General features: G+C 55.5%; 324 protein-coding genes across 324 annotated transcripts in view; 151 read left to right on the forward strand and 173 right to left on the reverse strand.

The window, feature by feature from the left end:
- Nucleotides 1–2,811: 2,811 nt before the first annotated feature.
- Nucleotides 2,812–5,447, forward strand: CDEST_09407 (uncharacterized protein; the record flags this gene model as incomplete). The annotated part of the gene is made up of 6 exons (XM_062925566.1): nucleotides 2,812–2,910; nucleotides 2,972–3,038; nucleotides 3,100–3,343; nucleotides 3,402–3,566; nucleotides 3,620–3,798; nucleotides 3,856–5,447. The coding sequence occupies 6 exons, from the start codon at nucleotides 2,812–2,814 to the stop codon at nucleotides 5,445–5,447; spliced, it is 2,346 nt and encodes a 781-aa protein (XP_062781617.1).
- A 2,757-nt stretch (nucleotides 5,448–8,204) lies between these two features.
- On the forward strand, nucleotides 8,205–9,626 carry CDEST_09408 (Putative O-methyltransferase domain, S-adenosyl-L-methionine-dependent methyltransferase superfamily; the record flags this gene model as incomplete). Its single annotated transcript, XM_062925567.1, has 5 exons — nucleotides 8,205–8,390; nucleotides 8,441–8,576; nucleotides 8,624–8,747; nucleotides 8,818–9,254; nucleotides 9,310–9,626. 5 exons carry the CDS (start codon nucleotides 8,205–8,207, stop codon nucleotides 9,624–9,626), a joined length of 1,200 nt encoding a protein of 399 aa, XP_062781618.1.
- Nucleotides 9,627–10,545: 919 nt separating this feature from the next.
- On the reverse strand, nucleotides 10,546–12,848 carry CDEST_09409 (Putative major facilitator, sugar transporter, major facilitator superfamily). Its single transcript, XM_062925568.1, has 6 exons — nucleotides 12,165–12,848; nucleotides 11,999–12,105; nucleotides 11,800–11,934; nucleotides 11,373–11,746; nucleotides 11,153–11,300; nucleotides 10,546–11,098 (listed from the first exon to the last, which is right to left on the reverse strand). Exons 1-6 carry the CDS (start codon nucleotides 12,541–12,543, stop codon nucleotides 10,712–10,714), a joined length of 1,530 nt encoding a protein of 509 aa, XP_062781619.1. The 5' UTR covers nucleotides 12,544–12,848; the 3' UTR covers nucleotides 10,546–10,711.
- Nucleotides 12,849–13,174: 326 nt separating this feature from the next.
- Nucleotides 13,175–15,774, forward strand: CDEST_09410 (uncharacterized protein). Its single transcript, XM_062925569.1, has 4 exons — nucleotides 13,175–13,286; nucleotides 13,358–13,791; nucleotides 13,843–14,511; nucleotides 14,569–15,774. The coding sequence occupies exons 1-4, from the start codon at nucleotides 13,203–13,205 to the stop codon at nucleotides 15,650–15,652; spliced, it is 2,271 nt and encodes a 756-aa protein (XP_062781620.1). The 5' UTR covers nucleotides 13,175–13,202; the 3' UTR covers nucleotides 15,653–15,774.
- Nucleotides 15,775–15,851: 77 nt separating this feature from the next.
- On the reverse strand, nucleotides 15,852–18,649 carry CDEST_09411 (Putative glycoside hydrolase, family 3, glycoside hydrolase family 3 domain, immunoglobulin; the record flags this gene model as incomplete). Its single annotated transcript, XM_062925570.1, has 5 exons — nucleotides 15,852–16,233; nucleotides 16,292–16,683; nucleotides 16,745–17,786; nucleotides 17,842–18,448; nucleotides 18,523–18,649. The coding sequence occupies 5 exons, from the start codon at nucleotides 18,647–18,649 to the stop codon at nucleotides 15,852–15,854; spliced, it is 2,550 nt and encodes an 849-aa protein (XP_062781621.1).
- Nucleotides 18,650–19,176: 527 nt separating this feature from the next.
- On the reverse strand, nucleotides 19,177–20,004 carry CDEST_09412 (Putative short-chain dehydrogenase/reductase SDR, NAD(P)-binding domain superfamily; the record flags this gene model as incomplete). The annotated part of the gene is made up of 1 exon (XM_062925571.1): nucleotides 19,177–20,004. The coding sequence occupies one exon, from the start codon at nucleotides 20,002–20,004 to the stop codon at nucleotides 19,177–19,179; it is 828 nt and encodes a 275-aa protein (XP_062781622.1).
- A 784-nt stretch (nucleotides 20,005–20,788) lies between these two features.
- Nucleotides 20,789–22,543, reverse strand: CDEST_09413 (Putative molybdenum cofactor sulfurase, pyruvate kinase-like, insert domain superfamily). The gene is made up of 3 exons (XM_062925572.1): nucleotides 22,258–22,543; nucleotides 21,177–22,179; nucleotides 20,789–21,119 (listed from the first exon to the last, which is right to left on the reverse strand). The coding sequence occupies exons 1-3, from the start codon at nucleotides 22,423–22,425 to the stop codon at nucleotides 21,115–21,117; spliced, it is 1,176 nt and encodes a 391-aa protein (XP_062781623.1). The 5' UTR covers nucleotides 22,426–22,543; the 3' UTR covers nucleotides 20,789–21,114.
- A 424-nt stretch (nucleotides 22,544–22,967) lies between these two features.
- Nucleotides 22,968–24,382, forward strand: CDEST_09414 (Putative zn(2)Cys(6) fungal-type DNA-binding domain, fungal transcription factor). The gene has a single exon (XM_062925573.1). The coding sequence runs from the start codon at nucleotides 22,969–22,971 to the stop codon at nucleotides 24,379–24,381; it is 1,413 nt and encodes a 470-aa protein (XP_062781624.1). The 5' UTR covers nucleotide 22,968; the 3' UTR covers nucleotide 24,382.
- A 1-nt stretch (nucleotide 24,383) lies between these two features.
- CDEST_09415 (Putative aldehyde dehydrogenase domain, aldehyde/histidinol dehydrogenase) lies at nucleotides 24,384–26,100 on the reverse strand. Its single transcript, XM_062925574.1, has 3 exons — nucleotides 25,947–26,100; nucleotides 25,496–25,894; nucleotides 24,384–25,437 (listed from the first exon to the last, which is right to left on the reverse strand). Exons 1-3 carry the CDS (start codon nucleotides 26,072–26,074, stop codon nucleotides 24,459–24,461), a joined length of 1,506 nt encoding a protein of 501 aa, XP_062781625.1. The 5' UTR covers nucleotides 26,075–26,100; the 3' UTR covers nucleotides 24,384–24,458.
- A 789-nt stretch (nucleotides 26,101–26,889) lies between these two features.
- Nucleotides 26,890–27,512, reverse strand: CDEST_09416 (Putative YjgF/YER057c/UK114 family, RutC-like superfamily protein). The gene has a single exon (XM_062925575.1). It carries the CDS (start codon nucleotides 27,470–27,472, stop codon nucleotides 27,071–27,073), a length of 402 nt encoding a protein of 133 aa, XP_062781626.1. The 5' UTR covers nucleotides 27,473–27,512; the 3' UTR covers nucleotides 26,890–27,070.
- Nucleotides 27,513–28,683: 1,171 nt separating this feature from the next.
- Nucleotides 28,684–29,847, reverse strand: CDEST_09417 (Putative alcohol dehydrogenase, zinc-type, GroES-like superfamily, NAD(P)-binding domain superfamily; the record flags this gene model as incomplete). Its single annotated transcript, XM_062925576.1, has 3 exons — nucleotides 28,684–28,775; nucleotides 28,833–28,928; nucleotides 28,995–29,847. The coding sequence occupies 3 exons, from the start codon at nucleotides 29,845–29,847 to the stop codon at nucleotides 28,684–28,686; spliced, it is 1,041 nt and encodes a 346-aa protein (XP_062781627.1).
- Nucleotides 29,848–30,848: 1,001 nt separating this feature from the next.
- CDEST_09418 (Putative Ion channel regulatory protein, UNC-93) lies at nucleotides 30,849–32,497 on the reverse strand (the record flags this gene model as incomplete). The annotated part of the gene is made up of 4 exons (XM_062925577.1): nucleotides 30,849–31,030; nucleotides 31,086–31,889; nucleotides 31,957–32,310; nucleotides 32,374–32,497. The coding sequence occupies 4 exons, from the start codon at nucleotides 32,495–32,497 to the stop codon at nucleotides 30,849–30,851; spliced, it is 1,464 nt and encodes a 487-aa protein (XP_062781628.1).
- A 613-nt stretch (nucleotides 32,498–33,110) lies between these two features.
- Nucleotides 33,111–34,661, reverse strand: CDEST_09419 (Putative flavin monooxygenase, FAD/NAD(P)-binding domain superfamily; the record flags this gene model as incomplete). Its single annotated transcript, XM_062925578.1, has 3 exons — nucleotides 33,111–33,839; nucleotides 33,911–34,472; nucleotides 34,525–34,661. 3 exons carry the CDS (start codon nucleotides 34,659–34,661, stop codon nucleotides 33,111–33,113), a joined length of 1,428 nt encoding a protein of 475 aa, XP_062781629.1.
- Nucleotides 34,662–36,212: 1,551 nt separating this feature from the next.
- On the forward strand, nucleotides 36,213–37,753 carry CDEST_09420 (Putative extracellular membrane protein, CFEM; the record flags this gene model as incomplete). The annotated part of the gene is made up of 6 exons (XM_062925579.1): nucleotides 36,213–36,236; nucleotides 36,297–36,432; nucleotides 36,496–36,884; nucleotides 36,940–37,322; nucleotides 37,367–37,440; nucleotides 37,497–37,753. 6 exons carry the CDS (start codon nucleotides 36,213–36,215, stop codon nucleotides 37,751–37,753), a joined length of 1,263 nt encoding a protein of 420 aa, XP_062781630.1.
- A 1,475-nt stretch (nucleotides 37,754–39,228) lies between these two features.
- Nucleotides 39,229–41,194, forward strand: CDEST_09421 (uncharacterized protein). Its single transcript, XM_062925580.1, has 3 exons — nucleotides 39,229–39,511; nucleotides 39,594–40,140; nucleotides 40,235–41,194. The coding sequence occupies exon 2, from the start codon at nucleotides 39,701–39,703 to the stop codon at nucleotides 39,941–39,943; it is 243 nt and encodes an 80-aa protein (XP_062781631.1). The 5' UTR covers nucleotides 39,229–39,511; nucleotides 39,594–39,700; the 3' UTR covers nucleotides 39,944–40,140; nucleotides 40,235–41,194.
- Nucleotide 41,195: 1 nt separating this feature from the next.
- On the reverse strand, nucleotides 41,196–42,205 carry CDEST_09422 (uncharacterized protein; the record flags this gene model as incomplete). Its single annotated transcript, XM_062925581.1, has 2 exons — nucleotides 41,196–41,452; nucleotides 41,636–42,205. 2 exons carry the CDS (start codon nucleotides 42,203–42,205, stop codon nucleotides 41,270–41,272), a joined length of 753 nt encoding a protein of 250 aa, XP_062781632.1. The 3' UTR covers nucleotides 41,196–41,269.
- Nucleotides 42,206–43,209: 1,004 nt separating this feature from the next.
- CDEST_09423 (uncharacterized protein) lies at nucleotides 43,210–45,075 on the reverse strand. Its single transcript, XM_062925582.1, has 2 exons — nucleotides 44,413–45,075; nucleotides 43,210–44,357 (listed from the first exon to the last, which is right to left on the reverse strand). Exons 1-2 carry the CDS (start codon nucleotides 44,672–44,674, stop codon nucleotides 43,387–43,389), a joined length of 1,233 nt encoding a protein of 410 aa, XP_062781633.1. The 5' UTR covers nucleotides 44,675–45,075; the 3' UTR covers nucleotides 43,210–43,386.
- A 1-nt stretch (nucleotide 45,076) lies between these two features.
- Nucleotides 45,077–48,215, reverse strand: CDEST_09424 (Putative major facilitator, sugar transporter, major facilitator superfamily). Its single transcript, XM_062925583.1, has 2 exons — nucleotides 46,614–48,215; nucleotides 45,077–46,524 (listed from the first exon to the last, which is right to left on the reverse strand). Exons 1-2 carry the CDS (start codon nucleotides 47,211–47,213, stop codon nucleotides 45,421–45,423), a joined length of 1,704 nt encoding a protein of 567 aa, XP_062781634.1. The 5' UTR covers nucleotides 47,214–48,215; the 3' UTR covers nucleotides 45,077–45,420.
- Nucleotides 48,216–50,899: 2,684 nt separating this feature from the next.
- On the forward strand, nucleotides 50,900–52,439 carry CDEST_09425 (Putative methyltransferase type 11, sterol methyltransferase). Its single transcript, XM_062925584.1, has 4 exons — nucleotides 50,900–51,227; nucleotides 51,287–51,321; nucleotides 51,377–51,698; nucleotides 51,761–52,439. Exons 1-4 carry the CDS (start codon nucleotides 51,021–51,023, stop codon nucleotides 52,343–52,345), a joined length of 1,149 nt encoding a protein of 382 aa, XP_062781635.1. The 5' UTR covers nucleotides 50,900–51,020; the 3' UTR covers nucleotides 52,346–52,439.
- Nucleotides 52,440–55,544: 3,105 nt separating this feature from the next.
- Nucleotides 55,545–56,809, forward strand: CDEST_09426 (Putative pectate lyase, pectin lyase/virulence factor; the record flags this gene model as incomplete). Its single annotated transcript, XM_062925585.1, has 3 exons — nucleotides 55,545–56,012; nucleotides 56,100–56,505; nucleotides 56,568–56,809. 3 exons carry the CDS (start codon nucleotides 55,545–55,547, stop codon nucleotides 56,702–56,704), a joined length of 1,011 nt encoding a protein of 336 aa, XP_062781636.1. The 3' UTR covers nucleotides 56,705–56,809.
- Nucleotides 56,810–57,697: 888 nt separating this feature from the next.
- CDEST_09427 (Putative carboxylesterase, type B, carboxylesterase type B, active, alpha/Beta hydrolase) lies at nucleotides 57,698–59,552 on the reverse strand (the record flags this gene model as incomplete). Its single annotated transcript, XM_062925586.1, has 3 exons — nucleotides 57,698–58,483; nucleotides 58,541–58,802; nucleotides 58,864–59,552. The coding sequence occupies 3 exons, from the start codon at nucleotides 59,550–59,552 to the stop codon at nucleotides 57,698–57,700; spliced, it is 1,737 nt and encodes a 578-aa protein (XP_062781637.1).
- Nucleotides 59,553–60,514: 962 nt separating this feature from the next.
- CDEST_09428 (Putative NADP-dependent oxidoreductase domain-containing protein) lies at nucleotides 60,515–62,273 on the reverse strand. The gene is made up of 4 exons (XM_062925587.1): nucleotides 61,739–62,273; nucleotides 61,494–61,671; nucleotides 61,024–61,434; nucleotides 60,515–60,961 (listed from the first exon to the last, which is right to left on the reverse strand). Exons 1-4 carry the CDS (start codon nucleotides 61,901–61,903, stop codon nucleotides 60,630–60,632), a joined length of 1,086 nt encoding a protein of 361 aa, XP_062781638.1. The 5' UTR covers nucleotides 61,904–62,273; the 3' UTR covers nucleotides 60,515–60,629.
- A 1,820-nt stretch (nucleotides 62,274–64,093) lies between these two features.
- CDEST_09429 (Putative SET domain, tetratricopeptide-like helical domain superfamily, SET domain superfamily) lies at nucleotides 64,094–66,507 on the forward strand. Its single transcript, XM_062925588.1, has one exon. The coding sequence runs from the start codon at nucleotides 64,336–64,338 to the stop codon at nucleotides 66,307–66,309; it is 1,974 nt and encodes a 657-aa protein (XP_062781639.1). The 5' UTR covers nucleotides 64,094–64,335; the 3' UTR covers nucleotides 66,310–66,507.
- Nucleotides 66,508–66,633: 126 nt separating this feature from the next.
- Nucleotides 66,634–67,131, reverse strand: CDEST_09430 (uncharacterized protein; the record flags this gene model as incomplete). Its single annotated transcript, XM_062925589.1, has 2 exons — nucleotides 66,634–67,042; nucleotides 67,103–67,131. 2 exons carry the CDS (start codon nucleotides 67,129–67,131, stop codon nucleotides 66,634–66,636), a joined length of 438 nt encoding a protein of 145 aa, XP_062781640.1.
- Nucleotides 67,132–67,959: 828 nt separating this feature from the next.
- CDEST_09431 (uncharacterized protein) lies at nucleotides 67,960–69,816 on the forward strand (the record flags this gene model as incomplete). Its single annotated transcript, XM_062925590.1, has 6 exons — nucleotides 67,960–68,324; nucleotides 68,387–68,423; nucleotides 68,484–68,667; nucleotides 68,722–68,833; nucleotides 68,927–69,211; nucleotides 69,315–69,816. The coding sequence occupies 6 exons, from the start codon at nucleotides 67,960–67,962 to the stop codon at nucleotides 69,814–69,816; spliced, it is 1,485 nt and encodes a 494-aa protein (XP_062781641.1).
- Nucleotides 69,817–70,108: 292 nt separating this feature from the next.
- CDEST_09432 (Putative alpha/Beta hydrolase) lies at nucleotides 70,109–71,515 on the reverse strand (the record flags this gene model as incomplete). The annotated part of the gene is made up of 2 exons (XM_062925591.1): nucleotides 70,109–70,875; nucleotides 70,948–71,515. The coding sequence occupies 2 exons, from the start codon at nucleotides 71,513–71,515 to the stop codon at nucleotides 70,109–70,111; spliced, it is 1,335 nt and encodes a 444-aa protein (XP_062781642.1).
- A 1,190-nt stretch (nucleotides 71,516–72,705) lies between these two features.
- On the reverse strand, nucleotides 72,706–74,220 carry CDEST_09433 (uncharacterized protein; the record flags this gene model as incomplete). The annotated part of the gene is made up of 1 exon (XM_062925592.1): nucleotides 72,706–74,220. The coding sequence occupies one exon, from the start codon at nucleotides 74,218–74,220 to the stop codon at nucleotides 72,886–72,888; it is 1,335 nt and encodes a 444-aa protein (XP_062781643.1). The 3' UTR covers nucleotides 72,706–72,885.
- Nucleotides 74,221–75,227: 1,007 nt separating this feature from the next.
- Nucleotides 75,228–75,617, forward strand: CDEST_09434 (uncharacterized protein; the record flags this gene model as incomplete). Its single annotated transcript, XM_062925593.1, has 1 exon — nucleotides 75,228–75,617. One exon carries the CDS (start codon nucleotides 75,228–75,230, stop codon nucleotides 75,615–75,617), a length of 390 nt encoding a protein of 129 aa, XP_062781644.1.
- A 1,425-nt stretch (nucleotides 75,618–77,042) lies between these two features.
- CDEST_09435 (Putative AAA+ ATPase domain, ABC transporter type 1, transmembrane domain-containing protein) lies at nucleotides 77,043–82,221 on the forward strand (the record flags this gene model as incomplete). Its single annotated transcript, XM_062925594.1, has 11 exons — nucleotides 77,043–78,011; nucleotides 78,070–78,352; nucleotides 78,416–78,649; nucleotides 78,707–79,461; nucleotides 79,517–79,679; nucleotides 79,743–80,093; nucleotides 80,147–80,270; nucleotides 80,335–80,406; nucleotides 80,464–80,514; nucleotides 80,572–80,636; nucleotides 80,689–82,221. 11 exons carry the CDS (start codon nucleotides 77,043–77,045, stop codon nucleotides 81,963–81,965), a joined length of 4,344 nt encoding a protein of 1,447 aa, XP_062781645.1. The 3' UTR covers nucleotides 81,966–82,221.
- A 242-nt stretch (nucleotides 82,222–82,463) lies between these two features.
- CDEST_09436 (uncharacterized protein) lies at nucleotides 82,464–84,505 on the reverse strand. The gene is made up of 7 exons (XM_062925595.1): nucleotides 83,968–84,505; nucleotides 83,833–83,852; nucleotides 83,692–83,725; nucleotides 83,561–83,634; nucleotides 83,121–83,497; nucleotides 82,968–83,063; nucleotides 82,464–82,902 (listed from the first exon to the last, which is right to left on the reverse strand). Exons 1-7 carry the CDS (start codon nucleotides 84,161–84,163, stop codon nucleotides 82,506–82,508), a joined length of 1,194 nt encoding a protein of 397 aa, XP_062781646.1. The 5' UTR covers nucleotides 84,164–84,505; the 3' UTR covers nucleotides 82,464–82,505.
- A 1,337-nt stretch (nucleotides 84,506–85,842) lies between these two features.
- CDEST_09437 (Putative FAD-binding domain, PCMH-type, FAD-binding, type PCMH, subdomain 2) lies at nucleotides 85,843–87,889 on the forward strand. Its single transcript, XM_062925596.1, has 2 exons — nucleotides 85,843–86,153; nucleotides 86,220–87,889. Exons 1-2 carry the CDS (start codon nucleotides 86,079–86,081, stop codon nucleotides 87,657–87,659), a joined length of 1,515 nt encoding a protein of 504 aa, XP_062781647.1. The 5' UTR covers nucleotides 85,843–86,078; the 3' UTR covers nucleotides 87,660–87,889.
- A 629-nt stretch (nucleotides 87,890–88,518) lies between these two features.
- On the reverse strand, nucleotides 88,519–89,394 carry CDEST_09438 (uncharacterized protein; the record flags this gene model as incomplete). The annotated part of the gene is made up of 1 exon (XM_062925597.1): nucleotides 88,519–89,394. The coding sequence occupies one exon, from the start codon at nucleotides 89,392–89,394 to the stop codon at nucleotides 88,519–88,521; it is 876 nt and encodes a 291-aa protein (XP_062781648.1).
- Nucleotides 89,395–93,347: 3,953 nt separating this feature from the next.
- CDEST_09439 (uncharacterized protein) lies at nucleotides 93,348–95,765 on the reverse strand. The gene is made up of 2 exons (XM_062925598.1): nucleotides 94,461–95,765; nucleotides 93,348–94,308 (listed from the first exon to the last, which is right to left on the reverse strand). Exons 1-2 carry the CDS (start codon nucleotides 94,768–94,770, stop codon nucleotides 93,398–93,400), a joined length of 1,221 nt encoding a protein of 406 aa, XP_062781649.1. The 5' UTR covers nucleotides 94,771–95,765; the 3' UTR covers nucleotides 93,348–93,397.
- Nucleotides 95,766–97,305: 1,540 nt separating this feature from the next.
- On the reverse strand, nucleotides 97,306–101,224 carry CDEST_09440 (Putative protein kinase). Its single transcript, XM_062925599.1, has 5 exons — nucleotides 100,630–101,224; nucleotides 100,009–100,560; nucleotides 99,922–99,952; nucleotides 99,535–99,851; nucleotides 97,306–99,436 (listed from the first exon to the last, which is right to left on the reverse strand). Exons 2-5 carry the CDS (start codon nucleotides 100,088–100,090, stop codon nucleotides 97,767–97,769), a joined length of 2,100 nt encoding a protein of 699 aa, XP_062781650.1. The 5' UTR covers nucleotides 100,091–100,560; nucleotides 100,630–101,224; the 3' UTR covers nucleotides 97,306–97,766.
- Nucleotides 101,225–102,181: 957 nt separating this feature from the next.
- Nucleotides 102,182–105,054, reverse strand: CDEST_09441 (Putative UBX domain, UBA-like superfamily, Ubiquitin-like domain superfamily). Its single transcript, XM_062925600.1, has 2 exons — nucleotides 103,798–105,054; nucleotides 102,182–103,734 (listed from the first exon to the last, which is right to left on the reverse strand). The coding sequence occupies exons 1-2, from the start codon at nucleotides 104,402–104,404 to the stop codon at nucleotides 102,644–102,646; spliced, it is 1,698 nt and encodes a 565-aa protein (XP_062781651.1). The 5' UTR covers nucleotides 104,405–105,054; the 3' UTR covers nucleotides 102,182–102,643.
- Nucleotides 105,055–106,059: 1,005 nt separating this feature from the next.
- Nucleotides 106,060–111,896, reverse strand: CDEST_09442 (Putative armadillo-like helical, proteasome component Ecm29). The gene is made up of 3 exons (XM_062925601.1): nucleotides 111,646–111,896; nucleotides 111,537–111,583; nucleotides 106,060–111,453 (listed from the first exon to the last, which is right to left on the reverse strand). Exons 1-3 carry the CDS (start codon nucleotides 111,811–111,813, stop codon nucleotides 106,083–106,085), a joined length of 5,586 nt encoding a protein of 1,861 aa, XP_062781652.1. The 5' UTR covers nucleotides 111,814–111,896; the 3' UTR covers nucleotides 106,060–106,082.
- A 310-nt stretch (nucleotides 111,897–112,206) lies between these two features.
- On the forward strand, nucleotides 112,207–112,443 carry CDEST_09443 (uncharacterized protein; the record flags this gene model as incomplete). The annotated part of the gene is made up of 1 exon (XM_062925602.1): nucleotides 112,207–112,443. One exon carries the CDS (start codon nucleotides 112,207–112,209, stop codon nucleotides 112,441–112,443), a length of 237 nt encoding a protein of 78 aa, XP_062781653.1.
- A 3,138-nt stretch (nucleotides 112,444–115,581) lies between these two features.
- CDEST_09444 (uncharacterized protein) lies at nucleotides 115,582–116,934 on the reverse strand (the record flags this gene model as incomplete). The annotated part of the gene is made up of 3 exons (XM_062925603.1): nucleotides 115,582–115,799; nucleotides 116,234–116,514; nucleotides 116,564–116,934. 3 exons carry the CDS (start codon nucleotides 116,932–116,934, stop codon nucleotides 115,582–115,584), a joined length of 870 nt encoding a protein of 289 aa, XP_062781654.1.
- Nucleotides 116,935–121,562: 4,628 nt separating this feature from the next.
- CDEST_09445 (Putative RNA recognition motif domain, nucleotide-binding alpha-beta plait domain superfamily) lies at nucleotides 121,563–126,556 on the forward strand. Its single transcript, XM_062925604.1, has 6 exons — nucleotides 121,563–122,157; nucleotides 123,262–123,612; nucleotides 123,677–123,875; nucleotides 123,926–124,441; nucleotides 124,501–125,056; nucleotides 125,119–126,556. The coding sequence occupies exons 3-6, from the start codon at nucleotides 123,691–123,693 to the stop codon at nucleotides 125,200–125,202; spliced, it is 1,341 nt and encodes a 446-aa protein (XP_062781655.1). The 5' UTR covers nucleotides 121,563–122,157; nucleotides 123,262–123,612; nucleotides 123,677–123,690; the 3' UTR covers nucleotides 125,203–126,556.
- Nucleotides 126,557–126,660: 104 nt separating this feature from the next.
- On the forward strand, nucleotides 126,661–128,376 carry CDEST_09446 (uncharacterized protein). The gene is made up of 2 exons (XM_062925605.1): nucleotides 126,661–127,748; nucleotides 127,848–128,376. Exons 1-2 carry the CDS (start codon nucleotides 127,466–127,468, stop codon nucleotides 128,111–128,113), a joined length of 549 nt encoding a protein of 182 aa, XP_062781656.1. The 5' UTR covers nucleotides 126,661–127,465; the 3' UTR covers nucleotides 128,114–128,376.
- Nucleotide 128,377: 1 nt separating this feature from the next.
- CDEST_09447 (Putative FAD/NAD(P)-binding domain superfamily) lies at nucleotides 128,378–131,313 on the reverse strand. Its single transcript, XM_062925606.1, has one exon. It carries the CDS (start codon nucleotides 130,328–130,330, stop codon nucleotides 128,381–128,383), a length of 1,950 nt encoding a protein of 649 aa, XP_062781657.1. The 5' UTR covers nucleotides 130,331–131,313; the 3' UTR covers nucleotides 128,378–128,380.
- An 852-nt stretch (nucleotides 131,314–132,165) lies between these two features.
- On the forward strand, nucleotides 132,166–133,964 carry CDEST_09448 (Putative kynurenine formamidase/cyclase, kynurenine formamidase superfamily). The gene is made up of 3 exons (XM_062925607.1): nucleotides 132,166–132,379; nucleotides 132,473–133,128; nucleotides 133,222–133,964. The coding sequence occupies exons 1-3, from the start codon at nucleotides 132,192–132,194 to the stop codon at nucleotides 133,395–133,397; spliced, it is 1,020 nt and encodes a 339-aa protein (XP_062781658.1). The 5' UTR covers nucleotides 132,166–132,191; the 3' UTR covers nucleotides 133,398–133,964.
- Nucleotide 133,965: 1 nt separating this feature from the next.
- CDEST_09449 (uncharacterized protein) lies at nucleotides 133,966–134,732 on the reverse strand. The gene has a single exon (XM_062925608.1). It carries the CDS (start codon nucleotides 134,612–134,614, stop codon nucleotides 134,003–134,005), a length of 612 nt encoding a protein of 203 aa, XP_062781659.1. The 5' UTR covers nucleotides 134,615–134,732; the 3' UTR covers nucleotides 133,966–134,002.
- A 2,431-nt stretch (nucleotides 134,733–137,163) lies between these two features.
- Nucleotides 137,164–139,270, forward strand: CDEST_09450 (uncharacterized protein; the record flags this gene model as incomplete). Its single annotated transcript, XM_062925609.1, has 4 exons — nucleotides 137,164–137,400; nucleotides 137,472–137,965; nucleotides 138,017–138,632; nucleotides 138,711–139,270. Exons 1-4 carry the CDS (start codon nucleotides 137,268–137,270, stop codon nucleotides 139,268–139,270), a joined length of 1,803 nt encoding a protein of 600 aa, XP_062781660.1. The 5' UTR covers nucleotides 137,164–137,267.
- A 354-nt stretch (nucleotides 139,271–139,624) lies between these two features.
- Nucleotides 139,625–141,279, reverse strand: CDEST_09451 (Putative UDP-glucuronosyl/UDP-glucosyltransferase; the record flags this gene model as incomplete). The annotated part of the gene is made up of 3 exons (XM_062925610.1): nucleotides 139,625–139,895; nucleotides 140,015–140,665; nucleotides 140,753–141,279. The coding sequence occupies 3 exons, from the start codon at nucleotides 141,277–141,279 to the stop codon at nucleotides 139,625–139,627; spliced, it is 1,449 nt and encodes a 482-aa protein (XP_062781661.1).
- Nucleotides 141,280–143,744: 2,465 nt separating this feature from the next.
- Nucleotides 143,745–148,794, forward strand: CDEST_09452 (Putative Type 1 protein exporter; the record flags this gene model as incomplete). Its single annotated transcript, XM_062925611.1, has 3 exons — nucleotides 143,745–144,380; nucleotides 144,612–145,548; nucleotides 145,718–148,794. Exons 1-3 carry the CDS (start codon nucleotides 144,237–144,239, stop codon nucleotides 148,792–148,794), a joined length of 4,158 nt encoding a protein of 1,385 aa, XP_062781662.1. The 5' UTR covers nucleotides 143,745–144,236.
- Nucleotides 148,795–150,583: 1,789 nt separating this feature from the next.
- Nucleotides 150,584–152,747, forward strand: CDEST_09453 (Putative methyltransferase type 11, S-adenosyl-L-methionine-dependent methyltransferase superfamily). The gene is made up of 2 exons (XM_062925612.1): nucleotides 150,584–150,848; nucleotides 150,904–152,747. Exon 2 carries the CDS (start codon nucleotides 151,364–151,366, stop codon nucleotides 152,609–152,611), a length of 1,248 nt encoding a protein of 415 aa, XP_062781663.1. The 5' UTR covers nucleotides 150,584–150,848; nucleotides 150,904–151,363; the 3' UTR covers nucleotides 152,612–152,747.
- Nucleotides 152,748–153,327: 580 nt separating this feature from the next.
- On the reverse strand, nucleotides 153,328–157,346 carry CDEST_09454 (Putative oligopeptide transporter, OPT superfamily). The gene is made up of 6 exons (XM_062925613.1): nucleotides 155,881–157,346; nucleotides 155,791–155,804; nucleotides 155,613–155,728; nucleotides 155,302–155,534; nucleotides 155,010–155,231; nucleotides 153,328–154,913 (listed from the first exon to the last, which is right to left on the reverse strand). Exons 1-6 carry the CDS (start codon nucleotides 156,161–156,163, stop codon nucleotides 153,493–153,495), a joined length of 2,289 nt encoding a protein of 762 aa, XP_062781664.1. The 5' UTR covers nucleotides 156,164–157,346; the 3' UTR covers nucleotides 153,328–153,492.
- A 5,208-nt stretch (nucleotides 157,347–162,554) lies between these two features.
- CDEST_09455 (uncharacterized protein) lies at nucleotides 162,555–163,836 on the forward strand (the record flags this gene model as incomplete). Its single annotated transcript, XM_062925614.1, has 4 exons — nucleotides 162,555–162,835; nucleotides 162,917–163,104; nucleotides 163,181–163,651; nucleotides 163,733–163,836. The coding sequence occupies 4 exons, from the start codon at nucleotides 162,555–162,557 to the stop codon at nucleotides 163,834–163,836; spliced, it is 1,044 nt and encodes a 347-aa protein (XP_062781665.1).
- A 1,103-nt stretch (nucleotides 163,837–164,939) lies between these two features.
- On the forward strand, nucleotides 164,940–166,975 carry CDEST_09456 (Putative isocitrate dehydrogenase NAD-dependent, isocitrate/isopropylmalate dehydrogenase). The gene is made up of 3 exons (XM_062925615.1): nucleotides 164,940–165,091; nucleotides 165,442–166,451; nucleotides 166,515–166,975. The coding sequence occupies exons 1-3, from the start codon at nucleotides 165,059–165,061 to the stop codon at nucleotides 166,597–166,599; spliced, it is 1,128 nt and encodes a 375-aa protein (XP_062781666.1). The 5' UTR covers nucleotides 164,940–165,058; the 3' UTR covers nucleotides 166,600–166,975.
- A 3,740-nt stretch (nucleotides 166,976–170,715) lies between these two features.
- CDEST_09457 (Putative cytochrome P450) lies at nucleotides 170,716–172,748 on the forward strand (the record flags this gene model as incomplete). The annotated part of the gene is made up of 6 exons (XM_062925616.1): nucleotides 170,716–170,910; nucleotides 170,985–171,282; nucleotides 171,527–171,927; nucleotides 171,985–172,006; nucleotides 172,066–172,311; nucleotides 172,354–172,748. 6 exons carry the CDS (start codon nucleotides 170,716–170,718, stop codon nucleotides 172,746–172,748), a joined length of 1,557 nt encoding a protein of 518 aa, XP_062781667.1.
- A 1,064-nt stretch (nucleotides 172,749–173,812) lies between these two features.
- On the forward strand, nucleotides 173,813–175,258 carry CDEST_09458 (Putative Acid ceramidase; the record flags this gene model as incomplete). Its single annotated transcript, XM_062925617.1, has 2 exons — nucleotides 173,813–174,411; nucleotides 174,469–175,258. 2 exons carry the CDS (start codon nucleotides 173,813–173,815, stop codon nucleotides 175,256–175,258), a joined length of 1,389 nt encoding a protein of 462 aa, XP_062781668.1.
- A 691-nt stretch (nucleotides 175,259–175,949) lies between these two features.
- Nucleotides 175,950–176,803, forward strand: CDEST_09459 (Putative acyl-CoA N-acyltransferase; the record flags this gene model as incomplete). Its single annotated transcript, XM_062925618.1, has 2 exons — nucleotides 175,950–176,436; nucleotides 176,586–176,803. The coding sequence occupies 2 exons, from the start codon at nucleotides 175,950–175,952 to the stop codon at nucleotides 176,801–176,803; spliced, it is 705 nt and encodes a 234-aa protein (XP_062781669.1).
- Nucleotides 176,804–178,321: 1,518 nt separating this feature from the next.
- Nucleotides 178,322–179,603, forward strand: CDEST_09460 (Putative GroES-like superfamily, alcohol dehydrogenase-like, NAD(P)-binding domain superfamily). Its single transcript, XM_062925619.1, has one exon. The coding sequence runs from the start codon at nucleotides 178,458–178,460 to the stop codon at nucleotides 179,505–179,507; it is 1,050 nt and encodes a 349-aa protein (XP_062781670.1). The 5' UTR covers nucleotides 178,322–178,457; the 3' UTR covers nucleotides 179,508–179,603.
- A 167-nt stretch (nucleotides 179,604–179,770) lies between these two features.
- CDEST_09461 (Putative dynamin stalk domain, GTPase effector domain-containing protein) lies at nucleotides 179,771–183,459 on the reverse strand. The gene is made up of 3 exons (XM_062925620.1): nucleotides 182,694–183,459; nucleotides 180,617–182,642; nucleotides 179,771–180,559 (listed from the first exon to the last, which is right to left on the reverse strand). The coding sequence occupies exons 1-3, from the start codon at nucleotides 182,702–182,704 to the stop codon at nucleotides 179,954–179,956; spliced, it is 2,643 nt and encodes an 880-aa protein (XP_062781671.1). The 5' UTR covers nucleotides 182,705–183,459; the 3' UTR covers nucleotides 179,771–179,953.
- Nucleotides 183,460–184,072: 613 nt separating this feature from the next.
- Nucleotides 184,073–185,914, reverse strand: CDEST_09462 (Putative short-chain dehydrogenase/reductase SDR, NAD(P)-binding domain superfamily). Its single transcript, XM_062925621.1, has one exon. The coding sequence runs from the start codon at nucleotides 185,266–185,268 to the stop codon at nucleotides 184,264–184,266; it is 1,005 nt and encodes a 334-aa protein (XP_062781672.1). The 5' UTR covers nucleotides 185,269–185,914; the 3' UTR covers nucleotides 184,073–184,263.
- A 3-nt stretch (nucleotides 185,915–185,917) lies between these two features.
- CDEST_09463 (uncharacterized protein) lies at nucleotides 185,918–186,443 on the reverse strand. The gene has a single exon (XM_062925622.1). It carries the CDS (start codon nucleotides 186,328–186,330, stop codon nucleotides 186,043–186,045), a length of 288 nt encoding a protein of 95 aa, XP_062781673.1. The 5' UTR covers nucleotides 186,331–186,443; the 3' UTR covers nucleotides 185,918–186,042.
- An 894-nt stretch (nucleotides 186,444–187,337) lies between these two features.
- CDEST_09464 (uncharacterized protein) lies at nucleotides 187,338–188,455 on the reverse strand. The gene is made up of 3 exons (XM_062925623.1): nucleotides 188,213–188,455; nucleotides 187,912–188,145; nucleotides 187,338–187,842 (listed from the first exon to the last, which is right to left on the reverse strand). Exons 1-3 carry the CDS (start codon nucleotides 188,280–188,282, stop codon nucleotides 187,508–187,510), a joined length of 639 nt encoding a protein of 212 aa, XP_062781674.1. The 5' UTR covers nucleotides 188,283–188,455; the 3' UTR covers nucleotides 187,338–187,507.
- Nucleotides 188,456–188,718: 263 nt separating this feature from the next.
- CDEST_09465 (Putative methyltransferase type 11, 18S rRNA (guanine(1575)-N(7))-methyltransferase Bud23) lies at nucleotides 188,719–190,163 on the forward strand. The gene is made up of 2 exons (XM_062925624.1): nucleotides 188,719–188,895; nucleotides 188,978–190,163. Exons 1-2 carry the CDS (start codon nucleotides 188,873–188,875, stop codon nucleotides 189,804–189,806), a joined length of 852 nt encoding a protein of 283 aa, XP_062781675.1. The 5' UTR covers nucleotides 188,719–188,872; the 3' UTR covers nucleotides 189,807–190,163.
- Nucleotide 190,164: 1 nt separating this feature from the next.
- Nucleotides 190,165–192,223, forward strand: CDEST_09466 (Putative heterokaryon incompatibility). The gene is made up of 2 exons (XM_062925625.1): nucleotides 190,165–191,992; nucleotides 192,048–192,223. Exons 1-2 carry the CDS (start codon nucleotides 190,266–190,268, stop codon nucleotides 192,118–192,120), a joined length of 1,800 nt encoding a protein of 599 aa, XP_062781676.1. The 5' UTR covers nucleotides 190,165–190,265; the 3' UTR covers nucleotides 192,121–192,223.
- Nucleotides 192,224–192,514: 291 nt separating this feature from the next.
- On the forward strand, nucleotides 192,515–193,918 carry CDEST_09467 (Putative acetoacetate decarboxylase domain superfamily). The gene is made up of 2 exons (XM_062925626.1): nucleotides 192,515–193,144; nucleotides 193,222–193,918. Exons 1-2 carry the CDS (start codon nucleotides 192,784–192,786, stop codon nucleotides 193,710–193,712), a joined length of 852 nt encoding a protein of 283 aa, XP_062781677.1. The 5' UTR covers nucleotides 192,515–192,783; the 3' UTR covers nucleotides 193,713–193,918.
- Nucleotides 193,919–194,477: 559 nt separating this feature from the next.
- On the reverse strand, nucleotides 194,478–195,499 carry CDEST_09468 (Putative alpha/beta hydrolase-1). The gene is made up of 2 exons (XM_062925627.1): nucleotides 194,954–195,499; nucleotides 194,478–194,884 (listed from the first exon to the last, which is right to left on the reverse strand). Exons 1-2 carry the CDS (start codon nucleotides 195,365–195,367, stop codon nucleotides 194,540–194,542), a joined length of 759 nt encoding a protein of 252 aa, XP_062781678.1. The 5' UTR covers nucleotides 195,368–195,499; the 3' UTR covers nucleotides 194,478–194,539.
- Nucleotides 195,500–197,350: 1,851 nt separating this feature from the next.
- Nucleotides 197,351–199,267, forward strand: CDEST_09469 (Putative ClpA/B family, AAA+ ATPase domain, ATPase, AAA-type, core; the record flags this gene model as incomplete). The annotated part of the gene is made up of 1 exon (XM_062925628.1): nucleotides 197,351–199,267. The coding sequence occupies one exon, from the start codon at nucleotides 197,351–197,353 to the stop codon at nucleotides 199,265–199,267; it is 1,917 nt and encodes a 638-aa protein (XP_062781679.1).
- Nucleotides 199,268–199,740: 473 nt separating this feature from the next.
- CDEST_09470 (Putative glycoside hydrolase, family 76, six-hairpin glycosidase superfamily) lies at nucleotides 199,741–201,925 on the forward strand. Its single transcript, XM_062925629.1, has 3 exons — nucleotides 199,741–200,581; nucleotides 200,667–200,908; nucleotides 201,020–201,925. The coding sequence occupies exons 1-3, from the start codon at nucleotides 199,999–200,001 to the stop codon at nucleotides 201,611–201,613; spliced, it is 1,419 nt and encodes a 472-aa protein (XP_062781680.1). The 5' UTR covers nucleotides 199,741–199,998; the 3' UTR covers nucleotides 201,614–201,925.
- A 47-nt stretch (nucleotides 201,926–201,972) lies between these two features.
- CDEST_09471 (uncharacterized protein) lies at nucleotides 201,973–203,562 on the reverse strand. The gene is made up of 3 exons (XM_062925630.1): nucleotides 203,202–203,562; nucleotides 202,866–203,146; nucleotides 201,973–202,788 (listed from the first exon to the last, which is right to left on the reverse strand). The coding sequence occupies exons 1-3, from the start codon at nucleotides 203,555–203,557 to the stop codon at nucleotides 201,998–202,000; spliced, it is 1,428 nt and encodes a 475-aa protein (XP_062781681.1). The 5' UTR covers nucleotides 203,558–203,562; the 3' UTR covers nucleotides 201,973–201,997.
- Nucleotides 203,563–203,607: 45 nt separating this feature from the next.
- On the reverse strand, nucleotides 203,608–204,149 carry CDEST_09472 (uncharacterized protein; the record flags this gene model as incomplete). The annotated part of the gene is made up of 2 exons (XM_062925631.1): nucleotides 203,991–204,149; nucleotides 203,608–203,875 (listed from the first exon to the last, which is right to left on the reverse strand). The coding sequence occupies exons 1-2, from the start codon at nucleotides 204,014–204,016 to the stop codon at nucleotides 203,608–203,610; spliced, it is 294 nt and encodes a 97-aa protein (XP_062781682.1). The 5' UTR covers nucleotides 204,017–204,149.
- A 1,113-nt stretch (nucleotides 204,150–205,262) lies between these two features.
- Nucleotides 205,263–208,101, reverse strand: CDEST_09473 (Putative zn(2)Cys(6) fungal-type DNA-binding domain, fungal transcription factor). Its single transcript, XM_062925632.1, has 2 exons — nucleotides 207,649–208,101; nucleotides 205,263–207,505 (listed from the first exon to the last, which is right to left on the reverse strand). The coding sequence occupies exons 1-2, from the start codon at nucleotides 207,829–207,831 to the stop codon at nucleotides 206,270–206,272; spliced, it is 1,419 nt and encodes a 472-aa protein (XP_062781683.1). The 5' UTR covers nucleotides 207,832–208,101; the 3' UTR covers nucleotides 205,263–206,269.
- Nucleotides 208,102–208,279: 178 nt separating this feature from the next.
- Nucleotides 208,280–210,844, reverse strand: CDEST_09474 (Putative extracellular membrane protein, CFEM). Its single transcript, XM_062925633.1, has 8 exons — nucleotides 210,410–210,844; nucleotides 210,208–210,346; nucleotides 209,949–210,133; nucleotides 209,835–209,871; nucleotides 209,704–209,771; nucleotides 209,252–209,625; nucleotides 209,109–209,176; nucleotides 208,280–209,045 (listed from the first exon to the last, which is right to left on the reverse strand). Exons 1-8 carry the CDS (start codon nucleotides 210,533–210,535, stop codon nucleotides 208,543–208,545), a joined length of 1,500 nt encoding a protein of 499 aa, XP_062781684.1. The 5' UTR covers nucleotides 210,536–210,844; the 3' UTR covers nucleotides 208,280–208,542.
- Nucleotides 210,845–217,619: 6,775 nt separating this feature from the next.
- Nucleotides 217,620–219,167, forward strand: CDEST_09475 (Putative major facilitator superfamily, MFS transporter superfamily; the record flags this gene model as incomplete). The annotated part of the gene is made up of 2 exons (XM_062925634.1): nucleotides 217,620–218,096; nucleotides 218,214–219,167. The coding sequence occupies 2 exons, from the start codon at nucleotides 217,620–217,622 to the stop codon at nucleotides 219,165–219,167; spliced, it is 1,431 nt and encodes a 476-aa protein (XP_062781685.1).
- Nucleotides 219,168–219,705: 538 nt separating this feature from the next.
- CDEST_09476 (Putative dienelactone hydrolase, alpha/Beta hydrolase) lies at nucleotides 219,706–221,227 on the forward strand. The gene is made up of 4 exons (XM_062925635.1): nucleotides 219,706–220,200; nucleotides 220,294–220,402; nucleotides 220,515–220,864; nucleotides 220,981–221,227. Exons 1-4 carry the CDS (start codon nucleotides 220,062–220,064, stop codon nucleotides 221,181–221,183), a joined length of 801 nt encoding a protein of 266 aa, XP_062781686.1. The 5' UTR covers nucleotides 219,706–220,061; the 3' UTR covers nucleotides 221,184–221,227.
- Nucleotides 221,228–222,639: 1,412 nt separating this feature from the next.
- Nucleotides 222,640–223,919, reverse strand: CDEST_09477 (uncharacterized protein). The gene has a single exon (XM_062925636.1). It carries the CDS (start codon nucleotides 223,868–223,870, stop codon nucleotides 222,644–222,646), a length of 1,227 nt encoding a protein of 408 aa, XP_062781687.1. The 5' UTR covers nucleotides 223,871–223,919; the 3' UTR covers nucleotides 222,640–222,643.
- A 1-nt stretch (nucleotide 223,920) lies between these two features.
- CDEST_09478 (uncharacterized protein) lies at nucleotides 223,921–224,933 on the reverse strand. The gene has a single exon (XM_062925637.1). The coding sequence runs from the start codon at nucleotides 224,249–224,251 to the stop codon at nucleotides 223,970–223,972; it is 282 nt and encodes a 93-aa protein (XP_062781688.1). The 5' UTR covers nucleotides 224,252–224,933; the 3' UTR covers nucleotides 223,921–223,969.
- Nucleotides 224,934–227,580: 2,647 nt separating this feature from the next.
- Nucleotides 227,581–229,388, reverse strand: CDEST_09479 (Putative major facilitator superfamily, MFS transporter superfamily; the record flags this gene model as incomplete). Its single annotated transcript, XM_062925638.1, has 5 exons — nucleotides 229,165–229,388; nucleotides 228,547–229,080; nucleotides 228,058–228,479; nucleotides 227,805–227,997; nucleotides 227,581–227,746 (listed from the first exon to the last, which is right to left on the reverse strand). Exons 1-5 carry the CDS (start codon nucleotides 229,314–229,316, stop codon nucleotides 227,581–227,583), a joined length of 1,467 nt encoding a protein of 488 aa, XP_062781689.1. The 5' UTR covers nucleotides 229,317–229,388.
- A 1,956-nt stretch (nucleotides 229,389–231,344) lies between these two features.
- Nucleotides 231,345–232,619, forward strand: CDEST_09480 (uncharacterized protein; the record flags this gene model as incomplete). The annotated part of the gene is made up of 2 exons (XM_062925639.1): nucleotides 231,345–231,361; nucleotides 231,533–232,619. 2 exons carry the CDS (start codon nucleotides 231,345–231,347, stop codon nucleotides 232,617–232,619), a joined length of 1,104 nt encoding a protein of 367 aa, XP_062781690.1.
- Nucleotides 232,620–232,625: 6 nt separating this feature from the next.
- On the reverse strand, nucleotides 232,626–233,861 carry CDEST_09481 (uncharacterized protein; the record flags this gene model as incomplete). Its single annotated transcript, XM_062925640.1, has 3 exons — nucleotides 232,626–233,371; nucleotides 233,428–233,781; nucleotides 233,840–233,861. The coding sequence occupies 3 exons, from the start codon at nucleotides 233,859–233,861 to the stop codon at nucleotides 232,626–232,628; spliced, it is 1,122 nt and encodes a 373-aa protein (XP_062781691.1).
- A 190-nt stretch (nucleotides 233,862–234,051) lies between these two features.
- CDEST_09482 (uncharacterized protein) lies at nucleotides 234,052–234,855 on the forward strand (the record flags this gene model as incomplete). The annotated part of the gene is made up of 2 exons (XM_062925641.1): nucleotides 234,052–234,220; nucleotides 234,281–234,855. The coding sequence occupies 2 exons, from the start codon at nucleotides 234,052–234,054 to the stop codon at nucleotides 234,853–234,855; spliced, it is 744 nt and encodes a 247-aa protein (XP_062781692.1).
- A 1,722-nt stretch (nucleotides 234,856–236,577) lies between these two features.
- Nucleotides 236,578–237,362, forward strand: CDEST_09483 (uncharacterized protein). Its single transcript, XM_062925642.1, has 3 exons — nucleotides 236,578–236,778; nucleotides 236,839–237,110; nucleotides 237,172–237,362. Exons 1-2 carry the CDS (start codon nucleotides 236,607–236,609, stop codon nucleotides 237,108–237,110), a joined length of 444 nt encoding a protein of 147 aa, XP_062781693.1. The 5' UTR covers nucleotides 236,578–236,606; the 3' UTR covers nucleotides 237,172–237,362.
- A 769-nt stretch (nucleotides 237,363–238,131) lies between these two features.
- CDEST_09484 (Putative glycoside hydrolase family 71) lies at nucleotides 238,132–239,253 on the reverse strand (the record flags this gene model as incomplete). Its single annotated transcript, XM_062925643.1, has 1 exon — nucleotides 238,132–239,253. The coding sequence occupies one exon, from the start codon at nucleotides 239,251–239,253 to the stop codon at nucleotides 238,132–238,134; it is 1,122 nt and encodes a 373-aa protein (XP_062781694.1).
- A 2,606-nt stretch (nucleotides 239,254–241,859) lies between these two features.
- CDEST_09485 (Putative glycoside hydrolase, family 7, concanavalin A-like lectin/glucanase domain superfamily) lies at nucleotides 241,860–243,674 on the forward strand. Its single transcript, XM_062925644.1, has 5 exons — nucleotides 241,860–242,102; nucleotides 242,207–242,630; nucleotides 242,707–242,795; nucleotides 242,863–243,319; nucleotides 243,385–243,674. The coding sequence occupies exons 1-5, from the start codon at nucleotides 241,924–241,926 to the stop codon at nucleotides 243,577–243,579; spliced, it is 1,344 nt and encodes a 447-aa protein (XP_062781695.1). The 5' UTR covers nucleotides 241,860–241,923; the 3' UTR covers nucleotides 243,580–243,674.
- An 11-nt stretch (nucleotides 243,675–243,685) lies between these two features.
- On the reverse strand, nucleotides 243,686–245,700 carry CDEST_09486 (Putative cytochrome P450). The gene is made up of 4 exons (XM_062925645.1): nucleotides 245,430–245,700; nucleotides 244,318–245,327; nucleotides 244,114–244,251; nucleotides 243,686–244,048 (listed from the first exon to the last, which is right to left on the reverse strand). Exons 1-4 carry the CDS (start codon nucleotides 245,626–245,628, stop codon nucleotides 243,854–243,856), a joined length of 1,542 nt encoding a protein of 513 aa, XP_062781696.1. The 5' UTR covers nucleotides 245,629–245,700; the 3' UTR covers nucleotides 243,686–243,853.
- A 2,003-nt stretch (nucleotides 245,701–247,703) lies between these two features.
- CDEST_09487 (uncharacterized protein) lies at nucleotides 247,704–248,967 on the forward strand. The gene is made up of 2 exons (XM_062925646.1): nucleotides 247,704–248,077; nucleotides 248,162–248,967. Exons 1-2 carry the CDS (start codon nucleotides 247,864–247,866, stop codon nucleotides 248,962–248,964), a joined length of 1,017 nt encoding a protein of 338 aa, XP_062781697.1. The 5' UTR covers nucleotides 247,704–247,863; the 3' UTR covers nucleotides 248,965–248,967.
- A 1-nt stretch (nucleotide 248,968) lies between these two features.
- Nucleotides 248,969–249,982, reverse strand: CDEST_09488 (Putative alpha/beta hydrolase-1). Its single transcript, XM_062925647.1, has one exon. The coding sequence runs from the start codon at nucleotides 249,871–249,873 to the stop codon at nucleotides 249,049–249,051; it is 825 nt and encodes a 274-aa protein (XP_062781698.1). The 5' UTR covers nucleotides 249,874–249,982; the 3' UTR covers nucleotides 248,969–249,048.
- Nucleotides 249,983–250,042: 60 nt separating this feature from the next.
- CDEST_09489 (uncharacterized protein) lies at nucleotides 250,043–251,138 on the reverse strand. Its single transcript, XM_062925648.1, has 2 exons — nucleotides 250,900–251,138; nucleotides 250,043–250,837 (listed from the first exon to the last, which is right to left on the reverse strand). The coding sequence occupies exons 1-2, from the start codon at nucleotides 251,063–251,065 to the stop codon at nucleotides 250,554–250,556; spliced, it is 450 nt and encodes a 149-aa protein (XP_062781699.1). The 5' UTR covers nucleotides 251,066–251,138; the 3' UTR covers nucleotides 250,043–250,553.
- Nucleotides 251,139–251,933: 795 nt separating this feature from the next.
- CDEST_09490 (Putative peptidase S33 tripeptidyl aminopeptidase-like, alpha/Beta hydrolase) lies at nucleotides 251,934–254,716 on the reverse strand. Its single transcript, XM_062925649.1, has 2 exons — nucleotides 253,518–254,716; nucleotides 251,934–253,453 (listed from the first exon to the last, which is right to left on the reverse strand). Exons 1-2 carry the CDS (start codon nucleotides 254,397–254,399, stop codon nucleotides 252,506–252,508), a joined length of 1,830 nt encoding a protein of 609 aa, XP_062781700.1. The 5' UTR covers nucleotides 254,400–254,716; the 3' UTR covers nucleotides 251,934–252,505.
- Nucleotides 254,717–254,902: 186 nt separating this feature from the next.
- Nucleotides 254,903–256,259, reverse strand: CDEST_09491 (Putative GroES-like superfamily, alcohol dehydrogenase-like, NAD(P)-binding domain superfamily). Its single transcript, XM_062925650.1, has one exon. The coding sequence runs from the start codon at nucleotides 256,118–256,120 to the stop codon at nucleotides 255,098–255,100; it is 1,023 nt and encodes a 340-aa protein (XP_062781701.1). The 5' UTR covers nucleotides 256,121–256,259; the 3' UTR covers nucleotides 254,903–255,097.
- Nucleotides 256,260–257,316: 1,057 nt separating this feature from the next.
- Nucleotides 257,317–260,438, reverse strand: CDEST_09492 (Putative oligopeptide transporter, OPT superfamily). The gene is made up of 9 exons (XM_062925651.1): nucleotides 260,287–260,438; nucleotides 259,914–260,215; nucleotides 259,562–259,833; nucleotides 259,275–259,474; nucleotides 258,964–259,220; nucleotides 258,572–258,898; nucleotides 258,321–258,503; nucleotides 257,667–258,248; nucleotides 257,317–257,590 (listed from the first exon to the last, which is right to left on the reverse strand). The coding sequence occupies exons 1-9, from the start codon at nucleotides 260,390–260,392 to the stop codon at nucleotides 257,540–257,542; spliced, it is 2,280 nt and encodes a 759-aa protein (XP_062781702.1). The 5' UTR covers nucleotides 260,393–260,438; the 3' UTR covers nucleotides 257,317–257,539.
- Nucleotides 260,439–265,653: 5,215 nt separating this feature from the next.
- On the forward strand, nucleotides 265,654–268,260 carry CDEST_09493 (Putative major facilitator superfamily, MFS transporter superfamily). The gene is made up of 4 exons (XM_062925652.1): nucleotides 265,654–266,096; nucleotides 266,161–266,780; nucleotides 266,845–267,097; nucleotides 267,155–268,260. The coding sequence occupies exons 1-4, from the start codon at nucleotides 265,693–265,695 to the stop codon at nucleotides 267,846–267,848; spliced, it is 1,971 nt and encodes a 656-aa protein (XP_062781703.1). The 5' UTR covers nucleotides 265,654–265,692; the 3' UTR covers nucleotides 267,849–268,260.
- A 410-nt stretch (nucleotides 268,261–268,670) lies between these two features.
- Nucleotides 268,671–270,412, forward strand: CDEST_09494 (Putative NAD-dependent epimerase/dehydratase, NAD(P)-binding domain superfamily). The gene is made up of 4 exons (XM_062925653.1): nucleotides 268,671–269,248; nucleotides 269,306–269,686; nucleotides 269,753–269,875; nucleotides 269,942–270,412. The coding sequence occupies exons 1-4, from the start codon at nucleotides 268,996–268,998 to the stop codon at nucleotides 270,235–270,237; spliced, it is 1,053 nt and encodes a 350-aa protein (XP_062781704.1). The 5' UTR covers nucleotides 268,671–268,995; the 3' UTR covers nucleotides 270,238–270,412.
- A 47-nt stretch (nucleotides 270,413–270,459) lies between these two features.
- CDEST_09495 (Putative heterokaryon incompatibility) lies at nucleotides 270,460–272,885 on the forward strand. The gene is made up of 2 exons (XM_062925654.1): nucleotides 270,460–271,014; nucleotides 271,069–272,885. Exons 1-2 carry the CDS (start codon nucleotides 270,615–270,617, stop codon nucleotides 272,745–272,747), a joined length of 2,079 nt encoding a protein of 692 aa, XP_062781705.1. The 5' UTR covers nucleotides 270,460–270,614; the 3' UTR covers nucleotides 272,748–272,885.
- A 338-nt stretch (nucleotides 272,886–273,223) lies between these two features.
- On the forward strand, nucleotides 273,224–275,169 carry CDEST_09496 (Putative cobalamin-independent methionine synthase MetE/archaeal, UROD/MetE-like superfamily). Its single transcript, XM_062925655.1, has 2 exons — nucleotides 273,224–274,093; nucleotides 274,154–275,169. The coding sequence occupies exons 1-2, from the start codon at nucleotides 273,433–273,435 to the stop codon at nucleotides 274,720–274,722; spliced, it is 1,230 nt and encodes a 409-aa protein (XP_062781706.1). The 5' UTR covers nucleotides 273,224–273,432; the 3' UTR covers nucleotides 274,723–275,169.
- Nucleotides 275,170–275,252: 83 nt separating this feature from the next.
- Nucleotides 275,253–277,287, reverse strand: CDEST_09497 (Putative RGS domain superfamily, RGS, subdomain 2 protein; the record flags this gene model as incomplete). The annotated part of the gene is made up of 5 exons (XM_062925656.1): nucleotides 275,253–276,186; nucleotides 276,246–276,329; nucleotides 276,390–276,475; nucleotides 276,547–276,714; nucleotides 276,775–277,287. The coding sequence occupies 5 exons, from the start codon at nucleotides 277,285–277,287 to the stop codon at nucleotides 275,253–275,255; spliced, it is 1,785 nt and encodes a 594-aa protein (XP_062781707.1).
- Nucleotides 277,288–280,127: 2,840 nt separating this feature from the next.
- Nucleotides 280,128–280,850, forward strand: CDEST_09498 (uncharacterized protein). The gene is made up of 2 exons (XM_062925657.1): nucleotides 280,128–280,260; nucleotides 280,346–280,850. The coding sequence occupies exons 1-2, from the start codon at nucleotides 280,243–280,245 to the stop codon at nucleotides 280,682–280,684; spliced, it is 357 nt and encodes a 118-aa protein (XP_062781708.1). The 5' UTR covers nucleotides 280,128–280,242; the 3' UTR covers nucleotides 280,685–280,850.
- A 2,124-nt stretch (nucleotides 280,851–282,974) lies between these two features.
- CDEST_09499 (uncharacterized protein) lies at nucleotides 282,975–283,441 on the forward strand. Its single transcript, XM_062925658.1, has one exon. The coding sequence runs from the start codon at nucleotides 283,033–283,035 to the stop codon at nucleotides 283,432–283,434; it is 402 nt and encodes a 133-aa protein (XP_062781709.1). The 5' UTR covers nucleotides 282,975–283,032; the 3' UTR covers nucleotides 283,435–283,441.
- A 2,689-nt stretch (nucleotides 283,442–286,130) lies between these two features.
- CDEST_09500 (uncharacterized protein) lies at nucleotides 286,131–286,501 on the reverse strand. The gene has a single exon (XM_062925659.1). It carries the CDS (start codon nucleotides 286,397–286,399, stop codon nucleotides 286,229–286,231), a length of 171 nt encoding a protein of 56 aa, XP_062781710.1. The 5' UTR covers nucleotides 286,400–286,501; the 3' UTR covers nucleotides 286,131–286,228.
- A 1,006-nt stretch (nucleotides 286,502–287,507) lies between these two features.
- CDEST_09501 (uncharacterized protein) lies at nucleotides 287,508–290,409 on the forward strand. Its single transcript, XM_062925660.1, has 3 exons — nucleotides 287,508–288,628; nucleotides 288,687–289,053; nucleotides 289,121–290,409. The coding sequence occupies exons 1-3, from the start codon at nucleotides 288,625–288,627 to the stop codon at nucleotides 289,419–289,421; spliced, it is 672 nt and encodes a 223-aa protein (XP_062781711.1). The 5' UTR covers nucleotides 287,508–288,624; the 3' UTR covers nucleotides 289,422–290,409.
- CDEST_09502 (Putative six-hairpin glycosidase superfamily, glycogen debranching enzyme) lies at nucleotides 290,248–295,859 on the reverse strand. Its single transcript, XM_062925661.1, has 3 exons — nucleotides 295,188–295,859; nucleotides 290,617–295,009; nucleotides 290,248–290,562 (listed from the first exon to the last, which is right to left on the reverse strand). Exons 1-3 carry the CDS (start codon nucleotides 295,415–295,417, stop codon nucleotides 290,455–290,457), a joined length of 4,731 nt encoding a protein of 1,576 aa, XP_062781712.1. The 5' UTR covers nucleotides 295,418–295,859; the 3' UTR covers nucleotides 290,248–290,454.
- A 5,727-nt stretch (nucleotides 295,860–301,586) lies between these two features.
- CDEST_09503 (Putative glycerol-3-phosphate dehydrogenase, NAD-dependent, NAD(P)-binding domain superfamily) lies at nucleotides 301,587–303,041 on the forward strand. Its single transcript, XM_062925662.1, has 2 exons — nucleotides 301,587–301,743; nucleotides 301,812–303,041. Exons 1-2 carry the CDS (start codon nucleotides 301,607–301,609, stop codon nucleotides 303,037–303,039), a joined length of 1,365 nt encoding a protein of 454 aa, XP_062781713.1. The 5' UTR covers nucleotides 301,587–301,606; the 3' UTR covers nucleotides 303,040–303,041.
- A 1-nt stretch (nucleotide 303,042) lies between these two features.
- Nucleotides 303,043–304,884, reverse strand: CDEST_09504 (Putative gamma-glutamylcyclotransferase). The gene has a single exon (XM_062925663.1). The coding sequence runs from the start codon at nucleotides 304,673–304,675 to the stop codon at nucleotides 303,416–303,418; it is 1,260 nt and encodes a 419-aa protein (XP_062781714.1). The 5' UTR covers nucleotides 304,676–304,884; the 3' UTR covers nucleotides 303,043–303,415.
- A 182-nt stretch (nucleotides 304,885–305,066) lies between these two features.
- On the forward strand, nucleotides 305,067–305,399 carry CDEST_09505 (uncharacterized protein). Its single transcript, XM_062925664.1, has one exon. It carries the CDS (start codon nucleotides 305,081–305,083, stop codon nucleotides 305,396–305,398), a length of 318 nt encoding a protein of 105 aa, XP_062781715.1. The 5' UTR covers nucleotides 305,067–305,080; the 3' UTR covers nucleotide 305,399.
- Nucleotides 305,400–306,322: 923 nt separating this feature from the next.
- Nucleotides 306,323–306,663, reverse strand: CDEST_09506 (uncharacterized protein; the record flags this gene model as incomplete). The annotated part of the gene is made up of 2 exons (XM_062925665.1): nucleotides 306,323–306,571; nucleotides 306,640–306,663. 2 exons carry the CDS (start codon nucleotides 306,661–306,663, stop codon nucleotides 306,323–306,325), a joined length of 273 nt encoding a protein of 90 aa, XP_062781716.1.
- A 61-nt stretch (nucleotides 306,664–306,724) lies between these two features.
- Nucleotides 306,725–309,650, reverse strand: CDEST_09507 (Putative Ulp1 protease family catalytic domain, papain-like cysteine peptidase superfamily; the record flags this gene model as incomplete). Its single annotated transcript, XM_062925666.1, has 7 exons — nucleotides 309,214–309,650; nucleotides 308,008–308,263; nucleotides 307,689–307,716; nucleotides 307,576–307,590; nucleotides 307,413–307,462; nucleotides 307,343–307,362; nucleotides 306,725–307,280 (listed from the first exon to the last, which is right to left on the reverse strand). Exons 1-7 carry the CDS (start codon nucleotides 309,624–309,626, stop codon nucleotides 306,725–306,727), a joined length of 1,338 nt encoding a protein of 445 aa, XP_062781717.1. The 5' UTR covers nucleotides 309,627–309,650.
- A 756-nt stretch (nucleotides 309,651–310,406) lies between these two features.
- On the reverse strand, nucleotides 310,407–311,622 carry CDEST_09508 (uncharacterized protein). The gene is made up of 4 exons (XM_062925667.1): nucleotides 311,383–311,622; nucleotides 311,184–311,321; nucleotides 310,991–311,128; nucleotides 310,407–310,922 (listed from the first exon to the last, which is right to left on the reverse strand). The coding sequence occupies exons 1-4, from the start codon at nucleotides 311,418–311,420 to the stop codon at nucleotides 310,727–310,729; spliced, it is 510 nt and encodes a 169-aa protein (XP_062781718.1). The 5' UTR covers nucleotides 311,421–311,622; the 3' UTR covers nucleotides 310,407–310,726.
- Nucleotides 311,623–313,295: 1,673 nt separating this feature from the next.
- Nucleotides 313,296–314,097, reverse strand: CDEST_09509 (Putative ribosome biogenesis protein Slx9). The gene is made up of 2 exons (XM_062925668.1): nucleotides 313,974–314,097; nucleotides 313,296–313,898 (listed from the first exon to the last, which is right to left on the reverse strand). The coding sequence occupies exons 1-2, from the start codon at nucleotides 313,974–313,976 to the stop codon at nucleotides 313,305–313,307; spliced, it is 597 nt and encodes a 198-aa protein (XP_062781719.1). The 5' UTR covers nucleotides 313,977–314,097; the 3' UTR covers nucleotides 313,296–313,304.
- Nucleotides 314,098–314,226: 129 nt separating this feature from the next.
- On the forward strand, nucleotides 314,227–315,883 carry CDEST_09510 (Putative THIF-type NAD/FAD binding, Rhodanese-like domain, ubiquitin-activating enzyme). Its single transcript, XM_062925669.1, has 3 exons — nucleotides 314,227–314,501; nucleotides 314,573–314,786; nucleotides 314,844–315,883. Exons 1-3 carry the CDS (start codon nucleotides 314,297–314,299, stop codon nucleotides 315,835–315,837), a joined length of 1,413 nt encoding a protein of 470 aa, XP_062781720.1. The 5' UTR covers nucleotides 314,227–314,296; the 3' UTR covers nucleotides 315,838–315,883.
- Nucleotide 315,884: 1 nt separating this feature from the next.
- Nucleotides 315,885–317,092, reverse strand: CDEST_09511 (Putative mitochondrial import protein Pam17). The gene is made up of 3 exons (XM_062925670.1): nucleotides 316,358–317,092; nucleotides 316,222–316,294; nucleotides 315,885–316,167 (listed from the first exon to the last, which is right to left on the reverse strand). The coding sequence occupies exons 1-3, from the start codon at nucleotides 316,949–316,951 to the stop codon at nucleotides 316,067–316,069; spliced, it is 768 nt and encodes a 255-aa protein (XP_062781721.1). The 5' UTR covers nucleotides 316,952–317,092; the 3' UTR covers nucleotides 315,885–316,066.
- A 607-nt stretch (nucleotides 317,093–317,699) lies between these two features.
- CDEST_09512 (Putative HMG-I/HMG-Y, DNA-binding, chromo/chromo shadow domain, Chromo-like domain superfamily) lies at nucleotides 317,700–320,379 on the forward strand. Its single transcript, XM_062925671.1, has one exon. It carries the CDS (start codon nucleotides 318,084–318,086, stop codon nucleotides 320,028–320,030), a length of 1,947 nt encoding a protein of 648 aa, XP_062781722.1. The 5' UTR covers nucleotides 317,700–318,083; the 3' UTR covers nucleotides 320,031–320,379.
- Nucleotides 320,380–321,086: 707 nt separating this feature from the next.
- CDEST_09513 (uncharacterized protein) lies at nucleotides 321,087–323,780 on the reverse strand (the record flags this gene model as incomplete). Its single annotated transcript, XM_062925672.1, has 2 exons — nucleotides 321,087–323,310; nucleotides 323,386–323,780. The coding sequence occupies 2 exons, from the start codon at nucleotides 323,778–323,780 to the stop codon at nucleotides 321,087–321,089; spliced, it is 2,619 nt and encodes an 872-aa protein (XP_062781723.1).
- A 2,893-nt stretch (nucleotides 323,781–326,673) lies between these two features.
- On the reverse strand, nucleotides 326,674–328,125 carry CDEST_09514 (Putative phosphatidylinositol-4-phosphate 5-kinase, core). The gene has a single exon (XM_062925673.1). It carries the CDS (start codon nucleotides 328,027–328,029, stop codon nucleotides 326,944–326,946), a length of 1,086 nt encoding a protein of 361 aa, XP_062781724.1. The 5' UTR covers nucleotides 328,030–328,125; the 3' UTR covers nucleotides 326,674–326,943.
- Nucleotides 328,126–329,184: 1,059 nt separating this feature from the next.
- CDEST_09515 (uncharacterized protein) lies at nucleotides 329,185–330,793 on the reverse strand (the record flags this gene model as incomplete). The annotated part of the gene is made up of 6 exons (XM_062925674.1): nucleotides 329,185–329,510; nucleotides 329,702–329,875; nucleotides 329,956–330,047; nucleotides 330,114–330,316; nucleotides 330,415–330,660; nucleotides 330,758–330,793. 6 exons carry the CDS (start codon nucleotides 330,791–330,793, stop codon nucleotides 329,185–329,187), a joined length of 1,077 nt encoding a protein of 358 aa, XP_062781725.1.
- Nucleotides 330,794–331,256: 463 nt separating this feature from the next.
- CDEST_09516 (Putative acyl-CoA oxidase, acyl-CoA dehydrogenase/oxidase and middle domain superfamily) lies at nucleotides 331,257–333,563 on the reverse strand. The gene has a single exon (XM_062925675.1). The coding sequence runs from the start codon at nucleotides 333,468–333,470 to the stop codon at nucleotides 331,374–331,376; it is 2,097 nt and encodes a 698-aa protein (XP_062781726.1). The 5' UTR covers nucleotides 333,471–333,563; the 3' UTR covers nucleotides 331,257–331,373.
- Nucleotides 333,564–336,766: 3,203 nt separating this feature from the next.
- CDEST_09517 (Putative pectate lyase, pectin lyase/virulence factor) lies at nucleotides 336,767–338,874 on the forward strand. The gene is made up of 6 exons (XM_062925676.1): nucleotides 336,767–337,007; nucleotides 337,065–337,240; nucleotides 337,297–337,403; nucleotides 337,477–337,595; nucleotides 337,654–337,830; nucleotides 337,891–338,874. The coding sequence occupies exons 1-6, from the start codon at nucleotides 336,856–336,858 to the stop codon at nucleotides 338,156–338,158; spliced, it is 999 nt and encodes a 332-aa protein (XP_062781727.1). The 5' UTR covers nucleotides 336,767–336,855; the 3' UTR covers nucleotides 338,159–338,874.
- An 81-nt stretch (nucleotides 338,875–338,955) lies between these two features.
- CDEST_09518 (Putative glycosyltransferase, DXD sugar-binding, nucleotide-diphospho-sugar transferase) lies at nucleotides 338,956–340,308 on the reverse strand (the record flags this gene model as incomplete). The annotated part of the gene is made up of 1 exon (XM_062925677.1): nucleotides 338,956–340,308. One exon carries the CDS (start codon nucleotides 340,306–340,308, stop codon nucleotides 338,956–338,958), a length of 1,353 nt encoding a protein of 450 aa, XP_062781728.1.
- Nucleotides 340,309–341,765: 1,457 nt separating this feature from the next.
- CDEST_09519 (Putative acyltransferase 3 domain-containing protein) lies at nucleotides 341,766–343,283 on the forward strand (the record flags this gene model as incomplete). Its single annotated transcript, XM_062925678.1, has 1 exon — nucleotides 341,766–343,283. One exon carries the CDS (start codon nucleotides 341,766–341,768, stop codon nucleotides 343,281–343,283), a length of 1,518 nt encoding a protein of 505 aa, XP_062781729.1.
- Nucleotides 343,284–343,828: 545 nt separating this feature from the next.
- On the forward strand, nucleotides 343,829–346,048 carry CDEST_09520 (uncharacterized protein). The gene has a single exon (XM_062925679.1). It carries the CDS (start codon nucleotides 344,461–344,463, stop codon nucleotides 345,820–345,822), a length of 1,362 nt encoding a protein of 453 aa, XP_062781730.1. The 5' UTR covers nucleotides 343,829–344,460; the 3' UTR covers nucleotides 345,823–346,048.
- Nucleotides 346,049–346,805: 757 nt separating this feature from the next.
- CDEST_09521 (uncharacterized protein) lies at nucleotides 346,806–347,837 on the forward strand. The gene is made up of 2 exons (XM_062925680.1): nucleotides 346,806–347,539; nucleotides 347,596–347,837. The coding sequence occupies exon 1, from the start codon at nucleotides 346,824–346,826 to the stop codon at nucleotides 347,535–347,537; it is 714 nt and encodes a 237-aa protein (XP_062781731.1). The 5' UTR covers nucleotides 346,806–346,823; the 3' UTR covers nucleotides 347,538–347,539; nucleotides 347,596–347,837.
- A 1,092-nt stretch (nucleotides 347,838–348,929) lies between these two features.
- Nucleotides 348,930–351,196, forward strand: CDEST_09522 (Putative cytochrome P450). The gene is made up of 3 exons (XM_062925681.1): nucleotides 348,930–349,243; nucleotides 349,307–349,688; nucleotides 349,751–351,196. Exons 1-3 carry the CDS (start codon nucleotides 349,010–349,012, stop codon nucleotides 350,746–350,748), a joined length of 1,614 nt encoding a protein of 537 aa, XP_062781732.1. The 5' UTR covers nucleotides 348,930–349,009; the 3' UTR covers nucleotides 350,749–351,196.
- Nucleotide 351,197: 1 nt separating this feature from the next.
- On the reverse strand, nucleotides 351,198–352,301 carry CDEST_09523 (Putative Cellulose-binding domain, fungal, auxiliary Activity family 9). Its single transcript, XM_062925682.1, has one exon. It carries the CDS (start codon nucleotides 352,243–352,245, stop codon nucleotides 351,199–351,201), a length of 1,047 nt encoding a protein of 348 aa, XP_062781733.1. The 5' UTR covers nucleotides 352,246–352,301; the 3' UTR covers nucleotide 351,198.
- Nucleotides 352,302–355,265: 2,964 nt separating this feature from the next.
- Nucleotides 355,266–356,689, forward strand: CDEST_09524 (Putative epoxide hydrolase, alpha/Beta hydrolase; the record flags this gene model as incomplete). The annotated part of the gene is made up of 3 exons (XM_062925683.1): nucleotides 355,266–356,197; nucleotides 356,250–356,535; nucleotides 356,597–356,689. 3 exons carry the CDS (start codon nucleotides 355,266–355,268, stop codon nucleotides 356,687–356,689), a joined length of 1,311 nt encoding a protein of 436 aa, XP_062781734.1.
- A 410-nt stretch (nucleotides 356,690–357,099) lies between these two features.
- Nucleotides 357,100–357,414, forward strand: CDEST_09525 (uncharacterized protein; the record flags this gene model as incomplete). Its single annotated transcript, XM_062925684.1, has 1 exon — nucleotides 357,100–357,414. The coding sequence occupies one exon, from the start codon at nucleotides 357,100–357,102 to the stop codon at nucleotides 357,412–357,414; it is 315 nt and encodes a 104-aa protein (XP_062781735.1).
- A 651-nt stretch (nucleotides 357,415–358,065) lies between these two features.
- Nucleotides 358,066–359,249, reverse strand: CDEST_09526 (Putative short-chain dehydrogenase/reductase SDR, NAD(P)-binding domain superfamily; the record flags this gene model as incomplete). Its single annotated transcript, XM_062925685.1, has 4 exons — nucleotides 358,066–358,172; nucleotides 358,230–358,446; nucleotides 358,510–359,103; nucleotides 359,172–359,249. The coding sequence occupies 4 exons, from the start codon at nucleotides 359,247–359,249 to the stop codon at nucleotides 358,066–358,068; spliced, it is 996 nt and encodes a 331-aa protein (XP_062781736.1).
- Nucleotides 359,250–360,827: 1,578 nt separating this feature from the next.
- Nucleotides 360,828–362,252, reverse strand: CDEST_09527 (uncharacterized protein). The gene is made up of 5 exons (XM_062925686.1): nucleotides 361,929–362,252; nucleotides 361,698–361,860; nucleotides 361,510–361,619; nucleotides 361,224–361,423; nucleotides 360,828–361,153 (listed from the first exon to the last, which is right to left on the reverse strand). Exons 1-4 carry the CDS (start codon nucleotides 362,045–362,047, stop codon nucleotides 361,264–361,266), a joined length of 552 nt encoding a protein of 183 aa, XP_062781737.1. The 5' UTR covers nucleotides 362,048–362,252; the 3' UTR covers nucleotides 360,828–361,153; nucleotides 361,224–361,263.
- A 489-nt stretch (nucleotides 362,253–362,741) lies between these two features.
- Nucleotides 362,742–363,615, forward strand: CDEST_09528 (uncharacterized protein). The gene is made up of 2 exons (XM_062925687.1): nucleotides 362,742–363,217; nucleotides 363,298–363,615. Exons 1-2 carry the CDS (start codon nucleotides 362,820–362,822, stop codon nucleotides 363,434–363,436), a joined length of 537 nt encoding a protein of 178 aa, XP_062781738.1. The 5' UTR covers nucleotides 362,742–362,819; the 3' UTR covers nucleotides 363,437–363,615.
- Nucleotide 363,616: 1 nt separating this feature from the next.
- Nucleotides 363,617–370,070, reverse strand: CDEST_09529 (Putative P-type ATPase, HAD superfamily, P-type ATPase, transmembrane domain superfamily). The gene is made up of 2 exons (XM_062925688.1): nucleotides 364,913–370,070; nucleotides 363,617–364,845 (listed from the first exon to the last, which is right to left on the reverse strand). The coding sequence occupies exons 1-2, from the start codon at nucleotides 367,541–367,543 to the stop codon at nucleotides 363,967–363,969; spliced, it is 3,510 nt and encodes a 1,169-aa protein (XP_062781739.1). The 5' UTR covers nucleotides 367,544–370,070; the 3' UTR covers nucleotides 363,617–363,966.
- A 1,120-nt stretch (nucleotides 370,071–371,190) lies between these two features.
- CDEST_09530 (Putative major facilitator, sugar transporter, major facilitator superfamily) lies at nucleotides 371,191–373,671 on the forward strand. The gene is made up of 6 exons (XM_062925689.1): nucleotides 371,191–371,606; nucleotides 371,676–372,457; nucleotides 372,528–372,552; nucleotides 372,640–372,952; nucleotides 373,021–373,241; nucleotides 373,343–373,671. Exons 1-6 carry the CDS (start codon nucleotides 371,504–371,506, stop codon nucleotides 373,561–373,563), a joined length of 1,665 nt encoding a protein of 554 aa, XP_062781740.1. The 5' UTR covers nucleotides 371,191–371,503; the 3' UTR covers nucleotides 373,564–373,671.
- A 4,497-nt stretch (nucleotides 373,672–378,168) lies between these two features.
- CDEST_09531 (Putative zn(2)Cys(6) fungal-type DNA-binding domain, fungal transcription factor) lies at nucleotides 378,169–380,047 on the forward strand (the record flags this gene model as incomplete). The annotated part of the gene is made up of 2 exons (XM_062925690.1): nucleotides 378,169–378,879; nucleotides 378,941–380,047. 2 exons carry the CDS (start codon nucleotides 378,169–378,171, stop codon nucleotides 379,853–379,855), a joined length of 1,626 nt encoding a protein of 541 aa, XP_062781741.1. The 3' UTR covers nucleotides 379,856–380,047.
- An 851-nt stretch (nucleotides 380,048–380,898) lies between these two features.
- CDEST_09532 (Putative heterokaryon incompatibility) lies at nucleotides 380,899–383,649 on the reverse strand. The gene has a single exon (XM_062925691.1). It carries the CDS (start codon nucleotides 383,465–383,467, stop codon nucleotides 381,125–381,127), a length of 2,343 nt encoding a protein of 780 aa, XP_062781742.1. The 5' UTR covers nucleotides 383,468–383,649; the 3' UTR covers nucleotides 380,899–381,124.
- Nucleotides 383,650–383,917: 268 nt separating this feature from the next.
- CDEST_09533 (uncharacterized protein) lies at nucleotides 383,918–385,016 on the reverse strand. The gene is made up of 3 exons (XM_062925692.1): nucleotides 384,641–385,016; nucleotides 384,504–384,580; nucleotides 383,918–384,449 (listed from the first exon to the last, which is right to left on the reverse strand). Exons 1-2 carry the CDS (start codon nucleotides 384,744–384,746, stop codon nucleotides 384,525–384,527), a joined length of 162 nt encoding a protein of 53 aa, XP_062781743.1. The 5' UTR covers nucleotides 384,747–385,016; the 3' UTR covers nucleotides 383,918–384,449; nucleotides 384,504–384,524.
- A 1,937-nt stretch (nucleotides 385,017–386,953) lies between these two features.
- Nucleotides 386,954–388,152, reverse strand: CDEST_09534 (bys1 family protein; the record flags this gene model as incomplete). Its single annotated transcript, XM_062925693.1, has 2 exons — nucleotides 386,954–387,545; nucleotides 387,971–388,152. 2 exons carry the CDS (start codon nucleotides 388,150–388,152, stop codon nucleotides 386,954–386,956), a joined length of 774 nt encoding a protein of 257 aa, XP_062781744.1.
- Nucleotides 388,153–388,955: 803 nt separating this feature from the next.
- CDEST_09535 (Putative Zinc finger, GATA-type, Zinc finger, NHR/GATA-type) lies at nucleotides 388,956–389,787 on the reverse strand (the record flags this gene model as incomplete). Its single annotated transcript, XM_062925694.1, has 2 exons — nucleotides 388,956–389,432; nucleotides 389,593–389,787. 2 exons carry the CDS (start codon nucleotides 389,785–389,787, stop codon nucleotides 388,956–388,958), a joined length of 672 nt encoding a protein of 223 aa, XP_062781745.1.
- A 1,441-nt stretch (nucleotides 389,788–391,228) lies between these two features.
- Nucleotides 391,229–393,006, reverse strand: CDEST_09536 (Putative tannase/feruloyl esterase, alpha/Beta hydrolase; the record flags this gene model as incomplete). The annotated part of the gene is made up of 2 exons (XM_062925695.1): nucleotides 391,229–392,478; nucleotides 392,571–393,006. 2 exons carry the CDS (start codon nucleotides 393,004–393,006, stop codon nucleotides 391,229–391,231), a joined length of 1,686 nt encoding a protein of 561 aa, XP_062781746.1.
- Nucleotides 393,007–394,938: 1,932 nt separating this feature from the next.
- Nucleotides 394,939–395,367, forward strand: CDEST_09537 (uncharacterized protein; the record flags this gene model as incomplete). The annotated part of the gene is made up of 1 exon (XM_062925696.1): nucleotides 394,939–395,367. One exon carries the CDS (start codon nucleotides 394,939–394,941, stop codon nucleotides 395,365–395,367), a length of 429 nt encoding a protein of 142 aa, XP_062781747.1.
- A 2,672-nt stretch (nucleotides 395,368–398,039) lies between these two features.
- On the reverse strand, nucleotides 398,040–400,471 carry CDEST_09538 (uncharacterized protein). The gene is made up of 2 exons (XM_062925697.1): nucleotides 400,207–400,471; nucleotides 398,040–400,068 (listed from the first exon to the last, which is right to left on the reverse strand). Exons 1-2 carry the CDS (start codon nucleotides 400,276–400,278, stop codon nucleotides 398,341–398,343), a joined length of 1,800 nt encoding a protein of 599 aa, XP_062781748.1. The 5' UTR covers nucleotides 400,279–400,471; the 3' UTR covers nucleotides 398,040–398,340.
- Nucleotides 400,472–404,290: 3,819 nt separating this feature from the next.
- On the reverse strand, nucleotides 404,291–405,900 carry CDEST_09539 (Putative Sirtuin family, DHS-like NAD/FAD-binding domain superfamily; the record flags this gene model as incomplete). The annotated part of the gene is made up of 4 exons (XM_062925698.1): nucleotides 404,291–405,180; nucleotides 405,308–405,380; nucleotides 405,452–405,654; nucleotides 405,753–405,900. The coding sequence occupies 4 exons, from the start codon at nucleotides 405,898–405,900 to the stop codon at nucleotides 404,291–404,293; spliced, it is 1,314 nt and encodes a 437-aa protein (XP_062781749.1).
- Nucleotides 405,901–406,818: 918 nt separating this feature from the next.
- On the forward strand, nucleotides 406,819–408,432 carry CDEST_09540 (uncharacterized protein; the record flags this gene model as incomplete). Its single annotated transcript, XM_062925699.1, has 1 exon — nucleotides 406,819–408,432. The coding sequence occupies one exon, from the start codon at nucleotides 406,819–406,821 to the stop codon at nucleotides 408,430–408,432; it is 1,614 nt and encodes a 537-aa protein (XP_062781750.1).
- Nucleotides 408,433–410,118: 1,686 nt separating this feature from the next.
- Nucleotides 410,119–411,830, forward strand: CDEST_09541 (Putative O-methyltransferase domain, S-adenosyl-L-methionine-dependent methyltransferase superfamily). Its single transcript, XM_062925700.1, has 5 exons — nucleotides 410,119–410,435; nucleotides 410,498–410,776; nucleotides 410,833–410,883; nucleotides 410,942–411,474; nucleotides 411,539–411,830. Exons 1-5 carry the CDS (start codon nucleotides 410,196–410,198, stop codon nucleotides 411,699–411,701), a joined length of 1,266 nt encoding a protein of 421 aa, XP_062781751.1. The 5' UTR covers nucleotides 410,119–410,195; the 3' UTR covers nucleotides 411,702–411,830.
- An 84-nt stretch (nucleotides 411,831–411,914) lies between these two features.
- CDEST_09542 (Putative cytochrome P450) lies at nucleotides 411,915–414,049 on the reverse strand. Its single transcript, XM_062925701.1, has 6 exons — nucleotides 413,727–414,049; nucleotides 413,546–413,662; nucleotides 413,384–413,486; nucleotides 413,250–413,318; nucleotides 412,613–413,191; nucleotides 411,915–412,550 (listed from the first exon to the last, which is right to left on the reverse strand). Exons 1-6 carry the CDS (start codon nucleotides 413,964–413,966, stop codon nucleotides 412,120–412,122), a joined length of 1,539 nt encoding a protein of 512 aa, XP_062781752.1. The 5' UTR covers nucleotides 413,967–414,049; the 3' UTR covers nucleotides 411,915–412,119.
- Nucleotides 414,050–415,181: 1,132 nt separating this feature from the next.
- CDEST_09543 (Putative afumC-like glycosyltransferase, nucleotide-diphospho-sugar transferase) lies at nucleotides 415,182–416,561 on the reverse strand. The gene has a single exon (XM_062925702.1). The coding sequence runs from the start codon at nucleotides 416,490–416,492 to the stop codon at nucleotides 415,275–415,277; it is 1,218 nt and encodes a 405-aa protein (XP_062781753.1). The 5' UTR covers nucleotides 416,493–416,561; the 3' UTR covers nucleotides 415,182–415,274.
- Nucleotides 416,562–416,760: 199 nt separating this feature from the next.
- On the reverse strand, nucleotides 416,761–418,047 carry CDEST_09544 (Putative hydroxylase/desaturase AsaB). Its single transcript, XM_062925703.1, has 4 exons — nucleotides 417,844–418,047; nucleotides 417,546–417,761; nucleotides 417,263–417,470; nucleotides 416,761–417,202 (listed from the first exon to the last, which is right to left on the reverse strand). Exons 1-4 carry the CDS (start codon nucleotides 417,957–417,959, stop codon nucleotides 416,858–416,860), a joined length of 885 nt encoding a protein of 294 aa, XP_062781754.1. The 5' UTR covers nucleotides 417,960–418,047; the 3' UTR covers nucleotides 416,761–416,857.
- Nucleotides 418,048–419,077: 1,030 nt separating this feature from the next.
- CDEST_09545 (Putative cytochrome P450) lies at nucleotides 419,078–421,351 on the reverse strand. The gene is made up of 8 exons (XM_062925704.1): nucleotides 420,988–421,351; nucleotides 420,795–420,926; nucleotides 420,463–420,736; nucleotides 420,339–420,404; nucleotides 420,206–420,281; nucleotides 419,703–420,152; nucleotides 419,479–419,639; nucleotides 419,078–419,419 (listed from the first exon to the last, which is right to left on the reverse strand). Exons 1-8 carry the CDS (start codon nucleotides 421,238–421,240, stop codon nucleotides 419,251–419,253), a joined length of 1,581 nt encoding a protein of 526 aa, XP_062781755.1. The 5' UTR covers nucleotides 421,241–421,351; the 3' UTR covers nucleotides 419,078–419,250.
- Nucleotides 421,352–422,218: 867 nt separating this feature from the next.
- On the reverse strand, nucleotides 422,219–424,308 carry CDEST_09546 (Putative cytochrome P450). The gene is made up of 5 exons (XM_062925705.1): nucleotides 424,041–424,308; nucleotides 423,789–423,981; nucleotides 422,839–423,738; nucleotides 422,594–422,786; nucleotides 422,219–422,539 (listed from the first exon to the last, which is right to left on the reverse strand). Exons 1-5 carry the CDS (start codon nucleotides 424,119–424,121, stop codon nucleotides 422,380–422,382), a joined length of 1,527 nt encoding a protein of 508 aa, XP_062781756.1. The 5' UTR covers nucleotides 424,122–424,308; the 3' UTR covers nucleotides 422,219–422,379.
- Nucleotides 424,309–425,324: 1,016 nt separating this feature from the next.
- Nucleotides 425,325–428,076, forward strand: CDEST_09547 (Putative polyprenyl synthetase, isoprenoid synthase domain superfamily). The gene is made up of 9 exons (XM_062925706.1): nucleotides 425,325–425,681; nucleotides 425,733–425,761; nucleotides 425,823–426,097; nucleotides 426,152–426,809; nucleotides 426,871–427,031; nucleotides 427,087–427,250; nucleotides 427,308–427,409; nucleotides 427,461–427,615; nucleotides 427,683–428,076. The coding sequence occupies exons 1-9, from the start codon at nucleotides 425,408–425,410 to the stop codon at nucleotides 427,998–428,000; spliced, it is 2,136 nt and encodes a 711-aa protein (XP_062781757.1). The 5' UTR covers nucleotides 425,325–425,407; the 3' UTR covers nucleotides 428,001–428,076.
- Nucleotides 428,077–429,580: 1,504 nt separating this feature from the next.
- On the forward strand, nucleotides 429,581–431,361 carry CDEST_09548 (Putative TauD/TfdA-like domain, taurine dioxygenase TauD-like superfamily). The gene is made up of 4 exons (XM_062925707.1): nucleotides 429,581–429,807; nucleotides 429,865–430,143; nucleotides 430,203–430,739; nucleotides 430,821–431,361. Exons 1-4 carry the CDS (start codon nucleotides 429,757–429,759, stop codon nucleotides 431,166–431,168), a joined length of 1,215 nt encoding a protein of 404 aa, XP_062781758.1. The 5' UTR covers nucleotides 429,581–429,756; the 3' UTR covers nucleotides 431,169–431,361.
- A 233-nt stretch (nucleotides 431,362–431,594) lies between these two features.
- CDEST_09549 (Putative cytochrome P450) lies at nucleotides 431,595–433,647 on the reverse strand. The gene is made up of 6 exons (XM_062925708.1): nucleotides 433,422–433,647; nucleotides 433,273–433,368; nucleotides 433,143–433,212; nucleotides 432,753–433,091; nucleotides 432,238–432,687; nucleotides 431,595–432,170 (listed from the first exon to the last, which is right to left on the reverse strand). Exons 1-6 carry the CDS (start codon nucleotides 433,482–433,484, stop codon nucleotides 431,710–431,712), a joined length of 1,479 nt encoding a protein of 492 aa, XP_062781759.1. The 5' UTR covers nucleotides 433,485–433,647; the 3' UTR covers nucleotides 431,595–431,709.
- A 311-nt stretch (nucleotides 433,648–433,958) lies between these two features.
- CDEST_09550 (uncharacterized protein) lies at nucleotides 433,959–436,015 on the forward strand. The gene is made up of 7 exons (XM_062925709.1): nucleotides 433,959–434,228; nucleotides 434,291–434,463; nucleotides 434,531–435,086; nucleotides 435,159–435,343; nucleotides 435,457–435,553; nucleotides 435,646–435,817; nucleotides 435,867–436,015. The coding sequence occupies exons 1-6, from the start codon at nucleotides 434,115–434,117 to the stop codon at nucleotides 435,814–435,816; spliced, it is 1,296 nt and encodes a 431-aa protein (XP_062781760.1). The 5' UTR covers nucleotides 433,959–434,114; the 3' UTR covers nucleotide 435,817; nucleotides 435,867–436,015.
- A 1-nt stretch (nucleotide 436,016) lies between these two features.
- On the reverse strand, nucleotides 436,017–437,222 carry CDEST_09551 (Putative NAD(P)-binding domain, NAD(P)-binding domain superfamily). The gene is made up of 3 exons (XM_062925710.1): nucleotides 437,154–437,222; nucleotides 436,638–437,066; nucleotides 436,017–436,561 (listed from the first exon to the last, which is right to left on the reverse strand). The coding sequence occupies exons 1-3, from the start codon at nucleotides 437,181–437,183 to the stop codon at nucleotides 436,109–436,111; spliced, it is 912 nt and encodes a 303-aa protein (XP_062781761.1). The 5' UTR covers nucleotides 437,184–437,222; the 3' UTR covers nucleotides 436,017–436,108.
- A 270-nt stretch (nucleotides 437,223–437,492) lies between these two features.
- Nucleotides 437,493–440,206, reverse strand: CDEST_09552 (Putative major facilitator superfamily, MFS transporter superfamily). Its single transcript, XM_062925711.1, has 3 exons — nucleotides 439,585–440,206; nucleotides 439,056–439,431; nucleotides 437,493–438,954 (listed from the first exon to the last, which is right to left on the reverse strand). Exons 1-3 carry the CDS (start codon nucleotides 439,805–439,807, stop codon nucleotides 438,201–438,203), a joined length of 1,353 nt encoding a protein of 450 aa, XP_062781762.1. The 5' UTR covers nucleotides 439,808–440,206; the 3' UTR covers nucleotides 437,493–438,200.
- A 1,792-nt stretch (nucleotides 440,207–441,998) lies between these two features.
- Nucleotides 441,999–444,968, forward strand: CDEST_09553 (uncharacterized protein; the record flags this gene model as incomplete). The annotated part of the gene is made up of 1 exon (XM_062925712.1): nucleotides 441,999–444,968. One exon carries the CDS (start codon nucleotides 441,999–442,001, stop codon nucleotides 444,966–444,968), a length of 2,970 nt encoding a protein of 989 aa, XP_062781763.1.
- A 224-nt stretch (nucleotides 444,969–445,192) lies between these two features.
- On the reverse strand, nucleotides 445,193–449,716 carry CDEST_09554 (Putative EGF-like domain, Beta propeller phytase, six-bladed beta-propeller, TolB). Its single transcript, XM_062925713.1, has 3 exons — nucleotides 448,770–449,716; nucleotides 447,715–448,682; nucleotides 445,193–447,645 (listed from the first exon to the last, which is right to left on the reverse strand). Exons 1-3 carry the CDS (start codon nucleotides 449,484–449,486, stop codon nucleotides 446,874–446,876), a joined length of 2,457 nt encoding a protein of 818 aa, XP_062781764.1. The 5' UTR covers nucleotides 449,487–449,716; the 3' UTR covers nucleotides 445,193–446,873.
- Nucleotides 445,644–446,435, forward strand: CDEST_09555 (Putative NAD(P)-binding domain, NAD(P)-binding domain superfamily; the record flags this gene model as incomplete). Its single annotated transcript, XM_062925714.1, has 2 exons — nucleotides 445,644–445,796; nucleotides 445,884–446,435. 2 exons carry the CDS (start codon nucleotides 445,644–445,646, stop codon nucleotides 446,433–446,435), a joined length of 705 nt encoding a protein of 234 aa, XP_062781765.1.
- A 1,033-nt stretch (nucleotides 449,717–450,749) lies between the features above and the next one.
- On the reverse strand, nucleotides 450,750–452,045 carry CDEST_09556 (Putative intradiol ring-cleavage dioxygenase; the record flags this gene model as incomplete). Its single annotated transcript, XM_062925715.1, has 2 exons — nucleotides 450,750–451,678; nucleotides 451,793–452,045. 2 exons carry the CDS (start codon nucleotides 452,043–452,045, stop codon nucleotides 450,750–450,752), a joined length of 1,182 nt encoding a protein of 393 aa, XP_062781766.1.
- A 1,953-nt stretch (nucleotides 452,046–453,998) lies between these two features.
- On the reverse strand, nucleotides 453,999–455,859 carry CDEST_09557 (Putative cytochrome P450; the record flags this gene model as incomplete). Its single annotated transcript, XM_062925716.1, has 5 exons — nucleotides 453,999–454,176; nucleotides 454,259–454,413; nucleotides 454,510–454,824; nucleotides 454,896–455,681; nucleotides 455,776–455,859. 5 exons carry the CDS (start codon nucleotides 455,857–455,859, stop codon nucleotides 453,999–454,001), a joined length of 1,518 nt encoding a protein of 505 aa, XP_062781767.1.
- Nucleotides 455,860–457,599: 1,740 nt separating this feature from the next.
- Nucleotides 457,600–459,793, forward strand: CDEST_09558 (Putative heterokaryon incompatibility). Its single transcript, XM_062925717.1, has 2 exons — nucleotides 457,600–458,035; nucleotides 458,129–459,793. Exons 1-2 carry the CDS (start codon nucleotides 457,647–457,649, stop codon nucleotides 459,759–459,761), a joined length of 2,022 nt encoding a protein of 673 aa, XP_062781768.1. The 5' UTR covers nucleotides 457,600–457,646; the 3' UTR covers nucleotides 459,762–459,793.
- A 327-nt stretch (nucleotides 459,794–460,120) lies between these two features.
- CDEST_09559 (uncharacterized protein) lies at nucleotides 460,121–461,638 on the reverse strand (the record flags this gene model as incomplete). Its single annotated transcript, XM_062925718.1, has 1 exon — nucleotides 460,121–461,638. One exon carries the CDS (start codon nucleotides 461,636–461,638, stop codon nucleotides 460,121–460,123), a length of 1,518 nt encoding a protein of 505 aa, XP_062781769.1.
- A 1,377-nt stretch (nucleotides 461,639–463,015) lies between these two features.
- On the reverse strand, nucleotides 463,016–464,524 carry CDEST_09560 (Putative fucose-specific lectin; the record flags this gene model as incomplete). Its single annotated transcript, XM_062925719.1, has 2 exons — nucleotides 463,016–463,381; nucleotides 463,450–464,524. The coding sequence occupies 2 exons, from the start codon at nucleotides 464,522–464,524 to the stop codon at nucleotides 463,065–463,067; spliced, it is 1,392 nt and encodes a 463-aa protein (XP_062781770.1). The 3' UTR covers nucleotides 463,016–463,064.
- Nucleotides 464,525–467,031: 2,507 nt separating this feature from the next.
- Nucleotides 467,032–469,957, forward strand: CDEST_09561 (Putative oxoglutarate/iron-dependent dioxygenase, prolyl 4-hydroxylase). The gene is made up of 2 exons (XM_062925720.1): nucleotides 467,032–467,436; nucleotides 467,517–469,957. The coding sequence occupies exons 1-2, from the start codon at nucleotides 467,148–467,150 to the stop codon at nucleotides 468,713–468,715; spliced, it is 1,488 nt and encodes a 495-aa protein (XP_062781771.1). The 5' UTR covers nucleotides 467,032–467,147; the 3' UTR covers nucleotides 468,716–469,957.
- A 2,472-nt stretch (nucleotides 469,958–472,429) lies between these two features.
- Nucleotides 472,430–475,021, forward strand: CDEST_09562 (Putative major facilitator, sugar transporter, major facilitator superfamily). The gene is made up of 8 exons (XM_062925721.1): nucleotides 472,430–472,861; nucleotides 472,945–473,214; nucleotides 473,319–473,444; nucleotides 473,504–473,519; nucleotides 473,582–473,823; nucleotides 473,942–474,302; nucleotides 474,383–474,442; nucleotides 474,504–475,021. Exons 1-8 carry the CDS (start codon nucleotides 472,709–472,711, stop codon nucleotides 474,800–474,802), a joined length of 1,527 nt encoding a protein of 508 aa, XP_062781772.1. The 5' UTR covers nucleotides 472,430–472,708; the 3' UTR covers nucleotides 474,803–475,021.
- A 1,118-nt stretch (nucleotides 475,022–476,139) lies between these two features.
- On the forward strand, nucleotides 476,140–477,162 carry CDEST_09563 (Putative GroES-like superfamily, alcohol dehydrogenase-like, NAD(P)-binding domain superfamily; the record flags this gene model as incomplete). The annotated part of the gene is made up of 1 exon (XM_062925722.1): nucleotides 476,140–477,162. The coding sequence occupies one exon, from the start codon at nucleotides 476,140–476,142 to the stop codon at nucleotides 477,160–477,162; it is 1,023 nt and encodes a 340-aa protein (XP_062781773.1).
- A 2,493-nt stretch (nucleotides 477,163–479,655) lies between these two features.
- CDEST_09564 (Putative aldolase-type TIM barrel) lies at nucleotides 479,656–480,675 on the reverse strand (the record flags this gene model as incomplete). The annotated part of the gene is made up of 1 exon (XM_062925723.1): nucleotides 479,656–480,675. The coding sequence occupies one exon, from the start codon at nucleotides 480,673–480,675 to the stop codon at nucleotides 479,656–479,658; it is 1,020 nt and encodes a 339-aa protein (XP_062781774.1).
- Nucleotides 480,676–486,699: 6,024 nt separating this feature from the next.
- Nucleotides 486,700–487,833, forward strand: CDEST_09565 (uncharacterized protein). The gene is made up of 2 exons (XM_062925724.1): nucleotides 486,700–487,190; nucleotides 487,274–487,833. The coding sequence occupies exons 1-2, from the start codon at nucleotides 486,902–486,904 to the stop codon at nucleotides 487,621–487,623; spliced, it is 639 nt and encodes a 212-aa protein (XP_062781775.1). The 5' UTR covers nucleotides 486,700–486,901; the 3' UTR covers nucleotides 487,624–487,833.
- A 505-nt stretch (nucleotides 487,834–488,338) lies between these two features.
- On the reverse strand, nucleotides 488,339–490,924 carry CDEST_09566 (uncharacterized protein; the record flags this gene model as incomplete). The annotated part of the gene is made up of 1 exon (XM_062925725.1): nucleotides 488,339–490,924. The coding sequence occupies one exon, from the start codon at nucleotides 490,922–490,924 to the stop codon at nucleotides 488,339–488,341; it is 2,586 nt and encodes an 861-aa protein (XP_062781776.1).
- Nucleotides 490,925–493,216: 2,292 nt separating this feature from the next.
- Nucleotides 493,217–495,522, forward strand: CDEST_09567 (uncharacterized protein). The gene is made up of 2 exons (XM_062925726.1): nucleotides 493,217–494,552; nucleotides 494,635–495,522. Exons 1-2 carry the CDS (start codon nucleotides 494,056–494,058, stop codon nucleotides 495,239–495,241), a joined length of 1,104 nt encoding a protein of 367 aa, XP_062781777.1. The 5' UTR covers nucleotides 493,217–494,055; the 3' UTR covers nucleotides 495,242–495,522.
- A 148-nt stretch (nucleotides 495,523–495,670) lies between these two features.
- On the reverse strand, nucleotides 495,671–496,249 carry CDEST_09568 (uncharacterized protein; the record flags this gene model as incomplete). Its single annotated transcript, XM_062925727.1, has 1 exon — nucleotides 495,671–496,249. The coding sequence occupies one exon, from the start codon at nucleotides 496,247–496,249 to the stop codon at nucleotides 495,671–495,673; it is 579 nt and encodes a 192-aa protein (XP_062781778.1).
- Nucleotides 496,250–497,548: 1,299 nt separating this feature from the next.
- On the reverse strand, nucleotides 497,549–498,066 carry CDEST_09569 (uncharacterized protein; the record flags this gene model as incomplete). The annotated part of the gene is made up of 2 exons (XM_062925728.1): nucleotides 497,549–497,615; nucleotides 497,672–498,066. The coding sequence occupies 2 exons, from the start codon at nucleotides 498,064–498,066 to the stop codon at nucleotides 497,549–497,551; spliced, it is 462 nt and encodes a 153-aa protein (XP_062781779.1).
- Nucleotides 498,067–498,892: 826 nt separating this feature from the next.
- On the forward strand, nucleotides 498,893–499,927 carry CDEST_09570 (Putative S-adenosyl-L-methionine-dependent methyltransferase superfamily; the record flags this gene model as incomplete). Its single annotated transcript, XM_062925729.1, has 2 exons — nucleotides 498,893–499,506; nucleotides 499,642–499,927. 2 exons carry the CDS (start codon nucleotides 498,893–498,895, stop codon nucleotides 499,925–499,927), a joined length of 900 nt encoding a protein of 299 aa, XP_062781780.1.
- A 3,613-nt stretch (nucleotides 499,928–503,540) lies between these two features.
- On the forward strand, nucleotides 503,541–504,994 carry CDEST_09571 (Putative cellulose/chitin-binding protein). The gene is made up of 2 exons (XM_062925730.1): nucleotides 503,541–504,527; nucleotides 504,650–504,994. Exons 1-2 carry the CDS (start codon nucleotides 503,799–503,801, stop codon nucleotides 504,701–504,703), a joined length of 783 nt encoding a protein of 260 aa, XP_062781781.1. The 5' UTR covers nucleotides 503,541–503,798; the 3' UTR covers nucleotides 504,704–504,994.
- Nucleotides 504,995–505,925: 931 nt separating this feature from the next.
- On the forward strand, nucleotides 505,926–507,271 carry CDEST_09572 (uncharacterized protein; the record flags this gene model as incomplete). Its single annotated transcript, XM_062925731.1, has 2 exons — nucleotides 505,926–506,265; nucleotides 507,057–507,271. The coding sequence occupies 2 exons, from the start codon at nucleotides 505,926–505,928 to the stop codon at nucleotides 507,269–507,271; spliced, it is 555 nt and encodes a 184-aa protein (XP_062781782.1).
- Nucleotides 507,272–507,385: 114 nt separating this feature from the next.
- On the forward strand, nucleotides 507,386–510,012 carry CDEST_09573 (Putative peptidase M20, bacterial exopeptidase dimerization domain, peptidase M20A). The gene is made up of 3 exons (XM_062925732.1): nucleotides 507,386–508,412; nucleotides 508,484–509,754; nucleotides 509,830–510,012. The coding sequence occupies exons 1-3, from the start codon at nucleotides 508,060–508,062 to the stop codon at nucleotides 509,982–509,984; spliced, it is 1,779 nt and encodes a 592-aa protein (XP_062781783.1). The 5' UTR covers nucleotides 507,386–508,059; the 3' UTR covers nucleotides 509,985–510,012.
- Nucleotide 510,013: 1 nt separating this feature from the next.
- Nucleotides 510,014–515,922, reverse strand: CDEST_09574 (Putative carbohydrate-binding WSC, immunoglobulin-like protein). Its single transcript, XM_062925733.1, has 5 exons — nucleotides 515,581–515,922; nucleotides 514,095–515,441; nucleotides 511,412–514,031; nucleotides 511,276–511,355; nucleotides 510,014–511,223 (listed from the first exon to the last, which is right to left on the reverse strand). Exons 1-5 carry the CDS (start codon nucleotides 515,659–515,661, stop codon nucleotides 510,312–510,314), a joined length of 5,040 nt encoding a protein of 1,679 aa, XP_062781784.1. The 5' UTR covers nucleotides 515,662–515,922; the 3' UTR covers nucleotides 510,014–510,311.
- A 3,675-nt stretch (nucleotides 515,923–519,597) lies between these two features.
- Nucleotides 519,598–522,810, forward strand: CDEST_09575 (Putative transient receptor potential channel Flc/Pkd2). Its single transcript, XM_062925734.1, has 2 exons — nucleotides 519,598–521,730; nucleotides 521,785–522,810. Exons 1-2 carry the CDS (start codon nucleotides 520,090–520,092, stop codon nucleotides 522,532–522,534), a joined length of 2,391 nt encoding a protein of 796 aa, XP_062781785.1. The 5' UTR covers nucleotides 519,598–520,089; the 3' UTR covers nucleotides 522,535–522,810.
- A 505-nt stretch (nucleotides 522,811–523,315) lies between these two features.
- CDEST_09576 (Putative F-box domain-containing protein) lies at nucleotides 523,316–525,585 on the forward strand (the record flags this gene model as incomplete). Its single annotated transcript, XM_062925735.1, has 4 exons — nucleotides 523,316–523,363; nucleotides 523,424–523,794; nucleotides 523,882–524,944; nucleotides 525,079–525,585. 4 exons carry the CDS (start codon nucleotides 523,316–523,318, stop codon nucleotides 525,583–525,585), a joined length of 1,989 nt encoding a protein of 662 aa, XP_062781786.1.
- A 409-nt stretch (nucleotides 525,586–525,994) lies between these two features.
- CDEST_09577 (uncharacterized protein) lies at nucleotides 525,995–527,618 on the reverse strand (the record flags this gene model as incomplete). The annotated part of the gene is made up of 7 exons (XM_062925736.1): nucleotides 525,995–526,520; nucleotides 526,592–526,701; nucleotides 526,768–526,927; nucleotides 527,016–527,157; nucleotides 527,231–527,267; nucleotides 527,340–527,365; nucleotides 527,468–527,618. 7 exons carry the CDS (start codon nucleotides 527,616–527,618, stop codon nucleotides 525,995–525,997), a joined length of 1,152 nt encoding a protein of 383 aa, XP_062781787.1.
- A 2,096-nt stretch (nucleotides 527,619–529,714) lies between these two features.
- On the forward strand, nucleotides 529,715–532,037 carry CDEST_09578 (Putative berberine/berberine, FAD-binding domain, PCMH-type, FAD-binding, type PCMH, subdomain 2). Its single transcript, XM_062925737.1, has 3 exons — nucleotides 529,715–530,188; nucleotides 530,320–530,746; nucleotides 530,830–532,037. The coding sequence occupies exons 1-3, from the start codon at nucleotides 529,926–529,928 to the stop codon at nucleotides 531,844–531,846; spliced, it is 1,707 nt and encodes a 568-aa protein (XP_062781788.1). The 5' UTR covers nucleotides 529,715–529,925; the 3' UTR covers nucleotides 531,847–532,037.
- Nucleotides 532,038–532,816: 779 nt separating this feature from the next.
- CDEST_09579 (Putative major facilitator superfamily, MFS transporter superfamily) lies at nucleotides 532,817–534,891 on the reverse strand (the record flags this gene model as incomplete). Its single annotated transcript, XM_062925738.1, has 3 exons — nucleotides 532,817–534,084; nucleotides 534,235–534,597; nucleotides 534,831–534,891. 3 exons carry the CDS (start codon nucleotides 534,889–534,891, stop codon nucleotides 532,817–532,819), a joined length of 1,692 nt encoding a protein of 563 aa, XP_062781789.1.
- Nucleotides 534,892–538,934: 4,043 nt separating this feature from the next.
- CDEST_09580 (uncharacterized protein) lies at nucleotides 538,935–539,729 on the forward strand (the record flags this gene model as incomplete). Its single annotated transcript, XM_062925739.1, has 1 exon — nucleotides 538,935–539,729. One exon carries the CDS (start codon nucleotides 538,935–538,937, stop codon nucleotides 539,727–539,729), a length of 795 nt encoding a protein of 264 aa, XP_062781790.1.
- Nucleotides 539,730–541,133: 1,404 nt separating this feature from the next.
- CDEST_09581 (Putative Coiled-coil domain-containing protein) lies at nucleotides 541,134–542,099 on the forward strand (the record flags this gene model as incomplete). Its single annotated transcript, XM_062925740.1, has 2 exons — nucleotides 541,134–541,611; nucleotides 541,670–542,099. The coding sequence occupies exons 1-2, from the start codon at nucleotides 541,223–541,225 to the stop codon at nucleotides 542,097–542,099; spliced, it is 819 nt and encodes a 272-aa protein (XP_062781791.1). The 5' UTR covers nucleotides 541,134–541,222.
- A 470-nt stretch (nucleotides 542,100–542,569) lies between these two features.
- Nucleotides 542,570–544,221, forward strand: CDEST_09582 (uncharacterized protein). Its single transcript, XM_062925741.1, has 3 exons — nucleotides 542,570–542,999; nucleotides 543,065–543,783; nucleotides 543,838–544,221. Exons 1-3 carry the CDS (start codon nucleotides 542,620–542,622, stop codon nucleotides 543,957–543,959), a joined length of 1,221 nt encoding a protein of 406 aa, XP_062781792.1. The 5' UTR covers nucleotides 542,570–542,619; the 3' UTR covers nucleotides 543,960–544,221.
- Nucleotides 544,222–544,860: 639 nt separating this feature from the next.
- Nucleotides 544,861–550,881, forward strand: CDEST_09583 (Putative tetratricopeptide-like helical domain superfamily, clathrin heavy chain). Its single transcript, XM_062925742.1, has 4 exons — nucleotides 544,861–545,319; nucleotides 545,404–545,775; nucleotides 545,850–550,082; nucleotides 550,144–550,881. The coding sequence occupies exons 1-4, from the start codon at nucleotides 545,233–545,235 to the stop codon at nucleotides 550,498–550,500; spliced, it is 5,049 nt and encodes a 1,682-aa protein (XP_062781793.1). The 5' UTR covers nucleotides 544,861–545,232; the 3' UTR covers nucleotides 550,501–550,881.
- A 557-nt stretch (nucleotides 550,882–551,438) lies between these two features.
- Nucleotides 551,439–554,350, reverse strand: CDEST_09584 (Putative Zinc finger, RING-type; the record flags this gene model as incomplete). Its single annotated transcript, XM_062925743.1, has 1 exon — nucleotides 551,439–554,350. The coding sequence occupies exon 1, from the start codon at nucleotides 553,101–553,103 to the stop codon at nucleotides 551,439–551,441; it is 1,665 nt and encodes a 554-aa protein (XP_062781794.1). The 5' UTR covers nucleotides 553,104–554,350.
- A 1,275-nt stretch (nucleotides 554,351–555,625) lies between these two features.
- Nucleotides 555,626–556,703, reverse strand: CDEST_09585 (uncharacterized protein; the record flags this gene model as incomplete). Its single annotated transcript, XM_062925744.1, has 2 exons — nucleotides 555,626–556,421; nucleotides 556,624–556,703. 2 exons carry the CDS (start codon nucleotides 556,701–556,703, stop codon nucleotides 555,626–555,628), a joined length of 876 nt encoding a protein of 291 aa, XP_062781795.1.
- A 4,663-nt stretch (nucleotides 556,704–561,366) lies between these two features.
- CDEST_09586 (Putative prenylated rab acceptor PRA1) lies at nucleotides 561,367–563,264 on the forward strand (the record flags this gene model as incomplete). The annotated part of the gene is made up of 2 exons (XM_062925745.1): nucleotides 561,367–561,828; nucleotides 561,969–563,264. The coding sequence occupies 2 exons, from the start codon at nucleotides 561,367–561,369 to the stop codon at nucleotides 563,262–563,264; spliced, it is 1,758 nt and encodes a 585-aa protein (XP_062781796.1).
- Nucleotides 563,265–563,683: 419 nt separating this feature from the next.
- CDEST_09587 (uncharacterized protein) lies at nucleotides 563,684–565,486 on the reverse strand (the record flags this gene model as incomplete). The annotated part of the gene is made up of 2 exons (XM_062925746.1): nucleotides 564,338–565,486; nucleotides 563,684–564,156 (listed from the first exon to the last, which is right to left on the reverse strand). Exons 1-2 carry the CDS (start codon nucleotides 564,612–564,614, stop codon nucleotides 563,684–563,686), a joined length of 750 nt encoding a protein of 249 aa, XP_062781797.1. The 5' UTR covers nucleotides 564,615–565,486.
- Nucleotides 564,871–565,335, reverse strand: CDEST_09588 (uncharacterized protein; the record flags this gene model as incomplete). The annotated part of the gene is made up of 1 exon (XM_062925747.1): nucleotides 564,871–565,335. The coding sequence occupies one exon, from the start codon at nucleotides 565,333–565,335 to the stop codon at nucleotides 564,985–564,987; it is 351 nt and encodes a 116-aa protein (XP_062781798.1). The 3' UTR covers nucleotides 564,871–564,984.
- A 352-nt stretch (nucleotides 565,487–565,838) lies between the features above and the next one.
- Nucleotides 565,839–570,218, reverse strand: CDEST_09589 (uncharacterized protein). The gene is made up of 4 exons (XM_062925748.1): nucleotides 569,709–570,218; nucleotides 568,291–569,653; nucleotides 568,101–568,236; nucleotides 565,839–568,048 (listed from the first exon to the last, which is right to left on the reverse strand). The coding sequence occupies exons 1-4, from the start codon at nucleotides 569,891–569,893 to the stop codon at nucleotides 567,078–567,080; spliced, it is 2,655 nt and encodes an 884-aa protein (XP_062781799.1). The 5' UTR covers nucleotides 569,894–570,218; the 3' UTR covers nucleotides 565,839–567,077.
- Nucleotides 570,219–570,533: 315 nt separating this feature from the next.
- On the forward strand, nucleotides 570,534–574,162 carry CDEST_09590 (Putative survival protein SurE-like phosphatase/nucleotidase). Its single transcript, XM_062925749.1, has 2 exons — nucleotides 570,534–571,549; nucleotides 571,661–574,162. Exons 1-2 carry the CDS (start codon nucleotides 571,538–571,540, stop codon nucleotides 572,498–572,500), a joined length of 852 nt encoding a protein of 283 aa, XP_062781800.1. The 5' UTR covers nucleotides 570,534–571,537; the 3' UTR covers nucleotides 572,501–574,162.
- Nucleotides 572,670–573,718, reverse strand: CDEST_09591 (uncharacterized protein; the record flags this gene model as incomplete). Its single annotated transcript, XM_062925750.1, has 3 exons — nucleotides 572,670–572,898; nucleotides 572,962–573,155; nucleotides 573,257–573,718. The coding sequence occupies 3 exons, from the start codon at nucleotides 573,716–573,718 to the stop codon at nucleotides 572,670–572,672; spliced, it is 885 nt and encodes a 294-aa protein (XP_062781801.1).
- A 610-nt stretch (nucleotides 574,163–574,772) lies between the features above and the next one.
- On the forward strand, nucleotides 574,773–575,775 carry CDEST_09592 (Putative UPF0145 domain superfamily protein). Its single transcript, XM_062925751.1, has 2 exons — nucleotides 574,773–575,106; nucleotides 575,189–575,775. The coding sequence occupies exons 1-2, from the start codon at nucleotides 574,995–574,997 to the stop codon at nucleotides 575,527–575,529; spliced, it is 453 nt and encodes a 150-aa protein (XP_062781802.1). The 5' UTR covers nucleotides 574,773–574,994; the 3' UTR covers nucleotides 575,530–575,775.
- An 875-nt stretch (nucleotides 575,776–576,650) lies between these two features.
- On the forward strand, nucleotides 576,651–579,516 carry CDEST_09593 (Putative peptidase S9, prolyl oligopeptidase, catalytic domain, dipeptidylpeptidase IV). The gene is made up of 2 exons (XM_062925752.1): nucleotides 576,651–579,343; nucleotides 579,418–579,516. Exons 1-2 carry the CDS (start codon nucleotides 576,685–576,687, stop codon nucleotides 579,513–579,515), a joined length of 2,757 nt encoding a protein of 918 aa, XP_062781803.1. The 5' UTR covers nucleotides 576,651–576,684; the 3' UTR covers nucleotide 579,516.
- Nucleotide 579,517: 1 nt separating this feature from the next.
- On the reverse strand, nucleotides 579,518–583,564 carry CDEST_09594 (Putative cullin protein, neddylation). Its single transcript, XM_062925753.1, has 3 exons — nucleotides 583,095–583,564; nucleotides 580,548–582,817; nucleotides 579,518–580,492 (listed from the first exon to the last, which is right to left on the reverse strand). Exons 1-3 carry the CDS (start codon nucleotides 583,167–583,169, stop codon nucleotides 580,318–580,320), a joined length of 2,520 nt encoding a protein of 839 aa, XP_062781804.1. The 5' UTR covers nucleotides 583,170–583,564; the 3' UTR covers nucleotides 579,518–580,317.
- A 418-nt stretch (nucleotides 583,565–583,982) lies between these two features.
- On the forward strand, nucleotides 583,983–584,525 carry CDEST_09595 (Putative mitochondrial import protein TIM15; the record flags this gene model as incomplete). Its single annotated transcript, XM_062925754.1, has 1 exon — nucleotides 583,983–584,525. The coding sequence occupies one exon, from the start codon at nucleotides 583,983–583,985 to the stop codon at nucleotides 584,523–584,525; it is 543 nt and encodes a 180-aa protein (XP_062781805.1).
- A 47-nt stretch (nucleotides 584,526–584,572) lies between these two features.
- CDEST_09596 (Putative U3 small nucleolar RNA-associated protein) lies at nucleotides 584,573–592,884 on the reverse strand. The gene is made up of 2 exons (XM_062925755.1): nucleotides 591,438–592,884; nucleotides 584,573–591,387 (listed from the first exon to the last, which is right to left on the reverse strand). The coding sequence occupies exons 1-2, from the start codon at nucleotides 592,814–592,816 to the stop codon at nucleotides 584,868–584,870; spliced, it is 7,899 nt and encodes a 2,632-aa protein (XP_062781806.1). The 5' UTR covers nucleotides 592,817–592,884; the 3' UTR covers nucleotides 584,573–584,867.
- Nucleotides 592,885–593,076: 192 nt separating this feature from the next.
- Nucleotides 593,077–595,389, forward strand: CDEST_09597 (Putative cwf19-like protein). The gene is made up of 2 exons (XM_062925756.1): nucleotides 593,077–593,177; nucleotides 593,241–595,389. The coding sequence occupies exons 1-2, from the start codon at nucleotides 593,161–593,163 to the stop codon at nucleotides 594,862–594,864; spliced, it is 1,641 nt and encodes a 546-aa protein (XP_062781807.1). The 5' UTR covers nucleotides 593,077–593,160; the 3' UTR covers nucleotides 594,865–595,389.
- A 2,781-nt stretch (nucleotides 595,390–598,170) lies between these two features.
- CDEST_09598 (Putative M-phase inducer phosphatase, Rhodanese-like domain, Rhodanese-like domain superfamily) lies at nucleotides 598,171–603,087 on the reverse strand. Its single transcript, XM_062925757.1, has 4 exons — nucleotides 601,118–603,087; nucleotides 600,963–601,030; nucleotides 600,663–600,891; nucleotides 598,171–600,596 (listed from the first exon to the last, which is right to left on the reverse strand). The coding sequence occupies exons 1-4, from the start codon at nucleotides 601,357–601,359 to the stop codon at nucleotides 599,435–599,437; spliced, it is 1,701 nt and encodes a 566-aa protein (XP_062781808.1). The 5' UTR covers nucleotides 601,360–603,087; the 3' UTR covers nucleotides 598,171–599,434.
- A 12,900-nt stretch (nucleotides 603,088–615,987) lies between these two features.
- Nucleotides 615,988–617,900, reverse strand: CDEST_09599 (Putative alpha-mannosyltransferase, nucleotide-diphospho-sugar transferase). The gene has a single exon (XM_062925758.1). The coding sequence runs from the start codon at nucleotides 617,579–617,581 to the stop codon at nucleotides 615,989–615,991; it is 1,593 nt and encodes a 530-aa protein (XP_062781809.1). The 5' UTR covers nucleotides 617,582–617,900; the 3' UTR covers nucleotide 615,988.
- Nucleotides 617,901–619,447: 1,547 nt separating this feature from the next.
- Nucleotides 619,448–623,033, forward strand: CDEST_09600 (Putative DNA polymerase V/Myb-binding protein 1A). The gene is made up of 3 exons (XM_062925759.1): nucleotides 619,448–620,740; nucleotides 620,796–621,195; nucleotides 621,257–623,033. Exons 1-3 carry the CDS (start codon nucleotides 619,597–619,599, stop codon nucleotides 622,863–622,865), a joined length of 3,153 nt encoding a protein of 1,050 aa, XP_062781810.1. The 5' UTR covers nucleotides 619,448–619,596; the 3' UTR covers nucleotides 622,866–623,033.
- Nucleotides 623,034–623,288: 255 nt separating this feature from the next.
- On the reverse strand, nucleotides 623,289–624,071 carry CDEST_09601 (uncharacterized protein; the record flags this gene model as incomplete). The annotated part of the gene is made up of 1 exon (XM_062925760.1): nucleotides 623,289–624,071. One exon carries the CDS (start codon nucleotides 624,069–624,071, stop codon nucleotides 623,289–623,291), a length of 783 nt encoding a protein of 260 aa, XP_062781811.1.
- Nucleotides 624,072–626,742: 2,671 nt separating this feature from the next.
- On the forward strand, nucleotides 626,743–628,236 carry CDEST_09602 (uncharacterized protein; the record flags this gene model as incomplete). The annotated part of the gene is made up of 1 exon (XM_062925761.1): nucleotides 626,743–628,236. The coding sequence occupies one exon, from the start codon at nucleotides 626,743–626,745 to the stop codon at nucleotides 628,234–628,236; it is 1,494 nt and encodes a 497-aa protein (XP_062781812.1).
- Nucleotides 628,237–629,218: 982 nt separating this feature from the next.
- Nucleotides 629,219–631,387, forward strand: CDEST_09603 (Putative DnaJ domain, Chaperone J-domain superfamily). The gene is made up of 4 exons (XM_062925762.1): nucleotides 629,219–629,430; nucleotides 629,550–629,738; nucleotides 629,813–630,720; nucleotides 630,804–631,387. The coding sequence occupies exons 2-4, from the start codon at nucleotides 629,666–629,668 to the stop codon at nucleotides 631,092–631,094; spliced, it is 1,272 nt and encodes a 423-aa protein (XP_062781813.1). The 5' UTR covers nucleotides 629,219–629,430; nucleotides 629,550–629,665; the 3' UTR covers nucleotides 631,095–631,387.
- Nucleotides 631,388–632,699: 1,312 nt separating this feature from the next.
- On the forward strand, nucleotides 632,700–634,940 carry CDEST_09604 (uncharacterized protein; the record flags this gene model as incomplete). The annotated part of the gene is made up of 4 exons (XM_062925763.1): nucleotides 632,700–633,050; nucleotides 633,111–633,215; nucleotides 633,316–634,239; nucleotides 634,350–634,940. The coding sequence occupies exons 1-4, from the start codon at nucleotides 632,907–632,909 to the stop codon at nucleotides 634,938–634,940; spliced, it is 1,764 nt and encodes a 587-aa protein (XP_062781814.1). The 5' UTR covers nucleotides 632,700–632,906.
- Nucleotides 634,941–634,942: 2 nt separating this feature from the next.
- CDEST_09605 (uncharacterized protein) lies at nucleotides 634,943–637,793 on the reverse strand. Its single transcript, XM_062925764.1, has 2 exons — nucleotides 637,086–637,793; nucleotides 634,943–636,935 (listed from the first exon to the last, which is right to left on the reverse strand). Exon 2 carries the CDS (start codon nucleotides 636,929–636,931, stop codon nucleotides 636,035–636,037), a length of 897 nt encoding a protein of 298 aa, XP_062781815.1. The 5' UTR covers nucleotides 636,932–636,935; nucleotides 637,086–637,793; the 3' UTR covers nucleotides 634,943–636,034.
- Nucleotides 637,794–639,310: 1,517 nt separating this feature from the next.
- CDEST_09606 (Putative proteasome alpha-subunit domain, proteasome, subunit alpha/beta, nucleophile aminohydrolase) lies at nucleotides 639,311–641,240 on the forward strand. The gene is made up of 3 exons (XM_062925765.1): nucleotides 639,311–639,569; nucleotides 639,708–639,932; nucleotides 640,077–641,240. The coding sequence occupies exons 1-3, from the start codon at nucleotides 639,567–639,569 to the stop codon at nucleotides 640,728–640,730; spliced, it is 882 nt and encodes a 293-aa protein (XP_062781816.1). The 5' UTR covers nucleotides 639,311–639,566; the 3' UTR covers nucleotides 640,731–641,240.
- A 153-nt stretch (nucleotides 641,241–641,393) lies between these two features.
- On the reverse strand, nucleotides 641,394–645,713 carry CDEST_09607 (Putative biotin/lipoyl attachment, pyruvate carboxyltransferase, biotin-binding, carboxylase; the record flags this gene model as incomplete). The annotated part of the gene is made up of 12 exons (XM_062925766.1): nucleotides 641,394–641,501; nucleotides 641,581–642,881; nucleotides 642,932–643,829; nucleotides 643,884–644,729; nucleotides 644,799–644,860; nucleotides 644,926–645,045; nucleotides 645,101–645,132; nucleotides 645,189–645,226; nucleotides 645,303–645,314; nucleotides 645,391–645,398; nucleotides 645,455–645,475; nucleotides 645,584–645,713. 12 exons carry the CDS (start codon nucleotides 645,711–645,713, stop codon nucleotides 641,394–641,396), a joined length of 3,576 nt encoding a protein of 1,191 aa, XP_062781817.1.
- Nucleotides 645,714–649,358: 3,645 nt separating this feature from the next.
- CDEST_09608 (uncharacterized protein) lies at nucleotides 649,359–649,778 on the reverse strand (the record flags this gene model as incomplete). Its single annotated transcript, XM_062925767.1, has 1 exon — nucleotides 649,359–649,778. The coding sequence occupies one exon, from the start codon at nucleotides 649,776–649,778 to the stop codon at nucleotides 649,419–649,421; it is 360 nt and encodes a 119-aa protein (XP_062781818.1). The 3' UTR covers nucleotides 649,359–649,418.
- An 808-nt stretch (nucleotides 649,779–650,586) lies between these two features.
- CDEST_09609 (Putative mitochondrial pyruvate carrier) lies at nucleotides 650,587–652,113 on the reverse strand. Its single transcript, XM_062925768.1, has 3 exons — nucleotides 651,916–652,113; nucleotides 651,497–651,569; nucleotides 650,587–651,386 (listed from the first exon to the last, which is right to left on the reverse strand). The coding sequence occupies exons 1-3, from the start codon at nucleotides 651,986–651,988 to the stop codon at nucleotides 651,113–651,115; spliced, it is 420 nt and encodes a 139-aa protein (XP_062781819.1). The 5' UTR covers nucleotides 651,989–652,113; the 3' UTR covers nucleotides 650,587–651,112.
- A 2,480-nt stretch (nucleotides 652,114–654,593) lies between these two features.
- CDEST_09610 (Putative ATP/ADP-dependent (S)-NAD(P)H-hydrate dehydratase, carbohydrate kinase, predicted) lies at nucleotides 654,594–656,204 on the forward strand. Its single transcript, XM_062925769.1, has 4 exons — nucleotides 654,594–654,729; nucleotides 654,792–654,889; nucleotides 654,954–655,688; nucleotides 655,745–656,204. Exons 1-4 carry the CDS (start codon nucleotides 654,627–654,629, stop codon nucleotides 655,874–655,876), a joined length of 1,068 nt encoding a protein of 355 aa, XP_062781820.1. The 5' UTR covers nucleotides 654,594–654,626; the 3' UTR covers nucleotides 655,877–656,204.
- Nucleotide 656,205: 1 nt separating this feature from the next.
- CDEST_09611 (Putative Zinc finger C2H2-type) lies at nucleotides 656,206–657,322 on the reverse strand. The gene is made up of 2 exons (XM_062925770.1): nucleotides 656,688–657,322; nucleotides 656,206–656,643 (listed from the first exon to the last, which is right to left on the reverse strand). The coding sequence occupies exons 1-2, from the start codon at nucleotides 657,254–657,256 to the stop codon at nucleotides 656,220–656,222; spliced, it is 993 nt and encodes a 330-aa protein (XP_062781821.1). The 5' UTR covers nucleotides 657,257–657,322; the 3' UTR covers nucleotides 656,206–656,219.
- Nucleotides 657,323–657,325: 3 nt separating this feature from the next.
- On the reverse strand, nucleotides 657,326–657,919 carry CDEST_09612 (uncharacterized protein). Its single transcript, XM_062925771.1, has one exon. The coding sequence runs from the start codon at nucleotides 657,876–657,878 to the stop codon at nucleotides 657,672–657,674; it is 207 nt and encodes a 68-aa protein (XP_062781822.1). The 5' UTR covers nucleotides 657,879–657,919; the 3' UTR covers nucleotides 657,326–657,671.
- A 490-nt stretch (nucleotides 657,920–658,409) lies between these two features.
- CDEST_09613 (uncharacterized protein) lies at nucleotides 658,410–659,774 on the reverse strand (the record flags this gene model as incomplete). Its single annotated transcript, XM_062925772.1, has 4 exons — nucleotides 658,410–658,801; nucleotides 659,059–659,181; nucleotides 659,237–659,353; nucleotides 659,582–659,774. 4 exons carry the CDS (start codon nucleotides 659,772–659,774, stop codon nucleotides 658,410–658,412), a joined length of 825 nt encoding a protein of 274 aa, XP_062781823.1.
- A 1,314-nt stretch (nucleotides 659,775–661,088) lies between these two features.
- CDEST_09614 (Putative ATPase, F1/V1/A1 complex, alpha/beta subunit, nucleotide-binding domain-containing protein) lies at nucleotides 661,089–663,321 on the reverse strand (the record flags this gene model as incomplete). Its single annotated transcript, XM_062925773.1, has 6 exons — nucleotides 661,089–661,352; nucleotides 661,410–662,396; nucleotides 662,452–662,572; nucleotides 662,638–662,694; nucleotides 662,831–662,997; nucleotides 663,250–663,321. The coding sequence occupies 6 exons, from the start codon at nucleotides 663,319–663,321 to the stop codon at nucleotides 661,089–661,091; spliced, it is 1,668 nt and encodes a 555-aa protein (XP_062781824.1).
- Nucleotides 663,322–664,641: 1,320 nt separating this feature from the next.
- CDEST_09615 (Putative large ribosomal subunit protein uL5) lies at nucleotides 664,642–665,298 on the reverse strand (the record flags this gene model as incomplete). The annotated part of the gene is made up of 3 exons (XM_062925774.1): nucleotides 664,642–664,935; nucleotides 665,010–665,092; nucleotides 665,154–665,298. 3 exons carry the CDS (start codon nucleotides 665,296–665,298, stop codon nucleotides 664,642–664,644), a joined length of 522 nt encoding a protein of 173 aa, XP_062781825.1.
- Nucleotides 665,299–665,564: 266 nt separating this feature from the next.
- On the forward strand, nucleotides 665,565–667,126 carry CDEST_09616 (Putative LSM domain superfamily protein). The gene is made up of 6 exons (XM_062925775.1): nucleotides 665,565–665,758; nucleotides 665,808–665,842; nucleotides 665,924–665,995; nucleotides 666,057–666,368; nucleotides 666,427–666,508; nucleotides 666,560–667,126. Exons 3-6 carry the CDS (start codon nucleotides 665,936–665,938, stop codon nucleotides 666,691–666,693), a joined length of 588 nt encoding a protein of 195 aa, XP_062781826.1. The 5' UTR covers nucleotides 665,565–665,758; nucleotides 665,808–665,842; nucleotides 665,924–665,935; the 3' UTR covers nucleotides 666,694–667,126.
- A 633-nt stretch (nucleotides 667,127–667,759) lies between these two features.
- On the forward strand, nucleotides 667,760–668,603 carry CDEST_09617 (Putative Zinc finger, MYND-type; the record flags this gene model as incomplete). The annotated part of the gene is made up of 3 exons (XM_062925776.1): nucleotides 667,760–668,334; nucleotides 668,387–668,474; nucleotides 668,526–668,603. The coding sequence occupies 3 exons, from the start codon at nucleotides 667,760–667,762 to the stop codon at nucleotides 668,601–668,603; spliced, it is 741 nt and encodes a 246-aa protein (XP_062781827.1).
- Nucleotides 668,604–672,265: 3,662 nt separating this feature from the next.
- On the reverse strand, nucleotides 672,266–675,889 carry CDEST_09618 (uncharacterized protein). Its single transcript, XM_062925777.1, has 2 exons — nucleotides 674,409–675,889; nucleotides 672,266–674,317 (listed from the first exon to the last, which is right to left on the reverse strand). The coding sequence occupies exon 2, from the start codon at nucleotides 674,272–674,274 to the stop codon at nucleotides 672,655–672,657; it is 1,620 nt and encodes a 539-aa protein (XP_062781828.1). The 5' UTR covers nucleotides 674,275–674,317; nucleotides 674,409–675,889; the 3' UTR covers nucleotides 672,266–672,654.
- Nucleotides 675,890–678,555: 2,666 nt separating this feature from the next.
- CDEST_09619 (uncharacterized protein) lies at nucleotides 678,556–680,692 on the forward strand. The gene is made up of 2 exons (XM_062925778.1): nucleotides 678,556–679,394; nucleotides 679,490–680,692. Exons 1-2 carry the CDS (start codon nucleotides 678,966–678,968, stop codon nucleotides 679,889–679,891), a joined length of 831 nt encoding a protein of 276 aa, XP_062781829.1. The 5' UTR covers nucleotides 678,556–678,965; the 3' UTR covers nucleotides 679,892–680,692.
- A 4,605-nt stretch (nucleotides 680,693–685,297) lies between these two features.
- Nucleotides 685,298–686,606, reverse strand: CDEST_09620 (Putative 2EXR domain-containing protein). The gene has a single exon (XM_062925779.1). It carries the CDS (start codon nucleotides 686,272–686,274, stop codon nucleotides 685,495–685,497), a length of 780 nt encoding a protein of 259 aa, XP_062781830.1. The 5' UTR covers nucleotides 686,275–686,606; the 3' UTR covers nucleotides 685,298–685,494.
- A 712-nt stretch (nucleotides 686,607–687,318) lies between these two features.
- CDEST_09621 (Putative peptidase M13, metallopeptidase, catalytic domain superfamily, peptidase M13, domain 2) lies at nucleotides 687,319–690,954 on the reverse strand. The gene is made up of 4 exons (XM_062925780.1): nucleotides 690,798–690,954; nucleotides 690,163–690,608; nucleotides 689,820–690,053; nucleotides 687,319–689,699 (listed from the first exon to the last, which is right to left on the reverse strand). The coding sequence occupies exons 1-4, from the start codon at nucleotides 690,934–690,936 to the stop codon at nucleotides 688,332–688,334; spliced, it is 2,187 nt and encodes a 728-aa protein (XP_062781831.1). The 5' UTR covers nucleotides 690,937–690,954; the 3' UTR covers nucleotides 687,319–688,331.
- Nucleotides 690,955–692,631: 1,677 nt separating this feature from the next.
- CDEST_09622 (Putative DnaJ domain, Chaperone J-domain superfamily) lies at nucleotides 692,632–693,857 on the forward strand. The gene is made up of 4 exons (XM_062925781.1): nucleotides 692,632–692,784; nucleotides 692,859–692,919; nucleotides 692,976–693,540; nucleotides 693,638–693,857. Exons 1-4 carry the CDS (start codon nucleotides 692,754–692,756, stop codon nucleotides 693,713–693,715), a joined length of 735 nt encoding a protein of 244 aa, XP_062781832.1. The 5' UTR covers nucleotides 692,632–692,753; the 3' UTR covers nucleotides 693,716–693,857.
- Nucleotides 693,858–694,795: 938 nt separating this feature from the next.
- Nucleotides 694,796–696,005, reverse strand: CDEST_09623 (Putative short-chain dehydrogenase/reductase SDR, NAD(P)-binding domain superfamily). Its single transcript, XM_062925782.1, has 4 exons — nucleotides 695,733–696,005; nucleotides 695,585–695,661; nucleotides 695,421–695,504; nucleotides 694,796–695,353 (listed from the first exon to the last, which is right to left on the reverse strand). Exons 1-4 carry the CDS (start codon nucleotides 695,930–695,932, stop codon nucleotides 694,884–694,886), a joined length of 831 nt encoding a protein of 276 aa, XP_062781833.1. The 5' UTR covers nucleotides 695,933–696,005; the 3' UTR covers nucleotides 694,796–694,883.
- Nucleotides 696,006–696,265: 260 nt separating this feature from the next.
- On the forward strand, nucleotides 696,266–698,234 carry CDEST_09624 (uncharacterized protein). Its single transcript, XM_062925783.1, has 2 exons — nucleotides 696,266–697,258; nucleotides 697,327–698,234. The coding sequence occupies exons 1-2, from the start codon at nucleotides 697,062–697,064 to the stop codon at nucleotides 698,138–698,140; spliced, it is 1,011 nt and encodes a 336-aa protein (XP_062781834.1). The 5' UTR covers nucleotides 696,266–697,061; the 3' UTR covers nucleotides 698,141–698,234.
- Nucleotides 698,235–698,500: 266 nt separating this feature from the next.
- CDEST_09625 (Putative alpha-L-arabinofuranosidase, glycosyl hydrolase, all-beta, glycoside hydrolase superfamily) lies at nucleotides 698,501–701,511 on the reverse strand. Its single transcript, XM_062925784.1, has 4 exons — nucleotides 700,657–701,511; nucleotides 700,134–700,595; nucleotides 699,961–700,077; nucleotides 698,501–699,903 (listed from the first exon to the last, which is right to left on the reverse strand). The coding sequence occupies exons 1-4, from the start codon at nucleotides 700,849–700,851 to the stop codon at nucleotides 698,617–698,619; spliced, it is 2,061 nt and encodes a 686-aa protein (XP_062781835.1). The 5' UTR covers nucleotides 700,852–701,511; the 3' UTR covers nucleotides 698,501–698,616.
- Nucleotides 701,512–703,792: 2,281 nt separating this feature from the next.
- On the forward strand, nucleotides 703,793–704,452 carry CDEST_09626 (Putative anthrone oxygenase; the record flags this gene model as incomplete). The annotated part of the gene is made up of 2 exons (XM_062925785.1): nucleotides 703,793–704,008; nucleotides 704,111–704,452. 2 exons carry the CDS (start codon nucleotides 703,793–703,795, stop codon nucleotides 704,450–704,452), a joined length of 558 nt encoding a protein of 185 aa, XP_062781836.1.
- A 1,385-nt stretch (nucleotides 704,453–705,837) lies between these two features.
- Nucleotides 705,838–709,093, reverse strand: CDEST_09627 (Putative Tail specific protease, ClpP/crotonase-like domain superfamily). Its single transcript, XM_062925786.1, has 4 exons — nucleotides 708,367–709,093; nucleotides 707,821–708,216; nucleotides 706,992–707,701; nucleotides 705,838–706,860 (listed from the first exon to the last, which is right to left on the reverse strand). Exons 1-4 carry the CDS (start codon nucleotides 708,557–708,559, stop codon nucleotides 705,850–705,852), a joined length of 2,310 nt encoding a protein of 769 aa, XP_062781837.1. The 5' UTR covers nucleotides 708,560–709,093; the 3' UTR covers nucleotides 705,838–705,849.
- Nucleotides 709,094–710,637: 1,544 nt separating this feature from the next.
- CDEST_09628 (Putative FAS1 domain-containing protein) lies at nucleotides 710,638–712,994 on the reverse strand. The gene is made up of 3 exons (XM_062925787.1): nucleotides 712,415–712,994; nucleotides 712,253–712,297; nucleotides 710,638–712,094 (listed from the first exon to the last, which is right to left on the reverse strand). Exons 1-3 carry the CDS (start codon nucleotides 712,550–712,552, stop codon nucleotides 711,042–711,044), a joined length of 1,236 nt encoding a protein of 411 aa, XP_062781838.1. The 5' UTR covers nucleotides 712,553–712,994; the 3' UTR covers nucleotides 710,638–711,041.
- A 1,302-nt stretch (nucleotides 712,995–714,296) lies between these two features.
- CDEST_09629 (Putative polyketide cyclase SnoaL, NTF2-like domain superfamily) lies at nucleotides 714,297–715,357 on the forward strand. Its single transcript, XM_062925788.1, has one exon. It carries the CDS (start codon nucleotides 714,404–714,406, stop codon nucleotides 715,262–715,264), a length of 861 nt encoding a protein of 286 aa, XP_062781839.1. The 5' UTR covers nucleotides 714,297–714,403; the 3' UTR covers nucleotides 715,265–715,357.
- Nucleotides 715,358–715,676: 319 nt separating this feature from the next.
- CDEST_09630 (Putative gamma-glutamyl cyclotransferase, protein AIG2) lies at nucleotides 715,677–716,156 on the forward strand (the record flags this gene model as incomplete). Its single annotated transcript, XM_062925789.1, has 1 exon — nucleotides 715,677–716,156. The coding sequence occupies one exon, from the start codon at nucleotides 715,677–715,679 to the stop codon at nucleotides 716,154–716,156; it is 480 nt and encodes a 159-aa protein (XP_062781840.1).
- Nucleotides 716,157–716,437: 281 nt separating this feature from the next.
- CDEST_09631 (Putative leucine-rich repeat domain superfamily) lies at nucleotides 716,438–717,394 on the reverse strand (the record flags this gene model as incomplete). The annotated part of the gene is made up of 1 exon (XM_062925790.1): nucleotides 716,438–717,394. The coding sequence occupies one exon, from the start codon at nucleotides 717,392–717,394 to the stop codon at nucleotides 716,438–716,440; it is 957 nt and encodes a 318-aa protein (XP_062781841.1).
- Nucleotides 717,395–718,177: 783 nt separating this feature from the next.
- On the reverse strand, nucleotides 718,178–721,497 carry CDEST_09632 (Putative glycoside hydrolase, family 2, immunoglobulin-like beta-sandwich). Its single transcript, XM_062925791.1, has 5 exons — nucleotides 720,497–721,497; nucleotides 720,245–720,429; nucleotides 719,779–720,185; nucleotides 719,259–719,719; nucleotides 718,178–719,160 (listed from the first exon to the last, which is right to left on the reverse strand). Exons 1-5 carry the CDS (start codon nucleotides 721,066–721,068, stop codon nucleotides 718,860–718,862), a joined length of 1,926 nt encoding a protein of 641 aa, XP_062781842.1. The 5' UTR covers nucleotides 721,069–721,497; the 3' UTR covers nucleotides 718,178–718,859.
- Nucleotides 721,498–734,276: 12,779 nt separating this feature from the next.
- Nucleotides 734,277–737,204, forward strand: CDEST_09633 (Putative galactose oxidase/kelch, beta-propeller, kelch-type beta propeller; the record flags this gene model as incomplete). Its single annotated transcript, XM_062925792.1, has 4 exons — nucleotides 734,277–734,983; nucleotides 735,063–735,140; nucleotides 735,217–736,040; nucleotides 736,128–737,204. Exons 1-4 carry the CDS (start codon nucleotides 734,284–734,286, stop codon nucleotides 737,202–737,204), a joined length of 2,679 nt encoding a protein of 892 aa, XP_062781843.1. The 5' UTR covers nucleotides 734,277–734,283.
- Nucleotides 737,205–738,815: 1,611 nt separating this feature from the next.
- On the forward strand, nucleotides 738,816–740,479 carry CDEST_09634 (Putative FAD/NAD(P)-binding domain, FAD/NAD(P)-binding domain superfamily). The gene is made up of 4 exons (XM_062925793.1): nucleotides 738,816–739,131; nucleotides 739,209–739,459; nucleotides 739,553–740,120; nucleotides 740,223–740,479. The coding sequence occupies exons 1-4, from the start codon at nucleotides 738,903–738,905 to the stop codon at nucleotides 740,369–740,371; spliced, it is 1,197 nt and encodes a 398-aa protein (XP_062781844.1). The 5' UTR covers nucleotides 738,816–738,902; the 3' UTR covers nucleotides 740,372–740,479.
- Nucleotides 740,480–740,546: 67 nt separating this feature from the next.
- On the reverse strand, nucleotides 740,547–741,889 carry CDEST_09635 (Putative non-hem dioxygenase domain, isopenicillin N synthase-like superfamily; the record flags this gene model as incomplete). The annotated part of the gene is made up of 4 exons (XM_062925794.1): nucleotides 740,547–741,200; nucleotides 741,275–741,418; nucleotides 741,483–741,650; nucleotides 741,728–741,889. 4 exons carry the CDS (start codon nucleotides 741,887–741,889, stop codon nucleotides 740,547–740,549), a joined length of 1,128 nt encoding a protein of 375 aa, XP_062781845.1.
- A 947-nt stretch (nucleotides 741,890–742,836) lies between these two features.
- Nucleotides 742,837–742,992, reverse strand: CDEST_09636 (uncharacterized protein; the record flags this gene model as incomplete). Its single annotated transcript, XM_062925795.1, has 1 exon — nucleotides 742,837–742,992. One exon carries the CDS (start codon nucleotides 742,990–742,992, stop codon nucleotides 742,837–742,839), a length of 156 nt encoding a protein of 51 aa, XP_062781846.1.
- A 98-nt stretch (nucleotides 742,993–743,090) lies between these two features.
- On the forward strand, nucleotides 743,091–745,165 carry CDEST_09637 (Putative major facilitator superfamily, MFS transporter superfamily; the record flags this gene model as incomplete). Its single annotated transcript, XM_062925796.1, has 9 exons — nucleotides 743,091–743,432; nucleotides 743,500–743,652; nucleotides 743,917–743,983; nucleotides 744,050–744,309; nucleotides 744,384–744,535; nucleotides 744,590–744,651; nucleotides 744,707–744,765; nucleotides 744,866–744,892; nucleotides 744,947–745,165. 9 exons carry the CDS (start codon nucleotides 743,091–743,093, stop codon nucleotides 745,163–745,165), a joined length of 1,341 nt encoding a protein of 446 aa, XP_062781847.1.
- A 377-nt stretch (nucleotides 745,166–745,542) lies between these two features.
- On the reverse strand, nucleotides 745,543–747,318 carry CDEST_09638 (uncharacterized protein; the record flags this gene model as incomplete). Its single annotated transcript, XM_062925797.1, has 2 exons — nucleotides 745,543–745,803; nucleotides 745,882–747,318. 2 exons carry the CDS (start codon nucleotides 747,316–747,318, stop codon nucleotides 745,543–745,545), a joined length of 1,698 nt encoding a protein of 565 aa, XP_062781848.1.
- Nucleotides 747,319–748,015: 697 nt separating this feature from the next.
- CDEST_09639 (Putative major facilitator, sugar transporter, major facilitator superfamily) lies at nucleotides 748,016–749,674 on the forward strand (the record flags this gene model as incomplete). Its single annotated transcript, XM_062925798.1, has 1 exon — nucleotides 748,016–749,674. The coding sequence occupies one exon, from the start codon at nucleotides 748,016–748,018 to the stop codon at nucleotides 749,672–749,674; it is 1,659 nt and encodes a 552-aa protein (XP_062781849.1).
- A 673-nt stretch (nucleotides 749,675–750,347) lies between these two features.
- Nucleotides 750,348–752,292, reverse strand: CDEST_09640 (Putative LysM domain-containing protein). The gene is made up of 5 exons (XM_062925799.1): nucleotides 751,995–752,292; nucleotides 751,776–751,927; nucleotides 751,648–751,705; nucleotides 750,995–751,588; nucleotides 750,348–750,925 (listed from the first exon to the last, which is right to left on the reverse strand). The coding sequence occupies exons 1-5, from the start codon at nucleotides 752,177–752,179 to the stop codon at nucleotides 750,862–750,864; spliced, it is 1,053 nt and encodes a 350-aa protein (XP_062781850.1). The 5' UTR covers nucleotides 752,180–752,292; the 3' UTR covers nucleotides 750,348–750,861.
- A 2,087-nt stretch (nucleotides 752,293–754,379) lies between these two features.
- Nucleotides 754,380–755,249, reverse strand: CDEST_09641 (uncharacterized protein; the record flags this gene model as incomplete). Its single annotated transcript, XM_062925800.1, has 1 exon — nucleotides 754,380–755,249. One exon carries the CDS (start codon nucleotides 755,247–755,249, stop codon nucleotides 754,380–754,382), a length of 870 nt encoding a protein of 289 aa, XP_062781851.1.
- A 1,224-nt stretch (nucleotides 755,250–756,473) lies between these two features.
- On the forward strand, nucleotides 756,474–758,044 carry CDEST_09642 (Putative Ion channel regulatory protein, UNC-93; the record flags this gene model as incomplete). Its single annotated transcript, XM_062925801.1, has 3 exons — nucleotides 756,474–756,958; nucleotides 757,019–757,365; nucleotides 757,428–758,044. The coding sequence occupies 3 exons, from the start codon at nucleotides 756,474–756,476 to the stop codon at nucleotides 758,042–758,044; spliced, it is 1,449 nt and encodes a 482-aa protein (XP_062781852.1).
- Nucleotides 758,045–759,317: 1,273 nt separating this feature from the next.
- Nucleotides 759,318–761,264, forward strand: CDEST_09643 (Putative GroES-like superfamily, alcohol dehydrogenase-like, NAD(P)-binding domain superfamily). Its single transcript, XM_062925802.1, has one exon. It carries the CDS (start codon nucleotides 759,558–759,560, stop codon nucleotides 760,596–760,598), a length of 1,041 nt encoding a protein of 346 aa, XP_062781853.1. The 5' UTR covers nucleotides 759,318–759,557; the 3' UTR covers nucleotides 760,599–761,264.
- Nucleotide 761,265: 1 nt separating this feature from the next.
- Nucleotides 761,266–763,137, reverse strand: CDEST_09644 (uncharacterized protein; the record flags this gene model as incomplete). The annotated part of the gene is made up of 1 exon (XM_062925803.1): nucleotides 761,266–763,137. One exon carries the CDS (start codon nucleotides 763,135–763,137, stop codon nucleotides 761,704–761,706), a length of 1,434 nt encoding a protein of 477 aa, XP_062781854.1. The 3' UTR covers nucleotides 761,266–761,703.
- A 1,838-nt stretch (nucleotides 763,138–764,975) lies between these two features.
- On the forward strand, nucleotides 764,976–769,105 carry CDEST_09645 (Putative ubiquitin system component CUE, UBA-like superfamily). Its single transcript, XM_062925804.1, has 3 exons — nucleotides 764,976–765,668; nucleotides 765,827–767,161; nucleotides 767,222–769,105. Exons 1-3 carry the CDS (start codon nucleotides 765,356–765,358, stop codon nucleotides 768,493–768,495), a joined length of 2,922 nt encoding a protein of 973 aa, XP_062781855.1. The 5' UTR covers nucleotides 764,976–765,355; the 3' UTR covers nucleotides 768,496–769,105.
- Nucleotides 769,106–769,871: 766 nt separating this feature from the next.
- On the reverse strand, nucleotides 769,872–771,405 carry CDEST_09646 (Putative chloramphenicol acetyltransferase-like domain superfamily; the record flags this gene model as incomplete). The annotated part of the gene is made up of 2 exons (XM_062925805.1): nucleotides 769,872–770,749; nucleotides 770,826–771,405. 2 exons carry the CDS (start codon nucleotides 771,403–771,405, stop codon nucleotides 769,872–769,874), a joined length of 1,458 nt encoding a protein of 485 aa, XP_062781856.1.
- Nucleotides 771,406–774,956: 3,551 nt separating this feature from the next.
- On the reverse strand, nucleotides 774,957–777,237 carry CDEST_09647 (Putative ferric reductase transmembrane component-like domain-containing protein; the record flags this gene model as incomplete). The annotated part of the gene is made up of 2 exons (XM_062925806.1): nucleotides 774,957–776,568; nucleotides 776,645–777,237. 2 exons carry the CDS (start codon nucleotides 777,235–777,237, stop codon nucleotides 774,957–774,959), a joined length of 2,205 nt encoding a protein of 734 aa, XP_062781857.1.
- Nucleotides 777,238–779,293: 2,056 nt separating this feature from the next.
- CDEST_09648 (Putative DnaJ domain, Chaperone J-domain superfamily) lies at nucleotides 779,294–779,967 on the reverse strand (the record flags this gene model as incomplete). Its single annotated transcript, XM_062925807.1, has 2 exons — nucleotides 779,294–779,719; nucleotides 779,803–779,967. The coding sequence occupies 2 exons, from the start codon at nucleotides 779,965–779,967 to the stop codon at nucleotides 779,294–779,296; spliced, it is 591 nt and encodes a 196-aa protein (XP_062781858.1).
- A 649-nt stretch (nucleotides 779,968–780,616) lies between these two features.
- CDEST_09649 (Putative major facilitator superfamily, MFS transporter superfamily) lies at nucleotides 780,617–782,215 on the reverse strand (the record flags this gene model as incomplete). The annotated part of the gene is made up of 3 exons (XM_062925808.1): nucleotides 780,617–781,818; nucleotides 781,883–781,963; nucleotides 782,026–782,215. 3 exons carry the CDS (start codon nucleotides 782,213–782,215, stop codon nucleotides 780,617–780,619), a joined length of 1,473 nt encoding a protein of 490 aa, XP_062781859.1.
- Nucleotides 782,216–782,782: 567 nt separating this feature from the next.
- On the forward strand, nucleotides 782,783–785,104 carry CDEST_09650 (uncharacterized protein; the record flags this gene model as incomplete). Its single annotated transcript, XM_062925809.1, has 2 exons — nucleotides 782,783–782,899; nucleotides 783,047–785,104. The coding sequence occupies 2 exons, from the start codon at nucleotides 782,783–782,785 to the stop codon at nucleotides 785,102–785,104; spliced, it is 2,175 nt and encodes a 724-aa protein (XP_062781860.1).
- A 192-nt stretch (nucleotides 785,105–785,296) lies between these two features.
- CDEST_09651 (Putative fumarylacetoacetase-like protein) lies at nucleotides 785,297–786,648 on the reverse strand. Its single transcript, XM_062925810.1, has 3 exons — nucleotides 786,524–786,648; nucleotides 786,380–786,461; nucleotides 785,297–786,320 (listed from the first exon to the last, which is right to left on the reverse strand). Exons 1-3 carry the CDS (start codon nucleotides 786,533–786,535, stop codon nucleotides 785,446–785,448), a joined length of 969 nt encoding a protein of 322 aa, XP_062781861.1. The 5' UTR covers nucleotides 786,536–786,648; the 3' UTR covers nucleotides 785,297–785,445.
- A 1,461-nt stretch (nucleotides 786,649–788,109) lies between these two features.
- On the forward strand, nucleotides 788,110–788,907 carry CDEST_09652 (uncharacterized protein; the record flags this gene model as incomplete). Its single annotated transcript, XM_062925811.1, has 1 exon — nucleotides 788,110–788,907. The coding sequence occupies one exon, from the start codon at nucleotides 788,110–788,112 to the stop codon at nucleotides 788,905–788,907; it is 798 nt and encodes a 265-aa protein (XP_062781862.1).
- Nucleotides 788,908–789,958: 1,051 nt separating this feature from the next.
- CDEST_09653 (uncharacterized protein) lies at nucleotides 789,959–792,300 on the forward strand. Its single transcript, XM_062925812.1, has 4 exons — nucleotides 789,959–790,142; nucleotides 790,230–790,360; nucleotides 790,430–791,734; nucleotides 791,833–792,300. The coding sequence occupies exons 1-4, from the start codon at nucleotides 790,104–790,106 to the stop codon at nucleotides 792,176–792,178; spliced, it is 1,821 nt and encodes a 606-aa protein (XP_062781863.1). The 5' UTR covers nucleotides 789,959–790,103; the 3' UTR covers nucleotides 792,179–792,300.
- A 351-nt stretch (nucleotides 792,301–792,651) lies between these two features.
- Nucleotides 792,652–793,986, forward strand: CDEST_09654 (Putative BTB/POZ domain-containing protein; the record flags this gene model as incomplete). Its single annotated transcript, XM_062925813.1, has 2 exons — nucleotides 792,652–792,734; nucleotides 792,804–793,986. The coding sequence occupies 2 exons, from the start codon at nucleotides 792,652–792,654 to the stop codon at nucleotides 793,984–793,986; spliced, it is 1,266 nt and encodes a 421-aa protein (XP_062781864.1).
- Nucleotides 793,987–794,394: 408 nt separating this feature from the next.
- Nucleotides 794,395–795,160, reverse strand: CDEST_09655 (Putative BTB/POZ domain-containing protein; the record flags this gene model as incomplete). The annotated part of the gene is made up of 2 exons (XM_062925814.1): nucleotides 794,395–795,037; nucleotides 795,090–795,160. The coding sequence occupies 2 exons, from the start codon at nucleotides 795,158–795,160 to the stop codon at nucleotides 794,395–794,397; spliced, it is 714 nt and encodes a 237-aa protein (XP_062781865.1).
- A 1,126-nt stretch (nucleotides 795,161–796,286) lies between these two features.
- On the reverse strand, nucleotides 796,287–798,077 carry CDEST_09656 (Putative S-adenosyl-L-methionine-dependent methyltransferase superfamily; the record flags this gene model as incomplete). The annotated part of the gene is made up of 9 exons (XM_062925815.1): nucleotides 796,287–796,347; nucleotides 796,510–796,929; nucleotides 796,994–797,131; nucleotides 797,236–797,273; nucleotides 797,338–797,492; nucleotides 797,569–797,610; nucleotides 797,686–797,779; nucleotides 797,864–797,893; nucleotides 797,961–798,077. 9 exons carry the CDS (start codon nucleotides 798,075–798,077, stop codon nucleotides 796,287–796,289), a joined length of 1,095 nt encoding a protein of 364 aa, XP_062781866.1.
- A 749-nt stretch (nucleotides 798,078–798,826) lies between these two features.
- Nucleotides 798,827–803,162, reverse strand: CDEST_09657 (Putative CSC1/OSCA1-like, 7TM region, CSC1/OSCA1-like, cytosolic domain-containing protein). The gene is made up of 3 exons (XM_062925816.1): nucleotides 802,218–803,162; nucleotides 801,607–802,149; nucleotides 798,827–801,553 (listed from the first exon to the last, which is right to left on the reverse strand). Exons 1-3 carry the CDS (start codon nucleotides 802,275–802,277, stop codon nucleotides 799,169–799,171), a joined length of 2,988 nt encoding a protein of 995 aa, XP_062781867.1. The 5' UTR covers nucleotides 802,278–803,162; the 3' UTR covers nucleotides 798,827–799,168.
- Nucleotides 803,163–803,629: 467 nt separating this feature from the next.
- Nucleotides 803,630–803,970, reverse strand: CDEST_09658 (uncharacterized protein). Its single transcript, XM_062925817.1, has one exon. It carries the CDS (start codon nucleotides 803,959–803,961, stop codon nucleotides 803,812–803,814), a length of 150 nt encoding a protein of 49 aa, XP_062781868.1. The 5' UTR covers nucleotides 803,962–803,970; the 3' UTR covers nucleotides 803,630–803,811.
- A 1,641-nt stretch (nucleotides 803,971–805,611) lies between these two features.
- Nucleotides 805,612–807,980, reverse strand: CDEST_09659 (uncharacterized protein). Its single transcript, XM_062925818.1, has 2 exons — nucleotides 807,701–807,980; nucleotides 805,612–807,517 (listed from the first exon to the last, which is right to left on the reverse strand). The coding sequence occupies exons 1-2, from the start codon at nucleotides 807,750–807,752 to the stop codon at nucleotides 806,562–806,564; spliced, it is 1,008 nt and encodes a 335-aa protein (XP_062781869.1). The 5' UTR covers nucleotides 807,753–807,980; the 3' UTR covers nucleotides 805,612–806,561.
- CDEST_09660 (uncharacterized protein) lies at nucleotides 805,624–806,051 on the forward strand (the record flags this gene model as incomplete). Its single annotated transcript, XM_062925819.1, has 1 exon — nucleotides 805,624–806,051. The coding sequence occupies one exon, from the start codon at nucleotides 805,624–805,626 to the stop codon at nucleotides 806,047–806,049; it is 426 nt and encodes a 141-aa protein (XP_062781870.1). The 3' UTR covers nucleotides 806,050–806,051.
- A 1,163-nt stretch (nucleotides 807,981–809,143) lies between the features above and the next one.
- On the forward strand, nucleotides 809,144–811,201 carry CDEST_09661 (Putative glycosyltransferase 2, nucleotide-diphospho-sugar transferase). The gene is made up of 2 exons (XM_062925820.1): nucleotides 809,144–809,899; nucleotides 810,028–811,201. Exons 1-2 carry the CDS (start codon nucleotides 809,802–809,804, stop codon nucleotides 810,644–810,646), a joined length of 717 nt encoding a protein of 238 aa, XP_062781871.1. The 5' UTR covers nucleotides 809,144–809,801; the 3' UTR covers nucleotides 810,647–811,201.
- Nucleotide 811,202: 1 nt separating this feature from the next.
- CDEST_09662 (Putative short-chain dehydrogenase/reductase SDR, NAD(P)-binding domain superfamily) lies at nucleotides 811,203–812,209 on the reverse strand. Its single transcript, XM_062925821.1, has 2 exons — nucleotides 811,963–812,209; nucleotides 811,203–811,901 (listed from the first exon to the last, which is right to left on the reverse strand). The coding sequence occupies exons 1-2, from the start codon at nucleotides 812,126–812,128 to the stop codon at nucleotides 811,204–811,206; spliced, it is 864 nt and encodes a 287-aa protein (XP_062781872.1). The 5' UTR covers nucleotides 812,129–812,209; the 3' UTR covers nucleotide 811,203.
- A 289-nt stretch (nucleotides 812,210–812,498) lies between these two features.
- Nucleotides 812,499–814,006, forward strand: CDEST_09663 (uncharacterized protein). Its single transcript, XM_062925822.1, has 2 exons — nucleotides 812,499–812,953; nucleotides 813,016–814,006. The coding sequence occupies exons 1-2, from the start codon at nucleotides 812,637–812,639 to the stop codon at nucleotides 813,782–813,784; spliced, it is 1,086 nt and encodes a 361-aa protein (XP_062781873.1). The 5' UTR covers nucleotides 812,499–812,636; the 3' UTR covers nucleotides 813,785–814,006.
- A 475-nt stretch (nucleotides 814,007–814,481) lies between these two features.
- On the reverse strand, nucleotides 814,482–816,323 carry CDEST_09664 (Putative ankyrin repeat-containing domain superfamily; the record flags this gene model as incomplete). The annotated part of the gene is made up of 1 exon (XM_062925823.1): nucleotides 814,482–816,323. The coding sequence occupies one exon, from the start codon at nucleotides 816,321–816,323 to the stop codon at nucleotides 814,482–814,484; it is 1,842 nt and encodes a 613-aa protein (XP_062781874.1).
- Nucleotides 816,324–817,357: 1,034 nt separating this feature from the next.
- CDEST_09665 (Putative F-box domain, ankyrin repeat-containing domain superfamily) lies at nucleotides 817,358–819,559 on the reverse strand (the record flags this gene model as incomplete). Its single annotated transcript, XM_062925824.1, has 2 exons — nucleotides 817,358–819,016; nucleotides 819,095–819,559. 2 exons carry the CDS (start codon nucleotides 819,557–819,559, stop codon nucleotides 817,358–817,360), a joined length of 2,124 nt encoding a protein of 707 aa, XP_062781875.1.
- A 456-nt stretch (nucleotides 819,560–820,015) lies between these two features.
- CDEST_09666 (Putative alcohol acetyltransferase/N-acetyltransferase) lies at nucleotides 820,016–821,820 on the reverse strand. The gene is made up of 2 exons (XM_062925825.1): nucleotides 821,703–821,820; nucleotides 820,016–821,645 (listed from the first exon to the last, which is right to left on the reverse strand). Exons 1-2 carry the CDS (start codon nucleotides 821,741–821,743, stop codon nucleotides 820,235–820,237), a joined length of 1,452 nt encoding a protein of 483 aa, XP_062781876.1. The 5' UTR covers nucleotides 821,744–821,820; the 3' UTR covers nucleotides 820,016–820,234.
- Nucleotides 821,821–822,445: 625 nt separating this feature from the next.
- On the forward strand, nucleotides 822,446–826,951 carry CDEST_09667 (uncharacterized protein). Its single transcript, XM_062925826.1, has one exon. The coding sequence runs from the start codon at nucleotides 822,662–822,664 to the stop codon at nucleotides 826,772–826,774; it is 4,113 nt and encodes a 1,370-aa protein (XP_062781877.1). The 5' UTR covers nucleotides 822,446–822,661; the 3' UTR covers nucleotides 826,775–826,951.
- A 593-nt stretch (nucleotides 826,952–827,544) lies between these two features.
- CDEST_09668 (uncharacterized protein) lies at nucleotides 827,545–828,330 on the forward strand (the record flags this gene model as incomplete). The annotated part of the gene is made up of 2 exons (XM_062925827.1): nucleotides 827,545–827,683; nucleotides 827,819–828,330. The coding sequence occupies 2 exons, from the start codon at nucleotides 827,545–827,547 to the stop codon at nucleotides 828,328–828,330; spliced, it is 651 nt and encodes a 216-aa protein (XP_062781878.1).
- A 1,892-nt stretch (nucleotides 828,331–830,222) lies between these two features.
- On the reverse strand, nucleotides 830,223–831,634 carry CDEST_09669 (Putative mitochondrial phosphate carrier protein SLC25A3/Pic2/Mir1). The gene is made up of 4 exons (XM_062925828.1): nucleotides 831,388–831,634; nucleotides 830,832–831,251; nucleotides 830,411–830,763; nucleotides 830,223–830,339 (listed from the first exon to the last, which is right to left on the reverse strand). The coding sequence occupies exons 1-4, from the start codon at nucleotides 831,507–831,509 to the stop codon at nucleotides 830,308–830,310; spliced, it is 927 nt and encodes a 308-aa protein (XP_062781879.1). The 5' UTR covers nucleotides 831,510–831,634; the 3' UTR covers nucleotides 830,223–830,307.
- Nucleotides 831,635–831,787: 153 nt separating this feature from the next.
- CDEST_09670 (Putative gfo/Idh/MocA-like oxidoreductase, NAD(P)-binding domain superfamily) lies at nucleotides 831,788–834,360 on the forward strand. The gene is made up of 3 exons (XM_062925829.1): nucleotides 831,788–832,078; nucleotides 832,225–833,738; nucleotides 833,811–834,360. The coding sequence occupies exons 2-3, from the start codon at nucleotides 833,144–833,146 to the stop codon at nucleotides 834,356–834,358; spliced, it is 1,143 nt and encodes a 380-aa protein (XP_062781880.1). The 5' UTR covers nucleotides 831,788–832,078; nucleotides 832,225–833,143; the 3' UTR covers nucleotides 834,359–834,360.
- Nucleotides 834,361–834,383: 23 nt separating this feature from the next.
- CDEST_09671 (Putative YbiA-like superfamily protein) lies at nucleotides 834,384–835,519 on the forward strand (the record flags this gene model as incomplete). The annotated part of the gene is made up of 2 exons (XM_062925830.1): nucleotides 834,384–834,398; nucleotides 834,611–835,519. The coding sequence occupies 2 exons, from the start codon at nucleotides 834,384–834,386 to the stop codon at nucleotides 835,517–835,519; spliced, it is 924 nt and encodes a 307-aa protein (XP_062781881.1).
- On the reverse strand, nucleotides 835,460–837,738 carry CDEST_09672 (Putative Tim44-like domain, NTF2-like domain superfamily protein). Its single transcript, XM_062925831.1, has 2 exons — nucleotides 836,678–837,738; nucleotides 835,460–836,622 (listed from the first exon to the last, which is right to left on the reverse strand). The coding sequence occupies exons 1-2, from the start codon at nucleotides 837,616–837,618 to the stop codon at nucleotides 835,947–835,949; spliced, it is 1,617 nt and encodes a 538-aa protein (XP_062781882.1). The 5' UTR covers nucleotides 837,619–837,738; the 3' UTR covers nucleotides 835,460–835,946.
- Nucleotides 837,739–837,946: 208 nt separating this feature from the next.
- Nucleotides 837,947–838,796, forward strand: CDEST_09673 (Putative small ribosomal subunit protein uS11). Its single transcript, XM_062925832.1, has one exon. The coding sequence runs from the start codon at nucleotides 838,052–838,054 to the stop codon at nucleotides 838,793–838,795; it is 744 nt and encodes a 247-aa protein (XP_062781883.1). The 5' UTR covers nucleotides 837,947–838,051; the 3' UTR covers nucleotide 838,796.
- A 1-nt stretch (nucleotide 838,797) lies between these two features.
- CDEST_09674 (Putative PPPDE peptidase domain-containing protein) lies at nucleotides 838,798–840,426 on the reverse strand. The gene is made up of 2 exons (XM_062925833.1): nucleotides 839,810–840,426; nucleotides 838,798–839,729 (listed from the first exon to the last, which is right to left on the reverse strand). Exons 1-2 carry the CDS (start codon nucleotides 839,912–839,914, stop codon nucleotides 839,079–839,081), a joined length of 756 nt encoding a protein of 251 aa, XP_062781884.1. The 5' UTR covers nucleotides 839,915–840,426; the 3' UTR covers nucleotides 838,798–839,078.
- A 607-nt stretch (nucleotides 840,427–841,033) lies between these two features.
- CDEST_09675 (Putative ribosome-binding ATPase YchF/Obg-like ATPase 1, GTP binding domain-containing protein) lies at nucleotides 841,034–842,485 on the forward strand (the record flags this gene model as incomplete). The annotated part of the gene is made up of 3 exons (XM_062925834.1): nucleotides 841,034–841,108; nucleotides 841,161–841,718; nucleotides 841,934–842,485. 3 exons carry the CDS (start codon nucleotides 841,034–841,036, stop codon nucleotides 842,483–842,485), a joined length of 1,185 nt encoding a protein of 394 aa, XP_062781885.1.
- A 405-nt stretch (nucleotides 842,486–842,890) lies between these two features.
- Nucleotides 842,891–844,488, forward strand: CDEST_09676 (Putative tetratricopeptide-like helical domain superfamily; the record flags this gene model as incomplete). The annotated part of the gene is made up of 4 exons (XM_062925835.1): nucleotides 842,891–842,945; nucleotides 843,132–843,177; nucleotides 843,231–844,242; nucleotides 844,297–844,488. The coding sequence occupies 4 exons, from the start codon at nucleotides 842,891–842,893 to the stop codon at nucleotides 844,486–844,488; spliced, it is 1,305 nt and encodes a 434-aa protein (XP_062781886.1).
- A 124-nt stretch (nucleotides 844,489–844,612) lies between these two features.
- Nucleotides 844,613–846,153, forward strand: CDEST_09677 (Putative 2EXR domain-containing protein). The gene has a single exon (XM_062925836.1). The coding sequence runs from the start codon at nucleotides 844,950–844,952 to the stop codon at nucleotides 846,063–846,065; it is 1,116 nt and encodes a 371-aa protein (XP_062781887.1). The 5' UTR covers nucleotides 844,613–844,949; the 3' UTR covers nucleotides 846,066–846,153.
- Nucleotide 846,154: 1 nt separating this feature from the next.
- Nucleotides 846,155–847,864, reverse strand: CDEST_09678 (Putative BTB/POZ domain-containing protein). The gene is made up of 3 exons (XM_062925837.1): nucleotides 847,504–847,864; nucleotides 846,807–847,441; nucleotides 846,155–846,714 (listed from the first exon to the last, which is right to left on the reverse strand). The coding sequence occupies exons 1-3, from the start codon at nucleotides 847,626–847,628 to the stop codon at nucleotides 846,158–846,160; spliced, it is 1,317 nt and encodes a 438-aa protein (XP_062781888.1). The 5' UTR covers nucleotides 847,629–847,864; the 3' UTR covers nucleotides 846,155–846,157.
- A 660-nt stretch (nucleotides 847,865–848,524) lies between these two features.
- Nucleotides 848,525–851,466, forward strand: CDEST_09679 (Putative WD40/YVTN repeat-like-containing domain superfamily). The gene is made up of 2 exons (XM_062925838.1): nucleotides 848,525–849,839; nucleotides 849,925–851,466. Exons 1-2 carry the CDS (start codon nucleotides 848,666–848,668, stop codon nucleotides 850,977–850,979), a joined length of 2,229 nt encoding a protein of 742 aa, XP_062781889.1. The 5' UTR covers nucleotides 848,525–848,665; the 3' UTR covers nucleotides 850,980–851,466.
- CDEST_09680 (uncharacterized protein) lies at nucleotides 851,118–852,618 on the reverse strand. The gene is made up of 2 exons (XM_062925839.1): nucleotides 851,672–852,618; nucleotides 851,118–851,575 (listed from the first exon to the last, which is right to left on the reverse strand). Exons 1-2 carry the CDS (start codon nucleotides 852,266–852,268, stop codon nucleotides 851,183–851,185), a joined length of 990 nt encoding a protein of 329 aa, XP_062781890.1. The 5' UTR covers nucleotides 852,269–852,618; the 3' UTR covers nucleotides 851,118–851,182.
- Nucleotides 852,619–853,234: 616 nt separating this feature from the next.
- CDEST_09681 (Putative translation machinery associated TMA7) lies at nucleotides 853,235–854,040 on the reverse strand. Its single transcript, XM_062925840.1, has 3 exons — nucleotides 853,862–854,040; nucleotides 853,689–853,778; nucleotides 853,235–853,589 (listed from the first exon to the last, which is right to left on the reverse strand). The coding sequence occupies exons 1-3, from the start codon at nucleotides 853,881–853,883 to the stop codon at nucleotides 853,495–853,497; spliced, it is 207 nt and encodes a 68-aa protein (XP_062781891.1). The 5' UTR covers nucleotides 853,884–854,040; the 3' UTR covers nucleotides 853,235–853,494.
- Nucleotides 854,041–854,266: 226 nt separating this feature from the next.
- On the forward strand, nucleotides 854,267–858,366 carry CDEST_09682 (Putative serine/threonine-protein kinase, active). Its single transcript, XM_062925841.1, has 4 exons — nucleotides 854,267–855,767; nucleotides 855,819–856,702; nucleotides 856,774–857,142; nucleotides 857,888–858,366. The coding sequence occupies exons 1-4, from the start codon at nucleotides 854,738–854,740 to the stop codon at nucleotides 858,110–858,112; spliced, it is 2,508 nt and encodes an 835-aa protein (XP_062781892.1). The 5' UTR covers nucleotides 854,267–854,737; the 3' UTR covers nucleotides 858,113–858,366.
- A 12,383-nt stretch (nucleotides 858,367–870,749) lies between these two features.
- CDEST_09683 (uncharacterized protein) lies at nucleotides 870,750–871,435 on the forward strand (the record flags this gene model as incomplete). The annotated part of the gene is made up of 2 exons (XM_062925842.1): nucleotides 870,750–871,041; nucleotides 871,119–871,435. 2 exons carry the CDS (start codon nucleotides 870,750–870,752, stop codon nucleotides 871,433–871,435), a joined length of 609 nt encoding a protein of 202 aa, XP_062781893.1.
- Nucleotides 871,436–874,454: 3,019 nt separating this feature from the next.
- CDEST_09684 (Putative serine/threonine-protein kinase Atg1) lies at nucleotides 874,455–876,986 on the forward strand. Its single transcript, XM_062925843.1, has 2 exons — nucleotides 874,455–875,275; nucleotides 875,378–876,986. Exons 1-2 carry the CDS (start codon nucleotides 874,591–874,593, stop codon nucleotides 876,229–876,231), a joined length of 1,539 nt encoding a protein of 512 aa, XP_062781894.1. The 5' UTR covers nucleotides 874,455–874,590; the 3' UTR covers nucleotides 876,232–876,986.
- Nucleotides 876,987–884,851: 7,865 nt separating this feature from the next.
- On the reverse strand, nucleotides 884,852–885,794 carry CDEST_09685 (uncharacterized protein). Its single transcript, XM_062925844.1, has one exon. It carries the CDS (start codon nucleotides 885,642–885,644, stop codon nucleotides 884,886–884,888), a length of 759 nt encoding a protein of 252 aa, XP_062781895.1. The 5' UTR covers nucleotides 885,645–885,794; the 3' UTR covers nucleotides 884,852–884,885.
- A 2,918-nt stretch (nucleotides 885,795–888,712) lies between these two features.
- Nucleotides 888,713–889,625, reverse strand: CDEST_09686 (uncharacterized protein; the record flags this gene model as incomplete). Its single annotated transcript, XM_062925845.1, has 3 exons — nucleotides 888,713–889,224; nucleotides 889,289–889,322; nucleotides 889,443–889,625. The coding sequence occupies 3 exons, from the start codon at nucleotides 889,623–889,625 to the stop codon at nucleotides 888,713–888,715; spliced, it is 729 nt and encodes a 242-aa protein (XP_062781896.1).
- Nucleotides 889,626–891,110: 1,485 nt separating this feature from the next.
- On the reverse strand, nucleotides 891,111–893,548 carry CDEST_09687 (uncharacterized protein; the record flags this gene model as incomplete). The annotated part of the gene is made up of 3 exons (XM_062925846.1): nucleotides 891,111–891,775; nucleotides 891,847–893,185; nucleotides 893,456–893,548. The coding sequence occupies 3 exons, from the start codon at nucleotides 893,546–893,548 to the stop codon at nucleotides 891,111–891,113; spliced, it is 2,097 nt and encodes a 698-aa protein (XP_062781897.1).
- Nucleotides 893,549–894,354: 806 nt separating this feature from the next.
- Nucleotides 894,355–896,001, reverse strand: CDEST_09688 (Putative xaa-Pro dipeptidyl-peptidase-like domain, cocE/Serine esterase, alpha/Beta hydrolase; the record flags this gene model as incomplete). Its single annotated transcript, XM_062925847.1, has 1 exon — nucleotides 894,355–896,001. One exon carries the CDS (start codon nucleotides 895,999–896,001, stop codon nucleotides 894,355–894,357), a length of 1,647 nt encoding a protein of 548 aa, XP_062781898.1.
- Nucleotides 896,002–896,604: 603 nt separating this feature from the next.
- CDEST_09689 (uncharacterized protein) lies at nucleotides 896,605–898,503 on the forward strand. Its single transcript, XM_062925848.1, has 3 exons — nucleotides 896,605–896,706; nucleotides 896,823–897,196; nucleotides 897,291–898,503. Exons 1-3 carry the CDS (start codon nucleotides 896,675–896,677, stop codon nucleotides 897,713–897,715), a joined length of 831 nt encoding a protein of 276 aa, XP_062781899.1. The 5' UTR covers nucleotides 896,605–896,674; the 3' UTR covers nucleotides 897,716–898,503.
- A 1-nt stretch (nucleotide 898,504) lies between these two features.
- On the reverse strand, nucleotides 898,505–900,872 carry CDEST_09690 (uncharacterized protein). Its single transcript, XM_062925849.1, has 3 exons — nucleotides 899,334–900,872; nucleotides 899,198–899,245; nucleotides 898,505–899,078 (listed from the first exon to the last, which is right to left on the reverse strand). Exons 1-3 carry the CDS (start codon nucleotides 900,473–900,475, stop codon nucleotides 898,526–898,528), a joined length of 1,743 nt encoding a protein of 580 aa, XP_062781900.1. The 5' UTR covers nucleotides 900,476–900,872; the 3' UTR covers nucleotides 898,505–898,525.
- A 2,314-nt stretch (nucleotides 900,873–903,186) lies between these two features.
- CDEST_09691 (uncharacterized protein) lies at nucleotides 903,187–903,489 on the reverse strand (the record flags this gene model as incomplete). Its single annotated transcript, XM_062925850.1, has 1 exon — nucleotides 903,187–903,489. The coding sequence occupies exon 1, from the start codon at nucleotides 903,457–903,459 to the stop codon at nucleotides 903,187–903,189; it is 273 nt and encodes a 90-aa protein (XP_062781901.1). The 5' UTR covers nucleotides 903,460–903,489.
- Nucleotides 903,490–904,931: 1,442 nt separating this feature from the next.
- CDEST_09692 (Putative alcohol dehydrogenase, zinc-type, GroES-like superfamily, NAD(P)-binding domain superfamily) lies at nucleotides 904,932–906,488 on the reverse strand (the record flags this gene model as incomplete). Its single annotated transcript, XM_062925851.1, has 7 exons — nucleotides 904,932–904,991; nucleotides 905,074–905,180; nucleotides 905,264–905,845; nucleotides 905,912–906,010; nucleotides 906,107–906,127; nucleotides 906,193–906,272; nucleotides 906,370–906,488. 7 exons carry the CDS (start codon nucleotides 906,486–906,488, stop codon nucleotides 904,932–904,934), a joined length of 1,068 nt encoding a protein of 355 aa, XP_062781902.1.
- A 1,127-nt stretch (nucleotides 906,489–907,615) lies between these two features.
- Nucleotides 907,616–910,444, forward strand: CDEST_09693 (Putative aldehyde dehydrogenase domain, aldehyde/histidinol dehydrogenase). The gene is made up of 10 exons (XM_062925852.1): nucleotides 907,616–908,458; nucleotides 908,544–908,673; nucleotides 908,743–908,772; nucleotides 908,840–908,854; nucleotides 908,919–908,976; nucleotides 909,044–909,259; nucleotides 909,340–909,400; nucleotides 909,465–909,497; nucleotides 909,594–909,906; nucleotides 910,065–910,444. The coding sequence occupies exons 1-10, from the start codon at nucleotides 908,153–908,155 to the stop codon at nucleotides 910,349–910,351; spliced, it is 1,449 nt and encodes a 482-aa protein (XP_062781903.1). The 5' UTR covers nucleotides 907,616–908,152; the 3' UTR covers nucleotides 910,352–910,444.
- Nucleotides 910,445–912,638: 2,194 nt separating this feature from the next.
- On the forward strand, nucleotides 912,639–913,635 carry CDEST_09694 (Putative cutinase/acetylxylan esterase, alpha/Beta hydrolase; the record flags this gene model as incomplete). The annotated part of the gene is made up of 3 exons (XM_062925853.1): nucleotides 912,639–912,835; nucleotides 912,886–913,152; nucleotides 913,290–913,635. 3 exons carry the CDS (start codon nucleotides 912,639–912,641, stop codon nucleotides 913,633–913,635), a joined length of 810 nt encoding a protein of 269 aa, XP_062781904.1.
- A 926-nt stretch (nucleotides 913,636–914,561) lies between these two features.
- On the forward strand, nucleotides 914,562–917,065 carry CDEST_09695 (Putative amino acid permease). The gene is made up of 3 exons (XM_062925854.1): nucleotides 914,562–915,442; nucleotides 915,528–915,640; nucleotides 915,765–917,065. The coding sequence occupies exons 1-3, from the start codon at nucleotides 914,924–914,926 to the stop codon at nucleotides 916,777–916,779; spliced, it is 1,647 nt and encodes a 548-aa protein (XP_062781905.1). The 5' UTR covers nucleotides 914,562–914,923; the 3' UTR covers nucleotides 916,780–917,065.
- A 450-nt stretch (nucleotides 917,066–917,515) lies between these two features.
- Nucleotides 917,516–919,474, forward strand: CDEST_09696 (uncharacterized protein; the record flags this gene model as incomplete). The annotated part of the gene is made up of 2 exons (XM_062925855.1): nucleotides 917,516–918,931; nucleotides 918,987–919,474. The coding sequence occupies 2 exons, from the start codon at nucleotides 917,516–917,518 to the stop codon at nucleotides 919,026–919,028; spliced, it is 1,458 nt and encodes a 485-aa protein (XP_062781906.1). The 3' UTR covers nucleotides 919,029–919,474.
- Nucleotide 919,475: 1 nt separating this feature from the next.
- Nucleotides 919,476–921,027, reverse strand: CDEST_09697 (Putative heterokaryon incompatibility). Its single transcript, XM_062925856.1, has one exon. It carries the CDS (start codon nucleotides 920,917–920,919, stop codon nucleotides 919,525–919,527), a length of 1,395 nt encoding a protein of 464 aa, XP_062781907.1. The 5' UTR covers nucleotides 920,920–921,027; the 3' UTR covers nucleotides 919,476–919,524.
- A 621-nt stretch (nucleotides 921,028–921,648) lies between these two features.
- On the reverse strand, nucleotides 921,649–923,684 carry CDEST_09698 (Putative berberine/berberine, FAD-binding domain, PCMH-type, FAD-binding, type PCMH, subdomain 2). The gene is made up of 3 exons (XM_062925857.1): nucleotides 923,383–923,684; nucleotides 923,109–923,309; nucleotides 921,649–923,001 (listed from the first exon to the last, which is right to left on the reverse strand). The coding sequence occupies exons 1-3, from the start codon at nucleotides 923,634–923,636 to the stop codon at nucleotides 921,756–921,758; spliced, it is 1,701 nt and encodes a 566-aa protein (XP_062781908.1). The 5' UTR covers nucleotides 923,637–923,684; the 3' UTR covers nucleotides 921,649–921,755.
- A 1,291-nt stretch (nucleotides 923,685–924,975) lies between these two features.
- Nucleotides 924,976–927,031, forward strand: CDEST_09699 (Putative extracellular membrane protein, CFEM). Its single transcript, XM_062925858.1, has 4 exons — nucleotides 924,976–925,323; nucleotides 925,526–925,661; nucleotides 925,753–926,428; nucleotides 926,512–927,031. Exons 1-4 carry the CDS (start codon nucleotides 925,216–925,218, stop codon nucleotides 926,939–926,941), a joined length of 1,350 nt encoding a protein of 449 aa, XP_062781909.1. The 5' UTR covers nucleotides 924,976–925,215; the 3' UTR covers nucleotides 926,942–927,031.
- A 1,047-nt stretch (nucleotides 927,032–928,078) lies between these two features.
- On the reverse strand, nucleotides 928,079–929,335 carry CDEST_09700 (Putative pectinesterase, catalytic, pectin lyase/virulence factor, pectinesterase, Asp active). The gene is made up of 2 exons (XM_062925859.1): nucleotides 929,179–929,335; nucleotides 928,079–929,076 (listed from the first exon to the last, which is right to left on the reverse strand). The coding sequence occupies exons 1-2, from the start codon at nucleotides 929,299–929,301 to the stop codon at nucleotides 928,216–928,218; spliced, it is 984 nt and encodes a 327-aa protein (XP_062781910.1). The 5' UTR covers nucleotides 929,302–929,335; the 3' UTR covers nucleotides 928,079–928,215.
- Nucleotides 929,336–930,019: 684 nt separating this feature from the next.
- On the reverse strand, nucleotides 930,020–931,550 carry CDEST_09701 (Putative pectate lyase, pectin lyase/virulence factor). The gene is made up of 2 exons (XM_062925860.1): nucleotides 930,934–931,550; nucleotides 930,020–930,873 (listed from the first exon to the last, which is right to left on the reverse strand). The coding sequence occupies exons 1-2, from the start codon at nucleotides 931,250–931,252 to the stop codon at nucleotides 930,230–930,232; spliced, it is 963 nt and encodes a 320-aa protein (XP_062781911.1). The 5' UTR covers nucleotides 931,253–931,550; the 3' UTR covers nucleotides 930,020–930,229.
- A 492-nt stretch (nucleotides 931,551–932,042) lies between these two features.
- Nucleotides 932,043–933,766, reverse strand: CDEST_09702 (Putative major facilitator superfamily, MFS transporter superfamily). The gene is made up of 4 exons (XM_062925861.1): nucleotides 933,202–933,766; nucleotides 932,871–933,118; nucleotides 932,375–932,816; nucleotides 932,043–932,322 (listed from the first exon to the last, which is right to left on the reverse strand). Exons 1-4 carry the CDS (start codon nucleotides 933,685–933,687, stop codon nucleotides 932,158–932,160), a joined length of 1,341 nt encoding a protein of 446 aa, XP_062781912.1. The 5' UTR covers nucleotides 933,688–933,766; the 3' UTR covers nucleotides 932,043–932,157.
- A 372-nt stretch (nucleotides 933,767–934,138) lies between these two features.
- Nucleotides 934,139–935,616, forward strand: CDEST_09703 (Putative aminotransferase class-III, pyridoxal phosphate-dependent transferase, major). Its single transcript, XM_062925862.1, has one exon. It carries the CDS (start codon nucleotides 934,200–934,202, stop codon nucleotides 935,613–935,615), a length of 1,416 nt encoding a protein of 471 aa, XP_062781913.1. The 5' UTR covers nucleotides 934,139–934,199; the 3' UTR covers nucleotide 935,616.
- Nucleotide 935,617: 1 nt separating this feature from the next.
- On the reverse strand, nucleotides 935,618–938,093 carry CDEST_09704 (uncharacterized protein). Its single transcript, XM_062925863.1, has 5 exons — nucleotides 937,990–938,093; nucleotides 937,243–937,913; nucleotides 936,587–937,187; nucleotides 936,148–936,514; nucleotides 935,618–936,059 (listed from the first exon to the last, which is right to left on the reverse strand). Exons 1-5 carry the CDS (start codon nucleotides 938,019–938,021, stop codon nucleotides 935,712–935,714), a joined length of 2,019 nt encoding a protein of 672 aa, XP_062781914.1. The 5' UTR covers nucleotides 938,022–938,093; the 3' UTR covers nucleotides 935,618–935,711.
- Nucleotides 938,094–939,270: 1,177 nt separating this feature from the next.
- CDEST_09705 (uncharacterized protein) lies at nucleotides 939,271–940,184 on the forward strand (the record flags this gene model as incomplete). Its single annotated transcript, XM_062925864.1, has 3 exons — nucleotides 939,271–939,424; nucleotides 939,479–939,634; nucleotides 939,745–940,184. 3 exons carry the CDS (start codon nucleotides 939,271–939,273, stop codon nucleotides 940,182–940,184), a joined length of 750 nt encoding a protein of 249 aa, XP_062781915.1.
- A 602-nt stretch (nucleotides 940,185–940,786) lies between these two features.
- CDEST_09706 (Putative pectate lyase PlyH/PlyE, pectin lyase/virulence factor) lies at nucleotides 940,787–942,032 on the reverse strand (the record flags this gene model as incomplete). Its single annotated transcript, XM_062925865.1, has 4 exons — nucleotides 940,787–941,183; nucleotides 941,243–941,281; nucleotides 941,393–941,522; nucleotides 941,591–942,032. 4 exons carry the CDS (start codon nucleotides 942,030–942,032, stop codon nucleotides 940,787–940,789), a joined length of 1,008 nt encoding a protein of 335 aa, XP_062781916.1.
- Nucleotides 942,033–943,405: 1,373 nt separating this feature from the next.
- On the reverse strand, nucleotides 943,406–944,639 carry CDEST_09707 (Putative alpha/beta hydrolase-1). The gene has a single exon (XM_062925866.1). It carries the CDS (start codon nucleotides 944,553–944,555, stop codon nucleotides 943,563–943,565), a length of 993 nt encoding a protein of 330 aa, XP_062781917.1. The 5' UTR covers nucleotides 944,556–944,639; the 3' UTR covers nucleotides 943,406–943,562.
- A 522-nt stretch (nucleotides 944,640–945,161) lies between these two features.
- Nucleotides 945,162–946,791, reverse strand: CDEST_09708 (uncharacterized protein; the record flags this gene model as incomplete). The annotated part of the gene is made up of 5 exons (XM_062925867.1): nucleotides 946,342–946,791; nucleotides 946,200–946,285; nucleotides 945,950–946,136; nucleotides 945,723–945,893; nucleotides 945,162–945,658 (listed from the first exon to the last, which is right to left on the reverse strand). The coding sequence occupies exons 1-5, from the start codon at nucleotides 946,406–946,408 to the stop codon at nucleotides 945,162–945,164; spliced, it is 1,008 nt and encodes a 335-aa protein (XP_062781918.1). The 5' UTR covers nucleotides 946,409–946,791.
- Nucleotides 946,792–948,664: 1,873 nt separating this feature from the next.
- On the forward strand, nucleotides 948,665–949,739 carry CDEST_09709 (uncharacterized protein). Its single transcript, XM_062925868.1, has one exon. It carries the CDS (start codon nucleotides 948,893–948,895, stop codon nucleotides 949,265–949,267), a length of 375 nt encoding a protein of 124 aa, XP_062781919.1. The 5' UTR covers nucleotides 948,665–948,892; the 3' UTR covers nucleotides 949,268–949,739.
- Nucleotides 949,740–950,410: 671 nt separating this feature from the next.
- Nucleotides 950,411–951,925, forward strand: CDEST_09710 (Putative metallopeptidase, catalytic domain superfamily; the record flags this gene model as incomplete). Its single annotated transcript, XM_062925869.1, has 3 exons — nucleotides 950,411–950,759; nucleotides 950,819–951,266; nucleotides 951,352–951,925. Exons 1-3 carry the CDS (start codon nucleotides 950,432–950,434, stop codon nucleotides 951,923–951,925), a joined length of 1,350 nt encoding a protein of 449 aa, XP_062781920.1. The 5' UTR covers nucleotides 950,411–950,431.
- A 1,173-nt stretch (nucleotides 951,926–953,098) lies between these two features.
- Nucleotides 953,099–954,130, forward strand: CDEST_09711 (Putative ureohydrolase). The gene has a single exon (XM_062925870.1). It carries the CDS (start codon nucleotides 953,145–953,147, stop codon nucleotides 954,033–954,035), a length of 891 nt encoding a protein of 296 aa, XP_062781921.1. The 5' UTR covers nucleotides 953,099–953,144; the 3' UTR covers nucleotides 954,036–954,130.
- Nucleotides 954,131–954,392: 262 nt separating this feature from the next.
- Nucleotides 954,393–955,706, reverse strand: CDEST_09712 (Putative serine/threonine-protein kinase, active; the record flags this gene model as incomplete). The annotated part of the gene is made up of 1 exon (XM_062925871.1): nucleotides 954,393–955,706. One exon carries the CDS (start codon nucleotides 955,704–955,706, stop codon nucleotides 954,393–954,395), a length of 1,314 nt encoding a protein of 437 aa, XP_062781922.1.
- Nucleotides 955,707–959,084: 3,378 nt separating this feature from the next.
- On the reverse strand, nucleotides 959,085–960,082 carry CDEST_09713 (uncharacterized protein; the record flags this gene model as incomplete). The annotated part of the gene is made up of 2 exons (XM_062925872.1): nucleotides 959,085–959,956; nucleotides 960,013–960,082. 2 exons carry the CDS (start codon nucleotides 960,080–960,082, stop codon nucleotides 959,085–959,087), a joined length of 942 nt encoding a protein of 313 aa, XP_062781923.1.
- A 600-nt stretch (nucleotides 960,083–960,682) lies between these two features.
- On the reverse strand, nucleotides 960,683–961,769 carry CDEST_09714 (uncharacterized protein). Its single transcript, XM_062925873.1, has one exon. The coding sequence runs from the start codon at nucleotides 961,641–961,643 to the stop codon at nucleotides 960,744–960,746; it is 900 nt and encodes a 299-aa protein (XP_062781924.1). The 5' UTR covers nucleotides 961,644–961,769; the 3' UTR covers nucleotides 960,683–960,743.
- Nucleotides 961,770–962,527: 758 nt separating this feature from the next.
- Nucleotides 962,528–966,159, forward strand: CDEST_09715 (Putative tetratricopeptide-like helical domain superfamily, alpha/Beta hydrolase; the record flags this gene model as incomplete). Its single annotated transcript, XM_062925874.1, has 7 exons — nucleotides 962,528–962,722; nucleotides 962,811–963,042; nucleotides 963,098–963,160; nucleotides 963,211–963,543; nucleotides 963,630–963,840; nucleotides 963,881–964,052; nucleotides 964,137–966,159. The coding sequence occupies exons 1-7, from the start codon at nucleotides 962,580–962,582 to the stop codon at nucleotides 966,157–966,159; spliced, it is 3,177 nt and encodes a 1,058-aa protein (XP_062781925.1). The 5' UTR covers nucleotides 962,528–962,579.
- Nucleotides 966,160–966,981: 822 nt separating this feature from the next.
- Nucleotides 966,982–970,534, reverse strand: CDEST_09716 (Putative ankyrin repeat-containing domain superfamily; the record flags this gene model as incomplete). Its single annotated transcript, XM_062925875.1, has 2 exons — nucleotides 966,982–968,063; nucleotides 968,134–970,534. The coding sequence occupies 2 exons, from the start codon at nucleotides 970,532–970,534 to the stop codon at nucleotides 966,982–966,984; spliced, it is 3,483 nt and encodes a 1,160-aa protein (XP_062781926.1).
- Nucleotides 970,535–971,338: 804 nt separating this feature from the next.
- CDEST_09717 (uncharacterized protein) lies at nucleotides 971,339–977,089 on the forward strand (the record flags this gene model as incomplete). The annotated part of the gene is made up of 1 exon (XM_062925876.1): nucleotides 971,339–977,089. One exon carries the CDS (start codon nucleotides 971,339–971,341, stop codon nucleotides 977,087–977,089), a length of 5,751 nt encoding a protein of 1,916 aa, XP_062781927.1.
- An 881-nt stretch (nucleotides 977,090–977,970) lies between these two features.
- On the forward strand, nucleotides 977,971–978,735 carry CDEST_09718 (uncharacterized protein; the record flags this gene model as incomplete). The annotated part of the gene is made up of 1 exon (XM_062925877.1): nucleotides 977,971–978,735. One exon carries the CDS (start codon nucleotides 977,971–977,973, stop codon nucleotides 978,733–978,735), a length of 765 nt encoding a protein of 254 aa, XP_062781928.1.
- Nucleotides 978,736–980,458: 1,723 nt separating this feature from the next.
- On the reverse strand, nucleotides 980,459–982,884 carry CDEST_09719 (uncharacterized protein; the record flags this gene model as incomplete). Its single annotated transcript, XM_062925878.1, has 5 exons — nucleotides 980,459–980,517; nucleotides 980,575–982,266; nucleotides 982,350–982,417; nucleotides 982,479–982,577; nucleotides 982,721–982,884. The coding sequence occupies 5 exons, from the start codon at nucleotides 982,882–982,884 to the stop codon at nucleotides 980,459–980,461; spliced, it is 2,082 nt and encodes a 693-aa protein (XP_062781929.1).
- Nucleotides 982,885–984,673: 1,789 nt separating this feature from the next.
- Nucleotides 984,674–986,385, reverse strand: CDEST_09720 (uncharacterized protein). Its single transcript, XM_062925879.1, has one exon. It carries the CDS (start codon nucleotides 985,775–985,777, stop codon nucleotides 984,914–984,916), a length of 864 nt encoding a protein of 287 aa, XP_062781930.1. The 5' UTR covers nucleotides 985,778–986,385; the 3' UTR covers nucleotides 984,674–984,913.
- A 2,531-nt stretch (nucleotides 986,386–988,916) lies between these two features.
- On the forward strand, nucleotides 988,917–990,359 carry CDEST_09721 (Putative protein kinase; the record flags this gene model as incomplete). The annotated part of the gene is made up of 3 exons (XM_062925880.1): nucleotides 988,917–989,272; nucleotides 989,313–989,376; nucleotides 989,422–990,359. The coding sequence occupies 3 exons, from the start codon at nucleotides 988,917–988,919 to the stop codon at nucleotides 990,061–990,063; spliced, it is 1,062 nt and encodes a 353-aa protein (XP_062781931.1). The 3' UTR covers nucleotides 990,064–990,359.
- A 454-nt stretch (nucleotides 990,360–990,813) lies between these two features.
- On the forward strand, nucleotides 990,814–991,338 carry CDEST_09722 (Putative proteinase inhibitor I78). The gene is made up of 2 exons (XM_062925881.1): nucleotides 990,814–991,074; nucleotides 991,161–991,338. Exons 1-2 carry the CDS (start codon nucleotides 990,964–990,966, stop codon nucleotides 991,296–991,298), a joined length of 249 nt encoding a protein of 82 aa, XP_062781932.1. The 5' UTR covers nucleotides 990,814–990,963; the 3' UTR covers nucleotides 991,299–991,338.
- Nucleotides 991,339–991,589: 251 nt separating this feature from the next.
- On the forward strand, nucleotides 991,590–992,954 carry CDEST_09723 (Putative PUA domain-containing protein). Its single transcript, XM_062925882.1, has 2 exons — nucleotides 991,590–991,759; nucleotides 991,902–992,954. Exons 1-2 carry the CDS (start codon nucleotides 991,746–991,748, stop codon nucleotides 992,470–992,472), a joined length of 585 nt encoding a protein of 194 aa, XP_062781933.1. The 5' UTR covers nucleotides 991,590–991,745; the 3' UTR covers nucleotides 992,473–992,954.
- A 113-nt stretch (nucleotides 992,955–993,067) lies between these two features.
- On the reverse strand, nucleotides 993,068–995,017 carry CDEST_09724 (Putative oxopyrrolidine biosynthesis cluster protein G). Its single transcript, XM_062925883.1, has 3 exons — nucleotides 994,247–995,017; nucleotides 994,118–994,181; nucleotides 993,068–994,009 (listed from the first exon to the last, which is right to left on the reverse strand). The coding sequence occupies exons 1-3, from the start codon at nucleotides 994,664–994,666 to the stop codon at nucleotides 993,525–993,527; spliced, it is 969 nt and encodes a 322-aa protein (XP_062781934.1). The 5' UTR covers nucleotides 994,667–995,017; the 3' UTR covers nucleotides 993,068–993,524.
- Nucleotides 995,018–996,163: 1,146 nt separating this feature from the next.
- On the forward strand, nucleotides 996,164–998,242 carry CDEST_09725 (uncharacterized protein; the record flags this gene model as incomplete). The annotated part of the gene is made up of 2 exons (XM_062925884.1): nucleotides 996,164–997,285; nucleotides 997,672–998,242. The coding sequence occupies 2 exons, from the start codon at nucleotides 996,164–996,166 to the stop codon at nucleotides 998,080–998,082; spliced, it is 1,533 nt and encodes a 510-aa protein (XP_062781935.1). The 3' UTR covers nucleotides 998,083–998,242.
- A 1-nt stretch (nucleotide 998,243) lies between these two features.
- Nucleotides 998,244–998,836, forward strand: CDEST_09726 (uncharacterized protein). Its single transcript, XM_062925885.1, has one exon. The coding sequence runs from the start codon at nucleotides 998,256–998,258 to the stop codon at nucleotides 998,763–998,765; it is 510 nt and encodes a 169-aa protein (XP_062781936.1). The 5' UTR covers nucleotides 998,244–998,255; the 3' UTR covers nucleotides 998,766–998,836.
- Nucleotide 998,837: 1 nt separating this feature from the next.
- Nucleotides 998,838–1,002,107, reverse strand: CDEST_09727 (Putative small GTP-binding protein). The gene is made up of 5 exons (XM_062925886.1): nucleotides 1,001,734–1,002,107; nucleotides 1,000,918–1,001,693; nucleotides 1,000,647–1,000,725; nucleotides 1,000,307–1,000,555; nucleotides 998,838–1,000,236 (listed from the first exon to the last, which is right to left on the reverse strand). The coding sequence occupies exons 2-5, from the start codon at nucleotides 1,000,953–1,000,955 to the stop codon at nucleotides 999,946–999,948; spliced, it is 657 nt and encodes a 218-aa protein (XP_062781937.1). The 5' UTR covers nucleotides 1,000,956–1,001,693; nucleotides 1,001,734–1,002,107; the 3' UTR covers nucleotides 998,838–999,945.
- Nucleotides 1,002,108–1,006,120: 4,013 nt separating this feature from the next.
- CDEST_09728 (uncharacterized protein) lies at nucleotides 1,006,121–1,006,632 on the forward strand. Its single transcript, XM_062925887.1, has one exon. It carries the CDS (start codon nucleotides 1,006,338–1,006,340, stop codon nucleotides 1,006,563–1,006,565), a length of 228 nt encoding a protein of 75 aa, XP_062781938.1. The 5' UTR covers nucleotides 1,006,121–1,006,337; the 3' UTR covers nucleotides 1,006,566–1,006,632.
- A 1-nt stretch (nucleotide 1,006,633) lies between these two features.
- On the forward strand, nucleotides 1,006,634–1,011,178 carry CDEST_09729 (Putative stress response protein NST1). The gene is made up of 2 exons (XM_062925888.1): nucleotides 1,006,634–1,007,900; nucleotides 1,007,952–1,011,178. The coding sequence occupies exons 1-2, from the start codon at nucleotides 1,006,652–1,006,654 to the stop codon at nucleotides 1,010,420–1,010,422; spliced, it is 3,720 nt and encodes a 1,239-aa protein (XP_062781939.1). The 5' UTR covers nucleotides 1,006,634–1,006,651; the 3' UTR covers nucleotides 1,010,423–1,011,178.
- Nucleotides 1,011,179–1,012,036: 858 nt separating this feature from the next.
- Nucleotides 1,012,037–1,013,121, reverse strand: part of CDEST_09730 (Putative Zinc finger C2H2-type) — a gene marked incomplete at both ends in the record, with an annotated part of 1,947 nt that continues 862 nt past the window's right edge. Inside the window, one exon of the mRNA XM_062925889.1 lies at nucleotides 1,012,037–1,013,121. This exon is cut by the window's right edge and continues 862 nt beyond it. Within this exon, the coding sequence (XP_062781940.1) occupies nucleotides 1,012,037–1,013,121 (1,085 nt within the window).

The raw sequence follows: 1,013,121 nt of genomic DNA on the forward strand, positions 1-1,013,121 counted from the left end.
ACAACGAACGGCTCGGCCTATTGTGATTTGTGTTCTTTGTATTAGTGGCAACCTGTACTCGCCAGCTAAAGGCTTACACGTAGTAAACAATAGTGATTTCGGATCTGGGTTAACGACTGGGATAGATATGTGTCTTGCGCTACGTGCAGCGCAGCAGAGTGAAGATATGCAACGCAGTTAAATGACAGACAGATAGACTCTACCTAGTAGATACATGTAAATAAACCTAAGGGGATCATGCTGCAAGAGTTCTTCCAGCCTGGAAAAGACTCCGAGGAAGAGAAAGACCACGAATCCATTATTCTAGTACAAAACCTTTATAATCGCAAAATGAAACTGTTGATTGCGGCGAGCAACCAACGCCTTTTAAATCCCTCGTGACAACCTGATACTTGTTCAAGCCGATTCTCACTTAGGAGGTCTTACTACCCAAGAGAAAGCAGGAATTTGTGTAACCGCGTAGCTTGTCGACTTTCAATATCCCAGCCTTCATCTCACACGATTTGCTGACCATCGCCAAGCCTTTTCAATGTCTTAGATTCAGAAGCGAAACAGATCGCTGATGCCTGATTGTGAGGACGCTACGTCCTGGGCCATGACGCATGTATGTCTGATGAGTGAAGTCAAAACCCGTCGTCCCAACTGCTGGCATAAATGGCGGCCGATGACAGCCTTATGGACGACGGAGATACTAGTTTTGCTTGGTCTTTGCTTCGGCAAAGGTACCGAGCGTGTGTCAGCCAGGCAAGTCAGATTGTCGCGCGGGTCCCGTCCCATGCAACCAACTGCCTGCTTGAATAAGGTGCTACAGAATCAGGCTACGATGCTTCTGAGACATGGAGATAAGTTCTGGACACACTCAGGAAGAAGAATAGCTGCGAATGCTGTAAATCTGTGTGCACCGGAAGATCACATTGGGAGGTAGTCCGCTCTGAAAAAAAGACGCAATTGGCAAAATACATCCCTTCCTTTGAAATCAAACTGATCAGATGCTCTGGTTAAAAAGACAGTGGTCTTACCGCTGAAATCTGACATAATAAGTCTTCCTGAAGCTCTCCCTAGTCTGTTCTGTTGCGTAAAGGCGGAAAACTTCGAAGTCTTTGGGCCGAGTTTGCGTGTCTAGACATGCCATCCTGACCTTGCGATTGAGCATGTTTTAAACACTCGATGAGGCGCTGCAAGTGGACGTTCATCTACCGAAAACCGGATCTGATCGGGTTCCAGCTTCCGAACGTCGACAAGACACCTGGCAACGATGGATCTGGCCGGGTGCTCCCGGATCAACCCCCCCGTTCCTGTCTCACAGTTGAGAAGTTGCCAAGGAGCTTCCCTGCTCGTCTTTGTAACAAGCTTATTTGACCCCAAAGGGCCAACACCTATTCTGCCAATGTGTCTCGGAAAGTGATGGGCCGGAACTGCCACAGGATTAAGACGACAGCTGACAGGAGACCATCTGCTTCTGTCAAGATGGCAAAGGGAAACAAAAGGTCTGGTTGAAGCTAGACCGTCAAGGTTGGCAGATAGCAGCATGAGATTGCACACCCGGTAGTGTTAGAACAGGAGGGCTGAAACCGTGGCTGTACCCATTTGCGATTGGAGCTCGAATTTCAATAAAAACAACATTAAGACATCCAGTCGATCATTGAGCCTTAAACCACACGATTGGGCCATAATCTACAGCTGAGATAGCCTTTTGAGGCGATCCATGGGACTTTTAGCGTTTGCTTGTCGGCCGCACTTCCGGTAAAATCAGGTCATTATGACTGACAGATAATCTTCAGGAGGCAGCAAAGCCCGAAGTAATAATAAGGTGCAATACGGGGCTGGAAATGTCCTTGTTATTGAAAAGCCAATGGCTTGCGGCCGGAGTGGAACAAACCAGTGTCCCTCTAAGCAGGATAACGAAGAGCCAACTACATACGGACATTGGCTGCGACTGGCCTTTACCCTAATATTCACGTTGAACGATATTGTGGCTGACCGCCCACTCAGGGCTGAATTCCCATATAGTGTTGCTCAATGAATATGATCTACCAAGGTGCGGAGAATACAGCAGGGTGTACACCGACGATGTCAACACCACTTGCGGATGCCCAAGGGTGCTGCTAGCTACAAGACGTCTTGAAAGAAGGAAACCCAAGAATCGTCAAAAGAGTGAATGACCAGGTGTCTAGACATCACTAACCCGTCTCAGTTTGATTCATCTTTAGTACAAAAATTGGCACTGAGCCACTTGTCACAAGACGTCAGTTGTAACAGATTGCACAGGCGTCTGTGCCAACCCCGCAGTCCGCAAGTCGGGGACACTTCTCTGACGCTCCGTTCGAAATTGACTGTGCGTGCGGATCCTAAAGTTGCGTCTTTCTCATCCTCCCCTCCAATCCAATGACTGGGTAGGGTCGTCCCTGATCCTAGGGAACATGTTTGTTTTCCAAGCCCACCCCCACCAGCCTGTGGTGTGAAGGCAGTTTCAGCGGGGAATGGTCAGGGGGAGACAGAAAGCTCATCTGAGGTTTTCTCCATATGGAACCAGTATCACAGCGAGGGGTTGAGTATCACATTGAAGGAGTATGATAGAGACCAGTACAAGGCTCGATAAAACAGGAGTCCCACCCGGAAATGCAGAAGCCGGGACATGACCCATGACGAACAGGGCTTCCAATCGGCTTGGAAGTGATGTTTGGAACGGGCTTGCAAATCTAAACATCGACCGCACTTAATATTAACAATGTCACCCCCCCCTTAGAGCAATCAGAGTGAAGTGGCGATCAACGCATATCTTTCAGAACAGTGATTCCGAGCATTGCGAACATGTCGGGCACGAAGAAATCGCAAAGTCCCCAAAACAGTCCGGCCCCTAAGTCATCAACTCGGGGCGTTATGAACTGCAAGCCATGTCAGATTCGCAAGGTAAGTGATTCCACCGTTGAAAACAAGCATGTTTTCTGATCGACGTCCTGCATGTGCGTAGATCAAATGTGACAGAGCGTTACCTGCGTGTGGAGTATGTCAACTCTATCAAAGGTCGTGCTTCTATGGTATGTCTCCTTTTCCTCTAGGTGACGTCCTTATGTATGAGGGGTCTAACCCAAGCCACAGAGGGTGTTCCCAAGAAGCGAGGACCAAAGAAGGAATCTCTCAGCGCTTTGATAAAGCGAATCGATGGTCTCGAAGAACTCCTCAAGGCAGAGAAGACACCAACGCCACCTGGATCGAATGTTATCAACACCGATGTAAATGGGTTCCATTCCTACAACAACGCGAGCTTCGACACTTGCGGCTCTGCATCGTCTGAAGTGTCTCCTTGCAGCCCTTTCCATGAAGGTGGCTTTAAAATGAATTCGTATGTTATTTGACATGGGCACTTCATTAACATTACACCGTGGCTAATGCAAATTTAGGGACTTCCCATCTGTCATCAATGCCGAGGGTCTGGTTGACATCTACTTCACATACTTCCACCGCAATCCCTATGAGATTCTGGACGAAGAGGTGACGAAGCAGAAACTTAAAGACAATCAGCTTCCCAAACCAGTGCTGTATGCTCTCTGTGCCGTTGCAACGAGGTAATTGCATGAGATTCCATAAACATATGGACCCAAAGCTCACAGATTAGCAGATATTCAGAACAGCCAGGCAAAGGACCAAGTAGTTATGTTTCCGCGGAGACCTATGCTTCGTGGGCCCAAAAAGAACTGGAAAATGCCAATGTCTCACTCGACAGTTGTCAAGCGCTTCTCTTACTAGTGACAGCATTTGCGGCCATGGGCAACGGAAGCAGAGCGTACAATGTTCTCTGTGAGTTTGGAATCCCCCGTTCATCAAAAGTGCGTACCTGCTAACCTGTTCCAATAGCTCATGCAGTCAGCACAGTTATGGCACTTGAGCTGTATCAATGCGCAGAAGAAAACGAGGATCATAGCGCACCAGAAAATAAGCTGAGAAAGCGGCTCTTTTGGACTTGTTATGTCATGAATGTTTTCGTGGCAACATGGCTCGAGCGGCCCTCTTTGATCGATGATGCCATAGTCAAGGCAACCATTCCGTTTTCTAATCAGCAATCTCAATCTGTATGGCAGTCCAAGAATGACTACACCTCTACGACCGACACTGAACAACTTTTGGACAAAGACAAGAGTTATGGGCTCCAAAAGCTTGTTTGGGTTGCTCAAATCCTTTCGGACACCAACAGATATCTGCTCATTACAGATCCTACGACGCAAGATGCATACGGCCACCGACACAAGATCCGACATGATCTGGACCTCTGGGCAGCCGACATTAGTCGCAATCCCGATTACCCACACCAACTGCTTGACGGCCCCGAGGCAAACGTCCTGCTTGAGTGTCGGGTGATTTATCACTTGATTTACTGTCTTCTTCATCGCCCCCTTCTGCCGTTGCGTCTCGGCAAGCCGGTAGGGGCAATGATGACACAGCACTGGATGTCCGAGGCCATAGAGATGGCATTCCGTCACGCAACGGCAATCATCGAGCTGGTTGATCAGAGTTTTCAGACCAAAGCTTTGCATCTGCCACCCTTCGTATCTTATTGCATCTTCACAGCCGGGACAATTCACTCTCATGGAGTTCACTATTACGCCAATGATCACAATCATCAAGGCTTGGGCATTGGGCTTCCCTCCTTTGCCAGTTCTCCGATGGCGGCAGAATCCTTCGCCACCTCTTCTGAGCTTCTCAGCAAGGGCATTCAGCAGCTCTCTGCTATGAGCAATGAGTTTGAATCAGCGCGTCTCTTCAAGCAGCGTCTCGACGATCTCACCAAGGAGCATGCCCGCTTGCTGCGGAGTGATGTAGCTGGCTACAACCCGCCCCAGTCGAACAGGTTCTTTCGCCGATACTCCGTCGAACTCCGCCAAAAGGTCCAAGGATTCCATGCCGTCGAATCGTCCGCTGTTACCCCTACGTACTCGCAGCCACCAGGATCTCCAGATGAAAATGCCGCAAAGATGACATACTCAGCCGGAGCGTGGAATGCAACTCAAAACCATGGTGTTTCCAAATTACCCTTCGCACCGCCAAGGCCAAGCATCGCCAATTCAGCAGCCCACAGTCTGGGCCACTCCAGATCGTTCTCGGACAGCATGTCTCTGAACCAGTCATATTCATTTGCAGCAACCAATCACATGTCACAGAGGCCGCTGCCGGTGTGGACTGGCTTCCAAGATGCTACACCAAGACAGATCACCATCCATGATACACCGGCACCGGACCCCTCGTCACAGCTGACTTCCCCTATTCAACAACAGGAACAGGTCGTGGCTTCAAGCCAAGGTGGCTGGGGTGGGGTCAAAAGTTTTGCCTGTGGCGACTCTCTTGGTTACGAGGTTCTTCCAGGTTCAGTCGTGGCGGCTGGTCCGATGTATCATCCAGGAGACGAGCTGCAGGGCTCGTTTGTAGCATTCCAAAACTTTTCTGTATTATAGCTTCATCAACTATAAACATTCTTTAGACAGCCTATTTGTGCCGAACACGAACCGTGGAGTTTTGACTGACTCAGCCACCATGATTCAACCTGGGTACCGTCGTACTCGCAGGTAGCTTCACTGCCACAATTGCCTCAACATTAAAGCTTCCCCTCTTGTGGTTATCGCCTCAAATCTTTCCCCTTTCCCGTGGCGAACCTGAATCCATACTATTTCATATTTAGTTAGTTTCGCGTATTCGGGAAGAGATGCCGCAAGGTATTTCCTAACTCATCATCGAAGCCGGAATCCCACATGTCCTTCGCCCCAGGTGTTTCAACGCTGATTGCTTTTGATCGAGTAGTCCAGGCTTATTTATCCATTGTATGTATTTGCGTCATCTGCCAACAAAAGAAGTGCGGTTCGACCCGTCCGACTCCGCTCGTTCACCCCATATTTTGCATCAACAGACACCAACAGAAAAAGTCAAAAACATACAACACCAGGTATTCGCTGGTCGTCACCGACCCAACTACTAATCCGGCCCTCACTGGCTTATCTATGGGAGAGCGGACGGGATCCCGAGTTCTCCAGTGGGTATGGTCGTATGTGACAGCTTTCAGCGATGAACATGCTTAGGTATGCAGCGTCTGTCATCAGTCGAGACAGAGGTGGAAACGGGGAAACGTTCTCTGTCTCATGCTATATGGATCGGCATCTTCTGGACTGGATTTCGTCATTTTGGTTCCCAGAGCTTTTGGGAAAGAAGTAGAGCAAATGAGAATGAACCACCGTCTGGCTCTTTACGTCTTGACTTCAATGACCCGAGTCAAGCTGCATTTGTCAAGTAGTTGCTCTCCCAGTATCTACATTTCTAATCAGCCAGCATGGATTTTCAAGGTCTTCTGTTGCAGATTATAGTTGTGGTGAGAGCTTGAATAGAACTTACCACTGTTTCGGATACATGAATAGGAGAGCGTCATCCTCCAAAGCTGCTCAGGCTGCTTCAACACCTGTATGGTCTCCAAGATGCGAGACGCTCCAAATCGATATCATCTTGACTCGTGACGGAGGAACTGAAACGGCGCCTCAAAGGACATACAAGATGATGGTTGATTAGAAATCGCGCCAAAGAAGGGGTCAACGGGTCATTCAGTGGATTGGTGTGTTCGATGTGAGTAGCATTACGCGAGAAGTGGAGAACGAGGGAGCCATTTGTGTCTTCTATATCAACTAGGATAGAATCGATCTGAATGTGGAGAGGACGCAATACGGCTTTTGATCTATCTCCCGATCATACGTGTCATCGTCGGGCTCGGACGATACTGAATCCCCGAATCTAGAGTCTAGATCTCGGGGTGTTTCGCGCTTGACTTGAAAGATAGCCTCCACCATTTCGTTTTCGTTCTCAACATCGAGAAGGTAAATTTTCAAAGAGCAGGGGTTCCTCGCCGTCTGATATACAACGGTGGAAAAGAAAAGACGCAAAGACCAGTGTGATAGACCAGGAGTTCGGCCATGTCGCCAAGCTCTGAGCGCCTAGACCTTCTCATCTAAGTATTAGACATAAGCCCAGCCCTATCCAGTCATGAGAGTGGGGGAAAATCTTGCCACTCTGGCTTTCGAACGGGATCATTTCAATGGAGTCTGACCGAGTGACCGTTATAGATTGAAGTAATGAATGGCTCCGAGTGACAGGGGAAAGGTGCGACAGCTTTCATAAACGGCTGAAGCTGCTCGAAATGGAATACACGGGAAAAGTGGGAAAATACTCCTAATACTTTCAAACATAACTGATTGGAATGCTATTATATCTGTTGTTTAGTCTCTCCACCTTAAAGCAGGTTCATTATCCCACGGTAACAACTACCAACGATGAGTCGATGCAGCCACAGATACCAATCTGGAATGCCAGTTCGGCACAGGCCAGAGGAGTGACCTGTGAATTCAACCCTCGTCCCGCTTTCACCTTCAGAAACGAAGGATTGAGAGACTCCACTATGTTCGATGGCGCTTCTGGAGGTGAGTAGGAGTCACAATATCTTGTCATAAGACACTGTTTCTATACCACTCACTTTTTGTTGAGTCGAACACAGAAACACGGGCCATATCTTGATTCCAGATTCAATCATTACTCGTTCATCTGAAAGATATCAGACGAAGCAGACGCGCAGCAATGTGTGCATCATTGTTTGTGCTCAAGTGGTGGCGGCTAGTCTCATGACATTTGTTTGGGTGCTCTAGACCGTCAGGGTGGCATCTCTCATCAGGTTTATGAATGTTGAGGCATGTGCAACGTGACAAAGGATACTGAAGCCCCAGATACGTGATTTGCGCTTACGTGCTTGAATGACGAATAATCATGAACATCCGGTTTTGTTTCGTTCAAGTTCCTATACGTAAACTTATAGTTCAATCTTGTTGCCATCATGACTAAGTAACACTACATGACATGACTCCGATCACAACAAAATTCGACCATTCCCACGACAGGGTCTCAATGTCGAGCCCAAACTGTGAGGCGGCTTATAATTGTTCCGGGGACCAGAATGACCCGTGTCATCTGAGTTAGAAGCCACAAAAGAGCCCCCACTGCATACATGTTTGATCTACGTTACAGCCATCAACTCACCTAAGCACCTCCCATTCACAGTCGGTGTTTGACTATCTCAATCGACTTCGCGGTATGATGCTAGAATAGAACGCAATCTTACCTAGCAATAGATACTCCCATCGAAGAACAGAATCCAAACAAAGACCTTTTGAAGAGTGCACAATATGTCAGCAGATCTTGAAGATGAGGGGAAAGGCGCAGCAAAGTTTTTCCTTCAAGAAATACGCGGTATAAATTCTCAGTCGTTTGAGAACGATGGAGACCGAATGAAAGCTCTACTGGAGGTATACGCGTTGATGGCACGACTGGAATCGCCATGGGAAACGTTAGTGAGGCTGTGCATGATCCAGGTAACATGACATTCCAAGTCTTGAGTTCGATTGCTAATTGCTTAAACCAGCCTGCGCTTGGGGCTGCTCTGAAAATTTGCAAGGACTTACAGCTATTTGAGAAATGGTCAAAAAAAGGCGCAGTAGCCATGACGAGTGAACAACTCGCAGGAGTCGTTGGGGGATCTTGCGAGTCGGGCCTGCTTTGTAAGAAAATGCACCCGTCTACAAAGCGACCAGAAGCTTATGGATAGACCGACTGTTGCGCCTTCTGGCCTCGAATCATCTGATCGAGGAGACCTCCATGGGATCCTTCAAACAGACGCATTTCAGTTCAGCGATCACCACGCCAGTTTTCGATGGACTGATTCACAGCTTGTAAGTCCTGTCCAGTGACTTCATTTTGAAAAGGATAGGCGAGATTCTCATGGGCTGAATGTGTTGATAGCAACGATGTGAACCTCCCTCTTTTTGCTAAGATGGCAGATTTCTTTGCGGAGACTGGGTACAAGAACCCACAAGACTCAGAGCAGACGGTTTTTCAGTATGCTCACGGATGGAACGGCAACCTTTGGTCATACTACGAGGCACACCCAGAGAAGCAGCAGCAGTTCAACGTCATACAACAGACAATATCTGCACAACAGCCTGCATGGACAGATATATTCCCTGTTCATACCCTGCTCGAAGTAGACCCCGGTCTTCCATTGCTTGTGGATGTGGGTGGAAGTACCGGCCACGATCTTCTCAAATTCTACAAGGCACATCCGGAGACAGCCTCACTCTTATACCTCGAGGACCTAGAGTCAGTGATTCAAAGCGCTGAACTGCCAGAGAGCATCAACAAAATTGCTTACGACTTCTTCAGTCCGCAACCGGTAATGGGTAAGTGAGTCCTAAGAGCTTATACCCCAATGCGATGAAGCTGAACATGATTAAGGTGCCCGAGCGTACTTCATGCACTCCATCCTACACGACTGGTCTGATGAATCAGCCCGAACGATTCTTACGATGCAGAGAAATGCTATGAAACCAGGCTTCAGCAAGCTTCTTATACATGACCATGTTGTGCCAGAAAGCCTTGCTCATCCACAAGCCACCGCATTCGATTTCCAGATGATGGCAATGGTGGCTGGCCAGGAGCGGTCGGAAGGGCACTGGCGAGCCTTGCTTGAGTCGGTCGGTCTACGGGTTGTCCGGATCTGGACCCTGGAATCTGCAGTCCACAGTATCATAGAGGCTGAAGCTACGATCTAGTTTGAACGTTGCTGAGTCACTCCGAAACACGGCATTCATAACATCTGGTTAATGCCGATTTTTATGAGGTCATTTGGGTAGTTCAATCGCAGTAAGGTGTGTTTCGCAACAAGAAAGAATGAAACAGGAGAGTCCCGAAACTGTGTGTCTACATAGACTGCTGTCCAACAATGTAAATTTCTACGGTATATGACGAGGACCAGCGAGTTACAGCTGTTTTGTCCATCGATAGCCAAGTATCCCATAACCATGCAGGAAATGCCATGAACACGAGGCTGCATGCATGGCCCTTTGTTTGTGACAACTCAATGCTGGACTCGGTCATTAGAATTGATACGGATCCTACCTCTCTCCTATCCAACGTTCTGCGGAGTGGGCGTATCCCTCTCGGGCCATTCCAATGTCTGCACGTAAAATTTGGAATTACCAAACCTGAATGAAATGACAAACACGACAAAACTAGCAAACTTCAAATTTGGCAAACACGACAGACTTGACAAACATGACAAACTTGGCAAACACGACAAACACGACAGATTTGACAAACTTTCCAGAATAGTTGACCTGCAATTGTTCTTTTGTAACTTAACGGAACTGGCTACGTGTCTGATCGTAACACGCTAAGTTCAAGTACTCTCTGCTAAAGATGGTTGAACATGACACGGCTAGAAGAATAGACTTGGCTAAGTATAGTTGCAAGTTTGCCGAGACCTAGTGGGGAAACAAATACCAGGTGGACGAATGCGATCGTATTCGGGGACAGAGGATCGGCGAACTGCAGTGGAGGAAAGAATACCAAGTAGGAGAGAGTATGCGTAGTAGCTAGAGACGAGGCTTGTTGGACAGGCGTTCAATTTCATGGAGACGGTGTAATAGTTACATCATGGACGAACCGTAGTGTATGGCCATGATGCACACTTTCGCGTTAGGATTCATCTCGATATTATGGGTTCTTGGACGCAGTTCACTGGCAGTTCACTGCAAAACGCTTGATGAGGAGACGGGACGAGCAACATTCCTTGAGTAAATCGAGACTAGGACGGACCACCACCAGGTGGCTGATACATGCAGCAATTCGATGGGCGTTACGCCTTCTCCTCGTGCCGTGCCATGACAACCACGCCACCCTTCTCGCCATCCTCTGTCGAGTCCTGAAATACGTCTTCAGGCTTGTATTTGCCGAAATTTCGGAGAGGGATGCCCTCGTTGAACATCCGGTCGATCTGCTCGAGGGACTTGCCCTTGCATTCGGGGATGCAGAACCAAGTGAAGACAAGCGCGAAGACCAGGATGCCTGCAAAAATGAACCCGACTTTGGATCCTAGGCCTGCACCTGGCGTATAGAGCAAATAGGGGATGCTGAAGTTGACTAAGAAGTTGGCCAGAACGTTGACCATGGAGGCCGTTCGTTGGGACGCATCGCGGAGTCGGAGGGCAGGGATTTCGGTCGTGACGACGTAGTTGAGAGGTGCCTGGCCATTTGTCAGTGAGATGTTCCCAGATTTCAGTGATTAATGACAAATTACCCATGCAAATACGTAACCGGCAGCAAAGACTGTCAGCATGGCGACAATGCTGGTCTTGACCGCAAACGATGGATCTACCACGGTGCCCAAAGAACCCATCGTCACAATGGCTGCAAACTGCCAGACGGCTCCGATAAGAAGCAGGGGGCTGCGAAATGGCAAGATCAGTCACTCCGAGAGCCATATCAATGGGAGGTTGTTTCAAGGTGTGTTTACGTACCGGCGTCCCACACGGTCGTTCAGATACAACCCAACAAATACCATGCACAGGTTCACAATGGCGTTGATGATGGTCATCGTGAAGGGGTTGACGGTGCCGATGTCCTTGATGAAGATGGCTCCGTAGGTGGAGGCGAAGGCTTGTCCCGTGGCTTGCTGAAGAAAGTTCATCATCACCACGATGGCCGTTCTCTTCAAGTTGATCCCCTTGAACAATTCCATGTAGTTTCCTTGCTCGACTTCCTGCTTCAACGCGTACTGCAGGGATGCGAATTGCTCCTCGATTTCGGCGTCGGAAATGGTTCCGGCTCGGAGCTTCTTGAGAGATACCTGGGCCTCCTCGACTCTATCCTGGGTCAATAGCCACCGCGGCGACTTTAATTTCTGTTAGTGCACATCCAAGCAATGGCATAGTTGAAGTAACTTACCTCAGGGATGAAGAAGATCAGGCCCATGACGATAACGGGAATCACGTAGAACAAGCCCATGGGGATCCGCCAGGAGGCGTTTCCTTCCAATGTGCTGGTGCCTCTACAGACAGAGTTGACGATAAGCGTACCGAACTGTGTAGTGACTGTGTCAGCCATGCTCGGGTAACTAGCAAGCAAAGGCCTATCCAAAACCTACCATGAGACTAAATTGGTACGATCCGACGGCGAAGCCACGGATTTCGGATGGCACGATCTCGGACTGGTACACGGGAACAACGGCCAGTTCCATACCAACGTAAATGTCTTTGTGAAACACGTCAGTAACGCAACAGCCGGACGACTGTAGAGCCCATGAGTCATACAGTTGAGGATACGAGCGGCCATAATCTGCTCGCGGGTGTTGGACGTCACGGCAATCGTCGCTGGGATCACGGCCCAGGCGCTCATCGCGAACATGCACCACCGGCGGCCCCAGCGGGCGCTGACGAGACTGCCGATGATGACACCGGCCGCGAACCCGATGTAGTTGAGACTATTGAAGAGCGCCAGCCAGCCGGTGGGCAGCTTCCACTTGCCGGTCGTGGGATTCTGGTCGCCAAACTGGCGCTGGAACGCGTCCATGGCCTGCGTGGTCGAGTATCCCGCATTGTCGAAGCCGTAGTTGAAGGTTGAAATGGCGATGACGGTAAAGGCCGCAGCCAGGGTGCTGTTGAAGTGCTTCAGGATCCTGTTCGGCGCCATGGTGTATGCGTCTGCTTGGGCTGTCTAGGGAACACTCGACTCTTGCCTCCGAGAACACGATCCTCTGTCTGGGCAGGTTTCGTGATGCATTCTCTTTCTTATCCTTAAGTAATCAGACGCGCCTGCAAAAATCAAGCCCAACGGCTCGTCGATATTACGTTACTACGTTGTCCCTTGTCGAGTGGAGACAAAGCCATCTTGGGCTCAAAGCTAATGCCCCCTTTTTGCTTGCGAGAAAAGTCGTCCGATCAGAGGAGACTCGGGACGAACAAACACACAAACACACGACCACATGGCGGAGAAGGCTTCCCCAATTTGTGATACACACCGGGGAAGCAGCCCATTCCAGGCGCTAAGGAAACGGATTCCTGGAGATGAGTGGAGGATGGAGAAGCCACGCGGCGATGGGAGCGCTTTAGTTGGAGTCCAGAACGAGAATCCCTGTGGATGGAACCCCCCCTCCACGGCTGTCTCTCCGGGGGTTGACTTCGACTAGGGTGGCAGGTTCGGAAGTCGGGCGGAGAGCAGAATGCGAAAAATGTCACGGGAGTCGGGCGGACGAAAAGCCCTCTCACCTGTCCCCCGACTTCCAACCGTTCCCCGACCCCTCCAGGCTTTTTACTCTTTTTGATCGAGACACTGCGGGTTAGACTAAGACAATGGAGACGACCGGCGCTCCGTCCCGATCATTGGGTCGGCCCCGGAAAGGACTGCAGATATGTTTCCAGTGCCGTAACCGAAAGGTGAGTTGGCGACTGCATCCCCGATGGTCTCGCTTCCGATGAAGAGGGATCTCCTAACCCGAGGCCGATAGGTCCGGTGTGACAGTACAGCTGGAGGTTGCGAGAACTGCCGTCGTCTCAAGTTCCAGTGCTCATTCGCAGTCCCGGACCAAGTTCTTGATAATGGAACTCCTCGTACGCCAAGCAGCGACTCGAGCCATCTGAGGTTGGAGAAGCGCCGTGTACGCACTGCTTGCATCCAATGTAGGGACAAGAAAACCAAGTGTTGCGGGACGCAGCCATCATGTCGCCGGTGCTCGCATCGGGGATTTGACTGTCAATATCCCGACCCGTCCAAATCGTCGTCGTCATCGTCGTCGAAGGCGTCGAAGACGTCAACTTCGAATTACTGTGTCCAGTTGCCTGACCGGTTGAGAAGCAACTCGGAAAGAAACGAAGACTATCAGAATCGGACCATCAACCGCGATGTCTCAGCTACAGCCTCACCGGCCTCATCGCTCGGCTTGTAGGTTCAGCATGAGATTTGGCAAAGCCATACACGCTGACACTGTTCCAGTGAGCTGAGCGCGAACAAGACAATAGTCAAGCAGCATATTGACGCGTTCTTCGATTTCGTGTATCCGATACCCTGTTATGCCTTTGTTCACAAGGCAACCTTCTGCCAAAGCTGGGCGCAAGGCACCCACAACCCTCGCCTTCTGAAGGCAATGTGCGGTCTAACTGCACGCTACATCGCCTCGGGCGACACGGCACGCCTACGACAAGCAACGCGGTGGATTCAAGAGTCGGAGATGCAGCTTCTCATGCGATTGAGCGAGCCCTCCATGTCAGATATCGAGGCTCTGATGCTCACCACATTGGATCACATTATTGCGCGTCGCTTCAGTAAGATGCTAGTATCAGCATGCCTCGCGGCGAGGTTAGCTTTCATGATGCGGCTCAACTACGAGGATAGCCGTCTGAGTTTCCTTACACAAGAACGGCGCAGACGCCTAATGTGGGCAATCTTCACGATGGAAACGCTTTACTCAAGCGGAAGAGCGGAGTTTACTGGCTGCTCCAAGGACACGATACACCTACAGCTCCCTTGCAACGAGAACTCGTTCACGCTAGACATCCCCGTCACGACAGAGCCGCTGAAGCCTTCGAGGACACAAAACGGCACAGATTTGGGCCTCATGGCTTACAACGTCCGCGTTCTCGACATTCGCGACCGAATCCAGAGGTGAGAGAACCTCTCTGTCCATGCGACAGGTCCTCTGTCGACTAACCATCGCTTCAGGTTGTCTCATACCATAACTCACCGACAGAAGCCTCTGGTAGAGTGTATTACATTGCTTAAGGGGCTCGTCGGCGAATTAGATGCCCTCCGTCGGTCTCTGCCTCCGCAGTTTACTTTCGATAAGAAGAACCTCTTTCTTCGAGCGTACACTCCTCAGCGTACCCCATACGTCATGTTCCATACCTGGTGGCACCAATGTCAGTGTGACATGTATCGATTCACGATACCTGGTCTCCGGGAGGGCCTCCCTCTCGAAGAGTTACGATGTCTACCTGCAGATTTCGTCGCCTACTGTCGGAACCAGTGTCTCGAGCACGCCCTGGCTGTTGCGAACATCATGGCCACGGTAACCGAGATGGGCAGAGACATCTTCATCACCGATCCGGCCCTCGTGATGTGCACTTTCCACTCCGCCCGTGTCATCTCACGGCTTGGCTCAGCGCAGTTCGCCAACCTTCCCAGGGACGTCCTGATAGCCAAGCTCAAGTCGTGCTCGGATATTCTCGAGACCCCAGCCGAGCTCTACCCGACCACGAAGCTCCTGCAGGGCGGAATCTTCGACCTGATCCATGACGCGAAGCGTGGCTCGGGGGACTCGAGCCCCCTGAGATCGAGTTGGGATACGGAACAGCCGGGGTCTGATTCGGATGCGTCTGGATCACAGCGATCCGGTGTCCGGGGCAGCAGGCACGGATCAGTGCCAGAAGTGTACTCCAAATACAGCGTAACAGATGAGATCCGAAAGCTAAAGTTCCATCAAGATGGTGAAGAAACAGCTCGGGAATACCAAACTAGTTGTCAGGACACTGGAGGCAGTGGTAACGATGGTGTATCTCAACAGTTCACAATGGCCGGTGTTCAGGAAGAGAATGAGCCGCAGGGGTATGTTCCGATGCCACAAGACATTACAGCGAACAGTTTTGGCTTCTCAGAGTCTGGGTTTGGTGGCACTACAGCACCATACGATGTGACAATGACGCTGGGATTCGAGCCTAGCTACGGCGAATGTCAGCCGGATTTGTTTCTTGACTCCTTCATGCCTCTTCAAAACGATTGGAACATGCCCGATCCTGGTTCCTTTTGAGGTATAGTGGGCCAAAATGTGGCGGCCGTCTGTTAGGCATTGTCTATGTTGCTGTCAGAAAAGGCATCTTCTGCGTGTGCTCTGAGATAGCCCAGAAAATATACCAAGTACGAAGACTATCAAACCACAGATGACCTGCCCAGTGAAATTAAACCGTCATAACTCAGAGATGAAGTATACAATGTTCTCTAACCTCTCATCAAAGTCCGTTCCAGAAAACGTCTTTTTGGATCTGGAAACTTCCCTCCAAGCTGGTTTCCCCTGCCGTGACCAAAGCCGTGTAGGTTCCCTTTTCACAGCACCAGCTATTCCTCTTTTCATCCCAAACGGCCGTGCAGTACCTATCGATTGCTATCGTAGCAAGTTTCGCCTCGCTCGGTTCCAAAAATATCTTCGTGAATCCCATGAGAGAGCGAAGCGGGCGAGCAAACCGCGACTTTGGTGACCTGGTAGCGTACTTGATGTACAAGCACACAACTTCTGCACCTGCCACCTTTCCAGTGTTTTTCACAGTGACTTCGACTCTACTTGGCTTCACTTGAAGATCCGAAATTTGGAAGCTGGTGTAACTGAGTCCATGACTTAACGGACAAGTCAGTCAGCAGACGTTCCCAATCACAGGCATGCACTTCAACTCACCCAAATGGGAACGCAACTTCCATCTTCCGCGCTTCATACCACTTGTAACCAACAAACACGTCTTCAGAGTAGTGCACCTTTCCGTTGTCGCTGCCGAAGCCAAGGAAGGCAGGGTTGTCTTCCAGGCGTGCAGGGAAGGTCATTGGCAGCTTTCCGCTGGGGTTGATGCGGCCGAAGATGACATCTGCTACTGCATTGCCAGCTTCGTTGCCGCCGTACCAGCTATGTAGCAGTGTGTTGGCGTTGCGTCTCCAGGGCATCCTGACTGGGTTTCCTGCTTGTGTAATGACAACGGCGTTAGGTTGTGCTTTGAGGACGGCTTCGATAAGTTCGTCGACATGCGGGGGCATATCCATCGTCTCTCTATCCTTGCCCTCCTTCTCCAAGTCCGCCTTCAGGGCCAGAGTGTTAGTGACATATGCCAAAACGCTAGAGAGAGCTTGGGTTGCTTACGTTGAGACCAGCTACAACAAAGGTATACTTGCACCTCTTGGCCAGGTCAACAGCTCTTTGAATACCCTCCTCGGCATTTATTTTGCGGCATCCCCCCAAACGACACGCACCCCCCGGAATGGCCAGGAGTGAGCCGCCCTTGACCTTGGATGTTGAGGCGCTGCCAGCCTCAACACGGAGGCAATAACGCTCTCCTGCCTTCATTTCGTACGTTGCGCGCTTTTCAGCCGAGCCCTTGCCGAAAAACATACCGCCAGGGGTCTGTTCCGTCGAGTTGTCGATGACCAGCTCATCGTTGATGAACAGGTCACTAATTCCGTACGTCGCCAAGCCAAACTCGTATGTATCAGTGTGCTTCGGGACAAAGTCTGCGCGCATCGACATGAAGAATGTCTCTTCTTTCATGGGATGTCTGTAGTCCATAAGTTGATAAGTGGTGTCTGGTATTGTGACACGGTCGAACGGCTTTCTGTCCTTGACTGTGTGCGGCTCATTGAAGACCTCGATTGTAACTCCCGGCTCGCCTGTATCGGTGCAGACGTGATCCACCGTGAAAGCGGGAAGTAGAACATGGCCAAACACTCCGGGCTCGTGGTGTATTTTGCTTGTGGCCGGTAATGAATCTTGTATTCCCCTGAGCACGGAGCTGGTGTAATAGGGCCGAAGACTGGCACTTCCCCCCCCGCAGGCCGCCGGCAGATCCGCGTTTGGCCCAATGACGGCCACCTCGTCGCAGTCTTCTGGACGCAGCGGGAGGACGTGCTCCGAGTTCTTCAGCAACACGATGCTCTCACCGGCCAAGCGACGGTTCAGGATTCTGTCTTCGGGAACATCGCGCGTAGTCTCCTCTTCTGCAACTCGGGCCGAAGCCGCATCGTTGACGAACTGCAAAACTTTCCGGGCTCGTTCATCGATGGTATGATGACTCACTTTGCCGGAGAAGACAGCAGCCAAGGCCTCCTTTTCCCGGTAACGACTTGGGCCTGGCATCTCGATGTCAACTCCGGCATTGAGCGCTGCTTCACATGAGTAAGTCCCATACCTGGAGGGGTCAATCAGCAGTGTGCCGTCTGGAATTATTTGCGTCAAACACTTACCAATCACTCATAATAAGGCCATTGAATCCCCACTCTGTTCTCAAAATATTCTGCAGAATCTTGGAATTCTCTGAGACGTGTAGACCCCCGATCTTGTTGTAAGAAGACATGAGAACCCGAGGATTGCTGTCACGTAGGGCAATCTGGAAAGGCAGAAGATAGACCTCGCGAAGGGCCCTGTCCGACATGCAAACGTCGAGCGACATCTTGTCCGTCTCTTGGTCATTGGCCACGAAATGCTTGAGGGCCGCTAGCGTTCCCCTGGACTGCACACCCTTGATGATGGCGGCGGCGAGAATCCCACTCAGGTGCGGGTCTTCCGAGAAGGACTCGAATCCCCGGCCGTTCAATGGGGAGCGGATGATGTTCACCGTAGGCCCCAGCCAGACGTGAGCTCCTTTAGCGTCGCACTCCTTGGAAAGGAGCTGGCCGGCTTTTTCAACCAGCTCGGGGTTCCAGGTTGCCCCCAAGCCGCTTCCACATGGGATACAGAGAGCAGGCACCGGGTTGAAGAACCTCGAGCCCCGGACGCCGTTGGGCCCGTCTGTGCATTTGACGGCTGGGACATCAAATTGGGGAAGGGGGGTGGAGTGCCAGAAGTCGGAGCCTTTGTTGAGTAGTCGTGTTAGTTGAAAAATGAGCTGTTTGGCTCGGCGGGCCTCACGACGATTCAAGTCTTACCAGCAAGCAAGGAGATCTTTTCCGCCAGAGTGGCGTTTTCGATTACTTGGTCGATGTCAACCAGCTTCTTTGGTGGAGGCTGCATGGTGGTGGTGGGTTCGGCCAATGCGGTGTCTCTGGAAACCATGTTTGTAGCGGCAGCTTGATCAGAATCTGTCCCAGAAGCAGGATATATTAAACCCGAAAGTCGAAGTAGGATGGGTGGTGTCCGGGGACGGTGCGGGCATCCGGTCCGGATGTCGGGATCGGGAGACACCCGGAAGTCGCGATATTAGGGGGGATCCACGCTGCGCATCATGTGGGGAGCAGTAAGAGCAGGTCCCGTAAGCAGCGACCACGTGGAAGGGGTCCGCCCTAAGTTTAATCAGTTTACATCGTGAGCGATCTGCCGGGGTCGTGCTAATCACTGTGATCTGCATGTCGACTTCCCATGCACATGCAATACTAACACCTCACAGTCGAGCATTGTCGGCCAGTCGCTCGCAAGCATAACTGTTGAGAGTTGAGACTTATCTATGCGTACAAAACAGAACTTCGGGCAGATTCGTCCGAGACAATGGCATTGAACCAGGCAAAACTAGTCTGTTTGACATTATCCTTCTACTCAATACGACTCTAGTTATCTGAGTGAGCGTCCCTAGCACCCAGTCCCATTTAGCCAAACAGAGCAAGAGTCATCTTGTGTCCTCCGTTGGCGGGGATCAAGGCACCGTTTACCCATCGTCCCTCCTCACTCGCCAGGAAACCAATAATGTACGCAATATCGTCTACGCTTCCAGAGCGGGGAGCCGCAGTAATAAGCTTGATTTGTTCCTTAATGTATTCCCCGGCGTAATCCTCCCTTGCGCCTTGCAACGCTTCAGTCTCCGTAGGTCCGACGGAGATGCTGTTAAAAGTGATGCCTGTTTTTAAGGAGAAGGAATCTGCGAAGGACCGCGTGAAGCTTTCGAGCGCAGCCTTCGTGGCACCGTAGGTCGCAAAGGCCTCGGGATTGCCTGTCTTGCCGGCCATGCTTGAGAGGTTGATGACGCGTCCCCCGTACTTTGGTGCGTGCTCAAGGAAGGCGACGGTGAGGCTGACGGGGAAGTAAACGTTGCCGACCATCAACTCGTTGAAGTCTTCGGCCTGGAGGGTCTTGAGGTCTCTGGTCTTGTCATTTGGGATGACGGCGTTGTTGACGAGGATGTCGATCGTGGTTACGTTCAGTCCGCTCAGCACCTCCTTGATGACCCTGGGACCGACTGTGCTGTCTGTAGCGTCTGCCTGGATGGCGACGGCGTTCTTAATTCCTAGTTCGCGACAGTGCTCTAGCGTCTTGTCGGCAGCGGCTTTGTTGGAAACGTATGTGATTGCAAGGTTGCTTAGGCCCTTGCGGACAAAATACGCGGCGGTCCTGCTGCCGATTCCACGAGATCCGCCGGTGATAATAGCGGTCTTGCCTATTAACGACCAAGGTTCCGATGACGAGGGTACGTTGGACATTTTGGCGATGGCGATTATAGGATGATTGTAGGGTTGGCAATGTTTGATCGGGTTAGGAGATAGAATACCTGCGTAACCTGAGAGACGGAAGAAGATATACGTGGAGAGTGCGTCCTTTCCCTCTTAATATACTCGCAGAGTGTCCATTGTCTGTGAGACGGTGCATAATATCGGACGACGAAATCATAACTCCGTGGCTACGAGATTTTGTGTAGGCTACACCAACGTCCAGACAGGGTGTCAAAATACCGCAAAGTGGTCGCACATAACCAAGACGAGGGCTTTGAAAGCGAATCTGGGCACTTGAAACCAGCCCGAAAGGCGTCTATATTCTTAGAAGAGTTCACACAGAGTGGTCCATTGCAACTTGCGAACTGCGTCCGACCATGCTACAACCGACTTGATATGCTTATGCTTGCGGACTTGGTGGGAATGCACCGCTCGCTTGGGCGGACTTGACAGAGTATCCCATTGAGTTTGAAACCCCAACACCCACCAGAGCTCTGCGAGAGCCACGATGCGAAAGCGAGGCCATGGATGAACGGCTTGGCAATCACCGGAGCTGTGCTGAGGGTGGATATCCCAAGAGTGGCTCTTCCACAAGCGGCTGCTAAGTAATATCGCATTGAGACTGCAGGGAGTAGGTAGACATGACGATCTTCTGCTGTCAGTCAGTGGGTGGATTTGTAAGTGCGCGGACGATTCGACCAACCGGACTTGCGGACGAGGCGGACTTGGCGGCTGCATCGACTGGCCCAACGCCGCTGGCCGGCGGACATCACAAGTCAAATTATATTGTATCAAGTGCTTAGAGTTTCGACGCTCCCCCATTCTCGTCACATCCCGAGAAGTGGAAGGGGTTCGAGGGTGGGTGATTTCTACCGTTTGCCAAACACCAATCCTATGATACTATGCATGTCTACGCTCACAAGCTAGGTTGCCACGCCCCCAATAACACTACTGCATTATACAAAGTCATCCGGCGTTCTGATTTAACCTGGCCGATAGCACTTTCTGGCAGATGAGACGTTGTCGGGGAATCCATCGATTCTGAACCTTGTCTTAGGTTCACTTGTCTGTCTGGCTAAGGCCGAAAGTCGTCAAATGAGGTCAGTCTGCAGCTTGTTAGCCTAAGCTCTTAAGTCCGGAGATAATTAAACGGCCAAAATCACCAAAAGTAGTCCTGTCAGGGTTGACGATAGTAACCCGGGCCCTCTCTCCGACAGTCAAGGTCTTCCCGACTGCTGACCCAAAGCAGAATCCGTAGCGGCCAAACACCGGGCTGTACTTGGCTCCTTTATCGACACGGCGGTCTTTGTTCAACTTCTTCCACACCGAGCCCCGATCGTCAGCTGCCGCCTTCCCCGTGTCGTAGTCGACGGTAATGCTCTGGCAGCGGTAGCAGTTGGAAGTCAGTGGCATCCGGACGCCGCCCTCGAATGTGAGCTCGCCCCAGAAGTCCTCCACGAACGGCGCGGACGCGCCCTTGACGACGATATTGGGCCGGAACTTCCGGACATCCATCTCGGCACCGCCCTCAAGACGAGAGGAAACCTGGGAATTGCTCGCCTCAGTGACCACGAGGTAGTGCCCGAGGTCGTTGAAGACAAGACGCTCCTCCCGGAACGCGAGGGATGGCACCAGGGCGCGGAGACGGCTCGTCCACTTGGCCTTCTTTAGTCCTCCGCGGCTGTTTGGAGCGAGGGATCCAAGGACGGCGCGCGACCCGTCGCCAATGTAGACCAAGCGTGTCTCGAACCCCAGGCGATCGGAGAACCAGGAGGCTAGCTCATCGCCCATGTCGTATGCCTTTGTCCGGCTAACGTGCAGGCTTACTTCGCATTCCTCAAGGCCCTCCAGTCCTGGCGATAGCGGAAATCGGATCTCGTCGTCTGTGTCGACTTTTTCATCTGCTGCTCTTTTGCCGAAGTCCGTCTCGCGGCCATGCCACTTCACCGCCACCTCGTTACTCTCGTTATGGACCAAAGTTTCGAACAGTGCAAGTTGGAGGCATCGGCCTATAAACAGCGTCTCGTACGTCTTCTCGGACGGATCGTTCTTGTCGCGATGAACTTTCTGAAGTGAAAATGTGCGGTCTCCGACCAAGCCGTGTTGCCCAACCCGTGCTTCTTGCAGCTCGCAGCCCCTGAGCCCCTTGACTGGATACACGTAGAGCTGTTTCCGGCGGATCACGACAATCGTCTCAGTCTGTTCATGTTTTTGGCCAAAAAAGGGGGAGAAAGTCGTTCATACCTGTGAGATCTCCAATGCGTCCCCGGCGGCCTGTGATCGAAAACGTCGCACTCTGAAGAGCAAAGCGGTGACTGTTGCGACCACCAAGACAACAGCAGCATTCACAGTCGTTAGTGGGTTGGTTGCAACGTGAACCTCCGTTAATGTCGTGTTCGTCAACGCGTCCATATCGAATTGGCCTGGGATCGAGCAATGGGCGCAAGAGAAAAGGTGCTGAGCCGGTGTTCAATGAATTTTAACAAACCTCAAGACTCCTGACGTTTTGTGCCCAGCTTCTGACGTGATGTCTGATCTGCAAGTTGGGGTTGGACTGGGCCCCTCACTCGGCAGTGGTTCCGGTCTGCAAGGAAAGCCTTCCGAGTCAGATCCGCTGAGCGCCAGTTCAGCTAAACCCCTTCGGGGAACAAGATGGACCAATATCCAGCATCCAGGATGTCTCGGGCTCCCGTTAGGTTACGTCGACCCGGACCAGATGGGGGATGCGAGCTGCTGCAATGGTTTCCCCCCGCACTACACCCACCACATGCCGAGGTGCTTATCGGAGAGGGGGCATACGTCCGAAGATACGAACCCTGATATCGGGTCGCATCAAACCTCTTTCTCATGAGGGTCTTATCTATCTCTCACCATCCAGAGCAAAGAGCAACTTGGCAGTGGCATGACATCAGGAAAGGTTGCCAGGGCATCTCGAACAACTAACTATAGGCCAGGATGGTCACCAACAGAATCAGGGTCGTCGAGGGGTCCTGCTGGCCCTGCAAGAAACGCCGCATCAAGTGTGACCTCACCAAGCCGTGTTGTGACCGGTGCTCCAAGATAGGCGCCCACTGCGACTTCAATGCCCGTCGCCTGAAATGGAACACGCGCCCGACGACCAAGGCGCCGGTCATCTACCAGATCGCAACGCGCGACGGGCAGCTCGCCGCCTCCCTTGCGTCCGACGAGAGGCGCGCTCTCGACTACTTCCACCACCGTCTCTGGCCTCTCCTTACGACCGCCCCGGAACCATGCGCCGCCCCGATTCTGCAGGCGCTCGAGCACCGTGTGGTGCTCCTCGCAACGTGCGTCATCGCCGACGCCCACCGCGTCCTCCAGGACGGGAGGAACAGCCGCAGCCTCCTCCGGCTGAAGCGGCTCGAGTGTCTTGCTGCGGTACGAGGAGAGATAGGCGGGGCCCAGATAGACACGGCGGATAAATCGTCGTTGATGACGCTCTTGTTGGCAGTTCTCCTTTTATACTTTCATGACGGCTTTCTCGAATGCGCACATGCTTCCTCCTCCTCCTCCTCCTCCTCTTTCTCTTCCTCAACCTCCTCAACCTCAACCTCTTCAACCTCGAGTCATCACGGAGGCGTGCGGGCCATCGTTGACAGCCTCGGAGGTATCCAGCCGGTTCTGGAGGCAAGTCACGAGTCTATCCACATGCTCCTCTCCGAGTTTGCATCGGCGGATCTCACGAGCATCATCCTGAAGGGCGGGAAGCCGTCATTCCCACCGGAGATTTGGGAAACCATAAACAAGAGATCCGTCTGGTGGGGGAGAGATATCCTGGGACGTTCTTCTCTGGCTTCGGTCTTCCAAGAAACGTCCCGCCTGGCATGGTATCTCGATGCAGTGAATACCGGAAGCGAACAACTTTCGATGGGAACCATCCTTAGTTTCGAGACGGCCTTGTCACCGATATACGCAAGAATCACAGACGCATGTATCGATGTTGTCCAAGGGGACTCTGAGCTCGAGAGTAACCATGCATTTACTCTGATCCGCGCATTTCAACACACGGCACTCATTTACATGTATCGAGCTGTATGCGGCCTGCCGGTCTCCCACTCTCTCGTTCAACAGCATGTGCTACCATGCTTGGAGTGTATTCTCGAGATCAAGCAACCGTCCAAGGTTCTCAACTGCGTCATATTTCCTCTGCTAGTTGCCGGGGCACACGTGCAGTCCCGAAGACATCGGAAGGCTGTCCTGGCATTGGTGCACGTCATTCGAGACACTGTCCGGTTTGCCTCATTCAGCTCCGTGAGCGACGTACTCTGCTCAATATGGAAAGCCGACGACGAGGAAGTGTCTTGGTTTCACATGTTCTCAGGACTCGGGCCGGACGCCATTGTGTTATGAAGTAGTGCTGAGTTTGTGGACGAAATGCCCCTTGGTCCTTGAGGAAAACAAAACCAATCATACGCGATAACACATGCCTACAAAACAAGACCCAGGTTGACATGCACAGCCTTCGTCTGCGTATAGGCAGCAAGACCGGCTTCACCCAGTTCGCGGCCGATGCCACTCTGCTTGACACCACCGAAGGGTACACGGATGTCAGAGTCGTTGGAGCTGTTGATCCAAACCATACCCGACTCCAGCCGGGCGGCGACGCGATGACATCTCTCAATGTCTCTCGAGAACAGCGCGGCACCGAGCCCATAGGATGTGTTGTTCGCCAGCGCCACCGCCTCTTCTTCCGTCTTGAATGGCGTGATGGCGACGAACGGCCCGAAGACTTCCTCCTGGAAGATTCTCATGTCTTTCTTGACGTCAGAGAAGACGGTGGGCTCGATGAAGAAGCCCTTCCCGTCACCGACGTTCTTGTAAGGGACACCGCCTGTCACCAGGCTGGCGCCCTCGTCCTTTCCAGCTTGGATGTAGCCCAGAATCTTGTCATACTGGGCCTTGGTGATCTGAGGGCCCTGGAACGTGTCGTCGTCAAAGGGGTTGCCGACCTTGTTCTCGAGACAGATCTTCTTGAAGCGGGCGACATAGTCTTGGTAGACCTCTTCCTGCACCAAAATCCTCGACGTGGACGTGCAAATCTGGCCTTGGTTGCTCATGATGCCGACGTGCCCCCACTTGGCGGCCTGGTCGAGATCGGCGTCCTTGAAGACCAAGAGAGGGGATTTGCCGCCCGTCTCCAGGGTGATGTTCTTGATGTTGACACTGGCAGTCTTCATGATTTGGCGTCCGGTTGCCGTGGAGCCGGTGAAGGCGACCTTGTCAACGTCGGTGTGGGAAACCAGTGCATTGCCCGTTTCCCTTCCAAGACCATTCACAATGTTGATGACGCCGGGGGGGAACCCGGCCTCCTTCACCAAGTTTGCGAAGTAAAGGACCGATAGTGGCGTCTGCTCGGCAGGCTTCAGAACGACAGTGTTGCCACACGCCAACGCGGGACCGAGCTTCCTGGGAGCAGGGTTAGCTTTGCCCCCCGACGATGTGAACCAAACGAAGAAGCACTTACCACGCCGCCATCATGATAGGATAGTTCCAGGGGATGATGGAAGCACATACCCCAACCGGCTGTTTCAACGTGTAGGCAAACTTCTGGGGAGTGGTGGGGATCGTCTCGCCGTGGATCTTGTCGGCCCAGCCGGCGTAGTAGCGGAGCGTGGCAACGGTCTCGGCGACGTCCTCGCCCAGGGCCACGTTGTAGGGTTTCCCGCCGTTCCACGTCTCTAGGGTCGCCAGAGCCGCTTCATGGGTCTCGACGAGGTCGGCGAGCTTGAACATGAGCCGACCGCGGTCGGTGCTGGAGATGTCTCCCCAGCCGGGGCCGTTGAGCGCCGCGCGGGCTGCTTTCACCGCCTTGTCGACATCGTCGGCCGACGCTGCTTCGACCGAGGCAATCTCAGATTCGTCGCTATCGGGTTATCAGCGACGGTAATCAGATGCGTGCCCGTCGCAGTCCATACCTTGGGTTTATGGCCGTGATCTTAGCGCTTCCGTTCCCCTTCACAAACTCGTTGTTAATGAAGAGGCCAGTGGGAAGGCTGATCTTGGTGCCGTTTGGGGCTGTGAGGTTCAAGACAGGAGCAGACATTTTGAGCAAGACTGTTCGGCATCAACTCTGGACACTTGGGGGATAACAAAATTAGGAATGGCGAGCATGCTAGCATGGGAAAGAGGGTGTTATTCAGAGCTGGGAGATAGCCCCTCAACTTATCTAATCTTCGTTTGGTACGGATCCATGCCGAGACATAGGTGGTAAGCATGCATGTCGATAAAGACCACCCCCCTCGATTTGACTCCAGAATTGCACAGGGCTGCCAGCGATAACTGTCTGTCTCCCGAAGAAGACAAAAGATGGGCCGCGGACAGGCAATCAAGAGTAACCTCGGAGCCGATGATAACCTTAAGACACACATACACACAGAGCAAAACACCCCCCCCCCCCCCCCCAACATTCTCTAACCCGCATATGCAAATGATTGAATATCTCGGGGGCGAAGCTAGCGAAGCTGATTCCTTGTAGCTGTAGATGTTGTGGGCACCCCAAGTGCGGAGATCATGTAGAGTGCCGAGTGGTCTCTTCCAAGATCTGTCCGAATCGGGTAACAGTTTGGACCACTTTCGCGGGGCTTGGAGAAAGGCATGCAATGTTGGACAGCGCACATTTGGGACTAGACCCGAAAGAGGAAAAGTGAGGCGAGGTGTTTTACAATGTTCTACACCGACTGCAGTAGACTATGGAGGCCAGAACTGCAGTACAACACGCATTGACAGAATGGACGCGGGAGAAATGCCCCAGTGGCAGGGCTTGGGAGTGTTCACAGTTTGATCCAGTCAGGGAAAAAGCCAGTAATAATTACTGTGTTCACAAGGATGTCGAGAGGTAGCGTCCAGAAAAAATAGGCTTCGGTCAGAAGGTATGTTCGAGTTCGGAAGCACGGGGGCTGGCTATTCATGGATCTATATCGTTATCCGGCTGCGGAGCACAGCGAAATGCTGCTAAAAGATCTTGCGATGGCAGATGCCAGAAGTAGTTCAGTCTTTGACAAGCCCTTATTTTTGTTCCAAGAACATGCAAAACGAGTTCTCAAGCGGGAATCGACGCCTCGACCTCAACCTCCACCTGCATGCCTTCCAGTCCAAGCTTTCCAATCTGTACACATGTCCAGATAGGCCGGTGGTTGGGAAACAGGCTTTTGAACTGCGCCGTCATGAGGTCGAAGCTTGCGTCCATGTCGATGTGGTAGGAGCGGACGGCGTAGATGTCATTAAACGATAGACGGGAGTCGACGGCTTGAAGGGCCTTCAGAACGTTGTCAAAGGCAAGGCTGATCTGCCTCTCAAGGTCGGCCGTGACTTTCCCATTCTCGTCCCAGCCGCCCTGGCCTGAAGTGCGGATTGTGTTTCCTAGTTTGACCGCCTGGGAGTAGTGGTACTGCTCGGCATTGGCCTCCGTTCCGGGGTAGTTGAAAAACTGGGCGGAAGGCATGATTCCAGATTGTGAAAGACGTTAATGTGTTGGTTTTGTGCTGATATACTGGTAGTCTTCAGCTTTATAAATGCCTGCTTGCGTCGAGAAAAGTATCTTGTAGAGCCTGCTACTTATCAACAAGTTCGATGTCAAGCTGATCAGTTATGAATGCTACGTGGCTTACACGACTTTCGAGAAAGTCTATGCGGGGCTTTGGGCTGATTAGCTGCAGGGAACATCTGAAAGGGACCATCATCGTCGATCTCTCTGTGTGTAATGGACGGGTTGCTTCCCTGTTGCTGGATGCAGATGCAGCTAACTTGAGTACATACTGTCTAAAGCTATGAGACTCACCGATGCGGGGTTGCCTGATGGGGGCGGCTTACATGTAACCTCATGTGCATGTGGTCCATCTTGTTGCCTGACTTGGAATAGCGCCCTCCCTGTTGATCCTGGGAAACGGGAAGAGTAGTCCTCGACCACACCGACTTCAAAAGTGACCAGGTGGATCCCTATCGACTGGCCTCAAGATGTAGGGAGGCTTCGGCCCTGCCAGAAAACTAATCAGGATACAAAGTTAGCTGGGATCGCAGTTGAGCATCCGAAAGAGATATCTGTTCCGTGTTCAACTCTTCGCTGGTAAATTTCCAGCGTTGTGACTAAAGAGGAATTTCCTCGTCACATCCAGCAAAGGTACTGTCTGTCATCATGGCGGCTTCAGAAACATCCTTTTGCGATGGCAATGGGATTTTGCAGAGTTTCGTGACACAGAGTATTGCCTTCGCATTCAAAATCAGCTGCAGTAAATCTCTACTTTGAGTTATTTCTGAGTTATGGTGGTGTTCGAATGCCATGGCTACGCCAGCGTGGGCCACAGCCTGGAGACGGTGCAGCCCAGTACCGCTGGAAGCTGCATGAACCGTCCAAGAGATGCTGTCAAACAATGCTTCAGCTGTCAATAAACATGTTAATATATACGTGTAATTACTCACATCCTATTCGGGAGATGTCTTCAGATTGACTAGAACCAACGATTGAGCCTACATTTGCCTCTGGCATGACACTTAAAAAACATCTTTTCTTACTTTCCACCTTGCCTTCGAGCCTGTCGATATGTTCCGAGCCTCAACAACCCTATCGTCACCCAGAGAAACGACATGTGAACGCCACTTGTGTAAGTAAAACCATCGATAGTTCATGGAACTGAAAGATGGGTAGCTACAGAGAGTTTAGTCGACATCAATGACGACCTTCAAGGCCCCGTGCTTAGAAGCTTCGCCAAATGTCTCGTAAGCCTTTTCCATGTCACCTAGTTTGAAGCCTCCAGCGCGTGTGAGTTAACGTTTTCACTGCAAGCAAGAGGCAGGGTCCGACCTACGGTGGGTAATCAATAGCGAAGGCTTCAACTTTCCAGACTGGACCAACTTCAACAGCATGGGCGTTGTGGCGGTGTCCACAAGTCTGGTCGTGATTGCTGCGTCATCTCAGTCAGCTTCAACGCACGAGCACGGTTCTCTCATAATTTCCGAGTTGCTCTCACCGATGTTCTTGTCCCAAAGATTCTGGAGATGGAGGTCCACCTTGGTTCCGTGCACACCCACGTTGGCCAAGACACCACCAGGGGCAAGCAAGCTCTGGCAGAGATCAAAAGTGGCTGGGATTCCGACTGCTTCAATGACGGAATCAGCACCTTTTCCCTCCGTCAAGGCCTTGACCTTGGCAACAGCATCGGCCTCCGCGCTGTTGATCGTGTCGGTTGCGCCAAACTGCCGCGCCACCTCGAGCCTCTTGGCATCCAAGTCGATAGCAATGACCTGAGACGGCGAGTACATCTGTGCGGTGATGATGGCCGCCAGTCCAACGGGTCCGGAGCCCACAATGACTACCGTGCCGCCGGGCTGCACCTTTCCATTGAGTACACCGCATTCGAGGCCGGTGGGGAAGATGTCGCTCAGCATCACCAACGCCGCGTCGTCAGCACCGTCAGGGATCAGATGGAGGCTTGATTCGGCATGGGGAATACGGACGTACTCGGCCTGGGTGCCATCAATGGTGTTTCCGAGGATCCATCCCCCCGACGTGCAGTGGCTGTACATCCCCCTGCGGCAGTACTCGCAAGTCGCGCAACTGGAGATGCAAGAGATCAGGACGCGGTCGCCTTGTTTGAAGCGGGATACCGAGGTTCCAGTGGAATGGATGATTCCAACGCCCTCATGGCCCAGAGTTCTTCCTGGTTGGCAGGTTGCAACGTCGCCTTTGCGGATGTGAAGGTCTGTACCGCAAATAGTGGTTTTAGTGACTTTAACAATGGCATCGGTGGGGGATGCTAATGATGGAAGCGGTTTTTCCCGCAAGGATACTGAGTTGAGGCTATCATAGACAAGGGCTCTCATTGTTGAAAGATGTCGCGGAGCTACTGGGCTGGCCTAAGTCGTCCTTGTGTGTGTCAACAGCGTGGAGACAGCCGATAGCTTGTCTGTAGCACCCCGACTGGGACGTATCTATCTCTATTTCCGAAGCCGAAAGAAGTTCGTTGTTTCTGAGATTGCCGCTATGGTGTTTTGTGCGAAATATTCGCTTATAGTGGCAGATTCCGTGAAATGATGGCTCAGCCTGAGTTGTCGTGGGAGCAAGAATGGAGATTGAAATTCTTATTCCTAGGGTACAAGGGATATTATAGGCACAACTGTGAGGGGTCACGGACAGCAAATAAATGTGATGGTAACTTTCAGACCCCGTTGGTAGCGAGGCAAGCAAGAGACTGTGGTCTGACATGCCGTGACGTCTGGGATGCACTGAGGGGATGTTGCCTGCAGATGAGGGGAAACCAACATCTGATTGTGAAGGTCTGGTTCGTCTCGGTATTTTCGGGGAGAAGTACCAAGCTTTCAAACCGACTGGTATGCGATTGTTCTTGATCGATTGGTTCTGGCCACGGGGGAGTTGGAGGAGTTTCAACCGAGTTGCGGATCCGCACAAACCACGCGGATCCGCTCCCACTAGTCATTGCCAAAAGTATTCCCCTAGTCAAACTCAACAACACTTAACAGGTATTCCGTGTTTTTGAGAAGAAAATATTGATTGTTACGGTACAAGGTCTGGATATGGACGCTGCCATCGTTTCACACGGATCTGAGGCTTGATTACAGGCGTGGACGATGAACGTATCGCATCAGCTAGCTGCCTACTAACAACGAGAAGCAGATATAAACCAAGCAACGGCAATCCAACAAGCATGATGAGCTCGGTCGTCTCGCGGTTTCAGAGAGAGTCAGAAATTAAAATCCAGACTCGCCTATTCAGATGTCCAATCATGATTGGTGGTCAAAGGTTGTGTTGAAAATGTAGATTAGGGGGTGGGTATCTTAGTTGCTGTATACCAGTCTAATAACAATTACATCTTCGCGTCTCTTCCGAGACCTGTCTGGCCAATGGCAAACTCCTTCCTCTCGTCAGAAGACAACCTTGTCTCGGCGATCTCACCCGTCTGCGACTGCTCTTCAACGGTTGCAATCTGGTCTTCCTCGATGGGGACATGGTCTCTGACAACAAGCCACGTGGGGTAGACGGCCAAAACTGCACTGAGTTAGCAACTGTTTCCATCGGTACTCGGAGGTCGACCAGAACTTACCCAAAAGAGCAGTGTTAATAGCCAACGGAACTCGTCCTCCCTTCCACTTCTGGGTGTTGATGCCGAACGAAATGGCCTGAGAGAAGCTCTCCTGGCCTCGCAAGATGCCCGAGAAGCGCGCGAGCTCGGAGATGTTGTCCGTCTTGGTGGCCAAGAGGTAGTACAGCCAGTTCTGGAGCGCTTGGCGGGCAAAGTCCCACAGCAGGAGCACGAAGAAGCCCTCAACGAAGCCCTTATCCTCCCAGTCATAGGCGGGGGGGTTGCGAGTGTACTTCTCCTGGATGACCCAACCGTAAACCCAGGCGATAACGTGCCACGCGATGACGTAGTAGAAGCCGATATTGATGCGCTTCTTGACGCTGAACTTCTTGTGGTCTAGGAGCATGCTGATGATCTGCGACGAGAGGAGGGTGCCAAAGTTGCTGACGAAGCCGATGAGGGCGCGGGCGCGGACGCCGAAGTAGTACGACTGGAAGTTTCCGCTGTACTGGTTGAAGTAGGCGGCCCAGAAGATCGGTAGAAGGAGGAGGACGTCCTTTCGCATCGAGACGCGGAGCAGCGCTTGAAACTCGGCCTTGAAGGATTTCTCGGCCTTGATGATGACCTTGCTGCCATCGGAGCGTTGGACCTTCTCGGGAGGAGAGAGAGCAAGGGCGAGAGGGACACTCATGCATTGGAGCGCAATGAAGACCAGGTAGGTCTGGGAACCGACCTTACCCTTCGTCTTCGCGGCGGCATTGTTGTTCAGGGCCAAGACGATGGCACCGCCAACAAGAGGGCCACCCGTTCTGAACCAAAGCCAGACTGTGATAATTACGGCGTCAGTCTCTCTCCGTGTTTGGTTCTTTGACAGTTCATTTGGACGACTTACTGTTCATGTATTTGCCGCGCTTTGATGGCTCGGGGTACCCGAGGGCTACGGCGCCTTCGGACGCCCAGAAGAGGCCTGCAGAGATTCCGCAGGCGGCCGCTCCAACAAGGACGAACCAGACGTTGCCGAAGCGGTTGTTGGTGTAGAGACCGGCCGAGTAAAGGGGGTAACCAACGGCGCCCAACAGAAGCGTCCACGAGAGCCCGATGCGGTTTGCGATGGGCCCACCGAAAAGGCAGAGGAAGCCCATGAGCCCGAACACGAGGGCGTTGGCGGCGTTGACGAGGAACGGTTCCTGGGCTCCGCCTGCGCCGAGGGCGTTCATTGCGTTCCACAGGCCGGGGGCCATGAAGCCTGACGAGGGCGTTAGTTGTCATCACAAGAAGCTGAAACGGCGGCCGGGAAAGATAAACATACCGACTCCTCCGATCACGAAGGCATTGAAGAGGGTGCTGTGATACCACACACGCTTGACAGCCGCCTCCTCGGAGACCACGTCCTGGACGTCTGCAGGCGCAGACTTGGGTGATTCTTCAGCCATGATTGACAATGGGTGGTTCGAAGTTGCCCGGGCACAGATACACACACACACACACACAGACACACTCGACAGTTTGCACCGAGAACGAACTTGTTTCCAGCTATATAATAATTTCTTTCTACTTCGACTTCCACCGCCAGAGCAGCTGGTCTAGAGCCGGCGAGAATCAAAAGTCCCTGCAGATTTTCACCGCGGGATGAACTCCTCATTCCTCTAGCAAATGACGGAATCTATTAGTGTAACGTTGAATCCACCCCTTGAACAGAAGGCGAACATCTCATTCGGCACTCGTCGACGGCGATCCACCAGAAAGCGGGTGTGTTGCCGACCGTCGGCCTCTCTCCGTCGGGAAACTGACCGGGAAGACGGAGAACATTGGGTATAGCACGCAGAAACCGATCAAAAACGATCTCGCGTAGGATTTCAGTGGCTTGGCGGAGGGCTTGGAAGCGAAAAAGCCTCTCTTCGCCATCGAATTGCGTCTGAAGTCCAACAGCGCCATCATCAGCCCCCCGTCTCATGTCATTTGCGCCAAGCTGTCTCGACTCTCTTTTCAAGCCCCCCCCCCCCCCAACCCCTCCTTGCAAGACGGAACTCGCTGTTACAACCTGGATTACAGCTTAGCCTGGATCTGCTTCTTTTCTTCCTTCTCCTTCAGTTCCCTCCACCATTTCTGCTTCAGCGCCAACACGCCGAAACCAAGCAACGCCCAGTCGTCCTGCCACGCGGGCAACTCGTACGCATCGGTGCCCGGCGCGGGTGGCCCAGCAACACCGCGCAGAAACTCGAAATACTCCTTGAAATCCGGCTTGATCTCGTGGAACTGCGATGTGGGCCCCTTGTACTGCAGCCGCTTCACCTCCCACTCGTCCTGCTCGCGCGGCGAGGGCAGCCCGCCGCCCCGGTTGGCGTAGTAGCGCGCCACCGCGACGGCCTGGTACTCGTACACGCGGAACGAGAGCGCCCCCTTGACCTGTCCGACGATCGTGAGCGACGGGTCTGTGACGTTGAAGACGTGCTGGTAGAAACCCGAGAGGCGGCCGCTGGGCGTCACGGGGTCCGGACGCAGGAACGGGTAGGACAGGCGGTACCCCGTGCCGAAGTGGACCTTTTCTATACCGTCGGCCTCCGTGCCGTCCGCGAAGGTCACTTTGATGAGCCGGTCCGGGCCCACGGAGACTCGCGTGATCTGGGGCTTCCTCACCACGTTCGGAAGCTCCCATGCGTCTTTCAGGATTTCGTTGTAGCCCCGCTGTGAGAGGTAAAGAGGGCCAGAGACGATGTTGTGGATTTCGGAAACCGTGTCCGAAGCAGAGACGTTGCCGCCGACCACAACAACTTTCTAAAGCACAGGTTTTGTTGTCAGAGATTGTGGCTGTGGCCTAGTCACGGCAAAACCGAGTGAAATCTCACCTTGTTCACGTAGTCTTCCGGGGATCTGTATGCTTTGGAATGCTCGAATCTCTGCGGCAAGGCAGCAGACGTCTCCTTCAGGCCCGGTATGTTCGGCACATACGGCACACCGTAATGGGCGGTGGCCACGACGACCGCATCAAAGGTATCTTGCCACCAGTAGTCTCTCTTCTCGTGCTTGAGGTAGTGCTGGGTCTTCCTCAGCGTCAGCTGCCACTGCTTGCCGACCTTTTCGACGCGCTCGACGTGCGTGTTGAAAGTAAATAGGTGCGAGAAGGGCTCCGCGATCTCTTCGATGTACCCCGCGACCTGCGCGTGAGGATGCGTCGGGTTGCCCTTGCCGAAGCGACCGATGGACGTGGCCGAGTTTACCGACGGGAAGGGCTTATAGGTGAAGGCCATGACTTGGGATCCCACATTGCTGTCCAGAGACGGGTAGAGGCCGGTTCGAGCGGTGACGTTCTCGGCAGCGGGCGGTGTTGACTGCGGGAGCGTTGCTGGTATCTCTCTCACAGGCTGGCTTGAAAAGGGCGAAAAGGGCTCTGGCTCCTCATCATATATCCTGAACTGCCGCATCAACACCGCGTTCTCGTTTCGAGAGAGTCGCCACTTACCATGTCCCGCCAATTCGCTCTCTTCTGTCGAAAAGCTGGATCCGATCAAACGTGTTTTCTTCGCTGAGGGCCTTGACTGCCGAGATGCCAGACGGACCAGCGCCGATGACGGCAATGCTAGAGTATCGCGGGGCCATGTTTTGTTTTTGTTTTTGTTTTTTTGAGTGGAAAGAACAGGAGTAAACTTAATTCACCTATGAGTGAGGTTTGAATCATCCTGAGCCTGCCTTCGCCAAGGTGAGAAGCATATATAAGCCGTGTATCTCTGACGAATTGGTACTGCAGATGACGTGCTTGCACTACCTGCTGAAGATGGTAGAATCGGCGGCAGTTCCACCAGAGCGCATGCTTATTTATGCCTTTTCATTTCTGTGAGGACGTTGACGATTCATGTATATTGTAATCGCCGGGCTTGGGCTTCACCCGCGATGTCTCAACTTATGCGCGTAAATTGCCGTGTTGTAAGAGTTATCGGTCTCGTCTGACAGCCAAGACCAAAGGATATGCAGTGACAGTTCGGTTCGCCAAGCACTGGTCTTATCTTTGAAGTCGTCTATCAACCACAGGGCCAGGTGGAGTGTTCACCGGTGGTGCACTTTGCGCGATGCAGTCCGCCGATGGCGCCACAGGATGCAAGCACGCGCTTTCTGGGGTACTACTAGTCCATATCAACCTTGACAATATTTGACGACGGAAAAACATCCAACGGACTTTGTCTTTTATGTTACCTGGTAACCTTATCGCTTACTTCGAGAGACCAGCCATCATGAGTCTTTTGTTTCCCCTCCAGCAATCGACCCGGGCGATGATATCAAAACGCAGGAGAATTGTTGGGGATGGACTTCTGCTACACTACGAATTTCGTTCTCGCTAGCTCGAGCGGAATGCAGTCCCCACGTCCGTTTTCGAAAAAGGATGAGTCTTCCTACGTTGTTGCACAAGAAACTGAGGAAGGTAGAAGACGACTTAGTTGTATTGGCTTTGGAATTCAAGGCATGTTGCTCTTGTGTGCATGTGAAGTCTTGCTCCCTCAGAAACCAACAGGAAGCACAGTCAAGGGTCATCCCAATCTCACCAATCAGCCAAGTGCATGCGGCTCAACAGCTGTAGTGGTGTTAACAACAAAATGGTGGATTTCTTTCTTATGCATGTTGATATTACCATCCTTCTAGTTCTAAGCTATGAGGCTTCTACGTTAAACCCAATTCGAATTGTCGACGACAAAGAAAACTCCAACACACACAGTTCTTCTAGTTGCCACTCCGTTCGCAGTAAGGCTCAAGTCTAGGCTCGGTGGCTTCTGTCCGTATTTTCCTCTCATGCATAGCGCCACCTTTGCACTAGCCCATAGAATGCCTACTGTCTTTGGGCTCCAGGCTCCTCGAAACCTTGTTTTCGGACTAGTCATAGTTGAAAGTTGCAAGCAGCGGCTTTTCATTGATAATGCTTGTGTGTGTCCAGTTTAGTCGCTATCATTGCATGCCCACTGCTATTCCCCATTTCCACACCCACCATGCTTCGTTGATTCTCTCAAAACATCACACAAAACACACACGCCAACTTTGGGACCGAATTCGATCAACAAATTTTCTTACCGAACGGTTGGTTGACTAGCCAGGATGAGGATGCTCCACTTGTTTATTGCTCTGCAATACGGCTTTGGCACTACGATTGCTGCAGTTCCCACCATGTCCGGCTACCCTCTATGCGCGGTAAGCATTCATTAGATATCATTGAATATTCCTCTTGGCTGACCATATGTGAGAATCTAGACGGATTGCATTGCTGAAGCTCTGCCGCAATCCTCTTGCATAGGAGAGGACCTAGCTTGTCTCTGTGCAGACGTTAGATTTAACGGACAAGTTGAGGCGTGTGTGACTGCTGCTTGTACTGTCAAAGAGAGTCTCAGTAAGTATCTGGTTTGCCTGAATGGGAGTTGTCTCAGCCGCTGCTGACCGTAGCAAAACAAAGTTGTCGCCAACACGACGTGGACGAGTTGCGGGTTTCCGCTTGCCGACAACACGGCCCTTCCGCGGTTTCTCGCCGGTTTTCTCTTCTTATTGCCTGCTCTGTTTATCCTGGCTCGTCTGTTGAACAAGAAAATCAATCCATCTCCGTGGGGCGCCGATGACACTTGCATCATGTTTGCATTCGTACGTTGGGCACGCATCTTCAACTTTCATTACCCTAACACTAGTCAGGCATTCACACTCGCCATGATGCCTATGATTTACCGCCGTGAGTCTAGCATACCTGTTACAACCAAGCTATTTTCCACTGACCAAGGATCAGTTTTGGCTCTTGGACTCGGCAAGGATATATGGACACTGCAGCCGCACGAAATCATTGACTTTCTCAAGGTGAATGGTTTTACCCGAGACTCGAGTGACTTCCTACCTGCTAATCGTTGTGTAGATCCTGTTTGTGACCGAACTGGTTTACACAACAACTATCGCGTTGATCAAAGCCTCAATACTGTTCTTTTTTCTCCGCATCTTTCCATCTATGCTATTCCGCAAGGCCGTATGGGCCACGCTGGGGTTGAACGCTGCATCCGCCCTGGTGTATTTTATTCTCATTTTTGTTCAGTGCCGTCCGTTGTCAGTTTACTGGCTCGGATGGGACGGCGAACACCCAGGCGTTTGCGTGAACTTTGATGTACTGGTTCTGTGGCATGCCGGCTTCAACATTCTTTTGGATGTCTGGATGCTTATCTTACCACTGACACAGCTATACAAGCTCAACTTCGGACTGAAGAGAAAGATTGGAGTCATGTTGATATTCAGTGTGGGGATCTTGTAAGCCTTTCGTAACTGAAGACTTTTACCACTCAACTAACCAGAAGAAGCCTCACCGCAGTCACTTGTATTCGGGTTCCTACTTTGATTCATTACGCGACCGTCAACAATATCACCTGTAGGCAGTGTCCGTCTCTTTGGTCTGACTACACCTGAAGACTAATTTTCTTGTAGCCGAGGCTCTGTGGGTGTACGTTTGGACCCTAGCCGAGCTTGATGTCGGGGTTTCGGTGGCCTGCATGCCTGCCGCTGGCCAGCTCCTGAGAAGACTGTTTGGCAAAGTGGACAGAGGCACTGAAAATTCGGGGTCGCCTGTCCTCTCGGCTCCCACGTCAGAGATGGCTGCTTCGCCCAAAAAAAGCTCAGAAGTTCGGGATATCTTGCTTAGTTCATCGGCAAAATCGGTTTCGACGCAGAGAGGAAAAGTGTAATGGAACCCACTCGACTGGGCTTTGTAGCTGAAAAGCCCATATTCAACGGTGTTTCGGCATCGGTAATGGACCTTCCGAGCGTAGTTGTACACAGCGCGGATGGAACAGCGACCTATTTCTGCGCAGCCACTCGTTATCTCCAATCGCGTCACAAAGGTAGCAACTTCCACCGATGTGCGGTCTCTATGTTCGTCCCAACGTCTTTGGAGGAAAAGCTTGACGAAAGTCGCCGACAACGTTGTAAAGCCTCAAGCTTCGGGACGGGAGGGTGGGTGGGGGGGGAGACATTAGGCCGGTGGGCCGTCGTCCATCGGCAGACTTCGGGATAGCGATGCCCCGTCAACACGTGGCCGCCCGAACCGACATGACCCGCTGCAGGCGTCGTTAGCGGCGTCGACCCGGGCCCGCGGGAGGCGGGGCGTCGCCGCTTTGAAGCCAACAGTCGAAGGATATTATCTTGAAGTCTCTTGAGGGGGGGGGGGAGGGGGGGGGAGTAGACAGTTACGGCTCACTGGCTCGCGTCAGTTGAATGGAAGACAGTGAACCTCGACAGGCTGTCATTAATAGGGCACACAACAAGACAACAGGTCTTCTGGACACGGCCTTGGAGCAGTTGCGTGTAAAGAGGCCCTGCGCTGCCAAACAAAAGTCAAAACCGAACGATGCGGCCTATCGTTGCCAGGGTTTCTTCCCATTTGTCGTGAAATTGCTTTCAGTGGTCTGTCTGCGCCGTTGCGGTTGGGCCATCAGCGCTAGGGGGGCGGACACTTTCACATGCGTCATACATCCCCCCCCCCCTGTCGACGCATGCTCTGGTTGTCCATCAACACCGTCAACCCCCCCCTCATCCGTCCTCCTGGAGCGAGACAGACACAACCGGGGGGGGGGGGGGGAGACCATTAAGACCAAGCTGGACCCAGAGCCAAGAACAACCCCCTCAAGTCTTGTGGTCACGGCTCGACACTAGGAGAAACGTGAAGGAGTGCGGTGTGCGAGGGTCAGTCGGCGAGGCCCGAGGACTGCGGGCTCCACCCCGGGACGTTGTCTAGTTTTCATTAGGCAGTTCTCACGGCAAAGACGGGGCTCCATAAAAGTCAGGCCACCTTCGACGGCCGACCCCATCCGCTCTTGAATCATCCCTCCTTTGTACAGTACCATAGCATGTAGTCACCACTTGGCGGGTTGGTTGCCGCCTCGTGGAATTGTAACGTGGTAACTTGGTAACTGAAAAAAGGCGAACTCGTCATCTGCTGCTGCTAAGAAACACCCGGCAATGAGCACGAGTTATACCGTGACAACTTAACCCCCCGCGTACGAAGCAAATGACGGGGGGCTGTAGGCGCAACTCGGCAAGATGCCCTGCTGTTTTTTGCCCGTACCAACCCGTCCAAGTCCGAGTGTGCGTGTGCCCGTCCGAAGGTGTCCACCTTGCCGCCGGGCCGCTGTCGGTGAGGTAATCCGACCTGGGGGAGAGGTTCCCAAAAGGGTCTTTCAGGTATCATCCCCGGGTTCTCTCTTTGTCAAGTGACTTTCACCCGGTTCCCTCCTCCGCCGCGCCCAAACTTCTCTCCTACAACCTGGGTTTTTTCTTCTTCTCTGCTTTTTCTTTCCCTTTCTCTTGCATTGTTCATGACCTTTCTTTTCCTTTTCCAGCAGCGGCACAGTCTTCTCTCTTTTCCCCTCTCTCGTTTCGACAGATCAATCAGCTAGACTCAGGTCATCACATCGATACCAGTCAAATTAACAACCCAACAAACCGTAAGCCGCAATGACCCCTCGGCTCTCATTCAGGCCAAGGCACCCCGCGATGCGTCCGCTGACCGATCCGGCTTGACTCAAGATCCCAAAAGTACAGAAGAATCCGCGATACAGAAGCGAAACACCGAGAAACGGCAGAAGCGGCCATACAACCAAGAGACGACAGGCCACACGATCACAACCGCCAACATGGTCCTCATCACGCGCGCCATCTCCCTCACAAACTTCCTCGTCGCCTCCTCCGCGCTCGGCTTCCAGGTCTTCGTCCTGTACCCCTGGCACGAGCAGCTTTCGCACGACTTCGAGGAGCTCAAGAAGGAGCACCTCCGCGTCCTCGACTACGTCAAGGGCGTCGACGCTGGTTTGAGAAAGGGGCAGGGCGGCGCCCCCGCAGGGGAGTCGATTCTGGAGCGCCTGGGGTGCAAGCGGTAGATCCTTCGCCGTCCCGGCAACGGTCATCAATCGGAACCTTCTTTTCCGTTGGTCCCCCGTTTCTTTTCTCTCTATTTTTCTTGTCTGGATGGAAGGTTGATCGGGTTTGGTCTATCCTTTCCATCTTTGTCCTTCATTTGTACGATTGCATACGATACTCCCGAGGCGCAGAAAACCAAAAGACCTTATACCCTGTTGTCCTGCAGAACCGCCATGATCTTGTGTTTCTTGTTTCAACCTTGCGCCGAATTTGAATTCTCTGGTGACCAGGTCTGACTTGAACCCCTCAAGTTTTGGGAAACGGATAACGTTTACATGGAACCCGACAGCTCTTTTGCCCCTCGAGGTGTTGCGAGCGCACTGAATGAAGAAGGCGATCAGGAATGACTTCTGATGGCACTTGGCATTCCTACTGGAATTGCCGTCTCACCCAGTGGCCTTCTCAATACAGCTGCTCGACTTAACGTTGGTCTTGGGACATTGGCAGATGATCAGACATGCCCGCTTCATCGGCAGATCGAAGCATCGGAGCCCGCTCCGGAGTCTGAACCGAGAAAGCGATATCGGCACAACTGACCCCCACTATCACCCTGTATCTCAACTTACCTTACCATCTATATCCCAGCGGCCGCTTATTTGACGTCTCCATTTCAAGCAATTGCTGGCGTTCCATTCCTGGCCACTACCACTGAAAGACCTTGTCGTCTTTGACCTCGTTTAACCAGTCCTCTTCTCTCGCCACGCCAAACATACACGCGCACATGATGGTCTCATCTCACATGAGTGCTACATCTGGTCAACTTGAAGGCGCCACCTTCGTCCAAGTGAAGCAAAGAAACACTCAGATACTCTGGAGCGACGTGTGATCGTGATCCTCTGATTGCTGGTGTCAGACGTCGTCAGATACTGGGTGAGTTGTAGATTCTTGTTCTCGTCTCAAAGTGACCTTCACCTTGAATTAAACCGAGGAAATGGATCGAGAGATTCAACCTCATACCGGCCATTGTATTGTGCATCTTTATCTTATCCGATGCCACCACTTGTAGCTCTCACTGTCTGAAGTACGTAGGGTATTGCGAATTCCAAATGCTCGACTCCGTTCCTATCACTCTCTTCGTCCGATCTGGGCCCCTTTCATTCCTGTCTCGGTACCATATCGTGTTATCTGTACTTCGGGCCATTCCTGCCCTTTTCACTTCCGTCACAGCTAGCTGTTGGGACGCCATCTCTCTCTCCATCTCCCACCTTCGCTGCGAGGAGGCTCAGTGCTAGTTGGTTGCAAAGGAAGAATGAGAAAGAAAACGCCCGATGAATGCGAGGACGGGCTCAGACGTAGCTCTCTTGCTCGGCGGGCCAGGTCCCGATCCAGGCCACGAGAAAGATGAGTAGCCACATGATGAGCCAGGTGGCGTGGCCACCGGCGGATCCCAGACCGAAGAAGCTTCCGATGAGAAGAGCGGCGTGGATGAAGGCCGTGACGAGCAGGAAGACGTCGAAGTGCCAGCGTCCCTAGAAGCAAAAAGGCAGGAATCAGTCAGCGATAGTCCTGTCCCTCCCCCAAACGATGAAATGATCAATGGGGTTGTTCTCCCCTCCTCCTCCCCCTCCTCCTCCTCCTCCTCCTCCTCCTCCTCCCCACCACAACCCCCAATGGTTCATATCATGATTTGTGGTACATGGAAGCTCACTCACCACCATGACGCTGAGAACCTTGCGGCGACCCTCAGCTTGGCCGATGACGGCGAGGCACCAGGCGATGAAGAAGAAGCCGATGACGCCGAGGATGATGCCGATGATGAAGCCGGCGACGCGGGCATGGATGATGTCGCGTACGACGCCGATGACGGACATGGCGGTGCGGATGCCGAGGATGACGTACATGCAGATGCGGCGGAAGAGGACGGCCTTGTCGGCGGTCTTGAGGCTGTAGGCCTCCCACGAGAAGGACCAGCAGCCGCGCATGTTGGGGCACATTCGGTCCTTGAGGCTGCCTCCGCCTCCTTGGGCCTGGGCCTGGGTGGCAGAGGCGGCGGCGGTGGCGGCGCCCTGGTGGTCGGTTTGGGCCATGGTCTGATATCCAACGATGGTCTGGTGGTGTCCGAGGATCGGGAGGGCGCTCTCGTGGTCGGAGGGGTCGGAGGACCAGTAAGAGGCGATCGAGTGCGTGTCGTAGACGCGGGTCAAGTCGCTGGTGTCGCCGTAGAAGAGGCTGGGATCGGTGCTGGGGACCGGGGGCATTATGAGCTGCGAGGAGTACGACATGTCTTTATATGCCGGGGTCCAGGATGGGGGGGCCGAACTGATAAGCGAGATGGGCTATTATTCGTTGCCTGGTTCGACACGGGTATTTTGGAACGTGGCACAAGCCAAGAGGTTTGGGGAATTGCTTCGTACCACCAGACGGGATTCGGTTGGTTTGGATGTAAGGGTGGGAAGGGGGCGAATCGTGGTGCAACAACAGGGGGAGGAGGCTTGCTAGCTTCGTCCAGGGAAGGCTGCTGCGAGATTTTCTATCTATTTTCATTCTGTTTGTTTCGTTATGGCTTCGACGGTTGCTTCCATGAGGGGCTCCTCGGAACAGGGCAGGTGCAAATAGTTGACTGAGTTGCTCCCGCTGCTCCAGGCTGTCTGGCGATGTCATGACGACTAAGCAGGGTTGTTGTGAGTTGAGAGAGTTAAGCGCGAGGTTGCCAGGCTGGAGGGAACTCACTGCGCAACTTGGAACTTGGCAGGATTTCTTTGACATCCTCTTGCAGAGCCAGGGTCTGTTAGGCACCAGCAGTGATTGTCAGTCACAGCAAGTCAACAAAGTTAACTATGTGTTATCAGGAACATGGAGTTGCACAAAATTAGATTCATCCTCTGCTGACATGGTCTGGGGCTGAGACAGGCTTGTTTGTCTTCATCTCTAAACAGAGTCCACATCAACCAAGACCACAACTTGATCACCGCCAACAGTATTTAAGCTTAATCATGTCTCGCAATAGAAAACGCTGTGTCTCAAGGCCAAACCACTTGCTACCATCCAGAAGAGACCCTATTTCCAATACCTGCCGAGGCAGATATGGGTCCACAGACACTTTAATTACAGGGGACACAACCACCCATGTCCCACCTGGTTAATACCAGCCCCTGTCCACTGTGGGGATCGTCATTAGGCATCGGCTTTCGGATGCTGTGGCGTCTTGGCGGGTGATCCTGGGCCTAGGCAGCATCGAAATGATACACACGAATGTTACTTGAGCCACATCCTGCATCCTGCGGGTGTACGATGAATTTCACTAGGTATTTTGTGCCTCCAAGATGAGAGGCTATGGAGTTGAACATGGAGGTTCTCCACAAAGAGAAAACTCAAAAAACGTTACGATGCCGACGGCGTGAGAGAACGTGTCTCTTCCCCCCAAAGTCCACGAATCTCCAAATACCCATGCCATAGTACCCACTCAGGTCCACAGCTTCTCCCTCAGATCCTCCGGCACCGCCTGTCTGTTGCTCGTCAAGTCAAAGACCCGAATGGACCCCGATCCTCGCTCGAAAACCGCGGCGCTGTGCCGTCCCTCGTTCCCCCGGACCGCCGTCCGCAGCTCGCCGAGCACGGTCGCCAGCTTCCTCAGCGCCGTCTGTTGTTTTGTCTCCCAGTCGGCGAAGTGGGCCGCCGCGTCGGTGATCTTGACGTCGTGAAAATTGCCGTCCGCGTGGTGGCCGACGATGAGCCAGTGAGTCCGGCCGAACCAGAGCTGCGGCATGCGCCAGCTGAGGGGGCGGACCTTGGCAGCCGACTTGATTTCCGCCGTGGTCGACTGAGACATCGCCCTTGCTTCTTCATACGTCGTCTCGACCTGCAAATCCCGGACTCCATTCTTCGTCGCTGGCTCTGGGGTCTGAACAGACAGCTTCTCCATGGCGAGGTCGAGCGCGTCCAGCTCCTTCGACGCTGCAGGCTCATCGTTCGGGTCAAAGCTTGCGTCGACTTCGAATTGTACCGCGCATTTCAGGGCTCCGAGAGAGTATCGCAGCGTGCGGTGGTGTCCGTGGCTCTCTGTAAGATTCGAGGGGAACGCTGTGGACACCTTCTCAAAGTTTCTGCCCCAGCCGCACGATCCGTCAGCGAAGCCTTCAGTAAGCTCCTCGCACCGCTCAATGATGAGGGTATTGCGAACCAAGTGAAGGTGAAGACGGAAGCTTTCCTGGGACCGTGGAGAGCAGAAGTCGAGCAGCTTCCGGAGGCTGTTGCGGTTCGTCACGATGTCGATGTCGTCGAAGGACATGTCCTGGTTCATGGAGGCCGCCGCGCGGAACATGGGCTCGAAAGGGTGCTGCGGCATCAACGAGGTGTTCTGGTCGATGAAGTAAGTCCCCTTATCAGGCGAGATCGTCATTGGGAGGGTCACGCCCTGCCAGATGGCTGCGTGTCCTGTTTCCACCGTCAGTTCCAGACGACTTAAAGATAAGAAGCTGAATCGATTTACCCGGAACCCTGATTCTCGCCGGCTTCCCCTCCTGCCAGTTGTAGCTGCAAAGAAGCTGGTATCCGGCCCTGCTGCTGACTCCTGTGGCCGAAGGCAGGATTGTTGTTTGGGTGATGGTGTAGATGGACTCGGCTGGGTTGCGGACATCTTTCCACAGCCAAGCATTCTTTGACGCATTGGCATTACGCGGAAAGCGCTGAGGAGTTTGCCTAGTTTGTGTCGCGGCACTCGAGGTCCCGACGTTCGGTGAGGAAGAGGTCATACTGGATGGCGGCCGGCCGGGAGCGCGTCCTCCGGTGGCTCGGTGCGTGTCAGTTTGATGCTGCGTCAGCGCCGCTTCTGAGCCGAATCTGCGACCACACGCGCAGGGAAAAATCGTGGTATTGTGTTGGATATGTTGGGGGAGGGGGAATCTCTGGTTATTGTAGGGTTTGGTGCTGGCGAGTTGAGGGGTTTTTCCCAAGGCAGCAGCTAGCCAGGCGACCAGAAGAAGAAGAAGAAGGAGGAGAAGAAGAAGAAGAAGGAGAAGAAGAAGAAGAAGGAGAAGAAGAAGAAGAAGGAGAAGAAGAAGGAGAAGGTAGGCAAGTCAAGGCCAAGAAATGCCTGCCTGCCTGTCCCTTGGCCTTGGAGTAGCCTATTGGGTTAGATGCATGGGATTCATTCCATTGGCCACCTGCAACAATGACCTCATGGGGAGTGAAATGGCAGCTTCTCGTTCTGTTAGCCCTGCCTCTGGTATTAGCTGTTGAGGATGGCTACTAACATTCATATTCTAGCTAAAGAGCTTAAGCTGTCGTAAGATGGGTTCATACAAAGACAAAAAAAGAATGCTTTTGATTATACAAACAGCTTGTGATGTTTAAGATATGCCGATTATTAATAATGCCAACAATGCTTGCCATGTATTGACCAAATCAAAGACACCAGAATTCAAAGCTTGCTATAGAAATAGCCCAAAGGTCCATTAAGCTCCTCCTCCTGTCAAAGACAACGTGTCAGCCCCCTCCTCTATGATGACGCTGTCTTCTCAATCTCACTGACACCGGCCTCGGCTTCCTTCTCCGACAACTTGTCGTCATGATGCGCTCCTCGCGTCAACCCGGCAACTTCCGTCTTGCGGAACTTCCTCGCCGGCAGGTGCTGCTCGAACAGGACCTCGAGCTCGCCGTAGGTGCGGCCCCTGGGCTCCGGCAGGCGGAACCAGGTCCAGACAAAGCAGATGAAGCAGCTGGCGGCCCAGAAGAGGCCGCTCTTGGCACCCCAGTTCCACGCCGATGGATTGAGCATTAGTGGCGTCAGGATGTTGGTGACGATGCCCGTGATATTGTACAGGTTGCGCGCCAGCACCACCGTCTTGGTCCGGAGCCGCGTCGAGCTGAGCTCCGAGACGAGCGAGTAGCACACGGGGCCGACGGTGCAGTCGTAGAAGAAGGTGTAGACGAGCAGCAGGCTGCCGATGGCCCACTGCGCGGCGACGTTTTCCCTGCCGGCGAAGGAGACGAAGCCGATGGTGGCGAGGACGGCGCACATGATGGCCTGGCCCGTGAGGTAGAGCGTCCGCCGACCAAAGTGCTGCATCAGGAACCATGAGAAGACGGTACCGATGGCGCCGATGGCGTACTGGCCCAGGGACATGCTGAACGAGTTCTCCTTGGCCATGCCGGCCTGCTGGTAGAAGTAGGTCGAGTACCCCATAAAGGTCGAACCGCAGAGCGTCTGGATGGCCCAGACACAGCAGACGATCTCGGTGCGGCGCAGGTCGATGCCCTTGAAGCAGTCGCCGTACGTCGTGCCGCTCTGGGCCGCCTTCTCGAGCTCGTTGGTGTGGACCATCATCGAGACCGTCTCGTCCGGGTTGAAGCCCTGCTGCTGTTGGTTGCGGCTCGTCAGCCGCAGGAGCGAGGCCTTGGCGTCCTCGAGGCGCTCCTTGCGGACGAGCCACCACGGAGACTCGGGGGCGAAAAAGATGCCGATGATGAGGGGGACGGGCCACATCCACTGCAGCGCGAAGGGGATTTTGTAGCCCCATTCGTCGGTGCGCTGAATCATTGCCCGGAGGACGCCGCTGGCGATGAGCTGGCCCATGACCCAGCAGAGGTTGACGTAGGTTGTCTGTTGGTTGGGGGAAGGGAGGGTCAGCTCGTTAGCATATGTACACCCACTCACTTGCCTTCAGGCCGAGAGTCGCGGGAAAAACTTACAAGGTACGCCCGCAGATGGGTGGGACAGACCTCGGAGGCGTAGGTGACGGTCAAGGTCTGGAAGATGCCCCAGGGAATACCGATGAGGATCTCTCCGATCAGGAGCTGGACGAGTGACTCGGAGAAGAAGATAATGAAGACAAAGGCCGTGACGGCGATGAGGCCGCCGATCATGGTCTTGCGGTAGCCGAAGCGCTCGGCGATGATGCCGTTGAGGAATAGGCCGGTGATCTCGCCGACGAGGGCGCCGTTGCTGAGGCCGGCCTGCCAGGCGGCCGTCAGCTCGTAGGAGCCGTTGGGCTGGCGCTCGCCGAACTTGCGCTGGAAGACGTCGTAGGCGTAGAGGTTGCCGATGAGCGTCTTGTCGAAGCCCTCCATGATGACGGCGGTGCTGAAGAAGAGCGACCAGAAGACGGCCTTGGGATACAGCCGGATGGACTGCATGAGGCCCATGCCGAGCTCGGCCTCGGTCGCGTTGGCGGCCTCGGTGGCCAGGCCGGCGGCGTCGACGTCGGCCATGGACATGCGCCGCGTGACCTCGGGGTCCATCTCGACGGCGGCGGGAGCCGCCTTGGGCTCGGATGAGCTGAAGAGCACCATAATGTCGCGGGTTGTTGCGTCGTTCACTCGGATTATGCCAGAGAAGCAAGAAACCGATGTGCCCAGAGGAAGGTGGCGGACTCGAACTCGATCCTATTTGAAAGGCCTCGAGCTGGTTGTTCAAAAAAAAAAAACTTTGATCTGAAGGAGAGAGAGAGAGGCAAGAGACGTTCCGGCTCAGGTCGATCTCGATCCAGTGAGCGTGCTGCTTCTGCTGCTGATGATGAAGTCAAGTCCAGACGGGATAACCAGGCATCTTATATTCCTCTCTGTCCAACGCAATCAACCCGATGCCTCTCACGCCAAGGGACTGACTGATGGCGATGCTTCCCTTAGGAGGAGGCAAGGTAGTCGTTCGGGGGGGCGCGGCCTCTCACTGGCTCGCTCAAATTCGATTCCTGGAGTGGCGGGAGGAGAAACGTGTATGATGTCGACCTCATGGAGCTCAATGCAAGAACATGAACCCCCAACAAGCAAACGAGAAGAATCCTCTTGGAACCACCAATCCACGCATGGAAATCCGGGACTAGGGACGCGCTACGCTCCACTCGCTCGGCGACCCATCAGCCCGCGCGGGGAAAGGCAGCGGCTTCTAGGGATGGGTGGATGGGTGGATGGATGGATGGATGGTCTGGGGTTGATGTGTACTGTTGGCTGTGACGGAGCGTGAGGAGTACGTACGTACGTAGTAGTGTGGTGTACGGGGGTGTTTTGTGTTTATGGTCGTGTGTGTGTACACGATGTATGGGTTGCAGTTGGGTTGGTTGATGATGGGACAAATGTCTCGAACAGTTCTTGTTGGATGATGGATCACACGTACAGGTACTAAGGGGAAAAGATGGAGAAAAAGGGGGAGTAGGGGGCGAGGAAGACAAGGAAGCCCACACACCTTTTACCCCCAGACTTGACAGTAATTCGCCTCATTCAAGTGAAAATTCCCCCCCAGAAGACCTGACCCGAGAAGAAGAAGATGAGGAAGAAAAACTCAAAATCCAGATGAGCAACAGCAGCAATCTGAGACCAAACACAGCAGGAAAATGGGCCAGGCCGTGTGCCGGCGACACCGCGTCCATCCCTGCGCCATGTGGCGTGTGCTGTACCCTACGGCCTCCCCTTTTAGGTTGACGAGCCTTTCCCACCAGGGGGAAGACTGCACACTAGAAGCTCTGCTAGGCCCGTCATCCATGGAAGCGCCGAATCACGGCAGAGAGAACCTTCGGTGGTTCCACCCACCGGCAATTGCAGCGAAGGTTTCTGCGAGCTTTCAGAGGCGTTATTGGCCAATGGGGGGGGGGGGGGGGTGAGCCTGACGTCGCTGAGACTGGGACCCCCGGCTCTCCCCCCCTGGTCACACTTACTTACAATACTCACTAACGAGATGGTTGCAGATGGGACGGTTGATGCGTGTGGTGGTGGGTGTTCTGGGGTTGCCGTTGGCTGTTCTCGTTGGTTCACTGCTTTCTCCATGTCTGGCGGGGGGGTTGGGGGCTGAAAATGGAACAGAGACCACAGTGACACATGCTTACTTGAAGACGCGGGGAGATCAACCTTCTTCCAATAGATGACGGCTTTGTGACTCTGGGAACCGCGTCGGGCCCAGCCTTGCTCTACCTGTACTTGGTCGCCACAGAAGCCCATTGCGGAAACCAATACCATCGTAAGGGTTCTTGTTCTCCCCCTCCTTCTCCTGGCGGAGACTCCGCAACGTCTCTTCAGATGGTGCAGAATCTCGACGCGGGGGACGACGACATAATTACAGCGATTGGTCGTTATTCTCGCACATTGCAACGAGTTCGTCCGTCTGCGCGGGTGTTGCTTTGGCGATAGTCTGGAGAAACGACACCGCCCCGAGGATGGACGCCGCCTTCGACATGGCCCCAGACTCGACGGGTTCCAGGTCGGCGAAACTCAAAAGGCCTTGGACGCGTTTGGCCCATCACGAGCGGGCAGAAACCCCTCGAGGAGGAGGAGGAGGAGGAGGAGGAGGAGTTTGGGGTATGCTGCCCGATTATGTCGGCGTGATGTCGGCCGCAACACCTGGGCATTCGCGGTGATATTGGAAACTCTGCTGCAGAGCCTTCCCATGGGGCGTTGAACCTAAGAGGATGGTTCAAAGGGGTGGGAACGAGTCAACCCGGAGAACTCCCCTTTCCCAGCCGCCATGCTTTCATCACTGTTCCCGGTGGTGTCCTGCTCTTCCCCGCACTCTTTTCTGATCCCCAGACTCCAAACTGCAGACGTGGGGCATGCTGGCCATGCCGCATGGCTGTCCACCACCGTCCAGCCCCCCAGCGCGGGAAGACAACCCACAGGCCCCGTCTTGTTCCCGTCCGCTGCCGTACCCGCCCCGGAGCATGCGCTGTGCGCGTGACCGCCAAGATCTGTCTCGTTGCCGGATCTCTGTGACACGAGCGGAAAGAAGAGCCCCGAAGGCCTCTGCCCCAACGATGCAACTTGCGCGAGAGTCGTGGTACGGCCGACACACGGTCACACAGAAGACATGCGAAGCCAAGTCCCAGGACCCTGAGTTCAGTCAGCACATTCTGCAAAAGTGATACATGCCGCCGCCACCAAGGTCCTAGAGGAATTGGGAACAGATTCCTCTTCTTCTTGGGGCAGAATGCGAGCTGGTATAAGCCTGGTTGACATACCAGGCGGCGTGCTCGGCGCGCCTGGTCGTCTGGCGCCGGAAAGGATCCACAACGCCGGGACGTGTTCTCCGGCTCACCAGTTCTCGCTCGATCGTTGAAGTTTCATTCCAACTGGACCACAATACCACTGCGAGCGAGAGCAAGCAAATGAAACAAGAGAAGGATGTCTATTGCTGAGGCATTTTCTTCTTTTTCTTTCCATAATCAATCCTCCGCGACTCGACGAGTTAACGAAAAGACTTTCTTGATGTTATCGTCTTATGTGACTCGTGACATTCTCGACAAGTGTCTTTCTTCATGAAGTTTAATGGAGGTCATGTAACTGATCTGACTCTGTGAACTCCAACTGTTCGTGACATTCCAGCCTTTTAGGGAAGAAGCCTCTTTGCAAAATGAACGCTTACGAGACTGCCAGCTCTTCGGATTCTGTCTTCGGGGATAAGCACAAGGCTGACAGGTTCTTCTGCTTTTGTGTATGCGGAAGCTCGACCTTTTCGTATTCGTGTTTATAGCCACCCGGCCGTGGGGCACATACCCAACCAACGTATCCCCTTATCAGTTCGAAAACTGGGTCTCTCTCGCTGGTTCCGACCCGTCAAGAATCAAGGGAACGAATGAAGTACGCTGGTTTGGCATAAGCGTCTTTGCTGATGCTGAGCCGGGGTTGGGATCTAGAAGAAATCAACGGGATCTATGGAGGCCCATAAGCGTTTGACGGTTGCGCAGACCTGAATCTGTGGATCCACGCGGGTTAGGATATTTCGTGATCATTTCGCGTTCCCATAAAACTTCCCGTTTCGGTGGCGTTGACGAATCACGACGCACCATAGGCTCGAGGGAAATCCTACGCACACGGCCTCTCAGCGCATTCGTATTCGGGTCTGGCCAGAATCGAAGGGCCTTATCACGTATTCGGTTTGATGGCAGGAGCTCAGAGAAGAACAACGACATCGAGCTTGGTTACAGTTTGTTCATATTGGTATTTCTATAAGAGGATGAGGGCAGACTCACAGAAAATAAAAAAGATCAAAAACTACAACAATAACCCAATTCTCCTCATCTTTGACCGTCTTGTCCGAACCAACGCCTCCAAATTCGTGCCGCCAAATCCGAGCTTTCTCATTCTACTCAACATCAGTCAAAATCATTCATCACGATGGTTGGAACTATTCCTGAGGAGGGGCAAATGCTCCTTGCTCGCGACGCCACGTTCGAGAAGATCCTTCACAAGGGCACCTCCAAGACTGTCGGCATGTCAGCAATGCTGAAGAAGGATCACGAGGCACAGAAAGCGGCCACGGACGAGTACTTCAGACACTGGGACAACAAGAGCGCACAGAAGGAAACAAAGGAGGACAGAGATGTAAATGTTTTCTGCTTGCAAGTCTGTGGTTCATCAACTGACACACCTCCCTTCCACAGGCCCGGACAGCGGATTATGCGTCCTTGACAAGACAGTATGTGTTTGGAACACGATTGGACGAGTCCATAACTAACCGTTCCGATTACTAGGTACTACAACCTTGCCACCGACTTTTACGAATATGGCTTCGGCCAGAGCTTCCACTTCAGCCGCGCCGCGCCCGGCGAGTCGTTCAAACAGAGCATCACACGACATGAACACTACCTTGCCCACGTCATCGATATCAAGAAGGACATGAAGGTGTTGGATGTCGGATGTGGCGTCGGCGGACCGGCTAGAGAGATTGCCAAGTTCACGGGTGCCTACGTCACCGGCCTCAACATCAACGAGTACCAGGTGGAACGCGCCAGTAGATACGCGCTAAAGGAGAAGATGGACAAGCAGGTTCAGTTTGTCCAAGCAGACTTCATGGTACGACTGAGAAACCCCATGTATCCTCTACGAGCTCCCGGCTAACAGCAGACGACTGCCAGAACATCCCCTTCGAAGACAACACCTTCGACGCAGTGTATGCCATCGAGGCCACCGTCCACGCGCCCTCCCTCGAGGCTGTATACTCTGAAATTTTCCGCGTCCTCAAGCCCGGCGGCGTCTTTGGCGTCTACGAATGGGTCATGACGGAGAACTACGACGACAACGACCTCCGGCAGCGCAAGATCCGCATCGAGATCGAGCAGGGTGACGGCATCGCCAACATGGTCAAGGTCACGGAGGCGCTGCGCGCGTTCGAGGCCGCCGGCTTCGACATTCTCGAGCACGAGGACATGGCGGAGCGGCCGGACCCGATCCCGTGGTACTGGCCGCTTGACGCCGGCAGCTGGAGGCACGCGCAGACGATGGGCGACCTGATGTACACGTTCCGCATGACGGGCCTCGGGCGGGCCGTCACGCACGGCTTCCTCGGGCTCATGGAGACGCTGAGGCTTGCGCCGCCGGGCATGATGAAGATGTCGGACAGCCTGGGCGTTGCCGCCGACGCGCTGGTGCTGGGAGCCAAGGAAAAGATCTTCACTCCGATGTATCTCATGGTGGGCCGAAAGCCTGTTCAAAAGGAGTAATATCTGTATACCTACCTGCCTTTATTTAGACATTTAGTGCTCTACTATAACGCATTTACCTCTTAGAGTAGATTTAAAAGTTTCATTTTATGAAAAAAAAAAAAAAAAAGAAAGCCAGTCACACAGACAGTGTCAATGAAAAAAAAAAACCCCCCGATAGACAGAGCATACCTGCTGACTGACATCTGCAGATGAAAAAGCAAAAAAGATGGACGATCAGGGAATCGAACCCTGGACCTACCGCATGCTAAGCGGTCATTATACCACTAAACCAATCGCCCATGTGGATGATCTAGCCCGGACTTGAACCGGAGACCTTCAGTGTGCCCAACTCGAAGAGACGACTCGACGGGATGTTAGACTGACGTGATAACCAACTACACCACCAGACCATATGATTTGTTGTTGTACGACGTCAAAATTGTGCAATATGATCCTTCAGGGTGGAATGACAGCGCTGTGAAGCGAGGGGATCCAGCCCTTGTGGGGCATATCCGGAAACGACGTGCTAGGGATGCTTCTCAATGGCACGTGATCCGGCCCGTCAATAACCCGTTCCGCAAACAGAAGGGTGAAGAGGGTGTCGGGTCATCCCCCCTCCTCTGAATCCACACACCCACCACACCACACACCATACCCACACACGAGGTAGAGCAATGGCAACCTGTCGCCGCTGCCGATCCGAAGTCACAGCGCCCAACGAGACGTAGTGCGACCGCTGTGACGTCCAGTACTGCTCCAAGAGCTGCGAGAACCTCCACTGGAAAAAGCACAAGAACTCCTGCGCCAAGAACCGCCCCAAGCCCGGCGGCGGCGACGGAGCCTCCGGCGGGGGCGCCCGTACCTCTCCTTCCGGGCCCGCCAAGCTGTCGCCGTCCCGCGGGTTCGATGAGGCTGTGCCGGACCCATTCACTCGGCTCGACAAGAACAAGTTCCTGCACGACCGCCCCGAGGTCGACACCTACCGTCTCCGCATGGAGGACAACGCCCTCATCGAAGGCAAAGCGACGCCCAGATCCCTTTACGAGCCCGGCGTGTTGGACGCCGCCGATGGTTTCCGGGCATTCCTCGACAAGGTCAAGGGGAAGCCGCGCCTGCTGCCGCCGTGAGGGAGAGAGGAGAAGCAGGCCGAGTGTGAGGCGCTCGGCGGCGAGGGGGCGAGAGGTGGTACAGCCTGCGGGCCAAGGTGACCAAGGCCAGCGTGATCCAGCACTATGGCGACGAGCTCTTCCCTATGCAGCTGCGCATGATGGGGGAGGCCATCTATGGCTCGACTCCCGGCGGTGGTAACCGCTCGATGATGAGGCGTATGTTTGCTGAAAGAGAGGCTGGTACCTCGCAGTACCAGCACGTCGCCCACATCGACACTTCGGGCCGCTAGGCCCGTTCCCTTCCGGTGTGGGGTTGCTGATTGTTTGATAACCAAATCCTGCCACTACGATTGACGCACGATGTACGGATGACGAAGAAGATGATGATGATGAGCGAAGCCTGGCCAGGAGGAAAAAATGACAGTTGTTTTACCTGTAAGTAGCCAAGGATTGAAATGCTCCCCCTATAGGAACGGCCTCAATTACATGCGCCGTGAGCCATTCTTGGTTTATGCAACGGGTTGAAGTTTGTGCTCTGGCGCAGGTAGATCCGGCTGGAAGGTTCAGATGACGAAACAGTCCACGCCCATACGCCCATGGTGAGTGTTTATCAATCTAAAGCCTGTCTCAAGGTAATCCTCCTCACTTTCCCTCTCTCTCGGGGTAAAGGAGAGGCCACAGAAAAGACAATTTCGGTGAAGAACTGGCAAGGGTATCTGTGGGCGGTCTACGGAAAGTTGGGACTTGAAGCCCGCCCCCGAGATGGACAAGCACGAGAATGGATCGACTCCAGTCGCATTACCACTCGACAACGTGGTTCACGGAAGAACCCAAAGGGTTCTCCGCGTGGCTTGCGGGCTCGAGTGGGAACTGGGCCTGGAAGAGGACCAATCCAGACAGGGGGACCTCGAGGGGGTAGCACAAGCGGGATCGAGGTGGTGACTTAATCTATCCCACGGGCTGCTGTGGTTCTGTGCCTCGCAGCGAGCTGCAAACCGCCCGCACTAACACGGGTGCGCCATCTGAGAGTGCGGAGAATGTGTACTGAGCCCTGAAATCACACATTACTTTGATGGACGGCCTTTGCTATGTCATTGACAGCTTAGTCAAGTATCCCGAGGAACTTGTGTGAATTCTCTTCCACTATCATCATAAGTCTCTGGCCCTGCAACAGTTGTCGTTGACATTGGGCTTCGAGTCTCTGCTTGACTTCCGGGTATGAACACCAGACCCATGAGCTTATTACCACTGGCCCAACCATCATCGACCATCATCAGGTCATGGACCCATCCCATCTACCCCAACCTGCAGTCGGGGAGAGTACGCTTGACCCACAAAGGCAGGCCGAGGGTCACCTTCGAAGTGACCCTGACCCCTCCACCTCCAAGCCCATACTGATATCCTGCAATAAAACCTGCGGCGCACGCGGAATTCTCGACCATCTCGCTTCCAACTGCACCAACAAGAAGCGTTTCTTGGCTGCGACCATCACTGCGTAACCCCCCCAAAAAGACGGCGAATCTACGATCTGGGGCCAAACGTCTTCCTTGGCCCGTGCCATTTCCCCCGTCGGCCAGCCAGCGATCCGGACTGTGGAATTTCCACCACTGAAAGCAGTGCGTTCCCCCATTAGCCGGCTCTTGGCGCAGTAAGCCGGAGCGGCGACATGGCTGGGCCAAGGGTCCCGACCCGGCGGGTTGGACGGCTGTCATTGGCGATGGCCTCGTGCGAGAGCGCAGGACAGGGTTCTCCGCATGGAGCCATTGGGATTCAGCATGACGTGAAAAATAAAATAATCACAGAGCTGAAGGCCCTGTGACTTGGAGGTGGTTGAAGCAACGAAGCTCAGCTCGAGCGAGGTCGGAATGCCGTTTTCTCGGGTGACCATGTGTTACGGCATTGTACTGGTTGACCGTTGACGTGTATAAGTAGTTCCCATCTGGCTGCCATGTAAATGGATGGCTTCGTCTCGTGGACCATCCTGACTCCCTTCTCTCTCTCTCTCTCTCTCTCTCTCTCTCTCTGGTGATCATTACTCCCACCGGAATCTCATATCCCCCTCCTCCCTTGGCCCTGTTTGGTTCTTCTTGTAGCAAGCAGCCTTCACCATGAGAATCAACGCCCCTGCCCTCCTCTGCGCCTTCGCGAGCCTGGCCACAGCCAACCCTCTCGACTGGCTCGGCATCGCCTCCTGGGATGTCGAGGGCTTCGCTAAAGATAACCCCATCGGCAAGACCACCGGCGGCAAGGGCGGCCCGACCGTGACCGTCACGAGCGTCCCCGAGCTCCAGACGGCCGTCGTCGGCAGCGACCCCAAGACCATCGTCCTCAAGGGCGAGTTCGCCCTGCCTGCGCGCCTCAACATCGGCTCCAACAAGAGCCTCATCGGCTTCAAGAACACGGCGCATATCACCGGCAAGGGCCTGAACGTGTACAACGCCACCAACGTGATCGTGCAGAACCTCAAGATCAGCTTCATCTTGGACAACGACTGCATCACCATCCGCAACTCTACCCGGGTTTGGGTTGACCACAACGAGTTCACCTCGGATATCTCCCAGGGTCCTGACTTATACGTATGTCTTCTGATGACTCTTCTCTCTCTTGGTAGACCATCATCGGGGGGGGGGTGTGTGATCTCAATGCTAACTCCCAGAAAACAGGACGGTCAGGTTGACATCATCCGCGCCTCGGACTGGATCACGGTCTCGTGGAACTACTTCCACGACCACTGGAAGTCCTCTCTCGTCGGCAACGATCCCACCTTCCGCGCCCTTGACTCGGGCCACCTCCACGTCAGCTACCACCACAACCACTGGAAGAACATGGGCACCCGCGGCCCCGCCGGCCGCTTCGGCACCCAGCACATCTACAACAATCTCTACGAGGACTTCCTCTACCAGGCCATCCACTCCCGCTCCGACAACCAGGTCCTCGTCGAGGGCAACGTGTTCCGCGGCAAGACGCGCGAGGCCCTGAGCACGTACGGCCTCGTCATCCCCGAGGACTCCCCCAACACCTGCGTGTGCGGCGATGAGGAGCTGGACGGGTTCGCCAACCTGGGCTCTCGTACGTCGCTTACCCCATTATTGTTGAGGATTGCATGGAGAACAGCGCTAACATTGCAACAGCCAACGACTGGGGTCGAGCTGGTGTCAACATTACCCAGAAGGGCACCTTTTACAAGGCCCCGTACAAGTTCAAGCTGACCCCTCTCCCCCTTCTTGCTCCGATCATCAAGCTTGGTGCCGGTGTGGGCCGCGTCTAATTTCACGTCGGAACATACAACAACAGAGTAGTAAGATTAGTCCTGCATGGTTTGGTCTGTTATATTTGAATCTCTAGTAATTCATAATTCGTGACTTGTCACCCATCTTGGACCATTTCTTTCTCGTGGTCTTCACTTGCCATGTCGTCGAGTGCTAAAACCAGTGTAAGTTATGGTTGCAATCAACAACCTTGGCAGGGCCAGCCAAGAACGTCGGAGAAATTTCTCGACTGTCACCACATGGCATCTTGGCATAAACAACTTAAAATACCATCGCCTGCTGCCAAGGAAGCCACCGCTCAGTCAAAAATGCATTCTCCATCGTCCAGTTGCTGGGACGAGCTATGCTGGACACTCCAGGACGTGTTTGGGGTCATGTTGCTTGTCTCCATGGACTCCTTTTTTATTTATTTCTTTCTTCCTTTTGTGAAGTCGACGGGCAAGCAGAATTACTGTGGCAGTTCTTCAATATATTTCTACAGCAATTCTCACTGGCTAGGAAAATCAAACCTGCGTGCAGACCTGTGTGACGGGTGGAGGAGAGATGGACATCTGCGTCCTCTAGCCAACTTGAACCGTCAAATACTTTGACTGGTGAAGGCCGTCCCTACAGGTCAGTGCCCCGTTGGAGATACCCATTTCACATCGGCAAAATACTCTAATTGTACTGGGCCAGGATCGGCTAGAGACGAATGCCATCGCATGTATTGGGATGGAATCCGTCCTGTCTGAGGGCGTCATACCAGCCGCGGGATCAGTGCAACGTTATCGGACGGAAAAGTGTCTGACTTCAAACGCCAAAATATACTCTCGTCGAAAAATGAGCTAAATTGGGGTAGTGGAGGTATTTAAAGAAGAAAAGAACGAAAGATAAATGCCAGTAGAATTAGTCTGCACGCCCAGCAGCAGCGGTTCCAGGAGCCCAGCTCATCGTGTGCCTGTTCTGCCTCTCAGGATGCAAAGGATTTCCCCACCGCCAAATGAGAACGTCGTTCAAAAGCGCAGACTCGCCACGTTGTTCAGCAGAAAGTTGTAGCTGTCTTGGCGGAAGTCGTCGTTGATGAGCTCGGCCTTGTCCGCCAGCATGTGCAGCATCTTGTTGCCGTCCCTCCATTTCGGCCAGTCGATCAGCTTCACCTTGGCGGTGCCCGTGCCGCCCGACGAGTTGTTCGGGTCCAGGTTGTAGGCGAAGTTGAAGTAGTACGCGCGCGTCGCGGCCGCGGCGTAATTGGGCTTGATCCCGAAGAAGACCTGGAGCAGGTCGGAGCCGTGGAACGTGCCGAGGACCGGGGTGCCGTAGTCGTAGCTGGCCAGGTAGCTCCAGTTGTTGACCTCGGGCTGGACCGTCTGGGATATGCTGAAGACGGCCCGGCGAGTAAGGGTGAAGACGGCGTCGCCGAGGATGGCGGCGAGACGCTTGAACTGCGGACGGATCTCGTTTAAGCCGGCGGTCCTGAACGGAGATCCCTCGGATGGTCTCGGATTGTATGTCGCCACCAGCTCTTTGATTTGTTGGGGAGAGGCGTTGTTGAAATAGAGTGTAGACAGGTACTCCTCTATCTTCTTGGTGTTGGTGATATTTGGCTGGAAGAGCGCGAAGAGAGTCCCTTCGTCTTCTTGATCCCCAAGAATGAATGGTATCTTGGGCAGCTTGCCCGTCGTCGCGAATACTTCAGGGCTCGAAGGGACGTTTTTGCCATCTGGTCGGGGGAGATACGACAAGGCGACGGAGCTGTAGCTCAACAGACCCGGTACCGAATTGGCGGCTTTCCGCATGTCCTGCCCAGCGTAGTGTCAGCAAAATGGATGGATCGAACCTTCACCACGTCTTCTTACCTCATACGAGAGTTTCCGGAGACACCCCAGCCGGTCCTTCGCCCCTGAACAGCCCGCGGTAGACAGCACCTGTTCATATACCTTGGTGGCTTTGGGCGAGTCCATGGGGTCGGTAGGGACAGCAGATCCGGAGTTCATAATGGCACCGCGAAACAAAGCCTTTCCATTCCGTGTAATGTTGCCATTGAACAACGTGAACTGGCTGAAGATCGAGATGGCTCCAGCAGATTCTCCCCACAGAGTGACTTTTTCGGGATCGCCGCTACAGAATTCGATTATTAGTAAAGCGACTGAAGCATATGTAAGGGCGAGGAACCCCTTACCCAAAACTAGCAATGTTGTCTTGAACCCATTCGAGCCCCATCCGCTGATCGAGCAGACCGGCATTGGAGTTGCCTTCGTCCATGAGGTCCTTGCCCGGCATGAAACCCCACGCCCCAACGCGATAGTTGACAGCCACGAAGATGAAGGGCTTGCCCGTCGACATGCCCTCGGCCACGAGACCCGCCCCGTTATACATGGACGTGCTCCCCAGCTCGAAGCCACCGCCAAAGATCCAGTACATGACGGGGAGCTTGGCCCCCTCTTTTGTTCCCGCAGGCCGCTGCACGTTAATCGTCAGGCAGTCCTCTTTGCCGACGGCCAGGTTCTGAAGGATGGGAAGGTTGAGCACGCTATCGAGAAGACCCGGGGGGATGAGCGGCGAACCAAAATCGGACTTCAAGACAAACTGAGGACATGACTCTGGCTGCTCCGTGGTGACGTCGATCTCTCCCAGAGATTCCGTCAAGCGGACGGGGGCCTTGAACCGCAGTTCGCCAATGGGAGGTTTTGCGTATGGAATCCCCATGAACGATTCAACCTCGCCGCTCTTTGCTCCGAGAAAGCCTTTGGTGCTGCCCTTGAGGGTTGCTTGGGGCGCCTTGATGGTGACTTGGGGGCCCCCGAATAGCTGTGGGGCGGCCCATGTCAGAGCGATTAGACAGACGAAGACCAGCGTCGAGGGACTCATGATTGGGTGTGTATGATGAGAATGAAAAAGATCCAGCCCCCGGCGGGTGCGTCTGCGCTGTCCATGAACACGGCTAGAAGCAGAGAGTGACGAACGGGTTTTGATCAAGAGCCTAGGGCTGTGCTTCACCTTATGAGGTCAGAGTTCAATCGCTTGAACTCCGAGGCCAAAGGAAATGCCATCATATCACATGAACGGACCGAACGGTCTCATAGTTCACCAGTGAGCTTGCCGAGCTATTCTGACAACGGATGAACCAGGTAGTATGTAGAGCGGAAAGGGGGCCCAGGGGGGGGGGGGGCAAAGGCCTCGGAAACTCGGCTGCGTTCTTCGCATCAGATGTCCCAAAGAGGATGTGTTTCTATATTTTGACAGTAACCCAGGGATGTCTGAAGTCGAGAAAACCCGTCGTGAATCGCTAACAGGGAAATCTCTAGAAGGTTCTGAACCATTGTGAGGCATGCAGATGCTCTCCTTCTTGTCAACCACTTTGCAAGTGACGGGCCGGCAGGTGTCACACGCCCAAGTATTCAGACGGCTGCAACCCAGGATCATCTTTCTGACTGGATGGAGATCGTAGCTCATGTGCGGGGGGAAAGTGGACAGAGTGACCTCGAAATCGGCCTTGTAGGCACGAATCGGCTGCTTTGGATGTCACATAACGGGATGGTTGGCTCCATAAATCGTACACCGAGTAAGAGCTCCGCGGCCTGTGACGAAACCATGTTGTGGGGGAACATCAGACGGGAGGCGCCTCAGCCAGCTTAGGGTCTGGTGTTCAACCCTCCTACATCGTGTTCGGATCCGCGAGTCGGAGGTAGTCCCCGGCCGGAAACTTTCCGAGAGCTGGGTTGCATTGCCGAAGCAGGCGAAGCTTCGACAATGTCTTGGAAGAGTATACGATGTATTGAGTCGGCTCTCCAGGAAAGGCAGACGGTTCATCGTAGACCCAAGCTCTGTTGGCTTCAATGTCATGAACAGTGGCTTGAAGACTCGTGCAAAACTCTCGATTGACTTTGGCTCGGCTCTGTACATCTATCCAGACCATTCCCTGCTCGGTTGCATCTCCCGGAAGCATCACGTGTGTCCAGAGATGGCCTTGGGCTGGTACAGCTCTTCCAGATACTTCTCCTCCTCGTCAGTCAGGACCTTGCCATCCGCGGTAATGGCCTGGTCGATTCGATCGACGCTGCTGAAGCCAATGATGGGGCTCGTGATGCGCTTGTTGATCCATGCAAGAGCCACGTGGGACATGGGCCAGTCGCGTTTCTCCGCGATCTCCTGCACGCGCTTAATGATGGTAAGGTCCGGCTCGACCGTCCCGTGGCTTCCGGGCTGGCTTTCCTTCTCGCCCTTGCTGCGGGAGGTTGTGCCGAAGTCCTTCGGGGGTCGGGCCAGATGACCGCGGCCTGAGTGGGTGTGACGATTAGCTCGACGTCGGGATTCTTAGGCATGACGGAGGTAAGCTTACACAGAGGAGCCCATGGGATCAGGCCGACGCCCGTGTCGTTGCAAAAGCGGTTCATCTCCCTCTCTTCCTCCCGGTAAAGAAGGTTGTACTGGTTCTGCATGCTCACGAATTTGGTCCAGCCGTTCCTCTCGGCCACGAACTGCATCTGGGCAAACTGTGTACCCCACATACTGCTTGCGCCAATGTATCGCACCTTTCCAGTCTGGACGAGGTCGTGTAGCGCTTTCATCGTCTCCTCGATGGGGGTGGTCGGATCGAATCGATGGATCTGAAGGAGGTCGATGTACGGGGTATCGAGTCGCTTGAGGGAGGCCTCAACCTGGTTGAAGATGGCACCTCGGGACAAACCCCATTGGTTCTGGTAATCTTTCGACCTCTCAAACTCGGCACGATACTGGAAATGGCGAGCTTCTGCAGTTGAGGCTGATTAGCAATTCCACCTCTACCGTTATGCTGGGATAATAACCCACGGGGCTCCTCCCCGACTGAGAAAAAACATTTGGTCAATATGACCACCTTCTCGCGCGGGATGTTGTACTTCTTGAGGGCCTTTCCGATCGTCACCTCGGATGCGCCGTTGGAGTAGACGTTGGCGGTGTCCCAGGTGTTTAACCCCCGATCGTACGCGGCCTTTAGAAGGGGAAGAGCCTAGATGATAATATCAGGCAATTAGCATGCTGTGGCGACAGATCTGAGTTGATCAGTTCAGGCGCACCTCGTCTTCGTTCAAGGCCCAGCCCAGTGTGCGGGAATCGCCGAAGCTCATGCAGCCAAAGATCGGGACCGAAACGCGAAGTCCGGACTTTCCGAGCTGGCGGTACTCTACTTTGGTGTTCTCGAGTCCCTCCTTGAGACGTGCGGGGAGCTCCTTGGATGCCATTGTTGCTGCTGCTGCTGTTGTCTTTGGATGAGATACAATGAAAGGGGTTTAGATAGTCTGTTGAAGACGGCTGGCAAGCTCTTGAGCGGTTTATGGCTACGCTGTAAGAGGGAGGAATTGTACAGAGATAAAATATATATGTAGACAATAGCCACTCTGAAAGCTCAAACGTCATTCGATCCGATCACGACATCATGATAAGGAGGGGGGGTCACAGCGCGGGTCGTTGCTCCAACCGAGAGGCGACAGAGAGCTACCCCGCACTGCGCTGATCATTCCGTCCCCTCCGGTGTGAAGAATCCACCAACAGCAGATGCAGTTTGCTGATGTTCAGTGTGTCGGTAAGTCGGAGTCGGCTTCAAGTCTCAGCCATGAAACCGGACTTAATAGCTGCAAACACCGGCTTCAATGCACGTCGAACAGCTTAGAAATGCAATTTCAAGTGGGTTAGGGCGAGGAACAGTTTAGTTGCGATCATGTCATAGGAGACTGGCTCAACCAGCTAGCTCCACTGACTGATTGACAGCTTCTCCAACTGAAGCACACACCAAAGGTTCCCACAAGCTGACTAGGGTCTTGAGAGGTGGCCACTGACTAGCGGTCAGTCTGCAATTCCCATGTCGATAGCTGCGAACCACACCTTGTGTATCTTGATTGCCAACACTCATAATGCAGTCGTCAAGCTGTCTGTCTACCGAATATGAGAAAATTACCAGGATGACTCGTCGTCACTTGCTTTGTTGTTCAGCTCACTGTCCCCATCTGGTCAATGGCAAGGGCTCTGACAAGAGACATTTACGCAGACTCTAGTAACCGGGATTGCGTTAATGTGGCAATCTCACTGTGTCGAAGAGCGTTCACTTACAGGCGATCCGTGGGTAAACTTGAAGTGAGAGGCAACTGGCTAGGGCTGGCAACTGCAGCTTGGAAGCTGGAGAGAAAAGAAGGAAAAAATGGCTTTGTGAATCAAGTCAACATACCCACTGGCGTACACCCATAAACGAAGCCATCCCTATAATTACTGCCCTCTTCTAGATGCCACTATGATACAGTCTTCAGCTTCACTAGGGCAATCAGAGTCGCTGGACTCAGCTGTATCATCCTATACCTCACCAGTCTGGACCTGGGCCTGCTGTATGTCTGTAATGGTGAAGAACTTGATGTGGGGATCCAGCTGGACCACCCTCTTGTTCGAAGCTCACAACTCCTTTTCATGAAAGCGAAAAAGCCTTCGGAGAGCAGGCTTATGAGATGGCAACTGCTCAGCACAAGCTGGAGCATCTGCAGGCCCAAGTTACAAATACTGAAGTGAGCAACGAGAAAGTATTAATAGAGTGGGGAGCAAATTATTGGGTCTGGACAGAGTGCTGTTGTAGTCAAATGAGTGGATGACAAGAGTCCCACCTTACTGCTTTGTAACGTCTCGTTCCAGCTGGCAGAGTCTGCCATATGGGACATGCGTGACCTACGTACAGCTTCAGCGAAGTCCTTGTAACTTCACGAGACGTAAGTCAATGGAATAGTGAAGTGTACCACCGACTAACTCGTCAGGTTTGAACATATCAAACTATTATCTGTCAAAAGAGAGCCTAGGCTATGGAACGAGTCACCGAAGTTGTGAACTTGTTCAAATGTAGACCTGTTCACCCATTGTTTTCCTACGGAACGAACGACCTCACTCTCATGCGTGGATAATAAACCGTCACTTACATAATGATAACCACGTGTCATAGACGAAAATCACGGAAAGTGTAAGTAAAAATCATGGTTGCATACGAGAATTTAGTGTGCAAAGTTCGCTTTCTTCTCGTTGTTATCAGGTGTACTCTGATACCGTTCCTCGTGTCTTCTCAACATGCCTGGAACATCACGGGCAGCATCTGGGCAGCAACTCATGCGACTTCTTAGTCATCTACATACAATTACACGCCGAAAGACTCCTTGCTTCGCGCCATCGGCCAATCAACGGTGAATGACTCACGCCGGCAGTGGTGTGTGCTAGGCCATCCCAGCAACGCCGGCTGACACTGGTGGGACCCGGTGGGCGCCATGACGCAGTGAGGTTGGCGGGAATACCAAAGTAGTGGGCGAACGGACCAGTGTCTGAGTTTTCCGGTGGGAACGGCCGGCCGTGGAGGTCGTCCCTTGCGTAAATCTTGTCATGCAGATCGAACCCTAACACCTGAGGGGGACGACGACACACAATTCGTCGGTGAGACGATTGGTTTTGCTTTTGCTGTCACCCCCGGCCTCGGTAACTTCACTTGTTGCAATTAGAACGAATCCCCGGACGCATCATTCAAGTGCCCGAGTCCCAATGAGTTTGGTCTGACCAACAACAGCCTCTTTTACCCCTTTGGCCCTTTAGCCCTTTACCCACTATCACCACTACACATTCGGATTCTCCTAGGCGGGTTCAGCCTAAAAAAAAAATGGCGCATCAGAACGGCGGAAACACGGTCTTGCTCACCGAGCAAGAGGCACAACGCATCCGGGCCACCGTCCGGGAAACGCGGAAACAATGCGTAGAACGCAAGGGAAACGCAAGAGAATTTCGAGATGCTCACGCCACTGTCAGCCAGGCCACTGGCACTTCTCTCATGATGGACATGGGCAGCATGGCGGGACAAGGCCAGCGGGATACACTGCCGGCTCTTGGCGTTGGGCAGACATATCCGCCGAGCACCGCTTCTCTCCAAGACCTGAAGCCCATGAAGTTTACCGAGCTCCAGATGGAAACACACCACCGTGGCCGTTCTCTCATCGTCAAGCGTGCGAGCCGCTGTCCGGTGGTGACCCTTGCGGCGCGGTCATGGACCGTGGTGCAAGACGAGGAGGAAAAGGAGACTGAGCGCCTGGAAATATGTCTCCACAAGACGACAGACGGCGAGGACACATTGGAATCAGCACGTCGCTATATCATCAAGGAGCCTTACTTCACGCTGACCGAGGACGGTGAAGCCACGCTCCGGATAGACCATCCTTCTGACCTGGTCGTCTGCCAGGATGAGATTGTGAAGGGCAGCTCCACTCAAGTCGAGGATGCGGAAAAGGGAGAAGCGTTGGCGAAAAAATGCAAGGACAAGGGCAACGCAGCACTGCAAAAGAAAGATCTGCCGCTCACTCGCGAAAGCTACTCCCAAGGTCTCAAGCTCGCTAGACAAGAAGCTGTTCAGAAGACGAATCCCGACCTGGCACGGGACATCGCCCGGAATCGCGCTCATGTACATCTCCTGCTGGACCGGCAAGACGAAGCCATCGCCGACGCGAAAGCGTCTCTGATCGGCGCAGACGACCAACGATCAAAGGAACTCGACAGCAAGGCCTACTTCCGCGCCGGCAGCGGGGCGTACAACTTGGGCCAGTACCAGCAGGCCAAGGAGTACTTCGAGCAGGCCAAGAAGCTCGCCCCTGAAGAGAAAGGCGCCGCGATGTACCTGCGAAAGGTCGAGATGCGTCTGCGGGAGGAGAAGGAGGGGAACTACGACTTACAGAAGATCAGGGCCAACCTCACTCCCGCTTCTCCGCGGGCCGATGCCGCAAGCTTCACCAGCAAAACCGAAGTCAAGGAGAGCGTTGGGCGAGGCCGTGGGTTGTTCGCGACCCGTGATATCGCCGCTGGGGAGATCGTCATGGTCGAGAAGGCCTTCTGTGTTGTCTGGGGTCACGAAAGCGAGGTCCTAACGGCGATGACATACGACGTGCGAGATGACAGGATCCGAGTGGCGCCGGTGGGCTTGACCAAGGCCATCTCACAGAAGCTCTTGAGGAACTCTTCCCAGATCGCCAGAGTGATGGATCTCTACGGCGACTACCAGGGCGAAGGTGACGTGGCGGCGACCAAGACCGAGGAGGGCGCCGTCGTCGACGTCTTCCGGGTCCACGATATCGTTTCACGCAACGCCTTTGGTCCCGGCGGCCAGTACGGAGAAGAGGGCGCAAGGAACGCGAGCACGGGTCTCTGGATCTGGGCCGCGTACATCAACCACTCCTGCATAGCCAACGCCAAGAAGGAATACGTCGGCGACCTGATGGTTCTCCGTGCCCTCCGCGCCATCAAGAAGGGGGAGGAGATCTTCCACAGCTACGACGAGTCGGCCGACTACGAGGCGAGGCAGAAGGCGTTGCTGACGACATGGGGCTTCGAGTGCGGCTGCGCCCTCTGCGCGGCCGAGAAGACGGACGACGACAAGCTGAGGAGGAAGCGTCAGACACTGGCGAACGACGCCGACGACTTTGTGAACACGACGCACTGGACGAATGCGAAGCGGATTGCCATCTCAAAGGCCCAGCGCTTTGCGCGGGACATCGATGCCACGTACGACGATAAAAAGTACGACGGCGTGCCCCGTCTGGCTTCGGCAAGAGTACGGGAATGGCTTGCCAAGGCAACCCCTCTCAAGTAATGGGATGCTGTGATGTAGACTTGCATCCTAGACCCCTTAATGAATAGTTTACACGTCGTAACACACTGGTTTTCCTCGATCTGTGACCTGAAGCAGTCGGCATGTAGATGGCTGAAGTCTGAACTCTGGCATTGGCTTTTGCTCAATCTTCTTTTTTTGGTTACCGCTCAATAGAGACTCATCATTAAAATCTGACAATCGCTTTCTTCCCAACGGCCAAGCAAAAGAACGTGTGGTGTCAAACACCTCCCCTGCTCAACACGTACGGTCCACTACACTATCGAATAGTTAGCCTCTTACCGCGTAGACGTAATTCGCTCTGCCTCACCATTGCTTTCTCTGACACTTTCCAGTCACCGTGCTCGGGTACTCTCCCGACTTGGGAGAGCACTTCACAGTCTTTCCCCCAATACAGGTGGCGCCGAGAAAGTTGCCCCATTGCGCAAACGTGGCGGAGTAGTCGTTTCCCCTCGCGGTCCAAGCCCGCCAAATGGTAAGGTTGCCGCGATATTCCTTCAAGCCGGGTGCGCAGCTACCCTGGCCCTCATTGGTGGGCAGGCCGGGGATCCAGCTCGCGCAGTCGGGCCCCATTATGCCCACGAGGCCGAGGCTCGCCACGTCGAAGGCTTCGTCCGTGTTGGCAGCGCACACAGAGATCTGGCAGTGCACCTGGGTACAGCCTGATGCTAGCACCTTGTGACACTGCAGCAAGACCAGAAGGAGGAGTGTAACCCTGAGGTTTGCGGTTAGCGAGATCGTCAATAGGCCAGCGTAGGAGGCTTGAGCTACTTACACTCTGTGGAATGCCGTTCTTGAAGCCATGCCGTGTTGTAAACCGTGCGTCACGAAGTTGGGGTTGTGCCTCGTCGGACAGCAAGACTTTGGTATAACCAACCCTACCGGTGCGTGAAACGGCAAAGCTGATGATCTTGTTGCGATGGTTTCTTTTTGAATTAACTACATGATGCGAAACCGAAAGCAGGCGGTGCTGGGCTTGAGAAGGGATATCATTCTGACATTTTAGAGCCAAGGTCGAAGTCACCAACACCGGAACGTGAACCACAAAATTGCTTCGTCGGAGTAGGCGATCCATGGTTGCCGAGCTCCGTATTTTCTTTTCTTTCGACAAACTGCAAAATCAGTTTCTCTTATGGCATCATTCGGTGCTGCTGGCCACTGAAAGAGCCACGTGCATGCCGATCCTGTTGCTTTTTGTTTATATTAATACCTCCGTTATGGGCGCATTGGGCCTGTTTGCTGATCTTTCAACTCTGATATATTAAACCAAATTGGCGTTCCTGGAACGCGTTCCCCATCTGCTCCAACGCTGCAACCAAGTGAGTTTTTTGCGCCCTCCAGCCAAGCTCCAAAACATTTTTCTCGTGTCGACATGTGCTTTGAACTGACGCCAATATTGTTGCCCACGCTGCACACGTGTTGGTAGGCTGGCACCCAGACAGGCCTTCTAAGCCATACACGTGTCTAGGCCATCGGACCAGATCTCTGGTTTTCGGTCTTTAAGCCTTCGTTCAGCCTTCATGGGCTTTGGCTCTCTCGACTCTTTATTTACGCTACACCTCGTCAGCATCTCCCAACAGCCATGTTCAGTTTCGCGCCGCATCCGTTCACGTTCTCTCCTTTCTCAGCACAATGCATTTTTTCGTTTCGTTCTTGCTTGCAACAATCGCTTGTGCTTCTCCGACCAAGTTCCTAGCGAGTCGAGACGACGACGAGTACAAGGACCGATGGGAGGACGTGACCTGCTCCGATCCCCACATCACCGACGCCAAAGTGGCAGCTGACGTACGATGGGAATCCGCCGAAACAAACTCCTCCTGGAAGGCCGCCCTGGACGCATGGCAGAGTTATGAACCGGAGGGAGAGGCCGTCAAGCTCAAGTTTCCGGCCTTCATCAGCGACTTTTACGGCGGACCAGAGGGATGGGACTGTCAAGATCCCGTGAACACCCCGTGTTCAACAACGATTCAGTGTGATGACGCAAAATACCCAGCAGGGTACGTTGAGCCCGAACAATTGATGACTTCCCTCTACACAGGCCCTTAGCTGACCTTTTCAGATTCTTGGTGCTCAACTCATTTGCGAAGCTACATGACGTGAGATACCGATCAAACCCTTGTCAGCCTCATCATTGGCTAACATGAAGAAACACGAAGATCTACCAAAAGTACCACGAAGCGCTGCAGGATGCGCAACTTAGTATCTCAGCCGCAATGGGTGACTTCACCAAGACATTCGCCCCCCAACTGAAACCAAAGGATAATTCAGTACTCATCAAAACGATACTGGATGTCTTGATGCTTGGCATAGGGGTCGCGTCAGCTGGACTGTGGAATATTGGTAGGTCTTGCATCCGAGTCATGAGAGGAGACGTCCAATACTGACCCAAGACAGTACTGAAAGATGCTGCCATATTTGCCGCCGACAAAGTTCGCAGTTTTTATAAAGATAGCTTCAACAGCGCAATATCGTCGTCTTTCGCTTTGGCAAAAGACAACCTAAAAGCGTAAGCCAACTTCTTCTCTTACCCCAATTTTTGCCGATTAAAAAAAAATGAGGTCTGCGACAACACGACTGACCGCAGTAACCCCTCCCATAGTGCCAAGGACGCCGTAAGCGTACAGAACGACCTGACATCGTCCATGGGCGCTCTGTTCGACGTGTGGAAGAATACGCAAGCCGATTATTTGTCGGAAATATTCTCCGGAGCCAATGAAACGACGCTGGAAATGCTCGATTCTCTGATCCGGGACGGCATGATGAACATGGTGCCCGTCGACATCAACCTATCGGAGATGGTGAAGCTTGTCCAAAAGATCATGTTTGGGCAGATGATCCCAGTCGCTTGGGCTGTCGCGCCGGCCGCGTTTACACCCTTTGTGCTGTAAGTCGAAGCCCTCGCGTCAGGTTTTCCCACCTCTCTTGCTCTCCCAAGTGGCAGAAGGAGAATTGTCTCATATCACCGACTAAGGCTACCTGGCCTATAGCAAAACTGGCGATAAATGCTCAGATACCCTGCCCGAAACCTTGGATCCGTACATGACACAAGATACGCACAAGAAGTCTGGCGTCTGTTGGAACGGAAACCAGTTCTACGTTCTCTCCGTTGGAACGGACGGGGTTGATGTGCAAGCCGATACCCCCGGCCTCCCGAGATCGGACCCGCCTTTCCAACCGTTGTCCGGTGGCACGAACGACGTGCTCGACGGCAAGAACTGGGCCGGCATCACGTTGGAAGACATGGTCATCAGCTCGTACAGCGGTTATCTTAAGAATGGCAACCGAAATGGCTACAACGTTTCGTTTGACGACAGTGACGGGACGGTCGACGAGCTCATGCTGGCAGACGGCGTGCGGACTCCCGGCTTCTTCTCGCTTCCCGTTTGCACGAGTGTTTGGAACACCCTGATGCAGATAGCTGGGAGCCCGAGGGACAAGAACTACTATCCTTGCGGTGTTGAGGTTGAAAAGACCTTCCCTGCGAAATGAATAATGAGAGCTGGATCTCCAATGATGGTATAATATACCTTGGTAGCGGGACTCGGGTTTTAAGGATTAAAAAAAAACTAGATATAATCAATAAGTAAAACACAGCCAGCCCTAGGAGGATATCCCATCGGCATCAGAACGATGGATCCGAATATAAAATAATTTTATACGCATGAACCAACACGTTTGACAAGTCATCTCCGGCCCCATAACCCGGTGCTGTTGTCAATCATCTTACTTCTTATGTTCTCCCATTTGCAGAAACTCCTGTTCTTCATCCAGACGGACTCGGTTAGACACGAGCGTAAGCCATGAGACCAGGCTCGGCAATAAGCTTGGGCAGGTATGCCAGCAGACGAATGGCCGCAGCAACAATCGACCCAGCAGTAGCTATGCCGTCTTCCAGGGACAGACCAGGCGCAATGAACTCCTTACAAACATCATCGAGGTCTATGTTGCCGACTTGAGCTGGGCCCTGGCCTCGTTGAAGGACGTCCTTGATAAGCGCTGCCGTCAAGGGGTTGAAGAGCATGGTGGCGTGGCCGTAAATGCTGCCGGCGGGTCGTCCGGGGCACACAGATTGGACCTCGATGTTGGTGACGCCAACGCGGCGGACATCGTTCAGGTAAGCAGAGGCAGCCGTCCCTTGCTGGGGCTCCACAACCTCGTCAAGGAGGGCAGTGTAGAAGGTTGTTGTTGGCACATAGGCATCGGCGCCACCGCGAGCGCGGAGTGTGTTGACGAAGACGGATGTGTACTGCTGCTGGATGACGGAAGGATCACAGGGGGCATTGAGGGCACCGTTGCCCGGTGACAGACAGAGAACATTGGCAAGGACGGTGCCATGAAAGTCGGGAGAGACAGGGAAGAAGTTAGAGACGGCGCTGCGGGTAGACGGCCAGAAAGTGAATGCCCATTGGGTGTCGAGGCCGCCCTGGGACCAAGAGATGATGCTCGAGTTCTTGTTGGTGATGTCGTTGATGTAGTTGATAGCGTAAGCGACGTATTCCGAGTTGATCTGGGCGTCATTGAGAAGAGCACCTGGGATATTGAGCCAGACTGGGTCGGCGTAGGGCACATTGGAAAGAAGCTACAGCAAGTTCGGGCTGAACGTCTCTCCGCCGTAAACACCAGTTCCGGGGATGAAGATGACCGGGGGCTTCTTGCCGTAGGTGAATGTCTGCGGAATGAAAATCACCTGGCGTAATTGTGACTCTGTGAGCGTGTAAGGGGCATCGGCCGGGTCCTTTCTAGGCCAGATGGCCTTGGCTGGGTTCCGAGGATTATTGTTGCTGATAGAGTCGATTGCGTTGATGGGCGCAACAAGCTTGTTCGCATTGCCGGCAAGGTCCAGGCTACCCAGAAGGCCGGTCCCAAGGAGCCCCTGGAAACTCGAAAGGAGACCAGATGGAATGATTCCCTGGCTGATTTGTCTTTGCACCTCGCCATAGAAGTCTCCCGTCCCGCCGCCTGTGTTCCAGATAGCTCCCAGCTTCGTTTGAAGTTCGGCCGCGTTGAGCACCTTGGCACCAGTCGGAGGCTTGGTCCCGAGAACGCCGGCCAAGATCTGGACGTAGGTGGCAGGGAGAGACAAAAGCTTCGTCACGGCACCGACGGTGTCGAGGAGTCCGGCGGGGGCGCCATTCGTGGATTGAAGCAAGAGAGCAGTAAGCGCGAGCTGTTGAATTGGTATACGCATTGTGCTTCGAAGAACAGGCAAGACGAAGGACAGAACGGCGAGTCTCTAGTATGAGACGCCAGAGATTGAGGGGATCAAGAACGTGAATCGTAATAAAACTGCTGACCAGGAGGTTAATGTGTAAACACTGTAGATAGCCTCCGGGGCTGTTTTTAACCCCCACAACTGGGCTACTTTTTCATTTTCATTTTTTCCAGCGCTACACAGTCGAATCTCGAGTGCCATGAAGTTCCGGAGGCTAACGTCAGTTAGACCCCAGAGCGGATTTGTGCTTACGAGCTTCTTGCTCAAACCGGCCTGGTGCCGTGAGCGAGTTCTCCCCGTAAAGCTTGTTGATCATCAAGCTAAAATAGCAAACTGCGGATTCAAGGGGCAGCAGAGAACGTCGAGTTCCCCGTTTTTCTCATGATGTCTCGTACACGAGGGTCAAAGAGATGGTTAGCGTCGCTTCTGCTTCTCAAATAGGAATCGCAAGGGCTCTAGTGCGGGAGTTGGGGGCATCCCGTCCAACCGCCCAGCGCTACTACGCAAAGATCATATTTGTTTAGTCTCTAGTATTTTGCCGTTTGATTGTTCCTTTGCTTTCATGGCCCGAGAACTCTTAGTGGTGAACGTTAGCCATGTCGAAGCGCCACAGCCGAGCGTCGGCGGCCACCTCGGCTGCCCAACTTATCCAACCACCCACGTCAACAAGAAGTCGGCGTCAAGCACTGCCATCAGTATGACGAGCCGACGGATTTTTTCTTTCTTTTCAACAGCATTTGTTATCTTTGTGCCTAATACCTTCATGGCAGCTCTTAACTAGGTTGTCAAAGTTCCGCGATTTCTTATCTGCTGGGTGGTCTTGCAAGTGAATCCAGCTCATCGGGAGATCATCGCCTGCTGCTATGCTACCTTCGGCATCGTTGAACGATCCAGTCGTGTTATCATAGTTTGAATTAGAGTTCACTTGAGCGGGTGCAGATATATGCAAACTTCCGTGTCAGACGCATTTTGCTTAGACGACAGAGATACAAGTACCTACCAATGCGTCCCAAAAGGTCATTAATTCGACATGATCAATGCAACGGGCCGATAACAGGTCGACGTGTGACTATTTTGTATGGGCATCGTGAAGCTGGGTGAGAGACTGAGGCAAAATCAGAACACAAAGGAACGTTTACTCGTGCTACAGGGGAATTCCGGCTCCTGAAGACATGGCCAGTAGTATTATCAATTTTCCCACCCTCTGCTCAGATACGTTACTCTCCTGTGTCGTAGACGCCAGTCACAAAAAGACGCGAAAACACTGCTTCAGTCTCTATCTTACACGGAGGCTCTCATAGGTCCTCGGTGTTGTACATGAAAAAGAGAAAGAAAAGAACCGTCAACTAAACCCAATCAATTCCTTGCGCTTCGCACCAGCCGTCGGTGTGATCAGAGTTGTAAGCGTAACCATAGTCCTCGGCCTCATCAAAGTTGCAGACGTTAACATTGAAGTTGCACAGTCGGATCGGCTCCAGAGTGAGGCCCTTTTCCGTCAATGTTTCCCAGGGGTTTATCAGCTGCTCATAGTCGCTCGCGTCGAAACAGTCCGTTGGTCCCTTCAATACCTGCTCCTTGGTCAGGCCGTACGTCTCAATCAGCTTCTTCGCCAGCTTGTTCTCCGGCTTGCTGCTTTTCCGCTTCTGGAAACGGCGCTCAGTCCACTTGTTGTTGGGCTGAATCTCGCAAAAGATGGCATCCGGCGTGGGGTCGCACTCGGTCTTGTTGAAGGTCCTGATTATGTACACGTTCTGGGTCTGCATGAGCAGTCCCATAGCGTTGGTGCTGATGGATTTATACATCCAGTTGTCGACGTCGTCCTGAGTGATGTTGTTGTCGCGGGTGAGGAACACGCCGCCGCTCAAGACTTTGTTGATCCCCCACTTCGGGTCGGCGATGGGAGCGTCAATCACGGTTTTCGCATACGCCCCAACTGCTTTCTTGTACTCGTCGATTTGGGAGCCCATCTGGTTGGCCAGATCGCTCCACCTGATGAACTGGTCGCCCCCCGACGGTGCTACCATCATGCCACTGCTGATGATGCCGCCACCCTGAACAGCACTAGCCCAGGCGCCTGCAGTGGCGCCGTATACTGCGGTCGTTGGAAACGCGTTGATAACGCCATTGACCCATGCAATGAATATCTTCCAGCCTGTGACATTGTCCTTTTGTGCCGGCCAAAGGTCGTTAACAAGCTTGCTAAGCTTGAAACTAAGTATCGTGGCTGTATACGTTAAAGCGAGATTCAAGTTGTTGACGTAATTATTCCATCCCTGAACGCCCATCAAGGCATACCTTTGGAAGTTAGCTCCTATCAGAACGTAAAGAAACTTTCGGTGGAAGACAACATACCAGCCGGGAAGAGTTACTGGAGAGCATGGCTGGCCAGCATTACACCATGTGTTCACGCCGCAAAAGAAGTTCGGGGCACCAAGGTAGGCCCCCAAAGCCTGAACATTGTCGTAGGGATACTCCGTGTAGTGCTGTGATGCGTTTGCCAGAAACGCATCAACGTTGTTCTCAACCCAAGTGGTATTCGACAGCTCCCCTGGCTCGCAATCTGAATCCTGAGGATCTAGACTAGTAGCAATACCACGGTCTGGAGCCTCAGAGCTGAGGGGTGCCGCCTTTACGCCACTCAATGCTAAGACGGCACTTGCGACGAAGAGTTGAAACAACATGACGGCTGTGTGTAATCCGAAGAAAAGTAGGAGTCTGAAGTTGCAAACCAGATATACCGGCAAAAAAGAATGTGAAAAGGACTGTTGTGAAACGGCAACTCTGCCCCTGGTGGGTATGACAGAATCAAGTCTCTTTCGGACGTGACAGATTTTCGGATCCAAGAAGACATGTATAAGTAATTTCTACAGAGTAGAATCAAACGTCTTCTCGCCACTATCAGCGTTTCGGCGTCCATGATGAAGCTCACGATCTAACTGGCAGACGTAATGACGTGATAAGACGTACGGGTCCGGAGTTTGATCTCGCTCAAATTATATGACTCGGCGTAGCAAACCGAGCCGCTCGGTGGCATTCTCTAGATATTTTGAGGTATGATTAGTTTCATGGCGTGATCCGGGTTATTCCACTTGGTTACAATCATGCCTAATTGAGAGTGACCCGAAGATCCGATAGCTTACGCTCAGTCAATTGATGATAGGTCAATTGTTTATCTTAAGATCGTCTTAAGGTTGCGATACCCTGGACCTGCCGGAGCCGCCGTCAGCAACATGCTTGACTGAATAGATTTGGTAAGCACCTTTCGAGTATCGTCAGTGTCGATCCTGGATTAGAGTTAGCCACAACTTACTCAGTGATTAAAGAATGCGACTTCGATCACGGATATCCGCTATGGCGACGGCCACTTGAAAACTAAAAAATGTCTCTGATGTAGCTCCATGATCGGGGAAATTCGACAATTCTCCGCCATTCGGCATGCCATACTACCATGTTATCATGGCTATCTTTGGCGAAGACCCTGTGGGGAAGATGCGCGTCCGACGGCCTCCGTCCGTCATTGCCCATTGCGCAATACGATAATATCACTGTTTCGACCAGAATCAAGTGTGATGGCTTTTCACCCTACAAGTAGTCGTTTATTCCCACTCAAGTTGGACATCCCTTTGGACTCCATTCCAAGTCTACCTCCAGCCCTGTCTCCGTTCAAACCTTTTTTTGTACCCTCGTTATGAATCTCAAGGCCCTCTTACTCCTCGGAGCTTTTACTTTGCCTGTACTTGGTGACAGGCACCGCTTCTGCTGGTGCGGGAGTCATCAATCCCGAGAGCTTGACCCCTGTCTTACCGCAGCCGCTTGTGAAAAATATCCCCAGGACAAGTTCTTTGGCGTTCAAGGAGGCGACCCAGAAGCGCCAACAATATCCAAAATGAACCACAAGTTGGGGAAGTGCTACGGCACACGAGCATGGCCAGTCATACCTCGGCCTTTCTTGGGTGGGAACGAATTCGAAGACGCCTGTTTTGCTGCGGCTGCCGACACAGCGGCTATGGAAGCTTGTGAACTTTTCCCGGGCTACAGAACAGGCATCAAGTCATACTGTTCCGAGGGATTTGATTGAAACATGTCTCAAGCTTTGTCTTTAGGTAAGACCGGGTTGCAGCACGAGACTCCAGATGAGTAGTCTGATAAAAAACGAAGCTGATTTGCATATTTACAGTCATAAGCGAGGCGTTGTCGAAGCTGGGACCGTGCAAATTCCCGATGGTCTGGAAGGCGTCTTGACCAAGAAGACTCGTTGGAGACGCCGTGTGTAGAAAGCTTCAGGAGGTCAGTCTTGGTAGGAAAGGAGCGGGATTTGGACTCAGAGCATAAGCCTAGCGGATATCCAGGGTTCAAACACCACGCCGGAATCTGATGCGCCTGCCCATCGAAGTCCTCGGAAGATACCAGGGCCTTTTCGCTAATGAGGGCCAATTTCTCTGGCGGCGCTAAAAAGTTGATGATTTGGTGGACAGCGAGTGGAAAAAGACAGTGGCGAGAATTTCAAGGATCGATTCCTGCATTATTACCTGTATGTAGCACGTTCCGAGTCTCGGACTTTAGTCCCGTCGACTATCTGCGTTGCGGGTGAGAAAGAGCGGTTGTGCTTTCGATACCCTTTCCATAAAGCCTCTTTATTCGTGGCCGCTTGTAATAGATACAACATTGTCCTTAATTCATGTTTACATCTACTTGGGCGGTTGAAAGCAAATAGCAATGCGGTGACCCTCACCAACCTCCGATACAATAATGATTTTGTTACTAAAATCTCGAGAAACACATCTTTAACATACAAATTTGATCCTGAGGACAATCTCATGCTTAGACCTCGGGGTTGGCTCGGCGTCCTCATGAACTGCAACCCAGCTTTGGTGCACATCGTAATCTTCATGGTCCACCCCCCCAAAATATCGTGCCTGGCAACGAGAGTTCAGCTCCTCGGGCATCGAGTGTATGACCAAACGCTTGTTTGTTTTTGGTTTTTGTTTTCATTGGCTCAAACTCCAGGGGTCCATGGTCGGAAATGCACCTGGTCAAGGATATACCGTCGACTCTTCTGGCCCGTCGATCCCTGCAAGCTTCGAACGTTGACACGCAACCAACACGCGTGCCTTCAACTCACCCAACCGACGCCCTGTTGCTCTCGGCACAATACCAATCTGCAGACAAGGCTACTAGCGCGTTGCGGTCTTCGTTCCAGCCTCTTTGGTCGCCTTCCTCTCCTGGTTTGGTGTGGCCATTGTAACAATTGCACCATCCAACTCAGCAACGCCGGTGCTCCTTACGCCCGTCGTGACGAAGCACTTCACGCATGGACGGCTGGCTTGGCCTCTCAAGAAGATAACGTGTGGGCACTCACCAACGATAGCGACCTCTACTGTGCCACCAGACCACATCAGCAAAAGTCTCTTGGCAAGCTTGGTACTGCCAATGCTTATATGAAAGGTTTGCCCAACAGGAGCTGGGTCTCCATTTTGCCTCTCGAGACCATTCCGTCGCGGTTATGGATAACTTCACCGCCATCGCCGAGTGCGAGAGGTCTTTTGGCCCAACAGCAACCGTTTGCAGCGATCGGTTTGACTTCACCCTCCTCTTCGAACAGTCTGTGCTGAACATCGGCCCGTCCGCAGTCTTACTCCTGGTGCTTCCGTTCCGGCTCCAACAGCTCTGTCGCCAACGCCGGAAAGTTTTGCGTCATCCCCTCAACGCTGCCAAGATCGCAGCATGTCTCGTCTTTGGCGGTCTTCAGGTTGCCCTGCTGACGCTTTGGACAAAAGCACCGCTCTCTAACCAAACCTCGATCGCCGCCTCCGTTCTGGGTGTCCTGGACGCTTTCGCGCTTGGTGTTCTCAGCTATACGGAGCATACCCGGACTATTCGGCCTTCTAGCACCATTTGCCTCTACCTCGTTTTTTCCTTGTTGTTTGACGCAGTGCAATGCCGCACGCTATGGCTCCTCCCAGGACTGCACGACCTCTCGGTCGCTTTCACTGCAATGTTATCGGTGAAGTTTGTCATGTTCTTACTCGAGATTAAGGGGAAGCGCCGATTTCTCATGACTGCTTTCCAAAGCCTGAGTCCTGAAGCTACCAGCGGGATTGTCTCTCGAGGGTTCTTCTGGTGGCTTAATGGCTTATTGGGGATGGGCTTCAAGGCAACCCTGTCTCCGTCGACTCTTTACGTCGTTGATGACGAGCTACGGTCTGACCGCCTCCTCCAGAGAATCAGTGGATACTGGGACGAGAAGAGTGGGGGAAAGGAGCGTTCACTTTGGTTCTCGCTCTGCAAAAAAACGAAAACCGCATTTTTCCTGACGGCAATACCCCGACTTGCTCTGATTGGCTTCAAGTGCTCTCAGCCCTTTTTGATTAACAGAGTCATCAGATATGTGGATGGAGACCGAGGCTTCGATCCCAAATCCTTCGGGTACGGCTTGATAGCCGCTACTGGGCTGGTGTATCTCGGAAATGCTGTGAGTTGTCGTCCTGACCCAGAGAGAATGGTGCTCTAACTGATGCCTTGCATGTCAGTTGTCGATGGGCTTTTACCAGCACAGACTCTTCCGCTTCATCACCATGATCCGTGGATCCCTGGTCTCCTTGATCATGTCAAAGAACCTCGAGATCGTCCCAAATGGGAGCGTAGATTCTTCGGCACCTCTCACGTTGGTTAGTACCGATGTGAGAACAATCTGCAAATCGTTCGAAGCCATCCACGAGGTCTGGGCGAACCCGATCGAAATCGGCATCGCCATCTGGCTGCTTCAGAGGCAGCTCGGCCTTGGAAGTATAGGCCCAGCCATCACGATTTTCGGTAAGCACGCAAAGCTGTTTTCAAGCTCAAAGCACTTTAGACCCTAATTCCGATGCCCGCTAGCCTGCACAGTCGGCACGGCCAAGTTGTCGAAGCTCATGCCTCGAGCGTCCAAGATATGGAACGAAGAAATTCAAAAGCGCATTACAGTCACATCGGATGTGCTTGGCTCTATCAAGGAGGCAAAGATGCTTGGGATGGTAGCGTTGCTGCAACAGGCAATCCAGGATCTCAGGATATCGGAGCTGGCCAGAGCGAAACGATATCGTGCTCTTATCACCTACATGAACATGTTAGGTGAGATAAATTCCACACCAGCCCCCCCTCCTTCGTTAACTTGTTAACGTGATACAGGCAATACCCCTTCAATGGTCGGTCCAGTTGTTACCTTTGGGATCGCAATCCTCGCCCAGAAAATTAACGCCGGACTTTCGCTCTCCACTGCCACGGTCTTCACCTCCCTTTCAATCATCGGCCTCATCTCACAGCCTTTAGCTCAACTGATTGCCTCGGTTCCAGTTCTTGTATCATCCTTGGGAAGCTTTGAGAGGATCCAGGCTTTCCTCGACCAAAGCACGGCGACATCGACTATAGTCACTCAAAGGGGCCCTTTATCAGTAGATCGTACTGGCCACGGAACATTTCAACATGGAGAGGGTTTCGAGATGGATGCCGTCTCAGGGCAAGCTCGTCCCACGCCGAGGGATATCGCATTGATTCAAAACGGCAACTTCTCATTGAAGCCTGGTGCAGAACCAGTTCTACGCAGCATAAATCTCCGCATCAAGTCCTCTACAATGACTATCATCATCGGGAGAGTGGGATCTGGGAAGACTACTCTCCTTCGAGGGCTTCTGGGAGAGCTGTCATCAAACGGATCGGTCAGAACCTTGGGGGGAGCTGTGGCTTACTGCGCGCAAACGAGCTGGCTCACCACCTCCACCATCAAAGATAACATTCTGGGCGAGACAGCTTTTGACGAAGACTGGTACGAAAAGGTTTTACAAGCATGTGCTCTCGTGCGCGATTTCGCACAGCTCCGTCATGGAGACCAAACAGTGGTCGGGAGTAAAGGGCAGTCTCTTAGCGAAGGCCAGAAACAGCGCGTTGTAAGTTGTTTCTGAACAATCTCAACCAAACCACCGTTGATTCTAACATTGATAGGCTTTGGCACGGGCTGTCTACTCCAGAAAGCCGGTGCTTGTGGTCGACGATGCGCTGAGCGGTTTGGACGTTGCCACAAGAAATCATGTCTGGAATGGTCTCTTCGAACCTGCTGGGTTGGTTCGCCAATACGGAGCCTCGGTAATCCTGACTACACATTCATGTAAGCCGATATGGCCCACCTGTGTTATTTCCTCGTATTGGCCTTGCTGAACTCTTATCGAAGTGGACTATCTCAGCTCTGCCGACAATGTTGTGATCCTGGGTGACGATGGTCGCATCGCGAATCAGGGGACCTTTGAGTCCATCCGGAGCAGCACCTATCTAGAGAACCTCTCTATTGATATCAACCGACGACACGACAATGCAACTTCATCGGGGGATATAGACCCCTTGGAGTCGAAAAAACAGGATAGGCCACCGAAGAATGACGCCGAGATCGATCCTGAGCAAGACCTTTTGAGAAGGGCAGGCGACACTACGCTTTATTTGTATTACTTTAAGTCAATTGGTTGGCAGTATGGATCAGTCGGTGGGATATTCCTGGTCTTGAACTGCTTCGTCAACGTCTTTCCCCGTAAGCTATTCATCCAGGGCTTGTCGAATAACGTGGTTACTGACACCCCAAAGAACTTTGGCTCAAATTCTGGACTGAGGACGATGCAAGAACGGGCTCGGCGGATACAGCCATGTATTTTGGGGTATACTTTGCCATATCGATGGTTGGTTTGCTTATTATTGGGGTCAACATCTGGTTTGTGGCCGCAAAAAGTCCTAAAAGGGACACACGCTAGATGTACTGACATGTTTTTGTGCAGGATCATGTTTGTCGTGATAGTGCCGAAGTCTTCTCGGAACATGCACTGGACGTTGCTTCAGTCCGTCATGAGGTGAGTTACAAGATGGTGCTGTTCCCTCGAAAGAAAGCATTTCTAAGTGATTCATAGGGCACCCTTATCATTCTTCGTTTCGACCGACACTGGAAACTTGATCAACAGGTATGAGGTTCTGAGCGTTCTGCTGCTGTTTCTTTGAATGATTCTAATCACTTGCAGATTCAGTCAAGACCTGTCACATATTGATCGGGACCTCCCGTCCGCCTTGTTCATGACCTCGATCGGTCAGTCACTGGCTCTTCTTGATTTGATGGACAGAAAGCTAACGAGATTCAGCTGTTCTTGACTGCCTTGCTGAAGGAGTCCTCATCGTCATCGGTGCCAAATACCTTGCAGTTGCCATCCCGTTTGTGTTGGGTATCCTCTATTGCCTACAGGCATTCTACCTGAGGACATCCCGTCAGATGCGATTTTTAGACCTTCAAGCCCAAGCGCCTCTTCTCACCAAGCTGATCGAGACGATTGATGGGCTCTCGACTATCCGGGCATTCGGCTGGCAGGAAGCCTACAAGAGAGCCTCACTCGATCTACTGGACCAGGCGCAGCGCCCTTACTATCTGCTGTTTTGCATACAGCGTTGGCTAACGTTAGTCCTGGACCTCCTTGTTGGCGCCATCGCCGTGTTGCTCGTTTCAATAGCCATGATGATCCCGGACGCAACTAGTACTGGCGCGATAGCGGTTGCGCTTTACAATGTTCTCAGCTTCAACCGCTCCCTTGCCCACCTGATCACTTCTTGGACGGAGTTGGAGACTTCTCTGGGAGCCATCTCTCGACTGAGAACCTTTGAGGCCCAAACGCCAGTTGAGCCATCGCCTTCCGAAGAAGACTCGGTTCAACTTCGACCTCACTGGCCGGCGCATGGTCAGATCGAGATCACGAACACTACAGCCTCGTACTCTGTGGATTCCAGACCAGTGCTCAATAGCATTTCCCTGTCAATTAACCCAGGTGACAAAATTGCCATCCGCGGCCGCACTGGTAGCGGTAAATCGTCTCTCATTCTTGCCATCTTCAAGCTCCTCGGCCTGGACTCCGGTTCGATTGTGATCGACGGAATCGATATCGCTCGCGTCCCAAACAACCTGCTTCGACAACGACTTATCGCAATTCCCCAGGAGCCGCTTCTTTTCCCCGGTAGTCTGCGCATAAATCTTTTCCCCTATGGCGACGATCTGAGCGCCGAAGACATACCGCCCGACGAAACCCTTATCGACGCCCTCCGTAAGGTCTCTCTCTGGTCAATCATCTCATTGCATGGTGGTCTCGGTGCAGAAATCTCAGACTTGCCACTCTCCAAGGGGCAAAAGCAGCTTCTGTGTCTTGCACGGGCAATTGTCAGGAAGAATCGCAGTCGGGTCCTGGTCCTTGACGAAGCCACCAGCGCCGTCGACCAAGAGACTGAGGAGATGATGACAGGTATCATACAGGCTGAATTCGCCACCCACACAGTCATTTCGGTGGTCCATCGCCCACAAGCGCTTCGGGGATTTGGAAAGGTAGTGACGTTGCATGAAGGCAGAGTTGCAGAGATAAAACTTGTGGGATGCTGACGATACCACCGTCTGCTGATGTGGGTTCCAGAGCATTGAGGCCAGTAAGATCATAGAATGTAGTCGATGGCCCTTCAGATGGACGAGCAGAAACAAGACTCGAGCTCGCCAGATATATTGACAACGGGCCCTAAACTCAATGTATCTTATCATGCCGGGGCCTGGCTTCTTCCCCTTGCACCTCGTCCCCACTACCTACCTAGCCCTGTTCTCTGGGCGTGTCGGCAAGACAGCCGGGGGGTTGCCGTTGAGCCGGCTTGTCTACCCAGTTGGAAGTCAAGTGGTCTCATCTTTCAAGGACAAAAGTGATGTATCAGTTGACAATCCCCGAAAAGATTCTTGAATTGCACAATGATGTTGATATCCCCCCCCCTCCATGCATCGTGTCAGGAGCTTCCTACAGACTTCAGTCAAAGGCCGGCTTCGACCATTTTCAAAAGATTGGAACCGGCCTTCAAGACTTTTTCGCTTCCTTGCCACCCCCCCCCCCCCCCCCCCCCCTTGTCCGGCCTTTATACCCTGTTCCTGGCTATCGTAGTGTCATTTCTTGGCAGTGTACTCCACAGTGACCGTCTTGGTTTGAACGATATTCTTGCCACGAATGATGGTCTTCTCAGACGAGTCGTCATCCCATGTGGTATCGCCTTCACAAACACCGGTACTGACTGCACCTTGTTTGCTGGGGGTTGCTACGCTGGCCATGGCGAACGTCTCGGCGCTGTTGTCGAGGTCGAACTGCGAGTACTCGGCACGATTGCGCGTTCCGTTTGTGCCGCCTATCGTCAATCGAGAAACGGTTTTGCTTCCGTTGCCGCCCATTGTTTTGGTTCCCTTTCCGTATGTGCTCTCGCCTATGATCTTGGGCGCGACGTGCCTGAAGAACTTACGAAGGGTCGGGAGGGCGGCGCAGATGACAATCAGGTTTGCTTCGACAATGCTTTTTTTTTTGAATTGCCTGTTAGTGGAATGGAAATGGGTTCGTTGAGGGGACACACGACTCACATCCACAAACTGGCCCAGGAAATAACCCAACTCTGGTCCGTGCTAGTGAGCATGGCTGGAAGCAGAGACACGCGGATGATGGAAGTGACGACGGTCCTATGGACATCCAAAGTCAGCTCAGTGCCGACTGAAAATCACGATGCGGTTACTCACAGTGATCCAACTGCAAAGATGAAGAATAGGCCAATTTTCTGCCGGCGCGGAATCTGCAACTTTACCACGATCGGGATCGGAAGCGCGAATAGTATCAGGTCTGAGATGATGTTGGCGGCGGCGGTGGCGATGTAGAGCGACGGTCGGTTGATACAGGTTCCCTCCGTGATTGTGATATCCCAACTCATCGCGATGGGATCGCATGCGAAGACGAGGGCGAAGAATATGCCGACGCTGTACGCGGCAATAATGGCGAGCGAAGCCCACACTGCCTGTTTGAACCACCGCTGAGGCGACAGCCGGAAGTAGAATATGAGAAGTGAGACTTTGGCGAAACTCCCGCACAGAGTGTAGATGGCGGCGGCAAGGTAGACATCCTAAAGTGAATAGCTTCAGTAAGAAGCATCTTAGTCGCTAACAGGGTGCTGTTCGAGACATACCATCATAAAGATGTTGAACTTTTCAACCGGGATCTCCCAGCCATGGGCACCGCCAGATCCCGTCGCAAACATATCTACCAAAGCATGATTGTGAGAATGTGGTCATTTCATGGCGATTGTGTATTACTTACGAACACACAGTGCAATTGTAGCAATCGATGTAAGCTATTTTGAAGTCGGAGATATTAGCCTCTATGCGGCCAAGGCGTGTTGCATGCAGCATGCAGCCGACACTGAAGTCTCGCTCCAACAACCAAGTTCTCGGGACCTACCCAGGCTAAGAGAAGACAAACTGCCAGATTTACACGTCAGCATACACTGCGGTGTGCCAGAATCGGCTGCCAAGAACCAACAAACGGCATCAAGCCGCGGAGTGACCACGTGCTGGGCCTGGGAGGTGTACTTACCATCGTCCCACTGCAACCGACCGACAAGGAAGGCCTTTGTGTACAGACGCTGCGCCATGAGCAAGAGACTGAGGAACGTTCCAAAACCGGCGACATAGTAGACTTCGGGCACAGCTTGTCGCTGTGGGTTATCGAAATCAACGACATAGCCATCGGGGGGCTGAAGAACGGTGATCACGCCGTTCACGACAGGCATCGTCAAGAAGACCACGGTTCCAGACTCCCGAGATCTTTGCTGTTTGCTGGTTTTGCCACTGACTTCAGTAGGGCTGGACAGGCTGATTCAATTCTAGATGTCTAGGAGTGGATGGAAGAAAACATGCTCGGGACGGCCAGAACCCGCGTGACGATGGGGTGGCTGGACATTTCCCCCGCTATGTATAAACAATGGGAATGACAAGTGCAATGCTCTCATGATACAATCTTCTTGATTAGCTCACACTTGAGCATGGCATATCTCATCATAAGCCCGCCAAGGGTACACCGAAGTCGGGTAGCACTGTGATGATTTAACCATAAGGCCACCGGGGATCAAGTCCATTTCGCCCCCCGAGAGTAGTGGTTCATGCGAAAAAAGCCCTGCTTCTATCATCTGCCGGAATTTACGTTTTTTCATCTGCCCCCCATGCCATTAATTACGTGTACCATGACGAATGACTGGATGAGACGCTTGCGCATATTTCTGTTGGAGCCGGGGGTTGAAGTTGGAACCAGTGTCTTCAACCGGTCCCATTGTCCTCGGCGACAAGGGGAACGAAGACTTCATGCAGCTCAGCGGCAAAGCCGAGAACCAGGTGTTCCGGGTTTTCAACAAAGGTACTTTGCCAAGGCGGTCTCTCTTGAGGTCGCACAGGTACACAAGATGAAGAAAAACACGGTAAAAAAAACACACAGTATAAGTGGTTCCGGGTTTTTAACTTGCTTGGCCAGGTCGACCTTGGCATGATCCGTCCCTTACACCTGCAGCTGCATGCTCCAACAGAGATTCGGATAGAAGCACGAGACGGCTTCAACAAGTTGACAGCCATGGGCAAAGGACAAATCGAAGTCGAGACAAAGCCGAGTCCCATAATTGCCCCTCAAAAGCTCGTCTTTATCGAACCACTCGATTACCGGCTCCAACAACAGTCCACCTTGCTCTAGACTCTAGCGGGTTAACAGAGGACCACGGCCGAGCTGCCCGGGGTACACGGTACTCATCTTGATGGGGCCTACCCCGGATGACAGGGTCTAAACCGTTCTATTCGGCTTGATCCCCGAGATCGGCCCTGTCCGGCCGGTTAGTGGGTGGCTAAGGCGACCCCCCCATGTTCCTCACCGGGATAAAGCGATGATGAGGGAACGTCGCATCGGGCGTGATGCATGCTTCGTACATCATCTCGGCTAGCGACGAATATTCATGGATCAGGGTCTTCGGGAACAGACGTGGGCAGCCCGCCCACCTTTCGGTGCAAGGGCATCTGCTTCCCCGTCGACCGGGTCTGGGACTCTGCGCAGCTTGATGGAACGACGGACGGAGCCTGGAAGCCCACACCATTGTGTGTTTCCCCCTCCTTCCAACACCGTCTCTCTCGTCCGCCGTGGTTCCGTGATAATATGCGCGCTTTACGGCCTCCTTGAGCCCTGGTAAGCAAGGGAGAAGGGGGGTGAGACCAATGCCAAGTTGTTGGAGCCAGGGTCGATACAGTCTAATGCACTTTTCATTGCTTCATGACCAACCAACAGATCGATACACAGCAAGAGTAAGCAAACCAGCATGAGCACCCTTTCCCCAACGATGCATACCGGCATGAATCCACTTGGCCTGAGCAATTTTTCAGGCTTGCCTATGTATGGGTCAAGCCACCGATGTGAAGCTCTTACTTATCCACTACAGCGGAAGTACTCTGCCGGAAGAAGGTCTCCAAGACATGATGATATAAGGACAAGGTTGTGTCACCAAGCCAACAGTCAACAGTTCACATTCCTTGGTGCATCCTACTCTACGCGGTCTCTTCTTCACGCCGAATCTTTGGTCTGCGTTGCACTGTTGTGTCGTTCTCCGGTCCCTGCTTTGACTAGCGATCTCTCTCTCTCTCTTCTCGAGTCCTCGATACTCATCAAAGCCAGCTATGAAGTCCATCTGCGCCGTAGCTGCACTCGCAGCGGTGGTCTCGGGAGAATGTTACTCGCATTCGACCACCTGCGTGAGTTTTCACCCGGAGACCACGTCTCACCAACCTAGTAACACTAACTGGATGGTCTATGTGTAGTGTTTGAATCTGAGCAAGACGGCTGGGTTGGCTGGCAAGGTCTACTTCCCCAACTCGACCGACTACACGGAACGCATGGGCTCATACTGGTCCATCAGCGCGGCCCTGAACCCGTGGTGTGTTGCGCAGCCGTCGACCGCTGAGGACGTGTCTGCCATCATCAAGACGCTCGTCGCCTCCAACTGCACCTTCGGCGTGCGAGGCGGCGGCCATGGCTCCTTTGCCGGGTCCAACAGCGTCGAGGACGGCGTCACCATCGACTTCGGCAACATGAACGGCACCACCTACAACACGGAGACCAAGCTCGCCTCGATCCAGCCCGGCGGTCACTGGCAGACCGTGTACGACACCCTCGCCCCCCACGGCGTTGTCGTTACCGGTGGCCGCGCCGGTACTGTCGGCACCGGCGGCTTCATCACCGGCGGCGGCAACTCCTTCCACTCGGCCTCCCACGGCTTCGCGTGCGATACCGTCGCCAACTTTGAGGTTGTCCTCGCCGACGGGTCCATCGTCAACGCCAACGCCACCTCGAACCCGGACCTGTGGCAGGGTCTGAAGGGCAGCGGCGCCAACCTCGGCCTCGTCACCCGCTTCGACATGTACGCCATCGAGTTCCCCGACCCGTCCAAGCCCGTCGTCTGGGGCGGCAACCTCATCTACGACCTGGCGTCCGGGCCCCAGGTTATTGACGCCCTGGTCGACTTCACCGACAACGTCCACAAGGACGAGAACAGCTCCTCCATCGTCTACTGGGCGTACATCCCCGCCATCGGCGGCATGATTCTCAACGCCGCCATCGAGAACACCCTGGCCGAGGTCGCCCCTCCCGTCTTTGACGGGTACTACGCCGCGGGTAACATCACCCAGGACACCACCAAGGTTGACCTCATGTCCGTCGTCGCCAACGAACTCGGCTCCGGCCAGCCCTCGGGCTTCCGGAACGCGTGGTTCACCCTCGCCTTCGCCAACGACGCACGCGTCATGAACTACGCCGTCGACAAGTTCTATACCCTGAACGCAGACCTGGAGAAGGCCGTCGGCGCCGACTCCGGCTTCAACACCCTCTGCATGTTCCAGCCCATCACCAAGTCCATCGTCGACAAGGGCGTCGCCAACGGCGGAAACAGCCTCGGTCTGGAGCAGTACATCGCCAACGGAAACGGCATCATGTTCCTCATCACACTCGCCGTCAACGGAGCCGATAACGAGACGATTGCCTTCCCCTATGTCCAGGCCTACACCGAGGACGTCGAGGCCTATGCGGCGTCCCTGGACCTAGGATGGGGATGGAAGTTCCTCAACTACGCCCACAAGGTGCAGGACGTCATCGCGTCGTACGGCGAGGCCTCTGTCGAGAAGCTGAGGGCTGCGTCTGCCAAGTATGACCCTTCTGGGGTGTTCCAGAATCTTCGCCACTCGGGCTTCAAGATTCCTGTTTAGGCGGATGGAATCAACGGCGGTGAATGCTGGTTAAGTACGAGAAACATAAAAACATAACAACGATGGATTCTGTTCAAAATAAACACTGAATAATTACCAGTTTTGACCCTTTTGTAGAGCTTTTATTTTTATCTTTAATGAGCTGTTCTACGACAACGCTGCGTGATCAATGAGCCAATAACCATGAACCCTCTGCGTAGTTGACAACTTTGCCACTACTAAAACTTTAAAGGACACAAGTTTCAGCGTGGAAATTTGATTTAATGCTTCGATATGGTTTTCATGCTCTTCTCTTAAAAGAAATGATACTAGAGCAGGGCTGAGGGTGCTGCAGCTTCCCTGGAAGCCGGCCTCTAGTTGTGATAATCGCCCAGCTCTTCCCCATTAGCGACGGGGAGAAACCAAACTCGAGAACACTGGCTTTCGTGAATAATCATTCCTGCTACAAATATTCAACGAGTAAACGCTTTCCCGTTTTTCATAACCAAGCTCAGGGCCTCTTTGTTGCTTCCAGCAGGCGTAGGAGGAGTGTCGAGAAAGAGGCAAGATGGTTTCCCTAAATAGAACGGTCGTAGAGACGACCTTTGCTATTCTATTCTTTTAGGATTCTCTTCAGTTTGGATATAACCGACAAGACAGTCAAGAATTTAATTGGCTTGTTGAAAGTTCTAGTCTTGTTCGCCTATCATGTCATACCTTTCTAGTCTACTTCCTACTACTGGCCTTGAACTGTTACGGTCATCCAACAACTCCTAACAGGTAGGCTATTCTGACTTTCTCTCACTGAAACAAATGAAAAGTATTGGTATCTTTCAACGAAAACGCAAAGAAGGAAGCTTCCATATGCTCCCGAGAACTACTAGCATGCTCCTCCTCCCGCACACGGGAGGCACACGCACAGCTCGCAACAGCTCCAGTCCCAACACCCCGAGCTGCAACACCAAGCAGCACCGCAAGTCCCGTCCACGGCCGCGGCGGGGACGCCCACATTGCCGTTGCGCCCCATAGACTCCATCATCTCGCCGGCCTCGTACGCGCCGTACGCGATCCCCGCTCCCGCGCCGGCGCCGGCCAACCCCAAGCCGCCCCCGCTCTGCAACATGCGCTGGAAAGACCGGACGGCCTTCTCGGGCGTGATCTCGTGCAGCCGGTGGGACGGTATCTCGAGCGTCTCGGCGAACCAGGCGTAGTCCAGCGCGCACCCCTCGGGCTTCTTGATGATGTCGGCGAAGTCCCTGAGGAGAGCCAGGCAGTCGTCGAAACTGAGCGCGTTCGCCTCGATGGCTTTGCGCGCGGCCTTCCACTTAGCGTCGACCTCGTCTCCGGTGAGGGCTGTCCAGCCTATCTGACAGATGATGTAGTCTTGTGTGTGGCCCTTGGTCGGCCTCGTGAGGTTCAACGTCCGAAGTCTGTTCGCCTCTTCCTTCAGCGACCACGGCAGGATTCTGTCCTCGTACTCGCGCGGGGGCTCAAATGTGTTGATCCTCTGGTCCTCTGGTACTTTCTCTTCTGCCCGAACGCCGTTGGGCAGCCGGAGCTCGTATTTTTTGCCGTGCGTAATGATGACCCAATGGATTTGGCATCCATTCTCGACCCGGCGCGAGTACCAAACCTGCTCGCCGGTTGTTGTGTCCTCGCCTTGCTTTTTGCGAAGTTGGACCCCTTCGTCCGTCTTTTTCGCCTGCTCTTCTTCCTCCCTCTCCTTGGCCCTAATGTGCGCCGGCTTTTGGAACATTGTGGTGTATCGCGACAGGGGGGGGAATCTTTGGATGTAAACAAGATAGTTGGTAGTGCTATCTCCCAGAGGCAGATAGATGTCGTTCGTAGTTGATCTTGATGTCAAGAGATTAGGGTTTTTTTTTGTCGACATTCCATTATATCGACCATGTAAGCACAACATGGTATAGATGAAATATATGTAAGACGCCTCTGACGTCTGACGGCATCGGCTGCCCTGTAGCTTCAACTCTGCTGCGCCGCGAGTGGTGGTCACCAACCTCCCCCAGCCAGTCTTACATCACACAATCGACACAGTGCTGTTTTTGGCTCAACCGCCACCCACTTGGGGGGTTGCGACCCTGTGGCGTCTACAAATGTTCTTTCATGGTATTGTTTGTGTCTGCTTCTGGCTTGTGTGCCCGGCCATGGGCCGTTGGGCTCTCAGCCAGTCGCGCTTGTCGAGGCGAGAATCCTCTTGCGTGGACCTTGTTTTCGCCCGCAGATCTTGTCACAAAAGCTTCTTTTTGCCTATTCTTCCGGGCGTTTTCTGTGGGGCCGTATCGGCATATCTTGGCCAATGATGGAGGGCATCTTGGTGTGCTGCGCCAGATAAAGATAGTACCGCCAAGATCGGGGTCCGGGTCGAGGTCGGGTTGAGGCGCTTGAGCTTCCAGCCGATGCTTACATCTAAGCCACCGCCCCTTGATATACCCTCACTTACGAGGGACTGAGCCACGTGTTTGACTCTTGAGTGGAAATGTGACGCGAGGCCTCGCAAGAAACAGAAGGCGCAGCACCGTTCCGTTAAGAATGGTTGGCCATCGATGTGTTGTCTGCGTACGCTCAAGGCACAATGTAAATGGAGCTGTCGGGCCCGGAGACTTCATGCGGTCCGACTCTGCGCTATGAAGGTGCTGGTCGGGATTCTCAAAGATGTCCGGTCTAACTGCAGCTATCAAATCTTTAATTCTTCGCGTGATAAGAGGGATGTCCGGCTTACGAACTGTTAACTTCGTTACGAACATCAGTATCCTCTCATAACTATGTTAGATGTTGTCCTGTATTTAAGGTCGCGCTGCAATCATCCTCAATTAAAACCTTGTACAATGACAAAATATCCAAAATTCCGCGCTCATAAATAAGATGACAGAGATATGATGGCTCACTTGGTTATCACACCCACAAACCAGCATATGGAACTAGCTTTTGATATTTGAATGTCTAAAACTCGCTCCAGTTCTTCTGAATCCCAATCCGGGGAATCAAATATTTCAACCAAGCCACGGTGCAATGTCGGCTCGTGTTGATGAATCACATCATGAAAGTCACTCCATTCGTGTCCACCCACGAAACGTTCAACGAGACTAAAGTACGCAAGCACCGACTGGTTTTGAGCCCTATCACAAACATTTGAACTTCAGGGACAGGCTTCCAATTAGCTTTAATGTCATGCCTATCACGGGGGGCCGTTTTGAAATGGGAATCGCAACGTCGTTCCCGGATTATTTGCTCCCCACACAACCTCTGCTCTCGGCGCCAATCTTACTCCAAACGCCAATCTTAACGGGCAGACAATCTCCGTGGAAGAGCTCCATCGCAGGTTAGAGTGTAGAGGCAAGATAGACGTCACCCGGTTTGAGTTTCTAGTCTATATGCCTCAGATACATGAAATCATCTGACTGGTGGCGGCAAACGTGCATCCTTGCCAGCCACACGTGAGTGTAAATCTCGGACAGGAATCCCATCAATTTGAGTGAACCGGACAGAGTCATAAGGTAACATTCACTACATTCTTAAAGCATCGTTCGTGAAGGCACTTTTGGAGCACTTGTCTACAACCTCGTTTCCAAACATGTGACGCTTTTGTCGCGAACAACCCGGGTAACAACCTGAAATCAACGACAGTTTTCGATCTTTAGGCGACACACGCCATTGTCTACCAAAGGCCATCAACGACAAATCGGATCCAAACTCGTAATTCCCATGTCTCACGACTCGTTGTGCGGCATGTGACGGACCGCAAACTATAATAGCACATCGTCCGAAGTTGATCGGCCTGCCCTTAGGTATGGCACGGCCCAAGAATTCAGCAGATGGGCGTCAATGTCTGCTTATGCCGGCGGCATATAGGTGTTTTTAAACATAAATAAAACGGACTGCGGCGGGAAAACACGACATCGGTCACCTACCGGCTCCGCCCAAGAAACGGCACACGTCGTTGGTGCTCGGTGCCAGCGGGGGGGCATACCACCTACGCGTCTCAGCACCAGGCCGGCCCCCGGCTGTCCCTTGCCAGACCCATCGGGGAGGACCCCGGCTCAGCTGAGTCCGGGGCTGCCGTTGTAGAAAGGGGCCGTGGCCTTCAGGGATGACTTCTTACCGCATCCCGGGGCTCTTCCCGTTGCGGGTTTTGTCAACGGACGGCGGATTTGTGTGTCATACAACTCTTCATATACCTCCTTCCAGCGCCTCGGTCATCGTGCGTCTTGGAGAAAGCCATGGCTTCCTGAAGTCGTCTCGCTCTCGGTTCTCTTGAATCAGAAGCCCGCTGAACTTTGTTGTTCTCAAGAAAGCAAGGAGATCTCCTCTTGACTTTGGTGAGATCGCAGACGCGGGGGTCTCACGGAGACACTCTCCGCCACTGGTCTTTTCTTACGGCCCCCCGTCCACAATATTGGACTTGCATTGTCTCGTCACAAGCCGTCGCCCGAACTCTAGGGCCTGTCAAAATGAACTTACGGGTTGAACTCTGTTATTGTGACGGCTCGGAGCGTCGTTTCCCAGGCCGTTACGCTTTCTTAGCATACGTGTACAACGTAACCCCAGTAACTCAACTCTCAAAGGCTATTCGAGCATCGACTTCCGCTAATCAAAGAACTTGAATGCCAAAGGCCCCCGGAAAACCAGCCCGCACCAACTTGGTGGTGCTGGGCTCAGGGTATATGCTTTTATACCATCCTCCACTGTTGCTCTTTTCCATCGACAATCATACCTCATGAGACGTCTCGGCGAACTTGAGTTTTGTGAAACCCCTGTATCCCTGAGTTCTCAGACCCATACTCGCACCCGTCAGTTGCAACCACCCAATCACCTACCAAGCTATCCACGAGTTGAGGGAGAACGAAGACGCTTTCATGTCCCAAATGCCCTCCCCACTCACCCCCCCGGAGAGAGGCCTTTGCCCACTCACACACGACAAACTGCCCCCGGAAATCTGACATGGCATCCACGCAACGAGGCTTCCGATCTATAATGCGTCGCCACCGCAATGACATACCTTCGTGCTCCTGTCCAAGATCCTGATCAGGTATGGGTGCTGCTGATCTACACAACTTATTCGCCGAGAAGATAACGCCAGGTTGTTCCGCTCCCATGCGGGGCTTCGCCGAGATTCGAGAGATAGTCAACAGGCTTGAAAGGGGAGAGCCGCGTCAAGACAACAGAATTACAAACTGTTATTCCGTAACACCCTTGGAGAAGTTCGAGGAGAAGCCGACTATCGCCATGTGCCCGCCTGTGTGTTCACCATCATGTGTCTGTGTGAACCACCCGTCAAGACTGAAAGCGTCACATCGAAGCCTCAGGATCCCTGTTGATCATGACCGTGGAGCAACAGCACCGATGTTCCCGACATCCCAGCCATCCTCCCCGACGTTGGCTCTCGCCCGTGATACTAACCGGAACGACTCCGTAAGGCGCGGCACATGTTCGTGACCGGAAGTCGAGTCAAAGTTTACGGGCGAACTCCTTGCCCATCACACCTTGATATCAGGGTCACTTCCCATGCCCCCGAGGCCTGTGAGAACGAGAGAAGCTCCTACTCCCGGGCTCTTGGGGGTTCGTCCTGATGACCGGTTCAAAAATGAAATGATGAAGAATTGAAAAAGGAAAATCCCGCTATCCAAGTATGAAGGTATCATCAACCCGCCCACATGTCCCCAGCGTCCCCCCTTTGTACAGTCCCCCCCCATCTCGATTTCTCTCGTCCACTTACATGCAAACCCTTCTACGTGCACCAACTACGGCAGCTCATACAAGCTCTTCTTCCTCGCCTGCGCCTGCGGCTCCGTCACTATGAACGTCTCCTTGCCGTCGATCTCGGCCATCTGATAATTTCCGCTGCCGCCGCCGCCGCCGAACCCGCCGGGGCTGCCGTCCCAGTCGCTGCTTAACCGCCTCACGACCATGCTGTTGCCTGTCATTGCGTACGTCCCCGTGCCCATCGAGCTGACCGTCCCCGTGCCGTTGTTGAGGTTCATCCCGCCGTACGCGATCCGCCCCGTGTCCGACCTCGACAGGTCGCCTCCCGTGCCTCCCATGCCTCCGCCGATGCCTCCGCCGCCGCCACCGCCGCCGTGCGTGCTCGACCCGTCTAGCTCCATGGGCCCGCTCCTCTTCCTCTCCTTGCGCAGCCACCACATGACGCCCGCGGCAACCAGCAGCGCGCCGCCGACGCTCGCGCCGATGCCCATGCCCACGATCGCCACGTTGCCCAGCCCCCGCTGCCCGCCCGCTTGGTCGTCGTCGTCGCCGCCGCCGTCACTGCTACTGCCGTTGTTGCTGTTGTTGTCCGACCCCGTGGGCGAGCTCGCTTCCGCCCCGCCCGGCGTCGCGGGGATCTTGCCCGTCATCGTCGGCACGCCCGTCGCGCTCGGCGTGCCCGTGACGCCGCCATACGACCCGGTCGGCGTCGGCGAGGACTGGACACTGCCGACCGCGTTCAAGCTCTGCACGGCGGCGGCGTTGCCCGGCGTCGCGGCGATCAGGGGCCCGAAGACGGCTGTGGGCGTGCTGCAGCACCGCGTCTTCTCGGCGGCGGACTCGCAGCAGAACTTGCCCGGCACGCCAAACCCCTGGCTGTCGCACTGCCACACCTGCACGCCGTTGAACCGGAAGTCGAAGGCCGACCTGTTGTGTCGCGTGTCCTGGTCTGGAGCGGGTTGGGTGTCAGTGATGCTGCTCACCGCCTCCTCTGCCCTCACACGGGTCCCCCCTCCCCTCCCCTCCCGTCCGTACTCGCTCACCAAGACGTGTCCATGAATCATGGCAGGTAAATAGAAGGGGGAAGAGACAAAAACTCACTCAGCACGCAGTTCTGCGGACACACCGGGCTCTGCCACGTCGGGTCCGAACACGTCCCCCGCGCGTAGGCGATGCCCGTGTCGTTGAACGTGTCTTCGAGCTTGCACAGCCCGTTGCTAAGGCACGCGTTGACGCTGCCGCAGCACATGCTAACCTCGGCTGTTGGGTCGCACGGCACGTCGCGGGCCTGGATGCCGCCCGGGAAGAAGCACAGGTTCGCCGCGGCCCGGACGAGGCCGCTGCCGCCGAGGAGGGCAAGCAGCACCGCCCTCGTCGTTGTCGTCATGGTCCCTATCGTTGTCGTCTTCATCGTTAATTCGATCTTTCGTCGGGTGGTGACTATCCGAGGACGACCACACTAGAGTTGTATATTGCAAAAACACTCGGCCCAGCTGTTGTGAGAGGGGGTTTCAGGGACGATTCGTTTGAGTAGGATCGAGAACCAGCCTCTTTCGGCACTGTCGAACAGGGGAACACTGTGCCGACGGTGGTTCGTTGGGCTCGAGCAGGGTCGATCGTGCAGACGGACGATGGCGAAAGACAGATTGGAGGTTCGGCCCCTAATGGCTGTAGTTGAACGAGTGAGGGAAGAAGAAGAAGGGTGAAAGGGGTTGTAGAGGTAGTTGGCAGTGAGTGGTATTGGTTGATTATGAGATGTAGACGAGCGGTTGTAAGAGCAATAGTAACTGGTGGCCTGGTAATAACACCGGCTGTGTGAGGTATGTTGGTTATGCGACGTCTCTGAGGGGTTCGGCCGATGATGTCGTTCTTTTCTCTTGCGAGGGATTCGTGACCGGGTCAACAACTCTTTGGAAGTGAGACGAGAACAGCCGACGAAGCCAGCGATGAAGCAAGTGGAAGGTCAGAGGAATAAGCTGAAAGAGCACGACGGGAAGGAGGCTCTCGGTCCTCTCTCTCGTAGGATTATAAGATTACCCCGTCAGAAAGGCAGTATGGATCAAGTGCCAACAGGAAACAGAAACAAGATATAACCAAAGAGAGAAACAGAGTGAGATGAAGGGGAATGAGTGGGAGTTGGGACGTTCTTCTTGCTTTGTTGTCTTTCCTAATAGAAAATCGCCGCCGTCGTGGTTTGGGCCCAAAAAAAAAAAAAAGATGATGAGAACGTAATCAACACGCCATCATATTCGGAGGGGTATGGAGAGTCGATGGGAAAAAACAACTACCAAAAATAAGGAGCGAGAGTTGCAGAGAAAGTCCGAAACCCTTCCGTTCAAAGAGGCGGACGGAGGAGGAGGAGGGGAGGGGGCCGGAAGGCGGCGCAGGCATTCCTTAAGAGAGAGACGACATGTCCCTCCTCTTCCTCCTCCTCCTCCTCCTCCTCCTCCTCTTTCTACTTCTGGTTCCTCCTCGTCCTCGGATCTCGGATCTGTGCTTCCTACGCTATCCGTTATGGAGTCCACCAACACAGTACACCATCAAAAAGTTCGCCTCCTACTCCAAGGTGTGTGCCGCTTGGCTTCCTCGGCGTCTCGGGGGGTCCCTTGGCTTGGGAGGTAAGAAGGGGGAGGGGAGGGACTCAACTCAAGACTCTCTTGGCAGTCCACGAACATCCCATCCCGCCGGCATCACGCTGGACCGGGTTGCTGTACGCACCAAAAGAGCAAGGGAAGTCGTGGACGGAATAGGCAAAGGGGAAAAGAGGATACCTACCATGTGTGTTCAGCCATTTGGGCCAAGAACCTCTCCCATGCAACGCCCAGCGTTTCCATCCCAAGACTGGATTGACTCGTCCCGAATGGAGTCACAGGCAGACAGACAGACAGACAGACGGACGGACAGAGTCCATACAGATCCCGGGATCATGGATCACCCACGGGTATCGCCGCAAGAACCCAGGAACAGTCCCCCCTCCCCCCGGTTGACATTCGCCCAGCAAGGCCAGCCATCGTCAATGCGGTCGGTGGTGGTGGGCGGTGGTGGTAGGAACCTCAGGGTCCATGACTCGCCCGCCCCATGTAAAAGACGAGAGAGAAAAAGCGTCCCGTATCACCACCATACTTCTCTTCTCCAAGACGAACCCACCCCAGGCTGGTTTCAGGTTGCCTAGCCCCGTTGCGACCTGCCGCTCTTGGGGTTCCGGCTCTTAAGGTAACGGCCTCGCCATGCTCCATCGTCGTCCAACGACTTTGGTTCGTGTCCCTTCCATCACGCTCTTTTTTTCCATTCCCATTGGAACCTCTTCAATCTCCCCCTCTTCTCTTAACTCAATCCAGCCCCAAAGCAAGGGTCTGTCGTAAATAGAGTCCTGGACAAACCCTCGCTGCCGCACAGACTCAGCTGTGGCCCAGGATCATGACCATGTATTGCACTCCTCGGATGAGCGGTGGACTCCAGCCTAACCAGTTGATCTCGTGGCTCCGTCGCCCAGGCTTCGTTTACGGCATAGTATTGAAGCTTCACAGAGCATACCTCGCCAGCCGGCGTCTAGACCTCGACGTGTGGAGAATGGAACGGTATGTTGGTAGGCGGCTAGTAAAATGATTCCCCCTGTCGCAATCAACAGACAGTAATTACATCCGCATGCCATAGGGCTTGGATGTCGACGAGTGCCATCCCAAAAAGTGAATGACAAGTTAAGAAACGTCTGCCGCGATGAGAAACGGAACAGCCCATGTGCCATCATCACACAGACGCCTCCTTCGTCCTGCGTCAGACGCACCAGGGGAGGGGCTCAACCCGGGGCTGGTAAGGGGCGCAGCTACTCAATTCTTGGTAGATGCTGGGTATAATACAAATGGAAATTGAAAAGAATAAAAGAAAAAGACGTCTTGCATCCCGTCCGTCCCTCTCCCCCCCCCCCCTTCCATCCTTCGAACCCCCGGGACTCGCCACCCGTTTGTTCCCTCTTCCTGATCTGGGAAGAAGAAGAAAGTACGGGCGTATAGCGAGCATGCCAGAGCTCCAGGAGGGGCCGTCTAGTGTCGTGCCATGTCTGTCGTCTAGTCGTGCCAACACAACCCCCGCAAGGGCCCTTCGTGTTGTAGTCTTTCGTTTATATGTACTAGTAGTAGTCTCCTCCAGAACGCCGTTTATCGTTGTCGTGGTCGTTGTTGTTGTTTGCTAGTGGTGGTGTTGTTGTTGTTGTGTCGTCAACGGGGCTTGCAATGTTCGCCGTTCCAAACCCTCCTCCCCATCTTCTATCCCACCTCGCAGGCCGCTCGTGGCCGGCGGTGGGTCGCCAACGTTCTAACACCCATGCTGCTCGTCTAGCCCGACCACCAAGCATCCATCCCCCTGTATGTTGTCCCGCCTCTCACACATCCGCCTGGACCATCAGACGGCTCACGCCGCAACATCCTCCTCGTCGAGGGGTTCAACCCTGACAAGAATTTCCTCCAGCAGGCCCTCCAGAAAGGTGCCCACATCTCTTCCCATGCCCACGGGTTCCGCCTTGTCGTAGTGGTCAATCTCCTTGCACACATGGGCGAGCTTATATACGAGCTTCCGCAGCTTCTCGTGAGCCGCCTCGGCTCGCTGCTGCTTGGGCGTCACCTGGTTCATGGCCGCAGGGCTAGACAGGCCCTGTTGAGGCCGGAAAGCCTGCTGCAGCCTGATCTGCCTCCTCTTGAGCGCCTCCTCGAGCGCGGGGAAAATGACATCGTTCAACGCATCAAGCTCGCCGTTCGGGTTAGAAGGCGCCGGCGGAGGGAACGACGAAGGCGCCGCTGGTTCGGGCGTCGGGGTCTGCGTCTTGGAAGGCAGCGCGTGCGCCTTGAGCGGAGGAGGCGGTGCCGCCCCCGCCGCCGCTTGTCCTGAAGGCTGGCGATACCGCTGCTCGTTGGGTGACTGGCTCGGTATCCTAATTGGGGCTTGTTGCGCCTGCGCCTGCGGGCTTCCACGGTACGGTGGAATGTCTGGAAGGGAGATGGGCGTCATCTTCGTATTAGGCCGAGGCCCGTGGGGCGGGGGTCGCGGCGTCGTCTGCTCCTGGCTTTGCACCACCTCGGCAGCCGGCTGGATTACGGGGCCTAGACTCAGCAGGCCCATGTCTCTCTGCAACTGGGCCTGTAGCTCTCGGTCGTAGTCCGGAGATTGACTAATGGGGACGGCAGGCGGGATGAGTCGGGAGATGGGCCTGGGAGTCTCTGGGCCTCGCTGCATCTTCTCGGGCGACACTGGAAGAGGCACCTTGGCCGGCGTCTGGGGCGGCGCGCTGGCCGGCACGGGCTTCCGTTGCGGCGATGCCTGGCGAGAGGTGCCCGTGTTGGCGCTTGCGACCTTGAGGGTGTCGGATGCTATGGCGAGATCGCGGCCGAAATCGCGAACCTTGGTCGGGCTATTGTCTCTCGAGCGCTCGCCGTAGTCGTCCGTGTTCTCCAAAGACCTGGCGGCTCTAGCGTTGGTGGCCGACTCGTCCAGCGCACCAAGTCCGGGCCGAGGAACGACACCGCCGCGGTCTCCCACGAGCCTGACGGTGCCAAAGTCCCACATGTCCTCATCGACCTGCTGGCGCTCGTGGTACTCCTCGCCCCCTTGGTCGCTCTCGTCGTCGTCGCCTTTGTGGGTGGCGGCCCAGCGGGAGTGCCTTTCGATCAGCTCGGTGAGGTAGCTCGTCTTCTTGGCGCGGCGTATAAAGGGATGCTTCAGCAGGTCCTTGGCCGTGGGCCGTTCTTTGGGGTCCCGTTGCAGACACGCCTCGATGAAGTCCTTGAACGCCTTTGTAAAGTTCCCTTCGAGGCGCGGGGGCGGGTTCTTGGGAATCAAGAAAAGCACCTTCATGGGGTGGATGTCAGCGTAGGGCGGTTCGCCGTTGGCGAGCTCCAGTGCCGTAATGCCGAGAGACCAGACGTCTGCTTTGTGGTCGTAGCCCGACTGCTTAATTACCTCGGGCGCCATCCAGAAGGGCGTGCCGACAAAGGTGTTCTTCTTGGTCATGGTAGCCGAGAGCTGTCCAGAGACGCCAAAGTCGGCAAGCTTGACCTGGCCATTGGAACTCAGGAGGACATTTGCGGCTGGCGGCAGGTTAGACGGAGGGTTCTATTGTAGAAGAAGAAGAAAAAGAAGACGAGGACCGTCGTCGTCCTCCGCAGGGTATGGCGGCCGGACTCACCTTTGACGTCGCGGTGCAGCTTCTTGTCCGAGTGCAAATAGTCGAGGCCCAGCAGCAGTTCGCGGATGATGATGGAAATGTAATCCTCTCCTATCAGACCGGGCTTCATCAGGTCTGCGCAGCTCCCGCCGGAGCAGAACTCCATGACAATCCATAGCTCGGCGCCCTTGGCGTAGGAGCCGTAGTATTTGGTGACGTAGGGCGACTGGAGCTCGGACAGGATGGCAATCTCCTGGATGATGTCTTCCACCTCGTCTTCGGCGCTCTCGATGTCGATGATCTTGATGGCGACAGCATGGCCGGTACGCTTGTCGACTCTGCACAAAGAGCGGCGGTCAGTCTCAGTCTCACTCTCCGACGAGGCTCGATGGTGGGATTAACGCTTACCCCTTGTAGACCTTGCCAAAGCTTCCTCCGCCTAGGGGATCCTGCGTGTTAGCGAATGACATCGGGGGCGCTGGGTGCGGCGCATACCGATACAGTACTCCTTGGTGTAAAGCAGCTCGGGGTCAAGCGCCTCGTTGCCCTCGTCGATGCCGCGATCGCGGTCCCCCATGTTCGCGGTCTACGCAACGGGCAGAGCACGGTAGGGCAGGGCAGGGAGGCGGATTCGGTGGTCGCGCGACAGGCGAGAGGGAGGTGTGTGCTGTCGAGAGCGTGGTGCGGCGCAATAGCAGCGTCGCGGGGTTGCGAGTGGACGTGAGGGACTGGTCAGCGGCGTGCAATGGGCTGTGGTGGTTCGTGGGCGCGGGCGCGGCAGTTCGTCTCTCGTGTCGCCGTCGTGTTTGCAGGGAGATTGGACGCAGACTACCGAGTAGGGCGAGAAACTTTCTTTCGTCGGGATTTGGACTTTGGGACGAGCGGCAGCGGGAGCAGGGAAGATGTCGACGAGGGGGATCCCGGGGTTGACGGTGGGGTGACGACGGACGACGGACGACGGACGGAAGCGGCTGTCGTTGTGGAAGGCCACAGGGTCCGCCACGATGCGATTTCGAGGACGGCGGCAGAAGAACGATTTGATCAGATCTTGGAAAACGAAGGGTCAGCCGTGGTGTTGCTACGTAGTTCGGGGTCCCAAGCAGTAGGTATCCGTACGTCGTTCGTGTCGTTTGCCTGCGACTTGTCTGAGTCTTGTCTCTGAGTCTTGTCTCTCCTCTTTTTTCTTCAAGAAGATGGAGGAATGGAATTTTGGGGAAACAGGATTCCAGATTCCACGCTCCTCGCGAGGCGAGTCGGGGTCGGGCGGGTGCTTGGACGTCAATGCCCTAAATTGGACCAATGTCTAGAAGCAAAACAAGCAGACGGGGCCCAAGAAAGAAGGGCGGGCAAGGGGAAAAAAGGAAGCGTCGTCGTCGTGGGTTGTGCAATTGAGCAGTCGTCTTGCGCCTAACCCCGGATCTGGGGAATCTTTCTCTCTTTCTCTCTCTCTTACTCTTTGTGTGTGTCTGTGTGTATATATGTCTCTATATGTAGACTCGAGGTACTCGTACTCGACAAGACGGACGATGCCGAGCAAAACACACGCGACAGAGTGTGGGGTAGGGAGTCTAAAAGACAGACCAGACCAGCCTGGACGAGAGAAGACGGAGAGGTGGCACAAAGAAGGAGAAGGCGGCGGTGGCGGCGTGGACTGGGCTTGGGCGTGAGCGAGGATGTGGGCGGTTGGCCGAGTTTAGTTTTGTTTGTTTAGAGAGCGAGAGAGAGTGAGAGGGAGAGAGACCCGATCCAGGAAAAGAAAGTGACGGTGGTTTCTGGATGGAGAATGCGACTTTCCCTCGCCGGTCCTAGCTCCAACCCGGCAGAGGCCTTACACACAGCACGATATACACTGGACGTCGATATGCCAATTGCGACCCATCCATCTATTGGACCTTATCCCGCCCGTTGTTTACTTGGTACGTACGTCAGGTAAGGTACTCAATGGTAAGGTAGGTACGGTAAAATGGGTACCCAACATGTTTATGCCATGGGCTTCGAATGCGGTAACCGAGGGGTCGGTTCACCAGCAACCAGCGCTGTTGATCAAACCTTCCCTCCCCCCTCACTCAGTGAATCGAACCCCACCTGACCCGGGGTCCCTGTCCAGTCAAACGTCAGCGACCGCCAGCAGCCAAAACACTCCCACATCCCCCGGCTGTCCGAAGCGAGGACGCACGGACCATATGCCGCTTATCGCTGTTATCAAACCGCCTCGCACCTCCAAAAAGGTTCATTCTTATCGTATCGTATCGCCTCCTCTTTGTAGCCCTCATCCGCCCAAATAAACCCCCCTTATCCAATCACTATCATCTGCCCGCGCTACCTACCTACACCGGTAAGGTAGGTTATCTGTACACTACACCACTACATCACCCCGTCCAGGAACCCGTCCGCGATGCTCGCTTGATTGGCCACAGCGATGCGCCACCGATGGAGGTGAGAGGCTAGTCTTGCCCGCCATGAAACGCCTTCACCTAGGTAAGTAGACATGGTCAGTACCTAGGCCAAATACCCATCATCTTTGTCCCATTCATCATCATCTGAGGCCTAACGGTGGACGCCTGGACCGTGATGGTCTCGATGTGGACGACGCGGTGGACCACTGACCATGTCAGCCAACGTCTTCTTCACCCACAGAACGTAGACATACACGTCCCCATGTCAGGTGTCAGGTGTCAGGCTGTCTGTCTATTCGATGCAGTAATAATCTACCCTATTTGTAGCTGCCATATGCCCTTCTTCGGCGAGCCGCATCCTTGCCTGTCTGCCTGCCTGCCTGCCTGCCTTGCCTTGCCTGTCCGTCCATCCTCGCCATCCTCAAGCCGGTCATGGATGCCCTTCACATTTGTCATGGATTCGTGGTATGTGTGTGTGCGAGAAACCGAACCCCCAAAGAGAAAGCGAGAAAGACGAAAGAAAAAGAAGAGAAGAAAAAAAAGAGGAAATGCAATGACAAAGAGCTTTCCTCCCGCCTGTTCCGTCCCAAGATCTATTGGCCACCGCTTACCCCTTGGCCTTTGGTGTTGTGAAATGCCATGGATGACGCCCTCCCCGCCGGCCAACACTCGCTTGCGTTGCCTGCATAAACATCTGCCTCCCCGGCCCAGTCGTTAACGTAAAGCATCCGAGTCTAGTCCTCGATGAACTCGATCATGACTGTTCCCTGCTTGAGCCCTGCCTCCAGGATCGTCTTGTCGAGATCCTGCGTCAGGTCCTGGCCCTGCGGCATGCGCTTCAGCTCAAACTCGACGCCGCCCTTGCCCTCCAGCGGCTCCGACTTGAGCCACTCGTAGATCCGTCGCACCGAGTCGTCGAGCGCGAACCGCCGGATGACACGTCCCGTCGGGTGCCGGAACTGTATCCGTGTCGTCGTCGCCGGGTTGTTCTCGGGCTCCGTGTGCGGCTTGTCGCTGGCAATCTTGGTCCAGATGCTCTGCGGCGCGGAAGCTTCCGCCGCCTCCGCCTCAGCCGCCTCGACCTTGGGAGACTCGGACTTGGTAAGCGCATCGGGGTCGATGACGTTCGAGGTCGGCTTGGAGCTGCTGCTGCCGCTGCCGCTGCCGCTGCCACCGTTGGACGCCGCGAGGCTGTTCTGCAACGCCATCTCCAACATCTCTTCCTCCGTCATGCGGTCGACGTCGATTGTCTTTGGGCGCGGCGCCGCCTGGTCCACGACGGGGTTCTTGCTGTTGGCCGCGAGGCTGTAGCGGTCCAGGAACTCGGCCAGCTGGGCGTGAAAGTCGGACGCGCTCGGGAACGGCCGTCCGCTCCATACCTTGACCTGCTCACCCGTCCGCGGGTCGATGATAGCGACGTGCGGGTAGTTTTCGGGGTTCTCGTGTCCGTGGCCGTGGAAGTAAAAGTTGATGTACTGCTGCGCCGCCATGGCGGTCCTGTCGTACTGCAGGAAGATGAAGCTCTCCTCCAGCAGGTGGCGGATCGCCTCGTCCTTCCAGATGTCCCGGTTCAGCGCCTGGCAGTTGAAGTCGCTCATGTCCTGCAGGTTGACCAGGATCCACTTCTTCTCGTCCTTGCCCTCCTGTCTCGCCTCGTCCCAGTCCAGCCTGGACATGATGTCGTAGGGGGGTCGGAAAAGCTCGGCGAGTCGCTGCGCGCGGCTGCCGCCTTCGTTCGAGGCTGCCTGGGCCGGCTGCTGGGGAGGGGTCGGACCGTCATCATCCCAGATCGACAGGTTATGGTTGAAGGGATTCGCGGCGCCACCTGGATGCGCATTCTGTGAGTATTGGGCACGCCGCCAATTCACCGCCATGTCGTGCAACGTACCTCGGGCAGCTCTGGCCGCCTCTCTCTGTCTCATCTGTGCCCGGATTATGGTGTCCAGGTCCATACCATCGTCGCCTTCATAGCCTCCGACCAGCGTTTCCGTGGTTCGTGCGATGGGCGATCTGACGTCGTCCTGGCCACCACCGAATCCACCGCCGCCGCCGCCACCGCCGCCGCCTCCTCCGACACCACCACCTCCATACAACTCCTCCTGCAGTCTCTTAGCCATGGCGGCATCTTCTTCCTCCTGCGCGTTTCGGGCGATGGCCTCGACCTGGGCATGAGCCGCTATATCGGAGTCGTCGTGGCCAAAGTTATCGTCCATGTCGTCCACCGTCATGGCGGTGTCTTCGTCGTCATCGCTGTCGATGTGGATGACGCCGCGTTCGTCCTGGCGTCCAGCGTTCGGCCGGGTACTCGAGGGCACGGGGGGCGCGGTGGAAGATGTAGCGGCCGGGGCCGAGTTGAAGCTGTTCTGGAGGTCGGGGCTCTCGAAGAAGAGCTGGATGGCCTGTTCGATATTGTTGTTGGTCATCTCCAGGAAGCCTCGAGCGGCCTCTGGGGTGGCAGCCGTGATGGCGACGAAATTGGAGATGGCCTCGTCCATGGTGAAGGCCGGTTGCGCTTGCTGAAAGATGCAAGGGTTTGTGGGTGGAAGGGGGCCTGGCTCTTGTAGAGTATTCCTGTCGCAGTGTCTCTCTGTGTGTGTGGGTGGGTGGGTGGATGGATGGGTGTGTGGGTGCTGTGTGCGAAAGAGTGAATCTTGGGAAAGGGTTGTAAAAGGTGCAGTGACCTTTTTTTCTCTCTCTCCTTTTGCGTTGCTCTTCACGTGGCGGTCAGGAAGCTGTGTGAGCACAGAAAGGGCTCCAGATATTGATAGCACCTCTTTCTCTCTTCGTCTCCTCCTCTCTCTATCTCTCTCCTCTGCCCCACCTTGGGCCGAAGGTGCTGGAGGTTGGTAAGGGTTGCAGGACGGGAGGGTTTGCTGCAGATTCGGTTTGATTCTTGGGTTATCTAACCTGCCAGCAGCACAACCGTATGAAGCTGCAAGGGCGGAGGAATTTGGTAGAGATTGCAACAACAAAAAAAGAGAAGCGAAAGGAAACAGGGGGCAGGAAATAATTCGGTAGCTTCAGTTGCGGCGTTGTCGTGAAGAAAGAGCAAGCAAGGTTCGTTGAGGCTGGTGGCGGTGGTGGGATGGATGGTGTTTGGCGGGCTTGTCCTGGCGCAAAATAGGTACAGGTGCTGTTACAGTTGCAGGGCCGCTAATGCCTCTTGACTCTGTAAGGTAGGCTGTGGGTTGCGAAGGCGCCAGCGCAGTGACGCAACCGCTGGTCGGGCCTCGGACCTCCAGCATGTCTCGGATCCCGGCGGAAAGCTGATGCGGTGGGGGAGGGGGTGTGGAAGGGGAGCTGACTGCGCCACGTACAGGATGTGGCTGATGCAATATGGGGCTTGGTCAATTGGATGTGGCGGGTGTCTCGCCAGTGCCAGTATCAACCTTTACCTATGACAAGTGGTGAATTGAGTACACTCGAGGAGTGTTCCTTACGAGTTCTTTACAGCATATTGACATATAAAGTATACTGGCTCGATCCATAACACATGTGCTTCTCTTGAAAAGACACTTGTTTGGTTTGCTTCGCCCCTTGGTTTGACCTGGTTCCGGAACAGCGACACGAACCACGATAGCGTTTGATTATATATTCCTATAAATTAAGAATCAAAAAACTAGAAGAGTAATGAAGGTCTCGGGCATATTTCAAACCTCAACTACTACATGTGCCTTGCCTTGCCTACATGTGGAATCGTTATAAGCCCGTGTGACCTACCTCGACTTGCGTCCCTAGATATCACATCCATAGCATCCCATCTCATCCATTCTCTCATCCATTCGAGTAACCGTTTCTAGTAAAAGCAGCCAAGTTTTTGTAGAGGTTGATCATCACCGTCGAAGAGCGTCACCACGGATGGGGCCGTCGTCCATCTCTCACGGAAGGCATATGAGCGAACACCCTCGCCGCAAGAGAAATAACAACCAGCCGTCATCACAAGGTTAACCGCCCTCCACTATACACCAGCAACACACTTTCAAGCATTGTCAATTGTAAAGAGCAAGTTCTAAAATGGGGGGGGGGGGGGGGGGGGGGTATCACAGCCCCATGAGCCACTTCGTCTTCGTCCGTCGTCATCTTCGTCGTGGCCGCCGCCGACATATACCAACATTCCCAACCCCCCAAAACCATCATCCCCTTCCCCGTTCTTCCGACCGACGGACTTCCCACTTACTTCTCCAACTCCGCGAGCGCCTCCTTGAGATGCTTCTGCACTTCCAAAGACCTCTCGGCCGCGATCGCCTTCTTCACCGTCTCGGCAAGGTCCTTCTTCTCGTCCGCCGTTGGCACCGAACCAAATACGCCCCGGTTCAGCGCCTTGAACACGCCGCCCACGGCCACCGCCCGCATGTCGCGCTGCGCCTCGGTTCCGTTGTCGATCGAATCGGCGTCCAGGCTCTGTAAATACGCCAGGGCGACCTCCTTGCACTCGCTGCCCTCGAGGGTCGACGGGGATCCCGCAGCCTCCATCAGGTCCTTGACACACTCATACCAGACCTCGCGCTTAATGCCCTCGAACTTGGGGTGCGCCAGGTACGTCTTCAGCAGCCCAAAGATCTTTCCGAGCACGGCACCGCCGTCCTCCTTGGCCCGCGCGCGATTGTAGCCCCTCGCGATCGCCTCGACGCCGCTGACGGCCGCCTTGCGCGCCGCGTCGCCGTCGACGTCCATCCGATCCTCGTCGAGGAAGTCGTCCAGCGCGCCGCCGACGACACCCGCGATCTCCTCGGTCAGGTCCAGGTCCTCGCGCTGCTCGGCGAACTGCCACAGCGCCCGGAACGCGTGCGGGCGGTACTCCTCGTTGTTGCGCTTCGCCTCGCGCACCGCGATCTTCCTCTGCTGCGCCGCGACGGCCGCGTCCGCCCCCCAGAGCGTCTTTCCCTTGCCGACGAAGGTCGGGAACGCCGCCAGCAGCCTCTCCTTGCCGGCGAACGTCTTGAGCGCGAGCCCCTTGTCCAGGACGGGCCAAATGTGCTTCAGGTTCGCCTCGGACATCTGGCCGCCCGTGGCGTCGCTCGAGGCGACGACGGCCCCGACCACGCTGGCGACGGTGAAGCAGGCCGTGTGCTGCAGGTTCCAGCGCGGCGCCTCGAGGCCCCTCTTGACAAAAGCCGCGATCTCGGGCACGTAGCGCGCGACGGTGCGGGAGCTGCCGCCGTGCTGGTTCCACACCTCGTCGAAGCATTTGCGGGCGTACTCGTCCGTGTCGTGCATGCCCATGTAGGTGAAGGGCACGAACTTGGCGGCGAGCGCGTTGAAGTGGTCCGGCGCGAGCTTCGAGACACCCAGGACGACATCGGCCACCTTGGCGCGGCGCGCCTCGTCCTCGCTGGCGAAGTACAGGTCGGTGAAGCGGTCGACGAGCCTCTCCTTGGAAGTGTCGGGCACGATGCGCATGAGGTAACCGACGGCCTTGGCGTAGCCCTTGCTGACCTCGTCGTTGCGGTCGAGCGACTGCTTCTCCAACAGCTGCATGAACCTCGACGACACGGGCTTGAAGTCGACGGCGTGCCGCATCACGAGGTCTCCGATGAGCCGCGCGCAGGCGATCTTGGTCGGCATGCCGATGGCCGTCTTGATAATCTCCTCGAGCTTGGGCGCGAGCTGCTTCATCCCGTCGCCGTCCAGCTGCCGGAGGCAGTTGTCGATGGCCTCGGAGATGGGCGACTGGTTGACCCACTGCGCCCTGATCTTGTCGATCTGGTCGCGCGAGTCCTCGCTGACCTTCTGGTACGCGTAGTTGATCTGCTCGGGCTCGATGGTGCTGTGCAGGCCCAACAGCGGCGGGATGAAGTCTACGATGAAGGGCTTCAGGTTCGGGCCGCCCTTCTTGGTGATGTCGATGATGGTCCGCAGCGAGAACATCTTGACCTCCTCGACGCCGCTCTCGAGGCCGCTGGGCGAGAGCAGGAAGCGCAGGGCCTGCCGCAGCATGGCCTGCGCCGACGACGACGCGCCGCCCTCCTCGAGCTGGCGGACGATGGTGCCCGTCAGCCCCATGCAGAGCTTCAGCGCGGCGTCCCTCACGGACGACTTGACGTCGTCCAGCACCTTGAGCGCGGCGGTCCAGATCTCGGCGTAGTAACGCTCGTACTTGTGGAAGGGCTGGCCGGCGATGAGGTCCGAGACGGCGGCGCAGCTGGCCTGGCGCACCCGCCACTCCTTGCCGAGGATGTTCTTGAGCAGGTCCTGCATGATGGCGTCAAAGTGCTCGCTCACCGTCTCGTTCGGGTTCTTGACGAGCGCCTTCCAGATGTCGTCCATGGACCGCTGCACATTGCTGTTGGGGTCGAACCGGTAGCGGAACAGCTTCGGGTACAGCTTGGGGTCGACCTCGGACTCGGACAGGATGTTGCTGAGGCCGAAGCGGCCAAAGGCCGACCGCGTCGACCACGTGGCGGCGTTGACGGCCAGCGACATGAACTTGTACACGAGGCTCTGGTCGCCCACCTCGTTGGCCAGGCTGACGATGTCCTTGTACGACGTGACGGACTTACCCTCGCCCGTCGGCAGCGCGCCGGGCTCGAAGAGCTCCGTCTCCTCCTCGACCTTGATCTGCGTGCTGTTGCCGGTGAAGGCCGACACGAGGTCCCTGACGAGGTCCTGCTTCAGGTCCTCGTCTCCCTTCTCGTACACCAGCGACAGGCCGCGGGAGGCCGTCTCCTGGACCAGCTCGTCTCTCGCACTCAGAAGCCTCATGAAGGCGGCCTGGGCCTCGCGCAGCCGGGACTGGACCTCCTCAAGATGGCCGCAGTACTGGACGAGGCAGAAGAGCCAGATGCCGGACGCCTTGAGCACCGAGGGCTTGGTGGTCTTGCAGTCCTTAAAGATCTTGTCGAGGACGGCCGTGATTCTCCTGCTCCGCTTCGTCTTCCTCCAGGGGCCGTCGGTGCTGTCGACGTCCATGGACAGCTTGACAAAGTCCGAGTCCCAGCAGGCGACCGCCGCCGTGATGGCCTCGCCGACGGTGAACTGGATCTCCGTCTCCTTGCGGGCGTGGATGGTGAAGAGGCCGCGCAGGACGCTATCGATGCCGGACGTCTTGCTCGAGGGGAACAGCAGGCCGTCCTGGGGCGTTGGCTCCTCTTCCGGGTCGTTAAAGGCGAGCGCGAGGCGGCCGAGCGCAAAGATGGCCTTGTCGCTCCCGGCGGCCGCCTTCTCCGTGAGTCTCTCGATGACGTAGTCCGCCGTCAGGTTGTTAACGTTGTCCGGGATGTACTGCGAGAGACCGGCGGTCCAGAGCTCGGCGTAGCAGTCGAGGATGGCGTCCTCCAGCGACGGGCGTTGGTGGGACTTGTCCATGAGCAGCTTGGGCGGCAGGTGAACGTCGCTCGGGATGGGCACGCCGTAGTAGACGGCCCTCGAGAAGATGTGGCCAAAGGCCTGCAGAGACCCTTCGACCCCGTTGGCGGCGGCGCCGTACGCATTCTCCCACCCGTACACCATGACCTTGAGGTCCCGCAGGAACTTCTGGATGTTCTCGTTGCGCGTCTGGTGCGGCACGGCCTCGGGGATCGCCAGGTCCACCTTGTTAAGGGGGTGAGGAAGCAGAATCCCAACCGCCTGGGCGGCGGCGGCGCGGATGTGTCTGTTGTTGGCCGTGGTGCACTTCTGCAAGAGGTAGGCCGAGCCGGCGACGTAGTTGATGGTGCCGCCGGGGGCGAGCGAGGCGACGTCGACCATGTGCTTGAGGCAGTTCTCGACGATGCGGTCGGTGCCGTCGACGCCCTTGAGGCGGACGCCGTCGAAGCAGATCTTGATGAAGAGGCCGATGTGCTCCTGGTCGACGGAGCGCAGGTAGGCCCTGATCTGGTCCCGCGTCTTGATGTCGTTGCGGACGCGCGTGTCGAGCTGCTCGGCCCAGCCGGGGACGAGGGGGAAGTCGGGCAGCGCGGCGATGAACATGGCCCTCTTGACGTACTGCACGGCAACGGGGTAGGCAAAGACCTTGGGGCCCTGGAAGTTCTGCATCGTCCTCTTGTCGTCGAACTCGAGCTTCGGCGGCAGCGCGGAGCCGCTCCATTCGGCACTGGTGATGTCGTCGGTGATCTGGTCGCAGAAGAAGTAGGTCATGAGCGAGATCCAGTTGGGCATCGTGTGCGACTCGCTGTCGCGGTACGTCCACGGGTCGAGCCCCTTGCGGCCCTCCTCGATGACCTCGGTGCGCTCGCCCTGACGGCCGGCGATGGCCAGGATGTCGATCCATCTGCCTCGCTCGTCCCACGAGGCGATGGTCTGGTTCGCCCACTTGACGGCCGAGAACCTCGCGCTGCGCACGACGCCCGGGTTGTCCTCGGGCATGCTCATGTAGTGCAGAAGCAGAGAGATGAGGCTGACCATTCCGCCGCCGCCGCGCCCGTCGCCGCTGACCGCCTTGGGATCGAAGCTCCTCGTCAGGCCTGAGAGGGAGCCCTCTATGGCGGACACTGCCTCAACGCTCGGGTCCTCGGAAAGGGACCTGAAGAGCCAGCCGACGAGATGGAGCTTGTCCTGCACGCTGGACGGGCTGCCTGCACCGAGGACGCCGAGCAGATCGTAGGCCATCGCGCGGAGCTTCTCCTCGTCTGCCGAGAGTGTGCGTGAGGCGGGCCATCCCTGCTCCTCGACGTACGTGCGCATCTTGTCGATTAGCTTGGGTCCGATGGTGAAAGGGGCTTGAGTAGGGCCAATGGTGGCGGTCCAGTTGAGGAAGTAGAAGAGCGCCTTGTGAAGTCTTGTGCGCTCGAGACCGCTGGCGGCCTGCAGGTGAGGCGGCGCGATGGACGTCGTCTCGGTGCCAAAGTCGAGAGTCACCACGGACATGATGTTATCCTGCATCGTAGTGGCCAGCTTAGACTTTGACAGCAGGGGCAGGATCCTGATGCGGTGAGGCGCGGGGAGTCGGGCGTGTGCGTTATACAACTCCTCGATGATGGACGCCTTCTCAAAGTCGATGGTCATCCTCTTGAGGATGTCCTCGCCGGCCTGGGAGACCTGGTAGTCCGGGTTGGCGGCCGCCGACAGCGCGGGCAGCAGCCTCTCCTCGTCCTTGAAGGCGCCGCTGGCCAACAGCTGCGCGATCTTCCGGCGGAGGTCCTGCATCTTCTGGAACGCGGGCGCAGTGTCGCGCTGCTCGGGCTTGAGGAAGTCCAGGTCGGCCGACAGAAGGGCCGGATTGAGCCTCTCGAACTCCTGACGCGAGGGCTCGGCGCCGCCGGGGATTCTCAGGAGGAGTACCTTGCCCAGCCACTTGGCGACGAACTGCGCGTCGGCATCGTCGGAAAGGCCGCTGGCTTCTCTGAAAGCAGCGTCTTCCTCGCTGCCGCGGGACGGGATCTGGATGTCCTGGATGATCTTCAGGAGCACGTTGAACATGGACGCCTGCGTCGGGCCATGCTTGGACGACGCGATGGCCCTGGCAACCTTGGGGAAGAGCAGCCGCCGGTCATAGTCGTCCAGACGGAGAATGCTGTGTTGGATGAATGAGATGTCCAGCACACGGAGGATGGATGAGCCGGCCTCCTGGTACTGGTCGATGAGCTTCTCGACGGGGAGAATGATGCTATCGCCACCGTCAGTTCAGTGAATGCGCACTCGGCAAGGGTCAAGACTCGGGGGGAGTGGGCCAAAGGGACACCGCCATACCTCGGGTGGACAATCAAGCCCTTTAGTTTTCCGGCAAACTGAATGACCTGTCTCATGATATTAGCTACATGAAAACGGGCCAAAAGAGAGAAAAGGAAAGACTTCTCACATCGTTGCGGACTGACGCATAGTCACTCGTCGCCTTCAGCAACAGCGCGCAGAGGTACTTGGTCAGCAGCTCGTTGAGCTTGTCCTCCTTGTTCGCCGCCTGCAGGATGCGGATCTGGACGTTCCCGACGAGCCGCTTCTCCTTCGCCTCGGGGGATTCGCCCGACATGTTAAAGAGCCCGTGGCGATGTCGAATGTGTGTTGTAATGTGTTGATGGAGGAATGAGAGGCCGGAGAGGGAGGGAGATAGATGCGGAGGTACATGTAAATATGTACCCGGCGTGTGCTGGACCTTGTCACCGTCACCGAATGAATGTATTGTATGTATCCGCAGCGCCGCCCCAGAGCCGACGTTGCTTTCGGCTGCCTGAGCTGAATAAGCTGCGTGTCCCGTCACGCCAGTGTAGTGTCCGGAGGTTCCAGAATTCCCGCTGAAAACGCGGAACAAGCAGGGGTCACACTCACTGTTCTGAGTTCCCGGGGGTTCCTGTCAAGCCGCCTGAGTGCTGGGTGCTCTCTCTCTGTGTGTGTGTGTGTGTGTGTGTCACGCTCACTCGCCACAATGTGGCCGAGCTCCGAAACCGGTTTAGTGATCGTCGCCAGACTCGGAAATAGTAGACACCTTGTCTTCCTCCGCAACTCAAGCTGGCCAAGCCTTCGGCTGAGAGATGACAGACGTGTCGACCGCGATGCCTCCGATTGTGGTCTCTTTTTCGCAGTTGTTTTGAACGAAATTGGGTTGTGTGGGATGACGTTTGTGTGTGAAGAGAAGACCAAGTTCAAGGAAACGTCCAGCTAAAAAAATAGAACAAAATAGAAAAAAAAGAAGAAAAAAACAAGTCTGGGAGCTGGTGGGAGAGGAAGACACCCTCCAGCCTGGGGCTAGACGCCCTATCGCATCGTCACCCTTTAAGGCGAGAGCTCTCGCCTTTTTGGGCGTAAGCCCCGCCTTATGGACCTGGCAACCAATGTCTTGATGAGTGTGAGTGTGGCATTGTTATGCTGTTTTGGGCGGGTGCAGTTGTGCCTTTTCGTTAGCACCCGCCTTGTAAGTCTGCAGTATGTTGGTCCATCATGCTGCCCTATATTCCCCTTAGAAAGATAGACAGGATTTCTTTGAGTCTGAAGAGTCTTTTAAGACTCTGCTGCTGAAAAGGCAAAGGGACCTGCATGCGCCTACTCACTTTTGGCGAGAGCAAACCCTTTGTTGTGTTGTGGTAGAGGAGAGCTGATGATAGAGCTGGGGACTGTGTGTTCCTGTAACTCATGTTGTAAGAAATGCAAGAGAGCACATGAGGATGGCGAATCTCCTCATCACCTACAGTAAACTGAAGTTAGGTAAATCTATGGTGCATTTGTGGCTGAAGAACGTGGTACAGTATGTTTCTACATGACATAAGGACTACTTTTACAAGCTGTCCTATCATCTACTTGTGTGGAAAGCATTTAGTCACTTTTACATGGTTTGAGGATTTCTAGCTGATCAACTGGGCTTGTCACAGTATTGCAGTTTCAAAACAACGGTCCGAAGTGTTGCAATTTTGTCCAAGTGCACAAATGCTCTTGTGGAAATATTAACTTTGGAAGAGGTGACTGGTCTATGTATCATTTGATGCAATATATGTCGTCCATACCTGTAACTATGTAGCTAAAGTATGGATTTCAAGCAACACTACAATATCAGTTTGGGGGATGAAAATGAAAGCATGCACCCTCCTACTCGAAGCAATGGGAGTATTGCCAGAAGCCTTTTTTTCTTTTTTTCCAAGCAGCTTAATAGTCATGTGCAACCGTGAATCGGGCTGTAAATAGTCGAATTAGGGGGGTTTGTGGAAATGGTGAGCCAGATTCTGTTTGAACACCCAACACGAAAAGAGGCTTCAAGCATTGTGCTCACCAAGACTGCTTCAATAAGGCACGACTGGCCCAGACCATCAACTTACTCACTGAGTTGGCAAATAGCTCGTGGTAGAAGTGATTTCTTATGAAAAGAAACTGGGCAATGAAGGCAATGTTTGTTTTACAAAACGTATAGCACAAAATCTGACACAGTTTTGTCTACTCTTTTCTACCACCTCGAATGAACCAATCATCGCTGTGTGCCATTTCTGCTATCAAACAGAGCTACAGTTTTGTTTCATCAAATTGATCATAACAATAACTTTGATATTGTGACAGATGGTTCTCTCATTCGTTCCACGACGCGATCAGAACCCATCTCAAAGACACACGACAGACTGGTGAGATTGCGGCTGACGGTTCGTCGCAAAGTAAACCCTCCCAGCAGCCTCATCAGCCATTTAGTCCCATGGCAATTCTGACCAGCTGCTTTCGATAGCCACACCCGTCAAGTCTACGCCATTCCCGTGGAACCAATCCCTCGTATCAGCATGAAAGGTCGTCCTCGGTTCTAACTACAACTGCGAAGAGCTTTGGTCACGTACCGCGTGTCGTCTACCCAACGATCCCTGGGACCATGCTCGAGGGCGGCAAACTGCCAAAACCAACCCTTGGGGACCAAAACCCCTAGAGCCAGTTTGAATAACTCATCAGGGAGTACGAGAAGGCCGGCAGTCTGGTGTGTTGACCGGTCACATTGAACTTATCAGCCGGATCTTGCTCCGTAATAAACCTTTATCCAGGCCGAGCCCTTGGTGTCTATCTGCCGACATATCTGTATCTTACAGGGATCACTCTGATGAAAATCCGGCCGGCGGATAGTTGTCTCAAACTTCTTTTAATCAGAATATCATCGAGATTCCCTTCAGCAATGTACGACGAATGAGTCACAAACCGATCAACCAACCGCTACCACCACACATGATGCCCTCCCCCCCGTTCCAACCCCCTCCTCTCTCCCTAGTGGAACTGCGAGCGACAATGAATATATCGTAGCAGTCCTCTTTCCCCCCAAATTAGGCCCAGTACGCGTCGTCGCCGGTCACAACCGCCGTTACGAGTCAACACCGAGTCGACGTCCAACAGAACTCGCCACCACGCCGACCTCTCCCCGCCAACTTCCTCCTCTCCCCCACCACTGCAAACCAAAACGCGCCCCATCACACCTCTTCAGACGAAACCAACCCGCCACCAAGCCCGCAAACCTTGAGCTGCAAAAAGGTTTGCAGCACGAACGCGAGACGAAATCCTACTGTCGCCACAGTCCAGATACCGCGCAACCCTCGGCCAGGTTCCCGGAGCGACCCCGAACGGTCCTGTCCGCTCAGAACATCCCTCCGGGACGCTCCTCCGGGGAGCGTCGAGATGAGAACGGTAGGCTGTCCCATCCACAAACCTTACGGTCCGTCCCAAGGACAAGTCTCACCCACAGTCGCGAACCGTCCCCAAGTCGCCCTTCAAACAAGCTCCCGCGAACCGCCGGAGAGACTTGCCGTGATTGACAACCAACCGACGACCTCGATTGAGTTCAGGACAAAAGTCACACACACACACACACACACACACACACACACACACACACACACACGGAGAGAGACAAAGCATTGGAGATTGACGGGCTCGGCATAGGTGCCATGGACCATCCTCTCAATATTCCCATCCAGCGTGGCTCTTGAAGATAAGGCACACCGGCAGAAACAAATCACTGACTACCAGGCCACGGCCATGTCCACATCTAAGCCATATCGGGTGAGATGTTCGAGAGACGAGCGCGCCGAGATGCCCAGCACCCGAAGAAGACCAGGCAGCTCAGCGCGGCGGCCTGCCAATGAACCCAGGTCTTCATTAAAGCCTTTTTTTTTTTTTTTTTAGCTTAGGCACTAGCCCCCCTTCGAAACGGAGACGACCTCCCCCTCCACGAACGACCGGAGTCTGGAGACGCAACAAGTGCTTGATAGAGGACCGCCTCATTGGCAACCACGCAAAGATTAAGTCGGCATTCGACACCAGCTTCACTCGCAGAACCGATTGCACTGCACTACCCAAACAAAACTCTCACGCGCCTTGCAAGTGTTGACCAACCCCTTGAGACGCGTACAGTGTTTGCAAGTGTGAAAGGTTTGAACACGGCCGACGCCTTTTTAGAGTTTAAAGCAGGTTTGCCAAGACCGGACAAGGGGGAATGGAGTTGGGGAGGGGGGAACCAGCACGGGCACCTCTTTTGGTGCGGCTGGCGGTAGAACCTGGAGTCCTGTACTTGAACGTGAGTTACGATGCTGCAACTTCTTCGGCGACGATGTGTCCGACAAATAGTTGTGCTCGATACGGGGGACCCGGCTGTTGAACCCAACCAGTAAGCATCATATCGCACATCACCTTTTGGGACACCGTCGAGCTGTTAAGATCCCCTTGACTCTGCTTCTCATATACAGCCGAGCCTCCGAGATACATCGTAGACGTCTGCATATACGCTGTGTGGAGCATCGCATGTGCGTAATGGATGGATCATGGGGCCCCTGATGAGGGATAAAAACAAGACTTGGACCAGAGACACGAGTCAAGGGCGGAGGGCGGAGGACTGGCCGTCGCCTGTCGCCTGCTATGCTATGCGGACGCCCCGTAACGCAAAAGGAAAAAAAGTCACTTCCTGCTGACCTAAACGAAAACAGCCGCCAGGCAGATGTACTTACGACAGTGGCCAGAAAGTGCGGGTTGAGTACCAAGGTTGCCAGCGCCGCAGACGGGTACCCGCTTGCAGAGTGAGGTGAGCGAGACAGAGTCCTCGTCCGTGGCCGCCCCGTGAAGAGGTGTCAAGAAACAATCGACTGTCAGGCTGCGTACCGACGAGCGCTGAGATACTATGTAGTCCACTCCACGATGCGTCGTTGAATAGCAGAGGACCAACGGACAAGGGCGTCGTCGATCACCGTCAACTGTCCCCCGCATCAGGGCGTGTGGCTGCTCGAGTGCCCTGAATCCCGAAAAAACGAGCATCCAACATCATCCATCATCTCACTTACCAAAGATTGGCTTCCCAGGCTTGGATGTGGACCTGAAGCATCGCAACTGGAGTAAGGGAATGCAAGTCAAGTGAGGGGGACGTTGCTTCCTTGCAGTCACTGCGACTCTCACCATCGGACGACAGCTCGTCCAGAACCTCCCCCGGAAGCCTGCCCGCTCCCGGCGGAGCTTCCAGAAGCACTTGTTGAGTTGTCTGTCCAAAGTGGCCTGAGTTGGAGCTGGAAAAGCGACTGAAATGCGGCCCAAGCTGACGTTCAACCCACAACTGTATGTCGGCGGGTGTGCGGGCGGGATGCGGCGGCGCCATGCACTTCCAAATCAGGGAAGTTGTGCATCCGCGAATAATGTGGGATTGCAAAAGGCCCTCCATGATTCGTTCGTGACGATGCGCGCTTGAGACATGTCGAACCTTGCTAGCGCAGCGAGCAAAAGCTGAGAACGCAGGCGACTGCTCGACCAGCAACCGTCCGTCCTGCACAGGGGCTTGTTAGCATCGAGGCTAATTTACTCGGGTGGGCATGATGTACATGAAATGAACATTCCTTTCGTGGTCTTCGGGTTCCGCATTCGTGCGGTTGCGTCGGCATGGACGAATGCCAGCAACCCATTTTGAGAAACCCTCGCCAGTTCGTTCATCACCGAGGTTTTCGGCCGAAGAGCGTATCTTTCCCCTGACGACGTCGCACGAAATGTTGCCGTGGGAATTCCTTGTCCGAGCAGGGGGAACAACCGGACAACAGGACACAGCGTCGCCACGTCAAGTCCGTTGACCACTCAAGCGGAGATTGTCGGCGAGGTATAGATCATGCCATGTCTTGGGAGGAACATGGAGGAACATTAGCCATTGGCAATATCGACAGGTAGCATCGAAGGTGTATCGGAAAAGTCCAAAGCGCTGTGCCAGCTCGATAGCAAAAACAAATACTGTAGGCCCGAAAGGGTATCAGCAAAGACTCACTGTTTGACACTTGACAGCGAGCATGCACTCGCCGCTTGGGGTGTGGCCGCACCACCACATTGCCGGGCCGCAGGCGAGCTTTGCGGCCACTGAGAAGGAAGGGAGAGAATCAGATCTCATTCTTCCCACACCACGCCTCGATCCACGGTCGCAGTGGGAATTCTCCTTTCTGCAGCCACCCCTCCCTGTGACCCCGGTCCGATGATTTCACTTTCGGAGGGGAGGGGAAGAAAGCTGTTAGGCTTTTGAGCTCACCCGATGAGCAACTGTTGCGGCGCGAGTCGTGTGCGATGTAGAAAAGTGTCGAACATGCTCGAGGCTGTCAGGCAGATGCAAGTCGAAGAATACAGGCAGGTGAAGACGAAGACTGTGTGTGCGTAACACTGCCCTTTGGAACTTGGGTATGCTTGGGCAAACCTGGGCCCTGGCTCAGTCAAGTTAGAGGATCACCGGCTGGGCGCAGGCGGCACTACAACCAAGTCCCGAGGCTTCGGCTCACTCTCAGAAAGCCGTCCGGACCGTAGTGTGCAATAAGGGACGCGTCCGCCCCCCCTGGAGCCACTGAATCGGCTGGCGTGTCAATCTTGCGCGAAAACCACTTTAACTGTCTCGTAAAGGGAGGGGCCAAAGCTGTTCAGCCATGGGCCGAGAAAATCAACAACATGACTGATAGCTTCTGCCAACCTCGATCACAAGTCAGGGGTAACCCGTGAAGAAAAATGATGTACAGAGTAGGCCCGAGGGAGCCTGGGGGAGTTGCAACATTGATGTTGGCGTTACCCCTGCCCGCCATCGGAGGGCTACATCGAAGCAAGGGAGCCATGACTTATCGACAAGAAAACGACAAGTTGTCTCTTTGACGTGTCTTTTCGCTGGTCAAGGTTGGCCGGTCCATGATAAACACATCGTGTGCCGGCTCCGGATTCGCCGGTGGTGGCCATCACGGGCCACGGCCCACACGACGGCGACGGGACTGGGAAGTAGGCCCGCGAGCGATATTGAGCTGGCAGGCTTCTCCATAACCATGTGTGCAGGTCGTTCTGTTGGAAGTACGGAACATGGACCGAGACCGTGGAAAGGAGTACCTACCTGTATTCAGGAGTTGCTTGCTTGCATGCACGGACAGGAGAAGCTTCGTGTGTCTGCAGCGGCATCAAACAAGACAGCGCGGGCGAGGACTGGCTGCCACGGTAGAACCGACACTGTTGAACTGTTTGGCAACACTGGTGTGCATCCAATTGGGTTTGCGAGGCGAAGGTTGCAAAACAAACTGCAGCAAAGGTTAACAGCACTACATGTCGCACAGATGTGGCAGACCCTTCACTTGTCTCGCGCATCAAGAGTCCAGTATCCGGGGCAGCTTGAAAGGTCAAGCTCGACAAGGGTTGGAAATAGGGGCGGAGCTCGGCCTATGCATCTCGGAGTGTGCACGAGGCGAGGGGCTCGCGTGGAGTAGGCTCGGCTGGTGGAAAAAGAAAGAAAAAGGCTCGACGGTGTCGTTCATATTTGATCTGCTGTGCTCTTGTCCGCCTGGTTGAAGAGAGACAATGGAGCGGGAAGGGCCCGATCGACGAGCAGTATCTGGAATGAAGCAACGAGGGTCGGTCAGCGCATTCCCTAGCAGGCATCAGCGGACCGGTCATGGCCGGGTCGGGGGCTGGACGCGGCGAGGACAGCAAAGACTGTTGCATGGCGTTATTTCGGAAAAGCAAGCAGCAGAGTGCAGGTGATGCGGCGGTGGAATGAGAGAGGCTATTTGTCGTTGACGAGGTTGGTTGGGAAACGGCCTTGGCGACGACAGATATGAATGTTTATCGGTGGGTGTTGACTGCGAGAGAAGATGCCGACGAAGCTACCAGTGTAGCAGAAGATGTGTAGCTTGTATAAGCAATGCCTGGTCTGGTCGGCCGTTGATGAGTATCATCGTGAACATGCGCGAAAGCAGTTAATTGGAGGCACTACAGAGTACAGAGTACACCTACACGATTGAGCAGCAGCGGCGGCAGGAACAACAACAGCAACATCGGGGATAGAAAGAGCCAGCCCCTCCTCTCCAGGTACAGCAACGGCGTGGGCCCCGTCTCCCTTCCTCGCCGTGACGCCATCTCGCGTCGGGATCGGTACGTACTGATGCTTTCGTTGGAAACACCCCTCCAGCTCAGGCAGCGACCAGTAGGGCAGCTGCGTCTTTTGCTTAGCGTCTCTCCCGCCCCTGTACGATCTGCCCGGAGGATTGGCCCTACCTTCCTGCCTTTCCCCTTTCGCTAAGGTACATGCAATACGCACGACGTCCAGGCACGTAACGAGAGAGAGAGAGAGAGAGAGAGAGAGAGAGAGAGAGAGAGATTGTGTGTGTGTGCGCGCACGCACGCATGTGTGCAGGTCGCATAGAATGATGCACCGCGGCTATCCTTACCTGCCTTGTCACTTGGGTAAGTACGATGTACGAACACAATTGCGAAGAGAGAGGGCAGGAGACAGAAAGAGGAGGTCTAGAAGTGATGGGCCCCAGAAGAATGGACCCTCACCAACAAGGTTTTCAAGGCAGGAGGGCAAGAGCCGGGATGCTTCAGCTGTCAGAGTGCAAATACGTACAGGTACACCTCCCTCACAGTCAGCCGTTGTTCTTGGCACGGAACATTGCTCTCCTGTGACCTGAGCCTCGACGCGTATGTACCTACGGAGGTACCTGTCCAGTACCTACCGTGCCTGCCTTGGAATACCTATGTAGGTAAGGTACCTAGATAAGTAAGGTAGGTTAACGGAGCAGCTTCTTGTTTATTCTTATTTTTGATCAATTGGACATGAGCGGAAGGAGAAGGGGTTTCTTCTTACTCACTGCTGCCGTGTTTAGATACTCCGCCGGCAGTCGACGGAAGGCACATGTCTGTCACCTGCTTCCTTCCCCACGCTGCTGTACCTGTAGTCAGCCTCCAATTGCGAGGTTGCCTCTCGGGTTCTTTCCATGCTTGCCTGCCCACACCTCCTCTGCTCCCCCTCCTCCTCCTCTTCTACGTCGATCTGTCTCAAACGTCAAAGCCATGGAATACATGTAGTCAAAACCCCCGGGCTGTTTTTCTTGGGCCGAGTAAGGAGAGTGGGAAAAGGGGAGGAAAGACTGTGTTCTTGAGTAGTGTTTCTTTCTGTATCCGGCATGCACATCCCTGATGAGCGAGCGAACCTGACGCCGGCCCCCCGCCGCCAGTTGCCGGCGTCCCTTATGGCTGGTGGCCCCCTTGTTCTGTCAGGTTTCGTTTCGTTCGTTCGCTGGTGCAGCCACGACCCACGGCTCTCGCCCAGCTCAACGCACGGCATCAGCACCGACACGGGCCCACTTAGCCCACTCAGTCCGGCTAGGAAGGCAACTCAACATCTCAGTCTACCTACTAAGAATTCTTTTGTCTACTGCAGAAAAGCGTGCTGTGAACATATCATGTACGCAGTGAGGTGTGCAGCATGTCCTCAACTATTCACTCAACATGACATTGAACTTGGTCTAGAAGAGCGAAAATAAACCGAGATGAGTGAAATCGATCTGCTTCTCCCGGACCTTGCCAAGATAGGAGTACCAAAAAGCCGTCCGCCTATGTGCTACGTACGTACGTACTACAAACATCTGAGTATGGCATTGGAAAGGTCGCGCACAGCAGCTCGTGCCGCATCGTGTAGTATTGATGCTCGCGGGGATGTGGAAAGTCTTTATTCAGGTACCTACCTACCTGCCTTCCTCCGGACACACAGCCAGCTATTGTCTGGGTAAAGTACTTGCCTTCCTGTCCTTTCCTCAAGTCACCCGATCTTGAGTTCCTCCTTCTACGCCCACACACGCACACACCACACACCATTCATGTCGCACACCCCCTCCCCTACCTTAGCTAGAGTTTAGGTCGCGCCTCCCCCCTCCCTCCCCCTTTGCCAGGAAACTATCATCCACATTCTAGGTACCTACCTGTGCTTGTGTGCATCGCCAGACAGAGTCTGTTTCTCAGTCTGTCTCTGTGTCCATTTCTTCCTGTCCTTCCCACTCCCCCCCCCTTCCCACTCTCTCTCTTCTCCTCTTACCCACATCGCTTCTTCTCTTCCTTCCTCTTTTTCTTTAGAGTTGCACCTCTCTCTGCTCTGCCTCGTCTCTGCTGCTGTGCCTCCGTCGTCTCGTCTTGCTCTGCTCTGCTCTGCGTTGCGCTGCGAGTTTTCTTTTGGCCTCCGAATCGAAGCATCCTTTCTAGCGATTGTCTCGGTTGCTGCGGGCAAAAAAACAGTTGTACTTTGCTGCTGCCGTCGCTGCGTGTCGCTACTACCTATTACTACGACCGACTACTACCTTGCCTTACCTTACCACGACCACTTTGGCTGCCGCGCTTTACGTAGTCGACCGACCCAACGTCACCACTGACAGAGCGAGATCCCCACGGCCCTCACCACCGGAAAAAAAATCTCTGCGCGCAACTTCCTTGTCGCTTTTTTTTTCTTCCCACGTCGTTTAACCCCCTCCGAAATTCCTCCCTCGACACGAAAACACTCTTTTCGTAATTCTTCCCTCCCTTCTTCCCATCCTCACCCTCCTTACGAGTCGCACGACGGTTTTTTCTTCCTCGTCATCCGGAAAAAAAGAGTCCTTTTTGTTGGCGCCTAAAAGTAAGTCATCGACGTCTCTTTGGTTCTTTCATCCGCCCCATCTCCCCTTCTCCCATACGTCGCATCGTCGCAGCAGTCCAGCCGCAGTCACGAGCCGCCGTCGTCGCCATCGCCGTCGTCGTCGTTGTCGTCGCCGCGAGCGCATTTCCTGAAATCGTGTCCGACCCTCCCGGGCTTCGGTATCTTCGGCAAACCATTTGCCATGGACCGCGACGCCGCCGTCACTATCGAATTGACTCCTGGAGCTCTGGTTGTTGGTCGTCGCTGTGGTGGTCGCCGTCGTCGGAGAAAATATGGAGTGGCGGCTTTGGACGCCTCGCGCAACCCCTCCATGCATCGTGGATCATCCCGGGTCATGGACGTCGATCTCTAGCCAAATGCCGAAGCCATTCGACCTCGACGTGTCCTGTACCGAGTCGTCACCGTCGGCCGCTTGCTGAACCGCAGCACGTCTTGATTCCTGTCAGCGCCTGACAACGATCACGCTCTGCCTCCCCGTACCCGACGCTTCCGTAAGCCACGTCCTACCTCAGCTCGCATCGCCGCCCCGCACAGCCGTTGTCACCATCGCAAAATGCATGAGCAATCATTTGGGCCTCAGCCATAGCATAACTGCCATACTACGCCACTGTATCGCCACAGCGTAATGCTTCGCCATGCGACTGTTACAAACTCGGTGGCTACCAAGGCTGGGGCGGCATATGGCGTCGAGTCGAAGAGGACACCACTCGACGAAGTGATTTAATGCCCAGCGTGGGCAATGGATACGTGGCTCTCTTCATCGGATGCACCATGTTCAAGCAAGCTTCGCTAGATCAGTCGGGACAAGGTGCGACGGCTGGTACACGCGACAGAGCTCGCTGAACATAGGCTCGGTCCACTTATGTGCGCAACTACCGTTGATGGACATTGCTCGGCTTCGCACTGCGCTCACCTACAACCCATCGACACTAGACAAGCTCCTTCGGCCATGGTCCTCCAATGTTCTTTGGCACGGCGACTGTGACGGTGACCGACTGGGACTGCAGACTGCGACCGCGACCATTGCCCAAAGCGTGCTGGTGCAGGAACACTTTTGTCCTTGCGATGCTAACCTCCGTTTAGGTCCAATCATTTCGGAATCTTCTTTTGACCCTTTCTCGGATCGGTGAAAGTTGACTTTGGCCAAGGCGCAAATATCGGAGACCCAAAAGTCGAATTCAAAGCAACGCTCAATTTTTTGAGTCGGCGACTGTAGCATTTCTTGCCCCAGTACCCCGTGGCATATCGATCTTTCGTTTTTACGACGGGGCGTGCAGGCGTAAGAGAATCGACTTTTTACAGAGTGCTTTTCGGTGTCTCGGTTTCGCCTCTGAATACAGGATTTTCTGTTTCGATTTGCAAGACCAATAACCCTTCTTTCAAGCCGGGATAGTTGTGTTCCGACTTTATTAGCTTTCAACGAATTTTGCAACGGTAAGTTGCTTCAATTCAACTGCACAACGGTAAAACGGATCAACTTGGCTGACGTTGCTCCCAGTTTCAACTGTGAAAATGGACGGCATCAACCCCTACAACCCTGCTCAGGGCAACGGCGCCCCCCCTGCCAACGCTAACGGCGACGGCTTCGGCACTCCCGTCTCTGGCGGCATGCCTTTCCCTGGCAACAACGGTTCCGGAGAGATCCCGGGCGGCGTGCAGGCCCCCAACCAGCAGGACGCGAATAAGAACACCCTCTGGTAAGTGAAGCCGCAAACGTCCGCTCTGGCCGTGGTCTGACAACAGGCAGGATGGGCGAGCTCGAGCCCTGGATGGACGAGAACTTTATCAAGGGCGTCTTCCTTACCGCCACCGGCGAGCCTGTCAACGTCAAGGTCATCCGTGACAAGACGTCTGGCAATGCCGGATACTGCTTTGTCGAGTTCTCGTCGTCCGACGCTGCCAGCAAGGCTCTCGGCCTGAACGGAACTCCCGTCCCCAACTCCAACCGTGCCTTCAAGCTCAACTGGGCTTCTGGTGGCGGCATCAACGACCGACGTGACGACCGTGGTCCCGAATACTCGATCTTTGTCGGTGACCTCGGCCCCGAGGTCAACGAATACGTTCTCGTGTCTCTGTTCCAGGCGCGATTCCCTTCTTGCAAGTCTGCTAAGATCATGACGGATGCCATGTCGGGACAGTCGCGCGGCTACGGCTTTGTTCGCTTCACCGACGAGCAGGACCAGCAGCGAGCTCTTGTTGAGATGCAGGGAGTCTACTGCGGCAACCGTCCCATGCGCATCTCCACTGCTACCCCCAAGAACCGGTGAGTTTTAGTCATGTGCCCTTACGCGCACTACGTGCTCAGCGACTGAACGAGAACAGCAGTAACCACGGCGGCCCGTACCAGCAGCACCACGGCAACCAGATGATGGCCCCCGGCCTGCCTCCTCACCAGCAGGGATTCTACGGGGTTCCCTCGCCTGCTCAGTACGGCGGTGCTTACGGAGCCCCCTACAACCCTCCCGGCCAGCAGATGAACCAGTTCACCGACCCCAACAACACGACCGTTTTCGTCGGAGGCCTGTCGGGCTACGTTACCGAGGATGAGCTCCGAAGCTTCTTCCAGGGCTTTGGCGAGATCACCTACGTCAAGATTCCTCCTGGCAAGGGCTGCGGCTTCGTCCAGTTCGTCCACCGCCACGCTGCCGAGATGGCCATCAACCAGATGCAGGGATACCCTATTGGAAACTCTCGTGTCCGTCTGAGCTGGGGCCGCAGCCAAAACAACTCTGGTGTTGGTACCCCCTACCGTCCTGCCCCTCCCCCGCCTCACTACTTTGCTCCCCCCGGCCCCGGCGCCTACGGACCTGCTCACTTCGGTGCTCCTGGTCCTCACGGCCCCCCGGGACCCCAGGGCCCTCCTGGTGCCCCTCCTCAGGTAAGGCTCCCTGGGTAGTGTGTGTGTCAAGAAAGCATGTTGGCTAACAACCTCTGTAGTAGAGCGATGGGTGGACGGATCACCTTGACGGCTTATCTGCTCTTGCACTCGCCATGAACACCCGGCCAAAGGGTCTCATGAGCTAAGCTGCTCTCACGATTGTCTTGTTTGCTTATACACCGAAACTTCGCTCGTCGTTTTCGCTCGCCGCCGCTGCCTTGGGCCCTTTACGCTGCACGATGGATACCTGGGCGAATGACACATATTTCTTTGGACTTGTTTGATCTTAGGCATACGGATAGCGGACACGATTGTGAGACGTCACGAGAACGACGATTGCGTGCTTTGCGGCCTTAGTTATTCTCTGGACATCTGGGCCTGTCTTGGGCGTCGGCTTTCGGATGGTTCTCTCGACTTGGTTGTTCCCCTTCATTTGTCTATTTCCACACGGGACTCGCCCCAACAGAGATTTCCTAGCTTTTAGTCTGCTTGTCGCTGTTGTTTGTTTCTTGACTATTCGTGACCGTTCTGCGTGTGAATCAAGCCTGTTCTGTTCGTTCGATTTGCCGGCTGGTCGGCCGCTGGTTGTTAGTCTTGAGCTCCGATACCCCCTCTGTCGTTTACGTTTGCTTGCAGCGATGGGGCAAACAAATTGCGTTGAGCTTGTCTCGGGGTTGGTTTGCTTTGTTTTGGAGAGGATGGGGGGTTTTATTTTTGCGGGATTCGGTGTATCTGTTCATAGGGCGGGCTATGAAAAAGGCGCTTTTCCAGGCAGGTCAAGACCATATTATTTCTAGACATGTCGGGGGCTTGTGGATGTTTGGTCAGTCGATGGAAGAGAGCCAAGCTCGAAAGGGATAGGGAAAACGTCAAAAAGGGTCATGGTGATGGGTTGGCGCTGGACCGGTGGGAGAAGAACAAGAGATTGGAGACAGCTTGGGTGGCTCTCCCTAGGTTGGGGCGAACGGCGTTGGTGGGATGAATGCGCATGGGCGAGTACATGAGAGACTGGGCTCTGGCCTTGGTGATTGAATTCAGAATGATAAGTCTCTGTGGGTGGACGAAATCTGCACTCAAGCTGCTGAAGTTGGTGATATCAGGTCCAATGTGGTTGAGAGTGTGTGGAACCCCCCCTAGTGACCACGACCTCTGGAAAGGGGTTTCTCGATGGGACTATCTTGTCCTTTTGCCGAGGTTGGGGAATGGCACCATGAGATCTACCTTGGATCATCGCTGGCGATCCGATCTCTGTTAGCGATTGTTCACTTGCTGCCCCTGGAAACGTTGGCTAGTCCCAGCTACACAGCCAGGCGTGTGGTAGTAGTGGTGTTGCAGTCCACATCAAGAAGACCCGCGGCCTTGTTCCCGCCCAGCTAACCTATAGATAAAAGGTTGCAAACTAAACCAGGCCCCTCCCTCTTTCTTCCCTCGCGTCATTGGAGTAAAACAGCTGAGGAATGCCAAGGCGAGATGGAGGGAGGACATGACGCAAAAAATGAAATTTGAAAGGGACGAGACTCGAACTCGCGCGGGTTGCCCCACCAGGAAACAGATGTTAAGCTGACCTTAACCTGGCGCCATAACCAACTCGGCCACCCTTCCGTTTTGTGACTGTTTCAAACATCATCTGACAATAAGAAGCCCTGACAGCACTCTCCATCACCGTTCCCAATTTCTACAGAGCATGAGCCTTGAGAGCCCCAAAATCCGGATAGAGTCTAATCGAACTGAGCCGTTGCATCGTTATTTCCTGAAGCCAGCCTCACACTTGAGAAGATGGGTTCTTGGCATGGAAGGGATGATAGCTTGAGTTGAGAGTTGCGCCAAACAACAATTCATCCTGACATGCACTACGTGTTGCGAACCCCCCCTGCTTGGTCTCTGGATCAGACAACTCCCCGATCCGCAAAAAGAGAAGGACATGGCGACAATCTCTTGATTAGGTGTGGTGCAAACCTTGTCAGCCCGTCCGGAAGTCAAGTCGGAAGTCAAGTGCTGGTAAAATAGATTCACGAGTCCTGGATCGAAGACGCTGGAAATGGTGGTTCCTGGCCCCCCCCGAGAAGCTTCGCCGCACGGTCCAGCAGGTTCTAGCCAGGGAATCTCGGTCACGTATGTAGGACGTCATCGGGGCGCTAGAAAGCCAGAAGAGTCCCGAACTTGGCGCCCGCGATTCCCGTGGGCGGCGGCAGCGGGATATCAAGGGAGTTAGTTAACTGGACGAGCAGCGCGTTTCTAAAGTGAGAAAATATGTGAAACTAATTGTCTTTTACTTCATACCTACTCAGACAGTGCCCTAGACAAAACAACAACGACTGCAGACCATCCATCACAGAGTCCACTCTTCCTTCAGTCTCCCCCGTCTACATATCTCATCCATCCATCCATCCATCCATCCACCTCACCAACATGTCTCGCGATTCCTTGGCCGCCTTCCGCAAGTCGCCGTCTTCGGACGACCTGGCCGCCATCGCCGAGAAACACCTCGAACACGACCTTCGTGACTCGGACCGTGACCTGCTCAAGACCGCCGCCAGCAGGGTCGGCACGCATGCGACGATCGGCTCCGTCGTCGGCCTGGGACTCGGGTTCTTCCTCGCTTTCCGGCTGAGACGGGCCCGCGCCGACATGTTCGCCGCGTTCCGGGCCACCGAGAAGCCGACACACGTTCAGTTTGCCAGCGGAAGAACAGGTCGGTCAACAATAACCCCCCCTTCTCCCCCCCTCCCCTTTTTTTTCCCTTTCTTTTTTCTTCGGGTTTGCCTCCGACACCGCTGACACACCAGGCCAGAACCCATCCCTGACTTGACGGACAAGATGGCGCCGACGAGGCTCGGCGACGTCGCGGCGTACTCGCTGCTCGGGCTCGGCAGCCTCTTCCTGGGCGGTGAGCTCGGCTTCTTCTCCGGGACGGCGTCGGCGGCCCGGACCATCAGCAAGGACCCCGAGAGCCGCGCCAGGATCGAGACGGCGTTTCGGAAGTTCAGGGCCGAGGCGCTGAGGAAGGAGGCGGACAGGCTGGACGGGGGCGAGAAGATCCTCGACAAGATCTTCTGAGTGAGCACGCGAAGGACGCCGCAGGAAGTTGTACCAAAATCGTAATGTTTACACGGGGAAGTTGGATATCTCGTTTCATACATGTCATGTACTCGGCACTCTTAGTTCTGTTTGGCTTATCAACAGCTACTATGTAAAGACTCGAAACCTCATCCGAGACCACGTTACTGTTTCTTATTTTGCTGTCGATCGAGTTGACAAAACTCCCGCTACACACCCAACCACTTTCTTTCGCGCCACCAAGCCTTTCCACCCGAACCCCTCAGTTCATGCGGCAATAACATTCACACCCTTCATCGAACCCTCGGCACGCCACTCCTTCAGAAACCGCGCCCAGGCATTCATCCCAAGAGGGAACGGCGCGCCCTTGGCCATCTTCATCTGCTCTTCCGGCGGCGCCTGGTGCCCTTCGTTGTTCAGATACCCCGGCGTGCAGACGCTCATGGCGGAGAACCACGCCGCGTACTGCATGATGAGCCCCGCGTAGGTCTCCTCGGCCTCGACGGTGGACTCGACGACGACCTTGTCGGTGCTCTTGCCCGCCCGCTTCATCGCCTCGGCCAGGATGTACGCGCAATGCTGCGAGAGGACGTCCTGCACATAGGCGAAGTTGACCGATGCGCCGGTCTGCAGCGGGCCGGCGAGGAAGAGGTTCGGGAAGCCGCTGGTGAGCACGCCGTGCAACGTCGACGGCCCCTCGCCGAACCACTTGTCGGACATGAGGCGCCCCCCGCGGCCTCGGATGGTCATGTTGGACCGACCCGAAGGCTCGACCAGGTTCTCGCCGACCGGCCTGTAACCCGTGCTCAGCACGACGACGTCGAGCGGGTAGTCTGCGTCGCCGACGACGAGGGACGTCCTGGTCGCCCTGTCCACGCCCTTACCGTTGGTGTCGACCAGGTAGACGTTGGGCAGGTTGAACGCCGGCAGATAGTCGTCGTGGAACGTCGGCCGCTTGCACCAGCTCGGGTACCACGGCTTGAGCGACTCGGCCGTCGCCTTGTCCCTGACGATCTCGTCTACGCGCCGCCGGATCCGTTCGGACCGGGGCACGTCCAGGGCGAGCAGGTTGCCGATGTGGCCCGGGATGTCCGCCATGCCGAGGGGCTTGTCTTGGGGGCTGCCGATGAGGGCCTTGTACGTCTTGATCGTCGTCCAGCCGTCCGCGACCAGGTTCTCGTCCGCCTCGCCGCCGGTGATGAAGACGTTGAAGTTCTCGGTGCGGCGGGTCTGCCAACCGGGGCCGCCGCTGGCGATCCTCTTCTTCCACTCCTCCAGGTCCGTCGGCCGCTGGCCCCGCTCGTCCACCGACGAGGGCGTCCGCTGGAAGACGTAGAGCTCCTTGGCCCACTTGGCGAGCTGGGGCACGAGCTGGATGGCCGTGGCGCCCGTGCCGATGATGCCGACCCGTTTCCCTTGCAGGCCCGTGAGCTGTACATTCTCGAGGTCGTCCGGGCTGCCGCCGGTGACGCCGTAGTCCCACCGCGCGGTGTGGAACATGGCGCCCTCGAAGGCCTCGAGGTTCTTGGCCACCTTGGGGTGGTTCAAGACGCCGTTCGCGACGACGACGAACTGCGACCACACCGTCATCGTCACGGGCGCCTCGTTGGGGCCACGGCCCTGCTCGATGACCACTGACCACCGCCTCGCGTCCTCGTCCCACTCGTAGCTCTTGATCTGCGAGCGGAAGACGCCCTTGTCCGCCAGGTTCCACGTCTCGGCCAGGCGGTTCGCGTGCGCGAGCAGCTCGTGGCCGTACGAGTACCTGTGCCTCGGCACGTAGCCCGTCTCCTCGAGCAGCGGCATGTAGATGTAGCTCTCGACGTCGCACATGAGGCCCGGATAGCGGTTCCAGTACCAGGTGCCGCCGAAGCCGCCGGCGGCGTCGACGAGGCGGATGTCCTCGGCGCGGAAGCCGGCCTGAACGAGGCGGATGGCGTAGAGCAGGCCGCCGTAGCCGGCGCCCAGGACGACGATCTTGATCTTGTCGCCGTCCCGGAGGTTGGCCGGCTGCGCGTTGAGCTTCTCGTGGTCGGCCCAGGGGTCCCGGGCGAGCTTGCTGAACCGCGCATCCGCCTCCATGTCGACGTATTGCTTGTTGCCGTCCGGCCTTTGGCGCTTCTCCTTCTCCTCGGCGTACTTCTTGTTCAGCGTCATGAAGTCCATGGCGGCGGCGCCCGCGGGCGTCTCCGATGCGGTTGTGGGGAGAACAGACATGATGCGGCTTCTTCGATGGAAGAGATGTGTCCGGGTCTGAGGGTATGTGCAGTTCTAGATGCAGTTCTATGTGCAGTCCAACAAGATAACAGGACGGAACTTCAGACCAGATGTGCAGACTCAAGACGGCAAAACGTCATGGTTCAGATAACGTCGCATAGCAGACAAATATATGTCTGGAAGAGGGTTATGCTGGGACAGTCCAAGCGCTTCCCCCCTCCCCTCCCACTCGTCCCCTCTCCAGACAGCAAAGCAGCACCAGTGACGTTTGCTGGCAAGCACTGGTCCTTGTTGTCCGATCTCACTCGGGGTCTGAAGCTTGTGAGTCTCCGGGCTCGTCTTCAGGTACACCATTGTACAACCTGCTGCCGGAGCTGGGTCTTGCCTGCGGGCTAGTCGCATCAAGAGTGCTACCACGTAAGCGATGGATGGAGACGCTCAGAATGAAAATGTATGTTTGAGTACATGGAGCACCAGGGTCTCGATACTGACGACGACGTACGTATTCGTATTCGCTCGACGTCGACTCACTGCAACCCCAAGCACCTCGCTTAGAGAGGACGGAGAAGGGCGGGAGTTGACGTGTGGAACACTATGTCTGCAGGCGCCGAGCCGGTCTTGCGATCATTAGACACACCGGTGAGCGATGGCGGTGGAGGGGGGGGGTCTATCTTAGAAAGAGCAGCTTAAGAGAGTAACGGTCCGAAATGTGGCTGGCTCACTGGAGATCTCCTGGGCTGCGTATGTATGTCAACTCGACTCGGTTTGGTGCAGACGAGAGACGGTTTTGGAAGCGTGCATCGAGTTGGGGGCATCGAGTTGGGGGAGGGGCGGGAATGGAGGGGGAAGGGTGGTGCAGATTTCCTCTTGTTGTACATCGTACAGGAACCTAGCATCGAGTGCAGTATGCATCATCAGAACCTGAAGAGGTTGCCGATCGAACTTCTCAATCAGCCAGTTGACCGTTGCGAAACCGAGCCAGAGCGCGGTCAACCCTGCAACGAGCGGACGAGAGAGGCGTCCCGTCTTGGCGGCCAAGTGGGTAATATATAGGCGAGAGCTAACTTGAATAACCCCTGCGCACGTAGTATGAGGACGCCGCTGGTATCAGTTATTAGTTGAGACTAAGTTTGCAGTGCAGGTGTGTGGTAGGAACCGGAGACGAAGAACAGCCCGCCCGCCCATGAACGAATACGTAGGCAGCTTGTGAGCTGGCGCGACTTCACTTGACAAGATAGTTCAGGTAAAGTTTAGCGGTTCCACAATGGGTGGATCGAGGTCAAGACGATATTGATGGGAGCAAGGAAGAGTTCCTACGCACCGGAGGCTGTGCAGGCAAAGGCGCTGCTCTCGGACATGGCGTTTGAAAGCATGAGAGGCCGGAGCGTCGTTGGGCTCTGGCTTGCTAGTTGATACGAGACAAGAGACGGGATAAATAAGTGCTCACATCTTAATCGACAAATGGTCTGGAAAAAGATGCTGAACCACTTGAGCCGAGTATCTTCAAGTACTATCAACTTTGCTGCGCTGCAGATCGTCCACCGCCACGGGAACATCTTGCGGGGGGCTTACTCCAACATCTCCATGTCACCCACCTGCAGCAAGGGAATCTAACCATTAGTCGGCCCTTTACAACCTGCTTAAAGCCCTTCGCGTGCGCCAATACCTTCCGATTCGAGACTCTGAAGAAGCATCCCACCGGCGGGCATTGCCTAGAGATCTTAACCCAATCGCCCACCCACCTGATGGGATATAAGCGATCGAGAGCCTCTCTCCTCTCTGTTTGGTCCGTCAAGTATCTACCTTCCGTGCTACAACAATATTGACAACCACAGCATCATCGTTTACCCAACTAGCCACCATGACCGCGCTCAGCCTTCCCGACTATGACACTCTCCCGCCGGTCGAGGGCATGCCCAAGGGCTGCGCGTGGGGTGTTTTCGACAAGGACGGGAAGAAGGACATTTACGGGACGCTGAACCTGCTGACGCCCGAGGCCATCAAGGAGGCCGCCGCCGAGGTTCGCGACGGTGTTTCCATCTCTCTCAAGTAGGCCAGTCCTTGTTCCTCGAGGAAACGAGCCAAAACCTGCTTTTGCGAGACCCATTGAATCTTCTGACGAGACAAAACAAACAACAACAGTTGGCCGTTGGATAGCATGAACAAGTTCGCCATCGAGGGACGCAAGCAGACGGTTCACACCGTGCACTCCCTGCAGGCCACCGGCTTGAGCAACGGACTCGGCTGGGACGATGAGCTGGACTTCAACACCCAGGGGAGCAGCCAGTGGGATAGTCTCGTCCACTGGCAGCACCAGGAGACCGGCCTGGCCTACAACGGCTTCAAGCCGACCCAGGGCGAGCTCTCGGCGGCCTCGACGGCCGACAACAAGATGCCGACCATCGACCACTGGCACGAGCGGGGAGGGGTGGTCGGCCGCGGCGTACTCATCGACTACAAGGCCTACGCCGAGGCCAAGGGGATCGACTACCACCCCCTGGACGGATACCGCATCACCGTCCAGGACATCGAGGCGGTGGCGGTGCACCAGGGCGTCGCGTTCAAGCAGGGCGACATCTTCATCCTGAGGACGGGCATCACCGCGATCATCGACACACCCGAGCCGGCGGACCTGGCAAAGATGGCGCAGAGGAAGCTGTCGGGCGTGCACGGCACGGAGGAGACGGCCCGGTGGTTCTGGAACAGGCACTTCGCCGCCGTCGCCGGCGACGCGAATGCCTTCGAGGCCCTGCCCCCGCTGGACGCCGACGGTGCCGAGGCGCCCATGACCAGTCTTGGTGAGTTGTCCTACGTCCTCTGATGAGGGGGGCCCGCATGGGAGCCGGAAACGTTGAGCCGCTCTCGCTCGCTAACTAACTGCCGTCTCTCAGTCTTGCATCCCTATTTTCTGAGCCTTTTCGGCATGCCCATCGGCGAGCTGTGGGACCTGAGCCGTCTCTCGGCGTACTGCAAGAAGACGGGTCGATATACCTTCTTGCTTACCTCTGCTCCGTTGAACGTCTCTTGCCTGGTCGGGTCTCCGCCAAACGCTTTGGCGATCTTTTGAAGTGGAAAAAAACGAAGAAGGATTCGCTGTAGAGAAACAAGTCAGCCCTGGTGTTTTTGTGTGTGTTGACGTGAGGATAGTTGTGCGGCCGTGAAAATTTGCTAATGGGTGACTCGACAACTCTGTGAGGTTTCCGGGGGTTGTTTCTACCTCCCTGTCATTTGACGGACTGAAGGGCTCAAATGTTGCCTGAGAAGTTTGCTCACTTCACCGGGACGAACCCAACATCCAAGTACACTTCAGATTTAATGGTTGAGAGCTAGAACAACTACACAGATAGGTATTCACTGGTTTTTCAAAGTCTCGAGGCGGCAGTAGTTGAATACAAGACGATTCTATACGTCGTTTATGCAATGTACGATTTACATGTATATAAGATGCTGGCAGCGATGACCGAAGAACAGTTGCGCCTGCTAACTCCTAATGGAAGTGGAACAATCATTATCGTTAAAAGCTAGGTATTGTGAACATGCTGGTGCTTACGGTCCCTCCTCTAACACCTGTAGCAATTCTAGGACATCCCGAAACATCCAAGTCCCAAGCCCGATCCTCTCACATGCTAATCGCAGATGAAACATGGAAACAAATTACGCTTCGAGCACCTCCTACTGCATCACAGCAAAGACGAAGCCGGCGGCGGCGGCTGCGGCAAACGCCATGCCGGTTTCCCGGGGGGCGAAGTTCGGAGTGGCCGTCGCCGCACCCGCACCCGCACCCGTCGTGCCGGTAGCGGCGGCCGTGCCGGAACCCTCGGCGGTGAGCTCGGCCAGCTTGCTGCTGCAGAGACCGCCCGACTGGAGGAGGCTCTGGACCTCGGCGGAAACGAGAGGAATGTCGGTGCACTCGTGCCAGACGTCCCTCATCTCGGACATGTGGGCGGCCCGCCACGACTCCAGGGAGTTGTACCACGAGGTGTAGACGGGCGCGATGGAGCCGGTGACGGACATGGTCTCGCAAGGGTCGGCGGCGGAGCTGGCAAGGTCGGCGGTGGCGGCCCAGTTCTCGAGCTCCAGGGGCGGCGTGGGGAGGGGGTCGGAGCCGGTGACGGCGTCCACGAAGGCGTAGATGGCGCTGGTGCACTCGGGCGTGCCGCGGGCCTCGAGGACCTGGATGATCTTGGTCGGCTCGATTCTCTTGTGGATGTTGTTGAAGCGGATCTCATCGGCGGCCACGACGGAGGCGGCGAGGGCGCCGAAGATGGCGGTGGCGACACGCATGGCTGTGAGGTGATGTCTGATGGCTTAGAAGAGACTATGCGAGAGAGAGTGCGTCGTCTTTTTGAGGTTGAAAGAAGGGAAAAGAGACGAGGGGTGGTTGAGAGGCTTAGTTGTTGGTAACGACTGGACGTAGGTGAGTCGGATATCTCTCGCAACCTCACACGCGACGGCATCACTACTTATATCCAAACATCTGAGGCCCCCTTCCATCCGCTTGGCAGCTTGGGCTGATGCCTAGCACTCAGCGAACGGCACCCCTTGCCCGGATGACTCCAGCGAGGAAATGAATCCAGGCCAGGCCCTGACTGAACAGTTTCCTATCTGGGTTGGTTCGATGATACCAAAGAGCCTTGTTGCTGGCCAAAACTAACAAAATCTCGCGCTGTGCCGCACGGCTGCCTACTGTAGAACCGCCCGGGGTTCTTTAGCGCTGCCAATTTTTTACAATACAGGCCAAGTGATAGGGTAACTGGCCTCAGCTGGACCCCCAGTTGAGAAATTCCGCTTGGTGGCAGAACCCACTTGGCTATCGGGTTGTTTGCTGTGCCGCCCCCTGGCCTTGCGGAATACCGGCATGGCAGCTTTCGGTCGACTGCTCACGAGGCGGCGTCACAGGAAACAGAGTTGCTACGAGACCGGACGCGACGGGGGAGGGGGCCATTCATGTGGCAGAAAAGACTCAACTTTTCTGTGCCGTGCTCGGAGTTGACAGTTTGTATGCGTAAAATCCATCTCAGTTTGCACACACGCACACACACACACACACACACACACACACACACACACACACTTGACAGGGCAGCAGAGCCGAAGGATGACAACCCTTGGGCTACTCTTATCCACTGCATTTTGGCCTCGAATCGGCCTGTCAGGGGGCCAGCATACGGGTGGAGTTGTGCCTGAATTACCCTTGGTGCTAGCAGCCTTTTCATGACAAAGGGGGGGCATATGCGGAATTTGCGACTAGTATGCGACTGATTGACCTTTGGGGCCGACTCCTGGGAAGTGAGAATGTAATATCGAGACGGGTTGAACCTGATGCCATTGGATTCGTTCCATCGTACGAGAGAGACAAAAGGCTTGTCTGGTGTAAGAATGGGCAGCTTTCTCGTGAATGCTATGCTAGGGCATTGCACACGCCTGGTAGGTAAATAGAGAATCATAACACGAGTGAAACATGTAGAAGTACAATCAAAACAGCTCAGAGCCGTCTTTGGAACTTGAGAATGCTGCCAACGAAAGATAAACCCGTCGGCGTTAGAGAACTGATGTAACAAATGAAAAGGATCAACGCTCAGGGGTTCACCGGAATAACTCCGAGTCTATGTCTTGTTCTTTTCGGGAACAGAAAGTCTAATTGGCACCGATGTTATGGTACCACAATTTATTTTCCCAGGCTTAACGCATCTTAACGTGACCGATACCTCGTCCAAGACCTCCAGGCGAAAACCAACAGGCAGCCGTCTTCTTCAATGCTCGCAACGAGTACCTGCATAGGTTACTACTTGGGGCTCGAAAATCAGAATGAGCACGTTGAATAGTTCTCACGGGGCTCACAGGCGGAGGGGAAAATCGAGTTGCTTTATAGCCACAACAGAGGATGATTGTTAGACGGCGCTCAGTCAACTTTTACTTGCCAATCTTGTGAAACCTGTTACTGCAAGAAACGCAAGAACCAGAAACATGGATGTTCGCTACAAGGAGGTTTTGGAATGACCGAAGACTTGAGTTCAAAGTACCTATTGAGGATTCGGCAGTCCTCGTCTGCGCATGGAATATAATTTCTGGCAGAGAATCTGGATACACCGAGCTGGTCAACACCGCATTCTGAAGCAGTTAGAAATTTATACACTTCTCTCTCCTTACATCAATAAAATGCATAAAGTACATTTCCTAGTTAGATCTTAGGATCATAAAACGCCTACTGGGCAGATCAGATACTAGTACCTGTACTAGTACCCGCGTTCTACCCCGAGAGAATGGCATACACTACTATCATAAACGTATCATACTCAGTGTTACAGTATCTATTTTTACCTGATTTTCGTAGCAGACAACGAGTAAATCTGGAGAACTGGAGAACATAAAACCCGCTCAAATCTTGTCGGTACTTGAGCCACGTTCGATCTGCACCTGCAGCCAACAGCCTGCTTGACACCGCCCGGTTGCCCAACGGCTGCATCCACCCTTTGGGTGATCCATTAGAGATTTCGCGTGGCATATGATTTGGTTCGCAATGCAAGGCCATGTCGTAAGATGCAGCCTGATCTGACATGCAGCAACTGGGCAGCTTGTTCCCGTTAGTGGCGGGCAGCTTGGCCCGCCTGACCCCCAATGAGGCGTCCATATGCTGTCTTACAATGAGCAATCTGTATTCATGCTCGCCACCCATAACTACAAATTCGCCGGACTGCCCTATCTACATTTTTTCGAAAACACATACTTTGAAAACCAATTCCTGCGTCCAGTAAAATTAACGTCGAAACCTGAGCGGCTGCAACGACCAGCCAGCCACGCCTAATTCCAGATGCAAAGTCCTTTCTACTCGGAGGTTGAGAATAGTGTGTCATTAGTTTCATCTACGACGGGATTTCACTCAACCCACAATGAGCGTTGTGACGAAACACGCTGGGAGGACGTAAGGCGAAGTCGTATGGATTCGGCAGATGATGAGAACATCGAGATGATCCCTATTACAAACAGGACAGAATCACGCCCGACCCAGGCGAAAACAAGAAAATCCAAGAGACGTGTGCTTTGGCAGATGGCTGCATTTTATTTTCTAGGTAAATTCTCAGCCCGATCTAGTGTTCGTGACCCTCCTGCTCTTGAACAGACCATGCTGACAGTTTTTAAGGCACGGCTTTCATGATCATGCATTTGGTTTTCTTCTTCTCCCTCCACCGCAAACCCGTCGAGTCATCGTTTGTCGGGCAGAGTCTGCAGTCGGCCATTGCCAACTTCCTGGCTATAGCGGTTGAAATCTGTCTTCTGAGCGGCTTAGGCGTGGCGTACGATCAACTCGTATGGCGACTCTTTCGAAAAAAGGCTCTCCCAGCTGTGACGATCGACAAGCTTATCAGATTGGCCACGAGCCCTTGGAACCTCCCACGCCCCGGTATCTTTCTGGCCGCCCCTGAGCCGTGGCTTGTAGCATTCCTCTGCCTCTTGGTGCCTCTGGCAATCGTTTTCCCACCGGGTGCGTTAACGGTAGAGTACAGAGAAGCAGTCCAGCCGGTGACGCTACACGACGTGCCGACAATGAACATCAGCGACTGGGGGAACGGGACTGCCCATGACCTATACCATCACGCATTGTTTGAAATACCCGGCGAACTCGTGACTTCCACTGTAGGTAGACGTTGACAAACATTCAGGACTGTCTGCTGACAACCAAAACAGTCAAGTCGAGCCATCTTGCAGTTGGAATCCGTCGCCGACCGAGTTCTGGCTTCAGGCGAACCAGTTCCGCTGCGGCTACCCTGCAAAGGCACATGCAACTACACGAGCATCATCGAGGGACCGAAGTTCAACTGCAGACAAGCATCTCTGACCGAAATGCCCGAATACAATCAACGTTCTGCCAACGGCACCTTTGAACCCTTTTCCAAATGCCGCGGCGGGGACGTATTCCTGGCATGGGACGAGGCCGAGACGGAGCTCAAGATAGAAGATTCCTTCAAAGTGGCCTGGTTCCCGATCAGAGGCGGGAGTTGCGTCCCCAACGCGACCATGAAGGCGATGGCTTGCTCGACCGCGCTCGCAACGTACCGCCTGACGATAGCCACTTTTCAAAACGGATCTCGCGACATCCGTGCTTCCATTCTCAACGAGACGGCAATATCGACAGGGAAGCCCATGGGTACATCTCTGCATGAGTATTTTCCTGGGGAGAAGTTTGTCAACGAGTCTAAAGCGGCGCAAGATGATTTGACGATTCAGTTCCGGATCTTGCAGGCTCTGGCGATAAGACAAGCGGCTGTGCAGTCACTGACGGGAAAGATACTTTATAAATACGGTAAGCCCATTCTCACGTAATACCTAGAAGCAGTCCGTGGAGTATATGAAGTGTAGGGAGGGGCTGACACGCGATCAGACCTGTTTCCAGGCGTCCCAGCCCTCGTTGTGAATGGGACGCGAGCAGCTGGGAGCCCGTACATCGGAATACGCAACAAGTTCGGTCTGGACGTGAACATCACGGCAGAGAGCCTGCAGAGCTATCTCCAAGACGTCCTCATATCGAGTATATCTCTCAACTGGCTGCAACCCGAGACCCTTTGGACCTACAGCGAGCCCATCGAGGCCTTCGAGGGCGCAGCGGTGTACCTCTTCAGCGAACCGTGGCAGTTCTACGCACCGTACGGTTCTTGCCTCGCCGTGACAGCCATTGTTTATCTCCTCGGATATCAGGCGCTGCGCCGGAACGGCTCATCGGCTGGCAACAGCTTTCTCCAACTCGTATCGACGACGAGCCCGGGCGGGACCCTGCGAGAGCTGGGTAGGGAATGTAGCTCCGGGGGGTCGGAGAACTTTTCGAAAGAGTTTAAAGAGGTGAAGCTGCGATTCGGCATGAAGAGAATGGACGAGGGCCCAGAAGCCACGAAATCGGACGGGGCCGTGGCTCTTCTCGGTACGGAGGCTGAGATTGAACCATGATGTTTCGTTGTTATGAGGATGAATGCATTAGTGAAAGTGAGACGGAATTGTTTTGTAGCGTGTCAAGCTGGAGAACATGTACTCGAACGGCTTCTGTCTACATTGCTTCTGAGATCGCACTTCTGATCATTGTTGTCAAGTGACTGTTTCAGCTTTCCGTAAATAAATATCTGTTATCTTTTAGAAATAGCAAATCACTCCTCCTGACTCCTTGGCATGATAACGGGCTTAACAGTACAATTTGTGTGAGAAACGAAGCAACTCTCCATGATTCAAAGAACTTACAGCGGAGGAAACCCGACAACCGACATCCCACCAGACTCTTGGTATCTAATGCAACGTCCGACGTGATCATCACTTCAATTCCTTCAGAATCGCCTTTGCGGCAATGACCCTGCCCCCGCCGTCCCGCCTGCAGACCTCCGCCAGGTCGGCGGCCTTCTTCCTGAAGCCCTCGGCGCTCTCGCCCAGAACGACCTCTTTCAGTATGGGGCCGAGTTCCTTGGCGGCGCACTTGGGGGCGTGGTTCGTGCTGCCGCGCTTCCCGATGCCCAGATACTCTACCCTCGTGGCGAAGTCGTAGGTGTCGAACCACACGGGGAGGACGACCTGAGGGACGCCGGCGCTGTCAATGTGTCAGTTGAGTCTCTTGAACTTCCCCGAAAGAAGGAAAAGGGGGGGGGGGGGGGGGGGGGGGGTTTCTTGAAGTCCGCAAAAAAGAAAGGTTGCAAATGAGCTTCATACCTGACGGCCTCGAAGTACGAGTTGGCACCTCCGTGGTTGACGGAGCAGATGACGTTCCCGGACTCGAGGATGGCCATGGGCTCCGCCTCGAGCCAGTCGGTGACGCGCACGTTCTCCTCCCACTCGGAGCCGACGACGTTCAGCACGGCGGCGAATCCCTCCCCGGCGTACTCGCCGCGCTTCTTGAGCTTCCACAGGACCTGCAGCTCCCGGCCGGCCTCCTTGGCCGCGTCCAGCAGAGCCCTGAGCGCGCCAGCCAGCTCCCTCGCATCGGCCTCCTCGTAGGTCGCGTGGGTCCCGAGGTTGACGTAGACCGTCGGGCGCTTGGCGATCCAGACGGCCATCCCCGGGTCGGTCTCCTTCAGGGGTTTTGCGGGCAGGACGATGGGCCCGCACGAGACGAGGTGGTCCGGCACGACGGAGAAGGGGAAGTCGACGGCCGGGTTGCTGGGGAGGATGACCTTCAGCCCCTCGGGGGGCCAGAAGGCGACGCGGCCCCAGTCGGAGTACTCGGTGCCGGTCTTCTCCTTGATGTACTTTGCGTGGTTGATCCAGTAGGGGTTGGAGACGTTTCTGCTGTAATGGTAGAGCTGGTAGATGGCTGACGGTATCTGGTACCAGGGAACGGGGTACGAGATGGTGGATCGGGGCCTGGGGGGGTCATTCATTGGGTGTTAGTGGGCAGAAAGGGTGAGCGTGTGACGGGAAGCGATGGGTGGGGGGGGTAACATGTCCTACGGCGGGTGCTTCCATACGGCCTCGAGCCGGGGCTGGGTGGCCAAAATGAACTCTCTGTAGGTGTTGGGAGAGAGGATGTGCCAGTTGGGCTTCAGCTTCCAGAGCACGGTGATGGCCGGGGTGAAGAGGTTATCGGCGAGGACGAGGTCGGCGTCGACGTCCGTGACGACGCGCTCCGTCTGCTGGACGAGGTCGACGTACTCGGCCGAGGTCCACGGGGTCGTGATGCGCGGCATGATCAAGGCGGCCTCGGCGGCGTTCCACGCGGTCGGGTGCAGGGCGCAGACCTCCTCGAAGCGGTGCTCCGGGCGGTCAAAGAGCGCCTCCTTCCAGGTGGCGCCATGGAGTTCGTGGAACGTGGCGGCCGGGGCGACGGCGGCGACGGCGCTCTCGAGGGCGCCGAAGGAGGCGACGTGCAGGTCGATGGCCGGGTCCTGCTTCAGGAGCTCGTGGCTGACGGCCAGGTAGACGTTGGCCTGGCCGAGCTCCGCGTTGGTGATGAGCAGGATCCGTTTTCGTCCGGCCATGGCTGCGTCGGTTGTGAGATTCCCGCGGTGCAAGGAGAACGGGAGGGAAAGGAGAACATCATCACGGAGACCTCACGCTCTGCGGGTTGAAGAAAGGCTTTAATAGCACTATGGCATTCATCATTGTGTGCCGCGACTAGGATCCCTCCCCCTTCCCCTCCTTGTTGTCAGATCGATACGGCAGGAGAGTCAAGTATAAGTGTATGCCAAGAAGAGCCGAAGGATCACGGAGACCCATGAGTTCGGCAGCAGACTATCCGTAATATCTCGCAGAGACAAGCCACCGGCTCCCGCAGGAACGCCGCCAAGAGGAGCTCACCAGGCAGCACGAACAGTAGTAAGAAGGGAAAGAGGAAAATAAAAGATTGTGGGCAGTCCCGCCCGATCGATACAGACATACCATACCCATGTCGTGTCGGTCTGGAATCCCATCAGGCCATGAATAGTATAGAAAAAACATGATACGAAAGGACCTAGCGGGGGGGTGCTGATGGGAACGAATGCAGCCGAGAGAATAAGGAAGTATCTCCTGCAGTGCATCCAATCTGATAACTTAAGGCTATTGTTTAGCGAGGGGACGGGAAGGATGCAGAGACCCGTCGGGCTGCTACATGGATGGTTGGAAAAAAAAAAAAAAACCTCTACTAAAAAACCACATGAGACGAGAGATGGGCGATTCACGGGCCAGAACCGAGTGTTGCGCCGCTGACAGGGCCGGTGGGACATGGGCGACAAGATGGAGATAATCGAGGGACTTTGGGAATGATGCATCCGAGGCTAGCCAGACATCATGGCCCATATGTCTGTCTGTCCCCTGGGTCATTGGTAGCAGATGAGGTCTGGAAAAGGTTAACTCAAGAGGTTAACTCAAGAGGTTAACTCTGCCACACTTAAACCGTTGGGCTGGGATGAAGGGGTTTTTGCTGTACACGTGTAGTAGTATTACTGAGGGTTCAGCCGGATGGCAGCACCCTTTGTCCGAGTTCAGCTCCGTCGGGGGGGAGGGCTGGCTGGAGCATTCGGCTCAGATCCACAACAGAACACACTGGCCCGGCTGCTCCAGGATGTGCAGTGCAGTGTAGTGTACGGAGCCATTCATGCCTGGGCACCGGTCCTAGCTCGGCTCGTCTCGCCGTTTAGCCAACCGGTTGCGAGCCGAAGTGGGCTGTGATGCCGATGCTCTCGGTTCAAGATGCCCTCAGACAAGTCTTTGGAGGGGGGGGGGGGGGGGGGTTACTGGAGAGTGAGAAAAAGAGGGTATTCGTAGAGTCGCCACCCACAGTAGAGAGAGGCGGCTGCTTTAAGTTTCCTTTCATGGCGCCGGCAAGTCGTTATAGCATCACAGCATCACAGCATCACAGCATCCCATTACCTCATCCATGGGTATGTGTGTGTGTGTGTGTGTGTGTGTGTGGCATGTGCCGTCTTGGACCTTTTTTTTTTGCTCGGCTCGGCTTTGCTTCAGGGCGGGGCAAAAAAACGGCGACGATCTTTTGTGGGAAAAAAACTGTCGGCGTGTCCACAAGCACAAAGAGGCACACGGCGGCGAGCTGGACGGGGCGGCACTAAGTCACCAAGGAAGGGGGGAGGGCAAAATCTTGCCATGCATGCTACATGGACACGACAGAGAACTCGAGAGGCAATGCGACACACACGCTTCTAGTCTGTGGCTTCTCGGTTCTTCTGCTTTCTTGCTCCCTCCAGTTTAGGAAGTTGGAATAGTCAAAAAGGGAATGGGATGGGATGGGATGGGGGATTATGGGAGAATGGGGAGGGGGAAGGGCGGGTTTAGTAGTCTCGACAAAAATCCTTCAATTCCCCCAATACACCCACAACTCAGGTTCTAACTACGTAACTCTTGACGCCGTCCACTTTACTTGTGCCACATCTGACGCTATCTAGGCTATCGTTCTTACCGTTCAGACTCAAAAGGGGGGGGGGGGGGGGAGGAGGAGAGAGGACGGACGGACGCCTCATCCCTCGGTAGCTCGGGGAACTACTCCTGTCCCAGCAAGAACACGCAGTGGAAGCGAAGAGTCAAGAGTCCCTCCCGCATGGATCAGCCCGAGTCAACCCACCGGGTGCAAATTAACCTGGCTAGCGACATTGCTAGCGTCCTATCTAATCAATCAGATCATCTTATCTGATCACACCCTTCACCGCGTGCTGCATCATGACTGGCCACACCCGCCCCTTGTCCGGTCCATGGAGGGTTCCATTGCTCCATTTTCTCCGTTGCTGCGCTGCTCCATCGTCCATGGGCTGGCTCCAGTGCAAAAATTCTTCTTCCGCCGAGCGAGAGAGAGAGAGAGAGACAGAGACGGACACCCTGATCGTCGCCCGTAGCCGATCTGTACGCGCCTCTTTCTGGTCGTAAACCCGCGCTGGCCAAGACTGAACCCCCGGGATCGGACACCATCACTGTGCTCATTCTTTCGCATGTGCCCTTGACAAACCCAAGCCGGCTGAGTTTTTTTTTTTTTTTTTTTCTTACTTCTCTCTTTCGTTCTTTTTTGCTATTACGCAAGAGAGGGGCGCATATTCCTGCAGCGGGCATCTGACTCTCTACCTTACACTGCTCCGTACTGTATCCATTAATTAGCGAGGGGGAAAAGAGAGAGGAACAAGAGAGAGAGAGAGAGACAGAGGCAGAGGGACCCGGCTCAACTTGCTGTCTTTTGTCCTTTTCCTTCTTTCGAAAAGGTATTCTCGAACTTCTTCCTAAACCCCAACCTCTCTACCTCTCCTCCTTCACACTTTCTCCTTACCGCCCTTCCGTTCTCTCCCACATCCCCCCTAGTCAACCGCTGCTGTATCCTTTCTTTGCTGGAATCGTTCGATCGGGACCCAGCACTGAGTAAGGGCACGTGGCAACATCCCAAGCGGTCCCCCTTCCCTTCTCTTGGGGACTCTCGATCTGATCTGCTGAAAACCAGTGACGACCCAAGAGACACAAGATGGCGGTAGCTGAGAAGCAGGACGCTGAGAAGGCGGCGGCGGCGGCGGCGGAGGCAGCTCCTCCACCGGGCCAGGAGCCCAAGAAGACGGAAGAGATCAAGGCGGAAGAAGAGGCCAAGGAGGAGCCTGAGGGCGGTTTGCCGGTTAGTCTTTCCTTTTCCCAACAGCTGCGATGCTATCTATGGCTTCTGCAAGCACTGTTTTGTTTGTTTGGCTGCTGTGAGCCGGGCCGTCCCGCATGATGCATTCATTCCCCCCTTGGAAGAGAGAAACACCAAGCAAGCATCTTATCCTCTGGACGGCATCTCACAAAAAGGCATGGTCTGCTCTGATTACCGACGACTAACGCCTCTTCCTCCTCCCCCTCACTGCAGTTCACCAAGCAGTTCTTCATCTACTTCCGTCTCCTCTTCGCCGCCGACCCAACATGGTTCGACTACGCGCTCGTGGCCTTTGGCACCATCACGGCCATCGGCGCCGGCGTGCCGTTCCCGCTCATGGGCATTATCTTCGGCCAGCTCGTCGACAACATGAACGCCGCCACCTGCGCCGCCGACGGCACCACGACCGGCGTCGACCCCTTCGCGTACGAGGCCGCCATCAACCAGAAGGTCATCCAGACCGTCTACGTCGGCGTCGCCGCCCTCTGCCTCATCTACAGCTACATCCTCTCGTGGAGCATCATCAGCCAGCGCATCGCCCAGCGCCTGCGCACAAAGTACGTCTCGGCACTGCTGCGCCAGCCGCCTTCCTTCTTCGACAAGCGCGCCGCCGCCGGCGAGGTCTCGAGCCGCCTGCACGGCGACATCACCGCCATCCAGTCTGGCACCTCGGAGAAGGTCGGCATCGTCATCTGCAGCCTGAGCTTCTTCGTCACCGTCTTCATCATCGCCTTCACCAAGCAGCCCAAGCTCGCCGGCATGCTCATCTCCATGTTCCCGGCCTTCATGCTCTCCTCCTTCGTCGGCGGCGGCTACATCACCCGCAACGTCGGCCGCATGACCGAGGCCGTCGGCAAGGCCTCTTCCATCGCGTCCGAGGCGCTGTCCCACATCTCCGTCGTCCAGGCCTTTGGTGCCGGCCCGCGCCTCGAGGCCAAGTTCGCCGACCACATGATCACCGCCCGCAAGGCCGGCATGAAGAAGGCTGCCGCTGCTGCTGTCCAGGCCGGTCTCCTGTACTTCATCGCCTACGCCGGAAACGCCCTGGCTTTCTGGCAGGGCAGTATCCGCATCGCCGACTCCATGGCCGGCCGTGGCGACGGTGCCACTGTTGGCGAGATTTACGCAGTTGTCTATCTGCTTGTTGATGGTGAGTTTTTAATTCCTCCCCTCGATCCCCCCCCCCCCCCCCCCCCCTTTCTTGGATTCTCTCCCCTTTGATATGATACAACCATCAAACATTCTCTCCATCCCCCATCACCACGGCCCAAACAACAGAAACAGCGGCTAACCCTTCATGTTTCCCCCCCTCTCTCCAGCCTGCATCATGCTTGGCTCTATCGCCCCTATCCTCCCCCTTCTCGGAGGCGCCTCGGCCGCGTACCAGCGTCTATGGGAAGACATCCAGGCGCCCTCGGAGATCGACGGCACCTCTGACGAGGGCAAGGTCCTGCCCCTGGACGACCCCAAGGGCTTCGAGCTCCGTAACGTCACCTTTGAGTACCCGTCGAGGCCCGGCCAGCCCGTCCTGCGCAACGTCGACCTCAACTTCCCTGCCGGCAAGTACACCGCCGTCGTCGGCCTCTCCGGCAGCGGCAAGTCCACCATCGCCGCCCTGCTCGCCCGTCTCCAGGACCCGAACCAAGGGGAGATCCTCCTTGACGGCCATGACATCCGCACCCTCAACGTCCGCAGCCTCCGCAGCTTCATCAGCTTCGTCCAGCAGGAGCCCTCGCTGCTCGACCGGTCCATCCTCGAGAACATCGCCCTCGGCCTCATCAACTCGCCCAAGCCCGAGCACGAGCGTCTGAAACCCTACCTCAGCGGCGGCCAGCTCGCCGAGCTCGCGTCCAAGGGCAAGGACGCCCTGTCGGCGGTGAACAACTACGGCCCCGAGATCCAGGAGATCGTCGACCTCGTCCGCCACGCGGCGGAGCAGGCCGACGCCGCCACCTTCATCGACCGCCTCGACGACGGCTACGGCACCTCGGCCGGCCCCAGCGGAACCCTCGTCAGCGGTGGCCAGCGCCAGCGCATCGCCCTCGCCCGCGCCCTCATCCGCGATCCCAAGATCCTCGTATTGGACGAGGCCACCTCGGCCCTCGACTCGGCCAGCGAGAAGCGCATCCAGCGTGCCGTTGAGCAGGCGGCGACCGAGAACCGCACCATCGTCTCCATCGCCCACCGCCTGTCTACCATCCGCAACGCCGATAACATCGTTGTCATGGACGCCGGCCAGGTCGTCGAGCAGGGCACATACACCGACCTGATGGCCCGCGAGGACGGCGCCTTCGCCCGCATGGCCAGGCTGCAGAGTGTCGGCACGGCCGAGCGCGCTCCCGACGCCGGCTCCGCCTCGGGCGACTCGGTGGATGCCTCGACGCTCAAGGACGACCACGTCGTGATGAGCGAGAAGACGGACGAGCACCACGTTGCCGCCAAGAGCTTGAAGCAGACCAAGTCTGGTGAGAAGGGTAGCAGCGACGAAGACGACGACGACGAAGAGAAGAAGAAGAAGAAGAAGGACGAAGAGTCCGAGATCGCCGGCCTCGACGCGGCCAAGCCCTACAGCACCGTCCTCAAGGGCCTCGGCCGCCTCATCAGACCGTCGCTGCTCTGGCTCGTCGTCGCCATGATCGCCGCCACCATCGTTGGCGGCACCTTCACGGGCTCCGGCCTCATCTTCGGCTTCACCGTCGGCGCCCTCAACCCCTGCGCCAGCACCGTCGACCGCATCCTGTCCATGGGCCGCTTCTTCTCCGGCCTGCTGTTCGGCCTAGCCTGCATCGAGCTCTTTGCCAACTTCTTCGCCTGGTCCTGCTTCGGCGTCGTCGCCGAGAAGCTCCTCTACTCCGTCCGCGTCCTGTCCTTCCGCTCCCTGCTCGACCAGGACGTCCAGTGGCACCAGTCCGACGGCCGCAGCGCCGACGGCCTGTTGACCATCATCACAAAGGACACAGCTGCCATTGGCGGCTTCAGCGGCTCCACCATCGGCACCGTCTTCGCCATCTGCGTCAACGTGCTCGTGGCCGTGATCCTGTCGCACATCATCGCCTGGAAGATCGCCATCGTGTGCCTCGTCACCATCCCCTTACTCCTGGGCTCCGGCTTCATGCAGCTCCGCATGCTGGCCCGCTACGAGGAGCGTCACTCGGCCGCCTTCTCCAACGCCACCTCGGTGGCCACCGAGGCCGTCCAGTCCATCAAGACCGTCGCTGCCCTCTCGCTCGAGAGCCAGGTCATGGACAACTACGCCCGCCTTCTGGCCCCGCCGCAGAAGCAGATGGTGCGCGCCTCGGCCTCGACCAACATCTGGCTGGCCATCGCCAACTCCACAGGCACCTTTGTCAACGCCCTCGCCTACTGGTGGGGTACCCAGCTCATCATGCGCGGCGAGTACACCCAGACCCAGTTCCTCATCATCCTCGTCGCCATGCTCGTCAGCGCCCAGCTCTGGGGCACCATGTTCTCCCTCGCCCCCGAGTTCTCGCGCGCCCGTTCCGCCCTGTCGCGCATCATGTCCGTCATCAACCTCGGCAAGGACGACGACCTCAGCAAGACCGGCACCCAGCCCAAACAGCTCGCCGGGGACTCCAAGGCCGAAGAGGACGTCGAGGCCACCGGCGAGGTCAAGGCCAAGCGGCCCAACGCCGGCGGCGTCAGGGTCACCTTCAAGAACGTCTCCTTCGCCTACCCGAGCCGCCCAGACATCAACATCCTCGACAACGTCTCCTTCACCCTGCAGCCCGGCCAGTTCTGCGGCCTGGTCGGTCCCTCGGGCGCCGGAAAGTCCACCATCATGAACCTCGTTCAGCGCCTCTACTTCCCGTCTCAGGGCCAGGTCCTCATCGACGGCCACGACATCGCCGACTTGCCGCCCTCCTTCCGGGACACCGTCGCCATCGTGCCCCAGGACCCGACCCTGTTCGACGGCAGCGTCCGCTTCAACGTCGGCCTCGGCTCCGCCCCCGACACCGAGGCGACCCAGGCCGAGATCGAGGAGGCCTGCAAGCTGGCCAACATCCACGACGTCATCATGGCCCTGCCCGAGGGGTACGACACCGAGTGCGGGCCCTCGGCCTCCCGTCTCTCCGGCGGGCAGAGGCAGCGCCTGGCCATCGCCCGCGCTCTCGTGCGCAAGCCGCGTCTGCTGCTGCTCGACGAGAGCACGAGCGCCCTGGACGCCGCCAGCGAAGCCGCCCTCCAGGAGGGCCTCGAGCGCGCCTCGCGCGGCACCACCGTCCTGGCCATCACCCATCGCCTGCACACCGTCCACAAGGCCAACGTGATCCTGCTGGTCGAGGGCGGCCAGATCGCCGACAGCGGAACGCACCAGGAGTTGATGGAGAGGAGGGAAAGCTACAGAATCAACGCCATGCAGCAGATGTTGCAGTGAGAATGGGGGGATTGTTATTATTCCCTCCCTTCCCTTTCTTTATCTTTTCTGGTTCGTTTATCAAAACGAGGATTTAAAAAGCACGTTCTCGGAGTCTGTTATTGCATTGGCTCTGGAGGGATCGTTGGGACTTGTTTTTTTGCATAGAATCTGTACACTCATATAATACCTCGATAGCATTGCATTGCTTTTCATTCCATACCGTTGGCGCAATATAGACACCCAGAGTCTCATCACATTTTATGCGTACCAACTATTGTCCTTTTGCGTGTAAATTGTGACAGAAGTATCTGGACGCGGCGTGCGTGAGTTGAGTCCAAGGCTTAAGTTAGTCTGACAACTGTATTAAGCGGCACTGTTGCCTGTTCCCAACATATTGCAAAAGGCTTACGTGACGCTTTGGAGCATATTTAAATCGACAGCTAGAGCAGATTCTCGGTGTCTTCTGGGCCTCTGTTTTAGACAATAGATGTCTCGAGAGCTTGGTTGTTACACCCGTGAAGGCCAACCCTTTTAAAAATAACAATGGCCTCTTGATGGCGAGGCGTCGCAGTAATTAATATCGAACAACTCGGCACTACATTGAACAAAACTCGGTCTCACATAAAAGAGTTCAGGGATAGATAACGATTCAATTGCTTCGCAAATGTGTCCATGGATGGCGATAATTCTACATGCCGTTACCAACGATACTGATTTTTTTTTTAAGATTCGCACTAACTTGATTGGGTCATTGATGACTATGAGTTCCGGAACAGAATGTAATAAGTGTTTATAGAGGGATGGCCAAGATTGCATTGCGTCCTAAAGATGATGCATCTCCCTACGAGAGGGGCATTGGGGACTGTTCGACTTCAAGAAGCACGTGGCAGCATCGTTGATGTCTCTAGGTAGTGTCACATCCCACTGCGCTAGCTAGCTAGCTAGCTAGCAATGGTCAGCTGTTATTTGCAAGCCCACGTTGAGCAGGCATCTTATCAAACTCAATAAGCTACCCCCCTTGCTGGTATGACATCAGGATGACAGGCCGGTCTAGAGCCCCAAACACATGTAAGAATGCGTTGGTACTCTCGGTAAACCATTGCTCAGGGAACTAACTGGGTTACAATTTCACCTTCTGGGAGGGATGTGAATGACAGTAGGATGCGGACCGTTCCTCGCCGATCCACACTCGCAGACATATTGGCGTCCGTGTGTGATGTTGAGGCTGTGTCTAAACGGACTCAAGGGAGGCGGGATAACCAGAAAGCTTACTTGTAACCATGTTCCATCCAGAATGCAAAATCTCACTCACTCCCTGGTCTGATGCCTGGTTTGTTTGTATTCGCACACAACTCAGTCTCCCATCCCCTCTCACCCCCATCCCTCCATCCCTCCCGCTTCGTAACGAGTCCACGACGTAACCACACCATCAAGCTATCTAAGCCACACATACAAGTACAATCCGGCCAAACGCAAAGCGGCCGCCTTGACCTTCCCTGCCGCGGGCCCTGCGCCATTACTTTTCGCTGATTCACCGCCAGACCCCAACCTTTCAGCCACATCAGCCCTACTCGAACGGCATATGACCTGTTTGAACCCTTCCGTTAAAAGTGGTTTAATTGGAGCAACACGCCCCCTCCAAGGAGATTGCCTTGAGAACCCGCCGGGAGCAAGCCGGGAGAGGAGCCAAAACTCCAAACCGGCTGGGCGCCACAATGACGTACAGATGCCACGAGTAACGCGTAGCGAATAGAAAAACAGCGGATCAGAGGTCCGAACGGCGGGAGAGAAAGACAAAAAAAAAAAAAAAGAGAGACACGTCGTAACCGTAACGCAGAAGAGACTCAGCAGGCCGGCCAGACTGCCTAGGGGCCGAAACGCACACACCGCCGAACGCCAGGTTTTCCCCCTCCCTCTCTGCTGATCTGCTGAGCAAACAGGTATGGATGGTATGATCCGGAGAGGTGACTCAGTGCGCCAGGGTCCCGTCCGTTCCCGCCGGCTTTTGCCCCCAGAGGTTGTTCGGGACCTGCAGAGGAGCTCTTCTCTTCTCACTTGGGTCTCTCTTGAAGGTACCTAGTTTTCTCCCACCTCGTTACCTAGCTGATGACGGGGAACTGGAACCAGGCTCTTCGCTGGGGATCCCTCATGAATGACTGGCCTGACTATTCGTTGATCCATTCGGAACCACCGGACGTTCCTCCGTCAGTCCCGACAACGTCACGAGAGATTAGAAAGCACACCTGGTTTGCGGCTCCGTCAGATCTTTTTGTGTTGCTGACTGGCTTTGTTTTCGTCCTGTCGCCTCCCTGTAAATGGGTGCTCAAAGAAAAAGGGACAAAAGGAGGGTACCATGTATAAAGCACTTCATCTGCCCTTCGCCTGTCCGTTTACCTTTCTGTCTCTCTAGAATGCACACTGTGATACCCATCTAATTTGCTTTCCCTCTCTTCCTCTCTTCCTCCCTCTCTCTCTCCTGCCCAGTCTCTATCCTCCTCTCCTGTAGTCGTCCGTCTTGTATTACCTACGGATACTTACTCCCCTTTGAATTAATTCTCCACGTCATCCCATCATACCAGTCATAGCCATGTCAGCTGCTGCTGCGATTGCGCAACCGCCAGCGACGGTAGAAGCGCCCGGTGCCGGTGATAACAGCCCGCGGATCAGCGAGACATCGGATGACGTATCGACATTGAAGCCCGCCGCGCAAACATCGTGGAAGAAGAAGAAGTATGGGCTGGGTGTTGGCAAGAACGGCGGCGGCGATGATGCCAACAATATCAACAAAAACAATAAGCCCGAGGTCAACCGTACAGCAATGCCCAAGCGCTCGACGACATTCTGGAAATCGTTCAAGTACCTCCTCGACCTGACGCCAAAGGAAGTGGACGACTTCATGGCGTCTTACGTCATTTACAACCTCGACTGGGCGGACGAGGCCAAGATGATCGAGACGCTCGGCCCGGACTACGAGGCAAAGGTCGGCGACTGCCTGCAGTCGTACTACGGTGTGCTGAACCACCTCTGCGCGCTGGGCGACGTGGAGAAGATGTACATCCCGCCCCTCATGGATAAGAAGGCCTCCGTCCTCGACAACCAGATGCTGTACGAGGAGTCCGTCGCCCGGGACATTGGCCTGAAGCCCGGCGACAGGGTGCTCGACCTCGGGTGCGGGCGCGGGCGGGTCGCGGCGCACATGGCCGCCGTCAGCGGCGCGTCCGTCACCGGCCTCAACATCGACCCGAACCAGGTCGCGCAGGCCGACGAATTCAACGAGCGAATGGGCTTGCGCAACAGCTTCACCGTCCAGGACATGAACGAGCTGCCGCTGCCGTTCGCCGACGACTCCTTCGACGCCTTCTACCAGATCCAGGCGCTCAGCCTGTGCAAGGACCTGCCGAGGCTGTTCGCCGAGCTGCGGCGGGTGCTCAAGCCCGGCGCCAAGATCTCCCTGCTGGACTGGGTGAGCCTGCCGGCCTACGACGCCGCCGACCCGGAGCACGCGGAGCTGATGCGGAGGACGAAGCCGTTGATCGGCGCCGTGGGGACGCCCACGCCCGAGACGTTCGAGAAGGCGCTGACGGGAGCCGGATTCGCCGTCTTGAAATCGGACAACGCGAGCGTCGGCGGACTGCAGGCGCCCCTGATCGACAAGGCGGACGTGTACTTCCGGAGCCTGCGGCAGGTCATCCTCGGGCTCGTCAAGGTCCGGCTGCTGCCGCCCCATTTCAAGACGCTCATCAACCGTCTATGTCTGGACGGGCAGGCGTTCGTCAAGATGGACACCATGAGGCTGGTGACGACGAGTTACCGAATTGTCGCGCAGAAGATTTAGAAGAAGGGGGGCTCACGGAGTGTGCCCAGCGTCGGCCTTGTTAAAGAAGAGACTTTTTTGCTAGAACACCGGCTTCTTTTTGGCTGTGCAGCTGAAATGGTATATTACCAATCCGGCGATGCGCGTCACTTACTATTTACTTTTGGGAGTTAGATGGATAGACTGATCAGTATAATACCACTTAATCGTCTCGAACCATGCCACAGTATCTTGGAGACAAAGGGCTGATTTCACAAGATTCTCACGGTACACTGCCATGCGTTTTGATTTCGGCTTCATGAATCCAGTCGCTCTCTGACACTATTGCAGTTTTCAAGACATCAGATCTTGCCGGAAACAAAGCTATAGTGTCAACAGAGACGTACCTGCTTTCCGTCCCCGGAGCCTCTGAACTCTTGGAGTCTAGGTAATAGCAGCTCAGGTAAGACCAGGAATAGGAGCCCGAGACAGAACACCGTCCGTTTGTCGCGGTGGACCCTTCGAAGGAAGAATATCAATGATGTCGGTCACCCACAGATGCTCCAGCCCCTTCTCAACCAGGAGCCACGCTTTTCTTGCCGACTACAACCCAGACGGCTCCGGTCCGAGTGTGTGGGGCATTCCGGCTAAATCATCCGGAAAGAAGTGGGTCATCGGCCGGAACAGGCCTGCATCAAGCGCAATCAACCCTCTTCCAACGAGGTCGAGGAATGACATTCACACAGAGAGGAGGCAAGTGTTTAATAAAGAGCGTTGAGATTTTGTCTACAGCTAAAATCTTTCGTAAAGGGTATATCGAGAATCAAAACCATGGCCAGAAGGCCCTCCTAATCCCCAGAGCATTAAACAGTTATAGTACGTTTGCGCGTTAATACGTTGGCATGATACAACTTTCCAACATCTTACCAGTCGGCACCAGGCAGAGCGATCTGGGTGCCGATGGTGTTGATGCCGTCGGCGGCCATGGAGCTACCGCTCACGCCGCCAAGTTCTAGGGCGGCGTTGATGACACCTCCGAAACCCTCACCGGCGATGAGGCCGGCGGCGGCGGCGAAGCAGTGCGTCTCGAAGCTCTTGGGGAAGTACTTCCTCCACCACCACGCAGTGATGGCACCGGCCATGATGGCGTTGGCGTAACCGCTGTCGGGGCCGAGAACCCAGGCGACACCGATGGACATCCAGTTGGGGAGGTACTCGCGGTACTTCATGCGGTTGCCGACGAGGTAGAAGTTCTTGACAACGGCCTGGAGGGCGCAGATGACGCCCATGACGATGGTGAAGATGGCGCAGGACTTGGGGATGGGGAGCTGGGGCATGGTGACGGCCTCGGCAACGGCCTTCCACGCGAGGACGGAGGGGGCACCGAAGGGGCACGTCTCCTCGGGTCCCATCTCCTTCCAGATGCAAGGGTAGGCGGCCATGAACAGGACAAAGACACCGGGCGCGAGGAACACGCTGACACCGGCACCGATGGCCTGGGCGTAGAACTGCAGGTGGGGGGGAGTGCGGAGGAGGAAACCAACACGGAAGTCGGAGACCAGCGCCGTGGCAACATCAGCGGTACCCGAGGCGATACCACCGGCGATGAGGTTGATGCGCTGAGCAGACTTGACGTCGAGGCCCTGGCCGGAGGTGACACCACCAAAGACGAGCTGGGAGGCCTTGGCGGAGGCAGTGAGGGGCGTGCAGTCGGTGACGGCGCCGCCGTGGATACTGAGGAAGGCGAAGAGGAGACCCAGGATGCAGGCGAGGATGGCGAGGCCGGCGTTCATGTGGAACTGGACATGGCACACGACGCAGGCAACGGCGGTGAAGACGATGGTGCCGGTGGCCCAGACCCAGATGGGCACCTGCTGGCTCGGGGGCGCAAAGTCCTCGACGAGGCTGTCCTGGGCGTCGGCCAGGCCGGCGTGCTTGGCGATGAAGGCGTTGTGCTTGCCGCGCGACTGCATGCGGTTGTTGATGCTGCGGGCGCCGGAGCGGAAGGCGAACTTGGCGCCGTCGACGAGGACGCCGATGTGGAGGACGAACTCGACCATGGAGTAGACGACGAGGACCATGACGCCGGGCCACAGCATCCAGTAGCGGGGGGAGGGGACCCAGTTGGGGTCGTCGCTGACCTTCATGACGCCGAAGTTGACGATGTCGGCCCACTTCTCGCTCTTGGGGTATCTCTGGACGCCCATGGCCTCGCCGTAGTGGACGAGGGTAGGTCCGATGATGCCCCAGGCGACGAAGGTTCCGAGCCACCACGACAGGGCGGCGTTGATTCCGACGAGCATGCCGGAGCCGAAGAAGGCGGGAGTGAGCTGAATGTACCAACCTGGAGACCTGTTAGTTTGATGTTGTTGCTGCAGGGTGTGTATGTGTGTGTGTGTGTGTGTGTGTGTAAGAACACGAATGGACATGGAAAACATACCCCAGTTGTTGATGTTCATGGCCCAGTTCTTGTAGCCGCTCCAGACGTAGAACCACAAGAAGATGTACCAGTTGTGCAGAATGCCGTCGGCGTACTGGGAGACGACGATGTGGACGAGGGCACCGGCGAAGCAGTATCCCAAAGTCTTGATCTTCTTGGCGGCATCGGCGGCTCCGCTGCCGACGGCGTGCATGGAGCGGATGGTCAAGGCGGTCGCGGTGGCTATGTCCGAAGTCAGTTTCTAGAGGCACGGAAAGGAGAGGGCAAGTACTCCGGGGAACTGGTGACTTACGAGTCGGGAACACGAGGTTCAGCTCCCTGGCGACGTTGATGATGAAGAACTTGCGCAGGGGCACGGCCGCGAAGAGGCCGAAGAAGGCGCAGGTGACGGTGATGGTCAGGATGCGGCCGAAGTCCTGACGCGGGTTCTCGGACATGAGGTTGAGCTGGTACATGGCGGGGAGGGCGGCGACGAAGAGACCGGACATGCCGCCGGCACCGGTGGCAGCGGCCTGGATGATGGAGCTGGGTTGGACATGTTAGTGACTTGTTTTCGAGACGAGAGAGAAGAGGAGGGTCGGGGGGAGACACTGGAGGACGTACTTCTCTTGCGGGCCAAAGGTGCCTCCGATCAAAGGCGCGTTGGGCAGCGACTTGGCCAGGAGCTTGACGATGGCATAACCGAAGATGGCACCGAACATGGTCGCAGCGAAGGAGAACTAGAGTTTCTTAGCATCGTACCGGGGAGAGAGAGAGACTTTCGGAAGCTGTGAGAACATACACCAGTCTTGAGACCTGTGGGTTTTTGGAGTTAGCAAACATGAATCGTCGTCGCCCTTGCACTGGCGTGCCGGGGAAATAGAGTACTTACCAAGGTAGACGTTGGACGCATTCACAAGGGAACCCAGGATGATTCCCACGAGGACGGCACGGAAGGTGAGGGGGTTGCCCTCGGGCTCGAGGCCCTTGACCTCGGGGAAGGGGACGAAGAGGTCGGTGACATCGTCGTCGCCGCTGATCTCGCTCTTGAGCTCGTCGTTCTGCTCAGAGTAGCGGACCTTCTCGGTGATGTAGGTCGGGTCGTGGGCCGGGTCGACGGAGGGGATTTGCGTCTCGGCCTGGATGGGCCCCGGGACGGGGTTCGTGGCCACCATGGCGACAAGTTGGCGATACTTGTCTGTAGTGTCTGTGTGGTAACTGACAGACGCACTTGGTTAACCAGAGGTTGACTGGCTGGCTGGCTGGCTCTGCGCGAAGAGAGACCTGGCTTGATGTCAAGTGGTGGAGAAGGACGGACGGTTGAAGCTGGGAGCGGAGGCTGGCAGTCCTTTTAACATTGCTCGATGGATACTCAAAGATCCAAGATGCTACGGTGATAGACAATCGTAACTCATCCTGGGCCATATCCTGACCACCCTGTCATGGGCGGCAAAAGCTACCAGGGCCATGGAACTTTTGCCTCATGTCATGGGGGGAGAAGGGTGGTGTCCCGGGGTGGAGAGTCCTGCGGCTGATAACCACCGGCAGGCAGGCTCGTTGAATACATCCATCCAGACGGACCAACGATCGTAGAGGCGATTATCTGGGATGCGGCATGTGGTTCGTCGAGGCCGAGAGTAGAAAGCCTGGGAGCGTCGGCCGGGAGCTCTCGATGCGTGAGAAACGTCGCTGTAGCTGGGCGGGCCGCCAAGGCTGTTATCAACCAGCAAAAGGACCCAAAAGGAGTTAGGGAATACAGGGGGGGGGGGGGGGCAATACTTCCCCCCCGGCTCGTTCGCATAGTCTATTTGATGGGAATCAAGTGGCCGTGAGTCAATTCACAATATCAAACACACCACCTCACTCGATTGGCAGCTTCAGTACGTCCGATGTGTCACGATATTTCGCCACGACCACTCACAGCCCGTGAACGAAGTGGTTTGTTTGCCCCCCCTTGCATCGCGGACGTTGCAGATCAAAAGGGCCTTTCACGTTCAGTCCTACCCACCCCCCAACCCAACCCCCAGTTTGCCTCTGGATCGTGCGTCTACAGAGTAGGCTGCTTGAGTGAGGTACGGGGCTTGCGTTACGGAGATTTCGTTACGGTTGGCTGGACGGTTGATCGAGACCATTGGACAGCTTCCTTATCAGGAAGGGAGGGGTCTCTCCAAAGATCTTGGCTGAATTACAAAAAACATGTCCGGGGGGTGGGTCTAAACAACGAGTTTGTTTCCTATGAAGGCTTGTGAGGTATTGTGTACTTTTACACGTTGGGCAGCTCACCACCACCATTATTGGGGCATAATATTTACAGCAGTAGACGGAAGGGAGAGAGGGTCTAGAAATGAATTCAGTTTAATCAACTATGGTCTCTTGTCATCTCTTCTATGCACTTAGACAGTTTTCCGCCCTCTAATTGGTTCGTCTCTTTGCAGACAACTACTCACTGCGGCACGTCTGTCATAGAGTGTAAAGCGTAAGACTCGTAAAGACTTGTACCATTGTATATAATATCGCTATAAAAATCGAAATAAAAGTCCTTTTGGCGTTGTTGAAACACCCAAGAATCTCCCCATGGTGCAACGCCGTGCGGCTACCTCATTCTAAAATTCTTCTTGGTCTGCAGAGCTAACACTTCCTCAAGAGAGACAAACCAAGACTCTTGCATCGTTTGGCAGCATTGCGGACGGGGCCGAGATGATCAACCGCTGTTGCGTTTAATTTCCTCCCGGATCAAATATGGGCATGACAGCAGGTCAAATCTTCCACCGCACCAACTGGAATATCATTGCCAGGAAGGATAGCTGTTAGATGGGCTCGCCGTGGCGCGAAATTATGCGTTGGCTGGATAAAGCCAGACCTGTGTCGCAAGGTGTGGAAAGGGTGTTTCAACAACATTCAAGGTTGATTTGTCTACGAGTTTCTTTTCGTGGTAAATAGTGTCGTAGAAGTGTACAGAGTGACTCATTATCATTTTGGTGGATGATTTGTGGTGTCGCTACCTAAATACATCACAAATGTGATTGGTTTGCCTACCTACGAGCATAGTTGAAATACCCTAATCCAATTAGATTTTCAGACAATAAGTTTAAAAGAACCTCCTTTACAATGTATTCGCTACAAAGGCTGGAGGCGTGCAGTTGATCTTGATACGCCCCCCCTCTCCCTCTCTGTCTGTGTTCCAAAATCTGTTTTTCCATTTGAATGGTCGGCTCATGAACCCGTTTAAACAACGGGAGCTGCGTTGCGGTTGGCTGGCACGGCTGGACGGCCGGGGTCAAGGCCGGTTTGGCGAGCTTCCTTATCAGGAGAAGCCGAGATCCTCTTTTCTACAATGGCCGGGCCACCACACGCCGAGTAAGTCGTCTTGGCCATGCCGCCAAGCAACTCGCCAAGCCGCCTTTATATTGCCCGTCCCCCCATCCCTCCCCTTCCTTTTCTTCTCCATCCTGTGCCTGGTGGTGTGCTTTCTTCTCGGCGCAGAGAGGCAAGACCAGTCAAGCACTCTTGGGCGTGCCTCCGCCTCCGGAGGCGACGCTAGACTGGGTTATTGAGGGCTTCCCGCGCCCTTACCAAGACATTCAAAAGTTCGAACAGAGGTTCTTTTGCGGCGCCGGATGGTCTGGGCGGCCTCGGCATGAATCTCTTGACACTGTTGGCAAGGCTTGTGCTATGCAGCAGCTGGGGAGAGAGACTGAGAGACCCGGAAGACGGCCGACGGCTCGGGCTGCACTGCACCGTTGGCCCACGCGCATTTCCCCGCGTCGATGCTACTCTCGAACCGTCCGGTTACGGCAACGATGAGTAACGCCGCTGACACGAGGTAATGTACGGGATATCGCCTCGTCTGGCACGCTTTGCCCTCGTTTTGTTGCGGTAAACTGATGGTTCAAAAAGGCTTTTACTCACGGAAACAAGAACTCGATGGGCTAGAACAACTCTGTGCCTCGACGATTGGCCAACGGAGCTACCGCGGCGGTTGGACGACTCTTTGGTCCGGATCAGGCCGACACCTGCGGCCGTTTCGACAGTGAAATGATATCCTGGACCGCTTCTGGGCCCATGCCCAGATATGACGGTTCCCACTCATTCCCGTCTCATCGGGTTCAGCAACGTACGGATGCTGCACCTCGCGCGTGTCCTTTCTCTCTCTCTCGACACGGCGGTGGCCGACTAGGAACTAGGCCTGGCTCGCTTTCGTCCGCGGGCCCAACTGCAAAGGTTCCATTCTCCTTCCCAAAGGGCAACCAATGCGTTGATCCGAAGTTATCGGAAGTCCTCCCAGAGTGGGCTTCTCTTTCTGCATCTCCCCTCCCAGGCTTCTACCCAGGGCAGGCAGCCCCCCCCCCCCCCGCCCACATACCCAGCATGCATGGTCGCGTGCGGCGTTGTGGGCGTGGGTGTGTGGATTGCGTCCTGTTCTGTTGGTGGCGAGACCCACGTTCTCTCTCTGTCTCTCGCTCTCGCTCGACCTCCGCCTGCGGTTTGCGTGACACCGTTGGCCGATATCCCCACCAAAGGACGGCCCACGCCCGTCTTGTAACCGGCTGGTGCAACAAGGACATTCCTCTTTGGGCATTCCTTGGCACAGGTGGGATCACATCACGACAAAAAGCCCGCCACCTCGGGAGAGTCAGCGGCAGCTCAGAGGCACCACTGTCGGACCGCCGTCGGATTCACAGTGTTGGAGGGTCACGGATAGGTGAGCCTGCCCCAGACTTTTTACCTCAACGTGCATCTTCCTCCTGTCAACTAGGTATGTGTTAGTTGGCCTGCCCTTCTTCCAGAGTCTGGCGGCCATCCGAAGACCTCAGCCTCGGCTTCGGCACAGTTCATGCAAGTCCTCTTCTCTTCGCCCAAGGTAACCACATGGCTCCTGTTATGTCTGGGATGGTGCAGATATCGCCCTGCAAACTCCGGACGGGTTACCCACAAAGTCAGCCTTACCATAGTGTGTGTACATCTTTCCTGTCGGTGGCGTTGTGAAGTGTTTCCGTCACCGAATGCGCGCGCACATTGTCTTCACAGCGAGAAGAAAGCAAGCACATCAGTGCCCAAACCGGTAGACTGATCATGAGCCATGATATCGCATAAAACTGCACCAATCTCTGACCGCCCATTGCGTCATGAACGATTGGGTCGTGCACAGGGAGATAGGGGATCAGTTTTGCCCTTTTCCATTCGGTGATGCGGCCGCACAAACTGCACAAACTCAGGAGACCGGGTCTCGTTCCCTCACGATTGGCCAGGGTCCTCGACACGCAGGCACTCGAGATACCAAAAATTTGCGACTTTGCCAATTGGTTGGTTCTTCCATGGTGGCGTTCGACTGCCTTGGGCTGCATATGGGCTATCGTCGGTGGCGCCAGACGTCACCGGAGCAGTCACCAAGTAGATCGCGATTGCAATACCGTTTTGGGGACCCAAGATCACGACCTGAGCCAATGAGTCTTCATGTGTCTCAATGATGCTCGGTTTTCTGACACCATGCCAAATTGCTTCTTTCGTTACTTGAAACCCCCAAATCGTTGGCGGCACAGCAATCTCAATGTTGCTGGCCCCCCTCCACTGATACTGAACGGGCGTGGATGAGGAAATCTGCTCGTCCTCCGCTTACTCCCCTCAAGACCAACACCACCACCATTGCAGCATGGCTGCGGCGCTGTTCTCTCTAGTTCGGTCAATATTGCTTTTCCTCCGTCATCTGGTTTACATGCGTTCGCCACCGAACTCTCGTGTTCTCCTTCAGCGTACAACGAATACGCTTTGCGTTTTGAGCATGTTCTACCTGCGACAACTTGGGAGCTCCGCAAAAGACTCCAGACCAAAGTCGGGGTATCAATGATAAGATGGAGGGTTTGCTGTACTCTCCTCACCCCTTGGGTGCAGCTGCATGTTGCAACGATTCCCGGCCCGGATGGTGATGGCTCATGTCCCACCCGCATGATTCCCCTGAAAACACTTTTTGCCCAGGGATACCTGCTGCAATTTCAGTGTCCTGAGCACCAGAAAGGAGCCGGCCAATTTGTTTGTGTTGCACCACGCGAAGTTGCCTGACGACTCGACGTCTCTCGGGTTGCCAGCGGAGAAACATCCGGCGAATCCGAACCGGGCGAAACAACCCTCTGCCGGCAGCCGAGGACACAGATCGCCCCGGCGCGGAACCAGGCTTGGCCGGTCCGGGATCTGCTTCGGGGCCGTTGGGTGTCTGGTGTCATGGAAAGCAGGGTCATGTGCGTACTAGAAGATGTAGAGTGCACAATATGATGACATTTACCCGCGAAGGAGAAACGACATCTTGTAACCAGCTTTCTAAACAGCCGTGGACTCGTGATAAATCCTCACGGTCTACACTCTAGCCTCGGAATATAGCCGAGTCGTTGCACAGAGGCTCTGCTGATTCTCTGCACAGTTGTGGCACCATCGACAAATTAACCCAGCCCCGTCGTCTCTTGAATCACCACGATGCCCGAGCAGCACTACCACAGGCACAAGGACAATCTGTGTCTCAACATCCAACATGTCTGCTGTAACTTGTCTCAAGCAACGTGATGGGCCTCGTCCTACGACCTGACCTTGGGCAGCGGAGAAAGCGAGCGTTTTGCTATGGTCCTGTAATTTCTAGCTTCGCAACTAGGTAGCGGGATAAATTCATTAACGAACGGTAACACCAAGCACATGTAAAACTGAAGCGTATTACTTGTCTGCCCAGTCTCGAGTCCTGGCTAACGGGAGCCAGAGCGGGACCAGCAGAGAACCATTGATCCGGGACATCGATCAGAGGAGGGTTCTCAGCAACGGCCCGACGGGCGTCGGGCCAGAACGTCTGGTAAAGCTTGACAGGCGGATGGGTAACCTGTCCGAAGATGTGCTGGACTTCATAACGAAGGGCTCGCCAACAAACACGCCATGTGGCCAGTGGTCACTAGCTAGCCGAGTCCAAGGTAGAGTCTGTAGGGTGTGTTTGCTTTGAAGGACTGTTTTTTTTTTACGTTGCCCCTGCGTTCAAAGCACCGCATACCAGATCCCTTAGGACGAACCTGGACCGAAGATGCTGGCAGAATCTCTCAACGACACATGCGGAAAAGTGAGACGTTGGACGATGAAATTGCCTTGTTGAACGGCAAGGGACCGTGGCGAGCCGGAACGTTTCTTCAACCTTCCGATTGGATTACCGCCACCATCCTGAGATGAAGACTGTGATGGGCAACGCAAAGGCGTCCGCGCCAGGAGATACCTTGAATAGATGCAGAGCGCCTACCTTGTACTACGGATGGTCTGGCACTACGTTTCTCGTGATGCTCGCCATTTTACTCATATACCGAGGGAAAGTCCGTCTTCGTGATCAATACAAAAGGGCCACTGGCGTGAGCTTATGCTTAGAGATTGCCCCGAGATATCACGATCTATCATCTATCCCTTACAGCTTTCACTCACCGCTATCCGACTTGGTATATCCATAGCTCACCCAATTGCCCTCCCAAAGTGAGCACCTCTCCTGTGGCAGCTGGCTTGGGTTTCAAACCCGCAGAGCCAGAGTTCACTTGTATCGCGATCCAGCCCACAATGAAGACCGTGCTCAACATTTTCCTGGCTTTGGTCTTCTTCTTCTTCGCCATTGTCCAGGCATCTCCAGCGGTTGCCAATGTCGCAAGTATCCCCGTTGTCGAGGTGGACGCCGTGGATTACACCTCATCGATGGTCGACATCGCGGTCAGGGACGAGAAGAGCGACGCAGCCAACCTTCAAGGCACGCATGATCTCACGCTATCGATGGTCGACGACACGGCCAAGTTGTCTATCTGGTGCCCGAACGACAACTGGGTTTACTACTACAATTGGGGACCGTAGGCTTTTCCTCCGACCCAACCGATTTGTCTCTGATGCTTTCCATTGGCTCACTGCTAACACTTTTGTTTCTCTCTCAGTCTGGTTGATTTGGTATGCGATAGATGGGACAACTCCTTGAAGGCCAGCTTTTCAGCCTTGATACCCGAATCCGTCTACTTGGTAGACAGGGCCAAGTCTGTTACACTGGGATGGGTGCCGTCCTTGGGAGGCAACTGCAGTGGGACCTGCAAGCAGGTCTTCAACGCCATGCGCAGTATGAAGGGTTGTGAGTGGACGGTTTCTTAGCCTCTAGACGGCACTGACCACCTTCCCTCACCCTCCCGGCTGACCTCCCTACGCAGGTAAGGCCGAAGAGTTCTGGATGAAGGAGATGATCAACATGACGTACGAAGGCTGCGGAGTGGCGTCGTGGAAGTACCAGTATCAACCGACGCCGCCGCTCAAGCACGGCTCCGGGCTCTGCTGGGTCGAGAAGGACGAGGTCAAGACGTACGAGCCCAAGGCGAACGTCTTTGAGCGATTCTGCCACGAGGCCGTCTTCGAGCTCAGGCAGAAGGGGGGCTGGGAGTTCATGAACGAGCGGGCGAGGATCGGGTACTACTGGACGGACTACAACCGCAAGGTGGCGCACTCGGGCAACAGCTCACAGTACTTCGACATGGGCATGGTGCACGTCTGGATCAAGGCGCCGCAGAACATCATCCCGTGCCCGACCAAGGGCAGATACGGCGACCACATGATTGAAGACGAGGAGAACGGCCTTACTCATGAGCTGTGCGTGAAGCATCTCAACACACTCCAGAACATGGATTGTAAGTGTCCCCTTCTTTCTTTTCATGGGAAAGTTGTTCGGGGGTTGTGAGACAGATGCTGATGACGGAATCTCCACACAGGCGGGCAGCCGCTGGGAACAAGCCAGGGAGGGCGATACTGGGCAGATTGCTTCGAGTGGGGGATCGAGGCAAGCGGATACAACGCCCTGCAGATTTCCGGTTGAGAGAGCTGGGTTGAGCGGATCACTGGCTAGGCAGTAGAATGATGTGAGACTGCTAGGGTTGTTGTCTTGAAGGCTTGTTGGCTCATGGCGATGTAGAATGAATTGGAAACCTTGGACGGACGACGAACAAGACTTATCTGGGTTGGTGTTTACACGAATGGCTGAATCCTTTGGAAGGTAGTTCGGAATCCAAAATGGACCTTCAATCGTATTTCACGTTGAGGCCGTCGGCTTTTACAAGATGTCCATGTCGCGGGTGTTATTGAACAGCGGGCAAGGTGATGCTCGGCCGATGATGAAGTGGGAGCATTGCATATAAGGCCCTTGGCGCTCTCAACTCGAACGTGGAGTGAGAGTGAGAGACAGTCTGGCGGGTAACTCTTCGGGAAGAATGAGCGGGCGCTATTGACTGGAAATTGGAACAGCCGATGTCGACCGGGCACGTGAGTTTTGAAGTATCACCGGACCCGGGTGAAACAACGGGCGATAAATCCTGTTGCGTAAGATCATGAGACTCAATATGAGATTCAAACAAGATGAAGACAGACAAACAGCTTAGATGAGAAGTGAGTGTCAGTGACGAACACAAGACAAGGCACGTGACGCCGGCGCCAGTTCTGAGTCCAGATCCGAGGCTCATCCGAGAACACAGCGAACAATGGACGCTAGCGCCGAAAGAAGCATGGTGCCCCACGTTTGGTTCCTTCCTTTCCCGAGCCCAGTGACAGTGGGCAGGAAAGAACCGCGAAGGGAGGCTGCGCGCAGTGTCTCTTTCCCGCGGGTGTCACAGGTTCTTGCTGTCCTCCATTCTTCCGACCGTTCGGAAGAGAACAGAGTGGGGTCGTATCCGACATTTCAGCCAATAATAGACCTGAAAACGGTCGAAAAAGCTGGGACCAAGCCACATACGAAATCTGGGCTCTATGGGGGGGGGGGGGGGGGAAACAGCGGGAAGAGCGCAGGCGGGAGTGTGAAAAAAAAGAAAGAAAAAAAAAGGTCTGCTGTACCTGTAGCCTTAGCCTGTGTCGGCCTGTACTTTGACCGCGTACCGTTCCCAGACTGAACTAGGTGTACCTTGGCTTTTGCGGCATTTGACAGGAACATCGACCACCTCGAAATTCCACTCTTTTTTTCTTAATTCTTCCACTCCCCAACTCCCCCGATCTCCGAACAATATCTCCAGCTCCGCGAATACCCTCACGAGGCACTCACGACCGTCACGATGCTTTCCCGAGGATCCGCCCGCACTGCGCAGGTACGTCTGTTGTCGTTCCGTCCCCAATTGGGGTCTTCCCGCCTCCCTCCGCATTGTGCTGCGTTGTGCCCCCAGCCGCGATGTGTTTTCTCTCTTTCTCTCTGTTGTCTGTGTGTGTGTGTGTGTGTCCTTCTTGGTTGAAGAGGACGAGGAGGGATGTCGTGGGAGAAAGACGAAGGGGAAAGAGGATATCGGTGGCGCAACGAACCCGACCATGGCGAATCTCACAAGAGAAGACATCGGGGACACGCAGGATGCACACACTTCCCCCTCCCACCTCTAGCTGCATCAACACACACATACCAGACCAAAACACACAGACGGCCGGCTAACGATGCTCCCCTCGACAGATTCTGCGCACCGCGCAGCCCGCGCGCGCCTACGCCACGGTCGGCTCCGACATCTTCAAGCCCACCAAGTTTGGCGGCAAGTACACGGTTACCCTGATCCCCGGTGACGGTATCGGTGCCGAGGTCGCCGAGAGCGTCAAGACCATCTTCAAGGCCGACAACGTCCCCATCGAGTGGGAGCAGGTCGATGTCTCGGGTCTCAGCACCACCACCCCCCAGAAGACCGAGGACCTCTTCCGCGAGTCCGTCGCCTCCCTCCGCCGCAACAAGCTCGGCCTCAAGGGTATCCTGCACACCCCCATCGAGCGCTCCGGCCACCAGTCCTTCAACGTTGCCATGCGCCAGGAGCTCGACATCTACGCCTCCATCTCCCTCATCAAGAACATCCCCGGCTACCAGACCCGCCACGAGGGCGTCGACCTCGCCATCATCCGTGAGAACACCGAGGGCGAGTACTCGGGCCTCGAGCACCAGTCCGTCCCCGGCGTCGTCGAGTCCCTCAAGATCATCACCCGCGCCAAGTCGGAGCGCATCGCAAAGTTCGCCTTCAACTTCGCCCTCGCCAACAACCGCAAGAAGGTCACCTGCATCCACAAGGCCAACATCATGAAGCTGGCCGACGGTCTCTTCCGCTCCACCTTCCACCGCGTCGCCAACGACTACCCCACTCTCGAGGTCAACGACATGATTGTCGACAACGCCTCCATGCAGGCCGTCAGCAAGCCCCAGCAGTTCGACGTCATGGTCATGCCTAACCTTTACGGAGGTATCCTGTCCAACATTGGCGCCGCCCTCGTCGGCGGTGCCGGCATCGTCCCCGGCTGCAACATGGGCCGCGACGTCGCCGTCTTCGAGCCCGGCTGCCGTCACGTCGGTCTCGACATCAAGGGCAAGGACCAGGCCAACCCCACCGCTCTGATCCTGTCCGGCTCCATGCTCCTCCGCCACCTCGGCCTTGACGACCACGCCAACCGCATCTCCCAGGCCATCTACGGCGTCATTGCCGACGGGTAAGTTTGATGATGCTTCTCCTCTCGGGGTGGAAAAGTTGTCCAATGCTAACAACCGCACAGCAAGGTCCGCACCCGTGACATGGGCGGTGATGCCACCACCCACCAGTTCACCAAGGCCATCCTCGACAAGATGGACACCTTGTAAATTGCCAGCTACAATACCACACACGCACACAAACACAAACACACACACATCCACGCCTTACCCTCTGTAGCTATTTAAGAAACACCTACTTCGGCGCCCCGAAGCCCCGTTCCTCACGAGAACCTCCGCCGTCCCTTCTTGCCTCGCCATCAGACTCGATTTTCTTTTTCATGCCGAATGACGCGGAGACTGGGCGACGGAGATAGATACCACCCGACGTCGGTCGAATTGCATAAACCAGCGGAGGACTAGATTTCTGTTTTGGACACTGGGAGGAGGCTCGGTCTTGCTGGGAGATTGTAGTTGTACCAGTTGTACGTAGCATAGGAGTCGCGCAGAGCATATGATTTCCTTTTTCGTCGTTTTGACATGGCCGACCTCGCGCGCCTTTTTTATATGTGGACGATTAGTTGTGACGCCCCCCATTTCAAGGTAGTCAGTCCCCCAGGATGCCCAGATGCCGGGTTTGAAGACATAAGGACGAAGGCAAACGGCGTGATTCGCAGACCCTTATTCTCATGGCCGTTTGGCATAACCCCCAGCCTCGCGCGATCAACCAACACGGGCGCATTTCTTCTTTCAGCCTCGTGCGCAGTGGTTGACCAGCGGGGTTCATCCTCGGTGCGGGTTGGTTGTTCGCCTTCGGCTCGGAGTGACGCGGGTGCAAGCTTGCTCGGATAACATCGGCATTCCGAGCCCGCTGCTCGGCCGCCGAAGGATGTCTCGGCTGTTGGGACCTGCGGTTGACGGATTTGCCGAGGTTAAAAACTCCTAGCAGAGAAATGGAGCGGTGCGCTGAAGAAGAGTGAAGAAGGTGGGGCCGTCACGCGTGTTGAGAGAGACATTGGAGAGAGACTGGGGAGTTTTCCAAATCGGAGTTGACACACTAACTGTGTAGGTGAGTATGGGAGTCTAAATAGCGTGCAATTGGTGTTGCGACTCGTCACACGGCAACTCTTTTTTCAAAACCACATGGAAGCTTTATGGGCTAATGACCAAGTAAGCTAAACGTTAGAGAAGCATTGCAATGGCTATCATAATGAGCAGTAGGCGAGCCCGGAATTCTTCCGCTTGCATCGGTTCTGGAAAGCCACAACACAACAACCGCCGCCGGACTAGTGTCAAGAGTCTTGACACTAGTCAAGACTATGCTTGACTAACTTCTAGAACGACTTCACTCTGGCCGGTCAAGGCGGCTGGCTTCTTAAGTGGCTGTGGGCCCCTGCAACATGTCCCAGTTCTATCTTAAGTCGCTTCTTTAGCAGGGGAGGAGAGCAACGTCCTTTGTGTGCACACATAACTACTACTCAAAGAACCAAGGCTTCTCTATCACTTCAACTGTTATGAAGTATTGGTCAGCTCATGGAATTCTAGGATAACCCTCGCACCAGTTTTCAGACCAGAGCGCAAGGGTTACCCGGATACAATTTGGTGTTCACTGTTCACAAAACCAATAGTCAATTTCCATGTCCCCCAAGCTGAATTTTGCCTCGAAGAAAGCACTACGCAATTTGGGCCATGATCCAGCTTCTCTACCTACTTGCAGTGCCGCCACCAACTCTGTCGTTTTTCTTGCGTCCGCGAGATCTGGTAGCCAGGCACCTGGGTCGCCTTAGATCACGCCGAGAGTGTTTTGTACCACCTTCGTCCCCCATGAGAGCTCAGTAATCGCGGTTGGGTATCTGCAACTACCCAGAGCTTGTTTACCCGCAGCATCTGCGGACTCGAGAGACAGCAGTGAGGGTTCCGCATCGACTTGTACAGGTTTTCTTCTTCGCCTGAATCATCTTCTGCAGCTGCGTCATGCCTGCACGGCTGGAGCCTGTCTCGAAGGGGGAGGACCCGAATCACCAGACTCGTCAACTCGAACTCAACGTCTCTGCACTGTTCTTCCAAACAAGCAACTAGCCCGACAAGTAAATCATTTCCACCCCATGTACCAGAAGCAGAAACCCTCCCCGGCTTTGAATGTCCTCTCGCCTCACCTTACCTTCGCAAGCTTCGCTTCGAAGAAGCCTCGCGACACCACGTAGAGCCTAGGGCTCGCAACCGAAAAGCCATTGGCCTGGTGTCAGCCACACAATTTGTGTAAGCGATACTCGGGAACGAACGACGGCACTCACCTCGCGGACTAGGCGAGATCTCTGGGCGATCGATCGCAGATGAGCCGCCGGATCAGAGACATATTAACCCTCCCTTGGCCACGTTATGCAGGCTCCCATCATCCTCCGATCCGGCAGAACACACATGCGCCTTCCAGAGCCAGTGCGAGGGAGTCATATGCGAGACGCGACGCTGTTGACAAGAGCATGGCTACAACGCCAATTTCCGCGAAAAAGAAAGTAAAAACTCAATTCACCACTGTATGACGGATGCTGCGTTGGTCGTACAAGAAGACGGGATAAGAAAGGGACATATCCACCAATGAGAACCTCTTCGACAGATTGATCCCCCCGAGGCCTCGCCTTAGGTGAAGGTCATCGAGACTGCATCGGGAAAAGATGATTCCAGTTCACGCGTGGGAAAGCAACAATTCAGTAAGCATCTGCCTTGGAGATCTCGGACGAGTCTTTAACACATCTATCTATCTCCATTAACCCCCCCCCCCCTTCCGCCCTCCCCGGTCTCCTTGGCTGTACCTCCTTCTCGCAAGAATTTCCCAACTTGTTACGCCGGCGTCAATAGTGCCAATTCCTGTCTCGACTTCTCCCGGCGATTGGCTTGTTGTACCTTTGCTTTATTTCCGCCAGATGGGATCAGCCCGACGACGCCGGCCCTCGCTGCCGCGGGTCAAGAGAAAATGCCATGCAATCTCCTGTGTCTTGTTCTGCAAAGTGGATCACGACCGACCCGTGGAAAAGTGTCCATATGTTGGCCATGTTCCAGAGATTCGGGACTAGTGTGTAACCTCGTGGCAGCGTCCGCTTTGTCCGGTTCAAGGGCAAGGTATTGTGAGCCTTGTTCTCTTGTTCCCTCGCTCCCCCCTCTTGTGCCCCTCATCGTGGGCGTCCTCGCCTGGCCCGCAACTTCGAATCGTTCATCCTCTATCGACACAGCCCGCTGTAAGCAGAGCCCAGGCTCCTCTTGCGGAAGCCTACAAGGGCGAGTCTTCTTCTTGGAGCGTGCGATTCTGTCTCCTTAACTTCACTGGTGCCAACGGCTTCTGCGGCACGGCTCGTAGCTCTGACGTCAGGGACGCGAGAATAGGATGGGGGGGTAGGTAATACTTGAACTCGACTTGGGGATCCTCGAATTCACTATCCGCGAGCCCTCCTTTCATCGCGCCAACTCGTTGTGCATACAATACCTCCCGGGGTGGTTCAGATTCGGTGGCTACTTTGTGTCACGGCATAAATAGATTGGTACCCTTTATCTGTGATCAGGACATGCATCGAAGCCGCCGCTGTGACTATCACCGGGAGTCCACTTGGCATCTCGTTGGTGGCGTCCTGGACATGGAGGGGATGGGAAGTTTGCTTGCCTATCATGCTGCTGTTGGCTCATACTCGGTCTGGGGGCTCCCCCTTGGCGAAAGCAGGGAAAGGTTTGGAGGGCAAGTGCTTACTCTGTATTTTCGTTCTGGGCGATATGCGGGTTGTGTTTGGCGGCGCAGAGCAAGAGGAGGCGGTCGAGGATAGTGAAGGGAAGAACAAGAGAGAAAGAGAGGATGAAAATTTACAATATGTATTTTACCTTCATATAAAACCAGGACTCTCTCTCCATATCTCTTGATACAAAGAAGAGGGATGTTTCCAGGCTTTTTGGAAACTCTGACTGCTCCCTACCTTCGCATTGGTGTCTTACGCCTCAGCATATTCTAAAAACCCAGGGGGGAATTCTGAATGTTACTACATTCGCCTCATCTCTATACCTCCATACCTCAAAGTCTTAAGTCTTTTTGAGAGCACAATCCTACTACTTCAGTCTATGCTAGCCTTCCTCACAGCCTTGTCTTTGCAACAACTCTACCCACAACACCTTCATCACCATATTCACCGACCTGGTCCAGTTCTTTATACTTGTTGAACCCTATCTATTTCTCCCTTTTATCCCTTGAATTACTTTGTTAGCTGCTTTGCGACTCTTTTTTGCAGCTGCTCACGCGGCTACTAGGATATGGCTATCAAGACCTGCGCAGGAGCCTCGCTCTTCATTGCAGCTCTGAGCTTCAGGTTTTTGCATGCTGATTGGCCAACTGCAATACAGATATCTGCTGCAATTTTCACTTTGCTGTGTGGTCTTCTCTTAGGATATCATGGATATATCTATCCTTTCTTTCTTTCCCCATTGCGTCATCTACCAGGACCAAAGGTAATGTTGCCTTGCATGGCAGGATGTACATCTTTAATCGAGGAAGATGGCTGACACATTAAGGAAACCCATAGGGAGGTCATCCCCTCATCGGCCAGATGTTAAATCAGATTAGAACCCCTGGACCCGCCGACCTCTTCATCTCCTGGATGAAGCAGTGGCCAGATGCGCCTTTTGTGCGCTACCTGTCCATAGGCAACTGCGAGACTCTCATGGTCAACAACATAGCTGCTTTCAAAGAGGTACAGCAAGCCAAAGTGTACTCTTTCCGAAAGTCGCAGCTTGCAGCACGAATGTTCTCCCCTATTACTGGACATGGACTCATGTTCTCAGAGGGAGAGGAAAGAAAGAAGCAGCGCACTCAGCTGGCCCGTTAGTGTTTTAGACCACTTTCGCAGGCTTTGTCAAATTGACTGACCAGAGTTAGGTGCTTTCTCCAACCAGAACACACGCAAGATGCTGCCAGTCTTTCAACTCAAGGCCAACCAACTATGTGGTTCCATCAGCCAGGACCTTGGGGCAGAGGAGTTCAAGGTTGTCGACAGTAAACCCCCCCACCCTGGATCAGCAGGTTCAGAACCCTCTCTCTTGGTACCAAGCTTACCCTCGCCCTTAGTTGAGCACTTCCTCAAAAAGGCCACCCTTGACGTCTTCGTCATTGGCTCCATCGGTTGTGACCTGGACAGCATCTTCGTCCCCGAAGCCCACTTCTACGAGGTGTACGAGCGCATCATCCGTCAGCCGCCTTCGGGTCACGTCATCACCTTCATCGACGGCCACGTCCCCCTCCGCTCGTGGCTGCCACTGGCGAGTAACAAGAGATGGTTGAAGGACGTTGCGCTTATCCGGGCGATGCTACTTACTTGTGTAGAGAACAGGCGCCACGAGATGATGGTGGAGAAGAAGCTGGGCCTCGAGGAGAAGACGGACCGTCGCGACATCCTGACCTTCATCCTGGAGGATTGCCAGTTTGACGCCACCCAGACCAACTGGACTGACTTGGAGCTGTTGGAATACGTGAGTGCCACCCCTGGAGTGGCGGTTTGGTATGTGCTGACCTTTTTCTGGGGCTAGATGCTCAACTTCATTGCTGGAGGTACGAAACCATACCATTGAGAAACTCGGAACGACCCGTAGAAGCTGACATTACGGTAGGCCACGAGACGACTGGATCGACGACCATGTGGGTTGCTCACGTCCTTGCCACGGAGCCCGAGGTTCAGGACCGCCTCAAGCAGGAGGTCCTCGGGCTCTGCGTCGGCAAGCCGCGGGACTGGAACCCGACATACGAGGAGCTCGAGCATCTGATGTATATGAACAACTTTCTCAAAGAGATACTGCGCTTCTACTCCCCAGGCAAGTCATTTCCACCACCGCGCTCCCCCTGCCGTCTCCCCCCCGGTCCGCTAGACCCTCCCTGCTGACCCGTCGTCGGCTGCACAGCCATCTTCCTCCCGCGGGAGGCCTCCGAAGACGTCACGGTCTGCGGCACCTTCATACCCAAAGGCACGCAAGTCACGCTCTGCCCGGCCGTCGCGCACTTCAACCCGCTGGTCTGGGGCGAGACGGCCGAGGCGTTCGACCCGGACCGGTGGGCGGACGGACGGGCGCCCGGGGACTCGTACACGATGGAGGCGTTCCTGCAGGGCCCGGCGGGCTGCATCGCCAAGAACATGGCGCTGCTGAACACCAAGAGCGTTATCTTCGCCCTCGCGCGCGACTTCAGGTTTTCGCCGCGCCCCGGCTGGGACGGACGGCTGGAGCTTGCGAATCCCAACTTCACGCTGCGGCCGCGGGAGAGTCTGCGCGTCACGATCGAGAGGGATGAGGCCCGGTAGACGGCGCTGTTTTTGGTTTCTGTATTTGTGTGTTTAGGTAGACGGGAGTGGGTGTCTCTGTAGTGCGGGCATAAAGATTAGAAGACTGAAATGGGGATGATGGAGGTGCTGGTTTGAGCATGTAAATAAACAGCAGCAGCCTAGATAGGTTGAAACCACCAGCGAATACACTTCATGATAATGAGCGTCCGGAGGTTCTGCCTACTAGGTGATGATAGGGAGGTGCCCATACTGTAGGACATATATGGATCTCTTCTGTGTGTTAATTCAGGTTGAGTTTAGATTGTTCCTTGCCTGTACACTCCAGCATTAGAAGTGGAAATCTTGCGTACTATGCAGTTTATGTAGTTTGTTCAGTGAACCTAGCCTAACTCTGTAAATAGCTGCTGGGTTGGTGTTGGCCCAATTTCATCTTGGCTGCTTTATCTCAGTCAGTCAGTAAATCTCCTTTTGGTTGTCTTCTCATATACTCACTCTGCTCTTGTTCACTCGTTGTCCTCACACTCACAGTCTTCTCACTCATGCTTCTTTGGCTCACTTTTCTTCTCACTCACTCCCCAAGTCTCTTTCCGGTCGGCAGTTGGTTGCAATTTCTTTTTCTGGCAAGAGCTGCTCAAGGTCGGTCCTTCCCCCGGTTGTCAAAGCCGTACCTCCCCCCTAGGAACCGTCACACTCACTTAAAATCGCGCCTGCCTCACGCACGCGTTCTTCACCAAACATGACCCTGACCTCAACCTCTTCCTCTTCCTCTCTTTCTCACCTACAACCACCGGCACCGGCTCCCATCGTTATTCCAAGCCATCAGCCTCATCAACGTTCCGGTCCGGAGTCATCTCAAGTTTCCTCCTATTTCCTGGTAGGTCCTTTTCCTCATCCTAAATAAATTCAAAAGCCGGCATCTGAGACTGAATGAGCACTTCTCATCATAAAAGCGTTATAGGCTGACTCTTTCTTCTTCTCTTCAGCAGGCACTTTATTTCTCACCAGAAAACTGACCATATTCATCATTCACAATACCCAAGAACGCGCCTTCAAAAGCCTTTCAATTTCACCTTGCTTTAAAAATGGCTGAGGACTTCCCAGTCAGAGCCCAGGATGAGAAGAAACAGGATTCGGCGTTTCCCACCATGTGCACGCCTACCATTGGAGACATCCCTGTCTACCGAATCGACATGGGAAAGCCGGCTGAGGAGCGCTACATCCAGCTTGCTAAAGATTTCGCTCCTCAGATAAGAAGTGTCAGCCCCCTCTTTGACGAGGTCCTGGAGTCCCTGTTCAGCAAGAAGCTTTCAGGCTTCTTCAAGTTTGCATCTCGCCATGCAATTCGCAAGGTCTTCAGCAAGGAGCAAACCAACGAGATCAAGTCCATTGCCAGCACAGCCAAGACCAGCACCCACCTGGTTATGGCACTCAACCTGTTCTTGGACTTGCTGCTAGGCTGCACCTCTGGAGCAGCCCTGGTGCATCCGACCCCCGGCAAGCAGAGCGAAAAGGACAACACGGACCGCCTCATGCATTTCCGTACCCTTGAGTGGGGAATGCATGTCTTGAGAGACCTGCTGGTGGTTGTTGAGTTTGTCAACTCAAAGAAGGGAGGCAAAGATGAGGTGATTGCTAGATCGGTCACATATGCTGGCTTTGTTGGCTGCCTCACTGGTGTCCGGTAAGCAACAACGCCTTTGGATGACATCGCTTGGTAACTGACACGGGTTCTTTCTAGCAAGGACCTCTCCATCTCTCTTAACTTCAGACCGAACCACGACTGCAAGACCTCTTCTCTCCGAAAGCACCAACTGCTGGTCCTCCTTGGCCGTCGTGAGGCAGTTCCTTCCATCCTCCGACGCATCCTCCTGAATGAGGGCTTTGACGACAAGAAGTCCAAGGGATCCAAAGACAAGGACACTGGCCTCAACAAACACAGAAAGGAACCCCTCACCATTGCAGCTGCAGTTAAGAAGCTTGCATTTACGCCTGCCTCGCCCTGCTACGCGACCTTTTGTGATGGATCAAAGGTGATGACAGTGCTGAAAGACCTTCACATTGGAAGAGCGAAAACAAGCACTGTCTTCCAGGTCCAATGCAACCACGACCCAGACCACAAGGTCTGCTGTGGTCACCTCACCAACACCAACACCACCAACGAGGCTACCCAATCCCAACCCCAGGCCCCGGTCGTGGGAGATGGAGAGTGGCTGTACGAGTCTGAGAATCGTCAGCGAGCTCTCGAGATGAAGTGGATGCGTCACATGGGAGCCGTCACCATCCGGGCCGGCGCGGCACTCGAATGCGGACGAAATGGCATCTGCTTCAACGTCGATCTCATGTCCGAGACTGGCGCGGATGCCGAGGTTCCCGGAGTCAACGAGGCGACGCTCCAGCAGTGGATTGAGGCGTACCCGACCACCAACGAGTGCACCCACTTCTCGTGCATCATGGACCCGGTGTACGGCACCATTCGTTGGATCGCCCGCGGTCCCGAGGCTTCGGACTCGTCGGTGTATGCCAACTAAGACAAGACAAGGTCAAATAGCAAGGCGATGGAAAGGACGTGATGGAAGGGGAGCGCTTCAGAAGCTCTATGAGGACCATGGAGGGGAGATGGTTGGGCAACGGGAAGAAGATATCATTTTCTCCTCAAACTTCTACGCCATGTGGTTATGAGAGAAACAAGTGTGCCCTTGGTACAGCACAGCATAGACATCAGGCGATACTTGGCTTCAACATTGAAGCAGCAGCCTGGGCAAGGAAGTGATACAGGGATAGAATGTCCCAAAGCCTTGACGAAGAGGGCTCCAAGGGAACATGCCCACTGATACGTGTAAGGATAGCGAGCATTCACGAGAAAAAAGAGCAACAGATGAGCCGAGTTGATAGCTTCATCCGGCGAGCATCCAAATGCGTGTGTGTGTGTGTGTGTGTAGGAGTGAAGGCAATGGGATGATGCCATGTCTGCCATGTGAAGTGTGTCCAGGATCTCACTTGGGCAGCGCCTAGATACCTAAGGCGAGACGTCAGTGGAGAAACCCCCCGCAGCACGGCTCTCTCAGCATGACGGGAACCCTCTGTCTGCTCTCTCTATCTCAGACTCCTGAGCGCTGAGCGAGCCAATATCCCCAAGTCAGATAACCTCTCACAGATCGTCGACCCGGGACTCGGCGTTAGTTTCCCGGACTCAAGCTCATCCGTAGACTTGTACAAAAAATGTCGACAACCCCTCTGGAAACCGGCCCGATGACGGACGACGTCCTCCGAGGCATCTTCGCCTCGGACCAGGACATGTACCCGGCGCCGCTGACCTGGGACCGCCTCCGCAGCTGGACGGCGGCGGCGCCGGACCTGGCGACGTGCTTCTACCTGCCAGACAACGGCCCCTCCGCTGCCGCCGCCGCCACACGCACGATCGTCGGCGCCGTCGTCGCGCTTCCCTTGCTGGCACCCGCGTGGCGGGATCTGCTGGCGGGCCGGATCAAGGAGACGGACGTCGACGCGGCGTCGATGCTCGCCCGCGACGACGGCGGCGACGACGAGGGATCTAGGATTGCGGTTGGGCTGCACGTCTTCCACGTTGAGCGGTTCGACGTGCCCGAGGCGCGCGAGGGCGGGGTGCTACGAGGGTTTGGGAGTATTGCGATGCGGGCTATGGAAGCTGCGGCCGAGGGGAAGGGATGGGACGTGATTGGGCATTCTGGTATGTTTTGTCCCCCCCCCCCCCCCCTGCAAAAGGAGTTGTTGGCAGGGAGTCTCTCTCTCTCTCTCTCTCTCCCACTCTCACTCCCCCTTGTCTTCACCCGCACTCTAAACGGTGTTCTTGTGGACGGTCTGACAGGTGACGGACAGCGCTCACGGCGACGGCGGCGGGAAAGCGATGTTTTGAACAGCTGGGCTTCGAGCCGACGGGCTACGAGGAGTTCTGGGTGGCCGACGGGCGCGGAGGTGTCGAACTGGTGACTGTGTCTGCAGACACGGCGGGAGACGGCACAGTCGTCCCAGACGAAGCGTCCGTCCGAGGACACGCGAGGATGTTTGCGAAACACTTGCCATCGCATCCTGCATGACAATAGTCGGTCTGTCTGTCTGGTCTATTCTAGGATCTCTGGGCCCGCAAATTTATTGTCCGACAAGGCGACCGGAGGTATGACCGAAAGATGCTTGACTGGCGAGGAGGGGTATGGAAGGCGTCACTTTCATCCACCCCCCAAGCCCCCTTTGCAGCGGAATTGCACAGAGTGGAGAGCGGAAATTTGGCTTTGAAATCAAGAATCCCATCATAACGGAGGCGGGAATCAGGAAAAGAGCAAAGAAAAAGAAAAGGAAAGAAAATAAAGACTGGGTTCTACTGGGTCGGCGCTGGAGCAACCATTGGATCGAAAAGCCAACAGTTGTCCCGGAACCCGTCGATCTTTCGGTTTCGAAAATGGCGTTTGCCCTGTTGGAACTAACCCAAGACAAGGGAAGGGGGGGAGGGACCCTGAAATCCATGGGTTTGTACCTCGGCTCTCTTCTCTTCAACAGAGATGGTCCAGAAGCCTCGGCCTTGGGGAGCGGACCCGGCGCCCGGCACCTGGGTACGGGTCCTCTTCTGCCGATGCTTCTGCGCTGTTCTTTTTTGGCGGGGGGAATCTCCACAAGGGGCAACCAGCTCCGGAGACGTTGAGGCCGGAATAGAGTTGGGAGCTGAGGGTTGGGAGTTGGGAGTTTGCGGGGCGTTGCTGGGCTGTGTTGTTTGATGCAATATGGACAAGTCCGCGATGGCTTGCTTTGTCATCATGGACAGAGAGACTTACCGCGGCCCTATGTCATTGTCTGGTAACGGTAACGCGAGCTAAGACCGAGCAAAAGTTAGTCGGGCAGTGGTGAACCAGTCAGTCTGACTCGGGGATGCATTGCGTGTTTACCAATCCCTCGGCTACAATGCTGGAATAGAGAGAGGAACCCCCAGATCAACGTGCCATACCCTGCGTTTCATGGATTAACGCTGATGAACCAGAACCTAAAGCAACCAAACCCAACAAAGGACGAAGGAGGATGAGAAATTCGGCCGGGGGGCGCCTCCAGTCTCTCCCTCGGATCGAGTTGCCGAAGAACAGAACTTGGCCCGGCTATCAAAAACACACCGCTTGCCCCTTTCGTACTTGTTGCCCCCGCCATGAACCGCGGCATCTTGATGTCAGACGAGGGGCAAAACTAAGTCCTAGAAGTATAAAAAAAAAAAAAAAAAAAGGAACACAGAGTGCTGACAGATCTGCTTGTATGCACCGCTAAAAAAACAGGGGTTGAGGGGGGGGAGGGACTTCTCCCTTTCTCCACCCCATCGAACATCGGAGTGGATGTTCCACCCATTTGTTCTTCCATGACGTTTTGGTTTCCAACACCTTCCGCACCTCCATCAGGTACTTCGTACTTGGCACAACTTTACCGATGCGGTAGGGGGATCGCGAAGGAAGACCATGAACGAGGCGGGACCACTCACTGCCACAGGTCGGCCCCGGCCCATCAGGGGTTTGTCATGATCTGGAGCAAAATCGGTCTGAATTAGAATATATAACTCAAACGATCCCATCTCTCCTACACTAGTCGTATCTCGTTGAAGAACCATTCACTCATCTCTTTACATCACCAAACTAAACTCTCACGATACTCCCATACAACACCACTCACCCTCAAGATACCCAAACAAAAACACTTACACACACACACACACACAACAAAATGGCGCCTACCCCCAACAAGAGCTTCGTCTTCAAGCAGGTCCCCAAGGGCCTGCCCGTGCCTGGCCAGGACCTCGTCGTCGAGGACCGCCCCATCGACCTCGACCAGGACCTCAACGGCGGCATCCTCATCAAGGTCCTCTACTCCTCCTTCGACCCCTACATGCGCGGCCGCATGCGCCCCGCCGAGGCCGGCAAGTCCTACATCCCGCCCTTTGAGCAGGGCGCCGTCATCGCCTCCTCCATCGTCGCCCGCGTCGAGCGCTCCGACGCGCCCCAGTTCGCCGCCGGCGACCTCGTCACCTCCTTCATGGGCCCCAACGCCGAGTACGCCGCCATCCCGGCCAAGTTCCTCCAGGGCTTCTTCAAGGTGCCCAACACCCACAACGTCGACCTCCCCCTCTTCGTCGGCGCCCTCGGCATGCCCGGCATGACCGCCTACGAGGGCTTCTACGACATCGGCAAGCCCAAGAAGGGCGAGACCATCTTCGTCTCCTCCGCCGCCGGCGCCGTCGGCCAGATCGTCGGCCAGCTCGCCAAGGCCGAGGGCGTCCGCGTCATCGGCTCCGTCGGCAGCGACGAGAAGCTCGACTTCATCCTCAACGAGCTCGGCTTCGACGCCGGCTTCAACTACAAGAAGGAGTCCCCCGTCGACGCCCTCAAGCGCCTGGCCCCCAACGGCATCGACATGTACTTTGAGAACGTCGGCGGCGACCACCTCGAGGCCGCCCTTGAGAGCTTCAACCAGCAGGGCCGCATCATCGGCTGTGGCATGATCTCTGACTACAACACGCCCCGCGAGCAGCAGAAGGGCGTCCGCGGCCTCTTCCACCTCGTCGCCAAGAAGCTCACCTTCCAGGGCTTCCTCGTCGACCTGTCCCCCGCCAAGTACCAGCCCTTCCAGGAGAAGGTCCAGCCCATGATCGCCAAGGGCGACCTCAAGGTCAAGGTCCACCTGACCGAGAGCATCGACCAGGCCGCCGAGGGCTTCGTCGGCATGCTCACCGGCCAGAACTTTGGCAAGGCCGTCCTGAAGATTGCCCAGGAGTAAAAAGAAGAAAAAAAGAACATTGCATGGCATGGATGGGAAAAGCATATCTGTACATTATAATGACAATTGATGACCATGAAAGATCAAATATCTATTTTACACCGTTACCCACTCTGGTTGAAATGCCCTCTTGTGTGATATGATATGACTGTAAAAGTAAGTAAAACGTGGTCGAGTTTGGCCAAATGCTGCTGTGTGTCGTATATATTTCAACCTTACCCATTAGACCAAGCCATGTCACTGATACTTGTGAAAATCCTCGCGAGTCTTTGTGTGTATATTGTTGATTGGTATCATGCTACATCTAACTTCTTGACCAGGTGCACATGGCATACTCCAAACCGCTTTCCAAGGACCGCCGTCTAATAAGAACTCTAGATGAACGCCAACATCGCTTGTCTGCCCATATCCTGCACACAAATTCACACTCGTTTGGCTACTCACTTCTAGCCTCTACCAAACAGCTTCTTGGCCGTCGCCCGTCTGGTGGACGACGGCGCATACTCGCTCTGGTCGTGATAGCTGCCGTATCCGTTCACATGCTGCTGCTCCGATACGGACGATGCCGAGCGGTGGCTGTACGCGTCCGACGCCGCCGCCTCCTCAGGCCTCAGTTTCTGAGGCCGGGGAGGGGGCGGGGGTGCCTGCGCAGGCGCCCCCTGCTGCGAGGGCGCCCTGTAGTACTCTTCTTCCCACTCCGAGTTGCTCGTGTTCGTGCGTGGAGGCTCCGCCCGTTCAACTCGATGAGGAGCGGGGGCCTGCGCCTGAGGAGGAGGGGGAGGGGCTTGTGCGGGCGTCTGTTGACTGCTGTAGCCGTGGTTGCCGTTGGTCGCCAGAGACTCGGCGGCAGAGGGCTGCGTCCGTGCTGCCGGGCGCTCGTAACGTTCCTCGCGTTCATCACGAGAGCGCGTCGAACGGTTTGTTTCCCGGCTCGGGATCGTGTTGGAGGAGGTGGTCGTGTTGTTGACCGGCTTTCGCGTCGTTGTCTGACGAGGTTTGTCTTCGTCTGAGTCGGAACTGTTGTCCTCAAGGTCGCGGTCTTCATCGGCGTACTGTGGAACGCTAGTTAGCATCGTCGAATTAATGAAGGGCAAAGAATATCGACTCACCATCCTCAGCTCCTTACGCATGGCCAAGCTGGCGCAGATGTCGCGGGCTTCCTCAATCGCCGTCTTCTGCGTCTTGAGCGTCATCCTGCGATCACGCGTCTCCTTGTTCTCGGCGGCAATCGCCTCGACAGTCTCGTTCGGCATGCTCAGGATCTCAACAGAATTGAAGATGCTGTACATGCCCTGCAGCAGATGTCTCTCGACGACCTGTGTGATGGTGTTGCGGATGAACGTCTTGGCCGCCAGCTCATAGAAGATCAACATCTTCTCACACACCTCCTGCGCCTCGGTGTAGGTGGCACCGTCCTTGCTAGACTCGATCTGCCACTTGCGGAGACGCTCTTCGTACTCGGGGTCGTAAGGCTGGATCTCGAGGTTCATGTCCTGCGTGAGGTGCTCGAGCTCCTGCTGCGCATCCGACATCAGCTTCTTCATCTGCACATCCAGGAACTGGTAGCGCAGCGGCTCGCGCATGCGTTGCGGCCACGCGAAGTCAATGACCTCGCTGAGGAACTCGTTACACACAACGCCGAGGTTATCCTTGTGTTCCTGCGCAAGCTTGGGCCAGTTCTCCGAGTAGCTTTGGAAGAGCATGTAGACAGCGCGGGGCTTGGGGTCCATGGGGAATTCGGAACCGCGAATCTGGCGGAGCAGCATCTCGACTTCCCTGCCGACGAACTCTCTCTTACTGCTCTCGCTGATGGTGACGCCGTCCGCGGTGCCGGGTGCTGTCGAGGACGAGAACCCGAACTTGCGGCCGTTTTGGCGGATTCGATGTGAGAATTTCTCATTCTCTTCAATAGCGCGTGCACGCAAGTTCTGAGCGGGCGTGCCGCGAGGGTCTGCCGTCGCGCGGAAGAAGTTCTTGCGTGGAGGGTTCTTGTAGAAACCGTAGACGGCTGGGATGACCAACTCCTTGGAAGCCGAAAAGAGCTCGACGAGCTCGATGCGCATCTCCTCAACCGTGTCCTTGCCGGTGCCCATGGACTTGAGCTCCGTGTCGCAGTCGTCGAGCGCCGTCTGGATCTGCTTGCGCAACGTCTTGACGTGCCGGCCGATGTGGCGTTGCAGCTGAACGCTGAGCTTCTGCTTCAGGGCGTTGGCGCCGCACATTGAGCTGGGCAGGGCGCGCCACTTGCCACGGCCAAAGAACTCCTCCTCACGCTGGCGGCGTTCGCGCGCTGATGGCCATGGTTGACCCTGGTCGCGGGGACCCGGGTTTAGGAGGACGTACCAGCCCAGCTTGAAGTAGTTCTGTTTGTCCCTGTTCTGGACAAGCTCGATGAATTTGTCTTCGAGGCCGATGGACTCGCAGAGGTCGGGTTTTGTCAGGACGCCGATGGTGCGGCCGCCAGATGGATCGAAATGGCGCGCCTTGGTAAGGATAGGCGCTTGTACGTAGTCTGTGTTGCCGCCAACGACGGCGAGGATGATGGTGCGCGAGCTCTTCATGTAGCGGTCGCAGAGGGTCTCGATGGTCTTGATATCGTCCATCGACTGGTCGTTGTTGGCGTTCTTGACGAGACCAGGCAGATCGACCAGCGTGAGCAGAGGCATGTCGGGGCCTCTCTTCTCGACCACCAAGATATCACGGGCGGCGAACCTGCCGGGAATATTCTTTGGCGCAATCAGGTCCACAGCCGACCTCATGAGCGACTCGAACGACATGTCGACATCGACGGCGCCGCCAAATTGCTTCAAGCGCTCCTGCTCTTTGAAAGTCTTGTTCTTGTCGGGGATGATGGAGACGTTGAGGCTCGGCTCGTTGGATCTGCGTAGACGGATTTCGGTCGCGAAGCGCGTGCATGCGCCTGCATCGCGGGGGAAGGGCGTGCCGGTGATGGCCTCGAGGACGGAACTCTTTCCAGCCGACTGGTCGCCGACGACGACGATTTGGGGCAGCTTGACATTGTCGAGCTGGGCAAATTGCAGCTTGTCAATGAGCTCGAGCAGGCCACGCTGCTCGTTGGCCATGTCGGCCGTACCCAGCGCCGAGTCGATATTCGGAGCCATGTCGCGTTCCGGTCTGAATGAGGCGTTAGTTGAGGGGTTACGGCTTGTAGCTGGAAGCTCGTACAATGATCCCATCACGTACGGTAAGAGTGTGGAGGGGGGGAAGGTTGTTGGCGAAGGGAGGAAGTCTTGGACCCAAGAGCTTACAGTGGATGTCGAACTGGGGAGGGACACTCTTTTAAAGAGGGTACTTGAAACTGCGGCCTGCCCAGAATAAAGGCTATACGTGTGTAATTACGCAGTCACGCAGCCAAGCATAAGTCCGCTGCGGCCTGAAAGACATGTGCGGCGTGTCTCGACCGAACATCACATGTGCCCCATGAGGCTGTGTGTGGTGTGCCGTGTATCCAATGGTTGTTAAACAGGTGCCTGGATCTGGGGTTCCGAGTCGTCGCAAAGCAGCGTCGTCAGCGCGCCCATGACAAGCCGGTGACGACTAACGACCTATTGGGGGGGCGTGGGGAAGCGCAAAGCTTCGCCTGAGTGACTGCGTCCTGCGTTGCCACTGGGGAACACGCTGGTGCATCAGGGCAATAGAGTTGGCATTCCATGGATGTTGCTTGGCTAGAGGCAGCCCAGAGTGAACGGCCAACCCGTCCGTTTGGACCCTTTTTTGGCACCCGTGGATCACAGCAATACGGGTACCGCAATTTCGTCTGTCACTCGGCATCGGATAGCAAAGCCGAGACCAATAGAGAAAGAGAGAGGCTCAAAAGGCTCAAACCAGGCTTGCCAGGTTTCCGGGCGGAGAGACTTTCTGAGAAGCAGGAGGAAAAAGGAAACCGATCCCATGTCGCGAGTACGCAAAGCCACCGAAACGGAGACGAAGACCAATGGGGTTGTGCTGAGGTTGGACGAATGACGTCGATAGCTCGGCCTAGCACAGCCTCAATCGTTTTCCCTTTGGGGGGGGCACACTTTTCTCTTTCGGCTGTCAAGTCAAGCTTATTGACTCGGACAAAAGAGGGATGGATGGTCTGGTTTTCTGTGCTTGCCTAGCCTACATGACGAGGCGTACGCGTATTAAGGGCTGCTTGTGCACCAATCATCTGGGCTCAGTAGAGCCCGTCGGGAGGACCGAACGGTTTAGTCGTCTGGAATCGAGAGTCGAACAAATCATTATTGGTGCGCTGGGAGGCCGTCGAACGTTGGGCGCGCCAAGGCAAAAACGGCTTGTGTTTTTGCCACTTTTTTTGTTTTTGCTGGGTTGGACTCCAGGGATCTGCTGGGGAAACAGGTGCGAGGGAGTGGCGGTGCAACCCCCATTCAGCCACATTGATCTCAGCACCAATTCTATAACTAAGCAATACAGTCCCTCATTGATCATGTGGCTGTGAATGTGGCTGGTGTAGGGTCTGTTCTTCTGTGGCGATTCCGTCGTCTGCTTGTCGTTCAACGTCCGCATCCTGCTTCCCTCCCTCCCTCCTCTCCGCCATCTCCCTTGCCTTCGACATCCGGCGGTCCCAACAGATTGCGATGGCTTCACCCCTCACGAGCATCATCTCATCTCCCCACAGTGATAACAATGTTCAGACGTCTCACCATATGTCTGTTGACATCATGCGCCTCGTCTCCGGCATTGACTTCGCAGATCCATACTCCGTGCGCCTCTCATGTCGAACTCCAGCATCTCCTCAATACCTGAACTCCTGCCCAACAAGCTTCTCGCTCAAGGCCCAGAGCATCTCCGCGTCAACCTTGCTCCGCGCCCAGGAGAACACTTCCTCCTTCCACGGGTCCGCGATGTGACAGTCCACCAGGTACTCCCCGTTCTTCTCCCTCAGCTCCGGCGCAAACGCCGCAAACACGTGCGTCGCCACGCCCTGGTCCAGGTCTTTGGCCTTGATATGTCCCATCCCCCACATGTACTTCGAGCCCGCCAGCACATCCGCCTTGCGCAGGCCCTCGAGGAACGCGGGGAAGTCGTGCGCCTCGTGCGCCCCGAGGTTCGTGGGCACGTAGCCCGGGCACAGACTGAACGCTGTCAGGCCGTTTTGGGCGGTGTGGTCGCCCAGCCTTTCGGCGAGCGCGATGGAGAAGAGACTGTTGGCCGTTTTGGACTGCCCGTACCCCATCCACTTCTCGTAGTGCTTCCCTTCGTTGAAGTTGTAGTCCGTCCAGCGCATGTGGTGCAGTCTGTGGGCGCTGCTGCTGACGTTGACGATGCGCGGCGACACCGAGGCGCGGATCTTGGGCATGATGAGGTTCGTGAAGAGGAAGTGCCCGAGGTAGTTCGTCTGGAACTGACTCTCGAAGCCGTCTTCCGTCAGCTTGTACGGGCCGGCCATGATGCCGGCGTTGTTGACGAGGACGTCGATTTGCGGGACGTCGGCCCAGGTGTTGAGTTCCTCGGCGGCCTTGCGGACGTTGGCAAAGGAGGCGAGGTCGAGCATGAGGGACTTGACGTTGATCTCGGGGTGTTCCGTGGCAAGGTCGTTGACCAACCCCTGGAACTTGGATGGTGAGCGGCCGGCGAGAACGAACACGGCTGGCTTGGCGACGGCAACCTGCTTGACGAAAGAGTCGCCGATGCTACCTGGCGAGACCCCCGTCACGACGATGGTCTTGCCCGCGATGTATGGAGCGTAAAGGGGCACCAGCTCATTCGCTCTGGTCTCTTTGTTGTAGGCGGGAGCCATGGTTGTTCAGCGTTTGCAAGTTGTGTGATTCTCGTCGAGCTTGAGGATCTGCAGGACTGGCTCAAGGTTGTCTTGATTCGAGGTGAGAAGGCGGGGTTGAGATGGTGCTGAGTTGTGAGATCTCGCCTGGGGAATCTCGTTCTCTTATGCGAGAGGTTCATGACAACCTGCCCATTGCAATGCCAGAGCCACGGCTGCTGGTACCTTACTAGAGTCGGTCTCAAACACTGCCATGCACAGCATCACATTGTGCTCCACGCCGCCCCGGTTCTGACATTCAGCTCGGCATGCCTCCTTTGCTCAACCGGCCCTAGGGCCATATCGTGGTATTTACGGGGTTAGTACTAGTCATTTCTCTATTCGGCACTAGAGGGTGTGATGAATGAGAAGGAAGTGACGGAGTTAACGCCTGTAACCCATGTTATCCCCACGGTAGATATCCTGGAACGAATAGTATCAGAGGAACGCTCGACAGCAGGCAGATTGGCGGCAGCGATCGAGAGAGAGAAGATGTCTTAGGTCTCATAGTATCTTCTATTGCGGAGGGGTGGCGCACTCCAACGTTCGTCTAGTATTAATTGCCCGTGATCTCGTCAACTCCCAGCCAAGTCGATGCCCAACTGCCCAGACCAGCCAAGTTCCAACGCCCCCGAGATGTGTCACACGTAGATCATCGCGGTCGTCGTCCTTCGTCCAAGAACAAACAATGGACTGATAAACTCCAAAGTTATACCCGATCCCCTTTGCTTCCCTATTCGATGATTCGAGCGGGCTTCAGCTATGAGCGCCGCGCCCACTGCCGTACGTCGCGCCGGTGCTGCTCGGAGGGGCCGGCGCCGAACCCCACATGTTCGCACCGCTGCCGGAAGCGGTGGTCATGGGCCGGTACCGACCGACGGCGTGGAATGGCGCCTTCGAATCGGCTTCCGAGAGCCAAGCATTGAGGGTGCTCGACGCGCCAGCTTGTTGGTATGTGTATGCCTGCGATGTCTGGTCTCGACGAGGTCGAGGAACTGATTCGTATGTGGAATAGGATTGAGTTTGATTCGGGGAAGAAGGCATTTTGAGAGTTTGGGGGGAGAAGAGACCTGCGCTTGTTGTGTTGTGCTCGATTTGTAGTGAGACTGGAGGACTTGGGCGTTGGCGATGTGTAGAATCAGCGAGCGAACAAGCAACCAAGTGAGTCAACTAGAAATCGCATCGTAGCTTTATATTTTCTTGCGAGACTGGTCATCCTCGTCCTCATCCTCATCCTCTTCCTCATGGCACTGAGGATTGAGGAACGAGGAGTGAGGAGTGAGGAGTGAGGCGGTCTATTCCTCTAACCCGCACGCAGCGCCGGCAGGGTCTTTTTGTTGGACTTTTTACTCTTCCTCGTCACCCTTAACAACGTGCATCGCGTCACGGCCAGGTCGGGCGTGTAACATGTGTGCTGCCAGGGAAGCCGACGATGATGGCCAAGACTCACCACATGGGCGGGAATGTTGGTGTGGTTTAGGCGACTCGGTTCAAAAAGACCCGGCGTATTCACAAGCAAGGGTCTTTTGTGCAATTCCTACTCAGTACCAACGGCGGCCGCTACTGCAAGGAACGCCTCGGGTGCTTCATGGTGTCCTTGCGACAGCGACCCAGACACATGGCGAGCACGGCAAACATGAGGGTGCCCCCCTGCAAAAAAGACCGCGCATAAGGGCAGCAGAAGCGATGGGATAGCGATGTGGGTTGATAGCCTAGTGAATTAGAAGATCAGGCGCAACGAGGAAGTGTCAGTGGGCGACGTTCGCTGATGGCTGGTGGTGTTCCTGGATCCAGCTCAAGAATGAGCTCGCTTATGCAGTGTCCTTTTGTCGTTCTTGGGTTGGTTGGTTGGTTGGTTGGTCGCCTCGACATGACCTCGGTGCTTGTAAACTGGGACTTAAGAACCCTATTCTGGCGAAATGGATTAATCTCAATCCTGTTTTGGCCTTCTCGGCCCAGCAGGCAACTGTCCATCATCAAAAGGCCCACGCATGCGAGTCCGGTCTGAGCAGTGCAGGCCCCGTACCAACGTCGTCTTCAAAAGAAACATCATCGTTCCTAAAGGGAAAGCCCGGGTATCTATTTTTATGCCCTAGATCATCTCAAGGGACAGTTTGTCCTGTCGTAACGGTAGTCTTACAGTCCCAACCTATCGTACAGATCGCATACTTCATCTACATGTCGTTCCTACGTGGCCGCGAGTTTGCCATCCGAGCCGAGATCAACTGCGCTCCCAGCCGCCCGTGTTGAACACCTGACCAATCGCGCCGAGGACGGTATCGACAATTGACTTGACGAAGCCCTGCCTCTTGCTCTTGCCAGAAGAGTCCCGCAGGGGGTCTTCGCTGCCCATCGTCGGCAGGACGTTGTCGCTGGCAGACAGGCTCACGAAGAGGGCGAACGGAATCAGCCACACGCACAGGCCAAAGTACGAAGCAATCTCGGTGAAGGTTGGGACATCGGGCTGGTCGTAGTATGAGTGCATGTTCGCGTACGATCGCTGCTGGGCGGCAGAGAAGTGGCGGAACCAGAGGTAGTGGTTGACGAGCACCAGCACTGATGAACGGGTTGTTAGTCAGGAGCTTCCACGCCACACAGTAGGTGCTTATTGGACCATGCACATACCACATGATGCAAGAAACAGAGGGTCTGTCAGCCTGACGAAAGGGAAGCGCCGCATGTTTCCGAGGTAGACAATGTGTGAGACGATGCCCATGAGGGTCAACTTGAACGGGAACCGGTCGACGACACACAGCAACAGCTGCAAGCCAATGACCGAGTATATCAGCTTCGTGAGCAGACGTTTCGCAAAGACGGTGTGTTCCTCGACAAGCTCCGAAAGGTAGTAAAGACCCGAAGCTGTTCGAACCCATGTTAGCACATGTCTAGTCCCGTCTGCCAAGGGAACCCCGGGATCAAGACGAACCGATGGCGAGGGTCAGGAAACAGAAGCCCACGATGGAGCCGAGGTAGCCGACTAAAGGTAGAATCCACATGATGGCGGCGGCGTTGTGTTGTAAGGAGCTGGAGTACGCAGCATGAGTGCGCAGTGGAAGAGTAGGGAGGAAGAGAATGCCGTGTTGGTGGGCAGTGGTGATGCCAGCTCACAGAAAGCTCCCTTACACAAGGAAGCAGTGGGTTCCGAACCTATGACGGTGGGCGGGAGTGGCTGGCCTCATACACTCTCACTACAGGGCCACAGGGCAGGGCCACAGCGCGTCGGGATTTAGCAAGCGTGGCCTTTGCGCCGGAGGCCCGGGTAATTCCATGATCCGGGGTCGATGAGATAAGCGGCATCGTCACTGGGCTTGCTGCCCGAGTCTAGACCCCCACCACACACTGCTTATCGATTAGCACTAGAAACAATCACATACAAGAATGTACCCAGTCCGTCAATGATATCTTATCGATAACCAATCGCACCCCCCAGTTGCGAATTTTGAGGATTTTCCCCCGACACAAAATTCACCGCCCGACTCTTGGATGCGCCGGCGCGAAGACTGAGTGTACTGTATGGATTGAAGGAACTACAGTGGCCTCCTGATTCGCATACCTGAAGCCAGTCTACTACCAGAATTCGCCCATCATGTCGCGCCCTGAGGATACCCTGTAGGTCCAATATCTCTCTTCCCTCTCCCCCTCCTCCAGCCCCGCCATGGCAACACATGTAGCTGACCAAGCCTCTCATCAGCGCGGCCGACATCCACTACAATGACACCGAAGCCCGCAAGTACACGACGAGCTCCCGTATCCAAAACATTCAGGCGTCCATGACCCGCCGCGCTCTTGAGCTTCTCGACCTCAAACACCCCTCCCTGATCCTCGACGTCGGCTGCGGCAGCGGCCTGTCCGGCGAGATCCTCTCCGCCGAGGGCCCGGAAGACGGCGGGCCGCACACCTGGGTTGGTATGGATGTCTCGCCCTCGATGCTCGACATCGCGCTCCAGCGTGACGTCGAGGGTGACCTGCTCCTCGCCGACATCGGCCAGGGCGTGCCCTTCCGCGCCGGCTCCTTCGACGCCGCCATCAGCATCTCGGCCATCCAGTGGCTCTGCAACGCCGAGAGCAGCGACACCTCCCCCGAGGGCCGCCTCACACGGTTCTTCAACGGCCTCTACGCCTCATTACGCAGAGGCGGCCGTGCCGTCTGCCAGTTCTACCCCAAGAACGACACCCAGCGCAACATGATCACCCAGGCCGCTGTCAAGGCCGGCTTCGGCGCCGGTCTCCTCGAGGACGACCCGGAAACCAAGAACGTCAAGCTCTACCTCGTGCTGACCGTCGGCGGCACCGCCGAGGGCGGCCGCGGCGGCGACATCACCAACGTCGTCGACGGCATGGACAACGTCGACGTCGAGGATGCGCGGAGGAAGGCCAACGCACAGCAGAGCGGCAAGGGCGACATCAAGAAGGGCAGCAAGGCGTGGATCGTCAAGAAGAAGGAGCAGATGGAGAGGAAGGGCAAGGTCGTCAAATCCACGTCCAAGTACACCGGACGGAAACGTAGGGTTGCCTTCTGAAAGACAACCGGAACCAGGGCCCGGGATGGTTTGTTGCGAAGTGTCGCATGGCATGGCGTTAAATGGATACAGGAAAACATTGCTATTTCAGATATTGAATGCGGATCAGATACCCCTAGTCGAACACCAGACGGCCATTTGCTTCTGTCGTTGTCACTTTGCTCTCGCATTCTTAACGGACACGAGAACTCACGGCGTTAGTCATGGACAGCACTGGTATATCTTTCAGGGGTACAAACCACTGGCGAGAAACCAAACTGGGTCCAGCGGTCCCGTCTTGCTGCATGTGCGGTGAAAATGCTACGTGGGGGGAGGGCACATTAAGTAGTCGACCAGAGCCCTTGATTGGGCGTCAATGGTTCACAACTTCTGCAAAATCATCTTTCTTCAACATCACATGTAGCTCTCGCAACACTGTGCCCAATTTCCAGCGCGGTATAGCATGATGCCGTGAGGATCATGGACCATGAGAATACAAGTCCAACATCTCATTCGGCTAGATACAAGCCTCTTGTCGACGCTGATCTGGAGACAGAGCCAGGGGAGCTCAAATGGGCTCTGAGATGTGTGACGGTGGCCCCGGGGCATGGTTCTGAGCCAGTTCGCTGTAAGCTGGTCGACTTCACCCTGGGCCGAGCCCAGCAAACCTACGAGGCACTTTCATACACCTGGGGCGACCGGATGGACCAAGCAACGATCCATCTGGACGGCAAGCCCCTCAATGTGACGAAGAACCTCGAAACAGCTCTGCGCTGTTTACGGAGACAAAATGCGGAGCGATTGCTCTGGGTCGACGCGATTTGTATTGACCAGAGCGACGTTGCCGAGGTCAACCTCCAGGTTCAGCGGATGTGGGCGATCTACCAATACGCCTCGCGAGTCGTCGTCTTCCTGGGGGAAGAAAAAGCTGATACCGTCCAGGCTGTCGCCTTGGTGGAAACCATAGCCAAAGACGTGAAAGTCGGCGACTACGACCGGATTACGAGCATGTTGAACGTCATGAAAGCGAAGAGCTCGAGGCTGGCCCTTCAACGATTGATGAGGAGCCCCTGGTGGAGCAGAGCCTGGGTCGTGCAGGAGTTCTCCGTCGCTGCCGCCGTCGTCTTCGTCTGCGGGAGCGTGGAGATGGCCTCGGAAGTGTTCGGAAAGGCGCTGGAGGTCCTCCTCGATTACCGGTTCAACGCCGTCATCCCGCCGCGACAAGAGTACTTCATGAGAGAAATCGCGGCGACGCCCATCAGCCACCTCTGGACGGCACGGAAAGAATACCAGGCGACGAAACCGACACTGCAGAAGCGCGTTCCCCTGAGCCTGCTGTATCGGTTCCGTGGGTTCGGAGCCTCGGACCCCAAGGACAAGGTGTTTAGCCTGTTCCACATCATGGGCGAGATCGCAGCCCTGAGGCCCGACTACACGCGGTCGGTGCGAGATCTCTTCAAGGATGTCGTGCGAACCTCGATCGAGCTCTCTGACACTCTACAAATACTGTGCCATCACAACAGGATGGGGAAGAGCATCCTCGACCTACCGACGTGGTGCCCTGATTGGTCCATCAAAAGAGGTCAGAGAATCCTCCTGTGGCAGAATGGATATACTGCCGGCGGAGACAGCAAGCCTGTCGCCAGGTTTGAAGAGGACAAGCTGTGGCTACAAGGCAAGCTCTTGGACAGCATTCAATGGCTCGTGTCGTTTGAGCCAAAGGTGTTCAGGAACAAGGGCCTCCTCTTCGACCAGATTAAAACCATCGAGGCCAGACTCGTCCAGCAGGGGATCTCGCAGCGGGGTGAGGGCGCATCTTCCGTCCCCAGTCTCGAGTCGTTCCACCGGACCATCGTCGGCTCTCGAGTCCGGGAGAGAGGACCACAGCACGGAGCCACCTTACTGGGCGAATCCGACGCCGAGGTGTACTGGGACGCATGGCACGAGCAGATGATTGCGGCCTCTCACGATGCACTGCACGGAAAGGCCAAGGTGTACAATGATGCCCTCTACAGCGCGTTGGCGGGACGGTCGTTCTTCGCGACGGAGAAAGGGCACATTGGCTTGGCCGATAATCCGGCAGACGCGGGCGACGTCGTGGGGGTGTTTTCCGGCAGTCGTGTGTTATTCTGTCTGCGAGAGACGATGTCTCGGCTCTCAAGAGCAGCTGGGGGATCTGAGGACCAATTCGAGTTGATCGGGGAATGGTAAGTGTGTTTAGGAACGATGCGCACGGAAAGATCCTTGCTAAAACGCGAATAGCTACCTGCATGGCTTTATGGATGGTGAAGCAGGCTCGGGCGATGAGGACCAGTCCAGTCTCTGTTTGATATGATATGATGCATGCAACTCATTCAGTGTTGACGGGTTTGATGGATTAAGAAAGACAGCACGCATCCTTTATACATTAGCGTAAGTCGCATCAAACAATACTTAATGGCAAAGAATGTTCTGCTTGTTATGTTTCCAGCAAGGAAGAGGAGCAGTACACATCAACAAGAGATCACCACGGCATTGGCTGTCCCCAATACCACCAACACGGCAAAACAAGCCAAAAGGTGCATCCGTTTCCCAAGAGGGCAACTCAATCGCGGGTGGGTAGCCAAGAGCCGAGGCCCCGGCCCGGCGCTGTCCCCCGCAAAGAGGAATGTCCCCTGGTTGGAGGCGAGATGATATATCATATGGGACAGATAGATGGTCACACACACGCCATGTCAGGTCTGGCGCGGGGGGGGGGGATATAAGGTGCTAATAGCGCGTCTATACCCCCACATCGTCATCAGATTGCTGTCCATCCGTACTGCGTCATTTCATCCCGGAGCTTGTGATTCGACAAACACCTTGAGCCTTCAACCACGCATCATCATCGCTTTCCTGCCGCCCCCCTCATCTTGATCAATAACAACAACATCCCAACTTAAGCACAGTCATCCTTGCTACCTTTTGGTTTTGCTTACCGTTGGTCCAATTTTCGAACTCCTCCCTTGCAGAACTCACCATGGCGTCAAACGACATCACCCCTGTCCCTGCACCATGGAAACTCAAAGGCGACGTCTACCTCTTCAGCTTCTGGGTATCCAGGGCGCAGGCAGAGCATCCGCCCACGATCACCTACTCCCCGCTGGAGGCGAACTCGCCTTTCATCCGCCCGGACGGCAGCCGTCCGCTGGGTGGGCTCAGCATGATTCAGATCATCCGGTACACGGAAAGCCCCGTCGGCCCGTACGACGAGCTAATCCTGAGCCCGGGCTTCCATGAGTACACGGTCGAGGAGAAGGGCAAGCGCGTCAAGAAGAAGAACGCGAGAATCACAAGGATCTACGTGTCCCAGAAGTACACCTGCTGGAACGGCCGAAAGAGTGAGCACGGAGGGGGGGAGCCCAAAAGACGTTGGTCACCTCAACCAGTGGCGCATTTTGCTAACACCACATACCAGACTGGAACATCCCAAAGCATCTAGCCGCGTTCGACTGGAAGGAGAACTCGGACGGCAGCACGAGCGTCAAGGTCTTCCCTCATGACACATCGGGCGACGTGAGGGAATCGTCGGCGAGCACTGCCCCCTTGTTCCAGGCCACCTTCAAGCCCGTCCCCTACGTCCCATCGTTCCCCCTCTCGCTCAACATCTTCAAGTACGTCGGCGTCGACGCGACTCTCGTGCAGCCCCCGCTTCCGGAGGGCAACGGCAGCCAGGGCGAGCTGCCGGGAACGGATCGGTGGTGCAGCATCGCGCCTGGCCAGAGCTCCAAAAGGGCGAGTCTGGGGTGGTTCGACATCCGGCAAGCGGACGAAAAGGGTAACATCGTCGGCGAGCACGAGAACTTCTGGCCCGGTCTTGGGCGTTGGCAGATTGGGTTGAAGATGGAGAACTCGGACGTCACCTTTGCCGAACCAAAACACTGGGATGCGCCCAGATCGGTACTGTGATGACTTGATGGTCCCTCTGGTGGGTGGAGCAACACTGGTCACTCTCGCTACTAGCCTTGAGAGGATGTAATATTGTCGGTACGCTCTGTGTGTTTTTTTATTTAAAAACTATCGACTTATGGCCGGGTACCTAGCAAGCTCGGCTGCACTTTGTTTCCTAGGGCTTTGAATATTTATATCTTAGGACGCTTCTTAATGTACAATGCATCTTTCGATTGTGAAGTCTCTGGGCAGCGCGTGTTCCACAAATGCCCCCCCTCCCTTCCTTTACTCTCTTCATCGGGAAAGTTGACGAGCAGGGGATGAGGGGGTTGTGACTCAAGTCCCCGGTCAGGCTACAGGATTCGGACTCCCACCACGCGACAAGGTGCCATTGCAGCGTCTCTGGTCGTCACGCTCGGACTTTGGCCAACATGGCAGTCCATTCGAGGTTAATGACGGGCATGAAGGAAAGCATGGGCATCGGTGGGACCCTATATGGAACTTGTGGGCTTAGCCGCACCGGTTTGGGGTTGCGTCCGCGAGAACACTGCTTCAGAAGGATGGGGCTTGTCACTCATCAGGCTCTCGATGCTATCAGTCATCCAGGAGACGGCCAGTAAGCGCCAGAAAAGGCACAAGTCTCGTTCACTCACCTGGTGGTGCCCAGGTTTTCGATTCTAGGTAGGCCGCCAAGCACAGAAGAACGTGACAAAACAGACATCACGAACATGGTCCTTCCCATCCCAGGTTTGTTGAGGACAGGTTCTTGAACAATACATCGTCATTCGTCATGAGTTTTAATTATGCCTCAAACAGCTAAGTCATCAACGCTCCGTAAGCCCGCTTTAAGCCCGGACTCTCTCCTGCCCAGCCTTGGCGGCGATCTCCAGCCCCTCCGCGACGTCCTCGGGCTTGGAGAGGAAAGGAGAATGCGAGGCCTTGGACGAGTACGTGATGGCGTTGGGTCCCAGAAGGCCGGCCATGTTCTGCTGGACGACAAGGGGGATCGCCTTATCGTCGTCGCAGAAGAAGTACATGGAGTCGATGTCGTGCCACGGCTCGTAGGTGACGACGTCGTCGAACACGACGGCGGACTGGTGCTGCAGCCCCTCGATGGCCTTCTTCTGGGCCTCGGGCTCGACGTCGTGGTAGAAGACCTCCTCCGGGGTCAGGGCATGGACATAGTTGCCCTTTCTCTTAGAGTTAGTCGCCGCCAGCTCTGCCCTCGGAATCCTATCTCAGCAGGCCAACCAACTCACCTCAATCTTCATCCACGGCAGGAATTGGCCGCCGAGCATCTCTCTGATGCACTTGCCAACGGGCACCACAAAGGCAGTGAGGTAGACGAAGGTGATGACGCCGCCCTTCTTGCCCTCCTTGGCGCGCTGCTTGTAACCGAGGCCCTTGACGGCGTTGGCGCCGACGAGGCCGCCATACGAGTGAACCACCAGGACGATCTCCTTGCCCTCGTCGGCAAGTCTTTCGAGGACGGCCCTGACGGCAGCGGCGTCGTCGTTCAGGCCCTTGGTCGGGGGCTCGGCGCCCACGGAGGGGTAGGCAACGGCCTCGACGGGATAGCCTCGAGACTCGAGGATCTGCTGGGCGGGGGAGTAGCAGGTCTCCTTGTGCCACGCACCAGGCGCGAGAACGAAAGTGGGCTTCGCGGCGGACATTATTGCTGGCGGTTCAGTTGTTGGTTGAGCAGGGGCTAAGCGAGGGAGAATGCGCTCGGTAGGAGAATTTCTAGAGATTCGAAAAGCTTGTATCGGTAAGGATATATGCAAGGTGATGAGAGGAGGAGATAGCCATGCTGTTAAATATGATTGACAAACTCATCAAGCCAACATCGAGTTTCGCTCACCGTAGGCCAATTCCCCCCTCCCCTCCCTCAAGTCCCCTTCATGCCCATGTAACCCTGTGGCCCCATTGCTACCCCCTGACGGACACGCAGTCGACCCTCCGAAGCAGCAAACCGGAAGTCGGAAAACCCTGGAGGACTCCTCCTGGCGTACGGCAGTCGAGACGTTTCTCGCGACGTTACGGGGGCTGTCTGCGGGTCCAGGCGACTCATGGGTGCCGCCCGAGTTGCATCGGTTGCGGAGCATTCTTCAGCGGCACTTCCCAACGGAGTCACTTCGTCCAGTAAGGGGCCGGATGCAGATCCATCGGGAGAGGTACAAGCTCGCGATCAGGGTCCTGTCATCTTGAGGTATACACTAGTGAACATGGTCAAGGTCGATCGACATTGTCGGAACTGGTCTGTGAGAAGTTGGGGACGCTTCCGATGAGGTTCCTTGGCGATCCGACAACTTTGGCAACGAGAACAAAACCTTCCCAGGCGTTGATTTGAGGGGCATTCAATGTGCAAGACAAAAAGGTGGCCAGTTCAGGTCTTGAGAAGGGCTGCGCGATAATTGTCATCCCATGGACGATGGTGTGCAGAAGTCCCGGTGCCTTGGCTGCTCCTGATTTCGTAAGCTCCAAATCACTTCTCTGCAGTTCCAATTACTTGAAATAATAATCTCGTCAAGAAAGAAACCGATTGGTTTCGTGTTGGTTCAGCTTTGCAAGCTGTTCACCACAGTCAATATCGGTGTTGTCGAGGACTTTGAAAACCCACCGCACCGCTAATCTGGAGAGAGATATCAGGCCCCACGCATTTCACACCGCATATCTCCACCAGCAGCGTCGATTACGGACTGAAGAAATTTGACTCAAGCGCTTGAATTGGAGATCGCTAGTGTTGGAAAAGTGATAGTCATGCATATCCCGACATTTCTCCTCGTTCTGATACAGCCTTGAAGAGGTACCCACCCTAGCATGATCTTGTTTCGACGGTTGCATGCGAGAGCTTTCTTTTGGTCAGGGAGCTGATTAGGCGTTCTGGGTTTCTTTGAGCAGGCGACACTTTTCAGATTGTCTGATTGAATTGTTTGTCTTTGTCGTATGATTTCAGTCGGTTCTCAAATGCTCTTTTGGCCGTTTTCTAGGCGTCACAACCGTTTCAAACATCCTGTCTTGTGGTTTCCTTCCAACTTCTTCATCCATTACGCTGTTTTTTTCATTTTGTTGTTTATGTTCAGGGTTCAGCAAAACCTATACTGTGGATTAATAGCTCTGGCCAACCAAAGGCTGATGAGGCGACAACTCAGAAGACAAATGAAGACGCTTTACTGCGAGGACTCTATCCGATACCCATAGTCCGACCCGTCCAACAAACCCAAGTTGGCTGTGTAGCATGAACCTGCAGCCGAGGCCGGGGTAGGCATGGTCCAAAGGCCTGGTAAGCCACCATCGTGTTCCAACAAGTGTTGTTTGTCTTCCCAACGATTGGCTCCGGCAGCCCGTCAGCTTTTGGTGCAGTCTAGACCCAGGAAATGGACTTGCACCACATCTAGGGCATGCATCATTCGGAATGTCGCTGCACTCAAGCGGCTAGCGTGCTCGGTACAGCTCCAATCGTATGTCCCAAGAGTGTGCAGACTCCCGTTGCATGGCTTAGGCAGCCTTCTTTCTGCCTGATTCTTGTTATTCGGGGTCTCTCAAGTCCCATAACGAACGGGAATCCCATAAGAGCAAGGCTGGCCCCAAGCTCTTTTGCTTACACCGACGACCGAACCCGTGTTCTCACTCTTCGAATCTGGCACACTGCAGTCATGAGCGACATCTCCGGGCTCACCAAAGCCTCGCTCTTCTCGGGCGCCAGCGGCTCAACAGCCAAAGGGCTCCACGACTTTTTGGATCGCTCTGCTCCGGGCTACGGAGCCTTGTCACGTTTCTTCTCGACCTGGCTCAGGCTCGACCTTACCACGATCATTCTCCTCATCTCTTTCGGTGGCGAGATCCCTAGAGCGCTGACGGGCCTTCAGAACCTCGGAGCTCAAATCTACTGGTGGATCACGCGCTTCTTTACGGCCTCGATCTCGATAGGGAGCAAAGACAAGCTCAACAGGGAGGTTCTCAACTGGCTGGGCGCCCACGTTCTCACCAAGAAGGGCACTCGCATTCTGACGGCGCGGACCGAGGTGATCCAGAACGAGGCATGGTACTTTCGAAAACCGGTCCAGCGAGACGACCTGCGTCACGAGAAGAGAGTTCCTGTCCAGTATCTGCCGACGTTTGGTACGACCTGGTTCGTACACAAGGGGGGGTTCTTCATGGTGCGGCGTGTGTCGACTAGGAACCTCGGGTCTGCCTACGTCGGAATCCCCGACGAGTACTCTGCCGCTCCCGAAGGCAACGAGCCGCTGGTTGTGATGCGACTGGGGCGCGCGATCCAGCCCGTCAAGGCCTTTCTGGATGATTGCCGCATCTTCGCAGACAAGCAACGCGAGGCTTTCATCACGGTCAGAGCGACGAAGAACGAGCACCACCAGATATCCTGGGACACAACCATCCTACGTCCGATACGGGCGCTGGAAACGGTGCACTTTGACGAAAAGATGAAGGAGGAGCTCGTGGCTGACATAGAGACGTATCTCAACCACAAGACGAGGAGGTTTTACACCGAGAGGGGAATCCCCTACAGGAGAGGTTATCTCTTCCACGGACCGCCTGGCACGGGCAAGACGTCCTTGTCTCTCGCTCTTGCGGGCTACTTCAACCTCGAGCTGTATCTGCTGCACATCCCGAGCATCCGAGACGACAACGACCTGGAGAACCTCTTCACGGCGCTTCCCCCCAAATGCATCGTGCTGCTCGAGGACATTGACGCCATCGGGATCCAACGCCGGAAGAAGGTCGACTCGGACGATTCCGCGTCGGACGACAGCAGCAGCGACGAGGACAAGGACAGCGGCAGGTCCATTGGAAGATGCCGCTGCACACTCTCGGGCCTTCTCAACGTCCTCGACGGGGTCGCCTCCCAGGAGGGCCGCATCGTCTTGATGACTTCGAACCTGGCCCACAAACTGGACAAGGCGTTGGTCAGGCCGGGGCGGATCGATAAGATGGTATACATGGGGAAGATATCGAGCCACAGCGCCAGGGGCATGTTTGAGCGCATGTACCGGCCGCAGATGTCGACCGAAGGTGCAGCAGCTCTTTCGGGGGGAGACGCCGAGCTCGTGAAGAACCAAGAAGAGGAATTCGATGTCCTTTTGGACAGCTTCAGCCGCCAAGTGCCCGATGACATCTTCACGCCAGCACAGCTGCAGGGCTACTTGCTCCGTCACCGGAACTCGCCAGACGCGGCCATCGACTGCCTCCAGGCGTGGATCACGGAGGAGAAGGCCGCCATGGAGGAGGCGCAGCGACGGAGAAAGGCGTCAGCCGAGCGGAAATCAAGGAGGAAGAAGAGGAAAACGTTGAGAAAGTTGAAGGCGCGCAGGGACTCGTCGTCTCCGAGCACAAAGAGAGAAGGGAACAAAGTAGAACGGGTCAACGGAGTAGAGGTTGAGACTGCGAGAAAGGTCCCCATAGAGACGGCCAACGACGCCGCTGAAAAGCACAAGAGCTCCCAGGCTGATGTGGCGAAAACCGGACAAGTGTCCAACGTTAAGGGCTCCGAAGCAGAGTTGAAGGCAACGAATGGTACTTTAGACAGTAGAGAAACAGCAACGGTTGGCATGTAATGAGAAGTTGAGAAGACGATGGGTCCTCATGAGTCCATGAATTTGTTTCGGGCAGAGAACCACTTACACGTACATAGCCTGGACAATCCTCGACAGATCTTGGCTAATGCATACATACATACGGTTATAAGGGAATTGGCAGACAACCACATCATCTCTGCTATATATATACAGCACTAAAAGCAGTGACAGGATGCTAAGAACGCAGCAGAAGCAGTACGTCAATACCAAGCGTTTAGCCTTCCGATTAACCGGCCTCACAGAACCATTCGTCAGTAATCCCCAGACTCTTCCCCGCCACGGATACGAGACCAAACGAGACAACATCGCGACGTATTAGGCCTAGTACAAAACGGATACTGGCCACGCCAAGCAGGCATCGATCGAAGCGGGTAGCGAATGCGGCACAGCAGGGGTTATTTTGCCCGGCTAGAGTTGGACAACCCTATTTCTTTCCTGTTGGTCTTCCACGCCTGTTCTCTTCGTATTTAAAACCTCTCACTTTGCCTCATTTTGTCTTTCGTATCAGACGACGCAACGACGGCGGAACTCCGATTGTCCCTCCACTCGCTTATGAGTTATGGGAGTCGTATTTTAACAGCTCTAGTCGTTCATTTCCCACCCACAGTCGCTACTCACTCTCACTTGTTTCATAACTTGTTTATTTTCTCTTCCTGTTTTTTTCCCCGGCCTATTCTTGACTCACGGCAACATCGCTTCGCATCACCAACATGTTCATGTCTCTGACTCTGGCTCTGCCAGGAGCTCTTCTGCTTCTGGGCAGTTTGTCCGCCGCCGCCGCCGCCGAGCTCAAGCTTGACACACGCGACAACATTGTGGACTCTGCACGATCACTCGCTAAGGACGCCATGACTTTCTACAAAGGTGAGGAACCCGGAGAGACCCCGGGCTTGCTTCCGGGACCCCCGCTCTCCGACGAGAGTGGCGACTACTGGTGGTACCAAGGAGCCAGCTTCTGGGCCACCTATCTCGACTACTGGCACCTGACCGGGGACGACGCCTACACGGAAAGGATCGCCAAGGGAATGCTGTACCAGACGGGCCCGAACAACGACTATCTGCCTCCCAACCAGACGGCAAACATCGGCAACGATGATCAGTGTTTCTGGGGAACAGCCGCCTTGGTAGCCGCCGAGTACGGTTTCCCTACCGTGGACGGGAAAGCCACGTGGATCGATCTTGCAAAGGCCGTCTGGGCCACCCAGGCATCGCCGGACCGTCACGACGAGACGTGCAACGGTGGTCTCCGCTGGCAGATCCCCTACTCCAACGTAGGCTACGACGTCAAGAACAGTAAGCACTCGCAAGTGCCAAGCTCGGCGCTTTGAGGGGGGGGGAGACGAAGGAGAGAGAGAGAGGCTAACGACGCTGCGTGTAGCGGCTTCCAACGCGTGCTTCTTCAACATGGGAGCTCGTCTCGGTCGTTTCACCGGAAACGCCATCTACTCGGAGTGGGCCGACAAGACTTGGGACTGGCTTTCCGGAGCCGGCTTGATCGACAGCAAAAACTGGGCCGTGTACGACGGGGTTCGCGCCGATAACTGCACCCACATGTTCACGGCCCAAGTGTCTTACAACGCCGCCATGCTCGTCCAAGGCGCCGCGTTCATGTACAACAACGTTCGTTTCCACCTGTTCTAGTATACTATGTCCCCACAGAGAGAGAGAGTGTGTGTGTGTGTGTGTGTTTTGTATTTGCCCAGAACCCCCCCTCGGCTGACGAGAATCTAGACCAACGGCTCGGACGTCTGGCGCGAGCGTACCGAAAAGCTCACCGAGACCCTCCTGGAGACCTTCTTCCCCAATGGAACCGCCTACGAAGTCGTCTGCGAGGGCCAAAAGGGGACTTGCGCGGGAGACCTCCTCTGGTACAAGGGCTACGTGCACCGCTGGCTGTCATCGGCCACGCAGCTAGCCCCCTTCCTCGCCGGCTCGGTCCTGCCCGTCCTCAAGACCTCCGCCGAGGCCGCGGTTAAGCAGTGCGTGGCCGGCTCGTCGGGCCTCGCGAACCGGTGCGGGTTCTACTGGACCGATGGGACGTTCTCGGATCCCCAGGCCACCGACAAGACCTCGGGCGCGGGCGAGGCGGTGAACGTGCTCGCCGCGGTGTCTAACCTGCTCATCTCCGACGCCAGAGCGCCGATCACCGAAGCTGATGACAGAGTCGGCGGTAACGGGACCGGCCAGGACGGCTCACCCAGCGCTGCTTCGGGGACGGCCTCGCCGGCGGAACCAACGGTCCCCTCAGGGGCTGGGAGCATCGGAGTTGATATGGGCGTGTCTTTGTTGATTGGATCTTTGATGACTTTGACATGGGCCTTCTAGACCTTTGGTCGAGTCGACGACGTGTCTGGCAAAACATCTGCCATGCCCAGCAACGAACGCGTGAGCAATTTGCCTCCCCCATCCAGCGCTTGCAAAAAGTTCAGGGGCACGAGCTGCAAATATGCATCGATATAATTGATGTAGCCGAGAATAAGCAATGATGCATAATGGTGGGAAAAAAGACCCCAACCGTTGTATATGCCCGCCTTTTGCGCCCAGTAAATAGAACATTTCCCCTGGCTTCGCCCATTTGTCCAGCCACATGCATGCCCGAGATCCCTAAAGACAGGTATAAAAGAAGCAAAACCGTCATAATCATAAGAAAAAAGAAAAAAGAAGAAAAAAAAAACATGGACCCAATCCAGACCCGAGAACGCAAAACCCCTATCTGTGAGTCCTCCTGGTCTGCTGCCCCGCGAAGCCCAAGTACTCCTGCGTGTCGTGCAGGACGATGCCCGAGTCCTCCTCGTTCTCGACGAGGTATCGCGGCATCGCCGCCGGCGGCCCCATCCCGATCAGCGTGTTGTGGATGTCCTTCGGGTTGATCGTGTCCTTTGCGTAGTGGCCCTGCGCCGGGTAGTCGATGGGGAAGGCCTGGTCGGCGTCCAGGGTGTAGGAGTGGTAGTCCGAGGGCACGGTGGAGACGACGTCGAACACGGGCTCGAAGGAGTCGATGTACGACGAGCTGGCGAGGTCGTCAAAGTCGTCGAGCGTGCCCGAGTGGGCGTAGCTCTGGTAGTCCGCCGGGAGCTGCATGCCGGCGTAGTCGCTGTCGACCGGTCGACTGCTGGCGCCCCGGACCTTGCGCATCGTCAGGTCGGGGCCCGCGTGCTGCGTCGAGTCGGTGGTCAGGGACATGTTGTCCATGCCCCAGCTCTGGTCTTGGTAGTCGGATGTCTGGTATGTGTGCTGCGAGGTGTAGCCGCCGCCGGTGCCAAGATTCCGGCTGTACCCTCCGGAGCTGGCTGTAGGATAGGCGCTTGAGGCGTCCGTTGACGACGCGCTGGGACTCGACCGCGAGAGCCGGCGGTACTCTCGTGACTTGTCCGAGTCGGCGTCGCTTCCATCGGAGTCGTAGTGGGTAGTGTAACCCCTTTCCCATCTGTCGACAGCCCTTTCCATGGCGTCAAACATGAGTTGTGCTGGTAGAAGGCAGGGGGAATAGGCGTCGTGGTCTTTTTTCCCTCGGGTGTTAGCAACGCTTATTTTGAGCCTGGGTCTCTGGGAAACCCCCAAGGAGTCGTCGACTTACAGATTTCCACTTTCTTCGCCCACTCCTCTTGGCCGGGATAGAGCTTCATCAAGAGCTTGTGACGGTATTTGTAGTCGAGCGACTGCCCGCTGGCCCTCACGGAGAGAGCGTCCAGGACCCGATGCTGGGCTTCTGACAGCAGCGGCGGCTCGTGAGGTGACCAGATCTTGGTACAATTGCGCGAGTGGGATGACTTGGACTCTGCCGGCTTCGAGCTGAACCGAACTCCGCAGTTGTGGCACTGCTTGTCGGTTCTCAGATGGACTCTCTTGATGTGCTCGCTAAAGCGTGTAAGTCGACATGCCCGCATGGTGCGCATGGGGTCCATGGACTTACATGAGCTTGCCGATGCCGCCCTTGATGTTCCCATCGGTGCAAGAGTTTCGGACATGGGTGAAAGAGGCCGGGTCTCTAATGAAAAGGGGACAAGCCAGGTTGACGCTCTTCTCGTCGACATTGTCCTGGCACTGGGGGCGGTGCAGGGGGAGTCCCATCTCCCTCCTGAGCTCAGTCATCAGGAAATCCTTCATGCTGGACCACCCTGTGGGTGACTGAGGCGTAGGTTGCTGAGTGACTTGGACAGGCACGTTTGTTGCAAGCTTTGGCCGCTTGACTTCCAATACCTGGCTTGTCTTGCCATGTGTGACCGACTCGCGGCTTCTCTGCCGGACTCGTTTGCTGCTCTCACCCATGGTTCCTGTGCTGGTAGTTTAGGGGGAGGGGTGAGTCGATGAGTTGAGATTTATTTCGATGTTACTCCGAAAGCCGCGAGGTTCTCAGTGACCTCCTCTCCTATCTGGTAAATGTGCTGAATCCGATGCTCGGTGACCTTGGCCTCGGTCTTGAGCTTGATGAGGTTGGCCGGGAAGGTTGCTTGCTGCTCCTTAACCCAGGCTTCTGTAAGTCGGTTGCTTGGTCCGATGTACTTGGGGTCGCCGTTAACAACCGAGCCAAGTGAGAATGAAGGCTGTTGCTGCCGAGTGTAGTGACCCTGCGATCTCGTAGATCTGCTGTTTTTTGGCCGAACCGACAAAGTCAGTTCAGTTCAACTCTGGAATACCTAGCGCTCTACCCGTGGCCTAGGTTTCTGGCCGGGTCACGCCCGATTGGGTGGTGATAACTCACCTCTTTGGCGTGTTGTCGAGCACCATTCGGTTTAGGTCAGGTAGACATGAAGAGTGGCCATCAACCCCGACACGAGCACAATGACGGGCTACAGGATGACGGAAAGGGTTAAAACAGAAGTAATCAAGTAGACCAAGTCAGGGAGACGAGTTTGAGATGGGAATGAAAGAGAGAGCGCGATCCATGGCTCAACGGGGCGGCCTGCGACTAAGAAGCAACCTTCGATCGCAATTGCGATCAGAGCATCCCGACCCCGTCCGCCACCGCCAACAAGCGCGGCTGGTCGCAAATGAGAATGGCAGAGAGGTGTGAAAATGTGCAGAATATTCTGAAGGGGTCACCGATCAAGTGGGACACGAATTGTTGCGTTTTGGGCTCATTGAAGTTGTACAATACGGCTTCACTCACGGTTCATGGCAAATGTCTTGGCGTTTGGATCTCAAAAGGTGTGGTGGCAGTCAGATCGCAAGAAGTCATTGAATCTCGCTCTATTCGACACCGCAAAAACTTCAATTGAATGCCACCAAGACGACCTCTCTTCTTGAATGGCCTTACATGGACGAGGTTCGATATGTACCCGGACAAATTGCTTACTCGTTGGCGTCTTGACGAGGTCTAGACGCCATCCTCCCGCCATGGCATCACATCCAGATTGGTCTACTAGCGTAGGAATACTCTCCCGAACTCGGAAATCGAAACAAGTGTCGAGATTTGCTCTTCCAGCCTGTAGTCTACCCCCTAGATCAACGTCCACTCGCCCAGCGCTGTTTAACCGGTGATGCCATGGACGTGCCGTCGGAGAATTAACTCAATGGCGCTAGGCGCACCCAGGGACCGGGAGACTGGAAATGCCCTCCATCTCACGGCGTCGGGGCCTTTCGTTGCATCGCAATTTCGGGATACCGATGGACAAACTACCTCACCGCCTGATTTGAGTTTTTCCTCCCTTCCGTTTAGGCTACTTAATGAACGAAAGGCCCTCTATGTGGAACAGCCCATGTGGTTCTGGGTTCCGAGCCTACGGTCTCGTGACCAGGGGCTCATGCGGGCGATCTAAGACAACGCGGACTGTCACAAAGGGGCGGGCTGGGAGGACGATTGTCGCAAGGGGAGGAACAGTCGCATTGGTTCTGGGGACGTCGAGGGAGCTTCAGGCCCCCAGGTTTCGGCAGAGTAGCGGTCAAGGAAACCGTATTCGGTGCGGAGGCTGAGTGATTAAGAGGATTAAAGGATTGCACAAACAAGTGGGCAAACGACCGGAGCTTAGCTGATTTTGGCTGGCTGTTCAACATGGGGGAGGGGGTTCTCTAGCGATGATGGGTATGCGTTTCCTCATATCCAAGTATGTACACTACAATGTGGTCCATAACCGGCTGTACAGTACATGGGCTGGCCATCCCTTGGCTTGAACAAGGTTTCCTATCATCCTCGCGGGCATCCTGGCTTGGATCCGGTCCACTGGACAGCCGATCTGCCCTTGCCCTCCCCCGCGCCGGAAACCTGGTTACTGCGCCGCAGCATTCGATTCCGGGTAGCTGGTAGTAGGAATGGAGACAGGCTGGCCATGTTCCCAGTGTTGCGGTGAAGATCGAGCGACACGCATGCACGAGAGCGTGCATAGAACACATGGGATCCTTGGCCCGATTCGGATTCCCTAGTAGGCTCGACGGGTGGAACGGGTGGAATGGTTCATCATCGAGGGCCCGAATAGCCATCTAATCCACCATCAATCCATCATGCAGTCTGACAAAGTCAGAATCTTGTCTTGGGAGTGTCAGCTGTTGGGGTATCTCAAGTTCCAAGTTTGAGCAGTGCTTCCTCTGTGCTCTGCTGACTGGCAGAGGGCAGCCTTGAGTGAAAACTCATAAGACAATGGAATCAGCCCTCAAATTCCAGGATTCCAGGTTTACGCCATAGCTATTTATGACGCGCACAAAATGTAAATTCCAAGAGTCCTTCAGCACGTCTTCGGCGGCTGAAAGAGCCTAGAATCATGACCCTCCAAGTTGGGTGGAGGGAGAGAATGCCGGAGCTTCCTAAGAGGTAAGCGTGGCATTCTCGGGTCGCATTTCAGCGACGACAAGTGCCGGACATGAGCATTGAGACGACCTCATCGTCTCCAGGCTGCTGCTGCAATAATGACGACATTTAGATAACCGGTTGAAGAGGAGTCGGCGATCACTCGTGAGACTCGGCTCGGTTGTGATAGAGAGAGTGGTGGATGTAAGGCGACGCGGCTAAGGCCCATGGGTGTCACACAGTGAAAGATGCCCGCTCAATCAATCAATCATCCTCTGCACCGAAAGGATGCCGCGGTCGGTAGCCCCAGATCCAGATCCAGTCCGTCTGATCTGTTGAGCAGGCCACTCGAGCCAGGTGGCGTACTGAGGATCCAAAGCGACGAACAGCCCGTTCAATAGGTGTTCCGCCCATCCCTCCATGAACCAGAAATGTTCGAGCAACTGAACGAGAACAGCGAAATGGCCCAGAAGAATAAGGGGCAGGGCCTGCCTCTGCTGCAGGCGGGCCACGAAGTCGTCGTCCATGTTGTACAGCCACCGCATGACAATCTCGAACCGGCCCTGGACGCGCTTTTCGGGCTCGGCCTCGGTGCCGAAGGTCATCCTGAAGCAGTCCCTCAACGCCCCGAGCGAGGTGGTGAACATCTCCCGCTCGGGATCGGGCGTGGTGGCCACCAGATCGGCCAGCTCTTCGAGGCGGGTCTCCCAGAGCACCGCCTTGTGGACGGGTTCGGGCAGGGCAGGGCAGTGCGTCCAGTGCTGCTCAAAGGTGACGCTCTCGTCGGGCCAGCCTGATATGATGGTCTGTATGCCGACGTTCTGGACGACGATGCGGACGCCGCGCATGAGCCCCCACCACGGAACCTCGCCATCCTCGGCAACGACCAGGAGATGCCCCGGGGTCGGCTTCTTTGCGAATGTCGAGAAGCAAACCAGGACGGTGGTGTGGTATAGGGCCTGGCAGTTGTCCTTGTCCAGTCGCGGGATGAGGCTCGCCACGGCCGGCAAGGCGCTCGTCGAGTGTCGCTCGGCGAGGGTCTCGTAGTGGCGAGCTTGCGCTGGCCGGAGTCTCGCGAGGTGCTGCGCCGATATGGCAAGGACCATGTGAAGCACGTAGTGGTGCTTGAAACCGAGCTTCGGGACGTGCTCGCGCCATACATGGGGCTCGCCCAAGGTGATGGCCGTGTGGCACATGTAGTGGTGTAGGAGTTCGAGGTCGCTGGAGTTCAGGAGCGAGGGGAAGGCCGGTTCACCCGACGACGGAGCCGGTGTGCGTTGTATGCGGGCCGCATCGGAGCCAGAGTCGTTCGAAGCCGGCAGCTTCGGGACGGCGTCCCAATCCTTTCGGGGACGGCCCCGTTTTCTCGGCGGCGGCGTCAACGGCGACGATGCGGTGGGAGACGGGGAGATCTGGTTCGTTGGCGGCGACGGTGCGAAGTCGCAGTGCATCGAGAATCGTAGACAGTTGCCGCATTCGGGCTTGACCTCGTCGCACTATGGATTCCAGACACAGTCAGCCCAAGGTGAATAGAGAGAGAGAGAGAGAGAGAGAGAGAGGCGTCAGGAAGAAGGCCAAGCGCACTACAGGGGGAGATAGAATGACCTCCCAACATAGGAAGATCGGGGGGGAAACGTGCCTTGACTTTTCTTCTTTTGCAGTTCTGACATCCATTGCGAGACTTCTTATGCGACCTCCTCTTCTTCTTGCGACATGTTCCACAGCAGCACCCTCCTCCGCCTCCTCCTCCTCCCGTCTTGTCGGCAGATGACGCGGTGCATGCCGGCGATCTCGAACTGCTCTCTTTCTCGTCCTCGGTCATCGTTGGCGATCGCGCCGGCGGCGGCGGTCCTCGGACGTCGGATTCGGGTTCGTTCGGGCGGCAGAGGCGGACGGGGCTCTAGGCGGAACGATGGCGTCCATTCCTACGTCGGGGCGGCTCGGTCTATGACGTCGTGTAGTGCCGCGATACGAAGAGCCAGGGGCCGGCATTGGGTTTGTCGGGGCATCTCCAGGTGTACGAACACACACTCAAGAGGAGGTCGTGGAGAGGGTGAATTCTCCAAGTTCACGGCCCCTATGAACGAACGAACCCCCGTCCGTGGGTCTCGCCGTCTCGGAGCTTCGGCCGTTTTCTCGTATTTTATCCGAAAATCGCTTTCTTTTTCTTTGATTGGCCAAAGCCATCCTTGAGTCTTCCAAGTCTCATTTAAACCCCCGTCCTCGTCCTCGTCCTTATCTTTGGGACCCTGAAGATGTGTCTCTTCAACTGGCAAAGCTCGGGGGTTTACAATGCTTTGATTACATTGACGTATTTCAATCTTACATATTACATGTAGTTGTCTCGGGGTTTTCAGCCTCGGTTGTCTTGGCCCCCCTTCCCTGCGCAACCAAATCCCTGGACTCTGGCCCCCCGGAGCGAACCGTTGCTCTGGTGCCCAACAAGTCGTCAATCCAAATCAAATGGGGTATAAACATCATCAAATCACATTTTTTGTGATGGGGTATTGTGTCTCGCGTTGCCGTTACTCCTCTACATCCACGTCTTTGTGTTCACAACACTTCTCAGGTCCAACTCGTAGTCTGCGTTGGCCTCTCTCCTGAAACTCCGGGAACTCATAGGTGTTGAAGGCGTCTTGGGCGTCTTGGGCGTTTTGGGGGTTAGTGGTAGGCCACTGTCTCTCCACGGCGGCTGATAGGTAAGCGGCTGCAGTGGTGGTGGCGGTAGGGGTTTCATCCTGGGATCGAGCTGCTCGGCAATGTGTATTTTGATCATGAATGAGCCCTCGGATTCCGTCGGCGAAGGCTCCGGTGCAGGAGTCGGTGGCATTGATGCAAGGTCCTTGTCACGGAGATACAAAAGACTGCTGCCCCTGTCGACCGTCTCCTTGCGCTCGGCAGTATGATGCGTGCTGCGTATGGTGGTGAGAAGACCCGGGATCTTCTTGAAGAGAGGACGGAGTGCTGGTAGACTGCCGCACATCAGAGCGCACGAAATCTCAGCCATGCTCCACGTCACTATGTCGACGTTGTCCCCTGTGAAGAACAGACGGTTAGATCATCAGGGTCAGGAAGTCTTTTGTGCGATCGAGGACTTACATGTGGTGTCATACGACTCGACAAACATCATAAGCCAGCGCAGACGAACGATGGAAGTAATACACGCGCTGCCAGAGGTTAGCACTAGTCAAAAAGGTGTTTTGATTGACGACTTCTCACTAGCCGACAGTGTGCAAACTTACAAAGATCCCAGGCTGAGCATGAAGCCGACCGCAATCTTCTTCTTGAGCCCAAGCTGCAACTTGCTGAGCTGCTGAATGGGCATCGCAAGGATGGCAATATCCTCCACAATGCTGAGGACCGAGCTGGCCACAGCCACCGCGTTGAGGTTGACGCACTTGCGCGGGATGGTGCGGTCCCAGATCCCGGAGATGGGCGTGCATTCGAACCCGATGACAAAGAGAAAGACCACTCCGTGGCCGATGAGGAAAACCATGACGAGCTTGTTGACGATCTGGAACTTGCGGTCGGGGAAGAGACGGGCGAAAAGGGCCACGATCGATAGCTTCGCCAGCACGAGTACGGCGATGTACAGCATCTGCACCGCGAAGTATAGCTTGGGAATCCGTCAGTACAAGCTCCGCTATCCTAAGAACATGGAAGAGAAGAGAGGGAAGAGGAGGGGGTGGCTTACTTGAAGAATAAGCTGGGCATTTGCTGCATTGACGTTCCAGTAATGAAGACCAAATCCGAGGTTGGCAGCTATGCAACAACGCATGTCAGCGACGGGTGTCTGAAATCCGAAGAGTCATTCTGAAGACGTACTCGTAACAACACACCCAAGAGTTGCGCCTAGAAGGGCCTGGACCACCAGTCAGTCAGTCCTGCGCATCATCCCCAGGCTACCGTCATCGTAATTCATGAAGGGAGTTGACTTACCGCTGCCACGAGCGTCATCCAGTCGTCCAGTTGCAGGCCACTCGCCACGATCCATCGCGAGAGCAGTCTCAGAAGCACGATAGGGAAGGTGATCACAGCCAATACTGCCACCACCACCTTGATCTCGAAGTCTCTGGATGGGTGTGGGTAGGGGCCGCACAAATCATCCGTCAAGTACGACAACTCTGGTAGAAGGTTCAGGGTGTTAGCTTCGATCCCCATCAACCCATATCATATCTTGTTGCGGTTGTGCACCCACCAAGTTGATCCTGCCACTTGCAGGATGATTGCACACATCCAGACAATTCCTTCAGGAGCGAGACGTTGGTGCAAACACAAGGGGCGAGTGCGTCGAGGCTGCAGCCCGAGGTGAGGAACGATCTTGTGACGCAAGAAACCTGTTGATCGGGTCAGTTACAAACTAGAAGGCAAACACTGTTGGACACGGCAGTGATACTCACAGCACATTGCGGAACCTGGGACACGAGTTCCAGCGGGGAGATGGAGGAATTGGTACTGTTCTGGGCGAGGACTGTTCCGGCTGCCCACGGCAGCAGGACGAGCGACCACCTCAGGAGGCTCTTCATTGTTGATGTGAAACAAAGATTTCGGGAACCAGGTGACCACCGAGATGCCGTCTATGACCTGAACAATATCATCCAGCCCGTTAATGCGTTGCCGGTGTCACGGGACATGATTCCCACAAGACAAGATATAGATGGGCTCTCTCGGCGTCTCAGGGAACGCAGATCTGATATTCTCTGTTCAAGGTGCCGGGCCCATGGGATAAGTAGGTCGCCGCTCCACGATTCGGGACGCTTCGACCGCCCGCACGCAAGATTCGAAAGGGTATTGACGGAGTCCGCCTCCATTGCAAGGCGATCTCTCCCCGTCGACCAGGTTTGTTCAAGGTTGTCTATGGGCGCGAGCCACTGGAATCTGTCATCGAATTCCTTGGCATACTGCCGACGAGTCCTACCACATGCATGCGCCGCGTCTGATGTTGATTCGACCCATGCGGGCCCTCGTGCGCTCGAGGTTGCAGCTGTCACCCGAAAGGGTATAACGCTGTGAGCTCCTCAGCTCAATCTGGTGCTGGGCAACTCGGCCGGAAGGTGGCGGGAGCCCAGGACTGAATCATGACCCCTGGACTCTGGCACCATGGGTCCATTGGTTCGTCCGATGTGAGCTGGGTCAGGGTTTCACATTGATCTCCTTCATGGCGAGTCCGTGCAACCTTTCCGGCCGGCCAGGCTCTCCAGACTCTGCCAAACTGGGGACTTTCTTTGAGGCCAGCGGGCCATGTTGCTTGATCGCTTGATCGCTTGATCAATATCCTCGAACTCAAATAGGTGGCGACATGCAACACATATCACCTCAACACCTCCACTTGGGAATTGCACCTCTGACTGTTGTGGGGCACCCTGGCTATTTGATATTGACAGCTTTAGAGCTGCCTTGTCGAGGAACGGTGACGAATGATCCCCGCCTACAGCCACCCACCGGCTAACCACGTGTAGAGCGCGTGCGATTCAAGTCCGGCCGCGCGGGTACGGCTGACCGGGGTCCATGGTGGAGTTGACTGGGTTGGATCACGTCAAAAGACGGACACGGACCGGACAATAGTTGCGCCTGCGGGTCGGGATATGGGGACAGCTGGAGGTTGGGCGTAACATCGACTGTATTTAGGGCATACGAGTTGCAGGGCGGGAATATGACAGGTCAACTCTGTTCGAAGATCATGTGCAGCGGCGTTGGAAGAATCACTAGAACTAGAACGAGAACGAGCTGCTACCCTCAATGATACTGTGTCGGATCCGAGCTACGCTAACGCCACAGCCGCGATCTCTCAAGAGGAGAGAGAGGGAGGTCCCTGAGTCAAGCGTCCAACCCATGTCTAGCCTCGCCAAGTCCTGAAGATTGGCTTGCAGATAACCTGGGCTAGGCTGAAGCTCGTCATTGCAAGGCCAGCTTAAAGATAGCGTTGCTAGCCACCCTCCCTCCCTGCCGGTCAGTCCGGACTTTCAGACGAACCCCCACCCCGACTTCCCACCGGTCCTGTTCTTTGAACCGGTGTGACAGGTCATGCAGAGGTGCATCGCCGAATCCATGGCTGAGGTTCCTACCGCCTTCTAGATTGAGATCGTAACGTTCGAGGGGGAATGCCGTGATGACGATAGAAGTTGGAAATCATTGCCGTGATCAGCCTGCCGCGTAGTTCGTCTGATGCTCTGCTGTGCCTTGCATCATGCAAGCTTCGAGCTAGTTCCTCATTCCAGTCTAGTCGCACAACCTTTACACCTGTGAGAGCTAGGCAGCCCCGAGATCTCCTTAATTCTCGCTGAATTGGAAGGAATGAAGATGCACAGCCTCTTGTGAAAGTCTAACATATAGTCAAAGTCATGCTTCTTCCTTTCGCGAGCCTAGAATTGACCACCCACTCGACCCATGCTTGTTCGTCGCCCCCCCCCCCCCCCAAGCTACTGGGATAACAGAACAGATGGAGGTACGGATACCGATGCAAGAATAGCACTCAGCCAAGAATCTTAACCTTGATACTGTGCCGTCTTGCCGCAGGCAGTGGTACGCTGCCCTAAAGTTGGAGGGTTGAATGCCGCGATTTGATGAACTGTGCAGCCTGCTCACCGAGGACTGACGGGGGACGGGCCTGTATTTGTCATTGATTCAATGGCTTGGCACACACATATCAGGACACTAGGATATCCCGATGACAACTGCAATCACGTCGAGCTCACTCTACGATGTATGGGCCACCTCGGTCGGAGGAATCTATCTGGATCCTCTGGATCAGACCAGGCGGTGAATCGAGCGTCATCAAAGTGCTTTTCCGAGTCATAAACCTCCGCGACTCTCCAACCCCTTTGTGTCTGGCGTCCACGTGGGACAAGCAGAGGTACGGAGACCCGCGGAGGTTTGCCGATGGTGGATTGCCGACGGTGGATTGCCGACGGTGAATTGACGGCAATGGACAATGTGAGCATGTACGATGTATGCCAACTAGACGTAGCCTTCAGAGCGTGCTCCGCTTTTCGCGCGCCCGCGGCATCCTTAGCTATACGCATATGCCAGTCAGGCCGATCCTGTCCAGCGGACTCGAGGAGTAACCAGGCAGCCTGGTCTCAAGTCGAGGCACCTTTTTTTGGTAATGTAATCGTAAAGTTGCTTGGGAAGTAACCCTGTGGCTGAAAGTTCCAGGACCCACGCCCCAGGAACGAGATTCGAATGGCCAAGTAGGCTGGCATGGATAGACGTTGTAAGCGACACGATAAGGTTTGCTTTTGAGTTGAACTCCAACCAAATAAGGCAAAGGTTTGGTTGTGCGTTGCTTGTGTGAGGAATATGTTCAGATTCTACACAGTAAAGTTTGATGGCGATATATTGAGTTACCTTCCATGGAACGGTTCGAGGGAGAACTTGTACGTGTATGGGCCTTAGGGGTTCTTGTCACTCTTTGGACATGCAACGGAACTAGAACTTCAACTTTTGAAACGGAAACTTCGTGTTGGTAAACCTCTATTGAAAGAGGGTACAAGACACCAGATCGTCGAAGCCGTGGTGAATCACTGTCATTTCTCCATCACGCCGTGGAGGATTCCAGCGACCAAGTCCCGATATGGTGCTGTTGTGAACGCTTCACGTCTGATACAGGTAGACCTTTCCCTGATCGAAGGCTGTGAAAGTCAACTTGATTACATATACATCGCATGAGCGGGACGAGCGTCACATGAATGCCGATCAATTTCTAAAAAAGACTTCGATCTGCACCCTAGTAACTATGTCGGGCCCGGCTACGCGGGCAGTCATGGACTACGATGTACTCGGATCTGGTAAGTCGGCAATCGATCCTGGGTCACTGTTCGCAGCAAAAGCCTGGAGGCCCCATATAAGCCCTTTTGGCTTTGCGAATATCACCTTCTGAGACGATGCAACAACAACTCTACGAATGGTTGTGGTTCCCAGCCAGGTCGATACCATCGGTATCGGTTGACGTGCCGGCTTGCCTCGAAGTTTGCTCAGTGGAGAAGCCGACCCGTACCACTGTTGTGGTCTGATGGTAAAGTTTACAACTTCCTTGTCCCAAAAGTGACTGGACACAACGTATCCGGCCTATCCCTTCGAGGACCAGCAATTGCTGCCACGGGAAGATGTGCACCATGACTCGATATCCCATTGTAACGAGTATGTTCTGCAACTGGAGCGCAACCGTTACCGTCTGAAGTTGATAAAGCAGCCCCATACCCCTTGCACAGCCCATGCATCGTACTCGTTGCACACCAACGACGTCCACTACCGCTCGATAGGATAGACCTGTACGGAATTAAAGTTTTGTTAGTTGCATATATGCGACCATGTCTCTGGGATTCTTCACCCTCCGACCGCCGATCTTTTGTTTGATCTATACTTCTTATATTCGGGCAGTAGCTTTCACTCTACAAGTCAACAAACCATCCTCGCGACTCATAAAGCAAGGTTTCCTTCCGAGTTCGTCAAACTCAAAGCACAAAGAAGACAGCTTATCAGCCTTTCCCGAAAAGGTTTCTTAAGGAAAGTCACGGTAGGAATTGAACTGATAACGAAGAAGGCAAAGCGTGCACACACCGTTGTATCGTTGCTACATCATTGAAACCTCGCAACGCTGGCGAATCTCTAATCTAGGCTAACCTGGCCTGACAGAAACCGTAGATCACGATGAAAGCTGCACATGACCTGATTCGCTATGTTTTGACTTCCTTCCTATCATTTGATCTGGACTGTATTACATGGCATAGAGAGTAGCAGGAGGTGTTCGCGGCGGCGTGTCTTCGTTTCTCACAGTTGATAATCTCAAAGGGTGGGTTTGGGATACAAACCAGGCAGCTTCCAGGATAGCACACTGTTGAGTCATCATTGTGAATTATGCTAACCGTGGATTTGGCAAACGCTGAATGGCTACATGATTACGTGGAGGGAAAAAAAAGAAGGTTATTGACCAAAGTGCTTAATGTATGTGACGGAAATTTTGCGACCATCTTCATTACATTGTTAATTGCTGTCAATGCGCACGTGCGGCGCAATGCGGAGGGCAAAGCTTTGGATCGAGCGCGGGGCTGTGGAGGATCGTTTGACTTTGACTTTAATTGCTTACGACAAACTCTTTTTGGCCAGCCGATGTTTCTGCTGGGCGGTATCGGATTCGGGCTTCTCATTGAGTTTCCTGCTTCTGTGTTTGGTGCCGCGTTGCCGATGATAAGCCTGGAGAAGAGTCATGTAAGCGGATGGAGAGAGCCCATGATCCGCCATCTATGTTCTCACAGGTCAAAGATTATGTTTCAGCAGATATCTTGTTTGTCAAAGATTCCCAGGGCAGAACAGCGCTCCTGGCTACCGGAGGAACAGAACCATCATTGAAGAAAGACCCAACCTGACGGGTATGATTAGTGAACTCAAGCACTTTACAATTTCATTTGGAGTAGGCTGAACGCATAGATGTTGATATTGAGGGAGACAGTGCGTTTTAATCTCCTCCTGTTTCAATATGATGTGCAATTCTTGTTCTCCCTTTTTCCGATAGTCCAGTCTGGACTTTGGGCTATGACCATAACACACAGCTCTCTGGCAATGGCTATCTTAACTTTGATTCAGCGCCTTGAACGGCTGGTTGCATGTGGAAATCAATGTCTTTACTGCAAAAATACTACAGGGGTTGAGTTTTGACAACGAGAACCAATAGCAAGCGCACTTCACCCTTTCCTCAGTTCCGATTCTCAGCCATCTGATGGAAGAGCTTATAGATGTCTGCTATTATATCTCAAAAGAATTATACGTCCTTGTTCCAGTTAGGATGGCGTAATTGTCCATGGTACGGACGGGTCGAAGCCCAAGTTTCCTTGTTCAGAGACACGAACCTCTTCCGCCAAGATTACGAAACAAAACTAAGTTGAAGATGCCATAAACAAAACTATCGAAGATTTTTGCGATAAGAAACCCGCTGACTTTGAAATGCTTCGTGATCCGGCATTCCAATGTCTCGAAAAACACTTCTAGTTCGAGAGACTCATCTCACCAGTCCATACCACGTTGTAGTACCAAGCTACTTGCACAATGAGCGACCTGGAAAGTAGACCTATAACAGAAATGACTGTCTGAAAAATATTGGCCGAGCCTTGGAGTTTCGCTCACAACCTATGGGAAAAGCGCAGGCCAGACTGACTGTACAGATTCTCGTAGACAACAGCAAATAGCGAAGAATACCGTCGCTGGGTTCTGTATCTCGTTAGGTACCACAGTCTTGCGGACTAACGCTTAATTAGGCCACGCTCCATACGATCCTGTTCGGCGCTACCTGACGAAGAATGCGAGGTCATGCTTTCAACGGATTGAGCTCGGGAGAAGTATAAGCATCTTTCTTTACAATGGCAAGAAGAAGAGACGCAGAACCTGCGGTTAGGATACAAAAAAAGTCCCGGTACCGAGTTGGAACATAGGGTGAATCGACATACGCACCGGACAGAGTTTTGCAGGTGTACGATTTGGTGGCTGTCCAGACAGTCCTTCACACCAGATACAGCGGTAGTTCACCATTGAAAATCGACTGGAGGAGTTTTGAATAAATTGTGAACAATTTCCACCGGTGTCTTTGGACTTGACCAGCATTTGTATCAAGCGGGCTCTGCTACATCTTGCAGGAAATGGACGTGTGGCACTCGGTCAATGTGTCAGTCATCAAACTCTGCCGCCAGTCTTCGATCCTGAACATGAAGAAACTCAGGATGTGGAGTGTAAGCTGCATGACAGCGCTTGTCTGTATCATCTGCATAAATACAAGGAACGAAGTGGGCAACTCAAATGTCCCATAGCAGTCAACTCTCGCATGTTTCACGAACAAAAGTTGTGATGGGAGGGCGCCCACTGCTGCCCAAGACCACCTGAGCAGTCTGGCGTCTTAAGTGAGCGCGCATGGGATCAGATTTGAGGGTTTTCAGCCAAACCCAACCAAAATCAATGCAAAAGTATCCCCTCATTTCATGATCATCCATAAAAAGGGATCGGATGACGTTGTCTGACCGAGCTTGGGGGAGCGTCCAAGCATACACACATGCGAGTTATGCAACGTCAAATCGATCAACCTTGCGCCACAGACGCAATCCCCCCAGCCTGTCCGATCCGACGCCAAGCAAAATCTTTTTGTCTCTGTTTCTTGAAGCAAGCTTGCAAAAGAAGCCAAGCGATAAAAACGCATCATCCTCTCGGGCTGGACTGCGTCTCCTCAAACGGACTGGAACACTTGTTTCCAGAATCCTCACCGGCGCACGTACGCTCCTGACCGTGCTGCATCCGCAGTCAAGCAAGATCCCCTGGTGAACATGTCGTTGGCTCGGACTGGCACGTCCGCCAACGGGGCTTCTATGCTACGTACGGAGGCGACAATGCTGCGGCATCTCACAACTCTGCATTCCGATCGACAGAGCCCCGTCACGGAGGGGGGGGAGGGGGGCTGTGTTCAATCGGTCCCGAGCGACGCGTTCGCAAGACATTGAATAACTAGCTGAAGACGTGCCTCGAGACTGAGTGCGACGGGGGGGGGAGGGCGCTGTTTGCGTTCTTCCAAGCTCTCAAAGTATCCAAACCCCCTAGAAGAGAGCCGTCCTGCACGCAGCACCACCAGAGACAATGAACGAAGAGACCGAGACGATGGACGTGGTGAAGGACGCCGCCACGACGACAGAAGCTCCCTCGAGGCCGCCGACGGGTGGGGATCGCCACGAAGCACACCAGCAGTCGCGCACCGCGTCGGAGAAGGGCAGCAGCAGCAGCAGCACGTCGTCACCGCCGGCGGCGCCTTTGACCGGGCAGCAGCAAGAGAAGCATACCGAGGACGAGAAGCAGGAGAAGATCACCAGGTCGACAGACGACGATTACCCCGAGGGCGGCACGCGAGCCTGGCTCGTGGCGGCCGGCACGGCGGGCATCCTGTTCTGCTCGCTGGGGTACACCAACTCGTTCGGCGTGTTCCAGGCGTACTACATGCGCAACCAGCTGCGCGACCACACCCCGGACGACATCTCCTGGATCGGCTCCATCCAGGCCTTTCTCGTCTTTGCCTCGGGGGCCATCGGGGGCCCGGTGTTTGATCGATACGGTGCCTGGGTAAGTTCTCTAGCGCGCGAGCAATCATAAGAAATCCAAGATTCGGAGCCGTTTCCAGCACCAGAGAAAACGAAGAAGTCGATGGCTGATGATAGTTTGATTTCCCCCCACCCACAGGTCATCCGTCCCGCGGCGGTGGTGTACATCTTCTCCGTCATGATGACCAGCCTGTGCCGCGAGTACTGGCAGTTCATGCTCGCGCAGGGCGTGCTCAGCGGCATCTCCAACGGGCTGATCATGTTCCCAGCGATGGCGGCCACGCCGCAGTACTTTTTCAAGAGGAGGGGCGCGGCCATGGGCCTCGTCATCGCCGGCTCCTCGGTCGGCGCCGTCGTGTTCCCCATTGTGCTCTCGGAGCTGCTGGAGACGGTCGGGTTCGGCTGGTCCGTCCGGGTCTGCGGCTTCATCATGATGCCGGTCCTCCTCTTCTCGTCGATGACGGTCAGGGCGCGCCTCCCGCCGCGCAAGAGCCGCTTCTTCGTCTGGACGGCGTTCCGGGACCCGCTCTACCTCTGCCTGATCGGCGGCGTGTGCCTCATGTTCGTCGGCATGTTCATCCCGCTCTTCTACCTGCCGACGTTCGGCATCGACCACGGCATGAACCCGGCGCTGGCCTCGTACCTCGTCGCCATCATCAACGGCGCCTCGGTCCCCGGACGCATCGTACCCGGGATCCTGGGCGACAAGTTCGGTCGTATCAACACGCTCTTCACCGCGGGCCTCCTCACGGGGGTGCTGATTCTGGTCTGGCCCAAGGCCGGCAACGAGGCCGGCATCATCGGCTTCTCCGCGGCCTACGGTCTCACCTCGGGCGCCATCATCTCGGGTGGCTCGGTCGTGTTCACGTTGTGTCCCAAGACCCCAAAGGACATCGGCACCTATATGGGGATGGGCATTGCATTCGCGTCCATGGCTGTCTTGGTTGGGCCGCCCGTCAGCGGTGCGCTGCTGAATCGGTATCACGGCTACGATCAGATCTCCATCTTTGGCGGTGTGGTCTGTATGGCAGGGACAGTGCTTGCGCTCTGCGCCAAGATGTTTACGAACGAGGGTCTTTTGGGATTTGTTTGAGAATCGGCACTGGCGAACCGGGCGTACAACCGCCGTTTACGATGGCTTAGCTAGCTGATGAATTGTTGGAAGTGTAGGCAAGGGCCTGTGTATGTTACGATATGTTTACTGGGCGAACGCACACTGATGAGTCTGATGTCTAATGATGGACGACGAACTAGCCGAAAAAAATAATAATGAAATTCCAGTAAACAAAAACCATTGCCGAATCGGCAGCGAAACGGCCACTGACATCTCGCAATCGCCCCACGCGCACGCGTAACCCCAGTTGGTGCTGAGATCCAAGGATCACCGCATCATCAACCAGCGTAGCATTGAAAGCTACAAACAAGCTAGAAAGAGTCGTGCGGAACAAGGGGCAAAAGCACCTTGATTGGCGCGTTATATCGAAGCGGAGAAGAATCATCTTGGCTCCGACTCCGACTCTCTGACCTGCGTGGGCCACCGTCCCCTTTCCCCCCCCCCGCACGGCATTCTCGGATTTCTCTCACTTTTAAGACCCCTTCACCGACGGCGGCTGTGTTCAGCGGCCGACGAATGACTTGGATGACGTCTTTCAAGGATAACAGGGTCAGTTGCCCGTCAGGCCTGGCATGGATATATCGTAGCAACGTCGTATCTCCGGTCCCGGGCTGCCCATCAATTCTGATTCCGGGACGGCTAGGTGCAATTTGTCATCACTGACCATCGATGATCAAATGCCTGTCTCTGTGTGGGTAGGTTGAGGAGAAGCTTAACAAGACTTAAGCATAACGCTTGCTGCCTACCGTTGTTTGGAAATGTATCGTCCCGTCTCCTCACCCAACCTGCATCACCTACTGTGAGACCTAGACCGGCACTTCCAGCAAAACACCATCCCTCCTCCAGCAGAGAACCACACAACTGTCAATCAAGATGCTCAGCAAGTCGATTGTCGTGGCGCTCTTGGGGCTCGCCTCCCTCGTCACCGCCCAGAAAAAGGGACCCATTGCCGACGTCCCCCTCATTGCCCATACCGGCACTCCCGTCGGCAAGGAGGTTTCCTACAACGGACGTAAGTAAGCTGGATTGGGAGAGGGGATCCCTTTGCCTTTGGATGGATCGTGTTTTCTGGACCCGTTCAACTGATGCTATTGCGGAAACACAGTCACCCAGTACGTCTCGAAGCCCAAGAAATGGAGCGCGCACGGCAACAAGACAACCGGGGTTTTGTACCTGACTGATGTCTTTGGCATCCAGCTGGACCAGAACAAGCTGTAAGTCAACGCGGGAAAACGAAGTCACTCCCACGCGAGCTTCGAGACCCGGTCCGCTCCCGGTCCAAAGCCAAACAAAAGCTGACATGACCAACGCACTCTCTTCCCCCAGGCTCACCGACAGCTTCGCCCGAGCCGGCTTCGTCTCCGTCGCGCCCGACCTGTTCAACGGCAACCCGGCGCCCAACGACATCAACATCCCCGGCTTCAACACGACGCAGTTCCTTGCGCAGCACGGCCCCAACGTGACGGACCCCATCGTCGCCAACTCGATCCGGTACCTCCGCGAAGAGCTCGGCGTCGATAGGGTCGCCGTCACGGGCTACTGTTTCGGTGGCCGCTACGCGTTCCGCGTCCTCGCCGACGGTAAGGGCGCCGACGTCGGCTTCGCCGCCCACCCGAGCCTGCTGTCCGACGACGAGATCAAGGCCATCACCCGCCCCGCCAGCGTCGCCGCTGCTGGTGAGTGTTTTATTTTTATTTTTTTGTCTTTTTTCTTTTTTTCCCCCTTCCCGACGAGTGCTCAGTTCTCGAAAGAGGAAGCGTGGATTCGCTGACCGTGTTTCTTTCTGTCACAGAGACGGACAATCTCATGCCTCCCGCCCGTCGCGCCGAGGTCGAGGCGCTCCTCAGCCAGACCGGACAGCCGTTCACGGTTGCGCTATACAGCGGCACCTCCCACGGCTTCGGCGTCCGCGCCAACATCTCGGACCCCAGGCAGAAGTTCGGTAAGGAGGAGGCTTTCCTCCAGGCTGTGCGCTTCTTCGACGTCTGGGCTTAAACGAGAGGGGGGTTTCTTTCTGTATGTAGATAGCTCCAAAAGTTGAGGAATTGAACATCATTGTTGTAATTGGGAGAGAAATCTTCCCTGTCTTTTCGAGGATCGATGGGGTAGGGCGAAGAGACGCTTCGTGTCGTGTAAGCTGTCAACGGGGTGCTATGGTGAAGCAGTCACAGCCAGCTTCAATTCATTCCCGGCTTCCCACCACAGTTCGGCGTTGCCTGTGTGTGAGGTTTGATGGTCAGCTAGCAACGAAACTATGGTTCGTGAGAGTGTTTGAACGATACTGGAGACAGCAGCTAGTGCTGTAGGCGATTCATCAGATGGTGTCCGGCGTCCAGTTCAAACTGGACAGAAGTCAAAGACAACATTGGGTTAGGATCGATCACACATGGTGACAGATAAATGGAGAGAAGATACCTCGTGGCCGCTGAAACGAGGGCGGCCGCTTTCGCGTCATGATTTACTGTTGCAAGGACAAGATGTTCCTGAAAGCCAAGACATTTATTTCTCTGTGTTGGTGGATCGAGGAGGAAGTCTTTTGTACATATTCTGCCGCCGCCGCCGCCACGCAGATAGATTAGACGCATCCATCCAGGCCGGGCCTGGCCTGCTGCTCACTTATCTATTATGCCACGCTTTACCACGCCACTTAAGCTTCCGCGCCCGCTTGTCGTTGTGGATATCCCAACCAACGGCAAGGATTTGGACGTCACTGGCCTTCCCCATCTCCTGATGATGGTGGTTCCGGGCGCAACGATTCCCATGACATATCCGAAGAGACAAGACTCTCTCTCTCTCTCTCTCTTACAACCAAAGAGCCAGTCAGCCTAACCAATGGGCTTCACGTCAATACAAATCTCACCGGTTTAAGGTTTACGACCCCCTGCCAGTGAACTGCGTGCATCTCCACCCCCCTCGCTTTCGGTTTCGGGGTTTGAGGCGGTCCCGTCAACTGTAATGCTCCCAGTCAACACACACACACACAAACACACTCTATCTCCTCTCTGTTCCGTCATCGTCTTTGGATACTGCATGAGGCTGAATGTGCCCTGCCTTCGATGCCGGGATCCATTTGTCCGCTTTGAAGCCGCCCGGCCGCGTTGGGAATTCCGGGCCCGTTGCCTTCGTCTGCGGCTCCCTGCCTTCGGCCGAAAGCCCGGAGGTTTTCATTTTTGGTTCACCCCTTTTCGATCGCTCTTGACCCTGATATGGGGGACGGTGGGTTGAAGGGGTATACCCTTGGCGCCGTATATTCTGAAATGTCCAGGGAAAACGCTTTGTGTGGCGAGGGTAAACGTGCGCTGGTGTGGAGAATATCACCCATCCCAGGACTCTTGAGGCTCTCTCTCTCTCTCACACACTCAGGCAGACGCCGTTCATGCTGATGGCTGGGACCACACACTTCCGGAGCGTCACTAGAAGTTGCTGATTCATCTTGAATGACTTTGATATCATGGCTATAGCTGGATGCTCCGGTCGCTCATGAAAGCCAGGGGCCACTTGATCATGTCCTTCCACTCGGGGTCCAGATCCGACACGATGGCCCGCGCCGCGTTGATGCCCCATCCTTGCACGAACCACGAAGTCGCCTCGGTCGAGCGGACGACAGCGCAGTAGTACGCCAGCAGCGTCAGCGCCGCGGGATCGCGGTGCCGCAGCAGCCGGAGGTACTCCTCCGTAAGGTTGATGGGCCACGTCAGAACCACGCGTATCTCCGGCATGGCCGTGGTCTCGACGGCGTGCATGATCCACTGCAGGAAGACGTCAATCTCCTTTGACACCACGGCCTTGCTCGACGAGTTCAGGTCGTTGGCCTCGAGGGCCGAACGGAAGTCCTTGAGGTGCTGCGTGACGGCGTCCAGCAGCGGCGTCGACGCCGGGGTCACGACCTCGGTGAAGAAAGGCGCGAACGGCCCTGCCTGGATGATGGGCTGCGTTGATAGCAGGATGTGGTTCATGCCCCTGACGAGAAGGAACACGTCGAGAATGTCGTCGATGGTCGGCGAGTCGGGGCTCTGCGGTGGCCCCCTCTGATAGGGAAAGGTAGAGTAGGCGTTGAGCAACAGCAAGGACGAGGTCGCGAAGAGGGCGTGGCAGTTCTCTGCCGAGATCTGCATGAGAGACTCCCGCAAGCCTACTATGGCGTCGCTCTGGTGCTGCGAGGCGTGCAGCGCGTACGACTCCCGCTGCTCCGGGTGCAGGTAGCCGAGGTGCAGGGCGCTGATGGCGAGGATCTCGTGCATCAGGAACATGTACGTCAGGCCCAGCTTCGGGACCTCGAACTGCCATATTTGGCTCACGTCGTTGGACCTCGGCAGCGTGAGGCAGGTGGCGGTCGAGTAGTGGTGCATCAGCTCGAGATGCGTGATCCACCTGCTCAGGTAGACAGGCTCCACGGGCTCGGTGGTGAACTTGACAAAGTAGGGAAAGGGATCAGGGCTCGAGGCGGCGATGGAGGACCGCCGGTTGCCGATGGACGAGCCACGGTCGCTCATGAAGTCGGCCGACAGGTTGAGGTTGGACTCGCGCAGGCTCGGCGGCGTTAGCGACTGGTCTATCGGGCTGATGGACGTCTGCGTTTTGCGGCTGGCACCCGATCCTTTGCGCGACAGGCTCTTCCGCTGAAGACTCGGCTCCCTGATGAGTCCCGACTGTGAGCGGTTCGTCGTCGTCTCCCAGGCCATTTTGTCACCGGAGCCTGATTGGCCGTCGGACGAGCTCTCAACGAGACTGCATTGGGTGTTGTGTCTGATGCAAGCGCCACAAGGCTTGTTCTCATCGCACTAGGTGTAAATGTACGTCAGCCTGCGTGCGCATATGTGTGTTTGTGTGTGCATGTGTATGTGTGTGTGTGTGTGTGTGTATGTGTGTGTGTGCATGTGTAAAGGTAGGTGTGTGTGTATATGTGTGTAAGTATGTATGTATATGATATGACCACGGACAGATGGGAGAGTGAGTGAGGAGGTAAGATGAATGTGGATGTGAGGAGTGAGAAGTACTTTTACACGCCGTTGTTTACATCTTGCACAGCCACCGCGAGACTTCTTGTACCCGAGGCGCGGCATCTTTCGTCTCAGTGAGAGAAAGCGAGTGACAAACCACCAACTAGCCTTTCTTACCCACCCTCCTTGGGTATGTTGTGGCGCTTCACCGAAGCCAGGCGGGAAGCGAGCGAGCACAATCCCGCGAGGTCCGCGGGCGGCCTTGCCCCAGAGAAAACGGGGGAAGTTAAGTGCGTTCCCCGCTGAGTGAGGTGAGGGAACACTGCCGTGTCTCACGCTCTCTCTCTCTCTCTGTGTCTCTCTCTTTCTCTCCCTCTCTCGCGGTGCGTTTAAAGCCCCCCCTGCTGTTGGAAAGCGGGCGGGCGAACTCTTGGCAGGGAAGACGGTCGGCGGCTCCCCTGACGAATCGGTTGGAATCCAGCAAAGGAAGCGGCGGGAGACTGTCAGCGGGATGCAGCAGCTGGCCGGAGTTTGCTTTGCCCAGGCGCGGGGCCGCTTAGTGATGCTGTATACCTAGTAATAGATGGCCGTAGACGCGGGATGTGTGTATGCGCGATGGTTGGCAAGCAGGTTGGAGAGACCGAAAGCGAATTTGTGGGGATGGAGGGAAGGAGAAAAGAGGGAGGGGAGGCAAAGATGGACTGGACGCGGGCGGGAAGATGAAGAAACACACGTCGGGACGTAGGTGAGTGTTTGGGGGGGTGGAGGAGGAGGAAGATGAGGCCGGGACCGGAATTAGTTAGCGTTTTTTGAGGCTTCGATGCTGCTCAGCGTTTTATGTACGTGCGTATGAGTGTGTGTGTGTATGTGTGGGTGCGCGCGTGTGTGTGAGTGTGTGTGGTGGGTAAGTGAGTGAGAGATGAAGAACCGAGAAGAGCTACAGTCAACAACAGGCTGTAAAGTCGTTGGGCAAAAAAAAAGCTTGTTGGATGGAGAAGCCGTGTGTGGCCCCCAATGGGATGTTGGTTCGATATCAATTTTTCGGTCGGCGTCCCAAGACGGACGGGCAAGCAAAGATGGACGTGCAAGCCCACTCGAGTTATATCGTGATGGGCATGAGCCCGCGACGTAACGACGGGGAAGATCCGGCTCTAGAGTTTCCCGACTGACTGCCTATGACTAGGAGAGTGTGACTTTGAGTCTGCCCCGTCCCGCTATGCCATCGGGTGAGTGTGGGGGCGGGCGGTTACGAGATACAGTATCCGTTAGGGAGGAAAGGAAGAGCTGCTGGCCGCCAACTGCGCCTTGCTAACGAGTCAAGGGGGGGGGGGGGGATATAAGCACGGGGCGCTTGCGTCAGAAACACCACCACTACCTACAGTACCTGGATAGAGAGCGGCTCGTACGGATGGGGGAACGGTGTGTGTGCGTGAAGAAAGTGAAACGAGTAGTCCGCGTATTGAGCCAGCTCCTATTGGATCCCTGCCGGTGTTGACTCTATGGAGAGAGACTACACTACAGATGAAAAGGGGGGTGAGTGGAGGGATCAAAGCTGTTAGAGAGAAGAGTGAGACAGACACAGACACACAGGATAGAGGGAAAGCGAGTACATCGTAAAAGTATTGTGCCGATAAGTCGACGACGTGTACAATCTCGTCTCATCTAAGCATTCCACAGACCACACAGCACAGCTGCTACATGGTCGGCTCGGAATCAGGGGGGGTAGGATGCAGAGTATCCGTACTGCGAGGGCCAGTAATGGGGGGCTAAACCTCCATGTCGTGATCCCTATATCCGCAGTATTGCATCAGTGTATGTACGATGGCCGATGGATCCCGATGAACGTTACGTTGGGCTCCCACACATACATGCAATACCCCTATGGAATGCGCCACACTGGCACTCCACGGGCTTCGACGTTCGCGAGCCACGACTTTGAGAGCGTCACTTCTTACTATCAAGCCGCCTCCATTCACGATAGGGCTTGCGTTGGCTTACACAACTTTAACGTGCGGGCGAGGCGGACAGAGGTAGGTGTGTATCCGTGGGTTTGTGACAGCAAGCAGCAGCAGCAGCAGCAGCAGCAGCAGCAGCACTCGGATACACCCGTTCCATCTCTTAGTGTCCAGGGGCAACGCCTGTCACTTCAACGGCAGCTTCGCGTCAGGCCGCACCGAGTTGGTCTCGTTCCGGGCATTTTCAGCTCCAGCACCAGCTTGCTTGGCCTCTTGTGCTCGTCAACTTGAATCCATCTCGACGCCCGTGTCACGCCAGCAGCAAGGCATACTTCTCTCCCTTGCCGGCACAAAATCAATCTCTGGGGTAGGCTTGTCACAGGTCACTATCGGTAAGGCTAGACCATAGTACACCCCGACTTTGAGGGCAAAAATGGGCCAATTTCGCTTCCACGGCAATGGGCGTGCACCCGAAAGAAACAGGCATTTTGAAAAAATTAAGGCTCTAAGCCTAGTAACTTCATCAATGAGTTGGGGGGACGGGGGCTAAGCATGACATGCCATGCCATGCCCGCTAGGCCCGGTACGGGTCCGCGGTGCCGGAGAATAACGAAGAAACCGAAACCGAGGCCACACCCTCCTCCTCCTCCTCCTCCTCCAGCGACATTCTAGAACGTCGACGCCGACTAGTATGCTTGTTTTCCTCTTCGCAACACTGCACCGCCCCAGCGGAGTTGCGGTCTTTCTTTTTCTCAACGACAGAAAACAATTATAGCCATCGATGTAAAGCATAGCTTATATGCTATACAGTTGGCTCGAGTTTAACGTCTTTGATCTTCGGGCGATGAAGTGGCTCAGCCACTCGCAATCAGCGGTGGCAAGCGAGACAGAACGGGATCGCAATCTTCAACAAGTCCGGCTACGGGCCATCTAAATGCGGCCTTTACGGAGTCCCCGCGCCTATTAACTTGAAGATAACTTGGAAAGATGCATCAGACATGACTATCCCGTCGTTCACCATGGTTTGTCCAACGATTCCTTCTCCTCAGGTTCATTCAATGGAGCACGAAGTCCAGTCTTTTGACCCGTCTCGCTATATCCTTCCCCCCTGCATCAACCTTCACATAACGACAGCACCTCTAGACTACGGAGAATGAGACCTTCGGACCGAAGATGCCTGTGCCCAACCACCCGAGGACGCAGACCCGTAGTGGCGATTGTCGGATTTCCAAACAAGCTTATAAATGAGTTCACCTCACGTCGTCTCGACCCGGGCTAGTCCGGCCCATCATCACGGTTGATCGTGGACAGTTTGGATGTGCCTTTGGTTTCAGATAACGCCATCATCATCACGGCCCTCCTTAACTTGACTATCAACGCTGGGGTTTCCCAGAAACCTAGGTTTCCGAGCCGTAGTCCCTGGGGAAGCCACCTCAACTTGGCCGGCTTGGTCCCAACGAGGTGGACCAGCAATGTCGCCTCTTGAACGTTCTTGGTCTAGATGGTGTACCTGAACCATGGTACGTTGTCGGCAAGCTCTGCCTCCAGCTTTTTCTGCTCTTCCGTCAACTCCTGCACGTCCGCCCCAGTATTGATGAGGTCTCGACGGGCGTTCTCCTTGCGACACCAGATGGTCATGAACAGCGTCAAGAAGAAGGCCATGCTAAGTTTCGGTTAAAGACGTAATCCACGCTGGAGAGTTCATGACCGAAATCTCTTACCTGACGAAGCCGATAAGGATACTGTGGCCCGTGGTGTAGCGAGGGCCATCCCGGCTAAGATAGACGTAGGATGCGATGATGCCACCGCAGTTGCCTCCCATGACCTGCATAGCTATGCCAGTTCCCCTCTTCAGACTGCCACCGATGTTGCTGCTGTTCCACGCAAGACCAAGAGGGATCTGTGGATATATGCCTGGCGAATTTGAGTCAGCAACCGTTGCCTCTATTCACTTGGAGAGTCGTCGACACATACCAATCGCGGCAAAGATGGTCCCGGCGTATTGTGCCGAGGACTTACTCGTGCCGACCAACAACCCGAATCCCAGGATCGCCACAAGCTGGAAGCCCATCAGGAACACTCCGCGCTGTCTAACCCTGTCGGCGTACCAGCTCGCGGCGATGGTGAAGACGCAGGCGAAGCAGTACGGCGGCACAGACATCAGCTGGGCGTTGTTGGCCGTGTAGCCCATGTTCTTGATGATGGTCGGCAGGAAGAGGGCGATGGAGTAGATGGGGCAGAAGCCCGCCATGCACACGAGCATGTGGATGTAGATCTTCCAGTCCTTGATCGCCTGCCACACGTACTTGATGTCAAAATCGTTTGATAAATGGCCCGAGTCTTCTTGCAGCCGCCTCTGGACCTCGGACCGCTCTTTGTCGCTGAGAAACTGCGCGCTGATCGTGATGATGTCAGTTTAGGTCTGTTACATCTCTGTCATATGATGATAAGGGGGTTTCTTACGTCGCCGGGTAGTCGTAGATGGCCCAGTACGCCGTGAAAGACACAAGGATGCTCAGGATACCTTCGAGAATGAAGATCCAGGCCCACGCAGAAAGCCCGCCGACGCCGTGCATCTCCGCGATCCCGCGAGCAAGGATGCCGCCAAACGCACCGGCGAGCGTCGCGGCGGAGAAGAACAGCGCCATCCGAAACCCGCACTCGTGTCTGCAGTACCACTGCGTGATGTAGTAGTTGACGCCGGGGAACAGGCCGCCCTCGAAGATGCCCAGGAACACCCGCGTGGCCATGAGTCCGTTGTAGCCCTTTACGAAGCCCTGACCTATCATCGAGGCAGACCAGCACACCATGATGAACGTCAGCCAGATGGACGGCCTGAGCCGCTTCATCATGATGTTGCTCGGGATCTCGGCCGCGATGTAGAACGGGAATAGGACGGCGAGGCAGTCATTGTACTGGAGACCGTGCAGCTTGAGATCCTGTTCCAGGTGGTCCAGTCTGGCGTTGCCAATGTTGGTCCGGTCCAGAAAGCAGAGTCTTTTTGAGTCCAAGTCAGCATCGTAAGCGGAGTGCTCATGGTCGGAGTTTGTACGGGTTGACTACGCGACTCTCTGGACTCACAAATAGATCAGGCTCATGAAAGGGATGATGTGCCAGTCCAGCTTTCTTAGGAGCTTCTTCGTCGAGGTCTCGTCAAAGGCCTGCGATTCGGCAAGCTCAACCGACTCGGCGCGGACAGTCTTTTCAGACTTCGAAACGGTGTTGGCTTCCATGGCGGCAGCAAAGTGGCCCTCAACTCAACGCGGCACAGCAAGAATGGAATATTAGAAATAAAACAAAAAGGACTGATCGTATAACTCCTCGGGACAGAAGACTTGGCTTTGCGGGGAGATCGCGACAGCCGGAGTCAAGCTTTTAACCATGCCCCGTGTCTCCAGAATCGCCTCCCTGTCAGCACGTCTTATCAAAGCCCTAGCGGTTGTCACCGCCAACAGAGCAGCAAGCTGACAGCAGCAGCATCAGCATCAGCAGCGAGTCACATATGAATTATGCAAGTAAGACCACCCAGACAAGGTAAGTTGGACACGCCTTCGTCTCCTAGCCAATGGGCCTAGAACACAGCATACATATCGCCGGAATCCCAACGGCGGCCGCTCGCGCAAACGCATGCGGCGAGAGCTGGCGGGCCAGGCATGAATGTTCGGGGGGAGATCTGTTGCAACCTTCCTGAAGCGGCGATGAGATTGGGGTGACATCGGGGAGTCTGTCCCTCCACATCTGGTTACCGCTGGTTCTGTTTCGCCTCGCCGTTACACATGACGCCAAAAGACAATCTACTGCTTACCGCTGAGACAGATAAGCGTGATCGCCTCCCCCGAGCGGGTTGCCAATTGGAGCAAGGGCGGGTGCTAGTCCAGACTGCGCGGTTATGAATAAGAAACGTGCTAGGGCGGAAGGCCAGGCCTCGGCTTTTCGGTTGTCTGCATGCTGTGGGAGGGCTAGAATGCTGGGAGCTGCATTCACGATGTCCGATTTGGCCAAGTAGCCGAGTAAAAAGGCGCTACACAAGGCCCTTGAGTCATCATCATCAGGGGTAGTGATGATATCTCGTCGTTGGGGGACAATACCATTGAGGCAGCTCAGAAAGTGACAGCTTGTACTGATGATCGGGGGCGTTTGATTGTATCTGCAATGCAGGGGCGAGAACTGATCGGTTATTGAGATGGTCAAAAAAAGAAAAAAAGAAAAAGTCCCGCAAGGACACCAACATACAAGTTGCTCAATTGTATATATAGTAGGCCTTTTTTGATCGATCATGAGCGGGTTTGTTTTCTCGAAGCGTGTGGGAAGCTTGCTGGACGACCTCAAAAGTCCCTAACTTTTCTGATGTATTTGTTACTGTACCACGGTATGTGAGTCTCCCAAAGTCTTACACTGGCACATGTATCGAAAAATACGATGATTGTTTCAGACGAGGCTAGCAAGAGTAATATCTGAACAGCAAGAACAATGCCTAACGTGCCCTTTATTCGTAATTTTGCTTTCAACAGAAACATCTCAGCACACTTGTGATTTTCTGCAGCAGGTGAGTATAAATTACACTTGAATTCTCTACAGTAGAGTTGACAGACAAATACAAACTAGGTATCTATCCAACTGATACACATTGAAGTAGGCCCTATGTAACCGAACCTGCTGCCAGCGCCAACAGCACTAATAGGTCATTGCTTATATTTCAGTATAAGCGCCCTGAGAAATGCTCTATGATAGACAAAGTTTGTGTAATATAGACCTGCTATATATCACCCCATACTAATGGTGGAAAGTCTTGAGTTTTTGATGAGGAAGAGGAAAAGAGGAGGTTTCAGGGCGATAGTTGAGCAAAAAAAGGCTTTACGTACACTTTGGTCCAGGCGATTCGAATGTCCAACGAGGCCTTAAGAATTTGGACATGCGCTGGAACCCTTCAAGGTTGCCGAGTTGAGTTTCCGCAACCAACAGCCACAATGGCTTCTACGACGATTTGACTTGGGATACACAGAGTAAGACGTTGGATGGAATATTGCCGTTTCTCACAGAAAGGTTGGTAATGCGGCTGAGGCAGGCTACAAAAGACTTACGCGGGCGGTAGTAGCAAACAGAATCTCGCAAAAGGACTGCCAATTTGATAGAATTAAAGTTGAGCAGCAGTATTACCAGCTATATTCGGCATGTTCAATCTTTTCATGTGCATATAACTAACGAAACGTGGCTAGGTCGGCCGAAACTGAGGTGTAGAGATGGAAACGATCTCTGGATGCATGTATCCCGTATATCTGTATCGAGCTGGTGCTTATATAGGCTATGCTGCTACATCTCGGAGATATATATTTCTTCGTTATATGAGAAATACCAATCGAAACTGATTTTGCTCAACACATCTTTTTCAAACTCATTTCCTCCTCAATTACGGGCCATCAACTTGCAACAATTTGTTTGGCTGCCGCAGACTTGGCTTCGTGGAATTCTCGCCCACGCCAGAGCCAGAAGACGATCGGGAGGACGAGGAGCAGCCGCAGCCGCAGCCACAACAGTTTGACGGGCCAGCGCGTCGAAAGAAGCTCGTACCGAAGCCCAAGACCATCGTTCACTCGGCGCCTAGCCATAACGGCATCCCAGCCTTCGTGGCATACTCAGTCCCTGCAGACACCCCGGACAATGCTGACATGACTCCCTTGCGCCCAGCGTACGCCTACGTCTTCTATGACACTTCCCCAGGCGCTCTCAACCTAGGACGCGCTAAGGACCTAGCCCGCTCTATCTTCGACGGCAATAAAAACAACCGCAACGGACTGCCAGAAAGAATCGAGGTCTTTGCCATCCCTCTCCCACCTCCGTCCGAGACCAGGAGCCTGTATCCCGCTGAGGAGCTGGGGCTTGACCTCGTCCTCTCACAAGAGAGCCCCTGGTATGCCCGTATTACCAAGCGCGTGTCGCAAGATCCCCAGGACGCACACTGCCTCCAGAACGCCGCCGCTTGCATAAACCATTACGAGCGGGAAGTCCAGAGCCGCCTGGCTATTCCGGATAGGGCAGAGGCGTTATCGTGGTACCTCCCAGAAGGGTTCGGCGACTTCTACTACACCCGTCACATCATTATTGTCGACAGGCTTGAGGATGAACCCAAGAACCCGCCCGGGCCTACCCGTTGGCAGGACACGCTCGCCTGGACACACACTCTCCCAAGCGAGCAACGGAACCCTGATATAAACAGGGCAGAGAGGGCTGATAGCAGCTCGTACGGAAGAGGGCTGATGGTCAGTTGGCGCCTTCGCGATCAGGACGAGGACGAGGACGAGGACGACGAAGCGCCGCCACTCATCTGGGGCAAGGTCGCGTTTGAGATGTTAGGAAAGTCGGCGTTGATTTTCTCCCGATATGGGGTAAATATCCTCTATGAGCATTTCATCCCCAACGGCGTATTCGATTTTGAAAGAGAGAAGGCTCGTGAGCGAGGAGCAGATGATGGGGTGGACTTACCGATGCAGACTAGACCCTTCGCTCGCCTTTACCGTCGGGCAGGGTCGCCAGCCTAGAACTTGCTAATTTTGGAAGAGGCGGGCACGCTCCTTCACACTCGACCGGTTGGAAGGGGTTTGGAAGTTTAAGGAGAAACACTGGATGTTGACGTTGAGGTCCGCCCACGCGGTGAAGTAGCCCGTCGTGTCCACGCCCTTGATGTTGCAGGACACGGATTCATCGTGGATGTTCCAGCGGGACTGCTCGTTGACCGTGTGCCTGACCAGCTCGTACTTGGTGAGGTCGAAAATAGGAGAGTCAGCCAGCTCGTCCGCTCGCTTCTCCAGCCGGCGAGGAAGCGACTGGTTCCGGGACGGCTCGAGAGATACGGCCATGGCATGCTTCCCGGGACCACAGCCGGCAGGCATCTCGATGACAGTTCCTACGACTCCGCGGCCCTCATGGATGACGCCGCAGTTGCTCATGTAGGAGCTGTCGGTACACATGGCCCTGACAGTCTGCCGGCCCTCGTGGTTCGCGCTCGGCTCGCAGTCGAAGAGCTCCCAGTGGGATCCGTCCCGCTTGTCCAGAGAGGCGAGCTCGGCCCTCGGCCCGGACATGATGTACCAGCCGAACGAGTTCTTGTCCGCGTTAGTGCTCTCCTCGGGGGTGGGACCGGCGCTGCCCATGGTCGGCTCGAGCTCGACCTGCCACTTCTGCTCGTCCTTATCCGGGCCCGGGTGCGGGAAGATGTTCTCCAACGGTACCGGGAGAGTCTTGATGGTCCTTCGGAGGGCGTTTGGGTCCGCACAGAACGTGCGCTTGACGTCTCGGGGGGGGACGCCTGGGCGCTCCAGAGTGCGTATCCTTGCTGGAAGTAGGTACAGTCCTTTCCGGCGCCCAGGTACGAGGTGGCGATGGAGGTCTTGCCCAGGAGACAGATCTTCGCGTCGTTGCACTTGTCGGAGCCGTCTCCGGCTGTGCCTGCGACCCCGGACCACTTGAACGACGACATGTCGACGTCTTGATCGCAGCAGTAAGGGACCCAGGAGTTGACCTTCTCATCGCCCTTGCATGCGCCAACGACTGGCGAGTCCTTTGCGTACGTGACGAACTTGCGGCCTGCCGAGCAGACGTTGGTGCTGGGCGTGGGCAGCCCGTTGGTCCCAATGGCCACGCACTTGTTCTCCCAGCCGCACACGGCGGTGCTGGACTCCCCGGCAGCCAAGCATTGGATGCCTGGGTACAATGGTGTGAATACCTGCGCCTTTATTCACAGACTGGCGCATCGCGACACGACCTGGCAGCACCTTGATCATGTAGCCAAGCAAATATGATGCACCCAAGGACCTGGGCGGGCAGCGGCACAGCGCAGCCGCCCGCGGACAGTAAGATTTCCCCCGCAGACCTTGACAAGTTACTTATTTAAAGGCCCTCGCAGGATGTTTGAGTTGCTCTGTCTCACATCACGCTCATCATCTCATCTCTCAACGTCTCCATCCCCACGCGATGCTGCCCAGCGCTCTCTTTGCCGGGCTGTTCCTGGCAACGGCCAGTCAGGCCGTCCCTACAGCTACACGGCGGGATCCCGAGGGGGTGGTTATTTTCAAGCGCGATTCTGTGCTGACCCCCCGCGATCTCGAGCTGGCCGAGATGCATGGAGTCAACCTGACTCAGAGTAAGTGACTAGCTGGCAACTCACCATGCTGGGGGCCGATTACTGATTGATCATGTCCAGTGTACAAACACTCGCTCCACAAGCGCGATGATGGAGACGACATCACCATCTGGGTCGACAACGGGTTTCAGGAAGTCGAGGGTCCCCAAGAACACCCACTGTCGAAGCGACAGAGGGCTCGACTTTGGTGGAGCCACCACTACTCAGCATCTGGGGGAGGTATTTCTGATATGTGTCGGCAACATGACAGGAAGGATTGGACCTCTAGCAATTCGCCTTACACCGGCGGCGTGAGAGCCATTGCGGAATGGGCGCGGGACAACAAAGGTTATTTCATCTGGGGAGACATTGGCGGAGGCTGGGTCTGGAGGACAGTGTTGATTGGGGGGTCCAACTCCGGCCGGAACGCCCGCTACAGAGGCCAGGTCACTGATCCTGGCATCGCGACGCGTGCCTTTGTTGGGACGGATGATGTCAGGGACGACGCCTACTGGACTCACGACCGGGGCAGGGAGTTCTCGTCCTCGACGGGCGGATGGAGGGCGGCTTCGTACGGATGGGAGACTTGTGGTCTTCCCGGGCCCTACAACGTCCGGTTCAACTACGAGGTTGCCCACTTTGACCCGGATGTGTAGAAGGATGAGTATGGGACCTCAGATAGCCAGCCCTTGGGCTCTACGTGCCTCAGAGCCCGAGACAGTGTCGCGGGGAGGTCGCCTGGCCTCTTCAGACCAGCCTCCCAGAGCTTCTTTCCACCTGAATACACCAACCCTTTTCTGGATGCCTTGTGCGCTCTCAGCAAGGATCAATGAAAACCCGATTTCGGTTTCCCGATCGTCGAACGTGGTGATTAGACACGTATCTCCAGGCAAGCTGTGCCACCGCAAGCCATTTTGTCTCAAGCTCTGGTGCTGTGTTTGTGGATAGTCATGCTTGTGGCTCGGCGTGTGCGTATACCAGATGCAGCTCCCTTCCTTCGGTCGGTCCTCCTCTGTTTGGTGGGCGTGTGCACGTATGTATAGGCTTGGTCACACGGGTGGGTGAGGCTGGTATAAGCGTGATATACCACCTGCATGATAGCTTTGTTGCGCCGAATGCGTGACCAGAATCCCTGGATGATGCTATGATGTCGACGAAGGCCAGGATTCGCGCCGAAAAATAACCCGAAAGTGATCAGGTAGCCCTAAGGCCGGACACTGTCTTCCGAGGTCCCATCAAGCGTCGATTGCCGGCTTGCGGAGCATCTCCGAAGACCCTCCTGTCTCATGACATTTAAGCTTTATTAGATTTCGATACTGACAAGGGGTAACCAAGACCGTCTCATGAATCGGCAGCTAGAGGCATTTTCGGATCGCCGGGAATTGCAGTTGAATTGCCAAGAGAACCAGAGATTCACAAGCGACGCCAAGAACTCGGTTATTGACTCAATGGCCGAAGCGCATGCTGTGGTATTAGAGCACGAAAGAATCGAGAGCGATGAAGTCGGTAGACGATTGCAGACAAAAGTTCCCTAATCAAATCTCAGAAAGACGCTGTGTTGCCACCAGAGATTTCAAGTTTACAGGTAGGGATGCTTCAACATCAACTATCCTCGGCACGCAATTCCGCAAGTGCTTCCCCACCGGATTCCCCCTCCTCCTTGCGATATGAGAGGGCTGCAAATCCCTTCATCGCTTCTGCTGGCTTCGATAGCAGTTGTAGGGATCAACAGCTAGGATAATAACACAGCAGTCTTTAGAGTTGGGAATGAGCCCGAGCTCGGTGTCTCGTCTCGACAACACCATGGTACGGAAGAGCCACGAATACGTGGATCAAACACGACAGCAGTCCCTACGAGGTATGCTCAGCCCCCACGCGGGGGGGTAAGGGGGGGGTGGGCTGTTGCTCACGTCCAATGTTGAAGTACTGGCTTGTCACCTCTATTTACTCTTAACCCGATTCCCTTGTGTTTTCTACCTCAAACCTTTTCGATATTAGGTAGGAGTGATTCCAACTCTAAATATTATTGAGAGGCGAAGTGCATGTGCTTCAGTATCAACTCTATTCTCATTCCGGAGACACGTCGGCGTGAATTTCCATAAGGGGGTTCCAGCTAACTAGGGAATCCCCGTAAGTATCTCGGGAAAAGCTGTTTTAGGAAATACTCGTGCGTTAGAGGGCGCGTCTACAGAGTACACTGGTGGAGAGTTTGTTGTGTGGCCCATGCGCTACTCTAACGAACGGTTAGGTTAGCATTGGGGTAATTACTCGTGCGTTACAGGGCGCATCTACACTGGTGGAGCACTCTAACGAACAACGAGTACATGTCAACTTTTCGCCGGCGTGCTGGTCAGTATCAGATAACGAGTCCGTTGTATCATTGATATTACACAACGAGTCAAACCCCATGAGCCTCCCGGTAGGCCGCGGATTCCAAGCTTCAATTTTCGCAAATAAGAAGGGGATCACGCCAGACCACAGACGAAGTTGTAAATACCATCTCACACCAACAGTTCCCAACTTAACTCTCCTTGTTAGCCAATCCTTCCTGCCGAATTATCAACCAACACACTCATTAGGTATGATCAATTCTGCTCCTCGTTCCAAAGTCGTCATGTAAACTGATCAAAAGGACCTAGTCAAAGTCACAATGCAGCTCTTCACCTTCGTCCAGTCCGCCGTCTTCGCCGCCACGGTAACAGCACAGGGTTGCCATTTTTGGGTTCAAGAGAAGTCAACCGGGAACAACGTGTTGCAGAAGTGTCTCCAAAAGAACGAGGCGATGACCGCCTTCATCAATGGCCAAAGTATATACATTCAGGCCAACTCAGACTGCCGCGTCACGGTGAGCAATACCGGATACAACACCGCGCCCGTGGGATTCAACGCGTACTACGACGGCCCTTGCTAATGTATGTTTCCATTCGTCTGGCATTGGATCGCTAAAGTTATGCTGACGTTGTTTGGCACAGTACAACGCCTGGACCTATATCGTGGGAATTTCTAGTGTACTTGCGACGTTCGTTTGTATTGCTTTCCACCATGTACATACATTTGCGAAGCGAACGGCGTTGAGAGGGCGAAAGACTCGGGTCCGTCAGGGCCAACCTGCTGCCGGACGGAAGCTAAGATACTCAATGTGTTCAATTGGCGAAATCTCCTATGTTCACGGCCGTTGATGTCGAAAGTTTCTCTCGTGACAATGTCTAATTGCCCAATGCCTATTCGGTGAATGAGACATGCCGGCAAGACAGTCTTACTAATCACATGAGCATGCTCGGAAGCTCGATTCGAGTGGAGAGACTTCATCCTTCCCCGCCTTAGTTGGGAGGAGGCAAGTCTTACACGCAGAACCGCAGCCTATCCGGATTCGCAGATCATCGTAGAATGCTGCACTCTATCCCTCATGTAGTAACGATCGACGATGAACAGCGTGGGTGGGCCGGCAGGGGGTGAAGTAGAACATGCCGCCTGATATCATCAGCGAGAGCCATCTAACACTACGAGCTACTTCTGCAGTGTGCGGTGATGCTCTGCTCGTGGGACTATTACTCTCGTCTTCCCCTGCAATAGTCGAGGTAGAGTTTACTGAAAGCCCAAACACACTATCCATCTGGTTACCGACGACTTGTCGCAAAGCCATCAAACTCAAAGTTGACCCCAAGCCGATATGCCTAGACACACTCGAAACGTCAGTTCGAACCTGACGTAGCCTAGCGTAAGCACCTCTGCGCCTGGGGAAACGCCTCCCTCGCAGTTCTGAACATCGTCGCTCTTATACTTTCTGTCTTGGCTTGTGTACAAGGCTCTATGAAAAAGCCCGAAGAGCTCGCTTAGTGAATTTTGGTCAGGAGTACTAACCCTAAAACTGCGTTTACGTGCGCTAAATTCCTCTGGATGGGCTTATTTCTCCCCTTCGTCGCGTTCTCCGCTTACTTGATTGTAACTCTGAAGCCTGGCAACAGGTTTACCCCAAGACTGATGTACGTCGCTGTTGTAACTGTGCTGTATCGTCTATTCTCGTAAGTTATTAAGCAGGAAACTTGATATCTATGTCTGACGGGGTTAGCTTTGGCTTTGGTGGTGTTTGAGTTGAAAGACGAGGTCTTGGGCACGTACGGGGTCTGCTTCGCCGTAGAACACGCAGTGGAAGGGCAGTATCTCAGGTTGCACGCAAAGTTGCACAACCCGCCGTAGTTGGCATCGCCGTTGGCAGGGTAGCCGAGGACGCCTGTCGACTTGGGCTGCTTGATGGCTTCGCCCATGTTGGCGCAGACACAGGCGCTGGACGGGCAGTAGCCGTACTTGCAGGTGAACTTGCAGATGTCGTTCGTGAAGGTGCCCTCGCCCCAGCCCTGGATGCAAGTCTGCTCGGACAGGTCTCTTGGGGGTTTGCCAGAGACGGAGCCGCTCGCGGAAGCCGATCCTACCCACGGGTTCCAGTTGACGACACCGGATGTACAGCTTCCGGAGATACCTTGGGGCACCGAGTAGTCGATGACCACGCTGCTCCCTCTCACGACTTGTGCGTGCCAGGCGCCGCCAGCACCAAGGACCGGGATGCTTGTGTGGTAGATTCCGACACCGCCGTCGGGCATGTAGTCCCAGTCGCTGATGGAATAGTCGGTGCCTCCGAAGGAGACCTTGAGCTCGGCCGGTCTGGCCAAGAGAACCGAGAAGTAAATGCGGTCCGGCGTCACTTGGCCCGGCAAATACTCGAACTGCAGATGGCTGGCCGTGTTGGCGGTAGTGGAGCCGTCAGCGCAGACATCGTTGAGGAATGTGCGGAACCAAGTCACCATGCTCTCCTTTGTGACAGAGGACGTGCCGGTCTTAAAGAGATCAATGAGGAACGGGAGGTGCTTTCTCCAGCCGTCGTGAGGCATGTCCTTGACGTAGTTGTAAGGGGCGTCTCCAACAGTGAAGGCTTCGTGCTGAGAATCGTCGAGGGGCCCAATGTAGTGAGACTCCCCGTAGTCGTTCCAGCTGACTGCTTCAACTTCCCCACGGCCGCCGGGAGCACACTCTGAATCCCGACCGCGGCAGTCTGACATCGAGTAAGTGAGCCTCAGCAAGTTGCTTGCGGTTACGGACCCTGTGATGAGTTACAGCTGACAAAGCTTTTGAAGTACTGTCTTTACCCTACCCATAACCCCGATTCCTATGAAACAACGGGTTTACCACCGTCAGCATCGTCCCGATCTGGGCCGACGATGACCTTTGAGGTGACCGAAGCCAACTGCAAGCGGATCATCAGCACAATGGTCGAATCCAGCTCCCAGTGTGGGGATTTGACTGTTGCGCGATTTGTCGTGCAGAGATGAGGCTCGGAAGACTGCCAAGATAGACTCGGCTTCCGAGCTTCGCAGAATGTATAAACAACCAATTGATGCCTATTCGATCTATTTCCGTCATTGGCGTCATCCTGTACTTGTCTCCCTACATCAAAGTGAAGGTAATCTACTTGTTCAGCAGTGCATGGCATGGAATAACAGTACAATACAAAAGAGATTATTAATCAGCATAGCTACAGCCCAACACTATATAACTTAGTAAGCTGGTCACCGAAGACTCGTAATTTCCAATCTGGAAGGCGTCTCTGACGTAACACGGAGTGCACAGTCGGATGTTGTTCGTTCTGTCTTCCCCCACCAGTATACAGCTTGTCTTGACTTTCACCATCCGGCTTGGAACATGTTATTTCTCGGCGTGACTTCTATACTGCAGTATCCAAAAAAACCGCAATCTTCCCCAGATTCCCGTCGGGCCACTGCACAAAGCGGACATACTTGGGATTTCGGGAGACTCGGGGAAGTGATATAGCTTAAGCTCCTCACACGGAGTCTATCCGCGCATTTATTTCTGTATCATGGGTAGAAACAGTGTCACGGGGTGGTATTGCCAAGAGCCCAAGGTCCGAAAAGAACAAAGGACTTCAGGTATTGGAACTACTCAGCATCGAGAGCCGTCAAGGTGGCCGTTACCAAGACCTGTTGTGCAATTTCGGCCCGGAATCCGACTTCCGACAGCAAACCCCGGAATCGGTCATGTGTTCTAGAGACAATTACACATCTGAGAGGTTGCGAGAAGCTCACTATTTTAGACTTCGATTCGGTAAAAGGTACACTTGCAACATCTTTCTCATTCGGCGTTGGGCTCGGCATTGAAGTGTCACGATGATGTAGATTAATACCGCAATGCAGAGGTGGAAATTAAGGGGTACGTCAACTATCCAAGGGCAAACGTTCTCAAGATGGACGAAATCGAGTCGAACGGAACTTGGCCCTCCGTGAATCCTCTTGTTTGTCCGTTGACCCCACGAGGGGGGAGACCTATTTATCCCCCTCCTCACCCTTGCTGTTTCTGCACGCCGAGACTCGCCCCGCAGATCCCCCAGACGCCTCTTCGGCAAAAGGGGGAGCGCCAAGAACCCTTCCATCCACACGTAGCTCTTTGGCCTTGGGGCCAACAGAGAAGCAGCTGACGATCTTCTGAGCAAGAAGTACGGCTGCCGGTAGTGGCGTTTTCAAAGTTGCCCTTGCATGACAGTCATTACAGCGAAGTTTCCTCCCCGCATCCATGATGCCGCATATGCCGCATGTTTTGGCGATCAATGTTGACTAAGATCTAGGTGAGTTGATCGCTTCGAAGGCGGTTTCTCTGGACTCACGTACCTGTGTTCCAACTGTGAATCACGTTGTTGTGGTCATGTCTACTCCGCGCTGATGTATACCAAAACCAAAGGACCTTTTCTGGAGCCCAAGAACTTGGCACGCCGGAAAATGGTGACACCTGTTGTATGGGACGGATACATCGCGCTTGGCAGGTGTATCTAACTCTTTTTGACTACGCAAAGACTGGGCTTTGACAGCAGCACAGCCTGCCCGTCATATGCAATTGGTTCATGCCGCCCTACGCGCAGAGACGCCGAGACGGGCTAGGAAGTCCCTGCTGGACCAATTCGGACGGTGACCTCGCGGATGCCGAAGACGGCTGCGATCGGCGAGGCATCACGGCCGTTCCTGAAGACCGCTCAGATAACGCCGCCCGTAGATCTCGGATCTGTTTGCACTCCTCCCGTCGCCGAGAGCTTGGTCTTCATACAGCATGACTTGGCTCACCACCACCCGGCCACCACATGGCTGCGGATACTCGCACCTTCAGCCAATGGCATAACTACTTCTCCGCTAACAAGACCTTGGCAATTGTTTGATATATGGGGATTACGGCTCAAGAAAGCCTTGAATCCGTGACACATGGGTATCCTGCCTGTCAAGAAGCTCAGCTCTCTCAGTTTTCCACAGCATTGGGTGGTGGTCTTCTTCACGCACACCGTACGGGAAGCTGAACTTGGATGCGCGTGGGTAGTTTCCCGGCGAGACGAACAAGAGTGAGTCCAATAACAACTCGAGAGGCTTCTTTTCACACCTGCCAGCCAGGGAAGCATTGTTCCGTTTTAGGCTACATCGACAACCCGTCCGTTGTATGAGCTACGGAACACTAAGCGATGCTGCCGAGCCTTGCAACGACTGTGGTGATCATTTCGGCGAACCTCATTCCGTACCGATGGGGCGTTGGACACGATGAGAGGTTTCTTCGAAAGCATAAATATCACAAGTGTTTCCATGTTGGACATGAGTTGTAAACCACTCCCCATCAAACACTCTCTTCTTCGCTCTTGTAACTAGGCAGACAACCCTACGGTCTATTCAGTTTCATCCAAGATGAAGTCCACTCTCACTGCACTTTCCATGCTGGCCATGGCCGTGGCCCAGCAGGTCGGCACTGAGCAATCTGAGACTCACCCCAGGCTCAACTGGCAAAGGTGCACGTCTGGTTCTTGCTCCAACGTCAACGCTGAAGTCGTCATTGATGCCAACTGGCGCTGGATTCATGAAGTTGGGTAAGCACCATTTCGATGTCATCGTATACCGACAACTCCATCTTCTAGGCGAAGCTGGCTCAAGACGTGGTAACGCCAGAGACTTTCGCTAACCAATTTCACAGCGGATACCGGAACTGTTATGAGGGCAACTCTTGGACCGGGCTGTGTTCCGGCGCAGACGACTGTGCTAGGAACTGCGCCGTCGAGGGAGCCGACTATGGCAACACTTATGGTGTTTCGACCAGCGGCAACGCCTTGACGTTGAAGTTTGTTCAGCAGCACGGTTTCGGCAAGAACGTCGGCTCTCGCATGTACCTCATGAACGGTGACAGCAAGTACCAGACGTTTACCCTGTTGAACAACGAGTTCGCCTTCGACGTCGACCTATCCACGGTTGAGTGCGGCATCAACAGCGCCCTCTACTTCGTTGCTATGAAGGAAGATGGCGGCCTCTCTTCCGAGGCGAACAACAGAGCCGGTGCCAAGTACGGCACAGGCTACTGCGATGCTCAGTGTGCCCGCGACCTGAAGTTCATCGGTGGCAAGGTGAATCTCTAATTCTCCCCACCGTCCTTCTTCTTCAGCCTTGCCGATGAGTCTCGACTGACTCGAAGACAAACAGGGTAACATTGCGGGCTGGAACTCGTCTGAAACCGACAACAACGCTGGGGTTGGTAACATGGGTGCTTGCTGTGCTGAGATTGACGTCTGGTAAGTCCATGTCTCCCTGAATGACTTCTCTTTCGAAAAGCAAAAAACACTAAAGTCAATTTTAAAGGGAGTCCAACGCCCACGCCTACGCCCTGACCCCCCACCCTTGCGAGGACAACAACTACCACATCTGTGAGGACGACACCTGCGGCGGTACCTACTCAGAAGACCGCTACGGCGGCGGCTGCGACGCCAACGGCTGCGACTACAACCCGTACCGCATGGGTAACCGCGACTTCTACGGGCCCGGCAAGACCATCGACACCACCAGGAAGTTCACTGTCGTCACCCGCTTCCAGCCCGACCGCATGTACCAGGTCTTCATCCAGGACGGAAGGACCATCACGGTCCCCGGGGCCAAATGGGCCGGCGTCCCCGAGACCTCGGACATCACGCCGGAGTTCTGCGAGTCCCAGTTCGCCGTCTTCGGCGAGCGCGACCGCTTCAACGAAGTCGGTGGATACCCCAAGCTCAACGCTGCCCTCGAGATCCCCATGACGCTTGTCATGTCCATCTGGAGCGACGTAAGTCTTGGACGGGATGCCCTCAGATGTCTTGCAAAAAGAAAAAGCCTAACACCCCATCGTAGCACTACGCCAACATGCTCTGGCTCGACTCTACCTACCCTCCCGAGAGAGCCGGAGAGCCTGGCACCGAGCGTGGACCATGTGCCCCGACCTCCGGTGTCCCCGCCGAGGTCATCGAGCAGTTCCCCAACGCTCGGGTCGTGTGGTCCAACATCCGCTTTGGCCCTATCGGCAGCACCTACAACATCGCTACTTGAGTTTACCCCTTGTGGTACACGCAGGTTCATCAACAGCTTCTTGGCCGTTCCAGAAGCGTACACGGAACACCACCCAATGGTGCAGGTCCTGGTTTGGTTTTCTGTACATACTTCGTTTCTCTGTCGATCATTTGGGCTACACTTGAATCCTTTGCTATTCTTCATATCGTCGTCGTCTGAGACAAAATGCAAAGAGTCACTTTCGTTTTTAAGAACCTATGCCAATCTCATTCTTCTGTGATCTTGCTGCCCTAACCCGCGGGATTCCGTATCATCAGGGCTCTCTGGGTGACCGAATGCACACGTTTATCTTCCAGCCGATAGGTTTCACGAACCAATAGTTCTTGTTCAACCATGGGTAGCCCTGGTTCATCTCAAAATCAAACTCATGGACGAGTCGAGGAATCAGTTTGCACATTTCCAGCATGGAAATGTGTCTTCCGATGCATGTTCGAGATCCCAAGCCAAACTAGGTTTCAGTCAGGAATCAACAGCAAGCACAACAATCCGTACAGGGCGTCATCAGGTGCTTACCGGCATCCAGTGTCTGTTCATAGCCGACAAACGATCGGTATTAGTAGTCAGCCACCGCTCGGGTCTGAATTCGGCTGCATCATCGCCAAAGATGGACGTCCTATGATGCTCGACCCAAGAATTGATGCCCACGATTGTCTGATAAGTGAAAAATGTGAGTATGTGCCGGAGACGAACGTGTTTTGGGTTCAAATCGACACTCACCCCTTCCGGTAAGAACTTCCCGCATATAGATGCGCCCCCTTCAGGCACGACTCTCTCCAAAGGAAGGCCGGTTGCTGGATGCAGTCTCAACGACTCTTTGATGACTGCCTGGAGGTATGGCAGCTGAAGGCTTTCCTGCAAAGTGACGGTTTTTGAATCGCTAGCCCCCAGGGAGAAAAACCGATCAACCTCGCCCCGCAACTTCTCCATGGCTCGGGGATGGCGGAGAAGCTGGTACAGTGTCGCACTGAGACTGATGGCTGTGGTATCCGAGCCTGCAACCATGTTTGACACGCAGCCGGCAAGGACATGGTACTGTGTGAAGGATGTGGGATCCTCGGAATGCTTCGCAAAGAATTTGGAAAGAAGATCCAGGGTGCCGGTCTGCTTCGAGGGGGCAGACACTTCTCCAACATCGACTGCCTTTGGCTTGGATTGATGCTCCGCCAGGTATCGCTTGGTGATGTCCACAATGTACTTTCTCCCTGTGGCTTGCTTTCCGAGCCGATTTCTGATGGGGGCCAGGTATGGATGGAGATGCGAGTATACACCAACTATGGAAGCGTAGCGGAGGTGATTATCGAGATTCTTGATAAAGTCGCCCACGTCCTGGCCCCGATCCAGAAAGCCCAGGCGCTTGGAGTAAGTGATCATCCCAATCACGTCAAAGGCGTAGCATTGAAACCAATGGCCCATGTCGACGGGCTCCGCGACTCCGCGCCTGCCGGACATCTCCGTGAGCCTCTGGACAAACAGGTCTGCGCACTCGTCGACGTATCGTTCGTAGTGCGCCTGTGAAGACATGCTGTACATGTTCTGGTAGAGGCGGCGGTTCGCAGCGTGACGCCTCTCATCTCGGTCCGAGAACAGTGACCACTGATGCGGGTTCGGGTCACCCCATGTGTCATACCACGAAGACTTTGGAAAGCCGTGGCCGGGAGCATAGATCATTCTGGAGGCGAGAGGGTCATCGATACTGAACCTGTTTGGGCCGTAACGGATAATTGGTCCTACTCCAATAATCAGTTTGAGAGATCGCCACATAACGGGGCTGGGTTGGAGGTATGCGTTGCTGGATGGACATCAGATGAACAGGAAAGTAGAGTACTTGCCATATTGTTGATGGAGGGCAATGTTCGCTCTCTCAAAGTGGCCTTGGTTAATCTTCCAAGCGTACCACAAGTTGGTGAAGCGCGCAAAAAAGGGCCCAGGGACTGATGCCAGAGGCGAGGTCAAGGCGTGATAGATCTTAAGGCAGAGCCGGGCCACGATGGGAAGAGTCAAAAGGAGGAAAAACACATGAAGCTCCATTGTAACAGTTTCAGCGTGGTGACGGGCGCCTGCGTGTTCGATAGAATCAAAGATGACAATGCATAGCTGTTAATAATACACGTAGGTTTCTGGAAACTTTATAAGGGCCATGATGATCAACCAGCAGATGGATTATCCGGGGTCGTCCGTCAGCACCACCCCGCGTCCTCACAGACCCCGCATCCTCGGAAGATCAGTTCCCTACTTTCGGCACTTCGATCGGAAACCATCAGTAATAATTGTGATTATTTAGCGAAGGTCAACCGTACCAGTGTGTTTCTACATAGCTGTCGCTAGTTAGGTACTAACGTTGTGGTCCAACATACGTCCACCTTTCAGGTCGTACCAAGGACCAAGGTCAGAATTATGTTTTCTGGTCGGAGAGGTGATTAAAAAAAGAAGAAAAAAAAGAAGAAGGAAAAAAAAAAAGAAGTAGAGGTACAGCAAAGATAACAGTGCGCGATGAACAGCCAGGTCTCCCTAGTGAAGCCTCCGTGTTGTGACCAAGTCGACGTTGGTCATCGATGTCCAAAGTACTAATTAAAAGGATGCATACCCATTAGTTTTGAATATCCCAAAGTCGATATAGATGCTGCCGAGCAGTGAGGGGCTACCTCCAAGCTTTTGTGAGGACATCAACGAGCATACACAGCGGCAGCACCTGGGCAGTAGGTAATTTCAGACATGCATTGCCAAAAGGCGTAGCCAAAGTTCAAGGTTAAACCATCAACTGGGAGATATCACCAGACCATTCGAACCAGCTAAGCAGCCTTTAAACGAATAGACGCATTGAACGCTGCAGCGGTAAACATGACAGTCATGTGACATAGAGGATGTGGTTTGAGACTCCAGAAGGCTACAATGCGGCTTCGCATCAGTTGTGCATCAAGACATAGAGCCATCTCCGAGCGACAGGCTCGAAAGGAAGATAGGGTATATTCGATTTCCATGAGGCAAAAATGAGACGGGAAGAATAGGGGCGAGGATGGTCGAAAGGACGACGGCAAAAGAAATGTACAGCAAGACTCTGGTAAGACGTCAAAGATGAGCGCGCTGAGTTGAGGGCCGTTAGCAACACAAGAGACAGGGACCGGCCAAGCCTTCGCAATGAGCTACGAAGCCTCGGAGCCTTTGTGGAGCAACGCTTTCACCGCGGTTGACCATTGGGTTCGATTACAGCCGCATGATAATATTATCGTGGCATCTGTTCGCTTGCTGGTCCTATACTCTCTGACCCTGGTAGGCCGGGCCAGGGGTTGAATCATGGCGATTCTCTGTTCTAGAGGAGCACCTAGGACCAACCAACAAATAAGCAGCTCAAAGCATAATGAAACATGCACAATCTATTCAGCACAAATTTTGGTATTATCTCGCTCTCTGCCGGGAAAAGGAACCAAAAGGTCCACCTCGGCGCCTCGCCGCGATCCTGAATGGCCCAATGCAAGGAAGCAAGTCGAAGGTCGTGAGTTTGTTTCTAGAGGAAAAAAGGTAGACGGCACCAGCCAAGTGTTCTGTGCGCGATTGGGCAAGTCTAACAGTTCATACCTGTACAGGCACTGCCACCCAAAGGCAAAATGCTGGGGGAGCAGGGATATCCCCGAGAGATCACCACCTCGCGATTGGTAGGTAAGAAGACACAAAGATCGGTCGGCAAGACGCTAATGCAGCCTGCTGACGACGCTAAAGTCGGGTACCGTTCGACATGGGTCTTAAATCCGCCCGAGTGTCCCCCCTTTCCATAGATATGCTTTCTTTGCCTTGTCGACGAGAATGGCGGACTGCCGCGATTGAGCCGCGATGAGCAAAGCATGCTTACGACAGCAAGAACGAAAGAGAAGGGACACATGTGTTCTCGAGAAGCTTATAAATCAAGTCTTTGCCAGAATGGCTTCCACTTTCTCTATAAGATACAAAGAGCCTGGGTCTATCGGCAGACTACGAGAACTGTCCAAGCCAACCTGTGACTACGATCCAGGTCCCGCCCGAGTCATTGGGGGTGGCCCCCACCTATCAAACAAGGTACCGCCGCCGATTCGACGGTTTTACGTTGCTGTCTTGGGGGAGCAACCCTGACACTTGGACGGCGTGAGCCGTCAGCAAGTTGCATATAGTCCTCGAGGTGGCCATTCTCAACTTTGAACGCCTGCGTTTCCCCCCTTTATCCTATGTCCCAATCTCATCATCTACACGCCATCTCGTTGGCTCGGCCCCCTCGTGTAACGATCCTTCTGACCAATGTCATTTGAAGACGGCTTCCCAGATCCAGAATCAGCGTCAGCAATGGAACTGTGTTTCAGCCCTGGAGCCCCGGTTCCTCACGCAACGTCGATCCCCGTGGTTGCAAATCCTCGCCTAGCCGAGATGAAAGACCCTACCGAAGACTGGACCGGCGTCACAAGCACGGCTGAGAGGCGTAAATTGCAGAACCGCCTCAACCAGAGAGCCCGACGTTAGTAGCACCACAGAATCCACGAAAAAGCCCCCTGGTCTGGCCCAAACAAGTTTGAGCTGACAAGAAACGTTCTTATACCAGGGCGAAGGGCTCAGAAGCTTGGTAAACATTCTCCATCGGACCCGAGTCCGGAGCCAGATTCGGAATCAGACCCATCATCCACTGTGCTTGTCAAGGCGGAAACGCCGCTCAACAAACAGGCCATGATGGTCTCCGGTACAGGGAGCAAGGGGAGGCCAGGTCTTTGCCTCCTGGGCAAGCCCTATGCCCAGGACGATCTCATACGGTTTTCCGAGGGGGCCTACAAGGACTACCTCAGTGGGAATCCCCGTACCAACTACCTCACGACCCTCGTCCGCGTAAACGTCTTCCACGCCTTTGTCCAGAACGCCCGGGTCCTGAACTTCGACAAAGGCTGGCTCACGTACGAGGCAATATCCCCATTCCATATGGTGGGCCCGGGCCTCGGTCCCGCGGCCGTACACCCCTCGTGCCCCGAAAACATGCGTCCCACCCAGCTGCAGCTCATCGTCGAGCACCACCCGTGGATCGACTTCTTCCCCCACCCGAATATGCGAGACAACTTCCTCCGGGTCGTTGCCGAGCATGGTGAGGACTACATCGACGAGGATGACATGTGCCGGGATATTGTGGACGTGGGGGCAGGGGCCGGGGTCGAGGAATCGGCTCTAATCGTCTGGGGCGAGCCCTGGGACCCGCGCGGCTGGGAAGCCACTGAGGCGTTCCTGAGAAAATGGGGCTGGCTGCTGGCCGGCTGCCCGGAGATGCTGGAGGGGACGAACTACTGGAGACAGAGGAGAGGACTGCCGAAGCTTAGATTCAGCGGATCGACCGCACATATGCATCGCCCTTCATCCGACTGAACTCGATGGTAGACTCGAGAGATGCCAGGTCATTATTCAAGGAACTGCCTGCAACTGGCCGGCTACCGCTACTCCACAGTCGCTTCACGCACCACTCGACTTCCTCTCGAGAGCTCCTAGAAGCTCGAGGAAGTAAGGGAGAAACGCCTCCAACTCGACCTGGAAACCTTCATGGGCCCCCGGAACGTCGAGCCGAGGACACCCCAGAATCTTTTCCTGTTCGTCCACCGCCTGCGCGTACCACGCGTCCCTGCTCCTCGTCCCCCTCATCAGCCCAACGCTGGTCCCGTTCTCCTTCAGCCGGTACAGGCTCGGCAAGTAGCCCAGCAAGAGGGCGAACTCGTTGGCCCAAAAGTTGTCCTTGTTGAACGGCTCTGGCGATGCGGGCTTCGGCACGCCCTCGTCGTTGTATCCAAGAAGCCTCGAGCTGAACTTTTCCTGCGCAGCCTCGACGCCTACAGTCTCATAAAGCTCGAGACAGCTGTACAGAAACTCAAAGACCTCGGTGGCGTTCGGCAACAGGGTGAAGGTTGGGGCTTCGTGCGATATCATGTGGTCGACCATGTCGGGGAAGTCGATGGCGAACTGGAAGGCGAGGATGCCGCCCATGCTGCTACCGAAGAGAATGGTCTTATCGAAGCCGAGGGCTTGGACGATAGCGCGTATATCACGCGCTTGTTGTGGGGGGTTGAGTCGTTTGTTTACTTTCGCCTGGCTCGCCGACATTTGGCGTCGGTCGAACGTCGCGCAGGTGTACTTGTCCGACAGCGCAGCGATGATGGGGTTGTATTGGCGTCCATGACCGTTGCCGCCAGGGATAAAGACTATGAGGGGGCCTTGGCCTTGGTGCCAGTAGTGGATGTCACACTCCTCGTTAGTCACGATTGACTTGGTTGGGTTGAACTCCATGGCAACGGCGGCGGTCGATTAACTGTCTTGTAACGCGGATGGAGCTGGTAGGTAACCCAGTGTATTTAACTATTTTCAAAAGCAAGGTAGCAAGAGATTTTGCTCATTTACGTAGGCTTGAATGAAATTGTTCAGATAAATGATGGCCGCGGGCGCAGCTTACACTCTCACACGAAACTATGTCCACAGGGAACCGAGATTACAAATGCACAAGCCCAGAGCGCGGGGTTCGAAGGATATAGCCGGAAGTGTTTCATTGGACTGAAAGGTGACACGGCCCGTCTACCCATTGAGTGAGCTGACAACACGGCTTGCGTTATCGAGGAGCGGACTGAGACCCGACTCTGCATCCGACCCGGACCCGCTAACAGACACTGGGATCGGAGTCGGCCCCACCCATCCGGACCGGGCCGCGAGTCTCGGTCAGGCACCAATGCATGTGAGATGGCGCGCTCACCATAAGTTCTGTCCATCATCAAAGACTGAAAGGATAATTCACTGTCTCAAATTCGGCATGTAAAATAGGTTTTACTGCTATGGGTCAGGATGGCACCATTAACTCATTGCGCAAAGACACTGCACTGCACGTACGGTGTCCTCTTGCCCCGGTGCCCCACGCTTCCTCTTCCTCTTGGGTGTTGAGAATGTCGGGGGACCACAAAGAAGATGTCTCTCGTGTTCTAGTACGGCTGGATCCAGGGTCTGCAGCGCGTCGCGGCACAGAAGCCGTTGCAACACGGCCCGACGCTCTGCCCGTTGGTATCGTAGCACGCCCCGTACGTCGGGACGCAGAACCCGAAGCAGCTGACTCCGGTGACGGGCTGGGGCGGCCCGATGATGACCTGCTGGACGCCCTGCGGCGTGATGCCGCTCACCAGCGCCTTCTCGCCGCCGGTGTAGAACGTACACTGCGAGATGGCGTTGTAGTCGGGCGCGTCGATGATGTTCACCGAGATGTCGTTGTCTGTGAACCCGGGAGTCAGCAAATATGCCCGCACACTGTGAGAGCTGTACTGGGGAACAAACTAGTAGGATACACCTGTCCGTCTGCGGGTATGTTGAGCACGTAGGACGCGGGGCCGCCGTGGAAGGTCAGGTGGACCGTCTGGACACCATCGCGCTCTTCCAGTGGGTGAGATAGGGCGGGGAGGATGGTGGAAAGGGAGGCGAACAGAATTGCTGATACCTTCATTTTGACTGATAGGTTGGGTGAGGTTGATAATGGTAGTGTAGGGTTACAATGGCTTTTAGACGATGTTGAACTGCCCTCCGGAAGTGCGATGTCCTTCTTCAAAGCTCGAGGGACTCGGTGAAGTCTTTATACTCGTGTTGATCGCCAAGGAGGTCAGGGGTCTGCATCTGAAAACTTTCAACATGAAGGTCGGAGACTCAAATGACCCGAATCCTTCCAAACATTGCCTCGAGCTGCTGTTCTCTACATACGCGATCCCGTGCATGAGCCTCTCGCGCATCCCCACCGCCGCAACCACCTCGAGCATGAGGCACTTCGAATACGAACTCACATGATGTAAACGGTACTATTTTCATCCCTGTCAACTGAGCCGTTGGGGCATGGGATCTCCCATCTGTCTCCCTTTGCGGTTGTGCTGGCCTTCACTCGGATCATTGACAGAAACGCCTCCATCTCGTAAAAGAAAGTAGTCAGAACCAGGAAAACGTAACCCCCTCCGCAACATCAATCGAGCCAATGCCGCGGTCCCCCGCAAGCCACTTGGGCGGAATGATCCACGGGCTGACAAGCCACTAGCGCGACGTCCAGCTTGGCTTTGGAAAAAGGGCTGAACACGACTGAGGGGTACCGGGGACGGTATGACACGAGGTCCCCAAGAGCCAACCCCACGATGTTGGGCTGCTCCCCGGGCGCTAACGGCCGTCGCCTCGTTAGGTCGCATGCATCATGATCGACTACCCAAGCCGGGATAGTAGGGCATGCTCGGGAATGACAGATGGTCAGGGCGGAAGAGGAAACTCGTATTGGGGTCTGGCAGAAAGCATGCATTTGACGTTTGACCGGTGCCATGTCTCAGTCGAGTCTTCTAGCACGTGTAACGTTGAGTTTCGCTGGGCTGTAGTCACGCCAGACATCGTGTTCGGTGAAAGATCTTCATAACGGGCGATCCCGCAAGACGTTCCGGTACGCCTGGCACACGCACAGCAGTCGGTGGAGAGAGCGCAGAGGCCGAGGAGGGAAGCGTCATGTCTTGTCTCTGTTCTCCAAAGAATCCCTCGACAAACGGACCCATCAGCTTCCGTGGTCGAAAGACAAGCGAGGTCTCGGATGTCGGCATGCTGGGGATCGTCTTCAGCTGAGTTTTACATGCCACTGTCACCTGCAAGTTGCGAGATCTTGGTGGCTACCCCGATGCGTCTGTGTGTCCTACAACAAGGGATCACCGTTCACAGTGTGTCCCCTCCAAAATAGGGCCGTTGAATTTTGATCTATCTTGGGTCGTATCTGACGACCCATGTGTCTTGAACTTCGAGACTTCGGTGTCATGCAGGATCGTCTGCCATGGCCAAGCTACCTTTTGCAAGCCTCTCAACGCTTCTCTGATGTCCCTGTCTCCCCTCGTTTCTCTACCTTCCCCGCTGGAAGACTCCGTCCCTTGGTCTAGAAGACGAGCGGATGGGATCTGTCGTGCGGCGGCGCCAGAGGCGCCACTCTGATGCCCATGCCCGACGGCAAGCAGTCATCGCCGCCCCAGACGTCGCAGTCAGCCTGGCACACCGTCCCGCTCGTCGGCACGGTTCCGTGCTCAAAGTACTTCTGGATGATCTCGGTCGAGCACCGGCTGCCGGTGGCTATGGCGCAGTGGCCGACGGACTCCTGGATCACGACGGCCGACCCGGGGTGTTGCGCGCTCGCCTTCAACGCGTTCCTCAGCGGCGTTACCGGGTCGAGGCGCGACGACATAAACAGCAGCGGCGCCGCCGGCTTGCCCTCGACGCCGGCCGGGTCGTGCTCCGGCGTCGTAAACGGCCCGGCGAAGCGCCACTTGGGCCGGGCGCGCCAGCCCGTGCAGGCGAGACGGATCTGGGACCAGTAGCCGGCGAAGGTCGGGGACTGGGACTCGAGCTCGGAGACGTAGGCCTGGTAGTCGGCGATGGTGAAGTTGGTGCTGTCCTCGCCGTCGGAGCAGAGGACGGCCTGGCCGCCGTCGCCGAACGTGGCGGACGACTCGGAGGCGTTGGGGTGGGAGCAGGCCTGGTCGAGCCTCGGGATGCCGGCCTTGGCGGCCTCGAGGAGGGCGGTGTAGTTCCCCTCGATGGCCGAGTTGAGCTTCTCGGCGAGCTTGGGGAACTCCCGGTAGGGCGTGTAGAGCGGGTTCTTGAAGGACAGCGTGACGTCGTATCCCGTCAGGATGTTGGTGAGCTTGCCGTCGAGCACCGCGACGGGCGCGTCGTCCAGCTGCTTGACCAGGTCCTCGACACGGCGCCTGATGTCCTGCCAACCCTTGTCCGAGGGCCGGCGAAGAGCGCACTTCCCCGCGGACGCAAAACACGTCTCGTAAAAGAACCTGACGAGCTCCTCGGTGTCTTGGAGGTTGGTCCTCCACCCCTGGCGTGCTCGGGTTAGCATCGTTTGGCAGTTATCCAGCAATGAGAGACGTAGAAGGACATACCCCCGCCATGTAATCCTCGGGGTCGGCGATGCCATCGACGATGATGCGCCCAACGCGGCCCGGGTACATTGATGCAAACGTGTTGCCCAAAATGCTGCCATATGAGAAGCCCCAGTACTGGATACGCGGCACTTGTTTGGCGGCGCTGCGCAGCTCCAGGGATTTCTGTGCTCTCTCGTCCCCGCCGGCAACCTTTGCGGCGGCCTCCTCGTCACGCAGCTCCTGGATTTTGTCCAGCATCTCCACCATGTCGCGGACAACAGACGCCGTGGATGCGTAGGGGATGATGGAGCCGTTGCCGGCGTTCTGCGTGCACAGCTTGCCGTAGCCATGGGTCCGCGCCCAATGGCGCCGCAACGCGTCAGGGCTGGAGTCGAGAGGACCGATGGCTAAGCGCTGAATGCTGTCCGTGTCTCTGGCCAGCAGGTCCTCGTAGCAATCGGCCCTCGGCGACGTGAACTGGATGCCTCGCGGGTCCCAGCTGAGGATTTCGTACTTCTTGGCGGCGTCCGCGGTGTCCTGCAGGATGTGGCCCTCCCGGAGCATGAGGCCGACGCCGGAACCGCCGGGGCCGCCCGGGTTTGTGAAGATGGTGCCGCCAAAGGCCGGGTCGTCGTCGGGGACCTTGGCCGGGAGCTTGGTGATGGCCAGCGCCACCGTGTGCTCGTTTGTCTCATCGAGCCAGTCGAGGGGCACTTTGAGCCTCGCGCATTGGAACTCTTTGTAGCAGGGGTGGTATTCCAGCTTGGTCGAGGGCGTGATTGTCGTCCAATCGAAGTCGTCCAGCTTAGGCGGATCGCGTTCACTGGCGCTGGCGCTGGCGATGCCGATGCCGATGCCGATGAGGCTTGCAAAGGCCGAATGGACAGCTGGACGTCTCATGGTCGCTTGCCGTCGCAACACTCGGTTGGGAAGCCAGTTGAAGCGAGGCGGGACGAGATATTGTCGACAAATCTGTCAGGCGAATGAAGATGGAAAAAAGAGTGAACCGAATCAGCTGATGGAGAGACCCTGGCGGACTATAGGTTGAATCCCTCTCTGGATGGATAGCTGCAGGTGTCGATCCCCAATCACCTTTTGCTTCCGTTGTTTGTCTATGAGTAATGATCTCGTCGCTGTTGGTCCAGTCCCAGACAGTTGAACCAGAGTTGGGTTTGGGGATTTGATGTGATGCAATGAGGGGAAGAAGCTTTGAAGGATTCGGGAACAAGTTGACCAGGCAGCGAGCGGGTTGCTGCGTCAGCAAATAATGCCTGCAGTATGCAACTCAGACCAAGCAAGATTAGGAAAGTGAGTAAAGTGAGCTTCACAAGACGAAAGTGAATCTGGTGGGGGAGAAGAAGACGTAAGCCCTTGCGCATTGATTGGAGAGAGAACGGCAAATGGTGAGAAAGAAAGAAATATGTATTACAGAGCTCATCCCTAATCGCAAGCGCAACTAAACTAACTCATCGCAAAAACCCAAACGCTCCCTACTTATGCTACGGAATGGATGTGTTGCATCGGCATCCATGTACTCTGTATCTATCAAACACACTCTAGATACCTTTACCTAGACCAAGGTAGACAAAGACACTAACCTAAGCCTCCTTGGCGCCCGACAACCGAACAAGCGATGACCCCATGCCCGTCGAGGTCGTCCACTGGCGGTGGGCCTCCTGGATCTCTTCCAGCTCCCACACCCTCTTGATCGGGACCGTGATCTTCCCCGCGGCCAGCAGGTCGAACAGGGCCCTCAGGTTCGGCTCGAACGTCGCGTCGTCGCGGGTGATGTAGTAGAAGCGCGTCCGCTTGCCGCAGAAGGGCACCATGCCCCGCGCCAGCAGCTTCATCGTCGGCCCGACGACCGACCGGTCCTCGCCGCCGTCGTTGAGCGACCGCAGGTTCCCGCCGTAGCCGACGAGGATGCCCGTCGGCGACAGGACCGAGTAGGACTCGTCCCAGCTCTCGAAGCCGAGGGGGTCGAACACGGCGTCCGCCCCGCCGGCGTCCTTGATGGCCCGCATCCAGTCTTTGTTCGTGTACACGAAGGGCGTGGCGCCCTGCGCGCGGGCGGCCTCGTGGTGCCGCTCCGACGCCGTGCCGTACACCTCGGCGCCCTGCAGCTGGCACAGCTTCATGACGGCGTAGCCGACGGCGCCGCTGACGCCGTGGACGAAGACCCGTTGGCCCGCCGTCACCTTGGCAGCCTCGAAGACCATGGCGTACGCCGTGCTCCAGTCCAGGATCAGCGCCGTGGCCTGCTGCAGGTCGATGCCCGCGGGGACCCGGATGAGGTACTTCTCGGGGAGGTTGACGAGGTCGGCCTCGGCGTCGTACACCGTGAGGCTGGCGACGACGTCGCCGGGGAGGAACTTGGACGCGCCGGGGCCGTTGGTCCTGACGGTGCCGATGAGACAGTAGCCGGGCGTCAGCGGTGCCTTCTTCTGCATCGGGTAGACGCCCTTGCGCATGTTGATGTCGGACCCGGAGAAGCCCGAGTAGATGGTCGCTACCTGCACATGGTTCGCCGGAGGGGGCGCGATGGTGTCCTGGACGATGCGCACTTTGGAGACGTCGCCGAATTCGGTGATGACGGCCTTGCGGATGGTGGTTTCCGACATGTTGAAAGTTGCGTCAAAAGGTGTTGAGTGAGAGAGAGATTGGAGGGTGGAATGTTGGAAACTTGGTGTGAGAGTGAGGGTTTGTTCAATACTGTTTGAGTCTGTCTTGTGCCTTCAATCATTCTGCTACTTCTCAGAGCTTCATCTCACGGCTGTTCCTTTTTATATGTGCAATGATTCAAATGATGTTCAACTGGGGACGCCACAATTAGCAGCATCCCGTCGTCTCTCATCCTGCGCGGCATTCGCGATGCTTCTCGGCACAAAGTGACATGAACCCCCCCGTGCCGCGCGGTGCTTCTCTCATGGAGGAGATCAGTTGCGCCGACACTCATGCCAAACGGCCGCAGTCACACATCATGTTACGCCAGCAAGCGACGCCACGAAATGGTCGAATCCCGCCGCTTCACGGCGCTACTGAGCCGTGCGTACCTGTCATTCCCTTGCCCATATGGGGGTGAGTAGGGAGCGAACTCGCAGGAGGAGTCGAAGGATGAGATGAAAGGGGGCTGTGGCGTACTCGCAGGGCGCTGAAGGGGACAAGAATCACACCGACCGACGTCGTTAGTGAGCCCTGTAAGGCCATTGCAAGCTTTGTGGCGCATTCGCAGCTGGTTACACGCATCCTTCCGGGCTGACTTTAGGCCGTTTTGCTCCCGGGCAGTGCTGGGTAATATAGTTATTATGCACCTGTGCGACCTCAAGAGGGACCGCCTTGGCCACGTACCTTGTTCTTGCTACCAGGGGGCTCCACAGCAGTCAGAGCCCGTTAGTGGATGTACGTACCTTGAGTAAATGTGTTCAATGATCGACAAGGGAGGGGGGCTCACGCAGTGACTCATTACTGCTGAAAAGAGTTGGATCAACGATGAACAGGCGCAGTAGCGCCGGGGGGCTGGAGATGTATGTGATAATGCCGCCGTCAGATAGAACAGCAGCACAAGGCAATGCTGCTGAGCCAGTTCCCGCCTTACATCTCAACCACTTGTTGGGCACTGAATCCCCAGCTAGCGAATGGGAGGGCATTTCTTTGGAGTCCCCAGCCAAAACTGACTGACTATGGAAACACCAGGCCGAGTGGCAACGACAACCCGATTTCATCGTGGGCCCTTAACAATAACGACTTGGTCATGTCATCTGCGGTGCTATCTTAACCACAGCTGAACGACGCGACAGGTTTTGAGTTAAGTATTATTGTTATTATTATAGGTATTGCAGGTATTTCTATGCCAAGATTCTGTCACGAGATGGCCGGCAAAGAACCCATTTCGATGAGCTATCTATTGTAGTGAGTTTCCCGACATACATCGCTTCTGATGAATCTGGCCGTCTTTCCTACGGGCAAAAGTTCTTCAAGACCAGCACACCCACCTTGTCAGTGTGAACATTAACCATTCTGCAATCGAGCCTCGAGTCCTTTCAATGTCCGCTACGGCTCAAGTAAGTGCAGCTCTTCCAGTCACACGTATCCTACAGCAAGTCTCTGTCAGCGCCCCGAAATGTCACTTGCCTAAGCCTTCTGAGATTCCCACAACAAATGACTCACCTTGTAGACCTCGGTCCCCCACCAGTTGAGCTTGCTGGAGGCCCCCGTGTAGAAGATGGCGAAGAAGATAACGATGCCGGCAATGGCCACCGAGCAGTCCAGGGCCGAGCTGAGGACGAAGTTGTACCTCCTCCACCACGTCTTCTGCCTGTTCTTGATGAGCAGCCCGAAGAGCAGACCGACGATTGCCCAACTTCCATAGTTGGTCCCAGACGCCGGCGGGATGTAGTTGAGCCCGCCGAGGAAGAGGGGCACGTGTATCTTCTTCAGCCACTTCGACTCGGTGAACACCCGCTTCCTCAGCACGTAGACGATGACGGGCAGCACCGCCCCGACGAGGAAGAACCACAGCAGAGAGCGGTACATGGCCCCCTCGGCAAAGAACCGGCGCGGCCCGAGTGCGCCCCAGACCATGCTCGTGTTGAAATGGGTGCGGGAGAAGGGGCACGTGAAGCCGTTGGGCGCGCTCAGCGTGCAGATGCCGGGGATGTGATTGAGCGCCCAGTTGAGGACCGACACCTGGCCGAGGGAGCCTATGACCAGACCGACCGACTGGACGAGGAACAGTTGTCGTGGTGGTATCTGATTGCCCCTTGTGAGCACGAGTCGGTATTTCAAGACGGGGGGGGGGGGGGGGGGTTCCAAATGGCTTACGTTGCAATAAATGCCCAGCTTCAGGTCCTGGGCGAAGGCCAACCCCTTGATGCCGGAGATGTACCCCAGGTTGAAGAACCAGATGTTGGCCAGCACCTTACCATCCCATATGTACCCGGCGACGATGCGGCAAAAGATGTCGATCTGGATCTTCATGTTCGTTGTGGCATACACCCAAGCAAGCTGTACACGAACGCCATAAGCATCGGCTCAAGACATTTGCCGAGACCAGGGAAAACGCGAGGACCTACCGGAACGAAGAAGATGGCCGACACCGCGAATGATAACAGCACGCCGTACCAGCGTAGTTGGACGGGGTAGAACTCGCACGCGAAGATCCCAAAGCCGAGAGCGAGAGCCGCCGCAATCCAATACCACCAGATGGGCACGGCCTTGTACGCGGGCTGAGGGTTGGTCCGAGGCACGACTTCGCCTCCGAGAAGAGCGGAGAGCTTTGACGACCTGAAGGCGGTTGCGATATGACGGCGCTTCTCGAGGAATAGCCAGACAAAGAGCGACGCGATTGTGGCAAAGGACAGGCCAAAGGTGTTGAGAGCGTAGGTGACGGGGAGGTAGATCTGGGTGAGAGAACCATCAGGCTATGCGCGCACACGACAATGTACAAGACTCGGGGGGGATTTACATCGGAGTAGTTGGCGTACTTGACCGGGTCGAAACTGAACCCGTCCGCCTTGTTGATGACCTTGGAGACGTTGAAGGTCTTCCCGCTGTGGTCGTAGATGGAGTTGCTCTGGATGGGGAGATAGGCAGACTCCCACGTGTTGGAGTAGTAGAGGGCCGGAGAGATTATGTATATCCAGAAGACCAACGATGCCAGCACGTTCAGGATGGCCCATGTGGGCACGACAAGCGGAGACCCAATGTACGCAATTTGACTCCCTGCTCCCAGTAAGCGATGAACCGGTCAGAGGTGGGGGAGTGCGGAGAGTTTACAATCAAAAGTAAAGGGAAGCAACCCGATGCCACTCTTCATGCCGAACACCTGGTTGACGACCGCGTTCTGCGGAGCTATCCAGCAAACCCACGTGAAATACCCCAGCGCGGGGAAGATGAAGTCCGGGAACCAGTACCAGCAGAAGGATGCGATGAAGGCCAGCATAAAGAACCGATAACGGGACGCCGTCCATTTGGCCCTAAGACACCCGGCTGTCAGCGTCGTCGATCCCGACTTCGTTTTAGGTCTCGTGAGGAAAGGGAGGGGGGGGGGGTTCATGACGCACTCCGTCTCGTCCTCCCTCTTCCCGGAGTGCAGCGCGGCGTTGAGGGCCGTGTTTCCCAACACGCCGGGCCACAGCAACGCGGGGGGCTCGACGACCAACGCGTAGCACAGCCCGGCCAGTGCAAAGCCATACAAGATGGTGGCCAGCGTGACGGTCAGCTCGAAGCCCCAGCCTGCCTTGAGCCCGTAGAAGACCCGCTGCTCAGTCAAGACGTCGGCGCTGAGTCGGGTGAGGAAACTGAGATTGGCCATGATGTAGATGAGTATGTTCTCCTGAAACATGAGTGTGTGTGTGTGAGTCGGTGCCAGCCAGGATGTGCGTCTTCTGAAGGGGGTAGGGGGTGGATGCCCACCTTGTAGTTGAACGGGCCAGGGTTCAGGCTGACGCGATGGCCCTTGATGTTGAGTCCCCAGTCCGGGACGACGAACTCCCAAGCCTTGCCGACGGGATAAGCCAAGAACTGAATTGCCGACTGTGAGAGACTGATGGACGGGAAGCGGAAGGTGTACAGCGTGTTTACACCGCTGCCTATGAGACAGAAGGCAATCCCAATCACCCACATGCGCAGGGTCAGGCACGGGAGGGAAGGGTCGTCGGGCCTCAGTCCAACCCCGGCGGCGTAAAGAACATCCTGACTCGGGGCAGACGACTCATCTACATGGCTGTCAGAACGACACGGAATCGACACACGAGACTGAGGAGATCTTCATGGTTGTGGTGATTACCCGAGGAACGTTTGGCTTCTTCGATGGAGGACGCCGGACTCAGCGGCACCGGCGTGGCGTCGACGCCCTGGCCATCCGTCTTTTGGTGTTCTTCGACGCCCGCCATGGTTGGTTTACCAGGTTGGAGAAGTACGCTTGCAGGATGAGAAAAGATCTGATTAGATGTGATTAGATTTGACGACACAAGATCAGAGTTTTATGCTTGCGCTTAAAGCTTGGGCGTAGGTCCCCCCCCTCCCCCCTCCTCCGTCCAAGTCGGGACTCGGCGGCGCCAGTGTAAAAAGGTTCCACTTTCCCGGTGCCGTGTCTCCGGACACTGGCGTCAGCTTCTTTGGGGGAGGGGCGCGTTGGGTTGTCAGCGGCACGGTATCGAGTCAAGTCGAGTCGAGGCGAGCTCGGAAACCATCCGACCACGAGGCCATCTGGCCAATCCCGTAGACGCATTCTCTCCCAAGGACCACCGGAACTCCGCCTCTCCTACTCATTCTACGGCACGGTGGCCGCGGCCGCGTCCTTTTCGAGCCTTCGTAAGGCTAAACGAGGGAACTTTTTTTCGGCGGGCGAGCCGAGGAGTCGTGGAGGAGACGGGGATTAAGCTCACGATGAAAATGGCTACTCAGCATACCCTCCCCACTCTTCAGATCTCTCGGACCACTGACAGGCGATGCCGCTGTCAAAAATGCTTAGTTGATTTGTAGGTCTCGGCTAACTATGCCGCTCATGGTCTTGTGCGATGACCATGAGCTTAATCATCCCTCCTGGGCCAACGCTCGTGTGGTCTGAGGCGTTTTGGACTTGGGGGAGTACAACATACTCGTCCGTCGGGGCTTCTCCATGTGATATGACGGCCTCTTCACCGAAGATGTGGCACACGCCTGTTCGTTTCCGTTGGTTGCTCAACGAGAAAAACATCTCTCACACAGGGCCTTGGTCAGTCTTGCTTGACTGCACGACTGCACACGACTGCCCAAGACGCGTGAATTAAGGAAGCCCTCACCCGCCGCCGCATTGGCACTGTTGCTCTCGCCACGGCATGCTGGCTGGCTGGCCTCCGGAGTATCGTTCCTGCGGCGGCAGTTCAAGTTGCAGCGGTCAGTTACTGTCGGGTATCAATTGGACGTTGGAAGCTCATCCTAAACTCGCCCCAGAAAGCCAACGGGCATCACTACAGCAGCGCTGTGCGTCGGTAGACTGATATGGCCCGGTTAGCCGGCAGGACCCGAGCAAAGAGATGTGAGGGATAAAATCGGTCGCTCTTCCACCCCGGCTCCCCGAGCAAAGCCCGATAGGCCCGCTCCTTACCGAGTCAACCCGGATCGTTTCGTATTCTCCGACTTGCAAAGCAAAGTCCGATGAACGGCATGGCCCAGCGGTTTTCGAGGGACGCATTTACCCCGCCGTGTGGAGGACGACAACAACCGCCCAGCGTTGATAGTTCTTCAAACTTGCCATGATCTCTCCCCGATTTCCTCCCCTGGATTTTGGGATTTCATGTGGTGTGGTACCAATGTGACCTGTTCGTGACATATCCGGGTGGTTCCATGGTTTTGGCGCCGAGCTGTTGAACGCCACGAGGTCCCCACGGACTCTGTGGGCGAGCGGTGGGTTTACCCCTTCTTTCTGAGGGAGGCGAGGGCGGGTTTTATCCACTCCCCTAAGTTATGATGTCGACTTCAAGCCTGGTGATGCCACGTTGTGTAGTCTCTGGTCGATGACGGCGTCCTTGAATTTGTTTCTGCCCAGTGTGAGCTGCGATCGAAGCGACATGTTTTGTAACATCTTGCTCAGACGACACTTGCTTACCGAACCAACTCTTCAACTCTGCAATTCCCAAAGCTCCATTCGCAAAACGTATCGGGAAACAGACAGTACCAGCAGCAAATTGTACGCAGGCCACTCCGCTCTTGGAATTCTATTGTTGCTCCTTATTGGGTTCCCTACCACATGAGAATTGTCAATATGACCGATGCCGTAGTTCTTGTCGCATGGGCTCAATATACGTCGCATTCCTCAACGATATTTGTGTTGGCTATGCGATGGAAAAGTGAAGGCAAAATCACAGATGGGGAAAATCCGACAACAGCACATGCATGATCCCGCGTTGTGAGACATGCTCACGCAACAGCAAGTACCAACTCTGGATCCATTCGTTCTAGTCCCGTAGTGGTTTGACGCAGCAGTCTGGCTGTCCGACTCTGGTCCTCTCTTGCAATCATGCCATGCGATTTCTTCACATCAAATGCAGTGAGGCGTGTGGCACGAGCTGTCATTCATCCGGTCCTCTGTTGGACTTTTGTCGGATCTTGGTACACCAGCACACAGCGATACACTGACATTGCAGTGGCAATTATGTCCATCTCGGGCATCGCACTTTGGTTTCCAACTGGTTCACTGCTACAGTGTACGAGAACACGTCGTCACAAGCAACTTGTACGCTCCAAATATCGAATGAGGTGGCTCATCTCTCCTACTCTGGCAAGCCTGATGGAAAGCAAGCATTCAAATCCGTTATCTTGTAGCTTTTGGCGCTTCCCATTTTGATACTTTCCATGGTTCCCCCGAGTGATGATGAATCCTTTCAGTGGCTTTCTCAGATGTACATGCACTGAAGTCACCTCTTTATGTCCCTAGTTCTGGTGTTCTTATCATTCATGTGGCTACAAATCTCCAAATCTGTCGTGTGTGCGTATGCTAAGTACAGAGGGATTGCTTTTCAAGCTGCAAACAACAGATAAAAGTCCACTCCCCGATTGATGATTTTTGGCGCCAGTAGCAAGAAAATCGTTTCTCCGCCTTGGCTGGACGAAATTCGAGACCATCCCACTGCAGAGTTTTCTACCTGGGAGCCCCCTTGGCGATGCCTGTTTGTTGGAACCCCTTCCTATCCAAGACACGGAAAGTCTAGCCGAGTGCTCACTGTTCGCACACTCCCGGGCCAGCGATGGATAACCATAATAGTTGGCATATCGCTCGCAAGACGACAGTTCGCGCAGTATGCTCTACTCTATCAACGCATCGGTCGATTCGGATTGCGAGAAACCCAACTTGTCTCTGCGCAAGAGAATTCATAAACTCGGGCTCGTGGGGGCGTTTGTGTTTTCTTCTCCTGAGTCGGTTGGTTGCGAAGGCTCGTGAGAAGTTGCCCTCGGAACAGGCTATGATAAACCCGATAGTTCGACGGCGCTTCACCTTACCTCCGACCCAGTCACATGAAAGCTCAACTTTTCCGGGGCTACTTGTGGCAATAATTAGTTTTGTTGGGTTCATTGTGACCAAATCGACATCGGCCGAGACAGCGATCCCTTTTTCTCCTAGTCTCCTAGGATTGCTTTAAGAACTTGATGATTGAGAGATGGCCAAGCGGTTGGCTAGCTCTCCAAGAAACAGCTGCGGTAGTCCCACGGCTCCCACACTTGGATACGTAGCTAAGGGCGGTCTCTCTTTGCCCCATGAGGATAGTTACCAGGCAAAAATAAGCGCACGTGTGAGCCTTCGAGCAGTTGGTGTCGAGTCTGTCATCGCGTGTCAGTTCATATTGCGATTTTGCATCGACGGCCGAGAGACTTAATATCGCTTGTCGTCCGTGAATAGATCCACCGTGGGGCTTTTTTATATAGTTCGTTTGACTGGAACTGGATAAATTCTGGTCTCCCTGGTTGGAGGCTGCGTCCACATCATCCATTCCGATGGAAAGATGAAGAGTCACACTAGACAAGAGCCGTACGCGCCACGTCAGTCATCAACGTCCCCCCTACCTTCACTCTCCATCCCACCATCTATGTTTTTTGTGACTCGAGGGGCTCAAGTAGGAAAGCAAGTTACAAAGAAAAGCCAAGGCGAGGAGTCGGAAAAAGCGCAGTTGTTGCTCGCCGATCTTAGAGGCCCCCCGTCTTCGGGCGGGTGGGTGGCCCTGATACGGCCGAGGTACATGATAACCAAGGCCCGAGGCGAGCCAAGCGGATGGCTCCAGTGACCAGCGGATCACCAAATGATCTAGTGCATCATTCAGTCTGGCCGCGTCTCTAGTCCGAGCTAGGCGCTCATCACTACCCAGCGCGACGGGTTGAGGCGAAAACCGAGTGAGACGGAGCACACCCACATCTTGGCTCGCACTGCTCGCTGCTTGAGCCTTGATCCCACTTGCCGCCATGTGCGTCCCGGCACACCTGGTCTTGCATGGGTAACGTAACGCCGGCTTGTTGGATTTTTTTTTGTTGCCCTTCTCTTCATTCACCCACTCGGGACGCATTCGTGATTGGCGGGGGGGATAACTGACAGACGGTCCACCCTGCAAAGAACCCTGGTGGTATCACCCAGCGTTGGCCGGCGAGGAACGACCGCTCGATCGTTCGTGGACAACAAGCCCGTGAGAGAGTGGGGGCCGAGTCCACAAGTTTGTGTAGGGTACGGATATGTGGGAGTCCGTTCCTTGCCCGGCCAGGCTAGCCACCCATGCTTACTGGCAATGCTCCCTGCATGCCAAGGGTATGTTGAGGGAAAAAGGGAAAAAGGGAAGAAGAAGAAAACTTTTTCTCCTTTTCAGCCACCAACTACTGTGCTGTGCCGCAAAGATGGAGACAACAGAAGCTTCTTTTCTATTGTAATGTTAGCCTGGTTACCTGATGTATGTGGAACGGGACTTGGGTTCTCGTTGTGTTGCAGAATGGTATCAACAAGGCCTTTCGTACAAAAAAAAAAAAAATTGGCTATCAACTCGCAAGTCCAGACAACAACAGCAACAACAACATCTTGATATCTAGAGAGGAAAGCCCGCGCACCCACTTGCAACGTGAGATTGGAGACATGGAGAGTTTCCTCTGGTGTGAAGGGTGACTAGGGCCAAGACGACTCGCTCCACCTCCAACACCACGTTGGCGGCCCGACCAGATACAACATGCATGGAACACCCATCCATATCACCCTTCTCGAGTGGGAGTCCCCATTCGCCCCTCGAATCCTTCTCTGGGGCCCTCACACCCCTTTCACACCACTTTTCCCTCTCGGCCCTTGAGCTCAGGATGGGCCAACTTATTGAATTGTGTTGGCCGATTCTCAGCTTCAGCCAATAACCCACCCATTCACCTTATGGATACCTGGGCATACCTTACGGATGCACCACCTGGGAATGGAGACGCAGACCAAAGGGCCTGGCCACACACGCGGCCTCCGATTCAGAGCTGTCCGGCCTGGGCGATCCCACAACGCTAGCACGAACCTAACCATACCTCCGATGGGCAGCTAGTTGTGATTCGTCCCTTGGCATCTAATCTGATCATCTGATAAAGTCAAAGAAACTTTGGGCGACATCGGCTGAAGATTTTCACTGTCCCTTGTACTGTAGGAGACGTGGATGCTTGGCAGGGCCCGGCTGCAATATAGAAAAGGCCCCCTTCCCCATCGACGCTCATGTCCCTGCTCCGGGGCTTCTCTCTTCTTCTCTTTGCTTTTGGTTTCCCAAGCAAGGTCAAACAGGCACTCTCGCCTTCAATATCCCCCCCCCTTCCCTCATTCCTTGTTGTCAAGAGAAAAGCTCCCCTTTTGACCTATAACCCTGTCTCGTTGGGTTTCCAAAGTCAAGCCAACCCGGACCCCATAAGTCAACACAGGATGGCTTCCATCGAGCCGCAGCCCGGCCGCCAAGAGGCTGGCGCCGACATCGAAAAGTCCCATGCCATCGACAATGGCGTCAGGGAGGTCGACGAGAAGCAAGCTTCCGACGTCGACAGCGAGGTGTTCCAGCCCGGTGTCCAGCGCGTCAGAGCCGTCACCTCCGTCTGGACCAAGAAGACCATGATCATCATGTTCTGCCTGTAAGTCCCCAAACAGAAGCCTTCTTCATCCAAGACCAGCAGTTAACCCTGCTTGTTAATCCAGCCTCTATCTCGTCTCCTTCGTCGATGCGCTCCTCCAGTCCGTCCAGGGCAACCTGAACGCCTTCATCACCTCCTCATTCAGCAAGCACGGCCTCCTCGCCATCGTCAGTATCTTCGCCACCATGCTCTCGGGATGCTGCCAGCTGGTCATTGCCAAGATCATCGACATCTGGGGCCGCTCCGAAGGTTTCGGCATCCTGATGCTGTGCAGTCTTGTCGGCATGATCCTGAAGGCGACGTGCCAGAACATGGAGGCCTACGTGGCCGGGCACACCATCTACTACGTCGGCCACTTCGGCATGGTTTTCGTCATCGACATCATGCTCGCCGATATGACCTCGCTCAAGAACCGCATGATCATGTTCGGCATCAACGGTACCCCGACCATTGCGGTGACGTTTGCCGGCCCCCGCATCTCGGAGCTCTTTTACACCTACTCCAACTTCCGCTGGGCGTTTGCCGCCTTCGCCATCATCCTCGTCGGCCTCTGCGCCCCCGCTCTCCTGGTCATGTTCTTGATGCAGCGCAAGGCCGAGAAGGCCGGCCTCCTCGAGAAGACGCGTGTGACGTCCGGCCGCAACCACTGGCAGGGTTTCTGGTACTACTTCATCCAGTTTGACAGTAAGCAAAGCCCTTGGTATTAACCAACCAACAAACCGGATGCTGACAAGACACTCCTCCACAGTGATTGGCATCATTCTCCTCTGCGCGTTCTTCGTCCTGCTTCTGCTTCCTTTCAGCATCATCTCGTACGCATCCAACGGCTGGAAGAGCGCGCACATCATTGCCATGCTCGTCATCTCCATCCTCTGCGTTCCCGTTCTGTACATCTGGGAGAAGAAGTTCACTCCCGTGCCCTTCATCAAGTACAAGTACCTGAAGGAAAGGACCATCATTGGATCTTGTCTCCTTTACGGCATTATGTTCATTTCCATCTTGTAAGTCTTCCCTCCCATCATTCCCAAGGCTCGCAATGGCTGACAGTATTCATCTAGCACCTGGGATGCGTACTACCAGTCCTACCTGCTTGTCGTCCACAGGCAGAGCATCACTCACGCCGGTTACATTCTCAACGCCTTCTCCCTGACCTCGTCCTTCTTCGGTCCCCTCTACGGTCTGTTGATCCGCTGGACGGGCGACTTCAAATACACCGGTCTTGCCGGTGTCCCCTTCGTCATCCTGGGCACGGCGCTGCTGATCCCCTACCGGTCGCCCAGCGCCCCCGTGGGTGTCCTCGTCGTCCTGCAGATGCTCAACGGTGTCGGAACCGGTATCTGGGCCGCGTGTGGTCAGATCTCCATCATGGCCGTCACCACCCACCAGGAAATCGCTTCCGTCATGGCCATCTGGAATTTGTTTGGCTCCATTGGCGCCACCGTTGGCTATGCCATCGCCGGTGGCCTGTGGAACAACATCATGCCTTCGGCCCTCAACAACAACCTGCCCGACTACGCCAAGAACAGAACCGCCGAGATCTTTGGCAGCGTCGAGATCCAGATGTCCTTCCTGGACGGTGATCCGATCCGCGACGCCATTGTCGCCTCATACGCCGATGTCCAGCACAAGATGGTTATCACTGGTGCATGCTTCGTTCCTCTGTGTCTCGCCTGCGTCCTCGCCTGGAAGCGGATTAACATCAAGAAGCTTGAGGAGGAGAAGGGCACTCAGACCAAGGGACAGGTGTTTTAGACGCACACTCTATCTCCCGAGCCGTTAATCACGCCGTGTTCGGAGGTTAAACCGATTGCAGCTGGGTCATTCATCATCCCCGTAGCATCGAAGCAGCGCGGGAGCAGGAGTTTCTAGGGAGCAGAGCATCTCTAGTCTCTGCGCGTCGAATGCGAACTGCATCTTTACCAGCTCATTCCCTCTAGTTGGGCTGATATACGTATACTTAATCACAAGGGCAACCCGCCAGTGCCCTGACAATAGTACTTTTTTCAGATGTTTGAAGCTATATCCATGGGAACAATATACCTCATTGCGTGGCGAGCATACTTCCCCAACGACGAAATGCACATAACGTCTGATGTGTATTGTTTCTAGCTTGATTAAATGGCCCTTGTGGTTTCCGGGGCACATTTTCCTTTCTATATGACCCCCTCCTAATCGTATTATTAATCATTTCTCCTGTTCGGATCAAGCTCATTATGCTGATAAAGCCCCACGGCGTTTCCACGCTTACCTGCATGCGGGCTGCATTACCCCATGATTACTCTGGACTGCCCTTTTCCATTGGAGTCGGCGCGATTTTAGTCCTCTCCATATCCATCCGATCACTCAACCAAAGCCGACTATGGTCTTCCAGTCGGCAGAGGAAACAAGACGCAAGTCGCTGATTAACAATCTCAACAAACTCTCCAATCGGACCCCTCGGCCGCCGTTTGATTAGACGACGACCGCCGTTTGATTAGACGACGACCATTCTACCGGATGAAACATACAGATCATTCTCGAACGCTCATCTTGAGAGCAGGTTTCGCCAAGCCCATTCGTGTGTTACGTGATACGCCATGCACATTGCTCCATACAATATTAATGGGACCCCAATGCGCTTCCCACCAATACCATTTGTAATCAGAGCTCAGTCGGAGCCCCGTCACATCAACGATTCGGATGAAGCCTACTGCGTCATGCCTCCGCTCTTTCTGATAAAAAGCCAGCTCACGCCGATGGAGTTTTGGCTGTTTCCCTGGTCAACATCAGTCCTCCCCCTCCCCAAGAATAATAGTCCATTCGTCATAGAGAATATCCGAGCTGAACGACCCCTTACGCTTCACCACAGTACACGCACCTTCTTCTTGCCCACAACAAATAAATAAATAAATAAACAACAATGGCAAACATCACAGACCCGGCGATCCCCAAGGGTTCCACCGTCCTCGTCACCGGTGTCAACGGCTTCATCGCGTCTCACGTAGCCGACCAGTTCGTCCAGCATGGGTACAAAGTCCGCGGCACGGTCCGCAACCCCGAGAAGAGCGCTTGGCTCAACGCCTATTTCGACAAGACCTACGGCGAAGGCCACTTCGAGTTGTATCCCGTCCCTGACATGACGGTCGAAAACGCCTATGACGAAGCCGTCAAGGGTAAGCAAACATGGCCACCGTGTTGCACATCAACCCCCCGTTCTGACACTTCAGCAGGAGTCTCAGCTTTCATCCATGTGGCGTCCGTGGTCAACTTCGACCCTGACCCGGAAAAGGTCATCCCTATTGCCGTCGAGAGTGCCGCGATTGCCATCAAGGCCGCTTACAGAGAGCCTAGCGTCAAGCGCTTTGTCTTGACGTCTTCGTCGTCAACGACTCTGCCAGCGGACCCGCAGACCTTCTTGAACATGAATGGCGCAGTTATAACGGAAGACTCGTGGAGCCCTGACGCGAAAGAGCTGGCCTGGACGCCCGGACCTTGGGGTCCCGAGCATGGCGGCCCTGTGTACATCGCCAGCAAAGTCGAGCAAGAGCAGACTGTCTGGAAGTATCACAAGGAAAATCAGGCGAAGCGTCCTGATCTTGTGGTAAACGCAAGTAAGTGGCTGCATAGATGCAACAAGCACTCGCCCTTCACAACTCCATACTTACTCTATCATCTAGTTCTCCCCAATTTGAACTTGGGAAAGAGTCTCGACCCTGTGAACCAAGGTCACCCGTCCACGTCTGGCTTCATCCTCCCCTTGCTTGAGGGAAAGAGACTCCCTCCGAACTGGTCTACGCCACGTAAGTTGATCCATGCAGTGTCTGACTGATGACAAAAGGAATTCCATGAGCTTACGCATAAACCAGAATACGCCGTCGACGTTCAGGATGCCGGTCTCCTGCACGTGGCCGCAGCCATCCTGCCCGACGTAAAGAGCGAGCGCGTCTTTGGTTTCGCCGAGCCGTTCTGCTGGGACGATGTCCTGGAGATCCTTCGCAAGCAGCATCCGAACAAGAAGTTCCACGAGAACTTCGCCGGCGTGCCCTACCCAGATATCGTCATCAAGCCCAGAGACCGGGCCGAAGAGCTGCTGAAGAGGCTCGGAAAGCCTGGTTGGACCTCGTTGGCGGATAGTCTGCGGCTGAACACTGAGGACCTTTGAGCCGCCGACACCATCTGAAGGGAGAATTCGCTCGGATAATAGTACCAACTGGGTGGGTGGTCAGAAAGTGGGCATATGCAGGAAGCTGTTTGTAGAACTTCTTTGCTCAGTGCGCCCAGAGTGCGCCCTGCCATTGCATTGATCCATATTGCCAGTTCTCCAATCAAATCAGTTTTTGAGATGACTGGCCATGCTGCTGCCTAACACATCGTCAGTCAGCAATTCACACATAAACCCCTCCCTGCATACACTTACGTTGTGTGACACATATTGGGCGAAGAGAGAGCTGTGTTTCTTGAGCGGAGGAGATCATAGTCTTTTGGTTCCAATCGGTCCATTTTTCTTGGTTTCAATTCGAATGTGAAATACATGCCGAAATGGCTTCCATCAATGTCGACAAGGTAGTGGAGAAGCCATGCGACCTTTGCTTGGACCTCATCAACTCCGTCGCACGCTCGACCATTTTGGACGAGAACCGGAATTGTACTTGGCACCGAGATACCGGGGAAATATCCGAATCCGCGGCATCATGCCGGTCTTGCGCAGCGATCTTGGAGGTCTTACTTGAATCCACGATCTTGGAGGCCAGTGAACGATTTTCAGACATCACGAGAGAAAGCTCTATGCCAGTGTCGGTGAAAATATCAAGCTTGAATATTATCGACAATGTTGGCTGGGCGTCCCTCAATCTAGCCCTTGAAATCAACCAGCACAACTTCGAATACCACGTTGATGGAAACATCGGAGTATCCGTCGAACATGTTTCGTCAACCCATGGTATGCGGTGTCTTATCATTTGTGCGGAGACCAAGCGCTGACTTGAGTGTCTAGATCATCGACACCCTCGCTTCTGGACCTCGGGCAAAACGCATGAAGTGGAAACTCTCACCGAGGACAGGATTCTATGCACCAAAACATGGCTCAATTCCTGTGAAACCTCTCACGGTAACGAGTGCCGTCCAACCAAGAGACGTTTGCCGAAACGACTCCTTGACACAAGGCCTGGATACCCCCTGCGGCTGTTATCTAGTAATGATATTGAGAGACACGAGGAATGGGTACGCTACGCAACTTTGAGCTATAGTTGGGGCGCCTCGCTCCCCCTCAAGACCACGATGGCCAACGAAATGGAACATATGGGCGGGATACGCGAGGATCTTCTCCCTAGGACTTTTCGGCATGCCATCAAACTGGTTCGCTCGCTGGAAATTCCGTATCTATGGATCGACTCCCTCTGTATCGTACAAGACGACCCTTTGGAATGGCAGTCTGAAGCGTCGTACATGGAAGACTATTACTCCGGGAGTACAGTAACCATAGCGGCAACGGATTCGTTGGATAGCAACGGAGGTTGCTTCCCGGAAGACGATGACGGCATCGAGTTTGATTCGGCGTCATGTATGACTGATCGCTCAAAAACCCCATTGCAATCCGGGTCGACATCTATAGAAAGACAACAACGCCCATCATACCCGAATGCTCAGGTTTTCTCTTACACTAGCCAGACCGGCGACACGAACACAGTTAGCAACATCATGGTTCGTCTACAATACTCGCATCCGCGCAGTATACGGCGCAGGGCACATCTCAGCACTAGAGGTTGGGTCCTACAAGAACAAATCCTGTCTCACAGAACTGTCCACTGTATGAAGTCGGAAATCTATTGGGAATGTAGAAGTCTACTCACGACCCAATCTAATCAGCGTTATGGCCCGGTTCGCGGGTCTGACGTGGGACACTCCAAAGCTCATTTCACCAGTATGTGGCCTGAATGGGTCGAGGACTACTCCAGACGAGACTTTACAATCCCGTCGGACAGATTACGAGCATTTGCTGGCATCAACAGCTATTACCAAAGCAATATGATTCAGGAGCCGATCTTGGGTCTTACTCCCCATTCCTTTGCCAGAGATCTCTCCTGGGCCAGAGCTGGGCCGAACAGAGGCCCAGGAATATCTGGTGCCCCTTCTTGGACCTGGTTCTCGTGTCATGCTCCCATTTGGGTCGACCCCTGGGGCTTTGGGGATGGAGACGAAACCCAGACCAAAGACTGGACTTCTCTTGTCTCCTTTCGCATCAACTGGAAAGGAAGCAAAATGACCTCAGACATTGAGTCCTGCACGCTAATCGTCCGAGGTCCGATGAAAGAGTTCGCGCTCTGCATGGCTTCCGAGTCGAAAGAGTACAATCCACCATATTTGCTGGTGGATGAGCAGCAGACCGACTTCTCGAAGAGCCGCGTCCCGTGGGACTGTTCAGGGCAATTCGATCAGGATGACTACCCCAGCTGTGTCAAGACTACGTACGTCTGCTTGCTCTTGCGATCAAAGACTACCGGGCGAGGAGACAGAAACCGTGAGATCTTTTTGATTCTTCAGCGGGAAGCTGCTTCTCTGGCAGTAGACGGCACGAACTACCCAGTGTTCCGGCGAATCGGGATAGCCTCAATGAGAGGAACCGAGAGGAGATTTATGCATGGTGCTAAGGAGGCGACAATCGTCCTTAGCTGAGGGGTTGGAGACACCACAATAGTTGTCTCAACTCATGGACGAGGTGAAGAGCAGCTTCCTCGTATATCGATAGAGCCAAGGGTCGTTTTATTACCTAGAAGAACGAGCAAAGTCAATTCTGGAACTCTACTCAGCTAATAAATGCTCTCGCTTTGAATGTAAACATCCCTAACTTGGCCTAATTCCAGTACAACCACGTCGTCAGATGAGCAACGGAGTTGCCGCCAACTCGCTCATGCAACTGCCGATGAAGGATGAGGGGGCAAATCGGATAGAAAGCGGGGCAAGATGCACCCCAGAACCTTTGTTCATCTTCAGAGGTAAACGATTACGATTGGGTCACCAACTCCGTTTTGCCAATGTCTTTTGGGGGTTCCGACACACCGGATGACGTGAGTTATTCCCGACCCCCTGAAGAACTAGCTTCTACCAAATCCCCCCCCCCCCCCTCGTCAACCGGATCTTCGTCAGCTATCGGTAACACTGTGAAAAACGGATTTGACGCCCAAGTTGTTCCCCGCGTTTAAATCCGGCGCCCCGCCTGCAAGACTGGACCGGACACCTACCGAGATATCACAACTTTTCAAACTCTTCACTGTGGGAGATCTTGACGAAAGCAAACAACGCAAGCTATTCAGTGGCAGGTCCTGGTCTTTTCTTCTTCTTTTTAGTCATCCCCTAAAACATGTCTTCCAAACTCCACCAGGCGCCTCCTTTCAGGGCCGAGCATATGGGCTCACTCCTCCGTCCCCAGAAGCTCCTTGACATTCGCGAGGGCAAGATCCGCGACCAGGGCCTGTCCGAAGAGGAAGCCGGCCTCCCGTCCGTCGAGAAGGAGTCTGTCGCCGAGGTGGTGCAACTGCAGCGCGACCTGGGCATCAAGGGCGTTACCTCGGGCGAGTTCAACCGCACGCGCTTCTGGGGGCTCATGTGGGACGAGTTCGAGGGCACCACCCGCCTGCAGGATGCCGAAGCCAGCATGTTCCGCCTGTACCACCCGGACGTCGTGAGCCTCATTGAGAAGGACCGCAAGGTCATGCCCGGGGACTCGGTCATCGCCGGCGGCAAGCTGTCCCACTCTCCCGAGAAGTCCAAGTCCAACCTGCACGAGCTCCGTCTGGTGCAGGCGGCGCTTCCCAAGGAGGAGTGGAAGAACATCAAGCTGACCATGATCACGCCCGCCTGGTTCCACATGCGCTACAAGCAGGGCCGGGCCTACACCAAGGACGCCTACGCCAACGATGCCGACTACTTCAGCGACGTCGCCAAGGTCTACCAAGCCGAGCTTCAGCAGCTCTACGACGCTGGTCTGCGAAACGTCCAGTTCGATGACCCCGGAATGGCATGTAAGTCAAAAAACTAATCTCACGATGATGGAAAGTTCTCGTTTTCTGACCATGCTCCAGACTTCTGCTCTCAAAAGTTCCGCCAGGGTTGGGAAGAAGACAAGGACAACGACGGCACCGTTGAGGACCTCCTCGACGCCTACATCAAGCTCTACAACGACACCGTCAGCAAGCTGCCCGAGGACATGCACACGGGCATCCACCTCTGCCGCGGCAACTTCATCGGCGGCCGCCACTTCGCCGAGGGCTCCTACGACATCATCGCCAAGAAGCTCTTCCAGAACCTCAACGTCAACACCTTCTACCTCGAGTACGACACCGAACGCTCGGGCGGCTTCGAGCCGCTGCAGTTCCTCCCCAAGAACAAGAACGTCGTTGTCGGCATCATCAGCACCAAGGTCCCCAAGCTGGAGGACAAGGAGGAAATGAAGGCCCGCGTCCTCAAGGCGGCCGAGTTCGTCGCCAAGGGCAGCGGTGAGACCAAGGAGGAGGCCCTGAAGCGCATCTGCGTGTCCCCCCAGTGCGGTTTCAGCACCCACGAGAGCGGATACCCGTTGAGTCTGGAGGACGAGAAGAACAAACTCTCTCTCATTAGGGACATTGCTGATGAAATCTGGGGCGAGGCTTGAATGGGGTGCCAAATTCACATGTCGGCGGAAAGCGGAAGTTGATTGAGGTAGTGGGGGTGTAAAATTCAACCTGCGAGGTTTTTGAGATACCTTACTGTAAATACTGCAGGCGGAGCTGTGACATATGGGTTTTGTTCAACAGTAAGTCTCGTGTGCCGAGCCAACAGTTCCCGACAAGGTCGTCCTCCAAATCAAGACGGCTTTTGGGGAAAAAGAACAAATGTTTCAGACTCTTCGTTCAGACTCTTGATGGGTAAAACAACGAAATTCATGATATTATACATCTCAAATTGGGCAGGTTCAACGACTTGGTAAACTGGTAAGACTCATTGTGCGACTGTGGCTACTTATGCCTATGAACGACAAGGCTATTATACATGTAGTCCGTGGGATATTAAACCTGGATATTTAACAAAGGGAAACGGGTGAGATTCATAAAATGAAAGTGGGTATCGATCTTGGGAAATAAAGGGTTGAAACGAAAGTGACGGCTAACCGTAACCAGGTCGTGACCAGTGACCTGCGCAAGCCTAGGTGGTCTTGACAGAACGAACAAGACTTGTAATGACCATCGAGACTCGACTGAGAAGGGAGGATTCAGACTCGTTGGTCAAGACGCTGCGTCTAGTGTCGCTAGATCGTCTGCGTTGGTGCATCTCTTTGACGAACTTGGGCCAGGTGTTTGTCAAGACGAGATATTTGATGTGGCCATTAGCGCTGTCGAAGACGGTAGAATCGAATCCTGCTGGGATCTCGCCAGTGTACCGGGCTTGCCTTTGGATTTCCCCGTTGCTCCCAGGCCTGGACCCCTCGTGGCTCTGCACGTACGCGTCGTCGAACGGTATGGCGATGTTGACGGACGCGTCCTCGCCGAAGAGGACGCGTGCCGGTTTGTCGAACACTTGGAATAGGTGCTTCATCTCCTGCGAGGGGAGGTTTAGCGGGAACTCGGCGTGCTGGAGCGAGATGAAGTCGGCGTAGATTTCGAGCGCGCGGTTGTATGCGTCCAGTCTCTCTTCCTCGCCCAAGGACTCTAGAGAATCAGAGTCAGACAGTGCGTTGGGCCACGAACGAGACTTCCACTCCATGACGCGGGCCAGGAAGGCAATGTTCTCTCCAGAGAAGTCGCTGAGGGCAGAGAACTCCTGCAGGGCTCTTCCGTTCTCCCTGAGGGTGTGGTCGAGGGCGGTCATTGTCAACAGTCGACTGTCCGGCTCAGGGCCCAATTCGGAAGAGCTCATTTGGTAAATGGTCGCCTGGCCCTTCTCCGCCTGGCTCGAGGACGCAGGGCTATTGGGGCCATAGAACGATACCGCAGTCGACGATCTGAAGGTCGTTTGTGACCCTGATTCCCATTTTGCGTTTGCATCCGTGACGTGCTTGGTCTGGGTTCGAAGGCGGACGAGCTGAACAAGCGGGACGAAGATGGTGAAGATCTCGAACATCATGGTGGAGAGATGAATCCTGTGTCTTGTGTCAGGGACCGCCAACCGACCTTTGTTATCTACCGGAGTGGTTCTTACCATTGACTCGGCGTGAAGTACATGTTGATCTTGTCGAACGCCGGTACATACGATGCAATGAGGAACATCGGTGTCGCATGGAGACTATTGAGCATCGACTTAGCTAAATCGCAACGACGTTCAAGACATATGACTCCGACAAACCTTGAAAGACAGCAACCGACGGTTTGTGTTCGCCATCCCATAGTGTCGCGGATACCCCAAGCTCGCCAAATCAGAATCGGCGCAACCTACAAACAAGTTAGTCGTGAATGTTGATGATGGACCTCATGCATGAGAACAATAGTGGACAATTGCATACGATCCAGGTCCAAATAAACTGCCAAAGCACTGTGGGCCACCATTCCCATCCCCGGCCCAGGTCAATCAGTTGCTCTGGGAGAGTTGCTCCGCGGATTTCTGTGCCCGGAATACCGAATGTTGGATGATATTTCTTGCAGGCCAGCCACATGCCAGTAGTAAGGAGGCACTAGAGATGCCAGTCAGTCATGTAACTATATTACAGAGGCAAAGATGTGGAGTGACATACCTGGGCAGTAATTCCAATCCAGATGAATATCATGAGCCTCTTCCCGTAATCCATGTTCCTGAACCGGCAGAGCCACGACGTCTTCGCACCGTTGCATCCTCGCCGCACGTGAGCCCCGCTACCCACGAAGTGAAGCCTCTGCAGCTTCGCAACATGCAAGAACCGGCTATTGGAAGCATGGAACAGGGCGATACCCAACGGGAACCAGATGCCCATGACGAAGTATTGGAAATCATAGGCGATGACCACCGGCATCGTCCCGCCGATCGGGTACGTGATCTGGGCCATGCACCAGTACAGGTGCAGAAATATGATGGAGCCGAAGGCCAGCGGCAGGCCACGTATCTTGAGGATCGGGTTGGCGCGGTTGGCCCACAGGCAGGCCATCCCGGCGAGGACGATGGCGGTCCATGTCGCACAGAACGTGATGTAGAAGATGCCTATGCTATCCCATTTCGGCGGCATGGGAGGGAGGTTGTAGATCGTGAGGCCGGCCAACGCTGCGGGATCCATTGTAACGGAAGCTTGGTGCGATTATTCCTATCGGCGAAGGAATGGAGGAGGGGATCATCGTCATGACCTCTAACTCTTTTCAGTACGGAGAAAGGGGGGGGATTGTGCCACTTTTCAAGACAAGAACATTCTCGTGTATTGCAGGAGAGATGGAGGGACCAACAAGCAAGACAAGCCAATATTCAAGCACCGCTTTGCCAAGTAAAGCCTCACAAGCAACAGTATCGGCACCTGGAAGTATGGGGATCGTCACTCATGGATGGCCAGATATCAGTCGAAGCATGGCGTGCTTGGCGAGAATACCGACGTGGTACAGGCGACCAGCTCGTCTATAGCAGCGAATACCGTTGTCCCGGGTGTGTAACGGGGCCTTCCCTCCGAAGCGTGGCGTTTATTGTTCGTGGGCAGCATCCTTTCAGCGGCTCAAGCCCCCCGAGAGGACCAGAATCAGGGGTTTCGATTCGACTCAGCTTCCGTCTGTTCCCTCCTCTTGTTTGTTTTGTCGATCTCTCCAGTGTCCGGTCTGTGCTCCCCGGCCGTAGACCAAGCCGACCTCACTAGACGTCGTGGCTTACAAGGCTAGGTCGAGGACGGTTAGGTGGTCAATCAGGGCATTACCGTCTTGTCTTAGACTATGAGATCTTCGCGAGTCAATCTTGTCGGGGGAAGGTGAAATGAAGAACCTTGCACGCATCAGGTTTTGCAAATTCAACCAATGATTCTCTTGTAGTCCGAGTCAAAGAGCTCACTACCTCCCTTTCCTTGTCCGAACGGCAACAATGACATCCGACCCTGCTGTGGGGTCTCCGATCGGCCGCGTGCCGGCGTTGGGATTGACAGCGGTAGACGCATGTAGATCCTTTTTCAAAGACCAAAAGTTCCTCATGATGGGTTCAAAGTGCCCCGGCCTCTTTTACACAAGGATTGAGTTAGGAACCGTTCTCTAGTCATATTTACTAACCTGAGGTCCCCAGTCGGACCGGTCCTCATCATCGCAAACTTGTAGTAAAAGCACGTTTTTGCGGACGAACGGAGGCAGACAGTCCCTTGATCCGAAAGGCCATGTCAAAAAATCAGACACTGGCTCGAGATGGCGCTCCAAAATTGGCGTCTTTTTGGACGTGAAGTTTAGCCTTGGTGAGATTTTCCTTGCTTATTTGGCTGACTTCTATCGCTAGAGGCTACGGGGTCAACAGATCCGACACAATTTCATCACAAAAAGAAAGTGGTAAATCGGTCATTGGCTCTCAAATGACAATCAAATGACTTAGTTAAAGCTTCAAAAAATTCAGATTGCTACGCTTTTGCATTGATGCCATCTAGCTGCAGGTTGTATCATCAATGGTCTGAAGGGTCATTATAAAGGGCTGCGAGGCTCTCTTAGGTATCTCATTGGTCTCAACTTGTCTCTGCCTGCCTATTCTATAAAGCCACCCTTTTTCAAAGGACCAGAAGAGTGCCAGAAACGGTTCTGGTTATCGAGATATCCATCCTTGGAGTTATCCTCTTCACTTACTCGCCCCTGACACAACATTGATCCTGAACCAGAACTACAACAGCCGAAGCTGCCAAGAAATTTGATGCCACTAGCCTGGATCTTATTTCTCATTGTCCGACCCATGGAGTCTTCGGCTGCTCTCCACAATCTTGGAAACAATTGTGATCATCATTCGGGCACAGGTGCGCCTCTAGCTTAATCCCAAAAGAGAGTGATTTCAGTTACCTCGTACCTTCGACGCCGAAGCTCGCAAGCAATACCAAGATCCTTTGTTGTTCCACACAATACAAACTAACATCTTACAAAAGGCCGATTTCAATTATCATAGGAATTCATCAATCCTCGTGCATTCTTAGATCATGTGATAAGTGCATACTATGGTTGGCTGTCACGTCTCGCGGACATTGGCTCTCCGGAAATGGTTAGGTTTATGTCACTATATCTATTACTTCAGTCAACTGTTCGTTTAAACCAACGCCCTGACGCCAGGAATGGGCTAAGTTGTACAGCTTCCTCAGCTGTTGCTTGATATGCAGGTTGATCACTCTTGGTAGTGTCTTGTGCACCTGCCCCCAGTTGCGTGCGCCTTTCATGTTGGCACGTCTCCGTATTGGATAGCCAAGCTTCTACTTCCCTACGGAACACGTTGGCCCGAAATAAAGTGTCCTGACTAGAAGCTGTTGGAGGTGGCAAGCCTGGATCTCTTGCCTTGTCTTGCGTTCTTCTTATGAACGCAATATTTAATGCAGATAATGAGTCCTTACGGCACTTTCGGACGCGTGCTACCAACGCCCAAAAGACATAAGAAACTCGTGTTATTCTGAGTGACCAACACCTGATCCATGACAGTCTATCAACTCCAAGAAATCCCGTCCGGGCAAGACATGATCAACAGCTTTCTCACATCTTGTTATGCTAGTTAAGCGCGAGCACAAGATTTAAGCTTCATAAAGCCCGTGCGGGTTTAAAATCTAAAAAACTACTCTCCACTGTTTCCAAACAAATCGTCGCTTACTCTTCCGCATGTCTACAACCAACAGAACTTGGCATTCCCAAACTATCTGGCCTTTACGTAAAACAAAAGCAATTGAGAAGACCTCCGAGGAGGCGTTGCCTGATTTCTGCAGGTGATATAGACTTGGCGCTCTCAAATCTCTTGTCATGGCAGTATCGTAGTAATTACAAGTGAGGATACCGTAGGGGCTACAAAGAATAAAGTCTTGGATGAAGATAAGAGATGTTTCTATGTGGCACAGCAAGAGGGGTCGAAAACTTCTGAAATATGGGAATCCAGGCACCGAAAGGGAAAGACTCATGGTGTCTCATTGCCTATAAATACAAGATGTTTTCGGTTTTTTGGCAACGAGATCTCATGCGACACACATCTCCTCTACTTTCCTCTTCCTTGCACTTCTCCATCACCAGCATACACAACAAGCTTGCAAGCCCCAGCGACAATGCAGATCAAGCCTCTTGTATGTACTTGTTCCCTCTTGACCTTGAGCCTGCGAAGATTTCAGGTCCCATTCCAAGGGAACAAAAGTACTAAGCCGCATCCAGCTTCTCCTCTTTGCTGCTTCGTCCCACGTTTTCGGTGCTACTACCGCGGACGTCGACGATGTTGTAGCCAACGTTGAGGCCTTTGAGACAACCAAGGCAACATACGAAAGTCTTGCCGAGATTGTTGCCAAGGGCCGCGAAGCAGCTTCCGAGTCCTCAGGGCTCGCAAAGCGAGCATGCCCGCCTCAATACAAGGACTGGGGCACATGTATTCAGGCCCAGGGCCAACAGTGCATCCTGGGGTGCGTCGGGTACATCAGGCGTCCTGCGCAGCACCGCTCCTGTATGCTCCGATGCCCGAACGTTTCGCTCATCAACTGCGACCGTATCTGCAACTGATCTGTCTCCGGACATTGCAAGCCTGGGCTATGAGTGAGATATTGTTGTTGGACAGGTCCGACTAGTAGACAATTTGAAGGCTCTGATTATTAGCTACTGTATAATGTGTAAAGAACCTCTTTCTCAACGGCCTAGGAGAAAGGGGGCTAGAGTTGAATGAAGTCGCCTATTCAAACTTATTCTTTTGACCTCTTCACTCTGTACCACAGCCTCTAATGGTCATTTCCACCGAAACAGTTTTAGAGCACAAGGGTCAAGGTCGAGGACCCAATAATCGAAGTCCAAGACGGCCGAGACAATTGAACGGTTTCTTTCTAGAAGTCGCCGTGGAAAGATCCTTCGTGTGAGTAGTTGGACCCGGTTGCCCCCTCGCTCCGAGGAAAAGCTGTCGACAGCAATCTGCGCCCCGGGCGGTTGTGGCATTGTGGCTGATTGAATATGGCCTGACCGACCAAGCTATGCCACTGCCTGGTGAAACCATAACGGGTTGCACGACGCTGAACACGTCTCGTCATGACCAAACACGGCTTGGGCTAATGGGTGCAAGGCGAGGAAATCGACGATGGATTTCGAAGCGCGGATCGATTCCAGAACCAGCGCATTTCTCGAGAGAAAAACAAGAAACGCGTTTCGGAATTTATTGGTTCGGACTCGGCATCTCCGATTGGGTTGCTGATTTCGCCATTGCAATGTGATGATGGGAATTGGGGAATCACAACATGTGTCACAGACAATGAACCTGAACTCGCCGCCTTTTCCTCCCTTTCCCAATGCCTACCGCCGGAACCTGGTGTATTTTGGATGTCGATAAGAGCTCGTAGTTGATTTCAGCCATCTAAATGAGGGCATGACACCTTTCAAGTTTAGTGTTCATTGACTTGACCATGCCGTGCCACGCTCGTAGTCATGGTGTGACCACACCGGTTGATCGAGAGCGGACCTGTCGCCCACGTCAGAACGATTATCAGGGGCAGAAGAAACTCTTCAAGAAATACAATTCGAGATAGACTAGGTTGTACTTTGTGCTATTTCTGGCGCATCTCTCGTGAGCGTCTTGGCTGTCCCCTTGCCCCTATCAGAAGAGTCCGTATAGTGACGTGCACCAAGTGGCCAAGCGTTCACACGCCCGCATGCAGATGGCCGCCAAGCGATGACAGAAACCCTCGGGGGGGTTCGAGGAACACATATCTATGCAATCACCCTTCGGAGGGTTCACAAACTCTGCAGACAAGATCGCGCAGAAACACGGGCCACCGCGCGAGATGAGGTTGACCCCCTAAGCTCCTCAATCTTACGTGGGCAGCGGCCTCCTCGAATCACACGTCATGTCACAGGAAACGCGGAGGGCAAGTGTCTCCGAGGGAGGAGAAGCAAGTCCCGTTTTGAGATCATAAACCATACACAAGGCTGCCTGCAGGTTCTGTCTTGGGGAGGGGAACGAGGTTCGGCACGCTTGTCCGACGACCTTGGACGCGGAAGTTCGGCCATGTCCTGACTCCCACGCGGGCTCGTCCTTCGGGAAAACGTGCCGTGCTACCCTGCAGAACGGCTTCGGGCCTTTCGAACGTGGGAAGAGTCTCACGAAGGTTTCCAGCTGGGAGGGGTGAAGCCAACGATGGTGTTTGTACTGGAAATGCGAAGTAGCCATCGACCGAAGCTTATACCTCCACTCGACATCAAGGAATACCATCATTTGCGTTGCGTTTCTGGAAATTGCAGGTCATGTAGCGGTCCAGCATGTCTAGGGCAAGTTTCGCTGTTGAGATATTGTCGCTGGTGTCCGCAGCTCGACTGCCACCCCATTACGGCCTTTCGCAAGTAACAATACCTAACACGCGATACCTTGACGGCGGGAGGGTTAGATCCGGCTGGGAAAGGGTCATTAGTGCAGTGGAACAAGTCCAAGTCACACCTGTACTCTCGCGCTTGTTACCTCTCCTCGTGGGGCTGGCTCGAATCCGGCATGCGGTGCCGCGACACGGAAGCGGTTCCTGAATCCATTGGGCGACACGGACGAAAGTATGTGCAACTGCTGGCGCATCGTGGCCTCGTCTACAGTATCCCAAGCAGTCGTGAACGCGGTGATTTTTGTCTTGGAACCGTAGGAACGGACGGTCCGGCTTAAGAAGCTGATAAAGGTTTGTAGGTGAGATGAGAATATAAAGAGGAATGGATGGGCTTCCGGTGGGATGGTGACCAGAGAGGTAGAAGACATCACTCAATCATCTCAAGCAGCTGCTCAAGAAACTCGAATATCATTATCACCATCAATACTCTTTTTCATCCTTATACTCAAGCACCAGCACAAAAATCCCAACCAAAAGCTTCCTAATATTAACACCGACACGATGGCCAAGCAATCCTCCAAGCAGCCCTCCTCTTCCAAGTCGAAGGGTCAGTTTCATCACCCCTTAACCGTCAGAAACCCATCGGCTAACGCACCCTCCGCAGGCTCCAGCAACAAGAAGTCCAACGGGCAGAGCTCCTCCTCAAGCACCGTCCCCGTGGACCGCTCGTGGCAGAACCAGTCCTTTGACCGGAGCCAGGCGGGAGCGGGCCGCAGCGACAGCTACGGCGTCGGCAGATGGCTGACGGAACCGTCTTGGCAGGAGCCGTTCAATGCCATCGCCGAGGTGCCGGTGGCCGGATCAGCAGCGGGGTGCGTGGGCGGGCGTCAGGGGTCGGGCGCATCGGCAACGTACGCCACGTCCCGGACGCAGCAGCAGCAGCAGCAGCAGCAGCAGCGCTGAAGCCCCTGAGCGAGGCGGGTGGCCGTACTGGAATTGTTAGTCGGTGGGGGTTGGAGGAGGGGAGAAACTCGGTTCTTTCGAGTCGTGGCCTCCTCGATACTTCCTTTGTCGGACGCGTCCTTCTCTTTTCATAGACTTAGATGTGCACTTGCAATAGACAACTTTCTCCGGGCCAGGAAAGCATTGTTCTGTCAGCTCACCCGCGCCAGAGATGTGGAGGGGGGAGGGGATCGCTGGAGCACGGGAGGAGGGCCTTGATACTGGGAGCATAATCTGACTTGGCAGTCAGGCTATTTGTGGCTTGGGAAAAGTCAGAAAGTCGGGTTGCACTATGCGGAGAACTCTACGAGATGAGCAAAGATGGCAGAGAAGTTCCTTTCGGGCTTCGAACAAGCTTTATTCGCCGTGTTGTACGTTCCGTACTACCGTTGCCCAACCCCCTTGTAAGTCTCTTTCTGTCCTCCTGCCTTTCCGTGTCTCTTTCAAACTCGTATTTGCTTTTCTCTTGGCTCGTCGACCTCATTCGGCCATCGAAATTCGGACGCATCCGGTTAAAGTGGCCCGCCGAGCGCAACGGCGCAACTTGGCACGGCATCCCCCCAAAGCAAAGATGGTAGAAATGGAGACGTCATGCAAAGTCCCATAGTCTGCACATCGAGCGACCGCCGCATGCCACCCCCCGCATAGGGCCAAGGACGAGAAAGACTTGTGGTGACGGGTGGACCTCTCGCAACTCTGACGAGATGACAGAACAAGAGGCTGGGTATGACCGAAATGGAATGCTGTTGGGAGGGGGGCAACCTGATGGGAGTGGTGATGATGCGAGAGGCAATAGTCAGTTCGGGGTCTCGGTAATGATTGATCAACTGGGACATTGGCGAGATTGGGTAGCTGTAATGGCATTCGTAAGCTGACTGAGAAGGGCAGACTTGCCGATACTTTTGGGAGCTTGCAAGGCCTTGTCGTGCGTGGAGAACATGCCCAGCCCCCTTGGGACTCTGGAGAGGGAGTTTCCACTTTTTCCTGTTTTGGACGAGCAGGCTAATCTTCCTATGTAAGCAGCTGGAAGCCGGCAGTACGAGTGAGGTCCGCAGATGTCAGAATAGTACGGATATAGATACTGAAGCAGTTTCGGCCGTCGATTGTAGCATCTCCAGGACATGTCTCTCTGCCTCTCTCACCCCTCCCTCGCACATCCTCTCGACTTTCGCCGTCCCAATGTCTTGCAGGTCTCGTCTCACCGTCCATCCCTGTCGACGAGAAGAAAACGAGGATGAAGAAGAAGAAAAAAGTATGAAAAGCATAAGCATAAAAAGGAGAAATGAGCCGGTTCGCACTCGGACAGGCCACATGACGTCAAGCAAACTGGATAGCCTACGGGACTTTGGACCTTTGGACTTGGACTTTTCCGACCGTAATTAATTGGCAACGGGTAATAGACTTTCCCCTTCCCCCCGGTTTGCGCTAAATTGTGTGCATTACTGAGCCTCCCCCTCCCCGAATGGTCGTGTTGATAGCGCTGAGCTCCGTTTGTTTGAGTTGTGCACAGCCCAAGTAGACCAGACTCTCAGTCTCGCGTGAGATGAGAACGGGCAGCGAAGAATGCTCCGGGCCGTCAGGGCAGATCCATCGCGCGCTGCACACCCGCAATTTGACACGGGGCGAACATCGTGTTTCGTCCTTTTTTATTTTCTGTATTCTTTTGGGTGAAAATCCGCTTCGCCTTCACCATCGTCGCCCCTTTCTCCACGTGGATACGCCTCGGTTTCAGCGTCCCTGGCGCTGAGGTCGAGTGGTCACTTCAGATCAGCTACCTAGGGGACGAGGACGACGCGGTGGAGAAAAAAAGGGTGACCATGTTTACAGGGGGGAAGAAACGGAAAGGAAGAGACCAGGGACATCAAATGCCAATGATTGAATGATTCGGCCAGAGACACACCCATTTGTTTGCATAAGCATCAGACATGCTATGTATGATCGCTGGATATGGAGCCCGAGGTAGAGAAACAAGCGTTTGGCTGCTCCTCCTCCTCGAATCCCTCTGGCACATAGTGTACGCCGCAGTCTCATTCTCACACTCTCGCCTCATACACTTCACCCCGACCAGCCTGGCATTCGCTGCTGAGTTTAGGGATACGTACCTACCTTTTGATTCTCACTTAGGCCCTGACAAGCTCCATCCACATCTTCCTGCAGAAAGATTGGAGGACAACTGAAAGAGGAATGGCGTGCTCCTCGTCGAGACCAGCCACCCCCTGCACCACTGGGCTCTTCCGTCTTTCATGGACACCGTCCACTATCTTGTCGGGTAGCCTTTGGTCCTATTGCCCGAACGAACTGCATTGCTGGTGTTTCCAGCTGGGCAGACAGTTTGCGACCGAGTGGGTACGTGAGAGGTGAGTGAGCGAGGGGTGAGCGGGTGAGCGCTTCTACACTTTTGTGTGAGAAAGAGAGGGAGCTCACAAGAGACGAGCCAGAGGGAAAGACAAGAAACGGCAGTTGAGGGTTTGAGGGTCGGGTTCGGCTTGTGCTGTTTTCGGCCCGTCGCCGCCTCGACCAGCACGACGCGCGACACCACCTTTCACCATCATCTTTGTCCATTGTATCCCTATTGTTGCGTTTGCTTCCCTTGAACCTTCTATTGCTGACCCTCCCTTCCCTCACCATTAGCCAACAAAGGAACGGGAAACAGTTGACAGGGCAGCAAGCCACGGCCGAAGGTAAAACCTGCCCTGCGCCGCAGAGGTGCCACGATGGCGCGTGTCTTGACTCTTCAATAGCCAAGCCTCTTGCCTCAGATGGCTGGCTGGCTGGCTGGCGGCGCCCGTGTCTGCCTCTCTCCCAGGTCGCGCTCGGCTGGACCGGGTCGCTCAGCTGGCGCCTGCACTGCCCGAGTTGTGCTCTTCCGACTGCCAGGTCGACTGTCGGCTGCCAATCGACCAGAGACAGCGGCAGTGTCGGTCATCACGGACTCCCGTATTGTAGATGCATCAGGCTGCAGAAGTAACGAAGAGAATAGGTGAGATGACGAGCGAGGGGGGATGACAACGGGCAGTCTGGGTGAGGGGGTAAGTAACGAATGAGTGAGTGAGGGATGAGCGCGAGAAACGGCGTGAAAAATACGTACCGGCCGTTCCGGAGGCTCGCTTTGACACAACACAACACAACACAACACACAGTCAGTCCAGCCCAGCCCAGTCCAGTCAGTCAGTCAGTCAGTGACACTCAATCCCAAAATGCGTTTCCACACCTTTAGCAGCGGGGACAGACTGTGGGAACAAGACGACCCGCCCAACCTAAACCTGAAGATGCAGTCATCCCACCCCTGTCCCGTTCTTCTCGATCAGGGACTCTTACTCATGAGAGGGGAAGATGGAACCCCAGACCCGGTTCCAATCCGTCTCCGGGCCCAGCCACTGGCCTGTACGAATAAGCTGTCGACTACTATGGTACATCGTACTTGAACTCCGAGAGCCCGTCGCTCCCGCAGCGCTTCCCTTGCCATGCGCATAGCAGGGGACCCGGTGATCACTAGTGGCCCCCTCCTTCTCCCATCTATCCGGCTGGGCTCTTCCCTCCTCCTAGATTGCTGTGTCTTTGAGCTAACCGATCGATGGAGGAGATGCTAGTCAGTGGTGTCCTTGTTGTTTTTGTCCCTGTGATGTAGACCATGGTGACTGTGTGCTAGGTATTGGTCGGTCGTGCTGTGTTGTGTTGTGCTGGGCAGGCGCTGGGTTGTGTGTGTTGTGACTTGTCTTGTGGAGGATCGAGGACAAGGTGAAGGAGGAGGAGGATGCAAGACTTGTTTAGCCGTTTGCTGCTGGTGCTGGTGCTGGTGCTGGCTCTTGGCGCTGGCCCTGCCTGGCGCTTCTGCATCGGCAGGCCAGCAACACCCGAGAAGAGTACTTGTCTCAGTATGTGCAGCGTAGTGAGGCGCAAAGTACCTCCTCTGGGTCATGCCATCCCATTAATGCTTCGCCTGTCCCTGGCCCCCGTTTTCTTGCTTTTTTGCCCTGTCGATTAATCGATTAATCCCAGAATCGCCCATGCACTCACTCTCTGAATTGCCTTCTCATCACCACCACCACCACCGTCCCGGCCTTCTTCCTCCCTTCCTCCAAAACCACCAACAAGTCGACAAAAGCGCCCCCGAACCCACCGTCACCATCTCTTCTCTGCCCTCCCCTCCTCTCTCCTCCTCGTTCTTCTCGCCCACTCTGCATCCGCACAGTCGCTTCGTCACCCTTCGAGAAGGACAAGGAGTAAAAACCGACTGCGACGGCACGGCACCCTGCACCACATACTTCAACCAGTCCGCGACCGATACATCGTCGACCTGCCACGACCGACTACAGCCCAGCCTAGTCTAAGCCAAATCCGCCCTCATCGATTGCCGTCACTCGCTTGGAACATCGCCCGACGACCTCGCCTTTGGGAATACCCCTGACGCACACGAACATCTCTCGCTTTCTCTCAACCCCTCAGCATCTGAATCCCGAACCGATCGGACGCACAGTGGTGACGAGCGTGCAAACCGGCCCACATAAGAAATCACAACCCCCTCGAGCATCAGACGAAGTTACCCGAAAACCAAACCCCTCACGACTCGACCTGCAGACGCACGGGAGTTTTACTGCTTGGAAGACGCATCCGCCCTTGGCTTTTTCGGCATCAAACGAACGGTACGACGCTTGGAGGCAATCCGTGTGCCAGAAGCTGGGACGGCAGCTGGACCTTGCTCAACCTCGACCTACTTGGGACGAAAACTAGACCACGCCGATCTCATCGCCAGAGTCAAAACTCACCCACGCACATCGATTCTTAAAAGCCATCTTGGTTAACACAACACATCCAATCCAACCAATCCACCACTCGACCTGAACGCTTCTCCTTCGCAACTTCTGTTCCAATCCCCTGCGCTTGACTCGCTGGATTGTGGTTCAATCTTAAAACCCTCCCCGTGTCAACGCTTGTGTGTTTTGGGCCACCCGTAATCAGGTCGAATACCTTCCCTCGATCGCTTCCGCCGTCTCCGCATTCCAAAGCCTTGTGTTGATTTACGGCGACCGACATCAGCACACCTACATCCCCCGTTACCCTTCTCCCCTTTGCTCTTTTACCCGTCTTCAATTATCAAACCTATCCAACTCACTAGGGCATCCTGTTTGACGCCTCGTCAAATCCGCCACAATGTGTAAGTCTCACCCAACAGCTCTCTGGTAGCCATGTTGCATGATCTGAACGTCGTCCAGCTGGTCTTTCGACTACTATTATGCCCTTTGCGGACCTGCCGGCCTGCGCTCTGAACTGCGGCCCGCTCTACGATGCCAACGGTGCATGCGTGCCCCCCGCCGTCCCGGCCGCCGACGGCAGCGTCTACGACGCCTGCTTCTGCAGTCAGGCCGTCCTGCAACCCTTCAAGACGGCCGCCACTGGCGTTTGTGACGCCGCAGCCTGTGATGCTGCCGGCTTCAGCAGCATTCAGGGATGGTACACCTCATTCTGCAACTCCGTCGCAGGCGGCACTGCCACTCAGGCATCCTCCTCGCCGGGTTCCTCCGCGACGAGCGGGTCATCGAGAGGGTCCGGGTCTTCCAACAGCGGGAACGGTGGCGACTGGTAAGCCTTCCCAAAGCTCATCGTCGACGCTCTCCCGTCAGTTACTGACAGTCTCTTTATTTTACAGGCTCTCCAACCACTGGAAATGGGTCGTCATGCTCGTCGTCCTAGTCGTCGCCATCGCTGGCATCTGGATCGGCGCCTGCATCTGGCGCCGGCGCTACCTCCGCCGTAAGGATCGCATGTACGAGCTCGGCAAGCACGCCCACAAGGGACCCAGCGGCATCATCGCCGGCTCTGGCGTCAACGTCAACCAGGCCGGCATCATCAACTCGCCCGGCCAGTTTATGCCCGGGCCTCCTTCCGCAGTCTACGACGAGAAGCCCCCCAACGAGAGAAAGAGGTGGATCGTGAACGAGAGGACGTAGGCCCTACGACCATCCCATCAAAGGAAGCGGTGCAACTGCTCCCTTGTTCCATCACCAACCCACCAACGGCTTAACGAGACGGCGTTCATCTTTTTTTTTATTTTTTAAAACGGCATTCGGTGTTTGGACATCCACACCCATACAAACGCACGCACATTGTTCTGCGCAAAGACTTGTTGTCTCCATTTACCTCATCATTTTCCATGGTCATTTTATAGGAGTACGGCTGGAAACACGGGAAACCACTATTGGATACGAGAGCATTGGCGGTCAAACCACTTGCTCTCTCGCGCAACCAAAACAAAACGAAGCAGCGCGGCGGGTAAAGGCCGACGAAGGTTGCGGGAGAGGAGTGACGAGAGACGGGGAGAACCAAAACATCCGACCGCAAACCCGCATGACAGAAACAGGAACCCCCCTCCCGGGTCTGCCGGCCGGAGGTTTCTTTAGACTCGGCCCGGAAAGCGAGAGGCACTCGTGGTCGGGCTTCGGGACGCGTTCCAAAAAATGGTAATCCTTTTACAGAAGCCGTCTATCATCGTTGAAATGCGTCGGTCTTGTAATTGGGAGGCATCTGTCAAAATCAAACAAGTGATTTCTGTGTATCCTCGATAACCACTCCTCCAGGCACAATCGGTCACGAATATAACAGGTATGCTCTATCCGAGCGGGTCGATCAAACCAATGGCCATTCGAGCGCTGAGATCCTGCGCCTAATGCTTGACGTCGTCATGTGAAAGGAGCAACGATGAAGGGGCCCGCCCGGCTGGATCAACACCAGAACATCAAAGTCGGCAAGCAGATAGATAAGCTTGGAGCCGTGATAGGTTATTATTAATGCCTTATATCTATATACCATCTGAAACCCCCAGCCGTATCCCTCGTCCAAAAAGGTGAATCAATGACTTTACTCGGCTTTTCGCCTGTTCCATGCCTTCTTCTCTGCATCCCCCTTTTTGAAACTCTCAAACCGTCTCACCATCCTGAACACGTTACCCAGTGGGAGCTATTAGTTTTGACGACGACGAATCGTTTACTTGGTCCTTACAGGTAAGGCAATCTTGGCTTTGTCACTCTGCTCTTCGGCAGCATCCATGTACAAGTCGATCAAGCAGCCAGCGGACCATGCTTGCGTGGGGCACTGAGCGTGTTAGCACTTTGTTCGTTCACCTGTCGGCATCTTGGATCAACTTACCGAGTCGGGGCAGTCCTCGCCATCCTTCTGCGTGAGCTCGGCCAACCCTGCCCATACACTCTCCCGGATCATCTGCTTGCAGCCCATCAATCTCCGCGTGACCTGCTGGAAGGCTTCGATACGTCCGGCCTCGGATCCCCTCCTCGCGAGATCGAACTTCAGCAGGGCACGGAGGAAGAAGCCCGTCGGCCACAACCACTCCGGACCCTGGTGGTAGTTGCGTCCCTTGCTCGTGGCGAAGTCGTCGCTGTCCTCGCTGTTGCGGTAGTACGGTCTGTAGTTGAGGTCCGCAGGGTCTAGAGTTGCCATGCCCGTAGGGCCGCGGATGGTCTTGTCGGCGACCAAGAGGGCGTGCAGAGCATGCTCGGGATCGAAGAGCTCGGGGGCCGCGCACATGGCGATGGGGAAGTTGGCGCGCAACTGATAATCCTCGTACTCCTTGCCAGATTTGTACAGGTCCTTGTAGATGCCACGTCGGTTGATGACCTTGGGGTTGACATCGTACTTGGAGTCCTCCTCGGGGGTCAGAGGAACGTAGTAGCAATGCTCAAAGTTTGCGCGGATGAGGCCGGCCCAGTCCTTGAGGGATATGGAGGAGTCGTCCGCCTTCTTCACTGAGGAGTACTGGTACTTGCCCTCCGAGTTGAGGGAAGCCAGCCACTTGAGGGTGCTGTACAGGAGACCTGTGATCTCGATGGCAGCGCCGTCGCGGGGTGTGCCGGGAACGCCCTTGGAACCGGCGCGTTCGCTCTCGCCCATCTTGTCCATCCACGTACCGCAGTTGTGCTGGTTACCGCCAAAGATGATACCGGTCTCCCAATCAGGCTTGATGGATATGTTGAAACCCTCGTCGCTCATCTGGGAGTCGATCGACGGGCCAGCGTTGGCCTCACGGAAAGACATGCCCGAGGCGTGTCTCTGGAGAGCCTCCTGGACGACGTCCTCGATCGTGCTCTCCTGCGAGTAGGCACGGGAGTCCTCGACATCGAACCAGGTGTCGTCGTAGGGAAGGAACCGTCGCTTGACCTTCTCCTTGAAGAGATCCAGTCCGTTGGGGGCAAACTTGGTGTAGTCCTGAATGCACTGGAGGAAGAACCAGATGGAGTCGCGAGAGTTGTAACGAGGGAGCGATCCGCTGCTAAGCAAGTTGGGAATCATGCCATGTTTCAAGACGCTGGCGAAGGCAAGGATGTGCTCCTTGGCCTCGTCGAAGCGGCCGGTGCCCAGGTAGAGACCCCGGAGTGAAATGAAAACGTCTCGTCCCCAACACCTCGCCCACTCGACAGCAAAGTGAGGCAGGCCGGCCGCCAGCGAAGGCACCAGCTTCTTCGGCCACAGGGACGCAGACTTTACCAGACCGGTCTCTTGTACGCTGACCATTGCAAGGCTCTGGAGGAACCACTGCCCTTCGCGAACATTATCGTTCATGAGTCCGAGACCGCGCTCCCACGAGGCGTTGTACAGTGTTCGCAACACGAGGCCAAAGTATCTCGGCAGCAAAAAGCTGGGAATCTTCCGGATGGCATCGAAGCGCTCCTTCAACCAGACAGCAGGCTTCTCAAGACGGTCAAAGTCGGCAGTTTTGCTAATGCGCTCCAGCCGGCCAACAATGTAGTCGAGGGCCCACTGACCGTCGCGGAGGTTCTGGCACAGAGGGTGGGCGAGGTTGTTGTCGCGGATGATGTCCTTGAGAAGACTCCACCACCCCTGAAGACCAGCATAGACGAGCTTGCCGTGCCCAGGAATGTCGTAGCAGCCGTCCTTGCCGCCGCTACCGTCGCGCTCCTCGGCCTCGCATCGGTAAAGCAGGAAATTGAGGTCGACAAGGTTCAGGTTCTCCACCGCGGACCTCGCGCCTGAGGTGACATAGTTGTCCAGTCCCGACGAGTGCTCGGCAGCCGGGATCCACGTCTCGAAAAGAGCGATGCTGCCGGGGGGGAACTTGTCGCGGACGGTAATGATGGTATCGTCACCCTTGACCTCCATACGAACACCCGGGACGTCGACGACACGGCTCGGCAAGCCGCGCAGGAGCTTCTTGTCATCCAGGACATCCTTCCTGGCCTCGTCGCCGGCGTCAACCTCCAACATCCAGCTGCCAAGATGGCGAGCTTTTGTGCCGCCCAGATGAACAGCGTTGAAAGCACCGTTGCCGTTACCGTAGCCAGGGAAGGCGGTGTGTGCGATGAGGAAGTAGCCCTTTCGTGACTCGGGGTGGACCCTGTGGACAGTGATGTACTGATCCTCGTGGTGAATATGAGTTTCGTCGTATCCATCCTTGCCCATCAGGGTATGGATCTGGTTCAGGAGCTTCTTGATGCCGCCTATGCCGTTTCGGCCACCGCCGACCTTGACCGGCTTGGAAGAGGACTCGGAGGTGTACAGTCTGGTCTCGTTAACGAGGTCCACTAGTTTGGGGTAGATCTCGTCGTAGCCCATGACACTGCCGGTGGCACTAGCGCACATGTTGACGAGAGCGGCGTTAGGGAGGGTGTCGCGCGCATCGCGCTTCTGAGCCGGGGTCTCGTTGTCGTGGGTACAGTCCATAAAGAGCGCTTGGACGGGCACCGGCTTGATCCTCCGGATGATCTCGCGCGAAGACGGGCTGCTTCCGTTGAGCATATCGCCGCCTTCGACAGACGGGCTCATGGGGCTCATGGGCGACTTGGAGTCGGCCTTGGAGATTTCGTCAACCTCGAAGCTGCCAATGGGGCGACCGCCGTGTTTGTGGACCAAGCGGCTCAGCTCGCCGGTGCTCCAGGCCTGCATGGCTTCGCGGATCAACGCGCTCAGGCCCAGCCTCTTGACGAAGACGTAGTCCATCTCCTCAGAGCCAGTGAAAAGCTCGGCGACGACGTACAAATCCGGGCGGACGCGGCGCGCCTCGTCGAGAATGTGCTCGGCCACATGGAGCGGGGTGGAGTGGCAATTGTCGATGCGGAAGCCGGCGAAGTACTTGGCCAGCATACGAGCATACTTGGTCATATAGTCCCATAGGAACTGGCTGTCGGACGGACCGTTGCCGTAGCGGAGTTTAACGCAGTCTCCCCAAACAATGACTTCGCGTCTGAGGTAAACACGAGACTCAGGACCAGCATGATCAATGAGGGCATTGCCACCCCAGACCCAGCCGTTGTTCACGAGGACGTTCTCCTCGGGCTTGTTCTTGGCGGTCGTGTCGTTCTTGGGCAAGCGGGTGAAATAGGTCTCGATGAGAGGGAATTCCTTGTTAATGGGACCCATGCGCGGGCCATGCTCGTCGAGTCGGCAATATTTGATGCGGTTGAACAGCTGCTGCAGGATCTCGCCAATCTCGGTATCGTACTCCTTGTAGAAAGGCAAATTGATTTCGTCAAAGAGGGAGACGAGCTTGGACCTGGCCGCTGCTTTGGTTGGCGTGGAGCCCTCCTCGCCCTCGTAGCGTCCGAAAATGACCGAGAGGAGGCCAGAGGCGGCCTTGGGATCGACCGTCTTCCGGAATCGCTCACCCATGCGGTCGGCGCCCTGCAGACCGTGTTCGATGAGGAATTGGGCATGGTCCTTCTGGGAGGCGTCCTTGAGGCCAGCAACAGATGCGCCACCGGCGGCGTCCTCGGGCGAGGTGGCACGGCCAGCAACCCAAGCTTCCAAGGCGGCATCGACGTCGCGCTCAACATCAATGGCGTAGTATTCCCACAGGCGAATTTCTGAAATGACGTGCTTCTTGATAGCGTCCATGAGCTTGATCAGGTCCTCGTCGCTCTTCACCTCGGTGGGAAGACCGAGCTTCTCGAGGTTGTCACTGAGCTCCAGCAGCTTCGTGTCTAACAGCCAGGCCGACTCCAGCCAAGGGGCCGTCACCAGGTTGTATCCGGCCTCGGGGTGGTCCTGCAGCCAGGCGCTGTTGTGGGCTGTGTGGTTGAGGACGATGTCGGTCAAACTCAGCATGGAGTACTGCTTCTCCAGGCTCTCGACGAGGCCCCGGACGTCTTTCTCGCCGGCGGGGAAGCAGTCTGGGTCCCAGCCCAACTGGTCGTACAGGCTATAGGGGGAGTTGGAGGCGCCGCGGACCTGCAGCGGGGTGAAATGGATCATGTTGTAGCCGCGGTCGCTGATGCCGCGCAGGTGCTTCTCCCAGTCGGTCGGGTACTTGCCCATGAACTTGCTAATGACAGAAAAGATGGACAGAGCGGGCAGCGGCAGAGGGCGGCCGTCGAGGCTGAGGCGCGGGGCGACATCGATGTAGTAGAGGGGCGTCTTCTTGTTGGTAACTGCGGATGTGGTGGACTGAGGGGTGGCGTCGAGCTCTTCGGCGAGGTCTGGCAACTCGGCATAGGTGGTGTAGAAGGCGTAGGCGCCGGCCTGGAAGATGGGAACGGAGATTTCAATGGTGCGATTGAAGTCGGGTTTCAACCTGGGGAAACGGATGAGCTTGAGCTCGAAGGATTACACAACACACACACAGGGAGAGAGAGAGAGGCGGCGGCGGCGGCGGCGGGCGGGCGACCACGAATTGGATGGATCAATTGCAGTTGGGGTCGCGGGGTAGATGGATGGAGAGGTAAGGTAGGCAGGTAGGTTAGCTAGCTTACTTGAACTCGCGAAATTCATGTCTGTGGAACTCGGCGCCCTGCTCTGGAATGTTGACCCACAGGCTGCCATGGCGACAGACGGACGAGGTGCCCTCGATGGCGAAGCGGATCGTTACGGGATCGTTGGTTTTTGGGGCGATGTAGACGTATTCGCCGGCGACCTGGGGCGAGCCGTCGTCGTTGAGGGGGAGGAGGTATACTTCGTTGGATATCATGGTTTTCGGTATCATTTGCCTGGGTTGTAGGAGGCAACTTTGGTGCCCCGCGGACGGATCGGCGACGTGGGTAACAGCAACAGGAGCAGGACGAGGAGAGGGGAGGTGGGTGCGCTGGATGCGGAGACGATTCCGGGCGAAACAATGGGCCGGGTGCTGGGGAGGAAAGCTGGGGGGCGGCTGGGACCAGCAATTGATGAAGAGCGACTGAGGTGTGCTGAGATGCGGTTGTTGGCGGACAGGCCGTGGTCTTGAGGGTTCAACGACTGGCGATAATTGTAGATAAACTTGAGGGAGAGAGAGGGAGAGAGAGAGGAGGTAAAGAAGAGCCCAAGTGGTGAGGTCCGGTAGACGGGGTGACGCGCCTGAGGATGTACGATGTACGAAGGTAGGTACGTGTGTGTATGTGTATGCGGGTGAGAGAGAGAAAGAGACGGAGGCAGGTAGTAGAAGGGGGAGAAACGAAGAGGAAGAGGAAGAGAGAGAGAGAGAGAGAGAGGGAAGGAAGAAAGGAAGAAGAGAGGGAAACACAATGGAGGACGGTGACGATGCGCCGGACCGCGTGGAAGACTGAGACTGCTCTACCTACCTACCTACCTACCTACCTACCTTACCTTGCTCTACACAGTGACACGTCCAACTCAACCGTTTTCCCTCTCTCCTTCTACTTCTCCTAGCGCCTCCGTCCGTCAATCTCTCTCTCACTCTCTCTCGGTCTCAGCCCGGCCGGCCAGCCAAGGTGATGAAAGCATGGCCCGGTGGGGTGTCATGATACCACTGCTGCCGTGCGCGTGCTAGGTGTTCGTACCTGAGCACTCACCTCCAGTCGGGATTTTGGAGACACACACAATAGAGAGAGAGAGGGGGGGGGGAGCTGAGGCGGCTGCCGGGAGGAGAGCTCCTTCGGTCAAGGTACGAGGTTTCCTTGGCGCGCCGCACATGTACTGCGTGTTAAGGGGACGTGGGATAGCATGTCGGCCACGCACGGCATCAGGAGGGAGATTCACTCCAACCTCTGGGTGCTTGCGGGATAGCTTGGCTGGCCCGAGCAGTAACAGCAGGAACAACAGCAACATCAACAGCAAAAAAGCAGCAATAACCTTGCTGACCTTAGCTCTGCAAGAGCTCTCGCTGTGCGAGTGGGTGTGACGGCACCAACAAGTCGCCAACAGGGGGGGGAGGGGGGGAAGTCTCCAGCGAAAGAAACTCAGGTATTAGTGGTCACCACAGCGGGGCAAGTACCCCTCCACCAGCCCCGTGCGGAGAAGATACAAGTAGCATGGGCAAAAAGAAAAAGTAAAAAAAAAAGATGTCAAGCTGCCAAATGGAATGGCGCCCACAGCAAAACATGGGAATGTCTGGCGGCGCCTGAACCGGATAGCTTCGGCGGGGTCAGCTTGATGAGCTAATCCAAAGAGGGACTAGCATCTCACACTGTGGGCCCGCTCATCGCGATCCTCGAGCATCCAGACCATTGTTGACATTGAAATTCCTGCTTCTCTTGCCTGTCGAAACATCGCATCCCGTATCCATTGACTGCCGCTATCCAGCCGACCAGCTGTGTTGGGAAATGAATCTTTCTCTCCTCCTTGTTTCTTGTCCTCCCCTTTCCAATCTCTTGTCCAATTCCCAGCAGACATCCGACATCGTGAGGTGAAGGCCACGCTGTTTTATCTGTTATCGCTTTCTTGTCGCTGACTGAGACCTTCGCTGGCCTTGACTCGGTATCTGTGCTCCCGCCCCAGTCTGGCCTGATCTTTGTAATACGCGTAGGCGTAGGGCGGATACTAAGAGAGCCTTTACAGAGACGAGGACTTTTTTCGTGTGTCCCGGAGCGGTACGAAGAATACCGTGTACATGCAAATTTGCAATGGAGAATGGCTTGGGATCACAAAAGAGCTCCCATCCTGGCATATCGAGTGACGTCACCACGCTTCCTCCCGCATCAGCTCTAGCGGCTTGAGCCTTGCACAGACGTGGTTTCATGCCCCTCCCTCTCCGTTTTCCGCCTTCTCCCCCCTGCAGATTTCCGGAAAGACAGCTCCAGCCTCCATGAACTCATTCATTCAAAACAACTAGGTGTGACTTACCATCTGTTCCTGAGCTGCCCGCCGCCCCGTTCATTGGCTTTCCGTGCCTGAATATCACCCGCCGCAACGGGCGGCCGCATTTCCATTCCTCTGCTCCTCAAAAACGGCAGCAACCGGAAACATCTGTAGATGTAAGGCGCATATACATGTAAGTAAATATTCCTGCCCCCCCCGTCATCCGACTAGACATTGCTTCTCGCCCGTGAATGCTGGATGCGACAGAGACGACACCGCTCTTTGCTCCCATGTCCCTCTTCTCCCGCCATGACGTTACCTCATGCAAGAGCTTCCTAGTGTCTCATCTCCCGGCCCCTGCACCCAAAGACGACTAGCTGCCTTCGCTTGAGGCTCCCTGCGATGTTTTTGGGTTCGTCGATGACACGATATCAATTTAGTCGAGGCGATGGCCCTCGCCGGCCACTGCTCTCATCTCGGGTTCGTCGAGAGACACGCCAGCTCACATGGCTAGATTAGTCTCGGTCGATCCGCTCGCCGATGTTGAATGTTCCGGACCCTATTCAGTTCTGCCTCTACCGCAAGGAGAGGCCCAAAATGTCTACCGGCGACCTGACAAAATGACGGGCCCGCCCATGCATCCCGGTTTCCCTTTTGGAGAGACGATGGCCGCTGGATAGGTCGAACTGGGACGTGTTCGGTTCGGGAGTTGGGAAGATCCACTGCGTCGTCAAACGTCAAGATTCCCGTCAACGGAGAAATTTCCATCCCCAAAATATTGTTTTCCTTTTCCATGGAAAATGAGGAAAAGGAAGAAGAAAAACGTTGTGTCGTCTTTTCATCTTCCGGCTTTCTTGGCACCTTCGCTGCCTCACGGGATCAAAAGTGAGGCTCTCGCCCAATGGTCCAGCCTCTCGACATGTACTTACACCGTCATCTCCCACAACCCGGCCGATCAAGTTCAGCCTTTTCCCTCTCCTTTTCATTTGGGATAACTAAAAGAAAACGTTCTGACGCTTCCACATATTGTCGCCGAGACGGGCAGGCGACGCGCTCTTAGACAGTAGGCTTCTCGGCTTGCAAGCACCAGGTTTCTCCCCGCCGGAGTCGAGTCCAAAGAATGGCTTATCCAGAGTTTGCGCTCTCATCTGTGACTTATTAAGACGTACGGTTTGATAGTTCCATCACATAACGCCCCCATCTATTTCACAGGCACGAGGGCTCTAGATACTTCGAGGCACACGTCGATCGGTACTCCTCATCTGGACAGCGTTCTCCGCCATATGTAGGAGCACGATGGTTGGTTTGAAATTGAGTATCAATCAAGGGTTCACCGCGTATTCACTGTGATTGGAAGTGTTGTGCTCCTGTCGGTCAGGACCGTGGGTTCGATGCGTACCTAGGTAGAGAGCAGCAACGCCTGTGGCCTACACTCCTCGATGGCACGCCACACCGGAATGATGAACTCGACTCTTTTCGGGCACTTGACTTGTTCAAGACGGCAAGGCCATACCTGCAACAAGACCAATCATCTTACCGTGGGAGACACTGCCAGTGCTTGCGAGCTGTTGCCGGTGTATGTCGAGTCTAGACAAAGACATCATATGAAACAGACGATGGCTTGGCTAGATCTGGCCTCGACCGACTCCACGGAAGTACCAAGGAGTCGGAGTCGGAAAGCAAACCTTTCCGACTCGCCTGCAAGCCCAGCACACATAGAGAACTCAAGTGACAGGCGATGCCTCGGCCTCGGTGCAGCTCATGCCGAGCGCTCTGCTGCTCCCCACGAACGGCCCGTCCCGCCCTGTCCACTATGTATTTCCCCCGGCGGCACCCATTCCCTAGTTCTCCGCTGTGGTCTTTTAGTCTCTCAGAGTCTGGCCGAGGACACTGATCGGTGGTATCAAGCGTAGTCTCTTCGTGGAGGAACAGTGTCTGGCTGGCTTTCTCACGATATGGGGTAAAGTGCCGCGAGGTGCTGTGCTCAACTACCAACACCATCGCCCCGAGACGACTGTGCCGGCGATACCGTTGGATCGCATGTAAAGGATCTGCCTCTTGATGGCGGGGCGCACTTTGGTCCCTGGGAAAGATGGGCGCCACGTTGCCTTCTTGTAGACCGGGACCCCTGGAAGTACCGAGCGGATGGTAGGTGGCATGGCTAGACAGTCCACTCGTTTTGATGTATCACGACTCTGGGTACCTTGCAGCAGCGGCAGATCATCGACGCGACTGTACGCCACCTGCAGCAATGATGCTATTGCCTTCGCTACTTGTGCATCTCGTAGACTGCGGTTCTCACCGAAAACTTGCCTGATGTGAGAAGAGGACACTACTCCGATGGCCAAAACTGGACGTGAGCGGCCGGGTCAAGAATGAGAATCTTATCCGTTCCACTGGCAACAGCCGATGGTGTCTACGTTCCCTCATCCGGGACGAGTATCGAGCTGAGTCAGAGCAATGAGTCGGGTCAATCAAGAAGAGAGAAATGGCTGCGCGGGTATCGTTCAGAAGCCGTCCACTCCGCCAGGCGTGAAGCGTCAGTGTCACGCCATCACAGGCACAACCATTATCAGATGCTCCTCGGCAGAATGTCACATTGCATTTGACTCTGCCCAGCAGCGGCGGGGCACAAAAGATGTATGGTGAGCGGAACGACGGAAGGACGTTGCTGCCGCATCTTGTTTGATTCCCGTTCGGCGTTGGCGTGAGATGTCGTGCCTCCGAAAAGCAGAGAAAGACGCAGGCTTCCGGTTGGTTCACCCATGCGACGATCGGTATCGTGGGTCCAGGGCATCGGGCAGCGGGCTCGATGGGGAAAGAAACAAATGGAAGGGCATTTGGCATGTGATTCTCCGTCTGCCGCCAGGGGTGAAATAGACGGCAGCATTGATTGGCAGCATTGCAGTGCACCGGGTCTTGGGTTGTTTCTTGGGTACGTTGTTCCCACTAAGGAACCACTTTCCAGCATGGGATCTTGCTATGTGTGCGGTACAGATACGCGCAGAGTATCTATTTGTACCTTAGGTAGGAGACGTAGGTGGGATTGGTATTGGTTGACAGGGCGGTGGGCACGTCCGAAGTTTGCCAACTTTTGTTGTTGTATATTTTGTCTTGTGACGAGCCGAGCCGAGTTGCCATCGGCCATGGGGAAAGGAGTGAGAAGAGAGCGCAGGATAAGGTAGCGGATGACATGAGACTCCGGGTGCAGAGGCAGAAGAACGTGCAAGTGTGACCTTTGCCTCGGCCAGTAGCCGGCGGAGGCGAAGCGGAGAGCCCGGCCGAGGCATCCCGGGGATGAGGAACCTTGGGAACCTTGGGCCCGTCAATCCTCACTTCCTTTCCCTTCCCTTCCCTATCAGTGTAGTGCGGCAGTGCCCACCCCACACCCGGTCCATGCTCGTGCCTGCCCCTACTTGTAAGGTAGATAGGAGAACATCAATAGAAAATAAAAAAAATTACAAGGGAAAGGGCCCGACTCGGCCTCAACCCCCTGGAGTTTTCGTTGAGCGACTATACCTCTTCAGGAAAGCGGTGACGATTTGTCGCCGCGACCCTGCCGGCTTGGACGTGCGTCATGCTGCTCTCAACACTGCCGTCGGGCAGGAGCACCCCGGTATTATGGTCGAGCTGATTGCCGATTTGAATAGCGATTGGCAGGAGCTTTCCTCTTCCTGGGCCGGGGAGGAGAGGCTGCTTTTTGGTGGGTATTCCATAGAAACTTATTTACGGACAGATACCTACTACTGTAAAGTACCTCGAAGTACAGGTAAAATAGCACGCTGCTCTGTGCAGAGTACACTTACAGGTAAGATAGAGGACAGAGACATGGGCCATGTGGAGGGGCAAAAACAAGGACCACACCACCCCGCCGTTACGTTGTCTCTCCTTTTTTCTGCCGTCTCTGTTACTGCTGCTGCTCATGTCGCGAGACCCCAAGAAAAACAAGACACCACATGTACTACACGACGCACACACACACCTCTGTCTGTCACCGAGAGAGGAGCCGATGCCGAAAGAACCTGTCTGGACCCTCCCATTTCCCCGTATCCACGTCCCGTTCCCTTCCGTAGCTCGTACATAATACATACATAAACTTCACCCCCCTTTCCCTTTTCCCGTTGACACGACCCTTTCCATATCCTTTCCACTGTGCCCCATGCTCTTCAGACTGCGTCCTGTTGTTTCCATCGCCCGAAGCAGCTTTCCCATACGACGTTTCAACTCTGCATCCACCATGGCTTTCCTCGGCGCCGAGAAGAAACACAAGGTGACGGTCGTCGGCTCCGGTAACTGGTAAGCTCCCGCCCCCCTCTATTCTACTGCTTGCTGGCAAGGACGACTTTTACTGACACCCAGACTAGGGGTTCAACCATCGCCAAGATCGTCGCCGAGAACACGGCCGCCTTCCCCGACCTCTTCGAACAAGATGTCCACATGTGGGTGTTCGAAGAAGACGTCGTCCTTGACGAGACATCCCCCTATTACGACGCCTCCGTAGGCGACCACCCTCAGAAGCTCACCGCCGTTATTAACAAGCACCACGAAAACACCAAATACCTGCCCGGCATAAGTCTTCCCCGCAACATCGTCGCGAATCCCTCCCTCCAGGACGCCGTCAAGGACTCTACTATCCTCATCTTCAACCTGCCCCACCAGTTTATCGGCAACGTCTGCAAGCAGCTGAGAGGCCACATCCTGCCCTTCGCCCGCGGCATCTCGTGCATCAAGGGCGTCAACGTCTCGGACGACGGCGTCTCCCTCTTCTCTGAGTGGATTGGTGATGGCCTCGGCATCTACTGCGGCGCCCTCTCCGGCGCAAACATCGCCTCTGAGATCGCCGCAGAGAAGTGGTCCGAGACCACCGTCGCCTACGACCCGCCTCCCATGGACAACTCCCGCGCCCCGACTCCGCGCTCCAACTCCCCCAACGGCACCCCCACCAATGGCAACGGAAACGGCATTACGCCTCTGACCCCTGTCGATATGCAGCACAGAGACGCCCGCGGCCGTGCCTCTAAGACGAAGCTCACCCCCGTTCCCGCCGAGTACCCGCCTCTCGACCACCAGATCTTCAAGCAACTTTTCCACCGTCCCTACTTCCACGTGCGCATGGTCTCCGACGTCGCCGGCGTCTCCCTTGGCGGCGCCCTCAAGAACATCGTCGCTCTGGCTGCCGGCTTCGTCGACGGCCGCGGTTGGGGTGACAATGCAAAGGCCGCCATCATGCGCGTCGGCCTGCTGGAGATGGTCAACTTTGGAAAGGAGTTCTTTGGCGAGACGGTCCACACCGGCACTTTCACCGAGGAGTCGGCCGGTGTCGCCGATCTGATCACATCGTGCAGCGGCGGCCGCAACTTTAAGTGCGCAAAGATGGCCGTCGAGGAGGGCCTGAGCGTTCAGGATGTCGAGAAGAGGGAGCTCAACGGTCAGATGCTGCAGGGCACGAGCACGGCGCAGGAGGTCAACAGCTTCCTCAAGGCGAGGGGTCTGGAGAAGAAATACCCGCTCTTCACCGCCGTGCACGGCATCCTCGAGGGACGCTACAGCGTCGATGACATCCCTACCTTGGTGTCAAGCTCCGAGAACTAGGCGAGTGGAGAGAGCAGATGGGGAGAGATATTGTGGCATAAAAAGCATACGGATAATATGGAACAGTACTGCAGGTGGCGGTGCTAAGGATGCGTGACGTCGTCCGCGCGTGAACGGCCGCCGGAGTATGGGTTTTTGTCTTTTTTTCCGTCTCACTTTCATGAGATGAACATTGATATCCCTGGATTGTACCACAGCGGCATGGATGTGGGAAAAGGATATAGACAGGTTAAGCAATGACGACGTTGTTCTGGTCGATTTTGTGGGTCCGTAGCATTTGAGAAAAAGAAACGCTATTGTACCGAAAGATTGTAGTGTGTGTGCGTGCGTGTGTGTGTGTGTGTGTGTGCACGCGATGATAATCCCCTCGATTTCTTCAGTCCATGTGCTCCAAAAGTCCCACCTTCTCCTCGTCAGTACACGCAAACCGACCCCTCCACGACCTCTTCCGGAACGTCCCCCCGCCCCCGTCCTTCTCCTTCTCCTTCTCCTCATCCTGCGTCCTCTCGCCATCCCCGAACACGGGCTTCAACACGACGTCGTACACCGTCCAGAGCAGGTGGAAGATGACGCCCAGCGTCACGCCGAGCCACAGCGGCGCCTTACCCTCCTTGTTCGCGGCCCGCTTGCTGAGCAGGAAGAAGAGCAGCAGGACGGGCAGGAACAGCGCCGTCAGGAGCCAGCGGCCGGCCCGCTGCCGCCACGTCGTCGGCGCGTAGGCGCGCAGGCCGCCGAGCCAGCGCTGGTAGTCGTCCGGCAGCTCGTGCTCGGCGGCGCCGTCGGTGATGAGCTTGAGGTAGCGCGCCGAGGGCTGCGCGTAGGCCGGGTCCGGGCGGCGGTTGGGTCGAAGGAAGCGCCAGTACCATTTCTTGCGGGGATCCTGGGGCTTCTTGGGGTCGTCCTTGTCGTCGTCGTCGTCATCCGGGGCGTCGGGGATATCGGGGTAGTAGAGGGTGTGGGCGAGGAAGGGGCGCGGGATGTCGATGGGCGGCTTCTCGGGGACGGAGACGCGGGGCGGGAGCGGGATGCAAGGGGTCAGGATGTCGGCGTACGAGGAGCCGCCGCCCTCGGTCGCGACGATGGTGGCGTAGTCCTCGGGCGTGACCTCGTACACGACGCCGAAGAGGCCCTTGTCCCAGCCGAGGTCTGCGGACGAGCCGGACTGGGACGCGGAGGACGTCGGGGGCGGCAGCGGCGGGACGGGCGGGAGCTTGGGCGGGTCGGAGGGGTCGGGGAGCTTGGGCACTTTCCGCGGCGCCGAGTTGGCGAAGCACGGCTCGCGGTAGGGCAGGCCGGGGAGGTCGAAGACGAGTGTGAGGGACGGGGCGGAGACGTTGACCCGGGAGAGCGGGCGGATACCGCGGGTGCCGAGGAAGGTCTCCGCGCTGAGGTTGGAGCCGTAGGCGAGGTAGAGGACCGTGGATTGCGTGGTGGCGTCGTCGTCGTTATCGCCGGGCGACGAGGGTGCGTCCGGCGAGGCCGCAGCCAGGCGCGAAGGGGAAGTCCGCGGGATGCTGGAGACGGGTGGGTACGACGGTTTCGAGCGGGCAGAGGTTGGTGTCGTCGCCGGCGTCGAGGCAACTTTGCAGATGCGCTGGAGCAGACACACCGGTTCCTGGGGGATCGCAGTCGTCATTTTGGTAGCTTATCGGACGGATGAGAGGCGGCAGTCGTGACTCGTGAGTAGCTAGCTGTACGAGCTAAGCTGAGCTGTGAGCTGAGCTGGTGAGGATCACCGGGCGGCTTGCTGCCAATGCGTCGCAAAAGCTAGGATGCTGCCAGGGATGCGTGCTCGAGAGGGAAGAACCAGAAACTCTATGGTTGAGGAGCCAAAAGAAAAAAACACCCCCAATGCGAAACTGGACGTTTTGTGTTGCCGGGTTTGGATGATGACGACGCTTTGGGAGTACCATGTACCGGACTGGCGGACTGGCGGCGGAGTTGGCTGACATAACAAAGGGTGGGAAATACGGGATTGGGTGGGGTTTGCGGAGGGCCTAGGCCGGGTTCGTGACCGGGATTCGGTGTTGCTCGTCGAGGGATGTGTAAGCCGTCGTCTCCCACCTTACACTCCGACATCATGACTCTCCTCTCCGGTTCTAAGCCCTTCTTCGTGCAGCTTGAGACTCAACCCTACTCTATCCCCGGCTGTCTCAGGGCTCCCGGTTCTTTCGAATTCTCTTACCAAGCCAGTTTTCTCGCCCTGAGGATCGCCAGTCAACTACTTTTCATACATAAGAGTACGGAAGTCATAACATCGCGCTCATTTGACCCCGGCGTTACCAGACGAGCTCGGTTTCAGAAGACCCAGAAGGCGCGTTCTCGGCCGACCATGTCGCCTCGGAAAGACACCTTATGAGAAATCGTCACCACTAGAGAAGAATTGCGTAGAAAAGCATCCGTTGGTCGTCATCTCTGCTTCACCCGAGCGAGCAATCCAGCGTATGGCTTGAGGGCAAAGACGGCCACGATGTTCATGCTTACCGGCTTTCGGGGCCCGTCACAGCCTGCCTCGTCAGCCCAGTGAGCTCCGAGTTAAGAATCATCTAGTACGGCGTGGGTTTTCCCACATGCAAATAGGAGGTCGTTGCCGAAATGGCACCTGCTTTTTGGCGGGTTTGCTTAACCACTGTGCTTCATGAAAGGTACCTCACCGCATGCAATTTGTAGAAGTCCATCTTGGTCCGTCAATGCGTATCAGAAGTTGTCTCCGCGGCGACGGCGATGCGAGTGCTTTTACTGAGATTGGTTCGAGATTGGTTCTCTTTTGAGTCTGCAGAGCCCCTCGAGAACGCTGGACAATGTGACTGGTCATCGAAGCGGCTACGAATTCGTAGGTAGAGCTGTCTGAGACGGGAGGACAAAGACGAAGTTCAATCGATGACCCGAAAGTTGTTACTCCTCGTCTGACAGAGAAAACCCCGTCCTGAGCACGCCAAAACGCCTCGCCTGCCCTCGGTATGTCATCATGTTTCCCAAGTCTTCCTCGTCACTCATCTCTTCCTGGAACCCTTCTACGGGATGCGTCACCAAGTCTTAAATCATGCCTCTTGCCACCTATCCCCGCCTCAAAGCGGACAAGCAACCGTGCGACTCCTTGAGATGCCCTAGGAACACTTCCCCGAGATAATAAGCGGTAGAAAATCGTGTGCTAGTTAGTGGTGGGTACTCGGTTCGGTGATCGGACGGCGTGGCTCGCGAACGGATAGCTAGAGCTGGTGGGTGCATCGCCCGACGTGTCTCTTTCTCTAGGCTCACCGTCTCACCGCAATGCCTTTGGGCCTCATCCAAATGCCCGTCTCGTATCATGGAATAAATACACTGCATGCCTTCGTGGATATCGTATTTCGAAAATTGTAAAAAAGAAGCCCCCGAGTACGTACGGCACAAGGCCAAAGCCGTCATACAGGGTATTCGGAACCAGGACGTCGACTTGTTTCGTCGCGCAACCGGGCGGGGGCGTGCGGGAAGACCTGTTGTCGATTACTCGATCCGCGGGGGCGTCTTTGACGAGTACGGCGATGCGCTTCTCCTTTTTTCAAAAAGAAGGGATGTCAGGGAACCCTTTCAAGGTAATAGCAAAGAGCGCTTGGAAAGAACCAGGATACAACACCAAGACGACATGACGTCGTCCACAGGCCGGGGGGAGTAGGTTTCTTGGTCAGGAAGGGATGAAGGAATGCGCTTACGATCTCCTCCTCTCGCCCTCCTTCCGTAAGCTCTCGATTATCTTGAGCATCTCTTTCCGTCCGCCGTGGCTGTCGATAAGCTTGTTGGCCATGCTCATGCTGACCTTTTCGCGGGCGTTTGCGCTAAGCAGGCGCTTGATGAGGAGATGGCGCATGAGGATGCAAACAAAGACGCCACAGTCGCTACCGTTCTCCTGCTGCGGGGAGTCTTCCAAGTTAAGGTACCGGAGCGGGCGACCGAGGATCTCGGACATCTTTTGGGTCGCCAGGCGGCCCTCCGAATAGTTTGCGCCACCGAGTGAGTCGTAGTGAAAAGCGACGCCGTCGATGGCGCTGACGAGCAACAGGGACCAGTGAGAGCCGCCCTCAGCCTGGGCCACATTGCGGGCATCGTTAATGGGCAGGAAGATGTGCGTCGTTTTGGAGAAGTCGGGGAGGGCCGAGCGGATCTGGCGCATGTCGGGTTCTTTCATGAGGAGGAAGGTCATCGATGGCCGCAGAAGGCAGATACGGGCTTGCGGGTACTTGGGAAGGATTTCACGCTCCAGCCATCTGTAGTAGTCTTGTTAGACGATCGAGGGGGGATTGGTTGGAGGAACAGTGGTTGAACGGACTCTTCCCAAAAGGCAATGTTCTAAGACGAGTTAGTCAGAAGCACATGCGCAAAGGGGACGAAGGTCGCACGTTGTCTGTTAGCCAGTCATTTTTGAGCGCCTTGATATCCTCGTAGGTGACTATGGTTTTACATGAGTAAGCAGGGCGCGACTCGCGGAGTGTGTCGGAGGTGCGGTCGCAGAGCACAAGGGCGGAGAAGGCGGATCAGGGCAACATAATCGAGAGTACGTACGGAGGATATCGTGATCTGGAAGTCGAGCATGGTGTCAGTCGGACGTGGTGGCTACGGGGATGGGGGTCATACGACGCAATGCAGTACGTGTTGGGGAAGGGAGAGCGACTTACACGACAGGTAGGGTTGCTGCGGGGAGAGCTAGGACGCAATCCGCGGGTCAGTTCACTGGCAGGGCGCTGAAACAAGGCTACTCCCCAAACTTGGTACCCCGCTACAACTGCGCCTACACGGCGGTAGTCGAGCAGGACGGACGAGACAAGGAGCGTGTGGCTGGATGTTCGTCCGCCTGTCGTCCGACGTGAGAGGAAGAAGAGGGAAGGGGCACGAGACATCGACAGCCCTCTCTCTCTCTCCCTTCGATGCGAACGACAGGAACAAAGCGGACGGTAGGGGAGAGAAGCGATGGAGGCAGAAAGAGAAAGGTCTTACAGTGTCGCCAAAGTGGCGGGCCATCTTCCTGAACGGCATGCTCAGGCGCGACTCGGACCAGTGGCCGGACTTGGCGGTGCTCGTGCTCGGGGGCGAGGACGAGGGGGAGGGGAGTTGGGTTGCTGATGTCGCTGTTGGCGATGATGTCGGCGCTGATGCGACGGAGGAGATGGAGGAGCTCGTCGAGGTGGAGTTGGGAGACCCGGGATCGCGGGGGAGCTGCTGGTGACGAGAGGAGCGGAAGGCGAGGAAGCGGCTGTTTTCGCACAGAGCTGCGTCAGAGGGCGTCGGTTGCAAGGTAGTGAATGGCTCAGGTTTGAATACAGGCGACGATCTCGCTTCCAAATGTTGGCGAAGCGAGAATGGGGAATAAGTAGGATATGTTGGAAGCGGGGAGGGGGGAAGAGAGGAGGGAGACAGAGAAGGGGGGAGAGAGAGGGAAAGGGATAATCGGCGGCGAAAGTGAGCAAAGAGTTCCGAGGATGTAAACAGTTTTTTTTTGGGGGGGGGAGAAGGGATTGGGATGTAAGGATAGATGATAACGGCGAAGGGGAAACAGGGAGCAGAAGAGAGGGAAAAAAAGGCCAAAGCAAAAATAAAGGGCCCTGCTAGGTTCGCGAACCAAGTTCGGCCTTTTTTTGTTCTTCTTTTTCTGTTTTCTTCCTCTCAGGGATTTTTCTGGGCGGGGAGGAGGGTCCTTCTGGTTTTCTGCAGTGCAGCGCAGCAGCTAAGGATTCTTCCTGGTCACAGGTCGCCAGGTGGAGCGATGGGGGGGAGGGAACGGACCTGGGCTGCGCTGGGCTGGAATTGGGTGGTGCGCGCAGCCGCCGCGGGACTGATGAGGCTTGAATGCCGAGTGACGAAGCGCGTGGCGCAGCACAGCTCGACTGGCGGCGGAACGGCCTCAGAAGAGACGAATAATGCAAGGTGACGATGTCCAAACAAGCCACACTTGTGGGGTCGAAGGGGAGCTGGGGCCACCTCGCCTAACCCACGGACGGTGTCTCCGGATACCCATTGGGGCTTCTGGGCTCTACCTACATGGTAGGTACCTTAGGTAGGTGGGCTGCTGCTGCTGCTGCCTCTCCACTCCGCTGGGGGAGGGATCAGGCGGCATGCTGCAGCATGTGGCACTAGAAGTCCAAGGACGGACGGGAAACAACAGAGAAATGAGTGAATACGAAGAATATTAGACAAAAGACTGACCTGGTACTGCTCGGGCGGTCTGCCCCCGTGTGAGGGACACTCGATGTTGTTCGCACGTCGACTGCCGCTGCCATCGTACGCAGGGAGGGGGAAGTGGGAGGAGGAGGGGAAGGGGGAGGGAAGGGATTCTGGAAACACCGTTCAAATCCGGGGAGATCCCAGGGACTCGGTCTAGAGGGGCTTGGGGGGCCTGGGGGAATCAAGGTTAAATGAGATACGACATCAAGCGCGGAGGACAGCAGTCGGGAAGGGCGTTCGGCGGGAGTAGGTAAGCAGTGCAATAAAGGTTGTTGATGCAGAAGGGGGCCAGAAGCAGAAACACCGAAATAGCCAGACCAGCAAGCAGCTGGATGGGAACTCGCCCGTTTACATAGTGTGCGAGGAGGCCTGTTTGGACGATCACCAATCCGCATGTGCAATAGACGACGACATTAGGCACTTGGGAGGGAAAGATGGTAACCGGGAATCAAGGTATAAGCCGCCTGCGACACTGACTACGACACCAGAGGGGGTAGCTATGCCTCCACCAAACCTTCCTTCACTCTAGTGTATGGCTGCAATACCACTTGTAAGCCGTTCCGCGCCAGGCATCCGAAGTGCTGAGGGGAGAGAGGGGGAGAGAGAGTAGGAGAGACAGCGAGGGGAAGAGAAGAATAGGGACTTGGTTTCACCTCGTGTACGTCACCGTGCCTGCGACATGGTGATGCCACCAAACGGTGGCCACCCAGCATGCAGCCCCCATCAACCCGGCTTTGGTCAACCGTCGTCAACACCAGACCGCTTCGAGACTGGTGCCAAGCCGATGCCGTTTGTTTGCCAGCGGACGGAGTCCGTCCCCTTCCTCAGGCGCTCCAAAGTCAAAATCCCCGGGGGGGGGGGGGGGTAGGAATCGGTAGCGAGGACAGGGGAGCGGCAGACGTGGGGAACTTAATGGTACTATCCGTACTGCAAATACCGGCGTCTGCCGAGCTGTGTGCATTGCCCCATCCAGCCAAGCCGTTTGTTTCTTTTCCCACCAAACGCCGTTTCTGCTGCATTTAATTGAGTTTCCCACACGCGAATAACACGGTTTGCAACGAGTCCGTAGCGTCGGCACCTGGCTGTGTCAAATGAAGCAAGCTGCCGGGCGGTTTCGTTCTCTTTCGTCGCTTCTTTCTCCTGCGAGGGTGTAGAATTGGCTTTGGAAATGGCCTGTTTTTTGTTCTCTCCGGTTCGGGAGGGGGTGGCCGAGGGGTGACCGGGGACGCATTCACAGCTCGGGGCCCCATCCATCTTGCTCCTTCTCAAGAAACCTCTCACTCACGGTCCGGAAGCTGGACGAAGCACACTGGACAACAATGCAAACACCACCCGATTCATATCGTTGATCAAAAATCAAAAGGCTCTCATTAGTCAGACCCTGTATGTCGAGGGAGGTCTACGTTGTCCGTGAATCATAACCCCTCCGTAGCCTTCACTCTGCTATCGTACAATCCTAACTGGCCGAGCTCGAATCGTCGCGTTGGGGAGGTACTTAGTTGGATCCAGCAAGGCCGCCCTTGCGGCCAGCCTCCCGCGCCCTCTCGGATCCAGCCTCGAACGAGCCGGACGACGCCTTGCCTCCTTCGGAAGCGATCTCGCGCTGCTTGTCAGCATCCATGCTGGCGAAGCCGCCGCTGTGGCTCGCGTGGCCGCCCTTGGCCGCGATCTCCTGAACCTCTTCCTTAGGACTACGGCCGCGTCAGTCACACGCTTTTAAAGGAACGTTACAGTGGATGAAGGAGAATGTAAAGCCTACCGGTTGGCAAAATTGCCAGGGTTGGTGTTCTCGGTGCCCGAAGATCGCGTACCGGACGACGGGTTCTCGGCCTCGATACCGCCGCCGTGGCTGGCGTGACCACCCTTGGCTGCGATCTCACGGACTTCTTCGGTAGGACTGCACACCGTCAGCAAATCTCGATTCCAAATGGTACATCACGAGATAAGCTTACCGGTTGGCAAAGTTGCCCGGGTTGGTATTCTCAGTGCCTGAAGACTGTATGCCGAACGACTGGTTCTCGGCCTCGATACCGCCGCCGTGGCTGGCGTGGCCTCCCTTGGCCGCGATCTCACGTACTTCCTCAGTGGGACTGCGTGTCGTCAGTATGGTGCCTTTTCAAATGAATGAAGTCTATGGGGGACATGGCATACCGGTTGGCAAAGTTTCCGGGGTTCGTGTTGTCAGTCATGTTGGCGGTTTACTGCGTAGAGATATGTGTTGTTGGATGTATAATGGTGGTGGCAGACTGGTGATGTGTGTGCTATGGCCTGGTATTGAGATTGGTTGTTGAAGGAGAACAGGAGGATGGTAGGGTCGGATCTGAGGAGCGAGGTATATATTATCGAAGAGGTCTACGTACGTGCCTACCTTGCCCAGGTAAATAGCAAGAGAGGGAAGAGAAAGGCCAAGTCTTTGCCTGCCTGCCTATCTTCCTGCCTATCCCGTAGTGACGTTGGTGTCAGGCAAACGCGCTCTCCGCCCTTGCCCTTCCGACCCCCTGAAGATCTCGATGTGCTGACCCAAAAATGACGGAGAAGTAGCCGCATATACCCCAACCATTCCCGAGAGCACCAAAAGTCACATTTCAGTTATGAGTTCGTACAGAGCGTTGTGAATGCGAATGATACAAAAGGGTAGTGCGTTACCGGGATGATTGGGTCTACCTGATGCGCCTGCTGAGCTGACATCACGGCACCGTCAACCCCGCCAAAATATCCACAAATCCTCTCTGCCCGATCCAGACCTTTTGAGCCAAGTCATCTAATCACGTAACGACTGGTCAAAACAGCCGGCCACGCGGGTATTGGTTTGTTTGTTTTTCTTGATGGGGAGGGGGTTTCCATCGGGCCCATTGCCTTTTCCAATGCGTTAACAACCTCGAGGGCCGAGGCTGATGCAATGACGTCAAGACCATTTGCCGTCTTTCACGGATGTTTCCTGGGCAAACAAACCTCCCTGCGGCACTCGACCGCTGGTGGCAAGTACGTATTTAAAAAGGGAAAATATCTGTGAATGTCTCCCAATTGAGTCCCGACCCTATGGAAACCGAGGTAGCACCACTGATGGGGCGCCGGCCGACCTTTCGCGTTGCAATCAGCTCCCCGGAATCAAGCGGACGGTGGTTGGCAGGGTCTACAACGGCATCGGACCCGCAAACCGGCATCTCCCCCGTAAACACCCCGGCCCCGGGGGCGAAACGTCCGACGCCTGGCTCCGCATCTCAGACCCTGAAGCTGACGATTGTTTTACAAACGCAAAGCAGCCACTTTTTCCACATACGTTCATTCCTCATTGATCGCTTTAATGGAGTTCGATTGGGGTGCATTACGGAGGATGTTTCTGATGTGGTCAACGATGGTTAAGAGGAAATACTCTTTGCGTATTTATTGATAGTCAGATGCTCATGTTTCCACGCCTATCTTCTTCTGGCATGAGATACTCCGACAGCTTGCCTCTGCTCGACCGTGTCGCTACTAGCTCACGCGCGCCGAATCCTCGCAGACGCGAGATTGATACGTCTGTTTCCTTTTGAGAATGGGTCCTCAAGTGGGCAGAAGCCTTTTTCCTTGGCCCTTCTTGCTCAACGAGCGACCCAACCCACAATGTGCGAGTGTCTTCACCTCGCCCCTGATTTATTAAACCAATTGGTCGCGATATCTGTATCGCCATCCATCAACTGCCAGTTAGCCCTCTCTTTTCTTGTCGAAGGCCCTCGTCAATGTGTTGCCGTTGGTTTCTGCCCTACCAGACAATTTTGACAAGTTGATGACTAAACCATGCGAGGTGTTGTGCGCGCGGTCAAGTCGGTCTGTTTTGCAGCCAGGCAGTCAAGAGGCAGCTCCTCACTCCTCGACATTTCAGCTCCGTTAAAGTTCTTTCAAAGTGAACGGTCTTTTGACAATGCGTGAGCGATCCAAGACCTCAGTTGATAGCGTGACATCAGACTGTTTTCCAAGGCGAGCTCGAGACGTTGTGTAGCTGCCCATATCCCGGTGGCTGCCACGGCGCGTTGATAACAGGAACCCTGGCCTGTCCCCAAGGATTCCAGCCTGAGCGTACCCTGGGCTGTACCTTATTTGCTAAAGGCTGGGTTCTGCTCCATGGTGCTCGAGATGTGTCTTCTCAGCGCAGCCCAACGGCTCGACGTCGCATCGGGCGCCGCATCGGGCTCCGCGGAGCCCTCTACCGCCATCGCACCCGCAGGCGCCACCGGCACCACCGGCGCAGGAGCAGCAGGCACGGAAGCCAAGGCGGCCATGCTGGCCCCGAAGCGCTGCATCTCGCCCCGCACGACCTTCTCCTTGCGCTTCAGCGCGCCGGGCCGGCTCTTCAGACTCTTGTGGCGCACCTTGCCCTCGCGCAGCTGCTCCAGTGTCGGCGCGCCCTCGTCGAGGTCCGGCAGCGCATCGGCGAGCGACTCCATGGTCGTCACGAGCTTCTTGTTCGGGCGGCGGCGCTTGAGCGGCTTCTTGTTGGCCTTCTCCACCTTGGAGACGAAGGCGCTGTGCTTCATGGTGCGCTTGTCCTTCTTGTTCGTCAGGAAGCTGTCGTCGACCTTGGCCTCGGGCCGGAGCGTCTTGTGCGGCGCGAGTGGGTGGATGTCGCCGCGGATCCGGGCCATGCGCTTCTCGCGCGCCGAGAGCGTTTTCGTCGGTGCGGTGGGCGCCTGGGTTGCGGGCGGTTAGTATTTGTATGTAAAATCACAAGGGGGGGGGGAGGGGAGAAGGCGCAGTCGCAATACCATAGTGAATGATGTCTTGCTTCGAGTGAGTGTCGATGGATTCGAGGTACTTGGCTTGGCCTGTTTCGAGGGTTGAGTGTTGTCAGGCGCAATGAGACAGACGGACGTGGAAAGTGGTGGTGAGTTTCGAAGACGGCCGAGCTTCAAAAATTCCCATGGCGGCGGCGGACAAGAGTGGGTCTCCCTAAATCTTTGGCGGGGGATCGGATGTCGGTAACGATGTCTCCGACATTTACACAAAGATGCCTCCAAATTCCCGCGCGAGCCATCTCTTCATCCCACTTACGTCGTACTATACATAAATTGCTGTTCCTGGCTTGAAAATGGACAAAGTCAAGCTTCTTCGTCGAAGAGTTGCCGAGGCCACCCTCGAACTCGAGAACCTCAAGCAAGAGCTTCAACAGGCCGAGGAAGAGGCGCAAGAAGCACAAGATGCGCCGGCGCAGCACCCCTGGAAGTGGCCCCTGCAGCCCGAGGACTATGAGAGATACGGGCGCCAGTTGATCATCCCCAATGTCGGGGTTCTAGGTCAGACATCTCGCGCGCGCGCGCGCCGCTGCAAGTGATGATCGAGGTCGCAAACTGAACGGAACGTACAGGCCAGCTGAGGTTGAAGGGGTCCAGGATCCTCATCATCGGCGCCGGGGGTCTCGGGTGCCCCGCGGCTGCCTACATCGCCGGAGCGGGCGCTGGCACCGTCGGCCTCGTCGACGGCGACGTTGTCGAGGTCTCCAATCTCCATCGCCAGGTCGCGCACTCGACCGACAGAGTGGGCATGCTCAAGGTTGAGAGCGCCATCGCATATCTGAAGGAGTATGTACAGCTTATGCTGTCTTAACTTTTCGCCCCTGAAACTGATGACTTCCCCAGCCTCAACCCGCTCGTGACGTATCGCGCGCACAAAGAACACCTGTCGCCTCTGAACGCTGAGGACATCGTCTCGCAGTACGACATCGTCCTCGACTGCACAGACCACCCGACGTCCCGCTACCTCATCTCGGATATCTGCATCCTCCTGCAGAAGCCCCTCGTCTCCGCGTCGGCCTTCCGGACGGACGGCCAGCTCATCATCCTGAACTCGCCCCCCGCGCCGCAGGGAAGCCTGGAGGGCGGGCCGTGCTACCGCTGCGTCTTCCCCAAGCCGTCCCCGCCAGACAGCGTAGTCAGCTGTGGCGAAGGAGGGATCCTTGGTCCCGTCGTTGGCGTCATGGGCGTGCTGCAAGCTCTCGAGGCTATCAAGCTCGTTGCTGCAGGCGCTGTCGACCCCAAAGTTGAGAAGAAGGAAGCAGCAGCTCCGACTCTGCTCATCTTCTCGGGGGCCGCACCGTCAGGGCCATTCAGGTCCGTCCGGATGCGCGGCCGGAGGAAGGACTGTTTCGCGTGCTCTGCGTCGTCGACGCTGTCTCTCGAGACGCTGCGGTCAGGTTCGCTCGATTACATCTCATTCTGCGGAGTCAGTGCTCCGGTCAGTATCCTGGGGCCCAACGAACGCATTTCAGCAGCACAATATGAGCGCATGATCAAGGCCAATGATGGCCGCCATCTCCTGGTGGACGTGAGAGAACGCGAGAATTTTGATATCTGTAACATCGACGGAGCTGTCAACATCCCTATCGCAAGATTCATGAAGGAGACGCAGCCGCCGAAGGATGGCACCCGGCCTCGGCCCGAGTGGTTGCCCGCCGATTTGCCAGAGGATGCGCCCATATATCTTGTCTGCAGGGTTGGCAACGACTCCCAACTTGCGACAAAGCGGCTGAAGGATTTGGCCCTGGACAACAACGGGAAGAGGTTCATCGGCGACATCGAGGGCGGCATGAGAGCTTGGAAGCACGAAGTCGACCCTACCTTGCCCTTTACCTAAGCAACTGCAACAAGCGGCCGGCAAGGTGCCTTTTCTTTTCTTTTCTCAAAATAAAAGTTGAATTTGTTCTGACGAGGAGGGTTGTGTCGTCACGATACATACTTTTTCCTCACCGATACCCCTATTGCTACAGAGAGAGGAGGGCGGCCTATGCCCACTAGCCATGATCCTGATTAGCCTAACGAAATAGAAATCGTCCGTTGACGAGCCGTGCCGGGTGATTGGTGGTCTACACGAAGCTGATACGCTTCTTGTTGAAGGCACGCTGGTCCTTCAGCCACTGACGGTAGCCCTTGACGCTCGAGATCTTCTCTCCGTAGAAGTCGGGGACTGCTCAGGTGATTAGTGTATCGTTGAGTGACAAGGTCCACGGGCTAGACTCACCAGGGTTGCCGACGGACGACACCGAAGGGTCGACACGGTTCTTCTTAATGCGGGCAAAGAACTCTTTCTCCTTCTGTAACACCATATAACTCAGTACCTGTTTCAAGTTACAGTGGCTCAAAGCGTCATGACTTACGATCGTCATCTGATTCTTCCACCTCTTGTTCAGCGTGTAGAAGACTAGGGACCCAACGCTGGGCCCGACCAACCATCCCAGCGCGCCGAAGGCCATCGTCATCATGCCCATCGTGATGAAAGGGTCCAGGGGAACCTGCGTGACCAACGGGTCCGCAACACCAGTCGCTAGGATACCGGCACCGCCGACAAAGGAGCCCAAGCCGGAGATGATGCTGAAGCCGAGCTGCCACCTCCTGCGAGACTTGCGCAGCTGAAAGAAAGTCTCCCAGTCAAGTTTGTCCCCGGGCACAGCGGCGGCCTTTGGTTGCGCCGCCGCGGCAGCAGTCGTCGCGTTGCAGCGTTGGGAGCAGGGCTGGCGGACGACGCGGGCGACGATGGAAGAGGACGGGGAGGCGGCGGCGAAGGCGGCGCTAGTGCGGGCGATGGGGCCCATCGCGACGAGGCCGATCGGGCGGGCGGAGGGCTGCTGCTTCTTCATCGAGACGGTAGAGTACGGGCATGCGGTGGTGCGGGCGATAGAGGAGGCAATCGATGCGCGGGCGGCGCCCTGGCCGGCGAGGCGGAGGGCGAAGGTGCTCGTGGGCGTCAGCATAGTTGCGTGACCTTTCGTGGGAGATGTTAGTCGTGCTAGAGTGTCGTGAGCATCAATCGGGCGCAATGTCAAAGTTGGAGTGGAGATTTTTCTGGTGGATGGTGTTCGAAGAATTAGGAACCGAGACTGAAGCTGGAATGGATGGAGCTCGCGATGAGGTCAAGCTCGGCCCACCACAGAATTGACGCCTCACAATGCTTTGCAGGCCTAGACGCAGCTGCCGCACAGGCCACTTTGTAGCCCCTGCTGCTTCTAAGTCGCGTCAAACGGAGCTAGGGACAAAGGTAAATAAACTGTAATAGTTATTCTACTTAGTCTTAGCATATATATATTTTTTTTTTTTACTTATCTTCTAAAGAGCAGCCCTATTAAAAACATAGAGTTAAAAGCAAGAGTTTATTAATTAAGAAATTAAGTATAATAATTAATCTAAAAGCATAACTTACTAGGTACTTAGCACTCCTAAGTAATACTATATACTACTAATAGTCTTTATACTATTTAATTAATAAAAACTGTTAATATTATTACTATTATTCTCAAGTATTTAATTTAAAAAACTGTAAATCTATTCTCTTTTTATCTATAAGTTTAGATAGTTTATATAATCTTAGAGCCTATAAGTTAGGATAAGTATTAATAAAACCTTCCTAAACTATTAAAATCTTATTTTCACTTTACAGTGGCTCTCTAAGCTGCTGAAAAGCTTAACTAAATTGCTAAAGTTCTAGATTTCCACCCTCCTCCACCTCCACAAGCCGCAGACGAACCCAGCAAACAACGTCTACGCACGTCTCAACCAGCAGTAAAAAAACAATCGTGGAAAATCGCTTTCTCAGAGCCATCTTCCGGTGTCATTGACAAATTTTTCTTAGGTACGTGGGTCGCGGCGTGGTGCTGTTCGCGTGGTTCGACTGACCTTGCCCGCAAAGGCCACACCAGATCGCACGAATCGCGGGCAACACGAGCCACCGCCGCCCCAAACGCGAGACCCTTCAACCACGAACAACCACTGTGACAACGGCCACAGATCCAGCTCCTCCACGATAATCCTCCCGAGGCGACGTCGCCCCGAGCTCCCCGGCTCCTGCCAGCCGTGGCATGGTAACCTCTCCGCAGGGAGCGGGCAACCATGTCGCGCCCCTCGCGGCTCGTCTGGTTCGGCAGACCTACCCCGTGCGGTAGCAAAACCACCAGCATAAGCACCGCCAGCACTCCTTCGGGACGCCGACGTTCCAAGACCCTGGACCTGCGCGAGCTCGCCGTAGTCTTCGAGGACATACCGACCTACCGCCGTTACAGGCCCGGCACCGGTCCGCGCCTGCTCCCGATCAACCTCGTCCCAGTCCGCGACACAACGGCCTACATCCGCGACGAGTTCTTCGTCCCGCCCGCCTTCTCCGTCGACGGCAAGAAGCGCTTGCAATATGTCGTGGGCTGGACCGACCTCCCCGCCGCCCGGCTCCAGGTCGACGCCGAGAGGATATGCGACTACGTCTCACCGATGGCGTACGAGGAGTGGTGCGCCGCGCGGGCTGCTGAAAGAGACGAGGAAGAGCGCAGGATCGAGGAGGAGGAGAACGTGCGCGCCGTAGCTGAGGCGGAGGCGAGGGAGAAGGGCATCATATTGAACAATGGGGTGAGGGGACGCAGAGGAACGAAGAGGAAGCATCAGGGCGCGGTCGAGGCCAACACGCCGCCCGCAGCGACCGCGCCGGCGACTGGGGAGAAGAAGCCGCGGGGACGGCCTAGAAAGGGTGTGCCATCGCTATCGACGCCGTCCAAGAGCATGATACCGGAGGACTTTGACGGGCTGGAGACGGAAGGCGACATCGAGATGGAGATCGACGAGGAGGCCGAAGAGAGGGCGATATTCCGGCAGCTGAACGGGGAGGAACCCATGTCAGTCGAAGAATCCTACGACTCTGGCGAGTTGAGCGCCGCGCGGGCACGATCAGACCCTCCCGCGAAGAAGCGGCGCACGGGATCGCCGAGGCCGCCGTTGTCACGGCTTCTATCCAGCATCGAGACGGACAGCAGCCGGAGCACGCCTTTCGACTCGTCCAGAGGAGCTACCAGCTCCCCGGCACTACCGCCGCTGCCCCAAATGGCCTCCCGGCCGCGAGAGACCCCTATCCTACCGCCGATGCCTCCGGCGTCCGCCCACCAGACATCCACGCCCACCGCCCCGCGCACAAAGACGCAACCACAAAAGCGGTCTCTCCTCTCGATACGACACCCCCCGTCCACGCCCCAGGAACCGGCCCCAAGGCCCCAGACTCCGATACCAATACCTCCAACGATGCCGCCACTGGCACCGGCGACCGCCCCACCGACACTCAATCCGCCACCCAACGGCCTGGGGATGACATCCACTCCAGCCCGGCGACCCCTGATCCAGAACACGACGCCGTGGACCATCTCCCTGGCGACCTCCAGGAACCTCGCCAACCTCACGCCCTCGCAGCCGATCCGGTCTATAGAACAGGCCCCTTCCGCGACGCCGATGGCGAACCCAGCGCCGCACGGCCAAAGTCCCGCCCTCAAAGGAAGCCTCTCGTTCTCCGCGCCGCCCGCTACTAACGCCGGCAGCGAACGAGCTATCCTCAGGACCCTCCCGCCCACGAAAGACCAAGAAGAAGAGGAAGAAGACGAGGAGGAGGAAGAAGGCGTCTACGAAGTTCTCCGCCTCGAGGGCCAGCAACAGCGTGTCATCCGCGGCAAGTCGGTGCGCTACTTCTTGGTCCGCTGGAAGGGCAACTGGCCCGCCGAGCAGAACCCGACCTGGGAGCCCGAGAGCAACATCCCGCGCCATCTCATCCGGAACTACCTCCTCAAGAACCCGACGCCGCGGGCCCGCGGTGCCGGCGCGCTGTACCGGTACTTCGCCCCCTCGATGCCGCGAAAGTACTCGTCCGTCTCGGAGGCGTTTGAGGGCGGCGAGGGCGGCGGCGACGGTAGTGGCGACGAGGACGAGGACGCGGTCGAGGAGGGCGACGCCGAGAAGGAGGACGGTGATGAGATGCTTCTCGTTACGGACGAGCCGCCTCAGGCCGTCAAGCCCACGCTTTCCTGGTGAGCGAGGCTTCTTGATGAGAGATGGAGAACGAGAAAGAAAGAAAAGGTATGGGGAGCCTGGTTCGGCTCGAGGTTATCCTTATGAGACTGCGTGGTTTGGGAATCCGGACAAGCGGGGTAGGAAACCAGTCACGGCGTTCTTTGCAGTGTCCTCTTTGAAGGTTACTGGGCTACTCTTGGACGAAGAGACCGTCGTGGTCTAGTTAGAGGGCACGTCACCTCGGAGCAGTCATCTCCAGGTGTATCTTGGGCCAGGCTGCATCAAGAATAGCATAGTTTCGCAAACGAGCCGCAGTTGGACCCTTAGAATCAGCTCAAGAATACAGTAAAAAACAAAGGTCAAACATCACAAGTCACACTTGGCTAGGCTGGACTGAACTTTCAGCAGTGAGTCGGGGACGCAATGAGGGCAAAAGAGAATTCGGTCTATTATCGCGCTGGCTATGCATTCATGTGCCCCTTCCCTTGCTTCTCAACTTTTCCTCGTCGCCCAGTCATCAATCTACGCCTCCCAAGCCAAGCAGAATATTCACCCGAAATCGCAAGTTTTCCGCTCTTCTGGCACCTCGTTGGCGCGTAAAAGCAAGATTTCCAGACTCACTCGCTTCCATCCACACGATATTCATCCCCCTCTCCCTTCCTCCATCATCCGTTTTGCTACCAATATCCTTCTACCAAAAGGGACCCTGGCACACTTGAGGTTTTCCAATGGACGACTTGACCTTGCCTCTGGCCATTCTCGTCTTAAGTCTATTGAAAGCAGGCTTTGACATGCCGTGAACTCCTTCGAATCTCTCGCTCGCCATAGTGTGGGAACCGGGAGAAGCAGGCATCGAGGCAGTCATGGCGCGCGAGGAAACCTCCAAAGGGAATCTCGATCCAGATAGCGTAGAGGCTGCTTTGCCCGAGTTGGTTCCAATATGATTGTTGTACACGCCGACGGGCACATGAGCCGATGGGTCAGCCAAAGTTGCAGAGACACCCGCCAAATGAGAGAACACCTCGGTCTTCGAAGATCTGTCAGGGCTCGCTGATATGTCGTCGCTCGACCTCGGATTCAGAGATTGTTCAGCGTCTCCGTAGAGTCCACCGTCATCGACGACAACCTGCCGACATCGTTGTCAGTACCGTTCTCGCCACGCTCCTCCTTCTCCGTCTTGGTTTTCAGGTAAAGATTCACCTTGCGACGGTCAACCCAGCCAGTCACTTTATACAGGAGGTCTGCGGTCTTCTGGGTATACGGCTCGGGGCTGTCGATGTTGTGGTGCTCCCAAGCCTTCCAGGATTGGGTCTGGGTCATGGCCCATCCTCCGTGGTACCACACTTGGACGGCCCCAGACTCGCGGTCTCTGCGATGCCGGACCTCCTTTCGCTGATCGGGGTCATAAGCGACGTACTCGACGGCTTTTTCCCAGTCTGGCGTCTTCTCCCAGACAATGCTTTTGCGATCAAGCATCTCCTTGAGAGTGTCGGTTTCGGGGTCATTTGGGTCGCATCCTTCTAACCTTACCGCCTGAAGCCGTTCCTCTTCCTTTTCTCGCTCTTCAATAGTCATGAAATGTCGCGCGTTCTCAGGGGCGAGAATGGACAAGTCGACTGTCGGGTAGACTGGCAGGAATGATACCTGAAGCTCTTCAAAAGATCCGTCGCATGGGTCGGATCTAAAGGTGACGCTTCGTCCATTAGTGCCGAGGCTTGAACCGAGAATGTATTGCCGAACGAGAATGGCCGATTTGAGGCTGGAGAACGATACTTCGAAGTCACCGTCGTCAGAATAGGAGAAGTGAGTGATGACTTCAGCGAAATTGTACGCCAAGCCCGCCTTTTTGAGGACAGCCTCGAGATGTACGACTGGAAATCCTGCGACAACAAGGCAGCGCGTGCAACCCTCGTTAATCGAGGCCTGCATGATCTCGTTCAAGGGGTATGAGTCTGTGATGGGAATACTGGTGTAGACACTGACCGAGTCGCCATTTGGACCGATGAACCCAAACTTGCGGCAACGAGCGTATCGGTAGAACGCCGAGGCATCTTCCGCCGTGGTGAACTCGATATAAGCTTGATTATAGGTGAAGTCGCCAGTTCCCATCGGGGCCACGTGGGCGCTCAGGATCCGGCCGCCACGAACATGCTCCAAGACTCGCTGGACGTGGACCTCGTCAGGAAAGCCAGCCATGATGACCATACGAGAAGCTACCTCTGGGATGCCATCGCCGGTGATTAGTGTTTGATCGCTTCGATTTCGGACATATCGAATGCCGTGGAGAAACATACCCGGCGTTTGGGAGCGTTGCCGAGCCCCAGAGCCTCCTTGGTGGTTGCGCAGCGCCCGTTCTTTCTGGAAAGGAGATGACCAAATGTCGTCGCAGTCTTTGCTCCACTTCAGATCGTCAACGTCGACGTTGCAGGTGTCTGGCTGCTTTGATATCTCAGGGCAGTGAAGATCCTCCTGGACGCCCGGCTGCACTGGAGCCTGTAGCAGAAGCTGCTGCGAAGCCTGCGGTGAATTCTTTTGGACAGGTTTGAGACAGCTGACCATGATGGGTGCGGCTTGTGGAGCAGGTTGTTGTTGCGACTCCAGCAAAGAGTCTGTGCCATCTACAAGGTGGCTTTTGAGAGGCATGGAAGGTGCAGCCTGACTCGGTGAGACCTCCTCGAAGGAAATAAGGAGGTCAGCTTCAACATTTCCAGCAACACAGTTGCTGTCCCGTTCTGCGTTGAAGGGAGAGACGCCGATGGCTTCAAAGGCAGCGACATGCTGGGGATGGTCAGCAAGAAAGCCGCGGAGAAATGCTTCGTAGGTCTTGTTGCGCTCCACGGCATTAAGAAGGCCTGTCTGCAGCTCCTGAAGTCGGTTCTGGAGAGGCGCTTGGCTTTGAACAACCCTGTCATACTTTGCTCGGAGGCTCTCCAGCTGCGCCTTGGTGCAGTTGAGACCTTCGCCAACGTCGTTCAAGGATACCTTGTCCATCTGGCCTCGCTCACTGATCTCTGATGCATACCTCTGGGCTCGGCATCTGAGGAGCTCAGCCTCAGAAAGCTGCGCCGTGAGCCTCTCAATGGTAGCATTGCTCTTGCTCGCATTGTACTTCAATACCTCGTTCATGTTGTCGAGGCGGTCGTTCTCACGCTTCAGAGTCTCGTAGTCATGCTCAAGCTGCTTGACGCGGGCTTGAAGCGACGTCAGCTGGTCGTCCGACGAGTCTAGACTCTGGAGAGCGTCTGCAAAGGACGAACGAGAGGAGCTCAATGGCGATACTTGTTCCTGAGGGAAAGAACACCTGCGGCAGGTGTCAGTTTTTGTGTCTAAACCGATGTAGCCACACATGCTTTGAGACAGAAGAGTTGTGACTTACGAATTGCTGGGAGTGAACTCGGCCGCTGCGGGAATGAGGTTCCCGTCACTCTGAGCCTCAGAGGAAGGATCGAGAGGAAGCAACTGAACCTCCATGGAGTGACCATCAGTACTAGGCTGGCAAGAAATCTGATCCATGACATCGACGAATTTTCCTGTCGGGCCATTGCCTTCAGAATGATCGCCATTGTCAGACGAATCGAAGTCGATGAGGTTCTGAGACTCCGAGCGAGAAAGGACTGGGGGCGGAAGAGCAGGCGCGACGGGGTTTCCAGCGTCGCTGTCGTCGTCGTTCGTCCAACCGTTGTCGGTCGAGACATAGATAGTCGAGCTATCGTCATCCTTCGGCTGGTCCATGACGCGACCGGGGAAGCAGGAATCGATTCTGTCGACCATCTTGGAAGGTGATGCGATGCCTCAGTTGCATACAAAACAACTGTGTAGGGGCCAAGAGATTCCGCTCTTTCTGTGAAAGACCCTGAAAAACGATTGATGTTAGTTACAGATGTTGTGATTTTCGATAAATAAGAGAAAAGAGCATGAGGGATACGACGGCGTAATCCGTGAAGACTGCTTTCCTGGGTACCGACGCTGCCTATCCGAGAAGGAAGGACCCCTAAGAAGCCCGAGATTCCCTCAGGTTGCGGCAGGCGGAGACGAGGATGAGGAATCGGAGAACGAGGAGAAGTGGGAGGCAAGAGAAGGGGGAGAGAAGAGGGAGAATGACAAGTGTTACAAAGTAGGAAGCGATTTTTTCGCTTGAATCCCTTCCTTGCCAAAGGAAGGTGCCTGCCAGGTATATGTATTGGGAGTTAGGAAGGAGGGAACTTGAGAGCGGAAGCCTATGGTAGAAGGAAGAACAAGCGGGAGCAGAAGGAAGTACAAGCAGGAGCAGGACAAGTAGACGATATCAAAGAGGATTTGGGGGGAAACGGCTGGCGCCATAAGGGTCAAGTGTGTGAAGCAGATATCGTTCGATCGTGAAAGGAATCTTAGGGCATCGGAGGGAGACTGTGGGTTATGGGCCGGCAACATACCTGATTGTGTGGCTTTCTTGCCGCGTACCTTGCTTTTTGTGTTGTGGATACTTGAGAGAGTAGATTCTCAACTGCAAAGATGTTTCATGGTTACGCAGAGTGCAATGCTAAGAAGATATTTGCATATATCCAGGTGTTGCAATCCGAAGAAAGCTTGCAGAAAGTTGATCTTAAGGAAGTCAGTCTGAAGGAAGCCGGTCTAAAAGAAGTCGCGATCTGAAGAAAGTTGACCTCAAGGAGAAATAATTCTAAATGTAAAGCGACCTGAACGAAGGCGACATTAAGATAGAAGGTGCAATGAGAATCCTATTACTGCAATATCAGCACTTCTGTTGCTAGTCTTGTAGCCCCTTTCTTTAGAGGCATATATAGTATGTGTATGTACCTCTGAGCATGTGCTACTTGGATTGAGGTTGACAACGACGCCTTGAGGCAAGACCTTGAGGGTGAACGACTGCCAAAAACAAAGAGTTATAAGGCTGAAGACTATAAAACTCTCCAGGGCTTGTTTTTCTTGATGTGATAGAGGAAATGAGATGCAGGCAAGGCTCTTGCTGTGAATGGACTGATGTGAGAAGGCGAAGATGTGAAATCTGCAATGTAGAAAAAACGCCTTTCTCACTGCGATATGAAATCAGCAGACTAGCCCGAAGCCCATTAATGGAAGGTAAGGGACAGAAGAGTCAAGGTTGAATAATATAGCTAAAAGCTGAAAGATGGAGACTGAGGTGTTGGCTTGTAAACGGTGAGAGTGTGACATGTGAAAGAGAAGAAGGCCGATGGGCAACAAGGCCCTTTAAATATGTTCAGGAAACCTACAGGCTGCGTCGGAACTTCCGGCCAGGGTAACAAGAGAGACCAGGACTTGTCTATCTCATAAGGGCAGGCGCACAAGGTTAAGAAACGGTGAGAGCTACTGAGGAATAGGTGTCATTGTCAATAAGCAGATACATGGTCTAGAGAAGAATGAAGCAATAGAAATGAGGCCATATTAAGCACACAGGTTTATGTAAATATGAGAGCTCTGCTATGAGGTTATCTTGGATGGGTTGGCGCAAGGGACTCAGTATGGATGGGGTCATGTGAGAAAGTTCTACAGATCATGCTGTAAGGAGGGATATTAGGAACCCAGCTTGTACTACGATCTTCTGATATTAATATGCTTAGAGAGAGAGAGAGAGAGAGTTGTTTGTAGGGAAAGGCTATTTTAGCCTTCTTCTTTAATAAGTAGGTAGGATGAGTTTGACATACTACTTCAAACTTCTGGTACAATTATAGCTATGACTATGTGTATAACGAGCTTGGAGAGAGTGGTTAAAAGAACTTGGTTTGAATTGCTTAGCTAAAATAATAGTGGTGACAAAGACTGAAGTACCATATTTAGAGCACTGGAGGTAAACATAATGGAGGGGGAATGAGAAGAGACAACTCAACTTGAATCCAACTTGTGGGAGTGGGCTTAAGAGAATAGGGATTTTACGCAGGGGTGTTATGTAAACTCTGGAATGAAGAGCCGAATTGAAAATAAGAACAAGAGGCTGGCGTTGCAGCGGGACAACACAAGTGGTTCTTCAAAGCTGGGTGTAGTGGTGAAGACGGCGAAGTGCAATTGGTTTTGGAATGGGCTGAAATTCAATGGAGGAACGTGTGATCAGGGGATTCCATAAGAGAGCTTCCTGAGAAGATGTTGGATAAACACCTGACCTGGACTTGTAAGAGGACGACGGAGGGCTTACATACGAGATTAACGAAAGCGAGCCAGCTTCTTCAAGATTTGGTTGATGAGTGTCTGAGTGCCTGGGTGCTCCGATTGTAAGTCTATCACAGGTTGTGGGGAGGACTACTACTGGAAAGTACTGGAAGGCGAAGAGGAACGGACATGCGCTATGAAGTATGGAAGAGCAAGAAGTACGAGGGCAATGCAACAGCATCAAGCCTGGCCCGCCGACTGCAGCTGCGAGCAAAAGTGTCGTCTTGCGGACCCACGACGATCGTGAGTGCGGATCATGTGGACCGTGGGCGTCGAAAAGCTGCAAGTCCGAAATTGGCCCAGATCGTCTAGTTGGTTAGGATGATACGTTGTGGTTCTTCTATACAGCGATCCGTGTTGACGGCGGTTCGAATCCGCCTCTGGGCAATTCAGGTTGATCTTCGATCGACGTTCTATTTTGCCATGTTTTTGTTCTGTTTTGTCGGAACAGTCTTAGGGGCTGCTTGCTTGCGCGTTTGGCACCGAGTGACGGATTTATCGTCGGGGACAGTCACAAATCGCGGTCTCAAAAGTGGAGCGCCAATTGCGACAGAGAGAAGACAAGGGCTTTTTTCATGGTATCTCGATGGAAGACAGACACTGTTGCTAGAAACGATTCATGGGGTATGATACGTGTGCATCCCATCATAAACGCCGCGCTTAAAAACAGAAGGAAGAAAAAAGAAACAGAGAAAGGACAAGATTTGAAGAGGACAAGAAGCCAACGAAAAAAACGTTTCGCCCAGCGCCCACCGCTTACAGGCCTCGCATCTCACGCCTCGATAACAAAGTCACGGACCATGTTGAGGAATCGCTCACGATACTCTGCGGGATTGGCCGTGATACTCATGGGGCCGTGGCCGGCAAAGATGTTATACGACTTGACGAGCCCCGTCATGGCCTTGGCGCGGAACTTGTGCTTGGCCCAGAAGAAGTCGAGGACGATGATGCGGTAGGTCCAGTTGCCGTCGACGTCAGTGAGGCCAGTGCGCCACTCGTTGGCGTCGGACTGGATGGTGGGCACACTGCGGGCCTCGTCCAGGACGTTGGGGCCCGGGTAGCGGACCATGAACAGCGAGTAGTCGACGGCGTTGTTGTCGGCGAGCACGCGGGTGTCTGCTTCAAGGAGGTCAAGCAGCTCCTTTTTCTGCGCGGGCGTGACGCGGACCTTGTCGTCGAACTCGTCAATCAGCCTCTCCTTGACGCTCTCCGGTGCCAGGTGGCCGTTGGCGATGTCCCTCTCAGGGAAGAAGTAGTCATTCGGCTTGAGGTCGTACGTCTCCCACTGCTTCTTTCTGTGGCTCGTCTCCTCCTCCGACTTGCCGTACAGCAGGTTCTCCATAATGATGTGATGGGTCGGAGCTGTACCCAGGATGCCACCGAGCGTGGCAATTGAGGTGTAGACCATGTCGGTGATACGCACGAGCAGACTGTGGGGGTGCTTCTTCATGTGGGCGACGTAGGCGTCGAAGAGATCGTGGGTGAAGAACTCGTGCTCGAAGCGGCGGGGCAGCGACTTGACGAGGAACTTGCCGTCGGCAGTCGTGAAGAAGGTCGAGCCGCTGTAGCCCAGGTCGCCGACAGGCTTGAGGTCGGACTCGCGGCCCTTGCCTTTGGCGGCCTTCTGGGCGAGTCGGAACGAGGTCGTGTACTCCTGCTCGTCGAGCTTCCAGACATTGTGACGAAGCTCGAGAAAGTCGGCGGCGTGATAGCGGGCGAGGGGCAGGTGGAAGACGGAGAGAAACGAAGCTAAGACGCGGAAGATGCGTTTCTGCAGGCTTGGCTTGTCGGGATTGCTGGAGTCGCTCGATATGGCGGCAAGGATCGAGGACGAGATGGAGGTGCTGCGGATTTGCATTTTGACGAGCGGGCGACGGATGGCCCTTACGACGTCAATATCGATGTCGAGGCGAATAGAGGTTGATTGTCAGGTTTGTCGAGACCGACAGAAGTGTTGTGCAGGTTGCGGAAACGGCAAGGGAGGGCCAAGCTTGATGGATAAGCTCGACGGGGGTGACGTCACAGCGACGGGGTTGACACTCCCGGGCGGGTGCTGCCGTGCAGTCCCTGTGCGATTTGGTAGTGGGGCAGCTGGTGCCGAGTTAGCGCAGGTCCGCTGAACAATAGTACCTCTTTAAATGACTTACACCACTGCAACTGCGAGAAAGCGTACCTGCCCGGACTTGGTTGGCGCCGCTGGTGCCAGTATCACCAAGCACCTCGGAGCTTGGGTCAGCTTCAAGCAAGATATACCGCTCTCTGGTAGCGTTTCGACGGGCTTCCAGGACGGCCATGAATGCGAAAACAACCCCAGCGACGGCCACGGCCAAGCCTGACACCCCAAAGATGATGGACACAGTAACTTCGGTTGATAGAGACATCGCTGTGGTGGAGTACCAGGGGCAGTAACCCAAAGGCAGAAGAGAGTTTGATGTAAAAACACCAACTAAACACCCAAGGTCTAAGCACGCCAATTTATACGGGAGCAAAGGTGCGACCACAGCTGCACTACGTATTCGCATGCACGGGTACCTGTAGACGCTCCGGTCGCGAGTGAGGTAAACAATAATTGGCTTTGGAGAGATCATGCATGACCGGGGTTCGGTATGTACGCTGCCATCGCACTTCTGCACTAAACAAACCAATAAAACTTCTGGAACGTGTCTGCCACAGCCACTCTTGGCTTACATAGTAATGTCCATTGGTTTTTAGCTTATTAAGTCTCCGAGATACTGCCCTACCTGAACACTGCTGTCGTGGTGCCCTTCAGGATTGGCATCTTGGTGTCTAGACAAGTCTGGCAATAGGTGCGCCTCGGTTGCAGGTTGTTCCGGTCTGCTGACGTATCATAAATTAACGCTACTGGCGATGGATAAGTAAGAACGTACACAGGTTGATGTACTCCGTCTGTGAGAGACCGCGCAGTCTTACAACATTGCGTTTAAGTTTCTGAGTCAAAATCATCTCTTCGAGCTACCCTGATTAGCTATGGTCTTTTCTCACAAAGCGAGAGTTAACCAACCCTGGCTCCCGATCCCCGCGACTTAGGACTTGCTACGGGAGATGATCCAACGTCCCAGTAACTTTCGCCCACACTTCGGCCCCCCGAATTATACAAATTGTCAGCCGTGCCCATGTTTCTGGGTTTCTCACGTCGAAGTCTTGACCGGTCGTGATGTTGAGGAGCCTCGGAGAGTTCCGAACGGTTCCCAGGCTCTTTGGGGGTCCTATTCGCAAGACGAAAGGGCCACATCGTCCACGTATGCGATAGATATGGCCGCAGTGGTGGTATGCAGGCAATGATCAGACCGGTTTGCAGGTCAAGGACGCTCCACAACTCTGCCATCGTCTCGTTAGCTAGTGGAACCCTGGTTTTCGAAGGATCTAGTCCTTCTCCCACATGCTTCAACACGTGATGAGAAAAGACGAAAGTCGTCTGGAGGGTCGAAGATAATGAGAGAGAAGTGGTGGAAGATAGGCAAGTCTTTGCCAACAGGAGAACGCCAAATAAATCCAGAGCATAGACCTACCGATGAGTGTAAAAGATCGGAAAGATGACGGTCCCACTGCCAACTGGATTTGCAGAAACCGTGTCAAAGAGAAGGCCAAGTTAATGACTCCCAGGAGGAAAACACAGTAAACGCTGATTTTGACGCTCCGCTTCAGTTGCAGCCAGTATAACACAAGAAACGGGAGACAAAATACTAAGGGGTCGTTGTTAGTAAGCCCCCGTGCGGACGTTGGCAACGTTCTTCTCTTCCCAGATGGGCGAAGCGGGACGTACTCATGAGATCCCCAGCAAAGTTCAGAGCCCATCCGACATAGAACACCTGGGCGAATACTATCGGAGAACATGCAACTGCGGGATCGGAGGACCTGGTCGTAGTCAGATGGAGCTTTTCCTCAAGAGGGTGCGGCGAGCCAGGAAACAGAAAGCCTTACCAGTTTCCCTCTATCGGTCTGCAAATTGTCAACATTGTGAGTATGGTGGCGAGGTATGCGCAGCCACAGAACGCCATCGTTCCCCATAAGATCTTTCGCCGCGTCTGCATGAAAACGGGGAAAAAATGAGCGTATAGTGTCAATAGCGTCGCTTTGCACAGGTAGAACGCTGTGAAGAAGGGGAACTGTCCGCCCCATTGCAACTGTCCAGGGAGGTTAGCCAGTCATCGAGCTCAACAAAACTCTCCCTCTTGTACCATGACATTCTGCTGCCACTCTTCTAGCAAGGTTCAGTGCTTACCTTCCAAATAAACTCGATCTCCTCGGGGGTGCCTTGATAGCCCTCTAGGGTGTAAGAGACATACGGACGCAGCACCCCGAGTTTGTGAAACACAATGTCGAAGGAAGCAGATATCACAGAAGTAGTCCATGCAGCACACACAAGAATGTCACTCGCGTTGAGTGGAAGGTCTTGAATGACCAGGCGCAAGTAGATTCTAGCGCCTATCATGGCGGCCGCGATCCCAATTAGGGTGAACTCGGTTGCCTATAGAAATTAGCTTCTGGAAAAGAAAGGCTGAAAGTATACTTCAGAATCAACATTGCAAAACGTGATGATAAGGGTGGCTAGTAAGGGACCGTACAATAACCGCAGCCGCTGATGGGCCAGGTATATCCATCTCTGAGTATACTATTTCCGCAGGCCTAAACTGCGTTGGACGTTCAGCAGATGGTATCTTTGGTGGACTCAAAAATGAGGCTCGAATAGAAGCCTTTCTTTTGTGTCTCAAGATCGCGGGGGAAGAGAGACCCTGCGGGTGATGTTGTCTATTTAGCTCATTTGGAACGGTATCTGCAAACAGTCGGAGCACATGATGCAGCCACGACTGCATCTCATCTCTAACCCCATGCGGCCTAAGGGTTTCCGAGAAGACGGGAAATAGTGAGGGTGTCAAGCCTTATCTGCGTTTAGTCGGCGATCAGTCAACGCTGCAACCCAATGATATATGGCGTCTTGACTCAAGCCAGCTTTGTTCCGGAACTGGTAAGGCCGGCGGCCACCAGGAAAGAGGCAACAAACAACGAAGCGAAAGGCTTTTGCACTAACTGGGTAGCACTGGACGGTGACGAATAACGGGCTCCTTGCCTCGTTCTATTTGCATTGCGCTAGTAATTCTACAAAAAACAAACAACAAAGGTAACGTCTACTCTAATCCCTTATGTGATCTGTAGTCTAATATCTGTGGGATCGATCCCATTTTACAACTTGCTTCTCAGGTCCTTCCTCTCGTCCTTCTTGAACAGCACCTTGCTGTTAGGGTACGGGTCGAAGACGACGCTGTTGAGCGGGTTGTCCTCGCTCGCACGCTTGAACATGTCCTCGTAGACCTTGCCGTCATGACGGCCCAGGCTGCTGTCCAGGACCCAGTCGTCGAACTTCCACGCGTCGACGAGACGCACGGCGTGGGGGCGGATCTCGTCCAGCAGGGTCATGACGGCCTTGGTCCGGGCGAGCGTGATCTGGCGGACGGTGACGGCGGCGGAGCTGTAGAACTCGCTGGCCTCCTGCTCGAGCGTGTGGAGGGCGTACAGGCGGAAGAGCTTGTGCAGCAGGGCGACGGTGGCGGCGTCGAGCTGGTCGGTCGTGGCGCGGTCGTTGAGGGCCTGGTGGAAGTTCTTGACGACCATGTACTGGGCGTGGGCGGTGCTGAGGCGCCAGAAGTCGACGAGCAGGCTGTTCCACGACTGCTTGTCCTCGTCGCGGTGGCGGAGGGCCTCGAAGGTCAGGAAGGACACGCGCCAGGCGAAGGCGGCGACGAGGTCCTCGTCGGAGCCGAGGACGTCGAAGGCGGCGCCGATGTCGCGGCGGCGGAGGAACTCGGAGAGGATGCGCGTCGTGTCGTTGTTGCCGTGGTTCCCCTTGAGGACGGAGCGCGCCGACTTGAGGAGGTAGCGGGACACCTGCTGCGTGAGCATGTAGTTGTCGCCCTCCCACGTCAGGGTCGGCAGGTAGTCGGCGTACCACGAGCCGATGCCGCTGAAGGAGGAGTAGCCGTGGCCGCCGCAGGCGCGCCGGCAGACCTCAAGCCCCTCGCCGGCGACGGTGGAGCCGTAGGCCTTGAGGGCGCACGAGGTGGCGTGCAGGTCGGCGAGGAGGTCGGTGCCGGGGCTCAGCTCCTCGGGGCCGGGGTTGCGGTTCCCGTCGCTGGGCTTGCCGACGTTGCTGGTCCGCTTCTTGTTCTCGTTGTACAGGTTGATCATGCCGCGGCCGGTGAAGTGCAGGGCGAAGGTCGCGGCCAGCAGGGGCAGCAGGCGGATCTGCACCATGGTGTAGTTGAGCACCTGGTTCTCGCCCGGCTCGTTGGCCGGCGCGTCACGGTCCTGAAACTGGCGGCGGACGGCGCAATAGCGGGTGGCGATGGTGACGCCCTTGGCGAGGACGGAGCCCGACTGGAGAACGATGTTGGATCGCACCCAAGTCAGGGTGCCGTAGATTAGCGAGGGGTTGGCCGGTCTGCTGTACTTGCTCGTGTTCGGGTCGATGGACGAGAAGCGGGCGAGCATGTGGTTGTGCGGGATCTTGACATTGTTCAGGAGCAGGAAGCCGTTGTCCATGGTGTTGTAGCCGAACTTGGGTCCGATGTCGCCGACGTGCACGTTCGGGAGAGGCTCGTGGGTCTTCCTGTCGCGGATGGGCACGACGAAGGGGTGAGGGCCGATCTGCTTGCCGTTGAGGATCAGCTGGGCCATGACGACGGCGTGGGTGGCCGTCTTGCCCAAGGAACCGATCCACCACTTGGAGGCGGTCAGATGCGGAGAGTGCAGGACAAACGTCTTGTCGGACGGGTCCCACGTCGCCGTCGTCTCCAGGCCACGCACGTTGGAGCCGTGGCCGAGTTCAGTCTGGGCATAGCATCCAAGGATCTCGTAGTTCTCCGCAGGCTCGAGGAAGAGCTTGTGCTGCTCCGGGGTGCCTTGCTCGCGCAACGTGACGAGGAACATACTCGCGTGGAGCCCGTAGGGCGTCGGCTCGGCGATGAGGTCATTGGCGACCTGGTAGTCCTCGTCGGACCAGTTGTGCTCCTTGGTCAGCTGGAAGAGCCTCTTGCCCCTTGCCAGCGCCGCCTCGATCCGGCCATCCCGGCCGCGGAAGTAGTTCTGCGTCTTGTCGAAGACGGGGTCCTTCTTGAGGATGTTCAGTATCGTCTCGCTGCGCTGGAGAGCCTCCTTTGTGAACATGAAGGTCGCGAGCTGATCGACGTCGAGGTTGGACTTAGCTCTCTCCTGAGCGAGGAGCTCGGTGCCCTGAGGGCCGGACGGCTGCAGGGCCTTGACCCAATCCGGGGTATTCGGCATCTTGTTGGTCTAGTGCGGAGGTGGAGGCTGGGGTAAAGGGGGAATTGGACTGGGGAAGATCTCCTGGGGAATCGGAGGTATCGCGGATGGAGGGGGGGAGGGTTTTGTAGGATACCGTTCTTCAACTGTGCGTTGTCCAGATGGAATCAAGGTTTGGTCTTCCGACTCGGAGGAGCTCGCTATGATGCTTAGATGGGCAATGCCTCGGTAATTACCACATCAGGCTAGTGGTAACCCACTACTTCACGCGTCAACTCCACGTAGAGCGTGCTTGGAGATCCCTGCTTCACGAAACGGCCCACCAAGTCTTTGCTGTGCCAATGTGCCGCCGATGATCGGACATACTCGGCGCCGATCCCGAGTCCCGAGATGTCGAGACACGCAGCCGATGTCCCTCGGCTAAGTGCCGTGCCGCCACCATTCCACGCCGCACCGCTCATGCGACGCCCCGTTGACACGCCCGACGAACCTCGGTTCATATCCGTCTCAGGCTGAAACCTAACATAAAAAGACAACGGATTGTCTCGCTTTCCCAATTCTCCGAAGCTTAAGCCTCGGTGGTCAATTACATCACCATATTGTCTTGTGCACTGTTGGTTGTTGAGCGCTCCTCCGACACAAACGTTGACAGTAGACAATTGTGGCGTAAAACCAAGCCACAAAACTCGCAAGCGCAACATTAAGTGTGAACCTCGGAATGTTTCTGGCTGTATTGAAGCCAAGAGACCTTGTTATCGATTGAAGAAAAGAGTGTTCTAATGAGATAGTATGACTACAGACTACCTGGTACACAAACACGTTGGTAGGACATTGAGCTGCTAGTTCAAACAGTGGGATAAACCAAGCTTGGAGATCTTGAAAGGTGCAGCGTGTCCACATTCGAGCACCTGTTTCACAGTCCAGAAACAACTATTGGTGTTTAATATAAAACACCATGTGTAGAAAACAACATTCAATTTAATCGCAAATGACCAAAAATACCAGACCCCTCTAGTTTGTTGTTTGGTTCGTTTTTAGCATTCGGGATAGGCCTCGGCCACTGAGGAACACCTCCAAATATCTTGACGCACCCACGTAACACAGGAAACGTATGCCAGGGTAACAGAACTGCGCTTGATGGACCAGTGATCGTAGTCGAAAGCCATCGAACCCCAGCCAATAGCTAAGAAGAAGGGAACGACGATGTCTCCGAAATACAGAAAGCTGGGCATGGCTTCAAGACATGAACCTCTCGATTGGCCTTTACTGCAGGTCTACAAAGTCCTCAGCTTCATAAATAGATTGAATAGGTCTCCAGTGTGTCCCAGATGGCATTCTCGCCAAAGGAGAGTCCAGTTCGGTGAGAGATTTTTAGAGATTAAGCTCAGCCACACTCATCGAGCCTCGGTATTCAACCACGTCAAAAATCAGTAGCAGTAAATACACCCCGTAAAGAGACCAAAGCTGATGCATTCGATTTCGTCGACATTATCAGCGTCTCGGCTCTTGAGACTGTCTCCGTTACGCTGGCTTGCAGAGGACATCCGAGGAGTTTTAAGAACGTACATGAGGCGCTGTCCTGCAGTTGCGGGGGACTGGAGTATGGAGCCGTACCAATGAGCCACCCCTCACCGCCAGTAGTCAGTCCCCTACACGTGAAGAAAATGGATTGCTCGCGCAATATAAACGGCGCGAGCACGCTTCTTTCAGGGTTGCTCCAGCAGTGGGCACTCTCAAAGGGGCTAATAATTCCGGCCAATTCAGTGAGGAGACTCCACGAATCATGCGGGGTTATGCGACCTGGAAGATTTTGCCCTTGTCACTTAGACGCAGAGACACAATCACCCAAAGACAAGGGCAGAAATTCTGATCACGATGTCAGTAAACGAGTCTCTCAGGTTACACAGACTCGAGGTTTCATCCAAGGCAGCTGTCTCCCTTTTGCGTCGTGTGTAAGCTACCGACCGCTGTGTTGCCATGCCAAGGCGAAATGGCAGCGCCAAGATCTCGCATATCACGAAGAATGTCAACTACCGTGCCTGGACTCGGCCTTGGCTGCCTTGCCTTTCAATCATGGGCACAGGAGGCTCTGTGCCGATCAATGTCTCTCATTATTTCGATACCGGCGTTTAACGACGCCTTGCTTCAACCTCCAACATTGTGTGTCCTAATGCGTATTCGATGAAGGTTGCCTGAAGCTCCCATTCGCCTCTTGTGTGAAACGATCACGACGGCGGACTGGGGTGAAGTAAGGGATACTCATGAACCTAGTTCAAAAATTGCTTTAAAGATAGAAAATGGTCGCGAGAGTTTCGAACAGGAATGTGAGTCCGCCTTAATGTTGCTGCGATCCTGGCCCGATGACACAGACAAGGGGGCGATTAATGATGCCTCGAATAGAAACCAAGGGAGAAGAACGCACGATCGCTCGTCAATATCTCGTGATATCTCACCTTCCTCATCTCTTGGGCTCCTCGTCCCGTCCCACCCCCCTCCGCGGTAGGAAAAACTTCTGCCCCCAATCCCGTCCAACGGGACTCGTCTTGATGTAGGCGTAGACGCCCGCCCTCCACGTAATCCACTCGGCAGAGACATCCGGGCCTCGCCAATCAGATGTCTCCTCCGTCTCACCAAGTCCTCTTGTCCTGGGGTAACGACCGCTCTGCACCCCAGATGCTGCCGGTAGCTGCATGTCTATGCAGGCCGAGATTCTGATTTGAGGAAATTTCTCCAACGACAACCCCCGGACGCTCCCATGCCGCAATCCATATCTCAACTCTACATGACACAAGACGACGGCCGCCCCACCCAATAAGCAAGTTGTGAGTGAGCGGATAGATTCAACCTTAGCAAACAAGCTTGTTTTCTTTTAGGATTGAGGGGTTCCCGCTCTCTTGCTACGAGCCTGGGCAGAATGGCGTTAGCGTCAGCGTGCAATCTCGCCCGTGATGACTGGTCATTTCTTTCAGAGCCGGGCTTATCAAATCGAAGGCCGACCGGGGAGTGGAGGAAACAGATAGAAGCTTGGATCCCGCTGTGGCGATGGGCTGTCATTCGCGGAATTGTGAGGGCCATCTGGTCCGTCGCCCAATGCCACCCTCTAACACCGCGAGCCTGGCCGTTCTTGGGTTTACTTTGGATCAGTTGGCCAAATTTCGCAAGCGATTCCGCAATTTTTCGGATGCGCAACGTGATCTCGTGATGGAGACACCCTTGCGCAGTGGATGGACATGTTCGTGGGAGCCCGGTGATGCCGATGTATATATAAAGCATGGGCAAAGGACCACGTTTCTGGGGATTGAATAGTTGCTCAGCAGCTCACGATACTCGACACTAGATCCTCCTGGCAGATCTTGAAAGCTCCTTAATTCGCAAAATACACCAGACAAACCCAATTGCTCTCAAGATGAAGATCACATCCGCCTTGGCAACGCTCTTCGCCCTCGCGGCCGCGACCCCGACGCCCACCGTCGACAACGTCGCCGACAAGGCCCACCTTGTGAAGCGTGCCTCTGTCTCCGACAAGGCGACAATTGGCTATGCCACCCTGAACGGGGGGTAAGGCTCACGACGATCAATCTGTGTCTCGGAACCGGGGGCTGATCATAATCGCAGAACTTCTGGAGGATCCGGCGGCACCGTCACCACTGTCTCGTCCCTCGCCGAGTTCACCGCGGCCGTGAACGAGAAGGACACCACGCCCAGGGTCGTTGTTGTCAAGGGCATCATCAAGGGCACTGCCAATGTCCGCATCGGCAGCAACAAATCTGTCATTGGTCTTCCTGGCGGAGGTGAGCCATACAGTCCACAGAAATTTGCTATCGGCGACTCACCAGATTGTGTACAGGATTTGAGGGCATTGGTCTGCATGTTCGTCGGCAGTCGAACGTCATCATTCGCAACATCAAGTCTTCTTTCGTCCTGGCTTCCACAGGTGACGGTGTCAAGATTGAGGTAAGAGAAAAACCTGCGAGGTGCTAAACAGTGTGTTCAAGGAAACTGACGAAACGTCCTTCTCTCTCTCCAGCAAAGCACCAACGTGTGGATCGACCACAGCGAGTTCAGCTCGGCCCTTGTCGCCGACAAGGACTACTACGACGGCCAAGTGGATGCCTCCCACGGAGCCGACTACATCACCATTTCTTAGTATGCCAACGTTCATCAACTCTTCAGCCCGAAAATATCCCTCACTGACGCTCACCAGCACCTACTTCCATGACCACTGGAAGACTTCCTTGATTGGACACAGCGAGAACAACGGCGCCGTGGACAGCGGCCACCTCCGCATCACCTACGCCAACAACTACTGGGCCAACTTTGGCTCCCGCGGCCCGTCCCTGCGGTTCGGCACCGGTCACATCTACAACTCTTACTACCTCAAGTAAGTCTTTGTATTTTCGGTCTTCCAACTGAGCTCACCAAAAGACTAACAAACGCGCAGCGGCAACTCTGCCATCAACACCCGCCAGAACGCCCAGGTCCTCGTCCAGAGCACCGTCTTCAAGAACGTGACCGTCCCCATCACTTCCCAAGACTCCGATATTGTCGGCTACGCCGTGTCCATCGGAAACGACCTTGGCGGTGCTGCCAACCTCGCTCCCGTCGGCACGCTGAACGCCAACTCTCCCCCGTACTCTTACACGCTTCTCGGCTCTGCCAACGTTGCCGCTACTGTTCCTGGACAGGCTGGCCAGAAGCTAACCTTTTAATTCGCTGCCGTCATGGCGGGTTACGAGAGACGATGCTATTGGTCTGAGAGTTTGAAGTAGAACTCTGATACGCAAGAGGTAGTGGAGGAACCAACCCCTGTACATATTCGATCTTGAACCGGCTCCAGACTCTCATGGGTCGAGGCCTCGAGACAAGAGACTGCACAAATACTTTCGTACATTTGAATACATGAATTGACATGAAACCTCATGAATTACCTTTACGAGTAATATATCTCACTTAAAGCTCCCGTCGTTTGAGACACTTGGGAAAAGAATGGCATCGGGAAAGTGAATCTGGTTCTGCGAAGACAACGACCGCAGTGATTGTTCTTTCAAAATGACTGGCTGCTCACATTTGATGACGATTTACTGGTGCTGCTAAAGACAGGTATAAAGATCGAGGGGTGTTTCCAGCATCAACTGCTCTCGTCAATACCGCGCTTGACTGCATGTCTATGCCACTCCTCGCACGATGCGGAAAACGGGCTTAGTCCATATGCTAAACCCATGAAGATGCGAGACCACATTGCTCCTGCAACACAAATCAGGCACGCAGATCAATGTGCTCCAAGGCAACCTCATATAGCTCTGTCTCGAATCAACGTAGGCCGTGGCTATACTTCGCACTCATGACTTGTTCTGCTTCATCCATGTCGTAACTCCCAGTCGGACATGCCTCTATCATGACGTTTGGGAACAATAACGTTCTTCGCGTCGGGTGTGGCCTAGTTGTAGATGCCGGGTTCGTTGTGGTAGTACCATCATCGACGGACAAGTCAACGCAAAAAGACTGTTCACTTGATCTTCAGTTCCTCCTGCTGCGCAAGCTGGGCCGCGGGAATCTGGAGAGGCTGCTGGGGTGGGGGCTGCAATGCCATCTGCCCGGCGGCCTTCTGCTGATCCGCCTTCTGCTGCGCCTGCTGCGCCTGCTGCGCCTGCTGAGCCTGCAGCTTCTGCAGCTTCTCGTGCTCTTCGATGGTCTGCTTCTGTTCCTCGGGGGAGAGCGAGTTGAAGGCGGCGATGTCCTGGTCCCACTTCATGACGCACTCGATGTTCCAGTTGCACCTCTCAACCTCGCCGAAGATGGGGTGTCTGAACCGCGGGTGCCGGCTGGGCCAGTTGGACGCGTGGTAGTGGTGCTTGACCAGGGCGCCTCTGGAGTTGTGGTTCCCCGAATCGGAGTGGCCCTGGCCGGCGGCGAAGGACTCGACGTCGCGGACCAGGATGTTGCTGACGACCTTGGACTCGTCAATGTCGTGGAAGGTGTCCCACGTTACCGCCCCCGATCGAGACCGAGCGCTCATCACCTCCAGCACGGCTCTCGTGAAGGCCGACGGTCCCGTGCCGCTGATGACCTCGTCGAAGTCGAGCTTGACCTCCGAGATGGACACGCCCTGCGACTTGGCGACGTCGCCGAGCCATGTCATGATGTTCTCGACCAGCTTCAGCATGACGGGATGGCCGGGCCGCGACATGAAGGTCCACTGGCAGAAAGACATGGACTTCTTGCCGAGGATCGGGTGGTCTTTGAAGTGCGGCTGATCGATCTCGACGCCGATAACGAGGTCGATGTCGGCCTCCGCATACCGTTCCGGGATCCATCGGCTGACGGGTCGGAGGTCCTCCACGTCGATGTCGGCGTAGACCCCGCCCTCGGCGTACATGATCATGTAACGGAGGAGGTCGGCCTTGATGATGGTGGCGTTCACGTTGCGGTACATGTCGACAATGTCTGGGCGGTCGAAGCCGTCGGGCCCGTAGTGCTCTTCGACATACTCTATGTCATTGTTGTCGGTGAGGACCTCGTACCGGTACCCAGGGTTCTTGTCCGTCCACGTACGCGCAGTGAGGATCTGCTCGATTTCAAAGGCGAACGGCGCAACCTTCCAAGACTGCCAGATCTTCTTGGGGAAAGCCGGACGCTTACTCGCTGTGGAATATTGACCGCCTCGTTTGGAAAGATGGACCGGCTTTGGCATCGATCCGAACCAATCGAGGTTGGTAACAAGAAAAGTTATGCAGACACAAATGATGTACAAAGGTATACACCTCCGTAGTTGTGTCGGGACTCTGTTTCTGAAAAAGTTGGCCTTGGTCGAGCCGGTTGGGCCCAAAGGACTCAGTGGACTCATAAGGGGCGATGACATGGTGCCTGAAGTCGTCAAGAGCTCTCTGCCTAGGAGATGTTCAACTGAAGAAGTTTTTGAACCAAGCTTTTGGGTGGAGATGCGAGGGAGCATAAGAGCAGCATAAGAAGGATGTATGTGGAGATTTGAAGACTCTTCTTGCATGCAGGCACGCGACCCCAAGTATCCTCTTCGTCTAGGCCAGGATGACCCCACGGTAACCCGGCATCTGGCCCTCAGTTGGTGTTGCACATCACTTTCACAAGCCGGGATGCAAGGGCCAAGCTGAGAGAGGAACGCCGAGGTCGCCTGTGTGAAGTCACATCGTGTTCATTCTGTGTGGCCGTCGTGCAATACTCGGGCTTAAACTTGTTGGGAGGGGTGACTATCCAACCCGTCATTCAATACGAGAGAGAGGCTGGCATGGGAACTTAACGGTGCTCTCTCTCATTCGTGCAGGCCAAAGCCACAATCTGGCACCGAAGAAGGTCAGGCAGCCCCAGAGATCGAAGACGTTCAGGACGAGGTGGGGGATGTGACGAGAACCACTCGTTGCGGCCTGCTGCGTTTCGCGCCATAATAGCGCCGGGAGACTGAGCTTGTTCGAGAGTCGATTGGGCCGATCCTGGCCACCGGCATCCACGGTCTACGATAGTCAGGGGAGCGAAGGCCGGCGGAATCTACCCAATAAGGAGGGCTTCCAAGCAGCCGGTCAACCCGTAGGGAGATGTCGAGGTGATCCAACCGGCCGAGTAGCTTGAGTCGGAGATGCTGTGGTTCACATGCATGTCGGAACAGTCACCTAACCTAGGTGGACGAGCTGATGCTACGCCGCTCTACAACAGTACAAGGGCCGTCCGGCCTGGTTGGAATTTATGTATGGTCTGTACGTCACGATGAAGGACCTTTTGGTGATATCGTATCCTTCCGACGCCGCTAAACTTACTCATTTTGGTGTTGGTCTGAAGCCTGTCTCTCCGCATTCTATCTACCCCTGCCAGTTCCCCCGCATATTGGACCAGGACCCCCAGACGGTTCATCCTAGGCTCAGCCCACCTCCCCACACCCTTCGACATTGCTCGGCCTCGGGACTATCTCATGGTTCAGATGCTGGTGCGCATGTTAGTTGACCTTGTTTTTGCTTGTGAAACTTTGGATGAACAAGTCGTTAACAGCAAGCATATCTCATGAGCTTACTTGGTAAAAATAACGAAAAGAACCAACGCCAAGCCTTGACCATCCCCGTCCAAGGACAATTTGAGCTGAAAATCGCCGTTCAGATTCCTCTGATACTGAAAAGAGCCGTGCCTCTTTTTCCCCAAATCAACAAGCACCCCAGAGTGGTAAGGGTTGGAACATTCCCATCCTGCAGCACCAGCACACGCCCGTCAGCATTCATCCCCCACATCGTGGACAGCTTGAGGCCGAAACCTTCCTCTTCACATCGACTGCTTCAACACTTCACCACCCCGTCAAAGATGCCCTCCAGAAACGAGGGCATTCTCGACAGCCAAGATTGGGACGAAGTCAAACCAACCTGGTGCGACAAGTCCAGATGGCTGACCGAAGACGGCGACTGGAAGCCGGCCACCCTTCTACGGAGCAGACGGCCCTCGCGTCTGAACCTCGCCCGCCTCGGGTCCTTCTTCTGGCCCATCAAAGACACCAAACAACCGGAGGCTCTGCGGCCAACGGCCTACCTCGACGGCCTCCGAGGGTTCGCCGCGTTCCTGGTCTACTGGCACCACAATCAGCTCTGGGCCCACGAGCCGCACGTGCAGAACCGCATCTTTGAGAACGCCTTTGGCTACGAGGACAAGCACCACCTCGCCGCCTTTCCCGGGATACGGCACCTCTTCACCGGCGGTCATTTCGCCGTGTCTGTGTTCTTCGTCATATCCGGCTACGTGCTGTCCGCCAAACCGCTGGGCCTGATTCAATCGGGGGACCATGCCAAACTGGCAGAGAACATCGGCTCGGCCTTGTTCAGGCGCTGGCTCAGACTATACCTTCCCTTGATGGCGACCACCTTCGTCTTCATGACCTTTCTCCATCTCTTCGACATGTGGGTCGACAACATCGACCGCTCGTCGACCTGGCGAGAAGACGTATGGCTCTGGTACTGCGAGCTGAAGAACTTCAGCTTCGTCTTCACCACCGGCGGCAGTCCTTTCTTCAGCTGGAACCCTCATCTTTGGTCGATCCCCGTGGAGATGAAAGGGTCGGTCATCATCTACACGGCGCTCCTCTCGTTCTCGCGATGCACTAGAAACGCCAGGCTCTGGTGCGAGGCCGGGCTGGCATTCTACTTCATGTACGTTGCCGACGGATGGTACGGCGCCATGTTCGTCATGGGCATGATTCTCTGCGACCTAGACCTGCTGGCGAAGAAGAATGATCTGCCGAACATCTTCAAGAAGCTGGAACCGGCCAAGACCTTCTTCTTCTACCACCTCTTCGTCTTTTCCATGTACCTGGGCGGCGTCCCATCGTACACGGGCGACGTCTCGAAGATGCGCGAAAACCGCGGATGGTACTACTTGTCCCTGCTCAAGCCGCAGGCCGTCTTCGACTACAAGTGGTTCTACCTCTTCTGGGCCGCCGTCCTGCTCGTCGCCTCGGTTCCTCGCATCTGGTGGCTGAAGAGGTTCTTCGAGACGCGCTTTTGCCAGTATCTCGGGCGGATCTCGTTCGCCCTCTATCTGGTCCACGGGCCCGTCCTGGGGACGCTGGGTGACCGCCTCTACACGGCCGCGGGGTATTACAAGGACTCGGAGAAGGAACACCTCGCCCACCTGGTCGACAAGTTCGTGTTGCCAAAGATCGGCCCTCTCGGGCTGGAGCCGGCCTTCCTGCTCCCGCATCTCATTATCTTGCCCACGACTCTCTGGCTGGCCGAGGTTGTGACGAGGTTCATTGACGAGCCTAGCGTTAGGGTAGCGCAATGGCTCTACAGGAAGACGCTTAACGCTCCGGCTGTGGCGGTAAAAGGCTAAGAAAGCGAACTGGATAGTGAGCCGGGCCTTCAGCCACAGGTTTGTTCGGCAAGACCGAGACGATACGGCATCTAGTAACTAGTGTACAGCACTTGTAATTGATCGATAAAAATAGCTATTCTTTCATCGAGTGAAACTACAAAACAGCTGGTTGCGATGGCAAAGCCGTTGTGTGATGCGACTGGCTTCAGCTCAAGACAGTCAACTTCCAACTGTCTATTCTAGTTCAACTACAATCACCCAATACTCACCCCAGAAGACATTTGCCACGCGAGCCGGCGGCATGAGCTGTGCTGATGGCTTCGAGACCGTCACAGACTTACGAGCAAACCGACTCCCGCTACGAAGAGGCTTGCGGAGGGTGCAAACGATTCGTTCCAACAGACCGCATGTCTGGCTTTCTCGTATGGCTTCATTTTAGTCTCGACTTGCAGCTGCATCACACCCAACGTGGCTGCAGGAACGGAATCACTGCCCGAATCGGAACTGGTGTGTGGAGGCTCGTGAGGGGAGAGGAGGGGAGGGATTGCAACTCTGACCAGGGGTTCGTGCACCTCACCGAGGCACACCTACTTACACATGCTCACATGTCCGAAGGCAAGAGTGACGGCTTCTGAGGGCACATCATTCCGCAAATTCGGGATCTTGTCTCTGGCACCACCGTGGTCCAGTTCGGCCAAACCCTTTGCACAAACGCTTTGAGTGGCTGGGAGGCATAAGGCCCGATACGAGATTGTAAGCAAGTGAGGGGAAACCCAAGCATCAATCAATGGATCATGGTCGTCTTCCCTTGCTGACCTGCTAATCTCCATCATACGGCATACATCTCCCGATGTCTTCCGCATGATGCCTCATGCCCCCTATAGCTCCATACCATCACAAAGATATCGACTGCCACTTTCCCCCACATTCCTTGGTATTCTTGCCCGATGCAATCCTGATCCTGGGATACACCTGATCCAGAAGAGCTCTCTGTCTGTGCCGATGCTCCGGAACCCTTTCTCACCGCGCCTCACCTCCCAGTCAAGGCCGACTCAGTTCAGCAGAACCTAGTCAGCAGAACAACTGCGACATTTGTCTCTTCTTCTTGGAATCCTAGCCGTGTACGCTGCTCGTCCCCGGACTCCCGGCCGCACGACCCCGAGGAGACCTCGGCGTCTGCGGAGAGCCCTTCGCAATGCTAGCCAGGGATTTCAAGCGTGTCGTCCTCATCCTCGGCCCCTTTCTCTTTCTCGCCTACGTCGGCATCCGATGTCTCGACCTCAGGAGCTCCGCTCCGGGTCCCAACCGCTGGTTCGACCACGTCTTATCAACGAATTGGAGATTGAATGACGGGCTCAAGCCGTTCTCGCAACCGCCGAACTCGGCAGCACCTACACAGTCACGGACCGGGTTCGCGGTCTCCCCACCGCCCTCGGCTCCAACAGAAGCGACAGCCCACCACGAAATAGTCTCGTCGTCTACCTTTGACAAAAACTTCTTCCTGATCCTTTTCGGCGAACTGGAAGCTATCAACCCTAATATCTTGCCCCACCCCACTCTGGACAACACCTTTATCGTCGTGGCACAGAAGAGAAAAGCAGACGACAAAACTGTCGAGCATGTCGAGCTCGTTTGCAACGCCGTCTTCACATCAGAAGGCCTCACCTGTGTCGACGTACCGACTGCCCTGCCCATCGTCGCTACCAAGAGCGGAGACGACAAATGCCCCCCCAAATTAGCTTATATCGCCCTGAATGTTGGACCGCACGATGCCCGCGTCTTCTACGGCCCCAAAGCCCCGTTCATCGTGTTTGGGTCCAACTCAATCTTCGCGTGCTTCGGACAGTTCATGCAGGACTTCCGCACGCTCGGTGACTGGGACTTTGAAACGTCGCCCGACATAGGCTTCGGGCGTGGCACGGAGCTGCAACGCCCGGCGCCATGGGGCACGATGGAGAAGAACTGGTTCGCTTTCTGGGACGAGGAGGGGGTGATCTACCTCCACCAGGACGTGGCGCCGAAACGGGTCTTTGCCAAACTGAACGCAGACGGCTCCGTGGGACCGGACCTCGCGCCCTTGGCAGCCGGGGACGAGGCGTGCCTGAGCAAGTACATGCCGAAGCTGCCGCCAGATCTGGAATCGATACACCAGGCGACCAACTCCCTCAGCGTCTCGTTCTGCAAGCGGAGCGACCCGGCCTGTAAGGCCACCAGCGACAACACGTTCATCATCACGGTGTTCCAGCACAAGACGTTCTACCGCTTCCACAGCGAGTACGAACCGTACGTCATGGTGTTCCGACAAAGGGCGCCGTTTGAAGTGTTCGCAGTGTCGAAGAAGCCCTTGTGGATCCGTGGCCGGAAGAAGAGGCTTGATGGGAGCTCCGACATGTTTTACGTAACGTCTATGAGTTGGAAGAGGAAGGACCAGAGATACCATGGTTTTTTGGACGATGTGCTCTTCCTCTCCTTCGGAATAGAGGACCAGCGGACGGGGGCCATCGACGTTCTCGCGGAGGACCTGCTGGCCGAGCTTGGAACCTGCCTCGAGGTATAGAGGATGATTTCCTGACAATACGGCGGAATACGTTGCAGAAATAATCATTAGTGCGGAAAGATTCCCAGCGAGCGTTTTGAGAATTCGTGTGTTCAACTGTACAGAGCATTGATTTGGAACACAAGCCCATCTATCTATCCCCTCACAAGCTATTTTGGCTTCTGACTAGTCCAGGTTCAAACGGAATGATCCTCATGACCCGTTTCGATTTACAAATAACCATTTTCAGACATGGAACGGGGCAAAGATAGCCACCGGCAGTTTGGAGAGCTTGCGGAGTATGTTTACAGTCCCGCACAAGATCGCGAGGCTAAAAGAAAAGAGAGATGAATCAATAACGCAACTCATACTGTCACACCAACTAGTCGCCGCGGAGGTCTTTGTCTCGACACAGAAGCATGCTTCAAGAGCGAGATCAGCTTTTGTCAACTTATCCAAGTTTGATCAAGTGCACGATTCAAGACTTTCTGTGGCGTTGCGTCGCGGGGCACTAAATCCGGAAGACTAGATCCATCCGGCTGGTTTTTCCCGACCTTGATGGGTTGCACAAGTTTTTTTTTTGAGATCGTCGCTACTTAGGGGCATCAGACTGTTCATCCTGTTTAGTCTTTTCGTGTCGGCTTCACAGCCGGTCTGCATCGTGACCAGGTAGAGGTCACGAAAAGAACCGTAGATCGTGAATGCCCTTGCGTAGGAAGCGGAATATTTGCCATGGGCGGGATTGACGCGGATCGAATGCGGAATCTATGGACATGTTGCGTGCCGACTGACCAACATGCCAAGGAACCTCCAGCCGCGGCAGCGTCAACATCCGGGCTGCAAACGAACATAGTCGTCTTCGAGTCTCACCAAGAACCCATAGACCAGAACCATGCCGAGTAGAACCGACGAGAACGACGCCGTGGAAGCCATGGGGGACTTGGCCACACAACCAGGAAAGGCGCCGGGCCAGTCCGGATGCGGAATGTTGCCACGGACGTCAGCCCACTAGCATTCCTCCGATGTGTGTCGGCTTTATTATCAACAGAACATCCCAAGAAAGTTCGTATTTTCGGTCCTCAACAAGATTCCACCGCTGCTTTAAGTTTCTCCTCAGGTCAGCCCAGGTATCCACAGCCAGGGGTTTCTCAGCTGTGCCAAACAAATCCCGACCGGGATATAAATTCGGACCCAAAGTGCCAACCATGGCGAACGCCCACCCCGCACTAGCACGGGTCAGTCCACCTGTCAGGATGATTAACCCGGATCACTCCTTCACCTTTGTGAACCTGGCGTCGAAGAGCTTCGAGCTCGTCCAGCACACGATCCCGACGTCCCCGGACATACGAATGGTCCACGAGCTGCCCGACAGCACGAAGCTGGGAAAGGATGAGGAGATGATCATGTCGTGGACGAAGGGGTGCTATTTCGGCAAGAGCGGCCGCGACGACGTGTTCCTCTGCTGGCAGGAGATGGAGGCGCTGCAGTCGTTCTGCATCGGCATCGAGTCGCCCGAACGCGGCTTCTTCAAGCCCATCCGGTCGCATTACAAGATCAAGTACAACGACGGCACGACCTCCAAGGACTGGTTCAAGCCTTCCGACAACCCCGGGGACCCGTACACGTTCCCCAACACCATGAACGTCGACATTGTGGTGACGAGCCACTCTGCCAAGGACCAGCTGGAGCTCGAGATCACCATCAGGGATAGGAGTCCACCGGAGCTTAAGCAGTGATGGTAGGTGCCTGGATGGTTCATGTTCGAGTGAAGCCGGAGCTAACAAGCCGTGACAGAATTTCGATGTTGAGACGAGCACCACCACGAGACGAACATAAGGAGGGACATTCCTGCATCGAGGTTTGAAGCAGGGCACTGTTGTTGTTGTTGTTGTTGTTGTTGTTGTTGTTGTTGTTGTTGTTGTATCACAAAACGAAAAAGCCTTCAGGAGTTTGGCGTTAAAATCAAGTGGATGTACAGAGTGTTACTGGAAGTAGATGAATGCTTTTGGCGCGTCACGTACATGAGTCACCCATACCACATTTGCAAGTTTGAAGCTCGGTCTGTCTCCCAGTGTACCCTTTGAGGTATCTTTGTCCGCGGAATGTCTTCGTCGATTTTCGCAATTTACGTCGTGGCTCCCCCCCCCCCCCCCCCCCCCCAGCTTCTACTGTAGGTAGTGGATACTTTCGGACATTGGAGATGATAGAGATGAGTATTGCTTGCTGATTTACTTGCCTCGAGGCCGGTGGGATCTCCCGGCAGGAGGGGGCCTCGGCCTCCGAAGCTCCACTATCGCCGCTCCACCAACGTCTCCATCGTGAGTTTTCAAAATTTGCCGGTCATGATACTACCCACTCCTGCCCCGTCAACAACCCAACATGGTCTGGTGGTGTAGTTGGTTATCACGTCAGTCTAACATCTCGCCGAGTCGCCTCGCCGGGCTGAGCACACTGAAGGTCTCCGGTTCAAGTCCGGGCTAGATCATCCAAATGGGCGATTGGTTTAGTGGTATAATGACCGCTTAGCATGCGGTAGGTCCAGGGTTCGATTCCCTGATCGTCCATCATTTTTGCCCTTTTCACCGTGTTGTGGCTTACCACCAAATACCATGTGGCGGCTGCAGTCAGCAAGCAGTAAAGAAGCCTGGTTGGTGATGGATGGATGATACAAGCATTGTACTTGCATGGCATGTAGAAGTAGGTGCAAAAGGGGGGTGAACAATAGCTTCATAATTTACCAAAGAATCTCGTCATCACCGAAGCGAAAGCGATGACTGTTATTATCCTCAAAGGCTAGTTATATCATCACTGGCTTGATATCATTTCACTCAAGATATCGGCAACAATGTCAAAGACCTAATAGGACCATATCCCCGAGGCTCCCGCTTGAGTTCGACGTAGCCATACCAACCTCAAAGCTTACAAAAAGCATTCAGTTGATTTGACTTTGGCTCGAGTTGTACAATGTACATAGGATTGTAGCGCGCGCACTAATATGAGGATCATCCCTGCTGGCAATCCCTCCCCCAAAACCGAACTTTCTTTGCCCACCCAAATCTCCTAGCGCTTACAATCAGACGAGACGGAGGTTGCCAGCACAGAGACAAGACATTTAAAGCCTTGCCCGGTCCTCGATTGATGTCAATGTCTGTCAGCTTCAACCTGGGTTCCGCTCTCTTTTCCTTGCTGCAACGTCCGTAGAACCACCATGGCGCCCATATCGCACTTCTTGCCCCCCGCCACGAGCTTGTCAGGCATCGCCCTGCTGGCCTTGGGCTCTGGTGTTCTTTTGTACCTCATCAGCCGGGCCTTCTACTCCATCCCGTACCCCAAGGGAATGGCGCTTGTGGGCGAACCCCCAGGGGCCACGCGATTCAGTCTTCGCACGTACTGGCGGTACTACACAGACTGCCGCGGCTTGTTTCGGGAGGCCTACGATAACGTATTTCCACCTAGGAGAGCCCCCCTCACCGGCGTTCCATCCCGCTAATCCAGAGTGTGTCAGTACTCGAAGAAGGGCAAGCCGGTGGTCATTCCCGGGCTCGGCTTCCGCCACGAGGTCATCATGCCTATAAGTTCCATGCGCTGGGTACAGACTTATCCCGAAACGGCGCTCGACTTGGGCAAAGCGTTCGCCGAGGTCGACCAGGTGGAGTGGGCACTGGGCCACGATCGCTACGTCGATGACGCGTGGCATGGGGTCCTCGTGCGGACGGAGCTCAACGCCGTGTTGGAGAACATCTGCGCCAGCTTGAACGATGAGCTCGGGATCGCATTCGACAAATGGTTCGGGACCGATCCCGAGTGGAAGGAGATCGACCTGTTCGAGTCCGTCAAAATGGTCGTGGCCCAGGCGGCCAGCCGCTTCACCATCGGTCCCGGGATTTGTGAGTAATTTCCGCACGCAGCTTGAGCCTGTCATTGACCTTCTTGTGCTAACATCCGCCAGGCCGGAACGAAGAATACCTGAACCTGTCGATCGACATAGTCAACCAGCTCATCATGAACGCAGGCGCTACGGGGGGCAGCCCTCGCGTCCTGCGGCCCGTAGTCGGAACTTTGGTCAATCTCACACTGCACAGCAAGGTCAACAGGCTCAAGAAGATGTTCCAGCCGATCTGGGAAGAGCGCGTCGAGATTCTCAAGCACGACCGAGACGACCCGGACCACGTCGAACCGCAAGACCACCTACAGATGATGGCCCGCTACGCCAAGGAGCACCGCCCGGAGGAGTTCAACGACATCGACATGATGACGCGGCGCCTCATCGCCGCCAACTTCGGCTCCATGCACCAGACCTCCCTCCAGGTCACCAACATGCTGCTCAACATCCTGGGCTCCGACGCCGAGTTCAACACCATCGCCGCCCTGAGGGACGAGGTCGACCGCGTGCTGCACGCCGACGGGGACGGCAACTGGACAAAGGCCAAGGTCAACAGGATGGTCAAGGCGGACAGCGTCGCGCGCGAGACGCTGCGGCTTAACTCGTTCGGCGGGCGCGCCGTGTTCCGCAAGGTCATGGTCGACGGGATCAAGACGCCGGACGGTCAAGGGCTGCCCAAGGGCACCCTCATCTCCTTCCTCGGCCAGCCGGCGCAGACGGACGGCGAGGTGATCGAGGACCCCCTCAAATACGACCCGTTCCGCTTCTCCCGCATGCGCGAGGACGCCGCCGCCAGGGACGAGAAGGCGCCCGCCGTCTCCTTCGTCACGACGAGCCCCGAGTACCTGCCCTTCGGCCACGGCAAGCACGCGTGCCCCGGCCGGTTTCTCATCGACTTTGAGCTCAAGATGATCATCGCCTACTTGCTGGGGCACTACGACGTGGAGTTCCCCGCCGAGTACAACGGCAAGCGGCCGGAGAACTACTGGCTGACCGAGGCCTGCTTTCCGCCCGACGGGGCGAGGGTCCGCATACGGAGAAAGAAAAATGCCGACGGCAAATAAAAACACAAGCTTCGGCGGGGGCTGTAGGGGGTTGCCTAGGCCGGGAGAGAAGTATCGTTAAGATAGAGCATGGTGAAGCCGGTGGGAGACTTTTTATACAAAAAAATTAAGTCAACAGGTGATCCCGGTATCTTCAATATGAACCCGTAGTGTATAAACAGTCTGATCATTGAGACCATCGCATTTCAGACACTTTAGGGACCACACTCGAAGCCAGTTTTATGTGTAAGGGGGGTACGTTGGAGAAAGATTCCGTGAGCTGTAAAGCCTCACGAGTGAGTCACACATATGACAGCTCAAAAGTGCGAAGAGAAGCTGTGTTTTGGTGGCGAGTGCTGCATGGGAGAAGAAGTCCCCTTAAACTATGTACATGAAGTTACGAGTTACAACACACGATGGATCATCCTGGACTGTCCTGTTTGAGTAGGCCATATGCTGCCCAGGTCGACACTAGACGCACTGAGAGTAGAAGGGGTTCAGAGCTTGGCAGGTCGATCCCGCGGCGCAGGTTGTCAGGCCGGTCCACCCCTGGCCGCCACACTGGCCGAACTTGGGCACGGTTCCGCCGCCGCCGCCGCCCGCAGACGTCGTCGTCGACACCGTTGCGGCCCTGGTGGTGGTCGCCGGGACCGGCACCGTAGTCGTCCGCAGGGTCGTCGACGGGCTGCCCCCGCCGTTGCCTCCGGTGGCCCCGGGCGGCGTGGCGCTCGATGTCGCGGTGGGCCGGGCGGTGCTCTGCGCCACGGTCGACGGGAGTCCCGCGACCAGCGTCGGGCCCGGCATCTGGTAGACTAGGGGACTTGTGTACAGGTTGAAGAGGACGCCCGGGTCGTCGGCCTTGTACAGCGCCGTGCCCTTGACGCCGGCCGGGGCGAGGGAGCCACCGCCCGTGACCTTGATGTTGAAGCACTGGGGGTACGCCTGAGCGCCGTTGGGGTTCCCGCCCGAGTGCAGCGCGAGGATCTCGTGGCGGAGAACGTAGTTGCCCGGGGCGAGGGTGGGCGGGATCTGGACGGTCCAGGTGAAGCCGTTGGCGATGAGCCTGTCGGCGGCCCAGTTGCCGCTCGGCAGCGACATGTCGATGAGGCCGCCAGCGCCGATCTTGAAGAAGTTGAGCGACGTCTTGTCGACCGTCTCGCAGTCGCCGCTGCACTTGGCGAGGTAGTCAATGACGGGGCCCTTGTGCGAGTCGGGCCAGGTGTCCCAGACGAGCTGGATCTTGGCCCCGGCGGGGACGGTGGCGTGGCCGCCGGCGGGGACGCCGTTCTTGTGGCAGATGATGTCGTTCGTGCCGAAGTTGACGGGCTCGACGAACCCGTTGTCGGGTTGGTCGATCTTCCAGCCGACGACGGGGCCCGCGGGAGGTGAGTAGGTGAAGGCGGGCGAGTCCCAGCCGCGGTAGGCGACGCCATCGGCAACGAGCCAGTTCACGTGGCCGTGGGCCGAGACGGTGGCCGCCAACGCCAGGAGGAGGGAGGAAGGGCTGAGATGGCCCATGGTGTCAACTTGTCACTGGTTCTGATGAACAGATCGTACTCTATAGTGTAAAGAACGGTACCCGAAGACCTGGGTTGATGAGCGGTAACAAGTTCAGGCAAAATGCAGCCACAGGGAGACGAAAAGGACGGCACATATATAGCACTTTCCATCCCGGACCGTAGACAACATGATGATGACAATATGTCAATGACACTAGAAACAGGGCAGCGGATATTAACCGCCATCCATACGATGCAGTCCAACTGCAGATAAATTACCCAGGTGAGGCAATGTGCCATCGTGAAGAAGTCACGACAATATGCCAGCGTAGCATGTCTGGCCCCGTCTTCCGGTTCCGAACCAAGTCAAGTCGCAAGAACCGAGAAACCTCTTCTTTTCCCCGCGGTCTCCTGCATGCCAACCCTGTCTACCGTGCGGTAAGCACCTGTCACGAGAGCACGAAGAAGGCGCGCCGTGATGGGACGCATTCATCCGTGATGCCTGAATCGGAATGCCGTCGTGCTGGGCACGTCTTCCAAGCCGGCGAGTATTGATTGGGAACCACAATGTCAGGCGCCTTGGTCCCAACTCACCCCCCCACACCCACACTCCCTTCCCCCGGCCGCCGTAAGCCGTGAAGGGACTGCGCAGACGTGGCCCTAGGATGGTTGGTGCCAGAGGAAAGAAATATGCAGAATTAGGAAATCTCGGCCTGCTAGCACCGAGAAAATGTGACGGCGCGCAGGAGCCCGGGGTTGCATCGGGAGACCGGGGATGTGGGGTCACGGTGATTGGTGGGTGTCAGAGGTGACGGTCCGGATGGTGTTTATACGTGACCCGATGGCGGCCTCCTTATAAATTGCTTGCTCATCTGTGTTTGTTTGATGCCGGCTTACTTGGCGGGTGGGTGCATCCGCGAGAACTGACCATTGACACTCAAGACATCGGGTCTCACCTAATATGACTGTCCCGGTTTACGATGGTATTTATTAGACTGTCTCTCGCGGAAGCGGTAGATTTCTCTGGGATGCCGAAAATTAGCTAGTCATGTCGGAAGTAGTTGGCTGATATTGTTGGAAAACGACTTGGTGCTCCATCACCATATGGTTATCGGGTGGACCGCAGCCCCCCCCTCCCCCCCGTCTTACCAACCATCCGTTGTCCTACGGACTTCCCTGAAGTGGGCAGTGAAAACGATTATGGATTCTTTCTCAAAAGATTTGTTAGTTTTGGCATGGTGTAAACCTACTCAATCGATCTGATTGAGTTGAGGGGGATATATGTACATGTTTGTATTTGCTGAACTAAATAATTGACCGAAAAAACAAAAACATACAACACCAGGTATTCGCTGGTCGTCACCGACCCAACTACTAATCCGGCCCTCATTAGCTTATCTATGGGAGAGCGGACGGGATCCCGAGTTTTCCAATGGGTATGGTCGTATGTGATTGGAGTACGCCTTGTGGTGGCCTATGTTTGCTGCATTAGTCTGCCATGCAACTACAGCGAAATTGAAAACACCGAACCCAGGGGCTGGCAGGTCGATGTGGTTAAATGTTGGTAAATTCATAGAGTCCACAATGTGGAGAAGAGAGGAAGAAGAGGACGGATGGGAAGCGATTTGGTTAGGAACTGTGAATGTATATGCATATCCATCAAGAATGAGGCTTCTGTTAGATGTGTTAAGTTGCCTATCGTTTCAAGTCTATCTGCTTTCGTAAGAATCTGCACAGGGACATCCAAGGAGATTCCGATTATCATGAGTGGTGTGGTGGTGTCAACGTGGCTGTGTTAATGTGATGGTGTTAATTTTGTGGTCTAGATGTCTCTCCCCAAGTTCCTAAAGCTCTCCCACTCCCAAAACAATAATGGCGGTCAATGAATCCCTCGAAACCCGTTTTGTCGCCCTTCAATAATCATTGAGGTCTTTCTCCTGTGTCGTCGACCCATGCTTACATCAGATCATCCGGAGGAAGCTTTTTCCAACCCTCCATGCTCGAGACCGTTGACTGTTTTGGGAATCCGCACAGCTTGTACATCCACGCTGCGTTTCTCTTGGCGCTGCCATCTTTCTCCTCGCCATCACAGGTCCCCTTGGCGCAAAAGCCTACGTGGTATGCGGACCAGGTGACAAAGCTATCAAAAGAATCACATCAGAACTTGACGTGGTGAACCGTGTAAATATCGAGGGCCATCTTGCCATTCTACTCTTACATGCATCGTTGCATACATTCTGGGAGCTTGTGAAGGAGTAGAGGTTCGTTCTCGTCCGGTACGTGCCATTCAGGGTGCTACTTAAAACCGCTGCTAGGGCAGACGTGGCAACCGTAAGGAGGAGCACTAAAGAAGTCGCCTTCATTGTGAATTCGTGAAGTCGAAGTAGTTGATCGAGAGTTATGGCAAATGGTCCTAGTTGTTTGAAGGTGTAGCCTGAGGTAGCGGTAATTGACAGGCAATGCTGCAGGGGTTCGTTTGCGTGACGGATTTACTATGATTTGAAATATCGAAAAATGATGATTACATTCAGAGTATTGAGGCACCTTACATAAATGTTGGATCAACCTATCTCCGTTCGCTCGGCGATGGTGTTATGGTCTTCTAAGAAAGGCTCCTCCGCACCGGGCTCCGCATCGGGCTCCGTATCGGGTTCCGCGTCATTCCACGCATTCAGCGATCAAATGTGATCATGTATGATTAATGATCATATCCACGCTCGCCGTCGCTCAAGTCTTCCAGTCCAAAGAGCATATCCTTCAATTCATGTTCCCTGGGTCAAACTCGGCTTTGGCATTGCTCCGAGTCCAAATGAAATGGACACGAGTGGAGATTTTCGGCACCAAGTTCGCACTTCCGCGTGGCCCAAATTGTTGTTGTTCGCCTTTCGATATCAGTTTTATGGACAGGGATGGGTTCCGACTCTGCGTTTTCACTGCCCATAAAAGGTTGTGCGTTGGACGGATTAAAATCTCTTGTCCTTCTGTCATACACTCGAATAGTCTTCCTATCAACTCAAGTTTAATTCCAACCGCAGAAACATGTGGTCAGCATTGTCCACTTTCCTCGCGTTCTGTCAATTGACCTTGGCACTCAACATAAGTCACGCCACAATGGCTCCCCTGCGGAAGCTTAATTTTCACGTTCCCGACTCTAAGATCAACGAATTCACCTCGCTCCTCTCTTCTTCGAAAATTGGCCCTGAAACCTGGTATAACAACCACAATAACACGGATTTCGGTACCACTAGAGACTGGCTAGCCAAAGCAAAGGATTCGTGGTTGGATCTGGACTGGCGAAACCAGGAAGACCGCATTAACAGCTTTCCCAACTTCAACACCACCATCAACGACGTGGATATTGGGCCTATAAACATTCATTTCGTCGGTCTTTACTCCAGCAGACGCGATGCCTTGCCGCTCCTCTTCCTCCATGGATGGCCCGGTTCTTTCCTCGAGTTTCTTCCCTTGCTTGATATTTTGAAAAGCAAATATACCACAGAATCTCTTCCTTATCATGTCATAATTCCCTCGCTGCCGGACTATGGGCTTTCCGGTGGGCCAGTTGACACTGAACTCACGCTTGAAATAGCGGCAAGGATAATGAATGAGCTTATGATCACTCTTGGATTCGGCTCAGGCTATGTTGTCCAGGGCGGTGACATTGGCAGCTTCCTTGCTAGAATTCTATCAGCCACTTATCCACAGTGCAAGGCCTTCCACAGTAAGCAAAATTGGCCCAGTATATCCGGACGGCGTCCAAACTGTACTAATCACCAGGCAGTCAACATGCTTGCTCCATCATCTCAGGAGGAGATGCTTACTGGAGCCAATATCACTGAAGAGGAGTCACAGCACGTACAGCGAATGCTGAAATTCAGCACTACGGGGTCGTCGTATCTTCTTGAGCATGGCTTAAGACCCTCGACTATTGGTCTCGTCTTATCATCAAGTCCACTGGCCATGTTGGCCTGGTAAGCTATTTTCTCGCCTTGGAACACCCTGTCATCGCCTGACATCATCTAGGATTGGCGAGAAGTTCCTCGAGTGGCCTGACTCCCGTTATCCACTTACTCTCGACACAATTCTCACAATGGTGAGCTTCTATTGGTACACTGACACTTTCCCAAGAAGCATGTATCCCTATCGAGCGCTTGCGGGGTCTGCTGCAGCAGATGAGCTCTTTTCTGTTCCAACGTCTAAAGAAAAGCCGTTTGGCTACTCGGTGTTTCCGGCAGAGAACATACTCTTGCCGAAAGCATGGGCTGAGAAAGCGTATCCAAATCTTGTCTTTTACAAGCGCAACGACAAGGTACGTCAATTTTCACAAAATGCTCATGTCCTCACATTCGATATCTAACATTTTCATCCAGGGGGGACATTTTGCGGCTTTGGAGCAGCCCGATACCTTCCTGCAGAACATTGAGGAATTCCTAGCGATTGCTAGACCACTCATTGAACTTTGATGATTGCTAACTTAGATGATATTCTCCCCCACCAAATGGCTTTTGTTTCTAAGTTTTGTAAAGTAATTTGAAGTTCTTTGAGGTCGCCCGAACAGCCAGAAGGACTCCTTCCCTTATTTTACAGGGGCATTACAAATAGCTTAGTAGATCTTGTTATGCACTTACCAGGTTATGTAATAATAAAGCAAAGACGGTAACGCTGCATTGCCAGTTAGGCGCACACATAAAACAACCATGCGCTGCCCTTTTAAAAAAAACCAAGTTCAGTCTCAATCATTACTTCTATGCTATCGGCGTTTGTCCTAAAGTCGCTGCTGCCTAGGACTCAGCACTTTGCCCATCAATCGATATCTTACTCTTGGCGGTCAAGATTTTCAGCGGCCCTTAGTTACCCTAGCTCTTCTGCAAAGATGAGCACTGGAAACAAACCACCCGCCAGTTTAGGCGCAGCACCCTACAGATTCACTCTCAAGGACCTCGACGAATCTATGTGGTCGGAACACCCTCTTGGCAGAACGGCTTTTGGAATGAAGGTATCAGGCTTCCACCGTTGGGGCTTTGTTATCTACCGGACAACATACAACGACGATGCGATGTGGGAGCGCTACCTCCAGGTTCTTAAGCTCTCTGCACAAGACTGTCTTGTGTCTCTAGGAGGCGACGTACTTCTTGAACAGTATATGGACTGTACGAGACCCTTCGAGCCTGTTCCTAGTACATTCTAACAGCAACTCTAGGGCTAGTGATTTCTGATGTTGAACGTAGTAAACCTGATCTGCACGCGTGTCTAAGATATCCCGAACGGCAGCCGCACTATGGGGCAAGTTGCCGTCCTGCCCAAGTTGGCCAAACCGCAAGCGTATATCCAGTATGTGATTCACTACCCAAAGCCGTGTGCTATCGGCGGCCTCACAGTACCAATCGCTGTCGAATTCCCTGTGAATGGCCGGGGCATCGCGTAGGGGAGCAACTGCCCTGGCTATGGTAGGGTTGACGAAGTAGTCGTGGTACCAGTACACCTGCTGCTCCGGGGTCGACTCAAGACATCGGATCTTACCTGATATGAGTCCTGGTTTACGATGGTGTGACTCATTACGTGTCGCTAAATCAACAATTCGGTGGTGGAAGGGGGACGACGAGCAGAACAGCAAGCTCACTTCTAGATGAAATCAATTGGATTTCTTATTCGCAGCTTATTCCATACCTAAAAATGTCCGTTGATTACTGGGGAGGGTGTGAAAAACCATCAAATTCATGTCCATCACGATTGTACATGCTACAATTGACAAGACTTTATCTTGTAATGACCGGCGACTTAGAGACTGCTCAGTTTTCTGTCCGCAGCCGCTGAAATTTCCAGACAACACAGTAACAGCTCATGAAAATGGCTTGACTTGGGCTGCGCACCATTCCCAATACTTGCCGCCCAAATCAGGGTCAATGAGGTCTTTTCGGGGCTCTTCCTTCTTCCCGAATGGTGACACTGTTTTTTCTCTGGTAATTAGCGATAACCCGGCGATAAATCATTGAGTCGACATACCCCAGCTACCGTTGTCCTCCGAAGTGACAGACCGATCCAACCCAGCAAAAAGCTGTGTGTACGCACCATTCTTGGGTGGATGTGATATGAGTTTCTTAAGTGATATTAGCTCCCCATCGGGTTGCTGAACGTAACGCTCACGACTTACAAACATGGCCAACTGCATCTTGGGCATATTTTGCTGCAGGTTGGTAACAAAGTTGCCGGGGTTGAGCGACTGTGACCAGAGAGTGTTTAGTGATGTCCTGAGCCTTGGAAGTTAAGTGATTAGATCACTCACCAAGCTGATAACACCGCTTCCCCCCATTCTACGAGCATACTCAGACGCCTGGATTACGTTTCCAGCCTTGCTTCTGGAGTATTTAGACCAGATACCCTCCTCGTTGTGGTAGTCCATGTTGGAAAAGTCAATGGCTGGACGCGGCGCACCATCAGCTGCACTTGAAGATACCCATATGACTCTAACCGAGTCACGGGGCGCAACCTGCGACGTCATCTCCAAGAGAGGAGTTAATAGCTGCGTGAAGAGTTGGTGACCTAGGTTGTTGATGCCGAGCTGCAGTTCATATCCTTGCACAGTCGTAGACCCTTGAGGTGGAACCATGACACCGGCGTTATTCCAAAGCACATCAAGCCGAGTCTCTCGAGAAAGAAACTCCTGTGCTGATGCCTTGATGGTAGATAAATCGTCGAGCTGGAGCTTCAAGAAGACCATCTCTCCAGTGGAACTTGGGTGCGCAGTCTTTATCTCTTCGATGACAGCCTGTGTTTTGGAATAGCTGCGAGCAGCCAGCCATATCTTGGCATTTCTCTGGTAGAGAATGTTGACCAGCTCTTTGCCTATGCCGCCAGAGGCACCGGTAATGAGGAAGACCTTCAGAACAGCACTGTGTCAGCCTTTTGGGGAAACCAAGTTGCGTTGTGAAAAGAGGTAAATGTTACCTTTCCCGCCTGATCTGGTAGGTTCTCTTCTGTGAGAGTGGGCTTATGGGGGCTAAGGGTGCTGCAGCGGACGCTCATCGTGGCTTGGAACGGAGGAATTATGGTAGTTGGACTGTCAATGATTGTTTGTGATTCTGGACTCGCTGACCTGAGAACTTGCGGTAGGCATAGGGCTTAAGTACTGATCAGACATGTGTCGTGCGTGCGAGTAATACCATGATTTTGCAATGCAAAAGTTTAGGTTTAGGAGACATGACGGCAGCCCGAGTACGACGAGCTCGGGTGCGGCCGCTCTCGCCCGCATTCTCCACTCCGCTCCGCTTCCGAGCCCCGACTGAAACCCGAATTCTTGGAGAAGCTCCGTGCGTAGTTGCGGGAATGACGCCCGCGTCCGCGCAGCTTTGATAGCTTCTGCTTTGAATTCTACACCCATAGATCTCTGCTTAGTGAAGGTTTGAATTGTGTGCAATGTTTTTCGCTTCAATCCGAGCTGGCCATCCACAACTCAACGAGTCATCCCTCCAGGTTCGCTCTCTCCATTATCATGGCCAAGAGACAGACGTCCATAATGCCGGGATCCGTTGGAGAGGTGTACGCACACGCTCTTTCGGCCTTAATGGAAGGCTCCTCATTTAATGGCCTGTTCCCTGGATGAACGGGTCGAGAGAATACGGCGACCATCTACGAGTCTGAGCAGTTGAGAGACGTATACTGGGAGGTCACCTTCGACATACCGTATATTCTTTGGAAGTATTGTCACGAGTCAATATGGACCACGACTACTGCAATCTACGAGTGCCTTATTTCACCCCGCAGGAGCGAAACTGACTTGATTCTCGCCGAAACAAGGGTGATTCACTGAAAAGGCTCCAGCCGTTCAACAACATGATAGACGAGGAAAATATTATAGAACTCCAAGACGAATGGCTCTACATCCAACCCTCATTATTTATTGGGAAATCAGACAGAATCAGGCCTGATAGTGCCGACGAGCATGAGAAGGGCAGCCCTTTGGCTTTTTTCCAGTAGTGCAATCAATCAAGATGAGACGGATCTCCAGGTTGGGTTCATGATCGACATACCTCGATCCAAACCTTCACCAAAACGACAGAAGGACAGAGAACAAACGCTGGAAATACTTCGTGGCATTTCCGGTGTCAAAGAGCGAATGAGGAACCGGCGGTCAATCGAGGACGCCACGAAACGACCTTGGTTATTCTTCTCAGCCACCACATCAGCGAACATAGCCTGCCTTCATACTGTTTTCAAGGAAGAAAGAAAATACCTCAGAATGCGAAAATTCGTCGGAAATCACAAGTCTTTTGTATTGGCCGATATGCAGAGGAGACTGTGGCGTTGCTGAACATTTGGATAACAGAAAGTCAAATGTCCTTCTACCATGTTAGTGAGAAGGCAAGTCACACTTTTATACATCAGATACAACACAATCTGAAGACACCCCCAGTCCTCCGGCTGTGGGTAGAGTTTCAGGAGAGAAGCGGTTGATAACAGTTGCTATGAGCTTTCACTTCGAAGGCGATCTTTTCGATCGGTATTGGACACGTCGGATTTTGGAAACGGATCGAGAAAGGGCCGAGAAACACAAGGCACCAAAAAGGCCCCAAATCGTTAGTTCAAATGCTCAATTTAAAGCACAGGAAGCAATGGCACATCTACTCTGGCAGGGTATAGTGCATCATGATGACAACGGGCATGGGGATAGTCCGACACAAGATCCTCAGCAACAGCGACGAGTTTTGGAACTTCGTCTGAACCACAGGACGCTGAAAGAGATGAGCATCAGATCCAAAGAGATTCTTTGGAATGCATGGTTGAGTCTCCTCGAGGGGCCTAACCTTGGGTACAAGGCAAATACCGAGGAAGCAGTGCATGACGTATTTCTAATTGCGACGGTGGACAGTAGAACCACGAGACAACGAGCTGAACAGGTTCAAAGAGTACTTCGAGCATCAATGGCAAATCTTGAAGAGAATATGGCGAAGGTCAACTTATGGCATAATCGAGAAAAGAATCGCCAAGCGGAGAACCCACACGATGGACAATAGCTTGGGGCAACTATAATACCGCCTTTCTAGGCCTTCAGACTGTCACATGGGATATCGGACGGCACGCCGGTAGGGTTGACAAAGTAGTCGTGGTACCAGTACACCTGCTGCTCCGGGGTCGTCGACAGGTTGGGCGCCGCGTCGACAGACTTGACCGTCTTCAGGACCGTGTACTGGGTCTTGTAGCTGCATTGGATGGTTAGAGAGAGAACGCCATGAAAGCCCGCCCCCGGCACCATCCCCGGGTAATGTCTCGTGCCTCGGTTACTTACTAGATCTGCGAGCAGTTGCCCGCCTTGAAATTGTTCTCGATACGACCGTGTGCCTCGTACACCGTCGCGGTCGCGTTGTTGTCCGCGATGAAGGTCGTGTTGGGGAAGTGCTGCGCGAGCCGTTAGCCACGTCTGACGCGCCTGCAAGCGAGGAACAGCCGCCCCCGGGAACACGGATATAGGCTTACTGTCAAGGTCATGCTCCCGTCCGTGGGCAGAAATCGCTGCTTGCACCGGGTGATGGCCTCGGCGCCGACGCAGTGGATGCTCAGGGTCGTCTGCATTCCGTCCGGCGTGAAGAAGTCCGTGTACTCTGTCGTGGCGGTGGGGTTCTCGGCGGGGGTGACGAGGCTGGTTTACGTACTGTTAGTCTCCGACTCGAGATACGGGATGAGGAGGAGAAGGTTTGGGTTGCTCACGCGTTGAGAAAGGCCTTGAATTCGGGCTGGACGCCGGGCTGCGGGTCGTAGTCGGTGAAGTCGATCGCCGCGACGAAGCCCGCGGCGAGGAGTGCGGGGACGGCAAACGTGAGCTGCATATTGAATCTACTCTGGGAATGGAACAGCTTCTGCAAGGCTAGCTTGAGTGATTGTCGTCGAACAGATGAGTACCCTATGGTTGTCGACTTGTCACGTTCGAAGGATGAGGCAGGCGAGATTTATAGGATGTGAGGTTGATTTCAAAGCCAATCGACGCGCATGCAGAAAACAAGCCTCACTGTTGGTGTTTTTGAGTAGAGAGAGCCCACCCTGCGCCAAAGTCAACAGTCAACAGGCTGTTATTGGGAGAAGCGCTGGTCCAGGGTAGCCCAGGGCCACGGAGTACACGAGGGGCTCTTTGAGTAGCAATATTGAAACCCTGCACAAAGTGGACCATTTTTAGCTCAAGTTTCTTTATTTCGACAAAAGCTAAATAGACGAACCGCTCCAGAGATGAGAAGCAATAGGCAGCTTCTGGCCGAGTCAAATCAAGGAAACCGGGGGGGACTCACCCAAGATATTGGAGACTCCCGTGCTCCCGAGCTGGGATGCACCCTGACGAGCATGGGACGAAGGTTTGCAGGGCCTCCCGTTGAACACGATTCCGAGCCATCCCGCCCCTATCAAGAAAGGGGTTCATCCGGCGCCGCCGAGCCGATCAGACCCACGCGGCGGGCATCTTGGTTGAGGAAGCCCGGGAAAGGCGCCGGCAGGGGTGGGAGTCCAAACTTGTTTATTAAAGACTCGAGATGGCTGACCTCTTACAGGCGGCATCGCCCATGAATAGCCGGCTTCCCTTGAACCGACCTCGCCAGTCTATACGCCGCCGCAATGATGAGATTCCCGACAGCCCTCCTCCCCCTCGCTGCCGCCCTCGTCGCCGCGGTCGACATGGCGCCCTACGTCCCCGCTGCGGGAGTCGACGCCGCCTTTGCCGACTTCGTCGAGGCGTACTACCTCGCCTCAGAGGACCAGTTCGCCACGACGTCCTTCACCGACTTCTGGCCCGCCGACAACACCGGCGTGCTCGTCATCGCAGGCCGCGCCTTCCCCGGGGCCGCGTCGATCCTGGGCGTCAAGCAGTCGCTGCTCCCGCCGGGGGGCGACAAGTCGTGGTGGCACCTCATCCGTGGCGCCGCCGTGGAAGCCGAGACGGCGGCCGACAAGACGTTCGTCGCGGAGATCGTCATCCAGACGACGTATGTCGGCGGCAACTGCTCGCAGGCGTAGTGAGTTTTTCTTCCCCTCAATGCAACGTCAAGAAACCTGAGAAGAGGGGTGGGGAAGCATGTATACTGACGATCAACAGTGGTGATGCTAGGTTCACTGTTCTCAAGGACGAAGTGGGCTCGGCGAGGTTGAAGCCGCAATCGGGTAGCTTGAGCGTGTACAACCTTACAGTCTCGACGACGGATTCGCCGACGGACATTCCATGCAGCCTATCTTGAACAGAATCACATGATAGATATGATTTATCAACACAAAACGAATCACCGGGGGGGGGGGGGGGAGCTAATACACTTTGAAGACTCTCTTTCATTTCAGGGCAGAACATCTTCTGCGTAACATGTTCTATCGTATCTGGTCCGCACCCAAAAAGTGTGAGATGCAAATGTCTCGTTCTCTAAATGTCGTTAAGGACAGTCCATATCGTAAAAAGGTAAACCGTCTTTTACCACGCAGACGCATGACTTTTTAGTTTTGTCAATCGCCCCAAAAGAAAAACGCCTTGTAGACGAGAAGCAATACGTTCTCTGTATGATGATGTGATAACCGCCAACCTCGCCCGCCCACGATGTTATCTCTATGCACGTAACAATAATGCCGGTCGTAGAATCGTTTAGGGAAAACGAAAAGCAAAAACATGAACAGGCGCGCAATAAATGGTATCGTAGCTGCAAACAATGAAACATGAGAAGGGAAATATATATGTGCAGAACAACGTATCAAGCCCGAACACCCAAGGCCGACGAGCATTTCAGATCTGACGCTTCTCGTCGTCCTTGGCAACGGCCGTGTTGGTCTCCTCGGGTTGCGTCGAGATGACGATGGCGGGCGCCGCGATCTTGGAGTCCTCGGATCCGGAAGACACGCGGGCCTCCTCGTCGGACGCGTCCTCGGCGTCGGTTGTCTTCTTGCGGCGGAAGACAGCACCGACCCGGGAGAAGAACTTGCCCGAAGCGCGGTAGACGACGACGACGGGTCTACCGACGGTCTTGGCGATCTTCTCAAACCAGGGGTCCGGGAAGAGGCGGATGAGGATGGCCATGGGAATCGAGAGGGAGGCCAAGACGACGGAGACGGCCCAGTGCTCGCCGCTGATGCCGCCAGGGGTGATACGGAAGGCCTTGCCACCGACGTAGATGATGGCGACCTGGGCACCGACCATGATGCAGTTGATGACGATGAAGAAGTAGTTGCGGTGGACTCCCTCAAAGATATTGAACTTGTTGTCGAGGCGACGGTTGTTGAACTCGTTGAAAATCTGCATCCAGACGAATGTGTTAAAGATCATCGAGTCGAGCTCCAGTTGTTGGTCCTCGTTGTGTGAGTCGTAGCCAAAGATGGCGTTGCCAGCGAAGTGCAGAATGAGTGTCGCTGTCAGCTGGAAGATAGCCTGTCCGATGATCATCTTCCACATGTTGTTGGTGATGAGAGGCGCCTTCTTGCCCTGCGGCAGACGATCGAGAATTTTCTCCGTGGGAGGGTCCGTAGCCAACGCGAGGGCGGCGAAGGTGTCCATAATGAGGTTGACCCAGAGCAGCTGGACAGCAGTGAGAACTGACTCCATCGTGGGGGAAGAGACGGCGGTGATGAAGGCGAGGAGGACAGCGGTGATGTTGACCGTGATTTGGAACTTGGAGGGGCACATGTTAGTATTCAAAACGCGTGTAAGATGACAAGATGGCATGAGCTATGCTTACCTGAAGGAACTTCTGGACGGCGTCGTTGACTGCTCTTCCCCACTTCAAAGCCGTAACGATCGACGCGAAGTTGTCGTCCATCAGCACGATAGAAGAAGCTTCCTTAGCGACCTCAGTACCAGAGATACCCATTGAGAAACCCACATCCGCAGCCTTGAGCGCGGGCGCATCGTTGGTACCGTCACCAGTCACGGCAACTGTCTCACCAAGAGCCTTGAGGCGGGTGACCAGGACACGCTTATCCTCGGGCGAGGAACGGGCCAAGACTTGAAGACGGGGCAGGGTCTCGTTCATCTGCTCGACGGAGAGCTTGCGGAAGACGGGGCCCTCCATGATGAGTCCGCCCTCGGTGAAGATACCACACTCGGTCGCGATAGCCTGAGCAGTGACGGCATTGTCACCAGTAACCATGCGGACGACCACACCGGCGTGCTGGGCCTTACGAACAGCCTCGGGGACTCCGGGGCGAACCGGGTCCTGAATACCAACGACACCGGCAAATACGAGGTCGTGGAGGATGTCACCGAGGTCAACGTGTCCCTCGATGTTGGCGTTGACGCCGTGGGGAGGCCATTGAGGGTAGTCTTGGTAGATGAGGGCGATGGTGCGAAGAGACTGCTTGGCGTAGGTGTCGATTGTTCCCTCGAGGAAAAGGCGGTCGGATTCTTCCAAAGCAGAGGTACTGAGGTCGGTGATGTTGAGCTTCTGGGTGCAGTATCCGAGAAGAATCTCAGAGGCACCCTTGACGACAAGACGGTAGCCACCGTTTCCGGACAGCTTGATGACGGCGGCCATGCACTTCTTGCCGGAGTCAAAGGGCATCATCTGCACGACCTCCTCGTTGGAGCGGGTCTCGGCCAGTCCTTGCATGCCAAGGTGGTCCTTGGCGAACTCAAGCAGGGCAGTTTCGGTCTTGGAACCGATGAAGGTAGCCTGGCCGTCCTCCTCTCCCTCAAAGGCAGTTGAGTTAATGGCGACGGACTGGACGAGGAGCTTTTTGGTGGCTTCGGGAAGTGACTGAGCGAATTCGACAGCGCTGGTGACCTTCTCGCCGTCGACCGACTTGCTGAAGCTGGCGGAGCCAAAGGTGCCGGCGACAACCGTCATCTTGTTCGTGGTCAAGGTGCCGGTCTTGTCAGAGCAGATGGTCGTGGCGTTACCCATCGTCTCGCAGGCTCTGAGAATGCGAACCAGGTTGTTTTCCTTCAGAAGGCGAGTAGTGGCGAAAGCCAGCGCGAGAGTTACAGCCAGCGGAAGTCCCTCAGGTACGGCGACGACAATGATGGTGATGGCCACAATGAGAATGTCCATAAAGGTGGAAGCCTTCTCGGCGCCAGTACCGCTGTTGTTGGGCAGATCGGCGAGGAAGCGGATGAGGAGGACGACGAAGAGGAAGAGGGCGGCGCTGCTTCCGAGCTTGGCGATGGCCATGGCCAGGCCCTCGAGTTTCTTCTGCAGAGGCGTAGCCTCCATCTCAGTGCGAACCGACATCATGATCTTGCCGAAGCTGGAGTTGGTGCCGACCGAGGTGCAGACGAAGGTGCCGACACCCTCAAGGACCTTGGCTCCCGAGATGATGAAAGGGTCGATGTCCTTGGGAGCGTTGCCGGACTGGAGGGCGTTGAAGACGGCGTCGCCGCCAGTCTTCTTGAGAGCGTCAGACTCACCCGTGGCAGAGGACTCGTCGCACTTCAAGTCATGACCGCTAATGAAAATGCCGTCGACTGGGACCAGGTCACCGGGCTCGAGGTGGATGACATCGCCAACCAAGATCTCGGCGACGTTAATCATGAAAGACTTGCCAGACCGGATAACCTTGACCTCGCGATCTTCCTTCTTGGCATTGAGCTTGACGAAGGCGCGTTCCTTTTGCCAGTCGTTGAGAGATCCAACCAGGGTAACGATCAAAATGGCAACGACAATGGCAACACCCTCGACCCAATCGACCGGCTGGCCTTCTTCGGGGTCATGCTCGACTCCAAGGGTCTCGTACAGACCAAGCGCCAATGAGATGACGGCGGCAACCGTCAACAAAATGATGACTTTGTCGTTGTAGGCGGTCCACATCAGCTTCCACAAAGGGGTGGCCTTTTTGGCGGGAAGCACGTTTCTGCCATACACTCGGGTGCGGTCGGTGAAACCATCGCCGCTGGCGTTGTGTGTGGTGGCTGAAGGCTGTGCACCCGACGTGGTAAAGACGGGCTCCTTGTGACCGGTGGCCTCTTCAAAGCTGACGTTGCCACGGACGGCCACCTCATCCAGGGACAGACCGGACTTGATGTCTGTCTGCAGGCCTTTTTCGATTCCGTGGAGGCCGCCGAGCGCCTGGAAAGCGGACAAAGATTTCGGATTTAAAAGTTTGTTGAGGTGCCCAGGGCTAAAAGCAAAAGGGTTGTTTGGGACGATGAAGTCGGCTTCCGTGCCCGGGTCGGGCCTCAAAGCGCTGTCTGCGTCCTCGGTGACAGCGGTGGAATGCATACTCGGTGCGGCGCTTGTTGCTGCGCTGATGGCCGGCGTGAGAAACGGATTTGAGTGTGTCGAAATGGGAGAGGGAGTTATCGCGTCGTCGTTGTCATTACCGCGTTGATTACGGGTGTCGACGCGCAACTGAGGAGGGGCGAGAGACGCCATTAGCACCGGTTGTAGAGAGGTGTGAAGCTAAGGCGAAGGACTTTCTCTCTCATAGACGGGCGGAAGTAGACAATAGTAGTAGGGTTGGTTTTAAAAGCTCTCAAAAAGAGATGAAAAGAGATGCGTCTTGTAACAAGCAGTATCAAGCCAAGAAAGGCGTTCGTGCAACGATGGCGAGAGGTAGGTATTTAGAGGGTGTTACAAGGCTGTGTGCTTGTGTGAAGAGGCAAAACCCTGCGTAGACAGTTGCGTCTCTCTCAGGGCAGAGAAGGTGGCAGAGTCTTGGGCGTACCAACGGAATTGTAAAAGACTCAACGACTAGAGCGCTGTGATTCTTGGCGAACACAACTGCGCCTTCCGCCCCGTCGAGTAAGGTTTCCGTTTTCCCTCTACTTCACCGACGCAGGCAGGTCAGCCTACGTGCCTGTTTCTTACGGTGACAGTTGGTTTCGAGGCAGTGCAACGAGAGGGGTTCGGGCGAGAGGCGATAATCCGCTTTCCGTCGGAAGGGGCACGGGGGGGAGTCGGTTGAGCGAGACAGAAGAGTAGTGCCGGATAATCAAAGTTGAACGACCGTCATGGTGGTTCGGGTTGTATGTTTCTCACGGGTCGGGCGAGATTGGGTGTGATGAAGGAGAAGAGTTTTTTTTTTTTTCAACAACGTTTTGAGTATTTGCCGATGGCTGTCTAGAATCTGCAGACGACGAACGAGACTTTGGGAGCAGCGTGGCAGTGCTCATAACGACATGCCTTTCTTGGCAAGCTCAGGGAGATATGAAGTCGAACCGAGACCCCACCGGCAGCGAGTGAAATGGTCAAATCAGAGACAGTGAAGGGTGCATGAGTGGGATAGAGGTGAGAAAAAGGCGCGCTTCACTCGACTATCACGATAGCATATGGCGTCCTTGGCGGGAGGAGCAAGACTGCAACAGGATGAAAAAGTCTTGCAAGACGTGATCAAGAGGGGAAGGAGGCAAAGAAGATTGGGGAAGTCGGATAGAAAGGTGGAATGACGTGCCAGGGAATTCCTCTCATTGCCTTCATCTTGGCTTTGATTAGGAAAGATTAGCTTGGCGACGAGGTGAGATGGAGGCCTGGGAGGGAACCGCCCAAGGTCTGGGCATTGAGGCTGTGCAAGAGGGAAAAAGTGCAAAAGGACCCGATGAGGGAATTAAATTGGAGCATCAAGAAGCGAGCTCTCGTCAGTGGTAGAAGAGGTCGAGTCGGGGCCATCCTAGAACCGCCGTGCAACGATGAGTCGGGGGGACCAAACAAGGGGGGGGATGGACCATGGCAGAATGGAGAGATTGACAGCGAGCAATGGCCGCTTGGCGTTTTCAATGTTTGTACCTTGGCGTTTTGGTGATGCAAGTGCCGGGCCCTTATCACGTCTGTCTATCCGTCTAGAGCGCCCCGAGGGGACTCAAGACTCAGGACTCCGTGCTCGAGTCGGGGAATTATGGCCAGACAGAGACTGCTAGGGCCGCTCGACTTGTCATAGACGGACATGGCGTCCGAAATTGGCGTGGTGGCGGCCCCATTCTTCTGGTCCTTCTGCTCGTTCCCCCCAACAAGGTGCGGCGTTCCTATCGGCGCATGTGCGCACTATTGGGCATTCCTTTAGACGCCGTGTGAACCCGGGCGGTTCCCGTCCCGATCGGTGGCCGGCCGAGGATGGTAAGTCGTCGTTTGATATCCTGATCCCCGCCAAGGTTGGTGGTCTAGACGCTACTGGTGAAGGACTGACTGCCTGTCTCTGTCTGTTTCTTTTTCTTGCTTGGGCGTATCGCCTGAGATTGGTGTCCATGGATCTCTTGGGCGGCAGCAGAAGACGGCGCGATGGTCTCATCCACCAGGAAGACAGCCAGAGCGGTCGGTACTTCATCCGACGGAGACCATCATCAACAATCGTCGGGGACCAGCGACAGGAAGGTTGACGGCGCGTGGCATGCATGTGGCATGTGGCATGTCGGGGAGGGTTTGGATTGGGGCAGTTCGAAGTCCCGTCCCTCCCAAACCATAGATGGATGGAAGGATAGATGGATGAATCGGGATAATGTCCGCCCACACTCGGGGCAAAACTCAAGACAGTGACACCTTGACGCTCCAATGACACCTTGGGGGCGAGATGTCGAGATTGGAGTGGAGAGGAACGAGGTTGGAGTTGATGTTGGTCCACGTCTGGGCGTTTGGCAACTGGGTCAGCCATTTTCGAGGTGGGGCTTCGGGCACTGTCGTGAACTATGGATGAATCGCAAACTCGAGACGATCCGGAGAAGCAATAAACTAAGGGCGATAGGGTCTTGGCTCCGCGGCGTGATGGTGGTGGTGGTGAAGATTCGAGGAAAGGGGACGGACAGATAGGTGTGCGACCGTGTGTCACCCGTCCGTCGTGTGGAGAGAACCGGAGCAAAGGTGGAGAAGAGCGAGGAGGTGGAGGGAGTAAAGGAGCGAGGATTGGCACAACAACCTGGAAGACAGAAGCAAAAAAGAGGGCCAAGACATTGAAGGAAATGTCATGTCTGAGAATCAAAAGGGGGTGAGAGGAAAATAAAATAAAAAAAACATAAAGCAAAAAAAGAGCGGTCGAAATGCCAATGGTCCACAGTCGAATCAAGCTCGGAGAGGGGCGTGGGGTGGTCGCACTAGTCAGCGCCAAGAGTGGCTGTGATATGCACGTTCCAGATGTTCCATTGGTTCGTCTAGCAGAAATCCACTTGTTGCCGACTCCACATCAACAGGCCCTGTTTAGGTAAGCGGATTCCTGCAGGTAGGGATGGCACGCGCCCTCCTCCCGCACACCTGGTGGCAACTGCACCCGTTCTGGAACATTGTCGGGGATCCATCCACATGTCTGGCCAATGAGAATGATTCTACGTCATCCCCACATTGTCAACCATCCCATCCAGACTGTCACTGTGCATCTCATTCTCATCAACTTCACCAATTGTACAGTGGTGTTGTAGACTTGAAGTTAGCCTCTGTCTGCTGGTGTTCTTTTTTAATGCAACATCATCATCACCACCACCACCACCACCACCAACATGCGACCAACCTCATGTACCCATCCCAGTCACCAACCACCGGCCTTTTATCCGGGCTCATCAGGTCTTTCTGACACCAGCCGAGGCTAAAAAAACCCTTAACTGCATCAAGCTCTGGCTGGCTCAACTTGCATGATATCGGCCGACACCCCGGCCTCTCTACTCACACGATGCCTCAAAACTTCAACTACCGCGTCCGCGGGGAAGCCAGACCAAGTCATCATCCCGGTCGACCGTCGACCCAACGCGGGGGAACGCGGGGAAGCTTGTTGTTGTCTCGCCAGACGAACCACGCTGAACATGGATGATGGCCACCTTTTCCCTTCGTCCTCTCCTCTAGTGTGTTTGACTCAAACCTGTCCAGCTGATCACTGAGGGTGCATCGCTCCGGACATCATCACCGCCAGACAGCATCAATCAGGTTCCATGGCCCTTTTTCCGCCGCTCAACCATTTACGTTTCCGTTGACAAGGCATCAAACGAACGTACCATGTTGAAATGACAATCCCCTCGGACGTAACCATGTCATGCGCTCCTACACGCCGCTGCGTTGCATCACATCCATAAAGAAGACGTCTTCGCCAAAAAAGGATTGTCAGGACGTGTCGAATCTGCCTTGCTGCGCTGCTGCTGTGTTGCTATCAAGGTCTCTGTTTGTTTCGGCCGACACCGAAACGTCGTCCTGTGCAAAATTTCCATTCCCACCTCCTGCGCCTCCCCTCACACGTCTTAAGAAACGGGAGGCTTGTCTGATATCAAGCTTTTTATTTCTTCTTGACACTGCGTGCCCAGACGGGCTGGAGCCCTTCGCCTCGCCTCAACTTGGCAAGACTGCCAACGCCCACGACTCCCTTGCATCTACCCTCCCTGCCTTCTCGTCTCTCTGTTCTCGCCGTGAGGCTGAGTAACCGGCAAAATGGGCTTCAATCTCCACGCCGACGGGACGAACGATCCCAAGGAGGTCCGCAATTGGCGCATCCACATGATCGCCATCATCGCCTCCATGAGTGCCATTGCCAGTTAAGTCTCGGCCGAGCCAGCTTGAGACGCAAGACGTGCGCGCGCAATGAAAGGCTAACACTGCCTAGTGGGTTATGACACCTCCGTCATTGGCGGCACCATGGCGCTCGACTCGTTTCGCCGCGACTTCGACCTGGCAGACACCGACCCGACGGTCCGTGACACCCTCCAGGGAAACATTGTCTCCACGTTCCAGGCGGGCTGCTTCTTCGGCGCCCTGCTCACGTTTCCCCTGGCAGAATGGATGGGCCGTAAGAAGGCCATCATGATGTCCGCCTTGGTCTTCCTGGCCGGCGGCACTCTCATGACCGCTGCCCACGGCGAGATTGGCATGTTGATCGCAGGGCGTGCCGTTGCTGGCCTGGGCATCGGCGCAACCTCACTCATCGTTCCGGTCTACATCTCTGAAATAAGCCCTCCCTCGATTCGAGGCCGGCTTGTTGGCCTCTTTGAAATCGCCTCCCAAGGAGGTGGCATGTGCGGCTTCTGGGTGAACTACGCCGTCGATCGAACCATTTCCGACTCGCTCCAGGCGCAGTGGATCGTTCCTCTTGGCCTGCAGCTGCTGCCCGGAGTCCTGCTCTTCTTTGGCATCTTCATCTGTCCCGAGTCGCCTCGCTGGCTGGCCAAGAACGATAGGTGGGAAGATGCCAAGAAGGTCCTGGTACACATCCGCACGCTGCCCGCGGACCACGAGTACGTCAACACCGAGATCTCGGATATCAGGCGCCAAGTGGAAGAGAGCAGTGCGAACCGCATGACAAAGATGCAGATGTTCAAGAGGCTCTTCGAGAAGGGCTCTCGCAACCGCATCGGCATTGGTCTGCTTCTCATGGCCTGCCAAAACCTGGTACGTCCACAAGAGTCAACAGCTTCATTCTCATCTTGTACGGTGACACGTGCTAATCATTTACGTGTAGACGGGCGTCAACATCATCACATATTGTGAGTGTACCTTCCCCCCCCCCCCCCCCCCCCCCAAAGACCCAATTGCATGCAGGGTTCCCGTTTTGTGCTAATTCGGGAGTCTAGACTCGCCTCGTATTTTTGAGACCCTTGGCATCACAGGCACAAGCACCAAGCTTTTCGCCACGGGCTTTTACGGTATCGCCAAGACCCTCGGTATGGTCATCTTCACCGTCTGGCTCGCTGAGAAGGTCGGGCGCCGCAACGGCCTCATCTGGGGCGCCTTCATCGGGTCTCTCCCGATGTGGTACATCGGCGCGTACGTGTTCCAGGCCGACCCGGCCGGCCAGGCTGCCGCCGGCAACGTCGACCGCAACGCGTGGGGATACATCGCGATGCTGTGCGTGTATCTTTACGGCCTGATTTACTGCGCCACTTGGTGAGCCCGTCACTCCTTTTCGCCTAGTAGGACAGGTGGGAAAGGCTCATGCTAACATCACCCCTAAGGCAAGGAATCACATGGCTGTACTGCAGCGAGGTCTTTAGCTTGGACATCCGCATGCTGTGCGTGGCGATCACAACGGCAGACCAGTGGCTGTGGAGCTTCATCGTCTCGCGCACCACGCCTTACATGATTACATCGCTGGGATACGGGACGTACATGTTCTTCGGGACCCTCATGATCCTGATGGGCATCTGGGCCTTCTTCTTCGTGCCGGAGACCAAAGGTGAGTCCTCCAAAGTAACCTGCGAAACTTTCTCTGCCCCCAGCCGCAGTCTGTCGCGTCATCCCGTGGCTGACACTGTTATCCCTCCCCCTCCCCTGCAGGTCTCACGCTCGAAGATATGGACTTGCTCTTCATGCGCAGCATGCACAATACAGTATGGACCGCCCTGCGCGAGAAAAAGAGCGTCAAGGACGTCTTGGCGGAAACCTCGCCCGCGGCCGCGGCCCACGCGCCTTTGTCGGAGAAGGAGCTTGGTCTGGCGTACGTGGACACGGTGGAGGACAAGACTGTCGCGAGGGAGACGGAACAGAAGGGGGTTTGAGTAAACGATTTTTTTTTTTCCTTTGGTGTTTTCGAGGCGTCTGGGAGGCGGCCTCTTTGCGCAGCAGTCAGTCAGTCAGTCACTCAGTCACCTGGATAGATATCATTTCGTTTAAGCGGCGGTGGTACCTATGCCACTTGTGCGAAGGTTCCGGGCCTGAAAATGAACGAATGCCAAGACACAAGATGGAGAGCACTGCCCGCCTCAAACGCTGCACTGCCACTGCAAGGTGACGTCGCGTGGTTCATTCAAGAGGCGGCAGATTATTCGCCGCCATTTACGTGGTTTTCTCATTCAATGAAACGGGCGTGGTATATCTCGAAGAAGAGCGTCTGGAACGCGGAGTCGTGCCAAGTGTCATGTCAGTGAGGCGCAGCTCGACCGATTAGTACAAACTGCAATGCGAGTGGTCGAGAACCGAAGTCGCTGGACCGGCACCCCGAGCGATCAGGTTGCGGAAGAAAATCGCGCACCTGAAAAGTGTCGTGAGTTGTGATGAAAAGGACGCGAAAGAAATATTTGTAAACTACTTCGATCCAGAGGCATCTCGGCGTTGATGTTGACGAACGACTCGCCCGAGGGCCCCCCCCTCAAGTCCAAGAGATCCTTGTCAACTAACAACATCGACAAATCTGATTGGTCAAGTTCCTTGTTGGAAAGCGACTTCATCTGGCCCGGCCAGCTTGCCAAGATGCCATTAGATGAAATCTCAAAAGCCTAGATGTCGGCCCCACGATAGGAACTCTCCGTCAAAGGGCCGAAATAAGGCTTTCTCGTTGGAAAGAAATTGAAAATTTTGGACTGACCCAGAATCCCTTGATAGCCAGTCATCGCCCCCCGTGTTTCGCAAACGGGCGTTTACCGTAGGCTGTGTAGATTGACGTTGCAGAGGTGCAATGCAGAGTGCTTGTAGAAGCAGCCAAGACAACAGTCTTTTTCTGCCTTGCCGTAGCATTCTCCGCAATCGTTGCACTGGAGGAAGGTTCCATTTGAGGGCGAAACTCCTAAGCCGCCGAGAGGGCCTTGGTGAATGTCGGCGCCGGAACCAGAACACACCTAGTAGTTTTTCCGTTTCCGGATCTTGTTCGACGTTCCCGTCACTGCCCGCTCCCGTCCACATGTTGGTGTCCGACTGATTAATTCCCCTGTGTTTCTTCCTCAGTGATCGTTGACAATGGGAAGAGAATAGGACAGGTGGTGAAGAATGGGCATGCCATGCGATCAAGAAGCTGCCGATGAATGCCGAGCGAAGACTTAGTGCGTCAACTATGTCAGGAAAGCTTGTTCACTTCGGCATGTCCTCATCCTGCGATCTACTAAACATAGGAGAGCGAGAGACATGGAGAAATCAGATCAGGGGGGCTCTGCTATTTTTTATTCTTAATGCTCTTCCGGATACAGACAACCTTCCCGAGACCTGATTACCATCGACTGTGAGTCCTGATACCAGAGCAAGTAGAAGCACATGTGCCAGGAGCTACACCTCATTTGTCACTGGATATCATAGTCCCAATCTGCAGTTCCCTTTCTGGGCCACAACTCAATTCTGGCAGTTGAAATATGACTGCATGTTGGGGAGTTTGGGGTGGGGGGCCCAACCTCAGCCAGGCTGCGTTGACGACGGCATGAAGAATCAGAAAGTGACATTTTCCAATGAAGAGGTCCGTCGTCCATATAATGTAATGATAAACGGTTCGGCAGGGCTGAGAAAGCAACGTTAAAGCAAAGTTTACCAGGGAGAATGCTTTTTGAGGCTCGATTTTACCAATCATGTGATTTAGTAGTCGCTTGAGATGCTGTCTTTGGATATTTGGCAGATCTTTTGAATTTATGTGGCGTCAGTGTAGTACTATCTGGTAGGCCTTTTTTCCCTCGATTAGAACTCATGGTCTCGAGCCTTTTCCGTCTCTTGGCACTCATCCAACTGGCATTTCCTAACTCTAGCATAAAGTTGGGCCCATTCCGAGCATCTGATGTGCACCGATGGTGTGGGAAAGCTTCGTGATGATGGACGCGTCTTTGCCAACAAGCTCAGCATGCTTCGTGGCAACCGAATAAGGAAATCCCCGATGAAAGTGGACTTTGCCCGGGCCAGGAATCCCTTCTTTCTGACCCCTCTCGACCAACTCAAATTGCCACCAGCGTGCGTTCAAGACCTTGAGGTTCACATGCGAATTTTGTGCCATGATGACATCGACAAACTGTAAGACAGACGGACATGGCCTGGGTAAACCTTTTTCTTCAATCCCGTTCAATTCCCGCCAACCACTCGCTCCGTGCCAGCTGATATTCCGTGATATAAGCAGGCGCTACAGATGGTTTGCTTTTGCTTCTCTGACACCCACGCATGTCGAAGTTGTCATATGCTGCTGGTTAGTATCGAGACATGCCCCAAATCTATACGATTTTTTACCAGATCATCGACGACGACGATTGGAAGAAAGCGAGTTCCATTAATGGCGAGGTTCGGTTCACCCTGCTAACTGTGCTGTAATTTCTCCCCGGGGAAGGTGAGGCCGATTGTCGTGAAGCTTGTCTTCGTTCGAAAGCTGTCCGAACTGCGACGCTGTCTATGGCCGCAAATCAAAAAGCCCAAGAGCTACATACTAAAGAGGGACGACCAGAGATGATACTCTGCCAAATTTGCCTTGTGAAGGTTTCAGACGGCTTTCGTACATGAAGAATCCATGTGAGCTTGGGAGGGGCTCCGGCAGTGAGGGAAAGCTTTCTTTTCTGCTGCGAGACATAGTTTGCGGACCACCGAAAGTCAGCCTGAGGGTGACTGATCACCCTTGTGTGATTCTTGAGATCCCTAGACTTTCATCCGAAGGGGTGAATAAGTTCAACTCAAGCAACGTGCCTCAAATGGAAAAATAATCTTTGAAGCCTGCTTTCCAACGCAACACAACCATGCCTTCTCAAGCACGCGTTGCCTGTTAAAATATCAAAATTTCGGAATAAAGATTCAAATTGTTTTCTAATCTACTTAAATACGTTAGACACCTTAGGAGACGATCTGGTACTATTTAGTCAAAAGATGATATTGTGATTGCAGTACCTATACAAAGAGAAGGGTATTTGAATGCATATGGATAACATTGGTTATCGCCATACTCTTATACAACTATTTCTTGCATGCTTGATCCCTCAAATGCAAGAAGAACCAAACTGACCACATCTGGCATGTGTTCCACAGACAAAGCGAGAGATCAGTAAGCCAAACAAAGCATGCATATGGGTAGTGTGCTCCGAACACAACCGGTAACCCCTTGGAAGAGTCTTGGGGTTATTGTTGTTCTATTTTTGATGCATGTCTAACCGTCATCGATATTTGATGAAGCTGAGGTTCGTGCGCACTATACCAAGATGTGTAGCTATACATGCGGGACACTGCAGCCGCTTCAGGAGACCAGTCGTTATTTAGGGCAACTTGTGCATGTTCTAATTGCACTCGCGAGCAGCTACCTGTTTCAGAAGAAGTGATTCATGGTTGTCTTTCGTTTATCAGATCCATACCGAGTGCACTTCATCCCTCCGGCCGCCTCTACTCCAGATATGCCATAATTAACCTCAATAAGATCCCTGGTCGACACTCCGGGCATCATGAGACGACAGAGACCGGTTTCTTCTTCCACATAAAGGCAAAGCATAGTTCGTGATCGATATACTATCTCTTTTGAGTTCATCCTGTGGCAACAAGCCAGGGGACGACGGGCTTACATGCTGTTGTGTACTCTTTATGCTGTCCCTTCTAGTACAGCACGGGGGTGACAGACAACGTTCGTCTGCTCTATCACGAAGCAGAATGAGTATGCTGAGTTACTTAGGAAAGAGATCCTGAGGCATGGGGGTCTTCGGATGCGTCAGTACCCCGGTGAAACGAAACAATACACGGGACGCTCGACCCGAATGTGAGGCTCCAGAAGAACCAAGCTAGTCGTTTTGAGAATCTCTGAAACGCTGTTGCATCTCTGTCAGAGGAAAATCTGAAGATTTGAAATGGGCCATGGAGCAAACGCGGTCCAGGATGCAGTCTGGTTCCTGTCACACAATGACAGCCAGCGTGCACGGCTTCGTTGCGAAATGCACCGATGGGGGCCTTGACACAAACGCACCAGTAGAAGCACAACTCTCGGATTCGGGAATCTGTTGTATTGGCTGGGCCGGAGAGAATCCGGCCTGACCAAGCACACCACCATCCCCATGTACTCGGACCTTGGTGCTCGAGCACAAGAGTCTCATCCTTCCCGTCATGTAATGGAAGGTGTGCACTCGGGATACCAGCAGACGCAATGACCCTATCAAGACCACGCTCAGATGGATTTTGTTGATAATGACTGGAGAGAGACACTCGCTCCGGATCGTGGTCTGTGTCTTCCCAAGATGGTAGTTACCAGTTTTCGTCTCCCTTAAACCCCCCTCCCCAGAGGAAGCTTGCTCGAAAGCTTGCTCGAAAGCTTGCTTGAGTCAGCAACAGGGTCTGGCCTTAATGTTTCTCATCCCTCCAGCCTGTTCCCAGCGTCACTTCGCCTCTGTCACCTGCTTGTTCCAACGAGTCGTTCAACCACCACCGCACCAACATCGTCGTGACGTTATCCTGCAATCATGGTCTACACAGGGAAGCCCTCTGGCGGGTGTAAGCTGTGCAGAATACGAAAGGTCAAGTGCGACGAGGCCAAGCCCTTCTGCATGAGATGCACCAAGTCGAAGAGACACTGTCCCGGATACGGGCCCGTCGTTCGCGACCAGTCGAAGGCGGCCGCAGATAAGCTCAAGAAGCAACGACAGGTCAGCTTGGACAGCACTAGTTCGACCGACTCGTCGATATCGCCCAAGTCCGGATCATCCGGAGATAGTTGCCACTGGAATACATCACAGACATCATCATCATCACTGAGTTCCCCTCGGCGGAACTCATCACCGTTCAGAGTTGGCGACCAGGAAGCCGACTTGGTCGAGTGCTTCAAGCATGTCCCTGGTGGTCTGCTGAATCCACTCGACGAGCAGGCGTCCTGTTTGTTCCTTTCCGAGTTCGTCAATGTGCCCTTGACACCAACGGCACGCGGTTATTACAGCTTTTTGCCTCGCTACCTTGGGCGTGGCGAAATTTCGGTATGCCTCTCGCTGGCATTCAAAGCAACATCAATGGCAGCGTTGGCAATGCGACAGTCCAAAGGCATGAGAGGCCCTGCTCTGCTGCGTGCCCAAGAGCATCACGTCAACGCTCTGAGAGCAGTGAGTAAAGCAATCTCAGACCCGGAGGAGGTAGACAACGACCAAACCCTCGGGGCCGTACTTATGCTTGCGTTTTATGAGGTATGTATCTCACGTCCCTACAGCCGACCACGTTACATGTATGTGTTGACATTCACAACAGACCTTGATGTCCAAGGACTCGATCAAGGAATACATCCACCATCTCAAAGGCGCGGCCAAGATTGTTCAGATGCGTGGCCAGAAGTGTCTTGAAACGGACGAGGGCCGGGAAATGTTCGCCATGACGCGCAACCAGTGCATCTCGGTGCAGAACGTCTTCAAAGAGGCCGAGATGTCTGGGTATTCATGGTTGCTGTACAACGAGGCAGTCCAACGCTCCAACCGCTCCACAGTCGACATCAATCTCATTTGCAGCCAGGTACAGCAAGGCATCGACAACATCATCTCCAAAGCACGTCAACCAACTCCCGAGGCCATCGAAAAAATGATCGAATTGCTGGGCAAGTGTCGAAAGCTCGAGTACGAGTTCCGTCAGCTGCGCGCGAACCCGAATCCGCAATGGAAGGTCGAGGTCGCCGAATGGGTGTTCAACCGGACCGACGAGGAGCTCGACACGGAGCCCACCTTCGAGGGCCAGGTCTTCAAGTTCTTCAACCTGCCCTTGGCTGTCCTGCATCTAGTCACTTGGTGCTCCCACCTGAACCTCATCACGACGATGATGCGTTGCAGCGCATGGCTGGCCTCGGCTGGAAGGGAAGGGCTGGATGATATCGACGAGTACGAACAGCTCGTCCGTTCAGCAAGCGCTCGCGTCGACGATATTGTGTCGGGCGTTCCGTACTTTTGCAGCTGGAACGGCTACGGCGTTATCGTTTCCCAGTTCCCTTGTGGCTCGACCAAGCCGGATGATCCACTCAAGGGAGAGGCTGGACTGATTGTTATGTGGCCTGTTGCTATTGCCATGAAGAGTGATTACGCCACACCGAGGCAGCGGCGATATCTACGGGGTCGACTCCGTTACATTGCAGATGTCTCGGGGATTAGCCAGGCTCGATTTTTCATCGATGAAATGTGACGGTTTTACGATCGTCTGGGGGTGTTAGGAGTTACGAGAGTCATTGCACCGTTGAGATATTATTCTCCGGGGATGGAAAAAAAGGTTGACATTCAGCATAGCTTTTAGGCGTAATATCATTACAGCGGCAGTTATTAGACTGGGAGGATCCGGGGAACTAGTAGTTGCAATCGGTCAGAAATCGAATAATCCAATGCTCGTCATTCATTACCAACTGGCCGCCAGCAAGTGAGCTTCTACTTCCTTTTTCCCCCCTTTATTCGCCAACATGAAGTCAATTTGCGGGTTTTCTTCTAGCTAGAAGATCGACATTATGTCACCGTCATAGTCCTGCTCGTTGTGAAACCACTCAACAGGGCGTTCACAAAATTCTCATATCCTGGCCACTGATGTGTTGAGGGCAGCGGTCAACTCTTGAACCGAAATGGCGCTCTCACAGGAGCTCGAGAGCAATGGCCAGAGGCAGCGTTCTGTGTACTCTTTAGATAAGGCGCGGACAACACTTCCCCGCTGCCTGTTTTGACTTCCAGAGCTCACATCAAAAGGTTTCATCCAATACTGCCCAGCGTTTCGGCCGCGATTGTTGGTATCCAAGCGTTGAGCCCGTTTAGAGTTCGAATCCTCCAAGCAAGTCATCTCAAATCCTCATTGGCAACATCTCAGGGCTGGAGACAATTTCGGAAGATCTCGGATATTTGGACAAGTTATTGGATGATGTTTCTAAGCTCATCCATTCGTGAGCAACGGCTCGTAGACACGGAACAAGACAGCGGAAGTATGAATGTGGGGAGACGGGAAACCAGAACTGCTGATACAGAGTATGTCAAAGTCAGATTCTCCAGGCGCTTAGTTCTGTAGGATCAGTCTTGTGCATTAGTAGCTGGAGGATAGTACGAATGGTGTTATCTTGATTGCCATGCCTGCGTCTTTGGCTATCTCATCAACTTTCCTCGTACGATGGCGGATAGATCGGACCGGGAGGCTTTTCGTTCGATGAAGAGTATACTGAGCCATTGAGAGAATTATCTGTCTGTGTAATGAGCATACCGTGACTCATCTATCATGCAGAAACATGCCTGCAGCAGACTCAATCATGGGATTGCATAGTTGATGAAGCAGTTACACCATAAATCTACCTGATTTATCCCACCGTTTGGCTTACGATAGAGCAGCAGCAGGGGCCCAGACCCAGAAGATGAGTAACAGACTGGCGAATGTTGCCTGTTCGGGGCTGGGTCTGGCTGGCATCCCTAGAAAACAAGCTCTGTCTCAACCTAGGATTAGATCAATCTCTTCAGCCTCCTTGAGTTCGTCCCACCTGTCCGCCAGCACCATACCTGATCCCTTTCTGTACGCCACGCCGTCCTTCCATTCGACCCACAGAACGAAGCAACAGTCTAATTTCAGCTTATCATGAATATCCCATTCCTCCTGCCAAGGTTTGTGTCTGTCGTCTTCGGGGAAAGCCATCAACTTCCTTTCTGCCTCTTCCTCTTCCGCCGTGAGCTGGATGTCCTCTTGTGATCGGTCCCAGGACGCTCTTGTCTTTCTCTTCTCTGAAAACTCGTCCAAAAGCGTCGACCAGCCTTTGACTATGGCCACCAGCTCGACTTTCGCCTCTTGTTGCGAGGCAACATCGACGCTGTGAGGGAGCTTCAAGATGCCAACAGTGGCGTCCGAGTCGTCCTGGAGGTAGGAGATGTATTTATTGCGACCGGACTCCCAGTCAGCGTCATAATTGGCTTTGATAAATGCCCGACTGGTCTTACAGCCTATGTACTGGAACTGTCTATGAGGCTCAGTTCCATGGCTCTGCAACGTACCGACGTCCACAGTTGGCACCTGGTACCAGAATTTCTTCTGTCTCTGGGGCCCAGACACATGTGTGTAGAAGGTTTTAGGGATATGCCTCGGCGTGAACCTAGGTTCGAATTCATTGTTCGTGCAATTGAATGCATCCCATGTTGAAGGTGGCACAAACTCCGTAGCCTTCCAGCCCTCCAATAACCGAGAGGGCGACGCCGTCTTGTACTCATGCCATCTGGAGTTGATCTGTCGCCTTACCGCCGAAGGTGATTCCAAAATGAACCACTCTGTAAGTGGTGCGGTGAAACCCGTGTCCCCCAGCGGTGGATATTCGTATTCGAGATCACAAGGAAAGTATGTCGCGCCCTGCCACCCCATCCATGACCAACTAGGCGGTCCTGTGGTCGTCGGCGCTTCCAAGGATTTCTCAAACGGGCGCCTCCGGCGAAGCCTCCCACTCGAATGCCAGAGCAACGAGATGTCAAAAAAGATCTCGGGGTGCCCGGCTATGAAACCGTACGGAAATCTTTGTTCCAGATACGTGCTGATTCCAGAGAATGCGCCTGACACGTCTCCGTCAAAGGTCAGGTTCCGACGGTTGAAGTCCACGATCAGACTATGCAAGCAAGAGAGGCTTGGCACACTCGTCGAAAGCGCCAGGTGATCTTGCATCATCTGGCCGTGTCGGTCCGCCTCCGCATGGGACATGACGTGTTCGGACCACTGCACGCAGTTGCACTGCCACTTTACGGAACCCTTTGCAAAGATGAGCCGCCTCTTGGCAAACATCCGTTCCTGAAAGGTCCACATGCGCTGGTCGTAGTCGTAAACTTCAGGCTCCTTACCGGGTTCGAAGTTGCCCATCGTCGCCAGCCTCTCGCCCCCCGCCAAAGGTACGACATGCTGCTCCATGGCCCTCGGAGGAGAGATCCCATGCAGTCCGCGGAGGCCGTGCCCTGCGTTCTGCCCATCCTCGGCGATAAGGGTCAAGAAAGAGCTTGCAAAGATTAGATGCATGTGCCTGAGGTCATGGGCCAGCGCCGAACTGTCGTCCTGGACAATGCACAGGCTGTCGACCCAGAGCCTCGTTTCCCCCAAGGCCTCTGTGAGCCAAATCGCGTTGCGGATAGTCAGAGGCACCTCGGAGGCGATGGGGCCTGAGAACAAGACCCCGGGCTGCCTGACCGCTTCGAGGTTACTCTTCAGCGTCCGGAAATTCTTGGTTTGGCCCCAGGTGTAGGAGAGGGTGAGAAACCTCGAGGTGCGCTCGTCGCACGGGACAACACATCCTTGTACCACGTCGATCAACCACTCTGGGCGAAACGAACTCATGTCTGCAATTTTCGACTTGTCGCACTCGAGACCGTGCCGATCCATACATTCAGACCGCCAGGTTTTGATGAGGTTGATATCGATCCATTGTGTGTCCAATACCCTGCCCCGTCCCTTGTGGTGAGGGATGTCCGGCCGGTGAACCAACTCGAACTGTCGAGTCGTGCTCCAAAAAGACGAGCTCTTTTTGTAGTAGCTCACCCCTAGAAACGCCCCCGTGTTATGGCTCCATTTGACCAATTGCAGCTTTCGGGTCTCATACCGCGGCACAGGGCCGTACATGTATCTGGCGTTTCGGAGCCAGTTGGTATGGTCGCAGTCGTACGTGAGGAGATGGCCGACTTCGCCCATATCAACAGTGAGCTGTTCATCGAACGGAAGGTCAAATATCTGCATGATCTTTTGGCATACATCGCATTCGGGGTCTGGTGTCGTGCTGGCGGCTGCCGCGGCCTCATTCGGGGTGGGAGTCATCGCAGAAAGGAGTAATGGTGCTAGACTGACAATAGGAAGACGGCACCAAGGACGACGCCCAGAGAGTGTTTAGTTGATGCCGGTCGATAGGGGGAAAGAAGTTCCCGCGGACGCATGGATATGTGTCAATGCCGATCCACGTTGAATGGAGCCGACACTCGAAAGGCCAACAACGGCACCACTTTCCTCTGATCAGCCTCTCAAAGAGGGGTGGATGCTGTTGCCTAGAGTCAGAGCTTATATAATCAAGTGCGGCAGGATGCCGGTTGCGCGATTTGATGCATGTGATCCAACGAGTGGGTGACGAAGACTATCAGTAGTTATCGGGATCGCTCGGGTGGAGCAGCCGGCAGCCGGCAGCGGGGCGGGGTCCGGTGGAGGTGGATCTAGTTGCCGAGACGCCGTGCACGGAGGCGGAGATTGGCCGGGAATGGCCGGCGAAATGACGAGCACAGTACGTAATATGTGCTTGATGGGAATCTATAGTATATGAAAATAAAAGTATGGTCTAGAGACGTGTTCTACAGATCTCGGCCCAACCAAAGAACATCCTCTCAATAACGTGCCATCTCTTCCCTGAGGCTAGCGACACTCTGATGTTTCCAAATCTTGTGAAAGCCTCTAGCGGAACTGTAGGGTATCAAAATCGAACAAACGCTTCTAAACTCTAAACTACAAAAAAAGACAACTTTCCAATGACCCAGGTATCATAATAGGCAACGCCAGCGATGCTGGTTTCGCTACAGCGGGCTAGTTCATCTGTTGAAAGCACGGCCTTGGGAGAAAGGACAAATTGTATGTATGGATACTTCAATGAGTCGATACCGCAGTGAATTCATGCTTGGATAGTTGGCGTTTGAGTGGTGTCCTGCACCGTTGTCTGGCGGTCGTATGTCCGGTCGTTGATGGGAACTATGTTTCCTCGACGTTCGCTTTGATAGAGCTTTGAGGCGGTTGGTTCTGAGGAATGAAGGGGTCTGCTCTAGGGTCAAAGGTCAGCTACTGCACCACTTTTATCCGCGTATATGAATCTAACCTGGGTACGAAGCTTGCTCGTCTACCGGTGGTTGATCCAGTAGATGAATCCTCCAACCCCAAAGATTCCCGTTCCCGCTGTGGAGCACCATGTTAGCGCAAACCGAAACTTGACCTCGCGCAAGCGAAGGAACTCACCCACGGCCAGCGTCTCCAGCACGGTGTGGTCGACGCTCCTCTTCATCAACTCGTGGCCAACCTCCATGACTCCGGCCTGGATGAGCCGCGCATCGAGAACAGGCATGACTGGCGAGCGGTACTAGATGCCTCGTGCAAAGCGTAGCGACGGTAGCGACGATGACGGGGACGAAGAAGACAAAGTGAGCGGAAAAGGACGGAGATGTTGCTCGAGGGATCGCCGGGATCAACAACCTCAACGTTGGGTGGGCAGCGGCGTGGGTTTAAACAAAAAAGGTGGTCCTGAGTGCACACATGTCAAAGCAACTTCAGGCTGGTTCCTCCGCCATCCCCCACTCCTCGTTGACGAGCGGGATGCGACGTCGGGGACCATGACGCCAAGATATTCGAAGCGCGCGTCTGGGCCCATATGGTTATGGGCTTTGGGGGAATCGGCTCATATTATCTCATTTCGGTTTCACAAGGGGGGCCACGAGCTCTGCAGCGAATTGAGTTGTCGAGCCCGGGGGGATGGTCCCATCGAGTAAGGTAGTTTGGGTGCCACCTTTTTGTCGGGCTGGACCGATCGAGGGAGGGGCATATCCGGATATCCACCGCTCATCTACAGACTGTCACCTAGTGATTTGCAGCTTTGATTTGCGGATCTTCAAGCCATCGTTGATGGGTGACACTGACGGACCCAGGACGACCGAATCCAATGAGTTGGATATGATGGCTGTCACCCGGGGCAGAGACAGCACAGTCTTCACTCGACCCCCACCCTCTCAACATTTCTAGAGGTTACACAGAGCATTTCTTTTGCGTAGGTTTCATTTCCCTTTTTTTCTCTCTATGTTTTTAATTCTTTTGCTGTTTTTCTTTGTGGCTGCAGCAAATAGCGCCTGATGATCGTGGTTCTGCGACTTCTTGTGTGATTCGAACCGCGAAAGTGAGTCCACTCTGAGGCGATAACCACAGTGGGCCGCCGGGTTTCAGCCTCCTGAAACAAGGAGGATCACCGCACCGTCGCATGCGCAAGCCCCCCCCCCCCCCCCCCCCTGCTGGACTGAAGGCCGCGTCGGCTTCTCTGCCCACTCCGGTCCGCCGGCCGCGGGGGGGGGTGCTGTACACGTATTAGACGACGGGATATAGGGGGGAGCGGCTCGCCGTCCCAAGTTGGCTTAGAAGTTGACAACCCCCCTTTCCAACGATCATATTATTGATGTTATCCCTTGCAACTGAAGCCGAGAGTATCTACATGAGCCGGCCGCGTGCGGCGTTGACACGAATGGAGTAACGACAACACCCGAGTGCGAGAGTGTCGTATGCAGCACGTGAAGTCAGCTTCCTCGCCGGAGGCCAAGAACCGGATCGTCAAACTTGGCGGTTGTGATTTCCTAGCCGCGTAACGGCTCGCGACGTCGTGGCCAAGACCTTGGCCGTCGGGGGTCGCTCAAGGCGCCGCGCCGACGGACGGCGACTGGGAAAGTCGTTCGTTCGTGAGAGTGCCGCACAATTTGCAGAAGCCACATCCCGGGCGGTGGGTTCAATAGCAAACGCGGCTTATGCAGATGGTCAGCGTTAAGCGTCAGGCATGGAGGCTTCTGTCTCGGACGCGGCGGCTGCGCCTCGTCGAAGGGGTTTCCAGAAGTTTTTTCCCACGTCAACGAAGACGACGCCAGTTGCAGGACCCTTTTTTTTTTTATATCTTATTTCAGGGGTCCTTGCTCGGTACTGACGCCGTCCCGACTGATTATCCACTGAAGATCTTGAAACCATCTACATCACGCCAGCCACGCCGTGGTTAATGGTTCGACCTGAGTCAAGCAGCACATCTCCCACCCAGCAAGTTTGGCGGTCCGTTCCGAGAAATATTCGCCGGTTGTTGCTGACTGTTGAGGCTCTCGCCGGTGTGTCAACATGCCCTATTGAGCCAGTCTCACCCACGCACTGCGGGCGAACGAGATTTATTCGGCATGTTATTCTCGCATATTGGTAACTTGCAGAGATCAAGACTAGGCTGTAGATTCCATATCCACGGCACCGGTGTCTTCGGTGATACAGGAAGAACTGAAACAAGTTTTCGAACCATATACGACTAAAGTAATGACCGTCATCTGTCTCTACGTTCCAAAGCACCGATGCAGAGACGATAAGCCGTCATGGACACGCTGAAACTAAGCCATAGGGCGTAGTCACACAATCTCGCTCTCTCACAGATTCCTTTGGTCCAGAGTTAAAAGCATTAAACAGTCTCATTCTTCTCTCCTACGAAATTTACCACCCCATGCCCAGCGCCCTCCCATCCCGTTCCGGCCAACCCCCCCAACCACCTCAAGCACAGAGCGTCAAGACAACATCCTGCTCCGCCGTGCACACCTTGACCTGGCTGCCCCCGGGACTCACGCCGCCCTCCCAGACGATGGCGGGACAGGTTGCCTGCCGGCTCGCGACGACGACCTTGCTTCCCTTGAAGCCGTCCCCGAACACCGTGCTGAGGTCGTACCACACGCCGCCGCCGCCGCCGGCGTCGAGGGTGTAGGCGAAGACGAGCTGCGGCGCGCCCGTGTACAGCCCGTCGCGCGCCCGCGTCACCTTGAGGGCGCGCCCGCCCGTAACGGGGTCCCGCGCGAAGGTCTCGGCGTAGGAGCCGCCCCGCGGCGCGAGCGGGCCCGCGGCGCGGACGTCGCTGCCGACGGACCAGAGGGAGACCTCCGTGGCGCAGTTGTTCACGACGGTGGCCTTGCCGAGGGCCGCGGCCGGGGTCGCTGCGGCGGCGAGGAAGGGGAGGAGGGTCTTGAGCTGCATTCTGTGGGTGTTGAGGTATGTTATATGTTGTTTTGGTGTTAGGTGTGGTGTGATGTGGTGTGGTGGTTTTATGGAGGTGTGGTTTTCGTTTTTGACCTTGAGATCCGGATATCCGAGCCTTGAAAATGTGAGTGATGGCTGCTGAGTCTCAAAGATGGAGTGAGAATAGGCCAATGTCCTCGACTTATATACCTGACTGGAGACTGCCTTCTCGTGAAAGCATGCCACTGATGCCACCATGTGTCTCTGTTGGGACCAAGATCCACCGGGCGAGACGGTGCAGGACCAAGAAGCCCAAATACGAGCGTCGATCAGGGAATGTCACGATACCTCCCAAAAGGGGCCAGCAGCAGGCGATGCATAAGCTCGCCCTGTGGTATCCTCGACATGACCGCAGTCTGACGAACACCCCTCGCGGCCGTAGAAATATACCATCACACCATTTGGAGAATAAAAAAGGTTCCAACCAGCGAGACGATGTGACTTATTTCCACGATGCGCAGGTGCGAACACGAACGCATCCCTCGGCCGAGTCAGGTGAACAGATGACGGCGTATGGATCGACGACGGGCGAGGGAGGGGGTCATGAGGTTTAAGACATGGACTGGGAATACGAGATTCCCCGTGCTGGCCTGGGCATGCTGCTGCATGCAACATCGGCTACCGGATGGCGAACCAGTGGCATCGTCGCGGGGCCTGAAGATGGGCGGGTCTGATGGGCTCATGAGGAGAGGGGAGGGGAGGGGGAGGGACTGCTCTACCGAGCTGTTCCCCGCATCCCTCGGCGCGGCTCCCTCGGAGACATCTGGGGCTGTGCGTGCCGCTGTTCATCTAGTCGCTAGCGCCCGGCCCGTCCGCACCGCCGTAGTTCTAATAGAGGGGCGAGAGGAGCTAGTGCGGGACGGCATGCCATGACGTTCTGCACCTGGTCGGCAAGAATAGCATCCTGCGAGGTGCTGGATGCGGATGGAGACAGTCGACGTTGATGGTCCGACACGGGTCAGCCCCAAAGTTCAGCCCAACGAGGAGGTTACCACCCAGCTCAACACGAATTGACTAGCGGCGGACGAACGGGCGAACGAACTGAACTGCAGTAGTAGGACGACTGCTTCTCGGGCGGGCAAGGGATGACAGCGTCAAACGATGTTATGGCGGAGAAGAGAGACCAGGTAACGTAGCAGATAAGACGAGTGCAATTCTTGTCGGGTATATTTCATAATCCATCACTCCATTTGCGCCAAAAAACACCTGCCCAAACAACAATGTCCTCGTATAACCCAGGAGGAGGGAGGGAATAATCCAAGCCAGCCCTCCCTTTCGTAGCATCAGGTATCTTTGCCTAAAAGCAACCTCCAACGCCACTTCTTTTTGCAGCACTTCATCTTCCGGTCCTGGGCGGTATAGAAGATCAAATCAAGTAGGTGTTTCCTTCCGTGATGTGTTCCCTTCATCTGTTCGACGTTTCGATTCGCATGAGGGAGTTAAGTTAGGTTGAAATGGTGAGAGAAAAAAAAAAAAAGAGAATTGATCAAGAAAAGCTGGGAGGACCAAAAGTAGGCATCGTCAGCTCGTCTTTTTTGCGCTCTCTCTTTGCATATATCAGGCCGCAGACGTTGCAGAGTGTGCCGGGGCCGTCCGGGCCGGGCCGCCACTCGGGAGTTTCGACGCGGTGACACTTGTGGCACGAGAACTCGGCTCGGCGTCCGGGTCGGCGGGCGGGCGGATCCCCACGGTCCGACGCGTCGTTCCGAAAAGCCGCTTGTTGCTGGCTACTCTCGTCGGTCTTTCGCTTTTGGTTTTGGGCGTTCGGGTCGTCCTTCCTGAGGGCCCGGATTTCGTTGATGTCGCGGGCGATGCTGTGCGAGAGGCGCGACATTGTTCGCAGGTCGTCGTCGGTAGGGAAGGTGTGCTCATGTGCGGTGTCGTGGCCGCCAGCCGGACCAGCGCCATCGAAAGCAGAGAAGCTCTCGGTCAGGCGAAGCAACTGTTTTGCGCCATGGCGAATCTACGCAATATCAAAGGGAAAATGTTAGATAGATGGGGATAATATGATGTGATACGATGCGATGAATTAACATGTGCAAAAGATGCATCAACGTGGGAAATGACGACAGTGGGTGGAGCTGGATGGTGCGATAAGGACGGAGATAAGAAGGGAGACGTACGCGCTGATGGCTTTCGCCCTGCCTGAGATGGTTCCACGACAGCTTCGTGGGAGAGGCCGGGTCTTGCTGTCCGTTGTTACTGACATGGCCGTGCGACTCGGTTGGGTTGGTCGCGGTTAGGGCTTGTGTGCCGGAAGGCGACGACTCGGACCTCGGGATGGAGGCGGATCGCGGACTGGAGGGGCCGGAAGGCATCAAACGAACCGGTGGCCAAGGGGGCCCGATCCAAGGACAGGTCGCCCGTGGGAGCGCGCACGGCGGAGCGCGGATAGCCCTCCAGGAGGGGAGGGGGGGAGAGGGCCGACGAATCGAATCGGCGGGGGGCAGGGCCCGGAGGGATCGGAGGAGGTCCGGCGACGCAGAGGGTCGCTGTATCGTGTGGTGTTGCGTTTGTGTTGTGTTGGCGATGGGGGAGCCGAAGCGCCAGGGATTGCGATGACGGATGGATCGGTGGTGTTGGTGTTGATCGAGAACAGAATCGGGGATCGAAATGGGTTTTGTTTTCAAAAAAAGAGGGAAAGTTGGCGTAGCCTGATGTTTGGGGGGGGGTAAAGAGAGGGAATTGTCCCAGTCCAGTTGAGGCCCAGGCTTTGGGTGGCGGTAGCTGCTGTTACTGGCTAGGCCCACCAGCGCCCGGCAGCGCTATCACCAAAGGCAGGCATGTGCACGGGGGATTTGTTAAAAGGTAGCACTGCCCCTGGGTACGTACCCTATCTTTGGTGGGAAAGCGGGGGGGCCAAACGGGATCAGGACCCTGAAAACTCGGCTTCTGCTGACACCTGGGAGCCAACGAGCATTGGGGGAACGGTGCGAAACGGGGAACGGTGGAGCCAGAACGGTGTAAGGCGGTCAAGACCGTTTACTGTGTACTGTATGGTTGGAGCCACCCATTCAAGGATACAATCCACCCAGAGGCAACCATAAAAACGGAGGCGATCCCGAGGCAGCAATGAACTCCGTAGGGAATCCGCACGAAAGATTTCGAAATCAACTCCAGTTTCAAACGTACCCAGCGCGTTCACCCTTCCTTGGCCCCTCCCTTAGTAAGTAGGTAGCTCGGACGAAAAGTCCCTCGGCAAAAAAGAAGCTGACGTAATTAACGGTCGCCCCCCTCCGACTGGGCTGGAAGTGTTCAGCGAGCTAAATACGTACTAAGGTTCGTGGCCAAGGCAGTCCCTTTTGAGGGTCGTACAAGTACACAATAATATGTAAAAAAGAGCTAAATACGTACGATGGTGCTCAGGTCAGGTACAGTACACACGCCACTCCACCCCTATCAGCCTCTCATGGGCGGTACTTTTATCGGAAAAAACTCCGGGCGATGAAGAAAACATTGGGACGCTGGAGGTACGTATCTCGGCACACGCTCTCGCCGGAGGACCCACGCCCTCTCCGGCGAGTCGTGTAAGTTGGTTCGTCGGCACGTGTCAGTTGCATCGTTGACATACATCTATCCCCCTGTTGCCTGGCTACCTGCCTTTCTACTGACCTAGGCTAGGTAGTTAGACATTCTACTACGATGTTCTAACAGTTCTCATCCCCGGGACGCCTTGTAGTCTCCCTCTACTATCAAGTGGGATGAGTGGGATGGGATTCGTTTCCCCTTCTCCTAACCAGCGGCCCTCCTGGCCCACCACTACAGCTCGTCCCGATCCCACTCCCGTTCCCCTCGCCGCCGCTCGCACCTCCACGACCCCCTCTCGTCCCTGTCGCCGCCGACGAACCGCACCGACGACGGGTATGCGCACAGCGGCCTCGTCGGCGCCTCGCTCTCGTTTCCCCCCGTGACCTTGTACCCGTCCAGCACCTTGGGCGCCCTGCCCTCCTCGACCCACGTCCTCAGCGCCTCGAGCGCCTTGAGCGGGTAGTACGTGCCGTTGAGCCCGTAACAGTGGAATACCCCGGGCGCCTCGTAGTGCCGGTAGTACCCGCCCGCCCCGGCGTCCGCCGCGAGCACCCGGTCGTAGAAGTCCCGCGACGTCCGCATCGTCACGCACTCGTCCGACAGGCCGTGCCAGCTGATCATCTTGCCTCCGAGCCGCTTGAATTCGGACAGGTCCGCGTCGTTGGTCCCGATGATGCCCTCGTACTCCCGCCGGCTGGTCTCGTACGCCGCCTCCAGGTCCGCGACGCTCATCCCGCCGACGTCGTACCCGGGGTCCTTGCGCACGAGGTTGCGGATCCACTCCACCGACATCCGGAACGGCTGCCCGGTGCACCCTTGCCCGGCCACGCTGCAGTTGGTGTTGCCCAGCCCGAACCGGCCCGTGAAAGGCGCGCCCACGGGGTACCCCTTGGCCAGCCACAATGGCTTTCCGTCGGCGCCGTGCGGGCCCCGCCAGATCTCCCGCGCGATCTCCGCCGTCTCCGCCGACATGGTCATCTTCCGGTCGCCGCAGTCGAGCTCCCTGCCGACCACGCCGGCCGGGTCGAACGCGCACCTGTCCGGGTCCGCAATGACGCCGTCCTTGACGCCGTCCAGCTCGTCGCACGCGTCGATGGCGAGCTGCGTCATGAGGATCATCTCGCACACGTGCGGGAAGAACTTCTTCTGGTTCATGACGAACTGCGGCCAGTACGTGCTGACGATGAGGCTCGGCTGGTTCACGGCTGGCGCCCCGGCGAGGATGCCGTCGTAGTCGGCCGGGTACCGCTGCGCCTCGATGATGCCCTGCCGGCCGCCCGTCGAGCACCCGCTCCAGTACGAGTAGCGCGGCGCCTTGGAGTAGTATTGCGCCACGACGGACTTGGCGATGACGGTCATGTCGTGCACCGAGACGTGGGCGTAGTTGACGAGTAGCCGCTCGTTGATCGTGCCGTCGTCGTTGAGCGCCCACGGCGCCTGCTCCCACGTCTTGTGGTCATGTCCGGCATCCGTCGAGCTCGCTGTCGATACAAAACGTCAGCCCCCACCCCCCTCGTTTGATTCACGATGGATCGTTTCGCCGTCAGTGTAGCGCAAAAGGAGACAAACATACTCGCATACCCCTGCGCCAATGTCGCAACCACCTTCTCGCTCCCGAACTGCCCGGCCGAGTACCCCCCGCCGCCGACGCCGACAAACCGCTCGTTCCACTCCGCCGCGGGCGGCAGCCACACCTGCACCTGTGTCACGTCGTCGAAGCCCGTGTGGACGTACTTGACCGTGACGTTGCAGAAGCTGACGCCGCCCGACGACGGGATGGCTGCGCGACCCTCCGGCGTCAGGGGCTTGAACGTCAGCCCCTTGACCTCGGCCGCCGTCACACCCACAAGGTCTGCACCTTGGAGCTCCAGCGGGAGTGCGAACGTTTCGGCCGAGCACGGGTTTGCGATGTTCGAGGTGGTGGTGTGTTTCGTCGCCGCGTCGTCTGTGGCGGGCGTTGCCCAGTCGGCCAGACGCAGCGCCGCGAGAAGGGTCGAGAGACTCTTCATGATGTGCAATGCTCAATACGGGCCTGAGCTTGATAGGAAACCTCGACTAGGTATTATACTACGTCAGCCAGTCGCTGAAAAAGACGACGCTGATTTCTTTAAATCGAACCTGGATTTGCCGGCTTGTTGGGGCGAGTCTGGCTCGTTCGTTTGCTTGATGTTCCCTTTTCTTCTTCTTGGGTGCTCAGACCTCGACTGTGACACAGGGAAAAGCACGTCGGGTTGATGCACTGCAGGGATTCCAGCTCAGACGGTAATTCGGAGAGCCCCAAAGTCCCGCCGCATAAAGGTGAAAAAAGGGGGTCGCGAGAGTCTGTCTTATCAAGGGTTGTGGAATAAAGCCGGCGAAAGGCCTCGGGGGACCAACTGCGATGCGAAGTACCATGGATATAGGATTTATGTGCTGGCAACGCAGGCAGGCCGAACTGGCCTAAACTTTTTTTAACGCTGTTCGCCCACGAACCTGGCGCTAGCTGGTCACATGAGAGTAGCCGTGCCTTTCCTGGGAATCTAAGACAATAGCTTCTGCGTTGGCTGTAGTGTAGGGAGGCGGCGTTGCCACGTCGGGGCGGCTGGTGCTGACTTGGCAAGCGTCAAGTAGACTGGCAACGATAGACATGTTTTTCAACTTACGTACGTGATATTTTCCCGGGCCGGAAACCAAGTCGGCTCCGATGGGCCTGAGAAGCATACTTGTCTCGGCGGCCTATTTAAAGCGCATGAGAGCAGAGGACCGCACGGTACACCCAATTTGACAGGCCTAGTGGGAGGCAAGTTTGACACTTGCCAGTGCATACGCATAAGAAACCGTGAGCTTATGGAGTCGAAGCTTGTTGGCCACTTGCCACTCGGTGTACATCCTGGCCACGGACACCATAAACTCGGAGCTTCGAGACCGGATGATGGCTTGCCGCTTGCATGAGCCATTGAATCACGGTTCTTATCGTTCTCTCGCCACCCATATTGATTTCAACTAACGAATATTGGGGTTGCAAGGCTTGCTTGTTACGACAGAACCACCAAGGAAGGACTCGTCACGAAACGACATAGAATTAATTAAGGATGGTATGAAAGCCTAGGTCTGGAAGATACTCGCAGCATAAGCATGCGCAAATTGCAAAAATGCTTTGGAATGATTGATCTGGGCGCCGGTAAGGCTTTAGCTATTCAGCTTCAATCTTGGGCTTACATTCCAAGATGAAGTAGAAATTTGATTTATACATGGGCTCAGTGTCAAGTACAGCTCGTCTAATCTGTTTGAGGTTTTCTGGACCAGTCGAAACCTACAGGTCACAGACTTTGGATAATTCAATCCAAATGCCTTTGCTGGCAGCAATAGCATATGATACAGGCTTTTGGTTGTTTAGTTGCAGCATTTTCTGAAGCATTGCTTTCATTGGTAAGACAACATGATTGTGTAGTGTTTACATGTGAAGATTCAATATTAGCCACAGACAGAAACCACCCTACCAACTGTAGCTGATGTGTTCGATGGTGAGAAGCTGTCTTAAATGCTTGCAACACTAGAGAATTTGCTGAAGCTTTTATTACTTGTCCTGGGTCTGGTTCCCAGATCTTCCCGTTCAGCCGGCCACCGGAGCTGGATGGGGCCGCACACACGGAGCCGGCCCCACAACAAAGAACATCTGCCTTGGCTGTTCACCAACCTCACTGTCACTTGTAGCACCTTATGAGAAGGACTCTTCCGACAGTTTCCGGAATCTTGAAAGTAGTTACTCCTTCACGTCTTGATGACTTACTTGTCCTGTCCCCCTTTCGCCAGGCCGACCAGAGGGCCAGCTTGTTTTCCAAGCCCTCCTTCCTCTTTCCACAATCCTATTCTTTCCTCTTCCTCCCTTTCAAACTTCGAAATCTCACCTGTTTCTTCTAAATACTCTTCTGGGGGCCTGTCACCCGTCAAAACCAACCGCGATGGTCCTTTTCCTTGTGTCGAAAGCCATCCCTCCCCCTCCGCCCAAGAACCCTTTCTCGCCACTCACATCCTACATCTCTCTCGTTCATCTGGACCCGTTCAAGACGGCGAGCTTGAGAAAGGTCTTGCTCAAAGCCCCTTCGAGCCTCGTCGAGGTCAGCTTTCCAAACGGCCGACCCCAGCCGCCTGTCTTCGCGCCCGAGAACCCGCCCTTCAACCGAACGCGCGCGACCTTCTTCCTCCCTCAGTTCATTTTCTTCCACTACGCCCGTGTGGCCTACCTCTTCCGCTGCCAGCAGATTCCAGAAAAACCCTTCGTTCGATTCCTTTCCTGTCTCAAATCTTGCGTCTCCGTCCCTTCTACGCCCTACACAACGCGGAAGGGGCTCATCGAGAAGCTCGGCTTCCCTCCTCCTACGCGTCATTGAGACTGATCTTGCTCGTCTTCCCATGGTAAGTCCCTTTCTCACTTTTCTCATCACCAAAAATTGAGGTAGCCCCGTCTTCATTCCTTCGTGGCGGGAGTCACTCATGACCTCGCATAAGGAGACGGGCGTCACGAAACGAACACAGACTCTGTTTCTTCTCAGGTTTCCAATCACTCTGCTGACCTCTGAGGTATCAAGTTCTCAGAAGTCGCTTCGCAGGGATCGCAAATCGTCAAGTCATCGTTCGGCCTCCCGGTAAATCTTAATCTCTTCTTGTGCTACCCCAGCGCCACCTTTCCGACGCATTCTGTTTCGAGCCACCTAATGATTATACACATTTCCGTCAGAGACTTTACGTCTTTGATAAAAGCATCTTCCCGATGACTGGATACAGTTCTATTTTGGCCAGGCCAATTCAGTAGTCATCAAATCCTCGAGTGACTCGCTAACGGATTTTCACAGTGCCAGGTCTCCCGGAACAGCCAAACGGAAAAAGGTTCAGGCCCCTGATTATTAGCGTTGCCCGTACGAACACCAACAGTGAGTTCACAAATCCCTTCTTCGTGATTGCAAATATTCCATGCCTACATGGTATACCCCTCTCGTATGATGATACTCTTAACACCGTCCGAACAAATCTCCCCTGAGCGACACTATAGAGGTGATCTGAAACGAGACCCCTTCCTACCGCTGCAATATGTGATGCCCTTAGACCAACGCGGGCCGATTAACTGACATATCACTCTCTTCTCAGATTTCATGCACCGGAAAGACTCAATCAGTGCGGACCGCGTTTTTTTCTAGAGGCCCCAGAAAACGGTGGTGAGCTGTCTACCATTTCCCCCCCACGCCTTCGCGGCTGCTCCTTTTTGGTGACTATCAGAAATCTTTCGAGAGGCAACATCTTTATGAGCTACAGGTCAGGGTAGCATGTTTGGGCTTGTCTATGCCTTCTGCAAATGTCTCACATCTATCATCACCAAGCCAAGACTCCAGCAGCTAATATGGACTTTCCTTCTCAGATTACAAGAAAAGACAATAACCGACAACAACCTCAAAGACACAGTAAGTTCTCTTCTTCTTGGCTTTGGATTTCCAACTATCCTCTACTCCTTATGATGACCTCGAATACTCATCCAAGACAGCACGTCTATGAGAGAAAACCTGATGAGATCTGATGCGAGCGTTTCCCATCCCAACTTCAGAATCCTCAGTTCTTGCGACACATTGCCAACAGCAAACGTTTTGCGTTTAACCGCGGTAAGCAACCTACTTCCCTCCCTTGGTTCTTTCTGCATTTTTCCCACTTTGTCCTTCGCGGCATCGTTTGCTTCAGGATGACGAAATCTTCGTAAGACTTCCGAAACTTCACGTCTTTGAGAGACAAATTCTAGATCTGAACTCAGCCTCTTCCCCCACTTCTTCCTTTCTTGTTGCCCCCCTCACCCTATTGGGGAATCTTCTGCTAACCTCGGAAGCCGAGTATAGATCTTTTCCGTATCAGACAGAAGGAGCCTCGTACAGACATAGCGGTAAGATGCGGTGCACCCAATCTTCATCCACCACGTCAAACGTCGCGTTCACAGGCGTTCCCCAGCTCGAAAATGATGACCCAATTTCGCAAGACTTCTGAGATCCTCTGGTCTTTGATCAATACACTTTCTTTTCTGATTCGAGCTCTCCCCACCCTTTTTCTATGTCTTTACCGGGCATCAGCCTCATCGTCAACGTCGACTTGGGTCGCTAACATCTGATCGCCATGTCCAGGGACTCTCCGATTCTGTGTCACCGCCATCCTATCGCCAAGTTTTGAGACTTGACACGCTTCAAGATGAGTAAAGCCTCTCCTCAACCTTTTGGAACACACATAATCACACACACACACCTCTGTCGCGATTTTAGCTCCATGTGATGACAAATCAGTGACAGTGCTCCGAGACGCGAGTTTCTGAGTGGATTCCATCTTTAGTCTGATAGAGCATCGCCCATCAATCTTTGGCATTTGACTTTTTCTGCGCTTCCGATCTGGCTGCTAACCTTGTCTCTACCACCAGAACTCGCATCCTCAATTCTACTGCTCGCAAAGTTTGTGACTCCTAGTTGTGAGTCCCCTCGTCGTCGTCTCCACGACATTCCCCGGCTCTCCATGATGACAAACACCTCTCGCTTGTACCGAGACACCACGTCCCATGAGCGGACAAACCTTTATAATCTGACATGAGCTTCCAACCCCTTCTCCGACGTTTTTTCCAGCCTCAAAAGCCTTTGGAAGCCATTCGCTAACCATCCATTCATTGCGCCACAGATTTCACATACTGAACACCACCCAGCGATTGGGAAGAAGCCAGCCTCATCATGAACACCGTCCCCGTCAACTCGTCCGATATGAAGCTTGGGAAGACCTTTGTGTCCGTGGCGGCTACCTAGTTCCCACAGAACTGTTGTAGAATCAGTAGTTTACCCACACCAGCCCGATTCCATACGGCGCGCTCAGTCTTGAGATTTCCCTACCACCGCTCCGGTCCCATGGAGGTTATTTTGAGTCGTCACAATAGCGTTGGAACGTTGTATGGCAGGGAGACACTGCAATCATCTTGTGGCGGACCTGTAAACGCTCGCTTCCAACAGCTCGGGATGGAAAGAAGCAATGGGTAGTATTTTAGTCCAGCCCGAGGAATTAAACGTAACACGGTTATCGAGACTTGATTCCCTGGCTGCTTCTCGCCATGCGTGTAGCTTTTAGCACTGTCGGAGACTGGGCTATGCGGTTCAACTGGGCCGCCATGAGGAATCTTCCTTCAAATTTTGACGGATAAGTAGCTATTAACATGCTTTATATCACCTATTCATCTTACAATGAATCATCCAAACCGTTATATTTGTCGATTACGCATTAACCCTCAATGCGTCCGGGATCACAGAAAGTATCTTCGTGGATTAAACAGCCCCTGTTCCGCCACTGATATGAAAAACTTAGAGAAGTGCTGCAACAACAACACCAGCAGCGGCAGCAAAAAAGCCGGAGTTGAGATGATCCGCTGCATTGCCACTGACCAGCACAGGGGTGTTTGTGGTCCTTGTGGGAGCGGCGACCGGCGTTGTGGCGACAGGAGCGGTGCCAGTAGGAGGGACAGGCTGGTTGCTAGCCGGAGGAGCGGGCTGTGTAGTCGGAGGAAGTACTGGTTGACTGCTCGCAGGAGGGAAGGGATTAGTTCCCGGGGGAGGGGCTGGGCGAGAGCTGGCAGGCGGAGCTAGGGGCGAGCTTGCGGGAGGGACGGGATGGGTTTCCACAGAGGGGCTTCCGACAGGCGGGGCAGGAGGCTTGCTGGTGGGCACGGGGAGAACCGTTGTGAATGTGGGAGGCACGCTCTCAGTGATGGGGCAGATGGTGGTCGAGACGGGGACCGTCACGGTGGTGATGCGAGACGTGATGACGCAGTTGGTGATGTTACCGTGGCAAGCGGTAACGGTATGGACCTTTGTGGTGTAGATGGTCGAGGTGGTCCAAGAGGTTGGCTTGGTGACGGGAGGCGTGGGCACAGGGTTGACCGATTCCTCGGTGACGGGGCACACAGTCGTGGAGACGGCAATGGTCTTGGTAGTGACGTGAGGTCTGTCAGGGCAGTCCGGAACCGAGGGCGGACACCTGGTGATGGTCTCGACGCGGGTCGTGTAGATGGTGGAGGTGGTCAGCTTTGTCGTCGGGACGGTAGTGACGGGCTTGGTAGACTCCTCGGTCACAGGGCAAACGGTGGTCGATATGGCGATCGTCCGGGTGGTGGTGACAGGCCTGTTTGGACAGTCGGTCACAGTGGAAGGACACTGGGTCACGGTCTCGACACGGGTAGTATACACGGTCTTGGTTGTGAACTTAGTGGTCGTGGTTCTTGTGTGAGGCGGCTTTCCAGTCGTTGTGTTGGCGTAGGGGGTGGTTGTGAGAGGCAGGCGGGTAGAGGTCTCGACAGAGTGAGAGTGGTGGCTCTTGGTCGTGTTGTGTCCTTTGGTGCTGCTGACAGCGGTAGAGGTGGTGCAGTCCTCTGTGGCAGGCGTTGTGGTGTTGTAATTCTTGGTAGTGCTCACAATCTTGCTGGTGGAAGTGATGACGCCCTTGGTGCTGCTGACAGCGGTAGAAGTGGTGCAGTCCTCTGTGGCAGGCATCGTGGTATTGTAGTTTTTGGTGGTACTCACGACCTTGCTGGTGGAGGTGACGACACCCTTGGTGCTGCTAATGGCAGTGGAGGTCGTGCAGTCATCTGTGGCAGGCGTCGTGGTGTTGTAGACTTTGGTGGTGGAGATGGTGATGTCCTTGGTGCTGCTGACCGCGGTTGATGAGGTGCTCGTCTGGAAGGTTACGGGCGTGCTGCTGACCGCGGTCGACGAGGTGCATGGGGTGACCGGCGTGGTTGGAGGCTGCTCCTTTGAAGTGCTTGTTGTCGTCGAGACAGCTCCGGTCGTGCTAACGGTGGTCAACGGTGGAGAGGTGCTCGACGTGCTCGTGGTGGCAGGGACAGTGCTGGTCAGGCCATAGGTAATGCAAGAGCAGGCTGATGAAACGGCCTTGAAGTCGCCCTGGCAGTTGTTGAAGTTGGTAGGAATAGCGGCAGCAACGGTAGTGGTGCCTTGCAGGAAGCCTACACAGAAGCCCTTGGCCTCCTGCTCGAAACGCTCGTCAATGAGGTTGCGGTAGCATCCGTCGAGCTCCTAGGATGTATTAGTTTGTGTTTCTCGACTTGGGATGATAGATGGTGTATGTAGTTCATCTCAACATCAAACGTCTCATGACGGGAAAGACACTATCGACAAGACTTGAAGGCGACCTAAGAGAGGAGAGAGACATACGCAGTAGGGGTATTCCCAGGCGTTGACTGACGCCATGGCCATGGCAGCCAGTCCCATGTAGATACCGCGCATATTGACTATCCTTGTGATTGTTCTTCGGAAGCGAATGACTGTGACTATGAAAGTCGACTTGGGAGGTTTAGAGCGAGTGAACGAGATTAATCGTAGCGACCGTGGGTGAGGAGAGGAAAGGTGGAAGGGGGGAGCAAGGTCTCGCTCGGCACGGCGACGCGGGCTTTATCAAAAGACGGAGGTCGGCGACGACAACGAGTTGCTGGTCGACCATGTCGGGGTGCAGCGAGAGCGACGCAGGCTTCCATCACCCACCGGCCACATCCCACCAACCAACCCAAGGAGAATACGAGCTGGATCCGCGGCCGGCTCTTGGTTAGGTTGCAACGTTGTCGCCCATCACGCATCGCGTCCCCACCAAGGGAACGCTTAAGATCGGCCACGACGCCCCCATGCAGGCAGGGCGGTGGTAGCGACGTAGCGTGCAAGTTGGCAGGCTGGGCTGCATCACATCATGGTATTGGTGACAGCCACCGGAAGGTTGCTGCAGAGGACCAACACGAGCTCGGAGCCACTCACACCACCCGGCACGAGTCGGCTGTGAGCCCGTCACCGGCCAACCGTCGGCGGATCCATCGATCTGTGTAGTTTAAGGCGTCTCGTACCAATGGCTAGCGGTGTTGGTCGGTTTTGGCATGACAGCTATGTGGCTCTCCGTACACGAAGACGACCTAGAGGGGCAGAACGTGTGTGTTAGTGAGTGTGAGGAGAAACTGGCCGAGGTGGATGTGAATTACGGTCGACCAGGAGAGGAGGCTACAAGGAGAACCGCTTGTGAAGGAGGGAAAAGGCTAACTCAGAGGCTGCAGACATCGTAAGTTGCGCCGGTGATATGATTAGGTGGAGATGATATCACCATGTGGAGATGGGGAAAACTTACCATGGCGGCGGGTGAGACGTTGGAGGAAATCTGGAGCATCGCCGATCATGAGGAGGGGCCAGAAGCTGAGGCCATGGTCTCCACTACCTGATGTCTCTCCCATTTAGCGTATGAACTCCATTCAGCCTTGGTTGGCGTTAAAGGAGGCGTCGTCGCTAGGGAAAAGACGAGTTTTGCTTGTCGTTTTTGCGTGTGTTACGACGGCCATTGGGCTATTGTTTCGATGTTTCTCGACGGCGTCCGTCAGCTTGAGTGGGTCTCCAAAGCATCGGGCAGGTAAGTACAGAGGAAGCCTCTTTCCTGCATGGTGATTTTCCACTATTATGAACTGGCACACACATACACCGTACGATGTATGGAATTCAGAATAAACTTAGGCAATATTCTCGGGGAATGGTTTGGGACGGATAAAAACAGGAAACTCAAAAAAAAAAAAAAAAAAAGTAACGCCATGGAAAAGACCCCCTAACTTAGTATGCATGCAGAGGCGCAAACGATTCAAAAGGCCTCCTGACCCCTGCTTAGCGGCGCTTTCTTAGCTTTCTTTAGCCAGGGGTTGCCCAGCCTGTCCGAATGACCGAGTTGACCGATCGAGGCCAATCAACGATGGGCTTGTCCAAATTGGAGAGATGTAGTGGGGCATCACCAGCTCCTGCCGTCTGCCTCTCTGGGTAACTGCAACGGCAAAGCAAAGTGCAAGTGCAATCCGTTGGTACCTACCTACTTACCTACCTGCCTACCTACACCTGGAACCATTCGGCTGAGGCGGAAGGACAGAGAAGGAGAAGGGCTTACAACAGGAAGGAGCCGTGGATCATCGACTTCCAATTCCTCTTTCGTGACATCTCATCTTCGACCACCTCCATCTGTACGTACCGCCTCGGATCATCTGTTGTCCCTCCAATGGGAAGCCTAGGAAACTGCCACCGCGTCCTCCATTCGTCTTCTTTGACACAGTGTTCCTTATCCATCATTGCATTCTTCTCAATCCCATAAGTTCTTTCTTTACCATCCGGATCGCATAATCCCAGCCAGTCATAGCCATGCTCTGTCTCGCTCCCACTCGTTGACCGGGGAGACAACCTCAATTCACCATGCATAGTGCGGGCGTCTTTCCGCCCTCGTCCCATCCAAGCTCAACGTCCAACTCCTTTTCACAAGGCGTCATCCGGCCGTTTCTTCGGTGCCACTATCCCTGATATGAACACAACAAAGGTGCTGCTCGTTTCTCACTTCAACGTCTGCTAATTGCTCATTGCTCATTGCTTATTGGGTGCCACCCACATCGCTCGTGGCCCAAGAAAAGAAACCAAGCTTTGGTTCACTTCCTTGCAGCTCGCCGCCTTTCTTTAGCTCGCCTTCCCCTCACGCCGCTGCATCATGCAGCTCCTGCTAGTTGATGGTTGCTGGTTGCTTGGTCGGCGCATTCGCCCCTGTAGCCCATGAGGTATCCGTAATTCTTGAGGATTCCCGCCGCTTCTTCCTACAGTCTCGTATTTCTTTAGCCGCCCCGTCTTGTCTCTCCAGCCTGTCGGGACTCACACGAGCGCAACTCCTCGAATTATAGCTACACCCATCATCGGCGATTTCTCGCCTGTCCAGCCCAGCATCACCACCACCGCTGCTGACTCACAATTCTGCCGCACGGCACTGCATCGTCACATCGTTCGTCTCTCTACCCCCGGTTCCACGATGGATACGATGCTCAAGCCGCCAGGAGGATCCCGCGGGGTTGCTGATCCACTGCATCGCCTTATGGCAGCCCCAGGGCTCACACAAATACCGGGGGCCACAACAACCTTCAGCCTCTCTAACGTGTCCGTACAGTTGCTCGCATCCTGCGCCTAATGATCTGACCTAGGAGATGGATAGAAGCCATTCACATTCAGCCCACGCGATTTTGTGAACCTTGCTGATAGGCGACGCCTGTCTTGTGCATACACTCACAGGCCATTGGGCTTTTCTAGCATTTGATCCAGTCTTCAATCGTACCACAGATGGATTCCGAGGAAATCTTGTCGACACCGTAAAATATGGTCGCCTAACATGTTCATCGCAGGCCTTACTTAGACAGCGCTCGCAAGTGTCATTCCGACGCATCCGTCCACAAAGCCTGCTTGTATGTGGCCAGGCCTTGGCAAGGTCTGTCTGAGTGAGAAACATCGGCTGGCAGCTGGGCATCAAGCCACTCCCTTGCACCCGCAACCAGGCGCAACGTTGCTTGGCTACGTACATGGGACGAGCACCCCAAGAAACCCGTCTTCGCTAACACACGCTTGTCGGAAGCTTCTCTGTGGTATTGTTGGTGTCGGCTTTGTTCTCTTCCATTGACATAAGTCCAGAGGCAGACTGATCCCCCCCCCAAAAGAAAGAAGATCAGTGTCACCCAATGGTCCGAGCCTTGGCCTTATTTCTTGAACGACCAAGTAGCTCGGACCCGCAGGCCGATACGAGGCACAGTTGGGAAATGCTTCCTTTGCGGCCTGTAGTCGGCCGCGAACCGGATTCCTCGGTTTTTCGGTGACATGAACTTGTCATTTAAAAGCTCGAGATGAATTGTGATATTATTCAGATCAGATTATAGAGTTGCAGTGCCCCGTGACGCGGTCAGTCCCGATTCCTATGGCCGTCTTACTCCTCTCAACCCTGCGATCTCGGCTGGGGCCCAGAGGACGGGCGGCCATGCGATGCCAAGCTGGCTAATCGTGACCGGCCAATAGACCCCTACGATACTCGATGGGCAAGAATCGCCGGTTGGTCTTGGATTGACCCAATCGTTTGGCTCTGCCCTCGTGGATAGTAGGCGTACGCTGTCGATCATATTCATGGAGAAATCCCAAGAAACGACATCCATCATACGTCAGTAAGTCCCAAGACCAGGCTTCACGTTTCGCTCCTAGTTGGTCGTCGTAAGTTCGGAAGTTTCGTCCATCCATGGGGGAAGTCTGTGAAACAACATTGTTTTTTTTTGTTTTTTTTTTTTTGTGACAGCTCCCACGAATTTGGCTAACCAGTCTGGATGGGGAGCCGCCATCTCGATGGGTATGCAGGGGTAGGCTCTGAATGACGAAGAAGCCCATGCTTGCGGCCTCAACAACAGCACACTCTCTCCTTTCCCTTCTTTCTTTGCCTTCACGGAGAAGACGTCAGGTCGATGATTTCGCTGGCGGCGGACGAAGGTACAACATGGCTCGGCACTCCAGCCTCTTCGGCCGAGATCATCAACGAGTCCTCCCTCTCCTCATCCCGCTCAGTTCCTCCGCCGCCTTCGACGGGAAGTTCGCTGTCTAACTTGCTCACCTTCCATTCCCCGCTCGAAGGACTGTACTCAAGCAGGTACATGACCTCCAACCTACCCTCGCCAGCGTACTCTTGAATGATCTCCAAGTTCGGCTCGCCGTAGTGGCCCATGAACTCCAGCTCGAGCTTCACGTCCATCTCGTCCCCCGACTCCAGCCGGAACCCAATCACAAACGGCTCCGCCCGCGCCCACCGCCTGCTCCCCTCCATCCTGACGGATTGCAGGAACGTCGCCGGCGTGCCGTCGACGTCGACGCCCCTGACCTCGACCTGGAACCTCTCGTCCCTGACGGCCTCGAGCTCGACGATGAGCCTGCGCCTCAGCACGAACTCGGGGATCTCCAGCCCCAGCTTCTCCATCACCCTTTCCATCAGGTCGTCCGTCGTGGCCCACACCCTCAGCCCCGTGGAGAGGTGGTCCAGCGGCGTGCTCTGCAGGTTGCAGATGACGAGCCGCCCGCCCTCCGGGTTCGCGCGGCTGCGCTTCTTCTCTCCTACGCTCTCCGGGATCGTGCACGCGGGCGGCACGGTGAGGGATGAGCCGAGGGCGAGGCAGAGGTCGGCCTTCTTAGCGTTGTCGCGCGCGCGCTGGAGCGGCTCGGCGAACAGGTACTCGCCAAAGTTGATGATCGTATCGAGGAGGGTACCGCCGCAGATGGCGCACTTGCGGCCGGTGCGGTGATCGCGGACCGTCTTTTCGTAGCTTGCCACCGCACGGAAGTCTATATGCCAGTGTTAGACGCTGTTTCATGTGGAGGAGCCGAGACTTCGTGTACGATGTCGTTTATTTCATTTAGGAAAAGAGCAAGGGAAGATGGGGCGGGGGGAAGAGGGGGGTTGGTTGCATACCGCGGAGGTACTCCTTGCCGCAATCTTTACAGTACTCCCTGTTGCTGTTGCCATGGAGCTCCGAGATCTTGTCCTGCGGCGCGAGATGAAGCGTCAGTTTACGTCGATGCACATCCTGGGGCAGAACCTCTTGCCAGGGCTTACCGGGAGTATGCCGCTCTTCCTGTGCAAGCCGTCGCAGTTCTGGCTAATGAGATACTTCAAGATGCCCCTGTTCTGCAACTCGACGAGCGCCATGTGAGTCTTGGTCGGGATGGCCTGTAGCGTGCTAGTCGTTTTACCCGTCCTCTGTCGTCCTTGGGCCCGCAACGTCCAGGCACCCTCTGGGCCACGGAAGTCGGGGATTCCTAGACGTCAGGATGAGTTTCTGGCTATCCTTCGCTCAACATGCTACGATCTACACATTGAAGTGGTGGCGTCATGTGATTGAAAGACGGGAACTGACCGGCGGACGTGGAGATGCCTGCGCCGGTGAAGGCGATGAAGTGCTTGCTCCTCTTGATCTGGTCCACGAGCTCCTGGGCCTTGCCGTTCACCACGTCCTGAGGCTCGCGATGCTCTTTCTCGGCTACTTTGGGGGCTGAGTCGGCCATGGTGACAGTTGGGCGATGGTAGGGGGGAAATTAAAAAGATAAAATGACGGGACTGTTCAGATAAAGACTACACTCCTCATGTATTCTGGTATTGAACACATTTGAGATTTGATCTAGGGAGAACTTGGATGCTTAAATATAGTCGGACGTCGAAGCCGTTCCTCAGAATAACGCTTGACCTGTGTAAGACACACAAGAACGACGCTATAACGATAACAGACATCGACTTATGGGGATATGGAAACATTGATAGACATGGGTGAGCGACACTGCCACGCCATTGGCTGCTATCACTCGATCCCATGGAGACAACCTGGAACTAGGCAGCAGCGGCGAAGGATTCTCTTGGCGCTTCTTTAAATCCGTGATTGGATGTTAAGGCTTTTGGGGCGCCTTGTATCAGTGACTTCACCGGATCTCAACCATGTCGCTTATGTTATTCAACCGCAGCCTCTGGAATTGTGCCTCAACAGAGAAGTTCAACACTGAATGTTTGATAACACTTCTGATTCTCAAACTCGCCTGATGCGTTATTATCCCCAATAATCCTATTGCTGATCAAAATTGCAGCCATCTTTGGCTGTACGTTCTCACAGCAAGGAAGGAAGAAAACCCTGCTAACCCGCTTTCTATTCTATAACATGTTTTGAGTTGTAATGCTTCAACAATTTTCCCCATTATATTCAAGCCACCTCTTTCTCTTTATCATAAGGTGGTTACCGAGGCCATACTGCCTAAGTCGTCTGCTAGTCTCATAACTTACAGGTATTTAGTCCAGCCACCATCCGTCCCTTGTAGGTCAATCCTGGCCTGAGTGTGCCGTTTGTTACTGAAGCGAGGGTATCCAGGTCCTTGATACTCTTCTAAACACACAACACACCCACCGGTCATCGTGGTGGGAATCCTAAAATCTTCACTATGACGTCCCAGCACATCCTGGCCACGGCGCTCTCCCAAGATGCCATTCTCAAGTCCCTCCTCGAGGATGTCCGGACATACAATGCGCGCCAGCCACCTCATGCTGGCTTGCGCGAGTGCGATCTTTACGCGGAAATGCCCTTGCTTCTCAACCTGCCTGGCGCGCCCCTCACGTGTAGAGAGCCCCCCGCCGAGTTCGAGGCCGTCAACGTTCACTTCTCAGCCCAAGTGCATGCCTTCATTAACGCACTGCGCGACCTCGAGGAAATGTCAAGCAAAAAGTCCCCGGACGACCTGGACCTGATCCGCCAAGACGATGGTCTTTGGGCCGCCATCCGCATTGTCAACCAGTCCTTCAATATCTACCCGGACTGCCTGCACCGCACGTTCCACACCCGCCGCCTCTCCGTCCGGAACTCGGACAGCTTACCCCTCCTCAACCGTGTAACCCAACTGCGCGTGTTGCCCGAACCGGATTTCTCCTCCGAGCCGGACATGAACGCGGCTCACATGCGGCCCGTCTGCCCGCGCGTGCCCCTCGAACTCGCCGCCCGCCTCCCTCGCCTTCGCGAGCTCGACTGCCCCTGGCTATGGGAGCGCTTCCCCATCGCCTTCTCATCTCACGCGCTGCGCAGGTATGCCCGCGTCTGGGAAGGCCCTTGGCGCGATGCCCGCGCCGACTTCGGCCGGGGAGTACGCCATGTTATGCCCTCGTTGCCACCCTCCCTCACCAAGGCCCGTCTCTGGTTTTGGAAGCCTAATTCCCGCGGGGACGACGTGGACCAAGCGGCGCCGATGCCTGACCTTGTCGGCGCGTCATCGTCATCGTCGTCGTTGACCTCAGAGTTTGAAGGCATTGACCCTGTATCTCTCGGACTGCGGATTCTGGGGAGTCGTCTGGAGGAACTCGACATCCGCGCGCTCATCACCCCCGACCTTTTCCATTCCGGGGATGACGGTGCAAAAGGTCCCTTCTCGTTATGGCCACACATTCGGCACCTTAGAGTGGAATTTCACCCTTGCGCGCCCGACGGCAGCTGGTACTTTTCCGGGCCGCGAGGCGAAAATCCCCATGCCGCAGGTTTCGTCATCACAAGAGAGGAGCACTACCCGCCCGGCCAGGAGGACGCTGAAGAAACGCACACCTTGTGGTCCCTTGACGAGGACGAATACGCGGGCGACGACGAGGTGAGCGACGCCCGCCAACCCGACATGTTCCGTACGCTCCCCATTGCGGAGCGCATCGCCCCTTTGCTCATGGCGTTTGCCTCGTCCCTGCAACGACAAAGGACGCCCTCCCTCCAAGACGCCGAGTTATTCACGTGGCTTACGTGGCGGCCCTCCGAGAAGCGTGCTCAAGAGTATGAAGGCAGTGACGACGCGCCTCCATCGGAAGAGAGTGAGAACGTCATGTTCCGATGGGGGGTGAGATACGATGCGCCCAAAGGGTATGGGAGGGGAAAAGTGACGTGGCACGTCGCTGAGGACTGGAGGCCGGCGGACGAAGTCATATGGGCGTTCGAGGATCTTGTGGGCGGTGATGGGGAGAACATGGAGTGGAAAGCGCTTGAGTTTGTAGGGAAGAGGGAGCAGGATCTGGAAGTCTTCATCTAAGTCATCGGCTACTACGAGGCCTAGCGCTCAATGACACTTCCATAGACTCCCTTACACAACTGTACTTCTCCTCTGCGTCCATCATCCCGAACACGTACAGCATCGCGCCCATGGAAGGTCATCCCCCGGTTCCTGTTCTCAGAATTCAAGAACCTCAACGATAACAACCCAGCCCTTTGACGACGGTCATTGCCATTGACGGATGGACTTTGAACGACCCGGACCTCACGCTGAAGGTGTTCAGCAACATGGTCCAGAGCTCGGTGCGCACTCGCGAAGCCTTCGTCGACAACCTATCCAGCTCCCTGCGCGAGTACGCCTTCGACGGCGTTGGTTTTGACTGAGAATATTCCGGCGCCGACTTTGCCACTTTTCTCAACGACCTCGACGACACCAACAAGAAGCAGGCCATCAGGTATGCCGCCCCCTTCACGGCGTTCACGTCTCACTGACACCTGCGTCACTTCGATCTTGAGACCATCGACCACCTTGGCTTTATGAACGCCATGTCGTACGATCTGCACGGCGCTTGGGGCCACAAGAACCCGATAGAATATGGCATCTACGCGTACACAAACCTCACCGAGATGGATTTATGTACCCAAGAGTGAATCTACATCCCAACCTGCAGTGTCCACAACAAAAAGAGGAAAGGTTCAAAGATGAGAAACATTGTTGTGGCAGAAGATAACGACACAGTGCCTGTATTTTTCTGCGTGTATAATCTCGGCCAGGAGAACACAGGTCTCAAAATCTACGTTGACCCAACGACGTTGAGGTTGACTGGAAGTCTTGAATTCACAGGAGAGACGTGGTCAGTTGTTCCGGAATAAGCTCAGACTAAGTCCACGATACACGTTTCCAGAAGAAAACAAACAGGTGCATTTTCTGTCTGCGTTTGAGGGCAATAGTTACAAGACTGTCCGGTCGCACCAGACACTACTTGGAGTGGAGAAATCGCAAAGAAGGGTGTCAATCATCTGTCCGTCTTCAATAAGCTAGTCAATAAGCTAGCCAACCGCCGTTTCTTACGCGTGTGTTGTCAGTCAGCGACCTAGCGAGAGGCTCACACGCAACATTCCTTCCAGCCAGAGGGAGAGAGTGTAACTTTGCGCTCCAGTTTCGTGGTCTAGATTTACAGCACAATTAGATCATGTGCCCGTCCACTTCTGTTTAGTTTAATCTAGCTATGATTGATTTATCAGCCATAAACTATCATTGATAACTTTCAATAATTCGGCGAAACATGCTGCCGTATTTCTAAGAACTGGCCGGTTCTCGGGTTATCAACATCCTGCTAGTGCTTTTACTCGCAGTTATCCGCCGACACTTTACTAGGGACACCTCATCTCCTGTTCCTGCCATTGTGTTAACTCACTTACAGTTCGGCTTATAAACGCGCTCAATTTTTGGCTTTTCTGCTACCTTTGTTATGACCTACGCGGCCAGTTCTGCCGTCTGAAAACTTAAACCGGGTACTTAACTCATGATAGGAGCACACCCCTCCCGTTGGGAGAAATTCGGAGCCATCTGCCCAGCCTCCAGATCTTGAGACCCCGGTTTTCGCTTTGTAGCGATAACTTTGACAGGGGTATTGCGCTCCTAGCACCTATGCAATATTCCGATTAACAGCAAAGTTGGTACATGCTCGCTTCTTCCGACTGTTGATATAAGATGTTCCGTGGACTCCTTGCCATGGAAGAGTTGATCATCATCTCAGCATCCTTGGTATCTCTTCCTTTTGAATCTTCCCTACTAGCAAAATGGCTATCGCAAAGTCTACACCCCGTATCGTGGAACTGGCCACCCAAATCAGCAAGTCGGTGGCAGATCTACAAGCTGTCCTCGACGCCAAAGGTGTTCCATCACCGTCTTTCGATGAGAATGCTCCGCCAAAGTTGCCTAAGGAGGCCAACGATGCCCAGGACGCCGTGCTGGACGCGACGACAGAGTTACACGATCTCCTCTTGGAGCCAGTCACCTTGGTCCTCAAGAACTCGGCAGTAAGTCTACCTGCACAATGTGACTGTTGGCATCGAAATGCTAAACACAATCTCCATTCTAGAATAACAGCATGGGAAGTCTTGGATTCATGTGCCGCTTTGATATCCCAAACATGGTGCCCCTTGGAGGGAAACTTTCGTACGCGGAGATCGCGAAGAAAACCGGCTTCGCCGAGTTCGTCGTCGCGCGCTTCATGCGCGATTGTGTATGCATGCGCATCTTCCGCGAATCGGAGCCCGGGGTGATTGAGCACACCAAGACTTCCAAAGCTCTCCGAGCCCCTTGGTTCCTGGCATGGCTAAGGGCGGGTGCAGAGGAGGGATGGGCTACTATGCTAGGAGTTAGTCCTGTTTGCCAACCGTCATTGCTCATCTCAACTGACAATTGCCTTCCCAGGTCGTGGACGCCTTGCAGAAATGGCCGAACGCTTCAGAGTCAGATCAAACGGTAGGCTAAGGCAGTGGTCTCACCATCAGCGCGACAGTAAACTGACTGACGGAACTAGTCATTCAACATCATGCACAACACTACGGGCTCCTACTTTGAGAACGTCGCCAATGACCCCGAGAAGGCAGCCCGATTCGGGGCCGGAATGGCGACCCAATGGGAGTTCCCTGGCTACCAGCTCGAGTATCTGCTGGACGGCTATGACTGGGCTGCCCTCGGACCGGTAAAGGTTATTGATGTCGGCGGCTTCAAGGGACGTATCTCCATCGCACTCGCAGATCGTTTCCCCAATCTCAATATGCTCGTGCAGGATATGGGCATGAACGAGAAGGAGGCACATGCCGCGGTGCCTGATGAGCTCAAGGATAGGGTCAACTTCATGGCCCATGATGTCTTTGGGACGCAGACCGAGAGCGCGGATGTTTACTTTATTCGCCAGGTTCTCCACGATTGGCCGGACAAATACGGTATCAAGCTCTTGAGATCTCAGATTCCTAAGCTCAAGAAGGGCGCCAAGATACTTCTGAATGAGTCACTGCTTCCAGAGACGCCCGGAAGCTCGCTCCCTCTTTGGAAAGAAAGGGACTTGAGGTTCGTTTCTGGTCTACTATTAACTGCACCAAAAGACCTTTTCGCTAACCTAAGTACTATGAAGGACTATGGACATAGGGTTGCTAGCTACTATGAACGGTCGTGAGAGGACTCTGAAGGAGTGGAAGTCTATCATCGCTGAGGCTGATCCAAGGTTTGTGCTGCAAAATGTCGTACAGCCAAAAGATTCTATGCTGGCGGTGATGGAGATCGTCTGGAACCCTTAAACAAGGAATGCATGGTATATACCAATATGATACATGGGACTGGGGTTCTCCATCACTCATTTGGCGATAGCGGTAGTACCTATAGATCATTAGTCCTAAACCCGTATAATCTATTTCAACACTCGAAGTAAAGAATTTACTCTAAATGATGAATTGAAATTGGTTGGCCAAATTGAAAGTAAGGTGCGGCCTCTACCCTATGATGACCTTTCTGAATAAGCATTGCCTTGATCAAGGATACAAATTTAAACCAAATTTTGCCTTCAGACGAATCAACTGTCATATCATTTATGAATTGAGTGGCTAATTCAAATCTTTCACTTCGGTCTATGAATGAGCAAAAGGCTATTGGCGAAGCGTGGTTCTACTGAAACTTAGGCAAAACAAGATCCCTATGCTCGTATCGAATGATTTGCACTTAAGCCGGCAACTCAATCTCTTCCTTCCGTCTCTTAACTAGGATAGAGGCCGTCATATCAGTGAGGCTGTCGAACCCGTGATTCATGAGACTGGGCTCGGCGCTATCCGGCATTTTAAAGTCGTACTTGAGCAGGATATGAGCCAGGAGGACTTTAAGCTCCAGTGCCACATAAGTACGGCCAGGACAGGCATGTTTCCCGAAGCCGAAGCCGGTGTGATCAATGCTGACAGAAGAAAAGCCGCAGAAACGCGCCTTGTCGGGGTCGGACTCGGCTCTCTCAATGAAGCGGTCCGCTTTGAAATCATCCGGATCGGGAAAAAGATCTGGATCCCGCATTTGGTGAGCTGACACGGCTATGAAAGCGCCCTTGGGTAGGCGGACCCCGTTGCTGAGTTCAAGGTCTCGAAGGACGGCTCGTTTGTTGAAAACTAGACGGATTCTGTTAGCCTCCTGCAATATTTGTCAAGTTGTTGGGGCCGTTAAGACTCACCCTGGTTGATAGGCTTTAGCCGCTGGGTCTCTTTCAAAACACTATCCATCAGCTTCAGCTGGTTGAAAGCCGCCTGCTTCCAGCCCTCGCGCGTGACCGCTTCGATGAGCTCCCTCCGCAATGCATCTACCACGTCTTGATGATTTCTCAAGTCGATCAGCACTTGGCACAGTTGGTCCGTAGTGCTATGCATGGCGGCCACCGCGAACGTCAGCTGAGCAACTGCCGGATCATACTGGTCGCCCCTCTGTGAAGCCACCTCGTCAAACCAGTCAAGGGAGTCCACTTGGCGGTGCTTATTCTGTTTGCGTTTCTCACGTTCGTGCTTCATGATCTCTCTCGCCTCGGACAGCAGAGCCTGCGTGGCCCGCACCTGGGGGTGGAAGCGATGAATAAGCGGTAGCAGCCAACGTGGCCAGGATCGCAACGCCATTACAGCACCCAACCCCACAACAGTGTATTGGGAGTTGATTTCAACCCATCGCCTGTTGCCAGACATCTCAGGACCCAGAAATGCACGAACTGATACTTGCGCAACCAAAAGGAGTGCTGTTTGGTACAGTGATACAGCGTGCCATTCTAAAACATGTTGCTTAGTCCCTTAACATTTGAAATGTGAGTCAGGAAGCAGACGTACGAGAATCATCACTCCAAGTGGATTTGAGGCATCCAGCTGTTTCCACCGAGAGATCGGAGACCAACTGTGCTAGAATGAAGAGAAATATCAGCGGCCGTTCAAGCTCATAAGCGTATTTCAGACCCATGACTTACGCAAAGCCCGATTGAGTTTCTTGGTAATGACATCGTGCATGAGGCCTCTATGAGTGCCAGCGAAGGCAAAAGCTTCCATGCCTGGAATGAATCCCATCAATTCCTATATTGTACCTTAGCCACCAACGACCACAATATGGACGGGGAATCGTCACATCTTACGGTATTAGTGTAAACTCCTGCAGAAAGTCCGTTGTCTTCTCTAATTTCGGTGGCATAATGAGGACCCAAGACGATGACTTCGCCAAGGTCAGTCTGCACGCGGAATGCATTCTTATTCTGTGAAGAGACTGGTTAGATGCTTGTTGCCAACAGCGGCTAAAGTCCATCAACTACTACTCACCTTCGCAAAGCCCTCCTTCCTCAGAGACGTGAAGTCTGTGATGAACTGCCGTATCCCTTTGCCTGTGAACCAGCGCTCAAAGAAGCCGAGCTGATGGGCCAGTGGCAAATGTCGTACTTTGAAGTAGTATGAAGCACGTAACAAGACCTGGGACAAACACAGTGCTATGATTGCGCATACAAATGCAACCAGCACCCCACGACCAGAGATGAATGAGCTAGGATGGCTGATCAACCTCATGGTGAATCCAAATTATCAGTGAGATCAACTAGTATATTCAGATGAGTGTGGTGGTTGTCTGTTGATGTCTCCCATTGCTTCACCAGACGGGTCGAAAGAGCTGAGAGGTTGGCCATTAGCCAGCCCACTGTCGCCGGGCTTCATTTGTGCAATTATCCAACATGCAGGTTTCTCTCAAACTTAGAAAGGACACCTCAAGGTACGTACTAGGGTTTGATGGGTAAATTGAATACCCACCAAATGTAGTTCATGGGTTGTAATCCACAGACAGCCTAGGTTCACACCCTGAGGGGCTTAACACTCGCATATCTTAAGGTATCTGGACTTAGATCAGCATGTTCGCAAGCCAGAGGATACATGACAAGGGTGTAAATAAACCTTTTGCCCGCAACCATAGTAGTTCATCGCGTTTCCACGCCGCTCCCTTGCAAAGGGGTGGCCCGTAGAAGGGACAAAAGACGAACGGAGACTTTAAGTTTTGCCAGGGTGATTCGTTGCGGGTCAAGCCCGTTGCCATATACGGACGGACTGTTCGTGAATAAGGTTAGGAATACGGGAGGGAGTGCGGAACCGGGGAATCGAAAGTTTGCTGTTGATCGACCAGGTTTCTAGCCAGGGATTGTATTCCGTCGGCTGTGCGACCTCAAGAGGGACCGCCTTGGCCGCGTATCTTAGGTAGTTGTGTTAGTCAATTCCTGGGATTTCGATTGGGCCAAAGTTTATTTGCAGTGCTTTTGCTTAGAGAACTATGCCCTTGGCAGAATTGAGGTCCAGCCACACCCGTAGTCTAGCCTTTACCCATGCATAGGTACGGGGCGTGAACTTAACCTTCTCGCCCTGTCTTGGCTTCGTAGTGTCTGTCCGGTCTGAAACTTTTGACTGAAAAGCGGGCACTTGTTGCAACATCACGATATTGGCGGCTTACAAACGAATAAGTTATGGTTTGGTGATCGGCTCGAGACATGACGCGGCCCCGCGGATAGCAGAAGTATCACAGCAACGACATCGTGTGACCAAGTCAATCGAGTCAGGCGCCACTCATGCCAGCCTTGCATTCGATCTAAGCTCTTTACGGTCAATTTGCCGTTGACGTGTGTTGACAAGAAATATCCGGATCCGAAGTACGAGTAATGGTTCCGACTAGGCATATCGCACCATTGCAGTTACTATCACCAACAACAAGGACAGCGTCGGACACATCCCGTTTCGGTGAGAAGGTTTGGAGAGTTTATTAAAGATAAGGCAGCTAAATTTAGTTGCCACTGAGTACGGCAAAAAACTATGGCTAGACCGGCCCAAATCACCCTCCTACGCTTCTGTACTGAGAAACGGCTCAAACATGCCCACGCAGTGTGGCTCTCCTTCTGCCGGAGTCAGCTTCTCCGGTACTAGCTCTCTCGTCTGGCGTAAATTGATTGTGCCCCAACGAAGATACTCGGCAAATGTTTCGGGTGCACAGTCGGTGTCGTGGTGTTGAGGGTCATCCCAGATGTCCGCTAGGCTAGAAGCCATGGCATTCTTCAGGCCATGGCAGAACTTCATCAGAAGCGTGTTAGCGAGCATGTCATTGACGAACGTCTCTGCCTCCTTTCGCTGCTCTTCTGGGGCATCGTAGCGTGTCGTCAGCAACTCGAACTGCTTGTAGCCCATAAATCCAGTCCTCTCCTGGTAGTACCACATTTCTTTTAATGCCGGGAGTAGGAAAGCCTTCCTTTCAATCCACTCGCGGCCGTTCCATCCGTCTTCCTTGTCAACCAAGTCACGTAGTCGCTCCAGGCAATGTACTTGGGCCCCATAATCCATGATGGCGCGAGACTTGGTGACCTCCTCGTGTTTCTCGTTCATGATGATCTTGTCTGTGGGCGCGCCGTAAGGCTTGAGATGGCGCAGGAGGGTGTGGCGAGAGAGACCTTCGCAGCTCGTAGCGTTGCCCCAGATATAAAGAAACGTCTCATGCCAGCGGCGGATGAGATCGCAGTCTTTCCGCGCCATCATCCATGTGTTGATGATCGACGTCTCGCCCGGACGTGTTTCGTACGTGAAAGCTGCGAATTCGTATGGCGTCTCGGGGTCTACAAGCAAGCTCCAGATGTCGTCGATGGAGCGCACCAAGATTGCCCCGACATCCAACCAGCAGCCTCCATACAAGTAAAGCAGAGGGAGGCGCACGAAGTCGGCCGAGTGCGTGGCGACGTACGGGCCCGACATGCTCCCCTTTCTCATGGCTTCTGGGAGCATCTCCGGTGGCACGAAACAGCTTGCGTTGCTTGGAGAGCCAGGGACACCATCCAGCACGCGTACGTTCCATGATGGGCCCAACAGTCGTGCCCAATGCACAACGTTCCGCTTCGACCAGGGCGGCATAGCGTCGAACCCCGTGTGCCAATAAGCCCACAAATTCTTTTCATCGCCATCTGGCTTGGTGGGCGCCATCAGCAGGGCAATGATATCTTCGTCACTACGGCTGTCCAGCTGAGATGAGGGAATTCGCAGTGTGCCTCTCGGTACTTGTCTTATTGCGGGCATTTTGGGTCGGTTGTTCTTGAAGACGGATAATTGAAAGCAATATAGATAGGTCTAGGTTGTGGATCGATGACGATGCAAAGAGTTGTAGGACTGGAAAAGGATACAGAGCTTATATACAACCCACGGGATAGGAGCAAGCTCCCATCTGACAATTGGTCAGATTCAAGCCCGATCCTTGTCGACCGATTGCCAGCCCCACCGCGCAAGTTCAAGGTTTGTCACCACACACGATTGTTCATTTGGATTTCATTTCATTACATTCGTACTCTATAGAAATAACTTGTTGGTTTGAGTATCCTTTGAAAACTCCCAGTCCATTCACGACTTCACCAACAAGTCAGCGGCCATTACTCAAACGGCCAAGACTATGCATCCTCCTTGGGAGGAGTCTGGTCATACGAGACAATGCAGCGCATCTCGATGCTCTCTCTGTCGTAGCCTTGAGCATGTTCTGGGTCGACAAAAGCCGAATGCACAATCCTTCGGACGGGTCCATGCGAATCGAAGTTCTTGAAAATCAAAACCTCGTCTGGCTGCTGGGCGTACTTGAAATACCAGCGATGGTTCTCGTTTGGACCTACAGCCCAGGCCTCCTCTATACGTTCATCTGCCTGGATGGGCATAGGAGCCAAGTCCGTTTCATCGACTACGGATGTGGCATCGGCACATGCGAACGGATCCTTGTAGATCGTCTTGACAGGTCGCCAGACCTTCAATGACCTGTTTAGCACCTTCATCGTATGGGGTTATAGAACCAGGGGAAAACTTACGTTCATGATGGCGAAGCGCCCCTGAACAACCTTTTCCGCAAATGACTTGTCTGGGATTCGGCTTAGAGCAATGATCTTCGCTCCGTCGTACGACTGATCGCAGTGAACAAAATGAACGGGGTTCTCCGTTGGAATATCTTTGTTGGCGTTGGGCTTCACGGGCCCGCGAGTCTGGTGATCGTAGCAGTAAACATAAGAAGCTCCGGTTCTACGACAGTGGATTAGCTGGGTTGAGCTCTGACGTGTCTGTGATGACAGTATGGAAGGGTTCGTGTTGACGTACAACTTCTTAACGAGATCAATGACCTCTGGATACAAAACAGCCTTGACCCTTTCATCATCGGCGAACTCGGCTTTAGACACTTTGGTTTGATGTTTGACGTATTGGAAACCATGGGTTTCGAGAGTGAACTTGTCTATCTCGGCACTGACGTCCTTAACCACAAACTCTCTAGATACCACAGGCTTCTGGTTCCCAGGAAGATCTTTGATGTTCTTTCTGTGTTTTAGAAAGAATAAATCCGGTTAGTGACGATATATCACGCAAAATGACATCAAGAGAGTGACATTTCAAATCTTACCGCTGTTCCTCGTCTGAGGGAAACGAAATAGGGTCTGCCCAAGTGGGATTGCTCAAGTCCACATAGGTGAAAGTCGCCTGAACGTCACGAGGAGACATGGTAGTAACTGTGGCCATTGTAGAAGCGAGATTTCGACAACGAATCAAAGTTAATGGCTAGTTCAATGAGTGAAAACACGGTATGATTACAACTTGACGGGTGATGGTTCAGAGAATTCGCTGTTCAAAGTTCCCATTGCGTCGCTGAAATACTTATGCCCGAGCCTTGCAACCAACCGCCGAACTAAGTCATGTCCTCCGCCTGGAACAATGCTGGGCGAGACGCCGTTGCAAGACGCCGTCATCCAAGACACCATACGACCGACTCCCACGTCCCTCGACCACAACGGCCTTCCGACTGCTACACTGGGAGGATCTAATTCTACCGCAAGTTTGACTTTCAGGTCATGTATTGGAATGCTCTCACCTGGACACTCCCATATCCCTCTTGTCGGCTCGGGTGGGTCGAGATGTCTCCATTGCAGGGCATAAGTCGCCGGTCTATATTCAAAGGATACAAGTGACTGAACTATCCCCGCAGGAACAATCATTATCCAGACAGTCATGCAAAGGACGCCCCTGAAATGTGGAAACCAGGAATCATGCTCTCGGTCACACCGCTACTTCCAAGCTTAATTGATGAAAGAGTGGTGCATTCGCTGCCCAACTCAGCAGTTCTGCTTTTTGACTTTGACCGTTGAATCCAATATCTCGGTGCGTTCAATTTCGGACCATTTTCCCGTACCAATTTGCTTTTGAATAGTCACAAGTGTAGATGTGGACTCGCGGCCAGAAGATCCCTGCAATCACTACCACTAAGCCATGCTAATCACTGAAACTTTAAGTTGGCCGCCGCCTCCGCCTTATCCTAGCAGCGGATTTCCCGCAGGCAGTCGACAGCTGGCTTGGTGGAGTTCGGGGACATGCAACAACCCGGGTCAAGCTGTAAGTAAACCTTGGAGGATGAGGTGGCTGAAGCAGAAAGAGCCTGCCGTACTGTGAGTTTAGTGAGTCCCCTGCCTGCCCAGGTTCATTTTATGCAGAAATGCAAACAAGCATAATCAAAAAAGCGCCATACCCACAGAAGCCGAAACACATTCTTACATCGACTCGTCTAGGGACTGACTGGTCCGGCCAACCTTCGTCAGCAGTAAGATTATCGACGCAGGTTTGAGCAATTACACGCAATGTACACTTTAGAATTCATCTTGTCTTTGTATTGATAGCAGTTCTTAGCAATTGCGTCGAGGAGAATAAAAAAGATTGTCAAAGGAGCCTAGTAGAACCATTCTCGCGATGTGTTACTAAGATTCGATGTGCCCCGAGATGAGCCTTCATGCTGACACACCTCCCATCCCCAAACTCCCACTTAGCCCTCAACCTTGACGCGGATGCCCTTACTTTCCAGACGAGGCAAAGGTAAAAGAAAATGACAGGCTGGGTCTGCATCTACCGCGCTGGTTTTGAACAAGCTCAGTTTTGGCCCTTGCGGACAGAACAAAGCTGCGAACACGAGGGTGATTTCGGCGTATGATAATCTAGGAGTTCAAGTCAGCTATAGGCAATAGAACCACTACCCTGAAATACTCTGACTTACTCCACTCCAAGACATCGGCGAGAACCTTTGGTGAAGGGTACATAGTTTCGAATCATCTCGGGTGTTACGTTTCCTAACCACCGCTCCGGGCGGTACTCCATTGGATCATCGTAGGCTGTTGGATCAGTATGCATGTACCAAGCTGACATGCCAACAGGTGTCTTGAATAGAGTCAGTTTGTTCATCTGTAAAGAAACGCATAAGGGTATTAATCGGAAACTTACACCTCGAGGAATCACCCAGTCTTTATAGACTAGGTCGACATCAGGCGATACACGAGGTAGCCGATGGGTCAACCCAGGGCTTAGACGTAAAGCCTCCTTAATGCAAGCTTGTAGAAAGGGAAGACGTTCGAGCTCCGCTAGAGAGGGAATAACTTCAGGGAAATCCTTCATGGGACCCTTAAGCTCTTCTCGTAGCCGATTGTGGATGTGGTCGTTAAGTAGGATGTGCACAGCGAGATAATCCATCGTGCGTGCCGTTGTTACGGTGCCCGCACCCATGACAACCTGGGCCTCTGACGCCAAACGCTCTACGGACTTTTCAGACTCTGGCAAATCGCTGTTGACGATGTGATCGAAAAGTGTCTCGCACTTCATCTTGTCGTTTTCGTCCACAAAAGCAAGACCTTTCTCCTTTCGTCGCTTTGCATCGACTATGTGGTTCACGGACATCTGTGCAAGGTGTTAGTTGACGCGAGCCTCAAGATGCATGAAGATTGCCATACAATTCGCCAGTCCCGGAACATCTGGCTCCGGGGATCGAGACGCTCCAAGAGTGAGGTGGGGACAAGCCTCACAATTCTATCCTCATATAAGCCTCGAATTTAGACAGTGAAGGTGTAGGTGTTCTTTTCTTACTTGATGAGCGCAGGGAAATTCATGAATATCGGCATTGACCTGATGAGCGTATGGAACAGGTTGTACCTAATACTTGCAGTTAGAAAATGTGTAGATGAGCCGGAAAGCCCGTGAAGGAACGAACCAGTCGGGATTAAAGTCTGGATGGCGCAGGAACGACATAGTAGGATTCGCGATGCAGACAACATTGACTACATCGCCTGCCATGGCGGCGAAGACGTGGTCAAGCCTGACTACTTTACCAGTGCCTTTCAACTCCGTGAGACGCTGTATCATGGTGACCGTCAGCTCGTGAAGCCGAGACTCCAGACGAGCAACCCCGTTCTTGGAGAAGAAAGGCTCCATAGGCTTCCGACGAAGCCTGTGATGGTCATGATCGACGGTCATGCCGTGGGAACCTAAGCCGTTTCAATTAGCTGCAGAAAGGGCCTTTGAGAATCCTTGATGAGAGCTCACCATTGAAGTCCATACCATCCCCAAATTGGGCATAGGCATTGGTTCGTCTTACGGCACCGCCCACATACAGAGTGTTGTAGTACGTCGGGTCGTTGATGGAAATTTCTTCCGGGTTCACTCGAATGATAGGACCTGTCACCAATGCATTAATTAACATGCAAGCTTCTTCAAAGCAGTGGAATGGAAATTTTACCATATTTTCTGTGCAACCTTTCTATCTCATAGAGGTAAGCCCCTTTGCCCAGGTAGTCCCAGGCTATCTCATAGAGATGTGTAGCAGCGGCAATTTTGGGCCCGGGAAACCGGGCCAGGGGATGGAAGTATAGGCGATAGACGGTTACAGCAAGAACGTAGACAGCCCAAAGCCCCAAAAGTAAAGAAAGCCACAGAGCCGGGCCTGAGAAGTGTTCTGAAAAGGTGATCAGGTTATCTTGCATGAATGCCATCGTTTGTTCTTCCTCCAGGGTAATCTGGTTTGAGGCACAAAACTAACAAGTGATGAATTCTTTTTTTTCCTTTTTGGCTGAACGGGGTTTGGTCGATTCGATAAGTTGAAGTTGTCGACAATCCTCGATAACTACATAGACTTCGTGTATATTCGCCCATTGAACTTTCTGTATTTGTCCAAAGTACAAGACTGAAACCTGCCTCATCTGACTCGTGGACAGGGCGGAAATCGAGCCCCGACCCACGGGAACAAACTGTTCACGTCTGCGATTCAGCCTCTCAGATGCAAGGCGTGGTCATATAGAAAGTTAGATGTATGAAATGGGGAGGTCAGTGGAGGTGACTTTTGGAATAACTAGTACAGGGTTAAAGAGGTAGGTTCTGTGCCCCCTAACGCATTAACCACCTCTACAACCTTAGACTTGTGGAATTACAGTACACCTTCCATCCTTTTCTCTTGCTAATAGACCAGAAGTACGTCAAATGTTGGCCAAACCTAAATTAGTAGGGGGGGTGGATGGAAAGTACATGAGCAAGGGTATATAAATTCGGCCGGATGCCATTGTACATTCACCCCTCAGTCTAAGTCCGGTATTTCCAGCAAGAATGAGCCGGCGGAATGGGAGGCTGCGGGATATCGGACACCAGGGGGCCGCGCGATTCATTCCTCTCGAAGCTCAACTTTATTCTGAGACCAATGTAGCTATTCTGGTGGAAAAAGGCGGAAACCCGTGCAAATTACTGGATTTCCAATCATTTTGAGACCACAGCCCCGTTGCATGTGCTCCGTTATCCTCGCCAAGATGGAAACATCAAGACACATCCTACGATGAAAATTGACTCGGCTACTAGGCAGTTTCTATGAACTGACACCGTGTTCTTCAACTTCTAAATTAACACGAACTTTCAACATAACTGATGAGGCGGTGTCCCGGAATTGTGGTACTGTTAAAATGCCATTCGCTATCTATTGCCCCGAGTCAGAATGAAAGACAAGCCATACCAACATATCCTTGTCCGTTCCCTTTCTTGTAAGGCCAATTTCCAATGCTGTGATTCGAAATCTATCAGAAGCTATCCCATTCTCGTAAGATTCTGTGTTTACGCTAAGGGTGCCGGAAAGACGAGGAGGAGTACTTCATTTGCCCGCGCGCTCATTGAAGACCATCATCAAGTCTGGCTTGTCCCAAATAAACCAAGTTTTCTGCTGGTTCCACTGCTGAGAAGATGGATGTAATTCCAAATCAAAGTTCCATAGCAAGTGTGCCAAGATAAGCCGCATCTCAGCCCAAGCCAGGCTGGGAACGAAACTGTTGGTCAGTGTTTTCGACACATGGGGGGGACGGACTCACTTTCGACCTAGACAGTTCCTTGCACCATGAGAAAAAGGTTGAAATGCAGTCGGGTTGTCGTCTTGGAACCTTTCTTCGTCTAACCATCGCTGAGGTGCAAATTCAAGAGCGTCTTTGAAGTTTACTTTGGCCGTGTTTGTAGCATACTGGTTGATAGCAACAATTGTGTTTCCAGGAACGAAATGCCCATTGACTAGATAAATTTCAGCTCTGAGTCGTGTTCAGTCGAATGGCTTGAAGCTCACCCATACACCCAGAAGGTGGTGTGACACGAGGCGTAGCCCCTGCGACGGGCGGGTATACCCGAAGGGACTCGTTGAGCACAGCTTGGAGAAACGGCAGCCTGCCTAGCTTTTTGCTATCCATCTCGTTTGATGAGGCGACTTCTTCCCGAATAGTCGTTGTGAGCCTCCGCAAGAGGTCTGGGTTCTTGGACAGGTAGAATAGACAACCGGCAAGAAGTGACGCCGTCGTCTCTGATCCGACATCGAGGAGGAGGGCCACGTTCGCGGTGATCTCGGCCGGCGTCAGTGCCTTTGCAGTGTCGTTGGCCTCCAAGATATACGACATGAAATCAGGCCTTTCGTAGTTCCCAGTCGCCATGCGCATCCGTGCCTTGTCGACGGCAGCTTCAAACGCCAGACGTCGTGAGCGCCCAAATGCCCACATTAGCAGACGCATCATTTGAAACCTGTACGGCATGAAGCGCAGCATCTCTACGACCGCAATGCCCTCTTTGATACCTTCAAATATCAGATGGGCTTGTGGGCTCCAGTCGTCGCAATCAAGTGCACCCGAGCTGACGCCGAGGGCAAGGTCCGAGATGATGTCGTACGTGCAATGGTGAAGCCAGCGCACAGCATCAGTGGGTGTTCCACGAAGCTGGCGGATTCTTCGCACCAAATGATGGATATGATGCATTAGCACGGTCTCCTGGGCATATAAAGCCTTTTCCGAGAAAGCATGCGACAAAACTCCACGGATACGGGAATGGTCTGCGTTCGAAGAGGCCCCTAGGTTTTTCTCTCCGTTCGGAGCGATGGCTCCCATGTAGAAGAACGGCTCTTTGTCTAAGCGCGCCCCAGGACGCTTCTTGGACTTTAATCCGTAGATGTCATCCCACGATGTGCCGTTGATGAAACTTACTACCTGATGGTCAATGGATAGTGACTCGAAAATCCTGAAAACGACTCACATTCGTCGGGGGCAAGTCGAACAACATCGCCGTATTTTTCGTGCAGCTCTTTGGTGATCAATTCGAGGTTCCCGGTGCTGCGATGATAAGAATAATACAGACGAGAGGATCTCGCCAAGAGAGGGCCGGGGAACTTTCTCAGGGGATGCAAAAAGACATTGTACAACACTTTGACGATAAAACTTCCAAATATCTAAAATCAAAAGATTAGCAAGCTTGTACCACGACCTATGGGAATTGTGTGCTTCTTACGCCCACACAAAACAGAAACACGACGCCAATATAGAACCGGAGAGCCAAGTAGTCGCTACTATTGATCTGGTATGAGGCCATATTGCTGTAAATTATTGACGGTTTGGAAGAGCGCAGTAGGATCGACAATAGCTCGAGAGCTCGATCAAGTGAAGAAGAATCGCAGGTCTTCTCTCACACCAGTGTTCATCGCTTTCATACCCTGACTAATACCAGTGATCTGAGACCCAGCCCTCCCAGTTCGTATGCAAGCATGTCACGGATGATTTCTGACACGCCAAATACGTACACTCTTGTCTGATCAGGATAAGATCTAGCTTGTTCATGGATCGGCGAGTTGATATGTCATGTAAGTTACACCAGGGTGGGGTGGGGGGTGTGCGGTTCAATGTTGGAGATAGCGTATTCGTCTTTGCCTTGCGGCATCCTAGAAACCTGTGGGATATCTTGATGACCAGACTTAGAAATCTGAAGAGTGTCGGAAAGGCTAGGGGGCGCTTTCTGGTACGTATTCTGCCGGAACCGGCAGAATTTGAACCGAAGAGAAGCAATCTGGAAAGCGGTACTTTAGCATCCTGGCAACTCGGACAATGTATCCGGTCTGCCCCACGAATACTTGGTCGGTGTAGATTCTTTGCCGCTTGCCTTCCTCTTCATTAATCTATCAAGTGGCGATATGTCTAAGCATTCTCACGTCAACCCCGTGATCTCACTGTCTGCCAAGAGGTACACGCGTAAGTCAACATCCATCTTCGATTACTGAAGCTTTTCAATAGTCCAATTTCTACCTGTTACAGGTATAAATTGTACTTGGACAGGATATTTTAACATCCTAAACGTATTTGTCAGCCACTGGCAGCATCATGGGACACCTGGAGCGCAAAGGAAAAATGGGTATGCTGCACTTGGCGCGTGAGCATCGTGGTTAGCCCTGAATTACCCAGTGAGATACGGATGGTCACCGACATGAATCAAGTCATACGGGGGATTTCGGTGCGATTACTGGTTTAGGAAGGAGACAGCGTCGGACGGCTGGCGATGTAGCCCATGATGCGGCTCAATGGAAGGCCGAAACTCCGAGACTCGAGGAAAGAGACTGACACTAGACATGGGAGGTTCTTGATTGTTTTTCGAAATGCTCACTAGAGATGACTGATACACAATTAATTCTTACAGACTGGACCGACCTGCGGGCTGTGCCAAGTAGATGACCTTGATAGTTGTCAAAAATATAGATACCATAAAATGCCGTGACCGCTCTTCATGTCGAACCAATCTCTGACTGTACCATTTACACTGCAATCCATCTATTTTCAAGCAAACTGTCACCCTGCGTGGTTTTTTAATTCATATTTTTCAAGTCCACAATGTTCTCTTACTCGACGGTGGTTGACCCTGTCACTTATGAGACTGAAGGTCTTTGTGACGGCATCGAGGTCCGCATAAGCTCGTTCACTGATCTGGAGGACCGTGGTGCAATTCGTGCCCATCAAGACTGGAACAAATACGTCGAACCATGTCGCGAATACCGCGGTACTCTTGGGCCAAAGTACAGTTTCATGTCTTTGACTGTACCCGAGTGTCTCCCCGACAGGCTTGAGGTCATATCGTATGCCAATGAGTTCGCTTTCCTACATGACGGTTAGTGTGATGCTCCTACCTGTTCCGACGCACAGCTAATCAAGAGAAAAGATGTTACGGACCAGGTTGATTTTGAAAGGGTAAGTTCTACACTTCTCAGTCTCCCTTTGACCAAATTTAAATTCAACATTTTGCGGACAGGGCGAGGTTGAGAACAATGAGATGATGAATGCGTTCCTCGAGGCCGCCCATACCGGCTCCATTGATTCTTCGGCCTCAGGAGCAGCACAGGCGGGAAAGAAAAGGATCCAGTCGCAGTTGTTTCTTGAGATGCTAGCCATCGACCCTGAGTGCGCCAAAACCACAATGAAAGCCTGGGCACGCTTTGTGGAAGTGGGCTCGAGCCGAAAGCACGAGACTCGGTTTCAAACGCTTGATGAATACCTTCCTTATCGCATCATGGACGTCGGGGAGATGTAAGACGCCATATTCATTTGCTATATCATTGAAACTAATAACTGCGCGCATAGGTTTTGGTACGGCGTTGTGACCTTTGGCCTGAGTCTCCGCATTCCCGACCACGAAATGGACCTTTGCCGAAAGCTTATGGCGCCCGCGTGGATTGCCGTCGGTCTCCAGAACGATCTCTGGTCATGGCCAAAGGAAAGAGACGCTGCAGAGAAGCAAGGCAAGGACCACGTCATCAACGCCATCTGGGTCTTGATGCACGAGCACAAGACCGACCTCGAAGGTGCTGAGCAGATCTGCCGCCGGCTTATCAAAGAAAACGTGGCGAAGTACTTGCAGATCGTCAAAGAGTGCAGGGATGATGTGTCACTCTCCGAAGACCTTCGGAAGTACATTGAGGCGATGAAATACAGCATTTCTGGAAATGTTGTATGGAGTCTCACCTGTCCGAGATACAACCCCCAGGTTTCTTTCAACGACCGCCAGCTCCGATGGATGCATGAAGGTGTACCGGAGCTGGAGACCTCGTGTTCTTCGCCAGAAGCCGAGTCGGTTTCTTCGAGCTCACCAGTCTTCTCGGAAACTCACAGCAAGTATGGGGCAGACTTGGAGGATAAAGTCATCTTGAAGAGGATTTCTTCGCAAAGCTCTTTCTCTACGCCACTAGAGATGGATTACGACGAATATCAGGTCAAAGTCGGGCCTCAATTGGCTTACGAGGTAAGTGGCGCCTTCGTGTTGAGGGTGTGTCCATCCACAAAGGCTGACGGAAGGATTTTAGAAAGAAATTCTGGAAGCACCCTACAAATACATTGCCTCACTTCCCTCAAAGGGAGTGCGGGATCGCTTCATTGACGCACTCAACAATTGGCTGCGAGTCCCTCATGACACTTTGGAGAAGATCCTAGTAGTGACACGCCTCCTCCATAATGCGTCGCTCATGTAAGTAAAGTCTTTCGACACGTGGTTAGTCTTGTCATGCTGAGTTGTGCTATAGCATGGACGATTTTCAAGACGACTCGCCTTTGCGACGGGGTAAAGTCGCAGCGCACACCATTTTTGGACCAGCGCAGGCGATCAATGCATCCACTTACACTATCGTCAAAGCCATCAACCAGGTGGCGGAATTTAGAAGCCAATCCTGCGTCCACGAAATGACAGGTTAGTTTGTTAATTTGCCTTTCCTGCCTCAAAAGTCTCTAACAGCTTGCAAATCAGAGAAAATCATGGCTCTGTTCCAGGGCCAGGCTATGGATCTTTTCTGGACCTACAACAGTCGGTGCCCGACAATGAATGAGTACTACCGTATGGTTGATAACAGTAAGCATCAATTTCTCGATACAGGAATAAAAAGGCAGCTAACATGGTTAGAAACCGGCCAGCTGTTTTCTATCGTCACGAGGCTTATGCTAGACAATCATAAATGCATCTCCACGAAGACTTCTGCAGCTCTCGACAAATTCACAACCCTACTTGGACGCTATTTCCAAGTGCGCGACGACTATCAGAACTTGGCTTCTGCGGACGTAAGTATCGCCATAATCCAAATTGATTTTCAGGTTTGAATTTGGCTGATCTCGAGATGCACAACAGTACACCAAGCAAAAAGGCTTTTGCGAAGACCTCGACGAGGGAAAATACTCTGTCCCTTTGATATACACTCTGCAGACGCAACCTGACAACATACAGCTCATCAGCTTGCTCTCTACTGGGAAGAAAAGAGGGACATTCACCAGGGAGCAGAAGGAATGCATTCTCGAAATTCTTGAAAAGTCTGGAGGCTTGGCGTACACTCGCGTGGTCCTGATTAGACTGCACGCTCAAGCCTCGGCTGCTCTGAAAAAGCTCGAATTGTCTTTTGGAAGCTCAAATCCTGAGATGAAGGTCTTGCTGGAACTTCTGCGCATCTAAAGACCGGCTTGTTTGAGCCGATGCTCTCGAGCGGAACCAGTCGGAAACAAGGCTTTCAAGGTAGACTTGTCATTCGTAGCATTTTAGAAATTGAAAGTGAATTTGTTCTCATGGAAGTCAGTCGGTCAACAGTGAAGCCCCTGAAAATTGAACTGTAATCCCCCTTTCTCCACGCGAAGTCAATGTCACCAAATGGTCGTCCTCTCAATGTTAGGTTGGCATCTACAGGCAACGAATTACCTACCCAAAGAAGAACCATTTCCCAGTACATACAGTAAGGTGATATCAGGAGGCAGACATTGAGTTTCAGTTGACATGCGGCATGGAGGTGTACCTCCAAAGCATAGGCTGTGATCGATTCGGTGCCACACCAAACCGATAACGGGCTGACGGAAATACAGTCCCGACACGCTAGTCCTAATTTACTTAACTGAGATTCAAAGTCAAAATCGATGATTATATCTTTTTGAACTAGCTCAATAACCGCACCAAAAGAGGCAAAGTGCTATTCCAAAGGCTATTTTTGCTGTTTTCCCCAGCAGTCACAGATAGCTAGGCCAGGGATTGTTACATCGAGGCTAGGATGCTAGCAGGATAGCGATGTAGGCTAGCAAACGCTGGCAGACGCTGGCAAAGGCTAGCAATCAATTCCCTGCCTTGCAGAAAAGGTTGATCCAAACAGCAAATACAAGGTACAACAGGAACAAGGTCAGACGCAAAGCTTAGCCCAAGTTACTCAAAGTCTACTTCCCGGTCCCTCTTAGTTCTCCATTCAAATTGGCACCAATCACGCCCAGGCCTCTCGTACGGCAGCTGGGTCTTCAGTGGTTATATTGCCGAAGAACAGAAAGTTCAGACCGAATGTTGCTTTCGGTGTGTAAATCGGCCGGACTGGATTGTAAGGGAGTCTTGGCAACCAGTTAAGATTTCCGAAAGATGCGTCCTGGTTTAGAATAAACTTCCTACGAAGTCGTGCTCAGTCAACTCCACCTCTCGATAAAGACCTTGTTCGGGGTGTTCCTACATAGTAATAATCGTCTGGGTAACCCTGTCAATGCAGTCGCCCGATGATATCTGTCGTCAAGTTCGGGCGGTACTTGTAGCAGTTCGTCCGGCTGTCGACCCAAAGTTTGGGGTCGGCAATGGCCGGCGCAATAGACGATCAACGCCCTCCACCCGCACGTCGTATGCATACACCCCTCCCTGTCCAAGAACCCATCCCTGCGTGCCAAGAAGTATTTTTCGACGAGGCCTAACAATGTATCCGTACTAATCCTAAATGCACTTATCCGTATTATCCATAGCTAGGTAAACCTCCTTCCCCCTGCATCTGACGATGCCTCACTGCCCCTTGAGGAACCGTAAGTGATGCTGAGTATTCCAAACTTTAACCGGACCATTACTAGGATCTTCCAGATGCAAAAGACTCTCGCAGTTCAAGAAAGTCCGGCTCACCGACACGCCTCTACTGGGCATGGGCAACTGTTCGGTCTATTGCATGGGCACCAAAGTATTATGCCGACACATCTTTAGTATTGTCTGTGAATGTTCCATCGTCAGGGCCTAGCCCTTGTGCCTCTGTACGCTTCGGCTCGGGCCAGTGACAAAAAGGCTTAAGAGCATCCCGTCTGGCTGTGGCTGCCTGAACCTGAATCATCCTTAGTTGGCTGACAATCTGCACCTATTTCTGAAATTTGGCCCCTGGACCGCATCAAATTGACACTCTAAACATTGTCTTCGTTACGTCTGTCTCACAATGGGATCAATGCCAGGCTTCAGTGTTCAGCCTTTTAAGAATGGTTTGAAAGTAAGCTAGCTCCGGTCTTATATTTTTTTGAGATGACATAGTGACATGATCTGGTAGTTCGGCGCAGAGATCCACGGGCTTGACATCAATAACATGACGGGCAAGTTGAAGTTTTCTGCTGCCAATAGAATGTCAGATTCTCATGATCAACTAGACGCCGATGTCGAGAATTTACGTGAGACAATCCAGAAGTACTTTGTTGTCGTCGTCAAAAACCAGCAGAATGAGCTCCCGAGCAAGAACTGGGAGCTCTTGCAAAAGCTTGATCCTGGGGCGCCTGAATTCACGGACGAGGAGTGGGCCAAGTTCTACAACCCAGAGGGCAAAGGAATTCTGGTGGGCATTCTTTCTATCACAAACTTTTGGCTTTGAACCTACTGACGGCTCAATTATAGGCCAAGCTAGGCTACAATGCGATCCCCAATGCTGGGCGTCTCTACCTCATGGGCAAAGGATACCAGGGCAAGGATCACTATGGGCTGAAAAACGTTGAAATCAACGAAGCGTTTGCGGATGCCTACTATTCCAAGCCTCTGCCCCTGGAGGATTTCAAGAAAGGTGTTGCGCGCTTCCAGTCCTGGCACATGGACGGCCCGCAATATAACATCAACCCCCCCAAGTTCAGCTCCTTTCGCAGCATTCGAGTGCCCCAAGGGGAGCAAACTGTCGAATGGGCTGATGGCTCTGGCATGACCATGAAGATCAAGCCTGGACGCACTGCCTTCATTAGCACAGCTCAGATGTACGACGTGCTCAGCGAAGACGAGAAGAGGATGGCCGACCACAGCTGGTGCGAGTACATGTACTACCCGTACGAGTGGATTCTGGGCTGCCGTGGGAATCCCAACGGGCTCAACGTTGCTTGCGAAGGCAGAGAGGTGCCGGAGGAAGTTATGGAGTCTATGCCCAGAGATCCTAAACATCAGCAAATTGTGAGTATTGCCTCTTCTCCGCAACCAATTTCGAGCTATATCTTCGATAAACAGGACTAACCACTGGGGGGCAATCAACAGCTTCCAATGGTATGGGTGAACGAAGTTACCGGCGGGAAACATTTCCAGGTGCAGCCGAATATTGTGCGCCGGCTCTTCATCCGTAGCGGACCCGACGAGAAACCCAGAGTCATTGATGATATCAAGGAGGTGCGAGACTTCCTCACGAACATCCAGGGTCGGATTCTTCGGCCGGAAAACGTCTACGTCGGCCCTGAAGACGAAGGAGACCATCTCTTTTGGTACAACTGGGGTGTGATGCACTCCAAGATTGATTATCCCGTCGAATATGGAGTCAGAACGGCTCACCAAGGTTGGCTTCCCGGGAGTAAGGCGCCCAAAGGCCCAGTGCCTATCCCGGGACACTAATGAACGATCAAAGGAAGTGTTTGCGGACTGAACCCTTAACTCCAGGTTTAACACCCAATAGAATAACTCGCAGTCTGTACCTCTATTTAACTTGTTGACTTTGTGCTTCACATCCAAACGGATAATTTCTGCAGCTAAAGTGCTAGGAAATGAAATGGGGAAAAGATGAAAAGGAAGATACCAAACTGTCTCCAAACTGTCATCATCGCGTGTCGAAGATTGTCGCTGCGTACACTGAAAGAGCCCATATGGCCCAGCTCAAGTATAACATGTAGAACCACTACGCATTCTCTGTAATGTAAAAAGTAGATCAAGGTCACCTTGAAGCCGCTGAAATATCCATCTGAGTTGGAACCATCTCGTCACTAACAGCATGCAAAACCTGTAGACCATGACCGCTTCTATCGCTTCTGATAGCCAGTGGGATGAGTGTAGATGAAGACAGTTAATTCTCATCCTATCTAATTTAGCCACACGTGTTGTAACACGCAACTTTTAGTCCTGACAGTTGATATTCCCAGATAACGAGATGTCATCACACCTACGCATCGACTCGGGGACGGAACTTGACCAGCAGCTCAGGCATCGTCCATAGTGCATAGCACATGCTGCTCTTATTCCAGTCCTCGATCTCAGAAACCAGATGCCAGTCAAAATGATAAACGAGACTAGCGAGCAAGACACGCATCTCAAGGTAGGCCAAGTTCTTCCCAATGCATGACCGTGTGCCCTCGGAGAAAGGGTGGTGAGCCAGCCTGCAGTCGCCTTCAAGGCCGTCCCCCAGCCACCTTTCGGGCTTGAACGACTCTGGATCATTCCAGTAGCGCGTGTCGTAGGACAGCGATAGGTTCTCTACAGACACGCAGATACCCTCGGGGATGTACCGACCATCGACCAAAGCGCCCGGCGACTCCCGAGGCAGGCCAATGGCCAAAGGTGGAAAGAGCCGTAGACCTTCCTCTATAACGCCGTTGAGGTATGGAAGTCCAGTAACGGAGTCCCCTGTCATTATTTAGCCTCAAAGACATCACTCTATTGCATTTGTGAAACCTCGTGTTAACGAACGTACCTTTAATCTGTTCCGCAGAGTTGAAACTCGTGCGAACTTCTTCGGCCAGTTTCTGCAAACTATCAGGGTTGCGAAGCAGGTAAAATATAGTAGCAGTGAGAGCGGTGGCCGTGGTCTCAGAGCCAGCCATGATCAAAGTCCAGGCTGTGGCCATCAACTCATTCTTAGAAATACGACGATCCCGTATAAGATGGCTGAAGAAGTCCTGTCGGTCAAGGTCTGCTCGTTGAATGCGCTTTTCGGCCTTTGCACCGGCTATCGCCTGGTACTCGAGGTGTTTCTGTTCCAAAGATCGCGGAAACAGGAGCCGAGCAATCAGGGATCCGAGGTATGGCCGTTGACGCCGGAGATACTCGACGCCACTGTAGCGCAAAGCGTCCGTGATGAGTGCTTGCGAGTGGTTAGATGCTTTGGAAAGCGAGTCAAAAGACTCGCCAAATGCAAGATCGCCTTGTTACCGCGCAAGACTCAATGGTTAGCAAGGAGCAATAAGTCCAATGGGGAAGCGTTCTTACCGATAATGTCCAATGTAAACCAATTCAGAGCCTCCCCAACATTGACAGCAGCTTCTCCGTTTTTTCCGAGATCGCGTATCTGCTGAATCAACGTATGAAGATACTGCTGCAAAACAACCTCTTGGTCACGCAGTGCTGTGGCACTAAACCCCTTCGACAAGGCTTTTTTCTGGACCGCATGCAACTCGGGGTCTCGCGTAGTGGAGATATCTCCGGGTCGCTCGTACTGCGCGAACTTGAGAAATGCCTTTTTGCCCTGGGTTGGCCTTCCGTACACGTCCATATACGCTTCCGGCGTGTTGAAGGAAAGCCAAGTCGGCCCAATGCGAACAACATCACCTTTGAGTGAGTTAGTCGGAGGCCCAAACCGAGAAGAAATGTGGCACTGACCGTACTTGCGATGAAGCTCTATCATTCTGAATGGGTGTCGGCCGCTGGATATGGAAGCAGTGAACCATAGCTGCAACCCTGAGTAAGCGGCTATGAAAGGCACCTAAGGCTAAGGAGGGAGATGACACACATCAGAGATGGCCGCTGCTCGCGGCCCGGGGTATTTCGCTAATGGATGGAAGAACATCAAGTAGACGCACTTGAATGCAACATAAAGGGCCAAAAGCTGAAGTGGGAGTCAGAATCTCTTGTCAGTACACCGGAAGCGAAACAACGTACCAAGCCCAAGAGCCCAAAGGCGGGCCATGAGGCCAATCCTGTGATCTGTACAGTTGGCAGCATTCTCGCACTTCGTTGTATTTGGCAAAACAAAAGAATACCCTAAGATTTCTCGTAAGGTATTGTGAGTTGAGAAACTCACCGTGAGCGTTCCTGTCAAGCGAGACATTCACATTGTATAGTGTTCGAGGGGGTGTTCCCCGGTATGTTGAACATGCAATTAAACGTCAACGAGATGAAGTGGGCTCGATTCGAGATAGACCGAAGGTTACTGGGATTCCGGAGAGGGGAAGGGGCACAGATTTAAAGTTGCGCACTCGCACCCCCCGTGGTATCGGTGTAACCATGCAGACAAGAAGCATATTATAAGCAAGAGTGAAACTAGCATCCCGCATTGCAACGGTCTGGGAGTTGCCACGGTTCTCACGCGGGACAGGCAGCCCCATTCCATCCAGCTGAATGACTCAAGTCCACAGCAGCGGTCAAAGTCCATAGTACCGAGGGTGTAGAACAAGACAGATCCAGATGCGCTCACAACCGATGATAGGTGGCGGTATAAGCATTAGAAACGCCTTCCCTCAAGAGTCGGCTTATGCTACATGAGTTTTGCTGTAAGACAGTCAAAATCGGAATTACTCTACGTTGTTACTGCAGACTCACATCTCGAACCATTTACCTGTACCTGACATCATCATGGAAAACACAGACAGCCGCGTTAAAAGCAGACGCAACGGTCAGGAATTATGGTGGGTGGTATGCAAGCCTGCTATAGCCGGTTTGTTGGACCACGCAGGGACTTACTCACCTGTATGTTGCCATGCTCCCCTGCACCACTTCAAGAAACCGGAAGATAACTTGGTTCCAAAAAGGAAGAAAAAGAACGGCAATTGTCGTTCTTCCAGCGACACGTCACACCTTGGCTAGGGCCACCACCACTGTCAGATGGCACTCGTGCTGTCAACCCGATTGATGTGACCTCACCCGTTGAAGCAAGCATCAACTTCACGTCGTTGGCCAAACCCATCGTACGCTATCAATATGAGTATTATTAGCCTCAATACCTTTTTCACAGTACATGTATCTTCAAACCTCCTCTGACACTGGTCCAGACCTTTAAGTGCCACGAGAGAGCGGCAAGGCATACCCGCCGAGAACTTTGGACAAAACCATGTGCGAGAGATGCTCTCGCAGATCAAGGAAGAGATCAAGGATGTCGACTTGCATTGGGCTGACCAGTTCATCGAAGGCCTGTTCCCAAACAATGAAGCCGAGGTCGCGTTGGCTCTCAAGCGTGCGCAAACGGAGCTTCCTCCCCCTCTTGACCACGCCCTCACTTTCAACATGGCCCTCGACCTCAGCGGCGCTACCCGTAAGATGAAGGCGTACATGTTCCCCATGGCCAAGAATCTCGCCACCGGTCGTCACCGCGATGCGCGAGATGCAGGATTCGACGCCATACGGAACTTGAAGCCGCACGGCGATAAGCTGGTCCCTGCCGTCGACTTTCTCGACAGGTACTGGGATACCTGCCCCGAGAGGTTGATCCTTGACATGATTGGCATGGATTGCATCGACCCGTCCAAGGCTCGGATCAAAATCTATGCACACGTTTCGACGCGCAACAGCTGGGACTTGATCCGTCACGTCTCCACGTTCGGTGGACAAGTGAGTTGATTATGCTACTATGTTCTAGCCAAAACAGAATCTCTGACCGCATGCTTACTTACACGCCTGAAGGCAACCGACCCTGATCGCCTGAGGGGGCTTGAAATCTTGCACTCGCTCTGGGATGTGTTGCGGAACGAGCAGTCCAGTCCTGGCGAAGACTACGACAAGCCTATGCGACATCCGACCTCGTTCCTGGGAAGCATCATGTTCAGCTTCGAGATAGTGCCCGGCCGCCAAATCCCTGAAGTCAAGATGTGCGTAACTGCTCCATAGGCCGGCCTAATACCTTGGCCTGCCTCCTCCCAACCAAGATGGTCAGCTCCCTGCCTGTCTGCCTAATCACTGACTATGTAACCTCCCCCTTTAGATACGTTCCGATGTGGCAATACTCGCCGAGCGATGGTCATGTGGCCAAAAACCTGATATCTGCGTTCCAGAAGCTAGGCTGGCATGACGTTGCTGAAGTGCGTGACGTTCCCACCCTCGAAAAAGCTAAACCAGACGTCAACTCAACTCGGACCTGTTCCGTGGTTGAGAAATACTGACGATCTATTAGAATTACTTGCCCAACCTGCGCCGGACGTTTCCTGGTGCCGATCTCGACTCGCCGTTGTCGGTGCTGCACAGCAATCTGTCGTACTCGTACTCGCCAGCGACAGGTGCATACATAAGCGTCTACTATGCGGTCAGCGGGAAGGCCACTACTGCGACTGATCAGGCAAAGTAAAGTGAGTCCTTGGAAGGCTGATCGTTATGAACACGGTTAACAGTGTTAAGTAGTTGGTGTAGAAGCTTGATAGGCTAGCTTATTAGATAGCTGTACCTAAGTGTTCAATAGTTATCTTCACATTTTGTCAAAACAAGTAAGATCTGGGCAGGTCCTAACTTAACTCCTATGCAAGTTTAAATGAGTTGACAATAACTTCTTACTATTCGCCTCAAACTTCTTAAAAGTAAACATGCTGACCCTCTCATTAAACAAAATCATTTGAACTATTCCTCGCGCTCGACAACCCCCCTCAAGCGGTGTGCTCCGCAATATACCGCCTCACGACCTCGCGCAGATCGCTCTGCGGCAGCTCGAGCACCTTGTTCGCCTTGTCCTCCTCCTTGATGGCGTGGCCCGGGCCGTCGCCAAACCAGTACTTCTGGAGGAACTCCTCAAAGGGAAACCTCCCGCCGGCCGCCAGCTTCTCCTTGCCCTCTCTCTCGGCCTCGTCGGCGGTCTTGTGCTCGACCGCGAAGGTAGTCCCCGTCTCCTCCTCGAACAGCTTGTGGAGCTGGTTCTGCGTGACCTCGAACTCGACGATGTTGATGTACTTGTTGGCCGTCTCGCCGGGGTGCCGCAGCACGGCGGCGATGCCCTCTGCGAGAAAGGAGAGCGACGTCGTGGAGACCTTTTGGTCCCCGGAGTCGAAGATGGTGATGCTCTTGTTCTCGAGGGAGATGCCATAGATGCCCCTCGTGATGCTCTGTCAATCCGTTGTCAGCAAATCAGCAAATACGAACAACAACCAGCTAGCTCTAAAGACTTGGTCCACTGCTCACCCAGTCGAAGAAAAGACTTGTCCCAACACCGGTCCACGTGAAGCCAGGGTTCGCCTCGGCCTTCTTGATCAGGTAATCGACCGCGGCTGTCTTGGCCTTGAGCCAGTCGCCGAGGATCTCGCCCTCCAGGTTGCGAGTGTTGAGGCCGTACTCGGACGGGACGAAACGCTTGACGCCGGCGGCGGCGGCGGCATCGATGAGTGGGTCTTGCGCGCCGGGGACGATGACGGCGACGGTTGAGATGGCGGAGACGACGGCGTCCTGGCCGGCGAAGGCGGCGGTGAGCGACTCGACGGACGACAGGTTGGCCCTACGGACGGCGACGCCCGGAGGGAACGTGGCGGTCGAGGACTCGCGGGAAACGGCCGTGACGTCGAAGCCCTTTTCCTGAAGGGCCTTGACGACACGGAGGCCGACGAGGCCGGAAGCCTGTAAGCGGTCGTGAGCACTTCGGGTTTCTTCACGGCATGAGGCAGAGGTTGGGGTGATGGGGAAGGGGGGGGGGGTGTTTCTTACACCGACAACGGCAACAGTCTTGATGGTCATTTTCAACCTGATTTATGGTGTTCTATGGAAGGGAAACTGACAGTGCAACCATCAAAAAATCATGCATGTGTGAATGCGTTGCCCCCTCGGCCGACTACTTATACCGGAGACTGGGCAAGATGCAAGACCACCTCCCCCATCCCCGCCATGAACTCTCAAGGGGTTATTGCAATGTCTGACATGCCACCGTTGTCCCACGTAGTGCAATCCAAGGCGGGCGCTTTGAAGTCAAGCTTCCCGAACGAGGAGCACGGCTCGATGCAGATCTGCACGAACTTGGCTCATCGAGAGGTAGGGCCAAGACAATCTGTCATAAGAGACCCTCCCCTCATAGCGAGCTACCTTGTTCATTGTTCGATCCGTCCTCGACCCGGGTCCCTTGCGGGTTTCTTTGCGGGTTTCCTTGCTGGTTCCCTGTCAGGTCGCAATGGCGAGTCAGCGGCAACGGCGGCTCCCACACTGGCGCATCCACCTTTTAGCGGAAGAGGAAGAGTGTGGCCCCCTTTTTGTTTCCTGATTTCTCCACCGAAACTCGTCGGAATGAAAGAATGAAGCCGTCGGCTGTTCCTGGCGGCAAAAGTGGTTGGTGAGTCGTGACAGGAGTTCACATTGGAGCGGACCTTGCCGCTGATGGAGGCCGGGGCATGGGTTGAGGCCAGACATGGGTTGCGGCCGCGGCCCGAAAGCATATCGATGTCCGAGGCGCCGAGAGCTGGATGGATAGCACGCAGCTTGCCGGCTGTATGCCGCAATGCCGGCTTCGTCAGGGATCGCCATGACGTCTTGGGGGGAGGGTTATCACTGACGCTCTCAGTTTGGTGACATCCAACTGAATCAGTCTGTTGCGTCTTCTCGCCCCGATATGGATAATCGTAGACTCTTTATCTCACTGCGAGTAGACCTACCAGGCTCAGCTGGTAATATGGCGGTGGCTAGATATCAAAATTTTTGACAAGAAACCACGTGCTACGTATTTACAGACTCGAGACATCGATGGCCGGCTGGGTCTATCACAACTCAAACAATCTTGTTCGGCTTCCAACCGCCCGAGAAGCCGCGCGCAACGTAGATGGTCGCGCCGCTCGCCGCCAGACAGCACCCCGACCAGATCCACCCGCTCAGGTAGCCGTGAGACCTGGACAGCGCGCCGGCGATGGGCGAGCCGAATAGCAGGGCCACGGACATGACGGTGAAGGCCATGCCGAAGCGCGTGCCCATGTAGCTCTTGTCGGCCGTCAGCTTGACGAAGGTCGTGGGCTGCAGCGCGAAGAAGGTTCCGCTGAAGAAGCCGTAGACGACGGTGACGGCGATCAGCGACGCCTGACTGTTGGTGGCGGCGAAGGAGAAGGCGGCGACGGACATGACGAAGACGGCGGCGGCGATCATGTTCATGATGCCGACGCGGGGCGCGAAGAAGTTGGGCACGATGCGGCCGACGATGGAGGCGCCGTTGAGGATGGAGAGGAGGTAGAGCGCGACGTCCTCGCTCGCCATGCCCCTGTCGAGCGCGTAGCTCTGGACGTAGACGTAGGGCGTGTACATGCCGAGGAAGAGCAGGCAGCAGGCGGCGAGGAAGCAGAGGAAGGGCACGTCGCGGAAGACGGAGCGGTCGACGAGCGGGCGGCGCTTCAGCGGGATCTTGAGCTTGGAGGTCTTGATGACGAGGTTGGCGACGCCGAGCGTGACGAGCGAGATGAGGGCGAAGACAAGGACGGTCCAGCGGAATCCGATCTTGGGCTGCATGGCGCGGAACAGGGCGGGCAGAACGAGGCTTGTGAGAACATGTTTGTTAGTATGGTTCAGTCCTTGTTCTTCTTCTTCTTCTTCTTCATCTTCTTCTTTCACGAATCGTTCCTAGTGTTCATTGCTTACCCGCCAACACCGCTCCCGTTGGCCGCGATGCCGTTGGCCAGCGCCAGCCTCGTCGAGAACCACTGCGACGGCAGCGCCACGCCCAGGGTGGACAGGCAGCCCGTCCCGATGCCGATGACGACGCCCTGGCAGAGGAGGAACTGCCACAGGGTGCGGCAGAAGGCCTGCAGGATGAGCCCCGCGAGCACGAGGACGGACCCGACGACGAGGAGGTAGCGCGAGTAGCCGAGGTCGTAGATGGGCCCTATGATGAAGCCCAGGAACACCATGAGGAAGTTCTGCAGGGAGCCGATGGCCGAGATCTGGAAGGGGGTGCTGCCGCTAAGGATGTCGGACTGGTAGAAGGCCTGGAAGGCGCCGAAGCTGGATATCAAGCCTGCGTATAGAACAGTTGCGAGTCAGATGCTGCAGAACTTTGTGGCCGCTATCGTGCGACCTGGCAAAAAATAAAATATGAGTGCTTCATGATGGGCTTCCATCGCGACATGATGCATAATGCGCCGGACCGAAGCGTCACTCGTTTACTCACCCCACGTATTGAAGTAAAGGAAGAACGAGCCAATGATGTGGAGCCATGCTTGCAGACCACCGTCCGGCGGCCCGGCAGGGATCGATGCCTTCTCGGTAGTTGGTGATGTCTGTGATGTGGACGTCGGGGGGCTGTCGTTGGCGACAACGGAGGCGTCCGCCGTGGCCTCCTGCGCGATGCCGTCCTTCTCCTGTCCCGGGGGACCGTTGTTTAACGTCGCCATTGTGCGCTGTACACCATGCGAGGTTCGAGAGTTAGAAATTAAAAAACAACCCGGTAATATGCCGCGAGACAACAGAGAGTTTACTGGTCTCTTCTCTCGCAGGGGGGGAAAGCCGAGTTGGTTGTCAACGGTAGCCGCCCAAACTGATGCGCGCCAACGCGATTAATCAGAAAAGGTTCAAGGTGATGATGGAGTGCAGGGTCTTGGATTGATTGAGAACAAAAGGCTCGGCAAGTTAGATTGGAGTAAAGTAACGCCAGCAAAGTACTTCCGAGTCACATCTACCCTCGCTCATCTAAGCAGAGAGATGGTGTATGTTGAACAGACGCTCTCTTCCCCCCCTTTTTCTGCTTTTACCATGCAGTGAAGGAGTGAGTGAGTGAGTGAGTGGGTGGGGAATCTGTTGCTGGCCTTGGAATATTTTTCTCCTTCTCTTCTTCTTTTTTTTCATCGAATGACTTGATTAGATGAGCCGATGGGCGGTCTTCCAAACTGGTCTATCCTCTCCACTTCCTTGTCCGTGACAGGGACCGCAATGCAACCTTCAATTATCGGGACCCCCGACCGGATCCGCCCAGAGCGGCGGCCCACCACCTGCAGCAGATCGGATCTGGACGTGAGTTGTGTCCCAAAGCATCCTCGGAACTGTTGGGCCCCTGTTCCGAGTGATGTTGAACGTCTGCGAGATGGCGAGAATACGCTTCGGAAGCTGAGCTTGAGGGTCGGTGGTTAATTATCAGGCATCCGAGGCAAGCAAACCACAGACCCTTTGAGAGAGTCAAAGACTAAGAAAACAGATGGACAAGTCATGGCAAAACCATCCTCGACTCCATGGTGCTCTCCAAAGGTTTCGAGCTATCCACGATAGGCAGGCCAAAGTGAGCGCAGATTGACTGACCTCGGGCGGTCACCGCGAACGATCATCGCATGGCGGACACCCATGCCCGGGGACCGCGCCTGAATAGGCAGTCTGATACCCACTGATCTGCCCGCGCGCGTCGGGTCGGTCGCCACTCTAATAACGATCAGGTGCACCCGCCAGCCCTTCTGATTGCGATCCTGCAGGGCACCGTAGTGCTCATGAATACCAGCAGCTGCTCATGTGGTGGGAGTGTGTTGCGTGCGTCTGAGTCGAGATTCTTGCGTTGAGAAGTATAGTTACTGACAGCTTGCGTTTGTTCAAGAGTAGACCAAGTAGCATAAGTCATAAGTGACCAGCTAACCAACCATATGTGAGTGACCAACTCAGATCACAGTGGCGTCAACAACTGCTTCCACTGAGGGAATCAGACAATGGAATGACTGACCATACCGTTTGCAATGGTCTACATGCAAGTGCAGGGCGCTTGGTCGATCAATTCAGCAAGGCGCTTTTCTGCATTTGACTCTGTCAAAACTACGAATACTTAGCAAGTCATCCCAGTATCTCAGACAGAGGTCCCATCCCTCTCCTCATCATCAATCCAACGTGCGAATGCCTGAACGATTCTTTTTCTCTCTGAATCTTGGTGGGAAAAGGCGACGATACAAACGCGGTGTAATGCAAGGGAGGATATGAACTCAACCTCACGCGGTCGGTCAACCGCTGGTCACGGAGTAGTCCTCGGCCACCGCCTCCCAATCGTCACAAAAAGGCAACGAGATGCTGAAACTCAAGTCAAGCCTTCAATCACAGATGCATCATTGTCAAGTAACAGTCTACTTCTGTTGCTTCCACCAGTTTAAACCAGTCAGTAAACCACTAACACGTGAGTGGCTACAAGAGTATCACAGCATGGCAATTAATGTACTTCAATTCAGCCACTGCGAACGGTTTCTTAATGGTTGTCTTGCATTAGTCTTCTTCCTGTTCATTGAATTTAATACATCGTCTCATATTTTGTCGTGCCGCTGACATGTCAACACAAGGGCGCGCCCGGCCAGGCAGCATCTTCCATTGTCTTCCTTTGGCTTCTTTGCACTGATCCCGGCATGTCTTGGGGCCTCTACGCAACCAAACTCACCATGGTGTTGATCTCGAGATGACATGGGAACGCAAAACTGATCAGAGCTGGGATTCCAAGGTGAATCTGGCTATATAACAGGGTGGGCGGAACGTCTCCCAACGATGGTAAATGGAATAATTCAATCCTACCCTGCCATCTCACACCATCCTCTCCCAGCTTCTTCATCCCAGTCAGCCATTCCCAAAATGTCTCATTCGGCATCCATTCTCTCGAAAACCCTCCAGTCTATCACCGTGACCAAGATCCGCGAGCTCGAGAAGCAGCGAGCACAATACGAGACCCGAAAGTCCGCGGTGCTCGTCGACGCCGACCGCCACCTCGACCAGGGCGAACGCATCAGCTGCCTTCTCGGCGGCGTGAGAGATTTGTACCGCAGCGGCAAGGACAACAACGTCGGGGTCGTCGACAACACCGAGATGCTCTTGGCCCAGTCGAGGTACGACCCGTCGGTGCCGGCTCATATGCTGCGGTCGTGCGAGGGCCTGCTGCGCTCCAAGCTCGATGTGCAGAGCCACAAGCTCAGCATGGCACACCTGTACTCGAGCCTCGTGACGGAGTGGATGAATCCCGGCGAGCCCATGGAGGGCGACGGCGGCGGCGGCAGCGAGGAAGAAGCGGCCGAGGAGGAGTCTTCCTTCGAGGTCGTCGACCGCCAGAAGGAACGTCTGCAGAGTCTCTGTGATCAGTTTGAGAAAGTCGTCTTCACACCCCTGGAGACGGACGAGGCCGAGATCAACGAGTACCTCGACAGCTTCTTCGACACTTACGAGAAGAAGGAGGTCCTCGCGACTGTGCGGGATCACGTCCGCAAGACGAGCGTGGCCTTGCTGCAAACGGGCAGGCCGTTCAACGAGAAGACGTTGAAGCAGTGCATCAGGGGCCTCCTCGAACAGGACCTCCTCAGCGACGAGAAGCAGACCATGCTCAGGGAGTTCGAGCAGAACGGGGTCGTCCTGAGGGAGATCGCCGACGTCCTCAACACGCGGTTCGCCGACTTGAAGACCTGGGACTGGGACGCCGGGGAGGAGGGCGTGCCAGTTCTGCCGCGCCAGCAGCTCAACGGCAAGTACCGCATCTGGATGGACGAGGACGTGCTGCAGGCCATCTTCATTCACTACATCGGCATCCGCAGCTGCGTCGACCTCAAGAAAGTCTTGACCCGCGTCGTGTCCGGCGAGAGCGGTCCGTTCTGGAGATGGCACGCCGGCCCGTCGTTGACCGAGAGGGAGGCACAGCGACGGGCCTTTTATCTCGGCGAGTCCATCACCGGGGCGCCAGAAGTAGCCCGTCACTTCACCGCCCGGAAGTTGACAGACGATGAAAGCAAGTCGCGAGCAAGAGAAAGAGGCGTCTCCTTGGACGCTCCGGTCAGGACCATCAAGGCCGGCACGATCGTGGCGCATCGCAGGGACGACTACATCGGCAACTTTTGCGTCGCCGCGCTGCCGAGCCGGGTGGACACGCTCAACAACGGACTGTACGCCGACGAAGGGGAGCAGCCGCAGGATTCCGACGACGAATATAACGACGAAGATGACGACGACGACGACGACGACGATTACGACCGGGCGAGCAGGTGGGTAACCGGCGGGGGCAACGAGAAGCCGAACATCAAGCAGGTCCTCCTACGTACCCTCGCTACCGAGATCATGGTCCAGCAGGCGCTCCACGGACAGGCCGCCGTGGTGCAGTCAGACCTCAAGTGGTTCGGGGCCAGCCTGTCGCACACGTCCATCTTCGCCGTCATGCGCTTCTTCGGGTTCCCCGAGAACCTCGTCGCCTTCTACAGAAAGGTCCTCGAGGCGCCCTTGAACCTGAGCCCGTCGTCGGATTCCCACCGGGCGGCGAACGAGCCGCCGCCGCCGCCGCAGGCACCGCGCGTCCGGCGCCGCGGGATGCCCATGGCCAGGGCGCCGGAGAAGCTCATCGGTGAGCTGGTACTCTTCGTCATGGACATGGCCGTCAACCAGGAGACCGGGCTGCAGCTCTACCGCCTGCACGACGACCTCTGGGTTGCCGGGGACCCGTCGCACACGGCCAAGGCCTGGGGTGCCATGCGGCGCTTCGCGCGGGTCATGGGGCTTGAGTTCAACGACAAGAAGACGGGGTCGGTGTACCTCGTCGACCAGGGCGTGTCAAGAGACGAGGCCGTCGCGGCGGAACTGCCCGACGGCCCCGTCGGCGTCGGGCACCTCGTGCTGGACCCGGAGAGCGGCAGGTGGGCCGTCGACCAGGAGAACGTGGCGAAGCACGTCGCGCAGCTGAAGAAGCAGCTCGCGGAGTCGAGGAGCGTGCTGGACTGGGTGCGGACGTGGAACAGCTGCACCGGCCGGTTCTTCGGCCACGCGTTCGGCGAGCCGGCATGCTGCTTCGGAGAGGAGCACGTCCAGAGCGTCTTGGAGACGTACCGGAAGATGCAGCGCGACATCTTCGAGCCGTGGTGCAAGATCGCAGACGACCATGACGACGGTATGGCGGCAGCATCCAATGGGGGAACTGAGGGAAAGTACAGCGTCGTCGGCTACGTCAAGTCCAAGATCGCGCAGCGCTTCGGCGTATCGGACGTCTCGGACGCGTTTCTCCTGTTCCCCGACCAGCTGGGTGGTCTCGGGCTGCGGAACCCCTTCATCCCCTTCTTGATGGCCCAAGAGGGCCTGAAACATCGCTACTCAGCAACGGATATCGTCAAGGAATACCTCGCCATGGACCTGGAGGAGTACGAGCTGAAGAAGAAGTACTTCGAGGCCCTGGGCGGCGCCAGGGAGCGCGAGGCCCGCGCGGAGAGGGCGATCGGCGGCCACTTCGACCCGGCCGACATCCTGGGTCCCGGCGAAGCAGACGGCTTCATGGGTCTCGAGGAGTTCGCCGCGCGGCGCGAGCTGACGAGCGCATCCTTCGGGACCGTGTACCGTTGTCTTCTGAAGACGCCGCCCGTGGCGCAGCCGAGGACGGACCGGGAGGTTGACGACACCCTGCGAAGGCTGAGCATTCGGCCGGAGAGCATGTTCGCCGAGGTGAAATGGGTGTTGCAGATGTACCACAAGGAGGCGGAGGAGAGGTTCGACGGCCTCAGGCTGGTGGAAAAGCAGTTCTTGCCCCTGGGGGTCATAGCGATGATGAGAAAGAGGGCCGTCCGATGGGGGTTGGTCCTTTGACAAGGTCCCATTACGGTTGCTATATTAGCTATGTGGCGTCTTTAATCACATAATGCCTGCTGTTTACCCCCCCCCAAGGGTGTGGTTCAAGGTCTCTTCCCTTGGGAGAGCAGAACAGAATGATAACCAAGGAGTTCCAAGCGATGTGCTGCCTCCATTGATACTGACATTAACTCTTCCCTCCGATATCAGCCAACGTCTAGTTCCACAACATCTTCAGCCCACACATATCCCACGAAAGTTTACGCCACCTGCCACAAGAGCGAGTGAAACTGTGTCCGATAGTGGAAAAAGGTCCGCCAAAGTCCGCCAGAGTCCAGCCCAAGCCCAAGCCCTCAAAGAAATAACATCCGCCTTGGAGAAACATCCGTCTCGGAAAACATCCGCTTGGCGGAGAGCCCGTCCAAGGGCGGCGACGGTAAAGATTGGACAATGGCCGATTACAAAGTAGGCATCGATCAGCCGCCGTATTCTTATTTTCCCTCAGCCCAACGGTGATTTAAAGATCAGAGTGTAGAACGGTTGTCTTCGTTAAAAAGTCTTCCTCCTTTCTACATCGCAAGCTCTCTCTCTCTCTCTCTGTCGTTAACCAATAAGGCCAACTACTCCCTCTCGTCGAAACACTTCCACAGCCTTACCCCCCCTTCCCATCATAATCCTTATTATAAACCCTCAATGGCGGACCGAAAAGTGTTGGTCCTCGGCGGCACAGGGCCTGCTGGCATCTGCTTGCTCCGCGAGCTCGTCTTCCGCAAATACTCGACCATTGTGTTTGCGAGAAGCCCAGACAAGGTCCCGCAAGACCTGGCCACCAACCCACTGATTGAGGTATAATTCATCTTTAATCTCTTCCCTCTTGTTGATGTGATTCCATTTTGGCGAAAGCTTCGCGTCCTCTAACTAACGTTCCCTCAGATCATCAAAGGCGACGTCAACGACGCAGCCGCCATGTCTGCCGCCGTGGCCCGCAGCTCCGCCGTCCTCTCCCTCCTGGGCCCCGACATCTCGCGAGACAGGAAAATCGACCCTTCCTTCTTCCCCGACATCTACTCCAAGTCCGTGTTCCCGGCGATGAAGCAGCACGGGGTCAGGCGCATCGTGGCCATGGGCACCATCGCCATCAAGCGGCCCGACGACCGCTGGACGCTCATGCAGACCACCTTGGGCCTCCTCATGCCCCTCCTCGCCGGCAACCTTTACCGCACGGTGCAGAACATCGCCCACGTCTTCGAGCACGAGTCGCAGGGCCTGGACTGGACCATCTTCCGCATCGCCGCGATCCCGGGCGAGTCCGACGAGGCCAGCTGGCGAAAGGACCGCGAAGGCGAGCTATACACCGGGCCGGTCGGCGAGAAGGGGTGGCAGTCGTCGATCAAACGGTCGGCCTTGGCCCGCTGGATCGTGAACGCCATGGAGGGCAAGGCCGACGCCTGGATCGGCAAAATGCCCGCAGTCAGCAACGTGTAATGTTCCCGACTAGGTGTATTGTAACACCACCATGCATGTCCTTCACTGTCGTTTCATTACTACATCTTGATTTATCGTTGTCGAGAAGCCCTGGCATAGCGAGATGTTGGTTCTTTAGCCAAGGAACTCAGGTTGTTGTAGACTGCTTTCAATTACACCGAGAGAAACTGTAATTAGTTACTGCAACTTGTAAGATTATCTGTTCACGCAAGGTATTGGAAAAGAGTGAGTAGTCGACCTGTCTGCTACCAAATCGTTTTGTCAAGAGTTGGCGATAGTTCTGAAAAGCCTTCATTATTATTACTTGAGAGTTGAAACCCATAATGCGCCGAGGTTCATGCAGATGCTTGCTTCATGAGGGGTGGGAGGGGGGATCCGTTCTATGGAAGGATGTTCAGGCCGTCCGCCACAAAGACCGGACCCGAGAGCATATCACCATCACGTCCTGGGATCCCACTTCGCGTCGACGTCGTTCAGCAGGTTGAGCGACTTGAGGGCCCCCGCGCCGAGGATCTTCTCCAGGCTGACCAGCTTGAAGCTCGCCTCGGCGCTCGTGCTGCCGTCGGGCAGCTGGTTGGCGTCGTCGTGCGTGACGACGAGGCCGTGCGGGAAGTCCCGGCCGAGATGGGTGCCGACGGCGGCGATGCCGTCCGTGTTGGACACGGCGTCGACCCGGCCGTCGGCGGACCCGGTGATGGTGAAGGTGGTCACGTAGTCGTGGGGCTCGGCCCGACGGTACACGTTGTAGGCGCTGACGCCCTGGTTGGACACGATCACGTACCCATGGTCCGGCCTCGCGCCGTAGACCAGGGTGACGCCCTCGACGTCGGCGTACGTCCGGCCGTCGCCGACCTGCGCGATCCGCAGCCCGGCCTCCTTGGAGTCCGGCTCGGCGCCGTACCGCCACAGGGCCGAGGGCTCCTCGCCGAGGAAGATCCAGCCGTTGTCCTCGTCCGTGACGCACCCCTCCACCTGCCCGCCGGAGCCGCCGGTGAAGTCGCGGACGAGCGCCGTCTGGAGGGTGCCGTTGGGCGTCGCCGTCAGCTCGTACTGGAGGTAGCGGGCCGACTTCTCGTTGACGAAGAGGTACTGCTTGCCGGTCTTGGGGGATTTGTAGACGCAGGAGCCGTAGACTGTGTAGTCGGGCACGACGGGCTGGACGCCGCCGGGGATCTCCTTGAGCGTGCCGTTCGAGGTCATCTCGAAGAGACTGAGAACGGGTGTTAGTGGGAGAGATGGGACAAACAAGACTTTGAAGTACATGTCCATGAGAACTTACCACAGCGTATCATCTCCGCGACAGGCGGCGAAAGCGAGGTCGACCTTCCGGTCGCCCGCTTGGAAGTTGTAGATGATGTCGACGTTGTTCGGCTCGGCGGCCGGGATCGTCTGGAGCAGTTTGCCGGCGAGGTCGAAGACGCCGAGGCCGGCGCCGACGGTGGACTTGGTCGTGGTGATGATGCGGGACCTGTCGGCCGACTCGGGCGAGATCCAGATGGCCGGGTCGTCGCCGTCGCCGCCGTTCTGCTCCGTCTCGAACGAGGGCTCGACCAGGAGGAACGAGCAGTGAAGCCCGCCCCATCCGCTCGCGCACTTGCACAGGTCCGGCCCGACGCACTCGCCGTGCGCGGAGCAGTCGTCGGTGCATCGGAACGCGTCGCACTTGTCCCCCGTGAAGCCGGCGAAGCAGGCGCAGCCGAGCGCGTTCTCCTGGCAGTAGCCGTTGCCGGAGCAGGCGTCGCAGATGTGGGAGCGAGCGCGGCATCCGGTCTGGCTCCGCGGGTCGTAGGCGGTGTTGACGGACACGCCGAGCTCGCTGAGGGCGCCGTCCAGGGACAGCAGGCCGAACCCGGCGACGTCGTTGTCCGCCTCGACGGCGAAGCCGAGCGCGCCGCTCGGGTACTTGGCAGTCGACCCCTGATAGAGGCTGAGGCCCTGGACCTCGATGTCCTCGAGGCCGACCAGCTTGACGGTGCCGAGCAGGTCGAACGGGTATTCGTAGACAGCGACGCTGCTCTCCTGGGCCACGAACAGGTAGTCCAGGCCGGTGGAGTTGGAGGCGTAGACGGCGACGCCGGTCACGTCCTCCGAGGCCTCGCCGAGCTTGGTGACGTTCGGGGCGGTGGTGGACTCTTTGAGGTCAAAGATGTAGAGGTCCTTGTCGTCGTCGGCGGTGGCGATCATCTTTGCCTGGGACTGGACCACGGCGCAACCGGAGAACTCGGTTGGGGTCGGAATGCTTTGAACCTGGTGATAAGAGTCAGTGAGTGGTGGATGGCGGACCGACGATGGTGGCCAGCAAGTATCGAGAAGGTAGTCGGTAGTTTGACTCACTTCGACCAGCTCGACGGAACTCTTTCCCTGCCGAACGAGGTACTGCACAACCAACGTCTTGCCAAAGAGGAAGACGTAGTCGTTCAGGCTCTTGCTGCGCCACGAGCAGATCGCCGACCAGTCGCCGAGCTTGGTCGTCCGCGCGGCCTCGATCTCCGTGAAGGCCGGCAGGTCGTACACATGGATGACGGAGTCGGGCATCGCAATCGTGACCGCGAGGTCTTTGCCGGTGGCGTTGTAGACCGTCGTGACGAGCTTGGTGCGGCCGGTGATCACCGCCTTGACCTCGGACAGCGGCGAGTCACTGTTGAGATCCCACGCGCGGAACCCCCCCGTGGCGGCTCCGCCGTCGTTCCCGAGCAGCAGCGGCGACTTCTCCCTGGAGTAGAAGACGTTTGTCCAGTCCGACTCGATTTCGCCACCGGTCAGGGCGGTGATGTTGAGCTCGAGGTTGACGGGGGCGGCGGCGGTTGCCAGCCAAGGGTGCGCCGCGAAGGCGGCAACGGCCGCAGCGCAGGCGAGATGCTTGATACCCATGGCGTTTATGTCAAGTCGAAAGAAGGCAGCTCGACATGGCAAGACGGGCAGGAGAAACGCCCGCCATGGGAGAGGGAGGAGGAGCAACCCATTTAATATCATGTCGTCTGATTTCCGGACAGGCGCCGGATGGGCGGAAGCAAGAACATTAAGTGGCCCTACGTCGCCACCCAGCGCCATAGATCAGGGGATCGTTGTGCAGGTCCAGGCCTCTCTGGGCCATACAGAGTTACACGACAGGACAGGAAGAAACTAGACCATGACGGATAGCCGAACCGTCCCGTACTACGTCGGGCAGGACAGAGCTCGCTTCAAGGACTCGAGGGGTTTGTGTGGTGTGTGCTGTATGCTGTATGGTGTGTGAGGCAACACAAGCACCGCGAGGGGGTTCTCTTCGGGTGAAACGCGTGGTGCAAAGCGAGCAAACAATTGGTCAATGGGCTTCGGACGAGGGGGAGGGGATCCCATCGAGCTTCCGCTTCGGGCCTCGTCCGGCTTGGCACCGGCACGTGTTGTTTGTTGGTGGCCGTGTTGACGGCGGAGGTGAAGTCATGCCGTCGTCTGTTTTACTTGTTACAATACGTGTGTGTGTGTCTACTGTGAAGTATAGTGTAAAGTCAATTCCCATGTTCCCGCTACCCCCCGTTCATCGTCAAAGGTCATCCATGCCATGCCATGCCATGCCAGCGGGAACGCTGCCGAGGTTAACACGAGGAGATGTCCGTTTGTGGTCATCTTCAACTACGTAATTGGCCCGTGTTGACTGCGTTTAATCCTGTTAAGCTTCAGACGTTGGGGGCAACCTGACGCTTTTCCGGCGCAATGTTTCTACTGTCTCCACAATGTGTATCTTACAATTATCAGACAAATACGACTTTCTTCGAGCTTGCCACCCAGAATTGGGCATCGCGAGGGGCTACGGGAGTTGGCCCGGCTTCTCGCGACTTGCGGCCGGCATGAAAACACAACAAAAAAATCCACACTCTCGGTCCCTTGATAGAGCCAGCCAGCCAGCCATCAAAAGCTTGGCTGAGAATCGATCTAAAGATGGCTGTGTGGTTATTGACAGGTCAAAACGTCAGTTTCCAAGAGTTGGTTTCAGAGCCTTTCGCCGAGTGGCTCTGGACTTGATGTTCCCTCATCCGCCGCAACTAATGTGCTTCAACTCAGCTCTCGCCCACAATCGATAACAATACATTGTGCAATCATCCACTCAACTAGCTCAATGAAGCCTTCAGCCGTATGCAAAACAAGAATCTCACGAAATTGGACTAAAAGAAAACCAATCATGGAAGGAAGTGCTGCACTTGCGGTTCCACAGGCAGGCTTGTAGATTCAACGGCGAGTCTAGTGGTAATCTGCAGCTCTATCATACAAAACTGAAACTTGTTAACCCGGAAGCGCCAATCCGTGTGCATCATATCCGCGACCTCAGTTTACTCCTTAAGAAGGGGGAGCGCCGGTGCCGGACGGGGGAGATCCGGTCATGGTGCCGTTGCCGCCGCCGGGAGCGCCACCGCCACCGCCACCGCCGACAGTAGCGCCGGTGGAGTGGCCGCCCTCCTCGTCGAGGTAGCCGGCGATGCTGTAGTAGTCGTCGTCGGTGTAGTCGGCCGAGGCGTTGACGCCGATCTGGATCCAGGCGAAGAGGCCGTCCTGCAGGTCGTCGCTGAGGTAGACGAACTGGGGGAAGGGGTCGTAGGAGGCGTCAGCCTGGAGGATGGACCACATGTCCTCGGCGTTGCTGGTGACGGCCTGCTCGTTGGTGTTGTACGGGTAGAGCTCCTCGACGGCGGAGCGGATGGACTCGGGCCAGAACAGCTGGCCGATGTGGCTGACGGGCGCGTCCCAGACCGAGATGGTGCCGTTGGGCATCACGGTGGCGTTGGCGTGCGAGAGCAGGTGGGTGTGCGTCGCGCGGCCCTCGTAGTGGCCCGGGAAGATGGTCTCGAACTGGGCGACGCCGTCGTGGTCGGTGAGCTGGACGCCGCGGAGGTACGTGCTGTTGAGGCCGTCGGCGGCGTAGTTGCCGTTGGTCGAGATGCCCGAATAGATGCCCGTGGCGTTGCAGTTCCAGATGTCGACGGCGACGGCCGGGATCGGGTCGCACGTCGCCACGTCGACGTACTGCACCTCGAGGAAGACGGGCACGCCCTCGCACCACTCGGACTCGATGACGTTAGACCGCAGGTACTCGCCGACAATGTAGTAAGGCCCGTCGGTGATCTCGGGCGCCAGCACGCACGACGTGTTGGCGCTGAAGACGTCCTCGAGCGGCGTGAAGATGCCGGCGTTGCTGGAGCCCGTCATGTTGTGGTTGACGGCCTCCCACGCGGTGAGGTCGTCGGAATCACGGCGGTACTTTCGAGCAGCTTTAGGAACTGTTAGCAAACTCGGATGCTCGAACAAAATCAAAACCCCCCCCCCCCAAAGCCTTTCGGTCGGGCATCGCTGATGGGATGCACAATCTCACGAATGTTACTTACGGGCCTTGAGTCCCTTCTTGGCGCGGATCTCCTTGACCTTCTGGGCGCGGCGCTCGACGGCACGCTTCTTCATGGCCTGGGCGCCGGCCGAGTTGGAGCACGAGTTGAGGGAGCGCTGGCCGATGGCGGCCACGTTGTCGCGGAGCTGGATGTTGCGCTTCATGTGGTCGTGGCTGTGGTGCTCGCCGGGGTGGGCGCAGACGTAGCCGGCGAGGGCGAGACCCGCGGCCGAGAGGGCAGAGATGCGGACCATGATGGATGTCTTTGAGTGAGTTGAGTACAGGTGGTTCGGTCTCTAACGATGTAATTGTGAATGTTGAAAACGATTGTATATCTGTTTTGGTGTTCTTGAGAGTCGTGGAAGCTTGGAACGAATGTTGCTGCGGTGGATGCGGCCTGGGATGGAACTCAGGAAAACGAGACATGCCGCCAGGAGAGCAGTCTTTATACACATCTTGATGTTCTATGGCACATCTCCGCCCTTTCTCTCCCCGTTTCCCTCACCTTCATCTTTACGTGATGTGGATGACGACGGCGGCGGCGGCGACTGGGCTATCGCTCTCATCCGAACACCCCCCCCTTACGGAGTGACTACGTGGGGAGGCATCATCGTCATCCCCATCCCGCAATCCTATTCTCGACCTTGCTACCCAGTCCAGTGTCGTTAAAGTCCGTCGGAACATCCGTCCAACCAGCAACGCGTAAAAGGTCATCCACTATCCCCCGTTGCCGTCGGGGCACGCAGGGGGGGGGGGACGGGTTCTGTTATCTGAGCCTCACATACACGACCTTCGTTCTGCGCCAGTCCACTTTTTTTTTTCGTTTTCGTCTCGGGTCAATACACACCTCCCCCCACAAACAGTCCTCGGCGTCCTTAAACTCAGCCCTGAGGCGCATGTCAAGCGGCAAGACAATTGCTTGGAAAGCTTGAAAAGGGCAAGATGAGAAGGGGGGCCGGGTGTTACTGAGCGGTGGAACCCGGCGTCGATCCGGGAGCAGGTTTCCTATCGGGAACTCTTGTCGAACCTCCCACATCCCGTTCGACTGTGTGGGGGGGTTCTACACTTCTGGACAACGTCAAAGCCTTCGAGACCCATCAAACAGACGACTCTGGATGACGAGGCTCTCTCTCTCTCTCTCTTTCTCCACCCGGAAGGGTGGCGCCGCTGGCGTGTGTTTGCGCAAGCTTCAATGAGATTGGACGGGTTCTTGATGACCATGCACACGTGCCGAAGGAGACGACGGTACACCGGAGTAGGCGAAGAGGCCCCGGCGACCTTATTCATCTCCCAAGGCCGCGTCGGTCTGTGGGAGAGCTTTGGATAGGGGCAGAGAGGTTCCGAGTCCACGCCCCAGAGTAGTGATTCTGAGGTTTGATGGAGCAGATAGTTTAACCGCTGTAGCACCTCTCATGTTGTGGTTTTAATGGATATGTCCTTGCTCCAGCCGCGAGGCAGGCAGGCAGGATTTCTCCTCTACTGAGAGCGCATCGTAAAGGTAAAAACCTGTGTCCAACTCTATTTCGACAGCAGAAGGATTCTTTCCGAAGGCTAGGCGGGCGGCATTTTCTCCAAACCCCGACATATCCGTCTCGTCATGGCAGATAAATCAGGGCCTCGGTTCACCGACCTAGCCCTCCAACCGCCAGGATCCCCTGATTCAAGGCGAATGGGCCTATCTGGGCGCAGTCGATCAATCCAACCTTCTGTCATTGGCTGCCATATTAGTGCAATCCACATCAAAGTTTACGTTAAGGGATGGGGGATGCTTAGAGTCGTCACTCGACGCGTGTCAGTCATCATCAATCTGTCTATCCCGGTCAAGGGGTAGCGCCATTCCCTGGCTTCGCCGCGCTCGTTAAAGTCCGCTTGGCCGAGCATTGTACCGCGCTGTCAAAACAGAAGACCTACAAGCATCCAATTGCCCCTTTGATAAACTGCCGAACAATAATTCCTTCATGTCAGTTGCGAAACTCATCATGTGCTGCTCTTCGTCTTACTGAGACTCGGTCAATCACGGGTTCAAGGAATCGAGTGCCGCCTCATGATTCCTATGGCAACGTGTAAACGCTCTCATCCCTAAGCTCTACCAAAGCGTTTAATCTTTGATGACAAAAAGCTACGCAAGTACTCCTCTGACGAATTTAAAGATATATGCCGGTAGTAATGCTGCTAACGGGAGGCTCTTGCAGTCATGCTGCTTGCAGTCATGCCACTTGCCCCGAGCCCAAGTCTCTGGGGACGAGGACAACATTGACCGGTCCCTTCTCCCACAACAGGTATACCTGGTTTCTCTCATACCAACCCTTGCTGTCTTCGGTGAGTGTCATGTCAAAGTTCCAGATGAGTCTCGCGAGGATAAGACGCATCTCCGCGTAGGCCAGGCTTAGGAACAAGCGAAAGTCAGCAGGGGGGGAATAGTCATCTCAAAAGCATTGAACAAGTAAAACGATGCGCGAACACATACTTTCTCCCAATGCAATTCATCGGCCCAACGGTGAAGGGCTGGAACCCGTCTCTCCTGTCGCCTGCAAAGCGAGGGTCGTTGAGCCAGCGCTCGGGGATGAACGAGTCAGGAAGAGTAAAGTTCTCCGGGTCATGGTACGTAGGCCAGTGCCAAGCCTGCACAAGAGTCTTTTTTTCCCTCTTTTGTCAACATCTCGTTCTTTCTCTCGTTACTCCTTTCACAAATCTCGGGGTTCTCATGGTCCTACTTACGCCGCTCGGCACGTACTGCCCCAGGAACACGCCCCCGTCCTCGGTCACGCGGCGCACGATCCCGGTTGGGACCGGAGGGTACATCCGCAAGCCCTCGTTGATCACGGCCTGCAGGTAGCCCAGCTTCTGCACGCTGACCATGTCGATTTCGCCTTCGGTCGCGAACGTGCCGCGAATCTCGTCGTTGAGCTTCCGATAAACGCCGGCGTCCGACAAAAGGAAATACGTGATGCCCGACAGGGCCGTGGCGGTCGTCTCGGACCCGGCGATGATCAGGGTCGAAGCGTTGGACTTGAGCTCGTCGAAAGTGAGTTCCTGCGGGTATGTTAGCGATGAGAGGTATTCCCATGCTGAAATGTCATGTCACAAGGGGACGGTAATCATACCCGAGCGTCGCTCTTTCTCAGCATCGAATCCATAAAGTCCGGCCGTGTAGACTCGGCCGAGAGTCGTTTCGTCACCTTTTCATGCGTGAGCGCCACATGCTGCGCGCGCTTTCTCTTGAGATTGGCCGGCACGAAATTCATCAGCAGCTTCTCAACCAATGGATATCGCCTCGCGTTCAGTCTGAAAGCACCCGCCTTCACGTTGTCGAAGATGAGCTTGACCCACGGATGATAGTCCGAATCGTCCAGGCAGTTGAAGGGCTCCCCGAAGGCCAAGTCGCCGATGATGTCGAAGGTCGTCCAGTTGTACCACGAGACCATGTCGAGGCTCCGGGTCCCCCCAGCAGACTTTTCGTGGAGCTTCCGGAGCAGCAAGTCAACGTAGCCCTTGATGATGGGCTCCTGGTTGGCCATCGACTGCGCCGAGAAGCCGTGCGACAGGGCCCGGCGGAAGCGGGAGTGGTCCTCGCGGGCGGCGCCGATGATGCTGTGTCTGCTGTCCACCGTGAAGACGGGGTCTCTGCCGTGGTCGCCCGTGCCGTTCTTGAGGTGGCCGTGGATATCCCTCCAGGCGTCTGGGTGGTTGTACGCGAGCTCATCGGGGGCGATGCGCACGACGGGGCCGTACTCACGGTGCAACGCCAGGATTCTGCGGTGCACCTGTCCGGAGAGGCTGATGCGGGTGTAAGGGATCCTCGTGGCTGCCCAGAGCTTGGGGCCGGGGTATCTGCGCAAGGGATGGAAGTATATGTTGTAGACGACAATTCCGAAAAGGTAGGCAAGTCCCTACTACTCGTCAGCTACGGCAAGATTCAAGAGTCTTGGACCTGATGACAGGGAGTTTGGTCGTGCTCATTGATTTTGTTCGGCCCTTACGTACCAAAGCCGGGACCCCAATACAAGCCATGGAGATCATTTTGAAGCTCCAAAACTGAGCAGTGAAGCCGGTGGTCTGAGCCGCCATGATGTACGTGGCTTGCAACTTGATCAAGAATTTCAACACAACACTGAGGTGGCTGTAGTCAGAGTTAACTTGGCAGTTGTTCAAAAACTCACAAGCAAGCATCCGGAGCATCTTTATTAGAGGTCGGTCAACGAGCACGGAGAGCGGACTTCGGGTTTGGCTTCCGCAGCCGAAGTCCTTCCGAAACGACGATCCTGTGCGACGCAAGCCTGGTCAGTTCCATTCTGTGCATAAATCTGCCGGTAGGGATCGCATCCGGTTCATGTTCCCCCAATTGACGCGGAGTTCAAAACCGAGTCGATCGATGCCGGGCCTTGGCGGGAGGCTGTGGAGGGTTCCCCGGTTCATAGATGCCGGGTCGTACGGGGGCAATCTTGGTTGATATCCCAATAGCAATTAAATGCCGACTGGCTAGCTCTGACGTGTTCCCAGGTAGGTTGAGGACTTTCCCCTGAGGTTAGAAGTGGCCGAAATTCCCCTCAAAAAAACCGCCGCATGCTAAGGTCAAGGACATCATCTGGTATAGTCGACATCTTGTGTTCACTTTTTAGACAGAATGGATGGTTCGAGCGGTCGATGTCAAACTAAACGAAAGGATCATTACGATACGTGGGACACACTTGATTTCTTGCCCGCTATTTTTTTACTCATTTCCCCCTCTCGACCAACTTGTCAACTTGTGCATAATTAGCCGTGCACAAAAACACGCTCCAGCTAAATAGCAATATGACGTTCTTGAAAAGCAAGATGGCCCGGGAACCCCTGTTCCATCAACACTAACGGCTCAATTATCGAGTGTCAGACCTACATCCATATCGGCAAGCAAGGACGCTGCAATGGTGCCAATACGGGCGTTGGTTAGAGCAGCAATGCCCCTACTAGCACAGTAGGGTTTGCAGCTAACCCTGTAAAGGCCAGTCAGACTACAGAGTACTATGGTGTTAGGGGTAAGTTTAAACTCCATAACAGGTAGTGTAGAGACTCGGTCCACTACCTTAGTGACTCTTACTGGCCAGATTTGTGCTAGAGGTACTGGTCCACAAGAATGGTAAAGTACTCGTCGCTGAGGTAATTATCGAAGCACGGGGGTTTTTACTTTTGCCTGCTACCATAGTATGCCACTAATGGCTAGAGACTGCCAGTATATCAAAGTTATAAAATTAGTTGCTAAGGTAAGACTTTTACTCTGTTGGCAATGTTTCTTTTACAATGCTTCCATGAGGACGAAATACTCCCAAGTGAGGAAAAGAAGAAAATGCGCATCGTTACCGAGAATCAACCCGTCTGTTCAGACCGAACTAAACTTGACTGTGATTCTCCGATAGACTCAGACAGAGCACTATACTAATTCGTCTTGCAACAAAGTTTGGTGATATTGTTGGACTAGGTGCAATTTGACGCCTGTAAATGTCCGGTACTATGACATCTCTTTCTGTCCCAAGCGTAAGGGCTTGCAGTGACTATCTTCTCTGGACGTATGCTAGTAGTGTTGTTATGCCATTCCTTTGCAGTCAAACCCAACTTAATCATTGATCCTTCTCCACAACTCATTGTCTGCTGGAAACTCCACCGTAATACCGCAAGGCAGCAGCCGCCTCGGCATTTGACCTGCATATTAAAGCCTCCCACAACCAATGACATTGTCGAGACACACACCGCTAGCGCCACAGTCAGATGTGGTGTCAGCGGCATGAGGCCAGCACTGCATCTCACTTCCCCTCCCCTCCATCACCATGCTCACTCATAGTACCGTGGATTCCATCTTATGACTATCCTTCTGGGGCACCATGACGTTGTGCCAAGTTTGCGCGAGGCTAGACATTGAGCAGCTGGACGAGACAGATGTCCGCTTTCATCCGAACCTCAAATCTCTCCAGCAGAGCGCTGCCGCAAAATGCCCCTTTTGTGCCCTCTGCTACACCCGGGTAGTGGAAAATACCGAGAATAGCATCATCGAGGCTCTTCTCAATGACAGAATCCCAGAGAACTATGAAGTGGAATGCTTCACCCCGAGTGTCTGGCTCCACGGGGAGATGAGGCAAGGGAACCGAGGTGTCGGCAAAGATCTTCAGGGTTGCGGCATATGGATATCTTGCGGGAGGCTGTATCCTGACGGTGGCCTGGGAGAGACTAACCGTCCGGGCATGCCGTTTGCCTCGCGCCTTTCCGTTTTTGCGTAAGTCATCATGCCTCGAGTGCTCGTACAGCCAACGTGCTCCCAATTTTTTTCCACAATCGTGTACGTTCGACGACGTCTAACGACTTACAGTGGCCAAAAAACACCGGCTGCGTTCAAATACATCGACCGGTTTTCCACCGTTGACCACGATCCCGATCTTTACATCTCCTTGGCCAGTTGGCGCTTGAGAAGGTGCAAAGCTTCGCATACTCTCTGCAATCCAGCATCATCAGACATGCCCACTCGTATCATCGCAGTCGGCAAGGCGAGTGAAAAGCCGCAACTGGTGACCACTGGGACCCTTTGTGAGCCCTACATGGCTCTTTCTTACTGCTGGGGTCCAGCAAAGGATACCTTCACCTTGACCCACGAGACTAAAGCCGAACTCTTCAGTGGCGTCGCGGAGGAGAAGCTGACAAGGACGCACCAAGAGGCGATCCAGATTGCGCGCTCTCTAGGCATTGGTTATGTCTGGATCGACGCGCTCTGTATCTTACAGGGAGATGCCGATGACTGGGCATTCGAGTCCCAGCGCATGGCGCAAGTCTACGGCAATGCGACCCTGACCATCATAGCCGGCCGTTCGAGCGACGCCCGCGAGGGCTTCCTCACAAACCGGCTCCGTCAAAAGGTCCCGCCGTGTGCTTTGCGGATCTCTGCACACACAGAGGAAACTCTCAACGTCTGCCTTCCGAGATCTACCACGGTCGGACCGGTATCCACGCGCGGATGGTGCTTCCAGGAGGAGAAACTATCCACTCGGGCCATCGTCTTCGGCCAAGAGCAGATGATCTACCAATGCCGAGAAGAACAGAACTGGGAGGACGGGCAAATCAAGTTCCACGACCTCACACCAACGTTCCTCGCCCCCGACGTCTCCGGATTCGGCGGCACATGCTCGCCGGCCGATAAAGACGCGACTCTCGATACGTGGTACAGGTTCATCGAAGTTTTCACGATGCGGGCGCTGTCAAACCCCCACGACGTCTTCGCGGCTATCGCCTCCATCGCCAAGCTCGCCCAGAACGTCCTGGGATCCCGCTATCTCGCCGGGTTGTGGGAGAAAGACCTGGTCAGGGGCCTATTGTGGAGGCCGCGCCCTCAAGTGCAAGCGCACCCGTTGTGTAAGGAGCCGCTGACGCGCCCGAGGCCAACTCCCTTCGCTCCCGCGCCGGTGATCCGCGCGCCGTCTTGGTCGTGGGCGTCCGTCGAGGGCCCCATCCTCCGCGCTTACGACCGGGATCCGGGCCGGTTCCGGGATAGTAACTATGTCAAGATCAAGCCTAGCCTGGGGGCACGATGGACGGCGAACGAGAACTGCGACGTCTCGGAGCTTCATATGCCGGCTTGTGAGCTGCAGATGGTGGGACGCGTGGCGAAGGTCGTCCTCGTCAAGACGGGGGCTCGAGAGTGGTTCTGGGCTGACAAGTCGAGAAGGAAATGGATCACTTACTCCAGGATGCTGCGCCATGCAGTCTTGCTGATCTCGCCAGGCGAGGAGGGTTCAGACGCGAATTCGGATGACAGTGTTGTGGCGGCGGGAGTCTTTGACGTGCTTGAGGAGGCAGGGGATCACGAAGAGATGTACTGCCTTCCGCTGATCGAGAAAGAGGGCTTGATGATCGTTCCGCACGGGAACAGTTGGAAGCGTGTTGGGTGGTTTGAATTGAGAAACTGGGCTTGGTTTGAGGCACAGCAGGAGATTGAAGTGAGGCTTGTTTGAGACAATGATACTCTAGTCACGCAGGTATATATGGGGAGTTTGACGTTGGCTTTGTAACGTTGGGGTTTACGATAACAAGGGCGATTCGGACACCATCTCTTTTTCATTTATTTCATAATTGAATGCTTAAAGTCAGCGGAAAGCTAAAAAGGAAAAGAATGCATTTTGTTCCTTACTACTCGACAGGTCTGACAGTACCATGACAGAGAGGTAATTCATTCATTTGGGAAAACCGAATCACTGGCCAGCTGATCGTTTCCGAGAGCATTGAAAATTGTTGTTCAAACAGAACCAGACATGGGTGTACCCCTTCGCCTCCAAAGCCTTCAAGTTGGATTTCAGTATTACAGCAATGACCCTTACGCGTTGAGCCACAGCTTCGTAAACCTCCAGGCCATATTCCACTTGACATCAAGGAATTGCCTCCACGAACTCATCTCGAAATGTACCGCACGACAAGCTACGTCAACCAATATGCGTGACTCTCGATCGTCGTACAGCAAACTCCCGACGGCTTCCCTCACGCCTATAACAAAATAGGCGATACTCAGCATTGTCAAGGCGAAGTCTGTCAGGTGGGATAATGGAAACACGTCGAATATGTCGTCCTGCAAACAGTATGGCCCGCCGGCCCAGCCCCCGCAAAGAGAAACCTCGAAACCGATTGACCACAAGACATCCGCAGCAGCTGCAAAAGATAAGAGGCAGAAAGTAAGTACCAAGAGCGGGTACCAACGAAAATCCGTCCGTTCAACGTCGAAATCCTGGGCCACGAACAACCTCTCGATGGCACAGATCTCGGCCGGGGAACATGGTGACGATCCAGGGGCGGCGCCGATTTGTTTTTCCAAGCACTGGTAGCCGCCGGGGGTCCTCTCTGCAAACATCAACCCTGTCGTGGTGGTGAAGACGCGGGCGCAGGCGATCCATTGGGCTATTGCTAGGACATATAGCGCGGCGAAAACAACCTTGCTAAGTATGGGCCAGCGGTGGAACGCGCACCTGACTGGGTGATGATGGAAGTTGTTTGCAAACCGCCAAGTTGTTAGCCACGCAAAGGCGCAGATTGGTTGAATGTTCGTGGTGGAGGTGTTGAATACGTGATAACCGTACCACCACAGGAAGAACGAAGCAAGGCTGTAACAACGTGTGAGTATGGTCCAGTTTAACACAGGCCTGTCTTTACAATCCTCCGGTAGATGTTGCTCAAAGGTAGCTTCAGACTTCAAGAACTCGAATGCTGCTGTGGCAGCAATGTTGATGGCCAGCCACAGGCCGAGGCTTCCCTGTCTGAAAGCCGCTTCCAATGGGACGGAGGGTACGATTTTGAAACCCTGGAGGCAGTATACAGCTTCGCACAGTCCTTCCATCGATCCAAGCGGGCCGTGTGCTCTTAGTGCCCAAGTTCTCGTCGACTCTGTGTAGTTGAGGTTCGTGAATTCCGTGCAGTTGACATGTTCCATGCCAACGGTTGGGCATGTCCCGTAGCGGGTGTTTTTGTAAAGCGGGAAGTTCGGACTGTCGACCTCAAAATCTTTTGAGTCTGTGACGGCGAGCATGATCTGGAATGCAGCATTCAAAGCAATACCAACCCCGAAGAAGCAGCGGAAGCCCAGAATGGTTCGTTTCCAAATCAACTTCTTCCTCTTGGTTCTGGCGATCGGGCGCATCATTCGGAGACGAATGTTTCGGGCTAGAGACACTAAGATCAAATCAGCCATGCCTCGAGCCTTTGTGGAGTGGGTGTATGTACTTTCGTCAATGTCCACATCGTCAGTCTGATCCTGTTCAACATTCCGCGAACGTTGAGGCAAAGGGATCGCCTCGTATCCTCCATCATGCTCGTAACCATTCGCTGAGATGTGTCTGACAGACATCGTGAAGCATCGCCTTGAGCTTTTACGTTAGAAAGAATCAACTCAAGACGGCGGAGAGAGAAACAATACAGACAACAGAGACACAAATTGGCAAGATTTTATACTCAACAAATACTGCAGCCTGATCTCGCACATCGCAGTGACCAATCCTGTACACCAGTGATGTTCATCTAGGTTTCTGATCCAGCAAATGCCGCTGACTCGGACAAGATTGGAATGCACTGCAGGTAATAAGCATTCAGCGAGGGGCGGCGATTACTGGATCATTTACGAATTCCCGTTCAAGACTGCGGCCATGCATCTTCCCGCCGCCTTGAGTCCATATTACATTTGCGCTACACAGGGCTGGTCAGGCTTCACTGATTTCCTCTCGTCAGCCCGCAGCCCGCCGAAAATGCCTTTGCGATGTTAGTGGTCGATGAGAAGCCGCCTCGGGTAGCCTGCCGATAAGCAACAAAGAACGGCGCACATCTTCCGCAGTGCCAAAACGAATAGAGCCCGGTGTGCTGCTATACTTGGAATCCGGCTGCGTCGTACTAGTCTTTGACAACCTTCTCGTGCGGCTCATGGCCCCTGTCGTTGAGTAGCACAGCAGTATCATCACAACAAATCTAGGGCGAACACACCTGGAGTCTGACGCCACTGAATGAAAAGTGGCATCCAATCACCGGCATACAAGGCCAAAATCAAGCTGGCCTGGTTCCCTGGCGAGGAAAATATGCAAATAAGTTGTAGTTATTAAGCCCTTGCGACCAAATTACGAGGGCTAGTCGCCACAACGCGGTCCGCCGCGACACCTGCAGGTAGGCGTCCCGGCACGGTATTCCCGGCCCGGTCTCCCATCAAATGCGGCTCTTGAAATCAGTCACACCCAGTTCATTTTTCTGGAAGTGGCAGGCAAATTTTGAGGGAATACTGAAAAGGGGGGATGTTCGGGATTCTGCATCGAACTGGGGGCTGCCGGAAAAGGGGCGGAACTTCTTCTCAGCACGGGATTGCCACCACTCTCTGTATACATGTTTTCGTTCCTCCACCATTAACCACTTTGCCACGGCGGTGTGAAAAAGAGCTGCCGCTACACTAATCCGGCATGTATCAGTCCTGATGTAATTAGTCTCGGCCTCAACGCAAATCCTGGAGGCTGAACATTGGTGTTGTGAAGCTGTGAAATGTTCCCTCGGCGTACACTAAGGGGTGACATCCGGTGGAAGGTCTAGTTTTAACACCTGCGACTTACGTTTCCCGGAAGAATGTAATCGACACATTAGTCAACAGACTCACTTGCAATATTAACATTAAAGGGTTATGGAGGCCGGTAGACATGAAAATGTTTCATAACGCACACAGAACTACTAGTATACACGACACAGACCGTGCGGCCGGTCTAACTTGCCAGTCTTGGGAATATGACAGCACGACGCTTCAATTAGCCGTTCAAACTATTGACATGGAACCATTTGAAGGGATCAGTGGCGGCGTCGACCCTGTACTGGTGGATCACGCCGTCCGAAATGGTGAAGATGCGCTGAGCCTGGGTTGACGCGATCGCCGTCGCGTTGCCGAACTTCTGATCGAGCTCGGTAGGCCCAACCGTCCATTTCTTGGTGTTCCAATAGGCCGAAACCAAACTGCCGTCGCCGGCGAGATACGTGACCAGGCTCTGGGTCCAACCTTTGGAACCGAAGCTCAGCGACGCGATCCCGGGCGCCGGCTGGGTGGGGAGGCTCGAAGCGAGTTCGTTCCCTGGCATCGTTGGTCAGTTACGGTTTCCCCTCGTTACTCCTTCACCCGGTAAGACGTTTGACACTCACCAGAGTTGCCGAAACCCCAGCGCCGTCTGGTCAACGGCCCATTGATCACCTCTATCAGGTTGTCGCCAGCCGAGTGGTACACGCGGAGGGCATCGGCGTTCGTCCCTGTTGGGCCGATGCCGTTGTAGTCGGTAAAGGCATTCATCGAAAGACCGCTGCCGGGGAGCACGTTCCTGCTGATGGCGGGCATCGACTGCCACTGGCCGCTGGTCGAGTTGGCGAGCTGGATGTCCCCGTCACGCTCGTACGTGAGCAGCAGGGTGTCGGTGCAGTTGGGGCAGATCTGCCAGTACGCCGCGAGCCGAGAAGTGTTGGACGCCTGCGGGTTTATGGTAGGCTTCAGGGCGCCCGGGATCCACTCGCCATTCACGGGGTCCGGGGAGTACACCTCGGAGACGGTGTTGTCGTGCTGAAGGTAGTACAGGCTGACCTGGTACCTGTTGGTGGCGCAGGCTAGGGGGCTGCCCGGCTTGACATCCAGGGACGGGATGGAGGAGCTGTTCATGACGCTGGCAGTGACGTTGCGCTTAGTCCATCCACCGCTGAGCGAGTCGTAGAGCATGACGTTTAGGGCGTTGTAAGAGTCCTGGTAGAAGACGGCGGCGCGGCCGATGTTGTTGCTGTCGGTCCAGTTCGTCGCGGCCAAACTGGAGTTAATCAGGATCCCCGTGCCCTGTTTCTCGGCAATCTGTGATCCGGTACCAGTAGAACGACGGCTGTTGCTCGTGGTGAGGCCTATTGCAAGACCGAGGACCAATGCCAGCAACATAGCCGTCGCAAGGGCGGCGAGGATGAAGATGTTCTTCTTGAAGCCCAATATTGTCTTTTCCTTCCGCAAGGGAGCGGCGGCCTTCGGATCCAAAATGCTCGCTTCATCATCGGAATGGACAGATGGAGACGAAAGAGTCGTCGTTGCGGTCCTGGAAACCGGGGTAATGTAGGCTGGCGCGGGCGTGGTGGGAGTCGAGCCAGAGGTGGCTTCGTCGGGTTCGCTGACGACGGCCTTTTCGTCCCCCATCATCGTGGACTGGCGGTTAAATACCACCTCCAGGTCGCTGTAGCCCTTTGATTCCATCGTTGCGTTGCTGACGGCGTGGTCGAGATTTCGAGGCTTAGATCGATCTTGAACGGTGCTTTGTTTGGGAGTTGGCGCCTCTCGGTCCTGCTTGTGGGAGTGAGCCAGCCAGTGGCTAGGACGAAGAAGTTTGGTGACTTTCAGTTGTTAGAACCATGAGCCAGCATGGCCCCAAGACAAAAACGAGTGAAAATTTCGGACGAAAAAAGTACGAAAAGAACGAACGTCCGAAAGGGACAAGTAAAGAGAAGGAGAAGGGAACGACAGGATGAAGAGGAATGGCCCGTCAGACGGGAGAGGGCTCGGGGTGGTATGGAACATCAAACAAGCATTTGCTCCGACTTTCGAAGTATGATGACATAGTCAATCCGTCCTTGTTGATCGGGGTAGGCGACATCCGGATGATCAGGTTGGGGCTCGGGCGGACTCCCATTGCCTACCAAAGCCCTATAATGAATGATATTGGCAGGGTTCATGAGACTGTGATCAGACTGACGATCTGGGAATCATGGTCAAATTGGGTTTCCAGAGGCTCTCAAGGGGCGACGAATTTGAGCAGCTTTCCGGGCTATGCCTGCTCATCCATCGGGATGGACGCACTGACACATGGTCACACAAACAGTGTGATGTAATTTCACCCACAAATTGGGCGTTGCAGTTGAGATTGGTTCATCGCTGACCTTTCCTCCTGCCTCCTGGGTGGTAGTATGACTCGAGAACTAACCTGTCATCCCGTCATCCGGTGTTTCATGTGAAGCCTCGAAGGACTTTTCAACTTCAGCCTGAGAACGTTAGGTCAAATCTCGTGCTTGAATTTGCAACCCTTTTTACAATGGAGACTTGTGGAAAAGGGACCAAAAGTTGCGCTTGGACGTCTGGTTCATGAATCTCCTAGGAACATGTGTGAAGACTCACGGCAATTCAGATCATGCTTGCGGAGACGCAGCGACGAATGCGCCGTTTTTCTGCCTACGTCAGTCAACTATTGACATGCTGCAATGCATAAAGAAACTCTCCTGTTTAACCTTGATCGGAAAATATTCCTTGAATCTTGTATTGAGGGGCTCAAAGATCCTCACACGCAGTCGTCAGGTCTTCGTGAATCTCTACCCAGACACCAGTCTGACACCAGGGAATCATCTGCGCAGATTCTAATGCTCTGGGGCCTTTCCTAATCGGTGGCTAGTTTCGCGCAGGGCATCGTCAAGACCTTCTTCGGCCGAGGGGATTCGAGGAAATCTGGTACGCTCGATCGTGCACCTTGAGCCTCCTTCATCATCAATCAAGTGGCAAATCTTTTCAGGGTCGCCCCTGTATGCAAAAGAAATTATCGGTGTCATCTCGAAACTAGGGGTCTATACATTACTCGCTCCATGAACCTTCAGCCGACAAACATTGATCGGGACGATACCGAGACCGTGTCTTGACTCGCCCCGTGGGATACCCGAGTATAAACATTGCAGAATGGGCTGCTGAAAACCAACCGTTGTCCTACGCCATTGTCTCTTTCCTTTCCTTTGATCCTCATTGTTAGTGTATGCACTTGAAACTGTGTTTGTGTTTTGGTTGAGGTTGATGCTGATTTCGAACAACGCAACACACAGTTGTAGTTGACCGTAGTTTGATAGGTAGTCCTACAGTTAGCCTAGAGAGTGGTAGGATAAACATACTTTTGACCCTACACCGAGGATCCCGTTGAATGCAAAGACAAAAAGAAAAGAGCCTGAATCGAAATCTATTCGACGTACGAACATGTAACAAGAAAGAAGAGTACATGGGGCACGGTGCACCCATGAGCAGCGTTCGGCAACACTACGGAGAACACTTCTTATTCTGTTCGCTTGAAGCTAAATAGCCCGTCCTGGGGGTAGGGATGGTTTGGTCAGCTATTTGAACAAGGAGTCTGGCACAGACTGCGTTGTTGCGGCGGAAGGTCTCAGGTGCGAAGGCCAAACCTACGCCTCGGGTCATCGCGCCCTGGATGATGCTGGCGACAGGCAATGTTGTCTCTCGGAAAGCAATTTTAATATCTGCGTCAAAGGGTGGTATCTTCCGTGAGCAGGCTTTTCTGCGGCCCAAGAGCATTGAGCCGCTTCACTACGGCTCAAGATCTCTTTCTTCCCTGCCAAATTCGCCGCGAGAGATCACAGCGACGTGGCACTGGGCTTGGAACTCCACGAGGTCCAAGCACCTCCGGCAGAATGATGAACTCGTTCTTTTACAAGTCTTCGCTGACAAAACTGCCTTGAAGCTAGTCAGAACGACTTGATATCTCTGTATTACATGATCAGTCAGCAAAGATTAAGTTTTACATGGCTCGGCGCGGTACGGCATTGTGATATTGCCGGCCCCGCTCGGGAGCCGATATGTGGGTCCCGGACCTCCGTACATGCCTCAGGCATAACTACGTGCTTAGGCATCAAGCGGCACAACCCCGCGGGGGCGGCGGGCAGGACCCTTGACGCAGTGGCGCGTGGGGAGCTTCATCCAAAATCTCATCCACCTCACGCCACCCATCATCACCCATCGTCTTCAGTACTTCAGTATATATCATCACGGTCTACCTGCACAACATTTCTCCAACGCACGCACACTCGTGGTCGAATCATTACAACAATCGGTCATGACGAAGTCCAAAGCGAAGAAGCGCAAGCAGACTGCGCAGGCCGAACTGCCACGGAAGACAATCAAGACATCAATCACGCCTCCCGATAGCAGTGACGACAATTCTGCGACGCTCGAGCCCAAAAGTCTCCAAACGGTCATTTCGGACGAGGAGCTCGACATCGCAATCGAGACTCTCAATACCCTCGCGAAGTACCCGAACTTGATCAAGTCCAAGCAATGCAGAGACCTCCGAGTTGCCGTCTACGAATTCCGCCAGAACTGCGCCAGTGGCGTCAACAATGCTCGTACGTCTTTTCGGATCCTTTACCCCAATATTATCTTGAGTCCCTAGGGAACGATAGCCGCTAACTGGTGCGTTTTCCAGCGGGAACGAACCTCGGACTCACCGCCCGAATCAGCGGCGCCCTCACCGACGAAAAGTACGACGACGCGAGAATCCTACTCGCTGAGATGAGGATACGCGGCCAAGAACCAAAGTTAGGAGCGTTGTGTCGCTGGGTACGAGATTTGGACGTCATCAGCGGCCTGTCAACTCTGCCCGAGGGTGAAGGTGACGGAATCGTCATCCAGCGCAGCGAACGAGACAAGCAGCGCCTGCTAGTCCTCGACGCTGTGCTGCGTGCCTGTGGCCACTCCGACAGCAACCCCAAAGCGGTCCCCTTGCCTCTGTCTTCCACACCAGGCATCGCTCTCCAAGAGACGTGGGATCTCCGCTCATCCACACCATCGCAGCAGGTATACGCCTCGGTTCTCGATAAGACCATTTTCGATTCGGCACCACGCAACCTCGCCGCGTCCTTCCGCGTCATCGAGCGCACGAAAGGCCCTCTTCGCAAGCCGCCCAACCACCACGACGCTCTTCTTTACACCTCTGCCCCGAACACAATTCCCCTCGCAGCAGAACATCCGCCGGTTATATCATGTTCACATCCCGTCGTGCCCGGACTCGGCTTTTTGAAGGGTGTGCTTTCCGCAGACGAGTGCAAGGCTATCGTTGCTGCAGGCGAAGCCGTCAACTTCCTTCCCGATGCCCCGCTGCGCGAGGACGGAGACATCAGTATTCTTGCGCACAACGTCTACTGGGTCGTCGACACCGCCTTCCACGATGCTTTGTGGGCACGAGTCTCGCCCTTCGTTCCCGCCTCGGTCGGTGGACGCCAGGTCCGCGGCCTCAACCGCCGTTTCCGCGTATATCGCTATGTTCCCGGCGCCGAATACCGCGCCCACATCGATGGAGCCTGGCCGCCGTCTGGGATCCTCCCCGATGATACCTATGTGTACGACGCCTCGCCTGAGGGCAAGGGACAGAGTTCGCTCTTTACGTTCTTGATTTACTTGAATGACGAGTTCGAGGGCGGGGAGACAACGTATTTCCTCCCCGCTGCGCGCGAGGGAACGCTCAACGCGTATCCCGTCCGGCCAATCATGGGCGGAGTCGCCATTTTCCCGCACGGAGATGCCAGGGATGCGCCTTTGCACGAGGGCACCGGGGTTCGGAAGGGAGCCAAGTATGTCATCAGGACGGAGGTTGAGTACGACATCAAACCGTCTGAGGAGGCTTAGTCAAGTACTTCTAACAAAGCTGTCATTACCTCCATTCTCCCGGGTCGTTCCGAGCAGCAGATTTTGGCTGTCAAGCCAGAATCGGGAGACCCGAAGCTAGTTTCGCTGCCATGCCTGATGGATGAGCAGTCGCATATGGCGCTGCACCATGCCATGCCATGCGAGGTCGCTGTTGCGGCAATCCCAGATACCATCGACGGGGTAGCGTGAACGGTGTGACCGCTGAATCGTGGCTAGAGATCGCCTTGGCGGTGCTCCTGGTGGTGACCGGATGTAGCACCAGAACCAGTCGTGCTCATCGCATCAACGAGGCGGTCAATGGCCGTCGTCACGTTGTTTTGCTCGGTGGAAACAGCGCATCTGCCAAACGATGCACCAGTAGAGCCTTCTCTACAAACTTAGTCGTGGATGACATGGTCTCAGGCGGCCTTATTCTCGCCTCTGGCTGAAGGGCAAGAAGCCTCGGGCAGTGATGTCTGATACCTTTGGTGGCTAGTTCGACGACTACTCTGCGACACTGGAAGACGAGCAGCGTTTGGGACGGTCTCACGATGAAGCGTGGGCAATGAGTTGGTATAGCTGCATGAGTAGCTTTTGCTGAGCTGCCGAGGCCACGGCTATTACGGCCCCGCGCCGAGACTGCGAGACGAGCTTTCATAGGACCCCACGCCATGTTTGTTGACATGGCAGAATGAGAACCAAGGTGTGCCGGCGAAGTACCGAGACTTGGATGTGACTTGTTGAGTCCGGTGTTAATCTCAACTCAGCACCCTCTCCTTCCGTGAAAGTGGGACCTCTTCAACCCGGACCGGAAGCCGAGACGGGCGGAACAGACGGCACGTCGATAAGCACGTGGGAAGCAATAGGGCCGCCGATTGGGTTCGGGTAGGTAGTGCGGTGCCGTTGTACGGTCGTCTACAAGATCGTCCGGGGAGGAACTCACTGCGTTACCATCCGGTCATTCCAACACGTGCGCACCATGGGGGTACAGCTGGAGCGGCAAAGCTGGGACTGACGTTCCATCAACTTCCATGAGGGTGGGACATGTCGCGCGGGCTGTTGAGTCGCCGTCAGGTAGATTCCACTTGGCTTGTGCTATCCCGGCTTTTTGAACACGTGTGGTGGTCGTCTCTGCAGTAAGTCCGGGCAGACTGACACTCTTCCGCTCGGTGTGGCCGACTCACATGTTGGTACCCCCGAGAGGCAGCTCGGTCTTGGCATGGAAGAACATCGAAATGTTTCTCTGGTGTACTATTGAATTATCCAAAAAGGGCACCATAGACAACAACTCCTCGAATCGCCCCTGCAACCTAGTGGATGCGGTGTGGGCACTGTTCATGTGTGTGCCTTAATCATGACCGACCACACCCTGCACCAACAATTTGCAAAAGTACCTCAGTAACAAGCAAAAAAGTCAAGTCGCGTGCATGAAGAAGAGGAGAGCCGCTTGCCTTGGCATCGGGGAGGGCCGCCCAGCAGCCACTGAAAAAAAATGCTTGGAAAAGCTTAGCATCCATGGCGGCATGAGAACTACAAGCTCACCCCCCGCGTCGTCCATCTTCGGCTTATCAGAGACGGATTAGCCACAAGAGGCAACGGGACACGCGACAGTATACTTCTCACTCCTTCTCCAGCAAATTGAGGTGACGCAGTTGGGTGACGAGGGTATACCAGGTGCACTATCTACTGCACACTAATGCACGGCCAGCAGGTTCGTCTTGATAGGTATATCGTAGAAGAAGCGTTGGTGACCGACGCCGCCCCCGCCACCCCGACAACCTCCCTGATTGCCGCATAACCGGATCTTGTGTCTTATCAGCAGCATGACTGAATCTCCAAAATGTGGATCTGCAATGTCTTCCTCGAACTGGTGGGTAGACCACCCAGACAGAAGACACCGTCAGCGGTTGGGGATAGCGCATTGCCCTCACTCTTACTGTTTGTTTACTTTGTCGATCATCATCCCACTTACACGGCCAGCATCGCTACCAGGTCCTCCATTGCAGTTTATGAAAAGCCCCATCCTTCGGCCAGCCAGCCAGCCAGAGATTTTTTTTCGTACTCGAGCAAGGACTCAGCTATTAGCAATGGACCAGCCAATTTTCCCCCGTCTCCCAACTTTCATCCACGAACCCCGCCCTCCACGCGCTGCTGCATGACGAAAGCCTTCCCACGGACGACATGGCCCCCTTTTTGAGTCGGCAAGGAAACTCGCCAACGCGATCATGTTGTCACGAGATTCAGACCAAAGGGACGCAGAACGCCGCATCCGTTTTGTTCCAGCGGCCTTTCGGAGGTATTCGTCCAAGAGCTTCTTCTCATCCAATAAAGACTTGGCCACGTTCTTCCGTGGTCCCCCGAGGAACAGGTACTTGGCGGTCGGCACTGCTGCCCAGGGCAGCCCTCGGTGAGAGGAGTCGGCGTTGCTGACGCGATTGCGGACATTGCGGAGGGTTCGTCCGAGGTAGTCTGAGAATTTATTCAGACGCGCATTGAAGAGGACGGCCTCGTGTTCCCTCTCCATGGTTACCCGACAGCGGAGCATGTCAAGCACTACCTGAACATGCTCTCGCGAGCGACAGACCCCAGCGAGGTTCTCATCCCAAATGTGATGATTCCCCTCTCTTGCTTATTCGATTAAGACGTGTGCCGCATCGCGAGTTGTTTGGTCTGACTCCCGTGGCAGAAGAACCGTACGTGTCGCTATTCACAAAAGGAAAAGAAGAAAAAAACAGCAAGGGGTTGTCTGTAGTCTTCTCCCATCTCCTAATGACCTGCCGCTAATCTGAGCCCTTTAATCTTTGTTATCGTCCTGCCTGTAAGCCTTCCTATCTTTCTTCTGATCTCTGGCCCGGTCCCAAATCTGGTCTACAATCCAATCTCTGATCTGATCTCTAATCCTATCTCTAATCCTGTCTCTAATCCTGTCTCTAATCCTGTCTCTAATCTATCTTGGAAGAATCATTCCTATCCAGATAGGCTTTAATATTGGACGCTTGATTCCAGACAGGTCAATAGTAGGTCCCGGCCTCTCTGTGTTTGGCTGAGAGGTTGTGGCACGTCGTTATCTTAGCCTGACACCTCTTTGGAGGTGCTACCAGCGGCGAGGCGGACTTGTTTCTGATGCGCCTTACTGATTAGGTTCTTGCGGAGGGCGTGTTTACTCTTCATCAACCTCCTAGAAGCCTACACTTTCTCTCGATTTTCTGTTGATTTTAGAAACGTTCCGACAGAGCATCATTACCTGTCTAGTCTCGGATTAGGTATACGATTGGAGGAGCTCTTGAGTAGCCGCACAAACGAAGTGGCTGACCGGATAATGGCTGTATCCTGGTAGTGATGATGGCTGCGTGCGTGGGATGATGATTGACAGCGCAAACAAACTGTCACAAGTGAGAGCAGGGAACTAGCTCCAACCGTCGATGGACCCATCGAATCCCCCCGATCATGTTGCATCGGCTGGGTACATACATACATCGTATTAGTGCCGTGTTGTTATTGGTGCGACCCTAGGCATCGACCCATCGCCCATAGCTCCGGGACGAGGTGGAGGGAAGACAGTCGGTCTACTCACGGCCCAAAAGTGAAAAGCACCGAGGGCGTCGCAAGGTAAAGTATGAAGAAAAAGACTTGTGTTGGTTGGCCGCTCCCGAGCGGTGTGGCTCAGATGATTCCCTCGCCGATGGGCCGGCCGCCTGCGATCGTCCGAACAAATGCTCTTATTACCGTCTCAGTCCCCCCTCCCCTGGTCCGGGTTTTCGCTCGCTGCAATCCCTCTCCTCCCTCTCCCCCCCCCCCTTCACGCCGTTTCTTCGTGACACAGTCCTGCGCGCCGTTTCTCGATCGATTTACCTTTGTGGCTTGTCTCAAGTCTGTAGGCCCTCGACGCGCGGGAGGTTACTGCTCTTCTAACCATCCATCACTCCGAGGACTAACACCGAAGGAGGGGGGGACTACTGTATTGAGTCCAGTCGCTTCCTACATCCGACCAGCATGCTTGACTTTCTAAGGAAAAAGTCGTCCGAGTCCGAGTCGGCGCCGCCGCCGCAGGAGACCTTGGCCGCGCCGCGCAAACCGTTCCGGAAGGCCATCATCCCCGTCATCGCGTGCGGCGCCGGTCTCTTCTCCGACGGGTACATCAACAACGTGAGCACGTCTGCCCGGGCGGCGTCGGAGTCCCCGTCGTCTTCTACATCTCTCTCGCCCTCTGACTGACACCAATCCCAAAGGTTATCGGGTCCGTCACCACTGTCCTTGCGCTTCAGTATGGCGACCTCTACAAGACCTCCAATGCCAAGAAGTACGTCGGCGACATCGCTTTCGCCGGCACCGTCGTCGGCCAGCTGGCCTTTGGCTGGCTCGCCGACCACTGGTCGCGCACCAACTCGCTTCTCGTCTCGACCGTCATCCTCGTGGTCTTTACCGCACTCGCTGCCGGGTCGTACTTCAAGGGTGACGCCGTCGGCATGTTCAACATCCTGGCCGCGTGGCGCTTCTTCGTAAGCTAATCTCAATCTACTATGCGCCGCCTCTTTCTCTCTTTCTCTCTCTCTCTCTCTCTCTCTCTCTCTGCTGGTCTCTGCTAACGTCATCCCGCACAAAGGTCGGTATCGGCATCGGAGGAGAGTATCCCGCGGGTAGCGTCGGCGCCGCAGAGTCCACCGGCGAACTGAAGTCGGGCTCGAGGAACCTCTGGTTCATCATGTTCACTAACACCATGATCGACTGGGTGAGAGAAGCCGGATGTCCCACCACTTGATGAACCGCCTTACTGACACATGAACACAGGGCTTTGTCATCGGCGGTTCGTCATCAATGCTTCTATGAGACGTCGTGGGAGCCAACTGTCAACTAACACCCGAGCAGCGTTCGTGCCGTACGTGGTCGCTGCCGCGTGCCACAACGGACACTACAGCACCATCTGGCGCACCAGCCTGGGCATCGGCGTCGTCTTCCCCATCTTCCTCTTCGTGCTCCGCCTGTTCGTCAAGGAGCCCGAGGAGTTCACCAAGAACTCGATGCGCTATGCCAAGACGCCCTACCTGCTGTCCCTCAAGTTCTACGGCTGGCGCCTCTTCGTCGTCAGCCTGATCTGGTTCATCTATGACGTGAGTATTTTGTAGTTTTTTTTTCCTTTCTTTCCTCGACTTACTGAAGTGATGAATGCCGTGATTGTCGTCAAAGTGTGCCATCGAAACTAATCGTGCAAAAAACCTAACCACCCAGTTCTCGGCCTACTCCTTTGGCATCTACTCCTCCACCATCCTGAGCAATCTGTACGGCAACACGGCCCCGCTGACGACCGTCTTCGGCTGGAACACCGTCATCAACCTGTTCTACATCCCCGGCACCATGCTCGGCGCGCCCGCCTCGGACTGGCTGGGACCACGGTACGCCCTCGCCCTCGGCGTCTTCTTGCAGGCCGTCGTGGGCTTCATCATGGCGGGCGACTACTTCAACCTGTCGCAACCCGGCATGGTCGGCGGCTTCGTCGTCGTCTACGGCGTCTTCCTCGCCCTGGGCGAGTTCGGGCCAGGGAACAACATTGGTCTGCTGGCGGCTAAGACGTGCGCGACGGGCATTCGCGGTGAGGAGCAGCCCCCTCCTTCCCCTACTTCTATGAGACCGAGAAGAGAGAGAGAGAAATGTGCTGACCAAGTTCACAAGGCAAATATTACGGCGTCGCTGCGGCTATTGGAAAGATAGGCGCCTTCGTGGGGACTTGGGGTAACAGCATTCATGTTTCCGGATGGGGCCCATTCCCGTTGGCTAACCCACCCTTTCACAGTCTTCCCGTACATCCAGGCTGCCGCTGGAGACGACGCCGTCGCCTCGGCCCAGTACCCCTTCTGGGTCTCGTCGTCCCTGTGCGTCCTGTCCGCCGCCCTCGCGATCTTCTGCCTGCCGCACATCGGCCAGGACACCATCGCCATCGAGGACGCCCGCTACCGCGCCTACCTGGAGGCCAACGGCTACGACACGCGACAGCTGGGTCTCAAGAGAGGCGAGAGCGTTGAGAGCGCGGACGAGCGGACCCCCGTGGAGGGCTTGTCTGAGACGACCAAGGGCGAGAAGACGGTTGGGTGAGTCAGATGGATAAGAGTAGTTATGGGCGGTGATGGAGAGGACGTGGCGCAATGATGCCAGCTACGGGTGGTCGAAGTGTCTGGGAAATCCATGGAAATCATTGCAGAGCCTTTGGAGCAGCGGAATCGGGCCACTGATGCTGGCCGTAAGCCCCCCCAAAGTGTTGAGTGAGATGCTTGGGTATCTGATCACACTATAATGAATATTCTCAATACTCACCAATTAATACTAGATTCTGATATTGACGATGCCATTAAGCTATCTCCTGTCTCTCCCTAGGTCCTTCTATCATTATCCCTACAGCAGCATAATTCAACTGGCGGCCGCCACTCTCAAGAAGGTTGGTCCTATAGACCATAGTATCCATCTTAGCCAGTGACATCAATGAAGAAAGTATGAAAGCTCTTTTTCTGGATATCATTGTCGTCATGGCAGTATGGATTCTAACAATACGTTAGTGGATTGCTCAGTCAGTCTACGGAAAGACTTCACAATGCGGTTTTTCGTCGCCCATACGTGATCGAGTATATTCACGCTGTTATCCCCAGTCGTCACGACGCATTCTGAGTTCACCATAGTTCTCAACGCACAACTTTTAAGCGGCCCCGGCTGGCAGATTGATGTTGTGTTTGCTCATCAGTAGCAGTCCACCTTCAAATTTGTCAGTTGATTCAGCATTGGGCGTTTTTAAAAACTTGGCTCGCAACCTGCGGGCCTCATGTTCATGGAACAGTCGCAAGCTTTTTGAGAACAACCAAAGTCATCACCTGTCTGATAGTGATTGGGACTTAGACCAAACTCTGCGTGCGCAGAACCTTGACGTACAGAAATCGTATAGCGAATGGACATTCCGAAGTCGATACGATTTTCCATGTCGCTTGATCTGACGGTGTACGAGACGTCAGTCAATTGACAACAGTCTACATTCGGGGGACCAAGACAGGAGGGGCTTAGCATTGCACAAGCCAGGGTTAACCTTGCCTGCAGTTTAGATAGACTTGAACCCGACCCTTGAACTCTAAACGACGAAGAAGCACAGCTTACTATGCATTGGTGGTGTCGCGAAGGGGCTTCCCCGAACCGGGGTTTCATCCCCCCCCAGGGATATCTCGGTCTCGCTTTCGTGTTGTACCTCTTGAGTCGTGAGCCAGGGGAGCATCCTATCCGCGAAGATGCGGTATATAGGTCTTGGGATAACCTCGCAGCCGTTGATGATGCTCATGTCTCTCTTTATTCCATCACTATCTGCGAAGGCGAGGGGGCATCTTCAAGTCTTGGTCTTGTTTAGAAAACTACACATTACGGTTTCTTTCTCGGTCATAGTGTGACACCCCACCATGAGATCCATCCAAGTCACTGGAGCGGGGGTGGCATCCTGGGTTGACATCCCCAAGCCCGAGGCCGGCCCCAGAGACGTCCTACTCAAGATCAAAGCCTGCGGCATTTGCGGCTCGGACGCCATGTACACCGACTACGGCGGCATCCCTCCGCGCCAGGGCTGCACGCCCCTCGGCCACGAACCCGCCGCCGAAGTTGTCGAGGTCGGCAAGGACATCGCCGCCCCGGACGTCGAGATCGGCGACCACGTTGTGATAGACACCATGGCCTTCGCCGACGGCCTCCTCGGCTCGGGCGGCGCACAGGGCGCGCTGAGCGAGTACGTCGTGGTCCATGACTACGAGCCGGGGAAGCAGCTGAAGAAGATCCCGGAGCACATCCCCTGGCACGTCGCGGCGCTGAACGAGCCGATGGCGGTCGCGCTGCACGCCGTCAACCGGACGAGCCCCAAGCCCGGGTGCAAAGTCGTCGTGTTCGGCGCCGGGCCCATCGGCCTCGGTGCCGTCCTGGGCTACCGCAGGAAAGGGGCGAGCCACATCACCGTCGTGGACGTCGTGGCATCGAGGCTCGAGAAGGCGCTCATGGTCGGGGCCGACGCGGTGGTCAACTCGGCCGAGGCGGAGGACCTCGCGGCGGAGCTGGTGCGGCTGCAGGGCGACGGGGCCACGGCCTGGAACCGGGGCACGCGGCCGGGGACCGACGTGTTCCTCGACGCGGCCGGGGCCCCGCCGGTGCCCGGGCAGGTGGCCCGCATGGCGAAGCGCGGCGCCACGCTCGGGGTGGTGGGCGTGCACAAGACGCCGACGGAGCTCAACTTTGGGCAGCTCATCTCGACGGAGCTCAACATCGTCTTCAGCATGGGGTACCCGACGGAGATCTTCGAGGTCACCGACGACATTGTCGAGAACTGGGAGAAGTATGCCGAGATCGTCAGCGACCAGATCCCGTACGACAAGGCGACGGAAGCGCTCGAGCTGGCCAGGTCGGGCAAGGCGAACAAGGTCGTGGTGGTTTTTGAATAGTCAGTCATACGGAGGGTGGCAACAGCGGAAGCCATCTCATCAGGAGCATGAGACAGATTCCATAAAACAACACCAATTTAACTACACATGGTAATGACAAGCTTGATCAAGTCCAAGCACTGCGTTCTCGAGAGACAGCTGAATACGCGAGCTTTCGGTCGATCATGACCAAGTAGTTTAATCATCTTTTCAACGATTTACTAACCGAGAAACTTACACGGATTCCAGCGTTTCTTTGAAATAAGCCGGCACAGATGAGAGGAGGTAATAGCGGCATAGTATTGCTCTCCGCATGATATTGACTAGGATACAAACAACAGAGAGTCGCATGCTCCAGATTTCTACTTAGCTAATGGTCTCAGCTGTCAGGATGGACTTCTATTCCCAAGTACTATCAATGTTCTGTGGCTCCATCTCTCTTGGGATTTAATATCAGGCTATGGAGGTTTCTTCTGTTGCCGCTGCCTGTTTAGTTGATTGGGATAGACCCCATTAGCTCTAGAAATATGATCAGAGTTATCTAGTTACGCTAGGTAAAACGCAGCCCAAGGTTTATACTTGTAACACTACTTGCTTTTCAGGACTTTGAATACCCCCCCCACACACTTTTGTTGAGGTATTTCCAACTCTAAGACGCCATTAGCTGTAGCATCTGTCCGTAATTTCTAGTCCGCTTTCCTCGTGTTCCAACGGGGCGTACGTCCAGATGGCACCACTGCTTGTCATCATGCAGCCGTCATCGTCTCTATTTCCTCCGAACATCGGGATGATCTGCGTCTTATTGGTAGCTTCGGTTGGGCATGTAGACGCCACCATGAGTCTAGCCATGGGCGGAGGACCAAGGCCCTCCAATTACCACACCTTGCGCCCTGGAATCACGGGGTTTATTGGAAAGGCTGCTCAGCGCTCAACAAGTTTGCCCAGCCCATAATGAACGTCGCGGGTAAAGCAATAACGCTATGTCTCCAGAACCCAGGGTCTCATTTACCTTACCCCCCATCAGTAGTGTCAACTTCGGCCTGTCAGCCCGTGTGTCAACCCTGGCCTCTGAGGTTATCTCCATCGCCCCCTGAAGTCATGGTTGCCGCACCGAGCGCACCAAGCCTGCCAATGACACTCTGGGAAGAACACCAGGGGCTTCGAAGTGCGGGGTGCATAGCGGACCATCCCCCGCCGACGCTGATCTTCAGCCCCTCGCCGTGGGATACGCTCGCCGTACCACGTCAGCGGGATCGGCTTCTGGTGTGTTTGTTGCCTTGGAAGAGGAACATTCTGCACCCTTCGACGCAGTATTAGTGGTCGAGGATCGACAATGATTCCGCTTCTCTGCTTCTCTGCTTCTCTTGGCTTTCCGGTCAACCGGGGGATCTGGTGGTGATTGGCGTCTAGGATCCAGGTTTTGACAGGAGGCACGACGCAGATCTCGGGGGTTAGGCGAATGCGCCCTCCCATTCCGCCCACCTCTGTACCTTCTCATGGACTAATGGCGAATTTCACTCCTTACACGTTACGGTCGATATTGTATGTCTCGTCTTCTCGTGGCACGAGGTGGCATAGCACTCAGGCTGTGTTTCTACCGTGGTTGGTTCTCATAATTGTGCGCCGGTGGTGCGAGGTGGCAAAACTCAGGATCTGGTATCAACGTCCTCTCCGAACGGTCCAATATCAGATATCCTCTGAGGGACAAAGTAAGACGATCCCTCCGTCGAGTGTGGGGGTTAACCCAACAAAAGAACTTGGTGACTCGACAAGGTGACCCTCCTTCTCAACATCCAGTCCGGACCATTGCGCAGTTGCAGGTTAGCAACCTCCGGCTGGGGAATCACTAATGGGATCATAACTGGTATTTGCCTGTTGTCTGAACGGAACAGGATCACCCACACTGAAAGCCATGGTTGATTGAGTACCTGGTTTGTCTGTCTCGTGTCACTCGGTACAGTGGACGCCAGGTGAGCCGGCATCATGCGTTCCGAGTTCTTCAATACCACGCTACCCCAACGCCACCAGTCCCCAGTCTGACAGACAGTCGCTATTGAGGCTTTGTCTTTGGTCGATGATCTCCAACTGACCATATAGAGCACTGGTGTGATGGCAGCCTCGACAGCCCAGCCTGTTTATGAGGGTAATTAAGCAACGTAACAAATAAGGAAGCCAGTCGACTGCTTTTCGTAACGCACAACCCGAAAACCTCCGGTCATTCTAGTCCGTGATGCCCCCTTTTTGCCCGTCCACCCCCCCCCCCCCCCCCCCCTCCCCCCCATCTTACCATCCAGTACTAAACAAGGTCTGCTTGAATCTGGATCATCCTGGATCACCCTTTGGACCAGCTAAACATGCCCAGGCGTCACTCCATTCCAGTTTTCGCCTCCCATCCATCACGCCCTCCCAACCATGTCACTCTATCTATCATCCCACTCACACACACACACACACACACCCGCCAGTCGCCCCCGGGTAAAGCAGGCGGGATCTGGAAGAAGCCAGCCCCATCAATCATAGCTCCTCTCCGCCGCCGCCAACCGCCTGTGCCTCCAAATCCCTCTCCAGCCGATGCAGCTCGCTCAGCCCCTCCACAATGTCCTTGAGCTCCAGGGGCGACGGACCGACGCAGGGCCTCCTCGGCGCGCCGCCGTACTGCTCAAAGTGGCCGACGGCCGCCTTGACGCCCACGAAGCCCGTCCTGATGGCCACCCAGTCGCCTCTGGCCACGACCGCCTGCAGCCGCCGCGCCTCGGCCATTTTCCCCTGAGCAGCGAGCTCCACGATGCGCACGCACGCCCGCGGCGCGACGTTGGCCAGCCCTGCGATGCTGCCGTTGCCCCCGACGACCTGGCCCTGCAGGATGAAGTCGGCGCTGCCGCCCGCGACGAAGAAGCCCTCGGGCGCCTCGTCCGCCACGCGCGCGAGCTTGCCCGTGTTGCCGCACGTCAGCTTGACGCCCACGACGTTGGGGTGCCGCGCGACGCGCACGATGGCGTCCGACGAGAGGTCCCGGCCGGACGCCGCCGCGGGGAAGTTGTAGACGAGCAGCGGGATGGGCGACGCGTCCGCGACCTCGTGGAAGTGCCGGACGACCCTGTCGTCGTCGAGCAAGGGGCCGTAGTAGCTGGGCGGCAGCACGAGCGCGTGGGAGGCGCCGCTGCGTGCGGCGTCGCGGCAGAGCTGGAGCGTCTCGCGGGTCGACTGGGCGCCGCAGCCGGCGATGAGCGGCATCTTGACGTCGTGGCCCTCCTGGTGGATGGTGTCGGCGGCGCAGCGGATCATGGCGCTGCGTTCCTCCCTCGTCAGGTGCACCGCCTCGCCGTTGGACCCGTGGACGACGATGCCGGCGACGCCCGCGTTGATGAGCCGGACGAGATGGCGCTCGAGCGTGTTTGTGTCGATGTCCTCCGACTCGGTGAAGAATGCAAGCGTGGGGACGTAGACGCCGTCCGGGAGCCGGACATGGTCCGCCTTGGGGGCGCCATACTCGGTTTCGAGTGGTGGAGGGGTGGCCGTGGTGGTGGCTGGCATTGTGATAGCGTTGGGATGTAGGAGCAAGAGACGGTTGAAGAGTACTGTTCCCGGAGAATGGGGGTTGATAGGGTGTAAGTCGTTTAGAAATATCAACAAGAGAGAAGGACAGTGACCGGGGCGGGGGGGACTCGGAGTCTTATCAAGAGATGAAACAAAGTATCGCGAGGGTCGGAGCCTTGTTGTATAATTAAGTAAGACGCGTGGGGTGACTGGGTAACTACGTTGGTTGCTTATTCTCCGGTGCAGGGAGTATACCGTACCGTTCGAGTCCGCTTCGGACGAATAGAGTTCGAGGCTTGGCCATGGGCACACCTCTTTTCATGAATCCGATGGTCCCAATCGGCCCGGGGATCCCATGATGTTCGGCCTGCGGCTTTGTCAACACTTGGCGAGGGGGGGCATCGCACGGTTGGGCGCGGCGTGGGGGTGGCTATCTGCATACGCCTCATCCTGCCGCTTTCGAACAAGCGGCTGGACGTGCGGTTCACGGAATGTATGTGTGTGTTGTGTGTGTGTGTGTGTAAGTTCCGGGACTGACACGGCAGGCAAGGTGGCAAGCCAGGTTTGCGGTGAGCCGGATGGCCTGGCGTTGGTTGTATCACAAGGTACGACGCCACTAGGCGTCAAGAAGAGGCGGATCTTCTCCGGTAGGTCGGAGGGGATGCTGGATACCATGGCATGGAACGGAAACGCGGCTGGCCGTCGAATTCAGAGATGAGTAGTCTACAGGTCCTCTCGTGTGATCAAGAACAGGGGAAGGGAAGGGGGGGTCTGGAATCGACCTCATGATGAAGAACAGAACTCCGGCCGGGGAAGACGTATTCGGAGCCGCGGGTCTCAACCGTAAAGGACCGGATTGGAAGATTTACCGATACATCAAATGAGCCAACAATAGCAGCCGAGTGCCCAAATACATTCGTTTCGACCCTGTCCCGTCCAGCAAGCCTCTCACTCACCTTGATCAGTGCGGAGGATGTGCTCGTGAAGCAAGACCCAGAAATCCTCCCCAGAGTGAACCCCCACGCCCTTCTCGACGCCCAGACTAAGTCGGCCAAGTGCGTGCGGGGAACTAGCAAACGCCCCCAGACTCCCCAACCTACGTGACCCCTAAGACCCTCCCCACCCGGCGGTTGGTTGTGAACTGGCAACTGCAGGTCACACAAGGGACGAAGCAGCGTAGAGTCAAATGGTCACTTTGTTCTCCTGCAGACGGCGAACCAGTTTGTAGAGTCCATGAATCCTGGTCTCTGGGGCTCGGTCCCCTCTCTCATCCCACGCCATCCTAGGCTCATCGCTCGCCGTTGCGCAATCCGCCCTGCCGCACGCAACCACCATATCGGCCCATACCCATGTGCACACATCATTAGCCGATAGATAAGAAGATTCCGTCCTGCATATCAGAACAGATGTGTTGCCTGTCAGGCCAGGAACAATGCACGCGCTTGATTCTGGCTTCCAGGGGGGTCCGGAGTCGTACCCCACTGCATTATCTTCCTCTCACGTGAGGAGGAGGCTCGGTTTACCGCGGGCTGGGGACATGGACTTTGATGGTAGTCAGTTCGCTGCAGTTCCATGCCACTTCCGTGCTTCCTGCTGCAGGATGCCACAATGGGTGGGGTCGAGCCTATCGCGGCCTATTGACTGAGACTTCTGTGCTACGTAATCTACATCGACCAAGTCTCCTTGAGAGCAGGCAGGAAGGAGACCGTTTACACTATAACTCTGATCAGAAAGTTTGTAGTCTTGAGGAGCCGAAGCAAAGTGATATAAGATGGCACTTATGTGCATATGGCGAGTCTTTATCCACAACGAGGCAGTTCCCCAGCAAGGCGCCCACATAGCCCTTTTGACGTTGGTTGACAGTCATGGTTTGAAGTTGAGTTGGTCACATCTTTGTTTCGTTGCTTGGAACAGGGTATGCCGCCGAGTTACTGGTGTTGCAGACAGTACTAACATCTCTCTGCATAGTGCAACCTCCGACGCTGTGACGAATAAGTTGCGCAAGACAGCAGCTGGACATCACATTGCAGGCTTCTGGATCAGCAACAAATGAATGAAGGTGGCAACAATCCCCAAAACAAACTAGAAACCCGATTATAACCCGTTTCACTGATTCTTAATGGTGATTTTGCCTTGAGCTCTTAACATATGAGCTGCTAGGATACTTTGAGGTGGATATGTGCTTTAGAAGGGATCATTCAAGCTACAGATTCTAGATCCACTACCTTAATTCATTCAGCAACCAAATTCCCAGCCAGGCCTTTCAGAATGGCCTTTCCTCTTCACAAAATAGAATGAAGGCTTCATTCCAGATCACAATGTCTGTCAGGTCTCATTGTATTTGGTTTCAGACCATCCAGCAAGATGAGTAATGGTTATTGCTCAGCAGAGAGTGACTGATCCATGCTGGTGCTAAACCGTCTCCTGGAATTACAAAATCAGGAGTGTGCGTCGTCCAAGTTCAGGGACGCTTTTACTAGAAAAATGGTGCTATGCCTTTGTGCTACTCGCCTTCTTGTATCACTGACCTCCCACCAAGTCAGTGACACATGACTCCAAGCAACAACAACAAACAATGCTGACACCCAGGTGTATCCATACTCGAGGTCGTATGATCAGTACTAACATGATTGTCGGTTCTTGGTCCTGGTTGTTAATGGTTGAGTGGACTTCTCTGTTTGAGCACGCTTTCCAGTAACGAATGTGGAAATAAATGGAGATATAGCAAGAGATACCGGGTCATGTTTATTTTCCTTCCACGGCACCATGCGAAGCGGGGAGAAGGCGTCTCAGAGATGGTGAATTAAATCGACTTCCCCAGAGGTCTGTCTTTGTTGTCAAGCAAAACTTCAATGATAGGTCACTTAAGCTTGAGCTGGTCATTCTACGCAGATTAACTGAGCGTCCATTGCCTCGGATATGTTCCAAGTCTCATGTCAGTCAAGCTCATGAACACCTTCAACAAAGGTTATCCATCAGAGGATACCAAGTCTACCAGCAGCAACTTGCCAAACCCCAGCACTCAATCTCGTATCAATCTCGCGCAGGTGGGTTTTTAGAAGCCTCCAATGATGACAGGTTTCTTGCCGAGACTTCTAGCTAAAGTCGGTTTTCAAGCAGGAGTCATGCGAAGGCAACCTACCAAGATGAATGACGGTTTTCTGAGCCAACTTTCTGTACGATTTACCGCCTGACCATCCCCTAAGTAGCACACCAAACCCACCTTGCAGGCTTGTTTGTTCGTGATAAAATGCCGCGCGTGGCTGTGGGACCTGCGGTAGCGGGTTGTCAGCTATTCATAGCTAGACTTGGGACACAGCCTTTGATCACAAATTCCTCCGGTTCGGGACATCATGGCAGCGGAAATGGGTCTACGCGTCCCCAAGCCCGACTAACGTCGGAAATCGTCATCACGCCGACAGATGTACAGACCGTAAATAGCTCAGCATCCCACAGCCACGACTACGTGACGGGTCCGGTACCTTTGACAGTCGTCCTCGACCAAACGTTACCGCGTCCCCGATTACCGCGTGCAAGAGGTTATCGCCGCCCCCGCTCTCGCTGAGATGGCCAGATAGCGTTTTGCATATGCGGATAGAGCCTTTGGGAAGTCCCCACTCCGACTCTATTTATATAATGTTCTCCAGAGGGTAACTCTGTTTGCGGGTAAAAACAAATAACAGAGGCGGACGAGATCGGGAGCGAAGCTTTCAGCGACAGCTTGGCACGCCGCGTGGACCCAGGACCAGTGGGGAGAAGGGGGGAGGACAAGAGAGAGTGAGAGGGTGAGGGTGAGTGAGTGAGTGAGTGAGCGAGAGGGATCAGCGGAGGGGAAACATCGACAAGGCCGGGGAAACCCGTAGCGAACATGATTTTGTTTCCACGGAGAGGAGGCCGAAGAAGTTCATCAGAAGATCGTCCGGTGCATCGACACTGCCTTTTAGAAAAGAATCTTGATGAATAATCTTATTCGCGGAGGTGGATCTTGCTGTGGGCCTTTTTTTTTTTTTTTTTGAAGTTTTCTGCTGTTGGTTCAGACGATAAAGAGAGAGAGAGAGACGGGGAAGAAATTGTGGATGAAATGAGTGCCAAGACGCAAGGTCATCGCAAGGAGGCCTAAAATTAGCATCACATACCCGCACCTCCTCTCAGCTGGGCCGGGGCAAGACGGTGGTGGGCATGCGGAAGCCTTCAGTCTTTTCAAAAACTGAGGAGAAAGGAGGGGCGGGAAGACTCAAGAGGGAAAAGCCTCTAGTCCTTCCTCCCCCCCCGCTACCACGCCTTGCTCATGCAGGCTGGATGGATATGGATGGATGGAAGACTGTATCGAGGATTGCGTAGAGTTGACGACCAGGGCCAACGGTGTGTCAAGCAGTGTGTCCGTAAGAGCGAGAGGGGAGGGAGGGAAAAATTCGACACTGGGCTGAGTCCGTTGGCTGGTCCGGCTGATCCCCGGGGGCAGGACGTGGTGTCGATCATCCGCAGCCCAGCGTCATTCGGGTTGGGCGAGCAGGGAAGTCCCCCTTTCAAGCTTTTGAGACAGAGACGAATGAGCTGGGAAGACGGAAGACCGGGGGGGGCTTTGGGGCCAAGAGGAGCAGGTGAAACACGACAGCTCATGTTCGGATCTTTTCCCTTGAGTGGCTCTCTTTACTCGATGGTCCAGTCGGAGGGAGAGGCTGGCGATGCAGATGCAAAAGGGCCGGCCTAGTTAGGGCCTTGGAGGGGCGAGCGGAATGCGTGTCCCCCCGTGGCTCTGCTCGTCTTGGCGGGTTGATAGCCGGATGTACGCAGACTCGGACGAAGGTTTGGTGAAATGGTTTAGGGTAAGATTGACAGTGACAGCATTGGCAAAAGGTGAAAAATAGAAGATGGGGGCCCTTGTGTCTAGTGTCTCGAGAGGGGGAGAGGGAGCGAGGGGTCCCCCGGGCTGGCACCAGATTGCCATTTGTGAGTGGTTTACTGTACCTGTATCCATCCGTATGGTTGACGGCTGACGGGTAGGGGGGGACATGGAGGCGCACGCGTATACAGTTGAGTATCTCCATCTTGGCAATGGCCTTTTCCAAGTTGTCTCTGGAATCAAGGCCAAGAGGAGGAGGGAAGGGATTGACATGCGGAATTCCGGGTTGTCTCAACGTGGGAGTGAGTGAGTGAGTTGAGTCTCGGCAGTACGCCTCATGTTGTGCGGCGCTCGGCGCTCGGCGTTCGCCCGGTTGTCGCTCCGGCATTGATTGACTTGAGTCGACCTTCTCTCACTCTCACTCTCCCTGACACACACGCGCACATACCCGTACACAATGACTGACTCTTTCTCTCTGTGGCCCATGCCCTCAGCTTGCACGATGCGGCCATGACCGGCACGCGACACCTATCCTTCTTTGGGCGGGTGGACACGGCAAATTGTGACAGGCTGACAGTTCATGGGGACACAAGGGGCCCCCGGGTGTATCGTATTAAGCTTTCCTGGGGATTCGGGGCCGGCGGAGAGGTGACAAGGCGAAGAGAAAGAAGAAAAAAAAAACACAGGCCCTGACGAATTGACAAATAGGACACACACAGAGACCGAAGGGGGGGGAAAGGGCCCCCAATGCCACCTCCATGACATATTTAGGTAATTAGCGCGTTAACGTCCCAGTTTAGACTTGTTCAGTGGGCTTCTGGGGCCAAGGAAACAGAAGAAGAAAAGAAACTGCCGGTTCAATAATCAGAACCGGGATGTTGAGTCGTCGGTTGAGGCTGGCGCAGCGAGAAGAGAGGAGGGGGCAACTGGGGGGCACTGGAGGGGAGAGGGTTGGTTGTTTCTTGGCTTCGCTCATCGAAATCCACTTTTGAATAGCTGCAATTTGACTGGGAGATGGGAGACGTCGTTGCCCCGGCATGTTGTTTTGTGCCAAGGGCGACCAGTCCAAGACCCAAGACCCAAGCCTCTCCAAGTGACGATGCGCGCCGTCGCTGCCCGAGACAGCGTTTGTTGTTGGTTTCCGGCCCTGGCGAGCATCCCGAGTTTGATTGAAACATACGGTTGGTTATATATACACGGCCTCCATCCCGCTCAGACTTGTCGATTCCCATCATCATCATCATCATCATCACTCCAGTCTCACATTCACAAGCATCAACCACAACTGCAAGCAACATAAACCACACTCACACACAACTCAACCCACAATCACACAAACTCTCTCACAACTCCTCATAACCTAAACAAACACCCGCCACCATGCACTTCAACCGCGTCGCCCTCTCCCTCGCCGCCGCCGCCTTCGTGCAGGCCGACCTCCAGCTCGACAACGACGACATCCCGACGCAGTGCAACGCCGTGTGCCGCCCCATCTTCAACCTCGGCCAGGCCTGCGAGGTCAACGACGACCTGATCAACAACGACCTCACCGAGGACCGCCTCGAGGCCCAGTGCGTCTGCACCAACAACAGCATCGACGTCGCCCAGTACGCCGCCCTGTGCGCCAGCTGCATGGACCAGAACGTCCAGGACCGCGACGACCTCGATGGTGAGTCTTTTCTTTTCTCTCTTTTTCCCTCCCTGTTGGGAAATGATTTTTTGCAGTCAAAACTAACCAACGTCTCCTCCCAGACATCAACGACATCCTGAGGACCTGCGGCTTCGCCAGCACCTCGTACGTCGCCACCGCCTCCTACGCCTCCACCACGCCCTCCGTCTCCGCCGTCCGCCCTACCAACTCGGCCCAGCTGACCACCACCATCACCCCGGGATCCGGCGCCGGCTCCGGTGCCTCCCCGACGCAGTCCTCCGGCTCCGGCTCCGGCTCCGGTAACAACAACAACAACGGCGGCGGCAGCAGCGCCACCCCTACCAACGGCAACAACAACCAAGCCACCCAGACCCCCAACGCCGCCGGCGTCGTCTCCCCCCAGGGTCTCGGCCTGCTCGGCGCCGCCGCCGTCGGCGCCCTCTTCTTGTAGAGACGCTGTGCGCGTGTGGCCTTTCTCTGTTTTCTTTGAACAAATAATTATGGGCATGTGAATGGAACATGAGATATCAATTTGGGGGCTTTTTTCTCATTGGGGTGTTTTCTGCATCACAGGCGCTATGGGCATACATATATACCTTAGCATTGACAGTCGCTTCAGCTACATTGGAATTTCATCCAGGCTTCACAATTCAAGCCTTTGATTATCATGATGGATGATTTCTACCGCCCGTGATTGCAAAGAAAATCGTGTCTCCACGTACAGGATATGGATCCTGCCCGCGCCCACACAATGTGGTTTCCTCTCGCACGATGTTCCTTCTGTTGCCCACATAGACCTCATCTAGTCGATGGGCGGTTCCAGCAGATTTGTATGAGACTGCAACACAAAAATTTACAGGCACTTCGCAGTTATGTGACAACAAGATGTACCAGGTGCCGCTTTCTCGAACATGTGTGGTGTAAGTCCATGCCAGGCTGGCGTCCTCAAGTCTCCAGGAAAACACTATCTAGACATCTCACATATTACCGTCAGAAATCGCCACAGCATATCTCAACAATACTCGGATCAAATAAATGAATTCTAAATGGTATCTTTCGACAAAAAAAATACACGCTGACGCTCCATCATCCCCTCTATAAAAAAAAAGAATAAAAAATAAATAAACCGAAAACAAGGACAAAAAAAAAAGTTCCCTTCCTCCTCCTCACTCCACCTCCCTCCACCGCCTCTCCAACTCCCTAAGAACATGCGTCCGCGACGCAGAACCGTACCCGGCCAGGATCGAGTCGACCTGGTTCCCGCACAGCGAGCCCTGCAGCCCCATGACCATCTCGCGGATCGCCGGCACCGTCTCGACGTACACGGCGCGCCGCCGGCGGCCGGCTTCCAGCAGCGCCGACGCGTCGGGCGGCGAACGCGAGCAGGCGTCGGCGTACAGCGCGCGCATGCGCGGGCTGTACATCTCGCACGCGAGGCTCGCGGCCACCACGTCGCCCCTGAGCGGCATCGAGGCCGCCAGGGCCGTGCCGCGGACGCACTCGCGATAGCACGACGGGCAGGCGACGCAGCCGTCGCGCCAGCCGTACCAGCGGCGGTCGCGGACGTCCTCGTCGCGCGGGCACGGCGGCAGGCTGGCGAACTCGAGCGCATAGGCCTCGAGCGGCTGCGCGTCGGCGGCCAGGAAGGCCTCGCGCAGACGGGCCGCGTACGACGCGAAGCGCGGGCTCGCCGGGTTCAGGGAACACGTGATGGTCGCGCCGGGCGGGACGCCGCAACGGGGCACGAGCGAGGAGGCGAGGCCGAGCGGCGACGCGACGGCGGCCACGCAGGCGGCGCAGATGGCGAAGTCCTCCGGGTGCGAGGGGAAAGTGTACCAGGTGCCGTCCTTGATGCCCTGCGGGTGGCAGAACTCCTCGCGGCAGACGGCATCGAGGGCGCGCCAGAAGACGGAGGCGTCGCCGGACTCGACGGCGCGGGCCATGGCGATGCCGATGTTGAAGTGGCCCAGCGCGCAGTAGACGAGGCTGCCGTAGCGGGAGGCGAGGCCGTCGTGGTCGTGGTCGCCGGCGACCTGGCGCCAGCGGTGCTCCTCGCCGGAGCCGACGACGTGGTCGCTGTAGCAGGCGGCGCAGACGAGGACGCCCTCGTGGCGCCCGTTGGTCGCCGGCGTGAACCATCGGCGGGAGCCGACGGTGACCTTCTGCCGCCCGCCGCAGGCGGGCATGTTCATCCGCGCCGCGGCCTCCTTGGCGAACCCGGCCCAGTCGTCCCTCGCGGCGGCCGTTTTGTACGCGTTCCGGATGCGCGGGATCGAGAAGTCGCACGACCACACGTCGCCCGGCGCCTGGCCGGCCGCCGGCTCGAAGTGCTGCGCGGCGAAGCGGTACGGCTGGACGTGGTCCTCGAAGCAGGCCTCGCAGACGACCATGTTCGGCACGGCGTTGTTCCTGGGGCGGAACCACTTGGTCCCGCGCTCGCTGCCCCTGACGCCGTCGGAACCCTTGCAGTCTGGAACGGCGCTCCGGTGGCGGAGGAAGCCGACGAGGTCCTCGATGCGTCCCGTGGCGAGCGTGGTGCGGAGGAGATGGTCCCTGACCCGCGGCTTGCTGAAACGGCACGCGCGGGGCTCTCCGTCGCCGCATACCTTGCCGCGGAAGTCGTGCTCGAAGCGGGTGCCGACGAGGTGGTCCTCGTAGCACCGCGAGCAGACGGAGAAGTCCGGGGCCGCCGGGTGGGCGTACCAGGTCGTGCTGAAGGTTACGGGGGTGTCGATGCAGGCGACGACGGCGCGGCCGCGTTTCCCGTTGGGTGGGCTGGCCCTGCGAGAGTTGGCGCGCGGTCTGGTGGGCGGCATGATGACGGGTTCCTTGATCGGCGCCGCTGCTGCAGGCAGAGGGAGTCCCCCGCCGCGGGGAGGGGTCGGGTCGAGGGGCGTGAGGGGTTCAGGGGTCGGGTTCGTGGACGGCGGCGTGAAGCACGAGGTGGCGCCGGTGGGGAAGTCGGGCGTCGTGAGCTCGTCTCGCGGGGTCGACGGCACGGAGTAGATGGTGGACAGCATGGGCGAAGGGGCGAAGCGCAGGTTCTGCAGGGTCTCTTCGAGGTTGTCGAAGTCGATGACGCCGGGCCGCTGCTTCGTCTCGGGGGCTACTGCTTCGACGGGGCTCATTGCCTTCTCCGGAGGCGTCAAGACTCCATGCGCCACGCTGAGGGGAGGCCGCCGGGCAGGGGCGGGCACCGGAGTCGATGGCTTCTTCGGGGGGAGATGGGTGGTGTTGATGTCTTTGGGGAAGTAACTCGTCGCTTCTCTCTGCTGCGGCGGCGTCGGCGGGGTAGGGAAGCTGGTAAGAGCGCCGGGCCCTGGGCTGCGCAGGTTGGCCAGACGGTTCGAAGTGGAAACACCGGGCGAGGCCGTCATCCTCGAGGGGGCAGACAGGCCGCCAGCGCCAGGGTTGGGGGCCGGGCTCGCGGGCGGCGGGACGTTGAAGCTGGTGTAGGACGGTGGGCTCGGGTTCCCCGTCCACTGCGCCGCTGGGGGCTGGAGTGTTGACGAAACGGGGCGGACGGGCTTCGGCGCCGCCAAGATGGGTGTTGTGGTAGTTGTGGTAGTTGTTGTGGTGGTAGTGGCGGTGGTGGTGGTGATGGTGGACTGCTTGGAGGCGGTCTTGGGAGCGGGAGCCGAAGAGGGAGCAGGAGCCTTGGTGCCGGAAGCCTTCGGCGCCGAACCGGATGATGCGGCGGTCTGGGGCCGTGAGCCCCGGGCCGGCTGCGGTGGGGGCTGGCGGTGGGACATGGCTGCAATCACAAGCCGAGAGTGACAAATCAATCAAAGGTCTAGCCCGTCCCCACTGGCTTTTGTTTTGTTATTTTGTTATTGTTTTTTTTTGCGGTCAAGGTGCAGGTCAGGTGCAGCAGGTCAGGCAAAATGACGATCGCCTCAACGCTGTTTTCGGTCTGGCGGCGGGGAAGCGGGATGAGACGGTAAGGACAGGCGCTTGACAGAAAAACAGACGGAGGAAGTACGGAGAGGGCCGAGGGGGCGAGAGTGGGAGCGAGATATTTGCGAGAGTGTGAGAGAGGGCAGACGAGGACAAGGAAAGGTCTTGCGGGAGTCATGCAGCGTACATCGGCCCCGGGTCGACGTGCATGTTTAAAGGAAGCCTCCAGAGGCAGAGGCTTAGAAGGGGGGGGGAAGACGATGGCCGTTGATGGAGCCTCGTCAGAGGAGAGAAACGTCCTCCCAAGCTGTCAGTTGGTGCCCGATCAAGGGAATGCCGGGTTCGGTCGTGGGGACGATCCACACCACCTCGCGCCTGACTAACTGACTTACAGCGATCGCCCTGGACGCGGTGACGGCAGGCCATAGGTCTTTTTATTTTCTGGCTAGGGGATGCTTGGCGATCAAGCCCGGTTTGGGCGTGTCTTCATTTCCCGTTTGCAATGGGAACATGGGTTCATAGACAAACTATACGGCTTTGGAGGAGAAGTACGAGGCGGAAGAGGAAGAGGAGGAGGGAACAGGCATACGATACGGGGCCGTTCAGGCCTCAAGCAACGGGAGAAGAAGAAGAAGAAGCAGAAGAAGAAGACGAAGAAGGCGAAGAAGGAAGCTGGGCCGCATTCCAAGGGCCTCGGAGAATTCTTTTGGCCCCAAGACAACCAATGCGCGCCTAGGGGCTTTGACAAGGGCTTTGGCCTTGGAAAAACATGTTGCTTTGGGCGCGGGAGTTTGATTATCGGGCGTCAAGAGTTGACCATTTTGCCGTTGTTGTTTTGTTGTTTGTTCTTGATTCTTCCTGTGTCTTCTTCTTTTCCTTCGTCTCGAAACCGGACGGTTCCCAACATTTTGTTTCTTCCTAGTTTCCCCATGGCAAAACCGGATCATGTCGAGGAGGCCCCCCCCCCCCCCCGTCCCCCGTCGGGCTGCCCTCGCAGGGACACCGTTGGGACGAAGAGAGTTGAGATGAACGGTGCCCGTCCCTCTTCATGAATTGCAAACCAGTTTGGTTTGGCCATCTTGAATTGTGTTTACTCTCCGCACAAGCCGAGAGAGGGGGGGCGATTTACACAACACACACCAACAACAAACGCGATATTATTACCCAGCCATTCCCTTTCCTCTTCCATACATACTCTCTATCTCTTTCTCCTCATCCCCCCTCCCCTCCCTTCCCCCCCCTTTACCTATGCTCCCCTCACCTCATCCTGCCGCAGCTTGGATCAGGTGACCCGGCGCGGCGACTATGGATGAAGCACCGAAGGCACTCTGAGAGATTGCGGTTGCGCCGCCATAGATGTTGGTGGCAGTCTAGTGCGACGCGGCCGTTGCGGGAAGGCGGAAGCGAATCGGGCCAAGCCAAGCGGACGCATGTCCAACCGCCTCGGGAAAGGATCTGGAGACTCGGAGGGGGGGTTGGGGTTGGTATCGACTTGAGTGTGTGTGTGTGATGAAAAGCATGAGAGACCAAAACCGCCGGCGTCAACGCGAAACTCCTTCGCGTCAAGCCCCGAGTCGCCTCGGTCCCCTTCACTCACTCACTCACTCACTCATTCGCTCATCAACTCACTCACTCATTTCACTCACTCAGTCACCCACTTCACCCACTCGCTCGCTCACTCCATTCTTTCTCAGGCTCTCTCTCCCCAAGTGGCTGGCGCATATGCTCGTCCCTTTTGGTTTATCTTCTCTGGTCTGGCGTGGTCTGGCTGCGCTAGGACTGTTTGATCCATAGCGGCGGCGTCCTTGGCTCCTCGGGGAAAAGAGCCCGCCACGCGTTATCTTCACCGGCAGGTTTTCACACCACCATTCTCAATCACACAGTCATAGTCATAGTCGCAGTCGCGTTGCGTTCCTCTGCTTCTTCTTCTTCTTCTTCTTCTTCTTCAGGTGAGCCACCAGAGAACGAAACCTCGGTACCAAACTTTCAGAATGCTGTGTATTGTTTCCCCCACCCCCAATGTTCCAGCAGTTATCACGTCTTCTGCTTTTGCCCTCGGAGAACCACAGTTCAATGATGCTACGCCCACATTTCTTTCCCGTTGCAGAGTTTCCCGTTGCTCTCTACCAATGAACTCAACACGCATCCCCCTGCACTGCAAGTCGCCGTTCCATGGCGCCGATTGCTTGGACGCGCCAAAGCGGCTTAGCCCACCAGTCCGTCACATCGCGCCCCCCCCCAGGCCTGGGAAATTATCACAACAGGGGAGGGGGGAGGGGCGGGCAGCACTACACTCTGCAACTTGCGGCTTTCTTATATGGGCTTTTTATTGATGGGGAGGCCCAGGGATGGCGGCGGACTTTTGAATGAGGAAACCTCTTTTTATTTTTCCTGAAGGGATCATGGGTTCGTGGGAGCAGTAGAGTCTGTTTCTCGTCATTGCCCACATTTCGTTTCTCTCACTCACTCACTCGTCCTTTTCCGGTTTCCGGTTTCTTTCACTCATTCATCCACTCATTCATTCACTCGCTCGTTCGCTCACTTCTCTCTTCATCTTACATTCGTTCAACCACGTTCGTTTTCCACCCAATCGACCCAACCGGCGTCGTTCCCTTGACGTGACAGCGAAACCGGGGACTGCGGATAAAAAAAATATAAAAAAAAAGGCAGCACATCCACGCTCTGGTGACGCGCCCAACGAGCCCTCCGAACGACGACCCATCGGTCCTGAAACCACGCTCATTCTATCTGTATACATACATACCCAGGGGGCCGGCGAGATTCTGCCATCATCTCCCCCTCCCCATCTGGTCTCGTTCAGGCCGAGATGACGGCGCAGGACGTGGACGCATAATAATACATCAAGACGAAGACTCGAAAGGACCTATTGAGGAGGATATCGGGGGGGACCCTTAAGGAGGACACAACCTATTGAAGCCCAGCCAAAGTCCAACAGGACCCTACATCGACAAAGACCTCAAAAAACATGATGAACGACCGCCCTCCCCCGCCGGCCGACCCGGACCCCGTCGTCCCGCGCGAGCTGAAGGCCAAACGTGCCGTGCCGTCCCCGCGCAAGGCGCCTACCGTCCGCAGCGGCAAGGGGTCCATCTTCGGCAAGGCCTCGATCCCGAGCGTTTACTGGGCCGGCGATGACGACTCGACGCCCGTCAACAACGACGAGTTCACCTTCTACCGCGAGGGCACGCCGCCGCCGCCCGAGGGGGGCCGGGAGAGCGAGAAGGACGCCCTCGCGCGCGCGAGGGGCTACCGACAGAGCGTCTTCGAACACGACGAGGAGGACAGCGAGCGCGGCAGGCGACGCAGGTGCTGCGGCATGAGGGCGTGGGTGGCTTGGCTTCTCGTCGCGCTGGTCGTCGTCGTCGCGCTGGGAGTCGGTATCGGCGTCGGCGTCGGCGTCGGCGCCCGCGTCAGGACAAAGGCGGACCAGGCGGCCTCAGATGGGAGTGCTGCTTCGATCGGGTAGGTTTCTTTTCCTTGGCGGGGCGTTCCTCCAACTGAGCTGGATGTGTCTCTCTCTCTCGACTAACACGGGCGGAACCAGTTCCTCCCCAACTGCGACACCGACTATCCTAATCGTCCCGACCATGTCAAGTTCGTCAATGGGCAGTATCACCACCACCACAGGATCAACGGCGGCATCGACAGCACCACCAGCATCGGCATCGACAGCAACAAGAGCAGCATCAGAATCAACAGCAGTAGCATCATCACCATCATCATCACCATCACCACCCCCACCGTCATCATCACCAGCAACGACCGTCATGTCGATGCTGGACAGCGTGTCCCCGACGTCGACGACGGGCAGTTCGACCACGACAGCGTCCCCGACGGCGACCTCGGGCCCCAACGCCATCTGCCCAGAGGCCGACAACACCGTCTACCACGTCATCGGCTCCGACAAGCGCTTCCTGCGCCTCTGCGGCCTCGACTACACCGGCGACGACGGCGCCATCGACATGTCCGATGCCCCGGCGTCCACCATGGGCGAGTGCATGGAGCAGTGCGCCCGCGTTGCCCAGTGCACCGGCGTCTCGTGGGGCAACGTCTTGATCAACGGCGCCCCCGAGCTGCGGTGCTGGCTCAAGCGCGACTTGAAGAAATCCCGCGCCACCGTCGCCAACTGGAACTTTGCCGTCCTATTATGATGGAGAATGAGAGAGAAGGTGTTTTTCTTTGGGAGGAGTTATACTGGGGCAAGAAAAGATAATGATAATGTCTCTTGTGTTGATAGACACGAGTTGGGAGATGGATATATATATGGGCATGAGAATACCACGAGAGACGGCGCACATGGAGTCCAATCACACCATGGACAGACTTCAGGCAAAACAGTACATTAGTTGAAAAATGTTCTTTTCTTTTCATCATGACCCGAATCGTCAAGTTCTTCGTGGATCCCAAGACATACATAATAACCAAGTCATATACCCGTAATTATAATCCCCCCACCCCTTCAGCCTGCTGGATATATGTTAAAACAACGCCCTGGTCGCGCATACATAAACTTCTTACACATTGTTCCTCTACCACTTGTACAGCCCAACCCATCCAGCAACAGAAGTCCCTCATTTACCTCATTGGAGAGCAGCAACAACGAAGCCAGCAACTGCCACCACCGCAACAACGGCCCCGGTCTCCCTCGGCCGGGCCGCGTTACCCACTCCACCGCCATTGCCAGACCCGCTGCCGCCACCGCCGCTGCCGCCGTTGTTCACCGGCCCGGCACTCGTGATCTGCGCTACGAGGGAACTGCACTGGCCCGACCCCGTCGGCAGCACGTTGATGACGCCCTGCACGTCGCTGCAGGCCTGCCACACGGCGCGGAAGTCGGACATGTGCTTCTCGCGCCAGGACGTCAGCTCGGACGCGAAGGTCGAGTAGGCCGAGCCGATGGAGCCCGTGATGGTCGGGTCGACGCAGGCGTCGGTGATGGTGGCCGAGATGGCGAGGTACGCGGCCACGTCCGCTGGCGCCGTCGGCGCGTCCGTGATGCGCGGGATGACGGCCGTGGCAACCGAGTTGCAGGCGTCGAGGTCGCGGCGCTCCCGAATGGCCGCGCTGGCGGCGGCGAGGGCCTGCGGGGCGCGGTTGGGCACTTGGTAAGCGCAGGCCACGGCGGCGAGAGCCGTCAGGATGATGGAAGAAGAGCGCATTTTGTTGGAGGTTTTATATGGGTGTGTGGGTATCCGTGTATGTGAATGTGTATCTGTGAGTGTTGAGAGTGCTTGAGGTGTAGTACTCTGATGAGATCTACGGGGGGGAGGGGGGCTCAAAAGGGTTGATATGCTCGTGGCGGAGGCTCTCAGCGCTGTGATGGAATGGTGAGGATGACGCTATCAAGTGAAATGCACGGCTTGCACTCGTCTGATTCTCCATCCCCCCTCCTCCTCCTGGCTGGCGAAGAGGTGCTCGTCTTATAACCATCCAGGGATTCCAGTCACCGATACACTCGCGCCTTGCATAGTGTGGCTTGGCGGTGCGCTGAAGGCCCTTTCACTGACGAGGTGAGGTGAGGTGAGGTGAGGTGAGGTATGTGGCAAGGCGTCGTGTCGTGGCTGGTCCTCGGATCTGCGCAAAGGCAAGCATTGGCGATGGCGAGGTGATCCTCTCGAGGCATCTCATGCAAAGAAAAGACTCGAAGAGCGATTCCTGAGGCCCTTGCATGGCTTGGAAGAAACCGATCCATCTGGCGATCTTCACCTCTGTCTGGTGCATCTTTCTGTCTTGCTCCTCAGTCCATCCCTCGTCTCAGGATCTGTCGAAGTTCGAACGCGCCCCCTCCCCACCCTCCTTCGCTCAGCCACCGCTCTGCCGGGCGTGTTTAGATGTGGAGGGGCGAACTTGGGCGTCAAAGCCCAGCCGTCAGGAAATCGTGGCTTTGTCACTGGCATGCACACGAGGCCGGGCGTGAGACATGCGCGCCGTAGCGTCGGCTGCTGCGCGGGGTTCCCCTCCACCTCCTCCTCCTCCTCCTCCTCACAACCACTTCACTTCGACCCTGATGAACTGAACGGTAGCATTCGCCGGTTCCAGTCTCTACGTGTGAAGTAGCTGACTAGCGCTGGGGGGAGCCTCTTTTTTGTTGCTGAACGTATCTCATTGCATCGATGGGCTGGGCCGTCCACAAATCACACTCTTTGGTGTATGATGAATATCTCCAAGCTGTTGGCTCATCGTCCTCAAGAAGGCGAGAGACCTCGTAGGTACTCATCGCCTCTCGAGGTAAAAGACGCGATGAACACCATCAAGGCTGCTCGGACCACAAACTGACACAATCTCTCACTCAAAACTAATCCGATCTTCGGCTTGAAAGACTTGCTGCGCTTCTTGGTATTCTATCCCCTGCCTCGGCAGCATCATGTCGGTACGTCATCATTCCTCTTCCTTCATTCCAACGTCCCCCCCGACCACTATGCTCGTCATCGGTCTCCGTCCAACCCCTTTCTTCCCTCTCAGGGCCCCTTCGAGGGGCAGCTGTCCAGCTCCTTGGCGTCGGATTCCTCGATCTCCTTCGAGTGCCTAGTGTAGGACTCGAAGAGCCCCATGAAGGGTATGATGAGCAGGAATATCGGCACCAGCTGGCTGAAGACCAGCCCGTCTTCCTCGTGCCGCACGTCCTGCTCCGGTCGTCCACCAGCGAGTATACCCCGAACCCGAAGTAGGCCGACAGCCCCAGCATCGTCTCGACCTCCGACGCGAGGAAGTACCACACGCCGAAGAGACACGTCCTCAGCGCCCTCCACGCCCTGTTCTCGGTCCATCTCCTGAAGACGGCCTCCGGGCTCAGGACGTCGACCGTTTTGCCCTTGTTGTCGATGAAGCGGGCCCTGACGTGGTCCATCCACCAGAGGCGCCCGGTGCGCCAGATGAGGAAGATCTGCACGGCGTAGCAGTACGACATGAGCGTCATATTGATCACCATCATCCTCCAGGGCCTTCCTGCTTTTGGCTTGCCGAGCGTGCACTTCATCGGGCACCGGTACTGGCCGGGCTCCCAGATGTCCTCGTACGCCGCCACCCAAAAGGCCTAGCTGAGCATGACGACGTTGGCGGTCATGAGGACGATTCGCAGGGCCAACTTCCGAGGAGGGGCCAGCGTCCCGTATGATTCTTCCTTTTTCAACCAGTCCGATTTCTTGGCAGACGCCAAAAGATACTGCCGAGAAGAGTGCGGTGTGGCGGCATTGATACCGGGCTTCAGCTCCGGTGCAGTGGGGCCACATCCGGCCTGAACTGCTCCATCCGGCCCGGGACGGACGAGACATGGGGTCTCCATACAAAATCCGGCCCTTCGGTGTTCCTCGCCCAAAAGGAAGCCGAAACACTTCCCTCCTCCCTCCTCCCTCCTCCCCTCCCCCTCAGCTCAGCTCAGCCTTTCCCGGATCTGTCGGACGCAAGACAAAACGCTCAAAAATGAGAGCTTTGAGCTGAACTCTGCCTGGAACGAGTTATAGGTCCGCAAATCACAGCCAGTCCCACGGGGGAACACGACTGGCGACATCCCGGCATAGGGTTCTAAACAAGATGATTTCCTCGAGCGATTGGCCAGAGTCTAAGAGTTCGTCAACCCAAACCGCGGCATCAGATGAAAGCTTCCCGGCAGGAGCTGCCCAAAAGAACTCTGCCCAAGGACTCGAGCATAAGAACCCCAACAACTGGCCGCCCGGGAAGATGTCCTGGATGTGGGAAATAACCCCAACGCCAATCGTCGACTCAATCGTAAGAGGTCTGTCCAGCAAAAACCCATCCAACCAACCCCCCCCCCGCCCCCCTTCCCCACAAGAGTAAAAGACACCATGACCGCCGCCGCCCAGCCGCTCTCCACCCCCGGCCTGCAGCGCTGGAACGACGAGGAGGACTCGGTTTACATGCTCAACAGCGGCGACCTGGCCAAGGAGCGCGCCCGCCTCGAGTACAACCACCACAACATCTGGGTCCCGCTCTGCGGCGGCCTCTGCCCTCCCCCGATCCTGGCGTACCTCAACGGGCTGCCGGCCCCGCGCGTCGCCGAGATCGCCACGGGCACGGGCATCTGGCTCCGGGACATGGCCGCGCGCCTGCCCGCGTCCGCCGAGCTGCGAGGGGTCGACATGGACGCGACCAAGTTCCCGCGCGCCGCCGAGCTCCCGCCCAACTGCGCCATGATGCAGCACAACGCCCTGCGGCCGTTCCCGGAGCCCATGCTGGGCACCTTCGACATGGTCCACGTGCGGCTCATCGCGCTGGGCATGAAGAAGGGCGACTGGGAGGCCCTCGCGCGGAACCTCTTCACGCTCCTGCGCCCCGGCGGGTACCTGCACTGGGAGGAGGTGGCCGACTCGTCGTGGAAGTGCGTCCCGCCGAGCCGTGCCTTTGACGAGTGGAAACGGACCGTGGCGTCGTGGGCCATTAGAGTCGGGCGCGATCCGTTGTAAGTTCCGGGCCAGCGTACTCTGCCAGACAGGTCGATGGGTTCGCGCGAAGGGGGACTCCTCCCCCCTTCCCCGTGTGTCATGGGTTTCCGGATATCTTTGCTGATCTGTGTGTGGCCTGCCCACTCTCATAGCATGCCCGCCCGGCTTCCCCTCGTGCTGCGAAACTGCGGCTTCACGGACGTCGACGAGAAGACCTGGAACACGTACGGCGTCGAGGACATGATGCGGGAGCCGATGACCAAGGTCTCTACCGAGGCCGTCCGCCCGATCATGCTGACCATCCTCGAAGACGGTGGCTCGGATGTGGTCCAGAGTGTCCAAGACATCGACCGGCTAGAGAGCGAGATGAGGCAGGACGTCTTGAACGGCACCCTGGTCGGGTTCACCTATACCTGGATTTGGGGTCGCCATCCTTGAGAGTGTCTGGGCTACGTCTCGTTATTGGGACAAGGTGATTGCGAGGTATTTGGACCCGTGAGCTTGATGCTTGGTGAGAGAATAGAAATTGTGCTGTTTTAGTGAGAAACCTTGCTGCATCGTCAACAGACGCAGCAAGCAAGTAACCCACCATATCCTCCGATATTTGAATGGTTGCAACTCCGGTTGAAGCGGAAGAGCCCTGCCCACGTGTCTTTGCGCTTGCATCAAGACTAGCTCCGGTCTATATGAGAAGCTGCCGGAACAGACGTAGGCAATTAGGTCGTTGGATCTTCGTTTTTGGTGTTGAACGTGGCCCAGCAGATCTGATACACCATGCAGTGGCGTCGCCCGCCTGTTTGTCCAAGCCGAAAAGGGAGCGAACAAGAGGGTGACGGGATCCCACGGCCAACGAGATCACGGTTCTCATAGGACACAGGCGTCATCTTTGAGCACTTGTTTCGCTCTCCCCGATTGAGTAGAAGCATCCTCTCGCCTTGCCAATGCGAAATGTCCGTCAAGTTGAATGTCACACGTGGAGTGGCGGCCATGGGCAGTAGTAGAAGGCATCGACATGATTGGACTTACACCGAACGAAAACTGGCTGGTAGTCAAGCGGGATGCCCTTTTTTTTTCGTCGCATGCCAAGGGGGTTTGTGATCTAGCAATGAGGCTCTCGGCCTCTTCCGTTGGGACACTTATAGTCTGCCACTTTTCTGGGAGAAATGCACGATGCAGTTGACTGAAAGGGCGGGAAAGATCGGCCGAGGAATCAACAGATTGATAGGTAAGTCGTACCCTCATTGACGGGACCGGTTCTGTGACGACAATCGCCAACTTGCCAGGTCATGTTGCACCCGTCGAGAAGGTTTCGTTCCTTCATTCTGAAATCCTCAAAGCCAAACTCCTAAGATCAACCGCCTCGGCCAAAAGTTTCAATATTGATCGCGTCTCCTCCCGCTCGAGTTGTGGCAGCTGTTGGCCAAGGCCCCAAGTCTCCCCCAAAAGGGACAGTGTCTCGTCTTTCTGACAGCCGATGCGCAATCGCCGAGACTGAATAAGAAAGTAAAGAAGCTTGAGAAAAACTAGAGGGGGGGATAAAAAGAAAGGAAGCAAATAAAGGGGTGGTGGAGAGGGGATGGGAGATAACGGACTACGCTTACATCATGGTCACTCGGTCGACACGCACGTCTGGCCGCTCACCGATTCGCACGGATGAGAGGTCAGTCGGTCCCACCAAGTCAGTCAAAGGGTTGCGTTCCCGTTTTCTCCATTCTTCATCCCGTGAATCAAGTGAAAACAAGATTCATTTCCCATCTTCTCCGTCGCATAAAGTAACCGACGAGACCCCGTGTGCTCGCCTCTCCGTCCTCTCCTCTCCCTTCCCCGCCCAATTCCCTTTTTTGCCCACCCCGCTCTTCTTCTCACCTGAAGGTAAGGAAGGATACAGAGTAAAAATTGACAAAAGGATCCAATAATTACTTGGACCGGCCCAGGAGACCGAAAGAGAACCCCCCCTCCCCAGGCCCGCTCTGCGGTGACAGGGTTCTTTGGCGCCCATGACCCCTGCTCAGGTCCACGATGTGGGGACGGGGGTGAGTTTCAAAGTGTTCAGTTGATGATGGGACGAAAAAAGCACGAAGGGAACAAAACGAAGGGGGGGAAAAAGGGGAGGGAAGTGGAAGAAGGCCTGTCCATCCCATCAAAGCCGCGCCCACGAAGAGGCAGCAGATCACAGGGGGGCGGGGGGGTGATTTGTTCCCGAACTGGGACGGAAAGTCATCGAGAACGCCAGCGTTTGGTCCATATGACGCAAACGCAGAATGACAAGGCCCGGCGACGTGGGAGCCAAGTCCGGGTAGGGCGGAGTCCACCAGGGCGAAAGTCCGGTCAGAGATTAATGAACGTGGACAAGACGAAGAGAGAGAGTGTGTGTGTGTATATGTGTGAGCCGGTGGGCGTCTTCGCGACGTGATACCAAGAACGTGAACGAAGTCGTGCAAAGCCCGAGGCCACCCGCCGCCGCCGCCGCCCAAGAGTCGTTCGGGTTCCGTGGACCCGGCAGATGGACACGCATTTCTTGGTTTGGGCGGCAATTCCGGACGAAGGCGACTGAAATGGCCAAGTCCTGAACTAATACGGTTCGGTGCCCATGTTCGAAAAAGGTCAGAAAAAGGGTCGCAGCGAAGGGGCCGCGCCAACTCGCATGGGGCCGCCGCAGAAAATAGACGCTGCTGGGCTCACGATAATGGCTAGAGCAAAAGAGTGGCCCGGAAAGTGGTAGATTGGTAGATTGATGCCACGGAGGAACGTCCTTGAAACGGGCGATAACGGCAACTCAAATCTCCCTCCCTCCCTCTCTCTCTCTCTCTCTTCAACGGGGTGGTTGGCCAACGTGGTTGATGATGTCCATTGAGACATCTTCCCTGCCTACCTGAGAAACCACCACCACCACCAACACCCCCACGGTGCTCGACCTTTTCATCTCTCGCTTGCAAGGTGACTCCAGTCTCCCAGGGCGGGCCGGCGTTCTCCATCCCTGATCTGGGTCATCATCATGACCATCGTCAGACATCATCGAGGGAAGCCGAGGAGCCGATGATGGGACGAGGGCAAACGACGACTAGCGGCGGGTAGGCACCTGTACGATGTACTTCCCAATCTGAAGTTGAGGAGGAAGGGAGGGAAGCAAAAGGATCATGGTGTGGGGGGGGAGTGACACGACGGAGCCGCCTGAAAGATGCGTGATGGCGCCGTTTCATCGAAACCACCCCGGTTCAGGGAGCACGGAGGTCACGGCAGGGATCATGCATCCTGATGGAGCTTTGGTGGTTCAATGGTGTGTGTTCGATGTTCGATTGTATGGGGACGAAGACCCAAAAAAAAAGGCGTGTCCACCTAGCTTCACTCAAATTAAACATGCAGCGACCTAACTGCCCGTTGCGGGAGCCCTGCCCGTCAGATGCCCAATCGCTGCTATTCCCCCTTGATCAATGGAGCTCAGGGGGGTTTGAAGGGGAGTTGTTTGTATTCGCATGTTGGCCGCTGCCGCCGCCTCGTGTTCCAGGACCACGGATAGGCGGCCGCATCTCTTGTCAAGTCTTGGCCAGCTAGGCTCTTGGATATGCATGCGCGTCTCTCGGCGGCCCCTCCAAGGGCTTGGAGGGCTGACGGGAGAGGAGGGGTTGCTAAGCTGCGTTGTTCTGTTCTGTTCTGTTTTGCCCTTGTGGAAGTGGAAGTCTACGCGTGTGTGTGTGTGTGTGTGTGTGAGTACGGATACGGATACATGATATGACAGGCATGACCCCTGGCCTGGTCCAGGCTTGTCTTCGTCCCTCGGTCTCTCTTCCAACGCTCCTCACTCACCCCTGGAAGCGCGAAAGCTTCGATCGCAACAAGCCGTCTTGCATAGATTGCGACTCCGGGTCCGTGACTGGGTCCGGACTGGGCCGCCCATGAGACTGCGTACCCTGTACAGGTACAGGTAGAGAAGGAGGAGTGACGAGAGACATGGGATGGGGAGGGATGGATGGGTTGGTTGGATGGATGATGGGACGAGGGGTCTGATCTCTTTTGGTCTCTTGCTTTCTTTCTTTCTTTCCAGAGCCGTATAAGAGCCTCCTCCATGCCACACCAGGACTGAATATCCCGTCTCTTCTGCTCTGCTCTCCTCGTCTCATTCCAACTAGTCCGAATTTTCTTCCAATTCACGTTCATTCATTCCACACTCTCTTTACCCGCTGTGCTAGACACAAGCCATTCTTTTTCATACAAGCTCATTTTTGCAAGTCCACTCTCTCGTGTGTTGTGTCAACGACCTTTTTTCTTCGAAACAGAAAAAATCAACCCCAAAAGGTATATATCCGCCAAAATGCAGTCCAAGATCATCACCGTCCTCTCCCTCGTCGCCGCCGTCTCGGCCCACGGCAAGGTCACCTCGCCCACCCCTCGCCCCGCCGGCGACGCCTTCAAGGAGGCCTGCGGCAACACCCTCTGGAACACGGAGCAGTCGGACCCGTACGGCAACATCCAGGGCCTCGCCCAGCAGGCCGGCAGCAGCCTTGTCGCCTCCCAGTGCCAGCTCGAGCTCTGCAAGGGCTACAAGTTCGCCGACAACGCCGCCAACGTCCAGAGCTACACGCCCGGCCAGACGGTCGACTTCGAGGTCGAGATCCGCGCCCCGCACACGGGCGTCGCCAACGTCTCTGTCGTCGACACCACCAGCAACTCCATCATCGGCGCCCCGCTCATCTCCTTTGAGAACTACGCCAGCACCAAGACCGGCGTCGCCGCCAACAACACGGCCTTCAGCGTCACCCTCCCCGACTCCCTGCCCGCCGAGTGCGCCACCGCCGGTAACTGCGTCCTGCAGTGGTGGTGGGACTCCGCCGAGGCCGGCCAGACTTACATGTCCTGCGTCGACTTCACCTCCGGCTCTGGTTCCGGCTCCGGCTCCGCCCCTGCCACCCCGTCCGCCGCTCCCACCACCCTCCTGACCTCCGCCGTCCCCTCGGCCACCCCCGTCACCCCGGCCCCCGCTGCCTCTGACGAGGCCGCCGCCCCCGTCGCCACCCCCTCTGCCGCCCCCTCTGAGCCTGCCGTAAGTGCTACCTGCTAAACCCCATCCCGCGTGATGCCGTCCCCAGAGCACCTCGTCATTCGTAGGGTTCGACGGCATGAAAGTAGTTCATCCACCGGCTAACCTTTTGGCTCCCCTCACAGTCCTCCTGCACCAAGCGTCGCGCCGCGAAGCGGGCCCTTCGCAAGCGCATGTAAACAGGACGTTTAGAGTTTCTGCAGCAGTGTTGAAGGGGAAAAGAGGGAGGAGAGATGGTCGGACTCGTATCTGATAACCCCCCCGGTTCAGAGGTTTCTTTGTCTTTGTTTGAGACGAGACGACGACGCCTCGGAAACGGACCAAAAAGGTTTCATCCCGGACTTTCATCCTGGACGCCGGCGTTGCGCCACACCACACACCACACACCCAAGACAAACCTTGTGGGATTTGCACGTTCTTGTATAAAGTTCACACAATTCAAATGTTCATTTACTTCTTGACCAACCACGTCACCTATTATACCCTCCTCCCTCGGGCAACTCACTGGTGATGCACCATACCGTGACAATCTGCGTCTTGTCGTGAAACGCGACGTCCCGGTTCGTACGGTACGGCAAACACCCTGTCTGGTGTCCGATGACCGCTTATCGTCACCTCGTCCGAATCCCTCGTTCTTCAGCCCCGTTGCCTTATCTATGAACCCCGATGAAATGAGTACCTGTACTGTTCTTCGATGACAGAAACCGACATCCCATGTTCAATCCCACTGTCCACCCCCATCTCACCACGTGCATCTCGTCGTCCCAGGATTTTTGCCGCATGCACGACACCAAGCAGGTCCGAACTGGTCGGATCGTCCGGTTCGATGCAACGTCGAAAGTCGAGGCTTGGCGGTAACACTCTAACCGTGTGCAAGTCAAAAGAGCCCCAAAAGGATCGGCACTTATGATGCTCAACTAAGAGGCGGAGAGGAGATCAGAGCAAGGGGGGTGGCGGAGGGTAAACTGAACAGTCTCCACCAAGGCTGCACATCACATTCAAGAAAGCTGCGTTGCCAAGGCCGTTGATTTCTCTCTCAAGGTCGCTCAGGACATCACAAACTTCCACGATGCAAAAATGACAATGCATCGAGACCCCTTCCCCTGCGGTGATCTCTGCTCGTGATCGCTGCCCCCTCGCCCGAAAGCCCCTAGTTGCAGCCGGGCGTCGACTGACCTTTCTCGTCGGTGAATGCGTCAGCGATCCCGGGGAGGCGGCAGCGTCAAAGAGCAGATCCGACTGCGCCGTCCGAAACGAAACCACAGGGCCCGGAAGCGAGGCTGTTGAAACCCGTTGGGGAAGAGTGAAAAAAAATCGGACGGGCAGGCATCCCCTTCACACGGCGGGCGTTTGGAGGGGCATGTTCGACGCAGCCCAAAAACGCCGGCTCACGCATCGGCGATGGAATACACCTACTCGTCCCTCTTGAGTCAGCTGGCGCAGCCCTACGACAGTCGTAGACTTGCTGCTGCCTGCCCGGCTTCGTTTCGTGCAACCGTACGAGTCGACAGCCGTCTGGGCGACAAACGCATCGAGCGGTGGGGAACATCGGACGGACCCGAGATCCTCGGCACACCCACGGAAGCCCGGACGGAGACGGTCGCGATCCAGAGCACGTACGAGTTTCCAAGAGAAATTTTCATGACCTGGCATCCAAGCTTCGATAGAGAATGGGCCGTCCGTCTTCTTCACGAAGAAGAAACGAGGGTAGGTGGAAAGATGGCGGCTGGGATGTGTCAAGGTCTTGAATCCAGAACTGCCAGACACTCAGCATCTCCACTCCCAGTTCATCAAAACAGGGATCATCCGGCGTTGTGGCAGAGTGGTCTAATGCGCAAGACTAGAAATCTTGTTCCTTCGGGAGCGTCTGTTCGAATCAGGCCAACGTCGAATATTTTTTGTGCTTTTGCCTTTTGTCGCTTGATGTTGCTACCTTTGATCACGTACGTTCGAAATCACCTTTACTGTTGCTGTTTTTTTGGTCGTGACTAGGCACTTTACGTTACATGGGCAAGTCAACCATGCAATAGTCGGCGTGCAATGAAGACAGTGTTGCTGTGTCCTATCTAACGCTCGAATGCAACTGCTCTATGATATTCTCCGGTGTAAGGTGATCGCGCATCTTTCGTCGCGCTGAAGAAACGAGGTGGCGACCGGTTTCTGAGAGTGAAGCATTGGGAAGGATGCGAATGTTCCTCGAGTTGATTAATTCCGTTTCATGTTGGGTGGATTTGAGATACTATGGTGTGTTCACGAGTCGTCCATGTGATGATGCCATGCATCGGATAAACAACCGGCGGTTGAGACAGAGGAAAAAGAGCCAGACTGTAATGCGAACCTCCCGATGTAAAAACAGTCACAATTACAGTGATGGCCTTTGTAGACGCCTCGCCATGCTGACCGTCCTACCGTATCTGCCCGGGGCCACCCCCGTGCCGAAACCGGCGCTTCCGGCGACCGGGGTTCCGGACTCTGTGCCGCGAGGTCCGCCGAGAATCAATCCTCATGATGTATATCTATTCAACCATACAGGCCACCACGACACCAGTCCCGTCATGGTCGATATCGCCCCTGGCCTTATCATTCCCATCACCCCCGACGTCCTATCGCCAATCACCAACCGCCAAGAATTTGCCGACGATGCAACCCTCCCTCCCGCCCCCCCTGCTGACCGGACGATGCCCGACGCATCACCTCACACCGCCGCCCAATCACATGTCGCCCTTCAATGTCGATACCCCGAATAGGAAGGTGGACGACGAGTTTCCCGCGGCGCCCGTCCGACGATGCCATATCCTCTCTCTCTCTCTCTCTCTCTCTCTCTCTCTCTCTCTCTCTCTCCCTCATCGCCATCTCCCAATCCCAGACTGCTTACACATCCATCACATCGCTGGCCCTCCTCCACCCCCCCCAAAGAGACCGCTCGCCTTTCCCATCTCCGCATCGGCACCGGCCAGCAGCAGCACCGCCCCCACCTCCCCTTCCACCCGACTCCGAAACACGGCGTCGGCAAAGCGACTGGAGGGAAGAGAGAGAGAGAGATACAGAGAACCCGTTATCAACGCCATTGCTGCCCGCCCTCTCTCGAAAGCATGGAACCAAGCGCTCCTATCTCGGCCGGCGGGGAGGATCTTCATCATCCTCCTCCCTACATGCATCTTACACCCGATGGGACCCTCAATTGAACAAAAAACGACCAACCAATCCCCCCCCCCTCCCCGTCCCCGGAGAACGGTAGCCGGGAAGCCGTCACGCAATGCCGGGACCAGTATTCGTATCGTGTGAACGCGCGCGACCGCCGCGCACACATACAAAACAAATGACGTCTTCCTTCGGTGACCAGCCAAAGCTCTCCCTCCTCTCCTCTCCCCTCCTCTCTCTTTCTCGCGTGACCCTTTCTTCCTCTCCTCTCGTTTCCCCTTGCCTTGGCCATTGAGAACGAGGGCCGAACGGTTAAGTCCGAATAGCTTCACAACCCCGCCCCTCTCCCAATTGAAGCCCGGCAGCTCAGCCCAGGCCAAAACTCACCCCCACGATGCGCTCCCAGCACCTCCTCCTCGCCCTCTTCTCAGCCGCCTCTTCCCCCCTCGCATCCGCCACCTCCCCCTTCTATACCGATAACGAGCAGCTGCGGCAACGCCCCATCGTGGATGCCGCCTCCGACTTCAAATGCGACCTCCCGCCCCCCGTGACCCCTTCCGACGGCCTCCCCTCCGCCGCCGACCTCTTCTCCTCCCCGGACGCTGTCCGTAAGCAGGTCGAGCGCCACGCCGCCCTCGTCCGCGTGCCCTCCATCTGCTACGACGACCTCGGCGATTTTGACAAGGATGACCGCTGGCGCGTCTTTTACGACCTGCACGACGTCCTGAAGAAGACATACCCGGTCTTGTAAGTCTTCTCCTCCTCCTTTTCCTCCACCCTCCGGTCCAAAGAAACCCCTAACACAACCCTCGCCCCAGCCACGCCCGCGCAGAGCTCGTCAAGGTAAACACCTTCGGCCTCGTCTACACCCTCCGCGGCACCGACCCCTCCCTTAAGCCCATCCTCCTCGCTGCCCACCAGGACGTCGTCCCCGTCGCCGACGCCGCCACCTGGACCTACCCGCCCTTCTCCGCCCACTTCGACGGCGAGTGGATGTGGGGCCGCGGCGTCTCGGACGACAAGAACTCCTTTACCGCCCTCCTTTCCGCTCTCGAGACCCTCCTCTCCCAGCCGGCGGCCCCAGGAAGTGCCTCCTCCTCCTCCTCCGCCGCCGGCAGCGGCGGTCAGTGGGCCCCGACCCGTACCATCATCCTCGCCTCCGGCTTCGACGAGGAGTGCTCCGGCGCCCGCGGCGCGGGTCACATCGCCGTCCACCTCCAGCGCCTCTGGGGCAACGACAGTATGGCCCTCGTCCTCGACGAGGGCGGCATGGGCCTGCAGCTCCTCGACGACGGTCGCACCCTTTACGCCCTGCCTGCCGTCACCGAAAAGGGCCACGTCGACATCTGGCTCGACCTGCACGTCACCGGCGGCCACTCGTCCGTCCCCTTCCCCCACACCGGCATCGGCATCGTCTCCGAGATGGTCGTCGCCCTCGAGTCCCACCCCTACAGCCCCAAGCTCACTACGGCGTCGCCCCTCTACGAGCACATGGTCTGCCAGGCCCGCTACTCGCCCGACGCCCAGCCGCGCGTGACTGAGTTGCTCGAGAGCGGCGACCTCGACGCCCTCGCCGCTGAGCTCGTCGCCATCGACCGCCCGACGCACTACCGCCTGCAGACCTCCCAGAGCGTCGACTACTTCCAGGCCGGCCAGAAGATCAACGCCATGCCCGAGAAGATCCGCGTCGGCGTCAACTACCGCGTCGCCCCGCAGAACAGCATCCCCGAGATCCAGCACAACGTCGTCGCCTACGTCAGCGGCATCGCCGAGAAGTACGGCATCACCGTCAAGGCCTTCGAGGGCGACGACGACTACAAGGAGTACGCGCGGCGGCACGTGACGAGCGACCTCGGGCGCATCGAGAAGCCCTACGACGCCGTGAAGCCCCTGTATGACGTCGACTACAACGGCACCCTGTACCTGAGCCGCACCCAGGCGACGCTGCCCGCGCCCCTTTCGCCGACCAAGGGCCCCATCTGGGACCTCTTTTCCGGTACGCTGCAGTCCAGCTTCGCCTTCGACGGAGGCAAAGTCGTACCCGTCGGCGAACTCATGACCGGCAACACCGACACGAGACACTACCTGAGTAAGTCCAAGGAGGAGAAAAACGAGCGTACATGTGAAGCGTGGATGGATGATGAACTTACTGACCGTGAAATAGACCTCACGCCCAACGTCTACCGTTTCGTGCCCATCCGGAACGGCGCCACCATCAACGCCCACACCATTGATGAGAGAATCAAAATCAGCGCACACATGGAGATCCTGAGGTTTTACTACGATCTGATCCGCAACTTTGACGCCGCCAAGGTCTAAAGCAATGACACCGAAATTCATTTTCCATGTAGGTGAAGGAAATGTTGAAAGAGGCCACATGCACATGACCTGCGACAGTAGTTTCCAGCATACCACTCACTTGATGGAGAACAACAAGCCTCACGACATATTGGACGATTCAAGTTGAGATTATATGAACTATTATTATGAATGTGGAGATGAAGCCTAAGTATGCGCATAATTGCTTGACATCCAATGTTTGGGGATGCCTGGGTATGTACTGAAAATAAAAATTGACAAATGCTGCGCTGTTCAATGCGTGATTATGCAATTGTATCAATCATGAGTTTCTCCCTCGAGACCGCCTCAATTCACTGTCCTAGTGACCAGAGGCCCGCCTGTTGTGGGGAAAGCGACGGGTGTTGACAACGCGTACAGGTCGAACATCTTGGGACCGCCGCAGTAGTTAGCCGTACCGGTCGTTGTCGTGGCCTTGCCGTTCGTTGTGAATGTGCTGACGCTGCCGTAGCAGTAGTCCTTGCAAGCCTGCTTTCCAACCAATGAGGTGACCGCAGCACCCTTGAAGTCGAAAGTGCCGCCTCCGTAGCATTCGTGGTGGTACTCGAGGAAGACGTACGGCATCCTCGTCGTCGAGGTCGGTGAGTTGCTGAACTTGGAGTTGGCGTAGTCGATGCAGAGTTCGGGGGTCACGCTGTTGTTGGCGAACAAGCCTGGCAGCGCATGGCCCGAGTTGGTGTCCTGGAAGCAGCCGATGTAATAGTACCCATTGGTAGCTGTGGCTGAGGGACCCGACGTTGTGCTCGGTGCCGTGTCGGCCGAGCTGCTTGCTGTTGTCGATGCCGGGACGGTGGGCACCGGAATGGTAGATGACGAGGACGTCGGTGGTGGCATAGATGATGCCAAGCTGCTGGCCGACGAGCTGGATGAAGTGACCGTTAAATCCCCACTAGTCGATGACGCGACAGACGAGACGGCGGGGTCCGAAGCAGGCGGCGGTTTGGTTGGCGATGCAGAAGATTCTGGCAACGCCGATGATGATGTCGCGACTGGTGAGATGGACGGCGACGCCAGGCTTGAAGAGCTGGCAATGGAGGAAGAAGTCAAAATGGTCGAGCTGTCGGCAGAAGAGGAGCTAGAGGTTGTCGAACTTGTCGAACTCGCTGAGCTCGTCGAGACCACGGCGCTCGAAGACGCGCTAGGGGCAAGCGGGGAGAATAGGTAGAGGTCGAGACGACTACCCGCACCGCAGTATTGAAGCTATCATCACATGTAAGCCTAGATATCGCCCTCGAAGGGTTTTGCGGCCTACCTTGTTGCCCTTGCAGACCATGTTGCAATCCTTGAGAGGAGCTGGCATCGATCCGGCATTGGTCGAGTTGCCACAGAAACCTGTTGAGCTGATCAGAAAAGGCCGTTTAAAGTAACAGAGAGTGTGTTATACTCACATTCACGACCATACTCGACACCCATCAACTGCCATCCGCCCAGGGAACAGAACGACGCGCAAACGTCTACTGTCATTGTGTCCGAGGCCGTGGACTTGCCGCCCAAGGCACGACCAATGGTAGCCTCGGTTTGGCAGCCCAGGAACTTATAGTCGCCCGCTCGCGGGCCATGCTGGGGAGCAGACGGGATCTGGATAGGGGTCTTGTTGCTGTAGACAGAAAGCCTGCTTCCGGCTCCGCACAAACCAATGGCCGAGCCCGCGCATGGCGAGGAACATTCCGACTCCGATGTGCTTGCCTGTGCTGCTTTGACATCCCAGCCGCAGAAGCACTCGCGGCCGTATTCGACACCAAAGTAGTTGAAAGCGCCGTCATTGTAGGCGCCCTTACTGCAGAACGTCGCACACTTGTCCAGGGTCATGTCGTCGGTAGCCAGAAAGGCTTCGCCTAAAAGTCGTGTGCTGTTAATCAAATCCTTGAAACAGCCGGCGTATTGCCACTGTTCACCGATGACTGCGGGCATTCGGGGGTTTAGGGGCGACATGACCATCGTCGACGTTGGGCTCGACGACGACGCCGTACTCGAAGTGGTGGTAGTTGACGACGCGATGGTGCTCGTGATGGGAGTGCCACTGCTGGACAGAGTCGAAGGGACGTCGATGTTGCTCGAAAAAGGAGAGGTCAAGGTGGTCGATGAAGGAGATATCGAGATAATTGATGAAGGAGATGCTGTGGTAGCTGATGAGAAAATGCTCGACTCCACAGAGCTGGAAGAGGTCGAGCTGACGACCAGAGCACTAGAAAGCTGTGTGCTGCTGATGACAGAAGAGGATGGCAGATCCGCACTGCTTGATGAGGCAGTCGAGATAATGGTGCTAGAGGATGCGACGCTAGTGCTGGTGCTGGTGCTCGTCGCCGCGGGCACCGATGAGCTCGAGCTTGAGCTAGGGGCATTGAGCGAGCGGTAAAATCCTTGAATGTCGAAGGAACTAATGTCGGCATACAAACTCATGTGCCCGTTGTCACCGCCACAAGCCTGTGTGTCGTCGCCGGTGCAATCGAAAGTGCAAAGGTTGAGGGACTCATCCGTGTAGGTGGAAGGGTTCTTGATGTTGGTACCACACCAGCATTCTTGATGATACTGCACGCCAGAGAGGATGGAGCCCCTGGCAAGACAAAGTGCCTGACACTGTTGGAGCGTGTTTGTCTTCTGCTGCGCCGCGTTGTTAACCGAGTTGGGCAGGTTGCGGCCCAGGTTAGTGGTGTCCTTGAAGCATCCAACCCACTGGTACCGCGCAGTTCCGTTCGTGAGGAGAGGCCCAACTTGCTTGCTGACGACTGTGCCTTCAAAAACAATGTTGTGCAACCCGGAGGCTTGGCCCGTTATGGGATCGTTGCCGTCGGTGCTGAGAGTCCACAGAGCCCCGAGAGGTTGAGATGGGTGGTTCGGTTGGACAGGGGCGGCGTGTACGCCGACATTACCAATGGCGCATGTGCCGGCCGGAACCTGGGTTCCTTCGGTGAGGTCATGGTTGGGGTTAAGGGCAAACAACTGAGGCGTTGCGGGGGGCTTAGAAATGGTGATTGTTAAAGGCGCTCCGCCCTTGTTGCAGACGCGGATCTGCTTGTCGACCAAGGCGCCGGCGAGCACATCTCCAAACGCAACCTTGTAGTCTGATAGCGCATTCCAGTTGCCGGAACCATCGGCTAGCTCGAAGGTAACAGCGGGCGGATCGTTGACGGAGCCGCTCAGTGTGAGGACGGCCGAGCCGCCGTTCGACCAGATGGCGACCTTTGTCGTGTACGACCCAGTGGCTTGTTGCAAGAAACGCAACGGAACGGTCAGCCCTTGACCAGACTCGAGGGTGGAGCCGACAGCAGGGAAGTTGGAAGACGAAAAGCCGGAACCCAAGTTGCCATCGCCTGTGAGATTGGTGTAAGTGCCAGCATCACTCTGCCAAGCGAAGCCGGTGAAGGTCAGCGTGCCGTTGCCGACGTTCTGCAGCAAAGCCGTGCCGGTCAAGCCGTCAGGGGCATCTCGCTGAACGAGTCTTCCAAAGGCGATGTCCGAAGGGGTTGCGCTGAGGAAGGCACCTTGTTTGACAACAGTGCCCTGGAGTGACACTACGGTGCTTGAAGCGTAGTCTGCCGAGGCGCTGATGGACAGCGTCAACGCGCCGGAGAGGAACCCAGGAATGACCTTGGCGGCAGGGTTCAAGAGGTCCCATGTCACGTCCAGCGAGAAGGAAGTGCCCGCGGCCACGGCGCCCGTGGGCAGGGTCGAGTTGGAACACGACCATGAGGCGTCCGAGACGGAACAGCCAACGACCTGGGTGAGTGCAACGTTGGCCTTGCAGCTGACTTTGACACTGGCGGTAGATCCCATTTCAAGGGAGCCGAAGTCGACTGGGCTGGTGCAGTTGACGGCCGAGTTGACGGGGGCTCCGAAGCAAACGAGCTTGTTGTTGTTGGAGTGGAAAAAGACACGGCCGTCTCCGAAAACAGGACGCTGGAACTTGTTGGTGCCTTGGGACCGCGGAAGATTGAGAGGGACCATGACGCCGTCTTGAGGAACTGCGCGAAAGGCCTGAAGGCCAGCGTTGACGTCGGTGATCCAGACCTGGTGTTGCATTAGCCGATGAGTTCATATGACCAAGGTTGAGGGATGTGAGGCGGATCTTACAATACCGCTGCCAATCTTCCCGTTGTCAGAGGTAACAGTCATCTGGCCAACGCCGACTCGGCCAGCAGAGATCCATGCCGACTTTCCGGCGAGACTGAACTGAGGGGCGCCCTTGGAGTCGAAGCCAAGCTTGTAGGCAACAAGACTACCGCCGACCGTGGTTGCATAAATGTAGCCCCCCTCAGCAGGATAACTGCCAAATCCACCGTACAGAGAACCGCCGAGCTCGATGGTTTGCAAGATGCCGTCACCGCCGTCTGCGGCCTGCCGGAAACCGCCGAGGTTGTCGGCATTGACCACATAAGTGCGGCCTTTCTTTCCGGCTGTGACACCGATCCGATTGACTCCGGCACCCTTGAAGACGCTGGCATCAAGAACGGCCAGTCCAGAAGAGCCAACGTCGCGATCGCCGGCGTCGAGGCCAATGTAGTCGTACGGCTGGAAGTAATCGACCAAGGTCAGTTTGCCGGCTGCCGACAGCTCCATCTTTACGATGCACTCATCCAACGTCGACATGGGAAGCCTGCCGCTGGCTGGCACGTTGCCATTGACGTGCCCCTGGCCGTTTCCGGTGACGAAGTAAATGTTGTTGCCGACAGTAGGTAGGCCCATACCGCTCTGCCAGATGCCGGCCTTGCCGCCAGTTTCGGTGGCCAAGTCGAGCGGCTGGGGCTTGGGAGCGCCCGGCGCGGCCTCGGTTGCCCACATGCTGACGGGACCGACGCCCGGGGTCTTGCTGACGGAGACGAGGTAGCCCGTGTAGTTCCAACGGCCGCAGTGGGAGCCAAAGGCCGCAACGATGTGCCCGTTGAGCTCCGTCAGCGATGGCCGCTGCAGAGCTACGCCACCGACAAAGTAGCGGGCAGCATCATTGTCGGCATTGATGCCATCGATGAGAACGGGAAAGCCGGCAACATCTTCGAGGCTGGGGATCCGGAGGGCGTACATCTTGTAGGCTCCGTTAGCGGTGCCGGAAGTTGTTCCGTCCTTGTAGCCTTTGGAGAAGAGATACATGATGTCGGTTGCGGGGTCGATGATGGGAGTGCCGGTAACACCGATCCAGTCGGGAATGTCGCCGCAGTTGCTGTCGATGGAAGCAAACGGCGGTTGAAGTGTCCTTTCTTGCAATACCCTTCCCGTCTTGCTGTCAAAGACGCGAACGACATTCATCTCGGAGGCTGTGATGACGAGTTCGGATTGGCCATCGGGCGTGTAAACCAGAGGCTTGGCCAACCACAGCTCCCTGGGGTTGGGAGAGGTGAATGTCCATAGGTTCTTGAAGCTTGAAGAGCCTGCGACATTGGGGTCCAGGTTGTGGTTCGGAAGATAGCCAGATTGCGGTAGATCCTACCAAGATGAAGCAAGCCGAGGGTCAGCACAATTTTGGGTAGAAGAAGGTTCGGTAGCAACTGGCATGCGGAGGTCTCGCCAAGTCCCGGAACGCGAGCCAGTCTACGGAACCTGGATGGAGAAGCATCCAACTCACAGCATCGCGGTATGAGTCGGTCGAGGCTAACGAGGCAACAAGCACCGGCAGCGAGGCCAGAGTCGCAAGAGAAAGTCTCATTTTGGGCTATCGGACGACAGAAGCTGTGAACAAGTGAATGTCTGCTTCAATGGCGGAAACCCCAGAAGTGGCTTGGGCGAGGGATAGAACAGCAGAGCACTTGGTGACGCCATGATCAAGGTCTGAGGGGGGCAGAGCGGATAATAAACAAAGTCAATAATTGCCAAGTGTGTAGGCGGGCCGGTAGAGCGTGGCAACAGATAATAGACAGCCGACGACGACAGACTCGAGCAGGGCCGCTGCGTGTCGTGTCGTCAAGACGGTTGACGGCAGAAGACATGGCGCGCGCGCGCGAGCTAGAGCGGGTCAACGACAAGGTAGGTCAGGTAGCCCGTACGAGTAGGCAGGCGGCGACGCAGAACTTGGGGCTACTGCATGGCTGCATGGTTCTGCATGGATCAATCGACACACCCATACCTCGAGCGGGCTGGATTGAGGGGGATTGAGGGTAGCGAGGGTCGAGTTCCGTAGGGATGGTGCACATGCCCAGGCTGAGTTTGATTAGGGCGAGATATTGAAGGCGCCAGAGACACTTCGGGCAAAGCGGAAAAAGCACAACTGGGTGGATTTCGGGGAGTGCAGGGAAGCGTCCGAAAGTCTGCAGTATGAACCGGGCCAGTGCATGGCGGGGGATCGCAACAAGGAGAGTGTGAGTTGATAGAGAGAAGCAAGAGAGTCGAGACATGGTCCAGAGGCCGTGGATCCAAGGGAGTGTGGACCGGGGCTAGACGCAGCGACTGCGCTCAAAGGGCCGTGAACCATGGGGGGGAGGCCGCTGGGTCGGTGTCGGTCATGGGAGCCATGAGGGAGCCATGGTGCTTCCAGATAGTCGGAAGGACTCACCGAGGGGGCCATGTGACGAGCCAGGGATGTTCGGGTGGCGAAACATGGGGCAAAAGCTGAAGCAGGGCAGTCTGCAAACCATCTGTCTATATCCGCAGCCAGGGCAGAGCAGAGCAGAGAGATGTGGTGTATTCAAACGGATAGCCTATCGGGTTGCCATCGGTGATGTTGGGATCAGTCCAGTCCGGTGCAGCCCAACCGCCGCCAAATACGCCTCGTCCGCCGGCTAGAAGCTTGTGCCGTTGTTGTGGTGGCCGTTGGCGTCGACATTGCGGGCTGCTAACCCAACGTCGACCTTGGGACGTGGGTGTGGGTGATGGTGAGAGTTCGATGCTCAGGTGCGAAATGCGAGTCTCACAAACGGAGAGTCCGTCCGGGTGAATCAACCGCGAGAGCTAGCTAGTGGCCACGAGTAGATTGTCGGATGTTTCTCTGATGTTTCTCTGCGTGCTTCTTTTCAATATCGGCAGAACGGGATCTTCACAGGCTCTCGCCCGAGTTGAAGACAGGAAGAAGCAAGTAAACGTGGCCAGGTGGATTCAAGGGCGAGCCAAGAAAAGGAATCACCAGGAGTCGAAAGACAACGGCGTACAGAATCAGTGCCTGCCTGCCTGCCTGCCTATGCGTAGAACAGACAATTGCTCCGAGTCGTGGAAGAAGCGAAGAAAGGCCCTTCGGTCCTCGGTGGAGGGAGCCCCAGGAGAGGATGTGGTGGGTGTGGGTTCGAAATGCAGGTCCGAACAGGCTGGACAGGGAGCGTAGCTCGGGGAAGAGATTGGGTGGCTTTTCTCGCTTATCCCGATCTAGTCAAGCAGCCTCCCAGGCGAGAGGGGCGGGCGGGGCCACCCTCAACCCACGCACCTGCCCTTTGCTGCCTCGCGCATTTTAGCCTGCTGGTACGTACTTTTTCTAGGTTACACTATGACTTTGACACTTGCAGCTCTTACCAAAAACAGCACGTAGGACGAAAAACAACAATGATACGACAACTGAGACGTGAGTGTTCCTAGGGGACACAGGACTCTCCCTCTAACAATGATGATCCAAGTAGCCTAGATTCTACGTTCTAAGTTCAGGTAGGTTGGTAGTTGGGAGACGCGTAGACCTAATGACGTCGTGGACAAGGGAGGCGAGGCAATGCGGCTAGTTGTTGCTCCTTCCCTTAACATCGACTATTGAAGTCTGCAGGAGCGACATGACGTCTAAGGAGCACCCAGGTAGTCAGCATATGTAGTTTCCTAAATATGGTAGAGAAGCCCACGTTGTGTCCTCCGTTGGATACCTAGATACCTACCTACCTAGGCACCTTGGACACAGCTTTCGTCCCAGATTCCTAATTCCACGTGTACCGAATCTGGAAGGGCCCCGTTTGGTCTTTCCATCCGACAGCTAGCGTGCACCTTCCCGCCGGACATTGTCCCTTCCGTAAGCGGCTGTCCCAACTCTGTGGTCCCTTCTCTCTCGTTCCTCTGCACGGTTCTTTTCTTTCTTTTCGTTTCCAATTTATTTCCCCCTTTCTTCTACCTACGTACCTAAGGTAGGTACCTACCCAGGTAGGCTGTGCCATCTCACTTGCGGGTTGCCAGGGACCTTCTTCACGCATACAGCACATACCTAGCTGCCTACCTACTTACCTACCTGTTTATAGAGGTAGTAGTTAGTTATAGGTACTCGACTTATGATCGCCTCTCATCCAACTTCTCGGGTTGCAGCATGGCGGCCCCCACGGTAATCCTCGTCGCCCGGCATCGTCCCGGCCTTCTCCCGGCTTCGCCCCCGCCTCGGTCGCAACCTCGAGAAAACGCCTCTCGCTCTCCGTCACCGATTTATTTCTCTTCCAACGAACGCTTCTTCCTTTGATCTCGAAATACGGGATGTGCCAATCGCGTGCTCTCTCCCTCCCTCTCTCTCTCTCTCTCTCTCTCTCTCTCTCTCGGCACTATGTTCATGGCAAGGGCAAGCCCAGCTGAATCGATATCCTTTTTCCTGCGCGACATTTTACCGCTCCCTGTTCCAGCGGGCCGCTGATGGATCCCAAACCCAAACATTGGACTCACTTTTTGGGCCCTCCCTAGCCGTCCCCGGCGCCATCGTGACGCTCGCCGCCCGTGCGACGCTGCAGCTCGCCCTGACGCAGACGCAGACGCAGACGCCTTCATTGACGGGGCCCTCGACGCCCTGTGCTCACTCTCGAGTGCCGGGTCGAGTTCGCGCTTCCGCCGCACGCCACCTAATGACTCCTTCTCCCTCTGCGCAGGGACAAACAAACAATAAACAATGCAACCTACAGACTGTCGACTTGACTCGACTCAACTCAACTCGACTCGATCCCTTCTGCATCGGCCCATCCCTTGCCTGCAGTAGCCACCCGCCATCTCATCTCCGACGCGTCTAGTTATTCTCTTGCGACAATCGTCCGTTTGCTGAGGAGCGCTGGCTCCGACCTCTACTGCAACCTGGTTTAATGCACTGGATCCGCTCTCATGGCACCAGTCTTCGCGGCAATGACCCTGCCTAGCTTTTCCCATCAATTTTGTGTGCGAAGACCATTTGTAGGCCGTTCCATAGTCTGATGTCCCGGCCTAACCTGCTAGGATGACGTATGAGACTGGCGATACGGCAGCCTAAGAAAAGCTAACTAAGTAAGTAGCTCAGGCCCAGCTACTCTTTGCTGCTCTCGGCTGCAAGATCCCTCTCTCCCTAGTTCGACAAGGCGGCTGTTCGTGATTCCGAGGCTCTATCCTGTCGATGAAAGCATTCATGTCCCAGCACTCCACGAGACTTTTTATCACATGGCGATGTATGGGATACCGCAGAGCCTTCTATTCTAGAACGAGCCGGCGCGCCGTCCCTTTTGGCCTCTCCCAAGCCGTGGCATGCGCTTTCGACGATTTGCCATGCTGTCTTGTTCCGACTCCGTCATCGCCGCAGATGCCAAAAGTCCTTGGCAGCTTGAGAGCGTGGCCGCCGCCACCACCTTACCCATCTTTGGCTCTGCCGTGGGCCCTTTTCCACATGTGGCTCATTCTTCACGACGCCATCGTGCCTGGCTTGCTCTCGCATCGTTTTGACATAGGTGCACCAGTGGGGCTTCACAACGGATCGGTCGCCAGTGTAAGTAAACAAGGTGTCGCGATTCTCTTTCGCTCCCCTGATTTGCAACATCTCCTCGGCATAGCGTCGCGTCGCCCCTGCTGCTCCGCCGTCTTTATTTTCGTCGACCCCTTTGTGGGCTCGTTGTCCCCTCCCCCCGCAAATTTGGACGCTGTGCATTCGTCAGTCAGGGATGATCGCGGATGGCAAAACCCCCCTCTTCTGCACAAGATACGAGATGGCGGAGCGTTAGTCTCCTCGGCAATGCAACGGGCGATGCATTGCCAAGGATCCACCGCGAAAGCCGAAAAAGGGATTCAACCCATCTCTCAAGTCTCAAATTCTGCTGCTGTTCGCCGCATTCTGCTTCCCCCATCTCCAGAACCACGGCGGTAGATCGGCCAATCAAACCCCACCCTGGCCACTTCACATCAGACAGTTAGACTTTGCTCTACCTGGACCGAGACGACGAGGTCTCGACCGAGGCAAGCCATGTTCGCGCAAGCCTTTGGGCTGCTATGGCTCGCCGTCACCTGTGCCTCGGCGGCGTACGTGCAACATCACGACTGCGGCGGCCCGGCACTTAAAAACGACATGTTCGGTTCCCAGAGTCTAGACGCCACTCTGGTGGCATCGGATGACGGCCGCGAGAACCATTTAAGTCTGCGGCTTGGCCGATGGGTGGAAGAAGCGGAGTGCCAGGACCTTTCGCGGATGATATCCGCCGCGGTCATCGAAATCGACATGCTCGGGCGGTCGTCCGTATATCGCATTGCGACGAATACGACGTGCAAGCGGCTCAACTATTCTACGAAATGGACCGCGCCGCTGGTGAGCCCGTTCAGCCTCTACATCTCCGCTACGGATGATATTGGTCATCTCCCCCCGTTATCGACCTTTCACGTCACTTTCCACCTCGAAGGGAACGACGCAAAAGAAGTTAGCTGCCGAGAAGCAATCATCACCCCGGCTCTCGGCCCGACCACCTCCTCCGCCATCACTTACTCGACCTGGGCCCTTTTCATTTTCGTGCTACTAGTCGGAGTCGCACGCTCCGTCTACAGCTCCCCAATCACTCTCGATGGTGAAGAAACGCGCTCTGTTCGGGCCATACTTCCCAATGTCGGGGACTGTCTCCAGTACATGCAGTTCATCTTCCTGACGGGCGGACTCAGTCTGCGGTACCCGGGTTTCTACCAGCCCGTTGTCAGCCATCTCAATTGGTGGTCTCTTTTCGTCAACGGGCCAATCACCCATGGCCGGGTGTATGGGAGAGTGGAAGATGGGATCTACGTCCTGAACGGCACCTACGGCGGCACTTACGGCATGGAGTTGATGACCCAGATTGCCGGCGCGCCCATGACGATGGATACCTGGCTCAACATGGTCGTCCTCATGCTTGTCATAGCAGCGAGCACCGCCTTGGTCTTCGAGGCCTTCTGCTTCGTCAACAGGAACCACAACTCGGACAGCGAGTCGTCGCGACCCGTCCGCGGCATACGCCTGACATGTAGCCGCGTCGTGCGTGTCATCCTGTCGTATTTCATGTTCCCCTTGACGGCCTTGTCTTTCTACCAGCTCGATCACGCCGCATGGCTACCCGTCTATCACACAACGCTAGCTGTCGCGCTCATTGTGGTCATGATGGCCGCTTTCGTTTGGCTCATCCAACAGATTCCAACCCGCAGCCTCGGCGTTCTCGTCTTCGACAGCAGCAAGCGATACCGACAGATGTCCCCTTGCGAAGACTTTCAGCGGCAAGACGAGAGGTTCATTTTTATCCTCTTCGCCCTAACCTTCGTCCGAGGTGCAGCCATTGGCGGTTTACAAATTTCCGGTCCAGCGCAGCTAGCTGTCCTCGGGGCTTGTGAGCTGGTTTTGCTCGCCAGCATTGCCGGGTTCCAGGCGTACTCGACATTCTCTGTGGGAAGCATCGCGGCCACCATGAGACTCTGCAGCTTGGTCTTTTTGGTTGCGTTTCTTCCCGGTCTTGCCGCCAATGGAGTCAAAAGTGCCATCGGATACCTCCTCCTGGCTGTTCACGGAGGCATGCTTCTCTTCGGTTTCTTCGTTCCCGCCGTTTGTGATCTAAAAGCCATTGTCAAGAACTGGTGGACAGCACCAAAACCCGATGTAAGCTCTTGTTTACCGTGCTCTTTGGCTCATCTAACTTCTGCCGTCATATAGGTTTATGGGCTTCGCCAGCTCCGTCGACGTGAGGTGTCGCGAACAAACCTGTCCTCCATGTACACCACTGAAGGGCCTGATACGTCGTACCCAGAGCCAGATGATGTTGAAGAGCCCAACACACGCTACTTGCGGCCGACTTATCGGTCAGACACTCCCAGCACCTTGCGTCTGAACCCATCAAACGCTTCCAGTCGGTACTTCCGACCACCGCGGTCGAGCGCGTCCCTCTCATCGGCAGATCATCCCCGCAGCATTGGCTCCTCTCTTTACACTCCTTCGAGAACTGTATCGACATCGACTACTTCCATCATAGACAAGCGTTCTCTCCAGCGCTCCACGTCAACCATGTCCCCGAGCCGGCTATCCGAGTCCACCGAAGAAGAGGGGTCAAGCTCGCCGTCGCAAGGCTCGCACACCAGCATCAACAGCGGCCCGCTCGGCCCACGATGGAACGACTACTCGTTTCGGGAGTCAGATCTTTACTACGCAGTACCCCGCCCGCCGCCCGTGGAGAGGGCTTCGGAAGAGCTGCCCCGACCGGCCGCTCCGCGCCCGTCTGTCCGTTCGTCTTCCGGATTCTGGGCAAAGGTCACCGGTCAAGCGGGTGCCTCAGAGCAAGGGTTTCAGGTCATTCGGCCACAGCAGATCCCGGAACCAGGCTTCGTGGTCGTCAGACCTAATAGACCGAGCAATCTCGGAAACGGCGCCGGGGATGACCCCACGCGGATACCCGTGCAAGATGCTTAATCGATTTCAACTACGGTTCTTGGAGTTTAGTGGCAAGCCTGTGTAATCACTGCTTTTGGGGCGTACGTTTTGGATGCAGCTGGGTATAGCATGGTTGGGGGGCGTAAGGATAAGACAGGATTGGGAGAGGTCATACATGCCTGATGTTTCTTGCACTAGGATTCATCGTCACGTGCGTGTATCTTTATCGACATCTATGAAAATTGCATACCATTTTCCAAGGACCGACGTTCCCTTCTATTCACTCATACTAGCACAGTCTTGCCAGGGGAAGTTGTTCGGTTTGAATGGTGTTGTAATCAACACAAAGTTAAACTCATTCAGTTCGCATATTAGTTGCCAGCGAGCGGAGGGGACTACGACCACCAGCTCAGATGACGGTTGCAGTTGTACAAGTTGAATTCCAAGCTGTCGATCCCGGTGTTGACCTGTTATCTATAACATGTTGTCTGACGCAACACCGTCGTCTTGAAGATGGACGGCTTAAAGCTGGGCCAGAGTGTAAGCCTGTCTCACAGTCATGTGATGTGATGCCCAGCCAACTCGAGCGGCACAGCAGGTAGAGATACAATAGACAGGTATAAACACTCCCCATGCCAAGGCAGCCGGACAGTCAATGCCTGTTTAGAATCAAGCCAAAGCGGGGTAAATCTCACTGCAACTTAAGAAACATATAACTAAAGGAAGCCGGCTCCGTCGATGAAGCCGGCGCCGACCCGGCTGCACGCTGGTTTGCCTAACCCCAACGCTTTGTGTTTACCAAAAACTATGCCCCGTCACAATGTTGACTAGACTCCCAATAGAAATCATCAGTATTGTGATCAAGCAGGCAAGGCTGAACAAACCCCCACCCCCCGCGAAACTCGGCCAGTGACTAAACCCTGACCAGCTGCCCGGGAAAGATGTCAAGTCGCTGTCGCTGGTGTCCAAGGCGATCCACGACCGCGTCGAACTCTCCATCTGGGAGTCCGTGAGGATCCGGCCAGAGACCGAGGCCCGGCTCTCTCTCATCCGGGGCGCCGACTGCCCGCAGAGGGCGCTCCGCGCCGCGAAACACCTCCGATTCCACTTAGAAATCAGCAAGGTCACTTGTGAGCGGTGTCCGCATTACTTGGACAACGGCGATCCGCACGTCCCCGACGACGAGGAGGAGTACGCGCTCGAGAGGCCGGACGAGGAGTTCCCGCGGTTTCTGCGTCTTGCTCGGGAGGTGGAGGCGCTGGTAAGACGGCTCGAGGACGATCAGCTGCTCAGCTTCAGGCAAGCCTCTAACCATTACCCCCCCCCCCCTCGCATCCGCGGGGGTGGGGGAGGGAGCCACACCTCACTCGCTGACCATGATGCCAGTTGGGACATCGGGACATGCGTACCCGCCGAGATCCTCGGGACCCATGGCATTGTCTCTCGCAAACAATCGGCGATTCGTTCCCTCACGCTGGTGACAGACTACACATGCGAAGTCGACCTGCCCGGCTCCGTCGTCGACCTCTCGTCGTTCAACCAACTCACGAGCCTCTGCTGGAAGGCCCCCAACGTTGCCCACATCCCCACGCTTTCTAGTGCCATCCGGTCAAACGCACCACGGTTGCAAAGCCTCGAGCTAGACTTTGCACGCATCGAGCTGCTCGACGAACTGCCACTGGAGACTGTGGCCGGTCGACGAGTTCAAAAACTCAATGGCACTCTTCCGGAGGAAGAGAACAACTCCGAAGAGGAGGAGGAGGAGGAGGAGGAGGAGGAGCAGGATATTGTCTTCCAGTGGGAGAGGGCGAGCTACTTGGCAACCATCCTGGGGCCGAACCCCTCCCGCGGGTCCTGTCTATCCGCCCTGCCGGCCCTTCAAGAGCTGACCCTCTCCTTCGTCCCCGTATCGGCGGCAACGGCACGCGTCGTGGACGTCGGCGTGTTGCGATCCATGACCCTCCGGAAGTGCAACGGGTGGGGAGAGTTCCTCGACGAGGTGGTGCTGCTGGGGACGAGGATCCGCCTCAGGAGCCTGGAGATCGACGCCCTCGAGATGAGGGCGAGCCACGCCGACGAGGGCCACCACGCCCTGGCCGGCTTCCTGGGCAGCTTCCGGGGGCTCGAGAGGCTGTTCATGTGCCTCTGCCCGCCGGTCCCGGAGCACGAGGACGGCGTGTGGAGGCTCCTCTGGGGCTCCCTTTCCGGCCACAGGGACACGTTGAAGAGCCTCGTGGAGCATCGCCGAAGGGCGTCGAACCAGCGCGTCGGTGCCAAGTCGCACCCGCATATTCCCAGATCGTTCTTCTTCTGGCCCTGGCGGGACGGGCACGAAATGGGGATGACGAGGTCGTCGGCCCGCGAGATGAGAAGGGACCCAGCAGCGCTGAACCCCCTCGCCGGTTTGGCCTTGGAGAGCATCGGCACGACGTGCGAGCCGGCCAGACTAGTAAGAAACACCATCCAGTCCGTCACCGGACGAACCCCCCCCCCCAAGTCTGCATCCTCGAAACTGCCGTAATGCTGAGGTTCCTTTTTCTAATCCCGCCCGTGAGAAAGAAATCCTTCTTATGGCCCTTCAAGTCTGAGCCTTCCCTGAAACTCGTCCACATCCGTCAGTCGCGTTTCCTTGCCTACAGGCCCGGCTCTTCCCTGGCCGATTCCCAATACGTATGGCTCGCCCGCTCTGCCAGTCATTACGGCTCCGGCTGCCCGAGCAGCGGCGACGAAGACGACGACGAAGACGACGACGACGACAAAGATGACGTCCCTGACACGTCGGAGGAGCAGCCGTCGCGGCCTGCGGTAAGTGTCTCGCAAGGGACCGGCGCCCATCACCTACGGCCGAGGTTCCGTCGCCTCGCCGAGTGGGCGTTCGGACCCGGGGGCCCGCCTTCGCTCCGGGCCATAGCGTACGGAGACTTCACCCACGGCGGGAGGGACGGCGAGGGGAACATCATCGTCGTCAGGAGCGCCGGCAGCGGTGCTGGCTTCAGGGAGTGCTGCAAGGACAGCCGGCAGTGGGATGACTTGGTCAATGAGTATCGCGACATGTTGGAGGCATGTCCCACGCAATCGCTTCTGGATTAGCTGCTTGTTAGACCAGGAATGTCGACGAGGGCGTAGTCGGTCTTGACGTCAAATGGGCTACACGCGAGTCCACGCACCAGGTGTATAGGCTCAAAGTGACCTAGACTATTGTCATGATTTCTGACAAGCCCATTAGTCATTCTCTGGGCCATGAGTCGGTATTCATACGAGATGCTACAAGTGTGTTTTAGTTGTGTACGCCATGGGATATTACACATTTAAATGGGTTCTACCCATCCCTGAGCGGCATGATCTGTGAGACCCCGCCAACGATGCCTGACAACAAAATAACGAAAAACACAACGCTTGCTTCCTTCCGGCCTCCGAAGAATGAAATTGGTATCATAGAGCAAAAGCGACTTTCACACCTCCAAGTTTCCCCACCGCCTCCTCCCCCTCCCACAATCCATCAGACGTCCTGCCTCCTATCCTTGTCCGACCACGTCACCGGGGCACCCGGCGCCGTCGTGGCCTTGGCGGCGCCGCTCGACTCCAGTATGTTCTCGGTGCTATCCTCCGCCTTCGTCTGCAGGCTGCCCACCACGGACGCCTCCCTGTCGACGCCCGTGCCTAGCGGCTGCATGCCGCTCCGCTTGGTGCCCCAGGTCTGCAGCACGTAGCGCGAGCTGTTGGTGGGCGGGCCCGAGCCGCGGCTGCGGCCGCCACCGGAGCGGCAGCGGCTCCTGTCGGCGAAGTACTTGACCATAGGCGCCAGCGGCGGCACGCAGGCGATGATGATGCCGATGCACGTCTCGATGACGGACCACTGGATCGTCTTGGCCGAGTCGAGGTAGTTGACGAGGTTCTGGATCGTCTGGATGCGGATCGCCTGGATGACGGTGACGAAGCCGCCGAGCACGAAGAGGGCGAGGAGCACCACCTTCTTCCGGTTCTGTATCTGGGATCGTAGGATGACGGGGAACGGAAGGAACATGCTGTTTTCGGGTGGTTCGAGGGCCGTGGTCAGCTGCCTGTCTTGATTGCTGGAAGTTAGAGGCTTGCTTACATGAGGACGTCAAAGACGATGGTCAAGGACGAAAAGGTCATGTAGAAGGCTATGGCGTCGACGCAGTGTCCCACGTCCGCGGGGACCGAGGGGTCGTATTGCTTCTCGACCTAGGTGCCGGGGTCAGTCGATACATTTTCCCGACACTTCCCGAAGGTGGATGGATGCCTACTCACGGGTGTACATAGGAAGAGGAAAACGAAAATGAAGGCAATATGTGCCATTGTGCACGCCACCGCGACTATGATGGTGCCGATCTTGTAGCCGCCGACGGGGAAGAAGCGTAGGTAGGAACAGAGCAGGCTCATCTTGAACCCCCAGATGCCAACGACGTAACTAGAAGGACGCTGTTAGATTACATCTCGCTTGCAGACAGACCAGTCAGAGCCTCTCTGTCATGTATGGAAACAGACTTACAATGGACCTCCCATATATTGCAGCTTTCAGAAAACTCGTTAGCGGGATGAGGGAAAACGTCGCGGGACGCTTCCTCACCTTGCCAAAGTTCAGGACGTCCTCATCCGGCATGTCCTCTAGCCTGGTGATTCCGAGGCCCCATTTCGTCTCTGCGTCCGGGTTAGTCACAGGCGAAATATAAACGGATCGTTGAAGGGGGGACAAAAGAGAGAAGTCTCTTACGTAGCACGGTGCATACCGTATAGCCGCACGCTCCGAGCTGATCAGAGAAAAGGAGGTCAGTCTCAGCAAAAATAAAAACCGACTGATATCAGTCAATGTCGAAACCTACCCAAGAAACAATGATGATCCAATCGTCTGGGAGAATATCCTCGTCAGCGTTGCCGTGTGACGGAACAACAGGAAAGTTTCTCAGAGAAAGGGATGGGGGGGGGGTTCAATGGGCGTCGATCAACATACCCCAGCCAACAGCTTTGACCAGCATCGTCCGGACATACAATCTCAGGCAGACGAGGACAAAGGCGGCGGCAGTGAAGGCCGTGCAGATGGCGGCGATGCGCGGCCCGTCGGTCGGCGTGTCGTCTGGCGTGTTGTGCGTCCAGCCTGTCATGATGTGAGAGGATGAGGGTGCTTCGTTGCAAAGTCAACGGGTTGATGGAGTGCTGGACAAGACATTCATGAATGGGGGGGGGGGGGCGGAGAGAAGGGATGCGAATCGTCGTCGGCCTGGGAAGATGGAGCCAGGGAGAGCCACACCCAGTTAGTTATACCATGATACCAATATGCCATTGCCCGGCCGGCACAGCACCTGCTTCCCCCCCCCCACGTCTCAAAATGCCGTCTCCGAACAGTGGATGGGTACGGCAGACAGACAGACAGACAGACAGACCCATGCAGCATTGCCCGCCCTCGACGGCAGCGCATTTGCGAGGCGTCGAAATTGCGCGAGTGGCTTGCTGAAGAATCTCGGTTTGACGAACACACCCCCCCCACCACACCCAGGTCACCAACTGAAAAAGTCCTCTCCCTATCTTAGTGGATCGCGTTTGGCCTGCCTTGGCGCGCGTCGAGGGATCAAAGGACCCAGGCGAACGGTTTGGCATGTCGCGGGACGGCACTTTGTCGAGGTCTGCCGCATGCGTAGAGGCTAGTCCGCGCCGGCCGGAGCTTGTGCTCGTGGACGGCGGACCGCTACACACACACGTCTGCTGGACAGGTCTTGACGTTGTGGCGATTGGTGACGATTGGTGGAAAGGGCTTTAGGCTTCGAAGCCGGCGGCTTCTCGAAGAGGAGGTCGGCCTTTGTCTGGGGGAACGTTCGGCGCGCCCCTGTCTCAGCGCTCTTCGAAAACACTGACACGCCCACGAGGGGCTGAGACGTCATCTCGAGTCTCTGGGGATGAGCAGCGAGCGAGCGAGCGATAGATACGGGCTCTCGAGCTTGTTGCGTCAAACCCTCATCATTTTGGAAACCTGAATGAAATGGGATGTCCCCAAAAGGTCACGATGTCTTTCGCGCCAGGCAATAGCGCGCCTACATCCCCTGGGTAGGTCACATTATTGCATCCATGAGCGAGCAAGGGCGCGCGAAACATGATGCATTGCACCCAGATCGATCCATCGATCAAATCGACACAAATCGGCCTTTGCCGTGGCGCAACTCTGTTTGACTCCATGTCCGCAAGGCGCACATTACACACCAGGGGGGAAAGCTCATCAGGGAAAGAAAAGAAAAACCACTTCCCGGCGTCGCAAGCTGACAAGCATAAGTGAAATGAAAAGCAAGGGCGTTGGAGATGGTCGCTGGGGGAATTCCCACCTGTAAGACCCTTCAACCCCCCCGGGACCTCTGGATATAAGGTTCGCGGCCGGACGGGGCCCGTACCCAGGGTTCACGAGTCAAGCACTCGCATTGGCCGAATGGCGGCGAGCTCGGCGAGGCAAATCGGGAGGCCGGAGCTGGCCCCCGGAATGTGGGTCCCCGGGACCCCGGACCCCGGAATCCCTGCATGGCCAACCTCCCTCCCCTCCCCGGGCGCGCGGGCGGTTCCACCATCGAGATGAAAAGGCGGCACTGCAGAACGACGTTGGGCTGTTGGGTGTGTGTATCCGTAAGCAAATTGGCCAAGGCGGGATTTCGCATTTGTTTTGTTTACCGTCTTTTTCTTTCATGCGAACGGGTGAGAACGTTCGTTCTCGTCCATCCATACAGCGCAGCGAACTCCATATCCCCCCTCATCGTCACCAGCAACAGCTTGCCTCTCCCCAGCATATATGTAAGGCACGACAGGCACACACTACACTGCGCTAATTGTTTTTTTACGTGTAAGCTGACCAAAGAGATATCCGGCAACTGCACGACGGATGACTTGCGGGGATGCCAGTCTTACCTACGCCCCGGAACGAACGACGGGGGGGCGGCGATCATGTCCCGAACTGTGCAAAAGCGCGCAGAAGCGCCTTGTCATGAGGCCGGAGGAACGTTTGGCTTCCATCATCCATCCTCTTCAACCCTCCCTTTAGTTTGTTGCCGTGCTTCCCACCGCCACAACTTGTACAAGCATTTGAATCAGCACCAGGGCCCCCCCCATCACGAAGCCGAGCGGATGCAATTTGGAATGGAGGAGTCCACTTTGGGCATCGCCGCATACAACTACCAGAACAAGCCCGCTTCCTCGAGAGATTGGTTTTTTGGCCCCCTCTCCCCTTTCTTCTCGTTCTCGTCTTCGGCGTGAGAGTTTTTCTCTTACTTCTCTTTCTTCACCCTCCCCCCCCCCCCTCCCCTCCCCTTCCCCTGCTGTTGATCCCTCTCCAGATCGTTTTGCAAACGGAAAAGGGACAAGAAGGTTTCGGTCTGCAAAAAAAAAAGAGAAAGAAGCTTGAAGCACCGTCCATCTCGCCAAGAAACCGAAGGAGAATGCGCCGCTCCCCGTTCCTCGCCCCCTTGGCCCTGGCCGGCGCCGTCGGAAGCGCTTCCGCCGCCTCCCTCCCTTCGCCCTCGTGCAAGTATCTCCCCGGCGACCCGGGCTGGCCCTCCGCGGATGCGTGGGCGCAGCTCAACGAGACTGTCGACGGTCGTCTGGTGGCCACGGTGCCATTGGGGAGCGCGTGTCACGGAGACGGCTACAACGCGACCGAGTGCGCCCGTCTGCAGGATGCCTGGCTCTACTCGGAGGTCCAGTAAGTTCCCAGACCCAACGACCTCTCTAGTCACACACAACTCTGCCACCTCCCGTGTGTGTGTGTGTGTGTGTGTGTGTGTGTATGCGGTCTGCCTCACAAGAAGCGCCGGGGCTGACATGACTCGACAGTATGGAGTCCTCCTCCTCCGTCATGGCCCCCCTGTTCGCCAATGCCAGCTGCGACCCCTTCACGCCCCGCGACGTCCCCTGCGCGCTAGGCAACTATGTGAGCTACGCCGTCGACGCCTCCGGGCCCGCCGACGTCCAGGCCGCGCTGCGCTTCGCCGACCAGCACAATGTCCGCCTCGTCGTCCGCAACACGGGTCACGACTACAACGGCCGCTCGACCGGCGCCGGCGCCCTCGCCGTCTGGATGCACCACCTCAAAGGCGCCGAGATCATCGACTGGGACGACGGCAGCTACTACGTCGGCAAGGCCCTCCGCGCCGGCGCCGGCGTCCAGGGGTTCGAGGCCATCGCCGCCGCCAACGCCGCCGGGTTGGCCGTCGTCACGGGCGAATGTCCCACCGTTGGTATTGCTGGGGGTTATGTTCAGGTGAGTCTTTCTCTTCTTCCTCTCCTTTCCTCCTCTCTTCTGAAAGTCCCCCCACCCCCCTTCTTGCTCACAATAACCCAAAGGGAGGCGGTCACTCCGCGCTGAGCACCATCTACGGTCTGGCCGCCGACAACACCCTCTCCTTCGAGGTCGTCACGCCGACCGGGGACCTCGTCACGGCCTCACGGACGCAGAACGAGGACCTCTACTGGGCCCTGAGCGGCGGTGGCGGCGGCAACTACGGCGTCGTCACCTCCATCACCACCAAGGCGCACCCGGACGCCCCCGTCAGCGGCGCAACCTTCGCCGTCACCATCCCCGAGGGGGACAACAACGAGACCCTCTACCACGTCATCGACGCCTTCCACGCCGCCCTCCCGGACATCGTCGACGCCGGCATCATGATCATCTACTTCTTCGGCCCGGGATTCCTGCAGTCCCCGGCTCTGACGGCCTACAACAAGACCCGCGCCGACGTCGAGCGCATCCTCGCGCCCCTCGTCGGCTCCCTCGCTCAGCTCAACGTCACGCTCGAGCCGACCTACACCTCCTTCGACACATACCGTGGCCACTACAACCATTACTGGGGCCCCTTGCCCTCGGGCAACATCCAGGTCGGCACGCAGCTCTTCGGCGGCCGCCTCCTGCCGCGCGCCGTCCTCCCGTCCTTCGGCCCGACGGCGCGGCGCCTTGTCGAGCTCGGCGTCACTTACATCGGCGTCGGCCTCGACGTCTCGCGCTTCGGCCGCGACGGCGCCAACGCTGTGCTGCCGCAGTGGCGCGACTCCATCGTCCAGGTCTCCCTGACACTGCCCTGGAGCTTTGATGCGCCCTTCGCCGACATGCTAGCCGAGCAGGACCGCATGACCGAGGTCGTGCAGCCCGTCATCGAGGCCGCGACCCCGGGCGCCGGCGCGTACATCAACGAGGCCGACTTCCAGCAGAAGGACTGGCAGGAGACCTTCTTCGGGGCCAACTACCCGAGGCTGCTGCGCGTGAAGAACAAGTACGATCCTGCCGGCCTGCTGTACAACGTTGCGGCCGTCGGCAGCGAAGCGTGGAACGTCGACTACCACGGCCGCATGTGCCGAAGGAGCTGACTAGCCGCCGGGTGGTCCTCGCACGAGGTCTCGCAGGCGCCGCTGGGAGGGCCGTTGAAGAAGACGCCATAAACAAGTCTCGTGACGAGGAACGGTTTAATGCCTGGAATGTCAAACGACGCTACGTTGAAATGATCACTTAGCTTTTATTACCTCTTGAACCTTTGTAGCTTGTTGTTTGCACACGTGCCCTGCGAAGAAGATGCGCTGTTTGGATGTGATTCGAAAGTATCGTGCAGTCCCTCCGTCCGCCACGCGCACTTACACGAGGAACGAGCGGGTTCTGGAGTCTTTCGAAGTGAGACCAACCTCCCGCACACTTGACGTCGCCAGCCGCTATTCTGTACGAGTCTAGGTTCATGCCGTTGTCCTTTACTAACCTGGACAGGCTAGCTCTAGGCCGCCGCTGTGTCCTCTCGGCTAGTGCGTTGATTTACTGACTTGGCCTGGCTTCATTTCGCTTTTTGACGATTGACCGAGGTTGGGTAGAATGACGGTTGGAAAAAGGGGGGCGTCTAAACAACCTTTCAGGAACTTGGTACGTCGTGTGCGATGCAGCCAGCTAGTCATCCGAGAGCAGACCTACACCCTTCACCATTGTCACTGATTTCAGCCATTGTGAGGAATCTGTTGGATCTTAAAAGTCAATTCGTATGCGTTGAAGTAGCTTACTTCTGCGACAGGTCGTCCGTAAATCTTCAAAAAGTCGTGTATATAGATAGAACGCCCGCATCCCACATTGAAGAAGATCGTCAAATTCATAGCGTAGATAAAACACCTAAAAAATCCCCATGTTTGGAACATGACCAACGTTCATTAAAGAGTCAACGCGTAGCTTCGCACAAAAAATGCCAATGCAGATGATGTGAAACAGTATGGAGAAAATTCGAGGGTCAGGGGGGGGGCCAAGGAAAAGCAAGAAGCAATAGTGTGCTCAACAGACTACGGCATCGCAATGCTATGCAAACACCTAGACATCGCCATTGGCGTGTCGGCCCCGGAACGCTTCGATGCTCTGATGGCTCTCGCGCCTCTGGGAAGTGACGGAGAAACGTCTAGAGATGGCGTTGCCGATCTCGACGTGGTCGACGTCAATGTGCTTCTTGGGCACCCAGAAGACCTGGGCAATGCCCACACAGGCAAACAAAGCGCAGCTAAACCAGGCGGCGCCGGAGCCGAGGAAACTGTAGATGACACCCACCAATGGCGGGGAGACGGTTCTCGCAAGACAAGCGCCGGACATGGCCAGGCCGTTGACTTTTCCGAGCGCTTGCGACGTCGGTGTCGCGTTCTTGATCAGGATCAGGGTGACGGGGCCGACGATAATTCCGTAGAAGCTCTGCAGGATGAGAGAGAACCAGATGCCGGCCTCGGTCAGGGCTTCGGGCAGGGCGGAGAGGAAGGGTACGAAGAGGTAGGCCGTCGGGTAGACGACAATCATGGAGATGAAGGAACCCCAGACACCGACGCGCTCGACGAAGATGGGGAAGATCAGACCCTGAATGACGAGACCCAGGAGCCCGTTGATGGCCAGGTAAACACCGACGTCGTGAACCTCGTTGCCCAAGCCGCCTTCGAGATCGAGATGCCCCCGGGGCTGTCGGGGCTTGGCCTGGAGATAGGTCGGCAAGAGGGTACCGGCGGCCATCTGATGGTAAGAGAAGATGATGAGGGCGATGATGAGCATGACGACTGTCTTGTTGAAGGTCTTTGTCTTCTTCTGGCCCGTTGCTTGGGCGCGCGAGTTCAACAGGTGCTGTCGCAGATCCTCGGGCACGACCTTGATGGAGTGGACGGTTCCGAAAGACGATCTCCTCAAGTCGAAATCGTGCTCGAAGGGCAGAGGCAGGCTGGACTCGGCGAAGCGCGGCCTCGAGTGGCTCGTGGATATCGAACGGCGAGGGTTGAAGGCGCGGATGGGCGCGCGGCGCAGCGGTGTGTTCTCGTCGGTGACGTCATCGTCATCCACAGCGACGCTGTTGCGGCCGTGGTAGTGCTGGTCGTCGTCCCCAAAGTCCTCTTTCGTTTCTTCCAGGAAGAAGATGCCCTGGATGACGGCCAGGGAAATGGCAACGACGGATACGAGATTAGGAAGTAGATACGGGTAGCGACCGAAGATACCGTCCTGGGAGAAGAGCGAAGGATACTGGACGGCGGGTTGGGCTAGGAAGCCACCCATGGCAGAGCCAAGGATGCCGCCCAAGGTCCAGACGAAGGGCTGGACGGCGTAAGCCTTGGCTACAAACCCCAACAAAAACCGTACGATTAGCAATCCGTCGATTTGCGATCCCCACACAGGCGCAGGCGTGAATTATTGCATTCATCGCCACAGCGGGCAGAGTCGAAGACTAGAGGAGAGGAAAAAGGAGAAGAAGAAAAAAAACTCACGTTCGTGGTCTGGGTTCTTAACCATCTCGGCGACCATGGTCTGCATGACGGAGACGTTGCCGTTGAGGGCGCCACCGACGAACCGGGCGAGCAGAGCGACCCAGTATGTCTTTGCCAGGCCGAAAATCAGACTCGAGATGGCGACGCCGACGAGGCCAAACAGCACGACGGGCTTGCGGCCGATACGATCGGACAGGGCGCCCCAGGCCATAGAGGTGATGGCCTCGGCAACAGCGTAGGCGGAGATGAGCAGGCCGGCGTAGAAGGCGGCGTCTGCCTCACCCATTCCGAGATCCAGGACCATGGTGTAGGTGTAGGCCAGGATGGAGTTGAAGGCAATGGGCTCGGAAAAGCGACATATTGCTGCGAGACGCGTTAGTTTCGGCTTCTGCTTGTTCTTCTGCTTCTGTTCCTGCTTCTTTTCCTGTTTCTGCTCCCGCTTGTCTTATTGGAGGCGCGAGTGGATATGTGTTGATTTGTGTTGACGATGCGTGTTTATGCGTCTTCGCAGCAGAAACTGGGATGAGAAGAGGAAGTAGGGGGAGGAGGGTGAAGAGGAAGAGGGTGAAGAAGAGGAAGAGGCAGGGTCGCAGTACCAAGGACGGCCAATTGCCGGGTGGGAAACGCGTTGGGGTCTTTTGGTTTTGTTTGAGGCATGATATCCCGATCGCGGGTCGGATCTCCCTTTGTCTCTCTGTGTGCGTTATGCGTGTGAGCGTCGTCGAGAATTGGAAGTCGCGACTGAAATGTGGTGATGGTAGTGGTTGTGAGTGGGCGGGTTGAGATTTGGATGGGGAAGATGGAGATGGAGATGGAGATTAACGAGGAGGAAGAGAGAGCGAGAGGGATGACGATTATTGGTATTCGCCCCGTAATACGGGCACCATGTACTGTGTATAGATACCGGGTACTATCTAAGGTAGCAGCAGGTAGGTAGGTAAGGTAGGTAGGTAGGTAGGAATATTCGTAAATTACTGCGGGGTTGGGGGGCCCATCACCAAGCCTCTGTTAATGCACCTAATCACCATCCTGCTGAGGCTACTGCTGTATGTGAACCACTCCAACACTCCAGCGAGCGGCCCTAAACAACGGCATTGGCGGTCCGCCACACCGCGGCCCACCATTCATGCACCTCACCGCCTGACCGGTTCATGATCGGCGCTTGCCCGTTGGCCACACACGTGTTACGACCCTCCCCCAGGATGATGTCGTCATGTCGGCGGATGGGCAGATGTGGAAGAAGAGGCTTAAAGGGTCCGGGCCAGACAAGACGAGGCTTATTGCCGTTTCGAGATTGAGTTTAAGAATCTGAGCCGAGACGGAGTTCGTCGTCAACCATACGGATATGGGTCGCAGTTCCTCCAAAGTGAGACCAACCAAGACCGAGACCCAAGACTGAGACCAAAGACTGACACAAAGACATGGCCGCTTCGGAGTTTATTCCTCGAGCCTCAACTCGGCCTAGTGCCCTGTGTAACCGTTGCACCTGCCCGTTTGTTGTCGTTGTCGTTGTCGTTGTCTTGTTATCCGTTGTATCGCCTGCAAGTAAGAGTAAGCCACCGGGCACCAGTGCCCCAAGTGAGATCATGGCCGAGGGATACAGGATACATAATACAGGATACACGGCATTGCATCACTTTGCTGACCATCCTTTCCCGGCCTTCTCAGAAACCCCCATCCCATCTCATTTCACCTCATCTCATCTCATCTCATCTCATACCACGATACAGATGCTAGACGCGCACTCTTCCGGCATCGCATCGGGCCTGCCCGTAGCTCCAAGCCTTTCTTCCTGCCTACAAAGGACTAGCTGCGAGGTTCGTCTCACGAGCTGGTGGTGCGACGCTCCGCCGTGTACCTGTTTCGCTCGACTTAATCTTAGTTAGACGCGGCCAACCGCTGAAGCTCCGGCTTGCTCGCCGCATGCCGCTTCTCAATTTTTCAAAATCGCGCCGTCCATTCGTCAACGTCGCCGTATATTGGGTTCTACCTCGAGGGGGGCGAGGAAAGGCTCAGGGGACAGCATCCTCTCCGGCGATTGGGATACCAATCTTGGAGAAGAGCGGTGTGTAACGTAACCCCCCTCCCCTCCCCTCCCCCAAATCTCATCTCCGCAAATGCTTCCTCGACTCCTCCGTCAAATAAGCTCATCGTCGGCTACGCTCGATTTGTTTAAGCTCGTCGCAACCGACCTCTGAGTCCCTCGCAGCCAGAGGTCGCGCTCCGCTTTCCTGCACACGAAAACCGGTCCATTCCCAGTTCGGATTTCGCCTCATGACAGCAACGTCATCCATCGTAGCCGCTGAAATTTTTACAACGTTGCTCGGCTACGCAAGTTCACAGATGATCGATGCAGTCAGAAGGCATTGGTGTGATGCTAATGGCCATCGCAAGCTTGGTTTATGTCAAGTTCACCCGACGTTCCCGTGGCCTCAACCGGCCCTTCCCGATTCTGAGAGCTGGACTCGGATTCTGTCTCGACTCGCCACCTGAATTCCGTCCCCCCTTTGAAGAATACTGCATGTACTACAGAGTCTCATGTCATGGCCTTGTGCTTTTTTCCAGCCTTCCCTTCTTCAATGAGCTCCCTCTGGCTGCTGGTGAATATAAGCCAATGCTCCCCGTAACAGACATATTCAGTCCTCGTCCCTCGTGAACGTGCGGCACCTACCCACTCCTCCCATCAAACTTGTTTACTAACCCGTAACCAAGACCACATGTGTTAACAATGTGTTTGCCCCATCATCCTGTTAACAGGCTTCGTTCCTAAAATGGACCTCGGCCATGTGGCGTGTCTCCGTTAAGTCATGTCTGACCTTAAGCCTGATTTATCAAACCCGTCTACAGTTGATCGAATGTTATAGAACGCCACGACATCCTGTCAACCTGTTGTCGAGATCTATGCGATTCTTTTATGAACGTGAATAATTTGTCCGTGGCGCAGCTCAAAACAGATCCAACAACAAGAACGGCGGAATCGTTGTGATTCGACGACAAGACCAATCTCTTCAACGCAACGCATGAGTCGCATGCTGTCTCAGATTTTGCAGCCTATTAGATTAAAGTCGCAAAGTGCCTTGACACACAATAAGGGATGAAAAACTTCCGGTGCAGGCTACACCGAAGGTGAGGAAGTATGAGAGTAGGTAACGCAAACTCTCCAGTCAACGTTCTCAGCAGTTCTACATCTAGAGTTCCATAAGCAATGCCTCGACGTGTGAAATTTATCAATATGGATTGAGGAGGCATATTTCCCCATTTGTTGTACTCTGGTGGAGGACACTGGATGGGCCGTCTCGCTTCTGCAATCATGACAGCAAAGCCATTGTCGAGGAATACGACCACAAGCTCAGCATTCTGCAACTTATTTTCACATTGACTTCTACACAGACATCTCGGGGAGAAGAAGTGATCGAGCTTGGCGTTGTAGGCTTCCCAAAAGATGTTTGTGACCAAGGGGCAAATGGCATGTTACCGCGCAACATCTGAGGAGAGTTTCAGGAACGCACTCTAAGCTGTATGGACCCCGGCGATATCATGGCAATGATCTACGGGAACATGGCTCCATTTGTCGCGAATGATATGTAGGACGACGAATCCCTTGAGTGGTTGTACGATCCTGTCAAACATCTCCGGACGACGTATCAGGGAGGGACCATGGAGTTAGAAGGTCTGGCGACATTAGGTCAATCAGTCGTACTGGCAGCCACAAGATGAAATCAACCAGATTAACTTGGCTGTCTTGGAGACTTGATCTTCCGGCATATGATGATTTTGTGAGATTCTCGGCTTTAATGTAGTCGGACTACGGTCCCTTACCGACTTGTCAACGCCATGAGCGCCTCTTGTTGATTGCTGGCCAGCTAAAGCGCGGATTGCATTCGACTCGACCCATCTTCGGGGACAAAGAGGCAATTGAACACAACGATCCCCGCTTCAACCCTTGCTTTGCGAAACCATGCTTTCAGATCCATGCTCTACCGTTGCCGATATGCATGAACGCCTCTCCCTTGCCAACGACGTGTAACCGCATGTCATTGACGGTCGCAACGGCACCAGCATTCTTGGTTAGCAAAGCTCAAGATGGAACACCGAAAATACTATGCAAAACGATCCGATCCCTGCATATCATCCAAAGGCCCTGGCAAGCCCCGGTACCGAAAGGAAGGACATCTCCCCTATATCAGCTTCTATTCAGGCCGATCGTCCCCGGTTCAGCCGGCTCTCCAGTGACAAAAAAAAAGCTTTGTGGGTTATTGTTTGTATTGGCTATTCAACAGCCGATCAAACCATTTGGCTTCTGCTTCCCTCCTGAAAGATGGCCACTCCGCGGGCACAGCGTTTGGCATGTTGGCATGCTGCCATCTGAGAACATGCAAGGGCTCTTGCGTCGGCGTACGTCGGTCTTGACGCAACCAAGCTCTCCCTGCGGGTGGGTTCAGTCGAACTCTTCGGTGAATAGCTTCAGCTTTTCCGAGACCTTGTACTTGAGGTTCCTCCAACACCTCCATCTATAAAGATGACTTCCGAGCCCAGCTTCATGGCTTCTTCCTTCAGTCGTTCCAGCTCACGCTCAAGACGAAGAACAAGCAGCCACCACTTGATCTAAACGAACCCGCTTCCTTCTACCCTTTCTTGTCTCTTGACCTCCATCCTCTTTGATGCATCCCCAGCTACCGCCAGCCGCCACCACCTCCATCATGAAGTATCTCGCAGTGCTTGCCACCGTGGCCATCACCACCAACGCCGTCGCCCTCCCCGAGGCCGAGGCGCAGCGCTGGAACTTCCGCTGGTGCCGCAGCGTCGGTCAGCCCTGCTGGAAGGTGAAGCGCGCCGCCGAAGCCTTCACGGCGGCCATCACCGCCGCCGACGTCGTCGTCGACAAGCGGAGCCCCGAGGCCCTCGCCTCCCACTCCGAGGGCGGCGAGGCCTACATGGCCAAGCGCTACCTCAACGACCTCGCCGGCGCTGTCGCCTCCTCGCAGCCGGATCCCTTGCGCTATTACGACGGCCTCGGCCTGGACCAGCGGTTCGCCGACGACGCAGCCGAGGGCCCCGGGAAGCGCGAGGCCGAGGCGGAAGCACAGCGCTGGGACACCCACTGGTGCCGTACCGTCGGCCAGCCGTGCTGGAAGGCTAAGAAGCGCATCGCCGACGGGGGCGAGAAGGTCACGGAGGCCGATTTGAGGGCCGAAGACAAGCGGCGGTGCAGCCAGCCGGGAGCGCCGTGCGCCATCGCCAAGCGAGCCGCCGAGACCCTCGTCGAGGCCGTCGAGAGTCCCGTTGATGGTCTCGTCGTCGTGAAGCCCGAGGCCGAGGCCGAGGCCCAACGCTGGGACACTCGCTGGAAGGAGAAGACGAAGCGGGAGGCCTTCTGCACCAAACCAGACGAGCCGTGCTGGAAGCAAGAGACCAACCTTGAGGCGTGGAAGGCCCAGCGCGACCTCGACGCCATGGTTGTCACTGCTCGCGCCATCATTGAGAACGTCGCCTAGGCAAGGTTCAACGCCCACCCGTTCTTTCGAGGAGTCAGGTGTACTAAGGGAGATTCTCCCCACAAGGTCTTGCAGTCCTTGCCATGGACTCCGATGGGAGTCTTTTCCATTTCCTCCTGTTATTGGTCTCAGGCCTGGCTGTGGACTGTGTTGTCAAAAGCTGGGAAAGGAAACGGAAACGAAAACACAACCGCCACGCACACAACTCATTCCATTGCGTACTCTTCCGACGACGACAACGACTGGCTGCCAATGGGATGGAGGGAGACTCGTCCGTTTTCACTCTTCCCGGTACATACGATGGTGGGAATCGAAAGAAAGAAACAACTACTCTGTCCCTCTTTAATGTATGCTAGCGGTTGGGACGCTTGTCCCTATCTTGTATCGTAAAGGAATATGAAAAACAATATTCTGCGGCCTTGCGTACCTCATTCAAGCGGTGTGAGATTGACAGCATGGCAACTGGAGCGAGCTTGAAGCTTATCCTTCGCGATGAGAATGGAGCTCTCGTAGACACCCCTTGCGAGACCTGCGCGGCTTGGCACCAAGCTTATCTCATCAGACCTTGAACTCTGAACAAAACCCCGAGAGTTTGCTTGTCAGATGTGGAAGATGGCAACTGCTTAACCAACCAGGCCTTGCTCGGCTAGGAAGTGGCCGTACCCATCCTCATGCTCGTGGCACTGAACGAGTGTTCCAGCCGGGATTACATTATGCAGTGTTTTCGCGTACAGAACCCTGTCAACGTCGAGTACGCGCGTGGCATGTCTTAATGTTACCGTAGCCACTGACCCAGAGGCTCACAGAATGAACTCTTCAGACGTGTCTAGCACGTTGAATCCGAAATTCAAAGCCAGAGGCCAAGAGCAGGGACACATTCAGAGGGGCTGAGTGGTGCTTCCCAGCCATCACTTCTAATCAAAAGACGATAATGGGCGAATATATGTACGCTCAATCATTGCGCTCCCTCTCATCTGCCCGTGGGCAGAGAGGCATCGCACCCAAGATTGTTCGCTTCCTTCTCCATTTCGATCTCCGTATCCGATGGTCTTGGGTTCAGCCGAAGCGAACCTTTCACCGGATGTTTTTATACGAGAACATGAATGTTTATTTTGCGTTGTTCAATAATGAAGAAGAAGGGAGAAATCTAGAAAGGATTTTTTGCCGCGCTCAACTTTTGTAGTCGCGGCCAGATTTTTTTGTGGACTAGTGCCTCAGGCAGGTATGGACCCTGCGAAGGTACGTACCTGTGTGCCCAAGTGCAGGTGCTAGATGAGCGGGAAGGAAGGGACCCTGTCCTGTCCTGTACGCTGTACCGTGCGGCCGGTCTTCGGCAAACCTGAGCGCTGAAGTGGGTCACCTGCAACGACATGCCGTCACTTGCCGCTGTGGTCATCTCAATCTCCCAAGGAGATTCTCCGACTGATTAACCGTTACAGACCTCCCTTCTCCGACTTCCACCAAGAAAGAAACTACCCCCTCCACACACCAAAATGGCCAAACCAGCAGCAATGGCTGTAGATGCCCTCCCGAGGTTCTTGCTCCCGAGACTTAGCTGGACTGGTCCCGCGACAGCTTCCCAAGCTCTGCGACCCCTCGCTTCTTTCCCTCCGACCTCCCGCCGACGGTTGCACACCCAGCCCAATGCGCTGCACGACTCGAACACATCACCAAAATGCCGCGGCATTGCCTTGAACCACCCCGCGCGCAATTCGATTCTCGCAGCCCCTGGGCTGACGAGGTCGTTCCATGCGACCCCTGCGAGGCGACGAGACCACCACTTTGATACCTTGAAGTTCGTGCAGCGACTGAAGAGCGAGGGCTTCACCGAGGTGCAGGCTGAGGCCATGATGAAGGTTCTCAACGACGTCATACAGGAGAGGTATGCGGTCGCGCTCCCAGCGCCTGATTCTCTCCCTTTTGTCTCACATTAGACCCAGCATACAAAACCTCACTCGAACCATGGTCCTTCGCGAAGACGCTGCCAAGGCCACATACACCCAGAAGGTAGACTTCGCCAAGCTGCGCTCCGAGCTCCTCTCCGCCGACAGCACCGAGTCCAACACGACGCGCGCGTCCCACGAGAAGCTGAGTAACGACATTGCCAAGCTCAACTCTCGTCTGCGCGACGAGATCGGCCGCACTCAGGCGAGCGTGCGTCTGGATCTCAACTTAGAAAAGGGCCGTATCCGTGAGGAGGCTGTTGGCCAGGAGCTCAAGATCAAGGAGACGGAGACCAAGATCGAGCAAGAGGTCGCGGCGCTGCGCGAGAAGCTGGAGCAGGTCAAGTTCCAGACGCTGCAGTGGCTCATGGGAGTCTGCACTGGTTTCGCTGCTCTGCTGCTTGGTGCCTGGAGATTGCTCATGTAAAGGGGCCCTCGGGTAATCCGTATCTTATTCAAGGAGAGACCTCAAGGTGACGCTGTGCAGCGACACTTTTTTCCGTCTGTATTTGAATACGGACGGAATCGACATTCAATAGTGATGGCAGGCTCGTCCCATCGAGATGAGGCTACGCCGGCCTCTTTATTTATCTATATCTGGGCCATCTAGATGAATAGCAATTGTCCATCTGCCGTGTTAGTGGTCGCGCACCCACTACCTACCGTACCTAGAAGGCGCGGTTCATAGTGCAAGAACGACACCACCGCGCCTGCCTCAGATAGAAATCCTCCAACGACCTCCCCCAACCAAGGACTCCTGCTGCCATAGACAACGCAATTTTTCTCTCCCATTCAGGCAGATCGCAAAACGTGATCCCACATACCCACCAACTCTGTCTTTTCTATCCCTCACTCACCGAGCATTTTCTTTCTCTCTGCACTCACTGAGATACCTTGGTTCCTCTGCATTCTCGCCCACACTGCAGAGACTTCGACATATAGCCATCATGTCCGGACCTGCGCCAGCTCTCGAGTTGACGGATGTGTCCGTGTTCTCTTCCGACACCGAGCCCGGACAGGTGAGCTCGGTCATGCTTCAGTCAGACGAAGAGGCTGCCACCAATGGTCAACTGAATGATACCGAGCGCCCTCTGGCTCCGGTTATCAGTGATGAGATGAGAACAGATCTTGCTCGCATCGAGATTCACCGCCTTGCTCTCGGCAAGGATGACTTGAACATCAGCGATGCTGCCTTCGACGTCAAGGTACAGTCCCAATTGAACTACTTTCCATTCTGGTCGACAAGAAGACGGCAGGATCCTGATGTGTTACAGACAGCTCCTGGGCATATGGAGGACACCTACGTGGGCCACCATTCCTGGCTTGCGTCAGTTCCTTACCCGCGGTGGTGGACTTTGTTTAACATCGCCTCAGCTGACTTATTCTGTCCAGGTCTTGGTTCCCTCACAATCCCGATCATATCACGATCTACTTCGTTCTGGACACGAAACGCCACAGCTTCTCCATCCCCGAAGCCATTCTTGTCCAGAACTTCGAATTCTTCCAGGTCGCGCTGAGACTGAAACCCTCGTCGATGGAGTGGAAGGAGCAGATCGAAAGAAAGTTCGAATGGGGACACAAAGAGGCTGGTGCTTTCGGACTACTCATGAGCTTCCTTTTGACGGGAACGTTTCCGCAACATCCGGATCCCGATGTGCGATCGGCTGCCGGCATGATTGACGACTTCATCATGGCCATCCGCCTGTCGGACTACACAGGCCTACGATGCCACGAGCGCTTCGTCCGCGCCGTCTGCTTACGCGTCCGACAACTTCTTCTCGAGGATCGCAAGGCACTCCAGCCTGTGCACGTTGGAAAGCTCTACAACCTCGCCGCCGACAAACGTTATGATTTTGAAGAGCTTGTCAAGGTCTTTTCTCAAGCAGCAGTGAAACCCTGGATGCATTGTTGGATGGCCAAGTCGGCCAAACCGACAATCGTGCGATCCGTTGCCTACGATGATCACTGCGGCACCGACGCAGATGAGTGGCGTCTCGTTGTAAAGCATTATATCCATCTGGTTGATCACAGCGAGAAGTTCGCGGTCGACGTTGCGAGGCAGGTGCGCAGGACGATGGAGGGGAGCAAGCGTCTCAACTCGGTTGCTTCGGGTAAGCGTGTTCTAAGAATTGCTTTTCGGTACGTTGCCGCTAATCGACGCACAGCTACCCAGGACGGCGCCAACAAGACGATTCACAAGCTTCCAGAGTCTCTCGACTATGTTACGTATCGGGACCCTCTTATTCCTAGCGAGGGCAAGGCAAAGATGCAACTCTTTACAATCTGAGGACAGCCATTCTACTCGGACTTGGAGTCTGAAGAGACCAAATTGGAAGATTGGCAGCATTGGAATGAGTTGGTGGATAGGAACGGATACTCGGGTGGAATGTTTGTGGCTCAGATTTGATAGCAAGCCTGATAAAGGCAGTGTATACTGCGTATGCAGCATATATGGCTTGAGCAATCGGTGTGTTGACGAACCACAGCTATGTCAACCCGGATATCAAGGACTAGGCAAAAATGGAACAAGCAATCGAATCAAACTTCAGTGTCGTTTTGTGACGTCTGCAGCTTTGGTCGGTGAAACAATCCTGGCGTGCAACTTGTTCTACCTACCTTAACCAATGGAATGTCGGGTATTGACCACAACCAAGCCCTGAGACAGCCTCACGAATGTGAATCAGCAGTCAAGCTTCGGGACAAACAGGCAATCCGGACTGCCGCGCCCGTGCTTGGTCCGTGCCGCGAGGCGAAACCGGGGCCGGAAAAGACGCGGATTACGTCACCCGCATCCGGCCAAACATGCTGCCGGAGGCAGGAGCGGGCGGGTTGCAAACGGGCCAGCTCAGCATGATTGCCACGTGACAGGACATCTTGCTCTCCGGCGCAGACTGAACGTGCACGGGCCACGGAGACCTCTGCGCTGAAGACAGTGGCAATGAACAACAGAAGCATGAAGCGGCCAATTGGACAGTTCATAGTCAGTGTATCTTCTGTCCTCACAGGCTTCGCGCACCGGGTCCCAGACTCCCAGTCCCACTACGCAACAAACCTGGCACAACCAGCAGAAGCCTGAAGGTAGGTAGGTACAGTAGGCAGGTACCTTACCTCAGGTACCTACCTTGGACACCCAAAATAATCTCCAACCTTTCCCACCTCACTTCGCACTACGTATCCCCTACTCGTACTCCGTCCACCACCTCACCCCCGTACCCATCTTTCCCATTCCTCCCACCCGACCCCCCAAACAAACCATCATCACCGTTTGCCCTCCAGATTGTCATCACTGCGAGGTGCATCGCTGCCCCGTATTTACGCCTTCCTCCGCCGTTGCTGCCCTTTGTTTCCCTGTATTAATTGCCTTTAGCGCATTCATTCGGGTCGCAAGGAAGCTATCCCCAGCTCCATCTCTCCTTTCCTACCTTGACGACACGACACCAACGAAATCCCGCGACACTCCCCATCAACCGACCACCTGATCCCGTTCTGGGAGCTGACAACACGTAGCTGAGGAGCGCAACTTCGTCTCTGGAAGCTTCTCGTCACAGATACCGCCAGTCATGGCGCCACTACCCATCAAGTTCCAGGAGCTGATCCAGCTCCAGACTGCCGGCGTCGAGGACTCCTCAATCGGCTTCAACTCCTGCGTGAGCTAATCTCTTTTCTTGCCTTGCTGTTCTCCTCAGCCTCTTCATTGTGGCTAACTCGTTGTTCGCCTTCCCTCTCGATAGACACTCGAGTCAGACTCCTACGTTTGCATCCGGGAAAAGAAGAACGAAGCTGCCCAGCCCGAAGTCGTCATCGTCGACCTGAAGAACGGCAACAATGTGACACGACGCCCCATCAAGGCTGACAGTGCCATCATGCACTGGACTCGCCAGGTCATCGCTCTCAAGGCGCAATCGAGAACACTCCAGATCTTCGACCTCGAGAAGAAGGCCAAGCTCAAGTCCACCACCATGAACGAGGACGTCCAGTACTGGAAGTGGATCAGCGAGACCTCTCTGGGTTTGGTGACAGATACCGCCGTCTACCACTGGGATGTTTACGACCCCAGCCAGGCCCAGCCTGTCGAGGTGTTCAAGCGCAATGCCAACCTTAACGTACGTACAGCGCCCCGCCCGGCCCCTTCGCACGTCATGGCTTCCTCGTGTGCTAAACTGTAACGAACGACCAGGGCTGCCAAATCATCAACTACCGCACAAATGCCGAAGGCAAGTGGATGGTCGTTGTGGGCATCTCTCAGCAGCAAGGCCGCGTCGTCGGCTCCATGCAGCTGTACTCCAAGGACCGCGGCATCAGCCAAGCCATTGAGGGCCACGCCGCCGCCTTCGGCACTCTGCGCCTCGAGGGTGCCCCCGCCGACACGAAGCTCTTCACCTTCGCCGTGAGGACCGCCACCGGCGCAAAGCTGCACATTGTCGAGGTCGACCACGCTGAATCGAACCCTGTCTTCCCGAAGAAGGCAGTCGACATTTTCTTTCCCCCCGAAGCCGTTAGCGATTTCCCTGTCGCCATGCAGGTCTCGCAGAAGTACGGCGTCATCTTCATGGTCACCAAGTATGGCTTCATCCACGTCTACGACCTCGAGACTGCCGCCTGCATCTTCATGAATCGCATTTCCAGCGACACCATCTTCACGACCTGCCCCGACACGGAGTCCCGTGGCATTGTCGGCATCAACCGCAAGGGTCAAGTGCTCTTCGTTTCGATCGACGACAGTAATGTCATCCCCTACCTCCTCCAGAACCCCGCCAACACCGACATGGCTATCAAGATGGCATCACGAGCTGGCCTCCCCGGTGCTGATAATCTCTATGCGCGTCAGTTCGAGCAGCTCTTCAACAGCGGTCAGTTTATGGAGGCCGCCAAGATCGCCGCCAACTCCCCCCGCCAGTTCCTCCGAACCCCCGAGACCATTGAGAAGTTCAAGTCCCTCCCCCAGCAGCCTGGCCAGATGTCCTTCGTCTTGCAATACTTTGGTCTTCTTCTCGACAAGGGCGCCCTTAACGAGCACGAGTCTATCGAACTGGCCCAGCCGGTTCTTGCCCAGAACCGTCTCAACCTGCTCGAGAAGTGGCAAAAGGAAAACAAGCTTACCCCTTCAGAGAGGCTCGGTGACCTGGTACGGCCCCACGACTTGAACATGGCTCTCGCTATGTACGTCAAGGCCAACGTCCCCCACAAGGTCGTTGCTGGCTTTGCCGAGACCGGCCAGTTCGACAAGATCCTGCCTTACGCCTCCCAGGCTGGCTACCAGCCCGACTACGTCCAGCTTCTCCAGCACATTGTCCGTGTCAACCCGGAAAAGGGCGCTGAGTTTGCCACGGCCTTGGCTAACAACGAGGGTGGTTCGTTGGTCGACATCGAGAGGGTCGTTGATATTTTCCAGTCCCAGGGCATGATCCAGCAGGCAACTGCCTTCCTGTTGGACGCCCTCAAGGACAACCGACCCGACCAGGGCCACCTTCAGACTCGTCTCCTGGAGATGAACTTGATGAACGCTCCCCAGGTCGCCGATGCTATTCTTGGAAACGACATGTTCTCCCACTTCGACAAGACTCGCATCGCGACCCTGTGTGAACAGGCTGGCTTGGCACAGAAGGCCTTGGAGCTCTACGAGGACCCCGCGGCTGTCAAGCGTGTTGTGGTGAACATCGCTTCCACCCCCAACTTCAACCTCGACTGGTTGACTGGCTTCTTCGGCAAGCTGTCCGTCGAGCAGTCCCTGGACTGCTTGGACGCCATGATTAAGCACAACATCCGCCAGAACCTCCAGGCTGTCGTCCAGGTCGCCACCAAGTACTCCGATCTGCTTGGTCCCGTTCGCCTGATTGACCTTTTCGAGAAGTACAAGACTTCCGAGGGTCTGTTCTACTACCTCGGCAGCATCGTCAACCTCTCGGAGGACCCCGATGTTCATTTCAAGTACATCGAGGCTGCCACCAAGATGGGTCAGTTCAACGAGGTCGAGCGCATTTGCAGGGACAGCAACTTCTACAATGCCGAGAAGGTGAAGAACTTCCTGAAGGAGGCCAGACTGCAGGAGCAGCTGCCCCTCATCATCGTCTGCGACCGGTTCAACTTTGTCCACGACTTGGTTCTCTACCTCTACCAGCAGCAGCAGTTCCAGTCCATCGAGACTTACGTCCAGCGCGTCAACCCCAGCCGGACGCCCTCCGTCATTGGCGGTCTTCTGGACGTCGACTGCGACGAGAACATCATCAAGAACCTGTTGTCGACTGTTAACCCCGCGTCAATCCCCATTGATGAGCTCGTCTCCGAGGTCGAGACCCGCAACCGTCTCAAGCTTCTCCTGCCCTTCCTCGAGGCCACCCTTGCCGCCGGCAACCAGCAGCAGGCCGTCTTCAACGCTCTCGCCAAGATTTACATCGACTCGAACAACAATCCTGAGAAGTTCCTCAAGGAGAATGACCAGTATGACACCCTCACTGTTGGTAAATACTGCGAGAAGCGCGACCCCAACCTGGCCTTCATCGCCTACTCCAAGGGTCAGAACGACCTTGAGCTCGTCAACATCACGAACGAGAACGGCATGTACCGCAACCAGGCCCGCTACCTGCTTGAGCGGGCTGACCGCGAGCTGTGGACCTTTGTCCTGAGCGAAAACAACATCCACCGCCGTTCCGTGATTGACCAGGTGACCGCCACCGCCGTTCCCGAGTCCACCGACCCCGCCAAGGTCTCTGAGGCTGTCGCCGCCTTCCTTGCCTCCGATCTCCCTCTCGAGCTCATTGAGTTGCTCGAGAAGATCGTCCTGGAGCCTTCGCCGTTCAGCGACAATGCCAACCTCCAGAACCTGCTTCTCTTCACCGCTGCCAAGGCAGACAAGGGTAAGGTTATGGACTACATCCACCGCTTGGACAACTTCAGCGCTCCCGACATTGCGTCCGCTTGTATCGAAGTCGGTCTTCACGAGGAGGCCTTCGAGATCTATAAGAAGACTGGCGACAAGACCTCCGCTGTCAACGTCCTCGTTGAGAACGTTGTGAGCATCGACCGCGCTCAGGCTTTCGCTGAGGAGGTCGACCTGCCGGAGGTCTGGAGCAAGGTCGCGAAGGCTCAGCTTGACGGCCTCCGTGTCAGCGACTCGATCGAGTCGTACATCAAGGCCGAGGACCCTAAGAACTACGAGGAGGTTATCGAGACGGCTGTCCGCGCCGGCAAGGACGAGGACCTTGTCAAGTACCTGCGCATGGCTAGAAAGACGCTGCGTGAGCCCGCCATCGACACTGCTCTTGCCTTCTGCTATGCCCGCATGGACGAGCTTGGCGAGCTGGAGGACTTCCTACGAGGCACCAACGTCGCCAACGTCGAGGAGTCGGGTGACAAGGCCTACGAGGAGGGTCTCTACCAGGCTTCCAAGATCTTCTACACCAGCATCTCCAACTGGGCCAAGCTGGCTACAACCCTCGTCCACCTCGGGGAGTACCAGGCCGCCGTCGAGTGTGCTCGCAAGGCCAACAACATTAAGGTCTGGAAGCAGGTCCACGAGGCTTGCGTCGAGAAGAAGGAGTTCCGCCTTGCCCAGATCTGCGGTCTTAACCTCATCGTAGATGCCGAGCAACTGCAGACCCTTGTCAAGCAGTACGAGCGCAACGGTTACTTCGATGAGCTCATCGGCCTGTTGGAGCAGGGTCTTGGCCTTGAGCGTGCCCACATGGGTATGTTCACCGAACTCGGTATTGCTCTGTCCAAGTACCATCCGGAGCGTCTCATGGAGCACCTGAAGCTTTTCTGGAGCAGAATGAACCTTCCCAAGATTATCCGTGCCTGCGAGGAGGCGAATCTCTGGCCCGAGCTGGTGTTCTGCTACTACCACTACGATGAGTTTGACAACGCTGCCCTGGCGGTCATTGAACGCCCCGAGAACTCGTGGGAGCACCAGCAGTTCAAGGAGATTGTCGTCAAGGTTGCCAACTTGGAGATCTACTACCGCGCCATCAACTTCTACCTCGAGCAGCACCCCTCGCTGCTTACGGACCTGCTCCAGGCGCTCACTGCCCGCATCGACGTTAACCGTGTGGTCAAGATGTTTGAGAAGAGTGACAACCTCCCGCTCATCAAGCCTTTCCTCGTCAACGTCCAGTCCCAGAACAAGCGCACGGTCAACAACGCCATCAACGACCTTCTGATCGAGGAGGAGGACTACAAGACGCTCCGCGACTCTGTGGAGAACTACGACAACTACGATCCCGTCGAGCTGGCCGCTCGTCTGGAGAAGCACGACCTGATCTTCTTCCGCCAGATTGCAGCCAGCATCTACCGCAAGAACAAGCGGTGGGAAAAGTCGATCGCTCTTTCCAAGCAGGACAAGCTCTTCAAGGATGCCATTGAGACTGCTGCCATCTCTGGCAAGACGGACGTTGTGGAGGACTTGGTCCGCTACGTAAGTTTCCTGCAATGCTTCACCCCCCCCCCCCCCCTTGTCTGATACTAATAGAGTACAGTTCGTCGACATTGGCAGCCGCGAGTGCTACGTGGGCATGCTCTATGCTTGCTACGATCTTATTCGCCCCGACCTTGTCCTCGAGATCTCTTGGCGCAACGGCCTCACCGACTTTGCTATGCCGTACATGATCAACATGTTGTGCCAGCAGACCAAAGACCTGGCAGCCCTCAAGGCCGACAACGAGGCGCGCAAGAACAAGGAGAAGGAGCAGGAGAAGGATGAGACCAACACTCCCATCCTTGGCGGCAACCGCCTTATGATCACTGCCGGCCCCGGCGGCATGGGCGGCGCACCTCAGGCACCTTACGGTCAAACGAATGGCTTCGCGCCCCAGCCTACCGGCTTCGGATTCTAGATGAGAGCGCCAGCACATATTTGGACCTATGTGCCTCATGAGAGGTGGCAGCATAGGGCCGCTCATTATTATCCACGGACTATTACTTATGGCGGCTTGAAGTACCAGGTCGTCGGTCCGGCAGACGCACCGGCGGCACCAAAATTCCACGAACGCGGACGATGGCGTTGAGAAAACCAAAGGGCACCCTGTAATCGTATCTTCTTTGCTCTCTGGATGGATGAGCTCTTTAGGCAGGCGGACGGTTGTTGCCCGAGGGAAGCATCAGGTGGTGCTTATGTTTCTTATCTGCACACGCGAAGTTAGACTCGCCGTTTGTGATTCAGGGATATCCCGAGCATGTCGCTTGGGTCCCAAAACTGTATGATAAGTCTTTTAACGTTGATTCTATCTTCTGATGAACGCCGGCGGTTGTGTGGCTTGACATGACTTGATGTAACGGTGACAGATGAGCAGGTCAAGAGTGATGATTCGCACACCTGCCGCCGGCTTGCACCATTGCCAAAGAGAACTTAAGAGAATACACGACCGGGAGTGTACAACATGAGCGATTCAATCGTTCGCATTGGTAGGACGGTCAGCCAAATTAATGCGTAAAACAACCCAAGGTGCTGTTTGCTTGGTTTCTTGATGACGCAATGCAAAAACAGAACGTCTTTTTGAAAAAGAGTTTCGAAAAAGAAAAGAAAAAATGCAAAAGAACTCCTCCAACTCCTTTTGTTTGGGTATATATATATCGCTCTCCCTCCGCGGGGTTCAATTTGTAATAAGAAAAAAAGCAACAAATTGGCGGCGCATCTTTTTTCTACTGTTCTCCCCGACATCTCCTAAACCGACCGCCCCCCCCCCCTTTCATGCCTCACGGCACCGGCGTGCTGCTCCCGACTTGTACCTACTTTGTTCTCGACTCCTAGACGCGCGGCTCCCCCTTCTCGGAATCAGACCCATTCCACGGGAGGCGCCTCCGGGCTCGGGGGCGACCGCAGCTCGTCGGCCGGGTCGGCGTTGGCCCTGTAGAACTTGAGCAGCGAAGCCCTGCACATGGGACACCGGGAGCGCCTCTGGGGGTCGGGCTCGAGGAGGGCCGCGTCGGTGGTGACGACGAGGATGATGGTGCACGAGCGGCACACGAGGTGGCTACGCGCGCAGACGACGACGGGGCGGACGTCGTCGTCGTCAAAGGGCTCGCCGCAGAGCGGGCAGGAGCGGCCGTCGGCGTCGTCCGGGCGGATGGCGCGGGAGGCGGCGAGGGTGATGATGTTCTCGTCGGCGGCGACCTGGGCGAGCGAGAGGCGGGCCTCGGCGGCGGCCGTGAGCTCGGCGCGCGCGCGGCGGAAGGTGGCGACCTCGTCCTCCTCGCGCAGGGGCGTCCTCTGGAAGCTGCGGACAAAGAGGCGCCAGCCCGCGCGGGTGTTTGGGGAGAAGTGGGCCTCGAGGTGCTCCACGGTCGCCTGCATCTCCTTGCGCATGCCGTCCATGTCCCGCCGGAGCTCGAGCGGCGCCGACCACGCGGCGTTGTCGACGGGCTGGCTCGCGGGCGTGCCGACGCGGAGGTACCAGTGGATGACGACGTCGGAGATCTCCTTGACCAGGATGTCGGCGAGGCCCGTGTCGTAGGCGATCCACTCGAGGGGCTTCCGGAGGAACACGGCGCGGGCGCGGAGGTTGCGTTCCGCGGCGCGGTCGTTGGGCGCGGGCGGCGGCGGCGCCTCTCCGGAGCGGATGAGGTTAATGTACTTGATGACGGCGGCGTCAAGCCGCTGGATACAGTCCTGGTACCGCTGGTCCTCCCGGGGCCCGATCTCGAAGCGGCATATGGCGACCCTGTCGAGCCGGGCAGTCCTCTGATCGCGGAACCACTCGATGATTCGCTCGCGCGCTTGGGTCAGCTCCCAGTCGTCGTTGTCGTCATCAGGGTCCGGCATGTTGATGTACGGGATCACGATGTCCTCGTGGGCGGTGATTATTCTCACGGCCTCGTTCTGCCGGAGGTAGCGGCCGAGGTTGGCGCAGAAGCCCCGTTCCTCGACGAAACATTTGCAGCTCGAGACGCCGTAGCCCCGCGTCCAGTGGTTGTCGGACTGGCGGCAAAAGAGCTCGGCGCGCACCTCCGCGACGACCTGGTCGATCATGGCGGCCCCGATGATCACGTTGGGGATCTTGCGGGCGACCATGTGCTTGGCCAGGATGGCGAGCTGCGCGACGTATCGGAGCACTTCGGACGAGGGCCTGAGGGGCTCGCCGGTCACCTTGCGCATCGCGTCGTCCATCATCTCCTGGCGGGCGATGACCCTCCGCGGCAGCCCCTGGTCACCGAGGCAGGCCGGACACAGACCCTCGGCCAGCTGGTAGACCAGACCGGCCCTCCCTTCGCAGGGACCATGGTAGGGATGGGCGCAGTGGACGTTGGACTCGTGCGCGTGGTACTGCATCCCGGGCCGCAGGGTTTCGTCGAGGATGATTGTGTACGTGGTGTGGTAGACCCTGGACAGCCTCCAGGCGTCGCCGAGCTTTACCATGGTATCGCTGGGTGAGTAGCCCCGGAGGGACCTCCCCTCGCCGGTTTGCGGGCATTGGTGCCATGTCACCTTCTTGATACACATGGCACAGGTTCGGCGAACGAGGTCTCCGTTGCGGCGACCATGCAGGCCAACGACAAGACAACACCGGGATTTCTATCTCTCTCTCGCCGAGTCAGTATTGTGTAAGGCTTTTGACGTTGACAAGTTGATTCGTGATTGAGGGTTGGCTACACAAGACAAGAGAGTTTTAGGTGTTTCAATGGGCGATGCGATGCAGCGCGGTGCCCGAGTCCTTATCATCCTCCAGAGAGCCGTCGGCCCAACAAAGCATCAAGCTCGTCACGATGTCAGATACGACAGCCAGGGAAGTCCTGAATCGAGATCAAAGGTGGGTTGTTCTACGGGACAAAAGAAAACAATGTGCTCGAGGCTTGTTCTCAGAATAAAGAGAAAGGAAAACGCCCGGCTGGGGCCCCCGAAGACAGCTTGTTTTGTGTTTTGTATCAAGGGTTTTGTGAGCAACAAAAGACGCCATCGCAACTGATTTCTCGCGAACAACAGTTCGTCGAGTGTCCTAGAATATCTCCTCGGCCGTTTGATGTCGGTTGAATAAGCTGGGATGGGACGGGATGGGATATGCTGTACCGTGGGCTCGGGATCCCGGGACCCTCGAGGCTCAACAAGGTCTTGGACCGAGGGATCGGGTTTGGCCCATCTACACGATTGCCTTGACATCACCGCTCTGGGTCACTCGACGACATGACGATGTCTCTCTAACGTTGATGTGGGAGTCTGACCAAGAAGCAAGACGAAAAAAAGAAGAAGCCCACCGACTTGTCGTGTGATGATGTCGACGTGTCGTCCCGAGCCCGCATGCCAAGCACACGTCAACCCCACCGACAGAGACCAGCAGAAACCCCGGCATCTTCCATTCTCACCAATCTGGCCTCAGCCCTGACCAAACTCGCTTGCTTGCCAACGACTCCCCAGGTGGTGCGCTCTCCATGTATCCGTCGCCATCGAGTTAGTTCCAGGTGTCAGTGGAGGCCGTCTCATGCGAGGCCGTCTCTGGAAACGAAGGTGGTTGAAACCGATTGGAGCGGACGGGCTCGACGCATAGGATCTGCCCTCCAAACCCGGCCACGATGCACACGACTACGCAGAGCAAAAGATGGAGGGTCGCATGGACCCGAGGGAGTTCTCACGGGTAAGGGACCAAGGGGGAAGGGAAGGGGAGGGGAGGGGGAGTGTGGTATGGCATGCCCCTAGGGCCCAAGGAGAGGAAAAGACCGCATGGCCGCATTGGACTACTTGGTCGGAGCTGCAGGTTCCCCAATCACGACGTCGCGAGCATCTGCAGCAGGATGGAGACTCTCAGATTGGAGGCTGAGCTGAGCACCACCACCACCATCGTTCCCGGGGGGAGGGGGGTGACGGGGATAAGGGGGGGTTACCGCCGCCGTATACACCGTAGTTGGTGCAAATCAGACCACTCCTTCCGGTTTGCTGTCCTCGCTGCGCTTGGTGGACCAGGGGCATGACATGTATGTGATGTGTGCGAGCGATGCGTGCGATGCGGGCATTTTGAATCCGACCTCCCTTTGCGGGACACGCTGTCGAGATGCTGGGCGGCGCGGTGTTGCTCTGAGAGAGAGAGTTTCGGGGCGCATACCTCATCCTGGCATCAATCATGTCGCTGATTTGCTGACTCAGACCTCGTGTACTGGAGGAAAAACTTTGCTACAGCATTGGCTTCCCAAGAGATGGATGAACGCTCTTTGTTCTTTCTATGGTGTAGAATGGTGTGCAGGTAATGGAGTGTGTATGAAGACAAAAAGAGAAGAGACGAACGGCAGATCATCTGTCCGAAGGGCCAGTAAGCTCGGCGGGAGTTTGAGCTTTGCTCTCCAGCGTTGGGAGTGAGTGGGTGTGTCTTGAGAACTTGAGGAAGTGTCCTGCCAAGCCCACTGTTACACCCCCAACGGCCTTAGAAAAAGGTACTTTGGTTTTTTGTTCTCCAGTGTCAACAAGGAAGCCAGCAAAAAAGTCACAATCGGGTCTTCATTCTCAAAATGGGGGGTTTTGTGAGAGGCGCAAGAGAAACAGAAGAAAGGGAACCCCCAGAAATGGAATTCGTCCAAAAAGCCATCCCCGTCAGACGGCAAAACCGTTGAAATCGAGACCGAAATGCTAGAGGCCCATGACAAACACAAGGCCACAACATCATCCATGGGCATTCGTAAGGAGGCCAAAATAATAACCATAAGAAGAAAAGAAAAGGAAAGGGAAAGGGATGAGAAAGAGAAGAAAAAAAAGACTCCCAAGTGTCTCCCTCCTTATGCCGTATCCCAGTCTTGAGATAATTCCCATCAACCGACCCCAAAATGAAGAGAAAGCCAGAATGAAAAGAAAGAGAGAAAATGAAAAATTGCAGACCTTGGAAAGGCCAAACGCCGCTCCGTCGTCCCTTGCAAGACAACTTTTATGCGATATAACTCCGGGTTTTCTTTTCTTTTTTTGGATGATCCAATAGTCCCAACCTCATTGGCGTAGCGATGCGACGTGATGCGATGCAATGCGATGATTCGGAATGCATCACAGCTTTAATCCTCCTCCATTATATCCTCTCTCGTGCTCTCTCTCTCGTTTTTTGCGCGCGTCGACCACTCAAAATCTGGTTGCTTCTGCCGGAAGTCGCGCCGCCTTTCTTCAATCTTGAAGCCGTCCTTGGGACACTCCCACCCGCTCTCGCGAAAATCGACTCGATCGAGGCACTTGGAGCAGCGCCACCACTTATTGTAAATTTTGCGCTCCAGCAACCACGACTCTGGCATGTCGCTCGTCTTCTTATCCACGTCCTCTTTGTGGACGTCGGTGAAGTGGACGCGCAAACGGTCCTTGCGACTAAAAGGCTCGTTCTTGCGGCCGCACGCCGGGTAGTCGCAGAGAAAGGCACCATCCTTCTCCTTGCCTGTGCCGCCAACGCTGTTATTTCTGTTCCCTGCGCCGGCGGCGGCGCCCTTGGTCTTGCCGTTGCCTTGGGGGTTCTTCTTGGTGGTGATCTTGGGGCTCGGATTGCTGATGCTCGTTGCGGGGGTGATGTCTTTGAGAGAAAGGGCGGGTGACGGCTGCGCCTGGCTGTCGGTGTGGGCTTGTAGGTAATGCCGGTCAAGATCGACTTTGCGCTTGAACGGCTTCGAAGGACATGCCGCCGAGAGACACGTCCATTCGACGTCCTGTTGTTTCTGTATTGGGGATTTGCTTGTGGCGATGAGGGGTACTACGTTTGGCAGTTGCTCCGAGGGCGTATGTTGCTGTTGCAATTGCCAGAATCCGCCATCGTCGGTCGGCACGTAATCATATTTGGAGCAGTCAAAGTTGGCGTACGGTGTATCGGCCCTTTGCGACCAAAGAGAAGCGGAGCGTCAGCACAGGGAGCTTTGCGCCGAACAGATGTTGGGTGTCCATCCATGATGGTCGCGCAGACGGAGCTAATCAATTGTCTGGACGGCCCATCCGGAAGATGGGAAAAGGAACAGACGAAATTGATGGAACCCCGAATTAAGAAGGGGGGAAAACCTCGCTGTCGATCGAAACTTACCATGGGTCAATTTTGGGGAGGTTCGCGCCACCTTTGCTCACGGCGGCGTGTGGTCGCTTGGCGGCCGTTGGAGGGGCCATGGTGGACGATGTTGGGATTTCTCCTTTTTTTGGCGGCGGGTTCCTGTCAGCGACTGTCTGTTTCTGTTCTCCCCAGTGTTTGTTGCAATTGCGGTTCTGTCCTTTCCGTCGCCGCCGCCCTTGTATTGCCGAGCTCCTCTGTTTTGTGCCGCTGCCACCAAGTACGGGATCTGATGTCGGGTGCTTGGGGGGGGGAGAGGGAGGGGGGGAAATCGGGGAGAGGGCCTTTGGCGGGCAAGCAATTCAAAACAATCAATCGATCTGGACGGGAGAGAAACCAAGACATACCTTCCGGTTTGATTGAAGGCATGGACGAGGCGCAAATGCGCGGCGATATGTGCGAAGGGTCTGCGACAGCCAGAGAGTGTGTCGTCGTCGTCGTCGTCGTCGTCGTCGTCGTGGTCGGCGTAGTCGGTTATCGATGTCGAGTGAGATCAGAACCAAAACAGGCTGATGATGATGATTATGATGACCGAGTCGTCATGAGAAGATAGAGACAGCAGGTCAAGACGGGCGAGGACAAGGCGGGATGGGATGGTTGAAGGAGGGAAGAAGTGGACGTCGGGATCATTTCATAAATCCATACTGGCCCCTCCGATACCCGTTGGGAAGGATGCGAAAGTGAGTTTGCGAAAACACGGAAAGGTCCTTGAGAGACTCTCGGTTGTTTGTTGGATGGTTCCCTCGTCCGGTCTGGCACCAGAAGACTATTGTTATTGCTTTTCTCTCCCCTCCCACACTCACTTGCCGCTCACTCGCGCACTCCCTGCGACTGTTAGTCCTACTCCTACTCCTCCTGATCCTACATACATGCCCATGATACCTGCCTACCATATCATACCATACCATACCGTACCGTACCATACCTATCGAGTACTCCCGCCGCCTACCCCAGACTAGGGGCCAGCGGTAGCAGAACCAGCTTGCAGCGAGTGCGAAGCTGGGCGACCCAACCAACGGAGTAACCAGCTTTGCTGTCCGAAAGTAGAGAAAGAGGGCAAAGCAGCAAGCACCCAACAGAAGCTAGAAGCAGCAATCAGCCCAGCTCCGAGGGACGCGACCAGGTCGGCAGGTAGGGTATAGTAAGCATGATGAGCAAGGTCCCTGCTGGCTTGCCCAGGTTCAGGTACAGTGGGGAGCTCGCGTTGGAACTGTTACTGTCCAAAATACCTAAAGCATGGATGTATCTGCTTTGATTAGGGGACAACAACAACAGCAGCGAAGCAACTTCCACAAAAGGACATGGTACGTATTTGCATACGCCGCAGTTGCAGCAACAGCAGCGAGCACGGCGGGGTTCACGCTGTTTGTCCAATCCCAGGAAAGGGCCGCAAGCCCAGTTCGGCGTCGAGCAGGAGGGGGGAGTGAGGTGAGCTCTCTTAATCCCGGGGGGTGGTGTGGTAGGGGGTGAGTGTCAGGTCTGTGTGTGTGTGTGTGTGTGTGTGTGTGTGTGCTTCCCAGCAGAGCATCTGCAGTGGGAACCAAAGTCACTTTCTTGGCGCGAAGGAGTGTGAGGGATGAGATGTGATGGAGCAGTAGCAGCGTGCGCAGCAGGAGTAGCAGCAGCATTCACGGCATGGACTTCTGCCCCGCTACGGCTGGTTGTCCCGTAGGTGCTATGCATGCGAAAAGAACAGACATCGAAGGCAAATGCATATGCAAATGCAAATGCAAAGAAAGGCGAGGTGTGCCAATGTGGTATTGGATAAGGTAGGGCAGAGGGGAGGAGGGAGGGGAGGGAATAGGAGGGTACGTGCTGTGCTGGGATAGATGAGAATAGAAACGGTATCTAATTAAATAAGGTGACCCGTCACTAAATTGTCCGAAGTCGACGACGCAAAGAAGAGAAAGAGAAAGCGAGATAAAGAGATTGAGACCGGAGGGGGCCGTGTGCGTCAATCCTCATCAATCCTGATAGACGGCCGCTGCGTCTGTTCCATCGGCAGTTTGAGACGAGGCGAGACGAATGCGCCTAGTATCGTTTGAGAGAGAGCGAGCATGTCGATGTGTTGGAGATGCGCATCGAGTTATAGCATAGCAATCTGGCTCGGTTAGAAAGGGTCCCGAAGGGGAAGCGAGAGGATGCCCTTGATATCGATCGAATTTGTCGTCGTTTAACGCAAGCCGATTGGGATGGGTTCCATACAGGAGTGTCCGTAAAGTATCGAGTTGTCGTGTGTAATAGCCCGAGACTGCATCTCGACGTTGACGTTGGCGCTGGCGCGGGTCACCGAGGTGTGCTCACGGCTTCACCACGGTCGCCGGCAATCGTGAGTCAGGGGGACCTCGCCGCCACTGACCGAGTGGGCGGGCACGGGGTGCGGGGCGCGAGATTTCGTGATGATCGACCTGTGGAGCGAGGGGGTGGAGCTGTTTTGGATGTTGGTGTCCAGTTGCAGGCTTGCAGCTCACCCGTTCCATCTCACGTTTGTTGGAGGATGAGGAGGATGAGTGGAAATGTGTATACAGATGGGCGTGGACTGCGATTGCCACCGTTGATTATGAAACGAGGAGAAGACGACATCTCGTGCGTTTGGGCATTGCAATCCGTGTCTGTCCCGCCCTGTTCCGTCACGCTGCCGGCAAGCGAATCGGGGGTTACCCACACGAGCTGGAACTGGGCCGTCTGGTCCATCCGTCAGCCCCGGACGCCGACTTTGACTTCGGGCTCCAAGAGCTCTATCGGCTCTGGGCTTTGGTGATTAAGGGCCATTATGAAGCTAGGTACCGCCAGACGGCCATTGGTCTGAATCTGGTGCCATTTTTTGGCGTCTGTCTTACTCTTGAATGGCGGACACCGATGCTTTCCTCCCACCGCCTCGGGGTTCCGTCACCTAGAAGCACCAAAGAGGGTCCATCTGCGTGCCTCGAGCTTGTATCCGCAGTCGACAGCCTCCGAGTGTGACTTGGCCGGCTCTTACTTGCCAGAAGCTCGTGCTGCATGAAGCTTCGGGTTTGAGAGATGACCGCTCCCGTCTCGCTGTGTTATTGCTCCCCTCCGGATGCGTCAGAGGTTGCGAGGAGGGGGGAAGAGGGGACACCAAGGAACGCAGTAGGCGTAATAGTGTCGTATCAAACCCAAGGTCCATCAGCATCGGGTACGGTGTAGCGTTAGTTGCAGCCCAAAGGTCAGATATACGACCACCACCAAATAAGAAGGGGCAAAGAAAAAGTCTGAAGCTTCTGGGTGTGCAAGAAGGGGCGGTCTGGGCTCACACACGCTCTCTCTCTCCCTCTTTCGCTCTCGCTCTCCTTCATTAACCTTGGGTTGCGCATGTCCCTCATCTGGCGCCTCTGCCTGCCATCTATCTTCCTCTTCCTCTTCTTCTTTCCCCAACACTTGGAGGGGGGAACAGAAGGAGATGCACTGCCTCAGCCAGTAGCATTTTCCCACTTCTCCTCAAGGGAGGAAAGGGACCCAACAACAGTCCGAGGTGGACGAGCAAGGTATGTAATTATCGTGAGTATGGCTTCGCCGTTGCTTTTCCCCTTCTCTTTTGCTGTGGCTCCTTCCTGTTGTCGCCTTCTCTTTCGCCATTGCCCCTTCCCCCTTCCTCCCCGTCACGCCTTCCCATTCTATTCTCCCTCGTTCTTTCCAATGCCATTCATCTTGGCGTCCTACCTAGGTACCTACCTACCTGCCTATCTACAAAGGCAACCACCATCATCTTGGGCAGCTGCTCTCTACCCATCTGGTACCTACCTAGGTACCTACCTATACAGGCGTGCCAGCTACCTCTTTCCTTTCACCCACCCATCCCTTCCATCTCTGCATCTCCCGGCTGGCATTTTGCCCTCCCTCTCCGCCTCGATACTTTCAGCCCAGCAAATTCCTCTCCGACCACCTAGGTAGTGACTTCATCGTCGAATCCGTCTGCTTTCATCATCGTTACCCCTCCCTCTTCCCTCCAAGCCGGGAACCCGGACTGGCGGACAGGGGCCCCCTTTCCCCGTTCCCTCACAAGCCAACCAAACGAGTGGGAACTCGTGCGGTTTTTAGTGCCAATCATCGGCGCACCCCTGAGCTCAACTGACGAGATTACGGATCCAGCCAGACTTGCCGAAATCTAAACAAAATAAAAACAAACGAAAGAGGGAACAGCTTGTTGGGAGGAGGAAAAAAAAAAGAGAGAGAGAAAGCTCGGTCTCTATCCATTGTCAACACTGAGCCTCGACGGCCACCACTGCAAAACACACACTATCGGCTTCGGTCTGTCAGCCTTAGCACTGCCCAACTCCATCCATCACCATTTGCAATCCAAATCCGGCCGATTCTGTTGTTTTTTGCACCCGCCTCCAGGCATCCGCATACTCACCCATTACCTTAGTCTGCGCCTTGAGGTACGTACGTGTTGTGTTCCGCGCGTCCAAAAAAAGCTAATTCCACGCGGAATGGAGCTGAAAAGACACATGGCCTGAACATGCCAAAATGTTTCAAACCCATCAATTTTTCCCTCATTCTTTCTCTTCTTACCTATCGACCCTCCCTACTCGCCCTGGACGCTAACTTGGATCTTATTTAAATAGAACGCTCTCCTTTCCCTGCGCGACTCTAGCCAAAGCATTGTTCCTTGACACTTGCCGACATCTATCTATCTCTTTCACCGACACACCCCCTACCATCGCGTAATAATCGCACCCCAACATCCCGTCCACCAACACCATGGCTCGTATCCAAATTCCCATCGACGCCTTGACGTCCCGCCTCGGCCTCCAGGACCGCTTTAACAGCATGCGCTCCGGTGGTTTGAGCGGCCGCTTCGCCAACCTGCGACCTATTTCCGAGTTCTTCGACATGAAGCGCCTATCCAAGCCCGCCAACTTTGGAGAGGTCCAGTCGCGATGGAACTACAACCTCTCCTACTTCTCCAGCAACTACAGTGTCGTCTTCTTGATGCTCAGCATCTACGCCCTGTTGACCAACTGGGTCCTGCTGTTCGATATCATCTTCGTCATTGCAGGCATGTTCCTCATTGGCAAACTCGACGGTCGTGACCTCGAGATCGGCTCCTTCAAAGCTACCACCTCCCAGCTCTGGACCGGTCTCCTCGTCATCTCCGTGCCCCTCGGCCTGTACGCTTCGCCTTTTGCGACGCTGCTGTGGCTCGTGGGTGCTTCTGGCGTGGTCATCCTTGGTCACGCTGCTTTTATGGACAAGCCCATCGATGAGGCTTTTTCCGGGGAGGCGGTCTAGATGGTCGGCCGCGAGCTCCCAAATTTGCGCCCCAATGGGGAAGACCATCAAGGCGCGGGCGGAGGAATCAGGGAGCTGCGCAACAGCCATCCTGGGAGGATGGAAGGAGGGTTGTAGAGGAGTTGGAGACGGAGGTGGATGATTCGGATACACAGGGCGTTGGTTTGGTTTCGCGCGGCCAGCGGTTCGCCAGCGACCCGCTCCGCTTTACAGGTACGGACTTGGGTGACAGGGTCGCCGCGTTGCGGAGAGGGCACAACTATCAACAGTCGGATGACGACGAGGACGACGAGGACGAGGACGAGGATGACAGCGAAGATGATACTGACGAAGACTCGTCCGACGAAGAGGAAGACGACGTGGACTGGGAACAACTGTCGCCGCGGGAGCGGGACGACGCACTGGCCCAAAGAGCTCTCGCCCGCGTCCGGCGCGCACAAGAACGAGGCAAGCTTGAGGTGAACCTGAGCAAAGATGAAATGGCAGCCCTCGACCGGCGGAGGAAGCGCTTGGAAAAAGAAGCACGTAAACAGGAGCGCAGACAGCGCCGGGAAAGGGAGCAGCGTTTCGCCATCCCGCTATCACAGTTCGAGCCGCCGACTCGCAGACGGGAGCCGCCGATGGCTGCCGAGGACGACTTGCCGCGTCATCCCTCCCCCGGCACGTTCGCCGAGGTGCAGACGCGAGATGCCATGCCGCCCATGGGCTACTTTCCACCGCCCAACGCCTCTCGCGCTCGGCCCCGCTCAGCAACTTCGGCCTCCCAGCGACCCACGCCTCGCATCGTGGGCGAGAGGGGCTCGTCACCGTTCAACTATGCGTACGTACAAGGCGGTGCGGCCCAGCGCCATCCTTCCGATTCTGCCAATTCTCGAAGAGGACCTCTGCCATCCGAAGAAGGATGGGGTCCTGCTCCAAACATGTCGCCTGCTTCGTCCACGTCGTCCATGTCCAAATCGCAGTCCAACGTGGATCCCTTCCAGTTCCAGATCGAGGGTCCTCGGGTTGCTGCTTCGCGACGGAACGTCTCGGGCTCTACTGATGGACAGCGAACTTCAGTCGCACCTCCGGTTGGACGAGGCTCCCGGACTTCACGTGGTCCGCCACCCGAGGAGGACAGCAGCGAGGAGAGTAGCGAAGAGAGCACCAGCGACGACACGGGTAGCGGTGCTCAGATCGCTCAGCCGCCGCCGCCGCCGCCGCCGCCGCCACAGCCGCCAATGACGAGACGTGGCCGCAAGGAGGCCGTTGCCGTCGAAGAGGCCGTCACCCGCGAGTCGGCACGTGAGGTTTCGCGGGGCAAGAAGTCTGCCAACCCGTCGCCGTCCAAGAGGAAGCCTGCAAGTAGTCGCCGGAAGAAGAAATAGCCTTCGTCCGTCAATCGGTGTCCGAGTCTTGTTACTCGCTACCCGTGTCCCATTTCAATGATGGAGTAATATTTCCTAATCAGCGTCTCACTGTCTCGGTCAACATGACGTTCCCCGTAAACCGGCTGTCCAGGTGCTTTCTGTCGTCATAATTCGTCTCTTGGTAATTCTATCGTAAAGGTATATGTTACAATGCTCCGTGCATTGTTCAACGTGGCCGAGGCTTCTACAGTTTTCGTCTACTGTACGGGACGAACCAGAACAATTGGAAAAAACAACCCCTGTCCCAAGACTCCGGAAACTGAAAAAGAACCAAATTACAAAGTCAACAGGCCGCCCCCGCTTCCTCCCACCGTCCAAGCTATTGTAATCATGATGCGCGTGGCAGACAGAACCCCTTCTCTTTCAAGGTCTGCTTTTCAGATGAACATCTTGGCAACGCCCTTCATAAGGCCGTCGGTCCAGCCGCCTCCGCCGCCGCCACCGAATCCGCCTTCGCGCTCGACACTCCTCCTCTCCCAGGCGAAGTCACCATCGTACCCCCTCTCGACGTGTACGCTGCCGGCGCGAGTGGCGGCGGCAGCGGCGCCGCCGAAACCACCGCTGGCCATGCGGACGGCCTCGCCGACGAGGCCAAGGGAATCGCCTGAGGCAGCCTTTGCGCCGATGCCAATCATGCGCTCGACAGCGGGGGGCAGGCGCAAGCCGAAGCGGGCGAGCAGGGCAGTGAGGAAGCCGCCGGTAAGGAGGGGCATGAGGACGAGGGCTACGACCTTGTATGGATGCTTTTTCGCGTAGTACACGAGGTCGCGCCAGAGACGCTTGACCTGCTTGAGCGTCTTTTGGACGAAGCCGCTGCGGGGGGAGCGTTTGTAGTACGAGGGGCTGCGGCCTGAAGGGGGAAAGGGTGTGTTGTCAGTTTGTGGGACGTCTCGGTGTGATTTTTGTGTGTGGTGTTTTGGCGCGTGAACGGTGGACGCGGGATGGGGTGCATCACGAGGAGAGAGTGGTGGGACAGAGGTAGCTATAAAAAACGATAGGGCACAACACAAGACACGGGGGCAAGAACTAACCTCCGAAGCCGAAGAAGGAGGAGCGCGAGGCATTGGGAATGCCAAAGAAGGAGGAGCGCGACGAGTTGTGCTTCTGGTAGTCGCCGCCGCCGAAGATGGAGGCGGCGATGCTCGGGGCGGAGGCGCCGGCGTGGCGCTTGCGGGAGCGCTCGGAGGAGGAGCGGGAGCGGGAGCGGTGCTTGCTGCTGCTGCTGTGGTGCTTCTTGGAGGAGTGGCGGCGCGAGTGGGAGGAGCGGCCGGAGATGACACTGCCCGTGTCGAAGTCGAAGAATCCCATGTTGGGCGGTGGGGGACGGGGGACGGTGAATGGGTGGCCGGGATCAGGCCGTCGTGGGTGTGGGTTGTGGAGGTGGGAGGTTGTGTGAGTGCGAGTGAGATTGAGGGCGACAGAGCGAAGGTGATAAAAGTAACAGTGAGAATTTGAGAGAGAAAGATGAAGGTGAGTGAAACAGGTGAGTGAGTGGTGGTGAGTCCCGGTGGGAGGAGAAACCAGAAACCAGAAAGCCCACACAGACGGGGCACTCGGAAAACCCTTGTGTGCAGCGATATGCAAGGCTGGAGAATGCGACCCTATGGGGAGCGAAAAAGAAGAGCAGAAAAAAGTTGTCTCTGTGTCTCGGTGGCGCTAGACACGGACGGACGCGAGGTCAAGCTGAAGGAAGGGGAGGTCGGGGAATTAGGAGTCGGGATGGTGGGGGAGCTATGGCCGTGACATGGGCTTTAATTGAGTCGGATGGGAGGGAAAATGGACGAAGATGCTCACGAACTGGTGGGATGGCCTCGCTAAGTGAAGGGAAGGGAAGGATACCTGGCGAGTACCCCGGGGGGGGATCTTGACGGTGGAGCTGACTTTTTGGAGCTCTAGACCTGCGAGGAGGATGCTGCTGTCTATTTTCTTTCGCGTGGGACAGATACCACACGAGGATGCAAGCAATGCGATGAATGCAAGCAATCGTTCGCGGCCAGGGGTCCTCGAGTGGACGGGGAGCAGGCGGCATGTGGGAACGCTTTCTCTATCTCTCTCCCCTCTCTGTTTGGGGGCATCATCTGGGCTGGACTGGACTGGACTGGGACTGGGCCAAGAACGGAGGGGATGGATGGATGGATGGATGGATAGGTGGTGTTGGTGGTAGTGAGGTCTGGTTGGCCAATTGCACCGGGCCAAAGAAGCTCTCTCTCTTTCACCGCTGGTTTTCCTCACTTGTTGATTTTATTTTTCTTCCCTTCTTTGGAACATTCGTTCCCGTTTGCCTGTTTTGTTGTCCTGATTTGCTTACCTAGGTAGGTAGGTGCCTTGTGACACCCAAAACTTACAATATCTGACAGGTCAAGTACACTCACCCGTGTGTGAGATTACCTAGGTAGGCAGTTGGAATACCTTAAGGTACGTAGAAGACAGGGCGGGCTGGGTACGTACTCGACGAAATGCGGATGGCTGGGTGAGAGGTAAGGTTGGTCGTCGGTTGTCTGCTCTCACCACAGACTTCGTTCGCCTGCCTGACACACAACTACCGATATTTCAACGTTCCCCCTCCTCAGGCGACGTTTGCTGAAGGCAGCCAAAATCATGCAATGGAGTGTGACGAGAGTAGGCTGTCATGTCCGCTACGGTGGCCAGAGTTGGCCATTGAGGATTCGGAGTTGATGTCCAAAAACCGCCAATTCTCTCAACGCCATTTATTTCTTAGTCACAGAGCAGTGTCGTTCAACCAGCCACGTCCTCTCCTTCGCCTACCTCCAACGAGTTCACCATAATCGTGCCGAGCACCATCAATTTTCATAAATCCTCGAGGGCTCTGGATTTACCAAATATCAGAGAACTGGGAACAGTCATCACCGGAGGAGCTTCGTGAATAGGTATCCAGCCCCGAGGTTCAAGATGGGTTGGCTTTGAAACAAAAGAGGATCAATCCCAGTCTTACACTATCGATGTGCTTGGATGGAGAGGAGTCTGGATCCGTACATCATAAGGAGGACGGGGGAGGAGGGAGAAGGCACAGCCCTTTCCGACAAGGAAGTATCTCAATGGGAAGAGCTCTGTGTACAGTCTTGATTTCAGTCATTGAACACACGCTGCGATGAAGAGAATCGGCCGTATCTGAAGCAACCTTGTTCTGGGTTCGCTCCGCTACTCAGCGCCCCCCCCACCCCTCTAGGAAGCACTGCTAGAATACCTTGAACCCCCACCGCCACCGTTCAAGCACACCCATTGTTTTCCAGGCTCAGAGTTGAGAGGCTGTACACACAACAACAGAGATGGGGCATGGACCGTGGAAGATTATGGTACATTAGAAAATACGTCTCGTTGACTGATGATGTAGAAAGACAACAGACGCCTGCCCTTTGAGTAAACGTTTTCGGGGACTATGGTATCTCGCACAAAACAACCACAAAAACAACCACAAAAACAACCATGGAGACGCCCTGTTTTTTTTCCCTCCATCCGCAACGAGTGAGTGTGCCGTCTTCCACCCAGAAACGCTGGTGTCCCCGTCCTCGAAGCCACCAACGCCAATGATCCTCTCCCCGGCAGGAAGTTTAGAAAGAAAAGAAAAACCCTGCCGTTCGCACCTACAACATCGGGGATGCAAATGATGGAGGCACTATACCGGAGTCTTATACATATAAATAACTCCAAGAAAAAATTGAGAAGAAATTGAGAAGGGGGGGAGGAAGTGAAGAAAAAAAAAAGAAGAAAGCCGAGCCCGTTCTCAGCCAAGTACCAGGAAACTCGAAAAGGCTACGCCACCAGTCCCATCGATCGGAGTCGGCTCACCACTCCGGCTTCGGCAATGAGCTGTCTGCCCCGGCTCATCCACGTCTCGAACCCAGCAAGGCTCTCATCGCCGGGAAAGTCGTCCCGAACCTTCGCCTCCGTGTCGGGGTACCTGGAGTGGATGCCGCGCAGCGTGTCGATGTTCGTCCACACAGGCAAGCGTCTACGAACGCAGCAGTAGTAGAAATACAGCACTCGGCACAGGGTATGGACCCGTAATTCGGCGTGTCGCCGACTTGCATCTTCGTCTTCCTCGTCGTCGAACTCATCGTCGCCCACGCTGACGTTTTCGGGGACCTCGCTCCACCAGGATAGCCGCCAGCGCAGCGTCAAGAGGATGCGGCCCAGGCTCTGCAGGAACGGCAACACCTTGTCGTCGTCCATCGTCCCCCACTCGTGCAGGAGGCGCTGCAGGTGCTGGTATGCCTTGACCTCGAGCTTGCGGCAAATGATGCGCGAGAGCTGGGCGGCAAGTACGAGATTGTCCGCTTCGTCCGGGTCCTCGACGTTGATGGGCCGTTCCGCAGCGGCCCCCGGAGCCGCGTAGTAGGGTTTTGCCACGTAGGAGAAGCTCGCGCGGCTGGGCATGTTGTTGATGTTGCAGAGCAGTGTCAGCAAATCGCCCGTCGTGGTCTGCGTCATGCACCGCTCCCAGTCGTCGTTCCTCGTGTCTGTCCGCAGGATCTCCCGGTTGATAAAGGTCGAGAACTTGAATATCGTAGTATCCATCTGCTGTCTAAGACCCTGGAGGTATTCGTGGCAAGCGTCTAGGTCGAGGACGTAGAGGGGCTCGCCTTCTTGGTAGACCTTAAAGTTAAACTGCCGACGGACGCGATCCAACCTCGTTATTACTTCCTTAACATTAATATGTTTAGGGAGCACCCTGCGAATGCGCGTGGTACCGTCAAGTGTCGGATGGTAGATGGCATGCGAAGCTGAGGAAAGGTCAGCGAGATGACAACGTGGAGGCGGAACCATTCAACTTACAGACGTAGTTACACGAGCCCGAGAGGATGAGATCCTCGAAGTGAGCCTTGACGCATGGCCCCGGCCACCTCTGAGAACCGCCGTGTCTCTCGCATCCGACGCAAGCGCCGTCGAGGGACTCGTCACTGCGATTGCACTATCTACGAATTAGTAAACCCGTGCTTTTCCGTGTTATGAGACGAGTTCATACCTTTTGCTTGGAATGCTTGCACCGGATGCACACCATCTTCTTGTTCCGCGTTTCCTTGGCCTGGCCACGGGAGACTGGATCCATTGGCCCACTGCGGCGTCCACGCATAGTTCCCGGTCGACCCGGCCGGACCATCATGCTCTCGCCGTCGAGAAATGCAGTCGGGTTGCCTGACCTTCCGGGCCGAGAGGCAATTGGCATGGGCAGCGTTACCCCTGAATCTCTTGAAGGCTCGGTTGGGCGTAGTCGCTGAAAGCGAGGATTATCCACTGGCGAGGCGAACCGGGTCCTGTGATTCAAAGAAGGGCTTCCCCGGGGTGAAACCAAGCCCGAGCCACTCATGATCGGATAGAGCCGAGAAGCCGAGGCTTGCCCTCTGTGCTGAGCATTCATACGGACCGGGTCTGATGTCCGGCGACGTCGGCGGGCCGGGACCGACAGGCGGTTTGCCCCGGTCGCTATAAGAGCCTGCGAGATCGGCCTGGCGGGTACGCTTCGGGGCTCCGTCGGTTGGGCGGCCGCGTAGTTTGCCGAGAGGTAGTAGTCGATGGGATGTGTCTGGGAGGGCGCTTGCGTCTCGGGTACCGTGGCGTCGTCCAGCCCGCCCATGGCCACGTCAGGAGTCTCGGGAGGAACAATGACGAACGAAGGACCCAGCTGGCTCTCCATTGATGGAAAGAAGCCCTCCGGGAGGGCCAGGCCGTTCCATATGTTCATACCGAGAGCGTCAATGGAATCGTCGCCGGCCTGTGAACTCCACTGCTCAAAGTATTCCGAAGAAGGACTGGTACTAGTCGGATGCAAGCCTTGGTCTGCCAGGCCCATCGATAACGCGCTGACATTCTGTCTCGGAAAGCTTCCGGGCATACCTGCGGGGCCAATGCCCGGGAAAAGGCTGCTGTTGCTGTTACTGTTGACGTTGGCGACGGATGGGCGAGAGGCATTTGTTGTGTTCCTTGACCATGAAGGGATAGCGGGCCCAGGGCTGCCTGTATGCATGCTGAGGTAGGGGCATCGAGAGGAAACAGGGCTGTTCTCCAAGGAGGGGTTCGCGGATAGAAGCACATCGGAGAAGCTCGTCGCCGGGCTGTTGGAGTCGTTCACGATGTCGTCGCCATAGCAGGTGCTGAAGGCAAAATCATGCAGGTCGTCGTCGTCTACTCCTGTAGAGCTTGCCTGGCTGCTAGTCCGGGCGAGGTCGTACGAGGCGGGCTTGGCCACGTCAAAATCGATGCCGTTACCGATGGCGAGGTCGAACGGGAGGTCTGTGTGATCGGCGGCAGCTCCGTTGACAAGCAGCCAAGAGGATTGGCTGAGAAGACCATCCTGGGCCTCATGGTCTGGAAGCTCGTCATTGAAATCCCTGTGACTGTCAGTGTCCATCCCTATCACGGCCAAGTCTCTATGGCGGAACGTACTTGATCAGAGACGCGTCGTTCCTCGGGGCGTCGGTGCTAAGAAGACGGGCGGGCCCGGCAGGCTGCGCAGCCGGGTCGTCGTGGCCATCGGTGTTGGGCAGCCACTTCTGGCCGAAAGGGTCATCGACCGCTTGCCCGGCCCATGAGAACGGGTTGCTGGAGTTGTTACTGGAGAAGTGTGCCATGCCCACTCAGTGTTAGTGAGCGAGTATGTGAGTATCACGGCGGTTTGCAGATTATCAGATTCAAGTAATGAGAGGCTGTGTTTATAGAGTTCGCCCGGAAGGTGGCAAGGAAGGGTGGCCCGACGGGCGTAGAAGAAAGGGGAGCAGCCATCCTTATGTGTGATGTGCCGCCTGAGCCCAGGTATCTAAGGCGGGGGAGAGGAGAGGTGAGGAGGAGGAGGAGGAGAGAGGAGAGAGAGAGAGCCTTGCTGGACACCGTTGTGCTCTGATCGGACGTGTTACTGTTTGACAAGCAGCAAATGGCATGTGGTTTTGTCGTGGTTTGAGAGGCACGATGAAAGGTGAGTGGTCGAGAGGGGAGCTCGGTCATGCCCAACGAGCTGCGCGGTGCTTTCCGTCAGGGGTCTTAGTGTAAGCAGCGGGCCAACCACAGCAGGCCAGTGCGTTCTCGGTGAGTTCCAGAGAGAAGCCAGCGCCGGGGATGAGCTCCGATATAGGGCGGTAGGGTGGCAGGACGATAGGGCCGCAGCTGACGGCTTCCACCGGGCTGTTCTCTCCTCACTCCTCTTGTGTCCTCTTCACTCCCTCGCTCACTCGTTTACCTCACTAATCAATATCCGTACCTTTTTACTCTGATCACCATGTACTCACTCACTCACTAATTCCTCACTCCTCACTTCTTACCCACTCTTTATCCCTCACTCCCATCTCTCGTTTCCTCACTCACTCCCATCGGCTCTCCCATCCGCCTTTTCTCCTCCCATCCACTGACTATGACTGTTCCGTCTTCTCTACACCACACACCACTCACACCTACAACACACACTTACACCACACACGCCTACACTTACACCCACACACCCTCTCGTCAGCAACCCAAGACAGGGCGAACGGGTGGGTGGTGGCTCAAGCCTGCCGGAAACAACGGGCAAACCGTAAGGCGCACCACCAACCCGGGATGCCTCGTCCCAAATTCCTTGCGTCTTGTTGCACTTGTGTGCCCCACGATCCGAACTGAGGCATTATTCGACCTCGAGTTGCCCTTCTTGCGCATTTGTCCTCGATCCCGTTCGTGGGTCCATCCGATCCAACGACGCCGTTGTCGGCGGGTCCAGGGAACAAGGAAGGACACCACAAGAATGATTCACACGCGTGGGGATCGGACAAAGTCAACGCCGCCCTCTCCCTCACAAATAACCTCATTATCAGCATCAACACCAACCCCGCGGCGATGTTGGAGTCACCGTATCGGACAGCCTGGTCTTAGCCTGCCTTCTGTTTTGTTTCCTCATAAGCAGCCCCCCATTCCTCTTTGAGTGACCGAGCGCGTCATCCCTCGCCCAGCTACAGTCTGTCCCGGAAACTCTCCTCTACACCACATCCGCCCATCCACCCGCCCATCCATCCCCGTCCGCGGATCCCCAGCCGGCAGCCTGATTCTTAGCCTCCTCGGCTACCTACTCTTGGACTTTTGCCTTTGTCCCTTGTCTCTGCCACGACTCAGCCTGCTCGGAGCTTCTCCAATTCTCCCAGACCCGAGAACTTGGCAGAGCTGGACAGCCTACGTCTTGTTGCTGCCTGACCCTCGACGACGCCAACGCACGATTCTCTCCCCCTCCTTAGGATCTCGCCGACTTGCGAATAATGCGGCTCTTGGTAATTACTTTTACCTCCGACCGCGCTCTCTCTCTCTCTACCTTCTCACGCCCCAGCGCGAATCATGACGCACGACGAACGACATACTGATGTGCTCGTCCGCCGTGTTAGCTCGTCAACGATGACGGACCCCCGTCGTCCGTCTCGCCCTATTTCGCTCCCTTTGTCGACGCCTTGAACGAGGCTGGCCACACAACCGTCGTCGTGATCCCTGACCGTCCGCTGTCCTGGATCGGCAAAGCTCACGCGGTCGGCAAAACCCTCACCGCCGCGAGCAGGTGCCCGGCCTCCTTCGCCGACAGGACCTGCGACGTCCCTGGCTGTGACGACGCCGACGACCGCACCCACCGCTGGCTTGTCGTCGACGGCCTCCCCGCCAGCTGTGCCCAGATCGGCCTGTTCCATGCCGGCTTCGAGCCCGCCGACTTCGACCTCGTCGTCTCGGGCCCCAACCACGGTCCCAACGCGAGCACCGTCTACGCCCTAGGCAGCGGCACGGTCGGCGGCGCCATGGAGGCTGCGCAGTGCGGAAGGAAGGCCGTGGCCCTCAGCTTCGGCAGCAAGGACGCGCAGCCCGATGACGTTATCCGAGCCGCCTGCGTCCGCGCTGCCGCGCTCGTAGACGACCTCGCGCGGGACTGGCACCCGGACGTCGACGTGTACAGCGTCAACGTGCCCATGGTTGCCGACATCGCAGATCGGCCGGTGAGACTGACCACCACGGCGCGCGGCCGCTGGGTCACGGGGGGCCTGTTCAGCCCCGCGCCCGCCGATCCTGAGAAGCTGGCGGCCTCACGTGTCTACCAGTTTCGGTGGGCGCCGCAGCTGGCCGACATCAAGCGCCAGGCCGAGGAGAGCCCCGAGGGCGAGGACCTGTGGGCGTCACTCAATGGCGTCATCAGTGTTGCCCCCTTGAAAGCGAGCTTCACGGCTGTCGACGTGCGGAAGTGACCATTTCTATTCACTCGCACCAAGTCCATCCCGGTCGGATGCTTGGAATAAAGACTCCGTTGACACCAGTAACATAGACTAAAGCATAGACTGAAAAAAGGTATGACATAGATGCACGGGTATGAGATAGACCCGCGGAACAGACATAGACGAGGCAACGGCTTGAGGCTCAAGTAGACACACATCCACCGGCGCTCTCTTCAATGAAGATGCCTCCGTATATCTGGCCCTCGTCCAAGTTGTTCGACTGGTATCCCTCGTTCACTACGTCACTCGTACCCGTTGGTTTCTTCAAGAGGCCAATCTGGTATTGTCCGTCACCCACGAGGTTGGCCGCGATGACGCCGTCTTGCCTGGCGAGTGGGGCGTTGCCCGCAGAGTACCAGACTTGAATGGTACTGTCACAACACCTCAGTAAACATGTGACAAGGTTAGGGGGGGGATGAGCTAGGTGAGCGTACTTATTGGTAAAGTCCAGCGTCAGGGCGAAATTTTGCCACGACCCGTCCGTCGCCACGGGCGTCGACCAGACGAGCCTATTGTCCCGGTCCAGCAATTTGAATGTGTTCCTCGGCAGCCCCGGCTGGCCGATGATGGTGCCCGTCTGGAAGCTGAACTGGTTCGCGTCGTACGCGGCCGTCTCGTGCCAGACGTTCTGTTTGCAACGCTGCTCAGCACGAGGGCGGCTCAAGCGACGAGAACCACGTATAGGAGTATAGGAAGGAAGAGAAGAGAAAAACACCATATTTGACCTACGAGGTACTCGTGCGTTAGGTTCAACGGCCTCGCCGTATCCTGCCGCACGCTAAAATGGAGCGTCTTGACCCCGGCGCCAGCAGGCCCGCCAACGTTGGCGTCCCCGGCGAACAGCAGCCCCGCGCGCCGGAAGCCGCGCTGGTCCATGAAGACGCTTGCGTCAGAGATGGTCACCTCGAGCGGGCGCCTCCTCTCCCCGCCCGAGTCGAAGCGTGAGGGCGGCCCGGCTCGGGGTAGCAGGATGATGTCAGACCAGAGCAGGCCCTCGCCTTTCACGTAGTCCGGGTTGTATGGGTTCCAGCCGCCGCCCGAGGCCGAGTCAAAATCCCCGGGCACCGCGGCTGCGGGGACGCGACCGTCGAAGATGACGGGGCATTGTATGGATGCTGCGCCGCAGTTTGAGGGGCTTGACGCTGTGAGGACAACCAGGGCGAGGAGCAGGAGGGCAGCGGGTGGGAGCATTTTGAAAACTTTGGTCCAAAGGGTGATGGGTTACAGAGGAAGGAGGGTAGAATGAAGGCAGAATGCCCATTATATCATATCACTCACCATTGTCACGCACTCAAATTTTACGATGTCTCTGTCGTAGGTCTGTGCAGATCGAGTGATGGGTTAATCTACCATGGCGGTTACGCTCCGTGTAAAAGGAGCTTTCCAGGGTAACATTCTCGTATCCGAGTTTGGAGTAGTGAAGAACATCGTCATGAATATAGCTGGTGGCCGGTGAGTGGACCGGGTAAAGTCGTCGTGTCGCGATGTGCTGGGTTGCAAAACATCGTTGACTTTGGGACGCCGATCTTCTCACCGCTTGATCTCTCCTAATGTTCTTGTTCTCAATTTCACTTACAGGCTTGGTAAACGGCTTTCTGTTTGTTCTGACGGGTTGCAGATGTGCAAGAGAGAGAGAGAGAGAGAGAGAGAGAGAGAGAGAGAGAGAGAGAGAGAGAGGCAGATAAAGGCAATGAGAGACAGGTGGGCAGGAGAAATGAAACACCAATGGAATTTGAAGAACTCCAAGCCGCACCATATAAATACGGCATTTCATTTTCCCGATTTCCCTACTATGACTGCACGACGACAAGTGAAGTCGGGGCGTTTGGCGTCCCGATCTCATCCGCAGCTTGGAAGTCTGCGGTAGAACTGGGAAAAGGCAGATTCCAGTCGACAGGATCATCTGAGGGGACAGCCTTCGATCAATGCACTCAGTCTCTGCGACGCACGCAAAAAGGAAGTGAAAAAAGAAGAAGAAGAAGAAGCTAAAAGCATGCGGAAGATGCGCCGCCAAGGCAACCAATCAACCGGGTCCGTCGCATGTCTCTGCCTTCGATGCAGATACGAAATACGATTTCCCGACTCAGCCCAGGACGCCAGCCAATGACAGAGCCCAAGAGAGCCCCGTGTGGGGCCGGTTGAATGCGGGATTCGATTCCGTTGATGTCCGGCTTACACGAGTGTCTTTTGGCTGGCCTCGAGCGTCCTCGATGATGAGAGAGGCTTGAGAGATTTTAAGGGGACGTCTTGTATTCTGAGTTGTATAAAGGAGACTGGCCGTCGCTTTTTTGTCTACGTGTTTCGTGGAGTGAGTCGCAGCATTGCACGTCAATCATCATCTCTCGCAGACAGACTTGCACGACAAGCTTCCATTTTTGACGTTTTTGAATACGTCTCATATTTCAGTCTAAGAACGATCCTTAGACACCCCCCCTTCCTCATCCCCGGCAACCAAGCTCCCGTCATCATGAACTTCATGGGAAGGAAAAGCGACGTCAAGTCCGAGGACGTGGCCCACGTGCCGCCCGAGCTCTCCGACTTGCACTGCTTCACCGAGACCGGCGGCGTCATCACGACGAGTGAGTACCCCTTGTCCCGTGCTCTAAGAAAACAAAAAAACAGCAAGGATATTCGGCCAGACTGACACTCACACGCCGGCAGCAATGTTCGACATCCCCGGGTACCGCGTGGTGCGGACGCTGGGCGCAGTGTACGGCCTCTCGGTGCGGTCGCGCAACATCGCGGCGAGCCTCGGCATGGTGATCAAGTCGCTGGCAGGGGGCGAGCTACGGTGGTTCACGACAATGCTGTACAACTGCCGCAACGACGCGCTGGGCAGGGTGGTCAGCGAGTGCAAGCAGCGCGGCGGCAACGCCATCATCTGCCTGCGGTTCGACGCGGCGGACCTGGGTGGGTTCGCGCAGACGTGTGCATACGGGACGGCCTGCGTCGTGGAAAAGATTGACGAAGACGCCGCCGTCGCGCCTCAGCTTGCTTCTTAGGGAGAGATGCGTGTCTGGGTATGTCACGCAGGGTCTTGTTGGAGCGAAGCCTATTTGTTTCGAGTTTGTCGTGATTCGATAATGCGTGGATTTTGGATACTCACGTGCATGATACGGGGGGAGGGGGGTTGGATACCATCACTAGAGCTTAAAGATCAGGTCTATTTCGTGACGTCCGTCTCATGTTGCAGTCGCCCGAAGAGTCGACTTGCATCCAGTATCCAATCTAAACCTATGTGTATGTTCCCCTCAGACTGGAAGACTGAGTGAGTGATACTGGATGCACCGGCGGACAATGTGATGGGTTTGTTTGGTGGAAGACATGGGAATCAGTACACGGACCTGCCACAAACAGGGTAGTCTTGCATCATGCATCAAGCTGAAGAGATCCTTCTACCAGGAGGTTTTCATCCAGTAATTAAGCATGATTGGGCAGGATAAGGCGATAACGGTGCTGTTCCCCCAGGGGCCGGCGGACAGGTACTGACTGGGAAAGTGACTGTCGAAACGGGCAAGAGGCCCACTCCTGCCGCACTCCGCATCCATGGATACCGAGGTACCTAGGCGTTGATTAGGCCCCCAAGAACTCAAAAACATGGGGAGGCTCACTGCAGCATGATGTACCTACTGCGGGCATGCTAGGGGACTCCCACAGCTGTGGCACTGCTAGTCCAGGCCGTCTCTGTCAGGAGGGTCCCACTGCTAACACCGAGCAGCTCGCATAAGGCCAAGCGAACAGCTCCAGCTTCCAGAGAATACCGTGTACGTAAGTACGTGTGTACTCTGAATTACAGTCTAATCCCTTTGTTCGGTCTTGACTCGCTCTTCGCTCATACAACATACACAATACAATCAACCTTTCCAGCATCCACGACCCTCGACCCCCTCGACCCCCGACCCTCGACCCTCGTCCTCTCCAAAAAACCCCCGACGGCCGCCGGTCCATGGGGAGTCGTTGCCGTCGTCGTGTCCCCAATATCCAAAAGAGGACTGAAGCTGCCTCGAGACAGCATGCCGTTTCAAGTCCTTGCGCCGTCCACCTAGTTTCAATCCCATCTCTATTTCTGCTTTGACGGTTGTATCTGCGTTGGCACACAATCTCTCCCGAAGAATCCCAACAGGATTGCATATCAGTCCCCGTCCCTCTCTTGCACAATGGAAGGCCAGCCACCCCAATCGACCGCCGAGGACCCCAGGATGTCCCACGAATCCTCCCTCTCGAGCGTTTCCACCACCAGCCTCGTCTTCGAACGTCTGCACGAGCAGAATGAGAAGAGCTACCACTCCTCCTCTCAGAGGCGCCGCGCCCCGTCCGCCGCTGCCGGCGGCTATGCCGACCATCCCGACGACGACGACGACGAGGACGACTATAAGGAGTCCGACGCAAATGACCTTGAGACAGGCCCCTTCCTGGCGTCTCCCGGCATAATGCGCCGCGTCGGCATGGACCGCGGGCTGAAAAAGGGACTGTTAATCCTTGGCGCTGCCTTCGTTTTTGCATGGGGCGCTGCCCTCTTTGTCTTTTTGTCCAACAAGTCGTACAGGCACGGGAGTACCGTTGAACATGATCCGTCCGCTACCTCGCGCGGCTCCGGAAAACCCGTGACGTTGGACCAGGTCATGACCGGCCTCTGGTACCCAAACTCCCACTCGATAAGCTGGATTGAGGGTCCCAACGGAGAAGACGGGTTGCTCCTCGAGCAGGGTGCGCGGGGCAAGGACTATCTCGTCGTCGAGGACGTGAGGTCCGCCAAGACGGACGGTGAAGTCGCGGCCGATGTTGTCCAGAGTCGCACCTTGATGAAGAATCCCTGGATTGATGTCAATGGCCGCCAATTGACGCCCGCCGACGGCCGCCCGAGTAAGGACATGAAGAAGGTCCTTGTCTCGACCGATCGGAACCGCAACTGGCGCCACTCCTTCACGGCGCTGTATTGGATCTTTGACGTCGAAACTCAAACCGCCGAGGCCCTTGATCCCGAGCACCCCGAAGGCCGGGTACAGCTCGCCACCTGGAGCCCCCAGAGTAATGCCGTTGTATTCACCAGAGACAACAACCTCTTCTTGAGGAAACTGGATGGCGACAAGAAGGTCACGCAGATCACAAAGGACGGCGGACCCGAGTATTTCTATGGCATCCCCGATTGGGTCTACGAGGAGGAAGTGTTTGCTGGAAACAGCGCCACTTGGTACTCGGAGGACGGCAAGTACGTCGCATTCCTGCGAACCAACGAGACGGGCGTCCCAGAGTACCCTTTGCAGTACTTCGTATCGCGGCCCTCGGGCAAGGAAAAGCCTCCCGGCGAAGAGACGTACCCGGATGAGAAGCGCATCAAGTACCCCCGTGCTGGCAGCCACAACCCCGTCGTAGACCTTCTCTTCTACGACGTCGAGCGCGGCGATGTTTTCTCGGTCGATATCGAAGGCGGCTTCGCGGATGACGACAGACTCATCAATATGGTCCTCTGGGCCAGTAACAAGGTCCTGATCAAGGAGACCAACCGCGTGAGTGACATCATGCGAGTCGTCCTCGTTGATGTCGTCGCTCGTACCGGCAAGACGGTCAACACCATTGACGTGGGCAAGCTCGACGGTGGCTGGTTTGAGATATCTCACGAGACCCAGTTCATTCCCGCCGATCCTGCCAATGGACGACCCGAGGATGGCTATATCGACACCGTGGTCCACGACAACGGTGATCACATTGCGTACTTCTCACCTATGGACAACCCTGAGCCCGTCTATCTCACCGGCGGCAACTGGGAGGTTGTAGGCGGGCCCTCGGCAGTTGATCTGAAGAACAACTTGGTGTACTTCGTTTCGACCCAGGAATCTTCGATCCAGCGCCACGTTTACAGCGTTCACCTCAATGGGTCCGACCTCAAGCCGTTCACGGACACCAAGTTTGAGAGCTACTACGACATCTCCTTCTCCAGCGGCGCCGGCTTCAGCCTTCTGACATACCAAGGCCCCAAGATCCCCTGGCAAAAGGTCATTAGCACGCCCAGCAACCCCACCAGCTACGAGCACATCATCGAGAAGAACGAGGAGCTCGCTGTGAATGCCAAGAAGTACGAGCTCCCGATTCTCAAGTACGGAACCATTAAGGTGGACGACGTAGAGCTCAACTACGTCGAGCGCCGCCCTCCCCACTTCAACGAGAAGAAGAGGTATCCAGTTCTGTTCCAGCAGTACTCGGGCCCGGGCTCCCAAAGTGTCAACAAGAAGTTCTCGGTCGACTTCCAGTCCTACGTCGCCTCGGCCCTCGGCTATATCGTCGTCACCGTCGACGGCCGCGGCACTGGCTTCATTGGTCGCAAGAACCGTGTGCTCATCCGCGACCAGCTCGGCCACTGGGAGGCCCACGACCAGATCGCTGCCGCCAAGATATGGGCTGCCAAGAAGTACGTTGACGCAGCGCGCATCGCAATTTGGGGGTGGAGCTATGGCGGCTTCAACGCCCTCAAGACGCTCGAGATGGATGCTGGTGAGACCTTCAGCTACGGCATGGCGGTCGCCCCCGTCACGGACTGGCGCTTCTACGATTCCATCTACACAGAGCGCTACATGCGCACGCCCCAGCTTAACCCGTCCGGCTACGACCAGACGGCCATCTCCAACGTCTCGGCCCTCGCGGGCAACGTCCGCTGGCTCATGATGCACGGCGTCGCCGACGACAACGTCCACTATCAGAGCACCCTCACCCTCCTCGACAAGCTCAACCTCGAGGGTGTAGAGAACTACGACGTCCACGTCTTCCCCGATAGCGACCACGGCATCTATTTCCACGGCGCCAACAGGATTGTCTACGATAGTAAGTCTCGTCACCTGCCCTCTGACTTTCCTCCTCTCGGACAATAAAAGATGACTAACCAACCGCGTGAACAGAATTGAGCAACTGGCTCATCAACGCCTTTAACGGAGAGTGGCTCAAGATCGTCGATGCGAAACCCATCGTCGAGCCCAAGGAGAAGGAGAGGAGATGAAGCACTTCCTCTGGCATCGTGTTATTTCTGTGCAGCGAGTTCTACAAGGAGTTCCGGGATTGAGGGGGCCGGCTTTGAGCTTTCAGTGATTTGATTCCCCATTGGCGTTTCAATAGAGTGAGAGAGGAGCATGTCTAATGAGCATCGCAACCGTGACAATCGTCTCCGTTCCTTATTCGATTTTGATCGTCTTCCCCGTGGATGAAAAGAACCGGATATTCTCACTATGGTGTTTCTTGGACCAAGCCGGACGGCCATTATGGTGAGAAACTTGAAATAGGACCCGATTAGCATGAAGCGAGAGACCGGCGCTTTGCAGCCGCAATGTTTCACTTCCCTTAAAGAAATGGGAAAGGTTTCCGAGCTATAAATACCTAGTCAGTATCCCTAAACCTCTGTACATGCGAAAGAAACGAGGTATATACAGAACCACCCTTGCCCTGCCTGGGTCTCATACCCACAACGTCCGAACCAGGTCGGCTCAAATGACCACAAGCCTCGTCTTTCCGTTGGCCCCTTGAAGAACCACAACAAACCTCGCTCGTCCAGAGCACAAAATGGGCGTAATGATACATGCTCTGTGCATGCGTCCCGTTCCGCCTTCCCCGAGACACCGCCGCCCTCTTTTTCGGAAAGATGTCAAAAGTGTAGTTTCTCAGCCATACCGCCCCCTGAAAACGCCATGCATGGTAGAATAAATTCCGTAAGCCTCCGTTATGCAGCCCTAGATGCCCCCCTCTACCCGTTTCATGACAGTCGTATCCATCGTTCATATCGCAAAGGTAGTAAGTCGCTGGCGTTCTCAGGCGAGGTAGCGATACGTCGGTGTCGATGTGTCCTCGACGCGTTCGAGGTATTCGCGCACGATCAGATCCTCGACTCGCTTCTTGATGAGGCTGATCTCAGGCTTGAAGCGGCTGCTGAGCTGGTCAATGACCTCGGTAATGAGCTGCGAATGGCCGAGCTCCTTGCGTTGTCTGGAACATGATTAGCAACGGCAGCATAGACAGCGAGTGACACAGGGATACATACTTCATAATTCTGACAAGTGCGGCGTCAATGACATGGGCTCGGGTCTGGTTGTTCTTCTCCTCGGTCTGCTTCCGTTCCTCGTCGCCCTCGACCTTGCTGGTGGCGTTGATGATGGGCGCCTTGATCCGAACAGTCTTGCTGACGAAGGATGGATTGAACTTGAACTTGTCGCCGGGCTTGATGCTCTTGGTGGCGGGCTCCTTGGCCAGCACTCTGGCCTTGGGGACGATGGACAAGGAAGTGAGGGTTCTGGCAAGGTCCTGAGAAGGGATGTTGGTCTTGGCTTGGATTTCTTCGAGAGACAGCTCCTCGCCTTCCTCCAGCTCATTGAAGAGCAAGAGCACGACCATGCCGTATGTGGGAACGTTGATCTCGTACTTTCGCTCACGAGCCAGAGGGCCCTTACCACCAGGTATGGCGGGGAAAACACAGCGGACGTCAGCACTGCCAGTCGATCCAAGCCAAGTCAACTTGCGGCCACTGCGATTGGTGAGGTAGTACTTGAGAAGGCTTTCCTGAAGACGCTTGATTTCCTCGGGAAATATGCAACCACCGCCCTCGGAGAACTGCGATGTGCGGCCCATGATTTCGGGAGGCCATGAGTTGGTCGTCAAGACGTTGACAGCAAGGTCGATCTGTTTGCGCGATACATCGCCCAGGCCCTTGATATGGTCCCGGTAGCCTGACGTCAACTCGGCAGATGACTCCATGTCTCTGAACATGCCCTCAAACTTGGCGGTGAACTGGTTGCCAAGCTCCTGCTTCATACGAGAGATCATCGATTTCTCAACATCGTGGCTCTCCGACTTGTTGTTGAGGAGACGCTTGGCCAAGTGCTTCTGGTAGTACCGCTCAAAGAGGTCCTTGTCCGAGAGGTAGCGGATCACGGTAATGGCCTTCTCCAAAACCTCCTCGGTCTCGGTCTCGGTCTTGCCTCGAATGCCGCGTCGAAGATTGTCGTCGATAAAAAGCGAGACATACTCGGAGCTCTTGGTGAACATGTTGATGAAGTCGGAAAAGCTCTTGGTAAGTGCAGTCTGGATAATGAGGTCCTGCTGAAAGCACTTGATCCACAAGTTGTCGAACTTGTCCTTGAGCTTAAGGACGTCGTCAACCCACTTGATAGCCGCAGCTGTCTGCTGGGCGGATGAGCTCAGCGCCTTGGCCTTCTCTCCACCATCAATCTCCTCCCCGTCAGCCTGTGCAGTGGCGGCCGAAAAGTTCGTATCCTTGAGCATCTGTTCAATCTCAAGGCCAAGTTCGACCACACGCGCAGACAGGATCTTCTTGAGGGACGCCTTCTTAGAGTCGACCCGCGATACCAGCTGGTAGAGAATGGACAGCTCCTCCTCGCGGTCATAGTTGACCATAGACTTCAAGCCACTGCCCTCGAGGTTCAAGAAGTCGTCCAGATGGGCCGAAATGAGCTCTTCCTCGACAACCTTGATGGACCTCTCTCTTGTCTCATAGTGGATGGTGGTGTCGCATCGGTCGTTCTCCTCCTGCAACCGACGCTGGGTGTGTCGCAGCCATGCGCCGGCGTCGGCGTCGCGGAGCAGCCGCTCACACTCGCGCTTGTAGTATTCTTGCTCGGATTGGAGATACTCGGGCTCGAAGACGGTCAAGTACAGCTTTTCGGCCTCGTTTTCCTCGTCTGATTCATAGAGGGAATCCAGCATTCGAACAATGTTGCGCAGCAAGTGGCGGTCAATCGTATCACCATCACGCTCCATGTTGATGTGGTCAAGGATGACCGAGTTGAGTATGTCGAAGACGGTGTATTGCCCACTCGAGTTGAGCGACGCACGCAGGATATGATCACGGAACAGGCCAATTGTGGCCGTGTAGATGGACGCCTTGCGAGCATCCTGAGTGTAGCCCCGGTCGAGGTACATGAGAATGTCGGCCGTCATGTTCATGGAAGTGTTGTGGTGGTCCCAGGACTTTCGCACGCCTCCAAGGAAAATCTCGCCCATCTTGCGGCGCTCGTTGACCGAGGTGGCCGCGCCACCCATAGCGGCGCTTACCAGGTTGGCCGTGACCAGGCGCTCGATGGTAGGGATAACGTGGTCGGAGAAGTACTGCTCCTCGAACTGCTTCACCCGCTCGTAAAGCATCTCCCCCTTTTTCTTAAGTACTATCTTGTAAGACGCCCGGTAGAGCTGCTCGAACGACAGCGTGCTGCAGTTCTGGTCGTGGATGTCTGTGAGGGCCTGCTTGAGAGTCTCCCAACACTGCTCGAAGTCGCTGGTATCGATGCCTGATGTGAGCTGTCAAACGATTAGCACGCATTCTAGGTATTGACGTTCTTATGACTGGCGGTAGCTTGAGGTCCCCGACACCCCGGGCTGTAACAAAGCAACGGCCCGACAAGATGAGGAATCGAGCCACAGAACTAGACGCCGGAGTCGTCGCAACGAGCAAATTGGAACATGACACACATCGCCAGTGGAGCCTGAGCCCCCACGACGGCAGTACAGGCAATACCAGACTGCTCTGAAGCCCAACACTCGGTCAAATCATGTTCGGATGGGTTATGCAACTTACGCGACCTGGGCGGCGCGGAGGCCGAATGCGTCCGGCCCGCATGGCCGTACCTCCTCCACCTCTGCCAGAAATCATCGTCTGCGTACGTGTATCTGTCCGGTAAAATCTCTTGAGGGATATCTCTGCAAAGATCGGTTGTGGTGGGCAGCCGTTTCAGGTCGAGAAAGCTATCGTGGGATTGCCTGAGTCGGTGGCGGCGGGGTAGCTTTCCGTCCGAGAAAGTGTGGTGAAATTATGTAAAAAGGCAACAGGGCGCGCAGGCAACTCGGAATCGCAGTAGGGTAGGTAGGTAGGTGCGTGGGTCGGTGAAGAGGCAACAAAACGGAAGGCGCGCTGCCTGGCTACCTAGCGTGGAAAGGGGTGGCCGAGGCAGGAAGGTCCGAAGAGCTGGGATATAACAATTCAAGACATCATCGCAGGGAAAGGAGAGAGCGAGAGAGAGAGAGAGATGTAAGTGTTCCAGTGCGCTGCGGAGCAAACGGGCAAGGCTACGCTGCGCTGCCCCCGCCCCCCAAGTCGGCATGGTCCGCAAGGCGGAAGGTGCGACCTGGGGGTTATATCCAATCAATTCGGTCCCTCATCCTGGCTCATGTAGGAACGCTAGGACTTTAGGACCCTGATTCGTTTGTAAGTCTCCGCTGGGTGTAACAGCTCACGCGCCACATGTGGCGTCTATTTCTTTTTTTTGTCCACTTGTTTTCTGAATTCTGGGCACTGAAGAGGAAAATGACGGCATTCCCAGACCCGTTCGAGATCAGCTCAACTCTTTCAAAAGTCCTACAGCAAACACCACCACCACCACCACCACCACCACCACCACCACAACCACCACAACCACCACCGTACATCCGCGCTGCTATTTATTCCATATATCGAAGATATACCACAATGGCCTCGCGCTCGCCCTTCACAAAACTCACGCCCATGCTGCGGCGAGCTTGCCCCGGCGCATCGCCACTCAACCGTAGCAGCCCCATCCTCCAGGCCCTGCAGGCCCAACAACAACCTTTCCAGCCCACCGTCGCCGCGCGCTTCGCACACGCGATCCCGAAACCAAAAGCCACGCGCGACGCCGAGGCCAAGTCCCCCGCCCAGATGCGCCTCGAGGCGTCGCCGCACTACCAGCTCGACTTCACCTGCGTGCCCTGCGACACCCGCTCCCGCCACAAGGTCTCCAAGCAGGGCTACCACCACGGCTCTGTCCTCATCACCTGCCCCTCGTGTCGCAACCGCCACGTCATCAGCGACCATCTGGGCATCTTTGGCGACCGCAAGGTTACCGTCGAGGACCTGATGCGCGAGAAGGGGCGCCTCGTCAAGAGAGGCACCCTGGGCGAGGACGGCGATATCGAGTTCTACCCTGACGAAGCCGCCGCCGCTGCCGCTGAAGCTGAGGCCACCCCCGATACCAAGAAGGACGGCTCTTCTTGAGCGTATCGGACGCGACTATAATACTTACTGTACAACAACAACTTTTCGGTGAAATGTGGTCCGGCGGGGGGGTTCCGGGCCAAGAAAGAAAAAAGAGGCCTCACTCAGTTCGCCGGGGAATGACTGCATAAAAGTACGGCGTTTCGGGTAATCAACATAACATCACTCTCCTGTATCACGAAGGAAGAAACAGGAAGGTCATCTTGAAACAAATAGAAATAGATCTCACATATGAATGGGCAATGTCAGCCCCTGTACTACATAAATACACCCTTTCAGAATCCCGCGCATCCTCTTTTTATGTCCCTGCCCAAAAACGCCGGCCCATGCAAACTCGCATCATTACCACCCCTTGTACGCCTGTCTGAGCTGCTTGTGCTCATGGCTACGGACCTTCTTCCTCTCCTTCTTCCTCTCCGTCTTCTTTCTCTTGTCCCGGCCGTACTTCTCCGGCTGCGCGATCGCCTCGATCTTGCGCTTGCTTGACCTCTGCTGCCTCCTCGTCCGCACCTCCTCCCTGATCGCCAGCAGCTGCTTGGTGTACTCGGCCGTGCCGAACTTCTTCTGCAGCGAGTCCATGAGGATATGCGCCCGCGTCTTGAGCGTCTCGAGTCGTGTCTTGAACAGGTCGTCCGTCGAAAAGGGCACGGGGATGTGGGGGTCCGTGAGGTTCTGAAGCGGGTACAGTATCGTCTTGAACGACGGCTCGAGGTTCTCCTGCGGCACGCGACGGCAGATAGTCTCCAGCACCTCCATGGCCACCGTCTTGGGCGTGATGGCCGTCGACTTGGGCCGGACGTCCTTGCGCAGGATCGACGAGAGCTTCCAAAACAGGTACTGAAGGTCCTTGCGGTGCTCGTCGATCCTGTCCTCCTCCGCCGCCGTCTCGTCGCGGTCTCCCAGCGTCTCCGCCTCGGGCACGTTCTGCACCTTGACAGGCAGGCGGGGACCGAGGAAGATGAGGATCTGCGTAATCTCCGCGGCGAGCGCGTCTTCGATCTCGGGGGTTCTCAGAGCGTACAGGGTCACCCTGACCAGCTCCTCGAGGTCCTCGACCTCAAGATCCAGGCCATGCGATCCCTTGAGTGCCTCTCCCGACTTGTTGGATTTGCCGGCGTAGTCCGCAAGGAATGTGCTCAGCACTTTGGTGGTGCTCAGTTTGACCGAGTTCTCGGGATGGATCAGGCAGCCACGTACGTCTCCCCAAAGCTCCTTTGACTCAGAGGACAGCAATCTTGCCGGGTATTTCTCCGTGAGGATCTGGACGTCGTGAAGAACGGTGTTGATGAGTTCCTCGTCGGCAACGCGGATGTCGCCAGTCCCGACAATGTCTCCGATTTTGCCGAGAACCAGCTCCAGCTCCTTCTTGTGCTTAGATGAAGGCTCCTTGGCCTCAAAGAAGAAGCCAAAGGCTTGCAACGACAGCTTCGTCACCGCAAGGTTGTCCTCCTGCTCAACCCACGACCGGAGAAGCGTCAGGAAGTTCTGCGTCCTCTCCTTGTCGGCCTTGCGGAACATCTCCTTGACGAGCTCGCCGGCAGCAAGGCAGCATTTCTCACTGTCGTCGTTGGCCAACACCATGACGAGAGGCAAGAAGCAAGTGGAAATGACTTCTTGGACAAAGTCATCCGCGGACTTCATGAGCAGGAGATGGACGACCTCCATGACGGACAGACGGCCACCCTCGCGCTCGTACGTCAGGTTGGCGACGACAAAGTTGAGCTGCTTGACCCAGCGAGCCTTCCTCTGCGGGTAGTCCTTGAGGAACTGGAAGAACGCTCCTCTTGCCAGGTCCCGGGTATCCTTGTCGTCGTTAGTAATCATGACAGTGCCCACGTAGTCGAGTGTGTCGTAGACGACCGCAGTCTCAATCTTGCGCTCGAGCACGGATCGGAGGAAGTTGAATGTGACATGACGGTAAAGGGTCTCTGTCAGATCATCCTTCAGCTTGCCGAGCAGCATATCGATCGCCGCGTCCTTGACAGGAATATCCTTGCGCTCACGCAGCACAACCGAGAGCAGCTTCAGAGCAGCCTGGGAAAGCTCGGTGGTGGTCGAGGTCGACATGGAAATGCTCTTCGTCGCCTCCTTGGCCGCGACCTTGTACAGCTGAACATCTTCGTCGTTGTTAAAGGGAACCTTGGCCAGAACCGTGAGAAGTCTGAAGGCTGCAGTCTTGACATCCTCCTCGCCACCCACAATTGCGTCACCGAGAATGGGGACGAAACCAGCAATGTTCGCAGCGGTTCGGAGGCTGTCGTACTTCTTCCACACAGACCGCAGGATGTCGAAGGCAAACTTGACGAGCTTGAAGGTGTACTTGCCGGCTGTACCGTGGTTGTCTTTCTTGACGCCCTTCTGGTAGAGGTACTTCTTCAGACGGTAGTCGATTTTGGGCTGCACCTCGGGTTTTTGGTTCTTGTAGACTTCTTGAATCACTTCGTAGCAGAAGACCAGTGTGTCACGGCTCTCTGAGGCGGGATTCTGCAGGAGACCGGCGGTTATTCTCGCCAACAGGGTGTCGATCTTGCGAACCAGCTTGAGATCAACCTTCTGCATGAGGAGGGATTGCAAGGGGTGTACAAGGACGACAAGCTGGCTGATGGAGGCCGACTTGGCGATGAGCTCCATGGAGTCTTGACTCTTGCTGGCCTTGACTTCCTTCATCTCGCTGATGTAACCCTCAGCATCCTTTTCTTGGCCAATGACACCAAAGATGTCGTCGATAATGATTGCCACGATGGACCGCAGAGTGTAATCGAGGTCACCTTGTTGGTATTCGGGGATGACCTTGAGAAGCATTGAGTGAAGAGTGTAGGACATGACATGGAGCTGGTAACCTCTTTTGAGAGCGCCGCGCAGCTCCTTCAAGATGAACCCGAAGTAGGTCGGGCCCAGCACCGAGGCAATCTGAACAAGAGTGTCTCTGGCCATCTCACGAGCATCCCAGGACTTGCTTCGCAAAATGTGGCAGATGTCGGTAAGAACACCAGCAAGCTTCTGGCCCATCTCTTCGGACGGCAAAAGCTTAAGAAGCTTGACGATGATAACACCGACCGGCACACGGTAACTGACCTCGGACTCGTCCTTCTCGTGCAGATGCTTGATCAGCAAAGGCAGGAAGAGGTTGTTGACATCCTTGCTGAGTTTATCTTGCGCGGGTGTCGTGAGCACGAGTCTCTTGCCGGAAGATGAGGTTGTCTCCACGCTGTCCACCTGCATTGGCTCGGCGGCTTTCTGTTCAACAGCGAAGATGAGGGCGTCGCAGAACTTGGCAAGGAGTCGGATCACCTGCTTCTGGTTGTCGGGCTTGGACTCGACGTAGCTAATGTATCTCTGCAGGATGACGCGGTAGTGCTTCCAATCCAGAGACTGGGCCAAATTGCCAATCGTGACCGTTGCTTGAGCGCCCAGGCCCTGGTCATCACTTCCTTCTGCACGGCCAAAGATAAAATGCTCCAGAAGGGGGATGAAGAACTGGCTGAGGTTCTGACTGCCAATTTCCGAGCTGTCGTTGACGGTGTCGAGCATCCGGATAGCTTCGAGCTGTCGTGAGGTTGCCGGGCTGAGAATGTTGAAGAAAAAGGGCAGCTCAGACGTCTCCTCGTCAAGATCGCCGACCAGGAGTCCATTCATGTCAGCCACGAGCTCCCACGTGGGCATTTGCGAGAGAAGATAGCCGAACACTCTCAGGTACTCTCGCCGGACGGTGGCGGACTCCTCTCGAGCTCCCGTGTAGATGGAGGGCAACAGGATGGTCTTCAGATGGGATTCGAAACCGGCCTTTGCAGCCTCATCTGCGCAGGAAGCCGCCTCTCTGATGAACTTGCGCAGGCTGTCTGCAGAGTTAGAGGCGAGGATACCATACTCCTCATCCGAGCGGATGTAGTAAATCAAGTTGTGGAGTAAAGGAAGCCATTGCTTCACAGTGAAAGGGGTTTCCTTGTTGGTGATTCGAGTGAAAGCCACCAATCGCTTGTCGTAGTCAGGCTCGTCGATGCGGTCTTTCGCGAAAGAGTTGAGGTCACTGCAAACTTCGGCAACTTCCTGAAGCGTGTCGTCCTTCTCGGCGAGGGCGGCGAGAACGCGGGCTAAGGCTTGTCTGTTGTCCCTGTCCTTGAAGTAACTGAAGAGGGAAGACAGGGTCTCGAAGATGGCAATGTCAGCCGTCTTCTCCTCGGCCTCTTCGGAGCCAAGAATGGTGATAAAGCGCTCGAGGATGAGCAGGATTTTGCCCTTGGCTCTGGGGTTGACTCTTCTAGGGGGCTGGTTTAGAAGGAACGTAGCAATCTTGAGCGTCTCGTGCACATTCGCAGAGGTCTCAACAAGCGGAGACAGCTCCACAATGGTCTCGATGCAGGCCTCGAGGAGCTCGTTGCTCATGGTGAGCGTCTCCAGTGTGGTAGTGATCGTCTTCAGCATCAACTCCATATTGGCATCCAGAAGCTCGGCGCGGATGAGTTCGTTGAACTCGGACTCCTGGGCAGGAGCCTGTGCTAGCTTGACGAGGTTGCGGACGATACTCAAAGCAAATACCTTGACATTCTCCTTGCCCTTGGGTACGGAAACACACTCAATGACCTTGGGCAGGATCTGGTTGTTGATTGAAATGAATAGTGCAGCCCTGGGGAGCTGAGACCAGGTCGACAGAAGCTGCATGATGCTGGATACCGACTGAGCCGTCTCGACGGGAAGCTTGTCGATTCTGGGCGTGACGACCTCGTTGACGATAGGCTCCGAGTAGGGAGACCAGTTGAAGTCCTGCGCGTTGCGGAACAGTGTGATGAAGCACTTCAGACCGGTGGTCCGGATGACCTTGAGCATAGACTCTTGGGAGGCTTCGGTCGTTTCTTCGGCATCCTCGTCCAATTCAGCGGCAGACTCTCGGAGTCGTCGGCAAGCAAAGATGAGACAGTAGAGAATCGGGTGGAGGAGTCTCTCGACGTAAGGACCAACATGTGCGCCGAGTTCGTTAATGAGGGGCAGCATCATGTTCATGAAACCTAGCTGCTTGCGGGGATGGAGGATCTCCTTGTCGAACAAGCTGGCGCGGAAGCCGGACTCGTCGATAACGCGAGCACCCTTCAGACTACCGATGGCGATGTCCAAGAAGCTGCCCGTGTCTTCTACGTTAAGATTTCTCAGGACGGCCAAACGGGTAGCCTGCAGACCATGGCGGCCGCTAGAAACACCCTTTTTCGAGATAGTGCGGCCGTACAAGAGTCTGAGGAGAACAGGCATCAACTCTGCGCGGTGCTCCGGTCGGATGGTCGACTCTCCCTGAAGGAAGACGGTGAGTTCGTTCTTGAACCTGGCCTCGTCAAGGAGGTACTCCAAGTTTTCTTGGTAGGGCCGGACGCCATCCTGCTTCCATGCGAGAATGGCCTTCAGGGCCAGCTTCTGCACTTCCACGTCACCGTTTTCCATAAGATGGAGAAGGGCGCGGTACACCCTCTCGTTCTGATAGAGTACCTTGGGGTTGATGAAGAGAGCAAAGACACCAATGAGCGCCTTGCGGTCCTGGAGCGACCAGTCTTCGCCCTTGATCTGGACATCCTCATCCTCTTGGCTGTCAGAAGTGTCTTCACCGTCATCGGCCCAGGCCAAGAAGGACGGCACAAGCTTGCGGGAACGCTTCTCCGCGAAGTGAGGCATAGCGGTGAGGACCTTCAGAGCTTGCGCACGCGCATTACTGGCGTGAGCGTCGACAGTCTGTTGTTGTTCGTCAAATGACTTTAGCATGAGATCGGTGGCGTTGTTCACCACCTCCTCGACATGATCTGCCATGCCCCAGAGCTGTTGCACATGTCGACAGTCAAAGTCGGTGATTGCTTGGCGGTTCTGGAGCGTGGGCTGGCCACCTGGCCCAGACCATCTGGGGGAGGGTGTTTCTAGCCAGTTGAAGGCAGTCGCAGTAATGGCCTCCTCGCCCTTCTTGGACTCGCCAACAAGCTTGAGTGCGGTGATAGTGTCATCCCACAGAGGCGAGAGCTTGATTGTCAACATGCCGAACATGAAGGAGGGGATTGCCTTGGCCAACCACGAGTTCTCGCTCAACTGTGAGTAGTTCTGACCGAGTTTGCGGAGATGCATGGCAACGTTTCTCAGGCTGGACAAGTCCATAGCTGTCTGTTCGATATCCAGCATGAGGGTGTGGCACTGGAGCTCATCCGGGGTTGAGTCGAATTGTTGGAGGATCTTGAGTGACGCGAGACGAAGCTCGTGAGAAGGAGCCGACAGATTCTCGATGAGCGCCTGAACAACAGGATCCTCTTCGGCCGAGCTCTCGCTGCTGTCGCTACTTTGGCGTTCGGCAAGCAGTGGCTGGCTCTTTGTGGCCTCGGTATAAGTGAGATATGCCTCCAAAAAGCCTACTGAACGGCTAAATCTGGGCAGAGCAGCTCGGAGAAGCGGGTTCAATGCAGGGTCGACTGGGCCTGCCGCTTTGCTCATGCGCAAGTAGGCGTGGAAGCCTTGACTGATACTGAAATGCACCTCGTCGGACGCCAGCGTGGACGAAGGCTTGAGTGCAAGCCTCAACTTCCGAAGCAGGAGTTCCGCGATCTTGGCGTTGGCCGAAGGGTGGACGGTCGTAGAGAAGAGCAGATCCAGCAACGCCGAGTACTTCGGCAGGCATCTGTCACGCCATGTCTGGGGATCTTTGTCATACGCTCCGCGTTCGGGGAAAGGAGATGCCTCGAGGCGCTCAAACTTGGACACGATCTGGTCCTGCCAGCTTCGCGGAAGGTTGCAAGTCTCTTTCCCACCCGGATGAGGTAGACTACCATTTTGGACCATACGCGGTAAGAAAACACAGAGCATGTCCTCATTACGGCCGTCGGACCAGTGGCTGACAATAAATCTGTCTCGCGTGAGCTCATGCCTACTTGATTGCAAAGCGGCTGCGCTTACCTTTGGAAGTATGTCTGGAAGAGACTTCGGAACCGCGTCGAGTCGAGGTTGGAGAAGTAGGCACAGAAGGGGATGTACCATCTCATAAGCCGCTCCCTCTGGAGGGCAGTCATGAAGTCCTTGATCGAGGGAATCAGGGCATCTATCGGCGCTTGATGCCAGACAATGGCAGCGTTGACAATCACGTGTTTCCAAACAAGACTCAGCTTGTCCTCCGTTACCTCAGGGGCGTGTTGCGCCATCGAATCCAACATCGCGGTCAGGTTCTCAACCATAGCATTCCAGTTGCTTACTCGAGATCCGTGTCGCACACCAGCTGCCGTGCCAAGAACCCGGATCAGGGGGACAAACCTCCACGCCTTGACGGGCTTAGACCCGCTCAAAGCTTCCTGTACTTGTTCTTGCATCGCATCCAAAACAGGAGCAAGGTCCTCGTCGTTGGAGTGGTGGGTAATGCTGGTCAAAACACCGCAAACGAGATCGGTCCAGGTGGTATTCGGCGTGAGATCTGCTTCTGTCTCAGGTATCGTCTTCATCAACGCTGCGAGAACGGCCGGACCGGTCGAGTGGATAGTTTGACCGGGGCCTTTAATCGCTTCGGCGAACATGGTCATAAGACCGTCTTGGTATAATTGGAATTGGCGCTCGCCGACCATACTTCGGAGGTCATCCCTTGCGTGACTGGCGATGTCGATAAGAGCAGTCTCTCGGTTTGCTGGCGCAGCAGCCTTTTTGATGAGAAAGCTCATCGCCTCGGCGGCGAAGCGCGCAATGTGAGGGGGATGGCGAGCCTTGCCCAGGAGCGGCGCCACGGCATCGTACGTTGGGCGCAAATTCGGCACTATAAGCCTCGACAGGTATTTGAAGAGGAAAGCGAGGGCGGCAAAGGTCCATTCGATAACGTCGGCGTCCTGGGGTTTGCCCGCGATGGCGATGATGAGATCCAGAGACTTCGCATAGTACTTCTCAAACCGCGTGCCGATATCATGCGCAAACGCTGTAAGGAGTTCGAGCACCGGCTCCAGTGCCTCCTTGTCTTGTTTCGCCAGTGATTCCTCCAGCAAGGCGAAAATCTTCTCCTCGAAGTGCAGAATCTGGGCAAGAGTCTCGCTCACGGGCAACGCTTGCCTCTTGAAGTCGTTGAAGCCCTTGGAGACGTTGAGCTCACCCCATCTTTGCAGGCCATTGCGGAAGTAGGAGGTTGTGGATTCGAGGTCTTCGGCATCGAGGTCGTGTCGACGAACTTTTCGCAGGGGATCGAGCGCGTTTAGTTTCGAGATTTTTGTCGCGAAAGACTCCCACCGGTGGTTCTTTTGGTGAGGAGTCGAGAACTTGCCCTTGTGGGACTTTGTGATACGCCCTGACGAAGTGGAAGGCATGTTGGGCGAGTTGACAGGTTGAGTGTGCAGAAACAAAACCCGTCTTTGATCGCCTCCCAACTGCTCAACTGCTTGGTCGCGAAAAAAGTTCCCCGCCAACTCTTCAAAGCTCAAAAAATTTGGACTTTTTTTCCTGCCGGCAGAAGGTCGGCCGATAACGATAAGCTGATAAGGAATCAAATGCGGGTCCGGGCCAGTCGCGGAGCTTGGAAATAAATAGGGGCCCCACACCACCACTACATACACGCATCTCGCAGTCGCATCTCCAGAGCCCAAGGTTCCCTACCTGACATCAACACCACCAGCCGACCAGTCTCAAGCACCGCACCACTAATTGAAGCGCAATGGCTGCTCCCAAGGTGTGAGTCCAATCGGAAACACTATTTCGTTGAGGACCTGGGTTCTAGAACTGACTCGCCTATAGAATCGTTCTGGGGAGCCTCAATGGCGGGCTGCAGCCAGCCTTCACAAAGCTTGCGACGCTCCACTCGAAGAATAACTTCAGCTTCGCGATCGTCACTGGTAACCTTTTCGGCTTCGACGACGACACCACGGTCGATTCCCTTCTGAGCGGCGAGCTCAAGGTGCCCCTTCCTGTTTACTTTACCGTCGGTACTACGCCCCTTCCCCCGCGAATTTCCGCCAAGATCGAAGCCGACGAGGAAATCTGCGAGAATCTTCACTTCCTCGGCAAGCGCAGCATTACCAAAACTTCGGAAGGAATCAGGATCGTCACTCTTGGTGGAAAACTCGATGCAAGTGTTGTGGGGGGCCAGTCAAAGGAGCAGCATCTACCCTACCACACGGCAGATGACGCGAAGTCGCTCAAGGGCGCGAACAAGGCCGATATCCTTCTGACAACAGTCTGGCCGGCCGGCGTCTGGGCTGGGTCCAAGGTCGCACTTAGCCCGGAAAACCAAGCGGCAATCGAAAGCACAGCGGAACTTGTTGAACTATGTGCGACACTGAAGCCGCGTTACCACTTCGCCGCTTCTCCCGCCGAATTCTTCTATGAGCGCGAGCCCTTCGTTCACCCCGCTCAGGAAGGCGCAGAGGATGTCTCCATCACTCGCTTCATTTCGATGGCACCTTACGGCAACTCTGCCAAGGCCAAGGCACTGTATGCTTTCTCACTGGCACCCAACGAGACCAGCGTCGAGCGACCTGCCAACGCCACCTATACTCCGTTCAGCCCCAGGAAGCCGAAGAGACGCCCGGAGGGCGACGGTTCCTACAGCCGCTTTGTCAACGGCGACGACGATGGCCGTCATCATCGACGCGGAAACAAGCGCCGTCGCCATCAGTCTCCCCCACCCGGTCCCGATCGTTGTTTCTTCTGCTTGAGCAACCCCAACCTGGATACCCACATGGTCTGCTCCATCGGTGAAGACAGCTACCTTGCTACTGCCAAGGGCCCTCTCGCTACGTCGCAGACTTTCCAGGAGCATGGCATCGGCTTCCCTGGCCATGTCATCATCACGCCCCTCGCGCACACGCCGACTGTTTACCACTCCGGCGTCGAGAGCTACGCCCCTGAAGAGGCGGAGAAAACCCACAAGGAGATGACTCGTTTCCGCGAGGCACTTCAGGCCATGGTATCAACCAAATCCAGTCACAAGCTCGGTGCCATAACGTGGGAGATCAGCCGCGGCCGTAACATCCACGCTCACTGGCAGTTTCATCCGGTCCCAGCCGACTTCGTCTACAAAGGACTTGTCGAGGCCGGTTTCCGTGTCGAGGCCGAGAATCTCAAGTATCCAGACTTTGAGAACCGCGAGCTTTCTTACGATGAGCAAGCCGACATTGGCGACTACTTTCGCATCTGGATCTGGGCCGACAACGGCGAGGACAGGATTAAGGGTTCCAGTCTCGTGATGAAGCTCGATCCCAACATGCGTTTCGACCTGCAGTATCCGCGCAAGGTCGTTGCTAAGCTTCTTGGTCTCGAGAAGCGTTTCGTTTGGCAAGATTGCGTGCAGACGAAGGAGGAGGAGGAAAGAGACGTGGCGGCCCTTCGCGAGGCTTTCAAGGAGTGGGAATTTGCGTGATGGGGCCCGCGCTGACGCCATAAGAAAGGTCTCTTCGCGGCTGCAGTCTAATTTTGCATCTTTCACGTAGCATTTGGCATGGACGGCGTTTGAGAAATACCCGGGTTATCTGCATATTCTTGCTATACGAGCAGACGCTTGGATGGGCTGCGTCTGCGTTGACTTTGCTCTCATCTACGTCTACGAGGAAGGAGGGATATTAGGGGACATTGTCTTACTCTCTGACCCTCGGGAAAAAGGATTTCACGAAAACATTTTTTTTCTTTTCGTTTTCAGGCAGGCGGGCATCATCTCTATAACAAGAAATTAGCAAAGAGGCACCAAAACTTTATGAAAAGTTCTTCCATCCATCTCCCTGCATTCTTGCTCACAGCAGCCAATAGCAGAGGCATGTGCACTTGTTGACGAGTTGCATCATTTTGGAAGTTTGGGTCAGAGTTAACACAGTCTAACTAAACCCCATTGATCCCTCGACTCGCTCACTTGTAGATTGGTATGTAATCCCACTCAGTTTGATTAGCCGTGTTGTTTCCGGTCTCATCCCCGATAAACAACCCGGATCGTGGACACTCATCACCCATCACCTTGGCGGCTGGCTAGCAGAACCACATCGTAATAACGCAATCTCTGGCTTTGATTTCGTCGCTAGCCACGCCGATCCGTTTGAAACCTAGCAACCGACCAGCGCCACGGTGAGCGTGGGTATATACCCATCGACAAGGGAAATTTACAGCTCGTGGTCCTCGAACAAGCTTCTCCCTGGCAAGACACAAGTCCCGTTTAGAGTGTTTGCCTTGGGTTGACATGTCTCACTCGCCGCCTGCCGGAGCCATCCGGAGGACCCTGTTGATGTTGTGTTGTCTCTGAGGAGCCGCATGCAAGGGAGGCCGAGAGTTGTTTTTCAACTATTCGGCCGGGACCCTGGCAACCCCCATGTCCGGCTGATATGTCCAAGATTTCTTCCCTGTGCTCAAGTTGAACAACCCTAGTCAGCATTCAATACTATCTTCTCCCTCAAAAGAGACCTGGTTGGCGAAGGTTTTCAGGGCCCGTGGTAGACGTTCATGCCGCTCTCCCTTACCGCTGAGAATTATATGGGTGTGTGGTTCATACTGCCATCACGATCAAGTCACAAGGTGAAGGTCGACTCGATATACACGCTTGGCTCTGAGACATGCACACGGCACGCGTTCGTTGATAGTGCCCCCGATCAAATTGTCTAAATCAAACAAACAGAGATTTCCACCGGAGCGGTCTCGATTTTCCAGAAATCTTGCATTCTTTGTCTACGTGACGAAGGACCCCCCACCCCCTCCGCCCGACGGAACTTTCCTTCTCCCTTGCAGAACCACGGAGGAAGACGTGACTTAAACCGAAGCGGGTGAGCCACAGGCCCGTTCAACATGCGCTGTCAGCATAGGGGAAGCATTAGAGATTGAATGCCGGCCCGCCCAGCTGCCCTCCCCCCCCGAGCTCGATGGTCTGCCACGTTCGCGGCTTCTCAGGGTTTGGTCACCTCTCTGGTCCTTCGTTTCTCGCCTGCGCCCTTTCAAGTTATTAGAACCGTAGATTGTGTTCAGAGCCGGATTCCACACCTCGGCCGAAAAGGGTATGCATTGGCCGGAACGGGGTGAGAGAGAGGCACGGATAGGAAACCTTAGAACAAGACTCGGAGATTGACAGCGCCACTCTCCGCTCCAGAGAGAGGTAGAAAGCGATCGTGGCCGTATCTCCTGGACCAAGGATGTTTCAGCTACTGGAACACTGGCTGAGACAACTAGAAGGAAGCGGATGGCTTTGGCCTCGGTTGACTCTCGTCAAGGTTCGGGGCGTTTGGGGGGGCAGGGGGGACGTTTCCTCCAACGTCTTTCTTCTTTCAACTCCTTCGATGGCCTTTCCGTTTCGGGTAACATCTCGAAACGTTAGTCGTGCGGCTTTGTCCCCTTCCCTACCCCCTTTCTTCGTTTGTTCCCTCCTTTCTTTTAGTCCGAGCCTCTTCACATACGAAGGGAACTCCAAGAATGTCGAAACAAAATAGTAACAACAACAAATGAGAACGCCTGCCGGCGGTAGTCGCGTGCTTGGCTTCAAACAATGGCACGGCCGTTCGTCGATTGCTGCCAAGGTTCTTCCCCTCCTTTCCCCCCTTCCTTGCCAGATAGTGATGCCCCCCATGAGTAAGGGATGGGACGAATAATCGCAACTTTCCGAGTCGTGAGATAGCCCCGCCGCCGCGTTCCCGTCCATCCATCCATCCATCCCACGCGGCGCCGAGGACGCAAGGGGGGGAGGGGACAATGAGGGAAAGGTCCAAACAAGCGCCGGAGCCGGCTATGGCGCCCCCCTCCCTCCATCCCTTTCTCGTCCCTCGCGAAGAAGATGCGACAGCTCGTCCAAGAAACTCAAATCTCCCCCAAAGAAACTGCTGCAAGGCTATCTAGGTGCCTCAATGAGACGACACGTCGCATTTCCTTCCGGTCAAAGGGGCCCGTAAACGCCAGACACACGCCCTCAATGTCCATGTCGTCCCCTTCCTCTCCTTCCCTCCCCACTCCATATCGGAAAAAGTCCGCCGCCGGTGACATTTTTATTCCTCGAAACCTCGAAGGCATACCAAAGCCCAAACCCCCTATCCCGCTCCCCATTTCTTGCTTTGGGAGTCACCTCAACGCTATAACATCGGTCCACAAAGGAGGGCACCGCCGCCCAGCACATCCACGCACCAGGGAAAAGTTACAAACATAGAAACCAAAAAAAAAACCACAACAAGCACCCCCCGAAAAAGACCTACCGTCTCGGGCTAAAGCACGCGAGCGGCTAGCGGGACGGAGTGTGAGATCCTAGCGCGACGCCGTGAAGGAGAGGGAATAAACTTCCGAATTAGTATTCAAAAGAAGAAGGGTGGGTGTAGATTAACCAAGCAAGCTGTAGCACCAACCTCGACTTGTGAAGTTGTGCGGACCCCGGTATGGATAACGGATTTTTTGACAGCGCAAGGAACAAGGATAAAGAAGTTTCAATACCAGACAGGAATGGAGAAAGAAACGCGGTGGTTCCCGGTAATCAATGAAAAAGTTTCGAAACTACGGATGCCTAAAGGGGAGCCGTGACCTCCGCCCCCGAGATGCACAGACACAAGCATCATCAGGCGTCATCTCAATGTCTGACGTCAAGGAAGCTCGGACGATAATACTATACGTGCCGCGAGTGTGCGCATAGCATCGCCGTGGCCCGCCAGCCACTATCGAGAACGTGTCCAACAGTCCAAGCGAGTGTATGTGTGCGAGCGAGCGTTTCTGTTGTTTTTGTGTGTATTTTGGTTTTAACAGAGTATGAGCTAGCTTAGAGTGATCTGATCCTTCTATCATGGATCACTCCGTAAGGGCAATTTCTTCTTCATCGCCAATGTACAGAAAGTGCATGGATTCACCCATGCGGTTTTGCACGATTTGCAGCTTCCAAGCTTGCAGTGCTGTTCAACCCCCTTCGCCAATATCACAAGGCGATCATCCCAAGCAACTGCTTTTCATCCACTGTATAGCTCTTTTTCGCTCCTCTGCGCGCGTCTGTCGCGACTAGTCCTACAAGTATACACAGCGGAGGTTGTAGTCCTCCAACAAGCTCGACCATCGGAAGAAGGTCCGTGGGGCTTTGTTTTGACGAAGAATAAAAATGGTAAAAGGGAATTGGTGTCGAGAGGTCTGTGTGTGTGTGTGTGTGTTTGTGTTTGTGTGCCATCCGATGACAAGGATGTCGGGTATCCGGGGGTTGGATAGAAAGGGGTTTGGTATCAGGTGAAGGTGGTCAAGTGACCGAGTTGAGCACAAAGGAAAAAGACAGTCCGCCGAGTGAGAGGTCCGAAATGTTCCTCCGGATAATGTGGGGGACACCGCCGACAGTAACCAAGACCGAGATGTCATACCGAAATGCTCCCGTGCGTCATTGTGTTTGTGTGCGTCGGGACCAACGCCATCTCGGCGGACTTGCTCGACAGCGTCGAGTGATGCAGAAGAGTGTTGTGACAAAGGGAAGAAAAAGAAAAGCCAAGAACAATGCTGTAAAATGCCGATAGGGAGCCACCCCAAGATGCCAGATCCAAAGTGGACTCCGAACAACCATTCGAGGCGATGCTGGGACAATATGCCAAATGCGTCTAATGCCGGGTTGTTGTTTTTGTTGTATGTTCAGATCACTGTGCAGGCCACAGTTCAAAACGAGTTCGATTAGCGTCAAAGTTGAAGTCGTCGCGGCCGTAAGCGTTAGCTGCTACTGAGTCCGGAGTGGTAAAGGCGGAATATAGGCAGGTGAATCGAATAGGGGTTGAACAGGTGCAGTAAGAGAAACGCAAGGAATCGACAGGCTGCTGTGGTTCGCCCTATTAGGAGACACCGAAGGGGTCGACATGTCTGTACGCAGGAGAAAAAAAACACGGTACAGCAGATAAACACCCTTAGGGTCCTGCAGGGGAGGGTCCCCATTCCCCCCTTGCCAAGCAAGGAGATTTTCCCCATCCACGTGTGCAGTAGACGACGTGAAAAACAGAGGGGAAAGTCGTGATGTAGGTCATGTGTTAGTAGGATGCCATGCGTCGCGCGTGGCATCGTTCGCCGAGGATTGGAGAGTTGCCAATCATGGCGATGGGATCTTGTCGGAAGCTGACGCTGGGTCTAAGGCCTCCGGGACGCGAGGGTGCGGTGGGCGACTGGTCCACGCCGCAGGACTCGCGTTGGCCAAAGGCGAACGTCTGAGCTCTGCCAAAACCCTTGCGAGGGTTCTTGAGACGGCCGAGCTCGCGTTCACAAGTGCGTTGGTGAGCCTCGTCCGACATCTCCACATAGTTTTGAGGATAGCACCGGCAGCGGTGCTCGGCGAAGAAGCCGCTGTATCCTCCTTCAAGAATATACACGTCAGGGTATGTGAGTCGCGGGTAGTGCTCGGCGTTGACAGTCCGGTCCTCGGAGCGGACGTGGCGAGCCATCATGGGGGCGCGGTGGGCAGAGTATTCGCAGTGGAAGATGAGAATGGTGCGCCCTTGCATAGGGTGTTGGAACAATTGGGAAGCGAGGAGGTCCTTGCTGTTGTAGTTGACAGCGCCGTCAATGTGGCCGCCCTCATACTCGTACTCGAAGCGGCAGTCAATGATCATCTTCTGATCGAACCGGTCACTGTACTTTCCGTCCAGCAGGTCCACCATGGTCTCTCTCGTTATGCGGGGGATGGTGTCGGTAGGGTCATCGGCGAGGAAGTGAGGCAGCAAGGGGTCCTGGGCATCATCGGCATCCATGCTGGCGTGGGACTCGGGGGTGCTGGGCGGGGAGTCGCCGCCTTCCGACTTGGACTTGACGACGTCGCCGGGGTGCTCAAACATGCTCAGGGAGCGGCGGAACTGCTTGCGGGGACGCATGAAAGGATTGGAGGGCCGGCGGCCGTGAGCACTGCCAAAAGGACTGCTGCGGTTGCCCGAGAGGCTGGAGAATTGAGGACGAGGACGAACGGCACCAGGCACGGCAGGAGTAGGGCTGTTGGCAGTCTGCGGTCGTCGTTCTTGTGGAGGGGATGTGGCATCGAAGCACTCTCCCAGGGATAGGGCGCTGCTCATATGTGTCAAACGATTCTCACCAAATCGGAAGGTGGGGAGCTGGTTGTCTGTGTTGGAACGGCCGGGAACGCCACTAGTCGAGTAGCCCTTCATCCGAGTCAGGGAGGGCCGGCGCATGGCTGGCTTTCTCCGTCTGGACGCCCAAGTTAGACCGTGACCCCCTTGAGCTAGCGAGGAGGAATGTGGCAATCAAACTTACTCGGCTACCAGTGGCTTGGGTGGCTCCAACGACGTCTGCCGCGAAATGGGGGCTGGCGAGTCCAACATCATCTCGTCGTCCTCGTTGCCCGTAGGAGTCGAGCCCGGGGTCGGTGACGTAATCTCGATTTGGGTCATGAACGGGAGCTTGTGCGGCAGCGGCGAGACATCCATCATCTCATTGAGGGGGGCAGGCGACGATTCGGGCAGTGGAGGCGTCGTCACATAATCTGGTGTCACATCAGCGTCTGCACTCTCTCTTGCAGCCGAGGCTGTCGGGGAGGTGGGTGCCAAAGCATACCATGCGACTCCAAGTCACCCATCATGCTGGACGTGAACAAGGCGCGACGAGGCGTCGGGAACTTGGGACTGGCAATAGTGTCAGCCAACGTTTACCAAGTACTTGTTGGTGCGTGCATGCATGCAATGCAGGGCAAGGCTGCTCTTTAGTCTTACCTCGCTTCGCTGTCCAGACGAAAGTTCTGGGAAAGATCGGCGGCCAGGCTCGCAGCGGGCGAAGAGCCTTGAAGGTCCTTAACATTGAAGTAATCGTTTGACCTTTGAAGCTGCTCGCGTAGGCTGATGGGGCCGGGGCCGGCGGCGAAGCTGTGAGGGCGGGGGCGGAAAAGATCCTTGCTTCCCCAGGAAGGCATGGCCATAGGACGGTGCATGGCGGCCAAGGGCGAAGACGACTCCATGTTTGCGAGTGGCCGAAGAAGAGATCGTGTGTGTGTGCTCGAGTTCGACAACGAAAGTACTATTTTGGGTTGGTATTGGCGGCGGTGTTAGTGAAGTAGTGGATTTGGGTTTGGTCTGGGTATGTTATTTGGTTTGGTGAGGGCTGGGACCAGGACGATACTCGATATGTCGTGACAAGGGATGTTGGAGAGAGAGACGATCGTCAGGAGACCGAAAAAAACGAATGTTGCGGTTGTTTCCAAGACGAATTCTATTTTGGACCTTGCCAAACGTAATCCAGTCGTACGAGTCCAAGTCGGCGTCGAAGGAGATTTGGGCTTCTACTCTCGGATCTCGAAGTCGAACTGCCCTGTCGAACCTGCTCGGGGTAGTGATTGTTTGGTGGATTACCGCGGCGAGGTGTGGATTTGCGGGGGTGCAGTGTGCGCTTCGTCTGGGATCGAGAGGGACGAGGGGTGGGAAAGATGGGATGGAGAGGCCGTTCGTTATTGTGTTGTTGCAAGCAACATCGGAGGACCGGAGGACGAATTGAGTTTGCGGGAGAAGTGTGAGTTCGTCCTTTCCGTTGAATTCATGTAATTTGTTTCTTCCTTTTCCGGACACTCTCGGTTCAGGTTGACGGCTACGACGGCGTCTCTTGGGGGAACGGGGGTCGAGGCAAACGAGGCCGGTCCACGATGGGCCTTGGGATGTGTTGGACGGACGTGGGCGGAAGTCGAGGAGGGAGCGAACCGCTTTTGTTGCATGGAAGGTCCTTCTCGAAAAAAAGGAATGAAAAAAGAGGGAACCGAGAGGCTGACAGACGACCCTTCCTATCCTCTTTTTTTCTTCTTTTTTTCTTTTTTCTTGTCTTCGTTTTGGCCTAGAGTCCCGGGAGCAGGAGCAAAGCAGTGCAGTGCGGTGCGGTGCGGTGTGAGATGCAGCAGTGCGGCGGTCGGGTCGGTGTCGATTTTGCGTTTCGGAGGCTACGACCTCTAGTTCTCGCTCGAGCTACGCTTTTTCGGTGGCCGAGCAGAGCAGAGGGAGGATGAAATGGATGGAGCGAGAGGATCCGAGAGTACAGCAAGAATGACAGAGCAGAGGAGCAATGCAATTCTTTGCTATCTAGTGCCGTCGTGCAGGGTCTAGCCTTGAAATGTCCTGTTTCTGTCTCTTTTCTTTTGCTTCCTCGTTCCCAATGCCTGACAGGGAGACGGAGACGCAGTGTGCAGAGAAACTTGGAGAGCCGGGGGGTAAAAAAAAAACCAACAATCAAATATTGGATGGAGGGAAAACGATTGGGAAATTCTCAAAGGTCCGCTGTTTGGTGGGTGGTGGATGGGCTGGGTGTTTTAGGATGTGGACTTGCCAACAGTATGGGCGGCGTCGAATTGGTGGTATGGACGATGCGAGATGCTGCTCGAGTACGGATGAGCGTAGGCGCGATGCGGCGGCAGAGGGAGCGAGCCGATGGACGGACGGGTGCACGTTGAGTACGATAAGTTGTAGAGAACGGCTGGACCTGCAAGACCTTGGACCTTGTGACCTGGGAACCTGAACTGGACCTGGGACCTTTGGATAAGGCGTCTGGAACGTGCTTCTCTAAACCTACCGTACCGTCGGACCGTTGGTGATTTGGTGGTCGGGGATGAGGGGGGAAAGAAGAGAGGGAGGGAGGGAAGATGTCGGGAGAAAGAGGAGACTGGAGATATTTGAATAAAGGTAGTGGTTGTGGTTGACGGGTGGTGGTGAGTTGAGCCCAGCCCAGAGAGGGTGTGAGAATGGAAGTGACGGGGTGGGATATACACACCGTGGGTAGACACCGTGGGATGGGGACATGAAGCAGTAACCAAGCAACAACCAGAAACGAGACCACAGAGACGGCGTCGACTCGACCGAGAGAGGGCGTGTGTGGATGGGGGACATGAACCAGGTCCGGGAAGGGAACTCGACGGGGTGGGTTGAGACTTGACTGGGATTGGGATGTCACTGTCAGTTACTAGCCCAGGATGGATGGATGATGGATGATGGATGGAGGGGACTGGACTGGACTGGACTGGGGGGGGGGGGGGGGGGTTGACCGGGACTGGGACTGGGAGCTAGAGCTGGAACTGGAACTGGGAAACAGGAACAGGAACCGCCAGGAACAAGTCAGGAAACAGGTACACAAGCAAGATGACATACGTCCACGTACCTACGAATCCAGCCAAAATCAAACGAGAGACAGGGACTCTAGGCGCGTGCATGGCAGAATGGATAAGGACGGCACAATACGGATACAGCAACACACACACACACACACACACAGCACAGCACAGCACAACCCGAAAGAGTCTGGAGGATAGGTACTTACATGGATTATGTAACACGCCAACCTGATGGATGACTGACTACGGATACCTTACGTAGTAGTGAGCCAAGGTGCCGACGAGGAAGGAAGGACAGGGCGACCGAGGGTGCGGTACCTGCTGAGTCTGCCCCCTGGAAGTCTACCTACGTGGGGTACGTACCCTGTATTATGGGGTCCTTTTTTGTCTTTATTTTTTCACCCATGTCTTCTCTCTCTTTCCTGACGATCTTTCCCTCTCCATCCGTCACGCTCTCGCAACAGGGCATCGGAGCGCGTCGTGACTGCAACCGCTATCAAACAAACCTTGGACCGACTGGTTGTCAGGGGCGATTTGGTTGCTGATGCTACTGCAGACGTGCAGCTGCATCTTAGCCTTCTGGCTGGACAGAGACGACAAGGGGGGGAGGGAGGTGATGGATGCAGCTGCGCAACTGTGCAGCCGGATGGATCTTGAAGATGGGGGATGCATACTGAATACACACGCGGATTGGCAGTCAGCGTCTGTCACTCACTGTCGTCGGAGACACACACACACACCAGGCACAGATAATGCATCCAGCACTTGCTTGCATCTGATGCGCTGCATGAGAGTAGCGCCATGCCGTGTTTCTCGCATGCTCCAGCCTGTCTGTCTGCTCGTCTCTTTCTGCGTCGTCTGCGTTGGCTAGTTTCCCTCTCCCACAGGGCCCTACCTAGTAGTGCATCCGCACCTTATTCTAGCGCCCTTTTTTTTTCCCTCTCTCTAAGTAGGTAGTACGGATATTGTGATTTTTCTCCCCCTTTCTCCTTCTCGCCCCTTGGTTCCCTTTCCACACGTTGCCAAGGCAGAGACACACAAGAGAGTCTCCGTAATTAAGTATGTGTATGCTTGCTTTCTCTGCCCTGCGTCCGATGCTTAGCTACCGCCTTCTCTTCCCATCATGTTTTCCTGCCATGATGGTGGATGTCGAAAAGGAAAACAAATGGTCGGACGGCATGCCGCCTTCTGACCACAGCAGGCCGGAAAACGTGCAAAGAGCACGTGGCTCGCTGATGGCCGGTTCCTGACTTTAGCTGCATCGGAGCTGAGCAGAGCAACGACTTTGCTGGCCGAGACTCTATCTGTGCTGTGCGTGCAGCTTGAATCGGCCGGAATCGTGCCAATCGTGTACAAATCGCACAATCCATCTCTGTTTTCCCAGCCAATGCGCTGCTCCTCCGGCCGTTGCCCTGCACAGCACAACCCGAAGCACAAGCACAAGCAAGGAGCACAAGCATCAAGCATCGATGGAAGCAAGTCATTGCTCTAGAAAGCAGGTACATGCATGGCCTATTGTCTCTCTAGCAGGTGTCTATTCTATGGCTGTCCTCCACCATTTATCTAATGCCCATACATAAAGTACAGATACAGTCAGTCCCATTTCGTACATGCATGGTCCACAGGTGCGGAACACGGACCAGAGCGCAGAGGACACCCCCCCCCCCCTCCCAACCAAAAGAAAAAAAACCCACCAGTCCACTCAGCATTACCGACATGAACCACTCCCACATTCGCTCTATCTTTTCGCGAGGTACTTTAGCAGAGTGATCCTGCTGTTGCTGTTGCTGTTGCTGTTGCTCCGGTGGGTGGGCGTCTGACGTGGGAATACCAACGCTGTAATTGGACCCGTCACCCTCTGACTCTCCAACGACTCAGGCGCCCAACAACGGCGTTGCGGCGTACAGGGGCGCGACGGTTGGCCCCAAGTCCCCTGAGAAACTTTCCCCTTACAGGCCGTTGCCGCAACGATTGATGGGGGTTGCAGCCAGCCCGATTGCTTACCGCACTGCAGCGGGCTGGCTTTTCTCACCTCCACCCCCATCGAGCCGCCCCAGGTGACGGTTGATGGGTGCTGTTGCCGTCTGTCAGAGCAGGCGGCGCCATTCAGTCAGGGGCTCCATCTCTTACAAATGTTCTCACTCTCACTCTCTCGCTGGGTAGGTAGGTATCTCACTCTCTTCAAGCCGGTGCTAAGTCAAAGTATCAGTACGTACCCATACTATAACGGACACAGTAGTGCCACGGAGAAGAGCGACGTCCAGTTCGGTCTGGTCTCGTTCTTGTTCCCCAGTGATGGGACAATGTCTCCAGTGGCTCAGGTGGTTCCCGTGCTTCAAAATCATCGAGTCGTCGCCCACCCGACCGGTCTTGTTCCTGTCTGGCGTTAGATCGGGGGTCTCTGAGCAGAGTTTTTGATGCCCGCAATGGTCTGTGAGCCCTGCACTTCTGCACTCCTGCACCTCTCCGTGTGGACTGCCGGCGGTCCGTGGCCACTGTGGCCGCCCATCACTGGAGCAGCCGACGTGGTCGCCGGGCAGCATCTGGGACGCGGGGTCCAGTCGGGACCGTCTCGTCGGACAGCGGCACCAATGAGCCAGCCAGTGGACCAGTGTCATGCCATGTTCATTCATGTTCGACCCGTCGGGACCCCATTGCCGTTGCTGCGTCCCTGAGACTCCCCTCTCGCGTTGAGAAAATGGAACTACATGCAGTCTGGGTGGGAGTTTGGGAGTCTGCAGGAGGACCCGGTGCCACTTCCTGCCCGTACCCGGACCCGGGCCTTTTAGCAAGCGTGTATCGAAGCAGAGAAAGAAGAAAGAAGCCCCCGTTCTCGACCCCCGGTTGTTTTCCGTATTTAGTGAGGCGGAAGCCGAAGGCCAAGGGGGATATATCGGGTTGCCCAGTGGAAGGGTTTGGTCGTCCGGTGCTCCGTCTGCAGGGAGAAAAATGAGCAAAGAAAGAAAGAGAATACTCTGTATCCGTACGCTAATGAGAGAGAGAAAACCGTGCAGCGGACCCAGCCCCGACCCAACTTCACCCAACCAAGAGCACGCAGCATTGGCACAGTACAGGAAGCCCTTCACTCCTGCCTCCCTGCGTAGGTAGGTAGTGCAGGTACGAAGTACAGTACGGATACAGAGTACAGACAAAGATGGGTTGCGCGCGAGGCAAGGACGTTTCGACCCCGCTGGACGGATAAATGTTCTTTGTGTGTTCATCTTTGTGCTGTGCACCTCTAATACTAGTTCAAACAAAAGTAGCAAATATGTCGGGGGGGGGGGGGTTGCCATGTGTGGATAATAGCCGCCGCCGATTTTGCTCACTTACTACGTACACTGTCCTTCGCTCCCCACCTTCAGCATGGAGGATGCCATCCACATATGCTCACAGCGCGAAGCGCCTAGCCCGACCCTTCCAGTGTGTTCTCAAGACTTGGCAAGCCTCGTGCAAGACAGCTCGTTCGTAAGGCAAGATACCGATGCCGATCCTAGTCCGCAGCAGCATACAATGTCAGCAGTCATGACTATCTCGATACGAAACACCCGAGCCTACGAGCAATGGTAAAGATGCGCACAGAGGGCGACGACGTCCCACGCCAACGCCAACGACATCTATCGCAAGCCATCATCCGCCCATCCCAACGGTCCTGCTCCTCCTCCTCCGCCTCGAGCCCCCCCCGAAGCTCATCGTCGCTCCGGCTATCGAAGACGGCCGCCGCGTGTGGCTGGATGGACTGGCGCTAGCCTATCCGGAGATTCCAAGCGTTGTCGACCGATCAGGGTCAAGCGACGCGACTTCGAGCTCGAGGGCAACCTGCCTTGCCATGTTTGCCAGCTGGGGTTGTCAGTCTTGTCAACCTCCAAAATGTCTTCCTCCCGCCAACACTAGTAAACACAACTTGGTAAAACTGGGCCTAGACGCTCGAGTTACATCATTGTCCGTCGCTGTCCATCATCACAATGCATCGTCCACCATCGCCGTCTGTTGGGTTTCCTACCGTCGACAGCCTGGAAATGAGCGGTGTGCTGGCGTATCGCCTTCTGGAGCTTCCCCTTGCCTTGCGCTCGCCTTGCTATATACAGAGCACGTCCTAAATCCATGCCCACTGTGGTACGCAAACAGGTACAAGATAAGGAAGGTAATTGTAAAATGTGAGTGATGTCTTGTCCCTCCTGTCCGTCGCCTGTCTGCCAACACACGCACTGGCTTCTTCCCCTGCTCTTAGCAACCAGCTGGTTGACCTACCAGCATCCAGAGTTGGGGCCAAGACAATCACACCAGACGCCGCCCTGCTTGTCCTGTCACCCGCTCTCTGCACCTTAATCGTACCGTTTCCATCCTTAGTCGTCGAGACCCCTGAACAACACTTAATATTCAACACAAGGTTGGCGAGGCTACGTACAGGCAATAGTACTGTCCAAGTACCTCGAAGCCACAGAAACGGAAACGCCTGGCTTCTTCGGAACAGGGCTCCCACGCCCATGATCTCCCAAGTTTTGCCCGCATCCCTTCAGCTCGACGTCGACGGGGATTGTTCAAGCCAGGCGGTACACCAAGCGCCCGAGTCGGACCTGCTCCCTAAGCAACCGCCGCACAAGTGTACCTCGCTCAATACAGCCTTGTTGCTGCCGCTGCAGGGCCCCCCTCGTGCAGCGGGTTGTGGTCACAACGACGATGGTTCCGACGGGGAGAAACCAAAGTGAGACTCCAGGGCCCAAACATGACTCCTTACAGCATTCTTCGGTTGCCGGGTCGTAGCCTGCGAGAAGGGTCTTGTTTGGACAAGGTTAGCACAAAATGGCGTGGTGGCTATGGAATCACCCATGTCAGGCATATTATTGGTGCTGGCGGCTACATCATCACAGGCAAGCATGACCTGTCGGCAGAAAAGAATGCCCTCGTTCCAGGTACAATTGTTCTCTAATCCGGGACACCGCATCTTGGCCACAACGCCTTTTGTGAGCCTGCATCGAGCATTCTTCCTCTCGCGGGTACGGTAGACGACTCCATTCCTATATGACCTTGATGCGGCCCCGATGGCCGGAAACGCCAGAGCCGCAGGCATGCAACTTTCGAAATGACGTATGCACAAAGAATACAGGCCATATCTCGATGGCCTCACCCGTGTGGCCTCCACCCCTCAATCCAGGCGTAACTCAAGGTGTAGTCGGCCCAGCAGTCCGGTCAGCCGACCGGGGACTGGCGACGCATGACCACGACAGAAATTCGGCAGGTCTGTCTATCATTGCACACAGAGGCAATGCACAACGGCGGCGGCGGTGCCCCTTTTGATGCTCTCGCACTAGGCATCTCTGCATAGCTGAGCATATCTGCAAAGATTTTCCCAGCATGGCATGTGCTCCAAAGACCCTACCTCCACAAAGCGGATCTCAGAGAAATGGACCAGCAACGAAGGAAACGAGACTACGGTGACAGAAGGAAAATTCGAAGAAAAAAGGAAGATGCGACCCAGTAACCCCATCGTCATCTTCTCCCCACAGCAACCAACGGAGCCAGCCCTGGGCTGAAGACGTGGGATCGACTGGGATCCGCTGGGCTGTGACTGGGGACCGACGGGGTCATCGGCAGCTTGCAGGGCTTCATCTCCATCTCCGCCATCGCGACTGGCCAGAGCTCTCGGCCTCTCTGCCTCAACTCTCTCAGCCAAGCCCAGGGCAATCCCTCGCTTCCCCCCCCGCCTATCGGCCCTGGCCTTGACCCTGATCCTGGGCCCCGGCTTCTCTCTCGTGCGATGCGAGTTTGCGTGCTGTGGCTCCGCTTTCCTTGCCTACCTGGGCATCTCAGGATTGCTTATCACTGATACATCGTTCCGTGTGACCCAACCTTCGCTCAGCGCCGCCGCGATTCTCGAATAACAATCCGAGTTCTCCAAAACTTGTCGGTGATCCGATATCGTAGCGCAAGTGGGCATCTTAGCTGCTCAATGCTGACAGGACAAGCCCAGGGTCCCGTGGGGGGCTGAGACAGGCCCTTGCGGCTTCGTGGCTGATTTGGCGTCTGGATTCGAAGGGCTAGTGGGCACGCAGACGTAGAGCTCTCTCTTGACGCTACGTACTTCAGCAGTTCGGGAAGCCTGTGGAGTCGGGCTTTGGAAGTTGGAGTTTGGAGTTTAGGGGAGCTGGAGCTTGCTGAGGGCGAGGGGGCTAGTTGGCCAGACCTCCTCAGCGGACTAAACACCGAGATGATGACCGACAAACGGCAGCATTCTGGCAGAGCAACAGAACTCGACACCGCCCCGGCTTCTACTGTCGTTACCGTGATCCTGATCCATCGCAGCCGGTCTGGGCTTGTTTGCCTGGCCTGTCGGCGAACAGACAGGCGAGTGGCAGCTTTCTCGCTGATCACTGAGCCGCCCACCATCAGCGGCGTTGGACAAGCATTCAAGTGATGCGCAATGGGCGTCGGCGCGGCGCCAACAGTCCAGGGCACGCACGGGTGTTGAGAGCTGCCAAACGCCAAACCAGATGCCAGTCGAAGTCTGTCTTAGACCGGACGGCGGTGAAGCGGTTCGCTCAGTCTTTCATCTCCACAATATGTTCCGTGCATCGATGAACAGCCAAATCGAAGAGACATTCGGGGGTTTTTGCAACCATACTTGGGCACGTGTGTCGCGCTCAATGGTCAGGTCTGGTCTGGATCTAGGACGGCGGTTGCGGAGATTGATAGTCTGACAAAAGTATCGAAACTTTCGTATCATGGTCGCAGAACCGGCCGGTGTTTATTCCCAACAACTGATGTCAGCAACATGGATTCAGCTCCCGCCATGGATCCGTTCCACGGGGCAACAGAAGCAACGACGACGAGACGAGACGAGACGAGACGGGGGATAGAGACGGCCGACGACAAACCCACCCGTTCCCCCGCCCACGATGCGGTCGGCTGCAGCTATGCTGTACATGGACGCGAGTAACTTTCCGTTGTGCGGGCTCAGATGCATATGGCATATAATGTGCAGCGGCGATGGACAATGTTATGGATACTGCGATGCAGAGCTGCACTTTGCAATGCGGGCAGCCGACCAAGCCGCATCAAGCTGCAGCAGCTACCGCGGTACAGCCATGTTTCTGCGCTCCGCCATGTCGGCCGGCCCGCCCTAGCTCCAACAGCTCTCCCCGGTAACAGCTGTGGGCTGTCGACGGTGAGATGCTCCAGCTTCGTGCAGGAAGAGTTACGCAGTCACGACTCACGAAGCGGGGGGCGGGCGGCGGCTGGAAAGCTCTAGTCAGAGACCCTCGTGCGGCGTGCCTCTCGGTGCCCTCTAGACTCTGGGACGACAAGCACGATATGACAACATCAGCGCGGATATTGGCAGCATCCCGGATTCAAGTTCCACCCACAGGACCAGGACCCGATGGTGTGCACAGAGGTCTGAACCAAACGGGAGAACCCCTCGTCGTCAGCAAAGCCACCAAGGCATGCAGCATCCCCAGCTCCCCTTGACACGCCTGTCGTCGTAGGGGGGACATTTGTTTACTTTGGACAGTTCTTGGACAGCTTCCCTTCATCCTTCGGTCAGCAGAGCCGATCAGCGCTCAACCACCTGCTTTTGGTCACAAGCCTGTTTATGGTTGATGATGAGCGTGACAGATTCTGTCACCTGGTGGTCTCGAAATAGCTCCTAAAGAATTCCTTGTGCCCAGCAGGGATTACGAAAACAATGGACGAGACTCTTGAACTCAAGAATGAATGGACCGGGGCACAAAGCTCTTGACTTCGCTTAAGGACTGAAGCTATCGTCAACCCTGTCGATATTGGTTAGCCTACCCTGTCTCGTTCCGGCAGCAATCTGCGGTTGCTTGGTTAGAGAAGAGAAAGAGAGAGAAAAAAAATCGGCGACGGCGACGGGGCCCAATTAATCCACCATCAACCAAACCAATGCACAGAGCCCTTAACCACTAGGAGTGACAGCCCACCGGTTGTCATTGGCTCAATAACGACTGGCGCCTAGGCCGTGGTCGATAAGTTCACTTCAAGGCGGGGTGCACAGGCATCCGCATCTATCGTGCCGTCGGTGAAGGCGGCCAGAATGTTCACTGACGCAAACTGTCTTGTCTGACGGGCCGGCCGTGCTTTGGGACACGAGACTATTTGAATTGCGCCTCAAACCTTGTGACGAAAGCCGGAAACCACGCCCAGCAGGGCCTGCTAACCATCGCCTGTTCGACAAGATGAGTATTGTTTCGCGTTGCTCTATCAATCGCACGAGCTTCACGCCAACAGGGATCCAAGACAACACGCTGGCGGGACCGACTCCTGAGAGCGTTATTATGAAGATTGTCAAACGGCAAAATAGATATGATTCATGCCACAATGATCCGGTTCTTGGACATGCCCCGATTCCCGGAGCAGGCCCAGGATGCAACCGAGACCCCGACAAGTCAATTCGTACGGTCAAAGCGGTCGGAGATTTACTGACATAAGCTCGAAAGACACAAGGTGTCGGTCGGGTAACACCATGGTGATCCTCCAGACTACAAACAGCAGCTTTCTGCAATGGCGGCGGGTTGGCTGGTCGGGCGCAAAAAGGAAAGTCCCAAGAAGCACAATGGCCACAACAATAAACATGGCATTCAGGCATCATTCCATGGCAAAAGATATGGGGTCGCGACCGGCATTTGCACTTTGCGAAAGAAGCCGGGAACACGGACGGTCACGATTGCGAATGGGCGACGACGTAGAGGGCGGTGCGAGGAAATGCCCATCCGTGATCTCGATGGGTAAAGCCTCGATCACGCACCTCCCGCCCCGATCACTCGCGGCGGCCTAGTCCCGGGCCCTACATCAGACGTCATCCTCCTCCGAGTCGGGCCTGATAATGATCGTCATTGCCCAAGAACCCCCTCCACCCCCCGGCCTACTGCTGCCGACCCTCTTCCCCCAAGACAAGAGGCCAAGGTGAGCTCGCCTTACGCGCATCCGCATCGAGATGCTGCTCACCGGACCGCCATTCTCTCATGAGGTCACATCGTCGTCCTTTTTCTGGGGCACTTCCGCCATGCCAAAGCATCGATGCCATGCCAGTGGCTCCTTCGCCCCGATGCCATGGCCGCGTCGACGGCCGTCGCACCCGGCACCATAATAACAACAACAACAACGAGACACCACCACCACGGCCGCCACCATAACCACCACCGAGGAGAATGACGGTAACCCGTCGGTCAAGCGTCAGACCGAACGGGAAAGCCCACCAAGAAACCGGATTGGATGGCGGCGACGCCTTGTTTGTTTTCGCGCGCGTACGAATACAAGACGATGATTGTTGGGCGCTACGAGGCCACACACACGATGCATCGGACGGATCAGATTGATGGGCCCATCTCGCGCTATTGAAGATTACATGCATGATAAGGGAAGACGAGGCGTCAGAAACAACCCAATGAGGCGCCGCGATGACACCGGGAGCTTGCCAAACCTTCCTTCAGCTCAAAGTTCGACAGGCGCCATGGGATGCCGCGTGACTAATTCCCGCGATGGCGTTTTCCCTTCCCCTCGGTGCAGCGGTGCCCCTCCTCGGCTCGTTCTCGTGTTGCGCACGGAGCCTTTCGCTTGCTTCCAAGCCTCCCCTCTCTTTCCCGTCTGTCTTTTTCACTTCCAAACCCCCTCTCCCTCCCTGTTTACCCCTCCTTCTGCATTGGAAGAAGCCCAGCCCGCGATCAAACATAGGTTGATGCAGCCTGCAAGTCACGGGCAACGCAGGGCGTGGAGACCGGTATTCCAGTTTCCTTTCTGCATGACTGAACCCTCGTTCTCTTGTTTCGACGTTTGGAGATTTGTCTCTAGTCCGGCCCCTAATCAGGCCCCTAATCAAGAGGTCAAACGGTGCCGTTGACCGCCGTTACGGGGTCCCCCTGGTTTACTCCTATCTTTCTCCTTTTCCTCCCCTTCTCCTTTTTCTTTGTCTGCCTCGTTTGTGCGGTTATGGTGAGGCAGGAAAGCGAGTGCCTAGCGTCGAGGGGGGGCGCGACGGCGTGGCACAAACGAGGCGGGGTTTTTTATCCTCTCCTCTATTTCCGTGGCGGGATAAGGGTTTTCTTTTTTGTTTACAAAGGGCAGGTTCGCGACTCATGTAAACAATGGGCCCATGCAGACCCTGCTTCCAAGATCCCCGTCTCAACGCGAAGTCACGTGTGCATTCACGTGTGCATTCACGTGTCCTACCAGCATGGATAACAAAGTAGGTAGGCGGCCACCCCCCCCACCTCTAAAGTGTGACGTCTTCTTTTAGCCGCCGTCATCTAAACGTGTGGCAGCTGGCAAGGCGGTCCGGTTCGGCGGGCTGTTGATGGTGGGGTAAGTGGATACAGGTGGGCACATCCGAACGTGCCCAGGAACACGAACCAGGAACAGGAACGGAAACAGGAATAGGAACAGCATCCAAGAAGCATCGAGGGGTGGAGTGTCTTCTTCTCTTTCGAGTCTCTCGAAAGTTGAGCAGTGACAGCTCCGCATCGTATCGCATCATTGCCCGCCATGAAATCTGGGACTCCTGGCGGACGAACGATCGATCCTCCGACGTGCACCCATCCCACCCTCCCTCCCCCTTCCTCCGCTTTGAAAATGGAGTCGAGGCGAGGTGAGTGCCGCCTTGCATTTGCTGACGATATCGTGATGGACAAGGCTGTCGACGGGTCATGTACGTACTACTATCTCGGCCGTTCGTCCCCTCCGTCAGCTCCAAGGACAGGACCCATACTGTACATACCCCTCCTTTCCTTCACCCTCACTCTGGAAGCTTTCCTCGCCTTGACACCTCCTCACCACACTCCCGGAACAGCTGGGTGTTGCTGGGCCGAGACTGGCCCTATGGATGGATGGAGGAAGGAGGAGTGATATCAGATATGGGACTCTGAGCGACGCTGCCCATGGTTCCCCGCTTTCGCCATCAAGGGGGGAGGCTTCTATTCCGAGGCGCAGCAAAGCAAACACGCTGCATGCGCAATTATGGGCATGCGATACGAAGACTCCCAAAGCTGGGTGCCAGTGTCGAAACAATGTTGCAATGCATGCGGAATGGAGACTGTCTGTTTCTCATTGATTGCGTGGTATTTTCTGCTTGTTCGCCCCCCCTCTGCATTTTCTTCAGTTGCGACCGGCAGTACCGGCCTGTCTATCCTCCCTCTCCTCTGAAGCACTCGGCTTAGGCAACCCGCGCATCAGTGTTTGAAACAAGCGATATCACCCAGTGAGCCGACTTCTCCATCGCTCATGTATCATGTCCCCGGACAACGAGGACGGATCCTGTGCAGCGTCGTCGGCAAACAATCGGGCTACCGGGACAAGGTCCAACACACCCCGCTCGCCTGTTCGTGCAAGTTGCATGTCGAACATTGATGAATGACCATCCCTTACGCTCCAAGCCACCGACTTCAAGGGGCTTAGAGTCTTGGGGTCTACACAAATGAGATGCCCGATAACCTGACGGGCCTGTCTGTCTGTACTGTGATGCCCTGGGGTCCATTTTCGCTTGTGACTTGTCTCCCCTCAGCTATCCTCGTCCCCTTCCCCTTCCTCCACTTTCTCTAAGACCTCGAGCACACCCAGACGCGGAACCGGCCAGCGGACAACGGGCAACGGCCAGATCGGGCGAAGGGCGGCCGTCATATCTCAGACCGCCGACCGGCCGAGCCCGGCGTCCGTCTCGGTATAGCCTCTGGGTGGCGCCGGGTCTAATTCCCCGTGGCATTCCTCCGCCCGTTGTCGGGCGCGGCAAGTATGCATACCCCTTTTTCGACGTGAACGCCGCGCGTGTGTGGAGTCTTGTGGCGGTAGCCCTTTAGAGAACGCTTGCTGCCCTCTTACCCCTTTTATTCGCCCGTGGGGAGGGGTTTTTTTCCTTTGTTGGTTTCGAAATCTTTTTTCACGGCCCCGGAACGGCCAAAGGCTTTTTTTCGTGGCTAACGGGTTTTCCCTCGCTGGTCGCGGCGCCGGCGCCGACGACGGTGCGGTCGCCTTGACACGCGCCTGTGGCGGATCCGCCTAAACGCTTGGTGCGCCGGTTGAGGACGAGTCGAGTAATCCGACGGAGCGGTCTCGTTAAGAGGGAGATGAATGGCCAAGCGCCCGTCAGAGATGAAACATCAAGCATTCCCCCACGATAGGGGAGAGACAAAGAAAAGAGAGTCAGAGGGGTGGGTGGCAAACGGTGTGATGGTAACATCAAGGAATGGCAACTTGTCAGGGGCGCCCTCCGGATTCACACTCACTCTCCCTCTTTCCATCTCTCCCCTGGGCTAGGCAGATCGCAGCACGACGCCGCCTTGTCTTTCTATTCCTTCACGGGTATCAATCGCGCCCAAGGCCTGCTAGCGCCCGTTCCTTGGGTAGCCTCTGGTGTGGGTTTTGTGCAATGCCGTATTAGTCGACGAGATAGGCATCATCGTTCCAGGCCATATGGCGGCTGCCACGCCCCTCTCCTCGGGAGTTCGAGATGAAATTCATCGTCGTTCCCCCCCTGAGCTTACCCTAGAGTAGACTCTCCTCAACCCCAAACCGCGGACGCGGAGCCCAGGGGCGGCGCTTCACCGAAGACGGCCTCGTACCAGCGTACGAGCCGCGCGCAGCCGTCGTCCGACGCCTGAGACGCCGCGCCGCAGCCCCTGGCCGCCAGCACAACGTCCCACATGCGCCGCTCGACGTCGAACCCGCTGTCCTCGATCAGGGCGCCGCCTCCGCCGGGGCCCCACAGCCGGCCGGGTCTTCCCTCGGAGTCGAGCCGGAACATGGGGTCCGAGGTGGCGCCGACCGAGGAGACGTCGAGCTTGAAGAGGTTGTGGTGGATGAAGAAGGTCTTGGCGGCCCTGCGCTTTGACTCATCCGGGTCCTCGCGGGCGTGGTCGTGGAACGCTGTAGCGTTGAAGAGAGCAAAGTCCTCGGCCGGGTCGGCCTGGCGCATGGTGGCCGTCTCGAAGGTATTGTTGATCCAGCGGCCGAGGACGGTGACGGGGGTGCGCACGTCCCAGAAGGGCTGGGACAGCACGAGGGCGGCGTGGAGGAAGGTCTCCTTGTCGCCCTCGCCGGGGGCGCCCTGCGAGAGTAAGGGGTAGAAGCAGTCTGGGCCGAACCAGTTGTAGTATGTCGCCAGGAGGAGGTCGTCGGCATGCGTCGCCTTGTCGTACAGCAGGATGCCGGACTCGGAGCTGCGCCGGGTGAGAGGCCGCGGCGGCGCGAAGGAGGAGTTTGCGATGCGGTAGTAGTTGGGCGACGCCGTCTCAAGCCAAAAGTCGGGCCAGGTGACGAGGCCGTGGGAGACGAAGGGCTCAGACGTGAAAAGGGGCTCCGGGTCGTGGACGGGCCAGGCGTCGGAATCGAGGTAGAGGGTCTGCTGGAAGGGGGACAGCAGGATCGAAAGTACCTTGTACTGGTAGTGTCGTATGGTGGCGTTGGTGCTGCTGGAGGTGAGGAGGTCCTCCACGACGAGACACTCCACTGCCATCCGCGGGAGGACGTCGTCGCAGACGTTGGCGGCGGCTGCCCGCTCGGCGCGGGTGTCGAGGAAGAGGTGGACAGGGAGCTGGGAACCGGAGCGGCGGAGCATCAGGATCGAGGTCATGGCGGTGCCGAGGTAGCCGCCGCCGGCGGTCAATACGACCCCGCGAGTGCCCTCCCAGACGGGGAGCTTCGCGGACAAGGTGGACTTGATGGAGGCCACGAAGGAGGCGTGGCGCGCGGCGAGGGACTCGAGGGAAGCATCGTCGATGTCGATGAGATTCCGCCGCGGCGTGGAGTTTGTGATGGTGGTCGAAGAAGGACTCGAGTCGAGCTCGCCTTCGGAAAGCGGAGGTCCAATGGTTAGGCGGAGCGGGGAGGAGAGGGAGGGCTCGGCAGCGTGGAGGGCGATCTGGAGGGACTTCCAGAAGTCTTGAACGGGCTTAGACTTCAGGTGAGAAGCCGCCGAGGGGTGTTTGTGGTTGTGGTTACGGTATGCCGAGCTGGCGTTGTAGGGGATGAGGGTCGAGAGAACATTGAAGGAGTGGAGGTGGGCCAGGAGGAGGACGGTGAGGACGGGCGGCACGATGTAGAACCAGAGCGGCCTACGGCGTTTTGGTGGGAAGAGGACGGCTGCCAGCGACATTTTCCCGTGATATCAGACTTTGGTGTTTCGGTGGTCTGGTGCTGTATGTAGGTGCTGTGTCGTTGCTTGACGTTGGATGTAAGTTTACGCGAAAGAAAGACCTGGCGATTCTTGAATGAAGGTGGGTGAAGATGGAAGCGTTTTCGACGATCAGGCAAAGCGATACTAAATACAGATGACATTAAACAAAGTAGAATGAGGCGATCACGGCGAGGGAGCAGTCAAAACATGGTTGCTGACGCAGACGTAAAGCTGTTGGTATATATATCGCGGCTGCTGAAGAATGGGACGGATGTGAGAGCTCGACAAGACACGGCGCTGCTGCCGGAAATCAGACGAAGGAGAAAGATCGCGCCAAATGAAGCAGCAAGACGCAGTGAGAGGTGTTAGTATATAAATGACTAACAGATGTCAGTGGACTCGAGGAAAAGATGGGTGGACGATGATGCCCCGGAACGAAATATTACAATCATGCATGGCAGGATTTCCGGTCCCCTCACCCCCCTGTTATGCTTTGATTGTCCATGTCCATGACCGACCCACAAGCACAAAATACACGCACCTGCAGGGTCTCGGATTCCAGGTCAGGAGAGGAGTGTTTGCCTTTGTCTGTATGGGCTGGGCAGGACGAACGAGAGGTTTGGCAAGTTCGGTGGGATCGGTTTGAGAAAAGAAACGGGTGGTAGAGCGAGCAAACAGAGATGGTTTGCAAACGGCTCCAGGGAATACGCGGTGTGAATCGACCATTTCCAACAGAAGTTTTTATTTTGTTTATTTTTCTGAAGAACATCGTTGTCTCTAATGGCGGCCGTTGGCCTTGGCGAGTTGCTATTTTCTTCGAAGTTGCTTGTCCCACTCGGGACTTCGGCGCGTGGAGAGAACAGAGACGAGAAGAGAGGCTTGATAACGAAGGCCGCGTGTGCCGCGAAGCTCGTATTCAGCCTGACGTTGCCGGCGTCAGCAGACATACGATACGGACCTCGCGGTGAGCGTCGAACGGTCTGAAGCTCTGTCCTGGCACGCGGTACATCAGGAGCCCTCTCGAGTCTTGACTGTACCATGATAGCCTGCTGACAAGGCATTACCGACGAGGCTCGTTGTGCGATTGGTGTCGTGAGTGGCTCATTGCAGCCAGCGTCGGGCGAAGAAAAATTCGTATTGAAAATCTAGGCGATTAGTGAGCGACGGCGCCGGAGATGCTTCCCAATTATGGTCCCTTCCCGTCCCATGCATCGGGCCCCATGTCTGCGAGGCACATATGGAATCGTGTGTGGCACAGTGAGGTATTGCCTGCCGTGGTTAGTTAACGTGCTGATTTGCGAAATTGGCGTCATGCAGGCTGACAGATTCAACACTATCGGGTGGTCCGCGATAGGAGGAGAGGCCGAGGATGGTTGTACTTCATACCTAGTCGCGAATTTAAGCCGAGGGTAATATGAAGGAAGACCAGTTCGCTCAGAATACGACAGAGAGAATCCTGAGAAAGGCGTGTGGGAAATCGGGGGATTCTGAAAACCAGGATTGGGATTGGAGATGAACTCTGGCGGGAGGGCACAGACGGGAGGAGGCAGAACAGACGATCGAGGTTCGAGGAACGAGATAGAGAAGTACTTTCCGAAGTTACGGAATAGACCCTCTTCATGAAGTACAGGTTTAACTTTCCGACAAAATAAGCAATGGATCAGTGACGGGTAGAAGTGGATCCGTGCAGGGACCCCCCACCAACGGCGGGGCGTGGGTGAGGTGAGATGAGGTAATCTGTGCTGCCGCTGGTGGCCGCAGGCGGTCAATCCTGGCAGAACCTTTTCGCCCTCCAAACTTTTTGGTCGGGACCCTAGCGACCAGCGATCAGAGCGTTTGCGACGGTTGAGGGGAAACAAGAATACATAGGAAAAGAAAAGACGGAGAAAGCAACCATTGGTATTTTCTCACACGACAACCCCGGTTACCATTGCGAAGCGACTATCACAAACTGAAATCGAAGCAAAAGACAACTCACCCACCTCCACGAGACAATGACCAAGACGGCGAGCGCAAAGCGCAAGCGCGCCGAGAGAGAGGCCCTCAAGGCCGCCGATTCCAACAAGCGCGCAAAGAACTCCCACAACGCCACCTCGGCCGATGGCAGCAACACCCCCGACCCCAACGATGCCTCCGATGGCGGCAATGCCGCCACGAAGAACGGCCCCAGGCTGCCCAAGATGCTCCAGGAGAAGAAGCTCTTCGTCGAGAACTCCACCGGCAAGGACCGCGTGCGCGAGGCGAAGCTGTACGACCTCCTCAGTAGCGAGAACGAGTCCGACCGCCTCGAGGCCGCCGCTGCCATCATCTCCAGCCTCCTCGACGGCGAGGGCGTACCAGAGGCCGTGCTGCAGCGCCATCTCGACTGGCGCTTGTTTCGCGGCCTTGCGAGCGGGAGAGCCGCCTCGAGGCTGGGATACAGTGTCGTCCTGACCGAGATTCTTAGCCAGCTTCTCGGCCCCCCGAAGAACCTAAGCCGCGACAAGTACCCCGGCTTGACCTTCGAAAACGTTCTGGGGATGCTCATGGAGAGGACGCACGTCGGCGGTAACATGCCGGGTCAAGAGGAGCGGGATCTGTGGTTTGGCCAGCTGTTCGGCCTCGAGTGCTTCGTGCGCGCGAGGATCCTTTTCATCCCCGAAGAGGGCCCCGAGAGGTGGAACGAGGTGCTGAGGCTGCTTGTGAAGCTGGGAAACAAAAAGGTCTGGCTGCGGCCGCAGTGCGGGTGGGTCGTCGCCCAGGCGCTGGCCCAGCTCGACCGGAACCGCGTTGAGATGGTCCTGCAGCAGCTCGTCGAATTGGGCTGGGCCAAGACCCCCGAGGGCGTCGGCATCTGGCTCGTCGCCTTCGAGCAGTGTCCCGATCTGAGCAGCGGCGACCACGCGAAACATCACCATCCCTTGGCATCTAGAAATCTGGGCGAGCTGGCGGGTATCCTGAAGGAAAGTGGTCAGGACGATGTGGAGAAGCAACAGCAGCAGCAGCAGCACCAAAGAAGAGGCGGCTTCAGCAAGAACAAACAGGCCAATTGGACGCCGCAGCTCCACTTTGTCTGGGACCTCATTGTGCGCCACTTCCTGCGTAGGGGGCCTGAGCATGTCGACGAATTCAGGGCGTTCTGGAAGCGCGTTGTTGATGGTGAGCCAATACGGTTGCAAGACTCTCCGGCCACCAAGCTAATTGAAGATCGCAGACAACTTCTTTGCAAAGACCGCCACCGAGGGACAGAAATTTAGAGGATTCCTGGTCTTCCAGAAGATGCTCCAGAGCTATGCCGACATCGACGACCTCCTTGACGTTTTGTTCAGCAGAAACCTGATGACCTGCCTCATCAACCAAGCCGCGCAGGAGGACCGCTTCCTACACCGCGCCGCCCTCAAGACCTGCAAGGTTATCGAGGAGACGTCCGCCGCGCACCCCGAGGCCACAGGTATCATCCTCGACAACCTGATCAACAACAACGGCCTGTACCGCTTCGACGTCATGACCAAGAGCAAGACGGTCGATAAGATTCTTCAACATGTGAAGGCTGAGACGGGCGAGGATATCATCCAGGTTCTGAGCGGGCCTGTCATGAAGACCTCTACCACATCGTATGCCCGCCCCATACCCCCCTGAAAGTGTGTTTGTGGCTTGGAACTCACAATGTCACAGAAAGGACATCAACGTCGTCAAGCTCGACCTCCGCGTCTACATCGAATACATCTTCCGTCTGGCCACCTCGGCACCGGAAACCGCGCTCCTGGAGCTGACGTCGCTCGCATACGCCAAGCCCATATGGATCCCGGAGAACGCAAACTCACTAGTGACGGAACTTAGCAGAAGCCGTCTCCAGTCCGCATTCGCCAAGCTCTCACGAAAGGCCGAGGATTCGAACTATCTCTGCACCGCGGTTCTATCCATCAACCCCGAGTACATCCGTATGGAAGGCGAGATGAAGAAAGAAGTCAACTCAGCGCGCAAGCGCTTGGAGAAACTCCTGAAGAAAAGCGCCTCCGCGGGGGAGAATGCCTCGGACGAGGTCAAGATCGCACAAGGCTTGGCTCTCCTCCATTCCATCGCTATTTTTCAGCTTTACAACGAGGAGCCGGACGCGTTCCAGCTCCTGAGCGACCTGAAGGAGTACCAGACTCGTCTGCAGACGGACGAGGAGGGTGCCGCCGAGTTCCTGGTCGAAATTCTTCTCGCTCTCGTTTCCCAGCAGTCGTCGCTCTTGCGAGAGGTTTCGCAACGGGTGTTTGGAAACTTTACCGCTCGCGTCTCCCCCAAGGCCTTGGAGCTGCTGCTTGACGTTCTCGCGGCCGATGAAAGTGCCAAGGGACAGCAGTCGCTGTTCGATGACGTCAATGCCGACGATATGGATGTTGAAGACTTGGAAGAGGACGGCGAAGATGATTCGGACGACTCGCTCGGCTCCGATGTTGAGGTGGACTCAGATGTTGAATTCGTCGCCCTCGATGCCGGCGACGGCGAGGACGAAGAGGATGAAGATGAGAACGAGGAATCTGGATCCAATGACGACGACGAGGAGGCCGACCCCGAAGCGGGCAAGAACCTTGAGGCCCTCGACGACGCCCTCAGCAAGATCCTCAACAGCCACCGCCTCGACAAAGACCAGGAGGCCGAGTCCTCGGACGACGACTCGGACATGAGCGACTCAGACATGCTGGAGCTCGACAACAAGCTAGCCGAGGTGTTCAAGCAGCGCGCCAAGGCGGCGCCGAGCAAGAAGAAGGAGCGCAAGGCCGCCAAGGAGTCGGTCGTCAACTTCAAGCGACGCGTTTTGGACCTGCTCGAGATCTACGTGCGAAACGAGGCGGCGAACCCAACGGCGCTCGCCATCCTGCAGCCACTGCTGGAGCTCGTCCGCACGTCGACCATCAAGACGCTCTCGGACCGGGCTTTCGAGCTGATCAAGGACTATCAGAAGAGGCTGCGCAAGGCGAGATCAGGGGCCGTCGGCAAGGAGAGCAAGGCTGACGAGGCGTTGGCGCTCGCGGTGCTGCGGGCCGTGTATGAGGAGCTCAAGGCCGGCGAGACCAAGGCGCACGCCAAGGCGGCCGTGCCGGCGTGCCTGATTGCGGCGTCGAGCGTCTTCCATGCCGGCAAGGGCGACCGGTCCGTCGTCGACGCCGTCGTCGGGATCATCGAGGCCGGCTCGGCTGTGCAGGAGGAGATGAAGAAGGCCTGGGAAGAGTGGTGCAGGAACCACGAGGCCCTGAAGAAGAAGGCCGCCGCCGGCGATTCTGGAATGGCCAAGTAACAGAAGAGGAAAGAAAAAGAAAGGTGTCTAATAGATCCCCTGCGTGGTACAAAGAAAGATTCATTGTTGGCGTACCGGGCCTGGGACAGGGAACAAAGACCTGATTTGAGTCGAGATATAGAAAGAAGCATTAGCCCTCAAAGGCAGTGGGAATATTCTAGATTTTCTGTATTGATCCTATTTAATGACTGCGGATTCCCATCTCTCTGATTTACGCGACCTCCTCACAACTTGCGGTAACAGCTGTCGGCTCGATCAGTTCACCAATAACCCACTTGTCTGAGTATTTCCAGACGCGTTCCGCGCATTCTGGTGATTAGGATGGTGTTCTTGCTCTTCCCTCTCCTTTTCAGAAGCCGTGCCGAATCGTCGTTCAATATTTGGCTTATATCAAGCACTCTTCCATGGGCGGCGATGCAAGAATTAGAGGAAGGGAAAGATAACGCCACGCCTACGTGGGTTTTGGCTGAGCAGGGTTCGGTAGGGAGGTGCAGGGGGTGAGGGAACAGTGACCAGTCTAGGTTGGTGCACAGGGAGAAGCGGGACGGCTTGAGCAGTCTCGGGTGACCAAAAGAAGATGTGCTCCTCCTGGTAAACGTCGCTGGAGTCACCAGAAGGGGCACGTTCGCAGCCATCCTCAAGACCAAATGATTGGTAGGGAGGCGAAGCAGGTGAGGCAGGCGCTTGTGAGAGAACATACTTCTGCGGGGTTTCAGAGACACCTTCCTGCTCTTCTGGGAGGGCCTCATCTGAGTCCGGGTTGCAGACAGTCAGGGACCCATATGGAGGGAAAAGAAAGGCCTCGGTTGGAGAAAGTGACGCTTGCGGTTCTCCCTGGAGAACAGACGGGCGGTCAGGGTTACAGATAGCCAGTGGGCCAATCTCATAGTCGAGAAGATCATCTGCAGCTGCAGCAGTAGCAACAACTTCGATGCCATTGCGAGGGCCGTCCTGTTGTTCCGGGCTGGGGGTTGGTTCCTCTGTATCCAACTCCTCCTGAGTGCGCACGTCGAAGCTGAGGTAGTCCTCCCAGCCTTGCTGGTCATCCAAGTACGGCACCCCAGGAGGGGGGAATGGTTTCTGGTGGATCTCAATGGCCCACTTCAAGAAGTAGCTGTTGTCCAAGACGTCGAAGAGGGGCCGGAGGCGAAGGCCGGCATGGTGAAGGTTGCGGCGGCAGCGCGAAGGGGTGGGGAACTTAGGCATGGCTGCCGCTGCTCTGGGTGTCGTTTGTGGAAGTTGTGGAAGTTGTGGTTTGTTGGTTTGCGGCACCCTGTTGAGTGTCAGGGTACCTAGCTTATTGTATATGTCTGAACGCTGGGGGCACAAATGTTCAGATCGAGCTATAGTGGTTTTTTAGTAAGTGTTACTGCAAGTTAGAGTGGGAAATTGTGTGAAAATTTAAGCTGGTAGCAGAAGGTGGCAGAGGTCCTTGGGTGCTTGGATAGTCGAAGTTAGGGCAAGCATTGCCAGGCACTAATCGAGGTAAACAAAGAACTTGGGTTAGTATAAAGGCGTTGTTCAGTGATTCTAAGGTTGCCTAAACCTCGAGTTACACGAGGTGTCTGTCCACCTAGAGAAGAGAGCCTAAGTCCTGGAGCTCAAGCTAATACATCATTCGATAACCATGGACTTGAATAAACTTTAGCTAGTAGAGTTATGATTTATTTTCTTACCTACTGATTTGCATTATAATATCCTAATGAGAAAGCAAATGACTTGCTGACGCAAGGAGTGGGCCAATTTTTAGGTGCGCAGGTGCCTAGGTGGTACGGAGTAGTGAAATCCGACTCGTCGCCGAAGTGGGTCCGTAGCAAAAGTCGGATTCGGTGTCCGTTGTGGGGCCGCATCGGTCCGAGTCGCCGTACAGGCGTCCGAACATCCCAGGTCGACAAGAAAACAAAGCTTCCCTGCGCATCGTTGGAAAAGCCAATGCTGGTTGGACCTTCTCATATTATTCCTCCCCCCCACCGCTATTATGAGATTACTCAATAGGATGATTGAGCATGGTTTACTTAATAGAGACACAAGACCAAAAATATCATCGCTAGGGCCTATGAAGATCTTTTGTACTACAAATCATCAATGATGCCACTACAATGCCTGGGACCAGACGCAGTCTGTGGCTAACTGAAATCTGGACACGGATCGCCAGGCAAGTACTTCATGCGCATAATGGCTAGACAACACAGCTAGACTTCCTATTTGGAAAATCCTAGACTCCGTCCGTTGACAACCGGGATAACTGAAAAGGTCTCGTGTTGTCGACTGAATCTTCGAGCCAGCGGACTGGAGCGTGAAACGGATACCGGTATTCTGTATCATCGAACTACCTCTGCAACGCCAATACAGCCGCGAAAACATTTCCGATACCCCGTGGACGGCAACGCCAACATGTTCAGCTGGGCGGGCACGTGAGATATACAAGTTTATGGCTGCATTGAGGTACATGCTTTTCGCTGTAGAGGAGGGCTCGTTCAGGCACCGCAGGCTGCCAGGGACGCAACAGTCCCACCAGACCGTGCACCCGAGGATAACTGCCGGGTTCGGGACATGAGTTCATGGTTCTCGACAGACCTCATCACCCACCATTTTCCCAAGACTGCCTTAATCGCACCAATGGTCTTCTGAAATTGTCTTTCTGGCCGCGAGACGGCCGAAGCTGTGGCGAGACGGGTCTTTGGGTGACCAAAGTAGAGAGGATCCGGGTCACAACTGGTGGTGGTGAAGGAGGAGAGGGGGGGGACTTCGTATTTGGAAAAGAAGCACCAAGATAGGGTTACGGAGTCTATGAATAAACATGGACAGCCATTGATAAACGGCGCAGCATAGGGATTTGACGAAAGTAGTCACCCCTACGCATCAAAACAATGAATATGTACTACCTGAACAAAAGGAAACGTGTCATTCTCATACTTGCAAAGGGCCAAAGTTACTCTCCCAGAGGGACCATTCAAATTGATGCTTGGAAGATGAAAAGGTGTAGCACGAAGTGCTAGGTAGGGGCTTAAAATACCGAGGACTCGATTGACTAAACGGGACTCAGCCCCTTCCCCCTCAAGCAGGCTGTCAATATCATCAATGGCTCCTGTTTCGCCGCATCCGACACGTTTTGGGAAAACCCCGTGATTGAATTTCAAAGAATCAAGCTCTCGATTCAAGTTCCGAGTGCGGCCCACAAAGCCACGGCTGTCTATCTCTCCTGTTGAGCTGGCACCGGTTCTATGTCGCCAAAGCCTCAAAGCAAAGGCCCACCAGCACAATCCTGCTTGTTCTCTTTGAAAGATCAAGCGGACGAAGGGAAGGACTCAATTTTTTTTCTCATTTCAACACCTGGAAGAACCTATCATGATAAATGTCACCGCGCCCCGCATGTCTACATCCAATGTTAGACGGACAACTCCCATCGTCATTTGTGACTTCACCGTATGACCGTCACAACGCCGCAATCGCTTCACCAATTCTCGTTTCAACCACAGCTAAAAAAAGCATACGGCCTCTTCCACCCATCTACACACCAAGAATGTGTATCAAACTTTGGCGCAAGTATCTTTGCCCCAAGGCGCCCGATCACACGCCGACAAGCCAGCTTCCCCAGCTGGGGACCTGCCAGCACCCCTGCCCGAGAACCGATGTACCTGGCCACCATTTGGTCACACAAGACACGAATATTTACCGAGAGAACGAAGAGAGCCCAGACGACAATTCCAACGAGAGCCTGCAAATACACTGGGTTTACAACTGGTTGAGATGCGCCCATGTCTACTCCAAAGACTGCTCAGCGAGAGACTGCGTGGGAGTCCGGGTTCAAATTTTCAACTTGCCATGCTGTTACTGTCTCGGGGCTATGGATAACCACACCTCATTTCAAGGCTCTATGGTATCAACCTTCAACAGAAAGCTGGCAATCCCATGGGATACGGAAACGGCGGACAATGAGAGGCAGCACGCTTTCGAACAATACAGGGAGTGCTACCTACGCGAATTGCTCATGTTGGTTGAAGTGATGCTGATGAAGCCCTTGTCAATCGAAGCCCGGACGATTCGCTGGGAAAGCATCATCAGCACTGTCTGGCCAGAGACTTTTTGCAGACTGAAGCGCGAGCACCTTGGTCACGTAACAGCCTCTTACTGCGACTGCGAATCGACCAAGGAGGAGTGGCGGGTCAACATGTCGTGGTCCAAACGAAAGAACGAGGCACAAGCCATTCTCGACGATCTCGAAGCAAAGTTTGGTCAAGCTGGCTCGGTTGTTGGCTTTTGGTGGCAGCCAGGCTACGGCGAGGATGACGACTGGGAGCCAACGAGAAGGGCGCAAGTAGTTTACGATCAGTACGAACGAGGAAATGACTACCCGCTGCATCAGATGACTTTTGTCAACTTCTTAGAAAAGGAGCATGATCGGCGGTACCAGAAGCTTCGTCAAATGGCCGAAAGATGCCGAGAAAATCTGATCAGGATGGGCGAAGCACGGTCACAGAAGCATCCGGACGGGTTGTACTGGCGACGAAATCGACAGATCCCTTGGATGGGTATAGACGACTGGGAGAGTTCGCTGAATCGGCGCATGGAGTTCCTGGACTGGATATACCGGTTCCTCGCGCTCGACCCCGGGCTCGACGAAGAGCTCATGAAGTGGTTGGCCATCCCGCTGCTCGCCATGCTCAACCCCTGGCCCAATCCGGATGTCCTGAACCATCCGTCTCACCCGCCCGGTCATACCTTGGACCCCGAACTGCCGGCGTTAGATGCGCTGCAGGAGTGTATGTGGTGGGTCGAATGGTTGTGGCCGCTCGAAGGGCAGGTGGTGGCGCAGGATAATTACAGAGAGTCGATCAGGGCGAGCAACTCCATGAACGATGTCATGCAGCGCAACAGGCTCATCGAGTGGAGCGACATGCAACTCCGAAACTACCAGGCGGATAGACAGACGCTGCGGTACGTGGTAACACCCGAGGCGGCCATCGCGAAGGGCGATACGACCTGCACCATGTGCCAGGAGGAATGGAACCAGCACCCGAACCACGAGCCGGTGCCGCTCCCCTGCTGCAACAAGTTCGTCGGGCGTAGATGTCTGAAGCTGTTCTTGGCCTGCACCCCGATCCGGCTGGCTGGCGAGGAGCGCTACCTGACTAAGGACAAGTGGGCGCAGGACTTTAAGTGCTGCTTCTGCCGCATGAGCATCGGCAGGCACTTCTCGCCCAATGCTTTTGATCAGGGAAATACCCACGTCATAAAAGGTATCCGCAACTTCAACTTTCACGACAGGTTGGAGAACCGCAGCGTGGCGTCCGGGCACTGGCATCGACGACGAGAACAGCTGATGAGCGAACAAGAACTACGAGAAAGACAAGAACAGCAACAGCAATAGCAGTAGCGACGACAGTAGCAACGACAGTAGTAGAGATGGGGCACTGAGCTCGCTCCGGGGCCGGAGGGTGAATGAAATTCGTGTGTCCCACGTTGCTAGTGTTGGGTTGGACTTGTTTCTTGACGGCCCTAGGATTCGGATCGAGCCGGAGCCAAGGGTGAAGGAGGTGGGTGTTCCGGATGAAATTGGACTCACGGAAATGGAGGTGGGCGTTTGAATGTGTTTTGATGCCAGGTGGTCTCGGCATCACAGTTGATGAGACTGCATAGGAGTGCAGCAATGGAAGTCTTGTTAATTTGATTAGAATAGTTGAAACCAGAGATGCATTGTTTTTTTCAGCAAGCCTCGTTCTGGTAGTTGTAACTGTCCTGTCGCTGTTAGGGTTTGAGTTCAAGTTCGAGTTCGAGTTCAAGGTCAGAAAACAAAGACAAGGACAAGTAACGGACATGCCCTATGAGATGTTGTTTCTCCTGCCGTGGATCAAAGTAGTGCATGTTTGTTAACCTCTTCACCAGCTCCCCACCAATTTTAATAGTCACACAACATGACAACCCACCGACAAGTCAGTCTACTGGAAATGGAAGATGATCCAGTACTTTCTCTTCACAAGAATGCCCACTTGGACAAAGGGGAGTTACTGGAGTCCTGGCTTGACAACTACTATCATCACTGGAGCTCGCTAGGTGTTGTCAGGACTAAAGACAGACCACAGGAGGTTGCACCTTCAAGCAATGTTTACCTCAGCAGTAACAATTTGCTTACATAAGTTTCAAATGTCAAGCCTGCACAATTAAGGGAGAGATCTGGATCAGCCTAAACCCAACATGGTCTGGTGCGATTCATGACAGTGCAAGATTCGAGAATCCCTGCCCGGAACCTTCTGCTTTCAGTTGGGCCCTTTTCTCTTGCAGGCCCAGGGCCCCTGAGATGATACGACCCTTTGGCCATTGCGCCCCCCCCCCCGGCCGAAGCCAGAGAGGCGAAAAAGTTCCCTTGTCCACGGGAAATTCCACCTCATCCAGAGCCTCCCCCAAAGAGACCACATTTCCCAATTGCAATTTTTGTGGGAGAAATTTTTCGTTTCTTGTTCACCAGAGACGAGGTGGAATCCTACTGGACGGGGATACTGTCAATTCGAGAAAGCCCATTTGCTCGAATTCCTTGGTGGATAGAAAAAGATAGGGACTGAGAAAGGTACGTGGCCACTGACTGGCAGCTCCATACCCATACCCATTACTCTGTACCCATACCTATTACCCATACCATACCATACCAGCCAGACGCAGCTCAAAGCTAACACCTGGCATCCCCAGATTTGATCTTCCCACGCCGACGCACTCCCTTCTCACCCTTCGGCCATTGCGCGCCGCCTCTCCTCGTCTACACTACCTCTCTGGCCTAAGGATTGACTGGGCTCAACACCGCAAACATGAAGTTCAGCAGCATCCTGTCCGTTGGCCTCCTGGTCGTGTCGCCCCTGGCTGCGGCCTGGAGCAAGGAGGGTGAGCACGATGCCCTGCACCCTGCCAGACGTGCAACTTCTCTGCGCAACTCCAGCTAACAACGCGACGCACAGATCGCGAGATTTTCCGCATTCGCGACGAGATCAAGGCCCACGAGGCGAATCCCGACCTGACCTTCTACGAGCTTTTGGGCGTCAAGAACTCGGCCACCATTGACGAGATCACCAAGGCCTACCGCAAGATCTCTCGTACCCTCCATCCGGACAAGGTCCGCCAGCAGCTCATCGCTGAGCGCACCAAGGCCAAGAAGAAGGCCACCAAAGAGCCCGGCGTCAACGTCCAGAAGCCCCCTACCCAGAAGGAGATCAAGTCGGCTGTCAAGATCGCCTCGGATCGCCAGGCTCGTCTGGGTCTCGTGCGCAACATCCTGAGCGGCCCGGACCGCGACCGCTACGACCACTTCCTGAAGAACGGCTTCCCGGCTTGGAAGGGCACCAACTACTACTACAACCGCTACCGCCCCGGCCTGGGCACCGTGCTCTTCGGCGTCTTCCTCGTTGGCGCCGGAGCTTTCCACTACATCGCTCTGTACATGTCTTGGAAGCGCCAGAAGGACTTTGTCGAGCGCTACATCAGGTTCGCCCGCAACGCCGCATGGGGTGACAACCTCAGTATCCCCGGAATCGACACGACCCCGGCGCCCGCCCCCGCCCCGCCCGCCGACGACGAGGAGGGTCCCCAGCAGCCCATGAACCGCAAGCAGCGCCGTATGCAGGAGCAGGTCGCCCGCAGAGAGGCCGCTAAGGAGCGCGGAGGCCGGTCACGCAAGCCTGCCGCCGCCGCCAGCACCGGCAGCGGCACCGCCACCCCCCGCGAGGCTCCCGTTGCCCAGGCCGGCCCGACCGGCTCCAAGAAGCGCGTTGTGGCCGAGAACGGCAAGATTCTCGTCGTCGATTCCGTCGGAGATGTCTACCTCGAGGAGCAGGATGCGGAGGGCAACACTGAGCAGTACCTTCTTGATGTAAGTGCTCCAAAGGAAAATGAGAGAGAGAGAGAGAAAACCTCCCAAGCCAAGCTTGACACTCACCCACTAACACTAAATAGCCCAACGAACTGCCTCAACCCACTATCCGAGACACGGCGCTCGTTCGTCTCCCCGTCTGGGCCTACAACCGCACTGTCGGCCGCGCCCTTGGCCAGAACCAGGTTGACTTGGAGATCGATACCGAGGACCTGGACTCTGACGATGGCGAAATCCAACACACCCCCAGCTCCGACTCGGCTGCCGATGACTTTGAGCTCCTCGAGAAGTCGACTGATTCTCTGGGCAAGGCCAAAGCTACGGGCGCGCAGACTGGCGGCAAGTCCAACAAGCGCAAGAACAAGAAGCGTTGAGGAAAGAAAGACGGACTGGGGAGGGACGTCATTGAGTCAGCCGCCCAACTGTTCCGGTGTCTCCTCGCTGCTGCGACGGGGTTGCGTGACGAGTTGACTGGTCCCGAGGACCGGATGAGCGACTCGAGAGTTGCATGACGCGCACCCTGAAGTTGCGTTTGTTTCTCGCGATGCGCGTAGATAATCCATCAATGCAAATTTTGAGTACAAGGAATCAATACGAGACAAGACCATGTTGGCTCCCAACGGCGGAGGGTCTCGCTGTGCTGCGCGTGTACCAAATTTGTCCAACAGGGAGGGCGTGGAGGGGCTGGGCGCACTCCATTCTGTCAATCCTTCTCCGAGGCCGTTCGTCTCTACCGTCTGTGAGCGTCGGAGAAAAGTTCCAAATATGGTTCCCGCTTTCCCGCTTCCCGTCAAACAAAGTCCACGGCCCTGCGCAAGTGCGTGAGACGTTCACCTGCATCTCCTGATTCCCTGATCCCCTTGCCTTCATCATCTTCAACTCTATTTCGTCCCATGCCTGACTGCATGCCGGTTTTGGGTAGGGTTGTTTTCAAGTTTCCACGGCGCCTCAGGTCATTACCGCAGGGCCGTCCCGTTGACTAACACCAGAAACAAACATCAAGCAGGTTGACAGATATCCATCCTGACGGCCAACGGTGACATCCATCATCACGGCGGAGGGATTCCTCTCCCACTTTTTATTTCTTTTTCTTCATGAACGTCATACCTCAACGGGCTGCCTCCTTTGCAACCGAGTACCTGGCATGATCTCCCTCCACAACTACCAACTGTTGTCCTGAAACAAAGAGACGCCAACACCACCAAAGGAAAAAAGAGGCCCACCTGTTCCTGGGCTTATGCCCAAAGGGGACGAGAGCCTTCAGCCAAGTCCTAACCCGCCGCGCTTCTTCTTTCGATCTCCCGCTAAGATGGGAGGGGTGCTCGAGCGCGCCGCACAGCAACGCACCGCTCGAGCCGCATGGCCGCCCGGTCCTGAGCCGGTTCCAGCTTCGCGTCCCTGTTCTACCTGATGGTTTGCTCCTCCTCGTCTCTGGACCATGCCTTTAGCGTCTGTTCGCCGGGGACGCCATTCGAGCCGCTAGACGGATACACTATCCCGATCGAGCACCAGCCTTCGCTTCCTTGCGATCCATTCTCGTCGGCGAGGCACGTACCTATCTATTGCTATTCACTTGGTCGGCCGTCCCCCTGTCTGGGGTTTTACAAGCTCTCGAGCTGTCCAGACACAAAACACACACGAGAGAGAGTTTTCGCCAATGTACACCTTCCATTGGGCTCATCTCAAGTACATCCTCAATACCGCGTGGTCACGGAACTTCCAGGAACCACCCCCACCACAAACCTCTCGCAATTGCTTTGAGTGTGTTGAGAGATTGTATTTGGATCGAGCTGGACAGACGGCTAGTCCCACAACCGAAATCTATATTCGAACGGTCGGGCCCAGGTCCGCGGCGCCACAAACTCGGGACGCTATGTTATCCTCATGCTGGCTCGTACTTCGAGATATCAGGCTTACCCCTAAACCTAGCGCGCCACCGTGTCCGTGAGGTGATACTATGTATACCCGGTAACCCCCCCTGAGACCCTGACGGGTCTATCCTCCCCGGTCATCCGCTCTGTTCTCCGGTCTTGTCCCGTCAACCCGGATCAAGATTACTGCACATCCCATTCTGTCGACCCTTCCCTCTATGACGATTCAATTACACCCTCGTCATGATGTCTGGGTGAACACGCAACGAACAAACTGAAGGATTACTTTTGGATGCCGTTCTCGTCTACTGAATAATGGAGGATCGCAGCGGGCAAGTGCTGGCCGTGGCGGTCCTCTTCTTCGTACTATGTTGGATCGCCGTCGGCCTGCGCATATACTGCCGCGGCTGGATCATACGCTCGCTCGGCGTTGACGATAAGCTGATGATCGGCCTCATGGTATATGACGCACTCACCCGGAAACCTAAGGGCCGACAGTTGGACTGACCTCAATAACAGCTCATTTTTACCGTCTATCTCATCACTCAGATTCAAGGCGTTCGCTACGGTACCGGTCGACACAGAGTCGACCTCAGCCCAGAGAACTATCGCGATGCTCTCATGGTATGGCCTCTATACCAGCGCTCTCTCTCTCTCTCTCTCTCTCTCTCTCACTACCTCAAAGTGTTTAACCGGACCTGATACTCGCTGACACTGTTCTTAGTATTGGTACATCTGCGAACTCCTCTACATCATTTGCTCTTGCCTGCTCAAGATCTCCGTCGGCTATTTCTTACTTCGCGTCTCCATCCGCCGCACCCACGTATGGATACTCCGTCTTCTCATGCTCGCCACCGTCCTCTTTGGCTCGACGTACTTCTTCATGGTCATGTTTCAGTGCCGACCCGTCTCGACCTTCTGGGAGGAGTCGCCCCGCGTGGAGGGCAAGTGTTTCAGCAACCGTGTCGTTCTCATCATGACCTACACGGCCTCCATCTGTAACTGCCTCGCGGACTGGGGCTTTGGGATCCTCCCGCTGTTCATCGTCTGGTCGCTCTCACTACCCAAACGTACTAGACTCCTTGCCTTTGGCATCCTGTCCTTCGCCGCCATCGGGTCCACGGCTACGGTCGTCCGGTCGGTTTACATACCAACCCTCCTCGACGGCGATGACTTCCTATGGGCCACCACCGACATCGCCCTATGGAGCACCGTCGAGCCCGGCATCGGCATTACCGCCGCCTCCATCGCCACCCTACGCCCCTTGTGGCAGCTGATATGGTACCGCACGGGAATGACGTCCCAGGCTCCCCGCGCCGTTGCCTGGCGAGAACGCTTCCAGGGCAAGCCGACCTATGTCCGTAGTGATGGATCCGACCCCCGCCAGCACCCGCGACACCCCGTGCCAGACAACGCGCCCCTGGAAGAGATCGAGGCCGAGATCAATGCCGAGTTTCGGACGGAGGCGTCGCGCGTCAACCGTTCCGAAGACGGCTTCAGCTCGTCTGCAGCAACGCGCCGGAGTGGGCTAAGCAAGACTTTTGACACCTCTCAGGGGAGAAACTACCCGGAAGGCGATCGACAGTCCCTGGTCATACCGCGCGAAGACTACAATGGCGGGAAATGGCTGTGTCCTTCCCCACGCGAGGTACATATGGTTCAACCCTCCCCCCTCTTTCCTTTCTGCCCACGAATTGTCTCATCACAGGAGGAAAGGTAGGGTTTGATTCGACAGTGCTAACATTCATCTCTCCGTAGGGCCAGGAAGGACACGAAATCGAACTCGATGACGGCGTCCACATGACACCGATGGCGAGGACCGCGCGCGTCTCCGCCCCGATGGTGGACTGGTGCTCCCCGCGGATGTCGGCTCTCTCCATGGGTTTTGGACTACCGAGCCGCGACTCAACGCACTCGGCCGCCACCACCTGGGGTTTTGGAAATTGCGATGGCACAGGCAGGTTAAGCAATCAGGGCCTCGGCGACGGCAACAGCAACAACAACAGCAATAACTACAACAGAGCGAGCCGGTTCAGCAACATCACCCATGTCGACAACATTCGGGACAGCAGGCACACGATGAACACGTACACTAACACCAATACGAACCCGCGCAACAGCAGATTTGACCGGTACAGCCGCACGACGCGGGCGAGCAGTCGCTACACCCGCGGATCGCAGTTCCTGGCGCCGTCGCAACCACCGCCGGCGTTGCCGTCAGGAGACTCCCCGATGCCGACCCAGCCCCCGAACACGTGGCAGGTCAGCGTCCCCGCCGGCATGAATTCGGCGCAGTGGCTGTCGTCAAGGATGGCGGAGCACCCCGGGTATCCGGGCCGCAGGCGGTAGCGGAACGGCGGTGGCGCGGGCATCGGCGCAAAAATGGGGTTTGAGGAACACGCCGCTTAGCTCACAGCTTCGGCGGTCCTCCGTTGCGATTATCCCTGGGACGGGGGCTGTGGAGTCGCCAACTCACGACTGTCTTATCAATTAAGGCTGTTTCTCAGACACCCATTACCATCAAATCTATACCGACAAACATCGACAACACAAAGAAAATCGCTCAACCGGCGTGCCCGTGAGGTGTCGTTTCATGACTGATGTTGGCGACGACACCCCGTCTGGCTGCCGCGAGAGAGAGGATAATGAGAGAGAGAGGAACAACGGCAAGCTACAAATACCAAGGAGTTTACAGGCGTCGTTCATCTAACCAGGGAAGGCCAAAACAGGGGGTCTATCAAAAGTCAGACAGGAACACGGGGAGAAGAGGAAACACCGACACATGTATGATAGCATAGACTCATGTACCGCTAGTATCGCGTTAATAATTCAGGACACCTAGATACTGCGCAAACAAACGCGGCCCTTTTGCTCCCGGAGGACGAAATTCAGGGTACACATGGGTAAAGCATGGCCACCGGGACCAGTCTTTCTGTCCAGAACACAATGACAAAAGTCATCTATCCACCGAGGGCCCATCGACTGCGAGATACCGCACCAGATAGACAATACATCAAGTTGAGAACACCAGATATGCCAAGTACAAAGGAGGCATTAAAAAGAGGAGAGGGGTCAATTAATAGAAGAAATACCTGAAGAGACATCGAATGTCGTATGCACCATCACCGCAGCTTCCCATATTCCCTCGCCAACTACCTCATCCTGCGCGAATATCCCAATATGGAGGTTTTTTTTTTTTTTTTTTTTGGTAGCTGCTTCGTAGTCCTGTTCATCCCTCATGCGTGCCCAATGGTATCTGGCTAGTTCCTTACTCGTAACGTTCTTGACAAAAGAAATATGCTTCCCAAAGGAGGCGATCCAGTATCATCTTAGTATCCGCCCATGTGTCTGCCATGCAGTCTAACTCGTGAGAGAAAGAGATGTCTGCTGCTATGCTGAAAGTAATAGAAAAAAGGAAACAAAAAATTTGCGCAAGGCTTCCTTCACAAAATCTCCATGGCCTCCATGTTGCCGGCCTGGCCACCAAAGTGCTGGAAAGCGCCGTACTGGTTCTCCATCTGCATCTGCATCTGGATCGCTTGCTCCTTGGCCCAGTCGTCGCCGAATCCCTTGTAGACGGGGTCAGTAGCCGGCTTATAACCGCCGACGGCGGAGCCATAGTGGGCGTAATTGTCGTTGGAGCGGGCCTCGACCTGCTCCCGCTCGTACTCGCGGCGCATCATCTCCTCGTAGCCGGACATCATGTAGGGCTCGACTTGATGGGAAATGGAGCTCGCCAGCCAGCGACTGTCGTCAGACTGAACTTGGGTGCCGTCAAGGCTCATGACGGCGTTTTGCTGGTGCTGTTGCTGCTCTTTCTCCGCCTCCATCCGCTCGTACCGTAGCTTCGCGAGCTGCTCCTCTTGCTCGAGAGTTGTGCTAGTCCATGCAAGCGATGGGTTGTCTGTGCTCGAGGCGGGCGGCGCGGCACGCCAGATTTCGATCAGGCGCAGCTGATGGGGCTCTTCGGAGATTCGGAAAAGCTGGATCTGAGAAGGGGACAGAACGGAAGGGCTGATGCCGTGCTGGCTGAGGACGATCTCGGGAGTCAACTGCTCGGTCTGGGGGGGTTCGGACGAGGGACGCTGAACGGGGACGTCCTGGGCTTGTTGCTGACGAGCGAGGTGTGCGGAGTGAGTGTAGTGCTGGGTGATGGAGTAGATGATGGGTGCCGGAGTTGATGCGGGATTGGCGGGGGCGGGGTCGGAGGTCTGATGGAGCTGCTCATCGGGCTTGGGGGGCTGCACTTGGCTCTGGACCTCGGGGTTGAAGGTCAGGTTACGGGAAAAAAGGGTTGCAAGGTCATCTTGGGCCTGCATTGTAGGTGCGTAGGAAACCATCGTCCTTTAAGCTTGTCAGTGATTATTCGTGCTGGTTGGGACATGGCAGTGTAATTTGCGATACGGCCAACGGTCCATCGCCGACAAAAGCCCGGCGGGGCTCCGAATGGCCGGCCGGTGAGCGCGGGAGTTGAGGGAGGGAGGAGAGACTTGCCTTTGTGGTAGATGGGGTACTGGGAGATGAAAACCCTAAAAGACAAATGAGAGAGAAAAGCCGTTTCGATAGACCTGCTTGCTGTAGAAGTGAATCTCCTTGCGATGCAGAGAAGGGAGTGGTTTGCTTTGCTGTCTTGGGGAGGTATTGCTTCTTTGCGCTTGTTTGGTAATCGGGTTCGGAGGCTCGGACAGCGGTAGAAAACAGGAGTGTTTCTTATATTGGCTACTCTATGTACTCTCGAGAGCTTGTTTGTGCGAAGACGATAAATAAGAGAACACAAGAGAGACTCGAGGAGATGGAGAGAGGAAATGTCCAAAGGCAGTCAGTCTGAGGAATAGCAATGGTGGGAGGAGCGATGCTTCGGGTTCGATGGGCTTGTTTCTTGGGCACGAAGACTGCTGCAGTTGGTGACAAGGTTGAGTTGGAGGGTGGATGCAATGCGGATGCAGTGGGATCGGATGGGTTCGTGGTGGGGTGGCGTGTGGCCCGTTGTCTCTGGGGGTCGTTACGGCGGCGTCGACGAGGAATCTGGATGAGTGGTCGGAAAGATGATTGTGCAAAGATCTGAATGTCAGGCAGCAAGTCGTGACGTGATTTTGAAAAGGGAAGAAGAACAACAACTAGATTTAGCTAAAACCAGGGCACGGGTTGTGTGCGGCGAGTGCGAATCTGGGCTATATATGGCGGAAGGAGTCACATTCATTTCTCGCAAGGAAGGAAGGAGGGGGACGCAGAAGGCGGCAGGAAGGAGGGTGGAGGGGAGGACCTGGCGGGGGGAAATTAGGAAGGAGGGGCAACTAGCGGGCGAGGCCATGACGCAGGACAGGGCACCGTGACGCAGATTCACTGGCTACAGTTCGTCGCTTGTTCAGTTACTACTGAGTTGCTGCCGCTACCGGCCGGTGGAAAGGCGCACTGAACATTTCATTCCAGCACCTCACTGTGGGCTGTGAGCAAATGCAATGCGCATGAGGGAAAATGCCTGCCTAGGAGTGCATCTGTCACATCCACACACATCACCACTTCATCACCACCAACACGGCACCGACCAACGCTAGCCGAGGCGGGCTCCTTTCGTCGGGCCGGAATCTCTGCCTGAACCTGCAGTCGACCCTTGCTTGCTTTTGTGGTTGTCTCGTCCACAATATGGCTCATATATTCTATTTCCTTGAGAAACCACTGGGCCGACAGACCCGACAATTCTGCGAACTCGGTGCCTGGCCTGACATGGAAGATGCGACCCTGACAGAAAGACGGAGGGCAGCCGGCAGCAAGCGTCAACTTGAAACATATTTCTCTCCCAGATCCCGCGCATGTCGCCCAATAGGTCCATGACACGATCAGTCCACATGGCTTCTGGAAGACCACGGAGGTGTCAAATGCGTTTCCCGTGACACACTCGAGCCCCCCAGATAGTCGTCATCTGCGCCTTGTTAACTCTGTTCTGTCCGGTACCCTCTCTAGTCTTACTCCGTCCGAGTGCAAACGATGATGCTGTTGTTCTCTCTCTCTCTCTCTCTCTCTCTCTCTCTCTCTCTCTCGGGCCTGTTCTACACATTGCAGCATGTGATGCCCTTCCCAAGAGCATCCCTAATCTAAGACCACAGGGTCCATCCATCCTCAACATTTTGCCTAGTTTGATTCCCTTCCAGACCGGTTCTCCGGACCCAATCCGATGATTCTACACCGCTCCTCTTCGAGCCCTCCTCACCCTATCTCCCATAGTCCCAACGCATGTTTCGACAAACTCGTCCGGGCCTGCACTCTTGAGCATTTATTTTTGTGCTACCGATATTCAAGATGTGACAAAGTGCCTGGCGGGACATTTCGGCAACATTTAGTCGTTGAGCTTCGGAACTTCCGACAGGAACAGCAACAGACGAATATTTTGTTCACCTAGGGTTTCTGTAGAACTGTTGAACATAACCCAGTGCATCGTAAATTGGCAAAATGGCTGCCAACAAACTGCCTCTCCTCGTCTTAAGTCCTCCAGCACCTGGCAGCTGCAGCCCACTGCAGGTGCAACGGCGGGATGGTGGGGTAACTTCACCCCTGTTAGCTTTCATGGAACTTCATGATGAATGTCAGCTGCCCCATACAGATTAGATATCGACAGTTGAGCCACATCTTCGCACAGCCACATTTAAAGATGTGGCTGATGCTCTCCTTCCTTTCTGAGTACACGCCTCTTCCCTGGGTCCACCCCCAGCTCTTCCCCAAGGGCCTGAGGCATGCCTACGTCCAGCCTCGCCCATCGACCTCACGCAGCAACACGCAGCTCCCGGGTTGCCTGAAGCTCTGATCTCAAGGCCCCAAACCACATCCCGCCATCGTCATCCACCACCAAAGCTTCCCGACGACCAAACCACTTTCCGCCAACCTGCACTCCATCACGAATCCCTCCCGTTGCCGGCCGTCCTACGCCGTCCTTTTGACAACATAACCACGTTTCCCCAATACTCCGAGCTCTAATTCACAATGGTAAGCCTTTCCCTTGCCAGGTACCCGAGGGGAACCATCACCTCTCAGCGACCGGGGTTGCTGGGAGCTACCGCTGCACCCCAATACGTGTCCAAGGCCATGACAATTGCTGATCCTTCCGCCTCTTCCTTCGGATAGACGTCGATAGGCACAGGTTATGACCTGAGCAACTCCATCTTCTCTCCCGACGGCCGCAACTTCCAGGTCGAGTACGCCGTCAAGGCTGTCGAGAACGGCGGCACATCCATCGGCATTCGCTGCAAGGACGGTGTCGTTCTCGCCGTCGAAAAGGTCATCGCCTCGAAGCTATGGAAGCCCAACGCTAACAAGCGTATCGCCACCATTGACAGGCATCTCGGTGCTGTAAGTCGGCCCCTCTCCCAACCAACCATCACATACCCCTCCCTCCTAGATGCCGTCAGGTTTGTGTTTAAGCAATTTAGCCCCAATTGCCCCGTCTTTTCACAATTAGATTTTGTTCCTAGTCACTCAACTCACACCCAAAAGGTCTACTCAGGCATGATTCCCGACGGCCGCCACTTCGTCGACCGCGCCCGCGAAGAAGCCCGCGGCTGGCGCGAGACCTTCAAGACCCCCATCTCCACCGCCGACCTCGCAGCTCGCATGGGCGGCTACCTCCAAGCCTACACCCTCTACTCCTCCGTCCGCCCCTTCGGCATCACCGCTATCGTCGGCGGCTTCGACCCCTCGACCGAGTCCCCCGTTGACGGCGAGGTCGGCTCCGGCCCTAAGGTCGGTGCTGGCGGCAAGGACACCTCCAAGAAGCACGGCGGTCCCTTCCTATACATGATCGAGCCCTCGGGATCCTACTGGGGCTACTATGGCGCCGCCACCGGCAAGGGCCGTCAGGCCGCCAAGGCCGAGCTCGAGAAGCTCGACCTTGCCGAGGGCGGGCTCACCCTCAAGGACGCCGTCAAGGAGGCCGCCCGCATCATCTACGTCGCCCACGACGACAACAAGGACAAGGAATTTGAGCTCGAGATGAGCTGGATCAGCGACATTGACGGCCCTACCAAGGGTCGCCACGAGGAGGTGCCCAAGGACCTGCGCGAGGAGGCGGAGCGGTTAGCAAAGAAGGCGCTCGAGGGCGACGATGACGACGACGAGGACAAGAAGGATGACGACAAGATGGAAGAGTAGATTCTCTGATGACGGGTCGAGGATGACAGGGGCTGAGGCTGGATTGCTCGTGGTAGCAACCGAGGCATTACGACAGAGAGACGAATCAAAAGATAAAAAAAAGATCTGTCAAAACACACACGACGGCAGCCCTGCTTCGGGGTGGTACCTTGACGGCCTCTTTTGTGTAATTGTAAAAACACCACGATAAGGGCTATGGCAGCAGCATCATAGACTTATCAGACCGGATTCGGGCACATCAGTTCCAAGGATTGCTCGTCTTGCGGTATGCCTACTAACCAACATGACCATCCATGATAAACTCACTTGAATGGAAAGTGACGTGGTTTCACTGGCGTAACGAGTACACTTGGTCTTTTGGGTGGTGGCCAGCACCGATTGCGACACAGGGAGCCAGATAGCAGAGGGCCAAGTACGGGTGATTGTCCGCCAAACGCAGGAGAGAGGATGAAAGGGAATAGGCATTTCAGCAGTTTACTCACCGAACAACGAAGAAAGAGCTTACGGCAGTGTTCCTCTTAAATACGCTGATTCATCTCATGTCAAACTACCAGATGGCCCATTTATTCCGTCCTGTGGTTTTCTCGCTAAATACTTGGAATCATAAATAAACAGATAAAATAAAAGCAACCGCCACGCTACCAGCCCGTACCGTTTGTCTAACTAAGCCTTGACAATTCTGCAAACCAGGTCGGAACCGTCGACCGAGTCGCCCTCCTTGACCTGGAGGGTTGCCACCTTGCCGTTGTGCGGCGCAGAGATAACCATTTCCTAAGGGGTTTGGATTAGCAAATGGCACGAGAAAGCGGGTTAAAGACCGTGTGATCAACCACACAGGACAAAGACTTACCATCTTCATGGCGCTGAGAACAGCGATGGGGTCACCCTTCTTGACATCAGTGCCCTCCTTGACGCGGAGCTCAACCAGCACACCAGCCATGGGCGCGCCGACTTGGCTCGAGTCAGAGGGGTCGGCCTTGAGACGGCTGACGTTCTCGACCGAGGCCTTGTTGTCGTCGACGGTGACCTGGCGGACCTCACCGTTCATCTCGTAGAACACCTCACGCTGACCGGTGTTCTCGCTGAGGGGGCCGATGGCCAGAAGCTTGAGGATGAGGACCTTGCCCTTCTCGAGCTCGACGTGGAACTCCTCGCCGATCTCGGGACGGGACAGGAAGTACTTTGTGGGAAGGACGGAGAGGTCGCCGTACTTCTGGATGAACTTCTTGTAATCCTCAAAGACCTTGGGGTACATGACGTACGCGGCGATGTCGCACTCGGTGACGGGACCGCCGAACTTCTTGTGCAGCTCGCGCTTGACCTTGGCGAAGTCGACAGGCTCGAGGAAGAGACCGGGGCGCTTGTCCAGCTTTCTGCGGTCACGGAGAGCATTGGAACGGAGGGGCTCGGGGAACCCGCCGTACGGCTGGCCCATCAAACCCTCAAGGAACTCCAGCACGGAGCCGGGGAAGTCAAGTTCGCTGGCACGGGCCTTGACATCCTCGGCAGAAAGCTTGTTGGAGACCATGAATTGGGCAAGATCACCTACGACCTTGGAGGTAGGCGTGACCTTGACGATGTCACCAAGGAGGTCGTTGGCGTGCTCATAGGCCTTCTTGGTCTCGGCCCACTGGGTGCCGAGGCCGAGCTGGGAAGCCTGGAACATCATATTGGTGAGCTGACCACCGGGAATCTCGTGCTCGTACACCTCAGGGTCGGGACCGCTGAGGTGGGCCTCGAAAGGAGAGTAGAGTAGACGCAGCTGGGACCAGTAAGAGTCCAGAGCGCGGACGTGGGCCGGGTTTAGGCCAGTATCGTTGTCACTGCCCTCAAGAGAGGCGATAATGGCGTTGATGCTGGGCTGCGAAGTCATGCCGGACAAGCTATCAGTGGCAGCGTCAACGGCGTCGGCGCCGGCCTTGGCACAGGCGACCATGGAGGCCACACCCGTGCCGGCGGAGTCGTGGGTGTGGACGTGGATGGGAAGATCGGGATACTTCTTGCGGATGGCACCAATGAGGAGCGTCGCGGCGTGTGGTTTGAGAACACCAGCCATATCCTTGATTCCGAGCACGTGAATGTCGAGGGCGACAAGTTTGTCCACGAGTTCGAGGTAGTAGTCGAGGTTGTACTTCTTCTTGGGATTCAACACTATCGATGGTTAGAAATGGTCATACTAAGTCATGGAAGGGGAAATTCACTGTCGCCACTATAGCACACCGTCCCCTCTACGACACCACCGGCCTTGTGGACGGCCTTGATACCGACCTCGAGTTGGTCGATGTCGTTGAGGGCGTCGAAAACGCGGAAGATGTCGACACCATTCTTCTTGGCCTGCTCGACAAAGTGGTCGATAGCGTTGTCGGGAAGCGATGAGTAAGCCACACCGTTGGCGCCACGCAGAAGCATCTGGAAGGGGATGTTGGGTACCGCCTTCCTCATGCGGCGCAGACGGTCCCAGGGGTCCTCGTAAAGGAAGCGGTAGGCAACGTCGAAGGTGGCGCCTCCCCAGCACTCCAAACTGTACAGGTTGCTGAGGCCGTGGCTGGTCTCCTTGGCAATGTTAAGCAGGTCGACGGTGCGCACACGGGTGGCCAGCAGAGACTGGTGGGCGTCACGCCAGGTCGTGTCCATGAGCAGGGTGCCCTTGTAGTCGCGGACGGCCTTGGCAAAGGCCTTGGGGCCCTCCTCGAGGATGATCTGCCTCCAGCCCTTCGTGCACGTCTGGGTGACGTCGACCTTGGAGCCATCGTCGTTGAGGAGCTCGGGGAGGATGATGTCGCCCTTGAACTTGGGCTCGCCGATCTGGCCCTTGATGCTGCTGCCGTTGACGGCGACGTCACCGAGGTAAGCAAGGAGCTTCTGCGCGCGGTTCTGACTGCCGATGAGGTCGAACAGCTGAGGTGTGTCGTCGATGAAGGTGGTCCAGCAGTTACCGTCGATGAAGGTGGGGTGGGTGAGCAACGAGGCGAGGAAGGGGATATTGGTCTTGACACCGCGGATACGGAATTCGACCAGGGCACGGAGGACCTTTCTCCGGGCAATCTCGTATGTAGAACCGTGGCAAGTGCACTTGACGAGCATGGAATCGTAGAACGGCTGTTGGTTTTCGTATTAGCAATTTGTCATGGTTCTCGGGGCAGATAGCAATACCGTGATCACGGCGCCGGCGAAGCCGTTACCACCGTCGAGACGGACTCCGTTGCCACCGGCGGAGCGGTAGACCTCGATCTTGCCCGTGTCGGGCTGGAAGCCCTTGGAGGGGTCTTCGGTGGTGATTCTGCACTGGATGGCGAAACCTCTGGTGGAGATGCGGTCCTGCGTCAGGCCGAGCTGTTGCAGGGTGGCGCCGGCAGCAATCTGGATCTGAGCGGCGACGATGTCGATGCCGGTGATCTCCTCGGTGATGGTGTGCTCGACCTGGATACGGGGGTTGATCTCGATGAAGTAGTACCTGTTCTGCTGGTCGACGAGGAACTCGGCGGTACCGGCGTTGCGGTAGTTGACCGACTTGGCCAGCCTGACGGCGTCGTTAAGGATGGCATCGCGAACGTCGGAGGGGAGGTCCTTGGCGGGGGCGATCTCAACGACCTTCTGGTGACGGCGCTGGACGGAGCAGTCACGCTCGTACAGGTGGACAATATTGCCGTGGTTGTCACCGAGGAGCTGGACCTCGATGTGCTTGGGCTTGTCGAGGAATCTCTCGACGAAGACGGTTCCGTTGCCAAAGGCAGACTTGGCCTCGGAGGTGGCTCTCTCGAAGGACTCCTTCAGGCTCTCCTGCTCGCGGACGACACGCATACCGCGGCCACCACCACCGTAGGCAGCCTTGATGATGATGGGGAAACCATATTGATCAGTGAAGCCCTTGACTTCCTCAAAGGTAGCGACAGCGCCTTCGGTACCGGGGACGACGGGGACGTTGGCAGCGATGGCGAGCTTTCGGGCGGAGACCTTGTCACCGAGCGAGTCGATGACATCGGCAGAGGGGCCGACGAACTAGAAAGCGCATGGCGAGTCAGTTGGCGTCGTCAGATTTTAGGGGGATTTCTGCGGCATGTGTCTTACAATCAGGCCGGCCTTCTCGACGTTGCGGGCGAACTCGGCGTTTTCTGAGAGAAATCCGTATCCTTTTGGCGGTGTATCAGTGGGCGAACTATGAAGTAGAGGATGAAGATTAGACGCAGTTCCTTACCAGGGTGGACCATTTGCGCGCCGTGCTCGACGGCGATTTTGATGATCTCGTCTCCAGCGAGATAAGCACCGACCGGGGTGTACTGGCCGCGCTTGCCAATGACGTATGCCTCGTCGGCCTCTGTGGAACACTGGTCAGAGAAGAACAGAGGGGGCGGGCTGCAATACAGGCTTACTCTGTCTGTGCATGGAGAGACGGTCCTCATAACTGCGAGAGTCAGTATGCGACGTTTGCGCGCCAGGTCCAGACGACATGTGATTTACCTGAAGACTGCGATGGTGTGCAGTGACAGCTCGTGGGCCTGAGAGAGTCAGCGCTGGGTCTCGGGCCACAGTAGCGGGGAGGCAATGATGGTGAAGAGAAATGGGACAACTTACGGTTCTGAAGATCTAGACGCGACCGAAAGTAAGCATGACTGATTCCGGAGCATCACCTTGGGCTGGGACGAGGTTCGAGAGAACATACACGAATGGCTGAACGACGGTTAGTCTGCCGTGAGTCAGGGGCTCGGTTGAACGGAGGCACTTACGAATTTCACCACGGTTGGCAACTATACACATAAAAAGGACATCAGGTCAGCATTTGTTATGGTTTGGCGAAGGCGGCACGAGAAGCTACAGAGAGATCCCGGCGACACAAAAGGACGGATCGCACTCACCCAGAATCTTCTTCAGGTGCATGATGCTTGAGTTGGCGCGGATGTGGTGGATGGTCTGGGGGTCCTTCTGGACCTCCTCGACGTCGCCCTCCTCGAAGACATCGTTGAAAGTAACGGCCGTTTGGGCCATGATGAGCAGTTGTGAGTGTGAGGGTTTGGAGGGGAGGAGAGAGAAGCAGCGGGAACCGGAAGAGATTCAGAAGCTTCAGCGGTCCCTAGTAGGTATTTATTTGTACGGGCCGAGGAGAAGAAGGAGGAGGAGGAGCAGTAGAAAGCTGTTGAGGTCTCAGCTGCGAGACAGTTGCGTCGGCTGTTCGGTTGGCGGGGTTGGTTCAGCAGCTGGTTTTGGGACCGATCTGGTTTGGGACTGGACTGGCTCGGTGGGGTGTACATACGGGTATCTGCCAGGTTGCTTAAACCCCAAGCTTTTACGCAAGTCTGGTCCAGGGGGGCCGATTCGGAGGTACCGCTGGGTTTGGACTTTTGCTGCGGCCTGTCTTCCAGGGCCAGGGGGGAGTGATATGAACCGAAGGCCGAACTATTGCTGCTGTTGCCGTAGTGGGCTGAGAAGCACGAGCCGAACGGGGGGATTCGATTTGACACGGGGAAGGCTTTCTGCTTCGATGACAGGCGAGCGCAGCTCTTCTCTCTCTATTACACCCGTCCGACCGAGAGAGTGGAAGGGAGGTGGATATCGGTGGTGGGGGAGAGGAGGAAGAGGGGCGGTATTCTGTACACACTATGACGGCGGTGGATGCGAGTGGTATCTGATTGTATGTATGTGAGCGCCAACGACGAAGCAGTAGCAAACAGCTGACGGCAACAAGGGAGCTGGGGGAAGATGGGAGAACAAGAGGACGAGCAGAGGAAAAGAGCAGAGAAGGAGGGACGGGACGAACTGGAAGCTCGAGGGATGAGGGGATTTATGCTATCTGGGAGCACTGGTCACTGGTCAGGGCCAAAAGGTAAAACGGTCCATCGACTTTTTTGGCGACTCATCTGCCCTTGGCTCTCTCGGTGATCACAGTCACAGTCACAGTCAACAACACAGGGCATGGGATTCTTCATCTGTATCCATCCGTAGCTCCTCGGTGGTTGTAGGCACACCCCGGGCTAACCCATGGCTGGAGTCGGTGTCGTGAAGAGAGGGACGCAACGATGGAGTTGAACCGACCTCTCCGCGGGGCATTCGCTGTGTGAGTTTGTGACTGACTGACTGGACTGGCACCCCTCGTCGTCATGAAGGAGGGGACCTTGTCTCTAGCTCGCTAGCGCAAAAGTAAGGCGAATCGCCAGGGCCACTTGTACCCAGGTACTTGGTATCACGAGGTGGGAGACGCAGCGAGCTGTGCTGGAGGGGCTGGCGAGACAGTGTACCTGTAGATTTGGGTGTGTTTGGGTTGGTTTGGACGAGGAATCAGACGCGGATGACGGTGGTCGGAGGCATCACAGTAAGGATAAGAAGAGGAGGAGCCTGGAGGGGTGAGTGACGATGGCGGAACAGGTACTGATGTACATGATACAAGATACAAGATACAAAGATACGTGGGGCTGTCCTGTTTGGGAGCTGTCCTGGGCTGTAGACGGGGAGCTTAGGCCACTCTGCGATTGAAGATGCCGCACCACTCAAAACACGCATGCCGCTTTGTCGCGGCAAGCTGCCAGAGAGGGAGGGGAGGAAGAGGAGGGGGAGGGAGGGAGGGAGGAGGAAAACACCGAGGAAAAGACAAGGCTGGTCCGTCGATCCATCCGCTGCGCAGCGAAATGTCTCGCCGGCATTCGGCTTCTGACACTCGTCTGCCATGTATCTCTCCCATGCCATGTATCCCATGTCTGCATGTCTCCCACCTGACCGACGATGAACAGGAATGGGGCATGGCTAATTCACACTTTTGTCATTGCCAATCTACTGCCGCTGCAGTCCATATCATCTTGTTGCCGGTCTTGGCATCGAGATGCTGCACTGCCATCCGCACGCACTATACGTCCCCGGTGACAGACTGGTAGTCATCTCCAAGCTGCCAAAAGGCTGGCCACCACATACAGACACGGCGATGGTTGTAGGTCAGTGCTGTCATTAGGCGTTCAAGGAGGACCCAGTCAGGCCAAGGGTCAAGGAACATGCAGCAGGTAGCGTCCATGTGAAGCCCCATGGATGCCAACCTGAGATGCTGCTACCTCTTGGCTTTGCAATGCCCCCGAGAAAGAAACCAGAGTGAGGCCGAGAGACCGGGGGCCCTGAGAATAGGAATAGCAGCAGAGCCCCTTCCCCAAACGTTGGACAGCATATGTTAGAGAGAAAATAATACCATGGTTCCAAAATAAAAACGAAGTTTGGCGGGGTTCGTCAAACGCCGCTAGACCCCAACGAATTGGCCAACCAGAGCCTGCCGATAGGTAGGTTCACAAAACAGCTCTGCTGTGGTTGACTAATAACGCTTGCTTTCTCGAGCGAGCAACTCCAGACAGTCGACAGCGTGACAAGTGCCCGTGTCTGTCACAAGGGCAGGGCGGTTGTCTAGCACACCTTGGACATGTCAGAGAAGTCGGAAAGAAAATCCCCCCAATCCCAGCCCGGGGAAATCACACATCGCTCGGTAAACCTCGCGATCCCACGAGCACTTCACGGCTTCAGCTCCCGCAAAGAAGGCTGTATGATGGAGCGTCCCGGGGGCCACCACTGCCGAAGCCGAGGATAACACGGCTTTGCCCGCCGCCACAGCCCGTGTCGACTCGGACGTCCGCTTCGCGCTTCTCCAGCCCGGTCCTTCACCTCACCTCGCCTCTCCTGCCTTCGGCACAACTCTGCCCTCGGGACAACTCGACGCGATATCAGCTACCACGGGCATTTTCCTGTCCCTGGACTTTTTCTCGCCTTCCTCGCCCCGCGGTCCATTCCGTAACAGAATGCGGGGTGACTTTCGCAGGGTTCGGCTCCTCGTCTCGTCCTTGTGAACTTGTTCCCCCTTTTGTGGCGTTTCCGTGGCATCTAGCAAGGGGAAGGGGGTGAAGGACATCGTCGACCTCGGTTTCCTGCACCGAGGGGCATAATTGCACCGGCCTGCCGGCTCCCTGCCCAGAGTCTACGATGACAGGTGGGCAGGCCTCCCCGACCTGGGCCCGGCCTGGACACTCCAACCGCCGAACGGCGACCGCCCACACCTGGACCGGATTGACAATTCTCACGAGGTGGATGGACAAGGACATCACCACATGGGCGACAGCCATGAAGCCACACGGCAGAGCCCAAAAGGCAGGAAACACACCACCCCGTCGTGAACAAAACCACGCATCCCCATATATTCCTCGCGCGTTATTTCCGGTCCACCGACCGCGCTTCCGCCCAGATGCACTTACTGCTTTCTTGGGCATCCCTGACCTAACTAGGTAACCAGTCAGCACCGCATCAAGCTGAGAGTGATGGAGAAGAGAACAATGTCCGAAATTGGACCAAGATGGGATGAAAAACAATTCGTCGCATATCGCATCGCCCGTCTCGCCCTCGACTCGTTACACCGCCAAGGTGCCGTTCTGCATCTCACTCGCACTGCAAGTCCACACAGTCCACGGGCGACTCGGCCAGATTATCCTGCCCAGCTTAGCCCGTACCACTGACTGGGTACGATCCAAGACTCTTGGCCCCCCATCTGCCATCAGCGCTTGACTCCCTCCGTTTCCTCTTTTTTTTTTTCTTTCCCGCTTCTCGGCCTTCCGCCCCAGTCCATACCAGATTGCTGCCGGCATCCACGCGGCGTTTGGTAATAGAACCTCCCCCGGACAAGAGGGAATAACAAGAAAGGAGAAGGAAGAAAAAAATAAGAAAAAAACCTTGTCATCAAATCCCAAACCCACTTGACGATGACTCTCCCGCCAGATCTGGATACTCCGACGTCGGCTCTCCCGGCACGTCTAGCTGAATTACAAGTCTCGTCGCGTCAAAGATTACTGCGCAAGCGCTACGTACGGTGTATCTCCAGTCCGCCACCGCAGAACGCTGTTGTCGATGGTAATATGAATTAGCGATGGCTTCATGACACGGCCTGGCAGCAATGCGACATTTATTTTCAACCTTGTCAGTCCAGTCACACTCGTCACCGGTGGTCCCCCCTCTTCGATCTGGAACCATCTCCTCGAGCAGGAAGGGGTCGTAGTCGTCGTGTGCCGGCCCGTCTTGCGTGATCGGCCTCTCAAGCATGTGTAACAGTGTGACTCTTTCTCAACCCGCCGGGTATCGCAGGTTATTTGAGGCACAAGTCGTGTACCCGCCGCGCTGCACCCCACGATTAATTACGCCGGGCTCCAGCACATGTGCTGCGGCGGCCCCAAGAAGAGGTGGATGGGTGGGATCTGCACTCGGCCGGCCGCCCGGCGAGATCTGCTTCGAGCGTGCCAACAACACACCTAGAGAGTGGGGGTTCATGTCGGCCCTCTCGCGGTTTCGGAGAAGGGCCACACACCCACAGAATGTCACGGCGGTCCATGGCCAAATCCTCCCCTCCTCTTGGTCGCCAGCTGGGAAGTAGGCGGCTGGATCGAATTCATCATACATGAGATGACCCGCGCTACCCTTTGACTCATCAGATTTAGCTCAACCTCCTGTCTCCGGCCCCGGCCCTTGAAACAAAGCGCGGTTCGCCCGAAATAGGAACCCCCCTCCGCTCCGCTCCGTCGGTACGGTGGTTGTCCTGTCACTTGAGGGTCGGTCCAGTCGAGCAGCCTGGCCAATCTCATGCTGATGCATTCGAAGCCGTCGCGCGCGTAACGGCCCAGAGACAGAGGGGGGAGGAAGAAAAAGGGAAGCCAAGAACGGCAATAAACCCTACCAGACTCGAGAGGCCCACCATGAAAGCAACCGCGATGATACTGACGACCAAACCTCCGTGCCTTATTTTGTAACAAACTGCCATTGCTACTGCTACCCAACAAGCCCCCCACGTCCGAGTCCTGCCCGATGCCCTTCTCGGGCTCTGACAGCCAAAGACACCACTTTGGCCCTTTTTTCCTTTTGTCCTCACGATACAGAGCTGTCACACTTGCCAGGGTTCCAGAAACAGTTCGCTGTTCTATTATACGACTTTTTGGGCGGGCCGTGATCATAGGGAGGTGCTTCTCTGGGAGGGGACGTCTCCCTCCCCTTTTCCAGGGGAATCAGGGCCCCCGTTTCCGAAAAAGCAACAGAAAACAACAATGCAAGGTTTGATGGTACAGAAACCGCCCGGCTACCGTTCCGCCGCGCGGCTGGGCGACGATGCCACAGTTTGCGCGCCATGCTCTACAGTGACATCGACGGGATGGGGGAGATCATCCTGCCACGTCCTCATTACACACCCCATGGACTCATCACAAATTCTCGGGGCCCTCGCAGCCCGCCAGGAACCTTTTGAAATAATCGTGCCGGCGGCAAGAGGACCGTCCCATCCCGCGCCATCCCGCACCGGGGCCAGAATATATCCCGCCTTATCCATCTCTCCGCAGTCGTCAAGCCTCGTCAAGCCCTTCCTCCCTTCCCCTTTGCGCTGGAAGATGCACTTATTTGCCGACAGCCTGCTTGACCTTGGACTCGACCTTGGCCTCGACGGCTTCGGCGGTCTTCTGGACGCCCTCGAAGGCCTCCTTGGTGACGGAAGCCTCCTTGCCGCCCCAGTAGTTGTACTGCATGTAACGGTATCCCTGGGTGAGCTGGGCGCCCTCGTTGACGAAGTGGCAGGCGAAGAGGAGGTAGTTCTTGGGCTGGACGGCGAGGGCGTAACGCATGAAGGTGGCCGAGTAGATGCAGAGGGCACCGGTCATCTGGCCGGAGATCCTACAAGAGAAAACGGGTACGACGCATCAACTCATCACGTTCTTATCTCGTCTTCGAGTTTCCCTGTAAGGGACACGGGGCTGGGTTGGGTTGGGGGGGCTTCGACGTACAGGTCGGGGGACTTTTGGGTGTCCATGACGGCGGCCAAGGGAATACCAAAGTTGGAGACGGGGCCCCAGAAGTCTGCGGTGCGCCAAGAAGGTTAGCTCTGCTGCGCTGTCATGCCGTCGTCGTTGTCGTCGTCGAAGCTATCGCGAGCGGCCGGCACCGGAGCGTCGGGTATTCTTCAAGCACCGGCGGCGGGGACGGGACCGGTGGGCACGGCGCCCTAGCTCATGAAACTACGATGCCCAAGACGGGAGGCCGCAGGCAAAGCGTATCCGGAAGCTCGAAAAGAGCCCGCGCGGCGCTGGCGATAGCTTCAGGCGAAAGCTCCCTTCCAAGGTGTCGGATAATCCCCGCTAACTCCGGACGCGGAACGCAAGGAAGGGGAGAAAAAAAACTTGGATCGATTCGGACGGGCACATACGGGTAGAGCAGACATAGTCCGACACAGGGTTGGACCTGATCTTTGCGTTGATCGCCTTGACGAGAGCGGCCATTTTAGAACTGTAGCTGGGGTGGACGGGGACAATTGGCAAAGGGGGCGGCGGATTGGGAGGTTTGTGAGGTCGTACTTTGTTGAGAGAGAGGGCGGCGAAAGAGAGGTTCGAAGGGGTGTGTGTTGCCCAAAGCTTTCCGTGCGCCGCTCCGAAATTTCACGGGCGGGCAGTAGCTGATGCTTCAGTGGGCGTGCAGCACCAGCAGCAGTACGCGCCTCCCCGGGAATAAACGAGTGGGTCTCGGAAATGGAGGGGAAAGAGAAAAAAGGAGGGTCGTGATTGGATGAACCGCTGGGATGGCCAGGACACCCCCAGCGGACGGCGTGCCGGTGATCGGATATCACGTGATCAAATTTGTTATCCCGACCTCCTGTGCGGCGCTTAGCCTGCATCGACGAGGTGTTTGGAAGGGAACAACCATTTAGGATACTTCGGGCGATAATCTGGTTGGGTAAGGGGGAGATTAGAGCAGAATAGAGGATGTACTGGCGAAATTGTTCGAACTGGTAGGTGGATTTGGGAGGAGGACAAGATTTGAGACTTGGAGGTGTTCGACCGAGAGCCACGATGTCTCGGCGGACTGACTTACAGGACAAGCTCCGGCCTTGTCTTGTCTTGTGAGGTATTGCCCAGTACGACAGCTCCGGAGGCGAGCGGAGCTAAGTCCAGACCGCCTAGCTGCATGCATTGTTCATGTTGCAGACCCTCGGATCCTGTAGAATAAATGGCAGTCCGAATTGGCTCTAAAATCTAGCTGCCGCCTGCTGCATTAGATACATCATGCGTCGTGATGGGTGGGCGGGATAGCCACCACCCCGTTATCAGCCTGTCCTCACCGTAGAGGTCATGTATACTGCTGAGTTGTATGACACGGATGTGTCTAGCGTATTGATGAGAGTCCCCGAGCACGGTCTCGCCCATCCATACGTCGAGTAGGTGTGGTTCGAAGAACGTGGGGAAGGGCGGAGGATGCATGCACCTGTGCAGGCTCGGGGATATCTCGTACGGATGCCGGGAAGTTCTGCCCTGAGGATCGTCTGGGGTTACTCGGGATGCCGAGGGTTCTCGTGAGTTTATCCTAGGGATTCGGAGTCGTAGCCAGAAGGTTGCGAGTTGGGGTACGAGGTCGGGTGACACCCCCGGGGTATGCCGCCGCCGGGCTCGGCTCCAGTTGTCCTGCCTCCCGTCGGGAAGTTATCTCAGACACTGCAGACACTGAAGGAGTATTTGGACTCTAGACTTTGCGAAGGCCGCATCCGATACATTAGGATTCGACGCAAGGCAATAGAGGTGAAGAATTGCTGGACAGCCACGGTGACGCCTTATCATTTCCTAGGAACGCAGGCATAGTACCCTCTCAAGGAGGTACATGACCCCTTACTCCTCCGAGCTCTTGCCTCCATGCTTAGAGACGTGATCTTCTGCCATCAATAGGTGCCAGACCAGGAGCTTCTTCTTTTCCAGTGAGATAGTTAAACTAAGCCGAAGACGAAGTTGAGTCTGATGACAGCATGCACCATTGGGAGCCGGCCTAATGCTCAGCGTTACAGCTGTTTCGAGCACAAGATAAGCTGTGTTGCACTTATCCTTGCTGTTGCCGTATTTGCAAAGGTGGTTTTCTTCTATCCATAGGTTAAACGTTGTTTCCACCTAGCGAGTTGGTCTTCTGCTATTCATGGGTGCTGGGCCATGATCTCGTTGTCACCCGGCAAGTTGGTCGCAGGGAGCGTTGCAGCAAGGTGCTGCATTCCTTTTTTCAGGGGACAATCCACAGTGCTAGTTCACTGGAAGGTTGTGGTTCAGCACCCCTATAGGTTGTAACACTCCCTGCATCCAACTTACAGGATAAGAACAAGATTCGTTTAGCTGCAATGCTCCCTGTAATTGACTCAGTACCTATTGATGTCAGGAGACTATCTTTTTTAAGATAGAGGCAATAGTAAAGATGAGTACAACTAAGCTAACCTCATACAAGAAGCAGCTTTAATGCTGAGTTCCGGGCTGTCTTTTAATGCTGCGTTGTAGTTATCGGACTCAACTTCGTCGTTGTCTAGGTGATAATGTAAACGTGCTACGCTGCTCTTGTGAGGGTTGTGGGAGTCCTGGCAATGATGGACGAAGCGTCACTTATAGATCTGACATGTGCGACGGGTTTGTTGAAGAATTTCAGGCGGCGATCCTAGCAGTCTACTGTGTCTGTCGACCTGTCCATTCTCGCCCCTGATAACGCGTGGCTTTTCGTGACTGCCGAGGAGTGAGAGAAAGAAGAAGAGCAGCTTCAGGTGATAGGGGTGTGGAGTGAGGAGGAAAGCAGAGAACATATAGTCCCCCAAGAATGCGCGACTTCTTGTGGCTGCTGAGGAGCAACGGAAATTATTATTTTTTGGCTTCAGGTAGTAGGGGGAAGACACTAGATAGTGACTCATTCTATGTGTATCAAAGTCACAGACGTTGTAATAATGAACAAAGTAATAAGACTTTGGCAATCGACGCGAGGTCACGGAGGCAGTAGTTTTCAACACGGTCAGGGCGGAGGTGACATGTGCATTACATCACGGGACAACACCCGACCACATATTCCCAACACGGAAGAAGTATCAATCAATTCATCTCTGTATCCTACAACACAATTTTTACCATGCCATCCGAATCCAGTTCTCCTGCAATGTCACCAGCAACCAAGGATATTCTTAGCTGCGTGCAGCGAATGATTCCGCCCATGTTGGAGAAGTTCCACAAAGGTAAGCTCGTCATCTGATGGTTTAGAGGGCGGGGCGTACAGATCCTCACATTCATCTTCCAGGGCAGCTGGGCCGCGTCGGTGTCCTCGGCGGCAGCGTTGACTACACCGGGGCACCTTACTTCTCGGCCATGGCCAGTGCCAGGCTTGGGTGCGACATGGTACGTCAAGGCATTGTCACTCGCGATGGCAGCAGAGATGCTCACTCACAAAAACCACGCGCAGTCCCATGTCATCTGCACACCCGGCGCCGCCTCGGTGATCAAGACGTACTCCCCCAACCTCATGGTCCACCCCCTCATGCGCCAGAGCCCGTCCGACGACACACCCGGCGGCCCTGAGGACGCGCATATGGACGCTGAGCAGGTCTCACGCCCCATCATCGAGATGCTCTCCCGTCTGCACGTTCTCGTCATCGGCCCCGGCCTCGGTCGAGACCCGCTGATGCAGGACACCGTGGCGCGGGTGATCCGCGCCGCGCGCGAGAAGTCGCTGCCCCTAGTCCTTGACGCCGACGCGCTTCTGGTGGTTCAGAAGGAGCCGTCGCTGGTCCGCGGCTACAAGCTGGCGGTGCTGACGCCCAACGTCGTCGAGTTCTCGCGGCTGTGCAAGGCGCTCGACGTCGACGAGGGCAAGGCCAAGGACGGGGCGGACGGGTCCGGAGAGGAGCAGAAGGAGACGGCCAAGGTCGAGGCGCTCGCGAAGGCGCTGGAGGGTGTGACCGTGGTGCAGAAGGGCGGCAAGGACTTCATCTCGAACGGAGAGAAGACATTGGTTGTCGACCTGAAGGGCGGGCTGAAGAGAAGCGGCGGTCAGGGCGACACGCTCACAGGGTCGATTGCTACATTTCTGGGATGGAGGAACGCGTATCTCGAGGGCCTGTGGGATACAAGCGATGGCAAGCTTGCGGAAGATGAGCTGGTCAGGCTTGCTGCCTTTGGCGGCTGTGCCATTACGAGGGTAGGTCTGGCGAAGGGTGTCTGTTTTTGACGCGGAGGTGCTGACTTTGAACGTAGGAGTGCTCCAGACGGGCTTTCCTGAAGAAGGGCCGCAGCCTGCAAGCAAGCGATTTGACAGATGAGGTGCATGAGTCATTTATGACTCTGTTTGGAGAGGTTGATGGAAAGGCGGGAGCTACCAAACTGTAAGATCTATATTCCAGACTCAGTCCGAGGGCAATTCAAAAGCCAACGGATGCCTCGTCAGGGACATCGACGACATTGGATTCCATAACGTTGTGTCAGAAGACAATCAAAAATACACGTTCTCTACCAGCTGAAAAGTCCTATTGTTCTTAACTCTCACCCCTCCCATCCTCTCCCAGCTTTCATCCTCTCCCAGCTTTCATCCTCTCCCAACTTTCATCCTCTCCCAACTTTCACCCTTTCCAACTTTCATTCTCTCTCAAGTTTCATCCTGCCTCAACTGTCATCACTCTCCTCATACCCCTCTCTACTTTTGTACCATCTTGCTGACTGTGCAGTTGTGATTTCAAGGGGCGACGGCGCGGGCGCAGACACCGACTGCTGTCGCTAAGACCTTGTCTTTGTTTTTGGCCTCCCAGGCCAACTTTTGCCTGAGTTTTTTCGCCAGATATCCTTTGAGATCTGTCGTACGCTGCTCGGCCTCCCAGCGCTTGCCTTTAATTGCATGTTGCTCTTTAACATGTTTCCGTCGCTTGGCGTTAGCAGCAGCAGCTTTGGCGGCAGCGGCAGCAATTTTGGCCAGGTGTTTCTTGGAGGCGTTGTGTTTATTGAGATGAGCCTTGGTGTTGAATGCCCGATCGCAAACAGGGCAGTAGTAGGTTTTTGCTGCCTTGTGCTTGGCTGAAAACTTTCTGCACCTGGTCGTCTCAACAGACACAACTTTGGGGGCGCCGCCCTCGGCGAGCCGGACTTGCTCGAGATGGGCCTTGCTGGCGAGGTGCTTGCGTAAGGCTGTAACTGATTGCAGGCCGACGTCGCAAATTTTGCATTCGTGTCGTCAAGAGGCCACGGCGCGGGCGCGGACACCAACTGCCGTCGCAAGGACCTTGTCCTTGTTTTTTTCTTGCCTTGCCATGCCAATCGTGACTTGAGCCTCTTAGCCTGGTACCCCTTGAGGTCCTGGGCACGCTCTTTTGCAATCCATCGATTGCTGTTTGCAGCGGCTTGCTCCTTGGCGCGCTTCTGTCGCTCGGCGTTGTATGCGGTGACTTGCTCCTTGGCGCGCTTCTGTCGCTCGGCGTTGTATGCGGTGACTTGCTCGTCGGTCATATCAACCAGACCGCGGGGCCGCTCCATGAGGGCAGAGTAGGAGCAGGCCGGCTGCCATAAGACGTCTTCCCTCTTCTGTCGCTCGGCGTTGTATGCGGTGACTTGCTCGTCGGTCATGTCAAAGAGACCGCGTGGTCGCTCCATGAGAGCGGAATGCGAGCAGCCCGGCTGCCACGTGACGTCTTCCCTCTTCCACGGCAGGATGTCTTCGAAAACGTATTCAATCTTGAATTTGACTCTGGCGAAAAACAAGAAGGTGAACGCTGCCTCCATAGATAAAATCGGTCTCGAGCAGTCGACATTTTGGTGATGTCGGGAATCCTCGACCAGCAAAAGAGACCCTTGTTCGTAATCTTGTAGCCCTTGTTCAATTGTTCCTGAACGCGACGGGGAAGAGCACCTTGGCTGTCGTAGTTTCGCAGACGACCAGCAACACCAGTAGTCTCATTTGTTCCTGAACCGACGTAGAGGAAAGTTGGTTCGTTGGGCTTCTCGAGTAGAATGCCATATGTGCCCCACGCTTTGTGGGCCGGCGGAGGAGGGAGAGACCGAAAAGAATTGACCGAGGGAAGAGATCTCAACTCTAATCCCACCTTTTCTCCTTTTCTTTCTCAACTCTTATCCCACCTTTTCTCCTTTTCTCTCTCTCGACTCTCATCCCACCTTTTCTCCTTTTCTCTCTCAACTCTCACCATAAGGTTCCGAGGAGATTAGGTGCGAGATCGAGGGGTGATGTGCAAGCCGCTTGGAATGCGTCTTCTTCACCGAGGATCGTCTTGTATATGGGACACATATACCAGTCTGGCGCATCTGTCTGCAGGACACACCATGCGTAGCCGTCGACTGGCTCTCGAAGCTCGTCGATGTAATTGGCGTTCTCTTTGCTGGATGTCATGGTGTCGTACTTCTCTGACGATGCATCATGGAAAAGGGTGGACACAGACAGCGATAATGACAGAGGGGATTTTGCACCTAGTGTGGTAATGGGCGGGGGGAGGGGTTCCTGCCCAAGACAAATGAACAACCAAGTTAGAACAAGTACCTAGGGAAGGAGCTGAGCATAATGGAAGATGCAGCAAGAGCTGACAATGAAGTTGCGGCAGGAAGCACCCCATGAGTTGAAGGTTGGTAAATTACAGGCGAGGGCAAGGGAAAAACAAGAGAAACCCTCCTTCTCTCACTCAAAACCATTGGTACCACTTGCGGGGTGTGTTGTTGGATTTCTTCGACGGTGACTGGTGCCATCGGTTGAACCTCGACTTGGGGCGGAATATCGGCCACCACCATGACCAGAACCAGCGCAAGGGTAACCTTAGGTACCTTGATCTTCGGGGCCTCCGGAGCCTCCGAAACCTTCTGGACCTTGGACTCCTCCGCCTTCTCTGCAGCCTTGTCCGAGCGGCCGATTTTGGCCTGATACCGGGCGTCATCGGAAGCGTGCGACATCAAAAATTGGACCGCTTCCGTCCACTTGTGGGTGCCGGTTCCCCATGCGGCCAGGGGGGGGCCAAGTTGTAGATGAACTTCCTGTGATTGCATCCAGGAACACCGGCTTTTGGCCAGCCTTGACAGCGTCGCGGAATCGTCGACACTGTCCATAGGAGGACAGGTCCCCGCGTCGCTGCGAGGCCGTCGGCGTCGCATGAAGAGCCTTAATGACTCTTATTTTGTCCCAGTCGGACATAAAGACCTCCGACTTGTCGTTGTTGAAAACCGTTACCGCCTTAGTCAAGGCGTCGACCTGTGCCTGCTTGGGGATGTAATCGGTGATGGTCGGGTAGGCCCAGTTTCCCCGAGCAGTTGGTTTAAAGTCTGGGTCTGTAAACCCAGGGACGCCGGACGACCGTTTGCGCTTTCGAGTCGGCTACTTTTCCTCTTGATCGTTCTTAGGGCCCGGGGTTGTCGTTTTTCGTCAACTTCTGGGAATATCCGAACCCTCCTCTTATAAAACTCTTCTGTGACTGGCGAATTGAGGTATTTGTACCAACTCTCCCTTTCCTTGCCAGGTATATTATCCAATATCATTCCACGTATTGCCCTGTGTCATCGGATTATAGCGTGGATATCCCTCATACGCTGATCCGGGGTGGAGTCGAAGCTGGGACGGAAGGGGTTGATGCCCCGGAGGTAGAGTGGCAAGCCTGCAAAGACGAAACACCCTGATCCAATATATAGGAAAGTGTTCTCGCCAGGCTTCTCTAGCAAGAGAGCGTAGATTCGCTAGACTTTGTCTCAGGCTGGCAGTGGAGAAACCCTTATGGCTAATCTTGTAGTCCTTTGCGAGGAGCTGTCGGATGTGACGAGGCAGGGCGGTCTCGTTATTGTAATATTGAAGTTGAGCCGCGGCGCTGGATGACTCGCTGTGGCGTTCTTCACAGGTCAGTCACAGTCCGTTGTGCTTGCCTCGGCTGGAACACCTACCAGCTTACTTATATTAACAGCAGTGAAAGGTGTGGACAACAGCAGGAGCCCGGGGCAACTATCCCGAAGGCCGAAGCGCCCCCGTAGGATAAAGGAAGGGTTGTTCTCGATCCGGAGTTTCGCTGGAGGCTTTTCACCCTCTTTCCTTCAGTATCCGTAGTCGCTTGTCATTCCCACGATTGGATCTAAAAATGCCGTCGCCGCTGTTGCTGCTTGAGTTGCTTGTGATGGTGATGGTCCTGGCGTTCACAGCTTGAGTATGGCTAGTGATCTCTGCGTCAAAGTCGTCTCCGTTCGGCTCCAGTTTGGGCTTGGCAGCTGTCGAGCCGTTGCCGGTAGGCTGACCCGCTGCTATGAACATGGCGAGCATATTTCTCGTGGCTTTCTTGTTAGCCTGGTTGCGTCGCCAAGTCTTGAGAGCTCTGTCAGATTTTGTCGTGGACCTTTCCCGCACCATAGATACATGATGTCGAAGATGTCGAGATAGCAGGAGGGGACTTGTGTTATTTAGAAGGGGTTTAGTACTTGAAATACTTGGATTGTTTTTTTTTTTTTTTGAACAAAGAACCAGAGGGCAGTGGGCGGCGGCGGCGACGTGTTGAGTCTGAAGAGAGAAACAGAAATCTTGGGTTGGAGGGAGAACAGGGAGTTTTATATATGAACCAGTTCCTAAATTTTGCGCTGATTATTAGGAAAGAGCTACCTGCTGCATATACTGGAAGAGAAGGTACAAGAATAAGAACAGAAAGAGCACAGTTTTAAGTAGCTAAGTGCATCTATCTCTTATGATAACTGTGTTGGCCGTGAATGTGAATTATAATAGGAGATTATGTCTGCAGGTTGTAGCTTGTTACTCTAAGTGCTGTAACTTCTGCGATATCTATCAAGGTGTTATAGCATGCAGAAGGCTGCTAGCAAGTCTGCTACAAAAAGTGTAAATCTTACTTACAACTTGAACAGTCTGTAAGGTATTGAAGTAGACAGTTTTATAGTAGTGGTAATAGGCTAGTAGTAATACAAAGGGGAATAAAAAACAAGCTAGAAACATTCTACTTCTTGTCCCCTAGCTAAAGACATAAAGCAGATTAATAAGTTCTGTAATTAAAACAAGAGTCCAAACAAGAGACTAAATAAAAGTCCAAATGAAAGATCAAACGAAAGATCAAACGAGAGTCCAAACGAGAGTCCAAACGAGAGTCCAAACGAAAGACTAAATGAAAGATCATATAGAAGATCCAATTATAGTCCGACTAACATAGGTACTGGTGTCAATGGGATGGTGATAATAAGATGCTGATGATGATAGAACTAAGTTGATGGGATAGTGACTGAAGAATGTTCTAGTAGCCATCAGCGTTCTGGCTGAACGAGTGATTCGACCTGCTGAGACACCAACATGATACCAAGATACACTTTGCACAGGTGGATCTCGTGTGGGAACTGGTTGATGAATGGACAAAAGGAATCGAGGGCGTTAATTGAGTCTTGAGCTCTATTTTACAAGTGGTTCGACTGGAGATCTTTCCCCAAGATCGCGTCCCCTGGTGCTTCCCTTGGCCCGGCGCAAAAACCCTCGAGATTTCCTCACGCCTCTAGGAAAACACAAAACTTCGGTATAGACAGCTACATCAACCCCGAGCACTCCCAGTCGGACCATTTATTATGTCAGGTGAGACTGAAAAGTTTAACCCAGGAAGCTCTTGGTGAAAGAGACAACGACGTCCTTGAGACGAGCCTCGAGGTCCTTGCTGAGGGCACCCTCCTTGTCAATGGTGGCGATCAGGTCGGACTCGTTGGTGCGGAGGTGGCCGAGGAAGTCAGACTCCCACTGGAGGATCTTGGCGACGGGGACGTTGTCGAGGTGACCGTTAACACCGGCGTAGATGAGGGGAACCATCTCGTTGACGGCCATGGGAGAGTACTGCTTCTGCTTGAGGAGCTCGGTCAACTGTGGATTTGGTTAGCATACACATTCAATACTAGTTCAATATCAAGGTCAACTTACGCGTTCACCTCTGCTGAGGGTCTGCTTGGTAGAGGCGTCCAAGTCGGAACCGAACTGGGCGAAGGCAGCGACCTCACGGTACTGGGCCAAGAAGAGCTTCAGGGAACCAGCGACTTGCTTCATGGCCTTAAGCTGGGCGGCGGAACCGACACGAGAGACGGACAGACCGACGTTGATGGCGGGGCGGATACCCTTGTAGAAGAGCTCAGCCTCCAAGAAGATCTGGCCGTCGGTAATGGAAATAACGTTGGTGGGAATGTAGGCAGAAACGTCACCACCCTGGGTCTCGATGATGGGCAGGGCAGTCATGGAACCACCACCAAGCTTGTCGTTCAGCTTGGCGGCACGCTCAAGGAGACGAGAGTGGAGGTAGAAAACGTCACCGGGGTACGCCTCACGTCCGGGGGGACGACGGAGCAGCAGCGACATCTGACGGTAGGCAACAGCCTGCTTCGAGAGATCGTCGTAGATGATCAGGGAGTGCTTTCCGTTGTCACGGAACCACTCACCGACCGAAGCGCCAGTGAAAGGGGCGATGTACTGAAGGGGGGCGGCCTCGGAGGCAGTGGCGGCGACGACGATGGAGTACTTCATGGCGTCGTTCTCCTCGAGGGTCTTGACGAGCTGGGCGACGGTGGAACGCTTCTGGCCGACGGCGACGTAGACGCAGTAGAGCTTCTTGGTCTCGTCGTTGCCGCTGTTCCAACGCTTCTGGTTGAGGATGGCGTCAAGAGCGACGGCAGTCTTTCCGGTCTGACGGTCACCAATGATCAACTCACGCTGACCACGTCCAATGGGGACCATGGCGTCGACAGACTTAAGACCGGTCTGGACGGGCTGTCTGACGGACTGGCGAGGCAGAATGCCGGGGGCCTTGAGCTGGGCACGGCGCTTCTCCTTGGCGTTGATGGGGCCCTTGCCGTCAATGGGGTTACCGAGAGCGTCGATGACACGGCCGAGCAGCTCGGGACCAACGGGAACGTCGACCTGTTGTGCGTATTAGCGGATAATTCTCCCGTCGTTGAGGCAGGTAGAAACTCACAATCTGTCCGGTACGCTTGACGGTCTCGCCCTCCTTGACCAAACGGTCAGAGCCGAAAAGCACGACACCGACCTGGCCGGCCTCGAGGTTCATGCACATGCCCTTAACGCCGGAGGCGAACCTGTAGGTCAAATGGTTAGACATGATGAAACTCAAGGGCGGGCGGATGAAGGGCGCCAAACATACTCGACAAGCTCCTCGGCCTGGACGTTGGCCATACCGTGAACACGGGCGATACCATCACTGTTCCCCAACCGTCGTCAGCAAAACTTTTCCGACCGTCGATATGACGACATGCAAGTCCCTCGTGCAAGCTGATGATGCATTGAAGCTGTTCCGATGGGTGCTCGCGATGCCGAGATGTGCCGCCTCAACGTACCCGACGGAAAGGACGCGGCCGGTCTCGGCGAGACCAGCCTCCTCCTGGACACCACGAATTCTCTGCTCGAGAATGGAAGAAACCTCGGTCGGGGATGCCTTGGCCTCGGCGTATGAGCGAGTCTGCATCGACGTGGCGCTGTAGACGGCGGGTGCGGCATTTCGGACCTGAGGGCGGAAAAAAACAGGTTAGCCGAAGCCCGAAAATGTTATGGGCGCTTCCCCCCCAAAACAGCGACGCAGGCCCCCTCAAGGGAGCTCATTGAAAAGCTCTTCCGTGGCAGCAACGCGCCCTCTGCGACTCCAAAAAAGCTCTAGGGAATCTAATTGAGGATCGTGCAACCGAGTGACGATGTTTTTGGATGGAATTGACGTCGGTTCGGGGATGGGGATGTTGACGGAAGGTTGAGGTTGACTTACGGCAGCGACTCTGCCGGCAGCAGAGACGGCGCCGACGGCGCGCGTCGACTGTCGGAGGGCGTTGCGGAACATATTAGAGGATCTTGGACACTGTCTAGATCGAAGGAGAATCAATTGCAATAGATGCAATTGAGTGGAGGGGAGATTGGGGTTGATGAAGGTGCCTTTGAAGGAGTGCAAATCGAGTCTTTTTCGGAAGAAGCCCAGTGGAGGGAAAAGAGAGTGAGGAAGAGGTGGACCCGAAGCTGTGCTGGCCGTCCAATAGCGGCTGGCCGTCGAGTTTTGCCTCAGTCCAACCCGAGATCTCCCTAACAATTTCCGACCAGCGAAGCGACGGATACGTGCCCCCGTCACCCCGTCAAATGCTGCATTACATAATACAGAGCACGCCTACGGGCTACAGCAACTGCTGAGGAGTGCTGACAGGCGGATCTAATCTCGACCCAACGACAGGAAAAAAAAATGTGCCAGTCTGGCTTTCTGCCCGGGGCATTGAGTTTTGCGACCGGGCGACGCTACGCGCCCATCGGTGCGGATCGGAACACCCGTCTCTCTCCTCCATCGTCTCAATGTTTGTTCTAGAGGTAAGGTATTCTTCCATGTCATGATAGCCTCAATTCAGCGTGCAAGCATTCGTCTTACAAATCTGCATGCATGCGCCGTTGGTTCGTTTGTCTAGCTTCCCGGCGTCCCGTCTTCGACTCCCCTTTTCCCCGGCCTCTTCGGTGCAGAGCTCTCCACCGTGCCATTCCCACCCTACCAAGGGAGACTTTTTTTCGTGGTGCACATGTTGAGTGAGACCTTAGAACCCGGAGGCCACTGCACCTTCCAACTACCTGTGGACCTCTACAGTGTCCGCCCGGCCGGGAACACCGAGCCTGACCGCCTCGGAGGAAACCGAACTCCGAGTTGACTTTCTGACAGCCTGCGTTGCTGACAAGCGAGACGGCCAAGACCAGGAAAGGTGCCCGCTACTGTCGCATTGCAAGTCACGTGCCATTACAAAAAATTTGAATCGCGGGCGAAGTGGAGTGGCAGCATCGCTATGCACTTTTTGAAGCTCAAAAATATGATCTCGATTGGTGCTAAAATAGACTAGCTAGAACCATTAACGCCAGACGGTCCGCTTCCAAAACTGCGGCCCATCGTCACCAGAGGAAAACATATGCAGTCACGGCAAATAGTGAATTTGGTGGTAAGCCGGCATGACGCCGGTCGGTCTCTGAGGCCGCGGCTTGACTGAATTTTTGCTCAAGTCAAGCGTGTTGTCAGATGACAACAACTGTTGGAAAAGTACATGCCTTGTAAGCCATTTCCCATAATTTTCGCCAACCGTTAACCCAAGCCGTCCCAGTGTCTTTTTTCGTTCATCGCAGAGGGGGTATTGTGCCCTTATCGGACAATGCCATCGAAGCGCTGCTTGAACCACTTGACGGTCTCCTCGCGCTTGATGCGGTGGTTGGAGCCGATGCGGCCCTTGCAGCGGCGGCGGGTGCCGACGCGCTCACCCTTGCGGGTCATGCAGACGTAGAAGTCCATGCCGTAGATACCAATGGAGGGGTCGTACTTGATGCCGAGATCGATGTGCTCAGAGATACCGAAGCCGAAGTTGCCGGTCTCGGAGAAGTTGCGCTTGCGGAGCTCGTACTCCTTGACCTTGAGGCCACGCTCGAGAATCTCCTCAGCCTGTAGGTAACCAAGTCAGCACTCCAATCAATTCCCACGCAATATACCGTCTTTGCTGATCGAGTTCTTCGTACCTTGGGGCCACGGACGGTGACGTGGACGGAGATCTTTTCGTTACGGCGGATACCGAAGGTACGGACGGTGTAGCGAGCCTTGCCTGTAGGGTTGGGTCAGTCAATTGAATTTCGCTGTTGTGAAGGCTTTTGGTGTTGCCATACTGTAAACGGGGGTTTGACCGGAAAGCTGCTCCAACACCTTCGCGGCACGGGTAAGTCTGTCACCAGACTCTCCGACGGAGATGTTGAGGACAAGCTTCTGGATGTGAAGCTCCCGCATGGGGTTCTGGGCCTTCTCGGACGACATTTTGGCGGTTAGTACTTCGGCGGTACGGCTGGCTAGGCGTTGGTTGTCGATTGTCGCGGATGTCAAAGTCCAAGATGCGTTTGGCTTGAATTTCGCGAGCCTTGTATTTTTGGGAGGGTTTGGGAGCCCTCGCACGGCACGGGGGTGGGGGACGAGATCCGCTAGTTTCTAAATGGACTAGTGTCCTTACGACTCTCCATCCCAGTCCCGCAGTTTACCCGGCATTGGCCTCAGCGTTTCCAAGGCTGCATTTCCGCCTTCGAAAATTGTCCTTGGAAGGCATATACCCACTTTGACCTTGTCTTGAAGCTCTGCCTATCGCAAAGCATCCGAGGTCGCGCTGAAGTCTTCTACCTAGACTTCAACAAACAGAACATCAATTTTTGAAGAGTCAGAGCAGCTACGCACGTAGCTACTCGCAACTACATCAGCCAAGATGTTGAACAAACAGGGCAAGATGGTGAGTAGCTCCCCAACTCCGTCTCAAAGCTTCAAGGTTGACAATATAGGCTGACACGATGTGATTTCTCTCTAGGCCGGTTACGTACGTACTCCTCTTGTCGATGCGCCCCGGACGACCGCCCCCGACGACTGCGCCGAGGGATTGGCTAACTTGGACACATAGATCAACTACCGGATGAGAGTCACGTTGAACGACGGCCGCCAGATGACGGGACAGATGCTTGCTTTCGACAAGGTGCGCAACCAGCCCCGACCCCCCAATCGCGTGTCAGTGACCATACTGACCGTGTTTACAGCACATGAACCTTGTCCTCGCCGACACCGAAGAGTTTAGACGCGTCAAGATCCGCCAGAACAAGCCCGCCGCTCCTGGAGCCAGCGCACCCTCGGGTCAAACGATTGAGAAGGAGGAGAAGCGAACCCTCGGTTTGACGATTGTCCGTGGCGCCCACATTGTTTCGCTGTCAGTCGAGTCAGAGCCTCCCGCGGATCCCAGTGCGAGACTCGGAAAGAGTGCTCCGGGTGGGATCTCCTCGACCCTCACCGCCGGCCCTGGTGTTGCGCGACCCGCCGGTCGCGGTGCTGCTCCGGCTCCCCCATCTCTGGCTGTCAGTAACCCCCCTCAACCATCTCTTCCTGCTGAACGAATGCTAATATATGAGATAGGGCCCCGCTGCCGGTGTTGGAGGTGGTGCTCCTCCCGGGTTCCCTGGTTTCCCCGGTGCACCGCCCTTTGGCGGACGTGGAGGTATGTTTCCAAGCCCCCGTGACCTCCGAACGCGATTCTCACACCTAGCAGCTCCTCCCCCTGGCTTTCCTGGTGCGTTCCCGCCCCCGGGATTTCCGCAGAACGCCCCCTTTCCTCCTCCGGGCTTCAACCCCGGCGGCCCCCCCGGTGGAGCCCCTGGCTTCAACCCTCCCCCCCGAAGATAGGCTAGGGACGGACAATTCGATACCTCGCATGCATTATAGTCGGAGGTTGGATCACGGATACCATTGGCGTTTGGGGATGAAAGTCAAGATTACGAAAATTCGGGCAGAACAGGCGTGTTGTTAGTCGGCCTCTTCTACCCCTGAACAAACCATAGGTCAGCTTGCCAGCCTGTATTCGTTGAATTCGCGAAAGAAATGGGAGCATATGTCTATTCAGCAGTTTGCAACAAAACCATCCCGACCAGTCGATTTGATGATTGTGAGATGGCAGTTGTTTTGCTGAATGGACATGAGTGGAGTGAGGGACAGGGCGGAATGACCCGGCCCTGAGGATGCCATCGCGCTTTTCGACTGTTCGATGATGTTTCTTACTTTACCAAAGATCTCCATATTCAAGCCATTTCGCGGGCAAACGCTGCCCTTCCCACCCGCTGACGAAAGCGCGAGCAACACCAGCCTGTCTTGGGGCCCAGGCCACTGCATCAATATCCGAGCAATAGGATGGATTCTGCCTGTATTCCCAGGGTCAGACTGACGGAGAGCAGCATACTTATCGGCTACTTGCAGATGAGTTAGCTACCTACATAGCATTCGTCATTCTCAAGCAGCAACTCACAAACACCTGCAAACTTGGTTTGTGACACAGAATCTAGGGACTATTTTGATGACAAGGCATCATCGAGAACAGTGTCAACATATGCTTTCATGCCTTACCTCATCAACTCAGTCGGGAGCTGCCTATTCAGGCGCTACTGCACGTACCTTTTGAGGCGAAGGCAGGCAGGCAGGTAGGTCCTTTCCTCGCGGGAGCAGGGTATGAGGAAGGGGCTTTCGTACGCTCTTGCCCGTTGTCTTGTTCTTTCTGCCCCTTGGGCTGAAAGCTCTCCCCACAAGCTCAAGGCTTTCCTTTTCCACCTCTTCTACATCTTCTTCATTCGCGACTATCTACCAAAACTTCCCAGTCTTGGCGTCGCTGGTCAGCACGTTTGAGGATCTCAACACCCTTGAGAAGAAAATCAACTGCAACTGCTTTTCGAAGGGAAAATCCCTCCGCTCAAGAGTCATCATGGGTCGCTGGGGACATCGTACGATGACAATGTGTTGGCCTTTACCACTGAAACTTGCTGATTACGTACCAGGGCTCTTCGAGGCCGACGCAGACATCGACTTTGCCTGTGAGATCAGCGGAGACTTTGTGATGATGGGAGGTACCGAAGATCTTGTGCCTTCGAACTTGATCCATCAAACCGACATGCTGGCCCCTCCTGAAGCCAAGGACTACTACAAGACCAAAGAGTACCGCCTCAAGCTGGACAATGACATTGTGAGCATCCGTAATCAGCTCGACTCCGGTATTGGCGATAAACTCTTCGACAAATACCGTGCCAAGGAGAACAACTTGGACGAGTTCGAAGGCCAATACAAAGTCATCATAGTCGGTGCCTTGATGATGCGGGCCGGTGCCAACATCAGCAAGGAGCAACTGCAGCACCTGCGGGACCTTGTTCCCAATATTGACTGCCAGTATGGCTACGCCCTTCCTTTCGGCGACTTGGGTTTCCGTGATCCGGGAAAGGCCCAGTTCCTTGCCGCTCTCGACAACTATCAGCCGGGAGCCCCAAGGGACTATCTGGAACCAAGGTATGCCCATGTTATGCCATCTCCTCAATGTTGCTGATCAGTACCTGTGCAGCTGCTTCCACTGCGGAAAGGTCCGTGCCGACATTGGCAAAGCTCCCAAGGGGTGCGGACGCTGCGAGCGAGCATGGTATTGCAACGTTGTGAGTCTGGAGACTTCCACTCACAATCTCTGCTCTTGCTGATGAGAACAGGACTGTCAGAGGGCTCATTGGAAGGTCCACAAGCCCCAGTGCAAGCACTTGAACGAGGTCAGCTTTCTGAACGTTTAAAACGATGGGGGCAAAGCAGACGTGCTCGGGTGTCACTGGAACGCTTACGACTTGTTTTTTTTACTTCCTCGACCTAACGGGATGTGGTCATTGCTGTGTGAAAATTGGGGAGAGGCTGGTGAGATGTGGTTGGGCCTGGCCTGTTGCAAATATCACCAAGCATGAGGCGAAGTAGAACGACTGGAATGTTGCTAGCAGAAAAGAACGAGTTCGCCATGTTATCAAACATGTTTGATGATTGGTGCTGTTATATGGAAGCCAGGATATCGCGTTGCGACAGTGCCGTGGCTCCATCTACGAGAACCGATCTTGTTTGACCGCATGGCTTTGTAAAATGGTTGACAACGCTACTCGTCTGGAAAGGAACACAATAACGACGCTTCCTGGCCACGTTGATCTACAATGCCCACCTTGCGTTAGTTTTACTACCTTCCCCCTTTTTTCTCAGCGACATAACACACAGCTCAAAAGAAAAATGCTGGGCGGAGGGGACAAATTTTGAAGAAGGGGGAACTCGGGGCATACCGGGCACAATCCCTCCTAGTCCACAACTCAAGGAGAACCGTAATATCTTCCGCGAGGAAGGTTGCTTGGTTGTGCTTGGATGATACCATGAGCCCAGTCGCATTCCAAGTCCAGGCCGTTCGAGAGGAATACGTGCCAGAGGACCGGAGGCGACATACGACAGTATGCACAGAGACAACGTAAATGATACCTACCGTTGAACGCAAATTGGTAAACGTCAGACGTGACCCGGGACGGAATGTCGGTCGATGACAGATGCGAGTTCACGCCGGCGCTGTGTACGACTCTTAGAGATGATGACGGCAGTACTTACATGAATATCAGGTAACCTCCTGGGGATTCTCCCGAGTAGTATGGCAGATGAAACTGGGACGGACCTTTCCTCTGAATCCAACTGTCCCTGAAGCTGGCTGGGGGTGAGCCATGCGTGGTTTACCCAGCAGGCCCAGGACGGCACATCGGTGCCTAGCTACAATGCCAAGGCCCCATCTTCGTCGGGGTTGCGATCGTTTGCATGGCTTCACTGGACCTGGCATAAGACCTCGCGGAATATTCTAGCTTGGTACGCAAGTCCCCGACCATATCGTTCGAACTCTCGCGAGTCTTCAGGGGCAACGGCTCGTTGCCAGAAAACACCTTCAGCCATTCCCCCCATCTCCAAGCACATTCACGAATCAACTCGCCGTCTCCAGCGTCAATTCCGCAGCCGAGACTTGAAACTTGACGCCATAAAACCCTAGCATCACCGGGATCTCTTGTGATACTTCCCCTAGCGCTGCATCTCACCCACCCGTCCCTCTAGCCTGAAGCCGCTTCCGCGCGGACGTGTGGTCTGCGTCACGAAGTGGAGTGTTCGCAGAGGCACGGACATTCCGGGAGCCGGGCGTGGTATCTGAGTCGTCCCAGGACCTGTGTAGTAACTGAGGGTAGTTCCCAAGCGTTTGATGTAGTTATATATCCCCGGGCCGTTGGACCATTTTAACCTGGAAAACAGGTAGAACACCCATTGAGGTGTCCCTTGAAATTGAACCCCCATATCTTGGCCGATTCACTTCAGGGTTGACACGTAACCGACTCAAGACGTGCTCTTTTGGAACGGAAATAGTATGGAACATCGCCAGTTCCTCGGAAGGCCCTCCCGGCCCACCAAGCCACGACGCCGTTGCCCCTCCAAACGGCCCCTAAGGTCTGCACTCCGTGTAGGCCGGAACACTACTGCTGCTGCCGCCGCCGCCGATTACCCCTGCGACAGTGTCAAGAAGAGGTCGAATACCACACCTGCCATCTCGTCGACGTCCAAATCGCGCTGCGCACACGGGGAAGAAGCCTTACGGCTGTCTATGAATGACGGATCAAGGCGATCCTTACTGGCAGTTTCTCAGGCTCCGATCCCAGCCTTCCTGCTCTACTGGCTGATCTTCACAAGTGGCGGGAAGAAACAAAACAAGAAAAAATACGATAAAAGAAAAAAAAGACCAGTTTCCCAAGGTGACTTCCTCATAGTTGAAAAAATCTCGAACCTGCATTAGCCCCGCGTCCCCCCGACCTCCGGATCATGTCCCCTACCTCCCCTAGCATGGAAACCGGACCTTGCGCACTTAATGCAAGGCACGCAGCGACAAGATTGAAAGATGCAAGAACGAGATGAAAAGAAAAGAAAAAACATAGAAAAAAAAAAAACCAGCAGCCTCCCCCTTCTTTGCTGCACGCTGCGCCGCGCCGCGCCGCGCCAAGGCATCATGCACTCTACCTCTAGTTCAATGCATGCTGCACTTCACGGCCTCTGATAACCAAAAGACACTCACTCCCCTCTCCCAATGGCAAATGCAACCATCCATCGATGACACCCTGTCAGTCTCGAGACCGAGGGAAGGGCCCCCAAAAGGGGGGGAAAACCACTGGCGCCCAGATTACCGCACCGGCAACGGTTCCCCGCCTACCTACCTCCATGCCGGTGCTGCCGCCCGTCGGCCGTCCAGCCAGATTTTTTTAAAAAAAAAGACGTGGGAGTGAGAAAAGGCAAAGCTCACGACTTCTGTGGTATTCACGTAGTCCAATGGTGAGAGTCGTCGTTGAGGAACGGAACAAATGCCCCCCCACCCTACTATCCCCTTCCACACCCCCCCGCCCTTCCCGACCCGGCAAAAGGAGGCGGACTCCATCCAGTCCTCCCACCACCCGGAAGCTTTCCCACACAACCTCGTGCTGGACCGCTGCAAACCCAAACCCTACAGCTTACTCAAGCCCACTGTCGACTAGGGTGGGGCCCTGTTTACGTCCGTAAACTTGTGCAGTCGATGCGAGTGACGTGAGTGACATTGCCATGCGTTGCAGCTGGACGACATTTCGCGTCAAACCTCAGCGTTGTAGTCCAAAGTATATATAAAAAACCACCCCTCACCGAGAAATAATCGAGTGTAGTGTACAAGTAAAACCAAAGATTGAAAGGGGAAGCGGACGGGGCGGGAAATCAGACCAAGGACGACGTAGTCGTCGTCGTCGCCGCCCCCCCCCCCCCCCCCCCCCCCCGTCCATAGTAAAAGCCCACCCTCTCACCACCACCACATGGCGAACGGAGAACTTCCTCCTTGGTATCCGTACAGCTGTCCAGTAGGGAAAATAAAATAATAATAAAAACCCGGATCTCTCCACTCCCCACTCGACCATTGTCATGGCACCAAGTTTCAACAGGGTTCCCCGGTCTGTCCAAAGACGACCGCCGTCCGCCCGGAAGCGGATCAACTGCCAAACTTGACACCTCGAGAAAAAGACAGTGTCCCAAGCCCGCGATCCCTGATTCAAACGTATTTTCTCTGGGATGGGGGGACCTTCTGCGGGCAGTATCGGTGCACGTAGACAGCGCCCACTCAGCGTCCCAACCTACTTATGTTCGACTTGACTCGTGGCCATCTCGTCGTTTGCTTGGATGACTTGTGAACCTTTGACTGCCTGAAGGTTTGGGGCAAGAAAAAGGTTCAAGAAAGACATCGGATCAATCGCAAAAAACTACGTCACTTGGGCCGGCAAAGCCGAGGTCTGCCTACGCTCGGCTTCGGTCATGCCTTCCCTGTGGGCATGGTCAGATGGAGCGCCGTTCGTCACTGGCATGATCGGGAATCATAGTTTGAGGCATCATGGGGTTTTATTTTCACCATGGACCAAGTCCAATTGCTACTACAGGGCCCGGCCATGGGTCCGTCCCGAGTCCTCTTTGTGGCGAAGCTCGCCACATCACAACTATCTACTTCACCTGCTGTGTGAAAAATCCAGGAACCGGTGCCAACGGCAAGCACCCGAACCGCCTGCTGAGAGGCAACTCTCTCGTCCTTTGGGATAAACGACGACGCTGTCCACGTGGTATCATATCGAAGAAAAAAGAGCGCAATGGCGCGTAAATCCAACCAAAGAAAATGTGTATAAAGGAGTGACGTGTCGTTATCATGTGTATTGTTGTTCATCTGACTGGTCGCGTTTAGCGTTAATCAAGAACGATCGTTGCTGCATGCTGGAAGAGCGACGCGTCCGTTTATGAAGGAGTGGCTTCTTCGTCAATAAGCGTGTGTAGTGTCATGGGATCTCGAAGGCGTCGTGCTTTGTGGATGGCAACGAGATAGTCGACAAGTCCCTCAGCATCCACGCGCAGTGCTTCGAGTTCTTCTTTGGTGCACCCGGCGGCGCCAGAGCCTTTGCCAGGGTAACGATAGGCGGCGAAGACGATGCCATGATCGTTCAACGAGATATCGCGGACACTTGAGCTGCGAGGGCTCGAGTTGGCAGAGCCCCGGCGGCCCGTGTCCGTGTGGAAAGCGTGTCCGTATCCTCGCGCAAACTCGCCGGCTTGCGCATCATCGCTCCGGTACTCCATCCATCCTTCTTGCTTCAGAATCTTGGATTGGACAGTTGCCGAGATGCGAAAAGGGCTCGTAAGGTTAGACAAGCCGTAAGCCGCGAGGAGACGACCAGTCATGCCGGGAGAGGAGTCTACCATTGGCCCCTCCATGGGTCCGAGTAAGGAGTTCCTCTTACTGCCTGGCCTGGAGGAAAAGTCCATTGAGGAGCGGAATGTGGGCGATGAAGATTCCGATCCGCTCTCAGGCCACAGGTTGACGATGTAAACAAGGTCAAATTTGTGCTTGGCTGCAATCTGGGCGACCTGGAGTGCGCCCTCCTTGGCAACATTGTCGGTGTAAATAGACGAGGTCCTTCGCTTGGAGCGAAAAGACGAGACCGTGGATGCCGGAGTAGGCGGAGAAGGCGGCAGTCGCAGGGGCGCGGGTGTCATAGGGGTACCCGGAGCATCTTCAAACTCAGGCTCTTCCTCCAGAATGTCGTCGTCGGAAAGGGTGAAGAAATCCGTCACATTGCCGCCTTTGAGAATCTGACTCGGGGAGGTGATGGAGCGGTGAGGTCTCGACTGGCCCTGAGGACGACGCAACGCCGCTGCCTTTTCTTCCCGGCGGCGTCTGGTGGCGGCGGCGGCAGCCTTTCTTTTGGCCAGGCCCAGTTCCGCAGAATCTTGGGACCGGGCATCGTGTATGGGCTTCATTTCTGGAGATGCTGCGGGGGTCAGCAGGTCTCTGCTGAGAGAAGAGGACGGGCGGCCCTGAGAGCCCTTTATGCTCGAGTCGTCGTCGTGGTCGGAGCCGGGTGGGGTGTGAGATCTATTGGGAGGTAGGATGACGGAGCTGTGGCGGTGCTCAAGGGAAACCTTATGCGATGTGGGCAAAGTTTTGGGCGAGCCAAATGGTGAGCCCGACGAGGGGGATGTGGGAGGTAAAGGGAAATCAAACCCGCGCAGACTCGCCACCGGCTGACTCTCCCTACGATGACTGAGGGACATGGAGCGGGTTGGAAGAGTGAGGGCCGTGGTACTGGAGCTGCTCAGGTGCGCAAGGTGTATTGAGATGCGCTCGGACTGGGCTTCCGGTAGACTCTGAGCGCGCTTCTCGTTCTGGGAGGCGACAATGCGCTCCTCTCGGGCCTTCATACGGGAGACGTTTGGACGAATGAAAGACGGCTGGGGAAAGCTGCGATCCACCGGGGCACCTCGGGGCCCTGTTGAATCTGACATTGACTGGCCTGTCTGAATGGTGAGATCCTTCCTCCGGGAGAAGAGTTTCTCCAGGCGGTCGAAGCTGTTAGGCATGATGAAGGAGGCCGGTGACGGCTACGTGCGTGTTTGCCTGATGCTGAGGGTGTTTGGTAAGCTTTGGCACTTCGGATACGAGTAGAACGGAGGAGGGCGATGTGAGTTTGACGCGGGGGGATGGGGGGACTCACCGATGCGGGTGAATATATGCGAAAAGGAAACCCGTGCGTGAATTGTGGTAGGACGAGAGGAAAAGGGTAATAGAATAAGATGACTCCCGTGGGAGAGAGTTCTGTGGACGTCGAGGTTGGAGCGTAGCAAAGTCTGGCAGGGCAGGAGGGAGACGAAGGACGAGAATAAGAGGCCTCAGCTGAAGTGTTGGGAGACTGGCTGAAAGTGAGATCGTAGTGAGACAAGGACTCGGCGAGCACAAAGGAAGGCAAGAGCACCCGAGAAGGAGCAACTGCCAACCAAACAGAATCAGAAAACCGGGATCAATCGAGTATCGCTGAATTGGCCGAGTGAATCCAGAACACTGAAGGTGACGCGAGAGCAGGTCGGTAATAAGACGACAGGCCAGGTCCCTTTTCCTGCGCGACGTCGTTTAGGCGAGAGTCGAAGACAGCAAGGCGGAGAATGGGCCACTCGGAGAGCCGGGCTGGCAAGAGAAAGACGCGGGGGGATGGGCCAGAGGCTGTACTTGTACTTGTGCGATCGTTGTACGGCGCTGGGGCGAGACAAGTAGTTAAGGTGAGATGCGCCGTGTTATATATGACGAGTATCCTTTGGCTTCCAGTCCGTTGTCGACGAGTGGATTCGTCTTGTGGGATGGGGCAGCGGTTTTGTATTCGCAGAAAGGTGGAATAGGAGTGGCAGCGAGACAAACTCGAGTACTCGGTGGGAAAAAGAAAAGAAAGAAGAAGAAAGTGTAAAGGGGTGCTGCGGTGGTCGGTGTCAGCAGCCAGGATCAAGAAGAGGTCGATGGCAGCTCAAGCCGATTGTGAAGCTGAATGTGGAGGGGAGGGGCCGATGCAGGAAAATAAGGTAGCCGGATTTTGTGAAAAACGACAGATGAGAACCGGCCGAAGATCAGAACAGAGCCGAGCTGATACGGTGAGGTGAAGTAGGAGGTGGAAGGGACACAGGCTTGAAGCAGCCAAAAAGGTCTGGAGTGGTAGAGTGAAAGCTTTAAGATATGGTCGAGGCGTGATGAAAACGCACACGGAGAAGCTTGGAGAGAGGGAACGAACGGGTGAGGGCGTCAAATGTACTCTGACGTGAAACCGAGGGCAAGAAAATACTTGTGGGTGAGGGCAAGAGGCTTGAGGCGAGGAGTGACGGCCCAGTGCGAGGAGAGGCGCGCTCAGATGTAGTTGCAGATGCAGCGCCGGGTCAGAGATTTGGGCCGGGGGTCCAGATCCAGGCCCATGTCCATGCCGAGCTGCAGCAGTCCAGTCAGTCGTACCGGGGAAGGAAGATGTGGCTGGCCCAAGTCTCTCGAGTGTCTCTAACTCCGTCAAGGTGTCTCCGATGTGCGGGCCAGGGTCTACACTAGAAAGAGGTTCAAGCGGGCGTGGGAGTGGACGAAGTAGGAATAGGAATGGGTGAAGGTGAGTGTGAGTGTGAGGGACGAGGGCGTATCGTGGAGAGAGGAAGGGGGAAAAGCAGCAGGCAAGCTCTCTCTCTCTCTCTCTCTCTCTCTCTCTCTCTCTCTCTCTCTCTCACTACTCTTGTATGTGAGAATGAGAGATGGGTAAGTACCTAGGTATCTTGCCTTACGTAGTAAGTAGGTAGTAGGACAGGCAGGTAGGTAGTGGCAGTACCTAGGTAGGTAGGGAAGAGGCTAGACGAAGCCCCAAGAGTACGTACCGAGGAGTTCACCTCAACCCGGTGCCACATGCGTCTTCATGTCCCATCCCTGAAGTTAGAACACTTTGCACTGATTCCTGAACGAGTGAAGGCGCGGAATGGTTAGTGCGGTCGGAGGACGGGAGAGGCAACTGGAGGTGAGATGGTGGGGTGGGCCGTTTCTGGGAGTGGGATGACAGAGTACGTACCTGCACTGGGTATCCGTACCTGAGGTACCGAACAGTGGACACTGGGAGCTTTCGTCGCATTTGGGTGTTTTCAGTGGATGTGGGTGGGCACAACGAGGAGCTGACAGGGGGGCGCTCTCATGGCCGGACAGGGATCGCGCAGGGCTCTCGGACGTTATGACTGGACATGTTTCTCGAGGGGGCAATTGGGCAACCGGCTCTGACACAATTCTGTATTATCACGGAAGGGGGGAGCATCTGTCTCGTGCCTGCCTTGGATGGATACCTAGTCACATCGAGGCTCTAGATGGTCATCTACAGAGGTACCTACTGAGCGATTATGACACCCTGCCCTGACGCAACGAAGAGGAGAGAGAGAGAGAGAGAGAGAGAGAGAGAGAGAGAGAAATGAGCGATGGCATCAAATGGCAAAAGCAAGAGCCAATGAAGCCCGGCCGTCTACCTAACCCCCCCCCCCTCTTGCCCTTTCTACCTGTTCACCTTTTTCTCAAGGCAGCAGCCAGAGACGAACGAACGAGCACGTAGGGAAGGGACGCTCAGAGACTGGCTCGCCCGACTGGGAAACAACTCCAGAGACTCCAGAGGTGGAAGCAAGAAACACAAACACCAATGAGCGCGGCAGGGGGTGGTGGTGGTGGTTTCTTCCTCGCCTGGAGCAGCAGCGAGCTGGACTCCATACACCCACCATCACCTTACCCGAATACTAGTAACTCGTCATTTTCCGCCATTTTCCTATCATTTTTCACCCCGACCGACCTGCCGGCTCTTTTTCCGCAGCGCCCCTAATGCCTGTTTTGCTGCATGAGGCAGCCACTTTGGTCACGATTGTTTCGTTTCGTTTCTTCTTCCATTACGGTAACCGCATGATATTGTACATCCTAGGTAGTATGACCGATTCTTGCTCCCACGCCCGGTCCCCTTAATTGCCCTCCTACACCTTGCTTGGTCTCCTCTGCCCCGGAAACCAGCCACCGATTGAGGACCGCACATCGACAGCCGAGGTATGATTCTGACAACCAGTAAATTGTAGTTCTGGAAATCTCGTCGAGTCCGCTCTCGAGCCCCTTTGGGCCCCTCAGTCGTCTCTGTCTATCGGAGTCTCGAGTGGCTCACTCCAACTGTTCCAACCAATCACGCCCCCGTCGTCACGCTCGTTACAGATGCCTGTCTTGCCGACAAGTCTTTTCTTCCCTTCGCGTCTAACGCAGCAGACCCTACCTACCCTGTCAACCGTGTTTGCCTGTCAATTCTGTCAGTGGGCCGTCCATGGGATGTCATCCACCCGTCGCTCCTGCCCATCTGTCAAACCCTCGTCGGGCCCCAGGCGTTAAACTTTCTCTTTGCAAACGGCCTTGGCGGTTCATTACTCATAATGGTCAAGGGTCCATCATTCGGGACATTTCGACTGTCGAAACCCAGAACGCGCAAAATCAAAATAGCACAACTTGCTTGTACAGTACTGTGCCCCAACCAGAGTTGAACTTTCATTCTTTCCCGTACAACATGGTTATTTGGCCCGAGGAACCGGTTGACAGTCGATGCGTACCTGTGTTTTGTAAAATAAAAAAAACCCTTTCCGCGCGCAATCATGGATAGTGCCTGTCATGTCATGCCATACCATGTCATGTCATGTCAAAATGGGCAACACCATGCACGACATCTCGGTCGGCTACCTTGACGACAATATCCGACTTGGCCCCTCTCCGGAGTCGGGCACGCTTTTGGGCTCCTTGAACCAGTCGCGAAATGTGCCAGGGCGCCTAATTCGACAATCGACATGGCAACTTGCTGATCGTCCTCATGACCCTGGCCATCACTCCGACAGGAGCTTTGACTTAACGGCGCCAATTATTGACAGCACCACCAGCACCACCCCGAACTCCTTTCTCGCTTGCATACTTTGTCGTCCTCAACCCTCGCGGTTTTCCCAATCCGGCCGAACGACTGACTTTGTGTCGGTGTCGCCTGACACGACTCGCAGCTCGCCTCGTCTCATGGTCAGAGCGTAATGGCAGGCACTGTCATTTGCACGACATCCAACGGCCCGCACAAGGGCAACATCGAGTATGGATACGGCGTGAACGGATACCGAGTATCGAGAATTAGTCCTCCTGGGGGCCAGCGGCGCAATGCCGGGACGACGCTACCGTTCCCATCCCTCCTTCCATTCGTGAGCAATACCAGTGGGATCATTACCGCTAATGGGAACACACAAAACTCGTCAACATCAGATGAGATTTTCCACAAGTCCACCGCACCCACCACGGTCGCAGGGTGCGATTAACCAAGTAGAAAAGCTAAAGACTCCGACTTCCACGGCAACGACACGCCGGCTGGCGAAGCTTTCTCTCCGCGCAACCAATACTCTCCTCGACGTCGTATCCACTCACTACCAACGGCCAACCACCACCAAAAGAACCCACCAGTACGGATACACTCCCCTGCTTCCGGAACCATTCTTGCCAACGGTCAAAAGACGTAATTTCCTCACCTCCTGCTGGTCACCCATTTCTCCGACTGGGCCTGAAGGACTGGACCCTTATCAAATGCATCCATAACAATCTGCCTTCGTCTCCGTAATACCTGACCAGGACATTGCAATAAAGCTTCACCATCGGACACACAATCACTGAGATACCAACTCCCAGCCAGCAGTCCTGCCACCAATGGCCTGGACATCATAACGAGATAATGATATTGCTAGTTGTTAATACAAAATGTCCCGATCCGCAGGCCTGGACTAATGAAAATAAATCCAGGACACTGCCGGTGTCGAGCTGCTATTCCTCTAGCTCATGGTCCTTGCTTGCAAAAGCTCCTAGCTTCTGGGTCCGTCGCCGGCCGGATCTCGGACGGCCAGGCGGCTCTTGCGATAGCCTGCTTCCTACGGTCTACCGCCCGCCCCAAGTGAGCTATGCAAGCTGCCGCCCCGCTTGCAGGGCGACTTGTGGTAAGCCTCATTTCGACCGAGGAGGCCAACTAATTCTCCACAGCGCGTCGAGGGAGCTCGACTCGCAAGGAACCAGCCAGCTCGTCCAGCGTTTTTGCCGCAAGGGGACCGCTGACGACAAGCGTCTAGAAATGACAGGAACGAGAATCGATGTCATTGTTTCTTGCAACGTAAAAGCATAAGGCCGCTTGTAAGAGTTGTTGTTACATACCCTTAGGCTGACTGGGATTCGCAGCATGTCCATAGTGCATGAGTTCGCATCAAGCGTGGCTCTTCCAGCTTCAGAGCCTTCGCTCGCCGCTCAGTTGTTTTCTGGCTCATCGCAACGACGATACGTCACGGTAACACGACTTATCGCCCACGCAACACTCTCACGGGGCCGAACGGAGCCGTCCGTCGTCGATATGTCAGTTTATGTCCCTCCACCAAGGCCGATGCTAAATCTCGATTTGATGAATGCCGGAAGTCTCTACCATCGTCACGGACATCAGTGACACCGTCTATCACAGGATGGGCAGATTTCCCACCCAAATCAAACCTCAGTCCCAACGCTGACGTCTACTCAGGCGGACAAGTTTCAGCCGAACTGCCGTCAAGAACTGTGCCGTTTTCGGGTTGCCAATGCGGTCGAAGGGCAAACCCCCGCCCAAAGCCGGAAACATCATAGTCGACGACTGAGACATGAGCCCCGGATGCTACGCCTGCGCATCCGGACGCATACAATGAGGCCCGCTCAGGTGGGAAAGCCTTGATATGGATAGCTCGTCGAATCGAGCCTCTTTTCGGTGGAGGAATGACGCCAGGTGGCGGTGGTTGGCCGCGGCTGACATTTCTTTTCTTTTTAGGGTAGGCCTCTTCCCAGTGGACGAACGCTAGCCAAGTCGGCGTCTTCAGGCGAGGTTGCGCCACAGTCTCAATTTGTTGCTTTTCCATTCAAAGGTACACCCTACCCCCGAGACCTCCTTCCGCTTCCTCCAGAGACGTCGGATGGATCGGCTTGGGATTTCTTTCTGATCGCTGGAACACAGTGCTGTCGTTTGAGCCTCTTGCAACCTTTTCACATGCTCACCTCACAAGAGTACCATCAAGGCAACCAACCAGGTGTGTCTCCAGTTGACCGGTATCTTCTTGCGTTTGTTCGAAATCAACGAGACCTGAGCACGATGCTCCGCGCTATGAGGTCGCTTCTCAGAGACTTTGTTGGCTCCCATTACACGTAACTCGAGGGACATATACTAAGCCTGGCACGGCCGAGTCGCACCAACCGCTGGTTGACGGTCGGGTTTTCCTCTCGCAGCTGAGCTGCGGATGGATACATAGTAAGCGATGTGAGAGTCACTTGGTTGCTGCGGGCTCGTATCGAAATTGCCACGAGCCTATCCTTGTACATCTGCCGTATTTCTAGACTCGCAGCTTTGGCAGACTTGATTCGAGACTTGCATACTGGAGGGGTTGCACGAGGCAACCAGCGAAGGAGAAAAAGCAATATTACCCCCCCCCCCCCCCCCCCCCCCCCCCCACGCAGAGTCCAGAGCAAGCCACGTCCGTGTCAAAAGGTTTTCATAGCACAGCATGGTGATCGGGAAAATGATTCGATATCTAGACGATTTGGCTGAAGAACAATTCGCCAGTCTGTCGGGCTGTGATTTGACTATGCGGTAAGGGACATCACATTCGCGAAGGCGGCTGGCTGCTTGACAAGTTACTGCTCGCCGTGTTCTGCCCGTCGCCGTTCCTTATATCCCTTCATCGACGTTTTGCGTCAATAATTCCCTGCCAACCATGCATGCACAGGTGGATCGAGTGTCCGAGGCTCCCATTTGACGCCGACGGTATCCTGACTTGTGGTCTCTTCTCCGCGCGCTTGATATGTCACTCGGGTAGAGAAGTATATTTCAAACGGGCATATTAGACAAGTTCTAAGCTCCGTCTAGTCTTCGGTTTTGTTACGCACTGCCGCGGATCCGTCGTCCAAACTTTCTCGGGCCCTTGCGGGCGGTAGTAACATCTAATCGCGTCGTGCAGTGGCATTATGTATACAGATGTGTACAGAGCGCAGTGTAAGCTCAGTTTCCAAGCGTATACTTGTCCTACTCCTCATCTGCGCCGTTATGGCCATAGAAGGCTTAGGGCCACGTCTAATTGCAGATGCAGCCATCCGTGCTGCATCGTAGGACAATCACATCGGCCGTAGGCTATCCGCTCCTTTGCAGCGAGCTACGCTCCCTTTTCCCCACCACCAATCGCAACCGAACGTCGTCGTACTCGGCATATTGTACGATGTATCTTTCCCTGACGTCCGTGATTGCCCCTGACGTACGGGTGGCGGCCCCCTTCGTTCGGTCATTTGAATCATCCTGCGATCTCAAGCAAGCTGACTCGGCTCTGGAAAGCTACTTGCTTCGCCATGGGCACCCCGTTCGCTAGGTCACCTGCTTAGCCAAGCCCCTAGGGAGAGAGAGATCGAGACACCAACGTGTTTCTGCTAAATAAGCTTGTTACTACAGCAGGACACGAATGCTTAGCCATTCCGAACATACTCGAGGACTGGCCCAAGGGTTGAGGAAGAAAAGTCGCCTCTTGGTTTGATGATGATGTCGGTGTCGACGCCGGTCTCGTTCGAGACGCAGATCCGACGATGCAAGGGGGTGCAGGATGCTGTTGTTGTCCAAGATGGCGCCCCCTTCCAACGTGGGATCGCAGACAGGGACGTTGTCCGGTTGGATTGGGGGAGATGTTGGTGTGGGACTGATACCGGAAGCTGGCCGTGCAGCTCCCGGAAATGCAACGCGACGCGACCGAATTTGGTTGAGCTGGATGCACATGTTGTCTCCCCGTCGGCGCAGGTACGCTGCGCCGATGCGGCCGGATGCTGCTTTCTGCTTCCGGAACCGTGGTTAGTCGTCGACTCGTCGTCGTAGGGGCGGTATTGGCGGCGATAACCCAAGGTTGACAGGCGTGTGGTTAGATCGATGTGGCTGGCTTCCCGACGATTCGCGGACGTACTATTGTGACGACGGCCGTACTCCCAGGCGCTAATCCGGACTAGATTGGTCGAGATATCTGGCGTCAGAATTGCGGCAAGTATCAGGCCATTCCACAATACAAGGATATCAAGCCTGCAAAATAAGGGGGATCTCGATAGTCCTGAGAGGGAGTCAGAGATCAGGTAGTGGCAACACAGATGAAGAGCAGACCCTGGAAGAACCCTCTCCTTGTCCATGTCTCTTGTGAGGTAGGGTCACGCAAAAGCACCTGGCATTCGATGTCGGGACGACGCTCGAGAAGCCTCGAGAAAGACGGGAGGAGTTGCCTGCATTTCCCACGCGACGTAACCGCACGGCATATTTTTGTTTCGCTCCTCTTCATGTGAGTCGATCTTCGGGGTCCGAGACATAAGAAAATAGTGTCTTGCCGTCCTCCTATCAGATTTTCAACGGCGCTCGCGTGGTTGGTGGAGAGAGAGAGACATGGTAATCTTGCATGGGTTGTGGATGGATGACAGGGAGATGCTTTGTGGAGATGAAGGAGGGGGATTGATATATTGGGTTTGATGTAGGAAGGAAGGGATGAAGGTGAGAGAAGTAGACCTGTGGCCTGACGGTGGGAGTTCTCTAGGTAGGTAGGTAGGCGGAGAACCCACGTCTGGTGTTGTCTTGGTCGTCCTGGAGACGTTGGCCACGTTGTGGAAGTGCCTTCGGGGGGGTTGGTTCTCCGGGGGGAGAAGGAAGTGATCTACTGTGCTGTGTCTGGGCATTGATTCCTGGCCGCCACACGATCTTCATCCCGGTCTGATTCGCGGTTGGGATGTGACATGATCCTCAATGTCTTGGGAGGGCGTATGTTCTTCGAGTTGCCTTGGCCTGGTTCGGGGCCTCTGCTGCCCCAGTTGGTGACGCTATGCTGTTGTGAAGCTGGTGGTTCACATCAACGGGGTTGCTCGAGGCGGTCGGTCCATTCTGTTGGGGTGCTGGTGGCGCTTGGATATACACACTCACATGTCACATCTCAGACCAATGTCAGATTCGGAGGTTCCCCATCGCTCGGGGGCAGAAGGCGCAGGTTTATCTGAGCCAAGGACGTTGAACTATCGGAGACCTGTGACTTTGCCTGATACTGGCAAGATATCATGTAAAAGACCGGCAGAAAGCGATGGATAAGACTGCCCAAGACAGCCTGTCGGCGTTGTCGAAATTGGCCGATTCAACTGGGCTGGTTTTGTTTAGCTGTCTATCTGAGAAGAGTCGACCGTTGTGCTGTGGGTTGGTCTGTTAACGTGGGCTTGGGGTCTTCTTAGGTCGAACGAGAGTTAATATGCAACCGGGACAGTTTATTACAGAGATGCCACCCATACAAGTGTTCACATCATCGTTGATGATTCTTTTTCTCGAGACTTGATCGGAGACTGGAGGCCTCGTCTGGCTCCCGTCTCTTGCAATCTAAACTGTGACCCACCATGAAACCGGATGATGGCGACACAACAAACCAAATCCCCCTGGTGGCACAATCAGAGAAACGTTTGAATGGAAGAAAAGGGGCCAAGACCAGGAAACGAGAGGACCATATACCAAAGAGTGGCCGTTGTCGGTGCTCGACTAACGACATCTGTCAGGAGATAGTGCCTGAATCACTGGACTTGAACGCTCTGTTATCCAGGCAATCTGAGGCGTGAAAGGTATAGCTCTGGAAACAGGATAGCGTAACTCGACGGTCAGCCTCATGTCCCGAGGAATGATATCTCAACGATGCGCTAGCGGTATCCCATGAAGACCCTCGCCTAAAGCAAGCCGTTCGGCTCTAGAAGCTCGACTTCGGAGGCCGAGCTAGTGACATTGACGAAACCCATTCTCAGAGCGCAAATCCTGCTTGAGTTCGTCTTTAAGGGGATTCGAATTCCGGCCAGCTCTGGGTATCCCAGCCAGGGGTTGACTTCGAGCTACCAGACAAATCCATGACTGAAAGCAGTTGTTTGTTGTATACGTGTACAAGTCAGGGCGTTTGATACGTAAAGTGTTGCGAAGATACCAATTTCAAAGTACAGCTTGTACGGAAAGGTATCTCTCTCCTCTGGGAAACATGCCGATGTGAATGGAAGATACGTAGATGTCGTGGAACATAGGCCTCCCTGACGAATCCGATTATGATCTCGAAGTTCATGAAAGAACCAAGCCAGCTGTATTCATGCTCGGGGTACTAGATATAAAGCGTGAGAAGGGCCCGACTTCTGTCTCCATCGTAAGAGGTGCGCTTGCAGGTCTCGTAGGCAATCCGTCAGGGGTGAGAGAGAGAGCAGTTCAACTCGAGCGCGGTTACATGTCTACATAGCGTTAAAGGTGTCGAACCTGATGTTCTGGAAGCAATGAGAGAAGTTCGTCTCTGCTTGCATCTATCCGAACCATTCTTGCCTGGCAAGACTGACGATGTCATCAAGTAATATTCGGTGATCCGATCCGTTCCAACGATAGGCACATGGGGTAACGGCATACGGGCCCGGCCCTGTGTCGAAGGAGGGAATCTGAGATAGATTGCCCCGTGTCACGGAGATTTCGCTCTCAGGAAGCGGGATGGCAAGCCTTGCTATGACGAAGGCAGCAATGCGAATCGTGGCGAGAGGGGATGTCACTTTTGGGCATTGCCATTCTGGGCACAAGTGACCGATCAAGTTTCCGTCTCGGGGAGAATATCAGAAGGAGTGAATGGAAGAGAAACATGGAATCAATCAGAGCGGTATTAGATTCTGACACGTCGCTTGTTCTCGCGATGCGTTCGAGCAACAAATGGTCGCCCGGGGGGGGGGAAGGGGAACATCGGAAGAGGTCAGGGAAGCGAGTGGAAGATGTTCTGTGTTTATCAAATGCTTTCGTTTGAGCAAGTTGAAACTAGCAACTAACCTATTCAGAGTTGTATTCACCATGCCATTTGCCATGCACTCACCGTCCCCTCGAGTTTCGGATGTGGAACCGGCATCCGGGGAAGTGGATCACCGGGAGCGGGAAGTCTGCGGAGCCGAGCTCGGCGTGTCACGAACTCCCTCCTTTTTGCGCATTCACATGCTGTTCTAACAAAAAAAGAATCATGAAAATCCCGTGCTGATCTGACTATGGTATCTGTTCGCCCGATTTTTCCATTAAGAAGTTCAAGAGTTCATCATGGTTCTCCATCCCATGCCGCCTTGTACTTCCATATCTTCAACCCTTTCTAATCCCGCATGAATAGAAGGCTGTCTAATCGGAGCCACTCAAGGCAAATCAACTAGCTTCCTTCTCCGGCTCAGCAACCTGACAGACCCTCCACTTCCCGGTAATACAACATCCCTTCAACCTGGGGCATCCCCTTCAACCGCCTCCTCACCTTCTCGATGGCAAGTCTCAGCTCCCCCCAAGTCCAAAAGTCATCCATCAGCCCTTGCGCCTCAGAAAACAACGGAGGCAGCCGGAACTCGTCCTCAGCATGGCTCAAGAGTCTCACGCTACCACCGTTGCCGGCCTCTTGCTCGGGTTGAGGCAGCGGCTTGAACTCGATGAAGACCACCAGCTTCGTCATGTCGGTGAAGCAGAGCGAGCATCCCTTGAGAGCCTCGACGATGCGTCGCTCGTCGGGGAGGACGGACCAGTGGACACCGACGTTTCGGATGCCGGGCTTCGTCGTCCAAGGTGAATCCCACGCCCCGATGCGGCTGCGGTACACGGGCGGCGGGAGATAGACGACGTCCGAGGCCGGGACGCACTCCAGCGCGGGCGGCGAGGGGCGAGACCCCTTTCGAATGTCGTGCGGGTGCGGGAAGGGGCGGAGAAGGGCACCGATGGCCGTCCGCGCCTCGGCGCAGACGCCGAGGCCGACGGGGCGCGGATGCCGGTATTCACGGGCGGGCTCGATGAGGCAGGTGTCTTCTCTGTACTCAAGAACACGGGGTTCGGAGCCGAAGGCCTCCCAGATCAGGAGGCGGAGTTCGAGAGGGAGGGCCATGAAGGGGTGGCAGCTCATCGGCGCCTCCCGCGTGCGGTCCTGCGTTGTCGATGCCGATGAGGCGGGAGCAGTGATGGCAGACATCGTGCGTGTGTATAAGTGCGTACGTGCGCGCGCGTGTGTATCAGAAAGGAGGCATTGGTTTCAAGGTCTGGTTTCTCGTAGCAAAGGGCAACTCGGTGGATTATAGTCGGAGGTGAGGCCGCGAGTGAATCGGAAGATGCTTGGACGACGTGTCGCCCCGGTGGTGGCTTAGGTGAGACAGATGCAGCAGAGGTGTCGTTAATAGCCTATCATTGTTGAGCGGTTCCCGATTTTACGCCCGCCGCGCCGCCAACCCGGGCGGAACGCTTGATTCGGGGGGGGGGGGAGATGCAAGTGGTTCCCGGAGCATGAAGTGAGTTAAATTCGTTATGCCACCTGCCCACCTTAAAATCTCGCGGTTGATCGGGCCCCGAGCGACGGAGTCCCTCCTGTCATGGCGTCCGGGGGGGGCGAGACGGTCGACTACGAAAGAAAAGTGTGGCGTTCGGAAGCGACGGGTTCCTCCTTGTTCAATGGGTGACTGGATGGGATGGCGGGCTGGGTTTGGGGGTGGACGGGTTTGCTTCTCTACATGTTATTCCCAGATTTGGTCGGAACTCTATCGCGTACTAAGGGGACTTCATCGACGGGGGAACAACAGAATCGAACCAGACCAAATCGAGAACCTCAAATGGCAGACCTGGGAGTGGACGCAAACCAAGACAGACCGCAGACTCCGCCCTGAATGATCCGACAACCCCCCCCCCAATCCTTCTCATGCCAGGACCTCGCAGCATTTCACACATGTTGTCCCCCGCCCGCCACAAGCCGCCGGCTTCGAGTCGGGCTTCCGCTGTTCATCGTCAAAGAATGTGTCCGCCGGCGTCATGGCGGCATAAGCTCCAGCACGGCTGTGCCGTCATGGCGTCAGGGGAGTGGCCTGTCTGAGCCACCATTGAAAGACAGTTGCAACGGGCCCAAAAAAACTCAATTGAGATTGGGGTGGGGTGGGGGTGGCAGTCTTCTGGAAGATCCTACTCGCATATAAGGGTAACCAACCTTCTTCCCATTCCATAGAGGAACCGCTTATCTCTTGGTCCTGAGCTCTCTCCTAGGCGGTCCTGGGACGCGGCGGCGCGGCGATGTGGGTTATCGTCGCCCGGGTTGGCCGTGGGCGGCTAGCGATGCGAGATCATTACATAGGTGGGCCAGGCATCATCCAAGGCATGGTAGATCCCTCAATCACCCACGCCGAGTGTGCGGATGGTAGTGGTGACCTGTGGTTGGCCTCACTGATTGGATTGGAAGATTTGCATTTTTTTGGGCTTCGTTGCAAAATCCCGCGCACCACTTCATTTTAGCGAGAACACTATTCTTCAACTCCCGGCACCTCTTGATTTGATATGATCTTCCTTCGCTGAAATACATCGTATAGGAGCTGCGACTAGCAATGGCCGAGATAATCTCCGGTGTTGCTTCGGCAGTGGACCCCCTAAGCTCCGGCCGTCTGGCCCCACTTTCCACACGACCGGCACCGGGTGGATGTTCGCGTCGCACGACCGATCCCAAGATTGGTTACGGTGAGGTAGGGTTCGGATTGCAAGATGGGCGAACCCGGTAAAGTTAAGTTTGTGTGTTTAATCCGAACCAGCGTGGCCGAGGCAAATAGTGGTAAATGCTGACCTGGCCGACGGAGGGAAACGGTTCATAAGTGCACCGGCCGAAGTTGCGAGGTCAGGTCCTACTAGAGGCCGTTCCTTTAGGATCTTTCGCCAATACCCAGACATGAGAGCTCAAACAGACAACTTCCAGTCCCGGAGGGCGTGATAAGATACATGCACCACATCGTGATAGGCCGCAACTGGTTGCTCTGCTCTAGCTGGGCGACGATGCGTATTGAGGGATACCTGACGATGGGTACCTCTTCATACCCGGCTGGCACAAAGCATTGGTAGAAGTGTTTGCATGATGATTTTGCCGTTTATAAACGCGTCGGTCAGGGAAGAAACAGGAAGAAACTCGAGTGTACCAGACACCAACTCTTCCCACGCTTGATCATACATACAGCTATCGAGCAACAGCCAGCAAAAGTGCCATCCAGAACTGCCCATACAGCTCTACCAGAGGCTACAGGTAGCCTGCTTCTGAGGACAGTTGAATGCGGCGCGGAAGTCCTCCGAATTGTCCAACGGGCCCTTGATGCGAGCAAACCCAAGGGAGTGGACATCGGTGACGATTTGGTAGACGTCGGCTTCCTTAGACGACTTCTCGCACCAGGTCTGGGCATAATGCAAGAAAAATAACTGGTCGTGAGAGAACTTTTGCAGACCCGGAAGGTCCATATTGTTGGACTTCTTGTCCGCCTGCGATTTCTTCCACGCCGCGTAAGACGTCACCACACCGCCTGCGTCAGCAATGTTCTCCCCAAGCGTAAAGTTGCCGTTGATAGGCACTACCGTACCGTTGGGCGCCATGACGGTAAACTTTTGGTACTGGTCGGCAAAGCACCTGGTGCGGTTCGTGAAGGCTTGGAGGCTCTTCTCGTCCCACCAGTTGACGAGGGAACCGTTGGCAGCATAGTTGTGTCCATTGTTGTCGAAGCCATGCGTGAGCTCGTGGCCGAGAACCATGCCGAGCCCACCGTAATTGATGTATGCAGGGTACTCGGGGCTGTACAGAGGCTTTTGCTGAATGCCGGCGTTGATGATAATGTCATTGTACGTAGCGAAATAATACGCGTTGGTCGTTGATGGGGTCTGGAGCCATATTGCCTTGTCACTAGGCTTGCCAAGTTGTGCAAAAGTCTTCTTGCCAGCAAAGGCTGCAAGCGCGACAGCGTTGTCGAAGTAGGCGTTGCCAAGCTGCAGACCGGAGAAGGTGTCTGCGAGGTTGCGGGGGTTGGCAGTGTCGGGCGACATGTCTGGGTAGCCGATCTTCTTCACAATGGCGTTGACCTTCTCCTCGGCGGCCTTCTTGACCTCGGAAGAGAGCCAGTCCTTGTCTCCGAGGCGCGATATGAAGGCTTGCTGGATACTGCCCATCATGTTGGTGGCGAGCTCACGAGACTCCTTCGAGTAACCCTTGTCAAGGTAGAAACGGCTGAGAATCCAGCCTAGCCCAGAAGGCAGGCTGCTCCAAGGTACACCCTCGTCGACATGCTGGACGCATTGTTGCCATCTTGGGGCCTTGCCGACCACGTTGGGATCTGCAGCTCGAATTTTGTCTTTGAAGCTGTTAAGCCGCTCTGTAGCTTCGGCCTCAACATAGTCGGAAAAGGTTAAGACCATCTTCCACATGAAGAAACCTTGGACTGTCTCGACGGAAGTGTTGGTAACCAGCTGAGAAAGGTTGCCGAAGTAACCAGGTGAGAAGTAAAGTTCTTTGAGCTCATAATCAGCGGAAATCAAGTTCTTGAGGACGAAGTCGTGGTTGAGCTCCGGTGCCACGCTCGTGACTTGTTCCAACTTGAACTTCCTGCCTGGTGACTAAATGCAATTGTCAGCCGAGAATTCCTCGACACTTGGTTGGGGGTGAAGACTCGAGCCGAGGTACATGCAAGGGATCGTGTGTTTTGGTTGCATTGAGCGGCAAGCCGCAGAACTTACGTTATCGTCTGCGCGACTGTCGTCCTTGGACTTTAAGGCGCTTACATCCCTCTCAAACTGGTTGATGGCGACGGCGAGTTTCTGGGCGTAACTGGCAGTGAGCTTGCTGGGGTGCACTTCTTGTAGCACGGCAGCCATGATGCGCTGGTACTCTTCGACCGTCTGATTGTTGTGAGCTTGTGAGTCGCTGAGGCCTGGCGTGCCACCGGGCAGGACGGATATTATCGTTTGGTTCTACAATGCGGTTAGACTGGTGGTGCTCTGAGGGACAGAAGACCGCGTCGAAACACATCGATGAGTGGCAACGACGGACAAACACAGACAACAACAACAAGTGACATACTGGATCCTGATCGTCCAAAGTGACATCGATGAGCTCGAAAGTCCCGATACCGTGCTGGTTGAAAAGCAGCAAGGCCTTGCCAATGTTGGAAGCATCGCCCTTGGAAACCTTGCGTTCCCTGTCTTCCGTTGTATCGGCGACAGGAAATGCCTCTGCAACGCGGTTGATGAGGCTGATTAGAGGGCGTAGGCCTGCCGCCTGGACGGCGGTATTGTTCAAGCAGGCGTTATACGTGTCGACGATAAGCTTGAAGTTGTCTCTATCGATGGCGACCTGTTCCTGGGACAGGGATGCCGTCAGAAAGCCAGCATTGGGCCCGTTGGGATACGGGCCCTCCAGGACGTCCCTCAGCACGATGTTGACAGCATTTCTGACTTCGCCCAGGGACGAGGCCCTTGCACGACCAGCGATCGGCGTGTGCGTCGAGGCCCAACCCGCGCATGCCACTGCCAAGAAAGTGTGTCAACGGGCGAGGCGCAATGCCATTTTGACTTTTGCTCGATTGTGCGTAGGAAACATGAGAAGAAATATCATGCAGGGATCGGGAGCTTGGGCGCGGGGAAGCAGAGAGGAACAAATGTCATGCAGGCATTGGGGGGGGAGGAGGAGACAAGGGAAAACACCGTCGGACGTACGTTTGTCAAAGTCTGTGCACGGATCAATATCGGTATAGTTGGGCGCAATGCTGCTGAGAATGTAGGAAGAAAGCTGGAGACATGCCGGCGTGGTGCAGACGCTGCCGCCAGCCTCGGCGTTGGAGAGCGCGGGAGTCATTGTGTAAGACGACGGGCCCTTCGTTCTCGGGGTTCTGTTCTTGATGCGTACGTATCAGCAACAGGTCTCGAAGGCATTTCAAGTGTGAACTCACGCTGAAGAAGGCGTCCTGGGCAGCTGGTGATGTGCAGAGGTACTTGGGAAGAACGACCACGATTGCCCTATAGCAATAGGCTGGCCTCGTCGACAATCGCGCGAGGAGGGAGTCGGGTGAGGATCGGCGGAGGCTGGTTCATCCAGTATGGTTCGAGGGGGAGTGGGTAGGGCTGGTCCTTATATATGCCTGGAAATTTGTCGAGTACGACTGGAAGCGCGAATACTGATATTCAAAGCAGCACAAGGAGTGTGGTACTATCGGCCGGTGTTGGTGTTATGCAGACAGAAAGCAACGAGACTTTGGCCCGTGTCCGGTCTTTGGGTGTCATGCGCATATGCCATGCTTGTCCAGGTCAAGTAGAACTAAAGCAGACAGACGCTACTCCCCGTGCTAAACATCACAGTAGGCATCAAGGCAAGAGGTGCCTCGTCTCCTGCCAGAATCACCATCCGTTCCCTCGACCAACCCCGGTCGGTTAGGACATAAAAGCCTCTGTGGTGACGAAGTCGGTTCACGGAGTATGCAGCGAGGGCTTAAACCGCAAGTCCTGAACCACGTTGCCCATGTCTTGACCCCCATACCCACATCTTCAGCGCAAGCTAGAGAGAAGGTTCCCCAATTGCTGTGGGGTGGCAGAGATAAATGGGAAGACGCTGATCCCGATTATATGACACTTATACAGGCACGAATAAGGATAGGCGGGGATACTGCGGAGGTTCGAATGCACGTGTCATATCTCACACGGCCATGTGTCTAGTGTTGTGCTGGACAAACGAAATGGCGACGCGAGTTCCCTGCTTCGGCCGGCATGGCTCAAGGTTCGTCGAGCGTGAAGGCGAAGCGACGGGCCAGGCCGATCAACCATTTGGTGGCATACGATAGTAACCAGTCGCATTTGGTCTCCAATCCAGGGTTCGGCTGTCTTGGGCAATGGAAACCGAGCCTTGCTCCTCTACTGCGGCTTCATGTGTGTCACGCTAAACAGCCTCACGGCTCTATCGAGGCGCAATCGGGACGGACGTTGAGCGGGCGATTGCCCGCGCCATGAAGTTTGGCGATTTGACTTCCCCGAGCCCCTCCTTCTTCGGGAGCGCGGATAGCCACGTCGGGATAACCTTTGGGCACGAACTTAGCTTCAGACGTTACACGTACAATATGCTAGCGATGTGCCTTGCCAGGCTCCCCAACTCTGAAATGAGTCGTGCATAGTCCTCGTTTGAGATCCAGTGGAAGGGGAAGCCCCCATCCATGACCGTATTCGGGACGTATTCGAAGTTGGCTCTGTCGGCTCACCGTATCTGTTCCAAGAGGGAAAGCGTTTGAAAGTAAGAAGGCATTCCATAACCGCGGTTGAGATGCATCAGGACTGGCTGAAAGCGTTGTTGGTGTGGTAGCGACCCGGAAGACTAAAATGGGAGTTCCAAAAAATAGAAGCTGAGGTAAGCAATGCACAGACCAGCATCGCTAAGCGTCGGGGACCGGGATCAGGCCCCGCACCCCGATCAAGCCACGTCTGCAATAGTTTCATGCGCCACAATGACGTTGCTGTGTGCTTGTGATTGTGCTTGCGGGAGGCGATTCGAATACCTTGAGCGCAATCCAGTACTTGATCACTAGGCAACCTGCGGCGTTCTTTTCTCCCTCACCTCTGCGTCGTTGTATTGTCACTTTGCCATCTAAACACGAAGTCTCTTGCGCTCAATACTACCTGATTCTCAAGATGGCGAACACCGGCGCCCCTCCCAACTACTGTACGTTTCCCTCCCTTCCCCCCCCCAGCGCTCCCCCCACCCTATTTCCGGCGAGGACTAACACCAGACCACAGACAAGATCCTCGGAATCTCAGAGGCGGCCACAACCCAACAAGTTCGCGATGCGTACAAGAAGTAAGCTCCCCAAACGCCATCGCCAAAATCACATGAATGCTAACGTTGCATCGTAGAGCAGCTTTGAAGACGCACCCCGACCGGGTCCCCGCCGACTCCCCCGAGCGAGCGACCCGCACCCGCAAGTTCCAGCTCGTCAACGACGCATACTACACACTCTCCGACACCCAGAGACGGCGCGAGTATGACGCCCAGCGAAACATTTTTGGCGCGTCGGCCGGCGCGACGTACGGCGACTTTGCCGACGACGACGACCCCGCCGAGGAGGTGCCCCCGCAAGCCGGGGCCGGGGCCGGTCCCGGCAACGCCCAGAACGCCTACTCCTGGGCATGGAACTTCTTCACGGGGGGCAAGCAGGACCAGAACCAGGAGAAGCGCGAGAAGGCGGACAGCCAGCAGTTCGGCGACGTGTTCGAGGAGATGCTGCGCGAGGAGGGCATGGCCGAGGAGGGCACGAACCGGCCGACGGGTTCCTTCTGGAGCATGATGGGCGGCCTGAGCGGCGGTGCGCTGGGGTTTATTGTCGGCAACATGCCCGGCGCGTTCGCGGGAGCTGTCGCCGGGAACAGGCTCGGCGCCGTCCGGGACGCCAAGGGCAAGAGTGTCTACGCCGTGTTCCAGGTTAGTGCGAATCTGGAGATATCTACCGGGTAGATCCAGTCGGCCTCTTATTTCATGTTTTGCGACGGTGCGGGTGAGCTCTGCTAACGTTCTACAGGAGCTTCCTCAGCCGGACCGTGCGAGGTTGCTCACCCAGCTGGCTGCCAAGATTTTCAGCCATACCGTCGGAGCTTAAGGATGCTTGGTCATGTCAGTCGGGTTTTTAGGGTTATACCGCTTGGGCAGCTCGGAGTTTGGGTCGGAATGGGACAGGTAGATAGCTCAACGTAATCATCGGACACCTCAGTACTTTGGTATCAATAAAACTAGATAGCCTGGACCCTGAGCCCGCCGCTCTTCAGATGAGTCGTCCAAAATGTGATCTAAAAGACCGCTGGGAAGGCATAAGTTCATTCCATTCGGGTACGAGGATAGCAGCCGACAAGTAGCGACTCGGATCCATGAAGGCCCCACATCTCCGAGTTTCCCGCTGTGGTTTGGCCGTGTAATTGTCATCCGGCTCCGTCCCCGGCTTTTGACCTGGCTCGTGCTGCGGAAACTCAATATCGCCAGAAGGTCATGAAGCAAGTCAGTTAGTTAGTCACTCTCTCTGTCAAGATGTAACTGTCAAACTGAATTGTGCTGCGGGGAAGATCGCTCTCGGCCACAGGCACCAAATGCCCACTCGCTCCCCATCCACACCTACCACTACCTACCTACGGTGGCGATAATCACGGATTCTGTGAACACGTAGGTAGGTAGGTACCCAATAATCGACCAGGCTTCAGTTGTCTGTCGTATTACGACAAAAAGTAAAAGAAGATGCGTCAAGGACAGGATTCGAACCTGCGCGACCGAAGCCACTGCCTAATCTGGAATCAAGGTTTGATAGCAGGGCAGCCCATTAACCACTCTGGCACCTTGACTAGTGACTGGTTGTTGACAGAACGCGGCGGGAAAAGCCCCATATCGCAAGACACTGCCAGGTGCCACAACTCCCCACCGCATCCCACACGCCCCCGGTACCACCAAAGCAGTAATAACCATCAATCAGTCACGACGCATAGGTTTTGTCTTGTTTATCATGCATTTTGGAGCACTTCTAGGCATAGCACGGTAATTGTAATTTTCATTGCCAATGTTGCGTAGATGGTTGACGAAAGACATTCCAGAGAAGCAGACAACTATGTTGAACAGTCCTCTCTAGCTCGAACATTTTGTACTTTGTCACTTCGAAATAAAGGGGGTCGTACACCAATGCGATGAACGAAAAAAATCGACGAAAATCATTTGATATCATTCATGTCTAAATGTCTTTATCCAAGTCTAAAAACCCGCCCGACCGAACTCATGTCCTTGATCATCTAGGGCAAGACATACCCGCCGTCGATGAGCACGTCGCTTCCCGTCATGTAAGTGGAGGCGTCACTCGCCAGGTAGAGATACAAGCCCTTGATCTCCTTGGTGTGACCCTGCCTGCCGAGGGCCGCCATGCGATACGCCTCCTGCAGGGCTTGGGGCCCCGCGCCCATCTTCGTGTCGAAGAAGCCGGGGGAGACGATGTTGACACGGGCGAACTCCCGCCACTCGCGGGCCAGCGACTTGCCAAAGTGCGTGACGTACGCCTTGGTCGCATTGTAGACGGGCTGGTCCACGGGCACGTTGACGATGTGGCCGCTCATGCTCGACGTGATGATGAGGTTGCCGAACCCCTGGCTCTTGAAGACCTCGCCGGCGTACTTGGAGCAGTAGACGATCCCGTCCACGTTGACGGACATCTGCTTCCTGTACTCGTCCAGGGTCTGTTCCAGAATGGGCTTCGAGATAGCCATGCCTAACGCACTCTTTAGCTCATTGACCACGTGAGTAGCAAGGGACTCTTTTTTTCTTGGCGGAATTACCGGCGTTTGCGACGAAAACGTCAATCTTGCCAAAGTCTTTCAGGACCTTGGCGATGGTTTCTTGAACTTGTGTTGAGTCGGACACTGGATCGCGCAGTCAGCACCATAGCCCCCCTGTCGGCAGTCACCCCGGCATAGCTGGCCCCCATCCGCTTGCGACTTACCATCAACCTTGTAAGCCGACGTCTTGATCTTGTGCGTGCTCGCCAAGTCCTGTGCTTTCTGAATGGCGGCGTCATTTCTGCTGCAGCATTAGCCAATGGTCTAGGCATTGCCGAGGAACCTGACCTCTGGCAGTTTGAGGCAACTCACGAATTGTACCATAGTGCAACGTTGCCGCCGGCCTCGGCCATGGCCTCGGAGACTGCGAATCCAATACCGTCTGCCGCACCGGTAACCACGATGACCTTGCCGGTCACACGGAGCTGGTCCAGAACGTTGGACGGGGTGTCGGGGAAAGGGCGGGGGAAGCCCTCGCGGGTCTTCTGGCAGTCTTCCGTGGACATAGACATTGTGGTGGCTTCAATCTGTTCAATTGGATGGGTGAATAGACTCAGAGAATAGTGTTCAGAGACCCTTATGACGGATAGAGTTGTCAAGCAGCGCAGCGCTCTTTATTGACGGGATCAGGACCACAGATCTCCGCATCGGTGCGCTGTCGTCCGAAGGCGGGACGCTCTGTGGGGATTCCACTGTCCACTGGGACTGGATCATTGGGGCGGCACTGGGCTGTTGTGACTGTCGACCGGAGGGATCCTGGCCGGTGCCCCCATCCAAGCAGCCAAGTCAAGGACAAGGACTTACGTCAGAGACTCCATCGATCTCAGTAACATAGAAGACAAAAACGATCCAGAAGCTCGACTTCATCGAAAACTCGACAGCCATCCGCGTCGAGAAAGTAGCCTGTGAGACGCCCGGAAAGCATCCCCCTTCTCTCCAAATTTACGTGTGCCAAACTTGTCGACAAAAGAAAGATAAAATATCGGTATCCCGGTCGTTGAAGCTAAGTGTGGTCGGCAAGCACCCGTTGAGTTAGGCTAAACAGGAGCGCTCTGTCGAGACCTTCCCTCAAAGGCAGTTATAGACGATTACGGGTGGAACAAACACCGTCTCCGAAATGTGCCAAGTTCACCGTTTGGCTGAACCCGTGTGGCAACAAGGATGCTGCGTGTTGATGGCGTTCTGTTTCATGTTTCTCGCCGGATAATGTGGGACGAGGATGAGAACCATGAAAGGTCACGAATGGCATCTAGACCAGTACCATTCGGAACCTTGTTCAGCCGTTTGTTTGCATTGCCATTCACAATCGTCTTATTCGTCGAGCATCGCGGCATAGCTAATGCCGATATGGAGGCCCCCTGATACTTCAGATGAAACTCTTCGCGAGGAAACCTTCTTGGCCACACCTCACTCGAGATGGCCCTGAAACTACAACCATGGAAGCTATGATACAGCTCAAGCCAACCCTTCACTTGTAAATGACTGTGGCGCCATGGGTTCCAAGGTCTTGGAGAGTACAAGGAAAAAAGACCTGGGCCTATTTTAAGCATTTCAGACATAAGTTAATCGCGCGATAGTAACATTACCTTTCTTTCTCTTCAACAGCCAATCTACAACGACGTCAAAGGTGGAACCTCTGCGATGATGTCTGCAGTTTACTTGAAAGCCACATGGGCCCTTTTGCTCGCTGCGATGCTCACTAGCGTCCAATGTCTTCCGGGACCGACACACCTGAACTCAAGGGAGGAAAGCCCAGCGGATGCAGCGAACAGAGTGCCACAGGGTATCACTCCAGCCAAAGATGGCTCTGTGATTCTGGATACGACGGAAACAGTAAAGTGAGTGGCTTTTCTCGGCCCCATGCTCTCGAAGTTATGAAGGGGGCTCTGTCTGACATAGAAAACAGTGGCCTGAAGATACGTTTTCGCATCAGTGGGCCCGCCGGCGAGTTTACTACTGCCAGTAAAGTCCCTGGTGGCGGCAAGACAACCGGCGCCCAGGGAGACTTCGGACTCCATGTCCTGCTCCACGGCGATAGCGGCCAGTCGTTCTTTCAAATGCCCAACCAGGGCGTCAAGAACAACCTGGCTGGAGTGGCCGTCCTATCACCGGATAGGAACCTCCACTGGGGAGGTGGACAGGGTCTGAATCGTACTGACGGCGTGGCCCATGCCAAAGCGGTCAACGACCTCGTCTTCCAGATACTACCCAGGTATATGGCTTTCAACTCTTCAAACATCTTCTTCACCGGAGTATCGGGCGGCTCACTGATGCTCTCCGGCTTCTTCATCCCTGCCCATATCGGCAATTTTGCCGGGAACGGAGTGCTGTTGGGTTGCGGTGCCATGGAGCCTCAGGTGGAAGTATCGCAGGCGTCCCGCGACGCCCTCAAAAAGACTCATATACACTACCAGTCCTCCCAGAAAGAGCTGGATGACCTCCGCAACTCGATCCCGGCTTCGATCAAGGCCTACGAGAAGATTGCCAAGGACATGGGGATGAAGACGGAAGAGATCGACAAGCTTCAGACGGCAGATAACAAGCCCGACGCGGAACACTGCCGATTCGACGAGAAAGGGTTTGATTCCGGCATCCAGCTTATTGTCGATAACTACGGGGCCATCATGCAGGGTGGCAACGGCGAGGTTCCGGGGATCGGCAACGTGCTGAAGGGGGTTTCGGGACAGGAGCTAAAGTTTGCGGGGACTGACGGCCGCTGATTTTGGCCTTCGAACGCGTGTGGCTCGCAAAGCAAACCCTGAAAGACGCGAATGAGAAGAGCCTTGGGAAAGTTGAAGCCAATAGCATAATTTGAAATGATATATGAGCATCTATGATTGAAAGCTCTTACTGGAGATGCTGCTTCTAGGTGAAGAGATACCGTCAAGAGAAAATTTTCAAAGGTCAAAGGTGCCCAAACTAAGGGTCTTCCAGAAAGCCAACTGCTGATCTGAAATATTGCTGACTGATGATGTAACTGGAGTGTTAGCAGCTTCATGTCGAGCTCTTTTCGGAAGAAAGACATCATTGAATTAGGTGTGTATCAGGCAGACAGGAAGATCAGGAGTCACAAGGAACGACCGGTAATCTTGTAATTCATTACTATGTGCAACTCTACAAAGTTACTCGTAGTCAGAGTCACCTTTCAAGCTTACACATGGGCTTCCATCATGCCATTTATCTTGGTTATCCTTTACTAAGATTGGAAGCGTCTAAGAGACCGCGCGGTCCTGCATCCGCCCGTCGAGCCTTTGGTGTCGAGAACGGCGACGCTGAGCTCGGGGAGGCTGAAGGCGAAGATGCCGTCCTCGTTGGCCGTGACGGTGGTGGTGTTGCTGGCAACGACGTTGACGCCGGTGTGGGGGTCGTTGTACGCAAAGGGGTCGCCGCCGGGGTTGGCGAGAACGGTCAGCGAGGCGGTCGTGCCGGCGGTGACGCCCTCGAACTGGACGTTGATGTCGACGTCGGCGCTGTCGGTGGTGTTGTAGACGGCGCCCTTCCAGATCAGGCTGCCCTTGGCCTCGTTCTTGCCGGCGACCCAGTACGCGGGGCCGAAGTCGCCGACGGTGGGCAGGGTGTGGGAGAGCGGGTGGGCGGCGAAGAGCTCCCAGACGAACCAGCTGGTGGAGCGGGTGGTCAGGGCCGGGTCGGCGGCAAACTGGACAATGGTGACGGCCCACTGCCAGCGGTTCATGTTGCGGAGGACGGGGGCGTAGAAGGTGCCGGGGATGCGGTCGGCGTTGCGCTCGTAGCCGATGAGGGAGACGGCCTCGCCGACGGTGCCGATCCACCAGGGGAAGGGCATCAGGTCGCCGTCCCAGCCGGTGCCGCCGTTGGGGTGGGTAGCGGCGACCTCACCGACAATGTGGCCAATGTCGTTGTCGAAGCGGTCGAACTCGTCGACGAGCGCGTTGGGCGTGCGGTACGGGTGGTAGTCGCCGATGCCGGGCGCCGGGATGTCGAAGCCGTCGCCGTCCGTGGTCGCCCCAGAGGAGATGACGGTGATGTCCGGGTACTTGGCCCTGATGGCCTCCATGAACATGGGGAAGCGGTACTCCTTGTAGGACGTCCAGCCGCCGGGGTAGCCGGCGAGCCAGTCCTCGTTGCCGATCTCGACGTATTCCAGCGTGAAGGGCTCCGGGTGGCCGAGCTCGGCGCGGCGGGCACCCCATTTGGAGTCGACAGGGCCGCGGATGAACTCGATTTGGTCAAGGGCGTCGTCAATGAAGGGCTGGAGGTCCTCCTTGGCGGTGACATCGCCGTTGAGAGCAAGGCCTGCCCAGACACCAATGACAACGTCCATGTCCATGTCCTTGGCCCACTCGAGATACTCGACGAGACCCAGGCCGTGAGTCTGTTGGTAACCCCAAACACCCTGGAAGCCGGGGCGGTCCTTGAGGGGGCCGAGGGTGTCCTTCCAGTCCCAGTAGGTCTTGTTGTCCAGACCCTCGAGCATGTTGCCACCGGGGAATCGGAGCAGACTCTGCTCCGTTGTTAGATACGACTAGTGATCAGCGTGGAAACGAAGGGAGCTTCTCACCGGATGCAGACCGGCCAAGGACTCGGCAATATCGATTCTCAGACCGTTCTTACGGCCCTTGTACGTGGGAGGGAACAGGCTGATTAGGTTGAAGTCGAGCGAACCGTCGGCAGCGCCCTGGGAGTGGATTTTTAGTACTTGTAGCGCGGGACCAGGGAGACTGGGCACCATACCGCAGGATCAAAAGTGACAGCGAAAGTGTTGTTGCTGTTAGGAGCATCCTTCTCGGGGATGAGCTCGACCTCGTGCTCAACCCACTCATCGGCCGAGGCCTTTGACTGGATCTCAACGGACCCGAACACGTCGTCGGTCAGAGCGGACTGCAGAGACGCGGTGAAGACGCCGTCATAGGCGCCCTTGACCCAGAAGGAGCCGGTGTACTTCTGCACCTTGACATCCATGCCCCAGTAGCCGTCGTTCTTGATACCGATGGACCCGGAGCCATTGCCCCCGGCGACGTTGACGGAGACGGGGAGAGCGGCGGAGAGGGGCTCGCTGAGGTTCTTGAGGGTCAACTTGGCGCCGTTGACGGGGTGCCAGCCGTCGAGGGAAACGGGGAACCTCGGGCTGAATTGGAAGGCTCGGTTGCGGATCAACTCGGCATAGATGCCGCCGTCACCAGAGTTGTTGATGTCCTGGGTAGAGGCGTGTCAGATAAACAAGCTGATCGTGAAAAGACACCAAGAGAAGACAAACCTCGTGGAGGAAACCGTACTGGTGGCCACTGGTAGCGTTGCCACCAGACGCCTTGACGGTGATGTCGACGGCAGCAGCCGAAACGGCGTAGGTCGCGGCCAAGAGGGCCGACTTGAGTGACACCATCTTGCTTCCCGGTTGCTTGTGATTTGGGGGGGTTGCAAAGACGCAAGGGTGGCAAGAGAAAGGAACCATCCACCCGTCTAGAGAGGGACGGCAACTTTATAAGCACTGTTGAGCTTCGTTGCTCCGTCCTAAGATGATCCCAGCCAAGGTTGACGGACAGGGGGGATTTGCTGCCATGGTCGCGTAACAACGATTGCGACTTGCGAGATCCGGGCAGCCAAGAGGGGTGGAGGAGGATGAGGAGGAGGTAGAAGCACGCACATTTCGCGCGGATAACCGGTTAATGGGAAGATCGCGTCGTCAAGTGAACCTCACCTCTTGGCCCTGCTTGATCACCCCGCATTCTAAAAATGTCACTCGGCGCAAACGGACGGCCCTTGGTCCAGACGGCGGAATCCAACATCATGGACGTCGCATGTCGGTGACTTCAGGCCCGAGGCGAGGGCTCTGGAAGCGACTCGCGCCGCAGCCTCCACGGCATTTTTCAGCTTCGGCTCGGTCGATATTTCGCGTGTTGATGTACGAAGTGGCAAGGATCCAAGACAGAAGCGAGGTCGGGATTGGTCGGCGATGTGAGAGTGGGAATCCAACACCGTTACATCGGCTGCGCCGGTTGATATTGAAGCTTCGCGCGCCCACGAGCGGACAACTTTCTTCTGGCCCCGCCCTCTGGAGGATGTGGGGTAGAGTGTGGAGGGACTAGAGAGAGATGAGATGGTTCAACATGGTGAACATGCTTATGAGGAGGGGTGGGAATGAGGGGAAGTTGGAGAAGGGAGGGAGTATCCGGGTCAGGTCTAGATATTCCCCCGGGTCCACCGCGTCATCTACCGGACTCCGAATGGGGTTTATGGTCTCCTCCGATTCGAGCGCATCGAGAACAAACATCGGGGCACACTGTTTTTTATTATTACCGCCAGAGACGTGGGGACTCTGCCCATGGGCACATAATGGTACTCCGTGCCTTGCGCTAGACGAAAGCCCCTAGCCATGCATCATGGGCTTGGATTTGTTCTGAGCACCTTCGGGGTTTGTGCCTCTTTCCCCACGGCTTAACCCCCCGCAACACAAGACTGAGCCTTTGGGGCCGGGTTGGGCCGCTTCGATACGATGTCTTCGCGCCGACGAGACGCGCCCACCACCTCTGGACGCTTGCAGTCTTGGCCGCCTTGCTGCAGGGGCAACCGAGACCCCCAGTCGTCCGCTTCTATCGTGGCTCTTGGCTTTGTGACATCATTGGGCCCGACGGACTCCCTCTTTGTCACGTATCCGCCTCAACGTGGACTCTTACATGGTATACAGATCACACATGCGCGGCTGCAGAAGCCTGGCGAGAGCCAGGTCGCTTGTCGGGCAAAGACGGATGATGCGATGCCGGCCGATTAGGGAACTCTGGGCGGCTTACCCGAGGACAGGTTTTCCTTCACAGCTGAAAGCCTTCTTATCACTGGTTCTTTGATCCGATTGCAGCTAATTTTTGATAAATCTGATATTGTTCTTGAGTGCCATGTTTGAAAGCGTAGTGGTCATGGTTGATGTCACTTGTAACAAATAGTGCAAGAGTAAATCGGCGTCCGACGCAGCTTGTAGCTTATCTTTGCTAAAGCTATTATGGGAAGCTAGAGGTATATGCGAACAAACCTCTTTTGGGTGTGAAAGCCGTAATGTAAGTATATCTACATTAACTTATGAGTGTGCAACTGTGGACATTTGATGAAGACTTATGAGCATGATAATTATTGTCGAACTATCATGCTGTGGCAGACAAACTGATGCGGTAAGACACATTTTCTAACAGATTATTTACAAATTACATGAGCCCGTAGGAAAGACTTTACTAACCTGTAAGCTTTTAGGACAGTAAAGGTGTAGAATCTACCTACAGATGGACTGTTGAGGATTCTGCAGTCTAGAGTCCGGAAACATCTTCTATGATATAAACAAAAAGCTTCTCTCATGCTTCATAATAGCAGAGTAGAAGCAGGCTCCTGATAAAATTCAGGTACCAGTTCACATCCATTTTTCTATTTCGCTTCTCATCCTGTACTACAAGTCCTAGCAGAAGCTTGCATGGTTCTTGAACCTCACCTGCTAGAGGTTGACCCAACCCTCTAACCCATAAGCTTGTAGGTTTAAATACGTCAAAATTTTGATTGATGTGTTAAGAGGTTCCCTTAACTAGATCAGAACAACTATGTATTGTCAGATATGTGAGAATCTGCCTTCATTGCCGAACTGGAATCCACGCAACTACGGATAGTCTGGAAGTTAGGGAATAACAGCACTGGCCTGAAGGCATCCACTATTACACGACTCTTCACTAAAATGGTCATTATCGCTAGACAAGATGCCGTTACCAGCCTACTCAGAACGGTTCAATCTAAGAGGGGGGGTAACAGGATGGCATATTATCTAAATAATAGTTTGGTGACGGAGTTTCCATCTACGCCGAAACTTCTAACAACCGATTAACATTTATTGAGGTGTTACACGTCACGTAGAGAATCATTTCTACAAGAACTTCCCGGTTGAGATTTTCATCTACGACACGCATGCAATGCACCGGAAGAGTTGATAGCGCCGTGAATGCTTATTGATCAAATCAGAGCGAAAAGCCAACTGCTTGCCTGCAGAGTGAAATCATAGGGCCCAAGCTGACTGACTAGGTCGAAGAGGCGCATCTAGTCAGCCATACACAGTTAGCCAGAAGTCTGATCGGCCCCCAGGTAACCAGCCCCTGATACCGCGTGTGTTGAAAGAGTAAGACATACATAGTCAGCCTCTATCCCGCGTCGGGACAAGCGCTGTCCATTCTACGAGGGGCGGCGTGGTCTCAGGGGAAAACACGACAACAATCACAGAGCCTCCCTTCACATCATCAACAATCATCGCCATCGCCGTCTGTGCACACACTCACTCACTGTCCAGCAACCAGCGCAACCACAAGTTCAAGTCGCTGTACACGACTTGCGAGCAGCGAGGGATCAGCAACCAGAAAGAGAGTCACGCAATGTCCGTATCAGCCTACGTCGCCGCATTCGGCAGGGCACCGCCGGCCGCGTGTGCGCTCGGCGCCGGCCTCGTCGTTACATCATCGCTCCTCTTTGGCAACGTCGGGCTCACCCTCACAGGGCCGCTGCCCATCATCAGGGACCAGCTCGGGACCAGCTCGTTGAGCGCGAAGCAGAAAGTGAGGGTATGGAGGCTCTTCTTCGACGAAGCCGCTGTGAGTAACATGCTTTTCCCTGCTCGTCAACTCATCTTGGCAGTGCCTCATCCCCCTTCCCATCTCCACGCCATCCTAGTAGAGAGACAGTCGACTGACTAGGACACTCGCTTGGGGGGCAACCAGAGATACGTTGTTGTCGGCACCGGTTTGACGGCGGCGTTGCACCTGGGGGCGTTTGCGCTGGGGGAGTCGCCCATCTCCCGGCGGCTCGCCCTCATGTCCGCGCTCTGCAGCGTCATCGTCCTGCCCTACACGGCCATGGCCATCATGCCGACCAACAAGGCTCTCATTGCGCTGGACGACAAGGTGGCGCTTTCCGAGATGGACAGGAGGAAGAGCGGCAAGCTGATTGAGAAGTGGGATCGCCTGCACAAGGTCCGCTTCCTGATGTATTCTGGCGCGTGGCTCTGCGGCCTTGCCGCGTTTACGGCTGCTCTATGAGCCGGGAGACCGTTGTTACGATCATGTTTGATTGTTTGGTGTTATAGTGGGACTTGGCGAGTTGCGAACTCTTCTTTATACGTGTTCAAAGAGATTCTGTCCTGTGTCAGTTTGGATAGTACTGTTCTTGTAGAATGAGACTGGAATCACACATATGGATCAGGCTTTGTATAAGATAACGACGTGATCTCGGGGCATTGTTCTTTGAAGACCAAGTGAGCAGCTGTCGAGGACCATTCTGAGATGGTTGGGACCAACCGGCGGGGAACAACATGGACGGGATGAAGGTACTAATCGGCGTGTGATAGAAAGGTGCGGCCGGCTTGGCATATCCAAGACGCCTATCCCTGTAGTCCAATGCCCAGAATGCAAAATGTCGGAGTCCGGACGGGGAAGCAGACAGACGTTGTGAAACCAAGTCTCAACTCAAAGTGGTACAGTGCCTCTCACATTATTGTCGTCAAGGGCGGCCTGCCTGTTGGATACGCGGTCCTGAAGTGGAATTTCCGATAGACCTTCTCCTACTTCCCTGATCCGCATACCGGGAGCGGGGAAAGTTTGCACAAGATCAGCACATCACCGCTCTGCGTGTCGATCGTCGGGTACGACCCGTTTACGGCCAATCCCAACTGAGCGTCTCATCTCATAGATCTAACGGATCTCACGGATGGATGAAATTCATAGTAAGCTTACTGGGCCTTGGGCCTTTTTAGATTTTGGTAAGCGTGCTACTGAGTGTCTCGACCCTCATGTTCTCCCTAACAGCTCTCCTCTGGCAAGGTGCTCATTCATGCGCGAACGTTCAAGATCCAATGGAAGTATCATATGCATTGCTGGAATACTAAACACTCCCCACGTCCATACATACCAATAAGTCGTGCAATCATCAGTAGCTCAACAGGAAGAGGAGAAGGGAGCTGTGATCATTTGGAATAATCCTATTGTAAAAACCCAGAGATCCTCCCCCTCTTCCTAACCGCAGGGTTTGCGATCTACGATGTATGGCCCACCCACACCGAACGCCAAATAGACTTCGAAAATCATGTTCAAAAGGTTTCAGAGAAGCTAAACCGCTTCCTGCTACGCTACAATCCATTCAGCTCTTCCCCTCGTCTCGACTCTACTACGAAGCCGGGTTCTGTCTGGCGACCTCTGGTGGGCAGGGGTCGCACGACTTTGCTTATCGCGCCTCAATGACCAGAGAGTTGTGTCTCAAACTGTGGGTTCCAGACGCCAAAGCTCGCCTAGCCACCGCAAAAACACCCTTGGTGATGGTCGCCCAAATGAAGGGGGTCTTCCTCACGTCTTCGGGGATATCAAGCCGATCCTTGGGTTCAGGCAAAACCAAACTGCCCCCCCCCCCCCCCCCCCCCCAAAAAAAAACCCCCTCGTGTTCCCTACAAACTCAACACCGCCACGGTGAACACGGCAATGAGGACGGCGAGCCTCAGACCGGCGCCGGACACGCCCTCGGCGGCAGTAGCCTGGACGGGCAGACCAGTGTTGTTCTTGCTCTGCCTGTACTGGGGATCCATGGTGGCGTTTTTGGTGACGGGCACCTGGCTGCCGGCGACGCAGAACTGCATCGGGTTGCTCCAGGTGGCATCGACGACGCGCTTCCAGGCGGCATCGGGCTTGAAGAGCGACTCGCGGGTGTGGAAGATGCGACAGTTGGCGGGCTCCCACAGGAACTGCAGCGGGGTCTTGGCGTCGGACATGGAAAAGGCGTTCTTCGCGTTGATGCCGCCGCCGTTCTTGGGATCCGTGGCACGCTTGATGGCGTAGCCCTTGGCCAGCTCGCCAAGCTCGCCGGCCATGATCTCCTCCTTCTTGTCCTTGGGGGCGAGGGCGATGATGGCCTTGGCGTCGGCTGTAATGTCGTTGAAGGCGAAGACCTGGGCGCCCTCGACGCCGGCGATGGACTGCATGATGCCCGTGTTGGGGCGGCCGCCGACGACGGTGGTCTTGACGCCCATCTGCAGGATCATGAGGTAGGCGAAGAGGGTGCAGGTGGAGCCGCAGGTGCCGTCGGTGAAGAGGACGATGTTTTCCGGGTCGAAGACGCGCGGGGGCGGATTCGCCTTGGTGCCGACGCCCGTGAGGTTGTAGGTGGGATCCGTATCGTTGAGGGGCGCCTGTTGGTAGGCCGTGAAGCTCTCGCCATTGAGAGAGACGGGCGCGAGGATCTGGTCGACCGTCGTGAAGGCCTGCCCGTCCGGCGTGTAGATGCTGCCGGGGAGGAGGTTGCTGACGACGGCGCTGGCGCTCAGCGCCTCGATCGCCTCCTTCTCCTCGGGCGTCGACGGCGTGAAGTTGGACGGGATGGCGGCCGCCAGGCGGGCCAAGTTGACGATGCCCTCAGACAGACGGAGATTGTTTGCCTGGAAGCGGGTGACTTCGGGGAAAAGCTGTTTTGACACAGGGTTTTAGTTTATGAGACTACATGGGGAAAAAAAGGAAAAATATCGAGGGAGAAAAAAGCAAAAGAAAGGAAAACAATAAAAAAAGACTACCGCAGAGAGAACAGTAAGAGTCTTACCTGGGCGAACAACTCGTACCCGGCGACGACGAAGCCGCCTCCGTTGGCGGCGACGTCGATCACGAGACGCTTCTTCCCGGTCTCCTTGCTCTTGGCCAAGAAGGCGGCCACGGTGCTCTGGAAGTTGGTCAAGTACTCGACGGCGTCGATGGAGTCGGGGGGAGCAAAGGCCGAGACGGCGAGCACGGCGACGTCGTCGTAGCCGGTGCCGTTCAAGAAGTAGCCGGCGGTCGTGTTGGCGCCGCTGTCGCGGACAACGGGGAAGGGGTATCCCTCGATGGTCGGCTTGGGAGGCGGCGGCGGGCCGCTGGGCTTGGACGGCGCGTTGGGGTTCGTCTGGTTCGGCATCGTGCCCGGGGCCGAGGGCGTGGGCTTGGGCGCGCTCTCCGGGTTGCAGAACCTGTTGTAGTAGTCCTCGCCGCTGTTGACGCCGGTGAAGTTGGCGCCCTTGCGGATGAGGGCGAAGCTGTCCTCGGAGCGCTCCTCGCCGTTGTCGTAGGTGAACGTCACCTTGTTGCCCTGGAAGGCGAGGGAGGCGGCGACGACGAGGAAGCTCTCGTTGGAAGCGTACGACCGGAAGTTGGCATTCCACTGCGAGTCCGGGTCCTGGAAGCCGCTGAACTTGAGGTTGAGGTCGGAGATGAGGGTGACGGCATCTTGGCCGTTGATCCTAACGATGGCGGGGGCCGAGGTGCCGTTCTGGAGCTGGGCTGCGTTGGGGCCGGCGGAGGTTAGCACATATTCATCTGCTCGGCTGCCAGCTGCTGAGTGTATGCCGGTCGTGTATGTATCAAGTATGGACGAAGAAAAAAAAAAGAAGAAAACTCACACAGATGGTACAGCTTGGGGACCTCGACGCCGTCGCGGGACACGGAGACGATGTCCTGGGCAAGCTTGTTGCGGAAGCTGAAGCCCTTGAACACGTCGCCACGGAAGGCAAAGTGGCCGTCGTGGGCCGAGGCGATGAGCTGGAAGATGGCGAGCTGGAATTCGTACTCGCTCTTGTACTGGCCGGCCTCGGCCTTCCTCTCGATGTCGTCTAGACCGGCCTCAATGTCGGTGGCCGGCAGCATGTACGACGCCGGCGGCGACTTGAGCCAGGCCAGGGTCGACTGCCATTGCGCGTAGGCCTTGACACTCTTGATCAGGTCCTTGGCCGGGCCCGGCTTGTTTGGCACGGATTGGAGGCAGTCGAAGGCCAGTTGCGCGGGGACTTGGGGGGATGCTATTGGAGAGAAGGGTATTGTTTGTTAGCGAGTTGTAACTCTGAAAAAGCCTACAAAACAGGTCTCTTTTGCAACTCTCCCGCCGTTCCCTCTACGTTTCTCTCCCACTTGAGCGTGAAACCTGGTTTCCGCGCCTTCACCACACGTACCTTTCGGGCTCGCCTGGAGGAACTCCTGAGCCTTGGGCTGGATCTGAGCGCAGGCGTTGTTGGCGTTGGGCGATGCGGGCGCCGTTGGGGCGCCGCTGCTGGATGTCGGGGTTGGCGATTGCTGACCTCCCTGAGGAGCCGGCACCGCCAACACGGCGGCGGCCGAGGCCAAAGTCCACCAGGTGAACCTCATCTTTGCGTGTCTGCTGCCGAGTTCTCTCTGGTTCTCTCGTTCTCCTTGCCGGTTCCTCTTCCTCGCCTACGCACGCTCTCTTCGAAGCTAATCAAGAAAAAGAAAGAAATAAAATAGAAAAGAATTGAATCGATCAAGATAGCACAGCTATCGGCGAGACCAGCTCAAGGTCTCAAGAGAATGAGAAAAGAGAGCGAGACGCAACGAAAGGGAAGGGAGGGGCACTTGGGGCTTGCACGAAGAAACGCCGAGCCTGAGAGAGAAAGACTCACAAGGCAGTCATGATTAAGCGCAGGGTCGACGAGCACATGAGGGGTTTTAAGAGTCGCATTGTTCTCTTGGACGTGGAACACTGCCCAGAGCTGGCCTCACCGAACATCTGCCGTCTCTTGGCGGCCCGGCGTCTCTCTCCTGATCCGCCCTTATCCCACACACGTCCCAAGATGTGTGTGTGTGTGTGTGTGTGTGTGTGTGTGTGTGTGTGTGTGTGGTGAGTGTGTGTGCTCCCAAATCTTGAAGCCATCATGAAACAAGGCAACCCTCACATCTTCAGATAAGCATCCGCGCATCCTGGGCCGGCCGCTACCACCATTTAACCTCGGGCGCCATGCAAGGGAGGGGGGCCATCCCACGGACGCCCGCATCTGTGCACCAACTCGCTACCGAACTGGGCCTAGTATCTCCTCTCTTCTAGGCTAGTAAACGGGAACGAGGGAGGGGAGAGGAAGCTCAGGAACTCGGAGATCGAAGGACCCCGTTCGAGCCTTGGTAGGTGATTGTGATTGGATTGATGTTTCGGTCCATCTCAGAAATCTGTCTGAAGATTTGGACAGGTCACCCTCGACACGGCACACACAACACCAGCGTGATACTGTTGCCGGCTGTCTCTCGGAGTGCGTCTACAGGTAAGCAGAGCGGCGAGGCGAGTAAAAGCCTACGATGTAAGGTCTACCCCCAGCTCTCAGCTGTTCAGGCTTCAACAGCGACGGGTACCTAAGGTACTTACTTCTTCCTCTTCATTCTGTGCTATGCAGCAGATTTTGACTCCAGACCTCCGGTGCGTCCAGTACTGTATAGCGTTTGGACTGAGTAGCCTAGCCCTTCTCCAAACGTTGACCGGCTGGAGTGAAGCCTGAGTACATGACACAGGTACGTGAGCAGCCAGAGATACTGCTATACTGTAGATGCAAGTGTGGCTGCACCTTTCCATTCTACCTGACAGAGATGGCAAGCAAACCTTTCGCCTGCCACCATAGTAGTAGATGTAGACGTAGATGTGCTGTGGCCTCTTTTCCGTAATCTGTTCCCCTCATCACCCCAACACAACACCAAATACCGTACAGGACTACCATGTACTTTCATCCCGTCAGAGCCTCGTTCAGGGCAAATGTATCAGCCCTCATTATCCCCGGCGGCGATGAAAGCTTCTCGTAGCCCCCCCTCTTCCCCTTTGGCCTTTCCTTGGCAGCCCTACCCTGCTGTAGCAGATATGCCGGAGGAAGCACATCCGTACCACCCATGCTTTGACTGACTCTGAGCCGGGTAGATCTACATTGTAGTGTTGCATCTGCAAGGAGCGACTCGCGTGTTCCGTCTCTCCCTCTCCCCACGTCTCGGGTCTCGTCCGGCACTACCGTAGCTCGGCCTCCCCTCCCCCCACCACACCCTCCCTCCTCCTCACCGGCCAGATAGCAGCCCTATGGCTCTTTCAGACCTCATCATTCGACAAGAAATGATGGAGGGAATTCACACTCGCAAACCTACAGCAACGCTCTGCGAGGAAGCTCGTGAGGAACCACCCGCACGGATCGGCGCCAAGCGGAGCCAACAAAACAACACTCACTCTCCCCGTCCAAGAGTCGTTCCGCCTTTGCCGCCCTGGGCACTCTGGGCGCTTCTACTCTGCTGTCGCGGACGAAGCCAAGTCCACACGGTAGTCAGTGTACACACATCACTTGGTCCTCCCTCCCTTTCGCACACACGAGGGTTTCGACACAGGAGAAAAAAAAAGGATAATACTGCGAAACTCTCGGCGCAGCGAGCGATGCGACCTAGGCTAGGCCTGATCCAGCATCGCCGAGTGGGATGATTGCCCATTGGTGGTTACTCATCTCAGACCAATGTGTGGCCGGTGGGAGTATGATACCCCCGTCTTTCCCCGGGCTTCAGACATACGAAAGCCAACCTGTCATTCCTTTGCAGAAGAAGAGGAGGGAGAGAAGAGGAGCGGGGAAGAGCAACACACTAAACGAGGCTCGACAGCCGCTCACTCAAATCGTGCCCGGGTATATCAGCATCCGCTACTCCAAGTATTTGTATATCCAGAAAGGGCAGCACACCGCGGCCTCTACCTCTCGGCTCGCTGTCTTTGACCGTCCAAGGTGAAGAAAGTCCACTTCGGTCGAACTCTCCTACCGTGTCTTTGACCATCACAGCCACAGCACGTCTTGCCTGTATTCATGCATTCTTCCTCCCAACCATTTCAGAGGGCGACGCCCATTGCTCCCACAGCTAGACCCAACCCCACTCCAGCAGCTGCTGCTCTGACCAGACCGCCGGTGCACCTCGCGGCGGCGGCGGCGGCGCCACCGGTGCTGGAACTCTGAGCCACTCCGGCAGTCGCCGTCCGTCCGGCCCCATCACCACCAGCTCCTCCGCCGCCGCCGCCAGTCACCGGACAGCCCGCGGTGCACGGCAGCGCCGAAACAAAGGGCGTCGGCGCCGCGGTCCCCACGTCCGCCGTCCCTGTGACCGTGAAGACGGGCGCCTGCGAGACGGCCGTCACGTTGGGCACGACGTTGCGCGCGTCGACATTGAGCACGGCGTCGATCATCTGCAAGACGCCGTTGGCGACGAGGATGTCGGTCTGGATGATGCGCGCCGAGTCGACGAATACGTCGTTGTTGTAGAGCGTCACGTCGAGCGACTCGCCGTCGACGGCGGTGGCGAGCCGCGTGCCGTTGGCCAGCGATGACGCCTGCGCGACGGCCGAGGGCACGAGGTGGTACCGCAGCACGCGGCGGAGGGCCTCGCGGTCCATGCCGGAGAGCGTGGCGGCGACCCGCTGGAAGGCGGCGTTGCGCGGCGCGAAAACGGTGACGTTTTTCGTCTCGGCGAACTCGTTGACGAGGCCGGCCATGTAGAGGGCGCCGAGGAAGGACGTGAACTCCGGGTACGCGTCGCGGGCGGTCCTCTCGAGGCGGGCCGGCGAGACCATGAGGCTGTCGATGACCTGGACGAGGCCGCCGTCGAAGGGGATGTCGGTATCGAGCGCCGTCGTGCGCGACGCCATGCCCGACGTCACGACGACGTCGCCGTTGGGCTGCTTGGTGACGAGGACCTGCTGGCCACCCGTGACGTTGGAGAAGCGCGCGTCCGTGAGGAGGGTCGAGTGGAGGGTCGAGTTGCCGGGCAAGAGGGCGCCGAAGGATACCCTGCCGATGAGGACGCCGTACTGCAGCGCGACGGTGATCTCGTCCTTGTTCGAGTCCCAGCCCTGGCCCTTGAGGTAGGCCGAGTCACTCGGAGCTAGGATCTGGCGTTTGCGTCAGAGACTGGTTTAGGGGTTTTTTTTTTCTTTCTTTTTTTTCGCCATGAGAAACGAGCATTGTGACATGCCAATGCGTGCGGCTTTCGTCTTTGGTTTTGACCTGAAGTTTTCGGGCCGTGGAGATGCGAGCGAAACGTACATACCGTAACACCTGATTCAGACAGCTTCGAGAAGATGCCTTCATGTTCCTGTAGCACGCTTTTGTCAGCTGCGACGAGTCTGAACGAGGGCCGTGATCTTGAGAGACCCGGGGGACCAAGGCTGCTCTTAGGCGACAGTCGTCGTCGTCATATCAGTTCCCGTACCTTGACCAAGCGGCGGAAGGTCGTCAGATTTGCCTGCTTCCCGAGGACCTCCTCCAACCCTTGTGCTGCGACGGTAGATGCGCCCAACAACACCACCGATGCCACGGCGGACAGAAATGCGCGTGTGGATGACCTCATCGTCTCTTCGGCCTTGTCGCGATTCTGCACCCCTTTCAAGGAGAGGGATATAGAAGGGGAAATCCTGGCAGAAAAAGGCCAAAAAAAGTCAAGCAAGGAAATTGCAAGAACTCAGGAGCCGGATGCGGCGAGGAACAAACAGTGGCAGAACACCCTTGCGGTCAGAACAGCCCGTGGTATGGTATGTACTGTGCATCGAGCAAACAGCAGACGACCAGAAGGCGCCTGCAAGCAGCGCGCTTTGAAAAGTCGAGGGAGAAGAGGGTGAAAGAATACCAAATGGAAAAAATCGAAAAGGATTCTTCGGGGCATGACAAAGGGATGAGGGCGACCTTATGAGTAGTTGAGCAAGGCGCACGCGATCCTACTTTGCCCTTTCCATTCCATGTCGAGCATCACGGGCGATTCAGGCCTGGACTCTCGACGCGTGGGGTGTCAGGGCCAGCAGATGCCAGGGAGGGCGTGCGAGTGAAGTGGTAATCGGCTCGCGGACTTGTTCGTCCGTCAAGTGTGCCGTCGATACCCCTCGGCTCTCCTAGAGAAAGATGGCAGCGTGGGTTAACATGGGCGGCGTGCATGCGAGCAATCACATCCGCAGCTTAGGGCATCAGGGTGGGCGGGGGGAGATGGCCCAGAAGAGAGTTAGAGAGAGAGAAATGGGAATGGCGGCGTCCAGCTGTGCATTCGTAGCGCTCCATCAGCTTTTAGCGGCGTGTTCCTGCAGGCTGGACAGCGAGACTAGGGCGGTTGAGGCGGCGGGTGCTTCCTATTCCTGCATCTACTCACTTGCACCAGATGGGAATTGCGGGGTGGGGGGGGGGAGGCCTTTCTGGACAGTTTTGCTTTGGTTGGAGTTGGGATGGGTGCAATGGCCCGTACGGAACTCAACAATGCGGCAGATGTTCCATCTCGGCCGCGGAATGTGGAGAAACGGATCCAAGAATAGAAGCCTCTTGGCTCTCGAGAACCATGAGTAGTAGCCTGAATATAGATAGGTGTTGATCAAAGCCTCGTCCCAGGCGTTTGAGCTGTCAACTAGGATGCTGTGTGTTGTGAGTAAGCCGACAAGTCTACTGTAGGCGTAGGCTGCCCCTTCAGACCCCGGCTGTTCGAGGTATTTTCGTGCCTCCAACTCACTCTCGACAGCCAGCGGAGACACCGCCAGGGGCAAGGAGGGGGGGTCGTTCCGGAGGCACGGCTCAGCTGCCAAGCCAATACCATGCACCCTGGGTGCTGGATGCATCCAAGACAGCAATAGTTCAACGCCGACACCAATGGAAAACCCGCAACACCGAAGAAAGAAAAGGCGAAGAAGATTGAAAAGAAAGGATAGGCAACATGCCCTTTGCCGCCTCCACGGGATCCACATTGCTCAGCCGCCCGTGGCTTTTCGGCGCCGTTCCGGTCGAGTGGGGTCTCGTCCGAAGCTCCGGTGTCTTTAGAGAGAGAGAGAGGGGGGGGGAGAGAAAGGGAGTGAGAGCATCGCCCCCGCCGGACTGCAACGAGACGGAAACCTAGTTACGAGAAGGGTAAAGAGGTCTGTCAAGATGTATCGACAGAGAGCCGGTCTCGCTCCCACGCCGCTCCGATTCGGCCGTCTTACCCCGCTGCCCCGAACCCGGCCGGCCAGGCTGCGTTGCTCCAGACCGTCTGCCACGCAGATTCGGGGACGACCCCGCTCGCAATCCTTGGTCATCCCCGCTTCGGTGTGTATTTGTCAAGGGCGCGATCTCAACCGTCAAAATATCACCACCTTTCACCTTATCCTTCCTTTCTCTCACACACTCGGCCAAGACCAGCTCGTTTGTTTTGCGATTTCTTCAGAACGACCGAAACACTCCCACCGCCCTCATGGCTTCCTCTGATGGCAGGAACGAGACCGTTTTTCGCAAAATAATCCACGATCACAACGCACAGAGGTGGCGGGAGTTGGAAACCAGCCTCCAACCGACTGTTGTGGTTGATGGGTGTTCGGTGCCGAAGGGCCGTTTTCGAGGATATCTGCTTGGTGACCATGCAGGCAATGAGAGCGACAGGGAGGTGAGGATCGATGCGATACTTGTCGATACCAGTACCCACAGCATCGCCGCACGTCTCATCAATCGCGTGACCCTTGGAGACTACCCGGAGCCTTTCGAATATCAGGAAATCGTCTTCACCAAGTTCACAGACAATCTTCTCTCCTCTTGGCAAACACTGCGAGATGAGGATGGTTTCCGGAACAGAGAGCCGTCGGTGGCCTCCACACCATCCTCGTCACCATCGCCATCATCCTCCGATGCTAACCAACTACCGCCGTTGAAGACACCGGCAGAACTCGATCTCTTCTATCAGTGCTACATCAAAACCATCAACGAGAAGACCATGGCCCAAGAGTTTGACCGGTTCTGCCGGCCGAAGCTCCAGCACAACGGCCGTGAGCTCACGATTGCCGAGTACATACCCCTCATCAGCGACAGCCAGGACGCCATCGAGGGCCTCCATTTTGGAATCCAGGAGGTGTTCACCGACGCAAGCACGCAGCAGATCGGGGCGAGGCTGGAGTTCACAGGGACGCCGGTCAAGGAGTGGGGGGGTGCGAAGCCCAACGGCGAGTCTGTCCTTTTCCACGAGCACGTCATGTATCAGCTCGAGCACGGGAGGATATCGCGCGTATGGTCAACCATAGAGCTGGATGTGTACCGAAGCCAGATGGGAACCGCGGCTCCGTAGAGAAAGCAATGAATCAAGCTTCGGGGGTGCCATGGTCGCGTAACATTAAATCACGTGGGCGTGTGCATTTGTAGGTTCAGCCGGTTGAATGGTGAACTATATGTGCAGAAATCTGGATTGGACCGGCGCCAAAGATCCAACGTGAATCAGTTCCGCAGCGAGGAGCCGTGTTTGCACAACATCATCAGACTCACCCCGCTGTCTTTTCTCTCCTTTAAATTTCCGAAAGTTCATCAGGAATTTCAAGGGGAGCACAAGAATAAAGAGCTTATCAGCCCGTCTAAACTCAGCTGGCCGTGGCCGTGTCATCACCTATGCTGGCACTCCCCACCCCTCAAGGCCCCTCTCATCTCAAAAGCTCATCACCGCCACAAGCTCCGACCTTTTGATTACGCAGTAGCTACTATTGGCCATGGCAACGATCCCAAAACCAGTCTTCATCTACGGTACTCTATGTGCGAAGCCTCTTCTTGCCTGGGCTCTGACCGGCGACGCTACCAAGACCGAGGAGATATCGGCCCTCCTCCGTCCGGCCAAAGTGGAAAACATTGCCCGCTATGCACTGCACGGCCTCGATTTCCCGGCCGCTATAAGGGAACCCGGCTCATGCACAGACGGATATCTCTTCCAACCGAAAACCTGCTCACAGCGGAAGAAGCTCGACGACTTTGAAGGCGAGGTTTACCAAAATGAGACGGTCCAGGCCAGGCTGTCAAGCGACGAGAGTGGAAATACGGCGAGTTTGATTGAGGCAGATATATACCTATGGAATGGTGATAAAGACCTGGTTTCGGATAAGTCTTGGGACCTGGACTGGTTTGTTCGAGAGAGACTAGAGGATTGGATAGGCCTCTTCGAGGGAATGGAGATGGTTGGAGATGATAGCAGTTGAGGGATCCGTGAAATCAAAGACCAAAGACTTCCAGCTCTGTTGAAGACTTTTGAACCCATATCTTTTTCGTGATTTCGCGCTCAAATGTTTCTTTTGCGGTGTCGCCCTGCTCAACCTTCTCACGTGAGTATTAATTCCTACTACTCAAAGTGATCAATCTGAAGATCGGGCCATGAGAAGTTTGGTAAGGTATCACACACGTCAGAACGTCGTGTAGTATTAGCGGTTACGGCTAAAATTATCTTTAAAAAGAAAGCCAGAAACCACGTGGTTCTCAACTTTCACTCCTTGGACCGGCACTGGTCTGCGGGCTTCTGGTTCTTTGCTCCCTTGATACAGTTGTTGGACACGTCCAAGATCTTCTTATCGACCAGAGCAGCGCAGGCAGGCCCAAGAGAACCGCCCAAGTTGTTGTCGGACAGGTTCAGCACCTCCAGGCTCTCGAGCTTGCACAGGTCTTCGGGGACGGATCCCGACAGCCTGTTGTAGCTGGCGTCGAAGAGCGTAAGGTTCTGCGTCGCCCACGTCCTGGGGATCGACCCCGACAGGGCGTTGCCCAGCAGCAGGATCTCCTGGACGTGCTTCATGCTCCCGATCGACTTGGGGATGGAGCCGCTCAGCTTGTTGTTAGCCAGGGTAAGGTACAGGACGGGGGAGGACCCGAGGTTGTCCGGGATGCCGGACGAGAACTGGTTGTTGTTGAGGAAGAGGACGTCGAGGTCGAGGTCGAAGACCTCGCGTGGGATGGGGCCGGAGAACTCGTTGAAGCGCAGGTCGAGGAAGGTCAGGTTGATGTCGAGGACGCTCCTCGGGAAGGGGCCGGAGAGCTTGTTCGAGCTCAGGTCGATCTCGTACAGCCACTTGAGCGCCGTGAGGTCCTTCGGCAGCGACCCCGTGAAGTTGTTGGAGTTGGCGTGGAAGAAGGTCAGGTCCGTCATCTTGTCGAGGAAGTCGTCCAACGTCAGGTGGTCTCCGTACAGGCCGAAACCGTTGAGGTCGATCCCTGCGACGGCCTCGGCGCCCGTGTTGGGGTTGTGTTCGCAGTAAAAGCCATCGAGCTTGCAGACGTCGCTACCACCAGTCCAGTTCTTGGTGATGCCTTCGGGTCCAGCAATTTTCTGCCTAAAGGATTGCGCAATGAGAAGATCCCTGCCCAGATTCGAGTCTCCAGTAGAGACAGGAGCGCCAAAGGCAAGCGAGAAAACGAACGACGAGAAAAGGAGTGTGAGGGGGGCCATGTTGATTGAAAAGAGTGACAACGAGGATGCAAGACCGTGGGCTCGTTCTGCTGTGACGGGAATAGCCAGCATCTATATATTCATCATCGTGTTCTGCAGGCTCTCAAGAGTCACGGAAGAAAAATCACTGTGCTCATTTCCTTGTACCTAGTCATGTCCGATTGCCTGTCTGAGTTCTTCGTATTCCTCGCCCTTTGCAGAGTAGCACGACTCGTCTTGATTCTGCCCCCCCCACCTGTTCGCCGATTGTTCCGCCCTGGGGCCATCTATTAACCTTCAAGCTAGAGGGTCCATCCGCAATCCGGATGGCTGCTCATCAAATATTAATGATCTGCCCAAAGTTTCACCTTGAACGAGCCTCGTCCAAGACTTGCTGGGAAGACCCATCGCCGAAGACTGGAAATGAACACTGGCAATGAAGCGTCTGCTTGATATTGGAATCCACTCAATCTGACTTTTGTAGTGTAATAGCTTCATCAACACAGCAATTCCACTCTCTGAGCCAAGTCACAAGCGGCAATGAGCTGCTAACCTGGTGCGTGTTTCTGAGACTTGGAATTACTAGTCGCCGGAAGATTGGGTCCCGTTGAACGTTTTTATAGTACTTGTCAACCCTATTCACATGTGCAACAATCAATGAGCAGAGGGCATCAGCAGCAAACAAAAGTTTCAACACCGTCTTGTTAGGTCAAACGCTCAAAATACTTTGCGTCATGAGAGGATTGTCATGGTTCACGTTAAAGCTGTAAATAAAAATGGAAAACAGTCATATTCAACCCTATTGGAGTCTTAACCACACGGTCCTGAACGTAACGCCGAGCAAACTTCATTGCGTTTCCCCAATGTAGAGCAAAGCAGAAAGACGCTGTGAGAAGGCCCCCTCACAGAGACTGCAGAGATGCATCAAAAGACTAGCCAAAAGCCTATCCACAGTGACAAAAGCAATGGTTGAACTCTGTATGGGAACGCTGATAGAACATGCTTTGTGAAATGACTTTTACACCCTAGAACATACCAGGAGACCCGGAACCTGACCTGTCTGTTCCGGGAGCAGCTGGCAAGATACACAAGATTCCCAACCAGCGTTACTATTCTTTCTTGAATCTTCGCTTCCTGATGTTTGATCTTTTTCAGCCAGATGCCCCACGTGATGACACTCGGTACTATTGACGGAATACGCCCCTGTCGCCCAGATAGGTACATGGGTCACTCACCGGCACAAGGAGCTCATGGAAGACGCGACGCAGTGGAAAGTGGTTATCTGGTTTTCATCGTAGACGAGGAAATTCAAAGAAATTGGTTGTCTCGTTGTTTATTAAGAGGTCAAGACTGTACGAATCGCATTTGACCTTGGTCCCCGATCGGACTGTTCATTACGACATTCCATCCTTAGCATTATTGATTCTCCCATAATCTTACGCAGAATTTCAAAAGAATGAAAACTGGATATGCGGCCGCTGGCTGCTTACATGGTGGCATTCACGGGGCCGCTCCGGGCCTTGGCGGCGTCGAACAAGCTCTGGATATCGACCTGCCACTGCGCGAGGTCGGGGCGGAGAACGCGGCGGTCGTACGTGACCAGGCCGTTGACCTCGCCCTCGACGTCGCTCGTCTGGGTCCAGACGCCGCCGCTGCACGCGTACATTTCGACCTGCTCGCGGAACTCCCTGAGGAGCACGCGGCCGCGGTAGTTGTAGGCCTCGAGGGTCTCGTCGATTTCGTACGTCTGGTTAATGGAGTCGATGGCCTGTTGCACGTTCCACAGGCTGCCGTCCCCTCGTTAGTCATATGATCACCGGCGACGACAACGATGACGACGACGACGACAAAAAGAGATATGATGGCGGGAACGCGTTGGACTTACTGCTCGATGGAGACGTTGTGCCCGATGCCGCCAAACTCGCCCTGGAATCCGATGCGGGCCTTGTCGTAAGGAGAGGAAGCAAGCGAGTAGAAGGGCGTGCCGCACTGGGGGTTGGCGTAGTGGTGGTTGTCCGAGTAGTCACCGAATCCGTGATCGAACCAGCCGCTGTTGGCGTTGACAAGTCTCGTAGGATCAATCCTGCGGACGACGTCGACGAGCTTGGCCTCAGGGTACGGCGCGTTTCGGAGCTGGCCCCAACCCTCGTTATAGATGGTCCAGGTGACGATGCTGGTGTAGCTCTTGTGCTCCTCAATCATGATCTGCAGCTGGCGCTCGAACTCGGCCTGCTGTTCGGCATTTGGCAGACGTCCAGAGTTGGCTGTCATGCTCGGCATATCCTGGATGACAAGCAGGCCGAGCTGGTCACAAGCGTAATAGAACAAGTCGGGCTCGATTTTGATCTGCAGGGTGTCAAACACCGACTTTTGAGATTGCATCCAAAGATCAGTCAGTAGCTTACGTGCTTGCGGACCATATTCATCCCCAGTTTCTTGAGAACCTTCAGATCATAGGTCATGGCCTCCACGCTCGGCGGCGTGTGGAGTCCGTCAGGCCAGTATCCCTGGTCAAGGGTGCCGAACATGAAGATGAATTCGCCGTTCAACAGAGGGCGCTTGATGCCGTTGACAACCCCGGTGGAGATGGTGCGGAAGCCGGTGTAGCTCGTGACGTTATCGTTTCCGAGCCTCACGGTGATGTTGTATAAATTAGGGGTCGACGGTGACCAGACATTGGGCGACGACACGGTAAAGTTGAAGGCGGTCCCGGAGTTTCCGGTGCCCTGCCCGACCGTCTTGCCGTTTTTGTCTACAACGGCGATCTGGACTTGCGACGAAGAGTTTGAGGAGCTGTGGACAAGAACGTTTACTACGCAGGGTTAGCTGTGATTATGTGCCCGTTGAGACGATTCCTTGGATGCGACTTGCCGTGTCCCTTGTGGTCAGCGGCGATATCCAGCTGCGTGATGTGGTTCTGCGGCGCGCTCTCCAACCAAACCGTCTGCCAGATGCCAGAGCACGAGCGATAGAAGATGTGCGAAGGCGTCCTCGTCTGCTTGCCGATTGGGACGACGTATCCCTCCTCGTCTGTGGGGTCAAAGACAAACACAAGCCTTGAGAGGGGGGGGAGACTGTATCAGCTTGGTCCCAACACAAGGATTTTACATGCTGATTACTCACAAAGTGTTGTTGCCTCCGGGTTTAAGATACTGCGTCGCGTCGACCGTGAAGCGGAAATACCCTCCCCGGTGGAACGCGGCCTTCTGGCCGTTGATGAACACGGTGGCTTCGTAGTCGACGGCCTCGAAGTGGAGAAGCACCGACTGGTTCCCCCAGTTCTTGGGCACTTGGAAGGTCCTTGCCAGCCAAAAGTGAGGGACCTCAAGCTCTTGGATCCCCGACAGCCCGCTCTCGATACACGAGGGGATGAGAACCTCTCGGTCTAGTGTGCTCCCGGCGGGCGGGTGGCTGACATCTTTGTGTCCGCTCGCGGCTTGGAAGGTCCATATTCCGTTCAGGTTGAGCCAGTTCTCCCGGCGCAGCTGCGGCCTCGGGTGTTCCGGCCACGGATTCGTGCCGACCTGGGACGTCCACTCCGTGTCGAGAGGCGGGGTCTGCAGTTTGTAGGGCTCCGCGGCGCCAACCGTCGGCGCCGAGCCTCCAGCGGTTGTCGTCGTATTTTGGGCGTTTGTGAGGGAGGCCAGAGACAGCACCGTCAGCGCGGACGAGAGGAGCGTCTGCGTGAGATGCATCTCGAAAGATGCTAGATGGTGCCGAGTGTGTGTGTAGTGCCGGTACTAAAGGGCCACGGAAGCTTGAGGAAGATGCAAGCAAAGATGCAGAGAACACGAGAGAGAGGTACTAGACACGAACGAGGGGTCACAGCGTAAAAAAGGGGGGGAATTCTCTTGTTATACTCCAGAGAGTTGCTTGGAAAAGAAGGAACGTTTTGACTTTTGATCGTTGAGATGAGCGTTGACAATCCAATCGACTTAAACGCTCCGTGTTAAGGCGCAGCTTTCTCGGGCACATCAGATTGTCCCTCAACCGCCCCTTCCGGGCGTCTCGGCATCAAATCAAGTAGAGGGACGACCGAACGACACAAGCTATTTTCGAAAACTGCTTTCTCGCCAGGGTTGGTTGACTCGCAGTGACGTGCCATGCAGAAGCATGCAACGGTGCGTGCTAATGAGCGAGCTGTGTAGTCCCCTCTAGGGGGGGGGGGAGGGGACAACGGGGCCTGGTGCTACATACAACGTTCGTGTTGGTTGGTTGGTTGGTTGGATTGCCGGATGGAAAATATGTGAGTAATGAGAACATTGAAATAAGAACCAGGCCGAATCATTCGCTGTGTGTCTATGAGTTGGTACAATGAGCAGCACGTGGGGAGTCGTTTGATGGCACAGAAGACCTGCATGATGCGGTCATCTGGAGAGGGGGAGATGGTCGGCCACAAGACCTCATGCAGGCCGATCACGTCTTTCCTTGCGAGCACAAGGCTAGTCGGTCTGGCATCTTCGGCTGACTGCTTCAAGGAGTGAGGTGGAGAATGAGGAGCAGCGCACCTAATTACTGCGGAGGGTTGCAATGTCTGACCGACAGCTCCCTCTTCCCCTCGCTCAAAGGGTTCCATCCCTCTGAGGTGCAGCGGCCATGAGAGAGGGGTTTACCCCATTATGCTTTTGGTAGCAGTTCATGGGACGGAGGGGCGAGTGATCAACAGGCCTCTTTGCTTAGGGGAACGCCAAAATCATCCGGTTTCGCCATGGCGAACTGACACAGCCAGGCATCGTATAGTAGCTAAAAGAAGTCGTGCTCTTCCTATGAAGCCTGGTCACCGGGATCCCACATCTCAAGACACACCAAACAAGCCTAAAACCGTAGGATTTCCTCTGTGTTTTCCTCTACATACCCTTCTGGGCGGGGAGCGGCAGGTTTACTGACCATATCTCCTGGCCCCTCTATTCCCCCCCTCACCACCACGGGAGGGGCTGAACCTTGTTTTAATTCCCGGACCGTGCATGCGGGGATAACTCCGCGAGATCGACGGAGGGGAGGGGGCGCGTCTTATCTCCCTCTGCCGACCTGGCTAGATGGCTTAGGTCTTCATGACCGGCGGCCGCTCATCCAGGTCGACCTTTGTGTCTCCTAAGCGGCCAAATGGTGTCGCTGACAGTGCACGGGTTTCCATAGCCCGACATCCTTATGGACTTCACGTGGATATGTGTTGGGCGTGTTGCGTTGGTTTCTTCCGACCACCTACATTACTGCTCCCATCGGCCCTGTGTCTACCGAGGCGCATAACGCTCGCGAAGTCTCATAAATGACCTGTTGAATCCATGCCCCTGTACGCTGCACCCTCATCCCTCGCTGTAGCCTTACATCCCCGTCCTCATCGTTGTAAGTGCTTGACCTGGCAAACATGTCAAGTTCTTGTCGATGCAACCATATTACGGATGAACATGTGAGGAATTGTACTTGAATGGGTCACAAAAAGTGTCATTGGGATAGACGTTTTTGCACAAACCAACAGACCACATGGCTGATGATAGCCAGGTTGGATTACACGGAGACCTTGAAGGGTTCACTATGGGAAAATCTATGTTTCGAATGATTTATGATAGCAGAGAGTGACGCGAGAGATGTCGAGGGGTCCATATCCCACTGCGACGTGGTCAAAGGGAACCAGCTGAAGTCAATGTGTTACTCCGGACGTGAGACTTGTGACGAGCTGGTAGCCGGTTCCTGGCAGAACATAATAGAAAACCACTGGACCTAGGCGGCGACGGACGTCGTTCTCACGAGTCGTCTTTCATCTGAAGCCAAGTCGTCTGAAATCCCGACCTAAAACGTAGAGATGAGGTGCATAAAACTGCACAATGTCGAAAAGTTTCAGCACGCCAGGACCGGGAGCGGCTCGCGAAACGTCAAACATGATTCAAGCAGGTGAACGTGTTCGACACTTCGGGAAAACTTCCTTGTTTTTGCATGGAAGAGACCTAAACTTAAAATACAGCCTCATTTGGCATGACTTCGGCAACTTCGAACTGCAACTGCGAGCATGCCACATAACTGACGCGCCCACCTTCGAGAAGCGTGAGAGCCAAAGACTCTGGACGTGGAAGGACTTAATGCCGCCGCGTAGGAGAGATATCAGCCAAGTAGCATCCAATCCATAAGTCTTGGCAACAAAATACTTGAAGCAAATTGGACAAGTTCACTCACCATGAGGCCTGGTAATGCCGCTCGCTTGCGTGGACAGGCTAGCACCCAAGTTTGACCGCCAGTCAGACTTTGCATAGCTCTCGAGATTTATCAACTCAACAATCAATTCTTATTCTGGCAGGTTGGTGGCCAATACGGCCAGATACATGCTACCAAATCCATCCATTCTGATACTAGAAGCGGAAATGAGCCCATCTACACTACTTCGAGATGCCAGAGAAAGGTTTAAAGCTAGTTTTGGTAAGTCAAAGGTCCTCGAGTGAAAGCCGTTTTGTTCCTGAGCTTCTATCTGACTTATAGGAGAATAGAATGGGTTAGTCATTTGGAATATAAGCTTGGTTGTGCCATAGACATTCGATTGGTGAAGTGGACTAGAAGAAGCAATTGAACAAGCACCCGATATTCCATCGCTGAAGGAGTTGTTTCATTCAAAACGACCACTCGCACCGTGTAAGTCAAAGCACCCACTTTTCGCCCACCCCCCTATTTCGCCCACCCAAAAATGCCTTATTACTACACATAACTACTAACCTCCTCCTTTTTCTAACTATTACAACATTTACAGTTTTTATCTAAATAGCTTTATTTTTTCAGCATACCTTTTTTATAGCCTTATAAGCGCATATACTAAATATAAGGTTAATTAGGCCTTAGAAGCAGTTGCTAATAGGTAGTCCCTCTAGAAAGCATTAATTAAATAGGGTATACTACGTTTAACACTTTGCAGTTACCTTAAGGGCTCCTAACTAAGGCAACTTGCCTTTTCTAACCTTTAGAGACTCTCTATAGGTTAGGAGGCTAAGCTAGCTAAATAGATTTGCATTTAGCATACCCTTAGCGTTGCTCTAACTTATGCTTAAGTGAAGCTATTTGCAGCAAGAATCCTCTATGCTATAGGAGACACAGAGCCTATAGGAAAAGGCTAGGTAACAGCCTTTCTTAATAGGAATCCTTTAGTTAAGGTCTAGAGAAGTTACTCTATTAATTCTAGGTGTATTAATAGGGTATCTACTAAGGTTATTAGGGACTAGTTTAAACTACTTGCTATACTAAAGATTACTAGCATTAAACTAGCTAATAGATATAATATAAATAAGACTAGTATCCTTAAGGGCTAGGGCTCTAATAGGCTAGTACTAGGGATGTTTAAAATAAAGTCTGTCTGCAAGAAACAGCTTAGGTTAAGGGTATAGGTATCTATTATTAAATGTATCTCTACCTTAGGCTGTGCTCTAAATCCCTTTATTATATATAAAGGTAAGATAGTCTAGCAGCAGTAGTTTCCTTTAGACTTTAGCCCTTATAAAGGATAGTAGTTTACTGTAATAGAGAATAGGTAGACTATAGATAATACTGCAGTTAAATAGCTGCAGAAGGTCTTTATCCCTTAGACTGCCTCCTAAGGTAAGGAGGGTAAGAAGGAGGCTAGACTGCTAGTTGTTAATAGCTATAGGAGTTATATAACAACAGATTTTATATAGCTCTACTATATTAATAACATCTATCTATTATTCCTACTGCTATATACCTCCTATATCCTTTAGCTACTTAATGTTGCAGTCTTTAGCCTTATAAAGGCAGCTTATAGGAAGAAGCTTAAATACCTTAATTAGTAGAATAACTCTACTATTATAAGCAAAAGGAGCTTTCTTAGCTGTTATTAAAAGGCTTATCTAGCAGGCCTAATAATAAAGAACATTAAAAGTAGCTAGAAATAGGCTAGCTTATAGCCTATCTCTATAGCAAAACCCCTTATAAGCTCCTGTAACGGTCCAAGGCGTGTGTATTTGCAACAGGCTATGGCGACTACTACGAGTATCCTCAGATGAGGATTAGAAGGGAAGAACAACAAATCTCCGCCTCGCAGCGGCCTGATCAGGGCCATGCGGCCCATGCCGCACTGGCCATCGGATTGTCGGCATCGTGGATTCCGTGGTGGGCCTGACCCGGGGTCGCCCGTGGCCGCGATATCCAGCAAGGCCTCATACGGGCCCAGCCCGTTACAATACCCCCCTCCTCCCCTTCCGAAGGGGGCCGTGTTTCTCTTCGTACTCAGCTAGTGCTATTGTGTCCTGAAACTGGCTGAGTGGTTCCCACGTCGGCTTCGCCCAACCCGTCCATTTCACGAGGACCTTCCAACCCCTACCGTGCTTCTTCTTATCCAGTATCTCCTGGACCTCGTACTCCTGATCAGGTCCAGACACAAGGGCGGCGGGTTGTATATCGTCCTGTTCCTGCGATGGAAAAGGGTCGTTTCCGGCATGCCGCAGGAGGGACACGTGGAAGACGTTATGTATCCCAGGCGGCGTGTCTAACCTGCACGCGTGTGTTCCGACTGTCTCCTGAACCGTATACTTGGCGTTCACCCAGTCCAGTTTCTTTGAGGGCCTGTCTGATTTCACATTCGTTAACCTGAGCCAGACTTTGTCGCCCGGTTTGAACTGATCGGACGGCTGTCGCCTCGCGTTGGCGTACAGTTCTTGTCGCTCTTGAGCCGTGGCCATGGCGGCTTGGGCCCATTCCGTAGCGTCCTTCAATCTCTGCACAAATCCTTCAGCTTTCGCGATAGGGGTGCTGTCGTCCGTTCTCAATGGCTCGTCCACCCTGATCAGGTCGATGTCGTATCCGTGGGTGGCAAAGAACGGACTCATCCCTGTAGATGTCGCCGGTCGGTTGTTAATAGCCATCATTGCCACTAGGGACAATTCGTCCCAATCATCCTGAGCATACGAGCAGAAGGCCCGCAAGTAGGTCTCTACTACTTGGTTAGCTCTCTCCGTGGCTCCGTCAGTCTCCGGATGGTAGGCTGTAGAGAGTCTCTGTTTGATTCTGAGGAGCTGACACAGGCGCCTCCACGTCTGACTGACAAATTGTGTCCCTCGATCAGTCACTATTGCTCTGGGGGTTCCGTGGTGTCTGATCAAGGCAGTAGCAAGAGTGTTCGCTGTTGCTTCGGACGAAATTTCCCACATAGGCTCCAGTATAACGTTCTTAGACAGCCTGTCCGTAATAACCAAGAGGTTCTTGTTCTTCTTCCTCGTTGTAGGTAAGTCGGTAATAAAGTCGAGCGATATCTCTGCCCAAAATCGCTCGGGTATCGGTAACGGTTTAAGAAGCCCTCTGCGCTTCTCTCTCCAGACGTTGCCTCGTCCACAAACGTCGCAGTTGCGGGTGAATTGCCGGACGTCCTGAGACAGCCCTGGCCAGTGGAACGTCCGACTGATCAGGGACTTAAGCACATCTCTGCCCGGGTGCCCTGATAACACGGAGTCGTGAATGCTCTGAATCAGCCGCGTTCGCAAAGGCTCGTAATGCGGGACCCATATCCTGTCCCTCCAGCAAAGCCGGCGTTTTCCGTCGACTGTGCACTCCGACAGCATGATAGGGATTCCCCACGTAGAGGGCAGCTGTTTGGCTCCTTGCTGTACAGCGTCCCTGATCAAGTAGTACCGGTTGTTGTTCTCTAACCCAACGTCCCACAGGCTCTTCAAAGGGTCGTCTTCGAAGGGGTTCACTGGTGGCTCAGTCCATTTAGGAGACTCGTCGCTTCCTCCATCAGCGTCCCCGCTTGATACAAAACCGGCCCTGATGGTCGTCTTGGTCTGATCAGGGCACCTCGGCCCCAGGCTCAGTACTGCGGCGCGGTTTACGCGAAGGCTCTTCCGTCCTTCTTTCAACAGCTGTAACTCTCGTCCTTTCAACCTGTCGTCCTCTTCCCCTAGGGGCATATCCTGCTCCCTTCTCGACAGTGCGTCAGGGGTAACGGCTAGCTTCCCGGGCCTATACTGGATAGTGAAGTTGTACTTAGACAGTGTCTCTGCCCATCTAACTTGACGTTCGGTCAGTTGTCGCTTTGTAGTAAAGTACTTAAGGTTGAGGTGGTCTGTGACGATGGTGAATTCTCGGACGCTTCTGAGCTCTGCGTCCCAGTGCTCTAAGCACCGTATTATGGCAAGCAACTCCTTGTCGTGAATAGGGTAGTTGCATTCCGCGGGGAGATTCTTCTTCGAGAAGAACGCTACTGGACGTAGTAGACCCTCTTCATCGTACTGAGAGAGTGTACCTCCGATCACATATCCGGAGGAATCCGTCTCTAGTACGGTTTTTCGTTCTGGATCCCAGTGCGCTAGTACCGGCGCACTGATCAGACGGGCCTTTAGGTCCTCAAAGGCGTCCTGGCACTCTTCAGACCATACGAACGGGGTGTCCTTCTTCGTCAGGGCAGTGAGGGGTCGGGCGACGGCTGAGAATTGGGGTATGAACTGTCGGTAATAGTTGGCAAACCCCACAAAGGATCGGACTCCCCTTACTGATCGGGGCGTTTCCCATAGCTGTATAGCCTTGACTTTCTCAGGGTCGACTCTTAGACCCCTTCCTACCTCGACAATGAATCCGAGGTATTTCACGCTTTTTGCCTCGAAGTCGCATTTGTCGATATCGATCTGTAACCCTGCCTCCTGCAATCTGATCAGGACCTTCTTAACCTTGCTTCGGTGATCTGCGAGCGATCCGCTCGAGTAGATCAGAATGTCGTCGATATAGGCAGAACAGAACTCATCAAGGTAGTCCCTCAACGTGTGATTGATGTATCGCTGAAAGGTCGCCGGGGCCCCAGTTAACCCGAAGGGTGTGACCATCCATTCGTACAGGCCGTACCGGGTGCGGAATGCAGTCTTCCATTCCTCCCCTGCCTTTATCCTGATCTTATGGAAGGCTGCAATAACGTCTAGCTTTGTTAACCACTTGGCTTGTGATACCGCCCTCAGCGTCTCGCTGATCAGGGGGAGAGGGTATCGATCCTTCTTCGTGATTGCGTTCAGACCTCGGTAGTCAACACAGAATCTCAGGCCTCCGCCAGGCTTCTTCACGAAAAGTACGGGGGCGGAGGCCGAGGAGCTGCTAGCTCTAATGAACCCTTTGTCCAGCAGGTCGGTAAGGGTCTTCCGCAGCACTATCAGTTCCTCCCTGGACATACCGTATAGTGGTCCCCAGGGGGCTTGATGCTCTCGGCCGTTGTTGTCTTTTTCCAGGGGGATCTCGTGGTCTATCCCCTTCCTGTGCGGCGGAAGCTTCTCGGCCTGATTACGGTCAAAGACCGGAAGGAACTGGTGATAGTGTTTAGGGAGCTTGTCTCTTGGGTCCGTCTTCTTCTTAGGGGCCAAGGCTTTCTCGATATCCGCGATACTTGCGGCAAAAATTCTCATACCGGTACCTTCCGCCGGGTTTTCCCGTCTCTCGCGCCTGATCAGGGCCATGAACACTGATGCCGCCTGCTTCTGTAGAGGAAACCGGTGATCCTCCTGCCCGGGTTTCCTTCCTTGTACCGTGTGGTTTGCTACTCCAATATGCAGGGAGTTGGTTGCTGGGCGGACGACCACATCATCGTCTTTCATCCAGGATTGTCCAAGGATCACGTCGTCCTCCTGATCAGGGATGACGTAAAAGAACAATCGTCGTCTCTTGTACCCGTCGATGTCGATGCTGGCGTACGTGACGGTGTCTATAGCCCCAGGCACTGTGACGTTGACCTGTTCGAGGGCTCTCGGTGGTATGCTGATACGCGGCAAGCGGAGTTTCGTAGCGTAGGTGTCGCTGATTGTGGCGTAAGTGAGGCACCCGTTATCCACCAAGGCGTAGGTGTAATGGGTGTTATTGATTCCGATGTTAACATAAAAGGGCTCACTATCCATGTTCTTCCTAACACTCCGCCACTCCTTTCTTGCTTCTACCTCCTGGCGGCGCTTTTCGCCAGGAGTTACTCTTTTCCCGAGTCTTCTGAGGTCTGGTCAGACTCCGTCTCGCTCGATTCCTCCGAGCTACTCTCGGCAACAAGCTTAGTCTTGGACTTCTTGACTTTCGACTTCTTAGTCTTTGCCTTCGGAGGTTTCTCTTCTACGTCCTCACAGTGCCGAGCGAGGTGCCCTGGCCTCCTGCACCTATAGCACAGGAAGTCTTTGGTCCTTACGTCCCTCTTCTTCCCTCCCTGGTCAGGGGCCTTGGTCTTACTGACCTTGGTAGGCTCCCAGTCCATCTTGTCGTGAGGTGGTCTTGTAGGGGACTTAGGCTTTGCCTGACCAGGGGTAGACAGCCTTCGTCGCTGCCTCTCTTGGCGTTCCTGAGAGGACTGGTTGTCTAGGCGAGATCCGATCTTCATTAAGAGCCTGGTGTACTCGGGGTAAGATTCCGGGATATCAGCCACGCTGATCAGGTGGCTGCGTAGGGTCGCATTCAAGGCTCCTTCAAGGTAGTTGATTCTTACAACGTCAACCCATTCGCCTCCTCCGCTCTCGGCCAGTTCCTTCTCGAACTTAGGGAGGAAAACAGCAAAGCTCTCGTACTCTTTCTGGCGGAGCGTTCGTAGTCGGCTGAGTGCCCTGGCCTTGGCGTTTGGGTCTCCATAGCAACTTTCCAGGTAGCTCATGAACTGGTCGGGCGACTCTTCTCCGTTTGCTCCACCCTGAGCGTAGTACGCTGACGCCATTGCTTGAGCTGTACCATCCAGCCTGGCGTATATATATCCAAATATATCAGCGTCACAGTCAAAGGCTCTCCTATCTAGGCGGATCTTTCCTTTCATCTCCAAGAACCAACGTCGGAAGTTTTTACGGGTACCATCGAACTTCGGAGGGTCGGGTATCTGGTGTTTTCTTCGGAGCGCGGTTATCGGTTGAGCCTGATCAGGGGGGGTGGAGGTTGCAGTCGTTGTAGGGGTCTCGTTTGGGGTCGTTGTCGGGTGCCTAGGTGCGGCTAGGGCTTGCTGCAGCAGTCGAATCTGCTCTCCGTGGGCCTCTCGTTCGGCCGCTTGGGTGGTTCGCATCTCCTGTAGCTGGGCAGCCAGCTGACTGATCAGCTGCACCAGCTGCTGTGGATTCTCAGATGGTTCGGCATTCATATTGCCCTCCATGTCGATAGCTCCCGCAACACACTGTGTTCTCTGGGGCTCTTCCGGTCTATCCTTTGTCCCGCAACCACAACGTGGTTCTGTTGAGACTGGACGGGGTACTCCTGATCAGTCCTACTCTGATCGGGTCCACGGGTTCTGTAGCTATTTTGGTTGACGGTCCCTTTTTCAACTAAGCTACGAGGCTCTGTCCTCCAGCCTCCGCCAGACCGCTACTTCTAGAGAAAGGCTCCGACGTCCTTAATCGCGCAGACTCTGGCCGTCCTCACTAGACGAACCGACCGTCTAGTATAGAGGATCCTGGTGTTTGGGATCTGAGGATAATGTAACGGTCCAAGGCGTGTGTATTTGCAACAGGCTATGGCGACTACTACGAGTATCCTCAGATGAGGATTAGAAGGGAAGAACAACAAATCTCCGCCTCGCAGCGGCCTGATCAGGGCCATGCGGCCCATGCCGCACTGGCCATCGGATTGTCGGCATCGTGGATTCCGTGGTGGGCCTGACCCGGGGTCGCCCGTGGCCGCGATATCCAGCAAGGCCTCATACGGGCCCAGCCCGTTACAGCTCCCTCCTGCTCCTAATAACACTAAAGCTATTAGCATTATTAGATTAAGTTAGCAAAAGGCAGTCTAAGGGTAAGGAAGCTAAAGGATAGGCATCTGCGTTGTCTGCAGTAGCATAGTTAACGCCTAAGAAGATAAAGGATCTAGCTAGCTAACTAAAGCTATTTATAGAGCTAAATAATAATGCTAGTACTTAACGCCTCCTTTTTATAAAGGTAAAAAAAGGCTTTAGCAAGCAAGCCTACAGCCTAGCTACTGCTTAGCACAAGCTAAAGCTTCTGCAAGCCTAAGTTACTAATACTGCAGCAAGGAAAAGAAGGATAGTCTAGATCAACTTAAACACTAAGTTCGCTAACATTAAAGACATCCAGAAGGCTTAGATCAAAGCTAGCGAAAAAGAGGATATTACAGATAAATCCAGCAAGGCTAATTTACCTAGTAAAGCTAAAAGCTGTATTGTAGTAGCATCTAGATAAAGTCAATAGTTAATTAAACTTAGTAGTTGTGATAGGGATAGCCTCGTTTATAGGTGGGCGAAATAGGGGGGTGGGCGAAAAGTGGGTGCTTTGACTTACAACTAGGGCAGAGAGTGAAAACAAACGCCATACGAACCCTCAAGTGACCAAATTCTTTGAGGAACTTTCAAATGAGGTTACAATTCTAGAGACCGTCTTCTAAAATGAAGCCCTGATCTATCTGCCGAAAGCATAGTGCTGAAGTTTTATGTCTTTTTGATAACAAGTACTAGACCTGGAGCTCGTGGCCTGATTGACGCATACTACATTGCAAGTTATGCATAGGGCCACGATGCTACATAACACACAGTCTCACGGGATCAAACACTCATTTGCATATCGCTACCCGCTTCTGGTCTCGGTCTTGAAGCTATCGTACCTCAAAGTGCAGCTAACTCTCTGGCAGCACCGATACAAATGACCAGCAGTCCAAGGTTGCAGTGAAGTAGTATCGCAAGACACATAAAGAGATAGATGGCAATTTCGAGCACGTCTACAATAAAGCGAATCGGCCGGTCATGTGCGACGACCTCGACAAAGAGAGAATCACCAAGCAAGACCTTTGGAAGATGGTGATGCAAGTCTAACGCGATGATCTAACTGACTCTCGTCTTGGATTAAATACAAATCTTTGCCGGGAAAGCTGGTAGCGGTACTCATGATTGCAGAAATCGTGAGAAACGGCATGCTCTCCCTGCTCCGGTTTCTGGCGGTTGCTAGGATCGTCTCGCGAGTGGTACTCGTCCTCTTTCTTGACGCCTCGCGACATACACCCCCTAGTTCCTGATCCCAAAAAGCCCGAGATACTCAGAGGTCCACTCAAGAGGACGCCAGGTAGATCCTATTCGGCCGGGCGGCGGAGTGGGGGCTCCTAGTCTTCAGGACCGTGGTCTTCAACACCTTCACACCGGGCACCCAGCTACTAGCGGGCCGGATCGCACTGACGACGATTGGCGACGGCAGACTGTGCCTGATGGCTTACAAACAGGCACCTTTGAGGTGCGGAAGCTGCTGTGCCAGCCTCCCGCAGACGATGGTTCGACTCTCTTGGCGTGCAATTACTTTTGCTGCTGGAAAGGCTTCATCTTCGTCGCAGGGCCGCATGCAACTATCAAAGGGTACCGCTGAGGCATGTGAGTCTGGCGCCGTTAGTGGGCTTTTCAGCTGCTGGCTGAGATGCAGTGTGCACACTTGTCCGAAGAATAAAAGGTCCATCCATCATCGAGAACACATTACTTCTGCATCCGTCCAATTCAGAGGCAATCTCAGTTGGCTGAATAAAGCGCTAAGAATTACACATAACCGTATTTTGGAACAAGATACATCCATAGAAGAGAAAGACCAGTGACTAGGTACCCCTCGGCTGCTAAGAATAGCATCTAGATGGGGCTGTTGACCAAGACAAAGCCGTTCGTGTTTATGAACCATGACTCTCCTGCGTATGTCTCAGGCTGCTTCCGGCCCGCCCGACCTCTTCAAGTTGCCAACGGACTGGATTCGAGTGTGGCCTTCTCCTCCCATTGGAATACAATCTGCCAGTTGGCAGAGACTGAAAGTGAGCTGACGACAGTTGAAGGGTTCTCGTTGGCACATTTAGAACGGTCAAGATCTTCACCGGCGGTGACGTCAGGCTCGGCGCTGGACACCGCTTTTGAACCAGCTCCGGGGCCCCATCTCACACCGAACTGTCACTACCACGCGACCAGAAGGCCTGGGCCAGGAGAAACGGAGCTTTGCTCTTCAGGGTTCGGTTCCCCCTGCGTTTCACTGGCCCCATCCCCGGAATCTCGATGCAACCTCTTTAGTGTGCGTGGGCTCAGTAGACCTCCCTCGACCAGCGTCGCATCCACAGAGCGGCCGGGTCGCAAACATGGCCCAACCGATGATGACGGGTGAAGTCATGGCCGGCAGACTCCACCCAATGGCCGCGGCGTGCCGCCTCGGTTCCTGGATGAATCCGGCAACGACCGGCGCTCGCCTAGGCTCTTCCAGGTTTTTAGCTCTGTATTTGTACTGGTCCCCCCTCCCCCCCTTCCCCTTGAGCCGGTGCCACGGCCGTCAAGAAGTACGGAAGCCTTGAATGGCTAAAGGGGAGGGGGGCGGATGATAGTGTGGCGTTCCTGTTGAGGCTTCTAGTTCGTCCACGACCGCACGCCGTCTCCGCCCACATGTCCTTTTCAGTCTGGGAGATGGTGTACCGTGTCGTCGTTGAGAAGGGGGAGGGGTGCTGCTTTTGGTTTCATCGAAGCATTCCTGGATGATACTAACACCCCCAAGCCAGCATTTTCGATATGCTTGGATTCGGGTCAATGACAGGCAAAAGTCGCCTCGGCCAAGAATCTAAAACCCAGAACCATAATGGGGGTTTTATCGAGCCTTTTGCCCCATCAATGTTTTCAGTGTTGTTATTAATTCCACTATCATCTTCTCCTACTCTCAACAATAGAACGCTTTCAAATAGCTAACAGCCCATTCATTCACCATCTCACTGGCGGCCCCGGTCTCTCATATCTGTCGCCGCTGCCCTCCGATCCCATCCCCCTTGCTGTGAGAAGTGACCTCACGCCTCTGCCACCCCGCTGCTTGTGATTGCGGGTGATGTGACAATCCCTACCACCCAATTGCAGGTGGCGACATTATCATCATCATCGTGTGCCCGGAACCGGCCAACCGTTGTCCGCACCTCGGGGGCCTCATCATCACTAGTCTCGTATCTACCCCCGGCTGGCTTCCGCCATTCCCACGCACCCCATCTTCGCGATGTCCTTTGTTAATCTCTCCCGCCCACCTCTCGACCATCGACCACACAGCGACTCGTCTGCTCGGCCCAGGTTCAACTCGCAAAACACATCCGACCGTCTGAGAGAGGGATCCGGTCTCAGGCCACCGCCATTCTCAATGGTCAGCAACATCAAGAAAGACAGGAAATCGGTATTCAGGGAGCTGGGACTGGACGACGACCTCAGTGACGACTGCGCCTCGCCCATAACAGAGTCTTTCCAACACGCTCGTGAGCGAAACGAGTCGATGCTGAGCGAGAAGGGACTCGGAGACGTATCAGGGTTGGCTCCGAAGCGCAAAGATACTTTGAACGATGATGGCGACGACGACGACCACGACAACGATGATGGCGGGGAGGACAGACATTCAGAGCCGGAACAACGCGATCTACAAATGGAGCACCGTCGCACGAATTCCAACCAGGTCGCTAAACACTCGTGGTACAACAAACTCTCGCAGGGCTACCGGCGGCCGAGGATCAGGACGGCTTCAAGTGCGCCACCTCCCACCGTCTCGAGCCTACACCGGCTCGGCATGATTGTGTTGCTCATCGCTGTCATCCTCCCGGCCTTTAGTTATAACAATGGTCGTCAGAAAGTTGGGAGCGGCGCGGACGCGGGCGTGATACGTCCGAGGCAGACGGCGTCGACGGACGTCTGTCTGAGATGGGCTCAGCAAGGTCGGTTGATCAGATCATCTTTCCGCCCCAGAAAAGTATATAAAAAAAAAATGACCTGACCCCAGCTGACGATGGACAGCGGCCTTGCTCAACGGAACCCTGTACATGTACGGCGGCCAATCCAAGACGGATAAGTCGCAGACGGTCAATACGTGGAGTAAGAGTGTCCTGCCAGGACCCCGAAACAAAGGTGCTTGACGAGAACGAGACATGCTGATGAGGATTTCACACAGACAACGACTTCCTCACCCTTGACCTGACGCAGTCGTGGGACACGAAGTCGCCTGCCCTGAAGGGCATGAAGAGACCCGACGGACCCCCCGCGGTAGCCAACGGCTTCCTCTGGCAGGACTACGATAACCTCTATCTTTACGGCGGCCAGTTTGCCGACAATGACGGCGCGGAGGGCGTTTACGCCACCGTCCCTCCCATGTCCATCTGGCGATACTCCGTCAAGGGCGACTCCTGGATAGAGTTCAAAGATCCCCGCACCTCGGCCGGCAACTACTCGACCGCAGCCAACACGCCTGTCCAGCGCTCAGCAGAGGGCGCTGGCCTGTCAGTACCCGAGCTCGGCTTGAGCTGGTATTTCGGCGGCCACCTCGACTGGCTCACGACCGAAGGCTGGTCGATCCACACGCCTAGGGTCTACCTCAAGAGCCTGCTGGAGTTCACCCACCCGGGCTTCTCCAACACCGGCGTCGACACCCTCCGCGGCGCCGGGGCCGCCGACGGCGGCGTCTTCCGCAACATCACCGAGGGCGGCCTGCAGGAGACGGACGCGTTCCCGGAGAGGGCCGACGGCGTGCTGGTCTTCGTGCCCGGCTGGGGAATTCGAGGCGTCTTGATCGGCATGGCCGGCGGGTCGGACAGGACCTTCGTCGACGACCTCGGGACGCTAGACGTCTTTGATATTGCCACGTCCGAGTGGTACCATCAGCGCACGACGGGCGACCGGCCATCTGTGCGCGTCAACCCTTGCGCCGCCATCGCCAGCGCCCCGGACGCGTCAAGCTTCCAGATCTACTTTTTCGGTGGCCAGACCCTCCAGCCCTTTGTACGTCTGTCTCGGTGTGACGGGATCACAAGGTCCACTTTGAAAAAAAAAAACAAAAAAAAACCGGAAGCTAATGCCACCTTGCAGGGAAACCAAACGCAGTACAACGACATGTACATCCTCTCCATACCCGCCTTCACCTGGATCAAGGTGGACGCGGGCGACGGGGTCCCCGCGCCCCGGGCAGGACACACGTGTACCATGCGCGACGGCCAGATCATCGTCGCCGGCGGGTACATCGGCCCAGATGCCAATTGCGAGTCGCCCGGCGTATACGTGTTCGACGCGAGCAATCTCCGGTGGACGAGCTCTTTCGAGGCCGGCGACCACCCGGCGGACCTGAGCCCCGAAAACTCGGTCCTCGCCGGCTCGTATGGCTACAAAGTCCCCGACAAGGTGCAGAGCGTCATCGGCGGCAGCTCCGACGGCGGAGCCACCGCGTCGACCCCGGCCGCCGGCCCCGCCACCGGCGGTCCGTTTGCTACCGGCAGGTCTCCGGTCTTCACCATCACGCAGGGCGGCTCGACCGCCACAATCACGTCTTTCGGCCCGACGAGCACCTCGAACCCCGACAAGAGCGGAGGGGATGACCGAGGCACGAATCCAGGCCTCATCGCGGCGGGCGTCATCGCCGGCATCCTCGGCGCGCTGGCGCTGTACCTGGGCTTCTGCGCCTGGCTGTACCGCCGCCAGGTTGCCGCCTACAAGCAGCACCTTTCGCAGGTGAACCGCTACTCTGGCGCCAGCCCAATGCACTTCGAGGAGGCGGCCGGATTCTTCCCTGGCCGGGCCGCGGGCAAGGGCGGCCGCGGGCACAAACGCGACGGCAGTACCGTCAGCGACGAGTCATTCTCGTGGGTCGGCACGGGGGTCGAGCCGAAGTGGATGACGGACGATCCGACCCCGGGCGGCTCCGGGTCCGGCGGCGGCGGCGGCAGCAGCAGCGTAGGCGGACCTCCGAGGAAGAGCGAGGACGCGAGGACGTTCAGGAGCGGCCCGAGCGGGACAGCGAACGACCCAAGGACGAGCTCGAGCAGGCACGCCAACACGGATAACGAGAGCGTGTCCAGCACGGAGCAGCTGCTCGAGGGCCAGGAGCCGAGCTTCTTCTCGGTCGTCATGGGTCCCCGCCGCGCCCTGAGGGTTGTCAACAGTAGCGAGTGATTGGGGTGAGATATGCACCGGGGAGACCTTGGGGTGGGAGACACAAGAGAGTTTGTGAAGAAACGACTTCCTGTATATAAACGGCTAATGGGGAGTACCCGCAATCGCTAGATACCCTTCTTTTTTTGATGTACACGCATTAATGTTTGAGTCAAAATTTTTTGGACGCCAATCCTCATCTCCTTGCAAATGTTCCCGGGCTTTCCAGCGCATCTTTGCTCGGGATTACCCCTCATCGTTTCTGATGTTCCAACGGACGGACGGGCGTGTCTCGTAATCCGATTCGGTAGGTTTCAGGGCGAGGCATGCAGAGAGAGACATATGAAGAGACACATGACATGACACCAAACAAAACAAAACATAAACAAAAACCATTCACCAAATTCAACTCACATAGCAGTTATAAACCGAGACAAGGTGATTTATCGAGCATGCCGGCTGTGGCGCTCTAGAGGAGGCAGAGGCAGTGGAACGGGCCGTGTGAACACAGCTTGGAACGAAGAGTGACACCAAATGGAGGAAACACTATTATTAACCGCAGGATGCTTTGCCGATCGGACGATGAGAGTCTTACAAGCATCTCCCCCATAGAGCCGAATGTGAGCACAAGGCAGTTTCTGCCTGCACTCCCAACACATTTCTACGCGTTTTCTTGAGCGAGCCTGTCATTCGGTCCTTTGGCGCTTGTTTACTCGTTGTTTTGAAAGAGTTCGAACAGACGCCTGCAGCTCAAAGTTTGCAAATGGATCTCCCACTAACGCCAAAGACAGCTTTCTCAAGGAAGATCTTGCCGGGGTGGTGCGGGTTGACACTTTTTTGCAAGTCGAATTCTGAGAAGCTCATTTCCCCTCCCAAAACCTTGAATAATGAATGCTTTCTATCAAAGGGAATGAAACCTTACTAAACGGAAACACTTGGATCCCAATAACAACCACCTCATCCCGCTTGGTCTTGAGCTAAGCTCCTACGGGATCAACTGGCATTTCTCACTGTCATGGCATTCATCTCTTGACTCGCATTTCACCTGAAAAAGCGACAAGGCTCACATGGCGCCATCGAAGGCGTTTCCCGTTTCCCCTTTCAAAGTGCAGACTGTGACTGCGTTGACAAGCACGTCATCGACCATTCCCCGGGATCCTGAGTCAGCCCTGAACAACACCGCAGTATCCAAGCTCCTCGAGGCTCAAAGAAGCGGCGCCGGTAATACCGACGCGCGCATAGGGATGTGCCTTGGATGGATTCTTGGATGGACCTTGGATGGACCTTGGATGAACCTTAAACAACTCACGACTCCACGAGATCGATGCTCCCCTTGCCCACGAAGCTATACCTACCAGATCCGGCCAAGTCGGCCATCCTCAATTGGCGCATCTCGAGCCCCGTGAGCGTCCATTTCACTCTATTTGACGCTAATGTCGCGGCCCGGCATCTCCACACGAGACGGGCATGCCGTGGTTCTCTTGGTGAAGATCAGCATCTCACGAGGGCTCATTTCCAGATTGTCTCACAGCATGGCACCATTCGGCCGCGATGGCACGTAGCTCCCGAGAAGGACGTGTCGGGATGTTACTTATAACCTGGTGTCGAGGATCCTCTCCCCCCCCCCTCGGTGGAGATATTGGGAATTCCTCAGAAAGCTCACTCAGCTAGCCAGTCTCTCGTTCATCCTCAGGTCCCCTCCCTCAGCTTAGTTTCACCATGAAGTTCTCCCTCAGCTCTCTCGTGCTGTCGGCAGCGTCGAGCCTGGTGCTCGCCACGCCCATCGACAACACCTTCGTCTACGACGCCGTCATCATCGGAGGCGGTCCCGCAGGACTTAGCGTTGCGAGCGCCCTCGGCCGCGTGCGCCGCAACGCCCTGCTCATCGACTCCGGAGAGTACCGCAATGCGCCCACGAGACACATGCACGATGTCATCGGCTTCGATGGTATGTCCCTCTGTTCGTGAAGAACAACACGTATATGACGGGTCTGGCTAACATCTTTCTCCTTTCCCCTTAAAAAGGCGTCACCCCGGCCTGGTACCGCTACGCGGCCCGCGAGCAGATCTCTCACTACAAGACCGTCACCCTGACCAACGGAACCGTCACCAAGATCGCCGGCAGCGACGCCGAGAACTTCCTCGTCACGACCAACTGCGCCGACAACTCGGTCAAGACGGTGCGCACGCGCAAGATCGTCCTCGCCACCGGCCTGAAGGACAACCTGCCCGAGACGCCCGGTATCTGGGAGAACTGGGGCAAGGGCATCTACTGGGTATGTTCCGAGTTCTCCAACGATGGACAATGAAGCCCCCCCCCCCTCCCCCCCAAGGCCTTCAATGCTTCCTATGCTGACTGATCCTCTCAGTGCCCCTGGTGTGACGGCCACGAGCACGCCGACCAGTCCCTTGGTCTGCTGGCGGCCTCCTTCAGCGACCTCCCCTCCCTCGTCCGCGAGATCCTGACCCTCAACACCGACCTCGTCGCCTTCGCCAACGGCACCGACACCGAGGCCGCCCGCGCCGAGACCGAGGCCAAGAACCCCAAGTTTCAGGAGTTCCTCGACCTGCACAAGGTCCCGGTCGAGAACCGCACCATCACCGCCATCACCCGCCTCCGCAACGCCGACGACGACCCCAAGGCCGACCCGTCGCTGCCGACGGCGCCCGAGCGCGACCTCTTCTCGGTCGAGTTCACCGAGGGCGACCCCATCCAGCGCGCCGCCTTCCTCATCAGCTTCCCCGACGAGCAGCGCAGCACCATCGGCGCCGAGACCGGCGTCCAGCTCTGGGGCGGCCGGCTGGCGGCCGAGTCGTCCAAGGGCCACGTCACCAACGTCCCGGGCATCTACGCCGTCGGCGATGCCAACTCGGACAACAGCACCAACGTGCCGCACGCCCTCTTCAGCGGCAAGCGGGCGGCCGTCTCCCTGCATGGTGAGTTTCTTCCCTCCTTCGTACACAGGAGTCTTGTCCCCCTTACTACTCGCTTTATTTTTGTGAACCAATGAGCTAACCTCTGCTGTTTGTTCCAAATAGTGAGACTTGCCAAGGAGGACCAGGCCAAGGAGACTGGCGTCAACGTCACCGCCCTCCGGAGAGAGCTGGAGCTGGACGAGCGCTCCGTCTGGGAGGCCGCCAACGGCCAGCCCGGTGAGATTCTGTACGCCGGCGAGTTTGACCAGTAATGGTCTCTCTCAGCACGAGGTTGAACGTGTTTCATATATATAGACTTTGCACACAAAAGTTTCGTGTTTTGCAGCCCCGGCTAGACAGATACCATAGATAATACCAACAACAATTGCCACAATTACCCCAGGCAACACAAACTTACTCGTTCCACGCTTTTTCTTTTTTCATTTTTCAAACGGCCTCGTCTTCAATCTCCAGGTTGCCGACCCTGAACTTCTGGCCCTTCTTGTCCGCGTAGTCGTTGTGGTCGTGGTAGTCCCTCACCCGTTCCCGCACGTACTGCAGGCCCCTGACCGGCGGCGCCTCGTCGCCGCCGGCGTCCTCCCGCACCAGGCCGAGCCGCCTCAGCAGCGGCGACGGCGCCGGCTTGATGTCGACGTCGTCGCCGGGCCGCACGAAGTAGAACAGGCCCTGGCGAAGCAGGTGGGCCTGGTCCTCGGGCGGCCGCACGACGCGGTGCGTCGTCGACTTGAGGTAGCCCGCGGACCAGAAGTCGAGCGTGTCGCCGACGTTGCAGACGACGCCGGCGCCGTCGTTGTCGACGGGCGGCACGTGACGCCACTCGCCCGTTTCGGCCGTCTTGATCTGCAGGCCGGCAACGTCCTGGCTCCAGAGGAGCGTCAGCGAGCCGAAGTCGGTGTGCGCGCGCGACCAGGTGTTTGCGACCTTGAGGTCGTCGGCGAGGGCCCGCGGGTGGTAGCGCATGTACCGGAGGTGGTCCTCGCTCGGGGACCCGTAGGCGTGGCGCGAGGAGAAGTAGTCTTCCGGCAGCTCGAGGATGATGGAGAAGAGGGTGAAGACCTTGCTGGCGAGCTCGAGGGAGCGCTGTTGGTGTGTGTGAGTGACGGGGTTTTGTCCAAGAAATTCTTCTTGCAAGTTATAGTTCGAGGAAGACCTACTCTGGAGAAATCTTCAATCTCTGCGCGGAACGGCTCAAAGAAGGGATGGAATGGCTCGTCCTGGTACTTTGGAATGAACTTGGCGATGTTCACAGACTCGACATTGTTGAGCACTTCGGTCCCTTGCATCTTTTTATCATGCGCCTAAGCAGTCTGGTCAGACATAAGATGAACTCGGGACACAGCATGTATCACAGGTAATTCCTACCGATCTGTACCCAAAGTAGTTGCCCTTGGCAAAGTCGCACGTGTTACCCGGCCTCGCCTTGTCCTCCACAGGAAGACGGAAGAAGCCTTGTCCAATGTCATACTGTCGCTGTACCTCCTCCGGCGTGAAGCCGGTGTTGATGAGACCAAAGAAGCCTGTCTCATGGACCTGAGGGAGGGGGAGGATCTCTTGTCAGCCTGTAACATGACCGGCGTCTCAGCACAACAGGGAGGAGTTCGGCTTACTGCTTGACGGAGGTCTTCAGCCAGCTGCTTCTTCCCGCCCGGCTGGTCGAACTTGCTGATGTCTATCACAGCGATGTCTGCCCACAGGAGCTCGTACTTTGTCTTTTCCGGACGTTGCCACTTGGGCAGGGGAGGCGCCTCTGGTGAAACGACCGACGGCATGATGGGGATGGGGTTGGGGTCCTGGTCCGCGATAGTTTCAGTTATCCTAGCATTTCAAGCTAGACTTTTTATCCGTGAAGTCCGATTTACCTTTCATAAATACCCCTCCATCTGATGTCAGGCCGTTGGCTCCCCCCCGCGCCGGGGATTGCTCTGCCGCGTCGGAGGATCGCCGGGCCTCGAGCACGCCATCAATCGACGGAATGAGGAACATTGGCACTGCGGTCATGGATGGTGTGAGCGCGGTGCGAGCTTCCAATGAGTAACTCGCATTGCTATTTCGCAAGCCGCAAGTCGCGCCGCTCCCCACACCGCTGATGTACCATGAATGGCTCATTCCCATGGTACTTGAGAATCCTGCGATATCGGATTATCGGTACTGACCCCAAAGCGGATGCCATCTTGAACGATGACATGGCGTAAGGCTTTGTTTGGTTCTTCGGAAGCTTGCAATAAATACCCTATACCCTACTGACCACTAAAGCGAGTTCACCTGCGAGTGGAAGCGGCTCTCTTCAATCGATGCCTCCATCACTTGGCTCTTTAGTGATCAATCTGAGAGACACCCACTCGAACATCGTTGGATTCAATCAGACATGGAAGATATTCAACTTCGAGTTGGACCCACAACATCTCCCCACTCGCTTCTATTCGAGTTGGCGCATCTGTAGTGTAGGGGTTATCATCCCAGCCTTCCATTTCCGAGGAAAAGATAGCTGGGGACTCGAGTTCGAGTCTCGACAGATGCATATGACGCGCCTAGCTTTTGATGTTTTGCTTCCTGATGCTTTTTTGGCAATACCTATCCCCTAGCTACAAGTGTCCGCCCTACATCCTGCTCGTGATAGGTCCTGAAGAATTCTCTTCTTCGGCTCACATGTAGACTGGAAACTTGCTATAAAGACCCTGATGCAGCGTTGTAGAAAGACATGCGTGTATTCATGCCTCTATCTCTTCTCTCTCTGAGTTGCATTGCCGATGCTGCTGTGCACATCGCCCCGCCGTAAGGCGTGCTTCTTGCAGCGCGATTGCTGGCTTGGGACCTGCGTAATCGGCATGCACTCAATGCTCTCAGAGAGCAGGCTGCTTGTGAGACCGTTCATGGCTTGTTTGTTCCTCTACAAAGTTTCTCGCTAGTTGTAGTGCATCTCAAGTTACCGTGTCCCAGAGCAACGAGCCAACAACGTATGCCAACCTCATCATGGGCCATCGGACAACATCACAAGGCGTCATGTCCTCGCTCGCGGAAGAGAAGCCGCTGCTGAAGGCGGCTCACCGAAAGATCGACAAACGGCTGCTCGTGTGGTACTCCTTCGTCTACCTCATCATGCGCATCCACGTCAGCAACATCAGCAACGCCGCCATCATCAATCTCGAACAGGGCACCGGCATCCGCAGACAGCTCGGGGACCTCTCCAGCTCGCAGTGGGCCTGGGCTCTGAGCATCTTCTACTACCCCTACATGTTCTTCGAGCCGCTGGCGACGCTGGCGCTCAAGAGGTTCTCGCCCTCGGTCTGGATGAGCCGCATCATGGTCACCTGGGTACGTACGGTCCGGACTGCCGCTCAGAATTCACGTTCCCGCTGCCGCTCGCTCACCAGTCGTCAAGGGCATCATCTCCATGTGCCAGGGCGCGACCCAGGACTATGCCGGCATACTTGCGTGCCGCTTCTTCCTAGGCCTCGCCGAGGCGGGCTTCTACCCGGGCGTGTTGTACCATCTCAGCTTCTGGTATCCGACCCAGAAGCTTCCGCTCAGAATCGTAAGCGAGTCGTAAAACCGATTGCGAGCCATGCCGTCTCTGACAACCGCCAAGGGCTTCTTCTATGCTTGTGGCATGTTTTCGGGCACCATTAGTGGCCTGCTCGGTAGGGCGCAACGATGGCCTCTGGAAGTCTGAACATCCGCTGATCATCAATAACAGCATATGCCATTTCCTTCATGAATGGCGTCGGAGGTCTTGCTGGCTGGAGATGGGTTCGTCAGCTTTCACTTCTAACGGCAGCACCTACTGACCTTGTCCAAGTTGTTCATCCTCGAAGGCATTCCGGCAATCCTGTGTGGAATCTACACATTCTTCTTCCTGCCCAACTGTTCGTTACCACGCCATCCCCCCCACATCGATCTGAATGAATTAGCCTGAGCTGATGAACTACTAGACCCCGAGACAGTCACGTTTCTCACAGAGTCCGAAAGGGAGGCTGTCATGGCCGACCTCCCGGAGCAAGCCCCCAATATGAACGCCAAGACCTTCAACCTCCAGCAGGTCAAGGAGCTCTTCCGTAACCCGACCTTCATCCCGTTCCTGATGATCTGGATCACGCATGGCATCGGTGGATGGGGCATCTCTTTTGTCTTGCCGACAGTCATCTACGAGCTGGGCATCTCCAACACGGCAATCTCGCAGGTCATGACGATGGTGAGTTTGAGTTCTGAAGCGAGTGAACGCTTGCCTCTCCTGGGAAGAGGAGGACTGACTGAATCCTGTGACAGCCGCCCTTCACTCTCGTTTTTGTCATCCTTTTGTCGCTCGCATTCCTCGTCCACACCCGGCGACTGAGCCCATGGGTCGCTGGACTGGGTCTGGAGGCCGCCCAGATCGTTTGCTACGTGCTTCTCATCACGGTCAAGCACCCCATCGCGAAGTATGCCTCCTGAGTCTTGAATCTGAGATTTACAGCTGACTCACTCCGGCTTAGATACGTCTTTGTCATGATTGCAACAGCCGCATCGCAGAGTTTCTTTGCCATCATTTGGCCGGGTAAGCAACCCAAGTTGGCATTAGCACCGCTGCGGCTAACAAAATCACACCCTAGAGCGTATCAGGGCAGCAAAGGGAACGACAACTGCTGGCCTTGCCATTGGACTCACGAACGTAAGACAGCGATTACTCCTTTTTTTCTTTTCGGGGGTGTTTCTCCCCCCTTCGACCAATCTAAATTACAGACAGAAAACTAACCAGAACCGATGCATAGGCCTCATGCCAACTCATGGGCATCGTAGTATGTCATTCAAACTTTGTCAGACAGAGTAAACTAGCTGACGCATTACAATAGGGCCCCCAGATATACCAACCAAAGTTCGGACCGACTTATCGCGTGAGCTATTCTTGCTCCATCGGGCTGCTCTGCGGGACGCTGCTGGCCGTCTCCAGCGCTTGGTTTCTCGTTGCCCGGCAGGATCGCGCCGAGGGAGTCCGGGGGAGCGGAACGGGAGGATCGGACACAGAAACCGGGGTTAACATAGGGGAGGAGGGACGGGAATCCAAAGGTTGATTGATAAGTTCTGTTCTTCTAGATAATGAATCTTATTCCCTTAGTTCAGGTCTTGGTTCAGCTCTTTTCGTTGGCCACCTGGGCGAGTTTTGTACTTGACGTCGTACGCCGTTGGCAGGTCCCACTCGTCCTGGCACTCTTGGTTTTGTTTTGGGGCCTACTGAATTTGTTCGCTTGAATTCTTCGGTAAATGCGGTATGATACATCAGATTCAACCGATTAACAAAACGCCATGGTCATGGATGCTATCGAGAGCTAGGCATTTGATGACCAAAATAACAAAAACCCCTTTCCAACTTTCAGTGCCATAATGAGGATGCTATCAATCACCATACGCAGCGGGGCATTCGTATCATATTCACCGAACAAGTCTGGCGCTACGCCTCGTCCTCCAAAGTAACCTCTCGTTCATAAGGCAAGGCTCGGACGTCAGTCACCGGGAGTCGGACTTCGGCCATGCAAAGCTGAAGCTTCTTGTAGAACATAGATTCTTTGCCTCCCACCAGAACCAGAGCACTTTCGAGAGCGTGCAAGGTGTCTCTCGCCCCCAGGAGCATACCGCTCCCGGAGCTGAGAAGCCGCGGGTTGCATGCCAGCAGGTCCACCAAGGAATCCGCGATCCGGAAGATCTTCAGCTCCTGTGCCGGCATGAAACGTGTTCGTCAGCCATTTCAAGCAGATTTTTGTTTAATAGGCCTTGGGCTACATGCACTCACCATCCCATATCCATGCGTCCGGATCGCCTGATGAGACACTGACGCAAATAGTTGCACGGTCTGATGGGCAACCGAGGCAGGCCCCAGCATCGACAGCATGGTGTCATCCATGCTGCTCGACATGCGACAGTGCTGCAGGGCGTACTGCCACCATAGGATCTGGATCCAATGCCATGTGACGGTGACGTTGACTCGCTGTATCTCCGGGAGCGTGGGCCCAATCACCGATACGGGGCCTTCGGCCATGGTCGACAACCCTTGGTACAGGCTGTCCGGGGTGCGAGGGCCGGACTTTGGGACCAGCCTCTGTCCTGGCATCAGCAGATTGTCGTCGAGCAGAGTGAACAGCCGGGAAAGCAGCTGAAAGGACGGGTCCAAACCGCCCAGGCCGAAAACTTGATACCCCTCGGAAGGCCACGCTTTTATGGGGGAAAGGCAAGTCGGGAAGCCGTTTTGAACACAGAAAGTTCTACCGAGAAGAAGTGCAAGTGTTAACCGCAGAAAGCAAGAACCCGTGACATAAACAAACATGAGAAACACCGCCCACCTTTCAGTGACAAAAACAAGCCAGAATATCCGCAGCATCAACTCCCTCTGCTCATCCGGGAGGTGGTCGAACGTCTCGGGCTGGTGCAGCCTCTGCAGAGACAGCTGGGCAATCGCCTCGTGCAGGTACATCGCCCCGGCCCGGATCCTCTCCGTGTTGGCGAAGTAGACGTGCAGGAAGAAGGCCGTGAGGAGGGAATCGGTCGACTCGCTCTCGCGGTAGCTGTGCTGGTCGCGCAGGTGCTGCGCGTGCCGCGCAAAGGTCTCGGCGACGACGCTGATGTCCGACGTGGATCTCTGCTGCTTGGGGAGCCGGAGCTGGGAGAGGCGGAGCTGAGCGATGACTGTTGCGCATACGGCGCCCGCCAGGGCGAAGGCCTCGTAGTCGTCCGGGGGCTGCTTTTTGAGCCGCTCCACGAGGGAGTCGATGTCGAGGATGGGCCAGACGGGGGTGAGGCTGTCCCTGAACTTTCCAAGGTATTCGATGTAGAGCCACAGCGGCAGCTGGGGGCATCCGGGTTCGGAGCCATTCAACAAGGGGTCCAGGGAGCCGTCGTCTTTACTCGACTGGGACGGCAGTCGACGCTGGCGGATCTCTTCATCGGCGCAGTTCGAGGCCGGCGATTGCGGTGAGTGGCCCAGCCCCGTGTCCGGGCTCTCGGGGCCGGGATTAGATGCTTGGTCTTGACGGATCTGTTCCTGGTACTGCGCGATTCTGTTGGATGTGCTCACACGCGGCCCCTTGGGTCCCCTTTTCCGAGGAACTCGCATGAAGGTGCAATCCAGAGAGCGTTTCCGGCACTCGCCACATGGACGGCCGCCGCTGCAACGTACCCGCCGCAGGGAGCAGCCGTCACAGGGGTTACTCATCCGCGTCTTTTTCTTCTCCATTCTCGCTGTAGCCGTGGCCGGTCGAGGGCGGAGAGAGGGGATGGGCGTGGCACGCTGGTGAGGAGTCACACGATGAAGCCACGGGTGTCCAGGGGGTGGGATAGAGACGGGGTTGATCCGAATATATCAACCGTAAAGTGCGGAGGCGGGGACACTGCGTCGTCGTATCATGTCTAACAAGCTAAAAGACGACTGCGCGCCCATGTCCACGATATTCTGCCCACGAACTAGACTAAAAGTCTATGCTCCCGGTTTCCACGAGAAATACCCCGAACGAAGCGGTCTCGACCGCTCCGCTTAAATTTGTCGACTAAATCCCCCTCCCCATCGAACCCCCGATCTACCCGCATATCCACTTGTTCCCCGGAACTAAGACCCATCACGGCAAAGCTCCTCGTGGCCCGGGTGACGAATCGAATGTTTTTAACGCAGCCATCATGCGCAAGGGTGTACTGGACGACTCGCGTGGGCATCTGACACTGACCACTAACTGAATCTTCCTGGAGAAGAGAGACCCTTACCGACTTACGATCGAGCTGTCAACATCATCGGAGGACGGTGTCTTGAGAAGTACAAACGCAGATGTATATATGCTATTCTGCTCCTCCGTGGAAGCTTCAATGCACCTCACCCGCACCCGCACCCGCCCCCAGGCTTCCCTATATCTTTACCCAATACTCCCCCCAGTTTTGGTATCATGAATGAAACACCATCGAGGAAAGGCCATTCCAAGTCCGCCGACCCGGTTTCGACCGTCGAGAGCCAGACCGTCCCCGAGCTGATGAAGATGGAACACGTTGCCTACGACGCCCAGGCGGCCACCGACGACCAGAAGAACGCGGGAGTCCGCCAGTCGCTCCGGGAGTATCCCAAGGCCGTGGGCTTCTCCATGGTGCTCTCGCTCTGCATCGTGATGGAGGCCTACGACACCTCCCTCATCGGCAACTTCTATGGTCTCCCGCAGTTCCGCAGGCGTTTCGGCGTGCGCCTGGCCAACGGGGACTACCAGCTCACGTCGACCTGGCAGTCCGGCCTGCAGAACGGGACCCAGGTCGGCCAGATGATCGGGCTCTTCTTCGGCGGCCTCCTCGCCGAGCGGTACGGCTACAGGAAGACCTTCCTCGGCGCCCTGCTGCTCAACATCGCCTTCGTCTTCCTCTTCTTCTTCGCGCGCCACGTCGGCCACCTCCTCGCCGGCGGCATCCTCTGCGGCCTGCCCTGGGGCGCCTTCCAGACGCTGACGACCACCTACGCCGCCGACGTGACGCCCCTCGCCCTCCGGCCCATCATGACGACGTACACCAACATGTGCTGGGTCATCGGCCAGTTCATCAGCACGGGCGTGCTCCGCGCCCTGCTCTCCCGACCGGACGACTGGGCCTGGCGCATCCCCTACGCCCTGCAGTGGGCGTTCCCCGTGCCCATCCTCGTCGGCGTCGCCCTCGCCCCGGAGAGCCCGACCTGGCTCGTCCGGAAGGGCCGGCTGACGGAAGCCCGCAGGGCGCTGCGGCGCCTGGCGAGCACCGCCGTGTCCGACGCCCAGCTCGACGTCAACGTGGCCATGATCGCGCACACCAACGAGATGGAGCGGCTGAACCAGGAGGGCACGTCGTACGCCGACTGCTTCCGGGGGACGAACCTTCGCCGCACGCTCATCGCCTGCGGCACGTGGGCCGGCCAGGTGCTCTGTGGCATCTGGTTCGGTGGCAACGTCATATACTTCCTGCAGCAGGCCGGCTTCGACCCGGACAACTCGTTCAACTTCGGCCTCGGCACCAGCGCCATGGCCATCGTCGGCACTCTGCTCTCTTGGTTCCTGCTGCCCCACGTCGGGCGCCGCACGCTGTACGTCGCCGGCCTCTCCGTCATGTTCGTCATCCTGTTGACGGTCGGCGGCATGGGCGTCCCGGCGCCGCGGGCCGGCCTGGGCTGGGCCTCGGGCGCGCTGCTGATGCTGTTCGTCGTGACGTACGACATGACGGTCGGCCCAGTGTGCTACTGCCTCGTCGCCGAGATCCCGTCCACCCGGCTGCGCATCAAGACGGTCGCCGTCGCCCGCAACGCCTACCTCCTCGTCAGCATCGGCGCCAACTTCCTCAACCCGCCCATCCTGAACCCCGGCGCCTGGAACCTCCGGGGCAAGGGCGGCTTCATCTGGGCCGGGCTCTGCTTCCTGGAGCTCGCGTGGGCTTACTTCTGTCTGCCCGAGCCCAAGGGCCGCTCGCCGGCCGAGTTGGAAATGCTCTTCGAGCAAGGTGTTAGCGCGCGCAAGTTCTCCTCGACCACTGTGGAGGTCTTTTCTACGGGAACGGAGAAGAACGAGACGCCTACTGTGGATATGCTTGAGAACCGCTGAACGAGCGGGTGAGCAGAGCTCATTGGGGATAAAGGAGCATCGGGGCAGTACAAGTTCAATGTTAGCGATGACAACAAACGAAGCGCGCTGAAAGGGGTAAAATTGATGGTACGTCCAGGGGTTCTGGAACCCCCCTGGACCACCGGTCTTGGGCGGCTACTGCGCGGTACCTTTGCCTGTGGTAGGCGGGGGACAACTGCAAGTCGGGGCCCTGTGGACTAGTCGCGTTTCAGTATCTAAGGATCTTCTAGTCAGGGAGTTCACTCGAAATCTTACGTCGCCCTGAAGTGAAGCTCACCCTCATTCTACCGTAACAGTTGAGTTGATTCTTGATAGGAGTCGTTTTGCTTTGAAGATGCTGTATTTGCTGTATTGGTGATGGATTGCCAGCGGTGGGATGGAAGTCCCCAAGGAAGCCTGTCCCGGTGAGTCGAGTCAAATAGCCCTCCCAGCTCCAGGCACCCTACAACTACACAACTAGGGCCGGTGGTGTTGGATGACTAACCGGTCCAACGCTGGGAAAACTAGTATCGTGGACACGTGAGGAAACCATTGACCAATCAGGTTACACGGTTTTGTTGGTGTCACCAACATCATCGCGCCTGCTACGCTCTTGCCCCTACCTGTCCTTAAGGAGATGTTGACGCTTACAAATACTACAGTCGTTATCGTTGTAATATTTGGTTTGTTTAAGGGTCATTCGGGCCAGTTGGAGGCTATCGGGAGAAGGGAGGGTTCCAGCACTAGCGCCGCGGCCGCTTAGGAGCGTGCGAAGAAATGGCATAGTAGTTCCGTCGAATAATGGGGAGAAGGGTAGATTCGAATATCAGCTAGTCACATGTTCTTACTGCATTGCAAATCATTCACCCCAATACTCTGGTTGACTATTGCCCCTAGCAGCCCATTTCATTGAATCCGATGGCTGATAAATGAAACCGCCGGACAGACTTGACAGGACTCGGTCAGGGCCAAGTATGGCCGGGTTCAATTATCAGTTGCAGAGACTTTCGACCTGCAACCTTTGCTATTGTTGACGGTTAGCTCCCGCACGAGAAAACAAGGATGCAAGTTGCACAACATCCATTATAGTCATAAGTACCGCAAACGGGTGGCGTAAGGGTTCACATGTCGCTTGCCGTGAACTCGTCAAATGTGGAGCTTGTCCCTGTCGTCGAGGCGTCCGCTGCCTAAAATCTTGATTCATTTCTGGTATCAGAAGTTTCATGCGCATTCTTGGTGCTTAGGGGTGGTCTTTTGAAAAAGATGATTTTGATTAGCAAACGGCGGTGTCAGCAAACCAGTCAGCGCATCCGCACTCACCCAACGCAGATGTAGGTCGGCTTGGAGTATCTGAAGTCGTTGCACTGAATGTACATCCGGGGGTTCCATTTCGCCAGGTCGTTCGGCGTGGCGCCGTACTTTTCGGCAAGGGACTCACAAGAATCCCCGGATTCCACAAAGTGAATCTTGCACTGCTCGGGCATGCAGAGATCTTGGCCAGCTTTGAGACCGTCACACCGGCTATTGATTGCATCGTTCCCTTCGATTAGCCCCTTAGTAGAGACACTCTGGTCGACAGAGATGCTCTCGCACGTGTCGCCTTCTCTTACGCGGTACGTGAAGGCGCAGTCGGATGACATGCGGTGAGCGGACCAGTTTTTAGCCAATATGGTGGACTCTGCTGGCGCCGCGGATGTCGAACTGTGGATGTCTGGCTCGATATAAGTATAACCCGTCTTGTCGCAGCTCGAAATGGCCGACTGGAACTCGGCAGATCGAGCTTTGGTGTGGCCGATTTCCGAATTGACTTCGATTTCCGTAGGTCCAAGGACGCAGTCGTCGCAGTCATGGGGGGCGTCATCAGCTTGGTCTCTCCATCCATCCAGGATGTAGTCGCAGAATTCTCCCGTGTCTCTGCAGCGTATCAGATTAGGCTATCCAGACTGTATGATACGAGAGAGAAGATGCCAAACCTGTTCCTATAACAAGATATGTCGTAGGTGTAGATATACCAATCCACCATATGTGTTGCTGAAACTGTGGTCAGAAGGGCAAAACCAAAGACTACAGGCTGTTCGGAAGCCGTAGATGAGCGTCAAACCTGTAAACATGGTCAGACCGTGATCGACAAGGTCGGTGATCGGGTTACAGTCATTCTCAATCTTGTGTCGCAGTTGTTGCATCGATTCTTTGCAGCTATCAGTGCATACGGCGGCGATTCCGTCGAGATCGAGAACGTCGACCCTGGGCGACCTAGAAGGACAGGTGTTAGCAGGCACAAAGACCAGACTAGAGATAGGGAGTTGTCTGGGGAACATACTCGAAGTTCGTGTGGGAGGCAAGTCGTCTCGAGCAATCCAAAGTAGTGTTCAGCGCCTCAAGGCATGGCGAGCTCAGATTGAAAAACTCGTAGGGGAAGGTGGCGCCCATGAATTGTTGGGCTAGGACGGAGGGAACCAAGACGGCCAGACCTGCCACGCTGGTAGCTTTGGAGATGACGGCCATGACCAACTAATAACGAGTAAGACTGAACACCGACTTGAGGACTCGAGGGCTCGGAGAGTGTGTAAAGGACCTCCCGGAACTGGCCGTGAGGGTTGATGGTTGAGGATCGAGACGGCTGCGTGAAGAAGGAAAAGCCCACCGGTGTACTCGGGATCCGAAGCATTAAGTAAGGGAACGGACCCATCTGTCTTGGTGGGACACCCTCTGGCCAAGTGCTGCAGTTATGGGTTGGCTCGGTTCCATAGTCGTATTTCCATATTTGAACTCATGACCGCCTCGAGCGGTTCCATAACGTTGGTGCTGTGCCGCTCGCTAGCGCATGAGTGACCCTGAAGAGCCTGAATAAGTGCGTGCAATGGACCCTGGACAATTTCCTGATCTCCGCTTCGCCAGGGGTGAGGAAAAGAGAGAAAAACCAAACTCGTCTGCGTTCCGACTCGTGTGTTGTTGAGAGCTTAAACTCTTCTACAACAAGCTGACGGGGCGTTATTCTACAACGCAATGTCAGCGCCACGGCTACAAGCCGCATCAAGGTTTGTGGGGCTCTGAACAACGTAAGCTTAATGCGAATAGAGCCAGGCCGAGATCCGATCTGAGTTGGTGAAATTGGACGTGTATGTGGACCCATTGCAATGGCATCTATCGCCCGAGCCGCTGTCTTCTATTCTGGCCAGCTGCCTCCTCAGCAACCGGCAAGAGGCAGGCACGACGAGTGCAAGGCAAGGTGAGGTACCCAGATACCTGAGGTAGGTAGGTGCGAATACCTACCTAAATCAGCCGATAAATCTCGATCCGGAAGGAGCTGCCAACAATGCCCCATGTCCTGGTGGAGAAAAGTGGTTTCGGCTTTGATTGCACCTCTTGCTGCGAACCAACCGACCAACCGACCAACAGATCAACCTCGGATGCGCTCGCTCCCCCGTACTCATTTTTCCTCCCCCTTCACGACCTTGACTGAGTTGTGCATCACTCCAGTTTCTGTTCTCTGTATTTCACCCTCTCTTCAACTATGTCTAGCAATGCTGCAAATTATTTCCACAAGCTACCATTCTTCCAGGTATCATGAGATTGCTCCTCCTTCTTTAACTCTTCCGCCATGGGTTGAAATGCCTTGTGACCGGCCCTTTTTTACCCATAGTATGATTATCTTGCCATTTCAAAGTTGACATAGCATCAAGGCCGTTTCGGAGTCGTCAGGTCACGTTTTCTGCCCGCCCTGCTACGTCGGGAACACGGAGTACAACTCGGCGTCGGACTGATTTGACGGCTTCACGCTGGCCCAAAATGCCCACGTCGATGCCTTCGCTCTCAATATAGAAAAAGGAGAGCCGATGAATGAGAAGGCCATATCAAGCGTCTTATTCCACACCGAGACTGGCATTTCAAACTCTTCTCCTCTTTCGACCAACTGCCACTGGGTCGGCCGAGGAGCCTGCGCGGACAACCACTGCAGCAACACGGAGTTGATGTTCAAAGCCAAACCTATTATTTATAAGAGGTTTTTCTGTGAATAGTGAATGCGTCGTCGCCCAAAAATTTCCACCCCGATGATCGTCTTAGGATTGAGGAAGAAGTCACCATGTTACATGCCCAACAACGCGACTTCTTGAAAGGGGACCAGAAGATGACGTTCGCAATTTCTAATACAAGTTCCGCACCGATGTAGACTTCCGTCACGTTTGCCAGCCCGGTGAATATGATGTAGATGAGTCCAGAGAGGAGAAATACTGCGATGTCCAAACAATTACATTTGCGACGGGGTTTCTGTGACGATAGGAGTCCTATCCGTCGAGGGAAAAGAACACTTGTTCTAGTAAAACAAGACGGAAGGGAGTTCAAGCCATTTTTGGAGTTTGAATCCGGTCACACTCTTCGTCTGAGCATCTTTGCCTAAGCTTATACTATCATTGACCGCTTTTGGGTAGAGGAGAGGTGCCGGCCCGTCGAATTGCGCTTTTCACTATGTCCATGTTCATGAACTCATTTTCGCGTCCCATTTCCTTGCAAGCGAAGTAACTATGTTAAAGTCCGACACACATAACATGAAAGAAAACATGTATACGAAATCCAAGTTCACGACACCTCTGCTTCACAGTGTGAGATTTCTGTATCCTGCTTCCCCCTTTTCCGAAGTGAACTTTCCTTTTGCGCAGAAACCCGCCAATCCAACCAGAGCCTCGATGACAAGGACTGATCCCGGCTACTCCGGCATCGACTCATCACCAATGGGGCTGATAGCGGGCGGCCTTGCGTAATCGACGTTATCATAGGGCTGATCCAAATCCCAATTGCCAGAGAGCTCGCTGTAAGTGGCCACCATGGAAAGTGCCCTCTTGTAGAGCCACCCAACGTAGTATTTACTGCTGCCCTCGATCCGTGGATGTCCCCATTGCTTCTTAGGAACGCCTTTAAGACTACGCGTCCAGAGGCGGTCGACGAGAACAAGTACCATCGGTGGTCGCCAGTGAATCATGATCGGATCCTGCGCGAAGGGCTCCCCCTCAGATTTCTGGAAGGCTTCAAGGGTGTCGAGGCACTTCTGGTCGATGTACAGACAGTACCTAAAGAGAGTGATCATTTGGAGGCTGATGGGCTGCAGACCGGCCTCGGCGACCTTCTCTTTGACCCAGCCGTTGAAGTGTTTTCTGACAGCTGTCTTGGAGGCATTGTCTAGGGTGTCGCGATCCTCGATAATGATCCAGTCGAGGTACTTCTCTAGAAGCTCGGCCCGACGAGCGCGCACCAGCTCATCGTGGACGTTCTTCTTGAGTTGCTCGATGTAGCGGTTCCATAGATCATCGTCGCCGTATGCGCATCGATACACGACGAAACCCCAACGGTGATAGCCCGTAAAGATCATGGACCGGAAGAGGAATCTTAGGTCGTCGTGTAGGTAGTCGTAGATGATTGGTTCTTGCGGCATCTCGGCAAGTGTTCGGGCGCCAAATGTGTCAATAAACGGAGACCTACGATGTGCGATATGACTGAATGATGAAAAGTTCGGGGAGCCCGATGAGACGAAGTAGATGGGATTGAGGGCCGATGAAGGGCGATACGAGGACGGCCTCATGGTGACCGGCGGGCGCCGGATAGGGAGGCATGGTAGCCTTGCTCTCAGTAGGCCACTCATGACTGCGGCTGTAAAATTATTGGGGGGCAATTTCGGTGATGAAGAGGATGAGCAGACGGAGAGTGCAAACACATTCGTAGATCAGATGGTAAAGGGTAGAAAGCCGGTTGGATGGTTGTCGGCAATATGCATATGCAACTATTTCATGAAATAGAGTCGGAGGCGGTCGGCACTTCGCTTCCTGCGGAAATTACCTCCCTATCCGTACTCTGCCAAGAGCTGCGTGGTCACCCCGGCCCGCACACATCTCTTGGCTTGCAGGCGCCTCTCGAGTGTCCAGACCACTTTCAACAAGCTTTGAGAGGTGTAAAGGCGAGTTGGCCATTACCATCAGATACTCCTCAAGTACGGTATGAATAGCGCTCCGGAATATACTTGATACTACTCAAAACCCAAGTCTCGCCAGCTTGGACTGTGTCGATCTTATCACCGTCACTTGCCTGTACGTTGTCGACGCCCACTTCCAAACGTCCCAGATTGGCTTGTAGCTGGCAGGTGGTGGGAATCTAGACCGGGGAGATGAGATTGGATTCGCAGCGATGCGAAGCGGTGCCGAATCCTTCCCATCCTCGGCGGCCAAGGCAAGCCGGTAGGATGCGAAGCTTTGCCCCAGTAAGCGGCAAGGGTGGATCGTACCGAGCGTCTAACTCGCGGCCGATCGGCGACTGGCGTGGTCTCCGAACTCTACTGCACGTAGGGTGAACAATACCTTGGACAATATGAACTGGGTGTGGGAACGGCAGAGGAAAGTGTAGATAGAAGCACCAGTCGGAGACTCAAGAAATTGGGTCTCACCGCCGAAGTGGGTTGAGTCGGGGAAACTCTTGATTTCATGTAAGTGCCAGTGGCTCCAAAATCCGGAAACCCTGGACGTCGATTTAAAGGGCTGACATCTGCCGGCTTCTGATACGGCGATAGCATCGCCCACTTGAAACAATTACGTGCTGCCGGCTCTTGTTATCTTTGCTGTATTGCGACGTCAGTGCAAAAGTCTGATGTGTCGTACTTTCAATGGGTCCTGACGTGCTCGCGTAGTCTCCTCAGTGATGCGCGAGACATGATAAACTGGAACGGTTGCTCTTATTCCCGTGGGAAACTGGACGTGTTCCAGAACAGCAACAATCATCTTCACCAGCCGACTTCGCCGAAGCCCGTTTTGAAATCATGGCTTCTACTCGCCTGGCCCAGATCTACCGGTCATGTCTCTTCCAGATCATTATCGTCGGGCTCGTGGCCTTTTGTGAGCCCGGCATCTGGACGGCTCTGAACAACCTCGGGGCCGGAGGAAACGCGTCGGTAAGACCCAGCCCCTCTCTGATAAAACAAATATGTCCTGTAGAGACAGGGTTGGCTCACACTACCCCCCAGCCGTTCCTGAACAACGCCGCCAATGCGCTCACGTACGGGCTCATGTCAGTGGGCTGCTTTATCGCCGGCGGCGTCACGAACAAAATCACCGCCAAATGGACCCTCGTCATCGGCGCGGCGTTCTACACGCCCTATGCGGCGGGCCTGTACTGCAACAACCGCTACGGGAACGAGTGGTTCCTGCTGCTCGGGGCCGGGTTCTGCGGTATCGGAGCATCGCTCTTATGGGCGAGTGAGGCGGCCATCGCCGTCGGCTACCCGGAGGCAGAGAAGAGAGGCCGGTGAGTTTCTCCCCGTCTCGCAAAGAACCCGTGGATTATGTTGACTGAACCGCTTGCTAGATATGTGGGGATCTGGATGGGCATTCGTCAGATGGGTCCGCTCGTGGGCGGTGCCATTTCTCTGGCGTTGAACATCAAGACATCCCAGAAGGGCAAGGTCACCTATACGACGTACCTGGGCCTCGTCGCCATCTCCTCGCTAGGAGCGCCTTTGGCTCTGTTGCTATCGCAGCCTCAGAAGGTCGTCAGGACCGACGGCACCAAGATCCCGTACATGCGCAAGACCAACTTCGGCATCGAGGCGCGCGCGATCTGGAAGCAGCTGAAGAACAAGTACATGCTGCTGCTGATCCCCGTCTTCCTGGCCGGGCAGTTCGGCACGACGTACCAGGGAAATTACCTCACGAGTGCGTGCCGATACATTCTTGAATGAGCCTAGAAACCCGTTGCTGACCTGGTGCATACATAGCGTACTTCACCGTCCGGTCCAGGGCCCTGGCGTCGTTCCTCACGGCCGTCGTCGGCGCCTCCGCCAACATCATCACCGGCGCGATCCTGGACATGAAGCGGTTCGAGCGGCCGGCCAAGTCCAAGGCCGTGTACCTCATCGTGCTGACCTTCGTGACGGCGGCCTGGACGTGGAACGCCGTCATCGAGACGCGGCTCTCGTCCATGGCGGAGCCGCCGTCGTTCGATCTCGGCGACGGCGCCTTCTTCAACTCGGCCTTCACGGTGTACATGTTTTTCAAGTTCTTCTACGAGATGCTGCAGACGTACATCTACTGGCTCATGGCAGAGATCAAGGGCGCGCAGGGGGACGGCGACATCGCGCGCACGACGGGCATCCTGCGGTCGTGGGAGAGCATTGGCAGCACGATCGCGTACGCGGTGGGGGCGACGCACTGGCCGAACAGGAACCAGATGATCCTCGGCTTCTCGCTGTGGGCTGTGACGATCCCGTTCACGCTGCTCGCCGTGTTCGGCGACTGGAACCAGGCCGGCGGGGACGGCGCGGCCGAGGCGACGGACGAGACGGAGAGCGATCTCGAGAGGGTGGCGGTGCAGGGCAAGAGGGATGCGGCGTGAGGTTGGGAGTCCGTCAGTTCATAGCATGGGTTGAAGGTTGGACTCAAGAAGCTGAGTTGGAGCATAGGTATAAGTCAGGTAACATTCTTTAGGAATGTCTTCGGCCAAGAGATGAGCTCAGCGTTGTTATTGAAGACTCGGTTTCAAGCCCACTGTATTTTGACAGTGAGTTCGGGGTTTGAATTTATAAGTCAGCGTGTCTTTCTTAGGTTCCTTGTCAGTAACGATGACCAACCCTCCTAAGAACACATGAGTTGAGACAACTTTTATAAGAGAGATAAGGCTCCTCGTTGCAATATGCAGAATTTCTGCCAATTCGAAACTCTAATCCTAAACATCTGGGTTGTTAATATGCAGCGTGTGTGACTGCTTGGTTGCAGGCATCGCTTGTAAGGTTATGATCATCTGGTTGTGCAATAGGCAAAAAGACGCCTAGACGTTGGACCTAGTCTTTCTTGTTGTGTGTTATTGGGGACACTAGCCCAAAGGTTCCCACAACCGACTGTCGAAAGCGAACAAGCCAAAACACAGCCAAGGACCAAACTGTGCCCATAGGAGTTGCGTTTGGTAGGGCATTGGAACATGCGTACGGAGGCTTGCTGTTTTCATTATGGTGGTGTAAGCGTGTAAGTAAGAAAGCAACCACTGTTGTGTAACGAACGGATTAACCAATTGGTGTTTGCTTTCGGTTTCGGCTACTGTAGAGTGAGGCACGACTAGGATTGCCGGGTTCGTAGCATAAACGTCTGCTCTGTCAACTCCCAAGTCATTCTAGCGGCGGGACACAACTGGAAGCAGATGGAAGCTGGCATGCGGTTGCCATGGCTGCGAAAACCCACTTCCTTCTAGAAAATTTCGACGGCCAGAAAGAAAATTTGAATTCCTGCGTGGGGGGGAAGAGGGGGGGTTGGACGGACGGGGTTGACGGCAGCGGGGACCGGTATTCCCGGGAGGGACCACAGCCGGATCGGGGCAAGCCAAGTCGTGACGCCATTTGGCGTAGTGCGTTTCTGCTTGTCTCTCCCTCTCTCTCGCGGTCAATTATCGACGAACGAAGGGTTGCTAGAATTAGTGAGAGTGAGAGAGAGACTGAAGCCTAGAGAGTCGTTATTGAGGGTGCAGAGTGAGCTGGTCACGGCTAGTACTGAATTAGGGGAACTTACATGTGACGGAATAAAACAAGAGCACAGAGGAAGGGGTTTCGTCCATAGTTCCTATTACCAGAAATGGTGTACTAACACCATACCTAGGTAGGCAGCTCAGGGTAGCTAGGTAACTTCCCGGTAACTACGAGCATCGATGCTGTCAGTGCTCCCCACATCGCAAGGCCCAATTCATCGCCGAACTCTATGTCACCGGCCGCCCTGTTCTCTCGGGCGCCCGAGGATTGCGTCTTGCTTCCAACTCCTTTCATCTACACAGTGACGAGTCTCTCTGGAACCACATTTTCACCGCCACAAAAAAACGCAACAAAACATACACTCACACATTTCTCACACATACACAATCTATCATGGCCCAGGATCCCCCCACCGAGATGCGCCGCTGGCAGGTCGCCTCCCCCGGCGCCTTCATCCGGGACCTCGCCCTCGTCACCGTCCCGACGCCCGCCGCCTCCTCCCTCAAGGCCAACCAGGTCCTCGTCCAAGTCATCGCCGCGGGCATCAACCCGGCCGACTACAAGTTCCCTGACCTCGGCCTCGTCGCCAAGGCCATCATCTCCTTCCCCAGGTGCCCCGGCATGGACTTCGCTGGCCGCGCCGTCGCCGTCGGCCCCGCCATCACCGACATCGCCCCGGGAGACCTCGTCGTCGGCCGCGTCGACCCGATGTCCGCCCAGGGCTCGCTGAGCGAGTACGCCATCGCCGACCGCGACGGCGTCGCCTCCATCCCCGCCGGCGCCGCCCCGGTCGACCTCGAGCAGGCCGCCGCCCTCGGCACCGCCGCCCTCACCGCCTACCAGACTATTGTCCCCTACGTCAAGGCCGGCGACAAGGTCTTCATCAACGGTGGCTCCGGCGGCACCGGCACCTACGGCATCCAGATCGCAAAGGCCGTCGGCTGCCACGTCACCGTCTCGTGCTCCACGGCCAAGGCCGACCTGTGCCGCTCCCTCGGCGCCGACGACGTCATCGACTACAAGACGGCCGACGTCGTCGCCGACCTGCGCGCCCGCGGCAAGGTCTTCGCCGTCGTCGTCGACAACGTCGGCAACTCGCCGCCGAACCTGTATAAGGCCTCCGATGACTTCCTCCTGCCCGAGGGCCACTTCAAGTTCGTCGGCGGCGCCGTCTCGCTCGCGCAGGCCAAGAGCCTCGTGCCGGGCCTACTGCTGCCCGCGTTCCTCGGCGGCGCGAAGCACAAGTTCGAGGTGTTCGTCACCAAGAACTCGCACGAGGACCTGGCGCAGATCGCCGCCTGGGTGGCCGAGGGCAAGGTCCGGACCGTCGTCGACTCGACCTTTGAGTTCGAGGACGCCGTCAAGGCCTACGAGAAGCTCAAGCAGGGGTCGGCCGCCGGCAAGATTATCGTGCGCGTCGCGAAGAAGGCCTGATTTTTGGAATTGGGTTTCTATCGCCTTTTACTCGGGGAGAAGTCGAGCGGGAGAAGAGGAGGTTGTGTGATTCATACGAATGGACGGACGGATGGAGGGACTGACTAATTATGTGATTCCCCGGGGAGCTTGTTGTTTCTTTAGGGCGTTTGTTTTTCTTGAGGGTGTTCTCCTTTTTCACTACAAATATCGGCAACAGCATCAGTCGATTTACGAAATTGACGTCAGATAATAGCATCCGTTCCACAGCCATGTGTCGTTGACAACTGACTCCTTTGCAGTGAGCACTAATGTAGGCACTATTCTAGCTTGGACCCGTTCCCCTCGCCACCCTCCGCATCTGACATTGTCATCGAGCACGAGCCAAGAACCTGGTTCATCTCATCATCCTGCCATGTGGTGGTGCCCGGACGAGCATAAACAAACTTGGCGTGCACCCGCACCGCTGCAGCCGCTATCAGATAATCATCGACCAGCAGCAATGTACCTCTGATCCTTCGCCCACAACGATCGTGTGCTGGGCTTCCGAGCCTCATGCCAAGGGTAAGACACATTTTACGTCTCAAGTCCGGCGTGGAAAGAACCTCATCGCCGTGGGGCGACGGAGACTGATAAACACACACACACACACACACACACACACACACACATAAACAGTCACGCCATGAGAGCGTAGTCAGTTCAACATCGGAGATACTGATCTGAGGTATGATTTGGAATGGGTTGTGCATTTGCGGGTATCTTCTAAATTTATACAAAATGAGTGTAACGACCATGAACCGTGAGTCGTGTTTCTCGCATAAGGCAGCATGACTGCGATAGGGGGGTTCACGATGGGCCGAGTTGGACACTTCTGCCGCCTGTAGCAACCGGGCAGCCACTCCGTGCCGCCGCCTTGGTTATCCTAGACGTATACCAGGCAGACACGGAAATATTCGACATTGTCCAAAGCGAAACCGTGATATCCTGCCCCGAGGCAAAGGGCTGTCTGATGAAGACGTCGGACTGATCGTCTGATTGACCTTTCGATATAGGGGACAGCACTCGCTAATCGGGGCGAGGGTGGAGTGGTGTGATTGTCGTGGCTTCCGTGTGCCGGAGCCTCTCAGACAAATGCAACACCACGAGATTGGTGTTTTTGCCAGACTTCTTTCGAGAACTTGGATTGCAGTAATTGTAAAAGGTGTATGGCCTCGTCGGTCCGACCAATCCTCGTCAAGAAGCCAACGGCATCCATGCCCATGCAGATTATCCTCGTGACCAGGTTTTTGTTGGACTCAAAGGTGGTCAGAGGCTGGTCTTGAATGTAGCGCACAGCACGTTCATAACTGGGGCTGGTGGGATGGTGCAGAGCCAAGTGAGCGCGGTCCAGCCGCAACGGTTTTTGGATGTGGTTGGCGGTCTCGACGTACGACTCGAATAGTGCAAATGAAGGCGGCGGTCTCTTCCATGCGTCAACGGTCGACTGCCAGGAGAGCAGGCGCCAAGGACGCAGCAGAATTTGAGGCAACTGGGGATCCGCCTTCCATGTCGCGTCCGCTCTGAGTATCGTCGAGAAGGCCGTGTCGAGGCTACTGTCGACGTGTGACTTGTCTAATACCAAGCTGGTGATCAGGGATTCCGCAATCCTGCTGTTCTCCTCTTTCGGGCCTTCGCCTCGAACCATCCGGTCAGCCCACCCCCATGCCACCTCCTCGAGCCCCTCGGCGACCATGAATGGTATGAGCTCCGAGACGAAGCGACGATCTGCGAGAAAGTCGAGTGTCCGTTCGGCGCCAGACGATCTGAGCCACTGAATGACCCTTAGGCCTGTCGAGGATGCCCGCATGGCGTCCTGAACCGAAAGAGCGCTCGACTGCAGGATTTTCTGACGCTTCGTCCGCAGACAGCCAGTCGCCGCCTTTCTCGTCATCATGCCGCGCGATACGGCCTCGTCGAAAACGTCCATTGGGTCTCGAGGGTTGGGGAGCGCCGCATTGTCGGGCTGGATGCTGCTCTTGAACAGCGGGTTGGAGAGAATGGCGCGAAGATGTCGGTCCGTCGGTCGGCGGTGCTCGATATGAGAGGTGGAGCCTTGTTTGGAAGCTGTCTTCGAGGCGGAGGACTCGGCATTTTCGGGGCCATAGCCATGCTCTCTATCGAGGTTCTGGCGGAAGGAAGTCTTTAGGACGTTGAGAAGCTTCTTCGACTCCTTTGAAGAGAGCGGCAAGGGCTGATGGATGGCATATTTGATCGCACTGAGCGACTTGGTGGTGAACATGGCTGGGAACGTGGTGGGATTTGAGGATGGAGAAACGAAACAACGGCGCTGGTGGCCTTTCGTGATGTCGTTGCAGTAGGTACAGAGCTGCAATGCGGAGCACCTTGAAGACTTGTTTGCGGCAGTTGTCAGATTTGGGAAGACTGGCAGTCTCGCCGACGAGTAGTTGGTGGTGGTGTGCCGGAGTGGTGCTTTCAGTAAGCCAGCATGAACCGAATACGCATCATCGTCGAGCCGTGGAGTGATGTTGCCCGCTGGACTCGTGCCACTCAGGGTCATGTGATCCTAGAATGCGGAGTCGGGCTTGTCATGCCTCAGGCTGCAACAAGCTGGCGCCGGGCCCAAGATACGTAGCGACTCAGAACTCAGGAGCAAAATGGAGATTTGTTCTTCCGTTCCCGAAGGAGCAGAGTAATGTCTCATGTACACGGTACACCCACACAAACTCTTAATGCTGTATTTGATCGATGCGACAATGGATCTTGCTTGTATCGACTACCTCTCAGTTCACATTCGCATGAATCGTATCGGCGAGAGACCGGGGTTGGTTTGGTGTGACGTGACGAATACAGCCTCGTGACCAACGACCAGGGAGCTACATCCAAGAGGAAGTCGAGGAGCAACCTGATCATCCATTCATTCTGTTCATTGCCTACGCGAAGTAGAACAGAGAGATGCCACCCCCGGTCATTGCCGCCCCCAAGGCCGGACGGGCGATGGTGACGCCCAAACCATCTCGGCCGAGGTAGTCGCGCAGAGTAAAGGGGGCGTGACGGCCAAGGCACAACGGCATTCTTGTCCCCAACCTGCATTGACGACAGGTATCTGGAAGCGGTTGGTATTGTAGTGCCCCCCAGCTTGCAGCATTCTTGGCTCACGTTCTGGCATCAAAGCTGGCTAGAACATACTGAAGTGACTCCATTCATCGGATTCGTCTGCCTCGTAGCTATTGTTTGTCGTTACCTAGATGATACCCGGTAGAACGGGTACTTTGCTCAGTTACAATGCTAGGTGTGAGCTGACTACCTACTCCCTCAATGTCTACCTACGCATCTATCCTAAGATCAAGGCGGAGGACGTGACTGCGTCGTTCTCTTGCCTCATCGCATGGAAAGAACGGCTAGGGAATGGCCCCAAGTCAGGTACCTGCCTTAGATACCTTTGGCAGACGGCGCACGCCAGAGCTCGCTCAGGTACGTGTGGGTACTTGCCATCTGGCCCTTCGACGTGGCAAACACTTGTATCACTACCTCGCGCAGCCCGACGATTGAGGCAGTGGATCTGCATGGGTCCGCTGAAAGCTCCAGACGCTAGCCCGATGCGGCCGAGTGGGAGTCGTCATTCGCTGCAGGCGGTCGCTCAGGCCAGAAAAACCATACAGCAGGAGTGACTGGCGACACAAAAACCACGGCGCAAAAAATAGGAAAAATCGAGCAGCAATTGAGAAACAGGTACTTGGCAGGTACAGGTACCACTCCGTCCACCCTCACCTCAATCATCTGCCTGCTCTCATCTCACCTCAGCTTAGGTAGGTAGGAAGGTACATTGCATTCTCCTCCTGGATTTTGGATCAGTGGGACGGGGACAGACCCTTGGGATGATGAAGCTCGAAGATAAGAGAAATCAAGGTAAGTTAAAGAGGAAGGAGGAGGACTTGAGAAGGATAGGATCTTCAAAAGAGAGAAGTAAAAGGAGAGAGACTCTCACTTCACTGACTTCTACTTGATCATCTTCTGTTGCTGTCCAATAACACAGTACATGCCTGCAATACAGTCCGTACCGGTACAGGCAACCACGGTGTCTCTCTCCACACTCACAGGCCTTGCGACCCTCTGTGGCCCAATTGACTGGTGCCACTCAGCTCAGGCTCAATGCTGCTACTGGTGCTGGTGCTGCCGACAGCCTTCTCTTCCTGGTGCCAACAAGCAAGCCAAACCACCTGACGCTTGTCGCTTGTCACTGTGTAGTGCCTCATCCTGGCGCTGCTGCTGCTGCTGCTAGCTAGTACTGCTACCTCTACCGGCACTGGTACCGGTACCTCGCCTGCCAGCACACATAGGTACCTGCCTGGCAAAAACCTCCCTTTGAACTGAACTTTTCCCCAGTTCCCTTTTTGCCTTTGCTTCCATTGCTGCACCTCCACCTCCACCTGCACCTGCCTCTCTGCCTCAGCACAGCACAAACATTCCACCTCCCTCTACCATCCACACCTCATTCTTCTCTCCCACCAACTTCCACCACCAACCTCACTTTGTCTCGTCTCGTCAGCCACGACCACGACGACGTCGTCTCTCTCCCACTTTGCGGCACCCTTTCTTTTCCTATTCTTTTTTTCTTCCCCTCCCCCTCCTCCATCGGCCTGAGTTCCGCAAAGCGCAACCAAACCAACCCCCCCCACCAAAAGCTGTCGTGTCGATACGGGCAGTCAAATAATTGATCCCTCCATTTTTTTCCCATCGCGGAAAACCCCTCCCCTCATACAAAACAAAACCCAGCAATGTCTGAGGTACAGACTCGGCCTGCCGCCTCGCGCGGCAGAGGTTCTGGACGCGGTGGAAGAGGTGGCTTTGCAAGCCGGGGCGGTCGCACTTCTGGCAGACCCAATGGCGATAAGTTCGACTCCAAGATCGATGCCGACGATGCGACTGCATTTGAGGACCAGGGCGAGCTCGGCGAGCTGAAGAAGCAGTACGGACCCAAGGCGCCCCTTATTAAGGAGCTCTTCCCCGATTGGTCTGAGCAGGACATTCTCTACGCGCTGCAAGAGACGGACGGCGACGAGAACCTCGCTGTCACCCGCATTGCTGAAGGTACGTCGGCGCGCTCACGCCTCACTCTTCCTCCTGTGCTTGCCATCAACCCTTGGGTGCGACGGCTCTCAGACCTCGCCTGTCATCACTCGCTTGTTCGAGCACGCAGCATCCTTTCGCCAGTCGGGCTTTGGCTAATTTTTCCCCCTTGCTTTTAGGCACCATTTCTCAATGGGGCGAGGTGACGAAGAAGGCCCCCCGCTCCAAGGCTAAGGACTCCACGACCGCAGCCTCGAACCTCGACTCATCCAGCGCCAGACCCACCCGTGGTGGTCGCAGCAATGTCGCCGAGGCTGGTCGCGGCCGCGGAAGGAACACCGAGAGAGGAGGCCGTGGTGGTCGGGGCAGGCCCTCAAACACAGCAGCTCCCAACGGCACCCGGCATACCAAGGACAACGCTCAGCCGCTCTCCGTTCCCACCGAGGAGTCGAACGCGTGGGATACCCCCAAGTTGGACTTTAAGGACGCTCCCGCCGAGGACCCCTGGGCTCCCAAGGAGACCACCGAGAAGCCTGGGGCTCCCGCTGCCGCCCCCGCTGCCGCCGCGACCGAGGCTTCCAAGTCCGCTGCCCCAGCCCCCAAGACGTGGGCTAGCATGCTCCGTCAAGTAGCCGTGCCCAAGCCCGCCGCCCCTAAGCCCCCCAAGCAGGAGCCCGCCCCCAAGCCCGCCGAACCCATCGAACCTCTGCCTCCCGTCGTCCCCGCCGCCGAACCCACGCCCGAACCTGAGACCGAACCCGAGGCCCAGCCCGAGCCCGCTACCGAACTCCCCGCCGAGCCAGTCCATGAAGAACCAGCCCCTGCAGAAGTACCAACCGTCATCGAACCCGAAGTGGTTTTGCCGCCCTCCAAGGACCAACTTACTGAGACGAATCTTGAACAGGTAGTCGACGAATCGCATCCTCCTGCGACTGCTACCGTCGCGAGCACTGCCGCCGATTCTTGGGATCCTCGCCACAACGCCGCCAGCGCTACCGCGACTCCTCTCTCGGCTTCGCAACAGCAACACCAGCCCATCCGCCCTGCTGTCCCCACCTCCAACAGCGGATTCGCCGCTTCCGCCATCAAGGCCACCACCGAGCGAGGATCCCGTACCCCGAGCTACCAGCGCCGCGTCCTCGACCAGGAGGAAGCCGTGCGCATGCCCGGCAACCGCGAGGTTGACCGCGCCGCTGTCCAGTTTGGTGCCTTCAGCCTGAACGAGGACGATGATATTGATGGTGACCGTGAGGAGCCTGAGACTAGAACTCAGCCTCCTGCCGACTCTCCCGTTGCCCATCCTCGCACTTCTCTGCCTCCTGCTCCTCAGCAGGCTCCCGTCCCTGAGGCCATCGGCACCCAGAAGCCTGCTCCTGGCCTGCCCCCTCCTGCCGCCGCCGCTGCTGCCACGCCCACCGGTACAAATGCTTCGACTAGCAACGTCACCGACTTTGCTAATGTTCCCTTTTCAGGACCCGCCGGAGGTGCTATCCCTCAGGCTCCCGCTTCTCAGGGTACGTTTGACGACGAATCAACGCCGCAGCTTTGTCTTCCGCTGACTGACCCACCTCTAGTCCCTCAGTCGGCTGCCGCCCCGGCTCAGCCTTACTCCCGCTTCGGACAGACCGGTCCCCAGGAGCCATCCTCGTTCCCTCAGAAGTCGATCGATCCCTTCACTCAGCAGCCGAACCAGCCCTCGGCTTCGCAGAACCAGTTCGACAGCTTCCCCAACCAGCCGTCGCAGCAGAACCAGCAGCCTGGCGGGGCCTTCAGCTCTGCGCCCAGCGAATACTCTTCCTACTATACCGCCGACCAACAGAACCGTCCTCCTTACAACTACTACAACCAGCCCTACGGTCAGCAGGGCGCCCAGGCCCACCAGGACAGCCTGTCTTCCCAGCAGCGATCTTTCGGCGGCTACAATGCTTCGCAGGCTGATAACCTCAGTCAATACCCTCAAAGCGGCGGGCTCCAGAACCAGTCCCGCTACGGAGGCGTCACGAACGACGCCCAGAACAGTGGACACACCACCCCGAACCCTACCGCCCAGAGCCAGCAGGCAGCCAGCCAGGCCTCGCAGCCCCAGTCCCACGGCCAGCAGAGCTACCCCTACAACAACCACCCCTACTACAACAACGCCTACTACTCGAACTACATGAACTACGGCCACTACGGCCAGGGTGGATACGGAGGCGGTCCCTACGGCAAGGGCGGTGTCTACGGCCACCCCTACGGCATGTCGCCCCAGGGTCCCTACGATCACGCGTCCTCCCCTGCCGCTGGCTTCGCTCAATCGTCTCTGCACCGTGCCGACAGCGGCCTGAGCTCCGGCCTCGGCGGCGACTTTGGCCGCGCCGGTTCCGCCCAGTCTGGCAACCAGCCCGGTCTCGCTGGCAGCGGCTTCGGTGGTGTTCAGGACACCTACGGCCGCGGCTCTTCCTCGTTCCAGAGCCCAGCCGGTCAAGGATTCAACAGCGCTGCTCAGCCCAACAACACCGGTTCAGCCAACGACGACTTGAAGCCTTTCGGCGACAGCAAGCCTGGCGCGGGCCCCTCGCCTTCGCTCGGGGGTGCGCGTCCCGGCTCGGCCACGAACACGGCCTCTGGCCAGACTGGTCTGCCCCCGCCCCAGTCGGGTTCCCAGATGAGTGGCTACGGCGGCTACCCCAGCCACCTCCAGGGACACGGTCTCCACGGAAGCAGCGGCTACGGCATGGGAGGAGCCACTAGCGGCCAGCACGGCAGCGCCCCGTTCGGCTCATACGGCCAGCAGGGTGCGTACGGCAGCGGATACTACGGCAGCGGTAACCAGCAACAGCGCGGCGGTTGGGGCGGAAACTACCACTAGGAGGGTGGTAGTCGACGGCCATCTCACTCACGCCACTACGACATGAGACGAGGTGGCTAGAGACATCGGTGCCCACGATTACGTCGCCCGGCTTTTTGCGCTTTTATCGGCAAACGAACGAAACTTTCTTTGGACCTGCAGGTGGTTTTATTTTAAACTGCAGGCGGCAAGGATAATTCATGCGGTCTCTTTCTGCGGGGAAACTTTCTTCTCTCTACTCATTACCTAAGTCTATGGTCTTGGAGCGTGTACGATCTATCAAAAAAAAGAATCAGGGAGGGGAAACACATTCGGATATGGTCACCGGCCGCGACGGAATCGTGTTTTTTGTTTTCTTTTTCGCGATGGGGAGGTCTAATCAGGCTTGCTCAAGAATGATAGCCGACGGCGTGGTGGTATGCGGCCTTGAAAATTCAACTGAAATGACAGATGGAACGGATCCGGTGGCGAGGTTGGTCGTTGGTCGTTGCCCGATGGAGGGCCGATTCCTGAGATTGAACTCCTTGGAAAGGAGCATGATTGCCAATGAAGAACCTTTGGCCCATGACACTGCTGGTTTCTGTTTCAATGTGATTCGTGATTTGCCTGATGTGCTGAAACAAGCTTGCTGGCCTGGTTATTCACAGGCATGTTTGTGGCTTGCTGGATTGAGGATTCTGTGTCCCCTTGATCAAAGTTTCCTTTGGCGTCAAGCGAACAGAGTTTGGTTGATCTCTTATTGGTTGGCCAGAGAGTTGTTGCAGTTCTCATAACATTGATAACCAATGCCTCCCGGACGTCTCCAACTTGTGATTGGTTGGAGCGGTTCCTGGCAGTTCTACTCGTGGTTCAAAGCGACTAACTGCAGTAATGTTATAAGTGAAGCCCACCCAGCCTATTGTCATATGATTGTGTAGTTAGTAAGGAAGGGCTATTGCTTGACAAAACGAGCAGTTGTCCCTTGCAGATAGGCCCCCCCAAACGCTATGCTCTCCTTTGAGTCTTCTGCTGCTATTCTGTTTGGTATCTTCTCTTGTAGTCTATCTACTCAGTCTTGTGCGCGCGTGTGTATGTATGTATGTGTATTTACTTATATGTTCGTCAGTGTATTGAGTCGAGGTCGGGGACAGAAAAGACAAACACAAAACAATAAAAACATGACGCAAGTGGGGGCAGTCAAACGCTGTCATCAAATCGTGTCTCATTGTCTCTGGCCCCTCCCTACCTCGAATCATGGTGTCTCATCTTCTCCTCCCGTTGTAGCTGGTATCTTGTAACTCCCCATCCCGCACGAAAATCCGGGTATTGTCCCCTTTCACAAAAACCGAATCTCCAGAAGCCAACCCAAACGCCAAACCCAAGCCCTCGCCGAATTCACAATCCTCCAGTGATCTTCCTCAACCATACCACGAGACGGCCCAGCGGCCAAGCTCGGTCGGGGCGCACATTCGCTCCATGTCGTCCTCTCGGAGGGCCAGGAGCACCTCCCAGGGCGCATCGCCCTTGCTGATGCCGCGGCGCTGCATAATGTTCATGCTGCCTTCGTTGGCCGACCACGTCTTGCGGACGTAGTCCGCCTTCCCCGCGGTACCAGGGATGCGAAAGTCGACGTCGGCGCCCATGTGCGTCCAGACACTGCAGCCCAGGCCAGCGTGGTCGGGCTTCAGGGCTCGGCGGAAGGCGACGCCCTCAGCGGTCGGGTCGGCGAGGGAGGCGGCGAGGGCGATACGCGATGGGATGTAGCCCGGCGCGGACACCTGGTTGACGGCCTGCCGGATGAGCCAGGCGGCGGCAATGATGGCGGGTGTGGAGTCTGCGTCCATGGTGTCCTGGTACTGGATGAGGTCTGCCACGGTGGTGCTGGCGCTTGTTTGAGTGTACACATTGCCCCATGAGCCGGCCGAGAATGCCGGGGACAGACGGAGACGGGCGTCTGCTGCTGTGGTAAAGGAGGTCTTGTCGTCCAAGGCAAGGTGTTCGAGGCGCGCTCGGGTGGTGTGGACCCAGACGAGGGCGGAGAGGGTGTCGACCACGGAGACAAAGGCGTCTGGGCCATACTGAAGGCGGAGCTTTGTGAGAGCCTGTTCATGGAGAGTTCTGAGGGTTAAGTTCTGAATCTTGTAGAGAAGACAGACTGCTTCAGGGGCCTTGGCCACCTGGGCTACAGTGAGCCTGTTCATGCCAGGAACGAGGTCTGTTTCCTTTGTGAAGTTGTACTCAGGGAAGACCGTGCCCTTAATGTTGGTTCCCTTGTGCTGCTCCATGCTGGCTGGGTCTTTCTAAAGAAAAACTGTTAGTCTTTGTGAACCATACGCGAAAAAATAGGTGTGAGCTCAGGGGGGGTTACTTACTTGCAAGCTCCCCGAGAAAGATGCCGGGGACATCCATCCAGCCGTTTCCAAAGAACTCCAGAAATGTCTTGATGAATCCACCGTCGAATATGGCATGATGGGTTGAGAAGCAAAGGATCAGCCCGCCTCTGTCAACTCTAGTAACTTTGAGTGTGATGGGAGGACACGATTCCCCGGGCTTGGGGTGGTCGGGTGAAAGCGAGAGGATGTCCTTGTCCATGGCGGAGGGGGGCATGTCTAGCTCCTTGAGCTCCCCGTAGTTAAAGCCCCAGAGACCTCGGCAGAACTCGTAGGCAAAGAGGTCGGGTCTCTGGAGGGGGTCGCTCTGGTTTTCATCGAGGTCGTAGGAGAGCTCGAGCTGGTTCAGCTGGGTCGGGTTGGCGGCAGGCCGAATCTGACCGGCCAGGAAGGGCCACCGCATGAGAGAGAGCTGGAGGCGGATGGCGATGTGGCATAGGGCCTTGTTGATGTCGAAGCTGCTGTCCACGTCAAAGACGAAGACCGATCGGACGTAGATGCGAGGCGCGATTTGGTCCAGGGGCCCAAGGGTGATTGGGGGGGCGGTGGTGATGCTAGCCATTTTTTCTTTATTTCAAAGGCAACAGGAGAAGATGGCTTCTTTGAGTTGACGCAGTGGAGGATAGAGAAACGAAACGCGGTTGCTGTCGAGGGAGGTAGTGGGTTCGGGCGAGGGCGAGGTCGTCGGGTTGAGAAGACGAGTGTGTCGAAAGGAGTGGGTTTGAGAAGAAGAGGGCGGCTGAAGAAAACAGGTGCTTTGGATTGGGCAGAAAGACGGTTATCAGTTTGGGAAGGCACTGAATACACGGCAAGGCGACGGTGAAGTTGGGATGAGAATTATGAGAGTTAGTGAGGCGGCTGCGTTACATAGTGAATCGGTATAACGACCGGAGATATGTTCCTCTTAACCTTGGATGTCACACTTCACCATTACCCGGTTCAACTCAGAACAAGTTACTTATAACTGATTGAGTCCGTTGCTGAAGACCAAGAAATTCTGTTCTGAGCGTGTTGTACTCTTGTTTAGGTTTAGGCAAACCTGTTGCCTCGTGGGAGACCATGGTTGATGTGAAGTGTGTTCGGCGAGTTACAAAGGTTAGGCTCAGTAGAGTTGAGTTGCCTGAATACACGATGCTTTAGGACAGCTGCCTTGTTCTGGTGCAATGACTAAGTCATTCTATATGAATTTTGGAGGGCAACCTGTTGCCAGACAAGCTTTGAAGGAAATAATACTATCTGCGGTTGCAAATTGGTCATGATTCATATGTGTTCCCTTCCTGTTGGTCTCGGCCACCTGAAACCACGAGCAATTGCAACTGCGAATAGTTGCACGTTTGCCCTCTTCATCCGGATCCGAAACCCTCTCTACAGACCAACAGGTACTGACGACCGACTTTGTAGCTGTGGCCACAATTGTCTCCTCAGGCTCTTGAGAAACTGCCCGCCCAGAGTTGGATTTCGAGACGGAAGAATCTCCGTATTACCTCTAGGTGGGTAAAAGCAAGACTTTCCTTCTGGTTTTTTTTTTTCTTCTTTCTTTCCTTTTTTTCCACGGGGAGTTCGTACGCTTGTTTTGATAATTCTTGAGCAGCTTCTCGTTCAAGGCAAATACAAAATGCTGAGTTCCGGGTCGTGACTCCAGCCAGCTCCAACAGACCTTGTGTTCGGCCCGGGATTGTGGTTCTCTATTCAGCTGGATCTGCCGTGGCCCTCTCTGCGGCTTTCGTGATCATCTGCATCCATTCTTAGTCTGTCGAGATGCGAATGCATGCCTCCGAGTAGTTACGGAGTTGCCTCGAGCTCCATGCTTTGCGATTCTATTGGCAGATCGATCTATCCCAACCTGTGATTTACTGCCCACAGATTCTTTTTACAAGGTTCAACCCCTCGAAGGAAAAGCGTTTGTTGTCGCACCAGCGGCACTGTTCGTGATGAACGCATTCTAGAAACATCCTACTAGCTTCTAGAGACACAGTAGAAGCATAGGATACACGTTATCTGGTCTAGAATTATTGGTTGAAAAAGCAGGAGTAAACTTGTGTGTGACTGATTGAGCCACATACTGCTGCTTTGTGGACTACTGCTCTGAGGTTTGGGTAAATGTAAGCAGATAGAAGTCCGCGCCCGTCACGAACTCGCGCGCGCAGCAGTTGAGGGCCACTGCCGTCGTATGTCCGGCCTGACGATCAAGGGCGTCGTCTTTGGTGTCAAAGTAGGCAGACGGTATGTCCTGGAGGTACGCCTCGTTAAGGGCAAGAAACTTCCTCATAATCCAATGGCGACGTGACGGTAGTTGGCGATGTTTATCTCTTGACCAAGGGCTTTGAACGAGGACAGCTTGAGCGCAGACCTCAGCCTCTCTAATGGCCAGTGAAGAGGCGCCGGCGTCGTAATGTTGGAGAGCAGGACCCAATAGTGCTCGTCTTCGTCGTCATCATTGAGATTCTTGCGTTTGTCGGCATTGGGTACTGGTGGGACATGCCCCTGACGACATGATTGCAGAGAGCGCTACAGCGCTACGCAACTAGGCCACCCAGCTGCAGAACCTCTCTAGGCTAATTAATAATAACACCCTTTAGGCTATTATACAGATAGCTAAGCTTAAGTTACACCTACACTAAGAGCAGGCTATCTAGTCTGTTAGATCTAGCAACAGAAATACTGTCTATATTGCTAGTACTAGCGCTAGAAAGAGCGTTGCTTTTCTTCTCCCCCCTAAGATGGCGCCTACCGGAACGACGATCCTTGTAATCCCCCTGAAAGCCCTCCAGGCCGAGATAATGGAGAGGTTCCGCCGAAGCCAAGTCACGGCCAGGATCTAGGAATCCGGTTGAGAGGATTCTCTGCAGAACACAACGTCGGTCATCATCGTCAGCCCCGAGCGCCTCGGCCACCCCCAGTGGAAGTCTGTCCTAAACAGCGACAACCGCATAGTAAGTCTCTCTGTCTGTGCCCTTCGACTTCTGATTACATTTGCAGAGGATTCTGAGGAGGCCGTGGACACAGTCCTGGATCATCTCGGAACAGCGGTAGAGACGGGCCCGAAACCCATGTGCTCATGGACCGCTTTTCGAACGCGTTGTTTTCCATCGTAATGAAAAGTTGGGTGAGAGACTACGCCTGGACCCAATCCTTGTGCGACTGTCCCGAAACATAGAAAGGAGTTGTATCTCCTTAACATCCTTTTGGCGGCTTGGGAAGATTCTGGCATTGCTTACAGATGGGCCTGTGAAAATTACAACAGTAGCAAGGTGTGTCTGTCATGGATGTGCTTCCCAGTCACATTCTGACATGTCTGAGCAATACAATAACTGTTGGTACAATTCACAGGGAGGGAAGGTACTGTTGTTGAAGCTATTGATCGGGTATTTCGACTTGCCAGTGAAGGGGTCGAAAATAGGTGAAAAAGGAGATACTAGTCAAGCGAAATCTGACTTTGCAAGATTGACTGGCAGCGTGATAGGACGCACTTGAAGGTATCGTCAACGGCCGACTGAACGACGGAAGAGATTGTTGTAGCGATTTTAGGGGGATTGCAATATCCTGCTGAAATCCTCTTCTTATCGAATAGTACCTTACCTCTCTGTGTTAACTCTCTGTGACGAAAGTCAACACTGATTAGTGTTAGTACAATTTACAGGGAGGGAAGGTACAGTTGTTGAAGCTATTTACAACTTGTAGTGAATGGTGCTTTGGGGGTAACTGGCGGCTTGAAGGAGCTAAAAGTAGGTGGGTTGGCTGGGCGCCTGCTAAGGCGAAAGGTATGGGCCTTCCGCCCCACTTTCGCTTAGCCCTTTTCCCGGGGCCAGATTTATCCCGAGCCCCGTGTTTGCCGATTCTGTTCCAATAATAACCAAGCCGCATTAGAAAACGAGCCGATAAAGAATTCGTACTGTAGGGCCCGGGGTAATCAAATGGCAATTGGAAGGGCTGTAGTGCCCGATATTCAGATAAGAAAACATATAATATTGCAGCAACTTGTGTCAATCGTGACAATAGTTTACTTTAATTCTGTTCTTGGGGCAGGTTTCCTGATTGATTGAGCCAGATTCTGAGATTTTCTGAAGAAGGTAATCAAAAGTAACAAAAGACGACAATATAGGTAGGCAGAAATCACCAACTAAACGCCTCATCGATGAACACGACACCTCTCTTGACTCGGCCCTGAGCGACGAGCTCGCCCAGAGCTTTCCTGACATCGTCCGCCATACCAGCTGGCCCGCAGACCACGACGCCGATGTCCCCCTTCTCATCGTTCCTCGTCAGCTCCTGTGCCACAATGTCCGTGATGGGCAGCCTGTCGCCCACCCTCGTCTCGACCTCGACGCGGGACCCGAGTTGCGCAATCTCCCCGTCCACGACGCGGAGGAAGCTCTCGTCACGGACGCCCCAACATAGACGTGTGCGGACGCCGCCAAAGGTGTTGGCGATGGGGATGACGGCCGAAATGCCGACGCCGCCGGCGATGCAGAGCAGCGTCGAGCAGTGGGCAAGTTGACGGACGGCAGGGTTGGCGTGGTAAGACGACTCGACCAGGACGGGGACACGGATGGAGGTATCAGGGGGGACTCTCGAGGCGAGAATACGCGTGACACTCGTCTGCGGACGGACGAGAAATGTCGTGCAGGGTCGGATGGGGCCTGTCGAGGAGCGAGAATCGGAGTCCGAGCCGCTGTCTGCACGGGGGAGAATCTCTCGCGCACCGACCCCTGTCGATTGGACGGTTTTCTCGGGGTCACCGGTCAGGCGCGGGCTGGAAGAAGCGTTGGATGAGCCGAGGAGGGTCGAGGAGCCTGAGAAGGAGGACAGGACGGAGAACGGGTGGTTTTCCCAAAAGCGCCATGACAGAGTCGGGAAGTAGAGATAGGCGTGTCCCTCGGCCGCGATGCCCTCGATCTCGACACGCAGATAGTCACCCTGCGAGTCGGCAACCGAGACCGTCGCGGTACAGATCCCGTTGCGGACGACCCGCAAGACTCGCAGTATCCTGTCGAGCCCCCAAAGACCGCCGGCGATATAGATCCAGATTTCGTATCCCCACTTGTACTCGAACAGGTACCAGATGTGCATGAAGCAGGCGACAAGGACCAGCACGGCGAGGACCTGGTGGCCCGCCAGGAAGGCCTCGTACACCCGGCGACGGATGGGCAAGACGGAGAGCGGGAGGATGAGGCACAAAGCGAGTGTGCCGATGATGCCCCAGTACCAGTACGGCAACTTGCTTTCGGCGACCCAGTCGGACCACTCTGCGTAGTAATACCACATCAGGGTCGAGTGCAAGACCGTCTGGCCGATGCATGCGTAGGCGACCCATCGGTGCAGCAGGAGGAACGTCGAGTGGCTCCAGTCAGTGAGCCAGAGCAGCACATTGTTGCGCGAGGAAAAGAGAAAGATGGCCACAAAGTCGGCGAAGGCGAGCACGCCGGCCCGGTCGCCGACGATGATGGTCAGCTGGGCGTGGTCCGAGTCGGCGATGTAGTTGGGCTGGAGCAGCGAGTGCGGGAAAACGACGAGGAATATGTTTGTGAGGAGGATGTATGCGATGAAGAGGGCCTGACCGCGCGTGGGCATGAGGCCGACGGCGCCGGCGAGAGGGGTTCGGTGGCGGTGGCCGAAAAAGGGCTGGTCGAGACGGGTGGTAAGGGGGGTCGTCCAGCGGGCCGGGAGGAAGCGGATAAAGGAGAGGAGGATCGGGATGGTGACTGTCGTGATGGCGATGGCGAGACTAGTATTGTATTAGTATACGGATAACAGCTAAGGGTAGTGAAAGAGCCACATAGGGGTGACGATATTGGTCTCACCTGTTGGCACCGTGGCCGTTCTCGCCGTCCTCAAAGGACTTCTGCCCGTTGTAGCTGGGCAGCCAGTCCTCCTCGGCGACGAGGCTCGTCTGGTTCAACGGCTTCTTGGAGACCGCTGTGGGCATATTGCCTTCGCCGACGGCCTCGACGTCCTCTCTGGCGAACATGAGGGCCTCGGAGTAGGACATGACGGGCTTCAGGGCCCCAGACCAGTCGCCGACGCTGCCGGTCGCCAGGTGGCCCTCCCAGTACTCCTCCATGACGGAGACGGCGACGTTGTCGCGCGGGCAGTACTGGGACATGCAGAGGGCCTGGGTGCGGAGGAAGGCGCGGTCCTTCAGGAAGCACTCGGGCGGTGTCGTGCCGCCATGGTTGTGTCGTTTGTGGTGCGCGGAGGGCGTCCCGTCCTCGGAGCAGAGGAGGGGGCAGTTGGCGATGAGGCGGCGGCAGGCGTGCGCGCAGGTCGGCTTGTACATCCATTTCCCGGCGCCGATGATGCCGATGCCGTCGGCGGTGACGACCGGGACGAGGACGAGGAGGAGGTAGGTGAGAAGGGGGAGAATGGAAACGGACCGGAGGGCGGACCCAGCCATCGTGAAGAGAAGCTGGACCTTTGTGCGGTATGTGTAACGTTCAAGGCTGAAGTATTTACTGTGCTATGGGAAGGGGTGAAGGACGGGTCCACCAAGCCGTGTAAGTCAAGTCTGAGTAAAAGGTAGAAGATCGACAAGTTGAAATCCAGTTCCAAGGTCCCGGTATCTCGGCTGCCATGCAACTGATGCAGACAACATGCATCCCTGGGTTGACTGCCGACATGGGAGGTTTAAATAACCTCACCTGCTTGAGCATATTTCTCCGCAACAAAGCACACTAATTCAGCCGCCATGCAGGTTTTGGACTGGGCCAGACTCCTTCATTCCGCTGATAACAATCATCAGAGCAGCCGCCTCTCCATCTTCACATGGCGACTGAGGGAAACTTGGGGGAGGAGTGCTGTCGGCATTGGCGCTCTCGCGCAAACCAGTCCCGCTTATCCCATTAGGAATGCCCTCATATTAGACTGCGTTGGCAATTCTTGGCTTTTGTTCCAGCCACAACGAGCGCAGTCGGATTTGGATGTGTGTATGTGTAAGAAATGTGTAGACCGCGCGAGGTCGAAACTTGCTCAATCCTTCTCAGGGATTTAGCGCGCTTTCAGCCCAGCAGACCGGTCCAGCGGTAGCGACTCGGATCACGTTCCTCCATTTGGGCGCCGTGGGATGTGGCTCAGAGATCCCATTGGACGCCACCATTGTGACCGTAGACGGGTGTTGTTGCTTTGCAAGATGGACTTGACTCCAACTTCACCGTCTCCGGGCAAGGTGTAAGTGAGTTGTGCATGTCGGGGCTCTCACACGACTAACCACCTTCCTCTCCTCCCAGCCATCCCACGTGCCGTCGAAAGTCGTCTTCCGGGAGTCGATCTTCGAAAATCTCGAATGTCGTCGCAGCGCCGTCGAGCTCATCTGCCCGTCCACGCCGTGGCGCAGCAACATGCCCGTGTCTGCAAGAATTCCCTCTCTGCGTCGTAGTAGACTCTGCCGGATCAAACGTTTGAAGACCAGCCGTGTTGTTGAATCACGGGGCCCAGCTGGAAGACGACGTGGCATTCCTACAAGGGTTGCACGTTATCGAAGAAGACGGTGCGCGTCTGTCTAATCACGAGATGTATTTTATCGATTGGCTTATCATGGCCGACTGGGATGACAGGCAAGATTTCTGGTTATGTCTGGCAATAAAGTTAGACAACAAACATGCGAAAAGTATCCTGAGGATTCACAAACTGCCTGAAAGTCTATCCCTAATTATATGGCTAACGTGAAAGTAAAAGACTGTGATGAGCGTGGCGGAATGACCTTTTGGATGTTGAGTCAGGAGAGTGGAGATGTCGGTTCACCGAGCTGTGGTCTTCTGGTTTACGGCTGGGTGGTATCGAGGTTAAGTAGATATCTGCTTCCAACTCCTAACGTCACATCCCATACAACCTGGGAATTCAACCCAGCCATCGCGTCACGTTGGCTCATTGTTTTCAACTTACTGGAATCAAAGTAGGTAAAGACGGCACAGCGGAGAAAGTTTTCAATATGCCAATCTGCACAAGATTTGAGGCAGTTGTCACCCAAGCAAGCGATGCATTTGCCCTGAGGACCAATGCAAACACTTGACTTTTTGTCCATCGAATCATGTAAGATGGAAGCTGAAAAAACCAACAGCGTCTCGCAAAAATGTGCAGCATTATTTGCTCTTGTGTTTAATGAAACCGTTGGCAGCATGACGGCGATGCTCCGTGTCAGGTCCACATACACGGCGCTGCGGGGCCGGGATCAACCGGAGCGCCGCTTCGGGAGCAACGGCTGCATGGTCCACAGCGCCCGTTTTCTGTTTTACTTATCGAATGAAAACGATCGAAGGGTCAAACTGGAGTCAGAAACAAACTTTATCATAAATGAGGACTTATTTGGTTGTAGTGACAAGAACTAGTACATGTATCCTATGGATTGTACAGACAAGCATCCTTATGCGGTCAGAGCCAAACTGCTATCGATCTGTTGTCGCCCGGGAAGCCTATTCGCCAACCACAACCTTTTTTCCGATGTCTATTGGCTCCGATTATCTAATACCTTCGCTCCTGGCCTTCAACTCCGCAACCTCCTCTTGGAGTCTTTCCAAAACTCTCTCGACTTCGTCTTTCCATTCATCGTACTCCATGTTTTGGCGACACTTCCTCGTCTCAAAAGCCTGCTCCTCATCTTCGGCCCTTTCCTGCTGCGCCCTTTGCCGGGCGCTCTCTTTTGCTGCCGCTCGAAACTCCTCCTCGGTCGTTTTGAAATTCTCCCTCCACTCCCCGTGCTGCCTGCGAGACTCCTCGGCGGCCCGCCGCCTCTCCTCCGCCCTGAGGCGCCGCTTCTTTTCAAAGGGGCACTCTCTTTGCTGCCATTCTCGGTACTTTTCCCATTCTTCTCGGACGAGGTCGTAGATAGTGTCGTACACTTCTCGACTGGCTTCGTCTCGAAGAGTTTCGTACGCCTCTTGGATCTATGTTCAACCCCCGGTTAACCAACTAATCAATGTAGAGAATGAGAAAAAGGATATCGAGCTCCATCACCCATCAGACTCACCTTCCGGAATTCTTCTGCGTCGACAGTCTGACCCGGAGCCAATTTGTCTGGGTGGTGCTTCAGCGCCAAGAACCTGTATGCTTGTCGAATCTCCTGCGCTGTCGCGTGTTGGCTAAGCTGGAGGTCCGCATAGTAGTCGGGTGTCGAAGGCATTTCCATAGTCATGACTCGGGTTTGATTGATAAATTGTCCAGTTGGTACTTACCGACACGGGTTTCCGAGCGCTGCTCGAGAAATGTCTCTAAATCTGTGTGATGAAGTTTGTGGCGAGAGAGATACAGTAACTGAGTGGTCGTAGGTAGATGGTGTTGTCAACGAAGTGTGGGATGGAGTGTGAAGTGGGCAAGGGGAGAACTTCTATGTGCAGATCTCGGATCTTTTTAAATCACCCTAGCCATGCGGCTTTGGAATGAAAGAAAGCCCATACATGGTAATCGAGAAGTTGTGTTTTTGATCCTTTACAGTAGACTCTTTGACTTCAACCAAGCAATTCCAGTCCACGAACAATGGGTTACAATGACATTATAGTACAGTGGCTTTGATGAACTGTGCATAATAAAGGGTGACTGAACTAGGCAACTGTTATTGCTCAAATCCCTCGGTAAGCAGTCTGGTATATCAGTGTTTTCTGAGCAGAAGGCATACTTGTGCTTCTTGCTCAACTCTAAGTAGACCCGATCTAGCAAATGTCTGTATTGGTGATATCTCTGTGTCAACAGATCGGAATCAGACATTATTTCATATAACAAAGCTTTTGAATTAACACAACTTTCCAGTTGGAAATTGATTTCCACTCCAACAAACATTGCATTATTTACAAAGTGTACCTGAAGTCAGGATGTCTATCGCCCTTCTTTCCCTCGTCGATCGCCCGTGACCTTTCATCGATGCTCATGTTGTCCCTCTTGTTGTTGATCCTGTTCAGCCAGCTCCACATGGTGAAGTACCCGACCGAGGCGATGGTGATGGTGCATATCGAAACCGCATGGCCGATCGTGTATCGTCCCTCGGACGTGGTGATGCGGTAGATCTGCCCCGCCATGATGCCTGCGCTGTTTCCGATGGTCTGCTGCAGACCGATAGCCGTTGCACGCTTGAAGTAGCCGGCGTTGGAGTTGCTGACCCACGTCACGTTGAGGCCGACGACGCAGTAGATCCCCGTCGCGGTGACGAAGGTGGCAAAGTAGAGGACGCTCGTCGACTTCATGCTGACCCCCAGCATGAGAGCGTACCCCGTGGCGGTGACGAGGGCCATGGGAACCATGAAGACGGCGCGCTTGTTGAGCTTGTCAGAGCAATACGCGATGCCGAGGTAGACGGCCGAGGCCCAGATGTAGACGGGGACGGTAAGGAGCTGCGTCTTGATGCTGCTGTAGCCGAAACCGCGGATGATGACGGGCAAGAAGGTTCCGAACCCGAAGGAGCACGTGTTGGCGCAGAACTGGCAGCCGGCCGAGAGCCACACCTTGGGGTCCTTGAACGCGAGCTTGACCTCCTGCTTGTCAAAGGTCTCGGACTCGCCCTGGTAGACCCTGGACTGCTCCGCGCGGATGCGCATCAAGGCCTTGTCTTCCGCCGTCAGCCACTTAGCCGACTCGAAGCTGTCGGGCAGCAGGACGATGAAAGCGAATCCAACGGCCAAGGAAATGACGCCTTCGATCAGGAACAGCCAACGCCAGCCGGCCAGGCCACTGGCGCCGTGGAGGCTAGTGAGACCGTACGCGAGGAGGCCGCCGAAGGCGCCGGACAGAGCGGACGCGACGAACAGGTAGGAGATCCGTCGCGCCTGTTCCTCGCGTTTGTAGTACGTGCTGAGGTAGAGCGTCAGGCAGGGGAAGAGGCCGCTCTCGAAGACGCCGATGAGGAGACGGGTCGCCAGCAGGCCGGCGTAGTTGGTGACGAAGGCCGAGCCGACGACGGTGGCGCTCCAGGAGAGGATGAAGAAGGGAATGAGGCGGCTCGGTCGGGCTTTCTTGAGAATCAGCGACGCAGGGATCTCGAAGGTGATGTAGGTGACTAGTGTTTTGTGTTAGTCGATGGCTTGGTTGAGCATGCTGCATGAACTTGTCGGATGGCTTACCGTAGAAGACAGTGACTGCAACGTTGAGTCTGTTGCCGGTCAATTCCAAGTCCTCTGTCATTCCCGCAATTGCTGCGTTGCCTGGTCACATTGCGCATGTTAGCAATTGGAGGAGAAACACTCTCCAAAGGGGGCATAATTACCAATGTTGCTGCGATCCAGGTAGGCAACCAAGAAGGCAATAATCATCATCGGGGAGAGCCACGCATCCAGCTTTCTCAGCAGTCGCTTTTCCGCCGCCGGGTCGATTGTGAGGTCGGAACTCGCAACCGCCGAGTGGGGAGAGTCGACATCCCCGTCTTTGGCGTCGATGGGCATCTTTTCGACCGTCATAGTTCCAGAGTTGTCTGGGTTTGTCGGGCTGTCCTGATGATCGAATATCGGGTTGACGCTGTGGTAATGGTGCAACTCTTTTTAGGTTTGACGACATGTCCCGTCAACTACAACTTCTTGCATGGGACATATATCTACGCAAACCAACTGTGTGACACAAAAGGCACGGTGAGGTCACCGGATTCGCCTATCGAGCAAACGGGCACAATTCCCGACGCCAACCCCCCTTGGCGTCGGGAAATTGACTTGCTTATCGTAGCGTCGGCTGATGATCCTTGTGACCTAGCGGGGACAGAAGCCAGGAAGAGCTTATGTCGGGATTCTTATCTCCTTGGGCCACCAACGACTTGCTGCGCCGAGACTTTCCCCTCGGGCAAATGTGGGGGAAACATGATAACCAAGTCTATCTGTCTTGTCTGTGTGTCTGGGGGAGGATATGAATACCCCGACATCGCGCCCTCCTCTCCCTGGAAAGAGAGACAATTCCCGATCTCGCAACCCTGAAAGCACGTCGGCCGCCTGTCCGCACGGGAATATCCATTCTTCGCTCCTGGTTCGGCACTGATAATGGGTTCACCGACGCCCCAGCCCAACGCGGCAAACCCGAAATCTCCGATGCCTCGCAAGAGGAAGCGAGGACGGCACGCCGTTGCGTGCGAGTCGTGTCATCGGCGAAAACAAAGGGTGAGTGTCTTGGCAAATCATGACTGTGTCTTTGCATGGTTGTTGCAACGTCGACAGCAGCAGTAAATTTGACAATGTCCGAAGTGTCTCAATGGACCCGGAACATGCCCTCAAGGATGTTGCGCTGACTTTGAAACCAAATCCAAGTGCAATGGATCACGGCCATGCTTCAACTGCGAACGGCGAGGCGTCGGCCCGTCTTGTTCCTACAGCCACCTAGATGAAGGTGACCGGAGAGGAACATCACGTCAACAAGCACCGACCCAAGTTTCGCCGGCTGTCAACTTCGAAACGCCAATATCTCCCCCGTCCACAAGCGAAATCCCACCTCAAGAACCCGAAAGACCCGATGGATCTTCGGCATCTGGCACGATTCCCTCGAGATCTTCAAGCAGGGGAGGAAGACGCCAAGGCGACAGTGGCCAGGACCAGCAGTCGGAGTCGCTCGTTGGCAACCTCTTCAAGAGCCGCGATGCGCCATCGTTCTTCGGTTCCTCCTACTTCGGCCCTCAAGCCGCGGCCAAGATCATCCAGGCCCCCGCGCCGGAGCTCTCGTCCGGCCTGAGCCAGAAGGGCCAAGCGGGTTCGACGCACTCGTTCCGGGACGAGGACGGGCCATTCTCGCAGATCTGGGAGCTGCTCGGCCTGCTGCCGCGCAAGAAGTCGACCTGCGATCGGCTGACGGACTGCTTCCTCCACGAACTCAACTGGGCCATCGACGCCGTGCAGCCGAGGTCCTTCAAGGCCAAGTACGAGACCTTCTGGTCCCGCAAGTTCGGTTTCGACGACTTCGCCACCATCGACCTGCGCTGGCTGGCCCTGCTGTTCATCGTCATGGCCTACGGCGTGCTCCTGGACTGCCCGAAGCCGCGGAACAAGGAGGTCCAGCGGGAGGTCTACGACACCTCGCAGCGCTTCTACTGGGCCGCTCGCAGAGCCATCGTCATCGCGCCGACCTTCTACGGCGAGTCCACCGACCTTGTCCGCGCCGGTGTCCTCGTGACCCGCTACCTCATCTACACGCGCCGTGTGCCGGAGTCATGGCTCACAACCAGCTTCGCGATGCGCATGGCCCAGGCCCAGGGCATGCACATCGACGGCGAGAGATGGCGGCTTCCCCGAAAGGAGACCGAGACGAGACGCCGGCTGTGGAGTAACCTTTACATGCTCGACAAGACCATCGCCCTCGCCCTTGGACGCCCCTTTGCCATAGTCGACCAGCAGTGTCTGGTGAAGCAGGCCTCCAACGTGTGGCTTGATGATCTGGACGATGAGGAAGCCGCCGGTGTCCCCGAGGCACCCCTCTCAGAGCCGACTGCGAGCGTCTTCAGCCGGCTTGCCCACGAGCTCGCCGTTGTCGTCGGCAAGATCCAGGAGCGGTGTTTCGGCCTGTTCACCGTATCCTACGAGACAGTCTTGACACTCGATAAAGAGATCGAAGCCTGGAGTGGCAGCTTACCGCCGTACTTTGAGCTGGAGGACCCCGACAGAGACAAAGACGATCGCCTGCCCTTCTTACCCTGGCAGAGGCTCCATCTGCACAGCATGTACCACTTCGCCAGGGTCACCCTCCACCGCCCGTTCCTCCTCCGGCAGTCCATCACGAACAGGTACAAGCACAGCCACGACGTCTGCATCGCGTCCGCCTGCGCGGACCTCGAGATGGGCCTCAAGCTCTTCGGCCAGCCCCTCAACGACCGCCTGAAGTGGAGCCTGGGCCCGCACAACCTCTTCAACAGCGCCCTGGTCCTCGGCATCATCGCCGTCCGCGACCCGCACTCGCGGCGGTCCCAGGCCATCCTCGAGGACCTGGCGGCGTACTGCGAGATGCAGAGGAACGACGTGTGGCTCAACGAGTTCGCCCTGGCCGAGGTCAAGATCGTCGAGCTGTGCGTGAAGAAGGCCCGGCAGTCGCAGCCACCGCCGCCGCCCGGCACGTTGGTCCCGCTGGCTCTCGCATCCGCGTCGCCGAGTAGGAGACCTTCGCAGCCGGCCGGGCCGACGCCCGTGATGCAAACGCAGCCCCAGCTGCCGGTCGAGAGCCCGGACTTTGACCCTCTGATGGCCGGGCTGGGCCTCCCGTATAGTACGACGAGTGCGCAGATGACTTGGGATGACCCGGGCTTCTTTCTTCCTGAGAGCGGAGACTTGTCACAGTGGGAACATGTCCTCAACACCATCATGCATGATCAGACGAGCGTTTAACTGTAGACGTAGAAGCCAAGCGGTTCGCAAATATGACAATCTGTTTTGGAAGCGGACATGGACATTTCAGTCAGGTTCTGTCTATTTGCCAAAGCCGAACATGTCGAATTCTTCTGCGTCAACAGGTACACCAGACCTGAATCGGAAGGCTACATGTGCATATCAGCCAGGTCTATCACTAATGTGTTGTCACGGATGTAGATACAGCAGCAAACCAAATCGTGGTATCGTCATCGTAACCTGCACGACTCCGTTTCACACTCAGCATTATTACTCGACCCTGCTATCCCATTTGTTTCTCTCATAATACATCCAATCCCACTCGCTGTACTTGCTCCATCTCAGTGAATACCGTTGACCTTGACTTCAGTCACACCGTTTACACCATTGACCGCCTTGACATGCCCGTTCACTCCATTGGTGACCCTTTGCGGCCTCTCCTCGTACTCCACCCTGTTGACCAGACTGCCCAGACCGTGGCTCATCACGATACGAAGGTCATCTCCGGGCGCCAGGAAGACCGGCGGGGTCCGACTCACGCCGATGCCGTGGGGCGTCCCCGTCATGATCACCGTGCCAGCCTCTAGTGTCGTGCCCTGGGATAGATACGCCACGATCTCCGCGATTGAGAAGATCATGTCGTCCCCGCGGCCCTCCTGCATCACCTCGCCGTTGAGGACGGTCCGCAGCTCGATCACGGACGGGTCCGGCAGACTGCTCGCGCTGACGATGCAGGGGCCCATGGGCGCGAAGCCGTCGAAGCCCTTGCCGAACCCCCACTGCGCGCCGGCGAACTGGTGCTTCCGCGCCGTCACGTCGTTGGAGCACGTGTACCCCAGGACGTAGTCCATGGCGTCCGTGACGGAGACGTTCCGCGCGTCGCGGCCGATGACGACGGCCAGCTCGGCCTCGTAGTCAGCCTGCAGGTCGGTCGCCTGGTGGGGGATGAGGAGCGGCGCGTTGGACGCGTTTAGGCAGCTCGCCGGCTTGAAGAAGAGGGTCGGGTGCTCCGGGAGCTCGAGGTTCATCTCTTTTGCGTGCTTGCGGTAGTTGAGCCCGATGCACCGGATCGTGCCGATTTCCTTCCGCGTCAGGGGCGGCAGGAGCTTCTGGATGGTGAGGATCCTTGACGTCGGTTCTGCCGAGGCGTCGAGTGCTGATGTTCCGGTGAAGACACGCACCGGGACGGGCGTTGATGCTGCCAGCGCGGCTCCGACTGACATGGTTGTTAGTCACCGGCTTGGCACAATTCGGAGAGGAGATGAATATCCCTACCATCAACGTTCTCGTCCACCGGCTCGCCAATGTACTCCCTCCAGTCGTCCTCGGCGATGAACCGCACGAGACGTTTCCATTTCTAGAAGACAGATTAGGGACTGCACCATGCACGGCGTTTGGAACCATCGGAAAGTTACTTACAGGAGATATCATCTTGAACTAATAATGCTTACGAGAACTGGGAGAGTGACCGAGTCAGCAGAGTGCGTCTGGAAGAGCAAAGTCCCTGTTGGTTTGTCGATAAGAGCAGGTTGTATGTGGCATACTCTTGAAGCGACGGATATAAAACGCCAGGAAATCTGGCCGTCGCGACCGTCAACTGCATGTATGCACGACCCCGTTTGGGTGCGTCGGCCATCACGTATCGCGGTGGCGTTTCCCCGAAGCGTTATCGGGAAATTCCATCGGCTTTTTCTTTTTGGCACCAAAACGGAGATCTTGGGATCCGCACCGAGATAACGACCCCCCCTTCGTGTCGAGGCAGCCAACCCCCGCAAACCCACTTGCGTACAGCTCAACAACGATCCGGTAGATACGCAAGGTCAAGTCAAACTGAGCAATTAGGTAAAACGCTGTCAAGAATCCGGGGTGGGGAACGTGGCTTTTCGCATCACACCCGGCCCAGCTACGGCCGGCCGCTTGCAACTCCCGGTCCGAATCTCATCACATTTACGGGCCCGGTTGTGGTCCGTGAGCCCCCGGAGACCTGATCGGGGCCCAGGCAGGCACCGAAAGCATCATTCCGCCGTTGAGGTGTCTTTTCTGTTTCCCCACTTTCCGGATCGAAATTGTCGGTACGGCACTGCAGCTAGAACATTTCTGCAGCTTCATCACATCATCGAGACGGAAAACGGCTAGTTCATACAAATTTTGAGGCCAACATTCACCAACCTCGATTGGTTGGTTGATGGGTCCGCATAATTGAAATCTCGGACCCACGAGTGAGTCACACGATCTGCTCCACCACACCCTGTTTAATTGCACTGCGGAAACGAAATCTCAACGACCAGTTCAAGCACAATAGCTCAGGGGTAGAGCGCTGGGCTCATAACCCAGAGGTCCCTGGATCGAAACCAGGTTGTGCTATCAGATGTTTATCTTTTGTAGTTTTTCGTTCCTTTTGCTCACTGTATGGCCCCCAGCAAGAACTTCACCAGGTGTGTATTCATTGCCTCAAGAATAGCACTGTTTTTGCTTAATAAGCAGAGCTTGGCATAGGAATCTCTAGGAGGCGATCTCTTAGTTTAAACAGAGTCAAAGCGACTACAATCAGATTCTTTCACAAATTGCTGAACAATGGGTGAGGCGCCTTTAGAAAACGTGACATTTATCTAGCCGACCGTTGGATTCGTCACGCGTTGTTCAATCCTGTTGTGGCTAGCAAGGTCTCGAACAACGTAAACAATATTTGAACAAACCACACGCATCATGAAACTCTTGGTTTCTGCGCTTCATTGTAAGAGGGTTGCAATCTTGCACAGGCGTATGTTCCAGGATGACTCCAGAACGTGCTTTTGTTTTGCTCGAGGACAATCGTGGTCTTGTGAAAGCAAATAGTCGGATGAAAATCTTGGGGATGGGCACCTAATGAACATGCCGTAACTGATACATAAGTGGAAGACAACTTCATGCATTATGAAAAAAAAAAAACAACCAGTACTCCCATAGTTGTTGATAAGCCCAGCTCTGAAAACTATCTAGTAAGCCGCCCACCATCATCCTTCACCATGAAAAGCCCTCTGATCATGGACTGCTACGGAGATCTAGGTCTCGTGGGAACGGCCACAGGGGATGAAATCGAAATGGTCTGCCGTATTTTAGAGGGCAAGTACCGCGCAGAAGACGACGAGGAACGACTCCTAAAGGTGTGTCATGACGACGTTTTGACTGGCTTCGTACGACCCTACCGACCGCAGACGAGGGATGCGTATGGCTTGTTGAGCCGGGCACCGGAACGCGCAGATTATGACAAAGATTATGCAAACGCCAGAACAGCCTGGTTCCGGCACCGCAAGTGGACCGATTGGGAGGCGGCGGCGGAGAAGACAGCGGCAAGAGGGGAGGGTAGCTCACCAGAGAACAAGAACTTGAATTATGCGCAGAAGCTGATGGCTAAGATGAGAGACCGCAGGGTGAAACGAGAGACGATCATCGTGGACGGTACGGCCCGCAGCGATTGGCATAAAGAAGCTCACGACATCTCAGAGGAGCACCCTCAAGACGATATCCCACACAATGCGCCAGAGATGACGTATACCAGACAGACGGAGGACATTGTCAATGGAGAGGCGGATCCGGAGTCTTCCGTAAAGACGACCCGCCGACCCAGGGAGTATTACGCAGGCTCGCATCCTTTGAAGCATCCTACCTGTGCCAGGGAAGACCATCATTGGCAGGGCTGGTGGCCGACTCTGGGGGCCTTTGTGCCCTCCGCCTGCCACTTCTGCCGGTTGTTTGCGTCCAGCTTCTATTGTTCGAGTTGCAACGACACGGTCTGCTTGACCTGCAGGCTGACGTGGTCATGATGTTGCGATGTAGGTGTAGCCTTTTCTTTTCCCCAAACAAGCCTATATCAATTTTCTCTCTTGAGATTTTCCGATCGGGTTGAAAGATTCTGCGATTTCTCCAAAACTGACTAACAGGGAATTTCGTTGGCACAAACGGTTCGAAACTGTTTGGCGGATTGGTCGGACTTGAAACTCTCTCTAGATACCCAAAAAATAGATATCCAATTACAGAGGCGAACTCGTGTTAAACAAGTCTTCCTAGAACTGCCGTTCCATTCTCATTAGTGTGCCTACCATGACGCAATGCTTAGAACTTCTTGTTGCTTCTTTATGTCTCTCTGACACTTGATATGCGAGACATTAGAAACATTTGGATACTGTTGTTCCGTTCAGCGGCATGACATGTGTCTGTATTTCTTGATATGAAGTGGGATATCGCAGTCCAGGGAACTACGGTCAACACCAACTCCGCGGCGCCGGGCCACAGAAGACATCGGCGCCCCACACGTCTCTATCAACACAAATGACATCGTCGAGACTGTGAACATGCGGCCCTGCGTTGTATGCTCGGATTTTAATACATAATGACCCGAGAGACATTCGTGCAGAAGACCTACAATGGCTGAGACAGGATTAAGCGATTCTTAGGGATCTAACTTACCCAACTTGGGCTGGTTATGCACGTCTCTGTCCATCAACCTCACAATCCAGTAGGTTGGACTCGGCGTTGTGGCAGAGTGGTCTAATGCGCAAGACTCGAAATCTTGTTCCTTCGGGAGCGTCTGTTCGAATCAGGCCAACGTCGTATTTTGTCTTCTTTTGCCTTTGGGCTCGTCGTTTTGCTGCACAGAACTTCGCTGTCTCGTCCTGCTAGCTTTTTGTAATCCTTTATCAGCTTGGAAACAGGGTTGGCTGCTGTTATTTTCCTATGTGATTGATTATGTAATGATGTTCTCGATTGCCTCCGAAGGATTTCTGAGCTCTCCTCGATCGAGTCAAGGTGGATACGTGGATTAATAAGCGGACCAAGCGACTCCTCCGACGACCTCCTGTCAGCTTCGTGACGTGAGCCACTTGTTCCTCACCCGCTTGGTCATCCGAGTTGCAACAGTAGTCGGAAGCGATTGCTTCACAAAGTTAAACACCTGCCCTACAGCATCGAGGTCCGCTCTATCGCCCCCAATCCGACCGGACCCCACAACTCACTGCAACTCATGGAGACATCGAGGCCTAAAAGGGTCAGGCAGAGGAAGGTGGGCGACCCCCCGTCCCCTCTCCTTTCGCCTTGCAGCTTGCTGGGGTGCGCAAAGATGACGAATTGCTCACCGTATCTTGCGTAGGCCTGTGATCTATGCTACAACAAAAAGATCAAATGCGACGCAAAGCAACCCCGCTGTTCGGGCTGCAAGCTGTACAACTCGGAATGCACTTACACCGGCCCGAGCAGGGCGACTGCCAGCAACGCGAACCAGTGAGTGGGACATGTTCCTTCGTAAGGCACTTACAGAGTGATAGTTGACAATACATACGCGGGCTCCAGTCTTAAGAAGATCGAGATGTTGGAGGCCCGGCTGGCGCAGCTAGAAGGCCAAAACCAGCAGACGCAGACCCTAGCACAGGTTACTCAAAACCTGGCCGTGAAGCCTGTTGAGCTTAGTCTGCAGTCTCAGATCTACGAATTTGATCAACCATGGGCTCACAATACTGGACCGTCGTCCAGTAATTCCCCCGCGTCCTCATCAACAGGCCAAGGTTCAAACATCTGTACACAAGAAGCCAACTCAAGGACTCTGCCGCCGCTCCGCCATGTTCTTCCGACAATAGAGGACTACTTCCAGAACTCGAACCAGCTCTTGCCGTTGTTCGAGAAGAAAACCTTCATGAATATGCTCCGCGGATGGTACGCGTACCCTGCCCACCGCAAACCGGACGCGTGGGCAGCCGTCAATATCGTCCTCGCGCTCGCGCGCCGGCATTCGTACGCCTCCAGCTTGGAGGAGACGCAGAACATGCAGCTTTATATCAACAACGTTCAATCGGTCTTAAACAGGTTAGTCATCAACGAGCCAAGTCTGTTGGTCCTGCAGATTATCTTAGGATTGGTCTTGGTGTTCCACGGCTCTGCCGACCAGGGCCCGGCTTCGATCATGATCGCGACGGCCATGCGACTGGCCCAGACGCTCAAGCTGCACACCAACGTCCACGATGGGGGCTTCGAACCGGACGAGGTCCTCCAGAGAACCCGGGTCTTCTGGGTCGCCTATATCCTCGACCGCGACCTGGCAATGAGAACGTCGCAGCCGCCGATCCATCAAGACTGCGATATCGACGTGGACCTCCCGAGCATCAACCCTCCAGACGGATCCGGTCTGATCTTTGGCTTGTCGGGCCAGGTCTTCAACTACTTCCGCAGCCGCATCCAACTGGCCCACATCGAAGGCAAGCTCTACTACATGCTCAGGTCCGTGCGCGCGCTCAAGCTGCCGGAACATGAGCGCCGGCAAAACACGCTCCGGATCCGGGCGATGCTGGATAGCTGGCTAAGCGCCATACCCGCCGACTTCCAGCCGCACCTCGTGGCGGGGACGGTGTCGAACGAGTACCTCCGCTACCTCTCGCTGATGCACTACACCCACCTCCAGCTCGTCGCGACGACGCACCACACTGACTCGCACCACATGGAGTGGATGCAGGATATCCTCAACTGCAGCAAGGGGCAGACGCTCGCCGTGCGGTCCGACCTGGCTGCTCGGCTTCCGAGCTGCTGGGACAAACTGGTCGCGCAGGCGCGGACGTGTATGGAGCTCTACGCGGCGACGCCAGAGGCCGACTCTGCCCTCACATGGTACGTCCTCGATCGCCTCCCGCATAACGAATTTGGACGGGGGAGAGGGGGGTAGTTGGCGTCCTAATGCTGACGCTGACTCGACTTCTTTCTCGCAGGCTAGTATCGTGTGGGTATCTCACGAGCGTCATGTTCATCACCGTCAACAACCTCGCATGCCCGGACAACCCGTGTCGGCTGACGGACCAGAGCAACGTCGACTCGGCGCTTCTCCTCCTCGAGCGCCTTATCAAGGCCACGGACGATGACAGGTTGAAGCGGATCCATGGCGCTTGTAAGGAGCTGAGCGAGAAGACACGGCTTGCAGTCACTTCGCAACCTACAAACGACTTCTTCAATCCACCGGGGCTAGAGTTCGGTGACGAGGATCCTCTCGATGCAGGTCGTTGGGACCTGATGGACAGCACGTTCTGGGCATCACACAGTTATGGCACAGCAACATGAGGCTGCTGTCCTCTTGAAGTTTGTTCCCACCGTCTTTCTTGGCTACACATTCCTCGTTTATTACATCCACGCCATTTATCTAAAGATGTGTAATAACGATCGTTTTCTCATTTAGGTATGCTGGGTTCTGGGCCATGTGTAATACCCATGGTGATTGCGGTAATGAAGAGAGAGCCTCGCAGCCTGTATCCCCCAGGTACTTCCGCATCCGGACGTTGCCCTCACCTTCTGTGAAAAGCAGTGGTGGTCCAAAATGTGCCTTCCTTTGGTTGCCTTCAGCTTCCTGCCATGTTCCGTTTGAGTTTGCGTCATGTGATTCTGCCTCCTTCCCGTTTTTTGTGTCAAACGGGCATGGAACAGATTGGCTTGTTTGCCCCCCCGCATCACACTCCTCATCTCCTCCACCTCCAACTTCTCCCTCTCGCCTCCTCCCGCCACCATCGCCCATTATCACACAGTCGAGTTCCTCCGCAATGAGAAACAGTAAAGGTAGACCTCAAGGCAGCCATGTTACCACAGCCAGCAAGGATGGCCCGGCCTGGTTCTTCCTGGCACCGTAAGTGTATTGACCCTACCTGGTGATACTCATCATGTTCCAGCACTGATCACGTATTGAATTCTACAGGGAACCGAAAGAGTTAGTCAACCTCAAATGCGGCGATAAGTCATTCTCCTTCCGCAAATCTATCCTCGTCAAAGACTCGGAATACTTCAGGGCCTGTCTCACGAACCCTGCCTTCGTCGAGGCTCGCACCTCGACTATTGTGTTCGACGATATCGAGCCCGAGCTCTTCGGTTTCTACCTGCATATGGTCTACTTGAGGGACGCTGGCAAGCGAATCGACACGGCACCGATCTTATTCAAAGACGACAGCCTCACCGCGCCCGGAAGTGGTCTTGCGGCAGTGGTCAACCTGTACCAGATGGCCGACCGTTTCTTGAACACATCTCTTCTTGCCGAGCTAAGAAACGAAATCTTTTATTTCGCCGAGCATGGAAGTTGTTCTGCCGAACTGCCTGGACCACGAGCACTTCAAAAGCCTTTCTCGAAGCTCGACCAGCCCCGAAGAAAAGAGCATCGCACGATGAACCCGGAGACACCGGTTGGAAGGATATGGTGGACGAAGGTCCTCAGGAATGCCTACGACGTCTTGGACAAGGACAGAGCGGACCAGAATTTCATGAAAACCCGACTGGTCGAGATCCTTTGCGACAAGGTACCGACTGAGCATGCCTTTGACATTGTTCCCGTTCTCTCGAAAAGCGAAGAATTCCTAAGCGCCTTCTCATCTTGTCTTGCGAAGAAGAAGTCCAGTCTCAAGGCAAAAGTCAAAGTGCAGTCGCGCGAGGTGGAGAGGCTGAGATATCAGAACCAGACGCGCGGCAGTCAGTTGGCGACCCTGCAAGCCACCACAAATGCAGAGATCAGCCGTCTTTACAACAGAACGAGTCACATGTCAGTCATGCCCTCGTATTCTTACCCAGACGACAGCAGTGACGACGACGACGACGACGACGACGACTATGATGGCGGCAACCCCGATGGCAGCGGACATGACTTTAGTTATGATCGTGACGATGACGGCGACTTGGACCATGACGATGTAGATGGACAGGAAGATGGTGATGGTAATGTGGGAACCTACGATGAAGCCGACGTCGCCTGCGAGTATGGCTATGATTGTGACGGCAACGGCTATGACGATGACGGCGGGGGCTACTGCAGCGACGGCGGTTCCAGCGACGGCGGTTCCAGCGATGACGGCTACAGCGATGACGGCTACAGCGACGGCGATGACAGCGACTAAGGTACTGAGCAATCAGCTCCGAAACTCTCCTTTTTTTGCATGAAAAGGTCAATTTCATGTCGAATTAGTGCACAAACACGCTGAAACTGAAGGGGAAGGGAAACAGGAATAGATAATAACGTCGGGGTTCTGCAGGGAGGTTTCACCTATGATGAGCACGTGTTGGTCGGAGGAGGGTCTACGAGCTTTTAAGGATCAAAATACTGCTGTGATCAGGTTCCTTTTTATTGTCCGTAGTGAACAACGCATTTTTCGGCAAACCAACTCCGTCATATCAGTCATACCATATCCACTTGGGATAAAAAAGTCCGCAAACCTCGGACCCCCCAACAAGTAACAAACGAACACAGACTGGAAGATTTGCTGGACCCCGGTTCAACTCATCTCCCTATTCCACATGTAAGTCCGTTACCGTTTTCTGTTCAATCTCTGAATTGTATTCGCTTGCACATGGAGCATATCCGCAAACCGCCGACTCAGCTCGAAGCTGAACTGGTGATGGTGGGCGACCGCCTCAGAGTGCTCCCGGAACTGGGACAGCGGGAAGTGCTTGCAGAACGAGCCGAGCAGCCTCTCCCGCAGAAGCTGCTGCCCGCTGTCCCCGGAGTCAAGCATCTCGTAGCCCTCGGCGTAGTCGGCGATCCACATCCCTAGGTCCGGCGCCTTCTGACCGGGCGGCGGCGGTGACGGCGTTCTGTAATCGAGGACAAACACCAGAGTATTTCCCACATCCCTCTGCAGCGCCGCGTCGAGGAACCTGTCGCACAGCCGGTAGACCCTGGCCAGGTTCGCGACGCAGCCGCCGGGCTGGCGGTGCGATTTCGGGATGCCAGGGCCGGAGAAGAAGCTCTGGTGGTACGCGAAGTTGATGTAGTGTCTCAGGGATACTGGGTCGACGTCGTCGAAGGCGATGATGCCGGTGCGCGCCTCGACGAACTGCGACCTATTAAGGAGGCACTTTCGGAAGTAGTGCGAGCTACGCGTCAAGATGTTCTCGTGGACCAGGTACTCCTGGCCGCTGGTCCTAAGGGTTATGATCCTCTGGGGCGCCCTGCGTCTCTGTCAGTGGTGTGCTGGTGGTCGTGGGCGGAGTAGGATATTACAGGATTTCCAGACAGCCGCAGGGTTCCTCCACCTTCTGCCCCCCGCTTCCGTTGCTGTTCGTATCCTCCATGATCTGAGAAAGTGACGAGGCGATGTTTCTTGATGGGAAGGATTTGATGCAGCAGCGAACCGATCAACTCGAAGATTTGTTTACATTGGTGGTTGCACTGACTGTCCGTTTCTAGATCTCCTCTCTTTACCTGAGGGCTAGAGATACTTATAAAGAAAAGTGCGATCTCACAAGGTCCTTCCGAGCTTAGGGTTGATGGCTGTCCCTTGGGACCGTAGAACCTTCAGACACGTGGGGCAGTCATTGAGGTCGAAACCGCAGTCTGTAGTCTACAGAGCATGTTGACTTCTAATCCTTCAAATATGCAAAGAATCTTCAAGAATTGAGTGTCTTTGCTTCAAAGTCGGCGGCTGTCTGAAGGGAAGGTTGTTTGCCAACATCCAGACTCGAGGCTAGAAAGAGAATGCGACAATCATGTGAGAGAAGAATGAGAGTGCCTCTTTGCACGTTTGTCTCGCTGTCAACGCCTATGTGCATCATGTTTGCGGACTCGTCAACTTGCAAGCAGCTATAAATGATAGTATGATAGGGGTTGGCGGGATATACTCGACGGCCTTCTGGCGCCGTTCTACCTTTGCTCGAAAGAGCTACAAGAGATTCGGAATCCAATGGTGTCCATTCTTGCTGTCTAGCCGCCAGTCGTTGATGCGAGGACCAACGCGCATATAGTCGTGACCCATGTCCGATGGCTGAGAAATCGGTCTGAGGTGCATCTTATCCCATCTTGCCCAGCTTTGCCCAGCACACCACCCCCAACCCAACTCCCTGAGCAAATGAACGCGAACAAAGACAGTGGCGACAGGAACAACCGTCATTAGTAATGGTAGTTTGCATGCTCGTTGCCGCGGTTCCGACTTCCAGCCCTGACTGGACTTGACAAGTGGTTGGCGCCCGTGAGTGAGTAAGTCAGGAAACCGGTTTCTCGAGGAGCGGCACCTTTCTTTACTGTACTTGCTAGGGATCTCAGTTCCGGATTATAGTCGTCGTATGACTTACGACGGATGGATGAGGGTCCCCAGGATACAACTCTCTTTCCATGCCGTAAATGCTTCTAGCTTCTTGATTTGAGCCCCGCGCATTACTATTCACAGTGGTATCTATGCCAACCTTGGCGCACTCAAGCGGCTCAAGCGGCGGCTGTCCGAGTAGCCGTGGCAGCGGAAGGTTTTCTTCCATAGATGGACCAGCTATCCATAGTTAGTATGACGGAGAAGAAGGAGTAGGGTGGATAAGGGGCGTGGGAAAAAGAACGAACGAAAAGGGAACAAGAAGAGAGGAATGTGAAAAGAAGAAGGGGAAAAAAAAAAGGGGGGGGTTATTTTCCGATGGGAGTCGGGGGAGCCTCTCACATGTTGTAGTAGGCGTGGATGTTCCTGTTCCCCAGGTCCTTGCGAACCTCCATGGCGAGGATGAGGACCTCCTCCCTCGTCCAGCCCAGGGCCCGCGTCAGGGGCGCCATCAGGAACGCCTCGACGTTGGGCGCGAGGTTGTCGTAGTTCCAGTACCCGAGCTCCTTGTGCTTCGGGTCCCGGGGCCAGCCGTTCGTGGGCCACCGGAACCGCTGCAGGCGGACGTCCTCGAAGCCGACCTCCCGCATGACGGCCCCGAGCCGGCCAAACTCCTCGTAGGGGGCCCCGAGGACGACCATGGCCTCGAGGCACAGGCGTGCGGCTCTCATGAGGGCCGAGTCCTCGACCAGCGTACCGTCGTCGGAGACGGGGCAGGCGTCGACGTCGTTGAGCTCGAAGTAGCCCCCGGGCTTCAGGTTGCTGGGGCACATGCCGTCAGATAGGATGGCAACACGATGGGGATTGCGCGGAGTGCGCGACTGACTCGTAGCAGCTCTGGATGTACTTCCTCCAGTTGGCGATGCTCCCCGTCATCGCTCGGCTGTGGATATAGTCAAAGGGCCGCGAAAAAGTCCAGGGCTCCTCGATGTCGTCGATTTCGAACCTCACGTTGGGCGGCACCCTGTGAGCGACGCGTCAACCTCACAAACAAGTAGAAAGAACAAGAAAGACAAATAGATGGCGTATGCCACAAGCTGATATTTGAAAACGTGGAAAGCGGCATACATTGTGACTTGAACGGCGGACAAATCAACGCCAAGGACCTATTATCGAAAAGTCAGTGCCCAACCTCACCTAGACAAGGGACCATCCCGCCTTAGCGCTCACTTCAGCCTCGGGATGCTCATCGCCGAAATCGATGGCCCAGGATCCCGAGCCCGTTCCGACATCCAGGACCCGTCCAACATTCGCACCAGGCTCATTGGGCGGCGCCGTCCCGAGCCGGTCATCAAACGTACGGATGAACAGGTTATGCTGCAAGTCTGCGGTACGTACTCTCTCTCAGTCACAGGCGCACAAGGGAATCGACGTTCTCCCTCAACGTCCCGGAGATCATACCTAATCGGTCGATTTCCCTATCATCGTTGGGCATCAGGTACTCTGCGCCAAAGGTGAGTAGGTTTGCACGGTGTGCTGCGAGAGCCCTCCGCTGCTCGTTGGCGTTGGTGGACTCACTCCCTTCCTTGTAGGCATGGTACGTCCGTCCGTTCTCCAGTCGATACCCGAGAACCGAGCTGGTCACACTTGTTGTCGACGAGGCAAGACTCCCCTGGGCGTTTGGTCAGTCCGTTGGTCTCCGTCTCCGTGTCAACGTCCTATTGGTGCGAGAAACTGATGGATCCCTGGAACTTACGTATGTGATTGACGAGGTATCTTCCGTCTCCTGAGTGAGGGGTTCGGGATCGATCAGCCAGCGGGTAAAATCGTGATGAATTCAGAGAAACCCTTACCGCATCGACCGCGAGAATGTCGTCGTTGTCACCCGCAACGGCGTGAGAGGCCGGGGCGGTCACAGGGGTTACATCGTCTCCAGTCCCGGCGGGAGCCGTAGCGTTGTCATCAGACATCTTGCGTACAACTAAGCTAAGTGGCGCCTCGGTACGTTGGAGTGTTAACGGGAGGAAAATGAAGGTGATGTTGCTACGGAGGCCCATGGCCCACGAACGGCTTTGACTATAAACAAGGTGGAAATCAAACCCTGTTCCTTTTCTTCTCCCCCGTTGTCGGAAACATGACCCTCTTTGATGGCTCGGTCCCCTCTGGTTGGCTTCGTTTACCCCCTCTTCTCCGCTGGAGATACTTTTTTGGGCCTGTTCGCTGCGGTTTGATTGTAGAAATCTGCAACGTGACCCCTGCGAAAGCGACAATTTCGCCAAGAAAGTCAACTGAGATGCCGCGCAGGTGCCAGATGAACGGGCGGCTATTGCGGGCCTTCCGGAAGCTGGTCCCTAATGTGGTGTGATGCGGGCCCCCGACTTGGTCAACCTACCTAGGTATTGTAAGAGAAGTCTGCCTAGTCGACGGGGGTGTATTAGACTTTAATAACCAGCTTAAATATGTATAAATATAGATGCCCTGCTCTCATAGACGAAGCAGGGAATATCATTTGCACAGTCATCACCAGGTACACCAACTAGTTCGAAGCTCATCAATAATATATCACTTCTATACACCCCTCTTTAGAAACTTGAAACTTTCGTGGGAACGGTGATACTTAAGCGGGGATGCTCTTGGAGGTCTGTGCCAGACGAGCATTGACATCATGGCACCGGACGAATACCAGCGCAATCTTGATGACTTCGAAGGAGTTACTCATTAAATCTATAATCCATTCCCGCCGGCGTCGTGCCGGGGGAGTTGGTGAAGGAGGCGTTGAAAAGCCCCATGCAATATTCAGTCTATGTCTCGTCTCTTTGATCATTACCATTTTGATAGATGGAGTAAAGAACGTCGAGGGTCCGGTGATGCTCTCCAGGGGACCACATCTGCATCCTATGCGGAACATTTCGATCCCAAATCCAACTCCTTGTCCTCGCAAATCAACGCCGAATGCAATGCAATCACTCACACGGAGACCAGATGCCGAACCGCGTGAATCGATCCTTCGCTCCGTTTTCGCTCACAAAGGAAAAGCCCGTCATCACGTTATTCTGTCATCTCACCACCCGTCGTTGGGGGGGCGTCTCGACCCGCGGAAGTAGTCGTACTGGGTCGGGTCCTGGTCGAACGTGTCTGCGTCGGCCTGCGGGAGTCCACTATACCCCCTCGGTCCGCCGCCCAGCACACCCACGGTCGGGCCCGGCGTCGGCGCGCTTATGGGCATGCCTGCGGCATTGCGAACAAGCGCCGTGTCGCTCCCATTGCTGTTGATGTTGTACAAGGGGCTGCGCGACCGGTCACCCATGGTCGCCTGTTGAGCGAAGCCGGCCTGTGGTGAGCCCAGTCTCGTCGGGGACTGCTGTCCACTGCCGACGGGGGACATGTAGCCGGAAGGCGGGGTAGGACGGTAGGCCGAGAATCCGGACTGGCCAGAGACATCGCGCCGCTGCTGACCGGTCATGCCGCCCTGCAAAGGGGCACCGGTAGGGGTTCCGGGGCGGGAGCCGAAGTCGGACATGGATCCGGGCGTGCCTGGACGCATGATGTCAGGGTCACGGCCGAAAAGATCTCCCTGACCATGCTCATCTGCGAACTCTGCTCTGTTCTTATAGAATTCGAAATCGAGGTTCGACTCCGAAACGAACTCGAAGCCGGGCACATTCGCGGACTTGCCGGGTTTGCCCGAGTTCATGGGGTCCATTGCGTAAGTATCCGAGTAGCCCGAGACGCTCATCATGTCGCCGGCGTTCACCTCGCGGCCGTCCGAGAGACGACCTTTGTAAACGATGTGCAGGTAAGGTTGCGCCTTTTGGTGCACCATGGGCGTGATAAGCGGCTTGTACAACGCAGGGTGGCCGAAACGCGATGCCAAGCGCTCGCTGCGTAGGCGCGCCTCCTTCTGCATGCCAGCCTCGGGGTGTTTGGCAACGTTGGTCGTCGAGACGTAGTGAATTTTGTCGTCAAACACTTTGGAGCAGACGACCTTGAAGATTATCAGGAGAACGGGCAGAGGGGCAATGGCCAAGGCCTGGCTATGGTAGGCCCAGTCGGCTCTAGCCCAGGCGCTGAGGAAAAAGACACAGTTCGACAGGAAGACGGCAAACAGCATGCGGTTGAAGAGAACACGCCAGAACATGCCTCCCGACTCGGTCTTGGTGACGAAAATGTAGAGTAGCAAATACTTCTTGAGCCAATAGTCGATTCCGTAGTACAACGTGGCAGCCGGCAGGACTAAAGGCTGGATGCCAGAGAAGCCCAGGGCGACCGTCGCATAAAAGAGGAAATAGTTGTAGTACATGGCGTATTCGAACGAAGGCGGCGCCGTGAGCTCAATCAGCTCTCGGGGCGTCGGGCTCGAGAACTTTCTCACAAAGAAGCTGTAGACGAGGGTCCAGAGCTGGGCGAGATCAATAGCGGCGCCAAGGTTGCGCTGGAGGAGCCAGGTGACCCAGAAAGGGCTGACTTTGCACAAGGCCGTAAAGAGTGTGGTAGCAAGGTTCTGGTCGATGATGGCCTGCCAGGCGTCGGTGCTTTTTTCGTTTGTTTCGGACACGACGGCGGACACAAAGGACCATATAGCGCTGAAGAGCGAGAAGACGATGAGATTGTTGAAGACGAAGAAAGCGTAGAGCTTGGCCATGACGTGACGCTCGCGACCCGTCTTGGTCTGATCACCGGCTTTCATAGACAGGCGACGGAAGATCATAGGAAGGACGAGATAGACAAGCGACATTAGCGCAGGGGACGCGATACCCTGGACGATAGCCCACCAATTCGGGTCCCTTGCAAGCTCGATCCGAAACGCCTTCCACACATTGCCAAGGTTGTTCAAATTGATGAGGAAGATGGCGATCAAGGCGTTGGGCGCAATCCACACGAAAGTGAGTAGTGCGATCCAAAGGTTGTTGACAATACGTCTCCACCGGCGGACCGAAGGGCTGAGGGGCAGGTTGTCCCAGATGATGTCGTTCGGGCGCGGGGCAAGGGTGATGGTTGCGCCATGCGGGTGCTTCTTGCGGCTGGCGTAGGCGATGTTGTGAGCCTCGGCGATATCGGAGTAGCTGGCGAACCCGTAGGGCATGGTACTCCGTTTGTCGACGCTGAGCCGGACTTCCTTGATCTCGATCTCCAACTCCTTGATCCGCTGCGTCAGGTACTCGATGGCGTCGACCTTTTGACCCTTGGGATACGTGGCGAACGAGGGGTCCTTCTTGGAGGGCTTGCACATTGGACGAGCTGCCGGGAGTTGGTCGGGCTTCTTCATGTACTTTGCCAGCACTTGTTCCAGCTTGCGGACCGTCTGATTGTGCTGCTCGATCAACTTTGGAAGGTCCTTGACGTTTCGAGCAATGGCAGTGCGGGAGAAGGAAGAAGCAGGCACGACTTCGTCGATGATTCTCGCAATGCCCTCGTCCGAACATCTGTCCTTGGGAATGTCGTACAGCTACTAAGAGTCAGTTCCGACTCAAGAACGGCCATCGATTCAGCGCTACTCACCATCAACGTCCGCGCGTGCAAACTGTTCTGGTACTCTTCGCTCTCAAAGTACTTGCGGCGGAGCAGTAAAACCTTGCGGTAGTTCCACCACAAGAAGCCCATAACAGTGAAGGTGATCATGTAGGCGACGGCGACTTGGGCCCAATACGCATCGCCCCATACGGCTATGGGTGTAATGGCATCGAGCCAGCTACCGTCAATGTCCTGGGCGCGGTTGGACAGATAGGTGGGGATCAAGATGGCGATGCAGAAGACGGAGATGGTGCTGAACATGTAGACGCACATGCGGACGAAACGCAGGAAGAGGGTGGCGTCCATGCCGACATGATGAACCAGTTCCGTCTCGGTCGTTTTCCACAGCGGCGGGATCCATGACCAGATCTTCTTGCCTATCGGCGGAGGGGCATTTCTCTCATCGGCGTGTTTGAGCTTGGGCGCGTAGACGGACTGGTTGTAAGGTCGAAGAAAGGAGAAGGTAAGGGCAATGGCGACGGTGACGCCGAGAGAAGTGGCCAAGGCAGCCCAGACGGAGTTCTTTTGCAGCTATTTGGCAGTCAGTATCCGCAGGACATTGCAGAACAACCGGCGGTCGGGGGAAGCTGCTCGTCTACCTGTTCACTGTAGGGATTCTTTATCAAGTCCAACAGCTGTTTGCCTGCATCTTGGCTCATTTTGGCAGTCGGTGCCCCCTTGGGGCGTGGGGGTTGAGATGCGTCTCTATGTGCCTTGGGCGGAGAAGGCGATGACGGAGGTCCCCGTTGGCGATATTATCTTGCAAGAGGGATTCGATCGAGCAGCGGCGCTTTAGAAAGGAGGAATGCGGATCAGAGGGTCGCTCGCAATGTTCCTTTAGGAGAGGTGCAACGAAGCTCGCCGAATGTACTTCTACTATATTCCCTTGACGTCGCAAGTTAGAGGACGTTTCGTTTTGGCCTTTCGTAGAGGCGATGGCGGGCGCACAAAGACCGGCCGGGGCGTAACAAAGCGTCTGAACGACAAGTGAATGGCGCGAGGTGCCGCAACGAGAGTCGGGGGAAGGCCTATGGATCGTCGGGTGTTCGTTCTGTAATCTCGAGAGGAGCGGCGATGTTCCCGGAGCGCGCGGTTCGGGTTGGGAGACAGTGGAGCTGCAGATGTCGTCGAGAGAGGAAAGAAGAGGGGATGAACGAAGAAAACGAACGACTGGCGGAAGGTCGGCGAGATCGCGGGGAGGTGGAGGGGGGAGCAGTTGGGACAAAAGAAGGATAGGAGGGATCTCAAACGAGTGTTGAAGGGTGTGAAGTTCAGGTCGGTCCTCAAGGTGAAGTGAGATGAGGTAAAGTACGGGATAATGTGGCAGAGCGGCGGTAGGGGACGGTAGGGGACGGTAGGGGACGGAGAGGGCGAATGAGGAGGAGAGGGATTCAGAGGGAAGCACGAGATAGGACAGGATAGGATACCTGGGAGAGGATTGCGTATGTCACTCCTGGCACATCCCAGTCTTTTGGATGCGCCGATATCCGGGTGTATCGCTGGAGAGGAGGGTGCAGCGTGCTTGACACCGGGCCATTTGCTGGTCTCGGTCCCCGTCGACTGAGAAAAAACCACAAACTCCACTAACCTAGGAAAACATAAAAAATAAAAATGGAATAAAAACAAGTGAACTGAGCACGCGTAAGAGATCCCGGCGGAGGGGATTGGCTCGCCGCAGGGCACTACCAATTCTTACGCTAATGGGATTCGAGGAAGCGTGATCCACTATATGGGAATCCGACCCACCATTACCAGGATGAGCAGTGCTGTTGATGGGTAGGTAGGTAGGTAGGTAGGTACCTTTGTGTACCTGCTGCTCAGGTCATTTACCTTTCTCGTTCAAGCGTGATTGCTCACTCAATCACTGTTCGCCTCTCTCTTCCTCCCTTGGGTCATCTCGATATAGCGTTGCAGAATGGCTGAATGATGAACCGCATGAGTTATGCTGCCAGCATCTTTCGTCGGCGCAGAATTTTCAGCTCCTTCATGTTGTCTGTCTGCCTGCATGTCTTAATCCACCAACAGCTGCAGGAACGCCGCAACGCGCGTTGAAAATGCAAAGCCCGAGAAGAACATGTGCACCTGAGCTTTACTTGATACAAGGTACGAATGCCTACCCAAGATTGAATTTGTAGGTACAGGTAGTCATCAGCAGCCGGTGCGTGTCAGGGTCCTCCAGTCCCATGGACGGAATCACACACGACGCCGGACATCAGACGGTCTGATTAGGCAGTTTGGCAAAACAAACAACGACTGCCATCCCAAGAGACAAAAGTACAGCTCCACCAATCCGACTCTGGCCTCTCTCTTCTTATGATTTCTCTTGCTGACTTTCACTGGCATCCAGCCAAGCTCGGGTCAACTTGAGGTGCTGAAGGGAGCATGGACTGCCTCCCTTACATACTATTCCCTCCCCAAGTACGTGTGCCTTTGGTAGATACCTAGTGTGCACCTTCGGCGGGGCCGCCGTTCGCTGTGGCTGTGTCTATTTTTGACTCCCTAAGTGGGCCGGCATTGTGCTGCCGGCACCCTCACCCACTCACCCACATCATCACGCTGGCAGTCTGCACAAAAGGGACACAACCTGGGGAGCGTCCCTCCCTCCCCCTTGTTGAAAAAAAAAAAAGAAAAAAAGAGTCCTAGACCGCATAAGGTCCTGCGCTCTGCTGAGAATGGCATGGCGTTGCGGTCGATGAATACGAGGCGGGACGACATCGAAGCCCGGGTTGTTCTTCTTCCAGAACAAGACCAGAGATATGCTGCACCTTGGGAGGAAGCGTTCTAGCTGCTCGCGTGCGTGTGCCACCGCAGAGGCGAAAATGCCATCATTCCACATGAGGGAAAAGTCTGCTGCTGTAGTCTGCCCCCTCGATTTTGGAGATGCCGCCGTCAAGTTCACGTTTTCCCCCTCTTTGTTGAGTACCACGTCACTACATAACACGGAAGAGCGGCACCTCGGCCACGGCCCTTCATCTCTCTCTCATCTCGCCGCATTGTCAAGCGACATCTTGCACCGGGGTGGTGTCAAGTTAGTTGAGTGAAAAGGGGGTCACTCCTCCCCGCAAGAACCAAATACCGAACGAAGGACGCTTCTCAGGGCACACGGGGGAGAGGACCCTAGGTACAGAGCCGTAACAGGGCTGTGCATTGAGGGGAAGCAGTCCTTCATAAGGGGGACCTTGGGAATTTGGAGGGGAAGGGCTTTTGTGGAGAGAGCAATGTTGTACAGGTATGTACTTCGTACGAGCACGCCAGGCAAATAGACAGTCCCGGTGTCCGGAGGAGATTCGAGCAGCAGCCGAACGGATCAAACTCAATGCATAGGCCACTGCCACCCTTAGCAATTGATCGTGGACGCGAGGGATCGCCTGCCCGCGTTCAAAGAAGACGAGTATTCTTCTAGCTGGCTGTAAACTAGCCCACAAACACTTAGCCACGCTGGTTGGGATCCCCCTCGAATGCGCTTTACAGACTCGCGAGGGTTGAAAACAAGCATTTCATTTTCCCGTAGTAACCGCGAACCAGCTCGTTCTCGTCCCAACTCGCCCGCCCACGCAGCCGCTCACACCCGGTGATACATCCCACTTGAAAAGAAGCCCTCCCATATTCCAGAATACGCAACCCTGTGCCCCCTAAAAGGAACTAACTAACATACCCCCAAGGAAACCCCCAGAATATACGGAAACGGAATGGTGTAGGGGGACCACCTCAGAGAACCGGCCCGTTTTGCGCCCTTACGTCACAGTCAAGGCAATGGACATCTCTCTGTCTTCCCTTTCAAATTCCCAAGCCCTTCCTCGTGGCTTACCACGCCCGTCAAGCCGTCGCCGCCATCCCCGTTAATGGCGTTCACGAACGATCCGCTTGCTCTCGATACCGCTTAGCGCCAATGCGTGTTTTTTCCCCCTCTTGCCGCCTTTAGGACTTTCCCATTCGGATGTTGCATTCATCACGACTCGCTCGAGGTGGGGTTCGCTCGGATAAACATCTTGTTTCCCATCGCGCATGGCCCCCTATTCAACTAGTGAAGCTCCGACTCTTTCCATCTGCATTCCCGACCCGACCGATACTCAATTCAGGTACACTGCACTTCAAGAGGTATCCGACGAGACAAGTACGCAATGCGCCTTCTGCGCTATCAAGGGCTTCGCTACCCATTGCGTGGTCCTCGATGGTGATCGGCGAACCCTTGGCACTCGCCCCTCGGTGACGCGGTTGGTGGGACCTCCTCCGCCCCTCAGATTCTGTCACGGTCTGGACCGAACATGCCCAGCGGCCACTGGGTCCCCGAAAGACGTCATCGCCCACCTCTTTGATCTGTCGATCCCACATCGCCAAACTCTCTCCCTCTCTCTCCTGTTGGGCCCATTGCACATGCCGATGACTCGGATCAACAGACTTCGTCTGGCCCGTATTGATGTCAATTTTTGAATGAGTAAAAAATAACTTCTGACGAACAGGGTTCACAACTAGCACGTCGTATCGTCCCGATAGTAAGCAGAGCACATGCGAGGGAACACAGCTGGTGGCCGAGACAACGAACAAAGACACTCGTTTTCATCCCGCCATCTCCCAATATCCCGCAAGCCAGTAGAACATATCAGTCGCCGGGGCAGACATGACATCCGTGATCGAATCGTGGTTGACAAGTTGCAAATGCAAAGGCACCGTAGTATTTACAGCGTTCTCCCCTCCTTCTCGTTGACTGACACCTGTACCTAAAAACCAAAAACGAAACAAGGAAAGAGAAGTTCCAATTGACTTGATCCGCGCCACCTTTTTACCTACCCATCATGAACTTTGCAGGAATAGGAAACACACCCGCGCGGTTGGCTTAGTCCGAGCCCCGACCGGAGGACTTTTTGTTGCTTGACTGCCTTTTTGACTGGGGAAAAGTTGAAACCACGTTAACCAATTTCCGCACAACGAACATGTCCATCATTTCAAGCAGGACCCTGGGAGCGAGTCTTGCGCTCAGTCCTGCCAACGGCCGGCATGACCTTCTTCACGTTCCTGGCCACCTTGTGGCCGAATGACTCTTTCTCCTTATTGGGCGAGTCCTTCTTCGGCGACTGCTTCGCAGCCCCGTTCGAAGAAGGACGGCCAGGGCCCCGTTTGGCCTTCTTCTCGGCTGGCTTGTCCTCAGACGCCTTCTCGACTCCGTTGGTGCCATTGGCTCCGTTGGTCTCGGCGGGGTCATCCGCCTTGCGCTTGTCGCCGGCCTTGGCCTCCGACGCGATACTCTGCGGCGCAGCTTCGCGCTCACCAGCACCAGCAGGTTCGGCATCGTTAAGGGCGCCCGTCATCTCGACATCCTTGGTCGCAGCACCGTTGACAGCTTCGGGCTTCTCGGTAATGGGCTCCTTGACCGGCTCGTCCTCAACTGTAGGCTCTTTGGCGGGCTCCTGAGGAATGGGCTCCTCTACCGACTTCTTCACGGGCTCGACAGCAGGAGCAGAAGAAGCGTCGGGCGTAGATGTCACGGCCGGCTTCTCAGCAGGAATGGGTTTGGGCTCTTCAACCGATTTCTTCTCAGGCTCGGCAGCCGAGGCGGAAGGCGCAGATGTCGCGGCCGACTGCTCGGCGAGAATAGACTTGGGTTCTTCGACCCCGGTCGTCGCGACCGGGCCGTCCTTGTCGGGAACTTCTTCAATGAAAGCAGGCTTTGGCGCACCGGCGGCACTGTCTGCCGCGGTTGGCGCGTCAGCTGGTGGAGCGAGCGCAGGAGGTCCATTCAACTTCGCGGATTCGGCGGCTGATGTCTCGGGCGCTGGCGCAGTTTCTTCCTTCTTCGCGTCTTTCTCCTCGTCCTTCTTCTCTTCGACGGGCTTTGTCTCGGCGGCTACAGACTCCGTAGGCTTGGTGTCAAGGCTGGTCGTGGTTGCGACAGTCTCCGGGACTGCGGTCGGGAAACGGCGTTAGCGCATGGGGGTCTGAGCATGATGGGTGGGCGCATGGCGACGGGTAGATGCCTCCTCATTCGCACAGCAAGCAGTGTTAATCCGGCAAGAAGGCGCAAACATCAACTCTGTCGTGTCGAGTCGAGACGATCAGGAGACCTTCGTCTCTGCTTCGCACTCACCTTTGTCGGCGCCAACAGCGGCGGGAGCAATTCCAGCGGGAATGGGGTCCATGGCGATGACGTAAAGTTGTGTATTCTCAGGCGCACAGTGCGCGATCAATCCTATAGCAGTTGGTCGTAGATATGGGGCTCAATGTCTGTACTCGAGTGTCGTTAAGCGTATGCGATGATGGGGAAGACTATGGTGATGTCGATTGAAGATGGGTAGCTGGCGAGTAGCGGTCGAGGTTGAGTTAGGAAGAGGAGAAAAAGGGACGAGAGAAGAGGGAAGAAGAGGTGAAGCTAGAAGTCGGGAGTCGGAGCAGCAGCGGCGGCGGCCAGCGGGAAGCATGGGAGCTCCTCCTTACCTGCTGGGTCTAGCTGCGACCACACAGCAGGTCATCGCACAGGAACATGGGGTTGGGGACGAATCAGCGGCCCCATCGCCCTCGATTGTGTGAGAGAGAGGCAGTGAGTGTGCGTGCGCTTGCATACATGGGACTGACTTGGATGCGCGGGCCATGCGTGGGGAGAAGCTGGCCAGCTGGCTGGCTGGCATTTTAGCACGTTAGCTAAACAGAGCAGGGAGCGGACCTCGAGCGGCGAGAGTGAAGCTGTGAGGTTGCAAGGAGATGACCGGTCAGGGCAAGGTCCCCCTCGCGGCAAAAACGGGTGGAGAGGAACCTCTCGCCTTCCGTCATGTCAATCTGACGTGACGAGGAGCTCCACGACCGCCGGCCAAACCTGGCCCTCGTGGGACCTTGGGATGCTGCAGGGCTGGAGCTTGACCCCGGTTAAGAACCGGTTAATCCGAAAGCGGCCAAGTCGGCTGTCAAGCTGGGGGGAGTTGGTGAGGCGAGAGAGGAAGGCGACTCAAGAGAGGGAAGGTTTGAGCGAGCTGCTCCGCTGGGCAACGAGTGTACCCCGAGCTGTTGGTTTGTTTCCTCGAGTGTTGCGGTAGCGGGACATAGGCGAGGGTGTAACAGAGGCACAGGGCGTGTTTGGTGGTAGAAACACACAGCCGGGTAGGGAAGGAGTGAGGTAGCGAGCGAGTGTTGCAAGTCCGTCTCAACGTTTGTGGCGCCGAGTCTTTGCTAGGCGGTCCAAGGGCCGTGTGTGCCTCGGCGTTGATGACACTGTGAAGCCCGTCGTTCCTGTTTCGATGGAATTCCTGGCGATCTGGCGATGCAGAGTCGCCGTGCGTGCTGCAGCAGGGCGCGATGCGGGGAAGGACGAATGGCTGGCCCCACCCTTGGCCAACTGTTTTTTTGTCCAGTCAGCGCTCGTTATTTTCTGTGAACTGTGGTCTGAGCTTTTGAGCTTGCTGCACGCCATCTGGCCGTCAGTCGATACCGGGGAGGTCAGCAGCAGTGAGTGCAGTGTTGTCAAATGATGGGGGTTATGGGGGTTCAGCCTATAAAATAAAATCGTCACTTCGCCCCTCGTGTTGAGATGCGTCGACGACCATCCCAGTGTCGCGAGACTCTGGTGTTGCTGCGTGCTGCAATGGGGGCTTCGAAGTTGGACTTGAATACGCGCATAAAGCTGGCTCGGAGTTTTCAGAAACTTGACGAACCTTGATATCACTACTACCTGATGTTTTCTTCTTCCCGCCATTGAACCGGAATTATCCGTATCTGACAGAGGTATCGAGAGGGAATTGGTTACGAGTTGTCAATGGTCGAAAAAGCCCAGTGTCAGCTGGAAGGGCACGCGATGTCCAAGAAATTGTCTCAGGTAACCCGGGAGGATACTGAGAAATCTATCATAGCCCATGGAACTCCTCAAACCTTTGTCACATCAATTCGTGTCCGGACCTGCACCTGTCGGCGTTCAAAATTCTGAAGCATGCAGACTTGGGAGATCCCTCCAGGTGCTCCCGCCCTATGGCCAACCCCTGAATCTCAGGGGCTAGTTCATGCTTAGTCATCCGCCACTCAAGATGCCAAAATGGCATTCCAATTCCACTGCCACCAAAGGACAGCATCGCAGTAAAGCTTCAACCCCAACGTGCAGCCAACTTGACCACGCTCCTTTCCACCACGCCCCCGTTCAGCACTATCACGATCTTTTCACTTCTCGATTCTCTTCTTCCCGATCTTGATTCCGGGCCCAACCCAAAATGGCGGCCAACAAGTACTCCGTCATCCTGCCGACCTACAATGAGCGTCGCAACCTCCCTATCGTCACCTGGCTGCTGAATCGCACGTTCACCGAGAAGTACGTTTGTTCCGGCTTTCCCTGTCATGTTCTTCTTCATCTTCTCCTTCTTCTTCCCCTATCGCGTACCGCCTCGGCGAACCTGATTTCTGCCGCGACGCATCTGCTAACAACCCCTCCTCTAACAGCAAGCTCGACTGGGAACTCATCATCGTCGACGATGGCTCCCCCGACGGCACGCAAGAGGTCGCCAACCAGCTCGTTAAGGCCTACGCCCCGCACGTCACCCTCAAGACACGCACCGGCAAGCTGGGCCTTGGCACTGCCTACGTTCACGGCCTACAGTTCGTCACGGGCAACTTCGTCATCATCATGGACGCCGACTTCTCCCACCACCCGAAGTTCATCCCCCAGATGGTCGCCCGCCAGAAGGAGGCCAACTACGACATCGTCACGGGCACCCGCTACGCCGGCAACGGCGGTGTTTACGGCTGGGATCTCAAGCGCAAGTTCGTCTCCCGCGGCGCCAACCTCTTCGCCGATACTGTCCTGCGCCCTGGCGTCAGCGACCTGACGGGCTCCTTTCGCCTCTACAAGAAGAGCGTCCTCGACAAGGTCATCTCGAGCACCGAAAGCAAGGGCTACACCTTCCAGATGGAGATGATGGTCCGCGCCAAGGCCATGGGCTGCTCCGTAGCCGAGGTGCCCATCACCTTTGTCGACCGCGTCTACGGTGACAGCAAGCTGGGCGGCGACGAGATTGTAGAGTACGCCAAGGGAGTACTGTCGCTGTGGTTGAAGGTTTAAGGAAGGGAGGGAGTATGAGGGTGTGCAAAAAAGGGGGCGATTTGGAGTGATACGATACCGAGGGATCTTTTACTGTTTGTTACAGGAAACAATTGGCATGAAACGGGCGTTGGGGGGAAAACGGGAATTCAAGTACCGATACCTAATTAATGGCAAGTCGCATGGAAGAAGAAGAAAACACGTTCAGCTCAGTGATGTTAGGCCGCTTGACGTCCCCCCCGCCCCGATCTATCGTTCGCTTCGGCAACCTTGCCCTGCTCGCTCCTTCCTCGCGTACGAGGACACCTTAAATACCCAAACAAGCTCACTGGTTTCCAACAACAGTCCGTGACGCAGCGGGATTATTAGACGCTTCTTTGATTGAACGTCCCGGCGCACGGGTGCGTGGGTTCAAGTCCCACCGCCGTTAGCAAAATCCTAGCATCGTTACACCTGAGGCTGGTAAGAGCTTCCTAGGATTTTCATAAACTCCGCTGTCCGCAAGGATAAGATTTGAACTTTTTGGGGGCTACGCTTCTCCCAGGTTATATAATCTTTGGTTTCCATTACCCCTTCTGTTACATGTTTCGGCCGCCCGTCACCATGATGGTCTGCCCGCTCACGTAGCTGAAGAGAGGGCTGACGACAGCCAAGATGGCCGAAGCCGCCTCGGTCGGCGTCCCGGGCCTCCGCAAAGGGATGTCCGCGTGCGCCTGCTGTTCTGGCCCCTTTTGCGCCTGCGGGATGCCCAGCGCGATCTTCTCGCCGCCGGGTCCCTCGACGAAGGCGCCCTTCTCCTTGGCATCCGTCAGCCGCGTCTTGATGTGCCCAAAGGCAACGGTGTTCGCCCTGACGCCGAACGCCGGACCCCACTCCTTGGCGATGGTCTTGGTCAGGCCCGTGACGCCGGCCTTGGCCATGGCGTAGTTGGCCTGGCCTGCATTACCGTGGATGCCCGAGGTGGAGCTGATGTTGATGATGCAGCGGTTCTCGCCGTCTTTGACGCGGAAGTAGGGGGCCGCGGCGCGCACGAGGCGGAAGGGCGCGGTCGAGTGGAGCGCGATGATGGTGTCCCACTGCTTATCCGTCATCTTATGGATGACGCCGTCCCAGGTGTAGCCGGCGTTGTTGACTAGGTGATGGATCTTGCCACCGCCGAAGGAGGCGGCCTTGGCAACGAGCTGGGTGATGTAATCCGCCGAGAGCATATCGCCGGGGACACTGATGGCCTGGCCGCCGGCGGCGTTGATACCGTCTGCGACCTCCTGGGCTTTTCCTGAGGTATGTGTCAGTGGCTGGTACTACGAATTGAAGATGGGCTTGAGGAGGTGGTGTACTGGCGTCAATGTCGGAAACGACCACCTTTGCGCCTTCGTTGGCGAAGAGCCGTGCTGTTTCTGCGCCGATACCCTGTCCGCTGCCGGTAATGATGGCCACTTGGCCCGCAAGCATCCCTTTAGGGTAGTTGAGGTGAGCGGCGATTTGCGCTACACGGTCTGACATGGCGGCGATGTGTTGGAAGAATGACTATGTTTCACTGATGGTCAATTACAAGGTGCGTATCGATATCAATCGGAAGAGTGGCTCATGCGGTGATGTGAAGTTCGAGAGGAAGCTCGAGAGGAAGCTCAGAGGAAGCTCGATAATGAATGATATTGTATGCAACTAGACCCCTGACCTGCCGAGGTTCCCCACGGTATTGATGGTGGGGTAGAGCTGTCGGCATTGTGCAAATGGGCTACCAGATCGCCCGAACTTCAAGCAGGCCTTGCTCTGTCAGGCCATTTCAAGCGTCATTGGTGTGGATATTGGGCTACATCGTCATTGATGCATTGAGCTCCAGCTCACAAGAGATGTTCGTTCTTGCGTCCGGCCTTTTGGAAAGACCTAGGGTTCGTTCTCCCTAAGCGGAAGTGACAACTGTTGTACTCCCCTGACAGGACTTGGCGCCCCGTCGGAGATTAGATAAGATAGAGGAAGCGTGGGATGTCTCCATCTCTGTTTTGACGACATGTCTGTCCCTCTCCTAACCTCCTTCTGCCACCCCGCCGTGCCAAGCTTTGAAGCAACAACCCAATCCACAGCCATGTCAAATCGTGGAGGCCGAGGTGGAGGCAAAGTCTTCCGGGGAGGAGGAAGAGGTGGGGGCGGTAGCGGGAGCGGTAGCGGTAGCGGCGGCGGCAGCGGTGGCAGCGGTGGCAGCGGTGGCAGCGGTGGTGGTGGCCCCGGTCGAGGCGGTCGTTCGCACTCGGGACCGTGGGGCAGACTCAAGCCCGTCGACTTAGACCCCCTCGACAGCTTCGGCCTCCCCTCCAAAGGCGACACAAGGTACGGCTGGCATCCCATTCAACTCTTGCTATAAGCTTCGCTGACACCCTGCCACTGCGTAGGCTCCTCGACTTCAAGACCCAGGAAAGGTATTACACTAAGATCGTCGAGCGCTACATGACCTTCTGCTCCGACGCCGGCGAGCGCGACGAGCTCCTCCGCCGCTTCGCCTCGCTCGATCTCAAGGAATACCCCTCCGTCTCCGCCGCGTCCTCGCCACGCCTCGACGACCCCGCCAGCACAAAGGCCCTCTCCGACGTCATGATGGCCCTGCGCAAGCTCCGCGAGGGCATCGTGGCCTCAAAACGCACAGACGAGTTTGCCATCCAGGCCTACCTCTTCAATATCCGCCTGTCAGTCCTGATTAAGCACCCTGAGTCGTACCACCCGGCCATCCTGCACGTGCTCCGGACAATACACCCGGCCCGGAACCTGACGAGCGTCGAGCTGCAGGAGGTCCTGGGCTACCTCGTCCTCGACGCCGCCTGTCGCAGGGGTGACCTGGCCGAGGCGTACGCGATACGGCACCGGTACGCGCTGCAAGACGCAAAGGTGGATGCCGTGCTGGCGGCGTTGGCGCACGACAACTACGTCGCGTTCCGGAGGGTGCAGAGGAACGTCGACGGGCATCGCGCGAAGCTGTTGGAGTTCGCCGAGGGTGAGATGCGTACGCATGTCCTCAAGTGTTTCGGGAGGACGTACCTGGCCGTTGACCAGGACTGGTTGGAGAAGTGTGCCGGCGAGAGCTGGGAGGCGTTGACGAGGGATCGCGGTGTCGGATGGGAGCTCGACGGGAAGAAGGTTGTTATTCGAAAGGTCAGGGCTAAGTGAAGAGCATGGTGGGGGGAAAGGAGGATAAGGAAATGTGTGCATTTGATACCCCTGATTAGAAAGCGTTCGAGACTTGAGCTCTGGACGGCACTTTGAGCAACATTGAATATCCGTTATTATGGAGCGTGATGCCGGTTTGTGCAAGGCTGTATCCCAAGGAGCACAAGGTCTAGCTGTGCATTGTTCTTTCTAGGGGGCTCATGAAGGGACGCTAACATACAAAGAAGGCTCTTTGGAATACTACCTGTCTCTTGTTGTTATTTGCGACGCCTACTCAACTGTGTCAACCCTACGCTCTGCCAGGTCAAAGAGTCCTTGATGCAACTTCATGGTTTGTTTTAGGTCCAATTCAATACCCAGCTATGCTTGGCTTCTTGTCTGTACATGTCTTACCTAGATCACTAATCCCTCCGGCCCAAGGGCTCAACAATGATGCCAAAGCTTGTTCGGCAACCTCGAACCATTCAAGATCTTTGGCCTTCGAGTCTATCCGCGCTCTCTACGCATTCCAGCCATGCATGATGCGCCCTCTTGTCTTCAAATCTCATCTTGATTCTGTCCTTCTACTTCCCACTTTCAACCGAACGCGCTCCAGACTAGGGCTTGTTGGCAATCCAGTGTAGTGGCTGGAAACACTGAGGCTATCTTTCCAGTCATGTTTCCATACCAACTGGATGGGCGAGAAACCAGATCTTTCCTAGGTGGATCTGGGACTCCAAGTCGAGGTTTGCTGGAGTTCCTTTGAGTGGTAGGGGACAATGAGGTTGTCTCTCAGCTGTTTCCTTAGTCTCAGCTGCCTAGACGAGAGACCGGAAGCTTCCTCGATATTCTCAAGAATCCCAAACAGCTTGGCTCTTTCTTTTGCAGAGGGAGAGTCCCAGGCCCCGTACCTCCCGAATTCGTTCGCCACTTCGATTATAGTTTGGAAAGAACGGGTCTCGCAGGCGTGTTCCACGCCAGACAAAATGCAGTCGTGAATTGCATAGAGGATGTTGCGAAGGGGAGTTTCGGCGTGCGCGTTGTGCCTCCATTTGTCCGTCGGGTCGGCCCCGTTTTGCAGAAGAAACCTGATCTTGTATGGGCTGTAATTGCGTCCGGTTACTGCCTTCAGCGCTCTGAATCCAAGGGTCATTCCACCATCAGCATGCCACGCTAGATCGTCCTTGTCAAGCTCGACGCCCATGGCGAGGAAACTTTCCAGAATCTTCGTTCCACACCAATTCTCTTCGATGATCGCCATGAAGGCTTCGGCCAGGTAATTGATTTCGGGAAGTGCTGCGGAAGCGCCAAGGTCTTCTGAGGTGCGGTTAATGCCCGCCTCACAACCTGCTTTCTTCATCAGCAGGCAATCATCCCTCAATCTATGAGCGAGCCTGGTAATGGCTTCGTGTTTTATGTCCTCTTTCTCATGGCATAGCAAGTGGACGCGCTCTTCAGGCAAACCAGGTAAATGGATGGAGCCGAATTTTGAGGGTTTGATGTAACACACAAGGTCTGACCATGGCCGTCGCGTATCTGTATCCAACTTGGCTCCCAAGTCTTGAAGTCTTGCTGCCGACTGCCAGAGATTGCAATGGAAAGCGAGCTTGAGCGGGGTACGCCCGTCAAGTCCCTTCCATCGCAGATCAGCGCCCAGCCATACCAGATTGTCGATCATGCTTGGGTCGGTGGAAAGTAGTGCGTAAAAGAGCGGCGTCATTGACGAGTTGTCCGTTACATCCACATCCACCTGCATATTCCGTACAAGATGAGTAACGAGCCACTTCATCCCTTTTTCCGAGGCAGTGTGCAGTGCTGTCACATTTGATGATAGGCTGGTGCACTTTGATCTTAAGACTTGGAGCCCGAAGCCCTGGAGTCTCTTGTCAAAATTGTCGCTGATTCTGATTTTGTCCGAACTAACCATCGTCTGAACTGACGCTCCGGCAGACAGCAAAAGTCGGATGATTGAGTTCTCTTCTCGGCAGATGGAATAGTGCAGAGGAGTCCAGCAGGAACTAATGGAAATGTTGCTATCGCCGTCAAGGTAATCTCTGTAGCCCTTGCATTTGCAGAATAGGTGCCCGGGGGCCTCGATGTCGGCGCCATGAGAGACAAGCCATTTCGCGGCGTCATAGTGGCCGTGATAGACCGCCAGGTGCAAAGGGGTCGCCCAGAATAGGAAATCTTTTTCCTCCTCACGTAGGAAGGGCACGGGGTAGCATTTCTTGGCCTCTTCTGGTATCGGAACAGGGTGGACGACATCGATATAGGCGCCGTAGATGACGGACTTCTTGAGGATGTGCAGGTTTCCGGTCGTGGACGCCTGGACCAGCATCTTCGAAAGATTGTCTTGCACCCCATGCCGCCAGAGAGTCGGGTTAGCGACTTCGCAAAGTCGACGGCTCGCCCGGGCCAAGCCGGCCCGTCCGCACGCGTCGCTGACGAGCTCGGCGATGTCCTGTAAGATCTCGGTAGGAAGTGAGGGCAGCGTCGGCTTTGTGACTGTCGGCGCTTCCGCCATGTCTTCTTTGCTATCGTGTTCTTGTGAATACAGCATTGGGAGGGGCGTCGATTTTGGGTTAGTGAATATCGGAGGAATTGGTTTGATATTCAGATAGTGTTTGGTCTGAGGGAAAACATAAGAGACGCCCTTCCAGGCCACGCGTTGTGTGAGACTATATGCCTGGTCGACGCTACCTCCGGTACGTCAATCTGGAACAGCTACGCTTGACCTTTATGGACCCCAACTAACGGCCTGAGTCATTGGCGAAAAACACCCTTTTATCCCCGAACTTAACTAGCAGTTACTGTATGCTGTAATACCCTGATAAATACCATGATGCCGAGCGTTCAAGTGAATCTGGAACATCCACTCGATCCATGGGCGGTCACATGGTGCTGTTTTTGAGAACAACTGCCTTACTGTGCCAATGACAATATATTCAGGTACTACGTGACGACTTTACTTTATCATTTGGCTGGTAGGCTTCACCTTTACCAGACAACTCAAAATCTTATCCCGCTAAAATTAATTACTCCAGGCTCCAGGACCATTAGGGTATGTAATGTGAAAAAGCAACCGAGATGCAAACGCATTAAATACTGCACCCACTTTGGCCTCTGGTCTGCTTGAAAGGCAACCCGATTCTATTGCAGACAACAGGCTATGAGACGAGCAAATTTTGGCATGTGCCTGAAGGTTTGTGAGACCCTCTCGGGCATCCCGTAGGTCCCAACTTGTCGGTCCAGATAAATATTATGCATGCTGTTTTTCACCAGCAGAGAAGAAGGAGGGCCAAGTGTATATTCACTTATAAAATTGCATCTATATGTCTATTTGGTCGTTTGAGTATGTACAGCAACCCTGGAAAAATGGGTAGCTTGCAACCAAACGGACGAAAAGAGAACTTAACATCTGACCACGGCTTTTGTTGAGAAAAGATAAGGTTGTACTGATAAGCAAAGAGAAGACGTACAACGGGTCATCTAACTGATGGACATCAAGCCAACCAAAATATCTACATGAAATGAAAACTGTAACACAGAGCTGTAAAGGAATGCTCGGAAGCACAACCCAAAACTGAAAGTGGGCTAAGCATCTACGGCCTTGAGAATCGCTACAAGCTTCGAAGGCATGCCGCTCTCGAGCATATAGTGGATATTCTTGGACATTTCTTCATCAAGCGCCGCTACTCTTCCACACATCCCAACGTAGTGCGCCGCCATGGCCAGCAGGCCCTCAGAACTGCCTGTGACGTCTGTGGCAAAGGCGTTCCACCCGCCCGCCGCTGCGAGCACGTCGATCACGCCAATAGAGCCCCACAAGCTGTTTTCGCTCTCCTCGTAGCTTCGAAAACCATCGCTAGCCCGGCACGGGAGGAGCCTCATGGAGTGCAAGAGATGACGGATGGGGGAGAACATCTCTGTCTCTCGGCCTGGCGGGCAAGGGTTGGCCCCTGCGTTCAGTAGCCACCTGATCCTCTTCTCCTGGAGACCCGAGTTAGCCTTGCCGGCAACGACACTGTAGAGAGCTATGGTTCCAATGGAGCAGAAGGCGTCGGTAGTGGGATTGGGTGTTACGTTCCAGGAGAGGGTCCATTGATTTATGAGATTCTCGTCGTAGCTCTGGACGGAAACCATCTTATTCAGGTCGAAGCGATCGAAGTCGATCCAAGAGGACTCTTCTCTTTCCAGGGAATCGGTCTGGAGAGCCCAGAAGAAGGCCATTTCCAACTCGCGATGGAAGGGCAAGTACTTCATATGTGATTTGCCTGTGCCTTGCTTGACGGTTGCCGAAAGGAGCCGAGAGGAGAACATCTCAAAACACTGGGCACGGTAACGCCATCCGGGAGTCATGTGCCTCGGGAAACTGCCCGTATGCAATACTCGGAACATGTGCTTGATTTTGGATTCTTTCAACGGCTGAGAGGTGTATCGGGATTGCGAGGATGCATCATCCAAGAGGCGGTTTTCGCCTGGCATATGGCACCAAGCGAGGTCACATCCGGGCCAGGCCAGAAGAGCGCCGACCGCCTGCTCTACCCGGAAATGGATGGCCCAGTCGAGAGCATCGAACGATTGCTGTCCAAACATATCCATGGTACAGGAGAACTCTGCGCGTGGGTCCGCTCCCAGAGACAAGGCTTTGTTGACGGCGTTGCTGTGCGGCGGTGCGAACGCGGCGTAGTGGAGAACGGTCCCTCCGTGGCTATCTTGGGACAAAATATCCACACCGACATTCTTGACGAGGTATGTCATGATGGCCTTTGCCCCCGAAGAGGCAGCAATGTGAAGTGCGGGAACAGAGTAGGGGTCTACGTACGAGACCATTTCGACCAAATCCTCAGTCTCCGCGAGCTCTGGAGTGCCATCTGTCGTCTGCAATAGCGGGATGCTGGGCGAGATGCTGGCATCGTTATCGCCGTCTTCTTCTTGAGGACTAAAATCGCCTTGGTCTAGAAATCCGTTGCCTTCATCGAGGCCGAAAATTCTCCTCTTCATCTCATGATAGCTGATAACAACCCCATCACGGTTGGCGTTGTTCGGGCTTCCCACCATAGAGAACAAGGGGTATTTGCGGAACCGGTTGGGCATACGCACGTTATGGTACGAGGCACCAGAGGCGAGCAGCAGGCGAGCAATCGAGGTTCGCCTGTTGCATATGGCGTAATGGAGAGGTGTCCAAGCCGGGAATCGGCTTAGTTTCAGATGGCTGGGACGGACTTGCACACCAGGGTGGTCGGGATGGCACTTCGAATTGTCGAAGGGGTGTTGTCACCTAAGCGGCATGCAATTACAGAGAAACCGGCCGCCGTCTTCCAAATCCACGTTTTGTTTGAGGAGCCATTCGACTACGTGGTAGTGTCCGTACATGGCGGCCATTGCCAACGGGGTCGCCCAGCAGGCCTCTTGTGGAATAGGACCGGCGTCGTAGTCGTTGGGGACGACCGCGTCAGGCCCCCATCTTATGAGTGTATCCCCTTCCATCTGATGAATTCTGTAGTGCTCGAGTCTCCAGTCGTCCGCCACACAACCCATTGGCGACAGGGCATATTTTCCTTGGAATTGGGCGCCGTAGGTAGCGGCCACTTTGAGAGTCTCGAGGTTCCCCTCCGCTGCAGCCATTACAGTGATGTCGGGGAGATCGACGCTGATGGCAGCATGGTACAGCCTGGGTCTGAAGACGTCAAGGAGACGACGGCTGACCAGAGCAAGAACCGCATCAAATTCCAGAGTGTCGAAGTACGTGGCGATATGCAGAAGCAATTCTGAAGGGAGTGTGTCGAGCGTCATGTTCTAGGGTGGCTTGTCAGCGAATAGCTTCTGCATCACGCGGGACTCGGGAGCGCACCAAGAGATTGTTAAAGGGACCGAAACAACACCGCAATGCTATGTCTGCCAGTTTCTGGTTTCGCTGCCTGATCTTGATCCAGTTCCTGTGCGGAAATGAGAGGATAAGGGAGATCCGTGATCTGGCTGGGAGGATGTTGGGCGAGGAAGGTTTGGTTACACGGGCTGATAGAAGAAGGCTACGGCAGCCTGGAAAACGCTCCTGTACATCATCTATTGTACTTGAATAGGTACTTGACCGCACCTGCTTGCACCTGTTTGTACTTGCCTGCATCTTCTCGTAACTGCCTGCACCTACTGCCCATGCCTATCTCCTTTTTCTAGGTACCTACCCACCCTTCTAATACAGCAGTTACGTGTACCTAGGTAGGTGTAGATACCTAGATGCAGCTAGCGGCTGTAGGCAGGTAAACAGGTAGGCAGGCGCATAGGCCTGCTAATACGAGGGATAGAAATCAGAAGCGGGCATGCATCAGAGTGAGGTAAGGACATCTAATCAATAACGTAATTATAAATGTTCGGGCTCTCGTATCAATTAAAAGGGCACCGAGCAGTAGAACCAGAGTAAATCTAAGCTGAGCAACGTGAGAGAGTCGACGGAACAAGCAGGGATGGTTGTCAGAAGGGAGCTCCGCCTGCGAGCCGGTGCGTCCACGAATCGAGGTCTGCAGCCAGAGATTCTAGCAGCGCTGTGTCCACGATATTCTCGTTCCAAGTCAATGTAATGGTGACTTCTCCGCCGGCGATGCCCGCGACGTTGACGGCAAACCCGGGTCCCACTGTCATGGCCGACTGCGAGAACACGGCTCGGTTCAGCTTCCACAAGGCACCTTCAGTTGCACCGCCGTTGATGGCCCCCAGGTTGCTGACCTCCCAGCTGTTGCCGCGCTCACCGTGATCCTTCTTCGTGAAGAACTCGTGGAAGTTGCTGACATACTTCAACATGGCCGTGATATCGTCGTGGGGCAGAGTCGCCAGCCTGCTTTTGAGGTCATTCTTGACGGAGGCTGCGACGCCCCAGATTGCTTGCTCAAGGTCCTGGCCGGAGGATTCGCGAAGGATCGCGGTCGACGCCTTGGGTATCGGGTGACCTGTCGATGTGACGAGAATCGAGAATTGCTTGTCCACGTCGAGCCCCGCGGTCGCCGGAACAAACCGTCTCAAGCTCATGGCAGAACATGGCTCCAAAGCCTGTGCCTTTGAGGCGGGGAGATGGCGAGAAAGCGAGGCGGCAACGAGTGCGTGCAGCAATGGTGTTAGGGTCAGAGAGTGCGCCCGAGCGGTCGCCAAAAGTCTAGTCGCGATGGCTGCCGGAAGTCGCAGCAACTGGACATTTGTCTGGTAAGGCATCGAGAAGTCGATAGCGCGACCTTTCCAGGGAATGACGTCTGGTTTAGACTTCAGCCAGGAAGGGCCGAAGGCAGCCCATAGCTCCCAGAGAAAGTATGGCCAGCTGATCCGACCGTTGATGAGTTGCTCTTGGGGACCGGGCAATATCGGTGGCTCCGACAGCTCGAGCTGGTCCGCTTCAAGTTCCGAAATGACAACCGGGTTAAGCAGTGCATTGAGGAGACGGCTAAGAAAGATGGAGCCGCTTGTACCATCGCCGATAGCGTGATGGAAGGAGAAGACAACCTCGATCTCTGATGGAGAGCCCTGGGCGGTATCAATGGGAATGACGGCGATCCTCCAGGGCGGGCGCTGGTCGAGCTGTAACCAGAGCTGATCATGCTGGAAAGAGAGGTGTTTGCATAAGACTGCATCCGCCGCCTCTGGGCGGGACGGGCTGAGCCACTGGATGTGTTCTGCGAAGTTGATGCGTGGAATGTGGACGTAGCAAGCGGCTTCTTTGTCTTCGTTGGCGATGCCAACGCGTAGAAAAGGCTGCTCCATGACGACCTGCGCAACAGCTCCACGGAGCTTCGTCTTGAGAACTTCGAGATCGGTGCCGGGTGGAACGGCGTACCGGCCCGTCACTGACACGCATCGATACAAGCCCAGTGAATGACGAGCAGTCGAGTACCTCTCCCTAGAGTTTGTTAGACCTCAACATAACATAAAGGGGATTCCTCGGCAGAATCTTTACATGTTGCCGCATGGCCGTACGGCAGCTGCTTGGGGGCCCATGATGAGCGATGAAGACTTTCAAGGCCGAACTGTCACTCGTGATGTCGGTCTCCTGGCGGCGGCGTGTTCTCACGAAGGTCACAACGGGGGACTGTGCGTAAGCAAGTGTACATCCACATACATTTTAAATGAACGGGCCCCTGCATGTGTCCCTGAATCCAAGGGGAACCTATCCAGGAGAGGAATAGCTCGCCGGTCTGGCCGGACTTAGAGTGGGTAATTGGACAGGGGACAAATAGCTCATTCGGCAATCCTCGCTTGGGGTATTGAAGGTCAATGGGATCTAGAGGCCTGCTTCAATTGAGGCCAGCAGAGCATCTAGACTCTGTGGACCTCTCTGCAGCGAGCCCAGCAGAAATCTGCGCAGATGGGTTGATGAATCAAAGAAAATGGGGTTTCAACGTCACTTACGTTCACCAGACTGTTAGTCTCAAACGGCTTTTACAGGCCGTAAAGGTACCTAACTTGCCTGGGGAAAGGGACCGTCTCGGAGCTTGGGCCATGTCAACTGGAAGCTGCCGACCAGTGCGTTGCGCCGGTGTTTTTCCGCCCCGAGATTAGGAGGGGCCATGTGGGGGTTCGAGTCTAAGAAGGAAGGAAGCCCAGGGTGCTCCCCCGGTCAATTTCCAGTGGGGGACGCGGTTCACCACTTGCTCGTGCTCCGACCAAAATATTGACCCTCACACCTTCTCCTTTGCGCAACACGTTTCCCCCTAACCAAGATGCAAAGTGATGCGGCGATAATGTCTTTTGCAACTTGAAAAGTCGCCTCAGCTTCGTTTCCCACCACTTCCGACGCGTCTAGCACTGATATGACGCGGTCTTTCGCCAAATCGCAAACCCGAATAATGCAGCGCCGCGCAGCTTGACCCTGTCACTCTCATCCGTTTACGAACGTGGTCGCAACCCGAGATCGCCATGGACCACAACCGATCCCCTTCCTACGCCTTTGGCGCGCGTGCGAATCGTCGCGCTTCTACTCAATTGACTATCGACGAAGAGGGCCGGAAACCGCTGTTCTCCAAATCGTCGAGAGAGAGCCTCGAACCCCCCAATCCCGCCCAGACGTTGACAGCATCCCACCGTTTTGGGTACTCACCTACGAACAATAGCAATCCGACTGGTCGCCCACCCTCACGAGCCACGATTCCTCGCCCATCGAGCTCTGCTTCGCAGACTCCGTCAATCAACTCCAACCACTCCGTCGAGATCATTTCCCCGGGCTCTCGTATACCACGGCCCAAGTCGGTTGGAATGTTTGCCAAAGGGACAGGTGCTTCTGTTGCCAAAGCCTGGGAGCTGGCCGACGAAAACCGCGTGCATACTCTTGAGCGGGCGCGCAGAGCCTCTCCGGCCATTGATGCGTCCCCCAGTCCGGCCCCGCGGCCATACATAACCCGGCAGACTCATGACGAAGCCAGATCACGACGATCTTTGGGCAAAGATGCGGTTGATTATTCCCGTCCCAGACCTCTCTCAAGATTGTCCAACGATTCCTTGCGCGATAACTACGTGGCGCGGTATGGAGGCAGCCCCGGATCGCAGAACAGCTTCTCGAGCTCTGGAAGCTTCGACCGCCGACTCACCCAATACGAGCGCGAGATGGAACAGACACAACGAGAGCCAGATAACCTCTTTGGCAAAGCTGTAACGGGACCCAGGATTGCCGAGACTGGTCATACTTTGGCAAGGAGGACCAGCAGCAGCAGCCTTAACTCGGCACAGAGCCTGGGTCGGAAGGTGAGCAACAGTAGCTTGAACGGCGGCCAGAACTTGGGTAGAAGAACAAGCTACGGCAGCCTGGGCGGCAGTCCTCGACCACCGGCCTTCGCCAAGAGCCATGTTCCAGAAGGCCGGATCAAGGAACTGTTGCAGCAGGATGAAATGGGTATCAAGCGATCCATCAGCACGACTTCAACTGCAGCCGACACGCCACTCCCCTCTACCGAAGCCGCCGTCCTTCCACAGGAACCTACCCCACCGACATCTCGGCCGCCTTCTGCGAATCACGAACCGCTTTCACCTGAGAAGAGTTACGCCTGGCAGCTAGAAGCCGATTTTACCGCGGGAGACTTGCAGATTTCCGACAGCCCGCGCATAACAATGGCCGGCACGGCATTCGGCGAAGTCGCGAACCGTCGAAACTTCAGCAGCAGCAGCAGCCCATACGCTGATGACCATAGTAGTCCTGCTGCCCCAAAAACCATTGGGCCTTCCAGCCGGGAGTCGTCAATCGGGGCTGCTACTAGACCTGGGCGGTCAAACAATAGAATTGACATGATTCGCCAGCGGGAAGAACAGGCCGATACAGAGCTTGCTGAGCAGCGGAAGCGACAGTCACTAGTTAGAAACACAAGACTGCAGGGAATCAGCGAGAGGGAGGCCGTGGCCGAAGATCAGATGGCCAAGCAATCAAGGGCGCAGCCACATTCATACTACCCAACTCCCGACGACGACCTACCGGTGCACGAAGAGACAAAAGAGCAGCCCCAGCCAAAAAACACGAAACTAGACACCATACGAGCACGAGAAGCGGAGTCTCTGTCGAAGAAGGCTATGGCTTCCAGTCGACTGGAGGAGATTCGGGAGCATAACTCCATGTCAAAGTCTTTGTCGCCAGAAAGTCGGCGCAGCAACGAACACGCCAGGAATTCGGCACCTTCTCTCGACGAAGATCGAGAAGATTCGGAACTAGCGGATGAGGATGGTGAACATATACCCGATACGCCCGTCACTATCTACCGCAACAATCTGGCTTCTAAGGACAGCAAGTCGCACGACACGTCACCCAAGGATACCCGGAAGGACCTGGGAAGCCCAAAATTCACAAGGCCTCAGACAGTACACAGGAGGGAGGACTCGAGGGACTTGCTTCAGAAACTTTCGAGAGCTACTAGCAGTAGTCCTGCTCCCGAGACCCGAGGTCTGACTACGACCATAGACCAGGCGATGAAGCCTCACGCCGATGATGGTGAGAAACTGAAGGCGTTTGACAAAGATAACATCGGCCAACGTGACTACGCAAGTCGCCAAAGGCACCAACGGGGCAAATCCGAAGGCGAAAAACCGAAGGCGATTGGCGAGGATAGTATCGGTCGACGTGAGTACGCAAGTCTCCAAAGCCACCAACGGGGCAAATCCGAGGGCGGGATCCAGGACACGGCGGCTGCGGCGGGTTCACAAAAAGAAGCTACGGAACAGGTCGCCAAGGAACCCGAAATCCGGCGCCGCTGGAGTGAGCGCAGAAGTGAACGTAGGATGGAACGCCAAACCGACCCCCAACGCGAACGAACGGTGGTCCGAGAGCCCGAGTCGAGGTTTGATCTGCCACAGACCAGTCAAACAGACAGCAAAGCCCCTGAGCCTGCTCGTACTGGGATCATTAGCGAACCTCAGCTTAGTCCGGCGGATGGACCAAAGCCATCGGAAACTGAAGAAAGACCGAAGTCTGCCGCAGGGTTTGGCGGGCGACGTCGAGATCTTGGCCAGCGCTCAACCGATTCTGCTAAGGACAGTCGGAAGAGCATGGCTTCATCGGACGGCGATCCCACCGAGCGGATCGCACAAGAGATGAATCTCTTTGCGGCTGCCGACGCACTATCCGAACGAGGATCGAGAGCACCGTCGGCAGCGCCTTCCACCGAGGATGAGGATAAGGACCTCCTTGCCGGCGAAACTCCCCGACCTACCAAGGTTGACCCGATGTCCCTTCCTACGCCCAAAGTAACGGGCGCTTTCGTTGAGACACCCGCGACGACCCGGACCGAACGGGTCGAAGAAGACATCAAGCCCTTGATGAGGCCGGAACCGACGTCAGATGCAGGCCACGGCAGACCACCAAGTCGCAGAGGCTCACGTCCTTTGTCAGGAGCACCGTCCTTTTCCAACCTAAACGAAACAGGTTCCGGATCAAACAGTGGTGAAGTACAGAAGAAAGAATCCGAAGGAACGACTACGACCTCGGTACTACGACGCCGCAACAGGTCAACCTCTCGGCCTCGGCCCCCCTTGACCAATTCGGTCAAACCGCCAACTGTAAAGGACGACCTCCTTGAGCTTCAGCGCAGACACCAAATTGAGGACTCCACTCTGGACGATTTCGAAGAAATGTTTAACTTGGAGAAACTTCAAAACGCGCCCTCCCCCGCGATCGAGTCTATGCTTGACGAGATATCAATCAAGAGGGAGGAAGTCGCTGCCAAGCCGAACCTGACAGACACCGAACGGGACCGAGAGCTGAAACAATACGACAGAATGAGGAAGGCACTGACAGACGGACTTCAAAACATACGTACGGCCAAACAGGGCATCGAACGCTTGGAGGGGCAGGTTGCTCACGCTGAGGGCAAACAAGGAGAAGAAAAGACGGCCACGGAGACCTCGAAGAAGCAACACACGGAAGAAGCCTCGCGCCACCGTCCCCATCCGGATCACGCCCGTGATTGCCCGGACTGTGTAGACGCGCCTCTGATCAAGGAGGTCTCCTATCTTCACCTTCCCGTGCCGAGCCTCTACCAGCGCAAGCCATTCCGCCTCACTTTCGTCGGGCTAGTCTTCCTCATCGTCTCGTTGTGGTACGCCGCCGAGTCCGCTATGTGCGAAGTTTACTGTCGACCAGCCTCGTGCTCCTCAACACCATGCATCTGGTCGTCAACTGACCCGACTTGGGGTGTTGCGATCCCAGTGAAGCTCGACGAGTGGGCTACGAATGGCTTGGGCCGTCAAGTCGCCATCCAGTTCTCCGAGGACGCATCAGACCTGTTTGCAGACGTCATGGACTTCGTTACAGGTACCGACATCACCAATGTCGACATGGGCACCCTCGATTTCTACGAAAGGCGGCAACACCGCCGACGCCTCCGGAAGAAGGGACTTGCGAAGAAGCCGCCCGTGGAGTCGCCGGAGGACAAGGCGAAATGGGATGCATGGCACGTCGAGCGCGTGGCCAACGAGAGAGTGGAGAGCGCGAGGGATATGGGCTACGATATCCGTGACTTTGACGAGGTTATTGGGGGTGATGAGGTGGTGTGAGGAGGTAATCACTACTAGGTCATTGTTGTACATTACTAGTCCATATGTCGTGCTGTTTCGGGCGATACGTATCGCGGTGGATATGGTATTTGGGAACGGGAGTGTCCTGGTCAGTAATACACCTTTAGTAAACCATGACGCTCTCCGGTTTCTACCTTTCCACTTGTGTGTAGCTACAGGCTGAGAACGTTGAACCTTGAGGTAGGCTGAGTGAATCAATCATGGTATCCGACGACAAGCAGGCTCCGCCAGGCTCCGCAACATGAGCAACGCAGCCAAAATGTGACGACTCCGTTAGAAAAATGAAATTGTCGCGTTTTTGGTTGGATGAGCTCCTGAAAGTCTGTGAGACTGCTTTTTGACGAGTCAACATAGCTCAAAGATGGGGCGGCGGACTTGTTGGCGATGCTGAAAGGGAGGGGAAAGAAGATTATGGTCATTACGAATAGACCGAGGGGCTGTTTGCGAGCATGTTGAGCGTCTCGGGATCGCGACGCGCTGATGTGGGTGCTCATCCGCAACTCATGAGCGAGAACGTACCGGACGCCACAGACAATCCATTAAACGCAGCAGTCATTCCGTTCATCAACGACTTACTCCCAAGACAATTTCATTCGCTCCGTTGCCGTTGCTCCGTGTAAGACACTCCCACCATGTTCCACTATGTGTCAAGTAGGGCTGCGGCACTCGTGTTTCCCCAAAGACTCGACGCCAACTCTTTTAGCGTCTGACATCGATCCTTTCGACGTCATCGCCAAGCCCTACTACGAATGCCAAACCGTGAAGATCCTCAACCGAAGCATCACAGCCCAGGTCACGATGGCGGCGGCGAGTTACACTCGAAAGAATGCTACGCCCTACGACTTGGCATACCGGCAAACTGCTCCAATAGGACCATTTTAGGCAACCGTGTGAAGGGGTTGTGTGAACCCCATGCTCCTCATAAAAAGAGACCCGAGTACCTCTCTCGCAGTGTGTAAATAGCACGGATTGTGAATAAGGATAATGTTTTTGGAGGCCCCTTTGAGCTCTTCGTATGCACAGCACCTAACGTCATTGCCATACACGATCCGCCGAAGCCTCACCATAACGTCGACTGCATCCTGACAACAGACACGCCACGCAGTCACCACCAACACCCCTTAAGACCCAAGCAACCCCCGAAGCCCGGTCAATTTCCATCGAGCCAAAAAAAAAAGGCCTGCGCCGGCAACAGCATCCGCTCGGATCTCCCCATCCCAAAGAACATCAGCTGGGCAGTCATCCCCGGCCGCAACATCTCAGCAGCCCCGATGGTGGCCTGCTGTTCGCCGAATCCCGTCCAGCTCATCGACAACTGCTACGAGTGGTGCGAACTGCCGGAGAAGTACGAGAGGGACGAGGCCAGGGCGCTTGCCGCTTTCAGGAGTTGCCTGTCGGTCAACGACCGGAACCTGTCCATCTCCAACATCCTCGGACTGAACATCGCCGACAGCGCCGCGGCGAGGCCCGTCGTTACGATGGCGGGGCTCGGAATATGGGGGCTGCTCGCCTCGGCGTTTCTGGTGCTGACTTGAGGGTGAGAGGAGCAGGCGGTGAGATAGTCATGGTTTTCTATGAGTATGGCTCGGTTCTTTGCTTAGAGCTATCAATGAAACGCAGTATTGCCATTTTGAACAGGTCAACCACTTCCAGAAGTGTAGGAAGTCTAGACAGAAAGGTCTAAGTTAGAACCTTCAGCAGTCCCTTACGTAGTCGCCAAACTGGGAGCCTAAATGAGCATCTTTTAAATCTAACGTGTATATCTAGCTTTGTATAACCCCCTCCCCGAGAAGTGGTCGATGTAGTCCTTCAAATCGATCGAATTGCTTACACTTACAACATCCGGACGTTACGCGTGCGAAAAGTGCGACCAAGAACAGGCAGTTTACCTACAAATATAAACCACCCCCTTAACATACCTAGTGCATAGAATGGCGCTTGTACAAACTATCATTGTAGGAATCAACGGTTCGCCGTACAGCTTCTGTACATCTTGGATGCCCGCGGCCTAGCTTTTCCTTCCTCCCTTTCCCACGAAAACCCCATACTGAGAACCTGGGCAGAGGTTCGTCGGCCGATACAAACTCCCGGTTTGCGCCTCGCTCACTGCTGTAAGTCAGGATCTGCTGAGGTCCTCCCTCCGCTGAGCCAACTGCCAGAAAACCCCCTCCACCTTTATAATGCAGGACCAGCCGCCACTTGTCTTAGAGCAAGCACCTCTATTACGCCACTTCTGCTGTAGAAGAGAGAGGCGCTTAATTTTGTAGGGAATCAGCGCCTTAATTCTCGCAGGGGTCTGATTTTGAGGGGTTTTGCTAAAGAGTTGATGGATATACGGATGCCAAATACTGGCCTCTGACTGCTAGGGTTGGCTTTGACCGTTTACTAGTCTTTTTCATCGTTAAAAAACAATGATATGGGTATCTGTCGCGAATCCTAGACCTTTCCGCTTGGCAGGGCAACTGGAAATGGGCAGCCCAAATCATGCTGGCGACGTTGGCAGCGATCCCACCAACCAGCGCGGATTATGGCGGGACGACTGCCGGCCGACGACCGGGGAATGCCGTACATACACAATTCTACATAGAGCGGTTGTTATCGTAGCGTCAGATGATTATAACTAGATATGTAAAATAATGTTTATTGATAGTATCCTAAATGATGTATACATATAGAGTTTATGTACCCAAAAGTATAAAGTCTCATTTCTTGTAGGCTTTCTCTCAAGGATGCTTAGCTTATAAGAGACGTTCCTCTATGAGACATATCGTCCTCTAAGTCTGTCGTTAACTCTGTGACCTTGTTACAAGAGCCGCCCCATTATGGACGCGGTCATGGAAAACAAACACGTTTTCCTACTAATACAAACTTACCAGACTGCTACTGTGAGTTGTCTAGCAGCTCTTGGCAAACACGGCATTCTCTAAAGCCAGTTCTTAAATCATGTTTGTTCAGTTCTCGCGGCACATTATTGGCTTGATGTTTTTGTTTCGTTGTTCTTCTATACAGCATATAAGTCGCAGGCCTGTCAGTGTGCTCTCTTCTCATCACTGTCTCAGGGTTCTCGCTTCCCTAAAGATTAAAAATGACTCTTTTGGCGTAATCTCTTCCAAAAAACACGGAGTTTGCAACGATTCGTAGTGAAGTTGGGTTATCCTTATGTCGGCGGCTCCCTCTTCCGCCATGCCATACTCGCAGCAGCAGGACACAGTGCCGAGGCTACCGCGGTTACACTTCGCCGGGATGAGCTGTTGTTCTTCCGCAGCGAGGAGTCGCTATGGCTGAACGTCAGGCCGCATAACTTTGGCATCGGTGCACAAGATAATCTCAGTGTTCGGAGTGTTGGTATGATTCCGCAACAGGCCAGCGCGCTCTTTTGATCTGGGTCCAAGAGCACGGTATCAGGCGAGAGAAGTAAGAAAACAGATGGTCTTCCGTGGCATATGTAACGGTCTAACGCATTCCCTTCTATTATGGTATTATGGTACACAAGCTCCCGGAGCATTATTAACCTATTTAGCGATCTCAACACCGTTGGTGGCACCTGGATACAGAGTTAGCTATGGTCAAACTCGATTAAGAACAAAAGAAGAAAACTGAAAATAAGCAGCATACCAAGAGCCTTCTTAATGTCTCCGTAGATGGCGAATTGGCCAGCGGTCAGACCACCGACCATGAACAGACGGGTGGGGAGACCGGCGAAAGATCCACGGACTCCAAGCTCGCCGGCAATCTTGACGAGGCGCGAGAGGACGCCTTCGCCCGGCAGACCTTTGGTCTTGTTGATCTTTGACAACATGGTATCGGCCGGCTGAGAAACAATGGCAGCAGCGAATCCGGCCATGAGGCCAGAACCCAGGTTCACACCCGTCTGGGCAGCACCGGACAGACTAGACTTGTCGAGCTGGGAGAAGACGGCCTCAGAAACCTTCTCGAAAGCGACAAACTTGGTGACGGTGTAGGGGATCCTGGATACCTCTGTCAGTCGGAGTTTCAATTCCGCGAGACGTGTCACGTGTGGAACGGCCCAACGTACTGCTTGAACAAGATGGGGACGAATCCAGAGTAGAAAGCGCCGATGCCTTCCTGGGTAAGGATCTTGCTGAAGCCACCAATGAGACCGTTGGCGAAGCCTGGAGTCGAAACAAGACGGATGCGGGTAGCCTCAAGAGGGCTGAGGGCGATGGAGGCGAAAAACTCGGCAGAGGCGGCAGAGACGGAGTAGACGGCAGTGCGGTTCTGGCGCGCGGCGTCGAGGCCGATCAAGTCGATAGCCTGCTTCTTGAAAAACTCGTACCCACCGAACTTGAAGGCCCCCTGGATGAAGTATCCGGTGAAGGTCGGGCCGAAGCCGGTCAACAGGGCACCAGCTCCCTCATTCTGGATGACCTGGCGGAAACCGCCAATCATGCCGCGGTTGTAGGTGGCCGGATCAAGCTGGATCTTGGTCTTGACGCTTGAATGGTGTGTGTCAGTGAGGGAAGCGATTACAAGCAGGTAGGCAAAGCTGGGGTTCAGAGGACAGGGATGAACAAGGCGGGCTGCTCGTCATGCTGGACGAGATGATACGGCGCGAGTAGTAACCAACGTACACATCGACGGGAGTGAAGGCGCCGTGGGTGAGGGAACAGCCCAGGGCACCAGCAAGGGCGAAGCGGGAGTAGAGATCAATGCCCTGCGGCCCAGCAGGCGCGTCGCTCAAAGAGGCACCCATTGCGATAGTAGCGATAGGAGTTGTAGTAGAAAAGAGGCAGGGTTACAATGATCCTAGGAGCGCGTGAAGATTGTATTCGCAATAGAGGGCAAAGCAAAAAGAAACAGTAAGCAAGACTGTCTCTCCTTTTCCCAAGGTAGTTACTTGTCAGCTTTATCTAGCAACGACTGGGTCTCGAAACCTTGGAAGTGGGTTCGGCACTGCGTGATTTTCCGACTTTCCGATTCAACCCGCCGCTGAATTACATACCGATTCGTTTAGCCATGTTATCAACAACACTCTCTACAAATACTTCACAAAACAACGACAGCCCATACATCAATGAGCTTTCTTTCTATCATGCTTGTCAGTTCACCACGTTAGGATCAACCTGTTAAAGTAAGCCATCCACGGACCGTCGCGCAATCCGACGTGTCCGGAAATGGTTGATACAGTGGAATCCAAGATCATTATAAGGCGCGACGCCTCAGACACAACAGCTTCAAGACCATCTACGAGCGTAGACACGAGAAGCCCTTCGCCTCAACAGCACTGGCCTATCACCAAACACAAGAAAAGTCTATCACATTGTAAGTGCGGCATTCTTCCGCCAGCTTAAAGCAAGCAGAATGGAAGCGCAGGGCTCCAAAGCAGAGAAGACAGGCATGTCAAGATTTCGACAATGTCGGAAACCAGGCGTAAGAATCGCAAGAAACACCTGCTAACTAAGCAACAGTGAATGAGAGTGCACAGGTCGTTGTACTTGAGCTCCAACAACAGCGAAAAGAACTGGGGAAGCATCCTAACGAATCTTACTAACAGCAGAGCAGGATCGAACAGCTACTTGAAAGGACCTAGTAGTAGTAAGAAACGACTTGGAATAGACTTTGGAACTATAAGCAGCAGACAGAGGTTGAGACACAGTAAATATAGGAATAGCTGGAAGCTGTGTTAACCTTCGAGACGTAGTGGCTGACTTTGCGACCTGCGCCAAAACCAAAACACTCTATGGCAAAGAGTAGCTTCTGGTTTAGGTAGTTCACTGCCAACATCAATGAGATCATTCCTAGTATGAGTCGCGCATTGTTGCAGTGTGAGTGACATATGACCTCAAAATTTGATGCAACGGGGAAAGCCTGCTGTAGCTAACGAGCGTAACAAGAGATGCCGTAAATGGCCTCCCACAATGTCCTCGGACCTCCTGGACCTCCACGACGCCATTTGGAGAAATCCCTCTCAGTCCGTGGAAGCTGTCGCGGCCCAGTAACCACTGTGCGACTCCTGTACCTCGCAGACATCCCCTTAAAATAGGGTGACCAACAACCACACCTATCCTACCTCAAGGGGATCTCTGCAGGTTATGCAAGGCAAATATTGGCCATTGGGCCGTGGTAGCTTACAATCGAAGGCTGTTTGAAAGATCAACGAAAGACATTTTGTTTCTCTGGATCCCCCGTGAGACTGAGCTCAACCAGCTTGTACCAAGGTGCACATCATCCCGCGGAGCTTACAAATCCGGCAGTCTTACAAATACAACAATCACATCATCATCACGCCCTCGCATTCACTTATATATCATTACCTCCTGGCTCTCATCTCATTCATGACTCACCAACGATCGATTCTGACGCCCAAAAACTGGACCACCACTCACAATGGCACCTATCCGCGTCGGCATCATCGGGCTCTCGTCCACCGCGACGACGGGCTGGGCAAGCCGCGCTCACCTCCCCTACCTCCTCTCCGCCCGCGGCCGCTCAAATTACACAATCACGGCCCTCTGCAACTCGAGCGTCGAGGCAGCCCGCCGCGCCGTCGCGGCCTACGAACTCCCCTCCGAGACCAAGGCTTACGGCAGCCCGTCCGACCTCGCCGCAGACCCGGACGTTGACCTCGTCGTCGTCTCGACGCGCGTTGACCAGCACTACGACACGGCGCTGCCCAGCGTGAAAGCCGGGAAGCACGTCTATGTTGAGTGGCCGCTCGCGCAGGACGTCGAGCACGCGCGGAAGCTGGCGGACGCGGCGAGGGAGGCCGGCGGCCGGACGGCGGTGGGGGTGCAGGGGCGGTTCGCGCCGGCGTTGCTGAAGGTCCGGGAGCTCTTGGAGGAAGGGCGGATCGGGAAAGTCCTGAGCAGCGAGATCAAGGCGTCCGGTGGCTCGATTGACCGGGAGATTCTGCCGGTCGGGTTGAAGTACTTCGCCCAGCGGGAGATCGGGGGCAACATCGTCACCATCGGGTTCGGACACCGTAAGTCGAGCGTATCCCTTTTCCATCCGTCACGTATGTGGTTTTTGCTGATGCAATTCCCGATGCTCTCAGTGTTTGATCAGATCCAGCACGTCCTGGGCGAGGCGGCCATCCGGCACAGCCACGCGCAGATCCAGCGGCCCAACATCCGAATCCGCGACCCTTCGACCAAGCAGATTGTCGAGACGATCCCGAACGACGTCCCGGACCTCATCGTCGCGACGACGACGCTCCCGCCCTCGGACCTCATCGCGACGGACGCCACGCTCCTCGCGCGCTTCCGGCGCGGGCAGCCCTTCCCCGGCGACCCGCAGCTCGCGTGGACGGTCCACGGCGAGAGGGGCGAGATCCGCCTCGTGTCCCAAGACAGCGCGGCGCTGCAGGCGTTCGCGGACGGCGACGCGGTCCGGATCGAGGTACACGACTTCGAGAGCGACGTGGTCGAGAGGGTGGCATGGGCGTGGGCGGACTGGCAGGACGGGCTGCCCGTGCCGGCAAGGTGTATCGGGGCCGTGTACGAGGCGTTCGCCGAGGGCGAGGGGGCGGCCGGCGTGGCGAGTTTCGAGGATGCCGTGAGGAGGCACGAGCAGATTGCCGGGTTCTTTTCGGGCTCTAGCTGAGTGAGTTGTGTTTGGGAGAAGGAAGATGCTACTGATGAGAGTATGAGTCAACGGATGACAATGAAGCCATCTAATACCACCTCCGAGCAATAATAACGTTTTGATGTTCCAATCAGTCTGCAAGCCAGTTCTCAAATGTGATTTTTTGGATGCTTGCCTTGTTCGATCTTCTCTTCTAACCATGTGTGGACTTGGGATCAAAGCCTCAACCCATGTTGACTCATCCGGCGACGGCACTAACATTCGTGCTAGGCAGACAGCTCATCCACAGCTGCGTCTCCCGCACCTACATATAACCACGCCGAATCCTCGAACCGTCTCTCAAAAAGCGCTTCAGAAATGAATAGACCCGCATCATCCACAATCATCTCCATCATGGAAACATCGCCAATCTACTTCTGGCGCGAGACCGGCCCAGAGGGTTACCTCTCCCAGTGGTGGACAAGAGACCCCTTCACCATCGCCGCCACCGCCTCCTCCCCGCCCATCACCTTCAGGACGGCTGAGCACTACATGATGCATGGCAAAGCCCTCCTCTTCGCCGACGCCGACGCCGCGCTCGCGATCCTCAGGGCGGACCACCCGCGCAAAGTCAAGGCCCTCGGGCGCAGGGTCCGCGGCTTCGACGGCGAGCGGTGGGACGCCGAGAGGGAGCGCGTCGTCCGCGAGGGCAACCTCCTCAAGTTCCGCGCCGCGCCGCAACTCCGGGAGCGGCTGCTGGCGACGGGCTCTCGCGAGCTCGTCGAAGCGAGCCCGACGGACCGCATCTGGGGCATTGGGTTCGCGCCCGACAAGGCGCCGGCGTCCGACAGGGCATGCTGGGGGTTGAATCTGCTCGGCAAGGTGTTGATGGAGGTACGGGAGGCGTTGAGGAAAGAGGAGCAGCAGCAGCATGGGGGGGAGAAGAAGAAGAAGGGGAGTGAAGAGAAGGAAGAGCAGCTGGAAGTGGAGGAGAAGCAGATTCAGTCCCGGACGAAGAGGAGACGTACCCGGTCGCAGGATGAAGAGGAAATGAGGGATGAAGACACGACGTCCAAGTCGAGACGAGTGAAAAAACGGGAGGACGGAGAGGAGGACGGAGAGAAGGATGGAGAGGTGGACGGAGAGGAGGACGGAGAGAAGGATAGAGAGGAGGACAAACGCGGAGAGTTTCGGGGGTGAGCACACCCTTTTTGAGATTTCTCGTGGTATTACATCGCAAGTATGGCAAATCATCCCTCTCCTGCGTGAGAGACGGACGACAGACATCTTCCTTCTACACGTACACATACATATATAGCCTTCAAGAGCGGTGTTTGGTTTGGTTTCCCCCTCCGGCCGGCCACGCTTCGCCTTTCGCAGTAGCTTCGCCCCTAATATTTCGCCCGATCCCATATGCTCTCTCATCATCTCTTTCCCCATTCTATTTTTTGGTACAAGTAATAAAACACTTTTTTGTTGGCTGGAAAAAAAGGGTTGGCGAAGGGAGGGGTTATGGTTCATCATCCAACATCCTCGGACCTGCCTGGCGATCCCGGAGAAAAAATAGCAGCATCGAACTCCTTCAAAAATAAGTAGGGGTTGTGTAAGTTGTTGGTAGTGGTTGTGTTTAGTAGTAGTCCTTTCCGCTCTTCTGCATCTCAATGAGACGCCATCCTCTTGTCTCCGGGTTGCTGACGTCCTCCGGCACACGCGTGATGCCGATGGCGTACGTCACCAGCTGCACCTTGTCTTCCATGCCAGCCGCCAGCTCGCCCGACTTGGCGTTGCGGTAGACGTGAACCTCCTGCGTCCTGCAAGTGATGACGAAGACGGGGATTTCACCGGGGTCGAGCATTCGCGCGCGCACAATGTCAACGTGGCGAATGTCGAGGATCTTACCGTCCGACTTGAGGCCCGCCGTGAGGTACTGCTTCGTCAGCGCCTCGTATACAGAGTACTGGGCCTCGGACAGCCAGAGCTTGAGCGTCTCAATGTCGCCCTTGACGTAGGCGTCGAGCACTTCGGGCAGAATGTACTCGCGGAGCTCCTTCAGGAAAGGCTCCGTCTGGAAGTTGGGGTCCATCGTGCGGAACTTCTTGATGACCTGCGCCGTCTCGTTCTCGGCGAACCAGCCCCCGATCTTATCTGTTACCAGTCGTGCGGTCTCGATGAGGGGGTTGTCGGATTCGCGGTACACCTTGCCGGCGCTGAAGAAACCCTGGGCGAACTTGTTTGAGTCCTTGAAGTCCCTCCACGCCTCCTTCCAGGCGGCATCCTTGTGGAGCGTAACGTTGGTGCCGGCGCTGTGCTAGGGTCAGTTACACGCTCCCACACAGGGGTGTATCAAGCCAAACGTACTTGGGATCCTCTTCAAGAATCTCGGGCTGGCCGGACTTGAGCGCTTCAGCCTCGCGCTTCTTCCTGCGCTCCTCCTTCTCGACCCAGCCGCCATAGCGGGAGCTGCTGCCGTCATCAATAACATCCTTGACGTTCTTGTACGCCTCGGTCTCGCGGATGGGCTTCGTTGCCTTGTCGAGGACGTCTCCCGTAACGTTGGCGACCTTACGGACGCCCTTCATCGCGGTGGTATCCCAGGTCCAAGCAGCTCCCTTGCCAATGGCCCCGGCGGTGGTCTTGACGGCGGTGGTCGCAGCGGACGAAATGGCGCCGGAGGACTTCTCGTAGGCTTCGCGGGCCTTGCGAACCCTCTCGCTCTCGGCAAAATCCTGGATTTCGCCAGAGAGGGCCTTTGTCGATTCGTTCCATTCCTTGGACTTGCCAAACTCGGTCTGCAGCGTCTCTCTGAAGACCTCCCAAGGCGTCTTGTCACCGTGGGGGGGCGGCGGCGGCAGGTCATCCTTCTTTTCTTTCTGCTCGCCCTCCTCCTTGCCCTCGGTCTTCTCCTCGCCCTCCTTCTTCTCAGAGGACTCCTCTTTGGCCTCCGACTCGGCGTCCTTAGGCTTTGTCTCCTCGGCGGTCTTGGCGGCGTCCTCAGGCGTCTTGGGCTTTTCGGTCTGCTGCTGCTGCTGCTGGAGCTGTCGGGCCGTCAGGTGGAAAGAGCGCGATTGCATCGAGCTCGAGATGGAGCGGACATCTTCAGGGAGGAACTGCGATCGCAACGGGGTAGGTCGGAATGTGGAGGGATGTCGTGAAAAGGCCAGCGCGGCGTTGCCATTGAGTTCTGTGGAAAGTAACCGGCGGTATGCGGGCGTTCTGCCGTGGATTTGGACCGCTCGCGCGGAAGCTCTCGCGAGAGCATTCTGAGGATTGCTCCTCGCCGACTGCACCAGAGAGTTCATAATGTGTGAATTTTCCTAGCTGACCGTCCTCCCGACGATAAGCATAGAGGGACTGGGAAGGAAAAAAAAGAGAGAAAAGGGGAGAGAGAGGCGAAAGGGAGATGCGGATGACGATTCGGGGGGGGGGGGGGGCAAGTGAAGGTGCGAGAAATTTTGGCTCGCGCCGGGCCAGACTTGGGAAGCTCGTTCTGCCTGCGATTTCGGTTGGAGGCGGAGGGCGGAAAAAATCTGGGCCCCTGTTCAACCGAAGACGACCCGACAGGTACGTACTTCTTTCGAGTCCAATCAGATAGCGCCAGTGTCTCCAGACTTTCAATCAGCGTGCGAGCTTGGCCAAATTTCTGAAAACTTCACGGGGTGCGCCATCATCACGACTGCAGTATAGGCTTCCCTAATCGCGACAGGAAGGCCACGAATCTCCCTTTCCCCCGTCATGAGCTCCGCTCCGACGACCCGCCTTCTGGCGAGATCCCTCTTACAAAATTTCGCTCGTCCATCACCGATAGCCCGATGCTCTCCTGCCCTCCTCCGATCCTTCTCCCAGACGCCGCGCGCCGATGAGGCCAAGAAAGGAGGCCAGGAGCTGCTCGCTGCCATGTATGGTTCGCGCGCGCCGGCGACACTAGGGAGATCTTCGGCCCCGAGCACGACCAGCACGTCCAGCACGCCCAGCACGCCCAGCACGCCCAGCACGCCTGACCCATCCCAGAGTCTGCTGCTCGATACCCTGAACAAGGCCTCTGGCAATGCGTCTAACCCCCTCGGCTCAGGGCTCGATGACCTCGTTCCTGATCAGGAGGACCTCTTGGAGCCGTACCACATGCACGTCTACTCCCACAAGCACAACACGCACGTCACTGTGACGAAACCCGACCGCGGCGCCATCATCTCTCTGTCGACCGGCAACATCGGCTTCAAGAAGTCGAGGAGAAAGGGCTACGATGCCGCCTATCAATTGACGGCGTACGTCCTCGAGAAGCTGAACTACGCCGGATGGCACAAGAAGGTCAACAAGCTTGAGCTCGTGCTGAGAGGGTTCGGTGTCGGACGCGATGCGGCAGTCAAGGTCCTCATGGCCCCCGAGGGCAAATTCTGGAGAAACAAGATCGTGCGGGTGTCCGACTCTACGAGATTGAAGTTTGGTGGAACGAGGAGCAAGAACCCTAGGCGTGTCTAAAAAAAAATCCCATACAGGCACATGGCGGCGGCGGCAGCGGCTGGGGGGTCGCAGAGGAAGCAAACACAAATGTACAATACGTGTACAACTGTACCATATATCACAAAGAGCAGCTTTTCTTGCATTCTGATATTTACGTCGATATGCAAATGTCCAACCATCCCCTCTGGTATCAAGTGCTGTACGCCGTCCAAACCATAGGAGTCCACCAAAAAGAAAATTACGCCAGACCTGCAACGCCAGGTACCTATGCCTTACCGCTCTGTTCCCGGCTATATAGACATCACTTCCCATCAGGGGCCCTTTCGGCAGCAGGCAGATCGCGCCCTGCGGTGTCCCTCACAGCTTTCTTGCCCTTGCCATTACCTCCACGGCGACGCTCATCTTCGCTGTCCCAGTCGGCGTCCTCGGCCTGGCCCTTTGGGTTTTGGGTGAGAAACCTCGGCGGTGACTGCTTCAGCATCCTAGAGCCTTCGTGTGCGTGATCATCGTCGTCTTCCAGGAGCGCGCCGTCGGCGGTTTCGTACTCGGGCGGGTCGATCCAGTCTCGGGGGACCACGCATGGCAACGCGACGCCGATGCTCGCCGCACGGTTGAGCCAGCCAGGGCCGGGACGGCCGGTAAGCTTCTTGCACAGGTACGAGGTGAAGTGGTTGCAGTTCTTGGTCAGGAGGTTGTAGGAGGTACCCAGGAACTCTTTGGACGCCTCCTCCAGTATCGCGTCGATCTCGGCCTGCGTCGCAAAGGTGAAGCCGTGAAGGATCTCCGACTTGAACGTGCCGCCGGGGGGCTCCGTCTTGGGCTTCGTCCAGTAGACCCCGGTCACCCCGCGTCGCTCGTGTCCGCCGTAGGCATACTCTCTGCCATTAATGACGACGCCTGAATGAAGAAGTGACGCGCCGACCGTCCAGAGGACAGAGGATAACCGCCCTGGCTGTGCAGGCGACTCGGTTTAGCAGACGGCGACGATAGCGATGTGTACCGCGCAACCCGGTGGTGGGTCCAGGAACTTACAGGAAGCAGATCGTAGACATGAATCGAGACTTCGGTCTTTGACAGCGATAATGTCGACCTGTGCGAAGCAACGGATTGTCTGGGGTTGCTCGATCGGGGAGCCATTTTCACAACCGGGTTGCCGGGCGAGGTGAGCTCTTTTCCCGAGAGTATTACGTTGTCAAGCAGCGCGGATGGGCTCTGAGGTACCTCAGCGTGAGGGGAAAAGGTTAAGACGAGCTAGATGAGGTAAAGAGAAAGAGAAAAGAGAGGAAAGAGAAGAGCTGGTTAGGTGCAGGTACCGCACGCAATAAGAATGACTAGGAAAACCCTGGATATCTATCTTCAAGGTACAGAATAGGGACAGCGATAGACGGTATGTTTCAGCAACCAAAGACAAAAAGACAGTTCAGAACAACCAGGAAGCAAACACAATGCGTCCGGCTAAGCAGCCACCACCTGGCTCTCTTCTCACAGCAGCTAGGTACCTATTACCTGTTACCGACTAGACCTGAGGCCTTGGCTCGGGCGGTGCTCGGTGCAGGATGCGGGCGTCAGCGAAAGGCAGTCTTGCTTGCTGCAAATGGTCGGCATCGGGAAGGATACTTCAAAGAACCGGCATCAGCCACCAAGATTGGGTGGTGTTGACCGGAACAGCAAAGTACTCTCTTAACCGCATGCGGGTCGAGCCCAATGCGATCCAATGAAATGGAGAGGAATGAGGTCAGAGGTGCACGACGTCAAGCGTCCACCCAGCCCCGCGCGCCTTCCGAGAGCTTGCTTCCAGCTTTGGGTCATTCCTGCCCCTGCTGTTTCCCAGTTGGGCTGCAAGTCGCATGTCCGGCTTTTCTTTCCGCCGATGCGCCGAAACCCCCTCTAGGTACCCCCGCTCCGTTCCTTTCAGGTGGGGCCCGTTAAATTTCATCTACCAAGGCCGCACAATCGCCTGGCGCAAAAGCTTTTTCTTCTCGATCAACAATCCTCGTGATTTCTTCCTCCTCTTCCTTCCTCTCTTCTCTCTCTCTACCGCTCTACTCTCCCACTCTCGGGCAATCCGCGTGATTGAGGGCTGGTCGCACAGCCAGAGTCGTCAAAACGACGTCCTTCATCCTCCTCCCTCTCTTCGCTTCTCCATCCCCCTCTTTGCTCCCCCGCGCAGCTAGCTCTGCCTTTCGCCAAGCTCCAGTGCTCAAGTGCACCGTACTCTACACAACCACCCGTCAGTACGCAAAATCACGACGCACCATGCCTCCCAAGAAGCAGGTCGTCGAAGAGAAGATTCTCCTGGGCAGGCCCGGTAACAACCTGAAGAGTGGAATTGTGGGTGTTACGCCTTAGAACCTGTGCGGGATCAGGCTGACCCCCTCTTCAGGTTGGCCTTGCAAACGTCGGAAAGTCCACCCTCTTCCAGGCCATTACCAAGTGCAACCTGGGAAACCCCGCCAACTTCCCCTACGCCACCATCGACCCCGAGGAGGCGCGTGTTATCGTCCCCGACGATCGCTATGATTGGCTTTGCGAAAAGTACAACCCCAAGTCGCGCGTCCCCGCCAACCTGACGGTCTACGACATTGCTGGCCTGACGCGAGGTGCCTCCACCGGTGCTGGTCTCGGCAACGCCTTCTTGTCGCACATCCGCGCCGTCGATGCCATCTTCCAGGTCGTTCGTTGCTTCGACGATGCCGAGATCATCCACGTCGAGGGTGACGTCAACCCCACCCGTGATCTCGAGATCATCAGCGATGAGCTGCGGTTGAAGGACATTGAGTTCACCGAGAAGGCCCTTGAGAACCAGAAGAAGAAGACTCGCTCTGGCGGCAAGGGTCTGGAGCACAAGAAGGCCATGGAGGAGCAGGCCACCATGGAGAAGATTCTCCAGCATCTGAAGGACGGCAACGAAGTCCGAAAGGGCAACTGGGGTCCCAAGGAGGTAAGGAAGCAGCCTTTTCGTTTCCGTTTTTTCCCAGCACACTGCCCTCCCCCCCGTCAAATGATGACAAAGGACCCAAGGTCCGACAATCTTAACCCAGCTCTTCGAAGGCCAAAGGTCTACTGAGATAAGAAACCCGTTCTGATTCGACACTATTTCACCTACTTTGATTCTGCAACGTCATTTTGCAAGATCTTGTTCTGACAATATCCCAGGTCGAGGTCATCAACCCCTTGTTCCTCCTGACTGCCAAGCCCGTCGTGTACTTGGTGAACCTCTCGGAGAAGGACTTCATTCGCAAGAAGAACAAGTACCTTCCCAAGGTCGCCGAGTGGGTCAAGGAGCACGCTCAAGGCGACCCCATCATCCCTATCTCGGTGTCTTTCGAGGAGCGCCTGACGCGCTACGAGACCGAGGCTGAGTCCAAGGAGGAGCAGAAGAACGTTGGCGCCGAGTCGGCTCTGCCCAAGATCGTTCTGCAGATGCGCAAGGTTCTCAACCTCGGCAGCTTCTTCACCACGGGCACGGATGAGGTCCGCCAGTGGACCATTCGTAACGGCACCAAAGCACCCCAGGCTGCTGGTGTCATCCACACTGATTTCGAGAAGACCTTCATCCAGGCTCTCGTCTACAACTTCACCACCCTGAAGGAGCTCGGCAGTGAAGCCGAGGTCAAGGCTAAGGGCAAGGTTATGACCAAGGGCAAGGACTACGTTGTGGAAGATGGAGACATCTTGCTCATCAAGGCCGGTGCTGCTAAGGGTTAGAGAACGAATATCAGATGGAAATTCTAGATATTGGGTTGATCAAAAGCTCTGCCTTTTCGGTTTAGATATCACCGCCGGCTAATAGAACCTTTTGCCACGCCGATTCTTTCTGACCTTTGTCTTGTTAGCCGTGTATGCTTTTGTGATGATGCTTAGAATCTGCTGTCTGATGAAGCTCTGCCTGTTTGTTGTCGTCGCAGAAGCAAAGTGGGAGAGAGCGACTTCCAGCTACCAAATAGCCGCCGTTTTCCCGACACGCTGCCCTTGCTCTCGGCCAGTCGCAGCACGGGCCAAGTGACCTCGGTACCTCGATTCTTCTGGACCATTTGCACAACACCTCCATCGTCTTATCCCTCCATCAACACATTCGATAATTACCTATCTTTGGGATTCCGGGTCAACAATATGAGCCAGCAGCCGGTGAATCGCGGACATGGGCGGAACATATCAGTAACGAGACGTGGGTTTCCCTTGTTCATTCCTCATGTTCAGCTGCTCGAAGATCTTCATTGGCCGTCTTGTCTTCATGTTCTTTGGCCGCAGTGGTCCTCGGCGGTGCTAGAGCTTTCATCTCATGAAGGAAGCCCGAAACAGCTGAGAACTCCGTGTACCAAGAAGAAACAAAGCTGAATATGCCCTGAATTAGCTATCCGTCCTCGGTCTTCAACCAAGGGTCCCCTGGACTTGGACGAGTGAGCCCCTTCTCCCATCCGAGTCCGACTCAATGACTGACACATTCGCACAGCACACCTCTAAATGACCCACTGTCGCCCAAAACCGCTGCAACAGAGGAAAAGACGCAGCAGCGTCCGATATCAGGCCAACGCTCGCCGGCTGCACCACCTTCTCCGGCGCCGCCCGTGAAAACGACCGTCACCAAGGACTTCGGCTTTCTCCTGCGCCCAGAAATCTACCACAGTATCAACCCGGTCAACATCCCCGTTGCCTTTCGAAACTCGTCCAAGCAACCACCAGCCGATGCGTCACTGGAAGACCTACTGGCTAAAGGCCACTTCCGAGCGGCTGCCATCGCTGCTGTCCAGGAACTCACGGCCACTGGGGGCCCGGAGCGGCCTCGTGTTGACCCCGCAGACCACCAAAGGATTTTCAGCCTGCTGTACACGCGTCTATCATGTCTGACGCTCATCGACGCAACGCCAATAGCGGCGCAGGAGGTCAGGGCACTGGAAGACCTCAACGCCGGTGTCTACATTGATGAGACTACCGGCGAGCACCTCGTTCCATGGGAGTTGCGGGTTCTCAATGTGCGGTTGCAGGCTCTGGGTTTCAGTGACCCGCGAAGGTCTGTCATGAGCTATCACGACTTGGCGAGGGAAGCGCGGGAGCAGATCAGCAAGGCAACGATCCGACATGATAACTCGGCGCGCGAGCTCTGGAAAGCACGGCTGACAGACTTGGGCATCAATGTCACTGGCGCCCTGATTGAGATGGACGACCTCGCAGGCGCTGCACGTCATCTGAGCACATTGAAAGACCGCGGCGATGGCAAGATGTCGCTGTCCCGGGCACTTTTGTGGCTGCACCTAGGTGACACTGAGGCAGCACGTCGCTCTGTTCAGGACTCCGGAGAGGACGGAAGGCATGCCGAGAGGGTCATCACCGCGCTTTGTCAGATGGCCGACGGCGAGTACGATGCCGCACTGAAATCATGGCAAGACCTCAAGGGGGAGTTTGCCGATGAAATGGTCGGAGTCAATCTTGCCGTCTGCCTCCTCTACACCGGCAAGCTTACAGAGGTAGGACTGGCCCTACTATACTTCGACACATATGATGGCTTGCTGATCAGACAGGCCCGGTCCGTGTTCGAGGACATGGTCAACACTGGCTACTCATCGCATACGCTGCTGTTCAACCTCAGCACGACGTACGAGCTCTGCACCGAGCGGAACCGAAATCTTAAGCTGGGCCTGGTCGAGAAAGTCGCTGATCTGGACGAGACGCCGCGGGGCTGGGAAAAGAACAATGCCGACTTCAAGCTGTAGAGGGAATCGGGGCGTCTTTGCGTCTCCTTGGGGTCCCAAGGATGACACGGATTCAAATGATCCAATCGGAGATGACTCGTCGCTTTTTCAGCAAACACCAATAAACCTTAACAGCCAATAAACGGAGTACCTGCACGGCTTTCCATGCACAATCGGACGGTCGCTTGCTTACCAAGATGCTTAGTTACGAGGCGTACGCGTTGTGGCAGAATGACAAACCAAACGCGAACAACAGACGACGCTAATCCACACAGGAAGCCAAGAAATCCCAGGCGGGGACGGAAGGCTCCGTATGTCTTTGAATATTGATTGATGTACAATAGGTTCCCGAGACTCCCCGCTCCGAGGTTGTTTTGACTCATAATCATGATCACTGGGTGATCTTAATAACCGTGGACCGTTCGGATACTACCGCAGAAAGAGAATCGTGAGAGTCTCAAGAGCAATTCGACCAGAGAAACATGGCGCCAGCAATCGACGCTGTTAACTACAGCATGGCCCCGGTCAAAGAAATGACGGCCACTGCGTTGCAGTTGCGGACGATAACCCTCCTGGAGGAGATTGCGCGATCGCAAACAGTCTTAAATGGGAGACTCGACGCGGTGGAGAGACTACTTACTCGAGAAGAGCCGACGCTCTACTTTCCGCAATTCCGACGGCTACCGCCTGAAATTAGACACCGGATCTGGTCCCTCGCGATTCCCGTCCGGATCTTGAGGCCATGGAAGCGGGATGACAAGAAGAAGCACATCACGCCGCTCATGGGCCCACCCGCCATCGCCAGGGCATGCCGTGAGGCGCGCGCGATAGCGACGCTGTACGGGGGGGTTGTTTCTCTCACGTACGACGCCGCCGACGACTCGGAGAACCCGGCGAGGACGTCGCGGTACTGGTTCGACAGCCGGCGCGACGTCCTCGAGCTCGACAGACGAGTCGATATCGAGGGCGACGAGCCGCGCGGTATTAGGGACCTCGTCCGCCGGGCACGGCACATCCTTGCCTCGCGCGCGGAGGCGGCGTGGTTCACGCGCTTGTTCCGGAGCGCGGCCCGCCTAGAAAGGGTGAGCGTCAAGTTGGACGTCGTGTCTGTCGGCCCCTGCACCTGGGACCTGGGCGTTGTGAGGCGGTTGTTTGGGGACGCCGGCGGCACCGTCGTCACGATGGACGTTGAGGACGCGGACGAGGTCGCGCGCGTCAAGGGGTGTTTAGGGGGTTATTGGCGCAGCCCCGTGTTCTGCGCGTTCAACCTGGAGGCGTGGGCGAGGGAGAGGGAGACTAGTGCCGGTACGGCGACGGGCGTCAGAGACGACGGATGGATGCGACGGTTGGCTGGGGCGTGGATGAGCGAGGTTGCCACGGGCTGGGTCATGGCGAAGGCGGCGGAGGCGACATCAGAAGGGCAGCTGGACATGGAGGGGTCTGAGGCGGAAGAAGCGTTGGCTTCGGCGGCGGCGGCGGCGGCGGCTGCGTTGGATGTAGAGAATGGCTTTGTACGAGCTGCACTGCTGGTCATGCCCGAAGTGAAACTTGTGAGGGCGTACTGCCGGGATGAGATGCACGAAGTTTGTCGTCCATGATATCTACCGTCACTTAAAATGAAGACTGCGGCGTTTCTGTCACGCAGAGAACGATGGCCAAAGGCTGAGATGAATCAATTCAAGGACAAGAACTACCACTCGGGAAGGTTGCCAGCACCATCGTCGGCACGCAGCAGCCACGTCTTGGCACCGGGCGTGAGCCATTCCCAAATCTCCTGCAGCCTCCCCTCGTTGTGCCTTGGCTCCTCGCACCGCATCTGCGGGTGCAGGCAGCGCAGGCAGACGCCCCCGCTCAACTCCTTCTCGCGGAACTCCTCGGCGCGGTGCCACATGAGGCCCTTGTGCCAGGGCCGCCAGACGCCGTTAGCCCGGACGCCGTGCGGGTAGGTCCAGTCGATGTCGGCGGCGGACCGGCCGGTGCGGTTCTTGACGACGCTCGCAGGGATCTCTTCGGCGCGCCGGATGGCCTCGTTGATGGACATGTAGCGCATCCCACGCGACATGACGTCGCGGTCGATGCCGCGGATGACGGCGTTGACGACCTCGGCCGGCGGTACGCGGTAGGAGCTCGGGCGCCACCATCGTCGTTTGGGGCGGGAGCAACGGCAGGGCGCCGGATTGATGATGGGCTGCATCAGCGAGGTGTAGAGGGAGACGCGGAGCTCGTTCCGTCTCTCTTCCAGGGCGACTTGCGTGTGTGTCAGCGGGGAGGTGCGTCCTCCAACGGGGATATGAATATCTGGGAAGGGGAAAGGGAGGGGGGTTAAGAAGACAACTCACGAGCGACTCGCAAGGCGATGTTCTCGTCCAAGCTCTGCCGACCTTCCGCCAACGGCCGGAAGCTTCCGGAGACCTCGGCCAGCAACCTTCTCGACCCGGTCTCGAATCCCTTTTCGTGTTTAAGCCAGTAGGCCGCGACGAGGAGATCCCGCCTCTTGGGGCAGATGTGGCCCCACCGCGCGATGTCCTCCATCGTCTCGGGACGTAGCCAGTGCTCGGCGGCCAGCGCCAGCGCCGGGGCGCAGTCATACTTGTCAGCCAGCACTGCGACGGCGAGCACGTGAGCGGGCGCTGCGTCGAGAACGCTGGGCGACGACCCGGCGGCGTCGAGGACCCTGCCGTGGACGATGCGGCAGACGGTCTCCATGGCGGCAGGGTCGTCGTCCGGCAAGGGGATGCGGGCCGGGTCCGAGGGCGTGGCGTGCTGGAGGGCGACGCCCTCGCCGTACCGGGCCCGCTCGAGCATGGAGGCGAAGACGGGGGAGGCGTTGGAGAGGATGAGGGCGTGGACGCGGATTTCCACCTGCGAGGGCCCGACGACGAGGATGAGGTTGCCTTGGGGTGCTATCGGCGGGCGTATCTTGTCGGGAGGCGCATCAGGTTCTTGGAGTTTGGCACGTTGGTCTGCCAGAGCACTATTTGTGTTGGTTGGATTGCGAGACGAAAGCGGTTTCTGGGGACGGTGACCTCGACTTACACTCTATACAACGACGACAGTGACTTGGTAGAACCGCTGCTGATGCTGCCAGACATCTTCTCTTGGATGGGAGTTATGCTCTCTGCCTCCCTCTCGTCACCCAGCGTGCCGTCGGAACTCATCATATACTCCAGCAACACGGACGGCTCTGCAAAACAGGTAAAAAGGCTTGGGGGAGAAGAACAAGCCACTTTCGATAGTCTACAGTGCTTTGCAAAGTTCCGTGCTTTTCGGACGCGGCGAGGCGCGGGTGGCCTAGGACTCTAATAGCGCAACGGCCCGTGGTGGCGGAGTGGGATCGCGGCATGCCTCCTCGCGCGAACCCCCCACCTTGCCTGGAGCGGAGGAGGGAAGACGTAGGACTCCGGCGAAGGACCAGGACTGTGGCATCGCTCGCATGGGTCTGCCTTGTCTCTAATCAAACGAGCAGAGAGCCAAGATGTCTGCCTAACACGGGCTCTCATCTCTCGGAAGGATCAGGTTGGTTGATTGTGACATGGTTCGGCAATACCTGGATGAACTGTTTGTTCCTCGGAGACTAGTGTCGTCTGTGCGCCGAACTCGCTCCCAGGACGATGAGGCTGTATTTGATGCTTCGGGTTGTTGTGATGAAGAATGTCAGGTTGAAGACTTGCTTTCTGCCTTGCCGCCTCCTTGTGTCTCCCAAGAGACTTCCATCCGTCATGACTGAGCGAAGACTCTAAAGAAGATTAGCGAGGACTGTTGTACTGTTGACCATTTCAGAAGACGCCTTGATTTCGGGAAGAGTTGACACTTGGATGGCGGCTCATCGTTGTCTTTCTGCCCTGACTTGTGGTAAGAGGGCCGAGTTTTGTTTCTACACTGATGGAGAATTGGATTCCGGGAGGATGGACCATGGGATATCGAGGTGTGTGGATTCAGTTCCACACTGTATTTTGGCCCGTCGTGCTGCTGTCAGCGAAGCTCCACTGCTTCCTCAGGCGCCTCTTCCTCGCCTGTGACTCCCACACCTGTCGCTGTAAACAACAGCCCCGCACCGTACACACAGTGTATATGTCAATCGAGAATCCGAGCTTCACCTCCATTTTTCAACTCACTTTCACTCTCACTCACTCTCATCGTTTTCACTTCCTCACCTCATCCCGATCGCACACGACCAGTTCACAGTCGTCGCGTCACAATGGTGAGGACACGGCCTCGCAACAAAACAAAACGGATCGCCGTCATAGACTACGGCTCCGACGGCGAGCCGCCCGAGGTCCACGACGACTCGGACGACGAAAATTTCGAGGCGCCGCCGCCGGACCCGGAGGACGATGAAGACGACCCCATGGACGTCGATGGCGGCGACGACGACTTCGAGGCCGAGGACCCTTCCCAGCTCGTCATTGACGTCAACGGCAATAACGATGACGAAGACGAGCGGCCCGCCTACACGAGCTCTGCCGGCCTGAGGAAAAAGCCGACGGACATGGCCGCCTTGGGCACTTATCACGCTGATGGGCGGCCCACGAGGCACTACACCGGCGCTCTGAAGCGGGGCCAGCGCATCCAGGTCCTCGACTTCTTCTATGGGCCCCAGGAGGAGGCTGTCGGCGTTGCGAGCTGGCTGCTGAACCGATGGGCAGGGTACCCGGTCCTGCCGAGCAAGTTGCCCGACGGGCCCGCGCCTCCGGTGCCAAGTCCGTGGCTGGAGCCCGGGTTCGTTGAGGACCAAGACCGCGCCGCGAAATCGTGGTTTGCGAGGTTAGGGGGCGGCGAGGGAGCGAGCCGGGGGGAGAGGGAGATGAGCACGGAGGAGGCCGCGCAGTACAGGCTGGATCCTGGCGGCCACTTGGTTTCCGTGATCGGGCCGTACCCGGATCAGCAAGAGGTCGATATCGCACCCTACGGCGGTGTCGCGCTCACCATGTCAGGACTACCCTTGACGGACGAAAAGGCCGAGGAGGAGGAGAAGGCGGCGGGGTGGATGTTTGACGTGGGCGGCATCGTCATCGGCATGGACTGGGCCAGGAGGACGGAGCAGGAGGCGCAGGTTCTCGCGCTCGCTGTCATCCCGCACACGGACCAGCAGCTGGATCTCGAAGATGCGTACGACGAGAAAAAGGGCATCGTCCAGCTATGGGAGCTCTGCGGCCAGAAGGGCGACGACGGCATCACGAGACCCCTCGGTCGGCCGGCACGCCTTGCTAGAACTGTCTGCTTCGACTGGGGTAGAGTCCTAAGGCTCAAGTGGTGCCCAACCCCTTACCGAGAGAACGGCGCCATGGGCCTTCTTGCGGTTCTTTGTGGTGACGGTCAGGTTTACATCGTCGTAGTCAAGGACATTGACAACGATGAACAGGATGCTTTCAGTAAAGACACCCTTCTCCCATCTCTCCCTCTCCCCCCCCCCCCTCTTAAACCCCCTGAGCGCTATATACTGATGAGAGTCGCCAGCAAAACTTGAAACCCCCGTTGTATCTCTCGGACTCCCCGCCGAGACCGACGTGACGGCCACGTGCTTCGCTTGGGTCAACACGAACCGCATCGTTCTCGGCCACTCGGACGGCTCCCTTACCCTCTGGTCCTTCTCGCCGCGCATCCTCCTCGCCCGCCACGACGTCCACTCGACGCGCGTCATGCACATCGACACGGCGTACCCTTCCGACCCGTATCTCGTCGCGTCGACGCCTGTCGCCGGCTACACGACGCTGGTCGACCTCTCTGACCCCTCGTGCGAGCGCACCAGCTTCCCCTGCTTCGCCATCACGCCGCAGCCGAACCTACTGCAGTGGCAGGACCACCTGCGAGGCTTCTTCACCGTCGTGCCGTCGGCGAACCCGCTCAACGCGTCCGTCGGCTTCGTGCACTCGCGGTGGTACGCGGCCCAGGTGCGTAAGGCCATGGACGGCGACCGCCTGCCGACGTGCCTCGCCGCCGGGCTGCACCACCCCTTCGTGCTGGTCGGCTACATGGACGGCACCGTCTGGGCGGCGAACCCGTCCAACCGCATCTTTGCCTCAAAGCACCACTTTGGCCACAAGATGAAGGTCGTTGACCACCAGTACATCCCCCGCGCGCGGCTCGCCGGCCCGGTGCTGGAGCGGGTCGGCGGCGAAGGCGGTCCCTGCCGCGGCGCGTCGAGGATCCTGCAGGGCTTCCGGCCGGTTCCCAACGTCAACCCCAAGGTGGACACGTGGAAGACCAAGGGCGCCATCGGCAAGAAGAAGGATAACAAGAAAGGGAAGGGCAAGAAGGCCAAAAGCAAGGCTAAAGGCAAGGGCAAAGACAAGGCCGGGGCGGAAGACGACGAAGACGACGACGCGGACGTGCAGGGCGGCGCGGAGGAGGGGGACGGGCACTTTGCGGACCCCAAGCGGGCGGTGCTCTCGGAGCCGCTGACGCGGATCACGACCATGGCGTGGAACCCGAACGGGGAGTACTCGTGCTGGGCGGCGGTGGCGATGGCGTCGGGATTGGTCAGGGTGATGGATCTCGGGTTGGAATGCTAGGAGATGGCGAGCACCAGATCGCCAGGGGTCGTTGGGGCGAGGCATACGCGTGAAAAATGATACCCTTTATTTAAACCACACAAAACACATCTATATAACGTCTCTATTCGTGGACACATTAAACCCTTCCCCTCACCCACGGGACAATGACAAGACAACAGCAACAACCACAATAGATTGTGCGCCAGGCGCCGGGAAATAGGCTACAAGCAAAGCGACCCGCGGACGGTGTGGTGATAGTCAAAGGCCTTGGCCATGCCGTACAGATGCGTCGCGGCAGCGGCGACGACGAAGAAGTGGAAGATCTGGTGGGAGCTGCCCCAGATGTCAAAGGTCCCCGGGAACGACCGCTCGGGCCAGCGGACGGCGTACAGGAAGGCGCCGAAGATGTACAGGGCGCCGTGCAGGACGACCCAGCTGAGGCTCATGCGGGCCTCCATCTCGGCGCGGCCGTAGAGGGCGGCGCCGTGGAGGACGGGCACGACGCCCGAGGTGCCGAGGGCGACGAACATGCAGGCGCGGAAGGTGCGCCACTCCGGGGAGCGGAAGAACTCGATCCAGGAGACGGCGCCGCAGCCGAGGCCGAGAAGGTTGATCTGGTCAGTCGTCAGTGGATTCGTCTCTGGGGAACTGCCGGGATCACACCGGCACGAGCAAGTGGGGGCGAGCACGAGGCAAGGGTAGAGACTCACCGTCCACAGGTAGAAGCGCATCAGCGACGGGTGGCAGTAGAAGCCATAGTACATGGCCGGCACGTAGCTGCCGACGATGAGGAAGACGATGCCCGAGTAGTCGAGCTTATTGCCCCACTTGGCGACCTCGGGCGAGTGGTTGCAGACGGCGTGGTAGGTGGCGCTCATGCCGAGGCAGGAGATGGCGCCGGCGAAGAAGCAGGCGAAGACGAGCACGTCGGCGGGCGCGGCCGAGGCGTAGCGCGGCGCGACGGTGGTGTACAGCACGAGGCCGGCGAGCAGGAAGGCGACGGCGCCGACGAGGTGGGACCAGATGTTGACGGACTCGTTGTGCAGGTAGGCCAGGGACCGGAGGGAGCCGAGGTACGAGCCCGAGGCGCGGCGGTAGCCCGTCAGGATGTAGGCGTTGTCGCGGCGCCAGGAAGGGAGGTCGTCCCAGAGGACCAGTAGGGCGTCCTCGACCTTCTTCTCGAGGCGGATGGCTGTCGACTCCACCGACGAGAGGAGGGTTTCCGCGGCGGACGGCCGGTGGGTGCGGTTCCTGACGCCGGACGCGCCCTCGGAGGCAGGGAGCGGAGGGGGTTTGGGTGAGGACATTGCTGTGCGTATTCTTGCCGAGCGAGTGAGTGGTTCTCTTTTTTTTTGGGGGGGGACTCTGTGAGTGAGAAAGTCCTTTGGACTTGTATTTATGCAAGGAAATATGTTGTTTCTTGTGGGTGAGAATGAGTCTATGAACTCGGGCTGTGAGAGGTTGATTGCTTTTATTTAATGGCTCCGTTGAGATATCTCGAACCGGTTGGACCGTTCAACAAGGGCACGCACGGCTAGGTATCTGCGATGACAGCTAGCGCCGGTTCGCGGGTGACAGTAGCAGCGGGTCGGACCATCACTACAGGGAACAGGTACGTGTGCAAAGCAGGCTTGGTGGGATGGGAATTGTTGGGACTTTTTTTCTTCACTTTTCCATATTTTCCATCCGCACGCACACATGCTTGAACAGGCGTACGCGTGGAGTCGGTCGCCCTTCGTTCGGCGACACGTCCGAGACCCCCCGTTTGGATCGTCGGGGGGCCCGTTTCGGAGCTCCCAGCTGGTGCCAAGTGGCCGGGAACGGACTACCGCCGGCGCCACATTGTCGGGCCGTCGGTCAGATTGTGCCCGCGGTTGGGGGAGGGGGATACACCGCGCACCGAACGATGGACGGGAAACAGATTTCAAGAGGTCAGGCAGATACAGTCAGACACGAGCCTCTCCGATTGTGAGACGGGCGGACACTGGATGGAGACTTGGTGGTGGGGTTTTTGGGCGGGATTGCAGCGGCATGTCCCTGACCAACATGCAAATCTTGGCTACGAGGAGCAGCCCTTCCACTGTTTAGAGACTCCCCTGTTCCAGTTTTTTCCCTTCCTCCTTTCCACTCTCTCTCTCTCTCTCGTACCTAACCAAAACCCACAAAGAAGACCCTGGAGAAGCTCGAGTCAAACGGTGTTTGGCATCGCGTGTTTGGGAACGCGACAGCATGACATGAAAAGCCACATGGTCACAACGCCGCCGGCATCACCCATGTGCGCTCGCGCGGCGATTGTTCCCGCATTTGCCCTTGTTCTTCAAGATCGTGCCCAAGAACCCTTAATTTCATTTCATTGCATGCTCGTGTAGGTATGTAAAAAAGAAGGCGCTCTGGCGCCGATTTCGCCCCCCCTCTGGCTTCCGAGAAGACCAGTCAAAATGTCGATGCGCGCAGGCTTGTTCGCCTGACTCCGTATCGCCTCTCCCGCTCTCGCGAACGTCAGGATTTCACTCCCAACACGCGATGGATGGGTTTATTTCTTGCCCGACTTCTTGATGCCCTGGTTGCCCGTGTTGAGAGGTCCCTTGCCGCCGGCCTTGGCGGCGAGCTCCTTGCGGGCCTTCTCCTCTGTTTGCGATCGTCGGGTCAGTGTCGATGCGCGCAAGTCGGAGGAAATGACATTTAAGACAAAATAAAAAAGTGTCTGGAGCAGTCAGTGTGACCTACCGGCGCGCTTCTTCTCGAGGTAGGCAAGGTCGTCCTCGTCGAGGTCCTTTGCCTGCTTCTTCGCGGCCTTGAGGGGCTTGGCCTTGCCACCTGGAGGTGAGAAAGGAGAACCTGTCAGCAGGGCGCCGGGGGGATTGCGGGAGAGGGAAGGGAAAGGGAGCCCAGAAACGAACCTTCGCGGGATGCACCACCCATTGTTGCTGAGTTTGTCGAGGGGTATCTGGGACTTGGAGATCAACTTGGGCGTGGAGAGTGCTGGGGGAAATAGCAAGGCTGGAGTCGCAGAGGTTGTCGAGTCGTAAAGGTCGGAAAGGGGAGAGGGAGAGGAGGAAGCGCGCGGCGCAAAGAGACGGTCGGACGTGGGGTGAAAATTGCCCCTCTTGGAGAAATCGGTCTACGGGAGTAAAGGGTCCCCGCTTAGAGTGGAAGCGGCCTGTTTAGACACATACCCGCCAGATATATGCATTTATGCATGGGCCAGGAAAAAGAAGGATCCACTTGGTGTACTCGGGGTATCTACGGAACATTCCAGCTGCTGTGTGTGGCCTTGACGTCGGCTCGGTTCTGTGTCGCCGTCGCTGTCGCCTTGATTTCTCCGGTTGGCTGCGTCGACACCAAAACTCATCTGTCGCATATCATCATCAGCGCGCGCAAGGCAGGAAACTCTTTCGACCCTTGATCGCTGAACCCACGCACACCCATCCAGTTGTCGACACATAGCAGCAGCACTCTTCCTTGACGTTGCATAAATCATCGCCCTCTTCTTCTCCCCCCCTCTTTGCATTGGTTGCCCTCTGGCTTTCTCGTGTCGCCTTGCTTCCCTCTTCCCCCATGAGCTGAGTCGACACAGTCATCCGGTTCGCAAACAATTCCTGCCGCACATCGCTCGTCCGTTGATCTTTGCTGACACGTCGCTGCTGCTTCTCGCGGGCAAAGACCTAGGGGGCTCTTCCTCTGGCGGATACTGCTGCAATCAACATTTAAGACGAGAGAGAGAGAGACGTTTGGCAGGTCGTGGAACCACGCTTGCCGTGTCGCATCATCGCAACATGACGTCGAGTTCGGACGAAGGCGAGATCATGGAGCATGACGCCGTGGAATTGAAGGCAACTTCACTGCCGAAGAAGTTTGAAGGAAACGGTGTTGACCGTCAAGACAGAACCCGAGATAGATACTCGGCCTCCAAATCCCCCGTACACGACAATGCCGCCAGGCACCACAACCCGCCGAGACGGAGCCGCTCGCCCCCGCCCCGTGGCTTTAAGCGCGCCCGCGACGAGCGCGACTACGCTGCCAGTGGCCGCCAAGATACACGACGCTTCCGCGTGCACTACGAGGATGGCCCGCGGGACGACTACCGCCGCTCGCGCGTCTCGTACGAAGACCTGGACCGCCCGTCCTCGCGCGGCTCGAACCACAGTCAGGACGGCCGTGACAGGAATCGGAGCCGCGACAGAGAAAGAGACACATACCGGGATAGAGACCGTTACCCGGACAAGCGGCCGCGCAACCGCACCAGATCGCCCTACCGCCCCCCGCGCAACGACCGAGGAGGCCGCGATAATTACTACAGCAGAGACGGCGGCCGCGACCGGCTCGCCGATTCGTTCCGAGACTTGAAGTACGACGAGCAAAGAGACCGAGACTCCCGCAACGGAGGCACGGGGTCGAACGGGGCCGCTGTAGGAAAGGATTCTCGTGCTTCCAGAGACGATGCTAAACCTGTGAAAAACTCTGCAGACGACAGGAACTCTGCTGCGTCTCGCTCTCGGGACCAGACGTCCGTCTCTCCTTATTCCAAAAGGACTCGGTTCCTGCTAACGCCCGAAGGCAGCGCGCCGCAGGTGGTCGAGCCCGAACACGGCTACGACGAGCCGGAGGAGCCAGTCGTCATCGACGAGGAGGCCGAGATTGAACGGCGGCGGCGACGTCGTGACGAGCTACTGGCAAAGTCTAACTCTGCCACTCCGCTGCTCGTTCATGCACTGCACGCCGCTGACAAGTCGGCCGTATCCTCTCCCGCTCAAGAGGGCACACCTAGCACGCCGGTTGCAGGCGACGTTGGTACTCCAGGCACAGGTGAGTACTTCGGGTTCCTTTTGCTGTCATGGCCCCCGCTGACCACTCCAGATTTTGAATCGCCCGCTCGAGATGGGAGCTCTCCTGGGGCTATTGACATCGTGAACGAAAGCGACCTCATGAACACCCACGGGGGCGGCGAGGTCACTGAAGAAGATGGGCCCTCTGCAGCAGACTATGACCCAACCGTCGACATGAAGGAAGACGAGAGACGTGATGAAATGCGACATGGTAACGTTGGTGTGCACGGCGAAGCCCCCGATGCTCAGACGGAGGCGGAACCTCAGAAACCACCCCAGGAAGCACCGGCGAAGAAGCCCTCGGGCGACGATGAGGACGACGACGACTTCGACATGTTTGCCGAAGACTTTGACGATGAGAAGTACGCTGCTCCCAACCCTGCCCAGGTGGCCGTGGTGGACGACAGCAAAGCTTCACCAGCTCTCGCCCCGCCAAACGGCGCCATTCTCGAGGGCGACGACAAGGATGGCTACTACAAGATCCGTATTGGTGAGATCATGAACGGTCGGTACCAGGTCCAGTCCACTCTGGGTAAGGGCATGTTCTCCGGCGTCGCGCGGGCCGTAGACATAACGAACAAGAAGCTGGTGGCCATCAAGATCATGAGAAACAACGACGCGCTGAGGAAGGGAGGCTTCACCGAAATTGCCATCCTGCAAAAGCTCAACGACGCCGACCCGGATAACCGCAAACACATTGTCAAGTTTGAGCGGCACTTTGACCACAAGGGACACCTGTGTATGGCGTTTGAACACCTCAGCCTGAATCTACGAGAGGTGTTGAAGAAGTTTGGCAACAATGTCGGAATCAACCTGAGCGCGACGAGGGCGTACGCCCACCAGATCTTCATCGGACTTGCTCACATGCGGAAATGCAGCATCATCCATGCCGATCTCAAGCCTGACAACATTTTAGTACGTATTCCCAAGTTCCCGAGCCGTTGTGAGAGGATTCCCACTAATCCCCGTCCGCCCCTCCTTCTTAGGTCAACGAGAACCGGAGTGTGCTCAAGATTTGCGACCTCGGAACCGGTATCGATAAGTCGGACGCGGCTACGGCACAGAACGAGATCACGCCGTACCTGGTCAGTCGCTTTTACAGAGCACCCGAGGTCATACTTGGCATGCCCTATGACTACTCGATCGACATGTGGTCCATCGGCTGCACGCTGTACGAGCTGTACACGGGCAAGATCCTCTTCGCGGGCGACAGCAATAACCAGATGCTCAAGGCCATCATGGAAATCCGAGGCAAGATCACGCCCAAGCTCTACAAGAGAGGGCAGCTGGCGGCGATGCACTTTGATGAACTGGGCAACTTTGTCAGCATGGAGCGGGACAAGGCTCTTGGAAAGGTACGTAAATCGGTCTTTTGTGGTGTTGCTTTCTACTGTCTTTTGCTTTTGCTTTTGTTGCCTTCTGCCTTCTCTCCTCTCCTCATAGGGTCAACACTCTTGCGTTCGGCTCGTTTCATGCTCACAGCCCACGAACCAATCATTCTCCCCGAGGTACTATTCTGGCCACCAAGGGGGGATGGAGGTGCGGCAGTAGGCGCTGAGGCGCGGCTGTACATGAGTATGCATCATCCTTCACACATTATGCGGGCCGCCGAGTCCGAGCGGACCTGGAGTGCTCGCGACGCGATGCCTCTCGGCCGCCGGGATGGTCATCGACAGACGCCACGACAACCAGCGTGGGGCGAGTGGCTGTTCCGGATCATTCGGACTCGCATGGCTTGCTCGCTCAAGAACCCCCATTTGGAAGCGCCGGCGAACAGAACGATCCTAACTTCTGGCGGCTGTTTCGGAGGTTGCTGTGTTGGCACGGTCCTGACACCTCACTTTCGCCCACAAGATACCCACCCACCCCTCCCCCTTGTTTAACCCTCTTCCCTTCTGCATAAAGGGTCCAGCGCGTCAGTTCGATATGTCAAAGTTGACAAGAAATGTTTCTGCCGCCATGAGGACCCGCCGCCCACACACTTCTTCCTGTTGACCCGACCCCCCCCATATTTTGACATCCGATGCGTTTGAAAATAGCAGCAAAACTTCCCCATGTGTTTGCTGGAGTTAGCTAACCCCCCCGTCTTGCTTTACACAGACAACCGCCAGGGTTCTTCCCGTCGTCAAACCGACGCGTGACCTGCGCACTCGCCTCTTCGCTGCGTCGGCGGGTATGAACGACGCCGAGACTAGAGACCTGAACCACTTTGTCGACCTGCTCGAGCACTGTCTGACGCTCAACCCGGAGAAGAGAATCAAGCCCGCCGACGCGCTGAAGCATCCCTTCTTTACGGCGAGGGTCGTCGCCCCGTCGAAGCGGTAGGGGATGGTCTGTCGTGGCCACGGGCTAGCGATTAGGAAGACGCCTTTCGGGGTGGCCGTAGCATGAGGTTACGGGTTGGATTTATTCGACATGGTCTTCGGGGTTTACTCCGTACGCTCGCGCATGACGTACGCCACCGGGTGGAGAGGGGTATTCTCGGAGACAGTTTGTACGACAAAGTTGTGTTAGAGCAAAAAGAGAAGATGAGCAATGGTAACATTGAACCACCTACAGGACTTGCCACAACAGACCACTTCTTCTCAACCCATCGCGCCAGTTGGTCATGATAACATTGCGCAGTGACGAAAAGATTGTTTGCTATGCCCATTGACTGCCCCCCATGCCGCAACCCTCCAGCTCAGCCATCTCATGCCCCCCCCCCCCCCCCCCCCCCCCCCCCCCCCCAAAGGGAGCATCATCGCCGAACTAACGGCGGGAACCGGGTTGTATCACGACCTGGAATCTGGACGAAAGGTGCGAGTCGCATTACGCGCGTGCTACCGTTGCAAAGTCCAAATATGAGGGGTGGAAACGAGGCAACCACGGGAAGCTGCAGCAGTCTGGGAGGTTCTCCAGGTCCGGAATGTTGTCCTCTTGTGCGTGTCCTCCTCATGCAATGTATGTCCCAACTCTGCCTGCCGCCCCCCCTTACCACTCTACTTGTCCGACGACCCACCCGATCACTTTTGTGCAAAGGGCGCACGAAGTCGGCCTGTCTGTCAGCCGTTCTCTCTGGTCACTGTGTGCGCGTGTATGTGTATGGGTGTGTTTTCAAGTGCGTCGTTGTCTTAAAAACGCTGAGCTGACGGGGGCCGCCCACATAGGCGGACAGTCTGGTGTGAATACTAACGCATGTGTTCTAGGGGGGAGGAAGGGATGGGATTTAGGAGTGGACGGTACTGGAGATGTTTCGTCTTTAGATTTTGGTGTTTTGATATTCCTTTGGCTTGTTTTTTTTTGGGGGGGGGGGGGGGGGGGGGGATGCCCTCTGCGGACGGACTGAAATAGACAGTGCTCTTTGGGGCGACGACGTAAAGGGTCGATAGGGAGGAATCCAAGGCCATGCATAGGGTCGGGGATCCGAGGACAGGGACGAAGACGACAAAGATGGGGGGCGTTATCGGATTCTCAAGGCGACCCTTTTCCGTGCGAGAGGTGGTCGAGACGACGTCCGTGATCGTGATGGTCCCCTTGGATTTGTCAGAGCAAGACCAAGAGTCGAAGGACCCTGGAGTTGGGCACACGAGGCCCGCAAGACGCATCTCCAAGGCCTATCAGGGTCGTCAAGAAAAGTCAAGTCCGATGATTTAATGGTCCGGTGTGTTGGGGGGTGCGATGTGGCTTTCGAGAAGCGGCTCGATCTTCGGATGGGCCACGGAGGGATGGGGAAAGGGGGTGAGACGGCTTCTTTTCTCACGGGCTGGAAACGCGTAAAAGGACGATTGTTTGTTCTCTTTCTTGGAAAAACACCTTTGGACGAAACTTCACGGGGTGAAGGTCATCCGGCGCGTCACGGACCAAACGAAAGTCCTGCTGGGGAGGAGCTGCAGCAATCTCACCTCGAGGACGGTCTTTGTAGGCATCCCCGAGGGATCCTCTCTATCGCTACAGACTAGCCCAACGTTCTGTTCCTGCAGGACGGAATGTATCCGACCTGGTGGTGTTGTTGATGGAGCATCGCCGACGCGGAGCTGGTTCCTGGGCCAGCACCTCTTTGGCGGTCTCCGTACCTCACGATCCTCTGATCACACTGATTCTGGCACACGTCTGTCAAGACTGATCAAAGCGTGTCCCGGGGAGTTTGGAGAGAACATGTTCTTGAACCCTCACGGGCCGACAGGCAGCTGAACGAGCTGCGGGCACCTCGAAATGACATTGGGCCTCGTTACCTATCTACAGGCCGTGTGCAGAGCGGGCTCCGTGTAAGTTATGCAAAGGGTATTACAAAAGACAAGACGATCCTTCAACCAATAGCACTCTGGACGTCACGTTCGAGTTTTACAACAGCACGCGGACTATCGAAGAACTGCTCTCAGAGTTATGTGTGACATGGAGGCAGAAGACTCAGACTATCGTTTCGCCTCGGGGGTCGTTGAGACATACCAGCAGGGCCGCGAGAGTGGAATCTCCATCAAAGAGAAAGGGGCGAGCAAGCGAGTCTCGAAAGCATCTGGCAAAGGAGTCTGTCTATCTACGATCCCGCGCGAGGTTATGGCCCCCCCGGGTTTCAGGACCTAGACTGGACGAATTGTGTCATGCAGCAGCGCAGAAACCAGCCTCGAGCCATGGCTGCCTGGATCAATAAGCTTCACCGGAAACCCAGCCATTCCATCACAAGCAGCCTCTATCCGCCTTATCCAGGGGACTTTTCACATGCATGCGATATGTGCGACAGGAGCAGGCTGAGTCCGCAACCAGATATACACATCTCAGGCGGCTCAGCCCTGTTGAACGCCCGCCTAACTCCCTCCTTCCCTCCCCCATGTAAGGCAGACTATCTATTTCGAGACAGCCGCGGCCTGAGATCCGGGCCGAAGGGGGGGGAGGGGACCTTTACCAGGCCCTTCACTCTTCGGACATTGCATGGAGGCACGAGGCTGACGATGAACATGGGCGAAACCGGGAGGGAGGCGCAAGAGGCCGAAAGGGCAAGCAAGGCGAATGCGAACGCGAAGCGCGCAAAAGAAAAGGCACGGCTCTTTTTTTTTTTTTTGTCTCTGCCCCCTTCCCGCCCCCCCTGAAGATTGGACGTCAGGTTTGATCATCTGTTCCGGGGGCCCGGGCCAGCTCGGCCTGCCTGATGTTCTCACTTTTGCTTGTTTGTCTTTGTGTATCCCGGCGTCAGCCTTCGACGCCGCGAAACTGCTGAACCGCGAGGCGATAAAGGGGAGAAGGGAAGAGGAGGAAGGGGGCAACAACGCATGTCAGGACAAACAGCTCCGGCGAGGCGGGGGTCAACAAGTTTGTCACAATACAACCCGCCCCAAGAAAAGAAGAGAAAATAAACCAAGGGGGGAACAAACCCTCCGCGGTGGCAGCAAACTGTCTTCTTCCCTAGGTAAATGACGTTCAGGTGAACCTCAGGTGAGTGGCGGCAAGATGCAGAGCTTGAGTTTCGCACTGGACGCTTATCCTCGGTCGTAACTCATGGGTGTTGATGTCCAAAAAGAAAAACCCCGAGAAAAAAAGAGAAAACCACCAGAAAAAAAAGTTACACAGAGTGCGATGCGACCAAAGGACGAGGCAGTATCCATGGTCGCACAGGACAGCGCCGGTGCCGACATGAATCGCAGGTTTAGATAGAGTAGCATGCAAGCTGCCGAACGGGCGGCGGGATCCACGATGGAGGAAGATGCCGACTTGCATGGTGGACTTGGCTGGTTGGGTGAGAGTTTGAGGAGTGAGGCTGCGGTGGAACAGCCAGGTATCACGATGCCGCCGTGGCACCGCGCCGGACGGGCGACGCGCTGCATGTCACGATGCAGGCGGCCGAGATCTACGGTGGTGTTGAGGGGGAGTAAGATGAGGGGGTTGTGTTACGGCGTCGGCCGTGGCCGGTAGTGCCGAACGGGGACGGCGGGGGGCCTTAATCAACGAGGCGGGGGGGAGGGCAGAAGGACGGAGAGGACGGAGAGGGACCGGGGACGGGGAGGAGGGGGGGGAGGACTTGGATCGGACAGCCCTGTTGATGGTGATTGGTGATGATCTGCATGTTATTATTACCCGCAGTCAGGGAGAGATCGACGGGCAAGATCAAGAGAGTTTGGATCAGGCAAGGCCTTGGCTGGTTGGTCGACAGATAGGGCATCAAAGGACACGCGCATCACTTCCATTGACTTTCATGATCCATATGCTCCATATGCTCCATCATCCATCACCCATCATCACTCAACCCCCCTCCCCTGAGCCTTGCTTTGGCGGCCGACGACTCGCAATGCGGCAACGTGACTGGCTGGCTGGCGGGCTGGCTGGCCTCATTCAGGAGAACGTTGGATGCAGCCCTGGAGTTTGGGCGCCGGATCGACGCGAGATGGACCCCGAACTCTCCTTAGGTTCAACTCTACAGACTACGGATACTGCCCGGGAGAAGTCTCGCCCAAGGAAAAGGCCTCAAGACGGGGGGGAGCCGTCTTGGCGACATATCCAAGTATCTCACCCACTCACTCTCAGCCCCCGAGAAACTGAAAAGGGGATGAATAATTAAAAAAAAAAAAAAAATTTAGAGTGCGCGGATGGTGATCAGCCAGCTACTCTCCCACCGGGCGTTGTATTCATTACGTTGTTCTTGCGTCCGCCTGGGGAGACCAGACCTGATAGGCACCGTAGGGCCGGTTGATCAAAAAGGATCCAGGAACATCCCCAGACCAGACAACCAGACTGGGCGAGGGATGGATGACACAACTGACGACGCCCCATCGAGCTCGCCCGCGCCCCCCCCCGCGTTGAAGGTTGGCGCCCGTTGGAATGCTCGCTTTGGCTGGCGGCTTTTTTAGTCTGGTCCCCTGATTCTCAACTTGCACGCCTCTTGGACCATTGATGGGCATCGACGCCCTCGCCCGTGGTATGCACTTTAGTCTCTCGGTGGACAGGGTCAAGATCAGCAACAAGGCAGCTTGCTTTGACGGCGCGCCAGAAAGCACCGCCTTGGCGCCAGGGGTGAGGTCATTGAACGGCGGGGGACACCCCTTGGGCGCGCACGCCGTCTTTCTCGCCGTGATGCTCTCGATGGGTGCTGCCCGTCCTCCACTCAAGCACTGATGGAACTGTCCGACGGGGGCGGTTTGAGCAATAATAGCTCGAATACCGGGCCCACGGGAAGAAGAACAGGAAGAAGAAAAAGGAAAAGAACAAGGGAAAAGAGCGTGTAACCCCCCCCCCCCCCCCTCTGTTTTGCATACACGATACGTAATGCGCTTCGAGATTGGCGGCATGGACGGGACATGCAAGTGATCTGCGCAATGGGGAGGAACCATGATGGATGGGATCGGCGGCGGCCGTCTGAAGGCATCGGCGGACGAGTCGCTGGCGTGGCTAGCCCGTCCCAAATATCCCAAGCAAGAAACCCGATTAAAAAAAAAAAGAACCTGGCAAATCGTGGGATCCCCATCAGTCAAAGGGAGAGAGAGAGAGAGAGAGATGGGGCAAGTTAGTCCTCACCCTCCCTTTGATCTTCCTCGTGGCGATGATGGGTTTCAACGTTCCGACGGGCCGTGTGATGCGCGCGGTTTGTATGATATCACGGCCAAGATCAAGCGACTCATCGAGATACCCCGCGATCTGCACCTTTTCCTCCCCCCATCCCTCCCCCTTCCTCTTCTTTGTCTCATCGCGGCAGATTGATTTTGGCGTCGCGAACAATGGAGTGCGCGAGTCGACCGGCCGTCCATGCTGGGGTTCTTAGTGAACCAAGGCGGACGGTGTGTGTGTGTGTGTGTGTGTGTGTGTGTGTGTGTATGTGTCTCGTCTTTCGAGACCATCCGAAATCGAATCCTACCCACCAAGGGCGCAGGAGGGCCGCGCAGGCAATCCGGATCTGCAAAAACCTGCCAATGTAAAAATGCGACATTTTTTCCCCCTCTCTTTCTTTCTCCCGCACAGTAGTATCTGTATGGTGCTCCACGTTAGAAGGGTTTGGGCGAGAGGGCCCCCCCCCATCGCTGACCTTCGATGCGTCGCTGATACCGTCATCGCCAATCCTCCCCTAGCGTGTGCCGCCTCCACTCAACACGCACCTCATCCCACACGAGTCCCGAGGGAACATTCCATCTTGGCCCTCCCCGCGGCACTGCCTCACGCATACGAGCGATGGTGTGGGGTTCATGAGGGCTGTGCCTGTCGCCTGTCGTCTTGTTCGAATGCGAACTGCCCGTTTCACCCTTCAAAGAGAGAGAGAGAGAGAGAGAGAGAGAGAGTCATGGATGATGATGGGATGGATTCCTATGGACAATGGGCGCCCCCATTGTGGCACGCAGACGCACACTGCCCAACAAAATCTGGGCGCCGGCGAATTATTTTGAGTTTGCTATTGACAAGTGTTTCGTTTGGAACGCTTCCGTTCCTGTTACTACCTGGACCCTCGTTCGAGTGAGAGAACCTTCTTCACCGTGATGGGATCTCCCGGCCGGCTCCTCTGCCAAGTGGTCCGGCATCAACCTCGCGAGAGCCGCCCAGGCTGCAGAGCCAGGGCTGCAGAGAAGTCCGGGCGGGCCTCCATGCAAAGCATACTGTAGTGAATGTATGGATATGGATACAGATACAGCTACAGATACAGACACACACACACACACACACACACTCACACTCACACTCACACTGCTGCTACCGTGTATACGTCCTGTACACCATCCGTACTCGACTGCCTGGTCCCGCCGACGGAAGCAAGTGGCAACTTGACTGTTGGCTTGCATCCATCCTTGATCCAGCCCAGTCTTGTCCGAGCCAGCCGGTGCGCCGCCATTCTTGTAAAATGTGGACGCGTCAGGAAGTACTGTAAGTGTAGGATCTTGTCTCCAATAGATTGCGCAGCCTTCGTTTAACCCACTCACACCCCAACCATGGCGACTTGCATCGACTGTAAGTGTGTACGATGTAAACTATGTCTTCTGGTAGTGTGCAATGTAGTCCAGCTTTCTCAGCATCGTGGTCAATGCCAAATTGCCGACTGTGACTCGTTACCGTTGCTGATCTATCATCCGAGTGCCGGGGGGGCCGGCCGTCACTGACCGGGCTCGGTCGATGACGGGAGTTGGAGGGGTCCGTGGCCGGGGGAGCTGAGTCACTCTGCGTCTCGGGCGGTGATTTGCTTAGAACGCTACGACGACCATCTCTCCGTTTGCTTACCCGTAGTGTCTCTGTCCCCCCGAGTCTGCCCATGACGGCCGGCTCAATACGCACGCGTATCTGTTCTATCTGATCGTGGCGCCATTTGTCAGGCGCGACAGCCTCGGTTTCGAGACTTCTAGACCGTCGCTGCGCTCAGTCCCTGGCCCTGTGCTTCCATGGCAGCGCCTCGTCGTCACGGGGGCTCAACTTGGACCCTCGAGACCCCTAATGCCGGGTGTCCTTTCACAACGCGTCTCATGGAACGCGAAGGCCGTGAGCATCGGCATTGGCACCTGACCGCGAGGCCCGACGAGCACGGATCGACCATGGCATGCATGGCCTGCAGGGATAGCTGCTCGCTGTCGTGGAGGTGTTTTTTTTTTGTGGTAAACAAACGTTGTGAAGTCCGTGTGCACCGTGAACTCGAGTGCGGCGGTTGTGACCGAGTATCTGTGTAAGCCGATCGCTAGCGCAAGCAGTGTCATGAGACACTATTGGCAGAACCCAACCGCGCTCACCTGAGCTGGGCAAATTTGACTCCCGGAGACTCAACATCAGTGACAAACAGGTTTGAGATGACACCCAAACAGGTCGTCCGACCGAGCCTCGCGAAGACAAGTTGCCGGGATGTTTCGGTATAGACCTTACCCTCCCTGGTAATCGCGTATGTTTGGTCATTTGAGACCTAATTTTGCTTCTTCCCATCGGGTTGCAAGGGAGGACCCCCCCCCCCCCCCCCCCGCCACACTGGCGACCCGTGGCGTGCCAGACCGAGAACAGATTGCAATTTTCCTAGCAGCGCAAAAGAAAGCACCCCAGGTCACGCGGGGTGTCGAATCGTCAGAGGCTCGCTCGATCCTAGGGAGACTAAGGCTTGCAGATGGGAGGAGGGGGGGGGAGGCGGCTTTGGTTCGCTTGGTTATGTGGTTGTCAACCTCTTGGCTCGGTCGAAGGATTGCAAGAAAGGGAAAGAAAAAGAAAAATACGGGGAGCAAAAGAAACGAAAGGTTAATTCGTCACGCAGCCAACAACGGTCTTCCTTCCCCTTGCGTTCACTCGCCGTGCTTGGCTCCTGGAGAACAAGATTGCCATGTGGTTCAGGACGGGGCTGGCGTCGTTCGAGGGTTGCAATATTGCTTCCAAGAAAGTTCCATCTCACCGGCGGCGGTCCGTCGATTTCGGCCGACCCTTGTCGAGGGTTCGAGTCTATCGCCCTATGGCTACCGTTAGCGTGCGGTTGGCTTGCCGTCATTCGTCTCTACCCCGGTGAGTGTGAAGCCTCATTTCAGTCGACACGAGGCCATTGTGTTGCGAGCTGCGTTGTTCAAAACCGCCCGCATCGTTTTACTCCTGTCCACAACCATGCCCGAATCGCAGCATGATTTGATGAGCGCTGGGCCCTTCGTTCGGCCAAAGTTCCCTAACCGAAGGGGGTGTATATGATCGGCTTATTTCGCAGGGGTCGCTTACCTGCAAGTCGCAGCTAGAGTAGAGAACAAAGACCCGATGACATTGATCAAATGCTCCAGAGACTCTCGTCAAAGACTTGGGTAGTCCGGGATGCCGATTCACACCAAGGGGGGGGAGGGTCATCATCAAACAAGATATGGTACAGGTGGAAAAGCGGGCGTGCTGATTGGAGCCCACGCCGACGGGTTTACTCCCCAGTTGGGGCCAGCTCCGGACATAGCATGAATAGATCGGCCCCAAGAGTGACAGGTTGGCCTGGCCTCGCATGTTTTAGGTACGTTGCGTGCAACATCGGGCCACGGGGGAGTCCAAGCTCGCGGCAGGAAGAGGGCTGGGAATGGCTCGGGTTGTTGAAAAGACCTGGGTCTGTCTGTGACTTCACGAAGCATGCCGCGCCCGCGATCCAACAAGTCGGTACTTTGTACGAAAAACGCTGGCCCGCCTCTCGAAATCAAGACCGTGGGGGGACTCCCTCGCTCCGGCGTGCCGAGCAGGAAATGACACTCACAATTATAAGTCTGAGATGGGTCGAGTCTCGGAATCGTGAGCCGTGGCAGCGTCTTCGTGATCCTGCGAGTGTCAAGGCGAAGGAAGAGTGAGACCAGCGCGACCAACGAGCTCTCGTAGTCTGACTGGCTATCAGACAAGAATGTATGGAGCATCTGTTTCTCTCCGGGGCAAGAATGTTACCCATCTGCTGAATAATGTTTCCGTGGAATGTTGGCTCGACCGCACCTGGTCTGGCTGGTGAAATTGCCAGACCGAGGCTACGTATACTTTAGAATGGGAGGCCTAGCTTGCCTGACGCGCCGTCGTAGACGTAGGGCCTTTCTCCCTGTGAGACTCGCATCGCATATGGGCCATCGCCTGGCTTGGACAGTCCAGGTGCCGTGGAAACCCAATCCAATGGCCGATTTCTTTGGACATGAGGCCCTTGACATCCAGTCGCCCTCCCAACCGAAATGTCTCAACTCAATTCAATAGCCAGGCGCATTCCCCGAAAGCATCACGACGACGCAATTCCGGGAGTATGTGTCCGGGCACGATAGAAAGTCGGCGGTGCTTCGTGGTTGGGCGTCATCCTTTGAGCGGGATCGAGGACCGAGTACTGCACCATAATAACACCCGTGTGCTTCTTGTGAAGTTGCCGTCAGATATCGCGATGTCAACCCCGAACCAGCAATGCCGAACTGAGCCAATCGGCAACGGTTGCGGGCTCTCTGAAGTCTCCGGGTTGCATAGCGAAGGCCGGCATGCAAGAGCCTCCACTTCCCTGACTCACCAGCTTGGCGAATCAGATGTCGTGAAGCGCAGCATCTCCAACTTCCAAGGGGTGCAGCAGATAAACAGTAGATAGAGCTGGAAGCACGGACGGCAGCATGGCTTCCGCGAGGAGGCTAGACCCGAAGCAGCAGCGGGACGAGAACGCCAATGTGTTAGAAGTCGAATACATGGCTAGATTGACAACCTCGCGGCGGAAGTGATGGGATGGCTTGCCGATTGCCCAAGACACTGGCTTCAACTGACGATTCACCAACCCTCTTCCCCTTTGCCAAGCTCAAGCAAGTCAACCCAAGCGGAGACAGTTATGATCCGACATGAGGCCGCAAACCTGTCAGCACTGAGCCCTCTGTTGTGTTGTTGCAGCCGAGGGGGCGGGACGCAGGGAGATTTTTTCAACGGGCGTTTGCCGTGCGACTGCGCGCTAGACAAGGTCGAGGAAGAAGAAAGACAATGACGAGCTGGATGCAGTTGGCCAGGGACGGGTACTTCGCCAACGATCGTCGTCGTCGGTGAAATCATTTCCGTTCCTTGGCATGACCGCCCTGAGATGTCGCCCTGCCAGCTCAGGGACCAAAGCGAGCAACTGTAGCCTCGTAGTAAGTGTACGGACACGGTATCATAGCCTACTGGGCAGTAAAGTAGCAGGGCAGGCAGCGCGGAAGGCGGGTGTTTGGTGCAGCTTTGGTTTCGAACACGGGGCGGCATCGTGCCTCATCTAGATTGAGGGATCAGCAGACGAAGGAGCAGCCGCCCTTGTCTGGTGAAATGCGTTTCACAATCGAGACTGGTACACTGACTTGGGGGGCTCGATGTGGGTTGGATAAATTGCTTGGGCGATTTGCGGGTTGCCCAGCACGGAGGGAGTCACAGACACAGACGGAGCTGGAGTTCGTGTCGCCAACTTGACGGGCTCCACGGCTGCTCCTTGGGCTTCTTGAGGCTGGGGCCGATCTCGAGCGGCTGGAACACGGTTGAGGCCGACCCATGCGGAACCGGAAGGGCCCTGTTGACTACGGATGGCGGTCGAGCAAACACGGCGGCGTAGTATGCGTATACGTACAGCAACCGTCCCTAGCACGGCAGTCAAACATCTGACAGCTGGAAATTCCATTCAAGCAGGCAGGATCCTGCGCTGGGTCTTGTACATCGCGTGTCTCTGGCGGCCATAATCGTTTCTCCGTCAGCCAACCGCTCTCTCGTGCCACTGGAGGTCGGTGTAGGGGACTCTCGATTTATATTGGTCTGCGCAAGATCGCATCATCCGATGGCGTTGACCACCTCCATTACAGAGCAGTGGTGTAAGTACGGAGCACTTTGTACGTTATTCGACAATGTACAAGGTACTTCGTACTTGGGGGACGGACGCAGTGGGCGCCTAGGGGAACGTATGCGTACCTGTGTAATACAACACTGAGGCAATCGAGCATAGCACTCGGGCAGTGGGCCACCTGGTAGACAGGCAATAGTATCTGTATTCGTACGTGGAATCTAGAGGACAGAGTGCGTGGAGTACTCTGTATCATGGCAGAAGCATACGTAGCGCGGCAGAGGGACGATTCCAGGGAGATTCGGCAGAGGAGAGAGGAGGTCGGGACCCGTCCGGATGCCGTATCCGTATGGTGTACGGATATGAAGCGAACAGGGGCCGGGACATGGAGCAGAAGACCGAGACTGGTACGGTATTCGGGGCGAGTGGACAGCGCATATTTGCAGGGTGGAAGATGGACGATGAGATCTGACAGATGCGCTAGGCTGAATAAGGCAAGCGTGACCCGTAGCCATGCAGTTCCTGCAGACCGCTTGTTTCTTTTCTTGGGCTTGTGGCCTGAGGCATAAATCAAGTCAAAGGAGGAGGCGCTGATCTTAAGCAGCCACACAGAGAGAGGTTGGAACTTGGAACTGAACTACAGAGTGGCAGGAGCAGCTGGGGGTGCCAGCCACAAGTCGACCGACCCGCCCGCACTTGCTGTCTCGTGCCTCCTGCTTCCTGCCTCCTGCTTCCTGCCCTTGCGCCACTGCCATCTGTTGTCTGCCAGCCGCCACCTGTCTGCTGGCTCCTGCTCCCTCCTGCTTCTTGGTGTGGCGCCCCCTCCCGTGATTGGCTCTTGGGGTTCTTGTTTGCTGTGTCGTGATTAGGCAGGAGAGGAGAGAGAGAGAGGCAATGTTGCAAGGAAGGAAGCACAGACACTGTTCCTGCCTTCCCTCGATCGTCCTCGCCCCTACGCTGCTTGGTCTGCAGAGACATCGACAATCATCACATCACAGTCATCGCTTGCATCACGGCGACACCCACCAAGCACTCGTTCAATTCACGCCGTACGGATACTCTGTACGCTATACGGCATGCCGCCCTCTTGCTCTGGCAGCTGCAGGACGAATATTTTGCACAAGACTGTTTCTTGCGTTTTAACCCTGCAAGCGCCTGCGGTTGGATTGAAGCTGCGCTGTTGCTCTCAAGATAGGATGTTCTGGTCTAAACGCAGCGCATCATCAAACATGCATGGCAGCAGCAGCAGCTTTGAATCAGATCCCCGACTGCCCACCGTCATTCACGGCTGGGTGAACAGACAGACCCAAACTCGCCGGCAGTACAGACTATCGGACGTGCCATTCCCGAGGCCAGATGCACCGCGGCACTATGCAAAAGTAATGATACTCGTTACTACGGACCAAAGGACTGGGCCTGGACTAGATTGCCGTGGCTCAGCACCACCATCTCCATCGTACGTCACAGAATCCTGTCGAAGCCCTTCTCATCACCAAACCGAGATGATCACCTCCGTTCGTTGACTTTTGAGCCGCCAATCAACTCGCCTCGTCCAGAACAGTGGTATCATGGCGCGCCGCACTCATATCACCCCCAGATTCGACAAGAGGGCCGCCAATCTGCTGAGCGACAATCCCGCGGCCCATCGGTGGGCACCAAGAACCTGAGAAAACACCGCAGGCAAACCCAGGAGATGATGGGGCCACCGGGGAGGGAGATGTCTACACTACCCAACTACGGAACACCTTTACAAGCCGTCTGTACCACCGGCGGCAAAGTTGGGGACATCATGACATGCAACTGGGTGCTGCACTGCATCGTGAACCGCGGGCGCCATCCTACATCAGGACGCCCGAAATTGCCCATTGGGCCGGCGAGACCAGCCTTTGGCATTTGCAGGCCTTTCTATGGGCCCTCCACATCATGATCCATCATAGCTCCATCGTCGACAGCCTCACTCGTCGGGAACTCGCGCCCGGGGTCCCCTGTTCCAGCGGTCCGTCACACGTTAGTCGTTACGAGGTGTGCGAGGCTGCCCTCACTATTCAGTCTCGGTCTCAGGCTCTCTTCGCTCCCTTGCCTGCCTGTAGCCTCCTAGACCCCAGACCTCACTCTTTGGCTGGCCCCGCATAAGTGGTACACTACAGACTAGAACGGCACCAGATGCTCGCCGAACACCTCATGCATCATCCAAGTCATCCACTCGCCAGTCAAGAGTCGAGACCTCTCGCACTCGACATCAACCTGGCCTTTTGCCCGCACCGCTACACCGAATCGACACTCTCCTCTGTGGCCTCAGGCGACAGTGCTTCAACATCCCTCGCCCTGACAGCGAATCAGGCCCCCGATGGACCCTCCCCGTTCCGCCCGTGTGTCGCTCCGAGCCACACAGACGTGCAGTCTCGCTGCAAGACGCATGCACGACGCACATCCAACGCAGCGTTGCGGCGCTCGTGGGCGCCCCCCCCCCTTCCCTTTAAGCCCGGGGGGTTTCTCGCCCTCACTCAGCTGCCCGCATGCTCACGATGATATCCACTTTTTTCTAGTCAAGGAACACAATCCTGGTCCAACCTTTCAAACGGTCGTTCCTAATCTCGGGCCCATGTGCGACCCATGACCACGTTGGCCAGCGTCTCTGGGATTCAGAGGAAAAGGCCCTTCCAGAGGCAATCCGAATCTTGTTCCTTTGCCCGCCCCTGCCTTTGACTCCACCCTCGCTAAATCCAGGCTCTGCTCCTATGCTGCTTCGTCTCCGGCCAAGCTGTCTGTCTGGGTCTATAACGGATCCCGGGTGGAAACAACGCGAGGGGCATTGCGGCGCTCGTACTGAAATCTGATGAGACAGGCCCGGCTTGATCGGCCACGGCGGCCCACGGCGGGCCAAAGTCCCTTCACCGATACCCTCCCCTCCCTGCTCCATGATCGGACCTGCCGCCAGCAAACACAGACAACACAGCCCAGGCTTGTTGGAACTGATGCAGTAGTGTCGTCGAACCTGCACAATATGCTACAGTTGCAACCACGGCGGCCCTCGAGTGCTAGCGCGACTGAGAGTGTGGTATCGATGTGAAGACATTACACCACACTCAACTAGACGGTCGTGCACTCACCCAGCCATTCACAGTGACTCAAGAATGGTCAACGTTGGGGGGTGGTGTAGCCAGTCAGCTCGTCACCGACTAGCGGCCCTGTGGTCCTATGCATCAGGATCGGGAACACGATTCATTGGACCGTGGCCGCTTACAGTTGTCAAACCTCTCTGCCCCTTCCACTTCTTCTATCTGGTTTGACGCAAGCATCTATCTAGGCCGGGACGTAGCGGCGGCTGATCTGGTTGGGGAAGCCTTGTCAACCAATCATTCCGCTACGAATGATCTGCGCAAACTGCAGATGAGAGGAGCGGTGCAGCCACAAAGGGCCTAGGAGAAACTGTGTGCGAAGGACGCTACACCCCAAAAGTGTAGGAAGAGACCTGCGACCAGCGGCGCCCGCATACCTGAATGGGAAGCGATGGGCAGCCAGTGAGCCAAGCAGCAGCCGTGGTACGGCATTGATCCGCCGCCAGCCTGCGAGGCAGCTTCTGCAACAGAAAGTCTGCCGGCCACCGGATACCACACTCATCGGCTCCTGGGACTTCATGCAAACAGTTTGCCAAGCGCCACACAGGTTCCGACCTTCTTGCTCCGAGACCATGGTAGTGAACCAATCAGTCTTTGTTCCGTCTAGGCATTCCTAAGTGCTCGCCCGTTCCCCCGTGTTGTAGTGTCAGCAACTTCAACACCGGTGCGATGATTTGCAACTACGAAGTTCACACGCGGCATTGACGACGATGTTGGATGGTTTGCCGACAACGACGACGACGACGACGACGACGACGACGACGACGACAACAACAACAACAACAACAACAACAACAACAACAACAACAACATCGATAATGACAACAGGGCTTGCAACAAGCCATATGCGTACAACAGCACATTTAATTTGCATCCCTCGGCAGGGCCTATATCGCGGTGGAGCATCTGGTGTCTCATTCCATCATGTTTCGACCGCACTTCCATGCGCGGTTCTAACATTCTCAAGGCTGTTTTTTTGGTCAGCTCATAGTCTTTAGCGCCAGACAACCTAGCAGGGAAAACGGGCACATTCGCCCTGCGGCAAACGACAGCACGGGGCAGGTTGAAGGCAGAAGAAAAAGAAGAAAAGAAACTGCCCATCTCCCAAGTCAGAGGGTGCCGCGTGTTGCCTCGCCCGCCTTAGGCCTATGACGATTCTAAAAAGGGCGAGCAGCCAGCAGAGACCAACGTGAGCACAAGGCCCCCTTCTCCCCCATTCGACGGGGGAGAGAAGGAAAATGAGTAAAAGGGCAAGGAGCAAGTGACAGACTGTGTTCGCTCCATCGTCAGGGTCATCCCATGCATTACGTGGGCTAGTTTGGCGACGACTCACGCACGCCCCGTTTCTTCGACACCCACCGGCCATCCGTTTCGTCTGACACACACACTCAGCCAGTAACCGCAGCAGGGGTCGACGGAGCACGGCTGGGGGTGATGGATGAGAGTCATCACAACAGACCACATACGCACACACACATGCGCACTCGGTCTGTCACACACCCTACCACACCCTCACCCCCCCTTGGGACGGGGCCACTTTACTTGGTGCGTCAGACAATACCTGCTCGTATATTGCGCAGAGTCGCCAATCAGCGATGCTAGCGTCTTCCTAGCGGCTGTTCTGACTGCTCCAACAGAGAAACTCTGCTGGTCACTCGTCCACCCCTCCGTCTTGCATCGACCCCCCCACCCCCCACCTCTCGTCCCTTTCTCACACCCTCTCACACCTTTCACGCCCTCTCCCTCCAAAAGCCAGCTCTCAAGCCTCAGGCCCTCACTCAACTCTAACCCACTGGCCTGCCGCTCACGTCGAACTCAAGAATAGATGGTGCATTAGTGGGCCCATGGCTAAGACATGGAAAGCTGTCCATCCTTGTACTGGTAATGTCGAAGACGACCGGGCCCCCCTCCCAAGAGCCACCGTCAATGGTGGATGCTCCACGCAACACACGCCTTTCGACATGGGTACGTAGCGCTAGCATCATTTCGCCTCGTTCCTCATCGGGGTGGTGGCAGTCATTATCAACCACCCATATCCCGCCGTCGTGCAGCTGGGCAGAACTCATTTCGAGAACATCAACCACCAACACCTTCTTCACCACGCTCCTTCCTGTCGACCTCTCTTACACCTCATCACGATCCTCGGGAGCACTGGATACTCAAGTCGCCCTTCACCCTCCGCCCAACCGACCCCCAACTTTGACCGACCTCACTACGCTCTTCCCATCCCCGGCGACAAGTACGTGTTTGACTCGTTGATTCGACGTCTTGCACTCTCCGACATATCTCTACTCGATCCAAAGGACTATCAACCCGTTTGGCCATAGGACATTTGCCCAGGATTTGCTTTTGGATTCCCAGGACATTACACGACCCAGAGGACACAAAGGCCGTTTCTACTTTTTTTCTTCTATCTCTCCTATTATCTTCTCTACGTTCGGATCTCGCCTTTGAGACCCAGACCCAGACCGCCAGAGAAAAAGGATTCCCATTTGGACCCGCAGAAATCACATAACATGCAGCATGTATCAGGATTTGGCTATCCCACTCCCCCCGCTTCGCCGGTGTACGACAGCACAAAGTGCTCGATCCAGCAGCCCATCACAACAGCACCCCACTGCCAGGCACGATACATCCCGTTGACCCCGGAGGAGAGGCTAGGAAGATTCCTCGAGGGCAAGTTGCAGTTGACGACCATTCTGGGAACCGGCGCTTATGGCGTCGTCTACTCAGCCGTGGATGTCAAGACCGGAGTCCGTTATGCCGTCAAGTGTCTCAGCAAATTCAACCCAGACGGAACCCCATTGGATCGTCGACAGGTTGCCTTCCAGAACCGGGAGATTCGTCTGCATTACTTGGCCTCGGCCCACCCCAACGTGGTGTCGATGCTGAAGATTGTTGACGACCCGGACTGCATTTATGTTATCTTGGAATATTGCCCGGAGGGTGACTTGTTTTTCAACATCACCGAATGTGGTCAGTATGTTGGGAACGACGATCTCGCCAAGAGAGTCTTCCTCCAGATCTTGGATGCTGTTGAGCACTGCCATTCTCTGGGAATCTACCACCGGGACTTGAAGCCGGAGAACATTCTCGTGTCGGACCACGGAGAGACCGTCAAGCTTGCCGACTTTGGCCTCGCAACCTCATCTGACCGGTCTGAGGACTACGGATGCGGCTCCACATTCTACATGAGTCCAGGTAGGCATTATTACTCCCCCGGAACCTTTCCTATTCCTCAAGCTCTCCCCCCCTAACCTCGAACACACGACTGACGGTTTTCTTTTTTCCCTCCCAATTTAGAATGCTTGGACCACTCAGCCCGTAGACCTTTCTACTTTTGCGCCCCCAATGATGTCTGGAGTCTCGGAGTCATCCTGGTCAACCTCACTTGTGGACGCAACCCATGGAAGCAAGCCTCTTTCGAGGACTCTACCTACCGGGCTTACACCCGGTGCCCGGAGACTCTGAAGAGCATCCTCCCAGTGTCGGATGAACTGAACGACATATTGGGAAGGATCTTCGCCCGGAACCCGGACCAGAGGATCACCCTGTCCGAGTTGAAGGCCAGGATCCAGACTTGCTCCAGGTTCACCATCCCGGCGATGCCTACTTCCGCCTTCTCGACACCCCCGGCTTCGCCCGACCACACCACTGAATACGTTACTTGCGAGGACACGATTGTCGATGACTATGACAACGCTCTCTCGCCCGCCTCGTCTTCTTCAGACGAAGGTTCTACATGTTCCTCAGACGACGGCTCACTCACATCGAGTGGTTCAACTATTGACGACCTCGACGAGGAGTTCCTCCAGGAACAACAGGAGGCAATGACATGCCACGCCCAAGTCTTCGAGCCAGAGGATTCTCGGACGCCCTTCTTCCCCCCCCAGGAGTTTGTTCCCCAACAGTACACTGGACCTGTTCCGTCACCAGTAGCCGGACACCAGGAACCCCCCCTTCACTCCCACATGTCCGCACCTGGTCCCATGCCAGCCCAGGTTCAAATGCAGGCACCGAGCTGCCCGTCAAAGTCCTTTGTCCAGTTCTGGTGGGGAGACGTGTTGAAGTATGCACAGCAGGCCCCTGCTATTCATCCTCACGTCCCCTTCCACCACCAGGTTCCGATCTTCTCTCATCCTCAAGGCTGCTACTAGTTAGCCATCATATCCGTTACGTTCCGCCAGTCTGTTCACAGGATACCGTCCATGCGCATATCCCGGATTGCTTCGGCGAATCAAACCAGCAACGAAAACGCCTAATCACACCAAACGTTAAACCCATGGACCGAACGACCCCATGAGGATACCTAATTCCATTATGAGATATGTGGACCACATTTTGCAATTGGATTACCAGCGTGGAACAGGATCTGTTCAAAAGCTCAGCGAAAAAAAAAGGTCCGGAACTTTTGCTTTTTTTCAACTTCTCTCTCGCCCGCTCTCTTCTCAGAGGCGTGGTGGCTGTCTGATTTTACGTCTTGTTCTTTCATGTCATTTCAGCGCGGAGTTGGGACTTGGAAAGATGATTGGGGATGGTCTATTACTACTCTGTTATGGATAGCCTAGGGTAGGGGTGGCATATCAGGCGCAACGGGATAAAGAGATGGGAAACGGGGGGTTCTTGGTTGGAGTTCCTCTTATTTTCAGGGAGATTTGGGGCATTCGATTCTAATGCATCTGGAGCGCAAGCACCCAAGAGGGTCTGCTTTGCATGGCTTCCTGCTTTGAGTCATCGGACGACCTCATCCTGCTTCTGGGTTCTCAGTAGGGGAATCAAGGCCCCATTTCACCAGGGCGCTTGAGCGAACATTGGAGGCAGGCGAAGATGCTGAATTCGCGAAGACGAGAGGAAAACATGGTTTAGACAATACCAGGGCTAAAGAACCCGATATCTCGCCGCGAGTCTGTTCGCACGAGGAAGACTCTTGCGGAGTCTGGAGATAGGAAACAGCAACAATATGCTGTTTTACTTTTGAATACAAACATTCAAAAAAAACACATACAAAACTGTCCTGTGTGAGACGACCTGGGGAGCTAATAGTGGAAGTATTCTGAGTGCCCCAAAGCTTGCGAAATCATCAATGAACGTGTGTGTCAGGATGAACGATCTTCCCCAAAGTCACACCTTTCAGTTGGGGTTTGGTTTCCTATCCCCTTCCCTTATCCCGCATTTTAGAAACTTATTTCTCCATTTTTGCAATGCCGCATTGGGCCGGCCTTCCAGAACGTCTCAAGTTGTTCCTGTCCGGGTTTGCGTGAGGAACCTCTGACAACTCTGAGCGGGTGATGGATGCATGTTTGCAATCCCCGACCATCAAAGCCCCCCCCTCTACTCCCACGCATTACCCTGCGAGGCGCGTCTTGTAGAGCTGCGGTGTAAAACCTAGTCGGCAAAAACGAACCATTTTCTCCCGTTTTCTCTTGATGACAGAGTGGCCGCTGCTTTGGTGGTAGGATGCCGTAGCTTTTTGTCCCCTCCCCCCCATTGAGAAACCCCAAAGAACGAGGGACGGCGAAGAGCGAAGAGCAGCGGGCGAGGTCCCCGGAGACACACACACACACACACACACACACACATCCTCCCACAACTAGGAGGGCGGGCTGCGTCACGGATCCGCGGGTGATCCACACTCCAAGCCTAGAGATGTGTTACTTTGATGACTGACTGACTGACTGACCGAAGCCCCCGCGGCGTTCGGCTCGCAAACGAAACCCGGGGTTTCGTTTTCGCCAAAGGGGAAGAGAAAAAAAAAAGAAAGCATATTAAAGTTCCGAATAGTCAAGTGCGATGAGGTGAGCAAAGCCTCAGCGGTAAGGGATGCAACATCGAGAAACGCCATGGCACACGGGGCACGACACAAGCATAGCATTAGCACATAGCACGGCACAGCACTGGTGGACGCACGCGCACATTCCAAGCGTATGGTCAGAAGAGACATATTGACGTGGTGGTTCCCACTGCAGGAGTCCGGGAGGAGAAAGGCAGGGCTGTCGTGCCTCTCTCCTCCGAAGAGGGAAGTTGATTGGTTGGTGGGACATGTGGGAAAACGGTCATCGTTCGCCCTGTTTTTTCTTTTCTTTTCTTTTTTCTTTTTCCTTTTGGAGTGCCCCCCCGTCCATTCGGCAATGAAATCAACCCTGTCCCCCCCCCCCCCCCCCCCCCCCCCTTGTCTCTCTATTGCGCCGGGTCCTCAGGCCGGCTCTACCGTGTGGGCGGTAGGGACCACCACCACTACCACTTGGGTGAATGCGTCTAGACATAAAAGACGATGATCACTCTGTGGGTTTAAAGTGGAGAATGAGAATCGATGAAGCGGTTGTCGGGTCCTTGGGCTTTCGGTTAGCTGGTTTTAATATCCGGTACGGATACTTTACTCACCCAAGAGGACACGCCTGGGGGGGAGGATGGCAGGGCGCTGTATACTGCGTGGGGTTATATTGACTGTGTCATTGTTTACTGTTTCTAGACGCCTTGCGGGTTATTTTCTTTCTTCTTTTTCTTGTTCCACATGTGACCTTTTGGGCTTAGCGGGCAGGGAAAGGATAAAACATGGATCCATATGTGAGGTTTCCCCCCCCTCCCTTCTCGGGTACAATTATTATTCAGCCAAAGAGAAGGCGAAGAGGAAGAAGAAGAAGAAGGTTGAGCCTTGATCGGAACCGGGCTCGTGCTTCAGCATGCCTCCCCGCCCGCCCTGGATCCTTGGATGCGAGGTGTCATGTCGCACACTCAACCGGGGGGGTGAAAGAGCGAGTCCAGGAAGAAGGTGCTGGGATTCAACTAGCAGACTGGCTGGGTAGCGTGACAGGCGGAAGGAGGATGCAAGTGTGCGGCATGTTTGCGCCGTTGTCACCTTATTACGCATGCGGCACAACCTCAAAAGGGAGGAAGAACAGGAAGAAGTGACAGGGCGAGATAGGGACGCCTCGGGCATTGAGTGGTCTGACACTTTGGATATGGAGGTATGTGTGTGTGTGTGTGTGTGTGTGGAGATGATGGTATTGGTTGGCCTTGGGGGGGACTCGGGTGGTGGAGGTACATCCATCATCTTCCATTGCGATGAAGTGGATGTAGCGCCACCACACTCTACTTGTGCTGCTTTCCGACGAGAACGCTAACGCATGTATGTGTTTTCGATCAAGGAATGGGACTTGGGTCTTGGGTGAGCACTGAGCAGCACCTTCAGTTTCAACAAGTGCAACTTCTTTAGTCAAGGGAGGGGGGGTTGCAGAGGTGTGGTGTAAGTATGGGGTGGTCGTCTTGGCGAGGGCTGATATGTTTGATGGAAGGGCCGGTTTTGACTTTTTCGGCTTTTTTTTTTGTTGGAAGTGCAGGGAACGATTGGGATGACATGTCCGTCCGTTCCGCGCCTGTGACAGCAGAGGTGTAACCGGACGAGAGATGGCGAGAGATATTGGGGGGGGGGGAGAGAGAGAGAATGACCAACCCACAAAGGGCATTCATGCATGCATGCATGAATCGAAATGGGGCAAGGCGGGAAGGCCACGACCACAGCCGTCGGCGAGAAACCACGCGGGAAAAAAAAAGCCAAGACCTGATTAGAGGGGGCGGGGAAGAGAAAGCGAGAAAGAGAGTAAGGGCTATGAAAGACGGCGTCAGAACGGGGTTAGCTTGCCATGTGTGTGTGTGTGAGAGATGTTTCTGGGCTACAGTCGGCATGACGATGATGGTCAACAAGAAAGAGGCACCGCACTAGACGAATGAGGGCTGTTGGTTTCGCCCGGGAGGCCTTACCCACGATCGGTGGATGGTGAATGGTTGGGGTAGAGGGAAGGGGGGCGCAGACGGGTTGTGTGGTAGTAGACGGCGTATGCCATTCCTCTTCCAGGTTTTGGAGCATCTATCTCCCTACGCTTGGCACTTGCTAGGTGGCTGGTCTTTGAGTAAGCCTTCCCTGGTATGGGTGGGCGGTATGGGAATATCGGCCGACATATCATGCTTGGACCATGAGAGGTGCAAAGCGCCACTAGAGTGGTGGCACTCTAGAAAGATGCCGGGCTTTTGACGAAGCCGACGACCTCCGCCTCTTGAAGTCGGACGGGGAGCCTTGTACGGCGGCGGCGGCGGCGGCGCCGCCGTCGACGGCCACCGGGAGGGATTGGGTGGGTAGGTGTGGAGCTCATATGTTGGGAAATCCGGTCTGTCTTCCCCCCACCATCAAGTCTTCAGATTCAGGTTTCTGAGTGAGGAAGAAACAAAGAGGGGGGAAGAGAGTTTGAACTCTCTTTCACTTGACGGGAAGGATGGTGGACATATTCAGCATGAAGCTTGGCACTGTTTCTCAAGAGGGACCCATACATCCCATCCATCCATCCATCACCTTGCAACCTTGCCCTTGACTTTCCATAATCGAGGCCCCCGACAGTACGATGTAATGTATCCCACCCTGGGTGGTGTTCGACCGGGCTGTTCCCCGGGATTGCGATGAGGATAACCCTATTTTCTCATCCTTTGCGTGGTATTCTCTTGACAGCTAAGAGCCAAGAAGTGTGTTTGACTTGTGACAGAGTTTGACCGCGTTTTGCAATGGAGGAAGAAGATAGGACAAGGGGGGGGGGGGGCGGTCCGTTATTCTGCCTGCGCTTGTTGCCGATCATTGGAACCGCAAAAAGAAGTTGAGCTTGTTGTCTGTGTGTGGGTACCAGGCCTGCATGCTGCATTCAATACGTTAGGGAAGATGCAGAAATATTGAGTATTGGACTTCACCGTGTTCCTCGACTTGAGAGCGGGCGTCTTTCCTCCAAAGTGACAAGTCAGTTTTGACGGAACCCGAGGGGCGGTGAGGGGAAAGAAGGCCTGGCTGGGGCTGGACCCTTGGACTCTCTCCGGCTTGTGGCTCGAAGGGACTTGGCTTAGCTTGATTGGGTTGGCCTCTTGAGAATTGGGGGGACGGTTCCATTCCGACTGTGTGTGTCTGCATTGAGCTGTAGTTGCAGCCCGTTGTGATTATTGTTTCTCTCCTATGAACCGGCTTGCAGCAAACAACAGACTTTCCCCTCCATCCTCAGTTGCGATGGATACACATACAGACCCGCGGTCAACGGAAAACGACTATGAGCTGGCCGCTAGCAAAGGGAAAAGAAAACAGGTCCACCAAGTCTGGCAAGTCTTGGGTCCTTTTTTTTTCTTTCTTGTCCCCGTAACCTGCTTTTTGTGCCAGTCAAAGTGGGCGGGGTGGGAGGCTATGCCGAGTTTGCTGTATCTTGCGCCGGCAGTTGAGGGGAAACCTGTGGCCCGGATGCGGATCCCCGGTTCCTTTCCCACGTCTTTGGATGGCGCCGAGGGATAGATAGACCCGCGTTGGCGCGTGGCGCATGGTAAGTTTGGATATCTCGGCGCACCTGGCAAAGAACGCTGGTGCAATTCGAGGACGGCATGGGGGGGGGGACTTGTCCTCTTTGAAAGTCTAGCCTGGATACACACACACACCGAGGGGGAGAGAGAGACAGCCCAAGTGGTGGACAAGATCGAGATGCCGGAACCGACCAAGCAAAAACACGCGTCCGCAAGAACCTCTTGGCCCAGCACTGAGAGACTAAACGGTTGAGTTGTGCTGCCGGGGGAGGGGCGCCGTTACCTGAGTTGCGTAGTTGCGCGTGGTGACGGCGAACCACGACATGAAAAGCGTCTCGCCAGAGACAGACATGGACCAAGCAAGGGAGACGCATATAGACAGACAGACAGACGCGGTAGTCTCGATTCCTCTGCTCAGCTTCACTCAATATGGATGCGATTCATGCCAAGGCGCCACCGTCGTGCGGGGAGGGGGGAGGTCGCGAACGGTTACACGAGAACGAACGGCGGCCGACATGTCTTGCCCGCAACGCGAACGCGTGACTCTCTCTCTCTCTCTCTCTCTCTCTGTGTGTGTGTGTGTATGGGTCTGTTTGTGCAAAATAGTAACCGTTTGTAGAAAGTACCATCAGTCATCAACTACGTCAAGTTCGCCCCCCTGAGGATGGCAATGACGAGGCCGCACGTTTACGCACGTCCCGTCGCAACGGCCACCGTTCGATAGTCGGACAGGACAGGCACCGGCTACCGAAGCAAAAACCTCGTTCTCGGGAGATTTTTCACGGCGTGTGACGTTTGGGTAAAATGCTTGTGACGAGAGGACGGAGGCGTCGAGATATCAACCCCATCCCAAGACCTCGAGGGGTGTGAGTTGATGGTATCAAGATCATCGGCTTCGTCTTAACAACACACAACACCAGGAGAGCGTATGACTGGGTAAAAGCCCGTGTTATCCGGGACGAGGGGAACAATTGTTGATTTACATCTCGATCATGATGTATGTGGACCCGTTTCTCAACCGGTCCTGGCGCCGAGAGAACATCAAACGTATCGGACCCTGCTAAGACGGCCCAATGTTCCCCAGTGGCAAACTTTACGACAACCCCTCCCCAACACCGCGGGCCCCGGGACCCCGCCGGGGAGTGAGTCGTCTGCACGGACGGGAGCCGGCGTTTTCGAGCCGGAGACTTTGGTCAGCGGAAGAGGGGGGACCGGAGCGAACACGAGCAACAACATCAACCAATACACTGGAAGCGGACTGCGAATGCCGTGTCTACACTACCGAAAAACGATCGACTGGGCGCCAATGGGGGGGGGGGGGGGGGCTCTCACTCCAGTGGCGAACGCTGAACATGAAGCATGGTCTTGGAGAGATGGTGGATCTCGAGCCACCGAGTTGCTAGTCCACAGACTACTTGGTCTAGGGCAGGTTTCCGATTGTTCCTCAGCACGAACAACGGTGTCTCTGTCTCTCTCACCTTTCCCATCTCATCACTGACTGCATTGTTCTTACGTCGTTCTCGTCCCATTACTCGTGGCTCGGCCGGCCAATGATGTCCTGAAGCCGGTTGACAGATCGGTGGCTCTGCTGGTCTAGCTCGGCTAGCCCAGCCGACCGGTGACATAACTGAATAGCCTCGATTGCGCATGGCCATCCCGATCTCCAGACACAAGCCGACAACCTGTCCACCTGGAGCCCTTCCCCCTTGGCTTCTGCTCCTGGTAAAGCGGCTTCCCAGGAACTGGAGGGCGGGGTTCTCTGTTTCGGGCAGTGATCATTGGTCGTGGCAGACATGGCGCGCACGCGGCTCTCGTGAGACAAGTGACCTATAGCCCGCCGGACCTTTCCCTGTCCGTCCAATATCGGAGGGGTTATCGAGTGAGACACGAGGCCGGTGATGGGGGGACAGAAGAAGGACTAGACGCAAAGTCACCGCGGGCTGTCGGATGCGAATTTCCCAATCTCGATCCATTCTGTTGCGGACATGTACATTCTGATGCTGGCTTCGTGGAGCAATTTTTAGTGCTGTCGTGTCATCCGAGGTTGCCATGCCATGTCTCACTTTGCAGAGACAGAAACTCAAGATCTTCCCACCCACGAACACGCGAGGTCTGAGATCAGCGGCCGGGACTAAAGCCGCAAACGATCCCTAGCGACAGATTTCCGATCTCTTTCGCTTCGGATACGGAGGGGGGCGGGGGAGCATCGTCATGAGCCCCGTGGGCTGCTGAGCCGTTTGGCCGTTGGTTACTCAGCTTCCGACGAGGATCGTCCAACCCCCCTCGACCAAAGCTGCTCGTTGTGACGCGGATCTGAGTGACCTCGTCTGTTCACGCAACCACCACTCGACGTTACGAAAGGTGTTCTCTAAAGGAGGATCTGACCCCTAATCCCTCGCTCTAGTGACTTGACCCCTCCGCCTTGGAGTAGTCTCAACTTTATCCGTTGCCCTGCCTCTGACAGCCGCCGTCTGATGTTGTACAGCGCCACGAGGACCCAGACACGCCGAGCCGCTTCCGAGCCAAGCACCAGCTATTCCCGCGCGATCTTCTGCCCCCCCTTCTCTCGAGGAGGAAAGTGGCCATCGGTTGGTCGACTCTGATTGGTAGCCCCAAAGGACGCCCGGCATCAAGGCGGAGTTCGGAAAACGAACCCGGCCGGAGAACTTACTTGAGCCTGCAAACACCATCCCATCTACAAGTACGCCTTGACGATCCTCGTGGGCCCCGTGGCTGAGGCTTTTGGGGGGGGGGGGGGGGGGGGGGTCGAAGCGGCGGTGGCTTGACACAGAGGCTACATCTTTTTGACACTGAGCACGGTAGACGGTAATCTCGCCCGACACCCTTTCAAATCTCACTGAAGGCGGCACGGAGAGATCAAGGCTTACGCGTGGACATGAAGGCCTCTAGCCACTTGCAACGTAACTTGAGCGAGGAAAACCTCACCCCCCCCCCCTTCTGCCGCCTCGAGAGGGGTGTTGGCAGATGTTCACTTTGCCATTGTTCGATAGTCTCGTATCCGTGACCACGCTATCAGCAGGCTTAGACGACGACGACGACGATGACTACATAGTTGTCATCGCCTTACAACCCACGGACCACGGGAGGGGCACCATTGGAATATCTCGACAAGGGTCCTCTCGCCCTCGACGCACCGCCCCACGGCAGAGGAACAATGCACGGTAAGTACGCCTTTTTTTTTCGATCTAGTCTCGTCCACACAGCCTTGCCCCTTCGGCTAGGCTAGACTGGTTTTGGAAACGACGCCTCCTGACACCTTGGGCGTATTGGGGATGAGGGAGGAAAGGAGGGGGGGGGGGGCCGGGAGCGGTCGTCCCCTTACCCTTCGCGCGCGACAACAAGTGATCTTTGCGGCTTTTCCGGCGCCAGGCGCTCATGAACACAAGAACCTTGGTTGGGGGCGTGTCTGTCCGCCCACACGTAACCCGGGGAGGGGGGGGGGACTGGCTGCGAGCGGGCCCTTGGGACGGCGTCAAGCTCGTCCATCTCCCCGGTGTATGTTACCCCACTCAGCGGCGGCCGGACGGGGCGGAGTACATGTAGTCCCCGTCCGTTCGCTCCATCCCAAGGACAAGGATCGTGGCGTAGCTGGCGTGTAATGTGTGTGGCGTGGCGTGGCGTTGGCGTGGCGAAGGACGGATCCCCACGACAAGTGAAAGATGCTTGCGGTGCGGGACGCCATCCATTTCACTCGCAAGGTATTAAGTAAGGCGTGAGACCTTCGGCGATGGTCTGGAACGTTGCCGCCCAAGCACGAGACGGACGAGGGAGTTGTTTTGCGTGTGCGTGGACGTGTGTGTGTGTGTGTGTGTGTGTGTGTGTGTGTGTATGTATGTTTGTGTGTAACTGGTGACAAGCGCCAAGAAGTGAGTGCTTTGGTATCGGCGTCATCACGATGCGGCTCGGGGGACGGAGAAAAGGACAGGGCACGCGGGGGCTCGCACGGAACAACATCGGGAATGAGTCCTCTCCTAATGGGTCCTATGCTTGCGAAGGTCAAGTAGAGAGGCGGTATATATTTCCCCCCTCCCTTGGTCGTTCTGGTCCAAAACAAGGTATTGATGATGTTTGAGGGGACGTGCTGCTTACGGATCGACAGGATGCTTTGTAAGTGCCGTCTGGTGATTGTGAGGCGGGCGTCGTTCTGGTACACCGTCTGAACATGATGCGACAGTTGGCCGGAGCATGTGTTGAGGGCCAAAGAGCGAGCTGTGCACGCTATGCGACGCATAGGGAGGGCTTTTCACTAGTGTACTTACATCGTACAGGGTACGGGACGGGGTTGGATGAGGCCTGGTGTTTGATGACCCATGAACGATGGGGGGGAAGATATCACGATCCCTCGTCCTCGTCCGCTCGGGGAATTTTTTTTTCTTCGTTTTTTTGGTCAAGGACCCCTATGCCCTGTCAATATGCCGCTGGGTGGCAAATTTGAGAGAGCTGGCACGGGCTGGATAATCTCCATCATCATGACGCCAGGCAGGAGAACGAGTCCGGGAGCCGCCTTGGTTGAGTCATCAAGCAGCAACGCTCTCCCCTCTCTCTCTCTTCCTGTGCGTGTAAGTCAAACCGCGGACCAGACCGTTGGTAGAAGCAGTAGGTAGATCCTACGGCGCACGGCGTCGGTGGCCAGTTTGTGCGAGATGAGGGGGAGGAGGGGGGGAGACAGGTCGTCATCTGCCATCCAAGGCCCGTGGATCGCTTCCGGGAGCCATCACGGTCGAGATGTGTAAGGTTCAAGCGTCGCTTTGGGCTGCCAGGGTCCTTTGACTGCTGGCTCTGCCTAGAGCGGTATCTGTGTACATCGTACAGCACGCAAAGGTGGTGTGTGAGTATTTCCTGTTGAGCGCATTCAGAGTTTGGGCCCCCAATGACTCGTCTCGTCATTTTAGACCGTTCACTACGACCACGCCGAGGCGGCGTGGTCGTATCAGTCCCCCGAATGTGGTGCGGAGTGAGGGTATCCAATAAACTCTGAGTCGTTATTGTAGGTTGGATGGATTGGACGGAGCTGGGGCGCAGATGTGATGATGGTTTTGCAGCACGCGTTCGTTCGTCGCGGAAGGCGCCGACGTCGCGTGGGTTCGATTTGTACCTGTAGATTGGTGATGGTGTCATATTTTCCCTTTCTTTTGGGTTGCGTGACTGCGCCAAAGCAACGCAAATAGCGAAAGTCTAACCCCCTGTGGATGGGGGCTGTTGTTGTGGATGTTGTTGCTCTTGTCGATGGTGATAGTTACTTGGTCTTTGGGTCGTCACGTTACTTCCATGGTGTTTGTTCCTCTCTCACACACAAGGGCTTGGCCGGCGTAGTCGACAAGCAAGTGGACGATGTCTCGGCGGAAACAGGCCACAAGTGGGCAGACAAACTATCTACAAACGACGGACTGGAAATATCTAGGCCGATGCCGGGGTTGCTTGCATAAAGGAATCTGGCTTGAGAGTTTGGTTTGCGCAAGGTTGGGCAGGCGAACAGTCTGAACCGCAGGTGTACCATGATGGTTCTGTGATGGGAATTTTGGTTTCTAGCTGAGACTGACTCGACTTCGACGCCGTTGGCGAGATCGCCCAGACTTTCGATCAAGTCCGAAGGGGAAAGCTTACAAGCGCCTGTGGAAGTCTCAAAAGAGATCTCGTGGGTTGCGTGTTGGTGGTGTTGTGTGGCTTTCCGGGCTTCATCCGTTTGCAGGGACAAGCTTGGGATGCGGCCGTCTTTGTCAGCCTGCTTTAAGACTCAGGCTTTCCCCGGTCTGGCTTGGGGGGAACGGATACAGGCAGGGAAGATTCAGAAAGCATCGCTTGCGGACAACTTTAGGAAGAAACAAATGTGCTACTTGGCGGACGGAGACGGAAGGTAGGTTTTTGGCGGCATGTACGATTACTGATGTATGCATCTCCACACACCACCTTTTCCTTTTTTGGCGGCCGGCAAGCCTTCTCCGTGCTCGTCGGCGGAGAGCGCAACATTCGGCCGGGGGTGCTCTTGTGTGTCGTGTGAAACCTGACCGGCGAGCATGGTGCTTTACGGCCGCTAAAAGAGACTACATCGCACCTGTGTGGTCTAAGTTTACACATTCATCCGGGGACCACCTCGGACGACGACGACGACAAGCTGCAGGGTTGATGATGGCATCGTCGACTTCGGCCGGCCCAGATTAGGAGAATCCAGGAGAACAGCAAGCAACCTCGGAGATGGAGTTTAGCTTTTCTCTCTTTTTTTGCCCTACCAGGCCAATAGTCTTCCTCGGTATGTAAATGGTGAGACAGTGACAGTTTGCTTGTCCGGGCACTTTTTGAGTTGTCATGCATCTTCTAGAATTTGACACAGCACCGACTGAAGCAAGGGTGGGAAGGGGGGAAGGGACAACATCCTTTCTTTCTTCTTTTTTGAGTTACGCGGGCTGAAAACAGACCGAGGAAGGATCAAAACATCTGCGAATCTGCTCAAGGTGTCATGTATGTTGGATCTCGAGATATCCTCAGGGCAAGGTTCTCGGGGCCCTCGGCCATTCTGCGACGACGGGTACCATAGCTGATACTCGTTTGCGACTCCTTCCGGGGAAGAAGGATGGGCGTGCGTGCTCGGGACGAATCTCATACCAGTCTCATCGCGCGATGCTTCTTGGGACGAGGACGAACTCAACTCTCAAGACGGACGGACGGACGAAGCACACTTTGGACGAGTCCTTGAAAGGGGCTTGTCTCCCGTTCCCCCGACCTGTGAATTCTTTGCATCGTTCCATCTCTGGCCGCGGACGTCGGGATCATTGTCAGATGAGACAAAACGACAAGAGTTGCGATGTTTTGGGGGTTCTCGACCGTAGGGCTGGCGGACGCGCTCTGATGCCCTCTTCCAGCTTGGGGGGGAGGGACATGAAACGGGGTTTCACAATGGACTGTCTCCCTCTTGAACCATGAGCTTAAGTCAATCAAGCCTTTGGTTGAATGGAAAAGTGTAACGAAATGAAGTAGAACGAGAATGACCAAACAGAGGAAAAACCATGGGAAAGTCAATCATTTGCATCGTGACAGGATCCAGCAATAGCCGCGAAAAGAGCAGCCCGCCCTCCTTTGTTTCCGCAACCCTCTCTCTCTTCTCTCTCTCTCTCTCTCACTCACTCTCCCAACCATCCTCGAATTCGGTCCGGCCAGAGTTTTTATCACATCTACCTTCCCCCCCCCCCCCCCCCCCCCCCCCCCCCTTCTCCGTGCGCATCAACTTTATCTCGTTCCATACCGTTTTGGTCTGAAACCCTACTTCATGCCCTTGATGAGGCTGACGGCCTTCCTATTATCTACTTAGTCGCTGGGCTTGATCGGACCCCCGGGGACGGGAGATTGGGTTACGATGGGCCCACCCGGCACCGGCTTGTCCGGGACGAGGGGCCCGCCCGGGATGGGTTTGTCGGGAACGATGGGCCCGACGGCGATGTCCTCGTGACAGGACCTGAGGGCCGCGCTGATGGCCTGCTCGAGGTTCCAGATCTGAAGGGGCGGAGTGTTGCCATAGATGAGGAGCAGGCTGGTCAAGGTTGCGCCGAGACCGATCACGTCCGAGTCCCTGCAGGAGCCGACCTCGAAGATTTGGCGTCTGGCGGACAGCGCGAACGTGGTGGTTGCGTCTCCGAGGGTGACGGTGGTGTCGAGCCCGACGCCCTTGCTCGCGAGTATGTCGGCGAGGTGCAGGAGGACCATGTAGGTTGCGAAAGAAGGTTTGGTTCCATCCGTGAAGGGTTCCAGCAGGGCGAGGTAGGTCTCCCTGAGGGCGTCGACCTCCGCGGCGCGCTCTTGTAAGATTGTCGCAGGAAAGCCTAAGAACAAACAAGTCAACAAATGCAGCTGGATCATCAGGACGGGAATAGAATTAGTACGTACCGGCTTCGACTGATTTGGGTTGCAGGTCGGCAAACTATCACGAGGGAGTCAATCCTAAATGTTCGACCAGACCGACCTGGGACCACCGCTGTCTGCGACCCTTGAGAGAAGGAGGATGAAGAAAAGAAAAAGAAAAAAAAAAAACATAACTTGCCTCACGCTTTCCGGGCTTGATGACCGGGATTTTGATGGGAGGAAGCAGGATAGGGCTACCTGTGTTCGCAGGAGGGGTTCCAACGCCCGGCAGGAGGATCGTCGAGCCGTCCCCTATCCCGAACTGAGGCGCGGCGTTGCAAAGAGCAGCAACGCCGAGCAGCACCAGAGTGAAGGACCGCATCGTGACGGTGATGCGTCTATTAGATGAGAACCATATGAACGAAGATAAGTGAACCCGGAAGTGGAAGACTAAGATAACTACGAATGGTCTTATACTCCTATGGCTAGCGTGACTTGGTGTGAGGACTGTAGTAGGTATTAGTAGTCCCGGGGGGCAAACAGAAGAATGCAGTGATAGTTACACAAAGCTCTCTACCATACCCCACACTGGTGCTGCAAATTGAGGAACGTATAATGCCAAGGGGGAGTAGGCGGCGTGGTTTATGCTAATTGCGTGAGCCGTAAGCAGGGCCGAAAGTGAAAGCAAATGACACTGCACAAGCATCAACCTCCATTTATCCGGAGCCTGGCAGATGATATTAACCTGCAGGACCTAGGGCCACGAGTGTGTTCCATAATCACATCAACCGGATGTTCACATATTGAAAATCCAGTAAAAGAGGTTCCATTGCCTTTATCATGGCTATCTCACCTGCTTAGCCGATTCTCTTTGGGGCCTCGGGATGGCAGGGCCGCGACTACAGTCACTCGTATCGCCCCATGTTCATCCAAGACCATTCAGTTAAAAGGCTTTTAACAATCCAGAAGACCCCCCTTGACTGTTTTGTCAACCTAATAACTCCATCTAGCTGTACATCGAAGATTGATCCGAACGGAGACAACTGCATGACCGGAACCAATCTTTGGCTTAACCGGCCCATCTGAGAGAGTAAACGAGTAAAAAAGAGAAAAGCCGAGAGCGTGACGAGCAACCGGATTTTCCATGCTGTTGGGTGATGTTGGATGTATGATTGTTAGCGTTGTCTGATAGTCTGTACGTCTTCCCAATGCCACTTCGTCCAGAAAAAGCGGCACCGGAGCTCGGAAATTCCCAAAGAAGTCATGATCTGCATGGGGACAAAAATGGCTAGGGATGAGAGCATGTAAAGGCAGAGAATTGTCTTGGGGACCACGACATCATCTGATCTAAGCCAAGGGCCAAAAACTCACGTCGAAGATGATTTTCGTGGCCTCCGAATATCACAGATTCCATGCATGGTTTAAATGTTTTTGAAACATCGTGGAGCCGATTGTCATCAGGCTCGACCCGGATCCGAAGGAGTGGTTGATACTGCGAAGCACCACATTCATCCGGGGCCAGGCTGTTGATGCCATGGAACACCTCCTTTTTCCTCTGCTTGAGCCATGTCCGAATTATCCGGATTGTCACCCATCGACCGTACAAACAACTGATTGCTTAGACGCTTCGTCGCTTCCACGCCAACATGCAGTGAGTCTAGTGCCTAATGCAATGAGCCTTTTCACTCTAATCGCCTCTGAAGAAAGTGGGAGTGAAGCCTCCAAAATGCGCTCACCCAGGGGACTCGAGGGTGATTCTGAGATGGCCGATGCTGGGGAATCGTGCAAGTTTCGTCGCTTCTCTAGGAGCTCGCTGATCTGCTCTTGTAGCCCGCCGCGTGTGCACTTCCAAGGAGCAACGACTTCGTCACAGTAGACGATCTAGCTGCCCAACGCCCGGAGCCGCGTGGCCTCCCAGGATGGCATCGATGGCGTTGAGATCGCCGGGGTCGAAGAACTCAAACACGTCAAACCCGGCAGGCCCCTCGAAAAGCGAAGGATCGAACGCCGCAGCAGGCTCGCCGTGTGACAGAAGGTTCTCGATCTCCAAATTGCCACCCATCTCAGGTCCCGCGCTGGCGGCCGCGTGGTCCTGACGAGGCGTGCTCGGGGCGTCCGCGGGGCCGTTGGCGCCGGTCTGCTGCTCGTTCAGCGCGTTGGAGCAGACCTGGTCGATCTCCTGGATGACCTGCTCGGCCAGGTCCACCATGACGAGCGCGGACCGCGACATGCCGCCCAGCTCCCGGAGGATCTTGCACGTCGACTGCAGCTGGCGGCGAGACCTCGCCGTCAGCATCGGCACTTTGCTGGACCGGAGCTCCCTGTAGGCGACTCGCAGGGAGAGGGACACCGCGTACGGCACAAACGTCATGTGCGGCAGCGAGCTGCTGAAGTCCGTGACGATGGTCGTGATCTTGACGGCGGAAAGGGACTGTCGGGTAGTTGCTAGCGACAGGTGATCGGATCGTGTTGACCCGATTGGAATCCGGCAGGACAGGATGGCAACGCCGTGGTAGAGCAGCTCGATGGAGGCTGCGACACAAATCAGTATCTCGCCGACCATTCCAAAAAGGGGGAGATTGGGGGGCCAGCGTTAGGCTTACCCAGGAGACGGGACTCGACACCAAGAGCCTGCGCCTTTTCGACGAGACTGTCGAAGCTCGGGAAGTTTTCCATGACGACACAGCCGGTGTTCTTCGCTGCCGGCCGGTACAGATCGATGATGCAGGCCAGCAGGACGATGATCTCGAGAAACAGCCGGAAGCAGCTGTCCTGCTCGGCGATGCAGGCCTCCATGTTCCGGCCCAGGTCCCTCTCGTGGATGATGACGGGCCGCCCGTGGAAGGCGGCGTTGAGCTGGTCCATGGCCCAGACGCAGCAGAACAGCCGCGTCAGGTAGGCCGGGTCCTCGGAGCGCGCGGGCGGGTTCTCGAGGTGGAGGCCGACGGTCTGGGCGTTGTTCACGGCCTGGGCCGCCAGCTCGGCGGAGAGGTGCCGGTCCGGGGAGAAGTGGGTGTACAGCGAGAGAATGACGAGAATGGCGACGGCCTGGACGCGGTCCTTGACGAGGCCGAGGCCGAGGGCCTTGCGGATGGCGGAAGAGAGGCGCAGGGCGAACTCGGGATAGGGCAGGGCCTCGGACGAGTGCTCTCCGAGCGTCAGGTAGGGCTTCGCGCTCGGGTTGGACCCGGCGGCCAGGCAGACGGCCTGTTTGCAGAGGACCTGCGATATCGTGGACGTCGGCCTCTCGAGCAGGTCCACGTTCATGACGGGGAGGATGCGGTGGACGTCGCGCAGGTAGATGGCCTTTAGCTGGTCGTAGTGCTCCTGCCTGGGCAGCACGGCGAGGAACTGGTGCTCGGCGTGGTCGACGGAGACGGCGGACGTGAGCTCCGTCGTGAGGTTGTTCCTGTCGGTCCTGCGGGAGTACCAGACGCCGACGGAGTTGGATTCGGCGTAGCCGCGACTCGTGCCGGGGCTGTCGGCGAGGAAGATGCCTTCAGGGTTCAGGTCGCCGACGAACCTGTCGTCGTTGTGCTGGCTGGAGTCCTCGTCGACCTTGAGCGCCGGGCTGGTGCTCCGAGGCGCCCGGTCCCCGGCGGCTGCCCGGGGGAGTCTGGCAGCCGGCGAGGCCGGGGTCGCCACGTGAGCTTCTGGGCCGCCCCGTACCGGAGGCGCGGAACTGGCAACGTGGATGGACTCTGCTGCGCCATCGTCGTCGACAATGTCTTCCCGACGCGTCTCTGTGGCACTACTGGCACGTCTGGCCGTGGGGCTTTGCTGCAAATGAGAATGTTCCGTGGAACTCGCCGCTGGTTCCGGGGAATCCTCATCAACGGCGGCCGTGGACAAAGCTGAGTCGGCGAACCGTCCCCTCTTCCGCCAGTGAATCGCGTGCGGAGGCGGCGACTCCCCTTCGCCCAACGGGTGCTCACATCTTTTCTGTAACAACAGTCAACACCTATACTCATTCACGTCCTGTCTACTCAGATAGGCATAGAACTTCTTCAAGACGAGGCGCGATCCGATTGGCTGCATGCGCGGGCGCCCGACTGGTCCTGTTGGATCGAGTTGGGATGGAACGCTGTGGATCAAAGGGTACAGCACAAGATCCGGCTGCTGTGTTGTGTTGTGTTGTGTTGTGCTGTGTTGTGTTGTGTTGTGTTGTGTTGTGTCAGGGGGGTTGAGGCAGGGGGAACAGACTGAACTGACCTTCCGTCTCCGGCACGTGTCACATGCGTGTAGAGCAATCTTGCGCTTTTGTACGGGGACGTTTGTGGTGTTGATGAACTTGAGGTTGAACATGGCGGGCGTGAAGAGGAGGGGAGGGGAGGCGGGAGGCACTTGGCTGGGGGGGCCAGCCAGTCAGCATTTGCATTTGGCTTCGCGTAGCGACCTTGATGCGTAACGTAGGCACGCTTACAGGGGGTGACAAGTGGGGCCGGGCCGACCGGAGCACACGGGACCAGAAACGCCGACATTTAGCCCGTAGACTAGAGAGGCTTTAACTAAGAAGCTGGGTGGTGGTGACCGGGGAGATATTGAAAGTGTGTTTACCACCAGTACCTTAAGCGATGTACAGAAGGACGAACACAAGTAGGTGAACTTCAAGCCTATGGGTAGTTGAATATAGCATTGCAAACAATACTGTCCTCACCCTGGCTTACCAACTATTTAGTGTCTGAAGTTGTTCAGTTATTTTAGTGAACAATACTATCTATAACTGTCAGAGTTCTCTCCGTAATGGTTGTTTTTAGTGGGATTCTCTCTTTATTTATTGTTGCTTGGTTTCTCATTTTTTTGGCGATAGACAGTGTTTATTCAGAGTAAAGTCGAAAAAAGTGACACTACCACTCCGACTTGAAATATCTAGGTCAACTATAAACTCCATATACCGTCAAGCTTGACTCGAGAATTGAGAATCATAAGTTGCTCCAGTAATCATAGTGATAACCCGGATAAGTCAGGTCGAGAACGTATCTGGAGGGGACACCATCCATTGGTGCCAAGTACGCCAGTCTATGGAGGTGGAGACGATGATGTGATACAACATACTACACAAAGTCAAAACCCCCTCACTAGTTGTTGAGAAACAATCCCCAAGCCCGTGACTAGCTCGAGACAGGAAGCACCAGACACGAATCGCTTCCCCTTCCGAAATGCACCGTATGCCGAGCCGGGCGTAAGGTGGTTCCAGTGGCGGGATCCTCCCCTGATCCCAGATTGAAGCCGTACTTGGGGAAATTGCCGCCGGCAACAATCAGGCGGATGCTGGAGCCGGCCGGGACCCTGAATGCGGTGTCGAAGAGGTCCATCGCAATCAGCTTGGGGTCACGGCTGGCGGTCAGGCGCCTGTACTGCTCTGTGACGTTCCGCGACTTGCCCTGGGCATCGACGACGCTCAGGCGGACAAAGAGGTCGCAGAACGGGTTGTCGCTCGAGTGGACCAGGTCCACGGACGGCCTCCCCATGATGTCGAGGGCTTCCGTCAGCGGCGCCGTGGTGAAGGTGACGACGTCGGCCCTCTGCGCAAGCGCCGTGTCGTCGACGCTGCCGCCGCCGATCATGATGGGACCGCCGAAGGTCGGCGTGGGGTCCGAAGGGTCGAAGGTGAAGGCGGCGACGCCCGCGTCCACAGGCTGCTCGGGGCCGAGCTTCCCGTCCGCCGCGAGGAACAGTTCCCGATGGCTCGTCGGCGGCGGCCATTTGGGCAGCTCGAGCCACTCCGGCGCGTCGCCGCACCTGCGAACCCTCACGGCGGGGAACTTGTCGGCCGTGGATTTCCGGGCGAGATGGGCGTCGAGCCACTGGAGCGTCTCCCTCGCCGAATCCCCCGGGCCGTAGGCGTCCAAGTGGGCCCCGGGGCCGATCCTGAGCGCGACGGCACAGCCCCGCTGGTTCAGTGCGTGGTACTGCTCAATGGTCTGCTCGAAGAAGATGTCGTGCCAACCGGTCGTGAGCAGGATGGGGATATCGGCCTTCTCGAGAGCCTTCCCGTGCTTCAGCGGCGCCCAGCTCTCGTCGTCCAGGTCCGGATGGCTGATGTTGTGGAACAGCCACGGAGCCCGGTCGCCAAAGTAGCGCCTCAGCGCGGGCTCCAACGGGACGCTCTTCGTCAACGGATCGAGGTGGCCGGCGTCTCTCATGGCCGTGAGCTGCTGCCAGAGGCCGCGCGTTTCCTGGTGCACGATCGTGTCGCTCCACGAGAGGTGCTGCTGCATGGCGAAGGCCCCCGTGCCCCAGAGGCGCTCGGCAAAGTCGTGGGGCGCGATCCCGATGACGGCGGCGACCAGGTCGGGAGGGGGATCCGAGAGCAGGGCCCACTGCGTGAAACCCAGGAAGGACGACCCCATGGTCGCGAAGGTGCCGGTGTACCAGGGCTGCGACCTCATCCAGGCGACAACGTTTTGGCCGTCGTCGGCCTCGCTGCGCCCGCCATCGAAGACGCCTGTCGAGCCGAAGGTGCCCCGGGAGCTGACGAAGAGGACCTGGTATCCCCGGGCCACGTAGATGCGGATGAGGACGAGCGAGAAGATGATGCCGCGGCCGTAGGGGGTTCGAACGAGAACGGTACCGAGGGGGTCGTGATCCGTAGGCCGGTAAAGGTCGGCGGCGAGTGCGGCGCCGTCCGGGAGGGGTACCTTGATGGCCTGGATCGTGTAGCCGGAGGTTTCGGCCGGAAGACCGAGGACCCACCCGACGGCCCGGTCGAGTAGTCCGGCCAGCAAAGAACGGCGAGCTGCGGCTTGTTCGGTCATATCGTATATTTGCACAACCGAGAAGAGAAAACCGGCCATGAAGGGGACAGAATGTACACAAGAGGCTGCCCTGCCGGTGGAGACAACCAACGGAGGACGCTCCCTTAAGAAAGGGGGCTGGATCGAGGAGGCGTTGGCGGGCTCTCGGGTGACCTTGGTGTCCGTGACCCCACCTCCCGGCGGGACGAAGGTATTAATACCGAATCTGACCAATCTCATCCCGTTTGATAGCGTGATGGCTTGACAAGACCAGTAAGCCTCTCTCGGCTGTCTCAGACATTCACTCGTAGGGCTGACTCTATCTAGTCTTGTTCATATGACAGTCAATCGAAACGAGCTTGATGCAACGGTTTGGGTTTGCCTGATGAGCTGGACAACGTCAAACATCACTCTTTGCTGGTGTTATTTATCACCGGCCACGGGTCTGGGCTCTGCAGACGGCGACGGGAGCCGCCAGTAATCAGTCAGTGGCATGGACGGTCGGGGCTCTTGACAAAGCTTATGTAAAAATGCCAGACGTCACTCTGATATGGAATGCGGGGTTGAGTGGCAGCGCCATGAGGGTGTTCCAGATTGTATGCAACACAAAGAGCGAGCCATGAACCTCTTTTGATTGTTTTCCCTGGGGTATCCAGCTTTCCGCGTTATTTATCTGTTCACGGAAGAGAACTTCATGATGTCGAAGCCAGGGCAGTTTCGAGCCGAGTGAGTACAGTTCCGGACCCAACGAGTTGCCGCTGACCTTATTCATACCATGATTTTTGCGAAAGAACGGTGACGGATATCATGCACTATATGACCATGTACTAATGAGAACCCAGTCTTCCCGAGCTTGCTCGGCATTTGCTCACCAACGGCCCTCACAAGAGCCAACCCACTTCTCGGCGCGTCCGTGTCATACTCAACCGCACGTACATTGTCGACACCACCAAGGCGATCCACGTCTGGGAGCATGTTGCCTACCCTCAGTACTATGTGCCCACGTCGGAGCTCCGAAACTGCAGCTGGGAGGACAAGCAAGACATCCCGTCGCCGAAGGATGCCTCGGCCGTGGCGGCACATGTCGTCCAAGTCACCATCCCTGGCAAGAACGGCAGCGAGAGCGTCGCGACCGACCGCGCCTTGAGGTTCTCCGAAGACGGGGAGCTCGGCGGCGTGCTGAGGGGCATGGTACGACTGGAGTTCGGCAGCATGGGTAAGGCTATCGCGCGGGAGATGGGTTTTTTCCTCTTTTCGAATCCCCCCCCCCCCCCCGTCAGAAGATTTGCTGACGACGACGACAAACCCAGATGGATGGCTGGAAGAGGAAACGCCCATCTACGTCCACCCCAAAGACCCCTTCAAGCGCATCGAGGTCCTCCCGTCCTCGCGGCCGGTCGAGGTCAGGGTGGCCGGGAAGACCGTCGCCAAGACCGACTTCGCCGTCCACTTGTTGGAGACGGGCCTGCCCACGAGATACTACCTTCCGTTGGCATCGGTCGACCAGGCGGCGCTCCGCAAGAGCGAGCTCGTCACGCAATGCCCTTACAAGGGCGATGCCGAGTACTACCATGTCGTAGTCGACGGCGAGGAGCACAGGGACTTGATCTGGTACTACAGGCTCCCGACCCACGAGAGCGCGGGCATAGCCGGTCTGTTGTGCTTTTACAACGAGAAGGTCGACATTATCTTGGATGGTGAGCTCTTGGAGAGGCCTACAACCTTCTTTTCATAGATGGCGTTTTCAGGGGGGAAGGGAGCTTGAGTTGTAATAAAAGGGGACGTTGTCGTGCCGGGAACAACTGGGCTGCGCTTTTTGAGAGCAGAACCCGAGTCTTACGGAACAGCACACGGACACATGGCTTGAGTCGTCCGACCAGCCGGTAATCATTCTGATTTTGTCTCATTGATTCTTGTATTTCGGATCTCAGACAGTCCAAGTCTTTACATGCTGCTCAGCTCGTAGGCCGTCGGGAGCCGCCCGCCGGACATGTAGTCTGATCACGCAGCATGCATTTACAGTTCCAAGATCGCACATCAGGATGATCCCAACCCGAAATACTTGGTGTCCGAGACCCACGGATGAAGTCCCAATATTTCAGCGTCGTCCTCTGATGGACAAGGGGCACAGACGGCAGCTCTTGCTTCGTTTTCAACCTCAAGAATCCGAGAGGAAGTGTCGTGATTCGCCGTGGTGTTTCCATCTTGGTGCTGTGAGATTCGACTCCGGTGAATAGTACCAACACATGTGGTGTGCAATGCGGAATAGTGGTACGCTCAGGTCTATTAGGTTACGTCGCAGTATCTTTTGCGACTTCTCATGCAGTCGGACCGTGTGTCCCGACTGGCCTGCCTAGCGGTGTTGCGAGTTGATGGCACGTCGCCACTGTTAAACGCTTCTCACGACACGGGAAAAGCCAGTGACCTGGATCTACTCAACTTTGACCCGCTGAATGGAAGAAATGATACCCTATGAGGCCCGAGTAAAGTGTGACTAGAATGACACTTGGCTTCTTATTGCCTAGCCGGTCGGCGGTGCCGCGACTTAGAAGTACCCGGACATCGGCTCGTACGAACCGTCCCCGGTCGCATCGAAGCTTTGAGGGATAAACTCGTCCATGAACCCCGGGGGCGCCATGCTATAGAGGCCAGGGGGAAACGCTTGCATGGCGTGCGTGCAATCCATGCCTTCCTGCGTCGACTGGTCCTCCTCGGCGGCGGCCTGCTGCTCGAGGAGCAACAGCCGCTCGCCGCGTTCCTTGAGCCGGGACAGGGAGGCCTGCTGCGGCACCGGCGAGGCGAGGGGCGGCGGCGGCGGCGGCGACATGGACCGGAGGACGGACTGGAAGGAGGGGATGTCGGCGACGAGCTCGGGGAAGCGGGCGAAGAAGTCGCCGCCCATGGTCCACGCGTTGATGTCCGCGATCCGCTGCTCGAACATGGGCGATATCTGGTACTGGCCCGTGACCACGCTCTTCTTGTAGGCGTCGCGGAACTCAAAGGGCCAGAGGAGGTGCAGGTTCGGGCTGAAGAGGTCCCAGAACTGGTTGTTGCAGTAGTGGTGCTGACCAAAGACAAAACGCTCTCGGACGCCGGGCCTGGATGGCGACATGTCAGCGTCGCCGTTTTCGGTTGATGAGACGTGGTAGAGAGCGAGAGAGCGACAGAGAGAAAAAAAGAGAAAAAGAAAGACAGAAACAGAAGGTTAGCTACTTACCAAACGAAGAAGTCGATTGCATAGGAGTGAGGTATTGCTTGCGATGGCCTAGGCGTATGTATCGCGTCAGCGGAAGTGATCCCATACATCTCCTTCTCGTCTCGTTGCGCGCGACGGACGGTCTCTCGATATATACCTTTTCAGAAACCACGTCGGCAACTTGGCGTGGCGGTCCGGCGTGGGATCGGAGTGATACTGCAGCAGAAGATGCATCATCCGGAGGATGGCCAGCCGTTCCGTCGGGGGACAGACCTGGAAACACAGCTCGTCGACCCTGCGCAGCTTCTTCCACAGCCTGGACAGCGGCCTCGACTCGGCCGCCGCCTCCCACCCCTCGAGGATCGCCCGCACGGGTATGTCCTCGTCGTCGACGTCCTCGGCCGCGTGCGCCCTCCTCGATATGCGGCACCGCTTGGACAAGACCTGGTTGACGGCCCGCCAGACGTTGACCTTGGGCGGAGACGACCCGGCCGGCGTCCGAACCGTTCCGCAGTCGCAGGGCGTAGCGGGCGGCGGCACGATGACCCTGGGGTCGTCGTGGGCTTCATCCCCGTCATTGTCGCCGTCATCGTTGTCGATGTTGTTGTCGTCGTCGTTGTTGTCGACAAAGTCTTGGCTGTCCGACGTAGAGCTGGGCGCGTCGACGCTCGACGCGTGTAGGCTGGTCGCCGAAAGCCCGTTCGGCACACTGCCGACGAGCCCCTGACCGCTGCCGTGGTACGCGTGGGCTTCGAAGACAGAGGAGGAGGAGGGGGTCTGAGGCAGCAGACCAATGGGCGCCGCGTACGAGTGCGCCGGGAGCCCTGTCTGCATCGGGTCCCGAATCACATCCCGAGGGTCCGGCAGGGATCTTGGGTGTGGCGCGGGGGATGGTAGCTTCGCTGCTGCTGCTGCTGCTGCTGCTGCTGCTGTTGTTGTTCGGGTTCCCGTTCCCAGGGGCGACGGACGGCTCGGCGGCAGCACATGGTTACGGATCGTCTGATCGATGGACTTGAAGGCGTCGAGCAGGCGGTCTCGCTCGCAGGTGACGGCGGCCAGCTGCTCCATGCACGCCGACAGCCTCGTTGAGTCATCTTTCCTGAGCTCCTTGACGAGAGCCTCGAGCTCGGCGATGCGGTTGCGCGTGCGCTCGCGGGCCTGTCTCTGGGCGCGGCGGTCGAGCTCGCGCTTCCGGATCTTGCGGGCTAGCTCCTTTTCCGAGGGAACCTTGGCTGGCGGAGCACTGGATGCCGATGCTGGGGTGGGGGCGTCATCGTCGTGATGCCCACCGGGCGCCATAGCCCCGAAAAGTGAGTGAGAAGAAGGACGGAAAACAAAGAAGGCAGAAGAGCGCGGATGCGCCGGGGAAAGGGGTCGCAGACAACTACGGCGGTGTGTGACGTGCTTCGTCTTCTTCTATTCTGTTCCGGCTGGTTGTATGGGAAAGATGGAGAATCCGGATACGTCAACGCAAAGAGAGAATCGGATGGCAACAATAACAACCACAACAATGTAAGAACGACGGGGGGCCTAGATAGCGTCGAAGAAGGTTGACAGCAGATGTGCCGAAGTGGATCGAGCGGACGTCAATGATATACAGACACAACTAATTAGAGGAGGAAGGCGGAAACCAATAGTTGAAGGGATGACCATAAAGCTTATTTTCCCAAACAGCAGGGTCAATTTCTCAGAATATAGGATTCACTTTTCGCAGCGCGGAGGAGGAAAGGGGGGGCGGAGAGGGGGGAGAAAAGAAAGACAGCGTCCAAGAGCAAGGGTGCGGAGAATGTGGAATAGAATGCTGGCAACCTTGTTCTACCCCTTTGGTCTCCGATCTCTGATCTGCTGGGCCGTGGATCTGACACTTCTTCACCTGGCTTGGATACCAAGCGTCTCCTCGGACTTCCTCGCGTTGCCTTGCCAGTCTGCCTGTCTGTCTGTTTGTCTATTTGTCCGTCCGTCTGTCCTGGACTAATTGACCAACTGAACAACTGACCAACTGACGAGTTGAAATGGGACTTGCCGGTGCCGTTGGGCCGAAACTCTGCCCTGGTAGGTTTCGCGCGTTCGTTCGTGTGCTTGTTTGGATAGATAGAGTTTTGGCCGTTCGGACGTCAAACCTCCGCAACTCCAATTTGCCCATCTGGAAGTTGCAGCGAATCAGACGATCGAGGAACCCCCGTCATCGAGGGCCGGCAGCGAGGCACACGCGTCTTGGAATGTCTTAGTTGCCACATGCCGGCTGTTCCAGACCCATTTCCGATTTTCTTCAAATGGGGTAAATTAGTACGCTTAAGCATTCCTCGTCTCTCTGTCAAAAAGCTTAAGCGACTGCCGGGTCCGCTCTCTTAACTACTCTGTACCCTGCATGTCATCCACCTTGTGTAGCCACACCAGCGCCACAGCAACCAACGATAGGTGGCAACTCCGCTGGTTGTCGAGTTAGACGTCGTGTGGTTGATGTGGACGTCACTTATGATGCACCGCCGGATACCTCGCTTCATAAGTCGTTGCCTAGGAAGGGGTGCTCGATGAGACATTCTGCCCGGGGCGCCACCTCCATCCAGACCGCCATCTCATTCTAATTCTCGTGCTAAGAAGCCTCCCTCAGCTTGGAAAATCAGTTTGAGCTCTGGCACCGACGAGGTAAACCCATCCCTTTCTCCCTCGATAAAATCCCGCGTACCGCGTCATACCGGTGAACGATCTGGCTAGCACAGTACCGTACTTCCATCAGCCCAAGCCGCTTCCCGACATTGGAATATCTGCCTGTAGAGTGCTCGACGCCTCGTCAGATCTGTTGACGTGCAGAACTCTCATAGAGCTCAAGACGCGACGTGGGGTTTAGGTGCTTACCCGTGCCGAAAGATACAAAAGCCGCAGGGTCTATGGCCATATCGGGCCGAGTAGTCCATCGCTCGGGAATGAACCCGTCCGCCTTCGAGAACATGCGCTCATCTGCGGGGGGGGGGGTTCTTTTTTTCCTTCTTTTTATTTTGCCACGGGCACAACCCGTCAAGAATCACAAATCACGACAGGGGCGAGGGGTCTAAGCGAGTTGGGACTTTCAAAAGACTTGCCTCTGAAAATGGTGTATGTAGGCAGCTCGAGGATGGTGTTCCCCGGGATGAACACTCCGTCAATCTCCATGCCTCTTGGGTGGCGTCAGGCGCTGAACGCCCGACAGCACCGGGGGATGAAGTCTCAGAGCCTCATCGATGCACGTCTGCAGGTACGGGAGCCTGGACAACTCAGTCTGTTCAGGCTCCGCATACCGGGCGAGACAGCCGTCGATCTTCTCCCTGAGGCGGCCGTAAACTCATGGTCTCTGAGCTAGTTCAAAGAGAGACAAGTGTGGGATGCGGCGGTTGTGTCACTAGGCAGTTCAGACTCTTGGCTCGTTATAGCTTAAGTGACACAAGAAGTTGTTCCCGGAGCGGGGGCGAGAGATGATTACCTTCCGGCCACAATGATGAGGTAGGCATCGCCGTACAAGTTGAAATTGTCTTGCCACGTCGGCCTCTCGAGCAATTTGTAGTCTTCCTGTATCTACAAACAGACGTCGGAACGGTGGGGTGGGTTCTGTGACATTCGTCCATCAATATTTCACATCTGTCTCGGCCTTGCCGGACAAAATGTGCTCGCCCTGCCCACCTTGATTTTTTCGTCCACCCGAGACTTGACAAACTCCCGAAACCGCTTGTTGTTTGCGTTTAGCACTGACGTGTTCCTCTAAATGGGGAAAAGCCAGAGCACGTGGCTGAACATGCCGATAGACTGCGTGTCTTGATGTAGGGAGGCTATGAAGTAGTGCTTGATGCCCTCCTTCAGCATGCCAAAGGACTTGCCGAAAGCCGGGTCTCCCATGATGTCGAAGCTGTAAAAGTTGAACTAGTCAGCGAGACTAAAATTCCGCCCCCTGTGTGCGTCCGATCTGCGAGAGTAGCTGGTTGGTGTAATCTGCGACCCGGAACTCGTAGTCTCTGAGTGCTGGTCGGCGACGTCAGACGTCACATTCCGACTGGAACGGCGTTTCCATGACCGAGGAGTGTTACCTTTGGAGCTGAACCCCCGATCCCAAGCCTCGCGGCGCTGAGCATTCTCCTACTTGTCTCGGACAAGCTGCAAGGAGTACATGGGATAGAGGACGCCGTACCACGGGCCTTTGGTGCAGGGTGGGGGCGATTCGAGCGAGTTAGCATAATTGCCTTGGGGTTGATAATGGACAACTCAGTAGGGCCCAAGGCGAAGAGACATGTAGGGCAGTGGTTTGATTGTCCCATCAGCCACAGTATGTTCTCACCAATCTTGATAATATCCACGTACTTGTTGTTGAGGTCTTGAACTTCCACAATACATATGCAGTTCCTTGACTGCCCGCCAAGTGATCCATAGGTTGGACAGTCTCGCCAAGAACGGTCCCTCAAATGTGTTCAGCCGGTGGAATGCCGCACGATAGGCCAACAAGCTGCAATAGATTCCCGCAACAAGGGCGCCAATAAGAGAAATGGCGGTTTGTCAGCGCAGCAAACGTTGTTCGGAAAAGTCCTGGGAGCCACAGCCGGTCAAGAGTGGCGGCGAGCAAACCTGTGGCCAAGACAAAGTTTCTTTTCAGGTCGGTGCTGGCGGTATCCCATGCTGCCTCGCGGAAGAGAAGAAGAAGAGATGAAGCTGCGTCCCCACCAGGAAGACGAGGCAATGAGCCAGGATGAGATTCGGGTTAGCCATATTGTTTCGTATTCAAGTGACATGCCAAAAGCGAGGGACGGCATTGAAACTGAGAGGAGGACAATCACAAGGCAAGTTCATACTGTTTTGCACCACTAGGATTACTTAGTGTAGTTTGGACATGGCGTAGCGACAGAGTGGATGAGCCGGCCGCATGGCGACGGCTCGCATCAGAAGCGTATCGTCAATGTTCCCAATAGGCCAATACAAACAAGCGACTTGGGGTCGCGTAGGCGGATATCATCACCCTGAAATCAACCTTGTCAACGTCAAATCGAGTCAGATAATCTGTTGTTCTCATGCATCACAAAAACTCCTGTATAGAGAACCAGTCAGGCAGTTTGACCATTCTCATCACTCTCCTGGCCCTGTTCGACGCATCGTCGGGTCCTGGCAGAGCCTGGACGTTGATCACTTCTTTGAGGTCTTGCTGGCCTGATGGAGAATCCCCTATTGTTTCTGTGCCGAGAGCCGACTTAAAATCCTCAATGATTACTGACTCGGTAGTTTCGGTGGTACCCGATCGCCGGGTCGCGGGTCTTTGTTTCTTTGCGAGACGCCGCCCGTTAATCCCGTCCGTTTCTCGATGTTGCATCCGTAGATCCGGAGGGGGAATCTCTCGGTTCATACTTCCCCGCAATGGGCTGATTTAAGCCTCAACTATCTTTATATTGGCGGCAAGCGAGCGGTGGCGCGGTGGCGGCCGCGTGACGCTGGCTCGAGTTGCCGACTCCACGAGCCGGATTGCGAGTCCCCCAACGGCTATGAGCGGGAAACGAACTCTAATTCGAGCTGACGATCGGCACGCGAGCTGAGGACTCCTCCCTTGTCTTGGCGTGTCGTGTGTCCCACGTTCCGATCGGGGACGAATGGATGATGAAAAGGGCCTGGACGAGAAATCTGGACCATGGTTTGCCCCTTCACATCAGTTCAGCGTGGAGCTCGCGTGATTCTTTGAGACGAAGTCAATATATTATTTAGGTTTTCGGCAGTAAGTAGGATGTAGTCTACGAGGTATTTGCATGTTCTACTTCAGATCTATGACCACTCGCCCCTGAATTTCCCCAGATTCCATTTCGGTGAATATCTGCAAGGTCATCATCCGGTCAGCGTTTGCCCCATCTCATCATTGATCGTCGCCTCGATCGGTCTCGGGGTCCGGCCTTTACCTTTGTCAGACTTCTCATTCGCCGAAGTTGGACGTGAGTCTTTACACTGCCCCTCGCCGCGATCTCCAAGCACTCCTTGGCTTCGAGTCGGTTGCCGGTCTTCACGCCTGTTCATGTTCAAATATGTCACCCGCTTAGCAAGAGCTTCGTAAACTTGGCCGAGAGCATCCGAGCCGGAACGTGGACGTACCAAAGATAGTAAGCTCGTCCGCAAGCAGGGGGTCAACGTCTGCAATGAAGACGCTGCTGCACTCGGGCACGCCGAGACAGGCCAGCTTGCCCCGGAAACCCAGCCACGTCGGGGCCTGCACATAGGCCTTCTTGTTGGACGAGCACATGAGCACGATGCGGGCGCCGCCGCCGGTGATGTCCTTGACCGCTGCCGAGAGGCCGCCCTCGGTGGGATACGTCGTGAAGTCCACAAACTCGTCGGCCCCGAGGTTCCGGCAGAACTTCTCCTTCGCGCCGAGGTCCATGGCCAGCACGCGACAGCCGAGCGTGCGCGCGTACTGGATCGCCAGGTGGCCGAGACCCCCTCCGGCGCCGGCGACCACGACCCAGTCGCCGTGGCGGGCTTCCGCGCGCTTGAGGGCGGTGTAGACGGTGAGTCCGCCGCACATCAGGGGCGCCGCCTGCGCCGAGTCCAGGGAGTCCGGGACCGGCGTGACATATCGCGCCGTCGAGAGGCAGTACTGCTGAAAGGTGCCGGGCGTGAAGTAACCCGATAGCTTGACCTCGGCGCATGATGACTCGCCGCCCTGGAGACAACGGTCTGGGCGGGACGATTTCTGTTAGTGCCAAGTTCTCCGGGAAGATGTCGCGCGCGAGGGCAGCGTACCGCAGTTTAGACACGCATCGGCGGCGTACTTGATGCCTACTCTACTGCCGATTGCGGGTGATGCGACGCCAGCTCCAACAGCAACAACCTCGCCGACTCCTGGGTCCCGCGTCAGTGACTTGCAAGAAGGGAGAAAGGATGCGTTCCATTCTGTCTGATGTAGGTGTCGTCCATCAAGACTCAAAATTCACTGACCTTCGTGACCACCAACTTGTCCTGTGAGACTGCTGTTAGAATCCGGGCTACATACACGACGGCAATCTGTGACCTCAGTGACATACCTGTGGGTGTAGGAAAGGGTACTGATGAGAATGCATTCATGCAAAACCCGTAATCAGTATGACAGACCCCGGAGTACTGCCTACAATGGTCAGTGCCTCGATATAAACAACCGAACAGAAACATGAAACATCTTGAGGGACAAACAAGACCAGGGGAAAGGGGTGGAAAGGACTCACAGACGAACCAGGACTTCTCCCGGGCCAGGTTTCGGAATCGGGAGTTCCACGACTTCTGTCTTGGTGGTGCCGGGCTCCGTGTACACGACGGCGCGGTTGAAGCTGCTCTCGCCGCCCATGGTGGTCGCCATATAATAGCGATATGTCAACGATTCAAATATTGTCGCCGGGTTGGGGAACATGGCTCTGGACAACATTGGGGGATGCCATTGTCGTTATATTCGTCGGGAAACCGGGCACCCGCGGGTACACGCCGAAACTATGAGACAGATGGATGCAACATGTAGAACTGGACCCCTTCACACAATGCCTTCTTTGAACCAGATCGTCGGGATCAAGCTCCAAAGTGTCACCTCGCGAAGGGCCGGCAGTGCACCGCAACAACTGCCGAAGCAGAGGACACGAGGGGAGAGGATGGAGTGGGCACCGTCTGCCATTCCATGCCATGCCATGTCATGCCGGCGCCGAGCCGGCGGGACCAACACCATCATCAGCCAACCATCGACCAACAATCGGCTGGGAAAGCTCGGCTCGGCCTGAATCTGTATGCATGGCCAACCTTGAAGGGAGGCATGACCAAAACCAGCACGAGGCGAGCCAGGTGGTAGACGCGGCACGGCGCAGATTGAGGGGTCGAGTCAGTATTTCTCAGCTCAAGAAACACCACAAGAACAAGAGTAACGGCGGAGGAAGAAGCCACTGAATGGCGGAGGAGGGCGGAGGAGAGAGGGGAGAAACGGCACGTTGCCGAACCCTTTTCGTCTCATCTTCTCTCGTCTCCAACTTTTCTCTCCCCCTGCCCGGCCCCCCTCACAGGATCTGAGAGCGACCGCGGCAGAAGCAGAATCTGTGTCAGCATGGCCAGCAACCAAGTCGGCAACTCAAAGTACAGGTAGAGCAGAATGAAAGAAAGAAACGATAAAAGGTACGTAGCTTTTGGGGAGGGGGGGGGTTAGGGAGGGGAAGGGATTCCCACAAGCCGATCAAGAGATGCGCGTTTCAACGTTGGCCCCGTCTCAGCTTGGCTTGGCTGATATCGGTGGTAGTCTGATGTGTTGTCGGTGCGGTGGAACTTGCAGACACACAAGCGTACATCGTAGTATTGGTAGGCATTTTTGGTGGGACAACAAACAATAACGGAAACAGTCCAAACACAAACACCCAGAAGATCAGTCTCAACCAAGGGGACTTTTCCCATCGGTGAACTACCCCAAATGGCAATGGGCTGTCTGGTCCTCCCCCCTCCCAGGCCTCCCCCTTGTGCCCCGCCTCCCGCGGAGCCAGACTCCATTTCCTGCGAGTAGTCTATGTCAATCGCGAATAGTCTACGTCCATCGTGACATCGCCGGTGGGGTTCCGGACGACACGCCTCGGCTAGGTGACATGGAATCCTTGCTTTTGGGCCCTGCTCTGTCCACATCCTCCACCGGTTCCTTGTTGCATATTCTTAGTGAGCAGTTGTCAACCCCTCTTACGCCCAACAAGAAGGACGAGGGGAGGGGAAGAAGCCTGCAAGCGGAGTGAGAGAAAGAGAGAGAGAGAGAGAGAGAAAGAGGGAAAAGGGAGACAGAGAGAGACATAGAGAGAATATCTCTCCCCTTTTCTACTTCTTCTCCTCTCCCTGCGCTTTCTTCACCCGATCTTTTTTTGTACAAGCCAAGTTCTCAAGTACAAGCATCCGACCCTGACCTCTCCTTCCCACATCACGTCCTGTCCGCAACGTAACTTCCCGCTCCCCCTTCGACCAGCCAAACATCCAGAACCACATTACCCATACCCCATCATGGCCACGAACGGTACGTCCAAGCTGGACTGGACCAAGTTCTACAATGTCATCGACGGCAAGCTCGAGACGACCAGCAAGACCAGATACAGCGTGAACCCGTCGACCCTCGAGGCCAACCCCGAGGTCCCCGTCTCCACCCCGGAGGATGTCGACAGAGCCGTGCAGGCGGCGAAGAAGGCCCAGGAAGCCTGGGCCGAGACCCCGTACGAGGAGCGCCAGAAGGCCCTCGCGAGATTCGGCGAGGCCATCGAGGCGCACGCCGAGGAGTTTGCGCTGATGCTCACCAAGGAGCAGGGCAAGGCCGTGAGTCCTACCGAGACACTCCGTGAAAAGAACGGCACGCACGCGTCGCCCGTCCTCAGTCGTAGCTGACACTCCCCGCGAACAGCTCCAATTCTCACAGTTCGAGGTCGCCGAGGCCACCAAGCACTTCAAGGGAATGTCCAACCTGTCCTTCCCCGAAGAGGTCGTGGACAACAACCCTGACCGCCGGGTCATCACGAGATACACGCCTTTGGGTTCGTAGAATATACCCTCAACTCAACCCCGGCTCTGCTTACAGATAAGAGACTGACTCCGGAATCCAGGTGTCGCCGTCGGCATTGTCCCTTGGAACTGTAAGTCATCCTTCAAACTCAAAGACTTCACTTCGTAGACCAGGTTGCTAACATTTGAAAAAAAAAGTCCCCGTCCTTCTCGGTATGATCCTTCTCGGCTGATACTCTTCAGCGCAAATGTTGTCGTACTGATATGGGAAACGCAGCCTGCGGCAAGATTGGCCCCGGCCTGGTTACTGGAAATGCCTTCATTCTCAAGCCCTCGTAAGCCCCCATACATCCCCCCCTCCCCGCGCCTAGCCAAAAGGCCCACGAGCTGACACGATCCAAGCCCCTTCACTCCTTACTGCGACCTGAAGCTCGCCGAGCTCGCTCAGCAGTTCTTCCCCCCCGGCGTCTTCCAGGCCCTCAGCGGCGACGACAACCTCGGGCCCTGGTTGACCTCCCACCCGGGCGTCGACAAGGTCAGCTTCACCGGCTCGACCGCGACCGGAAAGCGCGTCATGGAGAGCTGCAGCAAGACCCTCAAGCGTGTCACCCTGGAGCTGTAAGTGGAGTTGTTGAAAACGGGACATGAAGACGGCGAGCGGATGGCTGACCCGTGTGTGTTTGTGTGTGATCTAACAGGGGTGGAAACGATGCGGCCATTGTGCTCCCGGACGTTGATGTCAAGGCTATTGCGCCCAAGGTCAGTCGATCGGATGTTTCGTGCTTGGATTGTATGCAGAATCTCATGCTGACTTCTTGCTCAGATTGCCATGCTCGCCTTGTACAACTCTGGACAGGTACGTTGAATCGGCTTATCAGAAGCCCCCCCCTCCCCCGTGGTTTGCTTTGCATAGCCGGGACCCGACTCGCTGACGCTGCCCGCCGTGACCCAGGTCTGCGTCGCCATCAAGCGCATCTACATCCACGAAGCCATCTACGACGAGCTCGTCGCCGAGATCGCCAACTTCGTCAAGAACCTGCCCATCGGAGACGGCCAGCAGGAAGGCAGCGTCCTGGGCCCCGTCCAGAACCAGATGCAGTTCGACCGCGTCAAGGAGCTGCTCAAGGACATTGACGAGCAGAAGCTCAAGGTCGTCGCTGGGTCTACGGCATCCGCCTCCTCTCACGGCAAGGGCTACTTCATCACGCCCACCATCGTCGACAACCCGCCCGACGACTCGAGGATCGTCGTCGAGGAGCCCTTTGGTAAGTGGTGTTGTTGGTGGTACATGCACGGGGAAACTCAATTTCTCTCGCCCCCCCCTCCAGATCCCCTTTTTCTTATTCTCCCACTGGCGTTCTTTTTCTTTTTCTCCCAAAGCAACAAGGTAAATCCCCAACAAAGCTAACATGGTATATCCCAGGCCCCGTCTTCCCCGTCCTCAAGTGGAGCGACGAAAAGGACGTCATCCGCCGCGCCAACGACACCCTCATGGGCCTCGGCGCCTCGGTCTGGTCCAAGGACCTCGACAAGGCTCAGAGCATCGCCAAGAAGCTCAAGGCCGGCAATATCTGGATCAACACCCACCTGGAGCTGCAGTACGACGCGCCCTTTGGCGGCCACAAGCAGAGCGGTATCGGCTACGAGTACGGCGCTGGCGGCCTGAAGGCGTACTGCAACGTGCAGTCTCTGTATGTCACCAAGGCATGAACTGAGAGGAGGGGGGGAGGGGGAAGGGAATCCGATTGACTGCCTGCGTTTTACGCGATCATGATGTAATAAATAAAGCAATACAACACACACGTCTTGACACTTGTAAGAATGTGCGCCCTTTTGCGCGCACCTTTCTAGTCTCCATGCAAACTAGACTAGGAGAAACTATCGGCTTCGCAGCACCCAGACAGGCGTGGACTTACACCGGTGATGACTCCGTTGAGGCGAATCCTTCCGGCCAGGCCAGACCAGACAGACAGACACCGGCGCGACCTACCGTCGGCCGCTTTCTGGAGCAATTTCTGGAGCAATTTATGGAGCGAGAGCGTCGCCACGTAAGGTTTCGCCGTTGGCCATTGGCGGAGCCCAAGTCCGTTCTGCAGGACCCCTCCCATGGGAACTGTGAGCTGCAGCGTCAGGTAAGCTAACGTGCGGGGACGGAGACCCGTCTTCCAACGCGCAACCCGCGATGTCCAAGTACGGCAATAGTTCCGCGATCGGTGTTGAGGCCGGGCGGGCCTTGTAAGCTGCTAAGTTGACATGGGGGAATGGGGGGAGGGACCCAAAACTGGAGTGATCGCTGGGATCGGCGTTGACTATTGGTAGGAAAGTTCCATTGTTAGGATCTTTTGCCCAGTATTGGAGGGGTTTCCTGGCTCAAGGTAGAACTCGCTGTAGATAGAGTCTCTACCATGCTATAAGTCATTTGACTGAAGGCTAGTCCAGTCACCCAATGCCGACGCCCCCGATCTATTCATTGACTGACGTAGAAGTAAGTCCAGTAATTAAGTAGCCAACATAGTCATTCAATGAACTGGCATGGCACAAAAAAAAAGCGAGGAGAATACCCTAGTATCCGTTTCACGAGGATAACGAAGATCAGTGTCTTTTGCGCTGAACGTGCTGCTTGCCAAAGGGTAAGTGGATCTTATGACAAAGAAGCTTGAGGATTGGACTCTGCTTGAACTGATGACTCTAGCAACCAGCAAAGACCAAATAACAACACTTGGCTAAATGGACATAATGTCAGAGGAGAGACAAGACAGGGATCGTCTAAACCTCCGTCGTCAGACAAACCTATTTCGCGCAAGGGACAGTTCACAACTTTCTCGCCTAGGTAGCAGTAATCAATACAGCGACAGAACCAGAAGTATGAAATTCAACATTTATAGCTCCCAGGCTTTCAAATTCGGCATAGTGACTGATTTACTAGCAGCAGCTCCGTTCGCACATATCGTTGTGAGAGTTAGAGACTTGGCATTCTAGTCTGAGAACTTCAGAGAAGCTTTTCCTACTCTACAATCAAGTTTTACTCCCTTTTGGTAAAGATGTTTAGTAAATTGCAAAATAAAAGAGGAGTCCTCTCACATATCCTGACTCAATTTGGAAGATCGTGATTTCCGCACACCAGCTTTGAAATGAGATGTTGCGAAACAGGTCCGAGTATCGCCGTATTCCCCTTGGCCATAACCAAGGGGCCTCGAAACTCTTGTCAATTATTAGTAACATCACCTGCCACGGCGCGAACAGATGGTCAATAAGCTTTTTACATCGTTTTGAGATGATCCTCCAATATTGTTCATTGCAACGGAGCAGACGAACATTCATGATAATATGGGCAACTACTACTCCATGCCCCCGCTGCACATGAGGGTGAGAGGTTATCTCACAATTGAAGGGCTTGCAGAAGTATTTCTGTGACCCGCCCCTCCTGCATCGGCGGTGATCTGTGTGCTTGGATTGGATGTGAAAAGGCCATCTGCCTCGGCGCAACATGATTTCTCAAAAGAAGTGCCAATATTTCCTCGATGTAGCCTCGCATCCATGTCAAAGCTTGAGAAGCATTGCCTGACTTGTGGCATCACAGTCTTCCAACGATGACATTGGAGTCTTCGTATTGACAATGGTCCACGTCATCCGACGCGACTCCCTATGGCCTTCTTACCAGCACTAGTTTTGTCCTCTGTTCGGTCTCGACTTAGCACCCTCTGTCATATGACCAATTCGGCAACCGATGCGGGATGTCTCTGTAATTCAACCGTGTATCAGGGGTAAACCATAGACCTAGGCCCGAAGATGAGCATACAATCATCGCTTAAGCTGGGAGACCAATAACTTTCTACTGATCTAAGCGCCCACCCCCAAGAGGGCCCAATAATACATATATGGGCCGATATACTTTTCCAATGAGTTATTCAGGAGTCTGATAATTGACCATGCTCACAGATTGAGTTGATTTCAGGCCCTATTCATGATGTTTCTAGCCCCTTGCAGCATCCGCCACATGGGCGTCCTACTCGGAGCTCTCGTGCTTCACCCTGCAACGTTTGTCCATGCCCCCCCGACATCGACGAGCGAGATGACGTCTATCTGGCAGGACACGCCAGCCATGGAAGTTTCGGATCTCGAGCTGCGCCAAGACGCGCAGGTTCAAGACATCCCCGATATCTTGGCCAAGCTCCCGTCGGGAGCCTTGAACGCGTTCCTGAGGTGGTCAGCGCACTGCCAGCCGGCGCGGCGGCACTCGACAGCGCGGGCAAGCTGTTGACCCCCATCAAGGAGGAATTGGTCCAGTCGGTCGGAATCGACACGACCAGAGACAACCTCGCGCGAAACGTCGCGTGCGCCGACATCACTGTGGTGTTTGCACGCGGAACAACCAAGTCCGGCAACATCGGCCTTGTCACGGGACCGCCGTTCTTCGATGCGCTCAAGGAACAACCTGGAGGCAGGTCGGTCGCCATTCAGGGCATAGAGTATCCCGTCACTTTAACCGGGTTCAACAGGAACGGCACGGAGTGTGTCCAAGCATGTGCTTAGCCCGACCACCAAGATGAGTGGTGAACAGCTGTTGTCTTACACCCTTCCTTTAGGCGTTTTTACTCTCTCCCTGCAGAGAGAGAGAGAAGAAAAAAAGTTAACCAGTCCTGCTTAGGACCCGATTCATCAACCAAGCTGTCGCCCAGTGCCCCGACACAAAGATTGCCATGTCTGGCGACTCGCAGGTTGCCCTTGTGGTCCGCAGCGCCGCCGAGAGTCTTCCTGCCGGAACGATGGCCAAGATCAACTCGGTCTTGACCTTTGGAGATCCCGCAAACCTAGCGGCCATCCCCGGAGCAGACGGAAAGACCAAAACCATTTGCCACGAGAACGATGCCGCGTGCAGCGGCTGCTTCATCACCGTCGACCATTTGACCTGTGGCGAAGATGCGTCAGCGGCTACTCGATTCGTAATCCAACGGGTCTCTGGTGAGCTTGTCTCTCTTCGAAAGATCCCGTAGGCATCGACAACTAACAGTGCTACGCTAGATCGGGTTTGAAAAGGAAATCCTCAATGGCTGCGGAAAACAATCCTATCAGGAGATGCCTCAAACGCTTAGTTTAGTGGCTGTGGATCTGCGAAACCCGAATTGAACAAGCAAATAGTCCGGATTCGCAGGTTAAGTCAATGATTTCGGCTGTTCTTCCTCAACTCTCTGGACGTCAAGAAGTGTGTTTGACGACTGGAGCCACGAAAAGCGAGGAATGAGTTGATCGGCTTGAACAAGAATGGGCTGCCATGGCCTACGAGTCAGTCGGTGTCATTATGATTGGCTCCAAAGAGCCAATATTTTGAGTTCGAAGACTTTTTTTCTTCCCAGCGAGCATTCCAACTCATTTAACGATTACCTGCGTCTATCCAACCAAACCCGGATGCGAACGCGAACCGAACTGGCACCTTTGAGCAGTTTTAGCTCACCACTTACATCGTCAGATCTCTTTCTATGCGTGTGTATGTTTATCGGGAAAGGGGGAGCCTGAATCATAGTTTCTGTGATTACACAAATGGCAAAGAAGGCATGTTGGCCCTGCTTCTTCTCACTCCATGAGTGTCCGTACGACGAGGAAGCCCATGACTCGCTCCACGTCACTATTTCGGCCGTTTAAACGCCTCGTGAACACACCATTCATCTCACAAATTAGCTCTTCTCACGGGGGCAACCTATCTGCAACAATGCCTGATATCAACATGTAATGGAGTGCTTCCCAAAGACGACGATAAACGGGTGGTGGGCAACCCGGAGAAAGCCTCTCTCTCTCTCTCTCTCCATCCCCCCCGCACTAATCCGGCAGCTGAGCGGGTCTCGAACGATGGGAGCCCATCATGTGTCCAATAGGAGACGTTCTAGAGGTGTCGACATGCGATGACGCGATTGCGCGGCGCAAATCCGCCATCATAACCTGCCGCTCTGAACGCTTTCGGGGAATCAAAAAGGGCGCAACTGAAGGATTTTCCCACGGCTCTTTATCTCGCGGTAATGCACGTGTGAGGGTCCCGGGCCCGGGAGACTGGGTCTGGCTGCCTCGAGGTTATTTTATCTTATTTTAAAACCCCTTCTTCAATTCCCAGCCACAAGTTGATGCGCAGCAGAACGTCCGTAAGCAAACTACACGGAAGACTTCCCCTCGCCCCCCCCCCTCATGTCAGATTACGAGGGAGACGCCAGTTAAGGGAATCGGGGATCATCAGTTCCAAGTTTCAACGACCGCCGCAAGTTGGGGTATTTTTCCGGCCCCCTCGTCGTCACCATGTCGCAGTACCGAGCCTACGACAAGGACGACAGCGTCCCTGTCATCGAGGCCACTGGCCACAGCGGATTCGGAGGCGGCTACGGGGACGACTCGAACTCGACGGATGCCGACTTCTCCGCCTTTGACCCGCACAGCGGCGTCAAACGAGGCCTGAAGACGCGGCACCTCAGCATGATGGCCCTGGCGGGCATCATCGGCCCGGGCCTCCTGATCGGCGCGGGCGGCGCCCTCTCCAACGGCGGCCCGGCGGCCCTGCTCATCGGGTTCGGCGTCATCGGCATCATCGCCTTCAGCATCATGCAGAGCCTCGGCGAGCTCACGACGCTGTATCCCACGGGCGGCGCCTTCACGGGCCTGGCGGACCGCTTCGTCGACAAGGGGTTCGGCGTCGCGCTCGGGTGGAACTACTTCATCATTTGGATGTGCGTCCTGGCCAACGAGTACAACGTGCTGTCCAGCATCTTTGTCTTTTGGAGTGACAAAGTGCCCTTGTGGGGATACTTTTTGATCTTCTGGGTGTGTTTGGCCCCCTCCCCCCCTTCAAAAATGTGTTTTTCTTTTGGCGGATGAAAGGACGGACGAAACTAACAACTCCGTCAAGACTCTTTTCCTAGGTTTCCAACTCCTCGGCATCGAGGCTTTTGGAGAGGCCGAATTCTGGCTGGCCCTGATGAAGCTCATCGGCTTGGTCGCCTACTTCCTTTTCTCCATCGTGTAAGTAACCAACTGCTCATCTTCTCAAAAAAAAAAAAAAAGATTAAACAAAACGAAACAAAAAGAAACAAAAGCCTGTCTATTTTTTTATATGCCCGCTAACAGTTCACCTCCTTCTTTGTAGCTACGCCGCTGGAGGGATTCCCGGCCAGGACGCCCTTGGATTCCGATATTGGCGGGATCCCGGCGCCTTCACCGACGGCTTCCGCGGCGTCGCCAAGGTGTTCGTCTTCTGCTCGACCTTTTACGCCGGCGTCGAGTCCGTCGCGGTCGCGGCCACCGAGACCAAGAACCCGCGCGTCGCGGTGCCGCTCGCCATCCGGCAGGTCTTCTGGCGCATCATCTTCATCTACATGGGCTCGGCCTTCTTCTTCGGCCTCACCTGCCCGGCCAACGCCGACGAGCTCGTCAACGGCGGGTCGCGCGCCGTCAAGAGCCCCATGACGGTCGCCATCCAGAACGCAGGCTGGGAGGGCGGCGTGCACCTCATCAACGCCTTCATCTTCGTCACCTGCCTGAGCGCCTGCAACTCGTCCATCTTCATCGGCTCCCGCACGCTTCTGTACATGGGCCAGGACGGGAAAGCGCCCAGGATCCTGGGCAGGACGGACGGCCGCGGGGTGCCGATCCCGGCCATCGTATTCACCAACCTCTGCGGCGCCCTGTCCATGATGAACATCAGCACCGGCGCGAGCAAGGCTTACTCGTACATCGTCAATCTCAGCGGCGTCTCAACTTTCCTCGTCTGGGGCTCCATCTCCTTCATCCACATCCGCTTCCGCCAGGCGTGGAAGGCCCAGGGGCACGCCGAAAGCTCGCTGCCGTTCGTGTCGCTGTGGTACCCTTGGAACGCCTACTTCGGCCTGGCGGCCAACATCTTCCTGGCCATCGTCCAGGGCTGGACGACGCTGTCGCCCTTCGACGCCGGGTCGTTTGTCGACGCCTACATCCTTCTGCCCCTGTTCCCCCTCATCTGGTTCGGGTACAAGTTCTGGTTCAAGACGCACTTCTGGCGGACGAGCGAGATCGACCTGCTCTCCGGTCGGCGGAGAGACCTGGACGAGTCCCGGGAGATCGAGACGGGCGAGCATGATTTGGACAGACTCCCGTGGTGGAGACGGCTGCTGAAAAGCTTCTAGATCGATCGACTGGAAAGCTAGTGAAGTTGTGGCGCGCGGCCTTTGGTCATGGTCATGGTGTGAGATGTCGGATCCGAGGATGGAAAAATGTGTCTTGTCTTCGCCGTCATATGCTACACTTACAAAATAAGGCAAGGCGGTGGCGACCACGCCCCCGACCGAAACGTTGCGAAACGTTTAAGTCTCTGGATCCCGGCCGGTCACTGGTGCCTCGACGGATTTGATGTAGTTTATATTCGATACCCCTTAGTTGAACGTTTGAAATGACGAAAGCCTCCGATCCCCCATTTTCTAGTTACACTCTTGCATGCAGACAGTATCGTCGTTCACTCTGGAGCCAGGCATTGGATGGATGGTGGTGGTGGTGGGTGGAGGGTGGTGTTGGTGGTGTTGGTGATGGGTGTAAAGTAAAGCCCGGGCCCCCTTTTCGCATTCGGATGCGTTTGCGCCAGATGCGGCGGTCCTTGGGCATCCATCGGACTCGGTTATGCAAGTCAGCTGAGACGAGAACACAAAGAATTCAGGGTCCGAATCCGAGTCCCGCCCCTTGGTTGCATACCCCGGGTGTTTGGACCCTGTGCCATGTCGGCTTTAGTTGTGTGGACATAAACGGCCGCAACTCCGATTTCTCCATCAGCATCAACATCAACATCAACACCACCACCCGTCGTCAGATGCCCTGGCACGAGCAATCCCGTCGCTTCTTGGAGAATGAAGTGTGTCTTCTTCATTCGCAATGGGTCCCGTGTCAGTAGTCTTGAGCATGTCAAACAATCTGACAGGCAGACAAACGCCCTCGACTCCTGAGGACATCACCCGCAGTCTCCAGCTTCAACTTGCGCAAAGCCCGGCGGCCGGAACTGGACTGTCAGCGACAACGTATCGACACCGACGAGACAAACGAAAAGCGCAGCACGAAGATCCGACTTGGAACGTCAAGAAGCCCACCGGAGCAGAACCCGGGCCGGAGTCGTCACAGGCCGTCAAGAGGCGCGGACAGCAGGATCCCGGGTTCGGATTCGCCAGTGAGCTGCAGCAGTATCTCGATGTCCTACGGCAACACGAGGTCGAGACCATCGACGTCCTGAGCCCAGCACCGTCTACGCCGCAGGAGCCCGAAGAAGCTGTGACGTTCGCCCCAAACCTGCCGTACCCCGTCATCATCCCGCAGCGACGATCCGCGACGACCCGCGCGCGGGGGTTCGTCTGCGACTACTCGCCAGCACTACGGAGCGCCGGCGTCGGCGAGAAGTCGTTCTCGGGCTTCATCAGCCAGCTGAACAGGGTCGCCGAGTTGAAACCGCGCGCCCATGCCGTCAGCTTTGGCGGATTCGCGGACGTGTGCGCTGGCATGCGCCGCGATCCATTCATGTCCATGGCGGTCTGCAAGGCCGTCGAGATGAAGAACAGCCTCGGGAAGCCCACGGTGATGAACAAGTTCATCACAAACATGAACGACGAACTCTTCAAGCCGAAGGGGCTCGTTTGTCTTCTCATCACCTGGGAGGTCGAAGAGCCGGTAATATCGTTGACGGATCGCAGCAATGGGGGCAGAAGATTGACGTCGGCAAAAAATGAACCGAAAAGAAGAGTCCAGTGGCCGGATGTATCCATCAGTACGACTCAGGCGATGAGCGCAATTGTATGGCCTCAACCTGCCAACGGAATCGAAAGAGATGGCAATACGCTCTCAGGGGCAGAGACCTCAACGATGACATGGAACCAAAGCTACTTCCCAAGCCCCGGCGGACGACCCATTCACAGCCAAGAGGACCAATGCGTAATGGCACACCACGTGGGAGAACACTGTAGACCTCAAGTGGGAAACATACAGACCGAACCCCGATTTCTTTCGGCAGAAACGATACCTTACAAACAGGTCTCCAGTGGGGGCGACCTCTCTTCAGTCAAGCCCGGCGGTCAGACAGCCTTCAACGTCTCAAGCTGGCGTATGGCCTTCGAACAGCAGGAAGCAAGTGAAGATAGTACAGGCTCTTTCTGGGGTTTCGACACCTTCGTGTCTTTTGAAGGTGCCCAGCAGGTTGCAGAAACGCAGCAGAAACCGTCGACAGAGGCGGACGATCCAGAGCCTCGCAGTAATAGCGTCGCTTCGCCCTCCTTCACTACTGGAGCGTTCAAGGTTGTAGAAACAGTAGGTCCATCACAACAGGGTTATATTGAATGGGCTTGCTAACGACGCTCTCCAGGACTCGTTGTGTCTTTTGATTACAAGTATGCCTTTAGCATGAGGCAAGAGAATCGTAGGGACACGGACGCTCGCCATCGCATCGTAGGACATTTGGATTGACTGGGCATCGCCACGGAGTTGTTGTGTGTTCTTCCGCGAGAAGAAAGGTTTTCAGCACCCACCGGAATCAGGTGTACACGACCATGATGATCGAAACGTGTAATGATTAGAATCTGTTCAGAGCGGTTGTTGGAGACTGCTGGCCTTCCTGCATTGAACGGGATCTAGGTATCAGTGAAACTACTTTAAAGACTGTCAGAAGCCCCCTTTTTTTTATAGACTATGGGCGACTGATTCAAACGATGCAAGACCACATCATTCTGCATAATAGTCTGCTTCTCGCTCTCTTCGAAAACGGACAGTGTAGGACCTACACGTCTCGAACCCCGCAGACGTAATGAAAACCGCCAGGTCGCGTTCGCCCAAGCCCAGCAGTCTGCATCTTGCTGGAGGCGGGTATTCTGTGTGAAGCTACCGGGCACTCACTGCCCACCACTTCAAGGCCTTCTTTTTTCTGCTTTCGTTTTGATTTGCAGGGCCGTCTTGAGAGCGTCCTCAAACAGCTCCCAGGTCGCCGGGTCGTGCTCCGAGGGAAACGACCGGAAGTGGCACCTCACCCGAGTGAAGAGTTCCTGCGCGTCCTCCCGGTCCCCTTCCATTTCGAGATGGTCCGTGACGTCGTCCAGGAACTGGTCCCGCCAGATGGTCGACTCCGTGGCGAACAGCTTCCGCACGCAGCGGCTGGCGACCGCCTCGTAGACGAAATCAGACCGCGGGAGGTCGTCGTGGTCGCCGATCTGGAGGCCCTGGGCCAGCCTCTGGCGGAAGAGCTGGGAGTGGAAGGTTTGCCCCTGCTGCTTGAGGTGGAACATGACGCGGTGGTAGAGCTGGAAGGGCGTGATGTCGTAGTCGGCCGGGATCCGCGCCTCGTCCTCGGTCTCGGTAAGCCCCAGCAGCCCGTAGACCCGGTCTCGCGGGTCCGTACAGTGGTAGTCTTTGGAGAAGGCCAGCAGCCTGGTGAGGCGCGGCCGCGCCCCGAACCCGGGCTCCTTGTCCGTGAACGAAGGGCGCCTCGGGTCCGTCTGCCAGGACCTCCGCAGCCTCGACAGCTCCCTGCAGCTCTCGACGTGCTTCTCGATGCTGTGGTGGTGCTCCTGCTTCGACAGGTGCTTGAAGCCCAGGTTCGTCTGCTGCGAGATCCCAAAGGGCCTGAACTGCTGCAGCGACGCCCAGGAGATGGCGGACGAGCCGCACAACACCCACAGCTCCTTGGCCAGGGTGAACTCCTGCACGATCCAGATCCGGGACCAGTACGGCCGGGAAACGAACCACTTGGCGTCCTTGAAGGAGAACTTGCGCTTCCTGGTCCGCAGGTAGTGGTTCCGCTCCCGTCGGGCCGTGTGTTTGAGACCTCGCAGGTAGTCGAACAGCAGATCGACGCCGCCGCCCTCCGCCAGTCCTATCCAGGCGATGACGAGATGCGCCGTCGAAAAGATGTCCTTCATGAGGCCGACCTGGTGGCCGCGCTCGGAGGTGTCGTCTTGGTTGACGCAGATCGCGTCGATCCAGAAATACAGCGGTAGCTTGGCGCCGGACTTCTTCTGCTCCGAAATGCAGTTGTCCGCGTTGTTTGCGATCCGCGCGAGCTGCTGGAGGGCATGCCACAGGTTCTCCCGGACCCGGAAGGCCGCCTCGTTCACTCTGATTTCGTGGGATGGCTCCGGGCTTCCCCAGACGTAGGATACCGCGATGAAAGGGGGCGCGTCATCAAGTGGTTGGGCAGTCAAGGTGCAGCGAAGGGTCTCGTTTTCCACCGGCGGGTGGATTTTCAATAGTCTGATTGACCTCGTCCCACGCTCCAAGCTTGGGTAAAGGGCGCCCGTGGAGGTCATCGTTCGACGGACCTCGAGTCATTTGACGACTTTTCACAAGAATTAGACGGCCTGCGCGTGCGTAAATGAGGTTCTTCCTAACGTTCGCGTCTTGTGTACAGCGTATAGTCTGTTTGATGTTGAGAAGAAGTATCGTCCCCTCCCTCCCCTCCCCCCGCTCCCATTCTGTACTCGGGGTTGCGTCGATGGGTTGCCCAGGCATGCACGTGAGTGGATAATTCACCTTGACTGACCTAAACGTCACTTGATCGGGGTCGAGCAAGGCAGCATATGAGGGAAGTATTGATGCGCCATTGGCTGCATGTGAAGAGTCAGCACTTAGGGGTTTCTCTTGGCCCCCAATATCGCAAATGTCGTAGCATAGTAATCAACTAATAACGATCTCAGCTATGTAGTGTCTGTCTAATTAGAAATAAAGGGTTTAAAATTCCTGGAAAGTATTTGTTTGTACTCAATGATATAAGTCGCTTATTATTCATCCGGTCCAATTGCCTTCCCCCCCCCCATCTTCAGCTTCTGCAGACCTTGCTTAGCTCTTCTAATCTCATTCAGTATTGCGTCGTTTTAACGGTATTCGCTTGGCCTCGATCATAGGGGAAGGGGTTTAACGGAGAACTTATCCGGTGTTTACTAGACTTCTTGCTTGGTTGATTTTTCTTTCATAGAGCTGAAGTATGCAAACAAATTTTTTGTTTCCTGATTTTAGTCAATCCCGTTTGACAATCACGTCTAGTCAATCGCTTCAACAACTCATCAAGAGAACATCGTCTCACAGTTTGTGACAAAAGCATCAGTGAAAGATGGTGCATATTAGTTCTCTACATGTTAATTAGACTTTAAGCCCGACACATCTGCCCACTGGGCGCAACGTTCCACGCCTCGCTGCCCACGCCCTTGAGCACGTAAAACAGCGACTCGGGATCCCACTTCTTCTTGATGGACAGCAGCTTGGCGTAGTTGTCGCCGAAGAAGGCGCTCTGCCAGTCCGGCTGCCTGAAGTCGGCCTCGTTCATGTACGAGGCGCTGCCGGGCGTCACCGACTGGATCAGCGGCATGAACTCCTCCGTCATGCGCCTCTGGGCGGCCTCCATGTCGGCCCACGGCGCCGCGTTGTCCCAGTTGGTGATGAGCTGAAGCTGCATGACCGCCTTGCGCCACGCCGGGTGGACCGAGTTGTCTGGCGCGCCGGTCGGCTTGTTGTACTGGCCGACGCTGCCGGCGAGGAGGACGCCGTTGGCGGTGAGGTTCCGGACGACCTTTTGGTACTCGTCGTTGTTGGTCTCGATGACGTCGCGGGGGATCAGGCGTCCGCCGAACTGGTAGCGAGCCACCTCGAGGTTGCCCTGGGGCAGAGGGCCCATGTAGGTCGCGTAGTGGTCGCGGTACGAGAGCTCGCTGTAGGCGATCGGCAAGGTGATGCCGATCTCGGCCAGCGCCTTGACGAAGGGGGCGAGAACCACGTCGCGAACGTGGGCGGCCGTCGAGTTCCAGACGGTCAGGGGACGGAGGACCAGGAACTGGGAGTTGTGGAGGAACACGGCAAAGGCGCCGTGGTCCGTCATGTTGGGCAGCAGCTCGTGGAACTTGGAGACGGCGGCGTTGAACTTGTCGGGCGTCGTCGTCGCGGCAAGCAGCTGGAAGGCCGCGCCGCCGACGGTCTCGGCCTTGTAAGCGCGGACGGTGACGCCGGTCACGACGCCGAAAGTGCCGCCGCCGCCGCCGCTGAGGGCCCAGTACAGGTCGGCGTTCTGAGAGGGCGACGCAACGACGGTCTTGCCATCCGCGGTGACGACCTGGAAGGCGAGCGTCTGGTCGGCCCCGAGGCCGAACTCGGTGGAGAGAGCGCTGTGGCCTCCGCCCTGGATGAAGCCGCCAGCCAGGCCGACGGTGGCACACTCGCCCGAGACGACGGCGAGTCCCTTGGCGTGCGCCGCCTCGAGGATCTCGTAGCCGAGGACGCCTGCACCGACGTTCACGGCCGGGCCCGAGTAGTACTTGTCGGACCAGGTGGTGAAGTCGACGGTCTTGAGGTGGTTGGTCCAGATGGCCAGAGCACCAGCGCCGGTAGAGCGACCGAGGAAGCTAAGACAAAAAAAGGTTCAAGGGTCAGAGAACGATTCTGGACCAACAACAGAGGTAGGTGAACGGCAGGGTCGGTGTCGGCCCGCCAGTTCGTAGCGTTTACTCACTCATGGCCCGTGTTGCGGACAACGACGCGGAGGTTGTTGGCCTTGGCGAACTTGAGAGCGTGGCTAACATCTGCCGTGCAGCGGACGTCGACGGCGTAGCTCACGTAGTTGCCGAGGGTGCAGGGGATAGCTCTGTCTGTGAAGGGATCGCAGGACTGGTTGGCGAAGTAGGTCTGCATCACAGAAGACGAGGAGGGGATGCTAAAACAGGCCCTGTCAGTCACACCATTGTCTGTCGTCGCGTCACATGTGGTGGTAAGAGCAGGAGACGAACTGGGTCAAGGGGTTCGTCCAGGATGACTGCAGCGCCGCGCAGGCGGCCGCATCGTATGTGGGATCGTGGCAGGGCGACCCGATGGGCTTGGTGGCAACGAGACGGCCGCCAACGGTAGCGTTCAGTGCGTCCCAGGAGACGGTCGACGGCCAGCACTTCTCACCAGGCAAGCAGTGGCACTGCTGCTTGGGAGCGGCGGCGGCCGACGTGAGGGTAGCCAAGGCGGTGGCTACGGCCAGATAAGAGATCCTCATGATGATGGCTTGAGTTGGACAAATAGCCAAGAGAGGTAGAGAGAAGGTAGGGAGGGGTGATAGGTCAAGAGCAAGCCACCAAAAAGTGTGTGACTGGTTCTGCAATTCATATATCCCTCGCATCTAACCATCTAGCTCCACGCTCGCGAAGGGCGAACGAACCTCACCCCTGAACTACACAAGGGCGATACCTCGGCCTGCGACGTATTCCAGACTATCCGTACCTAGGGCCCCCTTTTTTTTTTCTTTGGTTACCTGCCTGTCGATGGACACCAGTACGAGGGGTTTACAACGTCGCATGAACCAACGGGCTGCTGTTATCAATGTTAAGATCGATAGACTGCGGGCTAGATGCCCCAAACTGGCCCCCAAACCGGGACCGACTGGAGGCTGGAGCACGCGGACTTACAGCAACCCATGTCCTACTACATCCACTTATCGGGGGGCAAGTATCTGAGAGCTTCCTGTTACGGAGCGCAACATCCGGTTGCCACTCGCGCGTTGCATGGATCACGGGGGATAGGGCCGGATACGACATAAGTTGTGGAGATCGGATTGAGGCACCGGGTGGCCCCGACAGGCCCGGCGTCAATCTTCACGTGGGGTCGACCCTTTTTTCGATATCTATTCCGTTCTCCATTCCATCCCACAGCAGCCCACAGCCCACAGCCCACAGCCCACAACCCAGAGTCCACAGATCTTAAGTTGATTAAGATTGATTAAAAGACCCCAAAGACTAAAACGACAACAACGGGAAACCTGAGCCTCAGCCGGGTTTGGAGTCAGGTTGGTTGTTGGCACGGCATGTCCAATTACGAACCAGCAAACATACATATCGGAACCCGAGTATAGATGTCGTCACGAAGCGAATGCGGATGCCGCCGCCACGTGCATGCAGAATTGTTCTCCAACGGTATCTGTACTGACCTGACACACCTGGTAGGGGACTAATTTCCGGGATCCAGAACTCGTTGCGGTGCTGTGCTGCGCCGCCGGTGATTTTGCATCTTTACCTGCGCCTTTTCCTGCAGGGGCTCTTGGCTGGATCGGGGATGGTTCCCGTTTAGGGGTTGCCAAGGACCGTAGAGCCGCCCAACTGCATACGACGAACGGTTGTCTCGGTTCTGTCTCTGGCCTAGAAGACGTGCTAGTCTCGTCTTAGAGGCTGCGTGTTAAGAGACGCCCCCCTCTCTCCGAAGGGTGTCTCTCAGCCGTATGAGAGAGAGCCGACGCGTGTGTCGCCCGCACCGCACCGCACCGCACTGCAGGACCAGAAACATTCAACTGAAGGAACAGCGTCTCATCGACCGAAGCGAGGGAGAGACAAGGTGGACTAGCGCCGCCCTTGGGATTCTTGGAAGAGGGCGATGGCGAGACGATATCCCGGGGGACCTGGCCGGCTGCCACATGGAGGACCGGGAATGTCGTTCCCACGCAGAAAAGAAAGGATAAGGGCCATACGCCGACTTCATTTATGAAGGGATGATCATCCGGATCACTGGGAACCCGCCGCCCCCAACACGGAAACCTCCTTGCAAAAGCAGTAAAGAAGAAAAGAAAAAAAAGAAGGGCAAACAACATGGCATCCTTCCTTCGCCTCGTGTTGGTGTTGGTCCTTGGCGTCCTCGCCGCCGCCGTACAGGCGCAGGACGCATCCTCCAGCAAACCCGGCTACCCGGCCTGTGCCGTACGTTTTTTTTCTCCCTTGGCTTTGAGTGAATTTTATTGTTACTGTTTTTTTTTCTCTTTTTTTTCTTTTTTTTCTTTTTGCAATTTGCAATCTGGTTCCCACCAGAATCTTCCGCGCCAGATCTCATGTGGCTCACAAAAGAGAGACGAAATGAAGTGAAGCAAGGGAATTAAAAGCTGACGAGACTCCAAAACTACAGACGAAATGCATCGCCAGCGCCTTTGCCGGTGGCTTCTGCGCTCCCACAAACCAGACCTGCATCTGCACGAATGAGCAATTCCAACACAACGTCACTCTGTGCGTATCAGTAAGCTGTACGATACCGGAGGCTCTCGGTACGTTTTAAACCCCTTCCCTCCCTTCCCAGCTCTTCGCCATGTCGATGAGGTTTTGGTTTGTCGTCTGACCAGGAACAACAACCCGCAGCCACCAAGAATGCGAGCCTCACGAACTGCGGTGCCCCCGTGCACAACCGAGCCGAATCGTACGTCGTCCTCTCCAACACCATGGCCATCCTCGCCGCGGTCTGCGTCATGAGCCGGTTCGGCTACAAGATCGTCTTCGCCGGCCTCGACGTCGGCTGGGACGACTGGTTCGTCATGGCGACGCTGGTCGCGGCCATGCCCAGCGCCGTCATCACCGTCCACGGCACGACGGCCAACGGCCTCGGGAGGGACATCTGGACGCTGGAGCCCCAACAGATCACCAACGTGCTCTTCTACTTCTACATCATGGCCTGGCTGTACTTCCTGCAGGTGACGCTTGTGAAGCTGGCCATCATCTTCTTCTACATGCGCATCTTCCCCGCCAGGGAGGTGCAGCGCGTGCTGTGGGCGACGACCGTCTTCATCGTTGTGTGGGGCTTCGCCTTCGTCGTCGCGGCCGTCTTCCAGTGCAAGCCCATCCACTACTTCTGGACCAAGTGGGATGGGCTGCACCAGGGCAGCTGCGCCAGCGCGAATGCCGTCAGCTGGTCCAACGCCGCCATCAGCATCGCCCTGGACCTTTGGATGCTTGCGATTCCGTTGTGGCAGCTGAGGGCTTTGAAGCTGCACTGGAAGAAGAAGGTGGGAGTGGCGTTGATGTTCATCGTCGGCACGTTGTAAGTTTTTTTAGTTTCTTTTTTTTTTTTTTTTTTTTTCCTTTTGTCCCATATGTTCGATGTCAGCTAACGTTTTTCCCAAGTGTGACCGTCGTGAGCATCATCCGCCTCCAGTCTCTTGTCGACTTTGCCAAGGGATCCAACGCCACCATGGACTTCATGGACGTCAGCATATGGAGTACAGTCGAGATCTGCGTCGGCATCATATGCGCGTGTCTGCCCTCTATCCGTATGATCCTAGTCAAGCTCTTCCCGGGCATGTCTGGCTCGACCCTCCGGAGCAAGGGGAGGCAGTACTACCAGCAGTACGGCAGCGACGTCAGGTCGAAAGGAGCGCGGAGCCAACCGCGCACTGTCGGGGTGGTCACCGTGGACAGGAGCAACTCTGTGCATGATGTCGAGGACCGGCACATCAAGTTCCAGAAAACATTCACAATCTCTTACAGCGATAGCGACGAGACGGATCTTGTGCCGATGAAAGACATTCAGAGGCCGGCGAAGACTCATCAGTAGCTCGAGAGGAGATGTTTAGACCGGGAGGATTTGGACTTGGAACATCATAGAGAAGCTAGATATCTTTAATCAATGAGTAACGACTCGCTTGGGAACTTTATTATCTTTGAAAAACCCTCAGTAGTGAAAGGCTACCTACATGCGTGCTCTCCCTATGCCTCGAATATCGTATTCAGGGTTGGTTGGGTTCTCAACCCTTCACACGGCATAAAAGAAATAAGATTATCTGCAAGGTGACGAACGAGAGCAAAAAAAAGATTCCGAAACCGAGAATCGAACTCGGGGCTATGCCTTTCCATTTCGCAGTTCAGGTCTACGACTTGAGAGGGCATCATGTTGGCCACTACACCATATCGGATGTGGATATCTTGAATGGGTCTTGAGGGAATTATAGAGCTAACCCCACTCAAACCCAGCAAGCCATCTTTCAAGTTGTGAACGGTGATCTTTTGCTTTGTAGCCTTACTTACGAGTGGCGCGAAGTATTCAGCTATCCAAACTCTATTATACTGACTGCTTATCGACTTGGGGATCTTATGAGAACTTAGAGCGAACAGAGCTTTCCCCACCCTATATTCTCGTCCATGAAGGCAAATATAACAGTTGGAAGTAAACCTGATAACATCAGCCAATGACATTATCAACTCAGCAGTCGCATTGACTTGCCAATGTGCACTTTATCAAACCTGAACATTGGTCTAGGAACCATTTTGGTCAGGGCCAGCATTTCTTCCACAATGGAGCGGTGGCAACTGGATGGAACAACAGAAGACAATGTTTCACAACATTGCAGTTGAAAAATGGTGTTTTCAGTTGGCTGTAATTATTAAGGGTCAGACAGCTTTGATGTGGTGGCTCTACTCTTGATAAAAAATCTACGGAGACACACCGGCTCCTCGGAAGCCCAACGGACTCATTCTAATCGTAGTAGCCGGTTTAAGAAACATCGATGATATTAACCACAATGACCTTGGAAGAAATCAAATGGTTCGAATTATGTACCAGGATGCGTTCTTGAGAGAAACCTTGCAAGCAAGAAATAGCAGGTCATTGCCAAACACTCCAGGAAGCGGTCAAGTCAACCATACATGTGTGACATCTTGTACAACGAAGCATCAATTTCTTGGGTCAAATAAGGGATAGGATAGTTTATTGGAGCATGAGAGAATGATTCATGTTGGCTTGAGGCAACAGCAACCCATGTTCAGTAGTTTGATCAACCGGGTTCTGATTGCTAGTTGATGACCACTTTGTGACCCAACCTTTCACAGTCCTCAAGAGGAGTTCCAGTAAGTTGTGTCGACCCAAGAGGTCCACCCGGGAAGAATGGAGTCAATAGACACAGCGCTCGACAGCTTCTTGGCCCAGCTGATACGGGTGCCGCTCGCGCCCGTCCCAGTGTTGCCGTACTCGGCGTAGTACACGTTGCCGGTCGGGTTCGTGCCCCATGCGGACCAGCCGACCGGCTTCACGACGTTGCTGAGGTCCGAGTTCTGCACGACGGTGCGCGCGTACTCCCTCCACGGGCGGCCGAGGACGGTGGACTCCTTGGCGACGCCGGCGCCCGACTTGGCGGCGATCTTGGACTTGTTGATGACGTACCAGTAGGCGTCGGCGGTGTCCCGGCCGCTGGCGGTGATGTACCCGGCGCCGTTAATGGCGATGGTGCACTTCTCGAACCAGGCGTTGCCGTCGTTGCCGAAGATGAAGTCGACGGCGCCCTCGATGTAGCTGTTCTTGTAGACCTGGTGGGGCTTGTTCGTGTAGACCGTGTCCTGGTACCCGACGAAGCTGCAGCCGTAGTACGCCTGGTACTGGCCGTTGGCAGAGACCGCTAGGGCCTGCGAGCCCTTGCCGTAGCCGTTGACGAGGTTGACGTTGTAGAGGCTGAAGTAGTTGGTGGCCACGCGGAGGGTCGCGGAGAGGTCGTTGCTCCCGGCGGCAGCGGCGGACAGCGAGTTCGTCAGCGTCACCTGGTTCTTGGTGTAGTCCTGGTCGTTGGTGGTGTAGGCGTAAATGACGAGCTTGCCCTTCAGGCTGGGGATCGAAACCTGTCCGGAGTACGTCCCCGGCTGGATGAAGATTGTCGTGGTAGCAGTGGAGCTGGTTGAGATCGAGTTGATGGCGGCTTGGAGCTAGGTAGTAGCCATGTGATTAGTATAAAGAGGTCATGGTAAAAGCACCACCAGTGGACTCTGGAGGGGCGTTTATCGGAATTCCATGAGACTGTGACTTACAGAAGTAAATTGACCGCCAGACTTAGCAACAACAATAGAGCCAGAGGGCGGCGAGGTCCTCGAGGCAGCCCAGACGCTACCCGCCAAAACGGTGAGGGACGAGAGAACACTGAAGAACTTCATGATGCTGTTGGTCTGGAAAGAAGAGTAGTTGATGTCTCTCAACAGATGGTTTCCCTACGATTGATCAAGGTCCAAGTGATGGTTAAATATGAAATATGAAGACACACATCTTTGCTGCTACGTAAAATGGATGCGGCGAGGCCCTCCGTGTCAAGCTGGCAAAAAGCTTGGCTGCAGCGGATAATACCCGCCAGTAGGCATGCACCACACCCATTTCGTCCGGTCGAGTGGCATCCTCATCAACCGTCGCTACAAGTCACCCCGACGCTAGCTTTTTGACGACCTTGGAATAATCCCGTCCACTCAGCTGGAACAAGGGATGAATACCGCACGAGTAAGTCGGACGGCAAGGCCGCGGTGACGGGGTAATGCGGTGCTGGAATAAGAAAACATATTCAGGTGAGCCAAGCCGGACAACGAGGTCGGCGGCGACTCGCCTTCCTCTTCAAGAAGAATAGTGGAATTGTCAAGTCAAGTAGCGTATGCAAGCTGAAGTCCACATTTCACTACTGATTAGGGTAAGACGTTGTTTTTATGGTTGTAAGAGAATCGTACTCATGAGCTTTCTTCCCTTCCTCCCTTCTCATTGTTGGACACTTAACGAGTATTAGTTATCGCAATGGTTTTCTTTCGTCTAAGCATAACTTGGCTGAGTATACGTAGGCAACAGAGGGATCTGTGACACCATCTACAAGGAGCTTGCGAGTAGACACCTTCTGACAGAGTGCATGTAAGGCATACAGCATTGCTGCAAAAGACATACGGGATACTTTGTGCTATGTAAGGCTCCGTAAAGTGGATTCTTCATACATTGCCAGGCATGATAACATGAGTGAACCTATCTCTTACGAGATATCTACCTCAAAATACCACGGGAGAACCCGATCTGTTACGTCTTGGAATCCGCCCACTTACTCTCGAGACCGGATTAAGAGCAAACAGAGGCCTTGGGGCCCGCGTTAGCTTTGACATAGGCAGGCACGTCCGCAGTCGGGGTGAGAGTGTAAGAATAGTAGCTCTTGGGGTTGAAAGAGGTGCCAGAGTTGGCCGCAATAGTTCCGGTGCAGCTCTTGTACGTGTTCCCAGACGCGTTCAGAACGGCCGCGGCGTCCTTGGTCAGCGGGTTCTTGGTGTTCTCGAAGAAGACGTTCTCCACCCGCGCGTTGGTGCTGCCACGGGCATAGTGGCCATAGGAGGTGATGCCGTAGAGGTAGTTGTTGTACAAGTGGACCTGGGCGAGGTTGTCGGCGGAAGGGTTCCGCTGGTTGGTCTTGTCGAACCAGTTGTGGTTGATGGTGCCGCGGGCCGAGACGTTCTCCGTCCAGCCGATGCCGAAGTTCTTGTCGTGGTTGCGGAAGATGTTGTTCGAGACGGTGAAGAAGGTGGTGTCCTTTCGAAGGTCCAGCAGCCCGTCACCGCCGTTCTCAAAGAGACAATGGTCGATCCAGATGTTGCTGACCGTGTCGGCTTGGATACCGTCGCGGTCGTTCTCGACGCCGTCGTTCAAGTTCGTGTGGCCGATCTTCAGGTTTCGAATGATGACATTCTTAGCCCCGTTCAACCCCAATCCGCCTTGCAACCCCAATTAGTTTTCAAGAAATACTTTAAGAGGGTTTCAACACGAAAACTCACCCTGGTAGAGTTCGCCAGATGTGCCGAGACCGATGACGGTCTTGTCACTCGCAACCTTGATCTCCTTGCCGAGAGGCGTGATGGTGATCCGGCCACTAACTTTGATCACATACTTTCCGGATGCGCTGGCGTACTTCTCAAGATCCGCCTGGGTTTTGACGGTAACTTCTGTGCCGCCGGTGCCGCCAGTTGTTCCGCCGTTGAGAGAAGCGAACCCCGGAGCGGAAGCCAGGCAACCCGTGGCCTGCCTCTCCACAACGCCGCCATGAACCGCTGCGGCCCCTTGAAGGAGAACGAGAAGAGAAGAAGAGAATCTCATGTTTAGTTTTGGCGAAATGATGTGCGTGCTGTGTCAACCCTTTTCCGGCTTATGCTGAAGAGTTACGTCGCCATGAGTTGTGCAGTGGGACAGTGAGTTTATAGGACTTTTGCAGCTCAATCGTCGGTCTCCGGGAGAGTTTCATGCTTCCTCTTCTCGATAGCTCATGTTCATCTCACTAGGTACTGACGGCGGAAGATTTTCACGGGTCACCTTTAGGCTGAACGCACCCCGGGCTTGGCCGATCTTCGATCCACGCCAAGCGAAATGGCAGGTCGGCGATGTCAACAGAAAAGTCGTGGCAGCCCGCGAGCACCTTTTAACAGCACCAATACCAGCTGTCGAAAAGCGTTCCAAGTAGATCTATGGGCGCCGAGAGTGTTGCCAAGCACATCCCGTGATTCAAGGAGGAGGGGTCTTGATGTGACGTTGTGTCCGGACGACGATCAGGACAACTAAAAACCCACCAGTTGAATGATTTTGTTTTCCCCGCATCACCATCACGACATTGACATTCCAGCGCACAAAGTCCGCCAATAACCAAACAGGTGCTTCTGGACCCTGAAGTTGATGCCGTTTTAGGGATGCTGATCGCCGCTCTGATTCAATTCGGCGTCATGGAATCGTTCAGAGGTTGCTTTTCCATCTCTGGGCACCCAACTTTCAAGAGGACCAGATTTGGCGAACGGGAAGGCAAAAGAAAGGTTAAAAAGATTAAGACTCGGATTCTGTTAACTTCCTCAAGTTTCAGCACTGAAGTCGCTACCACCAGTGTTTAGGTTGATTGTAAGGTTCTTGTTGCTCCCATAGTCTATGTGTCTATATGCTCTTTATGCTGTCTATGTCTTCTATGATATTCATTAGGATTCGTTCGACTCATTTGGCTTCCATCGTTGTGCCTGTCTCTACGCTTTTACCGCCATCTCTGCCTTGCGGGCGAACCGTATGCCCAACACGCAAGCGAATCCCGCCATTGCCATAGCACCGGCATAATACGCAGCCGGTCTGAAACTCTCGAGGCCGTCGGTGTCTCCCGAGAGAGAGTAGAGTCCGGAAGCAATCGGCGTACCCTGGTTCAAGTTAGGGAAGACTGTTGATCGGCGGAGGGTCATTGAAACTTACGAAAAAGAAGCCGCAAAACCATGTCGTCCAGACCACCGGGATGATGCTGAGCGTGTTCTCGCCGCCGAACGTGGCGCTGATCGCAATGGGCGTCAGGCTGAAGAATGCACCGCAGCCAATGCCGTTGAAGACGAGGTAGACGGCAAATATCCCGATGGAGCTCGAGAGCGGCCAGACAATGAGAGAGCTGAGACTCATGAAGAGGATGCAGATGGCCAGGCTCTCGACGGGACCCAGCAGTGTGTCCGCGACCCATCCCGCCAAGATACGCCCCAAGGTGGAAGCCAGGTTCCAGGCCGCCAAGATGATGATTCCGGTCTCCTTGGAGTAGCCCATTGATCTCGAGAAAATTGGGACAAAGTAGGGCGGGATGAAGAGTGGGAAACAGGCCAAGACGGTGCCTCCCACTAGCAAGAGGAAGCGAGGTTGCTTGAAGCGGAACCTAGGCAGTCTTGTTAGTCTAATAATTCCATCACGGGTGTTTTAAAGAACTCACCACTGGAGTTGACGGGAAGACTTGTTCCCAGAGACGGTGCTTCTAGGGAGGAAAAACGACGCAGGGATGGACACCCCCCAGAGGATGAACCCAAGGATACGGAACGTCCAGGCGACATCAAGATCCTTGACGAGGAAGTTGGTCACGACGCTCATGACCGCAGAGCCCAGGCTGCCACCGCCGAAGACGAAGCCCATCGCCAAGGCTTTGTGTCTCTTGAACAAGCTCATTGGAGCAGTGGAGACCGACTGTGATCCATGCAAAGGTCAGTCGGGGGGCAATTGACTGAAAGCAGTGTCTGAGCAGAGCCAGACGGGAAGCGGGTACTCACAAAAACACACAATCCACCGCCGAGGCCGAAAACGAGCCCATGCAGGAAGAACAGCGCGACGACGTGATGGGTCGCGAAACTGGCGAGCACCTCTCCGAGACCCATGAAGACACCGCCAACCAGTGCGGCGAGTCGGTATCCTATGCGGCAAACGATCTTGTCCGAGACGATGCTGAAGCAAATCATGAAAGAGGTCGCCAGGGAGCCGACGAACGTCAGGGTCGTCAGACTCGAACCGGTCGTCTCGACGAGCCTGACCTGCATGATGCCCCAAGAGTAGATGACTCCGAGGTAGACGAACATGGTCAAGGAGGAGGCCACAACCGTGATCCACGCTTTTCGGTCGTCGTACGTTTGCTCATCTGACTTCGCTGCCGGGCTGGTCGACGGGCCGTCGCTTGAATGATCTGTTTCGTGTCCATCTTGCCTCGACTCGGGCGGCGCGCCATGGTAGACGGGGCTTGGGGTTCCTTTTTCGGGATCCATGATGACAACACAACAAATTAGTCTTATTAGATATTATTGTAGAACTCGGTTTCATGATGGATGGAAAGTCATGTTCGAGTTTTCGTCGGCGGTAGTTTATGGGATTCTCGAAGGGGGGTTGGAAATCGTATGTTTGTATTAGTCGGCTTTCGGATCTCGGGTTTGGTTCAGAACCGATATCAGATTTTCTTCTTCGCAGAGCTTTTCTGACGCACGCCACGTCATTTGCGACAATCAATTCTATCATGCTTCTAGTGGGTCTTTCGTGGAATCTCTAATACTTTTCGATCGACCCCCGGCTTGGATCCCGTTTGTGCTCCGTGTCCCGGGAAGAAAGCAGCCGGTGTCGAGCCCGATCTCTCGGCTTTGAACACTAGCGCCGAGAAATGGGTATATTAACTCGACTCAGACTCCAACTTCTTGGAGAAGAATCCCCCCCCCCCCTTGGCTGCATTTCTCTTGCAAAGTTCTAACTTGTGTTAATCAAAGATCACTAATTGGCTATCACAACAATGGCTCCCGCGAGAGACGACGAGCTCTTCACGCCGGCCACGGCCTGCCAGAACCCCACAAGCCTCAAGTCCAATGGCGTGGAGGGTCGTTTGATGCACCGCTCCTTGGTCCAGCATCCCTCAATGGTTGAGTCCGCCAGCGGGGTCTATTTAAACCTGGCCAACGGTCAGAAAGTCATCGACGCCTGCGGCGGTGCCGCCGTTGCGATCATCGGCCACGGCAACGAGGAAGTCATCCAAGCCATCACCGACCAGGCCCGGAAAGTGAGCTACGTCCACACACAAGCGTACACCACCCAGCCGGCCGAGGAGCTCGCCAATGTCATCCTCGACGGCAACCCTCACGGACTCGAGAAGGCCTTCTTCGTCTGCAGCGGAAGTGAGGCCGTCGAGTCGGCGTTGAAGCTGGCCCGCCAGTACCACTACGAAAAGGGGCAGCCGCAGAGGCTGCACCTCATCGGCAGAAGACAGGCATACCACGGCAACACCATGGCGACTATGTCCATCTCCACCGTCGCGGCGCGGAAGGTCCCTTACCACGGCTTCGGCTATCCCCACGTCTCGTTCGTCTCGCCGGCGTACGCGTACCAGTACCAACGCAAAGACGAGACCGAGGATGAGTTCACAGCCCGGCTCCTGGCAGAAATCGAGGCGGAGTTCCAGCGAGTTGGGCCGGGTAACGTCATTGCGTTTGTGGCCGAGACCATGGTCGGAGCCACCGCGGGATGCGTGGCGCCCCCGGTCGGCTATCTCGCGGGTGTCCGACAGATCTGCGACAAGCACGGCGCCCTTCTCATCCTCGACGAGGTCATGTGCGGCACCGGACGCACGGGGACGTTCTTCGCCTTCGAGCAAGAGGGGGTTGTCCCTGACATCGTCACCGTCGCCAAGGGACTGGGGGGAGGCTACGGTCCCATCGCCGGTGTTTTGATGCACGAAAAGGTGGTCGCCGCCTTGAGGCAGGGCTCCAACGCCTTCAACCACGGACACACATACCAGGCGCACCCCGTTGCTTGCGCCGCGGCTTTGGCCGTCCAGAAGATCCTGAAGCGAGATGACCTGGTGGCTCGCTGCGCTCAACTGGGCAAGAAACTGGAGGCTCTGCTGCGCACTGAGTTGATCAACTGCCGATCGGTTGGTAATATCAGGGGCCGGGGGTTGTTCTGGGGAGTGGAGTTCGTCAAGGACCGAGACACCAAAGAGACTTTCGATCCCAAGACGCGCTTCGGCATTCGTGTTCAAGAGCGGGCCTTCGAGAAGGGCGTGGCGTTGTATCCTGGCGCTGGCACAGTTGACGGCTCGAGGGGGGATCACGTCTTGCTCGCGCCTCCATACACGACCACAGAAGAGCAGCTACAAGTCATTTGCCGAGTCTTCAGGGAAGCACTTGAAGAAATTGAGGCGGAAACACTGTAAGAAGAATGGTGGCAAACAGCAATAGACAGACTTCATGATAAAAAGCGGTTTATGATCATTGGAACTTGGTGCCATTTTCCTCTCAATCAATCATGTTCAAGTCATCGTGAATATCTCTGAAGTATCAACATCTTCCATCAACGACCACCAATTCGGCCAGAGACCTTGATCGTCCATGGCGCCAGTTGCGTCGACCAGTCCCTGGGCGTTGAAGCCAACGTTCTGTTGCTGCTTCTCGCTCAACGAGTCTCCCTCGGCGGTCCCGATCGAGCTCCTCTCGGCGTTGTTGATTTCCACCAAGTGCTGCGCCGACCTGTCCACAACCCGGAACTCGTGAATGGACTGATGCAGCACGCTGAAGTCGACACGGGACCGCCCACGATACCTCTGAATGTCCGAAGTTGCTCTCTGGTACATCAGAGACCCATTCTGAATTGTTTTCAACTGATTCTTATTTAGCAGAGCACGGAATTACATTGTGGGGGGGGGGGGGGGGGGGGGGGATGTCGAAGTTTCTCAGTCATTAACTCACCCAGCCATCGCCGAGGTCCCAGACCTCGCGGAACTTCTTGAGATATTCGATGCTTGAATTCATCAGCTCTTCGGCTCTTGGGCCATAGCCGCATGTGATGCGCGGGAACCTAAAGCCATAGAGATTGATGTAGCAGGACGAGAAGGCGCAAAATCCGGCAAAGGGTGTCATGACTGCCACGCCACACTCCGACGCGTCTCGGAGGATGCTCGCGAGATGCGCGGCTGCTTCGAACAGTTCCTTTGCACTCTGCTCCCACCACCCCGGAGGAGCTTCCGCTTCGAGAATCGGCGGGTCGATCGGTCCCTGGGGGGTCATGTCCATGGTCGGTAGAAAGGGGAAGTATTCCCTCTGAAGCATCACGATGCTGCAAGAGAATCAGTTGTCGTTCTTTGGCGGTGGCTGATGATGGGTAGGTCTCGGCTTTATAAGGACTCACCTCTGATAGTACAGCAGGTTGAGATAGACGAAGGATTCGCCGTAGCCCAACGTCGCATGCGCAGCAACGCTGTTGTCGGGATAATGCAGCCGAGGGTGTTGTTTCAACCTCCATTCCTCGAGCCTGCGACGCCAACACGCCACGGGGGATGTTGGGGCCCAGGGGCAATTCTCGGGCAAGCACATGCCCGGCGCCTTGCGGCCGTCGTTGAAGACAAAGGCCATAATGTCGGAGTAGATGTCGAAACCGTCCGCCATGATGCCAAAGCCTTGGTCGAGGTCGAGGTAAACAGAGCTGTTTGCTGGGTCTGGGGCGGCGTCTTCGCCCGAATGCTCCGGCTGGCCCGAAGACCCTGCCCCGAGAGCAAACTCCGTGGAAGTAGGCGGTCGTGGAACGTTGAGCTTGCGCATCTCTGGTTTCGGCAGCACGCGCGGGTTGTATGTACCCGAACTCACCATACAGTCCATGATGAAGCACGCCCAGAAGGTCCTGGTCTCGATGGCTGGCGTGAGGCTGTTCGGCTCGCTGCGGCGAGGGATCTCGAGTGGGAAAGGCGCAACCCGGGAACTGTGAAGCAGCTGCATCATACGGATGGCGATGCCTGCGTGTGGTGTTAAAAGAATGGTCAAGTCTCGCGGCTCCAGGGATCATCTCACCGCAGTGCATCCAAGCTTTGTGAAAGTCGCGAGTACCCCATTCATAGAGCGTGAGTATAAGCAGTGCCTGGATGACCTTTACGTCCGGCGGCTGCAGTATGCATGCAGCCAAGACGTCGCACGCATAAGACGCGTAGCGTTCGCTCGGAAACAAGATCTGCGTCCTCAGACGATCCGAGTCCGGCTTCTGGGTTTTCGTCATGGCAAGGACAGTTGCCAGCAACGCTTTGCTCTCTCTCGGGCAGGTCGATCCAAAAGACTCCATGAAGGAGGAAGGGTGGATGACGCGAAGTTCGGGGAACTTCCGCCAGAAGGCTTCTAGGGCTATGAAAACCACGTCTTTGGGGATCTGTTCAAGGTGCCCCTCCATCTCCTCTCTGCCATCTCGATGCTCTATGCCCGATGAAGGGGTCGCCGGGCCTCGCGATTGGGGCGCCGAGACGAGGAGCCGCTGGGAGTCGACATCATGACTGAAGGAAGTCGACGGTGCCTCCTCCGTCGCCCTCCGTGCCCGTCCAGCCGCTCTCCGGGTAGGCGGGACTTGCGGCCTCGTCAGGGTGCAGTCCAATTTCCCGGACTTTTCACATTTGGTGCACGGCGGAGTTCCGCTGTTGACGCATCTGATCTTGGACCGCCTGCGGAGTCGGGGAGTAGAACCAGGGGGTAAGCGGCTGTGTCACATCGGACCCGACGATCGCCGCAGCGGGTGCCGAGATGGAGAACTACAGAGATGGACGGATGGCTTACCGGCAAGATTCGCACGAGAGACTTGACCGCATTGTGTTTTCCGAAGTGTGTCTGTCTGTCGGCTTTTGTCTGAAAACGTGGTCTGAGAACCGAGGAGACGGAAATGAAGTTTTCGGCTTACGGTTTTACTTTGCACGGCTTGCCGAAACCGGGTTGATATTGTGGATCTTTTGTTCAAGTGGATACTTTCTCGAATATCGAATGCCGCTTCTAGTGTCCGATTCCCTCCGAACCAGAATCAACGCCACTCGGGTTGAGCCGAGTTGAGTTCTTTTTGACCTCCAGCTGTAAGTAAGGTTGCAATTATTTTGTCTCCTCGCCCACAACCTACGATCTCCCTAGTTTTATCGGTACATCGTATAGTGGGAAAGGCATAGGCGGCTAGACGCCGAGCAGCCAACCTCTCGCCCTTCAAAGTTGGAGACATGGATGTTCCTTGTTTGGAACCCCCGCCTCAATAATAACCTCAATCAATCGCAGTGACGAATCTGAATAGACGCCAACGACAACCACACAACTTACTCATTACTAATATTCCCCAAAGAATTTTTTGTCATTGCTAGTTACTTCCGTCGTACTAGCTACCTGCCACACGGTAGCTGATCATTTGGTTGGGTTTTGTGATCTGAGCGGTTCGCTCCGGGACCCGTGATCCTCATGTCGAACTGCCTGAAAATGCGGAAAATTGTGCCAGGAGTGAGAGCGAACGAACTCGGACGTCCCTATCGCATATTGCCCTAGTTCATTTCGAGTTCTAGGTGCCTCTGCCACATGGATTACGGTGCTCAGCCATAGACTACAAACAGTATGATATTCAGCCGTCGGAGATATCCATCACGAGAATCGTTTCTGCTTGGTGTGTTGACCGCCGGATCAAACATAGGGCTGTATTCAGGCTAACAACGCAATAGGAATAGCACAAATGCGTGTGGCATCGCAAGAATCTGGGGCTGAAAACCTTGAGTTGGCTGCGTGAACGAGCTTGTTTGATAATTAGGACAAAAACGCCTTGGTGGCGCTGAAAGCCTAGTGGTCTAGATCTAGGATGAGAGCTCAGCGAACACATGCCTCGATTCTCAGCCACCACAAGTGCTGTAGAAAAAAAGAAAATGGCAGGAGGTTTTTTGAAGTTCTGAGTTTTCGATGTCAGCTGCTTCGTTCATAGATTGCTGGAAAAAGCTATAAAGAGTCGCTCGTCATTGCGAGGTGAAGAACATCAAACAACTCTCTAAGCTTCACATCGCTAATCATTATCAGGCACCATCATCAATCATTCCAAAAATGAAGTCTTTTCTCATCCTGACCCTCGTGGCGCTCTCCATGAGCACCCCAGCCCCTCTCCGCCTAGATCAAGATGTGGCAGTCTCTTCGGCAGTCTCGACTTCCTCTGATCCGAGCCAGGATACTGGGGACAGCCAAGACTCAAAGAGAAACGGTACGTTCACGCATTAGTTCCGAACACTCGCGTCAATCAGCTAACATCACATAGTCGCGCGTCAGGCAGGCTACTGGTCCTGCAGTGTGCCCTCCGACTCAGTCTATACAAAAGCACGAAACGTACTTAACTCTTGCGGTGCCGGCTCCCAGAAGCAATACTTTGTGGTCCCTCCCAGTGACAACCTTTTGGCTTGTTCAACAGCACCAGGTATGTCACACATTATAACCCCCCCCCCCCCCCCCCTTCTGCCTTGGTGCACTCCGTCAGTTCTGCGGTCTTTGCAGTTGAAGAGCAAATGATAATAACCCTCTGCACAGGGTTTACCTACACCTCGGTCCGGGAATCCCTAAGCCCGTGTGACGAAGGCAGGCCGTCGAAGCAATACAAGCTCCGAAAGCCAGTCGCAGGCCTCGTTGCGTGTACGGTCCCGAGCAAGTTCACGTACAAGGTCGTAAGGAGCACTTACAACACATGCGCAGTCAACACGTATGCAAATGTGTATACGCTCATTCAGCCGGTTGACAAAATGGAAGCCTGCACCATCCCGGACGGCTTTGTGTACACCAAAGTGAGGACTGTGTTTGCCTCCTGCAGCGCCAATGGAAACGCCGACATCTACACGATACGCACGCCTTCTCAAGGGCTGGGGGCGTGCAACGTGCCGGAAGGGTGGGGCGTTTCTACGACGAGGTCGGTCTATGATACGTGCCGTGTATACCAGTACGCGCCGCAGTACGTTCTGACGAAGAAGAAATGATTGGTGTTTGGTGCTATGAGAGATGTGGTGGAGTTTGCCTTGCCGGCAGTGGTGCGATCACTGGATAAGATAACAGGGCGTAACTTTGACCTCGGTAACATGGTTCGCAATACTGGAAAGATCACAGTTAGTTGAGATTTTGGGTTTGATTTATGTAACGGTCCTGCTTGAATGCCCCCCCCCCCAGCAATGCCACACCTGCTTAACGTACTTATTCCGGAGACAACTTCATCCGCAACGAGGTGTGACGCCTTTCTCTGTTATTAGCTATTACTTTGATTAGATTTTCTATGCGATGAATCTGGCTATCACTCCGCAAGGATATCTCGCAAAAGAATAAAAAATCCTTATGAACGACACATCGCAGGACATGCTTTGACCAGTAAGTAAAGGAGGGCTTCAAGATGTTATTGGGAGACAGTTATGCATAGGGAAGAATCATGAATATGGAGTATTTACTGTGCAAGAACTATGGTCGGGAAGATTTCGGATTCAAAACAATTGTCAACAAGCACACACCCCTCCCCCACCAACAACAACAATCCGCTTTCCATCAACATTTCACAAGGCCCAAATACAATCTTTCACGGCCCAAACATTGCTCAGCAGGCAGTGGTGAAGCCGGTAGCCTTGCAGTAGGTGCCGTCGGGCCCGGAGCCGATCTTGGGGGGCTCGGCGCCGTTGTTGTTGCCCGTGTAGCGGTCGCAGATCTTGTTGCTGTCCTGGCAGCTGTTGGTCACCCAGCAGGTGTCGCCGTAGTTGGTGTTGATGCCGCAGAGGACGCCGCCGTCCGTGGCGACCATGTTGTTGATGATGACATTGCGGGCCTTGCCGTTGCCGCTGCAGTTGCCGCAGCTCCGGACGACCTTGCCGTAGTCGTTGGCGTAGAAGTTGTTGATGTTGACGGTCCCGAACCCGTTGAACTGGATGATCTTGTCGGAGGCCTTGAAGGCGCCGCCGCCGTTAACGTACGAGTTTCCGCTGGGCTGCTTCAGGGTGCTGGGAAGGGGGTTAGACGACGACAACGATATCTCACGTGCATGCATGAGATAGCTTACAGGGCATCCTCGCAAACATCCTCCCACCAGACGTTGTTACTTCATAAAGGGTTAGTGAGGAGTCTCATGGAGCGGTCACGATATCAGCTTACAGAGTGCTGCGGTTTGTTAGCTAATCATATTTGTACGTTAAGGTATCATCCAACTTACCACTGGCCCTTGCAATGGACGCCTTCGGCCTGGTCAGGTCCAATGATGACGTTTGAGAGAGTAGCACCGTCCTCAAGAACGAACATGGCATCCGCCTCGCCGGTCTCGTCCTGCTCGGCGCAAACCCTGGCTACAGGGGGATGTCAGCACTCTCGGCGACCGATATCTTCTCGGGGAAAAAGAGGGTTTTGAACATACGGCTTCGGTCGAACTTCTTCAAGCCTCCATCGTACGACTGCCCAGCAGAGACCGTGATGGCTTTGCTGGTGGAGGTGGCCCCGGAAGACTTCGGGAGGGTGGTGGTGACACCGGTCGGAGGGGTGACAACGGCACCGCCGCCCTGTGTGCTGGTGGGCTTGCTTGTGGTGGTAGTCTTGAGAGTCGTGCTCGGGGAGCTACCACCGCCTGCTGCACCGCTGTAGTGGCAAGTGCATTCGGCAGAGAGGAGGCTGGGCTTGTTGGAGCAGTTCGTAGCCCAGGCCGGAAGAGCGGTGGTGGCGGTGACGGTGCTTCTGGTGAAGGTGGCGCAGAAGGTAGAAGCCGCGGCGTTGGACTTGATGTAGCTAGCGCAGGCGTTGGAGTTGGCGTTCAAGCAGCCAAGAGCTGTAGGTAGAAGGGCAAGGAGATAGTATTGGTGCATTTTTGCGGTGTCCGGGAACAAGGAGCTGGGAGTCTTGGCCTGATGATGTGATACTGGGGGCTTGAAGATCTTGGTCGAACTGGGGATATGTCGTTATTCTTATAGTTTCTCTCGAGTCCTATTTTCTTTCCTTTCATCTTCACAACAGGAGCATATGTCTACTCCGTGTACGAATGGGCCATGATCCGTTACCTTCAACTTCACGGGCCGCTCCATGGAGGAACCGGTTTTCCCGTTCGAAATTCCACCAGTGGTGAGCTATGGAGTCCCATCCACCACTGAGCCTGGATTGAGTCTGTGAATCAAAGTACCACCCAACCGCTTCTCGCCCGTTGTCACGTCCTAGGGCATCTGTTTTGACGCAGGGGGTTGTCACCGGGACGCACCCGAATGCACCCCACAGATCCGGCTGCACTGCATTCACTAAGGAAAGCTTGGGCGGTAGAGCTCGTTTGCCCAACGAGCTTGAGACGGCTGACGCCCACGTGGAGGCAATATAACAGGATTCCCCCATTTGTGGAAAATGAATCTTGCCAGGCGGCCCGACCTTCACATTACCTTCCGTATGTAGGCTGTCAAGATAGCGACTCCTCTCATGTCTGGAATATTGGATGCCGGGAGGGGGGCGGTTCGTCCTTAATCAACAAGAATCGATAGATTAATCGCTGATAGCTAGGGAATCAAGAGTATCGCCAGGTAATTCAATAACTTTCTCTATACCAAAGGCGGTCGATCCGGCATGAAGGACTAGTTGCCTACATGTAGCCAAGAGGCCTGCCAGCACTGCAGCCGAACGCCTCCGCAGAGCCCTGTGACTCGACCGGCATTTCGATAACAATCAATCCCACTTCATTCATGAATAGCCAAGCATCTGTCGATCAAGTGGATGGAAACAATTTTCTTCATGGCACATCAGCATCGCAAAAGCCACCAATAACACGGGCTGCTTCGACCGGGGGGGCCAAGCCAACCCCAGACAATGTCCGCCACTGTAAGCAACTAGACGCGGGGTGCAGAGCTCCGAGAAATTTCGAGACGCTGATAGCGGGGGGGGGGGGTGTACTTATCGACTGTTTGTTTTTGATTGTTGTTTGTGTGCGTGTGTGAAAGAGAATGAGAGATAAAGAAAGAGAGCGTCTGCTGATTTAGTCGAGGCACGTGGCCACGGATGTAAGCCACTGGTTGTCTGGACCCGATTTCCACCGCTTGGTCATAAGACATACCCATCCAATGGTATGGGTTGGTGTGCTTGGAAAGCCTTCTCAGCATATCAAAAAAAAAAGAAAAAAAAAAAAAAAGAAAGAAAGAAAGAAAGAAAGAAAGAAAGAAGAGGTAGCCGAACACTTCTTTTTGCCGTTGTATTAACGTAACATGCCAAACGATTTGCCGAGTAAGGAACCAGGAAATGACTGGGATGCAAAACTGCTTCTCAAGACCTGTGTGAAGGCTGGAATAGAACAGTATGATCTCCCTAAAATGGCTGAGAGGAGAATCTGTTGTGTTGCCATATCTGCATGCCCGCCATGATTACTACTTGGGCCTGAACAGCCTCCGTCCCCAGTCAAAAACAAGAAACGATCTCCCAAGTATGCGGCCGAAGATCAAGGGTAGACCGAAACGAAACCATGTCAAAGGCTGCCATAGTCTAGGCACTGGGAGTCTCTCATCAGTCCCTACTCCCCTCCTTGGCTTGGCATCGATCGACGTCCCTGCAAATGCCTCCACAGCCTCCAACACAATACTGGCCGTGTTCTCCGGTTGACTCAAGAACGGCGAATGGCTGGTCTGGAGCTCTCTGTGTTCCACCTTGGCGCCCATCTCTCTTGCCATGCCAACTGTCATCCTTTGCGCCACCACAGGCAATCCCTGATCTTGGACGGTACCAATATACCAGGCAGGCACATCCTGCCATCCGGCGTATGCGTGCTCGCCCCCTTCGAACAGGGCTTTGAGGCTTTGCGTCGTGAGCTGAGAGGTCCAGAATTCTGCTTCTTCCGGGGGGAGGTCGTGGTAAAAGAACTTGCGGGGATCGGCAACGAGCTCGGCGTATCCTGTCGTGCTGTTGACGCGCCATCCGGGGGGTGGACGCCCGAAGAACGGGTCCATGAAAGCAAGCCCAGTCAGGGTGAAGCCGGAGGCTATGAGAATGAGCCCAATGACATGGCCTTCCGATAGGGCGTCCCTGTGGTCGGCACGGGTCGAGGATGTTGCTGGGGCGGAGCTGCCCTTGGCAGCGTCCCTTGGCGGCGCGAATCCCTTGATAACGCTGTTGCCGACCATGCCTCCATACGAATGAGCAATGACCACCACATTGCGCCCTTGTGCAGTCTCACGGGATAACGCCTGGCGTGCAGCATCGACGTCGTCTCCAAAAGTCGCAGCCGGGTCCCCAGTCGTCGATGGGAGGGTAACAGAGATGCATCTCAAACCGTGCTTCTCCTGTAGAATCCGAGTGATCTTGTCGTAGCACGAAGGCTTATGCCAGGAGCCCGGGATGAATAGCAAGGTTGGTAAATTGGGCATTGTGGGCGTACGAGTTTCTGGGGTTACTTGACCTCCTAGATGATGCTCGTTTGTAAGATGAGGGGTTAAAAACGAGCGTTCAGATTCAGCTCGACAGTAGGTGGCGTTGATTCAAGTTATATTTCCTGGAATTCCAGGCTGAGAACCCTGAAAACGGGCACAAAAGAGAGGCACAGCCACAACGAATGACTGTCTTCAGCCACGACTTTTCGTTAAGTGAGCATGGTATGAAACACTACATAGTATGCTGGTATATTGTGTGCTTGTTGCTGGAGAACGTTTCAGAATGAGGATGAAGCTGCTTCAGAGAACGAAGGTTTGTTAGTTGAAGGGGTTGTTTAGATCCGCAGAGAACTAATTGTACCGGCTAAACGTAGACAGACGTCCACCGACAGATCACTGGAGCACATCGCGGTATCACACCTCGCCAAATTCCGGTCACTACCGCATGCCGAGGCCAGAAATGTGTCGGTGACCGACTTCTAGTAGGTGTTAGTCGTGTGCCATTGCGAAAGTTGGAGTTATGCCATCATGCTATGACAGAACAATGGCCGAAAGAAAAAAGTAAACAGGACCACGCCATACGCTTCCATTCCGTTGATTATGCTATACACGTAGTATACTATCCTCGCTTCTTGATTTGCGGGATGTGCTCTGAAACATTGTTTTAGAGTTGGCTTGCTCGCCGACTCGGTCCAGGTCGAACGCACCGTCCCTGGACTTTGAGCCATTCGAATTGAAGGCTGATCTTTCCTGGCTGTGATACTGATATCCAGCCCGCCTGTTTCGGTTCGTTGCTTCCCTGAGGGCTTTGGGGGTGAAAAGGGGTTTCAGGGCGGGGACGCTGGCACAGATGATGCCAATGTTGATCTCGAGCATGGACCAGATGTTGACGAGGATGCTTTCGCGAAAGACGTCCTCGGCAAGGGTGTAGGTGTAGATGGTATGGAGCCGAATGACCGAGGTGATCGTGGCGAACAAACCGACGCCGAAAATAATGCTGAGTGCAATCTTCTCCCTGCGAGGCCGGAGAATGCCTGAAAGAGTCTTGACGGGGAGGACGAGAATCCAGATGTCGGTCACGATGTTAAAGCCGGATGTGACTTTTTTTTTTTTTTTTCTTACAGTCAGCAAGATGATTTCCAGCAACGAAAGGCCAGTCCTTACAGTAGAAGAAGGCCGTGGTGTTGATACACACTCCCTCGACGGTCTGGGTCAAGTCCCACATCTTGTGGAGTGGCTGACACTGGAAGAGGGTGACACCGATGGAGACGAAGAAGAACAAAAAATGGAACACGATTGTACAAATGCAGAGAACGTTCAACGATCTGGTGACGGCTGAGACGTATGTTAGCTGACAAACATGTTTCTGGGCTGATTGGTTCGATGCCTACCGAATCTGAGATACATGCACAATATGGAAACCTTGATCGCCGTGATGCACACATAGTAACTGACTTCAATGGCCAGAGTGATCTTGAGGAGGTTGGTCATGTTCTCCATACTCAGGCTATCCCTCGGGAAGCCGATGTGGTTGGCCTTGCCCATGAAGATCTCGGCTAGATACGCCAGCGTAAAAGCCTAAAGCAACTCAGCCGGGGGGGGGGTTCAGGAAGAACATCGGAGACAGGTTGGCGAACCCACCGTGGCAACGAGCATAGCGTAGTCATCCAAGCCAGGCTTTCGGATCACAACAGTCCGGACGAAGGTACGAGCGACCACCACGATTGCTAGATGTTGCGTCAGTGTTGATTTGATGTGCACTTTTAGTCAAAGACAAACTCACTTGAAATGCCCGTGAACAAGCATGCAGTGATGATGAGGCTGTTCTGCCTCTCCTGGTCGGAAGCCATCGTGCTCTGGTTGGGGTGACCTCCCTACGGAGTCGTTGAGACCGGAGAGAATCCACTCGTCTCTGTTCTCGATATCCGTCCTCGTCCTCTGTTATATGTGGATCCTCGTCGGCGCTCTGGTAAACGCCAGCATTTTGTCTTCGTGAAATGGGGCTGATGGGATATGTTGAGAGCGAAGTCGAGAGGTCATGGGTCGAGGGGTGAACGTTCTTTTTCAAAACCCATCGAGAAACATGGGGATGGGATGGGACGAGGGGGCGAGCGGGAGGGGCCTTGAAGACTCCAGGCGGCATGCGACGCTGGGAAGGGGGGGATGATGGACGGGACCACGATGTATGGGCACGGCCAACGGACCGCTCACCAGGGGTAATGCCGGATTTGCCATTTAATATCCACTCAATGGGGACGCGAGCTCGACAGATCTCCGCTCCTTCGCGTACGAGACATTACTTGGGGGCTGCGTGCTCGTCAGAGAGCGTGTAATTCAATTCCGCTTTGATGCCGTCCGCCCAGGCATAATGATGGCCCGCGGAACTGCAAGTCTAGCGTCATGTCTTTGAGGAAGGCCGTCGCTGAAGCCTTTCCAGAATTGGGGGTCCTGCACCGAGACTAGCGTTCGGGGGACCTGCAGCGAACACCGGAAGCATGGCCTTGGCCGGGCATGGTCTGACAGGAAACGGCCCAATGGCGCTCTCGGAGACCGATGACTTGTGGGCGGTCACTGGCCGGTCGGTTACTGCTGATCTTGGCTCCCCCCCTTCTTTGCGTGTTCCCCTGCGTGTTCCAGACAGCAGGCGGACGGGACTGGGCAGAGAGACTGGCAGGCCTATGAGGCACATCGAGCACGGCATACTGGCGAGGTGGTGTGGTGGTGTGGTGGTGGTTCATCTTGCCTCTGGGTGACCCGACGCGCGGTTCGTTTGATATGGCGGCCGAGCCCAACTCTATCCATGAGCACTGAGGACTGTTTTGTTTTCTGACGTTCGCTCGGTTGCCGGGAAAAGACTGTGATGATGGCATGCTTGAGAAAGCTGGAACGCGTTTGAATCTGTAGACGAGGGCGTACTAGGGAAGAGAACAACACTGAGCCACAACCTTGGCGGTCGTCTAGCCAGATCCATGGGTTTCGTCCGCCCTGGCTGAAGGTGGGCAAACCTCCTTGACTGCACAAGAGTGTCTGGGTGATTAATCCAGTGTGGTTCGGCAGCGGCAGGGGGAGGCCATGGTTTCAAGGACCCAGCATCCCAGTCTCTTCGGAATCCACCTCCCGAGCCTTTTGGGATCCCTTACTTACCCTGGCCGCAACACCAACAGAAGAGAGTGTTCGGTCCAGTTCATGGCCAAAAGACGTCGATCGTGCCTTGACCGGAATCTAGCGTCGCACCAAAGTTGTCTGGATGTTGGCTACATCAAAGACTTTGCGCATCGACACGTGCAATCAATCACAGTGTCTATGTGATGATTCTCCCCCAGACGTCAACATTCCCCAAGTCGGGTATGACCAAATACCTTCCCGCTGGATGGTTGGAGCCCGCACTGCAATGCATCGTCACCCGCAACTTACCCTGACTCTGACCCTGGCCCTGACTAGCCCTTGAGAACGGAAGAGGCCCAAGCGTTTTGGGCGAACGAGGATGGACTCTGGGCCGAGGCCAACAAAGAGCCCCATCACCTATCACGTCTTCATCGACGATCCGATCACGTACAAATCCTGGGCGGGCAGCGGCACCCTTGAGGTTGCGTGAGCTGCGACAAGTCCTGTAAACACACCGGGTCGAGGATTTGGGATGGGCTTTCCCTTCCCCTCTCCTCTCCAAGCCGCCATCACTCCACTAGGAGTTCGTGGTGGACAAGGGCCTACGGGAAAAGCTGGAAAGCTCAATTGTGGCCAGAGAATCCGGGGGTTTCGTCGTAATACACACTACACCCACGTACGTATGCAACAATAGTCAGACTCAAGTCAATGGCAGCGGATGTAGATCCCAACGGGACCGTATTCGGCAACGTTCTTTCTTAGTTCTTGCTAGACTGTCCGAAATGACCTGAGCTGGCCGGCAGGGGTTAGCTATCGGTTGCAAGATCTCGTGATTCCGGAGCTGAACTTGACACTCGAGAAGTCGCCCCCTAGTCATCTCCGTTGGCTCCTTGGGGGCGACCTTTTGTAAACCGGGCCCCCCGTCACAACGTCGCCCGCCACCTCCAGAACCATTGAAAAGGCCAACAACACAAATCACGGACGACAACTGTCACAGCCCTACCGCCCCGCATAAAGTCAAGTCTTATCAAGAGAGATCCTATTTGAACAATTTCTTTTTAGTCTATTCAGGTTGCAACCTTGGATTAAACACTTTGAATGTCAGAAGTCGTAAGCCTACAGTTAGAGATATGCTTCATTCCAGCAGACTCTAAATCCACAGCTCAATTTACGTTACAGCCGCGCATGCACCTTCTTTGGACGACCTCGAGATCTCTGCGAACTCCAGCATGGTGACAGTAAGGAAGCTGAGCTGGACCAATTTCGGCGAAAATTGTCATTCTTCAGTAGCAGCGGCATTGACAGAGAGGGAAGCTGAGAGAGAGGACGAAACCACCTCCATAAGTCTGCCGGCCGCCACCTCATCAAGCTCCCACCTGAAACCCGGTACTCCTTTTTCACGTTGGCTCCACCTCTGCGGTGCGCCGAAATGTGTGCCATCAGACCCAGGAGCTCTGCATCCAGGTTCTTCGGGCATCGAGTCCACGACCAAATCCGCCAATACAGCATTGACGTTAGCCCGTTTGATGCCTTGCAACAATCGTAGTCAGTTGCAGGCGATAACAGCTTCTTTTCAAAACGCCAAGAAAAGCCTGGCGGGTTGAGTTGACATAAAGCTGTGTGGATGCGGCTCCTGGACTTGCATGCAACCGCCTTCGATCTTTTCCCGTCCCGAGAATTAGTCCGGCAATTGAGATTTTTCTTGATGTATATAGTCTCTAGGACATGTTAAGAAGCTGATGGATTGACGCGCATAGTCCACGGGCAATTGCCCTACAACTTCACCACACCTCAGATACACCTTCCACCCTCTAGCTAGTCAACACCACCAGTGAGCTCTCATCCATGTGTCGTTCCCGATCTTATGTCACTCACACTCCTAAGAAGTTGTTGTCAACTTGCGAAGTTGATAGTTATCCCACTCAGCCTCTGGATCTCGAGGGATCCCAGCGACCAAAGCAACTCCTTACTCGCCGTCGCAAGTAAATGAAGTTCGATTGTTGGCCCCCTTTTCGGCAATACTCCTTGATCAATTCAACAATTCTAGCTCGGCACAGTGTCACAGACTTGAACCCTGAGGAGTACTGGCTGGTTGTTTATAGTCACAGCCAGGTTTAATGTACTTTAGTTGAAAAGGTTGTGAGAAGTGCGGAATACGCTCATCCTCTACGTTGTATCCCTACACAGGAGGGGGGGACTGTGCTTGTCTTGGTTGAGCTGGCTGCTCCGTTCGACATCACAACAACTCGCAACAGGTGCAACGGCCTGCCCAAAACTCAAAAGTGGGCGAGTAAGAAACCCATCACCGATTACAAAATCATCCAGATAGGGGGGAATAGCTCAACAAGGTTTGTCTGCTTACCAAGGGCAAATGGCAAAGGATCGCAAATTGTTCCCGGCGTGGCCGACGGGCGCATTGAGAGGGAAAATTGCGTGTTGTCGATCGCCAAGCCACAGCCCATCGCAGCGGCCCACAGAAGAATCGATTAAGGTTTTCTTGTTAACAATCGTATAAGCCGTGCTTCACAGACATGCTATGTGTATGCAAATATGCATGGGTCGCACTGTTGGAACCAACGGATCCTGGGATCAATGTAATGAATAGTTCTGATAATCTATCACTGAGGCAGAGTCGGGTTCAGGGGGTAATGATGGAATTGAAAACGAAAGACAATGACCCAAACCACACATAAGTACCGTGTGATCAGCAATCAATAGTTCTCCGTAGCTCTTGTGCTGCCCACCCCCCACCACATTCGCTTTCACGTATGTTCTCCGCGATGATACCAGCATTCGCTCATTTTGTTTCAGTCATTTTATTGATCCTGTCTTTGGGGCATGGAGCGTGGAGTCATGTCCTTTCCACTCATCATATCCGTTCCATGGAGGAAGCTTTACATTCCCACAACAAACGAGCTTTGGACGGCTATTACGTTATCGACCAACAGAAGGGAAGCGAATGGGGCTGCAGCGAGGAAAAGATCGCTGCGTTGGAGCATGTTATACGAAATGCTCGGGAAATGGCCTCTGCGGCTTCAAAAGTACTCGAGCGGCCAGGTTCTGAGCATTCCGAAGCTTACCGGATGTGGCTCGGAGGTACGTGGGAACCCAGTGAAGCGCTTTATTGACATCTTTAGCTAATGGGCTGGTAAAAGAGGGTAACTCTGATCCCGACACAAGAACTGCAATAAAGCGGCGGAACTTTGATCCTATTCAGAATCTGGAACCACCAGGGCAACAAAACCGTCTCGATGATATGAAATACAAAAACTTCAGTCCAACGGGCCTGACGTATATGTGCGCTGCCGAAGAAAATGAAGCCTGCAATGATGGTACCATTGCTTCCGCTCTCCAGCATGGGGTCAATGGTATCTGGGGCAATGTCTTTCTCTTGTGCGATAGGTTTTTCGAGCGTACATCCTACAAAAGGATGTTGCGAATATGGCGGTCTGAGAGAATACCCATGCTCGCTTCAGCATTTACTATAATTCACGAGTCGCAGCACATGGGTGCTATCGTGGGCAAATCAAGACGATGCACCGACGTCAAAAATCCAAAGCCACGCCCAGAAGATACTAGTCCTCTCTGCTACCACCCTGACTGGTAAGAACAAATCTCTCTCTCTCTCTCTCTCTCTCTCTCTCTTCCCCGCCTTCTAAACCAAAAGGTTTTATTAATACGGCAATAGCTGTGCCACCCTCTCGAGTAAGGATAAAATCAGAAACGCACAAAACATGGCGTTCTTTGCATTGGAGGTTACCGCAAACCCCGAACGAGGTGAACCGCCCGAATTATCATCATGCACAATCATGAAAAGAGACACGGGCAACCTATTCTCGGGAAGGCTGGACGCCCTTTTGTCGAGGGCTGACTACTTTGCGAAACCCAAGCATGAGGGCAATATGCTGCGTAGGCAGGCAGGGTCTTTCACCACATCCGAGATACCCTGCGCGTCTAGACCGCCGCTTGCCATTCCCGTCGGGGGCGATGCGCTGCCTGATCGAGAAACCCTACCCCGGGCAGTCTTCGACAGGATGTTCCCCAGGGAACAAGGTCGGACATCGACGGCCGCTGCAAGCGCCCCTGTCGCTTGTCATAACTTCGATTTGGAAAAGTACGGGTACTGCTGCCCCGGTCCGGGCAATTCATGCAGGGACGACCCAAAGAAATGCTGGGTGGGAGGGGAGGGTGTCGGTGAGGGAGCTGCTGATGTTGTACCGGCCGGTGCGCGATGCCAGCCTCCGCCGGGTGCTGTGTTCTGAATTTCTTGCACCTGTTTCTTTCTAGTAATCAATATGTTGCTGAGGGAGTTCCGCGGTTTCTCCAATGGTTGATCATGCCGACTCGAGTGATGTCTCGTCGCGTTGCGTAAGGTGCACTCTGTGCGAGCCTTAAAGTCGTCAGCCAACGCGTACCCGCCGTGATAGACCAGACCGGACTCCTCTTCGAGACACCCGTCTTTGATTTTAGAACTACGGGTACAGAAGGTTCCTTGAAAACGTCCCCTGGTGAACATGGCGACGACTCGCGAGGTGTTGAGGTCAAATATGTTGTCTCCAGACTGTGCCTTTGGGGTTTCTCTGCGTCGAAGTACTTCATCCATCCATCCATCCATCCATTGAAAAAAAAATAAAACAATCTTTTTGGTCCAGGAAAAGTCTTCTGTATGCATTCAGGGCAGAGTGTCTGGTTTCCATCCGTGACTGGCTCGCACAGGTTTCGTTCCTGATGGGCCAAGTCCAAGAACACATGCATCAACCTGCCTTGTCAGCAGGCTTCGACATAAACCTGAGGGTGGCCTACCTCGAAATACTTAGTGGTTCGCCAGCGAACGTGACATTGTGTTAGATCCAGAGACTCAAGGATTGAACTCTGGCTTAATAACCTCTCTGAAGGATTCGAATCGCACCAATATTGGTTCGAAGCCCAGGAGAGTTCGGGATCCGACCACAAGTTCGCCCAGCGGGTATTTCGTCGATAGGTCTTTACTTTATCGGCTCTCTCGGTGTCTTTATAGCAATACAGCAATCTTGATGATGTGGAATGCCCTCCCCGACAAGCCGAGTCTTCGGATTCTTGAATACATCACTGGTGAATAGAGTTGCACGCCAAAACAACTCGCAGCGGTCTATCGCCAGGGGTAATACGGAACTAGGCCTTTTCTTTACGAGGAAGTTAGTACTTGCATTATCACAAAGGCAAGCATTTTGCCCGGCAGAATCACTTCTCTCAAACTCGCCCTCTCCACTGTGACGTTCCGGCGACGGTCGGATCACCCGGCGCCTTAGTCAGGCGATTGGGGGTGAGCACGTCCGATCCGACGGTGATTGCAGTCTTATCCGGGTCACCATTATCCTGTTGCGAGGGTTAGACCCTATTTATTCATCAACTCAAGACAGGATTCCAGTCACCAGCAGACCTCTCTACCATGCATCTGTACACCAGGTTCACTACATCGATTCAATACTCTCAACTGCCACGATGCCTCACACTTCAGTCACGATCATCGTCTCCCCCTACCACGTCGGCCTCTACGACCACCGCGTCGGCTCCGGGCCTCTCCGCATTTTGTCCCATGGCCTGGCCGACAAACTCGAGGCCCTCACGCCCATCAAGTTTGTCAACATCGGTCCCGTCGACGACTTCGAGGGCGAGATTGGAAGGACTTTCGAGGTGATTCGCCGCATTTCCGCGGCCATCTCCAGCGCGGTATCTGTCGATTCGTTCCCGCTCGTCTTGTCGGGCAACTGTTACGCCAGCGCTGCCGTGGCGGCCGGCCTGAACGAGTCTGTCCCTGACCTGAAAGTCTTGTGGATCGACGCGCACGACGATTTGGATACCCCGTCCACGAACGAGAACGGGTATCTTGACGCGATGGCGATGTCGATGATGAGCGGGCTGAGCTGGCACAGGCTCATGGGTTCTGTGCCGGGACACGTCCCTGTGAGCTTGGACAGAGTGGCGTACTGCGGGTTGAGGGATGTGAGTGAGACTCAGAGGAAGACTGTCACGGAGGCCGGCATTGATGTCGTCTGGGGCAATGCTGAGAAGAAGGTTGATTTTGGAGCGGAGCTGGGCACTCTGCTGGATCGCAAGGGGTTTGAAAAAACGCATATTCACTTGGACCTGGACGTCTTGGACGAGTCTCTGGGGAGGGTCAATGATTGGCCTTCCCCGGGAGGCTTGGATGGCCAGGATCTGATGAACTGTCTGGAGACTATACCGAAGAAGACGGAGCCGACGAGTTTGGTGGTGTGTTCTTTCAACGCGAGGTTGGAGGGGGGAGACACGATTGCAAGACTTGCCGTCAAGGGCATTCTTCAGTTTGTGCAGGGTCTCAAGGACCGTGGGGTACTGACGACGGACTCATGAATCAAGTCACTGGTCTGACAAAAGTGCGTCTGTCGAACTTTGAGAGGCCTCTTGTGTATCTTTTACATAGACCTGTAGCTTTGGTCCTGTAAACGCAAAAGCTGGCGAATACATGCGATGTCTCTTGTTGTTAATTAGCGCCAATACACACGAACGCAAGGTGTGATCTTTCTGGGTGATACCCTTGATTCGCATCACAAGATAATCGCCAAGGAGCTGTTTTGGTAGACCAGATTGCATAAAAAAAGTCCATTGGTATCGCCGTGTCAGCCAAAAGGGGGGCTCTTTCACCAAACGCCGTTAAAACCCTCACCAAACTCCCTTACCAGTCCCCGAGCATCACATCACAGGATGCCGTCAGGCGGCTTGACATGCGGCGACGGGGATGCCCAGAATCCGTGTCAGTCCAAAGAACCTGCCCATGTTCTCCTTGGCGCCGACCCTCAACTCGCTCTTCACCGCGTTCCGGAGCGACCACCGCCAGCCAAAGACGGCCTCCGCCGCCGGGGCCCACCCGCGGGACTCCTTGACACCGGCCGGCTGCATCGTCAACCACGGCGTCTGCTCCGCTCCCTCCAGCTGCGGCGGGTAGACGCCGGAGAGCTGCCATATCTGCGCCGCCGAGACCGGGGGCGAGGCGCGCGCGATGGTCCAGTAGAGCCTGCTGAGCGTATCGACGCCGCGCATCAGGGCGTCGTCGAATTCGTCCGGGTTCCTGCCGGAGCGGCGGAGGAACTGCAGGTATGCCTTGGTCAGGCGGAGTGCGTCGTTGGCGCGGCAGTCGCGCAGCTGCGGCGTGTCGGCGGTCCAGAGGGGCGTGAGGTGGTACGGGTGGTCGGGCTCGCGGGCGTTGCCGAGGTCGCCGAGCTTCCACCGCCTCGGGTCGCTCTCGGAGGCGACGAAGATGTTGTCGAGCTTGACGTCGTCGTGGCAGAGGTTGTGCGCCATGTGTAGGTTGTCGAGGGCCGAGAGGAGGGACTCGAAGGACGGCCGGAACATCTGGTCCAGCTCGCGATACGTGGGCGAGCCGTCCGAGGCGGCGTGGAGCGTCTTTGCGAGCTTCTTCAGGGTGCCCGACTTGAGAAACGGCGTGACCAGGTGCCATTTAGGAGGCTGCGAGGGGTCCGTGATGGTGGTGAGGAAGTAGTCCTTGACAGGGACGAAGAGTTCTCTGTAGGGATCGTCGTTGGGCGGGGTTGAGCCGTCCCTGTGCCCTCCCATGATCAGACTGGCCGGGATCTCGGTCGGCCATCTCGTCGGCGATGCTCTGGTGTCCTGCATACAGTTGCGGAACGGGGTTGTTTCCTCGTTGTAGACCTTGATGACGGTGTTGTTGAAAGTAAAAGTCTCGCCTTCGCGGCCCTTTCCGAGTTTCTTCCAGTGTTGCCTGTTGTCGAGCAGCGTGCTGCGCTCCGTGTTTTCCGTGTACGAGTCGGCGTCCCATCCTGTGCTGGCGAGCGTCGCCTCGTCGTAGTCCGACAGAGAATCGAACTGTGTTGGGAGATACTTGGCGCGCATGGCCTCTCGATAGCGGAGATGTAGCTCGATGAGGTGGTACATGACGACGATGGACGCAACCGCGAGGAACCGAAGGGTCAGCCGGGCGGCGAACGACTTGAGTCCCCTCCGACGAGTCCCCACGGGGCTCCAGTTGCGACCTTTCATCGTCATCTGCAAACCTGATTGCGCTGAGTTGACTCGAGAAAGGCGATGCTTGTGAATGGGGAGGGAGGCTTTCATCCGTCACTCGCAGAGGCGGGCTCCCCTTCTCATCTAATAAAGACAAGCCGCCAAGAAGGCCAGTTGCGGCCAGAGGCACGCGGTTCATACATGGAGGTTGTGTGAACCGAACTTCCAAGTTTGGCAAGGAGGGGAGAGCCTGGTAGAGAGGAGACAAAAAAGCTACGCGATCACGTCCAATGTTGTCAGTGTCACACACACACACACACACACACACACACACACACTTACACACATACACACCCACACACCGCCAGATGGGGGCGACACGTACTTCAGCCATCCCCGTCATAAGAGACCTCCCACCCCCACCGGAAACAGGCTTCTTCTGAGATTTCCCGTCTGCTCAGCCGCTGAAACGGGCCGCTAGCTTCCTCGGCTGGGCTGGGCCGACGTTCTATGCGGTGGTGGAGGTGGTGGTGGTGGTGGTGTCGGCTCCGCAAACATGGCGCGGGCCAAGGGCAGGGAAGGGCAGCCACGGCAAGCGTGCGCCCCAAGCTCGGCGACACCAAGTCTCTTTCCTGGTTTTGGCTCGTGCATCTCCGATGGCAAGATAGATGTATGTATGTATGTATGGGTTAGCTCGTTGATTGACCGTTGGTTTGTTGGTGAAATGAAAGCAGTCTCTCCCGAATCCATGCAAGGTTGATCCGGAGGTACCTGGGCCAAGAAGGAGGGGGCGTGGTAGAGACCAATCAACATGGCAAAACTGACCCCAATCTTGCTCTCCGCTGCTTTCGGATGGGGGGGGGGGGGAGGAGGTGTGAGACCGAAAGGGGGAAACGCGCACACGCGGCAGACGAGGCACACAACATGTTTTGAGACCGGATAATGGGCGGTAATCCTAGACGCTCGCAACCTCGGGATGACCTCAGTCGCTCCTCTTTCGGGCGAGGAGATGGTGGGTAGGCCGAAGAGAGAAGAGGGGGAGAGGGGGGGAGAGGTCAGATTAAGGTCGATGTGCTGTGTGGGTGTGAGACGAGACAGAGAGGGATATCCCTCCTCATCATCAGCCCCATGGCATGCATGGCCGTAGGGAAACCTTCCGTCACTTCGCCCAGGACCAGAACGCTCGTCAACCGCCAAGGCGCCTTTACCCCCTTTTTGCATGCCCAGGATGAGCGTGATGTCATGGGCTTCCCAGGCCATCTGCCAATCCACATGCTGCTCCTGGGATTCTCTATCAGCATGTACTTATAATTAGTGTCAATTAGCCTTCCCCGGTCTCTCCCCCCTGGCGCCACGCCGTTATTTTAAGTGACTCTCTCGATGTCTGCCGACGTGTCAGTGGATCTCGACTCCCGCTTCGGGAGGGGCTCTGGGGCCTGGGAGGGTCGTGTGTCCGCGATTGCGTTGTGCTCGGATGTCCAACAATAATCTTGTCTCTTTGGGCCCCCTCATCTTTTCAGCTGAGTTCGCTCGGCTTGGCCGCGAAGTGCCCTTGCAAGAGAGAGGGGCCGCCGCAGCAACTCCCGAATGCGGCAAACGTCCGGAGCCATGGACCCGGGGTTGGGGTTACTCTTCTCCAAACAGCTGGTGCCATGACTCTGTTTGTTGGTCGAATGCATGGTTCGGCATCTATCCGCGACTCTTCGGCAGGCAAATCAGCGATACAGACGAAAAAGAAGAGACCAATGGGGGCGCGCTGGAAGTTTCTTTCTCTCTCTCTCTCTCTCTCTCTCTCTCTGTCTCTCACACTCTGTGTGTGTGTGTGAAAGAAGCGAACGCCGATGTTCGGAATAGCTTTCGCCATCAATATTCCTCAGTTTCGCCCCGCAACTCTCGTATGTCATTTCGCGAATCGAAACGAGCGCGCTGAGGAACAGCTTCTCCGTTCCTCTGGACCATAGACAGCCGCATTGTGCATGTAGCGAAACTCAATGGGGGCTTGCATGGCGGATGGAATTAAGACTGTTTGAACTGCCCTATGCAAAGAGCCCCAAGCTCCAATGTCGCCTCCGTCCAGACCCAGCCCTGTGAGAACAGACTCACAGCTAAGCTTTAACCCAAAAGCTTGGGCTCGACGACATGACTCGAAGCCAATTTTGCCGAAATTGCCGATGGTTCGAAGTCTGTCCGTGATACAGGTATTCAGCGATTGCTTCGTCTCTAGGGCATCCGGGTAACCCCTTGCGTGTGGACATCCAGCTTCCGGGACGCGGGGTGTGCCTCCGCTACGATATTCGAGCTGAAGAAGTCGGTCTAGAAGGGACACTCGCGAGAAACACCAGGAGCTGACTTTCGTAAACTAGACGATACTCCTCCGGGACCGCCAAAACGTCCTCTCGCCCACCAATTTTCTCGCCATGTAGGGCACCCCCGGAGGCGATTCCGAGCCTATGGCTTTTACAGTATCCATCCCCGATTCGGCCCAGACTCTTCGGTGAGGATTTGCGGGTCTTCTTTCACGGAGAAAGCGGCGACGGCGGACGACATCAGAACGTTCATGATTTTGACAGTTGCTGACGCCTGTTGTGTTGACGCACTTGATTTCAAACTGGCGTGAGATGAGCCTCGGGGGAGACTCATCTGTCTGAGAAGAGACGCGGGGTATATGACATGTCTCTTTTGGGACCATATCATACTCTGGACAAGACTGCCGTGATATATTGACCTACGTTGCTGAGAACCAGAAGATGTATTCTGCCGTGTGGCCTTGGACCCGCGTCTTGACCCCTAAGCTACATGTTGGATGCATCAATGCTTTTCGACGTGGGCAGTGTGTGTCATTCATTTTTGCCTGAGCCATGATTAATGATTATATTTTGAATTCATACGCTCTCATTAGCAATCTGTAGGATGGCCTGATCGCAAGATAACATCAAAACAAATTAGATGCGGTAAATTCCATATGAGCCGGTACGCTGCCGAACACCTGGTCCACAGGGTTTAACGGCGACTTACAACGTCAATGGTCACTGCCATTGCAGTTATCCAGCTTTGAACTTCTCATCATGGAATACTTCAGGCGAAAAAATCCTTAATTCAGATATCGGGGAGGGTTTGAAGGAGGTAGAGAAGGAGGAGCGCGCAGAAGCCATGAAACAATGTAGTGAACTTGTGTGAATAGCTTGATAGTTGGAAAGTCTAGGATTCAAAAATGAAATGAAATGAAAGAAAATAGAAAGAAGAAGAAAAGAATAAGGAGCAAGATCATAAATCTTCAGCTATCAAGAGGTCAAAAGACCGGATAGGTAGTAAAGACGAAAGAAAGCGTTGGACACCGCATGTCCCTGAAGCAGAGAGACCGGTTACACAGTACACTTTGAACCCAACATCAGTAAAAGCACTCATCTTGCTCGGTAGCAATCACGAGCGAAACTTCCTTTTTGCCTGAGCCATTCTCTTCGAAGCCTTGGGCGGTAAGATACTCGCCCTGCCCCCGCCGTGTTTCTTGTCTTTCACGCGCCTCCGATGGTTCCGGATCGCCGCCGCTAGGGCGACGCAGATGGCGAAGGCCATGTTGAGCACAATGGTCGCCACGGTGATTTGGAACAGGCTCTTACTGTCGAAGAAGCTTATGTCCCATTGTTCCCGCTCCAGCGTCTTCGCCAGCTGCTTCTCGGCGTACAGCAGCGCCAGGGCGCTCCAGGTAGCCGAGGCAGCCCCGCCGAGGGCCAGCAGGCCGAAGGCTAGACATATGCCGGTGGCTGCCATGGTAAACATGGAGACGGTGCGCCTCTTTTCGGAGTGAAAGAAGAGAGGGATGATCGATAGGACCCCGGAGAAGGCCAGTAGGGCGAACGCCGCTATCATCCAGTTGACGGGAAACACTTTATTTTTGAGTCGCTTGGCCACGATGAGGAGCTCGTCGAGGATACCCTCAATTGGGTCCAAATAGACATTTTCGAGCTCCAGCTCATCGATGAAGTGTTCCCTGATGTTCTCCAGGTCGTCGTAGTCGATGCCACTGTCACTGCTGGTGGCGGGGAAGCTAAAGATGCCCTTACACTTGCCAACGTGTACTCCATCAGAGTCTTCTTGTGGCTCTGCGTACAAGCATATACCTAACGATATTGGTTTGTCAGTCAAATCAATGCAGTGTATCCACGATGGCCTTGGATAACACTTACCACCGTATCCCAGTGTCACGTTAACCTGGTGCCCGTTGCCTTCTTTCGCCAACTTCACGACGTAGATGCCGGGAAGAGTTGTCGAAGAAGAGCCCCATACAGCCAGTGCTGTAATCGAGTCAGTTTCGAGGGCAAAGGATCTGGATCAACTGCAAAGTGCGCACCGTGGGTAATTAAAGCCGCAGCCAAAAAAACGTAGGTAGCAAGACCAATTATCGACGAAATTTTGGCCATTCTGGGCGAGAAACTAGGTGAAAGAAAGGCGAGATGATGAAGATGGCTTGAAACTGCGGACTGATTCCGTAAAATGGTTGTGAATTGTGAGCTTTTCGAAAGAGGCATAACAGAGAGGAGCATGCCGTTTTTTTATGGGAGTTGCCAGTTCCTCTCCCGAGATGTCCAAAGACCAGGCACCCAATAGCATAGAAGGGGAGATGAGCCGCATGGATGCCGTCAAGACGAGATTGATATTCGCCAACAGCATCATCGAGCCTTAGCCTGGCCTGCACTGGGAGCAAGCGTGAACAGCTGGGAGACGCCCATTGCCCAGGCTGATAGGCGGGTTGTCTTGGTTAGTCACACAGAGAATCTCAGCCGCATGGAGCAAAAGGAAAGGTGGCAACATGTTTGGGGGCCAGAAGCGTAGCCTACATTTCTTCTCGCGAGCGTGAGCCAATATTTAATGCATGGCGTCAAACGTGATGGATGGGTCATCTTCAGTTTGGGACAAGGGTAGGGTTGCATATGCACTGCTTAAATTAGCCTCCCAGGGAGGCGTGCTGGAAAGACTACCGCGGGTTTTTCATGGGTTTGGATTATACAATCTACCCTTCCAATTATGCTTACTAGTCCTACGGTCCATTCTCCCAGATACAACGCCACCAGAAGACGACCACTATGATAGATGACGGTGACAGAAGATGAAACGTACAAGCTCCCTGGCCCAGAAGAACAAGAAGAGCAACGGCAGCAACGAGATGCCGGCGGCGGTGATAAACAGAGTGAAGGGGACAAACTTGGCGATGATTTGGATGTAGGTGCCGTGGTCAGGAAAGGCGTCCAGCCCCGTCTGCAACGCAGTCAGCACGACCGTGGCCGCGCCGAAGACGAAGAGATAAGGGGCCCCGAAGCGGGCGAAGAAGGTGGAGTAGTTGTGATGGACCTTCTGATACGAGGACATCGTCATGATGCGGTGGAAGAGGTTGAGCCGCGTGAGGCGGATCTCGCCGTAGTGGTATCGTCGGGAGACGGCCTGGTCCCGCAGAGGGGTGAAGCCCTGGATGAAGAAGCACCAGCCCTCCCAGTCAACGAAGTGCGGCAGGAGCTTGTACTGCACGGCGAGGTTAAAGTCGGACTCGTGGACGATGAGCATCGAGTAGGTCCGAAGGAAGCCAAGGGCGTCGAGCATGAGCCGGTGGCCGTCCGTGTCCTCCGCCTCGCGGACGGCGTCTTTCCAAAAGTGGTAGCTGAAGAGGGCCTTTGGGACCGGCTTGATGAAGATGCGGTTGTAGTACCACACCAGGTGCAAGTCTGGGCGCTCCGTGATGCAGATGCTGCGACCATTGAGGAGCTGGTGGTGCAAGGGGCTGATGTTCCGCCGGTTTGAGACCATGAAGAGCATCGGGTACAGGCGCCTCAGCCTCGCGGTGGAGAGCTCCCGGATGAGGAAGTTCCTTACGGCCGCGGAGTTTTCGATGGCGATATCAGGGTGGCCGGGGATGGTCTGCTGCAGCTGGACGAGCTGGCGATCCTCCGTCAGGGGGATCGCGATGGCATCTTCTGCGAAGGAGCCCATGGCAGACAGACAAACCGATTTAGGGGGGGTGCAAGTTGTCTTTCCAGTGATCTACGCATGAGTGAGCTGCATGAAGAGTTTGGGGTCCTAGAAAACCGGAACAACGAAGTTGAATAGTGTTTTAACCTGGGCTGCACGGGGCTGACAAGAACGATAGTCAGCACATGTCGAGGAGGGAGAGGGGAAGAATGCCTGGCCTGTCGTGGCACTCGACAACAGCCTCACAGGACAATGGGGCGGATGCCACCATAACTCGAGGGGGGTTTCCTGTGTGAACCGATATGATTACTTTGGGACTCTTGTGACACGAACACTAGTACCGGCCATTGGTCCGTTACAACGCCTCACCTGAGAGAATGCAGATAGATGCAGAAAGATGCAAGAGATGAACGCCACCCAGCAGCCGAGCCCAGGAGTTCTCGACAACACCGAAGGGAGACTGTCTTGGCAGTCTTTCGTCAGGCTGGCCAATCGCAACATGAGGGGAGCAACTTGGGGTCGAAATTGCCTCGGTGGAAGCAGGCTTGGCGAATGGAGGCGCAAGGTCGCACTGCATCGGCCTGGTGTTCCCTGGGGGGGTTGCATACATAGCTTGGAAATACTTGACTCCGATGTACCTTACCTCCAACTCTCACTAGACATGATGGAGTTGTAGCTTGGCGAAAAGCTGAGACCACACCAGGCTCGGAGGGAAACCTCCTCTGACCCTCCAACTGGTGCAGATATTGGCTATACTTGCGAGAGCCTGATGAAGATTGCAAGTGTGATGAGCGGAACCAAAGATAAGTCGTCAACCGGGAGAGCTCCGCCTTTTGAGAACGACTTCTCCGTCCTATTAATTGGATCAAGTATCATTGTTCCATCTCCCTTTCTGCAACATAGAGTCTAGCCAACCACCAACGATCAGATTCACCTTCGGGCGCTCTTGTTTGCATTATGGACAAGACTCAAGAGAACAACAACAAGCCACCAACCGCTTCTCCAGCGGTGGACAGGTTCAATGTCCCCGACATCCCGCCCCAAGACCAGGGGCTTAAAGTGTTGCACGATCCTAAGGATGTCGACGCCATTGATGTCGAGTGAGTGCTTCTATCTACTTGAGGAAGGGATAACCGGGGAAACGTGAGCCGTTTAGAAATGTCACTTACACGTGAACTCGCTTTTAAGTATCGTCGCCGTACACGGCATCATGGCCAATCCGACTTCGACGTGGAAACACAGCAAGACGGGGACCAACTGGCTCGCCGATCCGTCGATGCTCCCGGAATCACTCAAGGAGCACGGGGTCCGTATCATGGCCTTTGGTTACGAATCGAAGTGGTTCGGGAGGGGCTCCGTGAGGCAGTCTCTCTCCAATCTCGCAACCGATCTTCTGCAGGCACTGAACCAGAAGAGAGAGGTATGTGACGTGTAGCGAGTGAACAAGGCAAAGACTCAAGTTGACTGTTTGGCAGCACTGTCCTCAGCGGCCCATCATTTTCATTGCGCACTGCTTCGGCGGCCTGGTTGCACAAAAGGTAAGGTCTCTACATCCCGCGACTCCTTGACAGAATGCTGACGGGCTCAGGCCTACACCATGGCAGCACTCCAAGAGGGAGACTATCCGGGCATCTGGAAGTCCACAAAGGGCATGATGTTCCTGGGCACGCCGCACAGCGGCGTCAACGACGGCACGAACTTGACGAAGCAGGGCCAGATCTACGACGCCATCGTGGCGCGGAAGCTCGAGGTCCAGGACAACGTGCTTCTCACGGTAGCGCGGGACAACGACGTGCTCGTCGACGCCGTCTCCGAGTTCGCGAGGAAGGTCAGCACGTCGGCGCCGCCACCGATGCTGTTCAGCTTCTACGAGCTGAAGCCGACCAACCTGGGCGCCATCGTGGGCCAGAAGTTTGTTCCGGTGAGAAGCGCCCAACATGAGGGGATTTTGAGTTCCAAATCATGGGTTTCCACGTAGAACGTATCTAGTTACTGAACGAAAGACAGGAATTTGTCGTGGGCCAATCTTCCGCCACGCTGCTCGGGTACGAGAAGCAGGGGCTGGCACTCGACCACTTCGGCATCAACAAGTTCGAGGACAACCAGGACAACAACTACCAGAAGGTCTCGTGGCGGATCTTGAAGATGGTCAGGGAGGCCAAGGCCGATTCTCTGAGTAAGACTCGAGGTATTAGTGCATCGCCGGGGTTGCTCGCGAGTTACTCCTCCTCACAGCCTCTTCTTCTGACAGCTGCAAGCTACGGGGGATACTCCGTCTCAGGGTTCCGATAATAACCGTATCTCGGTGCTCCCCGCCATCCTCAGGAAGCGAGACTACTTTGCGCCCCGGGACGGAATATTAGATCGTATCGAGGAGAAGCTCTCGTCCAAGAGGGGCGCCGTCGCCTTGTGCGGAGAGTCGGGGAGCGGGTGAGATTCTACCCAGCCCCCCTTGTTAGCAGCTTTGTACAGAGAAGAGATAGTTACTCATACAATCGACCGTTGTCCCCATAGAAAAACTCACGTCGCCGTCGAATACGCTGATCGTCACGTCCGAAACAACGGCGTCTCAAACTGCCATCTGTTCTGGGTCAACGCCTCCAGCCCGGAGGAGTTCGAGGCGTCTTACAGACGGATCGGCAACAAGCTCCGCGTCCCCACCGCGGGAGTCGGCCACGAAGCGTATCTCGCTGCCGTCGCCGAGCATCTCATACGGGAGGAGGAGTGGCTGATGGTGCTTGACGGCTTCAACGACGGCGACGCCCTTGTGTTGACCAACCCGGGCTCTGGCCACGAGCCGAGGAATCTTCAGACCTTCTTGCCAAAGTTCTCGGACAGTCGGAGGCTGCTGGTCACCACCGTCAACAGGACGGTGGCCAACCGTCTCGTCAAGGAAAAGTACGTCCTCGGGGTCGGTGACCTGAGCGAAGACGACGCATCGCGGCTCCTCCTTGGGCGAGTCACAAAAGACCCAGTCCGCAAGAAGCGGATCAACGACATCATCGGCATTGTAGGCGACTCTGCCGGCGCTCTCGAGCTCGTACGACTCTTTGGTAAACTCTCCAACAAGGCCGTCTGCTCCTCTGAGATGCTCGACACGCTTCGCAAGCAGACCAAGGGAGGCACCGAAGACGAGCAGACTCCCAAGCCAGTCTGGGACCTGCTCTTCAGGCATTTGAAGTCGAAGAACGCCGATACGGCATACTGGCTGCACGTCATCGGACTGTTGGACGTCCAGATGATCCCCAGCATCTTCTTTTCGGCAAACGACAAGAGGGGGCGGCTCCGGGACCTCGTCGACGTCGGCCTCGTCGAAGCGGCCGACGGACGGGGGTTCTACCGGATCCCCGCCTTCTTCCGTCACTGTCTACAGTCTTCCCTCTCCGAGAAGCACCGGCAGAATGCCGAGGGCGCCGCTCTGCAGTCGGTGAAAATGCGGTTCGTCGACGACGACCGCGGCGCTCTTCTCCCAGTCGCCCTCGCCGCTCTGAGGCTGGAGCCGAGCCGCACAGAGACACGGCGGGAACAGGAGGCCCTGCGTGAAGATGTCGCGGTCTACCGACGGCAACGGCAGAGCAGCCTGAGCCTGGGCATCGGATACCTTGCCGCCAACGATGATCTTGGATGGTCTTCCGTCCCCCTGGGACTCGGCGATCGCACCGTGAAGGCCATCGAGGCCGCCCCGCCCGTTCAGGAGATTTTCGGTCTTCCGTTTCCCACAAAACGCGCCTTGTCTGAGGGCCATGGCGGCGCCGTCCAAAATCGACCACTGCTCCTCCCCACGAGACGACAAACAGGCCCGGAGTGGGAGAAGAAGCTCACCGAGCTGCGGAGGGACAGCGACACTGCGGCCCGCCTTCTAACGGAGGAGCACCCGACCAAGGGGTCCGAGGATGCCACGGCCATCTACCGGCGCGTGATCGACGGGTACTCGGCCGAGCCGCACGAGTACCTCAAGCTGGCGGGCCTGCAGTACAACCTAGCCATCGCGCAAGGGTCTAAGGGCATGGTCGACGACGCGGCCGCGACGTTCCGCCAGGCGCTGCAGACCATCCTGTCGGGCGACTCCTCCTCGCGGACGCGGAACCCGGAGGCGAGGAGACGGTACTACCGCATCTACACCGACCTCGCGAGCCTGTACGCCGCGCACGGCCGGCTCGCGGAGGCGCAGGAGGCCTTCCTGCACATCCTGCCGAGCCAGGCGGCCGAGCTCGGTCGAGACGACGCGCAGACCCTCAGGACGCGGGGCGCGTTCGCGCGCCTGCTGCTGGACCGGGGCGAGACGGAGCTCGCAGGCCGGGAGCTCGGCCGGGTTCTCGAGGCGAGCGAGCGGGTTCTCGGGCCGGCCCACCGCGACACGCTGGCGACGCGCTGCGGTGTCGCGCGGCATCTCGCGGGCTGCGGACGGCGGGAGGAGGCGTTGGCCATGGGCCGGAGCGTGTTGGGGGAGCAGGAGAGGGTACTGGGGAGGTCGCACCGCGAGACGGCGGCCACGCGCCAGCTGTTGGAGGAGCTGCGTTCGCCGTCGACAACGTGATGGTGGTGGTGGTGGTGGTGGCGGTGGTTTTTGTGTTGCTCTTGTAGTGTGTGTGTGTGTGTGTGTGTGTCTGTCTGTATGTGAGTGAGTGTGTATCTTTGGTACATGTTCGTGTTTGTAACATGCCGCCCTTTACGTTTGCTGTGGAGGTATTAGTCCGCGGCGACGGGACCAGCCAGTTGAGACTTTGTCCGTATATGATTGTTACTCGAGGTAACTCCTACGAATATACAGTCTATCTTTGTTTTCATCATAGGTTCATCAAGATTATTGTGGAGATCCGGTCAAGTCCGTAGCTGATCAGGACGTAGATAGGTTCAGGAAGGGCATATAACAAGACGGTTGTAAATCTGTCGTACATGTAGAGACCCTACCTAATTGCAATTCAGTCTGCTCTACGACGCAGTAATACTACAGTCAAAAAAACATAGAGGTATTGACAAAGAATCTAAGGCAGCCCTGAGGCTAATTACTTATCAAACATCTCCTAGTCCTCTTGTTGTATGAACACTATGGGTTTGCTTCATTAACTACGTTTATCAGGAAGGTTCCTAACCCGCAGCAGTTTAAAACCCACTTGAATAGCTACTATGAATATAACAATAGGGAGCAGAGGTATAATTGCATGAACAAAACAGGCATTGCATGAATAACCCTCCGCTACCCTGCATATCTATATCTGGTAGATAGACGCTCATGATCCCTTCTTACTACGTTTGGTGTTCGCAACAGTAATCGTTTCAATATCTGGTCACATCTTATAAGAGGTACTCTCCGATATCCCCCAAGCAGCCATCTCATCTTCTCAACTCTACAAATGACCTACGCCCGCTTCAACCGACTCTGTCGGCCCTGATCCCCCGCCCTCGCCACCACGCCATTCTTGTTGCCTATAGCCGCCACCGGCGTCTGCTGACTCTGCCTCCTCGCGTTACGCACCTCAACCTGCTGCGCAGCCAAGGCCGCCTGGAGCACGCTGGTCTGCTGCTGCCGCTCGAGCCGCAGCCGGTGCTGCCTCCCCTCGATCTCCGCCTTCACCGCGGCCCCCTCCTGCTCCTGCCTCAGCCTGTCCGCGTGGTCGCGGTCCCGGGCCCGTCGCCGCTCCTGCGCCGCGCGCCTCCGGGCGTCCTCGTCCGCGAGCGCCGGGGGCACGCCCACGGCCTCGGGCGGCTGGAGGGCCTCGAGCTGGTGCGGGCCGAACCGGGCGAAGAAGCGGTCCTGGCAGGCCTTCTCGGCCAGCAGCGCCAGGAGGCGGGGGACGTGCTGCGGGTCGCCCTGGTAGAGGCCGTGACGCAGGTAGAGGGTCGCCGAGTAGACGTAGCCGGCGGTGGACGGGGCGGCGGCCGGGTCCACGCAGAAGAAGACGTTGCGCTCGTCGTTGACGTGCCGCCACATCTGGATGTCGAGAAAGGCCTTGGTGATGTGGTATGGCCTCGCGTTCTCGAGGGCGAGGAACAGCGCGTTCCTCTCTGCGTGCACGGCGAAAGGGTCCGCCTTGCCCCGTTCGAGCGCGCGGATGGTGTCCTCCAGCTCCGGGTAGATGGTGCCGCAGCTGCAGCGGTAGCACAGCTCCTGCAGCGCGGTGCGTCCCTCGTGCAGGCTGCTGGGGAAGTTGGCCTCGTGCTTGGCCTTGATGAGGGCCGCGACGGCCTCGCTGTGCGTGTTCCTCGCGGCCTCGTGGAGGCTTCCGTCGTTCTGTGCCGCCCCGGCTTTGACGAGGGCCTGCAAGGCGACCATATGCCCGGCCGCCGACGCGAAGAATAGCGCCGTCCGGCGGGCGTTGTCTCGCTCGTTGGGCCTGGCGCCGGCCCCGAGAAGCTTGCCGACGAGTTCATTGCTTCCGAGATGGGCCGCGGCTATCAGGGGCGTGATGCCAGATGCGGATCGATAGTTTACCACGTCGCCTTGTGGTTAATCTCAGGTCAGATTCCTCTGTCTGTTCACTAGGTTCTACACATAGGAGTAACAACTTACGATGAGTATCGACCATGGCCGTCAGCAGAGCGGGTGCCACTGCCCCTTGACCACTTTGATATAGCGCCCAGACGAGGAGGGGCACGCGTTCCTCGCCGCCGTCCAGCTTCATGCTGACCAGCGTCCCGGCTCGACATCCCAGCTTTATAAGACGCCGCCCGAGCTTCTCCGCCTTTGGGTGCGTCGATATACATGCTTCGAGGGGGCACCGGCCGTCGGCAAGCACCGCGTCGACATCGAACCGCGTCCTGCTCCGTTCGCAGCCGGCGACCAAGATGTCGAGCAGGTTCAAGGCCGTCGCCTCGTCCATCCTCGACGTGATGACGGCTTGAAAGGCGTTGGTCAGGGCCAGCCTCCCGGCGCCGTTCAATGCCAGCTTGTTCACGAGCGGAGCGTGTCCTCGCCCGGCCGCGATCTGCAGGGCCTTGCCGCCTACGTGGTTCACGTCAGCGCCGATGCCCACGAGGAGGAGCGTGTCGATGAGCAGCTGCAGATTATGCTCTTCGCCATGGGCGCTGACTGCCTGGACGAGGGCCCGGTCGACGCTCGCGCCCTTGCAGCCCCATTCCAGCAACGAGTGAACGAGCCACAGGTTCTGGCGGAGCTGCCAGTGCGGCGAGGCATCGATCACAAACCCGAGGACCTGATCGAGAGAGGCCGGTTCCGTCGACGTTGCCAGCAGCTGGACGGCATCGCGGCTGTACAAGCCCGCGGCCCGCGCCATGGCGCCGTCTACCTCTGGACCAGACGCGCCGCGGTCCAAGAGGAATTGCGCCACGTAGAGGCCCCGGGGAGATGTCCAGTCGTCACACTCCCTCGCAAGGGCGCCGATTCCGGCGCTGAAGACGCCGGGCGAGGTGACGAATTCCGCCAGGTACTGCAAGACGTCGAGGGCGGCGCTCCTGGAAGCGGCCGCCACGGCGGCGGCCTGCAGAGACTCGCTCGTGGCAACGTTTCCGCTCTCGACGAGCACTTTCACAGCCGCCAAGCGGTCTCTGGGAACCGCCACCTTCATCGACGCGTCGATGGCGACGGAGAAAGTCTCGGCCGAGGCACCGTGCCGGAGCATCATGCCGAGGATGTCGAGTCGGCCCTGGCTCAGCGCTTGCAGGACGGCGGTGCCTCTGCCAACGTTGACATCGGCACGCCCCTTTCCCAAGAGCAGCTTGACGATCTGGACCCGGTCTGTCTCGTTGGCCGGCGGCACAGCTCTGCTCAGGATCCTGCAAAGGGAGTTGGCAACCGTGTTCCCTCGTAGACCCCCCGTGGAGAGGAGCATGTCGACCAGCCTGTGTGCCGTCGTCAAGTCAGGCAGATCGATGGACTGGGTGAGCAGCTTGACCATGACGCTCTGCGGTAGCGTGTCTGCTCGGTTGTTGGCGAGGAGTTGCTGTATTGTATCGAGACGGCCGGCGTTGGCGGCTTGCATGAAATCTACCTCGATGCTGGATGTCCCAGTCAGTCTCGGATCGACAGGACTGTTGAAAGTTACCTGACTCTGGAGCGTTGCGTCTTGCCTATGGGCCGTCAAGTCTTCGGAGCCGGCGTCCAGACACGCTTGGAGCACTTTCTTCCGGCCGTGGTCCAGAGCAGACTGCGCGGCCGTCGTGAGTAGGGACGGGTGCTTCTTCATCGCGGGACGGGATATAATGGCCAGGGCGACCTCGTCCTTCCCCATCCTGATGGCCTCGAACAGAGCTGACGCCCCGTTGAAGGACGGGTCGGCGCCCTTGTCCATGAGCAGGTTCGCCTTCTCGACGCTCCCCGCCTTCGCGGCGCGCACGAGACCCTTGTTCTTGCAGCTCCCGCAGGCCCCCTTGACGTCCCGCATCAGCAGGATGATCATGTCGACGGGCGCCGAGTCGACGCACAACAGGAAGAGGTCGCAGTGGGGGGTCGCGTCGGCGCCCCTGGCGAGGAGAATGCCGGTCTTGACGGTGTCCGCCAGGCGTAGGGCCGCGGGGAGCGCCTGGTTGACGGCTTGTTCGTCGGCGTCCTGGGCGAGAACGATGAGGATGTCCGCGTCGCAGTTCCTGGTCGCCTGCTCGAGCACGTCGCTGCGCTCCTCGAACTGGTCCTTACCCGAGAGCATCTTGAAGAAGTTCGTGCTCTTGGGCCTCACGATGGACACATCGGCGCCCCAGTCGAGGAGCGCCTGGGCCAATCCCGGCGTGGCGTCCGGGATGGCGCCCCTGGCGAGCTTGGAGAGTACCGGGGTGGCTTCTTTATGGCTGAATTCGCCCGATCGACGGTTTCCGTCTTCCTGGCGTTGCTCGGCCATGAGCTGGGCCACCCGCTCATATTCCTCCTCCGTCGGTTCTCGGCGTTGATGGTGGAGACTGGAGAAGGAGGATACGACCGAGGGGCTGAGCGAGGCCGTCCGTTTGATGAATGTTGCCATGGTTTGCGGCGACGAGTGTCTCGGGAACTCTGTCCAGAGAGAGTCAAAGGAGTGGTGACGATGTGTTGAACTTGCAACAATCCTACAACCATCAAGACACAAGACAGACTGTTATTACGCTGGAAGACTTCAGAGAGCCAAGAGAACAAGAAAACCTCAGCTTCAGTGGTCCATTATGATGGGGATGTCGCGAGACCCCGAGAAAAGCTTCCGCCTCATCTGCTCTCAGCCCGATAGGCTCGAGCGACATGCATTCTTTTTTCCAATACCCGACGCAGTGGCGTAGACTCTCATGCCGGGGCCAAATTGGGCATCCGCACTCCATGTTGTGCGAGGTACTTGGCTGACAAGTATCCTCCCTGTGCCTCTCTCTGACTTTCTAGTCTCTCCGATATGCAGCCTGATCCAGACCACCCTCCCTCCAAGACCACATTGCATGCACACTTCACTTGGTCTGGCCCCCATCAGGCTATGGACAGCCTCATGGCCTTTCTGCCATCGTATTGGGCGTAGGAAAATCGGAAGGTCGTTTCTTCTTGCGTTTCTACTTTGAGGGCGTGCTGAACATCTTCGCTGCGCCGGAGCTTCAGCTCCCTGACCTGACAGTCACGAGGTGAATGTTCGTGGCTTACAGGCCAACTTCCTCCGCTGCCTCTTATCCGTCGGTTTCTGATTCTTCTTCAACAGTTCATCTTCTTGAACGTCTCCAGTCTTGGAGCATTAGATGAACAGTTCGAGACAGAGTAGTCAGTCTTACCTGGAGACGATACCACAACCCAACACATATGCAACACACTCTTCGCAATGGACATCTTTGGGGTCATGGCAGCAGAAGCCATTCCGTTTTCTCCTACGCATCAACAACAGCCAGACCGCCCTCAACTCGGCCAGGGTTATTCGCCACAAGCTCATCCATCTCAAGCTCATGACTCCTTTCCGGAAGCCCCCGTCACCACCTCGGCTTTGGAGGTCAAAAAAGACCCCCTCCCACAGAAAAGTCCACCAAAAGCACCAAACACTCACCTCAGCAATGTTTCGTCACGATCGACCCATACGCTGAGCTCCCACCCGCTCGCTCCAGACTCCGGTACTCCGAGTCGAGCGCCCCCTTCTCATCCCCCGGCGCTCGGCTCCAGCCTGGCTCCTCAAAGAGACACCAGTGCGAATCGTGTCCATCAACCGCCACCGCCGGGTGTCAGAGCAGGCTCCGCCGAACATGTTTTCTCGCTCCTGCGTGGAGGCCGAGGACTCGCCTGCCCTCACTTCCCCAAGTACACCACCGCCGGGGTCTCAACCGCACGCAGAAAATACCCGAGCCGTCTCGGCTTCTTCCACGCCTCGAGTCCCAAAGGCCACATCAGCTACCTGGAGACCGCCAAGTTCTGCGCCGCCTGCCTCGACCAAGCCGTGCCGAGTGGCTACACTTACTGGTCCATGGTCTCCGAAGGCAATGGTTCGGTCATAGGAGGTCGGTGGCTCGACACGGCGGCTTCGTCTCAGACGTATCCCCGTCTATATCAGGCTGGTACCGAGCGGTTCGACCAAACAACCGTCTCTCCGCATTTTGTCCCAGAGCATCTTCTCACTTCACCCAAGGAGGTTCCCATTCCCAAGGTGTCGGGGGCTCTCGACGCCTGGCGTTGGTTACAGGCTCAGCAGAAGCCCTTCTATGTCGACGGGCTGCATCTCACCAACGGCTGGACGCCTTTCGCGCAGCTGTCTGTCGAAGAAGATGCCGCCATCGTCAAAACGAGCGGCGAGCGATACGTCGCTGGCCGATCTACGCACGCTGCTGATATCCAGATTCACCAACGCCACATCGGAGAAGGTCCTGTTGTTCGGCCCAAGGGTCTCCACGCGCAACAACTTTCGCCATGCGGCTTTGTCCCGACTGGCAAGCCGAACGAGTCCGCCGCCACCTCTACGGTTCCCTCTACGGTTCCCCTGAGCATTTCTACAAATCCCGCCTTTGGAAAGGCCTCGACCTCTTCAATTAAGAGGAAGGCTGTACCTTCTAGAGGGATTGGTCCCGGAACGCTGCCAGCATCTGTCACGCCACCCGTTCAGCAAAGAGTCGTGACATCACCTCCAGAGCTGTCGCAACCTCCAGTCAGTAGGCCAGAGGCCAGTCATCATGATCCCGTAACAGGGAGAACAATGAGTCCCCAGCCAAAGGCTCATTTTCTCGACGGGTCGCGTTCAGTCTCTCAACCAACGTCGGTCTTCAGCGTCGATGCCGGCCAGGGACCCCATGTCCTGGGTCCAAGAAACACCGCGGCTTTTGGCCCTCTGAATAGGACAAAGTTGCCTCAGGGAGATCCTCGATTGCTCCAAGACGCCCGGTCATCCAGTGCAATGTCGAGTCCGCGAAGCCACTCTTCGTCAACTGTGCCGACTAGGGGAGCCAAGACGCCCCAAGAAGTCGCACCGTCCCTGGACAAGGTTTCTTCTGGTGGAAACCAACCCACCCCGAGAACATCTGTCTGGAGCCAGACTGGAGAACTAACGAAGCCCGCTCTAGGCATGAAGCCGAGTGACAAGAGCAAAGACGGCAGAAAAGAACAGACGACGTCTGATGCCACGGCTGGCCAGATGCCGCAAGACAAGCCGACTGCTCGGAGCTCTCAGCCGCGGAAAGCCGGGAGCTCTTCCAAAGTCGACAGAGATACGCTGCCCAACTCGGACAGGACGCGCTTCGCCCGGAACTGGTACCGCCATGACCCCATCGACTTTGATGAGCTGGACGGGCCATCGTCACCTCCAGCAGAGCAGATTCCAGATGCCCGTTCAGAAGAGACGCCTGGAACGCCGTTGCCCTTGCCAGGGATCCTCCCTCAGCCCCGGGGCTCCAAGACAGACGCGACAGATTACAAGTTGGCCGCAACTTCTGTCGCCGAGCTCTTCCGCCTACTTCAGTCCCCTCCAGAAGGCAAATCGCGGGCCAAAAGACCCCTTTCTCTTCCTGAAGCATCGAACAGAGGGCCTCTTGAGCGACCATCTGGTACCAGGCCATCAAAGAAGTCCAAAGCGCCACAGGTGATGTCCGGCATCCCGGAGACGATGTCTAGCACGTCATACGAGACGTCCAGCGTACCGCGGAAGACATCAGGCCAATTCGGAAGCCTGGCCATGCCCCCCACCCCCCTACAGAAACGAATAACACACGACATGGTGCAGGAGATGCCGCCGCCCGCCAACCAGCTCACAGTCACCAACCGGTCCATCGCGAAGAAGCCTTCCCCAGCCCGCCCAATACGAAGCGCCCCAACTGCCTCGCAGTATCCTATAGTCCCATCTCATCAGCCACAGAGTACTCGATCTCTAGGTGTCGCCGGTACCAAGACCAAATCAGCAGGCCTTGCTCCCAAACACGCCACAGGAGCGGAGAAGAAAGATGCCATCAGATCGGTTGTCGACACTTGGAAGCAGAAGACGGCCAGCGGAAGCAAGGCGAACCCGGGCCGAGGTTCCAAGACACCCAAGCCACCAAACGTCAAGGTCACTGATGGGAAGGTAAAGACTAAACGTGCGGCCCCAAGGGCAGAGCCGCGCAAGCGGCGGGTGGGCGACACCAAGAAGATTTCCGGGGCTGAGAAAAAGAGAAAAGCACACCCCAAAGACCCTGGTGCCGCTAGAGTACCGAGGAAAGAGAAGAGAGATGGTCGATCTTCGTTGGGACACGGCAAGCCGGGAGCTCACGACACGCATTCCACCACCAAGATCGGCCACATGTCTTACTCAACGACCAATGGTCCCATCTATCTACTGGGTGGAGGATCGCAAGACTCCGACTCGGGTTCCGATGTCGAGAGTGATGACGATACGTCTGATTCTGACTACGCTTCCAATCCATCCCAGACAAGTGATTTGGATGACGACGAGCCGGCCCAAGAAGGAGGACCAAATCAGTCGGACACAGAAGACGCTGCCAACGCCAGCCAAGACGGGGGACCAGGACAAGATTCGGCACAAGATTCCAGGCCTACTTCACCAGAGTCTCCCCCAGGCGAACACGTCCCTAATCCCCCTGGACAGTCCGCACTAACTCAACCCGAAGTCGAGCGTCCAGACTCGAGAATAAGCCTGGTCTCTCAACCCTCGATCCCAGATATATCTGTTCCGAACCCGTACTTTGAAGGCACCCAGCAACCCGGAACAGTCCGTGATAGTCCCAGGCGGTCATGGTCTGCAGACCAAGACGCCTCGGGCTCCTTCGGAAACCAGCAGACATCTGTCTCCTCTGGCCTATATATGGAGCCTCCGTTTGATACCGGTGCATCGAGTAGCTACTACTCATCGCCTCCGTTGCTGGGGCAGACTATGGTAGCAGATACCTCTCGACAGAATTCTACTCTGGAACCACTGGGCGTCGAGAATTCGCGAGGCCTTCCAGAACAGAGCCAGACTGACAGGACTCCGACTAGCAACAGCCGGCAGGTCGATTCCACATCCTCGTGGCCCTCTGAGGTTTTAGGAACGGCCCCAATGAGCCCTATGGACCAGCATGGTTACACCGTTAGGCCATCCGCACCGTCGTCCGGAAACCCTCGGCTGTTCGATGGCTCATACTATCCTCCGGTAAATTCAGCATCGGCATCAAACGATCCTTTCCAAGGCCAGACTCAATCATCTCAGCCCTCGTTTGGGGGAGATCTGTCGCAGGCATCTGTACTTGCTCGGCAACAGGCCTCTGCATCGCCGAGCGGTATATCAAGAGGCTTATCTCGAAACCAAGCACCAGCAGGTGCAGACTCCTCCGGTCAACGGAGTATCGAAACGGTCCAAATGGGAAAAATGCCGACGTCTAGCCCGACATCAGTTCCGGAGCTGACGCCAACTACAGGGCAGCCCGCGCCACTCGGTCAACCTGAATCACCGTGGACTACGGCAACCGGACAGGGCCTCAACGCGAGTTACTTCTCCGGAGCCCCCTACACATCAGCCGAGGCGGCGTACGACCCGTACTCTACTAGCCCAATAGCTCCTGAGCAACAGGCGGTCCCTCAGTCAGACCCCTGGACCGCAAGTCGTACAAGAAACACCAATGAGCAAGCTTCGACATGGCCGCCCAAGCAGTATGAGCCGTTCTCCCCAAGCTCTCCAACTGTTCCTGTTCCTGGTGTCTCGAGCAAACAAGCATGGGGACAACAGGCCGGTTCGCCTGCCACGTTCGACAGGCAACAAGAACGCCAGCCTTTCTCTGGAGACCAATTCTCAGGTACGGGTCTGTCAGAATGGAATGCTAGAGACAACAGCGTAGCACCGATGGACTCGCAGAACCCTCACGCCACTCGCCAGTCAGGCCCCGCGCCGTACGCCGCGCAGGGCTCGCAGCTGGAGCCCTACGGCTCGCATCAGTCGCCAGCAGGGAACCAGGTCTACGTCCTCGGGGACCCGTCGCCTCAGAGGACCGGCGGCAGCAACAAGGGCAAAATCCTCCTGGCGGCGGCGGCTGGGGCAGCTGTCGGCATTGGGGCCGCTACGCTTCTGAGCCGGAGCTCGTCCGCGTCGTCCAAGAGCTCCCACGTCCAGTCGCCGCCGTCCGAGATAAACATGGAAAACTACGCCGCCTGGGGGGACGTCCCTGCCTCCAACGATGGGCCTCATTACGATGGAGCGGATAGCGGCTTGGAGAAAGCGGGGGGCGCTTTGAGCTCGTCATCGTCGTCTTCTTCGTCGTCGTCGTCATCATCGGGCCATGGAGATCGTGGCGATTCGGCCCAGAGAGAGACGGCTTCTCACGACTGGAACGACGTCGACAGCGACGGCAACCAGGGCGACGCTAGCAATGACAAAGGGTTCGGGATGAGAGATGGCGATGATGAGTCAGACAACCACTCCGTGGCCTTTGATCAGTTAACATCCGTCTCATATGACAACGAAGATGCTCCCCAGGCCCCGAGTGTGTCGGGAGCCTCGGAATCGGACCAACCTGGATTTTACGACGATGACGACTATGGCAGCGCCTGTAACGATGATGAGAGTCATGATCAGGGGTCGGAGCAGTCCCAGGCCGGGGAGCACGACATGTATGGATCGGAGCAGGAGCTAGCGTACAACTCGGAGCCTCAGGGGCAGTTCGCATCTGATTCGGATCAAGGGTCGGGGTCAGAACAAGAATACATGGTGGACGATGAGGCTGTTCACGAAGAATATCCTAGCTCCGTGGCGGGATCGGATCACTACCTTGAGCAGTCGGGTGTAGAGCAAGATGAGAGTGAGCTAGATGAGGAAGGTGAAGATGGCATTGGGCATGAGTATGGAGATGAAAGCGATGAGGCGGAAGGTTACGGCGAGGAGGAGCAAGATGAAAGTCAGGAAGATGAAAGTGATATTGAGGAAGAGGAGGAAGAGGAGGAAGAGGAGGAAGAGGAGGAGGAAGATGAAGTTGAAGATGAAGAGGAGGAGGAGGAGGAGGAAGAAGAGGATGAAGAGGATGAAAGCGAGGAGGATGAAGAAGAAATCGAAGACTATGGTGAGCCGGAGAGCGAAGACTATGCCGAGGAGTACGACGAAGGCGGCGGCGGTTCGGACAGTGATGCGTATAGTTACTAAGACAATGGAAGACACTGTTATTATTCAGGCTGAGTGACTGTGACATTTGGCCCAGCAAGCTATCATGCAAATGGCAAGGGTCTTGATGACATGAGGGTATCAGGTACTGGCTTGAAACACTAGCAGAAGAGGGAAGAAATGCCATTGACGACGGTAGTTTAGAGATCCCAAATGCATCGGTCACAACTCACCCCTGAGACTGTTCTGCCAACGATGTAACAAATCAATCAGGTGCGGGTCTTTAACTTGCCCACATGGCTTATGCAAAATCCAAAATCTGGCCATCCATGTGTGTCGATATGTATGTGGAGCGTGTTGTCTCTCGGGTTGTGGTCCGACGAACTATTCTCGCCTGTTAAATAGGGGCAAGACCTTTGATCAACCCGTCAGCATGTTTGGATAGGAACCGTACGGGCTTCTTGTTGGTGACCGGAAAACTTTCTTGTCCGAACTCGGCAGAGGCAACAGTCATTTACATCGCTAAAATGGACACATTTTCGAGTGCTTGCCACACGAACCTCGCCAATCGTGGAGAGATACTGTCTAGAACGCCTGTAATCACCTGGGCTGCGGAAGGATGGGTCGATAATCTGCTCATCAAGCGGTTGTAGATTGTATTTAGTAGGTTTGGGCAGATGCTTACCTTTGTCGAATGCAGGCTTTCTTCCCCAGTCCTCAGCTAATAATGCTGAAACGCAGAGAAACGCAGCCCCGATACACACGCCCCTGGCCACTTTCTAGATAGCTTCATACCGCACAGTAAACCCGATCAATGCCGCGTTCCTCGTTTGCCCTACGAGTTCTTCGGGACATCCCAGCCTAAAAAGCCCCCATCCTGCCCCTCATAGAAGGCGACTACTTGGCTACAGGCAAGATGCGAGATGCGTAGTGGCTCAGCCAACCTCACATCGTCTCTCAACCCCGACCCCGACCCCCTTAGCCGCTTCCTGACTATTGGCCATCCGACCATGCGCATAAGCGTGGCCATGTGCAGCTCACCGGCTCTCCCGAGCCAGCATATCCAGATATCTCCAGCAAGTGCCCCTCCCGCTCGCCGCGATCCTCCCCGATGCCGCGTCCTTCTCGCAGAACACCTCAACCCCCTCCAGGGAACCCTCAAGGGCCCACAGCTCACGCAGCGCGAAGTCGACGACGCAACCGCCCTCGCCCACGCACCGCGCGCCAGCCAATATGGCCTCGGCGCGGAGCAAGATCCCGCGGATCGTGTCCAGCACCCCTTCCTCCCCGGAGCGGAGCCGGTCGAGCGCAGGGTACGCCACCACCCCAGACCGCCTCGCGCCTTCGCCGCCATCTGCCCGGGACCGCTCGCAGCGATGGTTCTCGAGGACGACCTGCCTGCGCCGGAGCTTGGCGGCGAAGTCGCCCCACCAGACAAAGTACTCGTTGCGGCGGCGCCAGCTGAGAGTCTCGAGGTCATCGTGGAGGGCCTCCAGGGCGGCGAGGTCCACTCCCGCGGCCACAGCCCGGGCGCGAATGTGTGCGGGCAAGGGTGTCGACCGCGGCTTCAGGGCCGGGGCGTCATGGTAGGCCTTGAGGAGGGCGGACTGGGTGATGTAGGGGCGCATGCTCGTCATCCTGGTGAAGGTGGTTGTGGGTGTTATTGGGACGGTCTTGTGATGAGATGATGGATGTGATGGGTGCTGGATGCTGGATGCGTGTAGTGTGGTGTGTGTTTGTTTTATCTTTGAGAGTACGGTTTGTGGTTCAAGTTAAATGGGGTGGTTCGTGTGTGTGTGTGTGTGTGTGTGTGTGTGTGTGTGTGTGTGTGTGTGTGTGTCTGATAGATGAAATACAGTGAGTCTAGAAATTGATGTTGGCTCCTGATCGAGAGAGGATGGAAGAGTGTGATGTTGTCTGGGTATGGGAAAAAGAGAAGAACATCAGAACTGGCGGATTCCTGCGTATCTTTAAATGGCGACAGGCAGAAGTATCTCCGGTACGATCGAACCTGAGCCTCACGTATAACCACAGGACGACAAAAGCTTATATTACAACGGTGCCCAGTAGCCAAGTAATCTGGGAACCACAATCTTCAAAGTTGCGGTCATGGCACGGCGTGAGTTGGGCTCCTGCGACCAAATTTCTGGACCCAGGGAGTAGGTAGACGGAGAGATCTAGTCAACGTACGCCAGACGTATTCGGAGTAGTCATGGCTCAAGAACTCTCTTGGGAGTCCCCGACTCTGAGTATCACAGGGTAAATGCCTGCCTCGCCTGGGCTGTCGTTGGTTCCTGTAGTTGCCTCATTCTTTGACTGTCGGGGAGACAAGCTCTGGTACGACAAACGACACGAGGGCTTCACGTCATTTCTTCCTCCTGGGAAACCTGCTCGTGACCGAGAGGATATTAACAGAGGGGGGTGGACATGAGAACGCGTACCCAGAGCCTCCGAGTCCTTGGACCTTTGGCTCACGCCTCTCGAGCCACGACGAACGCAGTTTGAGACTACGGATGCCCCTTTCCCTCGAAGATGACATTGCGTGAGCGAACCCGTCACCTGGACATCACGAGCCCAATTCCCGGACGCGCACCCGGAGCACAAGGTTTTTGACCGGGCTCTAAGTCCCTAAAGGGTCTCGTGCTGGCACACTTAAAGTCGAAGTCTTCCTCAGCCGACCCGAGCCTCCATGAAGGGAAACGAGATACGGTCATCCGAGGCCGAAGAGGTTCACGAGTTGTACAACCATGGGGCAGTTGGCCCATGGTGCGTTGCTAGTCAGTTCCGGGCAGAGAGGCAAAGGAAAAATCCTTCAGGGGAGACAAAGTTCCAAGGGAAACCCAAGAGCCGTTTAAAGACATCCTGAGTCACAAGCTAACCGGGAAAAAGTCGACATGGGCAGCTTTACAAAAAAACTTTTGAACATTCAACTCGTGAAGTTAATATATGTACACCTCTCTTGACAAGCCGAGGTAACCCGATTCCCGATTCCCCTGACAGGGTTTGATTTTGTGAATGCTGAACACACTCCAGACATCGTGACCCTTTTTTTATTCTTCTTCGTCTTTTTTGTATGGAAAAACGGCGGTTGTAAAGAGATCGAAAGCACTTTTCTGGGCGGATCCTTGTCATCTTCTCTTCATGTTGCTCCGTGTGACCCGCGATTCTCTCCAGGCAGCACAAGAAACCCCACCCCTTCCGTCCGTCGCCCGTGTGAAACCCTGGTCCCAATGGATAAAAAGATGTTTGTCGAAGCCGGATCTCGTTTTCGTGGCCCAAAGAGACCCAACAAAAGCTGATGGTATAAGATGTGTGTGTAAGAGACGAGAGAGAGAGAGAGAGCAATATGCATGGACGCCTCCAATGTGGGAAAATATTAGATATGACAAGAAAGAGCCGGTCGTTGTCGATTTAGCCGTGGAGACCGGACGTTCTCTCGCGCATCAGCTCGCGGCGCTTCTTGTCCTTTTCTATGAGGGGGTTAGCTTGTGGTCTGTCAAGTGGAGGACGAATGGCAATATACTGACCTCCGTCCCATGTCAGGAACTCGTGGAGGGCTGATCCAGAGGGCACCATGGGCAAGACGGGCACCTTCTTGTCCGTAAGGACCTCAAGGAAGGCAGGGCCGTCGGAGTTGATGAGCCACTTGAGGGCATCGACAACCTCGTCGGGCTTGCTGACTCTGCGGTGCTGGACACCCATGGCATCGGCCAGCTTCATGAAGTCGGGGTTCTGTTGGTGGGTGTGGGCGTAGCGGTCCTCGTAGAAGAGGTTCTGCCACTGCGTGACCATTCCCTGCTCCTCGTTGTTGAGGACGATAACCTTGACGCCAATGTTGAACTGCGCGGCGGTGGAAAGCTCAGTGAGGGTCATGTTGAAGGAGGCATCGCCGTCAATGTCGATGACGAGAGCGTCGGGCTTGGCGACCTTGGCACCGATGGCGGCGGGCAGGCCGTATCCCATGGTACCGAGGCCACCAGAGGTGATCATGGTTCTGGGGTATCTCCAGCGGAAGTGCTGGGCGGTCCACATCTGATGCTGGCCGACGCCGGTGGAGATGATGGTGGTCTCCTTGCGGTCGGCGGTCAGGTTGCTGAGCTCTTCAATGAGGGTCTGCGGCTTGATCATGCCGGAGCGCTCGGCCTTCTCGTAGTCGGACATGGGCCACTTGGCCTTCCACTCGCGGATCTTGTCGAACCACTCCTTGCGGTCATCCATGGACTTGGGCGTCAGCAGGGGCATGAGGGTGCGGATGTTCGAGGCGACGTCGCCCTCGACGGCCTCGGTGGCCTGGACGACCTTGTTGATGTTCTTGGGCATGATCTCGAAGTGGACGATACCACCACGGCCCTCGGCGGCGGCAGCCTTGGCGCCGGGGGCGAACTTGGCGACGTTGAGGGTGACACGGTCGTCGAAGCGGGCGCCGAGGGCGATGATGAGGTCGGCCTGCTGGATGGCCATGTTGGCGTAGGCGGAGCCGTGCATACCGAGCATGTGGAGGGACTTCTCGTCGAGCTCGTCGAAGGAGCCCAGGCCATGCAGGGTGGTGGTGACGGGGATGGACAGCTTCTCGGCAAGCTCCTTGAGGATCTCGGGGCCGCCCTCGGACTGGGAGATACCCTGGCCAGCGTAGATGATGGGCTTCTTGGCGATGTTGACGAGGTCGGCGACGCGCTTGATGGACTGGTCAAGCTGCTTCTGGAGCAGGGCCATGGCGGCCCTCGAGGCGGCGCTCGGCAGGGAGGGGAGGGAGGTCTCGGTCGGGATGGCTCTCCTCAGGATGCCGGCGGTGACGTCCTTGGGAAGATCGACGAGAACGGGGCCGGGGCGGCCGCTGGTGGCGATCTCGAAAGCCTCGTTGATGCGGCGGGGGAGCTCGGCAATGTTCTTGACCATGACGTTCCACTTGGTGCAAGCGCGGGAGATGCCGGTGACATCGGCCTCCTGGAAGGCGTCGCTACCAATGGCGGAGGTGACGACCTGGCCGCAGAAGACGACCATGGGGGTGCCGTCGGAGAGGGCGTCCTGCATCGGGGTGATAACGTTGGTCGCGCCAGGGCCCGAAGTGACGAGGACGACACCGCACTTGCCCGAGGCGCGGGCGTAGCCCTCGGCCATGTGGCCGGCGCCCTGCTCGTGCTTGGGGAGGATGAAATCGAAGTGTTTTGAGTTGTAGATGGCGTCGAAGACGGGGAGAATGGCGCCTCCGGGGTATCCAACTGTGAGTCACGGTCAGCCATGTCTCTCCTTGAACGCGAACGTCTGATGGTCTTGTAGGGAGTGTGCAATTGGGGCCACCAACAAATGTGCTTGACGTTGTGTCTCAACATCATCTCGTGGAAGATCTCTCCTCCGGTCTTGCCAATGAACCTGTGTAACACAGTGAGCTTTCAGAGCCGCTTATACGTGGACCACGGCGACGGCTACGTACGACTCGTCCATTTCGGGGCCACGGGAGCCGACGAGAGGCTGGACATGGCTGCGGTCCTTGTCGGCATTGAAGGCGGGTGCGGGCGTGCTTCGGACCTCACTGAGATGACAATCTTGTTAGCCAAAAGTCCTCGTGAGTCACGTAATGTAGTCTGTTTATTGTCCCCCTTCCCGAGCTCCTGAGAGAGAAGGAAGACGGCTGGGCGACAATGGACAGACGGAAGAGAGCAGGAAAGAGCTCACGGAGCGGGCGAGGTAGCCGAGGTAGCCTGATTCCTCACGCCGGAAGGAACCTTCTTGGCGGCCTGGATGGCAGAAACGGCGGACGAGGTGGTGAGGGCGCGGGAGGCGGTCGGTCTTGAGACAGCCTTGAGGGCGCGGGCGGCCTGGCGACTTCGGAGCATCATGATGGGCGGAGAGTGGAGAGGGAGGGATTCCAAGAAGAAAGGAGGGAAAGAGAAAAAAAAAGTCACTCGGCGTGATGCCTCGTCGAGATCCTTGAGGGAGAGGAGGAGGGAGGGAGAGAGAGAGTAAGAAGCGGCTCGTCGAATTGGACGATCGCAAGGGTTGAAGAAGGTTGCAAAGGTCGCGGTTCGGTCTGGGGAGGGGAGAGGAGGAAATGGAGGAAGGGAAAGAGAAAAGATGTAGCAGTCACCGTTAGTCAGTAGTTGGTGTGTACAGTGTAGGTAGTGGTAAATTGGGCAGATCACAAATTCTAGATTTCGACCGGGGGCGCACAAGCACACGCACACGCACACGCACACACACAGAGAGAAGAGAGAGCACAGCTCACAAGAGTCAGAGTCAGAGTCAGAGTCAGAGTCGGAGGCGAAGGAGGAGGAGGAGGAGGGTTCAAGGGGAGAGAAAATGAGTCGGACTGGGATGCGCCGGTCAAGGGCCGGTGGAGGAGAGAGGATTCGAGGTGACTATGCCTGTACCTGTACCTGTACCTGTGCCTGTGAGACTGTGAGACCTGGAGACCTGACGGACTGGCGGGGACCGACTCCAGAAGGGGTGCGGTAGTGGCTGCTGCTGCTGCTGCTGCTGCTGCTGTTTGTTTGCTGCCGCCGCTGCTGTTTCGGAGGCAGGGAAAAAAAACCAAAAAAATTATCGGGTGTCGACGTGTGGGGTAGCCGTCCGATGACTGGCCGGAAGGGCGCCAAGTGGGGACGAGGGCGAACATGCGCTGCGCATCGGGGGACGGGCACGGACCATGGATCCAATCTGGGGTGGCGATATCGGCCCTTGGGTTTTTGGCAGCGGCTGTTGGATTTGGCAATGGGGAGGGCCATAGCGGTTGCGGTCAGTCGGGTACGTACTCTGCACCTGCTGTCTGTCGGTCTGTCCTGTCTCTGTCTGGTCTGTCTGCTCCTGCACCTTTGGTCTGGATTGGTTTATGACTCACCCTCATTGGCCATCCCAGTACAGGTATTCTCCACTCCTCGGAACTGCACCGTTTGTGTATAATGTATGTGAGGGAAAGAGGCAGGCCCCCCCCCAAACCCAGGATTCGAGGAAAGTGCCATTCAGTAAGTAGGAGTCGCAGAACCGAGAACCTCCACCAATATCCTTCTCTTCCTATCTTTTCCTATCGCTCGTTGGCGGCCGTATTTGACCCATCAGCGCAGAGTATCACCGCCGCCCTCCTCATCCCGTCTGCCGTGCGCCCGGCGTCTGGCTCCCCATACCACCACCACCCAACGGCTGTATCATCATGGCTGCATCTCCCGCTACCGGGCAGGATTCATTCCCCGTCTGCAAGCCCACGGATGCGGGACAGCTGTCAGAAAACGGCCAAATCAAACCCTCTCCCCTCCCTCTTCCCCCCCTCCAAGAATGACCAAGAGACATGACATGGGAGCTGCCGCCACTAAAAATGCCAGTTCGCTGCTGAAGGCGTCCAGCACGTGCTTGTGTTGTTCCCCTTTGGTCCATCTCGCATGCGAACGGACCGGACCCCTCTTGAGGTTTCCGGCCCATCGGAGGGAAAGAGAGGATCGGGGGAGGGGGAAGGAGGGGGGAGCTGCCGTTCCCCATCATCCGGTCTCTCCCGGACCCTCAAAACTTAGCGGCTAGTTCGAAGGTCTCTCGCGATGGTGCCCGCCACTCAATGCATAGCACAACGGTGGTGTGATGGACTGGTCATCGATGCATTTCGCTTAGGTATGAAGAGAGAAAAGCCTTTGCTGGTTTTTTTTTTTTTCGTCTGTTGCTCCTTTGCAAACCCACTACCCTCGGCTCCATCGATGCATCTCTTGGGACATGCCATTCCTAAAATCTAAAAATTCAAAAAGGGAGAACCGCACTCTGAGGTATCTTAACCATGATTGTACTGCACGTACTGTACTCCCACCACCCTCCCAGCCGACAATACCACAAAACAAGTATATGTGTAGAAAATAAAAAATGAAGGGAGGAAAACCACCATCATCTCCCTCACATCCGATGCTGGTCGCCAAAGGGGCCCTGCGCGTCGTACCCGGCCGCCGGCTGGCCGTGCGTCATGAGCGGCTGGCTGTCCGCGTTACCAACCTGCACCGTCGGCCTCTGCTTGACGTTCTGCCTCGCGATCGCCGCCGCCTCGGCCCGCGCGGCGATGCGCTTCTTCTGCTTCTTCTCGCGGCAGCACAGGACCGTGATGCACGCAATGGCGCCCGTGATGACCACCGCGAAGAAGATCGCCACCGCCACGCCGCCGGGGTACACCGTGTTGTCCAGCACCAGGCAAGACGGCTTGCCCGCCGGGTCGTCCTTGCAGAGCAGGCCCGCCGCGCACGTCGCGAACGACACCTGCGTCGGGTAGCAGCCTTCCTTGAGCGTCCTGCCCCTCTGGACGCCCGTAGACACCACCGGGCACAGAGTCGTCGACTTGGTCGTTGTCGTCGAGCAGATGATCAACGACCGCGTGCCCGTGCCCGTGCCCGTGGCAGTCGCCGTCGGCGCCACGGCCGTCTCGGCGGCCGTTGTCTGGCGTGCAAAGACGGGTGCGTGGCGCTTTCGCAGCTCCGCCGGCACATTACCGTCATCGCCGCACCTGTCGAGCGTCCACTGCGACTCGATGATGGCCTCGGCGACCTCGCAGCCGGCGTGCATGTAGCACTTCTCGAGGTCCGTCTGCGTCAGTTCGTCCGGGAGCATATCCAGGCAGTGGGCCACGGATCCCGGCTCGCCGCAGGCCGCGAGCTTGGCGAGCTCGAGACTTCTCGATCGGAGACAGTGCAGCTTTGCCGGCGACAGGGCCGATGCAACGGTGGCGCAGAGGAGCGCAACGAGCGCCGGGGCGGAATGGGATGGTCGCATCTTGTCCCGCGATTTTGTGGGGATGCCGCAGTAACTGCCGGGACCGGGACGGGGGAGGGGGGGTGGTTCGGTCGGGGTTTTGGGGATCGACAGCAAGTTCCGAGTGAAGTGGGCGCCCAAGTGCCGGTCCCAAGGAAAGTGAGTGCGTGCGTGCGTGCGGAAGACGGGCGCAGTCTTGGGCTGCTTTTGGTACGACGAGTCAAAACTCGTTTGCTTTGGGAGCTTCCTGATTTGGAAGCTGGATTCGGCTGTCGGCAGCGTCTGCGGCTTCGGGGTTGGAATGTCGTGATCGCGTAAGTATGCCGCTTGAATCGTCTGTGGATCTGTTTGAACTGATTTGCGTGATCGAGAAAGGAGAAAAGAGAGAGGAGAGAGGAGAGAGGTCACGGAGGGATGGATGGGCGTAGACAGGTCTGGCAGCGTCCTTTTTGATCAAGATGAAGAAAAGGGAGGCGAGGGAGGAAGAGAGGAAAGTACCTGGAGACCGGAGCCGGTGTGAGACGAGGAATGGGCGTCAATAAAAGCAAAAACAAGAAGGAAGAACGCTTCCTCTCGGGCTGAGCTAGACTGGGCTGGCTGGGCTTTCTTACTCTACTCTGGTCTCTGGGTCCTATTTTGGCCGGTTGCCATTCCCGTTGGTCTCGTCTCGTCTCGTCTTGTCTCTCTTTCTGCTGACCGTCGTCGAGCTGAGCGACGCCAACGCCAAAAGCCACGAGCGTCTGCAGCTCAGCACGGGGCCTCCCTAGTCCACTCTCCACTCAGTCTGACTATCTCAGACTCTCTCCATGGACGACTAAGCTAAGCCTGCAGCACTTGGGCCTGAGCTTGGGACTGGTAAGGCTGGGGATGTAGTACATCCTGCTGGATGCTCGAGCGGGTTCTTCCCAATGGTGCTGCAGCTTCCTGCAGCACAGCCCTTGTCGTTCACTGCGAATGGCGAATGGCAGCAAGAGTCGTGGTGGCTGACGGCGTCTGCCTCCAAATTTAGCCCTGTCCATGCCTGCCCCCGATTGTTCCCTTCTGTCCACGATAGCCTCAGTGCTCGCCAGCATCTCTCGTCTGATCTCATCTTGAGGGCCCCCACCCACCCCAGGCTGCTTACTGGGATGCGGTGAAAGACCGATTCAACTTCATTGGGGTGTTGTGTTCGAGCTGCCTTTTGTCGGCCGCACCTCTACAGACGAGGTGCTCGCCCATGGCTTGCCAGAGATCGTCCATCAGAATTCGTTCTCAGCTCAATGTCCACAGGCCCAAGCTAAGAAGATGGCTCGTGGATTTTCCCGTCGCGCAGCTTTCCCCGAAACGTACAAAGACGGCTGGCCACCGGGAAAACTCTAAACCATGGAAGCCCCACGAGGCCAGGATGCATTCTTCCACCCAATCACCCAAATCTCGGTGCCGGACCCACGGTCGTGAATTGGATGGGATGGCATCGGATTCTCGCTGCCTTGTCATGTAAGATTCGTCGTGTTGGTATTCGCAGGCTGCAGCATTCCTCAGGCGCGGGGCCAACGTAGTGGGAATTACAAGTTGGCTGTGCGATTGGGAAAAAGAAAAGCACACTCTCTTCTGATTAAAGGAATTAGTGCTGAGGGCTGTGGTGACTTGTAAGATGCACCCCTGCTGCGGCTCCAGTCACGGTGTGGCCTAGTTGGGTTGGCTTGTGGCTGAGACCTGCCACCCTGGACGTGGGAGCTGAAGCCAGCCCCTCGACCCTATTTGGGAGACGGCGCGCAGCAGCTGAAGGTCTATCCCGGGGAAGGGCTTGCTGGCAGAAGCTTTTGTGGATAGCATGTTCTTTGTGTGAGATCGTTCCGTTTGTCTTCCCATTCGAGATATTTAGGATGGTAGAAGAGGGGATGGAGAAAGAGAGAGAGAGAGAGAGACAGGCAGGTAGAGAGAGAATCCGTGCCAAATCAGAGAAGAGTGAGTTGCTGGGAAACAGAACTGGCGCGGTCAGACGTTGCCCGAGGATCCCTCCCCAGAAAAGCATCCACCTGAGACAAAGACTTTGTATCCATCGCAAGCAGTCGAGTAAGCGCGAGGGACCAACCGAAGAGGGGCCCGTCAGCCAAAGGAAGAACTCTCCTCCAATGGTTCCGAGCTGAGTTGTTTGTTGGATTGTGAGCTCACGGCGGAGCGGGGCGGCGTCCTGCCCTATCCCCCGCTGGCCGGATAAACAAATCGGGGAGAGACTGGCTGGACGGTTCGTCCTGCCTAGCGATTTGGTGATGGAGAGATTTTGTTCCAGCGGTTGCGCACCTGAGTATAGATAGATCTTTGTGCAAGCTCCATCGACCCTTAGCGAAGTACCTAGGCGAAGGAGAATTTGATGGTCGTGGTTGCACCTATTATTCAACGTGGTTGGAAGGAAGGAAGGAGTGAACGACTAAGCGCGTGCCTGCCTCCAGGCTAATCCTGGCATGGATAATTACGTAATACACACATTTGTGAACCACATATTAAAGTTATGGAGTCTTTCATCTCCTCCCTCTCCCTTCTCTGCCTTCACTTGCATCGTCTCCACAATCCTCAAGACGTAAAGACTGTCGATGTTTTAGGTTGACTTCCGATATTTGCCTGTTCTGCGATAAGTATCGTTCACTCTGGCCCGAATTCAGACAAATCGCTATCAAATAAACATCTACACAAGTTTGCTTTGCTGCAGGGGAAGTTGGCGGCAAGAGTTTTAGTCCCCCTGGCCAATTGCATAGTCTGGTTCGACAGCAACAATAATAAACATGTCAGCACCCATCATCTCGCCCTCTTGATTGACCGTCCAACATGTCTCCTTGATGTGTTCAGTGTTGGGCATAACACTTATACTGTGTTTCTTTACCGTGCTTTTCTTCATATTGTGTACCTGTGCGACCTTAAGAGGGACTGCCTTGGCAAAGTACCTTAGTCCAATATGCCTCCTCTCCCGCATCGCCATACTCTTTCAAGTGGATGCGTAGCTGGTCCTAACAACGACCGCACTCGACTCTAGTTCGCTTACCTAGGCATCTGCGCCATGCTGACGGCATCGAGGCCAGCAAACATCCTCCAGAGGTTTCCATGATGCCGGCGCCCTCGCCTCATAGGAGGATTTCAAGCTTCGCCGAGCAGCCAACTGAGCCACCATCCCAGTCGTCGCATCATGTCGTTGTCCAAAACCGAGCCGTTCCCAGTTGGGGCAGTACTTCATGGGCGCTCAGGCCGGAGATACGGCATTGAGGAGATCCTTTCTGAACGCCGCGATCCACTGTTGTGTGTTTACCGGGCGAGGTACGTGAGAACAAGCAACCCCTCCACGAAGCTTGCACTGACAAGTGAACTCTATCTATCTAGTGTTGGAGCGGAGAAATTCGTCCTCAAAAACATGATACCGGGCGATTTTGAATACAATCAAGATCTGCAAAACTATGTGGCTTCGTGCCCCAACCTGCGGACAGCAATTGACGCCGTTCCTGACTTCGAGCTCCTCGTCTACCCTTTTCTTGCCGGCGACCTTTTGTAGATCAGTCAGAAGCATCTTGCACCGGCGACAAGAAAGTGCATTCTCAAAAGCGCTCTTCGTGGACTGGCTGGGCTCCACGAAAAGGGCATCATCCATACTGGTAGGCTGTCTTCTCTCTTCCCTCCCCTCTCTCTTCCCCCATTAGTTCAACTTCCTCCTCAGTCGATTACAACCACGTTTCTGTGGCTGCCACCCAGGTCCTGACGTTCTTGCAGACATCAAACCCAACAACATCCTTCTCGACTACGATGTTGCAGGGGACGACATTACAGTCCGAAATGTCCAGGTCTCCGATCTGGAGGACGCCGTGGTCATTCCGCCCGGTAAGAACCTAAAGGACTGCCTCCGTGGCAACCAGCTGTGGCGGAGCCCCGAGTCTTGGGTGCGAGCCCGGCAGAGCACGCCGTCCGACATCTACTCCTTTGGCGTGGTGATCATTTACGTGATGCTCAATGAGATGGTTTTCCGCGCAAGGGACGAAGAGCTGGCTGCCAAGGACGCCTGGCGGCACGTACTCCGGAGGCACATCTCGTATTTCGCAGACGATGGTGGCATTAAGGGCCTGCTTTCGCACATCGGCGAGGATAACCCATTTTTTGACCGGCTCATTGACCTCGCGGCCGAGTTTGGCGCAAGCAGGCCGAGGTCGCCGTTTGCACTGTGGCAATATGTGGACGAAGAGCTCAGGGACTTGATTGGCAAAATGACGAATTTCGATCCGGCGAGGAGGATTACTGCGCACGAGGCGCTCGAGCACCCTTGGTTCAGCAAGGGTAGTAGTGATTGACGAGATTAAGAATTGGAGGTTTGATATGGGTTCCGAGTCGATTTTACCGACAGGAACGGTCGTGTTCCGCTGACTGATGTTCATCGACACTCAGCATTTGCCGAATTTGGTGTTGATGATATTTGTATGCGAGGCGCTCTGGCGGGATGTGACAAATGCCCAGCCACGTGCTTGCGAACGGATTTGACACTAGTCGGCTGTCTTGGAGATGGCGTCGAGATGATACACAGAGGCGGGGAAACTGGCACAGCCATCGTGGCATCCTGCAAGATCACCTCGGATAGTTGCGAGTGCGTGACTCAACTGGAAGGAAACGTTGTTTAACAACACTCAGAATTAGGGCTCTTACTTGTAGACACGGGACCAATACAATTCTGGCAATTTCCCGGGGCCTTCCAACAGTCACAGATCGAAGATTCATAGCACGTCCTATCTTATCAAACAGCCAAAGCACACTGGCTGACCCTTGAAGGTAGTCGATGTAAGCAATAGAAAAAAGTCGTCACCCCGAATGCGTGTCAAGAAAACAAACAGGGATGGGATGAGACTCGGGCCGCTGACGGTTTGCGTCGGACGAAGAAGCCGGCTCAAACCCTGAGAGACATTCAACAGCATATTGATACGACATGCCCCCGCCCCCACACAGTTGCGACGTCATCGGTCGGCGTCAGCGTCTAGACCAATCTCAGACCCTGTAGCGCCTCATATCGTCCGGGTACTATGAGTTCTTAAACCTACCCGCATCCTCCTCCCTGACCTCTTTCACTCCCATTCCTCCCCCTCATCTTGATCCAGAAGCTCCACGAACTCTCTTGAGCAACCACAGCTCAGACTACAAAAAACAACTACAACAAGCCCCATCACATACGACTCACCAACACCACCACACACACCGCCGCCATGCCTCTCGTCGTCCCCGGTATCAACAACAACTCGTCTAGCGACAAGACCGAGGAGTGGACCAACAAGCTGGTTGGGAAGAAGCTGCACGATGAAGAGTCCAACGAGACGGTACGTCGCAGCATGCGCCCCCTTCCTTTCCCCTCCTACCTACCTAGTTGTTGATGTCCACCGCTCTAACACCACCGTCGTTGCAGACGTTCTGCAAGAGGGACCTCCCCGAGCAGACGCGCGTCATCGAGCCCGGCATGATGGTCACCAAGGACTTCATTCCGGACAGGCTGAACGTGCACGTCAAGGAGGACGGCACCGTGTCCCACGTCCAGCACGGCTGAGCGATGCGCCGAGGTTGATGAGGGGGGCCCTCCGAGAGATGATGACTGTTTACGATAGAACATGCATAAGTGTCCGGCCAAGGGACATTGTTACGTTACCGAAGACTAAGCCTTAAACTATCTGCCTCTTTTTTCTTCGTCGCATAGGCAGTCCGTGATTCTGCATCTCCAAAATCCCAGTGACGTGAGACCATCATAATCTCCCCCATTAACCCCCCATAGCGCGGTGCCCCTCTATAAATGCATGTCTGGTCCACCCCGCCCGCCCGACTGCGGGGCATTTTCCCGTCTCGCCATGTTCAGTGAGCGAACCCCCACCATCCACCATCAGCCATCCGCCATCAACCACGACACTCGACCACGACCCGGAACGACGCGACGACACCTCCACGACCGATTGCCAGCGATACCCCCGAACCCCAGAGACATCGAAACAACACCGCCAACATGTTTAAGAAGGAGTAAGCACTCGGCCCTCCCTCCCCTTCAATGGCCCGAGGGGCAGCAACAACAAGCATGACACAAAACAAAAATTGGAAGAAAGTGAAAGGGGAAAAGGAATTTAGAAAAAAGCTAACAGTCACCCCCTCTCCCCCCGCGCAGCATCACCTCGGCGCCGAAGCAGAAGCTCAAGTCCTCAGTCCAGCGCTCCCTCCGCAACTCGCTGCTGGCCTCCTACCCGCTCCTGAACCCCCACATCGACGAGGTCATGCCCAAGAAGGCCTCGCTCGAGCAGATGAAGCTGCCCGACCGCTGCTCCCTCTACGTCTGCGAGCAGCAGCCCCTCTTCTTCCAGCAGGACAGCGCCACCCTCCTGCCCCACCTCAAGCTCGTCCACCGCTTCCCCCAGGCCTTCCCCACCATCCGCATCGACCGCGGCGCCATCCGCTTCGTCCTGTCCGGCGCCACCCTCATGGCCCCGGGCCTGACGAGCGCCGGCGGTAGGCTGCCCGAGCCCCGGGACGGAGACGAGGGCGTCGACGACGAAGGCCACTGGAGCCGCGAGCTGGAGAAGGGCGAGCCCGTCGTCATCATGGCCGAGGGCAAGACCGAGGCTTGCGCCGTCGGGCTGCTGGTTGCCGGCACCAAGGAGGTCAAGGACAAGGGCAAGGGCCCCGTCGTCGAGGAGGCGCACTTCCTGGGCGACGGCCTCTGGAGGCTCGGCTCGGATTAGAGAGAGGAGGGATGTGGTGGTTACGAGTGACGGGTCTCCCGATTGCCAGGCCCACGAGCGACGGTATCCGAGCGACGGCACACGAGAGTGACAGTATACGAACGGGACGACTTTGCATATGCGGCGGTTGGGTAGTGGACTTGGATATGGGCGACGTGACGCACGGCAGCACGGCGTCATTGGGTCGGTTCATCGGTTGGAAAGGGGGCGGGTGTACTGAGAGACGACAGGCAAGGAAATGAAGCAGCATACATGATACCATACATTCCGTCTCTGGACTTGGCGGTCCAGGGTTTTCATTTCTTGGGCTCGCCCTGAATTGGTCCTCTGTGCCCCAGTAGTAGTAGAAGACCGAACAGTGAGAATCAAGGCTCCAGCATGCGTAGTCAGAGCCTCGGGTCCAACTTTTTCCCTGCTTCTTCGAGTTCAAGCAACCCTCCTGCAACAAAAGCTCCACGTGACTCGAACATCAAGACTTTAGAAATGGTTATGGGTATCTCCGTTCGTACGAGTCGACTTGAAATTGCGAGTACCAAAAGTTTGTGAGGATGATGAAAAACTTCTTCGTACTTGAGAGGCAGGTTTTTTTTTAGGGGGGTATTTTTCAATTCCACTAGAGATAGATCTTGAAAAGAAGCGGCAGGAATCGGCCGGCCGTATTCTCAGGTTGGTCCGTGGTGGACTGCTCAAGAATCATGCGTGCCGGGAAGCAAGAGGACGAACTGAGTAACGTCCAAAGTACTCCTTTTCTTTCGACCGAACGACACGTATATGAGGTCTACTGCAGTGAAACGACACCAGGGATAGAGGTAGCTGTTTACCTATCTTCGTGAGGGCATCAAGCACCAGCCCCCGTCGAACAGGCCTTCAGCATGTGTTTTCCTTCTGACAAGACCCTCAACTTTGTTCTTGCGATAGCCCAATTTAGCCCATTGGATAAAGTTCGTAGAAAGCGTCCTCCCATTTCGCCATCAGAAGGCTAAAAAAAACCCCCAAAAAAACACTCGTCGTTCCCGGTGGCGCCCGCTCGCCCACAGGATTCTCTCCGAGCCTTACACCTCGAACCCGGCGTAGAGAACCTGCTCCATCATGCCCGCCGCCGCCCCGGCCTCGACCTTGGCCTCGATGCTGCCGCCCCCGAACTCGCGCGCCTCGTCAAAGGCCTGCTGCCAAAACTCCCACCGCCGGAACGAGAACCCGGCGCGGCCTCGGAACCGCGGCCCGGCCTTCCACCTCTCCTCAGCCGCGGCCGCCGGCCCCTTGCCGGACGACGCCACCGCCGCATCCGACGTCACGGACAGGTGGTACAGCCGCTGGCACGGGTGGATGGCCCACTGCGCGGCGGCCATGAGCCGCGCGTCGGCGGCGTCCCTGTCGGCGGCGTCTGAGGAGCGGCGGTCCTCGAAAGCGGCGCGGAGTTGCCGGACGGCGAAGTCGCGGCCGTCAACGAGGTTGTAGGACCACAGGAGGGCGGCGAAGGCGTTGAGGTTGATCCAGCGCGCGAGCGTGTCCATTCTGTCGGGGGACTGGTAGGGTGCTTTCGGCGTCTGCGTGTTAGTCCATCTGACCATGTACCCAGCCTACGAGCGTGCCGGGGAAAAAGAAAAGGGGGGGGGGGGGGCTGAGCCGGCCGGATATGACTTACAAGCCATGCTCTCACGGATGCACTTGTCCAGGCCGTGGAGACGACTCAGCTGCTCGAGGCCGTCCTGCGGGAGATGTCAGATCGCCAGCAAATCGAAGGTGCGGAACACCCATCCCATCCGAAACTCACCACTGTCACCGTCGCCGTCGTCCTCGGGGACGAGGCAAGGTGGTCCAGTATGACGACCAGGTCCAGCATCGCAATGTTGCCCGACGGCGTCTGTCGCGCCAGCGAGACGAACAGCGCCCACAGGGAGCCCAGGACGGCGTCCGAGGGCCGGCCGTGCGCGGACGGCAGCAGCGCGGCGAGGTCGACGGCGACCTTGCGCAGGCGCCGCGGGTCGTTGTCCTCGCCGCTCCGGAGCGCGCGGCGGATTGTCTCGAACGCGGCGGCGTCGTCGTCGAAGTCGGAGTCGTCCGGCGCGTGCGTCCACCGCACGACCGCCGTGTTGCCGCCCGCGACGTCGGCGATGAGCTCCTCGTAGCTGCTGGGTCCGCGGCGTTCCAGGTCCGAGACGGGGCGAAAGGTCATATAGTGGTGTTGCTCCATTATGGGTGACGGGGGCGAGGGGGTGGTGCGATGAAGTCGTGGTGGTCAAGTGAGGGCGGAAGACCAAACCGTGTCCAAAATGTTTCTCTTGCAGGTTCTGTGACATGTGCTGATTCGCACCTAATGCCCCAAGCTCCTAGATAGTGTGCCTATAAGAGACTTTGCAAACAAGTGAGATAGAGGGGGGAAGGGGGCATTGACTTTTCAAGGAAGGTAGCTTTTGGCTTCCATGGTTGGAACATGGAAGATGCTTCTGGGGATTCCCGTGCCTGGTGGAAACCTGGGGACAAGCAACATGGGCAAACAGAGATGGCGATTTGCGCGAGTCGCGGGGGTTCCGGGAAAACGCGGCTTCATCGGCTTTGGTGTTGCCGCCGTCTTCGGGGCATCTGGTGGGGCCTATTCGGCGGGTGCCGGCGGCTCGGGTTGGACATGTGTCTATGGGAGCACCGCTGAGGTACTAAGGAAAGGAGAGATAATTATAAAGCTTGCTGGGCATATCGCCAAACTCTGGAAAAGATTTTGAGCAAGAGACTGCATGGTTCGCAAATTTGCAAAGGAAACAAAGAATTGAGTTGCTGGAAATAAACTTTACAGGGAGCCCTGAACGATGGAACATACTAAAAGACAAGCCCCCCCTCAATTCTCTTCATAGGTACGAACTTCTAATAGACTATAGGATGTATAAAGATGCCAAATCTGCTGAACTTGTTCTTTGAGATGGATGTTGCGACAAACTTGGTCAAGCAAAGAGAAGGCCACTGATTCAAGAAGTGAAGGGCCTTGATGAACTGCTCAAAATCAGGCGCAAAAGAAATTGATAACATGATAAAAGAGGCATGACCATGAGATACAACCCAACTACCTGCAATATTGCCTTCCAACCCTATGTACAATGAACCAGCAACTATGCCTTTGCAGTTTCCATATGGCTCTAGAGTTCCCAGCCAAGTCATGAGAAGACCTTAGAGAACAAGTCTTGCAAGTATTTCCCCCTCACAGACAAGGTTAGAAATTGTAACATGGCACAGCAGCCAATATACGCAGATACACGTGGAAAAGGAGGCTCCTTGCTCACCTGGCGCATCCAGAGAGGTGCTCAAGTGTAAGAAAATGGGAAGGGAGGATGAGATGAGCCAAGAGAGAACATAATCTGGCTCTGGACGCCGTCCAGTCCCACGGATCAGCCAAAACCTTCAACTAGGGTAAACGGGACGACGAGAAGAGGCTGACCCGTCTCTAAAACGCTGGATGGCGGTATTGTGTTCCTTCCATTCTTCAGCATGAAAAGAGAGAGGGAGGAAGGAAAACATCAACAAACTAACCACCACCTTCATCCTTCATCACCACTCCCATCATCCTCATCTCACCAGCTCCATCACCATCATCGTTCCCATCATCTCATCACCTCCATCATCGTCGTTTCCATCGGCATCATTTCCATCATCTCCTTTTCCATCATCATCACCATCGGCGTTGTTGTCATCTGCCTCCAAAATGACTTCCTCCCTGGGCCTCCCAGGCCCGTCGGGAAACAACCCCAGCGACGCCGCCCTCAATAGGCGCTGGAACAAGTTTCTCGACATGCACAACCTCCGAACGATCCTCCAGACGTCGCCGGCCCAGATCGACCAGCAGCACGCCGACGCGCTCGCGGCCCTGCGTGTGCCCTACGAGCAGCGAGCCGCCGACGAGGCCTATGTCCTGAGCATCTGGGACCAGATCGACCTCATCGTCGACTACTTGCCGCCTGACGTCAACCCCGAGTGGCGGGCCCAAGAGCAGCTCCTCAAGCGCACAGCCCTGCGCCTCGCGGCCCGAAGATCACGCCTCAAGGCGGATATGGAACTCTGCGAAACCCACTGGGAACCGAATATCTTGCCCCTCGACATGGCTCCCAAGGGCAAGGGGGCAAGCGGGAAGAAGATCGAGGTGGCGACGTCGCTCATCAACACGAGTCACTACCTCGGCCACGAACCGGGCGATCCCATCTTCTCCTACTGCCCACTGCCCTTGACAGCGCCGAACGACGAGCGAAACTTCACTTACCGCGGCTGCGTCCCGCGCGACCCCCGCGAGGACATGCTGCGCTTGCAGCTCCTCCTGCCCAAGGTTGTCGCGCACATCGTTGCACTGCTCGCCTTCTCCCCCGAGATGGTCTCGGACTTTCCTGAGAAGTGCTGGGAGCTGATGGACCGTACCGACGACCTCGCCAGCGGCGACGACAAATACGGCGGCCTCCTGAGCGAAATCCGGACGCTCTGGATGCACAAGTTTCCCGGACAAGACCCGGCAGTATCAGCAGCGTACATGGACTTCCTCCGGGGCCACGCGCTGGTGGGCGAGGCGGCGTGGCTGGTCTGCGGTCTGTGCCGCGGGGGCTTGGACATCAAGTGCCCTAAGAAGAGACGCCGGTTGCGCGGTCTATGGTATGGGCTCCTGCCGCTCATGGATGTCTTGACATTCGACAAGGAAGAAGACATGACAACGTTTGACGGGCTGGAGACCATCGTGGAACTGTACGTCCGAGACCAGGGCCGCAAGGCACACGAGATGGTGTTTCGAGACGGGGAGTATGACCGCGCGTTGCTGTACCACGAGGACGCCATCCACAAAAATGTAGGTCCCAAGTCCCCCATTTCCCCTCCCTTCGCCTCATCATCATCATCATCATCATCATCATCATCATCATCCTTATCGTTGTCGTTGTGGACGTTGTGTTATGGACGTTGTGTTACGGACGTTGTTGTTGCTTCAGGGTTACGAGGGCCGGTCGATCTGCCCAGCCCCAAGCTCAAGCTTGACCCTAGCTCCGGGGGTGGCACATCAGGGGACGTCAGCGCTGTAATCCCTGCAATGTTCCCCCATGAAGTTGTCCACCGGCCCCGGATAAACCATACTCCACCTCCACATCTCTCGCCCGTCCAAAATTTCCCGAATCGACCTGCACTCTTTCACTGTCTGGCGGTCCCGAAACTGACACAACCTCCCTCTCTTCTCTCCAGTACTCCATCCACTCAATCTACGCAAACTACAACGGCCGCTACCACCCCACTGCCGGCGCCGTCTTCTACCCGGGTTCGTACCGGTTACCCCCAAGTGACCCAGCCCTCGACCCCAACGACTCCGACTCCGAACCCGTCCCGATCTCTGACGAGGTCCTGGCCGCGTGCGACAGCATCAACTGGCGCATTGGAACCCCTGCCGAACCAGCACAGGCCGGACCACCCGAGCCAGTCGTTCCTGCAGCAGTAGCAACAGCAGCGAAGAGAAAGAGAAAAGAGACCGGAGTGAAAGCCGCCGCCTCCACCGCCACCGCAACCGATCAGAAACCATCGCGAAAGAGAAAAGGAGGCCGACCCCCGAAAGCTCGCGCCGCCGCTCCTCTACCACCCTCGAATCCCACCGCCAACTGAGTCGTCGCCTCCTCGGCCCTCCCTCGATTCCGCCGACAACGAAATCGCAGCGGCCCTAACCGGCTCCGTCATCTCGATCCGAGCCAGAGGCTGACTCCCCTTGACGCCGAACTAGCCCGCGTAGCCTCTATATACCACGCAACCACACGCACGCAACCCGACCGCTCTCCAACATGGCCTCCCTCGCATCCCTCCGCGGCCTGCGCCCGACTTTCACATCCCTCGCCTCGACATCACCGAGCACCGCCTCCCGCGCCCTCTCGACCTCGGCTCCCCTCGCCGCCCGCAAAGCAACCACGTCCTCGGGCGGTGGCACCCCAGAGTACGCCGGCCGTGTCGCCAACCTCCGCCAGCACCTCTTCGCCCAGGCCCCGCCCCCCTTGCGTATGGCCCGTAACCGTCACCTGCGCCACTGGACCATCCACCGCGCCTGGCTCCTCCTCCAGCGCCAGCAGCGCGAGGCCCGCGAGCGCGAGCTGCAACGCATGCAGCAGAGTATGTACGTCGCCAACGAGGAGCTCCGCCGCTCCGCCGGTCCGGGCACCAGGGACGAGGGCTGGCTGTACCGCGTCTCCCAGGAGAAGAAGGGCGTGTACGGCCCCGGCGCCGTGCCCATCGAGTACGCCCGCCAGCAGACCGAGACTCCCGCCCGCCAGGCGTGGAACCACGAGTGGAAGCGGTAGATGATCTTTTTTTTCCCTTTTTCTTTTCTTTAAACCCTTCTTTTTTCTTCAATGTTGTCTGTTTCTCTTTCCAGGCCGGCCGAGAAGCACAGAGAGATTCGGAGATGCCAAGGGAGGTTTGGATATGTACAAAATCAAAAAAAGGAGGCGGCGACGAGAGCTCCTGGACAAGTTGAGACTGAACGACAAAGAGAGTGGGAGAGAGTGGGAGAGAGAGACTTGCGCGTCTCCCCATGTACTATTACCACCACCACCACCACCACCACCACCACCACCACAGAGTGGTTGCGTCACTCCCCATGTAGTAAATACTGTAGGATTGGCCTGATCAATGGACATACAACGAAGGGGAGAGGGAAAGGGAAGTCAATAATTCGAGTTTGAAGCATTAGGACACTTGTTTTCTTTCCTCTTACAACGTAGGTTGCGTTTAAGTGACTTCCATCTTCCATTCTCTCTCTCTTTCACACACTCTCTCTGCCCTCCAGTTCAAGGGGGGGAGAAAACGCAACATGGTCCCCCCAGCGCAAAATAGAAAGACCAAGACTTCAAAGCAGCAGAAATACTAAAAAAAACTCCCCCAAAAATCAAAGCTTTCCTGAACTTGAAACTTTTGGGTCGTTCTATGTTACGCTATCCTATTAATACACACAGAGATGAATAAGGGCAAAGAAAAACAGAGCAATGCCCCTTATTCTCGCAAAAAAGACGTCGGTCGTCGCTGAGATATCACGCTGTGCCTGCTCGCTGTAGCGCCGCTAAGCTGGAAAAGGAGGAGGAGGGGCGGTTAAAGAGAGCATTAAAGATGACTCGGGTGATTCGCGATACGTGTAAGACGGGGGAGCGCCTCGGAGGTAGCTTTCGGGGAGCGTTGACCATCCGGGTTCGCTCCCGGCCTTCTGCGCGGCTTCGGCGTTGGGGGAGGGGGGTGGGGGGGCCTCCAGGGCTGTGGCCTACTCGCGGCAGACGGCCCGTTCATCCCGCCGTCGTCGACTTGAATAGGCGCATATCCCATTGGCGCTGGGTCTGCATTTCGGTGACTCGTGGTCCAACACTGCCGCCGTCTCTCCTCTGCAGAGAACCTTGTCGAGTTCCCGTCTGATTCGCTGTGTCGTGCCCGCACTGGTAGTCGATCGAAAGGGAAAATAAAGAGCAAGAGGGGTGAGGGGGGCTGCGTCGCTCACAGAATGACGCAGCAGCCGCCGCCCTCGCCCTTCTCAAAGGTCAACAGGGCTGCGCGCGTGGCGGCCTCGAAGACATCGTCAACTCCCTCGCCGCTGAGACTGGAACACTCAAGGTATTTCCGCGCGCCAATCTCCTTGGATGCGGCGTCACCCTCCTGGTGGGTGACAAAACGCAACGACTTCTTGCGCATCTCCTCGATGGCGACGGGGTCTTCACGGAGATCTTTCTTCAATCCAACGAGAATGATAGGGACGCCGGGGCAAAGACGCGTGACCTCCTCAACCCACTGCATAATTCGTCAGCTCTGATGTGTGAGGCGACATGAGAGGCCAAGCGCGCCGGATATAGAAACGAACCTTGTGCTTGACGTTGTCGAGGGAGTCGGGGGTGTCGACGGAGAAGCCGATGAGGATGACGTGCGCTTTGGAGTATGCCAGGGGACGTAACCGCTCGTAGTCCTCTTGTCCGGCGGTATCCCATAGCGCCAGCTGAACCGACTTGCCATCTACTCTGCAGTCGGTAACATAGTTTTCGAAAACGGTGGGGATCTGTAAGTCATGTCTCGTCAGGGATCGGGGCTCGGGGTTGACGGGCTGCGTCGAGTACTAACGTAATGCTACACGAGGGAGGGCTTGTTAGCAAAGGTTGAAACTCGACTTGGGGTCAAACCCGTGACGGGTGCCACGCCGGACGTACCGTGGGGAAGTAACCGAGAGTGAAGACGCTCAGCAGACTCGTCTTTCCGCAGGCACCATCGCCAATGATGACGAGCTTCCTATTGGCAGCTTGTCAGTAAGAAGGAAAAGGTAGAGTCGGTATGAAGAGCAAGGCCGGAGCCACCCAACAAAAGATAGGTGTCATGAGCGCGGCGCAATGGGAGGGCAGGAGGCGGTCGGTCCCGAGGCACTAGAGTAGAGAAATGGAGAAGGAGAAGGAGGAAAATTCGAATCGGGAAGCGTGGTCGTACCTGCGGATGACGTTCTGGGCGTTATTTGCTGCTGCCATGACTGTGATGGTCTACACCGGACGGAGGTGATGTGGGGGAGAAACGTCGACGGGTGGTCAATTGGGAGCTTAGACGGACCGTCGGCGACGGATGTGTATGTCGAGCCGCGAGCCGATGGTGTAGCCGAGTGAGGATCGAAGAGGGATCGGGGATCGAAATAGAGGAAGGAGGCGTTGGGAACGCACAGGAAGGCAACCAGGGAGCGCAGTGAACGGTGCGATCGGTGGGTTCGGATCGTACGCGGTGCTGTCGTAAAATCGTATCGGATGGGTGGGCGGCGGGAGCTGCGTCGGCGGACGGATAGGTTATAGAAGCTAGCTGTGAAGAGCGCTAGAGTCCGATGAATGGGTTAATGTGTGTCTGTGTGTGTGTGCGTATGTGAGGAATTAATTCTTCTTGAGTGGGTTGTCGAAGAGAAGAGTGGCGGATAAGTCGGGGTGAGAACAAGACGAGAGAAGCGGAGAGGAGTGGGATGGTGAGATTGCAAAGATGCGAGAAGACGGATGGCCCAGAGAGGATAGATCTACTAGTCCCAAGGGGAGGGATCGGGAGGGAAAATACAAATAATTATAAAAAGTAAAAGAGACTGGGGGGGGGGGATAGCGCCCTTGTAATGATTTTTCTTCGGGGGACACAGGCGCTAGTAACGAACGGTCAAGGCAGTGAGTGAGGTAGGCAGTTGAGGTCACTGTTTAAGTGTACCTACCTACCTGCTTAGGTGGTAGTGGGTGGTAGATCTGGGGGTAGGGAGGGGAATACGAGCTGAAGAAAACATACCAGGGGGTAGGAGCTGATGGTGCATGAAGAAAGGGACAAAAGCACCCCAGCGAAACCAGACCTGGGGAGGAGCTGGGAGTTTAAGAAAAAAAAAACCCCCCCAAATAGCTGTGATGAAGAAGAAATGAAAAAGCTACATGGGTAAAAGAGCTGTCGCGAGTCGGAGCTGGAGCTGGCCGTTTATGAAATAGAAGAGGCCGAAGAATAGGAGGAAGCCTGGATCAGGTCGGTCCAGGACTTGGTCCCGAGACGGAAGTTCTACACTTGTAGCGGTGCTACAGACCATGTACTGAGTATATACTTACCATGTACAGCCCCTACCTGTGTGCGTAGGACTATGGCTACGTGGTCGCAGGGGGGCAGAGAATACAATGCCTACACAACAGGTGTATGCATGCCCACCTACCTACCTACCTGTACCTACAGAATGTAGTGTGCCTGGTCTGGTCCGACTCCCTGGACCTGGCTGAAGTATCCGTACCCGTCCGTTTCTTGCGCGATGACGGTGAAAGCAAGGTCGATATGCCCCGTGTTGTGGTCATCGGCAACCAGTAGCGGCCATGTCCGTGAGCCGAATTGTCACCAGAGTTGCTGTCAGAGAGCCGCCCTCCCTCCTCCCAAGAGACACACTAAGCAACCCGCGGAGAAGCCTCAGTCTCGTTCGCCTCCTTTCGCACCTCTCTCCGCTCTCTCTACTCTCTCCTCCGAGCTAAATACCCATCATGACGGAACCGCGCCAAGGAAGCCATCCCCAAGCCAACCCGACACCTGAAGTGCGGTGCGCCGAGTGGTGCGTGTTGCGGCACAGCCAAAGGATCCCATGCATGCATCGACACAGGACACACGCAACACGCAACACACACATAAACAGCTCTTCAGGGTCACTCCAGGGGAAAATCGACGGGAGAGAATGGACGAGGAGGACACACGCACACACGCACACGCGGATGCGACCCTTCTGCCCCGTCCAATCTCATCATGGTCCGATCCCGCCTCGCAAAGGAAAGTCTGTCTGTCTGTCTGTCCATCCGTCCGTCCATACAAGCAGCGAGTCCGTGTAACTGCTATGGGGGGGCGGCCCCTCCCCGGGGGCTGAGCCGATGACGATGCACGGCGTTACAAGCTCCCCCTGTCCTGAGTTCCCCGGGTCACATTCCTAGAACATCTTCGTCAGGTACCCGACTCGAAATGAGTGCTCTCCCAAGAACATGCCCCGGGGAGCCGTCACGGCCAACGTCAACGAGTTGACTTGTCGTGGGATGATGGGAACAGCAGCTGGGAGCTCAAAGCCGGTGACGATCCAAAAACGGGGCCGAGACATACCCCAAGAGAGACGGACTGGACGTTGGGCCACCGGCTCCAAAATCGAGGTACGCCCGGTTTCTAAATAAAGGGTGGCCCTGTTCGCCCGTCCTCCGTCCCCTTGTCCCTCGCGGCTCGATTCGAGAAAAATATGCCAATCGCCGCCGAACCTGCGCTTAGCGTCAAAGGAAGGGAAACAATGAACGCTAAAACAATTCCAAACTCTCAAAATTGGGGAACGAGAGTCTCCTTTCCAACCGCCATCGCGCGAGACCACACAGCCCTGAAGTTCTTGACGCCCTGCGCCATCGGGTCGTCCCCCGGAGAGCGCGGGTTGGGAAAGCCACGCTGGTGTCCGCTACCAGTACTCTCTGTGGGTGGTAGTGGGCGAATGTTGCACGCCGTTGCCATTGCCAGGCCAGGACGGCCTTTCTCTGTGCGCTGCGTCTCACTCCCTCCGTGTGGTCATCTGCGCCAGTCAATGTTTGATTTGCACCGTCCGCGCTGTGGTGTTGTGGTTATGGTTGTTGTTGCTGTGCCAGGCTGTTTGTCATGGACGGATCCCATCTTCCCTGCCGAGCAAAACTCGTTGACCGAGACACGAATGCTGTAGTGCATGCCGTACTGTGGATGTAGGACCATGAAGCAGGGCGTGATCGACCTGTGTCCGCTCAACGGCCACCACCCATGAGGCTTGGGTGGCCTTCTCTTCTGATATGAGGCTGCCTCCCGGACATAACCTGCTTGATCTGAAGTCAGAACCCGGTGGACAGATTCAACCGACACCCCTATCCTTTCCCTTCGCCTTCACTCCGTCGCATTTCCAGTCCGTCCGCCCCCCCAACAGCCAGCGTCGTGGGTCCGTCCTTCGCTGTGGATCCCGTGTGGCCAGTAATTCGACCAAGGACTCAACGAGGCAGTGTTTGCTCGCTTCGCTGATACGGCGGTGCGCTGCCCCGACGGAGGCCCCTCAAAAACAGCCACAGAGTGTGATATCGATTGCAACGAGGCGTTCGTTTCCTTTCCCCCAAGATTAGGTTGCGTTCCCGTCTGGGACCTGTCGACTACAGCTAGTTTGAAGCGTGCATGACGCCGCCCCCTATTGACTGACTTTGAGGATCTGGCAAACGCTGTTCCCGGTTCGGCGTGTCGTCAATCGGTGATCAGCGGAGCCCATTAGGAGAACTTTGTCGATGCACTTAGATAGAAGATCAGACAATCTTGGCGGATGCGCGTTGCTCGCCCAACAAACGTCCTTCCCCCTCCCCATCATTGGCCGCCAGGTGGAGGTCGGCGGCCGCGCGGCTCCGGCTCCGGAGGCCGACAACGCAGGACGCTTCGGGACGGGGTGGGATGCCTCCCGCGCCCTCCGCTCAACTCTTTTACTCTATTGCTGAAATAACGCCAGTCGTCTCGGTAATGATGGATGGGCATCCATTTCCAGCGGTGAACCCCTCCCCTTCTCACGGAGAATATTGAACTGGTTCACCCACTCGACATACCGTTACCTCAACACCTTGCCGGCCGGAAGCGAATCAAACGGTTGGAAACTGTGGGTTCCAAACATGTGTACGAGCCGATGTGCCACACAAGGGGGAGGACAGTTTGCCAGCTCGTCACACGGAGTTGCGACCAATGAGTCCCAATGGCAGGCTACTCTGCTTGGGGGCTGTGAAACCTGGCACTCGAACATGGCTGAAGGGCTCTCTGCTTTTGCGTAGATGCAGCAGAGGGCATCCCGATTCCGATGTAAGGTGGCTCGACGAGGCACGAAGGGAGGGTAGCGTGTAAATGGAAACATTAGAAGCTGCTCACGGTCGAGGCAAGCAAGCAGCTCTGCTCTCGGGCAGCACCACGTGGGGGAGGGGGTCCGTGGCAGCAGTGCTCTTCTGCGGATGTTCTGACGAGTGATGAGACGCTGCACTGGCATTCGGCATTCCTTCCCCGGGGATGACGGGAGGGAAGCTGAAGTTGGCCGCGGGTGATGTGTTGAAATATGAGATGGAATGACATCAGGGCCGGGCCTGGACAATGTCCAGGGGACTTTTGCGGCTGGCCTGGCCTCAGTGCACCGTGCAGGCTGCAGCAGCGCAGCAGCGGCAGCTTAGGTAATATGGGGGAGTACCTTAGGTAGGTTGGGAATGCGGGACGGGGGGGGGATGGAATATCCGTATCTGTCCGGGTTCTCAAAATCGCATATCTAGGCTCTGGCTCAATTATGTCAGCATGCAGGTGGTGCCCAGTGGGTCCTTAGCCCTCAGGCAGCAAGGGGTTTGAACAGCACAGCACAGGCCATGCGGGTAGTCACGTGGGACACGGCCACAGCACAAGGACAATCGCACCCTCAGCCGCGAAATGTGATTTGACTGATTGACGGGGGACCAACAGAACAGAACAGGCCAACAGGGCCCCATCGACCATTTCGCCTAATCGTCAGTTCAGCGACGGCGTTGTACCCCTCACGCGCAATCTCGCCTGTGAGTGACTTGCTGCTTATCCCTCTCACCCCTCTCCAGCCTCCCACTCACTCCCAGGGGCCCTACCCGTCTCTCTCCCTTGATCTTGATGTGACCTTGACGACCAAGCATTGGACATTGGATACTGGGCTGACGACGTATTCTGTTTCTTTTTGCGACAAAAGGGAACCGAGTCTCAACCAGCCAAAGCGCAGAGAAGCATCTCCCCTCGACTTCGGCGTTGGACCCTGATATCGACCAGTCCATATCACACTTTTTTGCATCGTATTGTTACTGTTGCTGGTGTTCTCTTCGGCTGCGAACCTCATCATCGTCCATCCTATCTCTCGCGTCAAAGGTACCTTTACAGAAGCAAAAGTACAAGCTGATCACTCTCAGCGCATCGCCCGTGCTGTGCCTTGCTGCGCCGGACCGCTGTATGCCCAAGGATACTTGCTCATTTACTGGGCGACTGGCTACCTATCTACTTTGCTGTACGTCGAGAGGTGCCTACCTACCTACCCAATCCTAGGTACCCAGTCTGCCCCTTCAACTGTGGCTGCTGCCCCATCATCGAATAATATTCGCCTCCACCTGTGAGTGAGTCCTGGTCTCTGCCTCATCACCACCACCACCACCACCACCACTACCACTACTACCACAAACCTCCACCGCCGCCGTCCACCCTCAGCCCAGCCCGCCCTGCGCGCTGCACCTAATCCCGCCTCTGCCATTTTCGCGAGCCGCTACCTCACACCTTTTACCCACAAACGTCTTGTCTGCCCGCCCAACAGCGCCAACTTTCTCGTCGAGAGGGGCAAACAGTCTTTTGTGTTTTTATCCCGTATGCTCACCCAATCTCGACACAGCTTTACCCAGCATCTCTCTCAATCGCGAGCCCTCGTCGTCCGACCGCCGAACCCCGTCCTCGACCTCGACCTCGACTTCGACTTCGACCTGGACTTGGACTTGGACTTGGACTTCGACTTGGATCTGGCCTCGCTCTGCTCCTCTTCCTCCCTCACTCTCCCTGTCCCTCTCTCGCTGTCGAACCGCCACCCCTCGCAGACCTGACCCGACCCTTTCACCCCCTCCTCCCCCACCGCGCCATCCCTCTCTATGACATCGACGTTTGTTTCCTGGTAGCAGAGAGATTCGACATGCCGGCCAACCACCGCCAGCCGGCACCCCAGACGCCTGCGTCTCCAAACACCAAGCCCACGGCTCGCTACACGAACAAAGATGGCTCCAAAATCATCACCGTCCCAAAGGGTCCCCCCTCCACCGATCCCTCGCTGCCATCCACTCCGACTTCGTCGGCCAAGGCCCCGAGCTTGCAGACCACCGTCGCCGCCAACGGCCCCGACGACTCGGCCCCTGCCGTCAACCGCAAGAAGCAGAAACGTCGCGCAAAGGCCGCCGCGAAGGCTGCCGCCGAGCAAGCCGTCGTCGGCCAAACACCCAACGGACGCCCAAGTCCTACGCCTGGCGCATCCGCCCCTCAGCCTCGCTCTGCCCGACATGACGACGACCACGATACCAGCGACGACGACGCCGACGCCGATGACCGCCACTCGGTCGACGACGACGACGATGATGACGACGACGACGACCATCGCCATCGCCATCCCGGCGCCAACGGTGTTGCCTCGGCCAAGTCCAAAAAGTCCAAAAAGAAGAAGAAGAAGAACGCAAAGAACCCGCAACTCGCCAACCCCCAGTTCGACAACGTGCCGCAGCAACAACACCAACACCAACACCATAACCACCACCACCACTCCCACCCCCACTCGCCATTGACGGCGCCCCGCGGGCCTGGCATCTCCAAGGATAAAATCTGGAACACCAGCTCGCAGGAGGAGAGGGAACGCATCAAGGAGTTCTGGCTCGGCCTCGGCGAGGACGAGCGCAAGTCACTGGTCAAGGTCGAGAAGGACGCTGTCCTGAAGAAGATGAAGGAGCAGCAGAAGCACACGTGCAGCTGCACCGTCTGCGGCCGGAAGCGCACCGCCATCGAGGAGGAGCTCGAGGGACTCTACGACGCCTACTACGAGGAGCTCGAGACCTTTGCGAACAACGGAGAGGGACCCCACATCCTGCCGCCTCATCGCGAATTCCCCCTGCGCCCCTCACGCCTCCCCGCTACCTACTCGGGCCAGCCGCCGTCACGTGGCCGCATAGTCGAACATGTCGGCGACGACGACGATGACGAAGGCGACGAGGACCCCGAAGAAGAGTACAGCGACGAGGAAGACGAGCTCGAGGACGAGGAGGAGGAGGAGGAGGAGGAAGAAGAGGAAGAAGACGACGACGAGTACAGCGAAGAGGACGAACCGCCAGAGGACGCCCACCCTCACGACCGGGACGTGGCCGACTTCTTGACGTTTGGGAACAGCCTGCAAGTCAAGGGTATGCAGCTTCTGGACTCTCTACTCTGCAGATATGGTAACATGGACTTAGGCGGCATACTCACCGTTGCGGATGACCTCCTCAAGAACGACGGCAAGCGTTTCATCGAGATGATGGAGCAGCTCGCCGAGCGCCGCATGGCCCGCGAAGAGGACGCCAAGGAGCACTTCTCGCGCGGCTACGGTCATCCCGCCAACGGCTCCTACTCGAATCATGGCCATCCTCCTCCCGAAGACGACTATGACGACGAGGACGAGGAGGAGGATGATGACTATGACGACAGCCAAGAAGAGGAATACGAGGATGAAGAAGTGAGCTCCTCTCAATACACACATGACCATAAACACTCGAGTACTGAGCATTACTGTTGTCATCATCAGGACACGATGACCGAGGAACAGCGCATGGAGGAGGGTCGTCGCATGTTTCAGATCTTCGCGGCTCGCATGTTTGAGCAACGCGTCCTCACGGCCTATCGGGACATGGTCGCCAAGCAACGACAGCAGCAGCTCATCGAAGAGCTCGAGGAGGAGAACCGCCAGGACGCCCAACGAAAGGCCAAGAGGGCCAAAGAGAACCAGAAGCGCAAGGACAAGGCCGCCCTCAAGAAGCAGCAGCAGGCCGAGGAGAAGGCCAGGAGGGAGGCCGAGAAGGCTGCCGAGGAAGCCGCCCGCCTCGAGGAGCAACGACGGAAGGCCGAAGAGCAGCGCCTCCGGGCCGAGGAGAAACGCCGCAAGAAGGAAGAGCAGAAGCGTCTCGAAGAGGAGGAGCGCCTCCGCAAGGAGGCCGAGCGACAAAGGCGCCTCCAGGAGCAGCAGGAGAAGCGTGCGGAACAGGAACGCAAGACGCGAGAAGCAAGGGAAAAGGCGCAGAAACTCAAGGACGAGGTTCGGCTACGTGACAAGGAGGCTCGGGAGCTCAAGGAGAAAGAGACGCGGGAGCGGAAAGAGAAGCAGGACCAGGCCAGACGCGAAAAGGAGGCCAAGGCCAAGGCCGATCGAGAAGCCAAGGCCAGAGCTGCCGCCGATAAGGAGAACAGCGTCATCGAACGGTCGAAGCAGGAGGACAACAAGCCGGCAACAGCACCAAAGGCCGCCGCCGCCGCCGCTGCTCCTATTCCTATACCCGCCTCGGGTCGACGGTTGTCGCAACACCCGGTGCCGATCCCGACACATCCCTCCAACCCCGCATCCTACGCATCCCCAAAGATACCCGTTGCGACGCCGGCTCTGCCCAAGGCTCCGACACCGATCCGTCCCAAGCATGCGCCCCAGCCTCTGGAAAACAGCCTGCCGGGATCCCAGGCCTCGCAGTCCGAGTCGAGCGCCAGCCAGAACCCGTCACCTCACCCCGCCACGCCCGGCCACACGAGCCCGGCGCCGATCGGGTCTAGGAAGACGAGCGTGGCGACGTCGAGCTCGCTGCCGCATCCCCACTCGGTGTCGCCGTCAAGCATCAAGGGACCGATGCAGACTGGCCCCTTTGGCATGCCTATGAGCATGCCGCCGCCCGGGTTCGGGGTGCCTCCTCCGGGACTCGCGAACCGCATGCATGATCCCATCTTTGGTCCGCCCGGCATCCCCGGGTTCGGTAGACCACCGCCCGGCATGATGCCCGGTCCGCCCGGGCTCAACGGGCCCGCTGGACGCGGTTTCATGCCGCACCCACCCCCCGGTTTCGGACAGCCCATGGGCGGCGATCCAATGCACAACATGGCACCGGGGCCGGCGACACACTCGAGGCAGCCCTCTGGCGGCTATGACCCGGCTTCACCACCAACCCCTGCGCAACCCATCGGAAGACCGGCACCTATCGGACGACCCGGCAGCGTGGTGCACGGGCAGCGTAACGAGCAACCTGACGACTTTGCCAACCAGCATCTCGGTAGCAGCGCACTGCTAGACGACGCCGAGGATCCGATCGCCGCGGCCATGAACGCGGCCAGGCACCGCAACCAGCTGCCGCGACCGGCGTTCCCGACGATCCCGTTCGCGGGGGGCATGGACAACGGATTCCACAACATGCACAACAACGTATGGGGCCCGTCGCCGATGGGCTTTGTCCCGCCTCCCGGCCTGGGCAACCCCACCTGGGGCAGCCCCATGATACCGCCGATGCCGTCGCTGGGCCAGATGCGAACGGGGGGCAATCCTCGCTCGGTGGCAGTTCGCCTGATGCTGTGCCGCGCCTGCAAGGAGCTGCAGGCTCGCAGCCCGGACAGCGCGGAATCGTTTGTCGACCTCGCAGCGATCAAGGCCGAGGTGGACCAGCTCAGCCGGATGGAGATTATCTCGGAAGACGACCTACTGGACCTCGCCGAAACGGAGGGCAACGCGCACAACGGCGGCGGCACCTTTGACATCCGGCGCGACGCCAACGGCCCCGGCAAGCACTCGGTGCGGTGGGTGCCCGAGTTCAACGACATGTCGCAGCCTCACCACCGAGCGGTGGGCGCGCCGGGCGAGATCGGGAGCCCCATCATCGGCAGCGGTGCCACTGCGTTCTTGGCTAGGGGGCAGTAGGGCCGTCAATCCAGCGAAGACTCGAGGTCCGTGTCTCCGTCCGAGAGTCTCGGCCCGTCGGACCGGCTTTTTCGAGGAATGTTCCGGGCCATGCAGACGGGCCGCATCAACAAGGTCACCAGGGACCCGGGTTGCATTGGCGAAGAGAGGGACAAGCATGCCAAGGGGTGATGCTGAGTCGGGACGTGGGGGGGAGGGAATGTTGGTTCTGTGTGGGAGGAGAGAGTCTATGTAGAAAGGAACCTTTTCTTTTTCAAACTCGGTAATCGAGCCAGTCCACCCCTCCCCTCATTTTGGCTGTCACGTCACATGTGGGAGGGAGGAGGGAGATGAGGCAAGCTCTTTTCCAGCCGGCCTCGGCCGCGAAGCGATTTGCCAGCGTTTGGCTAATAGAGACTACCATGCGTTCTTTGCACCTTTGTGTCCTTGGTATACTGCCTTCCTGTTTGCATCTTGGGTGTGACGGCACAAACCAGCATCATTATGTCATGTCCCCCCTTCACATGAGGCATCCCACGGGGAGAAGGATGTCTGACACTATCCGATCTACGGACTCCACATGGACCGACACGGCGGAGAAGCCAAAAAAAAAGCCCTGAAGCCCCGCATCCCATAGTCCCGCCCGCACAAACCGGTCACCTCGGACTAACACAACAATACAGACAGGACCGGATAGTACGGAGAGGGATGGGAACGGGGGGGACATGAGCCTTGCCGGACTGCGAGATGGCAACCCAGTATATACAAAAGCCGGTTGCCCGGCTAGCTCAATCGGTAGAGCGTGAGACTCTTAATCTCAAGATTGTGGGTTCGACCCGTAAGTAGATGATGGTCATCAACGAGTCGTCGAGTTTGTCTAACATCTGAATAGCCACGTCGGGCTCAATTCCCGTCAGCGATTGGCGCTACTTCTTTTTTTCTTTTCTTCCTTTTTTTTCCCCTCCCACCACTTTCTTTCTATTTCGATTCTTTTTCTCGTCGTCTTTTTCAATACCTCGACCTTGATCTTCGCGGTGACGGGGGGGGGGGGGGGGGGTAGTTGAGCCCTTTTTTTTCTCATCCGATCGTACGGCCTGTGAGTGGAAGGGTCACATCAGCTTGCTTGAGCGGCGAGAGCAGGTAAAAAGCCACCATAAGTAAAGATCAAACTCCGATTGAAATGTCTATATGGTATTTCCACACACGCTCTCTGTCTCAAGTCATAATGGTCGTTTTTTGTCATACCAGGGGGCTCTTTTGGGAACAAAGGAAGCCGGCCACCTCCGGCCACGCCGTTTAACACACAGCCCCCCCCCCTACTTTCCCCTATTTACCATCGGGTATCTTGTAGTCTATGATTTGTAAACCAACAGAAGAAACGAAAATATCCAAAGGAACAAAGAGAAAAGATAAAAAAGAAACCCTCTATGAGCTGCGCCACCGCCATGGTCATGTCATACGAGAAAGAAAAAAAAGATTTGAGTAATACAACCGAAAGAGGGGAAGACTAGTCTTTTTTTTTTCTTTCTCTCTTTTGGACAGTGATGGCCAAAAAAAGAAAAAGAAAAGATGGTAGCTAGGCAGAACTGCCAAAGAATAGACAAGCAAAAGACGGGCCCAGACGGGGGCTCCAGACTAGATCCACGCGGGCATGGTGAGCGCCTTCTCGTCCACCGGCGGCGACGGCCGGTCGCGGCGCTTGAGGCGCAGGTTCTCGAGGCTCCTCATACCCCACGAGCGAGGGCGCTTCGTCGGCGGCGGCTGCGGCACGCGGAGGAGCGTGCCAAAGGCCTCGTCGTCCGGCGTTGTCGGGTCGCACAGCGGCGACGGACGGGCGCCGGGACCGGCACCCACGATCCACGGGCTGACGGGGTTCGGGGCCGCCGCGTACATAATGGGCACGTGGCCGCCGTCGCCGCCGTCGTTGTTGTCGTTGTTGTTCTTGTGGATGTTATAGTTGTTATCTTCGTCGTCGTAGTCCTCGCGGGGCCCGAGGACGACGTCGGTGGACCAGGCGTTGTGCTCCGGGAGGACGAGGGGCGTCCCGGGGTGCGCGTAGACGAGGGAGTCCGGCTCCTCGGGGACGCAGCGCGGCGGCGGGTGCGAGACGGTGGCGAGCGTCGTGTGGAACACGGCGGCGGCGCCGGCGTTGGGGAGCTGCTGCAGGTGCTGGCCGAACGTCCTGCGGTGCGAGTCGCCGCCGCCGCCGTCGTCGTGGCCGGAGATGGACAGCGGGCACCGGTTCCGGAGCGGGCGGGTGGCCTCGCCGGGGAAGGCCGGGCCTGGGTGTTTGGGGGAGGAGAAGGAGGTCTGGCCGAGGGTCCAGGCGGCGTGGAGGACGCGGGGCACGTCGGCGAGGTGGCGGCACTCGAGGAGCTTCTTAAGGTCGGCCGAGGACCGTGGCTGCCAGCGCAGCTGGTTCCGCGCGGCCTTGTCCCAGAGGGCGTGCTTCCATTCGTCCTTGAGGGCGCGTTGGCGCAGGAGGTTGCGGATCTGGTGGTAGTACGTCCAGCCGCACACGGGCGAGGAGGAGGAGGAGGAGGAGGAGGAGGTCGGGGTAGAGCGCCGATCAAAGTGGCCGGCGAGGTGGTCGAAGAAAGCGTCGGCGGCGGCGGGGGCGGCGCCGTCGTCGGGGGCCTCGATGACGGTCTTGCAACCGACGAAGCCGCAGGCGAAGACGACCTGCGGGCAGAGCTCGACGCGGACGCGGTCCGGGGCGG

The sequence above is a fragment of the Colletotrichum destructivum genome, chromosome 6, assembly GCF_034447905.1.
Source record: "Colletotrichum destructivum chromosome 6, complete sequence".
NCBI classification, from domain to species: Eukaryota; Fungi; Ascomycota; class Sordariomycetes; order Glomerellales; family Glomerellaceae; genus Colletotrichum; species Colletotrichum destructivum.

Coding starts and splice junctions, on each gene's coding strand:
- CDEST_09662 (XM_062925821.1), bottom strand. CDS start 812,128: ATGTCAGACCGTGTAGCGCAAATCGCCGCTCACCTCAACTACCCTAAA. Junction 811,902..811,962: donor CGTTTCCGACATTGACGCCA/GTACACCACCTC, acceptor CACATACCTCAG/GAAAAGCCCAGGAGGTCGCA.
- CDEST_09533 (XM_062925692.1), bottom strand. CDS start 384,746: ATGCCTGTTCTCGATGCGCGGCTCATCCAGGCCGGAGTCATGGAGGTT. Junction 384,581..384,640: donor GCTGGAGACGCTGGCCGTGG/GTGAGTTCCTTC, acceptor GGTGCTCCACAG/CGGGAACGGGAATCTTTGGG.
- CDEST_09632 (XM_062925791.1), bottom strand. CDS start 721,068: ATGCATCTCACGCAGACGCTCCTCTCGTCCGCGCTGACGGTGCTGTCT. Junction 720,430..720,496: donor CCCGGAGGCAACAACACTTT/GTGAGTAATCAG, acceptor CCCCCTCTCAAG/GCTTGTGTTTGTCTTTGACC. Junction 720,186..720,244: donor CGCTGACCACAAGGGACACG/GCAAGTCGCATC, acceptor AACCCTGCGTAG/TAAACGTTCTTGTCCACAGC.
- CDEST_09596 (XM_062925755.1), bottom strand. CDS start 592,816: ATGCCTTCCACTTCGTCAGGGCGTATCACAAAGTCCCACAAGGGCAAG. Junction 591,388..591,437: donor TTCCAGACATACTTCCAAAG/GTAAGCGCAGCC, acceptor CACGCGAGACAG/ATTTATTGTCAGCCACTGGT.
- CDEST_09527 (XM_062925686.1), bottom strand. CDS start 362,047: ATGCAGCTCACGTTTGCCGTCCCCGCACTCCTCGCCGCGGGCTTCGTC. Junction 361,620..361,697: donor ACGGGAGCATGACCTTGACA/GTAAGCCTATAT, acceptor CGGCTCGCGCAG/CACTTCCCCAACACGACCTT. Junction 361,424..361,509: donor GGCAACTGCTCGCAGATCTA/GTAAGTAACCGA, acceptor CATCCAATGCAG/CTACAAGACCCAGTACACGG.
- CDEST_09439 (XM_062925598.1), bottom strand. CDS start 94,770: ATGAAGACGACAACGATAGGGACCATGACGACAACGACGAGGGCGGTG. Junction 94,309..94,460: donor TCCGCAGAACTGCGTGCTGA/GTGAGTTTTTGT, acceptor AACCCGCTCCAG/ACCAGGACACGCGACACAAC.
- CDEST_09700 (XM_062925859.1), bottom strand. CDS start 929,301: ATGAAGTTCTTCAGTGTTCTCTCGTCCCTCACCGTTTTGGCGGGTAGC. Junction 929,077..929,178: donor CTGGCGGTCAATTTACTTCT/GTAAGTCACAGT, acceptor GCTACTACCTAG/CTCCAAGCCGCCATCAACTC.
- CDEST_09441 (XM_062925600.1), bottom strand. CDS start 104,404: ATGGACGAGGCCATCTCCAATTTCGTCGCCATCACGGCTGCCACCCCA. Junction 103,735..103,797: donor GGCGGCCAGAGCTGCCCGAG/GTACGTTGCACG, acceptor ATGCGCATCCAG/GTGGCGCCGCGAATCCCTTC.
- CDEST_09702 (XM_062925861.1), bottom strand. CDS start 933,687: ATGGATCCCGAAAAAGGAACCCCAAGCCCCGTCTACCATGGCGCGCCG. Junction 933,119..933,201: donor GCGGTGGATTGTGTGTTTTT/GTGAGTACCCGC, acceptor CATGGATCACAG/TCGGTCTCCACTGCTCCAAT. Junction 932,817..932,870: donor TCTTCCCGTCAACTCCAGTG/GTGAGTTCTTTA, acceptor AAGACTGCCTAG/GTTCCGCTTCAAGCAACCTC.
- CDEST_09728 (XM_062925887.1), top strand. CDS start 1,006,338: ATGCTCACCCAATCTCGACACAGCTTTACCCAGCATCTCTCTCAATCG.
- CDEST_09550 (XM_062925709.1), top strand. CDS start 434,115: ATGGAAAACACAGACAGCCGCGTTAAAAGCAGACGCAACGGTCAGGAA. Junction 435,087..435,158: donor TCTCCACGTTCGGTGGACAA/GTGAGTTGATTA, acceptor ACACGCCTGAAG/GCAACCGACCCTGATCGCCT. Junction 435,344..435,456: donor CAAATCCCTGAAGTCAAGAT/GTGCGTAACTGC, acceptor CTCCCCCTTTAG/ATACGTTCCGATGTGGCAAT.
- CDEST_09442 (XM_062925601.1), bottom strand. CDS start 111,813: ATGTCGGGCGAATCCCCCGAGGCGAAGGAGAAGCGGCTCGTCGGGAAC. Junction 111,584..111,645: donor ATGCGTCAGTCCGCAACGAT/GTGAGAAGTCTT, acceptor ATCATGAGACAG/GTCATTCAGTTTGCCGGAAA. Junction 111,454..111,536: donor GGCTTGATTGTCCACCCGAG/GTATGGCGGTGT, acceptor CGGTGGCGATAG/CATCATTCTCCCCGTCGAGA.
- CDEST_09634 (XM_062925793.1), top strand. CDS start 738,903: ATGAAGTTCTCCCTCAGCTCTCTCGTGCTGTCGGCAGCGTCGAGCCTG. Junction 739,132..739,208: donor CGATGTCATCGGCTTCGATG/GTATGTCCCTCT, acceptor CCCCTTAAAAAG/GCGTCACCCCGGCCTGGTAC. Junction 740,121..740,222: donor GGCGGCCGTCTCCCTGCATG/GTGAGTTTCTTC, acceptor TGTTCCAAATAG/TGAGACTTGCCAAGGAGGAC.
- CDEST_09460 (XM_062925619.1), top strand. CDS start 178,458: ATGGCGCCTACCCCCAACAAGAGCTTCGTCTTCAAGCAGGTCCCCAAG.
- CDEST_09674 (XM_062925833.1), bottom strand. CDS start 839,914: ATGGCTCCCCGATCGAGCAACCCCAGACAATCCGTTGCTTCGCACAGG. Junction 839,730..839,809: donor ATGTCTACGATCTGCTTCCT/GTAAGTTCCTGG, acceptor TCGCCTGCACAG/CCAGGGCGGTTATCCTCTGT.
- CDEST_09727 (XM_062925886.1), bottom strand. CDS start 1,000,955: ATGGCAGCAGCAAATAACGCCCAGAACGTCATCCGCAG. Junction 1,000,726..1,000,917: donor GCCCAGAACGTCATCCGCAG/GTACGACCACGC, acceptor AGCTGCCAATAG/GAAGCTCGTCATCATTGGCG. Junction 1,000,556..1,000,646: donor CTCTCGGTTACTTCCCCACG/GTACGTCCGGCG, acceptor GCATTACGTTAG/TACTCGACGCAGCCCGTCAA.
- CDEST_09606 (XM_062925765.1), top strand. Junction 639,933..640,076: donor TTGACAGGCATCTCGGTGCT/GTAAGTCGGCCC, acceptor CACACCCAAAAG/GTCTACTCAGGCATGATTCC.
- CDEST_09491 (XM_062925650.1), bottom strand. CDS start 256,120: ATGTCGGAAACCACCATCCGCAAGGCCGTCATCACCGAATTCGGCGAC.
- CDEST_09610 (XM_062925769.1), top strand. CDS start 654,627: ATGCCATCCGAATCCAGTTCTCCTGCAATGTCACCAGCAACCAAGGAT. Junction 654,890..654,953: donor CCAGGCTTGGGTGCGACATG/GTACGTCAAGGC, acceptor AACCACGCGCAG/TCCCATGTCATCTGCACACC. Junction 655,689..655,744: donor GCGGCTGTGCCATTACGAGG/GTAGGTCTGGCG, acceptor CTTTGAACGTAG/GAGTGCTCCAGACGGGCTTT.
- CDEST_09523 (XM_062925682.1), bottom strand. CDS start 352,245: ATGGGCCATCTCAGCCCTTCCTCCCTCCTCCTGGCGTTGGCGGCCACC.
- CDEST_09701 (XM_062925860.1), bottom strand. CDS start 931,252: ATGAGATTCTCTTCTTCTCTTCTCGTTCTCCTTCAAGGGGCCGCAGCG. Junction 930,874..930,933: donor ATCTGGCGAACTCTACCAGG/GTGAGTTTTCGT, acceptor TGGGGTTGCAAG/GCGGATTGGGGTTGAACGGG.
- CDEST_09448 (XM_062925607.1), top strand. CDS start 132,192: ATGACCGCGCTCAGCCTTCCCGACTATGACACTCTCCCGCCGGTCGAG. Junction 132,380..132,472: donor GGTGTTTCCATCTCTCTCAA/GTAGGCCAGTCC, acceptor AAACAACAACAG/TTGGCCGTTGGATAGCATGA. Junction 133,129..133,221: donor GGCGCCCATGACCAGTCTTG/GTGAGTTGTCCT, acceptor GCCGTCTCTCAG/TCTTGCATCCCTATTTTCTG.
- CDEST_09428 (XM_062925587.1), bottom strand. CDS start 61,903: ATGGCATCCAAGGAGCTCCCCGCACGTCTCAAGGAGGGACTCGAGAAC. Junction 61,435..61,493: donor CTCAGTCGGGGAGGAGCCCC/GTGGGTTATTAT, acceptor CCTCAACTGCAG/AAGCTCGCCATTTCCAGTAT. Junction 60,962..61,023: donor GATCCCATGGGCTCCTCTGT/GTAAGCTTACCT, acceptor ACACCCACTCAG/GCCGCGGTCATCTGGCCCGA.
- CDEST_09583 (XM_062925742.1), top strand. CDS start 545,233: ATGGCGCCACTACCCATCAAGTTCCAGGAGCTGATCCAGCTCCAGACT. Junction 545,320..545,403: donor CAATCGGCTTCAACTCCTGC/GTGAGCTAATCT, acceptor CCCTCTCGATAG/ACACTCGAGTCAGACTCCTA. Junction 550,083..550,143: donor TGGAGGACTTGGTCCGCTAC/GTAAGTTTCCTG, acceptor AATAGAGTACAG/TTCGTCGACATTGGCAGCCG.
- CDEST_09454 (XM_062925613.1), bottom strand. CDS start 156,163: ATGGTGGCCACGAACCCCGTCCCGGGGCCCATCCAGGCCGAGACGCAA. Junction 155,535..155,612: donor ACCTTTGGCCCGCAAGAGAA/GTACGTCCTCCA, acceptor TGTCCAACCCAG/CTCCATCATCCAGGCCGCTG. Junction 155,232..155,301: donor GAACCTCGTGTTCCCGACTC/GTAAGTCACCAG, acceptor CTTCGGACATAG/CCACCGCGACCGCCTTGACC.
- CDEST_09603 (XM_062925762.1), top strand. CDS start 629,666: ATGAAGTTCAGCAGCATCCTGTCCGTTGGCCTCCTGGTCGTGTCGCCC. Junction 629,739..629,812: donor TGCGGCCTGGAGCAAGGAGG/GTGAGCACGATG, acceptor CGCGACGCACAG/ATCGCGAGATTTTCCGCATT. Junction 630,721..630,803: donor CTGAGCAGTACCTTCTTGAT/GTAAGTGCTCCA, acceptor AACACTAAATAG/CCCAACGAACTGCCTCAACC.
- CDEST_09628 (XM_062925787.1), bottom strand. CDS start 712,552: ATGAGGTCATCCACACGCGCATTTCTGTCCGCCGTGGCATCGGTGGTG. Junction 712,298..712,414: donor CCTTCCGCCGCTTGGTCAAG/GTACGGGAACTG, acceptor AGCGTGCTACAG/GAACATGAAGGCATCTTCTC. Junction 712,095..712,252: donor TGTCTGAATCAGGTGTTACG/GTATGTACGTTT, acceptor CGCAAACGCCAG/ATCCTAGCTCCGAGTGACTC.
- CDEST_09592 (XM_062925751.1), top strand. CDS start 574,995: ATGAACTTCATGGGAAGGAAAAGCGACGTCAAGTCCGAGGACGTGGCC. Junction 575,107..575,188: donor CGGCGGCGTCATCACGACGA/GTGAGTACCCCT, acceptor ACACGCCGGCAG/CAATGTTCGACATCCCCGGG.
- CDEST_09424 (XM_062925583.1), bottom strand. CDS start 47,213: ATGGTGCTCTTCAGCTCATCCGAGCCCAAGGCGGCTCCCGCCGCCGTC. Junction 46,525..46,613: donor CCCATCTGCGGGCGTACCTT/GTAAGTTTTTCC, acceptor CCCAACCAACAG/ACAACCTACGTCAACCTCTG.
- CDEST_09516 (XM_062925675.1), bottom strand. CDS start 333,470: ATGCCGAATACCCCGGATTGGGTCAAGGCCCTGCAGCCGTCCGGCCCT.
- CDEST_09544 (XM_062925703.1), bottom strand. CDS start 417,959: ATGGCCACAGTTACTACCATGTCTCCTCGTGACGTTCAGGCGACTTTC. Junction 417,762..417,843: donor CCCTCAGACGAGGAACAGCG/GTAAGATTTGAA, acceptor TCTAAAACACAG/AAAGAACATCAAAGATCTTC. Junction 417,203..417,262: donor GGCGCTTCGCCATCATGAAC/GTAAGTTTTCCC, acceptor AGGTCATTGAAG/GTCTGGCGACCTGTCAAGAC.
- CDEST_09466 (XM_062925625.1), top strand. CDS start 190,266: ATGGACCATGAGAATACAAGTCCAACATCTCATTCGGCTAGATACAAG. Junction 191,993..192,047: donor TTCGAGTTGATCGGGGAATG/GTAAGTGTGTTT, acceptor AAACGCGAATAG/CTACCTGCATGGCTTTATGG.
- CDEST_09447 (XM_062925606.1), bottom strand. CDS start 130,330: ATGTCTGTTCTCCCCACAACCGCATCGGAGACGCCCGCGGGCGCCGCC.
- CDEST_09429 (XM_062925588.1), top strand. CDS start 64,336: ATGGCGCATCAGAACGGCGGAAACACGGTCTTGCTCACCGAGCAAGAG.
- CDEST_09529 (XM_062925688.1), bottom strand. CDS start 367,543: ATGGCGTCTCTCGCCCCTCCTCAGTTGCGCGTCGACACCCGTAATCAA. Junction 364,846..364,912: donor CCGTCCAGAAGTTCCTTCAG/GTAAGCATAGCT, acceptor TGCCCCTCCAAG/TTCCAAATCACGGTCAACAT.
- CDEST_09505 (XM_062925664.1), top strand. CDS start 305,081: ATGTGTAAGCCGTCGTCTCCCACCTTACACTCCGACATCATGACTCTC.
- CDEST_09593 (XM_062925752.1), top strand. CDS start 576,685: ATGGAAGGCCAGCCACCCCAATCGACCGCCGAGGACCCCAGGATGTCC. Junction 579,344..579,417: donor CAACAGGATTGTCTACGATA/GTAAGTCTCGTC, acceptor CCGCGTGAACAG/AATTGAGCAACTGGCTCATC.
- CDEST_09729 (XM_062925888.1), top strand. CDS start 1,006,652: ATGCCGGCCAACCACCGCCAGCCGGCACCCCAGACGCCTGCGTCTCCA. Junction 1,007,901..1,007,951: donor GAACAGCCTGCAAGTCAAGG/GTATGCAGCTTC, acceptor ACATGGACTTAG/GCGGCATACTCACCGTTGCG.
- CDEST_09678 (XM_062925837.1), bottom strand. CDS start 847,628: ATGATGAGTTCCGACGGCACGCTGGGTGACGAGAGGGAGGCAGAGAGC. Junction 847,442..847,503: donor CTGTCGTCGTTGTATAGAGT/GTAAGTCGAGGT, acceptor CAACACAAATAG/TGCTCTGGCAGACCAACGTG. Junction 846,715..846,806: donor CATCGCCTTGCGAGTCGCTC/GTGAGTTGTCTT, acceptor CACACACGCAAG/TCGCCCTGGAAGAGAGACGG.
- CDEST_09600 (XM_062925759.1), top strand. CDS start 619,597: ATGACCAAGACGGCGAGCGCAAAGCGCAAGCGCGCCGAGAGAGAGGCC. Junction 620,741..620,795: donor CTGGAAGCGCGTTGTTGATG/GTGAGCCAATAC, acceptor TGAAGATCGCAG/ACAACTTCTTTGCAAAGACC. Junction 621,196..621,256: donor ATGAAGACCTCTACCACATC/GTATGCCCGCCC, acceptor ACAATGTCACAG/AAAGGACATCAACGTCGTCA.
- CDEST_09621 (XM_062925780.1), bottom strand. CDS start 690,936: ATGACTCCCGCGCTCTCCAACGCCGAGGCTGGCGGCAGCGTCTGCACC. Junction 690,609..690,797: donor GTGCACAGACTTTGACAAAC/GTACGTCCGACG, acceptor CTTTCTTGGCAG/TGGCATGCGCGGGTTGGGCC. Junction 689,700..689,819: donor ACAGTCGCGCAGACGATAAC/GTAAGTTCTGCG, acceptor AATTGCATTTAG/TCACCAGGCAGGAAGTTCAA.
- CDEST_09437 (XM_062925596.1), top strand. CDS start 86,079: ATGAAGTCCATCTGCGCCGTAGCTGCACTCGCAGCGGTGGTCTCGGGA. Junction 86,154..86,219: donor ACTCGCATTCGACCACCTGC/GTGAGTTTTCAC, acceptor GTCTATGTGTAG/TGTTTGAATCTGAGCAAGAC.
- CDEST_09486 (XM_062925645.1), bottom strand. CDS start 245,628: ATGGAGCTTCATGTGTTTTTCCTCCTTTTGACTCTTCCCATCGTGGCC. Junction 244,252..244,317: donor GGAAGTTCTTACCGGAAGGG/GTGAGTGTCGAT, acceptor TTCACTTATCAG/ACAATCGTGGGCATCAATTC. Junction 244,049..244,113: donor TGAACAGACACTGGATGCCG/GTAAGCACCTGA, acceptor ACTGAAACCTAG/TTTGGCTTGGGATCTCGAAC.
- CDEST_09514 (XM_062925673.1), bottom strand. CDS start 328,029: ATGCAAATCCGCAGCACCTCCATCTCGTCCTCGATCCTTGCCGCCATA.
- CDEST_09549 (XM_062925708.1), bottom strand. CDS start 433,484: ATGCTGCCAACTGTACAGATCACAGGATTGGCCTCATGGCCCGCCTTT. Junction 433,213..433,272: donor GAGCAGCGGCCATCTCTGAT/GTGTGTCATCTC, acceptor TCAGGGTTGCAG/CTATGGTTCACTGCTTCCAT. Junction 432,171..432,237: donor CTCTGCGGAACAGATTAAAG/GTACGTTCGTTA, acceptor AAATAATGACAG/GGGACTCCGTTACTGGACTT.
- CDEST_09653 (XM_062925812.1), top strand. CDS start 790,104: ATGGAGACATCGAGGCCTAAAAGGGTCAGGCAGAGGAAG. Junction 790,361..790,429: donor ACTGCCAGCAACGCGAACCA/GTGAGTGGGACA, acceptor CGCGGGCTCCAG/TCTTAAGAAGATCGAGATGT. Junction 791,735..791,832: donor GCCGACTCTGCCCTCACATG/GTACGTCCTCGA, acceptor TCTTTCTCGCAG/GCTAGTATCGTGTGGGTATC.
- CDEST_09483 (XM_062925642.1), top strand. CDS start 236,607: ATGAGCCTCCCGGTAGGCCGCGGATTCCAAGCTTCAATTTTCGCAAAT. Junction 236,779..236,838: donor TCAACCAACACACTCATTAG/GTATGATCAATT, acceptor AAAAGGACCTAG/TCAAAGTCACAATGCAGCTC.
- CDEST_09530 (XM_062925689.1), top strand. CDS start 371,504: ATGGGCTTCAATCTCCACGCCGACGGGACGAACGATCCCAAGGAGGTC. Junction 372,553..372,639: donor CGTCAACATCATCACATATT/GTGAGTGTACCT, acceptor TCGGGAGTCTAG/ACTCGCCTCGTATTTTTGAG. Junction 373,242..373,342: donor CTTCGTGCCGGAGACCAAAG/GTGAGTCCTCCA, acceptor CCTCCCCTGCAG/GTCTCACGCTCGAAGATATG.
- CDEST_09440 (XM_062925599.1), bottom strand. CDS start 100,090: ATGGGGGACCGCGATCGCGGCATCGACGAGGGCAACGAGGCGCTTGAC. Junction 99,953..100,008: donor CACCAAGGAGTACTGTATCG/GTATGCGCCGCA, acceptor AGGATCCCCTAG/GCGGAGGAAGCTTTGGCAAG. Junction 99,437..99,534: donor GCTGCACCGCGACGTCAAAG/GTGAGTCCGGCC, acceptor ACCTGCCGCCAG/CCGCAAATGTCCTCCTGAGT.
- CDEST_09502 (XM_062925661.1), bottom strand. CDS start 295,417: ATGATACCGAAAACCATGATATCCAACGAAGTATACCTCCTCCCCCTC. Junction 295,010..295,187: donor CATGAATTTCGCGAGTTCAA/GTAAGCTAGCTA, acceptor CCGTTTCCCCAG/GTTGAAACCCGACTTCAATC. Junction 290,563..290,616: donor GCGAGGACTGCCCCGACTCG/GTAAGTTGATCC, acceptor TAACACGCTCAG/TGCCCCACGCAAGCATGGTC.
- CDEST_09517 (XM_062925676.1), top strand. CDS start 336,856: ATGAAGATCACATCCGCCTTGGCAACGCTCTTCGCCCTCGCGGCCGCG. Junction 337,404..337,476: donor GTGACGGTGTCAAGATTGAG/GTAAGAGAAAAA, acceptor CTCTCTCTCCAG/CAAAGCACCAACGTGTGGAT. Junction 337,831..337,890: donor TACAACTCTTACTACCTCAA/GTAAGTCTTTGT, acceptor ACAAACGCGCAG/CGGCAACTCTGCCATCAACA.
- CDEST_09477 (XM_062925636.1), bottom strand. CDS start 223,870: ATGGCCTGGGAGACGACGACGAACCGCTCACAGTCGGGACTCATCAGG.
- CDEST_09711 (XM_062925870.1), top strand. CDS start 953,145: ATGCCTCACACTTCAGTCACGATCATCGTCTCCCCCTACCACGTCGGC.
- CDEST_09672 (XM_062925831.1), bottom strand. CDS start 837,618: ATGAACTCTCTGGTGCAGTCGGCGAGGAGCAATCCTCAGAATGCTCTC. Junction 836,623..836,677: donor ATTCTTGAAGAGGATCCCAA/GTACGTTTGGCT, acceptor ACCCTAGCACAG/CGCCGGCACCAACGTTACGC.
- CDEST_09724 (XM_062925883.1), bottom strand. CDS start 994,666: ATGGAGCAACACCACTATATGACCTTTCGCCCCGTCTCGGACCTGGAA. Junction 994,182..994,246: donor CGACGGCGACGGTGACAGTG/GTGAGTTTCGGA, acceptor CATCTCCCGCAG/GACGGCCTCGAGCAGCTGAG. Junction 994,010..994,117: donor CATCCGTGAGAGCATGGCTT/GTAAGTCATATC, acceptor AGACGCCGAAAG/CACCCTACCAGTCCCCCGAC.
- CDEST_09414 (XM_062925573.1), top strand. CDS start 22,969: ATGGTCACCAACAGAATCAGGGTCGTCGAGGGGTCCTGCTGGCCCTGC.
- CDEST_09685 (XM_062925844.1), bottom strand. CDS start 885,644: ATGCGTCGCATAGCGTGCACAGCTCGCTCTTTGGCCCTCAACACATGC.
- CDEST_09620 (XM_062925779.1), bottom strand. CDS start 686,274: ATGTCTGCCATCACTGCTCCCGCCTCATCGGCATCGACAACGCAGGAC.
- CDEST_09551 (XM_062925710.1), bottom strand. CDS start 437,183: ATGACCATCAAGACTGTTGCCGTTGTCGGT. Junction 437,067..437,153: donor AGACTGTTGCCGTTGTCGGT/GTAAGAAACACC, acceptor GACCGCTTACAG/GCTTCCGGCCTCGTCGGCCT. Junction 436,562..436,637: donor CAAGTCTTTTCTTCGACTGG/GTGAGCAGTGGA, acceptor ACGGATTGACAG/AGCATCACGAGGGGCATCTA.
- CDEST_09698 (XM_062925857.1), bottom strand. CDS start 923,636: ATGAGGATCTCTTATCTGGCCGTAGCCACCGCCTTGGCTACCCTCACG. Junction 923,310..923,382: donor TGGACGAACCCCTTGACCCA/GTTCGTCTCCTG, acceptor GGCCTGTTTTAG/CATCCCCTCCTCGTCTTCTG. Junction 923,002..923,108: donor GTCCGCAACACGGGCCATGA/GTGAGTAAACGC, acceptor TTTTTGTCTTAG/CTTCCTCGGTCGCTCTACCG.
- CDEST_09673 (XM_062925832.1), top strand. CDS start 838,052: ATGAGCTCCGCTCCGACGACCCGCCTTCTGGCGAGATCCCTCTTACAA.
- CDEST_09625 (XM_062925784.1), bottom strand. CDS start 700,851: ATGGTTCCTTTCTCTTGCCACCCTTGCGTCTTTGCAACCCCCCCAAAT. Junction 700,078..700,133: donor CTGTCACTTTTGATCCTGCG/GTATGGTGCCCA, acceptor ATCCACTCCCAG/GGCGCTGCCGACGGTTCGCT. Junction 699,904..699,960: donor CCTTGGCCGGTCTGCATCCG/GTGAGAAGCTCC, acceptor ACAACGGAGCAG/AGTCTGCTCCGATTCCCCGG.
- CDEST_09714 (XM_062925873.1), bottom strand. CDS start 961,643: ATGGGCTCCTTCGCAGAAGATGCCATCGCGATCCCCCTGACGGAGGAT.
- CDEST_09578 (XM_062925737.1), top strand. CDS start 529,926: ATGCGCCGCTCCCCGTTCCTCGCCCCCTTGGCCCTGGCCGGCGCCGTC. Junction 530,189..530,319: donor TGGCTCTACTCGGAGGTCCA/GTAAGTTCCCAG, acceptor ATGACTCGACAG/TATGGAGTCCTCCTCCTCCG. Junction 530,747..530,829: donor TTGCTGGGGGTTATGTTCAG/GTGAGTCTTTCT, acceptor AATAACCCAAAG/GGAGGCGGTCACTCCGCGCT.
- CDEST_09623 (XM_062925782.1), bottom strand. CDS start 695,932: ATGTCTATGTCCACGGAAGACTGCCAGAAGACCCGCGAGGGCTTCCCC. Junction 695,662..695,732: donor GTTGCACTATGGTACAATTC/GTGAGTTGCCTC, acceptor ATGCTGCAGCAG/AAATGACGCCGCCATTCAGA. Junction 695,354..695,420: donor CGTTTTCGTCGCAAACGCCG/GTAATTCCGCCA, acceptor AGAGTGCGTTAG/GCATGGCTATCTCGAAGCCC.
- CDEST_09470 (XM_062925629.1), top strand. CDS start 199,999: ATGTTCATGTCTCTGACTCTGGCTCTGCCAGGAGCTCTTCTGCTTCTG. Junction 200,582..200,666: donor AGGCTACGACGTCAAGAACA/GTAAGCACTCGC, acceptor CGCTGCGTGTAG/CGGCTTCCAACGCGTGCTTC. Junction 200,909..201,019: donor CCGCGTTCATGTACAACAAC/GTTCGTTTCCAC, acceptor ACGAGAATCTAG/ACCAACGGCTCGGACGTCTG.
- CDEST_09565 (XM_062925724.1), top strand. CDS start 486,902: ATGCACTTCAACCGCGTCGCCCTCTCCCTCGCCGCCGCCGCCTTCGTG. Junction 487,191..487,273: donor GGACCGCGACGACCTCGATG/GTGAGTCTTTTC, acceptor GTCTCCTCCCAG/ACATCAACGACATCCTGAGG.
- CDEST_09599 (XM_062925758.1), bottom strand. CDS start 617,581: ATGTCGCTGGCAGCCGTCCTCTTCCCACCAAAACGCCGTAGGCCGCTC.
- CDEST_09410 (XM_062925569.1), top strand. CDS start 13,203: ATGGAGACGACCGGCGCTCCGTCCCGATCATTGGGTCGGCCCCGGAAA. Junction 13,287..13,357: donor TCCAGTGCCGTAACCGAAAG/GTGAGTTGGCGA, acceptor CGAGGCCGATAG/GTCCGGTGTGACAGTACAGC. Junction 14,512..14,568: donor ATTCGCGACCGAATCCAGAG/GTGAGAGAACCT, acceptor CCATCGCTTCAG/GTTGTCTCATACCATAACTC.
- CDEST_09562 (XM_062925721.1), top strand. CDS start 472,709: ATGCTTGACTTTCTAAGGAAAAAGTCGTCCGAGTCCGAGTCGGCGCCG. Junction 473,215..473,318: donor TGGCCGCGTGGCGCTTCTTC/GTAAGCTAATCT, acceptor TCCCGCACAAAG/GTCGGTATCGGCATCGGAGG. Junction 474,443..474,503: donor CGCCTTCGTGGGGACTTGGG/GTAACAGCATTC, acceptor ACCCTTTCACAG/TCTTCCCGTACATCCAGGCT.
- CDEST_09488 (XM_062925647.1), bottom strand. CDS start 249,873: ATGGAGTTCAACCCAACCAAGTCAATCGTGACTAACGAGGAGTGTGAC.
- CDEST_09682 (XM_062925841.1), top strand. CDS start 854,738: ATGACGTCGAGTTCGGACGAAGGCGAGATCATGGAGCATGACGCCGTG. Junction 856,703..856,773: donor TCAAGCCTGACAACATTTTA/GTACGTATTCCC, acceptor CCTCCTTCTTAG/GTCAACGAGAACCGGAGTGT. Junction 857,143..857,887: donor GGGACAAGGCTCTTGGAAAG/GTACGTAAATCG, acceptor TGCTTTACACAG/ACAACCGCCAGGGTTCTTCC.
- CDEST_09689 (XM_062925848.1), top strand. CDS start 896,675: ATGATGTCGAAGCCAGGGCAGTTTCGAGCCGA. Junction 896,707..896,822: donor CCAGGGCAGTTTCGAGCCGA/GTGAGTACAGTT, acceptor ATGAGAACCCAG/TCTTCCCGAGCTTGCTCGGC. Junction 897,197..897,290: donor ACTGGAGTTCGGCAGCATGG/GTAAGGCTATCG, acceptor CGACAAACCCAG/ATGGATGGCTGGAAGAGGAA.
- CDEST_09709 (XM_062925868.1), top strand. CDS start 948,893: ATGGTGACAGTAAGGAAGCTGAGCTGGACCAATTTCGGCGAAAATTGT.
- CDEST_09471 (XM_062925630.1), bottom strand. CDS start 203,557: ATGGGTGAGAGCAGCAAACGAGTCCGGCAGAGAAGCCGCGAGTCGGTC. Junction 203,147..203,201: donor GGCGGCATCGGCAAGCTCAT/GTAAGTCCATGG, acceptor TACACGCTTTAG/CGAGCACATCAAGAGAGTCC. Junction 202,789..202,865: donor GGCGAAGAAAGTGGAAATCT/GTAAGTCGACGA, acceptor GAGGGAAAAAAG/ACCACGACGCCTATTCCCCC.
- CDEST_09658 (XM_062925817.1), bottom strand. CDS start 803,961: ATGCCAGTGAAAGTCAGCAAGAGAAATCATAAGAAGAGAGAGGCCAGA.
- CDEST_09618 (XM_062925777.1), bottom strand. CDS start 674,274: ATGCCTAACAGCTTCGACCGCCTGGAGAAACTCTTCTCCCGGAGGAAG.
- CDEST_09666 (XM_062925825.1), bottom strand. CDS start 821,743: ATGGGCCCCCAAGCAGCTGCCGTACGGCCATGCGGCAACAT. Junction 821,646..821,702: donor GTACGGCCATGCGGCAACAT/GTAAAGATTCTG, acceptor AACAAACTCTAG/GGAGAGGTACTCGACTGCTC.
- CDEST_09645 (XM_062925804.1), top strand. CDS start 765,356: ATGTCTGAGGTACAGACTCGGCCTGCCGCCTCGCGCGGCAGAGGTTCT. Junction 765,669..765,826: donor TGTCACCCGCATTGCTGAAG/GTACGTCGGCGC, acceptor CCTTGCTTTTAG/GCACCATTTCTCAATGGGGC. Junction 767,162..767,221: donor TCAGGCTCCCGCTTCTCAGG/GTACGTTTGACG, acceptor ACCCACCTCTAG/TCCCTCAGTCGGCTGCCGCC.
- CDEST_09522 (XM_062925681.1), top strand. CDS start 349,010: ATGGCGCCCATATCGCACTTCTTGCCCCCCGCCACGAGCTTGTCAGGC. Junction 349,244..349,306: donor TTCGGGAGGCCTACGATAAC/GTATTTCCACCT, acceptor AGAGTGTGTCAG/TACTCGAAGAAGGGCAAGCC. Junction 349,689..349,750: donor CACCATCGGTCCCGGGATTT/GTGAGTAATTTC, acceptor AACATCCGCCAG/GCCGGAACGAAGAATACCTG.
- CDEST_09704 (XM_062925863.1), bottom strand. CDS start 938,021: ATGCGGTCAAGTCTCTCGTGCGAATCTTGCCG. Junction 936,515..936,586: donor AACCTGCTGTACTATCAGAG/GTGAGTCCTTAT, acceptor ATTCTCTTGCAG/CATCGTGATGCTTCAGAGGG. Junction 936,060..936,147: donor GGGACCTCGGCGATGGCTGG/GTGAGTTAATGA, acceptor AATAAGAATCAG/TTGAAAACAATTCAGAATGG.
- CDEST_09521 (XM_062925680.1), top strand. CDS start 346,824: ATGTGTGTCGGCTTTATTATCAACAGAACATCCCAAGAAAGTTCGTAT.
- CDEST_09416 (XM_062925575.1), bottom strand. CDS start 27,472: ATGCCTTCCGCCCAGTTTTTCAACTACCCCGGAACGGAGGCCAATGCC.
- CDEST_09722 (XM_062925881.1), top strand. CDS start 990,964: ATGCCTCTCGTCGTCCCCGGTATCAACAACAACTCGTCTAGCGACAAG. Junction 991,075..991,160: donor ATGAAGAGTCCAACGAGACG/GTACGTCGCAGC, acceptor CCGTCGTTGCAG/ACGTTCTGCAAGAGGGACCT.
- CDEST_09684 (XM_062925843.1), top strand. CDS start 874,591: ATGCAGCATGTATCAGGATTTGGCTATCCCACTCCCCCCGCTTCGCCG. Junction 875,276..875,377: donor CACATTCTACATGAGTCCAG/GTAGGCATTATT, acceptor CTCCCAATTTAG/AATGCTTGGACCACTCAGCC.
- CDEST_09413 (XM_062925572.1), bottom strand. CDS start 22,425: ATGGACGCGTTGACGAACACGACATTAACGGAGGTTCACGTTGCAACC. Junction 22,180..22,257: donor ACGCATTGGAGATCTCACAG/GTATGAACGACT, acceptor CGCCGGAAACAG/CTCTACGTGTATCCAGTCAA.
- CDEST_09510 (XM_062925669.1), top strand. CDS start 314,297: ATGGACAAAGTCAAGCTTCTTCGTCGAAGAGTTGCCGAGGCCACCCTC. Junction 314,502..314,572: donor CCCCAATGTCGGGGTTCTAG/GTCAGACATCTC, acceptor CGGAACGTACAG/GCCAGCTGAGGTTGAAGGGG. Junction 314,787..314,843: donor GCCATCGCATATCTGAAGGA/GTATGTACAGCT, acceptor TGACTTCCCCAG/CCTCAACCCGCTCGTGACGT.
- CDEST_09726 (XM_062925885.1), top strand. CDS start 998,256: ATGGCCTCCCTCGCATCCCTCCGCGGCCTGCGCCCGACTTTCACATCC.
- CDEST_09707 (XM_062925866.1), bottom strand. CDS start 944,555: ATGCCCAATTTACCAACCTTGCTATTCATCCCGGGCTCCTGGCATAAG.
- CDEST_09494 (XM_062925653.1), top strand. CDS start 268,996: ATGGCAAACATCACAGACCCGGCGATCCCCAAGGGTTCCACCGTCCTC. Junction 269,249..269,305: donor CTATGACGAAGCCGTCAAGG/GTAAGCAAACAT, acceptor ACACTTCAGCAG/GAGTCTCAGCTTTCATCCAT. Junction 269,687..269,752: donor TGATCTTGTGGTAAACGCAA/GTAAGTGGCTGC, acceptor TCTATCATCTAG/TTCTCCCCAATTTGAACTTG.
- CDEST_09640 (XM_062925799.1), bottom strand. CDS start 752,179: ATGGCCGTCATCTCCAAAGCTACCAGCGTGGCAGGTCTGGCCGTCTTG. Junction 751,706..751,775: donor CGGTCTGACCATGTTTACAG/GTTTGACGCTCA, acceptor CCACAGTTTCAG/CAACACATATGGTGGATTGG. Junction 751,589..751,647: donor ATATCTTGTTATAGGAACAG/GTTTGGCATCTT, acceptor GATACGCTGCAG/AGACACGGGAGAATTCTGCG.
- CDEST_09659 (XM_062925818.1), bottom strand. CDS start 807,752: ATGGACCCCATTCCCGCTGGAATTGCTCCCGCCGCTGTTGGCGCCGAC. Junction 807,518..807,700: donor CGCTGTTGGCGCCGACAAAG/GTGAGTGCGAAG, acceptor TCCCGACCGCAG/TCCCGGAGACTGTCGCAACC.
- CDEST_09703 (XM_062925862.1), top strand. CDS start 934,200: ATGGCTCCCGCGAGAGACGACGAGCTCTTCACGCCGGCCACGGCCTGC.
- CDEST_09622 (XM_062925781.1), top strand. CDS start 692,754: ATGGCGAACACCGGCGCCCCTCCCAACTACT. Junction 692,785..692,858: donor CGGCGCCCCTCCCAACTACT/GTACGTTTCCCT, acceptor ACCAGACCACAG/ACAAGATCCTCGGAATCTCA. Junction 693,541..693,637: donor GTGTCTACGCCGTGTTCCAG/GTTAGTGCGAAT, acceptor AACGTTCTACAG/GAGCTTCCTCAGCCGGACCG.
- CDEST_09567 (XM_062925726.1), top strand. CDS start 494,056: ATGATGAACGACCGCCCTCCCCCGCCGGCCGACCCGGACCCCGTCGTC. Junction 494,553..494,634: donor GGGAGTGCTGCTTCGATCGG/GTAGGTTTCTTT, acceptor GGGCGGAACCAG/TTCCTCCCCAACTGCGACAC.
- CDEST_09552 (XM_062925711.1), bottom strand. CDS start 439,807: ATGGCGACGTTAAACAACGGTCCCCCGGGACAGGAGAAGGACGGCATC. Junction 439,432..439,584: donor CCTTTACTTCAATACGTGGG/GTGAGTAAACGA, acceptor TTCTATACGCAG/GCTTGATATCCAGCTTCGGC. Junction 438,955..439,055: donor AACGGGAGCGGTGTTGGCGG/GTAAGCAATGAA, acceptor TGTTCTCACAAG/CCTCGTTCTGCCCGCCCTGT.
- CDEST_09465 (XM_062925624.1), top strand. CDS start 188,873: ATGTCGCGCCCTGAGGATACCCT. Junction 188,896..188,977: donor TCGCGCCCTGAGGATACCCT/GTAGGTCCAATA, acceptor GCCTCTCATCAG/CGCGGCCGACATCCACTACA.
- CDEST_09493 (XM_062925652.1), top strand. CDS start 265,693: ATGTCCCTGCTCCGGGGCTTCTCTCTTCTTCTCTTTGCTTTTGGTTTC. Junction 266,097..266,160: donor ATGATCATCATGTTCTGCCT/GTAAGTCCCCAA, acceptor TTGTTAATCCAG/CCTCTATCTCGTCTCCTTCG. Junction 267,098..267,154: donor ATTATGTTCATTTCCATCTT/GTAAGTCTTCCC, acceptor GTATTCATCTAG/CACCTGGGATGCGTACTACC.
- CDEST_09508 (XM_062925667.1), bottom strand. CDS start 311,420: ATGACTGACAACACGAACCCCGGAAACTTTGCCAACCG. Junction 311,129..311,183: donor CCGGGCAACTTTGCCAACCG/GTAAGCTTATCT, acceptor GACGGTGTGCAG/TCCTACCGAAGAAGTCCGTG. Junction 310,923..310,990: donor CCTGGCAATTTTGCCAACCG/GTAGGCTTTACA, acceptor ACGCGGCCGTAG/TCCTAAGGAAGAGGTTCAGG.
- CDEST_09495 (XM_062925654.1), top strand. CDS start 270,615: ATGGCTTCCATCAATGTCGACAAGGTAGTGGAGAAGCCATGCGACCTT. Junction 271,015..271,068: donor ACATGTTTCGTCAACCCATG/GTATGCGGTGTC, acceptor TTGAGTGTCTAG/ATCATCGACACCCTCGCTTC.
- CDEST_09545 (XM_062925704.1), bottom strand. CDS start 421,240: ATGGCATTCATGCAAGATAACCTGATCACCTTTTCAGAACACTTCTCA. Junction 420,927..420,987: donor AAGGTTGCACAGAAAATATG/GTAAAATTTCCA, acceptor CATTGGTGACAG/GTCCTATCATTCGAGTGAAC. Junction 420,737..420,794: donor GGATGGTATGGACTTCAATG/GTGAGCTCTCAT, acceptor GAAACGGCTTAG/GTTCCCACGGCATGACCGTC.
- CDEST_09504 (XM_062925663.1), bottom strand. CDS start 304,675: ATGACGACTGCGATCCCCCAGGAACCGGTGTGTCTGCTCCAGCGCATC.
- CDEST_09679 (XM_062925838.1), top strand. CDS start 848,666: ATGGTGAGGACACGGCCTCGCAACAAAACAAAACGGATCGCCGTCATA. Junction 849,840..849,924: donor CGATGAACAGGATGCTTTCA/GTAAAGACACCC, acceptor GAGAGTCGCCAG/CAAAACTTGAAACCCCCGTT.
- CDEST_09538 (XM_062925697.1), bottom strand. CDS start 400,278: ATGCGCGGTATCTACATGGGACTGGCTGCCATGGCCATGGCGTCAGTC. Junction 400,069..400,206: donor CCTGGGAATACCCCTACTGC/GTATGTCTCTCT, acceptor AATACATCCTAG/GAGCTCGACGGATGCTACCG.
- CDEST_09490 (XM_062925649.1), bottom strand. CDS start 254,399: ATGAGACGTCCAGCTGTCCATTCGGCCTTTGCAAGCCTCATCGGCATC. Junction 253,454..253,517: donor CCGAGGATTACATGGCGGGG/GTATGTCCTTCT, acceptor CGAGCACGCCAG/GGGTGGAGGACCAACCTCCA.
- CDEST_09669 (XM_062925828.1), bottom strand. CDS start 831,509: ATGGGTGCCTCTTTGAGCGACGCGCCTGCTGGGCCGCAGGGCATTGAT. Junction 831,252..831,387: donor GCCTTCACTCCCGTCGATGT/GTACGTTGGTTA, acceptor ACACCATTCAAG/CGTCAAGACCAAGATCCAGC. Junction 830,340..830,410: donor AGACATTAAGAAGGCTCTTG/GTATGCTGCTTA, acceptor CTCTGTATCCAG/GTGCCACCAACGGTGTTGAG.
- CDEST_09582 (XM_062925741.1), top strand. CDS start 542,620: ATGTCCGGACCTGCGCCAGCTCTCGAGTTGACGGATGTGTCCGTGTTC. Junction 543,000..543,064: donor GGCCACCATTCCTGGCTTGC/GTCAGTTCCTTA, acceptor TATTCTGTCCAG/GTCTTGGTTCCCTCACAATC. Junction 543,784..543,837: donor TCTCAACTCGGTTGCTTCGG/GTAAGCGTGTTC, acceptor ATCGACGCACAG/CTACCCAGGACGGCGCCAAC.
- CDEST_09609 (XM_062925768.1), bottom strand. CDS start 651,988: ATGGCCGCTCTCGTCAAGGCGATCAACGCAAAGATCAGGTCCAACCCT. Junction 651,570..651,915: donor GGACTATGTCTGCTCTACCC/GTATGTGCCCGT, acceptor GGCGCACCGCAG/ACTTCTGGGGCCCCGTCTCC. Junction 651,387..651,496: donor ACCCAAAAGTCCCCCGACCT/GTACGTCGAAGC, acceptor TTTCTCTTGTAG/GATCTCCGGCCAGATGACCG.
- CDEST_09528 (XM_062925687.1), top strand. CDS start 362,820: ATGATGAGATTCCCGACAGCCCTCCTCCCCCTCGCTGCCGCCCTCGTC. Junction 363,218..363,297: donor GGCAACTGCTCGCAGGCGTA/GTGAGTTTTTCT, acceptor GACGATCAACAG/TGGTGATGCTAGGTTCACTG.
- CDEST_09611 (XM_062925770.1), bottom strand. CDS start 657,256: ATGGAGGCAGCGTTCACCTTCTTGTTTTTCGCCAGAGTCAAATTCAAG. Junction 656,644..656,687: donor ACGAATGCAAAATTTGCGAC/GTCGGCCTGCAA, acceptor GCACCTCGCCAG/CAAGGCCCATCTCGAGCAAG.
- CDEST_09554 (XM_062925713.1), bottom strand. CDS start 449,486: ATGGCGCTGGGTGGCGACGTAGGGCCACTTAATGTTCTTGCTTCCGCC. Junction 448,683..448,769: donor GTTCCGTCGAGCTGGTCGAA/GTGAGTCAAACT, acceptor TCTTATCACCAG/GTTCAAAGCATTCCGACCCC. Junction 447,646..447,714: donor CGCGGAGATGATACGCTGTG/GTAAGTTCTCAT, acceptor ACCCGTTCTCAG/TCTCTTCGAGATGACCTCGA.
- CDEST_09627 (XM_062925786.1), bottom strand. CDS start 708,559: ATGAGGTTCACCTGGTGGACTTTGGCCTCGGCCGCCGCCGTGTTGGCG. Junction 707,702..707,820: donor CCCCAAGCTGTACCATCTGT/GTGAGTTTTCTT, acceptor GCCCCAACGCAG/CCCAGCTCCAGAACGGCACC. Junction 706,861..706,991: donor GGTACGAGTTGTTCGCCCAG/GTAAGACTCTTA, acceptor GTGTCAAAACAG/CTTTTCCCCGAAGTCACCCG.
- CDEST_09512 (XM_062925671.1), top strand. CDS start 318,084: ATGTCGCGCCCCTCGCGGCTCGTCTGGTTCGGCAGACCTACCCCGTGC.
- CDEST_09548 (XM_062925707.1), top strand. CDS start 429,757: ATGGGATCAATGCCAGGCTTCAGTGTTCAGCCTTTTAAGAATGGTTTG. Junction 429,808..429,864: donor CTTTTAAGAATGGTTTGAAA/GTAAGCTAGCTC, acceptor ATGATCTGGTAG/TTCGGCGCAGAGATCCACGG. Junction 430,740..430,820: donor ATCCTAAACATCAGCAAATT/GTGAGTATTGCC, acceptor GGCAATCAACAG/CTTCCAATGGTATGGGTGAA.
- CDEST_09612 (XM_062925771.1), bottom strand. CDS start 657,878: ATGACATCCAGCAAAGAGAACGCCAATTACATCGACGAGCTTCGAGAG.
- CDEST_09574 (XM_062925733.1), bottom strand. CDS start 515,661: ATGAGACTTTCTCTTGCGACTCTGGCCTCGCTGCCGGTGCTTGTTGCC. Junction 514,032..514,094: donor GGAAGATTGGCAGCGGTATT/GTAAGATCCGCC, acceptor ATGCAACACCAG/GTCTGGATCACCGACGTCAA. Junction 511,356..511,411: donor TGTCGAGTATGGTCGTGAAT/GTGAGTATAACA, acceptor TCAGCTCAACAG/GTTTCTGTGGCAACTCGACC.
- CDEST_09478 (XM_062925637.1), bottom strand. CDS start 224,251: ATGCCGCGCCTCGGGTACAAGAAGTCTCGCGGTGGCTGTGCAAGATGT.
- CDEST_09464 (XM_062925623.1), bottom strand. CDS start 188,282: ATGTGGATTCTACCTTTAGTCGGCTACCTCGGCTCCATCGTGGGCTTC. Junction 188,146..188,212: donor TTTCCTGACCCTCGCCATCG/GTTCGTCTTGAT, acceptor GGGTTCGAACAG/CTTCGGGTCTTTACTACCTT. Junction 187,843..187,911: donor TCTGTTTCTTGCATCATGTG/GTATGTGCATGG, acceptor CCCGTTCATCAG/TGCTGGTGCTCGTCAACCAC.
- CDEST_09423 (XM_062925582.1), bottom strand. CDS start 44,674: ATGACCTCTTCCTCACCGAACGTCGGGACCTCGAGTGCCGCGACACAA. Junction 44,358..44,412: donor GGCGAGAATCAGGGTTCCGG/GTAAATCGATTC, acceptor CGGTGGAAACAG/GACACGCAGCCATCTGGCAG.
- CDEST_09546 (XM_062925705.1), bottom strand. CDS start 424,121: ATGGCCTCATACCAGATCAATAGTAGCGACTACTTGGCTCTCCGGTTC. Junction 423,982..424,040: donor TGTTTCTGTTTTGTGTGGGC/GTAAGAAGCACA, acceptor TTTTGATTTTAG/ATATTTGGAAGTTTTATCGT. Junction 422,787..422,838: donor ACCACCTTCTGGGTGTATGG/GTGAGCTTCAAG, acceptor AAATTTATCTAG/TCAATGGGCATTTCGTTCCT.
- CDEST_09436 (XM_062925595.1), bottom strand. CDS start 84,163: ATGCCTGTCGTGAACGGCGTGATCACCGTTCTTCAGCCCCCCGATGGC. Junction 83,853..83,967: donor TCGGTTGCAGTGGGACGATG/GTAAGTACACCT, acceptor TAAATCTGGCAG/TTTGTCTTCTCTTAGCCTGG. Junction 83,064..83,120: donor ATCTTTGCAGTTGGATCACT/GTGAGTAACCGC, acceptor GGATGTCCATAG/GACCGTCGTCACTTCCATCA.
- CDEST_09487 (XM_062925646.1), top strand. CDS start 247,864: ATGTCATTTGAAGACGGCTTCCCAGATCCAGAATCAGCGTCAGCAATG. Junction 248,078..248,161: donor CCTCAACCAGAGAGCCCGAC/GTTAGTAGCACC, acceptor TTCTTATACCAG/GGCGAAGGGCTCAGAAGCTT.
- CDEST_09415 (XM_062925574.1), bottom strand. CDS start 26,074: ATGTCTGCTCCTGTCTTGAACCTCACAGCCCCAAACGGCACCAAGATC. Junction 25,895..25,946: donor ATCACGGCCATAAACCCAAG/GTATGGACTGCG, acceptor ATAACCCGATAG/CGACGAATCTGAGATTGCCT. Junction 25,438..25,495: donor CCTATCATGATGGCGGCGTG/GTAAGTGCTTCT, acceptor CCCTGCTCCCAG/GAAGCTCGGTCCCGCGTTGG.
- CDEST_09598 (XM_062925757.1), bottom strand. CDS start 601,359: ATGGAGTCGTCTTCGCCCTTGGCCGCCATGCACCGTCCTATGGCCATG. Junction 600,892..600,962: donor GGGTGACTTGGAGTCGCATG/GTATGCTTTGGC, acceptor ATGTGACACCAG/ATTATGTGACGACGCCTCCA. Junction 600,597..600,662: donor CCCAAGCCACTGGTAGCCGA/GTAAGTTTGATT, acceptor TTGGGCGTCCAG/ACGGAGAAAGCCAGCCATGC.
- CDEST_09573 (XM_062925732.1), top strand. CDS start 508,060: ATGCGCTCCCAGCACCTCCTCCTCGCCCTCTTCTCAGCCGCCTCTTCC. Junction 508,413..508,483: donor AAGAAGACATACCCGGTCTT/GTAAGTCTTCTC, acceptor CCCTCGCCCCAG/CCACGCCCGCGCAGAGCTCG. Junction 509,755..509,829: donor CGACACGAGACACTACCTGA/GTAAGTCCAAGG, acceptor ACCGTGAAATAG/ACCTCACGCCCAACGTCTAC.
- CDEST_09492 (XM_062925651.1), bottom strand. CDS start 260,392: ATGGCGGGCGTCGAAGAACACCAAAAGACGGATGGCCAGGGCGTCGAC. Junction 260,216..260,286: donor AGAAGCCAAACGTTCCTCGG/GTAATCACCACA, acceptor ACAGCCATGTAG/ATGAGTCGTCTGCCCCGAGT. Junction 258,249..258,320: donor AGCTGGGCATTTATTGCAAC/GTAAGCCATTTG, acceptor AGGGGCAATCAG/ATACCACCACGACAACTGTT.
- CDEST_09409 (XM_062925568.1), bottom strand. CDS start 12,543: ATGGCGCCGAACAGGATCCTGAAGCACTTCAACAGCACCCTGGCTGCG. Junction 11,747..11,799: donor TGATCTTCTTCATCCCTGAG/GTAAGTTACTTC, acceptor CAGAAATTAAAG/TCGCCGCGGTGGCTATTGAC. Junction 11,099..11,152: donor CCGGTTACGTATTTGCATGG/GTAATTTGTCAT, acceptor ACAAATGGCCAG/GCACCTCTCAACTACGTCGT.
- CDEST_09425 (XM_062925584.1), top strand. CDS start 51,021: ATGGTTGGAACTATTCCTGAGGAGGGGCAAATGCTCCTTGCTCGCGAC. Junction 51,322..51,376: donor TATGCGTCCTTGACAAGACA/GTATGTGTTTGG, acceptor TCCGATTACTAG/GTACTACAACCTTGCCACCG. Junction 51,699..51,760: donor TTGTCCAAGCAGACTTCATG/GTACGACTGAGA, acceptor GACGACTGCCAG/AACATCCCCTTCGAAGACAA.
- CDEST_09473 (XM_062925632.1), bottom strand. CDS start 207,831: ATGACCGAGGACGAGAAAGAGAGCAGTTCGAGATCGCCGGCATGCACC. Junction 207,506..207,648: donor GCAAAAGAAGAAAAGTCAAG/GCACGTTTCCCC, acceptor TGGAATCCATAG/TGCGACGAGGTCAAGCCCGA.
- CDEST_09619 (XM_062925778.1), top strand. CDS start 678,966: ATGATATTGCTAGTTGTTAATACAAAATGTCCCGATCCGCAGGCCTGG. Junction 679,395..679,489: donor ATGTCATTGTTTCTTGCAAC/GTAAAAGCATAA, acceptor GTTCGCATCAAG/CGTGGCTCTTCCAGCTTCAG.
- CDEST_09575 (XM_062925734.1), top strand. CDS start 520,090: ATGTTCGCGCAAGCCTTTGGGCTGCTATGGCTCGCCGTCACCTGTGCC. Junction 521,731..521,784: donor GGACAGCACCAAAACCCGAT/GTAAGCTCTTGT, acceptor GCCGTCATATAG/GTTTATGGGCTTCGCCAGCT.
- CDEST_09547 (XM_062925706.1), top strand. CDS start 425,408: ATGTTCTCTTACTCGACGGTGGTTGACCCTGTCACTTATGAGACTGAA. Junction 426,098..426,151: donor ATCATGGACGTCGGGGAGAT/GTAAGACGCCAT, acceptor CTGCGCGCATAG/GTTTTGGTACGGCGTTGTGA. Junction 427,032..427,086: donor CTCCATAATGCGTCGCTCAT/GTAAGTAAAGTC, acceptor GTTGTGCTATAG/CATGGACGATTTTCAAGACG.
- CDEST_09720 (XM_062925879.1), bottom strand. CDS start 985,777: ATGCGACCATCCCATTCCGCCCCGGCGCTCGTTGCGCTCCTCTGCGCC.
- CDEST_09453 (XM_062925612.1), top strand. CDS start 151,364: ATGTCAGCTGCTGCTGCGATTGCGCAACCGCCAGCGACGGTAGAAGCG.
- CDEST_09501 (XM_062925660.1), top strand. Junction 289,054..289,120: donor AGCGGGAACGGTGGCGACTG/GTAAGCCTTCCC, acceptor TTTATTTTACAG/GCTCTCCAACCACTGGAAAT.
- CDEST_09421 (XM_062925580.1), top strand. CDS start 39,701: ATGGTCCTCATCACGCGCGCCATCTCCCTCACAAACTTCCTCGTCGCC.
- CDEST_09468 (XM_062925627.1), bottom strand. CDS start 195,367: ATGTCCGCCGCGAAGCCCACTTTCGTTCTCGCGCCTGGTGCGTGGCAC. Junction 194,885..194,953: donor TGCCGTGGATGAAGATTGAG/GTGAGTTGGTTG, acceptor TCTAAGAGAAAG/GGCAACTATGTCCATGCCCT.
- CDEST_09489 (XM_062925648.1), bottom strand. CDS start 251,065: ATGAAGGTATCAGCAATTCTGTTCGCCTCCCTTTCCACCATCCTCCCC. Junction 250,838..250,899: donor CGGACAGGTGTATCCTACTA/GTTTGTTCCCCA, acceptor CCGGGTTCACAG/ACAACGACATCTCGGTGAAC.
- CDEST_09594 (XM_062925753.1), bottom strand. CDS start 583,169: ATGATTTCTGGCAGAGGTGGAGGAGGTACGGCCATGCGGGCCGGACGC. Junction 582,818..583,094: donor CTCCGCGCCGCCCAGGTCGC/GTAAGTTGCATA, acceptor ATCGTTTGACAG/CTCACATCAGGCATCGATAC. Junction 580,493..580,547: donor GCACTTGTCAGAATTATGAA/GTATGTATCCCT, acceptor ATCATGTTCCAG/ACAACGCAAGGAGCTCGGCC.
- CDEST_09670 (XM_062925829.1), top strand. CDS start 833,144: ATGGCACCTATCCGCGTCGGCATCATCGGGCTCTCGTCCACCGCGACG. Junction 833,739..833,810: donor CACCATCGGGTTCGGACACC/GTAAGTCGAGCG, acceptor CGATGCTCTCAG/TGTTTGATCAGATCCAGCAC.
- CDEST_09693 (XM_062925852.1), top strand. CDS start 908,153: ATGGCCACGAACGGTACGTCCAAGCTGGACTGGACCAAGTTCTACAAT. Junction 908,977..909,043: donor GCCTTCATTCTCAAGCCCTC/GTAAGCCCCCAT, acceptor ACACGATCCAAG/CCCCTTCACTCCTTACTGCG. Junction 909,907..910,064: donor CGTCGTCGAGGAGCCCTTTG/GTAAGTGGTGTT, acceptor GGTATATCCCAG/GCCCCGTCTTCCCCGTCCTC.
- CDEST_09499 (XM_062925658.1), top strand. CDS start 283,033: ATGGCCAAGCAATCCTCCAAGCAGCCCTCCTCTTCCAAGTCGAAGGGT.
- CDEST_09541 (XM_062925700.1), top strand. CDS start 410,196: ATGGCTATCGCAAAGTCTACACCCCGTATCGTGGAACTGGCCACCCAA. Junction 410,777..410,832: donor GATGGGCTACTATGCTAGGA/GTTAGTCCTGTT, acceptor TTGCCTTCCCAG/GTCGTGGACGCCTTGCAGAA. Junction 411,475..411,538: donor TGGAAAGAAAGGGACTTGAG/GTTCGTTTCTGG, acceptor AGTACTATGAAG/GACTATGGACATAGGGTTGC.
- CDEST_09558 (XM_062925717.1), top strand. CDS start 457,647: ATGACGTTGTGCCAAGTTTGCGCGAGGCTAGACATTGAGCAGCTGGAC. Junction 458,036..458,128: donor TCGCGCCTTTCCGTTTTTGC/GTAAGTCATCAT, acceptor AACGACTTACAG/TGGCCAAAAAACACCGGCTG.
- CDEST_09476 (XM_062925635.1), top strand. CDS start 220,062: ATGCTCAGCAAGTCGATTGTCGTGGCGCTCTTGGGGCTCGCCTCCCTC. Junction 220,201..220,293: donor GGAGGTTTCCTACAACGGAC/GTAAGTAAGCTG, acceptor GCGGAAACACAG/TCACCCAGTACGTCTCGAAG. Junction 220,403..220,514: donor CAGCTGGACCAGAACAAGCT/GTAAGTCAACGC, acceptor CTCTTCCCCCAG/GCTCACCGACAGCTTCGCCC.
- CDEST_09680 (XM_062925839.1), bottom strand. CDS start 852,268: ATGTCCTCACCCAAACCCCCTCCGCTCCCTGCCTCCGAGGGCGCGTCC. Junction 851,576..851,671: donor TGCGCTTCTACCTGTGGACG/GTGAGTCTCTAC, acceptor ACGACTGACCAG/ATCAACCTTCTCGGCCTCGG.
- CDEST_09446 (XM_062925605.1), top strand. CDS start 127,466: ATGTCTCGCGATTCCTTGGCCGCCTTCCGCAAGTCGCCGTCTTCGGAC. Junction 127,749..127,847: donor GTTTGCCAGCGGAAGAACAG/GTCGGTCAACAA, acceptor ACACCAGGCCAG/AACCCATCCCTGACTTGACG.
- CDEST_09690 (XM_062925849.1), bottom strand. CDS start 900,475: ATGGCGCCCGGTGGGCATCACGACGATGACGCCCCCACCCCAGCATCG. Junction 899,246..899,333: donor CCGACGTGGTTTCTGAAAAG/GTATATATCGAG, acceptor ACATACGCCTAG/GCCATCGCAAGCAATACCTC. Junction 899,079..899,197: donor GCAATCGACTTCTTCGTTTG/GTAAGTAGCTAA, acceptor GTCGCCATCCAG/GCCCGGCGTCCGAGAGCGTT.
- CDEST_09589 (XM_062925748.1), bottom strand. CDS start 569,893: ATGGCACACTTCTCCAGTAACAACTCCAGCAACCCGTTCTCATGGGCC. Junction 569,654..569,708: donor AACGACGCGTCTCTGATCAA/GTACGTTCCGCC, acceptor TGACAGTCACAG/GGATTTCAATGACGAGCTTC. Junction 568,049..568,100: donor GGGCTCGTGTAACTACGTCT/GTAAGTTGAATG, acceptor ACCTTTCCTCAG/CTTCGCATGCCATCTACCAT.
- CDEST_09561 (XM_062925720.1), top strand. CDS start 467,148: ATGACGAAGTCCAAAGCGAAGAAGCGCAAGCAGACTGCGCAGGCCGAA. Junction 467,437..467,516: donor CAGTGGCGTCAACAATGCTC/GTACGTCTTTTC, acceptor TGCGTTTTCCAG/CGGGAACGAACCTCGGACTC.
- CDEST_09624 (XM_062925783.1), top strand. CDS start 697,062: ATGATGTCTGCAGTTTACTTGAAAGCCACATGGGCCCTTTTGCTCGCT. Junction 697,259..697,326: donor GATACGACGGAAACAGTAAA/GTGAGTGGCTTT, acceptor CATAGAAAACAG/TGGCCTGAAGATACGTTTTC.
- CDEST_09467 (XM_062925626.1), top strand. CDS start 192,784: ATGGCGTCAAACGACATCACCCCTGTCCCTGCACCATGGAAACTCAAA. Junction 193,145..193,221: donor CTGCTGGAACGGCCGAAAGA/GTGAGCACGGAG, acceptor ACCACATACCAG/ACTGGAACATCCCAAAGCAT.
- CDEST_09461 (XM_062925620.1), bottom strand. Junction 180,560..180,616: donor TGCGTAAGGAGCTGAGGATG/GTGAGTCGATAT, acceptor AGCGTTCCACAG/TACGCCGATGAAGACCGCGA.
- CDEST_09520 (XM_062925679.1), top strand. CDS start 344,461: ATGCTAGCCAGGGATTTCAAGCGTGTCGTCCTCATCCTCGGCCCCTTT.
- CDEST_09699 (XM_062925858.1), top strand. CDS start 925,216: ATGGCATCCTTCCTTCGCCTCGTGTTGGTGTTGGTCCTTGGCGTCCTC. Junction 925,324..925,525: donor CCGGCTACCCGGCCTGTGCC/GTACGTTTTTTT, acceptor CCAAAACTACAG/ACGAAATGCATCGCCAGCGC. Junction 926,429..926,511: donor ATGTTCATCGTCGGCACGTT/GTAAGTTTTTTT, acceptor GTTTTTCCCAAG/TGTGACCGTCGTGAGCATCA.
- CDEST_09651 (XM_062925810.1), bottom strand. Junction 786,321..786,379: donor GGTGGACGAGAACGTTGATG/GTAGGGATATTC, acceptor CAACCATGTCAG/TCGGAGCCGCGCTGGCAGCA.
- CDEST_09500 (XM_062925659.1), bottom strand. CDS start 286,399: ATGACCGACACTGCCGCTGTCTCTGGTCGATTGGCAGCCGACAGTCGA.
- CDEST_09616 (XM_062925775.1), top strand. CDS start 665,936: ATGAGAGTCACGTTGAACGACGGCCGCCAGATGACGGGACAGATGCTT. Junction 665,996..666,056: donor AGATGCTTGCTTTCGACAAG/GTGCGCAACCAG, acceptor CCGTGTTTACAG/CACATGAACCTTGTCCTCGC. Junction 666,509..666,559: donor GCCCTTTGGCGGACGTGGAG/GTATGTTTCCAA, acceptor CACACCTAGCAG/CTCCTCCCCCTGGCTTTCCT.
- CDEST_09695 (XM_062925854.1), top strand. CDS start 914,924: ATGTCGCAGTACCGAGCCTACGACAAGGACGACAGCGTCCCTGTCATC. Junction 915,443..915,527: donor GATACTTTTTGATCTTCTGG/GTGTGTTTGGCC, acceptor AACTCCGTCAAG/ACTCTTTTCCTAGGTTTCCA. Junction 915,641..915,764: donor TACTTCCTTTTCTCCATCGT/GTAAGTAACCAA, acceptor CCTTCTTTGTAG/CTACGCCGCTGGAGGGATTC.
- CDEST_09571 (XM_062925730.1), top strand. CDS start 503,799: ATGCAGTCCAAGATCATCACCGTCCTCTCCCTCGTCGCCGCCGTCTCG. Junction 504,528..504,649: donor CCGCCCCCTCTGAGCCTGCC/GTAAGTGCTACC, acceptor CTCCCCTCACAG/TCCTCCTGCACCAAGCGTCG.
- CDEST_09542 (XM_062925701.1), bottom strand. CDS start 413,966: ATGAGGTTGATCAGCCATCCTAGCTCATTCATCTCTGGTCGTGGGGTG. Junction 413,487..413,545: donor CAGGAGTTTACACTAATACC/GTAAGATGTGAC, acceptor GGTACAATATAG/GAATTGATGGGATTCATTCC. Junction 412,551..412,612: donor GCTAAAGCCTATCAACCAGG/GTGAGTCTTAAC, acceptor GAATCCGTCTAG/TTTTCAACAAACGAGCCGTC.
- CDEST_09496 (XM_062925655.1), top strand. CDS start 273,433: ATGTCTTCCAAACTCCACCAGGCGCCTCCTTTCAGGGCCGAGCATATG. Junction 274,094..274,153: donor CGATGACCCCGGAATGGCAT/GTAAGTCAAAAA, acceptor ACCATGCTCCAG/ACTTCTGCTCTCAAAAGTTC.
- CDEST_09643 (XM_062925802.1), top strand. CDS start 759,558: ATGGCCCAGGATCCCCCCACCGAGATGCGCCGCTGGCAGGTCGCCTCC.
- CDEST_09485 (XM_062925644.1), top strand. CDS start 241,924: ATGAAGTCCACTCTCACTGCACTTTCCATGCTGGCCATGGCCGTGGCC. Junction 242,103..242,206: donor CGCTGGATTCATGAAGTTGG/GTAAGCACCATT, acceptor CCAATTTCACAG/CGGATACCGGAACTGTTATG. Junction 242,796..242,862: donor TGTGCTGAGATTGACGTCTG/GTAAGTCCATGT, acceptor TCAATTTTAAAG/GGAGTCCAACGCCCACGCCT.
- CDEST_09445 (XM_062925604.1), top strand. CDS start 123,691: ATGGACGGCATCAACCCCTACAACCCTGCTCAGGGCAACGGCGCCCCC. Junction 124,442..124,500: donor ACTGCTACCCCCAAGAACCG/GTGAGTTTTAGT, acceptor GAACGAGAACAG/CAGTAACCACGGCGGCCCGT. Junction 125,057..125,118: donor CTCCTGGTGCCCCTCCTCAG/GTAAGGCTCCCT, acceptor CCTCTGTAGTAG/AGCGATGGGTGGACGGATCA.
- CDEST_09697 (XM_062925856.1), bottom strand. CDS start 920,919: ATGACCTCCACGGGCGCCCTTTACCCAAGCTTGGAGCGTGGGACGAGG.
- CDEST_09667 (XM_062925826.1), top strand. CDS start 822,662: ATGGACCACAACCGATCCCCTTCCTACGCCTTTGGCGCGCGTGCGAAT.
- CDEST_09532 (XM_062925691.1), bottom strand. CDS start 383,467: ATGACTCCCACCCCGAATGAGGCCGCGGCAGCCGCCAGCACGACACCA.
- CDEST_09456 (XM_062925615.1), top strand. CDS start 165,059: ATGCTTTCCCGAGGATCCGCCCGCACTGCGCAG. Junction 165,092..165,441: donor GATCCGCCCGCACTGCGCAG/GTACGTCTGTTG, acceptor TCCCCTCGACAG/ATTCTGCGCACCGCGCAGCC. Junction 166,452..166,514: donor TACGGCGTCATTGCCGACGG/GTAAGTTTGATG, acceptor ACAACCGCACAG/CAAGGTCCGCACCCGTGACA.
- CDEST_09462 (XM_062925621.1), bottom strand. CDS start 185,268: ATGGCTCCCGCCTACAACAAAGAGACCAGAGCGAATGAGCTGGTGCCC.
- CDEST_09503 (XM_062925662.1), top strand. CDS start 301,607: ATGCTCTTCAGACTGCGTCCTGTTGTTTCCATCGCCCGAAGCAGCTTT. Junction 301,744..301,811: donor GTCGTCGGCTCCGGTAACTG/GTAAGCTCCCGC, acceptor CACCCAGACTAG/GGGTTCAACCATCGCCAAGA.
- CDEST_09661 (XM_062925820.1), top strand. CDS start 809,802: ATGGCGGCCAACAAGTACTCCGTCATCCTGCCGACCTACAATGAGCGT. Junction 809,900..810,027: donor AATCGCACGTTCACCGAGAA/GTACGTTTGTTC, acceptor CTCCTCTAACAG/CAAGCTCGACTGGGAACTCA.
- CDEST_09605 (XM_062925764.1), bottom strand. CDS start 636,931: ATGGTTTCCTACGCACCTACAATGCAGGCCCAAGATGACCTTGCAACC.
- CDEST_09463 (XM_062925622.1), bottom strand. CDS start 186,330: ATGCCTTCTTCCCCGAATCAAACTCAATCCTATTCCACATACGAATCA.
- CDEST_09629 (XM_062925788.1), top strand. CDS start 714,404: ATGGCTTCCTCTGATGGCAGGAACGAGACCGTTTTTCGCAAAATAATC.
- CDEST_09474 (XM_062925633.1), bottom strand. CDS start 210,535: ATGAAGAGCCTCCTGAGGTGGTCGCTCGTCCTGCTGCCGTGGGCAGCC. Junction 210,347..210,409: donor CCCAGGTTCCGCAATGTGCT/GTGAGTATCACT, acceptor CCCGATCAACAG/GTTTCTTGCGTCACAAGATC. Junction 209,772..209,834: donor TCTTGGGTGTGTTGTTACGA/GTACGTCTTCAG, acceptor GTTGTTGCATAG/CTGCCAACCTCGGATTTGGT.
- CDEST_09449 (XM_062925608.1), bottom strand. CDS start 134,614: ATGCGTGTCGCCACCGCCATCTTCGGCGCCCTCGCCGCCTCCGTCGTG.
- CDEST_09663 (XM_062925822.1), top strand. CDS start 812,637: ATGTCTGTCCCTCTCCTAACCTCCTTCTGCCACCCCGCCGTGCCAAGC. Junction 812,954..813,015: donor CCCTCCAAAGGCGACACAAG/GTACGGCTGGCA, acceptor GCCACTGCGTAG/GCTCCTCGACTTCAAGACCC.
- CDEST_09681 (XM_062925840.1), bottom strand. CDS start 853,883: ATGGGTGGTGCATCCCGCGAAG. Junction 853,779..853,861: donor GGGTGGTGCATCCCGCGAAG/GTTCGTTTCTGG, acceptor TCTCACCTCCAG/GTGGCAAGGCCAAGCCCCTC. Junction 853,590..853,688: donor CCTCGAGAAGAAGCGCGCCG/GTAGGTCACACT, acceptor GATCGCAAACAG/AGGAGAAGGCCCGCAAGGAG.
- CDEST_09543 (XM_062925702.1), bottom strand. CDS start 416,492: ATGCCCGCAATAAGACAAGTACCGAGAGGCACACTGCGAATTCCCTCA.
- CDEST_09677 (XM_062925836.1), top strand. CDS start 844,950: ATGGCGCCAGCAATCGACGCTGTTAACTACAGCATGGCCCCGGTCAAA.
- CDEST_09511 (XM_062925670.1), bottom strand. CDS start 316,951: ATGCTGACGCCCACGAGCACCTTCGCCCTCCGCCTCGCCGGCCAGGGC. Junction 316,295..316,357: donor GGAAGAATCAGATGACGATC/GTAAGTCATGAC, acceptor ATGGTGTTACAG/AAGGAGAAAGAGTTCTTTGC. Junction 316,168..316,221: donor GTCGTCCGTCGGCAACCCTG/GTGAGTCTAGCC, acceptor TCACCTGAGCAG/TCCCCGACTTCTACGGAGAG.
- CDEST_09657 (XM_062925816.1), bottom strand. CDS start 802,277: ATGAGCCAAGATGCAGGCAAACAGCTGTTGGACTTGATAAAGAATCCC. Junction 802,150..802,217: donor AGAATCCCTACAGTGAACAG/GTAGACGAGCAG, acceptor ACTGCCAAATAG/CTGCAAAAGAACTCCGTCTG. Junction 801,554..801,606: donor TGCACGCGCGGACGTTGATG/GTGAGTAGCGCT, acceptor GACTCTTAGTAG/CTGTACGACATTCCCAAGGA.